At 37.4% G+C, this 1,153,433-nt stretch overlaps 2 protein-coding genes, 3 long non-coding RNA genes, 2 other non-coding genes and 3 pseudogenes across 20 annotated transcripts; 7 read left to right on the forward strand and 3 right to left on the reverse strand.

The window, feature by feature from the left end:
* Positions 1-169,753: 169,753 nt before the first annotated feature.
* LOC116281549 (uncharacterized) lies at positions 169,754-659,595 on the reverse strand. Its single transcript, XR_012074938.1, has 4 exons — positions 659,297-659,595; positions 479,078-479,219; positions 205,202-205,276; positions 169,754-170,158 (listed from the first exon to the last, which is right to left on the reverse strand). It is a non-coding gene; the product is annotated as an uncharacterized lncRNA (long non-coding RNA).
* Positions 451,270-451,342, forward strand: TRNAA-UGC (transfer RNA alanine (anticodon UGC)). The gene has a single exon. It is a non-coding gene; the product is annotated as a tRNA-Ala (tRNA).
* Positions 601,386-619,719, forward strand: LOC140697862 (uncharacterized). Its single transcript, XR_012075237.1, has 3 exons — positions 601,386-601,509; positions 618,745-618,848; positions 619,530-619,719. It is a non-coding gene; the product is annotated as an uncharacterized lncRNA (long non-coding RNA).
* A 153,692-nt stretch (positions 659,596-813,287) lies between the features above and the next one.
* On the forward strand, positions 813,288-813,817 carry LOC102540570 (ferritin light chain pseudogene; annotated as a pseudogene).
* Positions 813,818-961,096: 147,279 nt separating this feature from the next.
* Positions 961,097-1,032,921, forward strand: LOC140697700 (uncharacterized). Of its 12 annotated transcripts, none has more exons than XR_012074931.1 (12): positions 962,089-962,220; positions 965,124-965,158; positions 967,229-967,529; positions 973,513-973,619; positions 997,485-997,550; positions 1,003,655-1,003,786; positions 1,005,075-1,005,257; positions 1,013,159-1,013,355; positions 1,019,692-1,019,855; positions 1,025,858-1,026,065; positions 1,031,924-1,032,001; positions 1,032,417-1,032,921. It is a non-coding gene; the product is annotated as an uncharacterized lncRNA (long non-coding RNA). The 12 variants fall into 12 exon arrangements; XR_012074935.1 differs by lacking the exon at positions 962,089-962,220 and adding an exon at positions 963,675-963,709; XR_012074936.1 differs by lacking the exon at positions 965,124-965,158 and having other exon boundaries at positions 962,090-962,220.
* On the forward strand, positions 975,792-977,434 carry LOC102531874 (amine oxidase [flavin-containing] A pseudogene; annotated as a pseudogene).
* TRNAA-AGC (transfer RNA alanine (anticodon AGC)) lies at positions 1,019,421-1,019,492 on the forward strand. The gene has a single exon. It is a non-coding gene; the product is annotated as a tRNA-Ala (tRNA).
* Positions 1,027,742-1,029,123, reverse strand: LOC102532112 (elongation factor 1-alpha 1 pseudogene; annotated as a pseudogene).
* A 2,798-nt stretch (positions 1,032,922-1,035,719) lies between the features above and the next one.
* MARCKS (myristoylated alanine rich protein kinase C substrate) lies at positions 1,035,720-1,041,744 on the forward strand. The gene is made up of 2 exons (XM_072965767.1): positions 1,035,720-1,036,257; positions 1,038,083-1,041,744. The coding sequence occupies exons 1-2, from the start codon at positions 1,036,156-1,036,158 to the stop codon at positions 1,038,980-1,038,982; spliced, it is 1,002 nt and encodes a 333-aa protein (XP_072821868.1). The 5' UTR covers positions 1,035,720-1,036,155; the 3' UTR covers positions 1,038,983-1,041,744.
* A 53,636-nt stretch (positions 1,041,745-1,095,380) lies between these two features.
* HDAC2 (histone deacetylase 2) lies at positions 1,095,381-1,124,323 on the reverse strand. Of its 3 annotated transcripts, XM_072965764.1 has the most exons (15): positions 1,121,029-1,121,062; positions 1,119,764-1,119,820; positions 1,115,294-1,115,406; positions 1,114,080-1,114,197; positions 1,111,481-1,111,555; positions 1,110,830-1,110,968; positions 1,108,690-1,108,831; positions 1,105,101-1,105,193; positions 1,104,911-1,105,019; positions 1,101,252-1,101,392; positions 1,100,906-1,101,014; positions 1,099,891-1,100,021; positions 1,098,996-1,099,151; positions 1,096,481-1,096,538; positions 1,095,381-1,095,756 (listed from the first exon to the last, which is right to left on the reverse strand). In XM_072965764.1, exons 1-15 carry the CDS (start codon positions 1,121,045-1,121,047, stop codon positions 1,095,726-1,095,728), a joined length of 1,491 nt encoding a protein of 496 aa, XP_072821865.1. In that variant the 5' UTR covers positions 1,121,048-1,121,062; the 3' UTR covers positions 1,095,381-1,095,725. The 3 variants fall into 3 exon arrangements, with proteins under 3 accessions (XP_072821865.1, XP_006205735.1, XP_072821866.1); XM_006205673.2 differs by lacking the exons at positions 1,119,764-1,119,820; positions 1,121,029-1,121,062 and adding an exon at positions 1,123,956-1,124,323; XM_072965765.1 differs by lacking the exons at positions 1,119,764-1,119,820; positions 1,121,029-1,121,062 and adding an exon at positions 1,122,950-1,123,082.
* Positions 1,124,324-1,153,433: the final 29,110 nt, after the last annotated feature.

Below are 1,153,433 nucleotides of genomic sequence, written 5' to 3' on the forward strand. Positions count from 1 at the left end.
AGCAGGGCTAAGAACTGTCTGCAAGCTTGCTGCTTTGGACAAGGGGAATGGTGGCAAAGTAGTATTTCATCCCTTTTCTGTGGCTTGGAGATTTAAATATGCCTTTCTTTTAGTTTCTAAAGAACTTTAATAAAGACAAAGGCTTTGTTAATGACAATTAAGTAGTTATACATTGTGGGTCATTGTGAAATATTGAAACTAAATACATGTTCATTTGAAACTTAGTAGTATACAAGAAGTTGCAGTATGAAACAGTACTTGAACTGAGTGATAGTAGAGTCTTTAGGATTTGATTTTGATTAAGTGAAAATACAGTAGGAAAATGATTTAAGAAATCTTGGTAACACATTTCAGAGTGATATAATGCAATCCAAAATGTTGTCATCTCTTGGCTATTGGGGCAGTTAATCAAGTTTACAGATAATTTTACTCTTTTTTATTTTTAAAGATTTTTATGGGTCCTAACCTATCTTCCCTTCCAATCAGTTTGATATCTTCTAAATTCATGTGCTGAAAGTAGTGATGAAAGGTGTTATTTGTAGGCAAGAAAGTATTACATAAATTGCTTAAGGATTTTTTTTAACTATGTTATTGCCCATCTTTGGATGATCAAAGAATGATGCTGTGCACAGAATTGAGGATCAAAACAAAAGATTGAAACAAATCACTACTCTTGTTTTCAGCTTTCATGTTGCCTAAAATTCTATCCCCACCAACATAAAAAGTGGCTGTCAGCCTCCCCTAGGGGAAGCTTTTATTGAGTCTTATCTTCTCAGTCTGAGGAACTTGGTTTAGCTGGGTTTTTTTTTTCAACCTACTAAAAATGTATCATAATCTGTGAACTTAGCTGTGACTTAAATTTTCCTGGTGATGCCTCAAAGACCTAAGAGGAAATGTTTATTACACAGCAGTTCTCAAACTGTGATCTTGGAAGCCCTGAGGGCCCCTGAGACCATTTTAGAAGGTCTGTGAGGTCAAAACCATTTTCACAATAATACAAAGATGTTATTTGTGTGGATTTATTATTATTTTAAGTGATTTATGAGTAAATATTTTAAAATATTCTCAGTTTCAGTTTCAAGTAAATAGTGATAGAGATGATTCACTTAAAAAGGCTCCTTGGAACTCTCAATAATTGTTAAGACTATAAAGGGGTCTTAAGACCAATAAATGTGAGAACTGCTGTGACTTTACAAAGTATTAGTGTACTCTTACCCATTTATGTGGAAAAATAGAGAGTTAATCACACTGATCAATGCGTGAGAACTCTCATGATCAAGTCTGAGAAGGGACAGTGTAAACTGAATGGTCATAGTGTTGAAAACAAGTCATTTTTTGTTGAACTTTCTGAGGACCCCTCACTCCTTGGTGCCCACCCATTTTAGGTATGTCTATTTCACATTACATGAGCTATATGACATTTAATGAAGGTTCTTTCTTTGCTCCTTCCCCATGTTGTTCCATACAGTGTATAGAATGTCCGCTGAGAAAAATTCTAGTGTGGTAATTATAGTTGACAGACACAGGGGTTAGTCTAAGCAGCATGAGCTGCTGTACATTTTGCCTTGACCATCTGGGGAATAAAAGTAGGTAATAACCTGAAAATGGCAGATAGTTGTATTCAGTTTAGATGATGAAACATGGAGACATTGCCTATCATACCTATATCACAATAGAAACGTGGTATTTATAGCTTTTATCCATGCAAGGAATTCATCTGGAGCCAATTAGGTGGAAATGCTCAGGAGGAACATATGTAGGAAAACAAACTAAATTCCCTCATGTGCCTCTCCAAGTAATTGTTTCAGGGCAGAACGTGCTTGAGAGACCACATTCCTACAGATTACTCAGCAGAATGAAATATTTCTCTAATGCATTACAAACCAGTGGGGCTCCAGTGGGGGAAGGGCATGCAGGGAAGGGGCAGCAATTGATCCCAGAGGCAACCTGTAGATCCTCCATGAGAAGTCAGATCTCACATCCCATCAGATGCAGGGTTAGTTGTACATCGTGCTGGGCCTTTGAGTGACGTCAGGAGGGCTTCTCAGTGACTAATACCCAACTTTCCTAAGCCTCAGAATTGTTTTCAATACTCAAATGGACAGTCAACAAAGTAATGAATTCAAAGTGTCAAAGTCATGAAAATCAAAGAAAGGATGAAGAACTGTTTCAGACAAAGGAGACTAAGGAGACAGGCCAAGTAAATGTAATGTGTGGTCTGGGATTGGATCCCTAAGTTGGAAAAATGAAATTAGTGTGACAACTGGCAGAATTTGAATATTTGTAGATTAGTACTATATTGATTAGTACTGTATTAATGTTAATTTCCTGATTTTGATGATTGTGCTGTGGGTGTCTGGGTGAAGGTAATATGAAAAGCATTTTCATTATTTTTGTAACTTTTTTATAAGTCTGTGATTATTCAAAATTTAAATTTAAAAATTTAGGTTAAAAAGTTACAACCATGGAGGCAATTACTAAAAAACCCGTGTCTTAGTAGGGATCAAGATTGAGAATGCAGGTTGTGGCATCAGAATTCCTGGGTTTGAATCCTGACTCCTTTACCTGCTAACTGAATAACTTTCAAATTAATCTCTAAGCGCTTCAGTTTCCTCATCTGTAAAAGGAAGGAAAATAATGTTTCCTACTTCGTAGTGTGGTTGTGAATATTGAATGAACTAATGTACATAGAGTGCTTAGAAAAGAGCCTGATTCAATAAATGTTTGTTAGAATTATGAAAATTATTTGAGTAAGACAATTGTTACCTAGAGAATATTAGAATGAAATAAAACATCATTAGTTCCACCTGTAAGTGAGAAATTGTATGTAAAGCCATCTAATTGTCAGCTGTGCAGGAGCTTAGATGAATGAATGGTCAAGGAAGAAGCAAATAGATATAATGATGGAATTTCTGACATTGCAACAGGGGAGCACAGGGATGGAGAGGTTAGGAGGTCAGGGGAAGCCATTAATGTGACATTTCTGAGAGACTGGAACTTCCGGCATGGCAGTTCACCATCAGCTTAAGACAGAGTATTTCTGAGAAGTAGTGATGTACAAGAGATGAATTCTCATCCAGTATGTAGGCCTAAGGAAAGGTTGAGTTTTTCTCCTCAAAAATCTTATTCTTCTACATATGCATCTGCTTTGAACCATCCCAGTGCAGCCTACTGCAGGGGAGAATGTGGTTAAAATTAGCATTAGAAACCTCAACATTCCAACACAGCAAAGCCTGCAGGGATGGGGGAAGAGTTTCAAGTCCTGTAGGCCATTAGCTGCAGGAGGACAGGCTGTGGGAAAACTGGACCTGAGATCATAAAATCCAGTTGGTCTGGCTCAGTGTAGCTCAGTTTCCACCCTGTGGCTTTGCTAGTAAGTCCAGCTGTGGTGCATTGGACTCAACAAATTTTGTCCCCAGTTTTTGCTTATTCTGTGAACTCAGAACTTCCCTGAGAACCTTTGAAACTAAGCATCAGGCCATGAAATTAGTGTAATGAACATTTGACCAAGTGTAAGAATTAGAACACTGAAATCTAATTGGGGTTTTAATAGATTATGTCTCCTTCCTTTCCTCAGTGCTAAAATCCTCACCTCTTCTCCCAAGATAGCCGACACCAATCATAGCTGTGTCAGACAGGGCCCACCCAGGAAGCAGGAATCACTAAATATTTTAAGCAAAGGGAGAGACCTCAGGAGAGGTGGAGGTGCACAAGGGGTGCTGATAGCAGAACCCAAGCTGCAGGCTGTCTCTTGTGATCAAATACCCAGGACCATTAAGGTAGGAAGGGTCTGGCAGGGAGCTAGAACCCTGTAAAAAGCTGCCTGAGCCTTAGAAAAAGAGGGAAAAATTCTGTACTTCTCTCTTCCTTCCCCTCTTAGTCTTCTCCCAGTGCCTCCGACTGGCCAACCTGCCAGGAAGCCAGTTGGCAAGGGAGCCTGGAAATGTAGTCTGCAGCAACAGGGCAGGGATGTGTCTGTGTGCAGATGGGTGACCACCGCCGTGATGCCTCTGCGGTTGCCTGAAACAACAGATGGCACTTGAGTCCTGCTCTGGTACAGCACTGTCCTGGGAGAGGCTTGCCCACCTGGGCAGTGCCTGTCATTCTTCAGAACAATTCTGTGGTGTGGTTACTAGCATCTCAACTTTACAGATGAGGAAGCAGAGACCTGGAGAGGTTTGGGTCTGTGTCCTAGGTCACAGAGCCAGAAAGGAACAGAGGCCACCTGTTTCTCCACACACTCATTTCCTCTCTGTATCTGTTCAGCACTTCAAAACTCACTTTATATTATGCTGGAAGTGTGGACTTTAAAACACTGGAGCTAAAAGAGACAACAGAATTCATCCAGCCTGACTTTTGGTCTGGAAACATTTGCTTAAAGTCACCTATCTGGTACCAGAATGGGAACAATAACCTGAAATTCCCTTAAGAAATTGAGTAATGATGTCAGTATTTAACTTGGATGTCATCTGTCATCTTGTTTTCCACACAAAGTCATTGAGAAATCTGGGCGCAGATGCCCTGACAGCTCAGGTGGAAGGCATTTGCCTTGAAGAGGTAAGAGTTGTGTATGTCTGAGCACTTCTGTTTTCTCTGAAATAGGGAGATAGATTATCCACCAAGGCTGAGAGAGAAAGAAGTGGATGGGCCATTAGAAGAGTGATCTAAGTTTGAACTGTCTGCTGAAGGAAAGTGAATCCCACTAAGAATGAATACTAGGGTTGTGATGTGTAATAGAGCATTGAAGACCCACCTGCACCAGCTAGGGGTGAAGGGGAAAATGTGAGATAGCACCGGTCAGTGTGGCTTTCAACATGCACTTTCTTCAGCAGTGCTCATGGTTCTGGAGGAGAGATGGAAGAGTCAGTGCTTGAACTGATCCAGCATTGGAGAATGGTCTGGCAGGTTAGGTGCATTGGTTAGACAGCAAGTAAACTGAGAGCTTTCCTAACGTAGGCCAGACGGAATTGCTGGACTCTGAGAAAGGAGGATCAAAGGATAGGGTTTAATGAGAGAAAAACAGAAGAAGTGAATGGATGGAAGATTAAGATCAGAGAATGTGATTGTTAAGGCTAAGGTTTCAGGGTCCTGCAGTCCAGTCCAGTAGCCATTAGTCACATGAAGCCACTCCAAACTGATATACACTGTAAATGTACAGTATGGACCAGATTTTGAAGACTTAGTGTGAAAACAGGAATGCAAAATATCTCAGTATTTTAAAATATTTAAAATATTTATTCCATGTTGAAATAGTGATATTTAGGGGTATATTTAAATATATTATCAAAATTAATTTTACTTGTTACTTTTTACTTTTTTAATGTGGCTACTAGAAAAGTTAAAATTGTATGTGTGGCTTGTGTTATATTTCTATTGGATGGTTATGTTTTAGTGGATATGTAGTTATAGATTCGAAACAGAGCTTTTCAAAATGTGGTTTTAGATCATTTAATGGATCTATGGAATATATTAGAACAATTTTTTGAAATAAATAGAAAAATTATGACAACATAAAAATAGAATAAATAATATTTTAATACATGTTGATAATAATGATCATTGCTTAATATAAGTGAGGGAATGTTCCTTGCTTTACACCAAAGTTTTGATAATCAAGTTCAGTTGTAGATGACTTAATACAAAAATTAGGAATCACACTCAGCAGTTTTCTATTCTTAACCTTTATTTGTATTAAATTAGTACTGTATTTACAAGCATGAGTTTGCAGAATAGAAATAACTATTTGGTGCTGGATATTCAGAGTGAATATATGCCCAGAAATTCAGAGAGATTCCTCATGTGAACTAAATCCAGTGCTGTTAACAAACATTTCCCACTCAAAGTAGAAGTCGGGAGATAAATACAAATGGATTTCTAACCCATTCTTTAGTTGCATTTAACTCTGGAAATTATATTTTAATTTTATAGAATTTGAATAAAGTTTAAAAATAACACCCTATAATATATGATCAAAAAGATCTTTGACCATGGTGCCAAGACCACACAATGGAGAAAAGTCAGTCTCTTTAGCAAATGGTGCTGGGAAAACTGCATATCCACATGCAAAAGAATAAAGTTAGATTCTTACCTATGCAAAAGTGAAGTCAAAGTAGATTAAAGACCTAAACTTAACTCCTGAAACTAAAACTCCCATAAAAAACATAGAAACGATGCTTCGTGACATTGGATTTGACAATGAGTTCTTATATATGATGACAAAAGAACAGGCAATAAAAGTAAAAATAGACAAATGGAATTTGTCTTAAAAACTTTTGCACATCAAAGGAAACAATCAACAGAGTAAAAGGCTACCTAAAAAATGGGAAGATATTTGCAAATTATATATGTGATTAAGGGGTTAACATCCAGAATATATAAAGACCTCCTACAACTCAACAACAACAACAAAAATCAAGCAACCCAATTAAAAAACAAGCAAAGGACTTAATAGACTTTTCTCCAAAGAAAATATACAAATGGCCAATGAGCCAAGAGAAGATGTTCAACATCACTCATCAGTAGGAAAATACAAATCAAAATCATGATGAGTTATTACTTCATACCCATCAAGATGGCAAGCATTAAAAAAAAGAAAACAACAACATAAGATAAGAAGTCTTGGTGGGAATGTGGAGAAATAGAAATCCCTGTGCACTGTTGGTGAAAATGTAAAATGGTGAAGCCACTATGGAAAATAGTATGAAAGTTCTCCCAAAAGTTAAAAATGATCCTGCAGTTCCACTTTGGGGTAGATATCCAAAGGAATTCAAAGCAAGTATTAAGAGATATTTGCACAACCATGTTAATTGTAGTGTTAATCACAATAATCAAGAGGTAGAACAACCCAAATGTCCTTCAATGGATGAATGGATAAACAAAATGTTGTAGATACATATAATGGAATATTATTCATCCTTGAAAACGGAGATCCTGTTATATGCTACAACACAGATGAACTTGGAAGACATTACACCAAGTAAAAAGCCAGTCCAAAAGTGCAAATATTGTGTGATTCCACATGTATGAGGTACCTAAGGCAGTCAAACTGATAGAAAGCAGCAGGGAGGAGGAGGAAATGGGGAGTTGTTCAATGGGTATAGAATTTCAGTTTTGCAAGATGAAAAATTTCTGGAGATCTGTTGTACAATAATGTGGATGTAGTTAACACTAGTGAATTGTATGCTTAAAAATGGTTAAGGTGGGAAATTTTATGTTAGGAGTTTTTTTAAACCACAATTTAAAAAAATTTCATTATATAGTATAAATTTCTCCACTGAGTGAAAAATTATAAAGGGTTGGGGAAGCATGAAACTTTTAGCAAATTACCTATTAATACAACAGTTCCATCTTTGTAGTAAATCCTGGTAGCTTTTTCAAATGATTCTCAACATTAAATCATGTGTTTCTTTAGTTTAAGTGATAAATGCAGGTTATTCAAGGGAGAACATTTGAGATTTGATACAGTTCTGAGCAGTATCATTATGTAGTGTTTATATCTTACTCCTTAGTTCAAAAATGCATGTATCTTTCCCTTTAACAACCAGTGAACTTTCTTATATTTACTTTCTTGTATTCACTGTAGGGCAGTGAATATAATAAATATACATCCATATTTTCAAAAATCATGCACCCAGTAATCCCATCTAATTCTGTTGACAGAGTTTCACATTTCTTTCAATACTGAATCTCCATCAGGATGAAGTGATCATTAGCAAAAGTTCTCTGTGAATGAGTATGTATTGATTGACATGCAGGTGGAATTAGTTTTATTTGTGCAGCAACGTATCCGATTTGCCACACGCATAGTTGAAATTTGTCAGCATTGATCTAAACGAACTTTGCCAGTCTATATCTGGTTTGCAAAATAATCATCACGTACCAAAAACCACCTCTCTGTCAGTGCAGAACAAATAATCACATATCACTTTTCCCTCATATCTCCCACACATACTTGGACCTGATTCATGCTCTACACATTAGTGACATTTATAGAAATGTGACACAAAGTATCAGCACCATTAAGACAAAACTAATAGCATTTCCCCTTCTAAATGAGACATCACTGCTATTATGCAGAATACACTGGGGTTTTTGTATTCAACTTACTTTGCTTTCTTTCCAAAACACCCGCCCCGCCACATGCACGCACGTGCGCACGCACGCACGAACACAATTAATTGACTGTGAGGTTTGCCTTCTAAACTTCTCAGCAATAGTATTTCTCATACCTGTTTGTGCTCTGAGGCATATGACTTTCAGAGTTGCCTTTGTTGTTTTAGTTTCTTCTCTGCCTCTGGCAAGCAAATTAATCAGTTCTATACTGCATGCAAACCATTATTTGTTCCTCATTCTGGAAAAATTCAGTTGGTCTACCAGAGAGGTCACCGTGTGCTTTTTTGAAAACAGTATAAAAGCTTTTATGGCTTTATAACGTTTTTTGATATACTTTCAACAGAAAATGCACTGAGACTAATTGATCGCTGGTTCAATGAAATTGTTTTTTCAGATACTCATTATTATGTAGCTTATTCTCATTTTGTCCTTTACTATTTATGTGAAATAATTACACTTGCAGACTCACTTGCCTTGCACATAGAGGCTCACCACAGATATTACCCTGAAGTTTGTTTCACTACTTATGACTTGCCTGGCTGTAGTAATTTGTTGATTATTTTTGCCACTTTTATGCCTCGATGAACAACTTTTGAGCCACTTATCCATGATTTTCTGAATTTGAAATATATTATAGGATAATAACAACTGCAAGCAAAAACATGAATTCTGAAATAATATGTTATCTGAGATGACACTAAAACTTGAATGTTAGATTAAAAACTATTGACTGTTTCAGTTGTTCATGTGTACCCATTAAGCGTGTGATAATTATTAAAAACATAATAGAATTTGTGACACTTCTTATTCCTTGGTTCTCAAGTCTCCTCTTTCTGAAGGGCCTTCTGCACCACATTTATTCTTTTCTTCCCAGACTTCAAACCCTAACCTTCACCTCTCTCTTTCATACTACCATGTTTTATTCCTTCATGCCCTATACTCTAAATAAATTTCCTTATTATTTTTTACTTATAGAATATTCCCCTTGTATGCATTCTTTATGGAAACTAGCTCTGCTTCCTTAGCTCTTGAACTTTTCCTATAAAAACCCCTGCCTTCTCTCCCCAGCAGGCTCACAGTCTTAGAGGCATTAGCCCATTGTGGCCTCCTTTCCCTGGCAAAGAAATAAAGCTGCCTTTTTTACTTCATCCAAAACTCTATCCTCAAGAAGTGGGGTATGGAGGCCATGTTTTGGCAACAATACGATAGGTTTCATACCATTATCTTTCCTAGGGATGAATGTTTCTCTGGCTCTGGCATTCTGTGGTTCCAGCTGCATCCTCACTGTGTACAACAGTGAGTGACACAGAAAAGGAACTCAAGGAGTACTTGTTGAATAGATAAGTATGACATTTGGCTACTTGACAATGTATTGTTTTTTCCTTCTTTTTTATAATTGTTTTATTTTTGCCTTCCTCTACCTCTAAGATCATGAGCCCGGTGAGAACAGGATCTTGTCCATCTTGTTCACTGCTTTGTCTTAAGTACCTACCATAGTGTCTGGCAATGAGTTGATGCATAATGAATATTTATGGACTAAATGAATGAGATTTGTGAAATAAAAGACAAAATAGTTTCATTATCTTTTGCTTTAAACTGCCTCATATTTGCTGACCTCATTGGTGATCATCAAAGGTGTCTAAGCCACATTTTGAGAAACTGGTTAAGGTATACCCATGATGGTGGTTTCCTGAACATTAAAAAAAAAGTATAATCATGGCAGAGATTAGTAATGTGTTAAGATGCACAACCAAGGTGGACATGTGCATTCTCCAAGATGTTGGCAATGGAGAGAGACAATATGAGTCAGTTGTAAGAGTCTTCAGTCACTGTAGGGAGTTGTATGGAGACTGATGGACGGCAAAAATGAGAGTGGAAAGAGGTTTGCTTTACCAGATACAGAGGAACAGTGATGCTGTGAAAGAACTTGCCTGGGGGGGTTCAGTTCCCACTCTACTTCAAAAGCTAGGTCAGTTACTTAACTTGTTTGGAACTTACTTTCAAGGAATATTATATGGAAATAAATATCACTGCTTCATGGAGTTGAACTGAGATCCATGGAAAATAAACGATTGTCTTCAGACAATGTGATTATCATGTCATGTGATTATCTGCTCTTAGTATATGGGCACTTAAACAAAGGTGCATACTATCTTTTAAAGCAAGGATGAACAAATAATGGTCTGAAATGTTGGTAGGAATTCAGGAGTTCTATGAGCCTTGAAATATAGGGAGAAGAAAAATAAACAACTTCTTTTTCAGATGAAAGAGATAACTGTGAAGATGTTGGTAGTGGAGAGATTATTCTATGAAGATACTAGTAAAATATACTGATAATGGATGGAGGTTCCATTGGATTCACTGGAACTGAGTTTTTAAAATGGAATTAGTAGAGGGAGGATAAGGAAGGGAAGGGGTTGAGATGGATCTTGGTTAAGCTTTGCCAGTCCAGAGGGGCTCAATCTTAGCAGAGACTGATTCATAGAGTGTGGGAAGCAGCACATTAGAGAGTAGAAATGTGGGTTGTGCCAAGATCCCATCAGAACTTAGGAACACAAATATAAAATATTTTATATTTATATAAAATGTAAAACAAAAATTTAAAAATATACTTCTACAGAGTTTTAGCCCCAGTTGTATACAAAGAGCTGGGTTATGTACTTGGTTAATTCAACTTTGGATTTTGGGTCCTGGCTTCCACTGGCTTCCAAGGGGTAGGGTTGATGGGAGCAGTAACTGTGTTCCCTGGGGTGTCAGAGGGGTCCCAAGGAGAGTATGAGTATGATGAGTAAACCCTTTGCATTTTAGTTCTTCAGATTAGACCAAAGTAGGAGTTAGTCAGTGCTTTCTGGTCTAAAGTAAGTAAGATCGAAAAGTTGAAAGATCACAAAGGCATTATTTAGGTAGGACTGGATTTGAGTCTCAGCTTTTTCAGGGGTGTAAATGTCAGAAAGTAACTTAGCCTTCCAGGGATTCTCTTTTCTCACTTGTAAAATGGGAATAATAGTAACTAACTTTCCAGGTATTGACGAGTATTAAATAACATGCTTGAGCATGCTGCCTATTATATTGGAGATGGTGAATAAAGCTTCATTTCTTTCCTGTGCATTTACAAGTTGTGTCTCATAATTTTGAAAAATGGTTCACCTTGCTCTTTAGTCAATAGCCAACAAATATGTATTAAGTACCTGCTAAGTGTAGGATATGTGGGGTGCTGGGAATATTACGTGAAAAAGGTAGAGATAGCCACTGCCCTCACAAGTTTATTATAGACAAGTATATATTCTGAGCCAGATTTTTATTATTAAAGCCATCAGGTGGTGGTGTAAATATAATTCCTTTGCAACCAAGCCCATATTTTATCAGGGCGCTTCTGCTCAGTGCTGATTTGCAATGTAATCTGACCTCCGATGAAAGGTTTCCCTTCTGTGGTAATGTGTTTATTTCCAGAGCATTGAGGAGAGCTAGTCCTCCATCTGTCACCACTTCTTGGTGCCATTACTGTTTTATTCTTTATGTTGAGCCATTTGTAATGAGATGAAAATATTAATCATTATGATTTTAATCAGGTAAATAAGGTTAGCTTTTATACAGTCTTATTTCTTAAGAATAATATACTGCCTTGTGACACATGAAACACCGTTGTCATGAGTGAATCAGAGTTTCATAGTCAAAGGTATGAGAAACCACTTCTATGTGCGTTTGAATGCCAAGGGAAGGAAATAAAAGGTTTTATTCATCCTCATACAAACTTGACTCTCCGGTACAATGATAAAGAAAAAGACATGCAAAGTTCTATTCTAGTCACCTCAATATTATTTTATTGTGAAGGCAAGAGACAGTGCAAGCATCACAGTGACTTCAGTATCTTTATATATCCAAACTGGAAATTGTAAGACAAATATATATTCCCAGGCAAAGTGGTCTTTAATCACTGAAACAGTACATTACAAAGGGTTGTCAGATCTCTTGGAATACACATTCTAATATGGATCACATCACAGCTCTACACAAACCACTTATTAAGCATAAACTAGCTTTTCAGAAGCTGCCACAGCCCTTCCCCCTCCATATCCACTTTCCATACTCCCCTCCTCCCTTGGGAAGATGCATGCTAGTTCCATTTGCTTTCAGCACCAGCGTTTCCGTGGAAACGCGCCTCCTTGTCTTCCCCCTCCCCAGTTACCAAATACAGCTTCTGGACTCAGTGCCAAGACCTCCTCTGTACAACCTCAATATTCTTTCAATGTTTAGACAAATCTGGTGAAAAATGTTGTTTACATTTTTTTTTTCCACAGTACTTTATAGCTGCATGTTTTGTGCAATCCATTTCCCATGGATCTATCCATGTTCTGAAAGAGATCATTTCCCCCACCGCCTTTTCCACCATGGCTTAAAAATATATTGTATTGTTTGGTCTGGTTTTTAACAGGGTATAAAAGATAACTCAGGATTACAGAGAGTCCATCTTTGTAGTCAGTTTCATTAAATTCTGAATTTGACATTGCATGAACATTGTTTCTGTGCTTTTGGAGATGATTTCTGTTTTGTGAAAACTGTAGCATTAATGCCTGTTTCAAAAAATTCCAAAAAGTAATTTAAATTAGCTCTGATATCTTAGAAATCCATTAAAGTGTATCTGTGGATCTTAGGTTATTTTAGTCTTTATAATTCAGATGTCTAAATAATATATTGGCGTTCCCCATTACTTGAACTTAGAGGCCTTATTTAGTTCATTTTATGCAGGCTTGTGTTGTGTATGATTTAATTAGTCATTCTAACATTCACTTATCCTGGCACAAAAAGTTTTGTTGATGTGAGATGATTTTTTGTCCCTTCCCCCACCTTTAAAATGTCAATTTTGCTTATAAATTTCTCAAACATTAACCCATAGACTTGGCAAAGTATTTATTTATTTAACCTTTTTATTATAAATAAATCACATAAGCAATCCCATGCTGACGCTGCCATTTTTTTTCATTATAAGCATTTATATTTAAAAATTTAAATAGGTGTTCTATTTGGAAAAAAAATCCCCCTAATAAACGGAAGAGGGAGCAGTATTTCCTTCGTTTTGACACAGAATGCAGTGTTTTTTAAATTCCCGTTTCACCTTTTTTTTCTCCCAAACATAAACGTCCTCTGTAATAATCTCTGCTGTTGTTTTCTATTCCTTTCTTTTTATTTTTGTGGGGGAGGGGTGTTTAGTGGTGGCGGGAGTGGGACCACCCATTTCGATCAAGGGAACAAAGGTTAAATTCTTTCTGGTTTGCTACTTTCTCTTAGGACATAGTTAAATATTAGAAATCTTTGTATTCTACTGTATAGTTTTACTTGCAACAATACTTTAAAAAAAATCTATGCCACTATTTTACAAAGAAGCCCCGGCATTGTGTGGTCAACTGGAGTGAATGCGTGTATTCTCTGGGGTCTGCCCTGTGAGAGACTGTCTCCCCGTTGTTCTCACTGTGAGCTGGGTAGGAGCTGTGCACATCTGAATAACAGAGTCCTTTCTGCCTGGTGCAGTCCCTGATTGTTACAGTCTACAGGCCAGCCATGCTGTCACCGGCACAAATTGATTTAACCATCAATTGCTGTGGTCATTAAAGCTGCTAAAAGTCCTCGCCAAACTGATGAATTGCAACTGAATGTGAAATGAGTCTCCAAGTCCGTTTCCCACCGTCTCATATCAAAGGCTATTGTGTCTCTGCAAAGTAGCGGGTCGGAGGTCCAGGCTGGAGCTCAACAATGAGCCCTGTCAGAGGATAGAGTTCCATTCACTCTGGCACCCCCAATTACAGTTTGCTTTCCATACCTTATTGTATAAAATTTGCATCCAACTAATACATTGAATTATTGGCATACTCTGGGTGTCAAAGGAGTCACTGAATAGTTTGTCCTTAAAATACATGGAATTCTGAGCATCTGGTGGCTGCTGGGTTGTGACAATGAAAGGATTCCCTGGTTTTCACTGCTTGCAGGACTCATTTTCTCTCAGCTCAGATTTAATGTTCAAACACTATGCATGCACAACTTCTTCCACAGACACAGCCATGAACCCGTTTCTGGATTATCTGAGAGGATTTGTAGGGAAGGAATGGTACTCTTCCTGCCTAACAAGAATGTAATTAAAAATTTTAAATGATTCACTATAATTTGTTTGAGACCCAAATAAGTGGGTAGAAGCAGACCCAAAATTTGATGGGGTTTTTTACCTGAAGAAAAGTGGGGTATAAAATAATAATGAGGCAAAATTAAAATTACATTTAGGCATAGATTTCAATGCCCAGAGAACTTTTGTTAGCTATTTTAGGGAAGTATATAGATTCGATTTTAAGTTGTCATGGGTAAACCACTTAAGAGATATGAATCAACTGGACAACGAACATGTCGATGATGCTAGTAGTGATTTCTTTCTTTAGTGAATACCTAAATCTGTGGAAATGAACTATCATAGAAAATTAAATTCTTCAAGTTCTGATATTGCAATATTAGTAGAGAATTTTAGGAGAAGATGTCAAGTTTTGTAGCAGCATTAGTATGCTCCTGTTGATGGTAGAATTCTTCTTTTTCCTATCAGACAATGATCTGAATAGTAATTTTGAGTCTTGGATTATTTATGTCAGTTTTATTTTTGCATGCACTTTCTTATGCAATTTTCACGAATTCACTTGAGGTTTTTTTTTTTTCTTTACCATTTAGGTTAATATTTAAGAGCTGTGTAAATTGTGTTTGCTTTTAATTTCAGGGTTTTTGTTATCTGTCCTTTCTCTTTGTCTCTTCCCAAACTTCACAGTAGTATGACTTTAGCATCTAATGTTTACTGAGCTGCAAGGAGGAAGCACTGTAGGAGAAACATGAGGTTGGAGATCAAAGAAAAAGAGCTTTATTTTTACTCTTGAAACCCCACATGCTCTGGGTATTTTCTTTCCCTAGCTCATCTTGCCACTAAATGCCACCAATAAGGCTGAAAAGAACAGATGTAGAAAACAAAATAAATCTGCCTTAATATTGTAATGGAGATTACATGAATGCAAAGTATAGAAGCAAGCAAGCAAAGCCAGCAAGGACCACAGTGCCATAAAGAAGAGAGAGGAAGAAGGGAAGTTTTGCTTAAAGATTCAGTGCATAGGTCAGAGGTTCAGGCTATTCAGATGTATTAATAATGAGCTGGCAGACAGATCCAGGTTTGTGTTTCCCTAGACTCTATTTACCATAGACTTTGCGTCTCCAGTAACTGTGTGTGGAAATCCATCAGTAAGAACTGTTACATTTTGCCCAGGGTTTCAAATGACCCTTGAAGAAGGTCACTGGATTCTTGTCTTTAAAAGATCTGTTGTTCAGGACCAGGGAAAAGCACAAACTCCCTTGGCAAAAAAGAAACAATCTGACTCCAGATTGCTTAAGCATTGTAAACCGAATGGAATGTCTATGTTTTATGACCCAAAGAACTATCGTGCATTTTAGATGGAATGTGATATGGAAATCAATTCTTTTTACAATCTTCACTCACAGAACAGCATTAGAAATCTTATACTTATTTGTGAGATAAAAGTAAGACAGTACCTTCTCCTCAAATCTCTTAAAGATAATTTGCTTCTGGTTATTTTTCTGGACCAACAGTTTATAATAGTTTTTTAGCACTGGTATGGTAGCAGAATTTCTACATTTATCATGATTATTAATTTCTGTCTTGATTTACTTAAAAGTTCTTAAGCTAGGTTGATATGAGAAAGTCCTCCTTTGGTGTTATATAAATAACTTTAGATTGCCTAGTACTTATAAAAGTATACATTGCAATATATGTGCTTAATTGAAAATACTTACTGGGGTTGTATAGCACAAGGCATTGTAGAGCTTAAAGTAAGTTAAAAAATAACTGAAATTTAAAAATAATATTTTACTTGCATATACATTTGAAAATAATTTAAGAGGCCTTTAATGAGAATTTTTCATTTCCTTCCACTAGATTTAGGAGAGCAGCAAGCCTGCCTACTTTGTGAATATTCATATGCAATGTGTGTAATAGATACTTATAAGTATGTATTGAGTGAATGAATACAATCTCACAATACTGCTATAAAATAGGCAGGACAGAGGTTTATATCCATTTTACAGCTGGGGAATCGAGAGTCAAAATCTGGGCAATTTTCTAGCATCACATGACAGAAAACAGATTAGAACTTTGGTCTTTGGTGTCATAGATTCATTTATCATACTCTCCAGTGTTTCTATAATAATTTAGGTTGAAGGAATGATAGAGATAATCTTTAATTCTTTTGAAAAAAAGAAAGGTGAACTGTTTCCATGGCAGATATACTTTCATTCTCAAATTAGGGGACATCATGTCTCCTTTGGTACTCTGACACATTTTCTCATAGAGCCAGAACTCATAGTACTCTTTTGTGTTACTTTATTTAAAATACTACACTGTACATTCCTCAAGTTTAATGCTTTTGTTTTAAATTTTACCTAAAGTTTAATTCTTTGTTTCCTCTAGCCTAAGAATTTCCATTTTAAAAGGTCATTGACTTGTGAATACTCTACTTACCACTTCCTTTAAGAGCATACTTACACAAACAATTGTTAATGAACAAGTTGTATTTGGTGCCTAATATTCTGAAGAGGTGGGCAGGGACAGAATGCATAAGAACTGTAACACTTTTGTTTAATTGGTATTAAAAGTTTCCAACATTGCTTATGTGCCAAACAAATTTTTAAAAATTTTGATGGGCACTTTCAGTTTGAAGACTAATGTTTTTCTTCACACCTGGGAATTTTTCTTCTATATATTTTTTTGTTGTTGAGTTTCTTCACTTTTTTTCCTGTATTTTCTCTGTTTGGAAAACCTAATAGTTGAATATTGGACCCTCTGAACTGATTCTCTAAGGCTCTTATCTTTTCTCTCAAATTTTCATTTTTATATATGTATATATTATTTTTGCCCAGGAGTAAATTCTTAAGAGACTCTACTTTCAATATGGAGATTGATGAGTGGAGAGAGGCATTAACTGGTTTCAAAACCTCCAGTTAATTCCAGTTTTAAGCCCTACTTTTCACTCCATCCTCCATACTAGCTAATTCTGAGTCTAGGGAATCCCTAGGTTTCTGCTGGAAAGATTTCCTTTCTTACCTTTGGCCATGCAGGATGTTTTAGGGGCTTCAGTGTTCTCTGCCTTGTTTAGTTTATCAAATGCTTCATAATCTTCTTTCCCTTTCTCAATTTATTTGTTTATTTTTTTACTGAAGTACAGTCAGTTGCAATGTGTCAATTTCTGGTGTACAGCACAATGTCCCAGTCATGCATATACATACATATATTCATTTTCATAATTTTCTTTCTCTTTCTATCCCAACTTAAACACCGTGCACACGCACACACATGCACACGCACACGCGCGCACACACACACACACACACGTAGTTTTGATTTGGAGGTGGCCTCCCTCACACTTCCCTCATTTTTAGGATTTCTATTATTAAACATATACTGTAAAAATTACCCTCATTTTTGTAAGATTTTCTCATCTGACATCTTGAACCAGATTATTTATTTTAGTATCTAAAATACTATTTATTGATTGACTGAGTTTGGTCAGTGGGTTGGAGAACTGTTGATACACTCTGGGTAGACAGGAGGTGTGTTGCTTGCAGTTAAATTTTGGAGGGGTTGCAGTTACTGATAATGAAGGGTCCTGGAGGGAATGATAGAAGTTTGGGGCTTAGGTAGGGTGAAGAACAAGATCTTGCATTGGAGGGAAAATGGCCATGGTCAGTGGTTACAGGAAATGGCAGATATTATACGTGTGCATTTTGAAATCACCAATTATGACAAGAATTAAATGAGAGAGAAAAAGTGAGCCAGGAGCTGAAATTCTCTAGGCATGAGCTGAAGTGACTTAGAGCTCTGAGGATGACTGTAACAAGAATGAATGGGTGCTCAAGTTTGATAGTATGGGCTTCAAAACCAGGGATTTTTAGACAGCAGAGAATGAAAATGGTCTGGAAGCTGCAGTGAGGTGAAAGTTTTGTGGGACAGAAATCGGTCACCTCCTAACAATGTCATGGCTTCAGTTGGAGCAAGAAAAAATGTGAAGTTGCTGAAGATATAGGGGATCTTGTGGATAACTGACCAGGAAAGCCAAAGGGCATATGGTTGAGTTTCAGGAGTTGGGTAGGAGTTGGAGATGGAGTCATCTATGGGGGTTAGAGTCTTGGGACTAAGAGATGACCAGGGAGTACTGGGCTTCTTTGGGAGTTTGATGTAAACAGAAATGGAGGGCACAATGTAATTAGTTCTGAAAGTGCAAGGCAGACAGTGGTGTGAGACTGGGAGTGCTGGTGGGCAGGGCAGTGATGGGTCTCGTTAGGAGCATATAGAATTTGGAGGTTTTTCTTCATTTCTACCAATGGTGGTGTGAAGGCACGGGAAACAGCATTTTCATGAAAAGCACATTAGTCAGAAGCTCCCTCTTTACTCCTTCTGCTGGAAGAAGGGGGACATTGGAACAGCCTTTTCCACAGCAGGTGGAGAGCTGTGGCTCCCCTCACTCATGCTCAAGATAAAACATTAGAAAAATTATATATATATATATATATAAATTTTATATATATTATAAAATAATGAGAATATGTTTTATTATATAGATTTATAGAAATTATATATATGTCTATATATATATAAAGAGAGAGAGAGAATGTGAATAAAAAGATAATTACAAGAGAATTTGCTCTAGAAAGATGTACTGTATTTGTTTCTATGGTGTTGAGTGCCCTTGGGGTTATAAATGCTCTGTTTGAAGAGCACCTTTCAGTGGTGGAAATACGACTTAGGATCACTTTACATAATTTCATTTACTGTGTACAAAAACACCATGGTGCAGGTACTGATATTGCAGGGTCACAGTGTTCTCCTGCAGTACTGAAATCCAGAAAGCACTGAACATTGGAATTTTTTCCTAATTCATTTAGTAGCAAATTCTGATCTGACCTCAGCTGAATTAGTGGCAAGCTGTTTATAATATTGATTTATTTATTGTGAACAATCCTACATTTCTCTTTTGGAATGTCTTTGTGTTTGATTATAGGGAACTGCTCGAGACTCCAGCTAGGGTGTTATGTAATATATGGTTGTGTGTCTGCCCGATTAACTTCTTAAAATCTGAGAAAGTCTCAGTTTCACACTTTAGATCCCGAGAGTTTCCAGTAAGGGATTCCAACCTGTACCCACATTCTCTTGGAATGAAAATTGGTGTTTGAAGTCTTAAGTAACCTGCCCACGGCTATGGATAGTAAGTTGTAGAGGCAGATCTGGATCTGTGTGAGTCCAGTGGACACTGAAATCAACTGTGGAACCTGCCTTAGCCTGTTGACATCAGTAAATGTGGACTCATGCAAAAGAGCCACTTAAGACTCCTACCACTAGGGACATCAAAGTGGAGGAAAGAGTAATTCTACGAGAATGTGTACAAGCTCATCTTGGGTATACTTGAATACTTGAAGAATCCGGATGCACATGGACAGAGGAGGATCTGTCTATCTGTATTTCATAACCAGGAAGATGAGTCAGAATCAGAAGGAAAAAAACTTTTTTTTTTAATGTGAAGAAAGTAAATCAAAGCAGAATATCTCCAGTTGGAGAGGCTGACATGTTCAGCCTTCACAAAAATTACCCAACTGAATGGCTGTGTGTGCAAAATGTATGGGTTCTTGATCAAAAGGAATTTATTTTCTAAAGTCCATCCTTTCTTACATGACATCCACTGCTAACAATAGCTAACATTGACTGTATCTTCCCTGTTTTCCAAATACTGTGGTGAACGCTTTATAGGCGCTATTTCATTTAATGCTTCAAGCAACTGTATGAGGTAGGCAGTATTTATTACCTTCCTTTGATGGATGAGGAAATCAAAGATTAGAGAGGCTTAGAAAATTGGTCAAGGTCAATGGATAGAACTTTGGAAAGACAGTCTTCAGATCTGTGCTGCAGATTCAAAACCAGACTGTTTATAACCATTAAGCATACTGCTTATGTTTGTAACCATTGAGCATCTGCTCAAGAAAAACTGGAAACATGAATAAACTAATGACCAATGAATCAATTGAGTTGATATTCAAAAATCTTACCCCCGTCACTTCACTCTCCCCTCAGAATCTCCAGGCTCACACTATGTCTAGATGGGATTTCTTTTGCCAAGATAGCAAAGAAGAAAATTATATTTTTTATTACAACAAATTGTTTCACAGAATTTTTAAAAATGGGTGAAGTGCCTCATTTTACAGGGCTAGAATAACTTGAAACTAGAATCAGAGAGAGTGCAAGATAAGACATGTGTAGACCAATCTCACTTCTGAACAGATGCAAATATGCTATATAAAATATAAAATGTATACGAGTAAAGATGAATCATAAACACTTTGGTTTTAACCCAAGAATACAAGGAGGATATGACATCAGAAAATCCAATAATATAGATCACAGCATTAAGATGGTAAAAGAAAAAAAAAACCCATAGAATCATCTCAGAAGATGTTGATAAACATGCAATACTACTCAACACTTACTTATTCATGAAAAAAAGCTACGCAAACTTGAGCTAGAAACTACCCTGAGAAGAAAAATATCACCTATGAAAAACAAATCTAAAGTAAAGGCTAATGATGAAATTTTAGAAGCATTTTTTTAAAAAATGAGAAACCAAACTGCTTTTATTCAGCATTAAACTGGAAATTTTAACTGTGGTAATAAAACAAAAAGGTAAATAATAATAGCTACAGTTTTTTTCAAGCCTACTATGGGGCATGCCCTTCATATACAGTATCTCATTGTATCCTTACAATAACCCTGAAGGGTTATTATTACTGCTTTCATGTTGTAGCCAACAAAGAATCAGATAGTTATGTAATTGTCTGTCCATGTACTGTTTGCTCCTTTCTGTTACCAAGCCAAGGCATTGATGTCTGAGGAGTTTCTATATATGGGTTACTGCCCTTCCACATCCTAGGAGAGTGATTTTAGCTATTGCGGTGCAGTTTTTATGATAACATCAGGGTCAGAAGCAGTGGAAACAATGACTACTTCCCCTTTTAGGCTATACCCTGTCATTCTATAGGGTTTTCTTCCTTACTCACTGTACCCTCCCCCCATTTTTCATTTTCTCCCCCTTTTCTCCATGGAAGATTGAGAAAAAATATTGTTTCCTGTATTACACAGAAAATCCTTGTTACTTGTCTAGTTTATAATTCATGGAGGATATTTTTGGTGAAAGAGAAAGAGACACTGACTCTCTTGGCTTGATGAATCATGCTGTTATTGAAAGGCTTTGATAATGGCAAGGGACATGTGTGGGTTTTTTAATTGAAATATAGTTGATTTACAATGTTGTGTTAGTTTCTGGTATACAGCATAGTGATTCAGTCGTACATATATGCATTCCTTTTCATTTTAGGTTATTAAAAGATATTGAATATAATTCCCTGTGCTCTACAGCAGGACCTTGTTTATCTATTTTATCTATAGTAGTTTGTATTTACTAGACCCAAACTCCCAATTTCTCTCTCCCCTCTCCTTTCCTCTTTGGTAACGATAAGTTTGTTTTCTATGTCTGTGAGTCTGTTTCTGTTTTGTAAATAAGTTCATTTGAATCATTTTTTAGATTCTGCATACTAATGGTATCATATGATATTTGTCTTTCTCTGTCTGACTTACTTCACTTAGTATGACAATGTGCAGGTCCATCTATGTTGCTGCAAACGGCATTATTTCATTCTTTTTTATGGCTGAATTGTGTATATTTATATACTATTATACAGTCATCTGTCGATGGACATTTAGATTGCTTCCATGTTTTGGCTGTCGTATATAGTGCTGCTATAAACATGGGAGTGCATGTATCTTTTTGGATTAGAGTTTTTTCTGGATATGTGCCCAGGAGTGGGATTGCTGGATCATATATATGGTAACTCTATTTTTAGTTTTTTAAGGAATCTCCAGACTGTTTTCCATAGTGGCTGCACCAAATAACATTCCCACCAACAGTGTAGGAGGATTCTCTTTTCTCCATACCCTCTCCAGCATTTATTGTTTGTGGACTTTTTAATGATGACCATTCTGACCTATGTGAGGCGGTATCTCCTTGTAGTTTTGATTTACATTTCTTTGATAATTAGTGATTTTCAGTGCCTTTTCACGTGTCTATTGGCCATTTGTATGTCTTTGGACAAATGTCTATTTAGGGGTCTTTTGCCCATTTTTAGATTGGGTTGTTTGTTTTTTTGTTATTGTGTTGTGTGAGCTGTTTGTATATTCTAGAAATTAAGCCCTTGTCAGTCACATTGTTTGCAAATATTTTCTTCTATTCCATAGGTTGTCTTTTTTGTTTTGTTGATAGTTTCTTTTGCTCTACAAAAGCTTATAAATTTGATTTAAGTCCCATTTGTTTATTTTTGCTTTTATTATCTATTGCCTTGGGAGACTGACCTAGGAAAACATTGCTATGATATATGTCAGAGAATGTTTTGCCTGTATTCTCTTCTAGGAGATTTATGGTGTCCTGTCTTATGTTTAAGTCTTTAAGCCGTTTTGAGTTTATTTTTGTGTATGGTGTGAGGGAGTGTTCTAATTTCATTGATTTACATGTGGCTGTCCAGTGGGACATGTGTCTTTCTAGTAGGTGTTTATCTTTGAAGAAGCTGAAGGGTTTAAAGCTGCCTGCAGTGGAATGGAAGGAAGACTCAGTGGATTGCTGTTCTGTTTCCTCCATGGAGCTTGAAGTGGGGATAGAATTCTGAAAGGATGATGAGAAAGGAAAAGTGTGGGGAGACTAGGGAAAGAAAGAACTACTTAAAAAAATTTAATAATATATTTTATTAAACCCCAAATATCCAATATATCATTTCAACATCTAATCAATATATAAAATTATTGAGATACTTCTTGTTCATTTTTTACATATATATACACACACATACTATTTTTCATTACAGGTTACTACATACAAGCCATTGAATATAGTTCTCTGTGCCATTCAATAGACCTTGTTGTTTATCTGTTCTGTACATAGTAGTTTGTATAAGCCAATGCCCAAAAAGAAAGAATTTCTTAATGCCATCTGAAATAGCCCTTTAAACGCTGAGAACTGACTCAGCAGGCAAAAGAGAGACATGTTTGCCACAACGCCTGGACCCCAAAGATATGTGAGAAAGTCTAATGGTAAGACTTCCTTTCTGGTCAAGACCTGTTTTTACCTGTCCTTCCTGATACTATGGGCACAATTAAGGGGTTACACATTGGGATGAAACTGGAGATAACCTTTAGCCTCTCATCACAAGGAAAGATAGTTTTTTCTTTTTCTTTAATTTTGTACCTATATGAGATGATGGATGGCCACTAAATTTATTGGGGTGATTGCTTCATGATGTATGTAAGTCATATCATTATGCTGTACATATTAAACTTATTCAATGCTGTATGTCACTATATCTCAATAAAACTGAAGAAAAAACAAAAAAATTTAAAACCTGGGGAGATAATTACATTGAGAGTTTTCATTGTAATATGTTCTGTTTCCTTCTCAGTCTGTTTCATGGGATAATTGCCCAGTATCTTTTCTATACAGAAGATACAAAATGAAAATTGCAGTAGCCCTTCTAAGATAAAATGAGATCTTGAGTTTTTGTTGTTTTTGGGAGACCCTTTTAGCCCAAAGCCCTGCTGAATTCTCAGGAGCAGTGATTTAAGGATGAGACCATTAAGTTTCCCACAAGACTATCTTCAGGGTCCTGAGACAGTGGGACTCTAAAGTGGGGTTTAGGGGTACAGTCTGTGTCTGCAGAGCAAAGCTGCTCTGTCCTGTCAGGCAAATTAAGAGGAGTGCTAATACCAATGCTTTTACCTATTAGTTAAAAAGTGTAAATGAATGAAAAGAAATTAAATACTGATCAAAGGAATGCAACATCTAAGTAGAAAAAATACAGCAAAGCGTTTTTGTTGTTGTTGTTGTTCAAGAAACGGATACCATTGGCATCCCTGCCAACACCTAGTTTCGACTTCCAGCTTCCAGTACTGTGAAAGAACTTTTTGTTGTTTTAAGCCATCCAGTTTGTGATAATTTGTTGCAGAAACCACAGGGAATTAATGCACTTCCATGACCTCATAGATAAGGATAGGCCCCCTGCCTGACGCTCCCACGGCACCTGTTCTTGCTTTTAATAACCCATATCACACTGGATTGAAAGGGTTTGTTGGAAGTCAGGCCTGCCTTCTAGCAGGTTCATGAGGGCAAGCACTTGGTCTTTCTTGTCCACCGCTGCTTCCCCAGGGCCTGGTAGGTCATAGGTGCTCAATAAATGCCTATGTGATGGATGAATGAGCTGGTATTGAGAATTTCTTGGCTAGGAGAGTTGTTAAGTATTAACTTAACTGTATTAACTATACTGGGTTTTGAAAACACTCCAGGAAAATTTTCCTTATAGGAGACATTATCAGTCCTCTGAAATAATTAGGTGAGATCATGTCTGAAGCCCACAAAACATTTTATATTAATTAGCAGTTGCATTAGGAGTCTGATTTACTCTGAACATTTCAAAATTTAGAAACAGTTACTTTATGCTATAGGTTCATTGTGGTCACAAGCCTAGAATTCCTAGCAAGAAGAAATTTATTAAGGGGCAGAACTGGACCCTGTGAACCTCTAGAGAACTCGTGACTGAAGGGTCACGGGCATGGAAAACTGAGGCTCTTGCTTCTGTGTGGACTTTATGTTGAGGCAAGTGTGTTATACCTGAAAGAAAGAGACCAACTGCAGCTAAGAAAGAGCAGAGTCAGCTGATCCATCAGCTAAGTTAGCCTTCTGGAAAGTAACAGTCCACACATTAAGTAAGAAACATGTCTTTTCATTTAAAAGGCAGCTTGAAACTAACCAAGGATGATTTTAATACGAGAATAGAAACGGATTACAAACATACTGCTGGATGATGCAGAATTGCTGCCTAAGAAACTGATTATCCTTTGTTACCAAGCAAAAATACCAAATATCAGCTATTAGTCAGGAGAGTGAGAATTAGGTTAATTAGCATGTAATTAAGTTCATAATTACTTGATTTCTTTAAATCACTTGATATCTGTTTCTGTTTAAAAGTTTTTAACTGTATTTAAAGAAAATAGAGTTATAGCCTTTTTTGGAATGACAGTTAATATACTCTTTTTAAAAGTTCAGAAAACATAGAAAAGTATAAAATAGAAAGAAAAAATCACCTTTAGTCTCACCTCCAGGGATGAGTGGTATTTACAAAATATTTATATATAAATATGTGTGTTTAAATAAGAATAGAGTCATATTTTATATGCTTCTTTGTGGGTTATTATTTTTACTTGCTATATCCTGGATTTTCTGTAGATCAACTGAGATAGCAATGCATCATTATTTTAATGATTTTCTTACTTTATCATGTGTTTGTACCATAATGCTCTTTAACAAATCCTGTATTTTTAAAATTTTTTAATCACTGAAATGGTTTTATTTCTGTCACTGACAACATTGTAGAACACTGCAATTGTATCATTACTTTTTTGGTTTTCTTAAATATTACTTAGGTATGCATAAAAAATATATGTTTACATTTAAGAAATGTAACACATTAAAGAAGTCCTCTGTAAATATAACTCCTTCTTAATATTTTCCTGCTCTTTTCCACACAGAAATAATGTAACCTACAAAGTCATTAAAAACAAAACTATTAACTCTTTTGCCCTAAAAGTATACAAATTTTGGAGCTTGACTGAAGTGTTTTCTTTATGATTTTTATAAATAACAAGCAGTATTTGCAATGTTTATTATCAAATAAATGGTTTATTATCAAAAGTTTTTATTGTCTCCCAATCAGTTCTCCCAGTAATAGACCTTCTAGTGTACTTGGGGCCATGAGTTTAAAAAAATGCCATGAATTTTCAAAAGTCAAAATGGTCAAAAAAATATTTATATATAAATATGTGTGTTTAAATAAGAATAGAGTCATATTTTATATGCTTCTTTGTGGGTTATTATTTTTACTTGCTATATCCTGGTTTTTAAAAAAATAGATTTTTTTAAAACAGTCTAGAAGATTGCTATTTAAATATCACTAAGCCTTATTAAAGTCACTTCAGCTTGTCTTAAAAACAAAAACTGCTGCTAAAGAGTAAATGGTTGGACTATCACTTAAACGGATGGTAATAAAGTCTGAAATAAAATCAGATTAAATTTGTATTAGTCTTGGGGAAAATATCCTATTTAGTTTTTTTAAACATAAAGTTTGGCAGTTAATAGTGTGAGCCAGATCATTTTTGTATTGACTGAAAAATAAAACATTTTTAGAATCTTAGATTTTTAAAGTAATGTGACAATGAGTGTGTATATGTCCATGAATGACTGAAAAATTGTGCTGAACACTGGAATTTGACACAACACTGTAAAATGATTATGAATCAATAAAAAATGTAAAAAAAAAGAACTATAACAGTAAACGTTTAGCTTAAATACACAGGCTCAAAAAAAATAATAATATTTGATCTTGTTACAGAGACAGTAAATGTTCATTGTAGAAATGTTTAATATAGATAAGCAGCCATTATCCCAAAATAACTGCTATTAACACTTTCCTTTAACTGTTTGGTATCACATGAAGGTTAAAGATTTGACGACTGCTTCTCCATAAAGAAAAACTTGAACGAAAAAAAAAAATAATGACAGGGCTTAGCTTAGTATTATTTGTCTTTTGAATCAATTAAATTTAATGAGAATAGTAATTGAGAAGGTTTTTCTTTCTAAGTTTTATACTCTGTAAATGATAGCCAAAAAATAATATGTAATGAAACATTTCCAACATGCAAATATCTTTTTACTTTTATTACATAAAAATAATGCTTACCTAATACATCTTGAGTAGATATCTAGTAAATCACTAAATAGGAGGTGTCATTCAACAAATACGTTATTATTTTCTAAAGGAATAAAGATTTCTAGTCATTAAACAAGAACTAAATAATCAAATATTCTGTGTCAGGAATTATAAGTATGCCCTTCTGAGATCATTTTTGTGTATTGTTACTTTTACCCTTTAAATGTTCACTAATCAAAGTGATAGTTCAAAATAAATTTTAGAAAAGTTAGGATAGTACTGACAGTGTAGTACTGATACAGACAGGATAGTATTGATAGTATAATACAGATAGGATAATATCTTATACCAGAATTCCAGTGGAACATTTTTCCCAAGACTAATACGAATTTAACCTCATTTTACTTTAGCCTTTGTCAACAAATGCTGTTCTTAAAATGATCTGTCTCTGTAATTCTAATCATCCCTATTCTTGGCTTCCACCCTTTCCCCACAAACTCGTGTGCTTGGGATTCAAGCTTACTTATTGCCTAAGGCCAAGACATTTGTCACAGTCCTTTCTTTTCCAAGCTTCATGGCTTGAAAGACAATTTCTTCCTACTGCTAAAATATAGGGAGACTTAATGGCTGATCAGGTAGACGTTGTCATTGACAATACTCTTTAAATGAGAAAGTCCAAGATGGTACTGAGGAAAAAAACCTGAATTGTATTTCAAGAGAATAAAATATTGAAGATGTATGTGCTTCTGAAAAGATCCTTGAGTAGAAAAAAATATTCTGGGAAAGTTTATAAAAGCACTCAAGCATGGGGAAAATAAAATTTAAAGTAAGGAATGATTTATTACGGTTGAGGATTGGTCAAAAAGAAAGAAAAGACAGCAGCTATTTGTATTTCCCTAATTTGGTTCTGTTTGCATAGTTGTAATATACTGCTTGGAATTATTAGTTAATATTTTCATTTAGTTACATTAACATAGAAATATATTCTTGATTTACGTAAAGGCATCAATTTTAAAGAAAAGAAAAAGGAAAGAAGCGTGTCATTTACTTACCAAATTAATGCCTGTAACAAGCTTGACAATTCAGTCCACAAGTCAGTTCTTATTGCAATATTACCTCAAGAGCATAATGTCTAATCCTATACAAAATATCTATGAGAAAATAAACAGGCTTTTGTTGTAGGCACCCTCAAAATATAAATTGTCCATACATTTTATTTAATCTTACCTTAAAATGTTATGGTATTACAGAGTCCATGAATACAGTTGACAGAACAACTTTCTCTTAGTATTTCCCTGTAGTCACAATGGGAATATTTTAAATTGGTAATAAATGTCATATTGACAACTCACTATAAAATTTCTTGCAGAATAATGTATAGTGACGTTACCAAACATTGCTTGGATCCTTAAGATAGTACAATTCCCATGTGGTGCTACCTATCAAGTAACATTAGTGTTGCCATAACCGGGAAGAGGTTTTTATGTTATAAATAAATAACCACATGCAGGAAAACATCAGATGATCTTCCAGAACCTTTCCACGTCTGATTCATCAAGCAAAGGCAGCGAGCAAATTGACCTCATTTCATCTCAGTTTTAGAGCATTAACACAATCACGTTGAAATGAGTAGAAATATAAAATTTATGGAAATGTATACTTGTTAACAAGGTACTTTTTTTTCAGAAGGTAAACTATTTTTTTTAAGATGTACAGCTTGATTTTTTTCTTCTAGTTTTATTGAGATAAAATTGACACATAGCACCATATAAGTTAAAGGTGTACAGTATAATGATTAGACTTACATCATGAGATAATTATCACAATAAATTTCATGGATATTCATTATCTTCTGTAGATATGAAATTAAATAAATAGAAAAATATCTTTCCTTGTGATGAGAACTCAGGAGTCTTAACAATTTTCATATATAACATACAGCAGTGTTAATTATATTTGTTATGTTGTACAATTCCATCCCAAACAAGGCACTTTTTATCAAATGATACAGAACATTTATGGGGTCAGATGTATTGCCAGGATGCCAAGTAGCTCTTGTCTTTAGGTGGAAAATAATAGGAGGCATTTCTGTGGGTAGAGAGACTTCCTGTAGTGGGTTTTTGTGACCTGTTAATCATTAATTCCCTCTTCCCTCTTCATTCAGAAGTCTAATCCTTGCCATGCTGGATAGAAGTTCCAGGGGAATTCTGTCCCTTCCTTGACTTTATGAATGGGGCTAATTGGTTGAAGAGTAATCCATATTCCATTCCACAGTAATTCAGAATGTCAAGCTTCTGCGCTTCAACAAATGGCATTTCCCCTAACCAGAGGAACTGGTCCATGACTATGTCTTTGGGCATGTGACTCAATTCAGGTAAAGGGAAGGAAAGATTTCCTTGGGCTTCTTGGAAGTTTCTTCATTCTTAAGAGAGAGGTACCAGAAGAAGAGCTTTCTTTTTCTCTGAGTGCCATCCTCTGTAGATACAAGGCCTGGAACAACACACCTGTCTCCCTACTCTGAGAAAAGTCAGCCTGGGGGTGGACCAGCACATAAAGTGGGGCTCAGTTGGGAGAATACAAAGAAACTGAGCAAGAGCCACTAAGGGAAGACAACTCTGAAAGCTTCCTTCTCGCTAGATTTCCAGTTACATAAGCCAATGAATTCTCTACTTTTAAACCATCCTGAATTGGGTTTAACCTTATTTGTAGATAAAAATCTCTCATATATTTATAGAATTTCCCTTTTTGTCCTAGAATGTGGTGTATGATTTTATTCAATGTCTCCTTTGGATGCATGAAGTCATTTGTTTTATGAAGATTCTTTCTAAATATGAACAGATAATCATAAAAATGTTTCAGAATTTTTTCGCTTCAGGTGGTACAATAGGACTTTGAAGAATTATATATGGTTGTTTTCATAATTGTTATAAATTTATGAAAGGAAGCCACTCCTCAGTGTGTTTGTGTAGAGTATGATTGGCTGATTGATTTATTTCCGTATTACATTATCCTAATAAATCTAGGGCACCCATTTGTCTCATTCTTGGTAGAAAAATCACATATAAAGCCCTTAAATAATGTCTAGTATATAGTAGGAACTCAAGAATTATTTTTGAGGGTGTGAATGTCTGAGTGAATGAATATATGAATCACATATGTACAACCACAGTCCAGCAACCTGAAAGAATAATGTTGATTTTTACAGTTTATCTTTTTAAAGGGGCTGACTTGGGGGTTTTATATAAACTGTGCATGTATGGTTTTATATGAACCATACATAAATCTTCCCAGAAATCATATCCTTTCCATGAAGTTCCCTACAAAGGAAACTAACAAGAAATATCTCTGATTTTCTCATATTGAGCTGGTTCATTTCCTTTTCCTTGTCCTACCTTCCACATACCCTGTCACATTACACCACTTTCTGGCCATAAGTAACCACTGGGATTCATGCTCCTGACCCCCTGATGTGCTGACTTTCTAAGATGGCTAGAGGCCCGGGTGACTCCATGTTCAATGGCACAAAGAGTGCTTTGCTTATGCTGATTACTTTCTCACTGATTACTGTGCAGTTCTCACAGAGCGTTCCTGGTGAATACAACCCTCCATTTCGTTACAGTGTTCCACATACACATCTTTGAGATCTTTCACATCAAGAGGAATGACGTTTATTTGGATCACCTTGGGACTCCTTTTACTTAGTGTTCATTCCCTCCCCTTCCTTCTCCTTCTAGGTGAACTTAATTCTTCTTGGGGACTCTGGGGATAGTGCTATCATGATCAGACTATGGTCTTCAGATTTCCAGGTTCAAATGTTAGCGCTAAAGGATGGGGAAAACATGGAGATTTTAAGCTACTCTCGTCCAGGCTTGACATCTTTGGCTATAGTAAGAAAAGATGCCTTGGGTCAGTTAGACATTAAATTTATGTTTTTTGTCACTATCAAAGTAAAGCTATGGGAAGCTCAGGTTTTCTCCTAATCTCATTGGAGTCTGAAAAATGCCAGGAGATAAGAGAACAAGCAAGGGCAGTAATCTAGGATTGTGCCCTATATTGTATATATGAGAAGCAAATTTGTGGGTAATCTTAAGCTAAGTTTGGGGTACTTACTTATCTCCATGCACTGGGACCAGCTTGTTGGGCTTGTATCTTTAAGGCATATACTTATATTACCTCCTTTTCCCCCAAAGACATGGTGTCTCAGGCCCGGTTTCCATTTGTCAGTCTTTCTCCATGATGTCTGATCTCCTGTCTTCCTTTCCCCTAATTGATTTTTGTCATCAGTGAGAATTTTAGAATCCGTGCAATTTAACGTTGTTTACTAGTTTTTGTCTGTAGATCATCCTTACATGAATTAAACTTCTGGGCCTCCAAATCTCTTTCCACTGACCTGAAGAGTAGAGAGCCTGCTGGGATAATTCTCCTACTCTCAACATGAAGATGGAGCATATTTGTCACACTCACTACTCAGGGATATGTATCCTAGGCCTTGAAATTCTGCCCATGCCCTCCTTTTAGGACAGTGAGGCAACCCTGCACAGAAATACCTGTCTTTAGGACTTTGAATGCACATAAACTTTTTATGAAATGCACGGCCTTTTAGATAAATAGCAGCCCATCTTTGCCTTTAAATTTATCCATCTCTGTACTGTTTCTATGACACGTTACAACACAGTTCAAATTCTTTTCTCTTGCATTGCTTAAATTTATGATTATACTTAGTCTATGGCAGAAGATGCAAGGTCTCCTTAATTGTGGACCCTGGGTTTGACTAATCCTGGGTGATCTGGTTTAGTTAGTGGAGCTGGTTAGAAGGCTTTAGCAAACATGGGCAAATCACACATCAGTCTCCTCTGACCACCTTGTTTCTACAGAATCCAGGTAACCATGGAGGATGGGGAAACAATTAGACAAGATTCCAGTTTGAGAGTCCATGGGAATTTTCTATAGATTTCCTACACTTGATAAACTCACATACCACTGCCTACGTTTGGTTCTCTGGCAAGTTCTACCATTCTGACAGCATTCCTCAAAAGTTGTAACCCCAATTTCAGTGTCATTTCTATGATTTATTGCAATAGTCATTTTGGTTGGGGGCTTACCTGGCTCTGACTCTTACGTTAAGTTATCCCAGCAGTTTGATGGTTATGTTGAAAACATACTCGTGAGTAGTCTGATAAGTTTAGTTCATTAGATCTAGACCATGGCTGTCCAGGTCCCACTCCAGACCATTATTTTGGATGATTGGGAATGGGGCTTGATACACTTATAATTTATTTATTTATTTTCTTTTGAGTTTCTCAAGTGATTCCAAGATGCAGCCAAGTTAAAGACCTATTTTAATTCAAGGTATAGCAGAGTGAGGGAATTTTGGAGCCAAATCTTTGATAACTTCCACCTCCCACTCCATTATAACATATTTATACACTCAGTTCCATATTAAATAATTCTAGGACTGACTCTGGCTGAAATTGTATATAAAGAAGAAAAATGGCAAATGGAATATATCATGTTCATCACTGCAGTGGGTTTTCTTCAAAAGAGCTGCCTGTGGTTTTGCATGATGTAGCCTTCAGAAAGTTCCCCAGTTTTTTTCTAAATGTTATTTCTTTTCTCCAAAGTTTCCTATTCAAAGAAAGCACAAAGAAAACAATTTTGTACTCTCTCTCTCTCATTTATTCCTTCCCAGATTCCCCTCATCTCCCTCCCTCTTCAGTTGTCTCCCTCTGCCGTATGCTCTGGGAGACCTGGAGTGACCATGTGGCGCCATGCCTCCTGATGCCATAGTGAAGTGGAGTCTTTTCTTTTTGTATGTGTGCTACAGAATTCCTGGGCAACAGTTTTGGCGAGTGGAAGTCTCCTGCTCTCTGTTGATTTCTGTTTCTTCTATATTCCGCACAGTTTTGAGGAATCAGTATGTGCCTCTGAGCACTTTCCAGTGAGGGTATGAATACCTCTCACTCAAAAAGTGGTGAACTTTTTTGTCCAAGACCTCTCCAAGGAGTGGTAGCTAAAGCAGCCTTACACTTCTCTGGGGGTCCAAAGGCTTTGCTGTTGTATCCTATGGAAAGAGAAGAGCAAAATTAAGGTCTACACCAGGTCACTGAAGAAAAACTGCATGAGATCATACTAGTTTTGAGGTGTATGTTTTTACAGCCAAACATTAGTGTTGCTAGATTTAGGAGAGAAGAAACATAGGACATCCAGTTAAATTTGAACTCCAGATAAACAATGACCATTTCTCCGTATGAGTATTTCTCAGCATACTTATACTAAAAATTGATTTGTTGTTTATCTGAAATTCAAATTTAACTAAGCATTCTGTGTTTTATCTGGCAACCTTAAATTTTTGATAGGTTACCAAAACTCTATTCTGAAAATGTGTTTCACTGTTTCCCCCTGGGCCGTCCTCTTAAAAGTTTATGATGATATAAGCCCTCTATTCCTGGGAACTTATTAAAAACGTCAATTCTCAGGATCCACCTCAGACCTATTAGAAAACTCTGATTCAGCAATTTGTGTTTTGATAAGCCCTGTAGGCACTTTTGATACACACTCAAATTTGAGAACTACTTATCTATCTCAACACAGGTTGCCTTCTTATCAGTGTAGTTAACGTTTACATATCTGTATCCCCAAAGAAGCCACATTAAAATAAAATAGTGTGAGTATGGAATTCTAACAACTTGACTATCAAGAAAATGCTCTCAGTGTTTATTCAAGTAAATTATATAATAGGATCAACTTCTAGTGATTAAAAATTCTAGTTTTACATGCCACAAAATTGGCACTCAGTAACTGAGTAGATCTACTTTGTTATAACTATTATTATCATTCTATGTGAGTATTATTCACATTCTTTGGTGAATGGTGTGAAACACCCAGGCTGTGGACTTGTCTCCAAAAGGTGATGCTTAATAGTGAGCCATCACAAAAAACATTTGACTCTAATACGTGCTTTGCCCGAGTGAATAAGATCCTTTAGGACCACATCCCTTAATACTCAGGTTCCAAGAAGCACCCCAGCCAGCCCTAAATTATGATTTCATTTTCTCAAGGAAAACATGAATAATTGAAAATGAACATAATAGTTTAAATAAAATGCTAACTTCAATAAAGTGAGTTTTTCATGAGAGTATGTGAAATTATATAACATGGAACTGGTTGGTTTTTTTGTTCAGTTCTTTTTAAAGGCAAGTACCCTGGGCAACTTAGAGATCCATTATATTCTGGGGATTCAAGGGAGATTACAGTTTGGGTCATTGTTTAAATTTAGTGTTATAAAAACACATCTCCCTTTGTGGGGGCACATATACCAACAACCAACATGAAGAGTGGTTTCAACTACACATATAGGCCAGAAATAATGTGTTCTGAATAATGTGCTCTGAACCAAGTGACAGTTGTTTTTTGGGAGTTATTGTGAGTTTGAGAAAGGATGCTAGGACTTATGCTACTATAATTTACATGACAGGAACAGGCAAGTTTCTTTTTTCTTTTGTTTATGTCAGTTCAACTTAATTTTTTTGGTTGGGGGAAGGTAGTCAGGTTTTATTTATTTATTTGTTTGTTTGTTTGTTTGTTTGTTATTTAGTTAAGGTATTGGAGATTGAACCCAGGACCTCATGCATGCCAGGCATAAGCTCTACCACTGAGCTATACCTTCCCCTCAGGCAAGTTTCTTAATTTGTGTCTCTGAATATCTCTATCTATAAAAATGAACAAAATATTTGATGTCTATTTCATTAACAAATTATGAAGATAAATGAGATTACTGGAGAAGATGTTAGTTACTGTTTCAGTTTTCAGGGTATTTTTTGAGGCTTGAGACTTATTAGTATATGATCTTGGATAAAAATATGGATATCAACTAGTTCATCCCAGAGGTTTTGTGAAATCTGATATGGTTCCAGCAGGCTCTCATGTGTAGGGCTTCCCAGACATCCAGACTCTCTGGGCAGAAGCAGGCTCACTAAATGAGGGGCAGAATGGACCAAAAAGGGGCTGGTTTGGGAATGGCATCAGCATTTGGAATTTTGATTGTCATTGAACTGAACTTCATGAAATTGCATTCAACTAGTTCATCAGCCTTATTCCATATCCTCCCATATCCAGGCTGATGCTGTAAACCAGGAGCTAAGGTGTTCTTTGGATGGGTACTGCTCCAAATGACTAAACCATTCCTAGGTGTTGGAATGGCCAAGTGGGCCCTTCCTGCAAAAATCAGGATTGTCTCCAAATCCTTGCTATTGCTTTAAATATATATTTGGAGTCATTAGCATTTATTTTCTTCCCAGACTTGGACCCTTCTGTCCGTAATTATTTTTGTATTACAAAGTAGGCCTCTGGTGTAAGTAAGCATTATGCTGTATACGTCTGCAGCTGGAATTCCAGGAAAGGAAGGGCTTACCACTTTCAAATGGGCAATAGCTTTCATAACATAATGCCAGAGATCGAGCCCTTTGATATCGAATTAAAGAACTCCTTTCTTCATATATATAGTCAGAGCTTTTCTCAAAGTCACATTCCTGGAATAATACAACTTTGAATGGGTAATGCGATTATAGATTAAAATAATTAAATTAAAATCAAAACTGTGAGTTAACATAATTTCCTTAAGTAATACCTAAGGCTATATATTTTAGAGATTCTTCCAACTAGCATGAGAGATAATTACTGAGGACAAGGGATTAGTACTGTTAGAAGAAAACACACACAAGTGCATAGTCATATCTTGAAGGTTTGGAGTTAAGTTCAGTTTCCATAAAGATGAGAATCAGTTAAGTTTGAATATGAAAGTATAAGATTAAAACAATCTGATTATTTTAAGAAAGGGATTTAATTACAAAGCCGTGTTTATAAATTTGGCTTTTCATTTATTTATTTTTGCCAGTTCTTTCACCATTCAAGTATATTTTTCATCTTGGGAAAATTTAAACTCTAATCTCTATCCTCTAAAGAGTTTTGCTAATCTTTCATCCCAAGATTGGGGGAAAGAAAATAAAGTAATGTTTATTTGAGTCTAACATGTGCAAGTAATTTGAGAACACTTTATTTAATGTAAAGGTTTAATATAGCATTCCTGTTTTTTCTGAGAATGGAAGTGGACATTGATTTCTGCACTTAAATATCAAAATGATTAGACTTTTTGCTAGTTATATTTTCTTTGATTTTGTTGAAGTTAAGCCAATACACTGTATATTTCATTATTTTAGAATTCTTTTTTTTTGTTTTAGGACATATGCTATTATTTAAAAAAATATATCCAGGGGTTAATGGTATGTTTCCAAAACAGACTCATAGGCCTGACTTTGTCAAGAGCTGCACATATGGTGCACATCTATCCTGATTTCTTGGACAGTCAGAGGGCTGCATGACCACAGGCTGTTGTAGTCTTGCCAGGACCGTGAGGAACTTACGGTGAAATCTTGCACTGATTATAAGAATTGATGTCTCTGGCTTTCAATTTTCCTGTCAATTTAGGATTTTTATGCAGTAAATCAACATCAACCTTTCAAAATTATCAGTGGATTCTTGAGATTCCTCTTGGCCTCATCTCCATAGACACTTCAGAAACCCTGTAAGGTTGGCTATGTTAATTTTATATGTCAGTTTCTCCAACTTTGCCATTAGGTTTTGGGGGTGGGGGGCAATATTGCCTAGATCAAAATATTTTATTATTAAATATAGTGTAACTTCATGCCAACAATTCTTAGAAGACCTTGTACTCTGAATATACAAAAACATTTAATTTTGGAATGGGTGTTTATAGCCATTCAGTTAACCTAACCAAATACAATAGTCAGTTAGAAATTATCTTAGAAGAGATTCATCTGATTAAAAGTGACTGTAATCTGCTCAAGTTTCTTCAAGCAAAAATAGAGAATTTATTGTTGGGGTATTAAACTGTCTCTTAGAGCCCAAGAGCAGAAAGTTCTATCAAATCTCAGGAAAGAAGAGACAAGAAACTATAGAGTTGTCAGCATGGAAGGCACTTCTTGTCTCACTATCTTTTCCGCCAAGACTACATGGTCACTTTGCTTGTTTTTCCCTGTAAAACTAGTTCTTTCTTCAATTCTTGCAGAATGGTTCTCTGTGCTTTTTGTGTGCATATGTAGCCAGACACATCCAGTTTTACAGCTTTGTAGCTCATTAAAACTTTATTTCCACATGTTGAAAATTATTAGGTGTGGGAATAACGTATTAATAGACACAATTTTAAATTAGAGCTCTGTGATAGATTTTTATTATCCATCATAGAGAAGACATTTTTAAGTTTAGAGAAGGTGAAATTTGTGATGAAAATGTTAGACGTAGTGGTGAATGTGATGAAATCAGCCACATGCCTTCAGATAGATGTGAGGACAAAATTAATGAACTAGCCTGAATCTTATTTATTGTCATAAAATTCCAAGTGAAAAATAATAATCCTGAAAAATGTGATGAAAATTATTTGAAATGTGAATGTTTAATATACTGGTAACAACATATTCCATTTTGTTTGGGGACACTCAAATTCTAATATAAAGCCACCAAACTCGAGTATAATTTTGAAACACACAATAAACACCAGGAAAAACCAAAGAATTTTGCTCAGCAAAGTAAAGAGACAATCAAGCCTCCTGATCAATCGTGGACAATACGACCAGGATGAAAATGCAAATGCCATAGCTGCCTCTTTTATAGTGTAACATACAAGAAAAGGCAAGAGCTACTAACTCTGATAGGCCATACATTCAATAAAAACTGGAAATGGAATATCTATCCTGTCATCCTGTCATAATGGCTTTTTTTTTTGGTAGAAGAGTGGAACTGTAGATTATTAAAAACTAGCATAACCTTTAAAAGCAATTATTTAAAACTGCTGCATAAATTACATTTACAAGTATTATTGGTAAGACACTTATCAAAACTTTTAGAAAATAAATGTTGGAAGAGATGATGATCTTCGGGTTTTATAAAATAGCACAGATTGTGGTAGCTTTACAATTACTGCCAAAAATAAACTTTTATGCCAGAAAGTCATTGTAGACTGATGGATCAACTTATGTTGTGAACTCAGCCTTATATATACATATTATTTTTCTTTCAAACAGAAGTGAATACAAGGGCAACCATTAAAATATGTTGTTTTGCTAAATGTGACAATTCTTGCAAATATAGAAGAGAATTTTAACACATTAGTAAGCTTGTGATGAACCACAGTATACAATGTAGATTGTAAGTGACTTATTTGAATCCTCTGCTGAGAGGACGTTTCTCTTGATTCAAGTGAGCATACCCAGAACAAAAACAAACCCCACTCCTTATCACATGTTCAGGGGAGCTCTCCCTCCTTGAAAAACCAGGGAGATTTTTTGAGAGCTCTTATTGGGGCTGTTAAATTTATCAGTCATGTTAAAGGTTGGCCATACATCTTGGACTTTTTTTCTCAAAGTGAAATGACTATAGTTAGTATTTTCTCAGAAAGTCCTCTCTTGTCTATCCAAGTTGTCTAAGGGACTTGAAATCTTTCTGGAAATTTACGTGAGATCATAGGGTATCAGTGTCTTGCTTTGCAAATTATAACACCTGGAGATTTATTTGCTCATTTGAATAACCAAATATTTATCTTCTCAAAAGGTGAAATTTTTATCAATAATTACCATGGAAGACATGATTGCAATAATCACAAAATTGGATCAGTGGAATACCTACCCTGATCAGGATGAGTTGAATGCCGGTGGTTATTTCTGAACGCCTTGGTTATGAAGTTATCCAGAGGCACTAAACTAAAGGATAGTGATTTTAAACATTATCAAGAAGTATAAACTTTTAAATCATTTTTCCTAACAAGACTATATTCCTGATTATCTAAGAAGCAGATTTTGTTTTCACTGTTTTTTAAACCTAAACTTGACACATACAGAAGAACGAATTCAAGAGACTGTTTCAGTCTGTTGAATGGCAGTCACACCATTTTGGTTAAGAATTATTTCCCAGTGTCCAACCCTATCAGAAAAGTCAGTTCAATACCTTCTACCATTTTAGAACGCACACACGTGAGATGAAATTTTCAATAATAAGCCACAACAAAACTAAAAATGAAATTGTCATATTTGTATAAAATTGTATTTTCATCTTGAATGATATCAAGCTGTTATTTTTTCATTCCTGACTAATCTTAAATTATTTCATTCTTATTGTTGAAGAAGTTATTTTGAATTATTTGTAAATTAATTTGATTCAATATTACATGCATTTTGTTTATTTTATGCTTTCAATTTCTACTTGATAATATCATTTAGTTTCATCTTATTTATTTTTATAGTTAACATCCATTTATAACAAGTAATAGTGATTTTTCAGTTCCATAGCATTAGTTTATAAATAAACATGTTAAATGTAACTTCATTTATAGAAAAGTATAAGCAAATACCACTTAAATGCTGATATGACAAAAATCATGAAGATAGAAATATAAAAAACTGAAGTTTTGAAAACACTGCTAAAGATTTATAATTCATGAAAATTTCCTGACTGACAGATTTACCTAAAGTAACAGTTTGGAAGAAATAGCAAGACCTCTGGAATTAGGCAGATTGGGGTCCAAATCTCAGCACAATCTCAAACTGGCAGTGTTTATCTTGGCAAGTTACTTAGATACAGGGAGCCTTGGTTTCTCCATTTGTAAAATGGGTATAATGATAATTATGTTTAAGAGGGTTGCTGTGTCAGTTAGAATTACCATATGTTAAAGTACCCTGGTTCAATAAGTGCTAGCTGTTTTTCAGCAGTTAAGGAAAACTTTACTTAAAAAAATACCTTTTTAGAAAGTCAAATTTAATATGTTTAGCATCTATATATTCACTTTTTAATGCAAGAATTAGCAAAATAAAAGACTATCTAAACTTTACCTAAAAAAATACCTTTTTAGAAAGTCAAATTTAATATGCTTAGCATCTATATATTCACTTTTTAATGCAAGAATTAGCAAAATAAAAGACTATCTAGCTGCAAAAATCTCCTCTAGATTTTAGAAAGCCTTTAATGGAATAGATAAGTCAAATGTCATCAAAAGTAAGAAAGAAATGTTAGGATAGTGGGAAATGAATACAGTTTTAAGAATGTTCTCCCATAGGACTTAAAAGCGTGATGTAGTATTTAGGTTAGCTGTGATAATCAATTGCAGATAAACTTAAATCCTGAACTGAACCAAGAAATGGAAGCCAAGCTTGACATTAAGTCTTAGCTCTGAAATTGAACTTTGGTTTTCAGTGTCACAGGGATTTCAGAGATTCTTTGTTTCCGTGTCTAAAGTAGGTACTAACTCACAGGGGCGTCATACAGTTTCTTCTCCTCTGTTTCAGCACTAACCGTGTCTCTCCTTCACCTTTCAGGGTATTGTATAAACAGGGAACACTTGACAATCATTGTAGAATTTGAGTAGAGGTAACAAAAAGGCTTTTACATCAGTAGCCCAGGCCTTGGTTCCACCATGAAATTGAAAGAAACCAGTATTTTTTCTGCCTGGATATTTAACATAGAATAGTTAAATTTTATAAACCTTGAACCTGGGGAAGGGGCCCTGGTGGCAGTCATATTATACTTGTCATTTCTTAGACGAAGCTTTTATAGTCCTAAATATTATTGAAATTCCCTTCTCTGTAGTGTGGGCATGATATTACTGATGACAAGCTCCCGGCCAGGTTATAGACTTTATTCATTCAACAAACATTTATTTGGCCTGAATGCTTGGATATCAAGTGACTATGACACTGGCCCTGAATGGAAGCTGTTTATGATAAGTGAGGTGAGGCAACTTAGACCAGTGGCTGCAGGAGTTGGGGTCCCTGTGGGCGGCCTCTGCTCAGTTCTCACTGGCTTTGTCTTGGCACCAGCCTGGCCTTTTGTCAGGGAACCTATGAAAGAAGGACTGACTGCCAGATTCCAGATTCCCCTTAGGACTGATCTTTCCTCACTGGAAGCAACACTGGGGCACCACCCACCTCAGAACATGCTTTTTTCACCCCGCAGGTTATCAGAAATCCTACATAAGGAGATTGAATCCCAGATGGGGCCCTGAGATGGCCCCAACTCTTCCTCAGAGCACACGCACCCCCAGGCACATGTATCAAATGGAATGTTTAACAAACACCACCTAAAACACCGGAGAGTATCACTGGTAAAGGATTTTTGTGAGGCGATGGTGACCTCATCTTTCCCAAACAGCAAGCTTTTTGTAAATCACCTTAAAATATGTTCTGTTTCTTATTCAACTGACTATCAGCTTTGCAGGGTATCTTCTTTCTCTCTCCTCTATCCAAACAATCTCTAAAAGCTAGTTTTTTTCTTTTCCTTTCTTTTGTCCCAAGCAACCTCACTTTCCTCTCAGCTTGCCTATATCTCTTAGCAAAGGTAAGGTAGTTGGTAGCTGAACTCGGAGGCCTCTTCCTGCCACAAGTACTGTGATCAGGTTTTACCCGATACCATAGGAAGACAGACAGGGTCATGCAAATAATTCCCCTACAGGAAGTATGGTAAGCAAGAATAAACAGGTGGTGGTCAGAATATACCAGTCAAATGGCATTATTTCATTCTTTTTTATGTCTAGGTGTCTATAGTATGTATACCATGTCTTCCTTATCCAGTCATCTGTCCACGGACATTTAGGTTGTTTCCATGTCTTGACTATTGTGAATAGTGCTGCTGTGAACATTGGTGTGCATGTATCTTTTTGAATTAGAGTTTTCTCTGGGTATATGCCCAGGAGTAGGATTGCTGGATCATATGGTAACTCTATTTTTAGTTTTTTTAAAGAATCTCATAATCCGATTTTAACTGAATCACTATGCTATACACCAGAAACTAACACAACAGTGTAAAGCAACTAAACTTCAATTAAAAAAAGAGAATACACCTGTCATTCCTTATGAGTAGACTTAAATGTGAGAATGTGAGCACATGTCTGTGCTGATCCTAGAGTGATAAACCTCAGTAGGAATCTGAAGACCTTCCACGGTGGCTACACCAAACAGTGTGCACTTTATCTTCACAGATATGCAAAATCATTCAAGGATATGAAGCAACAAGATGGCATATCCCAAGGCTTGGGTTTTAGAAAGATCACGTGGCTGTGGTTTTGAGAAGGGATTGGAGAGCAAGACCAGAGACTCTTTTTTTGTTTTGTTTCCTTTTTTGTGTGTTTGTCTTTGTTTTAGCCTGTAAGAAGGCATTTTTCTCCAGAATTATTCTCAAGCTCAGAGGTTTTGGTCTGTGTATATTTTTATTTATTCATTCAGCAAATATTTGTCAAAAGCCCACTGAATGCCTGACTCTATTCTAGGTCCTGAGGGTGCAGCAGTGAACAAAACAAAGTTCTGTTCCCATGAAGTTGGCATATTCAGGGAGTAGACAATAAATATACAAGTGAAAATATAACATGCTAGACTCTGGGTGGCTCTTGGAGAAGATAAAGTGATAGCAGGGGAGAGGATTTCAAAAATGAAACCCAGGGGTTGAGTGGGGAATTCTTACTTTGAGGGAGTATTTAACTTTGGGATTACTTAGCATTTATTCTTGAACTTAGGTGCATCTGGGCATTTGGACCACCTCCAGCAAAATAATGAGCCATGAAGCCCGTGCCATAGGACGGTGCTGTGCTTCCATGTCTCCTACCTTCAGTTTTCAGTCTCTTCATGAGTCCCAAATCCTACCAGCATCACCTTCCAGGCTAGTTTCAGGCTGAAATGCCAGGTTTTCCCTAAACACACAGTGTGGATCACCCTCTGCATCCTGAAAAGTGTTCTGATTCACTGGTATGAAAGAGACTTTTTTTTAATTGGATTTCCTTGAGTTTTGGGTAAGACATGTCATCTTCTCCTCATCGTTCAACCTTGTTTTGCTCCCAGCTTCTGTAGGCTACGGTTCTCTTTGAAGAATAAGAATTAATAAGTTGGTGAAAACATCAGCAGAGAATTGAATTTAGAATAACTTGAAAGCTATAAATTCTGCAATTGAGATGTAATGGCACGTCATCAGCTTTCTTTCTTTTTTATTGAAGTATAATCAGTTACAATGTGTCAATTTCTGGTGTACAGCATAATGTCCCAGTCATACATATACATACATATATTCATTTTCATATTCTTTTTCATTAAAAGGCTATTGCAAGATATCAAATTAGTTCCCTGTGCTATGCAGAAGAAATTTGTTTTTTATCTGTTTCTATATATAGCAGTTAATATTCACAAATCTCAAACTCCCAAATTTATCCCCTCCTACCCCCTTACTCCCTGGTAACCATAAGGTTGTTTACTATGTTTGCCAGTCTGTTTCTGTTTTGTAGATGAGTTCATTAGTGTCTTGTTTTTTCTTTTTCTTAGATTCCACATATGAGTGATATCATATGGTATTTTTCTTTCTCTTTCTGGCTTACTTCACTTAGAATGACGATCTCCAGATCCATCCATGTTGCTGCAAATGGCATTTTATTCTTCACAGCATCAACTTTAATTGTGCAAGAGAGCTAAAATTAAAAATATATATACTCTTGACATCTTCTTTGCTCGGAAGATTATTTTAAGTTAAATTGATTCCTATTATTTGTTCTGAACTATCAAAGCCATTCTTGCACTCATTCCAATCTCTTGTCTTTTCTCCATTTTTCAGCCACTGCTGGAGTGCAGGACCTCATTGCTTGTTGTTGAGTCAATTGAAAAGTCCTCTAAGTGGTGCCAGGGTCTCTTCTCTAAGGCAATAAGCCAGACTGAGCTTCTTTATAACTCCTTTCACGTTACATAGGTGCCCAAAGTGTTCATTGGCATCCAACTGTAAAAATATCCCTATATTTTAGTTTGATAGGGAGGCAGTGTGTACAATAGGGATGACCAGTATCTTGTATCAGTACACGTAATGACTGGGTAATAGACACCCTCTCCTCTCTCAAGTCTCAGTAGCTTCTAAAAAACATTTACTTTTTGCTCAGACTCCAAGTGAGTGGCAGTGGGTCAGCTACCATGGATCTGGCCCATGTGTCTTTTCAAAAATCCTGGGACTCAGAATGAAGGAACCAGCTTTGTCTGGAAGTGGGGAATGAGCAAGCACTCTCGCAGAGTCAGGATTCCCCTCAAAGCTTCTGCTCAGTACTGGCAGACAGCCACTTCTGCTCACACTCCACTGGCCTGAGCAAGTCATATGTCTACATGTGGCTACAAAAGGCACTGTGGGTCACAGAACAATGAGCCTCTTACATAGAAGGGATAAATCTTTGGAGACAAGATTAAGGAGTAATACACATAGGATATTTAATGTTTGGTCTATGGCAAATTCTATATAATAATAGTAATTATTATTTTATTATTATTATTTGTTTTACCCTGTACATAACAGGCAAATTCTCAACTCTGGGTCAGTGTTACTATCTACTTTGTGTTTCGTCTACCCAATTAGTAGAAAATTGCTGAGAAAACTACATAATCCTGTAGAATACTATCACAATAAAACTGGGACCCCAGTGTCAGCTGGATTCCTGGTGATTCTCAACAACATTTCCTTTTTCCTGCTTCCATTTCCACTCCCCTCAATATCTATTTCAAGCCTTGACCATTTTCCTCCACGTGACCAAAAAGACCCTCTTCCACCAGTCCCTGTGCAAATACCTTGCGCACTTGACAAACATCAGTGGGAAAATTGAGCCCATTAGGTGGGATCCCAATGCCATTTTCTGGCTTTATCCAACCAACCTGCAAGTTTGGCAAAGTTCACCCTCACCCTCACTGCCCTTCACACAAGCGCCAATGATTGAATGTCCATTTTTCTGTTCAAGGCCGACTTCTCCGTCTGTGTTCTTCGTCCTATGTATTTATGCCTTCTCTTATACGTGATCGTTTATCCCCCATTTTCTTCTGTGTTTTCACGTTTTTTTCTTTTTCTTTTCCTAAAGGATATTTAACCCATGTCACACGGACCTTCTTACATCTTTTGCTGCACAACGTAGTACTGTGGATATGACATGTGTTTCATATAGATTTGTTGGATGAATGCACAGGAAACCCCAGAAGCTTCCACTAGTCAGCAGTGTCTTTTCAAGGGTAGGCTACTTGCTGCCAGCCCTCCCTCTAACCTTAAAGCCTGTGCTTCAGGTTGATGTCGTGAATGGCTGTGGTCTGCTGGGCCACTGGCAAAATCATTAGTATACAGCAGTTCCTATGTCCCAGACACCATTCTAAATGCTTTATGTCTATTAACACATTTGATTTTTATAACAACCCTATGAAGTAAGTTTGTTGTTATCCCTAGTTTACACCTGAGGAAACGCATTAATAACACTGAGGGGTTATCAATATATAGGTACTGTGTTCTTATCTGTATGAATACGTAAAGAAATAAGAATACAGAGACTGGGACATAAATATAGATCTAATCTGGGTCTAGCTAGTAAGTAATCAAGCCTTAGGGTTGCCTTCTGGGTTTTTTCTTAGAGTAACTGAGAAAGTCCATAAATAGATACCCTGAAGGAGCCAGAATGTTAGCAGAAATCACTTAGCTGATATGTGCATTAGAATGTAAATGAAACCCACCCCCCCTTCATTCTTGTTGGCTCCTGATGAAGCTTGAGTATTTAACTTTCCTGCTTTACTCTGTCTGTTGTTGCCACAGCAACGAAAGAATGCCATTCTCTACTCTTGTAAGTACCTTACAAACACAGTTTTTTGAAAAAGGCAATGAATCACATTTTTAAAAAACAAGTGGTCAACATGGAGAACTACCATTTACAAGTTTCTCAAGACTTAATGAATAGACCTCTATTTTTTTTCCTAGCAAAATTCTGTCCACTTTCAGCACATTATGCCTAATGTAATATTGCAAGCTGAAAAATCAGGTTTTTATGAATCTAGAATTATACCAAATATGGAGCCCTAAAATGTACTTACCTATAACTTATTTATAATGTTTCTATCATCTTGGAAGGGGTGGTGCCTCCCTGAAAATTTGCTCTTACAATTTCCTGGTCCACATTTTAGAGAAAAGTCATATATATTTCCTTTGCCACCTTTTTTCCTTCTTTATTTTGGCATTTAAAAAAATTTTGGTAGCATATTAATAAATTTTAAAGTTGAGACAAATGAGAGCTGAAATACTGTTGTTGAATCAGGGCTCTTTCACTTGCAAATGACACGAATACAGCCCAAGCTTGATTAAGCAAAGGGAAGTATATTATGAGACAGCTTGGGTACATCACAGAACCCAAGGTTAAAAACATGGCAGCATGGGGAGAAGGTAAAGTCCAATGAGCATCTCAGACAACACCTGAATGGCATCACTCATCTCCATTTATCTTTGCTCTTTGGCTCTCTGCTTTTCTCTCACTGCAGACCAGCTTTAGTGTCATGGTGGAAACACGGGCAATGACAGTATCTAAATGTTTTCTCTTATGGCCAAAGCCAGTAGAGAGACCTTGCACTAGCTCTTTTTCCTCAATTTAAACCAAATAACAAGGAAACAAAGTGAAAAAGAGGGAAAGGGACTACTCATTGGCCCAGTTTTGGTCAAATGCTACCCATAGAACCATCAGTACCGGCCAGGAGGCAGTGTCATGGAGCAACTTACTTGGTTGATTTACAGTAGGGTCGGGTACTTTCTCTTTTTTGAAACTCATCCTTCCCTTGGCTTCCTGGACACCATTTTCCCTCTGTCCTTTCTTTATCTTTCTGGTTGCCTGTGCCCAGTCTCTTTGCTTATTAAAGATCTGCATACAGAACAGACAACCACACTAAACCCTTTCCTCACAAGAATTGCCTACCATTGAATTTAGCCCAGGTCAAAATCAAAGAAGAGAAAGAGGGGAGCTAGCTTGATGTATCCCAGGGTAAGTCCCTTTTAGTCTAGCAATCTGGATCCCCACAGTGTCAAAAGTAGCCCCCTGACACTTCATCCTAAAGCAAAGTCTGCCCCATTAACAAATTCTTCCAGTACCCAAAGAACTCCTGGTCATTCTTCATATTTTGTCATTTTTAAATATATATTATGTAATTATGTATATGTGTATATTATATAATTATGTATATGCATATATATGTATATAAATATATATATTCCTAGGTTTCCTTTAACCTTCAATGGAATTGTGCTGTAGAGAAGAGAAACATGAAGCTAAACAACCTGAAAAAAAAGTGAGTCCCAGGAGTAATAAAAATTCAAGAAAAGGAGAACTTAAAGACAAAAAAAAAAAAAATCCCATATACCCTAATTAGTAGAATCAGAGAGATTTAAGATGATTTTATATCCACAAAAAAGAACAACATACTACGAAAAAGGACTTTTAGAAAACCTGATGAGCTCTTGGCAATTTAAAAATGTGCTTGCCAAAATTTAAAAAAAAAGATAGAAGATAACACTTGGGAAATCGACTAGAATGTATTACAAAAATAAAAGAAAATATAAAATACACTAAATCTCAGCCTAGGATCCAATATCTGAATAGTTGGAGTAAAATAAAAGTAGAGTGAAGAACATGGAGAGAGGAAACTATTAAAAAAATGCAAAGACAGTTTTCAGAGTGAAAGGAGATGCATCATAAATGTTAAAAGGGCCCGTGTACTACTGAGCATAGTAAGCCTAAAAGACTCATATCTAGACACATCAGTATGAAATTTTAGAACCTCAAGGATAAAAATAAGATATTTTTAAAATTTTAAGGAGGAAAAAGCAATTAAGCTACCAAGGTCAGACTCGTCTAAGGCCTTTCATTTCAATTATGGTGACAGAAAATAGAGGAATGATGCCTTCAAAGACTGAAGACAAATTCCTTCCCATCTTGAATCTTAAACTTAACTGGAATACTGTTCCACTGTGATGGCTGAGAGTAGCCATTATCTAATGAAGAAAATTAATATGCTAAATACCCTTTCTTAGGAAGTCTGAGGATGCACATTAACAAATAATGGTGTCAATTAAGAAAAAGAATGATCCAGGAAACAATTTCTACCTCAGAAGGTAATAAGAGATGAAAAGAACCAGCATGAATGGCTAATGACAGCCTAGAGGGCTAGTGCTCAAGATTGGAGAAAGATGGAGCTGGTAAGAAAGGAGTTTCTGAGGAAAAAGAACGAGATTTTATAGAATTAACAGAAGGATAGAGAGCTTGGAAAAAATGGATGATAAACATGTAGGCAAAAAACTTTATGATCTGCCCTCCCCCAATTAAATTATGGCATAATTAGGGACAGAGAGTAAGCAATGAGGAAAAGAGGTCTCAAAGGGCTGCAATCTTGATGTCAAATGCTAACTTTTATGATCAAGTTACACCATTAACAAAACTAAGATAACCTTGGACCAATCAACTGTTGAGGAACAACTATCAGTTTCCTACCAGGATTGATTCCAGAAGCACACCCCTAGTCTCTTTCCCTGAGGAAATTACAATCTGTTAGAAAATCAAGATACAAGTGAGATATTACGATTTGCTCCCAAGCTTTAGAGGAGTCCCCATGTGGAGCAGAGTTTGGCTGATGGACCACATGTACAGAGCACATTAGCAGAGCTGGGGCAACTTCCCTGTGGCAGGCCAGTGCTTATGGACTAAGCAGCTCTCTTTGGCCTATCCCCAAGTTGAAGCAATGTAGGCATGGAATAAAGAGTGATGTACATCTCCTTTTGTCCCTGGAAATAACTGCTGTTCTAGGTCTCATTTTCCTTTAAATGCCAGGTTTAACTGCTCTAACTGCAACAAATGCACTTTTGTGATGGTCTCCATGAGTCTAGTTCCTGGAGAAGTAATAGTTTAGGGCCTGAGTCCATCATCTATCTTGTAGGGCACCAATGTGGCTCCCTATAAAGAGACAAGTTCTTCTGACAGTTTAGACTCTGCTTTACCCTACCTCAGTGCCTCTCTTTCTGTCCCTGTGTTCTCCATGTTCTTCTTGTTTATGATATAGACTGACTGTCCTTCAACATATGTCTTCATACTCTTAGTTCTTCTTTCTCTCTTTTCTTGACTTGGTCTGGTTCTCCGGGCTGACATACTTTGAGCCTTCCCAATTTGTCCAATTTCTTCAGCTTTATTTGCCTTGCCCTTCTCTGTTCTGCCTTGTTTTTCTTCATTCATTCATCCAGCCATATGAGGCACTGCAGTAGGAATGGGATAAAAAGTGAACCGGTCCTTGTTCTAAAAGATTTCACAATCTTATGGGGGATGATTAAGTGGAAGAGAAGAAGATGTAAGGTCTTTAATTAAGGTACAATACAAATGTTTGGGGAGTGCAGAGGTCTTAGTACAAGGATGGCACAAACCAATTCTGCCTAAGATGCATAGGTGATGCTCTACTGAGGGAGTACAAAATGAAAATGAGCTGGAGTTTGAGGGATGAGTAATAAATGCATAAAACAAGGACTAGGATAAGAAAGGAAAGGATTTCTAGGGGAAGGGAGTAGAATATACTTAGTTGCAGAATGAGCTAGGCCATCCTGTAGTTACCTCTAGCTGTATTTGATTCTTCTTTTCTTGAGAAAGCACCACAAATGCTACCATCAGTACCTCCATGGTTCTGTGTGGAGTAGTCAAAAGAATTTTTCTGGCTAGCTCTTAGATCGGGTAGGATCACTTACATCAGCTCTCATTGAAACTCCCCCCTTCTTCATCCTCTTCTTCCACAGTTTCTCAAGGTACCATCTTATTCTTAGTAGGGGCAGTGGTGAAATTTGTGAACAAACTCATCTTTGCAAAGATTAAGCAGATTATTTGTAATGATAGACCATAGAGGGATTTTTAAGCCTATATTTTGAGATGTTCAAACAGTCGTCTTTGAGGGCAACTTACCAAATGCATTTAGAAAGTCATTTGGAAACCTTTTTACTGCTTTCAGAAACAAGAGAATTGGACTTCTCTTTTGCAGCCAATTCTCTTCAGCCACACACACACACAAATAGAGGTTTACTAACACTTTTTCTCCTGAGAACACTGTCTACTGTGAGCGGTGCCAACAGCTGAAAGCATCGAGCCTGCCCTCTCGCTGTGAGAACACCACTCTCTCCCAGGGTCTTCCCAGATGCTCATTAAAATCCAGTGAGTACCCCACAAGGATGTGTTGTTTAGTCTAACATCATAGCTTTCAGAAAGAAAAGAATTTCAGCTCGGTGTGGGAAGATGGAAAAGTCGAACACCGTGGTAACCGGGTCAAATTAACTCTTTAAACTGGAGCTACCAGCAAACAAACGGCTGCTGCCTGTGCATCAGATTTCATGCGTTGCCGCCTAACGTGCTTCTGCCCTGGAGAACTTCTGCTCTTTTCCAAACCTGACGGCACTCATTTTCCATCTGTACACCTTCCATCTTTGTGGCTTTTCCCTTTAACTCTTCTTCTTTCCCCGTCTCTGTAGCTGATTGATGTTTTACCCCTACCAGATTGGCCTCTTCGGAGTATCTCACAGACCTAGTCAGTGTGTTTACTTCTCTCACAATGACTGTGCCCACGAACTGTCACCGTTTCTCCCCGGGCTTATTCCACACATGGGAAAGAGTCACTTGCCTAACATTCTTGTCAAACAACACACGTGACCACCAGAATGCTTTCTTTTTTCATTCTGCAGAAGTCATGATGGGTAGAGAGGAGGGCACTAAAAATAGTCCCCATTTTTAAGGAGCTTAATATTCATTTGGCTGTCACAAAGAATACTTTTATTAAGCTTCACCAAGTGAGGAAAATGTTTACTTCTCTGAAAGAATTGGTATGTTTTCTTTTGTCAGATACTTGGAAATTACAGTATTTAGAATCTTTCTCTTACTTGCTTTTGCTGCCAGAATGCTTAGCACCAAGTGTAACAGTCACAGACTGTAATTACATCGGCTCTAATTGCTTCCTTTTCTTTGTACGGCCTTTACTTTATATGCTTATTACCCATGGATAGATATTATTGTAAGGTTAAACTCCTTTTTAAGGTTTTTTTGGAGTAATAGAGGGTGTAAATGACTAGACAAAGATTTTTCACTCCGATTTGGATAAAGTGATAAAAGACTCTGCTTGTCAAGTTTATGCATGAGAAGGGCTGGACAGGAACCCAGCAGTATTGAGGATGATGCTAGAGAAAAAGAAAAGGGATCGATTCCTCAGATTTCCGGGGAATTGCCACAGTGAGAAAAGCAGTTAGAGTGGGATGAAGCCCAGGTCACACAGCAGGCAGTGGGCTTTGAAGGAGTGTCAGTGAGTGGAGAACTTTGTGGTCAGATGTGGGCAGCTGCAAGGAGTGAATCAGAGAGGTCTGTGGGCCAGGAATGAATTCTTTTTGTTTGTTTGTCTGTTTTTTTATTTTTCAGTTGAAGTATAGTTGATTTAGAATGTTAGTTTCAGGTGTACAGCAAAGTGATTCAGTTATACATAAACATATATATTTATTTTTTCTTTCCAGATTCATTTCCATTATAGGTTTTTACAAGAAATAGAATATAGCTCCTTATGCTATACAGTAGGTACTTGTTGTTTATCTATTTTATATATAGTAATGTGTGCCTGTTAATCCCCAACCCCGAATTTATCCCTCCCTGCCCTTTCCCCTTTGGCAACCATAGTTTGCTTTCTATGTCTGTGAGTCTGTTTTTGGTTTGTAAATAGAACTTGTATAATTTTTTTTAGATTCCACATATAAGAGATATCATACGATTTTTGCAGGAGCTAATTCTTAAGGGACAGGTGGTGAGATTTTTTAGTACCTGCTCTAAGTGTAATGTTTTGGGGAAGGGAAGATGGTTTAAATAATGATTTTAGAAAGGTATTCCTATAATATGTTTTTTCTTCAAGGCTCTTGGGGTCATATGGATGTTTATCTGAATTTGGCAATGCATTCAGACGGCAAGAAGTCTGCTTAGCTCTGTGACGTTAACAATGCACAGACTCAGAATGTAGAGATGACTCAGGAGGCTAGAAAGACTCGTTGGAGCTGTTACAGGGAGTGCTAACAGGAAAAACAACACACTGTTTTGAGTTCAGGTTCAAACTCCAAGTAAAAAATTATGGGTTGCGGTAGATACAGGAAAGAATTGGAAGTTTTCATTAATGTGAATTAATGTGGATTTCAAAGAACAGGTGCTATGAGGCAGTGTGTTCAGAGAGTAGTGAATAAGACAGAAGGGTATTGGTCCTGGGTGAGCTGCATTCACTTCTAAACATGAAAAAGTGTAAAGAGGAGGTTTTTTTTATTGTTGTTAAGTGAATATATAGAGCATACAGTGGCCAAACAAGAAAGCAATTAAAAATGATGTTACATGGGAATGGTTAAGCAACTGTACACTTTAAACCCAAAGAAGAAAAACTGAAGGTTGAAATCAAGATTATTATTTTCAGATATTGGGAGAGAAACAGTATGGCTTTGGCAAAGGCTCATGTGATTTGAAGTCAGAGAAACAGTGATCTCCATGATCTGTGATCTGCCGCTGACCTTCAGGGTACACACAGGAGACATGACCTAACCAGTGTTGCCCCAGCAACAGATCCAGGCTGGCTGGTAAATGGAGAGCAAACAGTGGTGATTACTAGGCCATCAGCAAATGGTAATTTTCTTCCTGTCATTAAGAGGTTATGCTACTGCAATCTGCATATTTTTCACAGTTCCAAAACGTTAGGTCTACAACCAATGTATAGAAGCCAAGGTTTTGGCTCGATTCAAAAAAGATAAAATATGTACTTTTGAAGAGAAAATAAGCTTTCTCAGCAAGTGTTTTGTTTCCCAGCCCAGGCAGTGTTCAAACCTACTCTTTCTGATCCCAATGTCCTCTAAGGAATCTGTGATGTGAGAGGTCCTATGGTGAGACTTCCAGTGGGATGAAGGCAACAAGGACTTTTTTGATCTTCTCTTCGAAGTTACAGATGGAGGAAATGAAACTGTGCAGGTAGAACATAAGCTGGCTACAGCCAGAAAAAAAAAGCAATGGGTTGCTCCACCAACCTGGTACCAGTAAAGAAACAAAGGCCCATTTGAAATAGGATAATTTGAGGGAAGTTTTGACAAAGTTTCTGTCTACAGAGTCAAATGAGAAATAATCACAATCTAGCATTAGGAATAGAAAGTGACAACCTGAACTGGACAGGGAGCATAGGGAGGGCTCACCTTGACAAGAGTGGGGCTAAGGGATGCTTATGGCTCTAGGAGACGCTGCATGGAGGGAACTAAGGGAAAAAGCACCCCGACCTCTCTCCTCCCCCATCTGCTTAGGCTCCCCATTGGACAGAGACAAGTGAAAGCTGGAGGGCAAGGGAGCATGTTGATGTTTTCCAAATGGGTCATCCTCCCTGAGCAGGGAGAAACAGATCTTACTGCCAGTGAGAAATGTTTAAGTAGAAGAATATAATCCTTTTTTCATGCCTTCTGGAATTTTTTTTATAAAGGCATCCTAACTAGAAATAAGGAGTGAAATCTCTCCTGACAAAAGGAAAGTTGTCTCTATGTTTGCTCCTACCTTCTCTCCCCATGTTACTTCTCTTCAGTCATCTCGTACCATCAATTCTACCAATGTCCTCAGAGCTCAGTGGATCAGAAGTTGGGTCACAACAGCTTATCCAGGTCTACAGCTGTTCCTGAGACATTTCTGATGGAGCCAGGCCGAGCATCTCTGTCTACAGTTAGCTAGTCATAGGGTACCGTTTTGCTTTTCTGATCCATTAAAATTGTGTCCCTGTATTTCAGAGATGCCATGCAGTTTCTGAGCCTTAGTACTCTCTCCTTCTTGTTGTCACCGCCATTCAAACATTTAGTCATCGATTTATTCTTTTAAAATAGATTGAGAATCTACAATATATATACATTGGGATACAGTGAGAAAAATGCCAGTCATGGTCTTTAATTGAATGTAACTGACTTTAATAATCTCAAAACATAAAAAAAGTCCTTAAAATTGTCAAAATTTCAGTATACTCCAAGAGTCTTCTTTATAAACTTAAGAAATAAAAATGTTCATTTCAGATCAGGTATTCTAGTTTTTGACATGGAAAAATGTGTTGCTATAGCCATTTAAAAGACAAAAGGCATTAACAGAGTTGAGTATTTCTGTATCCATTGTCAAACAGCAGTTTGGAATGCATGTTCTCTGATAGACATTGATAACATAGAGTTTTCTTTAGTTTGATGGTAAGTATAGAATGTATATTTAATTGAAGTGCTATAAAAATTGAGATATTAGATTATTTTATAAATAAGAGTCAGTTTATAGGAATCAGAAGATACTATTTTCAAGATGTTAGCAAAGATGTTTACCTTTTTCAAAATATATAGGAAAATTAAAACCAATTTTATTTAAATGATTTGGAGTTTAGACCTCTTTACATTGTTCAAGTATGAAAGTAATATAAAGTAAACTACATTCCGTAAGATAAGAACTAATATTTGTTAGTAATGATAATTTTTTAAAAATCGATTTAAAATTTTTGAATAAACTACAATTTTGCTTAAGGTAACTTGTAAAACTTATAAGAAATATACTCTTCATAATCAGTCAGATAAAATACATGATAAGTATTTTAGGTTCTTGTGCATAATTTTGAGACAGTTATCACTCAAATATGAAACGTGTAGCAAAAATAATTTAGGATTGGACAACTGGCAGTTCTCGTAGAGTTTGTTTGTAAATATGCTGGGAGTTAATGTGTAAATTCTATAGATTTAGGGTGGAACTTCAGGGTTTATCAAGTCCAACCACCTTTCATAGGTCAAGAAACTTAATTTACATATATATGAATAGAAGAAAAAAAGATACTCTACAGAAGCCACCGACTTTTAATTTGTATATCTAAAAATCTTCCTTTAAGATTTTGATTTCCAGAAGCGAGCATGTGAGGCTGAGTTGACCTTGACCTTTTATGTGCAGCTATGAACTCTGGGGTTACCACCATTGTCCCTTGTCTCCACCTGAGTTGTACCATCTAGAATTTCTTGGATTAACTTGACCACAGGGGCCCTCTCCACAGTCCTAATGCAACTGCTTCTGAATGTGGAATCTATAAATTTTCTAGAGAAAAAAATGTCTCTCGAACAAAGACCAAATGATAATATGTATATACATTGTACACTAGCATTTCCCAAAGGGGCTGAATGACTGCCAGGAAATTTTTAAATATATTGTCTTCGAGAGTTTATTTATTTATATATTTTTGCTTTTATTCATTGTCTACAAAAACTTTAAGTTAATTCTCAATCATTTAAATAATCATCTTACAACAAAGCACTGCTATGCAGTTTTAGTTTTCCTATTTACGTTTGGTCTAAGATTGAATTTGCCAAGTGAGATTTGCCAAAGTTGGTACCATAATCACGATTTTGGAAAAAAAACAAACACTATGTCAACCTTGTTTGTGTACATACTACTTACATTATTTATGCATTACCTCTAATCGTGGTGGTAAATAAGCAATGCAGTTGTTCTGTAACTAATTCCGTCAGTAATTAAAATTGCACATTGATTAATTCAAGTATGTGTTTGGCCAGGACTGGGGCTAGATGAAGGGATACTGTGGTAAACATGGAGTTTATATTATAGCTGTGGGTGGGAGGAAAAGGGTGGGAAAATAAACAGCTAAATAAATAAGAAAATACAGGTACATAACCAAGAAAGCACAAGTTAGTAAGACAATGCAGATTTCAGTGGAGTCATATGACAAGCATATCTTCATATGAGAGTTTTAATTAAGAGTTATTAAAGGACATTACAATTAAACTTGCTTTTGCAAGTTGCTTACTGGCAGAATTTTAGTGAAGTGTTCAGTCTGATTATCATGAACCCACAGCAAAATCTTGAAGTTATGAATGCCATTTTGTAAAGCATGCTAATGTGAAAAGGCATTCATTCTTTACTTTAGTATAACTGAAGTGAAAACAAGCAAACAGATTAAATGTAGAAACAGACCTGAGGTTACATTTCTTTAATATTAATTCCAACTTCTGCTATCTGTTTTAGCATATCAGTATTATCTGGCACATTAAATTAATGTTTTAATTGCATTGGAGTTTTAGTTGGTTTATATTTAAATTGTAATTCTGATTTTGATTTTACAGTTGTATAAGAGCTCTATACGTGAGGCGTTTGCACACTGTCCTATAACTACTTATTAATTATATCATTTATGTGATAATAAATATTACTAATAAAAATACTGATAACATTCTGCATTGTTAAGATTATGAGAAAACACTTTCATAGACTGAGGAAAGAATGAATTGCTACAACCTTTTAGGATAACAGTCTGACAGAATCTACTGATACTCAAAAGGTTCTCATCATTCAGCTCACTTTCGGGAAACTGTTCATGAGAAATAAAAGCATCAATATTGTAGATTTATGTATAAAAGTGATCACTGCAGCATTTCTGGTAATGCCCAAAATCAAACCCCCAAAATATTAGCAAGTCAAATTCAACAATATATGAAATAAAATATATATGATGAAAAATGGGGCCTTATCTCAGGGTTTTAAAGTTCATTGTCTTGTTTCACTTTCTTCTTTGGTGAGTGTACAGTAGTTTTCCAGAGACTAAATAGTGTATGATGACACTGTAGTTCTGATGGCTAATGAAATTTGCACTTGTGTGTTCTTGGGTTTTAATTCATAATAAAGTAATTATTGGTAGATATAACTCACATACACAGAAGCTCTTTGGGGTTCTCAATAATTTTTCTTACTATAAAACTTTATTGATTTTTAAAAAATTTAAAAATAATACCCAGAATTTTCTAATAATTTTCGTTGCTTGTATTTGTGAATGTAAGAGTTCTGTTTTCTTTCAGTCGACTGACTTTTAGTAAATTATCTTCCTTTTGGGATTTTCTGATAAAAATATTACTTAAAATATATCTATTAGAAAATATTTCACATATATTTACAAGAGATATAATAACAAAGAGGCTTGTACCAACAACTCATTCTAATAAATGTCTTCCATGTGTGCCTCAGATCTTTTTTTAATCAACTTTATTTTTTAGACCACTTTACATAAAAATTGAGAATATAGTACAGAGAGTTCACATGTGCTTTGCACCAGTTTCCCTTATTATCATCTACATTAGTGTAGTATATTTGACACAATTGATAAACTAAAATTGATATATTATTGTTATGTGCAGTCCATATTTTATTCAGATTTTCTTTTTGTTGTTGTTCTTGTTGTTGTTTTTGTTTGACCTAATGTGCTGCTTTTTTTTTGTTGTTCTACGATCCCACCCAACATACCACATACTGTTTAGTTTTATTTCTCTTTAGGCTCCTCTTGACTGTGATAGTTTCTCAGGTTTTTCCTGGGTTTTGGTGACCATGAGAATTTGAAGAGTACTACTGGTGTATTTTGTAGAATCCTCTTCTGTGGGAATTTGTCTAATATTTTTCTTGTGACTAGACTGGAGTTACATGTTTTGGGGGCACATAGCAAAGAGACAAAGTGTCGTTTTTATCACATCATATCAAGATACTTACTATCAGTCTGATTTAGCACCTGTGATGCTGACCATACTCTCCTGGTTGAGTTAGTAGTGCTTGCTTGATTTCTCCAGTGTGAATTACTCCCTCCCCCACGTTTCCCTGCTGAACTCTATGAAAGAACGTCTCTCTGTGCCGCTCACATTTGTGGGCATCCCCTCCTTGAAGGCAGAGTATCTCCGTAACTTAATTGGAATTCCACACTTATCTCTTCTCCATTTGTTTGTTTGTTTGTTTATATCAGTGCAACTTATGCATACTTATTTATATGTTGAGTTATAATTATTTCATCACTCAAATTGTTCCAACCTTGGCCACTGACCAGCCTTTCAGTTGGCTCCTAGGCACCTCTGACACACTTCTATCGATGAGGGTTTATCCATTTATTTACTTTCCACTCCCTTACTTTCTGGCATTACAAGATGCTCCAGGCTCATCTTATGTATTTCTTGCCTCAGTCCTAGAATCAGGCATTTCTCCAGAGATACTTGATTCTTTATTTAATTAGAAAATAGTATTAGAAACCAAGCTCTGAACACTAGAGACTCAGTAACTTTTAAGAGTTTAAAAGAGTCCAAAGACTAAAAGTTTTCGAGCTGCTGGTCTCCACTAATACAAAACCACTTAAAATTGTGAATAATTAACCTATAGGGATATATGGGAGGAAGTGGTGTATTGAAAAGAGCACAGACAGACTTGGGCTTGAGTCAAAGCTCTGTGCCTTCAGGGCAGTGTGACCCTCATTTACTCTTCTGATTAGTTCCTCCAGCTCACTCAAACTTGACAAATGAACTTTCACTTCTTTGTAATTTTCCCAAAGCATAATAAGAAATCTTATTACAAATATTAAGCCACAAATTTTATACATATATATATATTTTTTTTAATAAAATACTTTTACTTTAATGACATCTCAGTGTGATTTATAGTAATTATTTATTCAGGCACTGTGAGTAGTTATAGTCCATTATATCATTTAATTATTGCAGCAACACTAGGAAGTTTATATGATTCTTATTCCCTTTTTAGAGTAAGTAAACTGAGGCTCAGTTGGGTTAATGTAAAGTGTAAAGTATAAAATTCCTAACGGTATGGCAGATGCATATCTAGTTCTGATTAATGTGATTTCTCTTGTCTTCTTCCTAACATGTAACAAACAATTGTTAAAGAGTAAGTTTTTGGCCAGTCTCACAGGCCAGGCGATTGCTTACCACATCTTACGCATGCCAGAGTGTCTCACAGTCAAAGCCTGCTATGGGCTTATTTAGTGAGTCCCCTGGCTAGAAGCCATTCACTTCTTGCCAAAGTCAAAGTGGCCTATATAAACACTCTTCCCGAGATGGTGCAACGAAGACGCAAGCAACAACCACCACCAAAATACCAATATAGCAGTATGTGAGATTCTGCTCTGTGTCCACCACTGTGCTGAATATTTAACGTTCATCATCTTCTTACATAGTCACCACCAATTTGTCAGGGCTTAACTATTTTTTTAGGTGAGAAAACTGAAGCTCAGAGTGATTAATTTTCTTTCCCAAAGTGATGCAAATTGTAAGTGGCAGAGCCAGTGTTTGAAGCCAGGACTGTGTGATTTCAAATCCATTTACTTAGCATTATACAAGGGAGAACAGCAGTTGCTGGCAAGGGAAGGCTGCTCAGGGCAGTTTTTAAAACCTGCTAACGGCAACAAGCTTCCCTAAAGTTCTAGTGTTGCAAAGATTTTGTGCAATGCAGATGAGGAGTAGGGTTGCAAGAGCTGTAGAAAGACAGCTGATGAAGGCTTTAGGCTCAAAGTCTGAACCCTGAGAAGTGTCATCAGCAGGCACAGAAGTTCTGATACAAAGAAGCAAAGATCAAGGGCACAGGGAAGGGGACCAATGTTATCACACAGAAGTAGGATAAGCGAGAACTTAGGTAGGACTAGGCCAGACATTCCTGGTAAAGTGCATCATCACTTACGTGCTGAGAAGAGATTGGACTAACACTTAACCTATATTCTCTTTATTTGTAGTGTGGATATATGTGTTGTGGCAGACTGTATTTTTTAAAAAGACCCTCCCTGTGGTGGTTAATTTTTAAATATTTTTAATTGAAAAATAGTTGATTTACAATGTTTTCAGATGTACAGCAAAGTGATTCAGTTATACATACAAATACATATATATATGTATATGTATATATAATTATTCTTTTTCAGATTCTTTTCCATTATATATTATTACAAGATATTGCATATAGTTCCCTGTGCTATACAGTAGGATCTTGTTGTTTATCTATTTTATATATAGTAGTTTGTATCTGCTAATCCCAAACTCCTAATTTATCCCTCCCACACTTCCCCTTTGGTAACCGTAAGCTTGTTTTCTATGTCAGTGAGACTATTTTTGTTTTGTAAATATGTTCATTTGTATCTTTTTTTTAATTTTAGATTCTACATATAAGTGATATCATATGGTATTTGTCTCTCTCTGTCTGACTTACTTCCTGTGGCGGTTAATTTTATGTGTCAACTTGACCAGGCCTCAGGGTACCCTGACATTTGATTAAACCTCATTCTGGGTGTATCTGTGGTGGAGGAGGAGGTGCTCTTGCATCCTTCTCAAGTCATGTTAAAGGGCCTCCAGTGGAGACATGCAGAGAGCTTGGTGTCTTACTGCAGTGAGAAATCTAGAGGACGAGAGATGGCTGGTTAGCTGCCTTGATGGCTGAGTGAAAAGAGTTTAACACTAGGATAAGACTGGACTTCCCTCGTGCTTTTTGTTAAGGCAAAGGATGCTTATTTCTTGTGGACTTAGAGGTTGGCTAAGTGGGGACAGCTAGACCTGCCCTATAGATATTTTTAATTCTTTCAAGAATACTGCATGAAAGAATGATGGAGCATCTGTTTAGAGTAAGTCCTTAATGCAAGAAGAGGTGAGGGATAATCACTCGCCCAGAGGAAAATGGATCACCTGTATGTGAGAATATTCCCAGGGGTCTCAGAAGAATTCACAAAGCATACATCAGTTTTGTGCATCTGCCTGTCTCTGAGTGCTTGGAGCCGTCTTAATATAGAATAGTCAACCCCAAAATACCCTGCTCCACCAACACATGTCCAGCCTGTGCCTCAGTCTCTGCTCCAGCCTGAAAGGGGTAAGGGAACTTGATTAGCTAAATGGGACAGAAGACTAGAAGGTGGTGTAATAGGGAAGAACAAATCTGACTCCATATTGGATCTGTACCTTTGGTTCTAACCCTGTGCTGTTCCCTGTGCTTAGTCATTCTGATTCTGTGCCTTTTGTAAAAGAATATTTCCTACAGCCTGAAATATACAGGATAGCCTATTCTCAAAGCTCTAACCTTTAAGGGTATAACATTTTCCCATTCATGTGAAGATAAAAGTTGCAGAATAGAAAATAACATTTGTCTTGTTGGAGGTTTATGGGGACACCATGACCTGACCTACGTGGACAGCTACAAGAACAATAGATTCTGACACCAAGAAGTTTGCAACAACCAACTACCACCCCCTCCCCTTCTTAGTATAAAAGGAGCCTGATTTCTCACTTGGAGAAGATGGTTCTCCAGGACATTAGTCTGCCATCTTCTCTGACTGCTGGCTTCCTGAATAAAGTCATTATTCCTTGTCGCAACACTTCATCTCCCAAATGATTTTCTGGCCTGTCCTGCTGTGAATAGAATGTGTTTGGAGTCGGTAATGGTGGGAGAAGAGGAGAGAGACTGTCTGCCTTCTGGCCTTCTACCTACAGAAGACCCTGGTTGAAGGAGAAAAGACAATTTAAATAATTTGAAGTTTTGATTATTAAATGAGATTAGATGTTTTACATTTCTAAATTGAAACTGTATTTCAATAGATACTCAACCAATAATTATTAAGAAACTACTAGGTGGTAGGCATTGTTATAGATTTGGGGATGCAACTGTGAACAAAAAACAGAGAAGAGCCCCTTCCCTCATGGTACTTGCATTCTAACGGGAAGATGCAGACAATAAATGATGAAGCTGCAGGTGTGGGTGAGTAGGTGATCATGAAAGGCCTCCTGCAAAGATCACACTTCTTGTTAATTTTTTTCTGTTGACTTTATTTAAAAAAACTGAAGCGGTGTCTTCTGTTAGTTTTACAAATTGTATTAGTTAGGGCAAATAATGCTAGCTGTTATTCAGGCAAACCATGCAATCATATTTTCTTAACAAAATAGATGGGGGTTTACTTTCAGCTTATGTTACGGGTCAATGTGGGTCCTAGTCATTCAGGGACACGGGCTCCTTGCCTCCAGTGGCCTCGTCCGTCCCCTCAACCCTCAGAGCCCTGCACTGAATCCTCCTCATTGGGCCCGCAGATGAGATGGAAAGGGTGTGTGATGGGGAATGCAGCCCTCTACTGAGCCAAACCCAGAAGGAACTGACACCAGAAGCTGCCTGCACACAGCTTAGCAGTAACTCAGACGAGACCTTTCCAGAAGGCAGACCTCATAGGGCATCTTCCCGTCCACCACATTATTCTGTCCCATTTGAGTATTATTCTAACTTTATGTCAAGAATTAATATTTAGTGGTATAATTAAAGACTCTGTACCTGGCAGTTCTTCAAAACTGAGTACCTGTGTTTATCCCTTTCTTTTCTATTTCAGTTTTGAGGTTTGTATACCACGTTCCAAGAAAAACTCTGTATTTTTACTGAAATTGCATTGAACAAATAATTTAGAAGGAAGCAATATCTTTATGATATCATCTTGCTATAAAATATATAAGATACATAATTAAACTTAATTGATAGGTTATTTTATGGCCTTTATAAAGTTTTACAATTTTTCCATGAATTTTCACATTTTATGTTAAATCAGTTCCTAATTACCTTAAGATTTTTGTAGCTGTTTTAAATGGGTTTTTATCTCTTTTGCTGTTTCTAAAGATTTATTACTGATATATAGGAATACTTTTCATTTTTTGTGTTCATCCTGCCTCTGATAAAAATGTTGAGCTTTATTAGTTCTCATTATTCATCTATAGATTTTTATTTTTTCCTGTGTAAACAATCATGATCTTCAGGTAAAACCTTTTTTCAGCGTAATTTTACCTTTCAATTCTTACGCTTTTAATTTCTTTCTATTGTCTCATTGCAATAGCTAAAATTTCAGTATAATGTTGAATGAAAGCATTGGTTGGTTTCTCATTTTTAAAGGAATGCTTTTAAAATTTCATCATTAAATTTTACTTTGGATTTAAGTTTTTCATAGGTAATTTTTACCTGCCCAGGGTAGTTTCTAGTCCCAGCTTGTTCAGCTTTTTCAATGAGTGAATACTGAGTAGCATTGTATGCTTATCAACCTCTTCTGAGGTGGATTTTTTTCTTTTACCATCTTAATGCTGTGTTCTATGTTAGCAGATTTTCTGATGTTGCATGATCCTTTGTTCCTGGGTTCAGACGCAGTTGTCTGTGATTCGTCTTTCTTTGTATACGCTTTACATTAGAGTTTTATGTAGCATATTTGCATATATTCAAAAGTGAGATTGGTCTATAAATTTCTTATCTTGTACTATGTCTGATTTTAGTTTTGAGTTATTCGAGTCCCATAAAATAAGGTGTTTCACCCATTTTAAACATTATTTGAAACAATTTGTTGTGATAGGAACTACTATTTTTCTTTGTGAGCTTGGCAAAAGAAATCCTATATAGAAATGGTGGGAGCCTGGAGATTTTGGAGGTGAGTGAGGTCATTGAGGGTAAGATTTTTAATTACCAGTTCGGTTGATTCACTGGTCATTCACTGAAGTTTCCAATTTTTCATAAGCAGCTGCTTAATCTTTTAAAATTAAAAAAAAACTTTAATGAAGCTGTGGTCATGTCCTCCTTTCATTCCTATGTTTTATTTAAGTCAGCTTTTCCCTCGATTAGTATCTATAAGTATTTATTTATGTTCGGCAATTTGCTTTCTTATAACTACCAACTTTATTGAATCAGTTGTCTTATTTATTTATTTTTACTCTTATCCTAATTATTTATTTTGTTTTGTTCTTTATGTTATCTCTATTGTTGTTTTGCTAACTGTTTGACTTAAATGCTGAAAACATTCAAAAAATCTTTCTTAATTAAAAAAATACTCAAAGCTATACCAGTTCTGTTAGGATTTCTTTTAATATAATTAGCGAGTTTATAGGTCATCCTTTTAATTTCCATTTTAAATGCTTTTTTCACTAAGAGTATGATTTGACCTTTATCAAACAAGTTATTTAGACTTGTGTATTTAAATTTCTAATCATATGTGCTTTTGAAAAGAACTATTATAAATTGTTGATGTTATATGCTAGGTTCAAAGGTTATTGAGAGGAAACATCAGTGGAATCGTGCTTAGTGGCATAGAATTATGAATTAGGTAAAGGCTAATGTGTCAATCAAAAGTATTCTCTCTATTATTTGATAATATGACAGCCAGTCATAAACAACATTGCGCATGTTAATGCCAATAGTTTTCCAGGGCAAAAGTTCTGTTAGAATGAGGGCATAAACTCTTAGTGTTTCCAAAAGATTAGAAATCTATTTGGTCTCAATTTTGTAAACCTGTGAATTGGACGGTCAGTCTTGCTTAATTGTTGCATAGTTCAGTGCTTTTCACGATCTCAATACTTCCATATAAAGGAGGGACTATACCTATTTTTCAGTGGTAGATAAGATGGAGGGGAAAAGTAAGGTTCTATAGACTACTATGGCAAGTTCAGTAAGTTAGTATCATTTATCACAGAAATAAATTAAACTATCTGGCTAGGCACACCTGCAAAAAGTTATCCCCAAACATCTATAGATTAGATATACTTCCTATATTTTCTAAACTTAAATTCCAGACTTTATTCAGAGTTTGTCAGTTTTTCTACCAGGGTGCTTTTTTCTTTTCCAGGATGCAGTCTGGGACACCATCCTGCATCTGGTTGTCATGTCTCCTTAGTCCCATCCAGTTGGTGACAGTTTCTCAGTCTTGCCTCGCTTTAATTATTTATTTATTATAATTTTAATAATTTTGAGAAATAGTACATAAAGCTGGTAATTTGTGGAAAGTCCCCCAATTTGAGTTCATCTAATGTTTCCTCGGGTTAGACTGGGGTTATGTGGTAGATTATTTTGATTTTCTTTTTATTTTTTATTAAAATAAATCCATGGATAGAAAAAATAAACATGGCTTCAGAGTCCATTTTTTAATCAGAAAGTTATTTAAATGAAATTATAATTTTATGGTGTAAATTGTTGGATCTGGGTGGTAATGAAGAATGGAAGATGACATTTGAAAATTCAGTATCATTTGCTTCATTCTGGATAAAAGCTAAAAATTCCTGAGATCTTTTGTGAACTTGACTTCTCTACTACTAATGTTATGAAAGCAAAACATATGAAACATTTTATAAGTAAATTGTGCCCTGTGAAGAGTATTTTTGCCATTCTATTTTAAACTTAAGTTAGTAGACAAGAAGCAAGCCCATTTATCACAACGAAACTTTAAATATTTATTGATATCATTCAAAGTGTTTAAGAAAGAGAAATCGTTTCACTAATAACTATTTGCAGAATTTTAAAAAGTTACTAATGTAATAATGATTCTGTATTTTAATTGCTTATATGCAAACTTTCAAGGTAGATATATAATTTTGGAAATTTTTTTTATATTGTGTTCATTCTGGTTATGTTTATTAAAATATAATTTTATGGCTACTGACTGTCATAAAATTTTGCTTGTTTTTGGCATGTCTTTGGATCTTTTTCCATTTAACTTACTATTAATAATTTATTTTTATTTTACTTTATAAAAGTATCAGATTGAAAAGAAATGATTCTTTACCAAAAATAGTTTGAGAAGCACTGATCTAGACTGTATCTTATCTGTTACATTTAAAAAAGTTGAATGACTTTATTTTTTACTTCTGATTTTTCATGTCTACTTGTTCTTGTGACGTTTGCTTTTTCCTAAAAATTTTAGCTCTACTTTAAAGGCAGTTATATTTTGATTTTCTCTTTAAATATCTAATATACATGAATTTTAAAGTATTTTTCCAGACTGATTCATAAAAGTAATTTCATCTGAAGTAAATTCATGAGCTGCATGTTGATTTTGTAAAATTTCTTAGCATTAGATATTTTGAAATATTGGTTTTCAAGTCTTATTTTGACTAGACAATTTTCTGTGTATTTGCTTTTTATTTTCTGTATTTGCGCATCCTTTCTCACTGTTAACAATGCTCTGGCTTTGAGTTTCGTAGTTGCCTCCCTGCTGCTGGTCCAGAGTCATTTCCTACAAGTGCATCTGGGATTCTCCACCATCATGGATAATGGGATTATGGCCATTCTGTTATCAGTTCAGTTCTTGAATTTATGCTTTTTGTGTTTCCTTGTCAGCATCCTTCTGAAACCACAGCAAATTATTTCCAGTGACACTTGTGGTCCTGGCTTCAAGCAGACTTTGGCTCTGGTTTTCTAGCTCTTTAATCTCCCACCCATGAAGAACACCTTTGATCTTTTTTATCCTAGAGGAACCAAATGCCTGGCCCCAACTGCCTACTCCTCCATGAGGAGCCAAACTGGCTTCTCTGCCTTCTGTTCTGCTCATCATTTTAGGTTTTGTTCTATTCTGGACATTGGCAATGTTGTGAGTCTGGAATTCCTATTTTATATCCATCATCACTATGACAACAACAAAGAAAATTCAACCAAAGTCTGAATATATAGATCCATTTTGACAAGAAGCCTTCAATGTTTCTCAATCCAAATGTTTTATTAGAAAAGCAAAATTTCAACTTTATTGCCAGCATTTAATATATTTTTAATGCTTCTTTAGTCATACAGACATCATCACTAGTCATACCTAATTCAGAATTTCCATTGTTTGATGATGTGATGATAAATTTAAACACCAAAAATTCTTACTGTAGACATTGAAATTTAAATGAGCTAAAGCTTGACCCCCAAATTCTATTTCACTGAATCCTCTCACACTTTCAGTAACTAAGATAATATAATATGAAAAAAATACGGCACCATAGGAATTCATTGCGTTAATTCCCCTGAGTCACATCAGAAAAGTAGCAAAATACATAACATTTTTTTAAAATGAAGTTTACTTTCAATGATTAGTACTCTTTCCTAGCTGGCCTGTATCATTATCATTTTTTTTTCCCAAAGGTTTTCTGCCTATTTTCATGCCATGATAGGAAGTTTGTGGTGCATATCAAAACTTAAAGATGCTTAAAGCAGGTCTGGACAACTAGACTTTTTCTTGTGAATGAGTTATATTGCTACTAAAATTATATTTTCCTCTTTAAATATTAACCAGTCTAAAGGTGATATGTTCATTATCTGTGGTTTATGATGCAGAAGAGAGCTTTGCATGGTAAAGCCTCCCAAATATATCTCTTACCTACCTTTCTAACACTTCAGTGATTCTCCTTTTCGCACAGAGGCCTCACAGCGTCTTCCCTTGCCGACCTCCTGCTACCTTGTTTTCTTCCCTCTCTGTTGCCCCAACTCTGCCACCATTTTCATCCTCTCTCCACAAGCATCTATTTCAGCCTGGTCCGACTCTTGCAGGGGCTCCTTCAGGTCTTTACCCATTTTTTTGCTCTTCTTTCTGGTGTCTCCCTCAGTTTGTTCCTGTTCTTAGTTAATTTAATCCTCTGATTCTATAGGCTGATTCACCTCTTTGGACTTCCATTGTCCTGTTTTCAGTCATGCCATTTCCCCCTTCTATTAGCTTTTTAATTATATTTCCTTTTATATGTTTTCTGTTCATTGTACTAGGGTTTACTGCATGAATCCTTGACTTCTTAGACTCAAATATTTTAAAAATTTAATCATTTTCCGGACAAAACAAAGAATGAAGAATACTTGAACTCCTTTTATTCTTTCCACCTTTTGTATTATTGTTTCCATGGACTTTATTTTATTTCTACATAAATTATAATCTCCACAATAAAACATCATCGTTGCTTTAAACTATAAATATTCATTTAGATTTACACATGCATTAATCCTTTTATTAATCCTGTTCTTTGTAGATTTTTATACTTTCCCCCTTGGGATTATTTTCTTCTGCCTGGAGAATTCTCTTTATTATTTATTTATTATGCTGTTGATTGCCTGGTGATGAGTTCTCTTAGCTTTAGGGTTTCTTTCTTTCTTTCTTTCTTTCTTTTTTTTTTGTATGACAATGGCACTGTTTTATCTTTCCTTTTGAAGGGTATTTTTGCTAACTCTAGAATTCTAGACCCTGAGTTAACTTTCTTGTAGCACATTAAAGACCCTGTTCATTGGGTTCTGGCTTCCACTGTTTCTGTTGAGAAGGTGACCGCCAGCATTATCATTGCACCTTTCAAAATAATGTGTCTTTCTAAGACACATTTAAGTGGCTGCTTTTAAGATGTTTCTTTGTCTGCAATTGATCAGTTTTTATGTGATGAGCCAGCAACAGGGATTCCTGAATCTGTGACATGATGTCTTTTACAGATTTTGGAAAATTCTTTGTATTTCCAGAAATAGCTTCTTCCCCATCATCTCTATCCTCAGCTTCTGGGACTCCAATTACATGTATGTTAAGCTTTTCCACTGTGTCCTCTATCGGGGTCACCCAAGTATAGTTCCAGGGCGCATTTCTACTCACCACGATTTTTGCAAATGAAGGTTGTTGGAACACAGCCACACCCATTCCTTTTTGTGTTGTTTATGCTGCTTTTGTGCTACAGTTGAAGAATTGAGTAGTTGTGATAGAGGCCATATGTCCCACAAAGCCTCAAAAGAGAAAGCTTAATAAATCCTGTCTTGTAATACTATGTAACTTATTTGTGTGTGTGTTCCACCTTTGGTTTTCCTTCTGTGCCCTTCAGTCTGGATATTTTTTATTGGCCTATCTTTTGGTACACTAATCCTTGAATCTTCTTTTTTCTACTGTGTCTAATCTGCTGCTGAATCCATCTATTGAGCTGTTAAATTCAGTTGTTACATTTTTCATCTCTGGAATTTCCACATAATTCTTTTTTATATAATTTGATTTCTGGTGAAATTCTGTGTTTTGCAGTTTATTTGTTGAACATATTAATCACAGTTATTTTAAAGTTCATGTTTTGTAAGCCAGTATCTGATTTTTTGTTTGTTTGTTTGTTTTATGTTTACTTATTTATTTTTAGAGGAGGTACTGGGGATTGAACCCAAGACCTTGTGCATACTAAACATGTGCCCTACCACTTAAGCCATACCCTCCCCCCCAGTATCTGGTATTATAATATCTAAGGAACTATTTCTATTTTCTGTTTTTTCTCTTGGCTTTTGTTTATTTTGCTTTGACTCATGGCAATTTTTCTTTGAATGCCAGTTATAGTAGTTGAAAAAGTGTAGAGATATTCTGAGACTCTGGTTGAAATTATCTTCATTAAAAGAGAAATTTCTTTCCAGTTGGCAGCTAGAATAGAAAAGATGACTTTAATCTGGACTAGCATTAAGCTGGTTGGAAACTGGTTTTCAGACTTCTGTCTGAGTTGGTCCATTCTCAGGTAATCCTGACTCCTACAGTGTAGTTCTTCCAAATGTCCTAGTGGGGTGCCTGGGGTATTTACCAGAGCCCTTCCACCTTTGTATATCCTGAAATGCATATTTTGTCTTCCCAGCTTCAAGAAATTTCCAGTAGTACTGCTCAGCCCCTCAGTCCTTTAGCTGCCATTTTCTGATCAAATTATCAGCCTAGCTACTTAAAACTACCACAGGAGAAATTGGTGCATGTTAGTTCTCTCCAGTGAGCATCCCTTCTCTCCATGACCCTAAGCCCTGTCCAACTTAGTTGCTTTTTGGTGGCTTCCAATCGATTTTTTTCATATTGCATTATTATTCTGAACAGCTTTTCTAGACATTCTTGGAAGGGTGGGGAGGCATGGTCTGCAACAAAGTACTCAACGATTACCCTGGATAAGAACTTCCTCATATTTTTAACGTTATTTTCTTCTGTTGCTTATTTCAGTGAAGTTAGAATATGAGATTTCTGTCTTTGGCCACCTGTTCTGGAAGAAAATCACACTAGGGTAGACTTTTTTCCTCTCTGACTTTGTTTTGTATTGTTTGCCTGTGGGGGACATCTGCCCGGGAAGGAAGCCACACCACACAGTTTGGTGATTTGTTTTAGCCTTAAAGGAATCCCTGTTGCACGGAATTTGTTTGTTTTGGCTACCTGCCCCACTGCTTGCCTTTACCTTGCCAAACTAGGGATTTTATATACAGTTCTTCTGAGATGCCTCCATTTATTTCTCCGACATCCTCTTTTCCATATTTGGGGAGCTATGAGTCAATTAGTTGGCCGCCTTCTGCATTGAACTGTACACCCTATATCACGAAGAAATTTCTCAAAGTTCGTGGCTTGCATATACCGTTTTTCCTGACTTCCCTTGGTCATGCAGCTTTCTCTCAGATACCTGCTTAGCTTTCTTCTTGGTATACCACATAGACCTTTGCTCACATGCTGCTTTCTAAGCAAAGCTCTGTCTGATAATTTCATTTAAAATAGAAGTGTTCTTCTCATAGACAACCAATCCCCTACTCTATTGATTATAACACCTACTATCATCTGACTTACTATACATGTATTTGCTGATTTATTATCTGTGTACCTCTCTACCCCAATTGCTATATCACTAGTACCTGGAAGCTTGTCAAGCACATAGTCAATGCCTGTTAAATATTTGCTGATGAATGAAGGGTAACAACTGAAAAATTAAATGCATATATTCAAACCACTAGAGGGAAAAAAATCAATAAGAAAAAAAATCAGTTAATTTCAGGGATCACTGTCCTTTATTGCCAGATGTTCAATGTCTTAAAAGCTGTTGTTTCGTATATTTTTCTATTTTATGATTGTTTCAGATGGGAGATTAAATTGATTTCCTATTATGTCATCTTGGCTAGAAGAAGAATTCCTTATTTATTTATTTATTTATTTATTTATTTATTTATTTATTTATTTATTTATTTATTATGTGTGTCTCTGTAAGAATATAAGCTCCATGAGGGTGGAGGGTTTTTCTGTTTGGCTTAATGCTGATTCCTTTAGACCTGGAACAGTGCCCACATGTAACAGAGACACCATAAATATTTATTGGATGAGTGAATTAAGTAAATCTTTCTTATTTCTTCTATGGCTCTGAAAATTAATCACAGTCTAATAGTCAACATATTTCCAAGTATATCACAGATGTGACTTTTTTAAATGACTTTTCTACAGTCTTATTCTTCCATCAAGTTCTGTCACAATAACTTGCTTTTGTGTCTGTTCTCTGTAACCTATTTTGTGTAATGTCCAGTTATCTGGCCACTGGGAAGATTTTTCTTTGGTACAGCCTTGAGCATATGATAGATTTATGTTCTGAGTCTAATTTACATGTGGGTATATTAATCTTATGTGACAGCAATGGCTTTAATCCTATAACCCTCTTTCTCCTGGGCTAGGTGATTAGAAAGGGAATTAAGAAGACTTTATTTCCATCATATTGCCAGGGCTTACATTTAACAGGGCTTTTCAATATCTTAGAGTCATCACTGTAAAATCTTTGCATGGAGGGATTTATGTTGAAAATATGATACATCTGGAATGGAAAGGAAAGCAATCTGTTATTTTGTTACTAAAAAAATAGTGTTAAGTCCCTTATTGCTACTGGTTACTTATTTTATATAGCTGAACCTAAAATATAAAAAAAAAAGAAACAATCACCTCATTTATAAAGTCTGTAAGAGTCAGTTGTAATCTTTTCATTTGGAAACCTCATTAACATGATTTCAACATGTCTGTGCAAGTCCATTTAGACAGCATTATTGTGTCTTTTTTTCTTCAGCTATGTTAGGTGAATAAGTGGCACTCCAGTTGTCAAGGGTTGAGTGTTATTGCTGGAATCAGTATAAGCATAAAACTAAGAATCAGAAAACCTTCAACACATACTATATTTGCAGACATTTCCCTCCTGAATGTTGATTTTGAAAAAAGAAAACAATAGTTTAAGTAATTCATTCAATCAACACTTACCTACATACAAGAATTATGTTTTCTGAAGGTCTCTTCTTAATCCCGTGGAACACAAACTAGAAAATGGATCAGATCACTTGGAAGGGGAATGCGCTGCTTTGGAGCATTAGACATATGCTTTGGGGTTTGGGACACACGAAGCTTGTCAAATTACTTCATAATTCCGGACTGGAGCTGCCTCTTTAAATCCATGACTAGTCCTTATTTTTAGACAACATATTGCTCCTTAGTCTTTCTTCAGGAAAAAAAATCCTAGTTTTCATTCTTTTTTGGATGCTGAGCTGTGATTTCATGACACTGATTATGGAATGAGTGACCTTAATCGTCTCCTGCATGTTGCCTAGATCAGAATGCCAGCTGGATCACAGGAAGGTTGTGGTTGCCCAGTGATGAGGGTGGTGGAAAACTGGCAGCTAGGATCCTCATTGATGTAGGAAAAGAGGTAAACTGCAAAAAATGGTCTGATCCTGAAATGTATACCTGCAAGGGACAGCATACACATACTCTGGAGCCTACTGGTGGGGAGCCCACCTTCCTGCTGCATTATTAGCTGTTTTGCCCTGCTTTACTGATTCATGTCTTTAGGATGCTCAACTAGATGATGAAAGACTTTTAGGCACTTGATAATAGTATACCGAGCAATTTATACTTCTTAAATTACTTCTAGGTAACAAAAAATTAAACTTTATTTAAACACAATAAGATCTTAAGACGTTATCTGGGGGTATGTCTATTTTATATGAGAATGAGAGGGAAAATAAATTACCCAAGGCTATAGAGTTGATAAAGCACATAAGAGTTTATTTATGCACATAGGTAGTCAAGGAAGTTGGCCTAATTCAATTTTATTGAAGAGAATATTTTGTTTCAGATATTTCAATGCCTGGCATGAGAAGAAAGTGAGGGGGCAAAATCAGGTCTTGAATCTGGAGATTTTAACTCTTCCTGCAGTATTTTGTGGTCTCTGGGTTATACCCAGAATGCAGGATGTTAATAAACACTGGCCTGTCTAAGCTTCCAATTGTGGTTACTAAACCATTACTTTCCTTTCCTTGAGCGAAACTTGGCACATTAACTCACAAGACGTTTTGCACTGTTACCCTATCTTGCTTGTTACTATAATCAACAAACTTACTCTTACCAACAAACCAAACCAACAAATAAGTCATGGAGTATTACTGTTTTTGCTATCCTAAATCCTGCCATCATCCTTTGTAAATTTAGTGTCCACACAATGACACTACTGTCATCTCTAATGTCCTTGACCTTTAACTCTTTGACTTTTCAACCTGTTCTGACCACATATTGGCTATTCATTAACAGCAGGAAATACTCCATCTCTAAAATCACCAGCATCTTAGGGGGAGAGTGATTTTGGACAAGGATGGAGGTGTTGGTAGGGGCAAGATAATCAAGGTCAGCAAAGGTCATGTTACCAGTTTTGGACCTTTTCCTTAATGCAATGGAAAACCAAAGAACTGTTTAAAGTAGCAAAGGGACAAAGTCAGATTTGCATTTAAAAAAATCACACCGCTGTCTGGAAAACAAATTGGGAAGGTAGAAGAGAATTCAGAAAGGCAACTAGGGAGTTATTAAAAGAGATGGTGGTACTTTGCATTCAGGTGATGGCAGTGGGATTGGAGAGATTTGAGGTAGTAGAATCAACAGGATATGGTCGTTGGTCGTTGAATATAGGACTTGAGGGAGATTGAAACTGTTAATAAAAAAGCATGAATGTTAGGGTTTAAAATACTAAGGTTGATTGTGGAACCATTTCCTGAGATGGGGGCACTGAAAAAGTGTTGAGGTGAAAAAGATAGTGTGGGCAGGTGGGAAAGATGGTGAATTTAGGATTTGGTATATTGACTTGTGGCAACTTGAAAAATGTGAGTCCTTCAGGGAGTAAGACATGTGGGACTGTTGTTCAGAAGAGATGAAGCAGAGGAAAAGGAGAACAAGGAGGATACGGCATCATAGATGCTGAGGGTGGAGGATGCTCTAAGTAAGTGGATGTGGTAGAATGAGCCCAACTGTAAAGTGAGGATCCACTGGATTTAGCGACATGAAAGACAGAGATGTTTTTGGTATGAATTATTTCAGTAGACTAGTGGAGGTAGACTCCAGAATTAAGCAGGTTGACGAATGAGGGTAATGTGAGAAAATGGAGGCAGTAATTGCAAATATTTCTTTTAAGAAGTCAGAAATGTAATTACAAAACCTGATGCCACGTAAAACTGCTCCTCTCACTTCCTGGGTAAAATCAGTCACCCCAAACTGGCAATTTTACCTCTTTTTCAAGCGCATCCCCACCATCTCCACCAGACTACCTTAGCCCAGGCGCTCTTAATTTTTACATGGGTCTCTTTATCTTGAGCCCTTCAGTATGTAGTTCAACAGCCACCAGAACGACCTCTCTAAACTTCAGACACTGCTCAAATCCTTTTCATGTCTCCACTTATCCTAACTGAAGGCTGCCCATCTCTCTCCCCAGCCTGAGTACCTGCCACCCCTGGTGCACCCCATGCTCTAGCCAAAGTGGAGTACCTGAGCTTTTTTTTTTTTTTAACATTTTTTTTATTGAGTTATAGTCATTTTACAATGTTGTGTCAAATTCCAGTGTAGAGCACAATTTTTCAGTTATACATGAACATACATACATTCATTGTCACATTCTCTTTTGCTGTGAGCCACCACGAGATCCCGTATACACTTCCCTGTGCTACACAGTACAATCTTGTTTATCTATTCTACATTTTGAAATCCCAGTCTGTCCCTACCCCCTTCCCCCCCCCCCCCCCCCGGCAACCACAAGTTTGTATTCTATGTCTATGGGTCTATTTCTGTTTTGTATTTATGTTGTTTTTTTTTTTTTAGATTCTGCATATGAGTGATCTCATATGGTATTTTTCTTTCTCTTTCTGGCTTACTTTACTTAGAATGACATTCTCCAGGAACATCCATGTTGCTGCAAATGGTGTTATGTTGTTGGTTTTTATGGCTGAATAGTATTCCATTGTATAAATATACCACATCTTCTTTATCCAGTCATCTGTTGATGGGCATTTAGACTCTTGTGATAGTGCTGCTATGAACATTGGGGTGCAGGTATCATTTTGAAGTAGGGTTCCTTCTGGACATATGCCCAGGAGCAGGATTCCTGGGTCATATGGTAAATCTATTCCTAGTCTTTTGAGGAATCTCCATACTGTTTCCACAGTGGCTGTACCAAACACCTGAGCTTTCTTATTTAGAGTGTCTTCTCTGCTTGGTATATGCTGTTTATTTCTGAGAATGCCTTTAATCCTTCCTTTGTCCTACTTCCTTGGGCCGACTCTTCCTCATTCATCAAAATTCAGGTTCAGATTTCACCTCCTCCAGGAAGTCTTGTTGGCTTACCCCCACTATCTACGTTAGATGCTGCCCTTGCACCTAATGTGTTCATCAGTTTCAACGTGAACTATTTGCTTATTTGCATTTCATTAGTTTATCCCCGGAACCTTGTCCAGAACCTGAGACTTACTGATATCAGCACATTGATTGATTGATCAGCACACTGATGTGTGCTGAAAGAATAAACATATGCTTTGGAGACAAAGGGAAAGCGATGCATATAACCTATTAGTCCCCCTGTCCTGCCCATCTTATTAATTAATGCATTTGCTTTTCTAGTTTTAAATTCAGATGAATTGAAAGGCAGGATAATTGGTCTTTCTGCCTCAGATAAATAATGTAATATTTCTAGGAATAATGACACATGTATTCCAAAGTAATTTTTATGAGGAATGAGCATACAGCTCTCATCTTAGGCAGAGTCTGTAAATCAGTTAAGGTGAGATCCAAAAATAAGTATGAAGATTTTAATTCTCTGCTGTCTTTTTATCATAAATGTTGGAGATTTTTCCAGACGTATATATTCAAAAATCCTATTAAAGTAACAAGGCTTGGCAGTTAATTCTGTGTAGAATAAATTCCATGTGGGACTATACATGTATCGCTTTAATTTTGTAAATATATACACACATATACATAGTTTAATGGCTCCTGTGTAATTAAATAGGTTATGTAGGCAATATGAGGACTTGTGACTACCTCTCCCGTTGTTACCATGGAAACAGAATTTTTAGAGTTGTCGGCAGAGTGGTGTGCTGCTGATTAAAGAGTTTAACTACTTCGTTTTAAAATTAGTCGAAAGAGTCAGCCAGGAAGAAGTTCCATCTTTGGGCTGGGCTGGGCTGTCCATGCCAGGCCACCACAGCCCACAACTCTTTTTTTCAAGCTGTTTGATATAAGCAGGCCGGGAGGTGATTGATGACATGGTGGCTCTGGTGATCCTTGCCAAAAGGTTAATAGTTATGAACTTAGCAGTTAAGAAATGCAATTATGTAGTGCTCTGCCCAAAAGGCTCGATGAGGATAATAATATCCTGGCATTTTACATTCTGACACAAACTTCATAACCATTAAAAACAAATGCTTGGGAAATTAATGGCTGTTGGATCTTTATTAACTTGCAGTGAAATATAATATTGCTTTCATTAAAGTGTATCCCTGAGAAATGATGATGAGAAAAATGTAATCTGAATGGTGGCAAAGTTGTGAGACAACTGAGGGCTACTTACTTGATTACCACGGCAACTGTGATAGCGTGCACATCTGAGCGCACACACGCCATCCATGTTTTTTGGTTAGAAAATTATAAGTGTAAATTTACTTGCTAACTAATTTCAAATCCATACTTTTTAAAGGAAGGCGTTATTTTTGACTTTACTTCTAAAACTGAACTTTTAGACTCTTATTAGAAAGTCATTTGAAATGACTGCAGGACAATTGGAATTCAAAATAGTCTAAGAAACTTTAGCTGATCCACTCCTCCCCTCTTACCTCTGCTCTCTTTAATTTATAAAGACTATATCGTGTACCATGTATGAAAATTTCAGTATTTGTCGCTATGAATCAAAGTAGTGACAAGTGACAAACCACTTGAAGAGAAGTTAATTCTTCATAGTTTTCATTCTTCATAGTTTTTCCCATAGTTTTAAAGGGCCCTGAAACTATGTTTCACAGAAGCTCCAGAGGTATGGCTGCTTAATGCCCATTTTATGGAACATGGTTAGAAACCAAGGCCAAATCAGTCAGGAATCTTTTCAGATAAACCAAGCTGTCTGTCAAAACAAATGAAAACATGAAATGATATAGATGTGAGTATTTATAAATAATACAAAGAATATATAATACAAAGAATATAAATACAAAGTATTTATAAATAATACAAAGAGTATATGAGGCATTTGCCACCACTGAAGTAGGGTAGGTTGAATTGCATTCAGCTGAAAATATACTGAGACAAACTCATGCATTTATTCATAAACTGTTTATTTAGACACTATTCTTTCTGTGGAACGTGGTCGGGATGCCAAGTGAAAGCAGCCTTGCACACAGACACCCTTTGTACTCATACACCCTCCATGACTCCACTACCCCCATTAATGATGGGAACTATGATTCTTGTGTTTCATGAAGGATAGCTTGGTTCTAAGGTCTTATAATTACATGCTGTCTATGGTTGATTGATCAACTTTAATGATGATAAAAATGAAAAAACCTATACTTCCCTTTTTATGCTTAACTCTGCTCAAGAGCATGGTATTTTCCAATTAGAGATCAATAAAGACATTGATTTTAACCTCCTTTGGATAAATGAAAAGAGACCACTCCTCATTTTTGTCCTACCTTTAATCTACATCTTTTGTCACTAAAAATTTTATTTGGTAGGTCCTTTTCCAGTGTGCAGCAGCAGTTTGTTTCAGTGCATCTGTTAATTTGTTTTATTTGTCCCTCTTTCAGGGTCGCATCACTCCCATTTCATGAACAGTAGCAGCACATCGTCTCCAATATCAAGGTAGGACCAGGCTTCCGGCAGGTGTCTCTGGTCACACCTTAGCTGGTATCTTCTCTTAGAGCTGAGGAGATTTCCATTACCTTCATGGGAAGTTCGCGTTTAAAAATATGTACTACATGACTACTAACCAGCCCTTTCCACCAAAAGGCAGAACCAGGCTGCATTCCCAGCTTATTGTGTGTGGCTTTTCCCCAGAAACTTATTTGAGCCCCAATTTCATGATCTAAAATCTAGTGGTGATAATGGTATTTATTGAATTGGGTTGTTGGGATGATTGGATGAAAAAAAAATATGTGCCTGACTAAACAAATATTTGTTTCTATCCTTATTTTCTCCTACTTTGCTTTTTTTATTTCTATAATAAAACAATATAGCCTTTATGTTTCACCCAAGCTAGGAATCCAGTAAGGGTAGGCACAATGGGCTTGGCATGGCAGCTCAAGCCAGACAGCACCAATTTCTTCACGCACTGCTGTCCTTGGTGGGTTAGTGTCTTGTCTCAAAGTCACAAAACAATTCTCTAATTCTGGACATTCCTACCCTTTGAAGGCAGAAAGAGGAAGGCAATGAAGAAAAGTAGGATGTAGCTGCATCTGTCCCCTTTTATTTACATTTTTTTTGAAAGAAATTCAAGCCCAATGAATAGTCGCAAGTACAGTACACAAATCTTTTTTATCCCCCTGAACCACTGGAGAGTAAGTTCCTAATGTGATGCCCAATCATCGCTGAATACTTTAGTGTGTATTTCCTACAAACAAGGACATTGTTCTACATGACCGATATCTGACCATCATAGTCAGGAAATTAATGTGGATACATTACAACCATCTAATTGTTAGACTCTATTAGAGTCTACCAGTTGTCTCAATAACATCCTTCTAGCCAAAGGACCCAGTCTAGTATCCCATACTGTATTTAGTTGTCATGTCCTGTTAGTCTCCTCCAGTGTGGATCAGTTCTCAGTCTGTCCTTGACTTTTATGACCTTGGCACTTTTGAAGATTGCAGGCCTTTTATTTTGTAGACCAGCTCTCAATTTGATTTTGTCTGATGTTTCCTTGTGATTAGATTGAGGTTATACATTTTTGACAGAAATACCGCAGAAGTGGTTTTTACTTCTGTAATTTTGATCTGTTCCATTATAGTGATAGTAGTGACATTAAGGTTGATGAACTTGATCAAAGTGATGTCTGCTAAGCTTCTCTGATATTAAGTTACTCTTTCTCCACTTGTAGTTAGTATTTGGGGGAAGGTAGTTTGAGATCATGTACATGTCACATTTTTGGCAAATTTTCAATGTATTTTATTTATTTACATAAATACAGATTTCTATTTTATCCAATGGGCTATTATCCATTATTGTCATTATTTAGTTGATGCTCAAATTGTAAACCTCTTCAACTTGGCTTCTGTGACCTTTTCAGATATAACCCTATCAGTCTTTGAGCACATCTCTACTTTTTCTACTTTCTGGAAAAAACAGATGTTCAAAATCATCTTGTACTTTTTCTACTCAAGCTCTAGAATCAGCTATTCCTCCAACAAGCCATGGTTCTTTTAAATGGAAATGTTATTTAGGAACTTTGATGTGGTCATTAGGTGTGCTTTTTGTTTCTTGGAAATGACTGTTCCCAGGATCTCTCAGGGACCAGGGTTAGATAATTGTTAGGAACTGAATGTTTGTGTCCCCCACCCCCAAAATTAATATGTTGAAACCCTATCACCCCAGGGTGATGATACTAAGAGATGAGGTTTTTGGAGATCATTAAGATTAGATGAGGTCATGAGGGAGGAGCCTTCAAGAATGAGATTAGTGCCCTTATAAGGTCATAACAGAGCTTGCTTCTCCTCTGTGCTCTCTGCCATGTGAAGATGCAATGAGAAGTCAGCAGTTTGCAACCCTGGAGAAAATTCTTACCAGAACTCAACTGTTCTGGCATCCTGATCCTGAACTTCTGGCCTCTAGAACTGTGAGAAGTAAATTTCTGTTGTTTATAAGCCACTTAATCTATGGTACTTTGTTAAAGCAGCCTGAATTGACTAAGACAATACTACACACATATATGCGTACCTGTGTATACAAACATTTATGCATATATGTTTACATCTGTATTTATATACCTCTCTATATATTGAAAACTATACATATACACCAGTGCCTCCAATTCTAATCCAACACCATAAGATTTATTCTAGTTTTCTCACTTGCCATGATTTCAACTCCCATCTCCAACAGTGAGGCACTTGGCTCCCATCGTCCTGAATATACTTACTCATTGATCAACCTCCCTGTATGTAACTAATCTTAGACCATACTGACCCCACCCCACACAGATGCTGTCCTTACCCTGCTCAGGCCCTGACCGCCCACAGTGGGCCACTCTCCTACTTTGGTATTTTTCTCACTGCCTTGGGCTCTGACACCCTGTACCAGTTTGCTCCTCTGTGTGAGATTTCATCAAAATCTGATACTCTGATCAGATCTTCTCTTACCAGCATGTCCCTTGCTCTGCCTTCCCTAATAAACTCAACTGTTTTGGAAGGGAAGGGAAGGCAAGCAAAGGAAAGGGAAGGAAAAGAAAGGGAAGGAGAGCAGGAAGGAAAGAAGAGGGAGGCGCTTTGCAATTTATGCTTTTTTATTACCCTGCTTCCTCTCTCAAGAGCTCGCCTTTCTTTGCATTCCTTGACTATCTCACAGGCATCTTTTATCTTCACTTAATCTCATGTTTTTACAAAATTGAAAACCTCTGTTTCTCTGCCCCTCTTTTTCTTGGTTCCTGTTTTCTCCAAATTCTATCCAAATTTTGATTGGTTTGGGAAAATTAACCCTGATAAAGGTGGATGATCTATAATATTCTTTCTCAAGTGCAGCTGAGCCTCATCTTTATATTCATTCTCATAAGTTTAACCAAATAAATTGATAGGCCAAGGCTTTACAAATAGATGAATTGGTTAAAAGTAGACCTTATAAAAAGGCGTTTTGACTGCTCAGAATGTGTTTAGGCTACTTAGACTCCTTAAATAAGGAGAGCTGAGAAACTACTGCTTTAGCTCTCTTATAAGAAACTTCTGTGAGTGGGAACTGTCACACCTGATGGGTGTTATAGAATGGGTAAAACAAGTTATTGTGACTTTTAGCCTAGTCCTGCCCTTCAGTTCTGAATAATATCTCTCAGACAGATTATGTTAATTTAGAGGAAGACACTTAATAGGTAATTTCAAATCAGGAAGATGTAGAATCTTTTAGAAGGAAGAATGTTTTGAATCTGTTGGTAACAAGACAAGATATTTTGGACAAAGAGAATAAACTTTGGCCAGAGGCAGCCTCATTTAGAGAGGCCAGCCACATGTCTCAGGGGTGATGCCAGCCTTCTGGGAACACTTATACCTGTGTCAGGCTGTCTTGACAATATTAAAGGATACCAAAAAAAGAAGGACATTTGTCTGAACCTGGACTGGAGTTTTAAAGGTGACCAGCTAACTCTTGGGTGCTGTTTGTGCTGTGGCAGTGGGGCTTAACATGGAAAATCTAAAAAATACAATGAACTAGTGAGTATAACAAAAAAGAAGCAGACTCACATACAGGGAACAAAGTAGTGGCTACCAGTGGGGAGAGGGAAGGGGAAGGGACAATATAGGGGTAGGAGAGTAAGAGATTCAAACTATGAGATATAAAATAAGCTACAAGGATATATTGTATAACATGGGGAATATAGCCAATATTTTATAACAACTATAAATGGAGTATAACCTCTAAAAATTGTGAATCACTATATTATACACCTGTGACTTATGTAATATTGTACAGCAACTATGTTTCAGTTAAAAAAAAGAAAAAATGTAAAAAAAAATCAAAAAAAAGAAAAAAATCAAAAAAAGAAAAAATCAAAAAAAGAAAACAATCAGAAAAAGAAAAAGAATCAAAAAAGAAAAGAAAAAAAGAGAAAAATCCCTGAGGGCCATACCTAGGGTAAAAATTGAGACCACTTGTCTAATCCCTCAGGCTTTTGTGAAGATTATTCCTCAGAAACTCTTTTTAAACTTTACATCATAAAATTAAAATTTTTGTTTTATAAATGAGGCCATTTGTATATTAGTTCCATGATCATATGTAAATGGAGGAGACAAGCATACTCACACCTTAAAAACATGAGAATTGAGGAAAATGAAGACATTCTCAGAATGTGCCAAAGGGGACCTCTCTTAGGGTGCCTGCAAGAGTTGCTTCCTCAGCTGGAAAGCTGCACCCCACACCCCCGAACTTCTTTCTCCTGGCTGACTCTTTGCCATTCATACCTCAAATTAAATGTCACCTCTTCAGTGAAACCTCTTTGATTGCCTAAACTGAAGTCCCTTGGTGTCTCTCTGTTTAGCACCTTTATGTATTTCCACCTTAGCACTATATGATATATATACCCTTGCCTGTTTATTTTCTTTCTGCTTCCATCCTCTTGAATATAAGTACCAAGAGAGCAAAGATCTTGGCTGTCACGTTCACTGTTGTGTTACCAGTATCTTGAATGTCTGGCACATCATATGTAATCAACAACTACACGTTTAAAGACAAATAACAGGAAAGCAAGTGACTGACTAGGTGGCACCCTATTCAGTTGACCCACATCAGACATAAGAGAAAATAGCTGGCATGTAAAATGAGCTAAAATAGCCGTTTAAATAAGTCTTAAACTGGTGCAAGAATATAATTTATTTCTCACATTGATCAGTCAGAGGTAATAAGCTGCTCGCTGTTTGAGGAGGGTTCAATCAGTAGTGCACTGTATGGTCAGGCCACCCAGGATGGCTGTTCTCTTGCTCTCAGTGCATCCCCTGCTGGGCCAGTGCTTCACCTGGACCTGCTTACCTGATTGACCTTCCTATATACTTGTCCCCGGCCAGCTAGAGATAGAGCTAATCATTAGATTAGAACATCTCCACCTGGTAGTTTACCAGAGGGGCGGCAAGGGGCGTGCCCCTCCTCTAGTTTCCCCGGTGACCAGTGAGCCAACCTGAAGTCAGTTCCCCCTATAACTGGTAACCGCCCCTTCCCCCAGCAGCAAGGTCGGCCGCGGCGTCCTGCCTTCCGCGCACACGGTGGGGAGTCGCCCCAGGACCTGCTTCAGACGTGTAAGTTCCCCCTTTTCCGTTAAACCGTTGATGTCTCTGTCTAGAGCCCTCTGTCTGGGGGCTCTTTCTGTGGTCTTGGAGCTGGGCGGGTACAGGCCTGGCGGGCCTGCGGGGTGCAGCCCAACTGTTGGTGGAGCAGCAGGAGAACCAGGAGACTCCTGTGAGCGCCGGGATGTCGGGCGGTAAGCACGGGGGAATGGAAAGGGCCTGGGCCGTCCACTAACGTGGCCAGAAAGTTGCAGGTGTAATACATGGGGCCCCCAAATGGCGGGGGTGGTCCCAGGGCGGCCGTCCACTAGTATGCGGGCCCTGTGGTGACTGCCCTTGATGACGGTGCGGAGAACTCATGGGCACCCCGAAGGCCGTTGCGGAGATACTGGTCTAGGCCGCCATTGTGGGGCGGGGGAGGGAAGAAGCGGCCACAGCTGTGGGCTGACCGTTGCTTTATGTATTAAGGCCACAGAGACTGAGCTAACAGCCAAGGAGAAGGTTAACCTGAGTGCTCATTAATGTTCCTCTGAAAGTGAGGCATGTGAGTGTGAGGGAATGATATGTATTATTGTCTATTAATGTTATTTGTTTAAACTGAATTGGCTATTTAGAAACTGAAAAAAAAATCCCGGAAAATGTCCAAGATGGGACACTTTGGACATTTTAAAACTGATTTTTGCATATGCCTTGGAGGAAGTTAGCTTTCCAGAAGGAATTGGTGTTTCTCTTTCTGTGCCTTTGAGATGCAAATGATCTACCTGAGCTGTTAGGAATTTTAATCCCTGAAAACTAAGAAAGAGTCATTTTTAAACTCTCACAGGAAAACAGAGATCTCTGTGTCTATATAGATATATGTATGCCTATGTGTACCATGTAAATATGATGTGTCTCTGCCTCCAAATAGCATTGTCATGTTTGGTTTGTGGATGGGTTCTGTTTAATTGGTTTAAAAGAAATTAAGCCCTTATATAAATTCTCAGGAATATAAAAGAAACTGGCAGAGATGAAGGTTTTTAAGGTTTAACATTATAATCAGTCATAATTCTAGTTATTGTAACCCAGTTTTTGTCGATTACATTGTGATCAGGTGTTGAACCGTGCCTTTAAGTCTTCTGTCATTTATAGACAGTTACTGTTGTGCTCTGATGCTTTTGCAAAAAGTGGTTCGTTATCAAGAAGATTCATAGGAAGGACTTTTTGACAAGAACAAAAAGTCTGATAAATTTCAGATCATGCCACTGAACTGGGTAAGAAATTAAAGAATCCTAATGGAAAACCTGATGGCTTCATAAAGTTAACAAAGGATTGGTTACTGAGTGACCTGGTAAATATGGTTATAGTTTTTATGGTTTTTGTCTGAAATATTACTGGTTTTCATCTGTTTTCCAGGTATAGGCAAGTCCTTCCCTCAAGTTAGTTATGACTTACAGCGATTTGGTAAACTATACCTGTGAGTAGAATTGAAACATTTCTTTTCTCTCTGCCTGGTCCCTCTAGAAATTGGAGACTCTTAGGTTTCAAGTAGCCTTAATAGGTGAATGGGAAAGACTGTCTGCTGGCATGTGCAAGAATCCCGATATTTTGGGGACTTCTAGAAGAGAGAATTCACTGAGGTGGAGTCTGAGGGTAGGCCTTTGGCATGGCTTTCCTGGCTTTGAGAGACCTTTTGAGAATTCAGTCCTGAGGAGTTCCACAGCCAGTTTGGAGGGACGGCCTGTGTGGTCAGTTGACCATACTTATATTGCAAACAAATTAGCCCTGATGTGGCTGTGTTTGGCGGAGATGAGGGTAATTTTAAGAAAGAAAAATATGTTTCAGTGGATATTAAATTCTAGTTCTGCTAATTGAGGTCTGTATTAAAGTTATTGTGTTAGCCAGACTTCTGCCCTGATGTTCAGAATGGAAGGAGAATTCTCTAGTGAAGTTGTCACAGAACATAACTACTCGTGATGTATAACACTGCTTTAAGTCTGCTGCTAAAAGCACAAGTTACAGTGCTGTGTAACAGTTTGGTATAACTGATAAAATGTATAGCCTCTAAAATGTTTCGCCATCAACAAACCTCTGAGCTGTTCAGTTATCTGATCAGTTTTCCCCCAACGTGGATAACTAGGCAAATATAAAGGAGGCCTGGCACCAAGGGACATGATCTGGACCTAGGGCAGGCAGGCCGCATTCACCTAGCTTCAAAGGACGTATATTTTGGTCTATTGAAAGATTTGCAATCAAAGGGGAAATGATGGAAAAGTCTTCACGCATAGGGGCAGTCATTCTGGCTTATACATGGTTTTGTTACTGGGAGGAGGGGAATAAGTGTAACCTCGGTTCTTTGTTGCCTGAAAAAAATGAATTTTTTAACGAGAGACAGAAAGCCTGACATAAACAAGATTTTATTAGTGAAGTAAAAAAAGGTAATAAAACATAGTACACCCCCGAGAGTTGGAGGTGGGCCATTCCAAGAGAGAAAAAATGGTACCGCGCCTTTGTTTTTCCTGTTTTTACATCCTGGTTTAGAGGGTGTTTTCATGTTTGATTGATTGAGTCACAGCTCAGGTTCTTTGAGTGCTCAGGCTGATTGACTGCTCATGTTTCTTGTGCTCAGGCACGCCTGTCTCTTTTCCGCCTGTTTTTACCCATGATGCACACAGTGAAACCTATGAGAGGGGGCTCAAACCGTAATGTTAATTATATTATTACAAACATTGGGTCAAGTTAAGCCAGATCCTTCTATCTACTGTGCAGCCGCAGCGTTCAATTCTAGCCAGCTTCTTTGCTGGCCTTCATTCAGAGAAAGTGAAAGTTTTTTGGAGCCCCTTATCCTGAGCGCAGGTGTACTGCTATTTTTGGGGTTGCTCTCTCCCCCTTCCTCTCCCTTGCCCGGTGCTTATTTCAATCTAACTGCCTAACAATTTAGCTTAAACTTTACTGAGCAGCATGGCATGTTTTGTGGCCTATGGAACATGCATCGTGCATCTGCTTTGGCCATTGTGGAGGGGAATGCATTTGAAAATCAAAATGGAGTAGCTGTGGTTTAGACAGTCAAGGTAAAACTAGGAGGCCATTGTGGGCCTGATTTTGGACGTGTTCCTATTTTACTGAAAACTTGAGTTTTCTGAACTGTATTGCAGACCAGGACAAAACCCACAGGCAGGTGTGGTGTTACCTCAGAATGCAGTGACTGCTTGTATTTTGCTTAATTGTCGTGATCTCTCGTGTTGTCCGTGTTATAGATGTCTTACATTTTGTCCCTAGCCTGAGGCAAATCTGTGTACTGAGCAGCAACAGTGGCCTCACTGTGAAATGAGTCTAATTGCTGGGGTTAGAGTGAAATGCTGCTATCTCCTTCCTCTGGACTTCCATGAAAAATTGACCCAGCTGATGCAGCCACGTGGGGATGACTGACAATGGTGGGGGAAAGACTGACCATCTTCCTGTCCCTCATGCCAATATGGCCTGTTAATAAATGTCACTGTATCACATGTCGTACCTTTTGCCAGGATAACTGCCCATGAGCCCCTGGGCTTGCTGTGTGGAGTGGAATAGGCTGGCTTCTGGACACACGGGTCCAACTAGTGGGATTAACTGATTTGTGTTTGGAAAGACCTACTGGGTCCACCCCTAATGTCACTCAGCATAACGGGATGACAAACTTGGACTGTGACTGCTGACTCCTGGCTAGGCCACCAGAATCTTTCTTTTAAAGCCAGGCCTTCCCCTTCCCACGGGGGTGGCTCTGGGTTTGTGAAAACCAAGGGTGGCCTTACTTTCCTTATAACTGGACTCTGCCGCCATTGACTCCCCCTCCATTGACCTGGTAAGTGCTTGGCTCCAAAATTTGCCCACATCCTGGTGAATGACTGTTCTTAACATACTAGGTATCTTCTTCTTGATACTCTTTGGCTGCTGGTGTCTACTGTATTTGTCATACCTGGTTGCAGTTCACCCCTACATACAGGGATACAGGGATATTAAGGAAGAGGGGTGGACCAGGACTTTGAAGTTCGTGCAGGGTTTATAGGGGAGGAGTGTGTGGTCAGGCCACCCAGGTTGGCTGTTCTTTTGCTCTCTGTGCATCCCCTGCTCGACCAGTGCCTGCATCACCTGCACTTACTCACATGACTCACCTTCCTACATGCTTGCTCCCACCCCAGCTAGTGACTGTTCGAACCTTTAGATAAGAGCATCTCCACCTGAGAGCTTATCGAAGAGGCCGTGAGGGGCGTGCTCCCCTGCTAGTTTTCCTGGTAACCAATGAAACAACCTGAAGTTCATTCCTCCTGTAACTGGTAACCTCCCCTGCCCCACTGGAATGAGGACTGCTGCCACAGGCCCTGCCTGCTGTCTGCCGCATGTGGTGGGTGTTGCTCCAGGGCCTCGCTTCAGACGTGTAAGTCCCCCTCCATTAAATCATTAATGCCTCTGTTGCTGACTCTGGGCTCTTTCTTTGAGCTTAAAGCTGGGCAAGTACAGGCCTTGCAGGCCTGCACGGTGCAGCCCAACAGGCTCCTTGTGGTTAATTAAGTTCCAACTTTAAGTGTCTTGTAGACATTTTGTATGTATGAGGTCCTTTCTACATGATATATTGTAGATCATTCTCTCAACACTCACGGAACATTGAATATCCTGTAAGCCCCACTCAAGACCCAGGGGATACAATGGTGAATTAGGAAGCATTTGCCGCTTTTCAAGAACATAGTCTACTGTCTAGAGTCTAGATGAGGACACGCACCATGAAGCCAGCAGGTGCACCAGGTGCTGAGTGCCAGGATTGCCAGATAGAGAGTGCCGTGGGAGTGCCGCGGAAGAGCTTACAAGGTCATGAAGTCTTCTGTGAGAATGTAAAATGTAAGACAAACTTTCAGGATGGTTACCGATTAACTAATCAAACAGGATGATTGATGAAAGGGACCAGTGATCCAAATATGTACAAAAGGAGGTGAAAGATTCCAGGACCACTCAGGGACACTTAAGAATATTTGTGTATTTGTGCAGAAGACCATGAGAGAATGCAATGAGCAAACACTACTCATCACAGTGACTGTGCTGGTGCTCTGTCATATGTGATTTTGTGCACCACTGCATTTCCCAAGGATTAGTGAATTAACCTTTCTTCTAACTGAAAATAAATTCTCAATGTGTCACATAACCCATAGAGAAAAATCAAGTAAGTTCACTGGAGAATTCTGTAGTACCTCAAAAACGTAGCTGATTTAGGAAAAGCACCTAATTTTGAGAATCTTTCTATTTATTTATTGCGTAGTGTCTGCTTTCTGCCAAGCACTGTGGTGATGCTGAATGTAGTGTGGAGAATGAAACGGGTAGAATGCACGCTGCTGTGGATCTGGGAGATGGTGTGATTGAAAGCATTTTTGGCAAGGGCTCTGGCATTGTTCTGAGGGGCACTGTCACCAATAGTGGTGATGAAGTTTCTCCCCAGGGCTTTATGGGCAGTAGACAACAAGAATTGGGCAAAACAGACATTGTAGTTGCCATACAGGGGCTGTGGCATAAAGCCTGGGAACACAGGTGATGCCCCCTAAGTGCTTTGCAGAAATACTTGGTAATTCTATCCTAGGATAGCTTTGTAATGGAGATGGCTGAGGTTCTTTATAGGTAGAAATGAGAACAGGTGCATATTGATTATTGACTATTAATGTTAAGGTGACTTCATTCACATCCACATGTTGGTAAGGCCAAGTGGTCTATGGATCATTCTTGTGACAAGTTGTGATGAATCTTGATGATTCTGTGTACCATGATGCCATGGGTATTGGTAGCATTCATGTCAGGCTTTCAATCATAGGCACATTTTCTGGGTCCTGGTGCATGATTCCTGTGCCATAATTTTACTTGATGGAGTTGAGTGTTCATTCTCTGGGTTGCAGTAGGTAGACACCTCCCCTCTAGGGTAGCAAAGAAAGTAAAGTACAGACTCAGCTGGTCCTTTCAGGTTTGTAGTTTTTCATGGGATAGAAAAGGTTCGTATGTCTGATTTTAGAACATTAAAATGAAGCAGGACTGAACAAGAGAGTTTGTAAAACATGCATATGTTCGTGATAGTATCTTCCTTTCTCTTGAAAGCCAGGAGGAAAAGACTCTTTCTGATCTAGATTTTAAATCTTGAAAGGAAGTTGAGGAGTGCTCCAGCAGCCCTGGAGAGTGTCTTCCAAATTTGACTTTACAAACTTTTAAGAAATTATGTAGCAGAATAGAAAACTTCTGAGGAAAATGGCTATCAGCTTTATTTTACTTGGTTGCTTAAATTAAAATCAGCTTACGTAGGGCTCTATTTTTAAGCCTGTCAGTTAGAGCTGACTTGTCATACATCTATCAATTTTGCTAAAAAGTTCATTGAAAATAAGTTAATTTGTTTTAACAAATGCTTTATGGTTTTAGGAGTTAAAAAAAAACCCACTTTGATTAAATGAAAACACTATTATTGCACCTGCAGTCATTATTGTCATGGGAAAATGGTGTTTCTTCACATCCCTACTGAGACCTGTGCAGGTGTTTGTGTATTTGCTGTAAATCCATGCCCACACAAAGCTCATTCTGTTGCAGAAAAATAAATCATCTCCTTCAGGTGGCAGTGAGCTTTGACTCAGGAATACTTCTCAGTTTTTTTCCCCAAAATCAAAGCAACACTTACGTTTCCATTGCCATATGCTATCTTTCTTTGCTGTTGAACTGCTTATTGTATCTGTTGGGTCCTTTTCCTTCTATTATCTCAAAGACCTGATATGAACTGGAGCCTGGCGATGTTCTCCAGCTTATGTAAAACCAGGGAACAGATTGCTTTACACGGCAAGAAGAAAGGCCTATCCTGAAGTCAGTGGAAGCCACCACACTCAGGCCTCTGGAGGACCTTGCTGTTGTACAGTGTTTGCATTTAAATAAGCTGAGCTTTTCCTTCTGTAAGGCTTATAATCACTTTAAGTCTTTAAATTGGAGTCTTCAGTGGAAAAAGTATATTTCTGTACATATATATGTAGATGTATCATGTATCTATATTAATGTATACTATATGTCTCCCTCACAAACTGAACATTCTAAGGATATGAACACTTGCTTTTCCAATACGGGGGAGGAGGAGAGGGGCAGTATGTAACTGATTATTTGCTCCAAATATTTGGATTTCAGGGTGTGAGAACTAAATTCTGGTTTTGGCTAGACCAGTTACTTATAACTTTAAAGAAGTCCTTTGACTACTTGAGAATTCGAGGTTCTTGTTTATAAAGTGGTGGAGTTGAAATGATTCTAAATAAGAATCAAATCATTTATTGAGCTATTTTCATATGTCTGAAAACTTGGAACTTTAAAGACTGGGAATCCAGATAATGAGGAGATAGACTGTTTGCTTTGTACCTGGTGGTTTGATTATGAAGACACAAAATGAAACCTTACCTGAGCAACAAAACCCATTTTCAGCCTCCCCATAGCCAACCCCCATGAGACCAGTCTCTGACTATTCTCAAAGCAATATACTATTCTATTAAAAAGTTCAAGAGAAAGCCTGTGTAGCTGGATCCAGAAACACAGTGAGAAAAGAATGTTAAAATTTAGATATTTGAGCATATTATTAATTTTTAATTTTATTGTAGAATGATAGGCATTTTTTAATGAGGTATAACTAACAAACTATATTATTTTCAGGTGCACATCATAGTGATTCTGTATTTATATATAGTTCAAAATCATCCCCACAATAAGTCTACCCTACATTTGTTACCCTACAAAGTTATAACAATATCATTGACTGCATTACCTATGTTGTACTTGACATCCCCATCACTTAGTTATTTTATAACTGGAAGGTTTTACCTCTTAATCCCCTTCTCCTATTTTGCCTTCCCCTTACCACCCTCCCCTCTGGCAAGCACCAATTTGTTTTCTGTATTTATGAGTCTTTTTCTGTTTGGTTTTATTTGTTCATTTGTTTTTATAGATTCCACGTATATGTAAAATCATACAGTAATTGTCTCTCTTCAGACTTATTTCACTTAGGGTAATAGCTCCTAATGGCAAGATTTCATTTTTTATGACTGAGTAGTATTCCAACCTGTGTGTAGAATACACATGCCATTGTGTGTATGTGTGTGTATATGTATCTGTGTGTGTGTGTGTATGTCACTGGATACTTAAGTTGTTTCTAAATCTTGGCTATCACAAATTGCTGCTATGAACATTGAGGTGCTTATGTGTTTTCAAATTAGTGTTTTTATTTCTTTCAATAAAGACTCAGAAATGGAATTGCTGGATCATGTGATAGTCCTATTTTTAATTTTTTGAGGAACCTCCATACTGTTTTTCACAGTGGCTGCACCAATTTAGTTTCCTACTAACAGTACACAAGGGTTATTTTTCTCTGCATCTTTGCCAACACTTGTTATTTCTTGTCTTTTTGATGATAGACATTCAGATAGGTGCCAGGTGACATTTCACTGTGGCTTTGATTTTCATTTTCTTGATGATTAGTGATACTGAGCATCTTTCATATGCCTGTTGGCCATCTGTATATTTTCCTTGGAAAATAGTCTATTCAAGTCTTCCATCCAGTTTTTAATAGGCTTGCTTTTTTTTGATATTAAGCTGTATAATTTTAAATATATTTTTTGTATTAACTCTATCATATATATGACTTGAAAATATCTTCTCACATTCAGTAGGTTGCCATTTAGTTTTGTTGACAGTTTCCTTTGCTGTGCAAAAGCTTTTCAGGTTGATACAGTCCCATTTATTTTTGCTTTTGGTGCCTTGCCTGAGAAACAGGTCCAAAAATATCACCAAGACTGATGTTAAAGAGCTTACTGCCCATGTTTTCTTCTAGGGGTTTTATGGTTTCAGGTCTTACATTCAAACCTTTAATCCATTTTAAATTTATTTTTTAATATGGCAGTTTTATTCTTTTGCAGATAGCTGTCCAGTTTTCCTAGTACCACTTATTGAAGAGACTGTTCTTTCCTCATTGTATATTCTTGCCTCCTTTGTTGTAAATTAATCAACTGCATATGGATAGGTTTATTTCTAGGCTCTCTAAGATGTTCTAGTGACCTCTGTGTCTATTTTCATGCCAATGCCATACTTTTGATTATTATAGCTTTGCAATATAGTTTGAAATCAGGGTGCATGATACTTCCAGCTCTGCTCTCCTTTCTCAAGATTGTTTTGGCTATTTGAGGTCTTTGGCTATTTGGGATCTTTTGTGGTTCCCACAAATTTGAGAATTCTTTCTTCTAATTCTATGATAAATGGCATTGGTATTTTGATAGGGATTGCATTGTATCTCTAGATATCTTTGGGTATTATGGTCATTTTAACAGTATTCTTCCAGGAGGAGGGTATAGCTTAGTGGTAGAGTGCATTCCTAGCATGCATGAGGTCCTGGGCTCAGTCTGCAGTACCACCACTAAACAAACTAATTACCTACCCACCCCTCCCGAAAAAAAACCCTACATTTCAACAGTATTCTTCCAATCCATGGGCGTGGTATATCTTTCCATTTATTTGTGGTATCTTCAGTTTCTTTCATCAATGTCTTACAGCTTTCACAGTATAGGTATTTTGCCTCCTTGGTTAAATTTATTCCTAGATATTTTATTCTTTCTGATGCAATTGTAAGTGGCATTGTTTTCTTAACAATTATATATATATATTCATATATAGAAATTCAACAGATTTCTGTGTTTTGATTTTGTATCCTGCAACTTTATTGAGTTCATTTATTATAATAGTTTTTTTGTGGAGTCTTTAGGGGTTTATATATAGTATCATATTGCCTGTAAATGGTGACAGTTTTACTTCTTTCTTTCCAGTTTGAATGCCTTTTCTCTTTCCTGCCTCATCACTATAGCTAGAATTTTCAATACTATGTTTAGTAAAAGTGGTGAGAGTGAGCATCCTTGTTTACTCCTGATCTTAGAGGAAAAGCTTTCAGCCTTTCATCATTAAATATGATGTTAGCTGTAGGTTTGTCATATATGGCCTTTATTATGTTGAAGAATGTTCCCTCTATACACACTTTATTAAGAGTTTTTATCATAAATGCATGTTGAATTTTGTTGAATACTTCTTCTGTATCTATTGAGACGTTCATATGATTTTTACCTTTTGCTTTGTTAACATCATTTATCAGGTGGTTTGATTTGCGAATGTTGAACCATCTCTGCATCCCTGGAGTAAATCCTACTTAATCACGTTATTTGTGAATACTCCATGTGCCCTTTGAAAAGAAATTGTCTTCTCTGTTTTCAAGATACCAAGTTTGATGTATGTCTGTCAGATCCATCTTAAGTTATCATCCTTTTTATGTCTTCTATTTCTCCCTAATTTTGTGTTCGCTTGAACTGTCATTGACTGTGAGAAGTGAATTAAATTTTCTGTTTTTAATATATGTCTATTTATCCTTAAGTTTACATTTAGTTTTTCTTTTCATGATGCTAATGCAGTGCTATTTGGTATGGATATATTCATCCTGTTAGATATTCATGTGGTTTGAAACTTGAGTCTTATCTTCTCCATCTTGTTTAATAGCTTTCCCCCTGAATTCAATCCCATCTAATATCAAAATCACAAAGTCTGATTTCTATTTACACTTGTCTGGTATGTCTTTCTAATTCCTAATTTTTCAGTCTTTCCAAATAACTTCTGCTCTGTAGCGACATAAGAAATTTTTTTCTAAGTAACATTGCTTTGGCTAGCTACTTATGTATAACATATCGTTGAGATTTTTTTTTCCTTTTACTACCTGTCTTTAGTCTATTTGTACTTTTATGTAAACAAGAGGCTTTAATTCTCTTATAGTTTCTATTGTGCTGTTTTCCTAGTTTGTGTGTATGTGTGGGGGGGAAATTAAAAAAATAATTTTGGAGTTTATACTTTTGTCTTTTGATTATAATGTTTTAATTTTTAGTCATGAATCTATTGATTTTCTACTGAAATGTTGCTGAATAATGACAAAGTTGTGTATTTTTAATTTCTTCATCTTCCCCTCTTTCTTTTCTCAGAATATTTATTCATATATTTAAAATTTATTTCCTATTTTAAATATACCTCTGTTGTGTTTTTAATAATTTAAAATAATCTCTGTTGATTTTTTTTTTTTTTTTTTTTTTTTACTAAAAAAGATTAGGGAATTGGGATACTTCCTCCTACCCTTCCCGACTTTTGTCAGCTGTTTTATTTCTACCTTGTCAGGGCTTATACTATTTACATTCTGTTCTATCATCATAATTACCATATTTGTTTTGCCTTAATCCGAGAGTTAAATTGTTTTGGTATTCAGTATCACTCCTCTTAGAATTGTTTATCAAACAGTTTTTGGTTGACTGAAGTATGTTTCCCAGTACTTTCTTTGAGAGGGCTCATGGAATCTATAATCATGAGCTCTTGCTTTTTAAATATCTTTTCCTTTTGTCTTTGTTCTTAAACAATTTTTCTGGGCATAAAATTCTTGGGTTTCATGTTCTTTTCTGATGGCTTTTTTCAAAGTTTACCATTCATGGAGAAATCGGACACCAGCCATTCTGAGAATGTTTTCCCCATACCATAATCTTTTGCCTGTTTAAACAAGATTCCTTTGTTATCTGTGACATCCAGTAAATATATTAAAGTATGTCTTGGTACTGAGCATTCTACGTTTCTGGGATATAGTATGAACTTTTTAGTCTTTAGATTCAAGTTTGTTTTTTATATTTGGAACATTTTCTTAAAGGATATATGTAATTAATTGTCTTCTGTTCCATTATTTACTTTGACTCCAATTATTGAATTTTTGCATTTCTTTTACCTCTACTCCATATTTTAACATTTTCATTGTATTCTATTTAAAACCTTGACTTCATTTCTTTTTGCTCATTTCACTCAAATCCTGACATGTGTGTCTTTTCCTGTGTCAGCAATACCTCTTTTTTTGGTTGTAGATTCCAGTGGGGGCTTCTTTTCTGTGATGAATTAATTTTTCTCCAAGTTTTTAATGAGTTCAGCCAGGTTATACTTTTACATAGTCTCTTCATATTTTCCTGATCACTAGTAGCTCTGTTTTAAATTCTTTTATTATAGAAGTGACCGTGTCAGTAAGTTTTTTAAAACTTAATTTTACAGTTAATGTTTCGGCAGTTTTCTTTTGTTCTTTACCAAAATAAAGAAAGTTTTAAAAGTTAATATGATTTGCCATTTGTATTTTCCTATTTTTTCTTTTAGTTTTTAGTATTCTGTTTTGGTTCTTTTTGATTAACCAGCTTTAAATAAGGTTCATACTTCCTGAACTAGCTATTTGCAAGGACTAGGGCCATCTTAGAGGCAAACAGAAATTTTCTTTGCAACAGTAGTTCTTACTGGACTATTTTCCAGTTTATTCCTCACTAGCAAGTGAGAGTAGCAGCTCTAGGATGACTAATATTTCTGTGTTTTCCTCCTCCATCATTTTTCCAGTGTGCACTGTCTGTGTTTTCATGTCCAACTATTCTTCTCATGACAAAACCAGATGTTTGGAGGCTCTCTACAGTAGTCTGCTCACTTGTTTTCCATGTAGCCAAAAGTTTTATTGGTTTTTGCACTATGACAGTTTAAAAATATGACTGCAATTCTTTGACCCTCCTCTCATCGAATCTGTAGAGTTTGGCCTTTCCCTTAAGTCTGGGCGGACTTATGATTGCTTCAACTACTAGAGTGCAGTAGAAGTGATGCTATGTGACTTTTGAGGGTAGATCATAAAAGGCCATGTGTCTTCTGTGTTATTTACTAGAATACTTGCTCTTAGAATTCTGAACTAAGATGTAAGAAATCCAACTACTCTGCAGTCATCCTACTGGAGGGGTCATATGAGGCAGACGAGGAGACAGTTTCAGTTGAGCCCAGCATTTCAGTCATCCCTACAGAGGCACCACACATGAGAGTGAAACTGTTTCGGACATTTCATACCAGTCCATCTACCAGGTGGTTACAATTAAATGACCTCTGTCAAGGCCAAGAGGAACAGAGGACTGACACAGCTGAGGACTGCTCAGATTGTTACCCAACAAATTCATGAGCTATAATAAAATGGTTGTGGCTTTAAGCTGCTAAGTTTAGCTGGAAGATCTTTGTGGTGTTTACTTGAAGAAGTGCAGTTGGCCTGATTTTTATGAGATTTATAGTTACATGTCTCCTTGAATTGTCATCTTAGTATATACTACTTTAGACTTCAGGCAGCCACTTTTCTATTTATATTCAGATTCTAGCAATCCCATCGTTTTAAGAAGAGTGGAGTTTCTCTTTTCATTCTCATTTTTGCCTTTGGGTAGTTGTTAAAGAAGAGAAAATCCTCACTTATGTTATGATGTTAAAACCAAAAGTCTCAACATTTTATGTAGATAATAGAACTGTGACTAATAGTTCTGGATAATGTGAGGCTTCTAAAATGTTTCTATACCAGAGATAATAAGAAGAAATCTTGAGTCTGGAATGTGAAGTGACTTTTCTAAAGACATAAAATTAGTTGGTGTTAAATTTGGTAAAATTCCTGATCCTTCTTCCTTTGCTTTGTTCATTATGCTATAAATACTATAAAATGTCAATAGTGACAAGAATTCCAGATACAGTATTTGGAATTTATAAAAATACTTTGCTTTCTCAAGTAAGGTAGAAGGATTGAAATCAGAAGGATAAAATACAGTGTAGTAATTTAGTACATAATATTCTATAAATTAACTTTTAGAAAAAAATAAGATATCTAAGTTTAATAATTCCTGGAATGGCTTAATGGACTGCCATATATTGGAATGAGATATGTATGAATAATCAGGGAATCTACCAAACATTCAGGTGGTAATCAGTGAACAAAGAACTCACTTGTATTCATTCAGTAATGTAATTTCTTTTGTGTTAATTAATTTTAAATGTCAGTTTTACTTGAATGTTTTCATTTTACATATTAAGAAATTGCCTATTTCTACCTCATGAAGGAAAATTAAAGGCACATTTTATAATTTTAGGAGTCTATATTTTATTAAAATATGTACATTTATATTTTAATTGCATTTGTCAGCAAGAAATCAACATAAAATCAAATACTGATTTCAATATAAAATTGTTTTAGTGTATAATAGTCTGCAAAAGCCCAAGAGTTCTCATTAATATTTTGTTGGTCAATAATAACTGATCTGTACACCACAATTGATTTGATTTGCAGAGTCACTTATTATGTTGTAGGTATTGTCCTGGTGGCTGGGATTACAAAACTGAGTATACCAAAAACCTTGCCTTAGACAAAGTTTCATGTTACTAGAATATAATAAATTTTCAAGCTTAATTTACGTTTTAAAAACTGACTTTGTAAGACCATGGTGCCAAATCACAATCAATTGGCAGAGGGAAGTAATGGGGAAGCTGGGCATGAATCTATGGTTTTCTGCTTGGGGAATGGTGACTTGGAGCAACAATAAGCAAAAAACTCAAGAATTCAGAAAAATGAGATTTTATGGGGAATTTACCATGGGACAGTTCTGAATTAGTGTTTGATACTTAATAGGCAATCTGTAATATGAATTTCCAGTTTGATAGAGAAGAGTTTTGAGATGGACATTTAGTTACTGTAACTACTGAAGTTAAAGATACGTCTCAGATCCTCTAAATGAAATTAAGAGGACAGTGGATGGAACCCAAGGGGGAGTGCAAAAGCTGAAGGAGAGTTAGATGGAATATTAAAGAGATCTTGGGATTTAAATATCAGACTGTTCTTGATGACCTTAGAGCAGTTTCTGCTGAGTGATGAAATCAAAAGTCAAAGTGTAATGAATTAAAATAAAAATGAGTAGAAGTTAAAGAATTAGAGAATGATGACAATGGTTACTTTTTCAAGAATTTTATCAGTGAAGATATAGGGAACTGGCTATCCAAAAGCCATTACTAACTTCCATTTCCCATATCTACCTCCTACTTAAAAAGGCTAGAAAAAGAGTAACATGATTGCCACTAAGCTTGGCGGAAGATGCTGTTCAATGGGGTATGTAATTTCCATTGTAAAGATCCGGAAATTGAGTCTCAGAGAAAGTTGGCGTATTGGAGGGAAATCAACAACTTTTGGTCTGTTTCCAAAACCTGTTTATTTCCTCTATGCCACAGTGCCTCAGAGCGTGACAGAAAGACAGGATGACAGATGAGGAGGCTAGGAGAAACTGTAAGGTTTTTTTGTTTGTTCATTTATTTATATAGGCTGAAAGCAAGGAATTGGGAGTTGGTAGCATACTGATGGGGAGAAAGTGGAGATAATGGAGTGCAATTAAGCCAAAATACAGTAGGAAAAGAAATCTCATAGCTCCTGGGAGAGAATAACTGCATAGCATAGTTATTTTATCATTTAAGGCAGAAAGCAAAAGGTGGGAACAGGTGCTATGGTGACTAAATCTATAAGTGACACATAAATCACAGCAATGTTTTCTTAGGTCAGTCTCCCAAGTCAGTAGAAATAAAATCAAAAATAAACAAATAGGAAATCAGACTTACAAGATTTTGCACAGCAAAGGAAATCATAAACAAAAAGACAACCTCTAGACTGGGAGAAAATATTTGCAAATGATGCAGCTGACAAGGGGTTAACTTCTAGAATATACAAACAGCTTATACAACTCAATAAGAAAAAATCCCAAACAAGTCAGTCAAAAAATGGGCAGAAAGCATATAAATCAATGAAGTTAGAACACTCTTACACCATACACAAAAATAAACTCAAAATGGCTTAAAGACTTAAACGGAAGACAAGACACTGTTTTCCCTAGAACAAAACATAGGCAAAACATTCTCTGAAATAATCTTAGCAGTGTTCTTCTAGGGCAGTCTACCCAGGCAATAAAAATAAAAATAAAAATAAACAAATGGGACCTAATTAAACTTGTAAGCTTTTGCATAGCAAAGGAAACCATAAGCAAAACAAAAAGACAACCTACAGAATGGGAGACAATATTTGCAAAAAATGAGACAAGGGCTTAATTTCCAGAATATATAAGCAATTCATACAACTTAATAACAAGAAAACAAACAACCCAATCCAAAAATGGGCAGAAGACCTAAACAAGGAATTCTCCAATGAATATATACAAATGGCCAATAGACACATGAAAAAATGCTCAATATAGCTAATCATCAGGGAAGTGCAAATCAAAACTATAATGAGGAATCACCTCACACCAGTCAGAATGGCCATCATTCAAAAGTCCATGAGTAATAAATGCTGGAGGGGAAGTGGAGAAAAGGGAACCCTCCTACACTGCTAGTGGGACTGTAGTTTGGTGCAGCCATTATGGAAAACAGTATAGAGACTTCTCAAAAAACTAAAAATAGGCTTACCATGTGATCCAGCAATCCCACTCCTGGGCATATATCCAGAGAAAATGTTAATTCAAAAAGATACACGTACCCCAATGTTCATAGCAGCACTATTTACAAAAGGTGAGACATGGAAAGAACCTAAATGTCCATCGACAAATGACTGAATAAAGAAAATGTGGTATATATATATACAATGGAATATTACCCAGCCATAAAAAGAATGAAATAATGCCATTTGCAGCCATTGTTGATGGGCCTAGAGATGATCACATTAAATGAAATAAGCCAAAAGAGAAAAATACCATATATCACTCATATGTGGAATTTTAAAAAATAACACAAATAAACTTATTTACAAAACAGAAACAGACTCACAGACATAGAAAACATGCTTCCCCCTTAAGGGATGGGGGAGGGATAAATTAGAAGTTGGGGAGTTTGGGAATAGCAGATACAAACTACTATCTATAAAATAAATAACAAGGTCCTATTGTATAGCACAGGGAACTATATTCAATATCTTGTAGTAAACTATAATGGAAAAGAATATGAAATATATACATAAAATTGAATCACTTTGCTGTGCTCTGGAAACCAACACAACATTGTAAATCAACTATTGTTCAATTAAAAAAAAGGTGATACAGAGAGAAGCAGAGAGAATCCAGGCTTGATGACTTCTTTTTCTTTGAAATAAGATCAGGGCTATCTATTGAGAGTGGGAGTAAGGAATGAGACATGAAATAGGGATTTGAAGAGAAAAGTAAATGGAGGAGCAGCAGTCCTGGGATCTGGAGGATTATCTGACCAGGGATCTGTGAAGGACCCCTGGATATGGCCAAGGATTTAGATGAACGTGGGAGTGGTTAACTGTATTCTACATCAACTTTCCTATGGCTTGAAATCCTGAATTTGCCTTTGAATCATTACGTCTATTTAGATATAACCAATTTGTCACTGAGTCCTGTCAATTTTCCAAATTATTTCTCAAATACTCCTTTGTCATCTTTTTCCAAGGACCTCAAAGTAGGAAACCATGTTTGTAGGAGGCATTCCAATTATTCCAATATACTTTTTGAAAAATCCTTAAGTACATTATCTTATATACCAGTCAATTTATAATTCATATATAAAAGAACAGAAAGACACTGAAATATGCTGACTCAAAGCTATATACTCAGTTTCAGTTTAGTATTTAAGAAGAAAAATTTGAAGTTAGAATTTGAGCAGATCTTTTTGAGGTTCTCTTCTTTTGATGCTGCTTGCTCGATAGACCAAAGTTTAGGGCAGGTTACTTAACTTCTCCAGTTAACTAGTTTCTTCATCTATAAAATTAACATACATCTTTTTGTCGTGAAGATGAAATGAGAAAATGCACATGAAGTATCTAACAAAGTGCCTAGACTGTTGTTAAGGTACATATATATGTATATTCTATGTATAAATTTTATGTATTTATGTATTTCTAATTATTTTAAACATGACTAGAATATATGCTTCAGTCAACTGAAATATGAAACAAAATTACCAACTAAAAGAAAGGAAAATTATGATACAAAGACTTGCAGTGAGTATTGAAATCATATAAACATAGAAGGAAGATTAAAAAAAGCTTAAGTGCAATTACAAGATAGAAAGCAAATCTTTCTCTGAAATCACTGATGGAGACATTACAGTCCTTCCTTCACTGCAGCCCTTCATCCTTTTTGCTAGAATGTGCAGTTATTCCCACCATGCCAGCCCTTTCATCTTACTGAAATGATTCCATTTTCTCCCTTCGTATTATCTATTAGATAGTCCCTGTTATGTCTTCTCTATTATTTGTTATGAATTTAATTATACTTAAAAAAAATACCACTTTCTTGGGATTATGTAAAACTCCCTTATTCCACTGGCTTTCTAGCTTGGCCCCTTGGCAAAACTACCAACCTGGATTCATGAATATAACTGTTGGTTTCCATCAACAGCTCTGAGAATCGTAGCTGCATGCTACTGGAGACAATGTGTGAACAAACCGACTGAGTGCTCTAATAATCTGACTTTATTTAGGTCTTAATGCCTGCAAGGCAATCTTGGGAATCTCCTCTAGTCAGCTTCTGCTCCCATTCACCACAAAGGCAAATTTGTAACTTACTTCTCCTCAGGTCTTTGGCTTCATTCTTATTCACTGTCAAACTTTACTTCTTTCTTATTTCACTTAGAAACTACATGGGAACATCTCATTATTACGTCATAAATACCTATCTTTCTACTTCCACAACTATCTTTCTTTTCCTTGGCCAAATTGTGAGAGAGTTGTTTCTAGAAAGTTTACTTTCCCAACTGGGTCCTCATCATCTACTTCAGGGTCTTTCCCCTTTCTAGTCTGTTGTGCTGAATTCCTTTCACTTCATTTGAGCTTAAATATGCTCAAGTCTGTCACATCTTAAAAGAAACGGATTAAACCCAATCTCTATGGACCTTTCTTTGATCATCACATTACCTAAAGAATTGTCTAAACCTCATTGATTCCATTTCTGGACTTCACCTTCCTCTCACTCTTCAAACAGTCTGGCTTCTGAATCCACTATTTTATAGGAACAGCTTTGTCCACTGTAACCTCAGAATCCATGGCACCACATCCCTGGGAGTATGTGTGCATATTTTTTCATACTAGATTTCTCAACAAGATTTAACACAGATAAGCAAGTCCTATATCCTTTAGTTATCTTTCCCCTTGGAACTTCTGTCAGCAAATGCTGCTGGTTTTCCTCTTGGTGACTAATTTTTGGTCTCTACTAGTTCCTTTAATGTCGCAGTTTCTCAGGTCTTGGTCCTCAGCCTTGTATAACTCTCCATAGGTGATATAATTTGTTCTCATAGGTTCAGTTATTGACTCTGTGCCAACCACTCTCATTTCTCTGTCTGTAGGCCAGGCCTTTCTTCTGAGCTCCAGAGGCATATCCAGTGGTGTGCTAACATCTCTATTTGAATATTCCCTGGTTCTTCCACCCATCCTTTCCAAACTTGAACTCAGCTTCTTGTCTCTAGCCTCTTCCTACTCCAGTATCCATCAGCTCATTTGTGTTACCACCTGTGGTAGGCAGAACTCTTAAGACGTCCCCCCTCTGTTGTACAGCCCTATGTAATCCCTGGGACTGTGACATGATTGAGTGATTGAGTTTTGTTAAATGGTTAACTTTAAGTAAGGGAGATTATCTAGATGAGCTTAAACTAACCACAGGAGCCTTTTAAAAGCAGAGAAGGAAGTCAAAGTTTGGAAGCATGGGAGGGATTTGGCATGGCATCACTGGCTTGAAGACAGAGAAGGCCAGGTGACAAGGAACGTGGGTGGCCTCTAGGAGCTGAGAGCAGCGTGCAGATCAACAACCAGCAAGGAGAAAAGATCTCAGTCCCACAGCCTCCAAGAACGGATTCACCAAGGAATGAGCTTGGGAGAAGGTTTTTCTTGATAGCCTTCAGACAAGAATTCAACTTAGCCGTCACCTTGATTTCAGTCTTGTGATACCCTAAGAAGAGACTGCAGCCACGCCCTGCCTGACTTATACAGAACTGTGAATGACCAGGTGAATATTGTTTTAAGCCACTAAATTTTTGATGATTTGTTGTGCAGCAGTAAAAAAGTAATAAAGCATCTGAGTCTCAACAGATTTTTCTCAGAAATCATCATTTTATTTCCTCTAAGTTATCCTTAAGTTCAGTCAATGAATCTTTCAGATTCTGTCATACATTTGAGTTCACTCACTTTTGTTTGTCCCCTTCTTACCATCCTAGTCCGAGTCATTACTGTCTCTTGAGTGGATGCCTGAAATACACTCCTAATTTGTTGCTCCTGGTTCGGTTCGTGCCTGCCTCAATTTAATTCATTCTCCACAAACTGCAAGTCACATTACGCTCTTTTCAGTGCCTTCATCTCACTGCTGGTAAGACACTGTTGCTTACACTCTAAATATGTCGCTAACCTGAGAGGCACTGCATACTGTGCCCCACATTGTTCCACCTGGTATCGCCTTTTACCACCATGCTACCTCCCTCCTTACACGACTACCTTGAGTGTGTCATTTCAGCTCCTCTACCTGAAGTGCTACTATCACTGCCAAGCTTGGAATATTATTTTTTCTGTGCACATTCTTCTCCATCTTCTACTCTTGTCTAGCCAATTCATGGTCATTCCCATGTCTTGGGCTACATGACACTTGATCAGGACAACTTTCCCAATGCCCCAGGATTAAGGAACCTCCTGAATTTATTGTGTAGTGTTTGTGCTATTAATCACACTAGTTACCTCCATCTCCTCAGTACACAGGCACTAAGTAAAAGGCATAGTTAATAAGTATCTCTAGGTGTTATTTTAAGTGGTTTTCTTGCTTTAAAGTAATTTGATCATAACTGTAACCCCATATCTCAAGGAACTGTATACTTCTAGTATCTATTATTTTAGGATGGGAATATGAATTATTTTAAGATGAGTGTTGGTGTGGACCACATAGCATTTTCTTGTCACAGCTCCTTGAATGCTCTTCAATCATGTTAAATTCATCTACATATTTCATAACAATTTTAATATTTTAAAAATGATTTATTTATGACTTTTGCTTGAGGTAAACGTCCTCCATTTTCTTCAGAGCCAATATTCTTTGTACATATCTATTACTTCACGGACTCTGCAATATTACAAAAACCTGTTGGAAATCTTCTTTAGTTCCAATTGTGTACTTCATAATCCACATGGGAAACATTCAAAATGTGAACTCAATTGTTCACCCAAAACAATAGTAAGTGGTGCCAGATTGAAATAGAAACAAACAATACATCCTATGTCAGTGACACATGTGGAAAGAGCACAGTGAAATTATATACTTATCAAAGTTAATAACAAATTTTGTATTTCTGGAAGTAACAAGACCACTAATAATCATACCATTGCACAGAGTGCAACTGAGAAACAGATGTTTTAAGTGAACATTCCTTATAGCTAAATCCACTAATAATATGTATATGAAAACATACCCTTGCTCCCCAACTGTGTATTGCTTTTCCAGATTCTGCATAGATCCTGTTTTTATAGCTGTCATTATGACTCAGAAAATAAATATGCAAATACTCTAGTGCCTATTATGATAGTTTGATGCTGACTTTTTGAGTTACTTGAAATATACCCTGGCATGCAGTTAACACACTATGCATATAGATAAATTTGTCACCAATTACAGCAATTTTTCTCTTTTAGTACCTCTTCAACCATGTTTTAATATTATCTGAATCTTACAGTTTTTGAAAAAGTTAGGACTGAAACTTTCCCATTTTACTTAAACAACTATTTTCCTGCATTTATTTATTTTTTTTAAATACACTGCTCTCACAGGTAATTGAGGGCTCTTTGGGTCTGTATACTATATCAAAATGTTAACGTGCATATGGGCAACTTAAGTTAAAATACTACACTACAATTCAATTTAGGAAACAGAACTTTATCGTGTATTTTTAAGTCATTGTCCTTTGGTCATGCCAGAGAAAATATGTAAAGATTGGTATGAATTAGGAAGTAGTGCAGTTACCCTGCCTCCCTGGAAACATCTGCTCCACTTGTTCCAATAAGTTAGGAACTCCACGTCTGTACTCCTTTAGACATTTGAGTTGTGTCGGAACATCTGTGGCATAAAAGTCACTGGCCTTATCCCTGAAAATTTTATGAAGGTCCGTTGCTTTATTTGGATGAACTCCTGCTCAAGAGAGTGATTCCATTTGAAAATGGAATGAGATTAAATAGAGGAGACACGGCTATTGGAAGAAACATATGTCAAATGTCTTTGATAAATATTCTTAGTAGAATTATGTATTTTAATAAAGGTAAGTCTGATGGTCAAAATATTTGCTTTTACGTAGGCAGTGGGAAATACTTTCCACGTTTCTTGAGAGAAGTTTTGAAAGTAGAGGGTCAGATTGTTACATCTAGCCGAAGGATTATAATGAGATTAATCATCTGCCTAGGACTGTGAGGTTTATTGAGTGTGTCTCACCAGGGGATGACTGGAATGTAAGCCCACATTTACAGATGGTCTTGTGGTTACATGAATCTCATTTGGTCAGCTAGATCAGGAAGGCGGTGGTAAATCAGATTCAAGACCTGCAAATATGCTTGTCCTGGTTCTGCATGGATTATCAAAGCCCTGGAAAGAGCAGAACAAGCCTTTTTCGTTATCATCTTGTGCAGTTTTGCTGTGCCAATTGGTCATGCCGACTTACTCTGTTACTTACTGACTTTTGCCGTCTCACAACCAATTTGAGCAGGCTGACAAGGTTTTGAGAAAATCCTGTGATCTGTTACTATCCTGTATTTTGCTAGCAATAATTTTATGTTCTCTATATTTATCTGAGCTCTAAAGTATATTAAGTTGTACTTCAACCCAAATGTTAATTTCACAATTAAAAATAGGAGTGTTTTCTGCAGTAATGAAGCATTTATATACCTACTTATACTTTAATTTCTATTTTAAAATGCTTAGAGTCATGTGTTGCTGAAGTTTCAACCTGGGTTCTTACAGATGATTATTCTACCACCTTCATAGTTTCATTTTCTAAGTTTTATGTAGTTGATTTTGACTGTATATTATAAAACAAAGAAATGTAAAGGAATGAAATGGATAACTGTCCTCAGAAATTAATGGAAATCCAGTACTAACCTTGAGTATTTCCAATTGGTTGGATTGATATATTTCAGATCCTTAAGAGTAAAGTGGAAAAATGGGTAAATAGTCCTCAAATTAGCACATATAATAGCTTTGATACTCTCTATTAATTCTTTATTTAATCAGTTTGAGAGATGGCTATGAACTAAATATTTTATTACAAGTTTATTGGTCACTAGTACAATTGATTACAAAACAGGTCAACTCATTCCTTTTGCTTCTATTCTACATCCATGAGAAAAGCAGCTGCAGGACCTAGTCAGTCAATGAAAGAAAAAGCTAATTTACATGTTGATGAATTACAAGACAAGAGCAATGTTACATTTAATTGCTTTAGATAAACAATGGATAGCATTCTTTGAAGTCTTCACATTTTAGTCAAATTGAAATAAATAGCTGTAGAGATCTTGGAGTTTCCCATTTGTGTTACAAGATGACAGCATTCACTTTCAAATGACATAAGCCATTTCATAATGCAAAACACTTAATCGATTTTTTTATAAGTCAGATTTGTGGAGGTAGAAATTCCATGGAGTAAAATTTACTCCTATTAGATTCACAGTTGTGTTCATTCTATTTGTGTAATTGTCATCTATGTATCTTGTGTGGTGAGGGGTCTGATCAAATCTTTATGCCAAAATTTTTAGGGGAAGAGTTGCTTGTCTTCTTACTATTGAAGTTTAAGAGTTCTTAATCTGGACTAGTCCTCTATCAGATATGTTTTCTGCAAGTAGTTTATCTTATAGTCTGTGGCTTGTCTTAACATTTTCCAGAAAATGTCTGAAAGAAAGGAAGTTTTAACTTTTAATGAAAATGATTTAAAAATTTCTTTCTTTTGTAAATCATGCTTAAGTGTTGTATGTAAGAAATCTTTGCTTAATCCATAGCCACAAAGATTTTCTCTGTTTTCCTCTAGACAAGTTTTAGGGTCTATATTTATGTCCATGGCCCATTAAGAGTAAATTATGAATCTTAAAATATATGTCATTTTTTTGAAAAAAAAAAAAGAAAAAGAAAAACCATTTGTTGAAATGTGTATCTTTCTCCATGGAATAACTGTGACACCTCTCAAAAACTGTCCACATGTGTGGGTCTGTTTCTGGACTATCTAGTCTCTTCAATTGATTTATGTGTCTGTCCTTTCACCAATACCATTCTCTTTTGATTACTGTAGTTTTATAGTAAATCTTGAAATCAGGTACAGTGAATCCTCTAAACTTACGTGTTTTTTGTTTGTTTTGCAAAAATTGTTTTGGCTATTCAAATTCCTTTTCTTTTCTTCTAAACTTTGGAATTGTCATTTTCTATAAAAATCGTGCAGAATTTTTATTGTAATTACATTAATGTAAAGTAATTTTATAGAAGTTGACAATATTGAGTATTCTACTCGTGAACATGGTACAGCTCTCCATTTGTTTAGTTGTGTTTGATTTCACTCATAAATGTGTAGTGTACACTTCTTAGAATTTTTTTTAAGGACTTGATGTTTTTGGTGTTACTATGATTTGTTTGTTAAATTTCTAAATACTCATAGCTAGTATGTTAAAATACAGTTGATTTTCCTACATTGACTTTAAAACCTGCAACCATACTGAACTTACTTTTTATTTTTAATGACTTTTTTGAGGATTTTCCAAGGTTTTCTATGTAGACAATCATATCTTCTGATAATAAAGATACTTTTATTTCTTCTTTTCCTTCTGTATGGTTTTTATTTCTTTTTCTTCCCTTCTTGCATTGTCTGGGACCTCTAGTATGATGCTGAATAGAAGTATCCTTCTCCTGGCCCTGTCATTCTTTCACCTTTAGACATAAGGTTAGATGTTGGTTTCTCACAGATGAAATTTAATTAGGTTGAGGGAGTACCATTTAATTTCTAATTTGCTTGTCCTTTTTCTCTTTGTAATGAATGAATATTACGTTTTGTCAAATGCTTTTCTTTCATCTATTGAGATGGTCATATGGTCTTTAAAATTTTCTTGATACAGTGAGGCATATTGTTTGGTTTTTGAATTTTAATCCAAACTTGTATTCTCAGGATAAATCTCAGTTATGAGGTATACTTTTTATACATTTCTGGATTCGGTTTGCTAATATTTTATTGAAAATTTTGCATCTATGTTCAAGAGAGACACTTTTTTTTGCTATTTTTTGAATTTCAGTATCTTCTTTCATTTTTGTTGTTTATTTATTATTTTTTCTGTCTTTATATTTAGTTTGCTCTTTTCTTTGTAGTTAATGCCACACACACTTGCTTGAATCTGGGCTGAAATACGTGGCTTACTTTGGCCAACAGGATACTAGAAAATATGAAAGTAAAACCTGGAAAAAAATGTGTGTTTTCATTTTTCTTTCCTTTGTAATCACCATGAAATCATGCCTGGGTCAGCTTTCTGGAAGATGACACACACAGAACAGAGCTCAGGTCTCCCAGCTGCAGCCATATTACCCAGTCTGCATCTAACTAAACACTCATGATCAAACCTATTTCAGTAGAACTACCCCAACAGACTGGCAAATTCATGAACAATGACAGATTGGTATTATTTTAAGTCACTGTTTTTAGGTGGTTTCCTCTTGCTTGTCTTGGTTTTCTTTCTCTTGCATCTCTGAAATCCCCATGAGAACATATCTGGAATTCCATGCTGAGAATATCCCCAGGCTAGCCTACTGGAGGACAAAATGTGCAGAGCAGAGTCAAGGCAAAAGCACAGCTCAGTGGCCACAACCAAGGTCATCCTATCCCAGCTGACCTATAGTTGATCTCAGATGCAGGAGTAAGCCCAGCCCAGACCAGAACTTCCCAGCTGATCTGAGCCTCAAGTGCTGGCCTGAGACCTGTGAGCTAAATAAACTGCTATAGTTTCAAGCCCATGAGATTTTGGGGTGTTTCGTTACACAGCATTATTGTGGCAATAGATTACTGATACACAAGCATATAGTCATTTGTCCTATGTTTAAAGACAGAGGAGAGGTATGGCGAAGAAAACGGTTAAAGGTTTGCCTAATTTTTTGCATGATCTCTATAGAGCAGTGAAGAAAAAGAAGAAACAGGAAGGCTGATTGACTTGATCTAATCATACCTTTCTTATTTTTCCTCCAAAACCAAGGGAAGCTACATTGCAGATTTTAATGACATAAGGGTTAGAAAACATAGTGTTGACATTTTATCAAATCTTGTAACATCTCTAATTCATCATTTGTGGTATTTGTACTTTCAGTGTTTTTAGTAGTTTATTAATGATAACTGTAATTCTTTTTCATGCCTTTTTAGATACGATTTTTATTCTCCTGGAGGAGCACATGGAAATACATTGCAGTTTGATAATGAGAACCACTGGAAGAACAGGCCAGGCATGCAGTAATTTACCTGTAGGCAATTATTCTGGGACATAGTTTAACAGAAATTGATAAATTCTTACAATACAAAATGAATTCCATCTCCCTAAATTTGCATAGGAAGCATAAGGTTGAGCTTTTTCTCTGATTAGATCCTTTGCACAAAAGCTCTTTCTCCAGAAAATCTTAGCAAATGTCATAATACAAAAGGTGGTTTGCAGTTGCAGAATGTAACTATTGCATCTCATTTTTATATAATGATATTATTAATAATCATAAGAACTTCTAACTTATTTGCATAAGAGAAAATCCTTTGGGAAAATGTAGATTTACTTTAAAGATTCATTAAAAAAAAAACCTCAAACTTAATTTTTGTGTCTTTTTCTATTTATTACATTCCAAAAATAAAGACTGGAAAAAAGGTCAGTTTCTTGAAAGGTTTGCCATAACAGGCATTCAGGGTCAAACAACTGTGTTTATTAGAGTGATCAAATACCTGGCCTTTCTAAACTTCGTTCCTTATGCAAAATCATTTCTATTTTACATATGCAAATTTTATGTAAAACTCTAGTTTCCTTTTCTCTGAAGAGCAGTACTATTTTATGTGGATCATTATGCTCTGAAAAATCTTTGCAAGCTTACTGGATGAGCGTAGCAGAAGCATCAGGGGTGGTGTGCTCAGTGTTGCTGATATTAAAGGCACAGAATCATATTATCAAGAAATTGGGCTTCAAAGAAAAGTGCAATTAAGATTAAGTTGCAAGATCTGGATTTGAATCACAGCTCAGACATTTACTAGCTGTGTATTCTTGGAAAAGTAAATACCTAAATACCTAAAGTAAAATGAAGTGGACATTAAATGTAGTTTCTGCTACTGATTGGGTATGTGATGCTGGCCAAGTGATAGAACTTTCAGTCATAGTCTCCTTATCTAGAAGGTGGACGGGGCAGGCTTTGGATTAACTGATGTCTAAAGTTCCTTCACTACCAAACTTCTGTTTCCCGAGTTTCTAAGATCTAGAGAGATAACAGAATTTACCTCTCAAAAACTCACTTATTTTTTTCTTTACCGAAAAAAAGAAAATTGAATGCGTACAGCTCTCAAGACAGCGTAGAGAGTGGATGTTGCCTGAAAGTAGAAATGGATACACGTGAAGTGTACACATTCTTTTAATTGTGAACTTCTCTGTACACACATATTCTGTTTTGATTTATCAAAAGTATTTAAGAGATCCTCTTATTCCAGAAAGCAAAGTGCACACAAGTTCACCTGGCCTGGGGTCCTGTGATCCATCAACTGCTTTTGCTCCTTCCTCAGTGACGTGAGGCAGGTTTACTGGCCAGCCCGCTGCATCGTTCCCCTTACCTGTCACTCAGTGCTTGGCCTGCTCTCAACAGGCCCTCGATGACGAGCCCTGCCTTTGCCCCAAGGCATTAAATTGAACAATTTGTATCACAGGGAATTAAACTTCTGAAAACCTGTCACCTTCACCAAATAGAAGATTAAACAGAGCTTTAAACTGAGTTCCCATTGATGAGTTGGAGGATTTATTTTGGGCATACTTGAAAGTCACCTTTGACAGAAGTGTCAGAATATTCTGTTGAACAGCAGATACACCCATCAGATACTAATCTGAAGCTTGGGCTTTTTAAAGAGCGCTTTGGTTCATTAGTGGTTGAAGAAAAACACAGTCATATCTGCAGTGTCACACCCTGCTCCCAGGAGGGTCTCCTTTGGAGTGGAGCATGTTTCTGAAAAGCTAAGCGTTATTTGAATTGATGTAGCTCAGAAGGAGACCTGTGGGTCTTCTGTGGAGTTGCTTAGCCCTGTGCTGTTTTGTGAGGCTGGGTCCTTTAGTGAATTTTCTAGTGGAAGTGGGTTCCAGTTTTTATACAGCTGTGGTGTATCATCCATTTACTTTCAACTTGAGCTCCAGGCATTGGAAGGCAAAACTGTTTCTGAATTTTATTTTGGCTACATTATCTGTAATATATCACAGTCTACTGTAAATCAGGTTGGCGGGTTCTTGGGGAATTCAGTCCAACCTGGAATTAGAATGTTTCATTTTTGAACAAGTTTTTAAAAACTTTTATGTATTTTTTTTACTTCTTCCCAACAATTAGCCACATTGATTTACTGCACCCCTCTCTAACCTGTGTTTTGTTCTGGATGGACACAGAATTTGGAAATTTGGATTAAAAAAAATAGCACTCTCCTAAAGGTACATTTCCTATCTGAAGCTCCCTGGGGACCCACCTCTTCCCATCCAGAGCAGTATCACTTTTGTCTGTTTTACCAATCAAGTGCTGTGAAAATAATTTTAAAAACTCCGGTACTGGAAATAACTTAGTAGACTGACAACACACACGCCTCAATTTAGGAATCACACAAACCCTGCCTTTCTTTGGCGTTACTTGTTTCCGCCTAGTTCCTCCCTTGGAGTAGTCTGAGTGAGCCCACATACTGCTTACTTTTCTGATCTCTTTGAATTTTTGTGAAATGAAATTATGGAGAGGGTTTGGTTTCTGGGTAGCTGTATTTCACTCTGCCGGTTCTCCTTAATGAAAAATCTAAGACCAGTTGACTTTCTTCCTAATGTTGGAAAACATTCCATGCTTTTGTCACCTGATTCCCATAGCCACTCAGATTTAGTTTCTGTGATATTTTATACATACTAGCTGGCACTAAACTGATCTGTTTTTGCACTATTTATACATCAGTTTCTCCCTTTTTTTTCTTTTTTTTTTTAGAAGTCAAGTCTGTTTCTCCAAAATTAAATCTACTTGGGTCTAAAATACCATCTGAGTTTGAAGGCACCAATATATTGTGTTCTCAGTTTTATTTCTCCTCATTGTAATCTCCACTGTATCCTTTATGGTCTCATCCTCCTGTGTTCTGGGTCCTCTTTCCTTCATGTCCATTTCTTTGGAGAATTCACCATTCTCATGTCTCTGCTGCCCATTGAGTCGCCAGACTGTCCATAGCAGACCCAGCTTCTGCACCACCCCAGATCTGCTTGTGCTGTACTTGTATTCCTGGAACTAGATCACTGTTGCTGCAACTGCTAATGATTGAGGAGTTCTGCATAGAATGCCAACTAGCAAAGGCAGACCTCCAGGACTGCTCTCTGGTTGGAGTGACCCACAGAGCCTTTGGCTTTTCTGCCATCTTCCTGGAGAACACAGATGTTATACTTGGAAGTGCAGAGGAGTAATAAGCTACCTTGATAAAAGGACTTTGCCCAGTGGAAATCACGGGACATAGAGAGCCAGCAGATAGTTTTCCCTGGTTGGTCTGTCCTGAGTGCAGTAGTTCATTTGGCCTCACTGGAGACATCTGCAAGCAACCAGCTATCTAGCTTTGTCATATTTCCTTAATATTTGCTCTTTTTGCTTCTCTGTTTCATCTTTCTTTCCCCTTCACTCTTCTCTGGGATTTTATTCCCTAGTAAAATGTAAGGACCATATGCTTCTGCTTCAGGCTTAATTTCTAGGGAACCTAGCCTAAGATACTCCCAAATTTCCATTCTGTCTTATTTCTCTGTGTTCCAAAGCCATATATCCAGTATTCTTGGTTTCTCCACTTGGACCTGTAGTTACAACTCAAAGTAGCATGTCCAAAACACTCCCACCCCTCACAGATCTACAAACATTTCTGTTTTCAGTGTTCCTATCTTACTACATTACATTCTCAAACATCCAATTGCTCAAGTCTGGAGGCTGGAAATCATCATTGTTTTGTCCCTTTCTTAATTCCCTTATATAATTAGTCCTTGATTACTATTAAATGCATTTCTTAAATATCTCTAATCTGTCCATATATTTTATCTCTTCTGCTGTCCCAGTAATTTAAGTACCATCAGCCTCTACCTGGACTATTGTAATAGTTTTCTTAACTAGTCTCCCTGAATCCATGTTTGTGTCTTTCAATTGACTTTCCAAATGCTAGCCCAAATGTTCTTACAAACAGGAATATCATCTAATATCCCCTATCTACAGCCTTCATTATCTTCCTCTTGCCTTGGAATAAAACCTTAAATCCTTATTGTGGTGTGCAGAGCCCAACATGTATACTATAGATGCAACATATAACCTCATTCTCATCTTGCACTTCTCCTTCTTGCTCTCTAACTCCACACCAAACTTCTTTTGGTTTCTCAATCAAATATAATCTTTCCCTGCACAACACCTTCACATGGCTCCATCTTTCACCCTGGAATATTCATCCTCATCACATTCATCTGGGTAATTCTTAACAGTTCTTTCAGGTCCCAGATTAAGTTCTAATTTATTTGGGAAGGATTTGATGAGTTTCTAATTTATATTAGAAATTGTTAACTCCCATATCATCCCAAACTTCTCCTTTTGGTTATTTGCTGAGTTTCTGTATTCCCAGCTGGGCTGTAAAGTCCATATGATCAAAGACTTTGTTGTGTCACTGTTATATCCAGGCTAACTGAAAGCTCCCTCATCCTGGTCACACTGCCACTCTTTGATAGGGGCAAGTAATAAGGAAGATTGAAGTGCCAGGCAGCTAAAACTTCCAGAAATTTAAGTCTACTCATAAAAGCTACCACAAGAATAAGATCTGACATTATCTAGGACATTGTTTGGTTTGCTTTGTTTTACTTCGTTGCATTTTTTATTTTGTTTTTGATGGGCAGAAGTGACACATGGGATAGATGAGTTCATCTGAAGGTCAGAAGAATCAGAGCAGAAGAAACCATGATAATCTCCAGCTTGCAAGCTCAATGCACTCTTTTAAAATTCTCACTCGAAGCATTCTCCCATCTGATTTTAGCGTCTCAGCCATCATCCTTCTTGCAAACTCTTCCTTACTTCCACTCCAGTTCCTCTCTCTCAGCATTTCATAAATGTTAAAGCTGTACAGTCCCTTTTACTTTATCATTCTTGCATCTTTGTGTGTCTTGCTCAGTGAGATAAGCTCTTCTGGTTTTATTATTTCAATAAAACTATTTCTGTAGGATTTTATTCTTCAGTGAAGTGCAAGGACATATACTTTTGCTTCAGGCTTATTTTCTAGGGAACCTATCCTAAGACACTCCCCAGTTTGCCTCTCTGTTTCCTCCTTTCTATCCCAAAGCTATATATCCAATATCAAACTGTCTACTTGGTTTTCTCCACTTGAACCTCTAGTTGTAACTCAAACAAGCTGGTCCAAAACACCCTCATTCTATTTTTAGCCATAGAACAAAATATATAGAATATTAAAAATATTTGACTCTAAATAGTACCTTTTAAATGGCACATTTTTCCCATTAATATTACTTACATAAATTTGAAGAAGTGATTCTTTATGACTAGTGCTAATTACCATATTGTCTGGCAGTAAATAAGTATTTGAGAACAAATCCATGTATGTAATACCCACTGATGCTGAGGTAATAGAATCCCAACTATCAGAGTGAAGTAGCCCCTCCCTCTCCCACCAATTCAGTCATCTATTACTGACTGGAGAATGTCTTGGATTTTATGAGGTTAAATCAAGTTATACAGTAATATAGAAGAAATATAGATGTTTTCCCCAATGATGACCAGGTTTGACAGAGTGAGTTTTATTGCCTCAGTATACTTCCTCTTCTTCCCTTGTAGTTTCACAGGTGCTCCTCTCAAAGCAACCTATTCAGTCAAAGAAGACAGCCTTTAAGGATATAACAGAAACATTCTTTAGTCACTAGTATACAGTCAATATAAGTCCTCATAAGAATCTCAGGGATATACAGTGGAGCAATCTGAGTGGTCAGGACACTAGTAGGAAGGGGAAATTCAAAGGGAGCCAATCTTGGTAGAATATAGGGAAGCAAGAATTCTGTTTGGTACATTTTAAGATTGAGAAGCCAGTTCTATGGAGGGATATTGCATAAGCAGTTACATAATTGAGTTGAACATTCTTGGGAAAGGTAAGTGCTAAAAGTATACATTAGGGAATTACTGGCCTATAAAATTAGCTTTTGAAGTCATAGGATTTAATGTTTCCATTTAGAGCATAAATGCAGTTAAAGTCTAAGATTTGAGCCCTCAAGCATCCCAACACCTAGAAATCAAGGAGAGGAGAAATATCCAAAAAAGGGTACTAGGAAGGAACAGCCAGGAAAGTGGAAGGAAAACTAAGGAAACAAAAAATGTCCTGGCAGTTACGTGAAAAGGAGTCTCAAGGAGGAGGAAGTGATCCATTACGTCAAGTGTAGCTGATGGATTGAGTGAAGGCAGGAATGGAGAACTGGCTCTTGGATTTTTTCACCTGAAGGTCACTGTGACTTTGAAAAGGGATGCTTCAGTGGAGAGATAGAGGTGGCAGCTTGACTGGAGAGTGTCATGGGAGAGGGAGCATGGGAGACAAGAATAGAACATTGTTTTGGTTTTCATCTAATGGGGTTCAGTGAAATAGGTGGTAGCTGGAGGGGGAAATGTCACTGAGAGAGGGTTGTATTCACACCTTCAAAAAGGAGAATACGATTTATGCATCATGAAATGTACAGATCTTAAAAGTACAGTTCACTTAATTTTGATTGATGCATGCACTCATGTGACACACGCTCCTATCAAGATATAGAAGGGTCCTGTCTCCCCAGAATGTCTGTGTGCCCCTTTCTGTCAGGTCTCATTCACCCTCATCAACCCCACAGCTGTTATTCTGATTTCTATCACCACAGAATATTTTTGGTTAGTCTAGGAGTTAATATAAATGGAATCGCATGGTATGTCCTATTTTATTTCTGCCTTATTTCTCTTGGAGTAATGTTTTTGAGATTCATCCATATGGCTGTATATGTCAGTAGATCATTCCTTTTTAATTTTTGAGCAAAATTCAATATATATTGAATATATCACATAAATTGATGACTATATCATACGTTATTTGTTTATTCATTATTTTACTTATAAATACTTACTTTGAAGTGAGATTTTCTGTGATCATAGGAAACTTACTCCATTACTCTAATAGTTCTTATTTGTAAATAGTTCCATATTGTATGGGAAAAAAAATTCATTTCCCTACAACTTCTAACCACTCATCCTAGTTACATGTCCTGAACCCAAATGTAAATTAAAAAAAATTTCCTCAGGTTTTTCTCATCCAGTATAAACTTCCTCAGTTCCTTTAATTGTTTCTGATAGGGATATGACTCCTCAAATTACTTAGGTCTTGCTCCTGATAACATGATGATTTATGTCCCTTGAGATAGTGCTTCTAAGACAAACCAACAAATAATTAAATAATCCACATGCAGTTTGGTCAATACAACAACTGGAGCTCTCACCACTTCTACTACTTAGTATATTTTTAATGTAGCCTAGGATCGCATTAGACTTCTCTCAGACACATAATTTCTTTGAAAAATTTGAGCTTATTTTCAGTTGTTGTATTTGAATGCGTATTTCTCGTTATGTCTCCCAGGTTGTAATTTTTTTTAACTGAAATATAGTTGGTTTACAATGTTTCAGGTGTAAGCAAAGTTATAATTTTTAAGTTAGTTTCTTCAAGCAAATAGTGAGCCTTTCTATTTATTTGTGGTAAGCTTTAATTAGATCTATCACATTGTTCCAGTGGGTTGAGTTCTTTTCAGAATCCTAATTATTTCACACAGAGTGTTTCTTATATCATTTAGTGTCATATCATCTTCATATGTAATCATCACACCATGAATATACTTATCAAAATCATTGATAAACATCTTGCATAGGCTGGGTCACCCTAAAAGTAAACCATCTGATGCCTTTAAATAATTTTCTCAAGATTCACTTCAATCCCCAGTAAGCACACTTTGTGTTTGGTCTTCAATTTCAAATCCACTTATTTATATCATTAGATAGCTTATACACATCCCTTTGTACACACACGCATAGAATGAAAGATGATGCCTTTTTGGTATTCAGATTCATGATTTCTAAGTGTTCCTTGACTTTAAACTCTTGAGCATCCTTGAAAAGTAAGCAAATAAGAATTGTTTAGAATCACTTCTCTTTAGAAACAACGAACTGACTTCTAGTGATCAGTGGTTCCTTATTCCAAATGCTAAGGAATGTTTTTCATTTTTCGTTTTCTAGAATCTAACCAGGCAACATGGTATATAAACAGCATCATGTTAAAAAAAAGAAAGAAAGGCTTCAGATAAAAACAGACCTGATTTCAAATTCCAGCCACATGACCTTAAGCAAATAATTTAGATTTTCCTTACCTTTAACTCTAGAGTTAGCATCATTGTTCCTACCTCACTTTCAGAATTAAATAGTAGTGGGATGCAGAGTGAGTGTTCAGCACATTTGTGTTATCTGACATCTGTCACCACATTCTCTGCTTTGTGCATACCTGGGAGACCACCAAGGGGAAATGCAATCTCTGAGGCTCCTTAGTACTTTGTGGTGAGATTTATTTAGGTCACAAGCAATTTTAAAAGTAATTTCCTGGACTCTGCATTTTATACTTTCACTTTTTATTGAAATTCAGTTTGTTCTGTGTTTTTCAAACTTATTTGTTTTTAATGATACCGTGCTGTTGTCCAGTGATTGTCTTTCTATATGTGCCATGAAGCAAATTTTAATAACTCATTTTTTAGGATCTCCTTCAGACAGTGTAGCATATGCCTAATCATTTTGGTGTGTGGTAGAAAGAAAAATGCAGTGATCCTCCACCATTAGACACTTATCTTGCCACCTTAACAAAACAATAATTATTTAAATAGTTTTAAACCATTAGGCCCATGGGAAATGATAAAAGCTTTCAGTAGAATTTCATAGGAAAATTACTTAGAATTGCATGTCTCTTTGCCCTGTGGATTCTCTACTTTGTACTAAAGTCTTTAAAGTATTGGTCAGATTTGAGACCCTATTTAAATAATATTGTTTATATTATTATATTATTTATATTATGTAATTTATATAATTTATATTAATGGCTATTTTTTATGGAGAGACAAATCCTAAAGATTTCTCATAACTCACCTGATGTAATTCCATGAAAAAATCTATGAGGTGATTGCTCATTCATTCTTGTTTTACAAAATAGAAAACTGAAGCACAGAGTGTTACAGTAGCTTACCCATGATCACACAGCTTGTGTAAGTGGTGAAGCTGGGATACGAACTCAGACTCTGGAGGTTAGCTTTACTTCCTGTTAAAAGTAGTGAAAGAAATAAGGGCATGCTGCTTATTTGTGGCAACGGCTGAGGCTCTTGCAAGCCCAGGTCCCAGACTGCAAACTTCACCCATCAGCCCATGGGTTTGATGTGATAAAGCTTCTATTTAAATCAATTCATCCAGTGGAAAACTGAAATCTTATACAAATCTTGTTAATTTGCTATTGGATGATGAAAACAGTGCTTTTGTTCAAATCATGTGTTGCCTATATACAGGGTGATGAGCTGCTGTGTGGTTTGTGATTTGTGAGTGATGTTCAGGTACGCTAAATGCATTTGCATTAGAATAGGTTTAATGTATAAAATACTTCATAAATAGGGAAATGTTACATTCTGTGAGGGAGTATTTGGAGATAGATTCTAGATTTTCAATCATAAAAAAATTTAAAACCATGAAAATAGATTGATTCATTCATTTAAAAGGAAAAAAAAGTTACAATTTACCATAATTAGATAAACTGGATGTCTCTTGCACTTAGCCAATAGTTAGCAAGATAAAGAATCAATTTGAAAAATGACCTCACAGCAAGAAAAGTCTGCCTTGCTGTATGTAGCTTATGCAAGGATTCTGTTCTCCTATTTTTTCTGTCTCTGCTGCTTTCAGTGTGCCACCTTGAAGCCTCTACAAGACTCATATTCTGTGATCTGTGCAGACTCAGTACAGAATGATTGGTCTTCTTTGAATGAGTCTTCTCTGTATGACCCTCTTACAACGTTCTAGAAAAGAGAAGCCATCAAAGTGGGCAAATGGTGAAATATGGAAGGAGTTAGATGAAGGAGACTCTGGGTCCTATTTAAATCTTTTATTTTATCAGGTGCTCACCCTTGTACACGTTTAGCACGTGGGGCTTGGCCTCCTTTTGTAGACTGCGGTTTAGCAGCTTGATTTTCTGAGCCTTGATGGGGTGACTTAGTCTGCTGCCTTCACTGGTCCTCACTGGTGTTGCCTGAGGAGGAGGAAGAAGTTCCCCAGGCCTGGCTGCCTAGAGCTTCCAGCTGGGGAGAGGGAATCTCCAGACCATGGGGACAAACTGTATGTTCCAGGTTGGACCCCTTTTTGTGGTGGGATACCTCTTGCCATTGCTACCTAGCCATCTTGAATCTCTGGGTTGGGATGGGGAGTCCTTAGGCTCAGGAGGAGGGATAGCATTGCCCCTGGTTCTTCTTGTCAGCAGGGCCCTGACAAGCCTTCCCCCTTTTTCCCCAGCTTATTGTGCCAGGCTTGATTAGTGTTTTCAGCAGGACTCCTGTTCCATCCAGGGGAGGAATGAGCCTACCCAGCCGTCTTCTGTTGCTTGGTTGGGAGTCTGGGTACCTCAGGCCTGGAAAGACTTCTTTTTGGGGTGAGGGGTTATAAGATGACCTGTTGCTACCTAGTTCCTCCAGTCTTCAGTCCTTAACCAGTTCTTTCTTCCCCCTTTCAGACTTTTCCTTTGATTGCCTCTTGCATTATTTTCAGGGTTTATACTTGTACTTAGCAGGGCAGAACAGGTAGAAACGACCCCATGCCACCCTGTGTGAACTGAACGTCACCACAATTACTTTTTGAATGAGATAATTTCATGTCAATATAAAATTACATGTTTTTAACTTAAATGAATTTTAAAAATCAACTTACAATAGACAGGAAAATTTCTTATCTAGAATTTTTTTCTTTGTGTTTAATTAGGTTCTTGATGCTTTCAGAGTTTTCTAAGGTTGAATCGATAAAAATTGATTGCCAATATTTAGACTCCAGTGATGCTTGTCATTTGTGCATGAAACACTTCTTCTTGTGACACCAGATGAAATGGACAAGATGAGTTTGAGTTTTATGGATTAATCATCTAGACAGTTGTCTGAAATTTTCATACATCTAGTTCATCTCAAATCCCTTCATTCAATCCCAACCCCATCCCAAAATGCATAGAATTGATCTCAACAGCAAAAATTACCTGGGAAGACTGAAAAGGGAAGAGATTCTGTTTTTGTTTTTAAGTAGGAAGAAGTAATACTATTTTCAGTCTTTCTCATTAAATATTTAGCTTTATGTAACTTTTCCTTTGGATCACAAGGATATGGCAGATACTATCAAAGCTTGTGTTAAATCAACTGAATGTCAGAAGTTTATGTAGGACTTTGTGAAAAAAAAAAGATGAAAATACTAAAGTTTTCATTGACCTATGTTCTCCTATGCTTTCATTCTTTTACTGTTTGGGATTAGCTGATAAGAGCAGAATGTCATCTCACCTGTCATTTTCATGGTATTGCTGCATTTATATGAGGGGGTTATGGATGTGGTGACAGGAAAGTTCCTGTATCCAAAATCTCTGGCCAGTGACAAGGCAGATCATCAGGACCTAAGGGATGGAATTTCTTCGAAGCCTGTATAGTTTCTTCTTTATAAACATTAGAATTAAAACAAATTAAAACATTATGTAAAATAACATGATGGCTGTAACAATTTTTTTGCAAATAATATCAAATGAAGTAGAGTAGATAAAATTTGTATGAACCATATACTACTGTAAAACCACGACTACACAATTGCAGTGAATGCATCAAACTTTAAGTAACTTCTCTATAAGATGTGCTTAATACTTTTGTCTTGCTGGATGAAAATTTAGGAGTAATCCCAACAATGTTTATGACTGTGAAAGACTTGCAAAAAATTGTACCACACAGTGGTTTCACACATGTAATTCTTTAATTTATGAATGAATTTTTTAAAGCTGTTTCAGATCACTAAAGTTTAAAGGTGAGAATTGAAATAACTCTTCGTATTATAAGTATGTTATTTGTAGTTCTCTGAAAAATAACTTTGAATTGCCTGCATCTTAGTTTGACAAGAAAAAGTTGGCCTATTTACATTTTTTAAAAAATGAAACAATACTGGTCATTCATATTTTCACAAGCACTTTGGTTTTTGTCATTGCCATGTTTCTGAAAGAATGCAAAATTTATTTTTAAAACTCTACTAATTATAAACATGTAGAAGAAATGATAATAATCTCATTGGTCTTAGAACATCAGTATTTCCTAGAGGTTCTCCCAGCAAATTAGGAAGATACAGCCTGGGGAATGTATGGAGAAATTTCTGGGGAAATACATATTAATATTCTTGGAAGCTTTTAAACTTTATTGAGGATCTAAGAGCCTGTCTTCCAAAGTATGTCTTCCAAAGACATCTGACCCTTATTCTCATTGTGAAACTCTAAGTTCAGGAAAGTGCAAGGTCTTAGGGTATTTTGTCCTGGAAAGGATGAGTGTGGTAGGTGACATGTGACTGATGCTGCACCACTGCACTGCATCCAGGTGTATTGTGTAACACTGGGATTTATGGGATGTATTTGGCTCAGATGAAGTGGCCGCTGGTATATATCCAGCCTGGTCTCCATGCGGAATTACTAATTATTAAAAATGTTAAGACTGGACTTGAATAGGGCAATGGAGCTTCCAAAAGTTCTGATGTGACTTTTGTTCAGATGCTGTAATCTATAACCATGTACCTCCCTGGTGAGGATTGGGGTGCTAGAGTTTAAACCTCTATTGTCTACTCTAACTTTCTTAAATAAGGTTTTGTAATCTAAAGTTAACAAAGTGGGGTCTCTCTCTGCTCCCTCCAACCATCAGTGTCTTCTGTAATACAGTAGTGCTGCAGTACGTCATTCTCCATATTCTGCAGCAAAGACCCCATTCTTTTTTACTTATTTTAAGTCATTGGACAAGGGATCCAACTTGCTTCATGTGGGATCACAGTGAGATTAAGACCCATTGATTGACAACCCTTTGAGTTAGCAATTAGCAGCATATTACTCAAAGGACTAGAAAAGCAAAGTGAGACCAGACTTTAATTAAAGATGATTAAAATTATTATATACTCCTGAGATAATTAATACAAGAGCTAGAGCTTGTTCATAATATATTTAAATGAATGAGATTCTTAAAATATACATCATGAAAAGATGACTACTTTCTTAGTTTTTCAAATACTCTTAACTTAGTTAAGAAAATTTAAATTATACTACCTAAGTACCTAATTATCAAAGCAATTGTAGGAAATAAATTAGGTAATTTAAAATGTGTTTTTTTATTTGCAAAACTATTTAAAAAACAATTATTTTGTGACCTAAAAAGGTATATTTTCTTAATCAATTACTTCTTAAAATTTTCTAGGTGGATTGTAGCTTTTTCTCTTAAATTTTAGCTTTAAAATTAGTGAAATTATCTGTGATCCATACTAATTTGATTTTTTTCAACTTTTTTTTACTGAGTTATAGTCAGTTTACAATGTTGTGTCAATTTCCAGTGTAAAGCACAATTTTTCAGTGATACATGAACATACTTCTATTCATTGTTGCATTCTTTTTCACTGTGAGGTACCACAAGATCTTGTATATATTTCCCTGTGCTATACCGTATAATCTTGTTTATCTATTCTGCATATGCCTGTCAGTATCTACAAATTTTGAACTCCCAGTCTGTCCCTTCCCACCGCCTCCCTCACTGCATACTAATTTGATTTGACTAAAATTCTGCTGCATGTTTATTTGAAATATCTAATTAGGTTTAGGAGAAAACCAAGATAACTTTCCTTGAAGATTTCATAATTCCTGGCAGGGAGTAATACTCAAAGACAGTGATTCTGAGTTCTCTGATTGAACTTACACTTAACATAATTACATGAATACGTTATATGCACTGATATTGGTTGCCGCTCTTTCTCTGGATACCACTGAGTGGCCATAAGCAACCCAGGGGTCTCTGAGAACAGACGTTCAAGTGCTGACTCTTTTGGGGTCACATAAGGAAGTTCTTCAGGAGGGTGTCCCCTGGGGTGGAGGTAGTAGTTGTGGATATGGAGTGTTTCAAGTGCATGGTGGGAGATCTCTTACAGCTGTGTCTCAGTAACCTTTTGTCCATGCGTACACCCATTGCTCTCCTGCCCAGCCTTTCTCTGCTGGGCTCCTTGCTCAGAAACCTGCCCTTTTGGATGAGATACCAACAGGATGGCTCAGATCCAGACACTGGTATAAGGCACAGAGGGCAGGCAAACATATCCACTGCTTCAGTAGAAATCCTACAGAAGAATGAGATGCTAATGCTAGCTTCTTGAGGGCCCTCTCTGTCTTGTCTGAGTGATTCTCTGGGATGTGCACATTCCATTGGCTTGAAATGTGGAAGGAAAATCTGTAATGTGTCCTGCAAGATTGGGGACTTATAGCACTGACAATTCCTTCTTCTTGTCCTTTCCCAATCTCCTGCTTAACTGGATTTAGAATTGTGTGTGTGTATAGGGTGTGCAGATGATGGCAGGATAGTTTGTCTTGAGTTTTCTTTATAAACTGAAGTGCTTGGTGTCTCTTGTCCCCAACTGTGAGCCCTAGTCGTCAATTCGATGGCAACAGGAAAAGTCCACTCACCGTCCTGATGCACTCTTATAAAAATATAAGTAGCAAGCTCATGATGAAAACTAGTGGGAGAGAAAGCTTTCAGGTTAGATGGAATTAGTTCACAATCCGGTTTTGAAACTAGTTCAAGAGACTTATGTAGTATAAATAATAAGAAGAATAATAGGGTATTTCAGATTAATTTGGATATCTTAAAGGTTAAACTCTGAAATAAGTAGTTTGTTCTTTTCTGTAAGAGTGATTAAAAGAGTCATTTCTGTTTTGCTTCTGTAGTAGGTCTGCCTTTTCAGTATAATGCCAGTTCTGAAAAGATATGTCCTCCCACACAAGTGTGTTTTCTTTCCATGTTGTAGTTGTAGTTCATGTACACAAATAACTTATTGGAGAACTATTACTGACTTGAGAATTTGTGCCCCCCAACTTTATTTAGTTCAAGTAATGAGAGGCTGTTGTACTTAAGACACGATCATACTGGTTTCAGGCAAGATGAATCATTGTGCATTCTTGTGGGCACAGTATACATTGAGATAAATTAATTTGATCTCATTAGAAAGCAGAATTAAGTTTAAGACCTCACACTTGTTTGCTTGTTTGTGTTTAATCGTATGATCCAGTAGTTCAAAAAGGTGATTTTCTAATGTTAATTAAAATAGGAATGGTTTGCCTGAACCTTTTCTTGTTTCTGAATCATTTTTTCCAGGTAGCTGTTTGGAAAGGCTCAGTGGCTTTATCCATGAGGAAATTTAGATTTCATATATGAAGAGGCTGCTCCTTTATAGCAGATAGTATCTTTCAGGATAGTGACATAATCAGGACCTTTGCACTTGCTGCCCGGATGGCATTGTTTCCGGCTGGGACATGTAGCCATGGCATTTACAGTTGGGGAAAACCTTGATTTGGCTTTTGGACTCATGTCATTCCAAAATCATTTCTTAGTACCCCTGACAGGTATTTTTCTTTTTACTTCTGGTTTGTCTATAATTTCTGTTAGTGGGGAATTATGAAATTTCTGATTCAGTTCCTTTAAATTTCTAATCTCACAAATTAAACAAACCAAATGTAAAAGAAGATGGACTGTAGAAGGAAAATAAAAATGCCAGTTAAGCGTTGTTTAATGCATTCCTTGAAGCCAAGACAGAACTAAAATGTACTTGTTTCAGAAAAATATGGTAAACATATAACTCATTACTAGTCAGTTTAAAATCTCATCACATGATTATAAAAATGCAAACACTGAACTTGACACTTGGGTAAAAGCTCTCTCAGTCTTTTCACATTCTCTTTTAGTCTTCCCCAAAGACAGGCATGTGCATCTGATTGGCACAATTTCAGGGCACTGCATCATCTTTGTGAACAGACAGGGCATATGGTCCTCTCTGGTAGGAGCACTCAAGCCCTTTTCTTGAAAGGAAGTAGTGTCTCTCTCTCCCCCCCCAACCCAATCTCCTCACCCCCCGCCATTTTCTAACACTCTCCTTCTCTTTCCATGTAGAAATGGCCAGTTCTACGTGTAAAATTTTTGAATAGATGAATAGACCTATTGTGTTTCTCGTTAGTCTCTTCAAAGATAATTTCTTTTAATGTTTTTCTTTTGTCATTGGTTCTAAATCCTTTACAAATATGATTGCCTTATCTAAACACATTCATAACTACAAATTTTTCTTTTAGAAACAATTGATGAGAATCCAACATAATGCTTTGTATTGATTGATCTTAGCCATCAAAAGAGTCAAAGAACTCTTAGTTTTAATCCAGAGTTACAGAATCTCTAATACTGATTAAGATTATATAAGCTTTTTTACTACTAAGAAAAAAGGATGATTTACATTAAAAGTGTCAACTAAAACACAGAAATCTGATCAGCCAATTTTCCTTTATTTTCTTTTTCTGCAGTTGGGCGTTAGCATCAGAATTACTTCTGTGATTGCTGGATCATATCCCACTCCTGTGCATATATCAGGAGAAAAATATAATTTGAAAAGACACATTTACCCCCATATTCACAGAAGCACTGTTTACAATAGCCAAGACATGGAAACAACCTAAGTGTCCATTGACAGATGACTGGATAAAGAAGGTGTGGCATATTTATACAATGGAATACTACTTGGCCATAAAATAGAATAAGATAATGCCATTTGCAACAACATGGATGGACCTGGAGATTGTCATTCTAAGTGAAGTAAGCCGGAAAGAGGAAAAAAATACCATGTGATATCGCTTACATGTGGAATCTAAAAATAAAGGACACAAATAAACTTATCTACAAAACAGAAGCAGAATCACAAACATAGAGAACAAACTTATGGTTGTCAGTGGAGAATAGGGGTGGGAATGGATAAATCAGGAGTTTGAAATTTGCACCTCTTGGAGACTGATGGAAGTGTTAGTTATCTTGATTGTGGTAGTGGTTTCATAGGTGTATATATCTATCAAAATTCATCAAATTTTGTCCATCTGAAATATGAGTAGTTTACAGGAATCATACCCCAATAAAGATGTTAAAAAATGAATAAATACCATGGTGCAATCTGAAGTTAAAAGCTAAATAAGGCAGATATAACAGAAGAGTCAGTTCTCTCTCTTTGTATTTATCATACATACACATATGATTATATATAATTCCCAAATTACTAACTGCGACATTAAACTTACAGCTGTAACCCCCCCAAAAAAAAAAACAGGAAGTACTCGTGTGCTATTTCTGTGATCCTTCTGCTGTCACATTACCTGGCAGTGTGTGCTCCTTTTAAATTTTCTGGGCAATTTTTTCTCCTTTATAGTTTCTCAATATTACTGACAGTTCCTTGGAGATACAGCCTGTAAGTTCCTGCTGTAAGCTGAGATAGTTTTCTCAGAGAGGGAATCTTAAACTCATTTAATATTACCATGTATTCACTGACATTCATTTCCCTGTTTTGGATTTCAAGTCTCTCTTTATAGTTTTTGTTCTACCCTTCAACTTCAAAACCACTCTTTCTGGAGAAGATATATACCAACTGTTTGAGTGGTACTATTTTTTCCCAAATTATTTCACCTTATCCCCCCCCCTTTTTTATTTTATTATTTTTTTCTCTTTTTTCTTTTTTTTAACATTTTTTATTGATTTATAATCATTTTACAATGTTGTGTCAAATTCCAGTGTTCAGCACAATTTTTCAGTCATTCATGGACATATACACGCTCATTGTCACATTTTTTTCTCTGTGAGTTATCATAACATTTTGTGTATATTTCCCTGTGTTATACAGTGTAATCTTCTTTATCTACTCTACAATTTTGAAATCCCAGTCTATCCCTTCCCACCCTCCATCCCCCTGGCAACCACAAGTCTGTATTCTCTCTCTCTGAGTCTATTTCTATCCTGTATTTACGCTTTGTTTTTGTTTGTTTGTTTGTTTTTGTTTTTTAGATTCCACATATGAGTGATCTCATAGGGTATTTTTCTTTCTCTTTCTGGCTTACTTCGCTTAGAATGACATTCTCCAGGAGCATTCATGTTGCTGCAAATGGCGTTATGTTGTTGGTTTTTATGGCTGAGTAGTATTCCATTGTATAAATATACCACAGCTTCTTTATCCAGTCACCTGTTGATGGACATTTAGGCTGTTTCCATGTTTTGGCTGTTGTAAATAGTGCTGCTATGAACACTGGGGTGCAGGTGTCATCCTGAAGTAGGGTTCTTTCTGGATACAAGCCCAGGAGTGGGATTCCTGGGTCATATGGTAAGTCTATTCCTAGTCTTTTGAGGAATCTCCACACTGTTTTCCATAGTGGCTGCACCAAACTGCATTCCCACCAGCAGTGTAGGAGGGTTCTTCCTCTTTCTCCACAGCCTCTCCAGCATTTGTCATTTTTGGATTTTTGAATGACGGCCATTCTGACTGGTGTGAAGTGATACCTCATTGTAGTTTTGATTTGCATTTCTCTGATAATTAGTGATATTGAACATTTTTTCATGTGTTTTTTGATCATTTGTATGTCTTCTTCCTTGGAGAACTGCTTGTTTAGGTCTTCTGCCCATTTTTGGATTGGGTTGTTTATTTTTTTCTTATTGAGTCGTATGAGCTGCTTATATATTCTGGAGATCAAGCCTTTGTCGGTTTCACTTGCAAAAATTTTCTCCCATTCCGTAGGTTTTCTTCTTGTTTTACTTCTGGTTTCCTTTGCTGTGCAGAAGCTTGTAAGTTTCATTAGGTCCCATTTGTTTATTCTTGCTTTTATTTCTTCTAGGAGAAAATTTTTGAAATGTATGTCAGATAATGTTTTGCCTATGTTTTCCTCTAGGAGGTTTATTGTATCTTGTGTTATGTTTAAGTCTTTAGTCCATTTTGAGTTGATTTTTGTATATGGTGTAAGGGAGTGTTCTAGCTTCATTGTTTTACATGCTGCTGTCCAGTTTTCCCAACACCATTTGCTGAAGAGACTGTCTTTATTCCATTGTATATTCTTGCCTCCTTTGTCGAAGATGAGTTGACCAAAAGTTTGTGGGTTCATTTCTGGGCTCTCTATTCTGTTCCATTGGTCTATATGTCTGTTTTGGTACCAATACCATGCTGTCTTGATGACTGTAGCTCTATAGTATTGTCTGAAGTCTGGGAGAGTTATTCCTCCAGCCTCTTTCTTTCTCTTCGGTAATGCTTTGGCAACTCTAGGTCTTTGATGGTTCCATATAAATTTTATTATGATTTGTTCTAGTTCTGTGCAATATGTCCTGGGTAATTGGATAGGGATTGCATTAAATCTGTAGATTGCCTTGGCAGTGTGACCATTGTAACAATATTGATTCTTCCAATCCAAGAGCATGGAATGTCTTTCCATTTTTTAAAGTCTTCTTTAATTTCCTTCATCAATGGTTTATAGTTTTCTGTATATAATTCTTTCACCTCCTTGGTTAGATTTATTCCCAGATATTTTATTACTTTGGGTGCTATTTTAAAGGGGATTGTTTCTTTACTTTCTTTTTCTGTTGATTTATCGTTAGTGTAAAGAAATGCAACTGATTTTTGAACGTTAATTTTGTAACCTGCTACGTTGCTGAATTCTTCAATCAGCTCTAGTAACTTTTGTGTGGACCTTTTAGGGTTTTCTATATATAGTAACATGTCATCAGCATATAGTGACACTTTTACCTCTTCTTTTCCAATTTGGATCCCTTTTATTTCTCTTGCCTGACTGCTGTGGCTAGGATTTCCAGGACTATGTTGAATAGGAGTGGTGATAGTGGGCATCCTTGTCTTGTCCCAGATTTTAGTGGGAAGCTTTTGAGTTTTTCACCGTTGAGAACTATGCTGGCTGTAGGTTTGTCATATATAGCTTTTATTATGTTGAGATATGTTCCCTCTATACCCACTTTGGCAAGAGTTTTTATCATAAATGGGTGTTGAATTTTATCAAATGCTTTTTCTGCATCGATTGAGATGATCATGTGGTTTTTGTCCTTTCTCTTGTTGATGTGATGTATTACATTGATTGATTTGCATATGTTGAACCAGCCTTGTGTCCCTGGGATGAACCCCACTTGGTCATGATGTATAATCTTTTTTATGTGTTGTTGGATTCTATTTGCTATAATTTTGGTGAGGATTTTGGTGTCTATGTTCATCAGTGATATTGGCCTATAATTCTCTTTTTTTGTAGTGTCTTTGCCTGGTTTTGGTATTAGGGTGATGGTGGCTTCATAGAATGAGTTTGGGAGTATTCCCTCCTTTTGAATCATCTGGAAGAGTTTGAGAAGGACTGGTATGAGTTCTTCTTTGTATGTTTGGTAGAATCCCCCAGTGAAGCCGTCCGGTCCTGGACTTTTATTTGTAGGGAGGTTTTTAATTGCTGTTTCTGTTTCCTTTCTAGTGATCGGATTGTTCAAGTGTTCAGTTTCTTCTTGATTCAGTTTTGGTGGACAGTATGTTGTCCATCTCCTCTAGGTTATCCAGTTTGGTTCCATATAGTTTTTCATAATATTCTCGTATGATATTCTGTATTTCTATTTTGTTTGTTGTAAATTCTCCATTTTCCTTTCTTATTTTGCTAATTTGTGCTCTCTTTTTTCTTCTTTGTGAGTTTGGCCAGAGGTTTGTCGATTTTATTTACTTTTTCAAAAAACCAGATTTTGGTTTGGTTGATTTTTTCTATGGTCTTGTTAATCTCTATTGTATTTAATTCCTCTCTGATCTTTATTATTTCCTTCCTTCTGCTGCTTTTTGGGGCTTTTTGTTGTTCTTTTTCTAATTCATTCAGGTGGTGGGTTAACTTGTTTATTTGAGATTGTTCTTCTTTTTTGAGGAAGGCCTGTATCGCTATAAACTTCCCTCTTAGCACTGCCTTTGCTGTGTCCCATAGGTTTTGAGTGGTTGTGCTTTCATTATCATTTGTCTCAAGGTATTTTTTAATTTCAGCTTTGATTTCCTCATTGATCCATTGTTTTTTTAATCACATATTGTTTAATCTCCATGCTTTCCTTTTTATCTCCTTTGTTTCTCTGTTGTTGATTTCCAGTTTCATGGCATTGTGGTCAGTAAAGATGCTTGAGATAATTTCTATCTTCTTAAAATTGTTGAGGTTTCTTTTGTGCCCAAGTACATGATCGATCCTGGAAAATGTTCCATGTGCACTTGAAAAGAATGTATATCCTATTTTTGGGGGGTTTAATGCTCTGAAAATATCCACCAAATCTAGTTTTTCTATTGTAGTATTTAATTTCTCTGTTGCCTTGTTTATTTTCTGTCTGGAAGATCTTGTCTAGTGATGTTAATGCAGTGTTAAAATCTCCAACTATGATTGTATTCCCATCAATATCCCCCTTTATCTCTGTTAGTAATTCTTGTATGTACTTAGATGCTCCTATATTGGGTGCATATATATTAACGAGTGTAATATCCTCATCTTGTATCACTCCTTTAATCATTATAAAATGTCCTTCTTTATCTTTCTTTATGGCCTTTGTTTTAAAGTCTATTTTGTCTGAAATCAGTACTGCAACACCTGCTTTTTTGGCTTTTCCATTTGCATGGAATATCCTTTTCCATCCTTTCACTCTCAATCTATATGTGTCCTTCTCCCTAAAGTGGGTCTCTTGTATGCAGCATATTGAAGGTTCTTGCTTTATTATCCAGTCTGCCACTCTGTGTCTTTTGACTGGAGCATTTAGTCCATTAACATTTACAGTAATTAATGATAGATATGTGTTTATTGCCATTTTGAACTTATCTTTGCAGTTGAATTGGTATATCCTCTTTGTTCCTTTCTTCTTCCTTTTGTGGTTTGGTAATTTTCCTTTGTATTATCATGGATTTTATTTAATTTTTGTGACTCCCTTGTAAATTTTTGGCTTGTGGTTACCCCTTTTTGTAAATCTATTAACCCATTACTATAACTGTTTTTATTAAACTGATAGTAACATGATCTCAAACCCATCCTACTGTTAAAAAAATTTAAAAAAAAAAGAAAAAAAATTCTATATTTCCCTGCCTCCCTCTCCCACTCTCAGTGATTTGTATGTCTTCTTTTATAATTTTGTGTTTTCTTTATTTGTAATTCATGAGTTATCACCTTTCCAGTTGTGAGTTTCTCATTTCTGTAGCATCCTGCTGCTTTTCTATTTAGAATAGCCCTTTCAATATTTCTTTTAACATGGGTTTAGTGTTGCTAAACTCCTGCAGCTTTTTTTTGTCTGTGAAACTCTTTATTTCTCCTTCTATCCTAAAGGATAGCCTTGCTGGATAAAGTATCCTAGGCTGCATCTTTTTTTCATTCAGGGCTTTGAATATATCTTGCCACTCCCTTCTGGCCTGTAGTGTTTGTGTAGAGAAATCAGCTGAGAGCCTTATGGGGGTCCCCTTTTAACTTACTCTTTGCTTTTCTCTTGCTGCCTTTAGAATCATTTCTTTATCCTTGACTCTGGCCATCTTGATTATGATATATCTTGGTGTGGGTCTATTTGGGTTCTTCCTGTTTGGGACCCTCTGAGCTTCCTGTACTTGGATATCTGATTCCTTCTTTAAGTTTGGGAAGTTTTCAGTCATGATTTCTTCAAAAACCTTTTCAATCCCCTTTGATCTTTCTTCCCCTTCTGTGGACCCCTATTATGCGAAGATTGGGACGCTTTATATTATCCCATAGGTCCGTTATGCTATTTTCATTATTTTTTATTTGCTTATCTTGTAGTTCTTCTGAATGGGTGCTTTCTATTGCCCTGTCTTCTAGATCACTAATTCGTTCCTCTGCATCATCTAGTCGGCTTTGCACAGCTATTAGATCATTCCTCATCTCTGTCAATGAGTTTACCCATCCTACTTGGCTCTTCTTTGTAGCTTCAATTTCATTTTTGACATATTTTATATCTCTAAACACTATCTCTTTTAATTCCTTCAGCAATTTGATCATGCCTTTTTTGAAATCTTGATCTAGTAGGCTATCGATGTCTATTTCATTGATCTTTCTTTCAGGGGATTTCTCTTGTTCTTTTAATTGGGAAAGGTTTCTCTGCTTCTTCATATTGCTCATACCTCTCTGGCACTGTGGTTTATGGAGTATCAGTTGTCTATTTTGGATCTTAAGGATTTTATCTATCTAATGCCTATTTAGGAATAGAACTTAGAAAAAAAAGAAAAGAAAAGAAAAAATAAGACAGAGAAAGAATTTTAAAAGAAGGGAGAAAGAGGGTTTGAAAACAGTGTATAATGAATAATAGAAGAGCTAGTTGAAGCAGAGTATTAATCGGGTTGAGACGTCCTTTTAAAACCTTTGAAAAAAAAAAGGGGTGGGGAGATGAATAGATGTATTTGAAACCTGTGTCTAATCAATAACAGGATATCAAAACCCAATAGAAATAGAAATGAATTAAGAAGTAAAAATTAAGAGAGTAATAGAAAATAGAACGGGTAAAAACAGATTAAAAAAAAAAGGGGGGGGGGTTTGTTGTCGGTGTTCTCCTGGAGTCTGTGTGCTTCTAATGTGAAGGCTTTCTGTCTTCGTCCTGTTTTGGAAGCTTAGCTTGCTGTTTTCAGAGGCCCTCCGTTGGCGCCCTCTTCTGTGCTGCTCCCAGCACCTGTCGGCAAGCAGATCGCGCCTCCTCCTAACACGGGGTCAGGTGCAGCTCTTCTCTGCTGTGGGCGGGGTCACTGCCCCTCCGGATGCCGCAGTCAGATGTTGCAGACTGGCCAGGCAGGAGGGCGGGTCGTGCCCCCTCCCAGCCCCTCGGTCAGGGGCTGTGTTCCTGCCCGAAAGGTGGGGGGCCGCCCTCCTTCTCCCAGTGCCGGTAGCTCCGCTGCTCTGTGCAGCTGCACGCTCCGCCCTGCTCGGCGCTCCACCCTGCTCGGCACTCCTCAGGTGGGCTCAGGGACGACCGAGGGACAGCCTTGTCCCTGCTTGGGCCAAAGCTCAGCTCCTTGTTTGTCTTTGTGGAGCAAGTTCTCTGAGGGACAAGGATGGAAGGATCCTATCTGCCCCGGGCTGTAGGTCCGTCTCAGTCTGGCCCTTGAGGCTGCTGAGCCCTTCCGTGGGGATGCAGGTTTCGCCCCCGCCCCCGCCTGGGTGCTCAGCGCCGGAGAATATGGCGGCTCTGCCTGGGCCCCGCCCCTCTTCCCCTGAAAAGTTTCTGTGGGTTTTCAGAGATGGGGGTGTGCACCCTTCCCCCAAGAGCACATCAACCTTGCTGTTTTATGGAGGGCCCAGGTGGTTCTGCCCTGTGCACCCACAGCCACGGTGCCCAGCCCCTTGCAGTCCCCCGGGGCTGCCTCCGTGCAGCCGCCCCTGTCCCGCTGGCCTCTCAGTTGGAGAGGGGAGACCCAGCGAGCGAGCGCCAGTCCTCCTTTGCCGCTCCCTCCCCGCGGGACCTGTCCCGCGCTGCTTTGCCTTTTGTTCTTTCTTTTTTCCTTTTCTCCTACCAGATTTTGGGTGTCTATCTTTTGAAGAGGGCGATGTTCTGTCGGAGTTCCGCAGGTGCTCTGGTTGGCTGAGTGGGTCTGTGGATGTGGGTCTTGGTGTATTTGTGGGAGAGGGTGAGCTGCGAGCGCCCTTCTACTCTGCCATCTTCTTCTCTCTCCTTTTTTATTTTATTAGTACAAACGTGGCTAAGATGTCTTTCCGTGGCCTTTAGAAATTCTGGATTTCTGGGAATTTTTCCTTTGTGGCCCTCTTTCATGCACTTAATGTAATGATGTTTTATTCCTTTTTGAACTTCATCAGTCTTTCTTTTGTTAATGTACAAGTATTTTAGGTTTACTCTGAAAGGGAAGAGGGCACCTTCTTGCTGAACATGGAACACTGCTCAGCAGAGGGATGGGTGAGACAAAGTGGTGCTTCAGGAAGATGAATCTTACATGTGGGGGCTGCTGGGTGTCAGTGCATCCATCTGGGAGATTAACCCACAGGGTAGACCATGGTCTGTGTCTACATGAATTTTTCCACATTTTCATCATTTCTGCAGAAGTATAGACAGGTGTTTGTAATGCAGCTTGCAGCTGGACACAGAGGTTAGTAAAGAACAGATTTGGATTAATTAAGCACTTGACTAAATGCTACTAAAAAAATGTATAAAGAAACCTAACCAATCAGATTTCCAGGGAAATGTAGTTTGAATGCCAGTAAAGCAGCCAGTTTTCAGCCCTATAACACCAGGACTCTAAATCCAGCCTTTCTTAATTGTCAAGTGATCATTAAAGAAAAGAAAATTGGGAATTCACAACCTTCAAACCAGGCTTGCTCAGAGGCACTTTTAACTATGAGAGGTTTTCTAAGGCAGCATAAATTTTTCTTCTGAAGAATTTACAGCTGTCTCTGCATATACATCATTATTTCTCTACATTTGAGTGTGAAAAGAAAGTTGTCAAATGCTGTTCTAGAATATATGTATATATTTTTTTCCTTCTCCAAAGATATTTTTTCTCTCTAGTTGATTGGGAAATTAAAAGTGATTAATACTAAACACTGACCATCCTACTAAATCAATACACTCTTGTTGAGTGACACATAAATGATAAAATGGCTTTTTGATTTATTGTGTAGGGGTGACATACTAGCAGGCGATGTTCAACACAAATTAACATTAAGTTGGAGCAAAATATTTTTACTTTCCCTTGGTGGATATTGTCCATTTTACTAGATATTAAATCACAAAAGGAGAACTTAAAACATTCATTCATTCATTCACTTAATACATTTGTTGAGTATCTACTGTATAAACTAGGAATTATACTAACTACTGGAATAAAATAGTAAAGAATATAAACAATTGATCTAATGTTTTGCAGTTCATAATATCCTGAGGAACAAGTCAACAGACAATTATAAGAAATTATGATAAGTTATTTGGAGGATTAACAAATAAGAAAAGCGCCTAACCATGCATAGACTGTTAAGAGATTTCCTGAAATAAGTAATACCAACCTGATCCCTTGAGAAGAGGAAGTAGAAAGGTAAATAACAGATTTGATAACATATACCAGGCATATACCACTGAAGGGTTCAAAGCATTCATGATCAGATTTGCATTTTATGATTCTGATCTTGGTTTAAGAGTAGGGAATGAATTGGGTGATGCTAATAGAAATTGAAAAAGAGTAAGACTGGCCAGGAGGTTCTTGCAGTAGTCTATGAAGGAGATGACAGTGACCTGGATTAGGGCAGTGCCAATGAAAGAGGTGAGTTGTTGGATAGGAAAGATATTTTGAAGTTAGAGCTAAAGGACTTGGTTTTTGGTTAAGCGAGGGCACTGAGAAGGTGAAGGAGGACTCCAGAATGGCGTTCTGATTTCTGACTTGAGAAAATGGATTTCGGGTTATGTCTTTTGAGATAGTGAATGTTGGGAGGAGCAACTGAATATAATCATTATAAAGAGCTCTCTCCTCTTCTCCTGCCTACTCCTCCCGTTCTCTCCCCCCACCTTCCCTTTCCCCTTCTCTCTCCTTTTCTCCACTCCCTTCCCCTTCCTTCTCTCCTCTTCCTTCTCCTTCTCCCTCTTTCCGTCCCTCTTCCATCTTTGAATCGAATAAGTTTAAATTTCCTAACCCTTGAAGTCACTGTCTTCTATGAAGCCCCAAATTATTTTGACAAGGAAAAGTCACTTTAGCTTCTGTACTTAGAGCTAATCCACGGGTAAAAATAACAACAACCTATCACCTTGCCAAGTCATTTCAAATAGTCTGAAGCACTTAATCAAAGGAGACAGAACATTGATGTATTTAAGGATGATTGCCAAGAGTATTTTTTGACCTTATTAAAGATTGAAGATGGAGCTAGGCAAATTATTCAGTGCAAAAAAAAAGTAACCAAGGAAAATGTATCAAAGGGAAATTATAGGCTGCCACGAAATACAATTTTTACAGATTTTTACCTTGCATACTGAAAATTAAGGAAGAAATTTTAATTTTTTTGTAATGCAGCTCTGCAAATGGGAGAGCAACTCAAAATAGTGTCAACAATGAAAATAACTGAATTTATTTTCTTTCTCACCTGAGAAGACGAGTTAAATCTATCTGAAGTAGGAGTCCATGCAGGGACTCAAATGGTGTCACTTCTCAGCTCTGATTCTTAATGTCTCTGGTTTGCATTAGCTCTTCTCTCCTGCTGCAGATGGCTCCCTCCAGGAGGGGACAAACGGGTGATGGTGATGGTTAACCTCACCTCAGCTAGTGTCCACAGAGGCATGAGAGTGCTCTTTACTTCCAGTGATCATATATAGAACTCCAGAAGATTCTAACTGGTCTGGCTGGGGTCATGGCTCCAACACTTATTGGGTGAGTGTGGTCAGGGATGTAGGGCACTATGGCCGTCCACCAGAATTACCTGGTGTGGAGTAGTTCTCCAAAAGAAATGAGGATAGGATGCCTGCTGTTTCCAATGAAGGGGATGCAGAATACCGGGCAGACTAAAACAACCATGTCTGGTATTTTCACTGTAAACATCTTGGCCACAAGCAGTTTTGCCTCACAACTCATTTTACTTTAAAGATAAATAGCTGTAATTCACAACAATCTTCAAGAACATTAGTTATTGATTTTTGAGCTAACAGAGATACACCACCTTGCTCTCTAATACCATCTTTTGCAACTTTAACATGCGGTATTTGAAGTTGGAGGCAAAGGAAGAATTAAGCTCCTCCTATCCCCTCCGCCCAAAGAATGGTGATTCTTAGTGAACATTTTTGGCTTTTTGATAGTGGAGAATTTGGGTATTTGGTACAGAGTCTGGCTTAGGTGAATTGGTGAAATATAAGGACTGGGTATGTGATGGAAGATTTAAATATAGTCTGGATACGTACTACCAGTTATATATATTACATGTATTGATAAGAAATAGCAGCACCCTTCCTCTGTTTGTTTTACTTCCAAAGAAATCTGAAGAGACTTGCAGCAGATTTTTCTTTTTAAACCATAAAGAACTTAAGTCCAACGCTGGTCCTGCCTCCCTAACAATCAACTTTTAGAAAGGATGTATTGTTGCTTCTCTAAGATATACTTGAATACAACTATAACCATGAATCTACACACATTTTAAATGTATTCAAATATTTTTTGTATTTTCATTTTTCACAATGAAATCTTAAAATTTTTGTTATGAGTTTTTCATGTTTCACGATCTCCTTTTTAATCTTTCTTGTTATGTCCTTTTTATCTTTCAGGGCAAAATTGTCTTATGGCCAATTAATTGTGTAGCAAAATTGTGGCAAAGATTCTTACAGGGAAAATACCTACAATCTAAAGCAATACACATCCATTATATTTCTGCGAAATGCTTTTGAAAATTTGCTGCAACTTTAACTGTTAATTACCAGATGATCTAATCATGTCAATGCCAAACCATTGGTTTAAGCAGACAACTAAAGAAAATTGAGCAGTAAAAAAAAATTTAAACAAAATGTTTCAGAAAAGGCTTCATGACATAAGGCTTTGTTCCCCTTGTAATCTGAAGAAGAGTTCTAGTTACTGTAGCTGTCTAAGGGGTTGTCACTGATCTTTTTTCTTTTCCAGTTTTTTTAGGAACTTATTGATACTTTAGCTTCTGCCTGTTTTCGTAGCTTACAGCTGAGTAATCTTCTTACCTGGCTGTTTCTCTGGTCACATGAACTACAAACGTCTTTCCATCACATTTGTTTTAAGATGTGACCCACCTCTTCTCTCATATTCAGCCAGGACTAAGTTGCTATATTTGTTTCTGAAAAACATAGGTATTGCTTTTTCTGACCTGCTGATTTCAATTTGTCTATGAATGAATGAAGACACTAGAGGAGCTCAAGGAAGGAGATGCGGTTTTCTTACTGTTGTAGGGTTTGCTTTTTAATGGCAGGTCCCAACCACCCTGGCAGTTGTAACAGGCATCTGTGTGCCAAGAAATACAAAGCTGAATTGTGCGTTATTTATTTTTTACTTCTTTCAAGAAAGACAATGTATTTTGTTTTTCAACATTTTTTTTCCCACCACAGATCATCCAAGGAATCATTTTTCTAAATTTATTTTCATAATTGAGGATTCTATTGATTTCAAAGCAAATTCCCTTGAACATATCAAATTTGTTGGTACAAGTTTCATTTTTGCCAACTAAGCCTCAGAGTTGTTAAGAGTCTGACTGCTTTTCTGTTATCAGAGCTTGGCTACTCTGGAAAAAAAAAAATCACCATTAATGTAAAAATAACTTGGCTACCTGGATGTGCACAGTATCTTCTACTTTCTTATTATGGCTTCACATTTATTTTACAAAAAGAAATGATGCTAGCGTGTCATTAAAACTAAAATGCTCACATTCTGAGATTCATGGCTCTATTTATAGCTAGATCATCTCTTTGAATTATTCTGACTTTTCTTAAACCTATTACTTGACAAATGGCTCTCGAGCTTGTCCAATTTGCTAGGCTACTGCACATTGCCTTGACAACTCAAGGAAAGACTCTTTCATCACTATGGAAACAAGTCAGTATAAACATCTCCACTTTATTTATAGACTAGGTAATGTAAAGGGCATCATGCACATTTGGTATGATCTGAAATGAAATATGGTAGATGCTTCTTGTTTTTAATTAATAGGATTAATGGTTGACATTGACATATAGCATCTTCTCACAACCAGGGGTGTAAAACTGCAATTGTCACTTTATTTTATGTGTTACTTTAATTTACAGATTTTTTTCCCCGTTGTTCAAGGTTAATATCTAAACCTGTGATGGAAGACCTAACAGACGGCACTAACATGAAAAGGGCATTTATGGACACTTCAGCCAGAGAGAGAAGTACTCACAAATACCTGTAAACTGTCACAGCAATTTCCCACTTAATATCTTCTAAATTGGAATAAGGAATGAGTAATTTACCCCTTTATAGATTTTACTGTGTAGTAGAAAGAACACAGGATTTGAGTCTGGCACTAAACAGTTAAAAGGTTTGGGGAAGTCACTTCATTTTATTTTAGCTTTCCCTTCTATAAAATGGCATAATAACATTTATCTGCTGGATTATTGTAAGGATCACAAGTGATCTGAAAAAACGTGTGACCCAATGACAAATGGGAGGTTTATTGCTAAAGTGTATGACTTTTAAATACTTAAATGATTACCAATCTTCCCTAACTATGCAGCTCTCATTTGCCACATTGATAGATTTTGTAGCCACCTTACTAAAATTCACTCATTTAGTGAAGGTGGAAGACAAGTCATGTTCTATTTCTCATTTCAAAATTTCACATGTAAATTCAGATGGTACCCTAGAAATAAAAGGACAAATGATACCTTTTGAACATTTCTTAGTTACTTATTTATGTGCTTGTTTTTAATTACAGAATCATATAATCTTGCCTCTCCAAAAAGGAGAACTTAACTTTATTTGTTTCTGGAAAATGATATTCATCATAATTATTAAAGAAATTTGTTCCCTGTGAATTTGGCAAAATCTAGAGGACTTAAATATCTTTCCAGGTGTGTGGGTGTGTGTGTATGTGTGTTCATTCTTACAGCATCAATATTTCTTGCAGCTAAAGTAATTCTGAATAAAAGGTCTCTTTCTCCTTTAACAAGAGACCAAAACCATCAGCTCTTCAATATCAGAAGCAACATATACTAAGGTACACGTTTACTGTGGGAAGTTTGATGATAACCATTTCACAAAGTCATTTACTGGTTTAATTTTTACCCTACATGCAGACTTTCCCTTGGTTTTAATTCAGTTTCAAAGGTTTGGAATTATATCCTGAGATCCTAAGTTTATGTATCTTTGGATAAATAAATTTATTTTCTTTTGTTCATCAACTATTTTTCTAGAATAACTATTTCTAGCTAAAGTACTCTGATGGTAAGTGTGAAAATACCTGAGTTTATACAAATATACTTCAGTCTTTGCCCTTTGCTTTCAAAAAAGATCCTTCTTCAACAACTGGGTTACATACCAACAAACAAGCCTGCTAGCCGCATAAACATGTGTCTTTGTTTAAAATAAGCATTTCCTTTTATGCTGCTCTGTTGTACTTTATTTACGAAGATAAGAATTTAATGCTGGCAGATTGGAGAATGTCTCCAATGACAAAAAGGTTGTAAACTGTCTCAGGGAAAAAGAGGTAATGATAATTGTGGGGTGGGGAACTTGATGTCATTTTGGTAAGCTCTTAAGGTTCTTTTGGGTTCTACTTCTATGAATTTGTATGAAATTGTTCATTGATTAACAATTTCTCCCTAATGCCTCCAGCATATAAAAAGAATTAAGCCAAAAAAAAAATGCAGACAGACTTCATCTTGGCGCAAATTGCTTAAAGGCTGATTTCCTAGAGTTAAACCTCCTTTTTTAACAATGGAATTTAATTAAAGATAAAGGAGTGAGAGAGAAAGTAAAATGTTATTAACCAAATATAAAACCATAAAATACCCCATTTACCTTTTTCCATTAAAGAAATGCATATTGAGCTGACAAACAGTGGTGCATGTGGTTAAATAATGCAGTAGACTGAGGCAGAACTAATAACACACACACACACACACAAATAACCAGTTACATTACTGTTTCACTAATACTGCCTACAGTTTCAGACTTGTGTTCGTAATCAACAAATTCCTGTGGGAAAATCCACTGTGGAAAATGGAATGGTATGTCTTCCATTTAAGCTTATTTGCAAACTATTTGAAAAAGTGAAGATTGCTTGACTGTGTGTATAGCAAGGTGTTGAGAATTTCATCTCATCTTAATGTGACATTAACAGATCATCCTCTTGTTTTAGAGAACTCAGCTCATGTCTGTTGTGGTAGATTGTGCTCCTTGTTCACACTTCTTCATTCTCTGCCCTTGGGAGGGTTTTCCATGCATGGAGTGTACTTCCTCATCCCACTGGCTTTGGCTTGGTGGGATGAATGGAAGGTGACGAACTGATCATGTATTTCTTGAGCCTGGAATCACAAGGCAGTGTGGGCTTCTGCTCCCCTTTCTTGCACTTTTGCCATGACATCATTACATCACAGATAGAAGCTACCGTTTCCCCTAGGTCTTAGAATGAACAGACACGTGGAACACTCCTGTACCCAACCCACAGCTGGGGCAGACCCACTGCAACCAACCCCTAGACACATGAATGACAAGTGAATGATCTTTGTCTTAAGCCTGAAAGTTTGGGTTTGTTTGTTATTCATAAGCATAACAGGAATTGCTGGCTAATACAAGTGGCCATGAATAAATTCAGAGTAAGCATTCAATAGAGATGACATTGTAGCGGGGTGGGAAGGGACAGACTGGGATTTCAAAATTTGTAGATACTGACAGGCATATGCAGAATAGATAAACAAGATTATACTGTATAGCACAGGGAAGTATATATAAGTATATACTTGTGGTAGCTCACAGCGAAAAAAGATGTGACAATGAATGTATATATGTAAATGTATAACTGAAAAATTGTGCTCTACACTGGAATTTGACACAATACTATAAAATGACTATAACTCAGTAAAAAATGTTAAAAAAAAATAGAGATGACATTGTAGAACATGCTTGCAGTTGATCCAGGAGAGGGGCTCAGACCTTAGCATCAAGGTCTTAGCACTAAGAAGCCCTGACAGCAATAGTGGAGCTGCCACCACTGGGCCAAGTACAGGGGCTGGGTGCTCATCCTTGCACCAGCCAGAGCATGGGGGCTGGAGGCTGAGGTAAAAGAATTAGTGTCTTGAACAGATGATCAGGACTAGAGTTTTTACAGAACAAAGAAGAAAAGGAAGCAGCAATTACAAATGAAAGATCAGGGGAAAAGCAGCAGCCAGACTAATGGTTTGTCAAGTCCCTGAGTGGTTGAGCTGTTTCTTCCTTTAAATTCTTCTCACAGTGAGGCCTGGTTGTACTTACAAGTCAAGTGGTCCCAGATACTGCAATAGGACCGGTCAGGGGAACAAGGTAGGGCCTGGCATTAGAGACCTGGATCACTTCAACATGAATTATCCTCATTATAAGCTGACAGAATCTGAAAGGATCTTTTCAGGATGGGGCTGGAGGGAGTGATAAACACACTCATGGGACCGTTAGAACAAACCAAATAGCTAATTTAAGGTGAAATGAGTGTGCTGCCAGCTTTGGACAGACAATAGAATAGCAGTGGTCTCTTTGTTGTGTTAAGTAATCATTGTGTTGGCACAAGCTTACCAAACACGTAGTTTTCTTACAGAATTATTGCGAAAACTCATTTTCCTTTCACAAAGGCTACATTTGGATTTCAGAATTTTCAAAGACAGGAGTGTGCTCTCTCCTGCTTCAGGTCTGTTTCTCCATCCCTCTGCTATAAGGGACATGCCACTCATGCTCCACGATGGTCAGTTGTGTCCCCGTGACTGTCGTATAAACTTTACAGTTCCATAATCTGACCCAAGCCTTATTACCTTTCCAAACCCATTTCATTTCTTCTTCTCTTTAAAACCTCTCTCACCAAAACTGCTTTCATTTAGTATAATGAACTTTGTGGTCCAGAGTGCTGGGCTTAAATCATCCTTCACTCATTAGCTGTGTGGCCTGGGCCAGCTTGTCTTCTGTCTGGCACCAGTTTCTCTGCCAATATATGTATTGCTTGAATTCTTAAATGAGATGTTTAAAAGAAAGGAATATTCAGAAGCAACACCAATATATTTTTGTTTTGCTTATTCTTTATAAATAATGTGTGTGTTTTTGCTTCTCTGCTATTTCCATTGTATGAATCTCCTACTCACTCGTTTTTGTTGTGTAAATCTTCTCATTCTTCAAAACTTAGGTCAGATTCTACCTCCGCTGAGAATTTCTTTCAGACTTTCAGCTTGTGGTGATCTCTTCCTTCTCTTGCAATATACCTGTCATTTAATGTGATTGCCCTGTATGAATCTTTGTTTTTTAAATGTGTATTATGTGTTTCAAACTGGATGCAAAGCTTTGTGGGGCACAGACAACAGATTCTAAAATTTTGTATGCTCATTATCTCATGCAGAGCCTTGTTTATTGAAGACAGTCCACAAACAGTGGCATCTTAGGGAGTTACAAGGGACTTCAAAAGTCAGAGTCCCAACTTCTTGTGTGATATGGTGATGATGACAATAATGATAATTTTGACTGAAGCAAAAACCAAATATAAAAACCATACATATTTGCTTATGAATCTTAAGTTGATCTTATTTTAAAAAATATTTTTAATTTTCTCAAGTGTGTTAATGTATGTAAATAATAGGAAAATGTACAAATACAAAAGATCATATTCATGATGACATTTATATATGAACACTCTTTAATTCATGTTATTTATATTTTTTGATAAGCAGTACTGATCAGCATAGTCTCATGAAGTATAATGAGAAGATAGTTTCCATAGCATTATCAATATGTAACATTAAAAATGCATGAAATAGCAGGAGAATTTAAAAACTGAATCTAGACCAGGATCAAGAATGTTTTCTCTCAAGGGCCAGACAGTAAATACCTTAAGCATTATAGTCACTCCAGCAACTAGTCAATTTTGCATCATTACACAAAAGCAGCCATGGACTAGGTAAATGAATGAGCATGGGTAGGTTCCAATGAAACTTTATTTACAGGAATAGGCATAGCTTGTGATCCCTAGTCTGTCAAGCTCTGATAGATATTCGTGTCATCTAAGTTAGCACATCGGTTTTCTATTTGCAGTGAGCCAGTGATTTTCCAGTTTTTCAAGGGACATAGTTTATTCTATAAATCAGCTCTCAAAATCAGATCCCTAGTGTTTATTTGAGAGATTTTCCCTAAATCCTCTAGTAAAAGTTTTGGTTCTTTTTATTTTTTTTTTAATGACTGAAGAGTGTTACAGAGAATCTTGAGATATTTTGCCAGCTTTCCATTCATATTTTGCTTAAATTTGATAAAATGTTTAAAACTTGTGGACTTTATAAGTGTATTTTTATGTATATAAAATTATGCATCTTCAGTTCAACCCACAAGCGTCTGTTTGAGCCATTATATAGTAATTTTATGCCAATATGGCAGTAAAGTGTTGGTTTCATTCCTGTTTCTTAAGACTAGATATCCTTAGAAATACTGTCAAAATATAGTCAAGTACGAAGTTCCAGTTGTCTGTGTAACATAACTTGAGGCAGTTTCCTCGAGAAGTAGTCTCTTTTCAAAAGCCATCTTTTTTTCTAATGTTTTCACAGTATTGTATTTCATCTCCCAAATGAGGATGTATTTTATAATTAATGTGATCTTAAAAATTGTTGTTATTTTAATATGAAGCTTTTTCTTTTTTTCAAACATTTTTTTAATGAGTTAGTCATTTTACAATGTTGTGTCAAATTCCAATGTAGAGTATAATTTTTCAGTTATACGTGAACATACATACATTCATTGTCACTGTGGTTGCCAGGGGAAGCTTTATTTTTCTTAATGGTACATAAATTAATGGGATGCCTTACAAAAAGAGCAGCAACTGAGTGGAATATAGTAGTAGCACGTGAACTTTTATACCTGGGAGCACAATGGTGCTACTCAGATGACAGATGACAGACTGGGAACTCGTGGTAAAGAAGGAAGTCTGCAGCTAGATCAGCCTGGCCCATGGTCCAGCTGAGATGGTTAGGCAGATTAACACTCTTGATAGGACCATCAGCCTTGCAACCCGTTATTCCCTTTCCCTCCCTTAAAGCACCCTTTTTCATACATTGGTTATTGGTATTGGCGTCCTCTTTGTCCTCTTGGAACTAAGAATGTCAGAGTCATCCTTTTGTACTTTCTCTTTCTTACCATGTTGTGTCAGCCATTAGGCTCCATGATGGTGTTTATGAAATGTTTTCATTAAGCCGCTTCATTCCTTTCCTGGTTAGATCTTCATCACTCTAGGTTAGCTCTTCATCAGTGTTCAGCTGACTGATAACTGTCAACTTTCTATCTTAATATCTTCCAATATCTCTTTCCTAAAATTCATATACTTTAAAAATACCAGGTATATTCTTTTAAAGGACAAATCCATTTATTCCCTTCTTTTTGTAAGCCTTTTGGGGGAGTCCTCACTATCTACAGGGGTAAATTTCTGAACTTACTAAGGCCTTTTGCAGTCAGTCTCAATATAACAAGCTTAGCATGGCGCTGGTCATATGTCAATAGCTAAATAAATTTTCATGATCATTACAATTAGTATTGCCCTTAAACGTTGTTTTCTAATTATGTTTATACAGGGACTCAGTCAAGATCCAGTTAGTTAGGAGACTGGAACTACATCAGTTATTTGAAGAAAACACTGTAGTTTATAACAGCCATACATTTGGAAACTGGGTAAGTAAGAGTAAGAAGAAAACTCTGAGGTATCATAGAGACAGCGCTGCAAGAAGGAAGCATCTGCTATTTAGGGCTAAGGGAGAAAATGGAACAAGCTGAAATCACTAAAAGTGAGATGCTTGGAGGAGAGCCTCTTTCGAGCTGAAACTTGGACATCTGGGAAGGGGGTGCTGCTTGGCTGGTGTAAAGCTGGATTCTGGGAGTGTTGATAAAACTGCACACTGGATTAAAATGTTCTGGGGGTGGCCTGCTGTTGCTGGGGTCAAGAAGGATTGTTGTGACGTGCATCTGAACCTGAGACTGGGAGCTCATGCTTTACAGACAGGAGAAGCCAGTTCCTCCATCCTGCTCCAGCCTTGGTGTGCCCCTGTAGCTTCCCCTGTTGGCAGAGCTTGACGCTGGTGCCAGCTGGCAAAGCAGAAATATGCAGAGCTCCAGACTCAGTATGAGAAAGCCAGTACAGAAGAGCAGGTGAAGCTAGGAGACAAACACTCCCCAGTTGGCACAGTCTACCTCTTCAGCTGCACCTTATCTATCCTCGCCCTTCTCACAAACTGAACCTTCACAGGACAACAAAAATAACTGTTTCTACCTAGCAATGTGCAACTGTCCTTTATATACATGAAGGTGTTCTCATCCTTTTCCAAAACAAGTGAGTAGAGGCATGGTCCTAACATTCTTGGCGTTCATCTCTGTGCTGTGCTAATTACTCCTCAGTGTCACAGGCCCATCTGAGTACTCTGTTACTCTCAATTCCAAAATGTCAAGCTAACTCCAACAAAATTTGCGTAAAATAATAAGAATTTGCATTAAAGAATTTTTCATTTATGCCAATTTCTATTTTAAAAATCTTTTTCAAAAGTAGGCACTAATTTAAAAAAAACAAACATGAAATCTTTCACTTCAGCAAATAAATGGTAAATATTATTAATGTATTTTGTAAAATTGGACTTTTTTTGGCCATTCCTGGTTAAGTCGTTGAATAATATTCCTTCAATATGCTGCTAAGTCATATTTGTTAATACTTTATTTAGGGCCTTTGCATTTATATTCAATGAGTAAGACTGCCCTGTAGTTTCCTTTTCAGTCTTTTTTAGTTGGGTTTTAATATAGATATTAACTGGGCCCCTCAAATATACAGGTTAGTCCCTTTTTCTCTGTGCTTTATAACAGTTTAACATCGTGGTTGCTGCTTTATAATTGGTCCATTTTAAGCATAAAACTATCTCATCCTGGTGTCTGTTTAAATTTGGGAGTTTATATTCGTAGAAACTCATCTGTTACATCTAGATTTTCCACATTGTTTTTGATTAAGAGTTGAGAAGAGCAGTTTAATGTATTCTTTTGATGTCTTTAAGTGTTTTCTCCTTCTCTTTTCTTATTTTGTGCATTTGAAATGCTTGCTTTACTTTTATGAATAGGCTGACTAACACCTTATTTGGGTTTTTCCTCTCAAAGATTCAGTTCATTGATTATTTTTTCATTTTTCCTGTTTTCTAATTGATTAACTTATATTTTAACTTAGTTTCCTCTTCTTTCAGATTATGTTATTTTCATGTTTCCACCTTCTTGAGTTAAATGATAAATGTATGGTTTTCATTTTTTATTTCATTAATAATTAATTACTAAGAAAATAATTATTATAAACTGGATTTTAATTTTTTTGACCACTACTTTGGCCATATGATATAAATTCCTTTATAGTGAGTTTTCACAATCACATTTTTCCAGATTATATTTATTATATCTATATATTGCAAATTTGGTTTTGATTTTGATTTTTTGGATGCAAGAATGGACTAATAGAACATCTTAAAATTTGAAGATGATTGAATTGTTTTATCTTCTTGTTTTTTGATTTCTAGTTTAATTAAATTTAGTTTGATTTATTTAAATTTAAATCTAGGTTTTTAAATTGCTAGTTTAATCATTTTTCTCTGTGACTATAAGTGTGTGTATGTATGTATGTATATGTAGATGTGTGTGGACAGACAGACAGTATATATCACTTGAAAGAACATACAGTCTGTATTCAGGATGTACAGATTTAATATACTATCTGCATTATTAATTATTTTATTTATCTTTATTTTAACTTTTTTCCCTTTGCAATTAATTTTGATGTGTCTTGGGCTGAAAGACTTTTTTTTTGATGGAAAATCAAATTTCAAAAGTTATATCAAATTCATAAGGTGTTAGATGATAACTTTGTGCAGATGTGCAATAAGATCACCTACTTCACTGATAATTGTTAAATTAGGTAACACATCATCATATTCTGTATAAATTGTGCTCTACCAAAGCTCTACATTTTGCATTTGGCTTTTTATCTGCCACTGAAAAACACTGGATTTCTTTCTGTATAGAGGTATCAAGATCATTAAAATATCAGGTAGGCATATAATTCAGCCTGGCTGAGCACTTCACATCTTTAAAATGTTGAGAGCAATCTGCTTGGGTTTTTTTTTTTTTAATCTTATAGAAGCCTTAAGAGTTTATTTTCTAATTTCCAAAATATCTTTTTCCCTTGATAATCATTGTATCTCAGGATATAATACCAGCCGTTTATGATAAGTAGACTGATAGTTTCATAGAGAAAGAAACCTTGAACTTAATATAATTTTTATCTGCTTCATACATTTTATTACACATACTAGGCACATTGTTGAATTCTACTGACATTATTTTTATACAAGAATATCTCAAAATGAAGGAAGCAGCGTAGTAATTTATATTCAAACCTTAATCTGGTTGCTACTCCAGAATATTTTCCTATCGTTGCAACTGTATCATCAGAACATGCTACTACTTAAAATTAAAATGTTTGTTGATGATGTAGTTTACAATAAAGTTCAGATCCAGCTGTATTTATTAACAATGAACTGAAAAAAATTTTTTCCTTCATAGCACTAATATGTTTAGTTTACCCATATACTAAAAATAACTACCATGTTAGCAATATCTGTGCATTTGTCAAAAGGCTATGAAAAATACTTCGCAAGTTTATTAATTTTATGACTTGGTTTGACATATAATTCATTAGATTCTGTAGCTGTGTTGTTATTGGAAAGTGGTGCTTAATTCCTTGCCCAGACTTACCCATTATTTGTAACCAACAGTCTCTTACTAATGCAGTCTTTAACCAGTTGTCAGCCATTTCATATGGCTATTTATTTACTCTTAGCAAATTTTAGTGCTGCTTTAAAAGAAGCTCAAAGGACTAATATTTATGTGTGAAATATTAAGCATATGATTTTGTAAAATTATTACTATCTCTCATTTTGAAGAATTCTTTGTTTTCAACTTATTTCCTTATATTTTATATGTAAGTCCCTTTAGGTTTTGAGGATTGCATTGCTTTACTCGCCAGTGCACTGCCATAGAGAACATACTATTGTTTTAGCATTTTATCATCGAATAAAGCTACAAAGCTGAACATAATGTATGAGGAATCATACATCTGAGTAAAATTATGAACATTTTAGTTTTTATTTGTTTGGAATAATTTTCATCATCATTTAATTTATGACTCCTGCCACATTGAGAAATTTTTAAAAATTTTTTAACAAAACAGGAAATGAAAATTCATCTCAGCCATGAGTTAAAACTTAATTATATAAAGAACATTTCCCTAATTAATCTAATAATTTTGAATCATAAACATAAATTTAAAAACAGGGTTTATTTAAAATAAAATGATTATAAAAGATACAAGTTTTTTAAATTGAAGTACAGTCAGTTACAATGTGTCAATCTCTGGTATACAGCATAATGTCCCAGTCATGCATATACATACATATATTTTCATGTATTTTTCCATTAAAGGTTACTACAATATATTGAACATAGTTCCCTATGCTATACAAAAGAAACTTTTTTAAAATTTATTTTTATATATAGTGACTACCATTTGTAAATCTCAAAATCCCAAATTTATTCCCTCCCACCCCCTTTCCCTGATAATCATAAGACTGTTTACTAAGTCTGCAAGTCTGTTTCTGTTTTGTAGATAAGTTCATAGTGTCTTTTTTTTTTAAGATTCCACATATGAATGATATCACATGGTATTTTTCTTTCTCTGGCTTACTTCACTTAGAATGACGATCTCTGGGTCCATCCATGTTGCTGCAAATGGCATTATTTTATTCTTTTTTATGGCAGAGTAGTATTCCATTGTATAAATATGCCACAACTTCTTTATCCAGTCATTTGTTGATGGACATTTAGGTTGGTTCCATGTCTTTACTGGTATGTAGTGCTGCTATAAACATTAGTGTGCATGTATAAAAGATACTAGTTTTACTATAGAAATGCTGACATTTTAAATATTTTGATTCATTTCTAGGTTATAGGTGAGAAGCTACTCTTAAAATATTACTGGTTGAGAAAATTAAAAATACAACTCTTCAATAGTCAAGCAATCCCAATTCTGGGTATGTAACTGAAGGAAACAAAATCACTATCTCAAAGATAGTGCACCCCCATCTTCATTGCATCCTGATGCACAACAGCAAAGACATACAAACAATCTAAGTGCCCATCAACAGATGACTGGATAAAGAATATGTATATTATATATATTATTCAGCCATAAAAAAGAAGGAAATCCTGCCTTTTGAGACAACATGAATAGAACATGAGGGCATTTTGCTAAGTGACATAAGCCAGGGAGAGACGAATACTGTATGTTCTCACATGTGGAATCTCAAAAAGTTAAATTCAGGGAAATAATAGAATAATGGTTGCCAGGGGATAGGAGATGGGGGAAATGGAGAGATATTGATCAAAGGGTGCAGATTTCAGCCATAAGATGAATTAGTTCTGGGGATCTGTTGTGCAGCCTGGTAACTATAATTAATAACACTGTCATACATACTTGAAAGTTATTAAAGAGAGCAGAACTTAAATCACCACACACACACAAATGGTAATGATGTGAGTGGTATAGGTGTTAATCATTTCATAATATATACATTATCAAATCATCATAATGTACACCTTAAACTTATATGTCAGTAATATCTCAATAAAACTGGGAAAATGTCACTTATTGAACATGATCTTATTTTTCATGATTAGTACTCAATTCAGAAGACATAAGACTTATCACATGACCTTGAGCAGCTGAACCAGTCTATATGCTTCCCAAATAGAAAGTATACCAGTCACTCAGTTGGATGTCCTAGCAAGTTTGATTTGCTGTAAAAATTTCAGAACATTTAACTTTCAATTTTTCGTATCTTTCTGGCTTCGGATCTTTGTAGTAACAAAGAGCTTGGGGATCATACTTTGAATAGCAGTGCAGAGTATGTCTTCCTCGCACTCTTATTAATGATACATTTAACAATTTTTCTCATCTTTGCTGGTCAGTTAAGTAAATAAAATGCATTGCATTTTAATTTGAGTTTCTTTTTTTAAGCTTGTACTGAAGAGTTCACTTATCATAAGAAATATTTATGTTTCGAGAATACTATCTGTCTCTCTGGTGTATTACAAACATTGTTCTCTTTGTAATTTGTTCTTTCCTTTTTTTATGTGTCTGACATTAGGAGTCCAGTAGTTCCATCTGTTGCTATAAGGACTTAATCATTCTCTGTTCATGCCTTCGGGTTCTTTGCCTAACCCAAAGAGTTACCTTGCAGTTCTGTGAATGCTATAGATAGAAGTCCACACACGACACCATTGCCAGTAAATTAATCTCTTAGAGCTGCTGGGACAGCGTATGTATGTACTGCAAACTGGGTGCCTTCAAACCACAGAAATGTATTCCCTCACGGTTCTGGAAGCTAGAAGTCTGAAGTCAAGGTGCAGGCAGGCTTCTGCTCTCTCTGAATGCTTTAGAGGGAGATCCATTCATGCCTCACTGGCTTCTGGTGGTTGCTGGCAATCCCTGGCACTCCTTGGCTTATAGATGTCTCACTCCAGTCTCTGCTTCTGTCTTTACATGGCCATCTTCCTTCTCTGTGTGTCTGTGTCTATGTCCCTTTTTTTTTTTAATTGAAGTATAGTCAGTTTACAATGTTGTGTCAATTACTGGTGTACAGCATTACATTTTGGTCATACATATATATACATATATTCATTTTTATATTCTTTTTCATTATAGTTTACTACAAGATATTGAATATATAGTTGTGCTATACAGAATAAACTTGTTATCAGTGTCTCTTTTTTAATAAGGACACCAGTCACATTGGATTTAGGGCTCACTCTGATCCGGTATGACCTCATTGTAATCTGTTACAACTGCAGAGATCTTGTCTCTGAATAAAGTCACATTCTGAGGTTCCAGGAATGACATGAAGTTTGGGGGGGTACTATTCAACCCAGTGTACCCAGTATGCACAGCACCCAATTATGTATGTCACTCTTTGTTTACAAAGACGTTTTGCTCTTTTCCTCAAGCATCCTAAGACCTACTGTACTTGTATTTGTCTGAACCCTTTTACTTCCAGTTCTGCGGCACACTTAGATTTCTGTTCTGTTAGACGAAGGATGGTGAGAAGAGTTCAAAGGAGCAGGAAGGGTTGGAGGGAAGTGGGATGTGCTCTAGAGGAATTTAAAAAAATCCTTAATGTTAGCAAATCATTCTCCTGTTGTTTCATGTCTTTCAGTCAGCATATATCCTGCCCTGAGGTCAGGTCCAGAAAGGGAGAAGTAAAGATCCATTCTAGGTCCTTGAGGTTCATCTGTCCTATGCTGTGTACTGTACCACATGTGAGATTCAAAAATGCACCTTGATATTCATCTCCATCAATGAAGGTGTTAGTAAAAATCCATTCTGATCTTCAAAATGGTCATATTCATTCTTCCCTTATCTTTGCCTGTATGCTCTTGTCATGTAACCTTGGTGTCCTCCACCCCTTCAGCCTTCAAGACTTACCCTTGCCATTAGATAATGTTTAGAAAAAACTCACCCTTGCTGACTGATGACTCTGTTCTCTAGGTTGATACTCATCAGCCCCTTCTATAAACTCCAGTTCTCAGCTGTTCTTGGTCTTTACTTCAGCTAGCTATTGTCCTGTATTCATGCAAGCTCACCCTAACCACGGCTATAACTGGGCATGATTAGATCAGAGGCAAAAACAAGAGCAGGACAGAGAAGAGCCAGGGCATTTAGGCAAAACCAAAATCTTAAAAATGTTCTTAAAGTTTTGAGTATTCCATTTTCAGTGAATTGGCCTGCATCTGTGTGTGGACAATACACTTAACCTCCCTGAGGCTTTGTTTCCTTATTGGCAGATGAAAGGACTGAATAATTTGAGTTCTAGTGTTCTGTTAAATAATAACATGCTATAATCCTATGAGAGTTAAACTGGATTAAAATCAGATCAGTTTTGTTAGGTAAAATAGTAATTTTCTGACATCCAGGATTAAAGGCTAGAATTGGTTACTTGAGGAGACTAAAGAACTCATTGAAATGAAAGTCTTTGAAAGCATCCCAGCTATCTAGTATGATTTAAGAAAAAAATCTTGAAGACACTAGATTTTAAAAATAAAATCTTTAATGTTAAATTTTGCTATTTCATTCATTGCTTTAACCTCCTGTTCCCATTGAATGTAGTTATAGTTGGTCATATCTAGCTATTTATTTACTCTTACTCATTTATTCAAAAGTATTTATTATCATTAATATCATTGGGATAACTATAGAAGAGCATCAGCATTTGTGATTGACCTCTGTTGGTCATGGTGGTAAGAAAATACCTCTTCTGGTAACTTTAAGGATTTCATCCGGTCAACTAATGCTCTAATTGGTGAATGTAACTGAATGCCAATGCTCTCAATGTTCATGGACTTGCTACATGAAGGATGGTTAGTGCAAATAATTTAAAAGACAAAGGTTTTGTTCTGTTTTCTTCTCCCCTCTTGGATTGTGTTCTGTGACAACCAACTCTCTGCTCACTTGCAAGCACATCTGGTTTCATAAAAAACCATATCTCTATCTCCACTTTCGCCTTGTTTTCTTGTTATCCTGGGGAGGTAAAATCAAGCAAATTATAATAAGCTGAAAAAAATGATCTGAAAATGAACCTTCCAAATTAAGAGCTGCTCCATGAGATTAGGTTCACTGTGTGTTTAAAGAAAGTCACGATTCATTAGCTATGGCCTGTAACAATCAAATAAACAAAACCATGCACTACAAGGCATCCATTAGCACGATGAAGTGCATAAATCACTAACCATGTGACTCAGGGCTTAACCATTTGCCAAAACAGCTGTTTTCTCAGTTCAAATAATGAAGGGAAAAAACAGCTGAAGCCAATTAGCGGCTAAGCATTCATTCCCAAATATCTTCAACTGTTGAGTGGTTTATTTTGCAGGACAGATATGTTGTTATTCAGATCCAAGGAAGAAAGCCCCTTTTACAAAAAATTGAAGGTTTTACATTAACCCTTGTTTGTACTGGGCTCTCCTCCAAAGAGCAAGCAGAGAAACAAACAAACAAACAAACAAACAGCTAATTAAAATCTGGTGTGCTTGAAAGCAGTGCAGTGAATTATTTATTTAGGATTGTTTCCTTGCTCATAGAATATTTTAAGCATTCATAAGGACTAGGAATGTGAACATGGGATTCTAGTGCAAAGCAAGAGATCTGATTTCAAACAGAAATTACACTCACCAAAGAGAAATGTCTATCAAACAGAAATAGTCTCTAGAAAAGACTGAGCATATTTTCCATACTCAGATCTAAAAGAAGATCTAGTCCGAACCAAGGAAAACCTTTAAACATGCTATGTTTTAGCTGGGAATCTACACTATTGTTAGCAAAGTCATGTATTGAGTTTTCAGCAGGAATCTTCCAATAAAGGGTTTTATAGCTTCTCCTGCTATACAATACAAGCATAATCTGGAACCTCCCTTTCTTTGATAGTCCTGATAACTGCTAATAAAAATTTACCAAACATGACATATTTCCTTCAAAAGAATCATCAGCAGGCAAGGTACCAAGAAACAATCCTCCCTGTAAAGACTGCCTTTATGCAGACAGGAAGGAGTAAGGGCTTTTCAGTCAGATGGGCTGGGTTCTGAGTAGGCCACTTGCTAATTATGTAACATTTGGTAACTTTTGAAATCTTTCTGAAACTTCAGTTTCTTTATACAGCGTGGATAATTACATCTTTCTCACAGACTCAAGAGTTAGTGTTATGAATTTTAAGCAAGCCATTTATTTTTTTGGTGACATAGACATAGGATAACCTATGAGCTTATCCAAAGCTCAATTCTTGCCAAGTGAAATGTGAAAATATATTAAAAAAAAAATTGGTTAACGCTCATTTAGAAAATGAGCATTCAAGATAAAAGGTAGCTATTTTCATTATTTATGGAATTATTATGTCATGAGATGTTTAAGAGAGACTGGACCTTTGTCATTAAAGAAGACTGGATCTATCATTTAAAAAGTTACAGAAAGTTTGATTTTCTAGGGTAAAGACATAATTTCACCTTTTTGGAGGAAACTCTCTGGAAGGATCTCATGTATTATGCTGATTTAAGACAATGACCTTCCTGTTGGCCTTGGGAGGACCTAAGGTTGATGAATTAACCAAAATGCAGTTGCTTCAGAGGCGACGTGAAGTATATTGGGGTAGCTTATCCTAGTGGAAGCTTAGGAAAAGTCCAGTGACAAATACTGGGGATGTGGGCTTTCCATCAAGGGAATGGATAGCTTCACTGTCAGTGATCCTGAGAGCAGAAAATAAGGACTTATGGGGGGAATAGGAGAGCTTATTCTTTTTGGAGGCATAGGGGGTGAGGGACTGGCCTCCAAGGAGGAGGGAGATGTTCATGGGCAGTCGCATTGCGGGAAGACAGGCTGGCTGTCAGGAGATGCTGGCATACCTGGGATAGGAAGGAGGACTACCCTTGGCACAGTGATGTAACCCGCATTATTCTGATAACTGCTTAGGCTTCTTGACAAGTCTTCGTCCCTTCTTAGGCATGGGAAAACCATACTTAATCTGGAGACTCAGAACGGATGAGCAATTTTTAATCTAGTTCAGTTATGAAACTTGATCTCCGTCTGAGATGAAGCCTTCATCTCAGAGCTCCCTTAGTTTTTCTAACAAATTTTTCCCTCTTATCCTCTGGTGGTTATTTCCATTTGACAGTGTTTATGTTGTTGGTTTCCACATATGTCCGGGGTGAAATGGTCATATGTCTGGGCTGCTTGTCTGGCCTTCGGGCACTGGTCTCTAGAGCGGTAGGGCTGAAGGTAGAGGCAGAGGGACAGAGGAAGGTGGAAGGCTCAGCTGCTGTGTCCTGTCCAGCTTGCAGGCAGGTGACAGAGGAAAGCTAACTCGGCTTTAAATGTGCATTTTTGATGATTGTCAGAAATCAAGGTATTTCCACTTGCTGGCTTGCATTCATTTCTCGTTTTGAGATTTTTTTTTCCTTTGCCCTTTCAATTTGTGTAAGAATTTGGTATACAAAGGATGTTAATGCTTTACAAGCAATTTCTAGTGAATGGTGGTCTACTTTTTGTTTGCCTTTGAATTTTACGTTCTGACATGTGGAAGAATATGATATATTCTTTGCGATTAAGTCTTAAGTTTAGAAGGCATTCTTTATGAACTCTTAACAGATTAATGTACATAAACTTTAGATTTTCTAAATAAAATAAACAGAACTAAATTTACAAGGCAACAAACCTAAAAAAACAGATTAGGAAAAATACTCTCATTTAGTATTATAGATAGTGGCTAATTACCATAATATAATAATGACACATTTGAATTATAAGTAAAATTCAATACTCATTATCAAATAAAGTGAGAATATGAACATTCATAAAAAATGCATGATCCTCTCCGTACAATACTCGTAATTCCAGTATCTTTATTTCACTCACTATTGTTTGCATAAATTAATACCTTTTAAAAGTGTGTGAAAAAAGTTTAGTCTATGTAGAACATTTAAAAAAGAATCTAAGCTAAAGAAAATAGTTTATATATTTGAGCAGTCAAATTTTTAGGAGAATTACAATTAAAAGGATTCTTATGAGGGTGTTACCCTAATTTTTGGGAATTGGGAAAAGCTTTTAGGCAACGTAGGCATTTGTAAAAGGAACCATAAATAAATATCTTACTGTGGGAATTTGACATTGAGGCATGCATACTAAGGAAATAATTCTGAAGAATCAGAAAAGCTATGAGCTATAAATATGATTGTTTTATTCATGATATCTATAAAGAAAAATGTGTGGAAATGGTCTACTTGTCTCACGTGGTATTACTTAGTACAGCATAGTCCAACAACAGAGTATGATATGCCTATTAATAATTGTAAAAGTTGACAGAAGTAGAAGCTATGCTAGCAAGTTAAATGAAACTATCAAATACAAAATAGCATTTGCATTTTGTGTTGAACTAGGAAAACATGGGCATATATAAACGAACATTGCTAACAAAAGTTATATTTGGATAGTTGAAAATTTTATTTAATGCACGTGCTTTGATTTTTTTCTTTTATGTTAGTGTATTCTCCAAATAATTTGCAAGATAGGCACACTGACTAAGTAATAATAGTAGTAGCATATTTATGTCTGTCTGTGCTGAAGGCCTTTCCTGACACTTGTCCTGGAATTTCCTTTGGTGATTAACATCTTGTACCAAATAATTTCCTCATCTCCAGCGGAAGTTCCAGTCACCAAAATATTAGGATTTAGAATTCTCTACACCATTTATCTTACTTTTCTAAGAATTTTTGATGAATTCTCTTATCCTTCATTAGGGCAGACCCATTATTCCATTATGTGCTTTGAATGTGCCTTTGAAGGACAGGGGAGAGCTGTCTGGGAGTCTTTGTTTTGGTGTTTGCATTAAAGAATAAAAGCTTCAAAACAAGGCTGTTTGAAAATTTTCTTTTGGATTCTACTTAAAAGGCAGAGAAATGATCAAAATAGCATCCCACAAGCATCCCTGGCAGGACTGTGATGTGTTGGAGTTTTCTTTATTCTCAGAATTGGCATTGGTTGAAGAGTTTTTCAAAGATAGTAGATACGTTTAAGAAGGAGGTTCTTGTAGCTTCAACTAGTATATGATGAAATTAATGAGCCTGATTTTCTGATCTCTGGATTAGTATTGGGGTGACATTAATTATCTACAAAACCTTTCACATCATCCACCTTTTACACCTGCCCAGAAAAAAAGCTTCCTCTGAATAGCACACCAGTGTTTTTGTGGCTCTTCACTGTGGAGTTGGACCTATAGCATAGATAGAATTTCATAAGGCAGTTAAAAAATTATTGTTACTTAAAACACAGTGATGTCAGTCCTGATTTCTTCATGAAAAGGAGGGACTGAAAAAAAGAAAATGAGAAGTGTCTTGGCAGGCCTGCTGTTGGCTTTCCTCAGTGGCTTTACTTACAAGGCATTTCTCCAGCCTGAGCTGCTTTGATTTATGGTCACTTGAAGTGATCCCCAGTGTCCCTCTTTTGTTCCTATTTCCTATTTAGTTGCCAGCCCTTCCCACACAGTCTACTATTCTGAAATTGGCTTAGTTGTGGTTGAAAGGAAGTTGGGTTTATTTGGTTTCAGAGTTCCCCAAGTCTGCTTTTGTATGTGCGGTAAGTACAGGAGGAGCTGGAGCTCCCCATTACACTGTAATCTTTTTCACAATCCTTTGCGTCCCCTACTCTCTCTGTGATAGTATTGCTTTTTGTTAGCTATACTGGTACAGTGACACCCTTAATGGAAAATTGGTAAGCCCTAGTAAATGTGTTTAAAACTTGAACTCATGACGTTTTAACTAGAACACTGTAACTGTTTCTCTTATGCAGGGAAATAGTGGTTTTGTAGGAAATTAGTCCAAATTTAATTATTTTCCTACCAAAACCCCATAGGTACAGCTGCTTGATTTCTTTATATTTCTTTTAATAGGTTGCAATCAATAACGTATCTAGAGAAATAGCATTTTAATAGGAGTTTTAAGAAGGAAAAACAAAAACCTCTTCTACTTCTTGTGTACCTGTGACATCCAGTCCCAGACTAATCAGGCTTTCATTCCTCAGTTGGCTCAAGGCCCCTTGTAGAACAGACAGGAGAAATTGTTCAATAGAATTGCTTCCCACTTTGGGAGTATGCATTCCTGTACATCCTCAAAATATCAATTGTCAAGAAGCAAAAAGATACTACTTAGTAAATAAAATTCAGGAATCTAAGTCTTACCATATTCTTATGGTGTTTAAAGAAATTTCACCATTCACTTCACAACACTCCCTTTCCTGCTGAAAAGCCTATTCAGGACAGAGTTGCTCCTTTAATGTCACTGCTCTGCTAATTCAGTGTTAAATTTGGGATCTTATTCAGGTCAGTGCTCTGTCTCCATCTTCTCCCTTCATGTCTGATCCCAGCCAGTCTGGTCTCTCAACCAGTGCTTGCAAACTTTGATGTATATATAAGTCATCCCTTACAATACAAATCTTGTTAAAAAAATGCAGATTGCGATTGAGGAGTTCGGGTGTGGGCCTGAGAGTCTGTATTTCTACCAGCTCCCAGGTGATGCTAATGCTGCTGGACCACATAGTTGATTATAGCAGGTCTCTAGGCTATCAGGAATTGACAGCACTCCTTGATGCTACATAGTGCTGTAAGAGACCTTAACAGATTTGAGACCTTGGGAGTTTCGCAGGAGTCTCTCATTCTTCCAGTCCAACTTGGTCGGGCATCTGCTCTGATACTCAGTTTCCATAACTCCTCTGGCTGGCTACAGCTTAATCATTCCTCAGTATCCTCCATAGCCAAAGTGTGCTGGGGACAGCACCTTTTGGTAGCAGGCTCAGTCAGGAAGCAAGGTAGAAGGCTACTTTGAGGGTTACAAGCCTAAAGCTGGGACAGCAGGCACAGAAGTGACAAGTGAGAAGGCAGACTGAGTTATATACCTTGGTGCTAAAAACTGTAAAACAAGAATGAATGGTACAGGAATTATACTACAACAAAGGTGTTTAAAAAATGAATGAAATGAGTAATAGGTTATACATACATAGCCAAGGAACGGGAGAAAAAACCACGGATCAAGCTTGGCTTGGTATTCCCAGCAGACAAATTAGGATAGACAACATGGTGTGACTGTAGCTGTCATTTGAAATGGTTGACAGAGCTGGGCCTTTGTATAGTCTCTCCAGGTAATACAGTGACCAACTCCAGGGCAAGTGAACAAGAGATGTGAATGGTGATTCCTGAAATTGTATAGTAACATCTTTGGTTTCACTCATCTGACCCTCAAAGTAGTATACTAAGTATAAAAACTGCAGACATGTTCACCAGAAGAAACTCTGCTGTCCCCATCCCTTTGGCCTTGTTGCTCCCAGTCAGAGAGATGATCCCTGTAACTTCTTGCCTTGCACGAGACGGGGTTAAACGCTAGGCTGCCTAATAAAGAGGCCCCAAAGTATTGTGGTTTAAGAACCTGGAAGTTTACTTCCCTCATGTAATAGTTCCCAAGTGAACCTTTCAGGTGGGTGGGCCCTCTGCTCCGCATGGTAGTTCAGAGATTCAGTCTGATGATGGGTCTGCTGTCTTCAACAGCTGACTTCCAAGACTGTCCCAGCCACTGCTTTCCATCCACTGGAGAGTAAGCTCAGTTTCAAGTCAGTCAGAAATCACACACTTGAATCTGCTCACATTTTGTTCATCAGAGCTGGCCACATAGCCATGAGTCAGCTGCAGAGAACCTAGGGATCACTGCTCCAGACGGGACTGGGAGGAGCTGGGCACATCACAACAACTACTGTCATAGAAATAGGGAGGACAGAATTTTTTCTGGACAGCCAGCAGTATCTTTGATATCTTTTAAACTGAGACTCCTTTAGTGCCCTCAAGTGAATAATTTTTAATTTAACTGAAAGTTGATTGTCCGCTGTATGGGTAGGCATATCTTTTTTATGCTACCACAGTCTAACTGTCCAGAAAAGGACAAGCTGTCCTGATGATTCTGATTCATTTCAGTCAGTAGGGTCTGTACCATCCCAGTGTGCCCGAGTCAGCCTGAGCTTGCACCAGTTGTAATAGCATAATTACAGTGCCACGTTTCACACTGGTTTGGACAGTAAACTAAAGAGCTACCCTCCCCATCAAGCAAATTAGAATTATGACAATGGACTCTACTTAGGAAGCTTTGAGCCCAGTCTGGAGAACTAGCATTCTAAACCCCATTCCAAATTTCCAAGATCTCTATTAGACCAAAATGATGCCTGTATGTATTTCTGTGGTATCCAATATAGACCAGGAGACGGCAGTTTTTCAGAGTTCCTCTCTAAACTCATACCCCATTTCCACATATAGTACTGATTTTTGTTAAAATACTGATTTCAGTGTTGATGGACTATTGATGTGTTTGTATGCTGGTGCATTTATCATTCAATAAGTGATGGATAAAAGTACATGTTCCAGCATCCTTTCTCATCATTGTTTTCACTCACATCATAGTTAAGTCTGGGGTTTCTCTGTGAAGCATAGACTAATAGGTAAAACTTAGTAAAAGCTGAGCCTCAGAAGACAGATATATGGAAAAGATCTCTGGATAACGATTTACACTTGCATCAGGCACTAATTAAAAATGGGGGAAGGGAGAGGGTAGAAAAGCCTGAACTTCTCCATAAAATGGATGTGTACTGGATATATCTTTCTCCATAAAAAATATATATTGATAACATCATTTATTACAATAAAAAAAAACTTTGAGCAAGATCACCATTTTGCTTTTTAAAAATACTTGGTATCGTAAACATTAAGTTACTTTTTGCCTCACTGTTCATTGAGTGACTTTTATAAAAAGTGCCAAAATATTGGTTGACGGACATGTGTCAATTTAGTATTAAAAAGAGCCACACTTTTCTAAGCATGTAATAAAAATATCCCATAATTCCAAGTGTAAAAAACTAAAGGAGATTTAACTTAAAAATACATCTCTTTCTGGTAGTAGTCTTTAATAACCTAATTTGAATTAAAATTTGTGGTGTTTCTTAATATGATGGGATTTATACAGGACAGAACTCTTTCCAGGTGAGAACTCTGGGAGAAAAAAACAATATCCTGTCACTGTTAGAGAAACTAATCGACAAGGAAGAGTTAGAATAAAGCCAAGATGGAATCATGTGTGTCTCTATTAATAAAACTAAATCCCCACCAAAATCTTTCATATTTTCTCCCCAGTTCCAATATGATTAACATTCACACTTTAGAAACGTAGGCCAAGAGAGAATTTATTTTTCATCAAAAGGTGCCTTCCTTTCACGAAGATGCTTCTGTTGCAAAGTAAATTAGTCATCTTGAAGGATGTTAGTGTATTGCGGTTGGGATGATTTAGTCAGCCTTTTGCAATTCAAACTTGGGGTAACATAAGTAAAATATCCATCACTAAGCTGTTTGTACTCAGCACTGACAGCACAGAATTGCTTTGAATATTATTTCTGGTTGCCTGCCAGAGCCAGGTGTTGGTATGCACAAAAATGGGAGCATGAGATTAAAGAACATGTGGACACAAATGAGTCCCAGGAACTTCAAAGTGTATTTGGGTATTAGGTTCCTGATAGCAAAATACAGCTGTAGTCATCTGACAGGTAGGCATTTGCTATTCAGTCCAGGCCCCAGGAAAGTTCTAAGATGCACATTTTGGAGAATTTATGGGCAGGCTCTACTTTTCACTTTAAATCTGAGTGTCTCATCCTGATTGCTCTGATTCATCAAAAGGGTAATTTCCGTAAGTGAATTCACATGTGAACATTTGGTGGCTCTTGCCTGCATTATTCTACAGCATGCTTTCATGCCCTCTGCCGCTCTAGAGGTATCGCTCTCTCATGGTCACAGGTCATGCTGGTCTGTGGTCTTGCGTAATCCCCTCACCTTAGCGAAGTAGGTAAGGACACCTGGGTTTTACTTATTAAAGGACTCCCCCACCATAATAGCACAACCAAGAGAAATAATGTCTTTATAATTTTAAATGATTGTGGGATCTTTGAAAAAGGAATGTGAAATATATGTGTGAAGTTTAATAAGTCAAAATAGAATGTTCACTACTTAAAATACCATCACATTCAAACTCTGGTACTTGTATGCAGTAGACATATTAAAATGGGGTGTGTATAGTGTATGTCTGTTGATGGAGGTGTGGATGTTAAGTGTTACTCTGTTTCCATACCACTTATGAAACTTAAAATTGGAAACAGAGTCGTCTTAAGGAAGTCATAAAAATAAAATGTATTCCTGAGGCCTTGAGTTCTCAATTCACTCAGTAAATCTTTACTATCACTATTATGAATTAAGTGCCTTTCTAGGCACAATATGGATACACTGGTGAACTAAACAAACATGGTCCCTGCTTTCTTGGAGCTTCTAGTCAAAAGGAGACAATCAAGATCATTTTAAAGTTATAAGGACAATGAAGGAAAAACAGAACAGAGCATGGCTTGGAAAGGAGAAATTTCTAGGAGTTATTAGAGTTAAGGTAGTCTGGAGAGCATTTTGAAGAGCTGATGCCTAAAAAGCAGGACACAGCCAGCTGAACAGAGCCAGGAGAATGCTCCAGCAGAGGTCCTCAAGGGGTGGTGCAGTGAAGGAGCCAACAGAAGGTATTGAGTCTAGTAGCAAGTCAAGGGCGGTGGAGTGAGGTAAACTGGAAAGGCAGGCAGCATGCAGCTGATGCAGACCCCAGCAGGCAGTGGTCAGGGTCCGGGGCTGAGTTCCCAGGAAGCAGTCTCTAAGACAGAAATTAGCAAGGGGGACATTTATTAGGAGTACTCTTAGGATCACCTTTGAAAGACTGGGATGACTGAGGATAGGGCAGAGGGAGAGAATGAGCTGCACTCTAGTTGCGACAAAGATGTCAGCCAAGCCGAGGGGAGCACTGGAGCTGGGATGGTCCTTTAGAGTCCTCCCAAGTCACATTGTGACATTGATCAGTGACTGAATATGAAAGCGTGGCCTTGGAAGCAGCAGTGTTCTTCCACCAAGGCCATCCACGGGGAAGGCTGACACCTGAGGGTTGACTTGGCCTCCTTCCCAGCAGCTAGTGGAATGAGTCTTTTGTTCTGATGGGAGATCTGGGTAAATGGATTTTATTTCAAGCACAATGGGAAGCCACTGAAGAGTTTTCAAAACAGGGCCTTGTAGTCTGACTGACATTTTCATGTGGTTCCCCTGGCTGTTTTTGAAGAATATAAAATGCAGTAGTAGAATCAGGGAAATAAAGTATAATATTTGTGTAAAAGCAGAGGGTTCAGTCAGATTTGCCCAATATTATTTCCTCTTGATGGCTGAAAGTCCTAAGATTGGGACAAATCAAAGGAAACTTCTTATTTCAATTTAGTGATACCAGGCCTGGTAAGAGAGCTGATAGGGTTTAATTGAATGCTCTTTCACACAGTCTCTCCTGAGAATTGTTGAAATGAGAAACTATAAATGTGCTTTGAGTGAATGCACAAGTGTGTGAGTGAGTTTTATTCTTTTTCTTTACAAGGTCAACCTAAATTTTTGGCTTTAAATTTCTTCCCTGTCAAGTTTTTTGATTTGTATTCTCACTTAAGAGGTCTATGATGGGTCACTCATGATAGATCCTCACAATGGACCATTAGTTTCATCTCTTAGAAAGAAATCTCAACATACTACTCCAACTTGGCCTCCTTGCAGAGTAGTCTGTGCTAGGCTTGACTCCATTCCATGGGATGCAAATGCTTGTTGGTTGATTAACCTACTGATGAAGGAGAGGATGGTGTCTCTGTCAAGTGGAAGCACAAAGCAGATCTCATGGTGATGGGATAGTTCTGTATCTTGGTTCTGGAGGTGGTCACACTAATGCACACATGGCATGAATTGACTTAGAACTATGTACATTCATTGTGCCAATGTCAATTACCTGGTTTTGATATTCTTCCCATAGTTAATATAAAACATAACCATCAGGAGAAACTGGGTGAAGGCTCCATAGGACTTCTCTTTTCTTTTCCTTTGAATCTGTAATTATTTCAAAATAAAAAGTTGAAAAAAACTGCCCTCTGCGACAAATATGCTGGGCATGTCAGTGCACACTCTGTGGACTGCTGCACCCGCTCTGATGTCAACTACTGCAGGTGCATGGAGGGAACTTATGTTTTACTCAGATGTCCCCCTAGCTCCAGACCACACATCCACCTGGCTGGCCCATGGGACCCCAAATTTAACATGTTCAGTGTTCATCCTCTTCCCCAAACCAACTGCACTTTTCAGTTTTCAGTCTGTGTCCCATCTGCACTTGAAATTCTTCAAGTTCTCCAAAAGGCCTTCATTCTTAGCTTTCACTTTTAGATATTATCCTTTCTATACGTGAAGCAAGCTCTGACTTTCCTGTGATGGACCCCTGCTCATCTTTCCAAAACTTCTTACATGCCTCCTCTTTGATGAGGGCACATCATGAATCCTGTATCCATGTTCTCATAGACATCTGGGGCTTTACATCAGACTATTATTGAACTAGAACACAATTACTGTGTGCCTGTCTGTCTTCCTCAGTAGATTGTAAGAACCTCAATTATTATTTTAAATTATTTGTTATGCTTGCAACACAACAGGGATAAATACATTAGTTGTTTAGTGAAAAAAATGAGTAAATACATTATCGATTATACAGTTGTTGGTGACCACAGAATGAATTTCATATTAAAAAAAAATATATATATATATATATATATATATAACTTTCTCAAAACACTTTTAAATACTTACCTTGTTTGATTCTCACAACATCCATCCTAATTAGCTGGCAGATGTATTATTATCCTAATTTAAGAGCTAAAGAAATGGAAGAGAGGTGTTATGTGACTTGTTAGAGGAACATGGTTAATTTAGTGGAAAAGCAAAGATTAGAACCCACATCCCCTGATTTATACTCTAGTGTTTTGTTCAGCATACTATTACTGCTATCTCAAGTTGAATACCCTTGGACCTTTCAGCATGGTAACATATGTAGCTAATTTAAAAGCAGCATGTTTATACTTTGTTTTCTAAAGCACTCAATTCAATAGTTCTCAGAAGAAACCCACATGAAGTAGGTCCATATTCTTAGGCATCTTATACAAATGAGGCTCTGAAATGTAACATTTCTGATCACTCAGCCTGTATTGTTCCCATTTTAGTGCTGCTTCTTTTTGCTTTAATGCCAGGTGATGGGGCACTTAATGTGACAAGGTATGACATGCAGCCTTTTGCTTTCTTAGGACTTTATGACCAAGAGGAGAAATTAACATTCTTACGGAGCAAAAAACAGAAATGCAAAGTCGCTGACATCTGTTTCCCTCATTTAGTTGGATCTTTTAAGATTGGCTTATCTCTCTTGGTGTCTGAAATTGAACACATTGCTTTGATTTATGTATGTTGCCATGATTTATATGCTGTTGAAATGAGTATCAGATGGTTTTACATTTTTGCAAAGGCAATAGCCCAAACAGGTAGATTTTTATCTTATCATCTGAAAATCAAGACGCTGAGACATGGCTATCAAATAGCATCGCTTAATTGCTTTAACTGCCTTGATATTTTAAAGACCTGGCCTTAATGAAAATTAATTTAAATTGAGTTGTAAGACACATCCAGCACACCGTTACTCAGTACCCAGACACAGAGGGAGCTTGGAGAGGCCTTTCACCAAAGCAGTTAGGCAGAGATACAGATAAAGTCCATTTTAAAAGGAAGCAGATGATTAGAGGAAAATGTACCAGCCAAGGGAAGGCTACACTTGGATCCTACAAACTGTGAAATGACCCATGTGACAGCAGGAATCCCTCAAGAGGCGAACAATAATCACGTGAATACTGTAAGTAAAAGGCCTAAAGCAACTCTGGTATGATACCTTCCCAGGAAATTCAAACCTGATGAATCACAATGAAGTCTACAGAAGTTGCTAATAAATCTTGATTTCCAAGCTTGTTCATGTTTCTTTTAGATGAATGATTTGATGACGTAAAGTCAGAAGACATCAGATGCACACATGTCCCTTAATCCACTGTTCCCACAGCAAATATCCTCCTCCTTCATTTAATTAGTGAATGGCAGATGAAGTAGCTGGCCGATACTACTTTTATTTAATGGATGCCATATTTGAGGTCAGGATGGCATGTGTGTATGTGTGTGTTGGGGAGTAGGTATAAAATAATGTAAGTGTATGTTTTGTTGTTGCACCCCTAGGTGGTAAATACATAAAGTCCTATTCAATCATATTAAGATGCTACATTTGCTTGTGTTCTGCTGCATGTAAACCCAGGCTAGTAAACAGGAAACCACGCAGGACGAGCTTTCCTAATGAAACATGTGGCCCCACTAACTCTTCAGCTCAAAACCTTGCACCCCGTAAACTAAGCATCAGTGTACTTTTATGCATGTTTCCAGTAGCCCACTAGAGATAGGAGGCTCGTTGACATGGACTGCATCTTTCCCACCCAAATCGTGGGGCCTTGACTACATCACAGCAAGACCTGATCGAATCTTTGTGGGACCTTAAAAAATAAGCCGTCGCCCCCTCAAAGCCAGTCCAGAAGAGTTTTTATATTGTGTTAGGCACATGGGATTGGGGCAGGCTGGGGTAGGGGTGTGGTGGTGGAGGACTGGAGGAAGGAGAGGGAAGGAGATGGGAGGGAGAAGCAGTTACATTCTCAGCCTCACACATCTACTCAAAGCTTCTAAAAGTGAAGGAAGGTGAGGGTGGTACTACACTGTGAATGGGATTGAGAGGAAAGGAGGGGTCAAGTGGCTCTAGCAAGTCGCCTGGCGGGACGCCTGCCCTTCATGCCTTCCCTCTGTTACCTCCTCTACCACACACCTAAGTCGGCCTGTGATCTGGGTATAACTTGACTCAATTGTAAATTGGGGGTGTGGTTCAGAGAGAATTTCCTGAGTCTAAAATAACATTTCTCACTTCCCAGTGATGTTGGTCCTGAATAATAGACTTGATTTGGGAACTTAGAATTCCTGATTTAGGACAAATATATGTATTTTTTTCTTATAGTACAGAAAGCAAAAGAATAGGAAGCTAAATCATGGCCAAAAAAGAAAACAAAAACCAGCAAAGCATCTTTGTGAATATGTCTTCCACAGTTACCTGCAGGTAATTATTTAGGGAAGTACTCCTTGAATATCTCTATTGATTTTGCAATAAAAATAGGAACAAAACTATGATTCAGCTTCTAATCAAAACTGGTTAATATGTACATATTGGTTAACCTGAAATAAAATACTGATTGGAACATTTCAGACTACAGAAAGATGACATTTTTGTTTCATTATCAGTATTTTATTTTTCAGGTTTAGTTAATAGTAATAAACTTCATAACAAGGTTTGCAGTAACCTTACATTTATTTACTTATTAGCTTATTTTCTAGTGATGAGTTACTGATTAATGCACGTACACAGAACAAGTGGTGAAAACTCATAGGGTAATTACCTATAATAATATTAATTGAAAGCTATGACCATATGATATTAGTAGCCAGATGAAAAACATAAGTTTTTAAAAAATCAAATTTGGACAGAACAAATAAGGATATTTTGACTTCTTTATTTCAATTTTCCTGCACATGTTTCTTAACATGTCTTCTAACCTAAAAGCAAAATTCAATAGTATTCCTTTTTTCTGCTTCCAAAACGGACTATAATTTTGATATCTACAGTTTTAAAACTAGTATGGTTCTAAACTTGAGCTCGTATTTTTGCCCCCAAAGTTTTTACAATTCTCCTGCCAAACGTCTAAATATTAACTGTAAAATCTACTCAATTTAGAATGATAATCTAAATCATTCCAAATATTTGCATTGAAAAAAATAATTAAACTGTGGGCATTTTTGATACTCAAATGTTTGCTTTGAATGTTTACTTTATGTATTTGCAATTATCTGATGCTTCACTTGCATTATATATACTTTTTAATATTTATTTCATTTAGACCTCTTGGCACACTATTCACATTGCTTTTGTGAAGTGTGTTTTTGGTAGAACTATAATGAATTATTTTTAAAATAAGACATCAAAATAATTTCTTAGAGATGGTTTCATACTATGAATTCTGCTCACTTTGTTTCTCACCATCAATATCAGGAGGTACTAATGGAAAGCATTGAAAATAAGTTGAATATTATTTCAGGCTGAAATAAATCCTACTCTTATTTTTGATACATGGCAATATAACTAAAGTATTATCATTTTTTGACTTTTAAAAGTATTCCACAAAATACTGAAATACAGTATATAATGGGGCAGTCTTCATTTTAAGGAAATAATAGACTATTTTCTGAAGTTTGATTTGGACTTGAACAATGTACAATGAGGAAGTAATGAATATTTAAAGTGCAGGAATGATTAAAAAAATTGGGGGGGACATATATTTGAGCAGAAATATTATCTTTTGAGATCTGTTTTACTGTAAGCCACTTTCCGTGGTATTAGGAAAAGTATAACAGGAAAGGAAGAATAATTGAAATGTCTGATCAAATCCTCTCTGAAATTACTCCATCAAACACGCAGAAAACCTATTACTGTATGGATCTTAAGGCAGGCCTGAATTGAATTACTGCTCTAATACTCAATCTCTTTGAATATCATTATTTTCCAAAATAGGTGGAGGTGGACATCGATGAAAATGAATTTACTCTGAGCATCCAGACCATTTAATCATCTAGACTGCAAAGCGATAAATAATGTCCTTGGGGGTTGGGAGATCAAAGAAAGTGTTCAACTTCTTTTTCACCCATGATTATTCAGAAACAGCTATTAGGAAGAGATGTTTTACACAAGAATCTCAGATTCTGGGAGGATTAAGTAGCAAGCTACAATTCAATAAACATTCTTTAGACGAATGTTAATGTAGAGTATTCAAACCAGCCTAGTAATATTCAGCCCCTATCCATCCCTTAAACTGTGACCCAGATTGACAAATTTGAATCTCATTTTCTACAGAAAGGCCACCTTTTAAAAAGTGTAATGCCCGTGGCAGAAAATGGATTAAAAGAGGCTGCACTGTTGTTGCTGTGCCCGCACCAGAAGGGAACGTCTGTGTCTTGTGTTACAGATACCTTGGAAATAATATAGTGATGAAACACACACATGGATTCATCAGTCTTGAGTCCGAAAATACTTCTATTTTTTTTTTTTTAAAGGGTATGGCTCAGAGGTAGAGTGCCTGCTAAGCATGCATGAGATCCTGGGTTTAATCTCCAGTACCTCCTCTAAAAAAACAAATAAACCTAATTACCTCCCCTCATAAAAATAATTTAAAAAAAAACTTAAAAAAAGGGTAATCTAACTACATGAATATAATACTATTAACAGCATGTGTACCATATATAGTGCTGTTTGTTATTTCATTCTTACAGTTGGAATTCATGCATACTTTGATATTAGTGATGGAAAATAGAGGTTACTGATAAAAACTAATTCTCTAAATCGTATCTCTGAATGCGGAAACAAACTTTAGAAATGACTATTCCTGGTTTACAGGTGAAGAGTGGAACTGTAAAAATGAGGCCATTTTTGTATCAAGTGCTACAGTGACAACAGGCTGGGCCTTCTCATGTCCAGGGTCATTTTCTTGCCTCCAGCCAAGCTGTAGTTTACTGAGACTTCCAGATGCTGAGGGATAACACATTTTGCTTGTACTTTGTTTTGTAGAAAGTCTTTAGGAACTATCTAAAAAAGATTCTCATTAAAACATTGTTTGGGGAAATTAGCACAGGAACACAAATTAAAATAAACAATTGAAACTGTTTATTTCATATAAAAGCAAACATTTTACTGTTAGAGCTTCTATGTTCAACGTTAGAAGTATCTACAAATTTATCTAAGTAAAGTATTCTAGTAGCATAAATTTTTCTTACATTTCTGATAATGAAGACCTGCCTGTAATTGCCTATATCAACACAACTTTTCTTTCAACAGTAAAAGCAGGTCTTACTGGAGGAGAGCATAATTCTGGAAAAACTGGTGAATATAACAAAAGCTCATTTGCCTTTTATTTGATGCAGGTGCAGCTGGAAATCTGTATCATCACTATACCTTGGTCTCTTGTACTGTCGGTAGTATCACTACTCCCAAAAGATGATACTCAGGATGCTGTAGTCACAGAGTCAATGGATCAGAGCCTTTCACACTGTGAAGGAGAGAAATGTATATTTATCATTTTAAAGCTGCATCTCTTGCTTGGCTCTGGCTTCCTTCCTGCTAGCTTCCAACGGACTCTTCCTTGGACTTCTTCCCTCCAATAGATAACTGTGTTCTTGCAGCAGCCAGTGTGCACCATAACCTGGAGCATTCCGGAGCAGCTGCACACTCTGTGGGTCCTGGTTGATGCTCATGAAGCGAGCTCTGTGGGAGATCCCTACCCAAGAGACACATTACCCCCTCCTTCAGGCCCAAGAGACCAGACTTGAGCATTTGTAACCACTGGAGCTCATGTCGCACTGGGCTGTGTTTAAGGAAGAGGAGAGAAAATTCACTCAGTCCCCAGAGTCACTATGTCTGCTTGACCCAGATCTATGCTTGTTTGATTTCAAAAAGTTGCTATCATTTCTCAAATGTAAACAGCAGACATTATATTTCCCCCTACTATCTAAAGAACTGTGGACTTAGTCATCTTTAGGTCCAATTTTATTGTCATTTTATGGTCATGAAATTTTGAATGAAGAATGAAATCAACATAACAAATCTGTGTTCACTTTAGCATATTTTATGTTGATTTCTGACCATATGCATATATCTTTTATATATGTAACATGTAATTTTCAGATCTTAACAATGGGGAGAAAAAGCATATTGCATTTACTGAGATACTACACAAAAAATGAAGTCGCCTGATTAACAAAAATCCAGTCTTTCCTTGGTTTTCCATTCTCCAGTTACTCCTTCTAGAAAGCTTTGGGATTGCAAGTGTGTCTCCGTGTGTGTGCCTATGTGTATGCATGTAGTGAAACTGGCAGTGGTGAGATTCAAATGTATACTTGCAAGTATCTGCTTGAAGCTCTGCCAACAGTGGTCATTAGTGGTGGGTCATCCTGGCTGTTAATTACAGTAGCTCTGTTGCCCCATCACTGTATCTACTCCCACCAGCCTCTAGCTTGTGATGTCCAATGCTCTTCTCACACCCCAGGCCCCCAAACACTATTTCTGCACTTCAAAACCAGATGTCTTAGTTTGGGCTTTCCAGAAGAAGACCCTGAGTAAAAGACTGAATGAAAATAATTTATTTGGAAGGTAAAGGAAAACACTGTAAATATAAGGCACACTGAGACTGGAAAAGGAACACAGCTAGTAGAGGAACCTTCTTCAAGTGACCTGCCAGCATGGCAACCTGAACATCCTCACGCAGTAATACTAACTTCAGTTTAGGTCACTTAGATCACTGGGCTGGAATGGTGTTGAAATGGACTACTTAGACCAGCAGTTCTCACCCTGGCTGGTTATTGGTATCAGCTGTAGAGCTCTGTAAAATTACTAGCTCCTTGATCCCATCACAAACCTACTGAATCAGATTTGGAGAGGCAATACTGGGGAAAAGTTAAGGTTAGGAATTAGCATCACTAAAGGCACGCCCAGGTAATGGCCATGGGCAGTCTGCTTTGGAAATCACTGGCATAGACACAACCTGGTCATTCACATACTAGACAATTTTCAATTGTATTTAAAAATAAATAGTGTTTGATTTTCCTTTTCTTTCCAGTTCTACTGTCATCATGCCAGATCAGCTCTTCATCGGAACTTGCCTGCATTAAGTCTCTTAACTGGTCTCCTTTGATCCTTGCTCCACTTGGCCATTAGCTTTTGTGGCCCCCAAGGCTCAGTTCTAGGTAGGCTTCTACTTTTCCAACTCTAACCTGCCCCCCTAGGGCATCACATTCACTTATATACAGATGATGTGCGCTTTTCTTTCTTCTGTGCAGATCTTTTGAGTTTCAGATCCATTATTACAATTGCCATTTGCTATCTCCTTATTAAATGTCTTGAAAAAGTTAAGTCTAACCAAAAGTACTATCTCCCTCTTCTCCCCAAAACCCTCCAAAATTTCTTAAAGTAAAATTCAGTCTTCTTGGCCTAGAATCCACATAACTCCAACATCTGACTGTAAGCAGCATTTCAAATTTTGTCTTTCATTACAAGCTTGCAGCTAGCCACTGGGCACACAAGCCTGAGTGTTCTTTCCTCCAGTTTACTGTCTGGCCATCTTCTACCTTCACTGATGCTCCTAGTATGAGAAGTCTTTCCTCCAAGCCTTTGCTGCCTTTGGAAAAGTCCCTTCTAACCTTTTTATTCTGTGCACAAATTGAAATATTTTACATATTTGTTCATTATGTATATAATTAGTTTTATAGTCTTTAATTCTTTGTTGTAGTCTAAATACTTTGTTAATGTCTAAAGCAGCAACTATAGCATCATATTGATTATAAACACCAATTCTATGAAGAATGTTTCAAAGATTTTTCCAGAACACCAGAAGAAAGGCCTCCTGTAAGCATACTGATTCTAATTTTAAGGCATCCACTCCATCATTCATTCACTGAGAACACTGTCCCAGGCTGTACAGATACAGCAGTGAACCAGACTCACAGGTTGGATGCTGTCAAGGAGCTCATATTCCAGTTATGGAGACACACAGTTCACAGACATAAAAGATAGTGATTTCACATCCTCTTATTGACTACCTACTATACTAGGCACTAGGAAAGCATTTGAATTCAATTAAAAAAATGGGTATATGAATCCAGGGTCCTAGTAAAGTAAGGTCATCTTGGGCTCATGACTTGACCCTACAAGTCGTAGTTTCTCCATCTGTAAAGTGGGTTTCTTAGGAGGAACACAGTATCTAATATTCTAAGAGTGGACCCAAGAAATCACAGAAATTGCAAAAATAATAACAACAATAATAGTAGTTGTTTTGATAATTGTTTAGCTTCAAGAGGATGAGAAATTTCATTGGTGAGTGGCTTTCCATTCTCACACATTCAGAACTTTTAACTAAGCTTTCTGAAGAATTCTCTGGCAAGGAAATAATGCATTGCTAATAATTCCTTACAGGTACAGTGACAGATCCTGTTTCATGTGACATTCATTGCCTCTTCTTTGTATATTTATAAAGACCTTGGTTATAGATGATACGAGCACAGTTCAGAAAGATTTAATATCTTGCTCAAGGTCACATGATAAGTGCTACAAACTTTGTTTGGTATTATTCTAAGCATGCTAGATGATTCTGACCTCAGTCTTTTTCCTAGAAGCAGGCTGAGCCTGAGTGGAAAGGAGTAAGTCATTTAAAAACTGTGACTACACATATCCTCACAAGGATGTCTTGCTGACCTTGCTACCAACAGGTCCCTGTACTGTTACACAGACCTGCTGGGCAAGCTGAGTGTGATAAGGGCAGCAGAAGCAGCTACTTCATATACCCCATGTTGAGGGTATCCCGGCTGCTCCAGGATAGAGCTTTGCTTTATAATGCAGCTTGTATAGCTCTTTTATTAATTCCTTCAGTGACTGTGGGTGTCTATTTTATGAAAAAAAATTCAATTTATGACTCTGGGAATCAGAGAGTTTATTCAGGCATTACTTAAGGAGAACTAATTTAAGAAAGCTTTCGAGGTTGTATTCCCAAAGCATCTCCCTGATTTTCTCTCTGAATCATTGGCTGTCTGTTCAATTTGACCAGGCAGGATGGAATTAGGCAGAGGTGGTGGAGAGACTCTGAAGCAGAAACTGTGTTTTCTCATTTACTATTTCTTCCACTCCCCTTCACCTGCCTCTCACATAAAAGCAGAGCATCAAATTCCCAGTGTCTCTTGTAGCTACAAATAGCCAGGTTCTGCCCACTGTCTGCCAAGGCCTTTCCCTTCTTTTTCCTTTTTCCTTAGTAAACAAGTGATTTCAGGAAGCAGCCATTGCAAAAATGGTACAGCAAGAAAATAAGAAGCAGTCAAAGCACTGGCCATCCCTTGACCTCTTGTATGAAATGAATACACTGCACAGTGTTGGTGTTCTGATAAGCAGTTTTCTGAAATCGTCAGATAAGAGACTACCTAACTACCTCTCAAAACTTTGGTCTACAGATGCTGTCTATGTTTGATACTTATGTTGAGTGGGTGAAGCACCTGATGGGTATTTTGGGGAAGTATTTAAAGACAATGTATGAAAAACATGAAGAGCTGATGGACCTTTCATAATATGTGCTCAATAAGTAATGATTTTTTTTTTTACTGCCTAAAAATAGAAATGTCTCCTCTTCTGTAGGAGAGTGATAATCAAGAACAAAGTGGTAGTTACTTCTTACTCAATAATAGGATATCCCTTCGTGCATTTAATAGAAGTCAAAAAAAAAAAAGATACGTAAAGTGAAGCCAGATTTCATTGTCTTCAATGGAAGTTTCAGCAAAGGGAGGGGTGATTTGGGGAAAAAGACTTTACAGAGGTGCCTGGGAGTCCACTAGTTGCTTTTCATGCATCTGTGGATAAGTCAAGTTTTTATGCTTAAATTTCCTTGTATTTTAAATGTTATCAATAGTGCTTTCTCTCACCTCTTCAGAGGCTAACTGTATTGTGCACTCTGAGTATCTTTGAAGGGGACTGGTGTTCAACTGTCATGAATGTATTTGTCATTAATATTATGTTCACACATATCTAAGAAAAAATAACTGCCTAGTTACTGTCAAAACAGATTAGAACACAGACCAATCATAACATTAATATTTAGTGAAAATGAAATATGTTCTTTTCCAATCTAAGCTGTGGTTGAAGATCCTTTCGCTCTGACTGGTAAAAGTAAAGATCAGGGAGTCTGCTCCAGCTATTGTCAATGCATCTGTCAAAATAGTCTTTGGTATTTTGTCATTTATCTAAATAAATTGTAGAGATGCAAGATCACTAACTGTGAGGAATAGAACTATAATCTACTTGTAGAATTTATTCAGGATTTAAGATTTCCTCCCTCTGCTTCCAAACTCGCTCTTACTCAGTATTCCCTGTCCCAGTAAAAGGCCTCATCATCCCTTAAATGCAAACCAGCAAGGGTAATAAAGCCACCACTAACATGTGTGAAGAGATTTTCAGTTATTAACTCTTAACTCTCTTTACCAATATATCTGCCCATTTGATCATCAGGGAATCAATGAAACTTAGGGCTAAGCATATAAGCCAGATGATTTCCTAATACAACAGCCTAGCAGCCTACATATTACTGAAAGGAAAGCTGCGTGGAAGGAGTCAGGTGGGATGATTCTGAAATCATGTTGTGGAAAGTCAGGTGCGTTGTTGAGGATCTATTTGATGATCATGAATGTTAATGGAATCATTTTTTCCCTGTTTCCTATGACACAGAAAAAGAGAGTTATTGGGTTGATAAAGGACTATGTTTGTCACATGGCTCTGAAAAAAAGACAGATGGTCAAGGAACTTCAGGGTAAAAGTAAGAAGGTTTGGGAAATAATGTTCGCTGAAATCTAAGCCTGACACACTACAGAAGTGGAAACAGGAGAGGACTGTTAGCTTGATAAGGAATTTAGGAGTCACTGTAGAGAAGCTCCCCATGTGGTCAGAAAACACCAAAACAATTGAACAAAAAAGTTAAATGGAGGCTTTGGTCAAAGATAGTGCTTTTGGAGAATGAATTAGTGCTTTTTGAGTGCTTGTCATGTGGGCACCGAAGTCAGCCAGTATGATGATGGACTGTGGTTCAGATGACAAGGTGTCCAGTGAATTGGGAAATTTCTTGTTTGTGAACAGCAACAAGAAATACAATGGTATAGCAAATGATAATATCAACTCATAATACATGAATAACAATACCTGAAACACTATTTTAAGTGATTTATATATTATTTCATTGATATTCTCAGTAACCCCATGAGTTAAGTAATACTGTTTTTCCATTATACAATGAAGACATCGAGGCACAGAGAGGTCCAATAACTTGACAAAGGTCTCAGGGCTAATGAGGGCAGAGTTTAGATCTGAAAGCAGAGAGGAGGACTTCAGAGCCCGAGTGCTTGTTCACTATGGTATAATGCACAAACCTCCAAGGAGTTAGGCTTTTTATCTAAAGAGCAGGAAAGAGTAATGATCTGACCATGGTTATGGGAGTCCCGTCTCTCCAGTATGTGGATAAGAGAAAAAATAACTGGCCACCTTGGAAGGGCTCCATGAAAATGGTGTCCTCGCAGGGTGAGCTACATTTTAAATTAAAAACAAAGATACAGAGGAAAAGATTGCCCACAATAGTATTTGTCAGTTCCTGGGGACATGTGGGAAGGGTATGGAATGTGGAGGAAGGGTAGATCCTAGGTCAAGGCTTGGGGAGGGCACTGGTGCTAGAGTTGAACAGTTGTGGATTGTGTACAGGTGTGTGGTCAAGGGAGTGAGGGGTGAAACCCTTGTGGGCCTGCATCCACCTACAGGGGGCACCTTCTAATTTATACAGAGGTGCTGTAGAGGACAATGGGGACGTGGGGAGATATACATTCTGTGCTTTTAATGATGAAAATACGGCATGTGATTTAGTGGGTTAAATTTCAAGTGTCCCTTTGAGAGTCGACAGGGGACTTGTCACCTTGGAGTGAGGTGCTAATGGACTCAGACATTGCACACTGCCTATACTGTGCTGTTAAGCTGATGGTAGATCAATTATTGAGAGTTCCCCTGAGCTGCACTGGTCAGAAATCTAGTGCTCATCCTTGACAGTTCCGTCTCCCTTCCTGCCCTGTATCTGTTCCATTACCAACTTCTGAAATTTCTCATCTCTGTTCCCTTATTTCTGTCTCCCCCTCCCATGATCCCAGGTTTCCATATCCATCCCTCTTCAATATCTGTTTTTCTTATTAAAGCCAAAGTTAACAACCAAATGTTAACATTCTCTCCTTTTTACACAGGCTACAGGTACTGAACAGTTTGACCCTTTTATTCCTGTGACCTTCATTTTCCGCCGAGCAGTCCTTCATTCTTCCTGTTCTAGCCACTCTAACTCTTCCCGTCCCTCACACTTAACCACGTTCCTCCTGTTCAGTATATTAGAATGTGCTTCCTTCCTCTTTTCAACAGGGTTATTCCTACTTCAGATATCAATTCAAGCTTGAATCCCTTCCGGAGGCCTCTCTTGACCTTTCTGATCCAAATAACCTATTGTAGGCTCTCATACTGTCTCTGTACATCACCCTCATACTATTTGTCACAGTGGACATTTGTTTTCATCTTCTCCACTAACACTGGTAGATCCTCTCGGGCAAAAACCTCTCTTGTTGCCCTAGTACAGTGGCTGCCAAACAGTGGCCATGCTTATAGCATATCCCTATGAGAAAATGCTCAACAGGTACTCCATTCCCCTGGAATCTATGGATGCAGAGTATTTACAAAAAGCATGTGTGTCCAAAAAGGGCCAATATACCATCAAGAAGCAAAATAGGAAAACAGGTAAAGATGCAATCAGCTTTCTATGTTCCAGGGGTCAAGCCCTGACAGCCTTGTCTCATGTTCAGCATCTTGCACAGATGACCTCTAATCATACAGACCTACGGCAAATCACTGCTGCCCTGTCCTTGGTCTGATAGGCTCTGATTGAATGTCACATGCATTTCGATTTAGCTAAATACATGAATGGAGGCTGAGTCAACCATGTGGAAAACAGTATTTGGTCTTGGATCAAGAAATTTGGGTTTGAGTCTTGATCTGGCTTTTATTATTTCTGCTACCTTGGGCAAGGAATAGGAAATTCATGTTTACTGGCCATCTATCATGGGATAGATACTTTTATAGGCCTATTAACTTACATGCTCTTTCACTTACTGTGTAAGTAAGAAATGCTCATTACCTTATTTTGCTGATGAGGAAAGAAAAAGCAAAGTGAATTACAAATGTCACACAGCTCAGAAAATGTGACTCAAAATACAAGCTCTATTTCATACCTTCCATCTTGATGGATGCTTGACATCTTGTATCTATGCTTCATTGTGTATAAAATGGGCCTGATAATAATGCATTTATGAGAGGATTGTTGTGACATTAAATGAGAAAATAAGATGAGGCAAGTATGGATAAGATAGCCAAAATTCAATTGCAAAGTACTATTTACCAAAACTTATTTAAAATTTGGTGCTATTTGTCTGTTTTATTACCAAAATACTATAAGTACTTCAATTATGTGTGTGTGTGTGTATACATATGTATTATATATACGCAAACACACATACATATGTATACATGGAACTACACAAATAAAACAACCACTACGAAAAACAGCTAACAGTTCTTTACAGTTACAAGTTTTGGAGTTTCTATTTAACAATGGTCATAAAATAAAAATCTTAAAATTGTCTCCTTAAATTTTTATTTTTAAGTTAAGATTTTGGAAGTTCTTTCACATTTCATCTGTCAAATGAAGAACTATAATGATCTTATTTGCTGAACAAATGGACAGTCTAGTAATTTCTAAAATGGTTTGGAATTAATAGGCAAAACTGATTTGGGGAGAAAGTAATGATTTCTTGACTCTGAAAATGCCAACGATCTGAGATACTAAGTATTAATATAAATTACTATAATTTCATATTCACATTGAAGATTTTTTCCTTTTACCTATACCAGAGGTGAATACTTACATCCTGGGAGCAGGTTAATTGTCATTGTCTAATATTAACAGTATGAAAAACTTAACAATATAACATTGATAATTACAAAAATCACGTATCTATGTAATATTATAAATAAGCTAGAACACTTCTGATACTTGCAAAATTAAATCCCCTAATTAAGACCATTTCCAAAGAAAGTGAAAGGTCTGAGCTAGTAAACCTTCTGAAAGAAACCTAATTACAGTATTTTCAAAGCCCTATTTTGTCAGTCTGGGGCCCTGGGAAAAAAAGAGGGCTGATGTCTTTCTTGGTTTTCCAGTGGTCCTGAAGGGATTTGAGACCAGCTTTTGTACTCAGTAGGACCCAAATATATTTTCGGAGTGGCTAATCTCAGTTCCAGTGGCCATCTACTGCCCACACCAGCTGAGATTTTGGGTTTCAGCCTTACAACAAGTCAAGACACAAAAGTAAAATAAAATAAATAAATGAAATGGCATGTCCCACTGTAAGGGAATCCAAGATATGGAACAGAAAGTGTATCTTTTAAGGCTTAAAAGTCAAGTTAGTAATTTTTAAAACATGTTGACACAAAATTACTCAATAAGTGAATTCATTTATAAACCTTCTCAAACTTCTCAAGTTTTTATGGCTTTTGCCAATAAATGTAAAGTTCATCAATTGATGGAACATTATTTACATTAGCAACTACTCCTAGGAAATAAATGATAGGTGATAGTATCTACAAATCCTAAACTCCCAATAGCCTGAAAAAAAAAACTGAAAGAGACATTTAATAGAGATACCAACTACTATATATAAAATAGATCAACATCAAAATCCTATATTCAATTCATTATGGCCTATAATGAAAAAGAATATGGGAAGGAATATATATGTATAACTGAATCACTACGCTGTACACTAGAAACTAACACATTATAAACCGACTATACTTCAATTAAGTAAAAAAAGGGTATTTTCTTTTTAAAATTTAATTTAATAAATTTTATTGAGCTATACTTTTTCAAACTATGCCTAGTAACAGATTATCTCAAGATAATAGCATCACGTTATCTAAACACTGAATTAGGTTTACTATACCAATAATTCCAAGTTTCTAGAATTTCTTGCCCTTATTTAGACTGCCTTAACTGAAGGCATATCTTCATCAATATTTTATAATGCAATTATAGCAAGTAAGTATTTTGAAAGCAAGATTAATAGGCTATTACAAGAATAACAGTTCTTAAATTCCTTTTATGTGATATTGCAAGTCCCAGTCTCTTACTAGCTGCTACTACCTTTGTATTTATTTTGTTGACCTTGCCACATCCCATATTGTGGTTTTCTGATTCATTATCAATGTTCCTGCTTTGTAATATAGTCACATCATATCACCTGAGACATAAAAATGTGTATTATGAGAAAAATATAATCATCTAGGTTATTGCAAGGTACTAGATTTTATTCAAGCATTATCTCACTTATAAGCTATATGGAGTCACATAAAACATTCAGCTTGCTGACTGGCCAGACTCCCAGGGCTCCCTGTGCACCAACCAGAACTAAAGTGAGGTATGGGTAGCAGTGAAGAACACTGGGACACAGTCCAAATTTGTCAGGTGCTTCCAGCTACACTGTCACTTCCTGAACTATAGAAAACAGCGTGAAAACTGCACCCTGTAAGCACTTGACACTGGAGAAAACTCCATGGGGGAGGCCATGGGAAAAAAGTGTACCACAAGGAAGAAAAGCCCTGTGTTCCCCACATGCCTCTCTCTCTACTGCCCTCTACTGACAAAGCTTAATACCATACCAGCCAGAAAAGCAAAAAAGGTAAAGGGCTTAGAATCATTTTTCCAGGCTTCGCAACAACAGATGATTTGTTGTGGAGAAGATGACATTGATAGCTGCCACATATCTCAATTATTTCTAATGTACAAAATGTTTCATTAAGTATTTTCTAGTCATAGAATACATTTTTCCTGAAGCTTACATCAGTTCTTCCCAATTTCCACAGAAAGATGGTAATTTATTTACAGCACAAGAGAGAGGCACTGGTCTTGAGGCTGGGCAAGAGGTTTGCCTTTCCTCAAAACACCAGGTTGTGACTATGTGGGGACAGACTGTTAATTAAAAGACACCAGCTTTGTTTTGCTCTCATGCTGTTTCAGGAGCTATGGTTCTCTGTTCCTAGTAAGGCTTTGTTTGAAGAAAGAGTTTTTCCACTAAGCAATACATGACTAAAAACTGAATTAAAGGATATCCAAGGTTCCTTCCAACTCTGAATTTTAATAGCTGCTTGCTTTTCTTGCATGTCATTGTTACCTTTTGTTTTTATTTTCATTGCACTACTTGTCATGGTTGGCTAGGCCTTAAGCCGGATGGTGGGGTCTTCCTGACTCTTCTACAATATTTGGACCTCAGCTACCTGCTCAGGTCAAGGCTCTGTTTGCTCCCTGACTCTTGGGATGTGACTCTCTGATCTGGGACTTCATGGATGTTCAGTTAGTTTTGATCAGTGACCCTTGAACCAGCCCCAGCCTCTAAAAAGTGATGGATTCCAGCATCTGCTGTGCTTCTGTACACTCCTAACTGGCTCTTCATTTATTATTCCTGAGGATTAGCAGAGCTATGAGGACAGAATAGAAAGGGTTGGGACTTTGATTAGATTAACACCAGTCAGATCAACAGGAGGAGATGACTGTGAACCCATCAGACTAGAAAAAAGGGAGATAGATTTAGAAGCAAGTACAGCAACAGACACATATGATCAGTAACACTCATTGATCACCATGGATCACCAAAGTCAGTATTGTCTAATCTTATCACTCTGACATACCCTTCAATGATCAGAAGCCACACTCAACCCTTGCTATAAAGAACTGCCCAAGGAGATCATGTAAGTCAATGGCAGTCTTGCAGGCCAAATTCTGCTGGATTTACCTACCTCCCTACTTCATGCATTGTTCGTATCTCCTCCTTGAGGACACTCCATATCTGGTACCTGTGTTTTGGATGTTGCTGTGGGACTGCAGTGATCAAGAGTTTGACTACAAAAGGTGATGGTTCCTTACCACAGCAAAGAAAGTATTTACTATAAGTTGATAGTAAGCCTACCCCTTATCTCAAATAGATGTATTTGTATAATCTAGCAAAGAATATTACATAGATGTTTTTCTCAAATATATACTAGGTTTGGAAGAAAATTTGTTTTCCAGGCTGTATTTGAGTATCTCATAAACTGTTCCTGAAAAGAGACCCCCCCAAAATCTGTAAGTAAAACAGATTGTTCTTCTCTCTTAACTAATAGTCTAGGGTGAGCAGGCAGACTTTCATCCACAAAAACATTCACGAACTCGGGTGGGTGGGGCACTTCCCTTGTACCCTCTTACAAATGCTTGTGAGTCTAAGGCAACTATTCCAGTCACCTTTGTCTGTAGGGTCAGAGGTATTCCATCAGCCCTTTAAAACAAATGACAGAAATAAAATATATGAGCACTGTTTGTGTGAAATACCATTTGACGTATTATGTGGAAATAAAATTGTGAATTAAAAGTTGAGCATTATCTATTGTTCTACACTTGACCCTTGAACAACATGAGTTTGAACTATATGGGCCCACTTACATGTAGGTATTTTTCTCAATAGCAAATACTACAGGACTACACAAAAGGGAGCTGGCTGAATCATGACCATGGAGCTGGGGCTACTGAGGAACCTCAGCTGAGGAGGGTCCACCAATGAATTTTCTGCTGCCTAGAGGGTGTGTGCCCCAACCCACGGGGTGGTTCAAGGGTCAATTGTACTTGTAGTTCAAAAGACAGGCAAAAGAATAAGTAGTATTAGTGGCACCTTTTCAAATCTGGAATGGATGGTCATGAAGTCAACACTGATCCAAGTATCTGAATGAGTCAAACTGACCTTGGCTACTCCTGTATTCTATTTCTTTCACCCACCTGTTTTCTGTGTGACTGCAGGGGCCAATAATTTGACTACAAAAGGTGATGGTTATCACAGCAAAGAAGGTATTTACTATAAGTTAGCAGTAGAGGCTACCCCTTATCTCTTAGCTAGAAGAGATATATTTGAGAAAAACATCTCCTGGTTTGTGATTTGCCTTTTCTTTTTCTTAATAGTACTAACTGAATTTGTAGTTAAAAATCTTACAAGGGCAATCCAGACCCAGACATCTTCATTACAAAATTAATAATGTCTACAGAAGTGAGCTATATGAAAACAAAGGAGCAAAGTCTGGTGGAGGGAAGTGGAAGAATTCTGTTGCAAAGGCCTTATAATATACATGAAATAGAATATTACTTGAAGGTATACTGTTATAAATGTTCTAGCTACACCAATTAAAAGCCTGATATTATCATGTTGGATTTTTCAGAAAGCTGACGGTAGGCTGTATATAAAATATCCACTTTAAATAAGATATAAATACATTAAAAGTGAAAGTTTGGAAGAAGATATTCCCTGCTTTCATTATTAATCAATAGAAAGTGAGGATGGCTATATTCTATAGATTTCAGAGCAAAGAATATTAATGGGATAAAGTCATTTCTTGACAAAGGGGTTAATGCATCAAAATATAACAAATCTAAGCACTTTTGCACATAATAACAGAACTGTAAAATATATGAAGCAAAACCTGACAGAACTGAAAAGTAAAATAGACAAATGCAAAACTTCTCAGTAATTGATGCAACAAGTAGACAGAAAGTCAATGGGGATAGAGAAGATTTGAGCAACAACATAAACAAGTTGACATAATTGACATTTATAGGACATCCCACCATAAAACAGCAAGAATTCTTTTCAAGTGAAAATGGAATATTTATGAAGACAGATAATTTTCTGAGCCACAATATAGGTCTCAATAAATTTTAAATAATTTATGTTCTCTGAACAACATGGAATTAAATTAGTAATCAACAACAGAGTGATATCTGGAACATCCATAAATATTCAAAAACTAAATACCTTACTTCTAATGCATGGGTCAATAAGAAATCACAAAAGAAATTAGAAAGTATTTTCAAATGGAATGAACATGAAAGCACAGCATATCAAAACTGGTGGAATGCAGCTCAGGCTGTGCTTAGAAGAAAATTTAAATGTTTTATATTAATTACATACTTACATTAGAAAAGGCAAAAGACCTCAAACCAATGACCTTAGCTTTCACTTAAAAAAAAATCTAAAAATAAATGAAGGTCCAGGACCCAGCCCTGCACCTCAGTGCACCAGCTCTAGCCCTGGAACCTTCTGGGCCCTCAGCCAGAGACCTAGGACACAGCTTGACCCACAAGTAGGTAGGCAATAGCTTCTGGACAATTGAGGCCCTGGCCCTGTCCACCACAGGCAAAAACACCAACTCCAGGACCCCAGAGCCCTGCAGCCAGGGACTTTGGGACTGGCTCTGCTCACCAATGAGCTGGCAATACTCCTGGGACCAGACCCCCTGTGCCCTGTAGCCAGAGACCTCAGGATCCAGCCTCACTCACCATCAACCCCAGACCTGCAGCCTGCCAAATCAGGATCCAGCCCACCTAGCAGCAGGACAACGCCAGCCCCGGGACCACTTGGGCTCTGAAGCCAGCCACCACGGGATCCAGCCCCACCCGTCAGCACGCTGATACCAACTCTGGGACCCTCAGAGCCCTGCAGACAGCTGTGTCAGGAACTGGCCCCCCACACCAGCAGGCCAACACATGGGACACTTGATCCCACAACCACCTCCTAAAACCAGATCTGCCCTCTGGTAGGCCAGCACCAGGACCACCTGGCACCCATACTGCAGCCTTGTGGCTCAGCTGCACCCACCAGTGGCTGGTAGCCCCTGTGCAAGGCAGGGCCTGGCAACCACCTGCACTGGGGTCCAACCACACCTGCCAGAGCCAGCACAGTAGTCAGCATGCCACTGCAGAAGGACCCATGCAGCCCAAACAAGGGACACCTCAAGAGCATATAGCTCTGGTGGCCAGAGGGGAGTGTGCTCCTGAGGCTCATAGGACATTTCCTACAAGCGCCACTTCTCCGAGCTCGGGAAAACATAATCAACCTACCAAACAGAGAAACAAAACCGGCAAAATGAGGCAACAGAGGAATATACTCCAAATGAATGGACACGATAAAAGCAAAACAAAACAAATGAACAAACGTAACAAAACAGAATTACAGATACAGAGAACAATCAGCTGGTTGCTAGAGGGGAGGGACTGAGGCAAGGACATAAATAGGTGAGGAAGATTAAGAGGTACAAACTTCCAGTTGCAAAATAAATGAGTCACACGTATGAAATGCATAGTATGAGGAATACAGTCAATAACTATGTAATTTCTTTGTATGGTGACAGATCATAACTAGACTTATCATGGTGATCATTTTGAAATGTACAGAAATACCAACTTACTATGTGGTGTAAACGAACTAACATAATGTTGAGGGTCAATTATACTTCAGAAAATTTAAAAACTCATAGAAAAAGAGATCAGATTTGTGGTTACCAGAGGTCGGGGGGCAGAGGGAATTGGATGAATGCAATCAAAAGGTACAGCTTCCAGTTATAACACAAATAAGTACTAGGGGTGTAATATACCACATGATAAATACAATTAATGCTGCTCTGTTGCATATGAAAATTGCCCAGAGTAAATCCTAGAAGTTCTTATCACAAGAAAAAAATTTTTCTGTTTCATTAATTTTGTATCCATGTGAGGTGATGGATGTTCACTATACATATTGTGATAATTATTTCATGATGTAAGTCAAGTCATTATGCTGTACACCTTTCGTAAACAGTGTAGTATGTCAGTCATATATCAATAAAATTGGAAGAAAAAACTAAAAACAAATTAGATGCAATAAAAGTAGAAGAAATGACAAGTGATAGAAATATAATTACAAAGATAAGAGCAGATATAAAGCAAAATAAAGTCAATAAAACCAAAACATTAACCTTAAGACAGTCAATTGAATTGATAAGCCTCTAGCCAAAGTGATCAGGAAAATAAAATGTAGAGACAACACACAATATTAGGAAAAAGAGGAGATATCAGATTCTACAGATATTGAAAGGATAGTAAGAAATATTTATGGACAGCTTTCGCTAATAAATATTAAAACTTAAATGAAGTTGTCAAATCACAATCGACATGATCAAACTTCCACAGTTCACCCAAGGAGAAAAAAAAAACCTATTTTGAACCTACAGTTTAAAATCGCACAAAGAAAATGCCAGGCCCAGAAGTCTTCACTGCAGATTTCTACCAAGCAAAAAAGTAACATAAATTATACTCTAATTCTTTTAGAAAATTGAAGAGTGAATACTTTCAACTCATTTGTTAAGGACCACACTATCCTAATACGAAAAACAGATACAGATATTACAAGAAATAAAAGCTGTACACCAATATCCCTCATGAATATAAAAGCAAAAATTCTATACCAAATTGTAGCAGAGAGTCAGACAATATATAAAAAGGACAATCCATCATGACCAAGTGGAGTTTATCCAAAAATGCAAATTCAACACTTGAAAATCAGCACATGTTAATATTATGTTAATATATTAACAAAATTAGTAAGGAAAACTTTATAATTCTCTAACTGGATGCAGAAAAAGCATTTGAAAAATATAATGTTCATTAGTGATGAAACCTCTTAAAACACTAGGGAAAGAGTGAAACTCCCTCGGTCTGATAAGAGGCATCTATGAAGAATAAATTCTTCCAGCAGCCTGCCTGCAAGCCCTTGCTGGCTTCAGAGGTAATGTCTGGCTGGTAGAGAAACTCAATGTTATTCAGCAGGTCATGAGACCATAGGAGATCCACCCAGCTTGGATGCTCACCAAGGAAATCAGAATAAGACGGCTTACAGCTAGAGGCTACTGGCCACTGGTCTTGCCTTCTCCAGGCCCTGCCTGGCTGCCCCAGTGCAGAGAGACTTGGCATCTCCAAGCCCCCGTGCAACCCTGTCAAGTCACACCAGTGGGTGCGGTCCTTCGCTGGGAAGCTTGAGCCTAGAATGCGGGCTCCTCGTAACTGAGAACACACCCTAAGCTTTATCCTTGCTCTCTCATAATGACAAGCACAGCGTCTTGACAGAGCCTTTGACCTGTAATTTACTTATTACATAATTATGGGGTTAAAAGTGAGAATGGATGTTAAAATTGTCTTCTTTCCCACCAACATATCAATCCCTCCTGCTACCTCTTCTTCTGTTTACTAGGGCTGTAGAGAACTTACTAAAAATGGAAACTGGATTTTTAAAAATTTGCAATAAATAAATACTCCTTTTTTTCCCCAAAATCTATTCTTGGGAGATCTTATATGATTTTAGGAGAAAAATATGTCCTAGAAATGTGAGTTTACATTATACACATCACACACACAAACACACACACTTTCTCTTCTTTATTTGGGATTAAAAATCCAACCTCAAGTTTCCTATTTAAAAAAAAATAACGATTCCCTAACTGACTACTATTGTTCATCCCCTCCAGGACTGACCTCCCAGGTTGAGAAAACAAAGCCTGGAAAGAAGTCCAAATAATCTACACGAAATTAAATCCTTACACACTTGAGGAAGCAGCTTGAGATCAGGGAGCAAATTTACATATAACTTCATCTCCAGATGTGCCCTCTCTTGCATTTTTAAACCGGCACAGGACCAGTTATCTAATTTTTTAAAAGGCTGTTTCTATTAAGAGATACTAAATTATATTTCTTGTAGCTCTTCTTAAATTTAAAAATCTATGTTTTTTTTTTTAAATAAGTAAGTTCAGTGGTATTTAACACAGGTCAGGCAAGATTACAACTGGAGTCCTAATTAATGTTTTAAAAGAGTTGAGACCAAATAATCAACAGCAGCAGCAGGCATCAGTCATTGTTGGAGTCCCCCAAAATGTCCCCGGCCATCCATGCTGCATCTCTCGGTCTATGGGAACAAGTGGCAAAAGTAGCTGAAAGTAAATGAGCTGTGCTTTCAATTTAATTCAAGATGTTTTCAGTAGCCTAAATAAAAGACTTTAGAAACTGTTATTTTTTTTCTTCTGATCTTTATAATGCTCCCTGAATTAAAAGCTAAGCTGGCACTTTAATTGTGGGCAGGCCAAAGCAGTGTATTCATAGACTGGAATGAATGCTAATTTGTCAGCCAGGCGAAATTATGCATGTCCTTCTATCTTCCAATTTCCCATGACTGTTCACAGTTGGAGTTTGCTTTTCTATCCCTGGTTTCACTGCCTTCTCTAGAAATCTTTCCAACTGAATCATTGAGGTGCTTCCTGTTAGCAAGAACTCAATCTCGCCCTCTTTTTTTCCACCCCCACCCTGAAGCTTCTGCCTTCTGTAGAAATATTTGTGAGCACTGTACGTGAAGAACACACTATATGGAGACTTCCAAAATTAAATGTTTAGAAAGTAAAATGTATTTCCAAAAGCAAACGAAAGAGGAAATAAACCATATAGTTATCTACAATGATTGACACTGAGGACCCTTAATTGTTCTGGGAAAGGGTGAACAGGTCTTATCTGAAATTTGTCATAACTTTGTAACAAATTTGTGTCGAATTGTATTCTGAAAGAGAAGATTTTTAAAAGCTTGCCATTTCTATCTATGACTGGAGAAAAACTACCTTAGGAAAGCAAAAGTAAACAGTAAGTAAAATAGTAAAGAGCAGTGATTGTCAAATTATATTCCAAGGAGCCCCAAGAGCCACTGAGTTAGATGAGAGAACTCCGAGCAATGGCCTCATCCATGGTCAATGTGAGCAGCCCCACTGTGGACTGATTTATGTCTTGAGATTTTCTGTTGGATTCTTAAAGTAATCTAACTGCTATGATAAAAACAAACAAAAATTTTGAAAACCACTGAATCCAACATAAAGATTATACAAAAAGAGCAAGTGATGCAAATAAACGCAGACATTTCTGAGCCTTCCAGCAAGATACCTAGTGTTTCTTGAAGATGAAGTTTCTACGTTGCTAGTTTTGCTGTTGCTTACTCTGCACGGTGACACCTCCAGAAACGCTTTTACCCGATATATGAATGACATGTAGTGACCTTAGCCAGTACCGTCTTCCTATTAAAAAGACTGTCAAGATTTCTAGCAAGCCCCCTTCACTGTTTGACCCTCTAGCAGAATCCCTTCACCCCCATCACTGGGTGGATTCGGAATGTAGAAAGCAGCATGAAGCCCCAGGACCCAGGTCCCCAGTGTAACCTGGAAACACAGATCTTCTCTAGTACTGTGCCTTCTAGTAGCAATAATTGTTTAGAGATAGAAAACCAGAAAATCCAAAGTGAATACATTTATGTGGACATCAGGAATCCACTATTGGTGAGGATGTGAAGATTCTTCCAATGTTTTAAGTAAGTGGTTAAATATCAATCAAAATGTAACTGCAGTGACCATTTCTCTCTCTCATGCACATTTTGCCAGTGCCTTGAAGATTTTATCTCTGTACCCTGGCTTTTCAGTTTGGGCTCTCACTGACTTAATCTATTAGTTAGGTACTGCTCTTCCATTTTAGATTTAGTATCATGAGGAGATGAAAGATTTTGGATGTATAAAACACAGAGACCTGACCAACGTAAGAAATGTAACTATTTTTCTACTCACACATTATTAAACTATTAATGTATCATGCACAGTATTCATTAAAAATAAAATATTCAGACTGCAATAAAATAAAATGTTCATACAGCCCTTGATCTGGTATGTTCCTGGGATAGTACAGGGGTGGACAAACTATGGGCCACATTTAGTCCACAGCATATTGTACAGCTTGTCAGCTAAGAATGGTTTTTGCATTTCTAAATGTATGGGAAAAAAATAAAAAAAAATCATATTTCTTTATACATGAAAATTATATGAAATTCAAATTGAGCATCTATAAATAAAGTTTTATTGGAACATTTTGGGCTTTGCCTGTATGTCTGCTCTCACACTATAATGAAAGTTGATTAGTTGCAGCCAAGACCATATGGCCTGCAAAGCCTAAAATATTTACTATTCTCCTTTATAGAAAACAGCTGCCACCCCCTTGAATAATGGCTGCCTTTATTTATAGCTGACTCTCCATCTTAATTTGGCATTATTCACTCCTTTTCTCTGCTGGCTTCTCCTCTAACTTCTTGACAAGACTGTCTCTTTCTCCTCAGACATATTTTCCCTGTGTTGGCTCATATGAACTCTTTTTGTTCTGTCATTTAAAGGAAAAAAAAATGTGAAGAGAGAGAAAGAATTCCAGGTGTCCTCTGCTTTGGTGGTGGTGGAGGGGCACAGAACCAGAGCTCAGATTTAAAGGTATACCCAACTTTAGCCACTCTCGATCAGATCTGAGCTATCCTAATAGCTTCTGTTTCTCCCTCCTTGAAAAAAGTGAAAAAATTTCTCCTCTCTTCCTGTTTTGTAAGCTATGTCTAACAGCTTGTAAACTGCTCAATGGTTTTGTTTACTTCAGAGATGTCCAAAGTTACACCTTGCAGGATACTTAGAGAAGACAGTATCAACCTAGCAGTCATTTAAGAGGTCCCTTAGGATGCACAGTGATCAATCCTTTTTGTTTGTGGTTTAAGACACAGTGTTGCCAACAACAAGGATTTACTATATATATATAGCACAGGGAACTATTCAATATCTTACAATAACCTATAATGAAAAGAATTGAAAAAAATACAGATATATGAATATATATGTATAACATCACTCTGATGTACATCTGAAACTGACTTAACACTGTAAATCAATTATACTTAAATTAAAACTGAAAAAAGATACAGTATTGCCAGTTGATATAGAACTACTTACTAACTATGATTTCCTAGCAGATACTTCAGTGATAGGATTTCTTGTCATCCAGACACTGCCTGCCCTAAAGTAAGCTTGATTAAAATGAATTTTGTTTCCTGGAGAAATCAGCATGGCATTGCAGCTTTGCTACTTGTAAACTGCCTTTGAATCTATCTATAGCACATGAGAACTAGGCATAAGAAGCATTATGGCCACACTCCAGAGCATCTTCCTTGGGTGTTTCATCCACGTGAACACCTTTGGAGCTGTGAAAGCACTTCTGTAAGTGTTTTGAATTTAAACTTGTGCAGCGTGTTAATTATTACTCTATTTATAGAATGTTTCTTGGCTCACAAACATTTTAAAGAAAAAGATAGATCTATTGTATAGTATTTTGTAATGTATTGCATCCTGAATAAACATTAGATGGTGCATCAATTTTCATAGCACTGCTAGCAGTTTTAAAGCACAGCTAACACCTGTTTTTCTTATGTGTTAATATCCCTAAGCTTTATAACTGTATCTTTCTTTTTTCTTTAAAGGATTGTAGTTAAAAAAACCTCAATGTAAAATGCAAATAAAATATTTGTGGTGGTGAAGGATTAATTACTGAAGTGCTTTATAGCACTCTCCCAGCACTGACTTTACATGTTTGTTTGTTGTCCGTTTCCTTCATTAGAATGTAAGTCTCAGGAGTAAGAGCTTCAGCCTTCTCACTGTGTGCCTATCACCTAGAATCATGCTTGATACATAATAGGTGCCCAATAAATAAATATTTATTGAATGAATGAATGAACTGTGAGACATTAGTCTGCAAGAACTGGAAGAGTAAAATTAATGTATAATGGATGATATATATTCTCTGCAGAAATTATTTAAATATCTTCATAATTCTAAGTAGAAAAAAGGCCAAGAAAATCAAAGCCCATTATGACAATTAGAGAAATTTGTAGCTTTATCAGTGAGAGTAACTTGAGAACAAGGAAGATATTTACATAGATATAAGGAAAAGGAAGTCTATAGCATAAAAATTTGTCAGTGTTTTACTTAACTTCAGGGAAGAAATGCCCTGAACAGAGGACCTGAGTAAGTAGAACACACCACCTCCCCAACCAGGTACCTCTTCTGCCGCTATTAAGATCAGGCACTCAATATAAACCTCAGACTATACTACAAAGGTATAGTAATCAAAACAGTATGGTACTGGCACAAAAACAGACACAAATCAATGAAACAGGATAGAAAGTCCAGAAATAAATCCACGCACTTACTGTCAATTAATCTACAACAAAGGAGGCAAGAATATACAATGGCGAAAAGGCAGTCTTTAGCCAATAAGTGGTGCTGGGAAAACTGGACAACTGCCTGTAAAAGACTGAAATTAGAACATTCGCTAACAACGTGGAGGAATCCTCAGTGTCTCCTCTCACAGCAGGAGTGCTGCAGTCCTGCATACCTCACACCGCAGCTCAGAAATGGATCCTAAGGCTTCTACTCCCAACAACTGGGTAGCACACTCTGTTCCCAACAGGGCTGTGACAACCACAGAGCAAAAAGGAGGCTCTTCTCAACATCCAGTGCAAACTCTGGTTACCACAACACTAGTCACACCCCCTATCAAGGGAATAGAGGCCAGCACACACTCAGGAAAGACATGGCAGGCATTCATACTAAAAACAGCCCTGGCAACAAAAATATTAGACTCATACAGGCTACACAGTGATGCTCTCACATAAAAACATCCCTTCAAGACCACAGTAGATAACTTTCTCCTGAACTCATCAAGTCAGTGAAATATAAGTAAAATAAAGAAGCAGAGAAACCATTCCCAGTTAAAAGGAAGAGGATTCCCCCGAAACAAACAATGAAACAGACTTCTCCAGTCTACTAGACCCCAAGTACAAAAAGGAAGTAATGAAACTACTGAATGCATTAGCAAAGGATATCAGTAGAAATGCAGATTATTATAAAAAGAAACTAGAAGCTAGAAAGAGGAGCCAATTAAAATTAGAAAACTCAATTGCTGAGCTGAAAGCTGGGCTAAAGGTAATAAATAGCAAACTGAATAATACAGAAGAAAGAATAAGTAATCTGGAAGACAGAATAATGGAAATCACCCAATCAGAACAGCAGACAGAAAAACAAGTTTAAAAAATGAAAGCAATATATGAGACCTATGGGATAATATAAAGCATGCCAATCTATGCATAATAGCAATCCCAGAAGAAGAAAGAGAAAAGGGTATCAAAAGTGTATTTGAAGAAATTACAGCTGAAAACTTACCAAACCTGAAGAAGGAAACATGTCCAGGTACAGGAAGCACAAAGAGTCCCAAACAAGATGAACTCAAACACCTACACCAAGACATATTATAATTAAAATGGCAAAAGTAAAAGAGAAGATTCTAAAGGGAGCAAGAGAAAAACAGGGTTATTTACAAGGGAACCCTCATAAGGATATCAGCTGATTTTTCTATAGAAATAATGCAGGCCAGAAGTGGCAAGATACATTCAAAGTCCTGAAAGGGTAAAACTTACAACCAAAGACACTCCACCCAGTAAGATTACCTTTAAAATAGGAGATGTAAAGAATTCCTCAGAGAAGGAAAAACTAAAAGAATACAGCAATGCTAAACCTATCCTAAAAGAAACATTGAAAGGTTTTTTTAAATAGAAAAGAAGCAAAAATCTATAGGGAAGGGAAAATCACACTGGAAAGTAAATTACTTAAATAAGCCAGTACACAGACTAAAAAAAAAATCAAAAAACATTTTTGTGAAGATGATGACTACAGTGAACAGCAAAAAAAAGGTAAACATGAAGATGTAAAAGAGGACCTCAAAATCATAAAATGTGGGGGAGGGGAATAAGAAAATGTAGAGTATTTTTTAGAATGTGTTTGAGCCTATATGACTACCAGTCTAAAGCAAGTAGTTACAGTACTGGGTTAACATACTTGAAAAACAAGGTAACCACAAATAAAAAATAGATTTGCAAAAACCAAGAAGAAGAGAACTCAAGCATAATACAAAAGAAAACCATCAAACCACAAGAGGAAAAAGAAAAAGAAAGGAACAACCAAGAAATACAAAATCAACTGGAAAACAAGTTTTTACATATCAATAAAGACATATCTATCAATAATTATCGTAAATGTCAGTGGACTAAATGCTCCAATCAAAAGGGATCGAGTGGCATACTGGATACTAAAACAAGTGCCTACAATAACTGCCTATAAGAGACATTAAAGCAAAGGACACATATAGAAAGTGAGGGGAAGGAAAGATACTTCATACAAACAGAAATGACAAGAAAATGAATATAGTAATACTCATACCAGGCAAAATAGATTTTAAAACAAAGGCCATAAAGAATGATAAAGAAGGACAGACACTATAATGGTAAAATGATCAATACAAGAAGAGGATGTTACATAGGTTAACATATATGCACCCAATACAGGAGCATCTAAATACAACAAATAGTAACAGATATAAAGGAAGAAATTGATGGAATGAAATAATAGGAGACTTTAATACCCCACTGACATCAATGGACAGATCTTCCAGGCATAAAATCAGTAAGGCAACAGAGATCCTAAATGACACAGCATAACAGTTAGGCCTAATTAGTATTTTCAGGATATATTATGCCCCAAAGAACCCCACAATATATATTTTTCTCAAGTGCACATGGAACATTCCCTAGGAGAGACCGCATATCAGGACACAAAATAAGCTTCAAATTTAAGAGGATGGAAATTATTTCAAGCATCTTTTCTGACCACAATGGCATGAAACTAGAAATCAACCACAGAAGGAAATGAGAAAAAAAAAAAAACAATTACACAGAGAAGACCAAACAACATGCTACTAAAAAAACCCAATGGGTCAATGATGAAATTAAAGAGGAAATTAAAACACGCCTTGAGACAAATGACAATGAAACACAACCATACAAAATCTACAGGATGTAGCAAAGCATTCCTTAGAGGGAAGTTTATAGTGATACAGGCCTTCCTCAAAAAACAAGAAAAATCTCAAATAACCTAACCTACTACCTACAAGAATTATAGAAAATAAAAACAAACCTAAAGTCAGCAAAAAGAAGGAAATTCTAAAGATCAGAGAAGGAATAAATATAATAGAGATTAAAAAAACAACAGAAGAAATCAATAAAATCAAGAGCTGGTTCTTTGAAAGAGTTAACAAAATCGAAAAACCTTTGGCCAGGCTTACCAAGAATAAGAGAGGACTCCAATAAAATAAGAAATTAATGAGAAGAAATAACAACTGATACTGCAGAAATACAAAAAAAAAATGAGACAATACTATGAACAATTACATGCTAACAAATTGGATGACCTAGAGGAAATGTACAAGTTTCTAAAATCACGTAGCCCACCAAAACTGAATCAAGAAGAAATAGATTATTTGAACAGATCGATTACTAGAAGTGAAATAGAATCTGCAATTTAACAAACAATCAAACAAAACTCCTTGCAAACAGAAGTCCAGGACCAGATGGCTTCACTGGGGAATTCTACCAGACATACAAGGAGAAACTTACACCAATACTTCTCAAATTCTTCCAAAAAGCTGAAGAGGAGGGAACACTTCCTAGTCATCCTGTGAAGCCACCATCAGCCTGATACCCCAACCAGACAAAGACATTATCAGAAAACAATATTACAGGCCAATATCTTTGATGATTATGGATGTGGAATCTAAAATATGATACAAATGAACTTATATATGAAACAGAAACAGACTCACAGACATAGAAACACATTTATGGTTACCAAAGGCAGAAGAGGGATAAATTAGGAGTTTGAGATTAGCAGATACAAACTACTACATATGAAATAGATAAACAACTAGGTCCTACTGCACAGCATGGGGAATTATATTCAATATTCTGTTATCAACCATAATAGAAAAGAATCTGAAAAAGAATATATGTGTGTGTGTGTGTGTGTGTATAACTGAATCATTTTGCTGTACACCAGAAACTAACATAACATTGTAAATCAACTATACTTCAAATAACTAACTAAATATTTAATATATATTTTCCTCATATTGTGTTTTTGTTTTTTGTTTTCAGTTTTTTAGTTTTTTTATGAAGGGAGAACAAGTTCCTTAGCAGGTAGGTATTTCTGGATGGAAGTGAAATTCCTATAGCCTGGCTTTGATTTGCTAATAATAAACACAGTCCATTTGTCATTTTAGGCAATGTTTCTCAAAGTGTAAGCCATAGGGCATCTAAATCAGTTTAGACTGGCTGATAATGTATACTCCTGGGATGCATACTTAACATACTGAACTGTTATATCTGGGAGAGTGTCCTAAGATATATATATTTTAACAAAAAAACCCAAATAATTGTTTTTAATAAGAAAATTAATACGCTAGTCCAAGAGCATGTAACATTATCCACTTCAGCAACTCGTAGGGTTTGCATTGAACTGTTGTCTATACGTGTATGTGTGTATGTATCTGCCAGTTTTCTAGAATTGTTTCAATCGTGTAACTTTTTTAGTTGTTAGCCACTGGGCTCCCTAAAAATAAGGTGGCATTTGTTACAGAATTATAGCTTAGATTTCTTTCAACACACTAATATTAAAAAGAGTTCCTTAAAAGTTACTGATTCCCCTAAAGGAAAAAGTTGTACTTACATATTCAATTATTCAGGATCAATCCACTAAGACTAACTCACTAGATTTTAAATTCTGGGAGATCAAGGACCCATTTCATCTTCTTAAGCCTTTTTAGATACTTGTGCATTGTGGGTGGATCATATGGGCCTTTGGTAAAATTTGTTGAATGAATGAATAAGAAGAAAAATGTTAGTTCTTTAAAAAAAATAAGTATGTGAAGATTTAGGCATACAACCTAAGAGCTAACAACTCAGAGTATAAATGATCTCAAGTTCATAAATCATTAGTACATATTTTCAGATTTTACCTGAAAATTAGGATTGGTTTCCTAAAGAACAAAGAGATGATACCAAAATCTGATCATCTCTTTTGAAAAGATATTACAAATGTCTGATCACACATGCACATTGTAACTGCACTGCACACTCTCATTCTCATATGAAAAATATTTGGCAACACAAAGCAATATTAAAATAAACATGAAATTATTCACTGTCTGAGATCACACTTTGCAACTTAACTGTGATTTTATATTTTAAACTAAAATACATTAAAACATATGAGATAGCATGGCAATAGCTCAGTTATGGAGAGGGCATTAGTGTACTTTCTGATCTAATGACCCTAAGAGGAATACACAGGGTAGAGTAAATGCAGAAAAGGGTATAGTGTGTGGTTGAATAGCAGGCTTTCCAACATCAATCTGCCACCTCCTTCAGTAACCTTCCTCCTGGCAAAGCTTTACTAGAAGGGTGAGTTGGCCTTAAATCTCAGTTCTCTGCAGGAGGTAGGGATCATTGCCAGGATCATCTCCTCTCATCATTAATACAGTCAGTTGATACACTCTGACAGGCACTTATGCCCATTTCAAAATATTGAAAGGGGTCAATCTCAGCTAAACCAGAATTTGCTTAATTGCTCTTGCTAGCTGCCTGTGGGGTTTCAGACAGCAGCAATGTGGGACAAAGCAGTATCAAGCTTTCCTAACAAGTTGTACAGCTTAGTGACCCTGCTGACAAATGACCTTTCAGCGCTCTGTCACATATCTACAGAGGACCTCTTCCCTCGGCATAAAAAGTTAGGATCATTAGAAGTGTGAAACTTGATGGAAGTCCCTAATAGGGTTTTCAGTTTTCAGCAAGATAAATCATCACTTAGTTAAATATCACCTCCCCTCATACCCCACTTTCACTGCTTCAATTGTAATTTTTCTAAAACCATAATACTCAAGGCAAGACCTGCTCACCTAAAGGTTTTGCTCTTAAGATTCACTACATATGAAACAGCTTGTCATCTCATAACTATAAGGGGAGGGTAGCAGAAATAAGCGAATGGATCCTTTTAAAAGCAAAGAGATGAGATATATTTAAAGTTACTCAAATTTTCCTTAAAAAATCAACTTCATTATTTTAACTATGAAAAGATAACTAATAAAAGTCCTTTTGTCAGACACACAAACAGGACTAGAGTCACCACTGTAGTTTGTAGATGTGAAAGGGGCTCTCAACCACACACATACAGCACATAATCAAAATTTCACTGATTCGTTCTAGTTGTAGGAAGTCAGGTTGAGTTCATGAGTTAGAATTACAGAATATTCTCATAATATAATTGGATTTATTAACTTAGTTTCATAACAAGAATGTAGATTAGCTTAACAATGTGTTATAATAGACCTTTTTGGATGTAATAGAATAGTTCTGTTCTTGTTGTTTTCAAATGGTTACTTACAAGAATATGCATCCTATTATGTAGGTTACTACTTTTCTTACACTATTATTAATACTATTAATTTAATGTATCTTCTTTTTAGTAAACCTATTCTGATAGTGTGAAAGGCTCTTGCTTCAAATGAGTTCGCTTGACTATTTCCACAGTAACACATACCCTTTTTAAAAAATGCTTTCTGCTGCTGCTTATTAAAATGTGATTTATCTTCTCTAAGAAATGGGTATGTTTGGTAAAAGAAAATAATATCCTGTAAAATAGTTACAGGATAAGAAAAGAAGGAAAGAAGAAGCACTATCAACCTCAAAATATGAAGTTTATCTTGTTTCTGTTGTGTTTATCAACAGTAAGTATAGGTCCATATATAAAATTTATGATAAAATGCTACAATTCTTCCTCTCTGAGGTGACTATTATGTGTCCGTATATATATATTCATATACATAAATATACATCCACATATCTGTCCACAAACACCCACATATGTACGTGTCCCTACACACACTTGTATATACTTAATATATAAAACACACATGGTAGCTTATTATTGGTTTAGTTAAACATTGAGCATCACGAGCAAGTGTATGTTAATTCAAGGAACTAAAGATCCTGGAGCTGAGGCTTAGGATTAATCTCTTTAGTATTATGTAACACTGAAGTGGTAAATGAACGTTCAGTCTGATTTTCCAATCACTGACCTGTATTTAAAAAGTGCCCAACAACCCATGGATCCTTTTGATTTTCTATCACCTGCCATATTTTCTAAGCATCCTTCTGTTAACTCCAAATAAACAATGACATTAGTAAAACAGAAGTTTTCTTGTGTGGAGTCATTTCCTGCTAATTTACTGCTTCATATCTTGAGAGAATGATACAATTCAAGCCACTGAGCTGCCTTTTGCATTCTAACTAACCCAATAGTTGCTGATTCACGGTAGAAAGGATAATCAAATCAATATGATGTTCAACTGCTTCGATGTATTTATAAGGATTTCTGTTAGCTGGCAATTCTCACCTTCATCTAAAACAATTTCCTCCATTTGGATATTTTTTGCCTATTTGATTAAATGAGATTTCTAATTTTAATTGTAGAAATGTAATACATATTGAAAGACATAAAAAACTACAGATCAGATAAAGGATATCCAGTTAAATTTACATTTCTGATAAATAGGAAATAATTTTTTAGTATCCCAAGTATTGCGTGGTAATACTAGTCTAAGTATTATACTAAAATGTTCCTTATTTATCAGAAATTCCCTCCCCTTTTTTAAAAAAAAATTGCTGAATCTAGCATGGCATCTCTGTAAAAGTGATCTCTGGCATCACTGACAGAAGACCATGAGTCTTCTGTGTAAATTTCACCCCACAAAACAAAATACATGAGGAATGACATTGCCCCTAAAATATTAGGATGCATTTCTCATTCAGTTATCTCAGAGGCTGGTTAATTTCATTGAAAATGACCAGAGTCTTTATTAATTGGATTATTAAATCCTAATCAGGAGAAAGATGTATAGGTAGGTGTGATTTTTAAAATATAAAAATATGAACCAAACATGAAGTTAAAGGCTTCTTTTTTCATACTTTTTTCTTGGTTTTCAGCTTTATGTAAAGAACTTGCTGGAGGCTGGAGGCTGTCAATTAGACATGAGAAGGGTCACTTTATCACAGTGACAAGTGCCTCTGGCAGCCACAGCAACTTGACGCCAGGCATAGGGCTCTGGGCTCAGAGACAGGGTCATAGACCTCAATGTAATGTTCACAGAGGCCACGGGGATAGACCACCAGGCAGTACCAGGCAGTTCTGGCCCCTTAGTCCTTAAGGAGCAAGGTGGTGCAAATAAAGTTTTTATGGTAGTATTTTCTGGGTCCAGAGAAGATGAAGTCAGATCAAGAACTGTTGCTCTCTACTGACTTTATAATGAATATTAGTACAAAGGTGAAGTATCTGCCAAGCAGCCTTCCTGGTGATCAGGAGTGTGAGAGAAGGACATTTTCTACAGCAGCTCCTAAAGTTAAGCTTGGAAATGAAAAACCTCATTACAGATAGCATTCCTTTTTCACACAGGACAGTGCATAACACTCCTGAAATAAAACTCAAGCTTCACATCCATCTATCTCAGTGTTGGCTGAGAGCTGAAAATGAAACCTCTGTCAGAGCCATTTCAACAGGTGTATGTTTTATGAGCACAACCACTGTCTCCATTTTCTAGTTTTATTCCAAAAGGAAAAGAGATAAGTCTCTCTTAAGAGGGCAGATAATGTGCCTCCTCTACTGTAAATTTTCAAATAAAATCTGAAGTATATCTGCATTGAGAAATGTAGCCCATTGATAATTACTATGATTCAGTAATTATCAGGTACCACTGTAATAATTGTTCTTATGTCAAGCAAATTAAGGTGATGTTTAAAACTCAAATGCCTTACTGGGCAATGTTTTTTTGTGTGTAATATAGCCTGCTTGTAGACAAACTTCTCATTTGCAAATGAGACTGAAACAGAATGCTCTTATTTTGTTTTAACATTTGTAAATAGAGAGATACTTTCTAGTTTCAAACTAGTTCCCATTGTAGCTTGTCAATGATTTACATATATATGTAGAGAGAGGAGATATATATGTAGAGAAGGAAATACAGATATGTAAATTTATAATTATTAGGAAAAAGAAAACTGTGACTTCTAATAGGTAAAAAAATGTTTCATGAATGTTTACAAGTGAATGCATGGTATCCCAGTCCTAAAGCAGAAATCCAGCCAAGCACTATGACTGTGTGCTTGTGCACATTTACTCTTATGACTACTGAGCATGACTGCACCTTCTGAATCATCTTTATCAAGTATTTTTGCCATTGTTGTTCCTCCTATGGGAATCATGTTTGTTCTGTCCTACTATACAGCTCAACAGTAAATCAAACTCTAGATTGTAGGCTCTAATGGTTAAAAAAAAAATCCCCCATTCCATTGAGAGAACAGATTCAGAAACATTTACTTCATTTTTCATATGTTAGACAAATTTATTATTATCATATGTAGAGGTCCTTTGATTTTTCAGAATAAATACCAGTGCTTTATAGGTGTGAAGTAAAAACTAAAGCAGTCTAGCAACTTCTCAGTGAGCTAGAATGTACCCTTCTTTTGAAAAATAGTGCCTGCCTTGCTTTTTTATCTTAATTGTAGTTTATTTATAATATTATATTAGTTTCAGGGGTACAGCATAGTGATTTGATATTTTTATAAGTTACATTCCATTTAAAGTTATTATAAAATATTGGCTACAGTCCCTGTGCTATACAATATCCTTGTTGCTTCTTTTATATACGGTAATTTGTACCTCTTAATCCCCTTCCCCCTTCCCTCTCCCCACTGGTAACCACTAGCTTCTTCTCTGTATCTGTGAGTCTATTTCTGTTTTGTTATAATCATTCATTTTTTTATATTCTACATATAAATGAAAATATTCAGTATTTGTTTTTCTGTTTGACTTACTTCACTAAGCATTAACACCCTCCAGGTCCATCCATGTTTTTGCAAAGGGCAAGATTTCATTCTTTTTAAATGGTTGAATAATATTCCATTGTATATACATATACACCACATCTTCTTTATGCATTTATTTGTTGATGGCACTTAGGTTGCTTCCATATCTTGGCCATTGAAAATAAATGCCTAACTTTTTATAAATGGTATGAGAATGAAAATAAGGCAATAAGGAACCGCAGTTTACCATAATTGAGAAGAAATTTAGAAATGGAGAATGTCAATGTATAAATTAAAACAAATTCTTTCCTACTCTCCCCATCAAAAAGTGAAATCTAATTGCCCATCTGAGCTGGCTTTAGTGATTTCTTTGACCAGTAGAACATGTCAGAAATAGTGTTCTATGGCTGTGCCAGAAGAAGCCTTGGAGCTTCCACCTTGGTCTTGTAATGTCCCCTCTGGGAGTCTGAGCCTGCATGTAAGAAATTCAAGAATCCCCAAACTGCCACCCTGAAGAGGTCATGTGCAAGTGGTCCAGCTGACAGACTCAGATGAGTATGCTTTTCTAGGCATCTCCATCAAGATGCCAGACAGGAGCAGAGCTGTCTTGGGCCCTCCAGGACAGTCCTATCGGCCGAATTCTACCGAGTGATGTTTATGAAACCACATGGACAAGAAGGAGCACCCAGCCAAGTTCTGCCCAAATGTCTGATCACAGAAGTCATAAAAAATAATTAGTTGTGGCCTTAAGCCACTAAGTTAGTTGTAGGGTCTTTTGTTATGTGGCAACAGATGACTGGAACAGACCTCTCTACCAGAAACCAGAGTTGGTTCTAGAACAGAGCAGGTATCTGTGTGAATGACACCTCAGCCCTACTGCTTTTGACCTTCTATCCTCTGGGTGTGGCTGACTTCACTCCCAACAACTGGAGATACTAGTATCTAGGTACAAGGTAGGAGCTGGAATAGACTGCTAATTCTCCCTCTGAAAAAAATAATCATCACTGTTTAATTTTATGTGCTTTAAGTTCTCAGCTATTGCCCTTACTAGTTGTCCTTAAGCTAGAGCTGTGCTTCTGGCTTTCAGATCAGTGTCTGGATCTGGTTAGCTGCTGCCAGACACACTGATAATCTGGTTGAGAGCCCACATAAGACCCCCTCATAATTACCTTTCTCCTGCTCAGCCACTCTGATGGGTGTATGCACCGAAGCCAGAATACTGCTAAAATACATTAAGACAGAGAAGAAGCTAATCAACTTTCTTAGCCTGCCTGAGCTGCTGTGACCGAATACCATCGACTGGGTGGCTTAAACCACAAACATTTATAGCTCACAGTCCTGGAGTCTGGAAGTCTGAGATAGGGTGCAGGCACAGTTGGGTTCTGATGAGGGCCCGTTTCCTGGCTGGCACACAGCCACCTTCTGGCTGTGTGCTCAGAGGGCCTTTCCTAGATGCATGTGCATAGACAGAGAGCGAACTCTTTTCCTCTTGTAAGCGTATGAATCCTCTCAAGAGGGTCAGGCCCTCATGACCTAGTCTAAATCTAATTACCTGCTGGAGCCCCTTCCTCCAAGTACCATCACAAAGGAGGGTAAGGCCTCAGTATATGAATCTGGGGGATGCAGACAGTTAGTTAGTCTGTAACAGATGGTGTGTAGAAGAGTTAACACCACAGTCCTAAGACTGCTATCTTTAGAAAGGCCGTCTTGCAATGTTGGCCCTTGGCTGATGTTGGAGAACTAAGATTCTGGGATTGCTCCCACCAATCCCTAACTCATAAGAGGGACTCACTGGCCTAAACTGTTTGTGCAAACAATGAGGTTTGTGCTCAACAACTGCTTTCCCCCTGGGAGTCTGGAATTTGGGTATGTGCTTGGTGGAGGGTGCCCATGTGACCAGCCCCTAGTAAAAACCTTGGGCAGTGAGCCTCTGTTGAGCTTCCCAGGTAGACAGTATTTCACTCTTGTTGGCACAACTGGATGCTGGAGGAGTTAAGCATTTCCTGTGGGACTCCACTGGAAGAAGACTATTGGAAACATGCACCTAGTTTCCTCTGGACTTCACCCCATGTGCCTTTTCCCTTTGCTGATATTGCTTTGCATCTTTCCACTGTAATAAATCACTGACATGACCCACTATATGCTGAGTCCTCCTAGTGAATCCCTAGGCCTGTGGTAGTCTTAAGGACATCACACACAGATGGCAAATAGAGAACTAAGGAGAATCCCCCACCCATCCCTCCAGAACCAGTATTCCAAATGAAACTCTCTTGCTAAAACATTTTTATGATGTTTAATGAAAAGGGATTTGGATTTTCATTAATCAATACCAGTAACATGCAGGTTACTTCAGTGAGACTTTCTCCCCCAGTGACTTTGCAGCATCAGCTCTTAGCCAGCTCACCCTCCACCTCCATCTTGCCAGTTGTCACTCCTCATCCTTCATCTTGCTCCCTCAGCATCCTTTCCCGCAGTGGAACTCTCCTTGAAATACTTTCCTCAGCTTTTGAAGTACTACTGTTTCCTGATTTCCCTCTGACCCCTCTATCTACTCCTTTTTAGTCTTCTTCACTAGTTTCGTCTCCTATTTCAAATCTTCAAAAGTTAGAATGACTCGGTTCTGAGCTGCCTTCTGTTCTTTATTTAAACACTCTTCCGAGTTTCATGGCTTCTGGTCTTATGTCTTTAAATACCATGCATAAACCAATAACACTGAAGTTTATATCTCTAGCATTGAACTCTCCCTTGAGCTCCAGACTCTTATATAAAACCACTTAGGCTCTTTGCTTAGAAGCATAAAGGCTTTCAAATTTGAAATGCTCAGAGTAGAACTCCTGATTCTTTGTCCCAGGACTCCTATCTCTGTCCAAACCTCCTCTCTCTGTCTTCCTGTCTTGATAAATGCCATTTATCAATGACATTTAATATCTGCTCTGTCTCAAGCTACCAGCCATTTTTATTCTCAGTAATCAAGGTTTCACTCAAGAACATCACCAGATAGTTCTTTGGCTCCAGTGGGGTTCATGTGTCTATACTGCACCCTAGTAATGCCTAATGGGGACTCTTTAAACCCGCACTCTTGAACTTTTGTGAGGACACCAGATTCTTTGAGAATTTTATAATTATACACCCTTTCAGGAAAATACATACACCTACATAAATAAAGCATTATATATAGTTTTATCCATTTATATATATATAATCTATCTATTGTATATTTTATCTATATATTATATATTTCTATAAATATATATAACATATATATTTTAATGGATATATAACATTCAATGCATTAAGACAAGATGCAGAGAAAGAATCAAAATCATGAGAGGATAGTTTAGGTATACTAGAGTAAACAAGTTAATTCCAAAAATCTTAGTGATTTTTTTTTTTATTGTTTTGTTTGTTTTTTTCTTTTCTTTTCAATATAATGCATGCCCATCACTGTGTTTGGCACTTGCCTCTCACCCCACACCTTCCACTATCTAATTACAGTCTGCTCTAAGCCTAGTCTTAGCCAGTGGTATCTTCTGCCTGATTGGCAAGAGCCTTCTAGTGGTCCCCCTGCCTCCATTATTGGCCCTAATCATAATCATTTTTTGAATTACTATGGAGTGGGGGGTAAGCAAGTGAGTGCAGGAAGTAGACTGAATGAATGAGAATCTTGGACCTGACCTGACCTCTAACTAGTTCTGTCAATTTCCTTATCTTTAAAATGATGACCATAATAGCTTCTTTTATACAATCATTATGAGGATTACATACATTGATCTATGTAAACATAAAACATCTGACTAGCACCCAGTACAAGAAACACTCAGTGTTAGTAATTATTATTACTGCATTAGGGTTCTCCAGAAAAACAGAACCACTAGGATAGAGAGACATATAGTTAGAAGGAGATTTATTATATGGAATTGACTCACGTGATTGTGGAGTCTGAGAAGTCCTAAGATCTTCAGTCAGCAGGCTGGACACCCAGGGGAGCCACTGGATAGCACCTAGTACAAGAAACACTCAGTGTTAGTCATTACTATGGTATAGCTCCAGTCCAAGTTCAAAGGCCTGAGCACTAGGCAACCTAATGGTCTAAACTGCAGTCTAGGTTCAAGGACCTGTGAGCCAGTCCTGTAAGTTCCAGTCTGAAAGCTCACAGGCTCAAGACCTAAGAGGAGCTAATTTTTAAGGCAGGAAAAGACTGATGTCCAAGCTCAAACATTCAGACAGGAGTTCCCTCTTACTTAGCCTTTTGTTTGTTTGTTTTATTCAGGTTTTCAATTGATTGGATGATTGCCATGCATATTAGGAAAGGAAATTGCTTTACTCAGTCTACCAATTCAAATGTTCATCTTATCCAAATATACTCCCACTGAACTCCCAGCACTGAACTCTCCCTCGACTAGATCATTAGGTGCCCCAGAATAATGTCTGACCAAATGTCTGGGCACCTAATGGTCTAGTCAGATTGCCGCATAAAGTTAACCATCACAATGACTATCACTAGTTCACTTGCAGCCTGAGTAAGCTTTTAAAAGTGTAATCAGGTCACATCACTTCACTTCCTAATCCAAGTCCTCCAACAGTCTCCCACCACATTCCCTACACACACACACCTCTGACCCTGTAAGGGAGAGGATCCCGTCTACACTGCTATCACAGGCTCCTTCAGCCAGGTTCTTTCTAGGGAGATACCCCAGGCTTATCAGACGCTCCTCTACAAGGCCCCCACTTCAATGCCCATTGACACCCAGCTCAGAGAAATCACACCAAGCTTTCTGAGTTGCTTCTTTAAATCATTTCTCACTATTGCTGAGGCGAGAAAAACAGCACCCCCAGGGGACCACAGCACCTCCATGTTTCTCCAAATAAATCCTCTCTTAAGCCCTCAAATTCCCTAATTAAGTTCTTGGTCTTTATTTATATAGCCAGGAGGTGGATGATGTGTTGAGTTTCTGTACACTTGGGCAATTTATTTGCAATTTCTGCAGATAGTCTAGCACTTTACGATAGAATAAGGGGTCAGTTATCATATATTCTCCTGAGACCCCAACTAAAACTAATAAAGAAAGGGCCCCACTTTTTGTAATTTATTATATAAGCATTATCACATTTTTTCCAAAATGGATATTTTTCAGTATTACCAACAGTGTTTGAAATGTCCATGCTCACCAGCTTTGGATGCTTTTATTTGTAAACACTATACTTCATTAACAGTTAAAACACTAATAATAAAAATATTCCACTTTTATTTTTTACGTATGCATATAACCTCTTTAGGTAAAGTAGGTAAAGTGTTTACATATTTGCATGTAATTTAAAAGTATAATACGGATGAGATTAGACAATTTTTCATTTCTTTTATTGCTCAATAACTTACATTATTTTGTCTTTGGTTAAGAATCAAATGTTTATGTGCTGTATCCAGGTATGCTAGTCTTGGAATTCCTTTTGTGTGCATGAAATACATACATTTCCTTTGCAAAAAAACTTCCTGAAATTTAGTTTCCATATTTTCTTTTTTAACCTATTTTTTAGTATTCAAGAATTATGGGGAGTGTGTGCAAAATTGTTTATCTTTTATTTTGATTTTATCCCATTATCTCTAATGTTAGCTATTATGCCATTCCTAACATTTGATATTTTTAATTTCTGTTTTCCTCTAATTTCTCTGTAATCTTTATATTCACCTCTTTCATTAATTTATATTTACTTGAAAAACACTGAAAAAGATCTTAAAAAATAAGCAGTTTTCCCAATATCATTTATTGAATAATCTTGTCCTTCCACAATTACCAAGTTTTTAATAATATGTGACTGTAAATGAAGCTAATCTGAGACTATTCTGCTCCATTGATTTGCCTGTTCATTTTTTTAACCATTATCAGTATTTAAACATTATTATTGCCTTATAAAATTTGGAAACCTTTGTCATTGACTTTTGGTATCACAGTTGACCCTGGAACAACACAGCTTTGAAATACATAGGTCCACTGATTCACAGCTTCTTTTCAGTAAATACATAAATGTACTATATACGTATTTTCTCTTCCTTATGATTTTTCTTGATAACATTTTTTCCCAGCTTACTTTATTGTAATAATAGAGTATATAATACATACAACATACAAAATACATGTTAATTGATTGTTTATGTTATTGGCAAGGCTTTTGGTCAACAGGAGTAAGCTAATAGTAGTTAAGTCTTTGGGGAGTCAAAGCTATAGGCAGGTTTTCAACTGTGCAGGGTGGGTGGCACCCCAGCGCCTCCACTGTTAAGAGGGTCAACTGTATAAAAATTAAAAAACCTAGGATTATGTGTGTGTATGTGTGTAGAAATGGAATCAAAGTAATGTGCAGTGTGAAGAAGTCTAATTGATAGAATCAGTGTGTGGACTTTCCATGATTCTGTGTTTCAAACACTGATAAGGTCTTTGGAGACGGTTTTTCTTTAACTTATTAGAGCTCCCAACAGAGGAATTTCTTCCCTTTGTTGTCGATTATCTGTGAGCCTCTGAATGAAGAATCAGTAGCTGAATGCACTCAGAGACAGTCTTTATTTAAACTGTTTTCCTCCCCACCTCCCACCCCAACTCCAGTTAAAGAACTTGAAGAATTAGCTACATACCAGTAAGATTCTCTATGTTATGGTTAAAAGCTAAAAATTAAAGCCATGCTCTCTGTCAACACTCCTGGAATAATTTATAGAATAATTTACTGAAGCCTTTCAGGGAGGACTTGGAAAGTAGATGTAGCATGGCAATTCTGACTTTGAAGTATAAAATGGCAGGCTTGCTTTCCCAATCCTTTTATCTCCTGAGAGCTAAGAGTTAAGAGTAAACTCAGGCTCCTAAATAAGAGTAATTAAAACGGACAGCAGGAAACAGGAGGGAAAAATGAACAAATTGTTTAATTTGGATTTGGAGTACAGTTCTTTTTGAAAAATAATCACTTCTCCCTTTAAATGAACACATCCAAATAGCCAGATTTTAATGTTGGTACAGGAAATGTTGGCTTAGTCCCAACTTCTCTATTAATAAAAAATGTGTAAAATTCAGGGTTTTTTTGCAATTTAAACACATTTTCACTGAGTCATCACTAATCATTTTGGCATCTTAGGAAGACTGAAAAACTGATGATAAAATGGAAAGTATTGGTATTAACTGCCAGATATTTGGGCCAATAGCTCTTGGTTCCTGGAAGTGATTTGATCCCAAGGCCTGAAGTCCTTGGTAATTAGCAGGAAAAGGGTGGCTGTGAGGGAGTTTTCTTACTCTTTCACTTTTTTCTCTAATTATTTTCTTTAAGAGACCTGGAAATGTTCAAGTGATCTTTTTAGGTCCTCTGCAAAATAAGGATAGCTTTTGATGTATTAATGTATCAAAGTAAAGCTTATAACACACAGGGATAGTGCATATTAGTGAAACAAAATGTCTATCTTATATTTATTCCATTCTAAAGCATAAGATGCACCAGGGAAAGAGGACTTGCTTTTGCTAATATAGTTACTAACATCTTGATGACAGTGATCCCCAGAGGAAGCCAAGAATCCGAGTAGACGTGTATTTGTGGGTAAATCAGAGAGGAGGAGTAAGGAGGGGAATGTGTCGTGAAAGAAGGAGAAAAAGATAGGAAGAAGAGGTCATTTTAGATGCTTATGGGCAGAGATCTTGGCATAACCAAAGGGAAGCCAAGTAGGAAAAATGAGAAAGGTTTATACCATATACTAATTCTAACTGTATTCTTAATCATCTCTGTAGTAAGGGGGGAGTCCTTTTTGTAAGGGACTAAGTCCTTGTGCTTTGCTTTGCTTACTCTCTTAAGACAAAGTCAAAATTACATTTGGTGCAGGCACTACTTTCTTAGGGGTTAAGCCTGAACTTGCACGTAGAGGCACCGGTGGGTTTGGCTTTCAGAAGCATGTAACACAGCTCATGGTGGTAACTGACAAGCTGAGTTTAAAACACCTGTCCCTTCAATCAAAAAGTTAAACTAAATTGAATGTTTGTTGATGAAAATAATGTTGATTGACTAAACCTTTCCCACTTTAAAATTTTCCTCTGACAAACCAGAGGCAGTGTCGCCAGTGTCAGAGAGAATTGCACACGTGAAGCAGTAGTTTCAAGCTTTTCTCAAGAGAGGTGTCTTCCCAATTAAGGATGTAATACCAGCATGAGGGCAGCCAGTTCAAAGAACTCACACAATAGCCTTGGTTAAACTGACTCTCACGAACTTTTTACACAGAATTTCAACAGAAATAGCCCATATTCTCAGGTTTTGCCTAGTAGATAAGTCACAGGGGATAATTCTTTGTCTGAATTTATATTACCACTCCATCACTGTGCCGTCACACCTTTAACCTAGTTATTAGGGCACTGTATGAGCACTTTCCTGAAATATTTGGTTTTTTTTTTATAATAATACTGCAGATTTAGTTCATTTTCTGTATCACCAAAGAATCATCAGGGACCATGTAAGCCTCAGAGTTACTTATCTTGACATTTTTCATAACAAACAAATAAATGTCTAATTTGCAACATAGCCTCCTTTCTGTTCCATAAAAATCTGTTATTTCTTAGCTTATATAATAGCTTATTTAGGTTATATAATGATGCATCATGATCTTTCTTGGACAAACTGTAGTTTTATCATGATCACCAGCTACTTGTAACATGCTTATGAAAGGTTTTAGTTCAAATAGTACCAGTAAACCTGCTGTGTCTATCTACGATGAAAGATCAAATTTGGTTTCAAAATGGGACAGCAAAACAAAATCTGATACTGCTACAGAACATGTTTTAATTCACACCCGAAAACAGGAATGTAAAAAATGTTATGAAACATAAAATACTCTAAGCAAGTAGAAAACATCATGAAAAATACTTTTCAGAATTCCTCATGTTTTAATACAGAACTAATGCAGAGTTAAAGGCAGCATCAAAACCAGTTTTTAAAATAGATTATAGCTATTAAAATAAAAGATACATTAAATAGCTTTGCTAATGACTTTATTGTACATTCAAAATGGCAGAGACGATAGAGTTTATTGACTAGGCCTTAATCTGGCCTAGATTTCCCAGCATCCCTTGTAGCTTGGCTGGGGCCTTGCCACCAGTTCTAGGTAGAGTGTGATTGTTCACGTTCAGTCTAACACACGTCAAAGCATGTGTGAGCTCTCCGCTCTCTCTCCCTCTACCTTGACTTTGAAGGTCAGGTCTTAGGTCTTCTCAGATTGCATAGTAAAAGACGGATGCTGTGTAGATCCCTGAATCAACCCTTGGAAGGGAGCTACTCTGGAAAGCCCCAGGCCCATGGTGACTAAATGACAGAGACATACATTGTTATGTAGAGGGTCACTACAATTTTGGAACTTGCCACTACAGCACTGTGTACCCTGTTCTAGCCAACACAATGGTTAGAAAAAGAAGCACTGGTTTATTTTCTGTGCATTAGAACTTTCACATGTGCTCTTGTAGATTGTTTTCTATATAATTTCTATATAATAAAGACTTTAAAGAGGTGTATCTAAGAATACATAATCTGTAGAGGACAACTGGGGTTTAAATGTACAGCTCCAGAGGGCTGAGGGACCACTTCTATTAAGTATCGATTGTGTCAGACGGTGTACTAGGCCTTTACACATTTGTCACCTAAAACTGCCCCATGAAGTAGGTATTATTATTATTATTATTATTATTATTTTTTTTTTTTTCAAATAGGAAAAGTGAGACTCAAAGCAGATAAATAATTCTCTAAGCTCACCCATTAACAAACAGCACGGCTGAGACCGAAGCTCAGTCACTAGACCCTGCTGCCTTAAGGCTTTGTGATATTTCTTATTTAGGTTGATGTAAATAAAACTTTTGTTCTAATAGAAAGTGATTTTGTTCTTCAGTAAATAAGAGCTCCTCTTGTTCTTGTTTTATTTAAAGCAATTTATAGATCAGTATGTTTACGGAAGAGATATTTGAAAATCCATTTTTAGAGGAATGAATTAAAGAGAATATGTTTTAGTAAAATAACACATGATCCTGGGTTTTTAGATCCATCTTAAAGAAGACAGCCAGAAAAGTGACTGAAACATGCTTATCTTTATTAAGATGCATGTTTTAGGCTAAGATGTTATAATGCAGTAAAGCATTCCCATTTGTAGCATCAGAAATTTAACAGCATTTTCTTTTGCCTTTCAATGGTGTTCCAGAATTTATGTCATAACTTCCAATATATTCCAAGTCATGCATCAACTTGGCATCTTGGTCTCTGTGAATTTTCTTTAAATTATGTGAAAAATGCAATTTGATCCCAAGCAAAGATTGAATACATACTTCTTTCGAGTTGATTTTCCTCTTGATTTATATTTTCTTTTTAAAACAGATTTTACTTTTTCAAATCATAGAATCTTTTGGGCTGCTCACTTATTTATAAGGAACTCCCAGGATTATATAAGAAATATTTAGAGATTTATACAACTTCAGATAAAATTAAAGAAACTAATGCTATATACCCTCTCACTTAATATGTGTTAGGTAGATGACTTTCATTCTGAAATTGATCTAAAGTAGAGAGACAGAAGTTTCTGCCTGTATATTACAAAATTATACAGCAATGGCACTAGATAAGTATGCTACATTAAATCTATATTGTAAGTCACAATTTACCAAAACATAAACTAGATTTAAGGTTACGAAAACAATTTTGCATAATAGGGGATGGTTTCAATTCAATGGTCTGGTTTTATTATTCACATTTGTGAGTAAAACTTAATTACATGAAAATACCCCCCCCCAATGTACATACAGATAGATCTCAAACTCACCAATAAAGATGAGGCCATAATTCTACTTTCAACCTGCTTGTCTAGGGAAAATTTAAAACTCCCTAAACCGGGCAACCTAATTTGTTTTATATACCTTTTTTTAGCACAACAGAACAAAGAAAGAGTAAGTTTTGCCCCACCACTTTTAAGATTGACGTCATCCTATTGAACCCATTTGGTTCTTTTAATTATTTTCGTGACACTACCCCCAACAGCTTTTTTTCTCTGTCACCGCCAGTGTACCACTTCCTGGTTATAAAGAGCTGTAAATTTCTCTGCGGCCAACATTTATGAGAGTTACTTTATCTGGATTCTTAGAAAGCTCCATATGGCTCACTTTGGATGTGTTATTTTGATACTAACAGAGAGAACTGATATGATTGGGAAAAGAGTTAAGCTCTGTAACTGTACTTCATGGTCAGTGCAGTTGGTCACTGACCCCTAATATCCCCATTCCTTATGTCCTTCTGTGGTGTGTCCTCAGGAGAAAGAGAAGGAGACAGAGAGTAAGGAGAGAGAAGAGAGGGAGTTCTGTTCTCCCACATTTCCTTCAAGTTGGATGGATGGTCATTATTTTGAGCTAATAACTGCCCCCTTGGTTTCTCAAACTCCATTAAGCTTAATGGTCTGGTTTAATTTGCTTGGCTGGTCTTTACTCTAAAAACACCTTCTGCTCCTCCTACTTCTCCTTCCCTGTTAGGAACAGACAAGGCCTGGTTTTAATCCATGCTACATAAAACTACCAAAAGGAATCAATGAACATTCTATTAGTGGACAAGATTTATGGTAATGCCCTCTTCCACTTCATCAAAGACTGTGATTGCTTGGCACATGCAGAGTGGGCAGGCCGCCTTTCATGATGTAGCTACCAAGTTTAGCTCTCTGGTTGGTGTAAAAATGGCTTTCAAGTGTTAAATGTCCTTTTCACAGGAGATTAAGAGGTAGATTTTTGAATGCCAACTTCTTTCTTACTGAAAAACTACATATATGCTGACTTGTTCTAAATCTGACCTTAACGCTTTTAAAGGTTCTCACAGGTACTATCTTATGCTGATGAGTTGCTGTAACGGTTTTCCAGCTGCGAAGTCCACATACATAAAGAAGAGCACAGGGGACAAGAACATGAACTTGATGTCTGTTGTCATCAGAAATGGGCATTTTGAATTTAAACCCAGAAAATGTGGGCTTTTGCCCAAAATAGAAAGGCCCTCAACTGAATAAACCCATGTTTTGAAGAGAATGGAAAAGGAAAACAAAAGAATCTTCCAATTTACTCTCTATTTTGAGAGTAGTTTGTGGATTTCTTTCTTTCTTTTTTTTTTTAGTTCCAGCTTCAGTTCAATCTGTAAAATTTTGTATTGATTTTTCAAAGTCCAGTATCATTAGACAGTTGTCACTCATTCTTTTCAGCACATTTAAAAATAACGGTATAGTTTTCTCATTTTAAATATGCAGGGGTTTTTTTTAATATAGATTTTTGAAAGTAATATTTCCTTATGATGTTGGGAAATATTACTTGGAAATCAAGAAATTACTTGCTTTCAGAAGACTCCAGTAAAGTTCATACTTCAAAGACACGTGATACAATATAAATGTTTTCCTTGGCTTTTGTTTGTTGTCTTCCTTTATTTTGTTTTCTAGACTTGTTCATGTCTCCTTTGTACTGCACACATATCAATCAATGCTTGCTGGGAGCAGAGCTAGTCAAAGAGTGGGATGCATAAGGACTCCTGTAGGTGGCGCTACAATTCTGTGAGAATTCTTCCAAGCGAGGCACTCACAGGCCTCCATTATGGTTTACCTAGACATTGATTTGGGAGTCCTTCAGAAAAATGGAAATGCTAATAAAAACTTAGTTAAGTCTAAGCAACACTGATTTGTCCAGTTTAAGGAAAAAATGAGAAAGTATCTTGAACAAACCTGAAAATAAAAATAAGCATGTACATCACATTTTAAATATCAAGTCTTTTTCAACTCCTAACACTTCCAGTTTATCCTTCCTAGAACTCTTGGCAACCACAATTTACATACGTTGAAAAACAACAATAGAATCAAAAAGACTGCACTGGCTTCCTCAACTGAGTTTTCAAAAGCACAGAAAGACATTATTTGACAGTATATATATGTATGTATATATGTGTGTGTGTGTGTGTGTGTGTGTGTGTGTGTGTGTGTGTGTGTATATATATATATATATATATATATATATATATAAAGACAGCACCTTTCTGGAAATACAAGGAATGAAACAGGCCCTATAATGACATTACTGCATTTGTCAAGTAACATAAATAGTTCCTCAACTTAGCACTTTAAAAATTTTCAATTCTTTATATATTGAGACTGTTAGAATATGAAAGAGAAATCAAAAGAAAGACTATAACAGTTGAATAACAGCCTGAAGTTCCTACTTTGTAAGGAGAGAATGTGGAGACAAAAATGTCTTTATTAGCTTTTCAGAGACCTGGTACAGGAGAGACTGGGAACTTGTGCTTGCAGTTTACACCAGGGTTCCTCAGGCTTGGTATCACTGACATTTGGGGACGGGTCAGTCTTTGCTGTGGGGTGCTGTCCTCTGCATTGTAGAATGTTTAACAGCATCCCTGACCTCTAACCACTAGGTGACAGGAGCACTTTCCCCACCCTACCCCCAGTTTGTGATGACCGAAAGCATTTCCAGACATCACTATGTGTTCCTCAGTGGACAAAATCATCCCTGGTTGAGAACTGCTGGTCTAAAGTCATGTGTTTTGTATACACAAAGGAGAAAATAATTTTAAGGAGCATCCTAGTGAAAAGCTATTCATGAAAATAGCGTGTTAGAGTTTGTTTTCCCTCCCAGAGGACCTAGAACTTTGTGCTTTTGTCATCACAGACATGGTTGTTCACATCTACCACTGTATGCACACAAATATGAAATGAATGATGCTTCTCTGTTTGAAACAAGAACGTATTACCCTTGGAAAGCTTATGAGGCAATAAAATGGTTAATGAAGTTCCCACTATATTAAAACATCTACAACTAAACATATTTTATGCTTTCTTAGGAGATTACTGTAACACAGTCCTCAAATAAAAGTGACATGAATTTGCTGGGACTCTTTCTTTTAGACATTTTACTCAGAATAACGTTGGAATCATTAGCCCTATTCTTCAATTTGAAGATGAAGAATACTCTTTTGGAATACAACAAAAAATACACAATTTGTGGAGTTTAGATATTTCAAAGAACTGAAAATATAACACATGAATTTATAACAGATGCCTAGGGCATCTTTTTACATAGACTGTTAGAACTGAGAGATCTCAGAAATAATTTTATGTCCTGTTGCTTTAATGGCACAGAAACTGAGTCTTAGAGTGGTTCAATTTTGTGTTCAAAATAATACAGTGAGAGGATGTGCCAAGACTAGACCTCAGGTCTCCCATATGCATATTTATTTCTATACTTATTCTTAATAAGCTGTTGCTAACCGCCAGTGTAAACACAGGAATACTACAATGGATTGCCTCAAATGTCACAACAGTGCCTACTATCATGTATGTTTTGTCATTGTTCCTGTTCAAGTTTATCATGTAAGATGTGATAACTCAATTGCACAAATACATTTATTTTTTCCTAAATCTAAGTTTTGGAAAACATTTGTTCACTCAGCTTCGGATTCCATAATAAGACATGCAAGTGTTGACATCTCCTTGAGTATTTGATTACAAGTAGGACCACCAGGTAATCCAGAATATGAGTGAATTCTTTTTAGATGATCATCAAAATAAAATATATCCTTATAGAGACCATGCAGACCTTGGAAGGTAATCTGGAAGTTCCAGATTACCCCCACCACGTAAAATGAATGATATAACTATATATAACCGTCTTTTAAAATCTTCCATCTACTAAAACCATCCATTTTTCACTCTATTCAGGAAACTTCAACTGAAAGTGTTTTGACAGTCCTCATACAAAGCTCATACAAAACTCAAACTCAGATGTTACATATTTATTCCTAATGGGCTTAATGGGACTACAGAAAAAGGGAGCACTGCAAACATGGTATACATTAGTTTGAAATGCAGGGAGAAATTGAAAAGAGTTTTAAAAGATAAAATGACTGTGTAGAAAACTCCCAAATACTACCTCTAATTCTAACACTAATTCTGCTTTCAATTCGAAAACTCTCAGGTCAAAAATTTCTTTCAAGTAAAAGCTAAGTAAGTCATGTTCTGTATGTGTCATGGTACTGGATGTAATGGTACTGAGGCTGGAAAATGGATCATACAATTTCCAAAATTAACAGAAGGTGATTTCAAGTTTCACTTCTAAAAAGATCACTTCAGTAACTGGGAGCTGGAAAAGCTGGTGCTTAATGGTGGTCTTTCTAGAAGTAGAACTTGAAGTCACCTTTTGTTAATTTTAGGAAAAGTGTTAAAATGTTTCTTTAGTTGAACAAATTAAAAGCAAATACCCACCAATATTCTTGGAGAAAACTCTAAAATGATCTGAGCAAAAGTGAGCTGTTTGTAAATTTTTACGTATGGCTGGAATCAGAGCTGTGACCCTGCAGACTTTTTCTTCATTTATTTGTTTTAGTGGGGGACTGTTTTTTGACCCTGTGATCTCATTTTATTTTCTCACTTTGGTGGGGACCCTGTTTAACCCATTCCAAAAAGCAAGCAATTTCAGAAACACTTCCCTATAACGGCTATGAAGAAGAAGGCTCTGTGTATGTGCAGAGTTATAACAACATCACAGAGGAGAATGGAGCATGTGTGCCTCTCTCGGCCTTGCTGTCAGAGGGAGAAGCTGAGTGTTAACTTTTTGGACATAATGGGGTGTGGAGACTCTTCCAAATTTGAACTAAAGAGCTGGACTGCAACCTACTGGAACCAAACAGAACCCTGCAGCCCCCTCCCCACACCACCCCTCTGCCAAGTACAAAACGGAATAGTTAGTGATTAGGACAATAGAGTCACAGACTCAGTGTCTAATGCACATTTCTTAGTTCTTTTACAGATACTGTATCTGCCACCAGAGGAAAAAAGCTAAGTGTATGATGACCAGACTGTAGACGTGACATCAGCTGCTCCATCTTGAGCAGTACTGAATCTAGGACTAGCACAATTCCAAGAACTGACCTCAAGAGAACAGGATGAACATTATTACTCATAATAATCTCTATCTTTGTGGGCATCAAAATAACTGTAGTTTGCTCTGCCTGTAAATGCAGGTAGGCAACTAAAATTGTCAGCAGAGAGATGCTACAGACCCATATCGACAGCTTCTTCTCTGAGAATTCGGCGCCTTATGTCAGCATGAAGAAGTTGTAGAAGATGGAGTTTCGCCCCAACCCCATAGAAATGGAATGATGTTTAACAGTGGGGAAGTGAAAATAGCTCCTTTGTCCTTTCCTGTTTACCCATTTCTGTCCCCCTCTAACCTTAAAAGAAACTAATTATAGGAATGAGATCACTAAACAATTGAAACTAACTCCTGACTTATGTTCTCCTGAATGCATACCATGCCTTGCCTAACCTGCTGATTCTTTTCCTAGATAAAAAGAAGTAAGAATGAAGAATGAAGTAATTAAAGAATTATTAGCTTTCTACCTTTAACAGCCCCCTTAGCAATCCTGCAGGCAGATCTTGTGGGCAAGATAACATCTGAAAAGAGAGTCAGACAGTCTGCACACAACAGAAAATGATGCCTCCTGCCTTGATGATTCACTGAGATTCTTACCGCCCACCCCCCAAACCTACCATTTTTCCCTTTAAAAACTGTCATGGCTGAGCAGAATCTTCAGAGATGGTCTCTGGATCAGAGTCCACCATTTCCCCAGATTGCTGATTTTTCTGATTAAAGTACCTTTCCTATTTACTGACACTTGCCCCTCAAATATATTGGCTTTTGAGCAGTGGGCAGCTGAACCTGAGTTTGGTAACATCATGAGCTCATTTCTAGTACGACAGGGGCAAAAGACGACTGAAACCCTCAAGGGATCTCTCTGATCATTTATTAGCTGAGACAGTGCATTTATAGCTCCTGCATTTATTTATTGGCTGAGACACTGAGTGAGTCATTTACACTCTCTGAATCTCAGTTTACATATATGTAGAAAGATTTTTTGGCAAACAAGCTAAAAAAAAAAAATAGGAAATGCTAGAGGACGTAAGTGCGTGCTAAATACAACCCACCTCATGTCCTGCACATGTGTATGAAGCTGGCCATTTCCTTTCCTCCTCCTCTCTTTCTGTCTCTCTCTTCCTTCTCTCCCTTCTTCGTCCTCCCTCTCTCCTGTTCTTTCTTTTTCTTTTCTTTTCTCCCTTTCTTCCTTCCTCTCATCAATTTAGTGATTGAATTATTTCTCTCTCACAAATAGAACTTTAGGACCACTCTTTCAGCTTTACCTCATCTTAAGTAACTTCCCAGCCACTGACAGGACACTTGATCACAATTTCCCTTCCCAATGGGGTTGGAAGGAGTGGATCCTGCTCTTGTGACAGACACCAATGGTGACTATCAGGAGAGAGCCAAACACAAGGGCTGGTGGCACAGACCAGGTATTTGAATAACTGACTCTTTTCACGCTTTACTTTTGGCCCTTGGACACAGTTGTCAACAGGCACTTCTTCTGAGATCTGACAGACACTTAACACCTGACATTTGATTGTCCTGGCCATGTGGATCGTGTTCATTCTTTACCGCAGAACAGGAAGATAAAATTTTTACCTCCCCTTTCCCAATTTTGAAGTTGTTGGTCAGCATTGCTTTCTTTATACACAGAGAAAGAAAAGACTTCTGTGGACTCTACTGAAGAACAGAAGTTCCCTCCTGTTTTTGACCGAATACTCTAAAAAAAACTAACACTTTCCAACAGTAGCTGACATTTATAAAATGTTTACCGTGTACCAGTTCTAGAACTAGTTAGTTCACATGTACTTATTTAATATACACTTTAAGTCTATGAACTAGATACTAGCATTTTTCCTTCATTTTAGAGCTAGAAAATTTTTTCACAGGGGTTAAGTTCACCTACACATTTTATAGCTGATGTTATTTTATTTTATTTGCTTTTTGGTAGCATACGGTAATAATTTTCCATTATTAAATTTTTTCAAAAATATAAGTTGAACAGGCCCCAGCTCTGTAATATTCTGTTACTTGTGTCATAATTTAGTCAACAGTTCCTCTGTGGTTGGGTATATTACCTATTGAAAGTTTTTAATGTAATTAAGGCTGGCATAAATGTTTTATAAAATATGAACTTCATCCATATCTATACTGATAGCAAAATTTCTTAAAGTAGAATTATCATTCAAAATGTGTGAACACTTTTGAGACTCTTGATTGTCTTCCAAGAAGTGTGTCACAAGCCATAGTCCCTCCAAGAGGGTTGGAGATTGTCTTATCACACTATAGTGAATATGAGTATTTATTTAATCATAAAAAAGAACAAGAAAAAGAGAAACAATTGATATGTACAGCATCTTTACAAATTTTAAAATCACAAATATGTGATTTTTAAAAAATTTTTTGTATCTTTCCTTTTAAAAAAAATATATATCTCCTTTGCCTTTTTTTCTAGTAATGTTTTAAATTAATCCTATCTATACAACATGAATAAGATATTTATATAGTAGTCAGTTTTCTGTCATGTATGTGACATTATCCAAATTTTATTTGCTTTTTAACTTTGTTGTAAATGTTCATATTCATAATTTAATTAAGAAATTAAAACATAAATTAAATGATTACATAGTATGTACTTTCTCATGCAAACATGGTCGTAATTTTCACAATCCCTCCTGGGTTCACATTCTTTAGAATGTATATTTAGTAATCTCAAATTCAGTAATACTCATATAAGCCTTTAATATTTTTATATTTAAAATATGTCTTTGGAGAAATTAACTCATACACAAAGACACACAGAGATGCATGCACACAATGAGTGTAAATGTCTAAGCTTCCAAACTTTTCTACTTAAAGTTTTTTTTTCTACATGAGCTTAAAAACTCATAAAAAATTATGTATGAGAATTCAATTGTGACAAATTATTTAACTTCTGTATAGCCTCTTTCATTTTAAGCCAATATTGTATGTTGGTTATACTGTGCTTATTACTTTGCATTAAAAGGAGTTAAATGATACAGTGATATCTGTCTATATGTATTAACATACATATTCCAATGGCATAGTTGGAAAACTTTGGAAAGAAAAGGTCTTCCATTCTGAGGGCTGTATGTGGCTAACATTTCGTGAAGATGACTAGATTTTATACTGTGAGATTATCACTTACAGCATGTAGTCAATTGTTACTTGCTTTTAAAGGAAACCATGGGTACACGATGATGAAAAACATTTGTCATTAATTCAGACAAGAGCAACAGACTTAAAGCAAGCAACTGCCTGAGACTCCATGTCAGTGAAGGAAGGAAAGAAGGAAATCATGTTTCGATGAAACTATCAGAATTTAAATATATATTCTAGGATTCCGTATCTGTTTTAGTTTAAAGAAAGACTTTTTAGCTGGACAACTCTGACAAGAGTTGAGGAGAAAAACCAAAAACTATCTGGATCTTGTCTCCTTTTTATGAAGTGTGGTTTTGTCATCTCACTCAGGAATGTTTTATTCCAACTTAATGCAGAACAGAAAATTGATTAATGCTGACATTGCATTCCTATGCCTCTGTACTGTATTTACCTGAAATACAAACCACAATTTCAATACATACATTTGTCAGATAAGAACAAAAACATTAAATCTGTCTGCAAACTCTGAATAAAATATTGGTAGTCTGGTTGTTCTCCTTTCTTACAGGAAAAAAAATGGATATAAGAGGATATCATATTTTAAAAAAGTAATTTAGAAGAAATGACCAATAGCTTATAAAATAAAGAGCAAAATTAGACAGTCTCTAAAGTGAAAAAAAAATTTTCTCTTAATACTTAACTGCACCTAATGTTTAACTTAGAGAACTTTTTCCTTCTTCCCACAGGTAGCTTTTATTTGATTTTTTCCCCAATTCAAAAGTATTGGGTATTTAGAGTAGATGCAATTCTATGACCCTACCCACCGACTTCTACTCTTCTGCTAAAGGCTGTGATCCAAACTGTCTTCTTGTCTCCAAACTATGTTCTGGTGAAGCCATTTATATCCATGTTATTAACTCTCACCCTGAACTTTGTATTTGCTACTTGCAATACTTTCCTTGGAGCCCATGTTCTAGATAAGACTTTTTTTATAACAAGGTTGTATTGGAATTAAAACCTTCTTGAATATGTTCTGGGACACTGTACACTTTTTCTTTATGCCACTAAAGTTAATTCAAAGTTTCAGTGAAAACTCTATGGTTTCTTATGAGCTTAAAAGCCAAAAAGATCTACTTATGCTTTGAGTTTCGAATCAAAGATGATCTTAATGGAATACCTGTGACAGATATTTACTTAAAATCATTTCCAAGAGTGATCAGAAATGCAGTAGGACAACTGTATAAACGTGAAGAATCAAAATGTGCATACTAAACACCAACTGTGTTGATTTTCTGTGGAAAAAAAGTTGGCTTTGTCAGTAATCCTCTAAATTGTTTTCTCTGTATGGTGATGGATTCAGACCATGGGTGATGATGGTTGGGAGGCCATATTTACAGCCTGAATTTACCCCAGAGAGACAAAGCTTTTGATTTTTGTAATTTTTACCATAAAGAAGTACAAATTTAATTTTTAGTAAGCTTTTTCACTGATGTGCACATCTCTGAATTAATTAAATTTTTCTGAGGGAAAAAAATATGTGTGTATATTTACACTGAAGCCAATAGCTTCTGACAACCTGAGTCTTATTTTTAAACCCTTTTATAAGTCAGTAATGAGATGAGTTGTGATTTTATTGGTTCTTTGCAATTAGATAAGATAATGCTATGAGATGTTGTTGTTCTGGCTGACAGTTGTGGTAACAAACACATGCTCTGTGATTATATTTGAAAAAAAAAATGACATCTTACAAGTTTCTTTGAATGATAGTAAAGCCAAGACTGTAACTTATCAACAGTGTTATTCACCCAGAAAGTTTCAATTACTGTCTTCTATATTTCCTTCTTTATTCTCTGTGTCAGTCTCTGTCTCTCTGTGTCTTTATCTCTGTTTCACTCTCTGATGCCTCTCAAGCAAACTGCCCTCCCTTTCCTTCCTATTTTATTTAGTAAATTGATTTAGCCTTTATTACTGTGTTTCCATTATGAACCAGGCACTGAACCTTATGCTGGGTATAGAGGGATGCTTGAAATAGTCTTCATTTTAAAGGAACTGTCAGTAGTTAAGAGGTACAGATAATCACCACATGTTCTTGGTGGGGGCTGAGTGAGAGGGAAAATGATTTTGAGATCTCCCATCCAAACCACAGTTTTTTTGGGAAAAAAATCAGGAGGATGTCACGCTTGATATGAATCTTGAAAGACAAACAGGAGTTAATACATTGGCCAGAAATTATTCAGAACAGGGATTTCAAAAATGTAGGCACTGTGTTATCAGTTAAAAAAAATGCAGAGGGTTGAAAGAACAAAGCACATGCAGGGAACTCTCTGTAAATCATCATATTGGGAAAAGGAGGATGAAGTTTAAATGGAGGCGAGAGGCAGACCATGGAAGGACCTTGTGTATCATGGAGTTTATCCTGAAGGAGAGCCTCTGAACAATTGAAAGTAGAAAAGTATTATGGTCAGATTGCATTTTAGGAATATCACTCTGAAAAGAATATGGAGACTGAACTGGGTGGAAGTAGATACATAGTTTGGGGAGTGGGGTAGCCAAGCCTGATGTAGAGAGGCCATCCCAAAGATATTGCCATAATCCTGCAAAGAAATCACTGATGTCTAATATTAGACAAAGGCAATGAGGAGTGAGCTGAAGGGGCAGAAGTGAGAGTCTGAGGAAGTAGAATTCATACAAATGTAGGTGGAGAAGATGGAAGAGAAATCTCAGACAATGTTTAGATTTTTAAAATTTCAGTGACAGAAGTAGAAAGGCAAGAGGGTTTGCTGATAAACCAAGGGACATGTTAATTTGGAAATTCCCACTATATAAAGGCCAACAGAGTTGACCTGTAAGGATTGGAAAATGTAGGTGTGGAACTCTATGGCAAGACTGGTGCTGAATTAGACATTTGGTAGTCAATGGTGCATAACCTAGGTGTGGATGAGCTTTCTTAAGGGTGGTATTTGGAGAATAAAACAAAGATGGCAAAGGATGAAATCCAAGGGAACTTTTAAGAGTTAGGCCCCCCAAAAAGAGAAGCCGTTAAGATGTGAACACAGTCAGCATCAACAGGCCTCCTTCAAGAAATTAAGTAGGCTTTTATTTATGAAGTTTTGTTGGTTTTCCTTCCTTTTTTCTATCAGCAAATTTTTCTATTTATCTATTAAATGAAAAAGTATTCCATCAAGTGACTGAGGATGTTATCTTCTATCTTCATAGATGGGATTTTGCATATTTCTCCAACTAACTTCAACGTGGGCCTCTATTTCAGCTCGTGGTGCAAAACCTGATATTGCTAGATCATAATCCAATCCCTTTTATTAAGAATCCAAACTAAATTAATTTGTTCTCCTTCTCTCTGTTCATTTTCTAGCCTTCTCCCTGGAAGTAATCTATGTGTAATATGGAGGAAGGGGACTCACATAATACATCTTTCTAATATCAGAGGAGGGTTGTCTGCAGTAAGTGTCATCTTGCATTTTCACCAGCTTCTGCAGAGTTACCTCCTATCTTGCCTTGCATCGGCCTCTGTTCTCACCAGCCCAACCTTAGCCTCTAGTGGACAAGTTCATACCTGCTATGAGATCTTTGCCCTGGCTCTCAGCCCCTGCAGATCTGTCAGCCCACTCAATACTTTGGAGAATACTTTGGAACTCCCAGGTGCTTTACCAACCCCGAGTCTGGATGAACGTATCTAAGCACCCGCATCAGCTTAGTTCTTCCACAGTTTCAATCTCTTGGTTCACAAGGGGCTTCTCTGTGGCTTAAAGTTCCTGGGGATTGTGGGTGTCTACTTCTCTGAGATCTAACCAACATCTCATCACAACCCCTCCATCCTCCTCCTTCCTTTAGCAGTTATGCTTTTTCTCCCTTTAGGCAAGCAAACCACTGCATATTAATATGCATTTTTCACTCGTCTGTGATACACTGTATGTAGTCTACATCCTGAACCTCACAACTTTGCTCTTGACAAAGACCAGTTTTTATTTTTTCTAATTTCAAGAGAAAGGTTTCTTTCTCCATAAAGCCTGTGCTTTCCACATAAAAAACATGTTAGCTTTCAAACTGATGTCCTAGTATATTAAGAGTTACAAAATCTACTTAGCAGCTCAGAACACAGCTGTTTGCTCAAGGCCAGCATGCACAGAAAGTGTGAGATGCTACCTGAATTATTAGGGAAAGGAAGGAGTACATAAATAGCTGGAAAACAGCAAGTTCTGAATGTATCACAATATTATCCTAGGATTATTTGATAACAATTTCTGCATTAACTAAAATGGATCATCAGCTGGAACAAAAACTCCCTCAAAATCTAATGCAATAGTTTGTTTCTTGCTCACTCCCCAGGCCAATGCAAGAAAGTGGGAGAAGGGGCAGTAGACAGTGTTGCTGTTCATACCGGGACTTAACGCCCCTTCCATCTGGTGGCCCCTCCATCTTTCAAGTCCTGAGTCCTCAACTGGATCTCTGCACTGGGCAGTGGTCGGGAAAGAGAAAGTGAGCAGAAGCTCTCCTGGGATACTCTGAGGGTTAGCCAGAGTGGCAGACAGGATTCTAAGATGGTCTGGAGGATTCCCTGCCCCCTAGTGTCCACATCCTGTGAATATGAAGGATTTCACTCCTATGATTAGGTTATCCTATACAGGACAATTGAGGAAAATGACCTGAGTGGGATGGATCTAATTACATGAAACCTGGGTCTAGAGATCAGGAACACTGGTAACCAGAGACTCAAAATGAGAGAGATTTGATACATAACAAATTTTCCACTATGGAGGGGGCCAATTACAAGGACCTGAGAGCTGTCCCCAGTGGGCAGACAACTCGTAGGAAAATGGGGTATTCGTCCTACAGCTGCAAGGAAATGAAGTCTGCCAACAACCAATGAACTTGGAAGAGCTCCTCCAGCCTGAGATGAGAACTGCTCCCACCCCAAAAACCTGATCAGACAATGAGCAGAGAATCCAGTCAGGCCATGCACCAACAGAAGCTGTAAAATCACGCGCTTCTATTCCTTAAAGCTGCTGAGTTTGCGGCAATTCCTCACGCAGCAACAGTAAGCTAACACTGGTCACAGTGCCTGGCATCGCTTTCATCCACACCGCATCAGCCAAGGTTCAAGCACAGAGCTCATCTCACTGCAGAAGCCAGGAAATGTAGACCAGCTTGTTTTCAGGGGGAAAAGGGAATGAGCTGGTGAGCACGTAGCAGTGTCTTTGCCACTGTTACCTATTACAGCCAAAGGTAACCAAGCCACATTCCCAAGGGCTTTTAGACATTCTGATATTCACTTAGCATTTGTTCTGATTTACTCAGTTCATTTTCTCACATGAACGATAAATGGAATAACTCTAATATGGGATCACAGAGAACAATGTCAATCACATTCTGCTTCTAGGCCTGGCTTTCATCTGAATATATTAGCTGAGCTTCAACAAGTTCTTTCACTGTTCTGCTTCATTTCTGTTGCCACGAACTAAGGACAAAAACAGCAGATGGATAATCCAAATCATACATACAAGGACAAAACTGAGTCCTTCGCTGAACACCTGGGAGGGAGAGCTAGGGTACAGCTTTAACAGGGGTGGAAATTAAAACTCCTCCCTCCTGTGTTGATTCAGTGATGCTATCAATGCCCTCTGATAGCCTCAACGGGAAAATTAATCTGACTCACACTTTCTCTGCCTTTCCTTCAAGAAATCTTGTAAAAATAAATTTAGTATATAAGAGTATAATTTGACAGTGCTCTTTTGCTAATTATATCGCGAACATGCTCCCTGAGATTTTAGCCACATCATTTTTTAAAAAATTCTATCATCTATGTTCTCTCTCCAGCCAAGGTTTGTCTTGAGTTCCAGGCACATATGTTCAGCTATCTAAGCAACATTTTAACCTAGTTCTATCCAAGTGTTTCAAACCCAACAACATGTCAAAATTGTACTCACCACATTTCAACTCAAACCCACAATATTTTACTACCAAACTCTGTATTCACTGTCTTACAGTACCATATCCATTCTGCTCCCCAAAACAGAAACTCGGGTCACACAGTTTATCACCAAGTACTGTCTTCTGTTTCAAATCTATCTTCTGCTCCACATTCCAGCTGGACTTCACTGGCCCAGGCTGCTTTATTTCTTACCTAGAATATTAGCATGGCTTTTTAGTTGAGTTCTCTGATTCCATTCTATCAGATTATCCACCACACAATGTCAGAGTGATCTTTACAATACATAAACCTTATTAGCTTCTGCTTAAAATCATTCAGTGGCTCTGTTTTGTATTCAGGCGAAAGTCCGAACTTTTTAGATATGTTTATAATGACCCTTACAATCTGTCCCCTTTATACACTTCTATTTTCTCTTGCTAAACTTCAAGGGATAATTCTTAATCAGTTTTACAGGAATTCTCGCAGCTTCCTGAGTGAGGTATGCTCCTGTGTACTTGTGAGTGATTTCTGATAGTGTTTCCTTTATCTGAAACAGCTTTACTTACCTGGTTAACCTTCTTAAATAATACCTGTCATTAAACAGTCAGTTCAAATATTACTTTTTCTTCCAAGACTTCTCTAACTTTCTTGGATGAAGCCAGGTAACTTCAGAAATTTCGTGACTGTGAGCCTCTACCTTGGACACTTTCTCGATTATGTTGTTATTGCCAGTTCTTAAATGTCTCCTACAGCTGCTGGAAGTTCTTTGTTTGAATTTCTGTACCCCTAGAGGATAGTCTAGTACTTGAAACATGGGGGACACTGAAAAAAAAGTATTCTATGAATGACTAAATGCAAGAAATGTAAGGAGGAAGTTAATTTGAGAGGAAATTATGGGGCAGAATTAAAAAGTCATAGTGGATGTTTGAGGAAAAGAATTGCGGGGGTTTATTCTACTTTATAGTAAATAAATGTTTCCTTCTTCATAGATTCCCCAGCGAAATTATGTAATTCTGTATTAAGTAATGATCAAAATGTAAAATTATTGTATTGCTTTAAAAACACAGAAATTGTAACTTATAAAAGTCATAGGCTAAGAGGTGAATGAATCTTTTGAAATTTCATGTAATTTCTATTTGAACTAATTCATAAGGTGGAAAGTAAGAAACAGGTAATTTCTTATCATTTAATAGAACAAAATATTTCGAGCACATATTTTAGGATAAATTATCAGCATCTTCTAAAATTCCTTTAAAAAGTGAAATAAGTAATCTAATTCTTCAAGAGGGACCTTTTTCTCTCTTGTACATTTAATTATATGCAAGAAGATACAGTAAATTATTGTCAGTTCCAGTTAAATTTTTAAATAGCCTTTTGTGGGAAAACAGAGTAAGCTTGTATTTCAATTCTGAAAACTGATACACTGAAGGCAGGTTATAATAGTAAAGCTTTGTCTGAAGTTCATATTTCTGTCAAACTACCCTCTATAACCTAGTCCCCAAAACAAACCATAGAGAAAAACAAAATATGTGAGCAATACTAAAATAGGTGTCCCAAGGTTGAGGCAATAATGCTTTGCACTTGAATCCATTTGCCTGAAAGCTACAGTTCAGATAGTCCTAGGATTCATCATATAGCTAATTAGAGAAAGAGACTATGTGTGCACTTGTATATATGTGTTTGTGCATAAATGCCTTATTTTTGCATATGAATAATCCATAAAGTTACACTTATCATTTCAGTGAGTTCTTTAAATGTGCATCCTGTCTGCCGAATTAAAATTTAGCTCTTTCCTTTTTCCCATCTATATTTAGAATTTGAGCTGCAGAGAAGTGAAATCTGACTCAAGGATTAACCAATTAAATGTTCATATTCTCCATCTGAACTCCATTTGAATCAGTTCAATATATCAGAATTGGGAGAAGCTTGAGAAACCCTCGGTGGCTTTTATTATTGTTTTAGGCCTTTGACTTTATATAAGCTCTGGATTTTCATCTTCAGTTTGAATACAACGGGCAGTTTAGCCCCATGGCGTGCCATGTGAAACGCCATGTGTGTTTTCCTTCCCTGTGCTTCATTTTCCTGCATTCCTAGTATATGATGAATCCTGTTCTCTGTTTACAGGTATGTGGACTATTTCGGGTCAAGTCCAAGCATTTAGAAAAGGCAGCTGTGTCTTAAAGGTCCTCTTGGTCATCAAAAATCTCTGAGAGTTCAGAGCCATGCAAAAATGAAAGTTATTCTCACTCAGAGTAAACTGCTTCATATTGTACTTGTTATTTATTCAAAGTTGACATTCATCTCTAATAACATTATTTGTTAACTTTTTACTTTGCTTAAAATGAGAAAAATATGCTTTATGATTTTCCCAAACAAAAGAATGTTTAAATAATATCTATATTTTATATATGAGCATGTATGAACGAGGGTTTAATATTCATTAAAAGTATTATTTCTGTTTAGCTAACCCAACATTATAGGGCTTTTAAAAATTATAAGTGATAAATTACTCTTCAATATGTATGGAGTTTTTCCAACTATAAAGTGGTAGTTTTTGTTCTTTTTAATGATGCTAAGAAGTACAATATTTTGGTACATATTTTATGTTTCTTTATTTGTGTATTATATGTCTGTAAATTGGCACTTGGAAGAAAAAATATATCTAGATCAATAATTCTGTGATCCTCATGAAGTCTGTCTGGTAAGCTAATGAATATTAAAAATATTACCATTAGTCTTGCATAACCTCCAAGCAGAAAAAGGACCTAACCACTGAAGGGCAGAGATACTTACTTTAATAAAGTAAATGTACTTCAAAGTTACTAAATTTTTCATGTTAAAAGACTGAGCAGTTGCTAACCTAGTACATGTCTCTGGTAACCCTCTTAAAAAATATGCTTATTAGACAATGGGTATTCAATTAATACCTATGTACTGCACATAGAGTTCACTACATAGCTAACAGTCTGCCCACAGTGAAAATAAAGTCTATCTGGTGAGGCAAGACACATACACATGGAAATATCATTATATATGGCAGTTTATTTGAACCCAAATGTGAAAGTGTAACACATTTATCTGGCACAGAAAAAGAGAGAATAGAGCTGCATGATAAATGATATATGTAGTGAAATTACAAAGTACAAAGGAAGGTAGAGTAAAAGGATATTTTCATCATTGTCAACAGGAGTAAATTGTTACATTTTGCATCTTCAAATAGCTCTGCTTGAGAAATGCATATCCATTTTGGTGCTAAATCATAGGGTATTTTAACACTAAGGTGAGAAGCATTTTACCTTTGTTGTGATTCATCAAGCATTGCTATTTCTCATTCCTTTATCTTACCTTTAAAAGGGAGATAATAATACCTACATCACTGAATTGTTTCAGAAATAATGAGGTAATATGTTGAAAATTTCTAGTAAAATGCCTGGTAATGGCTATGACTCAATAATGATGACTTTTATTATTACTTTGTGTATAATTTTGAAAACAGAGTAAATCCGAGTGCGATTTCTTAAATTTTTATTAGCATTTCAAGCTAAAACACATTACTGTTTGGGTACAAGCATAGATTATTCACATGATTCTGGCATTTAATTTTTTTTTCTTTTCTTACTATTTATTTTATTGAAGTAAAGTCAGTTTACAGTGTTGCACCAATTTCTGGTGTGCAGTGTTTCAGTCATCCATATACATACATATTATCCTTTTCATATTATTTTTCACTATAGGTTGCTACAAGATACTGAATGTAGTTCCCTGAGCTATACAGTATAAACTTGTTGTTTATCTATTTTACATGTAATAGTATCTGCAAATCTTGAACTCTCAATTTATCCCTTCCCACCCTCTTTGCCCCTGTTAACCATAAGTTTGTTCTATGTCTGTGAGTTTGTTTCTGTTTTTCAGTGAGTTCATTTGTGTCTTTTTTTTTTTTTAAGATTCCACATATAAGTGATATCACGTGGTATTTTTCTTTCCCTTTCTGGCTTACTTCACTTAGTATAATGATCTCCAGGTCTATCCATATTGCTGCAAATGGCATTATTTTATTCTTTTTATGGTTAAGTAGTATTCCAATGTATAAATGTATCACAACTTCTTTATCCACTCATCTGTCATTGGACATTTAGGTTGTTTCCATGTCTTGGCTGTTGTAGTATTGCTATGAACACTGGGGTTCATGTGTCTTTTCAAATTAGAGTTCCCTCTGAATATATGACCAGGAGTGGGATCGCTGGATCATATGGAAGTCTATTTTTAATTTTTTAAGGAATCTCCATACTGTTTTCCATAATGGCTGTACCAAACTACATTCCCACCAATAGTGTAGGAGGGTTCCCTTTTCTCCACATCCTTTCCAGCATTTATTGTTTGTGTTCTACTATAGAGCTCCAGTAATAAAAACAGTGTGGTACTGGCACAAAAACAGGCATATGGATCAATGGGAACAGAATAGAGAGCCCAGAAATAAACCTACACACTTACAATCAATCGTCAGCAAAGAAGGCAAGAAGACAATAATGAAGAAAAGACAGACTCTAGCATATTTTTATTTCATCTAGGACTTTGCTTGTATATATTTATATGTGTTCAAACTAATACGAAATTATGAGTGACCAATATAAATTCATATACATATGTATATATGCACATATGTATATATAAAAGATGTATATGTACTTATACATACAGATACACTTAATCAATTATTCCTCTCCTTCAATATTGAAGCAGTAAGTCTGTTTTAAAATCAGTTACCTGTATTCGAGCTTATTTACAAAAATTCATTTTCAATGAGCAAGTTCTCTACCTTAATTTTAGCATAATTTCTTATCTCATGATGTTAATAAAAACAAGGGAAACACTTTTATTTGTATTCATAATAATTTAGAGAAATAAAGGTGGATAACATGTATCATTTAAAATGTGCTAAACATTCTTATTTTATATATATAATGATTTTGTAACTCAAAATATTTCACACAGTTAAACACTCTAGGCACTAAGGGCCACTGCAGGCCTGTAGTCTATTCCTGGGGTGAGAATCTTCAGGAGCAGTTACCAGCATACTGAATGAGTAGCAGAAACAGTGCTGCCTATAGTTATAACAGGTGCTGGCTTATCCTCTAAGTATGATGAATCAGTGCTAACATATGATTTTTACTTATTTATTTTTACTGCATAAATCTTCTTGTGCAGATTTCACTCCTTAAAAATAGTATGCATTGTAAATAGTGCTGCTATGAACACTGAGGTGCATGTATCTTTTCAAATTAGAGTTTCTGTCTTTTCTGGATATATGCCCAGAAGTTAGATTGCTGGATCATGTGGTAACTCTGTTTTTAGTTTTTTAAGAGACAATTTATAATAGCCAAAACATGGAAGCAATTTAATGTCCACTGACAGATGAATGGATACAGAAGATGTGGTATATGTATATACATACAATGGAATGTTACTCAGTCATAAAAAAGAATGAAATAAAGCCATTTGCAGCAACATGGATGGACCTAGAGATTTTCGTACTAAGTAAAGTCAGACAGAGAAAGACAAATATATTATCACTTATATGTAGAATCTAAAAAAAGTGATATGAATGAACTTATTAACAAAACAGAAATAGACCACACGCAGACATAGAAAACAAACTTATGATTACCAAAGGCGAAAGGGGAGAGGGATAAATTAGGAATTTGGGATTAACAGATACACACTACTATATGTAAAATAGATAAACAACAAGGACCTCCTGTATAGCACTGGGAACTGTATTCAGTATCTTGTAATAACCTATAAGGGAAAAGAATCTGAAATATATATATAAATATACATATATAACTGAATCACTTTGCTTTTCACCTGAAATGTTATGTATCAACTATACTTCAACAAAAAGTAGTATGCATTACTTTTGTCATAAAAATTGTAGCTAATGGTTCTAAATATTACATATTTAAAAACTCATTTAAGTAATATTTTATGTGTTAAATGTTTATGATGAAACATAAAATTAAAAATTGGATCTATACTCTAATTAATGGTATGCAAATTTAAGCAAAGAAAAATCATATACTTTTTGTCTTTTCTTCCCCCCAAAATACCACTAAATTCCTTCCAGTTTTCTCCATAGTCACTGCCATACCTTTTTCCAAGGCTTCCCTGGATAATTGCAATATTCTCTTCACCAGTATGTCTGGTCATTTCTTTTCTCACTTTATTCCCAAATGATCTTTGAAAAATGCGTATTATATTACTCTCTTAAATAAATCCCTTTAGTAGTTTTCCACTGCCCCTAAATTATGTTCAAGTTTTCAGCAGAGCCTACAAAATCTTCCATCGTCCAAGTCCCACCTACCTCTCTAAAAATCCATCTACTAGCCTTCCCTTTACTCTTTATGCAACAATGATATTGGACTTTGTTCTGTTTTTCTAGCCAGAGAGTCAATATAGAATAATACTGTCTTTCTTAAATATTCTTGATCCGAAAAAGTAAAATTAGATTTTACATTACAACCAGTTCACACTTATACACATATTTTACTGAAACAAAAAGTTTGCCAAACATCCGTCTTTCCTAGCTATGATATACTCTAATATGTTTTATCATTTTTCCTATTGTATTAACCGAAACAAATATTCTGGGCAGTAGATTCATTAAATTGATTTCATGACCATATAAATGGATCAGGGCCAACAATTTGGAAAATGTTGATTTAGTAATTAAAAGTTCATTCTCTAGGGCATGAAGGGGCCCAGTAGGCAGTTTAAGTAAGTGGAGGAAGTCATTCCATATGATACAACAGAGACATAAGCCAACACACACACACACACACACACACACACACACACACACACACACACACACACACACACACACACACACACACACACACACACACACACACACACACACACACACACACACACACGGCTGTGCTGATTTGCAGTCCTTGCCTAACATTAGATTCCCATTCCATAGACTCACATAGTTGCCTATATTTGCTTTTTATGCCACTGTAGCTGTAACTGATTTATTTTCTTTGGTATCCTTAGTTCTAAGCATAATGCGGATGGTACTCCTGAATGAAATACAACAGAATGGAGGGAAACATACCCATAGTAGTTTCATAGCAGGAGCCTATGTTGTGCCTACCAGAGAGGTCCAATAGAGCTCATCTCTGCCTGGCAACAAACTACGTAAACTGGCAAAGAAGAGACTTAAGAACACTGGGTCAAGCTGGGAGTGAGGGGGATACTTCAGAGTATAATGCACATGAGGATGACTACCACGGCTACCAGTATCATCACCAGAACTCTTACCCTCTGGCCCTGTCTTTGGGGATTTATACTTCATCTTAGAAGAAGAATCTAGAATCCCAGCCATCTTACCAAAATCTCTGGGAGACTGAAAATGCAAGTCAGCATGAGTGGATTCAGCAAAGTTGGTGCCAGGAACTTTGGCAGCAATGGGAGGCGAAGCTGTCCACTGTACAGTGAGGCTGTATCACCTTCAGCAATTGACAGCCCCAGAGCAGGCTCAATGGCAATAATGAAAAGGTGGGGAGGAATGGAGTGTCTCTAAAGCAGCTGTTGCAGCGAGATCAGAGCAGGAACCATTGATCCCCCTAGGGGCTCCCTCCTGGTGACCCAAGTTCTGAGCTTGGAAATATTTGTAAGACCTCCTGAATAGTCTCAAAGGTAAGCTGGAGAGGCTTTGGGAATTGAAATTGGTCTAAAATTCTATGAGATGCATGTGAGAGAAGAGCAGAATAAATTCAGTTTAGAGGCAGATTGAGATCTGAGTTTTATATTGTAAACATGCTAATAGCAGTTAGCCAGTTAAAATTATGGGTAATTCTTTGTTATTTTTTTCTGAAAATTTTGTAAATATTTCCAAAGTGAAAAAGTATTTTAAAAAGGATGGTAGTAACAACATTAGTCAAAGTTGTTTGAGTAACTCATGTATGTTAACAAATTTGATGGTATATGTGGAACTATATACATATATATATATACACACACACACACACATACACATATAATTAGCTACATATTATATATTTCACACATCTGTTAGAGTTCAAGATATGTAACTATATAACTAAGCCAAAAGAGTGGCTCCAATCACTTCATAAAAGAGATGCTTGAAACTTGTAATTTCCCCAGATTGTGCCATAAAAGTAGAAATCAGGTGAGGATTAGAATCATCAGCTCCCATATAACTATTACTTAGCTCCCAAGGATCTTTCAAATTAAGTAGAAAAAGAAAATGACATTCTCAACAGGGAGAGGCTAGTATGGTTTTTTTCTGTTATAATGAGAGGCTGAAACTAATTGTTGAGCTGCTTGGGAACAGAAAGTAAATGCTAGAAAAATAGCAGCTAAAATAACAGAGTATATAGTAACCTTTACTTTCCCTCCCCTAAAGAAATTATTCAGGTGTGTTTTATAATTATCTTGATTTTTTACTTTCTCTAAAATTATTACTTAACAATGGGCAAAACCTCCTGGCATCATTTTATGCAGCACTAAATGTTAGAGAAATTTGTCTGTAGGGCAGACGCCTAGGGGAGATGAAGCAGATAATGTCCAGAGAGGTGTCAGACTAGCTTAGCAAATGTTTCCCCAGTTAAAACGGAATTAAAGTGCTTATTTACCTCAGTGAAGTTAAGCCATAAATCTAGTAATAGCAATTTTGTGAATTGTGAAAATGGTGTCTAATTTTGAAAAAGAAAAATAGTGCTTTAACAAATCCTCTTGCCTCCATTCTTACTACAGAAGACGTGGGTATGCTCTCATTTGTCCCAACAGAAAACATCCATTACAAGAGCAAAAAAATGCCTGGAATGTAAATTCAGTATCAGAAGTTTATTCTGGTCCTGGGATTTGAATATTAGTGATGGATAATATTGACAAGGGTGAAAATAGAATTTGAAAATGGTCATAATTCTCTTTTCTTTGTGTGTGTGTTTTTGTAGCTACAGTTATCTACAGTGGTTATCTATTTCATAAACTCTCAGAGGAAATGTGGAACAAATGATACACCAATAAATCTGGCTTCAATAATTTCAGCCTGGAATATGCAGTAATGATCATTTCTGTGGATGGATGTGATATGTCTCCCAACAAATAGCCTCCAAACCTGCGCAGCCAACTATTGGAAAATCACTGTTCTGCTCCAGAAGACATCAGCCATTCGTTCCTGCTCATGGGTCATTGTGCCATTTCTTTGGGGTAGGCAGCTCAGTAATGCTGAATATACCCACTGACTTCAGCTCTTTAAATTCTGTTTGTTGTCATCACACTTCCAGCTGACTCTGAAAAATGGCAGCTCTGCTTGGGGTTGGTAGTGGGACGGAAGGGTGCTTAAGCACTTCTAAACTGCAAAGAGTGTTCTATAGCATGCTCCAGTGTGGTACACAATCTGGGTGTAATTGGACTTTTTGGATTGCTTGGCCCAAAATACAACTGAGCGATACACAAGAGAATATATATTTTTAACACTGTAGTGGCTGGCAGCCATTGGAAAATCAAGAATTGATTTGGCATATTAAAATAATTTTAATAGCACATTAATTATGTTGTCTTCTATATCCAAGTGCATTAGCACTTACACATATATTTCTCATCAACCTTATTTTGTTGGCATTTTTTTGGCATTTTATTATTTTTATTTTGAGATAAGAAAATCAATTAACAGAGAGGCTAAATGATTTGCCCAAGATTGTGCAGCCAGTGAGCAGGAGACAAAGTTTCAGATCAGAGCTTCCCACTCAGGAGCATGACTCTAAGCTTAGTCTCTGGTCTTTGGGACCAAAGGACAGAGGGGCTCAGTTTTAGAACTTTTGGCTGTAAGGATGCTTTGAATCCATTTTATCTCAGGTAGATTGACTTATCCAATTCCAGTGTTGTCATAGCCCTCTGGCTGTTTGTACATTATGGCAAACATATCAAGCATAGTGGCTGAGGAAGGAATGGCATTTTGGAATAGCAGAATATAGTAAAATATGTGAAAAATTTAAAAAATTTAAAATCATGATTAAAACTGCTCCATTTCATATAATGGCCTCCAGACTTCAGACAAATCTTTTTCTTTTTTTTCCTGAGATTCATGGATGGATGGTTGCTCAGTGTTTCAAAGCACACACCTACCAGCATCTCTTTCACAGAGAAACAAGGCATGCCTTTTTTTCTTTAAAAGTGCTGATCTAAGGCCACTTCTGGAACATTTACCCCACCTTCCTAGACAAAGCAGACTTGCACCATCCAGCTTACCATATTCTCCATTTTTACCACAAGTAAAGAGTTACTTCTGGAAGGCAGGTGTGTTTCTCAGGTCTCTGTTGCTTCACTTTCAAGGTATAAAATAGCTGAGGCTATTTTTTGTGCATTCCCGTCCTCCCTAGACATTACGGCTATGCTGAATTACTTCGAAAGTGGTCTTTCATTTCCAAACCCCAAAGAATTTTAACAGCTAACTTTTACTCTCTCTACCTAGATATTTATCTAAGTTTTATTCTATTTCCATATATCTGCAGGCTTTTGAGATTCTGGAACTATAATGTCTCTCTCCTTCTTGCTCTTGCTCACTCAGAAATGTGAATCTTTTGAGTTCCAGCTCAAAGGCTCTCTCCCTTCTTAAAGAAATACCTAGTTTGAAATAAATATCCCCATCTCTCAGGTACCAATAGATCAGCAAAATTAAACAACTCCAGAAACTGGTCACTGAGAAGATAGAGATGGTGGTGCTCCAGCCACCTGTAGAGCTGGAGGTAGGTCCAGCTGACGTCACTGCTCAGTCTCAGCCTGGCCTCTCAGCTCCCTGGTCAGAGACTGGGGGCAGAGGAGAACTTCCTTGGCCCAGGCATCTTGGAGTCCTGTCTCATCATCACAGCTGCCATCCCTGAGAAAGATGACGCTCAGCCTATCCCTACCCCTACCCACCACAGCCCACTTGGCCCTACTCCCTAAAAGCCACATGACCTGGGAGGAAAAACTCAAAAAATGAAATAAAATAAATGCCTGGGCCTTTCTTCCTCTGGGCTGCTCCCCTACCTGACCACCAGAAAGCCAGAAGCCAGAATATAAAGTCACGAATCTGGACATGCTGGATGAATGAGAAGTTGACGAAAAGAAAGTAGGCGGAAATGCACACTGGAAACAGCATTAAGACGGAAGGAGGTGGTGTAGAATATATTATGTGAGCGCTGTAATGTTTACCATAGCACTAGTGGAAAGTACATTTTGGCCTGGTTGACCAAGCTTCAGGGAGGTTCATAATTCAGTAGAAATGTATGGGGGCAGAAGGCAGCCAAGGAGAGTCTAAATGGTAAGAAATGGTCTACAGATTAAAAATTGACTGAATAATTCATACGTTTTAGGATCATCTATGTGATTTACTATGAGATGTTAATGGCGTTAACAATTAACAAAGTAATTTACTGATGTGATGTTCAGACTTATTTTCCATTTCCGTGGATTCCTACTTCAATTATTTTTAGTTAAAGAAGATAAAATACAAACTGCTGTAATTAATATTGGGTATATATTCCCTCTAATACATTCGCATTTTACATCCTCATCTTTATAGTAACAGCAATTCAGATTCAATCAACATTTCTGTGTGCACCACTACATTCAATGCATTTAGTCTTATCCAAAGTTTAAAAAAATGATTTTTTATAATGAGCTATATAAATGGCTGACTTAGAAAATTTATTCATTTGCAATCAGACTTGTGGATATTAACTGCTGTCTTTATATGTGTACGTATATAAACAAACACAAGAAGAAATGATAGGAGAAATCACTGTCTAAGCAGACTTTATATTTAGATGTATTCTAGATGTACATTATACTCTTGCAGAATAGCTAAGACCAACTCCATGGCCCATTATCATCCGACTCCTGCCTCTGGTTTCAACTCCCCTCATAAGCTCGTCCCTTTATTGCCACCTTCAGTACCACAGCTGGCCTGTCCTTTCCAAGAGGACAGCATGCCTGTCCAATACCATGTATTTTCTGTTCTTTTGTCAGGAGAGGTTCCCCTGCTTTTCAGCTAGTTCTCTCCTTGATTATTGTTTCTAAAGCAGGTTCCTCTGGCTGTTCTTTAGACAGCATCCCTTTTATTTCCTTCTTGACACTTATTACAAGTTGTATTGATTTCCACTTCTTGTTCGACTATATATTGTGTTTTCCCAATTAGAATATAAGTTCTTCAAACACAGTCACCAGGTATGTCTTGTTCACTTTGTGTTTAATATAGGGCAAAGTGCTTAGAATTTTTTTTTTAATTAAGGAATGAAAGGGCACACATTTCACAATTATCATTCTTCTTGTCCTGTATTCTCGGAAACATGACTAGAGATTTCCCAAACACTTCAGGTTCTAGGCATGAATTATACACACATAAAATCATAAGGCTATAAACCAAGCCATCTTAGTTCCTTTTATCTTGGATCCCTGGTTTGCATTTAAAGTGTATAATATTTTTAGAGTATTTCGGATTTTACTAATAAATATCTTAAAGCCATCAGAAACATTATTGCTAATATCTACACTTATGATTAATAAGGTTGTGTTGAATTGGCTGCTTTAAAAATTGTGGAAATCTGTAAGATACACCATAAAACTAAAAAGCATACTATAAAAACATTTATGGTATGTGTAATTATACAAAAACACCTACATACAAGCATAGGGAAAGAATTTAGAAGGAAATGCGTAAAATGTTGAAGGTGTTTACCCAGGGGTAATGGGAATAATAGGCAATTTTCATTTTCTTTTTTATATTTTTCAGTATTTTCCATCTCCATAAAATATAAATGTATTGTTTTTTATGTGAGTAAACAAATATCCAGAAAACCACTGAATAGTTGGGAAAATAAATTGCCTTTAAGCACAAGACAAACTGCAGAGAGTGGAATGACTAATTTCTTTCATAACTATTTATTTAGAGTTTTATGTCTTCCTGGGACTGCTGCAGAATGTGTCAGGCTTTCAAAAAGAAATGAATCTAGTTTCTACCCTTAACGATGCAAGTCATGTTTACAATTAACTGTAATTAAAGATGGAATGTTGTAAATTATCACGAAGAATATGAGATACAGAGGTGGGAAAGTCCTTTCCTGGGATGTGATTAGAGTTTTCATGGGAATGGCCACCAAGACAAGCAAGAATGTTGACTATGAGAGGAAGACTGTTCAGATCAAGGGACTAACATGCACAAAGGTGGCCAGGCAGGAAGAGACAGAGTATTTCAGTAAGGGGAAGGAGGGAAACAGGACATACTGGGGGAAAAGAAAAAAAAAGAGAGAGAGAGAGAGTTCAACTAATGAAAAACACAGAAAGATTCATGGGCCCAACTTATGGAGTCAACAGAAGAGTGGTCAGGAGAGTGAAACGGAGGCCACTCTGAATTTTGATTTGGCAGAGGAGGACCGGCTGGGCAGGGCATTAGATGAGTTGGGAAGATAATGTATGTAGTTTTAAACAAGCTGGGATTGAAATCACTGGAGTGGCTGACATCTTCTATAGTGTCAATTTAGAGTAAGGACTGAGGCTTTACATAAATAACCTGGGTATTTTAATAGCCAAATAGAATGGGGAAAAGGAAACCAAGTAGGAGGCTCCTATGAAAGTTCATGCTACTGAGGGTCAGATGTGGCTTCATGGCAGTTGAATTGAAAGGGAACAGAAAGGTGTTAGGGACACTTGGATTGCTGTTTTGTCTTTCTGTTTTGAAACCAAATTAAGATTAGCTAGTATAAGTAGTGTTATTTTATTCAGGCCAGAGATTTTCAAACCTGGGTCTATGTCACAATCATTTATATATCTGTCTAATAATTTAATGTACATGATATATGTTAATTGAGTGAATGAATAAATTAATGCTTAATGTATGCCTTGAATCATTATGACCAACTGCCTTTTCATTTATATTAATTTGTGATATTAGAGGATAAAAAATTACATTAGGCCTTATAATGTATAATTAATACATTTTGTGTGTGATTTTAACATTCGCAAGGAAAGAATGCCTTTTAATTCATCAGTAGCTGGAAATATTGAAAATGTACTGAATTTATACAATTCAAGATTCTTAATGGCATTGATCTGGTAACTGGCCCTTTCCCTTCCTTATGCTGGCAAAGTGACTTTTTACTAGCAATTATGGAAAGAGCCATTATATATCCATAATGTCATTGTCAATGCAATTCATTGTTGAATCAAATTTACCTCTCTTCGTATTTTCCCAATTTTCACTTGGCCTTAGGTATTTTCATTGTATAAGATGCAAAAACATAATGACTCTTTGTCTTTCTAAATAAAGATACTAGCCACAAAATGAGCTTTTTTTTCCAGTTCTTTTCACCACTGTAAGTCACTGAATCCCCTTTTCATGCCTTCCTGCTGAATTTTTAAACCAATGTTTACTTAAAGGAGAAAAAAAGCAATGACCTCCCCAAAAGATGTTCCCACAACCCAACTGTTAATTACTTTTTTCAGAATGAATCAGGAAAAACATTTCTTTGAAATTAATTAGAAAGACTGCGCCAATGGTTAATAAAGATTCATCAAGTTCAACATTTGTACGTGTTTCCATAAGCATAATCATTCTTAAAACACATCAGTGTAGAGAAACTGTCAGATGGCTGATTCTAAAATCAGAAATATTAAATTTGCATGTGTTTATTTTTCACTACAACATAAACACACTTTGATATGTAATTAGTACTGGCTAGAATCAGATTTCTCCACATTTGCTACCCCAGTATCTGATTTCGGATTTTTTTCCTTTCATACTCATTAATATACTACTATGCTTTAAGGACATGCTTACTATTACTGTTTTATTCTGCTCCCAAAGTTATATATCATATGTTTTAATATCACAGAATTGCTATTGAATTCTTAGGAGAAGAGCTTTGAAATTGGCAAAGAGAGCCTTAAAAACACCAACTTCAAATTCGAGCTACCTGGAATTACCACTGGGAAATACATGTAGGGGACAAGGTTTCAGTGTCCCGAATTCCTTGCCTTTTTCCCTTCACTCTGCTACCTAGAGAAGTTTAGTTAGGTAAAGAGCTTTATGTAGTTGCCTCTGGAGTTTCACCCCACCCAGGTTCCCTGTAGCTCATGACACTTCTGACTTCTTATCTCCTCCTCTCTCATCTGTTCCTCCAATTTAACCTATGAGCTGTTTGTTAGAGATTGTTTCTCAGCCAGTTTTACATTATAAATGAGGAAACTATGTAGCTTACTTCAGTCTATATACCATGGTGGGATTAAGATTTGAATTTAGGGTTATGACGTATCAAACTGAGTATTTCAATATATTATGTTTCCATTTTCTTCACCTTCACCAATTAAAATTCAAATCAATTCATATAATACCTCTTCCAAAAAGTCTTCTTTGATCGTTCCAATTGGAAATTCTCTCTCCACTATGATACTTTGGTTATAATTACCTTATAGCCCTAAACTTTCATTATTACTTTGTATGTGGGTTTATATAACGTCTAGCTAGAAGTTCCTCATGATCAAAAACCATGTCTTCGCCACTTCTGTATTCCCCCCTCCAAGAGTCTAAGATACACAGGTGCTTAATAAGTACATGTTTGGTTAATCTAAGGTAACCTTGCAATTAGCATTTTCCTGAGAAGCTTTTTCTACTTGAACTTAGTGGGATAAGATACAAACTTGTTTCCTTTAGGAAACATTTGACAGATTCTTAAAAATTTTAATCTTTGTTTATTATTCCATTTTTCCTTCTTCTATAGTTAGCTACTGATGGTTTAAACAAAACAGCATGGTTAAGAAACTCTAATATTAAAGAAAGAGATTAAAATTTCATATCAGAGTCTTACTTTTTAAATAATTTTTGACAATGTACTTTGAATAGCATAGTTGCAATATATTCATATGGTCATTGCAGTGGTAAATTAGTATATTTCAATCCAACTCTTAAAGAAATCATCATACATGTGATATTATATTTGTCTTTAATATATATATTCTTTATAAATAAATAACATGTTATATGCAAATAACATATAAAACACCCATATAAATATATATATAAATAAATAAATATATATATAACTTAATCCTAATTTTGTAGAGGTGAACTAGGTTTCAATCTCTGCTTTTGGCATTTTACTACAGAAACTTACTTCTGTACTACAGATAAAATTTTTCAATATAAAAATTTTCTAAATGAGAATATGATAAATATAATGATGTGACATAATAAACAGCAGTTGGTTGCATCTTAATACATGCCACTGAATGAGGTTCTCATTTAAAAAATAATGCATGAGCATGTTCAAATTAAATAGCTCTACAGAAAATATGTGAATTTAGTTCAATTAAAAAAGATGATGACATAACAAGAATTTACCAACCTAAGTGTTACTTCTTTCCATGCATGACAACTATGACCTTGGTACATCTACACATGCTGCTCATGAAGATCTATCCATGATCATTAAAACAGTAGTGGAACCAACCAGGAGAAGACAATATGAGCCATTAATATGGTGTTAATGGGAAAGGTGCTTTACAGGGAAGGAAGAACAAATGTAATTGAACCACTACTCTTGGAAATGCCCTTCTGTCCAAAGAAACAAGAGTCAGTGAAGGAGGGACAGGGGTGGTGGTAGAGGAGGTGGTGGGAGGACAGGGGGTAGCTGGGTTGGTGGAGGAGGTTGGGAGGTAGGCAGGGGATAGGGAAGAAGAGTAGAGAGAAGACATGGTGGAAGTTGGGGTACAGAAGTTCCTAGGAAGGGGAGATTATGGTGAGAAGGGAGATTATGGGAGAAGAGTGGACTATTGTGAAAAAAGAACTTACAGAAATCCATATGGAGGAGGTGGTGGGATATTTAGAAGGTATTAAAAACTATAAAAATTAAATAGCAGTGCTTACTCTTTAATAGATCCATTAGGCATTGTATTCTAAACATTTTTAAATACTATCTTTGAAATAAACATCATGTTAATGAAATCATTCTTGAACTGGTTAAGATGTAACAGCACTGATTTGTACTACCATTTGATCTTTTAAAAGTGATTTTTTCCCATATTGTATGTGCCCTTAATCATGCTGTATCCTTTAAAAGATGAAAAACACAAATGATTTTTAAATGCAAATATTTTTTGCAATTGGAAAATGGAAAGTGTTTAGACATTTTAGTCCAGATTTTGGGTTTATGAGATATATTACATATTAGATGTAGAAATGAATAAATTAATACTTTTACTTATTTATTTTTAATGCAGGTACTGGGAATTGAACCCAGGACCTCATGCATGCTAAGCATGCGCTCTACCATTGAGCTATACCCTCCCTCCTAATACTTTTGCTTTTATTTAATGGTTTTGACTTTAATAACCAATTAATAACTATAACTTGTAATACATAATCCTGAAATATATAGTATAGCTATTTTTATATTCTGATTATTGCCTTACTGAAAATAGCAATTTTATAAGTCATTTTAAGTTACTCCTAACCAGGAAGCAGAATATTGGATATTCTTGTGTTTTATCTTGGTGTTGGACAGGACAGAAGCACAGTTTGGTATTTTTTTGGATTAGGTTTGCCAGATTTAGCAAATAAAAAATGGGACACTCAGTTAATTTTAAACTACAGATAAACCTATGAATTTTTTTAGTGTAAGTATATTCTAAATAGTTCATAGGGCAGGCCTTTACTAAAAAAAAAATCCATTGTTTATCTGAAATTCAAATGTATCTTGGTGCCCTGTATTTTATCTGGAAACTATTTCGGGTAAGTTATTTAATCTGCATTTCATGGTGCCTTCACCAGAGAGCAATGAAATTTTCTGCTAATTGGTTAAAAGCACAATTATATTTTTCCTGTAAATATGGAAAAAACAAGTGAAAAGGGGAATTTTTTTAGGAATTTCAACTAAAAAAAATTAATGTTCAGGAGCCCTCAACCTCGTGACTTCACATTGAGCATTCCAAGATACTTGTATCTTCTCACAAGTCACATACTCAGAGTTTAGAAACCTAGATTCTATGTTTTGAAGATGGACACTCAAACATACATTCCATTAAGTCATTTTTGGAGTATTTTAATTAAAAATAATAGTAGATAGCATTTACTGAACGTTATCTATGAAACTAAGTACTTTAGATTACATTAACTAATTTAAGCCTCTTAAAAATCTTACGTGTTAGGTACTATAATTTTACCCCTCATTTTTGGTCAAGAAAACCCAGGGCCAGGGGAATTAATGAACTTGTCAATAATCATACAGCTAGTAAGAGGGAGAGCTGGAATGTGAACTTAGACTGTCTGATTTAACTTAATTTTTTTCTCTTTAACCCTACTCTACTCCACACCTCTGAGCCTTGAGATAAAAATCTCAGACATTTCATGAGATTTGTCAATGAAAAATGGACATGAAAGCCACCCCTGGCTTTCATTTAAAATTAATTATAGGGATCTGCTTATCAGGACAGGAAGAGGAGTAGAGAGGAGGTAACCACAGAGCTGGGCCAACAGACGGGTGAAGCTCAGCACTTCTTGTTCTTCATCCTACGTGTTTCCTGACCTGTGAAAGCAAGTAAGAAACTCCAGAGATCACAAAGGGACCTCTGTTCATCTTACGCCGTGGGTCTGAAATACGGCCTGTGAAGCTGTGGTCAAAAGCACAAAGTGCTACATAAGGTCATCTCACTTGACATTCGCTGGTTAAACCAAGAGTCAGCACACTGCTCATCTCCTTTCAGTTCCTTCTAGACTAGACTGACTTCCTGCCCCAGGCAGTGGCCAGCTCAGACAGCTCCTGGGAGAGTGCCTTTCCTCTGCCTGCTTCACTGTAAAGCCAAGTTACAGATCCACCAGAGAAAATGGCAAAATACCCTTCCTACACACATGAGACAGCAGGAAGTATATGAATTATTTCATGTAGCTTGGCTACTTTATGAAAAACATAACTATTTCTCTTGATGGATCTTGGTCAAAAGTAACATGAACCCATAAAGCAAAGCCTTTGTCTAAGACAAGAATACATATTATCAGATAAATTCTTTAAAATTTCTGATTTAGCCCTATCTTAGTTAGACTTGAGATGAAACTGTCCAACAGCTTACTGAACAACACGAAACATGCAGAATTGTCTGCTTTGTGGCATTCAGAACAAGAACTAAGCTTTCTATTTGTATTCAAGTAAAATAAAACAATTTTTTACTAAATACTGCTTTATTTTCATATGCCTCAGTGATATCTGCACGACTATTTATAAATTTCAAGTAACAAAATGAAAGTAGTAACTCTTTCAATTCCTTTTCTCAAAAAAGTAATTTATTTCCGTAGTACACCCTATAATTACTCCTGCCTGTTTAAATTGCTGAGTATATAGAATGATTATTTACAATTAAAAAGTGGGAGAATAATTATGGATGTTATCACAGAACTTTTTTATTCAGTATTTCCCACAGGTTCATGAAGAATATAGAAGAAAAGGAAAAATATGAAAATTAGCTGAGCATGTCAGAAGATTAATTTTCACAGAAGCCTTCTTTTAAGAAGATGGAAGTTCAGTATCCTTAGAAGACTTTAGAAAAGTAGTTTCCACTTTGCTCATACAGCACCATCCAATATGATTATTGAGAACATATATCAACAACCATTTATAAACAGAATATTCTACTTTAAGAATCATGATATCCAAATGCTCTATGGCTTAAAATAAACTTGAAAATTATAACTAATTTAAACAAATAGCTTCAAATAATGTATTTATTTGTCTGCACACCTTTTATATATCAGATATTGCCTAGGTGCTATATATGTCATATCTGATCAGAACAAGTTCCAGGTGGACACTCTTCCAGATTATCTCCATTTTTATATGTGGGAAAACTTAGGTTCATTAAGTTGAGAACTTGCTCAAGGCCATTTGATACAAGTGCCTTAAATGGGATTTAAAACAAAAACCTGTCTCGTTTCAAGCACCTTCTAGAAGGATTATTATTATCAAAAATATGAGTTGAACATACAATTAAAAAATTAATTTGCATTCAGGAAAGTTGGGAAAAGCACAAGCTTATAAATGGTCTCTCCAAAACTCAATGGTATACTTTTAAAAAATCTTTAAAATTTTAAAGAAAATATCCTCATTATTGAAACAAGTGAAGAGTACAGTCTCATATAACATACTTGGAGGACAATCCTCCAGGTTCCGTGCAATCTGGATAACCTGGGAAGAGACCCCCCCAGAGTTGATGCATAATCTTTTTCCTTGAAGGGGTAATTAAAAGAAAAAAAAACCCTAGAACTTTTACTAATATAGCTTAATGTAAGTGTCAGAGGATGGGTACAATATGGGAAAGCTGGGCTCTATTTAGAGCTTTTTCACTATGGCTGGTCAGTAGACCAAAGCTACAGCCAGGGAGCTGGGAGAAAAGGGTGCACAGATATCTCATCAGTGGCTTTGCTTTCTTGTAGGGGCCCAGTTTATTTCTACTGCTGAAGGAATCTTCTGACCTAAAAAAGTTAGGCATGACCAGTAGAGGGAGGGAGGGAGTAAGGATAGAAGGAAGGAAGGATGGATGGATGGATGGACATAAGGAAGGGAGGGAGGAAGGGAGGAAGGGAAAGAAAGAAGGAACTGATTTTACCAGCAGCTATAGCACCCATATCAAAAAAAGCGGTCCTCTCCTCAACTTTCCTTCAGTGACTGGCTTACCCTAGACAAGGAAGGATGCCTGAGGGGCACCCTCACAATTGAGAAAGGACATGTTCCACCTTCAGCAAAATTGGCCCTTAAAAAAGAGTCTCCAACAAATACAGAGGAAAACCATGTGGAGACTGACTTCCCAAATATTTGGCAGATGCTCATGGCCTGGGCATTGATTGTTCCTTCCCTCCTCAGACACTTGAATAACTAACTAGATAATATTTGAGAGCAAGTCTTCCTGCTCAAGTATTGGGAGAAGAAATACAACATCGCCCAGGTATGTGGAAGGAGTTAACTGAAGCAGAATTAATCCACATTATTCTGAAGTCAACTGCAAGTCTAAAGGGGATTAACATCCAAATTTAGCCCCAAAGTAAAGAAAATACAGCCACAGGAAAACTGCTGACAAGCATATTTTGGAAGAATATTTTCTTAGGAAAATGGAAGAAAATCTTATTTTGTGTTCTCAAACAAACTATATATATGTATGTATGTATTGTATATGCATTTATATATGCATATATACATATTTTATATATATACACACAGTTACATGCGGAGAGAGGGAGATTTAGAGGGAGAGAATAAATATCTGGTTTGAAAAAGAGGGATAAAAAACAGCCTCAAGCTTCTTCTCAAAGTATTATTTGCAACAACACAATTTCCACAGATATTTGAGGAAAAGAGCTCTCATGTTTCATCCAAACAATTGAAATTCTATGTAGCACTCTTAGTGTGTGGGTTTGCCTGTTGCATGGATCACTTTAGTTGACTGGGGTACAAATTCCAGAGCCACTCTATTATCTCCAACAACCTCAAACCAGAGTCTTCCCTGAACACTTAAAAATGTAGGATTCACTAAAACCGATGCAGAAATACCAGTTAAGCCAACATATATTATTTTCAGTCAAGCTCAAATATTCTCCAGGAATGATGCCACAGTCCCCAAAACTATTTTTTCTTAATTCCTGGATGGAAATGTGGACTCTTTATTGATTTATGCTTATTTATGAGAGAAATGAGACTGTGGGGCTCTTCATTGAGTACCAGCCAAATCTAGGGCAAATTTAGAAAGTTTACCTTATTCTTTTCAACAACAATTATTAAAAAAAAAGAAAGAAAGACACTGGCATCCACATAATGTTGAGTACAGAACACAGAAATGCAAGGAAGGAGATTAGAACTGTCATAGAAGCTGGAACTCCCAGGGAAGCCCCAAACGTGCAGTATGTTGAGAGTTACTCTTTATGATGTCTTTGAGAGACTTGGAACTGTACCAGTGCAGAAGTGCTGGCAGAGAATGCTCCCGGAAATTAATGTGATCCACAGGATAATGTGTGCAGAATGATCCTCTAGTCTTAAAAATGGTGGACAAGGGCTAAGGCGGGCTAAGAGCAACTTCCATAGTGGAAGCTGAGGAATGCTGCTGTGGGTCAAAGTTGGGAAGTGGGGGAGTCACAAAGGCATAAAATGGGGGTTGCTGCTGCCCAGATGATCCCAGGCCTTAAGTCACTGCAATACCCCATCTCCAAAGGGGACCTGGACAAGGCCAGAGGAGGGAGGCAGAGGAACAAAGAACTAGAGGACTCCCCTCCTGGTATAGGGAATGATCTTCCAGAAGAAGAAAGTGGGAAAATTTCCCAGTACTCAGAGTCACTCAACTAATGATCATGCCTACGGAGAATTCCATGCATACAAAAGGGCTGAGTTGTATGTGTCTGAATTGTTTTAGGGGACTCATCCTTGAAGCATGTCCAGTTGCGTTACATATATGGGCATTTGTCTTTGTTAAGTGAAAGTTTGCCCACTTCCATAATGCTTGAAGAAAGATGATAGGGGGAATTAAGTATTTTTTGCAGGAAAATATTTTTATCCTGCCAATAATCAGCATTACCTTATAGGAAGGATTAGTGCCATTTATCAAATTTATGTTTATTCTCTTTTTTAGTGAAACAAATGCCAGCTACTTGAATACGCAGCTAGAATATAAAATCTGTAAAGTGCTGGCTACATCTGTGTATTTGCTAATGGAACAAGTAGGAATTTTCAAGCCAGAAACTCAGACGTGCAAATATGTAACTACCATTTTTTTAACTTAAATTTTTACTTTGAGATATTGCTATACTTGGTGGCAGAAAACTTAATTTTTTCAAGTCCAGGTAGACTTAGCCATTCCAAAATACTATCAATCATTTCAGGCTCAAATTCACTCAATTCTAGATTTCACTTTCCCTGCATCTTCTCTCTGGGGGAACATTCCAGGCACGTACATGCCATCATGACATGGGACAGGCATCAGCTTTGTGCCTGCCATCCTCTATCATAGTGGTGTATCCACTGAGCTATAACTTTTCATTTCTGGCCCTTTGGAATGGTCTTCACGCTCACTTCTGTCAAGAGTCTTGCAGTTCCCACGGCTACAGGGTGGGCATCTGCATCCACGTCTGCCCAGGCTGACCACAAACCCTTTCTCGTGGCACTTCAGGGTCATGGAGACCTATTGGTGCCTCTTCAGGCCCTCTCTGCCCAAGACATGCCTCTGTGATCCACCACTTCTTTCGAACCTTACCGTGGCAACAGACACTTCCTTGAGAATGCTATTTTCAAAATTCAGTTGAGAAGAGAAGAGTGTCTATTTTCAGAATCACCAACATTTATTGGGAGTTTCTTTCACACCCTCTCCCCTCAAATTCACTTCAGGAATGGGAGAAAGATAACAGAATCCCTGTCTCAGGAATGTGCCCCAACCGGAATCCTCTTCACTTGTCATTTACTCCTGCATTGGCCCAGAGCCAATAAGCTTCAGATGTCTCAACTGCATAGTTTTGTTTTCATGGAGAGAAAGCCATGAGATTAAAATAGGGAGCAGATTTAATTTAGAGCACAAAAATACACTAATTACTATATCAAAATACTATTCCATGTCCTGCAACTATTTCTCAACTCAGTGTCTCTGCAGTGTTACTGAGATAGGTTCCAGAGACTTCTGATTCCTTTGCTTTGCCTTTCTTTGCTGTATTTTTCTTGTTTTCTTTTCTTCCGTCTCTCGCTCAATCTTTCTTTCTTCATGAAGAGAATTATTTGCAATTTGAATTGTACATTATAACATTCCAGTTTGTGAAGGATATTATCTCTTTACAACTTTTGCTTTACATAATAAAATCTCTCTGCTAGAGATTCCTTATCTGTCTTATGCTCCTTCTCAGTGGTAAATTGTAGTATGGTACATGAATGATATATTTATTGATTGAGTGATTGATTGATTCATTCATTCTTTTATCCAGCCACTCTTTCAATAAATGTTTGTTAAATGGTGGATATTATTATTGGCACTAAGGATGTGGTATGAACTTGACAGGATCTCTGACTTTGGTGCTAATGGCCTTTGTTGGTGGTAGGTTGGAGGTGGAAGGAATGAGAAACACATGTAATAAATTAGATAATTTAATTTGTGTAAAGTAAAAATAGGTTCTATGAAATAATAAAACAGGGTACTATGAGGGCTTATATCAGGAGAAAACTTTCCTAGAAGAAGTGACTTTGTAACTCATATCCAAAGGGTAGACTTTGTTACATGTGCATTCTCAAAATTTAAGAATAACTTTTTCAAGGTTGGAAATAGAATGTGAAACAACTAAATCTGGGAAAAAATTTTTTTTGTTAAAAATAGAAGACGGAAAAAGAGAAAGGTAAAACAATAGTGGGGCACTAGGGAAGATATTTATACAAGTCAGTGACAATCCGATCTCCATTTTTTGATTATCACTCAGGTTGCAGTGCAGAGCACAGAGGGTAGGTATACAAGAATGCACATTGTGAGGAGAGCTGGGGGGACTCTGAGAAGAGAGTAGCTGTGTACCAAGCTGATGTCAGGGAAGACAAAGAGAATCAGCAGTGGTGAGATGGATAAGTAGAGCAGCATTATGAAGGGTGAGGGAGAGGAAGGTGTCAAGGTGGACTACCAAGAACTGTCTCGTAGGCAACTTACTGAATGGCAGAAAATATTTGCAAGTGATATGAACAATGAGGGATTAATATCCAACATATATAAACAGCTCATACAACTCAACATCAAAAAGATAAACATTTTTTCTGCCTATTTAAAAATGGGCAGAAAAATGAATAGACATTTTTCCAAAGAAGATGACAGATGGCCAAAGGATACATGAAAAGATGCTCAACGTCGCTAATCATCAGGGAAATGCAAATCAGAACCATAATGAGATATCAAGTCAGAATGGCTACCATCAAAAATGGCAAGGATGTGAAGAAAAGGGAACCCTTGTACACTGTTGATGGGAATGTAAACTGGTGCATCCACTATGGAAAACAGTACAGAGGTTTCACAAAAAACTAAAAAGACAGAACTACAGTATGACCCAGCAATTCCACTCCTTTGTATTTACCTGCAAAAAACTAAAACCTAATCTGAAAAGATACATGCACCCAAAATTGTTTACAATTGCCAAGATATGGAAACATAAGTGTCTATCAACAGATGAATGGATAAAGATATGCTATATATATACACAATGGGATACTGCTCAGCCATAAGAAAGAATGAAATTTTGCCATTTGCAATAACATGGGTGGACCTGGAGGGCATTAGGCAAAGTGAAATAAGTCAAACAGAGAAAGACAAATCCTAAATGATATAACTTATATGTGGAATCTAAAAAATATAACAAACTAGTGGATATGACAAAAAAGCAGCAGACACTCAGATATAGAGAATAAACTAGTGGTTATCGGTGGGGAGAGAGAAGGAGGGAGGGACAATATAGAGGTAGGGGAGTAAGAGGTACAAACAATTAGTACAAAATAAGCTACAAGGATATATTGTACAACACAGGGAATATAGCCATAATTTTATAGAAACTATAAATGGAGTATAACCTTTAAAAACAGGGAATCACTATCTTGGAAACCTGTAACATATAATATACAGCAACTATACTTCAATTAAAAATGTATACATATATAAACATATACAAATAAATTTAAAAAATAAAATATATTTTACACTATCTATGGAAAAAAAGAACTGTCTTGCAGAAAGATTTCCACAAATCCATGCTAATTCAGAGAGCAAACTAGGAAACTAACAAAATGGTGTAGCATCTTACACATAGTATCCACACTGTAAAGCTCCTTTCAGATTCTCCTTAGCACAAAACGCTAAAATACTTGTGATCAATGTTGTGTCCACTATAAAGAAAGGACTCAAATCTCTTTTGCACCATTCAAATAACTTCATGCCATCTCTATTAACAGAAAATATAACTTGAAACCATAACTGAGTCAGTTCAACTGCTTCTTGGAGGAGGGCCTGGCACAGTGTTTGCATTCTCCAGCATAAGGATACCTTCCAGAATGCCAAGTCGGGTTGACTGCCAAGGTTCTGCTATATGCCCTGATGCATATTAACCACCATTTCTCATCAGTGAAGACTCAGATCATGGTGCTGAAAATATGTTTCATCACAAGATGCCAGGTGGCCCAGCAGCAGCAGTTACTGCCTATTTATGAACCACTTTATCACAGAGTAGAACAATATACACATTGACAGAGACATCTTTGCTGTTATTATTGGAGCCATGACGTTCTACAACTTCTTCCTATCTGATGCTTTACAAGTTGTATGAGTCATAAGTTTTTTCTAAGAAACAGTTTATACCCTTAATTACAGAGTCATTTAAATGGAATGTTTGGCTAGATGCTTGCAGCTACATGATAGCTGCCAATCTTCTAAAATCTTTGATGCTGCAGATTCCAAGATGCTGTTGCTTTCTCAATGAGACCTACCCAGTCTAACCTTTTAAAAGTTACAGCCCTCCTTCCCATGCTTTGCTTTCTTGTTTTTTTCCATAGTACTTATCACTTTCTAATATACCATATACCTTGCTTACTTTGTTTATTGTTTATCTTCTTCCACTAAAAGGTGAGAGCAGAGATCTTATTTTTGTTTACTAAATATCCCAAATGTTTGGCACATAGTGCTCATTAATATCTGTTGAATGAGTGAATTTGCTGGCAGGTATCCTCCCAGATAAAGTTGCAGGATTAACTCTGTGGAGTATGATTATGTCATTCCCTCAGTGAAAAATACTTTGATGACATTTCACCACCTATGGGATTTGGTCCAACTCTTTAGTTTCTTTATTGGGCTTTAAACTGTGTCTTCCAGTTCCTATCTTTCCCTTATAGTCACCCAACGTGTAATCATAGCAAAGTAATTGCCATGTACTTTCACATGGTATTTCCGCTACCAAGCAAGACTTTCCTTCTGTATTATTTAATTATGTGGCAATAATGAGGCATAACAAACCACTTCAAAACACAGTACGGTGGCTTATAGCAACGTACAATTTTGTTTTCCTCTTATGCATTGTGTGGGCAGCTCTGTTTCAGGCAAGGGTCAGCTGGGATCTACTGGGCTTGGCTCCAGGCTATAGGTTGGAAATTAGGTCAGTTCCACGTGTTTCCTCATTTTCCTTGGACCAGCAGCTACCCAGAGTATGCTCTCCTTCTGGCAGATTACCTAATGTAAGTTGGCACCCTAGATCACACCAGCACATTTAAGGACTTTGCCTGCATCATGACCACTAACATTCTGTGGTTCAAGCAATGTGCATGGTCAAACCCAGTATCAATGTGGAGGAGAAATACACTCCACCCAAAGGGGGAGGGGTGTAGAAGTGACTATTTTATGATTAATGCTCATATCTTACACATTCTCACTTGATGACCTCTCCATCAAGACCCAGCACAAGGGTTGACTACTTCATGAACTTTCACCAATTCAGCAGTCAGATTTTCCCATTTTTTGTGATCCCATTCTGCTTATACCTATGTCATTATACTGATTACATGTCTGACTACACTGCTGGACTTCATCCTTCTCAAGAGCAGAGACAATCTATTAAGATTTATATTCTTAGTATCTTTCATGGAACCCAGCAAATTATAAACTTAATAAAGGTCAGCTGCATACAAATGGAGTGAATGGCCCCATTAAAAAAAAATCAACCTATATGGATTCCATCAACATCAATTTCCTGTTCAAATGTGATGGGTTGGTATTGCTTTTGCTGCACTGCATGAAGCATATCTAGGAAGTGTTCTCATTTAAAAGTGGGTAGACACAGGTGATCTGAAATGAAATCTCATTGTGAAAACACCGAACTGTATGCTAAGGTGTTCAATATAATTCCCCAAGGGCTTTTCTGTAGGAAGTGATGAAACTATTTGTAGCCAAAGATTTATATTGAATATGTAGGACCTCAACAGAAAGGAATTCTTGACAGTCAGAATAGGATGTTCATAGTTTTTCCTCAAACTTCTGCTATGAAAAAAATCTCAGTGTTTTTTAAAACTCATATACTGTCAATTGACAAGTGTCTTTACTTGTTCTAGATGATTCTCCATCCATTCATTCATCCACCCATCCCACCATCGATCTTTTTATTCATACAATTACACTTTTTTCAACCAATTAAACCTTGTCTCATATAACTTCACTCACAATCCAGTTTAGAATTCATGATCTATCATTCTAATTACACCCTTGCCAATATCCCCAAATGCTATTTTCCTTGACCTTTCATTGCATTTATCTGAATGGAGACTGAATGAACTCAAGGACTCATTTCTATTCTACTTCCTTGAAGCAGCAAAACATCATTTCTGTTGAACTAGAAGAGTTAACTTCCATTCCACCATAGCCAATACACTATTGGCTTTTAAGATTTGTAAGTTCAATATTCAATTAGTTTTGAAACCACCTTGTATAGTGGTTGTCAAAGTAAGTTTTATCTATGAAGAAAATGATTTGACCTGGGGGTTACAATCCGTAACATAGCATGCTACTTAACTTTACAACCGAATACCTAACAATTATAAACATGAGTACTAATGTATAGGATTTTATATGTAATTTCATCTAGATAATCAGATTTTCTGATTTTTATAAAATTTAAGTTTCCTTCCCTTCATGGTAGCCAGACATGTAAATAGCAGCAAGCAGATTATAAATTGATAAATAAAAAATTAATCACTATTTTGATATAAGGCATAACAAGGAAATTTCTAATATAAGCATTATAAATGCAAATGTCTTCAGAGCCAGGAAGAAGCCATGCAGGCAAGATGTTAAAAAAAAATAGTAATGATAGGAACTGTGAGCAACTAAATTGTTCCCCTCTCACCTATAAGCATTCCAGTTCAATAAATTATACAACCAAATAATTCTGGTCCAGAGAATCTATCAAGTAAATGAGCCCTGAACAATAGGAAATCTCTTAGAAGAAGTCAGTAAGCATACAATATGTGGTATGAGGCAAGTCGTCCTGCACCAAGGTTTACTTATCAATGCTAAGATCTCCCACAGTGGAGACTTACTTGCTTAAGGCTTTACGTTTTACACAAATATAAATGATACTGGAAGGGAGAATTAGTTATGATTCTTTATATTAGGAGAGATCCAATTAAAATTACCATAAACAACACAAAAGAAAATTTTTTGTCTTGCAGATGTTTTAGAAGTTCACAGAACAAAAGAGAAAAAAGAAAAGAAAAAGAGAGTGTTAAAACAAGAATGAAGGACTGAAACTGGGATTCAGTGATGTCAGGAGATTCTTTTACTTTCTTTCTCCTTTTCCCCTGTCTTCTCTTAATCCATTTATTTTTCTTCTTTTTGCATGTTGGCCTTACTCTCTTCTGCAGACACGTCTTACCAATGTTCAGCAACCTTACCCTACCAGTACTCATGAAAGGGAAAGAGTGACTTTTTTCTCATGTTATCCATATATTAATCCCAGAGAGATAATCTAATTTACTTGATTTGAGTCACATACACTCCGTAAGCCAGTAACTGCTGTCTGGGTTATGGTTCACTATGACTGATCAAGATGATCTGGCATAAGTCTTATGTTTAATCCATGTGACTCAAGGACAAGGTCTGTAACTAGGGAAAATGAATAAGAAATCTTGCTAGGCAAGAAAAATCAATACCCACAGTCCACTACATATTAGTCCTTACTAGTCAGGTATACCTCAGTGTAAATAAGTTAATTAAAGCCTTCCTTCAGAAAGGAGAAAACAGAGAGCCTAAAGACAGGAGACTTAGAACCATTATACTGGCCAAGACTGTTGATACTGAAGTCAGATTTGCTAAGTAGTAACCCTAGGGCTACATGTGCGAGGTTTCGTGACCTTGGACAACTTCCTTAGACTTCTAAATTTAGTTTTCACTTCTTTAAAATAGGAATAACTCTTGAAATCTGTATCTTCCTGTAAAATGGCAATGATATCAGGGTTCTCATATTTAGCACAGAATAAGTTCTCAATGAACACTGGATTAATGACTGAATCAATGCATGGATAAACAAAGAGTACTTAACATCATAAGATTATTTTAAAGATTTTTGCTTAGCACAGAGGGCATGTGTTAGACCTTTAATAGATAGTATTCATAAAATTATAATGCTTTGATCAAGTGAAGGGAGAATGAAAGAAGATCCCATAGGCGGCCAGGGCAAAAGAAATGGAAAACCAAGGCTTGGAGGTAAAAGGATGGATGTTGTAGTAATGTTCTTTCAAGGTTAATTGCAATGGTAATGAAGCATACTCTTCTATTCACCTAATTTTTAAATCATCTGCATAGCTATAGTATAACTTAGATGCTAAAACATAGAAAGTTACCAAAAAAAGAGTTGCATTTATTCTTAGCTCCATATTGCCTTTCAAGCTGTAATTCCCATATGTTAGCTGTGTCAATGTTACTCCAAACAGTGATGAGAGTTAAAAAATATTCAGAGGAACTTCTGGATATTCCCAAACATCTGATATTCCCAAATATCTGGTTATTTGTCATCGTGGGGCAGGACATCCATATGTTTTCATCAAAAAGCTTTGAGATTAAGCAGCAATATATAATGGATTTCTAAAAGGAATTTTCTTTTTAATTTCTCTCTAGTGACTGTAATAGTTTCAGTTGAGCAGAATTCAAAAAGTGTGTTTGTTTTGCATATGTTGGACATAAATATGTCATGTATTATGAGTATATGCCATAAAGTTTTCCATAAAGTTGGGATTAATTTTTGTTGTGCTATCATTTCATTCAAGATGGCACCCATGGAGGAAGAGCAAGGTGATCAACTCACTGTGGCTACTGTGAGTTGCTACGTTGGCAGGAGCTCTATAAATACCAGGTTTTTAACACCTGACTTAACATTAGTTGAGATAAATGTATTATCCTAAGGACCTACATAAAGATGAATGAGATCATAAATGCAGCAGTTTTGCTTGCCTTGGATATTCCTCCTTGGTGATAAAATTAAATGCTACCTTTTCCTTCTAAGATTTCAGTTTATAGTTCTCAATTGACCAATAAAGTTCTTAGGAAATACAATTATTCTTTAATAAGAATCTGCCCACTTCAACACAGATACATAACTAAACTTTGAGTAAATACATTAGACTGTTGGATCTATATAAGAACTTATTTGTGCCACTCCTAGACTTCCTCAGCTCCGCCTTTCTCTGCTAAGCTCTGTGTCTCAGAGACTGAATCCTACAAACTACATTTCCCAGCCTCCTGACTGAGCTGGCTTTTCTTGTGTATGCCCAACAGAAGATACTGGCAAGAGATGGGAAGATGGCAGAAAAGGAGAAGCGAGGGTATTTCTTCTGCCTTCCTGACTCAGGCAGCCTCTCTGGCAGATATATTTTTTCTGTGGCTCCAGATCCCATTAGGAAAAAAAAAAAGTTTGTCACTATTCTAGCTTCCACTGGGTAGCTCCAGCTCCTGGACTTCAGTAAAAATCTTTTCCTCTCTTACTTCTTCCAGCCTAGGACTGAAGGTAGAGGTTTCTTGTGATTGCTAATCCCTGGGTTGCCTCAGCAAACTCTGATTTATTAGTCCATCTGTCATCAATTTGCTACATTAAATTCTCTGTTTTAAATGGTTTCTATTTTCCTAGCTAGACCTAGACTGAAGCACCAACTATCACCATTGCCTAGTTGTTAAGTAGAGACTAGATCATTTCTAAGTAAGTAACTATAACATATTCGATATGGTCACTGATTCTGATAATTAAAAAATTTCTTTGGATCAACCTAGTTAGAGAAGAATGGGGAAATAAGCTTTTGTAATGCCAGCACATGGCCTGCAGCCACAATCATGGTTCCATTAAATGATTATGCTCCCCTGATTTAACTAGAGCGCACTAGGATGGACCTGCAACTGCAGAAGGTAATGTATGTGTATATGTGTAAACTAGATGAAGTGTTTGGTTTTATGAAAGGCACTTAACCCACATCCCCAGGGATGAATAAACAATACAATGTCCTAATGAAATCCAAAGAGTCCTACTCTCTTCCTGAGATTTTGCACAAATCAAATAAAGGGGCAGAAAAGTTTAACTGGCAAATTCCCAGGAAGGAGGAAGGTTGGAGTGATGAAGAAACTAAGTGCAAGAACTTTGAACAAACTTATATTCCTTCTGTCTCTTCTATAGCTCCTTGAATGGACAGTAAGTAAGGAGGAATCTAGATTGTCATGTTCTACTTAAATCTGCTTAATGGTGCCACTCTAACTTCCTTATCCTTCTCGTCCTTGGGTTGTTGATCGAACAACTGATAGTTTCCCTCTTTTATGTAGAGAAGTTGTTATTCTACTAATATTTTGAAAATGCTCTTCAGAAGATTCCCAGCTAAACTGATACAGAGAATAAACAAAGAGACAGCTCTTGGCTGTCATGATCTAGTTAGTTTACTGAACCCCTGTTTTCTCCTTGATAAGTCAAAAGTGTGATGAATATCTGCCCTCAGGAAAATGCAGTCAAGGACAATTCAAATATGGTGGCAGGCTTACTAAACATTATACACACACACACACACACACTCACTCACTCCAAAAACTCTTCTAAGCTAGGCATGTAGTTACTAGTAACTGATATTTGTTTAATATTTTAGAGAATATGTATTTATATTTATCTAATCTAACCTACACAAGAAGGACTGAAAAGGCAGGGCATGTATCTTTAGAGCAAAAGGTAACATGTCTGGCACATGGGAAATAAAGAAGAGGAGAAATATGGGATGAACTCAAGATTTAGGCAGGGACCAGTTTATGTAGGGCTCATATCTCACTATAAGTATAACTTCGGCTTTATTCTAAGGGATTGACAAGCCAACTGGAACATTTTAAGCATGGCAATGATATGATTCAATTTTTATTTCTAAAAGATTACTTTGGTTATTCTTTAGTTTCTGGATTATGGAGAAGTGTGGAAGCCTTTACCAGACATTTGCAATAATCCAGGTGAAAAATGATAGTGACTAAGACTAGGATGACAGCAGAGGGTATGGTGAGAAGTAATTAGATTGTTTTATAGCCCAAACAAATATGTAAAACTTGTACCGGCATACCTGGAGTAATAATAGTGATGGTAATAATAGTAGTCATAATAATAATAATACCTAGCATCCATTTTATTCTTTACAATTTGGCTTTTTCTTCTCCATCTCTCTATTTCCATTCCATGTACTACGAACATTTGAATTGTATCTCATTAACATCCTTTCCTAAATCATTAAAATTTTCAGCTTCTAATGTAAGAATGATACTTTTAGCCCCTATCCCTTGATACACTTTAAAATGATGCTAAATGAGTCAAAATGATATACTCCTACAACCACAAACATAACAGAAAGTGGGACATGACGACAGCAAGTTTTCTGAAACACCTCCAGGAGACAGAAAACAGATGGACTTAGGAAAGTCAGAGAGGGCTATAGCCCAGGAGCCCCCAACAACAAGGCAGGAAACCTCAGAAGGCTGGAGAGAGAAGCGGGCCTGAAAGAGGAAGAACACCTGCCTTCCTGTTCAGTCTTCCCCCTCCATACCTCACCCAGAAGCCAGGCATTAACTACAGAGCGAACACACAAAACAAAACAATCGAAGGACAATTAGTATCTAAGTAACCTGAACTGCCCGGAGAGAAATGGGATAACTAGTGTATTCTGGCCTCAGGGAAGTCCCGGCACAATGACTGACATCCAATTCTGTTTACCATTTGGCAAAACTGCCTGTTAATAAAACCCATTTTGAACAGAGTGAGTGGTATCAGCCACCATTTTATTGCATCATTTTAAACATGAAAGAAAATAGAGATAATGCAAGAAATGGAAGGGTAACATCCTTATCAAGTTTTATATGTGTGTATGTATGTATTTCATAAAATAGAAGAATAGCATGACTTGTCAAAGTAAGGATCACAGAAAATAAATAATTATTCAAAATTTAAAATATTTCTGACAAAAGAGAAGATAAAGTTAGAAGAAGATTAAGTCAAAAGAATTCCTCAAATATATATTAATAATGCATAACCATGGGAAATATGAGAGAAAAGATAAAAATTACACAGTATCCATTTAAGGTACTCAGTGTTGAACTAATTAGAGTTCTGAGAGGGGAACACAAGAGGAAGACTGGAGAGAAATTATTAAAAAAAAAAAAACCCAAGAATATTTCCAGAGCTAAGGGAGATATGTTCAAACTAAAAGAGCTTGACAAATATTGAGCAAAATTAGTAACAATTAAAATCTTTTTTAGACATTAAAATCTTAGAAAATAGGAGTGTTCCATGTATCGAGTGCTGAATGACAAAGCATCTCAAAACAACAGCAACACTTCACTCACAAATCTGCAGTCTGGGCAGAGCTCAGTTCATCTCAGTTCTCCTCAGCTACTGGGACAGCCCAAAGGCTGGGGCTGGACTCATTTGAATGCTCACTCACAGGTCTGGAAGACTGCGAAGACGGACATATGGGCTAAAAGGCTGGGTCTCCTAGGACATCCTTCTCTATCTCCATATGGTCTCTTCATATGACCCTTCCAGCATAGTGGCCTCAGGACAGCTAGACTTCTTCCTTGTTAGCTTAGGGCTCCCAAGGCATATTTCAGAAAAGAGTCCAGCAGAAACCCTATCACTTTTTTTTCCCTAACCAACATTTTATTTCAGAACTTAGATTTACAGAAAAGCTGCAGAGATAGAACAGAGAGCCACTATATACCTTGTAATCAGTTTCCCCTACTGTTAACATCCTGCACTGATCGAATACAGTTGTCCTAACTCACCAACCAATATTGATACATCATTATTAACTAATCTCCATAACTCCATACTTTATTCAGATTTCATTAACTTTTTCCCAATGTCTTCTGAGGATTACTGGTCAGGTACTTTGCAGAATGTCCTTCAATTTGATTTTAGCTGTTATGTTTTTCTCATGGTAAGACTAGGGTATGTTTATTTCAGGAGGACAATCTCAAAGATCAAGTGCCCTTCTGAATATATTACAGAAGGGGACATAGCTGGTCCCTGATAAAGCTGGCCCCTTTCACCTGGCTAAGCTAGTGTGTGCCAGGTTGCTCTGTTATAAAGTTCTATACGACATTATTTGGAAGCAAGTGAAAAAGTACAGACTATACCTGAGGAGTGAGTAGTTATGCTCTACTTCCTTGAGGGAGTAGTACCTAAATGTATTGTTTGGAATTCTTCTGTATGGAAGATTTAATCTCTTTTCTCTCATTCAATTTTCAATCCTGTCAGTTCAGATTCATGGAAATTTATGTTATACTTTGTTATAATTCAATACTCCATATATTTTATTGCTCAAGTATTTTCAGCTTCAACCATTAGGGGTTCTTTCAGCTGGCACTATGTCCTTCCAGATATCACAAGACGCTCTAGGCTCATCTTGTGTATTTCCTGCCCTGGTCCTAGATTGAGCCATTTCTTAAAAAAACAAAAATAAAACAAAACAAACAAACAAAACATTGCTTGCTTTTATTGAAGAATGGGGTTGGAAACTAAGAGCTGGACTGTGGGTGTGCTCATTGCTTTTAGGTCTGCTCAGCAGACAGATTCAGGAAATATATTTATGTACACTAATGCATGTACATACATATTATCTCTGGGTGTTTATAGATCCATCAGTATTTATATTAAGCCAAACCACAGTCCCAAATGACATCTCTAATCCTCATCAAGTACCTTATGGTTCATTCTAGCTTTCACTTCTTGCTTATCTGTAACTTCCCACTCTGATGGTGAATAAACCTGACTCCCACCATCTGCCATCTACTTGCTTACTGTCTAATTACATGTACAGCAGCTTCAGAATTGTTAACCTGCACTCCCATGAGAAACAATTTTACCAACTAGAGTACAATGCTTGCATACAGTTCCTTTGTCTTTAGTCTTACATTTTCCAGTCATTTCCAAAGTTACACAGGTCAACACCTCTTCTTCTTTACTCTTTTCAGTGAGGTTACATCATACATTTATAATGCAGTTAGAGTCTTTTGTCACAGTCTGCATTCCATCTTGAGATCCTGTGCCTTCCTGGTTGGTTTTTTAAAAATTTACATATATCAAGGTTTACTCTTTATGCTATGACGTTCTATGGGGTTTGACAAGTTTTGTCAAATGATGTCCTATAGAATAGTTTCTCAGATTTAAAAAAACCTTGTCTTTCACCTAGTCCTAGTTAACCCCCTCCCCTCTTCATGTCCTGGCATCACTGATCTCTTTTCCATCTCTATAGTCTTCTCTTTTCCAGAACATCACAAAAATGCAATCATTCAGCATGCAGCCTTGTAAGAGTGGTTTCCTTCACTTAGAAATATGAATTTAAGTTCCATCCATTGACAGCTTGTTTATTTTGATCACAGAATAATATTCTGTAGTATAAACCTAGAACAATTTGTGTATCCATTATCCTATTAAAGGATGTCTTGGTTGCTTCCAGTTTTGGGCATCTATCACTATTTTCAATCTAGCCTGGGAAGTCACACTATGCCACTTATGCTATAAATATATTTTATTCATCAAAAGCAAGGGCCTAACATCAGCTTGTATTCAAGTGGAGAGTAATGAAACTCCATGTTTTATAGAAGGAGTATCAAAGTGTTTGTGGATATATTTTAAAACCATCTCAAAAAATAATGGGAAAAAACTCTGTCTTCAAGGAATTCTTTGACTCTCAAAACACAATTGTAAATGTTATACTTTTTTCCATTATTTGGTAACAAATTCCCACAAATTTAGCTGCTTAAAACAATACCAATTTATTAGCTCACCATTTACTACCTCACAGTGTGTAGGTCAGAAGACTAGCACGGTGTAACTAGCTTTTCTGCTCAGGGTCTCACACAAGACTGAAATCAAGGAGTCAGGTATTAGCAGGACTAAATTCTTATCTGACTGTCATAGGGAAGAATCCCCTTCTAAACTCATTCAAGAATTTGGCTGGATTTGTTTCCTTGTGCCTGTAGGGATGAGTTCCCTTTTCTCTTGCTGTTTTCTGTCAGCAGGGGACTGTTCTCAGCTCCTGGAGGAGAACCCCCCTTCTGACATTTCACAATGTAGCTGTTTACATTGCTCCAAGTCAACAGCCTTACATCTCTTCAACTTCTTGCTCTGCATCCTCTGTATCTGAAATTAATACTCAAATTTAACGGACTCATGTGATGAAGACAGGCTTATGCAGATAATCTTCCTTTCTTAAAGTCAACTGTGTCACATAACATAATCTAATCATAGGGCCAAAATCCATTATAGTCACATTGTGAGGATTATGCAAAGTCTGTATGCCAGGAAGTGGGGATTTGGGGGCATCCTATAATTCTGTCTACCATAACCATGGACCAAAGTTAATGTGAATGACATATTTGACCAGCTATTAGAGGGTCCTGAAGGAGAATTCATTTGAGCATGTTTTCTTGAGTAGAGTAGCAGAGCAGAAATCTAATTGAAGTAAACTACTGAGGTATACATGGGGCATGAGGCTCATAATCATAATAATGTGAAAATTTTATTTATATTCAACTTGTAGGATTAACTCACAGATAAAGCATGGAAACATCATAATGGCAGAATAGAATCTGTATGTCATCAATACTGACAATGTAAAAGTCAAAGTATAGCTCATACAAGTTCAAGGATGAGAGATGAAGAAATGATTATTTCTTGGGTATTGATACACTTATCAAGCAATAAAGGGATTCATTACATACTACTGATGTTAGAAAAACAAACAAACCAGAAGTTTGTTACTATATACAGAAAATCCTAAAGATGTCACCAGAAAACTGGAGCTCATCAATGATTTCAGTAAAGCTGTAAGATATAAAATTATTATGCAAGACTCTGTTGCTTTTCCATACACTAACAACAAACAATCAGAAAGAAAAATTAAGGAAATTATCCCATTTACCATTGCATCAGAAAAGAATAAAATACCTAGGGATACACCTACCTAAGGAGGAAAAAGACCTAGACTCGGAAAAAACCTATACTGATGAAAGGAATTGAAGACAACACAACTGACTGAAAGATATACCATGTTCACGGATTGAAAGAATCAATGTTGTTAAAATGACCATACTACCCAAGGCAATCTACAGATTAAATGCAATCCCTATCAAATTACCAATGGCATTCTTCACAAAACTATAAATGAAGTATGATCTTTAAAAATTGTCAATCACTATATTGTATACCTGTAACTTATATAATATTGTACAGCAACTATACTTCAATAAAATTTTTTTAAATTTAAAAATAAAATACTCTACTTATTACAAAAAAATTAAAAGTAATAATATAACTTTACTAAGAAGAGGTAGAAGTGAAGCAGATTTTAAGTGAGCTAAGTCTTTTAAGTCATGGTGTAACAAGTAATAAATAATATCTATTGTTGATAAATTGAGAAATATTAACATGAACATACAATTTAGAGAAAAGGAGGTAACTAAGTTTATCTAAGCACAGAAATCACAAATGATTGCTTCTGGGGTGTGTGATGGGGTGGGGAAAGGTAGAGTAGGAACTATTGCTTTTAAAAATAAACTACTCTGCACTGTGAGATTTTAAAATACTTGTATATTACTTTGATAGAAAATTTTAAAAATAAACTACTGAATTAAATAGATTTGAAGACAGAGATCTTTCATTTTGCTAATGTGATTAGGGCTCATTAATTATCATTTTTGATTATTAGTACTATTTAAATCTCTTAAAAATTTCAAACTGCGTTATTACTAAGACTATTTCACACTGTTTAGAAGGCTGTAGCAGAGTTTTATAATTCCATGCTAAAAGTTGGAAAAATATTAAAACAAATATTGATATGATATCCTTGAATAACCAGCTTTTATCTTATTTTTAAAAAGGAAGACAAGACTAGTAAACAATGACTTGTCCTTAGTGAATCTATGCAGGTTTCTCTTTCAAGAATTCAAAAACCATCTTCTGAGTACAACTTCGTAGGAAAAAAAAAGTGTTTCAATTTCATGGTGAAAAACTGCCATTATATTTGTTCATCTTCAAGCATGATGATTTTCTTGTTCTACAGTTCCCTTAGAGATTCTTAGCAGTGGTTCAGCTATCTCATCTGTGAATCTCCCCAAGACTTCAGTAATTTACCAGGACACCATTTGTCCTGTCAGAGATTATATTTTAGTCCAATAGTCTATGCTCTTTAATATTCTTATCTCTGAGGACTTCCATTCCTTCCTATTAATGCTATTTTCCACTTTTTAATATGAAGACCATTTTTCATACGGGAAATGGAATAAAATTATGATAAGTAGTTTCATTTTTTCTTTGACGTTGATTAATATGATTGGCTGTAGGCAGTGAATCAACACTTTGCTACACATCCAAACATATGAAATGCAAATTCCACGAAACTATTTTGCTGAGTTAGCAGGTACTGCATGATTTGAAATCATTATTTTTATAAAATTACGGGCTATGAGTTACTATCCATTGGAGACTATTTTATTAAAAACCATTAATAATAAAATCAGTGCATCATCAAATTAACAATTTTTATGAGTACCATTAATTTGGTTAACACTCAAATTGTTCTTTCTATGAGCATATGATTATGGGAAATAAAAACACAATAAAAGTTCTCATGGGAATTAGAAAGCTGGTTCAAATTAACCTATTACAGTTTTGTTTTTACAAGTGTTTTTGCTATTTGGAGACGTATAATATGTCACTTATTTCGAGCAAACCCAAACTGATGTTAATCTCCAAATGGAAACGAAAAGGGTTCTCTCTGAAGGATGCCAGTTTAAACTATACCTCAACACTGTAAACTGAAGTATTTCTGATTATTTGACTTGAACTGCCTGGTAAGATTTGCAACCGTAATTGTAACAAAACTATCCTCTACATTATGCACCTCATTCATCAGGCACTATGCTAAGTGCTTGTCATATGTTGTATTTAATTTAGCATCCTTAGAGTAGGTGTTAGCCTTTTTAAATGCATCAGAAAACTTGGGTCTGAGGTGTTAAAAATTGTGTCATACAGGATAAGTCAGGCTCGGCATTGACTTAATTTACATTTAAAAATTTATATTAGTCCTTCAGTGTGAAAATTTTCCTGTGGATCAAGGAATAGAGGAACAGAGAGGAAAGACACATACCTAAAATCGGCTCAGAACAGAAAGAGCAAGGAAGAGGGAAGTATTTGGAGGGCACCTCTAAAGGTTTAGACACAGACAAGAGCCTGGCTGGTGTTATGTGCAGTGAGGATCTGTTTCTGTAGAGACATTCTATGCATTCTGTGTGATTTCTGATATAAAGTTAACTGGTTAGAGGAAGGCGATGCGAAGTCTCAGTGTAAGTTTTCACCGAGTAGGCGTGTGTTTCAGGATACGCTATCACAGACGTGTGGGCCAGTTCTTTTCAGACTGTGACAAAAATGGGGAAGCAAACTGGAGTTGCGGTGATTCTAGGCTCTGCTTTTCTTAGACGTAAAGAGAGCCAGCTATCTTCACTGAGTGGCGGCTGGAAGATGACTGTGGTGTGTGGTGCTGGGGTGGGAAGTCTGATTCCACAAAAGGCGGGGCCAGCAATCAGTTCCTACGATGCTGGCTTTGGTGCCTCTCCAGTGAAAGCTTTGATGTATTTATAACATTTGATTTTTTGAAGATATTGTTGATGATAATTTGAACAACTTTTCCCACTTAGTACTTCAACTAGTAGTATGACCTAGATGTAGTGACCAAAGGACAAATTCATTCATATTACATTTCGTTAAGGAATAGGAGGTAAGAAATCCATGAATGAAGTTGAGCTTTTCCACTTGGTTCTATCTGGTAACAATGTATCACAACTTCATTTTGTCTAGATGAAGATTCAAATAATTATTTTTATGACATCCAATACAAATATCCAGAATAATCACATTAGTGCTTAAGTTATAAATGTTTTCTATTTGAAACATCTGTAAATAATTTTAGAGGCATTTCTAAGTCAATGAAGGTTACGCACAGAAGGCCTGACAATTCATTTCTCTACAGCATCTTCCTAATAAAATGCAAATTCTGTTATTAATTAAGGTTGTAGTTTTGAGATTTAAACTCCCTCAAACAAATGTTCACCCAAAGCTTTGAAATTCTTAGATTCTGAACAACATGTAGGCTGTTTTAAATTGTTTTCCTATTTTCTTAAAGGTAGGTCTCTTGCTTTTTCTACAAATCTCTTCAGAACTTGCCTTTGGAGACCCCACTTATCATTCAGTTTTAACAGATGATGCTGGTGTCGCATAGCTCAGAAACACAAATATCCTTAGAGGCATCGCTCACATGGATGCACATTTTAAATTCTAACCTCATGTTCTTTCCAAGCACTGTGCTTTCTTTTAGAAGACAAGGAACAGAAAAATTCTATACAAACATTTCAATAACGCGATATAATTTTAAGAACAACTCACCTTCTACTTTTAGGGATTTTTTTCTCCTCTCCTCTCCCATAGACCCTTCCTACCATAACACCCATCCTTCCCTCGCTGCTCACCCAAATTAGCTCAATTACCTATACTAAAAATATTTTTTGCTAGATTTATTTTGCCAGGCAGAAAAAGAAATATATCCCTGCTTCCCTCCAAAGGGCAGATGCTAACTCTTCCCAGATTCACTTTCAGGCCACCGAGTGTTCCATTACCTTTAGTCTCAGGGACACAAACATAGTCATGATGACAGGAGAGCATCTAACACATAGAAACTAACACAACATGGAAAAAAATCCAACCATTCTGCCTCATATCCTCTTCTCATTTGCTTCATGTATTTGGTACTGTATTTCCACAATGAAGTTAACACCTATACTACAGATTATATAATAAACACCCAGAATATGGATGTTCCATGTATTTTTCTTTTAAAAAATGGATTATTTCACAAGTATGTACTCAGCAATTTACTTATTTATTTATTTTTATTTATTTTTTGAAGGTTGAGGGAATTAGGTTTATTTATTTACTTATTTTTTTTTCAATAGAGGTACTGGGGATTGAACCCAGGACCTTGTACATGCTAATAAGCACATGCTCTTCCACTGACCTATACCCTCCCCGCTGCATTCAGCAATTATTGAATTGAGCAATTATCAAATTAAGTCAATTTTTTTCATGATCCATTTCCATTCCATAAACTCTTGGGTTGTAATAATTTTTTACTGCAAAAAGTTTACTTTGCCTAGAATAAAACTACTTTAGGATATTCACATAATAAGCTTACCTAACAGCTCCATTTATACTGATTTGTTTAAAAGTATTGAAAGAGATTTTCCTGTTTAATAACTTTTAAAAATATTAGAAAAGCTGGTATATCTGGAACACGTCCTTCTGTATTAAAGCATTGTAGGCAGCACAAGAAGATGGAATTCTTTTCAGCTCCCAGTACTGCTACTTTAGAAATGTACCTGTGCTGTGAAGAAGTCATCCTTTCGGCACTGCCTCTAGCTTCCATTTCCCACAGCATCAAGTACAGATTCTGTTTGCATTTTCCTATAACATGTTATGTGATTGCCAGGAGCAAGATAAAAATTTATCTTGCAAAGCAAGTTTCATTTCAGGTGCTGGGTGAAAAGTAAGTACAATCATTTTCACTACTGATATTTTCAAATAAATTTGAAATCAAAAACGTTCTAACACTCCCCCAAATATGCACACACGCAGAAGTATCAGATACTTAGTGCCCTCGCTGGAAGCCATATTCCTTATCTGTCAAATAGATTAAAGACTACAGAATCTATTTTATGGGGTTTTATAGAAGTTAACACATGGATTCCAAAACAGCACTGGACATAGACATCTAGCTGGCAGATGTAAGAATCAACAGGGAGACTTCTGGACTGTAAATTTCTGGTGTAGAGCGAAGAACTTACAAGTTATACACAATTCATTAAGCAGACATTTTTAAGCCCCTGCTAATCCTGCATTTCTGTAGCTTCTTCACTCTGGACAGTGTCCTGAGATGAAGTTCCTCCTATGGACTCCATGAACCTGATTCCTTGATAATAACCAATTATACCTGCTTGACACTAAGCAGTATCCGTATCAGGAATGCATCTTCTTGAATTTAACTTCTCCCCTCACCCTCTGTGGCTTCCTCTTTTTACCCCTTACTTCTGCTCCTTTGATACAAAATTTTGCCTCAGTTTCAATTTTTTTTTTTAGCAACACTTAACTATTACACAGGTAGCATATGTTAGTGAGTACAAGAGAGTTGTGAACGACTCTCTGCCTCTGGGTATTACTTAGCCAAGAGAGTGATCAGTCTCTGCGTAGCTTATAAATACAAAGAAAAGGCAGAGTACAGGATATGTAATTTAGAATTCATGCATTGATATCACAGACTTCTAGGTCCTATTCTGAGTAACACAACTCTAGAGGGAACAGGATAGGATAAAACAAACCATGTGATATGAGGAACCACTGAGAGAACTGGGGATGCTCACTTTGAAAAAAATATCCATTGTATGACTGGGTGATGGATACGGCAAGTACCATTTTCTTAAAGGCTGCCATGTAGGATACTAGAAGAGAAATGAAACACAGAAGGATAATGAATGAGAGTTAGAATAAATCCATCTGGAGCCAGCATTATGGTATCAGTCCACATGGAATGTGCTCTTTGGTGAGGAAGAAAGTTCTCCATAATTGGAACTGTTCAACACAGGTCAGGTAGCAGGCTAATAGTCAGAAACGCATTTTATAAAGGTTTGGGAAATTCTTTGCCACTAATTTCAAGATGACAGGGAAAGGGGCCTTTTCTTCTAACTGGATATTTGCATGAATTTGAGGGGACCTGAATTTATAGGTGAGCATTCTATTCTGTTCTTAATACTAGGGAGACTCCACAGATGAGTGATCTAGAAGTTAACACGGGAACAAAAACGTCATCCTTCTGATAGGACACTGGATCTACATTCAGCACAGCAGGGTCCCCGTAGAACACCTAACGCCCTCAGTGGGAAGGGACCATCTTACTGCAATCTAGGTTTGCTTACAATTATCAGGTCTTTTCCATGCTGTGTCCTGGAGGGAAAAGAGAAATTAATTGATGGTCTAATAAATGAGAACAGAAAAAAAAAAGTCTTTTCTGTTGTTCTGAGTTAAGAATAAATTGAGTTCCACTTTCTTGTAGTATCTATTAACTTACGTCCATAAAGAGCAATGTTAAATTTTCTCAACCAGAATGTAAACTATTTAGAGACTATAATTGGTGGCTTCATTAAGGTAAAATCATTTATCTTATTGCTATTGAGAATACTTTACCTGGTACTCTCAATAGTATAAATTTTGGTAGTGATTAACACACTAGGGAATTCTAGAAACTAGTATAGAAGGGAAAAACTCATTCCCCAGTCTTATTTACATCTTTGTTTTTAAGAGAGAGAGAGAACAGTAAATGTTGACAAGTAGATTAAGGGGGGGGTGCTGGACATAAAATAAGTAATAAAAGATCTATGGAGTTCTTTTTAAAACATTTATTCTCAACTTTTTCATGTAAATTCTTGAGTCTGCATCATAAAAGCTAACACACAATTTGCAATAAAGTATGGGATTCATTTCTCTTCAGTTACAAAAGGATAAGTGTTGTATTTCCTTATTTAAGTAAATATTATTTAGCATCTTTAAAAATTTCCAGCAGCCAGAATTAGAGTCTCTAGAGAAAGCCAAAGATAGTACGAGAGACAAAAACAAAGATACTAGAGGAAATCTCAGCCTCTAGTAGCTGTGACAAACAGCAAACACAAGCTAACTCCTAGCCAGATAAACATAAATGCTCACATTTAAGCCTATTTAACGCTATTCCTTTACCCAACTCATCATGTCCAGGTTTCAACAAAAAATTACAAGGCATGTTAAAAGACAGAAACCACAATCTTAAGAGATAAAGCAAACATCAGAACCAGACTCAGATATGGCAGAGATTTCAGAAATACCAGGCTGGGAATATAAATTAACTGATTAATTTGCTAAGGGCCGTAATGGGAAAAGTGGACAACATGCAAGATCAGATGGGTAACGTAAATAGAGATAAAAATCCAAAGAAATGATCAAAAGCAAATGCTCGAAATAAAAACTTTGAAACAAGAACAAAGAATGCCTTTAATGAGCTCAGTAGATGGAACATGGGCTGCAAAGAATTAATGAGCTTGAAGATGTGTCAACAGTAACACTTCATTCCGGTAATTCTCACAATATTTCAAAGTCTTTCATTGTTATTATATTCATCATGGTGTTCTGTGATCTTTGATGTTACTATTGTAACTGTAATTGTCTGAGGGCACAACAGACCACACCCATATAAGATAGCAAACTTATCAGTAAATGTTATGTGTGTTCTGACAGCTCCACCAACTGGCCAGTCCCTCATCTACCTCCCTCTGCTTGGGCCTCTCTATTCCCTGAGACTCAACATGTTGAAATTAGGCCAGTTACTAATCCCACAATGGCATGTAAGTGTTCAAGGGGAATGAAGAGTCGAATGTCTCTCACTTTAAATCAAAAGCTAGAAATGAGTTAGCTTAGTGAGGAAGTCATGTCAAAGTCTGGACAGACCAAAAGCTAGACCTCTTGCGCCACATCGCCAAGTTGTGAAGGCAAAGGAAATATTCTTGAAGGAAATTAAAAGTGCTATGCTAGTGAACACATGAATGATAAGAAAATGTTCTTATCTGTTTTAGATTTAGGGATTTTATGTATTCTTCATCAGCAAACCTTTAATCTAGTTCTTATTTATTTCTTACTATATAATGCCCTTATTTTCTGATAGAATCACTAAAGAAGGAAAGAGCGACAGTAAATATTTTTAACAGATTTTCTTGCTGAGTGGGTTAACTGAATATTACAAAATAAAGAAAATGTAAACACAGTGGCCACAAGGTACCTGGAAATCTACCTATTATTTAATTACCTGTGGTCTTTAGATAATCAATAAGAAGATATTAATTCATAATTAATTAACACCTTTTACCCTAATGAAGCCTGTTTATCAAAGATTTAATTTTTTGCTTTGTTAAAGTGGTGCAGATTTGTTAAGTGGATACGATTTTGTAACTCTACCTTTATGTGAAAATTCTTTTGCACTCTAGCAAATTCATTTATCTATATTGCTAAAAATAACTTAAAATAAGTTTTTAATATAAATTAAAATAAAATTGCTCAGGCGGATTTTCATCTTTGATTAGGAAACATATATAATGTGAAAGACATTTACTCCCATGGCACAGTAAGAATAAAAAAATTAAAATCATATATTTGTTTTTACAAGGCTATCAAAGAGCAGTGATGAACTATATTCTAGAGAGGAAGTACCCCCATTAGATGAGCCAAGAGCAGCAGCAGCTTTCATAACTAAGCTCAAGCACCTGGTCTCTACGCAGGTGGTAAGAGAAACCAATTTGCCATCAATGGAAAGACTTTGAGAGACAAGGAGAAACCAAAGAAGAATGTGGTGAGCTAACAGAATGGACTGGAATTTGGAGGAGCCAAAAATATGAAAGGATGTATTCAGCTCCCAAATTCTTCTCTCTTCCAATCCCCCATGTATTTTCCTGAGAAAGCACCAGGGGAGGAAGTTCTGAAGGCTGAGAGAACCTATGGAGTCTCCCACATTTGCATGATGCTCATATCCAGGAATCCTGCGAGGACTGAACAACTAGATGAAACTTTCACCTGATACCCTCCCAGCTCCAATAGCAACAATCAAAAAGTACTTCCCTGCAGCTTCAGTGGTGTGAGAATGAGAGTGGGCTAAGCAGAGACAGACTCAATATAGCTTCTTACTATGAGCTGACTTCTGTCAGACCTAAGTCATAAGATCTAGCAATAAACAGATCTAGCAACAGCCCATTATAAGGTGGAAATGGTACATCTGGGATTAAGAAAAGCAGGACTAGATTGAGCAATCAATTGCCCAGTAGGTAGTCAGACCCTCATGCCATGCACTACTGTTGCATTTGTACCTCTCAGTTCACACATGTGTTGTGTGAGGGATATCTTACAGGAACTGGAAAGGAAAGAAAAAGCTTGAGCTTAGTTATGGATATGCTGTCTCAGTGTGTGGGTACAAGCTGAAACTAGATGGCAGCCATACTATAAACCCTCTTAAGAGTGGTGTTGAAAGACAGTGGTGAGAAAACATCCCACCAAAGATCAGAACTTGGGTTAGTCCATCTGGTTGTCAATTTTGTAGGAAAAAAAGAAGTAATCTAAAGTCAGAACATATTCAGATTCTGAGCTGGGATTAGCGTAAAGCGAGAGGTACCTGATGTACAAGATTTAAGGAGGTGCTCACTTCTCAGGGTTGTGTAAATCCTTAGTCCTTGATTTGGCACCATCTCTTCACCAATGGGCCACTAGTTGGAAACTTGATTATACTGAATCCATTAAAGATGTAGCTAACGTGCCAGTTTGAAGGTACTATTTTATGAGAATGGAACCCAACCTCCAGGTTCAGTATGCAATTTGATTTGGTACTCTACATGCAATTTCACCATGGGAATGTTCCCAATAAGAATTCTTAGGAATTGGGATCAAGGATTAGAAGCAATAGTGACCAGCTTGAGGGAATTTGTGCATAGACTTCTGAGTTCTACTAGTTTAGAACTCTTGCTTCCCAAAGATGGAAACAGAACTATTGGTGGTAAGGGTCGGGTTCACATACCTACATAAGCCACTGAGTTTAGCAGACATCCTAGCTGAAGTTGAAGGATCTAGACTGGATAGTGAAGGAGTATATATTCAATATCAGTCCTGGCCCTGAGATACTACCATAGTGAGAACTATTTTTCCACTGTCCTTCTTTTATGTTTGACCCCAGGAAGAGACATCCATCAGAATCTGATGGAACCGTTCCAGGACACATGTGAAGAAGTGGATCAGAGTGACATAATGAGTGGACTGTGATGAATGCAATAATGTGCTGTCCAGATTCTTTCACAATGAATATCCGCCAGCCTCTGGGAGTGCTGCTGGCAAATAGCCTTTAGATGTTAACCATTTCAAGAACTGACTCAGCTGGAGACAACTTCAACTGAGATTCCATTCCTTCCTAGGGCTGTATGGTCCATATCAAATGACTGATCAATGTGAGAGTACAAAATCCTGGTTATCTTGGTTCAACGTGAACTATTCTAGACCCAAAGCTCCCCAAGGAAATCTTTTGAGACTGCAGTAGCACCTAGATTCTTGCTTAACTTCTCCCTCTTTCCAATCCCTACTTTTCTTTCTTTTCCAATGGATATTAATCTCAAGGGCTGTCTTTAATAATCCTACATGCTAAATTCCGTCTCTAAGTCAGCTTCTTTTTAAAGTTATGTTTCTCAAAACATTGTAGTTAATATTTTTATACTTTGACAGTCAATTTTTATTTATGTCTACACATGTATTTACCTTTTTACTTGCTCTTTATTATTTCCTGTATCTCCATATTTCCTTCTAACATTAAAAAGAAAGCTTTTTCTTTGTCTGAAGAACACCTTTAAGTGTATCTTTTAATGAAGGTATGCTAGGGACTTTTTTTTTCCAGAATTTTTTGTTTGTTTGTTGAGAAGTCCTCTACTACAACTTCATTTCGGAAGGTTATTCTCACAAGACAGAATTCTTCAGTAGTGATATTCTTTCCACACTTTCAGAATACTAATCTTTTCTTTAGACTTACATCTTTATACTGAGAAACCAGCTGTCATACTAATTCTTGATTCTTTGAATATAATCTGTCCTTTGCCTTATATTTTAAGCAATTTTACTATAAAATTACATTTTTAATCTGTAGCTTAATTTTTGATTAGCTTTAGGAATTATCTGCCATTATTTTATTGACCATTGCGTCTCCCCAGTTCTTTCTCTCTCTTCTCCTTCTAGGTCTCTCAATACACATATTTAAGACTTTATGTATATTCCTTTTATTTCTATCCTTTCTTCACTTGCCTCTCTCTTTCCACTTCATTCTAGGTATTTTCTTTTGAATCTTGTCATTAACCAATTCCTTTTTCCACTGTGTCTAATCAGCTATCAAATTCATACACTTAATTATTATTGTTGTTATACCTTTTTCAGTTCTAGAATTTTGCTAGTTCTTTGATATAATTTCCATTTTCCTTTTAGAATTCCCTTTTTGTCTTTTCATTTTTTGAACATAACAAATGTGATTATTTTAACATTTGTATCTGATAATTTCATTATCTACATAACCTATGGATCTTTTTTATCTGGAAGTTTGAAAACAAATTGTCTTACATCCTTCAGATAATTTCTGAATAATTATCAGAAATTGCATATAAACGTTTGTAACCTTTATTTAAGACCTACCATGACGTCTTTTTTCAGAAAGGACAAATATTTACTTTGTGTAGACAAGTAGAGGCATTAGCAGTCTTTAATTCAATTTCAAGGATGAGTTTATTACCTGGATATCATTTCCTGTGAGTGCCTATTTATTTCTGTTCATATTTAATTCTAGAGTTTATTCTTTTAGAATTCCAACCCCCAAACCTATGGAAATTACTAGGGTTCTCACTTCTTGGTGATTCTGGAATCTGTTTCTGTTGCTTTAACTCCAGAAGATTGTTGAAGCTCTGACCTAATCCAGAATGGGCAGATGTCCTTAGAGAAAAAGCGTTCCCCAGAGCTAAGCTCAACTCTCTGGGTCTGACTCTTCTTATAGATCTTGGCTCCAAAATCTTTATTGCATTGTTAGCTTTTTGCTAATCTCAAGCAGATTTTAGAAAAATATTTTATCTAGTTATTTCAGTTGCTCTCAGTAAGAGATTTGGTCTGGATTATCTAGGCTGCCATTGCCAGCTGCAAAAGTCCAGTAATAACCATTTCTTAAACAAACTTTCAGTTTCCAAGATGTGCTGTACCTGAAAATTCTGTTGTTTATTCATTTACATTAATTTCCATCCATATGACTCTTTCCTCCAATCTAAGTGGCCCAGCCACACCTAATGACATAGTTAGGAGAATATAGATCATTTCCTGACACATTAGCTGCTACAATTTAATTAGAAGGCAAACATCCCTAATCTAAACCTTCTCCTCTTTTTGTAAATACAGGTAAAAACTTGAAAGGACATAAAGGACTTTTCTGACCCAATGGAAATCTTAAAGGAAAAATAATCAGTCAGATGATCACTACTAGGTAAGAGTGAGACATTGATTTAGATGCTGTTCATATATTACATGCAGCCTATTTCTATAGGCCAGTATCTTAGCTTGAGATTCCCCCAGTTAAACCCTGAGATGAGGAATAATGTGAAAATTAAGAAGTATTCTAAAGAACAAACAGTAAAGAATTGGGGACCTGGGGCAGGAAAGAAAAGTATAAAATCCAACAAAATCCTATGAAGGAGAAGAGGGTCATTTTGTCTTGATCTGCCAGTGAATTCCGGAGAAAATGGAAGTCACGTTTAAATTATACCTATCAAAGTGGAGTTTTCAAGTGTCAAAGGAGATGTAGGGCAGCTGAATGCAGATAAGAGAGCCTGATGGGAGGGGGAAAAGATGCAGGGAGGCTGGTCAGAACACAAATATGCTCCAAGTAACACTCCCTACTTTATTTTGTTACTAAAGCCCTGATAAGAGCTCTTAAGTGCTATTGAAAACAAGTTTATATCTTTGTTAAGGTATCAGAAATATGCTACAGACTGGTTCCCAAATATTAATTTGGAGGCTTTTCTACTGCCCCATCCTTTGAGGCATTTCTCCCTCATTTGTTTTTTTAAACACTCACTTATTTGTTGCTCCTCAAATTCACATTGCTTTTCTCGGTCATTTTCTTAATAAGCAATGACAACTAAAAACTGTGCTATCATCTGAGCAGGAAAGTTATGTAGTGCTGAGGTAGCGATAACAGTGTATTTGTGCAATTTTCAAGATAAGGCCAGAGTACAGTGGCAGGGACATTAACACAAAAGTCTATACAGAAATTCAAAAGCTACTGAAGTCATCTTCAATATATTTTCCCCATCCAATAAAAACAATTAAACATTGATTTTTAAATTGCAACACCGTTAAATTAATTAATTCACTAACAAGAACATATCACGTTCATTTAATTTTGCTAGAAGTTGCTGGTTAAATAAAAACTACATTTTTTGTTGATGGTTGTTCAGTTGCATGAGTGTTGAGGAACAGTAAGTATTACATAGCTCTACTCTCTAAAATTCTTACCAAAATTTAAAAAAAATTAGATGTTGTAATCAGATAGATGTATTGGCTTTATTTCAGGTAAGGCTGGCCTGGAGAATCAGGTTTAGATGAGGGGAAACAATCTGGCTTTGGTGCCTGTACTCATGCACCCACCCCATCTAGAACTTGAGATGACCCACCAGAGAGAGAATTTGTGTCTGCAGGGGGGATATGCTGATACAGTATCCCTGCCTCACATGCAAGGGATCCAGGCAGCTGGATTGGGCAAGATGGCCTACAGATCTGTCTCTGCAAGGCATGCCTGGACAGAGAAACACCTTACTGGCAGGAAAAAAAATCTGGGGTTTAGCAGAGCAGGCTTATTTCCTTCTCCGAATTGCAGGAGTCAGATCAGCTACTTCTCTTCCTTGGGGTGTGGAGGGAGTGGGTAGTTAAGAACTATCACAGATGCTCACTTTCCATTTCTAAATGATGCACTTTCTTGCTTTATGGGTCAACATAGGAGACTGGAGACTAGGACTCCCTTCACTAAGTGTTGCCACCGCACCAGCTGCCTCCCAAGAGCTTGTGTTAACCTGAGAGAAAGGAGCCTAGCACAGGCTCCGGGAAGAGCATTTCCAAGAATAGCCCAACAGGAATCTCCGTGGAGACAGAGGTCCTGTCTTACATGGCTGAGCCACCCATAGTGCTTTGAGCAAAGCAGAGGCTCAATAATAAGCAATCATGAATTTGGTTTTGTTTTGTTTTGTGCAACCTTGCTTAGGGCCATGGGATTTAAATGTAGATCCCTGAACATTTAATTACAGTAGGAAAGAAGGGAATCAGAAAACCACTGTAGTTTCCAATCTCAAACCTAAATGCCAGTACAGGAAGGGTACCATAAGAAATCCACTGGTGGCACTGTGGAGTTAGGCAACTCCCGAGCGAACCTGGCAATCAGTCAATCAATATCCACCTGAAAATTCAAGGCAGCAATGTCCTTTGGTGGGATAATACGTAGACACAGTTCTGAATGAAAGCTCTACTTGAGTTATTTGTAATCAAAACACCTGCATAATTAATTTCAAAGTACCGTCTATTATTTTGTGGGTTAAGATAAACGCTTCAGACATGTGCACGTGCATGCACACATACACACTCGCAGAGCAAATGCCAATGCACACTTTCCCACACTCTGTGACTACTCATCACCCTCACCAAGGTCACCTTAGCTAACAGAAAAAAGAGACAATTTTAAGAGTAAATGTGTAAAATCGTATGACTGGAAAGAGACGCAAGGCTATGATTTTATGTGTGTTTCACTGCAAACACTAGTGTTAAAACGAAATACTCATCCAAGTACAAATGAATGAAGTTTACTCCGCTTTTGGAAATACACAAACACAAAGCAAACTGCAATCTTTTTCTGTTAAGTGCTCAGCGGGTTAGTGGTTGCTCTTACTTTTCTTCTCTTCAAGCTAATCGTCACAGCTTCAGAGAATCCTTATTTTCAAGTTACTCTTTGATGTTAGTAATAGTATGATGGAAAGACTTATGCGTTGAGGTATAGTACTTGCATGAGTGAATCTCTGTGCATTAGTGTTTACTTTTGTCTTTTTAACTTTAGGATCATTAGCAAGCAAAATGGTCAGTCTTAAAAAGCCAAAGCAATAGTATCAGTAAAGAGCATATACACTTTTAGTCACTGACAACATTAGAATACCATTTTAAAAAAAGTTCAATGCAGGGCTAAGCCATCTTCCAAAAATATCTTCCACTCTCCCAATTGCATTCAACTACTGACAACTCTAATTAGTGAAACAGGGACTCTTGTTTGCTTGTTTGTTTTTGGCTAAGCTCTGGACAACATCCACCATCAAAGACACTTCTGTGTTTTAAATTTATGCTCAGAAAAGAGAGAAAACCACACTTAGTGCTCAGATTGGACATGTTTCTAATTTATGAATATCGGCACTATGGATGTGAGTGAGACGTTATGAGACTATAGTTTTTTCTTTTTTTTAATTAATGACCACACCAACCACACATGAAAACCACCCTAGATGAAATGAATATTTAACCTGTCACTGATTTTTAAAAATTAACCTCCCTGCCATTATGCAGAAGGGTTCACAATCATCAATCTGCTAAAAGTTGGCACAGCCAGGTGTGTCACATAAATTTGTGGGCACGCAACCCTGAAGCCTCCATTCTGCCACCTTCCAACAGCCTCAGGTAACTGGGTGTCCCAGCGGGAAGCACCTTCTTTGTCATTTCAGGCTATGTGTTATCTCTGTTCCTCTAGTTCCTACTTTGGTTGGAAATTACCTTTTATTTCTCTCCCTTTTAGGCTTTCTTATGAAATTCTAATTCATTTTATATTATAAATAACTATTTTGTATAAAAAGACCAAATAAACAGCAAAAACGTTAGAAGATAGACTACAGAACAAAAAGGCAGTTAGTTTGAGAATATTAGGTGCCTAATACAAGAAGTAACATCTTAAGACTTAAAATTTAGAATTTACTTTTATCCCATTATTAAAGAAACATGCATCAAGGACCACAATTAAATAATAATATAGACAGAAAAAGACAACATTTCTCACATTTCTTAGATTATCCAGAAACAAAACACAGGGCATATGATAATGAAAAAATATATGCTTTATTTTAAGCAGTCAGCAGCAATAGCAGTAATTTACCAAGACAGAAAAAATGAAGAAATTATAATCAAAGACAATACATAAGAAAATTGTTGGGAAGTATTACTGGTTCAATTGTGTCCCTACTTCCCAAAATTCAGATATTGAAACTCTAACCCCCAGTACTTGAGAATATAACTGTATTTAGGTATAGGGCCTTTACAGGGGTAACTAAATTCAAATGGGATCAGTTGGGTGGGCCCTATTCCAGTAAGACTGATCTCCTTATAAAGAAAACAGATTCAAACACAGGGACAGAGACAACACAAAGGGGCAACCACACAAGGACCCGGCGAGAAGGCGGCCAATTGCAAGGCAAAGAGAGAGGTCGCTGCAGAGACCACACCTGCCAACACCTTGAGCTCGGATGACCAGCCTCCAGAATTGTGAACAAATAAATTACTGCTGTTGAAGCTGCCCAGTCTGTGGCATTCTGCTGTGGCAGCCCCTGAAAACTCAGAGAGAGGGCAGCACTGTGAGCCTACCTTTCAGGGGCAGGTGAACACTGAAAAGGACGTAGAGCTGGTTTCATTTTTTTCCCTTTAGGCATTCAGGTGCTTGATAAGATAAACTCTGCTCATTAAAAAATCAAGATATTTTTCAAAGTTCCCATGGAATAGATTAACTAATATTTATTTCTGCCGGTAATTTGTACTCACTTTAGAAAACAGAATTTTTAGGAGTCTAGCATTTGCCTTTGACCATCCAAATTGGATTTAAAGAGTGTTAACAAAAAGAAAAAGAGATTACTCATTATAGAAAGAGCCAAAAAAAAAAAAAAAGTGTGAGGAGCAGGGCTGGGGACGAAGAAATGTGCAGCGAGCAGATGGAGCCTGGGTTTCCGTCACCAGGGTTCAGGCTCACAGGGAAGTGCAGCCAGAGCCTCTGGTGACTCACAGAGGTCCTGTGGCTGCTTACGGGGTGGCCAAGGTCCAGGAGGTGACTCACAGGCTCTGCCTTGCTGATTAGCACTTTTTCACTTGGATTTGTAATCCAAAAAGTACTTGCCAATTGCCATTTTTTGAGCTAGGGAAATACCAGAGGTTGTTCTCTGAACTGTTTTCTTTTTTTTAAAAGCATTCCCTAAATTTGAATTTGCTTTGCTTCCTGCTTTTCTATGTGAGGTATAAGCTCCATCTTAAAACAAAAAATAACAATAGTAATCTCTACCACCAGAATTTTACCCCAGATTCTACCATACAATGTCCCTGTAGATAGCTCAGAAATGGGATTAGAGATTCTTTCAATCAGATAATACACAGATAACGTAGTTTAAGAGTGATGTAAGGCTGCCTGATTTAAATTCTAACTGATCTGACACTAATATCTTTTTCGATCACATAAAGCAGGGAATTAAGTAATATGTAAATGCAGAATTAAGTCCTTCTACCCTACGTATCTTTTGATAAACCCAATTATAATTGTCTTTCTAAATATTATTATTGTTTATCTCTTAATATTTACAGGACTAAGCCACTCAGTAAAACGCTACTGCTTTTGTCTCAGAGTACAGCAATATGTTTTCATTTTATTTACCAAATGGAATTTGGTCTCTTAAGAGACTGAGTGCTATGCTGGAAGTTGCTTTCAAATTAAATTCTCCTGAACCTAGGCACTGAGTCAACTCCTGGCTGAGTATTACTGAACTTTACTGAGCAACAACACAACACATGGCATTACAGAAAACACAGGAGGAGGAATTTATTACCTCTAATTGGAGGTTTCCGAAATTGATGTTACCTAAATTCTCTCTAAGTTTTGAAATTACTTCATTACTCAAACCTTTTGTCATTTTATCCATGGGTGTGCCTGTATTCTTTCTGGAACAGATTTATTGTATCAGCAAAAACACTGCCCTTCTGATGATGTTAATCTAAGCACATCTGGCATCTGTCCATGTATCACAGCACACTCACAATTGCCAATTAGAGCACATTTCTACCTCCAGGGAGGTCGATACTGGCATGCTGATAGTGTCCAATCACAGATTAACACTTTCAGATCTTTAATTTCCTGCCTAAACAACCATACACTTATTGAATGTTTCTGTGATCTTTTTAAAGCTACCAAGTCATTTAAGAAATATTTTCCATGTTGTATTCTTTCTTCTTACCCACCAGACTTCTAAAAATATCTGAATTCTTGTTCTTTACATTATATTTCTTATAATAAAATTTATAGAGGCATTCAAAATAAGTCTACCACCCAGTGTACTACCCTGTGTTTATTAAAATATATACTCTCCTTTTACAACAAAACTCTTCCCAAGAACCTAACAGCTAAAAATAGTGACGCCAAACCTTTAGTCACCTCAAGAGAAGTCGGAATGCTATGACATTCTAAGTCATTGTTGTTGTTGGCCTTTCTGCTTTGCTATCTAATGGCAAGAACTGACAGGTCCCTAGTGGGTCAGTGTCCAAGAGGTATCGTGGCACTTCTGTCTCTCATGAAGCAGATATTTGATTACTCTTTGAGGAAACTCCGATGTTCTCATGGAGAAACAGCAGTGTGGCTGAAGGATGGGATAAACTTCCTCTGTAATTGCCTGTCCTGAAAAACCAACTGTTGCAAAGAGAATTTTTTTAATAAGTCCTTTTTTGTGTTTCTTAAACTAGAAATGATTTCTTTTTCCAGATTTCCTCTGCAAATCCTTTGGCTGTTCAGGATGACCCTGGCATTGTAGAACAAGCCACAGATTCCAGATGGCAGGCACCCCCCTGGCTCCTCTCTTGCTCGACACTCTTAGGTTAAATGCCCCCGAGGACAGGTCAGAAGACATGCCCCCACCCTAGTAGAGAGACATTTTTGAAAGCACAGAAGATCTGAATTTCTCGAGCCGAAAACTCTGACTTGTCTATAACTATAAAGCAGAAATACCCTCTGAACCCAAACAAATGCAGTGACTTTTGTGTTTCTGACAGGACTTAAGCCTCACTGCTCTGGTATGAAGTGGGATACTGTGGCAACCATAAACTACTAACTATAACTCTCTCTGAAAACAGCTGCCACGGAGCTGTAGAATATTTTCCTTAGACATCAAAGCATTGACATTTCAAGGAAACTCAGCATTCTTGGCACAGTAGAGCTTATTCAACTAAAATGTCTTATATAAACTATTTGCATGCATGAAAACTTCTATAAATGTGAATAAATGTATTATTATAAATGACTCATACCCTCAAAAATGATATAATTTTTTCATTGAGGTCTAGTTGATGTAAAAATGATGTAATTTTATATGACTCATATTACATACAAAGGCTATAGTAACTATAAAGGGCCAGTACCTTACATGAAATATTTAAAAATTTATGATCTAAAACTAATTGGCCATGATCATATCTGCTGGATCACTCAGCCAAAAGTAGAAAGGAAAGAACATCAGCCTTGAAATGAGAATCCCTGGAATATGGTGCTGGTTCTGACTGAACAACTGTATCATTCTAGGCAGGCAGAGTAGATAAGCTGCTCTTTAGGATGGGTGGGTTTCCATTGTGGATACTAGAGGTCTAAATTAAAAATTCTCCTCATTCAGCCTCTCAGGAAGAAGAGCAGCTTACTGATCTGTGCTGCTAGAGCTACAGACAAAGCTGAGTGACATTCAGTGGATCTCTTAAAGGGCTAAATCAGAAAAAAAAAAAAAGGAAATGTCTAATTAATACTCACAGATATGTGAGCTGATACTGTAGTCATACAGCAAAAATTGAAGTTCTGTAAAAATCCATGAGTTCAGGAGTTCTTAGAATTAAAAAGTGTGATGGCTGACATAAAACTTTCAAAGGGCTGGAAAATACAACTGAGAAGACAGCTCAGACAAATAGCTAAATCGAGGGGAAAACAGTTAAAAATTTAAGAGATATCAAGCATCAATATAGGAGATACAATATTCAAAAAATAGGAAATTCAGGGAAAAAAGAGAGAACTGATAATCAAAAAGGAATAGGTGAGTAATTAGCAGAACTGAATAAAGATACAGTCTTCAGATTCATGTTACTAAGTATTAATAGGATAAAGGAAGATAGATTCATTCTCACAAAATTCCATTAAATATAAGGAAAAGATTCTTAAAATTTCTGGATGGAAAAAACCAGATCATCTACAAAGAAGGAAGTGTCAGAAGAGCATTGGACTTCTCATTAGCAATGCCTTAATGGCAGAAGACAATGAAAAGCAATGTCTTAAACTTCAAAGGGAAAGTTATTTGAACCTTCAATTATATATCCAGCTAAACTACACAATCAAGCAAAAGGGCCAGGTAAAAACATTTTCAGACACATAAGTAATCAGAAAGTTTATGTGATATGCACTATTCCTGAAACTGTTGCCAAGGTCATATCTTAGCCAAATATAAGCTTAAGGAAGAGTAAAGGAACACGAAAAGTTCAGTGAAAGGAACTCATAGGATGACAATTGGTCAGGAGGTCTAGAACAGCTTGTCCACATTGAGACAAGATCTGTTAACATTTTTTTTCTTTTGGGGGAGGTTATCAGGTTTATTTACTTATTTTAATGGATTTTAATGGGGATTGAACCCAGGACCTCATGCATGCTAGGCACGTGCTCTACCACTGAGCTATTCTCTCCCCTACCCTGCGCCGTTAACATTTTTATGCAGATCAATTTAGCATTTAACCTGTGTTCAATTTAGGCATCAGGTCTATATTTCATATCCAAAACTATAAACAAAATAAATCTACTTTAGTTCCACATTCATAACTGTGTACAATAAGAAGAGCAATTGACATTTTAATTTAAACATATAGCCCAGATGAAATTTTGAGGAGAAACTCTTTCAGGCATGTTTATAGAGTTACCCCAGATGTTCTGAATGTTTTATTGTCTCCTCATTCAAGGTATTCATTCAACAAACACCTGAGGTACTGGGCATTTATCAATTATAGACAGTAAAAGGAAGAAATATTTAAATATAAAATATTTAAAAATAACTTACAGGCTGGAGACAATTACATTCATACATTGAGGTAATATTTAGTCACTAAGACTGATGATAGTATAGAAATGTATTTATTAAAAGTGAGAAGTCCCCTAATACATGTTTAAAGGAGAAAAGCAAGTTGCAAGATGTTATATGGTCTCTTCTGTTGAGATAGATAACAGAAAGATTGGTTGATAATAGAAAAACTGTCTCCTTCCTGCTTATCAACGAGTTCTCTAGCCTTCCGGAGCTGTCCTTCTCCCGGGACTATCTTCCCCTGCAACGGCAGGATCTAGCTCCTCATCCTCTAACTTCTCCCCAAGGGTGCCATCCTCTAGCACACTTCAGATAAAGACATTTGCCACAAGATTGTGCCCAAATAGTCTTCACCGTTCCTTCCCCCACAATGCTTCTGCTGGATCCCTCGGTCTTCTTTTCATTTGCTGTCAGTCATTTTAATACTACCATCCTTTCCTTCTCTCCTCTAAAGAGCACTAATATCAAGCTTTTATATGTAATTGGTTTTTAAATGAAAGATCTGGGAGGGATGGAGAGTAATGACAGCTCAGGAAAGAAATCATTTCAAATATAACAGCTCCACGATTTCTAGAAATTTAGTCTATTCTCTTCCATAGGGAGCGTCTTTCCTGTTCCGTACTTCTGCGGGCTCCATTTGGTAGTGCTGTTATTTCGGGTTATCCTTCCATAGAGCAGGTGTCTAAAAATGATTTTTACATGTGGTATAACAGTCTGGTGAAGTTTGAGAACTCTTTATCAGAATATTTTTAATGTGTAGTAAAAAAAATACACAGGATCGCAAAGAAAACCATTACATTGAAATACAGTTCTAACCACAGATCTCTTAATTCCAAAGTTAATTATACCCTTCTATTTCTTCTTCCTAGCCCATTCAGCTTCTCTCATTGACAGAGAAACAACTAAAGTTATGTTTCTTCTTTATGTATAGCCATTTAACTAATTATGTTTACTAAATGCTACCCATCTCGGGTGAAATCAGAAGCTCCTCATTTTTCACAGACAAATAGCAAGTTAAGGAGTTCTCCCAATCAAAGGACAATGCTTTCCTTAAACGGAATATATTCCCAGGCTAACTGTTCCAAAGTTCTATTTCTTCTTTATGTGCAAATTATAATTTTCTCTGTCTCCCTCTTGAGACAAAGTCAGATAAACATATTTTCAATAGTCAGGATAATAACAACACATAATTTTATTCTCTATGTGTACTTTATAAAATAAGATTTCTTTATATTGAATAAATATTACCTATAAAATAAAAAAGGAAATGAAAAAAAGTTCCACAATTATCTCTAGGAGTAGGCTTTTATCACTTGTGATCATGAGCCTTGTTTGGGAACCTTTTGCATGATGACACCAACCACTGTCTAAAACTATGGAAGAATACTGTTGGATTCTGAATGCCCAGAGTGCCTGCCATTGCAGACCCTGAATTATACTGTGTGCGTGTTTCAAGGCTGAATGAATGGTGAGACCAACTGCAATAGATCCTAGTCATATAATACTAAATGTGGAGGAAATATTCAGAAGACATTTATGGAAGATTTACAATTCATTCGCATGAGCTAACCCGATATACAAAAGAATACTTTTGCTATTTAATGAGATAGATATCACATTGTCTCGGCCATGATGCAGGCAGCACATCTGGAAACTCTTCACATGGAGCCATTACCTACGAGCTATGTCTGGATTGGGTTCTGATACTGACAAGAATTAAAAACAAGAGTATTTTGAGTCTTTTTACTTTGCATAACTGGCTAAAAGCATCTGACTTGGCCATTGACAGGCCTGAGAATCTTTGGTCATAAATCCATACTGAATATTTATATCCATTTGGGGAAAAAAAATTTCTTGAGTTAGTCCTCTAGAATTATTTGAATAATTTTATTGCTATTTTCAGCATTATTCACCATGCAAAAAGAGTCACATTATTATTTCCTACTCTGATTCCATTAAAATTTAAAGAAAATTGGAAGATGTGAACGTTATCTGCTCCATTAGGGCTCAGGACCAGTAAGAACACGCATTATTGAGGAAGCCATGGAATCAATTCTGAAGATTTGGCAGGGACTTTATATTAGGTAGGTGGCCTTATTGCATGGGGATGCCTTAGTGTGACTCCAAATGTGATAAAGAGTAGAGGGGGTGCTCTGCCATCACCTACTCTTTTTTGTTTTATGTTTGGAAGAACTACATTTATTTTTCTTCAAATAAACAAAGCTGTTAAAATTCCTGTCTATACATTTTCACCACCCACTTTCCTCTTAACCCACTCTGCTCAGGCCATCACGGTCACTGCACCACTGAACTCACTCATGGAGCACCATCAACAACTCCATCTTGGCAAACCCAATATTCAGTTTTCTGCCCTCATTGTAGCTGCCCCTCTTAGATCATTCGACAGGCAAATACTCTCTCCCTGAAGTCTGTGACTTGATTTGCTTTTTCACTTGTTTTCTAAGATACCACACATTGACTTCTCGGTGTAATCTGTTGGCTCCTTCACCTGTTCCAGAGCTAAACATGCTCACACCCCATGCTTACTCTTACGGCTTATTCTCTACCCATACCCTCTTCCTGGGGGATCTGGCATCAACTCCCACATTTATACTTCCAGGTTGAACTTCTGCCCTTAACTCCTATCTCTGTCCAATTTCTCAATCAACATACCCTCTTAGGTGACAAATTAGCATCTCAAATTTAATGTCCATTAAATCAGAATTACGTCTAACAACATTTTCTTTACCACTTTGCCTACATCAATCCATTCTTCCCAACCCGCTTATTTTCAAATACTCCCCCTTTTAGTTAATGCCACCCTTTTCATCCAGTTTCTCAGGACAAAATGTTAGGGTTCACAGTTGTGTTCTCCTTTTTCCTCATCTTCATATGTAACAGCCCCACCTTTAACATCTCTTCTGAATCTAACCGACAATCTCTAATCGTATCTACATCTCCACACCAGACCAAACAACCATGAACTATTGCCTCGACTCCTGAGATCAAATAAATGGTCTTCTTGTTCTTCTCTTGCTGTTAAGATAATATGCCACAGAATTAGCAGAATGCTCATCTTAAAGTGTAAATTATATCAACCTCTAATGAAGATTCCAATGATTTCCTCTTAGTCTTAGAAACTAAAATCTAAAGTTTTACTGTGTCTGACCAGACCCTGGAAACTCGGCATGATTTGACTCTGGCCTGCCTCTCAGATCTCATCTGTTACCATTTCCATTCTTTGGATTCCAGAATTCCTGAATTCTTTCTGCTTCAATTGACTAATCTCATTTTATATACACTCTACTTCCTTTGCTGGGAAGGCTCTTCCCCTGTATCTTTGAATTATTAGCTTCATTCTGCAATTAGGATCTTGCACAACTTTCCTGGCCATCCAGGATGAGGCCCTCACCCTCATCTCTCTCAAGCACACTATATTTTTCTCATAACACTTTGTAGTTATCTATTTCCTTTATTTGTCAATGTGTTTATTTTTACATTGGGCAGTTTCTCTCTCTCTCTTGCTCTTTTCTATTTGACATTTCTTTGCCTCTCTTTCACTTCTCAGGAGCAGAAAGCTAAATTTCTCCAGTGTGTTCAGACTGAGTGATTCTGTTCTCTGTAGCTTCTACCCTGACTTGGGAATCTTAAAATCTAATAATCACCTCTTAAAAGGAGCCTGTCCTTTTTCCCAGCATTGTGCTGTTTCATTTGTCTTCTCCTTTGATTCTCACAACAATTCCAATACTAATACTATCACAATCATCAAATTACAGATGGGAAACGGAGGCTTGGAAAAAGTAACCTGTCTGGCCACACAGCTTGTGGGTGACAGAGCAAGTATTTAACCCCCTCTGCCCCACTGCATACTGTGCTGCCTGCACTCCCTCCTCATTGCCCTCCCTGCTCCTCAATCTGCTTAACTTCTTTAGGCCTCTGAATTATCTGGAAGGAAGGTATCTTGTTAGCTAATTTAAAGACATCATTGTCAAAGGTGAATGTCTAGGCTTAGCCTTTCTAAGAAATATTTTAATTTTAAGTAGTAAGTCCTTTAGCAAGATTAGCCTTTGCCCACTCCATTCTGACTCTCCAGAGCCGTACACAGCATACGTTCACTCTGAACTACTCTCAATACAAAAATAGAGTGAGCAAATTGACACCTGACTCTGAAAAGCTCAGATCTTAAATTGTATGTTATCTGTTCCTCTGGCAAATCCATTATAAAGCCAGTTCCTATTCTACAGGCTTTGGAGAAAGTTAAAAAAAAAAAGTTATGAATAATAAACATTTCTCAATTTTGCATAAATGAACCACCATATTTTATCTCCTTTTCTAAGTTTTGAAGAAGAATTCCTGATTAAAATTAAAAATTCATAATGTTTCTGGGCTATTTTTACCTTTTTCAGAATCCTATCTTATGCTGTATTTAACTTTTTAAAGTTAATTACTATACCCACTTGAGATCGGAGTACTTGGTAGAGTATTTCTCACAACTATTTTGATGTTCTGTTAATTAAGTCTGATACATAAGGAAACAAAATGGTTTTCTAAAATATGTATTCCTTCTATTTAATATTTATTAAGCAGAATATGCAAAGCAGCTTAATAGCTCTTATTAGTAATATTTTAGTTGCAAAAATTCAAATAAGAAAAGTATAGCTCATGTTTCACGAAACTCAGTTTTTAAAATAACTTCACCAATAGGTCCTAAATATTTGCTGAATGAATACACAAGTGTAATAGTTGACTCTGAGCTTCTGCATTCCCTGATTTAATTCAGTGAAGACAGAAATTCTCTCCTTACTCAGCACTAGAAACTGTCATACCCTATCTTGTTTAAAACAGAGACATTACTATGATAATTTTTTTTACTATGATAATTTTTAAATATATATAGGTCAAAATTTTTAACAGTTGCTTAACTGATGCCTTCAACAAAAGTGAAAAAAAACCTTGTTTCTGATAAACAATAAGACAACTATGACAAAAACATATTCCCTGACTCCCTATCCTAGCCTTACAGAAGAGGTAGCTGTTTTCCTTCCTACCCTCTCTGCTTCACGTTACTGTCTCTCTCCTGTGTCCCAACTGCCTTTACTTGATCTTGTCTTGGAGCAGAGTAAATAGATATCCCTAAAGGCCAGCAGTTGTTGCAGTGATGCCAATGGTGGCAGTAGAAGTGGCCTGCAATGTGTCAGGGTTCTGAATTAGATCCCAAGAAATAATGTGGCCAAAAAAAAAAAAGAAAAAAGAAAAAAATACTAGACAAGATCTCCCTTTGTCAATACAATCCAGGATTATTTCCAAAAACTTACTTTGCAATAACTCCAAGTGCACGGGATCACTGTTTTCAAGTATAACAGATTATGAAGGGTGAAAAAAGGTTCTGACTGTCTACATCCAACAAGGATCTCCAACAATGGATTCTGAGTCAAAACAGCCTGGAGAAGTCCTGGCTGTGCAGATTATCCTGTATTCAAGGTACTTTCAGATACATTTAGCACCTGCCTAGAATATGGCAGGCATTCAGAAAATGTTTCTACACTGATTTAGAAACTTCTTTGTGTGACCTCTTTTGATTGTCAAAGCAGTAAACTTAGTATTATTTAAGAACGGAGGGATAAGGAATAGAAGAAGATGGGAATAGTGATCAGCTTAGAAAAGATGTTTGCTTACACCACATTTAACTGAATTCTCCAGCTATCGGATGGTCTAGTGACTCTATTAGGAATGAAAGACACAAATTTGGACAGGTCTCCAAAATCAACAGGGTGGTTTTCAGTGCCCCTGCTTGTCCAGGCAACTTGGCAGTTGGCCTGGAATCAGAGTACCTTCAAAGGCACCTGTACTGAAAAGCGTCAGTGATCTCATAACCAGGGAGTCAGCTGGTTAGCATTAGACCAAGGTTGCATTCACAACCCAGTGATAAGTTTCACAGAAATTGCCACTGAAATGCCCAGAAGCATTTTTAAAGCAAAGAAGAGCTGAGTATTCTAATTAAGGCAGCTATTAAACAGAGTAGCTGTTAAAAAAAGAAAGGGGGAATTACAGATTATAAGTGAGTCTTACTACTGGCTCTCAATCCCCTTTAATACTTTAATCAAGACCATTAACTTGAGTCAGCTCAGTTTCCTCATCACTATAGTGAGGTGGTTAAATTAAATTATCTTTCAGGGTTTTTTCTACCTCCAATTGTGGTAAGTCCTAAAAAACAGGTTGAACATTTCTAACAGAGTGACTTTGCCAAGGGAAAAAAAATACTCTCTGGTGGCTCTCAGCTGTGCAGTACAAAAATTACCCTCTGAGTCTTTTTATGTTAGATGATCTAGTCTGACCCCATCAGAAAATACCTTTGAAAATAGATCTCTCTAATGTTGAGAAAGACTTACAGACATTTCTATTTTTCTTTTTAAATTTTAATGCATTTTTGGAACACTCAATTTGTCACACTGATTATATTATAATTACTAATCTAAAAGCTAGCATGGGGTTTCTAATATTTGTCCCAATTTCTCTTTCTTTTCGCACCACTCATTGCCTTTTCTGGTCAGGTTGTTTAGTAGCAATGTAATTAAATTAAAAATGATTGTCTTGCCTTTTCAAAAATGAGTATTTAAATCAGTTAAAAGTAAGTAGCAATTACTTAAGCAGCAAGAGGGAAAAAAGATGAATACCATCCCAATCATAAGCATACCAACTTTGCTCAGAAATGCAGATGAAGAAGGCAGTATTTTTGGTCTAAATGTTGTCACTTAAATTTATTATTCATTAATTGGCATTTTCAGGCATCTTTAATTCTACTATTATAGAAAACAGTTGTAGCTATTTGATGGGTGCCCAATAGTTATCTCTGAATGACATGACAAGCAATGAAGAAATGCAATTTACTTCTAGTCACGTAAGTCCTATTGTAAAAGATGTTCCCAAGAAATAATTTTAGAATGAAAATTGCCACAGAAAGACTAGGGAATAATTAACAATTGAGTAATTAACAACTAACAATATAAAATGAGTCAGCATATGATAATAATGATCCACCTCTTTTTAATCCATTACATACAGTTAAGCATAGTTTAAAGAATTTTATTTAAAAAAAAATCCATCTGCTTATCACATACATCTAGGAAATGTTGATATTTTGAATATTTGCTTCTGCTCACTTCCTTCTTGTCTCTCACAAGTACACTTGAAGATTTCTATATTCACCACCCCAATTTCATTTTTCCCTCCCCAGAGATAAGAACTTCGAAGGAGTTGTTTCATCTCTCTATCAAAGTCTTTATTCTTTAACTACGTGGGTATGCATATATAAAACATGAAGTAGAGCTTTGTGTATTTAATACTTTTATAAATCATTCTATATATGTATCATTTTGCAAATTATTTCTTTCCTTCAAAATTATCTATGCACATAAATGCATTTAGCATTAACCCGTTCCTTATGGTTGCTACACAGTAACAACTTAAATGACTAGATGACAGTATATCATTCACTTATCCTGTGTATTAGTTTCCTAGGGCCGTTGTAACAAAATACCACAACTGAGTGGCTTAAACAACCTTCATTTATTTTCTCACAGTTCTGGAAGCTAGATGTCTGAGATCAAGGCGTCGGCAGAACTGGTTTCTTCTCAGGGCTCTCTCACTGGCTTTTAGATGACCATCTTTTCCCTGAGTCTTTGCATGGTCTTTCCTCTGTAACTGTGTCCAAATTTTTTCTTCTTATAAAGACCAGTTATACTGGATTAGGACCCACTCAAATGACTTCATTTCTATTTAATTATTTTTGTTTAAAGATTCTATCTCCAATTACAGTCACACTCTGAGGTCCTGGGAATTAGAACTTTGACACATAATTTTGGGGAGACATGCTTTAGTCCATACCACCATCTTAATAAATGTTTATATTCTTTCCAAAGCTTTGGTGCAATGAAATACTTGTAAATCTGCCCTCATGGTTCAGGATTGCTTTAGGGTATATATCTAGAAGTGGGATTACTGTTCATAGTTTAGGCTCACCTCTTTACTAATTTTTACCAAATTTCTCCAGTGTAGTCATATCAAATTTTTTTTCCTATTCTCCATTATTTCCAGTAATGCATGAAAGTTCCTGTTACTCCATATTCTCTCCAAAATCTAGTATTGTCAGGCTTTTTATGTTTTGCTCAATCGATACGTGGGAAGTGACAACCTATTTTAATTTTCATTTATTTGCTTATCAGGAAATTTAAGAATTTTTAATACATATATTTATTGTCCTTTGGATTTCCGTCTTTGATTTGCCTCTTAATATCCTTTCTTTCCTTTTGAATTATTTGTTTTTTCTTATTAATTTGGAAGTATTCATGAACTATTTTTATACTGTTATTTTTGTTTCCAACTATTTTCTTCCAGTTTGTGGCTAATCTTTTTATTTAAATTATGTATTTTTATATAGAAATTTTATTTAGAGGTAATTTAGAGATAACTCAAAGATGATTCTATATAGTACTCTTCAAAATTTTATCTTTGGGATCCCTTCAGATGTAAGAAGAAGAGAAGAAATAAGAGAGATATTGAGATTAGGATAAAATACCTAAAACATTATTTCTTGTATTTATTATACATCACAGTAAGATTTTCTTAAGAATATAATCATCACTGATACACAAAAATATTCTAACATAATTGACGTAGTTCTGCTTTTGCATGATGAAGTAAGACTCTATTGGATCCAATCATCCTGTAGATAACAACTATAAACACGGTAATAACTTAAAAAACGACTGAAGCAGTAGACAGTGAGAAAATAGATTTTGGAGAGGAGTGAATACTTGAAAGAAGTTGTGGCATAGGTAAATTATCCATTTTTATAACTTTAGGGGCAGTGAAAACTCCAAAGAGACATCTGCAGTTTCTCTGGCCTGAAAACACCAGAAAACAGAATTCAGGGCCACTACAGCTGATGCAAAGGAAGGAAGGAATTTTGAAGAGAAGCAGCAGAGAGAGGGGGAAACCCAAATTTTGTGTAAAAATCTGTCAAATATTTGTCTTATCTCTGAAACACACATGCAGGAAAGACACCATCCAGATAAGGGAATAAAAGAACTGAATTGTGAGTTGAACTGCTTCCAGGAAAGAGAAATTGAAGTTTGAGTTTAATCAAGTTAATTGGCTTTTTTAAACAAACAGAAAATCAAACAAACAAGCAAGCAAGCACTCTTCAGAGGAATAAAACAAAAACCAGAGGCTTAAAAACATAGCATCCACAATTTATCAACAAATTTAGTGCCAGGAAACTATGACAAATTCTCATGAAAAAAGATGAACAGCAAAGACCAATCTTGAGATAATACACTGAAATCAGCAAATGGAGATTTAAAGACAGCTATTACAACTATACTCAGGGACACAAATGCAGATATACTTATAATGAGTAAAAATAGAGAAAACCTCAAAATATAAATGGAAATTTTTCAATGAAAATTTTAGAACTAAAAATACAACATTTTAAGAATATTAATATTAACCGGGTGGGCTTCAAAGCATAAGGAAGATTACAGAGGAAAAAGTAATTTCTCTGAAGACAGACCTTAAAAATCATCCTGCTGAATGAGAAAAAGTGACTGGAAAAATACAAAGTGTTAGGGATGTGTGGGACAATTATAAATGGTTAGGCATATGTTTAACTGGAATCTCAGCCAGAGAGAAGGAGAAATGGGTAAAGATGATTTACAAAAAAAAAAAAAAAAAAAAAAAAAAAAAAAAGGCCCCAAATTTCCAAAACTTAAAAATCTAAAATTTCAAGAAGCTCAAAAAAAAATCCCAAACAGGACAGATAAAAATAAAAACACACCTGAGCATGCTGCCATAAAGTAATTAAAAATCAATAGTAAAGATTAGATATTAAATTAGTAAGCAGCCAGGGGAAAATGTCACGTATGTATAGTGGAAAAATTCAAATGATGTCTAAAGTCTTGTTGAAAACTATGAATTTAGGAGACTACAGAACATCTCTAAAGTGCTGAAGGGAAAAATCTGCCAACCCAGAATATTTTGCTATTTCACCAAAAATATCCCTCAAGAATGAAGGCAATATAGACACTTTCACATAAAATGAAACTAAGAAGGAACTCATGCTTCCAGGAAAACATGGTAGATAATACTTTTTCCTATTCCTCATACTAGGTACAACTGAAAACTCTGGACATGATATAATTAGTAAGTTAATTAAAGAACTAGACTCTGAAAGATGGAGAGAAGATGGCAGAATGGCTGGGAACCTGGCCTTACATATCCTACATGAAGAGTTGAAGAAGCTAGCCACACAGAAACATCAAGGGAAGTAGACCAACAAAATCCCCAATAAAAGCCTGCTTTCTTTATCTGAACAACAAGAAAGGAGGCAAGGTAACCTAACAGGATTGAGAACTTTCAGACAACCACCTCTCTATTTGGCCAAACAACACAGAAAAGGCCAAGAGGAGAAAACAGACTCTTACTTTTGGAGGCTGTAAAGAATTGCTTCCCTTCCCCAGCTCTGTGTTTGGTCTCAGAGAATGGCCCAAAGTGCTTGTCTCAGTAGCTACTTTCCATTTAGATCTTCCCTTCTCAACCTTTGGAAGCTTTGGTTTGACAAACGTCTTGAAGGGAAAAAGACATACCGATTATGAGGCTCCCATTTCTGTGGTTCCCTTGTCTCTGGGACCTGCCTTTTTGGTAGCTCTTGAATGCAATATTTGTTTCCACAGCTGCTTAAAGTTCCAGATTGTTACCTTCCTAGAGAGAAAGAAGTGGGGAGAGCTCCTGCCTTTTCCTTCTCTCAGGGATGTCAGCTCCTCAAGTCATGGCTGTCTTGATTGGTTGCTAATGTGTGAAACTACACGGGATGTTTGTGCCGTCATTCTTATTGTTGTTTTATCCAGATTTTATAGGTTTGCTTGGCCAGTGGGTTGGTTTGATGCAAGTCACTCTGTCATTGTTAAAAACAGAAGCAGTAGAGCCAATATTTGCAATATAATACAGGAAGAATTATGGAAAGCTGATTTACAAACACTTATGTGAAACAGATCAAGGGGTTTTACTTGACCACAAACAGTAGAGCCAGAATATTTATACACTATCAATATAAGTATGTGTCCAAGTTAGGAAAGACAATATACCTGCTAGGCTCAGAGGCTAAAAATCTAAGAGTTTTCAAATCTCTCACTAAGATGGGAAGAGACTAATGAAATCATATAATAGAAGAACTATCTGAGTGCATGCAGCATGTCTGGCCTAGATGGGAGTAATTATGGATAGGGGTGAGGAGTGGGATTGAAGGCTTTAAGTGTTTGAAGGTAATGGGGAAGCCGTAGAAATGATACGAGTTAATCTAGGCATCTAGAAATTTCAAGAAGGTATATTTTGCCTAAATTGAAAAATGAAACTTCTCGCCCCTAGGGCTATACAACAAAGCCTTGGGCTCTTCCAGAAAGCATCCTCGTCTAAATATTCAAGCTTATATTAGATGGCCACAGGCACAATGTTACAAAGAATATTTTTTCATTAGGAGGTGAGTCGTATTAAAATAGAAAAATTACAAAAATTATGTTTTTTTTTAATTGAGAGTGGATATGGCTGGTTGCTTTGTAAGCACTTTAGATAGAGTGTGTATTTAATCCTTATTGTCACAAAGAACAAACCTAACTCCATCTTGGACCTCTAACTTTTGTGCTCTGTTGCCTGTGCTTAGTCATGCTGGCTCTGCACCTTTGTAAAAAAAAATGCTGTCTATAGCCTGAAATATATATGACAGCCCATTCTTCATTCTCAAGGCTCTATCTCCCAGGCTTGACTGTTAAAGGTATAATAAAAAGTTGTAGTACAGAAAATAACAATTGTCTTATTGGAGTTTAATAAGAGCATTGTGACCAGACCTGCATGGATAGTTGCAAGACCAAAGGATTCCTGCACCAAGAAGTCTTCAACAACAAGCCACACATCCTCCCCTTTAAGTATAAATAAACCTGAATTCTAGCCTGGGTAAAATGGTTCTTTGAGACACTTGTCCACCACATTCTTAGCCTGCTTGCTTTCCAAATAAAGTTGCTATTCCTTGCCCCAAAACCTCATCTCTCGATTCACTGGCCTGTTGTGTGGCGAGCAGTATGAGCTTGGCCTCAGTAACATTATGAGTGTATGGATTGAATGCTTTTATTATTTTCACTTTACAAATGAGGAAACTGAAGAACAGAAAAATAAATAATTGACTTATGGCCAAACAGCTGTCAAGGGAATGAATGGGGCTTAAACCCAGGCAACGTGTCTCTAGGGACCCCACTCTTAGGCATCACCCTATACTGTCAAAGTTAAGCTTTTTTTTTCTTAATCTTACAAGGTTTTAAATTGTCCTGAAATGGTTGGGGTATATACATCTACAATCATATGAGCTTATATACATTTTATTTATTTACCCTTAGAATAATGTTGCAAATAACACAGGTAATATAGCCTTGGATTCTGGGTTACTTGTTATAAGCTTTATCTAATGAATCAGGGTAAGAATCAAGGGCTATGCTCGGACAGAGTTTATCTTCTAAGTAACACAGGGACATATACAATACTGTAGTGATATATAAAATTTACCCATGTGTGTATATGTGTGTGTGTGTGTATGTGTGTGTCTAAAATAAATGCATGTAGCCATTTTGTCTTTTAGTGTACCCCCTCCATTAACACCACAGTGGTGGACTTGATGGAACTTTGAAATGTCATTTAATATCACGTTAATACCTACTTTGACTATACTGGCAGATTTAGTAAAATCATTTTTAAAGGTATATGTTCAGAACTTGCCAGGCCAAAGATTCTAGGGTCCTTTTTTGATAACTTTTATCACGATGTGCTCTTTCATCGTGATAAAAGTTACTGGAATCCTTGAGTAGAAACCAAAACCAATTCCTCCACCGCTACCCCAAATTCAGGCAGGTTTCATCCATTACATGTTTGGACCCATTTGATGCTGGCCAGTTAACACAAATGGACCATTTCCTAATGGCATTTTATTATAACCTCTTGTGTTCAACCCTTCAGATGTTGAAGAATCAATCCTTAATTTTGTCTCTTATGATGAATGTGAGGATTCACATAAAAACTATTTTAACCAAAAGCAAGCACTAGACTTACTATTTTTGAAAGGTTATCAAAATAACATTAAGCAGTACTACCCACCTCAGTGCAATTATGACAGCTGACCCCCTAATTAACACTGTAACTACATTTCACATTTTTTCATAGTGCCTTTTGACATAAGCATTTCAGAGTTTACTTTAAAGCCTATTTTTCTTTTATTTTTAAAGTCTTCAAAGGAGTCTGGTGTTTCAGAAAACTGTCAAAATGTGTTGAAACATATTTAAAAGAATGCATTTTTTCATAGATTGGCATAGGTTGTGCACATTATTTTTTTTTCAGGCTTTCAGTATGTATATAAAGAAGGAAAAGGGTTCTGTGTGGGGGGAAATACCATGGTTGTCACAGGGCAAAGGGGACTCTCCAGTGTGTTTGACTTTTCTCCAGGAGAAATTAAGAGAAGAATTTATCAAATGTTAATGTTAAGAACTCAGAAACTGGAATGTTTGTCCAGAGCCCCAGGCCTCAGAGCAAATGCTCTTAGGCTGCTGGGCTCATGGGGAAGACTTCAGCCAAAGTCAACAAGAGCAGAAACTCCATCTGACTGATGCCGTGGAAACAGCTGTAAGCACTTAACTGGAAAACCACCTCAGATTCCTCTCCCAGAAAACACTGATGACATGGGAGAGGGCGAGCAGGAAAGCTCTGCCAGGGTCTCTCTTCAGCTGTGGTCAGAAAAAATATTTTCTTTCCCTGAAAACTGTAAATAGGTGGATTTAGCTCTGGTCATAATAAATCACCAAAAAGAAAAAAAAATCTTTTCCTTAAACTAGTCCATATCTCCTCCTTTCTTTGTCTATTTATCAGCATTTGGCATAAGTCATCTTTTATGTGAATTTTTTTAAAGATCCATTTGATCTTAGGTTCATTTTCTAAATGAAATTGGATAGTATTCAGATGAGCATTAGAGGCCAGTTTGGCTGCTGAATGTTTAATTCTAATAAGTTTTCAATTTGTGAAAACAGCTATAATTTGGTGAGGGGTTGAGACTTTACTTTGCTCTTATTGTTTTGCCTGTTGGCTTCTGTTAAGTGTTTCTTTGGAGAAAACAGAAAATGTAAAATTAAACAACAAATACATTTTGACCCGATTTGGGAAAATCAAATCTTGCCCTTACAATCATAGCTTTAAAAACTATCCTAGTCTTCTAACAGAGAGGTAAGGGTACAATGAGAAAAAACCTCAGAAATACGGAAAATTAAAGAGGAAAAAGGAAGCTGAAATAGCATTATTTCACTTCTGAACATTCTCTATGTTAAAAAATGGGACAGAGACCAGGCATAGAATGTTGGTGGTGAGATATTGGACCGGACAAAGGCAAGTGCTGTTTATAGATGTACATCATCCAAAATTAGTCTACTTTTGTTTAGATACCTATTTGATTATTTAAATTTCCTAACTTTATGATAAATTCAGTTCTGGGCTCAAGTGTGAATATATCACATGAAATACTAATATATACTAGATAAATTGTAAGTATTATTTTGAAGGTGACTTGCATTACCCAATTGCCAAAGTAATGAGCATCATCGTCAAGTGATGATACCTGCTGATACCTCCAAAGTGAGTGATCTCCATTCATGTACTCAACAGATATTTGCTGTGTGGTGGGTATTACTCTAGGCTGTCAATATAGCCATAAACACAGCAGACTTCATGCCCTCATGAAGATTATATTCTAGGAGAAATACAATATGCAATTAAAGGAATAAATGTTATAGGTCAGGTTTTGATCAACTGCTATGGCGGAAAATAAAACAAGCAAAGGCAGACTACGGCATATCGAGGTTGGGAGTTGCTATTTTATATAAGGTGATCAGGAATGGATTCTGAAAAAGTGACTTATAGGGTAAGTGTGAAATAAGATGGAGAATCAAGCCATGTGTCTATTGGCCAGAAAAATGTTCCAGACAGAGAGAAAATCAAGTGCAAGCCTGTGAAGTATAGAGATGTTTGGCTTATTTGAGAAAGTGCAGGCGGCCAGTTTGACTAGACAAATAGGGATACTGGTGGGAGAGTGAGGGGGTGGGGATCAGAGCATGGAGGGTGTCTGGCTTTTGCTCTGAGATGGGAAGTCATTCATTAAAGGGCTTTGAGCAGAAGGGTGATCCAATTTGGCAGAAGTTTCTACAGGATCCCTCTGGCCTCTGTGTAAATAATAGAATACAGAGGCAAGGATAGAAGGAGAGAGATGATAGGGGCTTAGATCAGGGTCATAACAATGAAACAAAAGTAAGAAGTGGTTTCATCCTAAAATACTATATCTTGAAAATATTTTGAAAGTAGAACCTGTAGGGTTTGCTGATGATCTGGATGTAGGATAAGAGAGAAAAAGACTACTCAAGGTTGACTTCAAAAATTTTGATCTGAATAACTGGAAAACAATATGGAAGGTTTCTGAGGAATTGAGTTGCCTTGAAAATTGCAGAGGATCCCTCAAAAGTCTCAAATGGATAAGAAACCTGCTATATGCAGGTTCATTTTGGAAGGAGGCATAAAGCTTACAGGTCTTGGGGAGAGGAAGTAGAAATAGGTAATTATCAACACTGCATTGGGAATTAATTCAACGTACTGAGCAAAGAAATGAGGGGAAATTGCTAGAAAAGGAACAGTGTGTCAGGAGCTTTCCAACGAATAGAATGGGAGATTTTCCAAGGCTAGGCTCTTCTAAAAGCCAAAGCATTTGCTCCAAGATGTGAAGACAACAGCTAGGATATAGAGGATTCCAGCAAAAGACATCTGATTACTAATCTTCCAAACCACAGTGGAATGCAGCTACTCAGAGGCATAGAGAATACTGTGCTGGTGATTAAGGCTCTTGCCACAGCAGATATAAAATCTGGGCTCTGCCACTTATTATTCGTGTGACCCTGGGCAGGATATGTGACCTTTCCAAGCTTGAGTTTTTTCATGTTTAAAATGGCGGTTAGAGAAATAAATGAAGTAATGACTATAAAATGTGTAGCATAGAGTTATCACAGAACAAATTCCAACAAATGCTATCTGTATCATCACCAACTCTCTCAAAGATGCACTGGAACAGGAGTGAGATTTCAGTCATCAGGGCCCCAACAGGCCAGACAGAGAAGAGAGCATGAAACTCTCCCTTCACCAGCATGAAGAAGAACAGCTGCTTCCCATATGGAAATAAGATATTTGGAATTTTTTATGTTACTGCTTTTTTTTTTTATAAGTCTACTGAGTTGTCACCCAAAAAGGCTAAAACACTCCTGATGCAAATGTCATGGTTTTTCACTTCTTGGATGAATTTGAGATGAGTATGTGTTTAAAAACTGCCTAAAAGCAACAGAAATGCAGTTACAGATTTCTTATCAAAGCAGTTACTGAAGTATAGACTTTATGATCACAATTAAGTAGAAATATGAATACAGACCAGAAGGTAAAATAAAAAATGTTAAGAGTCGTAGAAGTATAATTATTTTCACTTGTAAAAGCTTTACTATGCCATATTTTGTATTATATATTTAATTTTCTATTGTTTTTAAGAATTTATAATTTTTATATTATAATGCATATATACTTATATATGTAATCATATGTACACACCAAAATGCCTGAGTGGCTATATACCAAAATACTGAAAGCAGTTAGGCTTTGGTGGTTATGAATATTTTTTTCTTTAATTATATTTTCAAACTTTTCTATTTTTTTGTAATACAATTTTATCAAGTACCAGCTGTGTTCAGAACTAGTCAGATAAGATCTATTCTTATGGATGATCTTATTCATAAACATCAAAATATTGAGCTCCAAACCAAAAGCCCACAGTTGAAGTTTTATTTCTCAGAGAAAGGACATTTAGGTTTCTTCTCTGAGACAGGGAAAGAGTTTACAAGGAGCTTACTGGGAAAATATTAGTAAAGGCTGCTAATTAAATACTGACTTTGTTAAATATCCATTCATTCATTTATCCACCTTAAATAGGAGTCAAAAGTGGCCCCAAATGCATAAGTATATGAGATTAGACTATTAAATAAGATGCAACTGACTAATTAAATGTTGACGTGTTTGGTATGGTTTGAATTATTTTGTTCATTACTTCCTCTCCAATCAGGAATTCTCCAATCAGAAAATCTTCCTAGGAAAATTCATTTAATATTAACGACTAAATATTAAAGTATCTGTTCAAGTCAATGATACTCCCAATATTTTTGAATGTGAGTAACTCCCACGTGTTCCTATAAAACTTGCTCTTTCATTTATATAGGATTGAATGAGCTAGCCAGTCTCTTGAGTACCACTGGGTAATTTTGAGGTAGGGACTAGTGGGAAATATACAACTATTGTGGTTTTGAGATCCCCTATGCATCTCCTGAAGCTGTCTACAAAGATGTTCTTTCCATGTAAACCACACAGAGCTTAGGTACATAACAAATTTCAGACAGTACTGACTGACCCTATTTAGTATTTCTGCTAAATAAAACTACCTAGCCTTGAGCAACTGGCATCTGCTATAAATGTCTGTGACAATATATACAAAAATTTTCTAATGTTAGATTTTACTCAGACTGATTCCTCACATTACTTCTAGCTAGCAAAAACATTTTTCATTTAATAAGCCATATGTTTCATGGAAATTTGTCATTCACTATATCTGAGAAGACATCACATAATCTTGAAAAGCCCTAAGAATAAGATGCTATCAAGGTTCTACACATGGGTCCTGAACATAGTCAAGTGCTTTGTGGGTTCCCATGAGCAGGACACAAGATAACACAAAGGCAGAGACCATTACGTTCAAGGAAAATTTATCCTCATAAATTTTAGTGAGAGTTGTGATTGCTAATTAAGTCCAACTCTCAAGGCCAACTATAGTTGGCCTTCATCAATCCACCTGATTCAGTACAGCTGTTTCCTAAGGAAAACTGGAGGCATGTAATTTGTTCTCACAGGATTTGAATTCTGCCTTATTTATTTATGATAGATCTTTGGGTTTAGAGGTTACATAACCACATGTTTAAAATACCATTAATTGACCACATAATTTATCTATTACTGACCATGCAAATAATTTTTAGAGACTATTTCAACAACAAAATGTTGAAAGACCTTTTAATGATATAAAATGTAAGTATTCCAAATGCCTTAAATTGGATCATGTGGGAAATGACAAAAATCACATTATTTTGCATTCCTGGCTTTGGAGACAAGCCACGCTTTGAGAACACTCAGGAAGAATTAGCAATGCTGACCCTGCCATGAACAACACAATCCGAAGAGTTCTTTCCTGAGACTTTTAAAGTTACTTGGCAAGGAGAAGGGAGGGTGGAGAATACCGTCCAGGACAGGACCTAGCTGAGACAGATGAGAAATACACTTGAAAGAAAAGTGGGTACATACGCTGTTTGAACCTGGAGTGGAGTGATGGATAACGCAGGCTTATGGAAGGCCTCAGCGGTCAAACAAGATGTCGTGGTTCCAGAATGATGTACAGTTTGAATCATAACAGTAAGATTCCATTATTATTTAAAACTACTCTCTTCCCACAACTGCAGTTGGATTACAGCCCCAAATCCAAGAACAGCACGCAGAAATGGGGCATTTGGCTGCTTCAACAATCAAGAGAGACACAAGCATAAGTTTAGACAGAATTCCACATTCCAGCGAACACCTTCTCTTTGCCATCCTGCTGTCCTCTGTGGAGGTCCAAAAACTGAGGATTTTGGATTGTGTTTTTTTTTTTAAATAAGTAGACTAATAAAATTTAAAAGTATTTTTCCTCAAAGCTTTAACCAAAAATACTGTCTTTATAGCTGTCAGCTGTGGAGGTTACACATATATTTCAATGCATATAACTCAATACAGTCCAAAATATTCCTGAAGACTACTTTTCAGCTCTGCATTCTGGATCCACTATAACCACAGAGAGAAACTCTTTATTTTTCTTCCTTCCTCCCTCCCTCCCCCTCTTTCTCCTTCTCCTGTCCTCTCCCTTCCCTCTTTTCTTTTTTCTCTTTTTCTCTTTCTTTTCTTCTGCTATAACTCTACAATATTCTTTCATACTTTTGTATAAATGAATTCTGGCCCCTTTCCTTCAATGCATGACCATTCATCACCAAGAAAAATTAAAAAGAAAACAAAAAATGTACTTCAGTTATAAAAGGAAAATTCCTTAAGAGTAGTGGGGACATCACAATCCCCACCAAGCTGTGACGCCACTGAATGGAAAAGAATTCACTTAGAGGTGTGTTCAAAAGTGAGTTCAGTCACTTTCTAGTGCAATTTCATAAATCAAGGCATGAGGGACCCAGTCCTTCTTTCGACTGATCATCTGATTATGGACAGTTCACTCACTGCCCCAGTGGGCAAGAAGGAAATCAGACAAAAGGAGCCCTCCTGCTTTGTGTTTATGACAGTTGTCACAGCATATTCAGAGACAGATTAAGAGAGAAAATGGAATTCGGTGTAAAATAATCAGGAAGATTATTGTTAACGACAAGTCAAGCCACACAGATGATTAGGATTGGTGGGGACGCAGCACTCTGACCACACCCTGAGCAGAGGCAGTGAGGCCCAGTGGTGAGGAGCATATTCTGCCGTCCCAGCCACTCTGCTCACCAGCTGTGTGATCTGGAACAAGTCCCTTACATTCTCTGTGCCTTAGTTTCCCCATCTAAGGGGATAATAATAGTAAGACCTCATAGAGTCATGAAGGCCTCGTGAGAGGATACACAGGTGGCACCCACAGCAGGGTTGGGCATTCCTGTGTCTCTACACACATGACCTGTTATATGACTGCTACTACGTATGAATGGTGGGTTATTGCTTCTTTAGTTCAAGGGGAAAGAGATGTAAGAAATAACAGCAATCGAAATGAGTGGAAAAGTCATGTAGCAGAGGGACTCTCTCCAGTGATTTCAAGTAAAATACGTCATACCGACGAAGAATCAGACTCCACCCTGGGTCTCATTTTCCGTTTCTTTTGTTTCTTAATTAGCACCTTGTAGATGAGAACACTTTTTTTTTTAAACAACTGAAACAAAAGTACAGAAACTGTATATTCATGCTGAATAATATGCAGGGTAGGGTAACAGAAATTCTGTTATCTTTCATTTAAGTATCTGAGCACATTTTATGACTAAGTCTTTGTCAAATTCTAGTTGGTTCATAAACATTCTACTGAGCTTTTTGACATTCAGATGCTTTGGTATTTGTGGATTTGATGAATGCTAATATCTAAAAGGCATAAAAAGCTTCAAATGATGTTCTGAATTAGAAATGTAATCCACATATTCAACAACGATGATGAATAACCACCATTAAATGAGAGCCTACAATATACCAAACACTGTTCTTTGCTCTTCACACAAAATATTTTACTTAGTTTTCTCAACAACTCAGTGAGCTGGGTACTATTTCCATTCTATAAGCTGAGGAAGCTTTGGCACTAAGAAACTAAGGATCTGACCAAGATTACATGGATGTAAGTGACAGAGCTGGGGTTTGAAACAGAGTGAGATTCCCAAAGCATGCATTCCCCAATCCTCTCCAAATAGTGTTCTACATACTACACACACTTCCCTGAGTGCCATGCTTCTTCAAGTTGATAGAGGGAAATCAAACAATCTATTATAAGACAGTAGGCCGATGGCCTTTACTACTGATGGATTCCCTTCCTTTATTGCAGCTCTGGCCCAGAAAGCTGTAGCAGAGGCATCAGTTGTTATTATTGTAAAGACACTGATGTCTGAGGCAGAAGCAATGGCTTTTTGAAGTAACAATCCTCCTTGCATATTCATTACACATATCTACACATTAGTCTCAGCATAACTCAAATGGAGACATTCCCCTGCTTGGTGGCCTTTCTTGTAGCTTCCCAGGGTTCTTTTCTAAACTAAAGGAAGACCTCCCAGCCTCAGCTTCGGAACTGCCATGGCTAATTGTCTAGGAGACTTCTGTATTCAAGCAAACACCAGGACTGACATCCTAAAACAGAACATCATAACCTTTGTTGGCTGGTTCCCCTGGAGATAATTAATGAAGACATGACTAAATACACTCATTGACTATAAAAACAAATTAAGGGAAAAAATGCCCATTGGGCAGGGATACCAGAGAACCCTCCAGGGCAACCTACTTTATGACTTGCTAGGAAAGGGTATTGATGCCATAGCTCAAACACTCAAGGATGATTTAGAAAATCACCTCACGGTAGTTTTATCATGTTGTAAATGAAGTTTTATAAAGTACCCATAGAAGAATCTCTTTTTCGGTCTTCTCAAGGTGCTTTTAGTATATGATTTGGTGCCTCTATTAACCCTTTTTGAGATGAGGACAAATGACAGGCACATATATATATATACCTATTGCAACTACTGAGATACATAGTTAGCTTTCCGGTGACCCATTAGAAACACAAGCTTACTAAGGAATGTTGCTAGAGTCTAAGGGGCCCCCATAAGTATTGATAATAGGTCATGTTGCTACTTCTTTTAGCTAGAGCAATTTTCAAAATATAAAACAGACACAGAAACCATATGGATATGTTAATATTGAATGCAGCCACTGTGTTTTAGCGTAGAAGATTGTCATGTTTATTTTTTAAAGTACTGAGAAATTAATGAAATAAAATGAAATCCTCCCCTTACAGCCAAGAGAAACACACTTCAAAAAGGAAACACACTGCTGCACATTAGTTTTTATGACATTTTACAAATTGGGGTGTGGAAAATTTAATTTAGGACATGTTATTGTGAGTGATACAAGATTGAAGCTTAGTTCTTTTATCTGTAAAGTTGAAACAGTAATTGTGAAGAATAAATGAGGGGATGTAAGTAAAATATTTGGTAGAGTGTAAACAACTTAATAGACGCTGAACTAATGTTATCATGTTTCTGGATATGATTTTTCTAGAAAGGTGCCATGATAATCAATTTTACTGAAATACCTGCACATGGATATGAGAAGAATTAATTTAGAGTGGTTCTCCCCCATTATTAAGGACAAACATTTCAAAAAGAAAAATGATTTGGAGACAATCTAGAAACAGTTGGAATTACATAGTCATCTGATTGGGAAGGATGAAAAAATGGCCTAAATAAGAAAGGTAAAGAGAATAAAAGACAATATGGTTCCCTGTGCTATACAGTATAAACTTTTTGTTCATCTATTTTATATATAGTAGTTAGCATCTGCAAATCTTGAACTCCTAATTTATCCCTTCCCACCACCATCCCCATCCCTGGTAATCATAAGTTTATTTTCTATGTCTGTGAGTCTGTTTCTGTTTTATAAATAAATTCATTTGTCTTCTTTTTAGATTTCACATGAGTGATATCATATGGTATTTTTTGTTCTCTTTCTGGCTTATTTCACTTAGAATGACAATCTCCAGGTCCATCCATGTTGCTGCAAATGGAATTATTTTATTCTTTTTTATGGCTAAGTAGTATTTCATTGTATACATGCACCACAGTTTCTTTATCCAGTCATCTGTTCATGGACATTTAGGCTATTTCCATGTGGTGACTACTGTAAATAGTGCTGCTATGAACGTCTGGGGTGTATGTATCTCTTCAAATTAAAGTTCCCTCTGGATGTCTGCCTAGGAGTGGAATTGCTGGATCATATGGTTAAGTCTATGTTTAGTTTTTTGAGGAATCTATATACTGTTTCCATAATGGTGGCACCAAATTGCATTCTAACCAACAGTGTAGGAGGGTTCCCTTTTCTCCACACTCTCCCCTCTCCAGCATTTGTTTGTGGATTTCTTAAAGATGGCCATTATGACTGGTGTGAGGTGATTACCTCATTGTAGTTCTGATATGCATTTCTCTGATAATTAGTTTATACTTTATATACAAGTTTATACTATATAGAACAGGGAACTGTATTCAATATTTTCTTAGTAACCTATAATGAAAAGGAATATGAAAATGAATATATGTATTTATGTGTATGACTAAACTATCATGCTGTACCCAAGAAACAGACATAACATTGTAAACTAATTATACTTCAATTAAAAAAATGAAATAAAAAGACAGTATTACTGGATTTAAATACTTATACCTTTGTTTTATCATTATGTTGGATTAGCTGATACAAGGTAGGCTTACTCAGTTTGTACAGCATAAATACAACAGAATAGCACACATATTAAATGACAAAATTAGGGCAAAAATATATCTTGACAGCCACTGTGGTGTGCCCAATCTAATAAGAGAGAATTTAAGTGAATGGACTATAGACAGTGATTTTAGGCAAACTTATTTTGAGTGAACTCACTTTAGGTGAAATGGCCATTGGAATAAATACACAATGTTACATCTGATCTCAATGTTTGATGTCATTAATAGTAGGATGGATCAGTCTGGTATACCAGCTGGAATGAGCTGGGTAACAAATACCAAAATAGCTTAAAAGGGAAAAGTTGTCTTGCCTATCAATACATCCCAGAGTAGGGTGGCTTTCAATCTGGTTAATTCTGTGGTTGAAAACCATCAAGAATTAATGTTCCTGATATATATACATAAAATGAAATTCTAGTCAGCAATAAAAAACAAGCTACCATTTTCTGTGATACATTATGTGAAGTGAAAACAGATAGAGTCAAAACTATATACTGTAATATTCTATTTCAAGGACACTCTGAAAAGAAAAACTATGACACACAAAAAAAAATAGTGGTTACCAAGGGCCAGGAGTGGAGCAAAGTGACTGAAGACAAAGAGTCTTGAGCGAACTTTTTGGGGTGATGAAACTATACTATACCTTGACCGTGGTATTGTTACATGAATACACACATTTGTCAAAATTCTTAAGTTTTATACCTGTATTTTTGCTGTATTTAAATTGTATCCCAATAAATGTTAAAACTAGCAAAAAGAACTACTTTGCTATCTTCTGTGTCTGCCTGTCCTCTGGCTAATTTACCTTATGCTTGCAAGAAGGCTGCCATATTCTCAGCCATCAGAGACAGGTAAGATAATATTCACTGGAAGAGAAACTATTCTTTTATGTGATCTCTTTTTACTTGTAGGAAAAAAATTTTCAGAAGCCTCTCTTCCTACCCTCTCACAAAAGACCTTCCTCATGGATTAGACCTGGGTCACATGTCTACTCCTTAATCAATTCTGGTAAGGAAAACTAATTATCATAATTGACATGGGTCCAGGATTTAAACATGAGCTTAGAATAGAGACAACTTCCCCAAAGCTAGACACCTGAACATACTAGGAATTTGCTCAGTAAAGATAAATCATGGCTGTGAATCATGGTGAACCTGCAGTGGGAAAAAACTGTCTGATCAATCAGCTAGAAATCTTGTGATTTTATGCAATGATAAACTTTAATAGAGGTCAACAGGAATGAGATAAATCCAAAAACAAACAAACAAACAAAAACACCAAAAAAAAAAAAAGCCAAGCTAATACCTGGCTTAGTTGCATACTTAATTATATACCCTAATACTTGCATCTATTTGTAGATTTATCTTTTTGTAATTAGAAATATAATACCCCTCCATGAAACATTCTTGAGGGAAGTTTTCTGATGGAAAATAGATTTGGGAACTATGTCATATGAGGAACTACTGTAGGGAATAGGATTGGAATTTGCACTAGCATGTAGAAAACACATTAGATTCCATTTTTTATGTTGTCAAAGACTAGCAAAAAAAAAAAAAAAACCCTGTAAGCAGAAAGTACAGCACAATGGAAGGGAGAAATATCAAATATTAGAGTTAAGATTCCTAATGGTGGTGAACTATTTACCACTATAAATATTCAAGGCTGGCCTAGATGATGCCTACAGGAAGGAGGAGAGGATTCTCGAATCAGATGGATAGGTGGACTAAACATTTTAAGACTTTGCAATACCAAGATGATGCTAAAAGGATTTCTTAAATACATAAAGAAATATACATGTATGTGTGACTGTGTGTACATAAGATACTCAAATATATTGCATATGACTGAAAAAAGAACTTGCTGATTTAAAAAACTAAAAGGGAACACATATTAAAATAAAAATGTACTATATGAGGCAGTCAGATCATGAATGAATTAAGAAAATCTGCCACAGCAATCAGGCAAGAGAAAGAAATAAAAGGGATCCAAATTGGAAAAGAAGAGGTAAAAGTGTCATTATATACTGACGACATGTTACTATATCTAGAAAACCCTAAAAGGTCCACAAAAAAGCTCCTAGAGCTGATTGAAGAATTCAGCAAGGTAGCAGGTTACAAAATTAATGTTCAAAAATCAGTTGCCTTTCTTTACACTAATGATAAATCAACAGAAAAAGAAAGTAAAGAAACAATCCCCTTTAAAATAGCACCCAAAGTAATAAAATATCTGGGAATAAATCTAACCAAGGAGGCGAAAGAATTATACACAGAAAACTATAAACCATTGATGAAGGAAATTAAAGAAGACTTTAAAAAATGGAAAGATATTCCATGCTCTTGGATTGGAAGAATCAATATTGTTACAATGGTCACACTGCCCAAGGCAATCTACAGATTTAATGCAATCCCTATCCAATTACCCAGGACATATTTCACCGAACTAGAACAAATCATAATAAAATTTATATGGAACCATCAAAGACCTAGAATTGCTAAAGCATTACTGAAGAGAAAGAAAGAGGCTGGAGGAATAACTCTCCCAGACTTCAGACAATACTATAGAGCTACAGTCATCGAGACAGCATGGTATTGGTACCAAAACAGGCATATGGACCAATGGAACAGAATAGAGAGCCCAGAAATGAACCCACAAACTTTTGGTCAACTCATCTTCGACAAAGGAGGCAAGAATATACAATGGAATAAAGACAGTCTCTTCAGCAAATTGTGTTGGGAAAACTGGACAGCAGCATGTAAAACAATGAAGCTAGAACACACCCTTACACCATATACAAAAATCAACTCAAAATGGATTAAAGACTTAAACATAAGACAAGATACAATAAACCTCCTAGAGGAAAACATAGGCAAAACATTATCTGACATACATTTCAAAAATTTTCTCCTAGAAGAAATAAAAGCAAGAATAAACAAATGGGACCTAATGAAACTTACAAGCTTCTGCAGAGCAAAGGAAACCAGAAATAAAACAAGAAGAAAACCTACGGAATAGGAGAAAATTTTTGCAAGTGAAACCGACAAAGGCTTGATCTCCAAAATATATAAGCAGCTCATACGACTCAATAAGGAAAAAATAAACAACCCAATCCAAAAATGGGCAGAAGACCTAAACAAGCAACTCTCCAAGGAAGACATACAAATGATCAAAAAGCACATGAAAAAATGTTCAATATCACTAATTATCAGAGAAATGCAAATCAAAACTACAATGAGGTATCACCTCACACCAGTCAGAATGGCCGTCATTCAAAAATCCAAAAATGACAAATGCTGGAGAGGCTGTGGAGAAAGGGGAACCCTCCTACACTGCTGGTGGGAATGCAGTTTGGTGCAGCCACTATGGAAAACAGTGTGGAGATTCCTCAAAAGACTAGGAATAGACTTACCATATGACCCAGGAATCCCACTCCTGGGCTTGTACCCAGAAGGAAATCTACTTCAGGATGACACCTGCACCCCAATGTTCATAGCAGCACTATTTACAATAGCCAAAACATGGAAACAACCTAAATGTCCATCAACAGGTGACTGGATAAAGAAGAAGTGGTATATTTATACAATGGAATACTACTCAGCCATAAAAACCGACAACATAATGCCATTTGCAGCAACATGGATGATCCTAGAGAATGTCATTCTAAGTGAAGTAAGCCAGAAAGAGAAAGAAAAATACCATATGAGATCGCTCATATGTGGAATCTAAAAAACAAAAACAAACAAAAACAAATATAAATACAGGACAGAAATAGACTCATGGACAGAGAATACAGACTTGTGGTTACCGGGGAGGGGGGGGTAGAGGGTGGGAAGGGATAGACTGGAATTTCAAAATTGTAGAATAGATAAACAAGATTACACTGTATAGCACAGGGAAATATACACAAAATGTTATGATAAATCACAGAGAAAAAAAAGTGACAATGAGTGTGTATATGTCCATGAATGACTGAAAAATTGTGCTGAACACTGGAATTTGACACAACATTGTAAAATGATTATGAATCAATAAAAAATGTAAAAAAAAAAGAAAATCTGGATGAGTGAAAAATTTCAGCTTCATGTAATACTGGGGAGTCCCTGAGCTGAGTGGGGTCCATTCACAATGAAATTCTAACCAAATGTCTCTGGAATGTGCCTCCTTCAAGAGAGACTCTGTTGACGCCAGGTCTCTGGGCCTATCTTGATCCTGATTCAAACCTCAGAATTTTGAAATTCTAAGTATTTTTAGAAAATATAAAGTTGAGGGCACTCTCTGACATTGAGATTTTTGCGAATTTTTATGGACTATAGATAAATATCTGATTGCCAGCTTATCCACAAAAGGGAGAAAAATAAATGCTTGAGAAGTATTTCCTCTATGATTATGCACAGTGCTGATTCGTCACTGAAGTACTACTATTGCTATTATTATTACTATTTTTTTACCTAGAGCAGTTTCTAATTTGCTTACCAGTTAGTGGATGCTGAAGGTCAAGATTAGAAATAATGACCTACCACTGACAGAGCCAAATGAAGAGCTTTGCATTTCACAAGTTATTATTATTTTGCTAATCATGGGAAAGTGATGCTAACTTGAAATAATTCAAATGCACCAGATAAATTAAAGCCTGGCTGTCAACACTTAACTGGAAACACAGTCTAACCTAAAGTCTATAGTCTAAAGGATCACTTAATAACACAGGTGTGCCTGGGATATTTTTAGCTGCCTACAAAACTCTAAGTTAAATAGAAAAGAACTTGTGTGTAAAACTCGTTTTTCATGGTCTAGTTATATACTAACTACCTTTACCTCACGTCAAGTGAATTTTGTTCTCAAGTTACGTAAGAGCTCCCCTATCTTACACACAACTTTAGAAATGCATCCCAGATTGAGAGGCTTGTTGGGTGGATGTGTTGTGTTGGGAAAGTAGAGAAACCAGCAAAACCTTAATTAGGAGACAGACTGCTACAGGGACTCAAATGCAAGAAAGTGAACAATAATTGGAAAACATGAAGAGCGAGCATAAACTGGTCACATTTATTAACTTCAGACAGACACTCAATACCCACATTCTATGAAGCTCTCTGTTAAGCACTTTACGGTGACATGATGATGATGGATAAAATCATTTCATTTTCTGCCCCAGTGAGTTCAATACTGTTATAAAGAGAAAAAATGACCCTTATGGCATGGATTTTCTCTTAACGTTAATGCTAAGTTAAATTATTTTCCACTAGTTATGGAATTCTTATACTTTTTTTTTTTAATAAAACATTTTCAGAAAAGAGTTTACACTTCTTTCTGGGATCTAAACCAGAAAGGGCAGACAGATTCACGTCACCAGCATTTGCTACCAGATTCAGGCCTTCTCTATTTTATTGGTTAGGTTAAAAGCTTGAATTATTTTGCTTCTAAAAGTAGTAAATTGGTTATTTGTTCAGTCACTAAAACAGATGGTAGGCTTTGGTAACATTCCTATTGCAGGTGTATAGAAGCTTTCTAAGAAATTTAAATGATAAAGGTGGTCAATTTCAATAGCTCTATACACTTACTCCAATTTCTCACAGCCCCCGTCATCAAACAGCCTCTGCACCTTCTCTACTCATGACAGTACTTTTCATTTCTGTGCTTTTTGCCTTTTCTGCTTCTCCAGCCTCCGAGTCAAACAAAATCCCTGCCTCCTACACGGAGAAACACTGAAGCAAACCACACTGGTGTTTCTCTCTCTTTCCACTGCTTATGCTTATTCGAGAGGAATGGTGTTCAGTGCTACTGTTTTCTTCTCCTCCAGGACAATGGTTCGCATTTGATACATTAGAGGTGTTTTATAAAAAAAAAAGTGATACTTGGGTCCCACCCTCAGAACAACGGAATCAGAATCTCTCAAGTTAAAATCTGGGCATTGCTATTTTAAAAAATCTTTCTAAGTGATTTAAAGGTATACCAAAAATTGAGAAACCAGTTCTTTTAGGATAGCTTTAATCTAAAGCAGTTTGCTATCCACAAAGGGTAATTGAAGACCTTCTTTTAAAATTCTTTTTGTATATTTTTATGCCACGTGTGTGACACAGACCATGTACAGAACATTTTGGATTCATAAATTCAGATGTCAAATCTCAATCAGATCCTGAATGGCAAACTCGTTTCACCTCACACACCAGCTCTGATCAATTGATAGATACATCTAGCAAATCATGTTGAGAAGGATTCTGAGGACTCTCTAGGTTCAGCAAGAAAAAGGATGACCATCCAAGATTATTGGCCAAATGGATGGAGAAACAGGGATGACTCAATATGTATGCTAAATAGTTTTATCCCTGACTAGAAGATATCCCTCATTATATGGAAGAATAAACTGAGGTCCATATGGATTAAATTTACTCCAAGGAGCCCCACATGCTAGGAAAAATTGAGGTTGAACTTAAATCCAATCTCCAACCTCCCCAAAGACTTGATTATAAAACTCCTTTGTGTTCAAGCCCATCCCTAGTTGTCCTGTGTGCTCTATATTCTTAGCATCTCAATCTTCAGGTTTTTTTGCCTTACAGTGTAGTTTCCCCTACACCGTCTACAGTGCATAGAACACCCACAAACAGTTGGCCTGACTGATAAACAGTTCTTCTCTCTTGTGCTCATAATCTTTTAAGGATGCTGTTGTCCTAGAAAAAGGCCAAATGAACAAGGTTTCAGAATGAAATGAAAGCTGTACTTGGAGTAATCTAAATCCAAGAAGACTCCCCCATAAGAGTTAGTCTCGGTGTTTGGGAAGTGTTGTGAAGTATACTAAATATCCTACAAGAACACGGGCTCTGTCTACCAACTTGCAACCTTCTCCCTCTCTCTCCTCATCTTAAACCCATGTGGCAGGAACAGGCATGCAAACACATGCCACAAAACTGTAGAATTTCTATTTTCACTCTGCAGAGTCACAGTAACCAAGAGAAGTAATAGAAACTAACTAAAAAAACAACATGCAACAGAAAAAAAAGCCTATATGAATGATCCAATTTATATGAATAGTAAAGCAACTTTTTTTTAAAATCAGTGTCTGGTTAAATGTGGATTAGATTATATCAGTGGCTGCCCTCCACCCAAACCAACTCCTTCATTTTGTGTCCTTAATTTCAACTGTCTTTGATGGTGCTGAATGGAAAAGTCCCCTTGTCGCCAGTGGTTAAGAGTTATTATTAACAAGATTACTAAGGAAATGCTTATGTGCCTGGGCTTCTGCTCCTAAAAAATGCACTTTGGGGATGGTAAGATTTTCAATTTAGTTTGCCAGTTCCCTTGTCTTCAGAAAAGATTCAAAATTTTCCACGAAATAAGCAAATCAACTGTTGTTCTTACTTTCTATAAATTATGGACAACAGAAATGCCAAATCATAGATGAGGTATTTTACAAGGACATATTTGCATTTTTAAAGATTAAATAAAAATGTGAAACTCAAAGAACATTCTCGAATTTTCTGTTCTGTCAGATACTGTGTGTGATCTTCGATATGACTTTGGCAGGTAATAACTTCCTCTACGTGAAAACAACTAACCTATGAATTGTAAATGATGTCCAAGGATTCTTTTCAAAACAAAAGTGTCTGGATTAATAGCGCCTGGAATTCCTCCAAGTTGTAAATATCTCTTTCTAATAGTTTTTAGCCAGCCCGATTTAATAGGAAATAGCTCAAATTTTTTTCAAATGAAAGAAATTAAAAACAAACCCTGTAAACCTGAATAATGCCTGCATGGGTGAAAGTAAACTGCACTATGACAATTCTGCGTTTTTGGCGAAGGGGGAATTTTCTGTTCTCATAACCACAATCTCTCTAATTCCACTAGCCAATTATAGGGTGTGAGGTAGTAATGCTCTAAAGGGGAAATGCCATTCTGCTGACCTCAGAACTAGAGGGAGTAGGTAACGGGCTGTATAAACAGCATAAAACAATAAGCATGCACAGTAAGGTAAGGTGAAATGGAAACAGAATGTAATCATAACAACTTTGATCGTCATGCTTTGAATTTACTGAGCTATTTTCCTCTGTAGCTGTCTGTGTGCAGAGAATGGCTTAAACTTCCCCCTATACATCTACTCAAATAAATGTTGCTTTCATCAAGCCAACTTTTCAAAGTTATGACCTATTTTGATGGACTTCAGGAAAGTTTAAGTGGACCCTTCCATACCAACTAATCAGTTTCTCCTTTGAAGGACACACACACACACACACATACACACTTACACACACTTTTTCATAATGAAATGTTTCAAAAATTTTAGTCATTTACATGTACAAAGAATGAAAAAATATGCAAAAGAATGAAAATATACAAAGAATGAGAAAGATAATAACACCCACTATTCAGTGTGTACATCATTTTCTTCTTTTGTCTTCCTTGGGCTATGGTGAACATAAAATTTTTTAAACTCCTGTAGCATTTATATCTGAAACTTATCCCTCAATGTCTTAATCCTAAATCCTATATACATATGTGTGGGTCTACACACACACACATACGCAGACACACATACCATACATTAATTAATTAGTTAATTACTTATTTTACCAAATAGATGCTGCTCTCCCTAATGACAGGGGTGAGGTATCCCCTTTATGGGAGTCAGTCCAATATTTGTATTTAAAAGTACAAGTACTGGAGCCAGACTGGTTCTGCAATTTGCTAACTATATAACATCTCCAGGTTGTAATTTTCTCACCTATGATATGGAGAGAGTACAACCTACCTCACAGATTGAATAATATAATTCAATAATATAATATCTGTTATTACGTAACATATGCATAGTGGTTATTATTAGCAGTAATTACAAAATTTGATAAATTATTATTAACCATAATATATAAAAGAGAAAAAATAAAATAAGATGTTTTAAATTAGCTGATGTATCACTTAGGGTCCTAACAGGAAATCAATAGTACACTCAAACTGGAATAATTTAAGAAGGGTTCATTTGTCAAAAGGACTGAGAACAAAGGTGTTGGAGGGTATAGGCAAACAGCAAGGACCATGCAGAGACCTGGGGTGATAAAGAAAACAGGTTCCTGGAGCCAGGGGAGGACTACGACGGTGGTGTGCCTCCCCATTTCTCCTCGTACGTCTCCATTTCTCCATATAATGCATTGCTCCTTATTTAGCATTTTAAACTTACACAATTCCCTGTCTGTTCTTCCCATGTCCCCCAGTTTAGCCCTTCTGATAGACTATCTTCATTCTGACTATTGCTTTTTCAGTTCTTCCCATACCTCAGACTAGAAACATTCTTTCTTTGTTCAACACGGAGGAGTGACTTTGATTCCTTGACTAGGACTTTTCCTGCAGCTCTCAGCCAGCATCTCTTATCACTCCTTGTTATCACCAGAAAGTGCACCATTTTGGAAGTCATAGTGTCTAACATTCCACTCTCTGACCACAACTGTCTTCGCGTCCAGCCCTCTGCGTGAGAGGTGACTTCTCTAATTAGTAAATGAATCAGTCAGCCCTGCCCCCTGAATGTACATGAATAATCAATGAGTAGAAACACATAAATGAACATTAAATTCAGCAAAAAAAAAAAAAAACCCTCTTGGAAAAAACCTATCTTCCTCTTGGAAATTTAGGAAACATAAATGACTAAAAAGAAACAGAAATGAAGGGTGGCTTTACTGAGACATCTTACAGACCTTTCCTAGACTTTTCATGAGTTTCTGCTCTGCATTTTCCAGGGCTTTGTTACAGCTCCTATCTTTCATGTTTAAGGGAGTCCTTAAACCTAATAGGTTTATATCAACACTTCAACTCTTATTCCACAAATTTCAAATATATTGATTCTATCATTTTTCTTTTATCCATGAATCTCCTCCTTTCTTACCACCCTTCTTTTCCAACTTAGATTCCATAGTCCATTTTATAACCATTGTCAAGTAAATATCCTCACTGCCTCCCAAATTTCCTCTTTCTTTGATTACTTCCCTTATGCCTTGCTTGCACCTGGAGCTACCATCTCTTCTAAATGCTCAGACATACATTTGAGTATAGATAACCTAGCTAAGTTAGGCTGAAAATACAAAATACGTTGCTCAGTAGCAAGGAGAACAAATACCCAAAGAAATAAACACAAAGAATATTAAAAGTACAAGGAGTCCAGCTTATAAAATCCAGGTGTCCAAGCCTGCTCTCTCCAGCTCCTTGCTGAGCGCCCACCCTCCCTCTCACCCTACCTCTTGCGGAGCTGCTTCTACTCGAGCTCCAAAGGGCTGACGCACCTTGCCATCTTAGCCTGGAACTCTCATTTCCCAGTTCTGTCTTCCCAGGTACTAGTGCCCCTGCCCCAGCTCTCTGTATTTTAGAGGTCCCTGCTCTGAACCTCCTACAGTTGCCCCTTCATGTAGTATTAAAGCAACTGATGGACCAAGGAAACCTGCTCATCCAGAGGCTGTAACCTCCCATCATCATCTCTAAACTAGGCTAGATACCAGGAACTCTGGCACGAGTGCCCCATGCCCACCTCTGGAGGACTTGCAGGCCCCTTCCCTAGCTCTACCATCTGCAGGCAGAACACACCCTAGAGAGCACACACACCACTGGGCCTGAGGGGTGACTACAGGGCAGCTGTCACAGCTCCCCCCGCCCCCAAGCTAATCTGTTCAAACTCATATCTGGCTACAGGGGTGTAGACAGAGCCTGGACATGCAGGCAGGGGTGTCCACACGCCTGTGCACAAGGGTCTCTTGTGGTCGAGGCAGACTGAGATGAACAAGAAGCAGGAAAATACTCAGAGCAGTTCAATTACCTTTATCATTTATATCAGGTATAAAATGAAGATTTTAAATTAAAAATAAACAATCATTAAATGTTAGAAATCATGGGAAAATAGAAAAGTCTGCACTTGAATATACAAAATTTGGAAATAGTTTTTATTTATTGTCATATACCCACACTCTAAACTAACTGAGGTTTTGCCCCACTTTGTAGAATCTGTATACAGAGTTTCATGCACGTAAGGAAGTGACCTACATTCTAGCTGGATGGTTAGGAGAGTAGAAACCCACATACAGATGTCTGGATGTTTTCCAAGAAAAATAAGCCATTTGATTTTCTTCTTAGGACTGAAGAAGGATGAGCACAAATATTAAAAGGCAAAGATAAACAGACTTTGCTGAATCGTCCAAGACTGACTCCATTTAGGTCAAGGTCATATGATGTATCAGTGTGGTTTTAATTATGTTGTTTTCTGGTTAGCATTATGGGTGTGTCCCATTCCAATTTCAATTATTTCATATAATTTTCAACTGCCTGTTACTACAGGGAGCCAGACTCATCAGCACTAAATCGGTCAGGACTCCACCTAATTTCAGCGGGAACATTTTATGAGGATAAACTGAATATTCATACCTAGTGTCTTGGAAGGCAAAAACAGTAAGTGGATTAAAACACAGCTTTTGCATGTAGAAGAAATGTCCTTTGGTTTGTCACATAATTGCTAAGAAAACTACTGTTAGATAAATGGCATCTAGGCATTTACCTATTTAAATCACCAGAAAGTATTCTCATTACAACAAATAAAAATCCCTTTTTACAATAAACATGGCATAAAACAATCATGCAAAGTAATGTAGTTGAGTCAAAAAAAAAAAAAAACAAAACCCTTAGCTACTCTGAAGATTCGATACCACTGTATATTGTAGACAGTGTTAAGTTTGTACGAAGTGTTGTTAGGTTTTTTCATAAAAGTGAACTTAGAATAACTAGAGAGAGACAGCGGGTCTAGTTTTAGTAAATTTTCAGCTTATCTTCAAGTTCTTGATTAAATTACAGATCTTTAAAAACTTCCTTGTTTAAAAAATTGATTTAATTTGAAGTGATAATGCCATGTTGGTTTATAAGCAAGGCACGCTACGTGGGAGGGCTCTGCTGTCTCAACTCTCTAAGCTATCTGAATGGATACACAGCTCATCAAAACATCAAATAATAGGACATCACTTCTGTGACTACTTACTGCCTCTCTACGATCTTCTGTATTAGGGTATATGTGTCTGTTTCTTACTCTTTTGATATAACCAAATCTCCAGAAGAGCAGTCTAATCTGTTATAGTTACAGAACTAAAATCTTCAGAATTCTGAATTCTCATTTTCATACTAGGTATGGGTACTCATATAAGTGGTCAGTTTGATAATCAAACAACTTTTCCATCATTGTAAAAGTTACATGGATTACAAGGGAATCTCTCTTAATTTTTCACTGGAAGAAAAAGCAACAAATAATATTATTTGCCAAATTAATATTTTAAAGTCTCTAGTATAAAACAACACGGAAAAGAAATTAGATTTTCACTGAAATTCAACACACTCCCCAAACCTGTAGTTTTTGGTGAACCATCATGTTATATAAAATCTCTAAGATTTAGGCTGATGGAAGTAAATGGATCTTTACCAGAAATTTACAGTCATACTATTTAGACTCCATTCAGTGTATTTATTTATTTCAGATGGCTGAAAGAATTCTGACAGACAGCACTGAACTGTCAACATTTCTCTAGTGTTTACCTAGTCTGACTAAAATAATGAGTGATTTATTGTTCTTGGATAGGATCCGGATTTTGAAAAAAGATTAAATTGACCCAATTGTACTAACATTGTAGAGTATAAGAATTTTCAGAAATAAGCAACTACAATACTCTTTTAAAAAAGTTATGAATAAAAGAAAAACAAAATTTGTTATGTCAACGTATTATAATGATAATGTTATTATTAGTAAGAATTAACTTGTGGGGATAAAAATAAATTGGGATAAAACTACAGAGAAGCTAACATATTGGAGGATTCCTTCATAATTTAAAAAATCTAATGTATTTGTGCTCATCTGTTTTTCAAAATACTTACAGAAGTAGAAAGAATATCAAATCCTGATTCTAATTTAGACATTACTGGGATAGGACAGAATGTACTATATATTTTGTTATTATTAAAAAATGACAAACACATTTAAATCAGGTTATTTTATGTGGGTATTTGTTAGGATCAACATATGCAGACCTCCAAATATCTAGCTGTTTGGAGTCCTATAAATTATCTTATTGGCTCCATGCAGATACCCAGGTATTACCTGAATGCTTCATTGAAAATGGTTGCCATGGAAATATCCAGGTTGCTGTGTGCTTCCATTCAACATACCTGACCCAAGAAAAGAGCCAAAATCCATCTCCTTTGTCTGCTAATTTGTTTTTTCACAATTGTACTGCTTTATTGGTTATGTTTTCACTCTATTTAAACTTAGACTGTGGATCAGATCCATGCACGTAGTCGTTAGTGACTTTTGTTAACAGCAGCTAAAGCCACTGGTGCCTTAACAAGAGTATTTTATTAATTGTCCAGTCTGGGCAGCAGCCCAAGGTAAAACCAACAGGATAAATGGTCCGTTGCCATTGTTTTCAAAAGAAGATTATAGTACTATTCTTCCCTTTGTAACATTGGCTCAGTTCCCACTCTTTAATTGATCTGTAAAAGCGAGACACTATTATTTTTCTTAATTTTCTTATTTTGGGGTTACCTAATGAATTTCCTCCCTTATCCCTCTACTCACATCCCATAATTCCCACTATGTTATTGTATGTGATTTATATATACTTTTAGATTCTTTGCCTTGTTTTCAGATCCTTAATACCAAAATTTACATTGAACTCATTTCTAGCTTTTTTTGTTTTATTATTATACTCTGTATATCAAGAGTTCCACACACACAGACACAGAGGCAAAGAGAGAGAGAACGGGAAAGGGGGAGCGAGAGAAGTCAGAAATATGTTTTTAGTCAAGGACTTAATTTTTTGCCAGGAAGGGTTCAGAAATTATTAGGTAAAAAACATTTTACTGAGAACATACTGAACTTTAAAGTTTCCTTGAGAACTTTACATCAGCCACAGCAATGGAGTACAACACTGTAAGAATGGTACACCGAAGTAAGAAATTGTCCATGAATGTGTGACTTTGTGACAACTGATTCTGAACAATACTATATCAAGGCATCTCAACATGGGCATAAAAGATAGCATGCAATCAAAGCTACATCAAGTATAAACTGGAATAGAAATGACCAAAATATTTTACCTAAATGAAAAATCCTACATACAAATAACACTGTTCAAAGATTGTCTGCATAGTTTAGTAAAAGAGCTGTGCTTATGACATAGAACTCTGTTAAGTACCCAAACTAAATAGATGACATGATTTAAATGTCTACATGGCGCCCACTTATTTTGAGACGGTAACTGTAAATTGTTATTAATGTGATTATTATAATGGAGGAGAAAAAACTTGGATTCATCTTGTCAAATATAAACCACAAAGAAGCCTTTTCAGTGTCCTTGTGAGATATAATACATAGATCTATAACAAAATCTAAACAACATAATAGTGATAGTTTCTCAAAAATAGGATCACTTAATCTCACTCATGAATAATCTGTATCTGATGGTCTTATCATGGAATATTTTTAAAAGAGGAACTAACTCTGTCAATACAGGTTCTTTAATCACGTAGGAAATAAATTCATTTTTGTGTAAAAAAGAATTCATGGTGGATAAACTGCAATTTTTCTCATAACCGAGCACTGTAGGGAATGACCAGAATAGCATTCTATATTCTTTTAACGTCCAGTGAGGAGTCCACGATATAGGGGAGCAGAAATGTTAGGAATCAATTTAGGCACTTTTGATATTAATGCGTCAGCTGCCAGTGTGTATGCCAGATATATTTTAATAATAGCACAGAGAAAAGGACTTTTTAAAAATTTGCATGCATGCAATAAAAATGTGATTCTTTGGAAAATGTGATAATTTGGAATTACTGAACTAATAATATCTTTACTTGAAAATAATCAACTCTAGATTTATAAGCCTCAATGATTGAGAATATTCATAAGAGCACCACTCAACATTGGTACACTTGGCTGAATACATCTTTTTATGTTAATAAGAGTTAGTCCATTAGTTATTATTCTAAAATATTTCTTATTATTCTATAATCAAAACTCACATATATAACTGACAGTTACTTAAGATAGTCTTATATTCTGAGCATACAAGAAAATTTTAGAAATTTCCTATACCCTATCCAAGTGACTATTTTCTAAAGTAATTCATTTGGAAATAATTTATTTTATAAATAATTATTTCTACTGTGGGTCTTCATGCTCCTCTGGGATCTTAATATGGATTATTACAGTGCTGAGTGATGTAATAAATATCATTTGAAGGGTCTTTTCAAAGTGTATCTGTCAGGGTGTAGTTCTACTGAGAGCCTGACTTTCCCCAGGGATCATGCTCAGGTATTTTAGGCCCAAAACTGTGCATAGTTCAGGGCAGGAAGTACCAGAACACTAAATATCTGTGAAAGAGCCTGAGTGAATTTAAACATAATTTTTATCAAAAAAATAAATAAATAAAGGTATTCTCTGAAGGCACCCTCCTGAACTACTTCCATAGTGGATGGCAATTTAAAGAAAAAGATGGTGCTGTGACTGTGACTTCTTCATGACAGAATGTCAGCAGTGCCTCTCACACAGCTAGGGCCCCAAAGTGAACAAAATCTCACTTGAACATCTAATGTTTAAAAGAAACAGGTTTACAATGTTCTGAACTTGATGACTCTTTTAAAATGGCTCTTCAGGAAGCTATGCAGCTTTTCTTTTTCCTTGCTTTTTTTTTTTTTTTAAGTTTTAGCTGATGCATCTTTACTATGGTCATCCTTACTAAAAAAAGAAAGAAAAAAAAACTTTGAGGAAACACTGAACAAGTCCAAGTACAATTTCGCAAGAAATATAAAAAGATACTTTAAGTAAACATCTTCTTGTTTAAACCAAGAATCTTTTTATAGATGCAAAACTATATTAGAACAACCTATGGGGTATTTCTTCAAAATGGCCCCTGAAGTGAGGATCCCCTTGAAAAAATACCTCAATGTCCCCTAGCATTCAATGCCAATGGGGGAAATGTCTCCTCAGATGAAATGGAGTAAGTTCTCTATCAGAAATGAGAACCATATAATGATACTAGTTGGGGCTTTTTTGTTTGCAAGTGATCGATGTCACACGTGGGCTAACTTCAGCACTAAAGGGAATTTATTGGTTCTAGTGAGCTCAGGAGACCAACGTAGCTCACAGGATTGACAGACTAGCAGCAAGAGCCTGTCTACAAAGAGGTGAAATGTGGTATTTTTATCTACTACTTTCTTTCTCTTTGTTTCTTTCATGATCTCTCTCTTTCTCTCTCTCTCTTTCTCTCTGTTTTAAACCTTGCCCTGTCTTTATCTGCTTATATAACACCCTCCTAAAGGAAACAATTTTCCCAGCTGTCTGTGTATTATGCTTCTGGAAGCCCTAATTTAACAACTCAATGGAAAAAAAGACCCACCATTTCCCGTGTCAACGTAGTGGTTCCAGGGATGCACTCTGATTTGTTTTACTTGGGTCACATGTTCATTTCTTGACCAAACCGTTGTTATTAGAGACATGGAACACTGTGATGAGCCAAGATTAGGTCATTTGTGGCCAAAGGACACGGTCTTCTAAGAGAAGAAAAGCTGACGAAAAGTAGTCACCACATACTACTACAAACTGACAGGTGTCCTCTGCCAAGAAGCTCAAGACTAAATATAGAGGTTGTCCATGGAAATAGTATTATCCCAGGTCTCCTGTATATCTAAACTTCTGTTAGTTTTCACTTTTTTGTTAAAATTAATAATGATTTCATTTCTTAAAATTATTTTAATACTAGAAATCACTGAACTCCTTTGGAGATAGGTAGTTTATGAATTACAGAAGGGGAAAAAAAATAACATTAAATGCAACTGGGTTTCCAGCAGATCAAAGCATTATCTATTTTAGAAAAGTTAAATGAAGTATAATAGTTTTATCTTAACACATGCGGATGGCTACTCAGAGAATGTAGCCTAAAAATATTAGAGTCTTGACAGTCTTTTGCCACTACCCATGGGGTGACTTAAACAGTTAAACTTGACTCAGCTGTGACTTTAATTGTTAATGCCATATTAAAATAACTCTGTGATGTGATTTAATCCTCTTGCTTCTGGAAATGCTTGAGATAATTTAAAGTCTGTATGCAACTGAGCATAGCCAGTGACCTAATACTATGAGATGCTGCTAAGTCATAATGAGTTTCAGAGAAGGCAAGAGAAACAGTGTATAACATCTCAGTCACTACATTTTTAAAATCACGATTGAGTTTAGAATGTTCTACACTTGGCTGAGCTTGTCAGTGGATAATAAAGATGTTAATTGTAAACAGTGAATAACGGTCACATACAAGGTTATTTTAGAGCCCTCTGAGGATATGCTTGAAGGTATCAAATGAACTCTTTGGTTTCTATGAAAATGTTTCTCAACTTACCACTCTTATAGAACCTAGTGCATGGAAAGACAGAAACTGAGATTTAGGATGTTTGCCAAACCACTCACTTAGGAATTAGAGATAGGGTCTAATAAATATATCATTTGCTGCCTACAGTGAAAAAACAAACTCACTTGATATCCCAGCTCTATGAAAAACAACTTGTGTTCCACTTGTCAGAGCCACACATGAAATCCCAGGAGCATTCTCAGGAATACATCTGTCTCTCTAAGTCTGTTGCCAGGCTTCTCAGTCCTTCATTCCTTCAAACTCTCTCTTAGTTCCCCAACTTCTGCAACTACTATCAGGTGACACCAAAGTGAAAGGTCTGTTCTGACCCCTCCCAAGAGGATCTTTCCTTTTCACTGAGAGATCCTGAAATTCTACACAAAATCCTTCATCATCTCTCAAAAACCAACCAAAGGACAAATTCAAACTTGAAAGGAGGGTTGCCTCGAGCGGTGTAGTGAATTGACATAAGGATATAAAGTCCTAATCCCTGGAACTCGTAAATGTTACCTTATTTGGGAAAAGGGTCTTCACAGATATAATTACATGTAGGATCTTGAAATGAGATTACCTGCATGTTCTGGGTATGCCCTAAACCCAATGACAAATTTATTACAAGAGACAAACAGAGGAGAGACACACAAGAGGAGGAGGTAATGTCACTGCAAAGGCAGAGATGGGAGTGAAGTGACTATAAGCCAAGGAATCCTGGCACTACCAGAAACTGGACAAGACAAGCATGGATTCTGCCCCGTAGCCTTTAGAGGGAGCATGGCCCTGCTGACATCTTGATTTTGGACATCCAGCCTCCAGAACTGTGAAAGAATAAATTTCTGTTGTTTTAAGCTCCTAGTTTGTGGTAATTTATTATGGCAGTCCCAGGAAATTAATCTTGGTGGAAACATGTGCCACTAAACCAAAATAGCCAGAGGGAATTCTTCTTTGCAGGTCCCACTGCGAATGTATATTTGGAGAGATGAGTCTTTACCTGGGATTTAGGAAATTGGGATTTTGAGAAAGTGGGTAATGGGACCTTTTGCAACTGAATGGAATCAAACTATAGGTTATAAGAGCCTTTCTACGAAATAGAAATGCATGGAAAATATCCTACTCTAGAGGAAACTGTAGATTTTTGGAATTCTTTGGAAAATGGTTGTTTAATCTTTGGTAAGATAAAGAACTTTATTTTCTGCTCTTCCTAGAGCTTGGGAACCTGGAGGCCTTCCCTCTTGTAGGCTGTTGCAGCATTTTTGTTTGCCATCCTTGCACGTATCACATTGTATTGCAGTATCTGCCCACACGTGGGTCTATCTTATTGCACCACCAACTCTCTGAGGTCTACACTTACTCATTTTTGCATCCTAGCACAGTACCTGAGAACCAGCTGGTGTTCAATAAGAGTTTGATGACTTAATACAAGCATACCCCAGGGATACTGTATCAGTTCCGGACAACGACAATAGTGTCACATGAATTTTTTGGTTTCCCAGTGTACATAAAAGTTATGTTTACATTATACTGTGGTATATTAAGTATACAATAGCATTATGTCTAAAAACTACGTGTACTTAATTAAAAATACTACATTGCTAAAAAATGCTAACGAACATTATAGTTTGCCTCCAGCAAACTATAATCTTTTTGCTGGTGGAGGGTTTTCCTTTGATGTTGATGGCTGCTGATTGATCAGAGTGGTGCTCACTGAAGGCTGGGATGGCTGTGGCAGTTTCTTAAAATAAGACAATAATGAAGTTCACCACATTGATCGACTCTTCCTTTTTTAAACAATTTCTCTGTTGCATGCAGTGCTGTTTGATAGCATTTTATCTACAGGAGAATTTCTTCCAAAATTGGAGTCAATCCTCTCAAACCCTGCTGTTGCTTTATTGATGAAGTTTATGTAGTATTCTAAATCATTTGCTGTCATTTCAACAGTTTTCACAGCATCTTCACCACAAGCAGACTCCATCTCAAAAAAACATTTTCTTTGCTTGTCTATGAGAAGAAACTACTTATCTATTTAAGTTTTATCATGAGATTTCAGTAATACACTCACATCTCCAGGCTCCACTTCTAATTCTAGTTCTTATTTCCACCACATCTGCAGTTACTTCCTCAAGTCTTGAACCCCTCAAAGTCATCCATGAGGACTGGAAAAAACTTCTTCCTACTCCTATTAGTATTGATATTTTGATCTATTCCATAAATCACAAACGTTCTTAATGGCATGTAGAATAGTGAATCCTTTCCAAAAGGTTTTTGAATTTGCTCAGATCTGTCAGAAGAATCACTATCTTTGCCACTTATAGTCTTGTAAAATGTATTTCTTAAATAGTAAGGCTTGAAAGTCAAAACTACTTCTTGACTTATAGGTGTAGTCTTGGCAGGAGTGAGAACAACATGAATTTCATTGTACATCTCCACCAGTGCTCTTGGGTGACAAGCTGCATTGTCAATAAGCTGTAATATTTTGAAAGGAATCTTCGTTTTTTTTTCCTGAACAGTAGGTCTCAACAGGGGACTTATACTCATTAAACCATGTTGTAAACAGATATGCTGTCATCCAGGCTTAGTTGTTCTGTTTACAGAGCACAGGCAGAATAGATTTAGCATAATTTTAAGGGTCATAGGATTTTTGGAATAGGAAATGAGCATTGGTTTCAATTTAAAGTCACCAGTTGTATTAGCCCTAACAAGAAAGGCAGCCTATCCCCTGAAGAATGGCCATCATCAAAAACTCTACGAATAATAAATGCTGGAGAGGGTGTGGAGAAAAAGGAACCCTCCTACACTATTGGTAGGAACGTAAAATTGGTGCAAACACTATGGAGAACAGTATGGAGGTTCCTTAAAAAAACTACAAATAGAGTTACCATATGGTCTGGTAATCCCACACCTGAGCATATATTTGGAGAAAACTCTAATTTAAAAAGACAAAGGCACTCAATGCTCATAGCAAGACTATTTATAATAGTCAAGACATGGAAGCAATCTAAATGTCCATCAACAGATGAATGGATAAAAAAAGGGATGGTATATATATCCAGTGGAATATTACTCAGCCACAAAAAGAATGAAATAATGCCATCTGCAGCAACATGGATGAGCCTAGAGATTACCATATTGAGTGAAGTAAGTCACACAGAGAAAGACAAATACCATACTATATAACTTGTAAGTAGACTCTAAAAAATTGATATAAATGAACTTATTTTCAAAACAGAAACAGACTCACAGACATAGAAAACAACCTTATTGTTACCAAAAGGCAAAAGTGGGGGATGAATTTGGAATTTGGGATTAACAGGTACACAGGTAACAGGTACTATAAATAAAATAGGTAAACAAGGACCCACTGTACAGCATGGGGAACTATATTCAATATCTTATAATAACCTATAATAGAATATGAAAAGGAATACATTTATATGTATAACTAAATCACTTTGCTGTATACCTGAAACACTGCAAATCAACTATACTTCAATAAAAAAAAAATTTTAAGTCAAAAAGCCTTCAAAAAAACTCCCTCAGAACGCACACATCATTTATCAATGAAGTTCCCTGTCATATTGGTGTTTCTCATGGTGCTTCAAAACAAGTCCAACAGTAACATCAAATACCACTGATCACCATAGAAAATATAATAATAATGAAAAAGTTTGAAATACTGTGAGAATTACCAAAATGCAACACAGAGACACGAAGTGGCCGAATGCTGTTGGAAAAACGGCACTGACAGACTTGCTCAGTGCAGGGTTGCCACAGACCTCCAATCTGTCTGAAACACAACATATGCTCAGCACAGTAAAGCAAAACACTCTAAAATGAAGTATGCCCTTAAATTAATAAATAAATGACATCAAGATTGAAGCTTTTTTTTTTTACATTTGGTGGCACAATTTGACAACACTCCTGAATCCCCTAAAAAACTCAAGGGAGGTACATTTGGTTATAATTCTCTAAGTGCTTTTTCTGACTTATCTCTGAGTACTAAGAACTTGATCTAATTCACTGAAGCCTCTGATCATTCATCTACTCTATTATTCAAACAACTCTAAGTATTTCTAACCAGAGTTGGTCCTTCGGGTGTGGATATGCCAAGTCTGAGTACGCACTTCTTCGTAATCTCACCCTTCCAATTACTCTCCAACCGTGCACTCTTCCACAAGGACAGCAGACGTGGGGATCTGACTACAATGACCATAATCCCATCTTTTGACAATCCTTTCAGTCACAGAGGTTTATCTGTAGCTCCAAGATGCACTGTCAACACAGTAGTTTAAATAAAAGAAAAAGAAATAGGAGGAAAAGGGAGAGAAGCTGTTTTTGAGGGAAGACTTTGGTTCTTTCCCTAGTTTTCTAGGTCAATTCAGGCTGGTGGCCCAGCACCACTCTGCACACATAGGTAACCAAGTGCCTTCCGAATGAATGAAACATCATCTCTAGAAAACAGGACTATCAACCTGATTTTTAAAGCATATACTTGAAAAGACTGAGATGGAGAGAATTTGTCTTACACAAGGTTATAATGACAAATTGGATGCAAAGATAGCATCAGGACCTGATGCCCAAACTCTGAGTCTGCTTCCCTTTACATTTTTCTGTTATTATTTAGCTCTAGTTTTATAAAACTGATACATGAAGACACTAAAACTAAGCTCACATATTGTGCAAAGATACAAATAAAAATGTGAAGCTTAAGATGAAATTTCAACATCCCCGGTAAGCATTCTTAGTGAACATATTTTTAGGTATTTCTCTCTATATTACACACATACATGCAATTTTACAGAAATGTGACAACACTCTACTTGCTATTCTATAATTTGTTTTTTCTTCTCTCAACAATATGTCATATGGTTTCTATGGCATTAAACATGTGTACTTAATTACTCCTAATGATTATATACTATTTCATTACACATTTAAGCTATATTTATTTCATTATCCTCATTTTTGGAGGTCTGGGTTATTTCCAAATTTTGGCTCTTATAAAGAATCAAATATGATAATCTTGTTTCATAAGATGCTCTGAATTAATTCAACCGATTGTACCGCCTATCCATGATGGCCGAGAAGCTGTTTGATTACTTTTATTTTTCTTATATGTATTCTGCCTGTGGTAAGAATGCCTGCTTTGTGGCCTTGGATAAGTCACTGAACCACTCTGTGCCTCAGTTTCCTCTTCTGTAAATGAGTGTAACACTCACTTCATAGGACTACAGTGGATATTTTTCAAAAGCTAACAAACATATTGAGTGTTACTTACCATATGATACTCAGCAAATGTTATCTAGGAGAAGAAGGGAGAGGTATAATTTATGTGACTACAGGCTCAACACCAAAGGGTCAAGTGAGATCAGTGCAAAAGTATCCCAGTATGATGAAATTCAACACAGGGGCTGGGATTAGGGTAGCTAAAAACTGACCTCAAGTGTGAAAATGTGATCACATTTATACCAAATTACAGATTACTGATCTCTCCCTCCCTTCCATGAGAGCAGAAACTATGCCTTTTTGTTTACCATTATATCCCCAGTACCTAACAGACTGCTTGGTTAATCATAACAAACATAATAATAATATAAAGTGGTAAGAGTATCAAATATTTATAGACTGGAAACTTAAAAAGCTCCTGAAAGTTCAGTGCAGAGTCTTTGCAACATGAGCAGTAGCAGGTCAAGGAAGTTAAGACCCTTGACCTCTGGCTCATCATGTTACACAGGGACAGCTGGGAGCCCCTCTAGCATTCAGTACAGAAACGCAGAGACAGCCTCTCTACTTGGCCGTGATGCCCACATCCTTTCATGTCTCTAGTTTTTCTCTAAGGTCCCTGTCCGACCTGCTGGGTTGTGAAATCCTATTCAACTCTGAAGCCTTACTAGAATAATGACTGGAAACACCAGAAAAAGTCTCAATTCCTTAGTAAAAGAAAAAATAATCTCTTAGATAATAGTGACCAAACAAGGAACAACCGTTACAAGTCATAACTTTATCATTGTTAAAAACGAACAAACAAATAACTGGGGTTAACTCCAACACAAGTCCCTATCAAATACAACTACAGGAACAGCAAAGAAACACAAACAAAGTAGAAAATAGAACCATAGAACTCCTGGATATAAAGACTCTATAAACTGAATTTAGGGACCCTGAAATTATCTCAAAATATTGTCATAGCTTTATTCTTTGTGATATGTAATTGCAGGACTAAACAAATGGATATTTTCTAAATGGAAAATAACATTTCTGATTTTGAGATGAAATATTAGATTCAAAGAGAAATCTTTAAAGATTCTTTGTCAATTTTATTTTGGTTTAAATATCATTTAGAAAAAAACCATGTTCATAGTTAGTCTTTCAATTAGTATATCTTTGTGAATACAGGAAATGTGATATTATATTTTTCCTGATTCTAATTTAATCTCAGATAACCAATGTATTATTTAGGCATAAGTATGTACAATAACACCTCTGAGCCTTTTGGTAATAATACATTTTTTCTACTTGTCTCTTCTACCTTCAACTTCCTATTTGTATCCCAGTCTTCCTTCATTTACTTCTTTACTTTTTACTTAAATTCTTTTTGCTCTATTATCCAGGGCAGCAGACTGAGTGTTCTGTCTTATTTTTAAGAATGAATTTTCTTATCCCTTGAAGATTAAATGGTTCTGCCAAAACCACAAATGTGTAGCAATTTGCCACTTTAAAACCTTTATTTCATTAATTTAAGTTTATATTTATTGAATTAATGACTGACACAGGTTGAATAAAATTTTAACTAGAAATTCATGTATGTAGAAAAACAGCACATTTAAATTATGGAGAATCATATACAATCAACATGTATATTAGGTTAAATCATGTATAATTGCCAATATTGTTCCAAAATAGCAATTTGATACAGTTCACTCTAATATGTATATGCCCTATGAAAAATACTTTTTCTATAATGATTATTAAATCAAACATTTGATTGTACAAAATACAATTAGGGAAAAGTTGTAAATAAGTTACTTACTTATTGTGCCTTAAGTGAAAATTATTTTCCATAGAGTCCCAAATAATATTTTAAAACCTCACCTTTCCAAATGCTGAAATATAAATGATGCATAATGAAGATAATGAGATTGGCTATTTGGATCGAACAAAACATTTTATTTTAATAAACCAATGTTTAATATCCCATAGCGTACACCAATGACAGTTTAAAGAAATCTTTTCCTTAACACTATTTTAATGATGTTGTAAGAATTAATTTACTTGAACTAAACATTTCATTTTAATAAAACAATGTTTAATATCAGGGGCTAACTGTGCTTATACTATGAGAGTAAATTAATTTTTATAATAGCATTAATATGTTATCAAGGAAGAGAGTTCTTGAGGAGCCATTAATACCCTCAATGTCTGGTCTATACACATCAAACAAAAGTGGAGTGGGGATAGTGATTGCCCAAATGCCTAGGTAAAGAGGAAAGAGCTGAACTATCAGGTAAGTATTACTTCATTTAATGCAAGCTTTGAATGATTGAGCAAAACAAACACAAAAGCTGACAGTTAGGGAATCTGGGTTTTCAGCCCTTTTCTACGACCAAATAAGTGGCCTTGGGCAAATCCTTTTCACTTCACTGAATATCAATTTCTTCATTCACAAAGAAAAGGGATTAGGTTAAAAACAAAAAAGGTTAGATTATATATTGTCTACCAAAGGGAAAAAAAGAATGTATAAAGACTGCCCTAACATGGTTCTTTTTAGCAAAAAATTATTATATTTTAAACCCAAACAAAGTCTCAGATCTTGCGCAGTGAGTCATTCACCTTTCCTGCTGTGAGGCTTACTTCCTGTTGCTAATGATCAAAAAGGCAATTCTGCCATTATTTACATATATTTAAACAATGTTTTAATTGTTCAGGATGGATTAAGAACTTAGGTATTATCACCTAACATTTCAATTTATTTTAAGGAGCTGTTTTTCACTCAAGTGGCATTGGATCAATGCACAATATAATTGTAAAGGAAAAACACATCTCCTTTTCACCCAGTTCTACAGTGAAGTGAAATGGTATCAGTAGGAAAGACAATTGTCTATTAAGACTGTTCAGCCAATCTACTAATTACTAACAGGCAGATTAATACAAACCCTTGTTGATGTTAACCTCATGAAGGCAAACTGCTCCCCCTCTCACCCTGCACTTCAAAGTCTAAGTTGATTTTAAACCTGATCCCAACACGTTAGGTTTATGTTGTTACATTTCATGGCAGATTTTAAACCTAATCACAAACTATACACAAAAACACTCACACACACACACACACACAAAGAAAGTGTTTGAAAAGGATTTAGTTCACCTTCTATGTTCAGGGAAAGGTGATTCATCAAATTATTTGTTTTGAAATGTAATTGATTAAATGGCATGACAGATATACTTGTTACCTCATTCACATACTTTTGAGAACTTTCTCTCATCAGTAGTCCCATGATACAAAATATGATAGGTTGTTTGCAAAGGTCCATAAGAATTTTTCCTACTCTTGTACTCACTCTTTGCCATGCAATTTGGCCATTCTTTCTATCAAAAGGAAGAGTCTACTCTCCCCAGTTTAAATCTGGGTTGACCTTGTGACTTGCTTTGACCAAAAGAATGTGGTAGAAACTACCTTGTCAACTTCCAGGTTGGGGTCCTAAGACACTTTACAGCTTTCAGTCTTTGCCTTTGAGAACACTGAAGTCACCATGTGAAGACGTTCAGGCTCATTTGTTACGAGTTACCACAGCCTGGCGACAGGCATCACTAACTGCCTGACATGTGAGTGAGAGCATCTTACACCATTTAGTCCCAAATGAGCCACCAGGTGACTGTGGCTACAGGCATGAACCCAAATGAGACTCACAGAAGAACCACCACTCAGCTGAACTCAGCCCAAATTGCTGAAAAATGATAAGCAAATGAAATTATTGATGTTTTAAGCCACTACATTTTAAGGTCACTTTTATCAACGAAGAGAAAATTTACACCCTAGAATATTTAGAAAATGCTTCAAGTGAAAAGTCAAATGATTTCACAGGTGAATAAACATTATTTGTTTATTCTATTCTGAAACTGTCTACATTTTGCAGGTTCAAGGGCTTAATGGGGGAAAAAGACCAAGACATGTCTTTTTTCTCAGTTGTTCCTTGATGTGAAAAAATGAAGTTTTATTTAAAGCATAAAGATATTCAAATAAAGAGAAATACTCTGATACCTGAAATTGTCAAGTAAAGATTCCACTTTTCAAAAATTGTTTTAGGAGGCTCCTCACCTTTCTTTTTCTTGTTGACACACACACAAATTACTTTCTCCAAATTTACTAAGCAAAATTCCCCATTTGGCAGCTTTCCCAGAACAATAGCTGTAAAAAGTGCACTGCACTTTGCTCCATCCTAGATAATTTCTCATACCTTCCTACACTACAGTCATTTCTTGCCAAACATTAGTCAGATGTGTAAATAAATGACTAAACGCAACTTTTTAATAGTATGAAAGGGAAGGTGAGGTGTTACAATTTTTAATTTCTTCTCTATATAAAAAATGTATGTATCTTAAATTAAGAAAGATATATAATATACTCTCAACTTTACTTCTATTTATCATTATTTAGCCTGAGGGCCAAAATCTAGTCTTGAGAATTTTTCCTGCATTCTCTTCACAGTTTCAAGCATTCTTTACTTTGGAAAGTTGTTTGTTAAATGTGTTCATTCAGTGATAAAATGGCTTTCCTGAAATCTTAGGTGTATGTAAGGATTTGAGTAGAACTCTAAAGGAACATTGTAGGCTTTGTTGTTACTAAATACTGGATAAACATAAAACTAATAATTATAGCCTTTAAAACTAGTAACAATATACTGAAATAAGATGTTTAAGAAATAGATAGTGATATATAATGGTCTTCACTTAGAGAAGAGATAATAGATCATTTTATGCAATAGTTTCGCTCTCAAGCTTTAAATGTATGGACCACTGTCTGTCTATTATATTTAGAGTTAAAATAGTCTCTATAATATGAAACTAGACAACTTTTATGCCAGAATATCATACAATAATAACAATGTAGGGTCATTTCACTCATGGGCATCTATGTGAAAACCCAAATAGTTATTAATAAATAAACACTGATTGATTAAATATTGAATTAAGTATATATTTGTCAATTAAATCAATTAAAATTAATGGTTTATTTTAAAATTTTTTATCTCTAAGTGGGAGTATCTGAGTGCAAATATGATTTAATATCATAAACTATAAATATTATATCAGTCAATTAAGAAAACCACATGCTATATCAATAGATGACAGAGAAACTAGTGTATAAAATTTAAACCCTAATTTTAACCTTAAAATTAATCAAATTAGGAACAAAATGATAATGCTTTAATAAGACATAAAAAGATTTCTCAAGTTACATGGAAACTTCAAAAATTTCCTTAACCTCTGGGACAACATAGGAAAAGTCACAGAAGCAAAATATTTTTCTGATATTTTGGCTATTAAAATAAAGTATGAAACAAAAATTTGAAGAAAAAAGTTATAAAGTATAAAAAGGGAATTTATTAAACCACCACTGATAATTCTGATATAAAACAAAATATTTTAAAATCTTGGTGTCAAAATTAAAAATTAAAAGATACATTTGAAACAAGAACTCCACAAATTCACAGTAGCAAAAAAATATAAAACACCTAAGAATAAATTTAATAAGATACATGGACAATCTATAATAACAGCACAGATACTTTCTGAGAAAGATGAAGCTTCAAACAGAGATGCTTTGCTTCTAGATTGCAAAATTAACACCAGAAAGGCATCAACTACAGTCTCATTCTTGAGTTTATGAAAAGACCAAATCAAAATACCAATGGATTATTTTCTATTAATAAAATGATTTTATATTTTAAATTGAATGATACGCAGTTTAGAATAGTCAAAAGATTATAAAAGACTAACCAGAGAACCAAATATTAAAAAATAGTATAAGACTAAAGTAAATAATAAAGTGTGATATTGCTCAAAGCAGATGTGTCCAAGAGAACGAAGGAAAACAAAACCCTCCTTAGCAGAATCCTGTGGAGAGAGAGAATCTCATTTTTACATATATATATATATAAATAGGTATATTTATGTGTGTGATTATTTTATATATGCATGTATACATATGTGAAATTTACATATCATAGGGAAGCACATAAGTCAACATGTGAACTGATAAATGGTGTCAAGAAAATTGGCAAGTCGTTAGGAGAACAAAACATCATCATCTATCTCCTTTTTGTACTTAAAGCTAAAATAAATTCCAGATGGAACGAATAGCCCAGTGTAAAAAAGAAAACCTCAAAATGTTAGAAGTAACATAATAAATCTGGGAGGCAAATTCTTAAAGAACAAAATCACAAAGAAAATTCAAAGGATTTAACAATTTATAAGCAGAATTAAGTGGCAAATAAAGTTTGTGCAATGCCTCACTTTAAATAACTGATACTCTATATTTTAATATAATAGAATTTATCAATTATTACTTACTACTTATTTTTCATATCATTTCATCTCATTTTCCTATATAAACTTCAGAATCCTATTGTTTTTGAATTATGAACCCATTAGTATTTTATTGAGGATGCATAAAGCATTATTACTTTATCTTTAGAGAACAGATATATTTATAATGGTGATTCTGCTGCTCAAAAACTACCTATTCAAATCTTCTTTTGTGTTCTTCAGTAACAGTTACAAGTTATATTGTCTGTGTTGTTTTTAATGTACATCTTATTATTTCTTATATGGTTTATTGCTAAGTCTTTATCATGATCCTTAACCATTTCTTCTCAACGGCTATTCTTTCAGAAATTCATTGCACAAATACTCATCGAGGATTTACTAGGTTCCAGTCACTGTTCTGGGAACCAGGAATCCAGCAGTAAACAGAGCAAACAGCAACCCCTGTCTTCTTGAAGTTCTGCCAAAGTTGGGGAGACAGAAAATGACCAAGACCTATGATGAAAGTATGTTAGCACCTAAATATTATAAGTATGCTGGATAAAAGAAAGTGTTAGAGAAAAATGGTAACAAAGAGCGGGGTAAAAAGTGTCCAGGCATGATTCACAGTTCAGAAATTTTAGCCAGAATGGCCAAGAAAAGCCTCCTTGAAATGACATTTGATGAAGATCATAATGAGAAGTTGAATCAAGTCACATGGTTATCTGGGGTAGAGCATTTGAAATAAGAAAAGAATAAGACATAAATCCTGAGGCAGAACATGCCTAATGTGTTCAGGAGTAGATGGGGAGGCATTTGGGAAGAAGAGGGAGGTGGGCAGAGGAGTACGGGAGTGGGGGAAAGAGGAAGATTGCAGCTCACCCAGGGCTTTATACAAATTGTATAGTTTTTTAAACTGTATTTGCATATATGTGTATATTTTATCAAGTTTGAGTTGATTATTTTTGTGGTAATATATTGGCAATTTTGGTGAATGTTTTAGAGGCAATCTATATTTTCCATTTTTACTGTAGAGAGTTTTCTGTTTTCTCAGTAGAGTTTGTGAGATCTATCGACAGGCAGATAAATAGGTAGATAGATAAAGAGAGGTGGTAGATAATTACTTCATTAAATACATTAAATGTCCATAACATCTTTATTTATTGTGATTGACTGAAAGTAGCGACAACGTTTTCTCTGGCTAGTTTGTTTCTATTTCTGTTGAATTTCCTGTAATGTCTGTCTTATGGATTCTGCAGCGATGATATTTGGTGCATAAATATACATAACTGTGTATTATCAATGTGAATTGCTCCCTTCACCATTATGGAGTATGCTTTGTCATGTTATTAAGATCACAACTCCTACATTTGTCTGTTTGTTTCTATATTTGCATTTGGTGGTACACATTTACCTATCCTTTAAAAAGTATGTATTTTGACATTCCTGAATTTCTGCCTCCTTTTTTCAAGTGAGTCTTCAGTATAAAGAAAATCGTTCGGTTTGTCCTTGTCTGAGATCAAATCTGAGCACAGTTCTGCCATAGTGTTTCTAGTAAACAATTCAGTTGGCTGAAGTTCATCCTTCAGAATTATCTTCCACAGGGTTCATGGGAATAATATTTCTCCAGGTATTGCATGTCTAAACTATCTACAGCCTTCACACTAGAATGAGAGTTTGGATTCAAACAAAACACCTTAATGACTCCAGGGCTGAGGTGATGCTACCAAACTCATCATCAGGACTATCTATGCCTACACTTACTGAGACCTCTCTCTGCTATGTAGTGGGGTCTTCCTCCTGGCAGAGCATATCAAGCTCCAACCTTAAAAAAAAAAAAAGTCACGTGAATTCCACATACTTAGCACAGAGGAAGGTTCTCATGAGTACTACAAGAGTATCTGTCCTGCACTTAGTTCTTACATTTTGGTGAGATTTATTCTGAAATATCTGAATCTGTGTTATAATCAGTTGGGTTAACTAGAGGCCCTAGTTTTTGATGCTGTGATAGCAGTGCTAATACGGACTTAAACTAATATTTTAGGCAATAGAAATCATGACATGCTATTTCCCAAATCTGCTGCCTTCTAGATTTTTAATGTATAGATGCCCTGACTCCCAATAGGACAGAGATGGATATTTTAATAATGAAATGAGTTTGAAAGGAGGTCTATTTGAAACAATCAGTGGGGCCCCACTGGTCCACCGGGAATAACTGTAGCACAGCACACATTAAGTTATGGCCTTAACTTAATCCTGCTCTGTCTATTCTGCTTTGTCCTCTCCCTCAATTAAGAATTGAACTTCATGAGCTGAGTCTCAGGCTACACATCCTGGTTCACTATTACATATAACTCCACAGCCCACAGGTCACTCTCTTGTTTCTTGGAAAGAGAAGGCAGGCTTGTCTAACTGTGTCAAGCTGGTGAACTCCCACGGTTCCCCAGGGTGTAAGCTGGAAGAAAACCTCTTTGCAACAGGCCTTTCCTAGCCAACACTAACATAATGGAGAGTGTGTAAACAGCTGACTGCACGGACTGTTACAAGGGGTGAAGTGAAGCAAGAGGAGCTTTCATTCAGACAATGAAATGGAATCTACACTCTACATGCAAATGTCCCAACTCCCACCTCTGGGGCGTTTCACACTTCAGGGTGTGCAGTCTCACAATGTGCTCAACTCCCCACAAGGCCAGAGCGTGGGGCTCTCGGGTCTCTGCCACAGGATTTCAATTTCACTGACTTTGGGTGACCTTTGCTTCAAAGCAAAAGCTGAACTCCAGAGCTGGGTTTGGGGGGCAGTTCTTTGCCTTTCACCCTTCCTTTTCCGGGCTCTCCCAGATGGGTTTAATTCTAGCTCCACCAAGGCTTTTGGTAAACCAACTGAACATTAGGGGTCTAAAAAATACGTGGTAATTATATGTTCCTGCAAGCACTGTGCTGAGGAGTGATCCTATCATCTTACAAGTATGCACTGTGTGAACAGTCACAACAGAAAACAGAGAGGCAAGGCAGGAGGAGGATGCCAGGGTGGGCCTTTGTGTTGTCACTCTTTTTTAGAAGTAAACACGTGACACAGGAGATTGTGATCAGAACTGGTAAATTTCATGTTTTTCTTTCCTCCAGTACTAAATTGTCGATGTGGAGAAAGTGTCCAATTTGTTAAAAATACAACAAAACTAACCAGCAGAGTAAGACTGTCTACCGCCTGCTTTAAAGGCAGAGGTCTAAATTCTAAAGTAAATGTTTCTTTTCTAACTTCCGGTTGTAGTGGCAAATGATAAGAACTGAATGCTACTCTTACTACAGTGAATGTCTATATGCATATTTTCTTTAGTTCTTGGGACATGAAAATACTTGTTGCTTAATTCCACAAATTTTTCAAATGTTTAAATTAAAAAATTACTTTGTATTTAGTTATAGAAAATCTAAGGTGGTGATTATGTAATAGAAAATATGCCATTGCAAAGGAAATATTTCATTAATCAAATGTTTCCAAGGATTTGGTTGTTAGATATCATGGGAAAAAAATCCAGATGGTTGAGAACATGGTTTAATAATAATGTGTAGCATTTATTATGAGGAAGAAAAAATGTGAAGTACTAAATTTGTGCCACCTAAACATATTGAATGTAAAACTATTAATTTTATTTTGTGGTTAAATACATATTTAATGTTTCTACCATGTGCCAGATATAGCACAATAGCAAAGAACTCATGATCTGAGCCACAATATGTACTGAAAACTTATTAAAGTGGAAGAGCTCTTATAAGAGTGTGCAGTACCCTAGGGTGGGAAATAGAATGAAAACTTGGTCTCCTACCTCAAAGAATGTATGATTTAATAGGAGATACAAAACATATATACATACAAAATATAAAACCAAGTATGATAATGCGAAAAGAGAGGTCAAAGTGCTCAAAGAAATTACAGAAGTTAGTGGAAAATTCTGGCTTTTGGGACAGTATCAACTTCATCACAAAAGTGACAGTTGTACCAGATATTTGAAGGACCAGTAAAAATATTCCAATAGAGGGAGAATCAGTTGAGAGTATTCTTGTCAGATAAAAGAGTATAAGAATTCCTCTTACTTGGCCAAATCACATACAGAGTATTATAGTCAACTGTAGGCACTGATCTTTATGAAAAATAATGACGAATTGAAAGATTGTACAGAAGAGGGTAGCCAGGATAATTATTTAATATGTAATTCCATCAATCCCATCACCTTAATCTTGGCCCTGCTGACTGTGCACTACACACAAAAATATAAAGAGCACCCTCTCACTGCAGTCTGTGTGAATGGTGCTCTAGGAGCTGGCTTGTGTACAATCTCTATGGCACTTCATGGTGGCCCTGTGTGTAGGGTAAAACCTCCCTGATGCAAAAAGCAGCATTAATATCTTTTATCTTTGTATATCTTTGCATGACTTCAACTAATACAGGAGTCCAACTCATCATAATGAATCTTCTCATGTAATATGTACATTACATATATGTATATATATACACCAATACACACACATTTATTGAACTCTGTGTCAGGCTGTCTATCAGATAGTTTATATTTAATCCAGATTAAATTTAATTATTTAATCTATATACCAACATTGTAAGGTGGATGCTTTCATCTTCATAGATGAGGAGGCTGAGACTTGCTCGAACTTAAGCTTCTTGACCAAGGTCTCATAATTGATCAGTGGCAGAAGTGTGATACTAGTCAGATGTGTCTGAATCTAAATCTGCTCCAAACTCCCAAAGAGCTCTGAGGTGTTTTTCAATGTCTTTTCTAAAAGGCCAAAGAGAAATTCAACCCAAATAACAGTCTTTTATGTCAATTTGGCATCTGTAGATATAAATTAAGAAACATGTAAGTAATCAAGGGATTTTATAATTTCAAATGTAAATAACTGTCCATCATGAAAATTATGTTTCAATGAGTACTTAATAATATAACCAAAGAGAACTGAATATTCTAAAAACGTATGTGCAACCCATAGGTAAACCTTGGCACTCAATAATCATGGGCATTAAGGGAAAAAACAACTAGCATATTTAGTACATAATGAATAGTGGTAAGTTTTTATAAAATAAATGTACACAAATCAGTGGCCTTCATTTATATAAAAAATAACAAATGAAATAAATAAAAGAATATTTGCATGAAGTGACTCAAAATCTACTTAAGAATTGTGCAAGACCACCATAGGTGAGTCCATGAATTCTGCTGAGCAGCATAAAAGAATACTTGAATTGGAGAAACTCATTAAGACTTCCATGACAACATTTAGTGCCACAGGGTCAAATTCCTGATTTAAATGTAGTAATTCAATTATATCATAATCCAATAGTTGGGGAAAAAGTTTAAAAGATTTGATAATTTAATCTGAATTAAAAATTATGAGATTAGGCAGAAAAACTCTAGGACAACGTGATAAGGGTCAGGCACTAACAGATACTACACAGTGTTATCTCTAAAATTTTATAATTTCAAAGTGTTACATAAATGGAATCATACAGTATGTAATCTTTGGAAACTGGGTTTTTTCACTCAGCATATTTTCCCAAAGATTCATTCAGGTTGTATGTATCAATAATTCCTTCTTATTACTGAGTAGTTTTATGAATAAAGCTGCTATGAACATGTGTGTATAGATTTTTATATGAATAAAAGTTTTCATTCATCTGGGATAAATGCCCAAGTGTGTGATTGCTAGGTCATATGGTAATTGCATGTTTTACAGAGTGGCTGTGCATTTTACATTCCTACAAGCAATGAATAAGTGATCCAGTTTCTCTGCATCCTCACCAGAATTTTGGAAATAGAGAACACAATAGTGAGTAACATGGGTTAGGGATAGGAGTTGAGTAGGAAGGTAGGAAGGTAGGATGGTATACGGGTGTAAAAGGGAAACATGAGGACTCTTTGTGATAATGGATCTGTTCTACATCTTGACTGTGGTGATGGACATGTGATAACATTGCATAGAACTAAATCTGCACAGGGAGATACACTAAAGAATACAAGTAAAACTGAGGAACTCTCAATGAGATTCATGTATGGTAGACATTTCAATATTCTAATTGTGATAACAGACTATAGTTTTGTGAGGTGTTATCATTGGGGAAGACTAAGTAAAGAGTTCATGGCATCTTTCTCTATTATTTCTTAAAACTGCATGTGAATCTGCAATTATATCCAAAAGTCTTCAATTGGAAGTATTATAAAACTACATTTATTAAAGAAGTGTGGTATTATTGCAGGAGTAGATCTAGAACAATACTGAGTCTGAAAGTAGTATACAGGGAATATCATACCTCACATAACTGAGGAAAGGATGGAATATTCAGTAAAGCAAGCTACCCATTTGAGAATAGCCAGTACTCGACACAGTTAAAGTCATATCCTAACATTATACTTATAAATTCAATACAGAAAATAAATTCCTTATGGACTTATTATATCTGTATTAAATATATACATTATACTTGAAGTATATATTAAACAGTGAAATACACAAAGAAAATTCAGTTGATGAGTTTTATAACTGTGGGATATGGAATGACTTCCTTAGCATGATACCAAAACTAGAAATCAGAAAAATGAATCACATTTATGTTTTTAAGTATAAAAGTTTATCTTTCATATATTAAAAAATTACCAATCAATAAGTAAATAAATACTTCAAAAAAACAGCACAGGAATTGACTGAGTACTTCATAATTAGAAAAATACCCATTTTCATTTGTGATTGGAAAAACACAAATTAAAACAATTAACCGGATTCCTTTTTTACTCATATATAACAGATACAGATTTTATCATCTTCAGTATTGGTGAGACTATAGAAGTCAAACAGTTTCATATATTAGTCTGAGTTTAAAGATTAATATCACTTTTATAAAAGGCCATCTGGAGACGTAGCTCTTAAGACAGGAGTACATGTATTGACCTGAAACTTCTGTTCTATTTATTTAATATGAGCTCCTGAAGATGTAACACCCTTTAACAACTAAGCTGATTATGACGAACATTCAGGCATCCTGAGACAGTTCTAATCTCCTATTTAGATGTGAGATGTCCATATGAATGGGACCTATCTGATTTACATTAGAATCTTAAAAAAAATCACTGGTCTTCTAGTCCTAACAATCAGATCTTTGTTTGACAAATAGTTTGTATGAAGAACAATAGTACTGACGTTGGGATGGAGAAAATTTGAATAGATCCCATTTTGAACAGCTTAAAACAAAATCAACATAACAAGATACAGCTGTAGCAAATAACTGGAAAATGTCTAACATCACAATAGTGATTATGAAATAATGTAGAGGTGTCCTTAAGAAACTATATTGTTAATCTGGGGAGGTAGGGGTGACAAACAGATATTTCAAAAGTTTAAAATCACCACACTAGCAGGTCACAAAAGTTAGCCCTGCCTGGTGAAATTGCTGGTAACTTTATTTTCTTTTTCACTAATCTACAATTTCTAATTTTTAAGATGCTTTCTTAATAAATATCCAAATTTAAAAATTAAATTCCAAATCACAAAACAGGTGGTTTTTGCTCATTAATTTTTATTAATTAAAAATTTAATGTTTTTAATTAATGTTGATTATTTCAATGATCACAGACACTAAACTTTACAAAAGATACAGTCTTTCTTGTTGCTGGTGTTGTTATTTTAATGAATTACCCAAATTTCTGGGAGAGATAGCAGCAAAGGGGCTTACACATTCCTCTTTCATACTGACTGAAATGATCAAAGAGAAATGAAAAAATGTGGCAGGCACTTCACTGGTTTCAAAATTAAGGAATTGTGTAAAACATATACACAAAGGAATTTCTGCCAATAGAGTATAACTTGTATGAAAGGTGATAGGAATCATCATATAATTCTACTTCCTGAGAGAGCCCTGGCATGTTAAGAGAAGTTACGTAGAGGTAGCGTTGGTAAACTCCTTCATAATTCCCTAATTTCAACTGGCACAAGATGAAAGCATCCGGAAGTCACTTGAGGCACTGCTACACTCAATGTTTCCTTTCCTGACTTCAAAAGACCTACAGCATTTAAGAGCAATAGTGTCTTCATTTCCATCTCTCTTTTTGGTCTGTGCTGCCTTTAATTTCCTGCAAAATTCAAAGAAGTTGGTATCCGAATTTTTTTTCTCTCTATTGGCATAAGCAATCAAAATATCTTATCTCCTCATCTATCTTTTGGACGCTTTATGTGTTTTCTTTTTTGACAAAAATTTGCATGAGTCCCACATTTAATGTCATGCCATTATTTTTCTGTTTATTTATATTGGAATGAATGCAGATCTATCCAAGCATGCTAAGTGTCAAGCCGTAATAATACTAGAGGAGTCTTCTTGGGAGACACGTGGGTCTCTATCTGCAGTGTTACATTACTTTTGAAAGAACGAAGATAGGAAATACAGAGGTCTTGTCAGAAATTGTACAAGCCAGAAGTCAATGGAATGACAATTTTAAAGTACTTGAAAGACAAAAAAATAGAAAAAAAAAACTAAACCCAGAATTCTATAACCAGAGAAAATGTCAAATTAAAGGGGAAGTAGAGCCTTTTCCAGACAAACAAAAGCACAGAATTATTATCAGCAGAACTACTCTACAAGAAATTTTAGATTAAGTTCTACAGGCAGAAGCAATATGATACCAGACAGAAACCAAAGTATGTACAAAGAACTGAAGATCTCTGGAAATGGCTAAAATGCAAGTAAACATGAGACATTTTTATTATTTTAATTACTTAAAAAACTGTATATCTAAAGCAAAAATAGTAGTAACGCATTGTGAGTTTATAGTACATGCAAACTGCATGACAATGACAGTACAAAAGAAGAGAAGGAGGGATGAAGATTATACTGTCCTAAGGTTCCTACTTTCTATCTGAAGTGTTATGACATTTGAAGCTAGTTTCATTTGGAATTTTAAGAGGAATAGATGAAGCTGGGGTGTTTAGCATTATAAACGCCAGCATTTATACCCTACCAGGAGTGTTTCTGTCTCACTATTATAACTACAGTCATTCATTTTGGGGGAAAAAGTTACACATTGTTGTGATTTTAAAAATATTCAATTTCAGAAATGGTAATGCCACTTCTAGAGGAAATTCCAATTTAGTTTATAATCAAAGCTTTAACTTTCTGATGTATCATTTCATTTGTCTTATTACAGAATTTTAAAAGATCTAGAGAGGAAATAAGTCAGCAAAGTTCTAACAGGGAAGCCATCAAAAAATCTGTTACAATGTATAATAAAAAGAGTCCCCCAAAGACCAGACATCATTTGAATAAGAAATAAAACCACAAGAGAAAAAAAGTAAAAAGGAGAACTGCAAAACTTAAAAAGACTTAAAAGAGTAAATATGGTACAGTCTGCATGTCATTAAGATGATTAGTCAATTTTATTGGTTCAAGGCAAAATAAATTTGGGACCAAATTGACAAACTTTCTTGATAACCATATCACTGCAGATCTAGTCACTACATTCAGTATGTCTTTAACTGAACGGTGAACGTAATTTTGACTGAATGACCAATTCAATACTGACCATTGACATTGAAAGTTCAGAGACAATGCCAGTGCCGTGCTGAGTCACAGCTTGAGGCAAAAGGGAAACCATTAACGCTTATTTGTCTTTATTTTAATTGTGATCTTTTTCATTATGTATTTTCTAGGTTTTTACTTTTATAAATCTTGCACTATCTATTATTTGATCACTGAGTTTTTTTTAGCACCTCTCTACATTTTATGTGGAGGTAGGTTCCTCATTCATCTCATTCTAGCCCTGGCCACAAAGAATAATCCCAGTATATTTCCACTGCTAAAATCTTTGCTGTATGTGGTGTTCTAATTGTAATACAAAACAAAACAAAAAGTTACTTGATGTGATGAATGAAATTCCAAATCATATCTACTTTACATTCAGTTAATCATAGGATCCTTCACGCACCGGAAGGACAATGGTTAGAAGGCATTTAAGATATGAGCTTTTGTTTTACTATGAAAAAGCAGAACATTTCTTCCCATGAATAACATAAGGGAATAAGGCCAATTAGCAGTTCAGGGTTATGCATTTCCCTCTTTCCAGAGAATAGAGGTCATTGGCTAAAAATGAAGCAAAGTAAAATTTTTAATTCTTCTTCCCCCTCTCCTACCTCCCCCAACGCCCCTGGGGGAAAGAAGCTGGAAGAATGCCAATCCAGTCAATTTTTCATTGTCTAAGAGCCATTGTGAAGAGACTCTTTCAACAATACAGGAGACAAAGGTCTCCACCAAATGAGGATAACACAGTGTGAGAAAAATTCATGCACAGGGAGCAAAGACCCTTTCATAAGCCCTTTAACTGGGTCTCCTTTATAAAATGTATCATTGTTTATTTTGCAGTAGACTTGTGAGAATATGTATTTGTCTCTCTTGATAAGTATCTGATTCTTCTTTGCATCTATCACTCACAGTTGCTGTAACTGAGAGGTAGGATTTCAATAGATATTGGTTAATTGAGAGTGATTTAATAAAGGAATTTCTCCTACTCTATCCTAAACTCACAAAACATTTTTTTAGAAAAACATTTTCAAAGAAAAGTATGATACAATACATTCTAACTGGCCCCAAGTTAATACACAATTAACTTGGTTCATTAGGATGAGAAATTATTAGCTCAAAATGAGTCTTAAATGTATCTAAATCAGAACTGACATCTGGGACATTAGATTGCATAAAAGAAGTTATTTAATTATACTCAAATGTGTTACATGATCAACAGAGGCAAGGTAGGTCTGCTTCTCTATCTTGAATTGGAGGAACAGAGAAAGAAACAAGATGGGACACATATTCTAGCAGAGATTCACCATCCTAAACAAAGTGAGAGTGAATGCTGGAGATAGCAAAGTAAAATAGAGAAAAGAATTAGCTGACTCGACTAATTCCAAGGTAAAGTTACTTCAAAGTGTGAAAAATATTATGTCTTAATTGTATTTATTCGATGGAACTGTCTAATAAGTTGGAAGCAGGTTTCTGAAGAGGAGAACTTTAATTAAATCAGCTACTTGGGGGAGAAGTTATTAATTCAATTATGAATAGAAGGAAATATTCAGAATAAAGTTCTGCATGAGTAAAATGCTCCAATTACAATGAAAAAATAATTCTTCATTAATGTTTGCCAAAGATAGAACTGTGGACTCCCACATACTATCAAACTCATTTTCAATCATTGGTAAAACTTTAATTGACTTTCATACTGTTTATTTTCACTTGTTTCTCAATTATCCTTTTTTATTTAGGACTGCTTATTTTTATAATATGTACTCTAAATTGCTCCCTTTACCACACTGTTTGTACTTTAAAGTTCCTTTGCTGATTTCTTTTTCTACAGTTACATCCTAGTTAACCACATCAGATTCTATACTTTGTTTATGTTTTTACAACATAAATTTAATTTTAGTTTCTCCCACTGGGTCAAAAACGTTCCCTTTTTCCTAAAGTATTATTTCCAGGCATATTTAACTTCCATTCCCTTAGGGCTCCTCTTATTTTACTCAAACTTTTCCCACATTCAAAAATGAACCAACTGTATTCTGTTAGCAATGCTGAGCCACTGCACAGATAATTTTAAAATACTTGTTCCTAATTTGAGTCTTATTATTCTAAAAATATAAACACTTTTTATTAAATTTATTAGGACAGAAGTGACACTTTTCACAATGAAACTTACTAACGTGAAAAATAAAAACATGTGACTATCTTGTGTTCGTTACGTGATAACTCTTTCTAGTTTGAGATAGTTTGTCACAACCTTTTCTACTTGTTAAATGTCTAAGACTGATGTACTAGGGCATGCTATAGTATTTTGAGAACATTTTTTACCTTAACCATGTGAGCAATTTTTTTTTTTGCCTTGGGTGTTTATGTCTATGTAAGTGTGTGCACGTGTGCGTGAGAGAGAGAGAATATAATTGAGGCTACTTTACTATCTATAATTACACGATACCATCTGTGAAAATAGGTAAAAATTATGTGCTTTGTCTCTACCCAAAAAATTCCCAGAAGAAACAAGTAGAAATTTCATCATCTTGACATATAAACAAATTTAGTTCATAAAAAAAATTAAGTAAAATACTTCTAGTATTGGCACATGGCAGAGGCCTGAGAGTTGTGTAGTGGATGAATAATCTACCCAACATAGCTGGCCATAGCTGCACGGCTGACAGTGCATGTGCCATATTCTGACTGTGCATGAGGCTCTCATATGTTCTTATGCTGGCAGTAACCATTCAGTGAACCAGTAAAAACAGTAACGTGTTAAGTAGAGCTCTTTATTAGAAGGCACTACATGAGCAAATTTAAAAAAAAAAAAAAAAAAAAGAAACTGCTAAAAGTGAAACCACAGCCTACTTCTCCAAGTCTCCAGAGATTTGTTGCTTGGCCTTTCTGGTTCTCAGATTCTTTATCTGCAAAATCTGTTAGCATGGATCTCTGGATCTCTGGCATTAAATTGCATTTTGTGGACCCTTAGGAGAGAGTTCAGATGCTTTAAGGGCTGCCTGACAGGATGAGAGAAGGCCTCAGCAGGTAGGACCCTGGACTTTCCTCTTATAGCTCAGCTGGATGTTACCTCTTTGACATTATCTACTATGAATATTGGGACCTCATAAAAGATTTTGAGTGGACATATTTGAAAACTGTCTAATGTCCTTTTCCTATGGAATTAAATCTAATGTGTAATATACAATAATCATTTTTTATCATATCTTTCAGTTTTTGTGAGGTTTCCACATTTATTATCTCATTTAATCATGAGTTAGGAAGGCAGATGGGATCCCTACTTTGCAAGGTGGAATCAGAGGCTCAGAGACATGCATGGCCCGCGTAAATGACGTGGGACCTGAAATCTAGACTACTTTCCCAGTGTCTGCACCTCTCCACCATCTCTCCTCATCTCATGTCCGATCCTGTCAAACAGTTGCCTTCCGCCATTCTAACTTGGACTCTGTTCATGTGACAGAATACCTGGACTAATGTTCTTGTGGCACATCTAAATTCAGTGTTCCTACACTGTTCGTGTAGTTTTATAGGAATTATGCAAATAAATAAGTTTACCCCAGATGCTTTCATCCAGTGTAAATACAATGAATGGATTTTCAGTCTCAAATAAAGCTTTCTATTCCCTGTAACAAAACATAGCTGAGTGATGCCCACAGGACAGTGAATGCTTGTAATCAACCTGCAAACTCACCTGTGAGTTGCTATACCTATTTCCTCCCACAAGTTGTGCTCACCAAGAGTCAGTTGTGTTTGTTCCCCAAACTGATCATGCTAGTTTTCCTTGCTATTATAAGCATATAATTAAGTATGTATTATAAAACCCTATGCTGTATTTCTTTGAAAGAAGTTGTGTGTGTATAATAGTTGAATGCTTTGAGGACATTTGATGAAGATGAGTCATTAGGGAAATCATAACAAATAAAAACTGATAAACATATGAAAAGAGTATCACCTTCAAAAGTAATCTTTATTTTATTCAACTGGTCTTAAACGATGCTAAAAAAGCCTACTGTATTACCTAATATTTATCTTATAGCTATTCAACTTTTAGCTAAGTCCAATACTAGAGCCTTAAAGGATTTACAGGTGATATTTATGGGATCAATCAACTATTCAGACACTAGGAGTCCTTGAATATAACCAACCCAGAATTAAGGAATGTTTTCATTAATCTAAATACACCATCAAATGGTCAAAAGATTTTATCAATCATTATTTATTGTCAGCATAAACTCTGCCATCATCAACCCAAGACTCACAGGTCAAAAGGCCCAAACTAAGACAAAAAGGAAATCTAGTTGAACTAAAGAATCCATAAGGCTAGATATAAAGTAATTATCTTATGATTAAAGAAAAAAAGGGCATCAATCCAGAAAATACTTTTTGTTGATTCAAAGTTAGAGGAAAAGATATTCAAACTTTAAAGTATGTGTTTTAAGTTTGTTATTTGAAACTCTGATATTAATGTTGACTTATCCTTATTTTCAAAGGAAGATGTTTATATTCCTGAGAATTACAACATAAAGAGCAATCATCAGATAGACATCTCCTTAAATTGGTGGAAGAATTAAATAATATTCATAAGAGGAGTACAAAGAATTCTGGGAGGACAAATGAGAGACCTCAACTCTTTCTGAGAGTCAGTGATGATTTAACAGAGCAGATATTTGATTTGAGTCTAGAGGAGGAGTTTCAAGGTAGGGAGGATGTGAAAGCAAGAGAACAGTGGTGTGGAGAAGCCATGGTGTAAAAACCCTACTCAGCTGGATGTTGGGAAAACAATGTTTTACGCTGAGGGATTAAAAAAAAGGACAACTATCATTCCTCCATTGCATATTCAGTACCATGCATGGAGTTATGCATTGTTTATGTTCTCATATCTAACATCTATGAAGTAGGTATTATTAATTTCTTCATTTTAAAGAGAAATTAACTGAGTCTTAAAGACGTTATGTGACTTACATCAAAATTCCCTAACCAATATTGGCATAACTGGGACTTGACACCCAGACTGTCTACATATGGAGCCCACACTCAAAAGTAATTAGCCGCCTAGGCCATCTTTTGCTGCTTTCAGTATATGAAACCCAGAGGTGAAGCAGTTATAGGCCCTATGGTTATGGGCAAAATTCTATGCAGAGCTGTGTAGTAGGAATAAGATGGGTACAGGCAGGCAAAGGGACTGGTACAGACTTCTGCTGGGACCAACATCAAGAGGCCCAGATAATGGTTTGGGAGGGCCACAGAGGGGTCAAGTATAGGAAAGAAGCAGATCTAGATCCTTCTGGGGTCCATACGCCATTCAGATGTCTGACTGACATTCTGACTGGCTGGAGAAAACTGCCTTTACTCGACTCACTGGTTACCTGGATACATTAACCATTTATGCTATGCTAAAGGCCCAGGTACACTAATGTCTCAAGTTGCACACACTGGTCTTGCTTCTCTACTCCGAATACACTGAGCAGTGTAGACCCAACCCATGCACATGGACCATATCAGGTTACCATCCCAGGCTGACTGATCTTTTCATACATAACAACCCTAGGCACAGTAAATGCCACGGTAGCATGCCAGGAATTTTCAGTTTCCCCACGACCCACCTTGCCTTGACTGCAAGAGGAGAGGTCTAGGCTGCTATCACTCATAACCCAGAAAGCACCTCTCTTCCATCCACCCAGATATCCATCTTCCTACGTATAAACGCCAATGAATATTTCCCCAACAAGCCACTCAGATTTTATGTGATTGCTCTTTTATCCCAGGGAATAAATGAACAAACATGATCAGGTTAAAGCTGTGCCTCCTAATTCATAGATGCTGACACACATGTGACAGGGAGACAGTAACTGTATGTATGAATCATATCTGCTTCTCAACATTTACGTACTTAATCTTTTTAAAATTATTCCTAGGGTATCTATAAGGAGTAAAATTAACCACATGGCATTTTTAAAACATAATCCAGTGTATAAATAGATGTATGAACATTGTGCATATTTTGAATTTGTCATAGACAAACTTTTAATGAAACTTACACAGATCTGTCGACACTTTGAACAAACTATTTGCTCCTCTCTCAAGAGTTTTATCACTGTACTTGTTAATTGTGTATCTGAGAAATTGCTAATTGTATATATAATAAAATCTACAAATCAATACTAGGCATTATAATTACATTAATAATTTTACAATTATATTAATTTCAATAATAATACAATAATATAATTGTATTATCTAATTTTGTTATAATAAATGGCATTAGTTATGGAAATCTATCAAAGCTTTTCATTGAAGAAGTGACTCCAGTTCATCTTTCTGGTTTATATTTTAGAAAAATAATAAGAAACAGTTATAATGCTTTTGTTTAATTTTCCCAAAGAAATTACAGTAAACTTTAGGAAGCTAGATCACATTATTTTAAATGTTTTAAATTCTTCTTCCAAAGAAGGAAAGACAACCTGTTAAAAAGCCTTTATTAAGTATGATGTCTTAAAACATACAATACTTTGCTTGTCATGATGCACTCATGCAAACTAGAATATAAATTTAGTTCCTGGCAGAATGATTAATGTATTTACATCCACCCTCAGGGAATGTTACGGCAAAGGGGTCATAATTGTCTTTAGTCTGCCATACGTGGAATAATTACTCTCTTCCTTTCATGTTTCAGCCTTGGGCCTTAGAAAAATCAAAGGACAGCATGCGGGGTCCAGGTGTCTCAAAGAACTCTTAGAGCTAGTGTGAAAAGTAAGACTCCCTGAAACCACTTTTTCAAATATAGCAGCGCCAGTCTAATTATTATGGAAACAATGAAAGGGATTTATATAGGGGACAAATGATGGGCTTAAGATTCCTTAATGGGCACTAGGAACAAGTCACTTTGAGAAACCCGGATTAGAGGTGGAAATAATTAGGTATTGTCATGCCGTGTCCACCTCTCTGACTGTTGCATTGTACTTTTGACTTACAGTAATTAGATGCGTGTCTATAGTTTTCTTTTTAAAATCTGCAAGTCCATTCAGCGTTTGTAACAGAATCCTTAACATATAGGCTTAGGCTGTATATTTTTGAAAGGACTCTCTTCTGGGATAACATATTAGAACTTACCATGGGTAAAAAAATAAACGAATACAACTTTTCTGACTAGAAAATTTATTCTCTATCACTACAAACACATTTTTTTCCTGGATTTTTTTCTCTATATAGAAGTCTCTGAATTCATCCAAAATGTTTTTGCTCTCTCATTTATCATAGTCCTTTTTTTCTTTAGGTGATGGAAAGCGGTTTTTAATTGCAAATTATTTTTCTTAGATATAATTTCATTTCGGTCAATCATTAAAAGTCTTTTTCATTTCCAGTGAAATTTAACCTCTCAATAGTTCCTGTCAAAATATAGAAATGGCTTAGTAGAGTTTCATCAGCAAATCTTCCCGTGTAATTAAATTCATCAAGTATAACTTGGTTTTGTGTCAAATTAAAGCTTAATATAATAGAGGGTTTCTTCTCCCCAAAAAGTTTATTTATGAGAAAATATTCTAGCTAAGTAGAAAAGAAATAGGCATATACTGAAATAGATCACCAGAGAGAGAACACATGGAGAAAAAAAATACAATTACTTTATTACACTGGCACAATCTTCCCCCCTATTTTGTCTTCCCAAAGGCCTACAAGGACTAGAAGGGACCAAGGCAGTCATTAACTCCTCCACTCAAACTTCATAAGCATAGGAAATGTGTAAAGAAGACTTTCCCCATAACATGTAGCTCATAACTAGTAGAGGCAGAAGTAGAATTCATGTCTCCAGGTTGAGAAGCATCATCCATGTGAAGAAGCATATTAAGAAGTCACAGAAGAGGATTCAATCTCAGAGAAAACATGGGAAGTTAGAAGAACATATGATGGCATAATCCTAAACTGAATCAATATTCAAAACCCAGGGAGAAGTAAAGACACTAATAAAAGAGATGATTAAGAAATGGCCAAGGAGTCCACAGGAAAGAGCAGAATCATGGAAACTAAGGAAGAAAGAAGTTTTGAAAGGACACTGTAAAATGTTACCAAATGATTCAAGGTCAATAAATCCTTTCTTCCCTTCTGTGATACCACATTCTCGCATGTTTTTTATTTTTGTTTTAACCTTTCTAGTTATTCTTTAGCCTTCTTTGCAGGCTTGCCCTTCACTGGCCAGCCACTAATTTTTAGAATGGCTCAGTTCTAAATCTTGGGCTCCTCCCCTTCCCTACAGATAATCCTAACTGACCTAACTCAGTCTCAAGGCCTTAAATAGCTTTCATATGCTGATGACTCCCAAGTCTCCATCTCCAACTTTGCTTCTCCTGAGAAGCTCTGACTGTGTATATATTACAAACTCTTCCTTGACATCTTCATAGACTTCAAACTCAATATGGTCAACTCTTGATTTTTACCCCTAAACCTACTCCTCCTCAAGTCTCTTCCATCTCAATGGATGATGCCAGATACAGTTTGTTGCTTACATTAAAATCTCAAGTGTTTCTGATGATTATTCTTGGTCTTTCCAACATACTATATCCATCCTAGCACTGCTCACAATAATTAAAAATCACATCCTGAATGTGTGTTCTATTTCTCTACTCCACTATCACTGACTTAATCCTAACATCATTTTCTTTATTCTAGATACCCACAATAATCTTTTAATTGCTTTCTCTTTGCCTTCTGGATCCTCTATAATCTACTCTCCAAAGAGAAGAGGAATCTGATTTAAAATGAATTAAATCTTGTTTCCTCTTATTTAAAACTCTTCATGTATTTCCATCACTTTTAAAGCCATGATTACGCTCTTGCCAGCACAGCCCAACAGGATATAACCCCTAACTAATCCTTCACTACTTTCCCCTTGTCAATTTTCTTCCAACATCAATGATTTTTTATGTCATTGTTGTTTTTTAAATATAACAAGTTTAATTCCTTTCCAAGGCATTTGATCTTGCTTTTCTTTTACCTGGAAAACTTTCCCCCTGATCCCTGCATAGGTGATTATTTCTTGTCACTCAAATCTTACCACCTTCTGAGAGAGGATTTCACTGAGCAGCCAGACATTATCTACTGTATTACCCTATTTTAAATCTCTGCACAGCATACTACTGTCTGATATCTTCTGTTTGTTTCCTCTCTCTATTCTCCAAAAGTGCAAGCTCTATGAAAACAGTGTTCTTAACTGACCCCAGAATTGTGCCTTATATAGAACACATTAAATGTTTTAATTAAAATAACAATAGAATATTCTATTAGGTGTTCATTGGATACTTTAGATATGCTATGAAGGTGGAATACTACTTGAATAGAGTACAAAAAAGTAGACTTTTTTTCAGATAACAATGTCTCTACTCAGTTATCTGTCTATATTAGCATTAGGGCTATAAGAAGCACTATAAAAGTGAGCAAGGCAGTCACAAGTCTTGCTCATGGAGAGGGCAGTCATTAAAATATAATTACACAGACTATTATTTAATTGCCCCTATTAAAAGTTCTATGGGAGAAAAATACAGGGTGCTATGAAGCATGGAAGCAGGGGATGTAAATAACTAGATATCAAGGAAGATACCCTTAAAAAAGTGAAATTTAAGAGCTATTTAAGGTTCTGAAGAATACGTAAGAATCTGTAACAGTATTTCTCGGTGACTACTTTTTTGTTACGCAAATGATGCTTCATTAATTTTATTTTTAGTTCCTTTTTTGTGGTAAAATATATATACATATGTAACACAAAATTTATCGTTTGAACCATTTTAAGAGTACAGTTCAGTGGCATTACTTATATTCACATTGTTGTGTAACCATCACCATCATCTTCAGAACTTTTTCACCTTCCCAAATTGAAACCCTGTACTCATTAAACATCAAATCCCCATTCTCTTCTCCATCCAGCTCCTGGCAATCACCATCTTACTTTTTGCCTCTACGAATCTGACTACTCTATGTGCTTCATATAAGTGGAATCACGTAGTAGTTGTCCTTTGGTGATGGCCTTACTTCACTGTCCTCAAGGCTCATCCATGTTGTAGCATGTGTCAGAATTTTCTTCCTTTTTAAGGCCGAATAATATTACATCAGTGAATATACTACATTTTGTTTATCTGTCATTTTTGCATTCTTTGAGTGAGGTAATAATCCATGCATACATACACTGAGGAATAAGTGTTCAGTAGCAGCATTATGTATTGGCAATATAAAGACGGTCTACATGCCCAACCATGAGGGAAGCAGCTAAAAAAAAATGGGCTACAAATAGAATGGAATGTCATTTAATAGATACAAAAATAAAATATAATGAGGTTAAGTGCTCTCTGTATTTCAAAACTAGTGCCACCTCTTACAAACCGGAAAAGTTGCTTAAGTTCTTTGAGCCCCATTTCTCTCATTAAAAACAAAAAAAGGTAATAAAAAGAAGCAGGATCACAAATATAGAGAACAAACTAGTGGTTATCGGTGGAGAGAGAGGAAGGAAGGGGCAATATAGGGATAGGGGATTAAGAGGTACATACTATTATGTATAAAATAAGCTACAAGGATAAATTGTACAACACAGGGAACACAGCCAATATTTTTATAATAACTCTAAGTGGACTATAACCTTTAAAAATTGTGAATCACTGTATTATACACCTGTAACATATAATATTGTACATCAACTGCATTTCAATTAAAAATGCATGCAAAAAATACAATACAAATTAAAAATTAGATAATAGTATTTTTATGAAAAGTTATTATTTCTGACTACTAAATGAATGACATATACAAAGCAATTAGTTCAACATCTGATATGAGAGCTGAATAAATGTTAGTGATAATTAGTTATTACTTTTTACCGAGTGTCAGCATGTCAGCTCCCTGCTAGATTCTAGAGGATAAGCTAAATAACAATCCCTGAATTTGAGGGGCTCACATCCAAATGGAGAAAAATAACTAAACTCTGAAATACATGTAGAGTTTTCAAACTATTTTTTTATGTGTGCAATGCAGTTTCAACTGTAAACCTGCAAATAGGTTTATAAAGTAATGTAAAAGTAAAAAGCAGAACATACAAAATCTAAGAGGTACACATTGATTACCATTATGCAAACTATTTTGCAGGCACAAACACACCTCTAACAAAAAGAATTAATGTTCACTAAGACTTTTTACATGTAAAATTATCTAAAGTCAGTAAAAATGATATGAATACAATTACTAACAGTATGTAAAAATTATTTTAAGAATCTGAGATAGGATTAGGATCAAGAATTTGGGTTTAGTGAGATAGTAATAATTAAGCAAGGTTCTGTCCCTTTTCAGGGGAGAACTGTAGAATGTTCTTGCTAATTGGGCTTTAGAAATAATTCTGTCCAAAACTTTCAGTTCACGGGTGAGGAATATGAAGTGTAGGGGTGTTTAAAGACTTAAATACTGCAGCAAGTGAGAACAGACGTCAGTGTGCTGGCCTCTAGCTCTGAGGTCTCTCCTCTAAACCACAAATCTGCTTCTAGAAAGGCTTCTGTAAAGCTCATTTTTGGTAACCTTCGATGTATTTTTAAGGCACACAAGGCCATATCCCCTCTTATCAATCACATGGAACATACAGAACTTGATGTAGAGTTGTCTCTATACATTTTCAAAATTAACCTTCTTAAGGATTTCATTGAAAGGTAGCTTTAAAAACTTAAATTTAATACTTTATGCTATTTATTACAATGCACAATATTGAAGATTAACTGCAGTCTACAAAAATAAGCCTCTGAAGGCAATAAAACATAGTTTTAGAAAGCTCAATTTTGCAAGGCTTTTAAGACATAGTAGTAAATATTCCGAAAGCTGATAAAACATGATTAGTAGATTCTGCACTGGTTGTTACCTTGGCTTACTATGTAATGACATCAGCATCTTTTTAAATACCTCTTCAAATAGGGATTTGCCCTCTTACCGCTTTGAAGTTTCTTTTATCCATTTGGTAAATGAGCCAATAAAGTAATTTTTAAATCACTGCCATCCTTCTGGAAATACCATTTTCAAAACTATTACTGTCTATGTATATTGACTTTATCTTGAGTTATGTAGTGGGAAGGTAGCTCTCAGAGGCTGAGGGGACCCTAACAACAATTTATTTATTCTCTGAGATCTCTTCTTGAATGTCTTTTTTTTTTTTTTTTTTGGAAAGCATACGGTTTCCTAAAAAACTGATGGAGAGCATTTAAATGATAATACAAATATTTTCTGTTGGTTTTCATTAAAAAGGATATAATGGCTTGACTTAGGAAAAAGCTTCTTATTCTCCTGCACACTGAGAAAGCATCCAGCCTATTTTCCATACAGTTAACACAATCTTTGAGGCCATCTGCAGTTTGCAATAAATTTATAGTTTAGTAGCTTAAATTGATGAGAAAATGAGCTGCTGACAGACATGTTTTTCCAAACTGATATTTGAAGATGGTGCAGGCAAAATATTTGGCATGAAAAAGCAAAGAAAATGAGAATTGTGTATCTACAGAACACAACTCTCTATTCTGACACAATTTAAAATTTCTTAAAATCTGAAATTTTACTGGTACTTAGTTTCTATCTTATAATCTTTGATGAAATGTTACATTAAACCTTAGAAAGACTGTGGTATTTTTTTTCCTCTCTTATCCACATAGATACGGACATTCCAATTATTGGCAAATTCCCTTGATAAGGCAAGTGCCATTTTAAATAGGCACTCTTTCTAGTATTGTTCATGTATTGATTCATTAAATCTTTAGAGATGAAAAGAAAAAGCACAAAACCAAAAAAGTTCGTCATATGTATTAATGTGGTAGGAAAATTGTTAACTTCTAATTATTTTTCAGGATTTGGGCTCTTTAGGTTTTGCTGTCATTTTGCTAAATACACTAAGAGATTTTTGCATTATGTATACACACAAAAACACACACACTCATATGTAATGGCACAGAGGAGAAAAAGACAGTTGTACAGAAAAATGTTGGTGTTTCATGCTTGCTTGCTTGCTTGCTTGCTTGCTTGCTTTCTTTCTTTAGTCTGAGGCTAAGCAGTGATGTTGTCAGTCTAAGGCTATGGGTAAAAGACCCCTGCATAACTGACAGTACATTTTCTTTTTTAAAACAAAAGATATTTTTACAATTCTTTCAATTACAAAAATTAAATTTGCCTTTCTTTTCTTTCAGTAACTAACTGATCTTTGATTTTGGGTGTTTGATTAGCTCAATCAGCAGACAATTATTAGATCCTAATACGTTGGGAGGCCTCACTCATGAATGAGGCATAATTGCTGCCTTCAAGGTAGAGCTTTGCCACCCTTGAATGTGATCATTTTTTTCTTTAGAGACCCATGATGTGTAGCCAGCTCAACAATGAGAGTCCATGGACAGTAACTCAGGCCAAAGGGGACCTGGAAGTTACCCTGGGAGCCACATTCGAGCATTATTAGTCCTCCACTTTCAGAATCACACCTTCTTGGTGTAAAATCATCATCGTCATTTACATTGCTCCTCCCCACTGACCAGCTCTGTGAGTCCATCATGCCCTGTGGGCAAGACTATGCAGCTTACATACCTAATATGTGCTAATATAATGCATTTTCTATGTGCATGTTTTAAGCAGTAAGCAGTAAAACAGTCAATGCATGTTTTAGTTTCTAGTAAGCAATTTGGGAACTATTTGTAGTTGTTTTTCCTCTGACAGATGATATATTTAAAATCAATTCATAATGCTCTCCACATAGGAAATAACCTAGGGCTAAATTAAGTAATATGAGCAAACACTAGTATCATCCTAAATTTATTTAACCTGAAGCACATCTCTGCCCACAGTACTGATTGACAAAGAATCAGACTATGTCACTTCGGAATCCCACAGCCACTCAGCTAGAACTCTGCATCCCCAAACATCCTGCCTGGGAAGCCAAGGGTTGTCTGGATGTGCTAATAAATGATCACTTTATACAATACTTGCAATTACCATGCAAAGCAGTCTATCTAGGCCTGAAGCCATGTGGCGGTGTCAAATTTCAGGTTTCATTAAAACTTAAATGTCAAGTTAGGTTCTACAAAAGGCACAGCTATTTACAACGAGGTCATATATTCCAAGCAGTGGTTCTAGATCTGTGTTCTTGGGAAAAAAAAATGTAAGTGAGATTTTGATAGATTGTGATTGATTCAGTCAAATGTAATCCAGATAGAACACTGAAAATTTTATAAACCTAAATGAGTGATGTCCCTCAGTCTACATGAATTTGAAATTAAAAAAGATAAGTAGCTATGGGTATGCTTTATTTAAATAGTGAAAATTAAGGGGGGCATTCAATAAACATTCGTGGAGCACCTACTAAGTGTCAGGCATTATCCTAGGCCCTCGGGGTACAGGCGTGAACTGAATAGGGGATATCCCTGCCCTCAAGGAGCTTTCACTCTAATGGGAGAGACAGATGGCTAGAGTAATTTTATAATGTAATATCAGGTAGTTAAAAATGACATGGAAAGAAAACCAACAAAAGAGTACAGAGAGTGACACATTAGCAGGCCGGGTGGGGATGCTCATGTGAAGGTAAAGTGGTAAAGAAAGACTTCTCAGATAACCCTATGGAGGAACAGAGGCCTCCAGAGTGAGAGGAGGGCCACGGGAAGAGCGCCCGGGCAGACGGAACAGCGAGGACTCTGAGGTGGGTTCCAGGAGTTGCTGAGTTAATGGAACCTCTGTAGACAATATTGATGGGTTGCTACAAAGAACAGGGGGCGGGGGGCAGAAGAGTGTTAGAAAATGAGGTTAGAGAAGTAGCCAAGACCAGGTCATGGACACTAATTTGTTAGGCCATGTCAGGGACACTATGGCATCTGTTAGTATTAAGTATCCATGAAATAATTTTATGTGGGGAAAAAGAAAAGTACATGTGATTTTTCCTTTATTATCTTTTAAAATGTGTTTGACACATACACAAGCATATATGTATTATGCAGGGAAGTTGCTCGGACAACTCTGCTCTCCTGCCTCACACCCTCTAGGACGTTTTATTCATCCAGCCATTCCTGCCACAACCATCTTACTTTAGGTGAGTCGTGATCTCTCCTGGGGGCTGAGCCACTCCATGGGCAGCCTGGGGGAGCTGAGCTAGCACTCACTCCTGCTCCACCTAGAAGAGGACAGTCAATGCTCTGTGGGGCCATCCTTGACCAGGGGAGTCAGAAGCTAGTGATAAATGCATTGCTCTGTGGTTCTGAGATAGATTCTTTTGGTTCCACAGAAGGTCCCGGCAGATTTGAGCCCTGGTTGTCCTCAGTAACACTCTTGGCTTTCTCTTCTTCCCCATTTCCGTCCTCCAAAGCCCTCATCCTGTTGTCTGGAATCACTTCTAAGAAACTATCCGCATGCGAGCTCTTATCTCAGACTCTGTTTTCCTGGGGGAACCTTAGCCAAGATAGGTAAGTTAACAGGTTTGAAGCAGAGTTCCATAGACTACAACATCCTGGGCTACACTACCCACCCAGTAACCAGTGCACTCTAATAACTCGCCACTGTCGGCGCGCTTCTCCCCATCACATCACGTGGCCTCTCACAAGCCTCAGGCCCTCCCCGAGCCACAGTCACAAGCTTTGGTTTTGTCACTCTCTTTCTGTGGTTTTCTTTTTTTTAAGTTTAACACATATTTATATATTCCAAAGGAAGGAACTGATGTGCTTTTGTATGTCTTTGAGCTTTATAAAATAATATTTTAAGTACAATTTTATGCAACTAATTTTTTAAACTCAAATTAAGTTCCTAACATCCCTGTTGTCATTCGAAGTTGAGTTTCAATCCTGCATAGTAACATCATCCATCCATCACAATTTATTCTGTCAATAGGCATTTAGGATTTTTCATTGTTTTGCTGTCTTGAGCATCGTTGCTGTGAACACTTTTGTGCACACGTCTTAGTACACATATGCAAGCAGTCCCCTTGGGCTATACTGTCCAATGCAGTAGCATGTGCCACGTGTGGCTATTGAACTTTTGAAATGTGGCTAGTCCAAATGGAGACATGCTGTAAAGTGTAAAACATGTACCAGATTTCAAATATTTAGTATGAAAAATAATGAAAATATATTTTGAATAATTTTAAAATATTGACTACATGTTGAATGCTACCTGTTTGGATATATTGGGTAATATAAAATATGTTTTTAAAATTAATTCATCTGCTTTTTAAAAATATGTCTATCAAAAATTTTAAAACTATAGATTTGGCTTGTATTATATTTTTATCAGACAGCATGAGTCTAGGGTAGTGCTCTTTGAAGTGTGTTTCCCTGACTGACAGCATCGGCATTATCCAGAAATGCAGAATCTCTGGCCCCTCTCCAAACCACCTAAATGATGGCTGGCAGCAAAACAGAATTCAATAGGAAAAAAAGGAAAAAGGAAAGTGAAGGAAAGGAAAAGGCATAGAATCCAGGAAACAGTGAAGAAGTGCACAGAGTACTGACCCAGATCAGAGCCAAACACAGAGATCTGGGAGGAAGGTTTCTAAAAAATAAAACACATAATTAGATAGTGGTTAATAAAAGAAATAGAGGATGTACTTATTTTAATAGGGCATAAAAAGGAACAACCAGCACCTTCAGGGAAAAGAAAAGCAGCAGCAGAAGGGACATGGAATCAGTCACTCTTGTACCTTAAATGAGTAAAATTTAGACACAATTAGGAGAAGAGCTGTGGGGAGTAGGATGGGATAGAATGTATCCATACTTTACAAAGAGGAGCATCAGAGAGACCTTCTGTAACTGACCGAACATGAAATAAGAAGTTAACATGTTACCTACAGATATGATGGGACATATTTAAAAAGGAACTAAATCCTGAGAAAAAGTATATATCCCCAATATGAGAGGAGGGATGCTAGAGGTCTGGCAAAAAGTTCTTCACATCAAATATTGTTTTCTTGTAAAAGAAGACTCTAAAAAAGATTTAAGGTGTAGCTTGAACAATACTGTGAAATTTATGTCAAAATAGCATTTAAAGCTATATAAAGGCAAAAACACACAATAAAGGAAACTTCTAGGAAAAGAATGGAGCTGTGCTTGAATAGATGTAATAAGAAAAGCAATGTTTAACTAATAAACTGATTTCATAATGTATTTCTCAAAAGAGAAGAACTGTTTTAAAGATTAGGAAAACCTCATAGCTTCGACCATTTTTGCAATGAGCATTTCTAGCGTTTTAATTCTCCCTTGATTTTTGGCAATGACTGATGAATGCCAGCCCTACTGAGATACACAGTTCAGGGTCCTCATATATCACTGAGATTTGCAAAACTTTGCCAGCAAAATTCCTGTTGTGAGATTTATGGCACTGGATAGTTGTTTTCTTTGGGGTGAGCATGCTATTTATATATATTATTTTAGTTTGATCCTATTCAAAACCAGAAAATGTGGTAAACCAGACCAGGAATGCAAGTAGACTATTTTTGAGATCTCTATACCAGAAGGTTAGCTTAACTTTTGTTCAAATCTAGTTGAAAGTTTTGATTGTATTATAGTTTATGTGCCTAAATTATTGAAAAGAAGTGTAGTAATCACACATTATGGGCCAAATGTGAAGAGCTGGTTCACAGAGCACATGCCATTCCTGCGCTAACAGCTTTAAATCTGGGCCACTCCCACTAGGAGTCCTGAAAACACAAGGAGCAATGGTGTTCAAATAAATGGAGAAAGTAATCAATGATTACATGCGATTATTTGTCAATAATTCATGTATGATTATAATCTCAGTAAAATCAGCAGTGATTGTATAGATCAAGTTGTTTTGTTTTTTTAAGTTTTTAAGGATTTAAGTTAAAGTATATAATAAAACATACTTTTTCGTATCACTAAGCACGGCAACTACAAGTCAATACAGATACGTTTAGATTTGGGATCACTTCATCTTTTCACACAACTTTTGATTTTACTCTTGATTTTTGACTGAAAATTGACAAGAATATATACTCCATGTGAGTCCCAATTTTAGTGTGGAGTCTATTCGTGAGACATTTCATGTTGAGAGCAATATATATCCAGTCAATTTTTTATCAACGTGAAAAATCCCAGTGACTGCTTTTGTGGAATGTAGATCCCTTGGTAAGTGCCACAGAACTTTAGTGACAGAAGAAAGCTATTGCATAATTTACACCAACTCTATCTCATCATTTTTCAGAAGACTAATCTAAAACAGAAGTTAAGGAAGTTGCTACCATCAGAGAACCAATGGTCTGAAACTTCAAACATGCGTTTCGTAACTGATAAAGTATGTGCACTTATCTTTTGGGAGCTTTAGGTAAATTCTGAGTCTGGAGGCAGACACATCTATCAACAGAGGAGAGAAAAAAAATCTCTAGTTGTTCAATTCAAGGAATTGAGGGATTACTGAATCATCAATAAACTGACCCGCTGGGATTATAGATGAACTGTTCACTGCCTCTCTGGCTCTCTTCAGCCATTAGATAGCTCCAGACATATCTGGCTTATAAAACAATAGACTCCTTATTCTGGGAAAAACAGCTGCAACAGTGCTTCAAGAGATGGCTGGTATTCTGCTTTGTTTCAAATATTCAAATTTTACATGAATGAAAAGACAATGTTTTACTGTTTAATAATAAATTATGGAACAATTGCTGTTTCAGGGCACTCTCTATACTAGGAGTCTGTAGATTTTCTACAGGGTTTTTGGTTCATTAATTGGAAGCGAGATACTGACCATGGTGATTTAAATCTCTGAATTCCTTTTGGAATTGACCAGTATAGTCTTTATACTCCCTTAGCTCAGTTCACCAGCAAATTAGATACACACTGCTGTTTTAGTTCTGAATGTCTTAAAATTATGTGTAAAGCTTAAATTATCTCAACTTTAAACCCCAATGGCCATCAGAAATTTAGTGAGTAAAAAATTCACATAAAATTAACTTTTTCACTTTAAACATGTCTCCTGTGAATTTAAACATATTTAATGCTTCAGACTAATACAACATAATGACACGTATGCTATTATAGATATATTATAGATATCTGCATTTTTAAACTCTTTTTAAAGGAAAATTGAGGTTAACATCTTATACTAATGTTATCAATTAAAATACTTTTCTATTTACAGCTATTTTCTGACAGCAAATAAACTAAGTGACAAGCATAGTGGAAAAATAATATTGAGCCAACTTCCCTTGGTAAGTATGGTGGCCATAATCAAAGGAAAGTGAATACGTTTTAGAAACTGATCAAATTCCATTTAAACTGTGATATTTTTTCAAAGGGAAAAAAAAATTAAACTCTCCCCACAGGTCACTTAGCTATGGAAAGAACTTATAACTCTCCCTCAGATCAGTCTCCCTCTCCCTGCCCACGGCCCCCACTCACTTTCTTTGGTTTGTCTGTTCACTAACTTGCTACTAAACTGAATTAGGTCTTTCTTTTTCCCCTTTCTCCTGGCAGAGATGGACTCTTCTCTCAGGTTAATTCTTCCACAAGGACAACCTCCACGTCTTCGGGAATGCAACTGACTCTAGGCCTGCTCTAAAGCCTACTGCAAGACGATTTGTTTACCTTGATCTATGACCTTCCCTCTTCATCCTCCATGACTAATTGAAAGCGTAAGATCCTGTTTCCTGAGGCTCCTGGTATGCTTGTACTTGTTTTATTCCCTCTAAAGCTTGGCTTTGTTTTTCCTTTCTGTGTATCCTAAGGTGTAACAAAACACCCTCAACTATTTTTCTTTCCCTATAAGGTTCTATTTGCTGCCAGAACTTTAGGTATTATAAAAGCAGTATGTAGTAATAAGCCAGGAAACCAAAATATCTTAGAGGCCTATGTCTTTTATAACATGTGATTTCCCAGAATAAACACATCAGACTGATTTGTGTCAACAGTAATAATCATAACATGCTAAGCATAGTTGATATTTATAAGCTCATTTTAACTTCTTAGAAGCCATAACAAAATTGAAGTTACAGCCCTACATCCCATTAAATGAGTAAAAACAAACAAACAAAAACTATAAATTGTTTAAATTAAGCTGTTTTATCTCTGAACATTTTAAAAAATGTTTTTATTGAAACTTATAAAATCAAAACTGTTTAAGATGGCAGTCCTCACTATTTGAAGATACAGGAACAAAGCTAATTTTATGCACCAAGCCAAGCACCATCTGGACACAGAGTAAACACTAACTATCAGAGATAAATGCTCTGACCCTCAAGTAGATTATAGTCTAGTCAGTCTAGTCAGTCTAGAAGACAGTTACAACTGCAGATGGAGAAAGGCAGTGAGGGAAGAAAAGAACTGAGGAAAAATGTTGGTCTCAGACCAAGCATTCAACACCGGAAAGAGCATAGGAGAGGCTGACCAAACTTAAAGCCTGATTGGTCACCTAAACAAAAATCCTATGAGAGATTCTTGGAAAAGGGAGGTTAAGTCTCCGGGTTGAGAGAAAACAGAAGCCTAGACTGGGCAAAGGCCAGGGTAGGACAATATGGAATATAAGCCCAGATAGAAAGTTCTCCTTGTGTCGTACTGCCCTGGTTGAGGATAATCAAGAAATTCCTAGCAGAATGGTCTGAGCAGGGTGTCACTCTCTCCACAGTACCCACAAACGTTGTCTGGGGTTTGTTAACTACAAACTCAGGGTACTTAGAGCCCTACAAACAGTTCCTTATGTGTGGGAGGCTTCCAAATGTCTCCAGGAAGAGTACCCACTCAGGACTAGGCTTTTGTTCCTTGTGTCAGATAAACATTACAAATCATGAAAGGTGACAATTGTGGTTCTCCACCCTGGCTGCACCTTAGAATCCCCAGGGATGGTGAGACTTAAAAAATCGTCAATTCCCAGATCTCATCCAACACCAATTAAACTGGAATCCCTTAAGGTGACACTACACCATTGGTACTTATTAAATATTCTTTAGATGGTAATGTGTAGTGAAGGTAGAGAATCACTGGTCCTAAGGCATTCATGGGGAAAACTTAAGCTATTTGAGAAAGATCAGCAAGGGAACAAGTTCCCTGATAGGAAGAAAATAGCCAATTACAGTGGACCAAGTTGGAGGGCATTGTAGTTCGGTTCTGTTCACTTTCCCACGTGGCCAAGTTGAGCCAATCCAGGAATTGCCACGAGGGTAGCCTGAGAAAGGTGTCACCTTCTCCACTGTCATCACAAACATCAGATGATATTAAGTGTCTAGACATGGAACTCAGGGTGCTCAAAGTCTCACACACACATGTACACACACATGCACAGGAAATACAGAACAAGGTAGCAGATACAGAAGTAATTAGAGCTAATAAATGGGAAAGAGTCCAATACAAGTGGGTAAGCATAATCAAAAGATAGAGGTTCTCATATTTGTTTAAAAAGAAGATCCCATGGTATATAGTTTATAAGAAAAATAAAACAACAGGACGTGGAAAGTAAGAAAATCGAAGAATGAAAATATATGTCAAAAGTACAGAGATTAAAAATGCCAATGTAATAATTTTAACTTAAGTCAAAATAGAATTTAACGTGAAAAGCATTATAGTGGACATTAAGAATATGTTCAACTGTTTAAAGGCACAACACATCGAAAAAATGTAACAACCACTTAGTAAAGGCACTTATTACTGAGTTAGACACTACACTAGGCCCTTACCTAGCAATGAAACACTTCTGTGTTACAAGAGTAAGTTTTTTTGTTTGTTTTTTTTTTTCAGAGGAGACCCCCAATTTAGTCAGATCCTCAAGAAAATACCCAAGAACTCAACTCAGGGATTCCCTTAAACTGACATGTCACGCATTGATGCATTTATCTTTTCCTCTGATTTTGATATTTCTATCCCAAACCCTCCGAATATCCAGCAAAAGGAAAATATTTTATATCTTCCAAGTCACAATTTCCTTCCTTTTTCCAAGTCACTATTCTTTCCTCAAGGCCCAGTGACTTCCACTTTAGAAATACTTTCTAGCTTTTAAGGCTTTTCAGTACATAAAAATTATATACCCCTAGGGTTCCTGAAACTGCACTGTGAGAAACAGAAGACATTCCACAGTGACTAGGGGTCTCAGGAAGTCTGGCAGTATTTGCTTCAGATTCACCAGAAAACGTTTCTGTCTTGGGGCTGGCATATTGGTACCTTGACCTAAATTAAATTCATTATTTTCACCAAGGTGAGAATATTCTTGATAAAGAGAGAGATTTAAAAAATGACTAAGCAAGTTTAAATTTCATTTCCTTTGGGTATTATTATGCAAAGCTAAATTTTAGAGTAGGCAAGTATTTCAAAGTTGCTGCAGTTGGCAAGAAGGAAAGAAATAGACATGTGCAAATTCATGGGATATGCAGCTTAATGAAATCTCTAATTGGGTATAAAACTTGAAATCCAACTTGCAGCGAATAAAATTCATATTCTCAGCCAATTAGCAAATGGACCTCAGCTTCCTGATCTGGAAAGGGGGCAAATGCTGAGTAGTTACTGCTCTTTTCTTTCTTTTTAGTACATAGCTGAATGTGACACAAAATAGGGTTGGTTTTAAAATGAGATTTCACTTTAGGACATCATGTGTCTATTTCTTAAGTTCTCTTGGCAGGCCCCAGCGGCATCATAAATTTAATGTACCGAAACTTGAGTTTCTTCATGCAGGAAAGGAGGCCAGGATATGTCAGCTCACCAAAAAAAGCATATTATTCTTGGAGGTATAAAATATTTGTTCTGTAGCAACAATCATATTAAAATTACCTTCAGCTCAAATTTTAAGTGTTCCTAGTGGGACATGTGCTATGGTCTTGGCAGACTCTGAGTAACCTCCTCTGGAATCCCTTCGGCCTGGATGTCAGTACAACTCAGTCCTGTTTTCCTTCACCTCTGATAGGTGCCTAGGGATGAGGCCATGACTCCACTTTCTCCTCTTGTGACTCACATATCTGAGGCCTAGTTTCTGAAAAATAGATCTCTAATTGCATGTTTAAGTTGTTCAGGAATCTGAGGATCCGAGGAGGACTTTTTGCAAAAACTTAAGAGACAGAGTCATGTGAAATTCTATTATTGCATTTAAATACAACTCAAAACTACCTAAGTGCCATACAACTAGTGACTCTGAAAGAAAGGTCAGGAAGATGATGCTTACATGAAAAAGAAAAAGGAAGCAAGACATTCTGCAACAATCAGATGAAACCTTAGTCTCCTAGATCGGAGAGGTTTAAAGAAAAGGATACATTAAAACCTGCAAAGGAAAAAGAAAGTTTTTGCAGAGTCTTCCAACATAACACTGGACGGGCCAACCTTATATCATCCCGGTGGAAATCAACTTCATCAACTCTTCTGCTAAAACTAAACTGGTGTTAACACAGTGAATGATGGGCTGTCTATATGCCAAGTGCATCTTCCTGTATGATGTACTGTATAATGAATGAACTTGAGAAGCTGAGGCAGAAGTAACAAGTGGCTCTAAGGTGTGCACTCAGAAGAACTTACGTGGCTGACTGCTTAGTACTAAGAGTAACTCAGGACAACTGTGGCAACCGTTGACCTTGATCTTAAGTCAAAATGCCTAGAATTTCTATTGCAAACATTTCTAAGCACAGGTACAACATCAAAGGGATCTTGGTTTTGATTCATAAGAGATTTTATCTCTCTTCACTCAATTTTCTCTGATGCATCATGTGATTACAAGATTTATTATCACAGGAGTATGACTAGTTTCTTCTAAATTGTCAAGAAGGCCCTAGAAGCACAGAAGCACAGATAAAGCACACATCTTGAAGATTATCTACTCCAATTCTCTAATACGAAGGTGAGAACGCTAAACTCTAGAGCGGTTAAGTGAAAATACTAGCTGATACCCAGGTATCCTTTGTCCCAGTCTGGCACTAAGCCTACTGCTCATGAAAAGTATTCCCACCACCAGAAAGAAAAATATAGTGATACTTCTTCAGTTCCAAAACTTGGTCTACAAGGAGGAATTTTCCAGCAGCCCTAATACTTTGCACATTCTCCCTCACTTGCCTCCAACTGTCATTCACAAGTCAACGGTCTCATATTCTTAATCCATCTGTTTGGGAGTATAGTCTGATTATAGAAGTAAAATATGTTCAAACTCTGAAAGCTGGTTTTAAAAAAGTATCCATAATTGTTGGTAAATCTAAAGTAATAAATGAAGGAATTTTGACACAATCCAGCTGCTAGCACCATGGTTGTAATAAAAGTGCTCGGTTTCTTATTACATCTTTCTAGATCTAGGAAGAAAAATGCCATGTTTCTAGAGTATGTAGCTACAAAAAATTAGAAAATGTTTTATCTGAAGAATGAAATGAGGCTTATGGATAAAAAAATTTTTTTAACCCTAAATAATTACTTCCAAAGAACCACTGAGTTTAGCTGAAAACCACATTAGCTATCAGTTGGAATTCACATAATAACGTAAGTTACAACTAAACTTTCACAGTCCTAAATTTGTGTAAATAAAAATAATAGCAATAAAGTCTTCGAAAAAGTTAGGAAGGTTGCTATAAAGAACTTGGGTCTAGAATATGGGTTGCCCACCTGTATGCTGGCCACAGTGAACTGAGTTACTCTCATTATCAAGTCCATTGTACTTCTGGGGTTGACCGACTCCAACAATCAACTGCAAGTCCATGGAGACTTTGGATGCATTATGCTATTGACTAATGCCATCTGACTGTCTATGTATTTGCCACTGTGGATAGGTTGAGATACACCAGTAAAAAGATATAAGAATGAGTGAGTAGAGGTTAACTGCAGTTGCCATAAGTAAAAATAATTAAAACAGCAACATAATAACAACCAGGGTCACCGTACATCCTGTTTTTCCTGGGGCAGTTCTATTTTAGGCCAGACAACACTTCTGGGTTTCTATTATTCTAATAATAATTGACAGTATTTTAGTGTTTATCATATGCCACTAAGTAAAAAGATTTGTGTTATCTCATTTAATCCTCTGAACATTATGCACTATAGATTATTATTAGACCTATTTTATAGATTAAGAAACTGAGAATAGAATTTGCGTGACTATATACATCATGCAACTGTTAATCAATGGACCCAGGATTGCTGACTCTAGTTCCTATACTGTGACCTCTTAACCGCCTCACAACTGATTCACATTTCCTAGTCCTTGTAGAGTTATGTATTTAAAGTGTAAATGGTGGTAAGTTTCAATATTCAAACCATAAATTTAGTAAATTACCTATTTTTTAGCCTAAGTGCCAACTATGATTTGACTGCTTCTTATAAAGCCATGAAGGGTTTGAAAAATACAGACAGTTGCCTTAGCAAGTCTGAATTATAAAAACCAGGGCCTACCCCTTGAAACCTTAAGAGATAAATTGAGTAGAAATTATAAAAACGCATTTTACAGATTAGAGGCCTATGTATATAGCTTCTTGCTGTCAAGTGTTGATACAGACTGAAAACTGAACCACACTGACGTAACAATTTTAGAGATGATAGTTTGAGTGAGTCACTGGAGTAAGATAGGTGTGGGCTGTGCACATGACACTCGTTTAGGTGATATTAGAGAGGAGACTTCTCAGAGCACACTGGAGTTCCATGGCCTGAACAGGGTATGAATTTGACCCAGTTGGGTAATTTTTGCCTTTTCTTACCACAGCCTGGCAAGAATCTAAACTACGTAAATCCTTTGAAATAGTATTTGTTGCAAATTGAAGAATATTTTTTTATAAACAGTGAAATCTGGCAATCTTTTCCCTTCAGCCAGAAATCCCCATTAACTAATATTGTATTTCCTGAGGTCTACAATTGCCAGTCTTTATGAAGAACACCTTAAAATATCTTCTAATTCATTAAGAATTATACTTAAGCAATGCTACTGGTTCCTAGTTCTGTGAACCCTGCTAATCTTTGAAGACACACGTAGAGTAACTATGTGCTATTAAGAATACTAGAGCAATTTGAACCTTCCATTCTCCAATCTATCAATTAAGGAGTATTCACTGAATATGTGGTCAGATTTCAGTACCACAAGAGGTTTTTGGTTTTGTGCTGTTTTTTGTTTTTGCTGTTTTGTTTTGTAAAGCAGCATATACACATGCAGATGAGTAACTTTTGGTACCCTTAACCCTGAAGACAGAGTTTAGTAACATCTTGTTCTACAAAGCTTCAATATCAAGTGAAAATTTACATTTTATTTGCACAACAAATTGCAGCATGCATTCTGTTATTGAGCATGGTTTGTTCATATCCAGATGAAACTAGGAGAGTCAAGTCACAAAATCATAGCAAGCACAATGTGCTAAGGATCTTATTTCTGGGAGGCCAATGATTGCACACAGAGTATTCGATGTGAGCAGCTGAAATTACATTGTTTGTAATGTTCTTTTTGGCAGGAAAGATCAGAAAGTGCTAGAAAGTGCTCACTGCTATGCTGCCATGTTGGGTGTATTTGCCAGAGAGATATGAGCTCAATACTTGACTGTATAACCATTTTACAGTGCTACTGAAAAACATGTGAATGAAAAATGCTGAGAAGCTCCAATTAAGTTTTTATAAATACAATCTTTCTGATTAAAAATATTGCTTTTTTATGACTTCTTTTTAGTAATCTATAATTTGAGTATAAAATATACATGGGCTTAGTCATTTTAAACCTTATAAACCTTATATCTAAATTTTATTTGAAAAGACTTGTCTTTTTTATCTCCCAAAATACACATACCACCACCACGCATACGCACACATTCACGTGTGTGTGTGTATGCCTTGCTTTGCACACTATGGAACTGTAAAAATGACCATATAAACTGAAGCTGTGCAAAGTGATTCAAAGGAAAAATTACTATTGTTCTCTGACCTATAAAACTTCGTCAGGACATTAAAAACTCTGTTAATGTTAGTTTAAAATGCATTAAAACATCTTAAAATGTAAAACTATTTATTTACACCATAATTTTAACCATTATAAACATGGATATTTAGAGTGTTTTATTTCTATGTGAAAACCTATCAAGCGGATGTTTGAACAGTGCTTTGCTTTCTTGTCATACAAGATACAGTGCAACCATTTTTCCTACGCCTTGGAGAACTGTCATACTCTTTCCAAGTTTGAGTATGCTTCTGACATTTTATCCTTTGTGCTGTCAATATTGTGAAACAACTCTAAGAGTTCTTTCACGTGAAGTGTTTTGTCAGCATTGTTCCTCTGGAACGTTTTCATCCTTTTTTGGTCACAGTCACTTTCTTCATTTATGTCAAGTTCCTCTTTACTAAGTCCTTCCGGCTGCCCTAGACTGTCTCCAACCAGGGCTAGATCAACACAACCAAGTCAGCTGTTTCTTCTACACCTCATTTTTTGCCCATTCATATTTCACTTCCAGCCTTATCATTCATCATCTGCTGGCTGCACTTCAATCTTTGATAATCAATTTCTTCTTTCAGATACCGATTTTTATAAAATGTCATGAGGGTTTATCACTAGAAGACAAGGAGGTAACTGAACTATACCCCTTGCTGTCTGTGAGTCAACCGAGTAACAGATGTGCAGTGACCAATCACTGGACAGACTTTGAAAGAAGTGACGTGATTGGCCCCTGATCATAATGGTATCTGTTCTTTATGTAGTGAGTTGTGGACTGAGACTAGCCTCCGAGTTTGTACCTCATACAATTACAGCTAATATAGTGACCATCAAAATTTGAACTGTTACTGGTAGATGGGTGTTACTGACTAAATCGTGGCAGCTGATAGTTGTGCATATCAGAACTGTGCAAAGAAAGGAATGCCTATAAATTCCTCCATTTCCCATCATTATTCCTTGAGTTATGCTCTGATGTCCAATATCTAAATATAATAAAAGTCGAAGCAAATGAATCCTGACTGAGGTGTATATAAATTAATCTTGCTTGGGACACACATAAAGTATCCAATGTTCAACCAGTGCAGTTGCTGGAAAGGTCAATTAGAAATGTGTCCTGCCGACATGTTATCTGAAGATTCCTGAGCAAGTGAAGTCCAATCATACATAACTGAGGCACGGCCATAAAAAAGCAGGCAGACTAATATGGTGGACGTGTCTACACTATACAAAATCCATCCTTGGGCTGTTCACAGGTTCGCAAATATTGATTAGGGAAGGAAAAATCTTCGATAAGATTGTTCGATGTGAAAATTAATATGAAAGTAATGTATAAAATAACAGATTGCAGTGTTGTGGGAAGATGAGGCTACACAAGTCATTATTTCAGTAGGGCCCAGAGTTCTTCCTGGAGAAGAGTTCTTGAGGCAGTGACAGTGGTAATATAGTGAGATAGAGACTGTTACAGAGGTGTAGGAGCTTGGACTGGTCCCCAGGAGGTGAATATGGAGAAAGGAGTCATTTGGAGACAGCTACAGTTTCAGGCTCCTGTGATCTGCAGAGCCCTGAGGAACTGATCATCACGAGACACCAGTCATAGTTCTGCTAGTTCTCTCAGTAGGTGCCATGTTGTCTTTCACACTCATCCACCTATATTGCTAAATCCCTTAATTTGCAGACCATAATAAAAAATTAAAGAGCATGTGACAAGATCTACGCCTTTAAACTTTGTTCATCTAATACATTTTATACAACATAAGCTTTTCCTTTTCTCAAAAATGTGGAGATAAATCTCTCTCTCCATATGTGTGTGTGTGTATATGTGTGTATATATAAAGCACATTATATATATTTACTGCAATGACAAACGCAAAATAGATTTTATTTATCATTGGGTTACATGCATGAATATTTAAAATATTTAGGTGTACTTAGATTCTTTTGTTAGCTTCATTTTCGTGAGAAAATTCTTAGTAACAGAGGCAACAAATCAAAGATTTCTGATCTTCCCATATCAGTTTTGGAAAATTAGAGGTGTATTGTGCACATTTTTAGTTTTTCTTAGTCTACTGTCATCAGTGATCATATGTTCCTAATATTCTGAGCCTCACAAATGTCATAGCCCCACCTCTTGCATTTGTCTCACAGCATGTGTTTGGCAACTTTGGTCGGCGAGGGAAAGCTTTCATAAATGCCAAGTGGGTCTGGCATAACTGTTCAAATCCAGAGAATTTACAATATAAGCTGAGACACAGGAAAAAAAGGATTTAAGCAGGAGAGTGAATACTTGATAATGTTAGAACAATATTGCCAATAGAAGATTATTAACGCCCTTGTTACCACAATCCGGTTTACCTGATAGGCATAGTATATTCCATTACAAGTCAGGCATAAAAGCATTTTATGCATGGTTATCTTTCTTATTCAGAGGTTCTAGTTTAATGCAACCTGCAGTAGATTCCACTGTGGCTTGCAGATGTCTCTCGTGTGATCTGCTAGAGTAGGTAAGGCTTTTCTGTCAATACAAGCAATGAAATGGTGTCAGCATCCACACGTAGGAGAGACCTGAGGTCCAGTTCTGATTCTGCCTTTCACATAGCTCTCTGATCTAGAATGAGTAAGAGAACCACACTGCACCTCAGATCCTTCATTTATAATTGCAGATTAGAGAAATTCTTAAGTCAGAGATTTTTGTCATTAAAGTCAAGGAAGAAATAAAATCTTACTATATAAACTTATACAAACATAGGGCTTTATGGCTATTATTATCTATAAAACATGACTCTTTATATTGGAAAATATGTAAGAGTCTTCACATTTTTTAAGATCTTTCACGTACTTTTTGCTAACAGAGGTAAAATGAGGAGTAGGACCAACAGAGAAAAACAGAGTATTAAAAAGGATTTGGGGAGAGAAAAAAATGAGTATTAGAAAGGATTTGGCTAAGAGTTAATTATCTCACATGAAGTTCCTGGGCAGTGATGGACAACATGAAGACTGTGGATAAATATGTTGCTGGCTGAGCTACAAGACACACGCCTTAATTTCTGAATGAAATATTAAAATACTGCTGCCAGTTCCTATTTCTAACATACCAAAGATCAAGTGTTAGTGGCTTCAATCAGAGCCCAATTCTGCACTGATGCTCAATAAAGTAGACAATAATTTTTTTTATATATTGTTTTTCAGCATGGCTCAAATATAGCAAATTTTATATTTGAAGGAAAAAAATGTGGCCAGTGAACTTTTTGTCCTCCTAGAAATTTCAGGGGAAATAGAGGAAAAAGGAGGACTCATCAGTTTTTAATGCATACTATACCATAGTAATAAAAAGGATGGTACTCGTATAGGAACAGACACATTAAGCCAGGGAAAAATCAGCATGACCAGAAGTAGATTTGTATTTGGGTAGAACAGTGTTATGTGACAGCAGTGACAACAAGGATCAAGGGGAATGGATAGATTTTTTAAATTGATTGAATCTGTAATACTGGTTCTCTATACAGGAAAAAAATAAAATTCAACCCTTCTATCAAACAACATAGAAGAAAACACTCCAGATTAACTAAATATCTAAATGGAAAAGTAAAACTATAAGGTAAATAGTAAAGCATATAAAAATATATTTATGATCTTGGAGTGGAAATTTCTTAAATAAGATGCAAAAACACAAACCAAAAGGCAAAAAAAGTAAATAAGTAGTATGACTTGACTATATCAAGATTAATTGCTTCTATTTAATGACAAATACCTCAAAGTTGCTAAAGGGGAACCTATTGGAGGAAGCTATTAGTGATGTCTAAATGTGAGACATGAATAACATCTAACATTAACAAGGAATTCTCATTAATTATCAAGAAAACTATGGGAAACACAATTGGAAGATGGTCCAAGGACATGTAAAGGTAAATCACAAAAGGAGATCCTAAGTGGCTTTTGAGACAGGAGGGAAGGAGGCAGGGAATAACCATTAAAATTATGACACAGTAATTGAGGATAGGACAAAACCTGGCTAGAACCATTGTGGCCCAAGATAGTGGAAGGTGTGACTTCCAGTAGACCCTGAGCCTCATTATAGGCTCACTGTAATAGATCTGCAAGCTAAATGACACACTCACAGGTGCCATGACAGTTCCTAGGCTGACCATAAAAGGTCAAAAAATAGGTGGAGGCCAATTCCTGAAAGTCTCTGCCCCTTCATCAAAACAGTTGGAATAATCCTCCTACTACTTAGCATAGGAAATTACCCAGCCCATTAAAACCTAACCACCCCTACACCTCAGGGCTGCTCTCACTTTCCTAGACAACCCCATGCTCTGGGGCTGCTCTCCCTTGTGAGATGGACCATTTTCTGTCTATGGAACATGTAAATCTCTAAGTAAACTTGCTTTCACTTTACTATGGCTCACCCTTGAAATCATTTCTGCACAAGACAAAGAACCTATTCTCTGGCAACCTCTTTGATGTAAGAAAGACATGATCAGCTGATAGTGTAATCAGAGAAGTGCATATGGGGTCCTGCTTTTCTCCATAATGCTCAATAATATTAAATTTTAGAAAACATATGGGGAAATAAAAACCTTTATAAATTACTAGTAGGAGTGTTGACAAGTGCAACCTTTGTGAAAAATAGCACAGTAACATATTCCCTCTGACCCAGCAATACTACTTCTTAGTGTGTCCAGGGTCACCCCCACAAGCTCATGGGAGGATGTGGACATGGCTGTTAATCCGGGCAATTCCGGGGGGCTTGGTGGGGTGGGAAGCTCATATGGTAGAAACATAGAACAGTATACTACACAGCAATCAAAAACACTGAAGTCAGTGTGTACGCATTTGTTACAGCTCACTATGAGCAGGTTCTAAATACATGATGTCAGGTGGAAAAAAGTGAGAAAGAAAACAAGAATATAATACAATATCACTTCTCTAAAATAAAATAACCTACTGCAATCAAATAGAATACACCCATACTGAAGTCAGATATTCAACACATTAGATTGGGTTCCTATAGTGATGAAGAGCTAGAAGGAGAGGCTGAAGTAGAAAAATTAATAGCTTCAGATAAAACAGACTAGTGACGAGGGCATACCATGAACCGAGGCACAGTCTATAAATGAGATTCATAAAACAAAATGGAAAATAAAGCATATGTCAATGAACTGAAGATACTGAATTTAACTTTACTTTAAATTTAATTTTCTCTCTCCTTAACATTATCAGGGACATATCCAAAACAGAAAGATCATTAATATTGGTCAGTGTAAAAAGTAGCAGGAATAGCAAAATAAGAAGTAATAAGATACTAGTGTTTGATCTGATAATCCAATAGCATAGATAAATATTTGAAGATAGTATGGTGACAGGTGTGTCTGAATTGGCATGAAAGAATCCAATGCTCGGCAGTAGGAAAACCCTTACAGAAAATGTTAAAACACAAGCAGCTATCACTTAGAATTCTAACTCTGCCTTAGTCTTGTACACGTTCCCTGGGTAGGCAGATGGAGAATTCCTATCAGATTAATATTTTTAAAGTGGTTAAATCTCAACATTTTATTCTATGGGTGATATCTCATGTAGATAGGTGTATTTTCTGACCTCCCACGTTAAATTCTGGTTTTATGTAATTATTGTCTTTAGTCCAGGGGTTATTAACAATTCTTTTTTGTGGAATGGACTCCTTCATAGTATATGAGGCCCATGACTGACTCCTTTGAATAATTTTCATCAGAACCCAATGTTCCTTTGTTAAATATTATTAATAGGCTTTGTGATCATGTGTGATTCTCAGCAGGAAGACAGGGATAGGTATTAGCTATTTATAGATGAATACAGGTTTGGTAAATGCTTCTGCACAGCGGCAGCTCCTCCTGCCCAAGAGTAGCAGGGACTACCCTTGTTGCCTAGCAACCCACTTCATCACAGACAAGCTGATACTCCACTGAACTGGAAGAGTCAGTAGATGAAAATGGAAAGTATGGTAGTGACTTGTCTAGATTGAGGTTTGCCTGGTTTTCTGTAACTTGTGAAAATACTGGCCTTGGGAGTATTTTTTCTTGTTACAACCTCACCAACACAGTAGAAGCAGGATGTCAGTAAACTTGGCTATGCAAATCTTATCTAATTATAGGCGGGGATGACCTCAAGCAGCCTGAGTGGTTGAGTCTACACAGGTTCAGGCCAAGAGCCAAGAATGATCCTTTGAAAGTGATTCAAGGAGTCAGAGCTCCAAATGTTCTCTTCTATAATAGAATTTAATTATATTTTGAAGCAATCTGGTACCTATAACTGAGACACCTGAAAACATTTCCTTTTCTTTTCTTTTTTCCCTTTATAACAAATGTGGTTCACACCCCTGCTGTTTCTCCTGTCTCTCGCTTAGTTGGTCATCTTTAAGCCATCCATAAAGTTAGAGGCAAAAAAAAATGGGGGAAATGAGTAATTATACTCTCTCCGTACTCTTTTTCAATTGTTTTCTGCCTCTTTTCTAATTCTTTTCATAATTAGCAAGCTAAGAGACAGAGATCAATGAATCCTAAGAAATATATGCAGGATGCCAGTTCAGGTTAGCATATTGTCTTTGATATAAATTTACACTGGGTTCTCAAAGATCCACTTGAATATACCAGCTCTCTCTATTTTTGTGGTGGTATCTTACACCACCAACCAGTCTCCCAATGTTTTGCACTTAAAACCTGTCCATGGGAAGTCTACCTCCCATGTACATGTTCCCTCTTCATTCTCACCTTTTATTTTCTTCAATCATCATCACTTTGATTCCAAAGGGATTCTTTTTTCACTTTTCCTGTCTTCAAATTTCTTTTTACTCTATTTTAAGTGAGTGTGTAAGATTTATAAAATCATGGTGCAATATGCTTTCTTAGTCTAGTTTAAAAGGTGTCTCTGGATCTCCTTGTATTCCAAAAGTGCAGTTACATTTTATATATCATACAATATAAATGTTGGGCTTACAAACTAGAGGTGTGATTTGATCCATGACTTGATGAATCTGTCATACTGAGCTGTGCAATACTAAGTCTTCCTAGCACGACTGCTCCACAATTATGTGTGTTATACTTGAAAGTCAGTTATGCCATTTGACCCTACAGAGTATGAATTTTCATTTAGAATCCCACGTTTGTCTTACCATCAAGCTTGAAAGATCAACTTGTGGTTGTTTTAAATCTAGCCACAAAACCCTATTGGTAGTTTCCTTTGAATATTGAGTTTCTCTCTCTCTCACACACACACACACCCACCCTACTAACATCAACACATCAACACAACAACATCCACCACCAATTTTCTTTATTCTAATTTTCCATTTACTACCTTTGCTCTAACATCTTTAATACTTCTGTATGTATATTTTCCAATGAGTTCCTGAAATATTTAGGAACAAAAGTGTCCCCTTCTTTTTGTCTATTTTTACATTTCTACTTGCCACATGCTTTCTATTACTTTAGTTTTAAATTTTTGTGTCTTCATAAATGTCTGTTATTTAGTTTTGCCAGGCTGTAGCCAGGCTGGAAAATTGTTGTCAATTTTTTTTAACCTCAAAATCATGACAAACTCTTTTAAGCAACATTCTTGTCATATGAGTTCTCCATTCTATTTCAAAATGCAAGTTTTTCTTTCAGGTTATTGAAAAGATTTCAACTTTGAGCCTATTACCACCTAAGTATTTTTCTAAGATAATTTTTAGCAAAATGCACTCAGCCAGAACTAATAATTAATTACAGTATGTTCTAAATGTTGTTAGAAATTTTGTTATTTAATCCTGTCAAGATATATTTATCTGTTACTCACACTTTAAAAATATAGACTAAAAAGTCACAGTATTACAAACTCTACAGTGTTGTCTGAAGATTTGTAATTGCTATTTTATTTAGATAGTTATCAAATTAGCTATAATCATGTTAACTTTTCAATTTCATTCTCTTCGTATCTTTTTTATTTTCTAATCTATTTTGGGATATAGTTGTGTAACAATTTATAATATTCTTTGATTATTTTAAATGCATACATTTTCTTAAAGCACTGGGTCCTTCATCAAATGCATCTTCACCTGTTCTCTGCTTTTTGTTTACAACTGGCTTCTCCCTATGTACTGGTTTTCTGGGCTTCTATGAGCCTAATAAAACTGAAGTTCTTTTAGGGCCTTCATATTACTATTATCATTTTCATTTCAGTATTCAAGTTTTGCTCTTTGGAGGTTCATAGGTTCTTTTGATCTTCAGACCAAGCAAAGAATAAGAAAAAGCTTGGTCATTATATTTAAAGTGCTTTGATTCCTGTCAAGTGAGATAATCTTCCTTAAAACGTTGGATGGACAAGGTAACAAGTTTTAGATCTCGGGCAGGCCACAAAGTCTATCTCATCCCTTTCAGTGTTAGCGTGATTTATTTTGGGTTTGCTTGACCAAAATAAGCACCTTTTATTTTTCTCTCTGGAGGACTCTTAGGAATGGGAATGAGACTGAATTTCACTTTAACTTAATCCCTACCAAAACCAGCAACAAAAATCCCAATGAAGTCTAGAAAATATGCCTGACAGTTTCTCTTTCATTTTGAACGGCAACCCAGTTTCCTTTCCAACATCAGTTCAGGCCATCACTCCAGCCTGAATCTCCTTAATCTCTTTACTGACCCTGGGAGTCACAGTGGACATTCCTATGAGACCAACAACTTTTTGTTTTTACAACCTACTTCTAAAAATTAGTAATTTTGGTCAAGTCCTTGTAGGAACTACCAAAAAAGCCTCCAATACTGACTAGTAACTCTTGGCTCAGTACACCTTATAAATATCTAGCTGTTTCTTCATCTACTCAGTTGTCTTGTGCTGCCACTATTTGAAAGGCACCATGTACCTTCTTGATAATCCTCTTGTCTATTTTCACAAAACAAATTTCTCACAAACATGAAGGAAAAAAGCCACCTTTCCTTGGTGTTAGCTAAACATGGAGTCACACTTCTTACATCATTCATACACTGTTCAGCTACCTGTCCACTTACCCTGCTCACCTCAACATCCCATCTGAAGTTATCACCAAAGCCTATATTTTGTAGCAAAAATAAATTTAACAAATTGTTCACAGTTTGATGCAGCATTACAAAAAGTTCATAGCATACAGGTTGAGGTCAGACTGTCATCCTCCCCTAACATATCTTTTGTCTCACCCTCCATCAGAAATCTACCTATTCTATAGGGTTTAATAAGACACAGTCTCCCTCACTTGGGGCTCCTTAACCACCACACCCTTCATTGATCTCTGCTTGCTCTGAAATGTATCACTGAACTTATGGTCGATGATACATTTCACTTTATTATTTCATATCTTCATGTCTCTCCAGCTGAATTACAAGGCACTTAGACGTCATAGAAAATAACAAAGTTTTTTTTATCACTTCAGTGAACATCTTTTCAATAAATACTTTTGAATGATGACAAGATTCCCTAGGACTGCAAAAAGAGGACCCCTGAAATGGGGATTGGAAAAGCTAAATTCTATTCAAATTCTCCAAAAATTATTTGGATTATCTTAGACAAATATGTTTGTCTTCCTTTGTCTCTGTTTTCTCACTAACAAAAGGAGAGATCTGGGTTTCTTTCAGCTCTATGATGTCATGAAGCAATGAATAGGGCAAGTGAATGGGGGAAGAATTAAACTTAAAGGCTGCCACTAGGCAAGATAACCTAATTGCCTAAGGAACATTTGGTATTATTACATTCTGAGGGTGATTTCCAATTTTAAACTTAAAAAGTATATATTTTAGCTGCTGCTCATGAGAGAAAGCTGGAATATATTAAATTCAGCAAGTAGGAGTTCAAGTTTAGCTCTTCTACGTCTAGTTGTGTAATCTAGGGCCACCAACTTACCCCTAAAGAAAAAATAATAAAACTTTAATTTTTTAATTTATAAAATTTTGTAAATATAAAAAATAAAACTCATGTTTTCATCTGTAAATGAGTAATAATATACCTAGCTAATAAGTTTGTCATGATTATTAAAAGAAGTATTTACGAATACCAATATTTTCTATATAAATGACATACATATACAATTTTTCATTTTTGATCAAAACTTTTTGTTATTTAATCAGCCTTATTTCTTTTGTTCCTAAGCTGTTATAGATTAATTTTATTTTACATAGCTTTTATAAAAGCTTAGAATCATGCATTTCCTGGACCAAGTTTATCAACAAAAAGATAAACATACTTTGCCTATATTTGAAAATATATTTCTTGTATTTATTGCTGTACTTCAATGAGAAGAGAACATTGGTGATTATCATCCAAAATACATCAATAAATCCATGTAATCTTGTACATGGAAGATAAAGACTGAACTTTTAACATTTCTGGGTTAGAGTCAGAAAATTATCTGAGTGAAATTGTTTTATTTTAACATATTGTGTTCTGAATACAGTATGTTTTGTGTTCATATAGCATTTGGCTTTAATTGTTAATTGATTTTTATTCCTCTTCTGTGGAATGTCTCAAAATATCTGGTGCATTTAGACATTTATTTAATAACGTTTGTCCCCATATTACTGTTTTTTCTATTACAATCTCTGGTGAATTAAGGCTAATGTTTTCACTTATCAGTCCTTTCCAGGCCAGGGAATATTTATAGATAACTTCATAGAACGGAGTCTATTTAGCTAACATTGTGCTCTAAAAATTTTTTGGCAATAATATGACTTGTCATATATAAATATAAAAATAATCACTTTACATTTTTGTCCATGAATACATATAACTTATATTTAAAGGAAAATGAAAATGAAGCTAATTGTCACAAAGAGAACAGTACAGATCCCTGTGTCCCTCTGTCACCTCCAATGGGTATGTTTGATCAAATGAGGAAGACAGTTATGGGAACTGACCATCTGTATTAGAAATGTGAAAAAGACAAGCATTTTCAACATCACAGCCAGCTGGTGTGATTTCCCAGCTGATCCCGAAGTAAAAATGAAGATAGTTGGTGGGAAGAGTTAGCAAATAGTAAAAGACAAGACACAGGTCTGTTTGTAGATATAACGCAATTCTCTGGGAGGGGGATTAAAAAAAAAAAAAAAGAAAAGTCAGCTTCCTGCACAGGAAAAGAAGTTCTAAATAGAACAAGATGTTTCCTCCCCTAGAACACTGACATTTACTTACAAGCACTGAAAGTGAGGAAACAGACTTAAAGCATCAGTTGCTTTGAACATTAAAGGACAGAAAATTCAAAAGGCTCGAACTTTTTGCTTTTATCTCATTCTTTTCTCCCATCTGGATGTTGAGAACATTCTTCACTAAAGACATAAATAAAATGGAATTACTATTCAACTCCTTTACGCTCACCAAAGCATCTGGAGGAGATTTACACCAACTAAAAGGAAAATCAACACATAATCAGTTGAAATGCAGCAAAACTGAAGATATGATTTTTAACTGATCACTTTTCATTCAACATTTATAGAGATGCCACTACTATGCCTATTACAAGCATTGTGTTTGGTTCTAAGTCCAAGTTGAATCAGACAGGTCTGTGCCTTCCAGGAACTTATGAACCAGTACAGGAGATGAGCACATAAAAATAACAAAACAATGAATATAATCTGTTCCCTGGTAAAGGTTTGCACTAAGTTCTTTATACAACTGTGTGCTTATATTTATTTTGACCAGTGGTTGTATCCACATAGATAGAAAGGCTTCCCATTATCAACAACAATTTTAGTTACATTTAGCAGTTAGACCCCTGGACACAGAGCAGGGGCACGGGAAGGTGAAAAAGGTGTTTCCTTGACAGTCTGAAACAATTAAGAATTGAGTGTTAGAATAAAATAACTCAGCAGTCTGAGTGAGGATGAGGGGGAAATAAGATTTCAATTAGAAAGTAAAAGCAAAGATATAATTAAGGCAAAATTTAGCCATTTTTATTAATTAGGGATTGTTATGGCTGAATTGTGTCCCCTACCCAAACTCATATGTTGAAGCTCTAATCCCCAGTACCTCAGAATGTGACTGTATTTAGGGATAGATTCTTGAATGAGGTTGGTAAGTTAAATGGTATCATTAGGATAGGCCCTGACTCAGTATGACTGGTCTCCTTAGAAGATGCAATTAGGATACAGACATGCAGAGAAAAGACCACATGAAGACACAAGGAAAAGACAGTTATCTGCAAGCCTATGAGAAACACGTTAGAAGAAACCAAAACTGTCAATACCTTAATCTCTGAATTCCAGCCTCCAAACCTGAAAATAAACGTATGTTGTTTAAGCCACCTAGTCTGCAGCACTTAGATAGCCCTAGCAACTAACGCAGGAATGATTTATTCAGTTTTTGAATTAGAAGGTTTTCTTAATTTTTCCTGCTAATCCCAATTTCCTTTTAGTTTATATTTACCCAGCAACACAGGACTAAAAAAAAAAAATAGTTATAGGGTAAAATAAATGTCACTTCTACACCTTCCCTGCATTTTTCCCAGGCTAAAATCAGACTGTTCTACTTAATTTTCCAAGCATTATAGATGGAATAATGCCTATTTGGGCCATCAGGCTTTCTAAGTGTACACTATCTTCAATGCCGGGAAACTATGTCGTTATTAGAGGCTCTGGTAAAAGGGCTGAAGGAAGAGAACGTGAGGAGTAAACATTAAAATGAAGTTGATCATTGAGATATTATTTTACTCAACTATGCAATTAATTTATATACATATAAGCTCTTAAGAGACATTCTTCTGTGCTCTGAAAGAGCTCTTCCTATGTTTAGCTGAGGCCCCTCTTTGAAAACAGAGATAGAGCCCAGACTCTGCCCAGGTTCAGAAGCAGGAAGTGGGATGACAAGAGTGACTCTGAGAGAGGAACGCAGGCTCAGGGACCAGCTGCACGTGTTCTGGGCGCCTCCCCACAGCTGAGCTGCTCTGCTCACGATGACTCCCAATCATTACGTACTGATTCCACAATGAATACAAGTCCGGTTATCAAATCCTGCTAGTTGGAGAGCTGCAGCAGAGAGACAGCTCTCTGGGAGCATGTGGTCGATAAGGGCTGACTTTAAGTGATCACTGCTCATTCGACATTTATAGCGATACCACTATGCCTATCACAAGCATGGTGCTTGGTTCCTAAGTCCAAGTTGAATTAGAGAGGTCCTTGCCCTCCAGGAGCTTGTGAACTAGTTCAGGAGATGAGCACAGAAAAATAATGAAACAATAAATACCATCTGTTCCCTGGTAAAGGTCTACACTAAGTTCTTTATACAACTGTGTACTCACTTGTAGTTATTTTGACGAGTGGTTATACACATCTAGACAGAAAGGCTTCCCATTACCATGAGCAATTTTGGTTACATTCAGCAATTAGACCAGGGAGAAGGGCTCCCTGGCAGGTCAGATGCTCGCAGTTTTCTGTCTCTGTGGCCTTGGAACAATCCTCCACCCCAGCCTCTGATATGGTGACCTGCCCTCATGGACTCTGATCAGCCTCATGCCACTGCTCAAACTTTTGTCTCCTATCCGGAGACTCTCCTGTTGATGCTGAAATGCAAGGAACAGCACAGCCACGCAGGCCCACTGGACGTTGGCGATGTGGAAACGGAGACACATAAGGCCCCTGAGGTGAACCAACATGAGACAGGAGTTGTCAGATAAATTCTTTTCCTACCTCTCCTTGGCAAGACTGCTCTGAGCATCGGTCATGTATATGTCCTTTCAGAAGGCGTTCCCAAGAGATTCAGCAGCCCATGGCCCTGATGCCAGTTTGTGGCCAGTCTGATAACAGAGCCTTTGACGGTGTCTCCTCTTCCTGCTTCTCTCGCCTCTCCCCTCATTCCTGCTCCTACAGCTCAGGCTATAAACTTTGTCTTAGGCTTTGCTTTCTGGGTGTCCTAGGCTAAGACAGAAAGGAAGACAAAAGCAGCTCTTTCTTGAATGAGCTGGCATTATTTGCTCCAAACATAAAATAGTAAAGAGATCATTTAATTACTGATTTCAAATATATGTCAACTTATCTATGTTATCAAAGTACTAGAAGGGTGTGTTAGCCTTCTGAAATGTCAACTTGTCTAGGCTGAGCTACAGTCCCCAGAATTCCCTCTGTAGTATGATTCCAGATGGAGCAGGCTACAAAGGACAGTCTCTCAAGAGGGCTGGAGGACAGAAGGAAGATAGCCACTACTTCGTGGCCAAAACACAGTGCATCTCCAGTTACAAAGTCACATACCAATGCACATGCTGCTATGAAGAGATTTTAGAGATGTATTTGAAGTCCCAAATGGGCTAACTTTAAGTTGCCCAAAAGAGATATTATCCCAGATGGTTAGGGCTTAATCAGTTGAAATGCCAGTTACAAGAAGGCTTAGACGTTCCCTGAGCAAAGAGACTCCAGACAGCAGATGGAGGTGCCATCACTCTCCCTTCCCGCTGTATCTTCCTCCATCCTTCCTTCCTGTGGCCAACCATCTTCAGCTGATGCCCAAGGGACTCTAGCCTCCTCATCATCTTTCCATCCTGCCTGCCTGCCCTGTGGATTTTAGGCTTGCTTAGCCCAACCCCACACTTGCGTAACCAACTCTTTGTTTAAAAAAAATTCACATAGCACAGGGAACTATATTTAATTTCTTGTAGTAACATATAATGGAAAAGAATCTGAAAAGAAAAAAATAATATATATGTATGTACATACATAACTGAATCACTTTGCTGCACATGACACTAACATTGTAAATCAACTACACTTCAATACAACTTTTTAAAAATCCACATATAATAATTTGAAAAAGCTATTAGTATTTTTACATAGTTAACCACCTGATTTACTTAAGCCTCATAGAAGACTTATCTATTATCTGTCTACCTTTGGAGATAATAAGAATGACTATAAAGCAAACCACAGTATATTAATTTATCTAATTTTTATTAAGCTGAGTCTTTTGTGACAGATATTATGCAGCACTGTGGAATCAAAGATAGATACCACACTGACTCTGTCCTCTTGGCACTCACAATCAGAAGCAAAGGCAGACACATATGCATGATTGTTTTATACAGGGTTACCTGTCACAATCTAAGAAAGCCCAGGTTATTGCACTGGGGTGGCCTGTGATTCTTTGATTCAAGAGTTAGAGGACTTAAAAAGCTATCAACCAAAAGATGTCTTTTTTTTCTTAAATGACAGATCGCTACGTGATTTTTGGCATACGACAAAGGGTCAAGAGACACTGCTACATCAAAATAAAATTCCTTATCATTCACATTTATAAAAAGGAAAAGTAGGGATAGAATTGATGCCAAATCCATTCTTAGTCTTGCACTAAGTACTGTTCATCCAAATACATCTCAACTATTTGAAGAGAAAGCATCTATGTTATTCAAGTATCAGTTCCTAGTAAAATTTTTAATTTTATGTTTCATAACCTATGAAAAATGTAAACTATTTTATTATTTTGATTCATTTTGTAGAAATAATCATTATAGTAATATCTAAATCCGGAGGAAATTTTAACAGACCATAATAGAAAAAAATTTTAATTTAAATTTTTAATATAAAGATTTTAATTGCACACAAGTATGATAAGGTCATATAAAAGGGCTCAAGCATAAAATACATCAGAAAAGTATTAGATGGTGTGATGGTTAAATTTATGTGCCAACTTGTCTGGCTATGCGGTGCACAGAAATTTGGTTAAAATGTTATTCTGGGTGTTTATGGGAGGCTATTTTTAAAATTAAAGTATAGTTAATTTATAAGAGAGTTTATTTTTGAATGACATTAACATTTAAACCAGTGGACTCACTAAACCATATTGCTCTCCATAATGTGGGTGGGTCACACCCAATCAGTTGAAGTCCTGAATATCACAAAGGCTGATCCATTGCTGACTCACAAAGGTACTGGTCAATTTTCAAATAGAAACACTGGCCCTTCCTGGTACTACAGCAACCTTTCAGCCTTCAGACTCACATAGGAACATTGATTATGAAGATTTTGAACTTACCAGCTTCCATAATCACATGAGATAATCCCTTATAATAAATCTTTATGTGCATGTATGTGTATGTATAATCTACTACTGATTCTGTTTCTCTGGAGAACCTTGACTAATACAGGTGGTAAAACAAAATGGAAATAATAGTTCAAGGAAGAAAAGACCTACATATAATGTCTGGTCATTAAAGAGCTTATTTTTTAATTTTTAAAATTAACAGTGGTATTTTTTAATCATTACGATGTATAGATTACTTTGGATACTTTTTTTTAATGGAGTAAGAGTTTTACTCTAAAACAGTTTCACATTTTTTTTTCTATAAAGAACTTGATAGAAGTATTTTAGACTTTGTGGACCACACTGTTTCTGTAGTAACTACTAACTCCACTGGTGTATTTTCAAAGCAGCCAGAGACAATATGTAAGTGAGTAACCACTGCTTTCTTCCAATAAAACTATTCACAAAAACAAGTGGTAGGCGTGATTTGGGCCATTTGTGGTAAGCAGTTTGATGACCTCTTCTCTGTATCATCCATATTCACATTTCACTGAAGATTATATTTTTGTAACTACTTAAGCATATGAAGAAAAATTTTAAGATATCAACTTGAAGATGTGTGAAGGTATACACAGTTTTCAAAAGTCTTTTAGGAGGTGCATGTGCAAAGGATTTTGCAGACCTATGCCACTGTTGTGAAGAATCTCACTGGGGAGAAGAACCCGACAACCTAGCCAGGTGATGGGGGAGGAGGATCATTCCAGGGAAAGGCAACAGCACAGTAAAAGGCACAGAGGGAGAAACAGCATGGTGTGTCCCTGCTCTTCGAACAGCTTAATGTTGGGAGAGCACAACATACAAAATGGGTAAAGAGGTGAAAATGGCCTGGCAGGCAAGGGCCAGATGGAAAAGGTCTCTATTGGCCCTGCCAAGGGACTTGGAATTTATCCTGTGGGAGGTGAGAAGCCATAGAAGAATGTTCAGTCGTGGAGTGATACTACCTGAGGTTATGGATATGCCATTTAGACCTGGAAAGACAGGACTGGAGGGAGAAATGTCATTTAGGAGACTACAAGCACAGTAAAGCTGAGAGTTGAAAAGTATCTGAACTGTGGCGGTGGGACTAGGAATGGTTACAGTGACTTCAGACATATGTGCTGAGTGATAGCGACAGGCCCTCAACATTGATTGGTCACTGTGCAGATGAGAGAGCTCAAGGCATCTATTGGTGCTGTGCAAGTAGGTGTTGACAAGAATTTTACTTTGCTGTCAGGGGAGAGGGTGTCATCACCCAATGAACTAGACTTCTAGAAAAAGTGTCAACTGAATAATGGCGTTGAGAAAATAAGTTCACTGTTTAAATTTTTGATTTCGGGGTACCTTTAGGAGTCAGTTGGAGTGGTAAAATAGGTTACTGGATATAAGGTCTTAGAGTCATTTAAGTAGCCTTGACTAGAAACAAACTTTAGAGCCATTTTCATAGAGTTGGTCCCTGAAAACATGAAATTGGACAATTTCTCCAAAAGTGAGTGCAAAATGAAAAGAATAGCTGCTAAGGGTAAAGCCTCCAGCAATATCAGCATTGAAAAGGCTGGTGTGGAAAAAAAAAAAGCAAAGAGGAAAACGCTCAAAAGAGTATTTTTTTAAGATACAAGTTAAAGAAAGTTTTTGGAACCAGATACCAATGAGCAGAATCAAATGCAGTAGATGAGTATAATAAGAAAAAGCCTGGAAATGTCTTTTGTATTTAGACCTTGTAAAGTGAAATTGCAAAAACCTAGTGAGAGCAAAAGCTGACATTGTGAGTGCGTAAGACGTAAGAAACCACAACTGATGTTTGGATAAGGAGAGGAAGTAAACAGGGGATTAAGGAAGCATTTATGATAGACTTTTTTTTTTTAATCCATGCTTATGGACTGAAGAAAAGACCCTAGGATAAAAGAGGTTGTCTAAAGATGGAGAACAGGAAGGAACCGAGGAATGCTCATGGTGAGGAAGTGTGAGGGGAGATTCACTGGCATGGGAGTGAAAGAGAAATGATAAGGAATGAATGGGATTGGCAAATAGAGAGAGACCAGATATAAAACATTCGAAGTTCTCCTGAAGAAGGAAGGGGCAATCTTTAGAGAATGGGAGGAGACGGAAGATGATTTAAGTCCTTACGGAAAGTGGCAAAACTGTAAAATCTAGATTGAGGAAAACAGAGTTGAGCTAATGATGTGTGTCCGGCATTGTCAGTGATCAGCAAATATTCATCTTGTCCTCTGTGTTTCCTGAGCATTCACACACCTAGGAGGGCTCACGTGAGCAGAGTGTGTCGTGTCCAGTCCAAGGCAGTTTAGAGTGGGTATCGCTGCTCCATGCTCTCTCTTCCCTGGCTGTGAAAGTCTTAAAGGCTGTGAGCTTCAAATGGAAAAGCTATATACTGAAGATGGGCTATCAAGTGTTATCAGAGTACAATATGAGCAGAAAATAAGCCTTATTGTGTTAAGCTGCTGAGATTTGGGGATTTGCTAGGACAGCACAGGCAAACCTATCATCACTAATGAACCAAAGATAATTAAAAGGCTGCTTCCAGGATTCTAGATCAGGATTTGGAGGACTGGCACGTGTAGTTGAGTGATTTTTTTTGGCTCTCTGTCCATAGGAGTTGAAAGCAGCAGAGTTGGGATTATTGGTGTCGAATGTGAGAGGAGGAAAGGAGGGAGATGATTAAACAGTGAGAAGGGCTGATAGGCTCAGGAAAAAGAGGTAACACGAGGGAGTAGGGGCTGAATCTGTTTCCTTGCATTGTCTCTCCCTGGGGCCACCTACATTTCTTAGCTCATGGCCCCTTCCTCCTCTCAAAGCCATCAACAGGGGGTTGAGTTTTCATACTGCATCTCTCTGACCTTCTCTTCTACTTCCCTCTTCCACTTTTAAGGATCCCTATGATTACATTGGGATTGCTTAGATAATCCAGGATAATCTATTCTGGGGTCAGCAACCTTAATTTCATCTACTAACCTAAAGTACTTTTGCCATGTCACCTAACATGTTCACAGGTCCCAGGGGTTACGATCTGGGCATCTTTAGGGCACCATTTTTCTGCCAGCCAGACCACCAATTTGAAAGTCAAGGTCCCCAACACATTCTTCCTCTTTCCAGGTGAACCTCTCCAGCCCACTGTCTTCAATGCACTCAGAGGGAAATTTCTCTGAAATTCTTTTTCCAAGAAGTTTTGGTAAAGAGCAGCCCCCTCCTCCCCCCACCGCACCAGAACCTGCAGAACAGCTCACTGGAGCCTTTGCCTCAGCTTGATGGCAACTGCCGAAGTGGCAGAGGCTGCAGGAACCAAAGCCCTTTGGGCCTGGGGATGGCAGCCAGTCCTGCTCATTCAGCAGCCCCCGTACAGTTTGCCCCACCTTCCCCACATCAATGAGCTAAAAACATCAGCTATAAAGAAGGTCATTTCAGTATTGCCAGAGGTGAGCTCCAATTGGGATGGTAAAGGGTCCTTGAATCAAATTTTTGTTCCTTTAATTAGTTCTGAACAAACACCCACTACTGTGCCTAACTTTATTTCCATGTATTTGTTTGTCAGTTTTCACAAAGTACTCGAAGTCATTTAACCTCCCTGGAACCCAGTGATGTGCAAGCAGGAGGGAGGGTGGGTGGTGGTGGGGAGGGTGGAGAAGAAAACAAAATGTTTAGAAATTCAATAAATAAATAGGAAAAAATAGTTCTTCTTTGATATCAAGAGAAAGTGGACTCTCCCCATCCTTTATCTAATCATTTTCATGAAGATTTAGAAACTTAATAGGGAGCTAGGGGAAAGCATTAGAGAGCATAAAATACTCTTGATTTGCAAAAACCTCTGGTAAAGGGATCTTTTCTCAATAATGTGAGGACTCTGTGTGTGTGTGACCACAATGAGCAAAAGTTGGTCATTCTCTCCCTGATTAGAACTATTTCCTGTTATTCTCCCTCAATTGAGGGGTATAAAATATGCTTCTCAGATACACTCCCCTTCTACTTCTGAACTGGAAAAATACAAGCTAAGAGAAACTATGAATATGAAAACAAAGGAGGACTTTCCGTCTCACACCTCCACTTACAAAGAAAGAGGTTGGTTTTAAATTATATCTTTCTTCTTGGTAGTTAAGAGCAGCGGCTATGAAGTGACTTTGCTTTTGTCAGGTGGGGAAATGCTGGGTATGAGGGACTCACTCAAGGGGACGAATAAAGAAATCACACTAGAATAACTCAACCACACAGGAAAGGATGAGGGTAGGAAGGTAAGAGACAAGCTGGTTCTTAAGGCAAAAACTAGTTTGGATGTTTGGGCTGAAATGAATTTACAGTGAAGAGCATAAAATGAAAATAAAATCAGAATAGGAAAAAGAATGTGAAGAACTAAGCAAAAACCACTAATGTTTGATGAGCTGTCAACTCTCAAATGAGAAGCAGGCGTCCTCTCTCAAGCCACTTCTGCGAAGACTCAGGGTTTCCAAAGGAGAGGAAAGACCAGCTTCAATTACAACGGAGATATACCTAGATCACGCTATGTGTTCATTTTCTACTTTTGTTTTAAAGTTGTGCTGACTACATCTGTGAAGGATCTGAGCCAACTCCACTCTAGAAAAGACTTTTCTTTGATAACATCATCTCTACACAACAGAAAATGTTGTACTGTTGCACTGCAACTTAAATATGCCAAAAAAAATTTTTACAAGGGTCATCTTTTCACCCTGAGAAGTGGGCTGAAATTTACTCTTTTGTATTTTAATATAAAAATGTAAGTATCAAGAAAGGCCAAAAGGAAAATATCTAAAATTCCGTAAATTACTTAGGTGTTTCTTATCAGAAACTGTGGATCAGTGTCATAGACTGAATTTCAGTGGCCTTAACACAACATTGCAAATCAACTATACATCAATTAAAAAAATATATATTGGCCCTACTTTTGCATACAGAAGCAAACTTAATGGAGAATTATTTACTTAACTGTTTAATGATGCAATCCAAATACAATTCACTTATATTACTCTTTACTTTGTAAATAATAGAACTTCAGATATGACTCTAAAACTGTAAATACAGCTATATATTGTTCTCTAAAACATATATTTTAGCTAAAATAGGGAAAAGGAAAAGGAAGCATTACTTTTCCTCAAAGCCTTCTTAAGTCTGGAGTATGGTTATCTTCAAACATCATGATTATCTGTTTATCTGTGTACCTGGTTAATATCTGAAATTCTATAGTGTTCTACTTTGCCTCATCTCTTAATTATAAATTTTCAGACTAGGGATTCTGGTTTCCCTTATGCAATGCAGCGTTAGCATGAGAAGCTGTATTTTTCATCGGAACTTTCTATCACTTGAAAATCCACCAAGGGTAGAAATCTAATTAGCTAAGCCCTCGCTATGGCTGGAGCCGCTGGAAGCCCTAGAGCCTCTTCCCGGCAAGGTGCTGAGTGAAAGAGTGAGAGATCAGGGCACAGCTGGGAGAGGTTAGCTGTGTCTGCAGTGTCTCCTCAGAGTGTGCAGACCCCTGGTGAAGAGAGGGCGGATGGAAGCATGACATGGAGCTGTCTTAGGGCAACAGGTCATGTACGTGGGACACATCTTACAGCACCTGTGACAACATCACTTGTCCACTCACTAAAATAAGCAACTCTAATTTCTCCTCACTCCCTCCTTTTGGGAAATGAAATAATGGAACAATTGTACATTTTTCCTGGATTTTAGAGGACAGTATCATCGGAGAATATTTGTATGTATTTTATTCACAGTTACCACATTGACTCAATGCACAGAAGTGAAGAAACCAGCAGTCAGCATACTTTTTATCTAGAATAAACTATTATGGCTCAGGAGGGGAAAAAGGAGGGAAAGAATTATTGGAAAAAAAACACTTACTGATGTCTTTTTTCTAAGGAATTTCATTTGTTCTGAAATGTATATGTAAAACATATGCATATTTACATGAAACACATACATAACAGATTAATACACAATAATTTATATGTAAGCATATTTAATGTATTCTATACATATCTGTATGTGTGTATATGTGCATGTATGTATTTAATTTTTAATGGAGCGGAGCTCATTTGTAAGTTTGGTATCATCTTTTAATTGATGAGCTTCCACCTTTCTTTTCTAATTGCAGCAGTTCCCTAGGTGTCGCCTCACTGAAAGGCAATGGCTTGCCTCCACTATCAATACCAGAAGAGCAAGCACTTTAGCTCTCCACTGGCAGGCAGCACAGATGCATGTTATTTTTCAAGAGCTAGTCAGATGCCCCAGCACTCTCCTGAGTAGATGACACAAAGATCGAGGAACAAGAATTCTTTCAAGGATGCAGGTGAGACCAACCATGTCCTAGAGCCTCAGAAGACCTAGCTTTACCCTTCCTGATAAAAGACAGCTGTTGTGCTGCTGGCTTTCTGGCTCTAAGCAGCTCTCCTTGTGCCGAGACTGGTTCCCAGACTCCTATTCATGTTGTGGCCCTACATATCCTTCTAATAATGCTTGATTTTTGCTTAAGTGAGTCAGAATTGGTTTCTGCTTTTTACAGCCAATTGCACTGCAGATGATGCAAATGCTGAGAAGAGATTCAGTTTCAATACTGCCATCTAGGATCTTCTCTCTTCAAAATAAATTTTTAAAACTATCAAGTTGGTAGTTTTATATAAAAGGAACTACAGCACTGAATAGCAATAATTTATATACCCCTAAACAAGTTCTCCCAACATAATTAGAGAATCAGAAGATAAGGTCTGTGGTCTTAAAATTAGGAGGAAGTTGAAAATTGTATACCTGGGAACTTGAAATCTACAGTATTTGTCCTTTATAAAAGGACAAATGTAATGTCAATAAAAATATTAAATTATATCACAGTAATATCAGCATATTTTATAAACTATGTAAAGAGAAGTTAACTTACTATTAAGCTGATATTTTTCACCTAAAAGGTCATTCCAACTACCTTCAAAAATCATGTGGCATACACAGACTGAAACACAGAGTGTTTTATCCAAAGTACTCACTAAAATCACTAAAAATCATAAAATTTCCCAAGACAATGGATACATCTATTCTAACATTAGGAATCATTCTATATTATAAGTTGTCATGAGATACAGAAAGGTATTTTCTAGAAATTTTAAAAACAGCATTTCCATTTAGAAACAGTTTTGGAAAAATTCAACTTATTGTAAAGCAGAAATTTTTGTTACTTTTATGTATGTAATTGAGAAAGAACATAATAAAATAAGTTAAAGTCACTCTAGCCAAAGTTCTTGGCTAGGATTGGCATTCCATATGATGAAATTAAAATTACGGCATTAAAGGGATGACCCAATCAAAAGCATCATGAAGCTTTTTACCACACCTATAAATACACACACGCAGAGATAACCTCCTAACAGGCTTAGCTGCAAAAAGATGAAAACACAAGATGTTGGTTTAAAAAAAAAAAAAAGCTGATTTTCTGTAAAATTCAGAACTACTTTGAAATACCTTTATCAATAATAATTTTGTTAAAAGAATTATTAAGGCTATCTTGTTTCTTGGAAGGATATTCTTTGGCTAAGCCTCCTTAGTAAGTAGAACATGAAAAGGCAATGGCATCTCTGGAGGGAATTCTCAAGGAAACCTTCCAAATGGCAGGACTGCAAGATAGATTTAACAAATATGTGGGGAACTGGAATCAGAAATTTGTGATAATAACTCTGTCTCCTTTTATAGTTCTAAAACTTTGAAAGATAATGGATGTACTATAGAATATGTAAACTTTGAACTATGTGATGTTCCACAGAGAACGTCAAACAATGGGCATTGCGTGTAAAAAGCACAGGCGGCGTAAAAAGCACAGGCAACGTAAAGGCAAAATAAGAGATGCTAATTGGTAAACAATGATAGATTACTGCAATTTTATGCGCTATGATTCTCTAAAGTAGTTTCTAATTGACACCATACATTTGCATACTCTCTAAAAGGTGTATACAAAAAGTTTTTTAAAAATACAAAGGAGATATTGAGGTTTCAAAAAAAAACAAGAAATAGATAGTTCCCCAAAATATAGCAATCACCACTATTTGAGGCACATATCATCTCTTCTTGTTGCCACTAGTTACAAACTTTCTAGTTACAAGGTGCTAAGCATGTCAAAGGGCTCTAATCTGCTCTTCTTGCTTTTCCCAAAACACCTTGATTAAATCCAACAATCTATGCCAAACCCAAGCTGATTATTTTGACAGAGTGAATTACACAATCAGGACTACTTATTTTCCTTTAAAATTAGAATTATGAAATTTCAAATGGATATTTACTAATGTCAATAATCCTACCATACTTTCCAAGTCAAGTCAGTTTTCTACTCTCTGTCATGTTATTTCCCATCTTTTCCTGACTCCTATGTATAGCATAGAGGTTATGATTGCAGTTTCTATGTGCTAACAAAGATGTAAAACAATTGAATCTCTCATATTTTGCAGGCTGAAGTGTATTTGATTCAAAATTATTTGGCCATATGCACTAAAGCAATTCAACTTCTAGGCACTTTCCCAATGGAGAAAAAAATGTATGTACCAAAACACATGTGTAAGAACAATCATAGCTGTTTTATTCAAAATGGCCAAGGAACCAAAATATCCATCAATAGCAAAGGAAAAAAATATGTGGTGTATTTACACAATAGAATTCCACAGTGATGGAAAAGAACAATGGCTGATGCATACAACAACATGGATGGAAGCCAGACGCATAAGAATTATTACTGGATTCCATCTTTGCAAAGTTCCAAGATCAGCAAGAACTTATCAATGGTAATATAAGTCAGAGTAGTGGCAGAAGTCTGAGTGAGTGGGTACTGATTAGCAAGAGGACACATAGAAACCCTGTAGGGTGCTAGCATTGTTCTGTTTTTTAATCTGCGCGGTGGTTATAAGGACATGTGCACATGTGAAAATTCATTGAGCTGTATTGTACACTGGTAATGACACATTTTTGTATTTTGCTTAATGTATTTTTAAAAAACTTCATTTTGAAACAAATGTAGATTCACAGGAAGTTACAAAAAAATGTACAGGAAAATCATGTGCTTCCTTTCCTCAGCTTCCCTCAAATTTAACATCTCACACAACTATATCAGAATATCAAAACTAAGACATTGAGATTAGTACAATTGATAGGATTTATTCAAATGTTATGCATTACATATGCATTCTGTTATGTACATCAATGCAATTTTATGAATGTACAGCCTTACATAACTACCATCAAAATCAAGATACTCAGCTTGATTACCTTGTGCTAATGGTACATGGTACGCACACCCCTACCTCCCTCTCTCCCATCTCTAACCCCTGGCAAATACTAATCTGTTCTCCATCTAATTATGTTATCTCAAGAAGGTAACATAATGGAATCATGCAGTATGTATTCCTTTGAGACTGGCTTTTTCACTCAGCATAATTCCTAAATGTTCACCCAAGTTGCTGTGCACAGCGACAGTTTGTTTCTTTTTGTTGCTGAGTAGTATTCCATGGTATGGACATACCACAGTTTGTGTAATCACTTGCCCACTGAAAGATACTTGGGAAGTTTCTAGTTTGGGCTGTTATGAATAAAGCTGCTATAAACATGAATTAAAGTAAGTCTTCATTTCTCTGGGTGAAATGCCCAAGAATACTATTTCTGAATTTTACATTAAGTCCATCTTCAGTTTGGAAAGGCTATAATGATTTCCCAAACTATTTCCCGGGGTATCTGTACCATCTTAAATTTTCACCAGCAATGCATGAGTGATCCACTTTCTCTGAATTCTCACTAGCCTTTGGTGGTATCACTATTTTTTATCTTCCCCATTCTGATAGGGGTGATATCACTTTAATGCGCATTTCTCTATTGGCTAATGATGTTGAACGTATTTTCATGTGCTTGTTATCTGTATATCTATTTTGTTGATACCCCATGTATTTTGTTCATCAACACAAATATAAAAAGGAAACAATCCCCATTAAAAAGAGAAAAGACTTCAGGCTCTGGAGGGAGATTCCCTTAATGTCAATATTAGCTCTGCCACTTACTGGCTATGTAACCTTAGGCAACTTTCTTATTTTTATGTCTAATAGAAATGTTGTGGTTGTTTAATATATTCATACACTGAAAGCATTTAGAACAGTGCCTAACAGGTTGTCAAGACAATTGATATGTTAATGAAAAACAAAATAATCCAAAATCCCCTTCTATTTGTCTCCACATTCTTAGTTACTAACTCCTCTTGCACAAAGGATTATGACACTCATCTAAGTGTCTTAGATAGATTAACTAATTAAGTTCTCATAACACCCTTTACGTATGAAGAAATTAAACCACAGAAAGGTCAAGTGACTTGTCTAAGACGAGACAGCTGTCTGTGGCGAAGCTAAGGAATTGAATCTCGGCAGTCCACCGCAGAATGCTGTTCTTAACCACTCAGTAGTCAAATGGGAGTGGACTGACTTTACCACTCAGAATCCATCCTTTCCATCTGGACTCACTTACTCTGTGTTTTTCCTTTCACCATAAAATAAGCACCTTGCATTCACCCAAGGTCAATCTCTCCAGTTACGCATGGAACCAACTTCAGTCACTCGTTCAGGCGCCTTACTTCTGTGATTGTCCCACTTCTCTTGGACATCCTTACTTTCTCCCTCATACCTGCCCTAGTAAAGCAACATGCTTTACTTAATATGAGCTCTCTTTTACACTTCTAGCGACCTTGTATCCCTCTATGGCTAATACCCATTTCTCTAGTCAATTCATCAAAGAAGTTCTTAAATGAGTCATTTATACTTGTGGGTCCACTTCTTCCTGTCTTTACTTTTAAGGAACTCTAGGCTTATTCTCATTTCTCACAAGAAGAGCTCTGAGACGGTTCTTAACAAGCTATAGAAACCACAAACAGTCTATCTTTCCCAACCATTTATACTTTCAAACTCCATTCTCTCATTCAAAACAGCATTTTCTCTATCTTTTCTTTTTTTTTTAAACATTTTTTATTGATTTATAATCATTTTACAATGTTGCGTCAAATTCCAGTGTTCAGCACAATTTTTCAGTCATTCATGGACATATACACACTCATTGTCACATTTTTTTTCTGTGAGTTATCATAACATTTTGTGTATATTTCCCTGTGCTATACAGTGTAATCTTGTTTATCTATTCTACAATTTTGAAATCCCAGTCTATCCCTTCCCACCCTCCACCCCTCTGGTAACCACAAGTCTGTATTCTCTGTCTGTGAGTCTATTTCTGTCCTGTATTTATGCTTTGTTTTTGTTTGTTTGTTTGTTTTTGTTTTTGTTTTCTTTATCTTTTCATTACAGCAAAGGTGTTTAATTCTTTATACGCTGTTGGCTACTTATTTTCAATCTCCTTTTTGACTCCTTCTCTGTGGCATTAATTAAATCATATAAATACAATAATAAGTACAGTTGCCATAAACAGATTTAGGCACAATTCAAGTGTTCCTGGTAACCCACTGGGGAAACAGCAGTCCTTTCCTAACTCTCCTGAGCCTTTAACCTGTGGTGAAGTAAACTTCACAGAACAGTCCAGAATATTTTTGTCTTACTGAATTTAAAATTTTTGGAATTAAATTTTATATTCCAGTCACAAGCAAAGAAGTAAAAACTTCTATTTGGCCATCGTGAAAAGATCCTTAGGCTTATTTATAAGAATTTGTGAAAAATAAGTTTTTTTCCCAAAATAACAGGTTCATCTGTTTTAAAACTACTGCGAACATATATTTACTTTCTTTTATTTTCTCAGAACCTCAGAAGACATATGAGGCTTTAAATTCAATGGAAAATCAAGTCTGACAGGTGAAATATTAAAAAATGTACCTGGAAGAGTTATAGATTTTTTTTGAAAGGCCTACATAGTTGTCTTCTACAACCTGGACATTTTATAGTATATGATGAAATACTGATTACAACTAAATAGTTTTTCAAATAATTGTTTTTCAGTAAGTTACCATTTATACATAATTTAATCTTATGATATGACTAATTTTCTAATAAATCAGTAAAAATTAATTACCATCATTTGCAACATAAATAGAAATTCTGCCAATCTGCCTACTGTAAAACAACAAAGAAATTTCCCTGTACAAGTATTGGGTAAGAGATCAATGTAAGAATATTATGATGCATACTGTGTAAAATTCAATACACAGTTCTTTCAGATTCATATATTGTGCATTACTTCATGTAAAACTCTTATTAGTGACCAGAAAAGAGTTCCTTATGAACAGATTTTCCTCAGAAATCATTTTACTCATATTGGTACATAATATTAGGACTAAACCTTAAGGACATTATGGGAAGGGTTCATTTTGATACATTTTAATAGTTTAAATTTGAGAGTTCATGAGGTTTAAACATCAGCAGCATTTTCAAACTTTAAAAAAGCGTATTTTTGTTTAAATCCCAGAATTACTTTTGTGGGGCTATGGTGCTGATTGGAGTGTATAAGAGTTTCCAACCATTTGGAAGGTATTAGCTTTAATCTGTAGCAGACTGTTACGGTATTTGCAACTCTATCTTTGAAATCATCTCATTACAAGTTAATGTAATACATACCTCATTAAAGAAATGTTATAAAATGTGAACTTTCCTATTTATACCAGGCTAAAAATTAGTCAACTCTAATACCCTGAATGTTCTTGAACTATTTGTATTTTTGAGGAAACTATAAATCATATGACAAAGAAACATTTTAAAATTTCTCTAAAAGTTATTTCAAGTTAAAAAGTTAAATAATGGTTTTGCTTAATTCTTCCCAGCTAGGTAAATACAAAGAGAACATTTATTTAAACGTCAATTATGATGGTGTGTCAATGAAATAAGTTTGGAGAAGGAATACACATGCTGTGACTCAAATTTAATGCACATCCTAGAAATATTTAAATTCTCTGAACAGCTTGCAAATCAACTGGCTCATACTGAACACTTTAGAATATCAACCTTTAGCTTAAAAGAATGTATGTGTACATTTAAAACTGTATTCTGATCAAAGTTCTCTGATCATGCCTTTAGTTAATAGCCCAAATAAAACCTTGTCTTTAGAGAATTAAAGTCAGCAAATAAAATCTGAAACCTCAAGCTAGGCATCCTAAAGTTTTATCACAATGAGACTTGTCAACATAGTAGATAGAATTATAGTAATTCCCCTTGGGCTAACAATACGAATTCATGTTAAAATGGAAATCTAAAACCTTGAGAACTGGAAAGATGGTTATTGGTGAGCAGTCCAAAGTCAGCATTAGAAAAAAAAATTGAGTATGGAAAGCTTAAGAAATTTTCACAAGGTAAAAAAATTAGTTAAGGATAGTTTCCTGAGTCCTGGTTAAATCCTCTTTAACTTTACCACCCAAATTACTACACAATGAATTAGAAAAACAAGAAAGTCTTCAAACCTGTCACACATTTTCCATTGGGTCCAAGCCTGCAAAATTCATTTCGTAATCTAAGTATGCATGAATATTTCCAGTAATTGATCAGCATGTGCACAAAAAAGTCAGCCTAGAATAAAAGGCTGAGTGTGCCTGGGTGTCCTCAAACCGTAACTACCCAAGCTGCCTGCCCTGCTTATTTTCTTTTTTCATTGTCAAGCAACTAGCCATGTGAATATAGAAGCAGGTAATGGAAAAACCAAATATTTAGAAATAATATTATCATACAAACAACTTCTAACTTCTCTTGTTGTTTTAGGAACACCTTCAAGTTGTACCCAACTCTGATCAATCTAAACCTTACGCTGTGTTGTTTTGAGGTGTTTTAAGTTTATTCTTAAGAAATCAAACAACATAGACAGTTGAAAACATCTATGTATCCTTCTTAAATTCCCCAGTCACCCTTCTCTAAATGTAACCATCATAGTGAATGTAGGGTTTATCATGCGTGTGAATATGCTTACCTTATATTTTTACTGTACTCTATTAGACATAAAATATATAGTATTGGTAACATAATGTTTAGATAGTGTTTTGAATTGCTATTTTTAATAAGCTTGTATTTTTTAGTTCTAATTCCTTTATTCTGTGGCTAGATGTTCAGGATTTTTCTGATTTTACCACTACAAATAATGATAAAGGAAAATATGTGTATGTTTTACTAGGTATATTTTTAAGAATTCCTATGGTGTATAATTCAGGAAATAGAATTTCTGGATTTTAAGGTATACAAATCTTAAAAATTTATTGGATGCTGTCAAGTTGCTTTCCAAAGTGGTTGTACCAATTTATGCTCACACCATTAATACTGTACATATATAAGAACTCTATGCTAACATTCAGTATTGCCATATTTTTTAAAACTTTGATGGGTGCGATGTTTATAATTTTAATTTGCATTCCTGTGATTGCTAATGAAATTAAACAACTTTTTACATATTTATTGGCTATTTAGATTTCTTTTTTATATATTGCTCACTTTTTTTCTGGTTTTCATTCAGTTTTTTTCTTTATCATTTACAGATGTTCTTCACATTTCATAGATCTTAATTCTTTGTGGAGGGGGTGTGTGTACGTATACATATATGGGATATACACACATATATGAGATCTATATCTCCTTCCCGATGTGTTCATGGTACCCTTGTTAAACAGAAGATTTTAAATTTAATGCTTCTATTTGCCCTCTGATTTATGCTTTTAGTATTTTGTTTATGACAATTTTCCTTCCCTGAGGTCATTATTATATATCCTGATATTGTTTGTAGGAGTTGTAAAGATTTGTGTTTTGGTCTCTGATTCATCTGAATATTATTTTTGTATATACTTATTAAATAGATCTTCCTTTTCCACTAATCTGTAATTTCTCAGAGAAGGAGCTATATTTACATTAGTTTGCATGTTCTAGATTTTTATATAAATGGAATCATATAATAAGTATTATTGCTTGCATAGCTTTTTTATTCAGTATAATGGTTTTGATACTTGATATTAAAAATATCAACATTTGGTATTCATCCAGGTTTACGAGTATATCAGTAGTTTATTCCTTTTTATTTCGAGTAGTATTCCTTTGCATGGACTTACCACAGTTACTTTACACATTCACTTATTGATGGATATTTGAATTGTTTCCAGTTAAAATCACTACACATAAATCTGCTATGAACATTTATGTACAAACCTTATGTGAATACATGTTTAATTACTCTTGAATAAACACGTGGGAGTGGAGTGCCTGGGTCATATGGTAGGTGTTTGTTGACTTCTTTATGAAACTGCCAAACTATTTTCCACATCAGTTGTACTATTTTACATTCCCACTAGAAGTGTATGAGAATTAGAGCTCCTCCATATCTTTGCCAATACTCAGTGTGTCTGGGACTCCTTTTGGTGTCATTTTCTCAGCTTAGTTGTATAAATGCAAACACCAAGCCCATATAAGAAGCTGCAAAAAGTTAGGAATTCCCAGAGGGCACTTTTCTTCCCTAACCAGAGCAAAAGCCTTCCTTATTACCTTCCTATAAAGGTATGTGGACTTACTTTTGTCCACAATTTCATTGATAGTAATAATAGCACTTCAAAGGCCCCTGCTTTAGGTGAAGACTCTTTCTTTTAAATCCCTAAATTTCACAGATCAAAGGATTCACTCAACCCCTACACATGCACCGTTTACTAGGTTACTGAGGCAAGCAAATCAAGCCTGCTTCCCCTCTCCCTTCCCAACTCAGTTCCAATTTCCATTCCCACTCCCAATTCCCATAGTCTCTCCTGGAGCATTTCTCTCTTGAAGTTTGCTCTTGGAGAAACTGTACTGAACTCATTTATTAAAATTCATTTTTATATATTTACCATTTTGGTTCACTCTACAGTAAAACAAAACTCCTAGCCAATTAACTCAATGTTTTTTTTCTTATTTGCTTTGGTGTAATTCAAATGATTTGATTCAACTTTAAAAGTAAAATAAAGTAAAAGCTTTGGAACATCACCATTCACAAAAGCCAAAGGTGAAATTAGCCCAAAGGTTCAATGACAGATGAATGTGTAAACAAAATGTAGTATATACATAAAAGAACTATTACTCAGCCTTAAAAAGGGAAGGAAATCTTGCTACATGCTACAATATAGATGAAACTTGAGGATATTATGCTAAATGAAATAAGCCACAGTCACAAAAAGACAAACACTATATAATTCCACTTATTTCAGGTATCAAAAGTAATCAAACTCATAGAAAGAGAAAGTAGAATGGAGGTTGCAAAGGCCTGGGGGGAAGGGGAAGAGGGGAAATACTGTTTAATGATATAGAGTTTCAAATTTGCAAGACGAAAAAGTTCAGGAGATACACAATGTGGGGAGATTCACAATAATGTGAATATACTTAACACTACTGAACTGTACTCTTTTAAAAAAAAATGGTTAAGGTTGTAGATTTTAATGTGATGTGTTTTTACCACAACAAAAATAAATAAAAGCTTTGGGTACTTTTCTTTTCCATCAGTTTGAAAAAGTTGCCTTCCTGTTTCTACTGAAAGAGGAAGATTACTAACTTTTCCCACAAATATTGGCATGCAGATTTATTGAAGCTTTTGAGCAACACCAACAACAATAGTTTCACTGTGATGGCTTTCTGAATACTGAATGAGGCCAAGGGAATTTTAAAAGATTTGGACTCACTATAACCTCTACTCACTGAAGTTCAGGTTCCATTGCTCAAAGCGCAGATGAGTTTCCTACTTACCAGATGTCAGCTAAAGCATGAGATTTCTTTTTTTTTTTTTTAAGCTTAAAGGCAACACCCTCTACATTTTCTTTAACCACAATGAAGGTCAAAGGAAACGACTCTCTGTGAACTATGACAATTTCTTTTTATGGGACAAGTGTGTATATTCAAATGTGACTATCTGGAAACTTATGTCTAAAAAGTAGTTAGCCTTAGTTCACAATCCTCCTGAAAAATATGAAAACAAACTAAAGCAGACTCTGTTCTAGCTATTTATTTTCGGGCAGGAATAAGACAAATAGTTTTATCAGAAATATGCACAGAGTATTAAAAGATATATATTTCAGAAATTTTATGTGCAATACCAAGGTAGGTGGTCACTAATATGCAATTGATATTTGTAGGCTGTCACTATGAAAGCAGCCTTAACCTTCTCTATTAATTTCTAATTAGGAAGTGTAGATAGTTTCTGAAGAAGAAAGGGAAAAGCACATTAAAAACCTTTTAGTATATTTAGTAACTCCACTCTTTGATTCACTTCACAAAGTTTAATCTTCCAAATAAGTTTTTTTAAAAATAAATCTGAATAGTTTTTTTTTTAAATAAATCTGAATCTGTGTTTCTGAGTTCCTATTAAAGTCCACTCAGTAGGACAGAGTTTTGAGTTAAAATTTTAAGGAGAGAGAAAAGTTATTTTTGTCAGCAAAATCTTTTCCATAAACAACATTTAGGAATTGGTACAGGCTGTTAGAGTTTCAGACTATGTAGCTTTACTTCTTGAGAACTTTAAAGAATAGATTTAACTCTTTTTAGGAATAGGGAGATCAAAGCAGTGAAACAGTTTCCCCATCACCTCCCTTGGACCTTTGGTTTACTTTCCAAATTCCTGTTAATACTTATACTTTACAATAATTTTCTGTCATTATTCTAAGAGGTACTTGTTCCCTGAGTCTTTAGAAGCAAGTGGCTATAAATTTAGGAAGATTTGTATTTGTAGTTTAAAAAGGATTAAAAAATATTTCCTAAGAGTGTAAAATTTTTAAAAAAGGAAGTACAAAAATAAACCTTAAAAAAGTCATATTCCTTACAATAAATTCAAAGGTTTTAAATACAGCCTTCAGATTTTTTTTTCCTGTATCTGGTTTTAACCCACAATCTAGATGATAGAGTGGTTTCAACTTTAATTTGGAGGTAAATTTAATGGAATATCTTCTATCTAATAAGATAACAGGCCTAGAATTTAAGTTAACCTCATATGACACTAAATAAATTGAACTACTGCAGATTGCTTTAACGTAAAATTATCATCAAAATGTTTCTCAAACTTTCCCTATATGGAGTATAGAAGGGCAGTAGCATGAGATAAGGAAGAAAGAATTTGGATCTGAAGCCAGAAGGGCTGTGTTCATTTGTCAGCTTCCCTATAGAAGTTTCTCTACCTTGGAAAAATCACTTACACTCTTTCTTTCCTACAGCGTAGATAGAAAAAAAAAATTACTACCATATTATCAGACTATTTTCAGAATTAGATAAGAATGTGAATTAAAATCATAACACTTACAGAAAGTAAACTATTACTTTCCATGGCTTTATCATTTTTTACAATGTAATGACTTAGAATCATAGATTTTTTAGCTGTAGAACAGAACAGACAGTATTTTCCAGTGCCCTGTTTCCTAAATATTTTTAGGTAACAGAACTTACTGGAAATTTTCTAAAAGTTCTGGATATTCTACCAAGAAAAATATACATATTCATAGGTAAGCCAAAAATTGAATGTAATATCAAGTGTTAACATGTATCCAAGGTATGAATGTCTAATCAATTTTTTCAACACTCTATTCTGTAGAGTGGATACCAAGACAGAGAAATGAAGAGACTTAACCTAGGTCAGAAATTTTATGGCAGAGATGATTCTAGAGGGCAAGTCTGCTGACTCACACTCCAGTTTTCTATTTTCTTAGACCAGGGTTACTGATAAATGGGTCCCACAGAGTCCTGTTCATCTTAAAGAGACATCTTAAGAGAAAACACAAGACAGAGCCCCTCCAATATTGACTATTTCTTTTATCTGTTTTCTACACTGGGCTTCCACAATTCCATCTTATGAAAAACAAAAATGTTTGGAAACTACTGTTATAGAGGAATAACAAAATATTAGATATGAAGTGGGAAGAGTAAAGTGGCATTGGAGTTATGGTTCTCTTTTCATTACATGCCCTTTTTGGAAGAAAAGTATAGTTCCCAGAACTATAAAGTTATTTAAAAACCACATAGTGTTTGGTAATCTAGGTGTGAATAGCTCTAAAAATAATGGGAAAATTGATTTTAGAATTTTAAAATTCTCCAAATAAGGCCTGTATGATTTTATTGGACAATTCTACCATATGCTTAAAGAATTACTATCAATCTACATAATATCTTGCAAAGAATGGAAAAGGGGCTACTTTTTAATTTGTTTTATCAAGCTGCTATTATCCTAATACAAAAAATAAAGATAGTACCAAAAAATAGAAAACTGTAAGCCGATACCCCTCATGAGCATAGCTGCAAAACTCCTTAACCAAATAACAGCAAGTAAAATTGAGTAGTATATAAAAAGAGTTATATTATATATGATGACTAAGCGGAGTTTATCCAGGGATGCAAAGCTGGCTCAATATTTGAAAAGCAATCAATGTAATCTACCATATTAATAAGCTACAGAAAAAAATTACATTATTATTAATTGATACAAAAAGCATTTGATAACATTTCTATGATAGAAATTTTCAGCAAATTAGAGGGAAACTTCCTCAACTACAAAAAACCTACATCTAACATCATATTAATTAATGAGACTGATTTTTTTTTCCCTAAGGTCTGGAACAAGGTACGATGTTTCCTCTTATCCAACACAGTACTAGAGATTCATGCCCACTTAAGAAGGCAAAAATAAAAGGAAATAAAAAGCATAAACATCATGAAAGAATAAATTAACTGTCCTTATTTGCAGATGACATGATCGTTTTTATACAAAATCTCAAGGACTCTACAAAAATACTCCTAGAAAGAAAACCATATTTCAATAAAGCCACAGACTACAAAATCAACATAACAAAATTAATTTTATTTCCATAAATGACCAATGAACACATGGAAACCAAAATTTAAAATATACCATTTATAATCATTCAAAACATAATAAAGGCCATATATAGCAAGCTCAAAGCCAACATTATACTCAATGATGAAAAGCTGAAAGTCTTTCCTCTAACATCAAGAACAAGACAAGGATGCCCACCCTCTCCACTTCTATTCAACATAAGATTAGAAGTCTTAGCCAGATCAATTAGGCAAGAAAAATAAATAAAATCATCCAAATTGGAAAGAAATAAAAAAGTAACAATTTGTGGATAACATTAAACTATAATAAAAACATAAAGCATCCTCTAAAAACCTGTTGGAACTAATAAACAAATTCAATAAAGTTTCAGGATACAAAATCACTACATAAAAACCTGTTGCATTTCTATGCACAAATAACAAACTATCAGAGAAATAAAGAAATCAATTCCATATGCAGTTGCATCAAAAAGAATATACCTAGGAATAAATTTAATCAAAGAGATAAAATGATGCATATTAAAAATATGAGACATTAATGAAACTGAAGACACAAATAAATGGAAAAATATTCCACGCTAATAGATTAGAAAAATCAGTATTATAAAAATGTTCATACTACCCAAAGCAATCTAGGGATTCAGTGCAATGAATATCAAAATTTCAACAGCATTTTTCAAAGGAATAGAACAAATGATCCTAATTTTTTCATGGAACTCCCCCCCCACACACACACACACAAGACCTAATAGCCAAAGCAATCTTGAAAACAAAGAACAAAGGTAGAGGCCCATGCTTCCTGATTTCAAACTATACTACAAAGCTATTATAATTAAAATAATATAGAATTGGCATACAGATAAATGGAACACAAGAGCCCAAAAATAAACCATGTATACAGTTAATTAATTTATGACAAACACGAAGACTATACAATGGAGAAAGGACAGTCTTTTCAAAAACTAGTGCTGGGAAAACTGGACAGTCACATGCAAAAGAATGAAACTGGACCACTGTTTCACACCATACACAAAAATGAACTCAAAAACGGAATAAAGATTTGAATGTAATACTTGAAACCATGAGCCTCCTCGAAGAAAACAAAGGCGGTAAGCTCCTTGACAAAAGTCTTGATTTTATTTTTGAATCTGATACCAAAAGCAAAAGTAACAAAACAATAATAAATAAGTGAGACTAACTACATCATAGTAAAAAGATTCTGTACAGCAAAGGAAACCATCAACAGAATAAATAATTAACCTACTAAATTGGAGAAAACATTTTCAAATCACATATTTAATAAGGGGATAATATTCAAAATGTGTAAAGAACTCATACAACCCAATAACAAAAAAAAAACCAATCTGTTTAAAAAAATGAGCAGACAATCTGAACAGACATTTTTCCAAAGAAGACATACAGTATGCCAGAGGTGCCTGAAAAGATGTTCAACATCACTAATCATTATGGAAACGTAAATCAAATGAGATATCACCTCTCATCTATTAGAATGACTGTTATCAAATAAGAAATAAATGTCAGTAAGGATATAGAGGAAAGGGAATCCTCGTGTGCTGTTGGTGGAAAAGTAAATTCTGCATACACTATGGAAAACATTATGAATGTTCCTCAAAAAATTAAAAATAGAACTATTATATGACCGAGCAACTTCACTTCTGAGTATTTATCTGAAGAAAATGAAAACACTAAATCAAAAATATATATGCACCCCATGTTCATTGAAGCATTATTTAAAACAGCCTAGATATGGAAACAACCTAAGTGTCCATCAATGAATAAATGGATTAAAAAATTGTGATACACATACAAATGGAATATTATTCCATCATAAAATATAAGAATAAAGTATTGCCACCTGTGACAAAATAGATAAACCTTGAGTGTATTATGCTACTGAAATAAGTCAGATAAAGATAAATACTGTATGATACTACATGTGGAATCTAAAGCAAAGCAAAACAAAACCAAGTGCATAGATACAGAGAACCAACTGGTGGTTGCCAGAGGCAGAGGGTGGAGGATGAGAGAAACAGACTAAGGAGGTATATGTTTATTTTAAAAAATACTTAGGTACTTCTAAATAACTAATACTGAGTAAACTAAACAAAGGTATAAATAAACAAAACATGTATAAGACTTACATGTTGAAAAAATAAAACTTTTAATTTAAAATGCTCATTTTTCAAAAAAATCAATGAAGATCTAAATGGTATGGAGACACATACCATGTTCATAGACTGGAACAGTTAACATTGTAAAAATATTAAACTTAAAATTGATACATGTTCAAGGCAATCCCTATCAAAAGTACAGCAAGATACTTTATAGATTTAAAAAAAAATTCTAAAATGCTACAGAAAGGCAAACTAGAATAGATTTTTGAACAACAAAAAAAAAAGGACAATTAAGCAGGAGGAATCCCTCTGTACAATTTTAAGATTTTTATATAGCTAACCTAATCAAAACAAGTAGTGCTGACAGAGGGATAAACATGCAATAAATGGAACAGAATAAAGTATTCAGAATTTAAAATACACAAGTATATAGCAGTACAGCCAACAGATTTTGGGCTTTTTTACGAAAATGCAAAGGCAATTCATCGGAGGAAGAGAAAGAAAAGTCTTTGAATAGTTTTTCACCTCTTATATATACACCATAGGTTAAAAAAAAAGAGACTCTCCATCTAAACCTCACACCTTATACAAGTTTAACTCAAAATGGATCATATCTAAATATAAATCTGCATAATATAAATGAGAAAATCTTTAAGAACTAGGACTTGGGGAAGAGTTTTTAGAAATAATCCATATCGTGATCCATAAAAGAAAACCTAATAAACTGGACTTCATTACACTTAAAAACTTTTATTTTACAAAAGACCCTGTTAAGAAGATAAAAAGGCTAGAAAGTATCTGCCAATGACACATGACAAAGGATTTGTATCCAGGATTTATAAAGCATCTTCAAAATACAACTGTAAAAAGTGAACAATCTAGTTGAAAAGCAGGCAAAGTACCTAAAAAGACATTTCATCAGAGGATGTATAAATAGAAAAAAAAAAAAGAAACATGAAAAGACCTTAAACATCACAAGACACTATGGAAATGAAATAAGACCATGGTAAGATATAACAAAGCATGTATTAGACAACTAAAATAACAAAATAGTCACTAAGTAAAATGCTGGCCAAAGATGCAACAAAACTGAGTCTCTCATACATTGCTGATAGGAGCGTGAAATAGAAAAGCCACTGTGAAAACCAGTCTGGCAGTTCTTTGAAACACTGCACATACATTTATCATATGACTCAGGAATCATACTGCTGGGCACTTTTCCCAGATAAATGTAAATTTATATTCAAACAAAAACCTGTGTATGAGTGTTCACAGCAACTTTATTTGCAGTAGAAAAAACTGGAAGCAAAATGTCTCTTAATAGGTTAACAGGTAAATAAAATGCCTTCTATATCATGAAATACTAACTCAACAATAAGTATTTATTTATATAAACATCTAGAATAGATCTCAAAAGCATTATGCTGAGTTAAAAAGAAAATCTCAAAAGGTCACATACTCTATGATTAATTTATACAACATTTTCCAAATTACAGAATTATAGACATAGAAAACAGATTAGTGACTGGCAGGAATTAGGGATGACTAGGGAACAGAGGATAGCTATGAAAATAAAGGAGGAGCATGAAGTCACTATCTGTGGTTATAGTATAGTTGACTCCACCCATACTTAATGACACACTTGACTACATTATACTGCCATTCACAAGTGATAAAATCATTTAGAACCTCCTAAAAATTAAAAAGTGACTTCAGCTAGATTTAAGAATAAAAAGCCAATACACAAAATCAATTTAATTTCCATATACCAGCAACAAACAACTGGGAATGAAATTAAGAAATAATACCATTTACATTAACATTAAAAAGCATAATATACTCAGCAATATATTTAACAACTATGTCCAAGATCTCTATACTAAAAATCTCCAACATCATAGAGAGACATTAAAGAAGTCCTAAATAAACAGAGATATACATCATGTTCAAGGATTGGAAGACTCATCATTAAGATGTTAATACATTACAAATTATTTATAGATTCAATGTCATCCCATTCAAAAAAATCTCAGTTTTTTGTGGAGAAATCGACAAGCTGATTCTAAAAATGAAAAGACTAAGGACCTAAAATAGCCAAAACAACTTTCAAAAGTATAACAAATCTAGAGAAATCATATCATCTGATTTTAAAACTTAACATAAAGCCACAGTAATCGAGATAATGTAGTATCTGCATACACACAAATAGATAAATGGAGCAGAATGCTGTTTTCAGGAATGGACCAATTACATTTTGGCATATATGTCAACATTATTCAATGAAGGAAAAATAGACTGTTCAACAAATGGTACTGGAACAACTAGATAGCCTTATATTTAAAAATGAAACCAAGCAACCAACCAACCTTGATCTCTATCTCATACATAAAAGTTAATTTGAGATGTAGTTTAGACCCATATATAAAAGTGAAAAGATCTGAACATAAGCACTTGTAAAGATGCTCAACATTACTGTAACTACAGAAATGTTAATTAAGAGCATAATGAGATACTGTCTTGCACCCATTATAATAGATAAAATTTAAGTTTGGCAATGCTAACAAAGGGAGAATATGGAGCCATCAGAATTTGCATTCATTGTTTGTGTGAGTGTAAAATGCTACCACCACCTTGGGAAAAAAAGGGCCATTTTTTTTTTTACAAAGTTAAAAAACATACCTACCCTTGGACCCATCATTTTCACTCCTAAGAAAAATGGAAAACATACATCCGTAAAAATACTAACACAAAAGCATTCATAGAAACTTCAGTCATAATAGCTAATAAATGCAAAACAATCAAATATTCTGCAATGAGAAAATGAAGAAAATAATTATAACACATATATACAATAGACTCTCACTCAGCAATTAAAAGGAAGATCACCGATACATGCAACACTTTGGGGGAAAAAAAATCTCAAAAACATGATGCTGAGTGAGTAAATACAGGAATTCAAGAGTTCATACTGCACGGTGTAAATCTCATTAAGTTCAAGAATAAGCAAAGATAACACTTGAGAATAGTAGCTGACTTTGTGGTGAGGAAAGAGCTAACTGGAAAGAGACATGAGGAAATCTTTGGGGCTTAAAAAAATACATATGTGTTGTTCATGATGTTACATGGCTGTTTCTGTCTGCGAAAACTCACTGAACTGAATACTTTAATTTGAGACATTTTATTGTATGTAAATTTAACTAAAATAATCTTCTAAAAAGCAAAAACAAATTCATTATCCAGCAGTCATTCATAAACTGTTCACTGAACGTCTATTTAATAAACCTCTAATTGCTATTATAATTAATAATGGTTTGGGGAAGGCACCGAGTTTCAGTTTTCCAATTACCCTGTTTTAAACGTGAAAAAAGGAAGAAGGCTCTCTGAATTTGGATGTGTAATTTTTGTATGTTTAAATTATTGAGTGTAAGTTGCCACATTTGGTAAATGTTTTCTTTCCTTGGCCTAGCAGACTCCATAAAACTGATGAGGCCAGACTAAGCAATTGTCGAGTAGGGAAAGGATGCTGGACCTGAAGTCAGATGACCTGAATTCTCTTCAAGCTTCAGCATCTTGTGATTCTCTTTCTCAGAGGTTCCCAGCTGTCTATCAATGTTGCGGTTCCTTAAAACTACAAATATGAGAACCATCATATTGCTGCTTGTGTACTGATGGCAGAGAACCATCAGTATATAAGCAGTGGCCTAATACCATATGGTCATCTTGGTTGTCAGCTTCAGGACAGTAAAGAGACAGTGGTATCTACAATAAATGTGACTATTTCTGTCCTTCATGCACTTTCAGTCTGCTGAATCTGCTGAACTTTGTTTTCATAGGCAAGAATCACTTTTCTTTTTCATTTTTAAGACTTATGAAACCAATCACATGCTTCAGTGCCACCTTTTAAGCAGCTGACATAAAGCTAAAGTGACAGGGCAGAAGAATAAATGCCATCCCTCTTTCCTTTTGTCCCCCATTACACAGAAACATCTCCATGGCTTTTCACTGATAATTTCCTTTTAAATTCTGACATCTTGTAAATTTAATGACTGTGTAGCTTTAAAAATGTAAGACATTTACTACCTCTACATTTCAAATGTATTTGCCTTAGTGTTTTACCATAAAAAGATAAAATAACTACACGCATATGTGTACAGACATACATATATATACAATGTTGATGTGAATTCACATGTAGAAAAATATATACAAAGATATAATCATCCATTCATTTATAGAGTCTTTCATCCATTCAGTACATAAATATTTTCAGTGCCTGTTATATACAGGCATTATGCTAAGCCCTGGGAATGTGATTATAAGCGAGACAGTCTACATCTCTGTAACAATAATAATAACAAAGATTTATATCCATGCTTGACACTATTCTAAGTATTTGCCTTTTCTGGACTTGCATGATTCTTGCAACCCCACAGAAGATATTATTTGGTTGAAGTTCACATATAGAGAGGGAAAATATGTTATGTCACCTAGTTAGGAAACAGTAGAGCTAGAATTTCAACCCAGGTAGTCTAACTCCAAAGTAAGGGATGAATAACTAACATGCCATGCTTCCCTGCTCTTGTTATTTTCTCTTACGGAGCTTAAGATAAAGTAGGAAATATACTGATCAGTTGTGAGGAGGATAAAATAAGCAGATTTAAATCAAAATGTATTTCCCTCACCCTGCCTGAGTTATTTCACTTTCTTCTTCTCCCATTACTTAAATAATTCCAATTTTTTTTTTAACGAACCCCTATTTTAACAATGGAAGTAATTCTGGGCAGGCTTTAGTACAGGTAAAATCTTCTTTTTTCCTGTTATGTATCCGAAAGCCAGGAAAGAGAAGGAGTTAAATTTTAATTCACTCCTTGATGAAAGATAGTCAGGAGGGACCAAGATGGTAATATAGGAGGTTCCCAAACTCCCCTCCTTCCAAGGACACACCTAATCAACAGCTACACATGGAGCAATACGCTTTGGGAGAATTCAGAAACTAGCTGAATGACTCCTGCACATCTGGCAAATGGGAAAATATCCACATCAAAATAGGTAGGGAATACTGAGGCATACTCTTGTGTCTTCTTTGCAATAAACACCACTTGCAGCATAGTACCATAAAATTAACGGGGAAACTCCAACTCCAAGATTCTCTCTGAGGAGCAAAGTTTGGAGCACACATCTAGCACCCCAAATTTTAAGATTCCTGTTCAATGGACAGGCCTGCAAAACACTCAGCTCTGAAGGCCAATGGGGGTTGCATCCATGAGTCTCACAAGACTACAGCAAGCAAAGAAGCAGTTTTTAATGGGTGTGTAAGCACTCAGTATGCTGTCACCCCAGGGCTCAGCACAGAGGGAGCAGGCAAAAATGCTCATCTCCCAATTTTTTCCTGGAAGAGGTACAACTGCATACTTTATACAGAGTGACAATTAATAAAAATAAAAAGACTTAACTATATCCTGCCTCCAAGAGACTCATTTCAGCTTTAAGGACTCACATAGGCTGAAAGTGAAGGGATGAAAAAAATATATCCTATAGAAATGGAAACCAGATAAAAGCAGGAGTAGCTATATTTATATCAAATAAAATAGACTTTAACCCAAGAACTATAACAAGAAACAAGAAAGATTATAATAAAATGATATAGGGGACAATTCATCAACAGGATAAAATAATTGTAAATATTTATGTACCCAATATCAGAGCACCTAAGTATCTAAATGTTAACAGATCTAAAGGGAGAAATAGAGAATAATACAGTAATAGCAGGAGACTTCAATACCCTACTTTCAGCAATTGATAGCTCATCCAGATCAAAAAAAAATTAGTAAGAAAATTATGGACTTAAACTACATGTTAGACTAGATGGACCTAGATGGGTAGAGAACATTCTACCCAACAGCAACAGAATATACAGTCTCAGATAAACAACCTAAGGTTAAAATTCAAGGAATAAGAGAAGGACAAACAAACTCAGCCCAAAGTTAGAAGGAAAGAATTAACAACTATCAGGGTAGACATAAATTAAATAGAGACTAAAAAGACAATGGAAAGATTAATGAGTCTAAGAGCTTTTTTTTTGGAAAATATAAACAAATTGACATAACTAACTAGATTCAAGGGTAAAGAGAGAGGATTGAAATAAATAAACTTAGAATGAAAAAGAAACTACCACCGACACCACAGAAATGTAAAGGATCATAAGAGACTACTATAAACAGTTACACGCCAACAAACTGGACGACCTAGAAAAAAATGGATAAATTCCTAGAAATATATAATCTAGAAAAACTGAATCATGAAGAAATAGAAAATCTGAACAGAAAAGTAATTTTAAAAAAGATTGTATCACTAACTAAAAACCTCCCAACAAAGAAAAGTCCAGGACCAGATGGTTTCACTGGTGGATTCTATCAAACATTTAAAGAATTAATACTAATCTTTTCAAATTCTTCCCCCCAAAAAGAAGGAAACACTTCCAAAAACAATATATGAAGTCAGAATTGCTCTGATATCAAAGCCAGACAATAAGCTGAAATAAGCCAGAGAAAAATATTACAGGGAAAGGAAATTACAGACCGATATCCTTAATGAACATAGATGCAAAAATCCTGAACAAAATACTAGCAAACCTAGTTCAACAACATATTAAAAGGATCATACACCAAATAATCCAATTTTTCAAATGGGCAAAAGACCTGAATAGGCACTTCTCCAAAGAATATATACAAATGGCAAGCAGGGACATGAAAAGGTGCTCAACCTCACTAATCAGAGAAATGCAAATCAAAATCACAAGGAAATATCACTTCACACTTGTCAGGATAGCTATTATCAAAAAGACAAAAAGCTTACAAGTGTTCATGAGGACCAGAGAGTTCTTGGAAATGTAAATTGTTGCAGCCATATGAAAAACTGTATGAATGTTCTTCAAAAAATATGGAATTAGTTGTCATATAATCCAACAATCCTATGTCTGGGTATATATCCAAAGAAATCAGAATTAGGACCTCAAAGGGGGATCTGAACGTCCATATTCATTGCAGAATGATTCACCATAGCCAAGATAATGAAAACCATCTACGCATCTATGAACAGATGAAAGGATTAAAAAATGTGGTATGTACATACAATGGAATATTACTCAGCCTTAAAAAGAAGGATTCCATTTGTGACAACACAGATGGACCTGAAAGGTACAGTATTAGTGAAATAAGCCAGACTGAGGAAGAAAAATACTGTATGATCTCACCTGTATGTGAACATAAAATAGTCAAATTCATAGAAAGAGAGTAGAATGGTAGTTGTCAGGGGCTGGAAGAAAAAGGCAATGGGGAAATGATTATTAAATGATACAAAGTTTCAGTCGTACAAGATAAGTTCTGAAGATCTATTATACAGCATAGCACCTTCAGTAACAACACTGTATTCTGTACTAGTTTGCCAAAAGGGGATTTTACGTTAAGTGTTCTTACTGTGAAAAAACATAGTAATAAAGGAAGTAGGAGGAATCTGGGAGTTGACGGATTTGTGTATTGCTTTGGTGGTGGTGATGGTTTCATGGATGTGTATTTACCCCAAAACTCATCTAGTTATAGGCATTAAATGTATAGCTTTTAAATAAGTCAATCATCCTCAAATAAATTTTTTTAAAGATATATAAGAAAGGTAGAAAAGGAAAAACTAGGCAGGGAAAGAATTCTATGCAATGTCTCAGAGAAGGTCTAACTTGGAAAAAGCAAGAAGTCCTACTTCAGGGACACACTGGAGAGATAAAACCAATCCAAACAAGACTTATCTGCTATTCAGATTAGGTACATTAAATCTTATCCTTAAGGCAACGATGAATTCTGAAGGAGTTCTAAGCTGGATAATGCACTTTTGTTTTGTTTTACATTTTATTCTGGCAGCAAGTAGAGAAAAGATTGCCTGTGGAGGGACAGGAAGAGGGTGAGTAGAGATTCTTAAGAGGCTCCTGATGATTCTTAGTGATTAACTTGATGACTTTCAGTAAAGAATGGTAAGAACTTGAACCAAAAAATGTTGATTAGTGAGCTAAGAAGCATAAAACAGATCAAAATGTCAAGAATGAATGTGAGATTACTGGCTTGGGAAAGTGGATCCAAAATATATGGTGGTACCAAGATAAGCAATGTAAGAAGGAAGACAGATTTTTCAGAAAAAAGGTAAGGAACTATTTAATGTCTGTATGGTTGGAGTAACTAAACTTTAAATAACTAAAAAATTTACTGGTCCTAAGTCTCAGCTCTGGGAGCAGGATGGGAGCAGGTGGTGTAGGACACAGAAGACAGGCAATCTTCTTTCATCTTGTGGTCTGAACACTATTTCTGCTAACATCTTCAGAGACTTCATTCCACCAAATAACCGCTTCTTCCCTCTCTTCCTCAGTTCCCTCTCTCTTCTCTGTCTCATCCCCAATATTTTCTACCAATGGATTAACATACATTAACCTTTTATTTTTAACTTCAAAAAAAAAAAACAAAACAAAAACCAAAAAAACCTATCTCTTTAATCTTCTGGTCTCTGGCTGCTCCTTTATCTTTTTCCCTCCCTTCAGAGTCAAGCTTAATGGAAGAGAAGGTGTGCTTTCTGTCTCCATTTCCTTATTTCCCATTCCTTCATCAATTTACCTCAATGTCTTTTGCCAAAATCACCATAGACCACCCAGTTCTCAGTTCCAATTTGCTTGGCCTCTCAGAAGATTTTAACTCTGTTGCTCATATCCTATTTCTCAAAACATTCTCTCTGCCTTATTTGAACTATGGCTCCCAATTTTCCTCCTAGTTATTTTGGGCATCCTTTTTCTTCTATGATTTTATCTTCCTCCACCTAACCATGAAATAGTGGACATTCCTCCAAAGTTCCCTTTGGCAAGCTTTCTCACTCTACAGATAGTCCCTCAGTGAGCTCACTTACACGCCTGGCTTACACTACAGCACGCTCGATAATGATGTACAAATCTATGAATCCAGTCCAGGTCTCCCTTCATACCATGTGAAGAGACAAGGAAAGCACTCTGTTCCAAGGGGTGATTACAATGAATCTCTAAGTTTGTATCTAATCTTACAGAAATCCCTTACATTATTTATTTTCCTATACTCCTAACAAAAGTCCCTTCTTAAATATTATCAGCCCAAAGGGGCTTCTCTTGAGTCATAAGTCTTTCAAGATACTGAGGGGCAATCACCTTCTCCCAAACAAACTGCATGGACTAAGATTGGAGGAGGTTATTTCACAGAAAAAATGGGGCTTTGGAAAAGAACAGTGAATGACTGCTGGGCAGGCATAAATTCCCAGTACGCACCAGATACTTTAATGCCACTAGGAGAGCCATACTTTCTAACTCCTGACAGAGTCGAAATAGGAGAGAGAAAAAGGTTAAAGAGGCAGGTGACTGTTGAGGGAACATGACTTTTTGGAGAAGGAAAAGGACTGAGCCCAGGAAGTAGTAGGTCAAGAAGGCCCTATGATGGACATAGAGGTGAAAGAACAGCATGAGACAGGAAGTCCATGCAGACTTGGGAGCAGATGTCCACGGAAGTAAGAACACATAGATGGGGCTAAAAGCCAAGGGAAGCAGACAGTCAGACAGTACAAGAGATGAGCAGGAAGTCAAAGCAACACACTGAAGGAGAGGATATGACCATTAGTGTTTTCAGACATTGTGTAAGAAGTGGAAAAGGTTAAGATTGGCAGTTTCCAGAATCCAGAACTAAGGCACTGACAAAGTATGGCAAAACAAAGTATGTGTATAGCAGCATATTTCAGAGATATTGTGGGCTCAGTTCCAGACCACTGCAATAAAGCAAATTTCACAAAAAAAATGCAAGTCACACAAATTTCTCAGTTTCTCAGTTCATATAAAAGTTGTTTACACTGTACTTTAGTCTATCAAATGTGCAATAGCATTATGTCAAAAAAAACATATACCTTAATTTTTTGAAATGCTTTATTGCTAAAAAAAATGCGAACCATTATCTGAGCCTTCAGTGAGTCATAATCTTCTTGCTGGTGGAGCATCTTACCTAGATGTTGATGGCTGCTGACTAGTCAGAGTGGTGGCTGCTGAAAGTTGGGGAAGAGAGAGAATACAGGGGTTGGGAAATACATGTCAGAGGTTTTATAATGGGACTCGAGGCTGTGGGTAATTCTACCCAGAACAAATCCAACTGTTCCATCTTTTGAGTTGAGGGATGAATCCAGCTGAGGAACTGATGTCATCAGAAGAAGTGAAATTACCTGCAGGGTGGAGGTCATTACAGGGAAAGAGGGGGGTGACCCCTGCTGTGGGGTGAAGGTCACTAATACAATGCCATACCTGTGTTTCTGGAGAAGGTTGGATGGTAAAGATCTTGCCTGCAAATCTTGGCAGAGCTCAAGACGTATTCCCATGGGTAGCCAGGTAAAAATGTACTGTGTTCCTTTCAAAGGGACAATCTAAAAAGATAACTGAGCAGGTATAAGTGGGTTTGAGCTGGGCTGAATGAGACAGTGTGTTGGCTGAGCCTTTTAGTGACCAGGAGTTGGGACTAGAGAAAAGTTCCAGAACCTGGGCTGGAGGGCTGCAAGGCTTAAACTTCTTGCTGTTGCCGAAAGAGGGAGTGTATGTGAACTTTCTTATCAGCTTACTCAGATGGTGCAAAAAAAAAAAAAAAAAAAAAAGGACAATGGGTCAATGACCAAAAATCAAAAATGAAGTGTAACTCTACTACAAGTGTTCTTTCTATTACTGTTATTATTTTTAAAGGATTTTAAATATATCCATTAACCTACACAGGTTAACTACTAATTCCAAGTGGAATTTTTAATAATGCTATTTGGCATGACAGTGGAGCTATAATATAACTTAATGAAATTGATTTTTTTCCTTAATTATCCATGGTTTATAGAATAGAAAAATTATTAATACTCAGAGATTAAAATTGTTAGAAACTAAGAGTTATACATAGGAATGCACACATAGTAGTAAATTAAACCTTCCCTGAAGTTACTTTTAACTTAAGGACTGAGAGACTGAAGGAATTCAGATAGGGTAAGAAGTAACTAACAATTTAACCTTATCAGGAACTAGGCTTAAAACATTTTTTTTAACTTTAAAAATAACCCACATTTTTCCTGCATTGTTTTAAACTTAAATTCTATCCACTTCTGTTTTTTATTGAAATAGTTGAAAAATCTGCATTGGGGACCATTTCCACCCAACAGATGCAGGAAATACTGGAAATCTTTTAACGAAATCTGTACTGCAGAGATTTCCTTCTGAATTTTGCAGACTTAAGCAATTCACATAAACTAAAATTTAAAACAAAGCAAAACAAAACAAAAACATTTTAGGTATTTAACCCATGGATTACAGAGTGAAATTTTAAAAGATAGAATAAAATTGTACTATGATAATTTGGAAATGGCAAAACAACTCTTCTTGAATATATATGGTAAACTTTGTGGTTAATTTGTTTTTAAATGAAACTCATATGTCAAGGTCCATTTGGTGATAGAAAATTATTTCTGCCCATAAATATCTAACCATGTGCCACAAGCAAAATAAAAACGTTTTTACAAAGATACACTTAGTTTAAGAGAAAGTGTTCATAGATAAACTATTTGGCCATTAACCAAACAAATCATTTCAATATTTTTCTGAACATATTCATAACAATATGCCCTAGCATTATCAGTGTGAACACATTTAAATATGCCAACAATTCACTAGATACGGCCACTAGAAGCATAATAAATTCCTGGTACCAAAGTAGATCAGTTGTCATTGTGAATTAACCCAATCCTTTGATCTCATCCCATTCTATCTCATGTATATAAACATATTTTAATATTTATTTTCAAATATAAAGCATATTAAATATAAAACAGACTCTGAATTGCTCCAAAACTTGGTCGAATGAATGCTGACTTAATATGAGAAAAATTATTTGATTCTATCTTAAACCAGAGTTTGAACAAGGAGAAATTTCTTGACTAATCCTAAAATGTTACTAAGTACACTCATTTCTAATATAAAAATAATTCTCAGTTTAAATTTGTACTTAGAAAATCCCTTAAACATGGATGTACTTAAGTTGTTGATTTAGTATATTTATTTATACCTTCTCCTTATCAAAAAAATGTTTAATTGAAATGACTATGTGACTTTTAATGTGAACAGGTAACATACATTAAAAATAGCCAGTAAACATTTTATTAGTCAATGTTAAAAGTCCTATAAAATCATTTAAGGGAGTCACAAATTACATAAAACAAAAATAGACAAATCACTCAAAAACATCTGTAACAGAGTCCCTTGAACACCCTCAGTGAAAGTATAACATGGAGTTTTGTTGCTGTTTCTTATCAAATCCCTCAGCTTATGCTAAATCCATCACTCCAGAGGAAAAAGACCACTTCCTATACACCAAATAGTTTAATCAGCTATTGAGGTAGAATAGTTTTATGTCCCATTATTATACCCTTTATATACCCCAATATATGTTTCCTAGCAATAAAATTTCAGATTTCAATACAATGGAGTTATTATAATTTGATGGTCTGAAAAGGTGAAAAATATTCCAAGTGAAATAGATTTTATTTTTACTATTTCTTGGATAAACACATGTTAATTAGCCTTAATAAATAAATACCTTTCATGCATCTCTAGGTGTCTACTCACGTAAGACTGGAGTTGGTGGATAATCCATATCTTTTGAATAAAATAACAGTTTGAAAGTGATATTCAAACACTTGAAGAATGTAAAGTACCTCTGTTATATCCAAATTACTGAGAATAATCTCAGAAATTCACTTTAAGACCATGTATCATTTTAGGGGCAGGATAGACAATTCACATGTTAGAATGAAAATTATGAACATATAATGCTCAGCACTGGGTCTTTAAGAAAAAACAAGAAAGGGAGTACAAAATTGCCAGCAAGCTTCCACTCACATAAGGGCACTATTATTGTTCACTAATATTTAAATATCCACCTTTCCTGAATAGCTAACAGAGGATTTGTAGAGCTTGATCAGGTATGGATAATTTAGAGCCAGGTAACACACAGTATCAAACAATACATACAAGTTCAGTTTGAAAATTTTAAACAAGTTTCCAATTGTAACTTGCAAATATTTAGAACACAAAAAGGGCCACCAGTTTTAAAGAATATTATATAAGGTTGAATACACTGTCATAACTTGGAGGAGTAACATACAGGCACGTTGTAATTTCCCTGAAAAGAAATATTTACCCACCTTAGCAATGTGTTATATAACATTCAAGTTTAACTCACAATTAATTAAATGTCATGGTTTCTTCCTAAAACCATGCATTAGTAAGAATTACTGTGCGCTTGTTTCTGGCAATGAGTATTGAGGACTTTCACTTATTCATAAACCTTTATATATTTCCAGTGCCACATAATTAGGGAATTAAACAATCCATCTTGGGGGACAGGCAGTTGGCGGTGGGGGGGGGGCGGTGAGGAGGAGGAAGAGAAAAATCTGATCTAGAACTATTAACTCCAGAGAAATTGTAAGTTGTCAAGGGCAAGGGCTGGAAATGTTTTTGAAAATCTATGATACTTTAAATAGTGAGAAATGAGATGTGAAAGAAGTTGGAAAGTAGAAGTTTGAGATCAGGAAGTTGGGCATTTGAGCTCAAAGTTATGGAAGTTTCAGCTAATAATGCTGCAATATATACTTAAAAGAGGACGGCCAAGGCAGAATAGAGGAGCACAGGAATTAAGTGAATCCTGAGTTGGACTGACATCCTCATGGATGCTGAAATAAGTTGCTGTGATGGCAAGATCAGAAGTATAAAAGGCCACTATAAGCAGGTAGAAAGTCCTCAGTAAGTATAATATATGCCCTAAAGGCAAGTACTTTAAGGATAAGTATAGAATGATAAATAAAAATTATGGGTACATGGAGATATAAGAATATAAGTCATGGAACATCATCAGAGAGCTAGAAAAATGTTGAACTGCTTTCACCCAGGGAATAAGGTTTCAATTAAGGCAAGAAATTGTATGGACAACACTGTGAAGACTTCTCTTGTTATATGTGTCTTAAACAATACTACATACTTGGTATTGATGGATGTATGCATGCATATATGTACTTTATATTTACAGTTCTTACCATATGTTGCAACTATTCGATTTGTTTTATTTCTTTAATTGCACTTTAGGCTCACTGATGGATAAGAACCAAGGCTTATTCATCTTTATAACTCACTAAACATAACAGCAAATTTAGATGCTTCCTTCATAAATATGTCTTAGAAGTAAATGTCACTGTTAGTGAGTGACCTTTTCACTGTTAGATTTCAGTTTACGTAAATGGGTTAGAGGAACTTCCCATGTTTCTCTTTTTTTAAATTTTTTAAGCATTTTTGAGATATAATTTAAATACAGTAAAATGCACAAACCTTTGGTATGCAGGTTGATAATTTTTTTTTAAAGTTATATACCTTGCAGCCAGTGACATATCAAGGCCCACTCATACCGGTTCACAAGAGCTACTGTGTACATCTCTTCCCAGCTTTGCTTCAGTAATGTCACATTGGTAATTTGAAAGCAACCATAGTGAGAGTATTTACAACTCAAAACTCTTGAGTGCTGCGAAGTAGGACTGTTTTCCCCCAGAGAGCCTGTTGTTAAAACATGTACCAGGATACACTGCTTATTAACATCAACTAGCTCAAGATATATATTTCCATCACCAGAGTAGTCATTTCATGCTCTTTCAATTCGTTGGCAACCACTCTGAAGCTCTATCACCACTGATTAACTTTGCTGATCCTGAACTTCGTAAGTATGGAATTATATAGTGTATTCTCTTTTGTTTCAGGCTTCTTCATCTAGCATAGTATGTTTTATCTTAATATGTGTCACTGTGTATATCAGTAGCATGTTCTTTCTTTATGGGTGTGTACTATTCCATTGTATTAATATGCTACAACTTCTATGTATTGTCTATTGATAGACATTTCAGTCGTTTTCTGCTTGAAGCTATCATGAATGTAAGTTCTACAAGCATTCTTGTACACATTTGTGAGTATATGTGTGTGTGCTATGTGTTCATTTGAGTATATACTTAAGAGTGAAATTGTTGGATGACAGGGGAGGTATGTTAAACTTTATTAGAAACTTTCAGACAGATTTCCAAATTAACTGTACTACTTTATACTTGTACCAACAATATTATAGGCTCAAGATGCCTATATCCTTGCTAACAGATCTTGGATTTCATTTTTTTTTCCAACTCTAACCTCAAAATGGAGGGCAGTTTATATTTCTCAAATATTTATTGCCCAAAATTTCCTTTGAAACTATAGTAGGTAAGATTACTATTTTTCATAAAGTTTATGTCATCATCCTAATTTCACAGGATAGGAATAGAATATTTTTATAAAGTTGCTATGTGATATTGCTCTGGAGATTACATACCCATATTGTAGCTGTAATAATTTTTTATGTGACATGACAAAGGAATCATGCTTATGTCAATTCTACTAAATCTCTTCAAATAGCCCTTATTTATTTCTATCTACAGATCTAGAAAAATGTAAACAAACAATGAGTTCAAGATAGAGTTCCTGTGGGGAGGTATAGGTCAGTGGTAGAATGTATGCCTAGCATGCATGAGGTTCTGGGCTCAGTACCCAGTACCTCCATTAAAAATATAATAAATGAACCTCCCCTTCAAAAAAAATTTTAAAAAAGAACTTCATTCAAGACAGTTTTCATAAACTCTGCATTTATTCAAAAGGTTACATGTCTCTAAATCTGAGAGAAGTGTCTGTATCTATTTTTCAGGTTCCATACTACCACTGGATTCTATACACAGACTCCTCATTTGCTTAGATAATCTGGTCTTAACCTTCATTGTTGAGGACTCTCCTAGTCATCCTGACTCTTCTCCAGGGTGAGAAAAGGGAACTGCAGTAGTTTAGGAAAGAGCTATTGATATTATGCTTACTTAAGTCCTTAAAAATCACTCAGCTTTGTAAAACAAAACAAAAATCATCCAAACTTATTATCTAGACTTATGTATGCAAAATGATGCACTTATTATTTGCCTAATCATTTCCTTCCATTTTTAACCAGCTGTTAGCAACATCTGTTTAGGCATGTCTTATTTGATTGACATTTTAAGACAATATTGAACTTAAACATAATTTTTGTTAATATGCTGCCAGTTTGTATCTAGCAAGTAAGAATATATATATATATTTTGTATTTCAATAGATTATTCTGGTATCACATAGGCATAGATGTGGTCATGGCACTTCTTAAATGACTCATTGAAAGCGTCTAGGAATTATTCAAAGACTCTAACCAACTCCACACTCTAACTTAACTTTTGAGAGAAAATACTCTTTATTATACTCTGTCTTATCTTCTAGCTGTTTTAGATACGTTTTTGTCAGTAAAATAGCATGCGTCATTATTTTACACTACGTATACAATAAATAAGATAAAAGAACATACTGTACAACACAGGAAATATAGCCAATATTAAAAATACTAATACTATTACTAATAATATAGGCCCCTGGAAACAAGTATAACAACCAACAATTCTTTCTTTTTTCTCACTTAGAATTTCCAGCAAAATACAAACAATACAGCAACTTTTAAATAACCACTTGGCTGATCAGGAATTTGGTTGCAGAAGTCTTCTGTGGCCTTTCCTAAGTGGCTTGTTATAAGGTGTCTTTATAACAAATACTACAGCTCTGAAAAGTCATAGGAAAATAATGTCTGTCATGGTTCAATGGCTAGAAGGATGAAGGAAACTACTCTTAAAAAGAACAATGTATAGTAATCAAAAATTATGTAAGGTTGATATTTTCTACAGTCTATTCCATTTTGAAGCTTCATCAAATTTTTAATATTAAACTTTATTAAAAAATAAAAAAAATTATTTTTCTATAAAGTTACCCAGTATGTGACCATAGCATTTTCTATGTATTTTTGTGAAAGCAAAACAATTGTAAAATCATAATGAAAAACTGATTAAATAGGTGTTTATTTCAAATGGTCATACTATTTTATAATATGTTACCCAACAAGTAATAGATTTCTGTCAAACTTCAATTATAACCCATAAAATAGACTTCCATTATGAAATGGCTAACTTTTAATATTTGATTTTTTTAGGAAGCTTGTTCAGGTTCACCCAGCTCAAGACAAGAGTAACAAAGAAAAGCTTACTTTACAATGCAGTGATGCTCCTACCTGTGACATCTACCATCGACTCCATTTATAGACAAAATACTCTTCTTACTAAAAAAAGAAACATCACTAGGGATCAATCCTGTTGACCACAAAAAAAAGCCCACAATGGGATATTTGAACAACTTCATAGCAATCCATACAAAAATCTAGGTGAAATGGATAAATCCCTTGAAAAATAAAATTTACCATGGCCAACCAAGAAAAAATTTAAAAAAAAAAAAAAGAATGGATACATGTATATTAAAGAATTAAGTTCATCATATAAATCTGTTCTAAAAAGAAAATTCCAGATCTAATTGGCTTCCATAATGAAAGCTTTCATACATTTCATGTGGAAAATGAAGAAACACATCCCAATTCATTTTATGAAGTTGACATGACCATGATACTCAAACATTAAAAAAAAATTATCAGCAAGGATGATTATTTCATGAATGCAAAGTTGGTTTAAAATATGAAAATAAATCAATGCAATCTGCCATATTAACACACCAAAAAAAGGGAAAATGACTTTTTTTTCAGAAATGCAGTAGTGGAATTTGACAAAAGGCAATACCTACTTGTGATAAAAATTTATAGCTAACTAAGAATAGAAATATCTACAAATGAAAAACACTACAGCATACATTATACTTAATCATAAATTATTGAATACATTCTCTGTGAAATCAGGAAAGGGACAAGGACATTGTTTATCAACACATCCATTCAACATTGCACTAGAGGCTTACCAGTGCATTAAGAAAATAAAATAAACAAATAAATATATGCAGATTGAAGAAGAAATAGATAATTATGGTTTGCAGTTGGTATGTTTCTGCACATAGAAAACTAAAAGACTCTTAAAACAGGACATGCAAATTAATAAGTCAATTCAGGAAGATGCTGAGTACAAGGTGATCATGCAAAATTCAATTCTACTTGTATGTGCCAGAAAAAAGTTAACAAAAAATTACACTTTAAAAATGATAACATTTTCAATACCATAAAAATCTTGTTCCTAGGAATAAATCTAAGAGAAGATATGCAAGCTCTCTACTCTAAAAACAATATATTACTGAGATAAAATAAATACGACTTTAAAAATGTGAAGTTATATCATGTTCAAAATTCAATACTATAGGATGTGATCTCTGCAAATTGACCTGAAGATTCAATATGATTTTAATCAAAATCCCAACAGATATTTGAAGAAAATCACAAAACCCAGAAGCCATGAAATATGTATGAGGTTTTAAATTTTGACAGGGAAACAAACGGTTAACACTCTATTCAGTAAAAATACAGCGAATAAAATCAAAAGACGACATCTTCTAGTGAAAAAGAGATCTTGAGAATAAATAAGATAAAGGGTTCGCTTTAAAAATGGTCCAGTAAGTAGTTCACAGATGAAGAGCTACAAGTGGGAAAACAGTTTTAAAAAAAAAAAAAGATGCAAACTTACTTACAATTAAATGCAAGTGAAACTGATAATATATGATTTTCAGCCATTAGATATATACATAAGCATTTAAAAATAGTTACTATTTAGTGATACTGATATTTGGTGGGGTTGTGGAAGAGGCACCTTCATATACTATTAGTGGAAGTGTAAACTGGGTCAACTTTTTAGGAAATATTTATCAAAATTAAAAGTGTATATGCCCTTTAACCAACAAAATCCACTGCTACTAAATTATATTATAGATATAACAAAATTGTTATTTGAATAGTTAACATTATTTATGACCAAAAAAGCCCAAGTGGTTTTAGAGGATGAGATAAATAAAAAAAATACAGCCCTATAATGGAATCCATACAGCTACTAAAGACATCAGTGTATTTATGTCTTAATTCCTAGGATACACTGAGTACAGGAAAGATATAGGTCTCTGAGCATATCATCCTTCCTTTAAAAAAATACTAGGAAGTAATATTTATATTTGGTTTTATGTCACTTTTTGGTTTATGTCATTTTCCTTGACAGATAACATATATTAAAAGAAAAGCTCTTCATAATGGTTACTTGTATTAAAAGGGGCTAGACATCAAGCACAGTAGATTTCTAATTATGACATGTCTTTCTCTTCTGTTTTTCCTAACCATTTTATGCAGAACCTTTACAGGTTCGATTAATATTAATAGCAATGATCTGTATGATCTCATTAAAAGACATTTTTACTTTTTCATTTCTATGCTTCTATTAAAACAAACTTGAGTTCCAGTAAAGCATAGTAGACACACTTCCTATCTTTCCTGCCAAGCATAGCTAAACACAATAGATGCTACAAATGAGACAAACATGAGAACACTCTGAAGGCAGACTAGCTAGGATTCCCAAGACCCGAGAAAAGACCCAGTGGTATATTCCCAGGGCTTTCTTTTATAGAGAGACCAGGCGCTAAGGAAGCAAGGAACATGGAAATGCCAACCAATGGCTCAGACCAGAAAGCTTCAGGAAAGCCTCCTCTCTGTAGCCACAGGACCAGAAAAAGGGCATTCTAGTAAGATAGAAAACTTTTAGACAGTAGCTGCTCTACTCCAAGAGAACACACACACAAAAGTGGCTATATTTCCATGTCAGCAAAAGCCAAATGAGATTAGATTTCCACTCTTTCCCTGACTACAAGGCATACCTCCCTCCCACTGAGGCTATATCAGAAGTGTAATATCAAATAAGACAGAAATGAGAGGGTGGGATTTTCATTTCCACTAGGGAATGATGAGGACCCCCCCCCACTGGCAATATCAGTAGAGACTATGTAGGGAGCCTTCTGCTCTATCCAGAAGTAACAAGGCACCACTACCTCTCCCTCAGGATAGTATCAGAGGAGGCCAAGTAGGAAACAGGAACTTTCATTACCTCTCAGCTGTAATAAGGTCTCCCTGACCACAGAGTTAGTGGTGGCTATATGGGATATAATAACTAGGCACTCTTTCCATTTGCAACTAAGGTGGTGTCTTTGGAAACCTAGTGGGGAACTTGAACCCTCATCAAAACCCAGCAGTAATGAGGAATCCCTCCCCGACTGGGATAGCAATAGAGACTAAGGGTGGGGGACTCAGTTATCACCCCCTTGGAAGTAACAAGGCAGCATGCTCTTTCCCTCCAGTGTAGTGTCAGATATTTAATAAGATGCAAAGTCTCATGTCCACAATACAATTTTTTAAAAAATCACTCAACATAGCAAGATTATATAGCACAGGGAAATATATACAAGATCTTATGGTAGCTCACAGAGAAAAAAATGTGACAATGAATATATGTATGTTCATGTATAACTGGAAAATTGTCCTCTACACTGGAACTTGACACAACATTGTAAAATGATTATAATCAATTAAAAAGATGTTAAAAAAAAAGAAAGTAAACGATAAAGGAAAAAATACCTTGAGAAATCTGGAAAAAAGAGTAAAAATATATAGGTAAAAACTATACACTTTCCTCTTCCTTTTGAGTTTTCTAAATTGTTTGATGGTTGATGCAAAACTCATAGTATTGTCTAAAAATACCTACATTTAAACAAAACTATCCATGTATCTTCCATGTAAATACCTCAGCCTTAAAGTATATTTGGAAATAGACTGGATTGAGAGACACAAGACTTACCTTTGTGATCTACAGGACCTATTACACATTAATTTTATAATAAAACTATGACAAATACTACATTCTTTTAAGTTTTTCTTTTCTTTTAAAATGGGAACATAAAACCTTTCTTATGAGTTTCCTAAAATTGTTTTTGAGGTATTTTGCAAACTATGAAAGGCCATAAAATGTAATAGTGTTAAAACTCTTCTCATTATCTTTCAAAATACAGTTTTGTTCAAATCTATCATGAAATCTATTGTGCTGAAGTATTTAAGAGGTACTGAGATTTGCAATTTTTGTTGAATGAATCATAAAATATTGAAGATTGATGGAAAGGATAGAGACATGTAGTTATATGATAAATCAAGTACAGTAAAATGTTAACGCTATGATCTAGGTGACGGGCATATGGGCATTCACTGTAAATTATTTCAACTTTTCTGTATATTTTAAGTTTTTCAAAAGAAAATGGTGAGAAACAAATTTTAACATAAAATCTTAAGCTCTCACATATTTTAGGCAAATAAAAGGTTACCAATAATGTTACTAAACATATCAACTTCACAACACATGATAGTGATGTATCTCAGGCTACAGCAACATTATACTCACAAGTAAAATGAATTTGACACAGCATTGTAAAATGATTAACTCAAGTTTTAAAAATGTTAAAAAAACAAGTAAAATGAAATACAAGTTCCTCTTTGTACATACACACATTATATATGTTTATGAATATATATGTTCATAAAACTCAATATAAGACAAATAAAATTGAAGATAAACTTATAGTAATATCTTACTACCTGTCCAGGGACACTTTTGTTGTTTTTTTAATATACTCAGCACATGCTAAGAAATCATTTTATGCCAAATATCTCAAAGAAACCAAAGTCACATATCATTCGTTTACTGTGGAAGATTTGCTATAATGCATTTTTTTTCCTAGGGAAAAATTTTTAACACCAAATCATTATAATCACACTCATTTTCCAAATATGATAATTCTGACCAAAATCCTCCAATGGCCTCTTGCAGCATTGATGGCAAAATCTGGATTGTGTTAAGTACATACCCAACTCAATCTGAAAACCTTCTGATACTCAAAACCCACAAAAGTCAACTTTATTTTTCTGGGTCAAGTTATCTTCAGGACAAAGAGAAATATATTTGAATTAAAGTATCTTTGAAAATATTCCTTAGATCTTAACTTGTTTTTCTAAAGCAAAATTTAGAGAGGTAAATGTAAATCTGCCATACAGATTGTATTCCCCTTGAAATAACCACACATTGGCAATTTCATGGAAAATGGGCTTGGAAAAAATTTGGCATGTGTTAGGTTACCAGTATGAAGGCCTTTTATGATTATGTTTTATGGTTTCAGCTAACAAGCCACAATTTGGAGCACAGAATTACCATGTAGAACAGGGGTGGTATTTCAGTGGGATAAATGTGTTGGAAAGGACTCAGCTTGAGGGTCTTAAAATATGTCAGTATGGGTAGGAGAGTGTATCCCATTCCAGGACAGAGTTGTGCTGGTATGAGGTCTCCCTGGTGGACCCTGAAGCCTGGCTGGACCCAGCATATTTGTAACCTGGTAGAGCCATTCATCGTACCATTCACTTACCAATTTATTTGTTTATTTCATAGCATTTATTTTGGTGCTCTATGTTATCATTAACTTGATGGGATAGGGTCAGAGCAAAATAGATCTCGATTAAAATCCACAACTCCCACAATCCGTAAGTAAAATAGATGCTCTTGGGGCTACACCCAATGCCCTTGGTGCCACTATTCTCCTGCATGCCAGACTAACTTCCAACAGCTGGCAAACGAATCACTTTCTTTACCAGAGGGCTTTTCCTGGCCATCAAATTCTGCTCTGTCCATGTGCAGTAGGCTGAAGTGTTGGAAATGAACGGTTCTCAGAAACAGCTCTAAGTCAGTCTCCTGCAGATGGGATAGCACTGAAGCTCATGTTCTACAGATTCCAGAGTTCCCCATCAGGTTTAAGCTCTAGCTGCCCACAGTGTTGGTTTTCCCCTTCCTGTCTTGTTTCACCACTATCCTATTCATGTTTCCTGATACCATGCTGCAAATACGTCACTTGTTCTAGAATCTTTATCATAGAGTCTATTTCTAGGAAAATGCAAATTGAGACAATAGGTGTATTAGTCAGGATTCTTCAGAGAACCAGAACCAGCAGGGTATGCAGTTGATCCTTGAATAACACTGTTTGAACTGCGAGGGTCACTTCTATGCAAATTTTTAAAAATAAATAGGTACTAGAGCACTACATGATCTTTGGTTGGTTGAATCAGTGGATGCAGAACCATGGATACAGAGGGCAGTCTGTAAAGTTTTATGTGGATTTTCCAACTGGGCAGGTCAGTGCTCCTAACCCCTGTCTAATTCAGGGGTCAACTGCATACAAATATACACAGATTTATTGTGGGAATTGGCTCATGTGATGGTGGAGTTGGAGATGTTAGTTTCTTTGCAATGTGCCACGTGTAAGCTGAAGAACCAGGAAAGCTGGTGGTAAAATTCAGCCTACGTTCAAGGGTTTGAGAGCCAGGAGCTCCAGTGTCTGAGGACAGGAGAAGATAGGTGTCCCAACACAAAAAGAGACAGAATGTGCCTTCCATCACTGTTCTGTTCCAGTGGGGCACTCAATGGAGTGGATGTTACCCACCCACACTGGTAAGGGTGATCTCCCTTACTCAGTACACCATTTCAAATGCTAATTTCTTCCATAAACATCTTCACAGACACACCCAGAAAGAATGCTTTACCAGGTATCTGGATCTCCCTTAGCCCCCTCAAGCTGAAGCATAAAATGAACCATCCCAACAGGTAAGGCAGGCATGGAAGCAAATAATCACCCAAAAATGTGGTATGAGCTGTAGTAAATACATGTTAAAAATGTCACACAAATCGAAGAAGGGAGCTACATCCATTTGCTCATTTTTAACAATTTATATTGAGCACCATTTTCTAGGTTCCCAATTCACACAAATGTAAACAAGGCACAAAGGCACTGTCCTAGATATTCCTAGGGATGTAGATTAGTAACTAGAGACAAAGAAATCACTTTGCCTAGGATGAGATGGGGTGGGGGTGGAAAGAAGGGGAAAGAAAGTATGAGAAGAGGAAATAACAGAGGCTGAAAATATTACTGAGGTTAGATGATATTTTGTACTATTACTCATTTTTCCACACAGAAACGTGGAGACTGAGAGTCCAGGCAGAGGAATAAAAAATCCAAAGGCCCAGAGTAAAACCAAAGGGCATGGGGACTCAGGAGAGGCAGTTTAGTGTGGCAAGAACACAGCACAGATGTGGGAGACTTGAGGAGAGATACGTGGGGGAGGGACGGTGCAGACCCTTGCATCCTGAGAGTGTGGACTTCATCCTATGAGCAGCAGGAATCTGCCAAGACCCTCTGCTGTAGGGCTCCAACTGGCATGCCCATCTGTCCTACGACAGTCTGAAGAAGGTCACTCTGTACAAGCTGCACTTGGGAGTCTGTCCTGGGGTTAACAGTCATCAGGAGATTATTCAAAACTTCTGAATGCATTCAAGGATGTAAACTATTTATTCTATGTGACCTTTGCTTAGGAAACTATCAAGTGTCTAAACCACAAAGGATCATAGGGGATATCTGTCTAGTTCCCTAACTCTGCAGAATCATATACCCTAATCCCTTTCCAGTATACTCATTTGTTCCTTAACAAGACAAAATAATTGTTTAAACTATACTGTGTGTTGGTGTTCTGAATAGAGAAAATAATAGGCACTGTATTTCAAAACAGCTCTCACATAGGAAATAATCCTGGCCACATGCTGATTATTCCTGATGGTGGGTTTAAGTACATACGAGTTCATTATGCCTCTCTCTCTACCTTGGTATATGTTTCAAGTTATTCACAAGAAAATGGAAAAAAGAAAGAATTCTCAAGGAAGAATTATTATCAGTTATCTGCAGCAGGGCCTGTGGGTATTTTTAGCGGTCTGTGCCCCCCCACCACCACTGCTCTCCTGTTAGTCCTTCTTCAGCGTGTGGTCCTTAGTTTACCCTGGGAATCATCTCACCCAACTGCCACACCCTCACAGGGGAGTGAATGACTAACGAGTGGCCACTGGGGAGAAAGCAGTAACAACAGCTCTCTCACCTTCATTAGGGAATTGCAAGTACAATCCACACGCCAAAGCTGCCTGCAGGATCATGCTGAGGCTGGACTTCTCCTGAGCCCCCATCTCTCCCTGGCTTCTTTCCCTGCTCCATCCTTTCTTCACAACCCTAGAAGATTCTGCTGAGAACATTCCCTCAGTAAGTCATTTGCAAAATGATTTCTGTTTTGGTTTCTGCTCCTAAGGAACTCAGCCTTAGACAATTTTACTTTGGAATTGATGGGAATTAAACTATTGGTTAGAACACTAGACCAGGTAGAACTCAGAAGGCTTAGTTACTAGACTGATTCTGTTTTCTCATTTGTGTCAGTCAACTCTAAGAACATTAGTTTCCTTTGAAAAACGAAGAAAATAACATTTCCCCAGTCTATACAGTATGCTATTAAAAGGAGCGAATGAGATTATGCACATGAAAGCACTTTTGAAAACGGGAAGTTCTATATAATATGGTTACATTACTATGCTATTTTTATTATCTGCAAAAAAATAATGAATTGCCTGATGTTTGATTATTAACATATTACTGAATTTTACAAACAAATTATTTTGAGGCAAATGAACAGAAGCTCACTGCAACATGCTACAAAATTAGGCTGGCTTTCTTAGTTTAGGCCTTTTGTCTCTGCCTGTCTTTTCCCAACAAGACACTGAAGCTAGATATGAGTTGAATTTGAACCTCTGGTGGGCAAGGAGTCTGTCATATTTATGTGTCAGGAGAGCACATTTCCATTTTTCTTTCCAGGAGTTAAAAAAAATGTTTTTAAATCCAATGTTAATTTCTTATAACTTGTATGAAGAAACAGTCAACAATAACAAAGATTCAGCTCACTCATGTACTGTAATAATAATCTCCATCACTGATCATGTGTTCTGTTTCCCAGAATGCCCATGAAAAGGACAGATATCAATTTCTCTAATCAGGTGACAGTCCAGCAATATCAGTATCCACATAACAGAGAATTCAAGTGCCTGACTTCAGCAATCACTGCAAAGTTGGAACAGTGCATGAAATCTAATCTGAATGAAAACTGCTCGAGGGTGATGTCATGCTTACGCTGAGTCCTGATGCTCAAAGCATCACTCTTCAAAGAGAGTCATTCATTTCTCATATTCAATGACCCATTAATCTGGCATAGTGTTCCTTTCTCAAAATTACAGTCTGGGGGAAGTAAAAAAGATTCTTTACAATTAGTCCTTTATCTCCCATCCTTTTCTCCCTCTTTATACACATAGTTTTAAAAAGTAATTAATCCTTATATACAATTTCTATCTCAATAGATATGTCTTTCACATGTGAGTTTTCTGAAATATGTATGAAATTATCTTAAAATATCTAAAACAAAATCCAAATTACATGTCCTTTGTCTCTTTTGGTACTCCTGAAAGTAAACTTTACTCAAAAGTAGTATTTGGTGATCTTCCTTGGCTGGAAACTAGGACATACTAGTTAGACATCAACATTGCTTAAAGTAATGACCTGAATCAAATATATAAATATTGTGTTTTGTTCTGTTTCTATTGTAGTTTTCAATAGAGCAACACAGACAGAAGATAAAGGAACAGAAACAATTTCCCTATGTTTACCTCCATAGGAACTGATTTCTCAATGGGAAAAATTTAAATACTGATGATTCTCAAAAGCATACTGAGCATATGGAAAAGAATCATAAGAGCACACTGCTTTGAAAATCTGCTATGTATTCTAAAGTGGCTGCAATTTAAATAAACATTTAAAGCTTTGAGCAAGAAGGAAAATTAGCACAGGCAATGGTTAGTAATTTCTAGGAGGATGTCTTTAAAAAATATTTGGAAGGTTGCTTGTGGGATGTTATTAAGTATATGTGGTATGACAGACTGGTATGTATGTGTGTATGCATATATATGGAAAATAGTGTATGTGACTGTGATTATATGTGATGTGACAGACTGAAGTGTGTGTATACTCTTCCTTTTTTCCTTCCTTCCTACCTTTCTCCCTTCCTTCCTTATCTATCTATCTATCTATCTATCTATCTATCTATCTATCTATCTATGACTCTTAGTCTCAAAATTTTATATACTGATCCATCTAAGCTCACCAAGACTGAGTTTACCTTGGACCACAATATTTTTTCCTAAAGGAATTACTGGAACATCTTCTTTCATCTGGTTAAGGATGGGAGAGTTTAGTAATGAAATGAAAGTGTTTTCTTTAGTAAGTAAATGGAAATAGGTGGGAAACGGGCTGGGAATGAGGTAATAATACTGTTCCACTGCTGATGACATGCAACCAGCTGCACAGGGTTAGGTGTGGCCCTGAAAGTGGCCATCCCCACAGGCTCATGGTTGACTGTTGACCTTCAGGCAGAGAAAAAGACCCTCTAGAAACAAACATTCACAGGCAGTGTTTTCCAGTTGCCTCACCCTCCCACACCAGCATACACACCCCCACATGCCATAAGCCCACATTCATGTGCTAGAAAGGGGGAAGGTCTTCATGGGCACTGTGCTCACCCTTTCTATCTCAAACAAGCTGCTGCTTTTTGGCCAACTTACTGTTTCTTCAAATTAAGGGCTTAATCTGAGAAATACTGAGCAAGTCTTTGCTCTTACATCAGCCCAAAGACGACATGGAAAAAGAAAATTAAAAGAAAGATAATGTAAAACATGTTAACAAATTTAAAATTCTGGGGTTTTTAGCTTTGCAGTTGTACTCCTCCCAAATGAAATCATATTGGACCAGGTTAGGAATGTTAGCATAATTTTAAGAAAACAGAGAAATGGAGAAAGATAAACGATACCCCCATGAGATTTTTTAATCAGCAGACTTTGCAGCCTTTGGACACTCTATGGTGGACCTGATGTCAATTTTTCATTAGCTCATTTCCAAATTGAAACTGGACATTTCTGAATAAGATCTGTGCTTATTTCATTGGTTATTAGGTAATTCTATGAGAGATTTGTTATCTTAAGTAATATGAGATTGTTGCACTACCAAAATATGCATTTAGCTTTCTCCTAAGAATTAAAAATAGATATCTATGGATTTTAAAAGTCTTAAAGACTTCCAGACATCTGCTTCTGGGAAGATAAAACAGATATAATTTCCTGTTTCTCCTGCTAAGTACAACTAAGCATCTTGGACATTATACATAAAACAAACCTAAGAAGACTCTGAAAGGTAGAGCAGGGAATGTAGACCATCTACGACTACCAATGTGGTGAGTTCCCTGTGTTTTTCTTTTTTGCCTAATATATACCAGATTTGGAGCTGAAAAAGCCTACAACCCAAAGCCACCAATAGGTACAGGATGGATGACTAAGTTAAAAAAATGAACAACTATTCTCACAGCCAAAAGACAAGAAAAGAGGCAACATAAAAAAAATCAGACAGTAACCGCTCCACTCAAACCTAACATCATAAGGAAAAAAATGTTGCCCCATCTTTACCCATGTCAACAAAGGCTGAATGGTAAGTCTAAATTGCCATCCTTGCCAGACTGCAACGAGATGATCCAACCCACCCCCCTTTACCACCAAGGGAGCAGCAAAGAAGGCCAAGTAAGGAGCCAGAACTTTCATCCCATTTGGCATTAACAAGGTCATCTGTCCTCAAATGAATGGTGTTAGCAGGGACCATCAGGGAGTCTGGACTTTTACTCTCACTCAGTATTAAGAAGCCATCCCTCCCCTTCTCTGCTGGGGCAGTATAGGAGGAGATCCTGAAATCAGGACTTTCATGACCAATCAGCCCAGGACTTTCATCACTCCCAGTTAAGGAGTACCCTCACCACCACCAGTGGCTGGTGCCTATATGGGGAGTAGTAATGAGGCATTCCTACCCCTTTCATCCAGGGCTGTATCAAGGGAGGCCTGATGAGGAGCTAGAGATCTCACTCCCACTCCAGCCGCAAGGAAAAGCCCCTTCTTCCCTGTAATATCAGCAAAGTCTGAGTGGGGATCCTGACCTTCTACTTCTACTTGTAGAACCTGAACTTTTGGCCCCACTAGGCATTTAAAAAGCAGAGATCACTTTTTCCTGATGGAGTCATGTCAGATAAAACCAGCTACAATAGAAGGTTTATGTAAGATCCAGGATCTAGTACCATAATGCCATAAGTTTCAAGCTTCAATAGAAATAATCAAACATCACATTAAGAACTAGGAAGATCTAAAACTGAATGAAGACAATCAACAGATGCCCACACCAAGGTGGCAGTAGTGTAAGAATTATCTTAACAATGATTTTAAGTAGTCATCATAAAGATATTTTAATAGCAATTACAAATAAACTTGAAATAAATGAAAGAAATTGAAAGTTTCAGGGGAAAAACAGAAGATATAAAGAAAAATAAAATGGAAATTATAGAGCTAAAAATATAATAACCAAAATAAATTACTTAATTGATGGTCTAAACAGAAGAATGGAGGGAAGAGAGGAAAGAATCAGTAAACTGAAAGATGAAATAGAAATCACCCAAGCTGAACAACAGAGAGAAAATAGGTTGAAAAAAATAAAGTAAGTAAAACCTTAGGAAACTATGAGACTATTAAAAAATTCTAGTATTTATGTCATTGGAAACTGGACAGAGAGATAAAAGAGATCCCAAATTTGGTTAAATATATAAACCTACAAATTAAAAAAAAAACTTAAGAAACCTCAAATAGAATAAACCAAAAGAAATCTACACTATAACATGCATAGTCAAACTTCTGAAAGTAAAGACAAAGAAAAACCTTGAAAGCAGAAAGAGAAAACAATACCTTCTCAATCACAGAAAAACAATTTAGTAATACCAGACTTCTCATCAGAAACCATAGAAGCCAGAGGTAAGTGGTACACCATTTTCCAAGGGCTGGAAGAAAAGAACTTCAAGTTTAAATCTTGTATCCACTGAGCATATCCTTCAGGAACAAGAGGGAAATCAAGACATTCTCAGATAAAGGAAATTAAGAATTTGTTTCAAAAAAAATCTAAACTAAAAGAATGATTAAGGTAAATTCTCTAAACAGCAAAAGAAATAATAAAAGAAGAGCCCTTTGAACATCAGAAAGAAAGCACACAGCAAGCAAAATTACGGGTAAATAAAGAAGACTTTGCTTCTCTTTATTTTCTAAATTCTGTTTAACAATTGAAGCAAAAATTATAGCACCATCTATTGTAGTTCTCCATATATGTAGAGGAAATATTTAAGACAATTATATTATGAATAGGTAGGGTAAAGGGACATAAAGGCAGGGATAGTTTGCACACCCCACTTAAACTGGGAAAATGACACCAGTGGACTTTGTTGTTTATATGCAACATTATATACAGAGCAACCACTTAAAGGTACATGAAGCAATTCACTAAGAAAATAATACAGAAAAATCAAAATTCTAAAACATGTTCATATAACCTACAGGAAAGCAGAGAAATACTACAAGAGAAAACATAAGTAAAAAACAAAGGAAACAAACAGAAAACAAAAAATTAAAAGGCATATTTAAGCCCTAATATATCAATAATTATGTTCAATATAAATGATCCAAATACACAAATAACAAGACAGAGTATTGGTCAAGTAGATTTAAAAACATAGCTTAAATACATACTATCTAAAAGGAACTTACCTAAAATATGATATAGGCAACTTAAAGTAAAAAGAAAAGAAAAAGATCTATTATGTAAACATTAATCAAAAGAAAGCAGAAGTAGCTATATTAGTATTAGATAAAGCAGACTTCAGAGCACAGAAAATTACCAGAGGCACGGAGGAAATTACTTAGTAAAAAAGAGGTTGATCCACCAACAAGACAAACTAGACAATTGAATTTAACTAGACTAGATGTATGTACCAAAAAACCAGAACTGCAAAATATATGAAGTAAAACCAATTGAACAGGTGGAAGAAATAGACAAATGCACAAGTATATCTGGAGACTTCAACACTTCTCTCTCAACAATTGATAGAAAAATCAACAAGGGTATACAAGAACTCAACACCACCATCGACTAGCATAATGTCATCAACATTTCTACAACACTGTACCCAATAACAGCAGATCACACATTTTTTCAAGTAACCATGAAATATATACCAAGATAAGTTATGTCCTGGGCCACAAAAGAACAAATTTAAAAGAACCAAAAATTATATAGAGTATGTACACTGAGTGCAATGGAATCAAATTAGAAATCAGTAACAAGAAGATAATAAGAACAGCACACTTCTAAATATTCCTTGAGTCAAAAAGCACGTGTGTGCGCATGCGCGCGCTCGCGCGCGCACACACACACACACACACACACACACGCGTGCGCGCTGGAATATTACTCAGCCATAAAAAAGAATAAAATGTTGTGTATTTCTTGTTGTATACTCACAAGGCAGAGAGAGCAAGCTAGCTCTTTGGTCCTTTCTTATAAGGACACTAATCTTATTCATGAGGGCTCCACACTCATGACCTAATTACCTCCCAAAAGTCCCACCTCCAAATAACAAAACATTGGGGATTAGATTTCAATATATGAATGTTGAGTGTACGAAAACATTCAGTGCATAACTATTGTCTACATGGAATAAGACAAGGAATCTACATAAACCTAGAACTAAGTGAGTTCAGTAAGAAAAGAGGGTATATAATATAAGGTCACCATACAAAAATCAATCATATTTGAATATTCAAAAACAATCATGTGGAAATAAAAATTTAAAATGCAATACTGTTTTTCACAATAGCTCAAAAATGTAACACTTAGGTTGAAATCTAACAAAACAAGCATAAGATTTGCATAGTAAAAACTAAAAATGATGATGAAAGAAACCAAAAAGGACTAAGTAAATGGAAGACTCAACATAGTAAAGATATCAATTTTCCACAAACAGATATACAGATTTAATGTAATCCCAAAATATTTTTTAAGATATGGATAAAATTATTATAATGGAAAAGCAAAGGAACTAGAGCAACTAAAACAATTTTGAAAAAGAGAAATAAAGTAAGAGGAATCAGTTTATCTTATCATGATACGTAATACATAGCCACAGTAATCAAAGCCAGGTTGTGTTAGATGAGGGAAAGACATAAATCACCAGAATAGAATAGAGACCCACAATTTGATGCACACAAATATCCCTGAATGCTTGAAAAAAAGGTTGAAAAGGCAATTTATCAGAGAATTCTTTTCAGGAAATGATGCTGGAGGAAATGGACATCCACTGGCAAAAAATAAACTTAAGCCTCACACCTAGTACACAAATTAATACAAAATGGGTCACAGATTTAACTGTAAGATGTAAAACTACAAGTTTTTTAGAAAAATATAAGAGAAAATATTCAGGATTTAAGACAGGGTACACTTCTGAGACTTGACATCAAAATCAAAATTCGTAAAAGAAAAATTTGATAAATTGGACTTCATCAAAATTAAAAACTTTTGTTATGTAAAAATCCTGTAAAGAGGATGAAAAGGCAAGCTACTGGGAGAAAACATTTGCAAGCCACATATCTGGTTAGGACTAGAATCTAAAATATATAAAGAATACTCAAAATCCAACAGAAAAAAAAAAAGAAAGCAAACAATTAGAAAGTGAGAAAGACATGAAGTATCATTTCACTGAAGAGAATATGCAGACAGCAATAGGTACATGATTTTCAAATTTATTAGTCTTTAGGGAAATGCAAATTAAAAATGAGAGATATCATTATACACCTGTTAAAAAAGGCTAAAGCAAAGACTGAGAATACTAAATGCTGTCAAGGATGTGGTGAAACTAGATCACTGATACATTGCTGGTGTGAATATAAAAATGGACTGCTGCTCTGGAAAATAGTTCAGCAATTTCTTAAAAAACTAAGTATGAGACTACTGTACAACCCATCAACTGCATTCCCAGGCATTTAGCCCAGAGAAATGAAAACTTATATTTACATAGAAGCTTCTACTTGAATGTTAATAGCAGCTTTATTCATAATAGCCCCAAACTATCATCAATCCAGTTGGCCATCAATGGGTGAATGGTCAAACAGTGGTATATAGCCTTGGATAATTATAATTTTAGGAAAACAGATTCATGAATCGTACCAAAAAAAAAAAACTAATGTTAGTAACTTTGCATAACTTGTTATATAAATTTAATCAAAGAAAACTTATCCTAAAGAATCTGACTGAATGTTTAGTTAACCATCAGGACCAACATCCTGGGGGGAGGGTATAGCTCAAAGTGGTAGAGCGCATGCTTAGCATGCATGAGGTCCTAGATTCAACTCCCAGTACCTCCTCTAAAAAAAAAAAGTAAATAAATAAGTAACCTTAACTACCTCCCTTCCCATCTCAAAAAAAAAAAAAATCCTGACCACAGATCTAAAATTTTATTAAGATTCATCTACCCTTGTGATTAAATGTGGAGAGATTTTCAATTAATTCACTGTTCTTTTTACAAGGGTTTTCTAAGCTATTTTCCAAAATGCAATTGTATTTCCAAGAAAGTTATCCATTGAGTAAATTCTTGGCCCTAAACATTCAGAACTAGAAGATGGTAAACGCAAATATGCCCCCTCTTCCTTGATTTCTCCAGATACTCTATCTTTGTCTTGTGGAGTCACATTAGATGTGAAAACAAAAGAAACCTGCAAATAAGCAGAGGACTTCAGAAGTGAAAAATGAAGTAATTTTTCTATTTCACTGTATCCTATCTTGACGATAATGTAATTCTCTTACAAAAACTTCCTTTCCAATGTGCAGTTGAGGACACTCAGCATTTCCAAACCTAAGCATTAAAACTTGCTTCCATAAATAGACCTCTATGAGAACCTTTCCAGAATAACTCTAAAAGAGGCATCTAATGTTGTACATAAGATGAACTGTGAGAGTTCAGCCAGTATCACTGTTTTTACTTTGCAGCTTTTGCTGTTTCTTTCAATATTTATGTGTTCCTTACAAGTATTGCCAGCCTTGACTGAAACAAATGTGTTTCTCTTCAAAGCTAGATAATTGGTTGGGACTGATAATGGCTCTAAGTTTGTGGTTTCCTTCAAAAAGAATGTAGGTATTATTCTAATAGCTGCCTTTTTTTAGTGCCTGAGAATTCTGAATTGAGACTAGAACATATTTAAGTCTCTTAAATAAGGAAAAATGCATGAATAAACATACAAACACAAGTCATAAACAGCAGTCAAGAACCTGTAACTGGTTGACTCTGGAGAGAAATGGAAGCCAGAGAAAGGAGGGTCAAAGATATATTTTCATTGTATGCATCTTGTACCTTAAACAACATCTTTTACTGTGTGCATGTGTTATTTATTTAAATGAATGAATATGTAAATAAATAATTTGAAAAATACACAGAAATGAATAAAACTATTGTCTGAGATAAAACTTTATTCTTCATATCTACTTCTCTTCTTGAAAAAAATAAAATCTGTATTTGAGGAAAATTCCACTTGGGAATATTTGAAGAAAAAAATGTTCTTAACTCTCAGTGATTTATTTCCATGCCAGCCTTTGGGTTTGGGGTGTTTGGGAAGCTGCCAGTAGTTATGTGGTTGCCAGTTTGCTTTCTTGGTTGTTACTGACCTGTAGGGCATGTGCTACAAGTAAGTCGTAAAACATCACTGTGACTTATTTGCCTTTCTAAAAAGTGGAGCCCATTATTCTTGTTGCTTTCTTGCCTATGGAGGATATTATAAATAATTTATCAAATACCTCTGGTATGTTCATTGTTTTACCTGGAAAGAAGGCAAGAATGTTATTATCACAAGAAACCATAACGTTAAAAAATGCCTACCTAAAAAGTAAGTACTATGGCTATTAATAAGTTTAAGTTGATTATATTTCTCAGAATAAAGATGGTATCTTAAATGTTGATTTTGAATCTTATGAGACCAGAAGAAATCCAAGAGTGACAGTTAGAGCCACTTCTGAAGACAAATATCATGAGATAAAAACCAGCATAACCAGTGGAATGGCAGCAAGATACAGTTAAAACGCCAAACTAGGCCAGGCTGCTAATGTTTCACCAGCATATCATCCTTTGAAAAATCTCAGTGTTACTGAGCTCCTATTTAGTTTCTTTTTCACAATTCTGTTTATTTTTATTTAAGTGGATATGAAAGTACTCTGTGTGTCAAATGCAGAAACTGCAGTCTACCCACTGTTTGATAGCCACAGGGAGTTGCAATCAGCTCAGGGAAGCCCACACACCATCTCTCTGACCATGATGTTTCTAAAAGACAAGAGCTCCAAATGTAAATTTTGTTATCTATTTGTGTGACCAAAATGCAAGTCTTCTGAAAATGTAAGTGGAGATTTCATCTTATTTTCCAAATTCCAAAATAGGTAAGAGTGTTTTGTGAGGGCCTTGAACAATTTTATTTTGATAATTTCAACTTGGAAAGTATAGTCATGCCCTCACATGACCATCAGGTGGTGATTATCACTTACAGTTGGTTGTCACCAAAGTCAATTTTGCTGAAAAATATTGAAATAGAATCACTTTGATCCCTAGCACAGGAACTGGGGCTTGAAAGGGATACAATCTGAATAGGGTAGTGAATTCCAAGATTCATTAAACTCCTTTTTAGCTTACATTTCATAGCAATATTAACATATGGCATAATATAGTCTGTATTAGGCTAACTTCCTCAGAGATTACTATGTGTAGCTTTAAGGATTCAGAGAAAAGAGATTATCCTTGCCTCAAAGAGTTCATGGCAGATCCAGCCAGAAGGGAAATTAGATTGTAACAGAATGAAGGTTTTGGCAAGGAGAGCGCATAAAGAGTGCCCAATCAGGACTAGGGAAGAATGGGAGAAGGGAAAAGGCTACCTAGAAGAAAGCGAGGACCGAGAAACATAGAAATTAGCCAAAAGAAGAAAACATGGGGAAAAAGCAAATAAAGAAGCCTAGGTTTTTTTTTCAATGTGTGATCCAAAGACAAGGGTAAGACCTGGAGCATGGATTTGCTCAGGAAACTATAAGATGCTTAGGTGGCAAAGGAAGATGGATGATATATCATTGATTACTGCAAAAGCAGGGTGGGATTGAGCCACGAGTGGCAAAACATGTTTGAAAGGTAACAGCCAGGCTGCTACAAGCCCGATGAGGCCATCAGAAAGGGCACAGAGAAGCACTTGTGTGGGAATAGGTGTACCTTTGAGTGCTGAAAGAGCTCCTACCCCAATCTAGTGACATAAAAAGCAAGAGGTTGACAGTAAAAAGAAGTAAGACTTCCTTTTTATTGGGTAGTTTTCTCACTTTCGTAGGCTGGACCAACCACCAAACTTCAAGATGCATCCATTGACCATTACTCTTTTTCATAAATCCATCTTTTGTACTGCATACGTACTGGTTTTGTGGGTGATGAGTTAGGACAATGGTACTTCCAAGCACAGGTTGTTATTGTTTTGTTTATTTTGGCCTGACAATGATATTGTCTCTCCTTGATGGAAAGAATGAAGAGGGTAAGACAGGTCCAGGTGGTAGAATAGCGATTAGGTCATTTGGGGAGGTACCTTGGTATGAAATACTGTGTACTTCTAATAAATACAAACGTATATAAATCACAAGAGGTTAACAGAAGATGAGGGTCAGTAACAAATATAAACAATGTTTGGTACCAAGGATGTATGTAAGATCAACCCAGGAGGACCAGAGTGAAATGGAGGTTGAAGACAGAGCTCTAAAGAACAGTTATGGCTCTGATATGGGTAGAGAAAGAGATGCCTTTATATGAGAAACTGCGGACATAGAACGAGGTGAAAAACTAAGATGAGAGTAATGTTCTAGAAATCAAGAGAAAAGAGAGTTTCATGAGAGATTTCATTAAAGAGGCAATGATCGGATATAATTTTTGATATAATGAACAAATTCTGGTGAATCTATGCCAGGCAGATTAAATTTTCCATTACACACACAGGTCAAGTAAAGTAAGAAATAAGAACATTTTATGACAGTAGCAAGGGCAATTTCATTGTAGGCCTGGGTGAATGGCAAGGTAGAACAGTGCAGAAGGCTGTACAGAGAACAGAGACACAGGACTAAGATTTCTAATAAATTTCAACTGATCACTTCCAACTTTAATTTTTATAATAAATATGTAAAATGGTACTTCCAAACACAGGTAGTTTTTGTTATGTTTATTTTGGCCTGACAATGACATTGTCTCTCCTTGATGGAGAGAATGAAGAGGGTAAGACAGGGTAAAAGTATGATTTCTTATTCTAATATCATCAGATTAGTCATTTTTTCTAAGACTGTCTTTGTTACATATATGTATACATATATACATATACATATATATATACATATACATATATACACACACACACACATTTATAATACATATTTATGGATATACAAATGTATTTTCCCCAAATACCTTACTATAGGATCACTATTTATGGAGAATTTAAAGAGTAAATTATATAAAATAATATAAAATATAACAGGTATATGATGGGTCATGGACATAAAAATAAAATTTTCTTAGTAGCATGTTCTCTCTCTCTCTCTCTCTCTCTATCCCATCTCTGTCTCTCTCCCCAGTCAGCACAGAAGAATGTGGAAATGTTTGAGACTCTGTCACTGAATTTTTCCACCTGTTTCATGACATGCGAACATCAACTTATAAGGACTCACACATACCCATTTACCCACCTCATCAATACACATATAAAATAACTTAAATTATGATATCTAATGTAACTAAAGAAAGATGCAGAGGGATTTCATTATAAAAATCAAGGACCAAATCAATCTTGTAAAAAAGATCCATTTAATGTCTGCTTTTCTAGGGAACATTTATTGAATAAATGTCTGTAGTCTGTGTGCAGAATTTGGTCTGTACCTTTATAATCTAGTAGCAAGTCTAGAGAAGTAGCTAACTCTTACCACCTTGAACTCTTAGAATGACTACCATTATCTACCAAAAAAATAAAACGTAGGATCATGAATTGCCTAATTAGGTCAGTTTGCAATATCTTAAAAATACTGATAGTTTAAGGGATGGAGAAAAGAAGCCCTCATAGATGACAGAGATATAAAGAAAACATGAAGTTACATGAAAGATAAGAGTGTTTTATGTTTTACATAGAGAAGATATGTTGACCTGAATGTTTTGAGGAAGAGAAGAATATAGTTTAAAAAAACAACAACAACAAAAAAGAACGGGTCATGATTCAAGACAGAGTAGGCAACTGATAAAGCAAGGCGCCCTGAGAAGGTAAGAGGGGTACTGCGGAGCCCAGTTGGAGGGATTAGCCTTCTATGGAATAATTAATCCTCCTAGATTAAATAAAGAGGAAAAGGATGAGGTGTCTCCATTAAGCAGTATGTAGCTAAAAGGAGTGGGAAGTCTAGTGGGGGTGTGGGAGAGGAAAGTAAGTTTGGATCATCAAAAGAATGGTAAGGCTTCAGAACTTTTGTTGAGGCAATAGGATAGCTTTTGAAGGACAGGAAAGGAATTGATCACTGACAGAGGTTCCATCAGACCTGGGACACAGTAAATGTGTACTGAGGTCACGCTGCATAGTTTCATAAATTCCCTAGTTTAATTGTAACTGGTAAGGCAGATGGTAGCATAAATCAAGGATTAGGACTCTGCAGGGCACTTATGGAATAGATAAAAGAGCAAAGGAAATGAAGATTCAAAGGCTTCTCACAAAAGAACAATTTAAGTGATTAACTGATAAATCTTTGCATTGAATAAAAATCTTTGAATAAATGTGGATGTAATTTCTGATCATGAGGTACCCAGGCAAGGTAAAATAGCACCACTATCATCACCAATACCATCATCATCTAAAAAGAAAAATGATCTATACTATGAAAGACATAAGCTGAATGTGAATCCAGTGGATACTGTTAAGTTTTCTTGACTACAAATTAAAAATGTAACCTTCTTTTCATTACTTTAAGAGCAAACAAGTCTTCTTTTTTTAAAGAGTAGATAAACATGTGAGAAGATGTGACGACATGCCAATTGCCCATAGTATCATCTTCTATTAAAGGAAATGCATTTTGAGAGATTTGGGGTATTATTAATTTTATTTTCTAGTTCTTCCAAACCCAAAATAAATTAGGTAAGTCATTTGTCTCAACTGGCTCTGTGGAACATGAGAATGCTTTAGGGTCATTGGAATTAAGCAGCCATATGGAATTTGTAGTGTACTTTTAACTAAGACAGATGGCAGCAGAATGGAGCTGCCTTGAGGCTGTAGAAACACTCCAGTGACCATCAGCAGTCAATTAAGAATTGAGACAAGAGGGAAATGTCATTTCAACCCCTGTAACATTTATCTGGTGCATGTATCTTTGCTGCCTTTCATAAGTCTATTTCATGGGGTATGGCTCTAAAAAAGAGTTAGAGGAAATGTTTTTCTGACCTCCTCTTATAGAAAGCATCTAAATTCTGGTCCAGTTCTTAGGATGTCAAAGATTACAACTTCTGCTTATACCTGGGGACAGCCTAGAAGACTAGATTACTTCCAGTACTGTTCTCAGCAAGCTCAAGATGAAATATTCCTTTAGCTTCTAGAATAGATTAATAAACCCAAGAATCATTCATTTCTTAAGCAGTTTCTCTGTATGTGCTTTGTACCGATCTCTAGCTCTGATGTTATCAAAGTCAAATTTCTTGTTTTTTTGCGGGGAGGATATAGCTCAGTGGTAGAGCACATGCTTTGCATGCACGAGGTCCTGGATTCAATCCCCAGTACCTCCATTAAAAATAAATAAATAAAACATTAAAAGCCTAATTACCTCCCCCCTAAAAAAACTTCCTCTTCTTAAGGCGGTCATGAAGAAGACAAACTTGTAAACCAGATTATAACACAGTAGGACTGAGTATTCTGATAGAAATGCAGTACTCTGTAAGCATAGATAAGGGTAACTTTTCCATCCAGGCAGGGCAGGCGGGTCCTTCTGAAGGAAGATTTGTTTGTGCAGAGTCTTGAAGGGTGAGTGTGGAGAGCTTGAAAAAAGGTAATACAGGAGGAAAAGGATTTAACATAGAAGATATACAAATATATATATATATTTTATAATATGTGCAAAAAAAATAGTAAAGCAAGAAGTAGCATCACTTAATCAAGGACCGAGAAGACTATGAGTCGGGCAGAGTGTTGGAGGTGAGCATGGATAGTCTGCAGGAGCCAGGTCTGAATGCCTTGAGTGGCAGGCTCAGATATTTCACTGTCACAGTCTGAGCTGTAGAGACTCCCTGAAAAGGGTTTTTAATGAAGATAAAATCGTCAACTCCGAATCTGAAAATATGTATCGATCGATCTCTATCTCTATCTGCCTACAGAGCAGAAGGCAGATGTTTAAATACACAGGGGTAGTAAGTTGTGAGGAGCAAGGATGGTGTAAGATGGATCACAGGGAGAACAGTTAGGAGGAGACCTCTGTTACCTGTCTAAGTGATGCTAACAACATGAACTTCTGTATTTGAGAATGAATCAGAGGTTGTGTAGAGGAGAGGATGATTTAAGAAAAATCAGAATGTAGCACTGATAAATCTTGGCAACACACTGTGTTCAGATTTCAGAATGAGCAGGAGTCTAGGAAAATCTCCAGGCTTTTGGCTTGTGGGTTTGCCCTTCACAAAAGTAGGTGTGGTGAGGAAAACAATGGCCTCTGCCAAGTATGTCTTTGCCCTAATTCCTGGAATCTAAGACATACTATATAATACAGCAAAGGGGAATGCAGGTTGTTCATGGAATTAAGGTTGTTAATAACCTGACCTTAAAACAAGGAGATTACTCTGGATTATCCTGATGAGCCCAATATAATCACAGGAATAACATGAAAGAGTAAGGCAGAAAAGGAGATGAACATCAAACAGATATTTGAAGATACTACACGTTGGAATAAAGGGCCATGAACAAGAACTCAGGTGGTCTCTAGAGTTGGAAAAGGAAAGGAAACAGATTTTCCCCTAGAGCACTGAGAGGGAGCATAGCCCTTCCAACACCTTGACTCAGTGAGACCTATTTCAAACTTCCGGATTCTGGAACTGTAAGACAATAAGCATGTATTGCATTAAGCCCCGAAGTCTGTGGTAAATGTTAGAGCAATAGAAAATGAATACAGTACAGAATATAGTTAGAAGAGCAAGTTAGGGGGAAATGATAACAGTAGTTCTGGCAGGATCAAATTCTAGGGAAGAGTGATGTAGATGTCTATGAATTAGTCAAAGAGGAAGAGACTGTGAAGATGACCAAGAGGATATGCCCAGAGGTATAGGATCAAAACTAGGACAGCCTAATGTCCAAGAAACCAAGGGAAGAGAGATTTTTAAAAAGGTGGTGGTCAGTAATGATGAATACCCCGAAGTTCAAGTGATACAACGATGGGAAAGTATGCTTTGGAACCAACAGTGAGAGTGGCCTCAAAAACCTGACTCAGATGACTTGGTTCTGTGTGAGTGGAGACGGAAAGGTACCGTTAACCTGGCCTGTCACTGCCCATTCCTGTATCAAACCCAATTTGCGACCCTAGGAAGAGAAAGCTCAGAAGAAGTGCTATATCCAAAAATACTTTTGCAAATCAAATACTATACTATACGGTGCTAGAAATTGACTTGTTCTGCTACTCGTAGGGAATGAAGTGCACTGGTGTTTTAAAGATAAATGAAACCTACTGTACTACGTAACAATTTATCTGTTTGTTTAGTTTTAATGGCAGTTCTTCTGAATCACATCAAGTGTTTATCTCTTCTAAAATGGATGGATATGCAGAATGAAAATATTAGAGATGCAATTCCAGTTTTCCTGGAGGACTTAGTGATATCAATGTGAAAGCAATGAATGTGTATATTTATAATACAGTAGTACTTCTATTGCCTGATGTAAGAAGTGTTTAAACTTGTACCAGTGTTCTTGGGATTGTCATTCATGTGGCCAATGCTGCAAAACTGGCAACTATAAATTAGATTGTTTTGGTGTTCCTCCAGCCCCGATCGAAGTATTGGTTTTCTAGTCTGTGGACTTAAAGGGCATGTTACCAAAACTGTTAATATTTTTTATCAAAGAAAAGTAAATAAGCTCTGTATTTCCATTAGTAGATATATATTATAGGTCATCAAAGACATTTTTAATTTACCTTTAGTTTCTAGGCTATGTTCTAGTCAGATGGGGATGTCAAATAGATGTAACATTAATATGGATCAGCAAGTGAGAAAAAACTGCCTATAATATGCTATTGACTGCACCCATAAATTTGTTTTGCTCACTGGATTTAGCACCCTGATTTATATTAGAAGTAGTTCCTTGATAACATTTAAATACTCTAATAAAAACATTATAAGCAAAGAAAATTACAAACTAGTATCTCTCATGAACATAGATGCATAATTCCTCAATTAAATATTAGAAAATCAAGTCCAACAATGTATACAAAGAACTATACAGAATGACATAAATTTTTATGTAGAAAATCTGAAAGAACTGACAAAAAACAAAAACTTTTTGAACTAATTATCAAGTATAGCAAGACTGCAAGATACAGGGTAAACAGATAAAAGTCAACTGCTTTCCTCTATACTAGCAATGAAAAATTAGAATCTAAAATTTAGGGGGAAAATAACATTTGCAGTAGTATCAACAAATAAAATAACTATTTTATAAATAAAGTACTTACATATTAAATATGTATTAAACCTATATGCAAAAACCCATAAAACTGATGAACAAAATGAGAAAAAGATCTGAATAAATGAAGAGAGATTCTGTGTTCAAAGAATGAAAGACATGATACTGTTAAAAAATTCTTAGATAAAACACCAAAAGCACTAAATAAAAAAAATGGATAAGGCGTACTTGACCGAAGTTAAGTTCTATAACATCTCACAGATTTGCTGATTTTATAAGTAAATAACTGTTAGTTTTTGTTGGTCACTCAGATAGCTTTAAGGTGAATGGGTGTTTATTTTACCAGTCATTAACAACAGCTTACATCCATATGATATTTTTATGGACACAATCCTTTAACGTATTTCTTGTCTCTAATGTGCAAAGTAGTTCTGTTAATTGGACAGAGGAGGCACACAATGGTTAAGAGGCCAAGCAGGCTCACAATGGTGAAGTGACTTGTCAAGGACAAAGAGTTTGTCTGTGGCAGAGATGAGTCTAAAACCCAGGCCTTCTGACTCTTAGCTTCGTGCACCATCCAAAACACTGACCAAGGGTATCAATACTACAGTTGACTTACTGAAAATGACTACTCGGACAGCAAAGCTAAATCGTAATAATGACAAGAATAATGTTACTGAAAATCCAACCATACTACTATTTCATAGACATACCTAGTGTATAAGCAGCTCCTACAAGTTTTGAGAGGGAAGCCAAAAGACTGAATAAGTTTCACAATAATAAACACAGCCTTCAATTTATTGCTTTCTATTACTTTAAATTGTAACATCAAGGTTGAATTCTGTTTTTCCTACCTTCTAGCTGTGATATCTTGGGCAAGTTATTTAATTTCTCTGGGTCTACTATTTCTCTTTAATAAAGTGGGCATCATGAAAATAGCCACATCACAGTAGTAGTATTATGAAGACTAAAAGCATGAATATAAGTAAAAGATTCAGAACAGTGCACCTATTAAGAATTCAGTTATTTGTAACTATTCCTTAACTGCTCTTGATAATAATTTAGGAAACTCTGTTTAAGGAGTGTAATCAGAGGTCACTCAGGTTCAATAAACACTTTATTTAAGCATAAGGTTCACTGCAGCTAACCAGCTAAACACTCTTAACTTTTTGCAGCTCAGCTATTAGTCCTGTTGATGAGCGATTCATTAGTCATGGTTCTGGTCCTGGGAAAGCACACGTGGAGCTGAAACCTTATCTTTCCCTCCCTAAGAAAACCAACCTCACCCAAGTAACTACTGTACAGTCATGTGCAGATAAATGAGTATCTCTTCCAGAGGAAAGTCTTTGCTTGGAGGTCTCAAATTCTAGGCATGTCTCTGATTCAATGTAGCCAATTATTACTTTTCTCCTTGTGCTTTGAAAATACACACACTGATCCTACAGCCCCATAAATGAACTGAGCATGAACTCCAGATGAAGACTCTTTCGTGATGGTGATTAATGGGCTGCAAAGATTTTGAAATGAAAACCTGAAACCACAAACCAGTCATACAGTTGGCTAAATATTTTGTTTGGGTGCTACACCCAAACTACTGATAACCCAGTGTTGACCCTGTATTCCAAACCAGGAAGGAAGGGCCGGGGTTTTCAAGAGGGAGATTTGTGGTCTGGGTTTGGTCTGTCTATAAAAAGTTGTGGTGCGTGGTCTTAACGGAGTTCATCCTCCAAGTCTCCGACTGATTGAGCATGAGGTTCTCACAGAAGCAAGTTGTGACAGCTGGAATTTGGCATCCACAGCCTCTCAGAACAGGCTGCTGATCCCAGACTGATACTTTTAAAACCCTACAACAAGCCTGTTACCATTCTTGAGATTTGTTTCAGCAGGCGCCAGGGAGGAATGTTGCTGCCCCCTCATTGCTAGTCAGGAGTCTCATCCCAGCATAACTCAAGAACTTCTGGGGTCTTGGCTCCGGTCTCATTCAGAGACTGTTTTTTTTTTGCAGGACACTAGCAAAACCATGTGCTTTGTTTAAAGCTGTAGAATGGGTGGCAATATCAACAAAGGTTCTGAAGGCATATGTCAAAAGGCCATCGCCATATGAGTGAACTAAGCAAAAGGCACTAGGGACAGGCAACTTCACTGAATCTTGGGGAAGGTGCTTTTTAATCTATTAAGAAAAAAAAAGTAACAACTATTTTCCAATTTTAGATACATATTGTCCAGCTTGTGTTTATCTTGAATCTCATGCAAAAAAAGCACATGATTATTTAGAATATAAAACTCAAGTTATAGGGGATATATGGTCTTTGATTTACCTCTTTAATCTTTCAATTGACTTATGCCTTAGAACTATATTATTTCTTCTATTTTAAAAAATGGACAATTTAGTATCAATAACAGTATTTCCTTCTTTGTAGCATCTTTGAGGAAAACGATTCTCAGGTGTGGTACAAGATTTGATTAATGTGTGACTGGTAACAACTAAAGACTATAATATTTATGCAAAGATATTTATTTTTTTTTAAATTTCAAGTCTTGTCTCTCACTTACTAGCGGGATGTTTGGCAAGCTTACAAACCTTTAGAAGTATAATTTTCCTACAGTAAAATAAATAATAATAATGTTACATGATGGTTGTGAGAATTTATTGACTACATATGATAATATTCTCTGAAAGTAATAAAATTATAGAAACATATTAGTATAATCTATGCTCATGTTTATTCAATTAAATCCTTAAAATTTCCTGCTATTTATAAAATACAATTAAAAATCATAACATTCATAGACTTAACAATGAAATCAAGAGCTTTATTTTTGTTTTAAATCACACATAATTGAGTAGGGGAAAAAATGTCAAAAACATGAAGAGTTAAGTCAGGCCGGTTAGAACTAGGAGAACTATAGTAACTACCCCCCAGAAGCTGAAGGTGTCAGCCAAAATGTCCTTCTGGGCCTCTAAGACTCCAGCTTGCCCCAAATGTCCCAGGAAGGAGTTCTGGAATTGAAATTTAGATTTTTTTTTTTTTTTAAAGAAAGTCAGCATTCCTTTCAGTGGCAGTGGAAGCTGTCAGTATGGATGGATTCATACAAACAATTTGCAGGATGAGAAGAAATAAAGACTCATGATTGGATTCATGAGAATACTCACCACTCTGGGGGGAGGAAAGGGATTTTTAAGTTTTTAAGAAGTGCTTGGAAAGGTAAGTCTACCCAAATCTGAGAAGCAGTATGTAGCAAATTAGGAGAACCTAGACTGAATGGCTTTTCTGAGAGTAAGTTTCCAACAAGGAAGACATCGCTATCAGTCCATTCTGCTATGGCCACCAAGAAATCAAATAAGATGAAAACTGGAAAAGGTACAGTTCAGTGGCCAGTAATGAAATAGCTTAAATGAAACAATGAGGAAGAGTCTGGAAGTTAACTGAGGTACAAAGAGCAAAGAAGGAAGGACAGGCAGCAAAGTGTGGACCACTTCAGATGTGCTGTTTTAAGTTAGGAAACACTTGATACCAAAACTGTCTGTAGATAAAAGGTCAAAGTGCAATCACAGAGGAAGAATCAAGATCACTGGTAGAGCAAGTTCCCTTCTGGCAGAAGAGTGAAGTGCAGTGAACAAGTAGGAAGACTGGACTTGAGCTTGAAAGACAAAGGATAGAGGGAGTCCAGGAATGCATAGGTAGGAATTGATAGGTTTGGGAGCAGGAAATACATGGAGGCTCTTTACTTCACACATGAAATTTTCAGCTTCAGCATACTGCCATATTATATTTAGAATATTACAACAGAGCTCAGTGCAATGAAATTCTGGAAAATGGGAAGCTTCAGTCTGAGTTACTAATGTCTATAGTTAAATACTGGCCAATAGAGGTCCATAAGCAAAACAGCTAACCGGCTATTTGTTCATTCCTTCATTGAATAAGTACATTCAGAGCTTAGCATGTGTCAGAAACTTTGTTTCCACAGAGGGTAGAAAAAAAGTGAGATTTAGCTCCACCAAGAAGAGTTATAACTAACTATACAAAGACATGGGTTGACTATAAGGACTCTTAAACATTATCCTTGTGAGAAAATCAAATACTTTACAGTGTCTGAAAAATACTGTTGTTACTCTTTTGTCTGAGAATATTTAATATTTAAGCATGAAACTGTCACCTGGTGAGGACAGACAATATGTCTTGTTCAGGGAATGAATCTCTAAAACCTTTCAGGGGAATCTGAGACTACAAAATTGAATCTTATGTGGCATAAAATTGGCCTCACAAATTTTAAAAGCAGGAAAGAATGTAGGTCTTCTCCAATATTTTTCCAATGTGCTAAATCTCACAAAACAATAAAGGCAATACTGTTCCTGTACTTTTCATAGCTATTTAGCAATATAAAAGAAAAGGATATTAATACTTGAATTCAGTATATTTAAATGGAAACATTTTTATTGATAAATGAATCTGACTTTTGAGAGGTTATTCTGAACATGCAAGAACATGTATGTGTATTCCATTATAAAAACTTTTAAGTGTGGTGATCACTGAAGTCTCGCAAGCACATATATATTAATTTTCAAGAGCTTACATTCTGCCTTTGATATGTATTTACTGGACACATTTAATTAAAATTATCTGTTATGTTAACAGTAAAACTTGAATGCATCAATTATTTTAAGATCAGTTCCGTTTCACTCTGATTTTTATGAAAAAATAATGAATATGTAAATTACACTTTTAGGACAATTTAGTAAGCTGTCCCCTGAAATATATGTCACATTTTCATCCATGCGCGCGCGCACACACACACACACACACAAATTCAAAAAGCTTATAAAGAAACTAGATGTTTGAGTTAACTTGAAATTAATATTCAAATAGCAGGCATTTACGTTTATAAAAATGTGTCAGGTCCCCAAAGTCTTAACTGTGAGGTTTATGTGAATGTTTATTGTTTTAGACTTGTGTCTTTTGTCTCCTATTTTTCTCTGCTAAGAGCTATATTCAGCCTCTCTGGGAGGTTACAGCCCAGGATAAAAGAGAAATTTTCTCTCTATACATAATGCACACACATATACACACACATATACATATACTTGAGCAGCTACACACAAATCAATTTTTGAAGTCTTGTCTGTCCCATTTTGTTCCCTTGAGTGCTAGTGTCTGTGAGATGGATTTGGTACTGCAGAACAGATTAGGTAGCCATAAAAATGAGCTATTCCTTTCAGAACTCCTTTCAACAGAAGACATGCTGTCTCGAGTACAGTAACTGACACAACTTACAATAACTAACAACTTACATTGTGATTTAACTTTTTATGATGTTAAAACTCCTTTCATACTAGGAATTCTATCTATAATTGTTTCGAAATGACCTTTTTAAAAAGTTTTTCCTCAGGTAAGAAGATAAACTATCTGCACACAAGGTTTTCCCAAGGTCTAGTGAACAACTGAAGAAGGAAACGTTGAATTGTACAGGTTTAAGACACTTTTTTTTTTAATATTAGGAAGTCAAATTTTTTTTCCAAGCCTGACATATCTCATCACCAACAGAAAATGTGCAAAGGGACAAAAGAGCCAGATATCTGAATATTCAATTTTTTCACTGTAAAATAGGCCATCTGTCTTAAAGTTAACTTTCCTTGGTAAGGCCTGCATACTTTCTCACCCCAAATGACCCTGTGAGAAGTTGTTGATGTCTTCTTGAATATATGCCAAATACCACTAATAGAATACATTGTGGATGGACTTATACATGACTATTGATGTTATCAGGAATTATATTTTCCACTTGAGCATCTTAAACATAAGATTAATAGGTAATATATAATTCATTTGCGATGATACAAGAGTGGTAATTAACTGAAATGTTACAAATGTTTAGCTGTTACCACAGACAAAATAAACAGACTAAATGTCCATCAACAGATGACTGGATAAAGATGTGGTATATTTATACAATGGAATACTATTCAGCCATAAAAACTGACAACATAACATCATTTGAAGCAACATGGATGTTACTGCAGAATGTCATTCTAAGTGAAGTAAGCCAGAAAGAGAAAGAAAAATACCATATGAGATTGCTCATATGCGGAATCTAAAAAAAAATAAAACATTGAACATAAATACAAAACAGAAACAGACATATACTACAAACTTGTGGTTGCTAGAGGGACAGGGGGTGAGAAGGGACAGACTGGGATTTCAAAATGTAGAATAGATAAACAAGATTGTACTGTGTAGCACAGGGAAATATATACAGGATCTTGTGGTGGCTCACAGCGAAAGAGAACATGACAATCAATATATGTATGTTCATGTGTAACTGAAAAATTGGGCTCTACACTGGAATTTGACACAACATTGTAAAATGACTATAACTCAATAAAAAGGTGTTAAAAAAAAGACAACTATCTCTTAAAGCCTAGGATAGTGGCTAAACTCCAATAGGTATCAGTTAAATAAATGCAGGAACAACATATTTACTTGATATGTGTATACATGCAGGAAAGGAATACCTTTAAACTTTTAACCAATTTTAAGCAAATAAGGAAAATAAAATTATTATATTTAAGATTAAATGACTTTATTAGATTGATGTATTGACCAGTACTTGCAGTACAAACATGTAAGAGGCTGAATAACTGACTAATCTATATATAACTCAATACTTCTTAAGAGCAAAACGATGAGATTTCTGCTATTAAATATAGCACAAATACTCTGTAACTAAAATATAACAAAATGTATATAACAATTCAAAGAAGAAAAATACTCAATTGCATCATTTGCAAATATTTTCTCCCATTCCGTAGGTTGTTGTTTTGTTTTGCTTATGGTTCCCTTTGCTGTGCAAAGCTTATAAGTTTAATTAGGTCCCATTTGTCAATTTTTGCTTTTATTTCTATTGCCTAGGTAGACTGCCTTAGAAGAATACTAAGATTTATGTTCAGAACATATATAAACAGCTCATACAACTTAGTAACAAAAAAAAAAACAAACAATTCAATCCAAAAACGGTCAGAAGACCTGAACAAGCAATTCTCTAAGGAAGACATACAAATGGCCAATAGGCACATGAAAAAATTCTCAATATTGCTAATTATCAGAGAAATGCAAATCAAAACTACATGTAGCACCTCACGCCAGTCAGAATGGCCATCATTCAAAAGCCCACAAACAATAAATGCTGGAGAGGATGTAGAGAAAAGGGAACCCTCCTACACTGTTGGTGGGAATACAGTTTGGTGCAGCCATTACAGACAGCAGTATGGAGATTCCTCAAAAAACTAAAAATAGACTTACAACATGATCTAGCATTCCCACTCCTGGGCATATATTTGGAAGGAACTCTAATTTGAAAAGATATGTGTACCACAGTGTTTACTGCCACACTATTTACAATAGCCAAGACACGGAAACAACCTAAATGTCCATCAACAGATGACTAAATAAAGAAGTTGTGGTATATTTATACAATGGAATACTACTCAGCCATAAAAAGAATAAAATAATGCCATTTGCAGCAACATGGATGGAACTGGAGACCATTATTCTAAGTGAAGCAAGCCAGAAAGACAGAAAAATACCATATGATATCACTCATATGTGGAAAAAAGCTAAAAATCCAAAAAGAGGACACTAGTGAATTCAGTTACAAAACAGACACAGACTCACAGACACAGTAAACAATCTTGTGGTTACCAGGGGGAAAGGGGTGGGAAAGGATAAATTTGGGAGTTTGAGATTTGCTAATGTTAGCCACTGTATATTAAAATAGGTTTTTAAAAAAGTTGCTTCTGTATAGCACAGGGAACTATATTCAATATCTTGTAATAACCTTTAGTGAAAAAGAATATGAAAATGAATATATGTATGTACATGCATGACTGGGACATTGTGCTGCACATCAGAGATTAACACATTGCAAATGACTGTACTTCAATTAACACAATTTTTAAATAAATAAAAAAGAAAAATATTCAAGACTATTAAATAACTTCAAGAAATTTATATAGAAAACATAACAAAGGAATTTTAGGTGTTCTACCCTACAAATGTTGAAGACTATCAGCATAGAAGGCTGATATAGGTAAATTAGTTGTAGTAAAGTTGAGTGATCAAGTAGATACCAGGAGAAAAACTCAGGATGCTAGTTTACATTTTTTTCAAGTTGGTGATAAAAAAATGTTGGAATCATTTAGAGTTCAACTAGGCAAAATTGTCAGGATATCTTGAAAAAATATACTTCTGGGAAAATGGTAGTATGAATAAGTGTTTCCTTTTCCAACATCTATGATAATAAATAATGCTTAAAAATATGCTAGGGGATAGGACGTACATTTTGGCCTTTAAGAAAAATGAGGTGGATTTTCTATGCATATAAATTACATCCTACGATGTACCTCTGGAAGTTGCCTGAACTCCTTCAACTCATTGGAAGTCATTTCAAATGATGTCCCTTCCACTTAAGGCAACTCCCCAAGGTGCCCATGAGAGCATGACTAGGACAGCTTGCTTGCTTACGACATAGATCCTGGGTGATCCTACTTCATCTAAAGAAAGTAAAGCAAACAAATTAAGTAAATATAGATGTAGTATTTCCTCCAGTGAATACTGGTATTTTTCTTTTTAAGGGCAGTCTTAGCCCACTCTGAAATACTGAACTTTAGCCCCATCCTGATGTTGTTTGAAAACAACCTAAGCGTTCATTAGAGGGGAGGAAAAAAAAGCAATGGTTGATGTGGCAATTTTAAGAACTGTATAAAAATGTTTCTCAGACATCTTTCCACCAAAAGAAGAAACAGACTGTGTTGTCATAAATAATCCAAGTAAAATCACAAGGGTCTTTTTGGATCCATAATTAATAAGAGGCAAAGCAGAGAGTGAGAACACCTTTCAAGAGAAATATTTTAAACCACCCCTTTTGTCCCATATTTGCAGTTATTTCAATTTTTAAGTGCTAAGCTCCTAAAAAGGACACATCAAAATGAATACATGTGTTTGGATTTCAGTCATTCAAAAGATTTATAAAAATGATCTACTCAACAAATAAAATAAAAGTTGTTTCCTTTTCACTATACCAGACTTTTGAAAAACACCACGGACTACTTCCCTCTCCCCTTAGAGGTTTTTCTTTCCTTTTTTTTTTCTTTCAAATTGGAATGTGAGCAACTCTTACTATCCTTGAGAAAAATAGCAAAGCAGGAATTTTTGTAATAGGAGCTGCTTAACGATCTGAGTTAACTCACATTACAGAATAGGCTCATGTTTTAGTCAAAATAGCTGTCTGTGATGTCTTGAGTCACACTTGGAGTCAGTGAAAAACGAAGGCTTGAACAAAAGAAAGGCATGTGCCTTCCCATCTTGAATTCTGTAAACTGGAAGTAAGACCAGTCACTTGAAAGGGACATTTTATGAGAAAACCCAAGAATGGTTTTAAAGGTTTTCATGATTATTTAATGTGCAGATTTAGTGAACTGAAACAGTATCTAGAATCTCTATCACTCTTAGTCTCTTACTAAGTCATTAAATGTTTTCTTGAATATTAGAAACCAAAGTCTCATTATGTAATAATCCATATCTCCGTTAACAGCAGAAATTTTAAAAAGTCATTAGAATTGTTTGACACTGAATTTAAAAAGAGTAAAAGTAATCCACGGGCAGAATAACTGAAATGGAATAAAATATCCAAACATTGCTTCCAGGGCTCCCCAAAGTGAAATATTTCTAACGTATGTATATTTCAACTAGAAAATTACAAAGGGATTTTATAAATAACAAACACTTGTGAAACCATTTCTGCTGAAATATTGCTTTTATGTAACTGTGCAGTTAAGATTCTTGTTTTCATTTTTATTTTAGTGTATTTCACATACATTAATGATTAGCTTTACAATTCTTATCAGTGAAGACATTCTTTGAACTTTGGTATGGGAAGAAATCACTCCTACATTTTCGGTAATGTTGGCATCACTATGGATTTATGAATTGTTTGTTGAAACAAATTTTCTGGAACTCTGAATAAGCAGTGTTAGCAATCTTAAAGCATTCTGTCATGGGCCTGTTTGCCTTACTTTAATAATTTAATTATACATTTCCAAGTAATACATACACTTATTTATTTAATCTTAATATTAATTTTGAGCCCATATCAATTGCATGCCTTCTGTTGCAAAATACTTAGGCAAAAATGCCTATTTGTGGTTTTATTTCTGCCTATCCGATTTTTTAAACAATTTAGTTAACATAAAAATGTTTTCAAGTGAAAGGAAAAGTATTATTCGGTAATTTTAGTTTTCTACTTTCCAAAAATATGTGGCATCGTATTGCTAAGTCTCAGAATTGATAACAATTGTGTTTAATAAACTAGCCATTTATTTTGGTAAGTGGATTAACTGACTGCTTTTCTCTGAACTGACCATTTATTTCAGTGACTTGATTTAATCAAATGTTTGTCACTAAACTTACAAACTCTTTCATTTATTCAAAATTCAAAAAATATAGAGTGAATATTTGCTGTGTGTCAGGATCAAGGCTAAAAGTGCTGATGATATGTGAGGAGTTAAGTCACAAAACGAGCTCTACCCTTAAGCAGAGGAGAATTCAGTTCCATGAACGCTGTAACCAGCCTATCATTAGGTAACAAGAATTTACTAGCTTTTATTCGACTGAGATTCATCATCATTGCAGCTCTGTGACTAATCTGTTTCTGGCCTTGGATAATGGGACCGAAATACAATCATCAAAAAGACTGGCTGGAACTTCTTAGGGTGGGAACTCTCTTATCATGGGAATATATCCTTGGTACTTGAGGAACCAAGAACCCAAAGACAGATGTGACAATCAGAATATAATCTTCCCCACCTCCATAATTTATGAATGCACTGGAGGGAGATTTAGACTTCTATGCAATGTAGGAACCAGTGTTCAAACTAATACCCCTCACATTTCTAGAGACCAAGAAACTTCTGTTGACCTATGTACTTATGTACCCCAGAATCTGAGAAGTGGATTTCTTGCTTGGTTCTGAGATCTGAAACCCAGGTCTTAGTTCCTTGATCAATTTTGTTAATTTATCTAGAACTTTTGGGACATGAGTCCCACCCTTCCCTTTTCAATTTTTCTATATTACTCAATTATTTGTTCATTTGCTCAATTCCTTCACTCATTGTTATCAAACATTTCCTGGGGACAAAACATGTGACTGGCAACAAAGCAGTTGGTAAAAACACAAAGGTGAATGAGGCCCAATCCCCGAAGATGCTCACAGCCTGGTGTGGGAATCAGACACAAATATAAGGCAGTTGCAATACAGAGTGATAAGGGTTAGAGATTTAGGAAACACTGGGAACATATAAGAGGAATATCAGTTTCTATCTAGTTCTTGAGTCTGAGAATGACCAACTATCCTGGTTTGCTCATGACTATCTGGTTTTAGAACTGAAAATGCTGTGTCCTGGGAAACACCTCAGTTCCATGCAAACTGGGACAGGCGGTCACCCTAGTTTGCAGGCAAACTGGGTTTGCTGCTCCTCTCTGGCATCGTCTACTAATTCTAGTCATACTCTGGGGGCTATTCATGTCTCAAGTCATCAGTAACATTTTCCCTGCCTATGACAGAGCACACTTGATCGTCATATTCAAAACTGTATCTCAATTTCTCACAGAAACATAAAGAAGGGTATTTTAAGCAGGGAAGACAACCAGTACAAAGGCACACATTTATAAAATAACATAACATGTTCCAAGAAAAGAAAGTAGCTCAGTATGACTGAAGTACAGTGTTCCTTCTGAAGACTGTTAGGAGAGTGTTAGAAACAGATCTGACATGAGCCAGGCCATGAAGAACCTTGATATTATTCAATTGAGTCTACATTATATCCAAAAAGGCTTAGGGAAGCACTGAATGGTTTTAAGCAGGGAGCTAACAAAGTTTCTTTTAGAAAGATTACTCTAGAAAAGTATAGTGTATCGATTATAAGTTGACAAGGGCTTTCACAAGAAAAACTGGTGAGCAAGGTGCTATAATATTTGAAGTCAGAAAAGATGAAATTGTAAACTAAGAAACTGGTAGTAATGAGGAGAGCAGGAGGCACATTCTATAACTACCTAAGAAGAAAACCACCAGAAGTCTTTGACCAGTTGAATGTGGACTTGGGAACAATAAGAGTCAGGAGGAAAGTTAAACTAAGTCCCTGAAAGAGATCCAAGAGTTAATGAGGGAAGAATCAACACAGATGATGAGATTAATAGGCAGGAGTTAAACCATAAGAAAGAGAGGAAGAGCAGATTACAAGTGAGTACAACTCAAGAACACTGAAGATAGATCACGACATTCAAGGAAAGACCTGAAACAGTAGTCAGATACTGTGGTTCACCTTTGTGGGAAGGCATAAATCTGTCAGTCTGGGTCTGTCCTCCATGTTGGACATGGACAATTCTCTGGAACTGTCATTTTAGTAAATAATGTTTTCTTATTTTCTTCTAAATTCAGTGTTCATCCAGGATTTAGAGTAGGCACTGATCCTCATTTTTTATTAAAAGCAAGCTATTGCTACTAACGTTAATACTTTCTACATAAACTTACTTATAGCAAGAAAACTGTTCACATCTTCTTCTATTGCTATCCATTTCATTTAGTACTAACAGGAAAAGAGGGTTCACTCTACAATGAGCACAGGAACGTTTGTTCTTCAGAAGAGAGGTTTAATGCTCACCACGTTAGAAGGTCAGCAATTAGGGAAAAAAATCAAAACAACTACACAGTCAATGTAAACCTCAAACCCTCCAGTTTTACTTTTCCTCATGAAATACAGAAGGTCATTTTACATAAATTATTGTTTCAAAATTTATATACATAATTTCCCTGCTGAACTATTTTCTTAAATCTAATCAAGATGCTCTCTTTTAAAAAGAATTAAACTAAAACTGGAATTGCTATCTTGTGTGTATTCTATAGGTTTTTATGCTAGGACTCATTAAAGACTGGCTTTCATTTACAAGTTTTCATTTTTCAGTCCTATTTTCCCAGTGCATAAATTATTCCCTGGGAGTAAATTGAACTTTTTTTTTTCTGTTTTCAAAACATATTAACTCCTTTAGGCCACTAGGGTTTAGTTCAGTATACTGAAGTTATTATTTCTCAAGTGATTCACCAGAGCATTTATTGCACATGAATTCAGTATATATGATTTAAATCTTATATTTATATAATCACTTCATTTCAAGATAAATTATCCTGAGAAATAAATATGTTTCTTTTGTAACAGCTAGTTATTTAAGGTAATAGTGGAAAAATTTTAACTTGGATTGCTAAAGAGTAATTATTTTGTTTCTACTGTTTGATTATCTGTTTTACTATGCATTTCAAAAAAAGTTAATTTGATAAGATGACTGTCATTACAATTATATAACAATTGTTACCAACTACTAAAATAATCAGGTGAAAAGCTACATTTCAATTTAGCATTTCAATCTGAGGAAGGATAGGGCTGTACTTAAAATATTCCAGTTTTTGAGAAACCTTTGTAGGTTCATATTTTTACATTTTTAATTGTCATGTTGGCTGTTGAATAGATACTCTTTTACTGGTCAGTTGTTTTACTTGAAATAAAAGCAGACCTTATTTTCAAACCAACACATATGGAAAACACTTTATACATCTACACAAAAGCAACTTTGTAGAAAAACATTTTTAATGTTTAGAACATTAGTATTCTTTTTTTTTTTTTTGTCTTGCCACAAATACAAAGTGGACTAGTAATTGGACCCCTGGCCTCAGCAATTTCATGGAGCCATGTTCACCCTAATGGACATTTCACCTGCAGGTATCTTTTCTCTCTAGGCACAGGGTTTCTCTTTTATAAAACTGATGCTGGTGTAAATCTTTGTGAACAGACAGATAAAAATTGTTCCTCTTCAAAATGCTTTGGGTGTTGCATGACAGTCAGGCTAGAAGGAGATTTTACATTCACCATCTTTTATTGCAGTATAATGAAACCTGCCACGCAGTTGTGTTGACAATAATAAATGATTAATAATTTTGATAAAAGATTTCTTTCAAAAAATTAAACACTGTATAAATCCATAAATTCTGTGTCAGTGTTAACATTTATCTTGACATATCAGATACAATTCTATACTATAATCAAATCACTAGCTGAGCTCTGTCATTTTTCACTCAGTAGAATGTCAGGGGAATAGGACACAATGTTCAATAATGTCACAAATTTAATAAAATAAGAAATGAGACAAGGACAAATTCTTAGTAATAATTTCCATTCCAAATGAAAATTCTTGTGATGACTTTTTCTCTTTACATTTCCTTTCAATCATATAAACCTAATGTAATCTTTTGCCCTGCTTTTTTATTATTAAAAAACACTTGAGGTTGGAATTAAAGATTACTTTGTTAGGTTTTTTTTTCCTTTCACTCTGCTAACTCTTCAACCCTAAAAAAATATACATTTGTTTTTATAAAAATTTACTTTAAAAGTATTTTCTTGGATCAATATAAAATCACTTTCAGCAGGCTGACTTATCAAAATTATCAAGGTCTATTAAAATACAAAAAACAAAACAATAAAGGTATTAAAAACACCAAAGGCCAAAGAAATGGCTAATATTGAAATACCTCGGCAATGACAAGCTGTAAAAATAATATGATCAACACATGAGCAAGCTGTTGCTAAAGGGAAATGTGGAAAATAGCTCTGTAGTGATACTCTTTACCTATCTCCCCTGGTACTTCATTTATGAGCCAAATACTCAGTCTGCCTTGTTTGCAATTGTGTCTAGCTAAGACCTGGCACAGAACAGATGCACAACGAGTATCGATCAATGATTGAATGAATGAATACATTTCTTTATCCCACAATCATAAGCGATATTCTATGAAGAATACGTTGGTCATCTGCATTTAATTGACATTTGACTATGATTATTACTGTTTCTAGGAACTGAAGAAATCCTTGTTTTAAAATTTAGTAGCTTGAGGACACTGAACTCAGATTCATAGTTTCCTTGTAGAGTAGGGATGATAATGATTTTGTTTGATTGCAAAGAGAAAAATACTACAGAGAGCCTCTGGTACAATACAAATAATTGCCTTTACTACTACGGACACTGTTACTATTGCTGTCAAGATTTCTATTATGATTAAATTGTTATTAGAACACTGTCTCCCCAAGTATGTGTGAGGAGAATTAAGCAGCTGATAAATGATACTGCTAACTTTAAATATTTTTTTCTTTAAGTCTATTATCATCTTCAAATTCTTTAAATCTATTAAAATCTATCTAAAACAATGACTTCAGTTCAATTAAAATTATATCCATATTATAAATGTGGATAATATTTATAATTTTTATGCTTGTTATAAAATAGTGTATAAATGAAGTGTGTCATACATTTTCATATATACAAATATTTTAAAAATATTACACCAAAAAAGTCACCTTTCCAAAATGTTCTGTCTTACATTTCACATGTTTTTATGCCTATATACGTATTTTTACCAACCTCATCACAGAATCTGCACATTTGTAACATGCTAGAAGTTTGTGGCCCATGTAAAATATTTTATAGTCCTGAAGTTACCAAAATGATACCATACTTGTGCCTAAAAAGTGCAGATGCCTTTCATCATCAACCCTAAAATAGTCTCTGAATCTTTCTTAACCTCATAATACCAACAATTGAGGATAAGCAATAAACTATATTCTAATATAAAACTATTCAGATTTTTTTCTGTTACTATGGCCAATTTGTCAAGTTGAATTAATCTTTTGTCAGACAATAAAGATTTGCTGAATGGATGAGTGAAATGAATGAAGCCAAAGGACATTTAGTCTGGATTATTTAATGGTATGTTAGGAATTAGGTTTCCAAGACATGGTGACTTACATTATTCACGCTACATCAATGCTGAGCAAACATCCCCTCTGTTAATGTTGCTATTCCAAATCCAATTCTGTTAGAAAACTTAAATCAAATTAAGACTGTTCAATTAAAAAACTGAAATTTACCTTGGAAACTATTTCATATCATGGTTAACCATACTTGTGGATGAAATTAAACTTACACATACATACACACGTCCGTCCACACTTACCAAATTAGAAACTGAATATTAACTAACATTCAGCCTCACCATAAATAAGTCTCCAATTTGCTCTTTCTAAAAACAGAAGTTATAGCCCTACTAAAAACAGAAGAGGGAAAACCACAGCTGTGCATAAAATCAAATATGAATAATAATATTTTAAAAACTTGACCGCTTTGAAGATCCACACTCTGAGCTTTTTATATACTTACACACACTCACATACACACACACACACATGTGTGTGTGTGTATGTGAGTGTGGGTTTACATATACATCTAGGAAGTAGTTCCTCTGAATTCATATTGGGGACTTGATTAACCCCTATGCATAGTTTGAGTGACAGGATATAAAACTTCATCCTTGGCAAGAGTCTTTAAGAATTTTACATTTACATACTTAACTTTTCAAAGGATACACTTAGACAGAAACCTGAAAAATAATTTTTGATGCCAGTGTATTACAAATACAGTAAATTTTCAAGTTAAACCGTAGGTCTTAAAATAATGTAAAAGTAAAAATGCTTTAAAAATTTAGATATTTTAGTCTTTCATATTACAATTGTGAATTTAGTGGAAAGAACATAGAAGACCAATATCCTAGTCCTAGAGTTCAGTTTATGAAGTTCGATAGTAGGAAACAATCACTGTTCCACTTTGACTCTCTAAAAGCTTAAATGCTTTGTCCTACAATTTAATTTTAGTTTTCACAGTCTATGGCTCAGAACTAGCAAAGGAAACTGTCATATTTAGATAAAGATCTGGTTTCATTCACTAATGACACTCCTCAAACCAAAGAAATAGGAGAAGAAATAGCCTTTATCTTAAAGCAGACCAAAAAAAGTTAGACATTTTAGCAGGAAAGCTCAGGACTTCAAAACATGATCTGAAACCAAACAAAAACACTGTTCCTTAAGGGGCAGCTACCAACAGGGCCATCAACAGTCAATATATTAAGTGGGGGGAATTTGATCAGGATCAATCTCCTGTCATAATAGATTCACACCTTTATCCATTTCAAGTGAGTCTAGAGCAGACATTTTGATGTTGTGGGGTCTAGGGGTCTTCCCGAACCAACCAGCATGTGAATTCACTCAGCAATAGCACATCTGTGAGAAGGATCAGGACTGCCAGTGAGGAAGGGTCAAACAACTTTTCCCCTCACAACTTCAGAACATTTTTTTTCTTTTCCTTTTTTTTTTTTTTTTGGAGCACAAGAACAATTTTAAAGTAAGAATATTCCTCTAAAATCTAAGAGCATTAATTATTCAACCAAGTCTCAGAGATGTCTTTTAACTCTAACACTCAGCATTTGTTTTCCCACACTGCCTCTGATAACAATTTCTACACATTACTCCACACAGCACAGAGGGAGCTCGTACTTTTTAAATGTATCATTTAAAAAAAATTCACTAGGGTCCCACTGCTTGCATACAAAATATGTTCACTGATAATTTATATATTTTCAACAAAAACCCTCCCTTTCAAACACGTTTAAGCTCACAACTCCCACTACTATTTTTTCCTTCTCTCAAATTTCAAGCAACGAGAGTGCCAGAAGATTTGGAATTTGTCTAACCCCAAACTGTGTTTTCCTAACTAATCTTGGCAAGCTTAAAACCCTGGAAAGTCACAATTCACTTCCCAGGCGATCATCCCGGACAGCTCAGCAGCAGAAAAGCAGAACAGGATATCCAGCTATTGAAGAGGGCCGCCGGCCCAGGTGGCCAGCCTTGCAGCTGCGGAGAGCATCCTACCAGGAGGGCAGCTCAGGGCCGTAGGAAGACATGGTCCTTTCCTCTGTCTGTTTTCATCCAGAGAGGAAAGCATAGTCTGCACTACCCAGACTCTGCCTGCAGACACAGCACTTTCCAGCAACGGTGAAAAGAGGGTAGGTCTCTCTGAACAATAAATGTCAGAAGAGGAACACATCATTTATGAGATACAGGAGGCCCCAACTCAAGAAGATAGTTGACTATGAAGAAACAGGTCTCATTCAGCACAGTAACAACCCTGAAACTAACATCATGGATGGGAGATTGTTTAGGACCAACTGGTTTTCTACCTAAATGAAAGAAAGCTTGGGTTAGAAGTCTGGGGTTAATGACAGGTTCTCCAATCTTGTGTTAAGAATTCTATGATAGGAATTTTTATCATTATTAAAGACAAAGTCTTCTTCCTGACATTATTCTTCTGTTTTTGTACTTTATCTTTTTTTCTTTCCCTAAGAAAGAATGATTTTTATTCAAGCTAAGAAATCCTCAGGATATTCTTCTGCAGATGTCTATTCATACTTATGAAATAGTCTCTTTTTTTTCCCTAGTTTTATTGAAATATAATTGACATATAGCACTATGTATGTTTAAACTATACAACATAATGTCTTGAATTTCATATATTATGAAATGATCACCACCATAAGTTTAGTTAACATCCTTCATCCCATAAAGAGGAAAAGCTTTTTTTTTAATTGTGGAAATAATTCTTAAAATATAAGGCAATATAGGAAGAGTGATAAAAAAATATGCATTTCCAAAATTGATAGAGTAAACTGACACTTGCTGGTCATTATAAATTGATGGCAAAAGTTTTTTTTTCTCTAATTTTTAGAGAGAGAGAAAGTAGACTCTTTTGGGAGAAAATATATTACAGCTTATAAATCTAAGACACTTTTATTCTAGTTATTAAATAAAATTAAAAAATGAGTATTTTGTATGTAATTGTATTTTCAATTTGTAGAGTAGTGTATATATGTCCATTTATTTCTATTCCTCACATTCAATAACTGTTATGTGTACAATAAGTAGATGATAAATAAACAGATAAGACGAGCAGATAAACAGCTAAACAGTAAGTAGATGACAGAATAGAGAAATAGGTGCTAAGTCTTGACAACTGAGGAATCAGAGATCAAAAGTACGATCTTCAGTTTAGTTGTTATTTTGTGAATATGCATAATTTTTAAAAGCCTAAACATTAAATTTTTATTTTCCGTTACCCCACACGAATACTGATTAAAATCTGAATTACTGTGAAAAAAGTATCCTAAGACTACTCAAAGAATTCACCATTGTAATATATAATCAAGATCACCTGTATAAGGACATAATAAATACAATCAATGAGACTTTTTCATTAGCCTGAATAGCCACTAATTTTATTGTTTTCCTAAAGTTCAAAAAAATTGTTTGTGGAATAAATACCAAATTATTTTTATTTGCAGTGCAAGAATTATTAGTTGTTTAAATAAATTAATCTATTGTTGGTGAAAAATTATCCGTAAATAATGCTCAGACAGTGGATACATTAGGGAACAAGAATAGGATTAATCATCCAATTAAGAAAAAACTCACCCACTCTGCTGTTATCTATGGGATACATTTCTTCTGGTTGTTGGTCTCTCCTTTTGTTAAACAAATGACTGTTTAGTCAAACATCTACTCTTTTAATCAGAATAGTATTTGTATAAAGTTAATAAAGAAACATAATATTTTAGTGTCCATTAGTATTCAGGTAAATTATATCAACTCTTACTTAGATTGTATCCAGGAGCTAATTTACCAAATGTTTGGAAATCCAGAAGAATTTTTTTCCATTTGGAAAACCTGGTAATAATTTTATTTTTTTACTAAATTTGAAAGTTACTTGTGTGTGTGTTTGTGTGTGTGTGTGTGCATGTACTCAACTTTTTTTTAAGTTCAATTTTTAGTTAAATATTCTCAACCAAGAAAAGTTGGAAAGAAAAGCAGGAAAAGAAATCACCCAGAAATTCTCTACTCAAAAAAAAAAGTTAATATTTTGAGTCTATGTATTCAGGGTTTTCTAAGAGCAAACTTATTTTAGCAAAAAAGGTAACAATGGTATACACATTGTTTAAATGCTTTATTATATTGTAACTATATTTTCAATTAATCTATCTCTATATATATTTGCACTATCACTTATAAAATTTGCCCCATATTCCACTTTATAAATGTGTCCTAATTTATTTAACCAATCTGTATTACTACTCATTTACTTTGCTATTGATTTTGCACCTTTCTAAAAGATGCTATAATTTCTATTTCATGAAATCTTTATTAAATCTAAGATAAATTCCTGATAATGGAATTACTGAGCCAAAGACAACATCCACTTTTAGAGTTTCAGATTAATATTACCAAATTCTCTTCTTGAAAAGGTTTTATCAACTTACCCCCCCACAAACAGTATATTTGAATATCTGTTTTCTTGCATATTCACTGTCACTGGATATTGTTAAAACATAAAATAAGGACTTAGGCTCAATTATTTTGTTCAGACAAGATATCTTACTGGTTTTTATTTGCATTTCTTTTGATCTCCTTATATTAATTCTAAAAATTCTTTATTGACCATTAGAATCATTCTTTGCTTGCTTTCTAATGTGGCATTCTATATATTCTGTATATTTTTCCATCTTTAGTACCTTAATTTTTGCTTTATTTTTCTGTATGAAAGTTATTAACCATTTGTGTGTTACAAATGAAGCAAATATTTTTCTAGATGACTGTTTGCAAATAGTCTTTCAGTAGGAAGATAGATTTTGGAATTAGGCAAACTTGAGTTTCAAATCTGCATTCTGTTCTTACTAGCCATGAGACTTTGGACAAGCCACTCTGCTCGTCACGACTCAGTTTTACCATATATAAAATGGGGATGGTGAGACCTGTTTTGGCTATAAAGACTAAGCAATACATCTAGGAAATAGCAAATACAAACCTAAAGACAGCTATGATTGTTTTCATTATTTGTAATGTTTTAGACATTCAGGGTCTGCTCGAGTTCTATAAAACCAAATCTCCATCTTCATAGTTTCCAAAAAAGTCAACTTAAGAAAGTTGTTAAGATCTCAGACTCAGGAAACTGTCTGTCATTCATTCATTCATTTATTTATAATGGAGGTACTGGGGATTGAACCCAGGACCTTGTGCATGCTAAGCACGCACTTGACCACTGAGCTATCCCCTCCCCACCTAGGAAACTGTCTTGAGTTGGAAACATGGCTCTGGCTTCTAGTAGATGTTTGATTTTAGGCAACTTACTTAAACTTTCTGAGCCTCAGTTTTCTCATGTGAAAAAATGGATGGATATTAGTACATATCATATAAAAGTATCAAAACAATAAAATACAATATTGCTTATAAAGTATCTAACATAGTGCTTGATACATAAAAGAATTCCCAATAAACTTCAGCCTTTATAACTATGAGGATGATAACTGTCTGCCTTTAAGTGCTCTTTTATTTTTTAGGGTTTTCTTAATTGTTCAAATGGCATGAGAGGAATTCTCTAGATCACACTGTGTGATAGAATCCAGCTGATTATGATAGAGGCTTTCTTAACTGCCTTCTGATACTGGAGGGTCCAGTGGAACCCTCACCCTGGCTAAGAAAGTTTTTTCTGAGGGAGTATCAGTGACTGTGTACAAGGTCTTGAGAAATCCACTAACATACTTTAATGACACTGTACTTGATATTTGGTGTCTCAGCAAACACTTGCACATTTAACCTAACTGTAACATGTGGCCTTTTTACTCTCATTTTTGTAATACTCAAAATTAAAAGGTGTATCTTAAAGTTATTCTGGAATCTTAAAGAAAAAAGGCACACTGAACTACATGTGGACAGGACTAAGTCTAGCTCCCAGTGGGGGTAGAAGTTTAATACTGATGGAAGAGGGGGCACATTCACCCAACATGACCCTGAGGAGGCCAATAAGGGAAAGTAGTCATTTCCTAGTTAGACTGTGAGGCTCAACCATCAGTAGCCCTGATTTTGCTTTCTAAAAAGAAGATTTTCAAGACCCATTCTGATCATCTAACTGGAAGAGGTCAAAATAATTGCTCGGATATGGGAACAGGGAGTGTGTATGTATGGGATCCTAGCAACTGACAGAGGCCTCTTTTCTGGATGTAAATATCACAACACAGGATTTACTTTCCCTCCCTCTTGAAGACCAAGCAAGATGGCTTTTTGTACCATATGCATTCTTATTTCACTATTTAACTGGTCCTGTAGCAAAGGATTTGCAAATCAGGGCAATTTCAATATGCAAATCCCTTCTCGGTTTCCCCCACCCCCACCTCGTGCAGTAGGACTTTATTTCCCTTGAACCATTTTCCTTTATCTTCCATTGGCTAGATTCTTCTTGCTTAGCTGTGTGGAACACCCTGACTTTGTCCCCAAGTGTACTAGGTGGTTGGGCTCTAGAGATGGCATTTTCATCCTCTGGTTATAGAATTTTCCATTAGTCAGCCATGAATTTAGGTAGAGGAGCACTGAAGCCGCGAACATAAATCTGACAGTTGAAGGAGTGACTCCATTCTCACTCATCCCTCATACTTGAGGAAACCCAGGGTCCTCTCCTAAGCTCATTAGTGTCAGCGGTGATATGTGAGACGTACCATCCTAGCCCTTCATCCACGTACTTTAACCAGAAGGTACAATCCTTTCTACAAACCATGCATCTCACTCATCTTTAAATGTATGTAGATTTCAATGTTAGCTACTTCTGATTGAGGACTGAAAGCTACTTCTTACTGTAGGGGAAGAAAATGAGAATATTCTCATTTAGCACCAGATACAATTATCCTTGTCCAAATTCAGTATGGTTCATGTTTCCTCTCAGCAAGATACCCATTTCCTATCTGTGGATGTAAATACTAAGCAGAGGAATGGCAGATCCTATTCTAGATATAGAAGTCTTATTATGCATTATTGTTGAAGATAATTCTATGTGCTTTGTAGTATTTACCATGTACATCCATTAAATTCAAGTCATATTTCTTTGTGCTACTCATCTCTGTCTAGGGAAAAATGCAAAATCTTTGAACTAAGTGCCATTTGTGTGAGAAATAATTTGAAAAGGAAATGTTTTTCCTTCACAATATTTAATTTTATCAAATAATGAAAGGAAAAAATAGAACTTGACTTCCACTTTCTGGAAGAAAATACTATCCTTTGAGAAAAGCCTCTCTCATTTTGTGAAGTGGGCCCAAGAGACAGCTGGCATATTCAAGATATAACCACCACTCTGGAGAGCAATGAATACAAACACATACAACAAAATCTGTCACTCAATGACTAATATTCATGAACTATCAACAGAGAAATCAAGTTCATCATGCAGGCAGAAAACCTATTTCCTCCGTGTGTTACTGATAAAACAAACAGCATAAACAAATTATGAAAAGCTAACTGTTTCAGGCCCATAGAGAATTCTACTGCTATCCTCGTAATTCCATAATTCAATTAAGCAATACCACAGGTAGAGTAGAGAACACAATTATAAGCTCCAACAATATTGCCAGACACACCTCTTCTATGGGGGCACTCTTTCCCCAGATTTTTGTGGAAGATATTTGTGTGTCATAAATGAGTAAAAAGGCAAGATACAAGTAAAATACATTTGTTATTTTTTTTTGCAAGATTCATCCAAAGAAAATGTCAGATCTAAAACTCTCAGACGAGTCTGGTAAAGTTATGCTTTTATATCTTTCCTCATTATAAAGCTCTGGCTTCTCATTCTCCTCATGGCGCTGATATAAGTTTAATTTATCATCCTCATCAATTCACATCCACTTAGTATTCATTAGACACAGCACCATGAAAAGCAGGAATTATTATCAAAAGTTACCTAATTTAATATCAGATAGAACTGACTCAACAGCTAGAGAGAAAATCTACTTCATCACAAGTTATTAAAATGTAAAATTTCATTGCATAATGGATTTGCTTTAGTTACAGACAAACAACTCCACAATTAGCAAAAAAATTTTGATGGTTAAAATGAAGCCTTGTTGATTTTGCGTTATTAACATTACAAGAAGCTTTCCAAATAATGCCAAATGCACAGATTTCAAATGTCCAATACTGTTTCTCATTCTACTGGCCAAATACACTGTCAGCCTTTTCGATGAATTGAAGATTACAGAAAAAAGTTATCCATTTAACCAACAGTCATGTAGCATTCAAAAAAACAGGTAATGAAATCTCATCTCCTTTCAATGGTGTGGCAACCCTTATATAAGAGCATTCCCATTAAACATACCTTTTGGTAGTATGGTCTTTTGCAAGGATTAGATCAAGTGCCTGGTCCCTTTGACCTTTGGGAGCCTGATTCATAAAAGCCCATTTTAACAGGGCAAGCAGGAGTGCTTCTGATGAGGAGAGCTGCCTCCTTGTATATCTGTGTGCAACCTCTTCTCATGGGTCCCCTAAAAGTTCTGCTCCTTTTAGGATGTCACAAGCAGGGCAAAGTCCACTAGTGGGGCTGCAGAACACTCTGACCCGCCCCAGCCGCAAGCCTGGTGTGTCCCCACCCACGCGATGCGCAGGGGAGAAAGTGCTGCTCTAAGGTCCAGGTGTTCATCAGGAAAAGAGCGGGTACACCTGGGAGAGGCCCAGAGACGCTAGGCCTGAGAGTAGAACATAGACTTTTACATCAATTATAAATAACAGAGTTAATTTGAGGTGATTCTGGTTAAAAAAAAAAAAAGTAAAGATGGTTTTAAAAGTAAAGACCCAAACAGGTGTCAAACACAAGGGCTACGTGAAAATGTTAAGAAGTTTTAAATTCTAAAAAATCATGGTGTCCACTCTCCATCATCTATATAAATCTAAAATAAGAACAAAATTGAACCATAAAATAAGAACATTCAGTAAAGTTCTAATTTTTCTTTTGATAGTATTTTTAACATTCACACAAAAGTTTCTTACATTCTTCCCCAAAATATTTCTGAGGTCCTACCTTGTGGTGTCTTGTAAACACGCTTAATCTGTCTCTTGTACAGTCCCACCACGATAGCAGTCTTCAACTTTTTATAACATATAGAAGCAACCATGCCATCTTGGTCAAATCACTTCCTCAACCCAGGCCTCAGTTTCTTCACCTATGAAAGAATTGAGTAGAACAAGGTTGACTTTCTACCATCCTATATTGCAAGGAATCATAAGAAAATAAGAAGTGTAAGACTATCTCCTTTTCACAGATGAAAAAGTAGATTCAGAATTTAATGCATAATTTGCCATAGTCTTAAAAAGGAGTATAAATGTTGAAATGCCAGGTGAAAAGGAATTTCTGCCTAAGTTTATCTGGTATTTGCACCACTCCTGCCATATGCAAGCACCGTGACTCAGCCTCATCCTTGTCTTCATCGAGCCCTATTTCATCCATCAAGCTTTCCCAGGCTATTCCAGTGCTAGAATTTTCATTAAACTTTGCTAAAATTCTACAAGACTTCATTACATATTACCAAGTAGCATCTGTGGTCTGCTTACTTGAAATCCAAGACATAGTGTGTACTTCTTAAAAGGGACTATTTCTTGGATTTCACTATATCCCTTGTATAATCTAGAAAGCTAGATCTTACAGGGGGAGGTGATAAAAATTAGCTGTTAATTTCTTTGTCAACCCTTGACTACTGAGGAAGTAGTAAATACACAGAAAACAATACACTAGAACTCAGTAGCTTCATACCTAGCCTGGTCATGTCCTCTCCCTCAAACAACTGTTTTCACCTGCCTAGAATATCCCTTTTTCTATTAATAATGCTTTCTTTGACCTAGCTTCAAGTTATCAATATCTGTTTAGGAAATACTAAAACGTACTTTCTAATTACACATGAATTGTCTAAAATATTCTGACATACATTGTAGAAAGAATAATTCACTATTTTTTAAAATGATATGTTGATCCAATAATTTTATTATTGTTCAGTTAATATAATTGAAAATTTTCAATCTGTTTATAATAATACGTTTATTTCTACGAATTACTATAGTCCTTCTTTTTCCCTATTATCAATTTTTTTTCAGGATGAAATTCAATCATCCACTACTATTTAATAGGACAAAATACCATAAACCACTAACATATTGCTTTCCTTGGGGATGCCTTAATAAGAGCAACATTGGCTTATCATTCCCACTAAGGAATTTTATGTGATGAACACATTTTTTTTTTTTACATCTAAGAACATTTGGAAAAAATTGAAAATTCAGTTTTCCATCATGGCATCTTACCACTCTCAATTCTCGATGAACTAGTAAACAATAACATCACAATGCCTTACCACACAGATTATCCCTTGTTAAGTACCATAAACACATGGGTAACAATTTTAAAAATCTCGTGCCAGTATTTGTTTACCCCAGAAAAACATCTCACACCAGCAGTAGAAACTAGATCTGTCAAATACTGAGTCATGAAAAGTGATCCATATAATAAATGATTTTCCATACTTATTATCTGAACTGCCACCTGATATACTTCTTACCATGAGTGGAGGAAAAGATTGTTTATAGGCTTATATGTTTTTTTGGTAGAAATTATTTGAAGAGAATGGACCCAACTCTACTTTGACAGTACAGGAAGATTTCTAGGCTTCTTGGTCAAGAATCTCACAACTAAAGCTGGGAGTTGAAAGAGATATTAATAATTACGCAGACTAGGAACTGGAAACTCAAATACCTAGATAAGCCAGACAGACAATGTAAAGTAGCACACTGTATGCCCATCCCATGTGTACAGTAGCTACTGACTTCAGACAACACTTCGCATTGCAATAATGTAGGCTGGTGTTGCCATTTTTTCAAGAAGAGCCAGAAATACTGATTTACATATGAAATCTTCCCATCATATACTATCTCACTCGGGTTCAATGCAAGTCATTTTGTCTCTTCACCTACAAAACTATCAGTCTCTTGAAAGTAGGAGCCAGGACTCTCCTACTTATTCAAAAGTGTTAGCCGAGAGCCAAGCCTAAAAAAAGCATGACATGGGTATTGTTGATTGACTGACAGACGTGACTAACTGCTCGTGTCTTTCCCAGGGCAGAGGAGGCCACTCTCCATAGAGTTGATGTTCAAAATTACTTTAAAACTACAAATTAAATCTATTATTAAATACAAATTTAATCTTAAGGTTAAAAGAATATCTAAGAATCTTAGAAAATGGTGCCACAGTGGAAAAGAGCTAGGTTGGCAATAAAACAGTAATTCTAAGCAAAAACTCAATCTGATAATACAGAGTAACCATTAGTCATACTGGAGACACATACACACACTACAAGGAAGAAATACGAAATGCATGTAAAAAGATAAATTTCCATTAAATTTAATTTTTTCACTCTGAATAACTGCTGGGTACTCTATAGGAAAACAAAATCTCAGATGTCTATTGGACATCTAACCATAAATTTAAAGTTGTACTTTTTGAGAGAAGAATTTTCAAACCCTGTTTTTACAAAATATAGCTTCATAGTTGGTCACGTGATGTGGGAAAAGTGAACTGCCTACAGTAGCACTATCCTAATAGACACAGAATGTGAGTTACACATAATTTAAAATTTTTAGCAGCCATATTTTTAAAAAGTAGGATTAAACACTGAAAATTAATTTTCATAATAAATTTTCTCTAACTCAATATATCCAATATTCTAATGCAGCATGTAATCTATTTTTTAAAATGTACAGGGTATTGTACATTTTCTATCCTCAGTCTTTGAAATCCAATGTGCATTTTACATTCACAGAACACTGAATTTGAACTAGTCACATTTCAAATACTTAACAGCTGTATGTGCAGCGCAGATATACAAAAAACTAGGCTTTCTCTACACAAGTTAGATAAGATCTGATATTGTCAATGTTACCTCCATGAATGAGAAAAAAATGGCTCAAGTTTCTAGGAAAATGGTGACAAGAGTGACTTAAAATAGCTTTGTCTGGAATTTTTCTTCTCTGAATTCTGTTAGAGTCAATAACAGAATTGCCTCTTCCATTATTTGTCACAATTAAAAGTCAAATATAAACACACAAAACAGTTTGTTACAAAAGTTCTGTTAGGAAGCCAGTCTCTTTTTCTAATCATACTATGCTGGTGTTGAGTTACTGTCTATTCCTTCCCAGGACGCTTAATGTTTACCTCCTAAATTGTCTTTTAGGAAGGTTAGTGTAATAAGCAAATTCCAAATGATTTGTCCCAGAAATAATTAAACCTCATTTTCAAATCTACATCTCAAAAGAGCTATCTTTCTTCTGAGAATTAGCAAATCTGTACTAGTTTATTTGTTTATACATATTACTATTACAAGGCTGAAACTCCACTCTTCTAATGCAAAGCAGACAAATCTGCTATACTTAATAAACATTTGTTGCAACAAAGAAGGAAACATTTGCATTATTTCCATAGGATTGAGATTACTTTTCCTAAATGTATTCTTACATTAACGACATCGGGGAGAGAAAGGAATGCACAGATTTCATTTATATTTCTCTGCTTTATTTTAGATAATCCAATTACAAGCTAAAATATGAATCCCTGAAAATACTGGTATCAATGTGAGGTGTGAGAGGTGTGTGTGTATGTGTGCGTGCTCATTATGTTTTTATGTCCTTACCCTCCTTAGGTTTACTGGAGCTGGAAGGAAAAGGAAGAGGCTTGTGAAAAAGAAGGGGTGGTACTGAGGAAATGGGCTATGAACCTGTATTAACAATGAAAGCCGTGGGCTGTTTTTGTGACTTAAGATAGAAAGATTAATTTCATTAAGAGCCCCACACACACACCTCCAGGATCGCTTATCACAGCTCTTCAGAGAGGAAGTGGCCATTTTTTGTTGTTGCAAAACAGACAGTGCTTGTTTTTGTAGCCCTGACCTAAGAGCTCTCCCACTGTATCTGTGTTTGCAAACCTCCTCCCTGAGTCCAGTAGCAGGTGTGAGGGGATTAAAAACAAAACATTTAAGCTGTGCAGTCCCTTTCCCATTTAAGAGCTCTGTTACCATTTGAGTTCTTGGAAAGGCAGAGCTGAGGTTGACAGCATGATTATATGAAGCGGCTGCTGCCAACTGGCAGACATTTTCCAAGGTCACGGAGTGAAATATATTTCTAGCCTTTTATTTTGAAGTTTAATATTTGCATTTGTTTATATAAGTTGGAGTCTGTCAAAGAAAAGTTTCCATCTGGAGAAAGGGAGACCAAAAAATAGAAGTGCAAGTTTTCGTGCGATGGAATATTTGAAGTTGAGGGGAAAATAAGCCTCCATCAGAAATCTAGAGGAGTCAGACTACCAGCACATGCCTTGTTTCTGCAATTGTAGCGCATCCATTTCCAAAACCCCGAGACTTGCTGGAAACAACGTCTTCCGTAAGCTGTGGTCTTGTCTCCTCTCTTTGGATAAATCAACCCCAGCAAGCCAACTGAATCCATACACAACATAACCCACAAGCACCAGCCTGGCCTCTAGGTACACAATTAGGTGCATCCTACAGGTTCGCAAAGGCTTCCTGAGTCTGCTTCATTTTAATGTGGTCATTCCTGCTCGTTTACCAGGAAGTTCCTCACCAGGTCTTCGGAGAACTGAGTTACTTGGTTCGTGGCCTTGGGTAGAGTGGTGGATGACATCTGTTTACCTCGGGGGAATGGTGAGTATGAAAAAAGGGAAAAGACTCATGCAATATACATTTTGGTTACAAATAAGCTTACTTTTCAAATCACAATTCATTTGCAATAGCCTAGTAAATACTGACATATTTTCCCAAATACAAAGTAAATCCTATTACCCCCCTAATTTATAGGAATGGATCACACCAACATAGGAGTCTTAAAGGTGAGAGAATCCTCCTCTGTCCCCCCTCAGCCTGACCCCAACAAGCAACACACACTCCACATACTCACATATCACAAATGTACACAAACACATGCTCATAGACATGTACACAAACATATACATGCACATACACACCACCCACAAATACACCTCATTAACACATCCAAACACACATTTCCTATGAGCATTTGACACTGGTTTACCTAATGGTTGTTTCTTCTCATGAAAAACCAGCTTCAATGTTTCCTAAACTTATTAAGTAATTTATTAAATCTTCCTAAGACTATTTCCCCCTATGAAATAAGGATAATAATCATAATCCCATACTGTGTTATGAGAATTAAATAAAGTAAAACATGCAAACTATGTAGTCAAGTGCCCATTATAGGGTAAGGATTCAGTAAATGCTGGAAATTATAAATACATTATCAGAACCCTGCAACCATGGTGGTTCTTCTAACAGCTCTATTTCACTTCTGAAAGGGCTGTGAGGAACAATATCCCAAAGACAAGGGACAATTTACCATGGGTTTTACATTTGTATTATATCCTTTCTCATAGTAAACACTTCAGAAAGCATCCTCATGTTCACAGTTTACATGATAATCTGGCTTTATTTCTGTTGACAGTTGGAGAAGTCATTGGTGGCATAGCTAGGGAGTCATCTTCTGGGAAATATGTAAGAAATGATTAAATAAATATAGTAATAAATCTATATAAATAAATAAGAAATGACTATAGGACAAGAAAATCTATCAGCATGCATGTGTATGGCTCTGCACAGATGTTCAGTGACCCCACAGAAGAAAATGTCAAAATACTCTCGAATGTGCTAAGCCTATGCCAAAAAAAAAGAACGAAGCACAAGAGGTATTTAAGCAGCCATGCTAAAAGTAATAATCTGCCAAACACATAGAAATGTATTTTCAGAGTTGTTTTTATTGGCAGTCATGCTCCTTTATAATATTGTCAAACACTAAGTTGGTACTGAATAAACCAACTGGCTCAAAGTACTCAGCTTTCTAGGACATTGGCTTTTCAACCTACGATTTTCTCCAGGCTGATTCTACTAGGTTGCATGTCAGATTCAGCGAGAATGATTACCTCCACTGCAGCCTACTTAATAAAGAGCCAGTGAAAGACAGGGGTTAGCCCTTTGTGGGCTTGTCCATTAGTAAGAGAGCCTACAATTAGCAAAATGCACCTTATTATATGGCATCTATTTCTCACAAGTCAAAAAAAATCCCCATATAGTAAGTATTTTCCATGGAGTATAATGACTAATTTGGAGGAAAGAAATACTGATCTTTTCTAAGACTCAGGCAACACTTTCCTTGTTCTCTGATTTTAGTACATGTGGGGAACACATATGGGAATGAACTTGGTTTGATGCATGGGTCTCTGCAGGATGGACTCTTTGGTACCATCTGCAATTTGCCCTGCAGACACCTTTAAATCACCCAAGCATCACTAGACTGTTAACTGTGGCCAAGAAGAACCCTACTTACAGTATCTCTTCGTACTTTTCCAAAATAGCATTCACACTGCTGCCAGATCTGTCCTCTTTAAACAAAAATATGGCAACATCACTCCATCAGTTAAGATTCCTGCCTGACTTCCCCATTATCTACTTGACAAAGTCTAACTCCTGGCCTGAGCCCTCTGGAAACCACTGCTGTCTACTGACAGAGCCTCACCTCTAGGTACCCTGCCAACACAGGCTTCTATGAGCCCAGCATTCAGAACTTCTGGTAGTTCCCCAAACAATTCATGTTTTATTCCCTACCTCCAAGCCTTTGCCAATCTTATATTAGTTTGCTAGGGCTGCCATAACAAAGTACCAGAGACTGGACGGCTTCAGCAATGGAAATGTATTCTCCCACAGTTTTGGAGATGAGACAGTCTGAGAACAAGGTGTCTTCCGAGGCCTGTGATGGAAAATCTGGATGTAGGGCCTAGTCTCTCCTTGATGTGCACATGTGTTCCCTCTGTTTGCCCATCTGTCTCCAGATTTCCCCCTTTATTTTTTTTAATCAAGGCACCAGTTTATTGTATTAGGGCCTATCCTAATGACCTCATTTTAACTTGGTAAAGCCCTCAACTTGGTAAAGATACAAGTAAGGTCATATTCTAAGGTCATGTGAACACTATTCAACCCACGACACTGCCTCTCCCTGGGTTACCCCACCCCATCAGCTTACTGCCATTGAGTAAATGATTATTTAACTCTTAAATACCTGTTCAGACATGTCCTCCTCAAAAAGCCTTTCCTGACTCTATCACCCTTCGTCTCTTTCCCCTCTGGGCTGCCTCTTTGCTTTGAAAGTACTTGCACTTTTTCATAGATTGATAATTTATTACCTTATACATATGCATATTAGTGTAGTAAATGTTTTTCTATTGTTTTAGAAAGCTCTGAGGCCACGGTTTTCTTCTATCATATTCTTAGCCCCCAGAATAGTGCCTGGCACATACTAAGAATTCAATAAAGGCTTATTAAGTTATTTGAAAGATAAAAATGAAACACTGCTTGGAGTCTTTCAGATAAATCTTATAAGGGAAATGTTTTACCTGCACCAGGGCTCAAGTGTTTTGAAAACGGTGAATATGCTAAGATCTCATCGGAAAATACCTTTTGATTTATTCTTAGATACTTTAAGAATGCTAAATGTATCAAGTACAAAACAGTTTTTGAGAAACAGGAGAGACTGAGCCAATTGTTGCTTCCTACCAAGAATTTTACATGACCAGCTTATTTTCTTATCAAAAATAATCTATAGTCTTTAAAGGACAAGCTGAGATTTTGGAAAAATAATTGGTTGCAGGTTTTTAAACAACTGGGTAGAATGTTGCAAGAATCTAAACTGCATTTATTCATGTGAGGAGGAAAGAGCACAGTTCAGCAGTTGGAGGAAGTGTCCCCATTGAGCTAAGCAGGCTTGAAGATACCGCTCTCCTCCACCCATTCATCATCTCAACCTTCTGTACAATCAGGGAGTGAAAGAGAGTGTCCCCTCCCTTCCTCTGAGGCACACACAAGGCGACAGGGCAGTCCAGACCTTCAGAATATTTGTGTCCAAAGGAAACAATAACTACTTGGGATCCCGAGGAAGCAGGAATTGGGCAAGGATCTTCCCACCACCCCTCTAAATACTAGCAGCACAAACAATGCCTAATCTGCAAAACCATCCTTCTCTGTAGATAGGAATCATGTAATAGCTTTGAGCACCTTAAATTAAAAAAAAAAAAAGCAAACCCTTGGAAGGCAACAATTTCGGTCATTTTCAAGTTTAACATGCCCAAGGCATATTTGGTGATTGCAAGGATCCTAACTGGCAAGTTTGTTGATTATCATATTGTGTGCTTGGTTTACTCGTTTGTAGACACATTTAAAATACTTTTCATACTACGTAGAGAAAAGTGATCAATTCAGAGCTCAAGACATCCTTGTTAGCACTGTCTATACAGCACCATTCCTAGAGCTTTTCCTGTTTAACGTTCACAGATGAAAAGTGCTTTGGAAAGAAGCTGTTGCTATGATAATCGATATGGGGAGAAACATACAAAATATAGCTTAAATGTATATTTAATACATGCACATAAATTATAAAAAAAAGCAGTATTATGGTATTTCAGACAGGACATAGCACCAGGTAAGAATAAAAAGGAGTCCTAGGTTGAATGAATTATTCAAGCAGAGGTCTCTTGAAAAAAGAAAAAGAATACAATATAAGCATCTTTATATCTTCTAAACAGTCATTCTTATAAATCACATAAATAATTGATTATTATTTTACATTCATTTTTCAACAGCATATTATGAATTATTTTGATTACTATTTTACAGAACAAAAAACACACAATTCAAGTATTTTCATCAAAGATGACACGGGGCCAACTTTTTCATTTAAATGCTGTATTTTGTCCATTCTTGGCTCAAGCTTTTCAATTTATTAGATTTCCCTGGGATATATTTTCCTTGCCTTGCAGCTTGTTCAAGTTTTTTGTTGACAGAACATGGGTTCATAATGGCCTTGGCTTAAAATACCTTCACTTGTCCTGTATGTCCTTGCTTTATCTTCAAAACACTGGTTAATTCCATGCCTTCCCATTCTCTGATTTAACTGCTAGCTTTGATCTTGCATCAATATATATACATTTATAGACACAGAGAAACACAAGGTACATACACATATACACTATATATATATGTATTATACACACACACACACTAGGACATGAACACAGTAATATATGCTCGATTCTAGTGAGGCAGAATGGTGTTACCAAGAGTACGAGGCTGGGAGTTAGTAACACTAGGTTGATTCTTGATCTGACACATGGTTGAGAGCCCCTGAGTGAGTCAAAGTCCATAAGCCTCTATCCCCCACTGCCCTAACTTTGAAATACACAATTTGAACTAAATGAGCTTTAAGAGGTCTTCTAGCTCTTTCAATCTAAAATACAGACTTTGTGAGCCCTGTCCATGTTAGGTCATAATGTAATTGAAAATGTTTTAGAACTCTTAGGACTGGTTTCAAGATACTAGTGAATATTAGAAACAAAGGCTTGTAGACTCTGAACCTACTTACTTCTCAACAGAGTAAAGCAAAGAATAGCTGTGATTACAGCATCTTGATCACTTAGCTTATTGTCACTCTTTCGATTGGAAATCCTTAAAATTGATTACAACAACAAAAAACACTTGCAAGCAATGTTCTTCAGCTGTTTGCTTTGTTTTGGTTTCATTTTTATGAGGAGATTGAAAAGGATATAAAATTGGAGATAGACTGGGAATAAGATGAGGTGAAGATATTTAAGAATAATAGCCATAGCATCGTGACTCCAGAGCAAGGCAAACTGAATACATTTGGAAGAAATTATATGAAGTCCTCATGTGAACTACATTCCACACTGAGTGAACACATGCGGCTACAATAGCAATAAAATGCACGAGATGATTACATTGCCTCTCTCCAATTTACTCAGAAGAAGATACATAAGCTTTAAAATAAATTCACTTCATGGATAGTCTGAGATACTGGCACAGTAAAAACACCATGCATACACAGCATTGGATTTTGCTATAAACAACAAGACGATGCCAAGAACATCAATTTTTATCCCTCACTGCCACAAAATACAGAGATTGCAAAAAGCAATTCAATGAGGTGCTCGTTAATAGACATTTTGTTTTATGCTTCAAAAGGGAATTCCTTTTCGTTTTCGAAGAAACAGTTTGAATTTACATAACTCAAGCATTAAAAAAAAATCCTCTACCGAATCCACATTCCTTCTTGACCATATTCTGAAAAAGGTTAAACTTGTCAACACCATCTTAGCAATTTACATTTAATTGTAAAATGAATTTCTGAAAGCACTGAGAGAACACCCTTCTGGGAGGAATATTCTTCCATCAGGGTTGCCTAACCAGGGACCGATTCTTTCCCTGAACAAGACAAAAACAGCTTACAACTGAGAGAAACAGCCAGGTCTACGGGAGTGAAACTATTTGTCTGGAAAGCCCAAGAAATAGTAAGCATTTGAACATAAATGACCATGAGAAAAGAGGGCTAAATTCTTAAGGTTTGTACGGTATTTAAAAATAAAGCTTTGTTTCTATTAAGAATGCCCTTGGACTTAAAAAGAAGCAGTTTTAATTATGTTTATCATCCGCACACTGGTCCCACAAATTCATTTAATATCTGTCTCAACATGAAAATCCAGACGTTGAGGGAAACTGTATACTTTAAAGAGTAGAAATCATTATTCTTGATGCCTCTAAGATCATCACTTCTTTGGGGGTCAAGAAAAATAACCAGAACAGTGTTCAAAGCTGGCGCATTCAGAGACTAAAAAGTACTTCTTGCTATTTGTCCTCAGTGGTATCTCTGACTAACAAAAGTCCAGAAAATTTTCCTATTCCAAATTCAAGATCATCTCAAACAACAGAAAGCTCTAAATGGTAATCAAAGAGCTATAAAAATCTTTCCCCTAAAGGATAACATTGAGTTTCATGATGACATTTGTTTAAACAATAGAGAACTGAAATGTTTATTTTCATTATTCTGTAATTTTTTTAATGCATTAAGAGTTACCACTCATCAGATTTCTTGGATTCAAATCTCAGTGCTACTCAGCTGACCTTGGGCAAATACTTAACTTAACCCCTGTAGTCCTGAGCTATCTCATCTGTTAAATGAGTCAGATAATACCTCCTTAATGCAGTTTTTGTGAATGTTAAATTAGATGCTGCATGCAATTCAGTTGATATACTGCGCACAAACTAAATACCTGATCTCTGATAAATTATAAATGTCTAGATTACAAGCCCAGATGACCACTGTTTTTCCTGAAGGACTCTTTAACAACACAGTGTGAAAGCTATATCCGAATCAATACAAACTATGATAAGCAAATCATTACGACTGCTTTACAACAATTATTAATGAGAAAGCTAATTCCCATAGCATATTTCCTATGGATGCTCCAAAAGAATGGTACTTTAATTGAGGCTAATTTAGGTTCTTCTGCATGTTTAACAAAAGAGATTATCAAAGCAAAAGTATAAGGAAAAAGAATGGAAGATGAAAACGGGAGTTGTTTTCATAAATTTATGGAAAATTTTTTAATTCCATGAAATCTTAATTTTGCAACCCAATCAATAGTCTGTTTGACAATAGTATAGTACATTTTTAAAACAGTGTAGGTCATTCATTTTAAAAATTTATTTCATAACTTTCAACATTTTTATAAGGCTGATCCAAAATACAACATTTTTAAAATTGTAAGTGGAAGATTAAAATAGTCTCTTAATTTTTGCCTTTTCTTAAATACTAATGATATAAGTTCTTTTCCACTTTATTTTAAAGTACACCAATCATTGTATGTGAAATTTGTATATATAGCTCTTAAAATTTAAATTTTAGTGATAATGTCTTCTCCACTCTGCACATCACCTTATCATGAATTCAAAGAATCCCTATACTTAGTTATTCCTTATTATTTTAGAAATATTGGTACTTTGGGCAACTTTTTTCTCTAGCATGTCTGTTAGTTAAATAAAAAAATCTTTTAAAACTATGTAAGTTTTCCCCAGTTATGTGGTATTATCAGAATGTTTTAAATTTCTACCTCAAAAAAACTAATTTTCTCACAGAAGTATTAAGTATGATTTTTTAAATCATTTTTTAATAGATTATTAAATTATCCATTCCATACACCTGATTAATCATCTTAAGATGGTATACATTTTAAAAATGCCCAGTGTTGATGGTTTTCATTAACCCAAGGCAAAATTAAAGAGGAAGTAAATCCAAGGAAACTATATGGAATAAAATAATGAGAGCAAAAGTTAATAAAACAGAATTAAACATAGATCTTAAAAAAAAGCCAAAAATTAATAAACTTTAGATGCGACTAAAATAAAGAAAAAGGGAAAAAACACAGCTAATATCAGGAATAGAAAGATGGGAATCACTACAGTTCCTAGAATCACTGAGCAGCAAATGAGAGTATATTATAATTTTAGCCCAATAAATTTTAAAAAATGGACACATTTTGAGGAAAACACAAATGGTCAATGTCTGTACGAGAAGGCACAGAACATCTGAGTAGTGTGTATCAATTTTAAAAAGTTGAATCTGTAATTAATAACCTTCTGGTAAAAAAATCTCCAGATCCATATTATTTATTTCTACCAAACATTTAAGGAAGACATAAAACCATTTTCACACAAATTTTTCTAGTGCTCAGAAACAGAAAATATTTAAGGAATTTCTTTTTGATACCAAAAAACTTGATTCCAAAATCTGACACCGCCCATTTATTCAGTTTCTTATATGATCTCAATAATAAATGGGAGGTGGATGGGTGCTGTGTTTAAGGACTGCAAAATTTCATTAAAACCATGAGCCAATAGCTACAAATAATTATCAGACAATTCACATCAGCATTCAACGTAATAGTTCAAAACAGAAAAAGAACAAAGTGGAGGAAACAGAGACTAGGCAAGGAGGTTGAAGTAATATATATATTTTCAAAGTATGTGTCTTTTAGAGGTAAGAATACAAACTGCAACCATGAAACAAAGTACTATAGAAAAGGAGTATATTATAGCTTACCTGGGCAGAGATGCCAGAGCAGAAACAGCCACCGAAACCAGGAACGAGTGTTGACGCAGGTAGGACAAACTGAACTGGAACTGACTAACTACTGGAGTGTGGACAACTCTTCCAGGGCCCCTAGTCACGGGGGGACTTTCACAGTTTTTTTTAGTTTTACCTCCAGGAGTTCAACCAGGGGATAACAGTAAAAAACGGAGAAAAATCACCCAGAGCTTCCAGCAAGGAGAGAGGAAAAGAAGCCATTTTGAAACTTCTTGCCCCAACACTCCGTGCTTTAAAAAGGGCTGCCCTCAGGAGAAACCAATTAAGCAGATTCCAGCCTGCTGGGAAACAATCAAAGCCTGATTGGCCTAGGGAAAGGGGAATACCCAACTCTAGTCAGCTACTGCTATCGTGTCCCACCAGGGAGAAAAAAACTGAGAAACTCTTGTGAAGTTTATAGTCAGAAGCATAGGCTCACTAAAAAGGAAAATGTTTAAAAAAAAAAAAAAAACGGGAGGGAGGTGATCTTGAATACTAAAAGGATGGTAGAAGAAATAAAATACTCAATTGAAGATTTGGATGCTAAAGATGTAGAAACCTTCCAGAAGGTAGAGCAAAACACAGTATCAATAGAAAATAAATGTATTTATACTGTCAATTCAGTAAACTCTTACAAATTTACCATCTTTTAACCCAAAAACACCAACAAGGAAATATCTATGAATGTTAAAAACTTTTGTCTCCTGCCAAGAAAAAAAAATGTGTGCTTCTGTCAGCCGCAGGAGGCTGGAGAGGGGTCCGAGGAGGTGAGCTGCCCAACTGGAAGGCGTGAGGAGCTGACATAGAGCAAAACAGCACTTTACTGCAGTACAAGCGGGTGGCGCACCCTCAGGTGTACGCACTTGTCCTTTTATTAGGCCCGCGCATGCGTATTGTTCATAATGCTGACTCATGCTACTAGCGCATGTGTACATTTACTTCTTACCTCACACACATGCAAGTTACTGTGAACTCTGACCTGGGTCCCACCGTCTAGTCACTTAAGGCTGCTGACAGCTTCTATTTGCTTAAAAGTAGCAGCAAATCAATTGTTCGTTTAGAACAGTCTTTGTCAAGGTAACCCACAACAGAAAAACATACAATATAACCAATATACAAATAAATATATACTAATCTAAATGAAATAAAATTTCACAATATAATATGTACCTTTACTACATGCTATGCACTCTAGCCTATCCCATCCTATCTTGCTTAAAGAGCTAAACACTGCTCCTGAGTCCCCCTAAATTGATTTCACAACATTCTAGGTAGGACCATTCATTTAAGAAATACTGCCTATTTTAGACTTAATATATAATGAAGCTTGCTTCACATTTCCCTTTTTACTGTTTTTTCACTAGTGAAATTGTAGCAATACTATAGATTATTACTGTTTAAAGGGTTTTCAGAGTGTTGAAAAGATTTGGGAAGGAGTATTCTTAGAAGGAAGGAGCATAAATTAAATTTATTCTGTTTTCATCTATATGATTTGCTTAGCTGAGATCATGCACAAAATTTCCAAATTACTACTTTCTCAACTTTAGCAGTGGTCCTTGAGAGCATTATCACTTTTTACAGTAACATGGATTCGATTTACTGTTAAAGTGGCCATGAGGTCTACCGCCAGCCTTAGCAGATGCAGCTGAAGCAACTCTACTCAGCCTAGAGGGGAATACAGAGAAAACAGCTTTTCTTTATGAAATCTAATGACCTAACGACCTACTTTACTAAACCTGTTTGCCAATTATTAACAACTTAAATCTACAGATCCATACATCATTTAATAAAGAAATGAGGGGATCAAGGATGAAGTAGCAGATTCTCTAATATCTACCCAAATTTCTCACAAAACTTAAAACAGTATTTTCATCTTTCTCCTTCTCAGTTATTAAGAATGCTACTTTTCTGATCCTTCCTTTCTTTATGCTTCTGAGTAAGTACATACCCACAGCAGCCCTTGCCTTACTTTTATGCCTCCCTCAGCATAGTATTTTTTTCCGGACATAACTGTGGCAACACAGTGAATTCATATCATCTGAGTGAAATTCTAGAATTATCTAAGGGAACACCAGTCCTCTTTAAGTTGATGAAAAAAAATTAGAGAACAATAAGCAAGGAATGATAAGAATATAAAAAGATAAGATCAGAAGTGGTAATAATCTGAAGACAATCCAAATGCAACACAGGGTAGGATGGAAGTTTCATTAACTCCTCAGAATCCCCAGCGTCCTGCCTACCTTTTCCTTTCCTTCAGTTTTTAAGTGTGTGTTGGTCATTTTGTATATTTATTTTTCTGTTTCTATTTTCTCTGTTGTCTCTCACCATAAATTCTTCTGTCCTGCTCCTTCAGTTTAAAAATAAAAGGTATTTCCTATTCTATGTTCCTTAAAGAAAAAGGGTATTTTAGTTACTTTTAGATGATTTCCCTAAATTTACCATTTCATGGGCCAATTGTCCCAGACAGGCAAAAGTTTTCAACTCACTGTATACACCTATGCTGTCAAATACAGTGGCAAGAGTCACTGTTAAACGTAATTTAAATTTAAACTTAATTAAACTGAAAATAAATTAAAATTGAGCTCCTCATTAGTTGCACTAGCCACATTTCGTGTGTTCAAAAGTCACTTGTCGCCAGTGGCTCTGTGCTGGACAGCACAGATAGAGAATATTTCCATTACCATAAAAAGTCTTATTGGTCACACTATTTCACACTCATCTTGCAGTATACCGAGAGGAACAGGGAATTCATATGGCTATCTGTGAACGTGAATTAAAGGCTAGGGACTCCTCAAGACCTGAAAAAATAATTCAATAATCTTTACAGAAATAAACAAGATTCCTGAAGAGTAAAAACCAGAAAACAAAAAGTTTCTGAAATGGACTGCAAACAGGTTGAATGATTTTTTTTAGCTCAGTTTACTGAATCAACTCACTGAATCGGTCCATGGAAACTTCTAAGTGTAGGTGTGCTACAAAGCTGTGCATGACATTCGAATCACCAGCGACAGAATTTATGAGAGAGATCTGAGAGGGAAGCACTATTTACCTGCTCTGGTTGGAAAATTACAAGTAACCTCTTGACCGTCCCTCTACGGTATGTGCTAAGAGAACTGTTTTCAGACCTCAAAAGAATTTGAGCCTCATATGCCATCTTGTCCCTTATAAACCAATTATTCTCACCATATAAAATAGGCTTTGGCATATTTATTAGTTCAATTCTACTCAATGAGAATTTATTAAATACCTCCTCTAAGCAATACTCCCTCTGGAGAATAAAAGAGGTGAGCTTAACAAAATCCTTTTGATGAGAATCATGGCCCAAGAGAAGTGGCCTGACGTTAAATAACTGCAAAGACACGTGAACCAGGTGAAGCACATGTAGAGACATTAAATTAAAATGCAGAGTCAAAAAAAGGGAAAACTATTTCCAAATTCAGGAGACCAGGAGAATGGCAGGAATGGCTTCACAAGGATCATGAAACGGCCTTGAAGATGGAGGAGTACCACGTACCACCCGGGCAGGTAGAAGAGCATGGGCAGAAAGCACAATGCAGGACCTGTGAGTATAGCTCCTTTGGCCAGAGCTTCTCTGAGTCCTGGTCACTATAGCTCTTGTGGAAGGTAACTGGGGACAGGTCAATGGGAGCTGTATTAAAGAGAGCCTTGAATAAATGGGTGACATTTATCATCTTTGATTCGTTGTTGTTGATGAGCAGAATTAAGACAGACAAGTCAGAATAAAGAGGTAATATAAAATTCTGTGAGCTTTCAGTATCCTGACAGTCCCATAAGTCTATGCCAGAGACAAACATCAACACACAACTGACAATGTTGGGTAGTTTACAGTTTATAAAGTGCTTTCATGTTCATGATCTCATTAAGTAAATCTTTAAAAACTATGTGAAGTAGGCCTTATTATCTCTATTTTATAAATAATGTTACTATAACTCAGATTATGTAATTTAATGCAACTCACAAAATAACTACCAGAAGATACCTTATTAAAAAAAAAAAAGATTTCCAGTTGACAAATGTTCTTATCTTTCCACACCAGTGATTCTCACACTGTTTTGGTCTGAAGACAATTTATACCGTTAAAAATACCATACTCCAAAGAGGTTTTATTTATATGAGCTATTTCTCTCAAGATTTATCACAAAGCTGAACATTTTATAAAATACTATTTATTAATTTGCTTAAATCAATAACAATAATCATATTACAAGCTAAAATTGTGGCATTTTTACCAAAAAATAACTTTCTTTTCAAAACAAACAAACAAAATTACTAGGAGGAGTAAAATTGTTCTATATACTTGCCAAGTCTCTCTAATATCTGGCTTAATGGAAGACAGCTGGATTCTCAGATGAGCTTCTGCTCAAACTGTCAAGATATACAGTTTTGGTTAAAGTATACAAAGAAAATCCAGTCATACTGATGGGCAGATGGATAAGGAAGGAGTGTGTCAGTAGCCTTTTTAGATATTCTGTATATTCATCTTTGATATCATGCCAAGAGCTCAATCAGAGGTAGTTCCTCAAGGTTAGCTCCAGTAGAATTTGAAACTATATCAAGCAATATTTTGTAATCTGTTAGTTTGACATACATTGGTTTATACTGCATGCTGAATGACTCCTTTACCATGAATGACAGTATAATACCAAGCATTGATCATATAGAAAATAGTGGTTCACTAAATCATGTTGGTTCACATTGATTCCAAATGTGAACATGTTTCTTTGCTTAAAAGAAAGAAGGCAGGAAGGAAAGGAAGGGAAAGGGAAGAGAAAGGGAAGGGGAGGACAAGGGAAGGGAAGGGGGGGAGAGGAGGGGAGGAGAGGGGGAGGGGAGGGGGAGGGAAGGAAAGGAAGAAGGGAGGAAAGAAAGATCAATCAATCACCAGGCTGGACTGCCACAACCTGTGCTCCATAGCCAAGAGCCAACACAGGCCCCACCTGCCCTGCAGAGTGGCCCCACAATAAATGGGGATAGAAGAGGCTTGGGTGAGTGATCTGCTGTGACGGATAAAGGAGACCTAAACTAACAGAGATGGCCATTTCTGGCAGTTGCACAGGTGACACATTGGAGGGCAATTTCTCTGTGGTTAAACCACCACAGCCTACAACCCATCATTAGCTGAGAGCCCACATGGGCCCCTCTTGCTCCAGCACTCCTCCTCTCTGGGGCCAGGGTACCAGTACTAGGAGAGGGGAGAGCACACACTTAAAGGGAACAGAGCCAGCCTAGAGCCAACCATGAGAGCTTCTGCTGCAACAACTTGAGATCCAGTCGCACCTCCAGTAGGGCATACTGAGCAGAGGGGGAAGTCCTGCTTACACCTGGCTCTGGCCCAAGCCCCTCCGTCTCCAGCTCCACTTCCTACCCAGGTGATAGCTGCCAGCACACCCTGAGGAAAGACAAGACTTCTGTTTAATTTAAATCTAGCTCTCCCAAAGGCAATGGGCACACACAAACTGTATGGGGACACTCCCACACAAGGGCACCCCTTCAAGACTGCAGTAGGTAGCCGTGTCACCTACATTTATAGAGACAGAGAAAGTTAAGCCAAATGAAAATAGAAGAGAACTGGCCTCAATTGAAAGAGCAAGAGAAAATCCCTGAAAAAATAAATAATGAAACAGAAATAAACAATTATCCAGAAAAATAATTCAAAGCGTTAGTAATAATGCTAACCAAATGAGGAAAAAGAATAGATGAACACAGTGAGAATTTTATTAAGGAACTAGAAAATATAAAAAGAACCAGTCAGAACTGAAGAATATAATGACTGAAATGAAAAACACACTAGAAAGAATGAATAGCAGACTAACTGATACAGAAAAATGCATAAGTGATGTAGAAGATAAAATAATGGAAATTACTCAATGAGGAAAGCAAAGTGAAAAATAAATTTTAAAAATGAGACAAGTTTAAGAGATCTTTGGGATAACATAAAGTGTACCAAAATTTGCATTGCAAGGATCCCAGAAGGTGGAGAGAGAGAGAAGGGGGTTGAAAATGTATTTGATGAAATTATGGCTGAAAACTTCCCAAACCTGAAGAAAGAAACAGATATCTAGGTACAGAAGGCACAGAGGTCCCAAACAAGATGAATCTAAACAGACCCACACCAAGTCATATCATAATTAAAATGAAAAAAGTGAAAGGTAAGGAGAGAATTCTAAAGGCAGCAAGAGAAAAACAAAGAGTCTTCAACAGAATCCCCATAAGGCTATCAGCTGATTTTTCTGCAGAAACTTTCCAGGCCAGAAGGGTGTAGCATGTTATATTTGAAGTACTGAAGTGAGAAAACTGCAGTCTAGGATAATCTACCCAGCAAGATTATCATTTAGAATTGAAGGAGAGAGAAATAATTTCTCAGACAAGCAAAAATTAAAAGTGTTCCTCAATATTAAACCAATCATAAAAGAAATGTTAAAAGGTCTTCTCTAAATGGAAAAGAAAAGGCTCTAAGAAGAAGTAATGTGAGGAAGGGGAATAAAAAAGGTAAATCTTTCAGAATGCATTTGAACTTAAATGACTGCCAGTTTAAAAAAAATAGATATAGGTGTCTAAGTCAACATAAATGAACCTCATGGTAACCACAAATCAAAAACCTACAACAGATACACAAAAACTAGAAAGAAAAGAACACAAACATACCACTAAAGAAAATCGTCAAATTACAGGAGAAGACACAAAAGGAGGAAAAACAGAAGAACTACAAAAACAACTGGAAAACAAGTAATAGAATGGCAGTAAGGATATACCTTTCAATAAGTATAAATGAACTAAATGTTCCAACTAAAAGATACAAGGTGGCTGATTGGACAAAAAAGAAAAGATCCATCTGTATGTTGCTTATAAATGGCTCATTTCAAGGACTAACACACACAGAAAACTATAAAACACTGATATTTGCAAATGATATGATGACTAAAGGGTTAATATCCAAAGTACATAAATAGCTTATACAACTCAATAGCAAAACAAAAATAGAAACAAAAAGAAGACCTGAATAGCCATTTTTAAAAAGAAGACATACAGATGGCTATCAGGCACATGAAAAAATGCTCAACATTGCTAATTATTAGAGAAATGCAAATCAAAACCACAGTGAGATATCACCTGACACCTGTCAGAATGGCTAACATCAAAATGTCTACAAGCAACAAACGTTGATGAGAATGTGAAGAAAAGAGAATCCTTATAAACTGTTGATCGGAATTTAAATTGGTTCAGCCACTATGAAAAACAGTATGGGGGTTACTCAAAAACTAAAAATAGAGGTACCATATGATCCATCAATTCCACCACTGGGTATTTATGACATGGTAGTTTTTATCCTTTAATTCTATACCTCTATCTTGCCCCCCTCAACCCTCTTGCCACTGGCATCTACTTGTTTTTTTCTATATCTGTGAATCTGTTTCTGTTTTGTATATATGTTCATTTGGTTATTTTTTTAGATTCCACAGGTAAGTGATAACATACAGTATTTGTCTTTCTCTGTCTAACTAATTTAACTAAGTATATTACTCTCTAGATCCATCTACATTGTTGCAAATGGCAGAATTTCATTATTTTTATGGCTGAGTAATATTCCATCATATATATACACACATATACATATGCATATATATTATATTTGGAGATGCATTGTATTTGGAGATGGGGCCTTTGAGGAAGTAATTAAGGTTAAATGGGGCCTTAAGGGTGGGATCATGATCCAATGGGATTGGTGTCCTTACAAGAAGAGACACAAGGGAGATTTTTCTTGTTTTCTCCACCATGTGAAAAAACAGCCGGGAAGAGAGTCCTCACCAGAAAATAACCATGCTGGATCTTGATCTGGGACTTCCAGCAACCACACTGTGAGAAAACAGAACAAACAAACAAACAAAAAACTTCTGTTGTCTAAGCTTTTGGTATTTTACAGTATTTTGTTCTATAGTATTTGGTATCTGGTTTATGGTATTTTGTATATCAACCTAAGCAGACTAACACACATACTTACTTTATAATTCATAAAAACCCAGTTAAAGCCCTAGAATTTTACTTCAAATATATATATATGTGTGTATGTGTGTGTGTGTGTGTATATATATATATATATATATATATGTAATTGAAGACTTAAACGCAAAAATAGGCTTTTTAAAAAAGTTAAATTTCAACTGTCTAAACTAATGAGACATTATACTAAACTTACATATTGGTTCAACTTTAACATTAGGAAACTAGATTAAGTGGTTACTTTCCTCAATGCCCCCTACACACCAAGAGCAAGACCATATTAGCTTGAAGAGTCTGGATATATTTTCCAAAATCAATACTTGTTCTTTAGCAGAGACACAGTAGCAGACAATTGCATAATGAAGCTGTCTGTCTTTATTTACACAATGTATTTTTGTATTCACTAGGCCAGGAAGAATAGTTCTGTGTAGCAGCTGTCATTGTATTTTTTGCTTATCTCAGTCCTGTCTGCCAGTGTTATAATTCACCAGCTGACACCCGCCTTGGCAGAAACCGAGGGCAGTGATTTCATGCCAAAGTAACAACGGGGCTCTGAACTCTGACACAATTCATCTTAGTTCTAGTTAGTAAAGGGGGATTCTTTGAGTTTTCTCTCCCTTCTGTTGAAGCATTTCCCCGTTGGAAGGGGAGAGGGAGAGGGAGGGGTGGAGGCAGGGGTGGTGGTACTATGGAAATGAACGCTGAGGAACACTTATGGCTCTGTCTGGTGCAGTGGAATAGGGTCACAGGAAGACAGGGCCAGTTGTGAGGGATAAAGGCTGAACGCCCAGATAATGAAATTCCTGCTTGTTTGATTTTGCAGAGTTGGAAGGATATGAGAGCACATTTGGTATCCAAAAATACACTTCTGTTCAACTCACACTATTTGGAGGTTCAAAGTGTAATTTCTGGCACTTTCTGATCTAGGAAGCTTAGACTTGGGTATGAAGGCAATTGATTGTAGTCATCAAAAATAGCCCTGTTTTGGTTGTGAATGTTAAATCAAATAGAAAATATACTTGCTCAAGTTGATTTCTACATATTAATGTTCATAGTTTATATAGGTCTTATTCTGCAGGCAGAATAATGAAGGCAGTGTCAAACCTGAGGAAAAAAGTATTGTACAGATAATCATAATTTTTTAAAAGTCTTTCTTTTTATAGTTAAAAAAGTGCACCTAAGAATCCCCTAGATTTCCTACCATATGCCTAGAATAAGAACAGTACTTTCTGTCCTATTTCCTGATACAGAGTGTATCATAATGGTCAAATAAAATGCAGAAATGAGAAAATAAACTAGAAAACGGAGGCCTTTGAATATCACCGTGGCATCAAGTATCTTAATATTACCAGCCAAAAACAAGTTTAAAGCTAAAAATATTAAGTTAGGTGCCTCAGTTTTCCCCTTTCCTTTCTGTATACAGATATGTTCTGATTAAGGAAGTTTGTAGCAAGAGGATTGCCTTAAAAGTAACCTGGTTTCCTGTTGTATAAAAGGCTGATGCTTCTTAGCAAGCTAGAGGCCAGTTCTGATAAGCCCCTGTATTAGCAGACAATATGTTTGAGTTGTTTCTAATTGTGATCTTGGTATTGTGTTATTGGCACAACTCCAAATGCGGAGAGAAACCTTATGTGCCAATATTGCAACTTACTAGCAATAACAAAAACAAACAGAATAATTCATCAAAATCTTTTAAATAAAATTACAACATTGGGTCATGTAGCAACAGACCAATAATGGGTCAACAATCACTGAACACAAAAAAGAGTATCAGTTCCACAAGTTCTGCCAACTACGCCGTAAGCTTCTCAGCCTCAGACATTTCTGATGAGGAACAATTTACAGGAAATGTCTTGGCTATGTGTTCTCTTGGAAAGATAATCCTTGTTTGAGGGAAGATATTTGCAGACATTAGTTTTTACTTGAAAGCTCATAAAATGACTTCACAGTATCACTGACAGACCACACCTAGTCCAAAGGAAAAGAACCACCTCACTCCCATCAGATCGCTAAGGAAAACAAGGCAGAGAAGAGACAGTCTAATAAGATCTTGGCAAGACTATTTAGGATTTGACCTAAAAACTGACAGATATGTTTGAGCAGAGATGGCAAAATGTGAAGAAAAGTGATTGGGATACCCAAGGTAACAAAACAGCAGCACAGGGAGTAGGCCAAGCACCAGTGCTGACCCAACAGCAGCATCTCATGGTCCCTACACTCTCTGATCCCCACCCAACCTGCTTTATTTTATCCACCTGCTAGCTTGCAAACATTTGAATTGTTCACTATGGGTTACTAAGTAGTTCTGCATGTATCTTTAATAAGGAGACTGAACTGGCTTTTTTAAAATGCTGTCCTAGACTAGAGTGCATGTTAAGGCTACATAAAATTAATTTGACAGCATTTTCTCTTTTTCCTGGAAACAAATTTTATAACATAGGAATTGTCTGCTTCTTTTAAGTCTGATAAAATATCTTTAAAATGATTTACCACTAGTTTATTTTGGAATAAATAATTTTTGACTAATGAAATAATTTTTCTTTATTCAATATTAGTTCTTTATATTTTCTAAAATTGTTTAATATTAATTTACTAATTTATTGGTGCAATTATCTTGATTTTTAAAATGTATCTTATGTTTTAAAATGTCCACTCTACAGTTGTCCCTCTTTAATTCGTTTTCATGTTAATCTTCCTATAGCTTTGTCTGTTTTGTTCATCTTTTCAAAGACGGGTTTTTTTCTTTAAATATTTTTACTGGTTCTGTTACTGTTGAGATTTGTTTCTAGTTCAGTAATTTATATTTTTGTTTGTATTATTTTCTGTGTTCTAATTCTTGAGTTGATTCTAGTTCTTGAATGTTTAAATAAGTTATTTTCTAATTTTCTTAATTTTTAAAAATAATAAAGTTATAATCTTTTTCTAAGATCTGGAGTTAGGGTACAAGTGAAATCTCTGTTCCACAAGTGTATCGCACAGTATTTTATACAATATTTTAAGTTCCTTTTAGTTCTCAGTACTTCCTAACTTCCAGTCAAATATTTTAATCCATAAATTATTTATTTTTCTTCTTTTTTATTAGCATTGGGTAAAGAAACTGGCCATCTGGTATGCTAATTTCTGATTCAATTAAATCATGGTCAGAGAAAATAATCGGTATGTCATGTGTTCTTTGAAATTTTTTTTGAGTTTGTGGCCTTATAGAGGGTCAATTTTTAAGTCCATTTCAGCTTGAAAAATATTATATATAACACATATATATCCCATTTACTAATTTTATTGTTCAAATCTTCTATAGATCTACTAAATTTTTGTCAGTTAAATCTATTGGTTTCTAAATCATGTGTTAAAATCCATACTATAATTATTGTTTGTCAGTTTACCCTTGAAATACCCATTTTACAGTTGATAATTTGAAGTCATGTTGTTGCATGCAAGAAGTAAATGATTTCTCCATTTTACAAGAAGTTTAAGTGTTTATTACCCCTAGCTATATCTATTAGTCTTTTTTCTCTAAATTTTATTGTGTCAGACATTAATATTGCTCTATCCACTTAACTTGGGTTAGAATTTTACGCTATTCTTTTTACATCTCCTGTTTTCAGCAATTCTGAGTCATGTGGCTTAGGTGTATCTCCTGCCAGTAATATGTGATAGTCTTTTCATTTATTTGCTTTGCTATTTCAATAGATTTTTCTTTAGTAGCAAGTGTAGTTGATTTATATTTATTGAAATTATTTATACATTTAGATTTATTTCTACAGCTTTTTTTCTATTTTATCCCTTTCACCTAAAGTCTGGCTACTGTTTCTACTACATATTAAAACAAAGAGCTACCCAAGGCTACCAATGACCACCCTGATGCTAAATCTTGATAATTCTTCTTAATTTTTCTATTGCCTAATTCCTCTGTAAATCTGAAGCCAGTGACTAATTTCTCTCCCTCATATCTGAAATCAGCTGACCTCTTGGTTTTTAGAGCTCTAATCTTCTGGATTTGTATCTTTTATCTCCACTGCCTGTGCCTACTCTTTAAATGTTAATGTTTCCGAGATACATAATTTTTACCTCATCTTCTATATATTTTTCTGGTTTATGTCATCCACTTTATAGTTTCAACTAAGACCTGGTCAATCTCAGATCTTCCTCTTTTACGCACTTCTGAACCAAGCCCTCACTCAAATACCCAGGGTACGTCTGATCATAGATAAACCACAGATATTTGCAATAGATATGTCCAAAATTAAACTCACCATCTTCCATGTAAAATCTCATCCTCTTCGTGAATTTTCTGTGTGGTTTTGGCACCATTATCCATCCAGCTATCAAAGCCAGAAACCTGGACTCTCCTCCCCTACTATTCACATCCAAAATTCACTGAGTTATGTCCACCTTTTATATCTTTAAATAGTCCTCGAATCTGCCCCTTCTTCTCCATCTCTGTTGCCATTGCCTTGTTCAGGCCTCTTCTTGTATTACAACAAACCCTCATAGTTGGCCTCCCCATTTGCACTCTTGCCTGTTTCCAGTGCAATCTCTAAACTGTAGCTAGAGTGTTTTCCACTATGATAATCCAAACAAATATTCCACTGGTTAAACATCTCCTAAGCTTCCACACTGCAGTAACATCTAAAAGCCTTACCATAAACTATGAGGTCTTTCACACCTGGCCTCCCTGTCAACCTTCTCCTGCATTATTCTCCATATTGCACCTTAAGTCTTGGTCATATTGATGTTCTTCTAAGTGCATAGCTCTTCTAATTCAGCATGTGTTGCTCTTCACCTCCACTTGCTCTGGCTGATGATCACCTATTCATGGGGGCTGAACAAAAGGCTCATCTCTCCTCAGGAGCCTTGTCTCGCTTTTTCTTATGATCTGTCAGGCAATCTGCTTACATCTATTACATATAACAGCGTATTATAACCATAGTTATACATCCTGCTTCCCTAGTCTACTGTGACCTCTCTTATTTATCTCTTTATTATGTCAAAAAAACTTAGTATATAGTGTCTGCCATAAGAGATGTTCATTAATTTGAGTAATTTAATAAGTATACATATTTTATTGCAATGTAGCCTGTGAAAGTTCTTGATATCTATCAGATACATGCATAATTTATTATCATGTGAAACAAAGAATATTGTAAGATGAGTAGTGTGGAAGCTAAAGGGGTCATAATGTTGAATGTTAGCAGGGAATCTTAAAGTGGTGAGAATAACCAAAGGCATGATCACTTAAAACAGAGTTATTTTATCTTCTTAGCCAACATGCAGATTTTCCTGAAGGTGTCAGCACTTTCCTCAAGTCTCATTTATTCATTTTTTAAAAACTCCTTGTGCACTAAGGTAATAACACCTAAGAGGGTTTTTCTTACAGGTAAAAGAAATATGTGTGATGACTATAATATAGTAACTGAGGTGAGAATTTTATTGAATTCTTTTCTGAAACTGACAAGAATTTATAAATAATAGAATCAAATAAACCTATGTTTTTCTTCTCTATAATGTAGGGAGATTTCTAGTGACCTGTCTGAAAAATAATAGGTTTGAAAGTTCCCACTTTTGGAAAAAAAAATGTGGCTTCTTCTCTATGAGATCTCGGCCCTAATATGGTAGTAAAATTACCCAGACTTCATTAATCATTGGTGTAAAGCACTTGATATCTTGTAATACTCTTAATAGTAGATGATGCTTAAAGTTAGGTAATATGCTTCCTATACATTTTCAAATGTATCTGTCCTGTCTTCTACCTTAGGAGCAGAAGGAAGGGCACACAACTGAAGACTGTCTGCAGTCCCCACATCCTTGAAGGAGCTCAAAGGGAGAAGTATAGAGAAAACGCATCTGTTTAAGTAAATTTCTATTTCTATTTTGAATATGTGATTTTCTTTTATAGGCCAAATAGATTGCTATGCCAGATTTGTAAATTAGTACAAATAAAAATAAATATACAAATAAAAAGCTATTCTGCTTTTAACACACATATGTGGAAGGGTAACATTTTTTGAAACGTTAAATTATTTTTTATCTTGATGTTTAGAGTTCTTCTTCCTCTCCATTTAAGCAGCCTATTCAGTGTGTTCACTGCCTCAGAAATGAATGTGACAGAGTGAAAAGCTGAGAAAAGGAGAATCTTCTGGAATTTATTTCCAAAATCCTAAGGCTTTAGGGATATGGAGAAGACTTGGGTCGTGGACAAATTGGGGATAGAAACATCTGGTGTGAAAGAACGATGTCTCTTCTCACCACAAAGGACTATGGTGAGAGCAGAGATGTTGAGAGGTGGTGTGGAGGGAGAGGTCTAAAGGAAGACAGGGATAGGGACGCAGAGGTGAGGACTATTTCCATGAAGGGCCTTACTTTCAGCTTTTTGGTAATGTGGGAGCTGAATCTGCATCAGCAGAATAGGCAGTGTTTATGGTCACAGGTGCTCTGGGGCTGCCTAGGAGCTGAGTAGTCCTCTGTAAATTGTCCAACCCTCGCTTGTCCCCTCTGCATTGTCCCCTCAGCCAGGCTGAGAACCATCCTTTCCAATTTCCTGCTATTGTCTATTGGAGAGTTCTCCTCTCTGCCATCACTTCCCTCAGTATGTGCCCAGCATGAATGATGACGTCCATAATCTGAAAATGTCCTTGAGTCACCTCTTTGATTCTCCTAACACTCCAGAACATCCACAAACCAAAAAGGATATTTCCCTGGACAGCAAGCAAAGAGGTGGGCATTGAGGAAATGGAAAGCCACTGCACCCACATTGGTTGGAATCAGGGTGAGGAAGTGGGTGGGACTGAATGGAACTGGTCCCTGGAACCAGCAGACCCTTCCATGGCAGGGGTAGGGAGAAGGTCTTCTTTTACACAAGGTATTTGTCCCAAACATGTTATGTAGGTGTGCATTTTGCATTTACATTTCTTTTATAGACATTTTCTGTTGCTGTTAATGAAGTCAGTAAGTCTTACAGTATAGTATTTTCTTTCTAGATATGATACAACCCCTGTTTTACAGAAGAATTTACATATTAGGCACTCCCAGATTTATCTGCATAGTTCACATAGTGTATGAATTAGAATTAGTTACTAGAATTTACATACTTGGAGATTTCAAATGAAAATCCAGGTTTCTTACTACTCTTGGAAACCTGGTTGATTCCACAACACTGGGACTGTTCTTGCACAGCAGCCATCAACTACAGCTGAGTAGACGCTGGTGCCTTAAGGAAAGGCAAGGGCTCTTCAGCCACTGTGCCCACAACCATTTCATTCATTTCCTTTTCTCTCTGGGACCTCGAAGCATTTGAGTCTAAGAATGCTTGCATGAGAAAGTTTAATATCCCTTCTAAAAATTATCTAGCCTTTCAACCTCAAGATGAAATATGGTACACTAATAAATGCTTGCTACACACACATACATGCTTAAATAAAAATGCAAATGACACATAAAGGCATGAGTCAAGTCATCCTCAAGTCTGAATTATTAAAGGAGAGACATGTTTCCTGTAATGAAAGAAACCCCTCTAGGATTTAAAACACAAGGAATGCAGGGGGATTGTGGACGGCATATGCGCAGCTGGACTATAACGGGTCAATTAAAGAAGAAATTTTGCACAGAGATTCTAGAAGAACAGCCAGCTTTCCCTTTAGAAACACTAGGGTTTCTTATGTAGAACATAAAGAAAGTTCTGAGATACAGAATAAGGACAAGAGTTCGTCTTTAGATTAGCAGAATTGGGATAACCTGTTAACACTCCACTTAAAATTCAGCTCTCAGCTTATGAAATTTTCCAAGAGAAGAGTAAAAACAAGATTCTTTCCTCAGAAGAACCTCTCCCTTGCTAATTAATAAGATTTCTTATTTGAGCAATAATGATTTATAGGCACCACTTCCCATCATTCCTTAAATAAACGTAAAAGAATTCAGGACATTTCTTTGGCCCTGGTAAATCAGAATTTAGGGATTACATAAATACACTCAGAAATCAATGGTACGCCTTTATCTTATCTCCTGTCTTCATCATGCATTTGCAATATACTGTAAAAACTTACAGCTGGCACATAGCAAGGAAAATGTGCTGGAATAGGGAATTTTAATTGATATAACTTTAAAATACTGCAAATACTTGAAGAATGGCAAATTGTCAGATTTCTCTCTTTGCTGTTTTGCTAAAACCGTTTAAAGAGAACATGAAATGTCAAGGCATCAAACAGTTTTTCTGTATCTTATTTCTGTTCAAGGCTTTTACAATTTATTTATTTTTGCTCTGAGTCAATATACTCAATAAAAAGCTCTCATCACTCCAACTTTAAAAAAAATTTTTAAGAAGATGAGCTATTGAGGTATTGTGTTAAGATTCTTCCTATTTTATTTCTTACTGACAGCTATTTATATTGAATGTTACTAAGATTTTCAAAGTGCTTCGTAAGTATTGACTAAATCTGAAGATTAAGACGGTTTATACATTTGAACATATGTGACGTGACCTTAATCTGCTCAAATCTAAAAAAAAAATGTTTTATAAATACCCATTAGCTACTTGGACATGATTCCTTATTTTCTGGAATGCCTATTTGGCTTATGGATCAGAAATTTAAAATGCAGCAGCAGCAAAAAAAAAAAAAAAAGCCTTGAAAAAAAAGCATTTGTAGCATGATGGAAATGTTCTATAGTGCTTTGAGGGAAGTCCATTCAATTTCACTGACATTCATAAATGATGACTAATGCATTCAAATAGAATGAGTAATTTACCAAATTACAGACATTTGGATGGGCTCAGAATGAAGATCTTGTTTGTTTGGATATGTCCTGAAGTGAATCTCAATGAGGTTTACTTCATTATGCCTGACTCTACAAATAGGCTTCAGTCACAGTCTGAACAAAAGCCCTGATATGTAAATAAATGTGCAAATGATGGCCAGCTACATTACTCTTTTCGTCCCTAGCTCACTCAGGAATAGTCAATGCCATCAAAAATATCAGTCACAAATAGATGGCACCATTGTACTTATCACACAGGTGCCATGAAGGCTTCTCTTGGCATGGTGTTGCTGTCAAATCCACCCTCCTCTTGACCACAAGAGCTAGGCACAAGAACCATAGGTTCCCTCTTTTAGCATCTGTGCTTCCTCCACATTTGCAGGCTAGTGAGTCCCACCTGATTAGCAGCTCCCACAGTACACTACAAGAAAAAGCTCTGAACCTCAAAGTGCTCCGTTTAAAGGGTTTCCACCCTCTGGTACAAACCAGAAATGAACAGCAGCAGCAAACCCAATTTCCAGTGACAGTCACATGTGCGTCACTGTGTGCCCTATGATGGTGGCCACATTTTGAATACATTTTCACTGTTCCTGTAAAAATAAATTCCAGGTGAAAAAAGAATCTGGTCCTTCACAGAATTGTTTCCATTATATCCCAAAATAAATGAGACCTGTGTAATATGTCCAGTTCAACAAATTCTGGACATTTGATAAATTTGAGAAAATAAAAAATCACCTCGGCCTCTGATATGCTGAATTGAATTAGTAACCTACATTTTTCTACAGGCAATTACATCACTATTTCAACGTTGGTAACAAATACCTACCTAACTGAATTTTGATAATAACTGGAAATTTTAATAACACCATGTCCAAAGAAATACTCTATTGCCTATTTTTCTGCCAGAAGTTCTGATCCTGTTTTTAGCCTGTTTGTTCTGCTATTTCATTCAAATACAGATAGAGTACAGACACATGGCAAATATAGGCACACAGGTTGTGGACAGAGCAGTGAGCAAGGCAGAAATGGTTCCTGTCCCTGGAGGTGACGGTCTTTTGGAGAAGACATATTCTGACCAAATGATTGGGAGTGACAGGAGCTATAGAGTAGAAGTACCTAGTTCTATGGAAGATCACCACAGAGGGACCTAACCTAGTCTTAGGGAACCAGGATGGTTTCTCTAAGGAGTGATAGTTAAGTTGGGGCTTGAAAGATGAGGGTGCTGACTAGGTGAATGAGTAGCATGAGCAAGTAGGAATGTTCCAAGTACTTGAAATGGTACACCTACAAGTTTCAGGGAAAAAGGAAGATAACAGCAGATTCAACGAACTGCTCAAAAGCTGGTGTGGCTGGAGTGCAGAGAGGGGCAGAGAGTGGGCAAGAAGGAGGTGGGAGAGGTAAGCATGAGCCGGACCGTCCTGGGCCTTAGAAACCCCTTGAGAGCGTGTGGACTTTATCCTAGAGATGACTTAGAGTTGCTGGGAGGCGATGGGTTTGCTAAGGCTGCCATCATGAAGGGCCACAAGAGACTGGGGGGCTTAACCAAGGGGATTTATTTTCTTCCACTTCTGGAAGTCCAAGTCCAAGTCTGGAAGTCCAAGATCAGAGTGTTAGCAGGCTTGGTTCCCACTGAGACCTCCCTCTTTGGCTTGTAGTTGGCTGTCTTCTTCTTGTGTAATCATGAGGTCTTTATGTGAGTCTGTGTCCTACTCTGCTCTTCATTTGAGGACATCAATCCTACCGAATTGAGGGCCACCCTAATGAACTCATTTTAACTTGAGTATCTCTTCAAAAGCTCCATCTCCAAATACAGTCACATTCTGAGGTACTAGGCTTCAGAGCTTCAACATACGAATTCTGCAGGGGTGGGACACAATTCAGATCATAGCAGAAGGTTTAGCACAAAGCAAGGACATGACCCTGGCTGTGAGTTACATTGTCACTCTGGTTGCAGTCTGGATGGAGGGGATGGGCTAGAGGAGACAGGAGCGCTGTGGAGGAAGCCCGGCTCTAACCCAGCAAAGAGGCTGGCTGGGTGTGGCCCAGCTTTCTTTTCTGAGAAGGACTGTGGCCTTGAGGAGTCCATCAAGAGGAGAGGTAACTTGGAGAAGGCATACTTTTGACTTTGTGACAGGAGGGGAGGGGAAAAGGAAAGGGGGCAAACTGAGGTGGATTGGTAGATATGATGGCAGGAAGTTGAAGGTTCGCCTTCATGTTTCCTATTTTAATTTTCTGTGAAGTAAGACATCTGCTAGGAACAAGAAGAAAGCAAATTGCAGATGTGAGTTGAGTGGAAAATGTTTCAAATTGCCATTCCAGAGAGTGGGGAAGCAAGCAAACAAAAAAATCTCATTAGAATCTCTATGAAGTGCTAAGGGCCCCGTGAGGATGGGTAACCACGGATGTCAAACGGCACAGATCTTGCCAGTTTTGTGTGTTTTCTATCCGTGCTCCCAAAGTGGAGGGGCAGAGCTGGATTATTCCAGGACTGGGCTTTCTCAGGCCAGAGAGTAAGCTCCCTGGGATTATTCTGGAGGAATTCTGGGTCCTAACTGTTCCAACTGAACTCCTGGGAATTTCCAGGTGCTTGGAACTTGAAGTTAGAATTTAGCAAAGGCTGGGGTAGTAGGTGTTTGCTTACAGTATTGCTGAAATGAAAACCTCCTGGAAGTGTTTTTACTTTGTGGTGCAGCCCTGGGAACCATCTCCTTGTTCATCTTGAAGCACACACACTATATATAAAGCCATAGCTCCACATATATCTGGCCTAGATAGATACACTAAATATTCTTATATTTTTATATACTTCAGCAATTTAAAATGTCTGCTTGGCTGCACATTTCTCTGAATGGGAAACATGCTTAGATTTTAATAAAACAAGTATTATGTTCAGGCCACGTAGCATATAATAAAACACAAAATATGATGAAGGGCTTCTGACTAGACGCCCTCTTCCTGCTCTACTGGCTCAAGTTCCACTGGGCTTTTGCATTATTCTGGCTATGGTGGATTGAAAAAAAAAATTTTTCCTCTGAAAAATTCTGGTAATCTGCAGGAGTTTGCAGGCAGAGAGGAGGTGTCTCAGAGTGCCTGGAAATTTAATGCTTCACCTCCATTAGCCTGTGTGTCATGAGAATCCTTCCATTCCAAACTATTCCACTGCCTTCCTGTCCCCCTCCTCCCTAGCGCACACACACACACACACACGCAGGCACAAACACTCTGTCACAGTACTGAGCTCCTCGGAACCACAGGAGCTCAGATTTCATATATCTCAAAGGGAAGGAATTTTAGGATCTAAATTCCACAACACAAATTGTTTTTACATACGCTACTACTTACTGTGTTTTGTAGCAGGATATGGGCTTTTGGTGTGAAATAATAATAATGACAAGGGATTTGCCAATAAAAAGAAGCTGGATACCATAAAATATTGTCCAAAGTCTCACTCTAAGATAACGCCTAGACATTTTAGAGCATAGTAGGATTTACTGAAACTTATAGTTGAAACAGGCATTGCATTTTCTGAGTAACTGCATGATTTCTGTGTTAAAATTCATGATTCAAGCTACAACATCAGAAATGGGAACTTTAGAGAGTATCTACTGTGTTTTCGTCAAAGAATATAGAAACATAACACCATCTTTCTTTCAAAATATAAGCTATAAAAATATCTTAAAAATCATGTTGAAAGGATGCACTGGCTATTTGCTATAATATTATGTCAATTCCATGGACTTGTCCAGTCTTTTGCTGTGATACCGTGAAATTATTTCTAGATTTTCCGAATATAGTCTTCATCATTTAATTTGTGATTGCAAACAGGAAAAAGTAGATGCTACCAGCTTCAAGTATACTCTTGAACTTAGTTTCTGTTAATAATTAGAGACCTGAATTGGTAAGGAAGGAAGAGGCAGAAATAACAGAACTTGTCTGGATGGTATTTTTATTAGATGGTATCTTGGGACAATCACGTATTATGTGGCATTCCAAAGAAAATGAACAGGACCCCCCAAGTTAAAGACCGGACTGAGCTAGAATTATGACAGCTGGCCCCCCTGTAGTGATGGTAACTAGACTTCTATTTCCAAGGCCTTTCATTAATTTAGACATTTGTTTCCACAATCTATTGCATTTCTAGTTTCATGTGTATAGAGAAAGTGATGTTCTATAATTCTTTTCACTCTGTGTAGAATTCTTGAAAGAGAAAAAGGAGAGAAACGTAACCCATGTAACAGCTAGGAGCATCCATCCCAGCCTCACATGGTCTTCTGAGTGAGAGCCAATCCTCTTTCACATGCCTCGCCATCAGATGTTTCACAGCCTCCTAAAGACTAGAGAGAAACTCTTCGTATTTTGTAGAAAAGAAGCAAATTTACTTGTAGAAATAAAATAGTAATAATCCTTTTAAATTTAGGAAGAAGCCTTCCCTGGCTCTTTCGTTGCTTGCTTTCTTTTTCACTATAGAAACAATTTAGATGTTGGAAAGATGTCCTACTGACATACCAAGATCTTATTTTATTTGTGAAAATAAGTGGTTTAAAAGAAGCAAGCGAAGAAACAAAAGAAAGACAGCTCCACAAAACTATTTCACTAAAATTAAATGACTATTAAAAAAAAAACATATGGAAAACAGACCTAAGAGTTTGTTCTAAATTGGAAACGTTACACCTTCCAACCGTCAGCTGAAAACCAGAATCACTTCCTTCTGCCTGAGGCCTAAAGAAACTCATGTTGGAAGCGTGCACTGCCTGTTTGTTATAATATTATTTCAGTTCCAAGCACTTACGCCATCTTCAGCTGTGACAGTGTGAAATTAGGTTTAGATTTTCCAATACATTTTCCTTTCTTTCCTATTCCCTTCCTCCTACATAGAAGCTTGGAACTATGCATATCTAAAAGCCAGTGAACATCTTAGCCATCCCATGGGACCACGTCTTTGCCTCTCAGGCCAATTTTGATGAATACGGTTTTGGCTATTGCTCAAAATATCAGGAACTGAGTATCCTTGGGATATGTGTCACTCAATTCCTACTAGCCCAGACAGTGTGCTCTTCCCATGCAATTTCTTCCACATCCATAGCCACTTGTACCCTGGAGCCAGCATTCAGCTTGTAGGAGCAGGGGTAACACTTCCTCCAAGACGTAAGGTTCTCTGTATTGCTCTAGACTGCTCTGACTGAAATTATCAGTATGATGGGCTATAGTGAACTCTCAGAATGGACAATTTCTTTCCACAATTTTTCATGTTTTTCTGGTGCCATCTTCTCCTCAGTGTTCACATCCCTACTTCTCTCCTAATACCCTCCTCTCAAAACCTACTCTCTGAAGAGAGTATGCAGAACCTTCACACAGATATGCAAACACTTTAATAGGATGGAGTGATTCCAATCCTAGGGGAATTAAACTTTAACAGCAAACACAGATGCTTCAAGCAAGGAATTGTATCTCCATTTGCAGAATTTCAGGCTTGAGCAAGTATGTAGAAACACTCATTTAAAGTGGTACCACAGAGATTATCTCAGGCAGTCAATCACCTCTCTGCCTTCATGTTTTCATTCTATAAGCACTGAATGACTACAAGTTATCAGAAAGCATTTGTAATCTGGTGGAGAAAGAGACACCCCCAAATAAAGAAGGTCATTTAAGTGTTAAAGGGGGAGACAGAGAAAAAAGAGTAAATTACCCTTAGGGTTCAGAGAAGAGATGATGCTCTGGGTCTGAAAGGGGCGCAGATATTTTCTAGGTAAAGAAAGCAATGAAAGGTTTTCTGGCACCTAAGAAGTGGTGCGAGCCAGGCCTCTAAAATAGGGTGAATTGGGGAAATATGAATTATTCAAGAAAGCTAAGCAATGGGATGTGAAGTATGATTTAGAAAGAGATGAAGCCAGAGGGAAATCAGGGCCAGATCACTGAGCCTTTGTGTGCTTTGTTCACGTGGACTTTCTTCTGTGTGTCCACACTTTCTGAAATGTGGGATGTGGACCTTCAGTGGAACATGAACTAACCCCAACATTTTGAGACTGTACCTAAACAGAGATTCTTCAGTGTAGGCCATGAGATACTGGTTTTACATCTGCAGAAATAAATTTACACAAAATGTAATATTACTGTTGCTAATAAAGGTATTAAATATTTGATGACATAAATAAAAGGACAGATTAAATGACAAGTGATACAAGTGGTACACAGACATGGCACAAATCATAACAGTGGTAACACAAATAACTTGAGATGGAGAAACATTGAAGCAGCTGATAGGAGGCGGCTGGGAAGGGCCACCCGGGAAGAAGACCACCAGCATACGCGCCCATGCAGGTCCCTGCATGCTCGCCGCTGGTGTGCAGTCAGCCCCTTTCTGAGTTCCTACCCAAGTGACACTTTCCTTAGGCTTCATTTTGCCTCAGGGAAACCCCAAGTGTTAGTTCATCAGGTGTGTGAAGTGAAGGAAAAGATTTGAGGGTTTTTGGTGAATGACACTGGAATTCATTTAAATTCAATGAACAGTTAAGCACTGGAGTTGAGCACAAATCAGTGATCTTCCTTCCCCTTTGTGCATTGTATACACATGTATATGTGTGCGTACATGTGTGCATGTACACACATGCACAGAACAAGGTAGGGACATCCATTTCCGGAATTCAGTCAAAAATGATTCCTTTCCACTCCAGTGGAGATCACATTCCAAAAATCATCAGGGAGACAAAAGTTAGAGAAACTGATGTGTCTATGCATTTAAAAATAATTTGCAGGATCAGTGACCTGAGCTACCGTGTATTTATTAATTACATGGGCATTTTAGTTTCTACTCATTTTCTGTCCCTTCCAATAAAAGCAAATAATGAAATGCTCTTGATTAATCTATTGAGCAGACTCTATTTCTAAACTCCTTAAAGTAAAAGGGACATTGTGCGCGATTTCACATGAGGTCATTATTTAACCACTCAGGGCTTAATTAACATATTGACTTACATAGCTCATTAATTATTTTATTAGTAATAGTCTTGTCAATCCAACAGCACTGTAGCTTCTGGAAGGAGAAAGTCATTTATTTCATCTATGTATCAGAGCCCCTTGCTCAGGATTAGAAATATAGTATGTGCTAGATAAATATGCGTCCATTCATGATACAACATCTACATCTATTTCTTACTAGGGTCTGGAGAGATACAGGATAGGAATGGGGGAAATTGTGAGGATGTCTAAGGGACTTCGAAAATTTGAATTAAACAGAACTAAATTATCCTTGCACATAGGCTGCACCTAGCAGCAGAGACATACAGAGACAGACTGAAAGAGAGAGAGAAAGTAACAATCCCTTAACAGTTACTATGTGCCAGAAACTATTTTACCTGTGAACACACTGAAGCTTCACAATAAAGCAGGGGGACAAGTGTTAAACTTTTCCCCATTTTACAAATAGGAAACTGAGATTGACAAAGCATTTTAAAAAAATATTTTATCTTTCATCCAGGTTTTCCTTCATTTCTACTTACTTTGTTAAAAATTATTTTAAGAGGCTTACCACAAACACATATAGTAACTATTTTCAAACTGAGTAAGAACACACAATAAAGACCCCTAAATACAAAACATATGTAAGGAAACAAATCAAAAGAAGCTGCAAATAGATCAGCCTCAAAGTCAAACTTCACATGGTTATCAGAGCAAACTTTACATGGTTATCAGAGTAGGGTTTTATGGCAAAAGCAAAGTAGGAGACCACTAATTCATCATCAGAAAGAAGCTGCACTCTCATGTCCTCTGTTTTCCTACTATACTATAAAGGACCCAAGTCACCTATCTAGTAATTGTGGGACCTCAGAAAGAGTCCCAAGTCTGTCTGACTACCATCGTTTCTCACGGTGTGCACTCATATGGAAGTTCTTTGGCACAAAATGACTGATTTCATCTCAGTGACAATTTGTCCAAAGATTTCTTTTAGTGGGGTAAGTTTTTCTGAGGTAGAAATTAAAATTAAAAATAAAAATTATGGGGAGAGGGTATAGCTCAGTGGTAGAAGTGCATGCCTAGTATACATGAGGGCCTGGGTTCAATCCCCAGTACCTCCATTAAAATACATACATACATAAACAAACCTAATTACCCTCTGAAAAATGTTTTAAATAAAAATAAAACTTACAATACAGCAACAAAAATTTCTTATAGAGTACTTTCAGACTCTGAGAATACCCAAGAGTTTGCACTCTCACATTTGAGATAACCTAGATTAATCAGTGATGACATTTTCTCATGACACCTACTGCAATCTGCTTGACTAACAAGCTGGAATCTGGACAACTATGGACAACTAGAAGGACACAGCATGGTGATGTCCGTAGTGAGACCAAAGAATCAGGAGTATATCCTGAATTGTAATTTTAATGTTTTTAAAAATCTAACTTTAAAAATATTCTTACATTCAATGAAAATGAAAATACAACTTATCAAAGTTTGTTAATGCAGTGAAAGCAGTGTTTTGAAGATTTATAGCATTAAATGCACACATTAAAAAGAAAGATATAAAATCCATAACCTACATTCTACCTTAGACAACTAAAGAAAGAAGAGTAATTTCAGCCTAAAACAGGTAGAAGGAAAGAAATAATTAAAAGTACAGCAGAAACTAATGAAAGTGAACACTGAGAAATAGTAGATAAAAACAAAAATAAAAGCTAGTTCTTTCAAATGGCCAAGAAGAGGGATAAATGCTAGCAAGACGAACACAGTAAAAAGGGAGAAGTCATGGATTATTAGAACAGGAAAGAAAACAGGAAGACATTCACTTAGACCCTGTAAACATCAAAAGAATAATAAACAAAAACTGCAAACAGCTCTATGAACATAAATATGATAATTTAGAGGAAAGGGAGCAATGCCTATAATGTCTACAAAGAAAAACAGCCTGAAAAGCTCTAGTCTGACTAACCAAGTCAAAAAGAGAGAAAACACAGATTACCAACATTAGAAATGAAAGCTGTGTCATCACACACAGGCAGTAAAAGGATCAGAAAGGAAAGTGTACTCTAGGCCCACAAATTTCATAACTTAGGTGAAATGGACCAATTCCTTGAATAACACAAACTACCAAAACTCACGCAAGGAGAAACAGATAATATAGCCTAAACAAACTGAATCAATGACTAATAAGCTTCCACATAGTTTTAACCACATACAATCAAATGTAACTGAAAATATACTGAGTGATTACATTCAGCAATGAGTAACACAGAACACCTAGTCTTTCTCATATGAGGAAGGTGCTTACTCTCACTGCTGTGGGTCAGAGCAGTTCTCCACTGCTCTACTGTGGAGAATTTGAATTCTCCACAATCTCTTCCAAAAAGTAAAAATAGAGAGACTATTTCTTAAGTTGCAACTCATTTTATGAGAACCAGCATTACCAATACCAAAGTCAGATAAAGACATTACAAGAAAGGAAACCTACAGACCAATATCTCTCATGAATATAAACACAAATCTCCTTCAGAGAATGTTACAAGTTTAATACAACAATGTATAAAGATTTATACACCATAACCAAGTAGGATTTATTCTAGGTATGCAAGGCTGGTTCAACATTTGAAATTCAATCAATATAATCTACATATTAACCAACTAAAGAAGAAAAATGATATGCTTATATCAATTGATGCATAAAAACAACTGACAAAATCTAAAACCAAGTCATGATTAAAATCTCTCAGCAAATTAGGAGTAAGGGGGATCTTACTCATCTTGATCAATTCTATCTACAGAAAACAATCATACAAGTAACAATGTAATTAATGGTGATAGACTGGATACTTTGCCCCTAGGATATGGAATGTGGGACCACTCCTACTCAAAATAGTATTGAAAGTCCTAGTTAGTGTCGTAAGAAGATAAAAAGAAATAAAAACTATGAAAATTTGAAAAAAATGTATATATATGTATATGTATACACACACACACACACGCACGCGCGCATTTTTTTTTGAGAATGGTACTAAAACCTACAATCTGGGTAAAGTCAAAGTCTGGTCAAGAAGGAGGCTCAGAGGATCCTGACTAAAATTTGGTAAAGTATTGGCCAATATGCAGGAAAATGAACCTAGGCACAAACCTTCCAAAATAATTAACTCAAAATGGATCATATGCCAAATGTAAAAATCAGAATTATAGGACTTCTAGAAGAACACAAGAGACAATTTATATGATTTTAAATTTGTTTATGAGTTACAGCTACAACACCAAAAGCACAATCCATGAAAGAAAAAGTTTATTAAAATTAAAATTATTTTACAAAAGATATTGTGGAATGATTATACAAGCCATAGCCTGGGGGAAAATATGTGCAAAAAAGGTATCTCATAAAGGACTTGCATTTAAAAATACAAACTCTTAAAACTCAATAATAAGAAGACAAACAACCCAATTTAATAAATGGGAAAATGATCGGAACAGATCTCTCACCAAAGAGATAAAGGCAAATAAACATATGAAAAAATGTTCAACATCATTTGTCTTTAGTTGTGTTTGTTTCCTATTATTGCTGTAATAAATTATCACAAACTTAGAGACCTAACCCAACACAAATGTATTCTTTTACACTTTCGGGTGTCAGAAGTCCAAAACGGATCTTATGGGGTAAAAATTAAGGTGTCATTAGAACTGCGTTCCTTCTGGGCTTTAGGGAAAAATTGATTCCACGCTTTTAAATGTATATATGCACAAATTAACATAGACACATACATTTCCTTGCTTTTTCAGCTAAGAAGGCCCAGAAGCAATGGCACCCGAGTAACCACGAGCACACGTAAGGCCCAGAGAGTGGTTTCTAATACAATTCTCTAATAAAAGGAACTCCAGGGTCCTTGGAGAAAATGACTGCTTCTAAGACTGGAGAAGCAAATATACAAGACTAGCCTGGAGCATCTATAGTGCCAGAAAGTAAGAAAATGCTAAAACAAGCCAACACAATGGTGGGAGAATGTCAAAGGGATACCAGAAACAACTGAAAAAGCTCACACTGGCCAAAGCTGCAACAATTCAAACAACAAACTAAATAGCATACATATGGGAATAAACCCAAAGTGCAAAATAAATATCCATGAGTCCATACTAAGATAAATAAATGACTGAATAAATAAATAAATGGAGGAGAAGAAATAAATCTCTTGTACAGAAGGATTCCCAGTAATTTATGTTCAAGAAGGTAGAGCATAACTCCCCATGCCTTAAGTGTGGGCTGCACATAGTGACCCCCTTCCAAAGAGTGACATACAAAAAGGAAGATAAAAGTTACTCTACAGTGGAAAAGTTTGACAAACATCACCTCAGCCAGATGACCAAGATCAACATCAACAGTAATAAGTCGTCTTGATAGTATGTACCTTTCATATAATGTGATGGGAATGGCACTTCACCTTTGTGATCTTCCTCACAAAATCTCATAATCCCAGTCTAATCGTGAGAAAAACATCAAATTCCAGTGGAGCGACATTCTACATAATACGTGATCAGTACTCCTTAAAACTCTCAAGGTCATCAAAACAAGGAAAGTGTTTGAAGCTGCTACAGCCAAGAGGAGCCTACTGAGACATGACGACAAAATTTCATGCAGGATCCTGGACTGGGTGCTGGAGCAAAAAGAACATGCCAGGTAAAACTAAGAAAAATCTGAAAAAACTAAGGACTTCAATCAATAACAATCAGTATTGGTTCATTAATTGCACAAGTGTACCACACCAATACAGACTATTAATAACAGGGGAAACTGGGTGTGGTGTGTGTGGGAACTCTCTGACCTATGGTCTCAATTCTTCCATAAATCTAAAACTATCCTCAAATTAAAAGTTTATTTTAAAAATTGTTTATCGTAACTTATCAGAATCACCATCTCATTATCAAGTTTACTACAGGATTTTGGTGTACACATTTCTGTACTAATTTAAAAGCATGTTTGTGACAAGTGATCATGGGCACAATTATTTTTTGGTGAACATATCTGGGAGCCCATAGCAGGCCTGATCTCAGTTACTGTTCTTATACGAAATCATTTCACTAGAAATAAATATAAAATGTCTCTTCCACATAAATAATTCATATTTGACAGTTCCACAATAAAATAATTTAATTTCTTAATTTTTTCAATCAACCAAGACTTTGGTTCTGTATGGCAAAAATGACATTTTGTGTAAGTCCAATACACTGCCTTTATTCTTTTAGACTAAAAAGAAAAGAACAGTGGTTTAATCCTAAAATCAAATGTTCAAGCCAAGTGAAGGCTAAATGCCAAATCACAGCTTCATGAGGGTTTGAACGTTCCTAGTCCAATGGAGAATCCATTTCTAATTTAGTGATACCTTCAGCAGCCCAATGATGTGCTTCATTGAAAGTACAATTTTTTCTTATCATCTCGAGAGCTGAAACCAACTTTAGATACTATTTTCCAGTTTCTGATTCCAGAAATAATTGGATTACATACCCATTTAATACAAATTTTAATAGGATCATGTGTTAATTTTTTCTTCAAATGAAGACAGCTTTATAGACTTAACAAGCACTCCTTCATTAAAACAACATTACAGTATTGCTTTCTGATGAATACCAGATTATCCTGAACTTGAATTTATTACTACCTCTTTGTAAACTATTATAATGCTACCATACATATTCTGAATTTGTTTAATTGAATGGATAGCAATAAAGACAAAAATGGATCCAAAGAAATAAATTTCTACATTAAAATTTGAAGTTCATGTATTTATTTATTATTTTGTGTTTAATTTGCAGATTATTTTTGGTTGTATAGGAATCATAAGCAGGTAAATTTATGTCAAATTTATGTGCTATATGTGTAGATCACAATATAATAAAACTAACTAAATACAACAATCTATAGTGTTGGAAGATTGTTTCTTTCTGAGAGAAATCAATATATTACTCATATTTCAGAAGACTGCACACAGGGCTCATAAAATTCCCCAAATAGCAAGCCAACACTGAAAAGGTCAAATGATTATTTTAAAGCAAATCAATACCAGATTTCACCTGTTTCTCCCGTGCTTTGATCACTAACGCTAAGAGGCAATAATCTTCTACACTGTGCATTATTCCCGGAGTCAGCGTCTCTAGGAGAAAACTCATCAGCTACAATCAAATCTATTATCAACAATGAGATTTAATGAACTGCCAAGTTCAAAGGATATGGAGGATATGGACACAGACTGAAGAGAAAAAAGAAATAGACCAGGAGAAAGAAAATAGGTGAAAGTAATGAGGTTAAATTGTAAAAGAAATAGCAGAAGGAAAAAGAAAGGAAGGGAGAGGGGGAAGGAGGGAGAGAGAGGGAAAGAGAGAGAGAAAGAGAAAGAAAGAGAAAATGGAGACAGAAGTAGTGCCCCAATATAGCTTCATTAATCTGCTTTTCTGTCTCTTCATCTTGGGATATCTCCTCTTACCAAGTCAGAGAAAAAACAGTGTCTTTTCACAGGGACTGGAAAATAAAGGGAAACTGAGTCTGCATATCAAAGAAGAAAACAGGTTGAAAAGCAATCAAATGGTTCGCTGATCTTTACTTCACAAAGTAACATATTTAACTACTTTGTTCAGTGTATAATTCATATTTCTCTCACTAAACTGAACTGTTGTGACAGAAGCCAGTCTATCCAGAAAAATAAACTGTCACTTTCCATTTCTATGATTTCCTTTCCAGGTTTTGGCAGGAATGTGAATGTAAAGTGAACATACTGGAGAACACATGACCCAGTCATTGTGACCACTGTGATCATTCTTTGGGACTGGCATTGACTGAGTAGCAGCTCTAAATACAGATCATGAAAACACACGATGTGACTGGATCAGACAGAGTGCCACCTAGCTCAGCAGTCACAAAGGCAACAGGGATTTGAAGGACTTATCTCAATAATCAAACAGAAAACACTGTAGTTTCTGTTCATTAAACATCATTTGATATTGGTACAAGTTCTTAAAAGATGCTTGAAGTAGTTATACTAGAAATAGTTAAATTTCTAGAATCTTTAAATTCTTGTTAGTCCAATATGAGATCATATCAATTTATGTTTCTAGGAATTCATGACAGATATCCTAAATTCATCAGATAAATAACTATATGCATATAAAATGTCAAATGAAAATATACATTAGAAGTATATTTATATTTATGTTGAGATAAAATATTCTTATCCCACAATATTAGATTTATGTGTGTGTATTTTAAGTAATTAAACTTTGAGTCCATTTTTAAAACTGGAAAACTTCTATTAAACAAAAATTTTTATATTTTTATATTACATAAAATATTAAATATTATGTTAAAATTTTTCTGATAGAACAGAATCTAGACATGGAAAGCATATTTCCTTCATATTTAAAAATTCTGGTCTATTTTAGCAGTCTTATGTTGGTCACATCCAGAACACCTAGATATTTTTCCACAAAACCCACAGCACCTAGATATTTTTCCAAATCTGACAACAATATATCTCTCAAATCTACAATGTTATATGAAAGAAATGGTATAGATTTTTATTTACTCTAATATTATGGGTAAAAAATTATTTAACTTAATATATAAGACTAGGGGATATGCATCTTATCCATCTATGTGTGTCTCTCTACAATCCAGTTAACACTGCCATTTTGATGAAATGCAGCTACTACTGTTTAGCAAGCATCAACCAGTCACCAGTTTCTTCCAGTTTTTAGGTTCTCTGCAGTAACTCATCTTTTGTATTGCATCCAGATTTATTTTTTTCTAAAACACCAAAATAATTCTTAAAAGGTTACAACAGCTGCCCTGTTCAATAAACATAACAGATACCAATCTGCCTTTATAATTCTTGACATTTTGGAAGATTTAAAGCTGTTACTACTCTCCTTTTTGAAACACATGCCTCTCCTGGCTTCCAAGGAGTAACACTCTACTTTTTCCCTGCTGCTCTGGCTGTTTCATCTTTGCCCTTCTTTTCAGAACAGTAACTGGATGAACATCCTCAAGGCACTGTGTGCAACCCAGATCCCCTTCTGAGGGGTTCTCATCTCTACTTTAATTATCATATCAATCCAAATGATTCATACACTTATATTCTCATCCTAGACTTCTCTGAACTCCAGACCAGGATATCCAACCACCTCTCCTAGATGACTCAAAGGCAACTTAAAATGAGAAAGTTCCAAATTGCACTTAGGTGGTTTTATAACATGGCTGTGAATTCTTTGAAATTCTTTCCACTGAGTGGTGGGGTTTCTGTCCCTTATCTCTGAATCTGTGTAAGCCTGTGACTGTTTCAACTAACAGAGTATAGTGGAAGGGAGGGAATATGATTTCTGAGACTAAAATATAAAAGTCATGCAACCTCTACCTTAGTTGATGGAATGCTAATAGAAAGCTACCATTTAAGAATTTCAGCAACCTCAAGGCTGCCACGATATGAGGAAGCCCAAGCTATACAGAGAGGACATGTTAGTCATTCTGGTAGACAGCCCTAGCTGAGACTAAATCATTGATTCATCCCAGTTCAGGCTGCAGAGGGAGAAAGAAGAACTTCCAAATGGTTCCATTCATCACTTCTGGTCATTTGCGGTTCCCCAGCTGAGACTCCAGACATCATGGAACAATGACAAGCCATTCCCACTGAGCCCTATCTAAATTCTTGACCCAACAATAATGCAGCAGTAGATAGCAACCCTGGTCCTCTTTCAATGTCTTCCTCTGTTTCAACTCCATCATCAACTCCTGTGGATTTTGTCCTTTACATCTCTCTTGAATTCATGAACTCCTATCTTCTATCAACAAAACCCTTGTCCAAATTACCATTATCCTCAGCCTAAATTACATCAGTTGCATTTCCATGGGTCAACCCTCTTCTCCTTGCCTTGAGCTCAGCCCCAAGTCATTCTCCACTGCTAGCTGAGTGGTCTCTTCAACTCAAATCTATTAATGTTACCCCATGTTTAGCACTCCTTAGTGTTCCACCAACCTTGACAAAAGTCTTCATGAAGTTTAGAAGGTCTGTATGATCTGGACGTGGTCTTATACTATCCCATTTCATACTGTCCAACAGAGTAGCCCCAGTTTCACTTGTGATTATTGAACATTTGAAATGTAACCAAGGTGACCAAGGAACTAAGTTCTTAATTTTATTAAATTTTTATTAATTTAAATTTAAAACTAGATACTTGATCCAACTATTGGAAAACATTTATATGTTTGGAACAACTTGATATGTGCAGTAATTTTTTTCAACTATAAATTTTATGAAATTTAAATACAGAACAAGTCTTCCCAATGAAAATTTAGCATCTAAATTGAGACGTGCTATACACTTAAAACGCACACTGGTTCTCAAAGACGTAGTACAAGAAAAAGAAGGTAAAATATTAGATTAATAATTTTTATGTGGACTATATTTTGTAATGATAATATTTGGAATATAGTGGGTTAAAATACTTTAATAAAATTAATTTTAACTGCTTCCTTTTACTTTTTTTAATGTGACTACTAGAAAATTTCCATTACATGTCTAGGTCTGATTATATTTTTATCAGACAGTGCTGCTTCAGATATGTTTCCCCCAGACACTCCAGTCCCCTCTCGGCCCCTTGTGCTCACAGTGCTTCCTCTCCTCATAGGGCCTTTGCATGTGCTGTTCCTGTCCCTTTCCACCCTTCACCCCACTAACCCCTACTCATCTTTTAGCTCTCTGTTCAAGCCTCAATTCCTCAAGAAAAACCTTTCTGATCTCCATGTCTGGTTCATTTCTCCTAATAATCTGCTTTCACACCACCATGGACCTCACCACTGTAACATTTGTCACAGCGGCAATTTTACCATTGTGTCCTTATTAGATACACGCACCCACACCCGACCCTAAGCTGTCAGTTTCATGACAGCAGAGACCACATTCGCTTTTGCTGTTTTCTACTCAATGTTTAGCACAGGGTTTGGCTTATAGTAGCCTGGAGTGCAAAGGTTAATAAAACACAAGTGACACAAAAATATCAGACCATAGCAAGTAAGAGAACTTTGTCTTCTAAAAGGAAAATAGTGCCATATGCATTTTACTAACTGAGTTAAATTAGCTGTTCAGTGAATGAATGAATAAGTGATACTATCAATTCTTCAAGAAAAATATTTCACAATTTTCTACTGTTGAGGGCAGAAAACCCAAACTCTTTATCTGATCACTGAAGTGTTTTACCATGTGAGCCCCAGACTCGTTCTAGTTACCTCCTATCACTGTTCTCTGGAGGAGACACAATGGCCAGCCTCCAGAGTCAGGCAAATTTGAGTGTGGTCCTGCTTTTTCTCTGTGACCTTCTTAAGGTGTTTCCTCAACTATAGGAAGACATAATAACAGTAACCATGTCAAAGGGCTGCTGTGAAGATTAAGTGGAACAATGTATGTTTAGCACAGTGTCTATCACAGAGTAAGCTCAGTAACATTTAGCTATTAATACTATCTCTAGGCCAAGTACAAAGTAATAATAAGTACTGTTTATTAAATATTTACTATATACCAGTCACTGTGAAGTAAATTATGTCACTGCAGTTACTATCAGAAAAAGAAAGTGAGGTTCAGAAAGATTAAGTCATTTGCAGATAACCACACAGCTAGTAAATGGTAGAACTGAGATTCACAGCCAGGCAACCTGATGCCTAAGTACACCTTTTTACCACTGTATCTCCGTATCTGGCAACAGACATACAGGTATCTTTACTTCCATGTACCCTATTCTCCTATCATTTAAATAACCATTCCTACAACACAGCATGTACTTTCACAGCTCCATTTTCCTGTTCAGTTTGCTAACTCCCTTACCTAAACCACCTTCCCCCTCTTTCTCCAAAGGACAAAATTCTAGTCAGGGTTCCAGGCTCTCTCACACGTAATCATCACCTGCCTCCATTGTCTACCCTTCCTCTGAATGTATAATTCCATCCTTTCAGCTAACTAAGCACTCTGTTCATTAAATTAGTGAAAGATGCCTTCCATTGCTTGACTGGTCTTTGTATGCAAAGTCATCTCTCCTGTTCCATTCTGAAATTCTCAAGGTCCAGAACAGAATCACACTCATTTTTATATCTCATGCATTTAACAAAATGCTAGAGACATAAGCATGTGTACAGTGAATTTATATTGACATGAAAGTTCACTTAATATGTGGTCTGTACAAGCTGCTTCTATTTATATACACACATATTCAAACACATGCAGGTATGCAAACCCACATGCACACACACATGCTCACATGAACACAAACATACTTGCCTACACCAGCACACAAATACAAACAATCCTGCACACACAAAAACACAATAGCTTCTGCACATGCAAAAACAAGACATGCACACATGCACACAGGCATGCTCACACACATATTCATGCACACAGGTAACTGTGCACACACAGAGTGTATCTCAGTTTTTTGTTTTGTTTATGGATAAACAAATAAAATATTTAGAAAAGAATTACGTTTAAAAGGACTTTGTAAGAACTAAGCTAGACTCTTCGACTTCATTTAAAACAATGAAAGCCATTCGTATATTTAATTTTAATAAGAAATTAAATAGCAGAAGGAGTTTGTTGTTGCTTTATTTTTCCACTTTTCATTATAAAAATGCATTTCAAGATAAAGATGATCTTACTACTTGGTACTGAGATCTCACTGCTCTCTCTCTCACATACACATTCCTTAGGATAATGTTCACTCATATATCTTTAGTAAAAGAACAGCAGTACAAAGAAAATTCAGACCAAGATTACCTTTAAAAGATCACACTAAAGATTTTATATCAATGTTTTTTATCCAAACTCTTTGGCTTTTGGATTTTATATTCTATTAAGAAATCATAAGCTTTGAGGATATTTTATTTTATGATCTGAACTTTTAAGGCAGTAAAGCTACCAGTAAAAGATGTTCTAAAGAATTAAACAGATACTTTCGCCTTTTAAAGCAAATTAAAAAATGCCACTGAAGCAGGAAAGTGATGCTGCGTTACCATTAAAATTTTAACAAAGCAGACAATAAACAATCAAGTGTACAACTGCATATATAGAGATAATCCCGCCGCAGCTTGTTAATGGCATTACTAAATCACGGGACATTCGCTCGCAGGTTAGGATGTTCTGCGAGCCCATGAAGGAATTATAGCCCTATTTCATACAGCCAAGTGCACATTACTATCTGCTGGGAGAAGGCACGGGGGTTATAAACATCTCATATGGTCTGCACTCCATTAGATAAGGATATTAAAACCTCAGATCAATAAGACACCATGAAGCTATTATGGTCACCAGCAGTTAAAATAGCCCAAAACACTCACTTGTGTCCACAAAGAAAGAAAGCATATTTTAATCTCTTTGGGCATCAGATGTGGCTGCATTCTAAATCTTTCTGTCTGAGGAGTCACCCCCTCCGTCACTAGGAAGCAACACTCTCATTTGCATATTCTGCCTGGTGCTTGCAACCTGAGTGCTGGAAGTGGTGATGTCAAATGGGCCTGACTGATGTCAGGTTAAGACAGCCTCCTCATTTCAGATCTCGTAATGGAGTTTTCATTCTTCCAGCTCCGTAACACATGCTAACATCATCCTGATGTCTTTTCAAAAGTTGTCACAATGCATGGGAAGAACCAAATGTATTACAGGTTTGCCTCCTGTAGACTATACAGCAGGCAGAAGAGTGCCTCAGAGAGATTTCCACTGTATATAATTATAAGGAGCTCTCCAGCAGAACAGTTATTGTAATGCCCACAGTGTGTGGTGTCTGGAAAAGAATACAGGGCAATGGGCAGCACAGCACTGTTGCCTAATGTATTAAACATATATTCATACACTCCGCATGGTAGCATCATTACCCTCCCCCTGCCATCATCCTACATACGAGGAAAGAGCTGTAGCAGTTTATCCAAGTTCCCACATCCCTGGGGCTCCCTCCACAGCTTGCCGGTCCTCTACAAGAGGGGAAAAGGAAGCTGAAGGCCCATATTTCTCTTTGCTGGTCTGGTTCACAGCTTTCCATCTGCTCTTAACAGTGACATTTGATTAAGCGGAACTATAAATCTGTCAGAAAACAATTATCCCTCACAGGCCTCTTCTGTGTTTTCACAGTGGGCCACACTGAGCCGCACAGCTCTGGGGAAACCAGCCCACTCCTCTGTGAGGCCACTCAGAATTACTTCAGTGTGATGCAGGTCAGGGCACTGCCACGGGGACTCGCACACACTGGCATTTCCTGACTTCCCCAAAGCCTGTTGAGATGTGAAGGAGGAAGCCCAGCCCCTCTGTCCCTTCCTCCCTTAGCCGCATTCCCCTGCCACTAGATACTTGGTGGAATACCAGCCTGGAGGAAATAAAAGCCATTTGGGGGATATACACGTTCATACATTAAATAATTAGACACACAGTAAGTGAAACAAATAAACTGCTAAATGAAACACTATCAGGGACTAGCCTATAATAGAGACAAACACCATGAGATAGGAGGGAAAATGATCAAACTGCCTGGTTTTGTCAAAAATGTATAAAGAAAATGAAATTTGAGATACGCTACCAAAGGAGGGCAGATGAAATAAGGCAGGCCAAGGCCCAAAGGCCAGCTGCTGGTGGCAACCCCTTCCTCACGGAGTAGCGAAGAGGGACGAGAGGGGTGTTGTGAAAGGATGGAATCACACATTGTCAAGGGCTCTGTTATCTGGCTGTAAAAAGAACTGGGGAGCCGTTCTCAGCTCCCGAGCAGAGACTGTCTTACCAGAACCTCCTGCACCCGGGCCAGCTTCATGGTCATGCATGCAAAGTTACACGGGGCCCTGTGTTCAGAGAGCTGCACTTGGTTTAAAACTCTGCTATCACTGTCTCGAAATTCTTAATACCTTTTGAACATGAAGCCCAGCAAATTAGGAAGCCAAGCCTAACGGCAGTCACTGTTCCTCACACACGTTCATTAGCTGGATGGAAGTTCTGTTCTCACCGGCCTCACAGCTGACGTGCGCACTGACGGCCTGGGGGCCTGGGAGGAGGCAGTTTATGCCAGATGCTGGAGCCGAGGTCACTCGTCTTCCCTTTGCGCCCTGACAGCAGTGCTAGAGCCTCCTCCACACACCTTCCCTCTGTGCCTGTGACTACTGAGGGGAAGGGGCCGGAGGGCGAGGCTTGAGTTCATTCAGCTTCCTCTAATATCTTCTCATAAGTCTTCCAAGAATTACATAACCTTTGAAAATTGTTGGCAAAGACCAGTTTTGGACGGCGTACTCTGACAAACAGCTACTTCCTGACCCTATTCCTCCCCCTCTTCCCTTTGGTCCTATTGTCTGTGATCTTAAGAAAATTTCATAATTTCTCTAAGTCTTTCTTTCCTCATCTGTTAAGCAGAGATAATCATAACCACCTTAGGAATCTGCAAAGACTCAAAGAAGATAATGTACTTAAAGATTGCTGGCTCAGCGGTCAGGACAATGGACCTGTTCTTACATGATTGTTCTGTCTCCCTCTCTCCCTCCTTCTTTTCTTTCTTCCTCTCATCCTTCGTTTTATTTTTCCTCAGTGGAAATATGCTAGGACTAGGGCATTTTTGATGGTTAGTCTTCCTCAAATACTTTTTTCAGTGGGGTGGGTGTAAAGACAGGTAATACTGAGGAAACTAAGAGACCTCAGACTCAGAATGGGAACTAAGACTCTGATTTGAATTACTTCACTGAAGGACGGCAGGGAGTGAGAGCTCTCCTGACAGAGGCTGGTGGTCACCACACCCAAGTTCTTGAAGACATCAAGATTATAGGATCTCTCTTTTGTTTTCTTCTTAAACAGAGTTAAATCCTAAGACCTTCAACACACATAGCCTCATGGTTAGCAGAGAATAGGAGATGCGTCTCAAGATGCTCAGGAAGTAAGAGGAGACCAGGGCCCTGATGAGGGCAGAGGAGCTCACCAGTAGATGTCAGAAGTGCTAGCTCTAAGTGGGTGGGGATGATGTACTACATTTGAAAGATGTCATGCCGTTTCTCTTGGGAAACATTAATAATTATTTTCTTGCATGTCTTTATCATTGCATGTCATATCATTGAGAGACAGATTTCTTCATCCATAGATAGGATGATACAGAGACAGATCTGTCCTTGGCTCTAGTTCTTCCCCTCTAACCTCCTGGATTTGGAAAACCTGCTTGCCTTCTCTGTCTAGTCATACTTTCCCAACTCAGATTTGCTCTTCTTGGGAAATCCTGTCTATGCCTTGATCTTTGCCAGTTCAGATTCTCAACCTGCTCCCAAACCTAGAAGCAAAGGTTCCAGGGTCTCTTTTATTTTCTAGTCCCTACGTCACTTGTTTGCTTCTGATCCTAAAGCAAGGGTGGAGGTGATATGATTCTGAATCTGGAACACTGCAGGTGCTCAAGACTGAATAGAGGGAGGTCTAAAGGATCCCTGATTTGGGTTTTAAGTGAGAGCAGGGTAGGAGACTGACAGGAGGAGCTTAGGAGAGCAAAGATGTTGCATTCCTGTAGAGGAGTCAGGAACAATTCTTACCTTTTACATGGATCTTTACCTTCCCCAGAAATTAATGAAGGGTCAAAAGGAAGTCAAGGAGAAACAGGGAGCTCCATGTGTAACTTGGGTGGCGGTGAGTGGAAAGGCGAGCCGGGCACAGAGGGAAACTGATAAAGAAGCCTAAGAATTGGTACTCCTGATGGACTTAAAGACTTCCCTGCATAGACGGAATTTACTTCATTGTCACTTACAGAGACTGTAGCAGGACTGACAAATCGACCATCCACCCCCATTCCTTACGTCTTCATTTAAAATGATACACAAGCAGTTTTATTGGGCCTGTATCGTCCATCACTCACTGCATCATAGCAAACATAGCAGCTCTGTTACAGCTCATCACATCAAAATGCCCCACATGCTGCATTCAAAATTAATTGCTAAGGAACATGACAGCAAATTGTGGACATGAGACTTGGGTGGTACTGCGTATTACAACCCGGCCTGAGATTCTGCCTACACAATGAGCTCAATAAAATGTCTATCCAGAGAGGCTTCTTTCTGGAGGAAGGAGTTCAAGGCTACTCATGAACAGACAACAATGTAATATGTGACTGGGAGATGCAAACCATAACTTACACTGCGTTTGAGATCACAGAAGCTCTACTTTCGGAAGTTTCATTAAAAAATCAACACCGATAAAGTTCATCGAAATTTTCTCCCCATCTTCCAGAAGTACTATCGTTTCATTCACAAGGGACAAAATAGAGAGATACTACAAACAAACTCTGAATTTCCTCAAGCTCTTAATGTGTGTTTACTAAGATTTAAAAAGGAGCATTAAGGGCCTGCTTACTATGGGGGAGTAACGAGAAAAAAGTCAATCTTCCCATAATTTCAAAATAAATAAAAATACCAGCTGGACTATTTTCCTGCTTGAATTAAATTGACTTTGACAGGAAATGCCATTTTTGGCTTAGAGAAATCTGTGGTGAATTCCTACCTGTTCCTTTCAATGCTACCCTTGGGACTAGATTCTGACTGACTTAGATATTTAGTCCACCCATTAGTGCCAGTGGTGTTGAGTTACAGCCTCAGCCTTGCTTTCAGAAGGCCCCTTACCTTTTAAATTTTCCTTGCCTGCAAGTTCTTACTTTACTAGATTTTGTCAGTGTGCCCACTATCCAAGGTATTATACCCCAACCTATTAGGGAAAATCTCCATTACTCAGTTTCACGTTCACTACTGCATGGAAAATGATCTGTATTAAATGTCATTCCCAACAAATGAAACAACCAATCCTGTTTAGTATAGGAGTTTTACTGTCAGAAGGTATATTACTTCCCAAGCAAATGTGGTAAGATTCTTTCCTCTTTGCAGAAGTGCTCTGTTAAGTTTCAAAAAAAATTATATTAACCAGAGATCGAGGATAATTCAACAACAGACAGGAAAGAGAGAGAGTCTTCTGGTGACAAGAAGTATCAAAAAGGATGGAATTCAAAGCGACCCATGTGTCAAGACCTCACCATCTCACAAGCAAGGCAGTGTGACTTATGAAACCTAAATAAAGTGGCTGTCTAAATTAGTGCCATCAACCCACCTGAATGGAACATTTATTCAGTTAGCCCATAGCACATACCAGACTGAAAGTAAATAATGAACCTCATGAATCTAGTTTGGTGACCAGATTTGTCAACCTGATATGTGTCTCCCTCCATGTGGTGTACGTGTTCCTTAGTTTTTATTTCATATGTGGAATACTTAGAATGCTTGGGCAGAAGTTTCAAAGGAAAAAGTTATATTTGTAAGACATCACAATTCTAAAGAAGGATAAAAATAACTTCTAAATAGAAACTTGAGATTGTGACTCAGTAAGTCAATCATTAAATTTGTACCATGCAGTCCAGTGTTAGGGAGACAAAAACACCTATTGAGGGCTTTAATCCTCCATACCAATTCCCCTTCATTGATAATAAATATTAAATATTTAAAATTAATTCGCTAAAATTTTAATGTTATTTTTTAAAAAATCAAATGTATGATCAATGTAATCATGGTATTTTTGTCTTGAAATGAGAAATAAAATATGTATGTATACATATAATTATTTATTTTTTATGAATGCAGTACCTTATTGTCTCCAAGAAAAGTATATTACAATATCACCAAGCAAATTGACCGTCTTGCCTATTACACTTAAGGCCAGTATCCAAACCAAAGATGTTAGTGTCATTCCTTGATTTGTCCCTGAGCAGACCTTCATAAATTTATGTACTTACTTACCCTCCTTTTTCATAAATCCCTTGGGTTCCTCCTATAGAGGAATTCTAGGCTCTGCTCCCCAAAGCAGACTGTATCTGGATTGTCTCCTCTGCGGCTCTGGCGCCTAAGGAGGAGGCCAAAGCCTTGACCTCAGGGGGCTGCAGCCTTTGAAGGATGACTGAGCATCTGGGCTATTTCAGGGGCCCAGCAGGACTAAGGACTGTGACAACATCACTTTTCCACTAGCAAACATAAGTCCAACCTTCACGTCGTTTCCATTGTGTTAATTATCCGATATTAATGAATATTTGTAATAACGCAAATTGAGAAATGATCTTGCATAAGCCTCAGGAATTTTGAAAGTAAAAGGAGGTGCCATTAGTTCTTCAATACTTTTGCCTGACCTACTTTTATAGAGGACATCAAAGCAAACAAGAATGTGTGTGCACATATATGATGTTTAAGGGTGTCATGTACACAAACATATATTCTACCTTAAACTCTTCTTAAAGAGATACTAAGTTCCCTGTCTATCTTTCTACATAGCTAAATATACAGACAGATAGGAAAATACTTACTCCTCAACAGTCATGCCCAATACTGTCTGTTTTATTCACTGCTATAGCTCCAGAATCTAGAAGCTTAGACACTGTCTGGAACACAGTAGATGCTTCATAACTATTTCTTTACTAAATTCTTATTTTATGTAATTTTTTAAAATGCAAATTCTTTGGTTTATATTTACATTTATATATATGCACATGTGTATATATGTATAAATGTGTGTGTATATATACGGACCTTCAAATCATGTAAATATGCAAATATTTGGTTAAACAAGCAAGGCTCCATTTTGCAGTTTCAAGCAGTTGTATCATATGCAACAGCATTCGTGTTTTTGTTTGTTTTTAGTTACATTAGCATAATTTGCTTGGGTTTTTGTTTTCTTATTCAGCCTTTAAACCATGGGGATTTCTTTTCATCTGTGAGAAAGACTGAAGGTGTGAGCCCTTGTCTTGTGGAACAGCAGAAGGACTGCAGTTAGATGATTTCATTCACTAAGCAGAGCTGATGGGTTCCAGAGTGGTCTCCTGACCAAAGCTGGGCTTAGCTGGCTTCTTTCATAGAGAAGGGGAAGGAAAGAGAGGGAGGGCAGGAGAGAGGGAGAGAGAGGCTGAGGTCAGCTCCCTCAGGTGACTTGACCTACACACCACAGGCCTGAGGAACTGCGATGACCCTCTTCCATCCAGCGTGGGAACTGAGGAAGCAGAGGAAGCCAGTCACAGTACAAAAGAAAAAGGAAATAGATCTGCTGAGAGGAACATGGGTAACAGATAGTCTGATCCCTCACCAGGTTCCTATTCCCAAGGTCTGTGCTAGCTTTGCCTCCTGCAACCTTAAAAGAAGTATCTATGTATTTTGCTGAAGATGGATTTCTACTAATTACAAGGAGTTACAAATCAATAAACTTATACACATACACAAACACACAGTGCTTCCAAAAAGGATTTGAAGTAGCTATATCACAAGCAAAATAAAACAAAATTATTTGAAACACTAAAACAAATGCATCAAATAACATGATGGCCTGAAAGTGAAGATTTTCATATCATGCCAGAAAAAACAAATTAAGAAAATCCTCCGCAGTCACCCCTAAGCTTCCTAGAAGTCGAAGCAAAGAGGAAAACAAGCTACAGAGTACATGCTGTTCTTTGAAGTCAGAACTGCAATTCAGCATCGAAAGACCAAAGTGTGTACTTTGAAGGGAACCATGCATTTTTACAGATATCACTATACAATTTAATATACATTATTCATGCCACATATCTGTGTCTATATATGGCTCTCTAAATAGCTTCTTATTTTATATTAACCCTCAACTAAATCCTATAGCATATAGTTAAGATACATTTCTAAAAGAAAAATATCAAAGTCAAATAACCGAAAAACGTAGTTTATTTTTTATCTATGGGACAAGGCTAAAGAATTTTGAAGGTTGATAGTTTAACCTCCTTAAAAACCAGAAAAAGATAACTCATCTGTAGTAAATAAACAGTCTTCTTGCCTATCTCTCTGTTATCTTTCCTGATTCCATTTCCCCTTTTGTCTGCTTTCCTCAACTACTCACTTCAAATTATATTTTACCTTGTCATGCCTTGTATGTTTAGAAAATTGTCTTAAATTCTTCCTGGAACTATGTAGAATCTCAATACATGTATACACACATAAAACATATATACATAGTGCACATACATAGGCCAGCAGAGAATGGGGAACTGTCTAAATGGATCCCCAATTAGCTTACTCGTTAGGTTAAGCAATGTTCTCCTTCTCTTCTGTAAAACATCTGGCTGTTGCCCAGGGCACACATACTCCCACTGGAAGGTAACTTTGCATTATGCAGATACATATATTTGTCTTGAGTCATACACAAACTTACATCGGTTGGGTTTGTTCCAAAGCTGGTTTCATACTGTGCTGCTTGTTATTTTAATAATCTAGTTAATTAAACTGTATTTATGCTTGTGGAATGAGAAAGTGAAACGAGATACCTAAAAATAAATCAGCTTAAGGCTTCAGAAAGACTTGGTACAAGCATCTTGTTTTAAAAAAAAAAAAAACTGTCAAATTTTCAAAATATATCCCAAATCTAGTTATTTCTCATCATCTCCACTGGTACTGACCTGGTCAAAGCCAGCATCTTTCATGTGGATTACTGAAATCGCCTCCTCACTGGTAGCCCTGCCCCTTCTCTTTTGCCTTTGAACCTATTCCCAGCATAGTTGCCAAAATGCAACTGTGATGGCAAAAGCCAGCAGGCCTTTGCACTGTCTGATCCTCCTGCTGGAAGGCTCTTCCCCACATCACAGATTCACTTCCCTCCTTTAAATCTTTGTTCAGTGTCATCTATTCAGCCCAGTCTATCCTGAACTTCCTAATATGACTGCAAACACTTTCCCACATCCCTAGTCCCCTTTGCCCTGATTTTCTTTTCACTGGCATGTTCCACTTCTATTATAATACATCATTTACTTATTATTGTTTATTGCTGGTCTATCTGTCCTCATGATGTTACAATTCCAAGGGATACAGACAGAATACAATTTCCAAGGGAACATTCTGTTACCTGATCTACTGCAAGTGGCTAGAATGGTGCCTGGCACAAAGCAGACTCTCAATAAATGTTAGCTGCACTAATTAATGCAGCTTGGAAAAGATAGCTGTAAAACATACAGAGTAAATGAGTTAATGAAAACTAAGTCAACTTATGAAAACCAATAGTATTTTTCTCTGTCAGCAATAACAAATGAGAAAAGTAACTTTTTAAAATGTTTATTTTACAATAGGCACAGAATTATGAGGAATTTTCTTAGCCAAGAGCCTAAATGGCTTCTGTGAATAAAACTTTAAATTGGAAAATAAAGACAAAAAGGATTATCTATATCAGGTTTCCCCCTAGAGTAATTTGTAAAGTCAATGAAACCCCAATATAGGTTGCATCTGAATATTTGAGAAAATCAGTAAACATACTCTATATGTAGTGTTTGTGTGTGTGTGTATGCACGTGCACATCTGTATGTGTGTGTGTGAGTGTGTGTGTGTGTGTGTGAGAGAGAGTATGTATGTGTGTATGGCATAATAAGGGATGGTGGATAGCTGTCAGCTTTTAAAAGAGGATTAAATGTTGGGACTTGCCCTCCCAAATATTTAGCCATACATACCACAAGGACATAGCTCAGAGTGAAAAAAATATATACTACTGTGATGTTGCCAGAGAAACACAACAATGGATCAATGGTACAAAATAGAGAACTCAGAGAAGACTCCTAATTTACAATAAAATTGGCACCACAAATTAATTGAAAAAAGAAAAGTTTTTAGAAAATAAAGTTTGGAAACTAATTCACTGTGTGAGAAAAATAAAACTGCATTTCTACCTAACACAACAAGTAATGCATACTACAGATGGACTAAATACTGAAAGCAAAAGATAAAACTATATTTGTAACAGAAAAAATTAGAGAATATCTCTACTATCTAAGGGCAGTAAGGGACTTTTTAAAACTTCAAAAACCTGCATCATAAGAAAACATTTTAAATGTGATTACATAGAAAGTAAGGATGTCTGGTCAATGAAGAGTTCCACGAATAGATAGGCAAATCAGAGACACCAGCAATGTCTAAAACTGCCAAAGGACAAGTGTCCGTAGTACAGCAAGGTCTGCGAGTCAACCACAATCATACAGGATCAACACACCTCCACTGGCTTAGCTGAGTTTGAATGTGTGGTTCCAGGGGTTACAAAAATATGGTCATTAAGTAGGTAATGACTTTGGTGTTCTTTTTTGTTGACTAAAAGGCAGTTCACGTGGTCTAGAGCAGCCCTATACAAACTTTAACAAGCACACGAATCACCTGGGGACCGTGTTAAAATTCAGATTCTGATCCAGCAGTTCTAAGGTGAGCCTGCACTTACGCATTTCTAACAAGCTTTACGTGGCACCAACGGCGCCACGTAATGGACGGCGGAATATAATTTGAGTAGTAAGGGTCTAAGTACATGGTGTATTTTGCATAATCACATTCGTAGCTATTCAAGTGTTTGAAAAAGCTGACAGTTGAGTCCCTGAAATTCTATAGTACATAACTGGAAGTGATACCTAAACTAGTATCAATTTTTACATATGTAATTATCAAGCAAATATTCACTTGTGTTATAAAATAGTTAAATTATCTTTTATACCTATCTTCAACTTTGTTTCCACTGTAATATATTAGAAACAAAATGTAGTCCCCCAAAACTACATAAGTTACATTGTAAAACGAATTTAGTGCTACCCATTTGACTGCGTGAAGTCTGCTCCAAATTAGAAATGCATGTTTGTCTTAATTAGTATTTAGTTCCCCCACCCCACCCTTAGCAATTGACTAACATTTTAAGAAAAATTTAAAGAACAGTCCTAGAATATAAATAATAAGGTCGTGTTCTTAGAATAGAGGAGGATACCATCTTCTTTGCTGATTCCAATAAAAGACCTAGTATCCATTTTAGGCACAAACAGAACCTGTACAGATAATGGCTTCATGAAATTCATGTATTACTATGTAAATGCTAACATCTTTTCACTTACCAAAGGCAAAGACATTTTTAATTAAGCAAATGATGCTAGGTTTATTTATGCAAAAGAAACACAATTTGTGAATGTTAGTTTTTCTTCACTGTGTTTTCCAGGAAACAGTCACTATTTAGCTATAACATATATGATAGTTAATTCATCCTCAAGCACTTATTGCTGTTCCATGGATAGATATAAATTATAAATTTATCTAAACATAATTCTATCAGCATCTTGAAATCAATATTAAAGAAATGCTAATTGAATTTGTTCAAATATTGAAAAGTTAACTGCTATTTTCTTTGACTTAATGAATTTTATGCAGGATCTTAATCAGTGCAATGTTAGACTTTTCTTTGTTTCTATCACAGGCATATCTCATTTTGTTGCACTCAGCTCGATTTTGCTTCATAGATACTGCTTTTTTTACAAGTTGAAGGTTATGATAACCCTGTAGCAAGCAAATCTATTGGCACCATTTTTCCAGCATTTGCTTGCTGCCTGTCTGTGTCATATTTTGGTAATTAAATATTTCAAATGTTTTCCTTATTATTAAATCTGTTATGGTAATCTGTAATCAGTGATATTCGATGCTACTATTATAATTGTAACCATGCCCATATAAGATAGTGAACTTAATCCACAAATGCTGTTTGTGTTCTAATTGCTCCACCAACCCTTCCTTCACCTCTCCCACTCGTAAAGCCTCCCTATTCCCTAAGATACAATACTGAAATTAGGCCCATTAATAACCCTCCCCTGGCCTCTAAGTGTTCAAGTGAATGGAAGACTCACATATCTCTCACTTTAAATCAAACCTAGAATTAAGCTCAGTGAGGAAGGCGTGTAAAAGCTGAGCTAGGACAGAAGCTAGGCCTCTTGCACTAAGCAGCGAAGTTGTGAATATAAAGAAAAAATTCTGAAAAGAAAGAAAAGTGCTATTCTAATGAACATATTAATGATAAGAAAATTGCTGATATGGAGAAAGTTTGACTGGTCTGGATAGAAGATCAAACAAGCCACAATATTCCCTTTAAGATGAATCCTAATGCAGAGCCAGGCCCTCACTCTCTTCAATTTTGTGAAGGCTGAGAGAGGTGAGGAAGCTGCAGAAGAAAAGTCTGAAGCTAGCAGAGGTTGGTTCATGAGGTTTAAGTAAACAAGCCATCTCCGTAACATCAAAGTGCAAGGTGAAGCAGCTAAAATTGATGTAGAAGTTGCAATAAACTAACCAGAAGATCTGGCCAAGATAATTAAAGAGAGTAGCTACACCAAATGACAAATTTTCAGTGTAGACATAACAGCCTTCTATTGGAAGCAAATGCCATCTAGGACTTTCATAGGTCGAGAAGAGAAGTTAATGCTGGGCTTCAAAGCTTCGAAGGACAGGCTGACTCTCTTGTTAGGGGCTAATGCAGCTGATGATTTAAGTTGAAGCTAATGCTCATTGACCTTCCTCAAAATCCTAGGATCCTTAAGAACTATGCCAAATATATTCTGCCCATTCACTATAAATGGAACAATAAAGCCTGGATGACAGCATGTCTGTTTACAACATGGTTAACTGACTATTTTAAGGCCAGTGTTGAGATCTACTTCTCAGAAGAAAAGAAAGATGCCTTTCAAAATATTACTGCTCAGGGACAATGCACCTGGTCACCCAAGAGCTCTGATGGAGATGTACAGTGAGAGGCATGTCATTTTCATGCCTGCTAACACATCATTCATTCTACAGTCTGTGGATCAAAGAGTAACATTTCAAGTCTTAATATTTACAAAATACGTTTCATAAGGCTATAGCTGCCATAGATGAGGATTCCTCTGATGAATCTGGGCAGTGAATTGAAAAATCTTCTGGAAAAAAATCACCACTTTAGACACCATTAAGAACATTCGTGGAAAAAAGTAAAAATATCAACATTAACAGGGGTTTGGAAGAAGCTGGTTTCAACTCTCATGGATGACCCTGAGGGGTTCAAGACTTTCGTGGAGGAAGTAACTACAGATGTGGTGGAAACAGCAAGAGGACTAGAATTCTCTTGGAGCCAGAAGATGTGATTGAATTGCTGCAACCTCCTGATAAAACTGTAATGCATGAGGAGTTATTCTAAAAGATGAGCCAAGAAAGTGATTTCCTGAGATGGAATCTCTTCTGGTGAAGATGCTGTGAAGATTGCTGACATGACTATAAAGGATTTAGAATATTACATAAATTTAGTCATTAAAGCAGTGGCAGGGCTTTGAGAGGACTGATTCCAGTTTTGAAAAGATTCTACTGTAGGTAAAATGCTATCAAACAGCACTGCATGCAACAGAGAAATCGTTTATGAAAGGAAGCATCAATAGATGTGGCGAGCCTCAGTGTTGTCTTATTTTAAGAAATTACCACAGCCACCCCAATGTTCAGCAACCACCACCCTGATCAGCTATCAACATCGTGGCAAAGACCGTCCACCAACAAAAAGATTATCACTCACTGAAGGCTCAGGTGATGGTTATCATTTTTATTTAGCAAGAAAGTATTTTTTAATTAAGACATGCACATTTTTCTACATAATGATATTGCAACTTAAACTGACAACAGTATAGTGTAAACATAAATGTTATATGCACTGGGCAACCAAAAGATTAGTGTGATTTATTTTATTGTGATATTTGCTTTACTGCAGTAGTCCAGAGTCAAACCTGCAGTATCTCTGAAGTATGACTGTATATGGTACAATTTTTAAAACTTGATTTGCTTCTCTACAAGCAATTCATTTGCACAGGTTACCATTTCAGTAGTTCAAAGTAATTAATGGTTAACATAATTAACCTAAATACATATGATTATAGGATTTTCAACCTATAATTACATTGCCTAATTAGGAAATTATGATGCAGAATGAAATAATTATGAAAGGTGATGACTTTAAATAAAATCTATCCTAAAATATTCTTTGTTCACTTAGAAGAGCATGTGATTAGCAAAATTACATGGTATTCTCTTCTTCCCAGTTATGTATTTTTGAAGGAAAACAAATAACATGCATTCCACACTGATTTTTCCTTCCAAGGTTAGGAAGAACCTACTCTCCCCAGGAAGAGAGAAGAGAATCAATCTGAAGAGGGAAGAGAATCAATCTCCTTTCCAATTCTCTTTCACAAGAATGCAGCAGAGTACACATTGGACAGAACACGACTTGTCAGAAATTAACATCATAGTTTCAACAATTGCACCCACTTTTCTCTTCTGAGTCTGTGAGTCAACAAATAACTCCTAGAATTAAATACTAAACAAATCATGGTCAGTGTGATGAAGAGAGAAAATAATAATTTACCTTAGTTCCTAGTTAAAGGAGTTATTCATTCCTGACTGTTTCCTACACTGGGCTCATCAACACAAAGTAGCCCCAGTGACAGTCATAACCACATCACCCTTGTAACCTGAACTTCCACACAGAGGGTCTATTTCTCTTGCATAAAAGCTTATCAGCTTGCATTCATTTGACCATCACATCCATCTCACTCATTTGCCTGAGGATCAAATAAGGAGGTGTTTATGAAGTACTTTAGAGCAGTAAAACATTATAAAATAGAAGGGGCTTTAGTTATTTTCATTAGAGTCCACTCTATGATGAGATGAAACACATTTCAAGTCACCCTCTGTTCTGACACTGACATCTTCCCAAAGACATGTTTACTATGTTGAAATGCCCCATCCACATATACCCAACCTCCAGAAAATACTCATTCCTTTCTCTTTTCATTCTGTGTTCTAATAACATATGGCATATTTCTCATCTTGCATTCTCATCCGCTGTGAAAGATGTAGGTCTTCTTAAGAGCTCCTCAAGTGCAGAGGTCCTATTTTTCACTTCCGTTCACTAGTACCTATTAAAGTACCTTTTATATAGTAACTGTTCAATACATATTTGTTGAATAAGTGAATAAATGAATAAATAAGGAATTAAAATATCTTTAGAAAGCCAAATAACATTCTATACCCAACCCCTTACAGATTTACAAGGATTTAAATTCTATGTCTAAATTAAATTTATACCTGTTAGTCACTATAGAAAACAGTGCGACATTTCATCAAAAAATTAAAAATAGAACCTCCATATGATCCAGGAATTTCACCCTGGGTATTTTACTCAAAAAGAAGAAAAACAATAATTTGACAATGTATATGCACTCCAATGTTCATTGCAGCCTTATTTACAGTAGCCAAGATACAGAAGCAACCTAAGTATCCACTGATAGATGAATGGATAAAGAAAATGTGGTAGATGCAATGGAATATTGCTCAGCCATAAAAAAGAAATCTGGCCATCTGCAATAGCACTGATGGATCTAGAGGGTACTATGCTAAGCAAAATAAGTCAGACAAAGATAAATACTGCATGATCTCACTTATATGAAGATCTAAAAAACAAAACAAAATGAAAATAGACTCACAGATATAGAGAACAAACAGGTCGTTTCCAGAAGGGAGGGGTGCTGGCAAAATAGGTGAAGAGGATTAAGAGGTACAAACCTGTAGTTACATAACAAAGAAGTCATGAGGATGTAATATACAGCATAAGAAATATGGTCAGTGATACTGCAAAAACTTTGTATGGGGACACATGGTTACTAGACTTATTATGGTGACCGTTTTGATGTCAAATTATTATGTAGTACACCTGAAACTAACGTAATATTTTATGTCAACTGTATTTTGATTACAAAAATTATCCCTGCTACACAAAACAAACTTTCTGATTCAGGAAGAATACTCTCTTGAAATTTGGAGTAAACTGAACTTCTACGACCAGAGTACAAAACCTGACCACAACTTTACTCTTCTAAATAAAATTGTAAATAAAAGCCTCCAGAGGAAATAAGTACACATACACCAGTTCTACTTTACCTTCTAGGAAAACTAATAAAAGATGACATTACTGTATTTATTCTTTCCAGCATCTCTGTTCTTGAGTAATCTACAGTGGCACAGAAAGTATTCTGGGACAGACATGAATCTAATCACGGGCCAAGATGGTAATGTATCACAATTGTTATTGTGCGTAAGATGCAAAGCAGATTCAAACCATCTTAAGTTTTAGTAGAAATTGTTAAGCAAGGATCAGGTAATTATCCAGCAGGAGGCAAGTCCAGCTTGGAGAGTCATTGAAACCATCTCTAGTCACTTTTCAAAATGTGTTTTTAAAGTGCAGTCCTTGAGGCTTAATTCTCTTAAATGCCAACATAATTTAGTCCAATCTACTGAAAGATGAATTATTTTTCCAGTTGTTTAATTTCTGGTATAATTCTTTCAAAAATTCTGTACCAGAAATAGCTGATTCTGTATTCACTGAAGGAAACCTTTCTCCAAACAAAACCATCCTATATAAGTGCATTTTCTAGTTTTTCTAAAAATTGGATGCCATTTGTAGCTTAAAAAAACCTCTGCAACATGCTCCTTTCTGATCACGTTCAGAAAAATAACCTCTACAGACAGACGTCATGACTCAGTGAGCTTGTCTAAATACTACATTCTCAGAGGCATTTCACATTGCAACCACTGGTGCTCTCCAATAACACAGCACCAAAACACTGACTTAAGGAAAACAGACTGTAAAACCTATGACTTATACATTTGACTTCCTGTGAAATCAGCAAGTTAAAAGACTAACAAATAAACAGAAACAATAGCCTAAACAGTCCTCTGTTTCAATAGTTACACATGTAATGTTGTTAATCTTTGGTGAAATTGCCAAGCCAAACTTTGCTTTATCAACTTATTTAGGAGTTTGTGTCCAGTATGGCTCCTCTGGGAAGTACAGGGATAATCTTCGCTCAGCAGACTGCTTGTTATCTGGGACAAGTTGGGAGGAGAGAGTATGTAATCTGATAAACTGTCCTTCCAGATGGTTTGCAGAAATTACTGTTAGCTGCTAGTTTGAAATAAATATTATATTGGCCTAAATATTCAAGATAAGCCTGCTGACTTACACGGGCTTTTGCAAGATAAATCAGTTCTAAGAACTGTACAGAAGGTTAGAATTAAGAAAAAAAATATTTCTAACAAAAAAAAGGATTCTATGAGGGGCCAAGGTCTACTAGGACAGTGACACTGTGACTTTCTAGAAGTTGCAAATAAAATTTTCTTTCATAATTATCTTTGATTTGACTTCATAACTAGATAGACATACATGTGGTAAAAATGAACTAAACAAACTCTTCTCTCTTTAAACACACTGGAGTACAATTTTATCAGGTTTTCTGATAAGAGGATAACATCTTTGGGAAAACAATTTATTCCCAATATCATGTTCCTTGAGGAAAAGGTCTGTGCCTTATCTTTGTATTCTTTACAATAACCAGTATAGAACCAAGTGTGCAATGCAGTAGGTAATTACTGACTATCTGGTCATTTCAATCAAATCACACTTGAGCACATACTTTATAAGAATTTTAGGTAACACTGAACTACAAAGGGAATATAAGACAGAAGTGCTACATTTATAAAGCTTATTGTGTTATTTGGGCAACTAGGCTCACAAATATGAAATTGTTAAATGAAACAAATCCAAGTGTAACACCCCCCAAAAATACTCTACATAAGCTATCTTCTAACTTCAGTCATTACAGAAGTTAGAAAAATATCAGACTGTATGCAATTAGACATATAGTTATACTAGAAGGAGAAGAAAAGCGTGAGTCTTAAAGCTAGCAGAGAGCATCAAAAGATTGGAATTGGATAAAGCTGGCCAGTGGGGAAAGTTTTCTACAGAAGATTAGAAAGGAAAAGAGCAATAGAAACTAAGGAGCTTTTTCATGGAGAAACGACATCTGAGGGACCCTCACACCTTTAGGACACAGAGAGGAAGAGAAAGGCTAGGCCAACTGAAGGAGAAGCAGAAGTGGAGAAGTGTGTGAATAAATGAAGTGCAACAGAAGAATGGAAAGAAGACTGAGCTGACTAACCCAGGGTTTACACTACAAATATTAAAATAGGAGACACAGCAAAACAGATAAGTTGAGGTTGAATCACAAAGGTCTCTCAGTGGTAGGTAGGGAAAGTTGAAACTTACTCTTTGGGCAAATGGAAATTGCTAGAAAATTTTGATCAGATGTGATTTTTAAAAAGTAGCTTTAATTAAGTATGATCCAAACATAAAAACGTGTGGTTAGAGGATAGATTCTAGGATGAATGAGCAGAGGTCATAGGGAGAGGAATTTACTCAAAGGGAGAAATATATAACAATTTGATTTAACTGAAAGCGGTATGGAGTGACTTAAAGGTACAAATACCCCATTATTAGCTCACAGAATCTTCTACTTACTGGTCTGGTTATGGGGAGAAAATCATGCATCAAACTGATACTCTTAAACACATTCTAATTTAGACATTCAAGGAATGAGAAGTAGAACATGATTGCAGATTCTGGGTATAGGAAGATCAGCTAGGAGGCCACTGATAGAATGCAAGGTTAGGTGACGTACCCACTGTATCACTATTATTTATTCTACCAATGTCTATGTGTTCGTGGTACTAAATGCTTTACGTACATTGTCTCTTTTAACCTTTTCAAGACTGTATAGAGTACACACTATCTCTCTCCTTATATTGCAGATAAGATGTAGAGTGATGGGAATGAGAGAGACATTTGAAAGGACAAAAGTGAGGTGATTAGGATGTTACAGGTGATAAAGTAATGGGCTGAGGTTACTTGATATGACTTGATATGCTCCCTACTCTGCATTGCAGCGCATCCCTATATGGTCCACAAGTTGGTATTTATTGGCTGTCAATGAGTACTGAATTTCAAACAACACTTTTATCTAATAATTTGTTTTTTCCTCAGGATGCTTGATAGCGGATTATCATCATCATCAAAAATACTCATAAAATATCTCTGGGCCACAGGCATCATAAAGTATCTTTTGGTCACAGGTATCAGAGGTGCTGGGTGAGGTTCTCAGCAAAAAAACCCCAAAAAACCAAAATGCTGATGTACAAGACTGAAGCCTTTGGTATGAGCATTTAGTGCAAATGACTGAAAAAGAAAAGTGTCTGTGAACCTGCTCTTTTATTGTACACCGTTAAGGGACTGATTTACTTAATTCTTTTTAATGAATTAATACATAATCATCATGTTGTTTGAACTGTTAAGGATAATGCCAGTTTTTGTTTTTTTTTTTCAGCATCATTATCTTGCTGTTGACTATCATTTTCGGAATCAGGAAGTAGGCACATCACTTATAAGTACACTCTGCTTTCTCCATCTTCAGCCCTTTTTACCTGCAATTACCTATATCTAGAAGTTCTCTTTACTTCTCTCTGTGGAAAGAGCTTATTCAACCTACAACCAGAACTACTTCCTCCATAAAGGCTCATTTCCTCCCCTTGGTTTCAGGGGTCCTCTCAGAGGCCTTGTCACATTGTATTTTTCATATACCCAGAATTTCCCCATAAGGAAGAAAGTGTGTTTTTTTCCTTCTTGCTGCTGCTTCTCATTACTTCTCTCCCCACAACTCTCAAAGCTAGACTTGCACTCACAATTTGTTAAAATGAAAATCATACAGGTAACCAGGTTAAACCATTCAGGTGAGTAAGAAGAGGAAAGAATGGATTAACTCTCTCCACTTCCGGCCAACCTGAAGCTTATTCCTGTAGCTAATGTAACACATTACACTGAATTGTCATAATTTGTTTCTCTGTATGTCATGCTCAGCAGATTGTATATAGCATATAGTTTATATTCAACTTATGTTCCTTAAATTAATTCAAATTATCATTGTCTTCTAAACACCTAATATAATTTAATGAGATAAATTTTTATTCTAGTTCTGGAATAGAAATAGGCAAACAGATGTAGATCAGTGAAGCTAAGAAAGGGTATTAAAGACTAGCATAAATCAAATCTCCTAAAATAAGTGGCAGCAAATTACAAGACAGTGAATAAAAATATAGCCAAACTACAGGTGATTTGCTTGGCTCAAAATGTTTCTACAATACCTTCAGGTGTGGCATGCAAGCTGTGCTCCCCACAGATCAGAGAGGCCACTTTTTCTTCAAGAATCTATGGTACTTACAGGATTAGGGAGCCACTTAAGTAAGAAAATCTGGCCTTTAAACACATTTATATTAACTTCATGACCACTGGGGACTTTGAATTTGTGGACCCTCTGCTAAAATTGTCTTGAAACTATGAACAGGATAATCTACTTTTCCTCAAATACTTCATCAAATTTCTTTAAGTTTCAGTTAATCTACTAAACTTTCAAAAACATAAGTTTTATTCCTAAAACAATGCAATGCCCACATAGATGGAACAGAACATGAAAACTTGTATTAATAACAAATATTTGCCTCTATACAGATATTAAAGTATGACTAATTAGGTTACATTTACAGGAAACACTTCATGTTCTGATTATACTGAACATCATGGACACAATATTTTTTTCCTTATTTAGGTGGCTCCCTAATTCTGTAAGTACCATAGATTCTTGAAGAAAAAGTGGCCTCTCTGATCTGTTCTCCCTGCATGAAGTAATATAATCCTAAGATCGTGGCATTAAAGGCGTTCTCAAATAACTAAAGGAATAGGAATGCAAATAGATAATGGAAAAAAAGTTCTTGAATTTTAGGAAACAAATGTTATTTCTATGCAAAATGTAAGAATATAGATTTTAAAATCTCACCAATAGAATAGTATTTGGATGATTAAAGCTTTCTCCACACTGTTTCAGGAATTTGAGACACAGGCTAGTTGCTGACAAAAATAATAAGGGGTTTGCTCTAAGTGTCAAAACTTCTCTAGATTTTTCTGCAAGAGTTAGAATATGATAGATTTTGAGCAGAACTCAATTTATTCAGAATTTTTTTAAAAAAAATATTCACAACTCTTAGAACAGAACTGAATCTATGATTCACAAGTTCTCATGTCATGTTGTGTCACTAAAACACCAAGAAAGCGTTTTATCACTTCAACTACGAATATACACTGTACCTCTCAGGGAAATATCTACTCTGCTATAACTTCTAGTTAAATTCATCTTTAAATAACAACTTTGATACTACTGCAGTATTGAAAAGATTAAACAGCTTAAAACCAAAGAGAGATAAGGAACCAAAAAAAAACCATATGCAACTGACATGGCCATCTACTTCTGATCATTTATGATTGTTTGAATACAGTAAATTCCTGGTATAAAATAATACTGCTGTAAGAGTTATTGACAGTAATGGTAATATCTAACATTTCTTACTTTCTTATTGGAATAGTTCTTCACAGATAACAAATGCTTATTTTTATCCTGTCATTATTATATATCAGATATTGTTCCAAGAAACGTACATGTATTAAAGTCAACTATTATCTTCCAAATTTCTAAAAGGTAGGTACTATTACTATTATTACCTCCATTTTCTAGATGAGGACACTAATAACCTCAAAACAGGATTTGAATCTAGGCCTGGGCTCTTAACCACTCTGTCATCATGGCTCCAGGTTTATATTGATGATATATAACAAGACACATCCTCCTTCTTGGTCACCATTCTAGTTAAGTTTATTAATACATCACTGACTTAAAGGTCACTGAGAGATAAAAAGGAAACACTCACTCATCTAAGTATTACATGATCTCCTAATAACAAATGAGTCTAATTAGGTTTCTTAAATAAGTACACCAAAAAAGTGATTTTTGCTAAATTTTAATAATTACATCTATCCTCCTCAATTTAATTCCCTTTCATTGAAAGTAAAATTTAAAATATTGAATGGTCAAAATTACCTCAAAAGTAAGCATTTTGTCTTGTGAGACACATGAAAGCATTTGCAATCTTGTCATCTCCTGTCTAATTATTTCTACTTTAAAAACAAAGTGTACATTCAAGAAGTTTCTTATTAAATGTGTGGCTAATTCTCATATCAGGATTTTCAGCCTGGACTTTTTTTTTTCTGGAATTCAAGATCATTGCTTTTTATTTACTAATGATTGGTGTGATCGATTGACAAATAAACTGAAGAAATCTTATTTCCTTCTGATTTCCCACTGGTGTTAATGTTGTACCATCATTTTCTTGTTTAACCAGGATTAAAACTTCAAAGTCATGGTCTTTTTAGTCTCAGAGCCTTGGTTCAGGCTATTAGATCTCCCTAGACTCTCATCCTAACTTATTCCAAACATCTTTATATATATAAATTAATCTCACCATCTTTCAAGGCTCAATCCCTTCAGTCAAATATAACCTCTTTTCCCTCGGAATCTCCATCATGTTTGTTTCTGTCTCTCTTACAGCAGCATATGTTCAGAGTTCAGAGAATGGAACCTCAGAGAATCCAGACTGCTTGGGTTCATATCGTGACTCTGTCACCTACTAAGCCGTGTGAACTTGAGCAAATTAATTTATCTTTCTGAGTCTTAGTTTCTCATACATAAAATGGGAAAACTATAGTATCTACTTCAGAGGAATATTAGGAGAACTAGAGAAAATAATTTTTATTAAGTACTTAGGATATTCTATGTGCTCATTGAATGTCAGATTTATTCTCCTTACTAGATTTACTATTAACATCATCACCATCATCATCATTTTTGAAAATAAGATATGGCCTACTTTATGCCATTAAATGGTCCTACCCTACGTAAGAACCTTTCCTTATCTTCTTGAGCAAGCCCCCAGTTTCAAGATACAATTGTATGAGACAGAAGGCAAGTAGATATGACTGAGCAGCTATAAAGTTGGATCAACTTATCTTTAGGTATCAGTTCCCAAATAATGTTAGTTTTCATGAACTGTGGCACAAAATAATTTTTTTTGCAGACATGACTGTTTAATTCATCTGTCATCCTTGTGTTACCTAGCACAGTCTCTCATATGAAGTTGGTCTCAATACATGAGTACTGACTATAGCTAAATAGGTCAGAATTGTTGACATAGCATCTTTTAAAAAGTCATTAACACTGAATACATTTTCAACAATGACCTGTGTCTCTATTCATTTTCTGTGTCTTTTAATGCAACAAACCATTAACCTCTCCAAATTGTCCACATTTGATTTTTTTTTCCTTTCACTCCTTCCTTCAATTAGTATATATTAAGCATAGACTGTGTGTTAGATGTTGTTTATTTAGGATTCTAAAAATATAGATGAAGTCATTGTCTAGAGCCTTGCTTACCAAAAGTTAGCAGCAGCATTAGCAACACTTGGAAACTTGTTAAAAATATAGACTTGGGCTCTAATGAGGCTCTAACTGAGACCTCTTGAACCAGACCCTACATTTTTTAACAAGGTCCCCAGGTGGTTCATGAACACATTCAAGAGAAGCACTGGCTGCACATAAGAATCACTTCTGTTTATAAAAATACAGATGCCTGCAATATGAGTGGGGAGCCAATTGAGCATCATTTATATATATGTGTGCATACATATATTATATATAACTTTTACTGAGAAATAATTGACATTTATTACAGTATAAGTTCATTTGATTTACATATTGTGAAATAATTACCACAATAGGTTCCGCTAACTTTCATCTTCTCATGTGTATACAATAAAAAGCAAAAAGGAAAAAAAAGTTCTCCTTGTGATGACAGGTCTTAGAATTTACTGTCTTAACCATTTTCCTATATATCTTAGAGCAGTGTTAGCTGTAGTCATCATGTTGTACATTACATCCCTACTGCTATTTATCTCGGAACTGAAAGTTTGTTCCCTTGACCACCTTCCTCCCATTCTCCCTTGGCCCACTCACCAACTTTGGTAACCACAAGTCTAATCTCTTTTTCTATGAGTTTGATTTTTTTTCTTTGTTCATTTTGTTTGTTTTCTTAGATTCTACGCATAAGTGAGATCATAGAGTATTTGTTTTTGTCTAATTTACTTCACTTGGCATAATGCCTTCAAGGTCCAACCATGTTTTTGCAAACAGTAGGATTTTATGGCTAAATAACATTCCAATACATATATATATACATATACACACACGTACACATACACACATATACCTATATATCACAACTTCTTTATCCATTCATCCATTGATGGATGCTTCAGTTGTTTCCATGTCTCAGCTATCGTAAATAACACTGCTACGAACATGCAGGTGGGGTGCAGGTATCTTTTCAAGTTAGTGTTTTTATTACCTTTGAATACATTCCTAGAAGTGGAACTGCTGGATCATATGATAATTTCTATTTTTAATTTTTTGAGGATCCTCCATACTGTTTTCCATAGGATTTGTACCAATCTACAATCTTACCAACAGTGCACACAAGTTCCCTTTTCTCCTCATTCATGCCCACATTTGTTATCTCTTGTCTTTTTGTTAATGACCATTTTAAACAGGCTTGAGGTGATACTGCAGTTTGAATTCGCATTTCCCTCATGACTAATGATATTGAGCAACTTTTCATGTACCTGTTTGCCTTTCTTACATCTTCTTTGAGGAAATGTCTACTCAGGTTATTTGCCCATTTTCTAACTGGGTTATGTAATTTTTTGTTATTGAGTTGCATGAGTTCTTTACATTTTGGATATTAACTCCTTATCAGACATATGGTTTGTGAATATTTTTTTCCCATTCCATAGATTGTCTCTTCACTTCTTCAATTTCTTTCAACAATGTTTTTTAGTTTTCAGCAGAGACATATTTCACTTAGTTAAATGTGTTCCTAAATATTTTATTAGTTTGATGCTATTTTAAATGAGGTTGATTTATTTATTCTTCAGATCTTTTTTGTAGGGTATAGAGTACTATTGATTTTTGTATATTAATTTTGTATCCTGCAACTTTAATGACTTCATTGATTAGATCTAACAGTTTTTTGGGTGAGTCTTTAGGATTTTCTATACATAAAATCATGTCATCTACAAACAGAGACAACTTTACTTTCTTCCTTTACAATTTTGATACTTTTTACTTTTTTTTACCCGATTGCTATAGATAAGACCTCCATCACTATGTTGAACTGGAGTGGTGAAAGTGGGAACCCTTGTTGTCTTTCTGAGGAAGAGCTTTCATCCTTTCACCATTAAGTATGATGGTAACTGTGTGCTTGTTATACTGAGTTATGTTCTTTATTATATTGAGTTATGTTCCTTCTATGCCTAATTTGTTAAGAGTTTTGATCGTGAATGGATGTTGCATTTTGTCAAATGCTTTTTCTGCATCTATTGAAATGATTGTTTAATTCTTTTCTTTCATTCTATTAATATGATGTACACATGGATTGATTTGTATATGTGGAACCATCTTTGCATCCCGAGGGTAAATCCAAATTGATCATGGTAAAGGATCTCTTTAACGTGCTGTGAAATTTGGTTTGCTAGTATTTTGTTGAGAATTTTTCAATCTATATTTATTAGTGATACTGGCTTATAATTTTTTTCCTAGTAACATCCTTTTCTGGTTTTGGTATTAGGGTAACACTGGCTTTGTAAAATGAGTTTAGAGTGTTTTCGCCTGTTTTATTTTTTGGAAGAATGAGAAGAATTAGTGTTGATTCTTCTTTAAATGTTTGATAAAATTCACCAGTGACGCCATCTGGTCCTAGGCTTTTCTTTGTTGGGAGATTTTTGATTACTGATAGAACTAGTAGTTTTTCTGTTTAAATTTTTTATTTCTTTCTGATCAGCCTTGGTAAAGTATATGTTTCCAAAAAAATTTTCTACTTCTTCTAGGCTGTCCAGTTTGTTGGCAGATGGTTTTTCATAGTACCCTCCTACAATCCTTTGAATTTCTAGGGTATTGGTTATAATTTATCCTATTTCATATATAATTTTGTTGATTTAGATTCTTTCTCTTTTTTCCTTGGTTAATCTAGCGAAGTGTCAACCTTGTTTATCTTTTCAAAGAATCAACTCTTAGTTTGGTTAATATTTTCTATTGTTTTCTTGTCTTTTGTTTCATTTATTTCTGCTGTAATCTCTATTAATTCCTTTCTTCTGCCAACTTTGGGCCTCAGTTCTTCCTTTTTTTCTCTAAGGCATGGAGTTAGGTTGTTCATTTGGGATCTTTCTTGCTTCTTAATATAGGCATTTATTGCTGTTTCTCTCTTAGAACTGCTTTTGCTGCATCACATAAGTTCTGGTATGTTGTGTTTCCGTTTTTGTTTATCTCAAGATAAAAAGTTCTTTCCTATGCCTTTTAAGATTTCATGATTTTCTGAAACAAGTTTTTCAAGACACCTGGAGTGCCCAGAGATGAACATTTTTTTTGTATATTTGAAATTTATGATAGGAAAGTTTCCTCAGTGTGTTTCTTATGTGGCATTTCCTGGATTAAAGGTCATGAAATAAAATCACCAATAAATTAGGCAAAACATAAAAACACCACTGGGTACTATGAAAATGGCCTGAGTCCAAGAACAGCATGCAAAAAAGCAAACACTTTGCTCTCCTTAAACCCTCCTAAGTTTTCAGCACTTATTTAATTTTTTTTTCACTTCTTTTAAGGAAAACCCTTAGATACATAGTGTGGCGAGGACTTTTTGTCCCTAGGGTCTCCTGGTTTCCTTATTTAAATGTTGATTTAAGAGCTGGCCAAAGCAGGCTAACTATACATGACAGGTAGAACCCCTTTTCAACAAACTTAATAGGGCACCAACATTGCTACATTCCAACCACACTACTTTCAGATATAAGCCTGTTGCCCACATGAACAGCAGAGGTGTCAACAGCATATAAAAATCTTTCTACAGACCTCATTTTCATGAAAGAACAACTGAAGAATTGTGTATCAGCATTCTATGCTGGGAAGATAAACATGGCTATTCCTAAATTTACACCTTCACCTCAAACAGTGTAGCCAGTCTATGGACTGTCCCCAAAACATGTTTTTCCCCACCCCTTTGTCTTTTTTTTTTTTTTTTATGACTTTCCTTCCCCATCCAATTCTGTTTTCTAAGGTCAATGCAAGTTCTTCTTCCTTTTTAAAGTCTTCTCAGACCCCTCCCCCAATTGGAAGTGACTGCTTCCTCTTTCTATTTACAAAGCCTCATTTACCACCTAAAGATACAAAAAGAAGTTCACTCATTACCTTTACACCCATTATTTTTTGTGTGTAAATGCGGTTTAAAACCAGCCCACAACCATATGCTGACAGAATTCCTCCAGTACCACATGGTAAGTTATGCAGTTCTACCTATCAGAACCAGCAGGGAACACACCCCTTCTCCTGCCTCAGGCCACTACCCATGGCCACACCTGGCACTAAACAGCCAATCCACACTGGATAAATAATGAAATATGTGAACAGATGGCTTGTAAATATTGTGCAAGTATAGTGTATCAAAAAGATAAATTAATTCTAAATAAACCAAGACTTATGAATAAATGTGATTTATAGAACTGCATGCTCAGAAGAAATCTTCCATTCTGTAGTTAACACTACATGAATGCCCTTGGTTCTGTCCCTTAGTAATCAAATCTGGGTGCAAATGAGAATCATCTGAGAGCCTTTCCAAAATGCCTTGGGGTCCCAGATCACAGACTTATTGTGTCAGGATCTCTAGGGAGATAAGAGAGAATGGCAGAGAGTATCTTACCATGAAGCTAATTATGTCAGTGGGATCTGCTTCTGCCTGGATGGTTGCAAAGCAGCTCCTGGCTTTGTTTTTGTGGTTGTGGCTGCACCAAGCCTCTCATCCTGATAGTCTAAGCCTAGCAGAGAAGAGTCTATGTTCCAGCATACCAAGCAAAATGTCTGAGGTTCACTTTAATTAGATGAATCTCGATTTGGTTACCAAATCCCTTCCCCTCCAAACCAATCTTTAGGCCACTGATGGACCTAAGCCAATTATAATAACTAATGGAGGCATTAATCTTACTCAAACTCATCCAGCTGGGAAATTCAGAACCAGGGTAGGAAGGGAGATGGAGAAATGGACACTGAGGAGGCATTCAGATATCATTACACATGATTATTTTCCCTACTAGAAGGTAAGCTACTAGAGGGGAGGGATATATGCTTAATCATCCATTCAGCCTCTTTTAATAAATGAGGAAACTAAGGTCTAAAAAGGTTAAATGTTTGCCTAAGTTTATACCTCTGTTTAGCTGGGGTTAGAATCCCAGTCTTCTAACTCCTACTCTAATGATGATCTCATCTTATCACTCTGACTTTTAACATTTAAATATAATAGTTATAACAAAACTATTCAACCATATGATGGGATTTTTATACGAACAACTGTCCATACTGGCTAAGGCAAAAGCAGAATTTTATCTGAGTCTATCTTCCCCTGAGCTTCACGTAACAAAAATTATCCACCTACCATAAACAAAGTGAACAGCTAGTTTAAAGAATAAAATTTAAAAATGATAATGCTCTGAATCCACACTCCATGTTTTAAACTCTGTGCCTTGTGGTGACATGTGAAAGCAGTGTTGGAGAATTACACAGTGCCTTTAGGATGTCACCCAGAACAGGAGCCTTATCGTTCACAACCGGCCAAAGGAAATCTAGGAGAGGTAGCAAGAAAATCAATGAGTAAAAATCTATCTTATCTTCCCCCCCTGACTCTTTACTCTTATCTTTGATATCCAGCTACATTCTCTGGCATCTGACGCAGCAGGGCAGTCTGAACTTTGTATTTCCATAGCCTTTTGAAATTACTTGTGCTATCTCTGTGGAATGCTATTACCGACCCTGGTAATACTCTATGCTTCCCTCCCCTGAAACCTGCAAGGTCTTGGAAACAATTCACCTCCTGGCCTCATGTTCCTATTACTAACCTGGCATGCCCACCCCCTGAATGTGATATCTGACTAGCCCTGTTGTACCAGTATCAGGCAAAAGCAATGACTGACTTCAGTTTTAATTTGGAAAATGCAAATATGCCCTCTCATTCATTTGTTTCAGACAACAGGCAACCCATGCAGAACTCCTGAGACAAAGAACAAAACCTAATCTGCATGTCTGGGCCCTGGCAAAAATATCTAGGGATAATTTTCTTGATGCTGTCTTCATACCTGGTAAATCTCTAGTGGTGTTATTTGCTTAGAAACAAAAATGCATGTACTCAAAAGCCCAATCCTATGCTCATTTCCAGAGAAGCTTTGCTATTTCATCTGTAATCCAGGATATTAATGAAGCAGCTGGATTGGAGCTGTACTTCTGATAGAATTCAGTGAAGGAAACACTAAAGTGGAACCCATTTACAACAACTCCTTTTGCAGAGAGCTAAACAAATGTCAGCTCTCAGATCCACAATGACTTGCCTGCCTGTGGCTTATAAGTCTTCAGAAGCATCCTGAAGCTACCCTGCCAATGCTGTCAGAAGACAGTGGAGGCACTACTGGGTGGGTTTCAGTTGTTTCCTTCATCCAAATCCTGTGTGTTTTCAGATATGAGAGATTGGAGTTATCTATTTTCATTATTAATCAACCACTAGAAAGTAACTTAGAGACAGAGTAATTTTGTTCCTCGTGTCTGACAGAATAGTATATCTAAAGCTTCCTTCAAACCACAGTGTGATAGTAGCTCATCTGACTGAAATCACAAAAATGACTATTTATAAGAATGAGAAATCTGCAGGGCTAAATGAGCAAATCTGTTCCTTTCATGTTGTAGAACATCTATTACCACCTGTTCCACCATAGAATTTGTTCAAAGAAATTTTCTAGAAATAGAAAAAGTTCTAACTATATTTTGGAAGGCAGTAAATCTTGCTGACAGAGTGCAACTTTAAATTCTATGAAATTTGTTATAGCCAAGATGGCAGAGTAAGAAGATCCTGAACTCACCTCCTCCCACAGACACACCCCAATCCCAACTATTTACAGAGCAATCACCTATGAGAATGGTCTGAAGACTACCAGTAAAGATTTTCCACATCCAAAGACATAAAAGAGGGACCAAAGTGAGATAGATAGTGGGGTCAGGCACACAGTATAGTCAGGCTCCACAACTCAGGCTCAGGAAGGAATACCATAATCGCAGAGGTCCTTCCCAAGGAGTAAGGGGTCAAAGCCCCATATTGGGCCCAGGGGTCCTGCACTGGGAAGATGTGTCCCAAGAGCATCTGGCTTTGAAAACCAACAGGGCTTATGTTCAGGTGATCTGGAGAGCTGTAGGAAACAGAAATTCTGATCTTAAAGGGCATGTGCAAAATCTCATGTGTTCTGAGTCCCAGCTCAGAGACAGTAGTTTGAACAAAGTCTAGGTCAGACCACTTGCTAATCTTGCAGAACCTGAGAGAGAGGAACGAGGCAATTCAGATGCTCCCTGGGGACAGAGATGTGGGCAACAGCTATTTTGGGGAGCTCATTCTGTTCTGTGGACACTGACACTAGAAAACACTATCTGGAAACCTCCTAGCATATTAGCACCAGAGGCTTAACCACCCGCCAACAGGCCAGCACCCTGGCCCACACATCCAGCTGTGCGGGGTCCCAGTTCTACCTACCATGAGGCCAGTATCAGCCCTGTGGCCCCATGGCCTCCAGGCCCATACAGCTAGCCATGTGGGTACCTGCCCTCTCCCACCCAGCAGGCCCACAGTCACCACATAAGGTGAGGCCTCACAGCCAACAGGGGTGGGAGCCAGCCCCGTCTACAGTGCACCCACAGAAGTCAGCACCTTCACAACTAAAGGGGGCATGCAGCCCACATGGGGGGCAACCCTGGATCATTTAGCTCTGGTGACCAGAGGGGAGGGTACTGCTGGGTCTTATAGTGAGACTCAATGAAGATAAGCAATCTTCCTGATAAAGAGCTCAAGGTAATGATCATAAAGAGCTCGATGAATTTGCAAGAAGAATGAATGAATACTATGAGAAATTAAGCAAAGAGTTGGAAAGTATAAAGAAGAACCAATCAGAGCCTAAGAATAAAATAACTAAAATAAAAAATACACTGGAAAAAAATCAACAGATTAGAAGATACAGAGGAATGGCTGAGAGATCTGGAGGACAGAGTAGTGGAAATCATCCAAGCTGAACAGAAAAAAGAATTTTAAAAATGAGGATATTTTAAGAGACCCTTGGGATGACATCAAGCATACTAACATTTACAGTAATGATGGGTCCCAGAAGGAGAAGAGATAGAGAAACAAGTAGAGAACTTACTTGAAAAAATAATAGCTGGAAATCTCCTTAATCTGCAAAAGGAAACAGACATCCAAGACCAGGAAAAATAGAGAATCCCAAACAAGATGATCTGAAAGAAGTCCACACCAACACACATTATAATTAAGATGGCAAAAATTACAGATAAAGAGATAAACTTAAAAGCAGCAAGAGAAATTCATACAAAAGAACTCCCAAAAGGCTATCAGCTGACGTCTCAGCAGAAACACTGAAAATCAGAGCAGGTGGCATGACACAGTCAAAGTGATAAGAGGAAAAAAACTACAACCAAGAATACTCAGCCAGTAAAGTCATCATTCAGATCTGAAGGAGAGAGAAACAGTTTTACAGACAAGCAAAAGCTAAGAGGTCCCTTGATCATTATATAATATCCTCCTTTGTCTCTTATAACATTCTTAACTTTAAAGTCTATTTTGTCTGATATAAGTATCGCTGACCTGACTTTGATTTCCCTTTACATGGAAAATCTTTTTCCATCCCCTCAATTCCAGCTGTGTGTCTTTATATGTGAAGTGAGTCCCTTGCAGGCAACATACATAGGGGTCTGGTTTTTGTCACCATTCAGTCACTCTGTGTCTTTTGATTGGAGCATTTAGTCTGTTTACATTTATGGTAACTACTGATATGTTTGTTCTTATTGCCATCTTAATTGTTTTGGGGTTGTTTTTGTAGGTATTTTTTGTTCCTGTCTTCCTTTGTCTTTTGTGATTTGATGGCTCCTTTTAGTGTTATGTTTGAATTCCTTTTTCTTTTCTGTGTGTATATCCATTATAGATTTTTGGTTTGTGGTTACCATGAGGTTATTATATAGCAATTTATATATATATGTCATTATATTAATTTGCTGATCTCTTACTTTCAAATGCATTTTCACAATCCTGCATTTGTACTCTCCTCCTCTCACAATTACTGATATATTTTACATCTAATTGTTTTGTGTACCCCTTCACTGCTTATTGTGGATACAGATGATTTCAGTACTTTTGTCTTTTAACCTTCCTAATAGCTTTGCGTGTGGATATTTCCCGCCCTTACTGTATTTTTTGCCCTTACCAATGAGCTTTTTCATTTTATAATTTTCATGTTTCTAGTTGTGGTCTTTTCATTCTTATCCAGAGAAGTTCCTTTAACATTTGTTGTAAAGCTTATTTGGTGGTGCTGAATTCTTTTAGATTTTGCTGGTTTGTAAAGCTTTTGATCTCTCCATCAAATCTGAATGAGAGCCTCACTGGGTAGAGTATTCTTGGTTGTAGATTTTTCCCTTTCATGACTTTAAATATATCATGCCACTCCCTTCTGGCCTGAAGAGCTTCTGCTGAGAAGTCAGCTGATAGACTTACAGGAGTTCCTTTGTATGTTATTTGATACTTTTCCCTTGCTGCTTTAATATTCCTTTCTTAGCTTTCACTTTTGTCATTTTAATTACAATGTGTTTGGTGTGTTCCTCTTTGAGTTAATCCTGTATGGGACTCTCTGTGCCTCCTAGACTTGAATGTCTGTTTCCTTTCCCAGATTAGGAAAATTTTCAGCTACTGTATCTTCAAATATGTTCTCAGGATATGGAGAAAAGGGAATCCTCTTACACTTTTGGTGGGAATGTAAATTGGTGCAGCCACTGTGTGAAAGAGTATAGAGGTTTCTCAAAGCACTAAAAATAGACCTACAATATGAACAGCAATTCCCCCCAAACCACAAAAACATTAATTAGAAGAGATATCTGCATCCCAATGACTACAGCAGCATTAGTTCCAATTGCCAAGATATGGAAGCAACATAAGCATCCATCAACAGATGAATGGATAAAGGGGATGTGATACACACACACACACACACACACACACACACACACAATGGAATACTACTCAGTCATGAAAATAAATAAAATCTTGCCATTTGCTACAACATGGATGGACATGGAGGGTATTATGCTAAGTGAAATAGGATCTGAGATAGAAATATAAATACTGTATGATCTGACTTATACATGGAATCTAAAAAATAAAACTAGTGAATATAATGAAAAAGGAAATGGACTCACAGATAGAACCAACTAGTGGTTACCTGTGGTTAGAGGGAAGGGTGAGGGGCAAGACAGGGGTAGATGATTAAGAGGTACAAACTATTATGTATAAAATAAATAAGTTACAATGATATATTGTACAATACGGAGAATATAGCCAATATTTTATAATAACTACATATGGAGTACAACTTTTGAAAATTTTGAATCACTATGTTATACACCTATAACATATAATACTGCACATCAACTATATCTCAAAAAATAAAGAGCTGAGTTCAACACCACTAAGCTGACGTTACCAGAGTGTTAAAGGAACTTCTCTAAATGAAACAAAAAAGAACTACAAATAGAAATATAAAAATTATGAAAGGAAAATCTTATTGATAAAGGTGAACATATAGTAAAGGTAGCAGATAGGCCACTTATAAAACTGGTAAGTTTAGAAGACAAAATGTTCCAAAAAACTGAAGAGGAAGGAATGCTGCCAAATTCATTCTTTCAGGTCAGCATCACCCTGATACCAATATTAGACAAAAACACCACCAAAAAAATTATAGCCAATATCACTGATGAACATAGCTTCAAAAATCCTCAACAGATTGAATTAGCAAGCCAAATCCAACAATATGTGGAAAGGATCATACACCATGATTGAGTGGGCTTTATCCCAGTGATACATGGATAGCTAAGTATCCTCAAACGAATGAACATTATATACCACTTTAACAAAATTAAGAATAAAAATCATGTGATCATCTCAATAGATACGGAAAAAGATTTTCACAAAATTTGATATCCATTTATGACAAAAAGCCTCAATAAGTGAGTGTAGAGGGAATATACCTCAACATAATACAGGCCATAAATGACAAACACACAGCCAACATCACACTCAATGGTGAAAAGCTGAAAGCATTTCCTCTAAGATCAGGAAAAAGACAAGGATGCCTGCTCTTGCCACTTTTATCCAAAGTAGTATCAGAAGTCCTAGCCACAGTAATCAGTCAGGAAAAATAAAAGAAATCCAAATTAGAGAGAAAGAAGTAAAACTGCCACTGTTGCAGATGACATGATACTATATATAGAAAATCCTCAAGATACAACCAAAAAACTATTAAAACTAATAAATGAATTCAGTAAAGATGCAGAACACAAAATTAATATACAGAACTCTGCTGGAGTTTCTATGCACTAATAACAAACTCTCAGGAAGAGAAATTAAGAAAACAATCACATTTACAATTTCATCAAAAAGAATAAAACACCCAACCCAGGAAGTAAAATCTTGTACTCTGAAAACTATGACATTGATGAAAGAAATTGATGATGACATAAACAAATGGAAATATAAACTGTGCTCATGACTATATTACTCAAGGCAATCTACAGATTCAATGCAATCCCTATCAAAATACCAATGGCATTTTCCACAGAATTAGAACAAAAATTCTAAAATTTGTATGGAAACACAAAAGATTCTGAATAGCCAAAATAATCTTGAACAAAAAGAACAAAGCCAGAGGTATTATGCTCCCGGATTTCAAATTATATTATAAAACTATAGTAATTAAAACAATTTGGACTGGCACAAAACCAAACATACAGATTAACAGAACAGAACAGAGATCCAAGAAATAAGCCCAAACTTAAATGGTAAATTAATCTATGACAAAAGAAGCAAGACTACATAATGAAATAAATATAGCTTCTTCAATAAATGATGGTGGGGAAACTAGACAGCTACATGCAAAAGACTCAAGCTGGACTACTTTCTCACAGTATACACAAAAATAAATTCAAAACAAATTAAAGACTTATATGTAAGACCTGGAACCATTCCTAGTCAGAAACACAGGCTAGACACTTTTTTTTTCCATTTTTAAAAATTGAGTTACAGTCATTTTATAATGTGGACACTCTTTGATACTGATCTTAGCAATATTTGGGGGGGGATGGTGAAAGAAAAGCAAAATAAACAAGTGAGACTATATTAAACACAAAAGCTTTTGCACAGTAAAGGAAACTAGTAACAAAACGAAAAGGCAGCCTACAAAATGGGTGAAGATACTTGCAAATCATATATCTGATAAGAGGTTAATATCCAAAATATGCAAAGAACTCATACAATTCAACATCGAAATATAACCCAATTAATAAATGGTCAGAAGACTTCAATAACCATGTTTACACACAACACATACAGATGGCCAACAGGCAAATGAAAAGATTCTCAACGACACTAATCATCAGAGAAATGCAACTTAGAACCATAGAGAGATACCAGCTCACACCTGTCAGAATGTCTGCTACCAAAGAAGCAACAAGTAACAAGTGTTGGCAAGGATGTGGAGAAGAGGGAACCCTCACGCATTGTTGGTAGTAATGTAAATTGGTGTAGCCACTATGGAAAACATTATAGACATTCTTCAAAAACTTAACAATAGAGCTGCCATATGATCCAGCACTTTCATTTTTGTGTATTTATCCAAAGAAAAATACTAATTTGGAAAAATACATGCACCCAATACTCATTACAGCACTATTTACAATAGCCAAGATATGAAAGCAACCTAAGTGTCCACTGATAAATGAATAAAGCAGATGTGGCATATATATATATATATATATACACACACATAATAAAATACTACTGAACAGCACCCCTCCCCCCCAAAATAACCTCACTATTTGGGATGACATGGAAGGATCTAAAGGGTATTATGTTACGTAAAAGAAGTCAGAGAGAGAAAAGACAAATACCATACAATCTCACTTACTTATGGAACCTAAAAAACAAAACAAACAAACAAAATATAACAAAATGAAAACAGACTCACAGATACAGAGAACAAATGGCGGTTGCCAGAGGAGAGCGGTGAGTGAAATAGGTAAAGGGAATTAAAATGTACAAACCTCCAATTATAAAACAAATAAGCTATGTGGATATAATATATAGTATAAGGAATATGGTCAATAATATTGTAATAATTTTATACGGGGACAGATGGTTACTAGATTTATCATGGTAATCATTTTACAATGCATGCAAATGTCACATCACTATGTTAGGCACACCTGAAACTAATATAATATTGTATGTCAAGTATATTTCAACAAAAAATTAAAGACAAAATATTTATGAAATTTGATGACTGTCATTAACAATTTTCTTCCCTCTTTGAAAGATGCAAAGGAGATATCTCGTTCATCTGAAAGCTGATGCTAAAAGTAAACCAAGTGATAATTCCTTTTTAAAAGTCATGCTCTTTGGGGCTTGATCCTCACTCCCTTTTGGAAGAGGAAGAGCTTGGTTCTGGAACGAATAAGGAAGACTATTTAGACCTCCATTATATACCTGGGACCCAGAGAGCAGAGAAATCTTTTCTCAGTAAATGAATGTGGGAAGTGAGGAACGGACTGATAGCTCTGATCCCTGTTTGCCCTTCTTTCCACACTGACTACTCATACTCAGACAGTAGTACATTTCAGAATTATATGGTGGTTCATTAAAATATATATACCATGTGTGTGTGTGTGTGTGTGTGTGTGTATGCCAGGACACACCCCAGTGTGTGTGTGTGTGTATGCCAGGACACACCCCAGAGCAAGCCTGACTGAATAAGCCTGAGTCTGTATTTCAACAAGCTCACAGATAATTCTGATGCAGACTTAGGTTAAACATAATCTAGGCCCCAATTCCCCAGACCCCCTTAAAGTAATACACTGTATAGTATCCCTTCATCAAATTGGTTTCCCCTATATATAGATGTTTTATTGGAATAATAATGAGAAGCTGACTGGACATGAACAAGCCTCCAGAGAAAAGCTGTTTGTCAGATACAAACTCTATGTGAGGTACATTCCACCTTTACTCACTGCAGCAGCAAACAGGAGGACACAGAACTAAACAGAACTCAGAAATTCCAACACAAATACTGGGTTACACTGACCACACCGCTCCATCCTTTAGCCAAAACCAGCAGAAATTTCATTTACTGAGGTTATCCTGGTATTATACTGTTGACTACAGAAATATCAGGTAAGCCTATTTCAGCATTTGCACTGGGAAGAGGCAAAAGTCTATGCCTTGCATTTTTGTCACTCTGAGGGGTCTCATATGTGACCAAAATGGTTGCTATCTTGGATCTAGAAGATTTGTTGCTTTTAACTATGCTGTTGTCAAGATTCCGTGAGAGGAAATCTATTTTAGTTGATTTCTATATTATGCTGGTCTATCTACTCTAGCCTGTGACCTCGTCAGTCTCTCTACGGAGAGGGGCAAGGGACTTTTGTTACTGTATCCTTTGGTTTCAAATATTAAATTGTCCTGTATTGGCTGGTATAAATTTTTAGTTTTCATTTAACTGGTTGTTTGCCCTGTCCTGATGAAATGTATTTGTCAAGTTTTTGGTGTGTAAATAAGGTATGTATGTTTCTAGAATACATTCAGTGGAATAGAATAATTCCTATATGACACATGGCCTTTTGAGCAGGAAGAGATTTCTGAGGATTAAAAATATGTTGTAAAAGCTGCTTTCAAGTACTTTATGATGTATGCCAGCATTGCTGAGTCAACTTAATAAAACTGGACTTGCTTTACAGTCTGCCTAAGAGTAGCACATGGCTTTATCAGCTCTGACCACACTAAATCACCACATATTAATCTCCATTATATAGAGCATACATTTTGGCAATCAAATGGTTTATCAATTGATAAATATCTTCTATGTAACATATATGTTGCTTATTTTGCTGGAGAAGAGTAACATGTCTATTGATATTGCATTGTTCACTGTGGCTCATGAATGCTGTCTGAGTCACTGTAAGGGAATTAAAATCAAAAGTCATTGGTGACTCTTGCAAGGGTAAAGACGATTTTAATTGATGGTAAGTACTCCTCCAGCTCCTTAAAAACCTTTTGCTTTCCATGGGCAAAGTAATAGTAATTTATTCTTTCTTTTTGAAAACCAATGGAACACTCTTATTTCTCTTAAACACACTTTCTTCTCTGCTTGGCAGCCTTAATCTGTGACTGCTTCTTTTGACTCATGGTATAGCCTTGACATCACCACCATTGTCTTTAATATTCCAAGATCATAAATCACTGTCTCCTGTTGGATTTTTTCCAAAGAGTAACCTTGCTATTATTTCCCAAATTATTTTTCTTCAAGTCAACACTGTTCTATCATGCTTTTGACATTAATTCACTACAGATCTCTTTAAGATGAGAGTTATCTCTTGCTGCATAAAAAATTATTCTAAAACATAGCAGCTTAAAACAATATACATACTATCTCATATTATTTCTATGTGTCAGGAAGCCCCTTACCTAAAGTGGTTCTGGCTCAGAGTCTCTCGTGAAGTTGTTTTCAGGATGTCACCTGGAGCTGCAACACCTGAAGACTTGACGGGAACTGAAAGATCTTCTTCCAAGATGGTTCGCTCACATGGTTAGCAGGTTGGTACTGGCTATTGGTAGGAGGTCTCACTTCCTCACCATATGAACCCATCTACAGGGCTCTTGAGTGCCCTTAAGACACAATGGCTGGTTCACTGAGAACAAGGGATACAAGACTGGGCAAGGGGGAAGTCACATGCCTTTTGTGACCTAGCTTGGAAGTCAGACATCTTCATTTCTGCAGTATCTTATTAGTTGCACAGGTCAGCCTTTCTCAATATGGGAGGGAAGTAAACAAAAGCACAAATCTCAGGAACAAGGACAAAAATATAATTCCCAGAGAGATTATTTTCATAGCCACTTGCTGCCCAGAAGTTATTCATGCCCAAAATTATGGTGAGAAGATTATAGTCCTTTCTGGAGGGCTGAGACCAAAGGGAAATGGTAGGAACAATGGAAATACTAACAGACCACAAAGTTGTGACCATCATAGGGGACCTACAGGTAAGTACAGCAAATGGTGATTGTGGTTAATGTCAGCAAGAACAGAAAGAAGATGAGACCTTGAGATTAGTACCTGTGGTCATACTATCCACAGGGGCTTTCTTTAGAAGACTTCCAAGAGAAGTAGGATGCAAAGAGCAGCACAAAATGAAGGCCCAGACCCTCAAGAAAACCAAAGATTAATGCAGAGCTCTGGGTAAATGCCTAAAAATTTTCGTAACTAGAGAGAGAGAAGTATCTCCCATTGAGAAGCCAAATGCAGGGCACAAGAGTGCAAATGTACAGAGACAAAGACACATAAAACAAAAAAGTATCAGAAAGAGTAAAAGCAGATGCTATAGTTAAAATGCTCAGTTTAACACACTGGGAACTAGACTTTAGGAAGTAGAAGGGCATCTCCAGAGGCCTGAAATCATCTTGTTTTAAACGCACTACTGTAATAGAAGATGCCTTGTTTGTTCATTCAGCATACATTGATTACTGCTGCATACCAAGCGTTGTAAAGAAAAGCAGAGTCCTCATGGAAAGGACCATATTTTAAATAGGAACTGGAGCCAGGACTGTCCCTACCTTTAGTCCCTGATGGTGAAAAAATGTACTCATCTCTGGGGAAAAGAGAAAGCAAATAAATAAGAACTACACTGTGTGCCCACATTTTAATTGTGTTACTTAAGTACCCAGGCTAAATGTGTAGGGGAGGCACCATAGAATGTACTTATTTGCAATTCCAAGGGCAAGGGAAATGTTTATTCTATGTGAAACTGCTGTGACTTTCCTCAGGCATCTTCACTATCTAAGTGGCAGGGAAAAAAAGAACAAATGCCTAATCTGGTTTATAAATCAGTGTGATAACATAAACAGTCCCTTTAGGTAATGATCAGTTGTGGGGACCACTGCTCAGGCTCTCCTGGTTCTTCTTTCCGGGACAGAGAATGGGGCTGTAGGTTAGGTGGGGAGGGTGTTAGTGTGATCTTGCAGGTGGAGCGAGGAGTCATTCAGGTTCTCGACAGTTCTGGCTGCCGTGTCTGGTGGGCATCCCCAAAGTGTGGCTGACCCAGCCACATCCCTGAGCTTACAGCGCAGCTCTGCCATCTGCCTCTTTTCACCTAAGACCTGCTTTTCCTCGGTGGACTTGCTCCATGGATTCAGTCTCCCCTTAGCTCCTGCTGAGTCTGCCACACGCCCCAGCAGGCCTGGTTGGTCTCACCCCAGCTTCTGAAAAGGTGTCATGTTTGTCTTGCCTCAGCAGGGCCCACGGAAGATTTGCTTGTTCTCATCACAGTGCCTGAGAGCGACTGGCTGGTTGAACGCACGGGCCCCACAGATGGCAGTCAGAAGCGACCTTGTGCCTTCCTCACACAGCCCGCGCAGAACTAGCCTCTCTATAGAGCGAATTTTCTTGCCTCACCTAAAATCTCGGGCCAGCTTCATAGTTTACTACTTATCCTCGGATAATAAAAATCCCTCCAGTCAATTTTAGAACAAAAAGTGTCATTCTGTAACCAATATATTCCAAGATGGGGAGGGAGTGTTTCATCTCTAGAATTTATTTAACCCCACTTGGAGCCTACAGCAGGCTGATACCTGCAGAGGGAAAGACGTGTGGTTGGCCACTTTCTCATTCCCCGAACTAAGCCTTCTCTCTTCCTGCACCCACTGGGCTGCGGAAGGAAGGAGCAGGGAGGGGAAGGGTGGGAGGGACAGGTTTATTTGTCTGGCACTCATAGTCTCTGGCCCGAGTTTCCTGTGGCCATAGCAGCTGCTGAAAGCCTCTCACGAGCACTTCTGTCTTCCTGATTCTTCTGCTGGCCTCTCTGAACACAGCCTCCCAGCCTGGGCAGGGCCCCTCCTGCCATCAGCCACCTCTCCTCAGCTTCAGCATCCATCAGTTCACCTTTAGTTCTCTCTACTACAGATGTCACGCCCTCTGGCAGAGGCCCTCCTGGGCATCATCCCTTTTAAAATAGCCCCAGGCCATCGTTTCTACTGTAAGTTCCACATCTGGTTTTAAAGAATAAAGAGCCTTTGATCATCTCGCAGTGGGAGTACAGTCAGTTCCTCCAAGCAACCCTCTCTGCTTGCTGGCCTCTTCAGGCAGCCACTTAGCATTTTTCAGGCATTAAACACAAGTCTACTGAGTCCCTCAAGCTTCGTCGGGGGGAACTCTTAAACTGAATTTCATTGTTTTATTGTTAATAATAATATTGGCATTTTAATTTTGAAACTATTCAAAACCAAACTGGCTCTAACTGAACTCTCAAACTGAAGTTCAGTCCCTCATAGCTTCCTGCTGGACACTAAGTTGAAAGTCTCCATTCTAGAAAATATTTGTAAATGATGCAACCAACAAGGGATTCATTTCCAAAATATACAAACAACTCTTATAGCTCAAAATCAAAAAATCAAACAACCTAATCAAAAAATGAGCAGAAGACCTAAACAGATATTTCTCCAAAGATACACAGACAGCCAAGAGGCACAGGAAAACGTGCTCAACATCACTAATTACAAAAGAAATGTAAATTAAAACTACAACGAGGTATCACCTCACACCAGTCAGAATGGCCATCATAAAAAGTCTACAGATAATGAATGCTAGAGAGGATTTGGAGAAAAAGGAACCCTCCTACTCTACTGGTGAGAATGTAAATTGGTGCAGTCACTGTGGAGAACACTACGGAGGTTTCTTAGAAAACGAAACACAGAGTTACCATAGGATCCAGCAGTCCCATTCCTGGGCTTATATCCGTACGGAACTCTAATTTGAAAACCTATATGCACCCAAACGTTCACAGCAGCACTATTTATAATAGCCAAGACATGGAAACAACCTAAATGTCCAGCAATATATGAGTGGATAAAGAAGCGGTAGTATATACATACACTATGGAATATTACCCATAAAGAAGAATGAAATAATGCCATTTGCAGCAACATGGATGGACCTAGAGATTATCATATTCAGTGAAGTAAGTCAGACAAAGACAAATATCAAGTGATATCACTTATATGTGGAATCTTAAAAAATGATACAAATGAACTTATTTACAAAACAGAAATAGACTCACAGATACAGAAAATAAATTTATGGTTACCAAAGGGGAAAGAGGGAGGGAGAGATAAATTAGGAGTTTGAGATTATGTATATACACACTAGTATATATAAAACATAAAAATAAGGACCTACTTATAGCACAGGGAACTATATTCAGTATCATATAATAACCTATAATGAAAAATAATCTGAAAAAGAACATATGTATATGAATCACTTTGCTGTACACTTGAAATTAACACAACATTGTAAATCAACTATACTCCAATTAAAAACAAAATAAAATAAAATAAAGAAAAAAAAAACAAACAAAAAGGCCCCCGTCCTGAGTGCTGGGGCTGGGAGATGGTTTCACCATTTGAGTAAGTTCACTGGTTCTTTGCTGCCCCTATTGTAGCACTTATCATGATGTATAATTGTCTATTTGTGTGTCCGTCTACCCTACTAAACTACCAGCACTGAGGATAGAAACTTCATCTGCCTTGTTCACCACCGTTTCTGGCAAATAGTGCATGCATTCTCAGTGGGGGTGATACCACTCCTAAGGGGGTGCAAAAAAATCTCAGACAATGAATGGCTTAACCACCCCTACCCACAAGGGTCGAAATTCATAAACAAATACACAGTATATCCAAGGTACTAAAATTTCCATGGGAGACTACAATTGGTGGGGAGTGTTGATAATGAGAAAAGGTTGACAAACATTGATCTAGCACAACATAGACAACAATAAGTATGGGTAACTACACACATGAATGAATGAATGACCCTCGCCTCTGTAATTTTCCCTTGTGGTATCCCCTGGCAGTGTTTCATGAGGCCAGTGCTCATTCATTCACTAGCACCATCTCCTACTTCTATGCACAACCATGAGTTTGGTGTGTATTTCAATAGCATTAAGCAAACGTGCAACAGCCTTTTTATCTGTTAATCTAGGTAGAGTTAATTCATAACATCTTTTTATAAATATCTTCCATTTAGTGTCTTTTTTTCTCAAGAATGTAAAGTCTTTCAACCATGTTGGCTTATGGTTATAATAAAGTTTATTATAGCCTATCTCTCCCTTTGAAAACAACCAATTCACTAAAAGACTTGAAAATTCAGATACGGAGTTGACTCTTTGTTAGCGCTGCCATATAAATTAATTTTTTGAAAACAAAAAGTGCTTAAGCAGCGAATATATGTAAATGTATGTGAATATATATATCATAGGTTCTTATAAATATTTATTTATGTAATCTATAGGTAAAGTTTGGGCTGATATACTCATGGAAATATATAATTGTTAAAAATAAGCAGCAGTCATAAAGTGGTGCATCAGCAATCTTATATTTCAAATAGCATTTGGAGAATAAAATCATCAATGATTTGACAAAATATTACATAATTACATAATTCTTAGAAGTTAAATTTCAACAAACAGAGTCCAGTGCAAACCAATTTTTAAATATATGTTGTTCTAAAAACAGAGAAAGAATGGCAAATGATATCTAAACTACATATAGTACTTTTTTGACATGTGACAGTGCTTTGTATGAATGATCTTATTCATTCTGAAATATCACAATCATCTTGGAAAAATATTATTAGCCTCTATTTTATAAGTTGATAAATTATGAGTCTAAAAAATTAAGTGATTTTCCTAAGGTCACACTGTGAATGAGTAGGAAAAGTAGATTAAAATTTAAGCACCTAGGAAGTTCCTTCTATGGTTTCTTACCTCAGAAGTGAATCTTCCATTGTAGAAAATTGGTATAATTTCTTCCATAAATGTTTGATAGAATTTATCAGTGTACCTATCTGGACCTGCTACTTTCCGTTTTGGAATAAAACCAGTTCTTGACTTAAATTTTTCAGAAAAAGGTTTTAAAGAATAGAAAATGTGTTTCAGATTTCCCTTTCTTCCTATTAATCATCACCCAACCTAGATCATATAAAGATTATAGAGCTGCACTATGCAAAATGGTAGCCACTAGTCACTGTGGTTATTTAAATTTAAATAAATTAAAATTAATAAAATTAAATCCTGTTATTTAGTCACACTAGTAACCTTTCAAATGTTCAATAGACAAATGTGCCTAGTGATTACCATATTGAAGAGCACAGATATTAAACATTTCCATCATCACAGAAAATTCTACTGGACAGCACTTCTCTAGAGACTGAGATGAGGGTGAAAAAGAGATTGGAGATTTAATAACAGAGTGAGGACTTAGGATGAGTCCCTGAGAAAATGTTGAATCCACCTCCCACGGGAGTGGACAAGTGAACTGAGAACTGAAGGGTCCTATACTTCAATCACAGGTAGTCTTTAGAGATCAGCAAAATTCTAGAACTTTCCATACCTTAGCATAGCACAGAAGCAACAGAATGATAATGACGCAGGGTGTTATCTTGGCAGATAGGCCTGGGACAGTGTCATGAATATGCCATGTGTGTTGGTATGGCCCAGACAGTACTCAAATGTTATTTCTTCTAGGCCTTAAGGTAGAACAGGTATAATTAAGAGTTTCCTACCATTCCAAGAAAATATCAAATTACTTGAGAGATGGTAGACCTTGAGAGGTTTGGTGGTTGGGGAAAAAAGATGCAACTGTAGAGATTAATGGCTGACAATTGCTCAGCATCAAATAATTCAACAAATGCCTGCAAAGACAGATGATAGTGACAAAAACCAGGTGCCATCTTCGAATCTAGTGTTAGGACAACTGTAATTTTCATTAGAACAGAGAAGCATGAACATTTTGATATTTCATGTGCAGTCAGCATTTTAATTAAGAATCCTTACCCCAAAAGTGGTCAGTAGGCATCATATCAGAAAAATCACTATCCAGAGGTGATTATTATGAGCACTTCAGCTATCGTTACCTCTGATCACACCAGATATTTAGCTAATTAGCAGACTGTCAAAAATGGGTTTTCATTAGTGAAATTAGTAGTTTATTAATAGCATGAAGACTGTTAGAAATATACTTTCCTTGGTGACAGTAAATCTATTACAGAATATGGATTGAATGAAATGTTTCAGATACATTCTTAGCCTTGCCTGCTTAGATTCATTTTGGCAACAGCTTGAAGTAAATGCTCTGCAAGACATCTGAACAAATTTTGTCCCAGCTTCCGTAGGTTAGATTAATCAGAGTTGCTTATAAAGTGGCAAACTCATGGGAAAATTCACCAGAAACCAAGACAGTGTAAAAAATCCAAGACAGGTGGATATTATTTGGACATAATTTTCCAGGCATCTTTCAGGTTTCTGCCTGACTCTGAGCAGAGGCATGGACTGTCCTTGTTTTGGACTACCTTTTCAAGGCTTATTGTATTGTGAACAGCCCAGGAAATAGAGATGGGTTTCCTCCTTGGGCAGTTATCAAATCTTTTGTCTTCTATTTTTTAATAGCAGGAGCTGGAAAACAGTGGCCAATGGGCTTAATTCAGCCTGCAGGATTTTTGAATGTCTTATGAATCAAACTGCTTTTTAAATTGTTATAAAACAAAAAGTTAAGAAGCATATGCAATAGAGACTATATTTGGCCAAGAAAACCTAAAATACTTACTCTTTGGCCCTTTACTTACTATAGTGTCTCTACAAAAAGCTTGCCAATCCTTGACTTAACAACTTTGAAAGATAAAGACAGGATCTCTTTCCAGAGCATAAAGTACTCAGGCTTACCATTTAGTATAAAAGATTCAGAGTTATCTAAGCTCAGGTTTAGCCTCCTGCAATGTACCTCAGTAAGTAATATGTATTATCTGATCCTGTCCACATTGCCTGTGAGAACCAGGACTCAGAACCAGTGTAAATGCTGATGCTCTGGCTATTGTGAGTATTGACTGTTGCCTGTGATCCAAGAGTCTCATGTCTTCTGCAATTTCACAAAACTATGGTAGATAAACATGTGAGCTCCAACGTAGGGTAAATCTCAGATCTTTCGCAGTTCTTGATACCTGTTGTCAATGGAAAAGACCATGGAATCCTGCCCCTGGAAGATTATCACATATGCCTTTAAGGAACATTTTATGTAAGGTGGTGGTTGGGACACATTGAGTAATAAAGAAGAGAACTGGAACTCCATAGAGACTGCAAAACAGGTTTATGAACTGTTTGTACTGACTAACTAATAAAGATTTGTTTAACAGATCTCTCCCTTTCTCTCTCTGTGCTTGTGTGTGTGCGTATGTGTGTGGTGTACATACATATATACAGTAGAAGCTGGTCTGAGATTTGCTCTCTTTTGAAACTTGGAGTTAAATTTCTTGGAAGACTATCAGCATCCACAGAGAATAATCTGACTCAGATCAACTTGGAATACCGTGGCACCTTACAGGCCTCCTATGATGGAGGTGCAACTCTGAGAAAAATGTTTATCACTTGGCAGAACGGAGTGCAGACGAGGATTAAGTTCAATTATAGAAAAAACTAAGAGTCTGTAGTTCATGATAAGTACTCACTATAGCAGTTATTAGTGGCTGATGAAATACAGAGGTGTATAGCTTTCAAGATAAAAATTAAAATATATACTATTTGTACTTGCTATCTGCATTAGTTTAACCACCCAGGCATTTGGAGTAGTATAATTGGCCAAAAGCTATTCCATAGAACGTTGTGAATGATCACATTTTAGGAACTTCAGAATGAGATTCTGTAGTTTCTCACAAAAATTGGTATGGTTAAAAGAATTCAAGGATCCTCTAAAACTTATATTTTATTAGGAAATGTATAGAATTCAAATTACTGATCAGTTATGAAATTGAAATAAGAATGGAATTTTGACACATCTGTATGTCTAGCCTATTGCTAAAGAAAGGAATTCTAGAAAAATATCATATTAAAAGATATAATGATTACATATGAGGAAACATGTTATTGACCTTTTAGAGAGTATTTGCCATCTCCCTTTTATTTCTAAATGTTTAGTTAATCGTGCTTAACAGCATTACATTAGAGTTTCTCGACTGGCTGGTACCATTTCCTACTTCCTCATTTTTATTCAAGGTACACATTCTCAGTAATGAAAGACCATTAGTCCTGGCATTAGTTCGCAGCTGTAGGAATGCTGCATCTAATAAGAAAATTAGCGTCATTCTCTATTCACTTGCTAAGTTGTAAACATAGTTTATTCTTTCTGAGTGGGCAGAACCTACAAGAGCAGCTGTCTTGAGCCAGGGCCACTGCCACAGATCTGTATGAGGCCCTGTCAACACCAGGCACAGGCCGCTGATGGCATGGACCCCACAGAGCCATCTGGGGCATGTGATGATGGCTCTTAATTTTCTCCTCTCCTTTCTCTCATTTCCCTTATTCTTTTCTGCTTTGTTTTCTCTCTCTCCTCTTAGTCATGCAATAATGCAAAGGATGTGCTCATGTATGCTTCTTTATTGTTCACCCCACTGGTGACATTCAGGATATTTTTTATACCATCTATAAACTATCATAAACAACTCCTAAAGGGTGAAGGGCATAGCCCAGTGGTAGTATGCAAGCTTAGCATGCATGAGGTCCTGGGTTCAATCCTCAGTGCTGACACTTTAAAAAATAAGTAAATAAACCTAATTACCTACCCACACCCTAGGTTAAAAAAAAACCACCTAGCATCATATACATCTTATATTTGAATGACTGATGAAAGTTTCACTTTCCATTAATTTTTTTTTTTACTTTTTTCTTTTAATGGAGGTACTAGGGATTGAACCCAAGACCTTGTGCTTGCTAAGCATACACTCTACCACTGAGCTATACCTACCCCCAAAAAATGCTTTCAAGTACTGTAGACACAACTAATGTTCAGAAAAGAGCCTTCAGAATGGGCTGTAATATTGCTCATACAGCAGCAAACAAAGCTCACTCATTTTAGCGGAGACCACCAAAGGAGGGAGGTCCTTTCTGCTGGAAATTTACTTTGCACCCAATACAGGTAAAATTTCTGCCTAGGGGGCTCATGAATTAAATTTATTCTCCTGTTTCACAATGTCAAATCTGGAGAAAATGAATTCAGTCTCACTCTTCTGTGAATGCTCTGTAATTAGCATCCTCTCGGCATGTGTCTCCCATAAATGCTCCAGCAGAGCAGAGTTCCTGCTGGTCACTCCCGTAACAGAGACACACGTTAGGTATTTTTCTAAACATCCCAAATACTGGCTCTGGATGCCTTTTCCAGAGGAATCTGTATTGTTGGAGAAAAGGAATTTTTTAAGTATAGCATGTTGTAAACTATTCCCAGGCATACCAGACCCTGAACTCTAGGGAGATGTGGTCTGGAAGATTGAGAAGGCACGATATTACTTCCTCAACTTTTCTTTACTTTTTGTTCCAGATGGAAATACTTAAATGAAGTCATAGCCTGATGTGCATGGAACAGAGGCCAGGGGAAAGATAAATAAATAACACTGTTCCCATATATGTGTGTCCTGAAATATCTTATATACATATGCATGTAAATATGTGTGTGTGTATATATATATATATATATATATATACACACATTTTTCTCTCCAAGCAAGTATTCATTAGTATTATTTTTAAAATCTTACATCTATATAACTCTTACTATTTTCAAAGTGCTTACACACACACACACAGACATATATGCTCTTTCCAGCAAATGTATAATTAAGATATTCATTATTATCTCTATTTTGTAAATGTGAAAGAAGAAAATAATTTGCCTAGGACCACAGTTAATTAGTAACAGAGTCAAAATTAAAATCTAGAATTTCAGATTCTTATCCTAGTGCTCTGAGCCCTATACTTCAGAAGAGTTTTCTTCTCAAAGAGGCTATGCTGTTTCTCTTAATCTAATGGCATGCTAATTGCCAAAGGATATAGCATATAAAACGAGATGGTTTCCTCATAGATGACTTCCACCTGTCATTCGGAAGTAAAGACCTATTCTCAGTGACCAGGTCAGTCTGGTGAATTGCTCTGTATGGGAATTTCATTCCCACATACAGCTTCTAAAAGGAAGGTATTAGCAGGATAACTAAATCAATTCACCAGATCTTGGTCTGACATACAGGCAAACCAGAAAAAGGAATCTCTTACTTTATCATAAGAAATGTGAAATGTGTGAAAATAAATGGTAACAAGAGAAGATACTGTGTGAATAAATTACTTATGTGCCCACCAAGTCCTTAAATCTTACTGTCTCCCCTCACGAAAGTACTCTGTGAGATGTTGGTTCTTAAGAGGTAACACTGATAACTGTGCTCTTACCAAGGTGTGTTATTTCCCCTACGTTGTTTGGAGGGAAAACAGTGGTATGAGCAGCCGTTAAGCTTGAGTATTCCAGCTTGATGTGATTCACGCTCTTGGCAAAAAAACAGCCAGATATTAAGTCTGGCCTATAACAAGGACAAGTGAACTAAAAAAAAAATACAAATTAATTTATCTCCCTTCATGCAATCATTCTGCTTTGCCCTTATCACAGGTGTTCAGTGCATTTCATTTTCCCTCCTTCCACTTTATCTCTAACATGTGCCCTTTGTCCTCAATCTATAGTGAAGAGACTGGTTCATCCTGGGCTATTTCCGGCCTGAATTGTCACATCTTTTTTATTGACCTCTTTGCTTCTTCCTTTTTTATTTTGGTCTGGTCAATCAAAGATGTCACAAAACTGATAATCCTTGTTTAAAAACTACATTTTCATCATCATCTTTGAATAGGAATAGAAGCATTTTGAGAGAAAGGCTAGAGGAAAATTAATAAACACTTGAGTTGAAAGATGTACAACTGAATATATTATGCACCTGAAGCATCTTCTCTGCCATGTCCCAGAGACTTCGCAATCAAAGCACTCACCAATATAGAATTATGCATCATCTGAGTCTACACTTAAAACCAATAGGAAAAAACAAAAGCAAACTTAAAAATAGCCCACTTTAAAACAATTAAAATTGAATTGGATTTGCATTTTTAAATATTTTGTTAAAATTCATGGGTACTTCAGGATATTCACCAGGTTTACCATCTATCACCCCAGCAATTGGCTCCTATTTGGAGATAGTCTGTATAAGGACTTTTTGAGTGCCCATCAATGACACTATGTTGGTTATAAATACTAGCCTCTCCCAGCAAAGCAAAATGTTCTCAAGTTTAACAGGGAGAGGTTTACCCTTTTAGCAAGAAAGAGGCTGAGTATCCTCCCCAGGGCTGGTGATGCCTATTATCTTCCTTGGCAATACAACTTTCACCACTTTCTGTTACTGACAACACCCTAAGCTTTGCTAAGGACTTGCAAGAGAAGGTGAAAGGCAGTCAGGCTGAGGACAGCCAATGCTCCTTCAGATCAGTTACTTGGGAGTCTTTTTTCTGCTTCTGGAATTAGCTATCAGATGGTCAAAATATAAGGTGCCTCCTCACAAAAAAAAAATTATTTATTCTATGAAAGACACATTTTACTCAAAATTTTCACAAATGACAATGTCTACCATATGTACACCTGTTACTTCCAGTGTAAAGAGTTGAATTCTGTTACTACTGAGTATTTTAACATCACAAAACATGAAGAGTAAAACAGCATTTATAAATTGTTGTAGTAGACTGAATAATGGCCACCCAAAGACATCATGTCCTCATTCTTGGAAGTTTAAATGTTACTTTACTTTGAAAAAGGATCTTTGCAAATGTCATTAAGAACCTTGAGATGAGATGACTCTGGATAATCCAGGTGTGTCCTGATTGCCATCACAAATGTCCTCAGAGAGAGAGCAATTAAACACACAGAGAAGAGAAGTTAATGTGAAAATGGAGGAGGCAGAGACTACTGTGATGTAGCCACAAGTCAAGGGTTGTCAGCTGCCGCTAAAACCAGGAAAGAGGCCTGGAACTTCCTTCAGGATCTCCAGAAGGAGCTAGCCCTGCCAACACTTTGATTTCAAACTTCTGGTCCCCAGAACTATAAGAGAAGAAATTTCTGTTGTTCTAAGCCAATAAGCTTGCGGTGATTTGTTATGGTAGCCCTACGGAACGCAGACAGCTATTAGTTTATATTATAAATTCTTAAGCACATATTGCAAATTCTTAAGACAGTCATTCTTCTTATGAATATATGAGCTTTTGTCATTAGACTACCATGTCTGTGTATTTACTACCATGTATTACAAATGACAATAATAATAAACCATGTTGGGGAAATTTAATACTGAGATCAGGAAATTACAAAGTTTCAGGGAACAAAATATGAGGATCTGGGAAGAAAAAAATGTAAAAATTAATTAAAATTTTTTTAAAAGCACAGTTCTTAATGAAAGTAGAAATCAGTTGTGATGTCATTTCCTCCAGGCTTCCCTGAGGCTGCCTGTCAAATCTATTTCACTGATTCATCAATGAAAGAAAGAAGGTTTCATTTCATCTTTTATTCTTACCAATGGACAACATACTTTCATTCAAAAATTTCAAATTTTGTGTAGCCTCTAAAATGGAAAGGTAAATTACATTCGATCTTCATGTAAGCGTTAGTATCTTTAAAAATTAATTTTTGTCCTATTTGAAAGAAAGAAAGAAGAAAAGAAAAAAGAAAAGAAGGAAAAACTAGTGTGTTAACTTTCAGGCTGTCAAGAAAATCACTTTCTAATCAGATATCTCCTCTAGGCTAGCCCTAGGCAAAACCTGGAATTGGGTAAAATGTTTCAGTGGTACCCCCCCCTCCTTATTTTTGCTTCCATCTAACCTACTAAAATGAAAGAATGGATTTGAAAAACATGTTTACACCAAAACATTGAAGAATTAAAATATTAAACATCTATAACATGAAGTTTTAGTTTACTATCCATTCTCCCCCAATATCCATTCTCTTCTTAGAATAGAATTCTTAATTTTTAACTGGGCACAAGGTTGCTCAGAATACAGCCCACATTCTCCAGCCTCTTTCACAGCTAAGTATTGCCACATGAGGAAGATGAATGTGCTATTAAAAGGAGAAAAACACATCCCCCTTTTTAGTTGCTATTATGAGCAGAAATGCTGTAATTTAATTCCAAACAGCCATTTTGGGCTGCAAACTCTCACCATGCCATTCAAGCCAACCTCTTAGCACAATGCCTGACATGAAATAAATGCTTGTTAGGTATTCTGTATTCCTACTAGTTTTATAACAGCTATTATTTCTTAATTACAATGTACTGGACAGTTTACACATATCGTCTTCACAAGAACCTAATGAGTTAGATATTATTATCATCCTCATGTTATATATAAGGAAACAAAAATTCTGAAGGACATCCAATGTCACAGGGCTCATAACTGATATATGAGATAATCCTATCAGGATGATCTGATTACCAACTGAGTCTTCTTTCCACTACGTTATTCTGTCTTATTATAAAGTCATTGATTTGCTGTCTCTGATTATACCAAAGTTGTTCTAAGGGTTTTGTCTCTTTTGTAAATGCAGTAACTGAACTGGGTATAAAGGGAGTAAATGTACTGAAGCAGATAATACGTTGCTTTTTTAAAAATAAAAATAATAAATGGAACAAAAAATCTGTAGGGAAAAGAATATTTTGGATGAGATTTCTGGTATTTCCTGCTACTAATCATGCAGGAAATGTCTTTTTCATTCTTTTCCCCAACCCTCACATTCAAGATTTCAGCACTTCTATTTCAGACTAAAGGCAACAGTTAAGGGCCTCAGGAGGAAAACAAAAATACAGAGTCAAAATGAAAAAAAAATTAAGAAAGAAAGAAAAAGAAACCCTTCTCACTGCTTTTAGAAAGCCTATGATATTTATCAATATGAGAGGGTTTTAAGGAACCTCAAATGTCCAATAGTTTCTTCCTTTTGGTTTCCATAATAAGAAATAATTTGACTACTTCTCAGAAAAACTTTTAACTTTTTTGTGTGAAGATAATTTATTTTCAGATACTTCAAACATTCTGACCACAACTAATACTGTGACATTAGAAAACAGGACATAGTCTTCCAGACTAATCAGAAGGCAGAAATATGACAAAATTATAGTCTAATTACACCTTTTATTCCAATGCAGGTTTTCCTTTGCAAAATGGGCTGCATGTGGAGTAGAATATTTAACAGCTGGCTGAACAAAGAGACGTGGCCAATGTCAACATTAGAGCTATATCTCAGAGCCCTCTATTTGGTCAGAGTCTACTCAGTAATTTGGGTATAGGAACCTACCACATTTGTGAGTGATGTGCAAGTAGAGAGAATAAGTGCTATGCTATATTAGATGTTGCACAAATTAGCTTTCGCTATATAAAGAAAAACAATCAGCCAAAACTTTGTGTCTTAAAACAATAGGTACTTGTTCATAGTTCTATAGTTCAAAAGTTTAGGCTGGGCAACTCTGCTGACCTGGGCTGAACTTAATATGTCTTGACTGAGGCTCATTCTTGGGTCCACAATCAACTGCAGGTTGCCTTGGACTGGCTAACTGTGGGGTGGAGTGCCCCAGTGCTTCCCATGACCTTTCACCCTCCAGTAGGCTAGCCTGAGCTTGTTCGCTTTGTAGCCTCATGGTTCCAAGAGCAGCAAAAGAGAATACAAGCCCCTACTGCAATCACTTCTCAGATCTTTGTGTCACATTTACTATTGTTTCATCGCCTAAAACAAGTTACATGGCTAAGCCTTGAGTCAGTATAGGTGGGACTAGAAAAATGCAGGGATAAAGGGAAGTATAAACAAATTTAGACCCGTTACTGCAACAGTGTATCACAGATGATAAATAAGTAAGAATTTTTAAAAATGCCAAGAGTGTAGACCAAAAACATAAGGAGAAATCTCACAGGGATAAATCTTAGAATACAGCACTTGCATTCAGAACACCCCCAATATAGGTAGAGAACGAAGGAGGCCTGATTCAAATTCACTCCCACTGAAAAAGTCTTAGGAATTTTGGGTGGTAACAAACCCAATACAAGTCAGCAATGTGAACTGACCATCAAAAGAAAGAGAAGAGTGAATGTAACCTTAAATGGCATTATTAGAAGTAGAGATGTCAATGGAGCCAATAGTTGGCTGGGATTCTGCCCACCTCTGTGTACAATAAATGGCAGAGGAAAGTAGAACAGAAAGAGTTTCAGAGGATCTGACTGATAGGAAGCTGAAAATACAAATCCTTTCAAGGCTATGATGTTCAGTCTGCAAAAGAGAAGATTTAAGTTTCGAAGGAAGTGGGATGATAGCTTTCTTCAAATATTTTAGCAGCATTGTTACATAGGGGTAGGATTAGATATGCTCCTTATGGCTTTGGAAAGAAGAGGGAGCTCATAAGTAGAAGCCACAAGGAGACAAATTTAGGTACAGTGATAGGAAAAAACTCTTGTGATTATCAGAAGTGTCCATAAATAAGATGGTCTACTTGCCAGGTAGGGAGCTTCCTTTCACTAGAAGTGCGCAGGCAGAGAGCAGTTGGCTACTGTGGGGGAATCTGCAGCGGTGGTTCTCCACCCCGGCTGTGCATCGGAATCATCCAGAGAGCTCTGTAAAGTACACCCGCCTCGGCACACCTCTGGCATGAAATCGTGACAACTGTACCTGAAACTTCCTTACCGAAAATACTGATACGTGACCAGGTTTGGGAGCAATTGCTCTAATGCAGTCAATCAACTATGTATGTTTTGTATGGCCCTAGAGTTAAGAACAGATTTTACCTTAATATTCTGTGACATGTGAAAATTATATTAAATTCAAATGTCAGTGTTGATAAATAAATTTTAATTGAAATACTGCCATGCTTCTTTTTATACTTCACCTACAACTCCACAACAGTGGAGTTGAGTAGTTGTCACAAAGACTGTATGGCCCACAAATCCTAAAATATTTATTATCTGCCCTTTTGCAGAAAAAAAAATGCCATCCCCTGCTCTAAGATTTTGCTGTCAAAAGTGTGGTATCACCAGGAAATTTGCAAGAATGCAGAATCTCAGGTCCCACCCCAGACCCACTGGATAAGACACCATATTTTAAATGAGGTACAAGTGGCTGGCATTCACATTAAAATTTGAGAAGCACTGATCAAAAGTATTGATTGATTCTAAATTTCTATAGTGTATACACACTTAAACTCCATGTTGCATTGCTTGCATCAATTATTCAGTGGAAACAACAGAATATTACTTAGTCTGACACTCTCCTTTAAGGGACATGTTCAAAACACTTTTAAATGATCCCAAAATCTGTTGGTAAAATAGAGGAGTATAGGATCCTTTCAGCCACGTGGAGAAAATCAGAATTACAAAAACTGGACAGTCTTCCTAGCACCCAGATCTTGGTTTCTAATAATATCCTCCAATAAAAGGAACCAGACGTCCTCAGAGAAATGAGTGACTCTAGGCCTGGGGAAGGCAAAACATACACTTAAACCATCTTACAGTGCCAGAAAATAAGGAAATGATCAAATATAAAACAGTGGGGATATGTCAAAGGGACAGAGAAGCCAACTGAGAGAACTCCCAAAGGCCAAAGCTGAAGTAATTTAAATAGCAAATAAGTAATCAGTATTAGATTATAACCCAAGGTATAAATAAATACACATGAGTCCATACTGAGATAAAGAAATGACTGAACAAATAAATTAGAAAGAAGAGACAAGTTTCCTATATAGAAGAATTCTGAATAAAATGTATACATTCTGCCCTCAAGGAAATGAAGGATAACTCCCCACCCCTTAAGTATGGACTGTGCATAGTCATTTCCTTACAAAGAGTACAGTTTGGAAAGGTGCACGCCTCCCAAAAGTTACCAGGTGGAGCAACTTTATGTAATGTAATGTAATGTAAATGTAATGATTGCTGCCTGGACCAGATGATCGGGGTTCCCATCAAGTGATGTCATGCTGATATCATGAACTCGTGATACGCGATGAACATGGCAGTTTACCTCAGTAAGTCCATTACCCCAGTCTAATCATGGAAAAAAGTCAGAAAAATCCCAAATGAAAGATATTTTATAAAACACCTAAGCAGGACTCCTCAAAGCTGTCCAGAGAGGTCACCAGCAAGTCAGAAACTGTCACAACCTAGGGGACCTTAAGGAGACATGACAACTGAAGGTCATATAGTATTCTGGATGCGCTCCTGGAACAGAATACAGGCATTAGGTGAAAACTAAGGAAATATGAATAAAGTATAGACTTCAGTTAATAATAAGGAGGATTTACATACATAATTAAATAAAATTGATGAATTATAACGTACCACACTAGATGCTAATAATAACGTTAAAAGCTAATCATAAGGGAAACTGTTACAGGGTGCATGGGAACTCTACTATCATCATAAAGTCTCTGTAAATCTAGAACTATTCAGGGGACAGATCAAGATGCAGAGTGGGAGGATGCAGAGCTCACCTCTCCCCAGGAACACATCAAAAATACATCTCCATGTGAAGCAATGCTCACAGAAAATTAATTGCAAACTGGCAGAAGATCTCCTATACAACTAAAGCTGAAAACAAAAAAAAAGATCCACAAGGAATTGTGTAGGAAGAAAAAGAAAAGTGAAGTAATCAGGTTGGGGCTTGTGCCCCCCTGGGAGGGGTAACAGGAGAGGAAGGGAATCACACTGGTTCAGGATCCTCCCTGTGGAGCGAGGGGTTAGAGCCACATATTGGGCACCCCAGCATTTCAGCCACCTGGCTGGTCTACACAAAGTGAGTCCTTACGGGTTTCAGTTTCAGAAGCAAAAATGGAGATTGATGTGGTCTGAATGTGAGTTGAAGTCATGGAATGATTCTGACATATGGAGAGGCAGAATTTTGACCTTCAAACTTTCTGGAAATGTGATGACTGCTGAGAGCTGCAGGAGAGGCTCAGCAGGACTGAGGAATGTTAATGAAGTCTGCCTTTTTGTAAGCAATTGCTGTAGAAAGAAACCACAGTTATTAATGATGAAATACTATTTTTTAAAAATTTGTAATGTAAGCAGTTCTTCCTCTTACAAATATCCCTCTTACAGTTCTCAGAAACAGCCAGTGGTGCCAAAGGAGGCATTGTGAAAAAGTTTTGTGAGCTTTTGGGGCATCTGTGGTCTCAGGAAAAAGCAAACTTGCTGTGAAATGTAGGAAGAGAGGTGGCCCTTGTGGCAATTCTCAACTTGCAATGTCCTGAATAGATGGTGACATATCCCTGGACAAACATATCATATGCACACAATCAGATTTTTAACTTAATCTGTCACAGTCTCAAAATTCCACCAATTCATCTCATTATGAAATGTAAATATATCTGGCATGCTTGTGAATCTCTGTGTGACACTATCCATGTGGATTAACTTCATCAGAGGACTGCTACCTGGTTAACGTCTATTGAGAGTGACTGCGCTGAGGGCAGAGAGATTTCCTTTGACTAGAGTAGCTCTTTGACATGGTGCAAGCTTGAGGAAGGATCAGAGAGACTATATAGCAAAGTGGTTTACAATGCAATTTCAAATACATTTTAGAATCAGTTTGTCTGACATGGCACAAGTAGAAGTCCCCCTTCAGTGATGATTTAAAATGTTACACCCTGTGAACAAATAACAAACTGTAATGTACACTGCAATGGAATAATATTCAGCAATTAGAGGGAATGAAGTACTGACAGATGCTACATCATAGATAAACCTTGAAAATATTATGCTATGTAAAAGACATGAAACACAAAAGAACATATATTATACAATTCCATTTATATAAAATGTCTAGAAAAGGAAAATACATAGAGACCTAAAGCAGATTGGCAGTTAAGGCTGGGGTGAAAATGGGAAGTATCTTTAAATAGGCAGTAGGTTTCTTTTTAGGATGATGAAAATGTTCTAAAATTAAACTGCAGTGATGGTTGTACAACTCTATAAACATATTAAAATTCATTGAATTGTACAATTCAAATGGATGAACTTCATGGTATACAAATTATATCTCAATAAAGTTATTTAAAAATATATCCCCTGTAGTTAACTATGCTTTAGAAAATTAAACGAGGATTTGTACCTGCACTTGGGGCAAAGCAATACAGGATGGATAGGAAGCTGCCTTGGAAGACAGCAAAATATGACCTCCAAGTTCTGGAGCAGAAGTAGTGTGGCCAACCTAGCTGGTAGAATGATAATGGCACTAGTATTGGTTTGAAAGACGTGTGAGCATTCCTGGGGATTACAATATGTTACATTGTAGTTGACTTGTTTGTAGTTTGATGGGAGAGAACATGGATTTGTGTTATTTGGGCATTAAATGGGATTCCTACTGCTCATGACTGGAGTTCTCAGGGACATGTGCATTACAAAGATTTTAAAAATAAGAAGAATCAAGAGATAGCTATAGCAAAAGCTAGAGCTCTTACAGCTATAATAAGAGACAGTTGTCCCTTTTTTTAAAAAAGCACAGAGAAACTAATTCAGCTTGTTCTGGAGTCCTCTTTAAGACTAATTTTATTACATGAACATCAAGTCTCTACTGACAAAAATCTTTTCTTGGTATAAATTTCTAAGATTGCTACAATCCCCTATTTCATATAACATGAAGAAATTACTAAACCACTTCTCAGCACTCATAAAGAGTTAGCTTGTGGCTTTTTAAAGGCAGTTGAATATTCCTATTGTTCAGTATTGCAACACAGCACTGCTGGTGGCACAACATTGTACCAGGAAATTCCCTACCATCAAAATTCACATCCTTGTACAACCAATGCACTAACATTCAAAGATTAGACAGATTTTACTTAAGTGGTAGGAGTACTGTCTTGAACAGTTCTTGGGATAAGGCTAAAAAAACATGTAAGTTGAATCTATTTGGTCAAGAAAGTTGAACAGTTTGAATGAGGTTTTACATATTTAACCATATTGGTGTTTTGAAATTTAATTAAAATTTAGTTTAAATAAGGATAATTCTTTCATGGTTCATAACCAAAACACACTAGAATCAAAAACAAATAGCTGATTCTATTGATAGACTCAGGGTAGTTAGATCATCCTTTAGGAAACACAATTGCAGCTGACTATGTTAAGAATATGTTTTGCTCCCTATTTCAGTGTTTCACCCTGTGTAACATATTGCCTCTCCTGCTGTTGTTTGCAACCTTTTTTCCATTTGGCATAAATATGTACATTGAATCTATTCTGCTTATTATGGGTATCCTACCGTGCAGCCCCCATTACAATGGTGTCCATTAAGCAGTGTTTTTATTGCGTAAGTTACCCTGCTTTTGTAATGTTTGTTATTAAATGCCACCTCTTTTCAGCACTTTGAGGCTCTATAATTACCAAAGGAGGCAACTGTAGGATGTTTGCAAATTTACACAGAAGCTTGAACAGGGACACCGGCTGCTAGATGGCAATAACAGAATTTGTGCCTGGGGATCCTGTCGAAAATGGTAATTTCAGTTCAATATTTTTTAATTTCCAGGGAACTGTCTGAATATAGACCTCTGGGCAATCACAACCACACTCACTGGAAACAGACACGATTGCAACACAGACAAATGCTGCAAAATCCTCCCAGAGCACTCTTCCCTATCATATTGCTCTACAGGCAGCATTTTGCTGCTTAATGGACACAGGACTCTGTTTTTTTAAATCTATTTTTGCTTTGACAATCGATATTGGTTTTTGTAACTGAAGACCATTCCCCCATTTTGAACCAATTTTACTGCATAATTTGAAGAAAAAGTCACAGGGGCAGACATTTCTGTCTTTGTCTCCATATAAACTACTCCTTACTCATGAGTATCTTTCCTGTTATTCCAGTATGTTTTGCTTACACATCCTAAGAGTTATTCCTATTCAAGTCCACTTTAGTTGACTAAGTGAATAGTGTCAAGGTCCTAGAGGCAGAAACAAGGTGACTAAGGATATGGTTAGTCAACAAGGAAAGATATTTGGGCCACACTGAACCAAAAGTAGCATGTAAAGCACAGCATGGGGGGGGGCGGTCAACATGTAGAATTTTAGATTACAGTCGCCAGACTTGGGGCAAACCATCTTGATAAAGAAGCCACATTTGTCCAGTACTATTTTTAAATCCGTATGCATATCAGAATAGAAATGAAGTAGTTTATAGAATATGAAAAATTACTGAAGAAACTACATTTATGACCAGAGGACGTTTTTGAATAACACAGGCAATATTTAGTCAAATGCCAAATAATAAAGTACAAAAGGGCTGAAATGATTTTTTAAAGTTACATGATTTTTACAGGGTAAAGCATCTGAGAAAAAAAAAAATCTCCTAAATGGATAAAGTTGAAATGGAAAAAGAATTAGTAGATGTATATCAGGAAGTAGAGCATAAAAGGACAAATGAAGTTTAAGGGCCCACTGCTGAATCATGATACATGTTTGCTGGTCTACTGCTCAGACACAACAATGATAAAATGCCTTCTTGTGGTACTTTACAATTCACAAGACCCCTACCTCATAGCGACTCAGCTAACAACTTCTTGACATAAGCCTGGCAGGTAGCTCCAATTTCAGAAAACACTAAAGCTCAGATGGTCAGAAAGCTTGGTGGTGAGTATGCAGCAAAGGCTATATTGAACCTCAGTCTCCGAAATCCTAGTCCAATGTTTTTACTCATCAATATATTAAATTAAAAACAAATTAAGCGATGGGCCTGGAATTACATGTTAGACATCTTTTAGAAGAGAAGTATTCAGATTTAACAGCGGCAGCTCTGGCCCTTGGACATATTTTCACCACTTCACCGAGCTGGAGGTTTGCTGTTATAAAGCAAAGAGGTAAGAAGGTGGGCTTGGAGCAGGAAAAAACAGAGGGAGAAGCAGCACCACTGCTTGTCTTCAGAGCTCTGTGCTATAATCTGGCCTGTTTGCCTTGAATTTTCCAAAAGTCTCATCTGTGAAAAATAATGACCTTTTTATCTGACTAGAAAGGCCTCTGTAGGGGGTGCTCCACTCCACTGCAGTTGTGTATGTTTTATTGAAAAGATCACTAAGGACTTTAATTATATTTTAACAGTGTCTCCTATATTCAAAGCCTAGGAGTTAATAATAGGAAGTTATTTCCGGTTTTCACTCTGTCCAGACACCAACTTGATAACCATATCTGATGGTTATCAGTGATGTGCCTCAGCCCGTAAGTAACCCTTTGGCGTGTGAACATGGGGAATTTGAAAATACTAGGCTCTTCAATATGGATTTGTGTTACAGTCGTTATCATTATCTCCCCCTTCCACAGTTTCAAAGGATCAGATGGCTGTAATTGCAGGGAAGTAAATGAGTAATTTCTAGTCTATTTTAGAAGTAGGAGGCCAGATGATTCCCTTTCCATAAAGGACTAAGATTTCATCTGGTGCTAAAGTTGAGTCTGATAAGAATGTAGTGGGTTTCTGCGGATGAAATCTGAACCTAGGCAAGCAGTGTTATTTTCATTTCTGAAAATGACCTATATCCAGTGCAGCAATCACCTAGTAGGGCCATACTCCAATAAAAGCATTTCAAATGGAAGAGTGTCTTCTTTCCTTTAGTTCCCCTCTTAATTCTATCTTAAAGTGCATCTTGAATCTGAATGAGCTCCAGACAAACCTCACATACAACAGACAGGAGAATTCAAACCAATGCATTTATTATGCTCAGGAATCACAGCTGACTCGCAGTGTTGCCAAATCCAGCAGGATCTGCACAAACTGCACGTGGTTTTCATAAGCATTGATTGCAGCCAAAATGCTGTTTTGTGAGTTGAATTTTTATCCAATTGCTAAGTGAACAATGTTAACTTCACATCAATATGAAGGTTTATAAAGCCTATTTTATGACTTTTTGCTTACTAGCTTATTTGGTTCTGCAAAAATGTTAACATAAATGCAAGATTTTCCTTTCAAATTACTATCCATGAAGACAATGTTTTGCTTTGTTTTCATGAATCCTGAGCAGTCTGACTACAATCAAATACCAAAAAGCAAATAATACAAATCAATCCCTCCAGTGATTTCAGAATATTAAAAGTTAATTTTTATCTGTGAAGAGAATTGTGTTGCTGCATCTTTATCTATAAAACTACTAAAATAATTACTAGCAGTGGAAGCCTATTTAAAAAAAATTTTTCCATGTAACATACTGTAGAATAGATAAAAAATAAAGTCCAAGGCCCAGAGGAATTCAGGAACATAAAGTTCTGCATGTAGATGCGCGGAAACAATGCAGGACTTAAGCACAGTAACAGAACTTACCTCTAACTGAGGATACTCCCCAAGGAGCTTGTTACCGCAAGATCTATCTGAAGGGTTTCTAAAAACCATTTGAGTCACGGTCATCAGGCTGGCAGTCTACAGTAACAGCTTTTCACTGAAATTCAGTCTCATTGGTATCTATTCTTTTTTTTTTTTTAAGATGGGAAAGAGAAAGCTTAAGGAAAAAAAAACAGAAAAAAAAAAGAATTCATGTTTTAAATGAGGCTCTCTCCTTTTAGATTTGAATCTGTTTAGAGTAGAAATGTAATCCTTGTGATTGGTCCCTCCTTATTGTCAGTCTCTGCTAAGAGAGGAAGAAGAGACGAGGATGGGAATTTGCAGCAGGACTCCTTTTTGGGTCCTTGTTCTAGAAGAAAGAGCCCCCCAGGGGAATGATGGTTACAGATGTCTATGCTGTCAGGCTTCATGAAATATGGGAGGCTCATAAAGCAGACTTCAGTATGTATTTGCCAAAGTCAACTTAGAAAACAGGAGGAGAACAATTAAGTTGACTTAAAACCAAAACCGCAGACTAGTATGTGTTGCCGGGTATTTGACGAGGTGGCCAGTATTAGCATCACAAAGGCAAAAGCAGAAGGAAACCAACATTTCAGTCGGTCACCAATCAATAAATTTTAATCTCACGGAGATCTGCCCATTTCTGATAGAATCTTCATTTTTGGTGTTTAGTGATGTAACAGCAATGTTGTTGTGGATGCTCTGGGAAGTATTAATATTTGCTTTTCCATGTGGAAACTATCAGCACACAAAGTAGTCAAGCCAAACCTAACCACTTTCAAAATCCCAAACAGTACACTGTAAAACAGTGAGCTTTCACATCCTCCAAATTTATTTTATCATCATTCTAGAGAGTTCCAGCAGTTCCAAATACACTAATGATGTCAAAATGGAGAACTGAAATTTTAAAATGCACACTTTCAGAATATTCATATTTAATGTTATCATTCATTTTAGTGATACTTAATATCAAAATTACTTTAAAATTTAATTTTAGACTGCCACAATAAAAATTTGATCAAATACAAAGGTTCACTTCCAAGGGGTTATTTTATTCAAGCGAATCCTAGCATATAAACTCTAGAAAATTCTCATTAGAAAACCTAATATGGTACTTAATACCTCTAGATGAAGTGAATTTAATGCCTTAAGCTTATCTAATAAATGAAAATATATAACAAAATCATTGTCGGAATATTGTCTTAGTAAGCAAGGACAGATTCATCATCACTCACACACGTTGAACAAAAATAACTACACAAATGTTGAAAAGGGTAGTCTATCTCAGTCAACACACTGAGTATTGGGTAAAAGATTACTCATTTCACCTTTATACAGCCAACAAAACTTCCTGTCCACAGCTTCTAGAAAGAGTCTGTGCACTCATTCATTTGTCAAATAGACGTTGGATGCCAAACACATTCCAAACTCTGTGCTAGCCACTTAGAATTAAAAATCAACAAGTAGTATGTCCTAACATCCTACTTAGGTGGACAGTATGTAAGTAATTATAATACAGTAAATACCATGATATTGTTATAGAGCAAACTCAAGTTTATTCCTGCCTCATGTTATACCCAGGCTGTGCCTTCTGCCTGGAATGCCAATCCCCAGCTTTCTACATGATCTGATTCCACACAACCTGCAGTCCGCTCAGATTTCTCCCCCACAGAGGTGTGTTTTATTTCTGTCACAGCACTGTCTGGTCTGGAGCTCTCTGATTTGTATTGTATTTCCCATTTTCCCCATTAGACACATGCTCCCAGAGGACAGGAAGTTTGTCTTGTTCACCTCGATATAGACGGTTGTTCCATGAATCAAGAAATGTAGAAATCATAATAGTGGCCAAGAAAAGGAGTTTTGCTTTTTTTTTGAACTATCATTTCTCTGTCAAATCCACATCATTAAAAATGGAAGAAATTAAAAGATTGAGGGCCTATTAAAAAGAGAAAGAAAAGAAAAACATTGAGAGTCTATTGACTAGATTAATTAGGAAGGGAGGGCAGAGTCCTTTTTAAAATTTTGGTTCCTTTCCTTCTTAGTTAATTAAGCCCAGGGGTACCCCCACCCCATCCCAAGAGCTGCCTGTTTTTCTAGTAGGAACTGTTTCACTGGACTTTCTTGTGGACAGTCCTTTGCCTGCCTCCCCAGTTTCTGAAATAACAGTGGTTCTCATCAATTTAGATGAAGAAATGAATTCAATATAATACCAATGAATTCATTTGGCTTTTTTTCTTTTTAATAAGGACTTTTTCAAGGATGACATTTACATCTTTATATTAGGAGTCTTCTCCAGCTCCCATCTTCACCCCTAAAAGGCACATTCCATTCATATTAGGAGACTGTTTCTTAGTTTGATCCTTCTGATTAAGCAAAGATTGTGCTGCCCATGGGTAGGGACCCGCCTTCTTGAGTCAAACTGCTGGGACATGACCTTGGATGTGGCCCTTTTCCTCTCTGCACCTCAGTGTAACCAGTGGTGACATTAAAACAAGAATACCACCCTGTAATGTGACAGTGAGAATTAAATACAAGAAGTCACGGCTAACACTTAGCAGAAAACTAGGCCCTATAAATGACAAATTAATGATAACTCTTACAGGTCAGTATCATCAATCTTCTTTCTCTTCCTAATGTAATTTTCCTTTTTCCTCCTAATGCACAATTCTGGAAAATGTTATACCTTTAGTCGTTTATTTTATGTACTTTGAAAGGGAATGCTGCAAGAAATGGTTACTGTTCCAGCATTCATGAGCTCAGCTCTGCATTCAACAGGGCATGGGGGCGAAGGCTCAACAGGAAAATGAAAGAGAATAGTCAGAGTTCTCCTGTTTCTTTTTTTGCACTTCTTGGAAAACTGAGAATATGTCTCAATCTAATTCATTCTCATAGGATTTTTATGAAGTAGGTAGGCCAATGTGAATGGTCTTGTTTCCTAAGAGGCACATTTAGCAAACTGAATTGCCCTCGTTGTATGGTAAGGGCAATAATAATTAAGATGAGAAAAATGTCACCATGGCCTCATGACCAAGAGCAGACTGAGTTTTACAGTCAGACAGAGATGGGTTCAAAGCTCCACAACCTATGCTACCTTGGTTATGCTGTTCAACTTCTCTGGATTTCCTCATAAGGCTATTGTGAGTTGCAAACCACAAAACACAAGTAAAGTGGTTATCAGGGTACCTGGCACCTGGACAGTGTTCAATATCTTAGCTTTTATCATTATTACCAGGCAGCATCTTAAATTCTCCTCAGTCATGATGCTAAGACAACCTGAATTTAGACAACTTTTTCTGCAGTCTTGGTCACAGGAAAGTTAAAACTGAGATCACTTATCACTGTCCCCCCATGCCCACCACACATACATGCACGCACGCATATGCTACTGCAGCTTAAGGAATGGAATTTAGATACCCCAGATGTCACTATGTATATGATTTTATAATCTATCATTTTTCACTAGTGCCAAATTAGTTAAAACTGTAGCATGTCATCCCTTGACAAGGGAAAGGTGCCACTCTTGATCAGCAGAAAAGTCCATGATTTATTTATACCACAGCCTGCGTGATGGGCAAGAACAGGTTCTCTCTGGCTTCAGCTTCCAGGGTAACATTTGATTTCTCCCATGGCTGATGGGTGCTACCTAACTCAGCTTTTCTGGCAGCCCCCACATCACACCTGATTGTCCCCTACTCAGGTATTACTAGAAATGAAGTGATCTCTTTTCTGGGACTTCAGACTAGAAAGACATTCCCCAAGGCTCCATTGCAAACTGGAGGTTTCCCTTTCCATGTGCATCTGCCAATTAGGCTCTCAGCCAATTATAACAGCCAATTATAATTCACTGGGGGTTTCAGTCCAGAGGGTTCTAAGTGGCTTTTAAATTTAATCCTAGGACAATTATCACCATATAATACTCCTTTAGTTTCCGTGATTTGGCAGCACCAATGAAAATGTGTCTTATTTATTAGCACCTTCATTTTCAGCATAAGCCAGGACTACCACCATAATACTTGTGAAGTTGATGAGATTTGTCTGAGAGCCTCTCTCTTTACCTCCATTCTAGCACATCTGCCAGTAGTCAGGAGCAGGCCCTGCTCCAGATCCTTCCTGTCTCCTCTACCTGCAACACTGCGACTCAGAGAATATACCTCCCAAATCAACCCATCACTAATTTCTGTCATAACGGCATTTCCCCTAGGACCCTACTTTGAATAGTTATCCTCAAGAAAATTCACCTATAAATATTTCATTAATGCATCTATACATTGAGTATCCACCCATCAGGTACTTAGAAGGTGCCAGGAGAAAAGACATAAGGCATAAGTTGTCCTTGAGACGTTCAGACAAAGAAGATATAGGAAAGGAGGTGACTAGATTAACTCGGCAATTTCTGCATTGCTTTATTTCTGCCTATCTTGAGGCTGGATTCAGTGTTATGATTAATCCTCAAAACAGATCCAACTCCTTAGAACATCATAACAAATCAATATTATAGCAAAAATTTTTATGGCAAATGACTATAGTAGGCATATACTTAGTAAACAAACTCAATTATAAAATAAAGTATTCTCTTTTTTAAAGATTTGAAATAGCCTAAGCAAATCCAGTCATTGGATAACAATTAAACAAACACCCATATACCCACCACCCAGCACTAAAAATAAAGCATTTCAGATTTCATTGATTTCCCTAATATATACTTCCTGGAAGATCATTCCAGCTTCTATCCCCAGGGTTAAAAACTAGCCTGTACTTGGTGCTTAATATTCCCATTAACATTTTAATACTCTTTCTATATTTCATGCATCCATGTGCAATATCAAGCAACATTTTACATAATTTTTAAGTTCATGGGTTTTCACTGTACCTAATCTGCTCCAGCTTGCTTTTTCTTTCAACATTAGGTTTGTAAAATGTATCCACACAGATACTTATAGATGTACTTCATCTCTTGTATGAATTTATTTCTATACTGTGCAGTTAAGGGTAACTCAGCGAGTGTGGGTTGGCCACACTATGCACATTCCAAAGAAAGACGTGGTCCTTGCCCAGATCTGGGAGGTATCCTCTAAGCCACTGGAGTGTCCTACATAAACTCTCCAACTGACTGACACTGCTTCCAATTTGCATGCTATTCCATTCAATGCTTGTGAAGAACATACTGCACATTTTGCTCATGTGCAAGTGAAATTCCTGAGTCATAGCAATTGTGTTCCAGCTTGACCTCTGGAGATGCTAGAGAGTAAGGTCAGTCCTCTCCTCTGAGATCTCATTCCCCTCTCAAACTGCTGCCACAGCTGCACCTGGAGAAGCAGGGTGGGCATTCTTATTACTCCACTATTGATTAGCCCTTTAAAAACAAAGATACTATCTATCTGAATGGAACTAAATACACAAATTAAAATCTTAAGTTTTCTACTCATGTGCTAAAGTCACCTTTAAATGGGTTTGTCTTTTCTGCCAAGTTTCTATTTAGTTGCCAGGGACTGGGTATTTATCTCTTGGTGCCCAACTTTCCTGCTGCCTTCTAACCCTATATGTATACACACCCTAGTAATTTGGCTTATTTGGCTCCAGTCTCATTCATATACACATTTGATTTTTGCCTTCCTAAAACCTTTTCCAAAACAAAGAATGTAACACCAACTTCTCTGATTTGCCTTCTTTTTCTCATCTCCTCAGTCAGCAAAGAATCCTTTGCAAAAATTGTCAATAAGAAATAATTTGTCTCACAAACATTTTGCCCCAGCCAGAACACTGACCACATAATCAGTAGGTACTAACCCGGAAGACCATACAGAATTCTGCAGGGCGCTGGCCCATTTACATGAGCCAAAGGGAGGATAGAAGAGAAAGAGAAGGATCCAAGAAAGAGGGAAGCCAAATACAGAAGAATGGTAGACAGTTCCCCAGGCTAAGGAAACTGAGGGCCAGGGGACGTTTCTGTCAGAAGGACTTATCTGTGCTAAGGGACAGAGTTCTGATAGACTATAGCTCACATTTTCAAAACTCGAAAAAGTAGCACCTGCCTTTTAGCAAAAACCAAAGGAAAAGAGTAGAAACTTGGGCTAAAAAATTAGGATTAGAAAACTAAGGGTATTTTAATTCATATTAGATAACATGTATTATTTATATATATGTTATAGGTGGTCAGACCCATTGAAAATATTTAAGTGGAGAAGAGAGGAAGTGACATATTTGTCTCTCAACTGAAAATGTGATATTAATGATTGATGTCCATTTAATACAATATACCTTCTAAACTTTTGCATTTTAAAAGAATATGTTATATCACTAGGGAAAGTTGAAAAAAAGAGATACCACTACACAACTATTAGAATGGCTAATACCTAAAAAACTGACAACACAAAATGCTGGCCAGGATGTGAAGCAACGGGAGCTCTCATTCATTGCTGGTAGGAGTGAAAAATGGTACAGCCACTTTGGAAGACAATTTGGCAGTTTCTTACAAATTTAAACACAGTCATTATGTGGTAGAGCAGTCACATTCCTAGGTGTTTTCCCAAATGAAATAAAAATGAATATACACACAAAAATCTGCACATGAATGTTTATAATGATCTAAAACTGGAAGCAACAAAGATGTCCTACAACAGGTGGACGGATAACAAACTGGTATACCCATAAGATGCAACATTATTCAGTGATAAAAAAATAAACATGCTATCAAGCCAGAAAACACAGAAGAACCTTAAATGCATACTGCTAAATGAAAGAAATCAATCTGAAAAACCTAAATATTGTCTCATCCCAACTATATGGCATTCGGGAGAAGGCAAAACCATAGAGTAAAAAGATCAGGGTTGCCAGGGGTTAAGGGTTTGGGGATGGGAGGAAAAGAAGGGATGAATAGGTGAAGCAAAAGGGGGTTTTAGAGTAAATATTATTCTATGTGATGTTACAGATATTGCAATCATTGATATATCACCATGTGCACTTGTTAAGTCCTGTGGAACTGCACAACACAGAGTGAATCCTAATACAAACTGTGAGATTTAGTTAATGATAATATATCAATATGGGTTAACCAGTTATAAAAAAAATACCACACTAATGTGAGGTGTTAATAATAGGGGAAATTGAGGAGGGAGGATCAGAAGAGGTATACAGGAACTCTGGACCACCTGCTCAATTTATCTGCAAACCTAAAACTGTTCTAAAAAGTTAAGCCTATCAATTAATTGAAAAGCATACACAGAGAGAGAGAAGAAAATAGTTGCATACAAATCAATTAACTCATCCAACTGATTATTTACATGCATATTTCATTATTCTACACACATAAATGTATACACTGTGTTCCAGACACCATAATAATTCTGAGATAAAAGCTTGATGAGGACAGGCATCTCTGCCATTGGGATTTCTGTCACTGAGGTATCTCAAGTGGCTGCCACAGGTTGGCCTTTTATAATTAATTAGGAAGGTAATTTTTTAATTAGCGAATAAATTAGTAGAAATACACACTAGAGAAAAGGATTTGGATAGTGATCAGAAAGAATCTGCAGTGAGTCTAGAAATGAATTTCCGGTAAAGCAATAGTATTAGCATCAATGAAACAAAAATGGAGGGATGAGGCAGAACCAAGCAGGGAGGCCCTGTTGGTGAATGGGCTGCCTCTGGTTTGTGGAAATGGTTAGCACGATTTGGACTCTTGGAAAAGAACCTGAGAAAGCACTTTATCTATTTGGCCCAGTGGGTGAGTGCCAGGACATACACAGACTTGACCATCGTCACCATGGAAAATTTAATGTCCAAACAAATTTACTGTGTCAATGGTCAAGATGGGTATATTCCTGAAATAAGAACTTTCTGTTGAGATATTCCAGTGGTAAGAGTTTCTGTCCTATATTTCACAAATGGGAAAGTGCTGAAAAAGGGTGGAGGTGAGACCAGGAACAAGTAAATAAGAAAAATTTCAAGGAATTTTTATGAGTACTGACATTGGCTTGTCTGAATAATAAAAAGCTATCTTTCTTAAGATGCTCAAAACCCAGCTTAGAAGGATTGAACTGTAAATGAAGGAATGTTACTATAAAACTACTAGAAGAAAACATGAGAATTTTTAAACAAATAAAGCCTAAGAGCCATAAAGGAAAAGTATAACCAGTTGACCACATAAAATTTAAACTATCTGACCAAAAATGGCATAAAAATGTCAAGACACAGTCACAAAAATTTTTTCAAGTTTAAATACTGGACTAATATTCACTAGTCAAATAATAAATAACAAAAAGAAAAAAATAGATAATTCACAGCAGAAGAGAATCAAAGCCTCAATGCATTCTAAAAAATTTCACTCATGTACTGAAAAACAAGGCTATTAGAGATCATTTTTAAAAATCTATTACATGGGAGAAGATTTAAAATATTATTCAATTTCAATGAAATTTTATTTCAACAAAGTGGTATTATTCAACGATCCAGTGTGGTTAGGAATGTAACAGGCTTTCACAACTGTTCTTAATGAAAATTAAATTGTCTCAGCTTTTTTGAGGTCAACTAAGCAAGTTCATCAATAATGACAGCAAGTAGTTATCACATTCTGTGTATTGGTGTAAGTACCTTATTTTTATTTACACTTAATCTTTATAACGACTGTGAGATAGATGCTGTTACTATCTCCTATTTTACAGATGAGAAAACTGAGTCATGGAGACATCAAATAACTTATCTGGTAAACAATTCACGTACTTCGGAAGCAGAGATACTGGAATTTAAACCCGGGTATGCTGGCACCAGAGTTCATGGCCTTAATCTCTCTGTAATACCAACTCATGGGGTTTCATATTTTGTTTGAAAACGTACCTGGGATTTTGTTTTTATTCAGAGATGGTGAGGGAGGCTAACATATCAGGAGGCAATTGGCATTGAAAAGATAGCATGTTACTCACAGTTCCCAAGAAGAGCGGGGACGCCACGCCACGCCGAGACTCAGGAAGAAGCACCAGGATCCGTCAAGAGGCAGAAGATACGAGGAGGAAGCACCGGCAAGAGCCGGGATTGTGGGTTTTCCAGGAAGGAACGAGCAAGGCAAGGTAAGCAAGCTAAGCAGACTTGGGATAGAGAGTTTGCATAATTCTGGCAGGCTCCAGGGCTATCGGATAACCAGGGCAGGGGAATATTGCCTCCTGGAGGGTAAGAACCAGAGGGAGGTCAGAGTACAGGCTTTGGATTGGTTGATTTATATACCAAAGGTGTGCTTGCAGGCAAGCTGTTTGCTATCTCTTGAAATTAGATAACCCTGGGAGAGGTAGTCATCAGCACAGCACCAGATGCCAGAGCATCAAGAATACAGGAAATAAGAAAATATATTAACACCTATGTGTCTACTCTTTGACTCAGCAGTTTACCGCCTAGAAATACTGTAAAAATACACACATAAGCAGAGATGTGTAAAAACACTCTACGCAGCATTACTTGCAACTGCTTAAATTTACTATTAACAAACATATATGATTCTGGTGTTTGTAGAGGCTAAGCTACCAAGAGAAAGAAGCTGGGGCTCCAGCAAAGCATTGTTACAGGTGTGAGTATTTCTGAAGCGTTCTAATCAGCAGACAGAACAGGAGGACAGTGGTTTTCAAATGTTAGTGGGAATCAGAATCACCTGAAATAGCTTGTTAAAACAAGACCCAGATTACTGTTCTTCACCTCTAGAATTTCTGCTTCAGAGGGTATGGAGTGGGGTCCCCAAAACGTGCATCTTTTACAAGTTCCAACTGATGCTGATGCTGCTGATCTGGAGACGACGCATTGAAATGCACTGTTCAAGAGGAAGAGCTGTCAACTGAGGACACCAATTTGAAGACATTCCAATAGCTTAGCTTAAATGACCTTGACAAAGGAGCAAACAATCACACCCGTGAGACTGGGTGAGCAAAGCTTGCCATCAGAGGGCTGTGCTAGAGATTCTGGGCATCTCAGTCAGAACAGAGCTACTGTCCTAATTAGACCTGACTTAACTGGATGACAAGTGTCCAAAATTATTCACTTTTTCAAGTAAGGTTAAGTAGTGATTCTTTAACACAGATGTTTTGAGCAATTAGCCCCGAGACAAATATTTGAAGGTCAACTTTAGATTTGGAATGCTTAGATGGCCAAGTCACATTTGAGTTACTGAGGACCTCAAAAGAGGCATTAAAAAACCTTATAGCTTAAAAGCCTGGATGCCAGGGATATTATTCTGTAAAAACATGTATTAGCTTCTCTATCTGGTCTCTTCACTATCCATCTGGATTCATTCTTGTGGCACTTGACCCTGGGAAAGGTAGCACTAATTATCACCCTGCTTTTCTAGGGTAATACTATGAGAGTTGTGTTTGGAAATATATCACTTTCTCATGAAAAATAGTAGAAAATCTTTGCCCCAAACTTTAACCAAAGTCACTCATGAAGTTGGATCTGAGTTATTTTACTTCTAGAATTATGGACCAAATGTTGAAAAAAGTTCCAGATAGTAGTTACCTTACAATATTTTTTATTCTCTCAATAGTTTCTATGAGAAATTTTGTAAAGAACTAATCTGAAAAAGTGTGATCATATAGACTGAATTATAAAACAGTAAGGAACCATGAGTTTTCTTCAACTATTGCTTTTTAAATGCAGTTTTTGTCATTCTAATTTTTTAAAAGATTAATAGAGACAAAAAGAATATTATAAATACTATTCTTTAATAAATAAAATTCTAAGAGTTGACTCAAACTAATTCAGACAAAATACTAACATTTTACTTAGAGTCAAATATTATTCCCAATGTGAAATATATTATAAAGAAGAAAAATATATTGCCTGGTGTTATCAAAAGCTAATATTTATTTATTACTTAATGTTTAAATCAGAAAGGTGATCCTCCCAAATCTGAGATATTAGAAACTTCCTTTTTAAAGAAAGGAAAACCATTTTATTCCTCTGCTCATTTGGTACAAAGATCCCAGGTGTCCCCTACAATGAGTTTCAAGAGAATAAACATGAAGATGTAAAAGAGGACATCAAAATCATTAAAGTTGGGAGAGAGGAGCAAGAAAATACAGATTTTTTTTTATTCTTTTTAGGATATATTTGAGAAATTATAAACTTTTTGATTCCTATATCAGTTCTTTCTGAATACGACATGCTATGCTATTTGATTTTAGGAATAATCTAATTGCAGTGACCATATCTTACATCACAGATTCTCATATTCTCTGTGAGATGGTGGGTAGAAGGTGGCGATGACTGGATAATAGGGGAAAAGAACGCAGATCAGTGAATATGCAAAGAGGACAAGTGGCACTTACAGATGAGCAACACGTTTCCCAGCTATTAATACTAAGGACTAATCACAGTTCATACAACCTCCCTCACTCTGAGCCTTGCAGAGCTTTGGCAGCAGAAGGCTGAGTCATTTTTGTGAGCCCGTTGCCATGGGATTCTATTGCCCTGGAGACCCTTCTACCAGAGTCAGCAGCACAGCAATAGCATCACTCACACTGGGAACTCCCCCAGGGCAGAAGCTGAGATGGCCCACTCATGACCTCTGTGCAAAATCAGGAAGTGTCACTTCTGCCGTGGTTAAATGGGTTTTCTCTTTTCCATGAGTAAGCTACTGGGTTTGATCATTTTTGCTTTTAACCTAATGCCATTAAGTGCTGTGTATATGTGCATGTGTGTATTTTAAGTATAACTGACTTCTAATGCAGCGATATTACAAATGAATTACTGTATTGACCCACCTCTTTTCTGAGCATAGAATGTTAGGATTTACATGATTAAGTCAAAGACTCTGCCATTCTGTCCTACTCTGAAAAACCTAAACAACAACAACAAAAAGCAAAAAATATTCAACAGATGAATCACCAATTAATACTAAAACTGCATATTATATTTAAAATGCATGAAATATACGTATTTTATATTTTAGAATTGGGGGTAAATATATTTAGGTAAAACTTCCATGAGATAGTGTTCATATGTTTATATTTCATGATTACTCAGAGTTCAAGCTGAAATTTAGCTTTTACTTTCAGTAAGGAAAATTTTTCTTAGAAATTAATATCATAAGATCAATAAGGTAATGTTTAAACTTCTTAAAAATATACATTTTTTCAAACATGCTAGAACAATTTAGAAGCATTGGTTTACACTTACATTATTTATATGTATATATCATTTTTATCAGCCTGATAAAAATTTTACCTGTTGTTTGCTAAAGATTCCTTTACAATAATTCATTAACTTAAATGAAAAACTCATGGTACACAAGTCATTCAACAGCATTTTTTTAAAAATTTATGTTTTATCCTAATTCATGTAAGAATTAGTCAAAACTAGAACATAGTAACAAGCCTCAGAGATCAATAGTTTGTTTTTCAACAATTCTACGATAAAAGGATAATTTGTGAAAATTTAAAATTTTGATTCAAGTAATATTTATGGAATGCCTACTATGTGCCAAAGGCATTGGTTGCTGAGAGACAGAGACCAGTATGTACCTATTCAGTATTCAAGCTCACTTCTTCCTCAAGAGCAGAAGCCTGCTTCCTCTTGGGTGTGGGCATGGCACTGTGCCAGGCTGAGAAACTACATTTTCCAGGCTCCTTTTCAGATAAAGATGGCCATGTGACTGGCCAGTAGCAAGGACCAGAAGTTGTAGGGTGCGATGACTTGGCTGGAGGTCAACCCTTCCACCTTTCCTTGGCTTGTTGCCCTGGAACACAAATGTGAGGGCTGGAGCTCCAGGACAGAAGCCAGGATTCCTAAGGTCAGAGCTAAACAAGAGAAGGACCCTGGGACAGTGGTGACTGTGTTAGTTAGGACTCTCCAGAGAAACAGAACCAATAGGATGTAAAAATATATATATATATGTATGTGTGTATATACATATATATATATATATGTATATACACACACACACACACACATGCACATAGAAAAAGATCTATTACAAGGAATCAGCTCATGTGATTATGAAGTCCCAAGCTCTGCAGTCAGCAAGTCGGAAACCCAGGAAAGCGGTGTTTCAGTTTGAGTCTGAAGACTGGGAAAAAGTCTCTGAAGGCAGTCAGGCAAAAGGCGTTCTAATACTCAGCTTTTTGGTTCAATTCTGGCCTTCAACTGATTGGATCTGGTCCACCCGTAATAGAGAGGACAATTTGCTCTACTCAATCTAATGATTCAAATGTTAGCCTCATCCAGAAACACCTCACATACACACTGAAAGAAATGTTTAATTAAGTATCTAGGTATCCGATGGTCCAGTCAAGTGGACACATAAAATTAACCACTGCAGTGACATCTGGCCATCACTACCTGCTTTGTACAGTGAGCCTCCAAACTTCTTCTGAGTGAAAGAATAAATCTCTACCTTATTTAACCTGCCATTTTTCACATCTCTTACAGCCAAATGTAATTTCTAATTGATATAATGACTAGAGCCACATTTGAATATCTGGATTTCTCATAAATATAAGTTCAAACATGATTTTCACATGATAAACTCAATAAATATGTTCTATAATGTTGGTATCTAAAATCAGGGCATAAAATCTTTTCTAAACTAATTAATAAGACAAAAAACTGTACATGTAACCATATTGAAATATATAAATATTCCTTCTAACTGAAACTATTTTCCCATTTTTCTTTCTTTTACTTTTCATCCACTTCACCTGGCTAATTCAGATTGATCTTTCAGAATTCTGTTTACATGTGAACCCTTCCAGAAAGTCTTCTAAGGGTTAGGTATGTTTCCTAACTTCTTTAGCATGGTGCACTTCCCTCTGTAACGAGTCTTGCTAGATTCTATTGTTGTGGTTGCTTCAACAATCCATGAGTCCTCAGAGGACTGGATTCATGTTTTATGGGGGTTCCCTTTCTTTTAAATAATTTGGATTTCAAGTGAGGAGGGCTGAGTTAATCCTGCTTCTGAATTCATTACCTATTGTCACACTTGGTCCTCTGAAGACGACCCACCACCTAGTTTTACCTATTTATTTACTCATTTACTTAATCCTTTAATCTCTATATAACACTCCAATTCCTCTCTGCCATCCATAGGCAACCTGTGTAATGTGATAATGCACATTCTTGTATTTGTGCTCTTGTTAACTGCTTCCTGTTTTAGGTGCATTTTTAAACACTTTTATAAGTGGTACTGTGTTATATTCTAGGTTTTGCTTTGTTAGTCAAACTCACTCTGTGTTTTGTTTCTCAACAGTCTATTTTTAAGACCCATCCATGGTTCCACATGTGCATTCAAAATCAATTGCTTCTAACTGGTGCATAATGTTCTCTGGTCTACAGCTGCCACAATGTATCTGTTTGTTCTCCTAAGACATTTACTGGTTGTTTCCAAATCTTGATCACCACAATAATGCAGCAACAAGCATCAACTTAATGAGTTCCTTTTAGACCTTGTGAGAACTTCTTTAGCATATGTGTATAACGTGTGTACACTGCACATTTATATTATGTCCATATACATGTGTATATAATGTAAGAGTGTATATATACACATATGTTAAATATATTACATCTTCTAAGGGCTGAATCACTGGGTCACAGGAAACTCACATACTTATTTTGACAAAATAAGTCAAAAATTTAGTCAAAAAATAGTGCAAAAATTTACCCATTTCCAAAATGGCTTAATCTGTCATCCCTCCTATGAGCAGCACATGAGAACATCAATACATATCCTCCCCAATACTTGCCATTACTTACTTCCCAAACTTTGCCCTTCTAGCAATGTAAAATTATATTTTGGTTTTTTAATTTGCATTTCCCTGATTAATGATGTGTTTGAGAATCATTTTATATATTTAGTCTTTAGTCTTTAGGTGATCCCTTGTGTCTGCATCACTGTCCATATTTCTTTGGGATTGCTGCTGCTTTGTTGTTATTTTTAGGAGTTTCTGGTGTATTCTACGTATGAATCTATTCCCAGATTTAGGCATCTGTAATGTATTTGAAATGTGTTCTTCTATTCTGCCATCTATTTATTACATAGTCCATTAAATCCCTTACTGAACAGCAATGCTTACTTTTGATGTAAAAATAATCAATATTTTACCTCATGGTTTATACTTTAAGGTTTATTTAAGGAATCCTTTCTCATCTCACCTCATCTCTTAATCAAAAAGATATTCTTCCATATTTTCTTTAATTAACTTTCCAATTTTGTCTTTGACACTTAAGTATTTTAATCCTTCTGGAGTCTACCCCTGTATGTGGCAATAGTTAGGGATTTAGTTTCATTTTCTTCATATAGTGAATAACTTTCCCGACATCATCTACTAAACAGCTTTTCCTCTCCCCATTATTTAGGATGCCCTCTCTCTCATATACACTAGCCTGTATCTGAGTCTTTTTAGTATGTCTTTCCTTTTTTTACCTGTTGTTTTTATCATTTTGATCTCTATATTCCCAGAGCCTAGCAGAATGCCTAAAAATTTCATAGAATAAATGATGATAACCTATTTATAACAAAGCCTTTTTAACCAGTGTCCATTTAACATTAATTGTCAGATCAACCAGCGCTTCTTCCCATTTTAAACATAGCCTGAGGCTCACAGCCTCTGAACACTCATAATTGAGATTGTTTTTATTATTAAAAAAGCATTTTCATACCCACCAGTTAAATTATATGTTCCTAAGAATTAGGTGTCTTGGTTCCAAAACCGTTCATGCGTACTGTACTTACTGTTGCAACTATTTAATTTAAATATTACATAAAGGAATGAAATGGGAGTAAAAAGAGAGTTATGTCAATAAAAACTATTTTGAAGGATTGCAACAAGGTGAATTGTTAAAATAATTATTGCAAAATAGGTGTGGGATAGGCAACTGTGACTGAATAAGAGAAGGGGGTAAAATTATAAAGATACAGAGGAATCCTTTACTCAGATGACTTTAAATTCTTGTCCACTGTAGAGAAATTGAAACTGGAAAACAGATGATGCCTTATGGGCATGGTCTATGAAAGACAGATGATTTAGAATTATAAACAGGGTATCTATACTCAAAAAGAAAATGGACTTTAAGCAAAAGATTGACACTAGAATATACATGTATATATTTACAGTGAAATGAAGTATCTTCATGTATCATTTTTCTGATTCCCTGTTTCAACCAACTTTTTAATTTATCAACCAATTAAGAGATCAGATAAGAGGTCTTCTGTAAGGCAACCATTTAAAGATGGTTACAAAGAAGCTGCATATTCAAAATTTGGGGACACATATAGAAAAACTCTTCTCCAGAAATTACTGACCTTATTTCCCTTACATTATTAAAACTAGAGATACTACGGTAAAGATTATTTCAAGATGGGAGCTGAGTGCATATATCTTTAAATGTTTTTAAAGGAACAAATCCATAATAACAGCTACAAACAGAAAGAATGCCACCAGCTCCTGGGAAATTTTGAGGAATTCCTGAAAGATAGGAAGCAGATGGAGTCAGAATGTCAGAGAAACAAAGCTGGAGAAAACAACAGTTCAAAACATACAGATGAGAAAATTACTCTTAAAAGCAATTTTACATGTAAACAAAGCACAGAGTCAACAAACAAGAGGACGTCAGAAAATAATCAGAGAAATTGAAGCACCAGATTTTGAATAACTAGGCCGATTTGACCCCTCTTATGCCCACTTATGCTAAGCCACAGGCAATAGCTGTGGTTCCTCCAGATAGCCTTTCTTTAACTCCCTCCAAAGTCTGGGTCCCTAAAAGGTGAGTGATCTTCCAGGCTACAGCTCTCAACACTGTGATGGGAGTGCAGAGAAAAACAGAGTAAAGACTAAAGGAATGTCACCTTCTGTAAGGAAACCAGAGAAAGAAGTAAACAAGGAGAGCAGTAGACGTCAGCCTCTGTGCTAAAGCCTAAGTACAAGACTTTCTGAAGTGTGAATTTTTGGTATAAAAGACTCCCAGGATAAACACTGTACCTAGAGAAGTAGAGCAGTAAGCCAACTAATTTAAGACTATGGAACGCACAGGGTGCTCCCACACTGTGGCAGACCATATACCTATCCTCCCATACAGTTGTCAGAGGAAGCTGCAGTTTAATCGGAACCTATCTTCACAAACAATTAAACATTGATTATCATGTGCAAATATGAACAATCAAGATTCACTGAAGCTTTGAGGAAAACCAGCACCACAAAAAAGAGGTGCCATAATCACCAAGTAAAAGAACACACAAGGCAACTGAGTTAAAAGAACAAACAGGAGACAGTTTATATACAATATATAGGTATAATTCATATCCTTTGAGAGGTTTTAGTTAATATCGCATGCATAAGACAATAACAGGATTCTATGAAAAAGAAATGATTGGAGATCTTAGAAAAACATGATCACAACATTTAAAAAATAACTCAATAAATGTGTGTAGTGGTATACCAGATATAGAAGACAGACATATAAGCTGGAATGTCTCCCTAAGGGACACTCTTGGAATGTAGAGAGAAAGGACAAAGAGATGGAATACATGTTTAAAAAAATAGTGGAGAGATATTTACACTATGTATAGCATTATTTCCATCTTAATTTGATGATTATAGCCACCTGGTAAGGTAGATTTAATTATTATTGTTCATTTTGCAGATGGGGAATCAGAAATCCAGAACACTGTAACAGAGCAAGTCAGTGGCACTGCCCAGTCCAGAACTTAGGTCTCTTCAGTTACAGGCCAATATTTTCCCCTCTCTGGCCCTAAAATGGGTGACTGTTGAGCTAGGATCACTGGAAAATACCTACTTTAATACAATATAATGCTGAGGACATTTAAGAGGAGGGCATGAGCACAGCTGTATCCCAAACAAAGTCAAAGAGACTAAAGACCCAGAGAAGGCTGCTAGAGTTGGCAACTGATAAACCTTGAGAAAGATTTCATCAGGGCTGTGGTTTTCAGAAGTCAATAGTATTGTATAATATTGTATAATTGGGAGCTTATGAATCTACATAATTTTGGGCCTCATCTCCAGAAATTATAACTCAGTTGGTATGAGTGGTTTCAGAATCTCCATTTTAACAGGTACCCCAGGTGATACAGAAGCAGGTTCAAAACTGAGAGGACAGAGTTAAAAACATAGACAGGCTAAGTCAGGTAGAATTCCCAGGGCAGAGCACCAGAATAGATAAGCAGCTCTGGAGATCTTTAGATTCTCTTCAAGACTAGATAAGAACTGATCAGCACATGCCTATGAGGAAATTGATCTTGGTTGTGGAAAATAATCACCAAAGCAGGTGGAACAATTTTTGGAGATTACACAAGACCAAGAAGAGTTCATGTTCTCACTAACTAGAATGGAGGATTTTCAGAATACACAGAGCATTAAGTAGAGCACTCAGAAGGGTATTGCTTGATAGTGGAACTAAATTAGTCCTAGATCAAATAGCATTCTTGTCCCATCTAACAAAGCAAATAAAGAAACGTTGAAAGGATCAAAATGTCTCCAAGTAACTTAGCTGCATCCCAAAAGAAAGCTCAAGAATATTGAAAGATAAATTCCTATTCAAAAAGATAAACTCATTAAATAAGAGATTACCAGACATGCAAAGAAACAGGACTTAAGTGAGGATAAAAATTAATTAATGGAAACAGACTCAGAAATTACAGATGACAAAATTAGTACATAAGGACATAAAAATTCTATTATTATAAGTATATTCTATACATTCAAGAAGGTTGAAGGAAGTATTATGAGCAAGTTAAAAGAGACATGGAAGATACAAAAAAAGAAATAGAACTTCTGGAGATGAAAAATACAATGTCTGCAGGATAAGATTAACCATGGATTAAATATTATAGTAAAAGTGAATTTAAAGATTCAGCAACATGAACTATCAAAAAAAATGAAAAACAGAGAGAAAGAAGACAGAAAGAAATGAATAGAGTATCAACAAAGTCTGGAACAACTTTGCACATTTATGTATAATTGGGTGAGGGTGGGTGGTAAAAACATATTTGAAGAATGGACAAAAATTTTCCAAATTAGATAACAACAAACCGCAGATCCAATAAGTTTAATGAACCCAAGCACAAGAAATCTGAAAAAATTACACTAAGGCCTAACATAATTAAGTTGCTTATAATCTTAATAAAGAGGAAACCTTTAAAAAAATTTTTATTATTGAAGTATAGTCAGTTTACAATGTTGTGTCAATTTCTGGTGTACAGTATAATGTTTCAGTCATACATATACATATATATATATATTCCTCTTCATAGAGGAAATCTTAAAAGCAGCCAAGGGAAAAGAAAAAAAGAAAAGACACATTGCCTACCTACAAAGGAGCAAGGATAAGAATGACAGTAGATGCTTCATTGCAGACCAAATGCAAGCCAAAAGAAGACAATGTTGAGAAACATCTTTAAAAGTACTGAAAGAAAAATAATGAGAAGAATAAGGACTTCCTCACCTTTGCGTCAGAACCCAAAATAAATGCCCAGAGCGTAGTCTGGGTGCAATAATTCTCTGATGAATGAGTGACTACATGACTCTTTTTCCTCCAATCAATGATTGGCTTAAGGGGTATAGTTGTGTTTTTACAAGTAAAATAATCAGAATTGGGAATAAAATTGTAAATTTGAGCACAATCAATCACTTTGTGTAGTTTTGCAACGCTATTTTTATATGTAAGAAAAATCTTCAAAAGCCATTAAGTTATAATCCAAGGAGGAAAAATGTAAATGGTGCATTGAAGCAAGAAAATGTAACATTCTTTTAAACTCTTCTCCAAAATGGGGAGTGGTTAACGCCAAGGGAAAGTCTCCACTTTCATTCTGACTTTCAGCTAAATTCAGTCCTGCTTTACCTCCGGCTGGGTGAATTTTCTGTCCTTTCCTCTCTCTTCTTCATCCTCTTCACTGCGCCCTTTCTCCCATTAAAGTCACCAGAAAGCAGATGGATGTCCACGGAAGCAAATCCCCGGTGGGTTCCAGGGTTTCCAAAGTTGTTGTTAACCTGTCTCAGAGTCCAGATGGCAGGGTGCAAAATCTCACAAGCAGCCCAGAGGCCCGGCAGTGGAGTTTCAGCCCTGATGAATAAATCATGCTCCTCCACTTAGTATTCTGGCCCTGGGTACTGGGTAGCATTTGTCACTCACCTCAGTCCTGAACATTTTGTCCTAGAGCTGCAGATATTTGTAATGATAACGTTCTTTATGAACAGCCTGTACGCAATACTTGGGTCTTCTTGGGTACGTGTACATCTGTGCCAAGAGCCAGAAATGCATTCGAAACTTGCCCTTGGTAAAATCACCCTGACAGTGACAGAGCCTCCCACATGCCCTTCTCTGAAAGGGTGCATTTGGCTCAATAATAATTAGCATCAATTATGGGAGAGTTCTTTGCGAGGACTGAGCCTGGCTTCCCAGGCTGCAGGTGCAGAATTATCCCCATGACCTTTTGCTCCACGATCGGTCATGAGGAGAGGGGTGGGAGCCGTCAGGAGGGAATCACAGGCCTGTTCATCTTCACTAAGAATCATTGTCTGGCCTCTGCTATTCATGTCAGCAGCAGCATTTTCCTCTTGGGAAAACTACAGGACAGGCTGAGAAGCCTCGTCTACGTACTTGCCGGCTGGAGCCTTGCGAATGGACACCTGGTTTTATTTTCTGTGTATCTTTATCCTCATTCTTAAAGAAAGAAAATCCACTTTATTACAAGGAACAAAAACACAATGGAAAGAAACCCAGGTGGCTGGAGGCTGACGGACAGGCTAGGACATCAGGAAGATGCCGACAAGGGTCCTGTGTTTCCAAACGGCAGCACCTGACTGCCAGTGCCCGTGTGAAGCCTGCAGCACATTGAGGGGACACCCCCTAAAGGTAGTGAAAAGCTACTCCCCACTTCACTCACATGCTCCAGGAAACGCCAGGTATTCCCACATGCTGCAGGAAGCCTGTCTTTCGTCTCAATTGTTTTAAGTTATTGCTTCATATTCATAAGCAAAGAATGAAAGAATATTTAAAAAGCGACTGTGACCAGCTATTATTCCTCTGATGAACTCTTTTTAGAATTCTATAGGGCTGAATGCTTTCCTAGCTCTTTGCCATTTTGGGTGATCAACAGAACTCCTACTTAAGCACTTCTCAGTTTCTGCATTCTTCATGGCACTTTAGTCATCATTTCATACCTTAGATACAATGATGTGAGCCCTGTCTTCCCTCCCTGGAAGTTCCTGGAGGGCAGAGTCAGCATCTGATCCATGCTCACCTCCCTCTCCACTCTTCCCGAAGGTGGCTGGCAGCTATGGTCTAAGAGGAAGCACTCAGCAGCCAGAAGGACAGCACCAGTCAACCCCAGCCTGCTCAGCCCTGGATTCCAACTATTAAAATTGGGGCTAATTAGATCTACCTCACTTCCTATAGGTCACTATTTGTAAGTCATCTTCTCAGTGACTTTCATTAGCAGAAATGTCAGACCCCTAACATTGCATATGGCCCTTCCCACTTTCTCTGTTCCTTAATACTTACCCCTGACTAAAATGCTCCTTAGTCCACTTAGCTATCTTGATTATTGTCCATCACCCCTCAGAATAAAACACCATGATGGCAGAGGTTTCTGCCATTCTGTTACTACCTTCTTCCCAGCAGCTAAGCAGGACCTGGCAGATAGTAGACCCTTAATAAATATTTGTTTAATTAATTAATTAAAGAACAGAGATGTAAATTATCAGTCTAGCTTAGGCACTTACTCAAAGTGACTCTGCTGAGTGAATGAACCAAATTAAATTCAACAAAAATATCTATGCATTTGTGAAAAGTTCTTTGATAAGTCAAATGTTTAGTAATGTTATGTCTACTAGGGTTTTAGTAACTATATCTAATAAAACAAAACAGAAACATATTTTTTCCTAGCTGAAAGATACTCAGAGTGGTGTTTGTATTACTAATGGCATTAGCTAGAGGGGGAAAAAAAAGACCCAGATTAAGTACAAATTTTAAATATTACTTACTGATTTGCTTGCAAAAAGTCATAGCAGATACACAGGTGGATGCAAGGACTGTCTGACAATAATTTGTCTTTATGGTCACAGCTTCCAATAGATTTAGGTTTGATTGTCTCGCACTCTCCACTCTGCCTGCCCTGTTTCACTACATCTGCTGTCACCACAGTAACACTTCATAAATCAAGCCTGAAATATCTTGCTAGAGCATGTATGACAAAGTCCCTTCATGATCTAGTTAAACCATCTCTAGGGAGAATAATGGCCTCCCCCCAACATGTCCACATTCTAATCCTTGAAATCCATGATCTTTGCCTTTCATATAGCAAAAGGAACTTTGCCAATGTGACCTGGAGATGAGATGATCAGCCTGGATTATCCAGGTGGGCCCAATCTAATTGCAAGGCTTTGATTAGAGGGAAATGCAACTATTGAAGAGTGGTGAGATAGATGTGAAGGCAGAGGGGAGCCTTGAAAAGCTAGAAAAGTCTAAGAAATAGGTTTTCCCACAGCCTGGCTGGCACCTTGATTTTAGCACAGTAAGACACATATCAGACTTCCAATCCACTGAACATTTATTAAGATAATAAACGTGTATTGTTTTAAGCTACTAAGTTTGTGACGATTTGTTACGGCAGCCATAGAAAACTGATACACTATCTGTTCTGGCCTCACTCCCCACTATGTCCCTCTATGCTCTGTACACTAATAGCTAGACTGACTAGTCACTGTACCAAAAATGGAGCACTGGAATGAGAACAGAGCCTTCCACAATTTATTCTTACTGTTCCCTCCATTGGGTGTCATGCTTTCACCTTTAAAAGTCTCACCCACCCAGACTGGATCATCTCCAAGTCCAAGTCAAATGTATTCACTCCTCTCTCACTTCTTCACTGAGTTCTTCCACACTTGTGTAGCAATTTGGTTCCCTTTGCCTTGTATTATATTTACTTTGTCCTCAAAGGGCAGGGCCTGTGTTTTTCATCTTTGTATCCCTAGCTCAGAATCAGACACATAATGCCCACGTGACATATTTTCAATGAATAATTAATTGCAGAATGAGAGGCTGTCTGTTTATTTCCCTCATCTTTAGAAAGATTCATAGGGTATAGTTTTACTCAGTTGTCATCTGGGCTTGGTAGAGAAACAGCCTTAGATGCACATTAAAGGATAGATGGTAAATAAATATTCCCAGGTGTCAGGAAGTAAATTCAGTATGAGATCCTGTATGTGGGTGGAAATGCTTACAGAAAACAGCCTGAATGACTCTGAATTACTATCAAAAAAGAAAACAAAATACATAATGTAATCAAAGACAGAAAAACTGAATAAGTAATAACACAGGTGGCTGGTGACACAAATCAAAGAGAAGAGGACTAGCTTCTAAAGGTAAAAATAAAAAGGTACAGAATCAGGAAGTCTCTTACCAATGAGAATGATAATAGACGCTGAAAAGCACACACACACACCCAAAAAAGGATGAGAACACTGACAAGACATGAAAATGGTAGATGTCTTAGTTACTCACCAGACTCAAAAAAAACTCACTGCGCAAACAGAACATTTAACTTATTTTTCCTTTCATTCAACAAACATTATTTGTGTGCCTGATATTTACAAAATATATTGGTAATCATTTCTGGGGACATGAAATTTAAAAATATACTTCTTGCTGTAAAGGTGCTCACAAAATAGTAAGGCTAGAGGGTGGTACATATGGAATAGGTATGAACATGGAAGAGGGAAGCACAGTTATAATCAATGGAAGTGCTTGAGTATCGGTTAAGTGTATTAGGATTGTTTGGGTTATAAGTCATAGAAAACCTAACTCAAAATAGATCGAGGAAAGTGAAAATTTATTGACTTCTATACCCGAAAAGCTCACGGGTGGAGCTAGCTTCATGCATACCTGGATGTAGGGCTCACATAATATAAAAAGACCCTAGTCTTTCTGTATCTGCTCTCTTTCAGTGGCTGGCTTTGTTTTCAGGCTCCATAGGAAGCAAGAAGGCTTCCATTTTCTCTCAATTTTATTTCCAATGTAAGCACAAGTACATTCTTCAAGAATTCCAGTTGAATGTTACTAGATAGCTTTGGCTCTGATTAGGTCTTCTGTTCATCTTTGAACAAATTGCTATGGCTAGGGGAAAGTCATGCTCTGTTTGACCAGATATGAGTGATGTTCCCACCCTGATTCAGGGGAGCAATCAAGTCTACCTGAAGTACGGGGCTGAGAAAGGGAGTAGAGGTGGTACCCAGATGAAATTCAGGGTGCAATTACCAGCAGAAGGGAGAACAATTGTAGCATAATAATAATAAAAAATAGATGTCCACAAAGTGATGGAAGCAGAGAGAAAGAATAATAGGGGGAAATGGGGAATACATTGCCAAGAAAAAAATCAGCAAATACAATAATTCTTGAGCTGAATCTTGGATGACAAGTAAGAGTAAGCTAGCTGAACGTGCTCCCCACTCACCCTAGATGTGAAAGGTAGGTAAAAAAGACTAAGGAAGGTCACTAAGATTGAGGTGATATAGTTTTGCTTCCATATGGGTTTTGCTTTAAATGTGGATCAAGGGTCAGACATCTGTTTTGCTCTGAGGTGAAGAAAAAGATTCCCTTAACCCCTCTATTATTTATCACTGACTAATACAAACAGAAAAAGAACTGAGAAGTATGCAATTGTTGAAAATAATTTGTTTTGCAACATGCAAAGAATCAAACTCTCTATTTGTAGATATATGGTTATATGCTTGGAAAACCCGAGGAGACATTACTCTAATTTACAAAAGCAACACAGAAGGGGGAAAAAAACCTAGGAATAAATTTAAGAAATGCTTAACGCCTGTATGAAGCAAAATTCTGAAACACTGAAATACCTCAAAGTAGACTTAAGAAAATAGAAAGACATTCTCTATGCTTGGATAGAACACCTTTGTATAATAAAGATACTGATTCTCTCAAGGTTAATTTCTAAATTTAATGTAATGCCAAAAAAAATCAACTTTTGAGGGGAGGATGAAAACAGACAAGATGATTTTAAAGTCTGCATAGAATATTAGACAAAGAAGAGTGGCCAGCAAAGCTCTGAAAGAAACAACCAGCAGAGACTAAACCAACTAAATATTTAAATAGATTATAAATATTTAATATTTAAAATAGTCTCATACTGACATGTAGACAAAGACTAATGAGACAAAATGGAAAGTCCTGAAATAAACTCAAATATAAATGATATTTAATTTTCTAATAAATGTAGCCAACCAGTAAACAATACTGGGATGGGTCTCTCCTTCCCACCACACATTAGATTCAATTCCTAATGCATCAGGATTGGAATGTGAAAAACACTGAAGCACAAGAATACTAGAAGAAAATGTGGGGAAATGCCTTCATGAAAAAGATAAAGGATCTTCTAACTGACTTGAAACTATCCATAAGCCACAAAAAGAAAATTTATAAATTTGATATAAAATGTTAAAAACTACTACTATGTCAAACAAAAAAGCAGCAAACTAAAAGTTAAACAAACAGAACTCTACATTTGCTATTCTATCATAGACTAAGTGCTAATCTCCTAAATTTATAAGGAAAAGACCAAAAACCAAGTAGAAAAATGGTTAGAGTACAGTTCATACTGAACTCTGAAATACAATGGCTCTTAAACATCAAAAGCTGCTCAACTTCACTTGCAAAAAGAAAACTGAAGATTAAATCTACAATATATTACCACTTTTTCATCTATCAAAATGGAAAATATTTGAAATTTTGATTAGCACTTTTGGAGATGCTACTGGCAAACAACCAGCCTCATACACTGCTGGCGGGATGCCCTTCAGAGAACAAGTGGGCAATTGTTTTCCATATTACAAATGTGTGTGCTCTTGGACAAAGCATTATCACCTTCAAGAGCTCAGTTTATGTAAGTGAAGATGCCATGCCTCAAAAATGACATATTTCAGAATCTGTAATAGCCTAAGTTCAGCTACAATCCAAATGGCCAAACAAAGCACACGGGTTACACTCATTAAGTGACTTATCAATTAAATGTAATGCAGCTGTAAAATACAAATCAAGGCACATTTCTGTCATGCTCTGGATATTCAGCGAAAAAAGAAAGCTATAAAACAAAGGGTAGATGTGCTACATAAAGTAAGATGGAAAATAAGAGTATATGATTATTTTTAAACAGAAAACATTATGGGTTGTTTTTCCTTTTTTACTTACACAACTCATATATGAATTCATTTTGGCAAATTTTATTTTCTTAAAAGTATCTTAAGTATTTACCAAAATACCCTCAATATTACTATGACTCAAGTATGTGTGTTCATTTTACAACCGACACTTGCAGCTCCTTGTCGTAAACTTACCTACCTCTTACCTTTTCCTACTTACATCATGGAGACACTAGCAGAATACTTTGTACACATCAAAAAATTACAGTATCAATACTATTAATACCAAGTACAGTGGTAGCTCCAAGTTATAAAGTGCCCTCTAGTTTCAATATTTTACATTTTACAAATGTAACTCTTTTTAATTCTTAAAACAATCTTCTCATGAGTCAGTTGGCTGAGGGGCAGGTCAGTCACCAAGTTGCAGAAGTGGAGAAACTGCAGACTTGGGAGGTTACTCCACCCCAGAGCCTGTGTCCTTCTGTCCCCATCACCCTTTATCCTTGTCTCTTCCGAGGGCTCAAAAAACATGGGTATCTGTTGTTTGAGTAAAGGGATAAATAAGATTTTGCATTGTAAGGGAACAGAATTGAGAAGTTGTCACTCAATCATGTTCCCAATCCTTGGGAGCCATACAAATGTAAACAATTAAAATGCAACCTTTCCTGAAAGAGCTTGTCAGTCAGAAATCTTTTGTTTGAAAACAAACTGGCATAAGAACAAAAGGGAAATATGAGTTCACATTATCTAAAAAGTTCCAGGGGTAGATTAGACATGGCGAGCTCCGGGTCACAACTTGCTCTTCCCCTTGTGCTGTTCCACATGCACTCTGTCTCCATCCGTCCCAACTCTGCCTTTTCCTAGGCTGACTTTATTCTCAGTCTGACTTCACTGTACCTGAGGGACAACAAACCAGTCTATAAAATCTAACTTTTCTTTCCTCTGTTCACCATTCAGAGGTGAGTTTGACTTTCTTATGACTTTATATGACATTTTATTTTATCTTTATAACTTGGAGCCACATGTTTGCAGAGGAAACGTAATACGTCAGTGAATTTCTGCAGAGCAGGGCCAGAGAGGGCACATAAAATAAAAACAAAACCTTAGGTTCCATATAAGGAACAGAATATATAAGGGTAATGCAAATTCTTACTAAACCAGGGGGAAAAGAAGTCATTTTTCTTAAGCAAACTTGCTGAAATCATTAACTTTTAAATGCCACCCCAGCAGTTTCATGCATTCAGCTCATTTGTTGAGGCCACTGGAAAAGAAAATTGAAATATGCCAGCTACCTTCAAAAGGGGAAGACAAGTGTGGATGGCATGAACTTTGGCTGCCAGATCAGAAGTTCCCCTCTCTGTGTTGTTATTTGTTTTCCTTCTTTGCTACGAAAAAAAAAATTACTAGTTTGAAAGCCAATTTGGAACAACTAGTGGAGGGTAATCCCATCCATTATCTGAATTTAAAATCAAGAGGGAAACTATTGAGGTATAAAGACCTGACTGCGAAAACTAGATACTTCCCCCACTGAGACATGTATGGTGAATCTTCTCCCTCTGGATGAGACCTCCATTGCCCCAAACACAGATATCATGAATCCACTTAAGAGGAAATTTCTTTATTTCCCTCCCCTGTATATACCTAGGACACTACCTCCTAGAGTCTCCTGCCCATTTGTAGGACAGGGGTTGGTGCCTGAGATACGAACACAAAGTCAGTTAGAAGGAACCAAATCTGTATTTCTAGGAGGAAAATTCATAAGGTGACTGACTGGTTGCAGTTTACCTGGAACTTTCCCAGTTTTAGCTTTAAGGGTCCTGTGTCCCAGGAACCCCCTTAGTTCTCAGCAAACCATTCTCTATCCTTTAACTGCAATTTGTGTGCGATTCGAGGCAGAGATTTGAGCTCATAAAAGCAGAAAGTGCAAAAGAATTGAAGTGTGCATAGTGATTATAAGAGCTGTGCACAGCAGTATGCTGGTATATATTAACAAATGGCTTCCCTGGGATGGAGGGTGCAGATGTGTGGTGTTGACCGACTTCCATGGTCCAAAACACTCCTACCATGGCCAATGTCAAGCTGCCAACGTGCGGTCACTGAATGTGAGTTGAGGATACAGGGCAGCAGTGCATCCTCACAGAGCATTTCTACTTTATGGATACAACAGACACAAGTAACCTCAGGCACACAGGTAATGGTAAACTAAAAAATATTCAAAAGAGATGGTTTGAGTTTTTACAGATTTTAAGTTTATGGAATTTAATTTTTTTTATGTCTGCCCATAACAACCAGCACTTGAAAATTCAACAATCAGTTGATTATGTAAGATTATGAACCCACGGCAGCACGCACTATACATGTCTACTTATGTTTGCAGAAGTTAGCCCCTAGTAAATGACACATGGTGTGTTCCATCAAGTGAGACGCAGTCTTGCCATGGTGGGAGGTCATATACTACAGGAGGAAAATGAGCTGAACCCCAGCTCTGACATGTGTTAGCCCTGGGACCTTAGACAAATGACTGAACCTTTTCATTTTCTTCATCTTAAAATTAAGGATTAGGGAGTAAAAATGATACCTAACTCACAAAATGTTTATAAATCAAAATAATTCATGTAAAGAACTTGATACAATGCCTAACACAACATAAGAATCCAGTAATGATGCTGGTACCATCTTCCTCCTTCTCTCCCTAAGGCTTTGCTTTGCGGTCTTCACAACGTCTAGAGGAAAAATAAATTAACCAAGGGAACAAACAACAAAACCCCTTTGGGCCTGATAAAGAAAAGTCCTTGACCCAGGTAACCTCACCCAGATTATGTCTTTTGTGTGTTGTTGTGTGTCTTTGTCCTCCATATAAGAGCAGTAACTAGAATTACCTAGAATTGGTTGCTTCACAGGAGCAATTACTATTTAAGTGAAGCAGCCCTTACATCAACGTGCAGATAGGAAACAACGTTCCCTGAATCTTTTGAAAGGACTGGGTCTTGAATTTGGGTCACCTGGAGTGTTGTGTATGGCTTGTAGGTGTGCACGAGAAAAAAGAATCTTGAAAATACTAACACGTCAAAAGAGAATCCATGATTCACACTGAGAACATCTTCTATAGATCCATTTTTATCCACTTTTTATTAATTTCCTGCATGAGACGACAGGTTGATAATTAACCTATAAACTATCCCTAAATAAAGAAAAATGTAAATTTATGTACCAAGTGTATAAAAATCACTATTAATTCAATAGTAGACTGTTTTCTTTTTCATTAAAAAATGCCTTACTTTAGATTTAGCTATTCAAAATACTATGAAGTCATGACATACATCAATATCTATTGTACCAGCTGCTTCAATATGACTAAGAATTTCTATATAAAGAAAACCTCAAATGGGTCCATCTCAGCCTTAGCCACAGGAACACGTTTAAAGAATGGAAATATCTTTTAGAGCTGACAATTTTACCTTTGTGTTTTGTTTTCACTCTAGTTGACATAACCAACCAGATGTCATCAGCACCTCCCATCGCCAAACTACCTGGGAGCAGCTTGCAACCTACTTAACCCTATTTCTCCTTAAAGATATGCTACCTGACACTGCCAGCACCCAAACCCAATACCCACAAACAGAATTAGCTTTAATAAAATAATAAAAATACTGGTATTACTACTGGAATACAGAAATAGTTTCTAAAATTTACTACCTAAATAGAGAATGATGATTCTATGTAATATTTCTCGGTGACCACACCTCCACTCTCTCTTTTACTAGTGACTTCTTGTTCTTTCACTGTCCATTGGCTAGCAGCAAAATTTGGGCCTCAGAAATTAGAAAAGGTAAGACCCTAAAGAGTCAGTATTTCCAAATATCAGTAACTTTGTATAAAAAATATGATTTTTTAAAATGTGGTTCACAACGTTAGCTAAATCCAAATGTTGCTGAGTAGTTCCTCTCTGGAAAGAGTTACATAGGATTGGTTAAGGTTGGTTTCGTTTTTAACAAGCTGCCTCCATCTGTGTCTGTGCACCTCAGAAGCACCTGAGTCCTGCCCTTGTGCATGTCTCCCTGTAGGTGCGAGAGTGTGTGGGTGTGTGAGGGTGACATGACTTGTTTCGAACCTCACAAGGCAGAAATAGTAATTTCAACTAAAACAATTCATTTGTGATGTTCTGATTATGGGCCAATCCCACTTCTGGGTTCTGGGTCTTATGTTATAAAAATGAATGAAACATAAAATCAGCACTAATTGTATTTATAACCTATTGGCAAAACAGACACACATACACACATAATTATAATTCAATCTGCTAGTCTACCTATATTAAGACAAAGAAAGGGACATGCTTTTTTCTGTGGTGGCATGTACTGAGGCAATTTGGAAGCCTTTTTATATTTAAAGGACGTCTGAGTTGAGTCCTACAAGTTAAGATCTCAACAAGCGAAGTCAGGATAAAAAGAGTAAAGGGTGACCAGGACTGAGCAAGAAAGCCACAGGCAGAAGTGAGTAAAGTGCACAGTGTCGTCAGGGAACAGAGAGGGACCTGGAGCTCTGGGAACAAGGTCCAAGTGGGCAGCCAGAGAGCAGAAGGCTGACTGCTGGGCGCTTGGCTGCTTCACAAATCCTGGGATTGAATCTTGACATGGTGGGAGATTTGGGAAACGACACAGTCAGCTCTATGTTCATGCACCACATGGACAGCAGTATAGAGGAGGGGCAGCCAGGGCGAGAAGCTGCAGATAGGCAAATCAGTTGGAAGCCATTTGCAAGCTCCCAAACCCAATACTGACAAATAGCATCAACTTTAATTAAGTAATCAAAACATCATCCTTAAACTAGAAAAGCTCTGAAGTGGGGTGGTAACCAGGAGATTGTAGGAGAGAGAGAAAGCTGAAAAACTTTTGTGTCAATGTTGACAGCAGCTGGAGATCTATCAGATGTGCGTGTGTTAAAAACAAGTACACAAACAAACAAACAAAACCCTGAGATGGTGCAGAGGTGTGTCTGTCTCAGATGGAGGCTGCTGGCACTAGTCCAGACAGGGAGCTTTAAGGAGCAAGTGTCTGGGGAAAAGACGGCATTCGGTTTGATCAAGTAGTTCATACACAGTAGTCTCCACAAGGTGCGGCAGCACATGTAAGTCTAATACGCACTGTGCAATGCTCGCAGCCACTAGCACACTGAACAGCTCGGCGCAGCTCCTCTGTGCTGAGGTGTGGGTGACTATAAAATACTGGCCAGCTTTCAAAGACTTGACGCAGAAGAAAGAGGGTAAAATACTTCATTAACAATTTTAAAGGTGATTATATGTTGAAATAATAATATTTTGGACATAATAAGCTAAGAAATATTTTACTAAAACTAAATTCACTTGTTTCTTTTTACTTTTTTAAAATGTGGCTGCAAGAACCTATTACCTTTGCGTATCTGTCTCATATTTCTATTGGACAGTGCTGATGTCAGGAACTTTTAATAATACGTTGAGTTAAAAAAAACTCTCCTCCAAAAATACGATTCCTGTGCCTGAATTGTGATCATTCTATGAAGCTGACTCTTTCTGTCTTGTTTTTGTACGTAACTTTGTATCTCATATATGTATTAAATGACAACATGTTTATGTTACTGTGTGAAAGGATTCTGATTACCAAAATAAATCATAAGAACAAAATCTCTTAAGACTTTCAGAGAAGGGTGAAAATAAAGTAGGACCAGAAGTTTCCAGGAAGCAGGTGGGGTGGAAAGCACAGGGGATTTAGAGGCAGGGCTGTGGTTCTACTACCTGCTTTTCATGTTGCCCCCATGACCTTGGTAAACAATGACCCCTCTGATCTTACCGTCAAACTGCAAAATAATAAGGCAGCCCCATCCAACTCCTATGACTTGATGCTACCATTTCATGAAGCACAAAGAACTTCATCAGATTTATAAACACTGAGAGCATCTGACTACAAGAAAAGGATGGAATTCCATAGAGGGTAAGCAGGTGAGTGTTTACAGAGGCACCAACTCCAGAAGGAGCAAAACTTTTAGGAGGAACGTAAGATGACTTAAGACCAGGCATCATAAGGTAGATTTATGGAGGAAGAGTTTGAAAACATTTGGAGGTAAACCATAGAGCATTTCCAATGCCAGCCTAAGGAAATGGAACTTACCCTCAACACCTTGTGCCCTTTAAAAGCATTTGGCAATCTCTGGAGACATTTGGTTGTCTCTAGACAACTAGAAAAGGAAGGACTGCCATTGGCAGCAAGAGGGTAGAGGCCAGCCATGCTGCTGAACATCCTACAGAGCACAGTTCCTCAAAGGGAAGAAGCACCTGGCCCAAAGCATTGAAAGTACCATGGTTGAGAAACCCGGCTCTTAGGGAACAGGGAGGGATTCCAGATAGACGACTCAGTCAGTGGACAGATCTCTCCCCTGAAATCCAGGCTCACCCAGTCTCCTGCCTCTTTGGCGTGTCCACTTTAAGGGCTACATGATAGCACAGATTTACTATATACAAACCAACCTCCTCATTTCTGCCCCCAAACCTCCTCCTCTGGTGGCCTCTGCATTTCTACTGATGGCAATTCTATCCTTCCAGTTGTTTAGGCCAAAATCCTCCACTGTGTGACCTTAAAAATATATCCAGAAACCAACTTTATTCTTGAGCTTTCTTCTTTGGAGTGGTCCTCTCTCTTCATATCACTGCAGTCACTATCTAACGGGTCTCTGCACGCCCACTCTTGCCCCCAGAATCTATTACCATCCAAGTCATAGGGATCATCCTTCTAAAACGCCAGCCAGACCACATTACTCCACACATCCTCCACAGGCATCCCATTTCACTCAGGGCAAAAGTCAAAGTCCTTAAACTGGCCTATGATGGTACGTCAGGAGATTCAAACTCTTTCTGCACAAGGCCAAAGGGTAGTAAACATTTTATGCTTTATGGGAAAAAATGGTCTCCACCTCAACTACTTAACTCAAGGCAGCACTAGACAAAATGTAAGTGAATGGTTGTGGCTGGTATTCACAAAACCAGGCCATGGCCAAGATTTGGCAAGTCGGCCAGTTTCCCAACCCCTGTCTAACAGTCTCTTTTCCTGCTTTATTTTTCTCCATAGCACTTGACACCATCTGCCATACTGTGTATCTACTTGTTTATTTTATGTCTCCTCTAATTAGGATATAAGTCACAAGAGGGCAGGCACATTGTCTCTTTTCTTTGTGCAGTCTCTCTAGTACCCATAACAATTCCTCATGTAAAACAGGCATTCAGTAAATAACTGTTAAATGAATGGAATGAGCGAAGATGAGGATGAAGATGCAGTCATGTAAGAGATCACTGGCCTGCTGATAAGTCACTGTACATGCACAAAGAGAACTAAAACATACAGTCCACCGTCCATACTGTGATGCCCCCATCTCATTACACTGGGCAAATATTTCCTAACACCATCATTTCAGTTTCTTAGTCACGAGGGTAACTGTAATTAGGATAACAGAAGGATTTTTCTGTTTCTGTCACACTGTATTTTTTTCAAAGCCACTCTCAGTACCTATTATTTTGTTTCATCTTGGCAAAAGTTCCATAAGGAGTCAGAAAAAATTTCTAGTACCCACATCACTAATTAAAAAGACAAGACTGTGGACTGAAATAAAATCTACAACCTAAAAGCTGAGAGCTATGTTTTATTCGGTGGACTTTCTGAGGACTCAGCCTGGGATAACAGCCTCTCTGGCTCTAAGACACAACTGGTTCTCAGAGACTGCTCTGAAGAGGCAGGGGAGGAGCCAGGATATTAGGAGTTTTTACAACAAAGACCAGGTAGTGGGAACATCAAAAGATTATTGTTAATTAAAGAAAACCAGACATCTCAAGTTAAAGAATTTAGCACTTTCCTATGTATGGGAAGGTGCAAAGATTTGGGCTCACTGAAATCATTCCTCTGATATGCACCCTAGCTATCTAGGGCCAGCATCCTGTCCTTCCACATCCTGAGTTCCCTCAGGGTACATCGTTAGGGTGGCTGCAGAGGCCAGGCTGCCCGTTTGTCTGCATCCTGGGTTTCCTCCACTCATTGTTAGGGGTGGCACAGTGGCTGATAACTTGATGGCCACATCATTCTTTGTTTACTGATATGGCTTGTGATGTTTTTCGTTCACAAGACAAAGAGGTTAAATAACTTTCCGAGGGTCGGAGCATTAGTGAGTCCTTCACAGAACCAAGCCTAGAACTGAGTGATCACTTTGTCCTGATGCCTTTTTCTCCTCTCATACATCTGATTCTCAGTAGTCAAGGTTTTATGCTTCACAATAAAAGGGAATATATTCAGGGGAAAAAATGAGACGAACTCTGTCCCCTGAGATACTTTTGCAAAGTTGTGGGAGAGAGCAAGGCAGTTAAATTCACCCATCCTTGAAAATAATAATCCTCTAGGCTTTAATAAGAGAATTATTGGGTGCTAAATGACAATTTGCTAGTGAGAATGAAGAATTAAGGTACTATTTACTGGGAAGGTAGTAAAACCTTTTTTTAAAATAATCAAACTTTTAAACTTCTATGACCTTCATCTCTCTAGAGGCTCTCCCACTGGGTTTTGGCAGGGGTACTCAGTCTGAAAACACTTCTGCATGGTCTTCCAGCTTCTTTCTTAATCAGGGGTTTGGGGAACCAGTGTCTGTTTTCTTAGTGGCAAAGAGGCAGGCAGGGAGATTTCTGAATTCCTATTCTGAGGTCAACCATATCCTAAGGAAGAAATGGAAATGTGAAACAGGGCTTTTTCAGCACGACATTCTGATTTATGACATTTGGTGTGCTACAGCTTTGTTTCTTTTGGAGATAGCATCAATGTAAATTTCATACAAACTCTCCTTGTATCTTTCCAACTAACAGCTGAAGGTAGCTTTAAACACCTGAAATGTCATTTACATACAAAAGAACATCTCAACAGCTTCTGGTTTCCATCCTTGGGATTCTCCCTTTCATTCTTTATCTCTAACAACATAGAAAAACCTTTATAATCAACAAATCCACCAGTGAGAAACTTATAATGGTGTCCTAAAGAATAAATTCCCAATTAGAAGTGCCTCACTGAGCACAGGAAAGAATCTGGAGCTGCCTCTGTGCTCAGCAGGAACACAATGGGGGGCATGGTGTGAAAGGGGTAAGTAGAAACACGATGCCACAAGTTTGTCATTCCAGACGCACTGACCTATATTTTCAACCTTCTCTCTCATCACTCCCCTTCAGCTTGGCTTCCCTCCTGCTGCCAAAAACATTCTGTGGTCATGCTTCCCCTTCTCTACAAGATTGCTCTTTTCCTAAAATGCAGTCCCTCTACATACATACAGACAAGCACCTCTACAGATAAACAAGGTAACTTTTATTATTAGAGTGTGATAGGTACCTCCCTAAAGAATGAACATGATACAGTTGGCAGCACATCACCTTGGGTGGGGCTGGGATGAGGATGGAATAGACTTCACATGGCAGTTGTTACTGAGCTGAGTTTTCAAAGATGAGAGGGATGGTCCCCACAGATCAGGGAGGAAAGGACAGTGTAGACAGAGGAAGAAAGTTAAGTGCCTGAGGGCTCTAGCAATGTTCTACCTACTTCTCCAGGCTCTCCTGCCTCAAACTTCAGTGCACACATTGGTCTTTAACTTTCAATTTAGTGTTTCTTGTTACTTCCAAATACTTAAATCTCCATCTTTTAACTCCATAGCAAGTCTAAGGATTTGAATTTCTTTGAATCCTTCAAAAGTGCATTCCATATCATGAAGGATTAAATATACTTGATGCATGGAGGGTGGGAAGGGATAGACTGCGATTTCAAAATTGTAGAATAGATAAACAAGATTACACTGTATAGCACAGGGAAATATACACAAAATGTTATGATAACTCATAGAGAAAAAATGTGACAATGAGTGTGTATATGTCCATGAATGACTGAAAAATTGTGCTGAACACTGGAATTTGACACAACATTGTAAAATGATAAAAAAAAAAATGGACAGGAGACCTAAACAAGCAATTCCCCAGTGAAGACATACAAACGGATAATAGGCACATGAAAAAAAAAAAACTTGATGCATAAAACTAACGATTAATTTTTTCTTTATCTGCTTATATTCTTTGAGTTCTTGGCGTTTGTAGCTGCCCATGATAAAATCCAAACTTTTTAGCATGACACACAAAGTCCTTTCTAGTCTGGAGCAAACCTACTCCTTCAGCCTCATTTCCCCTCGTTCTCGAAGCTGCATCCTTCCCTACTTACATTATCATCCCACAAACACACACTCATACACATCCCTTAGCCTGTGATAATGCTGAACTACTTAACATTCCTCAAGTTTGCCTTGGCTTTTCTTCATATATTCTTGACACTTCATAACTTCTTCCGTCTGTATTACCATTTCCTCCCTAATCTTTGGGGATCATCCCTCTTTTCATCCTTGAAAACTTCAGGTCAATGACAACTACTCTGTGAAATCCATTCCCTCCCCACCTACAGCCCCACCCAACACGGGAAGCCACCACCATACCATGTATGGTCTTCTATAAGCAGCCTCTACCATGCTCTAATAATAAAGGTAACTTGTTTGTGTGTTTTTCTGCCTTACTAGACAATCAGATTCTTGATGTCTATGTCTTATTCATCATTGTTGATCAGAGTGTCTAATAAATGTGGAGCATTGTACAAAGTTCTAAAGAGAATTTTTAAAAAGTACAAATGCAGAAGCAAACATTCCCCTTTGGGGTATTTAAAAATTATTTAGCTGAGTTACGTAAGTATACATTAAGAATACTTATAAACAACTTGTATCAGTCAGGGTCCCATCAGGAGTCAGAAATCAGATCAGTACTCTGAGTAGAAAAAAGTAATATAAATAATTATTAATTCATAAAAGGAGGTTACTACTAAAGGGACTAAAAAGAGAACCCTAAGCAGTTTAGAATTCCCAGGTACAAAAAAGCAGCTACTACCTCTCAGTAGTAATGGATAATCAGGGGACCCAAGAAACAGATTCAGATCTCTTCCAAGAGGGTGTGGTCTGAGAGCTCAACCAAAGCTACCACAGGTGTGGCCCATGAGAGGTGCCCAGACGCAGCCCCAGGTTGATGAAAGCGTGGCCTGGGAACGTGGCTGGAACTGCTGGACTCCCACACTGCACTGGCCAGTGGAGGACTGGAGCACGAGGGAAGTACCTGCCTGCCCTATCACCCTGCAGTGTCCCTCTGGTGCCCTCTATTGGCAAAGGCTTGCATCATGCCAGCGGCAAAGGAAAACTGTTACAGGGTCCAGTTGCATTTTCACAAAGCGGGGCAAGGAAGGATTTGGAGCTGAAAGACAATAAATGGATCACTGACACAAGCTTCAAAGCAAAATTAAATTGGGCAAATTAACATATGATATAAAATGAATATTATATGGAAGTGCTATGGGCAGTTAACCCATCATATTTCATTTCTAAAAGAAAACTGTAAATGCCCTTTTGATTTTTTTATAAACCAACAAAATTTTAACGTAGAACCTTGCAAAAGTAATATTGCCTGGGTTCAGTTGATAACAGGTTTTTAAATCTCAGGGGTTAAACACATTGCTTTTTCATTTTTCTTTTTTATTTTTTTTAAAGTTCTAATAAAAAGGCAAGTTTCTGTAACCTGAAATGAGGATTTTGAAGTATTTGAAATATTATCAGAATTGTCGTAGAACATCTTAACCAGAACCTGCAATAGAAAATATTTTTCACACGACAGAGTTACTTCTTTCCTGTACTGCTCTTCACAGTAGTAAGAGACAATGGAAGGCTAAAAAAACAATAGGAAGCAGAAACACATCAAGCCAGTTAATTTTTGGCAGCGAAGCAATAATTTTATGGAATAAAATGAAAGAGCAAAACACGTTTACATCATAAGATGAGACTAATCAAACTTATTAGACACTGGGTACACTGGAGAGCCACAGCCTCTGCTCGCTCCCCTGAAACCTAGGCTGCACAAACTATGCCTGCCCAATATCTGTGCTACTTCCCTTAAAGTGTTCCACTACCAACATGATTCAGATGTTGTGAGTGTAATTCTGCACACAGACTGTTTCATTTTTAGGATGTGTAATCTAGAAACATGAAAGCAATTCTGAGGACAACCATTGCATTCTAGACTTTGGAAGATGTGAAGAATGCTAAGAAATCTGTTGAAATGACTGATTGAGAAATGCAGCTCAAACTGAGTACCATATTTGCTTAAATTGAAATGTAAAAATATTGTCAGGCATTTGTTTCCAAGTGATATGACAGTACTAAAGACCTGACAGGCTATGGGGTGTGGCCATCAGAGGACTGGCGTAACAGGCGTGACCTTCTGGCTGTACTTTTCCACGCAGACTTTAGCGGCAGGGACCATAACTATCCATGACATGGCTTCTCCTGGTTAGGTTTGTCTCCAGTCTAAAATCAACACCACACATCCTTAGTGTGTTCTTTCTCCTTATCTCCTCAACATCTGAAGATTTCTTTCTTTGATTTGCCTTGGATGACCTCCAGACACAGACCACTGGACTTTACTAAGAAATCGGGCAGAACCCACTAGAAATGCTTATTTTTTCTGGCAGAACGGCACCCATGATGCATTGCTTCCCCTCACAGATCTAACTAACTGCAGTGCCAACGCCGTGGGATGCATCTTGAAAGGACAGGTCACTGAAAGAAAGTTGTTCTTTCCCTTTGGGGAGCATCTGGGAATAATATTCCCACACGTCAAATCTGTTAGCTCCTGTCTCACCCACACCAAGACACCTGGCCGCCAGATTCACACACCAGCTTGCCAAATCCCGTCAGTTCATCAACAGCATCGAGGGACTTTGGATTGGGGTGGCCCAAGAATGGAATGCTTACCAGAGAAAATATCACATTCCATCCTTCCTCACTGAACGATGATTATTAGAGAAAGTTGAGCAGCCAACCCATGTTATTTTTCTTCGTGTCTAGTAAACACTCATCTGATCCCAAACCAATTTGTTGAGCATCTATTGCAAAAGTGAAATCAGATCACATTTCTTAAGTACTCATTAAAATTTCATGGGCATCCAGATATGTTTTCCTCAAGGTAAATACAGGCAACGTCTTGTCATCCCCAAGCATTTTTGATAAAATTCATTACATGATCTAGGAAGGAGTGTTTATATGCTTAGATCATATGCTGAAGATTTTTTAATGAGGTCCAGGTACTTCAGCTGTTTCCCAGGAATGCATTGTGTCTGAAATTTAGACCAGAAGGCACTCATCAACACATGTTTCTTTGATGAATTATTATTTATGTGAACTGACAAAGCAGTGTGATTTTTCCTTCAGTCATCAAATCTGCCCTTTCACAGCTGGCAATAAATGTTTATTTTCTTCAGTAAAAGAATGATCTAAATAATGCTTGCAACCTTCTGTTTATTATGATTTTTTATAACAATGGTAACTTCTTTAAAAAAAAACATGACTCAAACATTATACAGCTCTTCACTGGGTTCAAAACTAGGGAAGTCACATTTTTTGCAATTTTACTCCTATGATGCTCACCAAGTACTTAATGATGTTAGATTGCTTTATCTCAACAGCTACTCGAGGCTTAAATACACTAAAGGAAATTAAAGAAGATAAGAAAGAAGAATATCCTGGCCATTGATGGAAACAAGATGCAAGAGATCACCTCTCAGTGAACATGTCTGCCTGGGAGACCTGCGGAATATCAGGCAACTGTGTCCACAAAGGCTCCTCAGAAGGGCAACAATGAGGAAAACCTTGATGAACACTGCCATATACCTCCCTCAAATTATAATTACTCCAACAATGCTGGGTGTTATCGCATCTTCTTGTAGTTCAAGAACACTCAGTGTTTCCCTATTACAAATAATTCCTTATTAAGTTAAACAACAAATTCATTGGTCTAACAGCCGAGCCTCCCTATGCACTCAAAACAATCTACCTTTTTAGCTTTCTTTTTCAGTCCCATCTTATGAACTCTCCTGTTCAGGAAAACTAACCTCATCATTTCCTAATCACATCCCAAATTCCCTTGCCTCCATGCCGGTCCCTCCAACTGAGAACATACTTACTTTTTGATTCCCTCTTCCACTCCTCCCTCCAATTTTACCTTTCAAAGCCTGGTTCAAATGCCACTTCCTTCTTCAAGTTTCCCCATGGCTCACAAGAGTAATCTAAGAAACTGCCCTCCCTTTTGAACTTCTACACAATCACTAACACTCACCTTCACTTTACCTGGGATTAAAGTTATTTGGGGCTCTCTCATATTCACAAGTAGAACTTGCTTGAGAAAAAGAATCGAGTTTTATAGAACTCTGTACTACCCTGGTGATCTAGCACAGTACTCTGAACATATTAAATGCTCAATTTGGTCCACTGAAAGAAAACCAAAATTATCTTTCTACATCTTTTTCAGAAGAAAATGTACTTTTTGTCACAGCTTGATCCCTGGAGCAACATGGGGGTTAGTTTGAGTCCTAGTGAACCCTTGCTTCCTCACAAGCGGTGATGACCACTAACTACCAGTTTGGGGAAACTCCACAGGCATTGCCCCAGAAAGCGTCTCTTACCTTCTGCATTAATATTAATTATTAGTTATGTTTTTATGGGTATTTGAAGTCACACACAAGTGGCTCTGATCAGGCTGTTGGGCACTCGTACTTGTCCATGCCCTCTTGGTCATCCAGGTATTTTCTATTTTTCCAGTGCCAGAGTGGCTTGTGTTAAATCTCGGAAGACAGATGCCTTGCAAATGCTAACAGGCTCCTTAACGCATGGATGATGACAGTATGGTAGTGATTTCTCGAGTTCCTTTGATTAGTGATATCTTCCTGCATAGTTTCAGTAAAGAGGCTAGCACACCCCGGAAGCTCTTCTGCAGCAGATGAAGTAAACATTGAGCATACCCTGCGTTCTGAATCAGTTGGGAGTAGTCAGTCAATGACTCAGAAGAAAGAAATAGTTCTTCTTTCTGATGTTTAAAAAGTTTAAAGCTTAGTCAGGGAAAAAAATGTCACTGAAAAAAAGTCTTGTCAAAATCACATAGTTTATAAGTGGCAGAGCTGGAATATGAGCTTGTGTCCATCTGGTTTTAGACACGGTCAACTTTGGTCATGCTGTCCCCACAAAACCCCCTTCTACTGACGGCCTCACCATCCTGCCACTCTTTTCCTCCAAAAGGCTTCCCTTGTTGGTCAAATGTAAATACTTTGTCAGCAGGGAAAGCACAAAGGACATGAATGAGCCTCCAACTTCTAAAGACAGTCATCAGCCCTGAAAATCCTCTGCATCGCTATAACCACCAGTCCTAGCAATGAGGAAACAAATAAATGCAATGCTTTTCACTGATAATACTGTCTATTAACCCAAGTTGTCAAATTATGGAATGCATTTTTCAGGAAAGTGGGTCAGGCATCATCCCTGGACACAGGATCAATGTTCATTGGTCCTCAGTGGTCCAAATGGCTTTAGAATAGGACATCCAGATGAGACCTTCTGTCATCATGTTTTAATAGGATTCATTTCCTTTTCATATAGCTGATCATACCTATATTTTCAAAGTTCTTTTCATCTTCCATATAATTTTTTCAGTTATAATTTATTTACAGCATTTATAACACTACTCTAAAATGAAACTGTATTGAACTGTATAATTAATGACATAAAGTTGCTCACCCACTACACCCATTGTGCATTTTTGTGTCTTGATTATAGTCTTCTAGAAAAAAAAAAAAAACCAAAAATCTTTGTGGAGGGTGATGTATGAAATTCCCCACCCCCTTTAAACTGCCTTTGTTCTACACTGTTGGAACAAGATAAGATTCCCTTCCTAGCTTCCTGTGATAGGGGAAAAAATGAGATAAAATTCATGATGGTGTTTTTGTCGAGTGTGTTAGATCATCAGCCCTGTCCCTGTTTCACAGATTCATACCTGGGAAAGGATGTGATGAATTATCTACTCCTAATGCCTTCTTCAAGGAGCTCCTAGAAATAGTCAGAAACATGAGACTGAGGGAAATGGAAGCAGCAAGAGGAACTTGAAATGTATATGCATGGGTTGTAAGAAAGCCATCCTATTTCACATCTAATTAGCAGCAAAAGGAAGATGTAAGAATTCATATCTCTGTAGACACACACAGTAACTCTTTTATTTGCTTACTTTGTGCAAAACATAACATATAGTGTGTATCTGTGCTTAATATTTTAAACCTCTCATTATCTAGAATTGAAACAAGAATGTAAAAGTTCAGAGGAGTATTTCCCTCTCAGCGCTCGCTGATACTTGATTACCTGGAGCAACTGCAAAAATCTGAATGATCTTAGTATAAAATCTACTTCTGTGATATACATTCCCATACATATATACATTATATATATCTTCTGTCTGTGTATATGTATATGATTTATGCCTGAAATCAAAGATAACTCTCAGGTAAACAAAATATTTTGTTAACAGAATAGTCTATTTACTGACCATTCTAAGGAGCAGAATTTGACTTTTAAGAATATCCTTAATATTTAAATTACGTTTTACTATGAAGTTTGTGATATTCCTCATTTCACCAATGGAAAATTTGTGTAAGTAAGGATTTCATCCAAAAAAAAATTCCTGGTACTAATTCTGAACATTTTTTCAGGTAAGATTTTGCCTTGTGCACTCTAGCCTACGTAGCATGTGACACTTAGAAACACAACCAGATGGCAGACAGTTTCACAGTGCCCTTTGATAAACACTGAGGACATGCCGTGAAAGCCTGGGGAAGAATTATTCTGAATGGGTCAGGGTAATGTGGTCTGAGAGGTACCACTTTTCAGTGATCCAGCCTGATGCAAGGATGGAACTTTATGTTCCAGTGACCCTCCAAAGGGTCATGTCCTCAGGAGGGCTTTGGAGAAAGGCTCTGGAGGCAATCCAATTGCATTCTGTACGGAGAGTGCGGAAAGAGAATATGGAGTCTAGAGGGAGAATGTGGAGTCCACATCCTGAGTAGACTGGTTGAGGGAGCATCCTGCCCATTAGGACATGGGGAAGGGGCAATTATTTAGTTTCAGATTCTTGTGTGGAAATAAAGAAGCCTAACCAGGACCCCTGCCTCAAAGGAGAACTGTTCAACGGCTTCTGCTGAAAAGATAACTGATAGAAAGATACATATTTCCCTCAAGCAACTGTCTTTGGTCTGTTCTAGCAAATAAGTAATGAATGACCCAGCTCCTGAAGACCTCCACCAAGATGGATTTTACCTGGAAATTTTTCAAAGCAGAAATTACCATGTAAGTGGCTCAGGCCCCCGTTTCTTTGAGCCCACAGAGACACAACCAGGACATGTGGTCATGGGGCATCAGTGTATACATTACAGGAGTAAAAGGTACTTATTTAATTAACTATTGTAAATTTACATTAAAATTACTCTTTGTTAAGGCTGTGTTTCATTCACTGGTTTCATCAAGCATCTCCCCAGTTACTAGGAACAAGTCACATTTCACTATAATGACAGTGGTCATTATTAATTAATACCAAACTCTTCCAAGTTCCTTGCTTATAGCCTTTTTTTAAAGCTTTCTCTTTCCAATCTTTCCATGTCTTTTTGCTTTATTTATTTATTTATGTATTAATAGGGATTGAACCAAAAACCTGTGCACACCAAGCACACAATCTACCACCAAGCTATATAAAGTGCAGTTGTTCATGAAGGATTTAACAATCTTTAATTTCTTGGAACTAATAAAATAATTTTAAATTATTGTTTTTATTATATAAGTAAGACATTTATTTTAAATATATATAAAATGCAGGTAAGAATAAAATTTTAAATCACCCGTAATCAAGTGACATCCAGAAAATAAGTTTCATGTGTAACTTTATCCTTCAGATTATATTAAAAAATTTTATAAAATATATCAAGAAAGAAAAAGCCTGTTGGTTTAAACTAGTGACTGAGTAGCCCCCAAAGCTGACTGTTGATCCTTCAGTCACTAAGTGACTGGCCTTGCACACACATTGCTTACCTCTCCATGCCTTTATTTTCTCATTTCTAAAACAGTTGTACATTCACTGTATAAACGGTACCGTCACACACCATTTCACAAGGCCAAGTCTAAGTGGTTGACAAGAGGGGTGAAGGGCTCTTCTCTCTGTTGTCCCTATTTTCTTGTATCCTACTTTTATTATTTCTTACTGCCCTTCAATAATCTCTCTCTTTTGATTTGTAAAATTTAATGTTAACTAAACCTACTTTCTGGACAATAATCCCTTTTAAAATGTTTTGTTGCCTAAACACTTTGAGCATATAATGTAAGTTTTAGACTCTCTTTTCAGAAAAAAAAAATTGTCCATGAGATCATTTGGCAAATATTTACATAACATTTCAGGTCATTCAAAGTCCTTACCCAGTTCCCTGAAGAAGCCAGAACCCCTATCCTAGCTGTCCTTTCTTCCTCTGCTCTCTGCAATTTGATTTGCTTGTCTGATATTACTCCCAAGGACACTCTGGAACCTTTACTCCAGCCACTAGCTGGATAGATTTCCATTTGCTCCTGCAGCTCACAGCCGCTGTGGGGCTCAACAGCACTGATAGGGGAGGGGGTGAGAGTGTGCTGGGGAAACGAGGAGGTTACACAACAGCAGCTTCTTATCACCTGCTAGACCTGAAGACGATCAGTGTAGTCACCTACATATAGCCAGTTTTAGATGTGACAAAAAAAATTTGTGAATCCCAGACATGTGGGGAGAGAAACTGAAGGAATAGTATAAAACCATGTGAACAGCCTCAAAACAAGCAGACGGTTCTGAATAATATGGGAAAGTCTTTGTGGGATTCTGGCTACCAGATGCTCGCTGTTCAAAGATCTAGTTACTGTGCAATCCGCAGAAGACTGAAATACCAGGAAATATACTAATAGCATTTGCAGTCCGTCCCAATCCAGGAAGCTTGCAAGAGAGCTCCTGGCCGAGCTGTGAGCTCAGCCTCTTGCTTTGTTCATGCAGCAACCTGATCACTTGCTTAAGGGGGGAAATAGACTGTTTTTCAACCTTGCTTTGAAATTGTGAAATTCCTGTCATAAAAATAAGAAATAGTATATGAAGCCTCAGGGTCAGATCACCCACTGATTTCAGGCATTCTCAATAGAGTTATTATGCTTTGGAGCAACAAGGTGAGGGGAGATTATGGTTTCATACCAGTGTTTGAATTTCCTGGTATTTGTTTACTTGAGAAAGACCCTTATCATTATTGAAATGTTTAAAGAATTGAAAGAGCTGTTTTTTTCTTTTTTTCTTCATAAATCCAATTTTGAAATAGGAAACTCTAGGATAGAATGTATAGCCACAGAATTTAAGTGAGTTTTATATGTTATTTTTTTATCAGATAAAAAAACACCCATTCAATGTGTATCATTCTTCTTTTCATACTCCAGTAACAGACTTAAATCCTGGAAAATACTCACTTTGGCAGAGGTGGGAAGAAAAAAAAAAAAGATAAAAGATCCAATACCACATGATATCCCATGATATTTCCCTCAGTTGTTAGTCACATTGGATTCTTGGCTGTGCCCCAGAAACCACAACCCTCAATTACAGTGGCTTTCAGACATGTGGAAGAAACACATGCTAAAACAATTAACAAAATTATTACATTTACATTTTTCCCCTGACTGTCAGTCCTTGAGATTCTTCAGCATGTGATTTTATATGAATCAAAACAATTACCAAGCATCAAGCTGACCACATTTGTCCTTACCTAGTGCTTTGAAAATGTTAAAAAGTAAAGCAGAAGAAAACAGTTTTTCCATAGACTAAGCACACTCCCCTCCTGACTGGCAGCCAGAACCACATGTGACAGTGGCAGAAAGACAGAGCATCCAACCCTCTCATCCCAAGACCATTAACAGACAGAGAGCCAACTGCAAGTTGACTACCATGAAACTCTGAGCTGTCTCATTTACCCTGCAGTTGCTCCTCCTTCTGTGTTGATAGATTTTAGTGCTTATTGAATGGAGTTTTTAAGATAACCTGAAACCGATGACTTTAAATAGAAAATGAAAGTGGAACATCAACTTATCAGAGTGTAAGGTGTTGTAGCAATGCCGAGTAAATCTTCTATCAGCCCACAAGTCAGAACATCTTAGAGAGCAATTAGAACAGTGTCCATTTGTTTAGGCTCTTAATACCAAATCGTTTCCTAGAACTTCGATAATAGTTTACCGTCAACTTCATATAATTCCACAAGCATTTGTTAATCACCTATTATGGGCCAAGCACATAGTACCATGGGTATAAAGATGAAGAAGACATGGCCCTTGCTCTCAAGAGGCTCAAAATAGCAGAAAAGATAGCCATACATATTCATGATTGAGCTTCACGGGATGGCGAGTTAAAATCAAGCTAGCCAAAGCATTCTACGAAGCACAGATGAGGAAGAAGCACTTGTCTGCAAGTCACAACAGAACCTCTGACACTGACCACAGCCAAGGAATCTGTCTTTGCTTACTGTGTTGTATAGCTCTTGTTTGTCCATCCTGCACTTTACCTTTCTCCACCCTGTTCCTGCCCCAGGCTGGGGACTGGAAACAATAAGCTCTTTTGCCCGCTTGATTAGAGATAAGTGGATGGGAGGAGAATGTGGTCAAGCAATTTATTCCCCACTACTTTTTCTGCTCAGTTTCCATGGATTGGTCACATCTGTCTACCAAAGGCCACAGTTTGTCAGGTGTCCCTCTCCTCCCACCTCCCCATTCCAGGTCCCTGGCCCCACCATCTCCTCCCTCTGGCCCAGGAGAGGTATGGTACTATCCCTTGGTGGGGAAGGAAGGAAGGGAGGGAAGAAGGCAGGCCTTTTTATTAAACTCTCTCTAATTACTCACTTTGAGAATCATTGTCTCCTGCCAGAACTCTGACCGCTTCAATAACCCTCTCAGCATTTAAGTGGTTATGTTCAGAGCAACTCTTAGTGAAACCAGCTCAGAAGCATAGAACTAGGGTTTTACTAGTCACTGAGTGCCCTCAATTAGATCCTCCTCTAAATAAGTCCACTTCTCTCTCAGGAGACCCATATGAACTAGGACAGGCCTCTTCTCAGTAGACCTGCCATGTGCAAGTCATACTAAACCCCTGCTATTCTGCAGTGGGGCCAAGTATCAGGCAGAATTCTAAGAAGCCTCCTAGGTTCCCAGATTCCAGTATTCACATATTTTATCCTGGTAATTCGATCAAATGCTAATCTAGCAAGGGGTTAATCCTGTGAAGGGTTTCTGCAGATGTAGTGAAGACCCCAAATCAGCTCTCTTTAAAATAGAGATTGCCTGGGTGGGCCTAACCTAATAAGACGAGCACTTTAAAAGCAGAGCCTTCTCTCCAGCTGGTCAAACCAGAGGTGGTCAGAGATGCGTGCTTCAGCTGGCCTGGCAGAAAGTAAACAGCTGTGAACAGCCTGTGGGAGCTATGAAGCAGGGAGCTGAAGGTGGCCCCTAGGAGCTGAAAGCGGCTCCAGACCGACAAGAAGCAGGATAACAAGGACCTCAGTCCTACACCCACAAGGAAATGGCTCTGCCAACAACCAGTGAGAGCCTGAGCTGACACCTCGCGTCAGCCTAGTGAGACTGACCAGAGAACCCCCTCACACCATGTCAAGACACTGCCCTCCAGAAACTGTGACATGACAAATTGGAGTTTTTATAAGCCACGAAGCTTATCGTAATTTGTAATGCATCAATACACAAGGAAAACAGGCCATTTTGTACCTTTGCTTTGTCTTGGGGAAATGAGCTAACCTACACAAATGTTTTCCTCAGATAGATAACATGTATCCTTTAAGTGCAAACACTTGATGAATATACATTAGCCATTCATTTGCCTTATAAAATAGGACTCAGTACACTGTCTAACATAAAGAATCGAATAAATATTTGTTGAACAAAGTATACAGGGACTCATGTAACTTTTTCTTCATTACTCAGACTACTTAACCCTGTAGGCATCAATCATTTACTGGACTCTGTGACACATTATACTACCAGTTACCGATGCCTGCCTTCCCTTCCTGGGAAAGGGTTATGCTTCTTTGCTTCTTTGAAACGAGGCTTGACATGTGACTTACAAAAGCCAACAGTGAGCAGAAGCAACGTGGTCAATTCCACACAGAAGCTTTGAGTCATCTTGTGCTTTACCATCTCCTTTTTTGTTCCCTCTGCTGTAGTCACTAGCATGTTTCCAGGTAGAGGCTCCTCTGCCTGGGGTGAGGACCATGGTGCTGCAGAGCAAAGCCCAGCCAGTCCACAACAGGCACGCAACATGACCAATCAGTAAAGCCTTCCTGCCCCAAGGCACTGAGGTACTCGGGCACGTTGGCACTGCAGTGTAAGCTAACCCACGTTAACTGATACAGACTCCAACAATATTCATGTGCTCGAGGGTCATTAAGAAGAGGATATCCATTTTCCCTTAGTACTAACTACCTGTCTGACTGGTACGTTTTCTTGATCCCTTCTGGTACTGTTATCTCTAAATGTCTCCTTTAAAAGTATAGGCTTCTTTCAACTGCTGCCTTGTTTAGTACACAGTCCAGGCTTGGGATCCTCTAAAGGTCTCTGTCCAAAACAAAAACATGCATAGGTTTTGTTGAGCATTCTTTTCCATTTGCAGAGTATTTTCATTTGCTTTCAGAACTATGGTTACATGTCATGGTTTAAATAAAAGGGTGCCTTCTGTATGTGTGACACATTAATTACAATGACACACAGACTGGTATTTAAAAAAAAATCCGTGTTCAACAAACCTTTGGTTCCAAAGTGATTTAATCTCAGGAAGTCATCACAAAGTAGTTGTTCCTTCTCACGGAGCTCTAAAGGCCTGTGATTACCACATTCAGACTGATTTCAGACGCTTAGACCCTTAACTTTACACCAAGCCATAATTGCTTCTAACTGCTCGTGTCAACTAGTCATAGAGTATCCATAACACTTTCCCTGCACTGTGCATGGGGAGATCATCTCATACCGGGTTAACTGTTTTTATGCTAAATGCTGTAGGGATTCAAAATGTAATCTTTGCCCTTCAGCAATCTGCAAAGTTTCGCAAGCTATTTTTCAGTTTGAATTAAAAATAAAAATCTCTTCTAAAATAAACAAAACATTTAGACTTTGAGGAAAGGTACAAGAAACGTTGCTGAATGAGATGAACAGCCATTGAAAGCTCATTTTCTAGCCCTGCTCTCTGCTCCAGGGACTACTGCTACTGTCCAAGCTCGGTCACAGGGTTGAAGGAGACAGAAGTGATAATAGTTCTGCACGAATAGTTTGAACACACTCTTTCTTATACTCAAATATCTTTCCTTGCCTCCTCCGAGAGGGTGAGGTTTTTATGTTTATGAGAAGACATTTTCCCCATCACCTCCTGTTCTGGTTTGGATAATGAATGACTTGACCACACTGGTTACAGAGCCTGCTTTCCAGTTTCCCCTCCAAGAGTAGGGTTAAGGGGAAAAGCATGGACTGGGTTTAAACCTGGCTTTGCAGCTCATTAGCCAAGTTCAGCTGATGGGTAAGCTTTGCTCACTGGTAAAGGGGGGTTAACAACACCCACCTACCTCCTGGGCCTACTGCAAACATTACAGGAGTGCACAGGACCTGGCACAGGCAGCTGTCCCAAGAGGTCAATCCCCTTTCCCTTCTTTCCACCCTATGTGTACAAACAGAAAACCACCCCAGCAGTGCTTTTTTTTCCTTTCTTTCTTTTTTTTTTTTTTTTTTTTTTTGAGGTTATACTGCATTTGCAGGGCACCAGCCTCTGCCTTGTGCAGGTTTCCTCCAGCAAGGGGGGGAGGGTAAAGGCCCTTCTGGGCAAGTCCCAGAGCTCTCAGGAGAAGGAGAAAGACCTTGTGGCTCCCGGTTACAGCCCTTAGCTGTGATCATTCAATTACACCCTCTTATGCTCTATTTTACTGCACCTGAAAGGGGCAGGGATATCTGGATATCTAATAGCTGCCTTTACCCAGAGGTGAGCTGCTAAAAATAGTCCCACAATCTGTGGGCAGGTTTCCAGGAAATGGTTGACTCGTTAGAGCCCAACTGGAGAGAGAGTGTGTTGGTCAGACCCTTCATCTGAATCACTTGCCCAGCCTGCTTTTAGAAAGTTCAGGGCTTAAGTCTTGCTTTTACCAAGTGAAGTAGAATTTTAAAGGCGCATCAGCAATTATAAAAGGAGCTAAAGATTAATACAGAAACGTTACTGGAGACTCTACAGGAGTGACTCTGAGCCAGTTGTAAATACAACCACCACCACCACACATAATTTACATCCTATTTCCGTCAGAATGGAATTATCTCTAGAATTTCAAGCCCTTAGCGATGACACACATTTTTGTCTGTCGATCCCCTCAGACCTCAAGTTGGTGAGACAGAGAACCCATGCTTGTTTTTTAAAAATACAAAGTACATACGGTGAAAAGACTTTTAACTTCACAGATGGGTGCTACTTGCTATATTTCAGATTTTTTAACATAGAAGATGTCTCAGTTTCTTGCAGTTCTTACAAAGGGCAGAGACAAAGGCTGATAAAGATGGATTTTCATTGTCAGAATTCTGGAGTCTGGCATTTTCCTTGAGTTTAAGTGCTATATTAATAAATGTTGAACACAGCTTAATGGCATTACTTTTTCTACTTGATTTAAAGGCAGTTATTAAAAGGTCAAACATTACATACAATTCTTAGGGAAGAATACTAGGGAAATGAAATGTGATGCACACACAGGTAAGCACTTTTTTAAAAAATGTTAGTACTTATCTTTAGTTGGCACTAAAGAATAAATGATAAAAATCCTAAGTTAATTTACCAATTTCTTTTGAACTTCAATATAATAAATGAAACTATAACACTGAAATTAAGAGTATAATTATTCATCTGCTAGAAACACAAAATTAAGTTTTTTTAAGACTATTTAACTAATTGAACTATTATTTTAGGATTCACTAAAGATATTTTGTAAAGAATTTTTTGTACTGTACTTTTGACAAAACAAATGGTATATTTAATTAATGGGATCCTCATGGGAGAGCTAACAAACTTTTTGTCATAAGGAAATAAACACCTTTACATATAGTAGACAGCACTATTTTGAAGAGGGAATTGATACCATCTTATACTTCAGTTGTGTTTCAAATTGTTTATTTCTATAAAAAGGAGGGAAGGGGCGTTCCTGACCAAAAAAAAAAATCTCAGTCTCCTATTAATGAATCACTTGTGGCTACGTTCACAGACAAAAGCCTTTTTATTGACTACATTGGGTCGGGTTTCCAGACTTTTTACCTACTTTCTGATCCCATGAAGGCAAAACAAGGCAGGGTAGGAGCCTTTGGGAGCCACACAGTGTTGCAAGTTTGTGAAACTGAGAAGGCAACCAAGAAATCTGTTTCAAAGACGCAATCTAGTTCCAGGTTTACTGTAAACAGTGCGACATTCCTGTTCAGTCTCTGTACACTGAGGGCACAGCACTCTGCCTGATAGAGACATCATGTTTGGGGGCACAGCTGTAAGGGAGCAGTGCTGGGGCCCAGGATTATCTGGTCCCAGTTCAACACTAAGTAGCCACAACCTCCAAAATTTTCAGCTTTCATCCCTGTCAAATGATGGGTGGACAGGCCTTTTCTGAGGTCCCTCCCTACAAATTCCATCTCTAGTTCTTTCATTTTCTGCCATGAATATATTTTTAAATTCAGGTCAGATTGTTCATGTATTAGTAAAAATTAAGAGCTATATATTACGGGTGATAATCAAGGTTCAAAATTCAAAACAAACTCCTTAGTTCCCTCTTGGTCTTGTGACAGTTTAATATATTAGTCACTTTTATCTTGAGGCACCAAATCTTAATTTTAACCCCACAGGAAGTGGCTATTTGCAGTGCCAAACATCAGAAAATAATATAAATGATAAAAACTAAAAAAGAGGGAGGTGGAGAAGGCAACCAGGGTTAAGAATGTCAGTGATTTCTTTTTTTAAGCAACACCATGATGTTCAGTAAATTAAGAAGCAGTGGATACACCCACTGTGAGTAGGGAGAAGAGAAGGTGGTATGTTACTAAGGGAGAGTCTAAGAGAGATTAAAGGTCAGACGGCAACCATTTGGCTGTGGTTTTTATGTGCCTTTTACATTCATTGCTTTCCCATAAAACTAAAATATGATGAGTTAAATAAGTGTTGCTAACACAGGATACCGAGGTTATGGTAATACAACAGCATTGTGAGGAACCCTTGGGAGAGATTCAGAAATTTTCACACCTTCCTTTCTTAAGTAAGGTTGAGCTGTTTGTTTTATAGTTCTAAGAAATAATTCTCTTAGAAATGATTAGGACTTTTTTCGGGGCGGGGGGAGATAGAGATAGTCGATAGATAATCACTGAGCTAAGTTTTCATGAACTTGCTAAAAAAAATGTCTGAAACAGAAAGTTGTCCTCAAATCCTCTGGGTATGCAAAAGCATTGCACTGGAATGGAAATACGTAGCTGAACATGCTGTGATTTCAATTTTATGTTTTAAGTTATTACAATAAAATACCAGATCCTGATATTCACATATTTAAAATATCAACCTAAGACCTTGGCTCACATCTGTAGTAACTCCTCTGCTGGGGAAAGTCCGTGCAGCGGGGCCATGCTTCAGAGCCCAGACAAGTACCTCTCCTATGTTGCTGCAAACATGACTCCTCAGTCTCCCTGATTTCTAATTACCATATCTATAAAACAACAATACACAAACCTCACTTACAGCAGAAGACCCGACAAAAGTTAGCTGATCTTACTTCTAGCCCTAAGAACAAGTGAAGGTAAAAACTCACGGCTAAAATGCACTGAAACTTTAATAGCTCAGGTACTAGGAAAAAAAAAAAAAAAGCCAGTTCTTGGCATCCTCGCTTGTAAAGAGTTATCACTGATTCCTCTCTTCCCTTTCCAGCAACAATCATCTGGTCCCTGCTTCTCACCCAACGTTCCACTACCCACCTAACTCAGTAGGCTAGAGACTTGTTAGCTAACACCAGCAGACAAACAGCTCTACCACTTGCCCCCCGTGCTTCCCTCCCCAGGCAAAGCACACAGAGCACCCACTCTTCCTAAAAACAACTGATGTCATCATACCCCCATGCTCTTAAATCATGTTATAAAGCTTCAGTTTGCTCTGGCACTCAAGGCTCTCCGTAAACTAGCCTCTTTTATTCTTTTCAGAAATATGGCTCTCCATTGCTTGACCTATAAAAAGTCATGGCTTCAAACAAACTATATTATTCTCTAGCCCCTGAATTAGAGCTATAATGTCCTGTTGCCATCTTTTCCATAATACTCTCACTCTCCCTCACATGCCATGAGCTGGAGCAGTCCTCTTCAGCTAATGCAGTCTTCCCCATCCTTTAGCGTCAGGCTCAAATCCTACCATTACTATGAAGTCCTCTTTATCTGTCCTCTGAGTTTCATTAATAAATCATGTCTTTATTATCTGTCTGGCCTTTTACTTTTGCTCTTTTTGTTAACAGTTTAGCTTTCCGTGAACTTATGTTTTTTCCTCCAACTGGGTCATAAGCTCCTTAAAAAATAGATGCCTTTCCTTCTCTCTTACACACTTACCCAAAGCTTCATTCAGGACTTCTTGAGTGGTATAAAAACAATTATAAAATGTGTCCATACTCCTTGATATTATGCGTACATTTAAAATCAAATTGTCCATCAATTTGTGTATTCCTTATTCCATGACCAGAGTTTTCATCATATGAAATATATTCATTTGGCAAAGTGTGAATGTGCAGAAATTCAAAAATACTTGCATTATTTATCCTTAGATATCAATAGTCTTTCAAGTCCTTACATTTAGAAAGATCAATGAAAAATGATAAGCAAAAGTATTAAAGTGCCTCGCTTAATTTCTGTTAAAGATATTAAACAGAATTCTAATCTTTAGCTGTAACATTTACCACAATTGCTTTCAGTACCAAAATTTTGAACATCTTTTTCTCCTCTTGTTCTCCTTTTAGCCAATGTTCAAAAAGAAAGAAAGAAGAAAGAAATTAAGAAAGAAAGCAAAAAAAGAAAAGAAAAGAAAAGAAAAAACTGATGATCTTATCATACCCAAAATACTTTTTCTCATGATTCAAAATTAAAATTCGATGTGACTTGTTTTTTTTTTATAGCACTAACCTCTGGAAAAGCGTAAGACAAAACCTAAGCAATTTTAAGCATGATGTTATTCAGATATGAGTGTTGGAAATGGTCACCATTTCAGCTAATTATGAGCTGTCTATAAAGTCTAGTTTATTATATGAAAAATTAAGGTAATAGAAAAAGTGGAAATTTTATTTCTAGAAAGTTTTAAGGCCTTAAATTGCAAGAATTAGTTATATGTCTGGATCAGGCTTTGCTACAACCCATCTTGGTTTTACATTATATTTTATGACCTGGGAAAGGAAAAAATAGGAAACTATAATGAGAAATTAGAGAGGGTGAAGATGTACGCAAGTTTCCTGGCTTTTCCTCCAGTGCATTTCTGATGGTGAACCCAGGGTCTCTAAAACAATAAGGAACATTGTTTTTCTCCGTGGCTTCCTGCTGATGGGGCCAGGAGATGGCTCCGCAGCCTCCGCTGGTGCTCCCAGCCTGGACTGTCATGCTTCCTCCAAACTGGGCAATATTCATGCTCTCCAAGGTCCATCCCCAGAACCAGGGGAAGCAGGTGCCTCTAGCATTCTCCCTCCTGTATTGTTGTATCAAGCACATTTGCCTGATTTTCTGAATGCTTCTTAATTATTGCTTTTGAGTTAGAATTTCTTAAACAAAGGATTTTAAAAATAAACTTCCACTTCAGCTATCTTTGGACACCATCAAGTTTCGTTCCTCTGGTACGAAAGGCTATGTTCACAAATTCCCCAGCAGGACAGTCTTAAGCCTTGCCTGGCATATAGCACCTCTGGGAAAGTCTGTCTAGCCAAGCACCAAGCATACCTGGAAATTCCACATCTCAGCCCTGAAGGATATGCCCCAGCACGGAGGGTACTGAAAATGTTAGGAGCTTTCAAAGGAACTGACTCCTGCAGAAAGAGAGAATTCTCAAATCATGTTACTTATCATTATTAGCCTCAGCCTATTGATCGTAGAAATGTCTGGGGTACCCACCTGGTGGGGGGAGCCCCCAAAGACATTTCCCCAACCAGAGCCAATGCTGTGGCTGGACCAATTCCTGTGGTTAGTATGACTGCAAGACACACCTAAACAAAAAGTCATCAGGAAACTGAAGAACCAGATTCATTACTCACAAGTCTAGGACCTGACTCTCTGCCTTTACTGGGGTTGGAGAATGGGGTGCCTAGAGCTTCAAAGGTTCACTTTTTATTGGCAAATGTAAAACATAAGAGCAGGATTTAGGGTGCAAGAAGGGATAAGGAGGGTCACTCACATGGACAGTTATCTAGGTTACCCAGGGCTTTCTAAAAGGGGAACTTAATGGATGGGACAACCTGGTTTCTTATCTAGTTGTTTTATTGGTATCTGTGTCATGCGGCTGGCAATGTTTATTTAAGATGGATGTCTTTGAAAAGGATGCTTCGGCAGTCAAGAGCTTAACAACTTAATTTCAGCTCTTATTATATACCTGCTAATTCCTCTCTTATGACTGGAAACATACTCCGCCATCTTCTATATTCCCTAAATCTCCTAACTTCTTCCGGCCAATTGTATGGTTTAGTTTAAAAGCTTGATTTTCTAAAGAGTTGTTATGAACACAAAACTAGTAACTCATATTTAAGAGGCATTTGTTCTGGGTAATTTTTTGGAAATGATTTAATTTAGACATAAATATTTGGCCATGAAGAATCCCATCAGTATTTAATTTGCCAATAATTTCAATGGGAAATGTGGTTCTTCTGTTAGTGTCTTGATCCTATAATCTGCCCAGATGAGTCACTCCTAATAAGTGGCTCTCAAATTTCTATATGAGTTAGTGAGCTAACCCACATTTCTCAAAGTGGTTTCATGCCCCTAAAAATGACCTTGTAGAAAAAGGAGTGTGTATATGAGCTATCTTCCTCACACTGGGGGAGTCACAGAACCTAACAGCTCATTATAGTCTCGAAAATTCTAGTGGTGGAGAAATGTGATTGGCCTTGTGTAATAGTACTTTCCAAACTCATATAGCCATGAAACTCTGAAAAAAAATGGTTTCTAGTTAGCATCTGGCAGAACTGACACTTCTCAGAATATACTATGGGAAGTGTTTGTTGGGTTAAATATCTTGCCTTACAAAGAAAGAAAATTTGTTTTTTTAGCACAAAGTATAACTGAAATAAACAGTCATCTAAGTTTTATCCTATAGTCATTTGCCGTTGACTAAACCATGAGTTTCTCACTCATGTTTCTAAAGGTCTGGTTTTGGGCACTCTATATATACATCATTCCTTTAAATCCATTTTGGAGGGATGTGTGTCAAAAATGTGACTGGGGATTCCAGGCACCATCAGGAACTGAGGAGAAGATGTACAACTTGGGTTTCCACACACACATATTCTGTCCCGTTCCAACCTTTTCTCTTCCTCCTTATTAAATTCCCTATTGAATTTGTAATTATACTGAATCCTTTGCGGAGGTAGTAGGTATATTGGTCAACAGGACATAGTCTGGATAAACTTCTCAGTCAACAGAATGTCTGATGATAAAACTGAAGCTCTACTCTATTCAACATGTAAGGTCCAAAATAGATGATTAAAAAAAATAACTCTTCTACACAGAAACTGCATAGGAGGAATTCTGAGCCATTGAGGCCCTAAAAAAAAAAAGCAATCAAAAGCACAAACTGCAGACTTAGAGGTGCTTTCTTCATTCATGTATTCTGACACAGTAATAACTTCTAGTTACATAAAGCACAGGACGGAAAGCAGGAACGACTTCGGTTTGAGTGTCTTAAAAAAAAAAAAACGTAAGAAACAGCGGAAACTCATTCCCCTCTGATGGGAGAGTAGAAGACAGAAGACTGGAGCTGAGTAATGCCTTCAGAGCAGAGTCCTAGATGTCCCACGACCTGTAATTTTGCTGTATCACCAGTGTCAACCTGTGGCCAGAAAATGGTGGGTCCTTCCTCTGCAATGTGGAGACCCATAACCCTCTGGTTTATTTGAATTCTTAACAATCTCCATAAATTATGACCCAGATGTCCCCCGGATCACCAAACCATGGATGCAGATGTGGTCAGGTTAAGAGTAAAAAGTAATCACTCAACTTTGACTCCCCTCAACACGATGATGAAGTCCCTGCAAAGTCTCCCCTGGATATTTCTGGGAGTCTGAGAAGCCATCTTGGATACACCCCTCTAATGGACTGTGGGCCCCAGGGCGTTCCTTCTTTATGCTCTTCTGTCCTCACCATCATGCCACTCCATCACCAGTGCTGGGAGTGCCTTCCGTGCCCCTGGAAACGGGTCCTGATGCAGCCAGCACTGCCAGCTGCATGTGCCAGAGCCCGCTCTACTCCCCACACAGTGGGGAAGACAATTCCACCCTGCACCATGTCACACTTAGTCACTGTCAAACCCTTCACCCACCCCTCTCATGATCTCCAAAGACCTTCCAGCTTCTTCAGTTTTACCCCAACCCTCCAGTCCACACACTCTGGACAATGGGTAGGTTCAGGGAAATATCCACCACACAAAGGCTCTCCTCCTAATACTTACACCTACTCCTTAAGCCAAATAAACCCACATGAATATTGACTTGGGCCCACCAACTCCTCAACCTCATCAGATAAATCCACGCTAATCTCCTTTAGACCCAGCCTGGACCCCCCAGGCTCCATATGCAGTTACAAATGCAGCGCCTAAAACGGACGTGCCCACTTCCCTTGGATCACAGATGCCAGCTGGGGCACCTGTTCCCTTGCAGCTCCACTTTGATCTTGACATGTATCTTAGTCCTCTGTCACTGAAAACATCTGGAGAACTATTATCTGATGTTCTCTGTCCCAGGGAGGAGCTTCCTCCGGAGATGGACCTGACCTTTAGGAGACTGCTCCAAACAGATCTGGGGCCCATTCTCAACCAGGATTTAGAAGACGTGGAGCACGTTTGGAGAGATATTAAAGGACAATTAAATATTTAAAGCACTGAGAATAATGGACAAGACCAGAGGCTCGGGGGTCACTGGTGGCATCCCATAAGCAAAGAAGATGGGCTGCTGAGTTAGAGACGTCGTTAAAAGCCCCGCTTGGTCTGGACAACTGCACCCATGAGCACCTGCTGAGGTCCCCTGAATCCCAGGTTCCTCGCCTCAGAAGTAGAAAAGTACATAGATCTCACAGAGTGTCCATACTGTCTACTATATAACAAAAATACTAGAAACATAATGGGGACAAATAAAAGTGTGAAGCAAAAGTTCTTTTTCTTCTCACACACAATTAAAAGATTGGGAAATTTGGGAACTAAAACTCTTGCATTATAGAAATAATAGAAAAAGTGTCACCCCCTCCTCAAACATAAACCTGCCTCTATGCAGGAACCCTTCTTTGAAATACAGAGATATTAAGACTGGTCACCTCAGTGGTCCTGTATCAAACAGCTCCTTCCCTCTACTCTCCAGCTGTTTCCTGATGAGAATGTATGTTTTTCATGGATTGGAGATAAATAATGATCCTGCATTTGAAGGTTAATACATACCAACTGAAGACTAGTAAGCAAATTCAACATAAGATTATCAAGTAAAGGTTTAAATTAACAAGTATTCCTTTACATATTCTAAATTGAAGTCTATATTATTTTTTTATCACTACAGGACAAAGAAAGAAATATATGTATGTGTGTCCATACACATATACGTAAGTAGTCACAGCAAAATAGTCACATTAGTAATATTACCAGGCATATCAAAACCGGAAGAAAGTTCCATTATAGTAAATCAATATTTTTCTTAAGCTTCCGTTTAAAGTAAATGACTTTAAAAAATAATAAAAATAATAAAGTAAATGGCTTTGTTATGCTAAGAGCATTTTTGATTTGCAAAGTATACTTTACAAACGAAGGACCACACAAAGGAAAAGAAACTCCCATTAAGATGAAGCAGTGTTTTGTTAAACAAATTTTGCTTAAAACATCACCAGGAAGTAGTAATAAATAAGAATATCATTATATGTAAATAAATAAAATTAATTATATCGAATGATTTTGGAAACTAGCAAATTGGCCTGAGCTATAGTAAGAGTTAACAGAATGCATCTTAATGGCTGCTTTCAGAGGCTGCCTGCTGACAGAATAGCTCAGCTGTACATCCAGCACAGGCCTCAGGTACTTCTCCTCCCCTTACCCTGGAAGAATCAACTGAAACAAAGTGCCAGGACAAACATAAACACTGGATGCTCTCCTAGGCACGCTCTGAGCACTTACCACTTATAAACTGGGGATCATACAAGAGATGTCTAAGGGTGTATATGCCAGGTAAACATAAATATGATTTGAGATATCAATGGTCCTGATTCAACTGTAAGCCCTAGATTTTACAAAGTTTTCCCCTACATAAAGGGGTGTTTCATGAGGCTAGTCAGCTTCAGACGTAAGTTTTGAGGGAGCAGTGAGGGTTTTTTCCTAAAGATCTTCAAAACTTTTATGGTTATGATGTAAATTTTAAATCTGAAAATTGAAAGAGTTCACAGTCCATAAAATGATCATGATATTTCCAGAAACGCTTTTTAAATGGCTACAGTCTAAGTTGAATATGTATTTCTGCATTTCTCAGTGGATTATTCTCCCTTGTTAACTAGACTGAGAAAAGGCAATAAAATATTCAGCTGCCTATGAAGTCTTTCTGATAAAGAATTCAGCTATAAAAGCTACTCAACCAGCAAATGTCTTACCCAAGGACGACCCTAGAAACTCTCAACCTAGTCATCTGTGACAAAAATTCCCCCACTGAAGAGCTGCAAATGAATGTAGGCTGAAACATATCAAATTTGTCTAAATAATAAACAGTAGGTTTTCACTGCCTTTTTTCGGAGGAGAGCTTATATTAACCAAGTTACTTTGTTCTGCATTTACTCAAGTCACGGAGGTTTTCCTTTTAGAAACTATGTTAGTTTAGAGCAACAGAATCCTGAGGAGCTAAAGGTGCTAGAGAAGTCTAGTGATATTCTCTCATGACTTGAAAGAGCCCAGGCAACTCTGAAAGGGAGCTCGTGGAAGAGGGCCAGCCAGCTTACAGCAGAGCCGTGGAGAATGTGGAGAACAGCATGTTCCACAGGCCTGCCTGACAGCCTGGAGCAAGTCAGGACCCCATCCATGACTGTGTGCCCAGCACTGTATACATTTTATGCGCACTGCCCTCTGGGTGATGCCAAGGGCACAGAAGACCCCCAAAATCACCAGACAACCCCATAAGCTCGGTGAAACAACTGGTTTCAAATTTCTCTCTTTTCAAGATTTTCATTAGAGCTGCTGATAAAAGATAATAAAAAAAAGTTAATAAAATAAAACAAAACAAAACAAAAATGAAACATGATGGGGATGATTTATCTTTCTTCCTGAGTTACTGAAAGAAAAAAGAAGGGCAACGTATGTAAACAAAAAAAGAGTAAAGGAACTATATAATCTCTATCTGGAATATATGTTCTGAATAATAAAGAGATAAATATAAACCTGCAAATAGGCAAATAGGACTAGGAGTCATTTTTTCTCATAAAAATCTTAATATTTAGAATAGAAGAACACGTTATCCTTTAGTCCATTAGTTTAAAAATTTAACTGATATGTCGGTTATGTTAATTGGCCCTAATGGAATGTGATTCAACTTTAGATCTGGCAGTAAGTTGCAAAAAAAAATTTGGTATATATTTATTTCCAATGTACTGAGAAAACTGTGTTCTCCCAGCCTCACTGCATCCCCTATGATTTTATAGTTTTGTAAAATGTGGAGACCCCTCTAATAATTTTTATACTCAATCGCTCTTTGGTTCTGATGTCATCATTTTTGCATACATTGTTACTTTGTAGTGTTTCTTAAGTCTTCTCCTTAGGTAGTTATTTCATTTCCCTTGAGTTTATGTCATGCCTTCCCAAATATATTTCAGGCTTTTTGATATCAGAGATAGAGTTCTGGTATGTCCCAAAGTCCATAGATCTAATTGCCCTTGAAGGCCAACGGTGTGTGTGTGCATGTGCATGTGCGTGTGTGAAAAATTCATCTAAAGGCCATTTCCCATTATCTAGAGGCCCTGGAACAAGGTGGGCCTACCAAGACACTCTCAGTTTGGTTAGACCAACAAGAATGGTGAGCTCAGTAAAACTGCATTTACTCAAGTCACGAAGGTTTGTAGCTCTGGACATGACCTTCAACTTACTGATTTATTTCCTACTTCTACTGTGTCATTTCTGACTTCATTTATCAGGCTGTGATACTAAGGAAAGTGGGATGGGGAAGGTGTGCCCAGACCCCCCAATATCCTTATCTGGGCCACTTCCCACATGTGCTGGTGTCTGGTGGTGGGTGGGTGAGACAGGTAAGGGAACAGAGACCACGTGTTATGCCTTTCTTATCTCCTCTCACCACCCTCATCTATTTCTATATCAACAGGGTCTCACTAAAGGCAGAGTTGAGGAATGGAACAGAAAGTGTGTACATGGATTCATGTATTCAGCCATCAGTTATTTACAGAGTCCTACTAAGTCCCAGACTGCAATGAAGAACAAAAAACAAAACAAGCAAGGCTCCTGCTCACAGGGGCCTTCCATCTAAGCAGGGAGCCGGGGACGTAATGGAAAGCAAACACTAAAGAAGCACATAATCAATGACCAAATGATAATGTTTACTAGTGCTACATGCTCCAACTAAAACAAAATAGAGCGATGTCACAGAGATAAGGGGCACTGGGGTGCGTGCTAATTTAGGCAGGGTGGTCGGGTAAGAGCTCGCTGAGAAACAGACACTTGAGCAGACAGCAGACTGACACGAAGGAGCAGCCCCTGAGGTGTGTGGAGCAGAGTATTCTCCACTAAGTAAAGCAAGGGCATGACTGAGTCTTGTGTTCAAAAACAGAGGAGGCCTGTGTGGTTGAGGCACGGTGAGCGATGGGCAGACTGGTACGAGAGGAGGTCAGAGAAGCAAGACGTGCCAAGGCAGGCCGGGCTGTGTGGCCTCGGGAGTAGTTTGGGATTTTATTCTAAGTGCCCTGGGGACCCAGTGGAGGGTATAGCACACATGTGATGTACTCAGACCTAACTTTTCAAAAGATCACTCTGGCTGCTGGTAGAGAATGGCTTGGGCTGGAGCAGGGACAAGTGTGGAAGCTGGGCCACGCTATCACAGTAGTCAAGCTGACTGGCATTAGAGTGACCGTTAGAAAGGAAGAAGAGTGGTTTCGGGGTAAGTTTTGCAGGTGGTGATGAGGAACTGGAAGACAGGGTGTAAATGGCAGAAAGAATCAAGGATGGCTTTAGAGGTTTAAGCTGAGCAACTGGGTGGAGAGTTATGCCAACTACTGAAATGGAGAAGCAGCAGATGGGGGAGAGGTTGGGGGGCAGGGGAGCAAGAGTCCTGTGTGCTTTGTCAGGTAGATGACTGTGACGCTCCTGAGTGAAAATTTCAGGTAGTCACTTGGGAGAGGCAGTTCAGAGACTAAAAGGCATGAATGGCTTCAGTGGTCAGCATTTTCATCTTTGGGACTGTCATCGTGGAGGGGACAGAAACAAATGACAAAGTTCCCTTCCTTGAGCATCCATCAGAGCCCGGGAGAGACAATCATGTCCATAGCTGGATGCGTTATAGGTGAGATCTCTGGCAACGGCTCTAACAGGCCCCAAGAAGCCACTTTGGGAACATTAAAAGAGAGTGACTAATTCTGACAACATGTTGCTTTTGATATCTTACTGCTAAGTGATTCTGCTCTTCCGGAAAGCTTTATCTTCCCACTTCATTCCCTGTGGCTCAGAGTCTGTAACTCTCCAGGCCCATCATTTTTTAAAGCTTCTAAGGGAAATCACCATGATTTTTCTATGGCTAATTCCTTAATGTTCTCAACATTTTATGGAGCTAAAGGTTGTCTGTGAAAGTGTTAGGTTGGACTTTCAGGTTTCATATTTTAGGGGCTTTCGAATGCTTTTCCTGGTCAAATGCTAGAGCACGGCCTTAACTCAATTTCAGCACTTTTTTTTTTTTTTTGCACATTTATACTATTCTGTATAAACCATAAGTGTCAAGGACCCAATGATCCTTGGAGGTTAAATTCTCAAAGCACCCTGCAGTTTCTAAAGTAACATTTTTATGTGTAATTTCTTTACTGAATGGGCGGTTTATAAGAATTCAGAAAAGTGAGCTGGTGGTGAAACCCATCAGCAAATAAAAGTTTATTCTAGTGCAAAAAAATTTTCAAATCCTTGTGCTTTTCTTAATGTTAAGGCTTTAATGTGCCTTAATGTATATTTAACTACAGCCATTACAGCCTCTCAAGTCAAAAATCTGTGAATGAACTAGTAAAAATTTACATTTTGAGTGGGTTGGGCTTTAGAAGAGCCCCAACAAGATAATGACCAACTAACATGCACATGCTCACACACACACACACACACACACACACACACGCACAGACATCCAAACTGTGAATGGTATTTCTTTGCATATAGTAGGTCCACAGGAACATGTCTCATAAATAAATATAGATTCCAATCAAAAATATCTTTTTAAGGAAACATGGTCTTTATCAGCAGAAAACCATTTATTTTAGACACTCAGCACCACTTCAAATCTCCCTGCCAGCTTCGATGTCCTGGGCTCTGCCTCCTTCTCAAGAATCACTTCCCCACAGAATGTCAGGCCTAGAAAGAACCTTAGAGATCTTGCAAGCTGACCACCATGTCCACTCATATGACACACTTGTTTTATACATACAACAAATCTGAGCCCCAAGAACCCTGGTGACTTGTGCATGGTCTCATCACTGGGACAAGAATTCTTCAATTCCTAGCCACAGACCACTGAAATAAATCCTCGATCCTTCCATCAGTCAATATTTTACTTTCCTGTGTGGAGCTGATCTACTGGTAGACAAAACAATTTTCTTAAAACAAATCTACCCTAAGATATAAATTCCCTCCCTCCAACCCTCACCAGAATGATTTTCTGAATTATTATTAATTATTACTAAAGCATTATTTACTATTGCAAATCCATCTCTCAGGGGTGACACCTAGTACTGGGACAGCTGGGGGCCAGGGGATCTTTGCCAGAGCCCTTTCGACCACAGACATCCCTTCACTGCCTATGCTGAAGACCACCGCTGTTGAAAGGAAAGCAAGGAGTACGCCCCAGCTCCCTCTGCTCTACCCTGCAGAAGGAAGGACTGGAATACAGGCTGCCTAGGATCCTATTCTTCAGCCCCCACCTCTTAGTAGTTGGTTGCTCAGGTCCTAGTTTCCTTGTCTAACTCCTGCTCCTCAGTGATGGTGACAACCCCTGCCTTAAAGGGAAGGCGCTGTACTTACCAGGGGCCGGCACTGTCTCCCATCCTCACCTGGCCCATCCCACAAAAATCTCAAGGATGTAGAGAATGCTGGCTGCCCCTGCCTAGGACCAGACCCAGGCATAACCAGGGGGTCCCCAGGACAGTTGACCACTTCACTCAGTTCACTTGTCCTCATATCTCTAGCTCATCTTTATCCCTGGGAAAAAGAGAATGATGGTGGTAATTCTGACAACCTTGTACCTCGCTAGAGGGGGTTCCCCTGATCCTCTTTCTCTCTTCTCTTGGGGAGAGTGGTGATGTGGCTCACCAGGTGAGCTTGGCCCTGAAGGCTGTGCTTCCTCCAAGTGAGTCCAAGCGAAATCCCATCCAGTGGAAGCCACCCTCTGCCCTAGCCTCAGCCGGTGGAAGATAGCGGGCTCTGCTTCTGGGGAGCTTGGGGGCAACATGTAATTATAAAAGGCAAACATGGCAGACGGTCACTTTAGCCTCCACTACAACAGGCCTGCTCTCTCCATTTATTCTCAGACTCTGGTAGCCAGCTTATAGAACAGAGGCATCTGCTCCCATTTAAAACAAAAAAAAAGTTAGAGCATATTAAATTCAGCTTTGAAAAAAAAAAAGAACTTTAAATTTGGAGAAAAGCCTTTGTTTAATCACATCAAGTCTCTGTCACAAGCTGAAAAATGCCAGGAAATTCCAAGCTAAAGGCAGATACTCCGTCTATAACTCATGCCATGGGGCTTATTTTTATTCCTTCACGTGCCTATAAACAGAAGACGAAGCATCAGAAAAACCTTGAGTTGTGTGTGTTTTATTTTTTGAGGCTTTTTTTTTTTTTTGGTCTCATCACTTCATGTCATAACCTTGGCATTACTCTGCTTTTTTTTTTTAATTTAATAAGAATAAGAGATTATACTGATCCTGTTCTCCTATTTCTTGTTAGTGCTGAACAAGCACTTTTGGCACACACAACTCAAATTACTGCCATGCTGCTCTGCGCCTCGGTATGTTTGGCTATGAACTCGAGTGTCTTGACCTGCCATCTATCTTTAAGGCCTGAGAAAGAAATTATTTTAGCATTCCTGCTCTTAACTCATATATATAAATCTGTGATCTATGACATGTCTGCAGCTCTGAAGTTAGCACCAAAGTTTGAAGAACAAAAAGAACAGAGTGGATGCCATGGGGGTGGGGGAGTGGGAAGAAAAAACAACAAAGACCCAAAGCAGAATGTGTTAAATCTCCTACTCTGTGCCCGGCCGTGGATTCTGGATCTTATAAATGGGAGGAAGAACATATGTAATGCCAAAAATATGTAACTCATTCTCTTTTCAACGTGGAAAGTGTTCGTTTTTCAATCTGAGTGCCCTGAATTTCTGTATGGCTTTCAGAGTTGTGTGGTACACCATATAAATGTGGCATCTGCCACAGACAGTGCAACTCACCTCTTCAAGGATTTGAAAGATCACTCCAAATGTCGGGGAATAAAGGAGAAACAATGAAACATTAACATCAAGCAGAACCTAGTGCCATAATCATCATTAGGATGGTTAGTCATCATAACGGAAGAATAGGGCAAGCCAAGGGACAGTGACAGAGTATGACTTCAGTGAAATAGAGAAGGCTCTAATAATAGGTTACACTTTACGATCAGCTCTTAATCAATGAGTGTTTATTGAGGACCAACTAACGATGCGCTTCACTTACTATACATGTAAACAATGGGACCTGCTCTCAATGAGCTTCCAATCTAGTTTCAATATGAACTAGGTTTAGGAAATAGGATACAGGGCATACCAGGAGTTAACAATCCCCATGTGAGGGCTGATCATGGGAACCATGCAACAATTCCTCAATGGATAAATCGATAACTCTGGAGTCGTACACACCTTGAATCTCACCTTAACCTAGTCTTTCAACACCATTTACTGAGTGCCCACTCTGCATCAGTGTCTGTGGTGGACACTGGTGGTGCAGCAGTGAGAGTGAGAGACACAATCCCCTCCCTCACAGAGTTTGTAGCAGAGTCTGTGACACATGTATTAGGAATCACACAAACGTAAAGCCCCACTTGTTATAAATGCTGAGGGAAAAGTACAAGGTGAAGAAGAGAGGGTGAGGGGACCCCAATTTAGACTGGGGAGTCAAACAAGACATCACTAACACAGAAGCCACAGAGAGTATCATCAGACCTGCTAGATGACCCTGGAGCAAAAGAGTAATCAGAAGCAACGAACAAGGCTTACAGCCCCTGCTCCCTCAAAAAAAGTGCATCACTTAGGATTGAAACGATCCATGAACCAACCTGCCTAAAGCTCAATTTTCTCATTAGTAGTGTTGAATATATTAATATCTATCACATATTTCTATGAAAAAATCAATAACAACTAACATCTTGACACAAACAGCAGAATATCCTAGGAAACTTACTGAAACCACACCAAAGGTCAGCCACATGCCTACTGAGAAGCAGCACTGACCTAACAGCAAAACATACATAAAATATTTACAGTACCCTAAGGAGGAAACAAATCTTAAAGGATAAAGGGAGGTCACAATGTCTGCAGGGAGAGAGAATTAATGGCAGGGCCCTTAGGTGTCTACACTTTATTTAAGTTCAGTAAAGTATTAGATTTATTGAGTCAGTACATTCAAAAGTTCATATAACTAAATATACAAACTGGCTTGTTTGTTTTGGATCATTCAATGTCTGAGAGTAAATTATTCATTCAAGCATTAAAAAATTAGAAATTTTTTTTTTGGCAGTTGACAAAATTGACTTTAGGAAATAAAAGAGATATTGACCAAGTTTGGACCGGCTTCCGTATTTTTTTTTTTTTTGAGCTGGCTCACATTTCAAATCTCCAGGAGCAGAAGAAAATTCAGTTATTCATTAATGTGTGCCTTTCACTCCATGGATTTATAGTGCATGTGAAAACAAATCCTGAGATTGGTTGCAACTCAAGTGTGAAAACAGCAAGAATTTACCTGCATATTATCTAACCCAATGATAACACTGACTCTAGGAGGAAAGAGAATCTTCTATAAGAATCAAAGCCAATGGAATTTTCCTCTATCATGAAATAACTTTTAATGACACTCCATTCCCTTTCAACATGTCACTTCTGTGCCTTTTTCTCCATAGCTTAAAATACTTTTTCTTTAACATTCTCTATTGAAATATGTATCTAGTGACTTCAGACATGAAAACAATTATAATTTTGGCCCATTCTTATCTCGATTCAATAGGAAAATAGCATTTTATCAACCACTCCATACCAAAAATAATAGCTCCCAAAAGGTGACATGCAGTCTAAGATCCATTAGAATTCAAATTTTTCTTAGAAGAGAAACAGAAGACTATTTGACTCCCCCTCCTAAAAAAAAAAAACATGGTTATTAACTTCCCTTTCATTCTGTTTTCTCATATATTGTTCAAACATCTCTCCTCAAAAGTACGTCTTTGCAATTCATTTTGTTCTACTTTTTTTGATGAGCTTGATAGAAAGTCAAAGAACCCAGTGTGAACTGCAGAAATCATGCATATGCCTTGCAAATCTTACAATAAGTTCCTAGAAAATATTTCCTGGTATCCGTCACTACCTATTCTTTCCAGCACTCTCAGGCTTTCCTTTAATGAGTATCGACTGGCAGTTAGTCCTCCACTGTAACTCCTAACATTGAGGGAGGAGAAAAGCCACAAAATCCCAGAATTGCCCCATCTTTCTTAATCCAAGTATAATCATTAGAGTTGTTTTCACCCTTGCACTATTGATAGCTTAACGGAAAATCACATCCTTTTTTTTAAATTGGAGTTTATATAAAGCATTTTTGCAGACTCCGGCACATAATAGGCACGTGAAATAACAGTTCCCTTTCCTTCACTCTTTTCCCATGTCTTGCTGCATCTTTGATACATTATGCTGGAAAACTGATTTAAATTGGGGTTTAATAAAATTATACATTATTTCTTGGTTAAAAATCTCCTATTACATTTCTTTGAATTTGACCTGTGGACTTGAATTAATCCTTCATTTCAGTTCTCTCTTATTCATCACATCTAAACCTAGTTTTCTCAATTTACCTTTTGCTCATTTGCCCCAGCATTCCCTTGCTTCCCTAGCTGCTATCGGAAGTTGTGTGCTGGGTGAGATTTCAAATCCAGTAACACATCCTCATCAATCAATAAATGCCTGCTCACTACGGTCTATTCTGTGCCAAGCACTCTGCTAGATTCTGCTGGGTGTAAAATCATACATCAGATATGCACTTTACCCTCAGGATCTGAAGTCAGCATGGACACAAAGCAATGGATAAACAATTTAGTCCTCAAACTGCACAAAGTAATGTGACGAGAATTCAGAGAAAAATGAGATAACTGCAGTTGGAATACACAGGTGTCATGGGCTCGGCCACATTTTGCTACATGAAGAGGAAGATGGTAATCAGCTTTGGGGACCAAATCACGTCCTGCTCAGTGAAATGCAAGGCAAGAGGGTCCCAATATGCACTGTATTTGTGTCACGCTTGAGAGGCTTGGGGAAGTCAGTTTCCAAATTTTAGGTAACCATGACTCTGCCTAGTTAGGTTTCCTTGAAACAGTAGCTGGTATAGCAGGAGCTGAGCAAGGGCACAGATACACTCTCGCCAACCTCCCTTTTCACCACGCTTTACAGCTTTTTCCAGAGCATTCCACACCTATCACCTTACTTGACTCTACAAAGTAGTTAGGAACCACAGGTTTCACTTTAAACATAAGAAAACAGAGTCAGTGTAAGAAACTTACCTGGCGTCTTCTCGTATTGAAACCGTCACACCTGTAACTTGCCGTCACTCACGCACTCTTCGTTTTTATAAAAAAAACTTGCGTGCCCTCCAAGCATCGCGTAGCCTGAACAATAAGGTGTTTGCCCAACTTGTTTTTTAGGAACTTGGAGTTGGCTGTGCCTAATTCGAGCTCCAACTGGTTAAGACTGGTCACCCCACTGACCCTCTATCTGGGCGTGCGTCCGCTTCCACACCTTGTTACCTCAGAGGGCCGCAAACTTCACCCTGAAAGTGCGCCAACGCCGTCGTTTTCTGAGCATGCGTACCACGAAGACGCCAGCAGCTTAGTTGCGTCTGCGCAGAATGACGGTTACGCACCTTTTTCTTGTTGCCAATTACCGTTGCCCATGCTCCAGCTTCATCTCATAACTATCCCAAGCCCCTAGCCTTCAGAGGTGGGTTTGAGACTTGTTCTGTCTCCTAGCTTGCTGCGTTGTGAGCAAACCCTTTCTTTGCTTTAAACCTCGGCACCTCAGCTTTTGGCTTGCTGTGAATTTTATCAAATGCTTTTTCTGCATCTATCAAAATAAGCACATGATTAGGCCATTTGAATTAATTATCTAGCCTTCACCTTTCTCCATATGGCTATTAATTAGAAAGCACTTTCTTAAGATATACAACACCTGTTTCTTGTATTTTTTTGTTTGCTTCAAATGCAAACATTTCAATTACCCGCATATCTGAAAATTCTAATTTTGTCCAAATAAAGAATCTTAAGCATGTTTCCTTCATTGTCCAAAAACTCAATAAAGCATCATAGGAATGTGGACAATCACTATTGCTTTTGCAATTGTTTATTCTTAACAATGCATATATATTACAACCATAATGACTATTAATTAAGCCCTAACCTTCAGTCAGGAACTGTGCTAATATTACAGATACTGCCTCACTCAATTCCCTCAAGAACCCTACAGGGGTGTATCATTGCCCACACATCATACATGAAGAATTGATTTTTGCTGGTGACCAAGTATAGGAAAATCATGTACTGAGGTCTTGTCATTTCCATCACTGATACTTTTACAAACGGAAAATGTAAACGTAATTGTTCTTGTTGTTGCCTCTCTCTGTTACACCTCAAAAAATACTGTTAGCCCTTTTCCCCCTGCTAATGTAGGGATGTAGTATTATAAATAAATTACATCAGCAAATACTTAAATCAGTGAAAAGTTGTTTTCATTGATGCTAACATTTTCCATTAGTTACATTCATTTAAAGCTCCTACTAAAAGCCCTGGAAGCACCGTGCAGATGCCTGTCATGTGGGTGACATTTTGCTACAGATAATGTACATAAAATGATCCCAAATTAACTTCATCCATTGATCTATATCTTTAACTGGGTAAATGCCCTTAATTCTTTGCCAGCAGAAAAAAGCACTGAAAGCAGCACACCCACTCCTCTGTGCTACCTTGCTGAGCCCCTCCTCCAAGCCCCTATCTTGAGACATTTATTCCCTAAAGCTATTGGCATGGAATCAGAAGAATTTATCAGCCTGTTGGATTTAACCCTCTGTCTTCTATAAATTGGGTAAATTCACTTGCCTTCAGCAAACATTTGTTTACTCATTCCTTTATTTGGCATATATATTGACTACCTACTATTAATGAACTAACAGGCAACTTGTTGTCACCAGTGACACTAATATGACTTAATATGTTCCCTTTCCCATGACTATTTGGATTTTAATAAGGGAACTGCCTTAACTCAAAGTAATGAACATTAGGCATTAACAAATACGCTAGAGGCTACACATTTGGAGAGAAGCCCTCACTAGTTGCCCTCAAGTCCTACCTGGAAGTGTTTACTCCACCTACAAGTAATTCCAGCCTTGCTCATCTACCTCAGCACTCAGTGATGTCCCAAGTATGAATCCTTGCTTTTAGAGCTATCTTCCCAGACCATCAGAATATGGGTATATTTAGTTCTGCTAAATTCCAACATAAAAGGTATCTGATACTTGGATATGATAAGATTGTCTTGATAACAAGACATTCTCAGAGACAAGTTCTGGGACCATGTTTTCTCCATAATACACACAACACCCTTGTGTGAACAATTCTAGGAGCAAGGGGAGAGAGGTGGAGAGCAGGTAAAGTAAGATAATTCCTTCCTTCAGAGGAGTTCATGGTGTTGAGAAAGAGACAGTAACACACAAACAAACATACAAAGTGGCAAATAAAGGAGTGAATGGGGAATGATACTGGGTGCAAACTGGAAATGGAAGTGTCCCACCTCAAGGGTCAAAATGGAAACACTGGTGTTGTATTTGGAGTTACTGCTCTTAATTCCTGTTTCCCAGGAATGTGACAGTAAAGAAACCTTAGTGATGCTTATTTTCTTTCATTTCTATCATTTTTACTAGTCAGCCATCCTCCTAGCCTTCCTAACCTTCAGTATTATTGTCTATGTAGAGCAGCTACTTGGGCTCCTAAAGGGTTTCTAACAGTGAAGTCCACGGACCACTTGCCTGAGAATCACCTAGGACATCAGCTGAAAGTGTGGCTTTCTGCTGCTCCACTCCAAACACATGAATCACTGGAACTCCACACCAGCATTTTAATATGCTCTCTAGATGCTTCTAACAAACATCAACATTTACCAACTGCACTAAGAGGAGCACTAGACTACCATCACTAAGCCCTCATTCACTTCATACCTAAAATTTTTTAAGTTTTTTTTAAGTTTAGTTTTTTGGGTTTTTTGGTTTTTGTTTTTTGGTGGCAGGAGATAATTATTTATTTAATTACTTTTTAAAGGGAGGTACTGGGGATTGAACCCAGGACCTCGTGTGTGCTAAGCATGTGCTCTACCACTTGAGCTATACTCTCCCCCTCATACCTAAAATTAAGAGTTGGATTAGAGCCTCTCAAAGGTAACACCCATCACAAATATGCCATGATTCTAGGTTAAACACTTCTATTGCCCTATGTATTTCCTTTGGATACTTTGTATGGTTCCTCTTGTTTCTTTTCTCAAAATGCCCAATTCTGTAAAGCTTTTATTCCCTTCACTTAGGATTTTTCTTAACTTATGAATATAAAACAAAATGGAGTGATATGTTTTACTTTGGACATTTAGACACCTTATATGTGAGCAATTTAAGGAATAATGGAAGTACAAGACACTGATGGAAGATTCCTCCTGAGAAATTCATTTGGTTTAAACCCCAAATCATAAAATTTTAAATGTGGAACAGAGGAGGAGTTTATGCTTATGCTCTACTTATTGTTAACTCAGCCCTCTAGGACTTGTACTTTATTTGCCCTTTATCTAAAATATGGATCCTAAGCACGTAATTCATCAATAAGAGCTGTTCCTAAAACCAGTATTTTAAAATCTAAACAGAATTAGCTCTGGTAAGCTACAAACCTGCACGCTCTACCTGACAGGATATCCAATTTAAACAATTAAATGTTTTTTGAAAAAGTGTTTATTAATTGAGCCATAGCATTACAGTGGAGTCCCTTTCGACTTCCTCTTGTCAAACCTATTGAGGATGCAATGCAGAGCTATTTGGCAGATGGCCACGCTGTAAAGCAGCGGGACATATCTGGCAGATTTATATTATGAGTTGCCAGTTGCCAGAATTTTGCCATTTGGATTACTAGCATGTTTTTTTCTTTTCTTTTTTTTTTTGTCTTTTATATAAAAATGTTTTATTCATTGTCAGAATTATAACTCACAAATATAATTGACTTCATATTAATATCAATAATTAAATTGAAACATGACTTCACAAAATGGTTTACAAAGCACATGGAATTCTTTCAGGAGAATTTTCTCAAGGTCACATCAGGTGATCTCTACTGGGAAGGTGACTGGTATTGACCAACAAATATTAATTGTAAATATCCATGTTCTATGCATAAACCCCATTTAACTCCAAAACATGTAAATTATACTTTACATAAATGCAGATCATATAATATATACGTACAAAGTTTCTTAGTTTTCCTTTAAAGAAATTCAAGTGTAAGTGGGTTTGACCATTTCCATCATTAAACTGTGTCTTGACTGAGTATGACCGTATGTTGAGTGTCCAGACTGATTTCTTAGGCCCCTTGCATCATACTTTAAAAAAATAATAATAATAAAACAAAAACAAAACTGTGCCCTGAAACCCTGGCAGAAAGGCCTCAGCCATGGGCCCCATGTTTTAAAAAACTCTGCATATCACAGACAGAAAAACAAATGCACTAAAGGAAACACGGGTGTCTCTGCTACTTAGGAGGCAGAGCTCAACTCTAACACCTGAGCTACACCTGAAACTCTATACAACTGTTTTTCTGACTGGCATCATTCAAGCCCCAGCAAAACACTTCATCATATCTTTTGCTCTATACCCGCAAAACAAAAGGCCACAGTGCTCAAAAGTCTGTGAGTTGTGTCACTGCCAACACTGGAGACAGACACTGCAAAGTGCAGAGATTTGGGAGGAACACACATTAAGTAAGAAAAACGACAAAACAATTAACTTACCAAATCCTTCCTCTCAAATAGTATGAATGCAATACATTTTTGCATAATGAAATGTGATTTCCCAGTAATGCTGAGAGCATTGATTTTTATGCTTCTCTTTGTGTCCCAACTTGTGATTCCAAAGATAAGCACAGATTACCTTCGTATACACAAAAGTTGCATGTGGCAACTAATGAACACTTTGCAGTATTAAACAATTTCTATTACTCTTAAATTTGTATATAGACATGTAGTCAAGTAAGACGCCTAAGGCATGACACTGACTATTTACACTGACAACTAGATGGATACTGAATGCTAGAATAATATTTTAACCAAAAAAAAAAATTAACAAGTTTCGATTAATTTTTTAAAATAAATTCTAAAAAATAAAAATTTAAAATATTTCAATAATTTTATTAAAACATTTAGTACATGTAAATTAAAATTTGCATTTGCCTTTAATCTTAGTAAATAGATTTAATATTTTAGAAAAAAATATGCTTTCTTGAAAATCTATCTTAATTACATGTGGTGGCCTTTTTCTCTAGTCTTTTTCATGGCAATATAACACAGAAGGCATTAGGTCCATAAGAATGGAGACCTTAAGGTCAGATTGGAAAAAAAGTCAAAGGAAAACATCAACAAGCTTTGTCACCATAGAAGGGCATTCTTACAAAGACATCCAACCACTTCCTTAAAAATGATTGCATTTACACAGGCTTAATCCAACAGCAATTCCCAACAGACAGAAATTGATACAGGCACAAAAACTTGAATTGGATAACTGTAAATAAAAGCAATTCCTTTCAGAAGTTAAGAATAAATTCTGATTAAGAACAGAGATCTCTTAAAGCCACGTTTTAATATTAAATCACAAAAATATCTATAGGCTATTTAAAAACAAGGGATGGGATTATTTAACTATATGAAAGAACACATACATACAAAGGATGTGTATAGTCGATTACTTGAAAGTAGCCTGCTATGATTATTCACTCAATGCAACAAATTATTCTTTTCTTCAGAGATTTTAAAATCCTACATCAAAGTTAATGTAGTGTTTCTGGAATTTACTTTGTATATCACTTCAGGTCATTATGAAAAGTAAAAGTTTTAAAAGATATTCTCTTCATCTGTTACAATCCAATTTTGCTCTGGCCTCCACTATTTCAAAACATCTTATGAATATATCTGATGAGAGCCAAAGGTTGGTTGTTGTTGTTGTTTTTTTCCTTTTTGCTAACTCTTCCTTTTCTCTAATTCTCAGCATGAATCTGTGACAGCTGGTTGCCAGAAAGCACTCTATCATTTTGCTAATAATCAGATTTTACTGTTGTTGAGGAAAAAAAATAGGAAATGACGTGGACTAAAAAAGGATTTCATCTTCAACATTTTGGGAAAAAAAGAAAACTTCAAATGACATTTTGAGAGAGCTGGAAACATAATGCCACGTGTCCATCTTAGAAATTTTACTAAGTGTTACATTGTTGAATGGAGATTCTTGATGTGCTTTGTAGTCAACAGTTAAAGAAAGGTCTAGGAGTTCTTTAGCATTATTATTATTATCATTATTATTTTAGAAGTCCTCTTCAAATGAGAGCAGATGATTTCTATAAATCAGGTACAGTTTTCAAAACTTATTCATACTTATGTGAATTTTCATGCCATAATTTATTCTTAAATTTTCTTTGAAAGTTGGTAATTACTGTAATGTAGCACAGTTCATTCATGTGACTACTGAAGTTGAACTTTATGATGCATTCAAATGTGAAGAAAGATCTTTAAGAAAGGTAAGCAAAAACTATTTTTTTTACTTCACAGTATCAAATTCTCTTCAAATACTCTAAATGAGATTTTCTTAAATTTTAATGATTTTTTTTCTGTATGTATACTTGTCTGGGGTTTACCATCTCAGTGTTCCTTCTATAATAAACACTATTGAAAATCAGTATGAAGGTAGAATGATAAAGATATGTTTTATAGAACAAGATAACTTATAGACATTTGCATAATGCTGAGAAGCTATACTCCCCTGGAAGAATCAGAATGATACTATGTTAGGATAAGTTCTCTATTTGCATTGATTTATTTGTTTATCTTCAAAGACATGAGCTATCCTCATAGCTTTCTGCTTAAGTTCATTGTGCTGCGTTTGCAATCAACAAACACTATTTTTTAAGCTATCGATTTGCAGACTTTGTAGACTTCTACTTTTATTTCATTTCTTTTCATTTCAGAGGCTCTTGGTTGTATTTTTTCATTGAACTGAACATACTTAATACGGACATCACTTAGCCTGTGAACTACCTAGAACTAAAGGGACACATTTATGTTAGTTCAAAGTTACAGGCTCACCCATATACATTAGAAGATACTACTGTTCATGAAGGAATCATTTTGTCTCTGGCTTTTATTATATATTAGCCTCCAAAAATGAGTAACACATTAGAAAACAGGGCCTTACCATCATTGAAAATTCCACAAACAATAAATATTGGAGAGGGTGTTTGTGGGAATGCAGTGTGGTGCAGCCATTATGGAAAACAGTCTGGAGATTTCTCAGAAAACTAAAAATTGACTTACAGTATGATCCAGCAACCCCACTCCTGGGCATCTATCAGGAGGGAACTCTAATTCAAAAAGATACATGCACCCCAATGTTCATAGTAGCACCATTTACAATAGCCAAGACATGGAAACAACTTAAATGTCTATCAACAGATGACTAGATAAAGAAGCTGTGGTATATTTATACAATGGAATGCTACTCAGCCATAAAAAATAAAATAATGCCATTTGCAAAAATGTGGATGGACCTAAAGATTGTCATACTAAGTGAAGTTAAGCCAGAAAGACAATGAAAAATACCATATAATATCACTTATATGTGGAATCTAAAAAAGAAAGAAGACACTAATAAATTAATCTATAAAACAGAAACAGACTCACAGATATAGTAAACAATCTTATGGTTACTGGGAGGAAAGTGGGTGGAAAGGGATAAATTGAGAGTTTGAAATTTGCAAATATTAACTACTATATATAAAAATAGATTAAGAAATTTCTTCTGTATAGAATGGGGAACTATATTCAATATCTTGTAGTAACCTATAGAGAAAAAGAGTATGAAAGTGAATATATGCATGTATATGTATGACTGAAACATTATGCTGTACATCAGAAATTGACACATTGTAACTGAGTATACTTTAATAACAAGAAAAACAGGGCCTTAAATTCCTGCATTTTGCACCAATATGTATAACTTTTATAAACCGATGGTTCTATAGAAAGACCCTCATCTGGTTTGCCTTCAGTGGAAATGTAGCGTGGAGGGACTTCTATCCCATAGACCTGAACCACATCAAAATATTAGGGAAAATGTACTGTTAAAGAGCTTGACACATCTCCACTTAAAAACAGTATGGCTAAGGCCCCAGGGAACTGCTGTTGACAAACTGCAAAGTTCCTCTGGCCTCCTTTCCCTCTGAGCAAGCTTTGAAGTTACCCACCACTCAGACCAGGGTCCACTCCCACCAGGCTCAGAACTTACTGGAAGGCACTTCTGCACCGGTTCGGAGCAAACCCTGACCACCAGGCACAGTGGTCACTGCCGGGAAATTGCCTGTCCCTATGAAGTTCCTGTGTACTTCTACTGCTCTTTAAATGCTTTATCAAAAACTAAAGACCGTTTCCCCATAAAACAAGAGTGTGTAGTGACTTTACAGCTAAAAATGTTAATCTGCAGAACAACAGGAGCTGTTACGTGGAAACCTGCTGTTTGAAATGTAGTCCCCAGACTGACAACATCAGCATCACGGAGAAGTAGTTAGAAACACGAAATCTCTGGCCCCACCCTAAATCTGATGAATCAGTCTGAATTTTAACAACAGCCTGAGGTGATGCATATGCACATTAAAGTTAGAGAATCACGGGTCCAGAGTAGTTCTCAAATGATGGGTGGTAACATGAACAGTTTTTCATTAGTGATTTATTTGTACGTAACTACTGTAAAATACAAATAAAAATAAATTATTAGAATAATAAAATGAAAGAAATAAAGGCATATGAACTACAATTTTGAATTTTCTGTTGTCAGAGTCACACAAAAAAAAATTCCATCAAATTTTAACGTGTTTGTTGGTAACTTTGCAGACGCGCAATTTCAAGATCATCACCCACTTTATTGAAAATTGTTGTTTCATGAAATCTATGATAATCTATAGAAGCTCTATTTTTTTTCAAGCTTCTATATTATTTTTGTTTTTCAATATTATCAGCCCATGAAAAACAGGTTGCATGGCTTTCTCCCATGCATGCAAGTATTAAGAGCATTCGAAAAACAAAAACAGAGAAAAGAAATTCCAGTAGGTCAATTCCCATCTTTAAACATTCGGGACCAAACTGTTTTATATCTTGCAGATGCACAAAGAACGTATTTCATAGTTTAAACCCTCTTGACAGAATTTCCTCCCTTTCATCTGCTCACTTCAGGGTGCAATAACAGTAGTTTATAATCAGTTTCCATATTATCTCATAATAAAGAGAATAATCTCTAATTTAATGCATTAGATTTTACATAATTCACAATTTTTACTACATTGTTAGGCTACTGCTTAGTGCATATGTCTTTTTATTTAATAGCAAGATTTCCTTGATGAAGGGAGCAGTGCATCCTAACTCAAGCTCCTAATCTAGACAGCTACTCCAGAATGTTTTTCCATCACAACTGACTCATCATTATAGGAACGGTCCTCCGTAAAACTTCAGCCCCAAACCAGATTTGTTGGAATGTAATCTGTCATAGTTTCCTTACTTTTATACAGTTCAGAGCTAGCATTCATTGTCATTAATGAAGATCAGAAAGAAAAAAATTCTTCCTTCACATCACTATCCTGTTCAGATTGCACAGATACTAAAGGAATTGCTATGTTAATAATATGTCCATTTGCCAAGTGCAATAAAAAAAAATACCCTGCTAGATTTGTTTATTCTATGCATAGGACTTCCATAGAATTAACCAGTTCCTGAAAACATCAAACTCTGATGTTACTGGAGACTGATGCATCATCTCATTTCTCTGCAGATTTTCCCAGTATTTCTAAAAGAGCTTCTTTGATTCAGCCTTTCACTAGTGCTTCCACAGGTGTATATGATTTCTTATTCTAATCAATCCAAAATGCTACATTTCAAAAAGACCAAAAATTATTAATAAGTAGGTATGAAATATTAAACATCTGCTTCTGTCAGCTTTTTAATTATTAGACTTTCTTCTAGTATCCTTTTGGCTTTAAACATATGGTTTACAATTATATGTAAATGACCCTTAACTTTGGACAGATTCTTTACTTCATTAGCCAATAAGTATTAGCTAATAACCAACTGCGATTTCAGCATTCCACCATCAGTTATGGTTACGGAGTGGAACTCAACTTGAGGAATAACAATCATAATTCCAAAAAACAGCAGTAGAAACTCTTTTGGTTTTATTTCTTTGAAATCATTGTCATCATTAGCATCATCATTTCATTTATCTCTATAGCCCTATTCAGAGAAATGCTTCTTTTTTTACCAAAAGTAATCCAGTGAAGCTTATTTTACCGTATATTAACTAGAAATGCAAATAATAATTTATTTTGCCTATTATTAAATGATAAATTTAATTTGATTATAATGAATGAAAATGACAAGTTTTAAGAATAAACACATGCTTATGTTTTCTCAAATTTCTACATATTTGGGGGTTATAATTGACTAACCTGAAAATGCTGACATGTATCCTTACTAATGCATGATTATTACGTACCTCATGCCACATATGACTCACCGTATCAGTCTGACAGCAGTCAAACTGGTCTATACCCTGTTCAATGAGACAAGTCATGACTTCAAATATTGCAGCAATATCAAGTTGCAATAAAAGCTCCTAAATGCTCACTCGTAATTTCTGTACATATTTCAATGCAGAGCATCAGACACTATTTATGGTCCAGTACCAGCTGGTGGACCACATTTTAACAAGCTCTGATAGAGTCTAGCTTTCAGTTCTATTGGGTTTATTTCACCATGTATATATTGAGCCCTGTGCCATGCTATGTGGTAGAGCTGATTGAAGCACACACCTATATGGGAGATGCTAAAAGTCTACTTAAGGAGACAGACAAGGAAATGGATGGTATTTTTATATATATAATAGCACAGAATTACTTAGAGTACTCAGAGATGCAAGTAAGTTCAAATATGGGGTCAGGGGAATTTTCTTATAGAAAACAATGCCTGAACCATACACAAAGATGAATGAGTAGCAACAAAATATGGGAAATTTGTAGGAGAATTTCTAAAGGAACAGCATCATATAAGTGTGTGCTGGAGGAAGCAGCTGAAGGGAGTAAGGACAGATTGAATACTTCGGTGCTTCTGAAGGGTGAAGTGCAAGGCAGGACAGGAGAGAAGGTGGGACTGGAGAGAAAGAACGTCTACTTTATGGAACACAGGCATTGGACCTATGATATCCACTAGGAGGGAAAGCAATGTGATCCTTTTGTGTGCTTCGCTTCTTTTATGAACATTTGGGAATCAGATGCAAAACCACGTCGTTTTGTTGATAAGCAGTCTATTATGGAACTCTCAGCTGTTGTGCATCAGCCTTTTCTTAATGGTCTTTAAAAATTACTGTTATTCCTGTCATTCCATATACATTTATAACTATGTATAATTAGTCTTTAACTTCTCCAGAACTGAGCATCCAGTTAGATGTTATTCCAGAATGTTGCTGCCCTTCCTCAAACTAGGTCTTTGTCTTTGATATATGTTACATGCATCAGACCAAGCAGATGAAAAGAACAGGTTACACTGACTTTAGACAATTTTATTGCCTGTAGGCAGATAGGATTTTCTGAAAAATATGGTGGGAAGATGCAAGTTACTAGAAAAAGAAATGTTGGTTCTTTTCTACAGTTTTCTTTTATATATGGTCTTCTTAACTTCATCCCTCATTATGATAAATAATTAAAATCACAGTGTTGTTAGGTTGAATTCCCATTCTAACTTCCTTTCATGTGCACCTTAAATAGCTGCCTGTTTCTTGTGTTCTAACTCTTTCAAAATTCACTTTGTCCATGAACCCACCCACTCACTGTAAAAATAATTTGATCACTCTGAAGTGCTATTGATTTGTTTTTAACTTTATGTCCTTTTTCATTCTATCAGGATAGGAAGTGAGATATTACCCTTTCCAATTAATTAATGTGTTTATCTGTGAAGTTAGATTACTTCAAGGCACAAACTTACATTTTGCCACAATATATTCTTGGATACTGTGTCACAAAACAGATGATTTCAAAATGGAACTTACTTCTTCATAGAAATAAATTAAAATCAGAAAATATTATTTTTTGATTTCTTCCATTTGTTTAGATACCTATTTTGTTGTTGTTGTTGTTGTTTTTAACCAGCCCAGCTACTCAGAATAAAAGAAAGCAAAAATAAATGTATCTTCCATTTTGTGGATTGACTTTGGACACATAAAATTTTAGAAGCAACTTTTATGATCATTTAAGCTCCTAGGACAATGTTCTTCACTGAATAAAACTGGTGTGAATGCCCACTATAAAAAAGAAATTAGCACATAAAAATACAATTGTCATGACTACCATAATTTATGGGACTCACTGTAATTTATGTTACCTAAACATTTAAGAATAATTATCATGTTTTCTGATTTAGAATGTGGGACAGTTTTTTGACTTGATTTGGGTGTTCCTGCCATTGAGTTCATTGTCCAGGAAAGTTTGAACTACAGTCTTCTTTTTCCTGACATGAATATCCTTATCAAAAAAAGAGAGTTTCAAAATTATTCCATGGACTGTAGAGCATTTTCAAGGTCCTGAAAGAAGTAGTTAGTGTGTTTATTGTTGGTCCACTTGATATTTCTTAAAATGAAAAGCAGATCTTTAAAGAAAGGACAAACTCAATACTTCCCCTCATTTTCTTTCACTAACTCAGGTAAAGTTTCTCACCTCAAGTTTTTTGATGTCTGCTTCATGACCATCTGAAGTAAGCACTAGTATCCTCTTCATTCATCATGGCTGTAGGGCCATTTTGAGACTTAGTTGATAGTTGTCACCAGCCTCAACACTTCATTATAAAAATGAAAGCTATACAAGCAAGCATCCAGTAACTACTGTGTCTTTTCAAAAGACACCTCTGAATTGCACCCAACGACTTGAGAAGGCTGGACTAAGAGGTACTCATTTGTGAGTATGTACTTGGGGGAGCAAGGCAATGCCAAATAGCAAATAAAAGGCATTGTGACTTGTGGTGTGAATGTTAATTGGTCAGAAAGCAATGAGAGATGTGGTGAAGTTCAAAGTCATAGGAAATGACTAATTGTAAGTAGCCATCCAGCAAAGTCCCGAAAATCACAGGCTTCAAGTTCACTATCCTTTGTCTCCCCTGCTTCTACAGAACTGCTTCAGACTCTCCAGCGCAAGAGTAGAGCAAATTGTTTAAGAGCCAACAATTACTCAGGTTGTTTCCAAATTGTTTCAATTCTTATGCAACAGCTAACCATGGCTGTTGATCATTATTTAATTATGAAAACAATTCAAAATTCTTCAAAAGGATATCAATGTTTTGTATCAACATATATAATTATTTGACTCTGTATCCTCTGGGATTCTCCCATTTCTCCTACATTACAGTTATTTTGTAATTGTGATTTCTCCACGGGACCCTGGATATTTCAAGGTGGAGATCATGGCATGTCGTAAAGCCTCTACTCTCAGCATCTCCACCAGTGCCTGCATAAATAAGGTGTTCAAAAAAAGGCTTTCTTTTAAATCCCATTCTTTTCTGCAGATATGATCTTTTTCTATTCCATAGCTGCCTACTCCCTTCTTTATTTTATTTTTTGGTGTTATTTCCTCCTCCACCCAGAAGGTTGCATTGATGAAAGTTAAAAATAAAAAAAACTCTACCTGCTTTGTGTTTGCAAATAATCTCATGGATGGAGTTCACATCTTTGATCTGTTTCTTTTCTTTGTTCACATCTGTTGTCCATTTTAATAGAAATTCTCTTTTAGGGCTTGAACTGCAACTTTGATTCACCACCATGCTTTTGTCTTCTGGTCCTCAGCATGCGGCAGCAGGCACTAGGGATTTTCACAGGAGGAAAAGAGAGAGAATAAACTGCAAGTGACCCTCGAAAGAATGGATTTAATATTTTGACTATACTTCCTTTTGCTAGAAGGATATTCCGAGGGTCAGACACTCAGAACTGTGTTGAAGGGCTGCATGGCACTTCATTCCTACTCAAGAAGAGGCCGTGTGTAAGCCAGAGATTAAATGCCTTTTAAAAACAGAGAGAAGAAAAAAAAAAAAAAAAGGAAGAAACCCTCTAGATTAAGATGTTACTAATGATGGACTACAAAGTGATTGCCAAAATTAGCTATTCACACTCAAGTGTGACATCAGTATTATACCCAATTGTATGTGTGGGGTGTACTTGTGTTTGCATGTGTGTAAAAACATGAATTAGGAAAGGAGAGAAATCAGTCAGTCAGACATTAAGCAAAACAATCTATTTGTGATTTCACTAATAAATCAGCCGCCTAACCAGCTTAAACTTGTACTCTCCAAATAATTGCTAAAGCATTATATAAATCTATCTTTTGAAGAGAATCTCAATGTGTACTTGCAAAAGTTATTTGGGTGTAGTCCTCCCAGCCCCCAGTGATGTTGTTTACTCAGAAGATTCTCTGTTGGTTGGATTTCTCCCAGGACCCCGGTATTTTAATAGAACATATACTTATATCATTCTCTTTGATAATGTGCACTTATTAATTTATTTTCCAAAACAAGAAATGGCCCCAGAAGCCTTCATGAATCTCTGAGATTTTCTTTCTCATTCATCAGAGAAATAACTCATTCGAATTACATTCCGGTCCCTTCAGTACCAAGAGACTGTTCTAGCAATATAGTGTTTGTGAGAAATGGGACGGGGAGGGAAGAAAAGGAGATTTGTAGGTAAGTTGAAGAGGCCGGTTCAGGATTATTTTCCTTCGGAAGTTTCATGTTTGAGGTTTTTGTCTAGAGAAATCTAGGGGAAGAAGGACCATCAGCTGTTTTGTTCTCTCTGAACTGCCCATTGTGTTTTAAAGACTCCCTAGTGAGCTAAACAGCCTTATGTGCCTAAAACCAAGTGGAATGGGAAGGGACCTCATTAACACTCAGTGGAGCAAACAGAGAAATCAAATCTCCCTCAGTTTTTCCACTACTTCCCTTGACCCTTTGTCCTCCTGGACAAGAACAAGCTGACCCTTTATTAGAACACTTTGTTGGCTCTATTAGTTACTAGTTCAAAACAGAAAGTTCTGTGTGTAAAGGTAAATTGTTCCAGATTTTCATCTCAGAAGAGGATTGTGAAAAATGTGAGTAAATGTAAATATTCCAGCTTCAGATTTATGCATAGGGTTGGGTAAAACATGGCACGAGTGTGATCTTTTTTGAGGTTCACTGTCCTACAAACATGTTAATATGACATAAATGAAAGGCGTAAATAAAAATTCCTCTTGCCTTGGCCAGCTGTCTCACAAATGAGTGCCATCGTTCATCGAAACATGAGACACGTGAGTTGAGAAAAACTCATCTCCACTGTTAGAAAAGCTACTCAAAACACAACTCTATTTTAAAAGTATACATAATAAGTCATATTATTGTAGGAAATCCACTACAAAAAAGTTAAAGCATCAGTTTAGATATAACGTCCCTTTTTTTTAACTTTCTATCAGCCTAGAAATCGCCCAAACGCACATAGTTGCACTCAGTAAGTTGTGAACCTTACTATATCCAATTTAGTAATAATAACATGCAGTGCATGTGTTTAGGTTTAAGTGGAGCAATGGTATGTTTCTTCCAGCTGGTGTGTATGAATACTTCAAAGTACTTGGCTCTTGACTGATGAAGATTCCACATCTTATTGATTTGGTTTCTAGAAAACTAGGGGATTTATTCTTTTCTATGAGCCAGTGGCATTTGAGAAACACATGTGTAGAAGACTTGCAAAATTTATATACACATGCACATGGGGGCATTTTTATTGACCTCAGATGAAGAAGTAGAATCTCCAGGTTGTTTTTCTTTGCCCACTGTGGAATAAGTCATATTATAATTCTTTCATTTGCTGCCTATAACATGATAGACAACCAAAATATGTTCTGTTAGTTTTTAAAACCAGATGGAAAATTGTGCTAGCTAGATAATACAGTGTCTTCTAGGGACACAAAAGAAGGCTAGCAAAATACTTCCCTCTATTTTCTTTTTGAAATATTTTAGAAAAGAGAGGAAATTATCTTTGAAGGATTAGGATTATTACGTTTTTCTTTCTTCCTTTCTTTCTTTCCTTTTTGCAAAGGAAAAAAAAAAAGCTTGTCTAAGACAGGACTGTATGCTTCTAAATGCTGGCTGCTGAAGGCCCGTAGTGAGGTCTAAGCAGAGTTCAAGACTGAAATAAATGTCTAAATGTAAGACAAGCAGAGTTTCTTTCACCACTGCAACGTGCCATGTATTAACCTGAGTGTTGGATTTCTTTTCTGCATTTTGGGTTTCTGTTTTTATAAAAATAAAAACCCTCACTGTAATGACAGGAGTAAATTCTGAAGCCGTGTGTGTTTCAGGGTCAGCACAGATTAGACTCATCAGCCTTGTTTCCTTCATTGTGTGTGCGTGTCCACACTCGCTACCCTAAACCTACCGACATTTTTTTTTTAAATCTTTCAACATACAGAGTAGAAGTCTCATCATCAAACAATTTACTACTTGTTTTTAGAAGGTACTATTTTACAAGGCTAGATAGATTCTCGGCTAAGAAGGCAAGGGTTACCCTGTCAGAGGTCAGGCCAGTCGAGTCAGCAATATCGTTTGGCATCTTGAACTTTTGAGTCTGCATTTTGACTCATAGGATCTTAGTAGACATACCTATTCTTCTTTCCAGTGGATCAGTATCCACTTTTGCTGTAAATCATTTTGGTATCTGTAGCATCAATGACAACAGTAGCCAACGTTCACTGAGAGCTAACAGTGTACCAGATGCTCTTCTGTATTTTCTATGAATTTATTTATCTACTGTTTGAGTTAGGTACCCTCATCATACCCATGAGGAAAATGAGGCACAAATGCCTTACGTAAGTAGCCTACTTAAAATCACCAAGCAGGGAAGTGGCTAAGTCAGTATTCTAATCTAGACAGCCTGGCTTCAGAGCCATAACACTTAACTATGACCCTACGGACATGGATGGATCCACTGATCTTATCATTATCCCATCATTCAGGGGTTCCTGGCCTTGTCAAATGACAGAAGAGCCTTTTGAAGCCATCCTAGCGCAATGGTTAATGGACAATTCCTATTAGGAGGATGCTATTTATATTGACCTAGTGGCCTATAGGGTGTTGTTTCTCACATGGGCCAAATATAGGGATCTAGAAATCAAGGATTAGAGGTGTGGGTGGCACTTTCCACACTTGGAAAAGTGGCTTCAGAAAAAAAAATTGACTGACAATGCCAAGATAATAGGCCCTGATAGATTAGAGCTGAGCTGTCTAATATGGTAAACTAGTAGCCACATATGGCTATTTAAACTCATTTTCATTAAAATTAAATCAAATTAAAAATTTAGATCTCCAGACACATGATTCACATTTCAAGTGCTCAGTGACCACATGTGGCTTAGTGGCTACTTCTGGGACAGTGAAGACACTTTCATCATCATGGAAACCTCTGTTAGACAGCACTAGTTTATGATCTAAAAGTTAAAAAAAAACAAAAACATAAATTCTGACCACAATGGCTGACACAAGTGGACCAGAGGTGGCTGTGTTAGGGGCAACTTCCTAATCAGACCCCAGCTGTAGCTGGGCCTGACCTGCTCCCTACGGACTAACCTCACAGGTCACTGTCTGTTATCTAAGCCTGACTTTGAGAGCCACCTAATTTCCTCCTAACAAATCTCTTTCCTGTTTATGTTAGCCACAGTTGTTCTCTGTCAGTTGCAACAGAAACCTTTCCTGATAGAAGGTCCTTTACTTAGCATTTCCTAAAACTAAAAAAGCCATACTTGGGGGAAATTACTGATGTTGGATTGTTCCATATTAACATAATTGTCCTTGAATCACACAGGATAATTACCTCGCAAAAAGCAAGTTTGAGGATAGAATGATGTAGACCTGAGAGTGACGTGAAGGGGAAATTTTTTGTTTTCTCCTGGCCTAGTGCTTTGGGAACCCAAAGACACTTTGTTTAGTGGAGATGAACTGATCTTGCCTGGAGGAAGAAAGGCAGAGCTGTATAGGGTGTGCTCTGGAAGAGACCCATGGCTGGCAGGCTTCAAGGGCAACCATATCTAATGGCAAATCATCTCAAATCTTTGATATATCTTGATGAAAATTACAGCCTGTGCTATAGAGAACTACAGACAGATTTTGTTCCACACTTAGGACAGATGACCAAAGCAGGAATGGTAGCGCCAAAGTGGTGACCATTAGTAACAGCCAGCCAGGCCTGGCAGAGTGGCTACCTTATATGGACCATCTGAATTCCAGACAGTAACATGGCAAATTGGTCAGAGGGCCAGAGCAAAGAACTGGGCTGGAACCATATGACAGCATATGTGAAAACACACCATTGTGTGTGGGGGGGGTGGGGGGAAGGTAATGAAAAATACCTAAGTGCTCTAAAAAGACTCAAATTCTTTTCTATGTCCATGAATCTATTTCTGGTTTGTAAATAAAATGTGTATTTTTTTAAATTCCACATATGATATCATATGAGATTTACATTTCTCTGTCTCACTTCACTTAATATGATAATCTCTAGGTCCATCCATGTTGCTGCAAATGGCATTATTTTATTCTTTTTTATGCCTGAGTAATATTCCATTATATATATATGTACACACACACACACACACACACACACACACACACACACACCACAATTTCTTTATCGTCATCTGTTGATGGACATTTAGGTTGTTTCCATGTCTTGGCTACTGTAAATAGTGCTGCTACGAATTAAAGTTTTGTCTGGATATACACCCAGGAGTGGGATAGCTGGTCATATGTTAGTTCTATTTTTAGTTTTTTAAGGAACCTCCATGCTGTCCTCCATGGTAGCTGCACCAACAGTATAAAAGGGTCTTTTTTCTTCACACCCTCCCCAGCATCTGCGATTTGTAGACTTTTTAATGATGGCCATTCTGATTGGTGTGAGGTGATACCTCATTGTAGTTTTGATTTGCATTTCTCCAATAATTAGCGATATTGAGCATCTTTTCAAACTATGGTTACCAAAGGGGAAGTGGGGGAGGGATAAATTAGGAGTTTAGGATTAACAGATACACATTATTATATATAAAATAAACAAGGATCTACTGTATAGCACAGGAAACTATATTCAATTTCTTGTTAAGCTATAATGGAAGAGAATCTGAAAATATATGTGTGTGTGTATGTGTGTGTGTGTGTGTGTGTGTGTGTATACACACACACATATGTACATGTATAATTGAATCACTTTGCTGTACACCTGAAACTAACATTGTAAATTAACTATACTTCAATTAAAAAATAAAATTAAAAATAAAGGCTCAAATTCTTACAAGGACCCATAGGGACTCAAAGTCATCATAATTTGGGTTTTAATGTAAACATAATCTTACAAATATTCAGAGGCTGAAAAGGCACATGACATTGGAATTATATCAGGAAGAACTTTTTTGCCATCTGATATTCAACAATAGACTGTGCAGTAATAAGGCTCTTCCTACTAGAAGGACGCAGCTAGAGATTAGATGAGCAACTGTCAGCTGTAGAAAAGACTTCTGTGCAGGTGGGATTTCAAAAGCTTCTTCCTACCTATGGCTTTGTGAACCTCTGATTCTAAATAGAATAGCCTTTACAAACTAATGTGACTTCAGATTTCGAGATAGCAAAGTTTTCCTGAAAAACCAGGGAAAAACAAGAACAGGCATTACAATACTTGCAATTTGGTGGCTGGACTTTCTAGTTTAACTCACTTCATGCCTGGCTCTTTCCAGTTTTCTTTCTGTTTCCTTTGCATGTAAAATCAGCTGTGGTTTTGAGTGAAGTGGAAGCTATTAAAATGCTCTAGAGGCAAGGGAAATGATTCTTAATACTATTAGAATTTTAATCAGAATTTGGTGAACAAATCTTGGGGAATACTAACCTTATTTGCTACAAAGATTAAAACATTTCTCTGTAGAAAAACAATCATATATATCATTCTGATTTCTCCAGTGCTCTGCATATTTATGTTTCCAAGAACATTTCATCCAGAGACTGAGCAACTTGGGGAAATAGAATTACAGCTGGGCTCTCCAAGACACTCACATGTGTGATCAACCCTGTGGACATGCTTGGAATCTGTCCCTGGCCCAGGATCAGATATATACATAAACTCCTCACAAACTCATACCACATTTTCAGCCTATCTGTTTCCAAGAGTCATTCTTCACAAATGCTGGAAGGTTGCTTTATGTTTTACTCATTTAATAATGACCCACATAATCTGTAATTTTTTATACCTTGGGAGTCTTTAAGTCTCACTTAATCTCTGTCTGCTCTGCCTTTCACATTTGGTTTTTCTTTTAAGCCATCCCCTCTCCCAGCATAAACTATAATGAAGTATCAAATAAACACTCTGAAATTTTACCAATTTTTTTCACAAATTCATTTAGCAAACATTTGTTGAAAAAGCCCATACACCAATAATTTGCCAAACAATAAGTTAGCACTACATGACATTGCTCCTCTTGCTGTGCGTGTTCCTCTTTCTAATTGTATGTGTTCCTATTTCTTGTGAGTTTTGTACTTTGTTTTCTTAAATAGATGATAAACTCTTTGTGGGCAAGGTTAATATTCCCCATATGGTCTAAGATTGTCTGTAATGTACTAGAGATGCAACAATATTGTCCAAGTTTATTTTAAACTATCAATACTTATATGTTAAACATGGCAAAAGTCAACAAAAGGAATGCATCAGTAATCAATGATAATATTCGCTAATATCTGTTGAGTGTCAGCTATGTGCCAGTCACTTTAAGTGCTTTTCATGAATTAACTTAATTAATCCTCACAACAACCCTCTGATATGGGTATTGTTATTATTATTATTTCTCTTTATGAGAAAATTGATGCACAAATGTTATATAATTGGCCCAGGGTCCCACCTTAAGTAAGTGCTGAAGTCAGAATTTGAACTCAGATCATCTACCTGCAGAGCCTAGATTTTCAACCACAAATGTGTACTGTGCCCAAAGACGAACAACAAATTGAAGGACTTGGAAAATGCTTTTTTTCTCCCTTTGTTTTATAAAATTTTTCACCTGGAATATCAGATATTCAAAGGTGGCAAGGAAATTGAATAAGTGTCTTCCTCTCTAGCATCACCACCAAACAAGCGTCCTCCACCCTTGTACACAGGCGGACAGCATTCAATAGAGGCAGCACTGCAGTTTCTCTCTCAACAGTGATAAAGGCAGTGAGAGAACCCAGGCCTTGAGCCCTTTTATTGCACCTGGTAGGACATGGCTCTATATCCCCCAAATAAGCACAGACCCCCTCCAAACATCTCTCTAATATCTGTTACTCAGGGATGAACATCCTACCTCAAAACTTCAGGCTAACTCATGTTTCTGCCTTACTTTGAGATAAAAGTACATCAAGATTATATTTCAGTTCAATTCCTTTTCTATACACAGTTCTTTGAATATCTGAGACATGCTCACTCTGTCATTCTTTCTTTCAACAAACTATTATTCACCCTCCTTTCTGTGCCTGATATTCTGTGTGACTGCGACCATGAGACACTCCAAATCCCTGCCCTCATGGAACTTACAGTTTATTCAAAAGATAGGTTATCAACATACAACTGCATGGGGAGGGAAACAAAAGGCCTCTCTTGTACAAGTAAAGTATGTCCATTTCCTAAAACCATTGATTCAAATATTTATTCATTCAGCAAACATCTATTAAGAATATAATATGTACAGGATGTTATGTGTTGGGTAATTGTCCTTAGTAAAATACAGTCCCCAGAACTGAACACAGCGTCCCAGACATGCTTGACCATCACAGAGTGGCACAAGAGCCTTCATCTCCCTGGCTCCCAACCCGGACAACAGCTTATACTGAACAGTACTTGGTATTGTGCCATAATCCTCTCCTGAGGATTATTATTATCCTGAGGGCTATTATGAGAACTACTTCTATAAAACCTGTCTCCAGATTTACTGTGAGTATACTCACATGGAAGCCTTTCTGGATGCCTAGGAGAAACTTCTCTCTGGATGTACGTCAATAATACCTGTGTTACTTAGAAGTACCCGGTTTTCTTTTATGGCATGGACATTATGACCATTATAAGTGATTCTACTCCTAGTTGGCTGCTAGCATATATAAATCAGTTTTGAGGATCCCCTTCTCTCCATAATTTATTCAGCGATCCCTACCAGTCCACCCAAGCATGTGTACAGGACTTCATGTCAGGCATTTTTCTCTGTGTGCACAGTTCCTCTTACTGTTCTGTGTCAACTTTCTCTTTGCTTAATTTTTATTTATTTTTGTACTTATTTGATCTTGTCATAATATACACCACTCCTTGAGTTACTTATATCTTGTTAAAAGCAAGATCTGGAGGAGAAAGGATTAACTTGACATCTAGCACGCTAGATGATGGATAGATGGTGATGATGACAGACGGGCAGACAGCAGGCAGGCAGGCAGCTGGGTCCTTTAAAATTCCTTGAAATTGATATTATGCTTCTAACACTGCTGACTAAAATTTTACGTGTTGATAGGTTTTAGCCAATACTGTCCTCTATTTAAGTATGATCCTTTGCACTGAGCCACTATAAACCTGAACTGAACTTACCCTCTTTGATTTTTCCCTCTTGTGTGCCTCTTACAAACTCTCTCTTTTCTCTTCAGCCCCATTTCCACTGTCCATGTCCTGATCTCAAGGCTCTTCCAAATATCCCTGTAGCAAGTTCAAGTGAGAGTTTCTGCCACATTCACAATGATTTCCAAAGAGACTATCTCTATGCTATACAAACTCTCTTCTTTGGGGGAAACTAGTCCCCCTCCCTCATCCTGTTAGGCATGTGGTCTGAATAGTAGCTGCCAATTTCTTGCTTGACCTGACCTCCATGGCCACAATATTTGACTTAAAGTACTATAACATTTAAAAGGTATTTGGCTGCAGGTAATCAAAACTGTTCAACAGTAGCTTAAGCAAGTAAGGATTTGTTTTTCTCACATAATAAGAATCCTGGAGGTAGGTAGTTGTTCACATTAGTTATAGTGGCGCAAAAAACTTGGGCTTATATCTGTGCAATTCCCTTGGTATTTCCCACACACACATTAACTCACAGTCACCCGTTGGCCGCTGCAACCCAAAGCATTATATGTATTCTAAGGGTAAGAAGAAAAGCAGGAGGAGGAAAGAGAACCCCAATAAACTCCAATCCTTTTTATCAAGAGAGTAGATACGTTTTTAGAAACTCCTACAGCACACTTTCTTTGAAATCTCAAGGAGTGAAGTGGGTTTCAAGGATATCTCCAGTTGCAAAGTATATACATACATACAAGTTGAAAAAATACAGAATACAGTTGTAATACAGGCTTAAGCTAATCATGATCAGTTGCATGGCGTTGGACTCACTACATCCCAAAAGAAACTCAGGGTTCTATTTTCAGTTAAGAAGTTGGAAGTCAGCATTGGATAGGCAAGTGAGCCTCCAGCCTGTTAAAACATCCCATCCCATGACCTCAGTGATTTGTCCATAGATGAGCACATGACCCAGACCCAGGCAAAAGGGCACTTAAACAAGGTTGTTGAAACTCCCTGGAGAGACAGCTGCCTGTAGTCACAGATTATACCTAATAAAAATCTTTTTATAAGAAGCAAGCCAACATAGAAAGAAGTAAAGAAAACAGTTTAAGAAAAAAGAAAATGTAAATGGCACTCAGGTCACTGATTCTTACAGAATCTGCTAAAGCAAGTTTTACATCTACACTTGTTATAAGATCCAATTAATTTTCTATTATGATCAAACGAGATCAATTTAGATCGCTATCCCTTGCAACCAAAGACATCTGATTAACCTACTTCTTAACATGTTTCCCTGTTTCCAGCCTCTTCCGACTTGTCTGTGCAGCAGTGAGTCCTTAAAGCTGCTTTTCTCAAAAACAAATCCAGTGATGCCACCAACTGACGGTCACCAATTTGTGATGTCTTCCCCCATCACCTGCAAGATGAAGTTCAAACAATTTATTATATTAACAGCAATTCATAACTTGGCTCACTACACGCAATACAAGGTTTGGCCACATAAAACTTTTTTAGGGGGTGGGGGGAAGTAATTAGATTTATCCTCCTCCAACCAGATAAAACTCTTAATACTCCTAAACTATGCCATGTACTCCCAAGCTATGATCTTCTTTATATGGGATGCTCTTCCCTGTGTTGTCCAACTAGATAAAGCCAGTTCCTCAGGATCCAACTCAGCATCAGCTGCCTCTATAGCTTCCACTGACCCACACAGGTACACTCACACCTAAACATACTTACACAAACCTGCAAATTGTCTCACGCATGTCTTTTTCTCAGTTTCTGCAGTCCCTTTTACATAACTTTATCACAACATGGATCAAATCATAGTATAATTACTCCTAGCTAAGTATGACTGCCGCAAGGGGAGGAACTGAGAAAAGTTGATGAGTGTTTAATTGAAATAAGGTGAAATATTTGCATAAGTGGAAGAAGAAAGAAATTCCTAAAATCATTTGAATTTTTCTTCTGTTTGGCTTATTTTCAATTAAATTCCTCAGTGCTTTCTTCTTGATTTGCTGTTATAGTTGGCTCCCATCATGTAATAATGTTACTGATATTTCATAATTTAAAGAATATGTTTATGCATAGTTTGTGTCTGTGAATAATAAACCTGGCATTGTGTTTTAGCCCAGTTTTATGGGTGTAAAATATTTTGATAATTTAATTTTATAATTGGAAGTTATCCTCCCACATTTTTGTGTAGCATTTTTGTAATCAATTCTATGTTTCTACAAAATGTATCAATAAAATACATTGAGTAGGACAAAAGTTAAAGTTGTGTGGGACATCCACTAAGACCCTTATATAAAGCTGACACTGATCCATTGATCAATAGTCTTTGAGCCTAATTCGTTTTTCATACGATTTTTTAACATTTTTTAAAAATTGAGGTAAAATTGACATGAGTCTAGTTTTCATCTCACTGTGAATTCATCCTCTAACTAGAGTTTCATTCAAGCCACAGTTCTTAACTTTGCTCTCAAGCAGTCAGTAATTTTGGAATGAGATTGAAAATACATAAATAAATATGCCAGTTTTAGAGATGAAGAAACCTAGTTTCAGAACAACTACATGACTTGCAAAAGCTCATGGAACTGATAAGTGGGCGAGTCGGGTTAGTTTTCTAATTCCAAATCCAATTTCATTACACAACAACCTCTTCAGTTGAGACTCTATTATATGTCCTACTAAAATGAAACACTACCTATAACATTTTTTTATGTACCACTCAACAAAGCTCATTTAAATAGGAAATAGTGTATCATTTGTTTTCAGTGAATCAGTGGAATTTCTGAGCAATCACTATTGGCTTCTTTATCTACATGCTTACCAACCATTTATTAATAAGCTAGTTTAATCCTAAATGCCTCTTCTGGTTATCCAAGAGGTCTCTAGCCAATGTTTGCTCAACTTATAATACCAGAAACTTTCGCAAACTCTTTTGCTCAGGAGCTATAGAATCCAAGGAGGCTCAATGTGACTACGGACATATTAGCAAACAAGCTTAACACCAACCATAACTCATTTTTTTAAATCTAGGACTTCTCCCTCCTAAACTATTGGTATGGACAGTTTTAGCATTCCTACAGAAAAAGGGGCTTACAGGCAAAAATCGATTTAGAAGAGAAAGGCTATTGTACTTGTCTTGAATTTGCATACATAGCAAGCCCGCTGTTTGTTTTAATTTAGATTTCTATGTATTTGGTATGTTTGGAGGGCTTATGGAGATTGGGTAGGGGACTAAAATACTGTCCCCGGCCACCTTTGGTCTTGCCACTGGATTCTGGCCAGTTACTTCACATGCCTGAATTCCCATCGCATCCAAGTGACATGCTTGCTCTGCAGTCAGTAAAACCAAGGACTGAACAGAAGCCTGCTAATTGCCCAGACCACTCATGTCTGGCTGCCAGTTGGCACTTTCCCCTGGAACAGCAGTACACTGCTCAGTGAGAGCAGTCACTGTAGACCAACCTGAAACACTTCCATCCCCCAAGGGGAGCACAGCAGAGGGACTCAAAGGCCTTGCCAACCAGAAGTCTGAAGACTTAATTTCTTTGAGGAGGAGCAGCCTGCTAGGCAAGCCAGTAAAATCATAAAGCAGGAAATTTGGACTATTACATAGCTCTTTGTATAATTCACACTGTGATGGATGTAAAGGATTATATCTATCCTTAAATCTTATTGTGATTGCAGATCACAAAGAAAAAGAGGAGGAAGAGGAGGAGACGACGAAAGAGGAGGGGAAGAAGAGGAGGAAGTATTACAAGGTAATCCCAGAAAGTCAGTTACCAGTTTCCAACTGAGAAACTCCTTGCAGAATAAATAATATATCCAGCCCTTCTTGTCTGGGTTTGCCTATAGGACACACAATTGATTATGCATTTTATAGACACACCCATATACACATACACAACCTTGATTTAGTAAGGAAAACAACATAAATGTAGGAACTCTATTTCTCAGCTGTCAGGGCAATGGGGCCCAAAACAATTACCATCCAGTCTTTACTAGTCTCCTAAGTTTATCAGCTTGAAGGCATTTCCTTCATTTGACATTGTCATGGCCAACTCCTGGGGCAAAGCCCTGGGTAGGGACTGCTCTGTGTGCCCGTTCGTAATGAGATCAATTCCAACATTTTTTGAATTTTGGAATTCCTTTCTCTTAAATTTTGGAATTCCTTTCTCTTGAAAAGGAATATGGACACAAAACATGCCTCTAAGATGGGGGCAGTGAAGCACTGGGGAGGAGAAAGACTTAATTCATTGTTTTGTCCGGTTTTGATGAGGTTAAGGTGAAGTGGGGAGACTAGGGCTGCACCTTCTCTATGCAGGTCTTCAGCATTTTCTTTGTCTCTTGTAAGCCAATTTCCTTCTGCTTTACAAGGACTCTCTCAAACACCAGTGTAGGGGTGCCTCTAAGACGGTCATTTCACCGTCTAAGAGTGGTCCTAGATAGGACTTTTAAAACTCAATTTAAATAATCATCCATTTTCAAACTGTTCCAGGACTTAGAAATGATGTTATTTGATTCAACTGATTGGTCCTATAAAAAGAAGAGTGTATCAGTCAATGTTTCTAAAATAATTTATAAATTATTTTAACTTTCTCTTTTTTTCCCTTCAATTTCTGGAATTGTTGATAGTAAAAGATGATTGAACTCAAGTGTTTGGAGAAACAGGTTTAAATATTCTATTTCCTGGATAATTGCCAACAAGAATGTTTTTTGCCTGTATTGAAGTGAAACCATATCCCTAATGTTCAGTCACAATCATTTTCAGAGGCAGGGGGTGGGGGGCCATTCCTTAATGTGGAAACTAAAGAATTCAGATTAGGAGCTAAGAGGAGACTTTCAGCTCTCAAAACATCCTTTTTTTTGTCTACCCTGTAGGTTTGCCCACAGAGTTAAACACTTGGAAAAACATTTCGCAAAGAAAAATGTGAAATGCTTGTTCATGGGAAATCTCTACTCCACCCAGGAAAAGATAAATGGTACTTAAGAACTAGTCTTTAAGAGTGAGATGTTTATTGAAAGAAGGGAGGCTAATTGTCAAAAATGATGAGAAACAAATGTGAAAAGCCCTGTGTTTGGAACTCTGGCCACATGGAGCGTTTAAACAAGCATATGCTGTGTTTCAAAAGAAAAGGAATAGTTTCAGACGTTGCCATTTTTTGAGGAAAAAAAAAATGTTCAGTGTAGGAATTTAAAAAAAAATGGCTGTCAAGGAACATGGAACAAGAAACAAGGAACACAGATGCCAAAGTTATCTTCTCAGAAACACTGGAGCTCCACTTTGATAACAGTTTGGCTTTTCTATAATATTCAGTGACATCACAGACCAGTCTTGCTGGAGACATGTGCTAAAGGGGCTGATATGTGAGAATTACTAGAGATAGGACAGAATTCTCTATGGAGATGAGCTGGATAGCTCTGCTTATCCAAGTTCTCAATCTTTCCAAGGTTTTCGATTAATTTTCAGAGCGCCCTAAAATAAGGTTTTTTAAACTTGGCACTAGTGACATTTTGGGAGGCTAATTCTTTGTTAAGAGAAGGCTGTCCTGTACGTTGTGGGATTTTAGCAGCAACTGTGGCCTCTATACTTATGCCAGGGGCAGCTCTCACCTAGTTGTGACAATCAAAAATGTCTCCAGACATTTCCAAATGTCCCTGGAGTGAAGCGGTGGGTAGTAAAGGTAATTGCCCCTGGCTGAGATCCACAATTCTAGAGGATAAAACATTAATTTAGGGTTCTCAGATAAATTGTGTATTATATATTGGCAAATGTACTTAGCAAAGATGCAAACTTCATTGAGTCAGGACAAAATAACCTTGGTTCCCAGTAAAAAGGCCAGTAAATTCACAGTCCTTCTATTCCCTTCAAGTAATAAGCACTACGTGCTTCCACAGATTTTCGTCCCAACTCTGTCATTTGTCCTCAGTATGACCAAGGGCTTGTTACCTGACCTCTCTAACCCTCAGTTTTCCACATCATAAATTGGGGACAATACCTACCTCAGAGTTTGTCCTGAGGATCAAAGAAAACAGCATATCTTAGCACTCATAGTTGGAAATCCCTTAATAAATTATCATTGGTTATTATATGGCACAGTTCATACTCAGGTTCAATGAAACAGCTATGTCATCTCTTTTATTTTTATAATTACTAATCCTATCAGGATTGGCAGATCTTATTAAATGGAACAAGTTTAAATAATCATACAGTAGGACCTACAAATAATGAGAGCTCTTTCCAGCTTTGATTTTGACGTGCCTTTAGCTACCTTCCTGTTGGAAGCAATCCATCACTTGTTTCTGTGCCGTCAGCTCACAGCTTTTGTTTTCAGTGGGACTGCCCAGTAAAAGAGTCAACATCAACTTAACTACAGCATGACAAACCGCAGAGTTGTTTCAGCAAACACACAGCATGCTGAGCCGTGTGCCTTTAGGAAAGGATGAGTGTTGACCAAGAATATCCTATTTGGGGGCCCACCCAGTCACTGTAACCCAGTCCAAGTGATCCCCTGAAATCATAGAGGGATTCAGATTGTTCCAAGCTTCACTTTAAACAGAAATACATTGGCCATGGGAGAGAGGATACAGAGGGCTCTCAAGCAGGCAAGAGCAGACAAGGATTCCAGAGACAAGAAGAAACTGGCCCATCTGGGTGTCTCCTGCTCATTTCTGCTGAAATTTTCCCAAAGACCATGCTGCTCAGGATTGTGAAAGGGGACCAGCCACTACTCTGAGAAACAAAATATTCTTTACAAAAGCTTCCCAGAGGGATTAGGATGTTTACAACACTTGGACAATGGCCAAGTCAGCATAAATTCCAGCACAGCCCAGAGAAGTGATCCAGTTTACAGCCTATGGTCGGTACAGAGGGTGAGCACACCAAGTAGCTCCCCTAGAGTGGCACTACCTGGAGAGCTCATGGGGGGACTTTACGAGGAGAAGGTGATTGCTCACGTGCAGTCACTTCCATTTGGGAGCATCTCTGCTTCCACCAGCTATGCAAGCTCAGGAAGGCCTCCCCTGAAAACATCTGGGGTCTTCAGCTTGGGGTAACCAACTAAGCCAAAGAGGTAACCACTTTCCCTCCTCCCTTCTAGCCTCATCTCCAGCTGGGTGGTGTTTACTCATTTGTATGGACAAGACCCTCCCAGGAGTGAGACACAGAGATCCAACTCACACCGGCGTAGGCCAAAAAGACAAATTTGTCGACTCAATGAAAGGAAGAGTTGACTCGGGAAAAGAAGACTCTCAACCAAAGGAGAGGGGGCAAGTTCAAACTCCTGCGTCACAGTGTGAGGGTGAGATGAGCCTTTCTCAGAAGAAGGGGTCTGCTGTTCCGGGCGTGCAAAACCAGAGATGTCTACTCCTGCATTCAGTCACTTTCTGCAGATTACCCTGACGTACACCACCACCAACGCTGTAAATCAGGCAGTGGGCCTGCTTTGCTCAATCAAGTTTTATTGGATACAGCCAGGCCCATTCGTTTACGTGTGATCTGTGGCTGAATCCCCCCTGGCAGCGGCAGAGTTAAACCATCGCTGTCAAGACTGTGGAGTCTGCAAAACCTCCTCTCTACTATCTGGCTCTTTATAGAAAAAAAAAGGGGGGGGGGCTGACCCTTTCTCCAAATAATGCTCTTAGGGAATATCTAGAGTTAAAATATGGCTTAAGCAAATCCAAAAATGGTTACAGTTTTGACAAATCTTTCAAGTTCCTAAATGTTTTCTTTAACAGAAAATTGGTTATGTATTCATCCCTACACTTACTGTGAGATATTTAGTTGTTTACGCCTCCTCTTTTTAAAGGCTAAAACAATATGAGGCAATATGTTTATGTTTTTAAACTTGTCCTGAATCATGTAGGTTTGATCATTTATAAACAGCTAACTAGGCTCCCCATTATACTAAATGTTCCAAGAATCACATGTATTACAGTTATGATTCCCTACTTCAACTATTTTTTTTAAATAACCAACAAAGTTCAAATTATAAACATAAGAAAAATGCTTTCCTATCTTTAAATCTTTTGGACAAGATTTGACAAAAGTAAATGCCTAAATTCTTGCTGATTTAATTCCTGATTAAAATAATTTTATTTTCCCCAGGCTTGTCTTAGCCACCCCTGGGACTTGTCTACAACTCAAGATTTCGAAAACAACTGGTGCTAAATGCTCTGTAAGGGACTTCCTCCTAGTCTTCAATTTCTCTCTGTGATCGCTAAAATTGCTTTGTAATCAAACTGGATTGTTAGTTCACGAGAAGGCTCTTGTGGGTTTCCTAATGAGCTACGTAGTCCATGCCCTATTTTCTCTGACTTTCCCTCAGATTCTATGACTTAATGACAAAAAAATGGGAGGTAAAAAAATATAAAATGAAACAAAATAATACAACATTCTACCCTTTTTTCCCTCTAAGCATTTCCTTGATACTACAGGTCACATTAGTAATGTTTTTTAAACAATGGTAAAATTTAACTTTAAAAAAAGGTTTATTTTATTTCAAAAACAACCAAGCAACCAAACAAAAACATTTACTGTGGGTCTGCTATATGCAAGCAAAGCACTGTTTTGGGTAGTGGTGACTGTAAGAATGTCTAAGAGAATATCATCCCTCAGGAAACTTCCAGTCTAGGAGGAAGACAAACAGGTACCCCTAAATCACACTTTGAAAATAGGGTTCGGATGGAGGAAAAGGGAAGGGTTATGGGACCACAGTATAGGGAACAATTCATTCCAAATGAGGAAGGAGGCAGGATGCCTAGAAAATATTTCACAGAGAATACGCACTGGAATTCAGTCTTAAAACTTCTGATGGATGTGAAAGGGTAGGGTTGAGGATTCAGGTTCACTGTGCTTCATGGAGAGAAAAACATCATGAACAAGCACAAAAAGACGTGTGAGCCGATTTTAATTACCTACTGTGTTGCACTGAAATTACTCATTCATGGGTCTGCCTTTCCCACCCCGCTTTCAGCTCCTAGGAAAGGACCACATCTTCTTCATTGCTGTACTACCAGAGCTTCACACAGTGGTGTCTCTTGAATTCATAGTAATGAATCAATGATGTGATGCAATTCATCCCTTATTTAACTTATTTTGGTTGCAATGTAAGTTTTCCAAAATTCAAGCTTTTAAAAAACTATAAATTTAAATCCCAGTCTAAATCTTACTAGTTTACCAGGACACAGTATTGAACCTCTCCAATTCTCAGTTTCCTAATCTATAAATTAGGAGTTGGGGGGTGGTGAGGGGATGGCAGGGGGGTCACAGTAGGGGAACAAGATATCCCAGAGATCAGGATAAAATGACACAGCGCACATCAAGAAGCTACCTAACTGCAGGTTGGACCCAGGAGATAATCAAATTGGCTTCATTTCTTTTCTCTTAAAATGAAGAGTAATACTTGTGTTTTCTACGTGCTCGGCACTAACAGAAACTTCTAAAACTGTTTCCCAAGGACCTGTCTTCCCGTTGAGCTCTTCTAAACATATTCCACAGTTGAATGCATCTGGGGAATGTTCTACAACAGGGTCCCCTTCTGGAGAGTCACAGGGCACATCAGCAAGGCTCAAAAAAGCCTGACAGTAAACAAGCCTGTTTAGCTTTATTTACCCCCACGTTCTTCAAACTTATGTGACCACAGAGTTTCTCCACGATACTACCACCCACCGTGACACACTGTATAAACTCAGATCTAAAGAGGACATTCTAGGCTCATCACTTTCATCCTGCCACCCACCCTGGAAATATTCTTGCCCATATTCACATGGAATTGCATAAGATGAGATGGCAGGAAGGTAGTTGTTAGTTGTTGCTGCTTCGTTTTGTTGTCTGGCTCTGAATAGCTGTCTTACTAAGTCATGTGTCCTGCTCTAAGTGTGAGTTAAATACTCCTCCTGCCATCAATATGAAGCATCTTTTTCAAATAAAGCAAAACAATTATGAGCCATGCTATTTTTAAGGTTCAGTTTTTAGTTTTGTCTTTTAAAAAAGAAATCTATACTATTTGGGTTTATTTACTTATTTTTAATGCAGAGATTTTTTTTTTAAAAAGTTTCAGAAACATCTCCTTAATGACTCACACCACCCATAGCTTCCTGGGCTCCTCATTTGTAGGTAGCCTGGCCACCAGGACCAAAAAGGACCGAGCACTGTTATCATTTGTCACTCCACACTAGCTGATGTGTCTGTGTGGGACACAGCCTCCCTCAACACAGTTTAGTTTTTACTTATTTTACTTGCACTATTATTCATGAGACCCAGCCGGAGGATATTTTCACCTTCAAAAAATATCATACGTAATAATGACAATTTTCTCTCACCTTGTGAAATGAATAAAATAGAAATAACTCTTAAGCTCAGAACCCTAGTGTAAAAAAAACGCTAGAAAGCTTTTATCAAAAGTAGGCTCATTCAGGAACAATCCTAAACATTTGACTTGGTCATTAGTCAATGTTATGCAAACAACCACCACAAACCTCATTACCCTGTAAGATTCCTGAAAGGACTGGAAGAGTTAGGGGTGAGGATGTTCCTACCATCATGCCCAGCCCTTCGTGACTGCTTATGACCCAGGGAAATAATCCCATTGGAAATTCAACTGAAACAAAACAAAACAGAAAACAGAGTGGTGTGTAAACAGAGAAAGTTCAATTTACTTCCTTATGGCCAGGTCTCTTAACCTGAGGTCCCTGGATCACCACATCTCTAGACAGGTTTCAGGTGATTTATAAGCAAATTGGAAGATGTACATGGGAATACTTCTAGGGTCCATCCGTCTCATCAGAGAGAGAGTTAGAAGCCACTGCCTTTCAGCGATAGTATTGTTGTCAATAACAATAACAGGACAGATTCTCTCCTTTCCTCCCTACCCACCACATGCTCACAAACTTGCCCCCGAGAAAGTTTTACAAATTACAATTTTTGATCAGTTAGTATCTGGTGCTAATAATTTTTGATGACTTTAACTGTAAACAGCCCACAAGCCCTGTACTACTGGTCTACTATTCCCTGGATACACTAGCCTAGTTGATGTGTTCTATTTCTCCTTCTCTTCCTCCTCCATCTTTCATATCTGTGAATCCCCTTCCACTAATTTCTGGATAAATATAAGTTAAAATGTTGAGATGTAACTATGTGGGGGAAGGTGGAGATGCAGAGTGTCTGTGAATCATGGTCACTAGGGTTTGTAGAGTAGCTTCTAGTTTAAAAGTGTTTACTGTAAGTTAGGGTCCAACTTATTTCCATTTTACAGATCAAAGAATAGAATTCTAAGCAGTTAAATGACTTGTCCAATTTTATCCAGCTAGTGCAGGATAGAGCCTAGGAGATGCAACTCAAAATCCTAAGACTCAAAGTCTTGGAGACTCAGAAAATCCTACATTCCACCAAGACCACTTTTACCAAAGGAACACAACTCAGCCTTCCTTTTGCCCAATACTCATGAAAATAGGTTCCAAGATCAAATACATTTCAGTTAATGTGGGTCTTTAAGAAACAACAGCAAAACAACTGTTTAAGTTTCTTAACCTAGGCATGACCAGAAGACCTTCTATGGAACAGAAGTGCTGAAAGGATGTAGAACTACATCAAATCACATCTATGCAAGTAACTCCTCAGGATGGAGAGTTAGGACATGGAGTTGTTTTCCTGTTCCATTTTCCCTAACAACCTTGCCAAAACTTGTTTTTTGAATAAAATAGCCATCAAGAGAAGGAGTTTTTTCTGTCTACCTGCTTTAGTATATCAAAGTTTTTAATCAACACTGTTGCTTATCTAAAACACTTTTCTTAGTTTCAGTCTTCTCTACCTAGTATCATTAAGTGGTCTCCCTAAGGCTATTTTTCTACTATAATTAAGCCAGCTATATTTTTGCCAGATCAATCTTTCTAAAATACAGGCCAGGTGACATTAGTTCCCTGCTCAAAAACACTTTGCTGACCCTGACCTACTACAGAATACAACTGAGGGCTATTATAATCTGGACTCAACTCACCTCTTTAATTTCTGTCTCTTTCTAGTTCTTTACACAGAGGACAACAAGTATGTGATACATTTATCATCACGTCCCACCCAAGCTAGTATATTCATTCAACAAATAGTTGTTGAATACCTACCATGTGCTGTATACTCTGCTAAACTCTAGGAATATCCCAGGCATGTGGCCCCTGACCTCATAAAGCTCATGGCTAAGCAGAGAAGACAGACAATAAACAAGAAGATAAATGAACTATGGTAAGTATTCCTGAGGAAACAAAGTAGTTGTTGAAATACAGAAAATGGGGATGGGGCTACTGGGAGAGAGGAAGGAATCTAGTTAAATAGGATGGTTGGGGAAGGCATAGCTGAAGATGCAACTTTTAAGTGAAAGGAAGTCATCCTTGCAAAAGAGCATCCCAGATTGAGGGACCAGCATGTGTGAAGACCATGAGGTGAGAAAGAGCTTGCAAAAATGGAAAGAGACCTCTCTGAATGGGAAGCACAGGACCAGCACAGTGGCGGAGGCTACATCATGCAGGTCCTTAGACCCAGGGAGAGAATTTAGGTTTTTACGTAATAAAGAGATTTAAGCAAGGAAGGGCCACAGTCTGATTAATATTTTTTAAAAATCAAGTAGCTATCCATAACCAAAATAAGCCTCTGCCTTCAAAGGGAACTTATAATAGTAATTATATTGAAAAGCAAAAGTACTAAGGTATGGAAAAAAAGACATAACATGTTATACAAATATGTGTTTATATGAGACTTTCTGCTAACAAAAAATTAGACTGGAAAATTTTAGGGTTGGAAAATCTCAAGTTTATCCAGCCTTAGTCTATGGTCTGACATATAGCACATGGAGGTGAGAGGCAGAGCATTCAGTCACAACTTCAACTCTTTTGGCCCCAATCCATTGTAAGAGTCTGAGAGGTAGGGGCAGAAATAGAATACGTATTCCAGGATATGATATAAAGCAAGCTTAGCCTGAATTTCAGAGTATGAAAACACATGGTATTCCTAAGTAAATTCCATATAGTATCAAACCAGCTAAAATCTAAGAAAAGATAGCAGAACCACTGAAGTATCAAAAAGAGCAAGCCCACAGCATTCCCAACAATTTCGAGTAAGATCTCCAAGAGATCAAATCTTTTGTATGTTTACAGCCTATCTAAATTAGAAGTTTTTTTAAAGTCTGATGTAATATTCCATTTTTTGACAAAAACGTAGAGTAGACCCTAAGAAAAAAATATAGAAATAGATTTTAAACAAACATTTCTTTAAAAATTGAAGCATAGTTGATTTACAATGCTGTGTTGGTTTCTGATGTAGAGCAAAGTGATTCAGTTATACATATGTATATATATTCTTTTTCATATTCTTTTCAATTATGGTTTATGGTTTATTACAGGATATTGAATATGATTCCATGTATAAGCGATATCATATGATATTTGTCTTTCTCTGTCTAACTTACTTCACTTAGTATGATAATCTCTAGGTCCATCCATGTTGCTGCAAATGGCATTATTTCATTCTTTTTTATGGATATGTAGTATTCCATTATATATATATATATATATATACACACACATACACCACACACACACACACACACACACACACACACACCACAACTTCTTTATCCATTCATCAGTGGATAGACATTTAGATTGCTTCCACCTAGATCTTGGCTAGTGTAAATAATGCTGCTATGAACATTGGGGCACATGTATCTTTTCAAATTAGAGTTTTCTCTGGATATATGCCCAGCAGTGGGATTGTTGGATCATATGGAAACTCTATTTTTAGTTTTTTAAGGAACCTCCATACTGTCCTCCATAGTGGCTGCACCAATTTACATTCTTATCAACAGTGTAAGAGGGTTGCCTTTTCTCCACACCCTCTCCAGCATTTATTGTTTGTGGACTTCTTAGATGGCCATTCTGACTGGTGTGAGGTGATACCTCACTGTGGTTTTGATTTGCATTTCTCTAATAATTAGTGATGTTGAGCATCTTTTCCTGTGCCTGTTGACCATCTGGATGTCTTCTTTGGAGGAAAGTCTATTTAGATCCTCTGCCCATTTTTTGATTGGGTTGTTTGTTTTTTGTTATTGAGCTGTTGTAAACAAATGTATTTGAGGAGCAAGCTCAAACGTAAGTAGGAGGCAGCATTGCCATGGGAAGAGCCAGGCTGCATTTTCTGCTCACTGAGGACTTTCTGAGGTTGCAATCGACTTTCCTTCGGTTGGGCCTGAATTATCATATCACTGAAGAACTGAAGACACAGCCATGGTGCCTAATCCTCTCTGTGACTGCTGTGTGGGCTACTGTCCACATCGCTGGCCTTGCTGCCTGGATTCCACATAGTTTTGACTGTTTATCCTCTAGTTCCTGTGGCTCTGAATCAATAACTTCTTTTCTGTACTGAAGCTTCTCTTAAAAATATATGAACGAGGTTAGAGAAAGTGTGCTTTTTCTGAGTTTCAGAACACTATTGTTCATCGTGGAGAACACTGATCTAGGATTGTAGCTGTATATGATAGGATGTGTGGAAACGGAAAAGAAAATCTTCTGACAACACAGTACATGAGTTACAAAACCCAGGAACTCAGAGCACCAGCTTATCATCTGTCGACTTGAGCGTGACTAGTTCCAAACCTGCCTTGTGTCACTGTCGCAGAGTCCCTGGCGCTGTCCCTGAGGGAGGTGGCTACAATGCGGTGATTAAGCTGTGTTTCTGCTGCTGTCTTCGTGATGCTAACAGAGGATGTCACCCTGACTTAACTTCTTTAACCTTTCTTTTGATCAAATTCCCAGGTATCTACAGCAATTCCAAACTGCAGCCAACTGAGTTTGAAGATAATACAAATAAGCTTCTCCAGCTGTTGCAGTACTGAAAGCTGCGACATCCTATTTGGAACAGCCTTACAAGTCTTTGATTAACAGTCTGGAATCCTGTGTTGGTGCTGTACAGCTCTTGGTGTGAAATATCACCCACCCAACCCAATTTGCTTGGAATTTAGCTCAAACAGTATTTGAGGAGTAGTCATTAAAGTGACACTCTGAGGAAACCTATTCAAAATGTGATTCCACATTTTTATGAAATAGTCAAGAATTTTCTCTCACCTTTAAATAGCTCTACAGATGGTCCCCAACTTTCTGTGTTTCGACTTACAATTCTTCGACTTTACAATGGTACAGAAACAATACACATTCAGTAGAAACTGAACTTTGCATTTTGATCTTTTCTCTGGGGCCAGCGATGCACAGAAGATACCCTCTCCTGGTGCTGGACAGTGGCAGCAACAGCTTCCAGACAACCGCCCACCCAATCATCAGGGTGAACAACCCACGCACTTACAACCTCTCTGTACCCAGGCAACGATTCTGGTTTTCACTTTCAGAACCGTCTTTAATAAACTACATGAGCTATTCAATACCTTCTATAAAGTAGGCTTTTTCTGATAGATGACTTTGCCCAACTGTAGGCTAATGGAAGTGTTCTGAGAGTGCGTAGGGTGGGCTAGGCTAAGCTATGGTTTTTGGTTGGTTAGGTGTATTAAATGCTTTTCAACTTGCAATGGGTTTATTGGGGCATCATCCTATGGTAAGTCGAGGAAGATCTGGATTCCTTTCCATTCTATCATCTTTGCCTGATACACCAGTTGAGTCAGGGTCAGCCAAGAAGCTTGAGGCAGCAGCTGCCATCCCCGCTTTTTAGGAACAATCCAACAGTGGAGAAACATCCTTCCCAAAGCATCTATGCCGCTGCTCACAGAAGTAAATGCCATCAAACAACCTCAGACCTTTATCTTCCTTAGGAAACTACAGGAAGATGGAAGTGCTGTTTTCTAAGGGGAAAAACAAACAAAACTATGGGAACACAATGTCATTAAGAGCCAATGGCAGTAGAAAAACAGATACTTTAATCATCAAATAAATAAATTAAAAAAAATCCTCTGCTGAAATTTGTTTAGACCATGTTTTAAGAATATAAGGCTATATTTCTCTTGTAACAATACACGGCAAATATAAGGCTTTATATTTTCAAATTCTTTATCTGGAGTCAGGCTACCTAGGGTGAACTCTAGCTCTGTCACTTACTAGTTGTTAAACTTAAGGCTACTTAGCTCACTATACCTGAGTTTCTTCTGTAAACTAGGGGGAAAGTATAGAAACTTCATAGAATTGATAGGAGGGTTAAATTAGTTAATATACATAGAAACCTACGACTGTATCTGACCCACCGCAGAAAGAGCCAAGTAACTTTGAGATGCTGTTGCTACTACTATTAGTGTTATTTACCATCATGATCTTCTGTGTCATCTTAATTGAATTTCCACAACAAACTGTGGGGCCAATGTGTCCCATGATGTAGATAAAAGAAACCAAGTCCTTATGGTTAAAAAAAATTAAGACTTTCCAACTAATTAGAGCAGAGCCACGGTTAGCATCCTGAGCTCTGTTCACTGACAGTGCCTTTCAAAACTTGTTGCAAGAAGATGGATTCCAGCGTCACCTCAGTGCTTCTTTCACTTTTCCTTCTTCGTACCATTTTCCTAAGTCACAGGTTGCAAATTCCAACCTTTTCTCTTTATCTTCTCCTGAAGGTATTAGGTGTTGCAGGAAGAAGGCACAGCCTACGATTCCCTTTGTTCCCCAGATACCACTCATTCATCTCTTTGCTCATCTCTTTTGGATTACAAAGCACCCCTGCCTCCTCTTCCTGCTCCTCCCCCTCTTCCTTTTCTTTCTCTCTCCCTAACTCTAACTTTCTCTAGAATCCTTCAGTTATTCTTCTTTTCTAAGCTATCTTCAAGTCTGTGCTCTCTTTCTACTTTAAACAAGCGAATATCCTTCCTTTCTTGTGAAATCTTGACTCACCATGGTAGCTTTCCATTAATGGTCCACAATTCTCCCTCAACTCACTCTTATATCCTATAATCCAGCACATATGTTTGCCAAGCTTATTGGGATTTCTTCCTTGAAAGTCACCAAAAAGCCACTTATTGTTGAATTTGGTGCCCTTTTCTCAGCTGCTAACTCCCTTCATCTCTCCAGCAGTGACATTATGGGCCCCACCTCTTGCTACACCCTTTGTCCCTTGGAATTCACTACATTGGTACCTTACTAATTTTCCTCCGAGCCATTTTTCATACTTCTCTGTCTTCACTAATATCTGCTTTGTTTTCTCTCCCCCATATTTTTTTTTCAATTAAAAAACCCATCATTCTACAAAGAGCTGTCTTTAAGCCCTATCCACTGTCACTCCGTTACTTCCTATCTGCATTACAGATCTACAGTGTGAAATTCGTCTTCACACTCAAGCCTTCCCACTTCCTCATGATTTCTGTTTCTTGTCCTGGTCAGTGATGGCTCTCAAGATATTTGAAGTAAAAATGGCCTGGGATTATATTTTGGCTTTGTCAGTTAAGTATCACTCAGGCGAAGCTCCTTAACTTCCCAGAATTTTAGCACACCATCCATCAAACGGGGTTTGGGCTGAGGAAATTCTAAGTCCAGTGCTATGTCATGAAGGGGATCTTGGGAAGTCATTTCCCCTTCCGACTCCCTATTCTTACCCTGCCACACACCTCCTCCCTTGCCCATTCCAGACTTTCAGCCCTGAAATCATACAGCTAGATCTGATTTCTTCCTCAGCCACATTTCCTATCTCCAGTCTATCATCAAGTCCACTTTCTTAGTATCTCCTGCATCCTTCCCTTCCTGTGGGGTTCCTTTACCATCTGCAGAGCATAAGCCCTCATTATTCATTACCAGATCATCACAACAGTCTTCTGACCAGTTTCCCTGCCTTCAAGTTACTTTCAACTCTCAGTCTACCCTGGATAATGACACCAATTAATACCCTAACATCAGTGCTTAAAATAATCAATTGCCCAAGGTAACACAGCTAACAAGTGGAAAACAAAGATTTAAGTGCAGATAGTCCACTCCTGAGTCTGTGCTTGCAACTCTTAGCCTGTACTGTCTCATCACCAGTGCTTTAGCCTGGAATTCAACATCCATCATGATCTGACCCAGAGTACCTTTCCAAGCTTTCCTTCCGCCAGACCAATATACCAGTGTTTGATTTATTTACACTTCCTAAAATAAGCTCTCTTTAACCTTTAGGGTTGTTTAAGCTGTAACAAAAAACTAACTCAAGTGGCTTAAACAGTAAGGGGGTATATTATCTCATATAACAAGCCAAGAGGTAGGACAGTTCCAGAGGTATTTAATATCACAGCTTACTACCGAAACTAGGACCCAGATTCTGTCCGTCTTCTTACTCTGCTGTGTTCAACATGATCTCCCTGAGCTCCTTTTGTGTTTGCCAGTTGGTGCCATAGGAATTATGTACAGATATGACAACATCCAATGAAAAAAAAGGAGAGTAGCTCCACTGTGCATCATGCTTTTGAATGAGGAGTTTTTTTCCCATCTCACCCGATTCTCGCCACCAGACTTCCCTTGGCATCTCACTGGCCAGAGCTGTATCACCATCATAGGGCACTTTGGAAACAAAGCATTAGACCAAGCAGATTCGGCAGTTTCCAAAGTTTCTGAGGTATAACCATAGTGAAAAACACATTCTACACCCCAACTCAGCACATGAGTAAATAAATCTCATACGGCATATATAAAACAAATGAAAGTCTCACAAAATAAAATTCATTCTGTATGATCTGTTTGTATATTTTGGAAATTAATCCTTTGTCAGTCACATTGTTTGCAAATTTTTTCTCTCATTCCATAGGTTGTCTTTTCAGTTTGCTTGTGGTTTCCTTTGCTGAGAAAAAGCTTTTCAGTTTCATTAGATACTATTTGTTTATTTTTGTTTTTATTTCCACTACTCTAGTAGATGGATCCAAAAAAATATTGCTGCAATTTATGTCAAAGAGTGTCCTGCTTATATTTTCCTCTAGGAGTTTTACAGTATCTAGTCTTACATTGAGATCTTTAATTCATTTAGAGTTTATTCCTGTATATGGTATTACAGAATGTTCTAATTTCATTCTTTTACAGGTAGCTGTCCAGTTTTCCCAGCACCACTTATTGAAGAGATTCTTTTCTCCATTGCATATCCTGCCTCCTTTGTCGTAGATTAATTGACTGTAAGTGTGTGAGTTTATTTCTGGGTTTTCTATCCTGGTCCATTGATCTATGTGTCTGTTTCTGTGCCAGTACTATATTGTTTTGATTACTGTAGCTTTGTAGTATAGTCTGAAGTCAGGCAGCATGATTCTTCCAGGTCCATTCCTATTTTTCAAAATCATTTTGGCTATTCAAGAGATTAATTTCCAAAATATACAAACAGCTCATACAGCTTGATATCAAAAACAAACAGTCCAAGCAAAAAATGTGCAGAAGATCTAAATAGACATTTATCTAAAGAAGACATACAGATGGTCAACAGGCACATGAAAAGATGCTGAGCATTGCTAAACATCAGAGAAATGCAAATCAAAACTACAATGAGGTATCACCTCACATCAGTCAGAATAGCCATCATCAAAATTCTATAAGTAATAAATGCTGGAGAGGGTGTGGTGAAAAGGGAATCCTCCTACATTGTTGGTGGGAATGTAAATTGGTGCAGCCACTATGAAGAATAATATGTAGTTTCCTTAAAAACTAAAAATAGAGTTTCCATATGATCCAGCAATCCCACTCTTGGGCATATATCCAAAGGAAACTCTAAGTCAAAAAGATACCTGTGCCCCAGTGTTCACAGCAGCAATGCTTGTAATAGCCAAGACATAACAGCAACCTAAATGTCCATCAACAGATAATTGGATAAAGAAGTTGTGGTATAGTTATACAATGGAATACTACTCAGCCATAAAAAAGAATAAAATAATGCCATTTGCAGCAGCATGGGTGGGCCTACAGATTATCATATTAAGTGAAGTAAGTCAGAGAAAGACAAATATCATATTATATCACTTACATGTGGAATCTTAAATAGTGAGACAAACTAACTTATTTCAAACAGAAATAGACTCAGAGACATAGAAAACAAACTTACGGTTATCAATGGGGAAAGGGGTGTGTGGAGGGATAAATTGAGAGCTCAAGATTTGCAGATACTAACTACTATATATAAAACAGATAAGAAAAAAAAATCCTATATAGCACAAGGAACTATATTCAATATCTTGTAATAGTCTATAATGAAATAGAATATGAAAAGAAACATTATAAATGTATAAATTGATTATTATGTTGTACACCAGAAATTAACACAAGATTGTTATAACACAACTATAAAAAATGCTAAATTCAAAACAAATAGACAAACAACAAGGACCTACTACTGTCTAGCACAGGGAATTATACTTAATATCTTATAATAACCAGTAATAATCTATAATGGAAAAGGATCTGAAAAAAGAATATATATATAAAAAAACTGAATTGGTTTGCTGTACACCTGAAATTAACATGATATTGTATATCAACTATACTTCAATTTTAAAAAATCATCCTAACTGTGCATTATATTCAGATATTTTCCATTTTATTCTCTATACTACTCTATTCCACTAATTAAAAAAAAAATCCTGATTCCAACTACTAAACTGATTTTAGAACTCATAAATAGACCATTACCTGCACTTTGAACAACACCAGCTTATGCTAATGAGAATTTACCCAAGTCATTTAGAAGAGGGGTGAACTCAGGAATATTGTCTGGCCAGCATGGAAGAAGGAGAAATGGTTTTGAAGGCAACCAATACTTTTCCATTTTTATGTGTCTTAGATTATATATTTATCATTTATCCATGCCTTTGACACCCCTCACTCAACATCTATTGACAAAAATTGGGATTTTCAGACTTGGGTTGTTTCAACAGACTGCTGAAAAGGCTGGAAGTCTATTTATAATCTCAAAACAAAAAAATCCAACTGAGTTTCCTCAGCAGTTTGCACATCACAGAAAATAAGTTAAAGATTTTTAAATTCAAGATCTAGTTTCTTTTGAGATATAAGTAGGGTGAAAGGTCATGGGAGTTCAATTAATTTACTTTAAAGTGCTCCTTTTAAATGATGTCCAAAGAATAAATCATCAAAGATTCGTCAGAAAGACTGTCTCTCTCCCCCTGTTTGGAATGTCTAAGGATCTGGGAGCAGCTGGCTCTGTCTCTGTTCTCTCTTTTCCTGATTCATCTTGTGTGTGACCTCAGGGAGAGGTCACCCTGTGGCTCTAAATTTCCTAAGTCTGTGCCCGCCCGGAGACTGCTACTTTCTCCCTGCAACTACCCTACCCTCCAGAACCTTAATGAGCTCAGCAAAGACTTTAAAGAACCTGCGCCTTGTGCCCAGTCTTGCTCTACACAGACCTACGATCATTGGTGTTTTCACAGTAACACACTGATGTGCTTGAGTATCTGCTGGGTACATCATCGTGCAAAGCTGCAGGGGACCCCACATGAATAAACTGGAGTGCCTATTATTAAGCAACTTGGAGTCTAAAACCGGAGACAATCCTGCAAACGGCTACATAAGACAGAATTGAATAGCGAAGGTTTCCAAGAAAAGATGCTGACTAGCATTTGGGGAGGACCCACTGAATGCCAGATACCATGCTAGGCCATTTATATAAACTACCTTATCGGAAAGCCATAATATTATTGTGCAGATGATGAAGCTGAGGCTCAGAGAGCATCCCCTCTAAATTTTCCAATGGGACATGGTTAGTAAGCAGTAGACCCCAAGAGCAGAATGAAATGAGCCCCCAGGCAAGAGGGAATTTTATCCAGACAAAAGGAATACATACTTAAAATAGATCTTTGAAATAGATGGGATGTATCCCCAGCAATGGGAGGCAGACTAGGGTGCTGAGGGTAGAAGGTGGCCCTTCCATGAGTTTTACAGGCAGTTTGGGTTCAAGGGATGCTAAACAGTAAAATTTGGCTGCCACATAAGGTGAGCTTAGGAGAATGAAAGACAGCAAACGTAGAAAAGATGCTAAATTCCAATTACCCCAACTTTTGTAATTCTGTAGAGGGTTCTAGAAAGAGAAAGCCCCTTCTGCAGCTTGCCTATTAGATTATGAGTTCAGAGAGCAGGAAGTGTGTGCACAGAAGTGACCCTCTCGGAAGAGGAACCAGATGTCATATTTCCATGACCCTCATAGCAAAGCTCAGTGAGTTGCAGCCAGTAGGTCTGCAGTTCACCTGTAATGAATGAATGAAAGACAAACAAAGGAGCATTTTCTGCTCCCTCTTGCCAAGTTCCTCAAGGAATGGATCAGGGTAAGCTGCTAAATAGCAGGCAGTGGGGACAGGGGCTGTCAAGCTTGACTCTGTTCCAACCTCCAGATAAGTGAACTAAACAGCATGGCCAGCCTTTCAGTGGGTCCCAGACCATCCCTTCTGTTATGTAGAAATAGTGTGCTAGAGGGAAGACAGTATTCAGGAGGGAACAGACCAAATGTATAAGAGGCAAATATTTTAAAGGATTTGCAGTGGGATCTCAAGAGTCACTAATGCCATGGCTCATATTCCTATACCTCTAAACCACCTTTCTTGCACACAAATCTGGTACTTTACTCTGGCAGGCAAGAATTCTACCACTGAACCATCTATGTACCATCTGGTATTTTGCTTAGGATGTAGAAAGAAAGAAGCCTAAATTTCTAAGTTCAAGTTACTCATTGCCTTGTGGGTTAAGTGACAAGGCAAATCACACTGGTGACTTAGTGGCACAGTGCACCAAAGTACAGATGCAGCTCTGTGCAAAAGTTTGGCTTCAAAGACTTTGTTAAGTGTTAATATATAGATTAATTTCAAACAGGAAGAGGCTAAAATGAGTGGAAGAACAGTTCTGCAACATTAATTTGCCTGGTTTTACAAGCAGGTAAAAATGAGCCCCCTTGCAGGAGGAGTCACAGCCTGAGTAAAGAGAAGCCACATCCAGGGAGAGGAGGGACGACAAGGGCCAGAAACGGGGAAACAAGATGTGGAGAGGAAGTCAAGCCTTAGAGATGCATACACCTGTTTCTGGTACGGTGACGGCTTGGAGTCACTTATAAATGGTAGTGGTAATAGCAGTAGCAGGAGCTGCAGTCACACTAAACAGGAAGCTGCTGGTGATGACTGTTGTTAAGGTTTGAAAATATCTTTCATTGGCTTGTATGTACCAATCACAAGGCAGCATGAAGATATGCTGGCCACATTTTAAGTGACAAAAATCAGTTGGAAGATATCAAAGACTTTCATGCTAGTGTGTTTCAATTAGTGAAAACAGATACTGGATACATTGACTTTGGATAAGTGTGCACCATGTCTACGACTCTGATATCGTGAATTAGATGACTTTTCAGGTGCATCATATCGAATATTTAGGGCTTAATCCTGCAGTGCTGTCCTTTCAAGAAACGGCTGAAATCTGGAAGAACATCATGATACAGCCAGGGTATGGACCCCTCTGCTGAGTCACCATGTGGCCAAGACTGTCACATGCTTAGCTGCAGAGAAGTAAAATATCAATTTCAACATGCAGTAAGGAAAAACACCCATTTGGGGAAAGCCAAATAGTCTTCTAAGGCTAATGTATATTACTTTGTATATTAATACACAATGTATATTAACTGCCACATTTGTTTATAAAACATAAGACAATATTTTCATTTAATTTCACTTAAATCAAAACACAAAAGTAACACTAAAAAGTTTTTGAAACCAAAAAAAAAAAAAATCAGTGTGAGAGCTTAAGTGCATCAATATGGTCATGGTTAATAAATAGTTTAGCCTTTCCATTCTCTTATTTTTTTCACAAATCTTAAAAACGATTTCTGTCTTCAAGGTGGGGACCCACTGTAAACTTGGGAACACAACACAACAGCTTCTCTCTCTCCCACCGCCCCTTCATTTCATAGCTACATACATAAATGCACCCCAGGTGCAAAAAGTTAAACACAAGAGGAAAGCTAATTTCTTGGAAAATCCAGATTCTAAGATTAAGATTTTGGACTGCCTCCAAAGTATATTCATATGAAGATGTGAGATTTTCATTTGTTTGTTTTTGCTTCTGTATAGGGAACTCTCAGGATATTAATAAATACTGAATGAAACTCACTGTTCTTCAGCTGTGAATCTGATAGTGCTAAATTGAGGCGTCCGAGGGAATTCTGTATCTCTGCCACCATTAACCCGATGTGCTGAATCTTACTACCCTATCCTAGGCTGCAGTTGAGTGAAGAAAGCCTGCAGCCCTGTATCTTCTGTCTTTGGTAATAATCAAACGAGATGAAACGTTTGCCTTGTCAGCTGAGTTCCCTTTACACTCAGCTGCAACTCCTTGCTTCTGAACTGTGGTTTCCAGATAATGGTTCTAACTAGAAGGACAGTAAAGGTGGAAATGGGAGGCACTGTTTGAAGGCTCTGTAGTGTCTTTGAGTTTGGAAGGGATGCTATCATGGACACATTGACTGAGCTGCCTTACTTCACAGGTGAAGTCACTCAAGTCTCAAATGCTTGAGACTTTGCCCAAGAACCTCACAAGTAGTCAATTCAGAGAATCTAGCAAAGAACCCAACTCTTTTGCTTCATAATTTAGAATTCTGCCACTTGTGTCACTACGATGCAAGAAAACAAACTAAAATTTGTCATTGTAAAATAATCGAACTCCCTCTTGAAAAAGGTTAAGAAAAATGCAATAGAAAAGAAAAGCTTTAATGTGTCAGGTACCAGGCATCACGCTTCCAGGGAGCTTCTCTGACCACCTCTCCGCCCCATACTCGCCCTTACTTCTGGTCTTAAGTGATCCTCCCCTACCTCTCCTCTCCAGGGGTATTTAGTTTTTTATACCCTCACACATAGGGTAATAGCCATTTGTTCACACGTCTATTCTCTCCACTAGATGTTAAATTCATTGAGAATACAATATTTTTTTTAAAGTTTTGTTAGATGAATAGTGAATAAAAAATTATATGTTTATATAATTTTATTTTTCTATTTCAAACAACAAGGATAATAACGCCAGCCTTGTAAGATGGCTGTGAAGTCTAAGTATTATGCAATGACATACATGAGGTGTTTCCCACAGGGCACTTAACTTGTCAAGTTACATATCAGTAGTTCAATAACATATATTGAGTGCTTACTCACTCTTCTCTTGGAACTGTCAGAAAGTATTATAATCCTTCCACATGCTAATGATCGCACTTTAAGTATCCATTGATTAAGAAGAGACAAATGGATGGATGGATTTTCAGCTGCCTGACTTTGCAAGCCTACAACCTCCCAAGGGTCCCTAAGGCCACAGGTTGGAGAAATGGTGAACTTTAGATTGTTTCAATACCTGCAGTGAGTCTTATAATCTATCATGAGAGTCATTACAATGGAGCAAAATAACCACAACACAAGTAAAACACAAAGGCCTAAGAGCATGAGAAGAAAAGACACAAGAAGAAAAACAGCAGGTCTTCGTTGCTTCCTACTTTTAAAAACGCCCACTGCTTCATAGGTTGCTGCCGGCAGGTCGCTATTTGACCGCCATCAGCCCCTTTCACCACAAAGGTGTCCACCATTCTAAGCAGCATAAGAGAAGACACACACACACACACACACACACACACACACACACAGTAGCTCAAGGAGGCTATATAAAAGAAAAATAGACAACATAACAACCTTATGTTTCTTAAGAGCTTGAAGAATTCTGGCGAGAATTCTCTCTCTCTCACTCTCTCTCTCTTAACCTATTTTATTAGTAAGGACTGTCTTGGTTTCAAGTGATGGAAATCAAATCTGAATGGATTAAACAAACAAGAAAAAAAAAGGAGGTAGGTGTAAAGAATTAATTGGCTTACTGAAAAGTCCAAAGGTAGGATAGGTTCAGGCAACTCTGGACCCAGGAACTTGGAAGGAAGGAAGGAAGGAAGGAAGGAAGGAAGGAAGGAAGGAAGGAAGGAAGGAAGGAAAGAAGGCAGGCAGGCAGGCACCAAGATTCAGTTTCTCTCACTGGGTTTCTCCACAGTAGGAATTACTGTCAACTAGGCTTTCCCCTCATGGTGTAAAGAAGGTTAGCTAGAACTCTAGAGAATAAGCACAACAGAAAATGAGGCTCTTTTTCCTAGTGGTTCTCACAAAATTCTGTGATTGGCAATCGGGTTTGTGTATGCTACGTCTGAGACATTCACAGTGGTATGGGTTCCGTACGCGATGACCAGCCTTTTTGGTTTGCTCAGGACTGTCCTAGTTTTAGCTTTGCAAGCCCTTGCCCCAGGGAACCTCGATCAATTTGGGATGGTTGGTCACACAGACCATTGAGGAAGGGGTTGTTTCCAAACTACAGGGGCTGAGGGTGGGCCACTAACAGGGGTTAAGTGCTGAGCGGCGGGAAATGTCCCCTGCATCTACATATGACCTACAGAGCTGTTCTGACCAGTGCAGTGGCCTGTGTGCCTGTTGATGGCTCGGAGTGTGGTCATCTGCATTGTCGTCCAAAGGCAGGTCTGAACTGAGATGCCCATTAAGAGTGAAATATACACCTGGTTTCAAAAAACTAGCACGAAAAAAGAATGTTAAGTGTCTTAATAATTTCATATTTCTATGTTGAAATAGTAATGTTTTAGATATGTTGTTAAAATATATTGTTCTTTTTACTTTTTTAATGTGGCTTTTAGAAAATTTTACATTATACGAGGCTCACATTGTATTTCTATTGGATAGAAATAAGAAATGGACTGCTCTAAGATTTTTAACAATGTAATGATGTGTTTATGTCATGCATGGGGGGGACATAGTAAAAAGATGTTTTGAATGTACAGGCATCTTAAATAACAAATGATAGATAAAATAGAGATCAGGCCCACAAACAATGGGAGATAAAGAAGTCAAATCAAGACCAAATTCATTCACTCAGTCATCCCTGCCTTCACTTGTGCCAGGCTCACATCAAGTCCTGAGGCTTCAGGCCCAAATAAGAAAAGAGGCTTGTCCTTCAGAAGCCTACAGACCAGAGAGGGAAAGAGGAAACTATTTGAAAAATTAAAATTAAAAAAAAAATTTTAAATACAAAATCATGTTGTATGTAACATGATAGACCCCAGCATTCATGGTCTGTATTGATTTAATTAATTTTATCATCCAAGTAATTTTTAGTTTCTTCAACCCATACTCTATATTTTCTCCATTGCATGCCAAGCTCCTTGTGACTAGGAATTTGCACTAATAAACTGCATGCGACCAAATGCATTTGTTGCAGTGGTCTCTTCTCACTTACTGATCAAATGTCCCTTCACTAACTGACTCTCACAGGAAGCAGGTTAGCCCAGTGAAACCTAGTGGGTGTAGGTTCAAATGTTGCCCATGCTGCTTGTCAACTCCCTTACATAGGGAAAACTTTCATCTCTCTGTGCCTCATTTTCCAGCAACAACATTGAGGAAAAAAGACCCTGAATGACTCTTTGAAAACACAAACACACATATCTTTGCTTGCAATGTAACTTATTATTGTTAATCATCTGAAAATACCAAATGCTTACAAACACTCCTACTTAACTGTAATTGTACTCCCACAGTACAACTATTTTCAACCACTGGGAGGGTTCTGGAGACTAGCAATTGGGTTCCCTCTAAACATCCTTGAGAATGTTTATTTGAAAAGATTACCTTATTTTCCTTCGGGATGAAGTCATGGTCACTGCAGAGAGAGATGATTTGGAAAGATGGCAAGCAGTTCCTGAAGGTTCCTCAGAGACTGCCCTCGTTAAATGAATAGACTCACAAGAAAACAAAATGTATTCTAGCCCACACACGTTAGAGACATTTTTCAAACACCTAGATTAGAGAAGGTAGATAGTACAAATAACATATTTGTTGGAGAGGGTGAAGAAATCACAAACTTGCTCGGCTAAACAGTATTAAATGCATACTTAACCGGCGGATTGCGACAGTTCCCCTCGGGCCCTCACGGACAACCTTGACTCCAGCTGTAAATTAGGTTGCAAAACTTCCTTGTCAGAGAGCTCACCCTGTTAGGAGAGCTCAACCCTGGCTCTGAATCCGCAAGGACAGAAAAATCAATGTGACAGAAAAGCAGTTGCTTGTGTCAGGACTAACCGAGGAGAGAAAGAGCTTTCAATTAATCATGATTTAGGTTTGCTGGCAAAACAGTGCGAAGGCACATTCCTCTTGCGTCTCTGAAAAAGGACAAAAGGAGCCTGGAGCGCTCTGTGCATGCTACCCACAGACCCTGCCCTGCCTCTATAAACACGATTCAGTGTTTACCATGGGAGAAGCCAAGCCTTGCTGATCTTGTGTAAACAGATAAAATGCATCAAAATCTACAAGATTTCAGCCAAGGCAATTATGCACAGTATCTCTCTATGTGTAGTGTGAAGATAAACGAAAGTTTCATCTTCTCTCCTAGAACCTGTGAACTGAGTTCAATAAGCTGGGAGGAGGATTTCAGGCTATAGATGAATAAATCTTGATTCCCCACAAAAGCAAAAAGCCAGCATGAGCTTCTTAACTGGAAAGAGGTCCAACACCACCTTCTGGAGATACCTGTTCTCATTCCTCACCTACCTTCGATAATGAGAGCATCTATATGAAGGCAAGCAGTTCATGCCTGGCTTTCCTCTGTGGCTTTAAAGTTGTCATGAAAGACCTACTAAGGCTACTGTTAAGCTACCACCATTAGACGGCACCTGTGAGGCAGCACGCCCCCCACCGGTAGAGGTGAGCCCTGCCTCTGCTGTCAATCTCTGCTGGCCAAACAAGGCCACTTCCATTAGGAGCCTGTCTGCCTCCATTACCAACTTAGGTAGTTGGATCTTCGCATTAGAGACGATGACAACCTGGTCAGCTGACTTCAGACTGCCTTTGCTCTGGTGCCAGGTCCCATACCTTTCTAGTTCAACAGGTATCACCCAACCCTGAACGAGGGAGGAAAAATGCACTCCCTTCTTTAAAGTACTGCTAACTATAGTGGTGGGCAAACCTGGGATTCACTGAGGACCAGTGTCCAGGGTAGAAGCATGTCCAGAGATAGAAGAGAACTTGATCTTTAGCCCTTTTTGTGAACCTTAGTCTGGCATTAGAAGCCAAGTCAATGAGCGCAGTTCATTCATTTCCACTGTCATCTCCAACTGACAGGACCAGGATTTTGCAGGGCTTTAGAAAATCATTGGCTTCAACTATGTCAGTTGTTTGTCATGACAACACAACAGTTATTCCTCAGTTCTCTACTCTGTAAATGGAGAGACATCCAGTGAAGATCTAATAACATCAGATCTTATTTTAAAAATGTTCCTTTGGCTTCATTTTATAGTGTCATCACTATCACCAGAAAACAGTCACAAGGCACAAGCACTATACAGGAGAATGATGTAGATTTTGTTCTTGTCCACTAGGGCTCACATGGAAATCAGAGAGCACTTCATCTATGTAAATGTGATCAGTACATAGAATGAAAGAAAACAAATAATAAACCAGTAGAAATTTGAAATACAAGCATTTATGGAAAACTGAGTTGTAGGGATCAATACTATAAGTAAATATGATGACTATAAGATTTTTTAAGTGAATTTTTGAAATTTATTTCAGAATAAGGAGAAGAGGTTTATATAGCTCTACTGCTCCACAGCTTCAGTGGTCGTGAAGCTGCACTAGAAACATGGCCAGGTAACCAACACATGGCTGCTTTTGGAGTAGACTTTTTAGGCATCATTGTATATCAAGCAGCTTTCAGAAACACAAATTTATTCTTGTACAGTTTTGGAGGTCAGAAAGGTAAAATCAGTCTCAGTGGGCTAAAATGAAAAGGTTAGCAAGGCTGTTCCTTCTGGAAGTTCTAGGGGAAACTCTGTCTTTATCTACTTCCAACTTGATGCTGTCCTCATTCCTTGGCTTGTGGCCCTGAATCATATTATCTTTTCTCTCCCTGTTTCACAGCACATCACCTCCTCCTCTTTATTAAATTTCCTTCAGATTCCCACTTATGAGAACGTCTGTGATTACGTTTAGATCTTACCTGGATAATCCAGGAAAATCCCCCCATCTCAAAATTGCTAACTTAATTCCATCTGCAAAATCTCTTTTGCTATATAAAACAGCACTCATAAATTCCAAAGATTAGGACCCAGATCTCTTTGGGAGCCATATTCAGCCACCATAATTAGCTTTCAGACTATCTCCCACTTTCTTAAGCAGCCTTCTTCCTAGATGAGTAGTTGCAATCAGGAAATTGAATGCTTATCATTAATTAGACACGTAAGCTTGGACCAAGCTGCATCTCTTGGAATCAGCGATAGTAAGGAGATCTCAATGTGTGTGCCAACTCTGACCAACAGAAGAGGAGAAGGACTCCACAAATCTCTTCAAGCTTTACGGGAAATGTTGAACCCAATTACCAGTGCCTGCCCTACTTAGTCTCTAGCCTTCATTTTAATTCTGACTTTAGATGATCATTAACTGTCTTATGAATTGATTCATAAAAGTTATTGTAAAATTTAACGGCTTAAAACAACAAGTATTTATTATCTCAACATGTCTGTGGGTCTGGAATTTGGTGGCTCTGACTCAGTCTCTCATCAGGTTGCTGTCAAGATGCCAGCTGGGGCTGTAGCCATCTGAAGGCTTGACTGGGGCTAGAGAGTCTGCCTTCAGGATGGCTCACTCATATGGCTATTGGCAACTAATATTCCTTGCCACATGGGGCAATCCACAGGCTTTTTGAATGTCCTTACAACATGGTGACTGGCTTCTCCCAGAGCAAATCATCCAAGAGAGAGAATCAATGCCACAAAGTATTTTATGACCTAGCCTCAGAATTAACAAACCATCACTGCCTCTGTGTTCCATTGGTCACACAGACCTATCCTAATATGGTATAGGAGAGCACTACACCACGGCATGGGTACCAGGAGGTGGGCATGAGGCCACCTTAAAAGGTCAATGACCTGGTAGACTAGTGCTTCTGCAATAGGATTCTCTCACTTTCATTTTGGTGCCTTTCTAGAGGTCTCACCAGCATGTGGAAATCCGTATTTCATAATACTATGTGATGGTTGAGTGGCTTTGTGGCTTAAAAAGGATATTAACATTATAAAACTTACATTTCTAAGAAGATAGCTCCTATGGTAAAGCCGAGGGTGAACTAATGTGGGCTGCTTTGCCTCCCAGGGGCCCCAGGCTAAAATACAAACCTCTAGATTGGCCGGTGAGCCCTCCATGTGTGCCCAGTCTCTGCTGTCTGTGTGCTGTATCTCTGGCTACTGTGACATTCTCATCTTTTCCCAAACAACTCTCTCCACACCATGCCATCAATGGTCTTCCCAGATCAAATGCCATCCTCTCCATGAAGCCTTCCTCAAGTCCTGAGACAGAGCAAGTAGCTCCTTCTACTGTTTCATAACACTTTGTTTCTCTATCTGTTACAGTATTTATCATGCTTTCCTTTTAGTAATTTGATTATATTTTGCTCCCCAAATATTCTGTGTATTTCTTAATGGTAGAAGCCCTGACCTCACAGTATGGCTAGGATATCAGATCAATCAACAGACATTTTTTCAATTAATTGATTTCTTTCAGTAAGTCATATTTCTAACACACTTAGTGAACACCAACTAAGTGATAAGCATTCGTGGGAGGCATACAACAGTGATCAGAATGGGCAAGCCCCTACCCTGAGGGCGCAGAGGGAGGATTCTCAGATGGTGCTTTTGTTATGACTGTCCTTGTTCTCTCTCTTCCCCACCCCACTGTCTATTTCCCTATCTCTTTCTTGCCTCTTCCCAGTTTTCCTGCCCCTCCCAACTCTTCCCTAAGTATGCCATTGCACACATAGGCATTGCTTAGTCTCTCTGACAAATATTATTGTCCACTCCAGGTCCAAATCCAGGTTATGATCTCTATGTTGCCTGCAAAGTCACGTGTACATGAAAATTTGTTCCCATTTCTCAACTACCACTTAGAAAAAAAATGAAAGAAAAAGAAGCGTCCCCATGTCTGTATGGCTCAGAAATTTTCTCTTTTCCTGTCTTCACTGTCTCAAATGAGATGAATGTTCAAATATTTTTTTCTTTTAGAATGTGGTTACAGTGGCACCTGTTATGTTAGCAAGGTGATATAAGTACATAGAGTATAAACTCCACAGCAGAATATTTTGTTTCTTCTTTCCCTCCTATATCCAGAGCTCCTGGAATACTGTCTGGTACATAGTATGTGATCATTGAACACTTGTTAAATGCGTTCCTTGAAGCTATAATTTCTTTTCATGCTAAGTTTAGAAATGACATATTCTCTTTCTCATTGCAAATAGCTATGTGGCCTCAGTCAAGTCACTTAGGCTGAGTTTTCTTTCCTATAAAACAGGAACATTACTAGCTACCTCTCTTGCACATGGATGTTTGAGTATTAGAGAAAATGCATGTAAAGCATATAGTTCAGTGTCTTTCCAGAATATGCTGAATAAATGATTTGATACTGAATTCAGAATCTACCTGATAAGCTTATTTCTCTGAACATGTAGATTTGAAAAATGCTTACCTCTGATTGTCCATAATACACCAAGTAGACTAACTTTCTTAAAAGTCAGGCTCTTGATAACTTTTGAAACACAGTATATACTGAATCAATATTAAGTGCTTAGAGCAAACCTGTTATTATACTAGGCACTAGAAGTACAAAGAAAAACTAAAATACATTCCTTTACCTAACAAATTTTATTCTCAAATAATGAAAATAGACCATATAGTGAAAAATTACAGAACAATGTGAGGTGTGCTAAGACTGAGATTGGAAGAGGGGACATTTAGGAAGAGCACCCAACCCAGCCCAGGAGGGAAAGAGAGTGGGGGAGGCTTTCCAGAAGACATTAGTTACAAAGGAGTTAGAGGGAAAACTTAGCCAGAGATGGGAAGGGAGGCAGGAGGCTCTACAGGAATAGAAGGAACAGCCTGAACAGAAGAACAAGGAGTGGAAATGACATAGCCAATTAAGAGAGGGCAGGTGATATGTTTTGATTAGGATATAGAATGAGACCCAAAATCCAGTCAAGAGCTGAACTGTGTGGTGATGAGCAGAAGTCAAATCTGAGAGGACTTTATCTATCATGCTATGGATTTTGGTCAATGTCCTTGTGGTTTATGGAGAGCCCATGAATAATTTTAAGCTGATAAACTGATAAATTGGGCTTCATTAAGATTTAAAACGTTTTCACCTCATCAAATTTAAAACCTTTGTACTTCATTTTTGAAAAAAAAAGGCAGGCCACAGGCCAGAAGAAAACATCTGCGTATCATATGTTTGATGAGAATTCGTCTGATAAAGGACTTGTACCCAGCATATATAAAGAACACTTACAACTCAGTAATAAGACAAATATTCCAATTTAAAAATGGGCAAATGATTTTCAGTCATGTCACTAAAGAAGATATATAAATGGTTGATTAAGTACATGAAAAGATGGTAAACATTATTTGTGTTCTGGAAAATTCAAATTAAGACCACAATGCCTCTCTACATCTACTAGAATCTATAATCAAAAAGACAGACAATATCGAATGTTGGAGAAAAGGGAACCCTCAAATATTGTTGGTGGGAATGTAATATGTCACACTACTTTGGAAAATGATAGTTTCTTAAACATTTAAACATAAACTTATTATACAATACAGTCTGTCAGTTCTTAGGGATTTATGTAAGAGAAATAAAAACATACGTCCATTCAAAGACATGTAGGTGAATGCTCATAGCAGCATTATTCATAATGTCCAAAAACTGGAAAAAAATTAAATGTCCATCAACTAGTAAATGGATTTTTCAAATATGGCATAGTCATCAAATGGAATATTGTTCAACAATCAAAGGATAGCACAGCCAATACATGATACAGCATCAATGAATCCCCCAAAAAGAAGTCAGACACAAGAGGCATAATTACAGTATAATCCACTTCTGTGAAATGTCCAGAAAAAGCAAATTTATAGAGAAAAAATGCAAATCAGTGGTTACCCAGAGCTGGAGGTGGTACCGGGTGAGCTATCAATAGACAGAAGGAAACTTTCAGGGATAATGAAAATGTCCTAAAACTGAACTACAGCAATGGTTGCACTGCTGTATAAATTTACTAAAAATATTGTAATTGTATACTTACAATGAGTGAGTATTACAGTACGTAAATTATACTCCCATAAAGCTGGGTTTTTTTTTTTTAAATTGTGTTACATTAGAAGGTATCTGGTCATACACTACTTAGTAAGCAAGAGGTCGGTTTATTATAAAAATGTTCTGAGGATTTAAAAACTCTGACCTACTTTTTAGTCTCTTTTCGTCTGGTCCCAATCAAGGTAATAGAAAGTTAATTTAGTTAGGTTCCCCTAAACATGCACACATCTTAGACGTGGAGGCAAAAAAACAAAAAAGTGAGTCAGCTCTCACATGACCCAAACTTGTTAGCCTATCTCTAAAAATGAGTCATGAAGGCAATTTTTTCTTTGCTTATGAAAATGTTTGAGGAAAAACTATGTGCTTGGTTTAGCATAATTGACCACAATAATTATAGTGCATGTGGATTTATGTTGTATTTATAAGACTGCTGGATTTTGTAGTGGGGGCTAGGGGGAGTCAATGCCTGAAATCTAAGTCTTTAATCCACAAAAAGCCATGCTTTTTTTTTTTTTATGGTCTAAACTGGCAATTATGGGCTGTAGAAGTATTCATGCTTGTTCAGATATTCCATAACCAAGAATTTGAAGATGTCCATTTTCTATGTAAATCCAGTACTGAAGAAAAGTGTTGTCAAATCTGAGAGCTGTATCTATTTCTATGATTTGTCACATTTCAAGTAATGGAGTAAAGACAAGCTCATCTTTTAAGAAAGACCAAGTCTGCACGGAAGTTATTTAGGAAGAAGGTATAATTCAGATTTTTGGAGGCAACAAAAAGTTGCACTTCCGATTTGAACTCCATCACTAAATCATTAATGATGGTCCCAGAGCAGCTGTTAGACTACATACGGACTGCCAGTTTGATTTCAAGCATATAGTAATAGCGTAAAGACCCCATGTGTTCCCCCAGAGCAACAGAGTGATCACATCCCTTAAGCAATTGCTGCTTAAACTGTTAATTTTGCCATTTGGTCAAAATCAGTAAGGCACCAAAGCCATTATTTCAATCCAGATTAGGATCACAAGATCAAGTCCAGAAAGGCATTTACTCTGCTGAGCATTATTTATATATTCGAATATCAAAGTTAAATAGAGTAGCTTTCAAGTTTGATATCCTACAGTTATTTGGAGGCAAGATAATTTCAATCAATCTTATTTGATAGATTGTTACAGTTAAAAACACATAGTCCTTACATGTGATAACTTCCTATAAGCCAGAAATGTTATTTTCTTTCTGTTCCTCCAAGTAGCCAAGAGTGTAAAGACAAGAGGAGTGTTGAACCACACCCTGGATCCCCAAGTAGCTTGTGCCTCGTATCAGTGGTAATGTTGAAGAAGGAGAATTTTGCTCTGTTAATCAGTGAGGAGAAGAGCAATGAGAATATTAAGTCCCCTAATTTCTGATCCTTTTCCTCTGATCCAGAACCACAACTGAGCAACTGAAAAAACTTGGCTCCCATTTTAGATGGCAAAACTCCAAACCCACAGAAAGTCTGTCGGAGCCTCAGTTCTGCTACTTTCTCATCCCATCTGCAATCAAGTGAGGTCAGCTCCTATTGGCACTGGAACAGTCAAACCTACCACATGACCTGGAAGCAGCTATTGCTCAGGCAAGGAGGGGATTAGAGGCCCCTGGCTGAGCAAGCTTGGCTTCCCAGGGTTTAACTCACGTCACCATTACCTACTCGTCTGTCTGGGTTCTAGACATTGTGCCTACGCTGACCTCTGCAGTGGCTCTTCCACTGACCTGGAGCTCATCTGCTCAACTCCTCATTTCCCAGCACTTCTGAATTCTTCTCACAGCATGCATTTTGAATGCCTTCCTGATGTATTTGGACCTCTCACCTCTCACCTCCCTAGCCTCTCAGAACTCCACATCCCTGTACTATTTCCTAGACTCCTCCTGTCTGACGTTTGCCCATGGCCCCAGCCCAGCCATGCCATATGGAGCGGGAACCACTGTCACTGCAGAGTTGCTGAGCTGTTACAGTGCACCTCAGTACAGCGAGTTGTAGTTTGGCAACACGAAACTTTTAATCTAAATTCCTAAGTCCTCTTTTTGTGATTTAACAAACATTTGTTAAGGACCAACTCTCTGCTAGGTATTCTATAAAAATGACTACCTCCACATGACTCCCCAAATCCACAGCACTCTTTACCCCTGGATCCCAAGATTTTGGGGTTTCAAACTGGACCCAAGGAAGAGTTAGTGATACGGGAATCAGCTGACCCTGAATGCTTTACTCTCTGAAGCGTGAACCCCAAATTTTCTCTAATTTATGAATCATAGACATGACAGCAACATTCCTTAAAGTTATTTTCCTTGAAATGTTAGTAGCAAGCATTTCCTCTCCTCCTCTAAAGGGTTTTGTGTACATTAATGCTGCTTCTGGAGTACTTCAAAGGAAGTATAAATGCACAAGGTATACAGTGTCTCTCTCCATCACATTTACTTCCAAAACATCAAGACTGGCACTGTCCAATAGGAACAGAATGTGGGCCACATGTGTAATTTTTAATTTTCTAGTATCACCATTTAACAGAGTAAAAAGAAACGGGTGATATAAATGTTGCTGATATATTTTTATTTAACTTTTTATGTCCAAAATATTGTCCTTTCGACTAGGTCTTTAAATCTTGTGTGTATTTCACACTTAACATCTTGGTTCAGAGGAACCATTATTTCAAGTGCTCCACAGCCACAGGTGCTAGTGGCTGTCACACTGGCCAGGACAGGTCTGGATGGTCAATTAGTGAAAGCTGTCCAGAGCTAAGCTATAGACTCAGAATCATTCTTTCGAATTGTTTATGCTTTTGTGATTGAATGAACCTGGTTAATCACGGTGATATTAGATCTTGCTCAAAGGGAAGCTATAGATGTCAAAGTTCACACAATTACAAAATTGATGAAGTGGGTCCAATGCCTTGCTTAGCTCTTATCTAAATGTGAAAGTCTTTCCTTTACAGGTCTGTCTGGGAGAATGTAAGATGTCACAGTGAATTAGATAAGATTTTTGATACTGGACCATTTCACCGTTTGAACTGAGCTCTCTCAAATGCACCAAAATGATGAGCCTCTTTGTATCAGCATCCGAAAACAAGTTAACAAGGCTATTCGTTAAGCTCTGGCCTTTGCATATCTTGTGGTATGTCTGGTGGCACTGTGCCCTTGGTAAAGGTCAGGGATGGAGACATGGAGCCTGGAGGACTGGTTTACAGTCTCGTGATAATTAACTTTGCAGACATAAAGTTCCTGACCCTGAAAGGAGAAGCCTCCCTCCATTGAGAAAGAGCATCTACTCTCTTCCTGTGTGAGAACATTTTGCTTCAATGTAAACAAACTAAAGAGCTGAAAAATGAGGTGCAAAAATGCCCCTCTTCGGCATAAACAACCAAACTAGTGAGGCTCTGATTTTCCTGGAATGTGCTGTGAATTCCAAAGGCAGGCACGCACTTGTCAAAGAACAGGCCGTTCCTCTGATGGTCATAGCCTGAAGACTTAGTTGGAGACATTCATGCACGACATTCCACAAATCCAAATCTGTGTTTACATTTTTCATAATGTTTGTATAAATACCCAGATATTTTCTGAATCTCAATTAAGGAAAAAGCAAGGCATAGCAAGTGTTTGTTTCAAAGAACAATTTGGTTCTGAAGACCATTAAAACCAACCTTATTTGGTAGCTTCAGTGAGTACTGTAATCACCTTCTAGTATCTCTGACACCTGCCTGGCTTTCTGTTTTCCTTTTATAACAGTGACCCAACATATTAACTAAAGAAAGAACAGCTTCCCAGACTACATGAGTATCTTAGCACAGCTACAGTAGGATATGGTTCGTTAGGCTCCTAAACATCCAGCCAGGTAGGAACATATCCCCTGTTCCTGATATAGATATATTTTTTATTTTAGTGGGGTAGTTAGGTTTATTTATTTATTTCTTGGTGGAGGTACTGGGGATTGAACCCAGGACCTTATGCATGGTAAGCAGACACTCTACCATGAGCTATGCCCTCCCTGCTCCCGATTCCTGATATTTTTATCTGGAAGGGTCTCCACACATTGACCCTTTGATCTTCAAGGATCCTCTTCAGGGAGGGATGGTAGAATAATAAATAAATAAACCTAATTACTACCCCCAACCCCTCAAGAATCTTTATCAGACTTCTACTTGGAACTCATTGGTTAGAAACGTGTCACCCTGTCCCCTTTTCAGCAAAGAGATTCAGGAAAACAAAGTATTTTTCTGGGCAACCTGACATTCCGAATGAAATTTAAGTTTTATTAGTAATGAAAAAAGAGGGGGGATGGATTTTGGTAGGCAACTGTACTAGTTTTCTATTGTTACTCTAACAGATTACTGAATTTAGCAGCTCGAAACGATGTACATTTATTCTATCTCAGTTTCCATGAGTCAGGAGTTTGGGTATGGCTTAACTGGATTCTCTGCTTAGGGTCTTGCAGTTAAGGTGGCTGTGTTCCTTTCTGGAGCTCAGGAGCCTCTTCCAAGCTCCCGTGCTTGTTGGCAGAATTCACTTCCTTGCTACTGTATCCTTGAGGCCGTCGGGTCCTGTGAGATGCCCACAGGCCCTGCCACGTGACCCTCTCAATACCCTTCACATCACAGCAGCTTGCTTCCCCAAGGTCAGCGGGAGAGTCACCTTATCTGTCTCTAATCTGCTAAGATGGAGTCTCATGTAACGAAACTTAATCACTCTCCATCAGCCACATTCTATGGGTTAGAAGCAAGTCACACTCATGGGGAGGGGGTCATACAAGGGCATGGATCCTCAAGGGTTTCACCCTAGAGTGTGTCCACCACAGGGGCTGACAGTGTCATGGAGAAACCAAAAGGGGATTTACTGACGCTTAGAAGCCCACTCAAATCATACAGCAAGTAGAGAGGCGGTTTCAGAATTAAATCCGATTCTGCCTGAGAACTCCATACTTGGTTCACTAGGTTGGCATTTTCTAAAATGTCATCTGTAGAACCCCACTTCTACAAGATGATATTGGATGTTATTTGCGGGAAGAGGGGGAAGTTTGGGGTTCAAGTAGGTTTAGAGAATGCTGGAATAACTGAAGTGGAACAAGCCTTTTAAATGAAGAACTCCATAGGACTTTCATTGTGAATCTCATAGGAAAGAGATGGAGGTTACAGCCTTTCCAAATGAATCTAACGTGGGAACATTTTTGTGCATAAAAGAATAATAATAATTGCTAACAATCACTGAGCATGTTCTATACTGCAGGTATTATTCTAAACCCCACCCTGAGACAGTAGTGCTGGAGGGGCTGCCAGAAGTTCTGTGTGTGTGTCTGTGTGTGCACACACGTGTGCCCATATGTGTGGTAAGGGAGCAAAATCTGGATGATTCAGTTTCTCCCTTTCCCCTACTCTTCCAAACTTCCATTTTCCCAACAATGCCTCCAGAAAAGGAGCTTAGAAGATACAGTGTGAGTGTAAGAGAGGGTAAAAAAGGGTGAGTGAAGTTTAGAGAGAACAGACTATCCTACATGCTTCAGACATACATACTATTATTTAAACAACTGCTAAATGGCTCGGATCCAGACCTCTTGATTCCGGGTCTAGTGCTTTGCCAGGTGTGATCGGGCATCGTGCGTTAAAGAAAATAAGTGGTTGATCTTGCTAATCATGCCTTCTGTACCAATATCCATATCTGAACATGTATCTGGTAGTAAACAGCACAGATCAGAATCTGCAGCTTTCTGGTATTTTTCCTAAAGTTACCAAAGTTGATTTTTTTTTTTTTCATTTTGTTACAATCCCTGCCTTTCTTCTTGACTTCCTTTGGCTGATTATCCACTCCCTGAGATTTGCTTTCTTAAAAGAAGGATCAAGGATGTTGTTAGCTGGCAGCCAGGAAGTGGGTGTCACCTTCCCTCAAAGGTCAGTGGAGAATGCGGTCAGCACCATGGGAAGGGGCCCCTTCGCAAGGAAACAAGACCAAGCGTTTCTCCAAGGCCAAGCTACAACCAAGAATCCTCCAGAGCTGGACAAGAGTAAATATTCCAGGAATGGCTTTGTGGTTGGTTGGACTATTCCCACACACTCCGAAGGGAATTTTTAAGGAAACTGCCCGAACTCTGCCTGTCTATGTGAAAACTGCCAGTCTAATCCTTTGTTTCCTCATTTTCACACTAGGACCAATGACCAAACGAGAACACCCCTGGGTGGTTAGGAGAACTGCAGATAGAACGAACGGAGATTTAACTAAATCCTGAATAAAACTTATCACCTGATAGTATACATATGTAAAGTTATTTTTAGTTTTTGTAAACAAACAAGGAAATTCTCAGAAGACCTCCAGAGAAAACCTTTTATAGACCTGAGGGGGTCTGCTAACAGTTTCAATATATCCTGACCTTTTTTTTACGTATTGTTATCTGTTTCAAAATTGCCTTGCTTTATATCGTATTTTCTTTAATTACTGCTTTTCCTTTGCATTGGACTGTTCGCCTTTCTTCAAGTAATGGAAGGAATTCTTCATGAAGGAGTACAAATGAAGGTCAGCTATCTGGGGCCAGATTATCCACAGGAGCCCAAGTGCTGGACTATGAGGGGTAACTCCCCACAGGTCACAGGAAAAAAAGACAGAGAGAGAAGGAGAGAGAAATTGAGAATGGGTTTTCTGTTTTTCTGCAGGAAGAGGGTTGTGTTTTTCACATGTCCGTTTCCACTTAAGAAAAAAGCAGCAGGAGAAAGGAGCAGTTTACATTTTCCTGACACACCGGACTGCCCCTGTTCCCCTCCATTCTCAAAGCAAAAGCCTTTTTCTTTTTTCCAACTGGTTAATTCCTGAGCTTCTGTCGTATCTTCTTTCTTACTACAAAAAAGAATTTGTTTTGCAAAATCTGCTGCTTTATTCTGAGGACTAATCAGTATTCCACACTTCAGTATTTCTGGTTTTCTTTACCACTCACAAATGAGAATGATTCTTGAGTAACAGTATGGATTAAGTATGGCTAAAGAGCAAGAGTCTACTCAAGATCAGGGTAGATTAATTCCACTTAGCATTAAGGTTAGAGATTGGATTTGAAATATTACTGTAAGGAGCCATGAAACGATCAGGAGAAGCCATGGGTTTTTGTCTGAGTCACAACATATCGTGTTTGGTAACTCAAACCATATTCCACAAACAGGCTGGACAACCAACAGCAGCGAGTCCTGGAAAGGATGAGGACATTAATAGGAAGAGAGAACATTAGAAAGGATTTAAAGAAAATGTATTGTGTAATCCTTTAGATCAGCGGTCAGCAAACTTTTCCTGCAAAAAGCCAAATAATAAATACTTTAGGTTTTGTGGACTGCATCTAGTCTCTAGAATGTTGTCCTTTGCTTGTTGGCTCTTCTTACAACACTTTAAAATGTAAAAGCCATTTTTAATTTTTGGACTGTACACAAACAAGCCACATACCAGCTTTGGCCCATAGGCTACAGCTTGCCAACCCCTGCTTTAGACAATGTATACCAAGCAATTAAAATCAACCCTTTCTTTTTCAACACAGGTTCAGAAACCAAGACTCCTAGTTATTTAAAAATAACTCAGTGAAGTTTGGTTCAAATGTGATAAAATCTTTCTGTGGTTAAAATATAATCCAATGTGTCAAGTCAAAGGGGCTTACTTGTCGGTTTTTATTTTCTTCCTCCACCTCAAAAAGATTTAAATTTAAGAAAATGATTGGCGGGTTGAATTAAAATTGCATAGCTTCAAATGTAGGAAATTTTTCTTCTTTAGCTTATCTATTTGTTTACAATACTTGAATGTATAATTAAAAAAAATAGTTGCCTAATATAACATTAGATGGCTAATTACATATTTTCCACAAGTGCCAGAAGAATGTTAATTCTGAGTTTGGTTATAAAAAGGGGTGAGGAGGAGGAGAAAGAGAAAAAAATATACAATATTATAACCACTAAATTAACAAGCAAAAAGATTAGTAATAACAATTCAGCTAAACAGCACAACTGAAGGCAAAAACCTCTTCTCTTTTTCCTTAGAAAAAGTAATCAAACAAAGACTATTTACTTCCTTAAGATGAGTCTCATGCAAGTCCAATAAGCTAAGTGTAGTCCTGCATAGGGGAGTGGGATGGCAGCAGAATCGAGGAATACAGAGCTCACAGACTTTCTCTACAATTTCCTCACATTACTCTAATGTCAGGGAAGAGGAAAGTCTACATTTCACATTATGACTTTTACATTACTCCAGCCTCAAACACCAAATTCCTTTAAAGTCTTTATGTGAATTTTGAATTCTGCCCTATAACACGTCTGCATCATTTCCACACCAGAGGATGGGCAATCGGTTAAATCTCTATGGTGCTACTAAAATGGGCACCATCCACCTTATAGTTTCATGTTCTCCTCCTGATGCCACACATATCCCTGGAGTCATACTTTTCCTGTGTTGCCTGGCAGGAATCCAATAGAAAGGGGCTGAAGAATCCCCAGCCACAAGCTCCCCTCTCTGCCAGTGATCCAGGCTCCCTGTGGGGATGGAGGGACTCCCAGCTCTGAGCGGAGGCTTCTAGGTAGACCAAAAGGGATGAGAACAACCCAGACCACGGGAACAGGGCAAATACTTTATACGATTACACGTAGGTGTCTAGGATGTGCCAACGTAAGATCTGTATAAGTCAGAGAATATCTCAAATGTACCAAAAAACAGCTGCTTAAAAGACAAACTAGAATTTGGGGAGCAAAAATTATTTTTTAACCTAGATTTTCATCTAATTACTTTTACTAAATTACCTACATAAGATTCTACTGTAACAATGAGGGGGAAACTATACTGCCCCCATTTTACAGCAGGGAAAACAGCCTCAGAGAGAGCAAGTGAGTAACTTGCCTACAGTCCCAGGGCTGGGAGACACCAACTTGAACCCAGGCCACTTGACTCCATGGCTGGCTTCATCCCTCTCCTCTTGATGATGTTATTTTGACATAGAACTGCATTCAAATCAAACTATTTCTTAGTAAATAACTTCTTATTCTTAGACTGCTTGATGCTGAAATTGACAGTACTTCTATTTAATCACCCATCACTGATTACCAGAATGCTGGCTGAAATATTACACTATAAAGAGGAAAGGAAACGAGTATTTCTATCTCTTTGCATCCTCTGCCTGGCTTATGCGGTAGAATATAAAGCGTCAATCACGCCATTGCTTGTACTTAATAGCAAATCGTTTGGGCTGCACAGCTCCTAAGCGATCACACCAGCCACCCTCTGTGAATGTTCACCTGCTCCCTCTCATTCACATGCAAACATGCAGTGATTTCAGCTTATTCCCAAAGCCTTGTCTTGGCATGAAGCCATCTTTTCTCTCCAGGGGCTTCTTTGAGTGCTCATTATCTGAACTTGGAAATGTCCTGTAGCAACATAGGTCTCTCTGAGAAACTGAAATACTTCATAGCCCTGACAACAGAAACCAAAGCAGTAACTCCCAAGTAAAATGACAGGACCAGCCCTCCTCTCACACGGGGCCCTGCTGTGGCACAGTCCATCGCACCTCAAACACGGAAGAGTGCGACTCTGTGGGACTCCGCTGGTGGAAAATGTCTGGCTCACATGTTTCATGCTATCCTAATTGTTTTCCTTGTATTTAACTCAGGTTGCCCTTGTTAGAGGTGCCCTCAACCAGTCCAGCCACCATTTTTCCTTGCTGCGTAAGCAGGACGAAGTTAATGTGTTGGCCCATTGTGATCTTGCAGCTTTCCTACAGCAGATTCACTCTGCAACCACCAGGATGCGGCAAAAAGGCAGCATGAGCTTCCTGCTCCTTCATGGTATGGATATTGACCTTTCCTGTCAAAAGTTCAGGGCCAATCCGGGATAAAGTTCTGACTCCAGTCTGCATCGTTTCTGGTGTGCAGATACCAGGCACAGAGGCAAGCTTTGAACAAGAGGGTGTGTGATTTTTAAGCTTTTAGAAAAATATTCCTATTGACCCTTTTAAGGAGTGTGAAAAGCTCTCTGGCATTGGGTGAGCTCAGTCTATCTTTGATTGAATGTCTATTCTCCTTGTATCGTTATGAAAAAATATTAAAGTGTCTAATTCTTCAGTTTCAAAGCATGGTACCCACAAGAACATAGCATAGTTTCCAATCTGTTTATTACTGAAAAGTGATAGTGTAGAATTGGGGCAATTATCCACATAATAGAAGCAGACGACCCTTAATCACCATTTTATCCATTTATCAAAAGCTAAGGTGATGTTGGCCTGATTTTATGGGTGAGCCACGTCCGGTTCTATGTTCACTTTGTATCAGACCTGGAGAAATTTCCATTCCAATCTTATAACCACCACCCTAATGCCATCCTTTAATACATCTCTTTAACTTCATACTGTGCACATTTTTTACCTTGAGTCTTAAAAAGTGTTTGCATAGTTTTACTTTAGAAAGCCATACTAGATAAACCACAAAGTTGAAAATACAGACAGGCAGCCCAGACACGTGCATGGTAGTCGGAGGATCCAAAAAGAACAGTTTTTAAAATCAAGATTCGAGTCAAGTTATTTACTTCCTACTGGTAAATTGCACTCATTATGAAACTGAGACATCAAGTCCGTGTTGTGAGGATTAATGAGATCACGTTGGTTAAGTGCTCTGAACCCTCTGGAGAATAAGTCTGTCATTTTACCACCTAGGTATATGATTTAAAAAAAAGAAATCCAGTTTTCTTTGATGCACAAAGTATAGAATCAGCCAGAAGCCTTTATTAATCTTTCTTACATCTCTTTAGTAACTGATGTTATTAGAGGAGACAGTGTTTTAAACCAAGGCTAAGAGTGAAATAAAGGCAAATAACAAAGAGGTAAATAAGAATTGATTCCTGTCATTTTTACCCAATACATTAACCTTACAGCCAAATTTCACCAAATTCATCTGTTAGTCTATATGATAGAACAGAATGAGCAAGAAATTTAAGATAAGACCAAATTGGATTCAAGTTCTGGTTCTACTGGATAGATGTCTCTCTTTAAACTTCAATTTCTGCATCTAAAAAATGCAATGGCAAGCTTTCTTCTAGTAATTACAATGTAAGTAATTCAGATCCGCACTCCTATTAAGAACAAGCAGAACAGCTGAACAAAATATTTATAATAATAATCAAAGAGATTACAAGATACTGAAGAATGACTGGACCAAAATCTAAAAGACAAGATTCCAGAGAGGTAAGGCCAAAACTCAAAGCTACTTTTTGCTCTGAAGTCATCTGCTGATCTAGAAAAAATATAAAATAGCAGCAAAACTGAGAAAAGCTTTCAGCAACCTTAGAGACTAAAGAGCAAAAAAGGTAAAGCACAGACTCTAAGGAAGCTGGGGACTCTGATAAACCACTCCCTGTCCAACCTGGAACCTCGTACCCTTGGGGTGCAGGGACCTGGAAGTCACCCAGTCCTCCGACAGACCTGCAGTGCTCTGGTTATCCCAGAGAACCTCAGAACTTAGACTGGGATTGATAGATTCCCTTAGCCCTCTGGAAGCACTTCCTGTCTTTGTTAATGACAGCTCAATAAGCAGTCATTCATAATGCAAACTTTTATGTTGAATGTACCTTTCATACATGTGTTAATAGTTCACATATAAAAGGTTTCTTAACACAATAACACCTGTCTTTCAGGCTTATGATTGGAATTTCATGAGACTGTTGATATCAAGGATTCAGCATAATGCTGAGATAGTCTTATGTATTAGCTGTAAGAACATCAAAGTTATTTTAGGACATGTGTTCCAAAGTTTTCCTGAAATAGTAAGTTGGAAGAGTTCACTATTTTATATTTGTGAATCTATTTTAATACCTCCATTCCTGGATGTTGAGCGGATGATGTGTGACCAATAGTAGCCAGATGCTGGAGAGAGTAGAAAAGACGTATAAGAATGATGCCTGCCCCTTGAGGGGTGCACTTGAGCTGTAGCTGAAGGAAAGGAATGAAAACACATCAAGGAATTAGAGAAACAGTAAGGACGCAGAGATGATGGTGTGAGGAAAGTAGGACTTCAACTGGGAGTGAAGGGGGAAGGGCACTGGAAACGCCAAGGAAGGAACAGAGATGATGTTGCCCAAGGGGTGAGGATCTAACGCAGAGGACAGGAGGAGAGGGAGCACCAGCTGGAAGATAACAGCTAGTGTGTGCGTTGAATTTCTACTGTGTGTTGTGCACTATTCCACATGCCTTACAGATTGATAAGGCCACCAAAAGCCTTATCAAAGCCTTATCATTGGTCAGATGATAAATTGAGGCTTAAATGGCCACACCACAGAGCCTGTAATTAAGTGGTGATGCTAGAATTTGAAGCAAGGTCAGGAGGACACCAAAACCTGTGCTCTTACCAATGAACCCAGAATGCATTTCATTTGGCTCATTTTCTGGAAAGCCTGGTGAGAAGGCAAATGTGGATTATAGGCAAAGGGGAGCCAACCTCTATGGGTTCTTGAGGAAGGAAGTCAAATGCTAAGAGCAGTTTTTTAGAGCAATGCCTCCAATCTTGACATGAAAGAACAAACAGAATTTGGTTATGACCAAATAGGAGATTGTGGGCTGTCTCCAGGGTTTGATGTATTCTGGTCTTCGACCAAAGTGGGTGGTTGTGAGAACAGACAGCAACGGGTGAATCCAGAAATCAGTTTAAAAGAAGAAAAGGAGGATATGTTGACATTGGCTTGACAGATGAAGGAGAAAGAAAAGCCAAAAAAAAAAAAAATCTCAGAGAGAAATAGAAAAAAAAATGTAACATTGACAAACAGACAATAGACAGGGAAGCAACCTCTATGAGAAGACAGGGAATTTGGGTTTGAATGTGTTCAGTGTGGGGTGATGGCAGGACACCCGAGGGCGGGCTTATCATACGTGTTGAGAAACCCTCGGATAAGAGAACACAGCAAGAGGCCTGTGCAGCAGCAGAGTGTACGAAGCACAAGGGGGTCAGTAAAATAACTTATTATTTTGTAAAGACTCAGAACTTCTTATAGGAAACATACACCCTAAGTACAAGATGATAAACAATGACGAAGTTTTCTCCTGTGGCCACTTTGCCTAAATTTCTTGTCATCTCATGGTTTCTTCTCAGTCTGCACTAACTACTAGGCATGCGTGTCATCGCACCGCCTCCACTTCTTAATTCCTGCCCATGTTTGTTTGCCTAGATGTGTCTGTGTCTTTAATCCTGTCCTCCTTTTGTGCTGTGTCAATAATAAGGACACTAATGACTAGACTCTATTTTGCCCTGTACAGCACTGATGGGTATGATAGTCCTGGACACCATGTTATTTCACAAGAAACATGAGATTAAACTCGATTACATTGAAGATTAAACCCTTAAAAGTCAGCCTTTCTAATGAAACTGACCTCACAACTCTCTTTGCATCACCTTTGTTACCTTACTTTGGGTAAAGGCTGAGCTACTATTTTTCAAAAAAAAAAAGCAACTTCAAAATATAGGGGTTCAAGAGCATGGAATTTTATTTTTCACTTGTGTCATAGTTCAAAAGGAGCAGTTACGATCTGGTGGGGTGGCTCTGACATCCTCAACTCATGGCTTCCATCTTGGAGACTCAGGTGGCTGTGACATACCAGAAAGGGGAAAAGACAGGAAGGAGGGTGGTGGCCTTCCTTTTTTTTTTTTTCCCCCAAGGAATTGACACAGAATGTATGCACATCACTTCTGCTCACACCTCATTGCTCTGGACTTAGTCATATGACTCAGGGCTGGTTCAAGGGAGGCGGGAAAATAAGGCTTCTAGTTGGGTGGTCTTGCATCAGCTTTTTAAAATGGGAGGGTGACTGCGGAGATCAGGGTCCCATTACTAAAAGAGAAAAGGAGAATGGATTTGTGGGAACAATTAGCAGACTCCACCATGTCTGGGTTCAGATCCCCACTCCTCACCCAGCTGTTCTTTTCATTTAATAAGACCTTCTTCTCCAGGTGTTAAACTAATTTTTAAAGCAGCAAATTCATTTTGTGGCATTGTTTGCAAATGTAACATATTGCTTTTTAAAAGAGCTGAAGGGAGAGCTGCTTTGGTCGTAATTAGGAAGTGAGGGGCTGGAAGGAGCATCTGCGTCAGCTCAGGTCCCCACCCGACTCACTTCGTGGGAGACCCTTCATTCTAAGCATGCAATTTGGAAACTGCTCTCACACTGTTTATTAGCGCAAAAGAATACGTTGTGCTTCCTAAGCAGTTAGACACAACCAGCGAAAATCACTCTCTCCCATTTAAATAATGAAAAGTCCTCTTCAAGTCTTGATTATATCCATCTTGTCAGCTGGGTGAACACCCATGGATGTGAACACAGAAGCTGTTTCCCTAGCTGTCCTGAGAGCACTTCTGACCTCGCAGGACACACTGCCAAGCATGAATTAACAATCGTGTTGATGCAAAAATTAAAAGGGAAAGTATATTTCTGTGACTCTTCCCCACAAATATAATCTTGACAAATAGAATAATCTTGTTTCATTAGCTAATAAACTGTCTAGATTGGAATAGCATGTAAGGGCAGAAATGAGCTCAAATTATGCCTAATACTCCTGGAAATAATGTTTTATTTTCATTTTAGGAGTGTAAGAGAGAAAAAAATAAAACAAGTCCCAATAGAAAAGTCTACAGAACTAAACAAACAAACAAACAAACAAACCACCAAAGAAGTTTTCATTACAGCCACTAATTCCATGAGTTTCATTACTAAAATTTAAGAAAACATGGCAAACACCTTGACCATGTAATGTAGGGCCATGTCTGATTATTTCAAGTCCTCGGAGCTGAAACTCAGCCATGAAGTTCATCAGGCTTTCTAATTTTATCAACTATTTTTTGTACTATTATCATTTGGAGCTTATAGTCTATGTTAGATACATTAGGAAATAGAATAAGTTTTATTATAGACAGTTTTCAAAATGCCCTGCTTTTTATTTTTTACATTCATGCCATAGTTTCTCATCTATTTGTCCATTTCCTGATAAAAGTTCCCAGTGAGAGACTCTCTTTCTTGAAATGTCCATGTTTAAGGTATAAGTTGTTTACGTTTCAGATTTCTGGATGTGGGAATACGTTATTTTCAGCTATTTGTTAATAATACTCCCAGGATGAGTTCAAACTGGGTCATACCAATGCTTGTTAAGGGAAGTTCTTTGCAGAACAATCTCACTCCCTAAATTAACAAAATATACACACTTTATCACAGTGTGACTTTGTCATGATCCAACAGCTTTTGTTTATAGGTTATTAGTAGTGTTCATACAATTCAAATAGAAAAGTCAAACTATTGATTCATTTTATATTTACAAGAGAAAAGTTTCTCTTTAATTTACAAGAAGCCTCTTATTTATGAAGAAATAACTTTCAAGCTATACTAACATTTTTATTATCTCCTATTTGTTATTGAGAATTACAGGAGACTAATGTTTAAGAGCCACATTACAACAAAACACATAATAGAGTATCTACCATTTAAGTTTTGTTTCAGTTTCAATTATTTTAATTTGCACAGGACCTCATGCCAAAGCTTACCCAAGAAAATATTAGGGTTTCAAACACTGCTTTATGTGATTTCTGTCAAACAATACTTAGATGAACAAAATACTGTTTTGCAAGTTCTAGTCTCTGGAGAGTCATGAATACATACTCATATTCAAGAGAGAATCCATGGAAACAATCCTGCCTACAAGAAATCAACATGTTATTTTTCCAACAATTCACATTCTAGGTGCCTGATCAAACCAGCAATTAAACTATCTAAGCACTGCAGAGATAAAATCAGATTTAAATCAAATTATGGCACCTGGTCAAATATTTCCCCAAATGAAAACAAAAAGAGAATCAGTAATCTCTTTTTAAAGATGCCAGATGCTTCAACTCTTAAGCTAAATAGTGTATAGCAAGTTCTAGCCTACAGAGGCAGGGCCTGTTCCAGTGTGTCCTATGGGCTCCAGTCAGCCTCCCGTGGCCTGGGCCTTTCTTGCTTTCTTCAGTCTTCATGTTTGTGGATGCATGTGCACACGCACACGTACTGTAAGGGTGTGTTCTAAAGCTAATCCATGCATGAAATCATAGCCCGTCATTACAGTAGAACACCCTACACTTGGAGAGGTCGGGCAAAGTCTTTCTTACTCACCTCAAATCCCCCAATGATTGGTTCAAAGCAGATGCTCCATAAATACTTTTGAATGAATGAGTAAATGAATAAATTGCTGCCAAGATTTTCACCCTCACACTCTATAAAAACTACTTTTGTCAGTCTCCAATTACCCCATATTGCTAAACTCAGCTGTCCATTCTCAGTCATCTTTTTGATTCATCTGCTGATTTGACATGATTAGTCACTGCCTCTTTTCTGAAGTCTTCATCTTTCATCATTAGTCAGTCTTTTTCCATCTCTTTTGCTGGTTTCTCTTCTTCTCCCTGAGCTCTGAATGTCAGAGAGCCCCAGGATCCTAGCAGTGGTATTCTTTTTCTCTGTTCTTCAATGAATTTACCCAATCTCATGACTTTAATTAGCATCATTAACTTCTAAACTTGTATCTATAGCTTAGACCTCATTCTTGAATTCCAGACTCTCCAGTCACTTATTGACAACTCCATGGGGATAGCATCTCAATCTTCACATATCCCCACTTGAAATCCTCTTCACCCACCACATTTTTCCCACACACGCTCCATTTGCATTCATGTCCATATCAGTTGATGGCCTTTCCATCCTCTAGACACTCAGTTACCCACTGCTCCTACTGCCACCATGACTGGAGGCACCACCAGAAGCAGAAAAATGGCTTCTCCCTTCCTCTTGTGTTCACTCTCCCACCATACTTTCCATTGGCAGACACTATGTGGAAGCCAGCTGGCAAGGGAGAAGAGTTTGCAAGCGCCCAGACTCATGATCCAGAGAAGCGTTGGGAAGACTGAATGTGGAGCTGAGCATCTGTGGACGTTCCCAGCCATGGCCTCCTCACTGGTCTCCCTGCTTCCATACTTCCCTGATTCTCAACACACCACTTGTAGACATTTTTTAAAAATGCCAATCAGATTACATCACCCCTCTGCTATAATCTCATCAAATAGACTAGAAAAATAAAATAAATAAAATAAACTTGACATGCTCTCTATGTCATGGAGTAAAAGACAATGTGCTCACAGATGCGAATGCTCACAAATGGAAAGTGATCTAAGTCCCGTGATCCTTCTGACTTTCTCTTTCCGCTGCTGGCTCTGCCATAGCTACGCTGGTCTCCATGCTGTTCCTGGGACACAGAGACGCTCCATTTTTGCCTCTGGCACTGGTTATTCTGAAAGAGTAAAACACTCTTTCCCTAGGTGGTCACCAGCCCAACTCTCTCACCACTCATCTTTGCTCCGTTGCTACTCCTAATGAGTTTTATTTTAAATTGCGATCCTCCCACCCCTGGCATTGCTAGTACTCCCACTCTCCAACGTTGTTGCTGTTGTTGTTGCTATTTGGTGTTTTTAACATAACACTTATCACCTTCTAGTCCACAGAATAATTTATGTTGTTTTTCATATTTTTAAAAATTATTCCTTCCTGCACAAAAAGTTAAACACCACAAAAGCAAGAATCTTTGTTCGATGACATTTCCAGGGCCTAGACTAGTGTTTTAACAGTTATGAAAAATACTTTCCAACATGCTGAACGTAATGATCATCAGGGCAGGGCTGATGATAACCAGGCGATTGATCTGTGTGAAGGATAAACATAACCACAGGTGACAATTTGTGCCTTTTGTGTAATAAATAGCTTTTCAGAAGGAAAAACAGAGAATGGGTATTATGGTGGAAGGGTAAAGTAGGGGCAAGGTAACAGAATCACGGATTTCAACAGTATCTCTCTTATCTGCAGGTAAACAAAAGCCCAATCATTTCACCTTAAGCCCAAAGTCAGTTTATTGACTGTAAGTGAAAAATCCAGGAGTAGATGTGGAAATGGTATGACTGGATCCAGACACTCTAGCTGAGCCACCAGGGATCAGTTTCAGTTCCCTACGTGACTTTTTCTTCTGTGTTGGCTTCATTCTGAGGCATGGTGTCCCCACTAGCTCCCATATCTGGCCACCAGCGGCAGTAGCTTACCTCCTGCCCATGAGGACCACGATGGAGAGAGTGGCTCTTTCCCAGTGGTTCCAACAAAGTGCCCTACTGACCTTCACTGGCCTGGATGAGTCCCTGTCTTCCTTGGACCAAACACTGTCTTTAATTGCCCTGATTTTGTAATAAAGAAGAACAAATATGACTTCGTATTAGATCTGTTCCTTTGGCTTTAACCCTGTGCCCTGTTTTCTAGGCTTAGTCTTGCTAGCTGTGCACCTTTTGTAAAAGAATGTTGCCTATAGCCTGAAATCTACAGGAGAGCCTGTTCTCAAGGCTCTGATCTTTAAGGATATTAACATTTTTGCACTTATATAAAGATAACAAGTGGAAGAATAGAAAATATCTTTTGTCTTGTTGGACATTTTACAGGGGCACCATGATCTAACCAATGTGGACAGCTGCAAGAACAAAGGATTCTGAGAACAAAGAATTCCTAGACCAAGAAGTTTGCAACAACCAACCATACCCTCTCCCCATTTTTCAATATAAAAGGAGCCTGAATTCTGACTTGGGGAAGATGGTTCTCCAGGACATTAGTCTGCCATCTTCTCAGTCTGCTGGCTTTCCAAATAAAGTCACTGTTCCTTGCCCCATCACCTCATCTCCCGATTTATCAGCCTGTTGTGCAGCAAGCAGAATGAATTTGGAATCGGTAATGGTTTGGATGATATCCCGTTTCTCCAGCCAGGGACTGAGGTGAAAGCATTCAAACCAGCAGACAGTGAAGTAAGCGTTTTCACAATGACTAGTCAAGGGTGTTTACCAAAAGAAGAAAGAAGGAAGGGTCACTGGACTGGCATTACACTGGTATCTACTGTATTATGAAATACCCCAGGTTCTGAGGAAGGTAAAAGCATGTCTAGAGTAAAGTGATAGGAAATGAGGCTGGAAAATTAGGTTGAATTCTGAGTATAAAGGGCCTTTTTTTCCCCCCTTCTAATGAGAAAAGCACTGAGTGAGGTCTCAGGAGACCTGAGTGCTATTCTCAAATCTTTCCAGAACTATCTGTATGATCTTGCTAAGTAACTGAATATCTATATAAATGTGCCCTCAACTGTGAAATGATAAATGACACTAAAATAATCTCCGTTTTTCCCACCAACTCTGTCAGATGACAATTCCAGTAGGGCAAACTAGATATTGCAGCCAGCTCATGTCCAAATACCATAGACCAACCTATCATCACACGAAGGAAGGCAGAGAGAAATGCCTGCTCCCTTCTCCCTTCCCACCAGCTAGGGACCCTGTTCAGCATGCATACCTAGTACAGAGGCATTCTGACAGATGTTACAATTAATCCCAGGCGGAGAGAACTGGGTTCTTGCCAGTGCTTCTGAAACCTGACCATGCTTTAGCACTACCTGTAGAGTGCAGAAAAAAAGAGTTTTGAATTTGTATTTTAATATTTGCCTTGTTTTGACTCCCTCTTACTCTCCAGTCCTGGGTGGGGCAGTTTTCTTTCAGCCAGTATTATTTAATACTAAAAATAATCTTACATTATCTACACATCAAGAGAGATCTTGGTTTGGGAATATGTTTCTAAAAAACATAGTCTAGATTGCTTGATGCTAAAATGCGGGAGGAAAAAGAAACACCACATTCACTAACATATCTGAGCGTTTTATGCAGAAATGTCTTCCATTTGACGAGAATTGTGGTTTTCATAATATATACAAGACATATCCTCTTTGTTCTGCCAGTTTCGGAGAACTAGTCATAACTTTGCAATTTTCACATAACATCCAAATCACAATAAGAATGAAAGTATCCTTCACATGTCTGCAGTCATTGATTTTTTTTCAATTCATCTTCAGAATTTTTAACAGTGTGATGATGGTAAGTAACTCAAGATCAATCATATCTAGTACATCTGCTCCTCTTGGTGATGAATTTTTAAATAGATCACTACATTATGTTTGATCAAGTTCTTAAGTTTATGAATCAATCAGCTTTCATCTTAATTTGTCTCAAAATGTTTTTCTTTAATTCATTTAGTCAATATTTTAATTTTTAAAAGTCTCTCCATTCAGATGTGATCAAATCAACCACACAAAAATCCTGAAGTCCTGAAGAAATGACAGCTCAAGGCACACATGTTTAGCCTAAGTCGTTTGTTCACAAGGACAAGCAGGAAGTCAGAATGACAAAATGTGCTCTAGGTTTGTGAGGAAATAGTTAACTTGCATGTTGCCTGTTCCTGGGACAGTAGGGAGTTCTGAGAAAGCTGAAGTGAGATGTAAATACAGTATTTCCTTTCTACAAACATAAGAAAATAAACAGGCACACATACACACACACGCACACACAAAATACATTTAGGATCCGTATGTGAAGTGCTCTGAGAAGAATTTAAGCAAAGGACTCAGGTACAATGTGAATAATCCAAATATCAAATAAATTCTGACTTTGCTATAAAAAAAAAACTTGAAGTCGGGGAGGGTATAGCTCAGTGGCAGAGTGTATGCTTAGCATGCACAAGGTCCTGGGTTCAATCCCCAGTACCTTCATTAAGAAAAAACTAAAAAATAGTAATTACCCCCCCACCAAAACAAACAAACAAACAAACAAAAAGATATAAAAAAAGAAAAAGAAAAAGAAAAAACTTGAAGAAATATATTCCCCATTTTCACTGGAGAACAAAAGTGGTATTTCATTCTTCAACAGGGTTTTCTCCTTGCCAGGGCTGTTTTGAAATGGAAATTGTTCATTCATTAATTGAATAAATATTTATTTAGCCTCTACTATGTCTAGACAAAGCACTAAGGAGATTTTTAGTAACTTCCGTAAATACCGATACCGATACAACGATGTTTTTTCAATAGATTTTCTGAGACCATGAAGTTGCCCCAGCAACACCAGAGAAGGACCCAGAAAGTACCTCAAGGCCCCTCCTGCCCAAATGCATCACCACTTAGGACCCAAACAGGATGTGCACCACGCTCCCACGTTCACAGAGCGCCTCCTCTGTGCCTAGCACTGCCCTCATCCTAATTCCAGGAACAGAGATGCAAATCAGACCCTATCGCCAGGGAACTCCTGTGCTAGTGAGAGAGACAGACACGCACAGACACATGTGCAGTAGAAGGTACAGTGATTTCAAGTGCAGAGTGCTAAGGCACCAGGGAGGACGGCTAGCTCCATCCCTTGTGGCAGCAGGGGCACTGGAAGGGAGGAGAAAAGGAGGAAAGACAGATCACGAGGGCTTGGCACAGGGAGACGCTGGTACAAGGGCGAAAACGAGCACGGCTAGTTTGCGGGGGTAACTGCGGATGGCTCGAGAACCAGCGGACCCGAGAACAGGGGATAAAATGGAAGGGACATGAAGAGAGGTGAGGGGCGTGGTAAGAAAGGAGGCGGGGCCAGATATGAAGGGGTTTATTTGCTTGGAGAGGGCTTTTCCACCTGTTACTTGAAAGCTAGAGTGGTCGAGTCAGACAGCATTTAGAAAGATCCCTCCTACGTTTGTGTAGGAGTGAATGAAGGTAAGAAAAATCCGAAGTTAAGGCAAAGGGTGAGAAGACCACCTGTATCTTAGAGAGACAAGATGAAGGCCTAAAAAGGGGAGTTCCAGTCAGAAAACTGAGGGGATGGGTCTGGGACATGCGGTGACTAATCAGAGGTGAGGATGCAGAGGCGCTCGGAACCGTGAGTGACAGGCAGGTTTCCAGACCCCACAGGACCCGGCCCGTCTGTGTTTCTAAGATCACCTTTTCTCTTTCTCGCCCTCACTCACTACCTTATAGCCACACATGCCTTCTTGCTTCTTGAACGTGTCAAGCTTATCCCCTATTTGGAACCTTTGCATTGGCGTCCCTTCTGTACAGAATACTCTCCCTAAGGGTTTTCCCCCTTGCCATCTAGTCTTAACTGAAAAACATCGCCTCAAAGAGCCCTTCCTGTCCGTGAACCTAAAGAAAGCCCACGCCTCACCACCATCATATTAACCTGTTTCACTTTCCTTAAAATATATGTTACTCTTGGAAGTTACTGTGTCCATGGACTGTCTCAGTTTTTGCCTGTCTCCCTTCGCTGAAGTGTGAAGCAGCGGTGCCTTCCTCGTGCATAGCTTGACCTCCAGGAGCTAGAACAGTGCTGGTGCCAAGTAAGGCTCAATCAGTCTTTAAAATTAATAAATGCCAAGCCTTCCACTAAACGTGAGGAGCCCATCCAAAACACTTGTTGAAGGACAGGGGAAAAACATCAAGAGAAGTATCAGTTGTGACAGTGTAACAGTCTGCTAGAATCCCCAGATGGAAGATTTGAATCACAGGTAAGGTTAGCGGAAAACCATGAGTCAGTACACGGGAGGTCATGGGGACAAAGACAGAGCACATTTTCAGTAACTGTTTTGAAATGTACCTGACCCAACTCAGAGTCCCTGGGTAGAGAACCACTAACTCAGGAAGCGTGCGTCTCTGTTATGCATTTCATCACTTAATTACACCATGCCTGATGTGGTAATCTGACGCTTTATCGTGCGTGTGTATACCTTGTCTTGAGAGGCGGTGTGTTGTGATGCAAAGTGAACTGACCGTGGGATCAGAAGACCAGGTTCATTCGGTCACTAACTAGCTCTGTGACCTTGGAGAAGACCCACCCATGCCCAATCCCCAGACCTCAATTCCCTGCCCTCCAAGCCAGTTAGGACACAAAACCTTGCATCACTCCTTTGAGTTAGGATTTTAAAATGCTACGGTTCCCATTTAGTAACTTGACCGTGGCTGCTCTTAGATTTAACCCCCAGTCAGTTCTTTCCACAATGCTCCTTGTGATTTGTTTACAGTCTTACTTTCTTTTAGGTCTTTTTAACATCTACATCTCATCTTCCAACCCAACTTGTCATCCCTACCTACTCCCAACCTAAACCCACAAGTATTATGCATATGGTAAAAAATTAAAAATGGTTGTTAAAATGTTTATCAAAAATTTCTGGAAAACAAAATAGTAATATGCATCAAGTACTTTAAGAAAAAACATTCTTTGACCTAATTATTCTTGTAGAATCCTGGACTTAATATGTGTAATTCCAAACTCAAACAAGAATATATATGTAAAGATGTTCAATCCAGGGTTGCACTGACTGCAAAACAAAACAGAACAAGAAACAACAGAACAACACTAATAATCATCAAGAGAGGAAGGCTGAGTAATTTATGAAATACCCAATGATAGAAGCTTCATATGTATGATACAATATATGATAGAAGGATATTAAACATTCTTGAAAAATGATGTTTTAATGGTCAGGAAACTAAAACATGCTATTAAGAAATCAAGTATAAAAAAAAACTATGCATTATGATTCCAGTTGTGCAATGTTAGAAACACACACAACACACACATTCACACACACACACACACACACAAACACATACACACATACAAAGAAAAAAAGACTTTGGAAGTATAACAAAATGTTAACTATGGATATTCTTGGAATGAGATTATGAATGATTATTTTCTGTCTAAATCCTTTTCTATCTTTTCAGTTTTCTATAATTTCTGTATACTACTGCTTACTTAATAATCAGAAAAAGCCTTAAAATGTTGCTAATGAATTAAATGAAGCTTAAAAAATGATTGTACTAATTTATTTAACTATAAAATGGGATTGATGATACTATTTTCCCTCCCATATTCCCATATATGAAGCATAATAGAAACATTATTATACTTTGCATTCAAACTGTTAATATTGGTTTCCTCCATAGGTTAGTAAAATTTTAAAGAAAAATGATAGTGTCTATATTCCTTTCAGATTAATGACCCTCAGGACACGTAGTGAGATGTGGCCAACAAATAGTTGTTAAGAAATTATGACTTATGAAGATTAATTTAATCCTATAATTTCTAAACTCTCTGAAATTCACAGTAATGCAAATTGGTGCACATCCATAGACATCACAAAGGAAGGGAAAAAAAGAGCTAGATTTGTTCAGAGCATTTAATTTATATCTGTTTTCTGAGAACTACTGTTTTAGTAGCAGGGATCATTGGGCTTGTTTCACAGTTTGAGGAGGTTGAAATTTAGAGAAGTAACCTCACTAAGATCACCGAAGTAGATTATATTCAGACTACTTTCTGCTCCTCCCAAGGAGCCTATTATACAGTCTTACCCCATTGACTTGGGCTTGGCCAATGAGCAGAAAGTGGAATGGATTAGTCATAGGGTACCTGTCTCTTTATTAGAAACTTTCAGTTTTACAAAGTGGTACACCATTTTATTTTCCCACTGGTAATGCTGAGAATCCCAGTTGCTCCGTATACAGAAGGATGTGTAGTGGTATTTCATTGTCTTTCCTATAAGTTCCTGAAAGTCTTTGAGCACATCTAATCCAGTCCTATGGCAAACGTAACAGAGTTCTTGTGTTCAGGTTAAACAATGATGACTCCTATATGCTTATAGACTTCTAAACACTAGAAGCTCAATACAGATTTTCCTCTTCTGAAGTCAAGAAAAAAGAATGACAATAAAAGCCTGAAATCTTTCATTTCAATGAAATTTCTCTATATTGGCTGCTAGTGTTGTGATGCTTTAAGGCAAAGTTATTAATTTTGTCCTGATGTATTTATTCCCTGGTTGCTTGTTTTCAGAATCCCTCACCCTTGCAGGGTACTTTGTGATTTCACAAATTCATTGGCACTCTCATTGCAGCTTTGATAAGGTAGGGAGATAAAAGCATCAGCATCATGCCTGGAACTCCATGGTTGGCTATGGGTCCTGAACAAAAATAGCAGCCGCGAGAATGGTGTTTCCCAAAGGAGGTGCTGAGACATGAAACTTGCCGTTTTGCCTGAACTGAAACTATGTTCCAGATCAGCACTAGAATTATAGTGGAAGAGATGTCACACCTGGAGATGTAGTCACTTGAGCTCCCATGCCCCCTCAGCACATCTCAAATATGCAATAGTGTTGACTATTGCGCACTCAGCTGCCATGTGCTATTTACTCCTGGGTGAGGTATTTCATAACCAACTTGACTGAGGCCCAAATCAACAGTTACAAGGTGAAGGAATTTAAGGAGATAATAATTTCTTGAGAATTTGTTTCATTATTAATTGAACAGACACCTCCCACCCTTCTCCACTGGAATTCTCCACAGGCAGGGAAATACATCTTAGCTTTCCTTTTACTCTGCTCTTATCCTGGTTGCATTCAACATTAATTCTTGCATGATATGCATGATTTGACCAATATTTTCCCTGGATTATTTCCCTAGATATATTCCACTGTAACAGTGATATATTTTTAAGTAAGTTGTTTGGAAGAAGAGGATTAGGTACATGTAAGATAATCATTAGTCAATTTTAAAATAGACCCAAATTAACCAACATCATCTTTAATTTTTATTCTCACTAACTTGAGTTACATATAATGGACATGTGCTGGGATATGTGCAGGTTCATGCACATGTGCATGTCCCATAATTAAGTCAGTCAAGAGCCCTAAATCTGCCAAAAGCTGCCAGCCAAGCCCAACCATATTTGTCCTGTACAATCTTAGACTCTTTAAAAAGAGCTTTGGAAAGCCAGGGAGCCGTTGTGGGCTGGGTTCTGCAGTGTCTTGCAGTTACCAGGTACTTGCCCGGGGAGCTGGTTGATGTGGCCACAACTGCTGTTGCTGCTTTTTGTTCTTCTTCCTTAAGTCACTTGCTTTCCAACCCTCCTCCTGGTTACCACAAACTAACTATGGAAATTCATTAAATCTACTTGAGGGAATAGCCTATATGGCTCCCTAAGGGAATATTCATTTAACATACTGGTTCTTGGTCCCCCCACACAGACTCGTATGGCCTTCTAGAGCATTGGTTTTCTACTCTGTAAAACAAAACGCACAGTACGTCCTCTTGGGATAGTTGCGAAAAGTAAACAGATGAGTAAATGTGAAAGTCCTCATTCATGTTAAGGCATGGCAAAATAGTGTTATTCTTTAAAAACAGGAAAAGCAAGATGAGTGCCTAGAACAGGTTATCACTAAATGTCTGCATCTGAACATATGAGTAAGATGTGTGGTATTGCTCTCAAAGTGTTTTATATTTCATGTCAAGAGGGAAAGATAAGATAAATCATGTCCAAAGGAGAGGGTGCTGACAGAAGATATGTCAAGATGATGCCTGACAGAAGGTGGTATTAACACTAACGCTAAGGATTAGTAAAGGAAGGGCAGCTAAAAAGCTGAAAAGAAAGAAAGAAAGAAAAAGAGCTGGTACAGAGGCAATAACACAGACAAATGAAATATAATTGTGCTCATAAAATTTAGCAATAAAGCTGTTAAAGTATGATAACCCACTTCACTAATGTACACATCAAAGGGATATTTAGAGGTAGTAAAATCAAAGGACTATGTCAGTTCTCCTTTCAGGTATACCTGATGTTTGCAGAACCTATCCCTCCTTAGTGTTACAGGATCACCTTGAACCTTGACCCAAGAGTTGCTCTGAGATTGTGCTTCAGACTGTTCTGTGTGCTACCGCTATGCTATTAATCGTCTGCCCAGGCTGAGACTCATCTGTGCTCCGGGCTACATTTGCCCCAGTTTAGTTCACCTTACAGACATCACAGGGGGCATCGTGCATTCTTCATCCTCCAGTAGCTCAGTGGAATTACACTTGAATGAGGAAGGTCCCCGCCCTGAACTTCAGGACCTATTGCTGCTAATCAGAGCTTGACCCATCGAAGTAAACTCAGAGGTGACTTCTGATTAAAGTTCTCTGATTTTTGTATATGGTAGGACTTTGTCTACTGTAGATGTCTTTCCACCCCCATAGACAAAGCCTGATTCACGAAAATGCCTGCCTCCTCAATAGATCCATTTAAAAACACCCTTTGGGTTTAAGAAAAGATTTGCCATAGGATCTCTTTAAATAGCTCTTTTCCTTCCTTTGAATAAGATTTTATTTACCAAGTTTCAGGAATACATTGATCACCAGTAAAGTGTGATATTTCTGCATAAGAATAGCACAGGAAAAATATCCTTAAAAGCCTACAGGCCTGCCTAGACAGCATAATACAAAATGATGAATATTATTAGTCTTGTTCACAAAGAAGAAAATGGCCTCATTTTTTTCTCCGAGTCTTGTTAAGGCTCTGTCTAAACATGGGTCATGCATTACCCCATGTCCTTTGCATTTAGAGGCTTGGGCTTGAAATCTAGATGTGTCTAGAATCACTTTTTTTTTTAAGGATAAACTCCCTTTCTTATGTGTGAAGGAAATGAAAGAAAGTAAACTCCTAGAGGGAGTCATATGGTTGAACTTTTATTTTAAAAAGAGGGAGAACAGAGTAGAAGCAAGTCGCCCTCAATTATCCATGTTAATAAGGGGCAAAATTAATTTACCGAATCCCAAAACTTTTATTTAGACGACACATTCAGTCTTTCTAATCCATTTATTCATGATAAACATTGCTTGTGGTTTTTAAATTAATACCTTTCCCCATCCTCCTTCCTAAATCTCCATCAAATTTTTTGTTTCCTAAGACCCTGGAAGCATTCTATAGACATGAAGGAGTTAGATCACACCTCTTCAACTAATTCATTTAATTACCCAACTCACCCCCAAGCAACGTGCGAACCAGAAAGACAGCATATTTTGTTAGTGACTGTCTGTGGTTGGCAAAACTGGATCAACTAGATTCTGCTTGATCAAGGCCCTGGTTTCTGCATATCTGCTCTGAGTGAAGCACTGGAGGGTCGGGCAGTATCGCAGAGGCACTGGAGGCTTGGGTTAGTTTCTGGCTTCTTCCTCTTCCAATATTCTTTAAACACATACAAGACTCTTCCATAATCCTTTTTTAAAAAATCTCCTTTGATCCCATTCTATCTCCTGGCAAATCGTTCAAATTTTTTACCCCTTCTCCAAATTTCCCAGCAGCACAGCCCACACTCCCATTTGCTAACATCTGTTCCATTACTGGACTGAAACTGTTCTCATTGTTCCTCCTAAGATCACAGTTTCTAAGTTCCCACATCCGAGGGCTATTTTCCAGTCTTTACCTGTGGCACACAACTTGGTCTTGATACCTGCTTTTCAAAGCTCTGCTCCCTTGGACTGTATGCCATCACAGCTTCCTGATTTTTCTTACATTTCTATGAGTCTTCCATTTGCCTGGTTTGTCTGCACAAACATTCAATGTTGCCTGGGCCCAGATCTTTTACTGCAGTGTTCTCCATCTGTGGTTTCATCTCTTCATCTCTCCCCCTCTCCCTCTGTGGTTTCATGTAGTTTAACAACCACATGTCTTACTAATGGCTTTCAAGTTCAAATCCTTGGTTCCCATCTCTCGTTCAATCTCACGCTTCATAGTTCAGAAAGCTTGAAATTCCTGTAGTTTCTCAATCTAGCAAGACTGAGATTCATGTGCTAAAGTAGAGGCTGGATAACACCACCAGAATAAACAACAAATCTTCAACATACCCAAAGCTGAAATCACCCATTTTTCCCTTAAATTTGTTCCTATCCTATATTATCCATTTAACTTATGATACTGCTGTTCAAACAAATGTTTAGAAACCCGGGTGTCATTTTTCACTTTGCCATCTCCCTGAATCTTCGTAGGTAATCAGTGAAATGACAAAATTCTAACGACTTTGTCTCAAAGTACTTCTAAAATCTATCCTATTTATTACTCCAACTACCATTATAACTAAGGCTCTTGTCTCCATTTAAACTCCGTGGCAACCTCCTCTTTCACCTCATTTACATTCTTTTTATTTTCCACTAGCCCTAGAGTTATGTCTAAAATGTCTATCTTTTTAATGGAGCCCTCACTCCTCAGAACGAAGTCCAAGTTCCTTGACATGGAACACAGCCCCCTGCCCACCTCTAAGCCCTCATTTCTTGCCCCTCAATCTCACACCTTTAACTTGTCACCATTCATTCTCACGCTTCATAGTTCAGAAAGCTTGAAATACCTGTAGTTTCTCATACTGCATTCAATTTTGTGCCATCACACTTTGCTCAGTCTGTCTCCATTCCTATCTCTTTTTACCTTCCCCTCACCTCCACCAACACCACCTACCTGCCTAGCTTCTATTCACCCTTCGAGAATGAGCTAAATGTAATTCCCTAAGGCTTTTCAGACAGCAACACTCCCCTCCATGCCCCAGGCTGAGTTGAACATCTCTCCTCCAATACCTCGTAATGTCTTGCATACCTCTCCTGGACACTCATCCTCAGCCTTTAACGTAGTACTTGACAAGAGCTGCCTCTCATGAATAGTTAGTGAATGAGTAAGTGTGAAAGAGCAGGTTAGCTTCCTGCTGACTGTGCTTTTACGTGTATCAGTCTAAGATGTGATGTCATTTCTCCCCGGTGTAGAGGAGACTGAGCAGGGGAGTATGACAAACGATTTTATCACCATTTCCTTTTAACAGTTCAGCCTCATGATTTTGTTTGAAGTGTTAAAGACTTGTAGAATATCAAACACAGCCAGATCTAAATGTGGCCATCAAACTACATTTCAAAATAGTCATTTTAAAATAGCACCCATTGTGGAAAATGGGTAACATTTCCTCCAAGAGAGGACACAGTCAAAGGTTGCCTAGAATTTTCATGTCCCTCCATTCCAAATTTTTCATTGGAGACACCAACAAGTAGGACCAAGTTCACCTGTGTATCTAGTCTCTATCCAGACCCTGGTACAGGGGTGACAATTGATGTAAATGGTTAGAAAGTCACCAAAGAGGAGGAAAATCTAAAAGCATGGGAACCACCCTCTCAATAATCAAGAGATAACATAGTGTGTCTTTACACTATTTTAGCATTTTCAACTAGGGGGAAAAAAAAAGAACAGTGCTTCCTGTAACTCATAAGTCAGTGCCTGTGCTTTGTCTCACAGGAAGCATCTGGGTGCTGCAGGTCAGAGGCGACAGAGGTTACAATGGGCAGGTTTCACAAGGAGTGATTAACTGCGCGGAAACTGGAAGTTTCAGGGAATAGGATGTGAATACTTTTTAAGACAAGAGCAAAGAAACATAGACAACAGAAGAACTATCTGGAGAGATCTGAAAAAAAACAAAACAAAAACAAGAGGCTCCGAGAGATAAAAACAAAATAAATCAGATAATTACTAATCACTGTGTAAAAATGATAGAAAGGGAAAAATTAAGAAAATGAGATTTTAACTAAAATAAGTGATAGAAGAAATGCAGTAGCATCTGTAGATGACCAGATCTAACGTCCTTTGCTTGAGAAAGGGTGGGGAACAAAGAATACCAGAAGGAGAAAGAATGTTTTTTGATCAGAAAGTTTTCCAGCTTTACAGACAAGAAAGTATTTAATTCTTTATCTGCATAATGCTTGTCTTATTACATCTTATGTTAACTATCACTCATTTTCATTTAACAGCTTTAAAATAATTTAATCACCTTAAATATTTGATTCTAGATAAGATAAAACTCATTAGATTGTTCTACCTATCTTGGTTTATTTTCTAATTTGTAATATTAGCATTTGGAGGCCTATATTCTACTCTTATCCACTTGGTATCTTCCATTCAAAGTACCCTCATGATCCTTCTCTCTTTTGCCCAAGATCAAGTGCAAAGTACCTTCATGAAACCCAACCCCCAAACTCTCCAAGCACCTGTGTTCCTTCAACTACCAGAAGGACTGAAGCTTGCTCTTTACTCCCCAGGCTCTTTCTCCAAAAGCTCAGCCACTAAGAGCACCATAACCATTTTTGAGGACTCAAGGTGTCACAGTGGAATAAAGTTCATACAAGAGAGTTTACTTTTGTCCTGCTGGTAAAATGAAGTATTAGAAAAGTAGAGGCCCATATTGCTTTATATTAAATAAAAATATGTTTGATCTGAGTTTGAAAAATTAGTTATATGGTATTTATTAGTATTTTACAGTAACACAATACATAGGTACCACTAATACTAAAGCTATGGCTTCAGAATATTTAGACAAAATTTTAAAGTTTAGGATCACCAAATCATTTTATAGACCAGAAGCCCAAGACCCACATAAAACAATGTATAATCCACAATGTTTTAGACCTAGCAGGAAAAAAACAAAACAAACAAAAAACCCCACAAAAAACAAACAAACAAACAAAAAAACCCCACCAGCATGTATTGAGAAGTAAAATTTATTACTACTTTGTGGAATCCTAAATTTACTTATTAAGCAAAAACTGAGTAATTTTTTTTTGTTTCTCAGCTATAAACATACTTGTAAATGTCATAAGTATAACATCTTATTGACACCTAAAGCTAACTCAAACTTGAAACCTTTACTCCAGACTGTTCTCTCTTGGCGTCAGTGAAGCAGGAGTCAAAGATAGAAGAAGAAGCATCAGCATTTTATATTTTACCTGATTTAAGCATTTCTTTGTTGTTTGGGGTTGTTCACAGGCAGTAATTCCATTTTCATATAGGGCATTCCTACTACTCCAGCGAGAAGGCATTCTGTTAACATTTCTCCGTAGCAGTAGAAATAAAAATCAAGGTGCCAGGAAAAACAAAATATTCTCCCTCATATAGGGGAGTAGGATCTAGAGAAATCTCCTAAGCAGAGGTTAGAAAATTACAGCCTATTCCTTCGCATGTTCCAGCAGCCTTCTTGTCAGGACAGAATGTGGTTTCTTGGTGCAGTATGATATGGTATGGGTATTACTTATCCATTACTGGTTACAAATGACCCCAAAATCACTATAAGAAACATTTAATATCTCACACAGTTTCTGGAAAGTCAGAAATCTTAGAGCAGCTTAGTTGAATGGCTTTGGCTTGGAGGGGTCTCAGGAGGTCACAGTGAAGCTAGGGTGGCCAACCATTCCAGTTTGCCCATAACAGAGGATACAGAATTCCAGTGTTAAACCTAGGAATGTCTCTGGAAAACCTAGACCATTGGCCCCCTATATCAAATGCCATTTGGGGCTGCAATCTCTAAAGACTTGACTGTGGCTGGAGGATCCACATCCAAGTTCATCATGTGGCTGTTAGCAGGAGGCTTCAGTTCCTTGCTGTGTATACCTCTCTACAGGACAAGCTCATAACATGGCTTCCCTCAGAGAAAAATAAATGATGCTACCCTACCTTTCATGGCCTAATCTCCGAGTCATACAACCTCACTTCTACCTTAGTCTATTCATTAAAAGCAAGACACTAAGTCCAGCTCACACTTAGGGCAAGGGATTATAGAAGAACATGAATACCAGGAGACAAGGATCATTAGACCATCTTGGAGACTGGCCACCACAGTATGGTCTAGGATGGTATGGTTTGATATGGTATGGATACCAAAGAAATGTGTTGAACATAACACAGGTTGGTGTCCAGGCGAGGCCCCTTCATGTTTTCAGTCAACAAGCATTTGTTAAGAACCAAATACCATGTGAAACACTTTTCTTTGAGTTTATACCAGGAGCATAATGAGAGCAGAGCAATCCCCAAGGCAATGAGCACTTTAGCAAATCATTCCCCCAGGAGTTTACACAGGAGAAATTGGGTTTAAAAGAATTTCAAGGTTAACCTGGAAAAGGAAAAATAAGTATAAAAAGCCAAAAGTAAGATAAGGAAACCATCACATTTTGTAGCTTCTCTGGAAACTGAACAGGCCAAACCCTTGGTATAAGGCAATATAATGTATGGGCTGTGGAGACATACTGCCAGCTTCCCTGTCTTCTAATGCATGACCCAGCCAAGTTAGAGCCATCAAATGGGAATAATAATGGCACTGACCTCATGGAGTCGTGAGGGTCAAAGAAGCTAATTGTTTGGTGACTAGAACAGCGCTGGGCATACAACAGGCAACTATGAGCCTTTATTTACCAACCATCACCATTCTTGAAACTAGTGTTCCTGACTTCTCAACCACTTTACTGTTAGTTCTCAGTCTCCTTTGGGGATCATTTCTTCTCCAACTCATTTTTGTCTGCCATTCCTCTTCCTGTGTTTCTCAGGTTCCTTGCCTCAAACTACTTTTTGTTTCCCTACACATTCTCCCTGGGAAATGCCATCTTCACACATTTTTAACCACCAACCGTATGCCAAAGACTTCCAAAACCCATTTGCCACTTCACAGCTCCTCTCCTGTTAAGTGTTAAATACCATCTAGACTCATAAGCAGTAGGAACACAGTAGATCTAAAATTGAGACCACTACCATCCCTGCTCTTTCTCTTATCTACTGTTTCCCTTTCTTGGGAACTACTGTCACTATCTTCCTCCTTGCCCAAACCAGACTTCCACCCAAGATTCATCCAGACTTATTCTTAAGTCACTCAGCATTCAATTGGTTCCCCCATCTTATCTCTTAAAAATCTTCCAAGCTATCTCTGTCCCACTGCTTCCATCTAATGCCTCAGCAAGCCCTTCCCACCCTCAGAGGAGTTAACACCGCATAGGCAAAGGACAAGGGTTCCAAATCCCAGCTTTGCCACTTCTTGATTATATGAGTGCTTAAAGCCTCAGTATCCTCTCTATTAAAAAGCAAAAACAAAAGCAAAACCTCTCGCCACCACCCGAAGGACATAAGAACCTCCTACTCAAGGCTCCCACAGTAGCCTCTCTCAGAGTGCTGATTTCTGACTATACCCACTGGGCTGTGAGCCCCTTGGGAGTTGAGGTTGACCTCAATGGTGTTATATGCCCAGTAAAGTGGGAAGACTGGCCCAGAGAGTGTCAAAAAATGTTTGTGGAGTAAATTGCATGGCAACTGGTGGGCCATGAGCTTTTCCAGCACCCAGTGTTAGAACCATCATGCTCCCTTGTCAACCACATCCCTGAGTCCAATAGATGTCCCCTGTATCACCCACATTTGACCACCATAAATAACTTAACTAACCACCTGTTGGCCATGTACATGGAACTGTGTTTTACCAATGATAAGCATAAATGCACTAAATGGAATATCGTTTCCTCTTTTTTTTAATTGACTAATCAAATCCATGATAAAACCACTTTGAATGAGAATCATACATTTTCCATAGAATTTTTCTTCAAAGACATGAAATTAGGGAGTAAATAGTATTCATTACATTTTATTTTCCTTTTTTTTTTTAAAGTAATAATACCTTGTATGATTTTTTTTTCCACTTCAGGCCTGACAGCTGTGGTAATGATTTGAATCAACTTTGAAAAAGAAATAATTATATTTGCTGGTATAAAGCCCTTGAAGTATAATTGGGTTTCATGCTGGGAAAAAAAGCAGGAGCTGTTTTCAGGTCTTCTCAAGTCTCAAACCACAAATATAAATTCCAAGGCCTTTGTGGCACTGACAAAGCAAGTGATTCAGGTCTCCAATATCATGAATAGGTAGGAATATCCCAGCTATGGCTAAATACCACAGCTATAACATTTTGTCTCCAGAATCCACAACTCTGCCAAGACTCCCTGAGCCCTGGATATACCCCAACATTCTGATATATCCTGTGAGTCAGGCTGCTGAATTGGTTTATCCCTAAGAAAATGTTTTTGTTAAATTCAGGTTGATTTTATGTTTGTGATCTCAGAACAATTGATATATGACATCTCATAGGCAACAGCAAAGATATTTTGTACAAAGGACAACCTCCCATTTGTCACAGATTTGGTTAAGAGTGGAGATCTCGAACACCATTTCATCTTCTGTCTATTCTGGATTTCTCCCCCTCTCCACTCAGACCTTATCAGTGACATGGTAAATATTCTTAGAAGGGACATGCCCATCAGTGCTCACATTGACCTGGATACTTAGAGCCAGTGTGAGGTAAAGTGAGGCCAGAATCAAAAAGAATTAAAATAAAACTAAATTTGTAAAACTCTTTATCCAAAGAGAGCAAACATGTAATATTTAACTTTGGATCCTGAGGAAGGTTTCTACAATCTTTTTTTTTTTAAAGAGAATTTCTTTTTTATCTGGGCAAGATATGTGTTATTCTTTCTCATTATTTTCCTAGTTCCTTATTTCTAAACTTTCTGTTTTATCCTTTGTCTTTTTGAAAATTGAAAAGATAGCAGAATATCATTGATCAAATTAGATGTGGCAAGCAACAAAAATAATAATACAACTGATTCATGACATAATATTCAGGTTCTGTAATCATATTAAAAATATGTAAGAAAATATATGAGTTTTAGATTCAAACCCAAACCTGACTTAATCAAAAACCTATATAGCTCTTTCCACCATAACACAGGGCCCTTTAAATACTGCTAATATATTGAAGGGAAGATTTGTTGAAAGGACAGCCCTACAACCTACAATAAAGGGACTCACATAAAGATAAGCATTTCGGAACCACACACTGATGTGCAATCTCTGTCTTCCCTGTGTTACAGTACAGCTGTTACCATCCATTTGTGTGGTGGCTGTGTCATACTGGCCCTGTCGGGGTCATTGAAATCACAGACACATTCACTCAGAAGAAAACGAGTGGATTTTCTTTTTCTTTTTGAGAAAGCTTTTTACATTAATCCACTTAATCCCATGGCTGGTTTGCCATTGAAATCTGAAGCAGAGTTTCTTTTACTGGGAATTTCCTAACTTTGAAAAAAATTTAAAGTAGCCAATAGGATCTTTTTATCATGCCTTCCTTAACTTTCAAAAATAAAAAAAGTATGTGAGTGTGTGTGTGGTTAGGAGGGCAGGGGTAGAGGTGGGAGGCAAGGAACAGATGGATCCTTTCAGTAAAACGAATATTATTTTACTTCTGAACAAAATTACAACATATTCTATAAAAGCAAAGGGAAATGTGAAAATTTGTTTACTTAGTAATAGTTAAAAATTTATCTTTTATAAGAGCAGGATTTTAGATACATGTCATTACACATTTGTCAAAACCTATAGAATGCACAATACCAGGAGTGAACCCCAATGTAAACTATGGGCAGTGTGGGTGATAATGACGCGTCAAGGCCGACAGTTACAAACACACCATTCTGGTGGGGGACGTTGGTGGTGGGGGAGAGTGTGCACGTTGGAGCAGCAGCTTTATGGGAACTCTGTACTTCCCACTCAATTTTGCTGTGAACCTAAAATTGCTCTAAAAAATAGTCTATTTTTAAAAAAAGCAGATTGGCATGACACAAATCAATGTACTCCCCCAGATTTTAAAAGAAGTAAAAGATGTTTTTCTTATTCCAGTGGGATAAAGAGAAATATATATATGTACGAATATATATGTATATATAACTGGCATTGCAGCTTACTTATTTATATGGGAGGCGATCCTATGGGAGGTGACCCCATAGCCCTAGAATTCTGCCATCATTCCCCCCAGTCCTGAATGACATCATGACCTCACGTTATTGGGCACAGCCCAATGCACCATCAGCATCACCTGGGAACTTGAAAGAAATACAAATTCTCAGACACGACTCAGACTCACTGAAATAGAAACTCTGGCGGTAGGGCCAGGCAATCTGGTTTTTAACAAGCCATCCAGGCAATTGTGATACTAACCAAAGTTTGAGGACCACTGGTTTAGAGTACAACATTACTGCGTTCCCTGGACAGATCGTTCTTACCCTCAGAGTTGAAAGGGACCACAGAGATCAGCGCTTTTATTTCACAAACATGGAACCCAATTTCAAGGATCAGGAGTTCAGTCATCTGTAAAAACAGAGGAAAAAAAAAAACCTATTTCATAAGATTTCTGTAATAATTAATGAGTGAGTACATACAAAATACTTAGAACAAAGCCTGGCATATATGTGCCCAATAAATAGCTTATTGTCATTAGCATTGGTACCATTATAGTTATTTAGCCTTTTGAAATAGTTCCTGAGCAGAATTCAAAAACTATGTTGGGACAATTGAACATCAATTCCGTTAACTGCTCTTAAATTCTTTATTGACGGGAAGCGTGTGTCCTTGTTGCATCGATAGTAACCTCTGGACCCTGAGGCAGGCTCCACACGGGTTTCTTACTGTCTAGCACAATAGGCCACTGATAATGTCCTCTCCCCAGCAGGGGTGAGCGTGAGTGTGGTGATGAGCCAGCCTCCCTGGACAAGACGTCGAGAGCAGGTGAATACCGTCAGAGCTCTTAAACAAGCATGCAGTTACTGGGAAAGGGGGAGGTGGATGCCAAACAGCTAAGGAAAATGTTGTAAAGATACATTAAAGAAAGAAACTGTGTAGGAAAGTAAAGTTAAGCAATGGACCCTCACCGTGGAGACCCAAACAGGGGATTTTTCTACAGCTGAAGGAGTCATGATGAAATGAAGGAGGGAGAGTGAGGGATGACTGGATGAACGGCAGGGATCAAAGATGGACACATTACCTCAGGAGTTTTTTTAAAAAGGGGGTAGCTCAATGAGTGCTCATTAAATTAATGCAGCTTATGCTTTGATAATAATAGCTAACACACTGACCGAACCAGGCACTGTTCTCTGAGCTTTACAGGCGACAACCTCTGTTATATTCACAATAACCTTAGTGGGGACCATTACTATTATCAGAGGAAACTGAAGCCCAGAGAAGGTAATAATTTCCTGAGATTAACAGAGCTGGTAACTGTTGGTGCTGAGATCCAAGCCTAGGCACTTTGGTCCCAAAGCCTAAGTTCTTATCCCCTGAATTTTGCTGATATTATCCTGTCCTGCAGGTGCTGTTTCTATTTTGCACCTCACAGACCCTAAATGGAATAACCTCTTTATTTGATTTACCAAAAAAAAAAAAAGAGAGAGAGAGAGAGAGTGAGAGAAAAGAAAAAATGATCACACAAAGCGCTTATATGTGTTGCAGACTTTATTAAAGGTTTAAGAAGACAGAAAGAGGACGTCTGCCTTACAGTTATTAAAACAACTTAATACTGAATTGTAAACATCAGTCTATCTAAAGGGCCTTCCTCTTCTTCCTGTCCTCACCTTCCAGACTAAACCTTCCAAAAGAACCAAGGGCATCTTTTGATCACACTCTATTGGTCCACATAACCCTGTTTATAAAGAAAGGGAAAAAACACAGTTTGTTCCCTAAGAATAAGTCTGGCACTTGCCAACGTGATTATTTTTATTTCCCCTTGTTGCCCTGGCATTCAGAAATCAGAGAAAGCTTGAAGTAAATGTCCTCTAAAGGGCTAAGAAGCTGGAATTACATTGACAATAGTCTCTAACACACACCTGGCTTCACAGAATGCAATGTAAAAAGGACTGTTGTTCATGGTTGGTTTTTTTTTTTTTTTAGGTCAAGCACACATGTCAAGGGACACCTCTGTCAGCAGCAACAGCATCTTTGAGCAGAGACCACATGGGCCTGAGTGGACACCAGAATGAGTTTCACAGGGATGTCTCCTAGAGCATCTGTCAGTGCAGGCACATGGAGTCTTGCTAAGGTATTAAGTTTAGTAGGAGCATTTGAGGATCCCAGTCAGAGACAGCATCACAGGTGTGGGACCTTTGCAACTGAACAGAGCCCTACCATCGGAAGGGCCCTGCAAACTTGACTTAATTCTCTGCCATCGCTGTCTTGAAACTCTTAATAATTTCTGCATAACAAGCCCCATATTTTCATTTTGCACTGAGCTCTGTTCATTCTACAGCCAGCCCTGGCCCTGGTGGCTGCCCTGCAGCTTCTTATCTGCTAGGTCAGCATAATACCTTCTAAATGGACAGGAAAGTGAGTTAAAACTGCTGGAAGATATTAAACCAAACAGCATTTCTGCTTGATCACACACCAACTAGAATTCGACTTTGAAGGGCATCAGGTACCTTGGAGCTGGGCTCCCTGCAAGAAGAGCCCAGATACTAAGTCCATCTACAATCTGTCACCAGTCCTCAAAGGGACAAACACAAGAACTGAGAGTAAGTATTCAGAAATGTTTTTAACAATTTGACATTGCCACAATCTCCAAACACATGATCATTTTTCTGGTCATACATTGGTTTTTATAAAAATATGAATCCATGATAGATAGGAGGAGGGAGGAAATACCCTGGTCCTTGCCACATGTTTTGCAAAGCTCTGCCCAAAAGTCAAAATCTTCATTCCAAACAAAACTAAGAAACAGGTCAAGAACACCAAGAAGAGAGACCACCAATGAAATGTCAGATTAAGATGCTGCTCTTAGAAATTTGGGGCTCTGGGACACCCTAAAGAGATTTACCAAACAAACAAAACACCTAAAACATTTTGTTGCCTAACAGTTACCATAGAAAACATATTTTTTTTCTTGGTCTTCTCGATGTTATTAAATTTAAATTCTTTGGACTCAAATGTCGGGCATCAGTAGTTTTGTATTCCTACCATTTCCAGGTCCAGAATTAGCAGTTAGCAAGCGGTATGGTCTAGGCTGGACCTGGCCTTTCCATGCCGCAGGAAGGCCAACTAGACTCAGGGAATTGTTTACTGCCCTGGTGTGCTGATGCTGATTAAAGATTGCACAGGAAAACATGCAAATGCAATTTATCTTCTCTGAAACTCAATTTTCTAGACAGTATTCACTTCCTCTCTGGGTGGAGTCTGACGCTCAGCTGACATTCCATGAAGATGGGAATCTAGGTGTTGGCCTCTGGTCAGACACGGCTGCCTACGCTGTTTGCTTCACTTCCTCTCCTGAGCTTTGTAAGTCGCTCTCATCTCTGTAGCAGATAAAAAGGCAGAGCAGTGACCGGGACTCATCAAATTGTTACCAAACAGAGCTTTGGCAAGATGCCATCTGTGAACAGAGGGTTGCTCGATGAAGGAGCCCCACAAAACTCACCCTTGTGCCTACTAAGAGGTAGTTTGTTGAGTTTATTGTTTATAAATTTATACCCTCAGGAGAAATTCCTGTCTGTCCTTATTACAAGCAATAGTTAAGCTTTTTTCTGTCCAATTAGCCTCTTTTTATGTCGTGGACTCTGTAAGTTGTATAAGTGATCAAGCAGTGTTCTTTTCCTTCTTGGCTGCTGGGACGCCAATTAGTCTCAGATTCATGGTCCTTTTGTATGTACTCTGTGGGCTTTTATGGAATGTGTTTTTATATCCAGTTTGTTCTTAGCTCCATATTATCTCGTTTGCTTTTTCTTTTTACAACTACTTATAATTTATGTTTCATAGAAAAAATACCTCAGCTGCTATTGGAAGAAAATATCAGAAAAAGAGAGAATGGAGGAAAAAAGAGTTGGGACACATCAGGGTAGAAGGGAGAAGAGGGAAGAAGAAAAGGGAAAAGGGAGGAGGAAGGAAAGAATTTAAGAAAAAAAGAAAGTATCAGTCAATGAAGGGGAGGGGCCGTCTACTATACTTGTGGTGATAAACTGAAATGAGAGTCTCACAGAATTAAACAGGGAAAGGATCATACGGAAGGAGGTAGAGTATGGGTTATTACAGTATGCATTCTGTAAAAATAATTCCAAAATAAAAATGTAAGAACTGCCCTCCAACTGTGCTATTCATTACCTACTGCTATTTAATTATGTCCAAGTTCAAATGTAGCAAGATATGAAATGAAGCTTTTCCTACTGTTTCAGAAGCTTGCCTTCAAATCTAAGGACCAAAGTTAACTATTATCCCCATTTTAAAAAGATCTAGACATATCCCCAGAGGACTCACGAAGAGGTGGTCAAATTGGTTTCTTCAAATACCAAGTCCATCAGCCAACACCAGCCCAGTGGAGCTGAAGAAGCAATAGAGGAGATTTTTCTCAAAAGGCATTGGTAGGAATGGAGAGCGCTTAGTGTTCTCTCTCACCTCCTCCTGGGATGTTCCCTCTCCTATACACATACACACACACAGACAAACACATATACACACTTCAAGCCAGGAGAAAAGGGCCCTGAAGGAAACTCTTTTAGAGATTGTAATTGTCTTCTCTCAGATGCGCCTTGTACCTCACCCTCAGCTCGATATTTGCTGAGCTGCAGAATCTTGGCTTCTTGCCCTTTCAAGAAGACTGGGGAACCCTGACATGTAGACAAGTGTCTCCAGGCATTTGGGGCTATACAAGAAGAGAGACACTCGTGGCTGCCTCTCCTTAAAGAAGTCTGAGGATGGGAGGCTGGCTGAAGGAAACTAGAACAGAGAGAGAGGAGAGAAGGTAGCAGTAGGGGTAACCTGCACTTCCAGAGTTTTCCTTCAGGTTACAAGAAAGTTGCAGAAGGTAGCCAGGCTCTAGATGCCTTGAAAGAATCCCAGTGGAGAGGGCAGCCCCCAGGCTGGAGGAGACCACAGGGGTGCACCCCTAAAGCAGGAGAGAAGGAAGTTTCCAGGAACTGAACCAGGGGAAGCCTCACTTGTGAGGGAACTGCAGGGTGGGCATCCCCAGAGTGGGCCCCCACCCCCAAGAACCCACCACTGCATCTGGCCAAAAAGCAAGTGTTGGGCATCTGCCCTAAAGAGGGTTGACAGCTGGATGAGTGCACAACAGTTGGGGCAGGGTGGGGCTCCATCCAGGTTTTTGCTCTCTTTCCTCTGACGCCTGGGAAAGCAGTAGCCATGCCTGGGTGAGGCCTCAGTTAGGGAAAAAGAATACCCCTCTGAATTGGGTACCAGCTTAATTTTTTTAATTACATTTTTTCATAGCTGGGGGAAAAAAAAAACTGTTCTAACACCTAAAAGCAACTACAAAAGCTCTCTAGTTCTTGGGAAGGGAACTCTATAAGATAGTAGGAAAAAAAAAGTTTTCTTGATTTATACCCTCTCAGGTTCAGTTCTTTCAATAAATTTACATACATTTACATAACTTTAATAATTCTGATTCAAAAGACAAAACAATTGAAACATTGTCCCCCCAAAAGATTATTATACCTAGTAATATAAAGAAGCTACATTGCTTGCAAATATTTTCTCCCATTCCATAGGTTGTCTTTTTGTTTTGTTTATGGTTTTCTTTGCTGGGAAAAACCTTTTAAGTTTAATTAGGTCCCATTTGTTTATTTTTGTTTTTATTTCTATTACTCTAGGAGGTGGATCCAGAAAAATATTGCTGTGATTTATGTCAAAGAATGTTCTGCCTGGATTGTTCTCTAGGAGTTTTATAGTACCCAGTCTTACACTTAGGCCTTTAATCTGTTTTGAGTTTTTGTATACAGTGTCAGAGAATGTTCTAATTTCATTTTTTTTTTGCATTTTTTGTAGCTGTCCAATTTTCCCAGCACCACTTATTGAAGATTGTCTTTTCTGCATTGTATATTCTTGCCTCCTTTATCATAGATTAATTGACCATAAGTTTGTGGGTTTATTTCTGGACTATCTATCTTATTCCATTGATCTATGTGTCTGTTTTCATGCCAGTACCATACTGTTTTGATTACTGTAGCTTTATATTATAGTCTGAAACCAGGGAGCATGATTCCGTCATCTCCATTCTTCTTTCTCAAGATTGCTTTGGCTATTCAAGAGATTAATTTCCAAAATACACAAACAGTTCATGCAGCTTGATATAAAAAAAAAAACCTAATCCAAAAATGGGTAGAAGATCTAAATAGACATTTCTCCAAAGAAGACATACAGATGGCTAACAAGCACATAGAAAATGCTCAACATCATTAATTATTAGAGAAATGCAAATCAAAACTACAATGAAATATCACCTCACATCTATCCAAATGGCCTTCAAAAAGTCTACAGATAATAATGCTAGAGAGGGTGTGGGAGAAAAGGGAACTCTCCTGCACTGTTGGTGTGAATGTACATTGGTGCAGCCACTATGGAGGACAGTATGGAGGTTCCTTGAAAAACTTAAAATAGAGTTACCATATGATCCAGCAATTCCACTCCTGGGCATATACCTGGAGAAAGCTCCAATTCCAAAAGATACATGCACTCCAATGTTCACAGCAGCACTATTTATAATAGCTAAAACATGGAAACAACCTAAATGCCCATCACAAATAACTGGATAAAGAAGATGTGGTATGTGTGTGTGTGGATAGATAGATATAGATATAGATATAGATATAGATATAGATATAGATATAGATATAGATATAGATATAGATATAGATAATGGAATATTACTCAGCCATAAAAAGGAATGAAATAATGCCATTTGCAGCAACACGGTTGGACCTAGAGATTATCATACTAAGTGAAGTAAGTCAGACAGAGAAAGACAAATATCATGATATCACTTATATGTAAAATCTAAAAGCAAAATGGGCAGCCTCCCTTGACCTCTGACCTGCCGGCAGCCCTCCAGCCAGAGCTGTGAGGCCAGGAAGCCAGAGCCCGGCCCCCGAGGCAGAGTGGCCGCCATGGTCAAGTACCTGGCCCAGATCATTGTGATGGGCATGCAAGTGGTGGGTAGAGCCTTCCCCTGGACCCTGCAGCAGGAGTTTGCAGCTAGCTGGGCAGCAGCTGACACCCGGGGTCACACAGTCTGCCACTGCCTCCAACCTATCTAAGAGGCACAGCAGATTCTCAGCATCTCCAAGCTGAGCCCTGAGGAAATCCAGAAGAACTAGGAACACCTGGTCAAGGTGAACGATAAATCCGTGGGTGGCTCCTTCTACCTGCAGTCAAAAGTGGTCTGAGTGAAGGAGCACCTTGATCCAGGCCTAGGAGGACGGAGAGAAAGAGCAGACGCCCAAAACATGACCACTTGGCTCCTCCCACCCCACCCTACCTACTGCCTCTAATTTATAGCTCTGTAATAAATGTCTTTTCCACAATAAATAAATAATTTTAAAAAAATTTTAAATGGTGCAAATGAATTTATTTACAAAACAGAAATAGACTCAGACAGAGAAAACAAACTTATGATTACCAAAGGGGAAAGGTAGGGAGGGATAAATTAGAAGTTTGGGATTAACATATATAAAATAGATGACCAACAAGGGCCTACTGCATAGCACAGGGAACTATATTCAGTATCTTTTAATAACCTATAATGGAAAAGAATCTGAAAGAGAATAAATTAATATATATATTACATATATATAAGACTGAATCACTTTGCAGCACACCTGAAACACTGTAAATCAACTATACTTCAAGAAAATTAAAAAATTAAATTATACAAACTTATTTAGAGTTATATAAATAATATAAACTTAATTCATATTAAAATAAAAGTACCCAATACTCAAAAAAAGAAACTACATTCTCCTCAAAACATTTAAGATATATACACTAAAAGTTTAATTGATAGTAATATCTCACACATTATTTTTCTCTTTCTTAGGTAAACAGTTGAGCTTCCCTCTTCCCTTTTCCCAGATTCTCCCATTTTTAACATACTTCTAATTAGTTTAATTAGGGTAAAGAAAAAAAAGGACAAATAATAAAGATAGGAGTTTGTAAGTTTAGAAAATTAGTACAATTTCTAAATTCACAGGGGATAGGAGTTATAATAACTTGGTTATAGAGACATTCTCATACAACAGTGAATTCATCTGATTTTCTATGCAGCACTATATCCCATGCCTTGCTGGGAGGACATACGCCCTGAGAAAGAAGGTTTATATGCCATATACACATAGGGACTTAGACTATATCATTTTCAACAATGCAGCTTCATGAAATCAGCCCTCACCAAGCTCCTTTCTCAACACGGCTTCATATTCTTGCTGCAATCAGCAAATGTTTTACCATTTGGATATAAAATTCTCCGCTAAGAAATCCTAAATCATTTGCAAATTGCTTTCATAACTAGACCCTAAATTGGGCCTTCAGTTTTTTTTTCCTCTCCATAAAATTGAGTTTTCAAAAATGAGTATAGTTTATTTTCTTTCCTAATGACTACTTCCAAAATCCCTGCATGCAGGCTATTTTAGTTCAGCTGAAACAGGTGGCTGGAGCCAGAAAAACTGGGGCCTAGGTCTCCTGCCCCTTGAAACCTGTCTCCTCCCTGGAAGCAGCTGCCCTGCTAAGAGTAAACCAGGAACTCTCTCCACTAAGAATACAATTCATCAGTGACTGCCTTTTGATAAATGCATGCAAAATCTAGAGTACACAATTAAAATTAGACAAAAATTGGACAACACAGTAAATCAATTTTTGTGAACTGTGTGTGATCCTAACTACAAATTATTCCAGAAATATATAAATGAATGAAGAAATCAGAGATGACTTCATATAAATTTTCTGATACTCTTAGTTACACTTTCCACATCACAAATTATTACAAAACTTAGTGCCTAAAATAACTGTTTTATTTGGGGCAGTATTTTGTGGATCAGGGGTGTAGAAACGGCTTGGCTGGGCAGTTCTCAATTGAGGTCTCTTAGGAGATGGCAGTGAGATGTGGGCTGGGGCCCGGGTCAACTGAAGGCTCTATTGGACTGGCCAGCTGAGACATCTTCCTTACCAGGCCAGCAGTTGAAGCTGACTGCTGCTGGGCACTGAGCCAGGGCTGGCCAGAGTGCCAGCACACAGCCCCTCCCAAAAGGCAGTCTCAGGGCTAGACTTCCTCACAGCTACCTCCCTGGAGTGAGCATCCCAAGAAAAACTGGAGGAACTTCATGGCTCTTTTTTAAACAAGCTTCAGAAGTAACCCAGCATTGCTTCCATTGCAATCTGTTGCTTCCAAGCTAGTTACTACAGATAGCCCAGATTCCACAGGAGAGGACATAGATCCCACCTCCCCATGGGAAAAATGTCAAAGAATTTGAGGACATGTCTAAAACTGCCACGTTTCGATCCATCTATTATAATGAAATAATCCCTCTCTCTCCCTGTACAGTAACTGCCCACCATGCAAAAGAAAACTCCTGGAATTACATTACCCTTGAAAAATCCTGGCTGAAATGTAAGGCATTTGAAAATACAAGATTGAATTATTCAGTGTAAGGCAAACAGTTTTGGTTCTGGTTTGATTTGGGGGAGGCAGGGAGTGAGGGGAGTCCACAGATATATTGGCTATTTTCACCTGGATGATCTAAATGGAATTTAAACATTTTTTAATGGTTTTGACACTTTCACTGAGACTGAGCCATTTCTATGAATAACTCAACAAATGAATTTGGTTCTAAGACATGGCTTAATTAGCATTTTGACACCACCCATTCAAACAAATTTTCCAAAAAGAGCTCCATTCTATTAACTATAAAATAATGAACTGCTGGGCTCCTGACAATATAAAGGTCAATTAAAAGCTTCTCTACGCCCTTACGCAATGCACAAGGTACTTGGCTGTCATTGTTTTTCCACTGCTCTGAAGTTATCTTGCTTTGCATTATCTTTTTCCCAGGCAGACCAGAAGCTCTTAGTAAGAGGAATTCACCATCTTTCCAACGGAACTTCTAATTTAAGGGTTGAGGCATTTCTAAAACTCACTTTCCACCCACAAGGAATCGCATACTCCATCCTTCCTGTCCCACTTGCCTGTATATGGTTCACATCTAATAGGTTGTAAATGTCTTTGTTCACTTATCTCTCTCTCCTATTAAACCATAAACTTTCTCAGTAACAGGAATGGAGCTTTAGTCATCCTTCCATCCCCCACAGTTAGAACACAGAAGATGCTTAACAAACATTTGATGATTTTATTCTTTCTTTTTCTCATAAAGGAACTGTTTCTGAAGTCTTAAAAAAATGTATAAGTACATACTGCTTAGTTAAAGGAATGTTGATTACCGGGAGTTTTCAAACCTTCCAGTACTGTTTTGGTAACCCAAATCAGTGGTTCTCAATCTAAAGATTGAGGCACATTGAAGATCTCTAAAAAGTCTAAGTCCTAACCCCAGAAACCACAATAGAATTGGTCTGTAATGGGACTCAGGCATCCATAGCTTTTAAAACACCTTTTATTTTAAAATAAATTTAAACTTACATAGAAGTTGCAAATTGGAACTGCCTCCCCTAATGTTAGCACCTTACAAAACTGTAGTATACTTATCAAAACTAAGAAATGAACGTTGGTATGAAACTCTTAACCAAACTACAAGGTGATTCAGATTTTACCAGTTTTGCAGGAATGTCCTTTTTTTTTGTTCCAGTATCACAATCCAGGATCCCACATTGCATTTAGCTGTCCTATCTCCTCAGTCTCCCCATTTTGTGATGGTTCCCATCCTTCCCTTGTCTTTCATGACCTTAACATTTTTTAAGAGTACCGGTCAGTTGAATTGTAGAATGTTCCTCAATTGGGAGCATTTTTAAAATGATTATTAGATTAAGGTTTTTCATTTTTGCCAGAATACTACAGAAGTGGTCTGCCCTTCTCAGTGCCTAATATTAGTGGGTATGTTATGTTAAATATATCTCATTTCTGCTGATGTTGATGTTGTGAAATGATACAGCCACTTTGGAAAACAATTTGTCAGATTCTTAATTTAAACATCTACTTAAATGATCCAATCATAGATATTTATACAAGAAAAATGAAAGCCTATATCTATACAAAAACTTGTACATGAATGTTCACAGTAGCTTTATTTGTAATAGCTCCTATTCAGATGTCCATCAAGAAATGAGCTGATAAGCAAGTTTTGGCTTTTCTGTACAGTGGAATACTACTTAGCAATAAAAAAGGAACCACTGATACATGCAACCTCTCTCTGGTGAAAGAAGCCAGACCAAACAGTATATATTGTATGATTCCATTTCCACAGAATTATAGAAAATGCAGACTAATCTGTAGTAACAAAAGGCAGATTGGTGGTTGTCTGGGAACGTCAGAGAAGGGCAGAAGGAACAGTTTCCAAAGGGGCACGAGGAAAACATATGGATGTGTCCTTTATCTTAATTGTGGTGATGGTTTCACTAGTATATACATATGTCAAAACTTATTGTATATTAATCATATCTAATAAAGAGGTTTTTAAAAAGAAAGACTTTACAGGAAAACAAAACTACAGTCCCATACCCCTCATGAACATAGCTGAAACAAGAACCATAAACCTGATCCCAAGTTCCCTCACCCAGAAATTTGAATTTAATTGGGAAGTGATATGACCAGGATATCAAGATTTTTTAAAAGTTCCTTATATGATTTTAAATGCAGCAAAATTTAAGAACAACCATTCTATTCCATGACCCTAGGCTGTACCCCCAGCCCTGGAAAATCACTTAAACTAATGCCCAGGGAACCACATTGGAAAAATATGAGTGGGCAATGTAAATCCATCATCACTTCCAGAAAACAGCCAGAAGTACCTAACATTGATGGCTAATCAGTAGTATCACCTTAGTGAAGTGAAGTATAACTTTATTAGAAAACGATCAAACAAACCCAGAGGTGGGATGCTAAGAGTTCAGTGCCAGTGCTAACAACTGAAAAGCATGTAGCCATAGCTGCAGCATGTAAGGAGTGAGTAACTCAGAAAATGAAGCTTTCTGAAATGCCCTGATGAACAGGGAAAGGTGAAAGGTCCAAGATAAGCTTTAAAGAAAATCAGGGGAAAATGCAGAAGTTTTAGACAAGGGATCTGGAAGTAAAGGAAGTCAACAACTTGAATTATCGCTCTTAAAGTCACTCTCTGTCAGTAGGAGCTTATGTTTACTTTCATTTGGTGCCTTCTATATCTTTTCTATTGTATAGTATTTAATATGGTTTTAGTTTTTAATCTACTGTTTTATTGTTTCTTTCTTCAAAAAGATATCTGAAATTCTTTTCCTTCTTATCAGCCATGCAAATAGTTGTGTAGTTTTATGTTTTGGTTTACTGGTTTACGAATTTAAAGGATTTAGGGCTTCTTTTTGAACTCTTTTTTTTTTTTACATTTTTTATTGATTCATAATCATTTTACAGTGTTGTGTCAAATTCCAGTGTTCAGCACAATTTTTCAGTCATTCATGGACATATACACACTCATTGTCACATTTTTTTCTCTGTGATTTATCATAACATTTTGTGTATATTTCCCTGTGCTATACAGTGTAATCTTGTTTATCTATTCTACAATTTTGAAATCCCAGTCTATCCCTTCCCACCCTCTACCCCCACCCCACGAACTCTTTTTACCATAAGAATGTTTACATTCCTTTTCCCCAACTACTGCTTATTGAAGGATGTGGGGGAAAGAGTTCACTGTGCTCAACCCCCAGCTGTTTTCTTCCAGCCACTCTGATAAGGCCCAACAGAATTCCTTTAGGAACAAGAGACAGAAATTGTAGATTTCAGTCATCTGTCCCTCCCTAATGCTGACTAATATTTGTCCCAAATTCCATTGGAACACTTCATAGATAATGGTAAATCTGCATGATTCTAACTGAATACTTGGCAACCTCACTATTTTTTAAAGTTAAGAACCAAGAGGGAAGCAAAAACAATTCCAGATCATGTTTGACTTTCAACCGAAGTGCAAAAACTAAAGGTGCTAGAATCTCTAAGGTTTGTATGGATCTTTCTTGGCTTATGAAGGGGTTACATCCTGATAAAATCATCTAAACTGAAAATAGCATTAAGTCAAAAATGCATCTAGTACATCTAATTAACTGAACATCATAGCTTAGCCTAGCCTACCTTAAATGTGCTCAGAACATTTATAATAATTAGCCTCCAGTTGGGCAAAATCATCGAATACAAAGTCTATTTCATAATAAAGTGTTAGATATCTCATGTGGCTTATTGAATGCTGAACTGAAAGTAAAAAACAGAATGGTTCTATGGGTACAGAACGGTTGTAAGTGTATACATTGTTTACTGTTGTGATCACGCAGCTGACTGGGAGCTACGGCTCACTGCCCCACCCAGCGTCACAAGAGAGTATCTACTGCATCTCACTAGTCCAGGAAAAAGTCAAAATTCAAAGTATGGCTTCTACTGAATGCAAATCATATTCACAGCACTGTAAAGTCAAATTACAGTAAGTCAGGGACCATCTGTATAAGGAAAAACTTTAACATTCTTTATTTATTCCAAATGGCAAAAACGCAATTTTATTTTTTTAATTCTTTATAGCTGGGATACTCTTTAACTGGAGATGGTGCAGGACTCTTTTTCTGAGGAAATGAAATAAAAGAGCTCAGATCTACATTATTTTATACAGAAATATACCAGGTAACATTACAAATTAAGACATGGATCAAAGATGGCTCCTGAATGTTTGTACCATTAGGTGGAGCCAAAAAAAAAAAGGACTCTGGTTCTACATGGCCACATTATTAAGAAGAGAAAGTAAACTTCCAGGCTCTCACTGATGTGTGGGGTGCAGCCTTGATGAATGAGATGAAATATATTAGAGTTTCTGGAGAGAATTTGGTGACCAGGAGAGAGAATGGAAGGTTTTACCACATGGATCTTGAACACAGTTTGCTAGACATGAGGGTCACGATAATAAGAACATGAGAAAAAAATTCACAAGGAATGGTGTGTGTCATTACTTACAAGCATGAGGACAACTCAAATACAGAGAATTGCAAAGGAGATTTGTGCAGCAGGCACAGTCATGGCCAAGGTCCCATATAGAGAGGATAACCCTATAATTTAATATTCAAACAGGACACTTTTGAGAGTAAGAAGGCACAATTAATAACTGCTCAGGAACAATAGGCATAATCAGGACTAGGCTGGGAGAATCAGGATATATAATTCCTTACAGAGAGCAGAGGGCAATGAGATTAGAAGGAAGAGGGCAATGGAAAGACCAGAATCCCTTGAGAAGATACTTAAATTTGATGTGACGTGTTACTGGAAATTACTACAAAAGAGGTCATGTAAAATGAAGAAAATGATATTTCTTGTGTGTGAATGCTGATTTCAGATGAAGATAGACTAAAGACAAGGAAACTGGCAAGGAGGTTGCTAAAGGCAGCAAGCTGGAAGCTCTGCAACTGTAGAATGAAAAGATATCAACAGTGGATTTGGAAATATCTGAAAAAAATACAGGATGGACAGTAAATTGATTGTTGGCCAGTCAAGCAAACCAATACAGTGACATGACCAGCAATGTGGGGATGGGGAAAAAAGTTCAAAAAAGAAACTTGGAGAAATGTCAACACAGATAAAGATGCTTGGGAAGTACATGCAAAAAATACATGCGTGTAGATAGAATATAAGGCAGAGAATTAGAAGAGTCCAGGAAAGCGTGAACAAAAGGAGAAATAAAAGAAGTATGAGGGTGGTGAAACAAGCACAGAAACTTTGAAATCAAGAGCATCCAAGATGAAAAGGTGGTCAGAACAATGTCAAGACTGAAAAGGAAAAGAGAGTAGATTTGGCTTGAAGGACATTATGGAGAGGTTTCATTGAACAACTGAAGCCAGAGATTAATTTTTGGTTAATGTGATTTTAAAAAATGAGAGCTATTGCAGTTCTTTGAGAAATACCTGCAATTTCTTCCATGTGATACAAGGAATCGATTGGAAATATAACTGAAAAATAGGGATTTTATAGAATTTTGGAGAAAATGCACGATGGCTGCTTTTCTGTTGCAGTTATTTATTGCTGTGTTCAACATGAAAATTACCTTATTTTATCTGTGCTGATACTCTCATTCTTGGTAATGTGGGGCCCTCCTTGCTGTACTGATTCATAATTTTGCACTCAATTTTGACTTCAGATTTCTATTAGTCAAGCTTCAGTTCAGTCAAACCCCACCCAAGCTAAAATATTTTAAACCATTACTCCTTTATGACTAGATTCATTTTTCACTGTTGATATAATTTGAGGAAGTATTGAGTAGAGAGTAGTCACTCTTACTGAGATTATAGAGCTGGGAAAAAAATGGAAATATCCTTGGGCAATTTCTTCTAATGATCTAGAATCTTTTGAACTAGGTCTCTTGGTCACCTGTGAAATCCAGGTGGGGGGGAAATTCCTCTTTTCCTAAATTGCTTGATACCTGAAGCTGTGTAGACTTGTTTTCTAATTAATTCTAAATTTTCTTGAAAATTAGGCATAGCACCTGAAATTTCTGTGTTCATAATGTTATCTGATGGGACACCTATTATATGCAGAATTTACTGATTGTCTTTTTGTCCTTAAATATAAATTGAATTGTATTCTGATTAATTGCCTTCTAAATGAACTGATTTTGAAGTAAAGAATTCTAACAACCCTTCTTGTTGGCTTAATTCTCATCTTTTTCTATAAATGTGTTCTGATTCAGGGCCCTACTTGCCTCGAACTTTTGTATAAATCAGAAAAACACCTTTCCTACAACCTAAATGTCCACCGACAGATGACTAAAGAAAATGTAGCCTATTTATACAATAGAATACTACTCAGCCATAAAAAATAATAAAATAATGCCATTTGCAGCAACATGGATGGACCTGGAGATTGTCATTCTAAGTGAAGTAAGTCAGAAAGAGAAAGAAAAATACCATATGATATCATTTATATGTGGCATCTAAAAATAAAAAAAGACAGAAATGAACTTATTTACAAAACATAAACAGATCACAGACATAGAAAACAAACTTATGGTTACCAGAGAGGAAAGGGGGTGGAAAGAGATAAATTGGGAGTTTGAGATTTGCAGATACTAACTACTACATATAAAATGAACAACAAGTTTATACTGTATAGCACAGGGAACTATATTCAATATCTTGAAGTAACCTATAATGAAGAAGAATATGAAAACAAATATATGTATGACCAAACATTATGCTGTACAACCACAAGTTGATACAACATTGTAAATTGACTATATGTCAGTTAAAACTTAAAAAAAAAAACAAAAAACCTCTTCCTGAACACTTTCCTTCAATCTATTGGAACAATATCATAATAAATGTGAACATTTATAATGTCTTTGAGTTGAATGGTATCCCTAAAATTGTGTAGTACATGGCTTGTACAACCATACACAGCAGCCCTGGGAAGCTGTCCCTGGTGCCTGTCTCCCTCTGCTCCAGGGCACAGAGTCACCTAGATGAGGTAAGACGTGGACCTGAGGCCCAGAAGAATGAGACAATTCTTCCATAAAACCTCATAACATATGGTGATAAAAATCAAAGGGAGAGACCTAACTTCCTGGCACTTAGAACCGGGATAACCTGAATCCCTCTCAGTAATCCTCCCAGAGCTGCCAACCTCCCGCTCAGCAGTGATGCCCCAGCACGCCCCAGGAGGGATGACATCAACGTCACCTCTGCTTAAGGCTGAGGCTGTTAGGGAAGCAGCCTTGTTCTGGTAAGGAATTTCATTTTACGACAGTGTTTCTAAGAATGGTCTATACTTATACACACACAGAGGCTGGTGATACCTACCTACCTACCTACCCAGATTTTAAGACTCTCAAAAGGGATAACCTGTAAGGACATTTTGTTAACTATAAAGTGCTGTGGCCAGGTAAGTTGTTATAACCTTAAAACACAATGACATTTAACAAAAGGCAAAAAAAGGCAAAACTGACTTACAATTAGTGGGAGGAGAGGTTTGGGTGGGGCTCACCCTAGGGCTTGCTCTAAGAAGACGGTGCCAGTGCCACCCCCTCTCTGCTCCTGTTACTGCAACAGGAAGACATAATCTCCCCAAATAACCTGACTGCTGGCTCCCCAAGTGATTTGCATCCCATCCAAACACGTACCCGGCTCCACGCAGCTACTCTGATATAAGAATACTTTAAATTTATTCAGCACCTTTCATCTAAGGACTTCGAAATATATTTCAGTCAATAATTAAGTCTTATAGCATCCAGTCAGCCTCCTAAATTTTAAAGAAGTTGCAGAATTTTCAGGCTAAAGATCAGTGCCTGGGTGGAAATAAAATATTAATAAAGTTCATTCCTCTTCTCAGGTGCATTTGATCATCTCATTTTATCTTTTTTTTTCCCCCTTTGTGAAGTCATTATATATGAACCAGATTGGGAACTAAGAGCCTTGACACCGTGGACAAGTATTACAGACTGGAGCCCGTGCTCTGGCTTTGCAGCCACCTGGACATGTGGCCAAGGCGAACCATTTTACCTTCCTAGGTCTTAGTTTGTGCACACATAAAGGACTTGAGGCCACTGAGGTTAATGGTTACAGCCTCCATAGGGAGCTAGATAGGAACTGATTCTGACTGAAAGGAAGATTAAATAGCAAACAGCTGCACTAAAATTCAAATGCATGTTCTCTGCAGAAGCCTTTCATCTTCTGTTCTGTATCTGGTCTTTGCCCCCAAACCTCTCAACCTGTCAATCTAACAGAAATGAACAGTAATGAGACAGTGATGGATTGGTTCAAATGAATGAAGACGTAATCAGATCGCTGTTTTGAATATCAAACCCTTCACACAGAGTTACCAGATAATCTATCAACCTGATTTGATGACTAATAACATACCTGAGAGTCTGGTAGTACCGAGTTTTCCCTCAAGGCTTCTTCTGGCTTTGTTAGATGCTCCTGACACTTAGAATTGCTACCCATTCAAGTAAACTGTCATGAGATATCTGAAAGCCTGCTGAAACTTCACAAATGTCCCTCATCTTTGGCTTCCCTTTGAAGTTAGGAGACAATAATGCTTGATTAGATTTATTTAAACTTCTCCCTGGGTCTTATCCTGTGTTGCTTTTGAAAGCCTCACATTGGATTTGTCCTGAAGAGGTAAAGGAATGAAGAAGGAAAAAAGGCTGAGAAAAGAAGTGGTTTATATGTATCCCTTCCTTCCAGAGACATGCTGCTGTTGCTATTAAAATACTGCTTTCACAGAATTATTTTCTATCCTAAGACTCCAAGCAGAAGCAGCCTGAAGGACTTCTTCAAATATTCAGTTCCTTTCAACTATTAGGATGCCTTTTCTTTAGAAACCATAAGAGAGAATCAATGCTATTCTGAGGGCCTTCCTCCTATAAAATTTGAATTATAATCCCAGGAAATTTTAAAGCAGTACTTGGATTTTTGTTTTAACTTTTAGCGCTGGCTATACCAGAAGATCAGTTCATGGCTGGGAGCTGACACTTAACCCCTGTGGGCCCCTCCACTTCCTTATCTGAAAGTTGATGGTGTAGAACCGAATGACCTCTAAGATCTCCCTTTCTCCAAGAACACAGGCACTTCAGAGGTCCGGGCAGGGAGGTGGTGGTTAAGAGTGCAGGCTCTGGGGTCAAACTGCTTAGTCTGGACTCTGGGCTCTGTCACTTCCTTGCTCTAATTTCTGTAATTTGTTCTTTATTCTCTCCCCAAACATGGCCCTCGTGTCCATCAAACAACTCAGATGCAAGTGTAGTGAATCCATCCCCAAATGGGTCTTCTCCCCTCCGGTCACCAGATTCTCTCCAAAAATCTCACCAAACCCCCTCCTCATTTAGTTCAACATCCCAGGGTTGCACCACATACAATCGAACAGGCAGGGTCTGAAATACTGAAAAGACTTCTTATCAAATTGCCTACATGGAGTTGGATAGTATCTATTAATAAATTCAGGGTGCTATCAATAACCTGTGGATCACAGTGAAAGTTCAAGCTGGAAGTTCAATCAGCAAGAGATAAGAAATGGGACACTTTCTAAAATCAAAATGAAGATGATCATTTATTTCACCCATTCCTTCATTGAAAAAAATAATCCTTATTTATTTTCTGACAATTTTCTGCTTGATCCTTGTGGTGAACAGACCTGAAGTGGCTCTCTTGATTGCTGCCCTGTAGTGTCTACACCCTTGTGTGGTCCCCTTGCCCTTGAGTGGAGGTGGGACCTGTGATTTACATCTTATCAATAGAATATAGCAAAGGTGACAAGGTTTATGTGGTTACATATATGTGATTACATTACATAAAGTTGTAATGGCCTTCCTACTAAGAGTCTCTCTCTTCATTCCTGGAAGCAAGCAGCCATGTTTGGAAAGTCCACATGACAAAGGGCTGAGCCCTAACAGCCAGCAAAGAACTGAAAGCCTTCAATCCAACAGCCCACAAGGACTAAAATGCTGCTGATTATTACCTGAGCTTAGAATCGGATCCTCGCTTAGATAAGTCCTCCAGCCCCAGCCAACAGTGATTACAGCCCTGTGAGATACTCAAGTGGAGGCTATCAGCTACGCTGTACCTCAAATCTGGATCCACAGAAACTGTGAGATAATAAATACGTGTTGTCTTCACCCACCATGTTTGTGCAGGGATAAGTAATACAATTCTCAGCTTAAACTTGAGTCCTATCTCGAGGATATAACAAAATGCCATAGACTGGGTGGCTTAAACAATAGACACTTACTTCCCACAGCTCTGGAGGCTGGGAAGTCCCAGATCAAGGGGTAGGGAGATTCAGTTCTTGATGAGGGCCCTCTTCCTGGTGTGCGGACATGCATTTTTGCTGTATCCTCCATGGCGGAGAGAAAAAGCCCTGGCGCCTATTCCTCTTCCTAGAAGGTCACTACCCCCATCATAGTGCGCCACCATCATGACGTCATCTAAATCTAATTACCTCCACAAGGCTCTCCTCCTAATACCATCTCATGGCGGGTGGGGGGGAGGGGGCAGTTAGGGTTTCAACATATGAATTTGGGGAGAATATAATCATTCAGTCCACAACACCTTTCTTCCTGTTTCTTCCTTTCATGCTTTAGCTCATTTTATTACCACTTTCTGAAATACCTTCCCTCTTTTCACTTAGATTCTTTCCATTTTTCCAGGCCAAATACAATTGGCTTTGACTTCTCTGGACTCTCATGGCACCAAACTAGAACATCAGCACTTCAAAAGCTGAAATCTTATTTATTTTAAAATGTCACTACAGGTAGAGTGGTATTTGCTTTTTGAAACCTAAGTGATTAATAGAGTGCCTTTCATATAACAGAAACTCAAAATGGTTACTTCTAGGTTACTAGGGGGAAATATTAGCATTCCAATTTCTATTCATGAAAAATACAGTGATGCATATTTTTAATGAAAACATTTAATTACTGTTAGAAATAAGTGTTAATAGCCTTTTAAATCAAACATATGTTTTAGGGACGATCTACAACTTGAAATCAGGTTTTATACTCCATTCATCAAAGATGTAAATATTCTTGTGGAAAGAACTCTTAACAAATGGGTGAATTAAAAATCGCTCTATAAATAACATTTTTGTTTTGCTTATTATTTTTCCCTTTTGGAAATAAGTATTTGTTTCCAGAAGAGTACTCATTATAGATTTAAAAAGTTAAAACGTACACTTAAATTTCTGTCTTTAGACATTATCTTTAGGAAAAAAGATAATTGCTTGCTTTAAAAATGGAGGATATTTTAAATAATTCATTCATAAATACAAAAGATTCTTTAATATCTTAGTCTGTTAAAACTAACCCTCATTAAATTACTCATAGTAGTGAAAAAGAATAGTCAGACACTAAAATGTGGAAGTTTAAAATAACCCCAGGCACTGATGTTGTTTTCAGGGTTCACAGTGAGCTCAGACAGGGCCATTTGGCCTCTCTCCTTCGACCAGAGCTCTGAAACTACATGTGCTCCCACAGGGGTCTGTGGGAGGTGGGGTGACTCACCCAAGGATGCTCTTTTTCATATAAATACATTACAGCACTGCTCTGAGACTTAGACCAAATTGCCCTTGGGCAAGTCAGAAGAGTGGGAGCTTTGTCTGTATTTGTGGACTAAGAAACTACACAACGTTCATTCTAAAGAGTAGTTGAAACCAGATAAGGCCAAGGAAGGAGGAACTTTGAGTCCGATATGAAAAGAACTGTAGATAATCATTTTTACTTTAAGGAAAACCAAAATGAATTTGCCTTAGAAGAAAAAAAGGTTCACAATTTTCTGATGAGAAAAGAAGGGATAGTTTGCAATTCTAGTGTTTGACTCTATAGTTTCCCGACATTGTTTCTCTCTTTGCATTTTACCAGGCATACACAGTGTCAGACACAATAGAGGGAACAGACACGTGTGTGTCTGTGTGTGTATAAACACACATATGTACACACATATATGTGCACAGGCATACATGCATATTTAGAGAGAGGGAGGAAGAAAGCGAGAGAATAAGAAGGGAAAAGTAAAATAACTTTCGCATGTCACCAATTTCATATATCTTTCCACCAGTTCTTTCAGGGCTGAAACCTACTCCCTTCCCCACCTACCCTCACCTCCCACATACATGCATTTATTTTATAGAAAGCTTAGAAGTATGTTACCAAGCTTGGATATATTATTAATAAAATATTAAAAGTAATTGGGGAAAAAGAGTTATTTGTAACCTTAAGGCTTATATACTGTTATAAGAACATACAATGTCATTTTTGAACTTGAAACAGACATGGAAACTCTAAAGGTTAAGGAAAAATGACTTTAAAACAAAAGACATACTTTTACAGTAAATATGACAAATACCCTTCACCTCCTGGTTATTAACTGAGATCTAGTGTCACAGATCATTAGGTAGCAAATGCCATTCGTACTCGGAGGAGGAATCCGAGTGCTAATGCAGAGTAGCCTGTGGCTATTAAGAAAATGAATGGAGCCTGGAACATATTATTGGTTCCTCTTAGACGATGTAACCTTAGAAGACTCAGAAGTGTTATGTCATCAGCCCAAGAAAAATAACAAAACACATAATTACATGAATATTTTAATTTTCCCAAACTAAGTGTATCCACAATAATATAGCTTGTCAGGAGTATAAAAATAAGAATTTGAAGAAAATCGATGGAGGAATGTTTAACTCTTTAAAATCAAATTGTCGAGTGATTGAATGCAACCCAGATTATAAAGAAAACTTTCAAGATGGTCACAGAATAAATAATGTCACAAGATTATTTGGTTTCCTTAATTCTTAATGGCTGTGAGAAGTCCTGAGATCACTCATTCCCATCTGAAGCTGATGAGAGCAAATCCAGACTATTCAACTGTTAAAATATCTTGCCATTTTTTTCTTTGCTGATGAAGTTGGGAGAACTTGGCTGCAGCTAGTACTTCCCGAGTCATTTGCCTCCATTAACTGCACTTTAACTTCCAGTAATTCATGTGGCATAAAATAGAGCAGAGCTCCAGCCTGTTCTGAATTCTACCATGAAAGATGAAGGACTGAGGAGAAAGAGAAGAGAGAGGTGAGAGGTTTGTAAAATGCACCAAAGCAGGCTTTCCTAGAACATTTGCCCTGGGGTCTGAAGCTAAACCTCTGCTTCTCTCCCAAGCTGGGCGAATGGCCCGGGGTTAAAAATCCCAGAGTATTCCGTTTCAGCTCCGGAAGCCACTAATGGGAAACCCTTCAATTGAGAACAAATGATTTGCAAATGAGCTATCACATTCTCCACTGTGGATAAGAATCTAAGTCAAAAACAGTGATACGCTTTTCTTTTTACTTTCCCGTTATCACAGGTATAAAGAAATTCCAAAGAAGCCTGCTCCGAGGTTAGGGCTGCGAGCAAAACATTGGAGGCTACACAGCTTATATATTTGTGCCCCAAATTGTCTCTCCATTTTCTCTTCTCAAATTCTTCTCCTCCCACTCCATCCTCCAAACCAATCCCACACAGAAACATATCTCAAATCTGCCCTTTGAATTTTTTATTAATATTTTCTATGTCAATGACTGATCCTTTTGCCACCATCAAAGCCTCACACTAAAGGGTTATCAATCCACTGGTTCAGTATCAACAACCTGCCAGAGCAGAGACTAGGACTTGAAACGAGAGAAACAGAAAGACAATTTATGTTTAATTTTGTTGATTGGGTGTACTGTTTAGTGCCAAGCCAGTTCTGGGAAAGCCCAGAGTCAAGTCTTCATTGCCAAGAGAAGTAGAAAATCCTTTCAAGGAAATAACTGAAGTCAAGTTGCTTTTACATCAGTCGATATACCAAATGATTTTGAGATGACATGGTAGAGTGGCAAGTTTATAGAATTTGAAGACCACATCCAAGTCCAAGGCAGAGACCACAGAAGTTCTGATGTTAAAAGAACTTAGGACAGACTAAATTCTCTCACTTCTAGTGATAAGCCTAGAAACACAAGTGGATGATCTTAGTTTTCTTTTGCCCTGCTAGCTTTGCCCCTCACTAGCAAATGATTTCTTAAAAGTCATCGATTTTTAATTTTATCAAAGTAATTCAATAATGTCCTTTTGAAAAGTCAAATATTTCCAGAAAATGTAGTGAAAACCAGTGTCCACTGCCACACATGGCCACACTAAGCCCTACTTCCCAAGGCAAATATTTGCAAAAAAAATTAGCTCTTTTTTTCTGACTTCCACCCCTGTATTTCCAACTAATATAGTTATACATCATCTACTGACTTCCAATTATGAAAGATATTTGGACTAAGCCACCCCCCATGCACTAATATTCACTTCTCATCCCCACCATCCTCCCAGTATATGTGTACAACAGTTTTTGGTTAAATTCCTGAATAGGGGTACTTTATTATAACTGTGTAATTATTGATTGCTGCTGAACCGAGTAGTAGAATATGATTATTACGTTTCCATTTCTGTAGTATTTTTATTATTTCTTGAAGTTAGTAATTGTCTCGATTTTTCTTTAACTTAGGCGTCTATAAATCTATACCTAATTTGTCTCAAAAGTGTAAACATAACACATAAAATATTTCATACTTCTACTTTCCACATGGTCGGAGGCATCAGACAGTCTCACAGTTCCATGTTTTTTCCTGGAAAACTCTCCCTCTCAGGCCTCTTTCGCCTACTCTCCAGTCTGGACTGCCCGGGCTTCCAGACCCACTGCAGAGCTGTATAGCTGTCATCCTAGGAATTTCCTTCACCCTGCTCCTGTGATGGCTCCCTCATTCTACAATCCTGTATCTTTATTTTTCTTGGTTTCTTCCTTGCTGTGATGGTACACATCTCTCAGTAGCTTCCCCAAGGAAAGTGAATGGGAGGCAAAGTTGTCTCAGTGGCTAATTGTCCACCAAAATTTGTATTCCCCTTTCGATATTTTGAGACTTTCGCTGCATATGGCTACTCAGCCACAGACTTCAAGTCTCAGACCCCCTTATATCCAGCTATGGCCGTGTGACTAGTTCTCCACAAGAGAAATGTTAGGACATTCCTGTTGATGCTTGACACCTCCAGGGCGGGGTCTATAAGAAGCAGGAGGGGACTCTTTATCTTTTCTTCCTTCTGCTGACTGGAAGTCAACACCCAAGCTTACCTTGGAAGGCATGTATTACAGTGTGATTCTTCATCAGCCTGGACACCTGAGTGACTAAGTCACTCAGAGGCCTCACCAGCCCTCCCTGTATTGGACTGTTATGTGAGTGAGAAATAAACTTCTATTGTCTTTAGCCATTGAAATTAGAGGATTATTTATTACAGCAGTTACCATTACCTTAACTTAATTAATAATATGACTCGGTAAGAAATCTTAGGTTAAAAATCCTTTTCCTCAGAATTTTAAAAGCATACTTCCAATCATTGTCATCTGCATATGTCTTGTGAATAGAAAATTTAGTTTATTTACATTTAAAGTAATTATTTAGAGGTATATACTTGTTGCCATTTTGTTAATTGTTTTCTGGCTGTTTTTAGTTCCTCCCTGTTCCCTTCTTCTCTATTGCTCTCTTCCCTTGTGATTTAATGATTTTCTTTAGTGCTATGTTTAGATTCCTTCCTCAACATCTTCTGTGCATCTACTGCTTTGTGGTTATATACTTTTAATATTAGCAAATGAATCTCCTTCACATATAATCTAGGCACCTCTCAAACTGTTGCCTTTGCACCGGGTCCCAGGATGAGTAAGTCCACATTCAAGTCCCTCAAAAGAAGTATCTCAGATCCCTACAGCCCCTCAAATCCCCTGGATGCAAGCCCCTTCGGTTTCTAAATCAAATATTTTGGGGACCCCTTCTCTTCATTCAGGCCCCAAGGGCTGAGGTGCCCAATGTGAGGCACAAACACCTCATGCTCAGGAAGATGCTCCAGATCCATGAGATCCCTCCCTATTCTGGGTTGCTGTGCCAAGGGTAGGGTTGTGGGCGAGACTACACCTCTGCCACTTCTACCAGTCACATTGTGGCTTTTCTGTCTCTTGTTGTGGAGGGAGCTGTTCAGCTACTCTACAGTTTTCTTTCAGCAGAAGTTATTCTATACTTAGCTTTAGATTGGGGATGTTCATGGAAAGAAGTGAGTTCAGGGTCCTATGCTGCCATCTCGGACCCTCTTCTGAACAAATATTAGATATTAAGAAAAAAAATAGTCTGTAAGCAGTGCTTAATTTAAGAGGAAAAAGGAAATAATATGCTTTTGCCAGATGTAATCTTGGAAACTATTAAAAAGTTTCCAGCTCTCCTAAATAGACATCATCTCCACTTTTTGCCTTACCTACTTCAAATACAATTTTAAAAATAATATTTCTCTGATTATAAAAGCAGAGCATATTGATGTTTATTGTGGAGATTTTGGAAATGTGGAATTACAGAAGGGTTCAAAGTTAAAAATAAAAATCAACTGCAACTATACTACTTACAGAAATAATCCTTGTTATGATTTTGTTTTATATCCTTTCTGTCTTTTCATGTATAATATACATTTTTATTTACAAAGTTGTGACTTTTTAATTAATATATAGCTACATAGCTAATATATTTTCATGCCATTAAAATATTATTTTAATGCATAGTATCCAATCATGGCTACATTATAATTTAGTTAATCTCCTATTGTTGACATTTAGGTGGTTTCCAATTTTTCACTATCATAATAATGCTACAATGTAAAGGATATCCTAGTACATAAATCATGTTACACACCATAGTTATTTCCTTGATATAAATACCTAGAACATAGGTAATTAATATTTTTGAAATTTCTAATACATCCAGCCATGTCGCCCTCCAAGAAAACTTTACAAATTTTATGCCATCAACAACAATATGTTAAAAGGTTTGTTTGTCCAAAATATTATTTAAATAAATTATTTCATATCAACCCATCTGATGAGTTGAAATATATCCTCTGCATTACTTTCATACATGATGCCTTTCTGCCAAACAACATGAAATTCAAATGTGCAAAAATTAAATAATTAAGTAACATCATTATGGGTTCCAAAGAAGGCAAAAAAAATTATAAAATTCCTAATTATCCTCTGCTTCTTCAGACACTTCTTTCAATGGTATATATGTATTTTTTATAATGTCCTTCACAAGCACACACTAAATTGGACAACCTGGCTTAAGTCTAATAAAAAACTACTTGAAACTAAATGCTAAATGCTTTCAAAATGCCTAATAATTTCCATCTTTGTATTCATTGTCTCAATTTTCAGCTATATATTATTTATCAATAACATACATAATTCTTATTTTTCCATTTCCACTCATTTTTGCAGAATAAAGCAAAATTTGATAAAATATTAAAATAATTTCATGAACACCATTATTTCAACAAAGATAAACACTGCTGAAACCAAAATGCTAGCAGACAAACGACATCAACCCACTGTATTTTAAAATACCCCTTTATCAGGTAAATATTCACATTAAATACAATAAAGGTGGTTTAGTGCTGTCAATGTATTAGGCACAACAATATGAGTCAAACCTAATCTAATATATGGAAGCCGTATAATCCCATTGATACTTTATTTCCTATTACTTTGATTGCTAGCAATGTTGAACATGTTTCCTTAAGTGTATTGGTCCTTTGTGATTTTTTGTGAATTTCCAATTGTGTCTTTCGTCTAGAGTTTATTGGGATGTTCACAGTTACTTCCAGAATCATAAATGCAGTAAAAATTATCATAATTGATTTGAATAGTGATACCTAACTTGTCATACATCTTTAGGTTTGGTTTATTGTGTGTGTTATGAGTCAGCAGATATTCTCAATTTTTATGTTTGTAATCAAATATCTCAATGTTATCTTTAAGATTTTTCTCTGCTTTATTACTTTAAAATATGATTTTATTCTATTTACATCTATTTTCTTCAATTCCAATATCTCTTTTAGGGGAGAGGAGGACCAGGTGTTTCTTTGTTACATTTGAGTAATCTGACTGCAACTGAATTTGTGGCCTTGCTTAAAGTAGAAATTTAACTTTATTATATTGCACATTGTAACCAATTAGTCCAGCATCATTATTGACCAATCCAATTTTCCTCTTGAACTGAAATAAAATGAACTTATTTTTATACTAAGCATTTATGTATACTTGAACCTATTTCTTAGCTTTCTATAAGATAAAATTTATACTTCTTTGAATTTCCTGTCTAATTGTTTATACATATACCACAATTGGAATTATTTTTATTTCTTATATATTTTCATATCTCACAATCTAAATCTTCCTGTCTTCATTACTATGTTTAATAATAGTCTTATCTAAGTTATTTGTTTCTTTCATATAAACTTTTGAATTATTTTTCTAAATTTAAAAAATCCATTTGGGTTTTATTGGAATTGCACCTAAATTATGAATTAATTCAGGAAAATTTACATATTTGTTATGCTGACTTTCCCATCTAAGGTCATGCTATTAATAAAATTCACAGACTTCTTCATTAACTTAAACTGTTAGTCATAATACTTGGTGAAGTTACATAGTTTTCCCCCAAAGTACCTATAAAACTTTAATCAATGTACTTTCTGTGGTTGTTCTGACTGTGAATTTTTCCCATTTGAGAGTGACAAATCATTCCACTTTACCCAGGAATGTAAGGCTTCCCAAGAGGCAGTACAAAATTGGTAACACCTCAGGCAAATTAGGACAGTTGATCACCCTACATTATATTGTTCAACTGATTATGATACGTATATAGAAAAAATAATTGCTTATACATGTGTTTATTTTGTTTCTAGTCACTCCTATTTTAATTTTCAACAGAATATCAGTTGACTTTATTGTTATTTTTAATTAGGTAGTTATTTTATCTACAAATAGTGATAATTCCCAACATTTATAGCTACTTTTTTCTTTGTCTTACTGGATAGGTCAGTATGTCCGAAATAATGTTGAATAGAAAATAATAATAGTGACTGTGTGTTTGTTGGCCATTAACTTGATAGATATTATTCATCAAGTTATAGAACTATCCTTCTGTTCTTGGTTTGGTAAGACTTTGTGGTGACTGCTGTTTTTGTTTGTTTTTAAATTGAACATGAACATTTAACTTTATTTTTTAAAAATGTGGGAACCTTCTATTTCAGTGATCTCAATGGAGAAATATTGAGAAAGAAAAAAAAATACTCCATAGGAGGTTGTAACAGAATCAACCTAGACTCTCACATACCTGAGATTCTGATCCATCCCAACCTTTCTTTCTTTCCTAAGATAGGAGGGGTGGTATGGATTTCTCCTATTTTAGAATCAAAGATGATGTGAGCCAGCTTTCTGATATAAGGTATTATCTCCCAAAGTAATAAAGTTCAATTGGGGAAAAAAATAGCACCACTAAATAGACAATACTATATGTTTTTCCTTCCTTTTATCTATAAATGTGATTAAAAAATATATTAGTAGAATTCCTAATATTAAACCTTTCTTGTATTGCAGGAATATACCTGCCTTTTTTGCTTAATAAATTACCAGATATGAGTTGCAAAACTTTTGGTATCTGTATTTCTAAATGAGATTCTTTTGTAGTTTCCATGCCATATAGGGGAAGATTTTCGTATGGTTATCATCATAAACACTGAAAGCAAATTGGAAAATTTTACATCTTTTTTTTCCTGCTCTTAAACAATTTTATATATTGTGTGAATCACCTGTTTCTTGAAAGTTTATAGGATTTTATCCATGAAAGCACTCAAGCCATGTTTTTCTGGAAATGACTTAGCAATAATTTCTTGTTTTTTAAATAATTATTGAACTATTAAGGTTTCTATTTCTTCTTAAGTCAGTGTCATTAATTTAATTTTTAAAGAAATTGTCTATTAAATAAAATTCTAAACCTATAAGTATAGATTTATTCTTATAATTTTAATCTCCTTTATACCTATAGTTTATATTCATTTTCAGATTTATATTTTGGTTTTTTCCTTGATTATATTAGGTAATGCTTTGCCACTCTGTTGTTGACGTTGTTATTTGTTTTGTTTTAAAACCAAATTATTTTGAATTATCTTCCTTGTAATTATTTCTCTACTGCCATCTGTTTTCTGGAAAATTCTAAGTCATTATCTTTTCATTGTTTCTACCACATTCTCTTTCTTTTTTTTAAGACTCCAAGTGCACATACATGAGGCCTTTCACCATGTTCATCCTATATAATGAAACCTATATATTCAATATACCTATATACTTGCAATTAATACATCCTTTTCAGTTCTCAAATTTCCGTTTAAGTTATTTATATTTTTCTAGTTCTCTGATAAAATTCTTCATCTTTTCTTTTAATAAATGAATCACTGCACCTGATAATTCCCATATCTGGATCTCTTGGGAGTCTGATTTTATTGTCTGTTTTACTTTTTCTCTCAGTTTTTGGTCAACATGACTAGCAATTTTTAATTTGATGCTGGACATCATATACAAAAAATAATTTGAAACTCTGGACAATGTTGTCTTTCTCCAAAGAGGATTTGCCTTTGCTTCTGATAGTGAATGAAGCTAAAGGATTATCATTTTAATTTAACTGATTGAAGTTGACTGGGATGACTCAAAACTGGGTTGCTGTTTTTCTCCCTTGTGAAAGCTGGCCAGTCAGCTCATACTCCTAGGGTGTAACTGTTGGGGAAAGCCTTAGGTATCTGCAAGCAATCCTCTTTAATGGGCTCTCAACTCTACTTTGGGTCACTCCAGACCCATAAGACCACTCCAAACTCTGTTCAGCTAAGCTTTTCAAAAACCACTTATTGCAAAACTCCTACCCTCTCTGCCTTCACCCATGCTTCTAATTGTCAGATGCCTTCAGATGAAAAGTGGTACCAAAAATAGGGTTCATCTCTCTGTGCTCTTCTTTTGTCCAGAATCTTGGCCCTCAAGTCTTTGTTACCTTGGTAGCTCTTCAATGTCTTCAAACAGATTTTGTTCTTGTTAGTTTTTTTTTAGGTTTTCTCAGTGTGTAGAATTGGTTTAAAAGTAATAGTCTGCCATGGCCACAAAAGGAAAAATTTCATTCTTTTTTCTCAGTAATTAATTTCTGCTTTTATTTTTATCAATTTATTTAGTATCCTTTTTGTTGTTGTTTATTTTATTGAAGTTTTTCTTACTGACTTGAATTTTAATCTGTTCACTTTCTTTTCTTTATTGCTTTAAACAATGTAAAATGCAAACTCATTTTGAACTTGTTAAATAAATGTCCATGAGTGGTGACCAGCAAAATCATAGAACCTGATGTAGCATCCCAAAATTTATCTAGTAAATATATAATGATATTCCATCTGGGATCTGCTACCCACTTCCCACTTTTTAATAGCACTTGGATTTTGTTTAAGTATCTGCTATTCTCCCTCCAGCTAAATTACTTTGAGGGAAATAGATCCTACCCCCATTTCTAATTTTAGGTCCTGGATTGGTTTAAATCAAATGACATTTTATTCTCTTGGCCACTATTATTGGTTCAGGTGTACACATATGCTGTAATCAAATTCAGTAAGAAACATCTCAAAATCTTGCTTGGAATCCTAAGATAAGAATACTCTTTTCTCTCTTGTTTATAAGTGAGAAAACATCAAACCCTGTTTTTTCTTGCTATTCATCTTGCAACCACAAGAGAAGCCTGTTAGGGAGTAACATGAAAGATGCATGGAGTTGGATAGAGCTGGAACAGTCACAGAGCAAACTGACCTGGAGCCCTGATTAAACCATGCAGGATGCCTACCTTCCAGCTGGACTTCTAAGTTACTGAGCCAATAAATTCCCTTTATTATTTAGGCCAGTTTGAATTTAATTGACTTTTCTTTCAGTCACAGCCAAATGCATTCTAACTAATACACTTGGGTACCCAACAAACACTTTGTAATGAAGGTGACATTAAAGAAAAGGAAAACACAAAAACAAAAGCCCAAACAAAAAAATAGGTTTATGTTTTTAAGACCATATTCACTAGTCCATTAAATAAAAATAGAAGCCACTCATTTTCAGCATCTAGAATCTTGTTTGTTTTGTTCCTCACTGTATCGTTAGCACCTAGTCTAGTGCCTTCCTTTTTTCAATAAATATTCAGTAAGTACCTATTGAATAAGTGCATAGTTGTGGATTTGAATAGTGTTTTCTAAAGACATTCTCATAAACTTTCAAATAGTGGAAGAAAAACATTTTCTCAGTGTGTAAAATGTCTCAACCCCATGCCCAGGAAAGACTCTTAGCACTCAAATGGTCTCAGTCAAGCAAAATGCCTTGTTCCTAAGATTTCTCAAGCTCAAAGGTTATGTGCATTAACAATAAATATAAATCCCCAATACTTATAACAATAAAGTTCATGATATATGTTTTTATAGAATATCAATTAATGGGAATAACAGCAATGTGTAACCAATATATAGAGAAGCTATAGGACTTTTGGTTCTCTTATTTGTGAAATAAGTTAACCAAATGATTCTAAGGTTACCTCCTGCTCTAAAAGTAGTTTATATTTGTGATGCTAGAGCTCTTTCATCATTAAAGGGATCAAATCCATTCACATCCCTTGCCTGGTCTGCTGGCCTCAGTGGCACTTCCACTAGCTGAGTAATGGTAATCATATTCAGACTGGAAAAACTTAATGGTCTGGGATTTGCATGTCCAAGAACCAGGAGCATTTCAGGAAGGAACCTAAGCTCAGCTGATTAAAAACAGCATGAATCCATCCTCCTCCTCACCTAAGGGAGGACTCACATATGATCTCTTCAGTGAGGACTGGGGATGGCAAGCACAGTGGGCAAAGTCAGTCCAATCAGGCCCACTCCCAGTTAGAGCAACAAGTCAAGTGAAGGTGGGTTCACTAGCATAGAGTGAATTGGGGTTGGGGGAAAGGAGGGAAGTGACTGTAAACTTAGAGGCAAGCATATTCAATGTTCTTGTATTTTGCCAGGAGAGGAGGATTTGAGTCTATGCCAGGCTGGTAATAGGAAATGCTTGGCCCTCAAAGTGTTTCCCACCCTGACATCTGCCATGGGAGAAGAGAGAGCAGCCAGCAATGGGCGGTGGGGACTTAAAGAGTCTAATGCACTGGGTGGGGGAGGAGTGGCAAGGGTCCGGGGTGGTAACACAGGTGGCCGCCAAGTAGCAACTTGCATGCCAGATGGGCGAGTGTCACATGCTGCCCTCTGGCATACACAAAGCCCATTGTAGGGAATTAAGGAAGCCCTGTACTTCTCAAATGGACATATGGTGCCAAAGAGGAAGGTATAAAATTCTGTGCTGTGGAAACTGATGGATAAAACCAAATATTTCTTTTTCACTTAGACAGGAATTGTAAATAAATGAAAAGATCAATTATGATTTTCAAATAAAGACAGAAACTTCCACTGTAACCTGAAGAAAGGGAAAACTGCCGAAATAAGCCCATTTGACAAGAAGGCTACACCCTGCTTCCCTCTACGATTCACCTCCCTTCTCAAGTTAATTTTCTCCCATGTTTAATCTGTCTGCTCATCTCAGTTCTAAGTTCTCTCCACCAGTTCCTCATTACTGTGGAGGAGCATTTCCAACCCCCCCCCCCACATTTTTGTAGACATGGTAATGGATCCCTTCAAAGAGGAAATTGCTACTTTAAAGCTACAGGACACTTTTAAAGCCAAAATAGTTGAAAAGATGTCATTGTAAGTTAATAGAGCAGACAAACAGAATCTGGAAAGAATTCTCTCCAAATGTATTTGGACATGAAGAAGGAAGTGGGTCAGAAAATTATGACCCCTGCATATTTAGGCTAATATACATCCTCATTCCAAGCAATTAATTGAGAGCTATGGAAAATGAAAGTCTAAAGAGAATATCAAAAAGACTTTCTCATAGCTGCTTCTCTGAAGATTCCATAAATAGATTTGAAATAATCTCCAGGGGAATTTTTCGACAGCTTGTGGACTGGTAGCAGTAATTAACAGAATCCAAACATGATGTAACCTTCCACTTAAACACTGTTACCATTTCTTATTTTTCCTTAAAATTGTGATTATTGCTTGCTAGTTTTCTTGGCTCAGAAGATATATTTAAATTGTCCTACTTCTCCTCCCTGTATATCATAGAGGGAAAAAAAAAAAAATACACAGCCTAGTGAGCCAGAAAGGAAAACAACATTCCTATAAGCATATAATCTTAATTTGAAACTGACAAAGCAAATAGAAGTGACTAAAAATATCATTTGATTTCTATATTCATTACATCCACGTGACAATAGGTGGTAGTTGCAGGAATTGGCGTTTTATTTCTTACTGTATGTAAAAAAATTTCAAGCATACATCCTAAAAACAGGAATTTTACTTAGAAAGAATTGTCTTCCTTTAGGGGACTCTGAAATGCTAGAAGAGAAAACAGGAAGGTTATAGCATTTTCTTTTTCATGAGATTTTAAAGAAGAAAGTAACAATATTTAAGGATAGTTTATCAATATTTCCTAGAGAAAGAAAGATATGAATGATCTTATATCACATAAACTCACTAACAGCCTAACACTGTTATTTTTTTCTTGGGGTGGTGGGAACACTCTTTGTTACAGAAAATTTTTGCCTAGTGATGATTCATAAATGTTCTAGATTAAATTTCTAATTATCTGTAGCAAGATGATTCTGAAAATTATTCCAGTAGCAACCAATAAATGAGGTTACTATATAAATAAGGTTCAGAATAAAACAAGGTTCTTAAAGCAATGAGCCGCTGGTGAGCGTGTGTATTAAGTACAAATTCTAAGGGGTCCCCTTTAAGGCACACTTTTTGTTTCCCTATGATATCTAAAAATATATATGTGTAATTTTAGAATGTGTGTGCATGTGAATGTGTGTGTCCAAAACCAGCACTGAAATTACTAGGGGATTTTTATCTAGACTGTGTTCTAACAGGTACCTGTATTAGCTTGCTAGGGCTGCTGAAATAAGGTACCGCAAGGTGGGTGGCTTAAACAACAGAAATTTATCGTCTCACAGTTCCGGAAGCTGGAAGCTCAAGATCAAGGTGTTGGCAGGGTTGGATCATTCTGAGGGGCAGACAGGAGGAATCTGTTCCACGCCTCTTGCCTAACTTCTGGTAGTTTGCTGGCAACCTTTGGAATTCCTTGGCTCAGAGGAGCACCACTGCTATCTAGATCTGTGCCTTCATCTTCACATGGCATTTTCCCTGTGTGCGTAACTGTGTTCAAATTTCCCCCTTTTACAAAGACATCAGTCATATTGGCTTAGGGCCCACCCTAAAGACTTCATTTTAATTTTATTATTTTTGGAAAGACTTTGTCTCCAAACAGCATCACATTCTGAGGTACTAGCGGTTAGGAGACCAACATATCTTTTCGCAGGGGACACAAATGAACCAGTAACATATCCCCTAAAAGAATAATTACATTCATAAAGTTGAAAATGTAAAAGCAGGCAAGAATATTAAACCAAACTAGATCCCTGGGCTTTTTTAATTTTTTATTATACAAAGACTAGTTCTCTGTAATACCAGAACAAATGGACATTACAATTTTGTCCTCAGATTGAGGAAGTTCACTGTCTTGTGTTTTGGAGGCAAACCACCCATTAGTTAATTTTTTAAAATTCAATTTGCATGAAGTTGTGCAGACAGTATACAGATAGAGAAAAACCAAAACTGTCATACCACTGGAATGACTTGGAGCCATAATCACAGGTCACAGAGGCACTGCATTTGGTTCTTATGCTAAATATGAAGTGAGTGCCACAAAGAAAACCCTTAGGATGAATGGTTTCACTGCTTATATAGATCACCTGAAATGCTAGAAATGTTTTTTCAAGTTTTATATTTCAAGTAGCCAACTTGCTTTGATATAATGAAAACAGAAAATATTACAGCTGAAGGGGACTTCAAAATTGTCCACTCTAATAATAGGCCTGAAAACTGTGCATCGGGGAGAGTAAGTGACTTATCCACGGCAATCTAGCAAGTTAGAAGACAGCAAGGAAGATAACCTGAGGTTGGCTTCCCCTCCTGGCTAATGATGTTCTATTACTATACAATCAGTATGTCACCTTTGTTTGGGAATCACCCCTTACACTCAGAATTAGACTCTCAACAGCCACACGAAGCCTAGAAATGTTTAGAATCTGTCAAAAAGTCATGAGCTATTTCTCCACCGGCCAGAACTATAATTATCCCCAAGGACTCACACAAAAATTGCGATTGTCTTAAGAGCCTTATCTAAAGGGTAGTACATAACTTTTTATTGTAGTTGCCTGCCTTCTCCTTCAAATCTTTAGTTCTCCCTAGAGTATTGTGATAACTGTGTATTTTCAAATCTAAAAATCAGGACAAATACTCTAATTGGAAATGTATTTATCCCAATACAGTAGCACACAATGATTACTCATTTAGTATTATTCCAAATATGACCCTGTTTTAAAAGTCTTAAATTGGTCTGAATACTTATGAACATACGAGTGTTACACTGACATTTATGGTGGTGAATGGCAAAGGAACCACAGGATAAAATTTTTAAAATTAGGATTTCCCTAGATTGGTGCTGGGGTGGGAGTTAAGGGCTATTAGGACGCCAGAGTTAGAGGAAACAAAAGATTTTAAAAGTTTGAATGGGTAGGGAAGTGAGAATGATTGTAATGAGGGCCCTACAAAAACAGCTGACAAAACTACCAGGTGAATAAGATGAAGCTATTTTTGTATAAGAAAAGATATACCCTCTTACAGGGCCCAGAGCAGGGCACAGCAAGTGAGGTGCCTAGGATGTAACATTTAAGGAAGTAGGCATAACTCACTCTCATGCTGGACTGAGTGCCTCCTTAAATGTTCCCTCCCAGTTGCCTCCCTTTCCTCACCCGAGTCCCCAGCCTGCCTGCCGTATCCCTCAGTGGTTCTTGAGACAACCATTATGTTATAATACTGTATAATAATTCACTTCCATAATTCTGAATTCCTAAAACATTAAATTACTTCAACAAGTCTATCTAATAAGGAAAGGAAATACACTTAAAAATTTCAAAGAATGTAAATTTTAAGTTTGGGCTTAAAATCTCTGCCATATGCTGTCAACCAGAATGCCTCATTCTGGACACGGTTTCGGGACTCCCACAATGACTGCACAGTGTTGTCGGTGCATTATATGGAGACATGTCCTTCCCCTGGTATGGGTGCTGCCTGTGATACCCAGACTTAGGCTCCAACCATCGTTACTGTACTACTAGCACCTGCCACTTCCCTCCCCTCTCTCATTGGTCAAGAGCGATCGCCTGACACAGACCCAAGCTGGGCCCATCAAAATCTACCTTCAGAGAATTTGAAATTTAGATACAGAAAACAGAGGTTACCAAAATGTGGACATACTTGTCACTAAGTTGTAAAGACGAAGTCCACAGATTCCTGCAGTCCAGGCATGGCCCTTCCTGTCTAGTCTTGGCTGTTCACCACTGAGAGTCTATATGACCGATCAGCACCCTTTCTGTAAATCCTCCTTTGGGCTGAAGTTTGCCATCAATTTGTAACTTGTTTCTTTAATTCCCAAAGCAGCAACAGACACAGACCCTCCTCCATGGTGGGAACTGCGCTAGGTGCTAGGTTAATGAGGACAGACATAATACATTTTCCACCTTTGCAAATCTTACAGAGAGTCACTGGTAAATGTGGCATTACTGTCACACATTTATTATTCCATAATTAATATATGTAAGTCGATGTTTTTTTCCTCTGAGGAATTCCCTTGGTGTTGTTTGAGACTGGAAATTCTGGGAAGACACATAAAACTATGTGGTTTTGTATATTAAATATAAGTCGTACAGGATATAATTGCCCAATACAATGTTGTTTCATTTAAGATGGCATTTGAAAATGTTATCTTAAAATTTAAGTATCAATTAGAGACATTTTGGATTAAAAAAATACTTTTTAGAAAAAAAATTTATTTTAGGGAAAAAAATACCATAACTATAATGTTTCCAGATAATTAACAAGAAAGGAACGATGGAAAGCAAATATTTTAAAAGTAAAACTAATATTAAAACTAGTATTAAGTGGAATCTTTTTCACACTTTGAAAAATATATTTTGCTTTTAACACGCAGAGTCTTAGCAGCTGGAAACCTGTTATGTGTCCGTGAAATGGCCCACACATGTGTTTACCATCCAGCGCACTGTGGCCTGTGAACGGATCCCCGGGGTGTCCGGTCATTCTTCTGCCTCACTGAACTCCACGCTGGAGGTCGTGGGAAAGGGGGTACTTATTTGAGTTTTCTCCTTTCCAGTTCCACATTTCCTCCACCAACCACTGCCGTATAAACAAACCCATGTTCAAAAGGTGACGGACTCCACTGACCTAATCCGCTCTGAGGTGCCAGACCTGTCCCCACGTCCTCTGGATTAAACCAGCAAGCCCAGCTCACCAGGACGTCCCCTAAGAAACCGCACAGCTTGCCTCCCCCAGGCCAAGTTCATCTCATTGATTGGCCTTTTGCTCTCTTCCTCCCCTGGGAAGGGAGATCCTCAGCACAGACTGGGGGTAAAGAGAACTGTGAGGCTGAGGCTGATTCTTCCTCAATGAGCTGAAGTTCTCCAGATGGCAGCAAGCGCTCGTCATGCAAATTCTTGGCAGCAGGGAGCCTGTCAAGTGGCTACTGCTGCTTATTGTTACCACCACTCCCCCACCCCCTCCACACAGACGCAGAAGAAACACCATCTGTCTGCTGTGGGGCGGAGGGGTACTTTCCAGTGCTGGAGTCGGGCCGCTTAGCAGCCCTGCGCTGCACACGCAGCCCCAACAGGAGGTGCCTCGACAAGGCATCCAGTCTGGAGCATCCCTGAGCCAGGGAGGTCCGCCCCAGCTGGCTCTCCCCCTCGCCTCCGGCCTGGCCCCCTCACTGGCTCCATGCAGGGCGGTTTGCTAGCATATTTCTCACAAGATATTAATGTAACAAAAATAGCAAAACTGGTTCTGTTTATTCCCTCCGATTCTGGGAACAAGAGGAACTGAATTAGCAACATGTCCCCATCACTAGTGAGAGATGGAACAGCAGAAAGGGCACACTCCACAAGTGAGGAACACAGAAAGTGAAACAGATACCTAGAACACTGAACTGATTTCTTGTTTGCCTTCCTTTCTCTCTCACAAACATGACTTCTAATTAATAATGATCTCTCTTGGGGCAGAGTAGTTTTATGTACAAATGAAAGCTGTCACTCCAAAGATTCTAAGCTCTAAAGAAAGCTCAATACTTTGTCCATCACTGCGTCCTGAGACCACTGCAGTCATTCAGTAACTCTTTTCTGTTGTTACTGGATTTTTTGGTCATATATTCGAATGCAAATGAATGCCTAATAATAAAATGCTATATTATTTCTGCATCCCTAATGTCTTTTTAATCCCAGAAGTACAAGAGTGAGTTGTTCATATGCCTAAATTCAGGTGACACGGTCTTTCTATATTTGTGCAAAACTCCTCTTTCACAAATGTTTAAACTTTTAGTATTAATCCCCCATGGACATAAACATCCAGAAAGCCTATGTAATTTCCCCCTTTCTAATCAACCTTCCATGTTTTTCCTTAGAAGAGCACCCCTGAAAAATAATACTGTTTCACACTTGTGTACTTCTAGAAAATTATATGTATAATGAACTGACTTTTTCACCAATATCATGCTTTTACATCTGTCCCTGCTGCTAATCTTCATAGGGGATGTCAATTTCCCATACCCTCATCCTACCTTGTTTTTCACTCTGCCTTTGAGAGACAGAGTGACTTCTTGACTGGTAAATTTGAGAATGGCAGGCACTCTCTGCTGTGTTCTGCCTGTTTGCTCGTGGGTCCTGGCTGCCTGCAGGGCGTCCACTTTATCTTCTGCTAAGAGGCAAAGACTCTACCTACTTTGGTTTTCAGGTAGCCTATTTTCTCCCACACTAAACTACGTCTTCCAGTGCCACACTATCAGCAATAAAAGCAATATTTTATTTATTTATTTTTAGTGGAGATACCAAGGATTGAACCCAGCACCTCATGCATGCTAAGCACACACTCTACTACTGAGCTATACCCTCCCCCCAAAAGCAATATTTAGACTTCCATCTATTCTTACTTTTATTCCTCCATTTGTTCAGAATCCAAGAAAGGAAGAGGATCATTCTCTATTAGGGGCTTCCTGGGAGACCCCAATAGCCTTGGTAAATCTAGGACTCATGGTTTGCATTTTCATATGATACATATTCCTCTGGTGATAAACATGTGTAGTTGTCTCTCTCTCTCGCTAACATAACTAACACTGTAATAAATAGGTTTTCCTATGAAAGTGGGGAGAGTTTCTCTGGGGTGTACACCAGGTGTGGGATTGTTGGACCATAGTTATGAATATTTAATTTCACTAAATACTGGCTAATTACTGCCCAGAGTGACAGCCTCATCTTACCTCCACCATCAGTTGATATTACGAGCACTTGATATTATGAAGTTTTCTAATTTTTGTCAGTCTGATAAGTCTTGATTGCTTAAATTAGTAAATACTTGCTATTATTAACTATTTGATCCAATTCTCATGATTTTGTGAACTCCTATGCATATATTGTATTCATGTGTTACTGGGTTTACAGGCTTTCTTGCTTATTTGCAGGAAATGAATACACACAGTGTGTGTATGTGTTTGGGTGTGTGTGTATAAAATAATTATCACTTGTTGATTTTCACATTACAAATGTCTTCTTCCAATCTATACCTGCCCATTAAGTTTGCTTATGAAATCTTTTGTTAAAAAGAATGTTAATGTTTGGATATTGTCAAATATATCAACTCTTCCTCTTCTCATTTGTGCTCTAGAATCTTGTTGGGGTTTCCCATAAATGAGATCACAAAGTTAAATTCCTATATTTTCTTCCATAAAAGCTTTAGATTTTTGCCTTTCAAATCTAGGCCTTTAATCCAGTTGGAGTGGATTCTCTTCTCTTCTTCTCTTTTCTTTTTATGAAATGAAGCATGAATTCCAAATTTATTTTTCTTCATGTGGTGACCTAATTTTTCTACTACTGATAATAAAGAATCCATCTTTTCCTTGATAATTTGTGATTTCACCTCAATCACATTTTTTTCTCCTCTTTCTGGACTGTATTCCATTCCACTATCTACCTACATTTTTCTAGGGTAGTACCACATTTTAAAGAAGTTTTTTTAGTACAACATTTTTTAATAATAGTTTTGTCATATGCCTTAAATTCTGCTTAGATTAGTCAGTCCTTCTTTGGCATCTTTTTAAAAATTACTTTAAATATGCATGGGGCTTTTATCTTTCTACACGCACTTTTGAGTCCATTTTTGAAGTTACTCAAAAATCCATAGCCCACTTCTCAGGTTCAAGTTACATCTTGCTTACTTCCATAGAAAAGGATAATAGAAGGAAAATGTTCTTTGCTTAAAAGAATAGTATATGGTTAGAAAAATTTTAAAAACCAAAATAGTGGCTCTTTGCAGGAATAGACCATAGTCTTTATGGTCAATTTTCTGTGTTTTGGGAAATAGGCTGCTTCTCATGTCAAAGTACTTTTAAAAATATATCTTTTAATATCTCAGATAATTTGTATCAAACAATAGTTCCATGAGTTAAATGTGAAGAAAACAAATAGACTAATCTTCTTTAAGATACTTTAGAGATTTAAAAATCATAGCTAACAATGCATATCCATTGTCATTGCACTTAAAATGCTACAGCAAAATTTAACTAAAAAATACAATTATGCAGCTTTGAATATTTCTCTAAAAGTTTTCCTAGTTTTTACATTCTTTTTTTAATCAAATTAATGGTTTGTACTGTGCTCAGGAGCACAGCAGGATGTTCAGTGATCTTCCAGTCTGTTAGCAGTTCTTATGTTATTTTCAGAACTCTAGGAATGCAGTTCTTGTTTATGGGAGGACTTGGTTTCACATGTAGAAAATCAGTTTGAGTCTCAGATGAAATCAACCTACAAAGACTGGCTCAGGCATTTAATTATGACAGTCACACATCATAAATTGCTCTGATCATCTTAATAACTTCTGGCCAATCAGACTAAACAAGTCTTTGTCACACTTGGTTCTATTACCACTGTGGGTAGAGCCAATGATTCTACATCTTCACGTTTAAGTTGATAGTACTTAGGAAATTGGACTCCCAATGAAGAAATTTTGTAATTGTCCAAAACATTTTCTGCCTGGTTGAATTTCTTCACAAAAGTAATAACAACAACAACAAAAAAGCATCTTGGCAATCAAATTACCATTTTTGCCCTTGTCATAACATTAGGGAAAAAAAAGACAGGATATTTTGTCATTTATAAACATGACTCTTTTATTCTCTGTTCATTATGTAGGAAATTTTATCCCATTCCGTCTTCTTTTTCTTTTCTTTTCTTTTTTCCTTCTTTTCCTGAGTAATGCCAGCTTAGTATAAACGGTTTGTCTTTCTTTTTAATTTTCACAGTTGAACTTTGCACAATTTGGTTGTAATATTTAGCTTCTTCTCTTAGCAACTTACTCTATGATTCTAGTACTTTGTTAGGTATGATTTGGAGAATGGCAGGCTTATTTTAATATACATATAGTATAAAGAATATGGACTTTTAAAACTGATAAATGTGAATTCCAATCCTAATTATGCTATTAGCTCTGTGTCACTTATCTCTTGACACGTCAGATTCTTCCATTTTAAAATAAGCATATAAAAACCTGCTTCTATGTGTGAAAAGGCAGCACAGTTCCTGAAACTTAGTTCACATACAAAAGTTCTGGGAGGCAAAAGTATAAATATATTATATACAAAAAAAAATTTTAAGAAAAGTTAAAATATGAGACTAAGCCATATGATATATGAAACTGATTTGAGTTTTCAGAAATTCATTCATCCCACAAATCTGTATTTTGTGTACCTGTAAAGTTTGGGATCTGGCCTCTGGATTCAGACCAGAGTTCAGAACAATTCGCAGGATGAGTCTCTAAGGCAATGTAACTGCCAGGCACTCTGCTAGGCACATTGCACATAACCCACAAACGTTCCTTTGGGAGAGTTTTTGGTCTCCAAGGCCTATGTTTTATTACAACACCATGCTGTGAAAAAGAAGCCTGATTTTTACACCTGGCTGAGCAGAACTTTATGGTATTTCATTAAATCTAGGGTAACGTATCCTGTAAAACATCCCATTAATTTACATACCACTAAGAATGACTAAAAAGCTGTAGATTAAATTATGATCCATAGTTTTTTGCTTGTTTGTTTGTTTGTTTTAAGAAATTGTCTCATAGGTTTTTTTTTTAAAGTCAGACAATGAAAGACAAATATCATATGATATCACTTAAATGTGGAATCTAAAAAAAAAAATACAGATTTTATTTACAAACCAGAAATAGACTCATGGACATAGAAAACAAACTATGGTTACCAAAGAGTAAAGAAGGAGGATAAATTAGGTGTTTGGGATTAACAAATACACATTACTATATATAATAGATAAACAACAAGGATGTACTGTGTAACACAGGGAACTACATTCAATTTCTTGTAATAAACTATAATGGAAAAGAATCTGCAAATATATGTAAATATATATGTGTGTATATGTATATGTATAATTGAGTTACTTTGCTCTACACCTGAAACTAACATTGTAGATCAACAATAAAAAATAACATTTAAAAAAAAGAATGACTAAAAAGCTGCAGATTAAATTATGATCCATACTTTTTTCTTCTCTTAGAATTTTAATTTTATACACCCTAAAAGAGCCCATTTAAACTTATTGCAGATTGTATACTACTCATATGCATCTATTAAACAGGAAAACATAAGCAAAAGAGGTAAGTTAAGAGAACCTTTTGCATAGTTCAAGTTCAACTCTCTTAAATCATGTTTTGTGTGAGAGTTGATAACGTCTATGTTTTTCCACAGAATAGCGTCATCTGTGCCATGGGGAGCCTTGGGGGTACAGCATTTCTTACAAGAGAGCTCTGTCAGTGCGTCCAGAATTTTCCAAGCCACCAACACTAATTCTGCTAGTTCTTAATGCACGTGTGCAAATAACAACATCCACAATGTGAGTGCCACCTAGCCAACAGCAATTGTAACATGCCCAATTTCAGAGATAACTATATGAAAAAAGGTACATCTTAGAATCTATGACATGCAGTACTTACTGAGTGAGCTATAAATCATTAGGTAGGATTTTTTACTACTTCAAAGAAGTTGGTATCATTTTTAGAATATGAGAAGATAATTTTCTATTGTATTTTGTCCCACCTTTTCTTTTGTTTTCCTTTCTTCCTCTAGAATTATTGTTTTGTCCCAACTCTCTTAAATTCCATGAAACAGAAACCTGATCACTGTAGCCCAGCCAAATAGGGTTTTATTTTTCTCACATAACACAGAAGTCTCAAGGTGAGAGGGCTAGGGCAAATGGTACCACAATGCCATCAGAGACCCACACTTCTGTCTTTCTCTTTGCCCTAGTTCAAATGCTGTCACATCCTCGTGGTTGTAATATGGCTGATGCATTATGGCCACATCCCCAAGAGGAATCAGGGAAGAAGAAAGGGTAAAAGGCATCACGGAAGTGTCATTCCTTTTCCAACAGTAGATTTCTTCTTACATGTCACTGGTAAACACTGGTTATATGACCAACTCTAATTTCAAAAGAGTCTATGGAGAGAAATATCTTTTAACTGGGGACATACCTTCTGATGATACTGGGGTTCTCGCAGTAAGAAAGAAGAGAAAGATGGATATTGACTGGAAACTAGCTCTATCTGCTACCATTCTCTGGCCCCAAAAGTTTAAAAGTATGAAGTACTATGCTTGCCACATGCCCATGGAAGGCTGTGCTTTTATTTAATCTAATGTAGTTGGGTAGAATTTTACTGGGAATTAAACAGATGTCTCAGATAATGTGACTAGTATATTATATATTCTTGTCTTCATAAAAAGCACTAGCTGTATAGTAAAAACAAACGAAAGACATCAAAATGCTTAAGAAGAATTAAACTGACATAGTATTACAGTAGTTTCCTAATCCAGAACAATGCTTTTCACATAACAAGCATTTAATAAATGTGTATAGAATGAATTAGTATTTTCATGACTTTTCAAAAGATTGATTTGGAGTTTATTTTTTTCTATCTGATTAAAGGAAAAAAAACCCTATGAAAGTAATTTAATAATAATAATTCCTTACATATACATTTAACCCAAGTACTTTCTGTCACATCCCAATTTCTGCTTTTCAAAAGTAAGATTATAAAAGGTATTTATTTATATATTAATCATAAGTTGTTACAATCATTTCTTTAGCAAAGCAAACAATGTATCCACTGATGTTGCAGATCAAACAATTCAAACTTGTACAGAAGTTTTACTCTGAAATGTTTATGGTTTGCTCTTCATCTGTCCCTCCCTCTCTTTTTCTCAGCATCTGCTCCTCTTACCAGTTCTTCTTTTGACTCTTTCACCCATACTTATACTTGGACTTTACTATTTTCCAGGAAAATCGTTACCCCAGTATCACAATTCCCTGTTATCCTTATACCAAGAAGGATAAGATATTGTAAACTTTCCCTCTGTAACTGTAGTCTGCCAATTCTTCCTTCTCTATCTCCAGTTGTCTTAGTTTTCTTGATCCTCCTTCCGTAAAGTACTTGCAGAAAATGCATTTTGCTCTGATCTGGTACCTTCTCTGGGAAGATACTGTCTCCACAACCATAGGATTCTACACAGTTTTAATTGGGGATTATTACGTAGGTTATTCCACTGACACCCATTTTGCACCAATTCTTAGATCTCTTTCAGACTATTGCCAATCATTATACTATTCTAAACTTCAAGTCCATCAATTTCTATTTCACAATTACCATTCAGATTGGATAGATCTTACCGTAGCACAGTTCCATAGTTTCTGTTTGTTTTTGCTATTCTGTAACCCTTTTGAGGTCCTTTATGTTTCCATTAACCTACATAATCTATCTATACTTTTTATCTACATTAGATGCTAGGCTATTAGGAATAGGGGAATGTATCTAAATGGTCTTTGTATTCCTACAGCCCTGCAGACTATTTCACGTAGAAATGCACAATAAATGTTTGTTGGGTGAATGAATGATTCTCCTACTCAGATTTTCTATAATTCCCTCTTCCTATTTAAAAAACACTTTTAAGTGAATGCCCATTTCACTAGCCACTTGATATGAGCAGGCCGAATCTGAGAAGTGCCTTCTTACTTGTTCATGTGCTCAGACTTCTAAAGTAAACATGCACACATCAAACCTGAAAGACATCCAAGTTGGCGTGCCTAGAATCACTCTCTCCCTTGGCAAACACTGTGAGCTGCCTTCCTGTTTGCAGCGTTGTTTCGTCAGGCCATGAAAAAGGCCCCATCAGAAAGCTGGCACAGCTCATTAGTGGAATTACACTCAACTAAGGTTAAAAAAAAAGTTGGCAACAACAACAGAAAATTGATCAATATTACTGTTTTCTAAAAATTGGTTTGCACCTTCTGATCATTGCAGTATATTCCAGGAATTTTCACTGGCCCTTCAAAATTTATTTATCAACATACGTTTATTAATGGAAATTGCACCCCCCTACACACCAAACTTACTACTCATTTTCCATCCAGCCCCTACTGTCCATTGGTCTAGCTCTTGTACTGATGCTAAACATTTTTGTCCCTAGTGATTGTGCTGTTGAAGCTGGTATCCATTAAATGGTAAGGGTTGTCCCTTTGTTAACTGCACAGAAATTATGTAGATCATAAAACTGAAAATTGTGACTTCAAAGGTAGAATTTGGAGAGTGAATAAACTGGATTCCTTTCTTTTCTACAACCATATTCTCTTCAGCCTAGAATCTAGACATTCTTGAGAGTATTACGGGGTGGTAGGAGAAAGATGGCCACCACCATATTGAAGTCAGAATGAGAATTTTGCAAAGCAGCAAGTATAAATTTGGACCGATGCCTGGAGAGCAACAATACAAGTTGGTAGCTTGCTTTCTGAGTAATAATTGTATTCTGTTGCTACCCACTACACTTGAGAGAGTTTTGTTAAAGGTTGCTAGTCACTTTGTGTGGTATTAAGAGACAGGCTCATGTCCACGCAATTCAGAAAGAGCTAAGGAGAGCATAGCACTCTCTGAGGCCAACAAGGAAATAGCAGTTGTGCTTAGTCAGGTCCCAAAGGACCAGCTCATGATCCTCCCTCTACCAGGATTTGTCCTACTGCCAAACTTGCAGTCTAATAACTTGCCATTATTAGGAGAGCTGAGGGAGTTCCTACAGAACATTCTCTGTGCTGCTCATTTTGCTGGGGTGCAAGGATAGAAAAATGAACAGTTTTGACCAGAAAGAGCTTACATTCTGGGAGGGCATATAGCCCATGAAACAAGCGATTAGAGTGTAGTACATGACATGATAATACTCTGTACAAAATAAGGGTCTGTCTTTTACTGATACCTTCAAGATTATAGTAATTTTTTTGTCTCTCCTTTTTAAGGTTCTCCACTTTGCTTTCTTTGCTATTCTACAATAGTCACAGAATTTAAAACTTTAAATATTGCCTCCTTTTATGATATAATAAAGCTTTGTTTACTGTGTGAAACATTCTATGATTAGCTAGGGAGTCCTCAAAGCCATAGGATTAAATGATTCATTTCCTTAGAACTTAAGTTCTTCTAGATGTTTAAGGTGATGGTTTTATTTTAATGTTAAAATAATCACTGAAATATGGAGTAGAATGCAAAATTAATGGTCAAATTTTTTAAATCATTAAAAAATTCAAAGACATTCTGTGCTTACTTACATAGAAAACAAACTTATGATTACCAGGGAGGAAGAGGGGAGGGAGGGATAAATCGGGAGTTTGGAATTGACAGATACAAACTACTAGGAACAGAATAGATAAACAACAAGATCCTAATGTATAACAGAGGGAACTATATTCAATAGTTCCTTATAGTAACCTATAATGAAAAAAATATGTGTGTGTGTATCTATCTATCTATCTAATCTATATCTATATCTGAATCACTATGCTGTACACCAAAAACTACTACAGCTTTGTAAATCAAGTATACCTCAATTTTTAAAAATGAGAAAAAATAAAAATAAACTATAGTTAAGCATCAACAATAAATAAATAAACAAATAATAAATAAATAAATAGTTTTTAAACAAAAAACAAAAAACCAAAGATGTACTTAAAGCAGGGGGCTTTGATGCTATCCCCAGACCCTCAAGAGTAACATGCTTATGGAGTATTTTCAGAAGCCCTGATTATAAACTCTAAGCAATATCAGTCCACATGCCACCATCTTTTTCTTAAAACTACAAATTATACATACATCCCAAAGAATACATGTAATGTATATATAAGGTATAAATAACAACAATACAATGAAACACTGCAGTATCACTGACACTCTCACATATCCCATCCAGCCCCCTAACCACTATCCTGAAATTTTTCTTCATCATTCTGCTTTTTGTTGAACATTTTTATGACACATGCATGTATCCCTAAGCGACATATTGTTTTTGCATGTGTTGTGTATTTCAAATTGTTTTATAAAAGTACTCAAACACTGTATTTATCCCACTCACACTGATACTTGTAGCTATTGCTTATTGACTGTCACACTGTGTAACTGGCATGGCATGAAAAGGATAAAAAAAAATTACATATTCTCATGTCAATGAACATTTAGGCTGTTTCCAAACATTTACTTTTACATACATTGCTCTGCTGGGAACGTCACTGTACACGTTTCCTGTTGCACATGGGTAGAAATCACTCTATTTATCCAGGAGTAATTTTCTGGGTCATAGGATAGGCACAATTTTAACTCTGCAAAATAGTGCCAAATCACTTTCCAAACTATTTATATCATTTCCTGTCCAAAATACATGAGTCCTTATTGCTTCATATCCTTTACAACATTCATTGTCTGGCTTTTTAATTTTTGCCAGTCATAAGAGTTGAAAATGGTATTTGATTCAGAGTTCAACTTGCACTTCCTCAATGTCTTATAAGGTTGAGCTTTTTTTTCATGTGTCTATTGGCCTCTGAGTTTCCTCTTCTGTGAAATGACTCTTTGGGTAGTTTTGTTTGGGTTTTTTTTTTTTTTTTTCCATCCGTATTTCTATTGAGCTGTCTACCTTTTTCTTACTGATTTTCAAAAGCCTTGGGGGTATATAACCCATTTTGGTTAAACATTACACATAGATGATCAGTCTGTACTTGGCTTTTCATGTTATTTATGCTTCTAATGACAGTAGTTCTTAAAGTATTCTATTTATCAACCTTTTTATTGTGGTTTGCACTTGTGGCTTCTTATCTAAAAAAAATCCTTCCCTATTTCTAAGTAGGAGTAAAGGTATGCAATTGTTTCTCCTTTGTGAAGAAAATAGGACAATAAATGGAAGTTCTATTGTCTGATTTTCATTTACTGACTAGCCTGGATAACCAACACTCTCAATGCTCTCTAGTAAAAAAAAAATATTGAACCCTCAAAGTTAATAGATTGCTTCTTAGCTGCGGTAAATTGGAAAAATAACCACAAAATCCTCTCTTCTCTACATGTACTCTTCTTTGCAACGTGATATTGCTGCCTTTGCCATCATGAGATGGTGTCTGTCTTTCTAATCCTCGCATCTGGGGATAGCCGGGCGACTCGACTTGGTCAGTGGGACTTTAGCAAATTTATGCAATCAGAGGCTGGAAAATTGCGTATCCTTTGGAGCTTGCACTCTTGCTGCTTTAGGCCCCTCTGAGACACCTATAAAGAGAAGCCTGGGCCAGCCTGTCAGGGGACGAGAGATCATGTGAATCAGAAATAGGTCATCTTAGTGAAACCACCCTAGGTCATGCAGCCTGAGTAAAGCCAGCCAGACCAGAAGAAGTACTCAACTAACCTATAGAATTATGAGGAGTAATAAATGTTTGTCATTTCAAACAACTATGTTTGGAAAGGTCTGCTATGCAGCAAAAGCTAACCAATACAATAGTACCTAAGACAGCCTTCTATTTCCACTATTTTCTTTGTTTATGGGGTCAGAGACTGCTAGTGCCAAGATTCAGTGTCTCCTCACAGTAGAAAAATTCTCCCTTTATCTGGATACATGGCCATCTATGGACTACATTTTCCAGCCATCTTGAAGCTATCTAAGACTATGTGACTAGGCTTGGGCTAACAGAATGTGAGTAGTAATGACAAGTACAACCTCAGGGTTGTCTCCTTAAATACAATACTGTTTGCACTGGACTCCTTTCCTCCCCCCAACTCTTTGGGCCGAATGTAGGCATGGCATAGCTCACCTTTCACTAAATAAGAAAAGGAAACATTTCAAGAGTTATTGTTTAACCACCCTTCTGTGAAAATATACTTCTATCATGGTAAAGCTACTCTGTGTTGGACTTTTTTATTATAGCAATTCGGCCTTACCTGAACTAATACACTTACCAAGAGTCAGTTGTGTTTGTCTTCAAACTTACACATGACAAATGTGTTTTTTATTGTAATTACATGGTTTTTAAATATTATTTCACTCAACAAAATAGGAGTATAAAATAAAAAGAAGTTACTGTTCCTATGAAAGTTAACTTGAATCCCTTGAAACAATTTAGCAAGGGCAAGTCACTAAAAATTAGATGTGAGTGAGAGAGCTGGGAATGGTGGGTAGAAAATCATCAGAATCTAAGGGATTGTTCCCTCAGCATGCCTCACAAATGACTTTCAATTCTCTCTTTACTTAAAAAAAGTTTTTAACATTACAGGAGTGATATCGTGTGAGATTTACAGAAAAAATGATAACTCTGTGTTCCAGTCAATAGACATATATTTAAAGAAAAGACTTTGACTCAAGATTATAATCTAACAAAAAAAAAAAACCAAATTAATATGCTAAGAAAGACCTTTTTAAAAAATTCCCTGCTTTAGCTGTTTTTATTTTTTTAATGAACCGAAAAGATATTGGTCCTAATTACATTGGCTAAGAAGGCCTCTAATTATAATTCCTTCAAGTGTGAGTTGATTATGCCTGGTGAAGTGAAGGAGGACAGGGTTGGGACAAGAATACAGGTGGTATGGATGACAGCAACCTGGAGGTAGGATGCTTCTTCCAAAGGGGAGCTACTACTTGGCTCCATCAAATTGTAGCCACGTGGAATCTGACCAAAATTCTCAGATTTGGAGGGAAGCTAGAAATTGGGTAGAGGTGTGTGTAGGGGTGGGGAGAGAGAAATCTGTGGCTTTTAAATGTCAGCAACTGTGGCAGAGACTGTGAGTCATCTATCAGAGTACATTCTCTTCAACTAGACCACACTTCCCAAGATCCTCTGCATTTTTCTGAGGCCGCATGATTGGGTTCCAGTCCATGGCAAGTGTACAGAAATGATGGATGTCTTTTCTTTCCAGGCCTGGAGTATAAAACGTCATGAAATACTTTTCCCCTTCCACTGCCTGGGCTGTGATAATCAGAGCATCCATGTACGGAACTTACTAAAAATGAGAGTCACCTTCATCCTGGTTCCCTGAAAGATGGCATGAACAGAGTCCTCCCTCCACCTCCCAACCTGGAACACAGGAGCATCCATTCTGGACTGAGTGAAAAATAAGTATCAACTGTGGTTAAGCTGTAGCATTTGAGCCTATGGGTTATACCAGTTAAGTCAATACTAGCCAGTATAGCTACCAACTTCAGTTTAAAATGTTACGCATAGATAAACAACAAGTTTCTACTGTATAGCCCAGGGAACTATACTCAATATCCTGTAGTAACCTATAATGAAAAAGAATATGAAAATGAATACATGTATGTATATGTATGACTGAAACATTATACTGTACACCAGAAATTGACACAACATTGTAAACAAACTATACTTCAATTAAAAAATAAAGTGTTAAATAAATAAGTAAAATGTTATGCAGTTCAGTATTCAGTCCTCTGAGCCCCCACTTTGGAACCTGACTTTAAGGATCTTCTTACTTGCATCTCCCCTTTCAGAAAATACAGAGGGATTCTTAACTGTTTCTTGTCTTTCTGAGTCTCTCTCTCCTCGCCTAGTTCTTTTTGAAGGAGACGATAAAGGAATAGTTACTTCTTCCTTTCCTTTTCTGTCATCTTGCCATCCTCCATTCTATCCCTTTTCTCCTTTTTTCTGCCCTAATCTTCAGCTACTCCTTTCAGCTGTTCCTTTGACTTTCCTCTTTTGGAAGCCCTCTTGTGCAAGTGTAAAAATCGTGTGTGTCCAAACTCATTATGTCGATATTCCCACAGCTTTTATTTTCTTGACTCCTCCATGTTTTTTCCATCGAGTTTTTCATGGCTTCACAGTCCTTAGCGCCAAAATATTTTTAAATAAATGGAAGTGGAAGAGAAAGTATTCTTATCTGATGGGATAGGGAGCACAGCAATGTCGGGAGGGATATGAAGTAACAAAAATCATATGCTGACAGTTACACAAGGCCCCAATTGTCTTCCCACTGGCTCCATTCTGACTCCAGAGCCCTCTATCATAACCACAGCACCACGGGTAACACTCCTAAGGCACTTTTCCAAAGTCCCAACACTTACTAGCAGAGAACCCCAGGTTTTGTGAGTCATAGTATAAGATTTGTTCCAATAAACCAAACATTTTCTCTGAATTTCCAATTGCCTCCCTAGGTTAGGCACCCACATCTTATAAAAACTTTACAGTGTATCTGATCTTCTACAGAACCTTCCAAAGAATCTGCTCTCTTGAAATACTCTCATCTTGGATAGATGTCTTCTACAAAAAGCATATATTAATGTTCTAAGTGAACATCTGGGTGCTCTAGCTACAATCATCCCAAATTCCTAAATATTTAAAAATAATTCATGTTTTGGGGCGAGTATTAGCACAGTGGTTAGAGTACATGCTTTGCATGCATGAGGTCCTGGGTTCAATCCCCAGTAACTCCATTAAAATAACTAAATAAATAAACTTAATTACCTCCCACCAAAAAACAAACAAAAAAACCCCACAAACAAAATAAATAAAATATTTTTAAAAAATAACTCATGTTTTATATTTTATAGACACAATATCCAAATATTTGATAGTATTTTCATTTTTATCCAGAAGTTTTAGATAATCTCAAATGTTTTCATTTGGAAAAAAATCATACAGGCTTCTATTTATCTGATTATTTAATATATATATTATAGCTGACTCTTTTTTTTTAAGTACTATGTTGAGATTCATGAAACAGAAATTAAAGTCTCAAACTCCTCCCATGACCTAGTCTTAGCTCCTGAGGGCTTGGTCCCCCAAGAAATATTTTTAAAATCCTTAGTCATTTTTTGTTTTGAAACTCAGCATAAAACAATATACATCACCTCCCTCTCCAACAGGGTATAACAAATCATAGAAAAGAATAAGGTTATTCCATTAGACCAATGAAGCAAGGAAGCTCATGAAAGAATAATCCAGAATTAAAATTTGGCTAGAATACTATCCCTCACATTTCTCCAATACCAAGGTGATGTATTTGTACACAAAGTAGAACAGAATTACAGCAATTACCTAGATCATTTAGGCTAAGGACCACTTTCACAGGTAATAATCCACGCAATCAGTCTTTTATTGGCTCAGCTGGAATTATTCGGGTAGCTGCCTCAATTTTTTCCTTCACTTTCCACGTATAGAGACAGTTCAAAGTAATTTGAAAACCCAGAAGTGGAATTTTTAATGCATTGTTCCACATTTTATTCAAAACATGAAACTTACTAGACTGGAGAAGTCATCTCAAGAAGGGGATCATTCCACAATGACCAAAACCAAATCTACTCATAGTATCCTGCTACAAGAATGACTTAGTCAAATCTTAGGATTCACAACGTTCTGCTTTTATCCAATTTTCCAAACTTAGGCAACAAAAAATAATTCTTAAACACCTACTAGATGGATGGCAGTATAGTATATAGTTTATTTCATTTAATTCTTACTTTAGAAAATCCTCTATATGGCAGATACAGTCCATCTATTTTGTAGACACAGTCAAGATTTTTTTAAAAGACAAGAAATTTGCCTAACAACAAACTTTCAGTGCATGAAGAACCAAATCATTCTCTTGATATGAAGCCCAATAGTCTAACTAACACATAGATAGATGAGAATATTTTCTAATCAGGGAATTGAAAAGTAGCACCTTTTGGTGGTTTCTTTTTCAGTGTAACAGCCTCTAAGAAATACAAAATCTTCTCTAAATTAATAATATCAAAAACATTTGAGTAAAAGATTGAAATTAGAACTTTCTCTAACACTGTGTACAAAAATAAACTCAAAATGGATTAAAGACCTAAGTGTATGACTAGCTACTACAAAACTCCCAGAGGAAAACATAGGCAGAACACTCATAAACATACATTACAGCAATACATTTTTTGAACCAGATCCTGGAGTATTGGAAATAAAAGCAAAAATAGACAAATGGGATCTAATTAATATTAAAAGCTTTTGCACAGCTAAGGATACCATCAACAAAATGAAAAGAGAACCGACAGAATGGGAAAAAATATTTGCAAATGATCTGATTGACAAGTGACTAATTTCCAAAATATAAAAACAGCTCATACACCTTAATATCAAAGAAACAAACAACCCAATCTAAAAATGGGCAGAAGACCTAAACAAGCAATTCTCCAATGAAGACATGCAAATGGCCAACAGGCCCATGAGAAAATGTTCAGCATCACTAATTGTCAGAGAAATGCAGATCAAAACGACAATGAGATATCACCTGTCAGAATGGCCATCATTGAAAAGTCTACAAATGATAGATGCTGGAGAGGATGTAGAGAAAAGGAAACCCTCCTACACTGTTGGTGGGAGTGTAGATTGGTGCAGCCACTATGGAGGATAGTATAGAGGTTCCTTAAAAAACTGTAAATAGACTTACCATGTGATCTAGCAATCCCATTCCTGGGCATGTATCTGGAGAAAAATAAAATTCAAAAATACACATGCACCCCAATGTTCACAGTAGCACTATTTACAATAGCCAAGACATGGAAACAACCCAAATGTCCATCAAGAGATGACTGGATAAAGAAGATGTGGTACACATATACAATGGAACACTACTCAGCCAAAAAAAAGAATAAAATAATGCCATTCACAGCAATATGGATGGACCTAAAGATTGTCATTCTATGTGAAGTGGACCAGAAAGAGAAAGAAAAATGCCATATGACATCATTTATAAGCTCTGTCCCTCAATATCTTGCTAATAAATTAGAAGTCTCAAGTACTTTGGAAAGTCAATTGACTTGGCTTAGCAAACCAAAGGGAAATTAAGGGAATAAATAAGAAAAAAATAATAAAATCATTTTTAAGAATCCTTTTACTTCACAAAATCAATTAAATCAAACAGGTTGTTTTTGTTTAACCCATTTTGTGGCTAGGCACAGATAAAAAACATCATCACATAACAGAATGAGCCTAGTGTTTTGGTTCTTTGAATTAGGAATTTAGTAAAGGCCTAATCCTTACTTTGAAATGTACTGTATACAGCTGTCTAAATAGTTAAATGAAGAGAGGTACATACAACTTACATGGAGATAAGATCCCAAAGAGGTTCTGACATTTACATGCAGGAGTTGGTTTCTCACCAAGGGTTGGTCTTACAATTCTGTTAGTCAGGAAGCAGATCAGAATGACTTGGAAAGCATTACCTGACTACACTGGTCAGATCCTATCCTAGTCTTGGAATCCAATTCCTCTAGGATATAGTTTGGACATACGCACTTTGAAAATTTTCCATGTATGATTTGATGTCCATCTTACTTTAGAACTACTGGGTGTTGTATCAACCTGAATTTGCTAGAACAGTCGGTATCTTTTGTGTTTCTGGTCCAGATACCTCTCGTTTTTCATCATACATGTGTTACTTTTTTCTACTCTGGTTCTACATCAGCCCATCATGTGTCTTGGCCACTCCTGCGTATGGTTACATCAGCACTCCAATTACTCCTGTGTGCATCATGGAAGGGAGGAGTAGAAAGCCCGCTATGGGCTAGCCTTTAAGCCTCTAGTTCTGATGAGTTGTTTGCTCCCTTCTCGTCTACGCAGTCCTCCATCCATGCCTCTCCTATACCTATCACTGTGACAACCAGGAGGGACTCCAATACGTAATGGACATTTATGTTATTACTAAAGTTTTTGGGCAGTTGAACTTTAAAACTCAATGAGTTCTTTCTAATAGCGCCATGTCAGGCAAGACATTCTATGAGAATATAATGGAAATTTTGTTATGGCCGTGGGGAACCATCATTACCCATCATACTTTAAAATGCCTACAGATAAACATCACTGTAGTTCTGTTTTATGGAAAGGAGCTGTGGGTTTCTGGATTTGCATTTATTTGTGTGTTTGAGATTTAGAACTAGGAATTTGGTTTGGTTTGGTTAGGAAATGTTGCCCTAGCCCACCAACTGTGTATCAGTCCACCTATAAACAGACAGAAAGAATCCACATTTTAAAAATTTCTACGAAAGACGCCAACCCCATCCTTCAGCTTGTTGATAAGCGGAACGTTCAGATTGACCCTTAATCAAGTTACAGGAGACATCTGCGCTCCATATTCTTTCCAGAGTGCAACCCCAGATATTCCACCATTTAATCCTTATGAAGAACTTACTTACAAATCATAGTGATAACACTTATGGAAGATTTTCTGAAGGACGAGCAATCCCACCATTATTTTATACATATATATATGTATATATACACACACACACACACACATATAAATTTCTTCTTGGATCAGGCCAGACCTTGAGAGGCTACCTATTTGCACCACACTATTTACTTCCTTGTATTGTTTCTAGTGCCGAGTTGCACTTCAAACTGTGCCATCAGCCACTTACTCGGCTTCTTCTAGCAATGACAAAAGTCAGCAGTACTCTCAGATTAGCTGCAGTAATCAACACACACCCAGTCTTTGCAGGAAGAGCAGAACCACGAGAGAGTCAGGCCCTGGGGAAACCTGCTGTCATTCAGAAACCACCATCACAGTCCACAGTCCCAGTGATGGGCTTTCCAACCCCGGCTTGGCAGCAGGAGTTGCTGTATTGATTACACCATTTCTGTCCATATGAAATCCCCACCTCATCCTTTTCTCTGTGTGTCCCTTTCACTTTGTGACTATTTATTGTCTCAGCTGCCTTTTGGCCTTTGCAACCTAACTTTTCTCTCAGTGCCCTTTGGTGCCTGCTCCCGCTTCCAAATAATTGCCTCCCTCTGGGTACCTCTTAACTTCAAAGACTCCAAAAGAAAACATCCAATTGTTTCCTCTCAACTTCGATCACCCTTTCTGAGCAAACCTTTTTTGTCAGATGGCCTTGTAAGGCCACCAGTCAGTCTGTAAACATTAGTTACTCTTGAGTCAAGTGCCCCTCCCATTCCCCAGGCCAATTAGCTGTGGCCATAATGTTTGTAATTGGGAGGTTTGGGTTACTCTGTGTGTGTGTGTTGGAAGGGAGGCTACATGGTACAGAGCATACTTATTTGTGGTCAAGACATCCATGGCTACTTTCCTCTCTTTAAAGGAGAATCTGTGGCCACTGTAAGCACTTTGAACCTTAGTCTGTCTTGTTTTGCACTGAGGAATAGTACACCAAATCTTTACAAGGGACATTATATAGCATTTATTTTAGGAATGCTGTTGAGAATGTGCCATGACATGACACCATATATCCTTTTTCACAGATCCAGTAGAGAAATTTCTCTTACATCTCACAAGTAAAAGTTCTGCTTGTCATTAGTTTTTTGCTGCCTCTGCTCTTATGCACATCATGGACTTTGTAGACAATATTCTTTGGACTGGCTACTAAAAAGTTCAAGGTTAAATTTGTGGCAACGATGCAGGATTTTCTGGTCTGTGTCTAGAGCCCATCGGATCCATACTTTCATCTTACTTTCTTTTCCTATCTTGATTTTATTTCACCTATTCATCCTGTTTTACTTTACTTTTATCTTTTCTTATATATAACTATTTAAGCTGTATCAAATCTTAATTTCAGAAGAGATGAGATACAAAAAAATGACAAAAGCTGTAATTATATTGACATAATTATCCGTTTCACTAACCTATGACTTTTTCAAGAAAAGCAATCATATCGTCATCTTTGCACCTATAGAATTTAGTCCAGTTCTGGTCCACAATAAGCACTTATTTAAAGGTTGCTGAATGAATGAATAGTCTAATGGTTTTTACCAAAATATTGGACAATGATAAATTTCATACTGCAAATATTGAGGAAAATATGCATTTGGAATTAAGATTATTTTAAGGAAACTGGCATATTTTTGATACAATCTTGGTAACAATATTGTCATATCTCAAATTCTGATTCATCTGAGCTACAATATCTCTTTTCTTTTCATCAAACAACAGGACTATAGTCACTAACAGTATAAAAGTGAGATTCACATAAGTTCACGAGGCTTATGAGAAAGAAACATGAATTACAGATGAAGACCAAAGCCAATACTTTAAAAGCAAATCGCACATTCTTTTAGCAACCATTTTGGCATTACTGTTCATCATTGTGACCTGACTCTGAATGAAGTTGTATTTTCGTGTTAGCGTCCTTTGAAACATGTAATTCCATAAGCATTCCATTGTGCTGAAAGCTCTTGTGTCCATCCAAACAGAGAAAACACTGTATCACAAGTTACTCATGGCAAGTTTTTGGCAACTACTTAAAGGGAACAAATAAGAGGAATTTCATATAATTCAATCAAAGACAGGGTAATACACATGAGAGAAAAACAAGGCTGGACAGAAAATTAGTAAAGTCAGCATTATCCCTGAATGCAACACTTGACAGCGTTTTAGAACTGGTTAGAAGGAATGCATTGTGCTGGCATGATACAACAGCTAACTGATATGTGTGACTACTTAAGTTAAAATAAAACTGTAGCTGTGCTAGGCATTAGAAATTCACCATGAGGGCGTCACTTCATGTCTCTGGAAGGATAAACAGCCAGCTGGGATTTCTTTTCATTGGCCATGGAAGCCCAGGAATGCCATCAGTGTCCTAGGCTGCGCCTGTGTGCGTCCTAAACAGTTTCAACATGTCACTGGGGATAACATGCTGCACCATGTTCAAAGGCTGCCCAGAGAGGAGAGCAAGCCTTTCCCTTCGCACTTCCCCATGGCCCAGTTCTAAATGCCTTCTTAGACTCAGAGATAAAAGCCCTTGACCTTTTTACCTAAAACTGAAGTGCACGACCACAGGAACTGATGGTCTGCGTACAACACTGTCCCTCCTGCAAGCAGGGACCCACGCACTTGTTTTCAGATTCTTATTCGCAACCTTTTAAAAGGGACGCATCATTGAGGATGCAATTTGGACTCATAAAACTCTGCATTAATTATATACAGACTCTGTGCTATTAAAACAAAGCCCTTTGACGAGCGGCCATCAGATACCTTTCAGAGGGGGGAGTCTCCGCTGTTATTCTTTCCAGCGCCCGTGAAAGAGCACTGATCCTCTCTTGGGCCACAGCTTTTGTTTCCAGGCCTTCTTTTTCAATGGTTGTCATGGAATCAACTTATTACCATATGAAAAGCCATACACAACACTTTTCCCTTTACCCCCATCTTCCCCTTTTAGCAAAGCCTGTTGCTAAAGCCTTAGTCCTTAATATTCATGTAAAGGAGGGTGGGGTGTGAGAACAGAGATAAAATTCTGGGTGAAAAAACAAAGATGTTTTCAACTGGCATCCTCTGGGGCAAAATGGTTGATTTTCTTAGTCTGAATTTTCTCAACATCTGTCTTTCTACTGATTTTTTTCCCCAGATTATGGTTAACTGCAGTCTCCTACCCTGTTACAACCAATTTATTCACCAGAATTGACTTCAATTGCCTCGTGAGTCAGAGGATAGACACGCAGGCATCACAATGTACTATGTCAACAGCTTTTGCTTAATTTAGGGTTAATTTCTACCACCAATTCTTGTGTTTTCTTCAAAATAATTTTTGAATTTCTTCAAAATTTTCAAATTTCTTCAAAATTTTCACCTTAGTCCAGAGCGAGAGAAATTTTTATTTTCTTTTGTAAAGCGATCTTATTGATTATCTGGACCACAGCTCATGAAACAGGACAGGATCGTGTTTGCTTTGTGGAGTTGTCTTAGCCCATGTCAGTAAGCTACCTCTTTGTCTCCCCCTGGGTATGTAGTCAAAGTGAGATATTGTTTTTCAAGGAAAAAGTAAATCTTGCCAACTCCCCCCAAATACACTTATGTAACTGACTTGGAATGGCTCTGAGAGAACGAACAGAAAGACAGGAGACTTCTTAAAACAGAAACAGCAAAAATCTCTGAAGTACATTCTACTCTATATAGTATAGTCATAGAGACTAAACCACAAATACTACCTGCAGAATATTCTTGTTTAGCTTACAGACTTACACCACTTTCTGGCTTCCAGGAAATTTCTCAACCTAGTCTCCGTCTCAGTAACTTTTAGTAAACACTGAGGATGAAAATGAAGATGATGACGATAGTTAAACAATTAGAACCATGTATGAACTGCTAAGAGCTTTATATGACTGATTTATTTAATGCTCATAACAATCACAGGAGCAAGAGTCAATCACTTCCTCAGTCTGGGGACTAACTACACTCAGGAAAGTTTCAAAGGGAAAACAACCCATTCAAATGAACAAGCAAGAAAATAAGGGAGAGGATAATTATTGATTTCTGTAACTAGAAAATCCAAGTGAGGCACTGACTTTAAGCAGGACTAAATCCAGGGGTGGATAAATGTCCAATATCTGTCTGAATTTTCTTCCTTCTTCTCTCCCTCCCTTCATCTCTTGGCCCTACTTTCCTTGAAAGAGCTGCCTGATGCTCTATTACCATAAATACTCCCTCTGGGTAGCTGAAATGGCTGAAAAACGGCTGAAGGAAGTTCCAGATTCACCATCCACTCTTTGCTCAGTTACCCCAACAGAAAGAGGTCACTCCTTTCGCCTTTGGTTTATGTAGCAAAACCAGAGAAATAGTCTGACTAGTCCTGCTTGGTTCATATGCCCAAATTTTAACCATCACTTCCTAGCGATGGTGACAATTTGACCAGTCTTGTTACTGCCTACTCCTATGGCTGGAGGTACATTATAGGTTATACAATAAGAGAGATGAGGAAGCTTCCTGGGAATGGATAAAGTCAATAGCTATCTATACTCTAAACAGGTCTTTACTCATCTGTGTTCGAAATAAAATATAACTCAAGTTAGGGAAGGATTTCTAATAATCAACTTCCTTAATCATCTAAACCAATGAAGGTAGTTGAGGTGTGTTTATTATCAGGAAAATGAATAAATTAAAGTCTCTTTCACTAAAAATTTATCTAGCACCTATGCAAAGCAAAGTCCTGGAAAAGTTGGAATGGATTGGTGATGGGGAAACACAGTGGAGGCCCAATTTTATTGAGAGAAGCACTTAAAAATCAACCAGGCTGTGTGATTGGAGGTCCTGCAGATCTGTCTCTTGCTTCATCAGTGTTTGGACAGAACAGACCCAGGGATGCCCCTTCCTCCAACCTCAGACCACACGCCAACCTTTTTTCCAGTCGCCACATTCCAAACCAGCCGCTCAGCTATCCTCGGCCACTGGGACCAGCCAACACCATTCACTGAGCTTTGCTCCTTATTACGCATCAACCATGAGCTCCCAGATTCGTCAGAATTATTCCACCGAGGTGGAGGCCCCTGTCAACCGCGGTTTCAATGTGCACCTGCGTGCCTCCTACACCTACCTCTCCCTGGGCTTCTTTTTCGATCATGACGATGTGGCTCTGGAGAGTGTGGTTCACTTTTTCCCCTGAATTGGTCAAAGACAAGTGCCAATTCATGGACTGGTCTCTTGAAAAAGCTAAACCAGGGCGGCAGCTGCGCCCTCTCCCAAGAAGTGCAGAAGCTGTCCCAAGACGAATCGGGTACAACTCAGGATGCTGTGGAAGCCGCCGTGCTCATGGACAAGAACCTGAACCAGGCCCTTTTCAATCTGCATGCCCTGGGTTCTGCCCACGCAGACCCCCACCTCTGTGACTTCTGGGAGAGCCGCTTCTTGGATGAGCAGGTGAAACTCATCAAGAAGATGGACAACCATGTGACTAACCCCCGCAGGCTCACTAGTGCCCAGACTGGGCTGGGTGAGTGTCTCTTCGAAAGGCTCACCCGCAAGCACAACTAGGAGCCTCTGGAACCCGGCGTCCTTTGAGGAGCCCCTCAGGTGTCAGGGCTTCTGCCTAAAGCCTCTTTCTGCAGCCACGGGGCGGCTTTTTAACCACCCTAGAGCCCTCTCCCAAGCTTTGGACCAAATGGAAACAATAAAGCTTATTGCAGCAATAAGTAAATAAACAAATATCAAAATATACTTATTTCGTTCCTGCCATGTGACCCATACTGCTTTGTGCACTGGGAGAGGAGAAACGAGAGACATCCAGGCTATCAGACAATAGAAGTAACATGTAATAATTACTCAACACACAGCCTGGAAGGTAAAGTGAGAATAAAATTGGCTCTTGTCCACCAGGACAATCTATAAGAAAGTGATAAGGTAGAGGAGTTAGCCTGTATCTAAATTAAGGAAGTCTTGAGTTTAGGATGCTCCTCCCCCACTGCCCTCTGACATCCTTAGATTCCAGGATATTCTATAAACCCCTAGTAGCAGAGGCGAGATGCAGCATTTGGCTTAACTGGGCTCAGCATAAGGAATCTGTAAAAGGCTGTGATCATCTCTGCCGGCTTGTTACCATCCCACCAGACTTGGGACAGATGTTCCAGTGCTTGTGTAATTTTTAAAACCATCAGGACTTCTTGCAGCCTCCATGTCTTGTGGCTTTTCACCTGTTAAGCATCTGGGAGAAAGATGCTGTGTAAGAGGAGCTCATTTCCCACTTTATGACATCTCACCACCTTCCCAGTCACCAAACAGAAATGAATGGAATTCATGGACATGAAAATCTAGAGCCTGTAAACCATTCTGTCACACACTAAAAGGCCTGTACAGACAGGAAGAGCCACCATTCTCTGGAGCATCATTATTTGGAGAGTTACCAAGACCCTAAGGAGTTTTTGCCATTTTGATTCACTGCAATCACTTGTCCATTCATTTTTCTTTTTTCTTTCTTTTTTTTTTTGTTTTGCTCTCTACATGGAAACATTTGGGATACCTACACATTCACTGATAATCATATATCACTATAATTACTTTTAAAATCACAACACTGCTTTTGAAAGTCTTAACAAAAAGTGGCTCATTTAATGAATCTAAAGATGTTCCTATACTCAGTGAATTATATTTCAGTAAAGATATTTATTATAAAATCATATTTCTCTTAATAAATTAAGAAGCATCATTAAACACCTACTTCTAATTTCCTATTCTGCTATACAAAGTCTCTCCTTTCCAATCAATATTCCTTCTTTGCTTCTTCAAAAATCAGTTTTGAGCACACCTCCATGAAGAACCTGCCCCTATTAAATCCATTCTATCTTGATCAATCTATGACTCTAACCTCTACAGAGGTCTGCAAGATCTGGCAGATAGCCAATCGACCACAAATAATTATTGGGCATCTATTATGTGCTTAGCTTTGAAAAAGTATGTGGAGAAATAGAGAAAAAGTGTAAGATATTTTCTTTCAAGAAGCTTACAGTCTTGCTGAAGAGATAAAATTTACATATGGGAAGTATTTTAAAACAATATGTGATAAACTTGCTAAACTGTATGATTCAGGTAAAAGTAGAAGTGTTTATCCTTTCCAGGACCATTGTGATCATCTACTGTTGCCAAGCAATGTTAGACTGGGGGATAGGAAGGTGACCGAAACACAAAAGTGGCCTTGGCAGGACTCACCATCCAATCAGGGAAATAGGCATGTGTGCAGGTGCTTGTGACCAACATGTTGAGCACAAATGAAGAATCTGTGTGTAGGGCTCTGGAAGCACAGAGAGGAAATGTACTCAACTAGGATGGAGCAGGGTTTCTCAGTTTCAGCACTATTGACATTTAGGTCAGGATAACTCTTCGCTATTTGTGAGAAACTGTCCTGTCGCAGCATCCTTGCCTCTGCCCACTAAATGCTAATAGCACCACCCTCTGCCTCCCCACCCCACAACCCACCCCACCCTAGTTGTGATGATCAAAAGTGTCTCCAGATATTGCCAGATAAAATCACCCCCAGATGAGAATCATTGGTCTACAGGGATCCTGAGAAGTATTAAAGAGTAAGTAGGATTTTACCAGGTCACAAGTGCAGTTGAGCCAGGATAGGTGAGAAACAGCAGAGGTGAGGAAAATGAACCTGTGTGCAAAAGCAGCTCGTGCTACGTCGCTGGAATGTAAACAGAGAGCAAGATTCTCTCCTTCAAATACTTTGGGACCGAGGAGGCACATAAAAAGAGAAATCAGCAAATAAATAATATCCATACATATCTGCAGAAGAGCAGAAGCAGATTTACCCAGTCGGTGCTGGGATCTGATAGACTTTATGGAGTTTCCAACGTGGGGTGGGAAAGCCAGGTTGCAACCAGGAAGCAGTCTATGCAAGCGTGTCTGCAAAGTTGCCTAAAGGGACCTAAATCTCCAAGTTCACTGTGATTTATTTTCTCATCCTAAATGAATATTCACTTTGGTACCTAATTCTGTGTTCTTTATTGTAAAGGGAACTCCTTATATTATATAAAATTCCATTCCCCAGAACCTGAATTTGCCCTGCTGAGGAGAGAGATTTTCAATGAATTACTTTGCCACAAAGACAGGCCTTGACCTGGGTTTTGAATAGAAGGCTCCCCTGCTGAGCAGAGAAAGAAATTGTATTCCAAGCCGGGAAGTTTTGTCTGTGGGATGGCTTAAATGCAGACTTTCCCAGAAACAGAGGTAGACTAGATGGCAGTGAAAGGTCCTATTCTGGCTTGTGATTTTGTCATTCTAAATATACACTGTGCAAGTATCAGATACTTAAAGGTACATGGGTCGCATTGTAGCTACAACCTTAAAATCCATGAGTCTCAGATTTGCCAGACTCGAGTGTGACTCAAGAGTACGCACAGCTGAGTATATGTCAGAATTTACGCATGAACTTCCGAATTAAAATGCTGACTACTCAGCTAAGAAATAAATGTCATTCAGATGGAGGCTCTAAACTGTTGTTTCCCTCCGTGCATTTGCGTAGACTTAAACTAGGTGATCCATTTGGTAGGGTGTTCTGGCTTAGGCCAACATTAGAGACTAAAGAACTCAGTTTATGCTAACCAGAAATGCTATGAAAAGCTGCCTGCTGTGCTGTAGTTGACAATCAGCTCTGTGCTTGGAGCAGTGAGTAAGCCAGTGAGTAACCGTCATCAATCCAGACAGACCCAGCACACGGTCCCTATTCTTCTGGAGACAAACATCTCCTAAGCCATGGCAGTTTTGACTTCGTAGGAGTAGGCATAAGGGCTAACGTCCTGGGGTATGAGAGGCAAATCATTAGTCTGAATCCAGTGGTTCTCAATCCTGGCTGCACATAGACTCACCCGGGAGCTTTTCAAAAATACTTGTGCCTGGACCCCAACCTAAACAAATTAAATCAGAAGCTCTATATGTGAAGCCATGAGGAAGCTTCCTCAAGTGATGTCACTGTGCATCCATGATTGAGAACCATCAGAAGTAGACATCTATTCTCTGTATCCATATGAAGCAAAGAGCACATTATCCTCAGTACCTCCATCTGCCATACTGTAGTGGACACTGTAGCAAGTATCCACTTCCTCAGGGAAATGTCCTCTCATAAAGGACCTACTTTATATATACTATCCATAAATCCAAGCAAGAGAGCTGAATGCTCTGTGCCCTGCATCTTATAAAGCCCTGTCTGGCCTTCCTTAAAGGGAAGAAGAGTCCATGGGGCCAGAGGTATCCTCCCTCCTACACACTCTCAGCCATGCTTTGGTTTCTCAGGACCCTGAAATTCCCTTTCCAACCAGCCAGAGTCAGTTTTCATGATCTGTGTGAGGCCTCTTTCTTGGGTCTGTCCACCAGAGTGCAGGCACACCTCTAGGCCAAGGAGTGGCCGTGGAGGGCTGATGGTGGGAGTGTCATGGGAAATTGGACACAGGAGGTGGAGTGTCCCACATGAGTTTGAGAGCCCACACACATTGCAGTCTGGAGCCAGAATGTGGAGAGAAGGGGGTGGATCTGGGACCAAGTGGAGGGGGTTGGGCAGTGTGTTCCAGAATGAAAATCCAAGGTGCCAGAGAAATCTATATTTGAACCCAGCCCATAGATTATCAATAAAAGTACGTTTATCATGGAGGGATGATAGAACATATTCTGTTTTACCTATGTATTTTCAAGCTTTTATCCTAACTTTTAAGTATTTCAGCATATGGCATGTGGGCCTCCATTTTTACACCTACACTGGGCCCACGTGTGTTAAAGGCCAGCCCAAAGGATGCATCTTTGCCCCACTTCCCAACAGGATATTTTCTTATTGGAAATCAGCAGCCATGGAAGCTTTCCAAGTCTGTTTAAATGCAATGAAAATGTGGTCCATCAAAAATGCTGTCTGGTTTTATTGCCCACGAGAGGTTTTTAACTCTGGCAGTCTCACCAGATTCATCTGTTCTCATTGTCCCTTCAGCTCCCCAGCCAGACCCTAATGGAGTAATAAGTCTGTGCCTGTGAGATGCGATGGAGGGGCCGAGGGGAGTGAAAACCAGCACATCACCCAGTATGGAGCTGAATGACAGGAGTGCTCTGCCCCTCGGACTTCACTTTCAATTCACTTCATTTGGGGTTTGTTTTTTTGTTTTGTTTTGGTTTGGTTTGGTTTTTGGCAGTGGAAAGAAAAGGAATGGTCTCTGCTTTTCCTCTTATAAAACCTGGAGCATGATGACTCCTCTGGCTCCACAGGAACACTGTCAGGAAGATCTCACAGAACAGGCACTGTTTATAGCCTACACATGAAGTGCGTAAGTAATCACCCCCACCCCCATTTGTTAATCTGGCAGGATTTACTAGAGCTTTAGAAGGGAAACGTGGCCATGCTTTAAGAGAAGCTACAATAGGAAAGTTGTGGGAGTTGGGCAGAGGAGGCCGAGGGCAGAATTCAATTTGCACTTTATAAATCTGGCACCAGTGTGTGTGAACTGCTTCATGAACTGGCCTAGATTCGGCAAGGAAGAAACTTAGAGCAAACCAAGAGTTATTCTAAAATCAGTGCTGCCAGCGAATGAACCATGAACCAGCAGGGGTAGGAAACTCTGGAATCTAGGAAAATTCTATGGAGACCACTGAAAGAGACTGCAGCTGCCAAGGCAGCCTGTGGATACCGCGCACCAAGGGGGCGGTTTGGCCCCACAAGGAATACAAGTCCCTGAGCCCAAGCTTCTGTGGAACGTGGCATCGGCGCTGGGACAGCGTTGGGGGCGGAGGGCGGGGAGAGGAGAGAGAGTAGGGAGGGCCCTCCAGGGCTAAGGTGGCCCCCGAGATGCTGCTGGGATTTCAGTGAGAACAGGCAGGCAGGAAGGAGGCGGTGTGGGAAGTCGACCTCACACAGATGTTAGCATAAAAGAGCCTGTTTACTGGGTGATTAGTATCCTGAAATAAAAGGTTCAAGTTTCATCTGCTTCAGGAAGAATGGTTATTTTCTCCACAGTGTGGCCTTTGCTGGGCGCTGAGAATGTGTTGTGCTAATTGCCTTCCCAGGTGCTTCTCTCGGGAAGGTGGGAGTCCAGATTCAGGTCGGGTTATCCCCCTGGTGCCATAATACGTGGGAACTGGGGGGCTTGTCTGTGCTTCTGCCTTTATGTAATGAGGAAGGGGCTGAGTCACAGAGGAGTTATCTGTCAGCCAGTCTCCCCTCAGGGTCTGTGTTTAACAGGCACGTGTCACTACAGGAAGGTCACCAACAACGCCAACTTCCTCCCATGCCACTGGGGGGAGATGGACTAGCTTAGAGCTTCTTGGTGGCAGGGAGGAATTTCTTTTCATCAAAAATGGACCTACCCATGGCCATAGAATCCCAAGTGTGCATACTGTGGAAAGATGACTCTCTTTATGCCTCAAAATTTGGAATCACTAGGTTATTGAATTATTCTACCATATCCCTCAGAGAAGTATGAAGCAAGAGGTCATTCACATAGTGGAAAGGACGTGAATTGTAAACACACAGAGCCCTCACTTTGAATGCTTGTTCTTTGACTTCTAGCGGTGTGACCTTGGATAAATTATTTAAGCCTCTTGCATCCCAATTTCCCAATGTATAAAATAGAGTTAATAATATCTACATCATAGAACTATTAGGCTGATTAAATTAAATAACTCCTGCTAGACACTCAGTATAAGGCAGATTTTATTAACAGGAAATGTGTTTTTCAACGGAGCCAGTCCCTCCCTCCCTATTGCAAACTTTGGAGCTCAGCAGGTGCTTCAGGACGATTCCACTCAGAGCTACCACGCTGCCTTCTGCTCTCCAAAGGAGGAACTCTAGATGCTCCCACTGCAAATATTATTGTCTGGATAACAGTTCCAGAGGAAATGATTTTAGAAAACAATCTGAGGGGCTCCTTCCCTTCCTCTCCTTCCTGCCATCCCACCCCACCTCCATGTTGCCACGCAGTGGGGGTAAGAAACTGAGTCTGGAGAAAGGAGAAAGGACCTGGGATGTGGTTCTTCTGGGAAGTAGTGATGGGAAAAGGCAGTTGAAGGCCATGACCTTGAAAAGACATAGAGGCCATCCTAGGGAGCCCCCTCATTTTGTTACCGAAATGGTCAACTGGACCCTCGCTGGGGTCCTAGCCCAGGTGGAGACCCCTTGTCTCAGCCAGGGAGGTTCTTTTTCCAAATGAATTTGCACAGGCAATAATGGAATTAACGCTAAGACTGGGACAGCACAAGCTTTATTCAATGGCCAAAGAATGGAGAAGCAGGAGCTTAGTTCTCGAATCAACTTCTCAACCCAATTAGGCCGATTTGGGCAGAGACACCAAGTATAGAGAAGGGTTGAGGTAAAAGGGAGGGAACTGGAAAGAGTGGGAGGAGTATTCACAACTTATCGGAGAACAGGGGTATGGTTTGGACCAGGAACTAATGCAACTCTCCTTTTCAGTTTTTGTGTGGGTTTTTGGGGTTGTTGTCATGGCAATTTCCAGCTGTCATGGCACTGGCGAGTGTGTCATTTAGCATGCTAATGTATTCCAATGAGCGTAAAATGTAGCTAAAGGTCAACTAGAAGTCAAATCCTCCACCACTTTGGGCCAAGTTGGTTCCAACCAGTTCTTGTTTTTTGTAGCTTCATCCTAAAACTTCGATAAGAGTAATTGGTTTCCATTTGAGGGAGGGGCAGGGATATGATTCTGGGGCAACAGCCATGGTAATAGTTTCACTCTGAGGTTGAATAGCTATATAGTTGCTGAGGGCTGCTCTGAGACTAGTGCTCTGACCAGCTTCAAGGCTGCCCTGAAGGCAAGCCAGCAAAGGGGCTCTTTCCACATCTAAGTCCTAAGTATGGACCAGCACCCCAACTTTTATTTGCATTTGTGCACTACCCTCTGTGCAGTGTGTCTCAACTGGTGATGCATCCTGTCCTCTCTCCACCCCTTCACAACTGTTTTCTGCATGTTGGATGCTGTATCTCTGCCACCGTATAAAGCCTGTCATTATCATTAGGCCCAGATATCACTGACATAAGCACTGGTGTTTCTAAAACATCTTAATGCTACAATAACTGATATTACATCTTGGCATGACTCTTCTACCTGATCTCATCCAGAACTTCTCAGACTTGCATGAATATACCTGCACTCAGTGCTGAACATGTGTTCTGAGTGTGTAACGACAGGTCCATGGAAAGGGAAAGGAGGGAGTGTATTTGTGGATGGGCTTAGACAGATAGAATAGACTGCTTAGAACTAGAAATGAAAATGGATAGCTTAGAATTGCACAAGCATTCCAGATCTCATCACGGCAACAAGGAATTTTTACCAGTTCTTTATCTCATCCAGCTTAGGGATCTGCCAGAAATTCCTATACATGGACTAGAGACATCCTTCATTCTCCCTTTCCAGGACTGACTTCACACTTTGCAAACATGAGACCTTGGTTTGTAATGGCAGAAATGAATGCTAATGGCCCTACTCTGAACAGATTTTAAGTTTACAAAGCATGTTGTTGGAGGAGCCTGGGACCGGGGAAGAAGAGCAGGGTGAGCAGGACTGTGTGGCTCTTCTGCCTGGGCCCAGGGGGAAGGGTGACCATTCTCAACACAGGACACATGTTGTTTTTTGAAAGCCTTGGTTGACAAGCACATAAGCACCATCTAACTCCTTAATCCAGTCTCTAAAAGCAACTAGAGCATCCATCATCATTGTTCAGAACAAACAGAAAGCAGAACCAACAAACACATATTAATCCTTTACTTCTATGGGCATCGTGCTCTGCAAAGGATAAAAGAGCCTCTTAAGCAATGAGTCACAGGAATGAGGAAGAGAACAACCCGGTGGTCTCGGTGATGGCTGGGACGAGAGCGAGAGCTAGAATAGGAGCCTGAGGCAGGACTCCCACACATCTTCAGCCTGGTGGCCCTGCCCTAAGTCTCAGCTGGCCTAAGAGGTCCCTCACACAGCCTTTGGGCTAGTTATATGTAGCATGATGGTTTACAACATGTTCATAAGGCCACAGAGCCACATGAAGTGTGGGGTCCATTAGTTTGGCAACTAATTGTCACTAATGTATAAAGGCCACCAAAATATCACAGGATCAGTGTGAATTGATCCCATTTCCAGTGCCTTTGAGAGAAAAAAAAACATTCCTTACTAAGATAAAACTATTATAGTTGAGTATCTTGGGAAAATGGCATGATGGTCTTCAGCTGAAGATCACAGGGATCTGAATTCTCACAATGAAAATGTTCAGCCCAGTGCTCTTTATGGGAATGCTTTATTTTATTATCTAAATTTTAAACACTTTACCATGCCATCTACAAATTGAGGCTTGGAAAAAGTGAAGAAGAAAGTAGTCAAACAAAACAAAACAAAAAACACAGAATAACAGGGAAAACTTTACCAAATTTTTTTAGCAGAATTTTCTTATTGAGCACTAAAAGGTAACTGGTTAAGAACCTGGTTTGTATGCAATATTTAAGAAAAGAGAATTCATTTCTCTGCATTCCCACTAAGATGAGTATTGGGATAATATTTTTAAAATATCCATTTGATATTAAATCATGCATTATCCCAATTTGCCTATAAGTCTAGCCCCTGGTGGTATTTTCTCAAAAAAAATTTTTTTCTAGAATAAATAACTAAAGATCTACTGAAGTTGTTCATGGGCCAAATAGAGCAGAACCACTGTCCTAGAGACAGTCAAGGGAGACTTCCTCTGGGGAGTACCTACTGATGAAAAATAATAGACTGAAGAGCTGAACATATTCCAGTTTTCCTGGTGGTCTTAATTACTAAATCCATTTGATTATGTGGTTAATCAAATTGACTGTGGATTAGTTTAAATGGCTGGAGGGGAAAGCACATTGATCCTTTTTTCTAGATGTAGGTTATGTCAAATAAACATGGTTTTTCCTAAATATCTCTAGCGAATGAGATTTATTATTGTTCTTTGATAAACTTGTCCAATGATTAAATGTCTTAAAATCCAAATATTTTGCACATCTAACCAAAACTTTCTTGGTATAAACCTTTCTCTTTGTTCAAGATCATTTTCAAAATATAGATGTCCTCCTCTCAGCTTCATTTTCCACCCTGAAGAAAATTACCCATTTCATTCAGCATAAAATTCAAACTCCTTAATGTTGCCGAAAACACTCATTGATAATCTCACTACTCCCCTCTTCTTTTCACCTCTGTGATCTCTTCTCCTCCCACTCCCAATCTGCCCTTGCCTGCTCTGTTTTAGGCACACTGGCCTCATAGCTTTAAAAACACTAGACACATACCTACCCCAGGGCCTTTGCACTTGCTCTTTATTCTGTCTAAAGCCATTGTTCCCGGATTCCAGCCTAGCATGTTTCCTCACACCATTCAGGTTTCTCTGAAATGTCCCCTGACCAAAGAGGCCTTTCCTGATGTCTCTATATAAAAAAGCCACTCTACAATTTTACAATTCCACAAATTTCTCCATTTACTGTGCTTTTTTCTTTTGAATATTCTTTCAGTCAAATATTTATATATCTATTGTATGTCTCCACTGTAGGTGATAGGTTTGTAAGATCAGGGTACTTGTTTTTATTCACTGGTATATCCTCTACACCAATAATAGGTCCTTTATAAGTAGTATTGAACATCTCTATGTGACAGACACTGAGATGTACCACAATCAAAGATGTACAAGAAGGATGTGGGATCAGCCTTTCCCAGTGTGAGGAGGGTAGGGTGTCAAGAAGCTATGAACTCTGTGACCCTTTCTTTCTCTTTTGTTCTCCAGGAAAGCAAAAATAACAGCATAAACCAGTTTCTTCCAGAGCCCTTTAAATCTTTTTTTTTCAATATGCAATTGTCCTATTTGATTGCTTTCACAATTCTGAATGGTCTTCCCTTTATCTTTAGAGACTAATTTCTCTCATTTATAAAAAAATTCAACAGATTGAATTTTCTCTTAAACAAAAGATTGATTTTATGGTTGCAAAAAGGCATGACATGTTTTGGGAATTAATTGTTTTTGACTCTTGCATATAACTTGAAGTCATAGGTTTCAGCAAGATTAATGATGGACAAACTCAAGCAATTTTAGAGGCTCAGATTTGGTTAGGCTCAGGAAAAATACCAGGAGATATTTATCATTTGTGCATTTGGGCAGAATGCCCACTATGAATCAAAGCACTATGCAGACGGCAGCTCGCCCATCTTAGTCATCACTGCCCCAGTCCCCCGGTACCTCTCACAGTGCAAAATAGTGGTGAACCATTAGTGAACAATGCTCTGTGTTGGCTTCAGTGTGCTCAGTCAGTGCTCCTGCCTTCCTCCTGACGTTCTTGGATATTTTGATTTGCTTAAGTCTTGGGTGGTGTTTTCACCTCCCACTCCTACAGAAAGATGCTATCTTTCTCAACAGAAGTTGAAATGATATCTTTCCAAGTAGCACTTTGATTGTGAACACAAAGTGAGCACCCCACATCTAACTTCTCAGTATTTCTACTTCTCTTCCCACCAAAGTAAACACCTACAGACTTTGAAACAGATGATGGAGTGAACTCATTCTGTGTACCCATACAAATAGTTCGGGCTTAGTTTGAGACTTTGACCAATATTTAGGACAGTTCCTATGTTGTCAAACATGTTTAGCCATCCCCAAGGGGAGCCCTATTACACTGCTTCCTACAGAGCACGGAGAGAGGAAGAAGGTTGGCGACTTATGCATGGGAAACAGGAGAAAGGCCTTTCTCTTACCTCTGGGGATTGTCGATGGTTGCTATGGAAGATTACACTGGAACAAAGATTGCATTGCTGGCCCGTGTAGTTTATGCTCTACTTGTACTACATGATTATAGACTAGTTCTATTGTCTTGGTGGACAATAGAGGGTTTTATTTCAGCATTATGTACAGAATGCCTGCATGGTCTCTTTCTTCCCTCCTCCAGATGCAGGAAGATATTTGGGATCAGATTTCTGAAGGAGCCATGTCAAAATGAGGAGGTATAAAATTTCCTTTTTTTCCTTCTTCCTCCATGTCAGCTTTCAAAATCCAATAATTCTGTTGTTTGTGAAGGAAGAGTAAACCATAGCACATCACAGTACAGCGTTCTTGGGCAACTCTGTACAAATAAAAATGAATGATAAAATAGGATCTTAAAAGGATGATTTCCATTTCAAACACTAAAGGGTAGGTCTCTAAGTAGTTTAATGAAAAAAATGGTTTAAGGTATAAATACTCAGAAAACTCCCCCTTTTAGGTAAAATCTCTTAGTTTTCTTCCCTCTCCCTATTCCTGCTTCTTCAGATACATATGCCAAATCAGAAGTTTTATATTCCCAAAAGGATACACATCCACAATAATTGCTTCAATTAAATCACTGTTTGCTGGTGTAATCTGCTGGGATGTATATTCAGTAATGTTGTCAAAACGTGTATTTAACTGAAGTTTATGCTCTATCTGAATCCATGATTTTCTCCTCCCATTGATGAGCCAAAAATACTCCTTAAATAGATAGTCCCATGCAGGCAGCTTGTAGATTAGGACATATTCAACACACAGCCAAGTATTAACAAGTCATTTTTTCTTCTTTTTTTATAAATTTGACCAAGAAGACAAAAGTTATTCCAGATAATTCAGGACAACAATCCAATGTCATTGTCCTAAATTTCCTAAATTATCCATGCCAGCTTCAGCAATTAAGGACGGTTCCTTGTTAGAGGACAAGCCCTGGTCCTTCACACAGGCTCAACTGTAATTATCCCCCAGTAGTCTGTTTCATCAAAAGTCTGGCCTGGTCAAATCATTTCACTGTGAAGTAACTGCCACCTAAAGCCATCCTGACCTGTCTCTTGCTAAAGAAAATCGGTGTAATGGGAACATTGCTCTTGTGCCACCTTGTATACTAGTTTCTGTGCTACAGTTTCCCCATCTTCAGAACAGATATGTTTCACCAGTCTCAGAGGGAGGGGCGAGGGTTGAACAGGTATGTCCGTAAGTCCCCCTGCACTTGCAGAGTGTGGGGAGTGGAGGGTCGGGAAAGGAGGCATATTAGACTTAAGATGATAATCATTACCCATAATTTGATGCATGTCTTTTAAATCACTGACTGAATCCACTTCATAAGTAAATCATGGGCAAAGTAAGTTGCACATTTGCTGAAGGTTTAGCAGAAGCATAACTGATTTTATCGCTTCACTGGTCAACACAAAGTCAGTTCTCTGGAGAAATAAAATGGCACTCCCACATTACATATCTTCTCTCCCTTTTATTCATATTGCTGCCACCTCGTATCCAACTCTTACCATGCCACACCTTGAGTGTTGCAACAATTTCCCAAGTGACCTTCTTCCCTCCTGTGGTTCATCCTGCAGATTGCCCTCAGTCATTTTCCTAAAGCACAGCGAAGTGACCCAGCTCAGACTTAAAATCTGACTGTCCCTTCACTGCCTAGAATTAAGACCAAACCACTTAGCCTTAAAATCTGGCTCCCAACTTTTCTTCCAGTCTCCAGCCCTACTGTGCCTCAAGGGTGAACTCTAAACACAATCTATTTTGGACTCTTTTCTGATCACAGGTATCAGGGACCTGCTGGTGTCCACGTTGCTGCTTATGCTGCAGATTCTTAGTCCAGCACTGCCCTCCAGTCTCTATCAAAAGGAAGTCTACACATTAGCTCCAAATATCATTTCCACTACAGCTGGAACCCCTTCTATTTCAGATTCTGGAGCACACAGTCTTCAACATACATATGGCCTATCATCACTGCCAGGAATATTACATATGAAAGTGTTAGCCCTCCCACCAGATGCAACCCAGTGGGAAGTAGAAGTCAGACCTTGCGTGGCACAGTATCTGACACAGTGTCTTGTGGAAGAAGAAAGATGATATTGATTGGATATTCACTGAGTGAATGAACTGATAAAATCAACAAAAATAAGAATAGAGCTATAAGAAAAAACAGAGGAAGGACCATAATTTTGAAAAAGAATGGAAAGTAATTCTATCTGTCAACAAGATAACTAACATAGACTGTGAACAAATCATGCTACAAGCCATTTCTTATGAAAGTTCCAAGGGGAAGATGATGCTAGGACCAGATGGTCACAAGGCTCCTCCCTGACTTAGGACTAAATACTCTCAACCTAACACCATGCTTTTTCAGGTCAAGGCAAATGAATCTTTGCCATTGATGGATGCTCCAGTATTTCAGAAATGGACTGGTCATTTGCATCATCAAATACCTCATAGTTAAAGCATGGTCAATTTGCAATGATGATTCAGTCCACAAGATAGTGCATGTTTGGATAATTAATTCCTTTAACACTGTGTCTGAAAGCATTTGCAAAGATAATGTTTTCACTAGCCCTTAAATACCTTGGCAAGGAAAACCATAAAGGTTAATAAATCAATGACTGAAAAGAGTGGAAGTGAGACAATATCACAAATATTAGAGGGATTTTGAATAACCTTGGATTACCCTACCCTATATTTTGAATTTTTTTCTATGGGAAATAATCCACCAGAATGCATTGACATTATAAAGCCTTTTCTCTCACACAATAAAAAGTAACCACCATACAATCAGATTGCTAGTTATATGCCCCTTTGATGAAGTGAAGTGACTTAAATATGGTATGCATACATTGTTCTTTTATATCAAAAGTCCTGGCATTACACTAATCTCAGATATGTCCTGTCTTCCAAGTATGAAATGATAGACATGTTTCTGGATCTACATGTGCTTTCCCATAAATGCCATTTTCAGAAACATATAACATAGCTTCATAGCCCAAGGAATGAAAAGCATTTGAAACTAGCAGACTGTTTTCCACCTTGTGTTTCAGCTCATTTACACTGGGGAGTCCTGCTGATCACCTGTCTGTTGGCTTCACTGACTTTGATGACTTATGTATAAATGTAAGTGAGAGGCTGGCTGAGTGGTATGATTTTAAGGGTGAATGCCAAAATTCCACAAAGGAAGCTTCCTCCTTATCTTTCAAGTCTTTGCTTCTTTTAAGATTGCAAATAAGTCCAAAGAACAAACTTTTCAAATTCTTCTCAATTATTTGTAGATAGGTGCTGGTGGAAGATCTGAGAACTTAAGGTGGTTTCTTTTGTATAGCACAGGGAACTATATTCAACATCTTGTAGTAACTTATAATGAAAAAGAATATGAAAACAAATAGATGCATGTATATGTATGACTGAAACATTATGCTGTACACCAGAAACTGACACAACATTGTAAACTGACTATACTTCAGTTTAAAAAGAAGATAACCCTATTCCTGATAAAACCATAGTTACAGGCAGCAAACTAAATTATGGAAAGACACTGAGGAAAGATTTTTCAAGCACTGAAATTATTATTATTGGGAAGACCATGTAATTTATCATTCAAATGAGGATACAAAAGGGGGCCCCATTTATAATTATATCAGGATGACAGGAAGACAGACAAGCTAGAATGTATGGTTATCCCATTTATAACTCTATTTTTGGCCATGAATGACTATTATTATCTTTCTGGTGTGTTGGATAATTAATTTTCATCTTTAATTGTCCTTGAAAATTGAATGATTGATTCCATAGCTACTAAGGTCTACAAATGGCATTTGTTTTCTAATTCCTGATCTAGTTGGCAGCCATGTAGTGAATGCTTAGTTAACCTAATAAAACCTTGGCTGACAGCCGACCTTGGGATGAGGAGTGGCAGGAGCCCAGGGGTGCAAATATAGTTAGATGGCTCTCCGACAGGAAGTCAATTCTTTCACACAGGATAGAGATCGCTCATGGAGGACTTTGAGACAGGAAGGATTTGGAAAGAAGACTGAGCCCTTGCAGGAGAAAAGGAAACCTTTTGAGGCTGTGAAGGAAAATGTTGAGCAAGAAAGAATGAAGAAAAGAAAAGTTCTTAACATCTCTGTTACAAAGGGAGTGAATGGCTCTTTTATTTTACGAAGATATGCTATAGTTTTAATTCCAGGTTTCCTTAAATTGCATTAGATTGACTCTATCACATCAAGCTATGGTCACTCTTCTTCTTTTGCTACTTGGAAAGTAAAGGCGGGGAGGGTATAGCTCAGTGATAGAGCACATGCTTAGCATGCACCAGGTCCTAGGTTCAACCCCCAGTACCTTCATTTAAAAAAAAGAGAGACAGAGATAATAAAGATTCTATGTGACTCCATCCTCCTTAAGTAAAGACCCTCAGAGCACAAGGATGGGACCTGTCACTGGTAACAGACTCTGCATCACCTGAAACAGTTCTTTGGCCTGTTTTGATGCTGTTCCCTCCACACAGAAAATAGAGAGGATCACTCAGAAAGTTCTAAAGTTTAATCTCCTGAGCTAACTTAACAACCACCACAAAAGTGGTGCTGAGAACGCTGCATGGATTTCAATATAAAGACCTGCACATGCTTTCAATTCTGTGCTATGGTTTTGTCAAAAAAGCAGAGGTTGCATTTTAATGGGATCACATGAGCATACCAGGCCCAGATTTTCCTAAATTGCACTTACTAAATGGAATTCCTTTACCAAAGCACAGACTCATTTTCTCTCTCCAAGGGGCATACTATTTTAGTTATCCAGTGAAACTCAATTCTGGACAGCTCAAGGTTGAGCAAAAGCTGTAATAAATCCACATTTAAACACTTCCATTTATTTATCAGGAGATTTAACATTATTTGATCATATATAGTCTGTTTTAATAGACCAGAATACATATAGCTATGGAAGGTAATCCCTAAGCCTTGTCACCTACTTATTCTCTGTTTATCAGTTCACTGGTTGGGAACATAATTGTTACGGTACTACTTGCTGAGTAAAACAGATGAATAGTTTGCTGCTAGATTTGAACGTGGAAAAGACTGACAGTGACTTTCTCACATTTCTCTTCTCCATCTCTTCTACCCCTGTCAAAAAATGTCAGCTTTCTTTGGGGTTTCTAAATGTGTTTTTCAGAAACTCCGAATCAACTTCATTTTGAAATCTTTAAAATGCCAGCAGTGAGCGTTTCCCTGTGCGCAGGTTGAGCCGAGCAGCCCAGGTTGTCATGGTGAAATGGGTCAGCACTGTTTGCCAGGCAACTCGTGAAACTGCAAGCAGGCTGCTGGCCCAGTGGTAGCCACGCAGGCCAGAGCAGTCCTGGTCTATAGCTGAATCTAGGTCACCAGGATTCTTTGATGCTGCAGCTGTCGGCGTGGGACTTCCATCTCCAGCGGGCTTCACAGAGCTCTCCGGCACACCGGGCATCCCCTGGAGCTGTAAACATTGTCGTGCTGCTGGATCCTCTCCTTCTGCTGGCCATGTGTTAAGCTTCACATTTAATTGAGGGTTCCTAGCCATGGGAACTGGAAAACATTCTTCATGACTCTGTGTGTGTGTGCGTGTGTGCGCGCACGCGCACGTGCTTAAGACCCAGAGAGACGGATCTTGCTCTGGAGCCTGCGTGCTGAAACTGCCTCCATTTAAATGCATTTTTCTGCAGAGTGAGCCAAATATTAATATCACATTCCTCTGTTAATGTAAACACCAGCAGCGAGATTTGGCAGCTCATAAAAAGAGGAAGAACTTGAGGTTTTCTCCACTCACAGCATGTGCATTTTTCCCCCCTTGGTACCGTTTAAGTTAACATCACGTGTACAGTGTGTCTGAAAGGGTAGGAATTCAGTGAGATCAGAGGCGAGCAGAGAGAGCAGAGGCCTCAGCACCGATGCACCCTTCACTGTTTAACAGAGCTCCTGTTACTAGGAAAACTCCAAATTGTCCTTCCATGCTGGAGTTGTAAATTATACATTTGTGCCCATTTATTTGACATTACCTTTTAAATAATCATTATCCTTTCCTGTTCTATTTAAAAGCAATGATCTGCATTTTAGTATAGACAAGCAATCTTCTGTAGCATTTATATTTTCATGATTCCTTTCCTCTTTAGACGGTTTTCCCAGTTTTGATACATATTGTAATTGGAGAGCAAGCATTTTTAAAATGGCTTGTCCAAACATGAGTTAGGATTTCCAGATTTTCAGGCTAATTGCCAAATGCACCCATCTACACACACACACACACACACACACACACACACACACACACACCCCTTTAGTATGTCACTTGCTGCTACCTCATCTGCACTGTATAAAAATCTGAAAACAAAGGATCTTTTCTCAATATGACTAAGGAGAAAAAATAAACAGTAAGTATGTGAGGTAGGAGGATTTATATTTATCTATCTCTTTTCCATAAACAGAAAGATAAACAAAAGGAGATACAGTTTAAAGACCCAGATATCAAGACACTGGGAAAGATGAAGCAGGCAATACTTGATGGAATGGCGGCCACATAGAAGGATTAAACTTGAAAAGAAAGAATTAACCCTCCGAAAGCAGAGAAGAAGAAAGTAAGAATGGTTACTGTTAGGTATTGAATTGTGTGTTCCCCCCCCAAATTCATATGGAAGCCCTAACCCCTAGTAGGTCAGAATGAGACTATATTTGGAGATAAGGCCTTTAATGAGGCAATTAAGGTTAAATTAGGTCATATGGGTGGGCCCTAATCAAACAGGACTAGTGACCTTAGAGGAAGAGGGAGAGATCCCAGGATTAGATGCACAGAGAAAAGGCCGTGAGTGGACACAGTGAGAAGGTAGCCATCTGCAAGCTGAGGGAAGGGCCTTAGGAGAAACTAAACCTGCCAACACCTTGATCCCGAGTTCTAGTCTCTAAAGCCACGAGAAAATAAATTCCTGTTGTTTAAGCTGCCTAGTTTATGGCATGTTGCGATGGCAGCCCTAGCTTACTAATAGCTACAATCGCAAGTAAGTTTGGAAGGTGGTGGACAGCAGTCATGCACGTGTTTGCTCGAGTTAGGTATCTAAGTAATGAAAACAACCATGATTGTAATCAGCATTTCTTACGTGTATGGCAGCATGTGAAGTGCTTTCATGCACTGTTACACTGCATCCTCACTGTAACACTAAGCGATGAACACTGTTAGTGCCCTTATTGCACGGATGAGAAGTGTGTGTGTGTGTGTGTGTGTGTGTGTGTGTGTAGAAGCAGACTAGGTAAAGAAGGCTGCAGGCAGATTCCCACTGTTCTTACAGAAAGCACTGGTATATTTTGTAAACAAATGTGTCTCAATTTGTTGTTCATCACAGGTCAATTTTTTATGGTATTGAAGTGTTTGTTTTCCCACCGGGAATGAATAAACTAAGCAAAGCCTCAAAGACAGTAATTGATGATCCGTCAGAGGTAGGTAGTCTCCATCTAGACTTCATACTTCACCACCACCACACAATAGGCACATCTCCAACCACATGACCTTCCTGAAGTTCTTCAAGCAGAGAACGTATATTTCCACTCCCATCTCTCCTGTCAGGACGTACATCTTTCCTGCTTCCTCCTTGTATCTTATGTACCAATTCAAAGCCCAAGCGAGAGTCCAACTACCCACCAAAGCCCACTCATGCTCTCTGCTTCCTCTGTATCCTGGAGCATAATGCTCAGTATATTCCTATAGCACCACCTGTATGTTGCTGAAATTATCATGAATTATCTGCCAGGGGTTATGTTCTGTGTCCATATCTAGAGAAAAGGCTTCTTGAGGTTAGGGGCTAAATCACGGACTTCCTCCCCAGTATCTATTACCAGTCTAGTACATAAAGATACTTAACGTTATTTGACTGCAACTTCCAAAAATAAATTGCAGTCCAGACACTGTGAATAAACTTAAAATCTATGCAAACACCTCAATAAATAATCTGGGACATGTGATTTCAGCTGTGTCAAGAGTTTGGGCTGCCTTGCCCCCTTTGAGATTTTATATAGATGTGGTGCCCAGGGATGATGATACAAGGAAAAGTGGGGCACAAACCCAGTGGCCCTAGGCTGAGTTCTGAACTCTCCTGCATCCCCTACTCAAGTATCCCTACACTACCCTTGCAGGCTTACTTCCAATACTCATCAGTTTCTCAGACAATTTGCTCTGCAGAAGAGGCAAAGTTTTAAAATCAGACACTTAATAACTGAGGAAACTTGAGCAAGTTAATGTCTCTGAACCTCAGTTTCCTATTTGCAAAGGGTTGATAATAATGCTTACTTATTCAATGTATGTTTAAGGCCACTTTCTGTCACTTCTTCCTATGCCAAATTTAAAAACAACAAGTACATCAATGATCAGTTGTCACTAGTAATTCAATTTCTCTGCATAGACCTTCAAAAAGGGCTCCATTTTTTATTAAAGATTTGATATTTAACATTTGATTAAAGACTTGCTGTTTACAAAGGGCTTTTATGTGCCTTAACATTTGATCCTTATTAAAACTTCCATAAAGGATCAAAGCAAGTATATTTACCATCTCAATTTTAGAGGAGAAAATAAAAATCACTTTAAGTCCCCTATAGAACAAGTTACTCAACTCAAACAAAGTGACTCAACTAAAAAGTCACAAAACTCAGACTTCAGCCCAAAGTATCAGGATCTTTCTGGAAAAGAGCAATAACCATCCAGACTGGGCTCTGAATCAGGGGACTGTTGTAAAAACACAACACAGGGCTTTTAGCACGTGTTCTCTGGACAATCATGACAAAGGTCTCTACCTCTTTTTCCTTAATTATCCTCAGGTTCTGTTCTGTTCTAGGGGCACTGCCAGTGTAAGGGAGAAAACTGTCTCTTTCCTATTTCTCGTAGTTTAAGAACATGTGGCATCTATCCAACTCTCTTCTATCTAAGACCTGGTGAAAAGGCTGGGAAGGACTGTGTGCATTGCATAGTTGATTCAAATTATTTCACCTCGTTGTATCTCAGTTTTTGGCTGTAAATAGAGTAAATTTTTGTTTTGTGAGAAATAATTCATGAAAAAGCTAGCAGTATGTTCATTTTTAAGTTTGCAAACATAGTAATCTCAAAGTAATAATGCTAGAAATGATTTTCTAAATAAATTGAGGAACAAAAAAATGGAAAATAAGCCTTGAAAAGAATATCATATACAACGGGCTCAAATGACATAAAATACTTAGGAATAAATTTAACAAAAGCTGTGCATGATCTTTATACAGAAAAAATTAAGACATTGCTAGGGAAATTTTTGAAGAATTAAATGATGGAAATACATATCATGTTCATGGAATGGAAAACTCAGTATGGTTCTCTATTCTTACCAAATTAATCAACAGATATGATGTAGCCCCAATCAAAATCTCAGCAGTTTTTTTTTTAAAGAAATCAACAAGCTGATTCTAAAAACGTGAATGGAAATGCAAAGGATCTAAGGGAAAAAATAACTTTGAAAGAGACAAACAGAATTGGAGAACTTACACTACTTGATATTAAGACTTACTATGAAGCTACAACAATCAAAATAGTGGAATAGAATAGAGAGTTTAGAAATAGACCCAAACATGAATGATCACCTTGTGGTAGAACAGAAGTAGCATTAAAAATAAAATAAAATTGATCGAATTGGACTTTTATCAAAATTAAATCTTTCTGTTCTCTTCAAAAGAAAACATCAAGAAAATGGAGATACAGATCAAGAAAAAATATTTGCAACGCATACAACTGATGAAGGAGTATAGCCAGAATATAAAAAGCACTTTTTCAACTTGATAAGACAAATAATGCAATTTATTATGAAGGGCAAAAAACTTCAGTAGACTCTTTGCAAAGATATACTAATATCCAATAAGCATATGAAAAGATATTCAATGTTAGTCATTTGAGAAATGTACATTAAAACCACAATGTGACATCACTTCATACCCACTAGAATGGCTAAAATTAAAAAGACTGGAAATATGAAATATTGCCAAAGATGGGGAGCAACTGGAATTCTCATATATTGCTGATAAGAGTGTAAAATGACGCATCTACTTCAAAGAACAATTTGGAAGGTTATTACAGAGTTAAAAATATACTTACCAAGCAGCACTATTTACAACAGCCAAGATATGGAAGCAACCTAAAAGTCCATCAAAGAATGGATAAAGAAGATGTAGTGTGTGTTACTTATCCATTAAAAAATTTAATACCATTTGTAGCAGCATGGATGGACCTAGAGATTATCATACTAAGTGAAGTAAGCAAGATAAAGACAAATATCATATGATATCACTTATATGTAGAATCCAAAACAAAAAAAATGATACAAATGAACTTATTTACAAACTCAAAATAGACTCACAGACATAGAAAACAAACTTACAGTTACCAAAGGTGAAAGGGGGTGGTAGGGATAAATTGGGAATTTGGAATTAAGAGATACACACTACTACATATAAAATAAAAAAAAAAAAACAAGGTCCTACTGTATAGCACAGGGAGCTACAGTCAATATCTATAGTAATAACCTACAATGGAAAAGAATGTATATATGTATAACTGAATCACTTTGCTATACATCTGAAACATTGTAAATTAACTAAACTTCAATAAAAAATTGTTTAAAAGAAATTATTTTATATATATACTTAACATATAACCTAGCAACTCCACTCTTAGGTATCTATACTCAAGAGAAATGAAAATATATGTGCACACAAAAGACTTGTACACAAACGTTCATAGCAGTTTTATTCACAATAGGCCAAACCAGGAGTCAATTCAATGTTTATCAGCAAGTGAATAAATAAATTGTGGTATAGCCATACAAAGGAGCACCCTACTCAAAAATAAGAAAGAATGAATCACTAATACATATCACTGCAAGAATGAATCACACAGACATTATGCTGAGTGAAAAGAGATGACTCGAAGAAGTATATGGTATATGATTCTATTATATGAAATTACAGAACAGGCAAAATCAATTGATAATAACAGAAATCAGATCAGTGGTTTTCTAAAGTGGGGAGGGGGTAATGGAGCACAAATGGCAAAAGGGAACTTTCTAGAGAAGTGGAGATGTTCTAGACTTTGATCAGGGTGTCATTAACTTGTGTACTTAAAATATGTAAACTTTATTCCATGTAAATTATGCTTCCAAAAAGTTGAATTTTTTAAAAGCTGAATTTGGTCAAACTTCCTTAAATATTCTTTTTCTCTCACTTCATAAAAGTGTATGAAAATCTCTCTCTTCTACAACAGAGGTGAGTCTATACTGAGGGCTATAGACTTTACTGAGCTCCTCTCTCAGATGTTCCAAACATTCATCTCCTTAGACGAACAGTTTCAATATTCTTAAAAGTGGTGAGTGATGAAAGAGGGTCATCGTTCTTAAACTACTAACAAAATTAGACATAACTCAACCTACAGATAAAGGAAGTTCCAAAGTCTTTTAAAAAAAAACCAAACATTTTACTACGGAAAATTACAAACATACACTAGAAGAGAGCACAGCATAAGAAATCTCTGTGTACCATCACCCAGCTTCACCAGTCATCCTTATACAGCCAGTATTATCTACAGCCATACGCTCCCTGTCCCCAGCCTCCCACTCAATTATTTTGAAGCAAATCCTGGGTGTCATATCACTTCATCTGTAAACACAAGAAGCTCTACCATTGTGATTCATTTGCTCATGCTGTGTTCTCTGCCGGAAAGGCTTGCCCCTTCGTCCTGACTATGGCTGACTCCTTCTCATCCATCAGATGAGACCTTTTCAGGAAGATTGTTTCTGACTCCTGGTCAAAATAGCTCACCTTCTACCATGACCCCATGACTTTTTGTACTGGCAATTTTTCACAATTTGTAATTATTAGTTACTGTTTTTTGTCTGTCTTCTCATTTACCCTCAAAATGCCAACAGGACAGCCCTAGCACAATTCCTGCAAGATGTTTAATAAGTAGTAGGTTCTCATTGTTAATGAATTGTCTGAGCAGATAATCAGCTACAACTCTTCAGAGGTCAATAATTAACATTTCTTCTATATGTGGTGATGCCCTGGACAACCACTAAAGATGAGTTGGCACTGCTTTTTCAGAATCTTGCAAAGCCTTCTCCTAAGGTGTAAAGTGAGTGCCAAGTAGAACCAATGGGTTTGTTTTTATAAGAATTGTAGAACGTTGTTAAATGGAAGCAGCTTGAGATAAATTACATTCATAGATTTGTTGGCTTTTAGAATGAAAAGATGCTTAGATAACATTTTGTTGAACATGGTTAAACCTTTCAATTAACAGATAAGAAAGCATCACCTGAGATGCTCAACATCACTAATTGTTAGAGAAATGCAAATCAAAACTACAATGAGATATCATCTCACACTAGTCAGAATGGTCTTCATTAAAAAGTCTACAAACGATAAATGCTGGAGAAGGTGTGGAGAAAAAGAAACCCTCCTACACTGTTGGTGGCAATGTAAATCGGTGCAGCCACTATGAAGGGTAACATGGAGGTTCCTTACAAAACTAAAAACAGACTTACCATATGATCCAGCAATCCCACTCCTGGACATATATCTGGAGACATATCTGGGCATATATCAAAAAGACACATGTACCTCAGTGTTCACAGTAGCACTATTTACAATAGCCAAGACATGGAAACAACCCAAATGTCCATCAAAAGATGACTGGATAAAGATGTGGTACATATATACACAATGGAATACTACTCAGCCATAGAAAAGAATAAAATAATGCCATCTGTGCAACATGGATGGACCTGGAGGTAATCATCATAAGTGAAGTAAGCCAGAAAGAGAAAGAAAAATGCCATATGATATTGCTTATATATGGAATCTAAAAAATGACACAAATGAACTTATCTACACAACAGAAACAGACTCATAGACATAGAGAACAAACTTATGGTTACCAGGGGGTAAAGGGGATGGGAAGGGATAAGTTGGGAATTCAAAAATTGCACCTCTTGGGGAAGTGATGGAAATGTTAGCTATCTTGATTGTGGTAGTGGTTCAATGGTGTATACATCTATCAAAATACATCAAATTGTACATTTGAAATATGTGTAGCTTATAGTACAGGAACCATATCACAATAATGGTGTCAAAAAAAAAAGAGAGAGAGAACATTACCTAATGTTGCAGAATTTGTGATTTACAAATGGCCACAATGTGAGACCTTTGTCTAGAAATATAATCCATTAATTTAAGTGAGAATTTAATCCCATGAAATATTAGAAAAAATGTTCACCTTTATATTATCTATGTATAGTATACTCAGTTAATTCATTTACTCAACAAATATTTCACATCTATTATGTGCCAGAAACTCTTCTGGATGGGGATATATCAGTGAAAATAATAATAAAGCTTATATTTTAGCCCATGTGTAAATATTATAATAGGGTAGTCTCCTGAGTATACCATAGGAGTGTCATAAAGTAATACAGAAGGAAATTTCTTGTAAAGAATATAATACCAAAACGCCAATGTCATTAGCTTCTCCATCTTTTAAACTCAGAATAATCACTCCTGCCAGAGCACCAGGATGTTATTAGCTGGAACGCTAGGGATTTCCAGAATCACAACACCAGAGAACATTTTATCCCAGGAGCTCCTTTCCTACTGTCTGACTGATGCACAATCTGACTGCAGGATCCCCTCTTCAATAATCCCAAGACTTTATTACAACACTGGAATGGAAGCAGATATGGAGCATGCTGTACCCTTGATTCCAGAAGTGCCCAACATACCTAATACACCTTTGAGTTTCAGGTGACCCAAAGCTGGTCATTCAAAATTCAACCAAGTCTGATTCATATAAAAGGCATCCTCCGTGCCATTTTCTCCAAGAAGTTCTATCAAATATTCTGTCCATTTCCTCATCATTCATTCACTCTTGTCAGAACGCTAGTCCTAAGACGTGGTTTGGGAAACGAGTGCCACACTGGTACATTCCCCTGCACTGGACACGGAATCAAGGACAACTTCAAAGTGCAGGGGGCAGCAGGAAGGGAGGTGGGGCTGGGCAGGGAGGGAAGGCATATCCCCCAGAAGTGGAGCAGATGCTACTGTCTCCTCTGTAATCTCAGGATGATATCACAGCTCTGACCTCTGCCTCTTTAATGTTCTCTCCCACCAACACAGCATGGAAGGGAGCTTTCCTAGTTCTCTGATAAAATTCTTCTCATTCTCTGAATATTTACTTGGTTTTCCCATGGCATTCCTGGGAATTCCAGCTAGACTTGCTCCTTTACCTGGAAACCACCAGCCCGTGAGGTATCCAGTTTGTATGACAAAGATATCATCGCAGGAAAGCCAACTCAACAAAAGTGGATTTTTGAAATAATAGGATACTGAATCAACATTATTCTTCCCCTCCTCGATAGGAAAATACCAAGCAATGCATTTTTAGAATGATAAAATAATGCAAATTTCTTATTTTAATAGCTCAGATCTCAGTTGCCAAGTAACAAAACCCACAAGTTCTCTGTATTTTCCATGAGTTTTCAAAGTTTATGTTTTTGGCATACTTCAGGGCAAGGAGGAACTTGTTGCTAAATATATTGCATGTTCTTCCTACAAGAAATTTGGGGATTTCTCAGAACAACGTAGGGGGTTGAAGGGGTGATTGAAAAGTCACTGCTGGCTTTTTCTTTCTGAGCTGCAGATTCTATTACTAATGAGAAACAAAGACTAATTGTTCCTTGTCTTGATGAATGTTGCTTTGAGAAGCCAGAGGCACTTCTGGAAAGATGGAGCTTTAACCCTGGCAAGTTCAGAAAGAAGCATTGTTGGAAAACAAGTCTGGGGTCCTCTCTTCCTTGCAGGCAGTTTTCTAACAATTCAAAACCTGCAAAATTTTAGTCAGTACACAGGACGAGATGCCAAGCCCTGTGTCTTGTCTTTCTGTTCCACGCTCATGTTGAAAATTAATACCTCCTGCCTCTAAATTCTTATAGACTTCATTCCTATATAAGCTCTTGGTACCTGTCACATGCCGTCTCTACCACTGATGCTGCTATACAGTGTTACATCCCTACCTAGATCACAAGTTTTCAAGGAGCAGATATGACTTACACTCTGTATGTATCCTCCACTGCCCTAGGAAAAGGCTCTATACATAGGCTGTAAATAAATATATGCTAAGTCACTAAACATTCCATATATGACTGAGCTAAGGGAACATAAATTATATCTGTTGACAGTATTCCCCATGTGCCCTGTTTCCTTCCCTAAATCCCAACCACACACACACACACACACACACATACACACACACATATACACACTCCTGCAAATATTAAAAGGAAAGCCTATTTTTAAAATTTTTTATTAGCCCCAATTCCTAACTTTTCGTGGCCTTTTCTGATTTCTTAATAGTAAAGTATATTAATAATTGGGCCTGTGTTTAGGTTCATCTTGGTTTTCCTTAGAGTCATGATTCTGTAGAATCAGCGCTCCCTGGCTATCCCCCTCTTCCTTGTCTAGTCTCCGTCTCCTCTGAGGGTTCCTGCCTGTGGCTCATCCCTTGGTGGGTGGTACTCCTTGGCTTTGTGCCTCGTGCTGCTCTCTTAGCAATCACTCCAGGTAGTATCTTCTGTTACCATCTCCGTCTTGGTAACTGCCAATTTACCTGCAGACCAGCCCTCTCCTCTGACTGTTGTCGGGCCCATATAACAAGTTGCCTACTGGACATCTCCATGTGGATGACCACAGGCACCTCAAACCCTATACGGCCCAAACCACGATCATCATCTTCCCTCTTCAAAGCTGCTCTTACTCCTAGGTTTCTGATCTCTGAAAATGGCATCAGCATCAACCCAGTTACCCAAACCAGACCTCCTGACCTAGCTAACCACCAATCATTGACGGTTATCAGGTTTACTTCCTCTATATACCTCTTTACCTTCTGGTCACTAGACTAGTTAAGGTACCAGCATCTCTCACATTACTGAAGTCCTGTTCTAACTGGTCTCTCTACAGATGTATGGTTTTAAGTCCTCCAGGTCATGTAATGTTGAAGCCATAGTGATCTTTGTAAATTATAAATTTGATCATGTCATCCTGTGCCTAAAAATAAGTCTCACTGTTCTTAGAGAAAAGCAAAATTTCTTAGCTTGGTTTACAAACTCCTGCACGACCTCATCCCTGCCATGCCAGCCCCAATATTAGCCTTTCTAGCCCACCTAAATGTCTTTACTGCCTCAAAAGCTTCCTCTCATTTTTGAGACTTGATCCATGCTGCCCCCTCAGCCAATCACTCTGCCTTCCTGGCTGAATCCCCCAAGCTTTACCCCGACTCTGGCTTCTCCTTCACCTTAGCTCCACTTCTTTCAAGAAGCCTTTTTCACCACCCCTCACCCCTCTGGACAAGTTAGGTGTCCCTCCTTGGTATTCCCAGAGCATATGTACCCTCTCTTATTCACATTTATCAAACTGTGTTATCCTTGGCTGGTTTTTGTTCTGAATTTCCCATTAGCCGCCCCCATGAGGATAGTGATTCTGTTTGAAGCTTAATCCTCAGCACCTGGCCCCATGCCTGGTACATAGTTAGCACTCAGAAATATTTGCTGATGTGTCCTGAATAATAAATCACAGGAAATCACTTTCCCAACATGAGTGAGGTACTCTGACAAGAAAAATATTTTTGCCTGGTAGTTAAAGCTAGAAGTGGGTTTTCCCCTTTCCCAACTTTATGGGCTGTTTCAATTATCAAGAAGCAGCAACTTCCTGATTCAGTGAAATAGAGGCAAAAACTGTACAGAGGAGCTTGGTATGAATGGTTCTAGGGTCCAAGGAGAGCAGATTATCCTTCACCATGAAGTCCACACAGAGCAGGAGTCTAGAAACCGCTAAGTTAATTCCCCTGGGATTGCTATTTTCTTTGACTTATTGACCAGTCTGAGATGGAGCCAATAATAAGAACATTCCAAACTTCTGGTGCACTCTGGAAGGTTGCAGATCAGTCTTTCCGTGCTCATTAGATACATAATAACAATGGTCATTTAGACCTCATACTGGCAGATTTTACATTAAAGGAAGCATGTTTCTTATTTGTCTCCTCAAACCACCTGGCCCTCCCATTAAATTCACAGGACCCTGGGTTTGACTCCTCTCCAAGTAGACACTGAGCAAGACAAGGATTTAGTGATTAGTAACCACATATCCAGGTTAAAGACCAGGGTGCAAAGAAATCACTTCTTGCCCTGAGTGGTTTAGGGAGAATGTTTTTAAGAATGTGATTAAAATTAAAGGTCAAAACCAAAAACAAACAAATAAACAAAAAACCAAAGGTCCTAAAACATGATGCTGTACACTAGAAACTGACACAACATTGTAAACTGACTATACTTCAATTAAAAAGAAAAACTGAATGTCTTAGCTGGCAAGGCCTATAGAACCTGTTGGATCCTTTCTGAGAAAATAAATGGCCTAAATAAATAGTAACTCCACTAAGAGGCATTTAAAGGCCACTTTAAACAGAATGTTCTTGTCAGGGACTTGAGACCTCATTACTGCATGCTGAGGACACTAGTTAACTCGTAAGAAGGAAAAACAAAAGCAGTGAATAAACAAACACAATTCTTTTGTCATATTCCAGGATGCCATATATCTCAAAGTGCAGCAAGTTGACCTGGAAGAATTCGGGGAAAGTTAGTCTTTTAAGCACTGAGTTTACAAACCTTGAAACATTAGCTTCGAGCTCAAATGGGGCCCTATTTAGAGCCCTATGGAGGGCTTGTAAGTTGTGATTCCACCAACATCTAGGTGCAAATGTGGAATAATCAACAAATACAGATCTCAGGTCAGCAGACCCAAATTTAAATCCCAACTTTTACACCTACCAGCTGTGTAAACTTGAACATGTCATTGAATGTCTCAGAACTGAGGACTCTTCAGCTTCAACTGGAATATAGCACTATCTGTAACACTACATTATCACACTTAAACAAGGTAATGTATTTAAAAGAGCCTATTAAAGAGCCTTACACACAGTGTGTGTGCAGGAAATATTAGGATGAGAGAGAAACTGTACTCTTGGCCAAGTCACTCAATTTTTCTAGATTTTGGTTTCCTAATCTATAACACGAAAAATAAGAATACCAAACCTGTAGACTCATTGTGAGGATTAAATAAAATAATGTAGGGAAAGAACCTAGAATGTTCCCAACACATTGGAAGCATTGTATAAAATGATAGCATCTCTTTTGAACATATACTATTCCATACATTTTATTGTAAAACACATACACACTTCATAAGTAATTTTTTAGCCCCAGAATTCATATAAAAGCAGTTTTCTTATTAAAAAATGAATTATGATCACTTTAAAAAAATCCAGCAATGTCACTGGGGCTCCCTGAGACCTGCTTAATTAGCATTAAAGCCAACATCCTCTGGGATGTTGGCCCTGCTGTTTTTCTGAGCCCTATTGAGAAGCAAGATGGACAGAGACCACTTTCAGAAGAAATATTTCTTAGTCTTTTTTTTTAAATGGAGGTACTGGGGATTGAACCCAGGACCTCATGCATGCTAAGTAGGTACTCTTACCACTGAGCTATTACTTGCCCCCACAGAAGATCTTGTAAAGAGAGTCCACACTAGATGCACACTCAAGCTCCCTGCCTCATCCATAGAAAGCTGCAAGTAAGAAGTTTCCCAGAGTTTTGGAAACCTCAGGAAAAACTGGACTAGAGAACTGAGTTGGTCAGTCTCCTGGCTTCTCTACTAGAAAGAACCTCCTGTGGAGGTAGCAAGATTCAGCTGGCTTCTTTGGCAAAGAGTTAACATCCGCCTCCCATCCTTCTGAGGTGCTATTAGCAGCAACCTGGAAAGCGCCTTCATTTATGCCCAGTTACACTGCAAAAAGTCAGTGTGAATTTATAAATTTACTGTCAACATTTTGCTGCAAGTAGACAATAATTGATATTAAATCACCATGGAATGCCTATAGAAATGCACTGCATGCCAATGGCTTTCTGGCTGGGGAACGGTAAGCACAATGAAATAATTAGATATAATTTTCCATTTCTTTACAAATGTTGCTAAATACTTAATTCAGCAGGACCTGGGATCTCACTTTCTTTATGACTAGCTTACTTGTATTCATTTTGTCTAGCTGTCTATAAGTGGTTTATTAAGACCTTTGAAATAAAAGAATTGAGTATTAAAATCAATTTACTTTGTTAATCACAATACTTTCCCAGCAGTGACTATTAACCTGAACTCTGGGTCTGTGACAATACTGAGGGAATTCAGGACTTATAAACATTTCTAAGGAAGAAGATGGGTACATTGGATTTGAGCATGGAGTTATCACTATACACTTGAGAGATGTATGTAAATTCCAAAGTTATTTATAATACATCTCTACAAAGTTGGGGCCATGGAACAGACATATATGCTGCTTACCTGTATTCTTAGCTTTCCTCCCTTGGCACAAGGGAATATTATTACACTTTCCCTTGAACTTAAATGTAGCCATGTGACCTCCTTTGGCCAATGAGATATGAGTGTCACTTCTGGGCAGAAGCATTTAATTGCTAGTATGAGACCCTCCAGCATTCTTCTGCCCTGCCTTGGCTGCCATGGAAGCACATCTTAACATGGAAATATGACACTAAGCCATCACAGCTCCCCTGGGGAGTTACCCAGTCATGCAGCAGACTTGAAACAAACAAGAAAGAAACTTCTAAGATTCGGGGCTGTTTGTTACCACTGTCTGGCTTAGCCTTTCTAACCAATATAGTGACCACCAAGCCCTACCATAGCAAGCTCCCTTGATTCCCTGAGCATGTTTTCAAGGACTATCCATTCTCTCCTTAAATTCAACACTAAACCTAGAATCATACATATTTTTAGGAGAACTAATAAGAAAATTTGAGGAGCCAGCACTGAGAAAAGCAATTAATCAGACTGACCATAGGTATATGACATAGACCAAAAAACCACATATTAACATACTGGATTAGATGTCTACTGGAATTTTCTATCCTTGAGCCTAAGAGATGTGTATGCTAGTTTTGTATTGCTGCAGTTACAAACATAGTGACAATGCAAATTTATTCTTTTACAGTTCTGGAGAGCACAAGTCTCAATTAAGTGTTATCAGGGCCATGTTCCTTCTAGAAGCTTCTGAAGGAATCTGTCCCCTTGTCTTTTTTAGCTTCTAGTGGCTGCCTACATTCCTTGCCTTGAGGCCGTATCTTCCAAGAGCATACTTCCAACCTTCATTTCCATCACCACATTTCCAACTATTCACTCTGAACTCCTGCCTCGGTCATATAAGGACACCAGTGATTACATTAGATCTCCCAGGATAATCGAGGATAATTGTCCCATTGCAAGATCTTTAACTTAAGCATATCTACAGACTCTTTTGATATATCAGGTAGCATTCACAGCAGTTGTTTTTAAATCACCTGGCCCCATCTTGCTTCCCCTTCACTCCACACCCCTTCTCACCTTACGTAGCACAGCATCTTAAACAGAAGTGCTTGATGAATCAATGAATATTGAGTTCAAATGTACATTGTATCATATTTCCTTTTTCAAGAGCCCAAACAATGTGGTTAGTAAAGCTACACAAACAAACACATAGAGAAAAATACCTTTCACAAAAGCAAGAATAGGAGAAAAGAAAGTAGCTTGATACAGGCTGATCAAAATTAATGGGAAGAGGAAGTAAAACACCTTCTCATACTGGCACTCAGTACTAGATCCTTAAGAAAAACGGGGCAAAAAGCTTCAAATCTACTTATGTAAACACATGTGTTGTCCATACATATGTTAGCAGTTGACACACAGGCACAGATTCAAGTCACTAATAACTAATCAGAACATAGCCCTATGTCTTCTACTAAAATTTGCAAACCAGTCCCTCATTCCACCTAATTTGCTGAAAAGTAGAGCTGGTTATTTCATTCCTCTCAGTTTGTGGTCAGAGCAGGATAACTTCTATTTCTGATCTCTTGGTACCTTCATATTCATCAATTCATATGGGTCTGAGGTAAGAAAACAGTTTTTCAAAAAAGTCCCCTTTAAATGTGTGACCTCCCAAGTCTACCAAATTCTCCAACTCCATGGTAATTAATTTAACCACTTTCCTCTGCTGACCCAGCACTTACAATACCACAGATCGCGAGCGTTCTCTTTTACGAGCTGTTCAATTTGCTGGCACTCTAGCAACTGACCTGTTGTCTTCATCATTTCACCAGAAGAACACATCTGTGGGAACTTCCAGTAGTGAGTATGGACTCATTGGAACAATTATCTCTGGGGCTCCTACGTATCCAATGAGTGGCAATGACTGGATTGTGCAATAAGTCTCAGCCACAACCAAAACAGGTTTTAGTTTGAATGCAGGTTCTGCAGCAGAAGCTAAAAACATAAGACTTGGGTGTTATTTTAAGGGGCTATTATACAGAGAAAATAGTAAGTACTTTTTTGCCACTGACACAAATGCTAGACGAGGGTCAGCTGCCCTGACATAGCGGCCTGAGAAGGCCTTGGAGGTGATGGTTCCATGGCTGTGGCTGGGAACTAGGACTGGCTGAGCCATGACAATGAGTCCTGCAACATTCCTTGACACCCAGACTAACATCCTGCTCGTGGAGGATTTCTCCCCTTGAATTTCAGGTCTGCCCTCATCTCCCTTCCATGCTTGTCAATTCTAGGTTTTCAGCTCCTTTTACATTTAGCTTAGCTTCAGTTTCCTCATCCAAAAAATAATGTTAGAAGAATGAAATGAAATAACATAAGACACTTAGCATAGCACAAGTGCAGCAGATCAAAAAATGCTGTTTGATTGATTCACTGATTCATTCCTTCAGTGTATTCAGGAGTCAATATGCACAAGGCTATCTACTAAGTGTGGGAGGTATCACATCCAAAAAGTTATGGTGCTTGCCCTCAATTATTTCACACTATAGAGTTTTTTGAAGCTGGAACTCAAGGGTATGGATATGGAATTTCAGAAGTTCTGTGAATGCCAGTAATTATAAGCAGAATTGTTTCACGTTGAGATGTATTTATGAGCAATTCTCTAGAACTGGAAGGTTCATCCTTTCATCAGATACTCAGATACTTAAAGGGATCTGAGTAGTCATCATTCTTGGTGTGTGCCTGCTCAGCATCACTCTCCTGGTAACAAAATGCATTCCTTCCATTTGAAGAGGTACCACTTTGCCATTCTCAGTCCCTGTGACTTAGATGGTGCTAATCAGTCCACCTGGCTCCAGGGTGAGCCTGTGACCCAAGTCAGACCCATCAAAATTAAAAAGGCATAACCTTTCCACCAGGGCTACAACACTGGTAGAACATAAGCTACAAGCTTCAGGCAATCATCTTTGCCAACAGGTCGGGAAGCCTGCCTAAGATGGAACCCAACAAGGATGAAAGCTAAGTGGCCATCTAGAGGTAGACAAAGCTATAGCAACTTTTGTTGGAAGACATAATTTCATCCAAAGCTGGAGCCAAACCTAGCTTAGGGCTTTTCAGTTACAATAAGGAATAAACTTTAGTACACCTGAAACCAATACAACCTTGTAAATCAACTATATGTCAATAAAAATAAATAAATAAATAACATAAATAAATAAAATAACATAAAAAACATTCATCCATTGTGAAAAAAAAAAGGAAAGAAACTTTAGTTTTTGTGTAAACCTATTAGAATTGTCTTTCTCTCCTTTTCAGTGAGAATCAATCCAGCTAATTCAATTTAAACACTCTCCACAAACAAACAAATCTACTAGTTTATTGCTCCCAGATGCTAAGCTCTCCAATCCACGGTTATTGATTCAGCTTTGTTCTATTATTCTTGGAGCCCACTACTTTTACTATCCTTCCTCAAATCCAAACTCAACACCACCAGCAGCCCATGGCTTACAATGCTCTCTCATTTTATTTCAGCACCTCCATATCCACCTCTTCCCACGCTGTCAGACATAATAGCAGAGATTATCTTTCCACTCAGATTGGCCCTGAGCCACCTGAGGAATCACCAAAACCAACATATAAGTCTCCTCCATGCTTTTCACTCCCATCTTCAACAGGTCAAAGTGATTTCACATCTTTTGTACTAGTCAACATAGTAATACTCAATACTTACTGAGTATTCAATAGAGATTTGTGAAATAAATGATCTTTAAAATGCTGGAACTTTTCTTTATCATTCTTAAAAGGAAGAGAAACTACCCAAAATGGAACCTGATCGAGGGACTTCATTGGAGACCAACCCCAGAGTAAGAGAATGTTGGCTTTATCATTACTTGGTGCATTATAGATAAGAGAAGACAGTGCATACAAAAATAGGAAAGGCAGCAGGCCCATTTGCAATAAACTTTAGGCAATATCTAGTTCCACTTTTAGGGTACAAATGTTTAAAGCCTACCCTAATGAAACTGTAACACATGAATTGTATGTGAATAAAAAATGAAAGTTAATATATGAAAGTGAAATCAGTTATTAAGCAAAAGTGGTGGGCTTAGAGCCACATTTTCTCTTCTTGAAAAATTCCTTTATGATGTTTGCAGTTATGTGAAGTATTTTCAAAGCATTAACACAAATCTGTACTTTTTTAAAAAAAAGTATTGCAGATGGTTCACTCATGTAGCAACATATCCTCAAGTGGGAAAATCCCCTGGTGAGGAAGTAGGGCACTGAAAACACACATACAAACACACACATTTGGGATAAAAGGATGACTCCATTTGATGAAATGGACTGTATTTTATCATAATATGTACATAGTATTTGGATTAGAAAAAAATGTCACAAAAATGAATGGAGGAATTTTTTTTTAAATTACAAGACCTGAATATAAGTATGTTTGTGAAGCTGTGTTAAAAAAAAAAAAGTAGAAGACACGTACACTGAAGCAGCAACTCCCCCATCCCAGGAGGGGAGGAGCCAGCCTAGGCTACTGGGACAGAAGAGGCTTCTTAGGAAATCCCTGAGCACCGTAAAGGAAATGAGGAAACAGAAAATCCAAAGCCCTAGCAACCCCCTAAGAACCACAGAAGCCTCTAAATTTCCATTGGGGGTTTCAAGAGTGAGACCTAGAGAGAGGGGAAAGCTGGCAGCGCTGGGAGGCACAGTAGCAGAAATGGGTGGCAGTGAAGACATCAGGGGCCAGCGTGGCCAGACCCTCATCTCCCACTGCACTCACGCCGCACAGGACGCTGTGGGCAGGTCCTCCTCTACGTCCAGTCAGCCACCAGGCTGAGGGGTGGCCTGCACAATTTGAAAGAGAATTGCAAAACTCAAGAGGAGGAAAAATGCCTCTTTGGGAGGGGACTTTCCCTTGCCAGTGAGGTTTCAGATCATGTTCTGCAACAATCTCCTGGCTTGTGACAAGGTTTTAAGGAAATGAGACAACATGGATGCAAATTACAAAGAAAAAAAGAATTCATCAGTGCCATGAGAAAAGGAGCTGAACCGTGCAGAGCCTGACAAGGCAGATCTCTAAGGACGTGAAGAAGAGCAGATGCTGCTCAGAAGGGGAACAGCAGAGAGGAAGGGCAAATGCCTCTTACTCCTCAAGAATAACCAGAGCTTCCACTGACTAAGCGCCTACTGTGTGCTGGGAGCTCCACACACATGATCTTTTCTCTTTATAGCAGATAATATGAAATATCCCTTCTCATCTGTGAAGATGAGGAAACACGTGAAGAGAAGTTAAGGAAGACATTAGCCAACACCACCCAGTTCCAGAGTCAAAATTCACACCGAGACCCATGTGATACCAATGACCAGGCTTCTGCCCTTGAGCCTCTGTCACTAATTTGTGTGACTCACTGTGCAACTCACAGACTTCTTTATACCTAGATTTTCTCTCACGACATGGTGCAAGTAAGCCCAACGTTGGGTAAGACAGTAGCCTGAACTAAGCTGCTTAGTGCCCTGATCTGTCTCTGTCACTAACCAGTTCCGTGGAAATGGACAACTCATGTAACGTCTCTAGGTCTGTTTTCTCATCTATAAAATGGGGCTGTGATGGGGGGAGGTCTTTCCAACTCTCAGCTTCTAAAAGTCAGACTTAGTCCTCATGTGCCAAAATAAGGAAGGGAATTTCAAAATTGCTCTTTTTTTTTAAACAAAGTATGTGATGGGATTATCATATTTTGGTTCTCAATGGATAATATACAATTAAGGGTCCCACGCTAAGCAAACTAAAGTGATTTTCAACATTTTTTAAAAGGTCTTGCAAATGGAGACAAAGTATTCCTAGCCAACCCCTTGTTAACAGAAAGGCTGAATAAAAAAATAAGTAAATAAAAACAAATCAACATTCTTTACCCCTCCTCTCCCAGCATAAATCATCACGGTGGGAAAATGATTACTTGCCAGGAGGCAGGGTCTATGAATCATTAGACTGTTGTCCTCCTCAGCCTCTGAGCAAGCAAGAACTATGGGGGCAAGACTGAGAAGATGGGGTGTGAACTCTGAATTGCCAAGAGTTTCGCCCATGGCACCATAAAGACTAGGAAATCTGACAGCTAAGTAAGTGGCAGGGCTGTCGAGTCATAAGGCTGCTACGCTGCATGGCCGAGTCCAAAGCAGAATGACATGGGGCCCTGGTTTTCTGAGTCACTCCTTGGGTCTGAGTCTTTAGAGCTCCCAAGAGTCACTGATCAACAAGTGCAAATCATGCCACCCAGGGCTCGTCCTGACAGGCAACTGGCTTGTTCACTGATGATTGCATAAGAGACATCCTACTTGTCTGGAAACACCAGCAAACCTCAGAAAGAAGGGGTTAAATGGCTCAACATCAGAGTTCATGTTCTAGGATAGAAATACACGAGCAATAGACACCACAAACACACCTTCCCCTGTGGTTCCAGCAAAAATTAGGCTTACAATTTCTCCTTTGTTACTAGTAAGCTATATCACATCTACTGCAAATACTTTTGCTATTATATTTTTCTACAGGGCCTTCGATGTGTTTAGAAAATGTTTGGTTTGAACAAGAAGCTATTTTGTGATCAAAGGCATAGAAAATTAAAATTACACTCTACGTATATAAAATCCTAGGAACTTATGGAAAGTGATAGGAAAATTGATTTCTCAACTACTCCAAGTTATTGTTCTCTGCTTTGTTTAATGTCTTAAAACTAGTGAAAACACCAGAACATTGTTGTGATAATGTGGAAGGGAAGATGTTTAAAATTCTCCCAGTCCTAGAAGGGGATGTTAAATATGATGAGACATCAGTGGTTTTTGATTAAGGAACTGGAGAGAGGTTACTTGGAATAATGAAACGAAGCCAGAGTTAACTCTGGTTAACTGAACATCATTTGTCGCCGTCACATCGGTCTTTAACTGATGTTAGAAACAGCAGGTCTTTGGACCTAAGAACTAAGAAAATGGAAGCCACTTTCTAATGCTTTTAGGATAAGTACAGAATATTATTTCTTCAAGTAAGTTCCCCAGAACTCCAGGGTCCATAAGCCACTATTCAGAAAGGTTTTATGACCCCAAAGTAAACAGTAAGCAGTAAAAAATAAAACCCTGAAGAGTGAAGTCCCCTGCATTGCACCTACCTTACTGGAGAAACCTGGCCGCCTCTATCAGATCTACTGTATCCCAAATGCACTAAGACCTGAGAATCATGTCCCCACCCTTTTCATTTTTCACGTGACCACTATTAACCTGCACCCAGTGGTTCATGACTGAGTCTTAGTGAAATGCTTGTGAGGAAGAAATAGAAAATAAAGCGGGAAGCTACATGGAAGGGGCCCCACAGAGGACTGCTGATCAGTGGTGCCCAAAAAGTAAGATCAAAGTGTAAAGAAAGACAGTCAAGGGACACTATGCAGGTGACACGTCAACCTGCCCAGGCGGGAAGAAAGACTTAAGCTGTACGTCATACAGTACACTCCACTTCGGGAGGTAGGAATTAATACCCAGTTACCAGTAGGAAGAAAAAGCAACTCATCCAAGACTACACGCCAAGTAATTAAAAGCACTGCGCCTCAGGCCCCTACAGCCAGACAGCCACTCAGAGCAGCCCCAGGGCTGCCGGTAACCCAGGCTCTGCCGGCTGCGGAGTGCTTGGGCTGCAGACTGCTACAGCCCTGCAGGGATCTGAAGACAAGGATTTGAAAACGGACTGTGCTCTTTCCTCTGCAGCTGAAGCAGGCTGGTCCAGCAGCAGACGAAAAGCTTCTATTTCTTCCCTTCCCTCCACCTTGTGTCCCTTGGTTACCAAACTTCTGAAGAGCCAGACAGGCAAGAATTGTGCCCAGAACACCCTCTGTGACAATTCAAAGCAGGCAACCTCCTCTCTCACAGGGAGTCCTCTTCTGTGATGTCCGAAGGAAGACAGGCTCTAATTTTCCTCCCCCAGAGAGGACAGACCTCCTCACTAGGATTTCCATCCTCTGGCTTCTTCATATCCCTACCTTGGGAACACTCGTTAAGTGTATCCAGTGGGGATGTCTGACTGTCGTGATGCTAAAGTACTACGCAAAAGGGCAAGTGCTCTGGCCAAAAAAAAAAATATGTTTTCCTTCAAGAGCTGCCTTCGACTCTATCTAAACTAATCCTGGACTCTTAAGGTAGCTGTACCCAGCTTCCACTTCTAGTGGTGGCTAGAAATCAGAGAAAAACATTGGATTCTGAGTGAGGCAGGACTACCTCTTCGTTGTCTCGGGCACGCTGCTCCCATAATGTCTCAGGTCTTGGAGAGCCCACCTTTGTTACAATGCATGGACCGGAGCAGGGTGGGTACTACAGGTAAGGAGCTACCTAATCACTGGACTCTCATTTAATCCCACCTTCTCACTGGTTAAAAAAAAAAGTAAGCACGTATCCCAATAAACCTTTGTTTTTATTGATGAATGACATAACTGTTACCAATATATTATGAACAATATAAAGCACTCATAAAAACAGAATTTTTTAAATAGATAGTATTTAAAGGTTCTTTTATTTATTTTTATTTTTTCCCCCTGCACCTCAATAAATCAAGGGAAATGTGCACCTTGCTTTGAGACCACTTACAGTTTGTCCATTCTGATAGAATTCATCTATTAAATGAGCTCAGAAAGGTGTTGAATATCTAAGTAATCTTGTAAAAATCCTAACTAGCCTGTTAATACCAAGATTGATCTTAAGGCAAATGAACTAAGCCCTCAAAAGAAATCACCAAATGACAGAGTTTCGACCACTGGTTGGCTGGCTTGTAACAAGTTACTTCTGTTTCCCTAAATGTTTTTGGATCCCTGCCCATTGGATTCTGAGGAAACAACTAACTGTCGTCTCCTCAGTCATGTCACTCTCCCTCAAGTGTATTTAATCTTACAGCGCTGTTTCTCTGGAAGAGAACAAGGTTATGTGAAGGGGAGAGAAAGTCTATCCCTCCAGGGTAGTTATGCAACGCAGGGTCAAGGGCTCCGCCTGCAAAACTCAAAACGGATCTTTAGGGAGCTGAACAGACCTGATTCTCCTCCATGGGAATTGGGACTGGTTGAGTTTTCAGACTAAACAAGCTGTTGGAAGTGAAACATTATTCTGAACATCAGAAATTGATACAACATTGTAAACTGACTATACTTCAATTACAAAAAAGAGTTGTACCATTTAAAAAAAATAGAATACTATTGGAAGCACAGATAAAATATCTGGCACAACCAAACAAATAAAAAATAAAAAGACAATACTGGACGGCGTGTTGGGTATTTAATGAGTATAGAAAAGCACTAAACCCCACTCTTCATCTAGATGCCCCAGTGCACAAAACTCCCCTGCTTAGGAGGAGAGTGTTGGTTGTCGGTTGTTCACTTTACTTCTCATTTAAAAGTGTGTGTTTGCTTTTTAAAAGACTCCTTGGCAGAGAAACCCACTGAACCACTATTAACATCTTAATGTGACCTTCAGGAAGGGGCCCGGTGGACTAGTAAAAGGACTAAGAGGATCTGAAATGTTCTTGGTGGGAGGGTGAAAAAGGGAAACTTGTTGGGGAGGCCTATTGATCTGAAAGGTGGAAAAATGGGGGGAAAGTGGTGAATAAGATCTCTGAAGGACAGATAGCCCCAGTCACACTTTTGTGTGGCTCATTCTGATGGCCACCCTAAATGTTGGCTCTTTGTCAATTTAGCTCCACAATCACTGAAATGAGGAACTGAGCCCAATACTGTGTAAGCCTCAGAGTGGACAAGAAGTTATGGAAATTCCTGGCGGGCTTATGCTAGACTCTAACACTCAGGCGAGGAAAACCAGGGAGATTCCATGGATGAGTCACACTGAAGGGACAGGGGAGACTACAAGAGGTTTTTTCAGACAAAATGAGTCTTTAAGAAATTTGGGAGAATCCAATGAAGGTAAAAAATTTGAGATGTGGGTGTATTTCCCACAGATCCTGAGAAATAACACTGAATGATAAACTCTGGGAAATGAAGACTTAGGTGAGAATGCTTGGTTTGAAAAAAGAGCAAAGCAAGAGTGGGGCAGTGAAGCTGCGGGAGGCCCCAGGAGAGACCCAGCTACAGCTGGAGGTGCGTGGAGAGAGGCAAAGGCAAGCCCAACGTCTGTGAGAGGAGGTGACAAGTGAGCCCAGCAACAGGGCTAGATCCCATAATGCCTGACTCCTAACCGAGTCAACGTGGCCATGACCTTGCCCCAGGTGCTCTGACTGTGGAGGCTGGAAGAAGCAGATATAAACTGTATTAGGAAGAAGCCCACTGATGGGAGATAACTAACATATGGATGAGAATTTCTCGGAAAGCTTTTTCTTAGTGGACACATCTGCGAGGTTGGCTCTGGCCTCAATCTTTCTATGATACAAAAATCTTAAAAGCCCTGAAGCGCCTATTAGATATGTGATGTCAGATCTAGTGTGGCCATAAATAACGTTAAACAGCATAGACAGTAATTTAGAAGGTTCTAATCACATCTTGACAACAAAAACATTAGAGTCTATGTGATGCCAAAGCATGTGAATGAAAAGAGAAACATAGGCAATGATCTTTTCTGAAAAAGCCAAACATCTGGATATTTTGGAAGGCTAAACATACATTTCATAAAATCACAGTGGATAAAGCTGAAGCATTCTATGATCTTCTACTTGGATCTAATTATTTTCCATAGTTTTATGTAAACATGGCAACATAGTATTAGTTCAATAACTAATAACTGCATATAATAGTGATGATTAATATGTAACGGCAGTTGAGCTTCACAATTACTAGATGACATATTTATTTTTAAATACAGTGCCTGTATTTTATACATAATGAGTCTTTTACAAATAATTTGCTCAGTCACAGAAGGGCAGAGTCCTTCAGGATTCACAACTATGCTTAGCTGTTTCCAGAATCTTAGTTCACCCTACATCTGACTATTTACATCCTTTAAATTGAAGTTAAACAAGAATTTTTTTTTTCAATTGGCAATCATGTCTGTTACACCTTTTTATCTTACAGCATCTTGCTTTATTACAGCGAAAGTTTCTGCTTACTTGACATCTCCCCAACTACGCTGGAATTCTTCCATTGCTTACGTGAGGTCGCCAGTTTCTGGCTCTGTCCTTAACACAGCAAATGCTCAATTAATATTCACTAAACTGAACTAGAGCTAAAACTGAAAATAAAATTAAGAATTCTGCCAGAGTTCAGAGAGCATGTCAGATCATTTGCATTTTAATTACATTGGCTTCCATATGTGAGCAAACAAGTTACCCCTGCACCTTTGATTTCATTGGGTTTTTCAATTTTCACATTAACTTAGATGCAGTTTTATTACTTTAAATGTGAGTAGTTCAGCTGGCTAATTATGAATTTCCTTTTTGTTTTCCCTTTTGCTGATTCCTTGCCAGCTTTTCTATGATTCCTTTTCATCCCTCACTTTGGAATTGCCTCTGGACAAACCTATTTAGTCATTTGTTAGATTTAAGATAAAAGTTAAGAGGCAGGAAGGAAAAACAAACATGAACCTTGGGCACAGACTTCTTATTATCATTTTATTTCCCAAATTACTATAAAGACAGCTTAGAGCTATTTTTTACTTTCCCCATTTAGTGCATTGTATATCCTGGACAGGCAGCTACTGAATCTTAAGATCTGTCCTTTAAATATTCAAAACAGATCATTAAGTCTATAATTAAATATTCACTTGTTATTTGGAGTCAGTGGCTTTGCAAAGCCAATGAGAAACAACGAAAGACAAATGTTGGCACTCATTTTCATAACAGAACCAAAATCCATTTCCGGGGGGGGGGATGTTTTTATGCTTTGACACTTCTATGTGCAGGGAGGAAACACTGACCCCCATCTCCCTGCAGAAACAGGCTGGGGTAGGCACTTCAGGCTAATCCAGGTAGGCTCGAGTGCTGTCTCTAAATGCTACCAATTCTTGAGCGGAGAGCAGGCTCAGGGTCAAAGCCCACAGCTAGCCTTCAATGTAAACCTCTAGGTGTACCCTTTACACTTGCTTTCCTGCAGTTTAAATAATTTTTTGAACTTGTAAATTTTGAATAAATTTTTGGATCAATTTCAGCTGCACAGGGATAGAGATTGGAGGATAATAAGCCCCCCCAATCTAATATTAATTCTGATATGTTCTCCTGTAAAGGGGAACATCTCAGTCTGATTTCCAGGACACACCAGATTATAATGTTATGCACACCAAATTCAAATCATATACCAAATATTTGTCTGTCTTATTCTATAGCACAGTCTAAGCTGGCTCCCAAGTAGGGTGTACACCCAGTAATAAAGCTTTTACATGGCGTTTCCTTCTCCTCACACCCAGCTGGTGTCTAAGTAGCTTCAAATGACTTTTAAAAACTACCTTTCCAATGACGAGTAGGGATATAGGTGTCAAATCTTACTTCTAACATAAGTGTCTTGTGTAGACTTTAGATTTTACACATTTAACGTAAGAATTTAGGACCCCACAGGCAATGATCTCATTTTATCTCACATGAAAATATTTTATCTTTGAGAAATCAAAAGCCATGAGAGTGAGTCTTGGAAAAATATCATACCCCCCAAAGAAAGCAAATGGCACTAAGAAAACTCAATATATTTGTTCTGTTGAATAAACCAAGGGTGCCCATTGCTATTAATAGCTTAGGTGAACTGGGAGATCTCTTAAATCTTACAGCAGCCAAAATTGACTACTCAGAAAGGGTTGGTTTGTTTGTTGTTTAATTCATCCATTCAGCTCCCTCCATATGCCAGATATCACGCTGTGGGAAGCCAACATTATACAGGTAATCACTGTGATGTGGTCAGTATTATAATGGATAAATGGACAAATTTCCTGGGAAGCATATAGCCACCAAAGAAGAAGTGTCAAATTGCAGGAATAGTTAGAAAAGTCTCCACCAAGGGCAATATTCACTCTGGGTGTTTGACAAGCAGTATCCCAGGTAGAGGTCACTGAGACGTCTACCTGGGCTCCTGCCTTGGCCAGAGAAATGTAAGCCACACCACCCCTGCAACTTCTCTGGAGACGCAGCTCAGTCACCATTCCTGGGGCAACAAGGCCACGGCAGCCAGCACTGGGCTGTTACCATGTTTCATGAGCTCATGGCTTTTTTTTTTTTTTTAATTTTTTAAGAGACGACCTTAATATTCCTTCCATCCATATCAGAGTCTAGAGGGATTTCCTATATCCTCAACACTTTAAAATTCACTGGGCTAAAATTAACTAAGACTCAATGTTTGGGGAGGTGGGAAATGTATCCATAGTCTTCGAGAATCCTCAGTGAGCAGTTTGATTATATTTCTTTTTTTTAGACTCTTATTTTTCACTGAAGTGCAGTCGATTTACAATGATAGTTTCAGGTGTACAACAAAGCGATTCAGTCATACATATACATATATACATAAACATACATACATGTATATAGATTCAGGTTCTTCTCTGTTACAGCTTATTATAAGAAATTGAATATAGGTCCCTGTGCTATATAGCAAGTCCTTGTTTATCTAATTTATATATAATAATGTGTATCCATTAGTCCCAAACTCCTCATCTCTCCCCCTACCCCTCTGCCATTCCCCACTGGTAACCACAGTTTGTTTTCTACGTCCATGAGTCTATTTCTGGTTTGTAAATAAAGTTTATATCTTTTTTTTTTTTTAGATTCCACATATAAGCAACATCATATACTTATCTTTCTCTGTCAGACTTACTTCACTTAATATGATAATCTCAGATCTGGTTGTAGTTCTAATGTTCTCAAATTTTTAGGAAACTTAACTTTGAGATTTTTCTTAAAGTATGTTTATGATGTTTTAATGGGTAGTAACGTCCTTGAGAGGAACGAGAACTGAGTGACATACAGAGCTGATGAAAAGACAGTCCCAATTTATAATGTTAGTTTCAGAATCACAAGTTAGGCTTCTTGCGTATAAAAACAAAATACAAGATGGGGTTCAAAAAAATGCAACAAGGAAGGTGGTGGAGGACCATCATGTGTGGTCATGGACCAAAAGTAGAGAGGAAAACAACACTGTGTGGAGGTTCACTTTGATGTACATCCTGCTGAGCTCATTGTTTATTGCCTTTCCTGAGCGGCAATGAAATTTGGATTCGTTGGAAGTCTGCTCCAGGCTCTAACTTTGGGTCTGAATGTAAAGGCTGTGTTTTGAGATTCATTTGTACTATTGCCATTTTTACCCCCTAACTTCCTCTTCACCTACCTTTACCAAACTTCTTCAACATACCAGCCAGGCTAGCAACCCTTAAGAAATGAGAAAGTAGAATTTACAATTATTTTGATAATGTCTGAGCAAATAGCCATAAATTCTATACCTCGCATCATACTAAGGGCTGCAGTGTTTACAGTAAGAAAGGGTCAAGTCAAATATTTGCATCTGGGGCCCCACCTGTTAGAACAGCAGTGAAGAGTCCAAAGTACAGGACCCGGGCACCCATCACAGGCTGTCAGCGAGCTTTATGAGTATTTCCCTGAAAGTTCCTGGGAGCCACCTCACTCTGGCTGGCTGCCAGCTGCTTTGAAATAGGTCTATCAGCTTCCCCATTCACTTATCAAAAGTATGTCCATTACTGAGTCCGATAAAATTGTTTGAGTGCTCGTTTGAAATCCTGAGCAGTCAGTCCTGCTTTGGACCAGAAAGACATTCACTTATAGTTACAGTCTGATAAAAGAAGAAAAATAATTGGGGAACTTTATCCACACCCTCAACACCATTTTTGTCACCTTCCTGGGGTTGGAACTGAAGTCCCTGATGTGCAGCAGTGATGGGGAAAACACCCGTCCATTCTATTGGGAACCCCCAACACATCTTCCTTTTGTTCCTTGGGTCATTACAAATCAAACATTTTAGAGGAAACAATTTCATTTTGGTTTTGGTAGAGTGAAATGAATTCAGGCCATCAGACAGAGAGCAAGTACGGAAATACGGTCTCCTATACCATCTCAAGCCTGGAAACCTCATTGTTTCAAAATATTGGTTTTTACTATAAATTAGCATAAATAATTCCCAGGGAGAAGTGAACCCATCTTTCTTACAATAAAGAATATTCTAACTAAAAATGAGCTCCACATATGGTGAAGGGTCATGTCATCTTGGAATGGGGAGTAGGTATCAGACACATCCTGGAGAACTTTTGTGTAATACTGAAAGGCAAAAGAATTATACAGACAGCAAACAACTTGTACTTTCAGAGTTCTCGGGACACCCCTGCCTGCTGTAAATATTTTGCCCACTTGCTGGAATAGAAATATGTCTGTACCTCCATCTGCATCTAGTGAGTATGTTTTCTCTTCCAGGATAACTCTGTTCTGATTGATTGTACATGATCTAACAAAGCAAGGGGGTTGATCATATTTTAGGTCTTCCTGCTTGAAATGTTCATCATATCTTTTTTGTTGTTGTTTTCATTATACCTTATCAATTATAGACTAAACATAGCTGGAGCCCAGTTTTGAGGACTAACAACAGAAGAAAATATTATTTACTTCTTGATTAACAAATATATCAACATTTGGGGCTTGAAAACTATTTTGCCAATTATTTTGCCCTTCCATAAGCCTGTCCCAGAATACAAGTTAAAAGCTGAAACACATCCCGTTTTTTGGATGCTTGCTTGGCTGCTTTTTAAAAGAAAGCAGATCTCTTTTGTAGTCCTCAAGGCCACTTCCACTGGCCTAATAGCTTTAGTTTGAAAGCATCTGGGTGGAGGCTCAATGGCTGAACCAAAAAGGTTGGAGAATGTGTACTAAACACAAGGCACGTAAGAAAGACGGCAACTGTCTTGTGCCATTACCAAAACCCTGAGGTTACCTTTTTCTGACTCCTCAAGCACAATAAATGCAACCCCACAAGGCCTGGAGCCTTTCACAGGGCACCTCGGCGGTCCCGCTTCAGTCCCAGCTCTGGGGAACACCACAGACCCCAGAGAATTCACACATATGTGGAAATTTTTCCGCAGAATTGTGGTGGGTGGATGTTGTGGTGGGAGTCCCTTTAAGACTACGTGTAACGGCTGGGTTTATTTACCATTTCCTTTCTTTTAAGGGTCTGAGCAGCTACAAAACCTTGCTGTGAGGATAGTTTGCTGGATTTGGGGTTTTGTCCTGAACCAGTGACCCAGTCCTTTTAGAAATGCTACTACCCAAAGGAAGGAGAAACTAGGGTGGGGCAGGGGGAGCATCAGGAGAGAACGCAAGAAGCCTAACCTGTGATTCTGCCCCTCTGCCCTGCAGGGGATGTCTTCCTAGTAATCAAAATGTGGTGGGGATGACATTTTTTATTTAATCTTAGCTCCTTCCAAGAACAGCAAAGGGGGGTAGGGGAAGCCGGGGACTGAAGCTGCTTCAGCACGTCCATGTCCACGCCTGGCCTGCCTCCGTGGGCTGCAACCACGTGGCCTCAGGGAACAATAAATGCTGAGGTGTGTCAGGCCAGCCAGCTGACTCTAAGCCATGCTTGTAATGCTGATGGCTCCTTGTTTTCACGCTGAAAATATGCACCTCCTGGAACCTCTTCCCTCTTGGTCAGATGTGTATGATGTGATTTACATTTTGGAATGCGAGTGAGGCATGTGCTTACAAGCATTCTGATCCAGGAATCAGGTTTCTATTAGGGACCCAATACATACTGCCTTTGGTGGTGACCTTAATACCTTTTTTTCATGTTAATTTTGGACTTATTTTTAAAAAATTCATTTTCTATCAAGCCCTAAGCCCGAAACATCAACATAGAGGATAACTGTGCCAAAATGTCCTGGAGCTTAATTTCACAAGCTCCCATCTGGGAGCCCTTGGCCTTGGCACCCAGGAAAGGCTAGTGTGTGAATAACACAGACAGGGAAACATCGTTCTTGGCCCTCTCTCCAGGCAGTCACCTCCTGCGGTGTACATTTGTGGGATTCCAAGCCACTCTAAGTCCTGCGACAGGTTTCATGGAGACATCGCTAATACATTTGGTGGGACTATTTATATAAATATCATTTACTTCCTCTTGAGGCTGTATTTGTATTCACTGAAGCTTACTTCTCAGGTGGACGCAGGGAGTAGGGAATAAGTTTCCTGTTTCTGGGGGTCAGGAAGCCTAGTCAGCTTCATTTTAAGCCTTCCCTCTATCACTAACCCACCAGTTGACTTAGTTAACTTTCTTGGACCTGGGATTGGAAACCCTTGGTTGGATTAAGAAATGTCTGACAGTTCTAGATTTTTTTTCCTGTAGGATCTCTCAGAATATTTGATATGCAAATAAGTATTATAAGCTCCAAGAGTGGATAGTGTATTCCAAGCTGGCAGAACTATTGAACATTTCCCTCCCTGCCCAAACCCATTCTCATATCCTGGACTTGATTACAAGTGCTCCATAGAATGTATTTTTACAAGTTTCAGAGGTAAAAGTGTCCTTCCTGCTCTAAAGTTCTGTGAATCTATACAGGCAATACAGAATGACACACACATTCAATGAGATATAAAAAGAAGTCATTATTGATCCTGTTGTATCAATCAAGGCTTTATGTTGCAGATAAAAGTGTTCACCATAGCTGGTTTAAGCAGACAGAGATATTATTACGAAGTACTCATCAGCTTATACCATCTATGAGAGGACCAAAGAACTAGTGTTAAACGTTACCAAGGAAAACACAGGAAAAAGTTGCCCAGAAAAAATATTCAACTACATCAGTGGTCCTAGCAAAAACACTGTATCTGCTGCCGCCCACTACTTGGCACACGTGGCCCTAGGAAACAGAAGTGAAAACTCCCTGGAAGCACCATCAGTGCCACTGTGCTTGCTGAACAGTACAGTCTCCCTGCATGTGAACTCCACCTCACCTTGGTTACTTCTACCTATCAATGGCACGTTGTGGTAGGCAGAATTCTGTGATGGTCCCCAAGATTCTTGCTCCCTGAGGGACATGACCTGTACAAGACCCGCCCCTTGAGTGTCAGTAGGGACTTGTGAATATAATGGGCTATCACTTCCATGATTGTGTTCTATTATATGGTGAAAAGAGATTTTTCAAAAGAAATTAAGGCCTCCAGTCAGTTGCTTACTATCAAAAGGGGTATTATCCTGGGTGGGCCTGACCTAATTATGTGAGTCCTTGAAAGAAGTCAGAAATTCAAAGCCAGAGACACCCTCCTGTTGGCCTTACAGGAGTAAACTGCCATGTTGTGGAGAGGGCTACACGTCAGAGAATACAAGAAGCCTTTAGGAGCTGTGAATGACCCCTGATTGATAACTAACAAGAAAGCAAGGACCTCAGTCCCACAATCATAGGCAACTGAGTTTGGCCAACAACCAAGGCTTGGGAGAGAACCCTGAAAGTGTAGCCCTGGCCAATATCTTGATTTCAGCCTTGTGAACCCCTGAGCAGAGAATCCAGCTATTCCATGCCCATACTTCTGATCTGCAGAAACTGGAAGCCAATATATGATGTTATTTTGAGTCACTAAATCTTTATGATTTGTTACACAGCAACAGAATATTTTTTAAAGAGTACATTTGCATGACTGAGCCCAGGGGGCTCCCTGAAGTTAAACTCCAAGGATTTTTGAGGAATATCACTTTTAGCTTTCCACCCTCTAAAATTCAGTAAAAGAAGCCAGAAATGGCTGATGCTGGTATTAAAATGAATCAATCTCTAGTATCAGCCACCCTGTTCTTAGGGAATTCTTTTCCAAAATGTCTCTCATAAGTCATATGAAAGATTTAAAAAGTCTCTTAGTTTTGTTTGTTTGTTTTATTTTGTTTTAAGTTGGCAAAGATCAACTTATCATACGAGTATTCAAGAAAAAGTAATTAACATTTTTGCCAGCAAGTTCCCTAAAAAAATCAACCAGTTGTCTCAACTCACATGCCAATGTTCCTGTGGATTCCTCTACCAAGAGAAAAAAATATTTTCTCCATGGAAGAGAGCTCTTTTAGGAGATTAGTGGTATTCTAGGAAGAGTCTCTATAATAGGATTGTTTAAATAGAGATTTTTCATACTCATACACATATTAATAATAAATTTATAAGGACATATATTGATAATATATGTAAAAAGTGTGGCCTCTGAGTCTTACCTACATCTAGTATATTGATGATAGTTGTTTTTTTTTCAGAGAAAAAAACCATCAACAAAACAAAGCTATTAACAGAAAGACTTTAAAAAAATTTTTTCCAGGAAAGAAGCGTTAGGGCAAATTTTATTTATCTGATATTGCACTGCTAGTTCTCCCTGGGCGTGTGAGAGGACAGGACTGGGCTCTTGGAAAGTCAGAGAGTTTTCTGATAAAGCTGAATTTGTTTTCCATCCCTACACATACGCCCATTCACACATCCAATGTCCAGCTTACTATCTTCCCTACATTACAGTGGTTCTATCTGTTATATCAAGTAAATTTTAACCATCTTCTTTGCCTTATTAATACTACCTACCCCAACTTCCTCTCACTTCAGTACCGCCTGTGGCGAGAAAGGGTAAACAATGAGAATGACAAGAAATCATGCTCTCCGAAAACAAAACAGAAAGCCCCATTCACTTTACCTCATGTCGTAATTTCCCAGACATGTTCCTCTTGGCCAACGTTAAGCCAGGCATTTTCTCCCTTGAAGGCTGAGCAACTTCTTACAAAACCACACTCTGTGGGTTTTCCCAGGTGCCTGTTATTTCCTGAGCTGTACGTAATAACAGCCCCTTAATTTTTACAGTGCTGAAAGTTTGCAAAGTGCCTTCAGAAAGTCCTGTCTCTACTCACTAGATCCTCACAACGGCTCAGTAGGGGTCAGGGCAAGTGTATTTCCAGCTTACAAGTAACAGAAACTGCTATTTCTAGAGTTACATGACTGGTCTAAGCTCTGGTAAACATGGTGCTGAGATCAGAACCCAAGTCTTCCGAATGTAAAGAAAGTAGTCCTTCCCCAGGATTCCTGTCCTCTTACAGACACGTCAGGGAATGGATGGAAATAAACGGTTGACAGGCAGTGGCTTCCTACTGCTCACTAGTCTTGCCCACCCAAATCCCCTTCCACACTTGTAAAAAGCACAAGTGACCATGACTGACACAGTCAAGGACTAGTTCCCAAGCATAAATCTGGATCCTGTCTACCTCAAAGCCTTCCCCTTTATCCTCCAGGAACACCCTGTTTCTTATAGTCTGTTTCTCATACTTTCTTGCCTCTGCCTGGACTTGTCTTTGACTGCCTCTTCTGTCTAAGTTGTATTTGTCCTTGGAGACTGTGCTCAGACTTTGCCCAGGCTAATCAAGATAGTCTTCTTCTGTGCCCAGTCTAGTCCTCTATCACGGGATGAAAATTTGTGCTCATTTGTGCATAACCCTCTCTAGGTTCCGAGCCCTTTGAGGTGTCTGATTTGTCTCGTGTCCTCTGTATTGAACACAGTACCGGGAATTTCACCACTGAAATGTTCCTGGAATGAGGACTTTTTTTTTTTTAAAGGAATAGTTTCATGGGCTAGGAATTAAAAACAAACAAAAGCGAGCCTCCGGAGGTGTAGCTTCCAGATCTAAACTTGCTCTGTGGGGCCTGAGGGTCTAGGAATGGAAGGAACCTCTGGGAGCTGAGCTAGAGGAGGGAGTGGAGAGCAGAAGGAATACTGCCAATAATCTTCAGGAAGTTCTGCGGGGGCTCCTGGGATTTAAAGTCCCCACCTTGGGTACTTTGGGCCATGGAGGTACCCCTTTCAAGTCTCCCAGGGAACTCAGGGGTCCCCACTGGCCTGGCTGAGACTTTCTCAGAACTGCAATGTGGTTTGAAACTCCTTCCAACCCAACCCTCCCTTCTCTCTCCTCCCACAGCCCGGCATCAAGGTCTGAAGACTCTCCTTGCCTATTCATACTCCCTTTTTCTTCTCCTTCACAAGTGTTTCCCCTAAAATCTCTTGCCCATCTAATCCCACCTTGACATCTGTTTTTAAAAGACCCAAACTGACAGAGGAACTTAAAGATTTAGGTGTACAAGTCAAATTTTTTAAAATGCAACTCTCAAAATGTGGAGTATGCCCCAAAGTTAACAGTGCCCTAATAGTCTACAGCTGTGCAGTAGTCTAGAATCAGAGCTTAAAATACCACAAGATAGGACAGATGGGTTCCGCTTCTGCTCACCCGAGGTACACACTGGCAAAAAGGAGGGTGAGAGTAGCCCAGGTCGGCCTGTAACTGAGGAATGCCAGGATCCTGTCGACTCCTGTGACAATATCGAGCTACCAGAGGGGTTGAAGAGCATGGACCAGGCCTCCAAAAGTTACAAAGTATGAATAGCACAGTTGTCTCCATCACTAGCCACCTAAGGAGAGCCACAGAGAGGAGACGGCAAGAACTGACTTGTGTATCAACTCCTACCACTGGGTGACATTTTCATCTCTGTGTTTAGTTTGTACTGGGCATTTTAAATCATTTCATACTTTTGTTGTGGTTGTGGATACTCATGACCAGAAAGGTACATGAAATCATGTCAGTTTTGATCTGGAAGAACTTTCTTATATGGGGAAGTCATTCAGATGTCAAACAGCACGTACTTAACCCTCAAAAAAACTCCTTCAACTAAAGGCCCCAAGCACTATGAGAACACAGCCTCTACTCCCTTAAAAATACAGCACTCGGTTACCCAAACATGCTCTGCCGGGTTTCAGTTCTCTCACGGGACCTTCCGAGCTACAATTAAACGACATTATCAGCCTGCCCTTGACCACGTGGGGTGAGTCCATGAAGTAAGAGCAGCTGTACGGGTCGACACTCCAGTAACTCAGCCTGGCTGTCTTTCCTACCTTCCTTCTCTTTCTGAGCCTAATGTTAATGTGATCGATAGCTTTTGCTTCTCTTCAAAGTAAGTTTTTTAAAAAAGGTGACTAAACTTTTCCAACAGGGTGGGAAGGGATAGACTGGGATTTCAAAATTGTAGAACAGATAAACAAGATTACACTGTATAGCACAGGGAAATATACACAAAATGTTATGATAAATCACAGAGAAAAAAATGTGACAATGAGTGTGTATATGTCCATGTATGACTGAAAAATTGTACTGAACACTGGAATTTGACACAACACTGTAAAATGATTATGAATCAATAAAAATGTAAAAAAAAAAAAAAAAAACTTTTCCAACACATGCATAGAAAAACAAGAGTCACGTAAGGCATGATGAAATCCTAGGTGACTGGGAACTTCCTGAGATTAGTGCAGCGTCTACTACCTTTATCGAACTCATTGGAAACCATAAAAGAACGTAAATTGAAACCCTTCCCACACCTACCTTAGAGATTCTTACACAACCTCCCTTGGCCCACAACCTCTGAGAAACTTGGAGGCCAACATTTTCCAGAACATTTTTTTCTATTGTTTAATATTACAGAGATAGAAACTTTCTTATTTTACAGATTTAAAATTATATAATGATACTGAGTATTTTTTTTCAAACCACAAATATCCTAATGACGATTCTGATGTATTCTACCCTATCCCTGAATATTGGGATGGGTTTTCCCAACATCAGGTGAAAATTATTGGTCCAGTCTAACACCCTTTGCAGATGAGAAAAAATAAGGACATAAATTAAGTGATTTGCCCAAGTTTGCAAAATCAATAAAAATTCACATTTAATCATGTAATATGCTCTTACCTCAATAAATTTGAAAAGCATAATCCAATATTTTTGAGAGTCAGTGAATATAATAATCAAAAAATAATTCCTTCCCCCAAATGGTAAAATGGGCTGGTATAATTTCATTATATTAAGTTTCTAATGCCCTTCTTCTACCCAGCCTCTCATGATGAACACAGTAAGCAGCAGAGCACTATTCCTGCCTTCAGGGACTCACAGTCTAATGGATGTAACAAACAAGTAGATGACTTCAATTTATGAAGTAGGTTTAGTGGTGAGAGAACAGATTAATGGTCAGGAAAGCTTCCTGAAGGAATCTTCCTGCCACTACCAGATGGCTCCTGGGAAACAGCCTGCCACTATTTCTTCTTACTAACCCTTCAACACCTACTAGTATATCTGCCTTCTAATCCTTAACAAATACTGCTTTCACTTTTGCACAACAGTTTTCTTACCCAATTCTATAGTCAAATACTTTTTAGAACTCTGCGAACACCTACATGATTGAACTCATTGCTATTCTTTTTTTCCCCAATTTTCTTTAACTGGAGTTAAATTTACTAAATCACGTAATACAAAAAATAAAAAATTTTGAAATCCCACTTTTATGTCTTTCTATCAAAAAGAGAATCTTTCCTTCACCACCTCTTTGTTTCACTTATGAGAATTTGGATCCTTGAATGTTTTGTATAAATTAAAATAAAAACAGAATTCTTAAAAAAAATTGTGTGAATCTTACAATAAAAAGTTATAAAAATACACCCCACCAATTAAAAATCTTCAGATCGGATGGATGGCCTGGATTATTTCACTCATAACATGGGGCAAGACTCAAAAAGTTTTAGGGACATGTTGTTACAAGGTCTATAATTTGGTCACCCTCAACTGCCTCTTTGACTCAACTTTCTTTCCTCCTCCCTTTCCCATTGGCTTCAGTGCTGGCCTGGACAAGCAGGGTGACAACATCGCCTTTTTCTCAGAATACAAAAATTGTGCCACCCACAGTCCAATGGCTGGAGGCCAGGGCACTGCCAGCAACACAGACATGAGTCAGGCTGTGGCGTGCAAGAATTCCTGCTCGAGGTTCTTTCCTGACAGTTCACTTGGAATTATCAATAGCACAATGGCAAGAAATATGTGATATAAAAGAAATACGTGGAATGGCAGGTCAGAAAACCTGACTTCCATTCTTGTTTTTCCTAGGTGTGTTTAGAGATTAGCCTTTCTCCTAATCTGTCTGTCTACCTTCCAGTTATTATTAGAATCAGAATGAGACAATGCAAATTAATCATTTAATTTCTCTTAGGAAAAGAGATACTCTCATATGTATTTGGTCAGCGTGAAAATGATAAGACTTTCTGGAGAGCAATTTGGCATGACTAGAAATAAGCTTACTTGAGGTTAATGAAGAAAATGACAAATCTCCATGTAGAAGGTGATGGTAATATTGCAAAAAAGGAAGAAAAACTGATCCATTAGTCTTTGTATTTGACAGTCTTTACCCATGAAATTTATAGCATAGGATGTTCTAAAATAGTTACCTCATTTGCAAATAGGAAACTCCAGTTCTATTGCTGGTTCTGGCAAAAACTTTCTACAGACATGTATAACTTGCCTGTGCTTGAATTAACTTGTCCATGAAATGAACATCATGTTCACAAAGCCTTTAAATGAAGCTGAGCTTTTGAATATAAAAATATTATAAGCCTCCTAAAAATGAAGTAGAAGAATTTGGGAAAGGAAGAAAAGAAAGTTTTGATGGTTCGTTAAAGAAAATTTCATAGCCATTTCCCAATGAGATGCTACAAAATTTCTTTAATGAGCCAATTCCAGTACTTTAACTCCAAAACACTACTCTGCCACTGCTGCAATTTGAACTACTGGTTTTCATCCCTGACATAAAACATCACTATTTTTTATAATGGTCAAGTCCTTTAAAATTTTAGCTACATTTAAGTTAAATACTATTTTTACTAAACAATACCTAAACATTTTATTGAATTAAAATTGACATACAATATATTAGTTTCAGGTGTATAACAGGGAGATTTGATATTTTTACACATTATTAAATGGTTACCACAATAAGTCTAGTTACCATCTGTCACCATACAAAATTATTATAATATTATTGACTGTGTTTCTTATGCTGTATATTCCATCCCCGTGACTTATTTATTTTATAACCCCTTTCACCTGTCTCACCTGTCCCCCCACCCCCTCCCCCTGACAACCATCAGTTTGCTCTCTGTATCTATGAGTCTGTTTGTTTTTTTTAAGTTTTTTTGTTTGTTTTTTTTTAAACTCATCTTTTGTTTGTTCTGTTTTTTTTTAACATGTCCAATTTTTACTTATTTATTTGGGGGGAGGTAATTTATATATATATATATATATATATTTAGTGGAGGTACTAGGGATTGAACCCAGGACCATGTGCATGCTAAGCATGCACTCTACTACTTGAGCTATACCCTCCCCCATGAGTCTGTTTCTGTTTTATTTGTTCATGTCTTTTGTTTTTTAGATTCCACATATAAGTGAAATTCATATGGTATTTGTCTTTCTCTGTCTGATTTATTTCACTTCATTTATTACCCTCAAGGTCCATCCATGTTGTCACAAATGGCGAGATTTCATTCTTTTTATGGCTGAGTAATATTCCATGGTGTACATATATGTGTGTGTGTGTGTGTGTGTGTGTGTGTGTATACATATAAAATCTCCTTCATCTATCATTGAACACTTAGGTTGCTTCCATGTCTTGAGTTATTGTAAATAATGCTGCAGTGAATATGGGGTACGTATATCTTTCAAATTAGTATTTTCATTTTCATTTTTGTTTTTCTTTGGATAAACAACCAGAAGTGGAAATGCTGGATCATATGGAAGTTTTTAATTCTTAATTTGGGGAGGAAACTTCTATACATTTTTCATAGTGACTGTACCAATTTACATTCCCACCTACAATGCACATGGGTTCCCTTATCTCCACATCCTCACCAATACTGTTATTTTTGTCTTTGATAAGAGCCATTCTAACAGGTGCTGTGAATTAATATCTCATTGTGGCTTTGATTTATATTTCCCTGATCATTAGAAATGTTGAGCATCTTTTCATGTAACTATTAGTCATCTGTATGTTTTCTTTGGAAAATGTCTATTTAGGTCCTCTGCCCATTTTTTAATTGTATTTTTTTTTTTTTGCTATTGAGTTGTATGAGTTCTTTATATGTATTGGATATCAACCCCTTATCAGATATTTTAATGTGTAACTACCCAAATTATAGTGTCCGTTTTTCAAAATAAGTCAAATACTGAAGTATATTTTATTGAATTATCAACTCATATAAATATATGGAAACACAATTGATAAAGAAATCTATGTCTGTACCTATTATATCATTTTGGGCTGCTTTTCAAATGAAATAGTCATGTAGAATGGGCTATAAGACATTCCATAACAAATGTATCAGGTCTAAGTCTGCTGAAAGAGTAGTAAAGTACCCACTTTTAGAAGGTATATTAATATTTTGGACACTACGGCAATATTTCTCAAGTCTTCCCAATTCCCAGCACAAATCATGAGTTTACAAGGGGTAATGGTTAGCACTCACATTTCTTTACCTTTTTCCACATTATTTAGCCTATTATCTGTATTTTCCTAGACTTTCTTAATCAAGTAAGAATTTAGGCCTTCTGTGTCCAATCCGTTCTCAGGTGCTATGGAAAGCTCAACATAACTAAGTCATCAAAAATATTACTATCAAGTATAGGGTTAAGACAGACACAAAATCTCTCAAAACAAGTTAACAGAAAGGAATGCCATATAATATTAAAAACAATAAAGATAAATCACATTCAAAAGGAAGTTGAGAGCTCCAGTGCCCAAGCTGAATTAGAACTGCATGTGAAAGATACATTTCTTGGAAGATAACAGGTACTCAATAAATGTCAGGGGATTTTTTTCCCCCCTTGCTTTCCCACAGCTGAAAGCTTTGTGAATAAACTAAGAGCCAAGCTTAAAAGATGGGTAAGATTTGAACAGGCAGAAAGGAGTAGAATAGGCATTAATACAGGATGTTGTTAGGACAAAAAGTACAGAGGCAGGGTGACATTTTATGATTTAATAAACTGACCCCTTCAGTTGGAACAGAGGTGTTATGATGGAGGAATGGGATATATGGGTGGGAGTCCGGCAACCTTTGGTGTCTGGACTTGGCAGTAGGCATCTATATATTCATACTATCGGCTGAGTATCTATCAAGTGCACATTGAATCTAGAATGAGTGCTGGGAGTTCATCAGGACCTTCAGTCCTCTTTCTGTGCCCAACAGCCCTCTCCTATCTTCACTTTCATAACTATCCTGCTTAGATTTCATTGTTTGAACATTCTGACTTCTCTCTTACCAGTACTCTTAGAGTCCCCCACCCCCTTCTCTTTCCCCAGCATCTGCCTGGCCAAACCCATCCCTAGGTAAACTCAACTGTTTACTTTTTCCATGCAACTTTTGAGGTTTGGTTCAGGGTTGCATGGTGCAGGTAGAAGTAACCACTGGGCGCTTTGCTATCATCAATCTGAGATCGCCACTCTGAGCTGGGCTCTCCAACCTGACTGTCAGGGAATCTACCAGGATCCCTTAGCCATGCTTCATTTCCCACCCTGCTTTAAACTCCCTCTCCTCCCCTCAGATCTCTGACAGCTACACTTTACCTTGAACTTTCCATCCAATAACCTTTCCCCCTACTCCCCTGAGAATTAGAAGTCCTCATAGGGAAACTTCCCAACTTCTGACTATCAAATCTATCAAATCTACTCTTGTTTTCATGTCTCTTTTTCTCTTCTCCTACTGGAAAAATAGCACTATCCATCATTTTATATAAAGACAATCCCTCAACAAGTACTATGAATTCCATACACCCTAGTGCTTCCTGGGACATTGATTGTTATTAATCTCTCTCATACGTTAAATCTTTTCTCTTTCTTAGTTCTTCTCATCAGTATTTAAACAAGCTTAAATTTTATAGTGGGGAAGTGGGAGGGTCTTCCTCCTTCCAATGTCTCTAATATAATGCCCTACTGCACTTTTACTCTTCAGACTCAAACTTTCTGAAAAACTTGACTATACTCACTTTGTTCCCTCACTTCCCATTTCCCCCTTAAGTCCACTGCCATCCACTTTTCTCTGCCATGAATTATTCAATTAGAATTGCTTTCACCAAGATCACTGAAGTCTTTTTGAATAACTCAGTGGACATTTTCAGTTGTTTTCTGACTTGCCTTCTCTTCAGCATTTAACACTGTAGATCACTTCTAAAAATATTCTTCATGTGGCTTCCACGGCTCCTCACCCTGGTGGTTTACTGCTTACCTTTCTGACTCCTCCTTTGCTGTCTCCTTTACCAGTTTCTCTTCTTATCCCTAGGCCTTAGAGAGTAAATATTAGCCTTTTTTCACTTTGCACATTTTCTCTGGGCTACCTTATTTACTCCCAAGATTCCAAAGTCCCCCTAAGTCTTTCATCTCAGTCTCTTCTATGAACTTCAGACCTACATCTCCAAGTATTTCTTGGAATGTCTCCAAATGGATATCCATGAGCAATCCAAACACAACAGAGGTCCCAAACTGAAGTTATCCCCCTCATCTCTCAAGTGTCTTCTCTCTGCAGGTTTCCTGTCCGAAGAAAGGCTGTCATCACATAGCCAAACACTTAAGTCTGAACTCAAGTTGAAGTCCCTCTCTTTCTCTGTATTTCTCACACACACACACACACACATTCACTCTACCACAAGTTGTACAGAGTCTGATGCTGACTACTACAACCTTCCCATCATCCAGTTCTTTTTATCTTTTCAACCATCTCAGTGACTGAAACTGTTCAAAGTCATGCAATCTTTGTAAGTCATTAGCATAGCTAAAATGATCATTAGGGAGGTTTAAAGTTCTGGTGTCTTTTTGTTTGTTTGTTTTTTTATAGAAGTTCAAAAAAAAAACTATGAAAGGTTTTTCTGTTTCTTCCTCTCATCTTTTTAATGATAGTGTTGGTAAGACGATACCCCCAATTTTCTCACAATTTTTTTGCAGATACACATTGTTTATGTTTGATCATGCTGACAAAACTGGGAGAAACATGTTTTCTTTCTGCAAACATAACATTTCTACAGCCTGGGAAAATACAGGTTATTGCTGTTTGGCTGGCTAGCTAGATATCTACCCACTAGAAGTTCATAACAGGCTGAACTGAAACAACCGAATCAATGTGACAAGTTATCTGTTGGAATTAAGAGCGACAGAGGGAATGCTACAAGGAAATCTGGTTATTTCCCTACTATCTACAAATCAACAACAGATCAACTGTGTAAGGAGAAGGTCACAAGTGATGTTGAGCTGGTCTTTCATGGCCACACCCACTTCTTCCTCAGTCTCTGCAGAAAGAGGTCCACACGTGGACTTGCAGTTTAAAGCTGTCTATCCTCTTAGTTAATATGCCTTTGTAAATGATGTCAATTATATTTTACATTCAGGAAAAACAGTAAAGGAAGAAATTAGTAAAACACCAAGGAGTAGATATACAACTACATTTCTAGTAGAAAATAAATAAGAAATATCCATTAGATAGAAAATCCTGTTTGAAACATAAGTTCATATATTTTAATAGTTTGGAGTACAATTTGCATTAGGAAATGGCACCAGTTAAACCAAAAACCCAAGTGTAATCCTCAAATTTTCTCTTTCCTTCACTTTCCACAGCAGCAAGCCTTGACAGCTGACCTCCCAGCTAAACTCTACATCTATGCAATTCCTCCCCCTCCCAAGTGACACCCTTAATTCAAGCCACCACCTTCACTCACTAGGTCCATTGCAACAGCCCCTGACTGTTTGCATCTACTTTGACTTCCATTAGAACCCCTTTTCCATACAATTGTCAAGCTGATCTTTCTAAAATGTAATACATGATGGCATCATAAAACCTCTCAAAGAATTCTCTTTGCTCCATAGAGAAAAATGCCAGCTTGCCTCATCCTAGGAGGCCTTCTGTGAGCCGACCCCTGCCTAACCCCAACTAGCACCCTGCACACACCTCCCACACTCTCCCCACCTGGCTGTGATCCAACCATGCTCCAGCTCCCTTGTTCCTCAGACCCACCCCTTGCTGTTCCCTCTGACTGGAACCCTCTGTTTCCAGATGCTTTGTGGCTAACTCCCTGTTATTCAGCCCTCAGCCTGTCACAGGGGCCTCCTCTGACCATCCAGTTCAAACTACCAGCCTTCACTCTCCATCACATCAAATGTTTCATTGTCTTTATCGTACGTTCAGAGGTCTGCAACTACTTTGTTTTTTGTTGTCCTGTTAGAATGTGATTCAATAAGCACAAAAACTTTTCCAATCTTTCTCATGTTGAATTCCCAGCATCTAGAACAGGGATCAGCAAACCTTTTCCTTAAAGGGCAAATGTTCTAGACTGCAGGACATACAGTTTTTGTTGCAACTGCCCCAGCTCTGGTGCAGCTGGAGTAGCATCAAAGCAGCTGGAGACAACAGCTAATGGGAGTGTGCCTGTGTTCCATTAAACCTTTATTTCTAAACACTGAAATTCAAATTCCATATAATTTTAACGTTTCATAAAATATTATCATTCTTTTGATTTTTTAAAACCACTTAAAAATGTAAAAACCATTCTTAGCTCCTGAGCTGTACACAAACAGGCAGCTGGCCAGGCTTGTCTGAAGGTCATTGTTTGACAATCCCTGATCTGGAACTACTATTGCTCCACATAGGAGGCTTGCAAAAGAAGATCCTTTAACTGATGAATGAATGGATGAGTGAACGAATGAACAAGGAAATGCATTCTCCTTGTAAACATTCACAGATTTGCCATGGGCCAAGAGTTAACATGGTAACTCATTCTACTGCTTCTGCTTTCAAGATGAATTTGCTCTACCTGCTTGGTTGTTTTTTGTTTAAGGGAATGCCCAAATGTTAGCCTAAGTCACCAGAATCAGCTTAAGATGTGGAGTGCTTATAAGAAAAAGAACAGTTAGGATCTTTTGGTTACTTCGGGTGTAAAAAGCCAGCTAAATCAGGTTGGGTTCTGTATTCAAGATCAAAATTTATACATTTCACTTCTAAAACACTATGATGAAAAAAATTAATAATGTACTGCTCTTAAACTATACACCTAGAAGTCATGAGTGAAATAAGAAACCCTCAAAGATAATTTTAGAAAGATTATTTTCCTTTAACTCCCTACTTTTCCTTTAACTCCCTACTTCATATAATTGGGGAAGGTCTCCTAAAGAAAGTAAAATTTGAGGCATTTTAAATTACGGCTTTGACAGAGAAAGAAAAATGCCATATGATGTTGCTTATATGTGGAATCTAAAAAAAAAAAGGACACAGAGGAACTTGTCTACAAAACAGAAACAGACTCACAGACATAGAGAACAAACTCATGGTTACCAGGGGGGAAAGGGAGTGGGAAGGGACACACTGGGAGTTCAAAAATTGCAGCTCTTGGGGAGTGATGGAAACGTTAGCTATCTTGATTGTGGTGGTGGTTTCATGGGTGTATGCAGCTATCAAAATTCATCAAAGTGTACATCTGAAATATGTATAGTTTACTGTATAGGAGGAGCCATACCACAATAAAGGTGTTAAAAAGATTAAAAAATAAAAATGAATTGATTAATTAAATAAATTACAGCTTTGAAATGGGCAGAGCCATCTTTATTCTCATGAGGACTGCTTTCCTGTCTATGACCATCTTTCTCCAAACTCTTCCCCTTTAACTACACCCCTCCACCCACCCCGAAATGTTTAAATAAATAAGAGATTAGACTTCTGTTTCTAAGTTGAGATTTAACAAATATTCAGCTGAAACAATAGAAGGGAAATAACAATAAAGCTAAAAATCCTTTAAGAAGACAATTAAAATGACAAATAAAAGACTACTGTTAAGATACTAAATCACTCTAAAAAAAAAACAATGTCCCCTAATAAATCAGATTAAATCACTCATCAGAGAGAAAACACGTACTGTCTTAAGGAAAGGTTTAGTTAAACCTTCAACAGCTCCCAGCAGCAGGAACTTGGCAGAAAAGTTTGGAGTGACAGCATGAGTTTGCACAAGTGCTCAGCCAATAGCTATAAAGAGAGCAGTGAGGTCTTGTTGGAAGTAACTGCTGAGTTGGGGGACTATAAGTTACATTACAGTAGCCCAGATCTGTCTGCTTCTAAATTGTCACTTGTAAAAGTGAATCACAAAGTGGAGACATTTTGAGTGATTTTTTGGGGGCTGTCTCTAAGATGTATTCATAAGTTGCAGTCTCATTCTGATTAATAAAGTGCATAATGTGAAGTCAGAAGAGTGTTTATTCTTCTGGCAATTCCAACAGATTGTCCTAATTTTTACAGACTTTATAAGGAAAGAAGGAAGGAAGAGAGGAAAGAAGGGAAAGAGGGAGGGAGGGTGGAAGGGAGGGAGGGAGGGAGGGAGGGAAGGTGGGTGGAAATACTCTTTTCTGTGCAATCACTTTCAATTTGGAGAGTGATATGAAGCTTTCTCTGTCAACAGTCCTTGTCTGGGTGTCCTTTTAACTACTTTTCTAAGCTGATGCTTGAACTGCTAAGAGCATCCTCAAGGTTTGCTCACCTTTCATTGAGACTGGAGCTTGAGGTATCTGTATGAAAGCCAAGTTCTGAGTAAACCTGAGGCTATTTACAGTTTCAGGTGGGAATCAGGTGCTATTCAATACTAAACTTGGCAAGTTTTGCCTGGGTTATACATTTAATGGTACATAAATCATGAGGCATATCAGGAGTTGGGGGAGCTCCATCACTAGAAACCGAATTCAAGAAGCACACAATCTAGCTTTGTACACCTCCCACCTGGAATCCAGCCCTGTGGCTAATATATAATGGATACTCAATAAACATCTGTGGGTCATGTGGAAATACAACCAATTATAAAGTGAGACATACTTTCAGACTTCTAGAGCTAAAAGTTGACAGTCTCACCTGAAGAGCCAAAGCAATCTTGAGAAAGAAAACAAAGTTGGAAGCATCACACTCCCTGATTACAAACTATATTACAGAGCTATAGTAATTAAAACAGAATGGAATTGGTATAAAAAAAGACACATAGATTGATGGAACAGAGAGCCTAGAAATAAACATGTGTGGTCAATTAATTTATGACAAAGGAGCCAAGAATATACAACGGAGAAGGGACAGTCTCTTCAATAAATGATGCTGAGAAAACTAGACAGCCACGTGTAAAAGAATGAAACTGGACCACTATCTTAACTCAAAATGGTTTAAAGGTTTGTATGTAAGACCTGAAAACATAAAATTTCGTAGAAGAAAACATAGGTGGTGAGCTCCTTGACATCAGTCTTGGCAATGTTTTTTTGGATTTGACACCAAAAGCAAAGGGAACTAAAATACAAACAAGTGGGACTACATCAAACCAAAAAGCTTCTGCACACTAGAAGAAACCATCAACAAAATGAAACAGCAACTTCCTGAATTGGAGAAAATATATCCAAATCATGTTTCTGGTAAGAGGGCTAATATCCCAAATATATAAAGAACTCTTTTGTTTTAAAATGATTTACACTGGATTTTATTTTACTACAAAGAGATACAGAGAAGAAAACAAACCACTGGAATTTTACTTAGAGATTTCTCTGAAGGTGAGGTTTTTAACTGATCCTGACCTACTAGTGGTGAATTCCACATTTCTGACCTGCTCCACTGCCCAGCAGTGTCTGAATCACTGGAGAGCATGAGAATCTTCCTGGCAAGAGTCAGACAGGTGGGCAGAGGAAAGAGGAGGGAGCAAAACAACTCAACAGCAAAATACAAACAATCCAATTAAAAAATACAGAGGATCTGAATAGATATTTTTCCAAAGAAGATATACAGATGGGCAATAGTTACATGAAAATATGCTCAATATTACTAATCAGCAGGGAAATGCAAATCAAAACCATGAGATATTACCTCACACCTGCTAGAATGGCCATTATCAAAAAGACAAGAAATAACCAAGAGTTGGTGAGGATTTGGAGAAAAGGGCACCAATGTGCACTGTTGGTGGGAGTATAAATTGGTGTAACCACTATGGAAAATAGTATAGAGGTCCCTCAAAATTATTAAAATAGAAATATCATAAGATCCAGCAATTCCACTTCTGGGCACTTATCCGATGAAAGTGAAAACATCAATTCAAAAAGATATACACCTACCCACCATGTTGTCTGCAGCATTATTTACAAGAGCCAAGATATGGAAACAACCTAAGTATCCACTGACACATGAATGGATATAGAAGATGTGGAATATACATAAAATGGACTATTATTTGGCCATAAAAAGTAATGAAATCTTGCAATTTGCAGCAACATGGATGGACCTCAAGGGTATTATGCTAAGTTAATAAGTCAAACAGAGAAAGACAAATACCACATGATCTCTTATATGTGAAATAAAAAAATAAAATAAAATAAAAACCAAGGTCAAAGATACAGATTTGTGGTTGCAAGAGGTAGAGGGGTATTTGATGGGAGAAACGGTGAATTGGTCTGTTTTAGTTTAAATAAAGTAAAAAATTTTTAAATATAAAATAAATTAAAAATAAATAAGAAGACCCATCTACAAAAATTTAATTAATTAAAAAGTATAATGTACATCATGGTGACTATAGTAATAATACTATATTGCATATTTAAAGTTGCTAAGAGAATAAATCTTAAAAGTTCCCACCACAGAAAAAAATTCTATAAATATGTATGGTGATGGATATTAACTAAACTTATTGTGATGATCATTCTACAATATATACAAATATCAAATCATTATGCTGTATACCTGGAACTAATATAACGTTGTGTATCAATTATATATCAATTTAAAAAAAATGCTGACAGTCTCTTCTTTGACCTGCCCTCTTCCAAATGCATCCATTAGGTGGTACTTTACTAATACTAGGAGAAACTACATGTATGAAACTCTGTACATGTGTATATGTTCTGTGTGTTTCCTTCACTGCACAACTATTGTTGCTGGACACAAACTGAGGGATACAGAGTCAGCTGAGAATTTCTGAGATTAAGAGCAAAAGGCCTAGGGTGTCAGGGCTGGCCTTGCTAAAATTAAGTATCTCTCTCATACAATATAGATGTGTGCCCCTCAGTTCAAGATGTTATGAGAAAGGAGAGAAAATTACTGTATTTATATTGTCTAATCTTTAAAAAATAAAAGTAAGACCTGATAAAACTGACACTATCTCTATATCAACTATTGGTAGCCTTTAGCCCACTAATGGAAGCATAGAAGGTAATGAAGATGATGTAAAGGCCTGAAAGAAGGAAGAAAGTTCAAGTGGAGGTTAAGAACTTCTTTGAGTCCTTGTAGAGAAAGGTTATCAGGAATTTGCATAGGGAACAATTCCTTGATAAGAAACTGCTTCAGGGCAATCCTAGTCAATTAGAATCTGTTTTCTTAAGATTAGAAGTCGACATTTTAATTGTTATATAATTAAAATTATCTACACCACTTTGCAAGTTGAACACAGAAAAACACTAAACACAAAGCTAAGTAGGAGAGAGAAGGAAGGGAACAGGGAAAAACAGACCAGAGAAAGTAGAGCTCATCAGTCCCTTAATTTACAAATGAGGAAACTGAGACTAATACAGTTTAAATGATGCAGAAGTTTACTCAGCAAATTAGTGTCTGGGGATCAGACTGGCTGCTAATGAAAAGAATTTCCAACCAAGGTGATGTGAGGTCTGGCAGAGGTATTTTGGGCAGGCAGAAAGTCCAATGTCCTTCGGAAGAAATTCTGTTTATTTTGTTTTTATAGATCCACACTATGCAAATATGTCTTAAAATGTTAAAGCCAACCTTAAATGCCATTATGAACATAACATAGGGAGGGATAATCCCATTCAAGGCATTCTTTAGGTTTGCTCAGATTATCTATGCTCTGTAGACAAACTGCCTTGGCAAAAACTGGGCAATTATCTGAAGTATATATATATATAACTTGTACAATTCAAGAGAAAGTTGACCCAACTATTCAAATATAGTAATGGCCTCCATTTTCCACTTCACAGCCATATATTATTTTAAAATCCCTGGAATAGTATATGCTGTTACTTTGATGACTTCCACACAAAGACACAGTGAAGGGAAATCTCTCTGTCTGAGAAAGGAAAAAGAAATGTCTGGTTCTATGGTTAACCCATGAAGGAAGAGTCTCCATTTCCATTAAGACCTTCTCGCTTGCTGTTTCCCAGAATGACTGGCTTTCAAAGTATCATTCACTGACAGAAGTCAAGATGCCCCTCCCACTAAAATGAAGGTAAATCTAAGGTTTGAAGAGGGCACAAGGGGAGGGAGTAGGGAAGGAGAGGCCTGACACTGAGTTCCTGTAATTAGTACTGCGAGCTGAAGCACCATGCTGGGTGTGGCTATGAGCTCAGGGGTGGCTTGCTTTGAGAAGTAGTTAAGATAATATTTACCTAGGCTACTGAGTGAAGTGTGTTTGGCTGGCTCTCTTGGTCCTTTGAGTAAATAGATCTCTCTCTCTCTGTCTTTTCTAAATGAAGAAACACTGCAGTTAAATAATTTATCTTGTCTCCCAACAAAGTTTCTGAAACTAATTCCTTCCATGGCATTTAATTCCCATCACTTAAGTGACTCAGCTGATTCAGGGAAGGGGAAGGGTCAAGGGGGGAGGAGTGAATTCCGAAGTAGCATAAAGAGAGGAAGCAGTTACCCTTGATTTATGAATGACATATCAAACGTGCTCATGGGATCATTTTTTAAAGGGTTTCTCATTAGTCTGTCTTGGGCAAGAAGGCACCCGGCTTGGTGTTGCCTCTTTTTCTGCACTGTACTTTTCAGCATATCCTGTAGATGGGTCCTCTCTGAGAACGAGTGCAAGTCACAGCAGCGGGGGCCTCGCTGGAAGCTAGCAGGTGAATGTGTATCCTTCAGTGGGTCCCAGGCACAGCCAGACTCTGGAGAGTGAAAAGTTTCCTCCAAAGGAAGACTCTGAAAACACCCCAAACCAATGGGTACTTCATGTGGCACCCAGAAACATTTCCCCAACTTTTCTCATTCGAGTCATGTCTACATGAAGCCGTATGTCTCTACGAAAAATTGAGCTGTATTTCAATCATCTAGTGTTCACAGATATCCGGATGACTAAAGTGTTCAGTTTTCACCCAAATATGAGCTTGAAGTTTATCATATTTACCCAGCTAGTCACTAAATTTGATACTCTTAGGGTCTGGTTTTAATTTAACAGTAAGAATTATTCATTAGAAATAGTACACAGGTCTTCATCTATCAAAAGTCATCAAACTGTACATCTGAAATATGTGTAGTTTACTGTACAGGAATTATACCACAATAAAGGCATTAAAAATAATAATAAAATAAAATACATGAAACATAAAAAAAAGAAAAAAGAAATAGTACACAAGTGCCACATAATCATACTGTAGATTAAGACATCATGTTTCCAAAAAGTGGAATACAATTCACACAGCACTCTGACAACGTGGTCGTATGATTAGATGGGAAGACCTGTTAGTTGAGATTAAAAAGTAATGTGGAGGTTAAAAAAACATTCTGCCTCCTGTCAAGGACTGCTTGGTAGATCAATATAAATGGTTTCAAAGTGTAAATTCTAAATAAATTTAAGTTCTAAACATAAGGATTATTGAGTGCCAACCCCATACCCCATCAGCTGTGTCATTCAACCTCCTGCCTTTTCTCCCATTTGCAGAATGTAAAAAATAGTACCATACTAGCTCTGATTACCTTAGAAGATTATTCTGGGAATCGAATTATTAAAAGAGCATAAAAGTACTTCACAAAACTTTAAAAACACTTTGCAAATGCTCGAGTTGAAATTACAAAATAAATAATATACCATAATTAGCCATCTAGCTTTAAAATAAAAAAGGATTATAGTATCACTGAAAAAGTATGGCTTAATTATAACAATATCTTTATTTATATCCAAGAATTAAACAATAAGAATGTTGAATTTTCCACTTTGTACTTAGAAAATATTCTTCATCTACTCAGAGAAGCTAAGAAGGTAAATGCTTCCCACATTCATTATTGCTACTTGTTTTATAATATAGTCACACTCATGCTATTTCTTTCTAATTTTCTCATTTCTTTGGACTCTAGGGAATAAAACGACTATGGTGTATGAAACTATCTTTTATAAAAGTAACACTAATATAGGCATTTTCTTTTAAGGTACTCATCAAAATCAAGAGTGAATTCCAAGGATGATGTTGATAGTTATCGCAGTTTTACCTCCTAAAAGAATAAATGTACATATTTTTTCTACCCTATTCTTAAGGTATTCTTAAGAATTCTTTCTACCTATTCTTTCTACCCTATTCTTGCTTTTTCATGTTAGTTCTTATTCTTGAAACATCAGTAAAATGATAAAGGATACTACCAACAATTATTGAGGGTTTTTTTTAATGCCGCAAGTACTGAGCTGAGCCCCTTTACACGTTTATCATTTTACTTTATAGTAACCTCATGTATATATCCTTACTGTACAGTGAGGAAAATGAGGCCAGAGAGGTTAAGCAACTTGCCCAGTGTCACACAGCTAGAACTAGAATGGGGCAGATTCCAAGTTACAGCACAGAATAGCTTCTCAGTCTCTTTCTCAATCATTTCATCTCAAGGCAGGTAAATTTTTCTTCATTCAACAAAGGTCATCAATCTTGGTTACAGGTAGGTTGTACTTCTTCCTTAATCAGCGTGGTTCAGTGATTCAGAGTTCAAGCACTTTCTAAATATGCCCAGAAATCACTTTTACCATCACAGCTGGCCTGACTCTGTCAAACAGTGGGTCTAGCTACAAAAGTGAGATTCCACTGGAGTGTGCCCCATGCTTCCACTTCTCTTTCTACTGAGATCCTTGCTCCTAAGCTCTAAGAATACTTGCAGTCATAGCAGTATCAAGGTTTTGCTGAAGATTTAGTCTTTTGAAATGTTTGACACTGAAATAGCATACAGAAAATATTATCTCAGTAGTTACTCTTTTTTTCCACCTACACTCCCTGTTTGCATCAGTCCCATATTAAATCTGAAGGATCACTATATCAATGATCAATTTGTAAAGATCTAATAATAGAAGGAGAATTTACCTGAAATCCACCTGCATGTTTTTTGTGGCCACTTCCTCACTCACCAACATTCAAAAGATACAGGCAGTATTCAGTCCTTGAGTTGCTGATACTAACAGCTTCTCTATGCTGACAGAAACCAGTTTCATGTCCTATTTTTAACTGTAGAACCAGTTAAACCTAATCTCAGTACCTAAAGATGATACCAAAGTAAGACAATAGTTCTTCAAGCTGTCCAGTATTCCCCATAGCAAATGCTAATATAGAGATACTTCCATAAGCTCTCCCCCTGATGGTTACTTTTTAAGGAACTTTGAGAGCAGAGGACAAAACAAATACGTTTCTTGCTGGTAAATCTTGATCCAAGTTTTAAGCTGAAAAGTTTAAATTAACAAAATAAAACTCTGCAAATCCTACCAAAATTGAAAACTGAATCTATACACTTTTGGTGAAATGGCTATATCCCTGGTGTTTGTTTTGTTTCATTTCCCATAAAGTCCAGGTCCTTCTGGGTAACATGGAAACCAGTTGAGTGGAAACACACAGAAGCTGTTGAATGGATGGAAATTATTCTACCACAAGATAAGACAAGGAACGGCCATTTAGGGGGACCCCAACTAAAATTAACAGAGGTCCTCTGAAAGCAAAGGGGCTAATCTGAAAAGTAGCCTCCAAATGGTAAAATGAGTATCAGTTGTGAAGGACAGTCCCCTACTCAGTTCTGCAAGGGACAGTTCCTACTTACCCTTGTCACCATTCGTCTTAAATTTGACAGACCTGTTTACTTTGGTGTAACTCAGGTGTTAATAAGCTTCATTTTACCAAGATTTTTCAACAGCATGAAAGCTGTTCTTTCACCTTTCAATCCAGTTGGGACTAATTTGAGCTACACAAGGCCTAGTAGAAGGAAGCATGTAAAAACTTCATCCCAAATCTTTGACAGCTTCAGAAGCCAGTGTGTTTGCTTTAGAATGTCCGAAACAATCCTGGAACTTCATAATTGAAGATGCTAACTGTAAGACTTTGACACATTTTGAAAGTAAAGAAGTCAAAACTTTTCCTCTTGCCTGCTTCCTCCAGATCAGGCCAGAATGCCTTCACATCAAACTCTCAAACCCTGCCTTCATGGGATTGAGAGAGGCAGTGAGAGACCCACGTGTCCACAAAGCTGGGAGCCTCTAACAGGAGGTGTGCAAGCCGGCAGTCCTCACATCTACGGACCACGGCTATTCTTCTGCTGCCAAGCAAATATGCCTGGGGTAGGGTCGCAATTTCCAAGAGGCAAGGCCGCTGGTTAGTTTCCAGAGGCTGCTTCCCTGCTCTGCCATCCTACAGCCCCAGGGGAAAAGTGAAAAGGGCTCCGCTTACCAGTCGAAACACACAGACACATACCAACTGCTCACAGGGCAGTCCAACCCCAACTGCAGGAGACAGCTGTGCCTTAAAGATCAGAAGGCCAAGAAACTCGAATACATACAGGCCCCAGCTCCCAACATGTTCTGTTCTAGAAAGCTGTTTGTTTCCACTGAGGAGGGACACCATCTGTGTTATACTGCCATACTATAATACTAAGAACACCTAGCTAATATTTATTAAGTATTTTCTGTAAGTCAGGTACTCTTCAGAGCAGTTTTATATATTATAATTCATTTAATCTTCATAACAATCCTATAAGGTTAAGAACTCTTTTTGTCCCCATTTAACACAAGAGGAGACAGAGACCCAGTGTGTCCAGAAAGTTCTTGGCGGATGATGGTCTTGAGATAAACACTTGCTAATTGAATCTAAAAAAGTAAGATATCACCACAACCATACAAATAATGTCACAAATTGGAGGGTAACTTCCAAGGCCAGCTCATAAAATCTATTTAACCCATCTGTATCTTTTTTATTGTTGATTTAACCCTATTTCATTTAAGCCTAATAATCATTATAACATTGTTTTTATAGGGAAATGTGTTCCAGATTCCAGCTTGTGGCACCATTCAACAGTTTTATTAGGCAGCTACTTTCCGAAGGAAAATTAGTGCCACGGAAAGGCATAAAGCTGAGCAAGGGGTATCTGTACCATTTAGGAATTTCTATCCCTGCCCTGCTCCCAGAAGCAGAGGGGGTCCTTTCTGGAGAGATTTCCTGGCTGGGGCCGAAAAGGCAGTAAATCCTCCTAGACGTAATACCCATTCCCTCTGCACCTCACCCTCCCAGACCCTTCCAGCAGAGCCCTGAGGTTCTCTGAGCTGCCACAGAAATAGAGGGATCATTATTTCCCAAATCACAGCTTTAAACTAAATTAATGGATAGAATTTTCTCAAGTCTTCATTTCCTTCAACTTTCGGCATCTGTTACTGCTTGTCTGGCGGCGAGTGCTGGCAAATGACAAAATGAATTAACGAGGAGCATGTTAACATTAACAAAAATACGGGGGAGCAATCCATCCTGCTTAGCTCAACAGCTTGGGGTTATTTTCATGGGCCTCGGAGTTCACAGCTGTGATTTTAGGAGTCATGCTTTCTGCTTGTAAGATCAATTCTAGTTTTCGTCGTGAAATAAAATGGATCCATATTCCATTGTGTTTCTTGTAGGTATCCACCACCTAAACAGGTTTAAAGACTCCCAAACTATCCGTCTCTTGGTTGGACTATCTCATAATCCCACCCCACCCTTGTACACCCTTCCTCGACTGGGAGATCCCTCTGAGAGCGGGGCCATTCTTGTTTATCTTTGTATCTCCAGGAGTACCAAAAGTTGGGAATTAATAGTCACAGTAAATGTATAGTAAGTTTCACTGAATTTAAATTCATCCCATTGTACGTTAGCAATCAAGGTTCTAAACCTGGCTTCCCCTCCCATCCTGTTCACCTAAATAATACCAACTGAAAGCAAGTAAAACTAGGAGTTATATTCCAATATTCCAGTAACTAATATTCAGTGTCTCATTTTACAGCCAGCACAAATTTGACCTAATCTTCTCTTTATTACCGTCCAGCTGATAGAAATGTGCTGCAAAATCTTTAATCACCAAGAAAGGGTTCATTATATCTGCTACCCACTAATTTTAAAAACAAATTTTAAGCATTTTAGAAAGATTTACAACAAAACTTGGAAATAGGATCTTTTTTCTTTCAGTTAAGCCTCTGTCAATCAAAAAAAGGAAAGAAGTAAATAACAAGAATCCCCCAATTCCTTGAAAATCTGCTTCACTGAGGTTTTATTGCATATGGAAATTTTTTGTAGTAAGAAATAAATGATGACATAATTATATTATTGGAAAAAGATCTTCTGGGAAATTCCTTTTAAATGGCAATTTCTCTGCTGAATTTAAAATGTAATTTGATTTACAAAAGTATGATTTTCAAATTCGGTCAAAATCTGTTGTATGAAGTACACCCAGCTGGTTTACTTCCTGTGTGGGGAGACCCTGCTGTACCCCTTCCAAAGGTACATTTGCAGCCAAAGAATAACTTAGATCCTCGAAAAATCTGCCTCAATTACATTTTATTTGGAGAAAGAGAGATTTTTTCTCCCTCCATTTGGAATTGGCTACTATCTTGTTTTAAATAGCTTGTTCTCAAAGGAACTATGACACAGGAAGGGGGGAGGGGGCGTGGCACCAGCAAACTGAAACAAACAGGAGTCCTGAGTCTTCCTGCCGCGCCTCCCTGTACAGGGGACACTCTTCTTGGTTTCCGAGGCCAGGCTGGGCTGCTCAGCTACAGCTGACTGCCTGGAGCTTTGGGAGCCACAGATTGTGTTTGCTGATAAGTAAACGCATTATCGCTTATCAGACTCGCGCATCCTTTTCCAACATGCAGAATATTCCCGTATGGCGTGCAAAATTCTGCGCTGGAAATATCCCCAAACAGATTTGAGCAGGAATTCCAAGGGAGCTGATTCTTTCATTTATTATAGCCAATTATCTATCCACAGACATTGCTTGTAACCGATTCCTTGATGAAACTGTATTGTTTTATTTCTTGCCACAACAGACGCAGAGGTCCATTGATCTGGTTTAAGACTAAACCCCCAGGTCAAACATGTAACTCAGAATGAGGTTTTTCCTCTCAAACTTTAGCATGCATGAAAATCACCAGGAGGGCTTGTTAAAACCAGATTGCTGGGCCCCACCCCCGGTTGGTCTGGTTTGGAGTCCAGAAATTTGCAATTCTAGAAAGTTCCCAGGTGATGTTGATGCTGCTTGTCTGGAGACCACGTTTTGAGGACCATGTTCTCAACAAATTGGCTATTTTTCTGAGAATATAAACTCACCACATGTGCATAGATAAAGCTGGCTTTAATCAACCCAGCTACCCTTAGACTCAGAAGAGGAGAAAGAGGATGGACTGTTCCCTTCCCAGGAGAGTAGAGAATAACAGTTCTTACCCATCCAAGTAAGAGGAACTGTGTCAACCTTATCTGAGCAATTCTGCCAGCAGGCTCTAGTGTAACGAGTACTACGTAGGCTGGAGTGTATGTCTGATCACTCCCAGCCCCTTGGACCAGAGAGGCTTGGAGAACTTCTTTTAATGGTTCCTATGAAGAGTAAGGTTTTGGTTTCCCAAACATAAGTAATGGAACAAGTTTTCTACATTATATTGCCACAAGTCAATCATAAGCTTACATTCCAAACATCTGAACATAAACCCAAATTTCTGGATCATAGCCAAATTACGTCACCTTGCTTGTACCTTAAAGCCTATAATTTCTAACTAATTTAGGAGACAGTCTGTTAATCAAAGGGATAAAGTTTAATTATCAAATGGCGCTTTCATGATAGGTCTAAGCCCAAGAAAAGAATTGTCCAGGAGCCCCTTTCCAATACTAAAGAAAAGATTATCAGCCACAAATACTGCTATGTGTGCAGTATATGTATATAGGTGTGCATTATTACTCACATGCAATCCCATTGAGACCAGATACTCAGCTATCTCCCAGGTCTGAAGAAGTGTTCATTCGTCATCATTCAAAGCATCTAATCGTTTATGAAACCAATCCTGAGCTAAGCAACATGAACAGAGCCCCAGCTGCCAGCCCAGTCCAGGCCCTCATCATTTTATTATGCCTGGATTAATGCAAAGTTCTCTCCATTGATCTTAATGGGACAAGTTAAACCCTACTAAATTTCCATGACTCTTTAGCTCTATAATATGTCTTCCCTCTTTTATGTCCAGTGTCATCTCTCACTACTCACCCACCCACTGCCCAAGAACACTACACTCCAAGAGCATAGCATTTCCCCCTTTCCATTGCCCCAGATTCATATTCCTAAAGCAACACTTCTGTTCATCAACTCAGAAACAACCTTACTCAAAAACCGAGTGATCCTTCACTGCCTTCAGGACTAAGCTCAAATGTCTCTCTACTCAGAGAAACCTCACCGTTTTACCTGACTCACCGTGTCTCAGTCACTCCCAAATCTCACATGTGTGCATGCTTATGCACCATTCCTGGACCTCAACCGACAGTGACATGGTGCCCTTCTAGGAGTGCCCGCACACTCTCCTACAGGCCCTACAGGGTACAGCTCAGTCTGAGCTTTTCTGGCAGAACACCATGCAGGGAGTGCTCTACCTGTCTGGCCTCCTAGTGCAGGTCTACCTGGAGAGCAGTCTGCAGACGAGTACCAGGCCATCACCTGTACTGATCCACAACGAAACAAGTACAGAAGTTAAAAGTGGGCGTTTAAAAGCTTTTATCACAATTTCACTGAGAAAATGCATGCCTTTACATCTAATAATAAAAAACACGGACTTGAATTTTGTATGCCTGTAAGAGTCAGGGTTCTCCAGAGAAACAGAACCAATACAACATGTATCTACACATAGAAAGAGATTTACTCTAGGGAACTGGCTTACACAATTACGGAGGCTGGCGAGTGCAAACACGCAGCGTGGGCCAGCAGACTAGAGACTCGGCAGAGCCTATGGTGTGGCTCTAGTCTGAGGGCAGTCTGCTGGTGAGCTCCTTCTTGCTTGGAGAGGCCAGTCTTCTTTTCTATTCAGGCCTTCAACTGATTGGATGAGGCCCACCCACTTAATGGAGTGCCATCTGTGTGAAAGCTCACCTAATTAAATGTTACTCTTGTCCAAAAATATCCTGCAAGTTGCATAAATTAACCATCATAATACCTTTTTCCCCCTAGTAATTGATTGATTTTTATTGGCTTTTACAAAAGTATCTACTGGCAGTGGACAGGAAGGTAGAAATACTTCTTCACAAATGGTTAGAGAAGGGGTCAAGAGCAGAGCTTGGCACACTACAGCCCATAAGCCAAAGCTGGGCTGTGGCCTGCTTTTGTTTGGCCAGCAAGTTAAGAATGTTTTTTACATTTTTTTAAAAACTGTACAAAAGAAGAAAAAGGAAAAGATATAACAGAGACATTGGGTGGCCCATACAGTGTAAGTATATTCTGTGTGGTTGTACTTTTACAGAGAAAGCAAGCTGAGCCCTGTGCCAGAGCAGTCTCTCCTTACCATCCCACATGCTTCACATTAGTGTGAACTCTCATACTCTTCCTCCATTATCTGCCTTGCCTTCCTAAGTAGGTAATGCACTTCCTATGTGAGGGGAATTTCGAAGTCGACGTCACACAGAGCAGAGCCTACGCTACACAGCCATCTTCACAAATGCTGATTTAATTGAACTGGCTCAGCCGTCTTCTGAGGTGTTCTCAGAAGCAAATTTTTTAAAATTTGGGTCGCTCACATATACCTCCTATTGTTTACTTTTTTCTGCTTCGTACAAATACAGGTTAGCTCTGCTTTAGAATCAGTAACCGCCTTCTTTGATCTCACCGAGTTATTTAATTGAATAAACCTCAATTAAATGTTTGTTTGTATTTGGTGACCAGGAATCTCCACAGACAGGAAGGTTTCTGTAACAGGCCTGTGGTGGGTGGCCCCCAAGATGGGCCCTAAGGATCCCCTGGTATTCAGCCCTTAGGTAGCTGCCCCCCTTGAGTGCAGACTGGACCTAGGACCTGCTTCTAACAAACAGAATATGACAGAAGTCATAGGATGACACTTCCAAGTTACAAAATGTCTGTCACTTCTGTCTTGGGGCTCTCCCTTCCTCTCTGTTGGATCACTTGCTCTCAAAAGCCAGCAGCCCCGTTGAGAGGCCCACCCGAGTGAGTCTGGAAGCAGATCTTCTGAGACCCCTCAATATTTACAAGAGTGAGCATAGAAGGAGTTCTTTCCCCAGATGAGCCTTGAAAGGACTGCAACCCTGGCCAGTCCTACAACCTCAGCCTTTCACCCAGCTGAGCTGCTCCTGAATTCCTGACTCACATAAATTTTGAGATAGTAAGTGTTTACTGTTTTAAGCCTCTGCATTTTGGGTGGGGGTGCAGTTTGATTTGTTATATGTACCAGATAACTAATACAGACTATAATTTGTACTTCAGATTTGTACTAAAGATTGTGTATTTTCCTGCTGGAATACATAAAAACCCAATTTCTAAGGGAACACACTTGAAAATAATAGCTGTGGGCACTAATCTCCTTTCTAATAGAATGAATAGTTAAGGGAGGTCACATTTAGTCTCAGATTTGCATGCAATAACCATAAAGGAGGGCTGGATTCTTAAGGATGACCTACATGTGCCTGGCATTTTCTCTTGGTAACTCCCAAATAGTAACTGTGAAAGAACTTCTCCACAGCTAACCTGGGGTCAGGAGAAAACAACAGCTGCTTAAAGGTTGTCTGACCCCTCGTGCTGCTGTCCAAAAGCAGACTGGCCACAGAGCTCTCAACTCAGGAGGGAACTAACACCTAGGGAACCACCTCCCTGAAACTGCACACTGGTCACACACACACACACACACACAGGAACTTCTGTCACGTACACTCATGCCCACACAAATACACTCATTCCCATCAGTAAGCCAGCAATGAATAAACTGTGCTGTCAGCTTCCAGGGCTGAGCCACGTCCAGGAAGCCTGGTCTATAGATGTCCTCCTCTGTTTCCCACCAGTCTCTGGTTAGGAGCTATCTTCCCAGGCAGTAGACCAAATTTTTTGTTATAATCATTGAGAAGAGACTGAATTGTCTTGGGGCTCACCACAACTTTACACCCAGAAACATCACCACCAAGTAATATTAAAGTTTCAGCAGGAAATACCTTTTTTGTTTGGTGCTCTTCCCAGAGACAGTCAGCTAGTCTGTGCTACTCTCTGGATTCCATGCCCCTGAATCTTCATATCCTCACTTTGGGGCCTGTTGGGTTGGTTCACTCCAGAAATTAGTCCTGACAACATTGCACTGGAGCTGGAAGTGAGCTGCAAGATCATGATCTCTGGAGCCAGACGGAGCTGTGATGGGGGTTACATGATATACTGTGCTGAGTACCAACGGCGAAGGCACCAGACCTCAAAAATGCGCTAAGCCACTAAGGGACTGTCACCATTCCCTTCAGTGCCCTGGCCTCCTCCTCTTCCTCCTCCTCATCCTTTTCCTCTAGTCACCACCACCCTAGGTCCAGCCCTCTTGCTCTTTACTCTCTGTGTTCTAGAAAAATCTGCTTTCACATTTTTTGGCCAAACTCAAATGATTGAGTCACAACTTTAAGTACACTTTTCCCTAAGACATTAAGGCATTAACAGCTATTAATCAGACGTTCTCTCCCAGGCCCCGGGAGCCACTTGTGTGTCCCAAAGTCATCTGCAGACTCTGAAGTCAGACTGACTCTACTCACATTCCACCTCTGTCACTTACTACTGTGTGACCTGGGGCAAAGGAATTAGCACTTCTACGTTCATAGCCTCCTTCTCTGTAAAATAAAACCATCGTCCCAGGACTGTGGTAAAAATAAAATCCGAAAATCCAGGTGACATTCCTAGAAAAGCTTTGAGCACTGAAATGGAAGCTTCGTGAAGCTTCTCAGAGACTGACATGGCCATGCTTATGACCTGGGACAGAGCTTGGTATGAAGTAGATGCTAAAATATTTGTGGAACAAATGAGCACATGGTACGTATGTAGATACTATGACATTCATTATGCTTTTTAATGCAAAGATAAACAAGTCAGAAAACAGACTATCCACTTGTCTTTTTTTAAATAAAACAACTTGAATACAAAGTCAGAAAATTCAACCCATTATACTTCAATTTTAAGCATACTTTAAAAGTCTAACCACACAAAAATGACAAAATAAAAAACAAGAGCCAACTCTCCCATTTTCTCCAGATCTTTCCCCCAAAGGAAGCCACTAAAATAAATTTCTCCTAAATGCTTTATGTATATATTAAAATAACTGTTGAGATATAAAGAAAAAGATGAAGCCCTGATGGAAAATGTCAGAGAGTGCTAAGTAGAAGCAGAAGAAAATTTTGCAGAAGAAGAATGTAGGATCTTCCACGGCCCCTGAGATCAGATAGTGTTGACCATTCAGGGCAAGCAAGTGGCACCTTCGTGGCACTTGTAAGCACCTATTGATGCTCAACTTGTACCTCTTCATTTCTGACCAAGAAGATACTAGAACCATAATGGGGTCATTCCATATGCTGTTCTACCTTCTTGGAGCACAATAATGCTGCCCCCTGCAGCACTCAGAGCTCACCTGATTGATTGATTAGCAATGTCTGTTGTGGGCACAAGAAAAACATGCTATTGCAGACACCACACCAGAGTCTGCTCCTGAAATGAATAAGGAAGTCACTGAATTGTGATTCTCTACAAGATCTTTGGGACAAAGCTAAAATGTGATTCATTACCTTCTAATCATCAAATAGGACTTGACTCAGTTGCAAGTGAGGGAGATGAAACTCGAAAAGATGTAAGAATAAAAACACAATTTTGGGTTCATGTAATTCAGGAAGTCCAGGGAAAAGTCATGGCTGAATCCACCTTCTCTGACAGTTTCATTAAGAATGTGTCTCCACCCTCAGCGCTGATTGGCTTGGGGCTTTATTTTCCAGCAGTCTCCCCTTTTCAGTGGTAAGACTGTCCTCAGCAGTTTTAGGCTTATGTTCTACTAGCTTAGCAACCAGGAGAAAGGATGTCTCTTCCCCAATTACACCAGTAAATGATCTTGAACAGACATACCAGATATCCTGGATCACATGCACATCCCTGGAGTGAACACTACAGCTGGGCAGATGAACCACCCAGGATGGCCAGATCTGAGACACAGACCCAGCCCTGACAATGGGGAGTCAGATCTCCTCTATCTGTACAACATGTTTTAGGACAATGTTGACTCCCCTAGAAATAACCTGGATGTGGCTAAGAGAAGAAGGAAGAATGGATACACGGCAGCAAAAACAACAGATCTACACATCTTCTGATTTAATAGGTAAGAAGAGAGCAGTAGTAGGGACATGTTGGCCAGTCTGCATAGATGCTTCACTGGATTGGCTCAACCAACCTAGGGAGCAAAAAGTCAGGGCAATGGGAGCTCAGTAGCACTGGCATGATGGGTTGTTTGGGAAAAAAGTCGATTCCTTTGTTTTAAAAGAGGAAGTCGCTGCCATTCAAATGCCTAGAAATAGAATTCACTTATCTCCTAGTATACACTCTACTCTATCTATTGAAGCTTACTATAGATTGAAAGAAAGCGAAGACACACAAATGTCAATCTTACATAGGAAAGAAGATATGGAGAAACTGATTTAAAAATAATTATCCTCAAGTTAAAATCTATAGTGGCAGCAGGTATTTATTTATGATAAATACATTTATTCAGAGTTATCCGAGAGAAAAGGCACCTTTGGACTAGACCAGGTATTTATTACCATGTTGCTTTATTTTCTCTTTGCTCCAGCTATAAGATGTTAAATTCCAAACAGCTCAAGACTCCCCATCTTAAAGTGTCCCCAGATCAATCTCAAGTAGAAACTTCTACCACAGAGGGTACAGAAGTTGTCTAAACTGAGAGGAGATGGTCACCATCGCTACTGTAACCCCATTCTCACTTGGAACACCATGGCAAATCCCCTGCTTGGCCTCACAGTTCATGCATCAATTTTGTAAATTAGAAAAAGTGAGCAGCTAGCACCAGAAGGGCCTAGATGCCAGGCCTTCTCTGATGAACTATCAGGACCAGAAAATTTTTTTTTTTTAAGATCCTTGTCTCTTTAATACTTTGCTAACTTTAAAATTTTATGCTGATAGGAGGATGCCTTTGAATCTAAAGAAACCACCTTCTCGGTTCTCAAGTTCAGGGCCAAGGAAGATGGCAGAACCTACCACAAGTGGTCAAGGAAGAATTCAACAAAAATTAAATCCTGAGGATTCAGTAAGCCACTCTCCCAAATTCAGAATTGGCCTTATTTTAATAATCACTGATGGATAAAGAACATATACTGTTTCATAAGAACTCTTAAGTAAATAGGTAATTCATGATTTTCTATAGTATTCCAGCCCAGTATCTAGCGATCTTTATTCTTAGAGAGGAAAAGCTGTTTGATATTTATGAATTTGTTAATTCTTTACCTTAAAGCTTATTATTCAGCCTTCAGACATAATTTTCAGGAATTCCTACAGTGAAAAGGAAGAGACTTTATACCATAAATATTTGTTCAAAATAAGATGTTCGGTACTATTTTAAAATAATTTTAGTTATCAAATGACTTTCTTCATTCCACCACTCTCCTGCTATTTTCTGTCCTAAATTTTAACTTGTAGCAGTTAAAGCTACAAGTTAAAATTTGTAGCACTCTCAAGGTGTACACGCTGGAATGTTTTCAGCTACAATTTTCGCCTCTTCAGAAGGTAACTGCAGTGCAGTGGTAATAAAAGTACAGGGAGTTCTTGAACTCCTTTCTAAAGTGTTCTTTGTTTAGTCAATATTTACAAATCACCTTCTTTGTTTTTCCTCTGTCTATAGAACAATAAAGAGACAGTGAAATAAGGAGAGTGGTGAAATGGTGTGTGGGTATGAAATTTAGCTACAGCCTGTGACATAAACTGGATACTAAATTAACTTGCAATTCTAACCTCAAGTGTGTCATATAATAGAATGGAATGTACCTTTTCTTGTAACAATGTTGAACCAAAGGCCTTCTTATTGTTAGCAAATACCATAAAAGAGATAAAGATTCTCCTAAAGCTTTTCAATTTTCATTTCTTGCTTTTTAAACTCGTTGTTAGTAGAGTACTACAGGATAGTCACACAGGGTATATGGATTTTTCTACTATCATTCATAACCTGGGTCCTATTAAGAAGTGTACGCTGCGCCAGATAGCAAAGAGCAAAGATGAATTAACAGCCCAGAGGCTGGAAAGAATGATGAAGGAAGAAGATTTGCTTAGACTCAATGTGCGGAGAGAAATAGCTGTTCTCTGTCCTGGCTACCAAGACAGCAGCATGGCATCGGGAAGGCCAGATACATCAACAAGCAATGACAATTTGGCTCCAACTCAAAAAATCATATGATCATAAACAAGTGACTCAACCCATCTGAATTAGTCTTCTCTTGCTTCCATAACAAGTTACTATAAATTTAGTGGCTTGAACAATACGAATGTATCATCTTCTAGTTCTGGAGGGCAAAAGTCTGACATGGGTCTCACTGGGCTAAAACTGAGGTGTTAGAAAGGATATATTCCTTCTGGAAGCTCTAAGAAAAACCTGTTTCCATGCCTTTCCCAGCTTCTGCTGCATTTTTTTTCTCCCTTGGGGCCCATTCCTTCACCTTTAAAGCCAGAAACCTTCCTTCTCCATCACAATTCTCTCTAATCCAGCCAGGAAAGGTTCTCTGTATTGAAGGATTCATGTAATTAGATTGGACTCACCCAGATAATCCCAGATAATCTTCTCATCTCAAGATCTGAATCTTAACCACACCTGCAAGATCTGAATCTTAACCACATTCTGGAGGTTAGATTGTGGACATCTTTGGGGGCCGTTATCCCACCTACCACAAAATCTTTGCTTGTTTCCTCACCTGTAAAACCTTACAGGTTGTTAAGCACAGCCCATGCCACATAGGGAGGGCCTAAAACTCTGCCTAGTATGTAGGTCTTGTTAAGAAGTGATTCAGAAGATGAGGAAGAGAAGGAGGAAGAAGACAATATGGACAGACTTGTCATATTTGGGTGGGGTGGGGCACTGAGTGAGAAAAACCCAAAATTAGTAGGGAAATGTAGGGAAAGAAGAGCAATCACAGGCTACTTAGAGAAAAGAGAATGTATTCTGAAAACTGAAATCAGAATTTAGAATGCTTTCATTTGATAAGGGACAATGAGAGATTTTAGCCCCCTTAAATTTATTTTCTCTGAAACTAGGGTAAAAGAATTTAAGACAAATATAAAGAATCATTCTATGGGAAATGCTTTTGATTAAAAAACAAAACCAAAAACATTCTTCATGTTCTAGTTTAAGGAAAAGACTAACTTTCTAGCAATCTGAAATAGGAAGCAAGAGAGAAGAGAAGAAAATAAATAATTTTGGTACTATAAGAATGTGCATATTTCAATCTTTAGCTAAATAATCATACAACAGACTGTCCTAAGAAATAAATAACTTTTCCAATGAAAGTGACCTGGAAAAGGCCAAAAAGTGTAAAAGAGGGCAAGGGAAATAAGAAATGGACAATTTTCAAATAATCCTCAAAAAAAAATTAATTTTCTTCTGTTATTTTACCTTCTATTGAAGTACCGATGTTCAGTAAATCTTGATTATTTTAAACCTTACTTATTTCCATTCTCTCTCTACCCAATGTGTCTTATTTGAATCTAAATTCAATACCAAAGCATTTCAAGGAATTTTTAAAAGCTAAGCTGCTCACATAGTATAAACTGCTCGCCACAATTTACGTATTTAAGTTTTACAGAAACAGCTCTCAGCATGAAAGCTAAAGTCCCCAAAGAGGTATGTAAATGGAGCTTTGTCACACCCTGACATTAGCATCAAACTAAAAATGAAGTCACACAGGACAGACATTTGGGAGGAAACAAGTCTGACATTTACCTGACTTAACAACTGTGTCCATTCTAAAACACAGTCCTATAAGTTATCAAATAGTGAAACAAACTGAGATGGCATCTAAATAAAGTTTAAAATAGATAAATATAAATAATAGTAAATGATAAGAAAATGTCATATTATAATAGATTGAGCCACTTTACCTTTCTGAATTTATTACAATGAAGGTCTGTAGTAATGTGTCCTCAAAACTGGTTGAACCATGAACATTTCAGTCAAACTGATTATTGTGACTGTCACAGAGGACATAACTAATTTGACTACCTTTAAACCTAGTATTTCTTTTGCTTTGCTTTTAAATTCAGTGGAATGTGAATTTAAGTGGGTGCGTGGAAAAAGCTCAAATGTAATTTATATGTTTAAACATCGACTGCATGGGTGCAGAACAGAGAAGACTTCCTCAATTCAGAACAGAAGAGTAGAGGGAGGCCCCAGATCGGTCACCTGGTGACTCAAACATCTGCCTGCCACAGCCCTGGGATGTAGAGAGCAAGGCAAGCACTCCCTGAAAACTGCTAAGAGGAGCATGCTCAATTCCTGGGGGCTGATTTATTTGTGGACTCTGGAAATACATCCATCAAAAAGGCATCAGAACTTAGAGAATAACAACAAACTCTCGTCAAGAGCACACTTAAAGACATACTAAAAGAGAACCCCCTGCTCTTACTTAAACCAAAATTACACAGCCAAAATTGAGTCATTTTAACACTAAACCAATTGTACTGTTCAGAGAGACTGAAACTTTACTTGGCATTTTAGGAAAAACATAAGTAGTCTAAAATGATCTCAGTTTCCATAAAAGGTAAACAAACAAGACTTATTAAAAGTTTTAAGGAATGGTTAACTGAAATCTACAATTTTAGGAAACTTATGTCTGTTAACAGATCCAATACAGCACAATTTAGTCAATTAAAATAGCAATTCATACTTTAAACAGTACGGATTCCAGAAAGAAGGTAGTTGGAGGAGCACACAACTGCTTTTCCTATGAGTCAAACAATAATATAGTTGAAATAACAAAGTAAATCAAGTGACAATGTAGTTATTTCAATTTTTTAAACATCTGAATCATTCTTGCCACACTGCAGTCTGAATGATGTCCTGGTACCTGGCATCCAGCTGGCTTTGAAACCTCTGCCTAAATGAAGAGGCCTCTACTGATCTTGACTCAAATGATGGGTCTGTACCCTCTGACAAAGACAAGCCAATAATACAAAGCAACTGTATGTGTAATTGATGGTAAGTGTGTCAGTCTCAAAACTGATTTGTTTTGTTGACAAAGGCTGGAGGCTATTGAATAAAAGGTGCTGAGTCAGCTCAATGTCATGGTTACTCAAAGACATGCAGCTATAACCAAAACCACCAATTAATATATATTTCTCAAGCACCTATTATGTTCTCAAAGACCTCGCCTCTATGAAGCCTAAATCCTGTTTCATAAAAATCAAAGAAAGCAATCTGAGAACAGCAATGTAAGGCAATGCTCAGTAAACTGATGTATAGAAAGGATAACAGCAACAATTCAGAGAAGACTGACATTGGTGTGAGCTGATGTCTTCAGGGAAGTCCACGGACAAGGGGAAATCAGGGTGTGGCAGAGTTCCCACGGGTGGAATAAGAAAGGCTTTAGAATCAGGAATGGAAGAGGTGGGTACTAGTGAGTGGGATAAATAAACACTGAGGAAGGACAAAATTAGTCAGAATAAAGCATAGGCTTCATGTAAGAGGGTTAGAGAGACAAACTTAAACATGTTAGGAATTGGATCACGTCTCTGCTAGTTCATACTGTTAACCAGTGACCGTGAGGCCTGGCTTCCAAGAGCCAAGCTGCCCTCTCAGACAGCCTGTCTCTGAATTGAAACTAACACTGGGGCTAATAAGAATTCTTAGTGACTTGCCTCTGCTGGAGGGACAGGAATAAATGAAAATCGTAGAAGGCTTTTTACTGTCAAATTTCTTAGGTGTGCTACAGCGTGGTCATGGAGGAAAATGTCCTTACGCTTAAGAGATACACTGACGTATTTAAGGGTGAAGGGTTATGATGTCTTCAACTTAGCTTGTGATGTCTTCAGTTGGCTCAACAAAAAAGTACATGCAGACAATAGATATTATTAGCAATTACTAAAAAATAATATTAAAAATTGATGGGACGGGCATAGCTCAATGGTAGAGCACATGATTAGCATGCACAAGATCTTTGGTTCAATCCCTAGTACTGCCATTTAAATAAATTTTTTTTTAAAAAAAAGAACTACATTAAAAAAATTGATGAACCTACAAAACAGTGTATCAGTGTTTATTGTACCAGCATTTCAACTTTTATGTATATTTGAAAATTCTCAAATTAAAAAGTTGAAGTATAGCCCCCTGTCTTAAGAAAAAAACACTGCAGATAAGCCTGAGAAATTAAATTTATATATATATATATATATATATATATATATATATATATATATATAACATAGATTGATGGATAGGTAGATAAAAATATAAAATTCTCTTGCTTACCTTTTACACAATGAAAATATTTCATGTCTTCCTGGAGTTATAGAAAATTTAAGAAGAAAATGCAGAATGTATTTTGCATAGTAGCTGCCATTGTTGAGTTCCTAGTGTGCACTGGACATTTTTAATATATTAACCTAATTACTCTTCTGGTTCATCCTCCAAAATAGGCATTATTACCCCTCTTCTGCAGATAAAGAGACTGAGGGTCCAAGAAATTAAATAATCTTCCCAAATTAACACAGCTTATTCTGGCAGAACTAGAATTCAAACCAAGATTTCAGTGACCATCCCCCACCCGCCAAGTCTCCCATTTTGGATCCCTCCCTGCCTCCCAGGTTCTAGAAGTGAGGGAAAGGCATTACTTAGGTTGCCAAGTTGACTAAATGTTTTTGTCCACCCCAAATTCATATCTGTTGAAATCCTAACCCCTCTCCCCACAATGTGTGATCATAGTAGGAGGTGGGGCCTTTTGGAGGTGATGTGATCATGAAAGCAGAGCCCTCATGAATGAGATCAGTGCTCTTATAAAAGGGCCTTCGGGGAGCTTGTTTGTTTCCTTCTGTCATGTGAAGACACAGTGACAGCTGTAACCAGGAAGCAGGAACCAGACACCAAATCCGGTGGGCACCTTGATTTTGGATTTCCCAGCCTCCAGAACTGTGAGAAATAAATTTCTGTTGTTTATAAGCCACCTTGCTATAGTATTTCTGTTACAGCAGCTCAAACAGAGTGAGACACCATGTTTAACCAGTGACTGGCCTTCAGCAACATTTGAAGTTGAAAAGGCCTAGAAGGAAGAAGATTCTTCAGTAGGACATGTGTCAAGGAAGGCTAGGACCGAGGTGGTTGCAAGAAATTCAAGAGTTAACATGAAAATTAAAGATTAAAATAATTCTGTAATACCTAAATCTGACAACAGACTTGCAGGATATGCAATATATAATTTGCTCTCAGTAACTGAAGCAGTAAGTATACTTAATGTAAAAATAATTATACAGCATAACAATTGAATGCAGCAAAATAATGCTTCACATGAAAAAGAAGACAAAAGAAATTCAAAGATTCCGAGATGATCTGAGTAACCTATAAACACAACTAGACATCAACAGGGTAGGAAAAAGCAATTGCAGCTGGATGATCTAAATAAGTATTCAACAAGGACTGGTTTCCAGAAGTAATTGAAAAGACAACCTAAGAAGCTGAATCAGCTGGCTGGATAGGCAGATCCAATTTACAGACCCCCGAGGTGTGACTGCTGGGCCGTGGCTGCCAGCACACACCTTCCAGTACCCCTACCCTCGCGCAGCAGAACACAGGAGACCTTGCCCGTGTTGAGCTGCTTGCCTTGCAGACCCTGCTGTTTCCTGCTTGCTTCGTGACTCCTAAGCTGACTGCTGGTGTTTACTACAAATAGAATTCCTTCATTCAACTGATTTACGTGAATACCTACTATATTCTAACCACAGTGGTGGTGTCCAGTCCAGCTATATAAGTTGTGGGCCCCAGTTCAAAAATTATGAGTAATTTCAAAACGGTGACAATAGAGTATTAAACCAAGCGCGTTGCCTTTCTAAGTCAGGGCTCCGCATGACTTCACAGGGTGTACGCTCAAACAGGTGGCGTTGCAGAGGGTCTGTACTCAAAGATCACACAGTTTGCTTTTTGTGAGTTTTTACGGCCTTATAAACCCTAGTCCCATAGTACCTTTTGCACTATACTCAGACCCACAGCCATGATCCCTGGCAAGGATGTGTGGTAACTCTTAAATTCAGCCCCTTGAGATCTGATTCCTCTTCTTTTCTCCAACAACCCTGCTGGTACCCCAGTTCCAGCCATATCCTCTTGTCCTGGATGACTACAACAGCCTTCTCTTTAGTCTCATCCTCCAATCCACAATCTACACTGCCTGCCAGAAGAATATTTCACACTGATCATTCTCCTGCTTTAAACTCCTACAAAAGCTTTACCCTGTCTTATGATGAAATCCAAACTCTTTAACACTAATTTCAAGGCACTGTGTGACCTATCCCAGATGACTTGTACAGGAATATTTCTTGCCCAGTTCACCTCGCCTCTGACTCTATGGACCACTCCTACTGTTTGTTTTCCTTTCATGCCTCCTGACAATCCTTTTTCTCCATTTTCTGCATAGACAGCATCTCTTCTATGACACCTATTTTGACCCTCTCTCCTAGATGACCCTATTATGTGTTCCCATGGTCCTTATCACAAAGGTCATACTTCTTGCTTGCCTGCATCATCAGTTTATAATAAGACCCAAAAGGGCAGGAAGCAGATCTTTCTTAGTCACCTTTAACCTTGAACGTATAGCTCAACTCCTGATAAATAAGAGGCACTTGAATATTTGTCAAATAATGAAGACATACATCAAAAATCCATTTAATGTACAACTACATTTCTTAAATCTTTGTGAAAATGTCATTCTACTAATAAGGAAAAAAAATAGAAAAAAATCTAACTTTTGTGAACTCATGTGCCCCCACACAAACCCACCTCTAAGCCACTGTGCCATCTGATGTCATTGGGTTTCAGCCCCAGGTCTTCTTGGCCTGCCCAGTAGGGAGCCTGAGCTCGGACAATATCCATCAGATTACCAGTTCATGCACATGGTTCTTAACCTAATTTGAGTACTTATCTGATAACTGGTAACTTATACTCAAAACATTTTTTTCTTCCTAAGTTAATTGTTAAATTTTCAAAGAAACCAGCAGTATGTTTAAAAACACTTCTTTGGAAAAATCACTCCAAAACATAGACTTTATTTAATAAATACTGATTAGACAGACTGTATGCCCGGCCCTTGCTAGGAGATGAAGATATGGTAATGAACAAGACAGACACTTTCTTTGCCAGGAGATTGAAAACATTAAAGAAGGGTTACTAAAAAACTAAACAAACATTATTACTGCGGTTTTCAACAGCCAAAACTCCAACTTTCACAAGGGTGAACTATCAGCTGAGGTGATTTTCACGACAGATTTATAAAGATTCTAACACTGGAGCAACATATTTATCAGGAGAGAAAACATAGCAGCTGAATTTGAAGGCATGATAGCTGGAATATCTTCATTGAAGATTATGAAAGAAACAATACAGGCTTGTAACTGGCAATTGCTATATCCAGAGTCGCTGCAAAATGTCTGGGTAAAGATTTGTTTACTTTCCAGCACTTACTTTTATTCTCATTTAAGCCTCACAGCCACCCTGAGAGGTAGGTAAAGAAAATGTATTATAATACCTATATTAGAGTTTAGAAAATTAAGGCATGCAGGCATTAATTGACTTGCTTTTCTTCACTTTATAAATTAATGGCAGAATAAGAATTGGAACCCATCTCTCTATTCCATTGCTAGGGACTTCAAGCCAACACAGAAACAAAAATGATTAGGTGAGCTGTGCAGGGTCTGGTTTAAGAATACAGTACAGTGTTCTCATGGCATGACCCTGACTCATGTGCCTCACAGAGCTGTAGAAAATGCAGCTGGGCAAATGTAGCTAGTGCTGTTTACCCACAATAAATGATCTCCTCCAGTTCTTTGTTTGGTTTTATTATAGATTCTAATTACTGCTGTTAGAGGATATGCTTTTATTCTGGAAACAGTTTTATGAAGTTTACTGAATACTTATGATAGAACGTCTGTGATCTCTTTGGGATTATTTATTATTCCCAGTGTTATGCATGATTCTTTCATTATGAATGCTTGTCTAGAGTTACATATCATTAGAAAAGTTTAAAGGCCTCTCTGCTCAATAATATAGTTACAAAGAATGGCCAAAAAATAAGATACACTAGACTGTTTCACTTCCCTCAGAAGCGGAGCATGCTGCCAGCGTGGCCCCCACTCTTTTATTCTGGAATTCTCAGTAGACAGTTGCCATTATGCCAGGAATAGTGTCAGGATCTGTGAGAAACATCTGGGAAGTTCAATGTTGCTCCCAGAGGAGTTCACAGATGGGTAAGGGAGCCTTGACAAAAAGCAGGCACCTGTGAAAATATCAGTAACTCCTTCAACTCACATTTCTGTGGGCCTACTGTGTATCTGCTCATTGCTAAGTACTAAGGTTAAAAAAAATTTTTTTAAAGGATTGAAACGTTGTCCCTGTACTTGACTAGAAAAAGATCTAAAAGCTTTACAATCGGAATTTACAAGTGTTTCTGCTTTTGTGACAGTATTTCACTTAGTTCTTATAATCACTGTAAAGTATTATCACCCCATGTCATGGATGAGAAACATGAGGTTCATAAAAGATAAGTCACTTTCCAAAGACCACAAAACGGATCCCAAAAGAATAATCAGTTCAAGACCCAAACACAGACCTTTAGACCCAGAGTCTCTCCACAATTCTCTCCATAATTGTGTTAAGGAGGCTTATTCCAATGATTATGCCTCAGTGATAGTCTCTTTATGTAAGTAAATTATTTCAGATGAAAACAGATGACTGATTTAGGAAGGTTATGCTAGAAAGAGGAGAGTGATCTTATTTTAGAAAAACAAAAGGCACAGAGAGATTCAGCACTCAAGGATGTGAAATTAAGGGAGAATGGGAAGTGAATCAGGGTACAAATGTAGCCAAACAACCTGTTTAGGGAAAAGATGTGGGGAATACATTTTTTAAATGGTTTTCCCTTAATTCACTATCAAGTCTCCTGCAGAACTCAAAGGGAGAGAATAAATTAAAAGAACTGTGAACTTTGACCATAAAATGTTCTCAGTTTATTGTTTCTCTCACATGAGACCCTTCCTATAAAGATCCCAATAATTGTAGCCTGGCAGGGGACTCTGAATATACAAGTGAGAAATAAGCAAACATTTGTTTCTCAAGAATCAAGAGAATTTCTTATTTATCAATATCCGTTTCCTCTTTCTATATTTAGTTGCTGATATTTATAACAGTTTAAAAAGACGAATGATTAATGTAAAAGCAGTTCCGAGGGAAAAAAAATGTTGCTTGAAACATACACATGTCCAGGGAACTTACTGATTACTATTAATTTTCTTTTGCCCTTTTCCATATGCATATAGCTGAGCACTAAGTCAGTCAAGGCAAGCACCTCATTCCAGTGTCCTCAGGTTGAAGCAAACTAAATTTATTCTCAAGAAAGAAGTTAAATACCATTAAGTAAAATCAGTCCTGATTAACACATCATGAACTATATAATGCTGTTCTATATAATTATTGCCATTTGTCCAACGTACTCAATTAACGTTTTCAATGTATGCTCAATACACTTTACGATTAAATACTTGTAACTTATCTTGATCATTCCTACACACAGAGGAAATAAGAGTATATACCATACTGAAGGTTTCTCAAAAGTAGTTTAGGCAAACTAGGGTTGCTCACTTCATCAGAGGACTGTTACCAAACTCAAGTTCATGTGCCCTATGCACTGTGAGGCCAAACAAACTGAAATGTCAGAGTTTGGAACAGAGAAAGTTTTACTACAGGCCAACCAAGGATAATGAGTGGCTCATATCCCCCAAAAAACCTGAATTTCTTAAAGGGTTTCAGCTGAGCATTTTTAAAGACCAGCTGAGGAAGGGGGGGGTCCGGGTATGTGATCAGCTGTGCACAATTCTGATTGGTTGGTGGTGGTTGATGGAGACCAATCCCTAGGTGCCAGAAGGCTTGGGGGCTATGTGCTTATGATCATCAAGTAGTTAATTTCTTCCATTTGGTGGTGGTTTTTAGCATCTGAAAAACTTAAGAAATATGCATGAGATTACTTCAGAGAGGAGCTACAGCAGAGAATATGAGGGAGAGGTCTGTCCCAGGAAGATCCCACAGGATCCTGCTCAGTTACAATCCTCCCCTTTTCTTTGATACTCCTGGAATCTTGAGGAGACCAGGTGTTGGACAAGAAAGGGAATAATGTTTTGGATAGAGAGGTTAACCATAATTCTTTTTGTTCTAAACACAGGAGACAACAGTGTGGGAAATAATGTGGTTAAAAGTAAAACAATATCTTTCAATATTGATAGTAAGAAACATTTAGCAAACAGTTCAAATTTAAAAATGTAATTAAAAGCCAGCAATACTTCTGACAAAACCAATAAACTACAACCATATTCATCAGTTCACCCAATCACATGCAATCAATCCTTTTTACTAACAGTTATGAAATCAGAGTTTTCATTAGACTTTGTAAACACCTTACTCAGCTCAGCAGTATGATTTAAAAGAAACATGTAATTGTCATAAAGTCCCTTTTATAGATCTTCCTGAAGATGAAGCAGTCCTGCAAGGCATCAGCTTAACTGTCTATGAATGACAAAGACTCAAAAAGGCAAGGTCAAAGATCTGATTACAATGTCTTTAACAAAGAAGCTTAATCAAGTTGCTGTGACATACAACATTCTAAGATAATAACCAGAACTAGATTTGATAACATTATACCAGGACATACCTAAGTTTCAGAAACTTCACATAATTTCTAGAATGTCCATACCAATAACATTTATCCATACTGTATAAGTCTGAGGAGGCTTCTCATTCATTTGACAGTGCTTCCCATATAATTCAACATACCAACCAATCCTAGCCAGTTTAGTATTTTTCTCTGAAATGTCTCTGGGGCCTTCTGAAGCATCCCAAAGCCAGCTGAAGTCAAATTAGAATTTGATAGGAAGTCTGTCAAAAATACCAAAAGTCTTACACAATCTGTCAACAGAAGCATTTCAAGTAAATCTGTTCTCTTAATAGAGAGAAACCAAATCCAGTTCTGCACCAGCCCACTTCCAACAACTAGAAAGTCCATTTATCTATTTAAGTTTAATCTAGCCTGACCATGCACAGAAATCTTTTAGGACCCTTTTTCTACAAACTTTTCACACCTTTCTGTATCCATATTAGTTTATCTCTAATTTTTCCCCCTCCAGAAACAACCAGCTTTATGACCAAATCACTTTCTTTTCCCTTAACAAACTGCAATTCCATTCGTCATATCCTTTTTTTTTAAACTTAAAAACATATATCGAACTTTTCCTACTTGATGCTGAAATGTTTCCATTATTATTTTTAGTACCTTTAATTTCTCTGTAAATGGAAGCTAGTGTTCAATAATTAATGTTTCAGTACCTTATTTTGTTTGGGAATGACCTAACTATTCACTAAACTTCTATCATTTAATTTAGAACAACTCTAAAATTCCAAGTTACCAAAATATCTAGAAAGAGCATTTTAAAGCAGACATTCCTAAAACATAATTATTTCTAAAAGAGTTCACCCAAAACCTCTTATCTCATTTGCAATTAATTTACTTATAAAAATCTCATCATGAAGTTATTTTTGCTGACAAACTCTGCAACAGAAACATAAACTTATTTATAAACTTACTGACCTTCAGTAAACCTAGGTACAATAAAAGACATGTCTGTATTGATCATACCAACAAGCTTAAGCTAGCTTCAATATCAGATATCAATTCAATATTGAATATTTCCCAGATCACATGAACCCAAAATTTTTGTCTAGTTTCTTCTATATACTTAGAATATTTAATTTGTAAGCACTCTTAAGTCAGTTAAATGGAGCTCATGTACAAATTAATTTTTACATAAAGACAGAACCAGAGATTTCAGTTTTTCCATTTCAGTTAAAAAAAACTCTTTTCCTTGAGAGCCCAGGTCATCTATATTTCAAGGAGATCATCTACATTTCAAAGGTATAGGGAAGGAAAAGGAGGAAGAGAAATGCAACTTCTTCCTCTAATGGCTTTTACAAAATCCAACCATCTTGGCTATTTTCAGGGATTTTTTCTTTTCAGTTCCCAAATATCCACTTCAGTTTAAAGAAGTAACAGTAACAGATAATAATATATGTCTCATTCACTCATGCTCACCTGCCTTACTTTCAGCAAAACCAGAAAGGGAGAACAAGATTTGGGCTCAAGTACAAACATACACACACACACACAAGATAAAAGCTGAAGCAATTGCAAAAGGCCCATTTTGATATAATAGCAGAGCCATTAGGGACCACTGTTCTCCAGATCTCAGGGAGTACTGAGGCCACAGTGTTGTAATAAAAATATCATTTTCTTTCATTTATGGGGGCATAGCTAAAGATCTCTCAGGTTTGCAAAAATACCCCAGGGAACTGTAAGATAGAACAGAGCTCTGAATATCCATAATAATTATCCACGGCTGGTGTTGTCAAATATCAAGCAAACAAATGCAATGCAAAACAGTCTCGTGGGGTCACAGTTCCCTAGACCAAAAAGGGAGACTTCCAACCGCTGCCCCATCAGTCCAAAAGGGAAGAACCCCTACCAGTGCCCCATCAGAGATGAAGCTGAATGAAAGGCCGAGGCTAGAAAAGAAAATCGCAACCCTGTACAGGTGAAGTCAACACAACAGGGAAGGATACCCTGGTGGTGTCACACTTGAGCCTCCCATTACTCACCAAAGAACCAAAGATGACTCAATGGGCCAGTGCAAGTACTGACACACACACACACACACAATCACACACACACACACACACAAATAACAAACATGGCCTCTCAAACAGAAGATCAGAAGAGATACAGCCCAAAAGCCCACTTCCACTCCCAGAGGGAGGCTTTCACAATGGCCTGGCTCCCGAAAGAGAACAGACCCAGAATGGCTCACTTCCCAGAAGGGAATGAGCCCAGGTGGAGTGGGCAGAATTTTCCCAACCCATGCAAGCTGGAGAGGCTCAACTTAAAGTGATACACATGAAAACACAAACAACAAATGAGCTACAGTCACACAAACAATCAGAGGAGGTGTAGCCTAAAAATTCCATGTAAGTCTCCAAATAGATTGGCCCAGAGTGGATCGCAATGAGCCCAGAGCTGCTCAGTTCCCAATGGGAATGAGCCCAGATGGAGTGGAGAGAATCCTCAGCCTGTGAAAGCTGGAGCCGCTCCCCTCCAAGCAACACCGAGTGTGGACGGCAGCTCCGAACATTTCTCAGCTCCAAACAGCCTTGTGCCAGGGCGGCCGGCACTTGTCAGGAAGAGTTTCCCTCAGTTCCCCCGAGGGAATTGAGCTCTGGCAGCTGCTGGGATCCAGGGAAGGAGCTTCTCCCGGCTGGGGTCAACCTTATACAAACACAGACTCCTAGGCTGGCTTTGCCAAAATTGTTTCCGAATGCAAGTTTATGTGCCTGACACACAGTGAGGCCCAACAATACTGAAACATCAGCTTGGAACAGAGAAAGGTTCATTGCTGGGCTGAGCAAGGAGACTGAGAACCTGCAGACTACACCCAAAAAAACTCCAAGCTCCCTGAAGGGTTTCAGCTGAGACTTTTTAAAGGCCAGCTAAGGGAGGGGCAGCCTAGGGTATGTGGTAAGCTGTGCACAATTCTCTGACTGGTTGATGGTGCTCAACCCTTAGGCACCAGAAGGCCTGGGGCTACGTGCTCATGATCACCAAGTAGTTAATTTCTCCCATTTGCTCGTGGTTTTTAGCATCTGAAAATCTTAGGAAATACATATGAGATTACTTCTGAGAGGAGCTACAGCAGAGAATATGAGGGGAGGTCTGTCCTGGGAAGGCCCTGTAGGATCCTGCTCGGTTACAAGAGTGGGCAGTGGATCTCTAAGGAGAGCAGCTATATCCTGGGACAATGTTTTTTCTAGGATTCCATGTTTGCCATTCTTCCACCCCAAATTAGAGTCAGGAATTGAGTCAGAGACTGATATCAGCAGCACCCAATCAGAACCTGTCTTCCAGTTAGCACTCCATAATAAATACAGATTCTAAACTCATTGGCACCCTCTTCTTATACATCAGTAACACTTCATCTGATTTTCCATTCTCTATCTTTACAAGCCTGGATCAGAAGAGATGACTAGAGACTACAGAAACGGAAAGCATTGCTTTTCTCCTGAGATCTCTGTTAGGTGTAGCAGCTTGATGGTTTCCTCCTCTCCCAAAGCCAAGGCTGAGGGCTCAGTACCTGGAAAGTAGGTACTTTAGGTATACTTTTTCCCTTAATCTTCCCTGAAAACCAGTATGATGATCAGTAGCATCATTCTACAGAAGTAACAAATGAGGCTCAAGGGTTTATATCATTGCTTTTGGGTCATACAGCCTGTCTGGTCTCAAGGCCTTTGATCTTTCCACTATTCCATGCCACTTTTCTGTGATTTTGCTCCAGGGATCAGGGAATCTCTCCAGATGCACTATTCTGTCCTTTATCCTGATTTCTCGTTCTCTTTTCCCCCCAGTTTTCATCATGTTGTCTCACAATAAATTTCTGCTTGTAGGCCCAGCACCTTTGCATTGACACCCTACTTCATCTGTCTATGTAGTATTCTATACCAATTTCTGCTCCACACGCTACACCTTAGAACCCCCTAGGTTTTAGTCCTACACTCAGTTCAAGCCCCTAGTACATGAGACTAACCCAATGTCTGGAGCAGAGTTTGGATATGAGTATATGGTCATCCATACACTTTCCCATTCTTATCTTCAAACATTGTGATAAAAGTCTTGCAACACGAAAGAGGGAGGATACTGAGAGAAAAGGGAAACAGGACAGTGAAAAGGCCTGTCTTTAAGATGTCAGTTATATCCTCTCTAAATGGGTCCTCTGTTATCTGTCATCCTGTGGGGCTCAGAGTCAGTAGGAGGCTAAAGCCACATCCCAGGACCGGCAAGCAAGCTACGCATCAGGAGAAATTAGAAAACAAACCAAAGTGGTGGACCAAAATCACACAATTCTACAGCAAAGCTGTGCCTCAGGAGCACATGGCCCACTAATAACAGAAACCATCTAGCCACTGCTTACTATGTGCTGAGAACCATGTAGAGACTTTTGCTGACGTTTTCTAGTTAACTCTGTGAGTTGGGCATTATATTACTCATTTTACAGATAATAGAACCGAGGCAAGAGAGAGGTTCAATGTCACAATTCTAGTAAGCAGCCAAACTAGTCTTTTAACCCAGGTGTATTGATTTCAAAGGTCACATTCTTAGCCTTTATGCCATTCTATATTTTTCCAACCTGTTCTACAGAGCTAACGCATTTCAACCGAAATGTTTATCTGGCCTTTAAAATAATTGCATTCAATATACTTTGGGTAAATACAGAGAATCTTAGTCATTATTCTTAGCATTGCCTAACTGACCGGCTCAGCATTTTATCATCTGAGTCAATGGTTACAAATATTACATCATCTCAGACTAAGGACAGGACTTCCCATTTATTCAGCAAACATTTAAGTGACTACAATGTGTCTGGCTTACCTTGAGCTTGGCTCTGAAGATCTGTTTGTGAAATAATCACAATCTATTTCTGCCAATGAGCTCACAACCTAGTGGAGAAGACAAATGCACAAAGAGTTGGTTATTATTCAAGGTGATGGGTACCTTCTAGCTATACCCAAAGTATGCATCTTAAAAGAGGTAGCACCTATCTCTGCAGAGGCAGATCTGAAAGGTTTCCCTAGAGAGCTAAGGATTTGAAGATGAAGTCCTCTTCACTCAAGAGGCAGAGAAAAGGGGGGTCCATGTAGCAATCCCAGCAGGACCAGAGGTGTGGCTGTGAGAGGGCAGTGTTTTTAGAGTCCCCTATCCTCTACTCTGTAGGGTTGTAGAATCTAATATCTAGAACCACAATAAACAAGGCTATCTATGGCTACATGAGGCAAGTATTTCCAACTGCACTGTGTTCTTTGGCTCAAAATATTGTTCCCCATCTGTTTTATTTGTCTGGTGTACACAAAAGACATGAAAGATAAGGCGGGAACTTGTCCAGGTGAGGCCATTAACTACCCAAACAAGGCTTTGTCCAGCACCTTCCTTCTACATGGAAGAAATAGGGATCTAAAACAAAGGCTTAATGAAAGAAAGAAAAAAAAGAGCAGGGTAGGAAGAGGGAAAAGAAGTGATTTCTCAGCTAAAAGACATCAACTCAGATAAAACAATTTTAACTCATTATGTTTGAGTTTTTCTTCTGTTGTCAATCACACTTGAACAAAACTGTCTCAGAAATCATCATACATATTACACTTATTATTGTGGATAATAATATGAAATAGTGTACACCAACAAAATATTCATATTAGTTTGCCATTGTTAAAAGAAATAATAGTCAAAATGTCTAGTGAGAACTGCATATATCAGTTAAGGACCAGAAATTAGACCACAATGGATTTAGACCCAGCAGTTACATGAATAAAAATTGAAATGAATAAAATGTGATTTTTTTCTACTTTATTTTTGACTCTTAAAATAGGGGTGCAGAATAGCATGGCATTTGGAAATTAAATCTAAGTTCTGCCACTGGATAAGTCTATGAGTTTGAGCAAGTCACTTCATCTAAGTAGTTTTCTTCATCTATAAACAGGGTTAATAACAATATTCAAACGCACAGTTGATAAATCAGACAAGGCCATGGCCCCAGAGCTCACTGATGAGTCTAGACTCTGGACTCTAGTGAAAAACAACCCTGACATTAATTTATTTCAATCTTTTATCAGTAACACGCTGGCAATGTTAACACAGAGACATATACGGGGTGTTAAAGGAACTCAGAGTCAGGGCACTTAACCCCAAAAGAAAGGCAAAATTATGCAGATAGAATAGAGTGAATACAGACATTGAAAGCAACCTGTGAAAAGAACCGAATGCCTGCCCATCTGGCCCATTCTGAAAACCTCAGGTCATTCATTAATCCATCCATCCAACCATTCACTCATTCACTTATTCAACTTTCATTCCACTACTCCATTTCAATGGAATTAGTCAACATTCCATTCATTCAACATACACAGATTGAGACATAGTATGTATAAGGTATATACTATATCCAGGAGATTTAACATGTTCCTAAGGGGCATCTACTCTACCAGGGAAGCTGGAAAATTAAATTAATGAGGAAAAAAGTATGTAATTAAGTAAGCACTATGGCCATGATATGCACACGGTGATGCAAACCACAGAGGAAGGAAGGGCACTTAGGCTGGCTCACCAGGATGCCTTCCCAGAGGACATAAAGCCTGAGCTGACGTTGAGGGAAGTCAAGGGGGCGACTAGATGAATCAGAGGAGAATGGGAAGAAGAATCTAAGGAGTCAGGACCACACATTGAAAGGTAAAGACAGTAAGAGACTTTCAAGAAAATTTAGGTGTGATTTGTGGTGGGGAGGAGCAGGAGATAACTCTGAAGGGAAAGTGGAAAGCATGGCCGGGAAGCTCTCCACCCACCATGCTGTGGAGGCAGCCTTGACTGTGAACTCTACGAGGAGCCACTGGAGAATTTAAACTGGGCCCAGTCAAGATTACATTTGCATGTTTAAGACTTTTTTTTTTTTTTAGCTATAAGTGGATCAGGGGAACTGGAAATGACCCAGTCAATAAATAGTGAAGCCATGAGAATACATGGAGGTAATTTGAGAAGAAAATTTGAGAAGGCTGAATCAATAGTGCTTTGTGAATAGTAGCATCATGGAGTATAATTACAGAGAGAAAAGAGTCCAGGATGACTCCAAGCTTCTGGCTAAGGCAATCAGAAAAAAAAAAAATTAACAAAAGCCTAACATTTATTAAAAGCTTTCTATGTACTAGGCACTGTGCTAGTTATATATATCCATGACCTTATCTAATCTTCATACTAATCCTATGATGTAATTGTTATCACCTACCCTTAGATGAGGAAGTATAGAATCAGAGATGTAATTTTTACAAGAGCACACAAAATGGCAAGCACAAGTTTAAATCCAGATATGCTGAATTGCCTTATCATTCAGACAACAATATCATACCCTCCAAACTATCATGGGTGGATGGGTCTTCTCAGTAAGCAAAACAGCAGATTTTGTAATGAAAAGCAGGTTTGAGAGGCAACTCAACATGGAAAGGTTGAAGAAAGTACGTCCATGGGGTTAAGATGTAAACAAACACTGAATGTTATCACAGAAGCCCAGGGGATTGAGTGAGTGATCAACAAGGCTGGTGACTTGTGAACAGACAGGATACTGACTGACAAGTGCTTATGGGATTTGGTGACAAGAATTTCAATGGTCGGTAACCTGGAAAAGAACAATTTGGGGAAAGGAATGGGAACAAAACCGTACTGCGATGGTAGAAAAATAGCAATTGAGAAAAAAAAAACAAAAACCTAAATCCAACTCTAAGTGCTGAGGGGATGAAAAAGAATGAGTTATTTTTAAGGGGTGAGCCTCATTAGGGAAGGCTTCCTGCCAGACTAGGCTGGGAAGCTTAAATTGATGGTATCTTGACCCCTGAATAAGGTGTTGATATTAATCTTAAAGGTAATGTGGGAAGGTTGCTTGTTCTCTATAAGTGAGGAATGCTAAATATATGGGGTGTAATGGACTTATCCCAAGGATCCATCACCAAAATGTAGCCCCAGATCTGCCTCTTCAACTCTTACATGCTTGACACCACATGGAATCCCAGGGGAAGAAAACGTGCAATCAGGTTCAGAACACACAGAGAGAGAATCAAAAGGACATGCTAATTACATAAAGATGCAAACATATGAAATTGCATGTATACGTATATGTATGTCTATATTTACATTCATAAACACTACATATACCTTTAGTATGTGTCACTTATGAAGGTGGCAATCTTGCATAAAAGCATCACTTCAACACTTAAACCTCCTATGTAATTTGGGTCCCCAAGTTTTGAGTTTCCTACACTCTGCCCAATCTAACACCAGGTGCACACAAACAAAATAAGAAAGTTGTGTGATAAACAGTATTGCTTTGGGTTCTTTTAGAAAAATCTTTGGAGAGACTGCTTTAAGTAACAAAACACAAAAAAACTTACCTTTCAACTACATAAATTTCAAGTAGGTTTACAAATGGGGATAACAACTCTACTAAGGGCTCCTTAAATTATACAGGATGTCATAATCATCAGAGATGTCAATTATCTTGTTCAGAAATTGAGCTACAGAAATTGTGACAGCTTTGTCTTTAAACTGTTCTTGGTAATATATCTTAACATAGTTCTAATTTTAATAATTTCTATTTGGTCACCATAGGTCAGTGCCTTTAATCTCAATTTTAACAGTTATAACTGAGAATTTTAAACTACACTTCTTTGTATTTCACTTCAAAGACATAAACTAACTGAGATTTGTGGCTTCTTTTATAAGAAGTTATGTAACAAACAACCTTGACGCTAGCAAGAAAAACATTTTTAATTAGCAATATTTGCTATGAGAGAGCAAAGCCTGATTATAGTGAGGGAAAACTGTTCCATTATTTGACATTCTTAATGCTATAGTTTATATATAAACTGAATATAAACTGAATCAGAAACAATAACAAAACTACTAATCCCACATAGTGTTTTCAGAGTGTAAATTTTCTGACTGATTAATTAAGAACCTTTTTAGATGATAGGATTCACTCAAAGACAACAAACAGGGACAAAATTAAATCAGGGTTTCCTTGGTTTCATTCTTTATACCAGTTTTCATACTAAGTCATGTTCATTTTGTCTCCAAAGATATTAAGTCAGTTTCTCATCCTTTCCTAAAATACTCTAAAGCATACATTTCCCACAGGGTTCTGGGCATATCCTATGTCTCAGTTCAGACTCGGGGGCTTAAACAGCAAACATTTATTTCTCATGGTTCTGGAGGCCAGAAAGTCCCAGATCAAGGTGCCAGCAGATCTGGTGAGAGCACTCCTGCTGGCTTGTAGATGACTGTCTTCTCATACATATCCACACATGCAGAGAACAGAGAGAGGAAGCCAGCTCTCTTTTTATAAGTGCACTAATGCCATTCGTGAGGGCTCCACCCTCATGATCCAATCACCTCCCAAAGGCCTTGCCTCCTAATATCACTACATTGGGTTTAGGATTTCAACATATTAATTTGGGATGCACATAAACATTCATCCCATAACACCTTACATTTAAAAATTTTTATTTTAAGCTACCTTAAAAACTTGCCTAAAGCCCCTAAGGGCCTAGCACCAGGGAAGTTTGCCAGATCTGCTTAGTGAATCTCATTCAACCCTGTCACCTCAGAAAGCTTGCCAGGAAAGCTGGCAAGTTCACATCCTTCATCTTGCAACCTTTATGTCTTCTTGTGCCTATATGTTCCTCAGAGAGCGATCTTCCCAGATCTCTGCAGAGGCTGCCGATATCCCTCTACAGGAGGTCAGGTTGTAATGTGAGGGGTCACTAACTCTTCTGCTGCCTGAGTCATCCTGGGTGATCGCCCCTCTGGACACTTGGCTGTCACCCCTTTAATTCCTCCTGAGCCTGGGAGCCTCAGGAGAGACTGGGATTCAGGAGAACTTACATAGCCAAATAGCATGCTGCAAAGCTTTGCCTTGGCATCCTAGCCTCAGTGTCTGAATAGCTCTTTTACTTGCAACCCTTGGGTTATGCAGGTTTGATGGAGATCCACACTCCATGCCACCTCCCAGGGGATGGCCACAGCAGTAGCCCAGAGGCAGTAACCAGAAAGTGGCTTCCCAGAAGCCATGGTCCTCATGGGCAATCTCCATGGGGAGGGCTTTTACTTTCTCATAAATACTAGTTTTCTTTTTTTATTAACTCTGTAATTTTTCCAAATTTTCTATTCATTTATTTTGTTTTGTTTTTCAAAAGAGAATGAAGAAGGTATCTTTCAATATTTACAAATATTGGTCCCCAGATGCCTAACAGGGATTTTGAGGATAGCTGTTCCGTTGATTTAATAAAGCCCCTAAAGAAGTGACCAGAAGTGACCTGACACTAGAGCAAGTATCTCCAAATTTCTAACTTGTCTCTTCCCAAGCACCTAGGAGACATGGCAATTCTAACCATAATAATATAGAGACAGGAAAGAAGTTCATTTAGATCACAGACTAGTCAGATCAGTTTCCAAACAGGGCAGTGTATTACCACCATGTTTTTAAAACATTCATTGACTTTCTGTACCCAAGCAATAGTTTTTCTTTTCTGGTTTCTAATAAACCCAAAGTGAGCAGCCAGGGGCTTTCTCATTTTCTCATTTAGCCTATTCAGCACGTCCCTTAAAGTACAAATCTTCTCCAGGGCTTGAGAGTTTACCGGCAACTTCTCTTTGGTGCTAACGGCCACATTGCAAGAGGTTTGGGTTCCCTTATGCTTTTAATAAACTTCTGTCCAATTTTCCCCTAGCCTAATCCTTTTCCCCACCTCTGGCTATCTGTGCTACTTGACCACACCCTAACCTAGCTGTAGAATGTTATCTGCCAGATATACTCTCATTCACAGATTCATAATTTAATTACACCATTTTGCATATCATGATTACTCTAAGGCAGGTACGAAGTTTCTGGAACACATTAGAAAACACCAAGTGACAAGACTCCATACCCTGAGGAGTTTACAATCTAGGTATCTAGGTCAGACAGAAAACTAGAGTAGCTAAGAAGCAAAGCAGAGCCGCAGAAAATTGTTGAGAAGATTAATGTCAGAAAGAAGTAAAAAAAAAAGAGACAACGGGGTATGTAAATGCCAGCTACCTTTTCTCTGAGTAATATAAAAACAAATCATGAAAATAAATATATATAAAAGAAAAATATTCCCAAAAGCTGACACAGGGTAAAAATTAGGAAATGAAGTAGAAGATCAAACTGGATTCTAGACTGCAGAGTCTGAATGAGAACAAAATTGCTGAACTCAATTTAGAAAAAGAATTAAATTAAAAAAGCATGTCACGGAGCAGAGTGACATCTTATTTGTAGGAGATAAAAATAGCATTCTCGACACAGAGTTTTAGATAAAATTTTAATGTAAAAATTTACAAGTTGAATATTCACAGTTCAAATAGATTTTAAACTCATTGTAGTATAATATAGATTTAGATAACTTTAAATTGTTCACATTTCATAGATTGTGGTGTATATCTAAGGTAACATGAAAAAAACAAGGAAATGTTAATGGAATCAAACTCACTGTAAGATTTTATACAGTTTTATTCTCTCAGTTGTTCAAAATTCCTTAGTAATTAGAAGACATTCCTCCGCCTTGGACTGTGTTTTAAAAATCATTTTAGAATTGTTCTACATCAGCTTAGAAAGTCAGTTGGGTTTTTTTCTTTTTGTTTTACAGATGACAATTTTAGACTTTGGCACTTGGTTTCTTCCTTTCTTATTCTTTTTTTTTTTTTTCATTTCAATTATCCCACACTGAAGTTGGCAGGAAAACCAGGTAGATGGTTTATAAACACAGATAAAGTGCCATAGAATAAATAACACACTATGAGAACACCCAGCGATTTACTGTGAAAACCCAGGGTCAGCGTGTGAAAGCTGGCATTGGCTCCAGGACTACGCTCTCCTGAATTGAAGACCGGCTTGGTTCTGTGAGTGTAAGGTGGAGCTGAAAGGGCATGGGTCAGGTGGGACTAGGACCCTCCTCTGGGCTGGGAAACTTGCTCATTAGTGGTCTGCCACTCCCCTGCAGAGTCTGAGCCAAGCTGGTACTGGCTTGATCGGGGGGAAGATTTTCTCACTTTGCTTTGGTGGTGATGGCTGCTACACTCCTGGCTGCTCTGTGATTTCCCACAAGAGAGAGTCACATTTTTGTAGCCTCTTCTCTGTAGGGTGAGGAATGAGTTTCCCCACCAGTCCCCTCTGGCCACTGCAGGGAACTGCCAAAAATGGGTCATATCTTCTCAGCCTCAGGAACCAGTGCTCTGGCTCTTGTCAGAAAGTCTCAGAATCTCTTTTACACCTGGGGGAGATCTGAACAATTATCTAATACCTAAGATCATCTAACATAAAGGAGACCCAAAAGATCACAGTATGGGCTAACCCCCAGTACTTAGAATGTTTTATAGACACAGGGTTTTTAACAGAGGTAACCAAGATAAGGCAAGCCTTAATCTAACAGGACTGGCGTCCTTATAAAAAAGGGAAGTATGAACACAGAGGCACAGGTGGAGGGAAGATGACCGAAGAGACACAGGGAGAAGATGGCTGTCCAGGAGCCAAGGACAAGAGCCTTCCCTCACAGCCCTGAGAGGTAACCAACACCTTGAATTTGGACTCTCAGCCTCCAGAACTGGGAGACAATAAAGTTCCACTGGTTAAGCTGCCCAGACTGGGGTTCGTTGCTATGGCAGCCCCAGCAAACAACTACCATCGCCAAGTACGAAGACCACTTAGCGCCACTTTCTTGATGCTGGCGGAGGCTGAGATTGGAACCCTGTTTCCTGACGCTCAATTCAGTGGTCCTCATTTCCCCAGGTGAGCATTCCACCATCAGGAGGTCACTGAGGGGTCACTTCTAAGGGAAGAATAAAGGTCACACTGAAGGACCCACATTCACTCAGCAACTCGGCACCACAGTGGGGGTCGAGTGTGGACAGACTCAAGTCTCCACCAAGAAGATGGACCCTCTGGGCTCTCAGCACCTCATTTGCCTTCATGAGGTGAGGCATCCACAGCTGAGGCCCTTTTGGGTGCATCCTGAAATGATGGATTATGGGGGAAGGCTTTAAAACAAATGTACCTATGGTATATTTTCACACTCCTATTTCAGACCCTCAACCCTAGGGCCCAGAACTAATCTTCCACCCTCACAATGTAAGCAATCTTTTTTTTACCCTCTCCAACTCAGTGTGGGAAGCCATGGAGGGAGTTTGTTCCAGCAATCTGGAGAACAAATGATCCAAGAGGAAAAGCTGCCCTAAGGGGTGAGCAAATCTCACATCCCTCACTTGTCTAGAACTTGACACAATTAGCCTCTAAGGTGGGCAGGTAAGAGGTCTCTAGGAAGTCAGGCACCCAACACAATTCCACAGCAAATAAGAGTAGCATCTTTGTGTGTCTGCTGCCCTGCCATGTGCTCTGTTTAGCATAGCTGTTTTCTCTAGTTTATTAAGAAGAAATTTCTTAGGAGTGACATATTTGACCTGGGAAGCAACAGAAGTTTTCAGATGACTACTATCTACCTCTTTCTACAAAGGGAATCTTAAACTGGGGTTTGAATTCAGGCATGATATAAGCTCAAGGTTAGAATTCAGGGATTTCATAAACTCAGATGAGGAAAAAAAAATCACATCTTTATTTTTACTAAACGCCAACTAACATATAGCATTTCCTTTTATTTTGAATATAGGCAAAAAAGCAGTGGTATAAGCAATACTAATAATAGAAATAGAAATTATTAATATAATCTTTAGGTTATGGAGATAATTTATCATTAGGTTTTATTCTATGTTAACAAAAAATTTTTTTTGAGGGGGAGGTAATTAGGTTTATTTATTTATTATTTTAATGGAGGTACTGGGGATAGAACCTAGGACCTTGTGCATGCTAAGCATATGCTCTACCACTGAGCTACACCCTCCCCACCCCCATAAAATTTAAATTATTATAATCTCATATCCATCTCCAGTACATGATGTAATTATTGATCTTAGGTAGTGATTCGTTTAGTTTACAGATTTAAATTTGATTTTATACATGCAACTGAATAGTTCTGTCATGTTCACTTTCCCAAGAATTGGATTAAAATGCTTTAAAAATTTATCCTGTGAAAAATATAATACACAGTTTCATAGAACAATAAAATAGTCAATATAGCATTATTCATACTTTCCTATTGGTTTCTTTGTATTTTAATTCAATCAAATAATTAAGTTGTCAAGAAAAACATTATAAAAATAGAAATCATAATCACTTGTTAAGGTCAGAATTTCATTTTTGTTCATCATGGCTTTGAAATTTGGGTAATTATTACACCTGCCATTCAGTATTATTATTTTATATATTCATAAGAAGGTAGATACTACATTTTTTTCTTTGATCACTGCATTTCGGTATAATTCATTTTTAGTAGTCCTATGTGTTTTAGTTATGCACTTTTAAACATTATCTTAAGGAAGGACTCACAGACTTACCAGACTCCCAGTGGGGTGCATGGCACATAAAAGGTTAGGAACGCCCACGGTGGCAGCAGCACAGTCACTGGGAAACGTGTGACTAGCCAGAACTGTGAATGTTCCAGTATGTCATTTATAATCAGAAAAGAACAGAAAGATCTGCAATACACAACTGAATCGTGGGAAGCGGGTTAAAAATGCAGATAACTGCACTCTATTCCCAGAGAGCTGAGTTCAAGTGGTCTTGGGTGGAGTTTGTTTGTTTGTTTTTTAAAAGAGACTTTGAAGCTGGTGGTTTGAATCTCACATTTTGAAAAACACAGATGTTGATGTTCTGCTAACCTAACCATTTTAGGTTGACACTTAATACCCATCCTGGATTATTTCTTTCCTAGCCCTGGCTTCTCAATCCATGATTAAGTAACACAAGCAAAAAATTTTTTCACTTTTTAACCTTAATTTTTGGCAGCAAAAATAATTTTTAAAGTATTTTCACAAATAACACAGTTTAGAATAGCATTTATGTTTCAGCACTTTTTAAAGCTACAGCAAACAATGTCAAAAAGAGGACAAGCTAGAAAGGCACACGACACAGGTCATGGATCTAAAAAGGATTAATATCTTTTTTGAGCATAATGTACTTTGCTGATGTGAAAGATGAAGGAATCAAAGGCTGTGAGGCTTGCAGGCTTGTCCAGCTCTTTGAAAGTATGCTTTTGCAAATACCTCTACCTTCCTTAGGTTATGTGATTCATCTTGCGTTCACATTGACAGCCGACTGCCATTTTGCCAAGAAGTTGACACAATTTTAAAAGCAGTAATTGACATTTCTCCCGGAGAGGTACAGCCCTTAAGGGATAGAGGCTTTGCTTAGCAGCCCTGTAAACTCAGCCTAAGTGTTCCAAGTAAACAGACAAATCACAATAGCCCTGGGATGACCAGGGTGTTTGCTCTGGGCATGGAGCAAGCATTGTTTTCTCAAAGCTACTACGGAACCTCAGAGGCCTCTTAGCTCAGCAGCTTCTACAGTTTGAAGTATCAGAAATTACAAAATAAGCTTAAAAGCAAAAGAGATGTTCACAGTGTGTATCCTTTTACCCTGGTCCATTTTAATTGCATGTCATTATATCTGGGACAAAAATGCATCCAGTTATTAAGAAATTTAAATTGTGTAAGTTTTCCCCAGCTTAATTGGTACCTCTATATGGACCTCGTTAGCGCCTACCTCATACTCTGCCCTGGACCAAAAGCCACTGGAGGGCAGGAATATAATTTCAGGGCCAGCCTGGCTCAGAGACTGGGACCTTTTGACAGCAGGGGCTTGGGTGGAGCGACCCAAGGACCTTACCTGGGACCTGTCCTGGCCTAGCGTCTTGACTTACCTGCAGGGCCAGGCCCTGGGCTGGAGTCCTGGCTCTGCCACTCACCAGCTGTACAACCTGACTTTGGGCCACCAAGTTACTAGATATTTCCAAACCTCAATTTTCCTTAGCTGTATAAAGGTGACAATCAGAGCCTCTTCCCCTCAGGTTTGTTGTGGGAATTACAAGAAGTGATGTATGTGAAGCACTTAAGACAGCACCTGGTACACTTGCTTAGGAATTGTTAGCTACTATTTTCAACCAAAAACTTGGACAAAACACAAAAATTACGCTACGTGAAATCTTGAGCTGGGGAAACCTCAGATAATGACAATCAACAATCTGAGTAAGAGAACCACATGACAGACAGAGCAGCCCTTAGCCAGAGCCACTCATCAGAATCACCCGCAGAGCTTTCTCAACATGCTAATAAGCCAGAGTTCCTGGGAAGCTGTGAGGAACCCGCACTGCCATTTGGACACCTATCTTTGTGGTAATGACCCTGGAGCAATATTTCTGGACAGATGGTGCTGAGGGAGTCTGGGATCTATAAGGCCATTGGGAGCCAAAGGGCACCTGGCTGCTGATGGAGTCTCTTAAGAACAGTTAATAACTTGCTGCTCATTTACAGAAGAGTCAATGTCAGCAGGTCTTTCCAATTGATCTTTTATATTCCAAAATATTTATTTTCTTTTCAGATTCATGTTTATAAGGAAGAGGTAAGTCACAGAGTTCCCTTGTTAAAAAAAAAAGATTTAAAAACTCTGCATTCAATGTTCACTTAAAAAAGGATTAAAATGGTAAATTTTATGTTTATATATATATAGCTACAATTTTTAAAAATTAATAATATAATACAACAAATATACTTTAAATGGGTGCATTGTATGATATGTGCATTTTTTAATCTCTATTCAAAATAGGAAAAGATTTTCAATCTTTTTTCATGAAACAGGCCCCAACAAATGTCCTTGTGCTCAGACAGAACTCATAACTAACTTCCTCCATTCATGTTTTCAGCCAAAGCAAAGCAATTGGTCACTTGGGACTCAGGGATTTTCCTTAGAAAATACTGACCTTGGTCTCCTAAGAAGAAGGAGGGTGAAGAGAAGAGGAAGGAAAACTAAAAATAAACATGTAATTATAGGGTATTTCTTCCCATCTAGCTCAGTAATCTTACCTTTATCATTAAGAAATATCGAAATAACTCAATTTTGCCATTGCTGGTTCTCCAATCTCCTTTTTCCCCTTAATCTTGCTTTCTCTTCCCAGAAATAATAAGGTCCTTCCTTGGGATGCTTTTGGAGAGGACAGAGCCTTTGCATCAGCTCCCTACTCCAGCTTGCCCTTTCCTTAGTCAGACTGTTCTTATCGGCACCCAAAGTCATGCTAAGGTGTGAAGGGTTATCAAAGAGAAGCATCTCTGGGAAAGTTAACTACAGTGAGCTAACATTCCTAGAGATGCTTCTCTTTGAAAAGTTTAGCTCATTAACTAAAAGGGATGACTATCTGGGGGCTGTATATATCCAAGGTAATTTTGTTTAGATGGGCTTTTTATCCATCTCAAATGTAACCACAGTACACTGTGTCTGTGCCTGAGGTTGTCACCATTTATCTTTCCCTTGAAGTTAGAATCCAGCATACCGGGTGGATGCCACCAAGATGAATGATACAGTTGACCTTGCCTTCAGACTCAGCCTGCTCAGCCTGAAGACGGTCATTTAGAACATTCCTCTCACTGGAGAAATAGAAAAGCCATTTGTAAAGCATGTATCCATGTCCTTCACTGTTTACAAAGCAGGGATTGGAGAGTAAAAGTTTTTTAAGTGCATTATACTCAGAAAGTACCACTTTAGCTTTTTAAAAGTTAAGAGATTCATCTGTGGTCAACTGGTCAACTAATGGCCAACAGAGCTTGAAACGGAAACACCAAGTTATTCAAGTCTTCAAATCACTACCTAGGCTTTAATCTTCTTATCTGTCTGCTAGAGTTCAGAAGCCAAGAAAGAGATTATGTGACTTTCAAGGTCCTTCCTAGGTCTATGACTGCAATTTTATTGCAGGGAAAGTCTCAACAGGATAGTGACAGATTAGCCAATGCTGCCCCACCTAAGGATGACTCAGGGTCATTCTGCTTTTTTATCTGGGCTAGTGGGTTAACCATCCCTCTTCTGAATACAATATTAGATACACAAGTGCACAGATTAGAATTTGTGATCATTGTAGAAAAATATCCAATAAGTGGCTGAGACTTGTGTTATCTTAATAATGATGTCATTGCACCAGTGGCAGATTGAGAATGTCTTATGCAGCTGGGTAACAATCTGGCTGTCGGCTGAGGATGAACACTTTGGCCGGATTTTCCTTCCCCCAGCAGCTCCCTTGGTGGTTCCACTTGTATCAGGAGAACAGGAGCCACATTCTCCCATTTGCTGCTTGAGAAAGAACACAGGCTTTGGAAAGAGACCAAGGGAGACCAAGACCACCCTCCCTTGGTCTCTTTTAAGTCAGAACTCTTACTTGAAATAGCCCAAATCTCCCCTACTAGTCCCCCATCCATCACCTGTTTCACTCATATTTAGTTTTTGATACATAGCATCTCCATCCTATCTTGTTTTCTTTGGCACCCCTCCACCCCTTACACAGATCCCATTGTACCTTGTGCCTCCCTGTTTCTCCCTTGGAAGGTAGTTACTATTGTTACCCTCATTTTACAGAGGAGGAAACTGAAGCACAGAGCTAGTCTAGTGATATTGACTTGAAACAGTAGTGGAAATTTTGAAGTTAGAACAAAGTGTGATGAGGCTGTGAAAGGCAAGAACTACTTAACGAGGCTGACCCAAAGGGCAAGAAAGGGGAAGGAAACCTTCTTCTTGCCTTTCCTCCACAGCAAGGCCCGCTTTGCCTGGGGACCTGGAACTCAGAATCCTTGAAATGACTCAGTCAGTTAAGAAATCACTAAAGGCCCATCTTTTGTGTCACACAGCCCAAGTTAAAATGAGGATTAGGGAATTTGCTTCTGATTCCACACTTTTTTTTGCATTATCCCAGGGATTCAGATGCTACTTTGAGCACACATACCAATCAGAAGAGACAGACCCATGTGCTGCTCAGTTCTGTGCCTCCTGTCATCAGTATTTCCGAGATAGGAGAAGCAGAGCAGCCCTTGGGTGATATTTGCCCAAATAACTCCCATAAAATATAGATTTCTAAATTAAAGGAAAAAGCCACCACACATGGTTTGTATGTGAAACCAAAATTATACCTGATTCACAGTCCTCAGGTATTCAATTTATAGGCACAGCTTTCATTTATGAAATCCTGGCAATGATCCAATTAAGAAATGAATTAGCTTCTTCCTGGTATATCACCTTTGTTTGAATACTGACTCTGCTACTTTCTAAATGTGTAATCTGTACCAGTTATTTAAACTTCCTGAGCCTCTGTTTTCTTATATGTACAACAAAGATAAAAATACTTTCTGCTTCTAGGTTAGAAAAACTAAATGAGGTAATACATATGAACTGCCCAGTCCATAGAAACACTCAGATGTTGCTATCATGATGTCATTTATTAAACAGACATTTATTATCTTACTTAGTACCTTCCAGGTATCAGCTGTGTTAAGCCCTGGGGATATATAGATGAATATTTTCCTTATTAAACCCTCCAAGTTTAGAATTTTTTTTCAGATGATTTACAAAGATATAAACAATGCTGCCAGATAACAGGAATTAGAACTAGGTAAGACAGATGAGGCCAAGGGGGGGGGGGGGGCGTGGAGAAGAAGAGGCCAACATGGAGGCAGGAAAACTTCCCTGAAGGGTCACATACTTGCTAAGGGTGGGCCACCTTTCTGGCTCAGGACTTCCCTGCAGCCAACAGGAAGCTGCAAAGTTGAACAAGACAAGATTTCCGACCTCAGGGAGCTCTGAGTTCAGTGCAGGAAACAGATGTGTAAACAAACAATTACACTGCAATGTGATGAATGCAAAAGTGGAAGTTCTCTGGCAAACTTTGCAGAGGAAGTGATATTTGAGATCAGTTTTAAAGGATGGAGAGGGTTATAGAAAATAACCAGGAAAAGGCACAGCACAGACAAAGGCTGGGAGCCTTGAAGAGCACTGCTGTCAGCTGGGAAAATGAGGTAAAATTAGAGTCTCATCAGAGAAGTTGTAGAAGGCATCCAGGTGCTTGATAAATTTTTTTTTTTCAGTGAAATAACGAGAGGGCTCATGGTAAGTTTTTCATGGCTGCAAGAACAGTAAACACAGCTTCAAAGAAATCAGAGTGAAGTTAAGAGATCAGGCAAAATGCCAAAAAAATAAAAGAGAAGCCCTAAAACTCAACCTCTCTTACTCTTTGTCCATTACAGTTTGGATTTCCTCAGGAACCTGTTGGGAAAGAGAGGGTTCTATGCTTAGATATAAATATCGAGCAATTCACAGTCATCTAAAAACAGCATCTGAAACGGTGCACTAACAGGACAGAATTTTGGAGCAGTGTCAGATCACTAGAAATTACCTAATCCCACACTCTCACTTTAAGTAAAAAGAAAAGAAGCATAAGGTTTTTTTGTTTTGTTTTGTTTTGTTTTTGCTTTTTTGCTTGTTTGTTTTAAACAGTTGGATAGTGGTAAAGCTGGGATGAGAACAAAGTTTTTCCTACTTTCATTTGAATCTCTTTTGAATTAACCACATGGATTCTCCCAATCCAGTGGCAGGGTTTTGAGATTTGATATATTTCTTCAAAAAGGAAGGAGTGACACAAGGCCAGAAATAGGAGAGTAGCAGAGGGACTAATTCAAATTCCAAGGGTCCAAAATATCTGTTGCAATATGCAAGAAGTTACTGACTACGTGAAGAATTCTGTAGAAGGAACTATAATTAAGTACAGTGTTTTCAAAATTCTTCCAGCTTGACATAAATGCATCCTCACATTTACTGATACCCAATTCAAAAATAACAGTTTCAATGAAGGAACAGTGGCTAACACAGAAGTTTTATTTTTGCACATTGCCTTGCCATTGACCCCACTGGCTTAAAGTGTCTTCCCAGAAGTCCTTTATCTTCTTGGCTGACTAATGGTCTTTTAGCCCTGAGTCCTAACACCGCACTGTGGGCTGGTTCCATCAGCTCTCAATCAAATAGTCCATCTATGAACACACGCGTGTAAGAGCACTGAGACAGCTTCATATTCAGAGAAACTCTTCGTTGAAATCTTTTAAGTGAAGCAAAGACAAATAATTCCTCCCCCACTGTACTCTTTGGGAAATTCTGTTTACATATTCTGCATTGTATTGTTATATTTTAAAAGGGATCACTTATTTCTTTTTCAAAGCTGACCAGATTTTCCTGGTGTGAATGATTTGCACGTAGTCACTCCTATAGTGTGGTCTGTGATTTTAGATTTTACAGGACCTGCTTCACCAGGCCCAGACCTTGCTTCCCAGATGAGCTTCTTAGAGGCACAAAAGCCCTATCCCGGCCAGGACTGGGATCCCTGGGCTCATCTTGGGACTGCCCAGGCCAACCTAATATCTGACTGGGGGAGCACTCAATGGAAATCCAGAAATAAACTGAAAGATAAACATTCAGGACCGGGCAACACAGGTAGGTATGGAATGTGTGTCTTTGGTAACTCCCAACTTCCTTCTCAATTTTTTCTTTTCTTTTTCTTTTTTTCTTTTTTCATTTAATGGAGGTCCTGGGCATTGAACTCAGGACCTTGCACATGTTAAGCACATGCTCTACCACTGAGCTCTATCCCCACCCCGCCTTCTCAATTTTGAAGGGTGTTTTTTCTCTCCCTCTGCGATAGCAATTGCTCATTGACCAACAGCTGTCCAAAGCCTACAGCTTCACTTTTCGCCCTTATAAACATCAAACACTCTATATTATTTGCAGTATTAACATATACTACTACTCAGTGTAAAAGGTCATTTCTGTTATCTCCTTGGGTCCACAAAACCAGCAAGGGTTGTTACCGGGACACACAAGGAAGCCAGGAGCATTTCTGCTTAAGGACCTGGCCATTAGTACATGCATTCCATAGCATTAGTGTTCCCACTCCATCACAGCCTTTTGCCCTACTGAATATAGTCCTCATTCTACAAAAGCAGCTTTCATTCTGCATTCTCTTTCGCTCCACATGAAAACATCTACAGCTTAGCTAAGTCATTCAGGAGACTCTTCTAATAAAGAGGTAAAACTGAGCTTCCAATCCAATTTCTACCCCATACTCAATGGCTCAACCTGCCTGAATCTCGGTGGCTTCACATGTCAGTTGGGTTCATATATAACTTCTTGTTACAATGAGCATGTATTCATTTATCATCTCTGCAATTTAAAACATGTTAAGAGAAATTTAAATAAAGTGATGGTTAATTGAGACACCTGTGTAAAAAGTACCTGGTAAAGAGTAGGTCCCAAATGTTTGTTCTCCTTCCCTGAGCAGTCTGATTACCTAATTAACAATACTGATAAGCTTCACTATAATAGATTTGTTGGAAAAGACGTCCACACTGAGTGACTTTCTAGTTGGCAGACTGTGTAAGAAACAAGCTCACCCACATTCCCTCTCCCCATGCCTTCTCTACTGCGGGGGGGGGGGGTTGGCTTAGGGGCTGGGAGCTTCCTTGCACATGGGGAGGAGGGCACTGGGGTTGGGTTGATCTCGGGCAAAATAGCAAAATAAGGTTAAGTTTGCCTTTGCTGTCCTTTCGCTTCTTTCTCTGAGCACCTTCTCACATTTGGGTCTTCCTCTTCATCCACTCCACGTACATTCTTAGATCCTGTATTTTAGCATTACCCTCTCAAACTAATAATTATGAGTTTGTTTGGCTTTAAGGCTAACCATTCCACCACATTCAGTATCTCATGTGCCAAATACAGTTAATGATTATCAGTACAGAGCGTCAAGACTCATTCTCTTTCAGAAGGAGTAAATCCCGTATACTTCAGGAATGCACCATACCTTTTATTTATCACATAATTATCCTGGTCTCACCACACCAGATGGCAGTCAGGAAGCTTTACTCTGCTGTGTCCTGGGGCCAGGACTTTTACAGATACTTCCACTGCATTATGACTTTTCTTAAACAATGAGGCTACTTATCTTTCAGAGAACACAGAGAAGCACAAATATGCAAGTGAGTGTGTGTACATAAGAATGAACACACACACACACACACACACACACCCCTGAAATAAGATTTTCTCCTTTCTCTAATTTGAAAGATATATTCCCTGAAGTGGAAAAGTCCAAGAAGGGGAAGTATTCTTTTTCCATTTGTTTTTAGTCATTGTCAGTTGAACCTTAACTTTGATGAACGATGCAATGCTATGCCCAGCTCTACCTAAACATCATATATCTAAACTTTGTAAATGTGTGTTTTTTTATTCACATGACCATAGGGGAATCTATCCAAATCTAAAAGGAGTTGGAACATTCTTTGTGGTTCCTAAATGTGGAGAATTGACTCCAAATCTCTGAACTGTTGAAATCTATATGTCCAAAATGGCAGCTACTGGCCACATGGGGCTACTGACCACTTGTCTGAGTAAGTGTAAAATACACACTCTAAGTATTAAATACACAGTGGATTTTATGAGTTAGTATGAAAGGGAATATGCAAAATTATACTCTTTATATCAATTGCATGTTGAAATGATACCATTTTGGATACATTGTATAAAATAAAATAGAGTATTAAAATTAATTTCACCTGTTTCTTTTTCTTTCTTTATGCCTGTGTAACCTGCATTATATATCCATAGGACAGCTCTAGTCTAGATGTTAATTCAGTTGTGAAAAAGGAACGTTTTCTCATTCCAGAGTCTATGGGGCTAGCTGAGCAATAATCTCCGGTGGCCATGTTCCATCCAACGTATCATACGTTTACTTGCTTATTTGTTCATTATCTCTCCCTCTTCCCCCACTAGAAAATAAAGTTCATTTAAATAAAACTTTATGGGCTGTTAAATCACAGTGTGTGAAATAACTGAAAATTCAACACGCACCTGCCCTCCTCCATTGTAAGCAAAGTTTTGTAGGAAGGCCTTTTCAGCTTTTGTTCTTTAAGAACCATGGGTTTCACGCATGTGGATGAACTCAGCACAGCAGCTGCATGAATGGTGTAGCCTGACTACTGTCAGCCTCTTGGAAAAACTGCCACCTCTCAAAGAGTGTCTGGGAAATGTGAGGGCCAACGCTGGGGACTGCGATTCAGTTTTGGTTGATGGCTCTCCCACTGTTCCCTTCCTTTCTTTCTTCCTTCCTGGGGCCTAAGCCCAGAATCTTCAAGGTATCCTTGACTCTTTTTCTCCCACTCTCCACTTCTAATTCAGTAGCAAATCCTGTTGGCTCTTCCTTCAAAATATTTCAAACTCTGCCGCTGTCACCGTGGCCCACGTCACCCACATCTAAATAAACAGAAATCAGATCATGGTGCTCCTGTACTTAAGAGCATCCGATGTCTCCACTGCAGTCAAAGTAAAAGCCAAAGTTCACACAGCGACATTGAAGGCCTCTCTTACTCCCGGACTCTCAGATCTTAACACCTGAATGCACTTGGCCCACTCTGCTCAAGCCTTGCTGGTCTCCAAGTTGTTCCTCACACCCTCAGGCACACTCCTGTCTCAGGGCCTTTGTACTTCTGTTCCTGGTGCTTGGGATGGCCTTCCTCCAAGTCTTTGCTTGGCTGTTTCTTCCTTTCCTTCAAGTCTCTGTTCAAATTCCATGTCTCCTTTGATCACCTCTATAAAATGCTATCTTCTCCCTGTTACTGAATTCATTGTTCTCCATGGGTCTTATCAGCATCTGACATAGTGTATATTTCCTTATTTGTTTGTCTGGCATCTCCCACCATTACAACTTTAGGTCCAGAATAGTGAGAATTTTGCATTGTTGTATCTCTGGTGCCTAAACACGGCTTATATCATAGGTGCTTAATGATATTTGTTGAATGAATGCATGAAACAAATATTTTGTAACTAACTCCCAAATTTCAAACTTTTAAACATTTATACCTACAATTGGTAAAGTACACCAGAGGTATTCCCAGAACCTGAAAAACAAGCCATTCATTTTAATATCCCCCCCTCCATTGATAATCTCATAAATTATTTCATATGCAAATAATACATATATAATGGTGGTTCAGGTTACAATTATATATATATGAATGCATTCACATATATACAAATTATATATATATTCATATATATATATATATATGTGTGTGTAATCATACTGTTAAAGTTACATTTACATGTTAGACTTTGTGGGTTGTTGGAAAAAATATGATCAGAGCTTTCCAGCCATAACTCATCTTGTTAACTGGACCTGGAGTACCTTCCATGGATTAGAATTCTATCCATTTTTTAAACAGTACATTTTCTATATTTTGACACTCTAAATACTTTTTAAAACACAGGTTAATTGTGGGATGTACCTTATTTTGCCCTTTAATATTGGTTTAAGATGTGATTTTATTCTTTCCTACCTCTACTTTTGCAAGTAGCCTAGAAACATCTCCAGAAGGCTGTCTTATTCATTTATTCCTTGCAGCCACTAGCACAATCCTTTGTAAATAATAGATGCTCAGTTATATTTGTTGTATAGAATTTAAGTATAAGAATATCTCTATTTTTTAAAAAATTTCATCAGTGTTTTAAACCAAATTTCTTTTAGACAGAAATAATTTTATCAGTTAAGAGTCTGAACTCTATACACTAGCTGTGTTTCAGCATACGTAAGTTTAACCTGTCAATTTAAATTTCCCACTGCGGATAAGAACTTTCTTCATCTCCATTATCAGCATCTCTTTTGGGGGCTTAGCACCTCTAGCCATAGTATCCTTTTAACCAGTTTATTTAGTCTCTTTTTCTCAGAAAAAGTTCTATTTGATAAAACTTTACTGTACACCACACAGCCACACACCAAGGCAGTGTCTGAGGCTGGACCAAGACTGTGCTTCAACATAGAAAAGTATTTTCAAATTGTCTTCTTTCCTTACCCATCCCTGCCCTATCCAAATAAAGTATATATTTAATTTTTTTAATTGTCTCTAGTGAAGAACCTATTTCTTTGTTTTTATTATTGGGAAGAAGTGAGGGAGGAGGAAGCAAATGTCACCCCATCAAGGTCTTCATTTTTTTTAATTGTTCTACAGGCAGAAAATTTAGGATTTTTTTTTAGGTACCTTCCCCAAATTGCTTTTGCCTAAGAGAAAGTAAAAATGCTTCCTAACCACCTCTCATTGTCTCACCCATCATTTAGGCTTCCTAATTTCATCTCATCACCACCTTGAAATGATACAAGTTTGTGTGAATGATATGCCACTGCTCTAACTCAAAAAGGCCTTTTTAGAAAGGATTTAAAAATTTTTTCTATCATTGGATAAAAGCTCAAAGAACGCACTGAGGTCTTTTAAGCTTAGTTGGACTCAATCTATTGGGCAAGTAATGAATCTAATTGTTATGCTAGCTTCCATGTCAGCAAAATAACAGATGTACAGTATAATGGAGGGGAAAAAAAAAGTTGCTTTGGGATTGCTAGAGCAGGTGCTACATAAAAAAAAAAAATCACATGGAACTTTATCAAGTGCATTGGAAAGAGCTGGAAACTAGTCAGAAGAAACGTTCTCCTTCAATCCCTCAGACATCCAGTTGTGGGCAGGGATTAGGCCCCTGAACAGCTGAGTCAGGAGGACACTGACACCTTGTCACTTCTTCAAGCTCTTTATTCCCTCCTCACCCTCCAACAAAAGCACCAGAGACTGCCCTCCCCCAACTAGACACACACACACACACACACACACACACACACACACACACACACAAGTCCAGCTGCCTGACACGGCTTTCAGAGAACACTAGATAGCGTTGAGTTCAGGCAAGTTACCATGGTTCTCTGGCTATTATTGTCCAGCACATCAGGGAATGGAAATAAGTGTGCACATGTTCTAAAAGGCCCTTTGGGAAGGATCAGTGGGGCTGCATGGGGAACACAATGGCAGGCTTTGTCGCAGAGAAAGGGTTTGGTCTGGCAGGCAGCAGCAGTCCTGCTGGATGCAGGGTTTGTCTGCAAGAGCAGTGGGGGAAACCATGTGCAGGTTTACAGAGCACCGTCATTGGGAAAAGTAGGGCAGTCAGTGTAATTAAAAGTCATCCTGAAGACATCAGGTAAGAGCCTGCTGTTTTTAATTAATTGCTTCCGTGATCCTGCGACTTTAAAAGGGATGCCGCTCAGAGAGCTTTATGATTATTCCAGAAGCACGCCATTCAGATGAGGGCAAAACAGAGTGCATCCAAAAGTGTGATACAGGCGAAAGAGGGAAGAGAGAAGGAAAAGCATGCAAGCATGAGAAAGAATTAAAAGTTAGTCACCCAACTATAATTTGCTAAAATAATTGCGTTCTCTTTTCGTGCTCTTTGCCTCAACATCCTCACATCCGAAGTACAACTCCCCACTGACCTGCATCCTGCCTCGATGCATAAAATACTTGGGGAAAAAAATTCCAAGAGTCAAGGTTAACAGAAAACAGCTGGAAAACAAACAGAGCCATATGTCATATATTTCTCCAAGTAGAGAGATTAAAAAAAAAAAACAACAACTCTATTTTGAAGAATCAGCACGTCCAGAACAAGCAGGGTGAACCAAGGACTTTTACGTGGTCTCCACACTCCTGACAATAAATATGGTGAGGACTATGTAACTGTGTCAGGCAAAGAGGGGGAAGACTGGACAACACAAGAAATCCAATCTAAAATGTTTTTTCTTTTCTCGTTTATAAAATCCCCAACTAAATTATCTAAGTAATTACTTCCACTCTTTGCTTCTCTTGTGTATTGTTTGCTTCTTAGATGGAGAAATGGTTACATTTTAAAGAATACTTCACAGTTCATGCCTTTAAATTTTCTGAGATATATAAGCCTCTACTCTTCATGGGTCTTTTGGAAGAAAGAATAATGGTGACAGTGGAACGGCCTCTGGAAAACATCATCACTCAGCTCCCACCACCCATCAAAAAGAAGAAATTCGGGACCTAAAACAGGGCACTGTCTGGGCCCTGTCTTGAACTGTCTACCCTGTTTGTTTCCATAAATCATAATAATAAAAGAAAGTTATTCTTGAAAAAAGAATACTTTAATTTAGATTTCATTAACTACAAAGTACATTATATAATGTCTGGACATGAGATAGAATTTGGTTATACCAAAGGTTATAAAGGAAAAATAGCATTGACTCACTGACTAAATCATTTTTTTAAGTTGCATATTTTCTTCTTATTTTCTCCCATTGTTTTAATTGTGTTGTATAAATTTGCAGTCTTCTTTTTTCACTTAATATAGCAAATATCTTCCCATGTCATGGCAGTGTAGTGGACATTCCACTCAAGATGTCTGAGAAGTGTACCTCCCCCTTTTCAGAAGCCCCAGAGTTTTCATCAAGCTCTTAGCTCTTTGCGTGTGTGTGTGTGTGTGTGTGTGTGTGTGTGTGTGTGTAGCTAGCTCTATGCCCTGTGGCCCCACTACCATAGGCTTATTCAGAACTAGAGTTGACACTGTAGTCAACATAGACACTCTCTGTTCTATTAGGATTCATCAAATTTGTCGGATTTTCTGTCACAGGTTAGAGAAGGTAAGAGTTGGTGGTTGGTGGAGTCATGAGGAAGCCCAGAGAAAACCACAGAAAAGGCAATAAAGCGGGAACCATGAGGCAATACAACTCATGATGTAGAGCGTGGAGTAGAGAGAAATTGTGGCTCATTGAGATAAAGCTGAGTCACCCTGTCATGTAAACCACTAACAGAGCCAACAGTTACTTTCAAGAAATGATGAAATAATTGAATCAGGAAAGACATGAAATTCTCAGTAATAATAGTTAACATCTAAATAACACTGCTGGTCAGGTGTTGTTCTCTGTTATCTACATGTGTCGTTTGGTTTAACCTTCCCGTCAATCTTATGGTGTGGGTTCTATTATCATCCTTAGTTTAAAAATGGGAAAACACAGGAGCAAAGCTGTTAAGTGACTTGACAAAGATTTAAACTCAGGAAGGCTGGTTCCATGATTGAAATATATCTGGTCTTCATCCCCCTTTCTGGCACAGAGCTCCTAAAACCCTTGAAAATTCCTAAGTGATAAAATAGATTAAAGGGTCTTAGCAATCTTGACAAACTCCTTTCAACTACAGCTGGGTTTACGTTAGTGAGGTGATTTAGGGACCACACCTAAGGATGGGGGCTGGTTGCCAGAGGAATCAACCACATGATTGGAGGATTGGAACTTATCAGTCCCACCTCCTTGACCTCTGGTGAAGGGAGAGAGGAGGAAGGAGAGGGGTTGGAGACTGAGTTCAATTACCAATGGCCTATGATTTAATCGACTGAGCCTCTGTAATGAAGCTGCTGTAAAACTCCAAAAGCATGGGGTTCAGCTTCTGAGTTGGTGAACACCAGGAGCTTTGACAAGAGTGGTGCACCCAGGGAGAGCATGGGAGCTCTGTATCCCTTCCCACATACCCTATGCATCTCTTCATTCTGCCTATTCTTGAGTTATATCCTTTTATAATAATCGTGTAATCTAGTAAGTAAAATGTTTCCGAGTTTTGTAAGCCACTCCAGCAAATTAATGGAAATCACGGAGGGAGTTGTGGGAACCTCTCTTATCTATAGCCAGTGGGTCAAAATAATGGATGACAACCTGGATTTGCTATAGGAGTCTGAAATGTGTGTGTGGGGAGAGGGAGGCAGGGAGGTGGAGTCTTGTAGAACTAAGCCTTTAACCTGTGGGATTTGATGCTGTCTCTAACACCTGAATGCACATGAATGCTGAATGTCTGAGTCTTTATAGCTCACACATAACTTTACACATACATATAAATGTTCATATATGTATATGTATGCATACACACATGTATGTGTGTATTTGTGTGTATGTCTATACATATAGACAGAAACAGAGTGTGTGTATGTGTGTGTGTGTGTGTGTGTGTGTACATAATTAACCTAGTGCCTATGCCAGTATTTACATAGGCCATAGCCATTACAGAGAGATAGAAAGGTAAGTGGTTGCCAGGGATGCAGATGGGAGAGCAGGAGGACTAAAAGTTATAGGGTAAAATGTTTTAAATTAGATAGTGATGGGGAGGAGGGTATAGCTCAGTGGTAGAGTGTATGCTTAGCATGCAGGAGATCCTGGGTTCAGTCTCCAGTACCTCCATTAAAAATAAACAAAACAAAACAAAAAAAGATAGTGATGATGATTGTGCCACACTATATACAAATACCATAAATTATATACTTCAAAGATGTGAATTTCATGTATTTAAGTTATAACCGAATAAAGCTGTTATTTTTGAAAAGTCATACTATGCAACCATTTCTTCCGTAAATAACATTTCCCACCTCTGCGCATCTCTAAAGGCACGTCAGAGAAATGGAGAACATCTTGAGAGGTCATCTACTTGCCTTCAGGCAACCAACTGCTCAATTCCTGGCAGAAGCCTAAAATCCTATCAACCTTTGGAATAATGTCAACCAAGATATCTTTCTTCCTAACCACTCTTTAGTGAAATGTTTACAAGTATGAAGCCCATGATTTAAATAAAAGGAAAGAAATAATTCTAGTTAAAGGTTGATCCAAAATTCTCTCTAGATTTACAGCATATATATCCTGGTGGAAAATATGGTTTTTAATTAATATATTTTATTATTATATATATTTTTAATTATATAATTTTTTTTAGCTAAGCAATGCTAATAAAGGAGCATGGATAAATGTGTTGAGACTTTGATTCTACCAACATATGGTAGTTCTACTAGCCGTGAACTCTAAAGTGAACTTATAATTTATCTCCAAAAAGAGAAGGCAAATGTTAACTAATGATTCATTTCATCACCCCGCAAAAGACCTGTTTTCATCAGATGGGGGTACAGAGCCAGGATTCACTGAGACTCGCTTCTATTCATGCTCATCCACAATGGCCAGTAAGACGTGCCCCTGTCTATAGAGCACTCCTCACCACTTCCCATGTGGAGCTGCCCACTTTTAGTGGATGTTTGCTCAAATAAACTCTTAAAATTTTGAACATGTCCTAGTTTATCTTTTAACAAAGTAACACCTCACTAGTGTTCATATTAATGGGTGTTCCACAGAAGAAAGTAAAGCAAAACTTTCTCAGCATTACCAATATTTCCTCTCAAATTACTCTAGAATATGTATAAAAGAAATATCAAACACAGAGGTATCACTTTTTAATTTTTTGTGGTAATTTCCCTTTAAAAAGAGTGTGGCAAGAATACCAAGCAGTCACTTGTGGGATGATACATTGCAGACCATGTGATGTGAGGTCCACCATTGCTAAACAGGTTACACCTACCCAGCAACTGGTGCCAAACTCTGTCTTTTTTTTATCATTACCAGCCTATGTTAGGTATTTCATCTTATAATTTCAGCATGTATTTTTAATGTTATCCAATGTCAACTGTATATTTGCATATAAATCAAATGTCAATAGCTTCTAATTGAAATTAATTTGTTTCATGAGACCCTTTTATGATTTCTGTTGATCCAAGTCTATTTCTCATGAGCTCCAGTTGCTGTCCCATCACTATGCTATACTTCTAAAAGTGCTGTATTGGCAGATGAATTTGAGAAATTCAGACTTAAATATACAAGAACATTTGAATTTAGAGAATCCAACAACTTTGGGTTTTAATTCAAACTCTTATCAGTTATCACCTAGTGAAGTGAAATAATCCAATTAACTACAACCAGATATACTTGTCATTCATAATATCCTAGGTACTAAAAGGAGTAGAGATAGAATGTAGAGTTCTGCCTTTTGGTCCTCATAGTCCAGAAGCAACATTCTTTTCTTCTAGTCACATTCTGACCACAGATAGGTATAACTATTTCCCAGAATCATAAAACTTCAGAACAGAAAGGATGATGGAGATTATTAAAGTCCCCCAATTGATAGCTGAAGATCAGAGAGAGTATTGTGTTGCATATTTAGGAAGCAGTGATAAAATTGTGATTAGAACTTGGGACAGATTGTATCTCTGTTCCCAAATATTCACTTCCCTTTCCTATGAAAGGATTAATTAATTCCACCTGTTAGGATGTAACATGCAGTGCCTCCTTAAGTATAAACCTCCACTCCACTGACATTGGGCTGGCCATGTGCTTTGACCAATGGCATACAAAGGGAAACTGCATGCTGTGGCCAAGTAGAAACTTTACTAGTCACCATGTGGTTTTGCCAGCTCCCTATTATTTTCCCTGTGACATGGACTTACATGCCTGGAGGGAACAGCTTCTTCAACCTGGAATGAAGAGGACACTTGGAGCAGAAATGCCAAGATCCATCTTCTTACATGTCAAGAACGTGAAAAACAAACTTTGTTTATTCTCTGTTGTTGTAAGCCACTTAGATTGTATAGTTATTCATTACAAGAGCAAAGCTGAATAACTTAGAACATGGAACTAAAAAGGATAAGTGATTTGCTCAAGTTTACACAATTAGGCAGGTGAATGGCAGAACCAGAATTAAATCTCAGTTCTTTTATCCAGTCCAGGATTCTCTCCATATTTCAGAACTCCTTAATGAACAAAGTAAGATATTTAGAACATCTGCAAAAACAGTTTACTGCATGACTACAGCTTTGTCCAGTTAATTGTTCCTTATCTTCTGAGGACAACTAAGAGGCCACTAACAATCCATGAAACTCTCACTCATTGTGGTCATTACTAACCGTACTGACAAGGAACTGTTTCTCCTGATGTGAACAGAGTGCTGTGGAGTTGGGGACTGAGTGAGGCTTGCCCTTTTCCAACTGTTCTCGTTGGCCTGGTCGTCTTCAAGTGCCTGTTATCTGGGGTGAGATAGAGGATTCTAGCAACCGCCCCATTGCACAGTCTTATCTTAGGAACATATGGGCTCTTCCACACTTGGTTACCCTAAGTAGGCATTTAAGAGTGATGGCAAATTCTGTCAGCAAGTCACACCTGTTTTGTGTGCGCTGCAGAAAAAAAATCCATCCGGGAGCCTCAAGAAGCTCATTCTACTCAAGACCATTTTGTGCTTCTGTTCCACTTTCTTCCTCCCAAAGTAATATCAAAATATATGTTATCAGTAAGCACCCCAGTTAGAACTAGAACCTTTTATCTACTGATTATGCTCTTTTTTGGACCTTTATATGCCATTTGAACTACATGATACAGATTTTCTATATCTAATTCAATGTTTTTTCTGTGTTCAACTTTTGAGTGATTCTTGGTCCTGTTATCATACTGGACTATGAAAATCTGAACACGGAACTCAAGCTAATAAAGTAATTTATTGTGTTTAGTGCTGTAGAATTTAAAGGCATTCAGTATATGCTGAATAATTTTATATTACAATTAATTAAGCTTGTCTTATGAGCAGTTACACCTCTTTTCTAATTCAAAGTTCTTGAGTTTGGGAAAGTTGGAAGTTATATAGATAATATACAGTGTGAACAGATAATATGCATGGATTTTTGGCTGAGTAATCATTTAGGCAACAAATCTGAGTGACTCATTTAGTAGATAGATTCTGTTTTTTTAATCCAAACTATAGGAAGGTTTTATTTTGGTTTTCCTGAGTATGTCAAAAGACACTTTGTTGATATATATCTGATACTGTACATCAGGATAAATTCCAAAGAGATCAGAGATTTAAATATGAAAAATAACACCATAGAATATTTAGAAAAATATTTTAAATTTTGGAGTGTGGAAGGCTTTTTAAAATTTGACTCAAAATTTAGACACCATAAAAGAGGAAGTTGATAAATTCAACATTTTGTCAAACATTTTTTTATTGAGTTATAGTCATTTTACAATGTTGTGTCAAATTCCAGTGTAGAGCACAATTTTTCAGTTATACATGAACATACATACATTCATTGTCACCTTATTCTTTTTTGCTGTGAGCTATCACAAGATCTTGTATATGTTTCCCTGTGCTATACAGTATAATCTTATTTCTCTATTCTACATTTCAAAATCCCAGTCTGTCCCTTCCCACCCCCTTGGCAACCATAAGTTTGCATTCTATGTCTATGAGTCTGTTTCTGTTTTGTATTTATGTTGTTTTTGTTTTTGTTTTTATTTTAGATTCCTCATATGAGCGATCTCATATGGTATTTTTATTTCTCTTTCTGGCTTACTTCATTTAGAATGACATTCTCAAGGAACATCCATGTTGCTGCAAATGGCATTATGTTGTTGGTTTTTATGGCTGAATAGTATTCCATTGTATAAATATACCACAGCTTCTTTATCCAGTCATCTGGTGATGGACATTAAGGTTGTTTCCATGTCTTGGCTATTGTAAATAGTGCTGCTAGGGACAGTGGGGTGCAGATGTCATTTTGAAGTAGGGTTCCTTCTGGATATATGCCCAGGAGTGGGATTCCTGGGTCATATGGTAAGTCTATTCCTAGTCTTTTGAGGAATCTCCATATTGTTTTCCACAGTGGCTGCACCAAACTGCATTCCCACCAGCAGTGTAGGAGGGTTCCCTTTTCTCCACCGCCTCTCCAGCATTCATCATTTGTGGACTTTTAAATGATGGCCATTCTGACTGGTGTGAGGTGATAAATCACTGTAGTTCTGATTTGCATTTCTCTGATAATTAGTGACGCTGAGCATTTTTTCATGTGCCTATTGATCATCTGTATTTCTTCCTTGGAGAATTGCTTGTTTAGGTCTTCAGCCCATTTTTGGATTGGGTTGTTTGTTTTTTTCTTACTATGTTGTATGAGCTGTTTATATATTCTGGAAATTAAAACTTTGTGAGTCTTATCATTTGCAAAAATTTTCTCCCATTCCATAGGTTGTTGTTTTGTTTTACTTATGGTTTCCTTTGCTGTGCAGAAGCTTGTAAGTTTCATTAGGTCCCATCAACAACATTTAAGAGAAATTCTGAGACACACATATACACACAAGTCATATATTTAACAAACTGACAAAAAATTTTTTCAATTTAAATTGAAAAATGCTAATTTTTCAAATATATAGAGAGCTATTAAAAATTAATAATAAAAAGAACAACCACCCCAAAGTGGGCAAATTATATGAACAGAGTATTCAAAAAATGTAACTATAAATGACTCAAACATATGAATAGATCCTCCCTCACTACAAGAGGGGTACAAATTAAATTACACTCAGATATTATTTTTCATGTAGATTGGCAAAACTTCAGTGGCTTGAAAAAAATCTCTGTGGGAGTGTAAATTTGGACAAAATCTCTATGATGACTGTTTGTCAATATTAACAAGTCAAAAAATACACACAGACATTTTTCCAGTAATGTTATTTTTGATAATTTATTTGACTAATGTACTTGCCAGCTTGCAAAATGACATTTGTACAAATTTATTTATTGGATCGTTGTTTATAATAGTAAATGTAAATATATACCAATAGAAGACTTTATATTCATTACAGTACATCCTTACAAACAAATACCCTGTAACAATAAAAAAGAATGAGAAAACTCTTTACGTGCAACATGAAAAGACTGCCAAGGAAAAGTGCTTGGTGAAAAGAGATAAGAATAAGAGGACTGCCAGACAAGGATAAGGTCAGTAGATTTATCTCAATAGCTTTTATACCTTTTGGTTTTTGAACCATGGAACTGTACTACCTATTCAAAAAATTTTAGTACAAAAAGAGATATTTTAAAGGGTCAGTGAATTAAACAGAATTAAGAAAGCAGGTTAGATGAGTTAGTTTTCAAATTTTACTGGACATTAATAACCAGAGCCTCAGATATTTTTCTTCTTTTGTTTTGAAAACTCACTCTAGAGAAGTGGTGTGGGCTAAATCAATACCGCATCTCACAATGCTGCTAGGCAAAATCCCAATGAGCATGTTTTAACACATTTTAAATATACGGGGCTTAAACACTATTTCCTGGCTCCCTCTTAAGAGTAAGTATGTGAGAAGAATTTTGGTGTTCTGATATATTTCTTACAGTGTCTGAAGACATAATGGCATTTTGCAGCTTTCTTTTTGGCAAAAGCCTTATTGGTTAGATAATCTATTTCCAACCACATGGTTTCACAATTGATGGCTATATAGGAGGAGAATCGTGTTGTGTTTCTTTGGAAATTATTTTGAATCCATTATATAAAATATTTTAAACACTAGGGGTAGGGATTATCTTCTAGTCAGATCATTATCCAGGCACCTTGTAGAAGGAACTATTTGGTGAAAAAGAAAGAAAGAAAAAAAAAGAGGGCCTGACAATAAATAGAATACCTACCTATCTACCTACACACATATGTAGAATAAACAGATAAGTCCTATGTACTGAATTTCGGAGTGTAAGGCAGAATTACAGGCACACAGAGAGATAGAAAGATTACTAGAAAATGATTCCTACCAAAAAGAGCTTAACTTTAATAGATCAAATAAGATATGTAGACAGTTCAAAATACAAAGTAGAATGCAGTAAGCTGTTAAGGGGCAGATTTGTGGAGCACAGAAATCACTTCCACCTGGATAGCTGCACGTTCAAGAAAAACAAGAATTGCAAAGTAACAATTTATGAGCATTCCTTCAGCATTGTGTAAGGAAGATCAGCCTTCTTACTCCCAGTGACTTCTAGTCATTTATAAAGACGACAATTTCCCTGGCTCTGAAGCTGCCTGGACAAAATATCCTCCAACATTCACCAGCTTCCTATGTATGTGGTGATTCTTTCCACCCTCAGAAATCTTCTGGTTACTGACCTAGGATGTCTTGAGACCCTGAGATTCTTTGGGGTGGTTCAATTTCCAAAATGAACTCTATTTCATCCTACAGATTACTAAGTCTGACTGTTTGAACAAATCTCTCAGGAGTAGACTAGCATGAGAAAGTTAGTCACCTCAAAGCCCTATCAATCCTATATCAACAGAAAACCTCACATTTCAGAGCCTGGGAAGACAAGCACCAGCCACAAGACCTGCTGGGACCTTGGGGAAGTACCGGCACCCGGGGCAGCTCAGCCAGAAACAAACAGGGGGCCACACACTCAGCTGCCTTCTTTACAACGTCTTCTCATCTGATAGCAAATTTTAGTTCTTTTGGAAAGTAAAATTTGGTGAGCCAATAAATGTGAAAACAGGAAAGTATTTTCTGAGGCAAATTCACGTTTTTACAACAGTTTGAGCAAGGCAGTTAGTACAAGTCCCAGGGCAGACAATCAAAATTATTTGCCAGGATAAGACTGTCCAACTAAAAATACGGTTCAGCAAAACTCCATTTTTGCATCCCATCATTAAATATTGATGAACTAGCTTTGGGTTGTTTTCCTTTTTTTTTTTAATCGGAACATATAACCTTATGTATAAATATAGCTTAAGCTGCCATTTCACAAATTCCTATAACGGTAAAACACCTCTAAAATTGTCATAGAGTGGATTAGAAATTTATAAAGAAATGAATTCTTGGATTAAAGTGAATAGCAAAAAAAAAAGTCTAATCTGAACTAATTTTTGAAGTAAAATACATAGCATTACGCTAAACTTGATCTAACTTCTGACAGGAGACTCATTCATACAGGGCTTCTGACGTTCATCTCTCAGGACCGATTTTCCTGTCTTTGAACATGTCTGAAGGACACTGGGGCAACAGTGAACTTCAGCAGAATCCCCTCCAGAGAACTCATCTTCCTCTTCCTCCCCTTCGCCCTTGTCTCCCTGCCATCCCTCTGCACACCCTCTCTCTCCATTCACATACTGTTCTTTCCGTGTCAGCATTATGAATCCTCAAACCAAACTTTAAATTTTTAAGCAATAGCTTCATCATTTGGTCTTTGATTATACACCCTGCTCAGAGTTACATTTTCATTAGAAAGTAAAGGTTACCAAAGTTCAACATGTGTTTGGCGTTATTTTAAAAGGCGTTGCTCTCTGGTAAGCTACAGGGAAAATTTAAGACTGCAAACCTGCAAGCTAGCAACCCAAGGTATTACTCCATGGATTTTCTACTTTCTTGCAATAGAAACCTTCACTTTCTTTCCTTCTGCTTTTGGTTACATCAGTTTAAAATAGGAAAGGACCCATAACACCATCACCAACAGCAAACTTCAGTTATGAAGTGAGCACTGTATTTGAGCAAGATGCGGTCTCTACCCTCCAAGGAAGCAGATGACATCAAAATGCCTCCAGCCTACAAAATGAGAAGAAATCCTGGAGAAGAGCTGGGGGGATTCTAAACCCTTAAGAATGTTTAGAGGAAGAAAGTTTTGATACTAAGTCTAATACAAAACAGGGAAGCAGTTTTAATTCTGGCTTTGGTATATTCTCTCTTTCTCTCCACCCTTTTTAAAACATCTTTAAAAAAGTTGTAAATGTGTTGCCTTGGTATATTCTCCTTCTTTAGCCAGAGGTAAATCACTAAATGACTTAAAAATCTTTCTCTCTCTCTCAATTTCTCTCCTCCTTTCTCTCTCTTTCTCCCTCTCCCTCTTTCTGTTTTAATAATACTTAGCTACCTCAAAGTGTGGCTGGAAGGATTCTTAAGTATGTTAAGTGCTTTGAAGATGAAAAGCAATATATAAATCCTTAAGTATTACTATAAAAGTTCAAGTAAATGAGCTCGGAGCATGTGATTTAAATGGAATGCATGTGAATACACAATCCACAGATAGCCAAACAACTAAAGAAGCTTCAGCTAAGACTCATAACCCACATGACAATAAGCCTTTAATATCATAGAATGTTTTCAGAGCTGAAAGGCTCTCCGAGATCATTCAGTGAAAGTCCTTCATTTTACAGGCTGAGAAAAGGGAAGCCACAAATAACCCGTCCAAGGCACACAGAAGAAGAGGGATAGACATGAAGAACCCAAGTCTTCTTACTGTCACCAGTGCTTCTTACACTGCTCTCCCCAACTACAAGATGTCAAATGTAGGGAAGAAAACAGCATGTGCAGTTGAAATGTTGGTAATTGTTGCCACACACCTGGATATTAAATATACTGATTTAAGATTAAATTATTTTTCATTAAGAAGAGGTGTCCTTCTCCTACTGTATATAGTACTGGGAACTATATTCAATATCTTGTAATAACTTTTAATGGAAAAGAATCTGAAAAAGAATAGATACAGATGTATAACTGAATCATTTTCCTGTACACTTGAAATTAACACAACATTGTATGTCAATAATACTTCAATTTTTTTAATGCTGAAAAAAAAAGAGTGTCCTTCTGTAGATATATTTTGACTCAGCTGTATATCTGAAGCTGTTTTCCATTAGGAGAGTAGGTGCAAGGATCTATATCTACAGAAGGACACTCTTTTTTTTTTTAGCATTAAAAAAAATGCTAAAGATCACAGTCTCGTGATCTTCAGAAAATTGGTAAATGTGAGTAAGAGAGGAAGTGAGTATTTTCAGCTGACACCAACCACAACAACTGGAGCAGTTGGTAAGAAAGAGTAAATAACCATTGACGTAATCCCTAAACTGACAGCTATTCTTTAGCAAACTTCACAGATGAGACTCTCCATGCTCCTTTGGAATTACATTTTTTTCAAAGAAACATACCAAATATCTATTAACAGGGTAATGATACCTAGCACCATTTGGAATGTCCAGATGACATAACCAGAGAGCTCTGACTCTGGGATGCTGGTAGGGAGTTCTTATTACCAACCCAATAGATCTGTCCCAGTTTAATGAGGCTGCCTTAAATTCTCTTCAAGTAGACTGGGGTCCTAAGACTTTGGGAATCAGAATCACACGGAGAAGCTTGTTAAACCAGATTTCTGGCTCCATTCCCAGAGTTTCTAAGTGGGGGTTGAAGCAGGATATCTGAAACTAGCCCATTTGGGGTGGCCAAATCTAATTTGTATTTCTAACAAGTTCCCAGATGATGCTGATGTGAGGTAAGAGTACACTTTGAGAACCAGCGGGTTAAAGGAAAACCACGCAAATAGGAGTCAACAAGTTGTTTGGCTCTGCTCCGATTAGCTGCCCGGGTAGAAACCTACCCAGAGTACAAAGAGGAGTTGGGAATTAACCAGGAAAAATTAATCCCTAAAGATTGGAGTACACAAATTAGCACAGCCAAAATGGCCCAAATCTATTTTGTCTGACTCACATAGTACTGTTTTTCTAAATTGAATTTGTTGTCAATATTTAAAATTAATGACATTTTATATAAAAATCCAAGTTCTACTTTTCTTCATAAATCAACTACCTGACAGCATGGGGCTATGGATGCCCATTAAACAGTGGACCACATTAGGGGACCACAGTTTCCACCTGATTTGCTTCATCTGGTCAGACTGTCTTCTGCTTTTGACTCTGTGTTCTGATGTAGATAATGAATCTAAAAATTTCAATCCTCCAAATCAGTTTTTCAGTTTAGGTATCTACTATAACACATCTTTATTAAGTAAACCAGGCATGTTACCCCTCATTTTTTACTGTATTCTGTGGCTACATACACAAGGAAGAACAAAATGGAATCTCACATCGTTGGCTGGAATCCCTAGGATTGGCCAATTTTCTATTTTTCTAGGTGATTCTCACATGAAGTTGGGGGTGAGAAGCCCTATTTGCATTCCAAATTTCTGGCAGTTTTCCATTTTTTACTTCACTTTAGAATAGCTATATAGTATATTATGTATGTTTCAAAGCAATTCAGAAATAAGAAAAAGCTCAGGAATGATATAAGATTTGCTATATAGAATTGACACTCTCAAAAGCATATTTTGATAAAAAATAAGATGTTTTATTTTCTGTATCTTACTTCTTAAAATAGTTTCTATTTGTATGTGCTGTTTGATTTTATTTTATTACTCAAGCTTTCCTTTCACCCAAATTTCCTTATCTTTTTTAATTTAAAATTTTAACCTATTATGTATACTTTTAGGGAATTGTTCAAATCCATTTTGGAATGAAAACAATACTAAATTAAATCTACACATTATTCTTAACACACTTATAATGAGCTTTTTGGGAGAGGTGTTCTATTCCACCTTAGTCTGCTATAGTCCTAGGTCCAGCCTCATCTGGGAATGTGTTAGAAATGCAAATTATTAGATTCCATCCCAGACTCACCAAACCAGAAAACCCAGGAGTGGGGCCCAGCAATCTGGATTTTACCAGGTTCCCTGGGTAATTTAGATGCACAGTCAAGTTTGAGAACCACCACTTCTTTAAGCCATCAAATAAGTATGGAAAATAATTGTGCCGTGCAAACAGTAAATCATGAAGCCAAAGGACTCTGTGAAAGTGATTCCTGAGTCATTTTAAAAGTAGTTTTTTGGTCAATGTTGTTCTTCTATTCCGCAGTTTCAGAACAGAGAGATTTTTTTTCTTTCTCATCTTTCTAAAAGAGCTTTTGTGTTTTAGAATTTGCTTTCACCACTAGCTTTGAGAACTAGAAGGCATATTTTATTTTAGACAGATATAGGGGACCACAGTGCTAGTGAAAAGGACAAGAAGATTAACTTGCACTGTCATTTTGCCTCATCTCTTTCTGATATTCTTAAAAGTCAAATGTATGTGGACCATTTGGGCAATGGAGCTGAAGTGTTGGAAAAACTGATGTCCTTCAAAGTCCAATGTCCCCCATTCATGGGCTCAGATGTCTGACATTCTTTACTGGGTGTGTTTCCCCTAACAAATTAATAGCCCCAGGTAATGCCTACCTTATCAGAGTCAAGCCCCACTGCCTTTCACAGACCCTAAACCTCTTACCTCACCTACAACCAATCAGAGACTTGTGCACAAGCCAATCAGGCACCTTGTGACCTGACCTTATGAAACATCCCAACAACCAGCCCTGGGTGCTCCCACCGGCTCTCGGCTGTGTGGGCCACTGTTGCCTTCAGGAGCGTAACTACTAAACTTTCCCTTGTCCTTCGCCGCACCTCTCATCCGTGTGGCCCGCTGTTCTCTGTGACAGCGTACCCTAATAAACTTTCTATTCCCATACTTCATCTCTGGTAAAGTTTTTACCAACCCATGCATCACCATGCCACCAATGGGCCCCTAGTTGTGTCCCACAACATGAAGTATTCTCCATCTTTTTTATACTTCACACCATCAGAGCGATGGTTTCCACGATGAATCCAATGATTCTTAATCACAGATGCTTTCAAGTCACTAAGGAGCTTTTAGAAAATTCCCTGGCCTCAGCGCCATCCCCAGAGCTCTGGTTTGGTTGGATTTAGATGGGACTAGGTTCCCTGATATACTTGCAAGGGCTCCCTAGGTGATTCTCATGTGAAGCTGGGGGTGAGAAGCCGTTTGCATCCTCCCCCAGTGCTGGCAGTGACCTAAAACCCAAGTCTCTCATCTCAGCCCTTCTCTCCCTGTAGAACAAGAAGCTACCCCTCTTTACCTGGGCAGAGGTAAGTCTAGTATAACTAGGAAGTGCTGAATAACTATTAATTGAAATGGCTTAAACGTGAAGTCACCCTGTTGATAGCAAGCAAAGATAAAAATCTGTGTAAATAATTCAGGTTTCCAAACACTTTACTAGATAATTAAAGCCAAATTACTTTTTCTTTGGCTTGAAATTTTGGATAATTGGCTTATCTCTCCACCTTACTCTGGGGTATAAATAGCCCACAGCAAAGGGAGTGCATTCTGCTGTTTGCTTGACCTCAGGAGAGAAGGAGAAGGGGTGGTAACCAATTCTTAATTTTACTTGTGGGAAGAATGTTGATACAACCAAATCCATAAGCCTTCAGTCTCTTGCTGGATGAATTGTTACTCCTGAAAACATTAGATTTGGATCAGAATTCCAAAACAAATGTTAATTCCTTCTCTCCATCCCCTCAAAACTCCTATTTGTTTGTATTTATTTATGTATTTATTTATTTTTGCAGCTCCTGGTATTTTGTGACAATCCTTTTTTCCCACTATTTCTTCACATCATGCTAAAGGATCTTTGGTTTTTGACCTTTTGATATGAAAACAAGCAATACTGCCATGTTTCTGTGGCTCTTTTTTTTCTTTGATTTAGGGAAGTGGCAAAAATGTGTGGAACAATCACAGAAGTTCACATTTCCTCTTATAAACAAACGAAAAGGGCAACTCACTCGAGTTTCTCACTGACTTCAGGGAACTTTACTTTAGAAAGAGAGAGAAAAAAATTAGAAAATATTTAATTTTATGATATCCACAAAGACCATGACACTGGGGAAGATCCAACATTTATTTTCAGTTTCAGCAAAATTGTCCTACTGTATATTGCAGCACAAAGATCTAAGCTGGAATCTTAATTGCGTGATTTAGGGACAATCACCTAACTTCCCTAAACCTTATTTTGTCATCAGTAAAATGATCTTAAAGGATTCTTATGTAGATTAAATTAGATAATATGTGTAAAGTATTTACACAGTACCTGACAAGGAGTATAGAGTCACTAAGGGGTAACTCATTATTTCTCTAGGGCAGATTCCCTGAAGGCTAGTTTTGGCTACATTCCTCAAACTCTTCTCTGTCCACACAAAACTGAGGTATTAAACAATTAAGAAACAGTTAAGTGGGGGGGGGGAGAAATAAGCAGTTACTTGAGATGTTTCCACAGTAGATGAAGTTATTTAAAAAAGAGAGAGAGAGAAAACTAGCAAACTCAAAAAACACAGGGTGTATGAAAACTGGATAAACAGGCTTTATAATGTAACATTCACTCTGGAGAAATAACCCATAAATACGAGGGCAATCAATCCAAGTGGACCAGTAATTATGGAACACGAGGGCTGTGTCATCAAGAAACTGAGGGAGTGTCTTTCATCCTAATTCCACTGGGTTCCAGAATGATGGGACTGACTGAAACCCCGGCATGATGCACAAACCTCAGCAGACCTCCAGGGCCAGCCTCCGTGTGATGGTGGAGCGGAAGCCTTCCAGAGCTCTGCCATGTTTTGGAGAAGTCAGCCCCCCTGACTGACCTATTGGCTCAGAGCCTCTGTGGGACCTTCCAAGCAAGCAGCAGCCCCACTTCCAGCTACATTCTGGATTCTCCCCTGGGTTTGCATTCCAAGGCTGCCCTGACTCTCCTCCCGGAACTCCTTCTAGGTCACAGTCTAGAATCTATGGTTGGAAGAAGATGACACTCAGAAGACTGAGGATGGGAACTATTTTAACTCAAAAACAAATCTGAAAGGGGGATGTGGCTCTGCACTCCCAGATGAAAGAGATGTAGGCTTGTGAATCACTGAAAATAGCAGGAAATCAGACAAGAAGGGCCTTGTCCCAGAGTAATAGCCTCACTCAGAGATTAAAATAGGTCTGACCTTTGTCTATGGAACTGCACTGTCTCAGTCACATTTAGCCACTGCAGCTGAGGACTTCTGGAAACCTCCATTCGCGTGTTGCGAAACCGCATCTCTGGGCCAGGGGGTGGTCTCCCCCTCAACACAGAGAAGCCACTTATTCAGGGTGGCACTTACTGGAGCCTGTGACTTCTAAGCCAAGAAAATGGAGCTCACTGAAATTCCAATTGTCTTTTTCCGCCGATCAAATGAAGTTAGAAACAGTGAGATGTGACGGTCAAGGAAGCTGAGGTTCTTCAACAGACACAAGTTATGTGACCGTCCTCCTCCTATTCATTCACCTCTGGAGGGAATTGAAGATCCCAACCTCCTGCGTGGCTTCTCTGCTTAGGAAACTTGTGCAGGGAGCCAACTGTTGGCACATTTGGGGACATTGAGGGTGCAGCATTTTTGAGCAGGATCAACTGAATAGAAGGCAAGCTTCTAGATAGGAGGCCCCGATATCAGGAAACTAAAAGCCTATTTTCTGCTTCTTCCCCTGCCTCAAACTTGAATTATTTCTGTGTGCCTCAGTTTTGCCTTCTGTAACTATAAAGTGGAGATAATAATACCCATTCCTCCCTGGTTTCTCAGTATATTGTGGAAAGAAATTATTGCATATGTGAGCCCTGGGGAGAGACAGCTTCAATCAAATTATCATTATTACTGTTTCTTACTGCCAAATAGTCTCCATGAGTAATCATAGCTTTCTTTTACTAATAACTGATGCTGCCTCTGGCCTGGTAACCTAAATGTCAAAAGACAGATGTCACATTGCTGCTTTTGAAGTCTTTTGTTCTTTAAAACTTTACTTGTAATTCACATGACATCTAATTTGCTTGCTCCATGTTGCCAAAAAATCATTCTGCACAAGCAGCCTCCACTGAGATGCAATAGGAGCTGAAGTGGACGTTCAGATCTTTGGATGTGATACAGACAAGTTGGGTATGTAACCTCTAGATCACAGAGCCTACCATTTCATTAGACAGTGGTGGCCACCTCTTTTCCTGATTTACTCTTCTATTGGTCTCTTTGACCTGGAAAAGATAAGGTGACACCACTAAACCACATGTTCTCTTTGAACCACGCCCACCACCAAGCATTATTTCATAACTTGCCTAGGATGATCAAGTGCCATCAGACTCTAACTCCCCTGAAAGCGCTCCTTGCTATTTTATATGAAGAGTGACATGTAACAATCAAACATGAAACTCTACTTTTTAAAAATTATCTTGTATTGTGGTAAAATACATATAATTATTTGTCATATGCAGTTTCCTGGGATTAAAGTGCATAATTTTGTTAGATTTTCTGTTTTTTATGGTGGGAAAAAAACACATGACACTAGATGATTTATCATCTTAACTATTTCTAAGCATACATACAGTCCAGTAGGATGAAGTATTTCACATTCTTATGCAATAGATAAAACTTGGGGTTTTTTAAAATTTTTTTGTTGAAATGTAGTTGATTTACAATGTCAGTTTCAGGTGTACAGCAAAGTGATTCAGTTATACATAAACATACTTTTTTTCCTTTTCAGATTCAATTATATGCTATTATAAGAAATTGAATATAGTTTCCTGTACTATATAGTAGGTCCTTGTTGTTTATCTATGTTATGTATAGTAATGTATGTCTGTTAATCCCCAACCTCTAATTTATTTCTCCCTGCCCTTTCCACTTTGGTAACCATAGTTTGTTTTCTATGCCCATGAGTCTGTTTTTGGTTTGTAAATAGCATTTGTATCATTTTTTTTTTAGGTTCCACATATAAGGGATATCATTAGATCTTTGTCTTTCTCTGTCTGACTTACTTCACTCAATACAACAACTCTAGGTCCATCCATAAGATAAAACTCTGTGTTAACCATTTTAAGTGTACAGTTCAGTGGCATTAAGTACATTCATACTGTTGTGCAATCATAACCACCATTCACCTCCAGAACTTTTTCATCTCCCCCAAGCTGACACTCTCTACCTATTAAACAACAACTCTCCATTCCCCTCTCACCCTAACCCCTGGTAAGCACCATTCTACCTCCTATTTCTATGAATTTGGCCACTCTGAGTATCTTATATAAATTAAACTATACAATATTTGTCTTCTTGTGATTGGTTATTTCACTTAACATAGTGTCCTCAAAGTTCATCCAAGTCATAGCACGTGTTAGAATGTCCTTCCTTTTTAAGGCTGAGTAATATTTCATTGTGTGTATGTATCACATTTTGTTTATCCATTCATCCATCTGTGGACACATGGAAGCTTCCACCTCTTGGCTACTATGAATAATTCTGCTATGAACATGAGTGTGCAAATATCTCCTCATAACTATGCTTTCAATTCTTTTGGATGTATGCCCAGAAGTGGAATTGCTGGATCACATAATAATTCTTTATTTAAATTTTTGAGGAATTGCCATACTATTTTCCATGTGGCTGTAACATTTTACATCCTTACCAATGGTGCACAAAGATTCCGATTTCTCCATATCCTTGCCAACGCTTGTTATATTTTTATAGAAGCCATTCTAATGGGTATCTTGAAACTCCATTTTTGATAAGAGAGTAGGAGATAGAAGCACCAAGATGAAACAGGTTACAGGGCATTCTCATATACCTGTATGAGATTTTTCTTGGACTGGAAGATAAAGACTAAAACAGAGTGGCCAAGAGCCATCTCAGAGAACTGTACTTCTTGGTTACCCTTGCTCTGACTAGAGAGGAAGTGTATAAAAATGCCTACAAAGGATGTTGGGGATTTCCCTGCCAACCCTAAGTCAGCAAGAGAAAACTGAACCCGAGAAGAGAATAATGTCAGAAGGAATTCAACGCAAAGTACTCCTTACTCACACTGCGCATCTGGCATGCAAATGTTCCGGATGACCCTGGGATGCATTTTAGTGTTTCACTGTTTTGCACAGTTTCACTGTAAAATTCCCTGACAGAAGCAGATAAGCCACTGAAGGAAGAGTGGGAGGGATCTTCTCAGGAACTGAGAAACAAAATGGGGAAAACATGTATGGCTAACTCTGGTCAAAGGTAGAAATTTAAATGAGATGGGAAATTACACCTAGAAAAACTGTCTTGCTTCTGCTCTTCCCATCCCCAGCCCAAGACAATCACCAACAGAACGAAATATCTGTTCTTTGGTCTACTGCTCACTTCCCTTTCTAAATTGCTGACGTGCCAGTTCCTCTGCCCCTGGGGCCTGCTACTGGCCTGCTACTCTCCAATGGCCCACAGCCCCCTTCAGAGGGATCTCACCCATCCACCACTCTCTCCTAGTTAAGCATCCAAAAAACTGTATTAGATACCTGTGAACTGTAGAAGTCAAACTCTAGTAGACACCTTGAGATTTTGCACTTTTTTTTCCCTCAAACTGTGTTCAAAGCAAAATTAGTATCTTCCACAGTGATGTACCAAAGACAGGGATGGGAGGGGTCCGCTCACTGTCTGTAGAGAATTTTTAAATAATAATAAGAATTTTAAAATAATAAACTAAAAGAAATAATAAGCTCAAAGGCACACTGCTTTCTACTTTCTCTGTGCTCTCTCAACTTTAAATAATGTCAGTGATAAAACACTTCTCTCATTTAAAATATATTTTGTTGGCCCAAATTCTAAATAATTGCTGTGGTTATATTGAATTTTAATAATAAATATGTAATCTTCAAATATATAAAGACTGTACTATTTTTTTAATTCTTCTTGTTTTAATTGAAGTATATTCAGTTTTCAATGTGTCAATTTCTGGTGTACAGCATAATGTTTCATTCATACATATACATTATATATTCATATTCATATTCTTTTTCATTACAGGTTACTATAAGATATTGAATATAGTTCCCTGTGCTATATATACAGAAGAAGCTTGTTTATCTATTTTATATATAGTAGTTAGTACCTGTATTATTCTTAAATAAACATCATTCTCTATGCACATGGGAATTAAGTCAAAGAACTCCCATTTGTACACCCAGAAACTCAGCTGCCCATATGCATTTAGGGAATAAGTTCAAAATGGCTAGGAATCCTTTGAGCTGGCCTGGAGGGCAGTGAGCATCTCCAGCTCCTAGGGTGCTACAGCTTCATGTATTCAAAACAAACAATAATTGTGAAGACAAAGAAGGAAAACTTGAGTTACTTCAATCCTGCCTCAGGAAATAATGGAACAAGGTACATGGCAATATAAAATATTTTCTCTTTTCCCAGGAAATCATTAATGTATTATATTTTACTTTACAGATGTAGAACTAAAATATTTTTGTTCCATAACATTTGTTTTGTTTTTATTTTTAATTTATTCATTTGCATGATTATCTATTAAGGTTAATAAAATTTCATTGTCCATGTTTCTGGCTGTTACTAGGATTCATTTCATAGCATAATTATTACTGAAATACATTTTTCATGTAACAGTGTTAAAAATGATCAGCAGTGGGTGTCAAAAACTCTAGATACATGGCTGCTCTACTTTTTTTTTTTCCTAATTTGGGCATAATTCATTATTTAATTACCCAACTGATGTCTGCCAGGCACCAGCTCAGATGTGGACATACAGGGACCAATAAAACACAGATCAAGCCTTGAGGTCAGTGTCTCTGGGACCTCGCAAATTGGAAAGGCCCAAGTTATGGCTAGAATATGAAGCCAAACTCTAACTTACCAGACACCCAAGACCAAACCGATCAGGTTGTTTATTTCATTCATTTTCCCATAAATTAGAGGCCTTGCATATGCCCCAAAGAAGGGGCCAAACATTTTTTACATCTACTTGAAAGGATATTAATGAACCTTTTCTAACTCAGTTCTGTGATTATGTTTAATAATTGCCGACTATCATTATGCCTCCCTAGGCTGTGTCTATAAGCACACAATAAACAAGGATGGAAAAAACACTTGAGAATATTCTGTAAAGAAAAGAGCCTATACCGGAAAAGGAGAAAGAAAATGACCCAACTTTCCATCTGTAATTTTCATGATTCTACCCTGAATGACCTCTTCACACATAATATCTGACAACTTAAGGATGCGAGTCCAAAACACAAAAATGATTTTTGGCCAACTCTTTGAGGCAAGAATTAAAGAACTCTAAATGGAAATATTCTTGTCAATAAAAATCAGACAGAGTTATGATAAGGCACTCAGACTTATTTCATATACATTTATATACTTTCAGGGTGTGTGGCTTATTTTAAGATCAAAATTCAAATGTGTTCCCATGTGCTAGTCATCGTTTCAACATCTCTGTCATTGCAGCTGATGCTGATACTGCCGATTCCCCGTTAAGAGTCAAATCCCATTTTTCAGGCTGAGACAGGAAATACCAGTCAGCACTGGAATACATATGAAAATCAGGACACTTTCAAAGACGCAATGCAGGAAATCAAGCCGAGAATATTCAAATAGTCACAATGTGCCTAACATTTTAAACAATTTCTTCCTCTTTTAAACAAATGCTGAAGCAAAGCTTCCTGTGTTTCAAAGCAACATCAATGGACTTTCAAAATGGCAAGTCCCACGTATATATTATTCCTTCTCTTCACACTTAATTTCCCTGGCTTCATATGAGGTTTCTGAGGCTTTCAAGATGGCCTGCATTTAGGTTTAAAATTACATCTTCATGGAGTATTCAGAAAGAAATATCAGCCATTAACATCAACAACTTGCTCCTTTGGGTTCCTACCATATGTGGGGAAACTAAGACACCAAGAAGTAAGAAACCTGTTTGCAGTTCTTGAGAGGATTACAAGTTAGGTGGGAAGAGGTGATGTAATGCTAATAACATAAATAATAATACAGCGTTACCTGTGTTTCCTTACCTATAAAATGTAGGTAACAGTATTTACCTGGTGGTAAGGATTAGAAGGAATTATTGTTGCAAGGAACTCAGCACAGCGGTTGGCACGCTTAAGTGCTGCATCAAAGGCTATTGTTGTTACAGGAGAACTGCCAGATAAACAAAATTTTAAAATAAAGGCAAGCTCCAAAGTGGGGAAGCAGAGGTCAAGGAGAGGTGAGGCTGTCTGTAGCAACCCAGAAAAATTTCTTTGACAAAGTAGGACTTAAACTGGACCTTGAAAAATGAGGAAGACCAACCAAAAGGCAAAAAAGTCCCATTCACTTCCAAAAATGGCCATTGGCAGGCCTCTCCAAGGTGATGACACATTCTTTCAAACTCCTTTCTTGAGTGATCCCATGGCTTGATTTCTGGTATCTTTTAAACCTGTTTTTCCAGGTAAGTGCAAACATCAGAGCATTAGCTCATTTACAATTTAGTCCTAACTCAATTTTGCTCCATTTAAAACTCCTCCTTAGCACAACCAAAGAGCACTCATCAGCCAGTGTTTCCTGAAGAACATCTTTGGGGCAATACCTGAAGACCCTTGGAGAACAACATAAATGGGCTTCAAAGGGGACTTAAGCTACCTTTCAACATAAATCAAAGCTAACCAGGTGATTCCTTTCTAGTCATTATAGACCAGTGACAGCCCCACACCCTTTGAGTCAACTGAAAACAGTTTCCTAATTCATTTTTGGGAAATGCTGCCAGTGATTCAGCACTACCAGCTGGTTCACTGGGACATCATAAGGGATATTTCCCTCAACAGCTTTCCTACCCCGTTGGTGAGAGGTGAATTTCCCAGGCTCCAGTGTTATCCGTAAGTACCCAGTGCTACAGTGGGAGAGTGTGTCAGAGGGCCCAGGGCAGTCTTTCCATTAACAACATGACTGAGACTCAAGAAGGGTCTTTGAGTATATGCTGCATAATTTATCATCCAACCTGGGAACCTTCTGAGAATAAAATGTGGAACTATTAACAACTGTGCTACGGGTGGGAAGGGATAAATTGGGAGTTCGAGATTAGCAGATACTAACTACTGTATAAAAAATAGGTAAACAACAAGTTTATACTGTATAGCACAGGGAACTATACACAATATCTGTAGTGACCTATAATGAAAAAGAATATGAAAACGAATATATTTATATATATGACTGAAACATTGTGCTGTACACCAGAAATTGACACAATGTTGTAAACTGACTACCCACTTCAATTAAAAAAAAAAAAAAAAAGGACAGTGCCCTGGATTTAGGTCAGAAGATCTGAGTCCTAGCTCAGCTCTACCAGTATCATCTGTATGACCTGAGGCAAGTGACTTATATTCTTTGATTCAGTTCCTGCAGAAATAATACAATCCTCTTAGGACAGTTATTAGAGTTAATATTTTTAAAAAATAAAATAAAAGTACCCGAGTTCTAAAAGAAAAAAAACCAACAACAATAACAAAAACTGTGCTACAACAGCAGATGTAAATGCAGAGTGTCCCAGGCAAAGTGGATCATCCAATCTCAAGGTCTGGGTCCCTGTATGCTAGTGATACTATATTAACTGTCTTTGCCCTAGAGGCCTCAGATTAGTAGGCAAAACAAACACATAAACAAGCATTTATAAAGCATTGTAGTGGTCAGAGAGCCTTGAAACTTCCCGTGGCAATTTTAAGAGTGAGAGAAGTCTTCCTGAGAGAGGTGCTGATCCATCTCCAACTTCATCAGACAATGAGGAACAGCACCCAAATTCCAGGCAGAAATGTCATTGAAAAACAAAAATATCTAATATTTATCAACCCCTTACTAAGTATTAGCCACCTTATAAAATATCTCATTCAATCCATACTTCTAGTATCTCCAATTTACCTCCAAGGTATGACAGTTTTAAAACATTTAAAAGATCTATGTCCCCTTCCCTTGAATCTTGCTACGATCAATAGAGTATAGTGGAAGAGACACTATATGATTTCTGAGGCCAGATCATAAAAGGTCAAGCAACTTCTACCAGGTTTGCTGAACCACACATGTAGGATCCCTGAGCTGCCGGTAAAATGTCCAACTACCTGGAGATGGCCATGCTGGAGTGGCCACATGGAGGCTCTCTGGTGGACATCCCAGTGGAGACGATCCTTCAGCCATCAGCTCAGGCACCAGACATGTGAGAAGTCATCTCAGAAATGGATCCTCTAGACCCAGCACAGAAGAACTGTCCCCACTGGCCCTTTTCTGAATCCAAATCCACAAAATCTGGCCTTAAAATGGTTATTGTTTTATACCACTAAGTTTTGAGTGGTTTGTTTTATACCAATAGTAACTGGGTCACACAAACACATGCCTAATCAGGCAATAAAAGAGAATTCAAATCCAGAAACTTTGGTATCAAAAATTACTCTTTTAATGACTTTTTTTTATATGTATAAGCACCTGTGGTAGCTGACATAGAAAGTTCAGAGAACAAAGTGATTAGCAATGGATTGGAGAGAAAACAAGAATTCATCAAGCTACATAAGTCCTTATAAACCACATTAATGAGTTTGGAGCAATAGGAAAGCCAATGAGAAATGTTAAAGCAGTAGAATGTTGTACTCAGCTTTGTGTTTTAAAGGGATCACTCTAGTGTTTATGTAAAGGAAGATCTTAAGGGGAACAAGAGTGGTGGCATTTAGGAGCCCATTAAAGCAACTAAAGCAAGAAATAAGTCAACAGCAGTGGCAGAACAGATGAGGAAGAAGAGGGGTAAAATTAAGAAATAGTAGCTAGACCAAGGACAATTGTTGAACGTTATTCTCTGACTAATTCCACAAAATATTCTATAACCAAACCTGGAGCAAGAGAAACTGAAAAATGGGTAAAATGATTAGCAAATACCTCTAGAGATGCACTTTAGTGAATACCCAAGGCCACACTTGCCACGTAAATTGAAAACTATAGCTGCACCTTTCAGTTTCCTTCCCTTGCCTTGAAGATGGTAGAAAAGGAACAAAGCATGATAGGTAGGTTAGTTACAGACAATCACTTTGAGAAAATATACCTATATTGTCAATAGTGAGAGCCAAGTTCCTCACTGTCAAAGAAAGTGAAAGAAATGAGAAAGTCAGAAATAACCCTGAGATTATGAACTGGAACTGGGACTACTGGAGTGAACTTGTAATTTCAGATAAATTGATGATGGATAAGTAGATACAGATTTATGTGTAGAAATACATATATATGCATCTGTATGTATATACATACAGAATTTCAATTCTGTTTCCCAAGAGAGTCTAAAAGTAGTGATGCTCCAGTAGCAATGAGCATTCTGAGAGATTTTGGTTTCCAGATAATATTCTCCACTAAAAGGAACCAGGACTCCTACGATAAACACAAAGATTCCAGCACCTGGGTGGGGAAGAAACAATACGGGCTTGGATTATCTTATTGTCGCAGAAAGTAAGGGAATGTTCAGAGAATGATGTAAACATTGTCAAAAAGACTTGGGGGTCAGTTTACAAAGTTTCCAACTGACCAGTTCTGGAAAACTGAGCATCAGAATAATGACAGTAATAGATCACAATCCTTTGAATAAAATAGGAATCTTTAAATGTATACTGATAGAAAGAAATATTTGAATGAAAAATGAAGGGGAAGAGAAAAAAATCTATCCTACATTAGAACGCCAACAAATAAATGATGGAAATAGGAAATCACCATTTGACAGCCATATATAATAGTCTTTAATTCAGGCAGGAATCAGGAAAGGATGCTAAGGCTGGTGAGTGGAGGCTAAATGAGTTTGAGGCTATTGGCATAGCTTTGAAGTATCTCAACATAAAATTTTTATCAATTACAAAATGGGGAAATGGTGACATTTAAGGTGTTAAAAGCTAGCAACTTGACCAAGCGTTCAAGATTGGCATCACCAGGGGTGGGATGGATTGTGGTCCTGAGCCTCCATTGTGAGATTAACTTGGGAAGAGCACAGCATCGTTTCTGAGGTCTTCCTGCCAGGAATGAATGATCTGAGTCTGGTCATAAGAAAATCTCATAAAGTCCCAGATTGAGGGACATCCTATCAAGTGAAATGTCTGTATTCTTTAATCTGTCAAGGTCATGAATTAAAAGGAAAGACTAAGGAAATGGTCCAGATTAAAGAAGATGAAAGAGTGGTAAAAATAATCATAATGCATAATTTTGGACCATAAGGAAAAAAACAGTATTGGGAAAATTCAAACAGCATCTGTGGATTGAAATGTAGCATTATATTATAAGAAAATATAGTAAAATGACCTTACAACTGGGCATATTACTCGGATACTATTTTTATCTATTTTAAATAGTGATTTTTTCCCCAATAGATATCTAAGGAAGAGAGTTCTGTTAAAAAACGAACAAAGTTGAAAACAACTGCGTAGGATATTATTTTTAAATAAGTTGTGGGACAAGTTACATTTCCTATTTCATTTTGTTAGGTGACAAATTAGAACAAAATACAAAGGCAGGTATCCTGGAAAAGTGGACTCCTATCTTTTAAATGGCATATTTTGCCAGATAATCTGGAAGAGGGTGGAGTTACTGACTGATAATAAAACACAACTGTATGTCATTTGACGTCTTTAACTTGTGATACAAGAACCTGCATTGTTTGCATCAAAGCCAACTGATTAGCTGTAAAGATTCTTTCAACACCTTAGAATCAATTAATTGGTTTCCCCAACACTTGAAGATATAATACAGCAAAAGAAAAGCACCAAGAAAAGCTACTTTGTTAAGGAATTGTGCCCAGCAAGCCTGCCAGAGCATCAGAGCATTGATTTTCTACCACGGCAATCTTGTACCCAACCCTCTCCCAACATTTGGCAATGTTGAGAACACTTTATTGCCACCACTAGGAGGATGCTATTGGCATCCACTAGGTAGAGTCCAGGAATGCTGATAAACACCCTAGAATGCACAGGGCATTCCTCCAACAAAGAACTGTCCAGCTCAAAATATCAACAGTGCTGAGATGGAAAAAATCCTGCCCTATAGCACATATTATTCTTTTACAGAAGTGTCAAGGGTAAACTTTTAGACTGTTCTAGATTCATACCTGACCTTCTAAATGCTTTCTCTTCACTCTTCTGTTTCTGCATAGCTCTCCAGTGATGGACTGATCTTTCAACTTCACTTCCTCGTTAACTCAGAAATGGAGTTTATTACACTATGATGATTTATTATGATGTCTTTTTGCCTACCTACCTCAAAATTCAAAATTACTCATTCTTCCTGTATTTAAAGAGTCATGACAGTAAATGGGAAACTCTTCACAAAAAAGTAAGTACACAGTGCAAACTTCAGCTTTGTAGATCAAGAAACTTGGTTTATTAATTAAACCAGAGTGTATCTGTTCAGACAACAGTGATTCCTATCTCTTTTCCAACAATTCCTATCATTGTTTTCTTTTTAGCCACCCCCAACACACACACATAAGACTCTAATAACCAATGTTGCTGCCCTATGACGTGACATAATTCTTGCCAAGAATCTTTAGCTAGAATAATTGACTATTATAACCCCATCAATGAAAAACATGTAATTTCTATTAGGTTTGTTGAAATATTAGCAATAGTTTGAAGTTTCTCTTTCCTACCTTCATTGACTCACCTTTACCAAACCCATAAGAAGTTAAAGATTTATATGATCAGTTTATTTAAGAGCACTAGAGCTGATGCAAAAGAATAGAGCTTGTAATGTGTCCTCAGATTTTTCTTCTTGTTTGGGGTTTGGATGGAATATTGGTGAGGTACAAATTAGGGCAAAGAAAGTTGGAAAGCTTCCCAAGGAAAATTCCACTAAATTGGTGGTCACATAGAATTATCTCCAGAATAAATTTAATCCAAGGGTATTGACACTTCATTTAGGAATGGATGTTCCTGGTCACTGGCAAGAGAAACTAGGAGATAGATCTGAACTCCAAGCAATTCTTTCCCTAATTCATCCTTATCTCAGTCAGATTATGACATCATTGAGTTGACTTCAGTTTCTCTACATCATCACATTCCAGTCATGAATTCTTTAAGCACACACTCACCCTCAAAATGAAGATTTGAGAAACATTCTATATTTATCAGCAAGGTATGTTTCTCTTCACACGAATATACTTATTGATTCTATGTTGATTTTGACTATATTCAACCATGGAGAATGTGAACCTTTTGTGACCAGGTTCCAACATTTGGGGACTATCTTACTGCAGTCCTCTGTTTAACTTAAATACACTGGGAACATAAAACACTGAACTAAAAGTGCCATTTTACATGAATGCTACAGATAAGTACAACTGCATTATTTCCAAAACAAATATCTGTGCCCTCATCTGTGTGTGCCTTTTCTAGATCCTCAACTTTTAATAATAGCAGGATGGACAGGCTTTCCTTTCCACAAGTTATCAGTGTTGGCCAGATAGAACAGAACCCATTTTAACTAAATATCTCTGAAATCCTCACTAAAATGAACTTGTGGTTTTCCATCAATTTCCTTCTGAACTGTGTATAACCTGATGACACTTCTCAGTAACACACAACATTGGCATGCTTTGTTGGATGTTTCTTTTAGATCAGAGCAGAGATTTAAGAGTTGAGATTTATTGACCAAAAATCTTGCAGAAACTGTATGCCAGATTTTTATTATCTCTCTCTTCCCTTCTTCACCTTTGCCCCAAGCAGCTTGAGATCACTTTGAATTTCTGAATCTAGATTCTTCAGTTATTAAAACAAGACTTCCAGCAGTCAAAGCCTTCAGTTACTTTCCACTTAACTGACTTTTCAAGGGATTTTGAAATGACAAATAATAATCTTTCCTTATTAAACAATTTAAAAACAGAAATTACTTTTAAAATGCTTTGTAACAGATGAGCTTGGTTTGAATTCTCTAAGATATCAGAACACTTGTTTTCTTGGGTTTCTACAACTGGTCAACTGGTAAGCTTTCGTCTATGAACAATTTTACAAAAGCATAGTCATCCAATACCAATTTTAAAAAATCAGTAATACATTTTAAGTTCAAGAATTCTTCACCAATAGAGTTCTCAATAATCAGATTTCATAGTAGAGATTCACGATGTGGCTCTAGTTAATAGAACATCTGTTCTATAGAAGATATTCACCTACAAAAGATCAATTCTGAAGAAGAAATTATCTCTTGATTTGGTAACTTCCAATAATACACTCTGTCTCACTGGATGTTAGAGACCATTTTTCCAAAAGGGACAAAATCAAAATGATTTCTACTTTGTATACAGAAAACATATTAAATATATACAAACTTTAGTCCAAAGGATTAGTGCTTTATTTAGAACTGGTCATTCCTGGTTAATATCCTATTATAAAATAGGATTTTCACCCAGAAGTGGACTGTGAAAGTGGCTATAACACAAGTTAGCCATCAGTGCCCAGACTACGCAAATAACGTGTAAGCTCACAATCCATCCCCAGAGGCCTGCATCACAGAAGGAGGTACCACCAGTGGGCTAGGAGAGGAGCCCTGCAGTGATACAAGAATAGGCAAGAGGTGCAGATGGGAAGAAAAGCCTCAGAAATAAGCAGATGCCACGAAAGCAGCAGAGGTGACTTCAAATCTCTCTAGCACCAGATCAGAATTGGTTCCAGTGGCTCAGCCAGGGATCAGCATGCTCATAATAGTTCAAGGCCCCTCACTGTGGAGAGGGAAGAGCTAGCAAGACTGAGAACTGAGCATGGCCAGGGGAGTAATTATAGCATGGAGCTTAAGAGCCTCTGGCCTGACCTAGGCTGATTTCAGTTTACCTGCTGAGTGATCTTGAAAGATTCTTAACCACCTCTGAGTTTTATCATTTGCCTATAAAATGTGAATCACAACTGAACTAGCCTCACAATGTTGTTGAGAGTTCAATGAGGTAATAAATGTACAGAACCATAGAATATAGCCAAGCTCTATTAGTTAGTTAGTGGCTGTAATACCAATATTATTGTTGCTATTATTATTACTGTGGCCTGATCCAAAATACAAATGATTGTAGAAACCACTCACAGCTCAGCACTGTCAGCAAAATCAGGAGATGTTTCATCTAGAACCTGTGTGATGGTGACAAACCTCACTTTTCTGTGTGTCATTTCCTTTGTGCAACGGAACTGCTTGGTTTCTAAAATCACTTCCTTAGATATTTAAAATCTTTTTGAGTCTAAATGACATAGAAAATTACCATATGGCACAAGTTGTTAAGAATCCCAAATAGAAAATTTAAGGTCATCAACCTGTATTCAATTTTGCGGGGAAAAAAATTGTGTAAGTAGTGTAAATTTATAAAATTATAAAAAGCCTATCAATGCTGTGCAAAATCAGTGCTTTATTAAAGGACTCCACTTGCACTACTGAAAATAATTTAGTATAACTAAGTTTCCTTTCATGTCATATAGGCCTGGGTTTGAATTCCAGCTCTGCTATTTATCAATCACCTTGGATAAATTATTTAGCTACCATTTTCTCACCTGTAAAATGAAGGTAATAGTGACTTTTTTCTAAGGTTATGGTAAAGCTAAAATACAAATACATACAAAAAAGTATTTAGCAAAACAATTAGTATACAGTAAATGCACAAAAGTGATATATCATTAAATATGTTATTAAAGAGAAGTGCAAATATTCTTGTGCATTTTTTTTGAAAAAATTTTAATTTTGGTAGAAACCAAGACAACATATTTATCTTCTGAAGAAATTACTGTTGACCTTGTGCAAGTTATGTAATCTCTCTGACCCATGCTTATCTTATGTTTAAAACGGGAAAGTGGTACTAGGATATTTTGAGAATTAAGTAAGATATGAAAGAAATTCTAGCACAATGCCTGTGCAAAAGAGAGGATGCTTTAAAATCATTGTGAATGTAATTTATCACACTTAACAAAACTTTGTTTACATTTAACTATTTGAGGTATAGAAATATACCATTTTTAAAAAATAATGAGATGAATGTTATTTAGAGTTGTCTTTGTTTTTTCTTAAAGAAAGAAAAGAGCGGAAGAACAGGCCTGTGATGGCGGTAAGCGCCAGGGGTAGCTCTGCGTAGGGTGATCCAGAGCTTAATCTACTTTCCTTGATGAGGTCATTTGTACAATAGAGAAAGCATCCACTTGTTTGTAAAGTGATCAGAATGAAAGTACCAGGCATTGTTTGTTGAAATATTCCTTTTCACTTGTAGATCTCTAATCTTTGCCTTTATAGGCGGCCTGACAAGTGAAGTGGAATGCCAACAACCTTTTCTCAACAAACTAAAAGGGGATAGAGCTGGCAAGAAAAAAAATGTACTTAAAGAAAGGGTCCAGGACTTCAAAAAGATGACACTCACTTAGAGAAAAACAAACAAACTTTAGCCTTAGCAGAGGCAGGACAAGCTCAAGGGTTTTTCACAGTGTGAAACTGGGGTCTACCCCAGACTGGGTCCAATTAATACTAACAAATTAATTCTGATTGGTTCACTCATCTCACCTAGAAACATGAAAAAGTCATCTGCTAGAGGCTCCACCTAATTGCTCACAGGTCTTTAAATATCTAAGAGCACCAAGTACATCAAAACTACCCCTATTACATGTCAATGTGCAATTTAAAAAGAAAAAGAGAGTAACCAGCAAGACTGTTGGATATATTGTCTGTATTTCCTTAGTTAATCGCCACTGCTTCCCACAAACTTCTATTCCCCCAACTCTGCTACAGGCATTAGAAAACAGCTAGCTATCACTTGCGGCTATTAAATTCTCATAACCATTATCTGCCTTTTCCCAGGTCCTTATCCTTTTGGCCTTTGCTCTCCCTTCCCCTATATTAAGCAAGCAGAGAGATGCAGCAGAGTACAGGGCACTGAAAAGAATCCACAAATGCTGTGTGACCATAAACACATCACAAAATGCTCATCTGAAAAATGAGTATAATTCCTACCTCATCAGGTTTGAGAATTAATTCATATGAAGCATTTAGAATAGGACCTCACACAAGATGGGTGCTGTTGGGGGATCACACGTCCCAGTTTATCTGGGCTGGTGCAGTTTATGCTTGTTGTCTCAGCTTTCCAACTTGACACTTGCCATTCTCAAGGAGTCTTGGTTTGGATGACAATTCATGTGCTCAACCTGTGTGAAAGTGGTAAAGCTGCTATTATTATTGTTATTAGTAATTTGTTAACATGCAAATATACTTTAGTGAAGTTTTGATTATGAATTTATATATGTTGAGATATTAATACATGTTGAGATATTAATACATATTCCAGAATCAGAAGTCATAAAAAGAGCTAATTATTGCACATTTACTTGCTGTATTTTTTATAACATTTTTTACTGATTTATAATCATTTTACAATGTTGTGTCAAATTCCAGTGTTCAGCACAATTTTCCAGTCATACATGGACATATACACACTGATTGTCACATTTTCTTCTCTATTTGATGGAAGTTTCCTGACCTTTCTCAAGCTCAAATCCTCTGCAGTAAAGCCAGATACTATAGTTTCTGAACTCAATGGTTGTAAGAATCTAATGAGATAATATATAAAATATTTTGTCAATTATAGCATTTGATTTAATGAAATATAACTCTTGGATTAAAAATTGACATACAGAATCATATTACCACAGATGCCATATTTAGAAGCTGGCTTAATATTTCCACAAAACTTTTATGTACCTAGTATTACAGATGTATTACTTGATTAATAATATTGAGTTTTAAAAAAGCCATCAAGGAATCAAAATAATCTGCTTGCTCAACCAAGCAGTAGGAACTCAAACTTAGCCCTTCCTACTTTTGGACTTGATTTGAGCACTTGAATAGGCACAATAGACTCAGTAGTTAAGTGCTGTTCAGGTCTTTGCTTTGCCATTAGTGAGCTGAGTAGCATTAAGCAAACTACTTATGAATCTAGGTCTCAATGGGGGAACATTGTTACCTATTCTAACAAAATTATGAGACATAACTAAAATGATGATTATGAAAGTCTTAGCACAGTGAACTTGCTGTGCCTAATACTTAGTAAAATCTAAGTAAATGTTAGCTATTATACGTAATTTTTAAAAGTTATTAGCAAAGCACTGAGGTGAGCTCACTCTCTCTATTTTAGGATACATTTTATCATCATGGAGTAGGCGGAGATCAACAAGGAGAAGACTTAGCTCCTGACCTAAGAAAACCCTAAATTGTATCTTATGGTTGACCTACAACAAATGTTTATTAAATAACTGCTATGTACGAAACACTCCATTAGGCACAGCGCAATAGGAGAAAAAAAGTAAAAGCTCAATGAAGATTATAATACTGAGGATGAATTTTAAAGGTCTCATGGAGACAAGCCCATGGATGGTGACCTTTTGGATTGGCTCTGAAGGTTTAGACAGGCAGTGGGGATGGCAAGAACAGTCTAGGTGAGGGTGAAGGAAAGACAGATTTATTTCCAAACATTTAGCTGACTATTGGAGTTAAAATGCATATGTGAGCTATTGGTGTGAAACTTAAAAACAAGATAATAGATTTTTAAAGTCTCTGTATCAACCCTGCTCACAATAATCCACAAAGTAGTTACTCTTCACTCACTTAACTTACTATATCATTTTTAGCTATATTGGATGTCTTAGAGGTCAAAGACATTTGGCCCACACTGAACCTCTGAAAACCATATAAGATAGGATAAGTCAGCATTATTTTAAATTGTTTATTTTTATTAATTTTTAGGGGGAGAGATAATTAGGTTTACTTATTTATTTATGTTTAGAGGGAGTACTGGGGATTGAACCCAGGACCTTGTGCATGCTAAGCATGTGCTCTACCCCTTGAGCTATACCCTCCCCCCAAGTCAGCTTTTTATACTGTGTTTTATGTAAATAAGCTCATATTATAATCATGATAGCTTACTGCTGATAAATTTCATAATAACATTAGTGGTGTAGAGAAAATCAAATATGATTCTAAATACCCATAAAACCAGTTTGAATTTTTCTCCAATTCAGTGTCATTCATTCCTTCAAAAAAATTCAACAAATATTTTGGTATATATGCCAAGAACTATGAATAAGGAATTAAATTTAACTGAGATTATGGAACTTTCTATGCCATTAGTCCACTGTAAACAACAGGAAATAAAATTGGCTCATAATTTCCACAGCCATAGTCTGTGAATGCCAAAATCTATCACGTATGCCATTTTCACTCCATCTGAACTGATGTGGTCTTTTCTAAATTGGTTTATCTCCTTAGATAGATTCTGTTTTTGGTTTTGTTTTAATTTCAGAAAATGAGATGCTCTGCTTACATGTTTCAGTGTCCTGGGTCAAGGCAGTATAAATCATCGCTATTGAAAAAGCTGCATAAATGTGTATTGAGTGAAATACAGTTGCTACATTTGTCTAATGGCTAAATTTAGCTTTCCAATGCCAATTAAAGCTGCCAATCCTTTACTGAAAGGAATGTTTTCAATCCTGACTGCAAAAATATATATTTACTCTCCATTGAAGAGTATATTTTTTCCCTTTGGCAGAACAGATCCCATTTCTGCATGTTGTTATCAGACAGAAACATAACTGGGATTATAACATCTCCTAAAACTCTCATTTTCAACCTCAGAATCTTCAGCCCTCTTCTGACTCTATGTTTTATAGATGTTTCACTAAATCAGCAATCACTCTTGAAAAATGTACATAAGCAAGGAAATTTTATATAATTTTAAATTGTCCATCTGCAACATTACTTCAAGCCACTTATACATGTAATCAAATCAATTATTCCGGTGTTCAACCCAATAAAAAATAGCACTCATAATTTTTTTAAGTGGAATCATTTGGCTAAATTAGACGCCTTCAAAACTAACCCAATCTACATGCATGTCATCATAGAATTAATTTGGGTGCACTTTTGCATGATATTTAAAGAGAAGATATAAACGGGGAATATTAGTTAGGAAACAGATTAATTTTTTTATGGTACCCAGAGCAATAGTCAAAAAGGAACACTGTAATGGTCATTAGCTCTAGGATTCTAGCCGAAGCTGACTGATTCTGAGGAAGGCTTTTACTTCCCTCTAAAACAGCAAACATAAATACTTCTTCATAAATATCTTATAGATATACTGCTTTATAAATGCAAGAAATATTATTGGTTATATCAGTAACAAAAACAACTTAATATTTTAAATAAATAACTAAAGCACCATTTTTAAAAAGCAAGGTTGGTGGGGGCAGTTGGGGGGCAGAGAATTTAAGTGTTGGCCTTGAGCACTTCTCAGCAGATTAAGGCAGAAACAGCCATGCTCTGTTTACAATGTTTCTAAGATCAAGGAAAATGCCAAAATAGCTAGGTTATCCATGTGTTTAAGTGACCCTACTTCTGACGTTTAGATCATCAGAATGATAAATAACATTGAAACCAAAAAGTTCTGTTTGGGGCAAAGGAAATAACCCCAAAATGTGACTGAGTGAAAAGCACTAATATTTAGGGAAATATGAAGGGCTGCTTGGGCAGGGCTGGTGGTTCGCCACCTCCTCAGGCTCCATTTCATTCTCAGCACTCCTGACGGTACTTACTTTGAACTTTAAGCACTTACGTGAACATTAAGCATTCAGAACTAATGAAGTATTCAAGTTATATTTTACCCACCCTGGAAGAGCTGTTTTCCTTATGTCTCGGTAGGTGCTTTAAGAAGGAATAAGTAAATTAATAACCCAAGATTTTTTATTTTCACCATTGAGAATTTATTTTTCTCCTTATTTTATTATGAGGAAGAAAATTTAACACCCAATTGCCTTTTGCTCTTACAGCAACAGAACAGAGGACGTCTTGAAGTGTCTTCTAGCTTTAAGATTTGGGCTCTCCACTTTTCAAGATGTCAGAGATCTTTGGGGAGTGGGGAATAAAAGGTTGCCTGTGTAGAAAATGCACGTGTAGGAAGGAGGGAAACTGGTGTTCATTATCCTCCCGTTTACAGGGGTGCTGCCATCATTTGCAGTGGTATTGAACCCTGCTGAGCAAATATTAACTCCAAAAGCCACTTTAGAACGGAGAGAATTTAGAACAACAGCAGTCCTACTACTGCTCCTTCCAGCCATGGTATGATGCACAGGAACACAGTCGGCCCTCCAAATCCGCGGGTTCCGAGTGCCCGGATTCTGCGCGCGCTGCTGAATCCGCGGATGCAGCGCTCATGGAGGCGGAGCCCGCGGCTCACAGGCCCAGCAGCACTACACCATTTTACGTAACAGACTTGAGCTTCTATGGATTTTGCTATCCACGTGAAATCCCCTTGTGTATACGGAGCGACAAATATATACACACTGCACAGTCTGTGACACTCTTTACTTAGTGGCCTGCACATTCAAATGTGGTGGGCAGTGACTGCCACTGTCTTTTCCTCCACTCTGTTATCTTTCCCTTTATTCAGAGGGAAAGCTAGAGACATCCCTCCCCGACTAAAAGGCCTCTATATCCAGAAAAACATATAACTACTGTAAGGAGAGAATAAAGACCCTAGTGTATCTCTATTTCTGTATTTCCTTTTTTTCTAAAATCTGAACTGTACAATCTATGAGCATAGGCATCCCAACATCAGTTAGATTCTTTAATTCTGTATCACTCTGTTACCCACCAAGGAATTCAAATTTAACATAGTTTGCAGCTTAAAAGTGGCGCAAAATAAAATTTCAGAAAATGTCATGGCAACACATCAAACATTTAATGTCAGGTTCCCTTATGTTCATTGCATTGCAAAAGGCAACCACCAATTATGCAATTCTGGAATGGTATTTTACTTTGTAATTAAAAACCAGGTTCCTTGTACTTGGTATTTATAGAGCATATGTGCAACGCAACAGCTCCTTGGGAAGGAAAGATGGTATGTTTGCACTTTGAAAGACCTCTGCCTACAATGCTGTTACAAATATAAGTTGTTCTTTGTTAACATTGCGCACATAACTTCACACTTAGATGTCTTATCAAGGAATCGCCAAATAGCAGGCAAGCATAAACCCCTCTGTTCAAAACTTGGGGTAGATTTCATTAGACAATTTCTTTGTTCAACGTGACAAATACCACCTAGATTTAATCATAATACTGAAAAATTCATCTGATATGTTCTTGGCCTTTGTTTTACAATCCTAAACTGACATTGGGCTATTTGAATACAATTTGAATAACAATGTACCAATTGATCTGATGCTGAAGAAAAGAAGATATCTAAAATTGCCAAAAATATCCCATCTTGTTTATGATCTCTTGCTTCCCCTTTAGTAGCAGAGCTCCAAAAATTAGAGGCGTACATTTTAATGAAGTTCCTTCACTTAAGTCCATTCATTGGTGAAATTCTGTATGCTGATATTGGGGGGCATCCCTTATTCTGATACAATATAGCTTTCAATGTGCCTACGTAGAGTACTACAAACATTTTCTTTCATATCACCTTATAATTTATTTTCAGCCAGTGGAATGAAGTCTTTATCTTACTAAGTAAAATAAATTAAGGTACAATCATAAATGGAGGCATCTTAGCAAAGGACATACTTTAATTAGGATACTAATAAAACCTCAACTATGTAGAGAGCAAATTTTTTGATATTGCTAAATCTTTCCCTTGGTAAGTACCAACTTCTTTTGATATCTGAACAGTTTTAAAATGGAAATAATTCTCAAATATATTACACAATTTTCTACCACCTTAAACAGGGCATATTGATCACAATAAAATTTTTTTCAAAATGACTCAGGGCAACTTTGAGCACCATATTCTAATATAAAAATGACCTCAACTTACTGTAGCATTTTACAGTTTTTTTGTTCCCTCCTAGCCACTAAGTGTTTAGATTTTCCTTCTGAGTCTTGTCATTGTGCATAGGAGGAGTAAAACGTTTTATTTTTATGACTTTCAATCTGCTTTGGATTTAGGAACATCAAGAAAAGTAATTGGAACTATGCAGGAACCATGAGTACACAAACAACAGCTAAGGACTCGGGGGCATGTCTGTCAGCAAATCTTTGAGCTTTCTTGTGTGGACTCTGTAATGTTCAGGTTGTCTACTCAGAGGTCTTTAAATAGCTCAAGTCCCAGGCTATCCCACATCAGGTAGGAGAGCTACTGATTCACTCAGTTCTCATAAAAAGGGCATCACTCCACTATAACCAATTCAAAATTCATAGAAAGCAAGTAATTTATTATTGATTCCTGGGAAAGAACTTGAACAAGAGGTAGTCAGTTGTTCTTTAATTAACTATGACAATATTTTTAGTAGTAAACAAAACAAACTCAGGAAAAACCCCAACTGAGAGTTGATTTGTCAAAAATACATCCTTGATTGGTAATATACCAAACACTGAACATATTAATTATTATAGGATGGAATTTAAAATAAAAGGCCTACCTATTTTATAGCCTATCTATGGTGTTGAGGTAAGAGAAGCGTAAGATCCCACTTATAACATACTCCTACAGCACAGACTCTAAATGTGATGTTTTAGCAAAACTCCAGTATCAGGCTGAAATCTCATTCAAGTCTGTATGGTATAACATGAAGAATCTAGCACTGTAAAAATACAATGCTAGATTTCAAACAGCTAACCACTAGGGAGCTAACTAAAACTGGGGGAAGAGTGAAGAATGACTTTCATTTTATAGTCCATATTTACATATAGTTTAACTTTTTTTTAACAACATATGTGTGTGAATAAATATGTATATGTAACTGTTTTTAGTTAAAATTCCTTTGATGACAAATAAAATCACAAGAAACCCGACTCAATTCCATTTCAAACAAATACACAAAAATTTCATTTTGCAATGACTCAAATACAATCAGAATTTTTGCTGCTTACTTATTCCTTAAATTTATACAGGTTGGTTGTACTGTTTGCTAGGGCTGCTGAACAAAGTACAACAAACCAGGTAGCTTAATTAACAGGAACTCGTCTCCCAGTTCTGGAGGCTAGAAATCCAAAATCGAGATGTTGGCAGGGTTGGCTCCTTCTGAGGACTGTGAGGGAAAGATCGGTTCCAGGACTTACCCCTTGGCTTGGTGATGGCACTTTTCATGTGCCGATGGTATTCTCCCTGTATATGTGTCTGTCTCCAAATTTCCCCCTTTTGTAGGAACACCAGTTATATTGGAGAAATGCCCACCTTAATGACCTCATGTAAACTTGATTTCCCTGGTAAAGCCTCTGTCTCCACATAAAGTCATATCCTGAGGTACTAGGGGTTAGGACTTCAACAGACGAATTTTGGTGGGACTCAGCTCAACCCATACCAGGTACCAGGTGTCAACAACCGAGAGCTCTCAAGGCGATCTTGTCAATCAGACCACGTTCTAAAGCAGCTTTGGGCCCACTGCCTCCCCAACCTTACTGTGACACCTCCTCTCTCTTTCCTCCTAGATTCTGCTCTCAACTACAGCAAAGGTGGAAGCAGCCACAGATCACCTCTGCCATCAAGCAAGTCACCATGACAATTCCATTTTCATAGTCTTTTTCACTGTTTTCAGGCAAGTAATTCAAAGGGAAGCTGGAAAATATCTTTTCATAAAAACAGAAATTTTCCTGAAAGTTGAGAGTCCCGCCTACACACTTCCTACACAGACCAAACCAGCATTTAATTTTCTCCTTAGGGAAAACACCATTGCTTGAAAACTCATTTTGTTAGTGCTGGCACAACAGTGTACTAAAGCATATTAAAACCAAAAAAATATTCAACACATGCAGATACTGAAGCTGGGATTCTAATTTTACCTAGTTCTGAGTAAAAATTTTCATGATAAAAGGGTATATCTTGGATTAACATCCATTTATATTTTCCTAACTCCTGTTTTCTTAAGTTCCTATTTTAAAAGATCCCAAATTTCCCGTATTTTTTTGTTTGAAAATGAAATTTCAGAGATAATTGTTTTATAGAATCATAAAGAGGTCCTTTAGCAATTAGCCACTGCAAACCACGTATCAGGAAATTGGACCCAAAGGGTATTGCTTGGTGATTCTGAGTTAATCACCAGAAGAAAATGGTCTTCCTTTGATAGACAATACCTCCCCACTGCCACCACAGGCTCTAAGCATACTTTCATAATATTTACAACAAGGAGACCTCATAGAATCTTTATAAAATAATTAATTTGTGGGGAAAAAACCCCCACTGCATATATGCCTAAAATCCAAAATGTATTTGTTAAGGCCTGGCATAAGAGAAAGACGGAATTTACTGCCAATAGGTGCACATTTATATACTGAGCTTGTCCATGAAAACAGAAGATTACCAAAGAACATATAGCACACACAATATTGATATATTAAATGTTAATACTGACCACATAAATCAACTTAAAGAGATAGCTCCCATCTTTCATATAATACTTTTATCAGCTTTTTATACAGAGGTCTATTTTAAATGTTTTTAAAAAATATCTACTCACTTTGATATTCTGTTCTTCAATTTGTAAATCATATTCTTCTTCCTGTCAAACTTGTCGTCCACAGTAAATCTAGAATGGGATGCCTGGCTAAATTTCCTTTGTTATGGATATTACAAAATCAGACAGATAATATTTTCCAGGGATTTGAGACCTTCCCTGTTGACTGAATGAGCATTGATAACAGTTTAAAACACAGTGTATACATTGTGAAAAGCATATGGTCATGACTACATGTATAATTAACTTGGGAGCATAAAGGTGGTTTAAAGTCCATGACACTCTTATTTTGAAACTTTAAATTTTATTTAGATTTCTAGTAATTCCTAAATAACTTATGCTTTTATCTATTGAAATGCATTTTACAATTACAATACTTGGCCTTAAACAAAATGTAAAATTAAGTCAATGACTGCCTGAAATTAGAGGAACAAGATCTTCTAAAGAATGAAAACTTCAGACGGACTCAAACGAAATCCTTTTTTATTTCAAACTTAATGGTTGATCATTTTTCTAATATTTTAGTAGTTTTCCTACTTTAGTAAATATAGTATATAAAAATTGCTTTAACCTCTTTTATGACAGAAAATGTTACAGTGCCTTAGAGTCACTGATAACAATTACAATTAAATGGTTGTGTAGATTTATCTGGAAAAGTATGACATATTGATGTGAACCTACGTTGACCCTAAGAAACACCCTGCAATTATTATGTTGTCTTTTAAAGTCTTTGAAATGAGTTGTTGTTTCTTGTTTGTATTTTAGAGCTACTCATAGACCCTTAGCAGAAATATGGTGCAGTCACAATCTTTTCTCAATTGGACCACCATGCATCCTGCCAATTTCTGTGATTTGTCTTTCTTCTTCTTACAGAGAAATCCTAAGAAAGCAAACGATGGTTCCTTACAATTTCACTTTACTGAATTCCAGTTAATTAAGGCTTTCTAAATCCAAATCAAGATAATATACACATGAAGTAAAAGGTTTCTTTCTTGATTCATCTAGTTGAATTTTATTGTGCAATTACCTATACTTATTTAAGTCCTTTATACAAAAATTAGGATAGAGCATTCCCTTAAGTCCTGAATATGTCCCTATTTTTTCCCTCTGACTGTTAATAAAAATAGTTGTATTTTTTTCAGATGTTAGAAATAATTTTATTCATTTTGACACATAAGAAGTCTAAGTTTATAGGAGGTCAAAAGAGTATTAAAGGCCACTCCTATACCCATGCCCTGGGAGAGTCTCAACCAGAGCATGGAGAATCAGGAGAAGGCAAACAACGGGCCAGATGTTCAACGTAGTTGTGATAGGAGGTGGCATCTCAGGATTGTCTGCTGCCAAACTCTTAAATGAACATGGAGTTAATGTTTTGGTTTTAGAAGCTCGGGACAGAGTTGGAGGAAGAACATATACAGTGAGGAACGAAAATGTTGATTACGTAGATGCTGGCCGGACTTATGCAGGACCGACCCAGAACAAAATCTTTCGGTTATCTAAGGAACTGGGTTTAGAAACCTACAAGGTTAATGTAAATGAGTATCTTGTTCATTATGTCAAGGGGAGAACTTATCTATTTCGGGGCACCTTCCCTCCAGTATGGAATCCCACTGCATATCTGGATTACAACAATCTGTGGCGGACAATGGATAATATGGGAAAGGAGATCCCAGCTGATGCCCTGTGGGAGGTTCCACATGTGTGGAATGGGGTAAGATGACCATGAAAGATCTCATCGATAAAATCTGCTGGCCAAAGACCGCTAGGCAGTTTGCATCTCTGTGAATATCAGTGTGACCTTGGAGCCCCACGAGGTGTCTGCCCTCTGGTTCTTGTGGTACGTGAAGCAGTGTGGAGGCACCACTCAGATATTCTCGGTTACCAATGGAGGCCAGGAATGGAGTTTGTAGGTGGATCTGGTCAAGTAAGCGAACAGATAATGCAACTGCTCGGGGACAGAGTGAAGCTGAGGTGTCCTGTCACCTCTGTTGACCAGTCAGGTGACAACATCACCACTTGGATGCTGAATCATGAACTTTATGAGTGCCAATACATAATTAGTGCCACTCCTCCAAAAAGAAAATAAGTTTGACTGCCAAGATATACTTCAGACCAGAGTTTCCATCAGAGAGAAACCAGTTAATTCAGTGCCTTCCAATGGGAGCTATTATTAAGTGCATGATGTATTACAAGGAAGCCTTTTGGAAGAATGATTATTGTGGCTGTATGATCACTGAAGATAAGGAGGCTCCAATTTCAATAACCCTAGATGACACCAAGCCAGATGGATCACTGCCCGCCATCATGGGCTTCATACTTGCTCAAAAGCTGACCGCCTTGCTAAAATCCATAAAAAAATACGGAAAAGGAAAATCTGCGAACTCTATGCCAAAGTGCTAGGATCCCAAGAAGCTTTACAACCGGTGCACTATGAAGAGAAGAACTGGTGTGAGAAGTAGTACTCCGGAGGCTGTTACACCGCCTACCTCCCCCGAAGGATCATGAATCAGTACGGAAGGGTGATTCGCCAGCCAGTAGGCAGAATTTACTTCGCTGGCACGGAGACTGCCACACAACGGAGCAGTTACATGGAAGGAGCAGTAGAGGCCGGGGAACGGGCAGATACAAAGATCTTGAATGCTTTGGGGAAGGTGTCAAAGCAAGACATATGGGTCAAAGAACCAGAATCATTGGATGTTCCAGCTGTAGAAATCACCCACACCTTCCAGGAAAGAAACCTGCCATCCATGTCAGGCCTGCTGAAGATCATCGGGTTTTCCACGTCGATAACTGCCCTGTGCTTTATGGTGTACAGATTCAGGCCGCTAAACCGATCCTCAAGTTTCGGCTTTGTGCTTTCTGCTTACTCTTTCCCAGCAACATCAAAAGCAAAATCTTGAGAATGTAAAACGGTGTCATCGGATCATCTTTAAGTGTTCTGATTTAACCCTTCAGTTTAATCTCCATCAGTGGATCACTTCATTAATTTCAGTAAGATCAAATTCCATCAAGAGATTTGTCTGTAGACCACCTCGTGTTGATTGGTAGAAAATAATCCTGTGATCAATTTCTTGATTTCAAAAGTTAAAGTTGACGTGCTCATAAGGAAAAAAAAAAGAGTATTAATGGAGTGCTTGAAATAAACAAGCTGTCCGAACAGTTTCATTGTGCAGAGATCTGCAATCTAACCAGTTTTGCTGCAATGGAATTTCTTATACAGGCATACAGACATACATGCACATACATATCTACATGCACTGATTTAATGGGATTAGTCCTAGGCACATTCTAAGGAAACAATGATATTACTCAAACTGTGCCCATAAAACACCTTAGAATAGCAGCAGAAGAACCACTATGCTAGGGAAGAGAGAAGTTTCTAGCACACTGTGACAGGAATACCCTGACTTACTGACAAGATTCATTACAATTGGAGGAAAATGCATGTTAAAAGATAAATGTTTAATGAGGAAGGTATAGCTCAGTGGTAGAGTGCATGTCTAGCATGCACAAGGTCTTGGGTTCAGTCCCCAGAACCTCCAATAAGAAAATAAGTAAATAAATAAGTCTAATTATCTCCCCCTCAAAAAAATTTAAAAGATAAATGTTTAAAGTAAATGACCACTGGTTTCATTCCCGACACAGAGAGGACACAGCTTGCCGTTTATTTCTCCCGTTGATGGTAGGCTCCTTGACTGCAATCAGGCGATGCAGGGACCCTGCCAGAAGAAATGCACACACTAGTCTAGCAGAGCCCAAAGGACCCAAGATGACTCCTAGAAGGGCAGGCACTGTGGTTCCACCAGTCCCACGTTGCTAGTGCCATGCCACTCCAGGGCCAGGACCGTGTTCTCAGGCCTGTTCCTGAGCTTGGTCACTGAGCAGAGAGGTTTCTACACTCCTATCATTCGTAGTTATCTCTCTGGTCCTGCTCCACTTATGTTCAGCCTCATAGGTTTTCAGTGTCAATAACAAATATGTTTTCAGTGTTAAAAGATTTCAGTCCTCTCGCAAATCAGATATTGTTCAATATCACTTAAAATCCTGATGAAAATTATCAGCCACAGAAAATCCATAGTTCAATGGAGGCCTTGGAAGGGTTAACATTTTCCAAAAAAAGCTTTTTTTTTTTTGTTCCACTGGGTAAAAAAATATCTTCCCTGCTTAGCTTCAAGGAAACATTATTTGAGACAGACTCAAACATAACTTTTGTTAGTTACATTCATGACTTTCCACTGGCCTAACTTTTCATTGCAAACACGTGCCAAGAACACCATAATATGCTCTCTGGTGAGGCATTTTAGGCATATTCTGTGACTCTGCTCAGTCTGATTCTTCTGCCTCCATGTTCCCCAAACCCATCCCTGTCTGTTATTCATAACGTTACTTATCATATCAGATCTTCTCTTATAGCTGTCTGTTTGCAGACTGTTCTCCCCTACAAGACTAACAACTCCTTAAGATAGAAAGTCTTCCTTAACTTTGTACTTTCTCTTACACTTAGTATACTCACAATGAACCACAAGACCCCCTTCCACCTTGTACATTTTGTTATGTGACATCTTGCCCTGCTCACATTCTGATCATGTGAGATGCAGATGTGAAAGTATTTTGAAAATGAGAAGAAAACCCCAATCCAAATGCAAGACACAATTTTAATCTATAAGATAATAAACAATAAAAACTGCTTTCTCTGAACAATGTTTATCAAGGATGATTTCTTAAGTCAGTTATTATAGCTCTGTATTGATGTCTTAAATACATTAATATAGAAAACAGCATGAACATTTCTGAAAATCTTTCTAAAAATTTGTACGTGTCATGGAAGAAAGATGCAGAATTGATGTACAATATTGCATACACAGCTCATGCTAAGTGAATATGAATAAGCAGAATTAGTTTTTTAAAAAGCAGCATGTTAATTAGTAATAGGTAGGTGATAATATGGAGAAACCAGCCATGATGATTAATTTTATGTGTCAACCTGACTAGCCACAGGGCAGCTGGATTAAACATTATTTCTTAGTATGTCTCTGAGGTAGTTTCTGGATGAGACTAACGTTTCAAGTAGCAGACCCAGTAAAGTAGATAACCCTCCCCAAAGTGGGTGAGCATCATCCAGTCCACTGAGGACCAAAGGCAGAGGAAGGAGGAATTTGCCCTTTTTCCTGCCTCACTGATTGAGCTGGGACATCTCATCTTCTCTGGCCCTTGGACTGGGGTTTACATCATCTGCTCCCATGTTTCTCTGGCCTTCAGAATCAGACTGAATTACACCACTGGCTTTCCTGGGTCTCCTGCTTACAGTTAGCAGATTGTGCTCAGCCTCCATATTTACGTGAGCCAATTCCTCATAATAAAAAACTCTCTCTCTCCCGACCAGTTTTTCAATCACACTAAGCTAGGTGCTGCTATGAAGGGATTTGGCAAATGTAATTAAAGTCCAAGTCAGCTGACTTCAAACAAATCCAAAGAGAGATTACCCTTAGGGGACCTGGCTTAATCAGCTGGAAGGCCTTTAAAAGAAAGCTTAAGACTTCCCTGAGCTAAAAGACTTCAAAGCAGCAGTTGAAGGTACAATTACTCTCTCTTCCCCCTGGATCGATCTTCCTGAGTGGCTGCTTCCTGAGGACAAACTTCAGCCTGTGCTCACAGGGTTCCAACCTGCTCATGACTTTTTCTTCCTGACCGCCTGCACTGTGGACTTCAGGCTTGCTCAGAGACCCCCATGATGGCAATATGTAGGTTAGTCCCATGTCATAAATACACACATGCACACACACCCCACACACAGATTCCCTTCTTATTCTATTTCTCTGGTTCAACCCTGACTGATGTAGCAAGAGTTCAATGAGTATTTGTTGAATGAAAAAAATAAATATAATAGAAAAACTGGAAGAATATGCTATTATTTATCTATTGCTGTGTAATGAATCATGCCAAAACTTAAGGGCTAAACACAGTAGCAATCATTTATCATCTCTCATGTTCTTGATAGGTCAGGAATTTGGGAGGAGCAGAGTCTGCAGCTATTGCCTGGGTTCTCTCATGAGGTTGCAAAGCCAGGGTGTAGTCATCTGAAGGTCTGACCAGGGCTAGAGGATCCACTTCCACAGAGGCTCAGTCACATGGCTTGTGGGTGGATGCTGGCTGTTGGTAGGAGGTCTCAGTTCCTCTTCTTATGGGCCTCTCCAGGGACGCCTGAGTATCTCCAAACATGGTGGCTAGATTTCCTCAGAGGGATCTATCCAAGAGACCGGAACAGAAGCTGTGGTTTCTTTAATGATTTAGTCTCAGGAGTCACACACAGTTACTTTCAGAAGATTTTAATTCTCACATGGATCAGCCTGATTCCATAGGGGAAGAGGCTACACAAGGGTGTGACTATCAGGAGGTGAGGACCATTGGACGCCAAGTTGGAGGCCAGACACAAATACAGAGCAAAATACTAACATCGGATATCTCTGGATATTGGGATAAAGTGTATGCTTTTGTTCTTTGTGCTTTTCTGTCTTTTTAAAAAATTTCTACAATGAAAATGTGTTATTTTTAAATCAGAGACAAATACGTGTTTTCATCTATCTGTATGTATATATACATATACGCACTTTAAGGCACACTGATCTTGGAGAAACTGTCACCATCTCTAAAGTTCTCTAAATTCTTCTTATATCCAGGATTGAATTTCCATAGGCCTAAATATAAAATTTCTCCCACTACAATGTAACTAAATCAAGTCATTTGGAAGAGCATTCACCTGGATATGTTTTAGAAAAGAAAAAAGGCATTGAAATTAAAAAAAAAGTTTCAAAGATAAACTCATGTTTTAAAGTACAGAATACTTTTAACAATAATATCTTCTATACCCATATAATTAAATGACAATATAACTAAGAAAATATTTGGGTAGTGGATGTGGAAAATGGAGGTGGCAACATTTATTTAGAAAACTAGACACTGATTTTCAAATTTACAAAGATGTTACAAATAATCACCAGTTAAAATAAGCTACATGGAAAATTCTTTCACTTTTAGAACTTTAATTGCTTTATTTTGCATCATTTTTTTAGGTTTAAACTCATTTTATAAGTTGTATGTTATGGACTGATTCATGTCCACCCTCCCCAAAATTGACAGGTTGAAGATATAACTCTGATGTTACTGAATTTGGAGAGAGGATCTTTGAGGAGATAATTAAGGTTAAATGAGATCATATGGGTGGGGTCTTAACCCAACCAACTAGGATCCCTGTAAGGCAGGGAAGAGACACCAGGAACTTGAGCACAAAGAGGAGAAGCCACATGAGGACACAGTGACAACCAGTCTCTGCAAGTGAAGGAAAGAAACCTCAGGAGAAACAAAACATGCTGACACCTTGATCTTGGACTTCCGTGAGAAATGAATTTCTGGGTTTAAGCCGCCTAGTCTCAGGTATTTTGTATTAATCCTAGAAGATTAATACACTGCATAAATTAAGACCTATGATAACTGAGCAATATCTTAAACAATAAAATATTTTGAGTACTGATGTCAGCCATATTAGTCTCTGAAAATTTTGAAAATTATGAAAACAGAAAAAATAATGAAATAAAGTCATTTACAATCTACCACTTACTCTTCACTTTACAGTATTTCCTTCTATCCTTTTTCTATGTATATATACTTTTAAAAAGTAAAATTAGAGTCACCCCATTATGCATGTTCTTTAATCTTAGTTTTGCATACATATATGCTTTATATATGTGTGTGTATACATATGTGTATGTACATATGTATATATATGCAGAGTGTATATATATATACATGAGTGTATGTGCATATGGGTGTGTATATAATGATCATATGATGACTCTTTCCTCTGTTTAGAAATACTCTTCAGAGATGTGATTTTAGTAGCTATGTAGTATTTCACAGATGTACATACAGATAATGGCTGTTGAGTGTTCATTGTATAGATATGCTGTAAGACTGCTATGTATTTGTATGTCTTGATTACACACACTTCTTTCCTACTAGACTAGATCTTTTAAGATATAGATGTGACTCTCATCCTTTTCCTCCAGCATATAACACTGTTTCTTGGCACAAGGATGACACTTAATAAAGTTGAACTGAGCTGAACTAGATTATGATTACCTTCTCATTTCAAGAATCAGTGTTTAGCACCTTGCAACTGGTGGCTCCACCCTAATTTCTCCATCCCACTTTAAGGAGGCGCATCCTCAGACCACGAGAGACACAGAATACACAGAGCAGTGCCTACAGGGGCGTTAAGAGCACTAGTCTAGAGGGGAAATCTGATCACACAACTTCCCTTGCCAGTTTCTCCCACATTTACATCACACTTTCCCCTCCAGAGAAGGACTGAATCTCTCTTCTAGATCCAGTTGAAAAAGTCCCAAGGAAAAAACTGTGGGAAGGGAGCAAGGTACACAGCTGGTGTGGGTGAAGGACATTTACCAGGAAAAGTGGAACTGATTCTAGAAGGGATGGAAGCTGGGGAGAGGAAACAGTATGTTTCCCAGCAGAAGATCTGGACAGGATTATACACGGGGGCCTCTTGTCCCTAAATGGTCCGTCATTTCTCCTTCACGTATTACCTGAAGTCCTTACTAACTTTACAGTTCAGGAAATTGAAGACAGTAACAGTTTTTGACACTACTAATCTAAGAGCATCAAGTGGAGAAGAGGGAGGGAAACTGATTTCTCTGACAAAGTGATTTCTCTGGGGAAAAAAGTATTCTAGGATTTTCCAATCTGATTTTGAGTAAAATTTTATTGACATTTAATTAATATTGAAGTCAAAAGTTAGGCTCAGACTTTGGTTGGTGATAGACACTGGGATTGTGTCCTAAAGCTGGTTTGTACCTGCTCATAAAAGCCAACTGTTCAACTCTGGCAAAAAAACTTTGGTGAGCCAGTTGTTAAACACAGATATTATTTAAAATTGAACTATACAAACTAAATATTAAATAAGTGATATTAAACACAAAGGTAATAATATTCAAAATCCATCACCTCCTAATAAGTTGATTATGTTTGACTCCTACAAACTCTTGAATTTATTCATATTTATTGTACCTGCATGGTAGAAATACAAAACAATAGCAAGTTATCATGCATCTCTCCCCATTGTCAACCTGAAATCAACCAGGGTGAGAGTATGTGCACCATGGAAATTAGCAAACACTACAAATGGGATCTTTTTTTTTTATGAGAAAACTGATTGTTAAATATTTACCGTCACACTACTGGACATCATCTTCAAACATTAAAGAAATCAATTTAATTTGAACAGTTATGACTTTTGGGACAAATGGCTTGAAACAATCTAAAATGATTTTAAAATATTACCTCTGATCTCTACTGGCCAAATTTAGGGCAATTTGAACACTACAATGTCCAAAAGACATTACAATATATTAAATAAAAAAATTTTTTTAAGAATCGATGATGCTAAAATAGAGAAGGAGGAAAGAGGAAAGCACTGTTACACAGAAGAATGTAGCTAATAAATGTAAAAAACAAATAGAATTAGAAAATCTCCATTTACAGCTTCATTGTTAAAACTGAGTCAGATAAGGATCATTGGTAAACATTATAATTATTAGAAGAAAGCTTATTGGAGGGCACAATATTCACATGATCATCCTACAGATAATTTCTTAGTTTCAAAGAGGAAGCAATCTGGTGAAAACATCTTAACCAAGAGATCAAGCTTAGCTTCACCAGCGAAGGAACACAGTGACACTACATAATGCAACACATTATACACATCACTCATGTGGTATTCTTGCCAAAAATGTTCAACCTGAACCAAATCGTGAGGAAATAATCAGACAAATCCATTTTGAGGAGCATTCTACAATGTTTTAGAGCCCTAAAAATATCAATGTCAAACAGAAAAAAAGGTAGAGAGGTTGTTCTAAAATAGATTAAAGGAGACTGAGGAAACAACCAAATGCAATGTATTATCTTTGCTTGGATCCTGAAACAACAACAAAAAAAGTAGGAAGGGAAGTTTGAGGTCCATTTAGAAACTTTGAACGTGCACTCTACATTTGATAATATTATTGCATCAGCGTTAAATTTCTTGAGAGTGATCATTTTATTGTGACTTTGCGGGATATTACCCATGTTTTCACAGGCTTAAGTAACATCTGCAACTTAAGAAAACTTATATGCTTGCAAACACACAATGCAAATGCAGCAAAATGTTAAGAATTGGTGAATCTATGTGAAGGATATACAGGCATTCATTATACTCCTCTTTATCTTACTTTTCTAAAGAATTGAACTTTTTAAAATAAAAAGTTAGGTAAAATACACAAAGTGGGAGAGAATGAAAAGAAGGGTAAGGAGGAAGAGGAGGAGGAAAGGAAGAGAGGGAGGAAAGATCCACCAGGAAACATCTAATGAAAAAAGACCTTTAAGACTCATCATCTAATCAGGAACACCAGCTACTCTTGAAATAAAAGCTTAAATATAATGTTCCTATAATCATAAATGCACACAAGACAAGACACTTAGAGATAAGAGGAAATTTACCATTGCTTGTTATAAAATTTGAGATTAATCTTGATATTTATAAATTCAATAGTGATATATTCATATTATGATAAACAATTTTATTCATATCATGATATTTATATTTAGATGGTATCAACATCCTGAAATAATATGCAGCCATCAAAACACTCACAAAACAAAGGGAATAGAAAAACACAATATAATTTTAGCCAAAGAAGCAGTAAATATTCTCCAGATGAGCTTCATTTTTATTTTTTATTATAGCATTATTAACATGAAAAAATGCACATATCTTAGGTATTCAGTTTTATGAATTTTGGAAATTGTGTATGCTGGTGTAACTACTAACCAAAACAAAAAATAGAGCATTTTCATCACCCTCCTAAGATTCCCTCTTGCCCATTTCCAATCAATTCCCTGCCTTTATTCTCACTAGGCAATCATTTTCTTATTTCTGTCTCTAAAGACTAGTTTTGCCTGTTCTTAGACTTCATATAAATGGCATCATACAATATTTACTCTTTCATGTCTGGTTTCTTTTGCTTAATAATTATATGAGATCATTACATTTTGAGATACATTCATGTTGTTGAATGTATCAGGAGTTCATTCTTTTGTATTGCTAAGTAATAACTGATTGTATAAATACACATTTTGTAAGAATTCCATTGTATAAATTCATTTTTCCTTCTCCCTGTTAATAGACATTGGACTGTTTACAGTTTTAAGTGTTTATGGATAATCTCAATATTGCCACGTCTTAGGTTATTTTGTGGACATGTGTTTAACTTCCCTCCAGAAAATATCAGAAATGGAGTAAGTTAGGTGTAAACTTTGTAAGATCTGCTAGGAAATTCACCAAAGTGTATATGCTATTTTACGCTCTCACCAACAATAATGAGAGTTCCAGTTGCTCCATATACCCTCCAACATTTGGTGTTGTCAATCTTTTTCACTTTAGCCACCCTAATGAGTTGAAATAGTATTTCATAGTGGATATAATTTGCATTATCTAATGACTAATGATGACTAATGAAGTTGAATAGTTTTGTTCCTATACTTACTGCCCACTTATGTATATATATAATATATGTATCTTCTTCATTGAAGCATCTATAGTGATTTAAAAATATATCCACAAATTATTTGATATTCCTTCATTTAAAAGGTGGAGCCTAATTTCCTTAAATCTGGGCTGTACTCAGTGACTTGATTTTAATAAAGAGACTATGGTTGAAGTGAAGGTGTGCATGTCTAAAACAGAATGTGAAAGGCATTGTGACTTCCTCTTGGCTGTCTCTCTTGGATTGCTCACTCTGGGGGAGGACAGCTGCCATATCATGAGGACATATTCTCAAGTAACCTATAAAGAAGCCCACGTGGCAAGGAACTGATGCCTACTGCAAACAGCCATGTGAGTGAGTCATCCTGCAAGGGAGTCTTCCAGCTCCAGTCAGACCTTCAACTGACTGCAGCCCCAAGTGATATACTCACTGTAGCCTCATAAGCAACACTCAACTAGAAACATGCAGCTAACTTTCCCCCAAATTCCTGACTCTCAAAAAGTACAAGATAATAAATATTTGTTGCTTTACCTAATTATTATACAAAAATTAATAATTACTATGTATTATTAATTTATTACTGTTTTTAGAGTTTCTTTATATATCTGGATACAAGCCTTTTGTCATATATATGTACTGAGAATATTTTTTTCCCCAGTTTATGACTTGTCTGGTCATTTCTGAATGATGTCTTCTAATGAGTAAAGAAATTTTGCATTGTTGAATTAAACATTATTTATCTTATTTCTCTTATGTATTTGGTTTTTTCCCTATGAAATCTCTGTCCCAAGATCAAGATGGCCTCTTTTTATTCTTCTTGAAGCTTTATGTTTCTGATTTTAAGTTAAGGTCTATGACCTATCTCAAATTAATTTTTTGTGTATGGAGATATGGGTCAAAGTTCATTTGTTTTCTTCCATATGGATATTCAGTTGTTCCAGCAGCTTTGACACATTAATTGATCTTGATTTAATTGTTTAAAAAGATAATATACACACAAAAATGCTAAAAGTATTTCTAAAAATGTTCACCATGATTATTATTAAGCGGTAGGATTAGAAGTGGTTTCTTGTCTTCTTTAGATTTTTCTGTATTTCCTTAATTTTTGACAATGAACCTATAATACTTTATATCCAAAATGTATGAAACATTTAATTTTTCACATTTACTTTTCCTTATTTGCTTTAAATATAGCATAAAATCTGTAAAATTATAGCTTAAAATGCATGTAAATACACGTATCTTTAGAAAATTTATGTGTATGACTCTATACAAATAAACACAGTAATATCTTACTAATTTAGACAAAAGTCCATCTGAATAAATGGACACACTGTAAAAAGTATTATAAAAATTATTTTATATTTAAGTTCAATTTTTATTACTTTCATTTATATTGAATAATTCTGAAAGTCCATAAAGTCTGCCAAGTAGAAAACTCTGGACTCCATTTTCAAATATGAATACTTTGTCATTTCAATTTTGTAATTATTTATATTCAAATTATTTCTGTGCTGGTAAAGTGTTATACAAAGGCCCAGGCATCCTTTTCCTCCTACAAGGGTTAAACATTTATCTCCCAAGTTTGTACAGCATTCTTTGGAAACTCTCTCTTGTCAGAGCAAAAGTAAACATCAACCTCTATGTATCTGAGTATCACAGATGCAGTCAAAATGAAAGCAGTTTTACTGTAACATGGTATTATTCCCAAAGAGATAAATATACACTGGCAAAAGAGGAAGACAAGCTTAGAATCAACAGTAAAAATGCATAACTCATCAGTTTCCATCACAGAAATGTCCCATAAAACTTTCTTCTTTCTGTTTTGAATCAGTTTTGGATTCCTTGAGTTTTGCTTGAGGTTTAAATTTCAGCCTTAAGTGATCAAACACCAGGTCTTTCAGCCTGGCTTTCTCACTTCACAGCAATTCAAGCCAGCCTAGGAAATTCAACTTAACCAAAATACAGTCAAACTCTTGGAAAACTCTCAACACACCTGGCCTACATTTGAGCTGTATGACAACTGGGGTTTCAAGCTTCACTGCATTAGTTTGTGGCACAACAGTTAGCCACATGCTTCTGGCGGGGGGGCAGCGTGTGTGTGTGTGTGCTGCATCACCATCACCGGAATGCTGAGAATGGAAGTACGGCGGGGAGTGTAACAGCAGTCCTTCTAACAGACCAGGTAACCAAAACATTTCACTGTTAAAGCTACTGGGCCAACTGAACGACACATGCGTACTGGTGAAACTGAGTAGAAAATTAGAAAACTACTGTATGGAGAGCAGCACTGTCAGAAGCATATCTACCAGAAGGGCCTTGCAACATGGAACAAATAGTTAACATGAATAAACATGGAGGGAGGAAAGAATCCTGGAAAAGCGATCACAAAACTGCAAAATGACTATTGAGGACTGAAAGATTTCATGTGGAAACTTTTCTGCAGCTGTGACCGTTTGTCTGTATTAACAACAGACCTGTTTCGTTTTGTTTGGGGGTCTGACAAATTACAGTATCCTGTGCTCTTCTGTCTTGTGGAAAAACAAAGGGAAACGTAGCTCTACAGATTCTTCATTCTGTATTTTTACGTTTTCCCCACTTGTCCTGAGCTCTCTCACGGCTGTTGACTAGATGAGAAAGCCTTCAATCTTCAGTTGCAAAGTCAGAGGAAAAGGTTTGATCTTGGCAATTGTCAGTCAGTCTCTAATGGAAATGCAAGCTGTATGCTCTGGAAACCCTGGCTTCGGTGCCGGGGGATCATGTGCAAACTGCAGAGTGAGTGGTTGGGCTGGAATCTGGAACAGCGTTCCCAGGCCTTTGCCCAGTCTCCCATCCCCACAATTTCCATAACTGCTTATTCCAAACCTACTTCTCTGCTTGCTTGCAACCAATACAAATTAACATTTTCATCAAAAGCATTTACGTGCCTAACTGGTGAAGAAAGCAAGATACTATAACAAGAAGTGAAACAGGACAAATGTAAAATTGTAAGAAAACAAAATCAGTTCAGAAAGTATTGCTTTTCAAGGACCAATAAAGGAGATCCTTGTGTTTTGTTGTTGTTTTTTCCTTGTCTTTTTAAGCTTAAGGAAAAGGACTTGGTCTCATTTAGGCAGAAAGGAGAATATTCTTAGTGCTTAACCCATGCCCCTCAACACACACACACACACACACACACACACACACACACACACACACTTTTTTTTTTTTAAAGAAGAGTTTGTCTGTGGGTGATGACTGGTTTGAAGAGAACTGGAATAACAGAGTACATGTCTATCACCTTCTATTCATTGTTATGACATGGGATCCAGAAGGTAGAAGAGGATTTCCTGCCTTTCTCCTATTTCTACTTATGAATACCATCCTTATTTTTTTCACAGTGCCTGTGGTGGGTTGAATGGTGGCCCCCAACAAGCTATGTCCATGTCTTAGCCACTAGAACTTGAGAATGTGATCTTATTTGGAGGAGGAAAAAAAAAGTCTTAGAAGATTAAATTAAGAGTCTTGAGATGAGATTATCTTGGATTACCCAGTTTGGCCCCCAGAGCAACAACAAGCACCCTTATGAGAGAAAGAAAAGAAAAAGGGAAAATGGAGACAGAGTTTGGAGTGACGCAGCCACAACCCAAGGAACAGCTGGAGCCCCCAGCATTTGGAAACAGAGAGGAAGGAATCTCTCCTAATGCCTCCATAGAGTATGCAGCCCTGCTAACACCTTGATTTGAGACTTCTGGCCTCCAGGACTATGAGAGAAAGGGTTCTGTTGTTTTAAGCCACCAAATTTGCAGTAGTTTGTTACAGCAGACTTAGGAAACTAATACAGTTACCCACGGTCTTGATCAGTTGCTGCTTCCTCAGTTTCTGTTGCTCATTCATTTGTTCAGAAAACAGACAGGCAATGTATCAGGCACAGAGCAATACACAGGGACACTGAATTGAAAAAAACATTGTTCTCAAGAGCTTTATAATCTAATAGAGAGAATCAGACATATAAACTAAGAAGTACAATACAGTACTGCTGATGTCATTATAATGTGTGGGCACAAGAAAGTGGTCACTGCTCCCTGGAATTGTCACCCAGCAATCAAAGAGGAGGGACATATGAAAGCTGAGAAGATGTCTGCTGGTTAAATGGATATGGGAAGAAGGGAAACCCTGGAAGAGAAAGGAGCACGAACAGAGTTATGGAGGTGTGAAATCACGTAGCCTCTATGGAAATTGGTTGTTTTTAAGTATGTCCACTAAGATTCCAAAGTAGGCATGATACAAGGAAAGAGTACATAAGAGCTAGATTATAGAGAGCCACATTAGCCAAGCTAAAGAGTTTGGATTGCATCCTACAATAAATGGGAAGCTACTTAAGGGTTTTAAGCACAGTGAGACTATCATCACTCTTGTATTTTAGAAAGATCACTTTGGTAGAGGTGGGAAGGGTGGCTTGGAGACTCAAAACCAAGGCAAAGAGATTAATTAGAAGAGTATTGATTTGGTCCTAGGTAAAAGATTTATTGATTAAAGGCGGATGTGAGGCACAATTATGAGATTAAAACACAGGGCTGGATAAAAGAGAAACTTACAAAGGAATCTGATACAGAAAAAAGTCTGAGTTAGAGAAGTAAGAAGGAAACAAAGAAAATTCTATTACAGTAACCGAGAGAGATGAAGGTATCAAGAGGGGAGCAACAACAGTCAGAAGCCACCGAGAAGCCAAGTAACGTGAACACTGAGAGATGTCCATTGGGTTTGTCAACAAAGAGACCATTGGTGACTTTGTCAGAGACATTTGAGGGCAGATGTTAACAACCAGCAGTGTAAATTTCCAGCAAATCAGTAAGCAACAGCAAAATGAGGAGGCTCGTCAATAGAATAGTAGCTGTCAAAATGTGTTCCCCGCACATTCCCCAACATCATCTGAGAACTCTGAAATGCAAATTCTCAGGCCCCACTTCCATTGAATCAGACACTCAGAGGCAGAGACAAAAAAAAAATTTGTGTTCTAATAAACCCTCCATTGATTCGATACTCGCTAAACTACTGAGAACCACTTACACACAACATACAGGGCCTTACTACCAAAATTGTGAGGCATAAACTGTCAGCATCAGTAACACCCGGGAGCTTGTTACACATGTAGAATTTAGAACCCCACACCTGACCTGCTGAATCAGAATCTGCATTTTTAACAAGATCCCTAGGGATTCAGATGCACATGAAGTTTGAGAAGCATGGCTGAAGGATTTCAATCTCAACAGCTTCCATGCCCAACACCTCAGAATATTTATTATACAAATCCAGTAAACGATGTTAATCAATGAGATGAGATGAGATGAGATGAGAGAGAACGCCATATAACACACCAAAATATCCTCCATTCAAACGGGATATTAAATAAGAGACAGAAAACAAGCAATAGTTTAGATGAGACCAGGAAAACTCCAGGTGTAATCAAAGCAGTACAGGTGTTTTCTGGTTCACTGGCATTCAATTCCATGTTACAGAGATATATGCTTTTCTTCAAAACACTAACAAACTAACTGAACTTTATTATATCATTCTGATGGAAAGTAATAGCAGGCCACTAGGACTTTATTCAAAAAAGGCTCTTGGTATCCTTGACAGAGACAGCATATGGGAACAGGCAGATCTTTATCAGGTCTAGTAGGGAGCTGCTTATGTTAGGAAACCAAGAACATTAATATCTGTGCAAATTACTGTATGTAACATATAGCTCAATAAAAACAATGCCGAAAACAATTATACTTATTTTGTGTGAATATGGCTTAACCCAAAGGTTCTCAAGGTGTCCTCAGACCAGCAGCATCGGTATCACCTTTGAGCTTGTCAGAACCTGCACTACGGGCTCCACACTGACCCACTAGATCAGAATCTCTGCTGATGGGACCCAGGAAACTGTTTTAACAAGTCCTCTGGGTGATTCTGACGCACGTTAACATTTGAGAAGCACTTCAAATAAAACAGTGTCTCCTCTTTGCCTAAACTGCCTCTTACCAGTCTCTTCTTCATTTAAGTGTTTTCATTTATCTTTCATGCTCTTTCATGGCTCCTTGCCTCCTTCCTCTTTTTTCTTCCTCTATCTACCTATGTCTTTCCATTCTACTTTTTCACTTCCTGTTTCTTTCCTAACTCACTTTAGCTTTGAACTGCCTCATTCTTGAAGCTGCATACAAATCTAGCACTTCTGCTCACAAGTTTGCCAACCTAAGCAAGTCTACCAGATACCCATGCTCAGCATTATGAAAGAAACGAAACAGAACATCAGCCACTTTGCTCTTGAAACAAAGCAGCTTGCAGAAGTGACTTTATAGAACTAGTCATTGTACAGTTCTTCGGTATTAATGTGACTTTAATTAGCAAGGGTACTCATGACAGTCATGTGCTAATTGTCCACAAAATGTCTGATGGCATGGATGAGGACAAGACTTTCAGTCTACAGACAATTTACCAGAACATTTGGCCCCTGTTTTAGGATTAACGGTTCCTGCCTTCACCACAGGAGGTGGCTAATAACCACAGCAGGAACAAATATTAATAATTCTACTAAATAATTTTTAAAATATTAATAAAAATATTATTTTGTTTAACTGTAATAGTCTGTCTTTATCATATAGCCTACTGCTCATAATAGTAATTGCTCACAATTATTTAGTACTGAATTTGTTCCAGGCTCTTTTCTAGGAGCTTAATAGTTATTAATGTATTTAAATCTCCCCACAACCCTATGAGGTCAGTAGTATTGCCATCTCCGTTTTACAGATAAGGAAATGAAAGCATAGAAAGGTTAAGTAACTTGTCGAGGGTCACACTGCTAAGAGGTACTGGAGATGGGATCTGCACAAAGGGAATCTCGCTCTGGGGTCCTAGATCAGATTCACTCTGTTACACTGCTTCTCATGTGAGAATGAGCTGAATTACACAAGGCCCATTTGAATTTCATACTCCTCCATATTTCATAATAAAAGATTTAGTAAAAATTTTCACATCTTAATACTTTCAACTGGAAAAAGTATGGCGTAATGGAACTAGTGATAGACTGGGAGCCAGAAGTCCTCAATTTCCATGTTTGTGTTATAGGCAACTAGCCTGATGATTATGGAGAAACTCACGGCTTTAATCTCAATAGGTCACAATTTCTTCTCTTGTAAAAAGAGAGACCTAGACTTCATTAAGTCATATTTATTGTTCTCTCCAGATCTAACATTCTATAAATTCTAAGAATAAAACATAGTCCCAGGAAGTAATTAAACTTAGGAATAGAATGGTACACAGGAGCATAATTAATTAATTTTCTAATTATTCCTTTAGCTATAATATAAACAAATAACTCAATATGGCACAATTCTTGTTTACTTGGGTAGAACAGCGTTTGCTACTATGTGAACAACATGCATAGAAATAATAGTCTCCTATTGCTGTTTTAACAAATTACCACAAATTTATTGGTTTAAAGCAAAACAAATTATTATCTTACAGTTCTAGAGGTCAGAAATGTAAAATGTGTCTTACAGGGCTAAAGACCAAGGTTTCAGCAGGGCTGCATCCCTTTGGGGGCTCTAGAGGAGAATCCCGTTAGCTGGCTTTCTAGCCCGGGGGGGCTGCCTGCGTTCCTTGGCTGATGGTACCCTTCCTCCATTTTCAAAGCCAGCAACTCAGGTTCAGTCCTCACATTACATCTTTCTGACTTCTGTCTCCTTCTTTAACATATGAGGACACTTGTGATTAGATTCGCCTGCCTGCATAATCCAGGATAACCTCTCCATCTCAAAACCCTTGACTTAATGGCATCTGTAAAGTCCTTTTGTCATGTAAGGTAACACATTAACAGATTTCAGGGATTAGGACTGGTACATGTTGGGTGGAGGGGTATTATTCTGCCTGCTATGGGCATATTTTTGGGTTCTCGGGAAGCCTTCTGTTTCATATATTTAAAACAAAAGTGTTCCTTAACAAAAAGGAAAAATACTCAATTCTGAAATATGAATGAAGTTTACATTTAACTAAACGATGAAGTGCATATGTCCATTTATTGAATATTTTCTAGAGTTGTTATTGTTTCAAGTACACAAGAATGTTAGAGCCCAAAAAGACCACAGAGACGATCTAGTGAAGGCAAGCCTCCTTATTTTACAAATGAAGAAACGAGGGTTTAGGGAGGCTAGTGACTTGTTAGTGAGTGAAAAGGGAGCAGAACACCTCCTGGCTTAGTTCCCAGGTCTCAGCCTCCTCCATGATACCTTTAGGCTGCCTTTCATTTTTTCAATCTACCAATAATTTCTGGGACTTCTGCATAAAATTTGTTACCTTAATGCTTAAGGAAAAATCTGAGCTAAATATCCCTTGGCATATTGGGCAACTCAGACACTCCTTCACAGCTGATGCTAATGATTAGAACAGGACTCTTACTCTTCCTTCTTCTTTGGGGAAGTAGGTGAAAGACTAAGATACAGCAGAAGGAAAAAAAGTCTTGGTCTTTTGATTGCCATGTGATGATAAAGAGTAAGAGGAAAGCTATGCTGTGGTAAGGAAAGTAGCTAAACCACAGATGAGGAGCTCATTGAAAAAACATCTTGTAAATACGCTTTCTTATGCTTAAAATGTGTCAAATGCAATGCCTTAGATGTCATGCTAGTAAGGGGATTTAATGCCATATGGGCTGTTCATAAAGCAAAAACTGTATTAAACACAAAATGTCTAAGAATAACAACAAACTTAGTTGACTCCTTAAAATATGTCATTGTCTTTCTAGGTCAAATCCTTGTTTTGAAAAGGAACATGTTAACTTCTGCATTGCACAGAGCACAGAGGGTACAACACCAGCCCTAAACAGGGGCAGCATGAACAGCACTGTCAGCCTTCCCACCCCAGCTTCCCCTTCCTTAAAAAGCAGAAATTTTTAGCTTCTCCTTGGAGAAGGGCAACAAAACCCTTCTGAAATACCACTGTTAGAAACCCTACCATTAGGAAACTACATTAACAGATTAAAGGTTAAAGAGTATATGATGATTTCAGCAGATGCCAAGAAAGCATTTTTGAAATACAATCCATTCTTTTTTTTTTTAAATTTCATCTTAGCCAGCTAATAATGAGAATAAATGTTCTTAAATAAATGTGCTGTATAGGACCTACCAGAATTCTACAACAAAAAATCTTAATGGTAAAACCCATGTTCCTGGAAATTCCAATTAGCGTTTTAGCGACTCACTCACAATATGAATGACTAGCCAAGGATCCTTAGACATTTGGTTAAAATCTCTAACAAGATCGAGATAAACAAGCACAGAGGGAAAAAAATCTTTTATTGTTCTTCTGAACAATAAAAGATTTTTTAAAAAACTAGAGAGAGGGAAGAAAGTAAAGGAGGGACAGAAGGAAGGAAAGAAGGGGGAAAAGGAAAAAATGAAGACAACAGAGAACACAAAAGAGCTCTGGAAATTTTAAAGTATATATGGAAAACAAAACAAAGAAAAACCAAGAAGATAGTTGGAAGATAAGGCTGAGAAAATATCCAAGAAACTAAAACAAAAAGATAAAGGACTTAAAAATGGTAGAGAAAAGATAAAATAATTAGAGGATCAATCTAGGAGATCCAGCATCTGAATAACAGGAATTCTAAAGAGAAAGCTCCAAGAAAATGGTGGGGAGGACATTACTGAAGAAACAATATGAGAAAATTTCTAGAACTGATGTACATGGTTTCCAGATTCAACTACAAAGCACAAAGGCACACCAAGGCACACTGCTGTGAAATTTCAGAGCACTCAGGACAAAGAGAAGATTCTTCAAACTCACAGAAAGGAAAATAGGTTACATTAAAATGGCACTGGATTTCATATAATAACACTTTTACCAAGTAATTAAAGAATTAACATCTTAATTTTGAAGGGTAAATATTGCTAACATAAATACCTGAATTCAGCCAAGTTACGAATCATATCTAGTGTGACATATTTCAGACATTTAGAGTCTCAAAAACTTTACTTTCCACAAGTCTTTCTAAGGAAGCTACTGAAGAATGTGTGCCACCAAAACAATAGAGTAAAATAAGAAAGAGGAAGACTTGCTATTCCAAAAACAGGGATGCAAGAAAAGGAAGAGGTCAAAGGACATCCTAGATTGATGGCAGAGGCAAAACATGGGATGACTGAAGTTCAGCACTTATATTTAGCTAAAGGAATACTGTAACAGTCAGGACAGGCTAAGTTATGCTGCAGCAATAAACAACTCCAAAAAGCCCTCAGTGAATTAGAATATCAAAGATTAACTTCTGTCTCACACTACATGTCCATTGTAGATTAGCTTAGTTAGCAGACAATCTCTGCTTACTACGGTCACTTACAAATCAGGCCAAGAGGGCAGTCCCCTTCTGTAAAGTTGTTAAATGACTACCACCATAACAGCAAGAACAAGAAGCAGTCCCTAAGATTTTTAAAAGAAAAAATAAAATATACATATTACTTTACTTGACCATATTGAAATAGATTTTGTAGTTTTCTTGGGAGGTCTTAGGCTCAATTAGTGATAGGTACACAAAAAACTCAGCAAAAAAGAAAAAAATAAAGTTGTACAAGAAAGGAAATGTAATTATAGTATATTGTATAGCTTATCTGGGAATAAAGTTTTTACAGTCATATTAATATTGACACTGAACATTTTACTTAGCAAAAAAAAATATGGTGTAACAAATAGGAGTATGTGGGGATGGAGAAGTATGTGTGGGGGTAATGTAAGAGAGCTAAATTCTCTTCTAAAGCATGAAATAAGTAGGAAATAAAATAAATTTAAAACTTAAAAATAGAAGTACAAGAATGATACTAGAAATATAAAGATAAATATCAGAAATAAGGATTGGAAAACATCTGTGGTAGTGGAATAAAAAATGGAGCTGGAGAAAGCTGGAAGAATACTATTTTTGTAATAGCATACGACAAATTATGTACATGTATTTGATAAAAATTAAAGTTGAATTAAAAATTAAATCTAATATAAAATTTGCAAGGCATATGTAAAAAAATCATCCTACGTATGAAGGACATAAAAGAAAACATGAAAATATATAAAAATAAGCAGTGATCCTGGAGAAAAAGTCTTCATATTGTCTACCACTTCACAAATAGTATAAGAATCTCCCAGCTGTGTATGTCTAATCACCCTCTCCCAGGCTTTGTGCTGTTGTTTTATATATTGTATAAGCTACATGTGTTGTTGTTATAAAACTCACAATATATTGTTATTATTTTAGCTTTAAGCATTCAATTATCACTTCAAGAGATTTGTTTAAACAATATTTATGTTTATGTACCTATTAACTCTTTCTGGTGTTCTTCATTCCTTTGTGTAGATCCAGACTTACACCTGGGATCATTTTCTTTCTGTCTGAAGGGCTTCAATGAACATTTCTTATACTGTAAGTCTGCTGGTAGTAAACTTGTTTAGCTTGTTTGAAGACGTCCTTATTTTGCCTTTATTTTTGAAAGATAATTTCGCAGGCATGGAATTCTATGTTGATGAATTATTTTTTCAGTACTTTAGAGACATTGCCCAACTATATTCTGCTTACATTGTTTATATGTTGGTTTTTTTTTTACCACTTTTAAGATTTTTTTAATCATCAGTTTTAAACAATTTGATTGTGATAGGCATTGGTGAAGTTTTCTTCGTGTTTCTTGTTCTTTGTGTTAATTGAACTTGGATCTCTAGATTTATAACGTTTATCAAATTCGGAATTTTTCAGACATAATTTTTTTATGTTTTAAATATGAGTAGTTTATTATAAACAAATTAGTCTTTTTTTTTTTTACTTTAATTGTAAGAAAATGAGAGCAAAACCCATCCTGTTTGGGAGTGTAAATGCAGCAGTGTATGTAACAAACCATGTGATTTACATATAAGTAGAATTAGCAACTGAAAGTGGTCAGCCCAACACAGAGGACCAACCATCAATGCCCCATAGCTCAGCCAGGTAGGGAGCAGCAGCGAAGCAAGGGTGCCCAGAAGCAGGTGGAGAGAAAACAAATACAGGCAGTAACAGCCAAAAAATCTCTATGAGAGGGACCACCTTCCAGTGTGCAGTCCCAAGGAGGAACTTGAGGGAACAAGGGATGCCAATGATGACTCCAGCTGAAGACTAAGCCTCACAAATGATTTTCATTATCATTGTTATTGTTGCCCATGCTGCCTTCTTTTTTCGGTCCTCCAAAATAGGCAGAGCCCATGCAGGAGACAGCCAAGTGCACAACACTTGTACCCAAGTTGTGCTACTCAATCCAAAACTATTGCTCTCACTAGGCAGGACACTCCGTTGAAGGAGGCTTCAGAACCAACCTCTCACCCTGACCCAAGTCTCACAAGCCGCATTCCTTCCTCCATGCCCTACCCTCAACTCCCTCCCAGTTCACCACCAGCGGCATGCTCTCGCCTTCGCCCTGTCCTCCCCCTCGTCCCCCCACCCCCACCCCGACCACGCACAGGCCCCAGCCCCTCACCCTGGTGCCAGGGCTGTCCCTCACTCCTGTCCACAGGAGCCCCAGCCCCTCAGAAAAGCGTGTTCACAGTCCCTTCCATTTGGCCTCTCATACTCATAAAGCATCCCCGCCTCTCATACAACTCAGCTCTTTACTCAGCCAGCTCACTCCCGGCTCCCCTGCTCCGCTTACCTGAGACCCTCACAGCCGCCCCTCACCTCATGCCAGCCCCTGCCCCTCACAACCAGGTCACCAAGCCCGGTGGTGCCGGCATCCCCCAGCCCCTCATTCCCTCTCTCGCGCCTCTTTGGGCTCTCTGGCCCGTACTTACTGTTCACTCACAGAACCCCGAGCCTGACCAGGCCGGAAACCACCGCGCTGCTAGGTGAGTTCAGGCCGCCGCCATTGCTCCTCCGCGCACCTGCCGCGCCCCGCCCCGCGCTCCCCGCGCTCCCGGCGCGACGCACGCACGTAACCCCCCAGCCTCTCATCGCTGGGCAGGGGCGTCCAGACATTGTTTCTCCGGGCACCTTTTTTGGACCCCACTTGGTCCACTTCTCCTTCTGGGACTCTAATTAGACATACATTTCGCCTCTATAAATTGTTCCACCTCTGCCCCCATTAATGCTTTATCTTCACTTTGTTTCAGTTTGGATAGTTTTTATGGCAGTATCTTCAAGTTCCCTAGTCTTTTGCTCTGCAATTTCTAACATGCTGTTAACCCTAGCCACTATTTTCATCTCTAAAGCTTGATTTGTGATTTTTAGAATATCTTTTCTCTTTTTATAAAGTTCATGCTTTCCTACCTTATTGAATATATGGAGTATATTTTCAATAGCATTTCAATGTGCTTTCTACTAATTTTTCATCTATGTCATTTCTGGATTAATTTCAATTGATTGTTTTTTTCCAATTATGAGTTGCATTTTCTTGCTTTTTTGTTACGCCTGTTAATTTTTAAATCGGTGCCTGATTTGTGAATTTTGCTTTGCTGAGTCCTGGATGCTTTTGTATTCTTATAAATATTCTCAGTATTGCTCTGGGACATGGTTAAGTTACTTGGAAAGAGTCTTTTGATGCTTGCTTTTCAGGTAGGACCAGAACAGCTTGGTGGTATAGGACTAATTTGTCCTACCACCGAGTACTCCTTGTGAGTATTCCCCTTGATACCCTGTGTGTTAGGCCTTTCCTCACAGGACGGCGAGAACACAAACTGTCCTCAGCCCTGTATGAGGTTTAGGCATTGTTTGCTTGATATTTTCATGAAGTTCCTTCCCTGTCCTTAGGCAGCTTTCCTCACACGTGCATGCCGATCATTACTCAGCAGCAGATTTGAGGAGAACCCTCTGTGGAACTCCAGAGCTCTCTTCAGTTCTTTCCTCTGGTACTCTGCCTTGTGAATTCTAGCGGCCTTGGAATCCCTGAATTCTGAGATATTTAGCTAGTCCACCCATCAGGCTCTGTCTGGGTTCTCCCCCCACTGCCTTGTCACCTGAAATTCTCTACAGGTAGCAAACTGGGGCATTTGCAGGCCCTTCCTCATTTATTTCCCTCTCTTAAGGGTCACAGTTCTGCACTGTCTGTTGTCTAATGTCTGAAAATCATTGTTTTATATATTTTGTCCTGCTTTTAGTTGTCTAAGGCAAGGGGTAAATCCGGTCCCTTTTAGTCCACCATGGCCAGATTGTATAGATGTCAGTTCTTCCCAGATTCAACCATAAATTTAATATAAACTCAATCAAAAGCCCAGAGGATCTTAAAAAAAAAAAAGTTGAATCAGTTGACTTAAAACTATATCTAAAAGTGAAAATGTAATCAAACCTCCAAGAAAATTTTTGGGGAAAAAAAAAGATAAATCTTGCCCTAAATGACATTTAAACAATCTTACAATCCTAGAATAAAATTAAAATGGAATCATTTGGGAGCAGAAATACACATATATACTTGGACAAGGGTGGGGTCCTGAAGATTCAATTTTCTTAGCTTCACTATAAATCTACTTTTGACAATGAATATAAAAGGTACTATATAAAGTTCAAGTTAGGTTTACCACAGGAAAAAAATAGTTTAATGTTTGAAAACGTAATTTTATTTACCACATTAACAGATTAAAGGGAAAAACTATATGACTATCTCAATAAATGCAGAAAAAGCACTTGAGTAAGTTCATTCCATTCATGATTTGTTTAAATGGTCATATCAAAATGGAAAAAGGGAAACCTTATCCTACTAAAATATATCTACAAAAAATATAATAAACATCATAAGCAATGGAGATTCTTTTAAAACTAGAAACAAATACGCATATTTACTACTCTTAGACCTATTTAACATTGTTCTGGAAGTCCTAGCCAGCACAATAAAGCAGAAATGAATGAAAATGTTGACTGCATATACAAGGTATAAGGATTGTAATGGAAAAACTAGACTTTCATAATTTGCTGATGATACAATCATCTATAGAAAAAAAAATCCAAAAGAATTTACAGATAAACTATAGTTAGAAAGTTCAGTAAAGTTGCTACACAAAATAAACAGGCAAATCAATTAAACGTCTAAGCTTCTGGGGAAAAAAAAAATTAGAAAAATCTAATTTTTTTTTAAAAAGATAAAACAACATGGATGAATCACAAAAACATAACATCAACTAAAAGAAACATGACAGAACAATGCATAAAGATTCCATTCATATAAAGTTCAAAAGCAGGCAAAACTACATCATTTAGGATGGCATATCTTAGTATGGAAACTGAAAGAAAAATAAATATCTGATTATTTAAAAAATCAGGATAGTGGTTACTTCTAGGGAGAGGCTGGGAGATTACAACTTGGAATATTTTCTAAAGGGTTTCATTAAAAAACATTTACCATCAAAAATTTTTCTTTAATTGGACTTCATTAAAACTTAAGAACTTCTGTTTATCAAAAGACAACATGTAGAGAGGAAAGGGTAAGTCATACCAAAAGTAGCTATTACATATGTCTGACAATGGACTTGAATCCATAATACATAAAGAAATACAAATCAAAATCAGATAGACTGACAATCTCCCTCCAAAAATGAGCAAAAGACACTAGCACTTCTTTTTTTTTCTTTTTGAATTCTTTGGTTTTTTTGGCTGGGGGAGGTAATTAGATTTATTTATTTATTTTTAATGGAGGTTAACTGTAGTCTTGGAGTACTACACTTTATATACTGATTTAGGTGATGGCTATATGGGTCTGTATGTATATAATTCTATACACTTAAGTTTATTCACTTGCAGATTGTAGATAAGACCTCCAAAATATATATGACAAAGGATGTGAAAATGTTAAGCTTGACCGAGAAAAGCTATTTGCAAAGCATAACTGACAAAGAATTATAATCCAAAATACATGAAAAATTTCTGTATATTTTAAGAAGAATACAAATAACCCAAAAGAAAAATAGGCATCACTGAAAAGGAAACAAGAATGTATCATAAAAGAATACAGAAAGATATTCAATCTTGTTAGTTATCAAGGAAATGCTAATTAAAATCACAAAATACCATTTCCAAACACCAGAAAAGCAAAATTTTAAAGTCCATCAGTATCGAATGTTGACAAGTATGTGGAACAATCAGAACGTAAACACTGCTGGTGGAATTATTATCACGACTCCCATTTATATCAACTTGAAAAAACATACAAAACTAAACTATATATAGACCAGGATAATGTTTTATATTTTAAGCTAGATAAGAATGCACAGAAGTAGTTGTTATTTTCCACAAATTTTTGCATTGACCTTCTATATTATATTTATATCAAGAAAAAATCATTTGATAATATTTTGTCTGGGTTCAGAGCAGAACTATGTTAAATCTCCTCTAATTCTAGTAAATCAGGGTTTTGAAGGTATCATTAAAAGTCTTTCCACCTAGCTGTAATATTCTGGTTATCTGTGCATTGCCAAATAGGAAGCCTGAGAAGTATTATTACCCAAAACATGGTCTCAGGCACTCTTTCTTTTGTAATACAGTAATTTGAAAAACATTTCATACCCGTCTTCCTTCAAAGGATGTGAACACAATGTTCAAGGTCAATGAAACAATTTACAAGTTTTACCAAACAAGAGAGGGCAGGGAGAAGGAAAAAAGAGAGACAGATAAGGTTTGATTCCCAAGGACCTGATATATGAAAAGTCTGTTGGAAAATTAGTACCTTTACAAAGTAAATAAATACTTTAGAAATCACTCTATTCTGTTGGTATTGCATAAGCCAAAGACAGATTTAAGAGAGAGAGAAATGAAACTGACCAGCTGAAGCAGCACTGTCCTTTCAGATTGTCATTCTCTTTAGACATTACACATTTAGAAGACAAACTCTAAGTAAATAAGATTTAATGTCACAAAAATGAACCTTTCTACCAGTAGCTATAGAGGCATTACTAAACAAACACTCATTTTACAAAACCTTTGGAAGAATGAAATATCTCTGACTTGAGCATAATATTAACTGTTGGACTAACAAAACATGACACAACTATTCAAACTCTTAGGAGAACACTCTGATCAGTATATACATTGTAATTTTTGTTTGTTTGTTTAAAGGTATAGTTTAAAGGTACACTAAGTAGGGACCTTATAGAAATTGTCCATTTCTGCAGGGTTACTTATCTTTGCCATTTCATTAAATATTATTATTCATCTCTATCATAACTAAATTACTTCAATAAGCCTTAATATGATATATATTATTACTTTTCCCTCACCTTCCATGCTCTTAGCCTGCAGACTTAAAATTCAACTAAACTTGTGAAGTAAACTGGATATTTATATACATTTCACTTATAGATTCTACTGAAGTCATTCCTTTTACCTTGAGCTTTTGTTAAATATTTACTTGCTATGCTGTTTGAGAGGATCAGGAGAGTAAAAGAAATCCTACTGTTTTTAAATAAAACAAAAAAGTTCCCTTAATTATAATTATAATTCCTTATCTATCACATTTCATAAACCTGGAACTGAAATTCATGTTCCTTTTTTAATTGTTTTCTCCTTTGTTTTTTTCATTTCTATAGCAATGAAGAGGAGAGGTGGTGATTCGTAAATATTTGTGAAAGCAAAGATAGCTTACTGACAACCTGACACTTCCTGGTTCACAGCCCAGATCTGAGGCTCTCCCAGACCTGACTGAGCAAGGCCAGGCCAAGGTGTGTGCTCACTGAAAGGCTTACCACTTGAGGATTTCATCAGTATGGCCCAAACTATTATTTTGACTCAGCACATTTTTTACTACTTTATCTTATTTACAATGAAATGGTGGCTTCTTGGTTACATCATGGTCATTTTTCTATCAATTGTTGTGCCCCTTTGCTCAGCCATTTTGACATTACCCTGACCTTTAAAACTGAGAGTCCCTTGTAAACAAAAACGGAATTTGGAAGAAGCAACAGCGTCCTTGGTCTCTCTTGACACTTACTAAGAGGAAGAGAGAGCTAGTGGTGAAATTACCCAATACAGCTGAACTGTATAGTTGCAGCATAGAAAAAAAATGCTTTTGATCTCCTTGAATACATCTATCTAGGTATGTATCACATTTATGCTCTGTTATTAAGCCCTTAATTTCAGTGTTTGTTCTAAAATCAATAGGGAATTTCAGTTATAAATCCATGTAAAATATTAAGGAATCAATTTAAAAGGAAAATCAAAGTAGTAGATAAAACAAAGTTACTAAGCATATTTTCTGGAAGGCTAACATGTTCTAGTATAAGTCAGACAGTCCCCTCCAACCTTGGAAACTGCATTTTAGATTGTAATATTTCAAAGTAGGCATCATAGAGCTAAGAAAGTGGAACTGAAAGGGAAGATGTACAGGAAAAAAAAAAAAAGGCCCTGATGACCTTTTTAACCCACTTTTGGTGTTCATTATAGAGTAGACATCTAATTCACACTCTAGTTTTAAATGAACAAAATCATAGAGCTTATAAAATATTGGGTACAGTATGATCTGATTTTATTTTTTAAAAATCTACACACTTTAAAAAAATCTACACATAGATGTGCAGGAAAATATCTGAAAAAAATATATACACTAAATAGATATTTTAGATTATGGGATTGTGTGTTTTATCTTTATTAAAAATTTCAAAAGTATATACATATATATAAATTATATGTATATAGGTTTACTATATATATACTTACCAGATATATATAGTACATATGCCTATTTAGTATGTGTATATATTTTAATACATTTTTATATTATATATTATATATACTATTACTACTAATAATAAAAATTATTTTTAGTTTAAAAATAAATTATATTATTTCTTTGTGACTTAAGAGTTTTCTAAGTTAAACTTGGAGAAATTTGACAATTCATTCATTCATTTAGTTAATCATTTATAACAAATATTTTTTGAGCACTGGGGCCAGGGACACAGTAGAAAACATATGACATACGACAGTGACATATAACTGTTCTTTTCTCAGGCAACTGACAAGGAAATTCAGCTGTCTCCCAACACTGTCTAGGTTATTTCAATGAATACTTGTTGAGCAACTCTTATGTGCAGAATTGTGTGTTAGGTCCTCAGAGAATGAAAACAAAAGGGACTGGGGAGACAGATGCACCCTTAGACTGAAGACCAGCGAAACACTGAACATGAGTGAATGGTAAGAACTAACACTCTGTAGTGCTCACTCTGTTAAGACCCATTCTTGGCACTTCATGTGTATAACCTCATTCAGTCCTCACAACAGCCTTATTAAATAAAGTCCGTTGTTATCATTCCCCTGTTATAGATGAATAAACTGGGGCTCAAAGAGATTGTGTCCTGCACAACATGAAACAGCTAAATGGTGGAGACAGAATTGGAAGCCAGGCAATCTGGCCCCAGCACCCAAGCTCTAAACCACCACCCTGTATAGGTGTGGGTTTGGCAAAGAAAAGGAAGGGAGTACATTTGGGAATAGAGCAAAAGAAGTTAAACACATTTGGAAGTAAATCTGTGGAAGGAATGTCACTGACAGTGGGCGAGGCTATACAGAAAAGGTGCAAGTAGCACAATGAAGAAATTTAAGTAGCGGGAATCTGGGAGCTTTGCCCTAAAAATTACATATGGATAAATTAAAGGTAAAGCTAAAGATGAGAAACATCTGATGAAAGAATCTGAAGCAAAGTAGGTTGCAAACACACCAGAGAGAAAAGAAATTTTTGTTCTGAAACATTTTATACCAATCAAAGTTGAGAAAGCTCAGACAGGGAGTCCAAGTGAAAATACTCCAGGCATGAGAGGACAAGGAATGGCAGGGTGAGGCGTCAAGGACACAGAAACACCAGGGTTCGGGAACCGCCCAGTGAGAACAGCTCAGCGTTTTGAGGGTGGCCGACTGTATACAGGAACCGAGTGAAGTGAAGAACTTTCTATAGAAAACAACCCGGGCTGCGTAGTCTGACCCACCAGGCAGCTGTTGTGCAGCAGAGACTCTGGAAGTCTGATCGAGGAGGAACTGGATCAATGGACAGATAATTGGATGATGAGGCCACCAAACCAGGATGATGACACCGTACAGCGGAGAAACTGTACCAGGAAAAGAGTGTGCACTCAACAGAGAAACCTCGTACCCTGGACAGGGGGGAAGGTCTCCAAAAGAGGAGTCAGGAGTCAAGAGAAAAATAAATAGAAACAGAAGGAGAAAAAAAATCAGTGCTAAGACAGCCCCAATCAAAAGAAAGATTTTAAGGAGTTAAAAAAAAGTCAATATATAATTGTCTTCACACAACTTCCATGAAATTTGAAATACGTCATTTCAGTTTATTGTGATCTTAAATTACATCTATTGTTCATGTTAAAAGTGAGAAAAAAATTGAATTTTGACGTAAATTGATTTTTTTGAGGAAACTGTAATTGCCGTTATGTTAATCACAAAATAAAAGCATGAAAGTAACTTAACGCTTTTTGGAGACTGCTGAAGTCAAAACACACAAATCACATGTTAACATTTCTGCTTTTTAGAATCATGTGCTGATCTATTTATGTGGCTGAGCCCCGCAGTTCAAAGGTATGCAACATTAAGATCCAAGATCATTTCGGTTCTGCGGAAACACAGTGCAGTAGAACTGTTCCAATGCTTAACATGCTTTGGGTCTCACGTGTTGTACAAATGGCTTCTGCAGGTCTGAATGTGACTGGGGAGGAAACAGCTATTGGAAAGCATCCCCTGTACTATTTGGGAACACAAAGAGCCATCACGTTCAGGACAAAATAAAAGAGAATCCTTTTGTGATAGAGATCTTAGGGTCTAGCATCAGAAAATTAGTTATGTCTTAAGAATCGTTTGATTTTTTTTTTAAAGCCTTATCCAATAAGAAGAGGCAGCAGGGAAGAAATCCTTTCAAATGTACGAACTTCTGTTACATATAATACACAAAGGGTCTGTAGTCGTCTATCTTCAAGGTTACCTCAGATACACAAAAAAAGGTGTCGTATTTTTAGGTTCCAAAGAATGATCTTTTCTCCCCCTAGCTGTTTACTTACTGACCATATATAAGCCAGCTTGTTTATAAAAGGAGAGTAGGGTGTGGTGACCCTTCCCTGGCACAGAGTTTCATTTCATAAGATGCTGGTGAACCCTTTAACATCCCCCAGACAGACACCATGACCCTTTCACTCCTGACAGACCATTTTCTTTGTAGCCTCTGTTCTGCAGCACTTTGGACGTCTGCTAAATTGTTGTTTGTTACAAAGCGTGCTTTTGCTATGACAGATGCCCCCAACTCCTTCTCTCCGCTGAGCTCATGGAATCACAGCTGTGTTGTACCACAAGTACAGTGTTGTCAAATCTTCACTTTGTTCAATTATTCAAGCTGGTTCTACCACAGAATTAAACTGCCTGGGGATATTATGGGATTTCAGCACAAACAACGCACGTGACCCTATAGATGCCAACCCTTGCCAAAGCATCTACACGGACGCCACGGCTCACTCACAGTGGTGACTGACTCCACATCCCCCCAGCAACCAGGAGCAAAGCTAGATGGAACAGTTTCATCAAAAGCCATCCTGTATCACAGCCCTTCAGCCTGGGAGCCTAGCTTGTTCAAGGCCAGCATAAGTCAGAAGCCCAGCCTGGAAGTGGTTACCTCCTCAAAACTCCAGTTCTGGCCACTTTATGAACACTACTCCAAGGCTGTAGTTTCCTGAATTTAATAGAGTTGTCAGGATCGATTTCATCCTCTGAACTTCACTTTTTCTTTACGCTTTCCTTCTCAAAGTACTTCAAAAAGCATCAAGAAGTGTTTATCAGTACTCCAGTGGGATTATGACAAGACTAACTTGGAATGTTTATTCTCTTTCATCCCATAAAATATTTTAAAAATAGAATATTAAGAGAGGAAATAGGCTTTAGAGATCATCTAGTGAGAATCCCTCTTTTTGCAAAGAGGAAATGGAGATAGGGTGGTAGAGTAACTTGCAAAGTGTCACACAGCTCCAAGTGGCAGGCCTCCTGCTGGGTCCTAATCCAGGGCTCTGCCGCTAGAGGGACACCAAAAAAAAAGCCCTTTTCTACCATCCCACCCTCCCTTTTTCCCTGCACTGTGGCAGGAGTGAGTGTCTCTCAGGAAAGGCAGCCACAGTCTCTTTGCTGTGTGACCATGTAAACTGTAGGGTGGGCTAGCGCAAGGAGGAGGCCGTATTTATAGGGCAGTGGGCCTCCCAAATCCCCACGACATCCTGGTGCCTCAGTGTCTACAGGCTCAGAAACCAGTGCATAGAAAGGGACTTTTCTTGGTCACCGTGTAACTAGGAACGCAGCTGCACTGGCAGCCGCACAGTTCTCCAGGGGCGACCGGCATCAGTCCAGCCCCTCTGAGAACTGACGGAGCTGGGGGCAGCTGACTTCTTCCCTCCACGCTTGGAAAGACGCACTGCCCAGCTCTCCCAGGCTGGGAGGGGAGACACAGATTAAGAAGTTACAGGAGCTGAACCCAAAAAGTACCCTTTCACAAGGCTCAGCCATCATTTCTCAGGGCTGGGTAAAGTTATGGGGAAACATGGGGGAGAAATAGAATTGCTTGGTGTAATGTACACTCTAAGTTTTTCAAGGGTTAGTAGATTTATCTAGTTTTATCTGTTTATTTCCCCCACCTAACTTAGAGAAACAAATTTCTTAGAATTTTAATGGACCTCAGAAGCCAGCAAGTACAAAATACCAATTAACTGAGGGAGCCTATCTGTAAGAGACTTAAAGCCTTTCAAGTTATTTTACATTTAAAAGAAAATATAAATTTTAATTTAGTAACTTGTACTAATAACATATTTCCCAGGGGAGAGAAAAGACTGAGACTGTTTCCTGAATGTTTCACAGTTCTGTGAATTTCACATTAAAGTGCTTTCTTTGTACCCCAATCACAGGCACAGATAGCACAGAATTGCTTATGATCCCAGGTAGCTTTCAAGAAAAATGATTCACAAAATGCATACTACATGTTGGGCAGATGGAAAAAATAAATAGGACTTGGTCCTGCCATCAGGGAGTTATAACAAAGGCAAGTAGCTGGACAACTCTTATCTGTAGTTACTTCCCACCTCCTTACCTCCCTCCTAAGCTCCAGTCCTGAACTTCGAACAAGCTGCTTAACACCTGCCTCCTCTGTGTCCGTATATTCCAAAGCATTTCTCAAGCTGAAATGTTTAAAGCCAAAGGCATTATTTTCCCTCTAAAACTGATTTTCTGATTTTTTTGTAAGTGGCATCACTATTTTCAAAATCATCCAAACACAGGACTTGACAGTCAGTTTTTATTCCACCCTTTTCCTTATCCTCAAACTCAATCACATGGTCCTGTTGATCTTTGCTTCATACTCTTTGGAGTCCACTCTTCTGCTCTAGTCTCTCTGCCTCATGCCTTTATGTCTATCTGCACCCAAGTGTTGACATAACCTCATGTACCCTTGCGCTAGTAACTAATTCTTTTAGTTCTGCATGCCTCCAGGATGTTTCACTACCTTGCATACATTACCTGAGAAATCGTTTTAAAATATCCCTTCTATCTCATCATTCACTTGCTCAAAATGTTTTGAAGAGTAGCCTTTGCTTTCAGAAGAATCTAACTGCCTTAGCTTGTCATTTGCAATGTCCCATCCTCTAGTCACTATTTATGTCTATAATGTCCCCTGGCTCCCCAAAGATGTATTATTTTTGATATGTGCCAAGTGCTAATAAAAGCCTTTGTTCTACCCAGAATGCCTTCACTCCATCTCTACCCATTACCATCCTGACTACCTCAGCTGTCTCTCCAAGCTCATTAATTCATTTTCTCTTTCTTCCCTGAGCATTCATTACATGTAGCACCATATGCCCATATAACATCATATATTGTCTTACTGTTGTTATTTTTCTGTTTTCTTTTACATATTTATTGGGTATCTGTGAAGTATAAGGGCATGTGCTAGGCAGTTTAGGTATTTCATGAGAAATAATAATAACTGTAGAGGAAACAAACATGTACACAAATAACATTAATATGTATCATCATATGGTAAGTACCATAAGAAAGTTAGAACGTAGGAAACCAGAGCAAAGAAAGATTACCTACAACTAAAGTATCTGGAAAAGAAATTCATAGAAAAGGCAGCATTAGATCTGAATCCTAAAATTTGGATATCATTCTCTGGTGTCTTAGACATACCAGGTTCTTCAAGAATATGTGCTGATCGAAAAACAATGAATTAATGAATAATGAAACTGATCACAAAGTATAAGATGATTTATCAAAAATCACCCACTAACGTGATGACAAAGCTTAGAAAAGCTTAATAGGAATGGCTCGTGAATGGCTATCTATCCAACAGACATTTCAGCCTTTTGTTTTTCCTTAATCTTCCAGTCTACCCAGATCCTGTATCAGGATCTACCAGGGATGTGTGACATAGTTGTGTCGTTCCAGAGCTGGGCAGTATCTGAGAGCCAGTGGAGTGATGGACACAGACTTGCCTTTCCAGGGCCTGTAACTCTGTGCTGCTCCTGGAAATCCCTTCTTTCCAGAGGGAGGAAAATATTCTAGCTTTAACCTTTCTGTGAGCAGCAGAATGCCTTGAAGGCAGCTTTGCAGACATGCCATTTGTCCTATTTATAATAAGCCCCATGCAGACACTCAGTCCATGTTATAGTTGGGGAAATAAAGGTATCAAACATCAGGGGACTACCCAAAGTCACAGAGCAAACCAAAAGCAAGTAGTCACAGCAGCAAAGGGCTGGGGTCTCCTGCCCGAGGCCAGTGTGCCAGGCCACCTCCAGTTAAGATTACTTGGAGCAGCCAGAACTAGTCCAAGGGCTTCTTTTGACAGGGACCTTCTGATGACCCCAGTCTCTTTATGTATTAACAGACTGTATTAACCCTCCTGTCTGCCATGTCCTAAGATTCTCACCCCCACAGGCACTGACATTACAGGTGCCTAAAGAGGTTTATAAATATTAATCAAGAGAGTGAAGTTCATGCCTGAGAATGTTATGACAGTCAAAGTAACACAGAAGACAGAAATTGCTCCCACTGAATAAAGAGACATCTTTTCTCTGCGTGAAGCCTCTGCCTGCAGTGTAATTTCCTGTAGAGGTGGTGGCATGAGGGAAAGAGCAGAAAAGCAAACCAAGATGGTTCTTTATAATGAACACTGATGAGGTCTTATGAAAGTAAATAAAGTCCCTGTAAAACACTAGGGAATTTCTTTGAAAATAGCTCATAAATTGGCCATAAAGGTTACCTCAGCCTGAAAGCCAAGGCCATGAATATAATTAGGATACCTAAAAGAATCCAGACCAAGGGTGAGGACAGGTCTAAGTCCTGCACAGTGTGAAGGGAGCAACCCGAGACCGGTCAGGTAGGAATGTTAATTGCCTCTTGAACGGACCCCTGAGGAGATCCTGCAGGCCCTCTCCATTCTGTTGGGGGGTGAGGCCCAGTGATGGAGATGAGAAGTTAACCATAAACATTTCACTGCTGGACTCAGTTCCTGGCTCTGTACAGTCACTAGGGTTGTGATGATTCCCAGACTTGGGGTGTTTCTCAAGTATTGTTGAACTTAAAGAAATAGGAAAGGTACAGAGAGTGGTTCCAAAAAATTCTTGAATTCTTACAAATCTAGTTAATTAAGAATTCAAAATAATTGTGCTGGTCCCTCTTAATAGTACTTTGTTAGGGCAGGTTTATATTAATAGCTCATGTTTCTATCACTTTTAAAGGTTTACAAATGATTTCTACCTACATTACTTCATTTGAACCTCCCATCAAGTATGTAAGGTATTGTGTTGTGTGAAAGTATAGGCTTAAGGAATGTTGATCTCTCACTAAAGAAATCTTTGGGAACCTCCTTCTCCCTGATGCGTGGAACATCTACAAGTTCTGTTGGAGAACTATGCCTGTGCAGAGTGAAATAAAAGACAAGACAAATGTATATACACACACACATATGCTATATAGTATATACACAATATAGGATATGTGTATATATGTATGTGCTATATATATAGTCACACACACATACATACATGTACAATTTCAGTATACGTATGTGTATGTGTGTATATAGGACAAACCAGTTTCTTACCATAAAATGGATGTAGGAATTGCTAATATTTAGGATCTAAAAAATGTTGTGGAATTCAGCAATTCTGGTCAGATTCAGTAAACATATAAGTATAATGCAGAAACAACTGAATATATATATTAACAATATCCAGAAGTGAAACATAGACAGACAAAGAGAATTCACTAAGTTCTTAATGAGAGTATCATTTATACAGTCATTTTTGCTTAAAAAAATTATAGCTGGTCAGACTGTTTATTGAATGTGGTATGGCTTTAAAAACTGCAGAGCTCTCTAGTAATTACTTTTCTTTGTCACTTGCAATGTTAAATGACCAATGGGGCACTTCCACAGACCTCTGGGTGCAGTACGGTGGCACGGTTACCAAAAGAACTAAGTTTAAAATCCACTTGTCAATAGGCCAGCAAATTTGAGTAAGATTCTTAACATGTACGGGCATCGGTTTACATGCCTATGAAATGAGGATAATGATCTAACAGGCACCTCACAAAGAAGCTTGGAAGATTTTTTTAAAAGCAATATACGTGAACATGCTTTGTAAAATGTGAAGCAATACAGAAATATAAGTGGATTTTCTTGTTCCCCTCCTTAAGTTCAGCCTCCTTAATTGGTAGGGTTTTTTTTTTAATTTTATGGACTTAGCTTGTAGCAAATATTGTATGTAAGTGTGGTAGTTTTTGAAGCCATACACAGCTGTGCTCACTGCTATACCCTCTTACTGAACATACAGAATAACATTTACAGTGACCGGCTGGGATCAACTTCAAAATGACGACCAATTTCTCAAGACCCTGTATGCAAGCAAGCCCCTTTTGCTGTTCCTCCTGTCAAGAGGCAAAGTCTATATTTTCACCTTTGAATCTGGGCTTTGCTGTACGATCTGCTTTGGCTAATGTGATATAAGAATATATGACACTAGCGGAGACTTGAAAACGGCACATTGATATTTGTGTTCTTTTGCTGCTAGGACATTATGAACAAGTCCAGATTAGCTAACCTGCTGGATGATACCACAGGGAGAAAGACTCCAAGCATTTCAATCATCCAGGCCACCCAGATGAGGCCTCAGACATGTGAGTGAGTGAGACCATCCTCGACCATCCAACCTCTACCAGGCCAACCCAGCCAAACAGAAGAAAGAATAAATGTTGTCTCCTTAAGCAAGTAAATTTTGCAGTGGTTTGTCATGTAGCAAAAGCTGACTGATGCTTTGACCTATGGTTGTCGTAGCTACAGAAATTTCCAGAAACTTCTTTTCAGTGACTTGTTTAGGGAATAACTACTCCTATGCTCTAAAGAGCTCTAAGACTTTGAAACACTATATTTGTGCACAGTTAACATTTTTTTAAAAAGTTACTTAACTAATGGAACCAAGAGACCAAGCAAATCCTGAAAGACTCAGAATCCCTAAAGATGCCCCAGGAAGTAAACAGAAGTTTGGTTAAGTTTTTAAAAGCCATCTGCAAAATCTTTTATCAGAGACCACCTTCGCTGACATTCCTCTTCAATTAAACCCTCACGTTGACACTATGTGTCACCCTTTTGCCTGACTCCTCACCTATTACCTACCCCTAGCATAGAAAAGTTCTGAGCAGCTCCCTCCAGCCTATCAAGACTTTTTTATTTCTAAATTGTAGGTGGTCCTGACTGACACACATTACAGAATGTAAATAAGAGACCATTTTCAATGAAACAAAGCCTAAAGTTTCTATAATCAGATCATATTCAGAATTATATCACAAAGTTGTAAGATTTTCTGAGTAAATTCAATGCAATAAACATGCCCGAAGGCTAACTCAATGAAAAACCAAGAAGAAAAATAACAAATCATGGAACCAACAAAATAAGAAGGAATACAGAAATATGGTTATGTTAGGATATCAGGCCTAGAGCAATAGATGGAAGACAGATATTTTCCAAAGATGATATAATTTAGATTACACTAAAAAGAGACAAATGGTGGATTTTTTAATCACACACATACAAAAAAAATTATGTAAGTCACCTCAATAAAACTAAAACCAGGAAATACATAGAGGTAGTAAAATACTGAGTACATGAGACATAAATTCAACTGGACATGGAAAGATAATGTAATTAAATAAGGACACATAGTTATGACAGTACAGACTATTCCCCTTGCCCAATTAGCAATCATCAAAATCAAATTTATCTGGATTAAGTCCCAGGAAAATGAGCCAAATAACATTAATCAGATTGTAATGCTGAACTAATAACCAGAGACCTGTAATTATAATACAGGTCAATAAAGTTTTATTGTACTCTATGGAATTGTATAAATTATTATATTGTCTTAAAGTTTCATATCAAAAGTAACCCTACAATAACTGGACCACTGTGTAAAAATATTTAACTACTACTTACTCAGTGCCTATTATATGTAAATCAGCCTTTTTTTAAAAAATGGAGGTACTGGGGATTGAATCCAGGACCTCATGCATCCTAAGCAGGTGCTCTACTGTTAAGCTATATCCACCCCCTGTAAATTAGCCATTATAAGGAGTTTCTTCATATAATTTGGGTTCCAAATGTTTATTTTGATTCTGTTATTTTGAAGTTGGACCCTTTTTTATTCCAAAACAGTGCCATAAATGGAAGGCAGTTTCCCAAGCCAATTCACAGAAGCTCATTTATCCCCTTATGTACATTTAACTCTCATTAGTATGGCATTTAGGTAGAAAGAGGTGCTATGTTACAGACCCTTTTGTGTGGCATCCTCTGGTCTCTCCTCTTCCCACAACCCAAACCACATCAAACTATCCAAGCAGCCATGAATATGTCATACCCTAATACCTCCATAACTTTTGCACAGGCTGTTTCTTTTATATAAAACACCACCTCCAACCACCCACCGATCCCCTCCCAAACACACACATGCATACATACACACACTTAACTGCCTTGCAATCTTCAATACAGACTTCAAGGCTAGACTCAAATATCATGCTACTTCCATGAAGCCTTAATGGTTCCCCAAAGCTGAGTTAGACCACTATCTCAACCATTTTTTAATAAATATATATAGAATAATTCCATTATAGGATCTAAGAAACTGACCAATAATGTACCTCTTTATGCATCTGCTTTCCATTAGACTGGAAGCTTCTCAAGATATTCTGTATTTTATTCTTCATTATAATCTAAAGGTTCAGTACTGGAACTTAACAGGTACATAATAAATGATGAATAAAGAATAAATGGGTGAAAAAATAAATGATAGAAAGAAGACTGGAGTAAGGATCAGAAGCTTTCTGAATCCAATTTCGGCTTCCATTAAATCGGAGGGTTGGATTGATCATCCAAAGATCTCTCAAATAGTAGCAATAAAAAAGAAATAACATTATTTGAGCTCCTCCTAAACATAAGACAGTGGCTCAGTGCTTTACATACACATTAACACTAATCTTCACAACATGCCTACAAAGTAGGTACTAGTTATACCCACTCTACAGATAAGAAAACCAAAACTCAGTTTAAGTGACTTAAGACCCTGTAGATAATGGAAATGAAGTTAGGATTCGTGCCTAGCTCTGGCTGGCTCCAAAGCCCACATGACACTAGAAATACAGTATGTTGGCATCTTGTAGGCATATCATAAGTGTTAAGATTATCTACCCACCTTTGTGTACAAGTGGAGGATTATCTATCCACTTTTGTATACAAGATTTCCATGTCATCTAGGAATGATGATAATTCAGCCATTCTGTTTTGGGCTGCTAAGTGCATAAACCACAACGGTCATTACTGAAATCCACTTAAGATCCTGGCAATCAACTCTTCCCTACATCAAACTGAAGCTCACAGGATTTTCTTAATTTCCAGCCAGATAAAACCTCTACTAACACGTTTTATGGATGGCAAAACCTCATTAAAATGTTGTTGTCATCAAAGAAGTTGGATATCTGTTTAAAGTCTCTCTGTAGTAGAGAGAAAAGATCCATTGCTAAACCCAAGGCATGGTAAGTTTCTGAATAACAGAATTTCACTAGATACATACACAAGTTATTATTTACACTGGGTTATTCTGGAATTATTGGAACCAAAACAAAAACAAAACAAAAGATACATTCCTTAAGATCAGGAAGTGTAACTTTTTCATATCCTATTACCAGCATACTATGAGTTTAATGCATAGATATTTTATAGCTAATCATGCTTTGCTCTTTATGTTCATGAACTTTGTCCCAAAATCTCTTTAAAACACTCAAAATATCTGTTTCAGTGTACATCTCACAGTTACATGGGATGGAAATATTTGGAAAAATAGCTACCAACAACTCAGAAATTATTCCTGGGAACTGGGATTATGGGAAACTTTCACTCTTTGTATTATTCATTTTGGCATTATTTTAATTTTCTACAAAAATCATATATTGGTTTTGTAATTAGAAAGAGCAAATATATAATCACAACCTTTAATAACAGCTTCTACACATTTTTATTACATAAATCTTATTAGAAACAATATGCATAATAAACTAGAAATTTAGATTTATTTTGCCCTGGACGACTTAACAACTCAGCATTAGAAGATGAAGTTTGTTCAGATGTGCAGAGTATTATCTAATATCTGGCCTTGAATGAGTATCTAGGGATTGACAACATCTCATCAGAATGCCATGTAGTACTGAGTCACAAAATGCCTTTAATTTAAAATCACCTCAATAGTATACTCAAACATTTGGCACAGGGAATACTATAAGCCCATGAGGGAAATGTTCTAATCCTTCAATACAAGGACTCCAGGTCATGTTCCTTATTTAAGCCTGCATTACCTCTTAATCTTGACAGCAAAATCCTCACCAAACTTTTGGCAAGCACACCAGGAATGATGCTGCCAAACAGGCATAATTACTGATCAGTTTGGTTTCCTCTCTGCTGAAACATGAAGCTATCTAACAAAAATTGCTTAATGCAAATCACAAACAGGTTTTCTCAGAATTTGGTCCTTTTGTTTATGAGCAGAAGGAAGGAAAATTACCCTACAGTTACCTCTGTCTGCTCAACAACACTGTATATCAGATGTTGGCAAACTACGGCCTGTGGGTCAAATCTGGCTGTCCCCCACCCCTACTTGTTTTTGTATGGCCCACAGACTAAGAAAAGTCTTTTAAATTGCAGCATAAAAATCAAAAGAAGAACAATGTTTCAGGACATGTGAAAATTATATATAATTCAAATTTCAGTGTCCATAAATTGAATGTTATTGGAACACAGCCTACTCATTCATTTACGTACTGTCTACGGCTGCTTTTTTGCTACAACAGAGTTGAGTAACTGCAGCAGTGACCATATGGCCCTCTGTAGTGAGTTCAATAAAATCTCCCAAAACCTCATGGCAGCCCAGAGCCTCAGAATGTGATCTTACGTGGAAACAAGATCTCAGTAGATGAAATTAAGTTAAGATGAGGTCTTATTGGATTAGGATCCAATGACCGGTGTTTTCATTATAAGAAGAGGAGAAGACACAGAGATACATAGAAGGAAGGAGTCGTGTGGAGATAGAGGCTGAGATTCGACTGAGGCATTTACTAGCCCAGGAACACAAAGGATTGCCAACAACCACTAGAAGCTCAAAAAGAAGTATGGAACACTTTCTTCCTCAGAGCCGCCAAAACTGTAAGAGAATAAATTTCTGTTGTTTTGTGTGATATATTACTACAGCAGCCTAGGAAACTAACACAGCCACCAAATCTAAAATATCTAACACTTTCCAGAAAAATGTTGTTGACTCCCTGTGTAGAAGATGCTACCCTGGTAGAAAAGTTGCACAGGGTTAAGTTACCATGGGGCCATACTAGACTTAGAAAGGGCAAGAAAGCACTTAAAGATGACAAGGCAATAAGAAGAGGGCAGCTCTTACCACACGTGCTTATATTTAACTTACAGTTTTTCTTAATCTCACAGAAGTAAAGAATTTGAATCATTTATTTCAACTGTTGATCACACACTGTGACATCACATCACATGAATTTCAATAATGGCACCTCAACTTAAAAGTTTACAAGCACCTCACAGTTCTATTATCTGAGAAAGTAACAAGAAGGCAATGTTTTAGTATGAGGCCCATGGTTAAGGGGGTAGTTGGAAGAGAGGGGTTGATTAGCTGACTCTCAGTAAAGAATAATGCACTGTAACTACACTCTACACTCCAATCTGGCCCAGTGAGAATGCCATCCCTCCTGGGTTCCAGGAAGCTCTGTTGCTATCACAATAGTCTAACAGCAGTATTTTAAAAATCTTTAAACTCAGAAAGACTAAATAAATATATGTTGATTGACTGAATATCCATTTCTACTCATTGGTTATCTCTAAAGAAGATTCAGGTCTTTAGTGAACTTCTGTTATATTTGATTACAAGAACCTCCACTGCTGGTAGGGGTGGGGGACAGCCAGATTTGACCCATGGCTCTCAGACTGTGTTCTTATACTCTATTGAATATAAGAACACAGTCTGAGAGCCATGAAATGCTTCTTTCTCAATAATCACTTAATTTTTGTGTGCCTTGAATTTATTCAACTCAAGACTAAATTTGTATTCTCTTGGCCTAATTATTCAAGTAAAGGATGAAACATACCTAGTAAGAGAAAGATGAAACATAATGTGTAACTGTAAGACAAAAAAACCCATGATGATGGTTATGGATGTCTGGGAACTCTGCGCCCAGGATACCAAACAACTCAAAAGGAAACTCACATTTCAGTTAAGAACCAAATTATAATTTGCCTTGCACGTCAGAGAACTTCAAAGACTTTGCTGATTCTTACACCAACCACCATGATTTTTCAAGTGGAGCTGAAGGTTCAAATTTGGTTTGATGAACCCCTTGCTTCTTCTTGGCTAGGAAGGAAACAAAATTGCCAACCAGGCAAGTTACACGAAGCAAAGCTCCCTTCCAAATATTCTTTACTAGAGAAAACATGGGTCAGCCAACAAAGCATCAATTCCTCAGTGAAAAGCTGGGACACTGGAATTCTGAGAGCTGCTTTCAACTCCTTTCTGGGTACCAGATCCCAACAGTTCTCATTCCAGGTTTGGCTGCCTCATAAAAGAGTAGGGGCTTGCCCGTCAGAGCTTGAGGGTTTTATGTGAGGAGCAATGAGAACAAGAAAAAATAGCAGAACTATGAAGCTTACATGTCATTACTATAAACATTTGCATTTTTTAAATGAAACATTTCATTTTTAAAAATACTAAATTTCTGATTGGGGGTATAGCTCAGTGGTAGAGTGCATGCCTAGCATGCATGAGGTCCTGGGTTCAATCCCCAGTACCTCCATTTAAAAAATAAATAAATAAACCTAATTACCTCCCCCATCACCACCCCCCAAAAAAGTTAAAAATAATTGTTTTAAATAAACGATATACAAAAAAACTCCCTAAATGTCCCATGAATAGGACCTGGATGAAAGACGGCAAAACAAAAACAGAAATGGTATTTAATGTACTGGATCACCTTCTGCACCATGTCTTCCCAGAATCGATTTCACCAGAGAAGAGCTGCAGACACCAAGAGCAGGAGCCAAAAACCTCCATAAGACCCCCATGAAGAGTGATCTAAAGATTTCACTGAAACGTAAGACTTATCCAAGTCCCATCAGTCACTTGTGGAACATTCCATTTGGCTTCTGCACAACAACAGGTATCATAACTGCCTCCTTATTAAGATAAGACCTGCCCCTGAAAAGAAGGATGGTGGAATCATCATCCTCACGTACGTCTTCAGGAAGATACCTAGACCTTCTTGAGTACTTCATGACTATCTCTGCATGCACTGAAAACTCAGGCACCTCCTGGGTCAGGACAAGCCATGTCTTTATTTTACTGTGTGATCTTTACTGCTTCAACTGGCCTTCCTTCTATGCAACCTGGCTCCCCTAATCTGTGATCCTTTCAGTCAGTGCCTTTCCCAGCTTAAGAACAAATCATGTTTTTATCATCTGCTAAATCTGTTTTTGCTGGATCAACGTTTAAAATGGGCTGACAATACTAAACATTTCAAAATTTTATTATTACATTTGTTCTAACTGGCATAACTGCATCTGACTGGAGGGGCTGTGCTTAAAAACAGGGACGAATGGGAGGAGGGTATAGCTCAGTGGTAGAGCATATGCTTAGCATGTACGAGGTCCTGGGTTCACTCTCCAGTACCTCCATTTAAAAGTGAATAAAATAAACAAACAAACAAACCTAATTACCTCCCCTCCTAAAACAAATAAATAAATAACAAAAACAAAATTTTTAAAAGGGAGAGGTTATAGCTCAAGTGGTAGACTGCATGCTTAGCATGCACTAGGTCCTGGGTTCAATCCCCAGTACCTCTTCTAAAAATAAAGAAATAAACCTAATTAACACTCCCCCCAAAAAATAGGGAAAAATGATTCAGAGGTAGCTAAATCTTTCTAAGTTCTTCTCTTTGTGATATGGAATTAGCATACATGTGCACTTAAAGAAAGTGCCTGGAGACCTTTGTATGATCCCAGGACACTGCATCAGGCTTCCTCCCACTAGCTACCTGGAGAAAGCTTCAGCATGTATCAGTGAGCCAGACTCTACCCATTTCCTTCCACTTAAGGTTTTTTTTCTTTCTTTCCAAAACACTGGATTTACTTTAAAACAAAAACAAAAATTTTTGTGCACAGAGTTTCTACATTCTTCAATTAACATTTTTACAAAGCATATCTTATTAATACTAATTTATAGAATTGATAAGCTTAAATTTATATATGTACTGTACTTGTCCTTTTCTATAATTTCTTGATAAATATTGAATTGGTCCTGCATATCATCTTCATGTTTATGAAAAACATCTCTTGTTGGATTCCTGTTACCACGGTTGTCTTTGATCTTACTGTGCTTATAGTAGTTTCATGTATCTTACAAATAGCCACTCTGTTTTCTTTAATATCTTCAAAACATTTATGAATTCTTTGAATCACATCTTCTTTAGTACTTAGATGTTGCTCATACTAGAAAGCAAATTGTAGCAAAAGTCTGTCCAAACTGACAAACAGGCTGTCATTCATCTTGGATACTGTGCTCAGCCACTTCTCCTGGACCTGAACGCCAATGCCCTTCCTTCCCCAGGTCCCAGACTCCACTCAGGGTCTCGAAGGCACGGGACGCAGCCCATGCAGACACTGAAATGCCGGAGCCCAGCTTTAGCCCTGCCCGGCTCTGCCGCATTTAGGTTTTGATAAGAGAACTCTAGCATTGTATTTATTTATTGAAATTTGAAGATTTATCCTAGTGTCAAAGCACTTGACGACAGAGTCACGGTGTACTGATAATCTAAAACTACTCTCACTTTGTCAAGTGTTGACAGTGATCAAACAACTTGCTATGCAACCATACTAAATAAAAGACAAATGCTAAGCTTCATTTTAATGCTTTTTAATTTTATGACTGATACAACATTTTATAGCTTTATTTTGTAGATGAAGTGTGAAATTATTGTTTTGCTGAGATTTCACTTATGTGAGGCCTTTAAAGAAACAGTAGGTTAAAAGTAAATCCCAAAATTCTATCAACATATTACTCACTTTGAACATGAATTGGATTTGAGAAATTTTAAACTTATAAGAGCTATTGTTCTAATTCTTATGATTTGGAGACTTAGGAGATTATGCTAATTTTCTTCAATTAGATTCATTATTCAACATGAAGCTACATTTAAAAAGAGAGAGAGACAGAAATAAGAATGGGCCCATAGAAGAAGCTGCCTTGTTGTAGGGGTAGCACCCAGTCAGAAGACTTATTCTAATCTTTATTCGGTTATTAACTTAGTTGAATTTAAGAAAATTACCTACTATTTTGGCACTTACTCCTATTTGTTACAAATTATCTCTTTTAAATATTTTTTTCAAAATTGGAGGAAAAAGCAAAAACTGCAAAAAAAATCTGCATATAGATTAAAAAAATATTGCCTCAAGAAATTCAGGGCATAAATACATTATTAATAGATTGCTGCTAACAAGATTTTTAATTAGCACTCAGAGAAAAAAAAACCAAACCTGAAGAAAGCTCATTACTCTATCAGGACTTTCCATGAGAAGGGTGGGATTAAAAAAATTGAATGCAAATTTTTCAAATTGCTGTTTATTCTGACATCTCTCTGCTGGCTCTCTCAGTTAAGCCTCAGATGAAGAGATGTCCAAGGGAGCAGGGCAAAACTCCTACTTATGTTAAATGGCTCTGGCTTGTAGGATACTTGGGGAAAAGCACAGATTAGGAAAAGATAGTTACATGAAGAGCAAAGTGTGGGGATACAGCATTTGCTTAATCATTTAAAGTCTAAATGTTAATTAAAAGTAGCATTAACTAGGAAATACAATCCCACCTCCTTCATGAGAGTGGCTGGCTTCCTGGAAGAAAAAGATAACCACCAATTCTACAACAGGCCTTCTAGCACCTTCACTCATCTCTAGTCAGCTTCTCTAGGAATTCCTTTAGGAATTGTGCCCAAGAAAGAAGTCAGTAGTTGGTTCACTGCAAGTCCTAAACTTAACAAATGAGTACTTAATAACAGCTCTGCGGACATATGTTTGCTTATTTCCCTTTTACTTCCAAATCTACTTCAAAATTTTCACTCATTTACCCTCATTCCAAGAGGAAGAGGAATCCCGGCATTTACTGAGGACTTACTAAGTGGGACTTGTAAGTGCTGGGTCCCAGTTATTCCATGTGTTATCTCAGAACATTCATCTTAATCTCCTGACTATTTTCATTCAAATCCCAACAGAAAACCTCTTACAAAGCACACTTTAAAACAACAGCAGCAATAATAATACACTATCTTAACACCTCTTTAAGATACGGATTTTTATCTATTTCTTACAAAGGAGGAAACTTGGGCTTAGGGAACCTGAGTCAACTGTGTAAGATCACAACGTAGCTACCAAGTGTTTGAATCTGAACTTGAACCCATGTTCTCAAATACTGTAGGCCCTTACACCACAGCTGCTTCCCCTCAAGAGTGGTACGGTCTCTGAAGACAAGGATTAATTTTACAGATAGCCAAAAGCACGGTGAATAAAATTATATTTTGAAAAGTAATTGAATACTTCTCAACGTACCTAGAAAGTATTAGTATTATTAAAGTGAGTGATCGAAGTGGGTAATACAATTTATAGTAATAAAAATTATCATCAGAAAGTACAGTTATAAAGTACTGAGATGGAGTTTCTTATATGGCTTGTGAGGCCCATAGAGTGTTCCCCCAGACTGATTTTAAGACTGGCATTGGTCTGATGGGTGTTCTCATAAAGTGATCATTTCAAAAGATAGTTGCTTATTCCTGTAAGTGCTGATACAATACCAGTGGAAATCAATATTTTCAACATCATACTTTATACCTCATTCATATTACCCCTGTAATAATTAGATGTGGTATGTGATATATAGTTAATGTAAATATAAATAAAAATGTAATCAATATATCATGTAATAGATATATTCATAAAGTGACAAACTACATCTTAGTATGTTTCATGAAATAGTCCTGAAGACTCATTAAGGACTTAAAAAAGAATTAAATTAAAAGATATGGGTGAAACAACATAAGTAGATGTTTCCCTATCTGGTGTCAAATAATTCTGTACCGTTTCCCTCACTAAATTGAATGAATCTTTTGCTTGTAGCCAGTTTCCTTAACATGAAACCCAAATTCTTTTCAAAAAAGTAGTGATAATGTCTAAAATACAACAGTTCTTTATTTGCTCATTATGGGATACTCTCAAGACACCCCAATTATAATAACATGGATTATGTAAATTCAGAAGTTGCAGATATTTTCTGCTATCTGGTGAAAAGAATATGTAACACTTGAAGGGAAAATTACTACCTGTTTTAATCAATTAATGAACATTGTATAGTTTAAAGTCACATTAAAAGTACTTAGCACATTTAAAGTATAGTGGGGGAAAAAAACAGGAGATCAGGCCAAGGAAATTTAAGTGTTAGTGTGAGAAAATGAAATGTTAAGGATATGAAAAAATATTTTCATCAAGAAGGAAAAACTAGTTTAGTCTATATAATCAGGAGGAAATGTCTATGATTTACCAATTGCTGTTTTCTCTTCTCTTCCTCTTAGGGGGACATTTTGCCCCTTCTGGTGCAATTGTTCCTGTGGTTGAGTCAAATGTAGGAGCCTGGAAAAGGACATGGAGAAGTTCAAAGTCAGGGCTCTCTCCTCAGCAAAAAGGGAGATCAGACCACCATCCCCTTGAAACCTGCTCCTTTCTCATCCTTAAGAGAAGCTGGTGGAGGGCTGGCTTCCTAAATTGCTTTAAATTATGAAATATCTTGAAGAAGTTCTTCAATCTTCTCTCTATAAAGAATATTTAATGGGGTGATGCTAAAAACTTGTAATTACTAGCTCTTTGCCAGGAGATGGATGAAACAATTATAGGGAAGAGTTCAGTAAATTGTCACTCAGTGACCCAAACTACCTCTGCCTAGAGATTATAGGGACAGATCATAAAGAATGTTGGAAGTTAGGCGGGGAGGGTTCGATCCCAGGCAACTGAAAGTCAGTTTCTTCAGGGACTTACAGGGGGGATGTCTGTGGCACAGAACGCCTGGAAGGGAGAAACTACCTAGGCGGTGACTCAGGCAGTGCTTTGATTTCAGTCTGAGCACTGGTTGGGGAAAACACCAGCGATGTTAGGAGGGAAAAATCTTAACAAGGATGATCCATGGGGTGTTCTGAACTGTAAGAAAACATACAATGAGAATCCCAGTACTTTCCTTGCTACTGAGTTATTTTTATATTTTGTAAAGTCTAACGAATGGGAATTTTAAAGGGAGAAAAGGCAACATAAGGGAAAATGTGTCCAAGATGTGAAAGAAAGATGGTGGAGATCGAAGTTTGTGGACTGATCAAACAGGCAAAGCTTTGTTTTAGTTTTTAATGTGTATTAAGAGTAGAGTGGTAAGCCATACTTAAGTCTAAGGAGCTCTTATATGTGGCTGTAAGCCTGGAAAATGAGGGAGAGTAATGAGTCAAAAATGTCTCCAAGAAAGCTAAAGAAATCCTTTCAAAAGTTGATGCCGATTTGGGTGGGAAAATGATAACCTGAGTTTGAGGGAGTGGTGAGAAATATACACACAGCAATGCCCAGACCAGTAAGGAGACAGCAGAAATTACAGATCTGGAATTTGGGTTTGCAGTTAGGACTGGAAATTCTGATTACAGCATCATCAGCATAGAAGCAGTATTTGAAGCGATGAGAATAAAACTCAAATTAATTAGAAACATGCCATGACTGTCTTTTTCTTAAGTATCCAAGTGGAATGGGAGTGGAAGAAAAATGCTGCATAAGGGCAGAGACAGCAGGATGGGGCATTGAGAAAGTCCCTGCCTGTCCCAGTCGACCACAAGCTACTGGCTGGTCTGGGAAGCTATAGTTAGGACTTGGAGCAAATTCTTTTAACTCTTTTATCATTAGGAATTACCTTAAGGTGTCTAAATTTACTGTCAGTGTTAAATGAAAAAATACATGTAAAACAGCTTTAAATTTTAAACCTAACAAGTATTTACACTTCCAACCAAAATGTAAATCAAATTCCAACTGTAGACTTAGTGGAAGAATGTCCCATTGTCATCACCTCTACATTCTCTATTGTGATTCTCTTTCTTCCCAGGAAAGCTTAGAGTCTTCTCACAGTACTGCTGTAAGGGTCTGCACCTTCTCATCGCTGATCTCACCTCCCAGCCACATCTCATACCTCGGTGTCCTTCCCAAATTGTAACTTCCTCTCCCTGGTTCTACACCCTATTTTACCTACCTTCCAATGGCTTCATTCTGCTCTCAGGGCAACACTTACACTTTTGCCCCTAAAAAAGGTACAGGTAAGTTCTGAGTGTGACTTAACCATATTTTCATTAATTGATACCAATATCTAAGTTGTGACAACTATATTCTAGACAAAATTGCTAAGGAAGTTTCCAGGTTCAAGAATCTGATCTGTCAGATTGTGTGTGTGTGTGTGTGTGTGTGTGTGTGTGTGTGTGTGTGTGTGTGTGTGTGTGTGTGTGTGTGTGTGTGTGATTCTTTGAATGCTAATTATCATTTTATAGATGTGGTCCTTCTCTCACAGTGCATAAATCAAGTAGAATATCTTTTGGTTAATTTTTAGTGTCTGTTGGCATTTTTGTTCTTTCCAGGAGAACTGGAAACATCCCATAAAATTCTTACTCTAAGACTGCATGGTAGTATCCAGGGAAACAGTGCCACAAGCTTTGGAATCACCAAGAGCTGGATTCAGAACCCAAACCCAGCCCAGACCACTTAGAAGTAGCAAAAACTTGAGCAGGTTATATAACCTCTTCAGGACTTGATTTGTGAAGACAAAGGAAGTAGTGGTTTGTACCTTATAAGATTACTATGGAGGTTCAACGAGCTATCACAGGCAAAGCACTATCACCCAGCACCTGGTATAAAGTAGCTGCTTAAGACATATCTGTTGAGCAGATGAGTGTCCGTGACCTTCCCAGTCATCCCACCAGAAAGCCTCACAGTGTGCTGAAGGCACTGAAATGTCCTTTGGACCAGAGGGGGCCTTACTGAGGTCTGGTTTACCAGTAGTTTAATAAAAACCTAGTCAGTTTATCAATTGCAACAGTGATTTCTAAAGGTTAACACAACCTTTTTTAAAACTACATCATTTGGAATAAAAACAAATGTTTAATATAATTTTATGCTTTAGCCAGGGATTTACTATGCTTATTAATATTTTTTAAGTAAGTATTTATGACTTCAAAACAACAATGAAAAATTAACCTTTGCATGGTTCCTACGCAATCACACTGTAAAGTCACCTTTTTCTCCATGTGAATTTTCCACTCTTTCTTCTGGCTGGCCAGTTAATTACGTAACTCTTAAGGCTAAGATCATGATTCTTTTAATGTAAATTTTGATTGCTTTTCTTTATTTACTTGCCTGTTACTTCTGGAAACAAAGATGGGAAGGAATTATCTCCTTCTCACAACTCAACTCTTTCAAAAGCCGATATGGAATGTTTTCAGACTGTCCCTTGAGGGTAAACATTGCAAAGTCTAGGAAATGCTACTGTGGATAAACTTTGATTTAAAATGTCTAGAGGAAACTTCTTTAAATTTTTATTTTTCCCTGCTTATATTTATTTTTTATTTTAAATTTATTTATTTATTTATTTTTAATGGAGGTACTGGGGATTGAATGGAGGACCTCGTGCATGCTAAGTATGCACTCTACCACTGAGCTATACCCCCCTGCTGCTTTTTATTTTTAATTAAAAGCTTTGTTTTAATGGGTCTCAAAATTCTGTGACAGATTTTTGGTCAAGTTGTTTCCATTAAAAAATACTGATTTTAAAAACTAATAACTTAAAACTGCCACACACAAAAAAACAAATGGTCCACAAAATATTCTCCTTTCCTTCTTAAAGTTTTCTGGTGCATTGTTATCATTAACCAGTCTTTCACTATTAAACTTAAATGGCCAATTGAGACAAACAGTTCTGAGGTCTCATCTCTTCCACCACTGATTAAGACTGGGGTGGCAGGTATTTAGCCTTCTGAGCTTTCTGGACAGACTTGGTGACCTTGCCAGCTCCAGCTGCCTTCTTTTCCACTGTCTTGACACACACAGCAACCTCATGTCATGGACAGCAAAATGGCCCAGAGGAGGATAGTCAGAGAAGCTCTCAACACACAAGGGCTTGCCAGGAGCCATGTCAACAATGGCAGCATCACCAGATTTCAAGAACTTGGGGCCATCTTCCAGCTTTTCCTGAGAACGATGATCAATCTTCTCTTTCAGCTCAGCAAACTTGCAAGCTATGTGAGCTGTATGGCAATGCAGCACAGGTGCATTTCCACTATTGATCTGGCCTGGAGGGTTCAAGATAATCACCTGAGCTGTGAAGCCAGCTGCTTCCATTGGTGGATCATTTTTGCTGTCACCAGCCACAATGCCACGACAAACATTCTTGATAGACAGGTTCTTGACATTTAAGCCCACGTTGTCTCTAGGGAGGGCTTCACTCAAAGCTTCCTGGTGCATTTCAACAGACTTTACTTCAGCTGTAATGCTGACCAGAGCAAAAGTGACCACCATGCCAGGTTTGAGAACATCAGTCTCCACACGAGACCCACAGGGATAGTACCATTACCACCAATCTTGTAGATGTCTTGGAGGGGCAGACACAAGGGTTTGTCAGTTGGATGAGCTGATGGCAGGATACAATCCAGAGCCTCAAACAGCGTGGTTCCACTGGCATTGCCATCTTTATAGGTGACTTTCCATCCCTTGAACCAAGGCATGTTAGCACTTGGCTCCAGCATGTTGTCACCCTTCCAGCCGGAAATTGGCACAAATGCTACTGCGTCAGGGTTGTAGCCAATTTCCTTAATGTAGGTGCTGACTTCCTTAACAATTTCCTCATATCTCTTCTGGCTGTAGGGTACCTCAGTGGAACCCATTTCGTTAGTTGTTTCACACCCACAGTATAAGCCAGAAGGGCATGCTCATGGGTCTGCCCATTCTTGGAGATACCTGCTTCAAATTCACCAACACCAGCAGCAACAATCAGGACAGCACAGTGAACCTGAGATGTGCCTGTAATTATGTTTTTGATAAAGTGTCTGTGTCCTGGGGCATCAATAATGGTCATGTAGTATTTGCTGGTCTCAAATTTCCACAGGGAGATATCAATGGTGATACTGCGCTCACATTCTGCCTTCAGTTTGTCCAAGACCCAGGCATACTTGAAGGAGCCCTTTCCATCTTGGCAGCCTCCTTCTCAAACTTTCCGATGATTCTTTTGTTGATGCCACCACATTTGTAGATCAGATGGCCAGTGGTGGTAGATTTGCCCAAATCTACATGTCTGATGACCATGATGTTGATGTGAGTCTCCTTTCCCATTTGGGCGTAAATTTCGTGGTGGTTTTCATGACACCCGTGTCCTGGTGGCAAATCTGTTTCAAAAAAGCTGCTTTTTTTTTTTTTTTAAATCTTTCTCTAGAGTGTATCTTACCCTTTGGTAATCTTTTCAAATATAAAAACTCTTGCTAATTCAATCAATATGCTTGACGAGCAGAGACTAAAACTATATTCATGCTTCTAGTGGTTTTGCAATAATCACCTGTGTATCTGGAGGGGATTTAACATTCCAGAAACTTCATTCCTATTGTAGGTGTGTTAGTTCTTGAGTCTTCAGATCAGTTAAACAATGATTCTGATGTTTTCTAACTATGAAAGAATCTTTCTATTTGAGTGTTACAGTACTGAATAGTTAATAAAGAAGACTAAAGCAAAGTCTAAAGTAACAGAAGTTTAGGTACATGGTACCAATTAAAAAATAATAAAGCTCCTACTATAAACAAAATACAAGATCCCTCTTTGCTATTACCACCATTTGAGATCTTATTGGATTCCTAAAATCAGATAGCCCTCAATGGACAATGGCTCACACACTAGTTGAATTTCACTTTCCAAATCTTGCTGAACTTGAATTTCCAAATCTGCAAAACAGGGATAATGATACAAGCCCAAGGGTTTGTTGTAAGGGTGACATAGAAGCCTAGAACAGACTCACCCGGTGCAGTGCCTGGCACCCAGTAGGTTCTCTTCCTTTCCCCATTTAGCTTATATGTATCTATACAAAATCATATAGGATTAACTAAAATGGAGCTTTATAAGAGCAAAGCCATTTTAATCTATATTTTATTTTTGTACAGATATTGACTGTATAGGTTTAAACAAATTGGGTATAGGTTGGGAAAGTAAATGACTGGTAATCTTAAGGAGGATTGTAGTAGATACTATTTTTCAGTCAAAAGTTTATATGAGACGGGGAGGGTATAGCTCAAGTGGTAGAGTGCACGCTTAGCCTCCGTGAGGTCCTGGGTTCAATCCCCAGTACCTCCAATTAAAAAAAAAAACTAATTATAAATAAAGAAATAGACTTAATGACAGCCCTCCCTGCCCACCCCCCCCAAAAAAATACACACACACACACACACACACACACACACACACACAGACACACACAAATAGTTTATGTAAGAGAGAAACTTTGATATACTGGTTAAGCATCATTGGGATTTATCAGCCTCAAGTGGGCACTCATTATTGCTCTAAAATCTTACTATACCCGAAAGGTTCAATCCAATGCTTCCCACTAATTATTCCACACCCTCTATAATATAATCAAATTCCAACTCTCCTTTCTCTCCTTACCCTTAGCTGATAAATTTCAAAGGCAAATAGAAACCATCAGAAGGGAGCTCTCTTATCTTCCCAACAGTAAATCTTGGCCATCCTCTTCTTCCTCTGTTCAGGAAAGGAGCAGGGTCTCTTTCAAAAGGTAGTATCTCCGCATGTGCCCTGTATCTTTATCCCCTCCTGTATTCTTAGGGACTTCATTCCATTCACTATTCATTTTCTTTCTTATTTTTACAACATTTCCCTCTCTACTGGATTAATTTCCCAAGCAGTCAACTTTGCTCTAATACCTTCCATCCAGGACAACACTTTTTTTACCTAGTCAAGCTTCATGAAGAAGGAATTATTGATGCCATTATCCTCTTTACCTCTCATTTACTCCTCAGCACACTAAATCTGCATTCCACTTTCCACATAGGACAAAAGCTGCTTTGGAGTCTGTAACTAGTAACTTCTGTATTCTGTATACAGAATGCAGTTCTGTAACCAGCAACAGCCAGTGTAAACTTTTCAGTCTCTATTTGATGTATCAACATCATTTGACGTCTCAACATCATTTGACAAAACTAACCAACCCTCCCTGAGACACGGTCTTCATCGATTTTCCAGACACCACACTCCTGGTTTTCTGTCTCCTCCTTGGGGATTCCTTCTCAGTCTTCTTTGCCAGCTAGACTCCTTTTCTACCCAACTACTTTTTTTCTGTTCAGTTATTTTTATTTTATTGCTTTATGTTATTTTACATTTTCAGCTTTATTAACCTATAATTGACAAATATCTACCTAGCCTTTTAAGGCAAAAGGCACTTAAGGTGTGATTCTGTACTCTCTTTGTATACTCTTATGATTTGGCTTCAGAAAATATTTAACATGGAATGATCACATATCTGTATTTACATTCCAAACCACTTTTTAAGCTCCAGACTCTTTCATCTGCACATTTAACTTTTCCACTAGGATGTTTTATAGGCACCCCAAAATATGTCTAAACTAATCTCTTGACCTTCCTCCCAAACCCACTTGACCTTGTCCCTCCTCAGGGAAGCTTTGCTATTTCCTCTGTCTGAACACAACTCTCCACCTACTTACCTGGCTAATGCCTACTCAACCTTTAGATTTCCTCTTAAATGTCACTCCTTTAAGAAGGCCTTCTTAAACCCTCCTAACTAAATTAGACTATTTTATTGCACCCTGTATTTCCCTTCAGAGCACATATGATCATTTACAATTACATATCTATTTGTGATCTTTTTGTTCCATTCTGGCTTTTCTTTGTCCTCCTAGTTAGAAGCAACATTAAACAACTCTGTCACTCTTCAAATCTGCTCAAAAGATACCTTCTCAATGAGGCCTTCTCTGACCTCCTATATAGAATTTCAACCCTGCACTCCCAACTCCCTTACTTGGTCTAGTCCCCTTCCCAACAATTAAGTACTTCTAATATTCCATATAATTTGCTTACTTATATATATTATATTTTTCTTTTTTCCCCACTCTAGAATGGAAGCTTTATAAAGATTTCTTGTCTCTTTTGTTTACTGATGAGTTCCAACTGCCCAGCACATGTTAGGAAGTTGGTAAGTATCTTTTGAATGAATGAGTGGCTGTGTCTGTTTTGTTCCACACTATATTCTAATCAATCACCTGAATTAAGTAAATAATATAAAGGTAATACAAAATCTAAGATAAAAAACAGAGCAGAACACCATAAACACAGGGTGGGATCTTGTATTTTGTGAATGAATGAATGTTGAATGACTGCTTTCTGATTAAAAAGGCATATTTAACTTGGAATCTAGAAAGTGGTCCTCATCTTTTTTATTGTTTTGGGTGTTTTTTTTTAAGCACACAGTTAATCATGCCCTTTGTTCCCTTTCTTCGTATTCTAAGAAGTTTTAAGAGATAATGTTAAGTGGAAGCTACAGGAGAGGGAAGACATGTTCATGCCCTTCCCTGCTGTCAGCTGACATCTAGCCCTTTGCTGTTACTTAGCAGAAGCCGAATAAACACTTCAGGAATGAATAATTAGCCTGTCCAGTGAATCTGTGACATCAAGGAAAGGTCAGACAGCCCCAGACAGTAGTGGAAGAAGTTGGAGACCTGGAATCCTGGCTCTACCATCTGACAAAATCTGACAACTTCCCTGGGCCTGTTTCTTCATCTGGTAAGGGAGGAAATGAAACTAGATGATCCAGTTCACCTAAAGTAGACCATCTATTAAAACGTAAGCTCCTTGAGGCCAGGGATTGCATCTCTCTTTTCACTGATGTGAAAACAAGGCCTAGATCAGTATGTTCGGCATACAGTAGGCCCTTAAGAATTTGTAGAAATATCTCTAAAAATTCCTTCTAGTGCTACGATTTTAAAGGAAAAAATAACTTTGAAGTATCCTAAATAAATTGCTCTTTTTCTAGAGAAAACCATACACAGACTGTCATCATCCTAGAAATACCCTAAGTGGATGGTGAAAAGAGTACAAATAAAGAATAAATGCTTATTTCCTTCTTGGTGAGTTGGTCACAGGTATTTACCAGTTTTACATTTTCACTACGACCCCATGGGTTCTTTCATCATATTTATATAAATAACTATATTTATATACTTAGAGCCTTATTTGGAACCTTTAGCTCTGGGTGTGAGAACACCAAACTCCTGACGAACTCTGTACTTACGTCGTACAACTTCCTATTGGTTGCAGTCTTGTTTGGCGGTCCTTCCCGGCCATTATGTAGTTCCTGAGGCAGAATAATCTCTTCGCATTTCCCAGCCCCTTCCTTCCTCACCCGTCCTCCGCCTTCACCCCCCAACCACCCACATTCGTGGCTGACCCGAGGCTGGGGGAGGTTGGGGAGGGGCTGACCCAGCGCTCAGCCCCACCCCCACCCCCGGCAGCGCCCCGCAAACCTCCTCCCCTTGCCAGGGACTGCGGACTGTCGGCTCTCCAGCCGACGCTAGAAATGCACTTTCTTATCGAAAGGAAATCATCTTTTCTACCCTATACTAGCGACCGCTCGTGGGGCGTGAATCTCTGTGTTTACACTTGTTTTCTAACCCCCAGAGCTGCTGCGGGAAGTGATTGGCTCCCTCGCGCCCGCGACGCTTGGGGTCCTCCACGCCCCGCCCGGGCCCCGCCCCCTCGCGCGGCCATCTGCTTCGCTGTCTGTCTCTTGTCTCTCGCTCTGCGTCTCTTTCCCCTCCACCACCTACCTGCCCCTCCCCCGCCAGCTCCGCCCCTTCCCCCTTCCCTCGCGCGGGGCTCCGAATCGTCCCTGCCCGTTGCCAAGGAGACAAGCCGGTACCGGGCAAATAGGCATTCGCGAAAGAAAAGGGGGGAAAGCTACACGGCAGCCTGGTAACAAAGGAGCAATAAAAGCAGCCCCCAAATGGAAGGCTAAGAACATGTCTGGAGAAAATCTGAAAACGAGATAGCAATCACCCCAAATTTAAGGGGGAGGGGGATGCAGAGGAAGAGTCATGATTCACGTTGGGGTGGGGGGAATAAACAGTTTAAACGAGTTTTGAGAATCTCCTGGATGGTGGTTTTGGATCTGCCCAGTTGGCTTTTTAAGTTGGAACTCCGATAATGCAAGGGATTCGCATCCATCGTGGCGTTTGGAGTCTTGGGCCAGGCCAGCGGGCTCCCTTAAGGGTTATAACACATTTGGCAAGATACACTTCTACGGAAACATTTTCCATCGGCTCTGGGGAATATGACTTAGTGATTGAATGATGCATCTGAAGAAGTGGACTGTGAGAAGACGATGCTTCATGTAGCGATCGCAGCTTGGTGATTTTCAAAGCAATACTTGAACAAAGAGATATTGGCTTGAACCAACCGTCTTTTTCATTCAGAGTGTGACCCATTTCCCTACAATGAGCAAAAAAATAAAACTGTTTTGAGAATCCAGAGCCAGCACCAGGATAAACGAACCACTTCTGCGACTGCTTCTCACCTTCATAAGAGAAAGATTATTCATTTCAGGATCACTAAACGTAAACGAGAAAAGGTAGTCTGATCTGGACACAAGTGGGAACAAAAATGTAGGTAGTAGGAGAACGCTTATTACGGGCTGTATCCTTGATTTTTGCCCCTACCCCCGCCCCTCCATTCTTTAAATCTGCGCGTTGTCTTTCACGCACAAATAGCGTCTGGTACTTCGGTGGCAAGTGTTGCAGATGTAGGTTCCCCGGGATGCCCTTACAGAAGCTTTTTCTCTAACCCAAATTAGTTAGATTTGGAGCGTTCTGGGACCTTCTTGCTATCTTTCAATACGTAATTTTTCCTTAGAACTGTAATAGTCCGGTTGTTTCTTCGCTGCTGCCTCCCTCCCTTCAAAGAGCCCACTCACTTGCATGCACACTCACACACGTTTAGAAAAAAAAGAGTTCATCCGATTCTGGCAGTAGGCTGGAAAAGATTCATATCAACGCGAATTGCATACCAACTGTAAATATGGATTCATACACTCGAGGCTGTGTCCCATTTCACTATAGAGGAAAATTGTCATTTCATACAGTGATAAAATGCAAACTTTTCCCATCTTTTGTAAATGGCCCTCAATATTGTGGGGGGTTGAAATCAGTAATTGGGAAGGGGGGGTTGTTGATGAGCGCCGTAGGCCAATCTCGAAATATTTTATTTCCTGCCAATGTGAGATAGGGAAGGGAGTGTGGCTTCGACTGCTTGCTGCTTTTGCATTTTCCACATCTGGCCTACAGACCTAATTCTAACTCGCGATCTCGTTTGATGAAATTCGATCTTCTTGGTTTAAATACCTTTCAATTTGGGGCGATTTCACATTTGCAACCGTTAAAAAAACCGAACACTGCAGTATCTCTGAAACCAATATGGAACACAGAGAAAGAAAACATGCTGCACACAAATCTCATCCATTGTCTTTAAAACTCGTATACACACACACACACATAAACACACGGGAAAGATGGGGGAGGGGAGCAAGTGGCGAGAGACAGACGGATATAGACCGACAAGAGTCAAAGGGAGTCAAGTTAACGCTTTCTCCGCCCCCATCCACAAGTACCCTCCCCGCGTTAATTAATTACAAACAAAACAAGCCATTCAAGTAATGCATTATTATTTTCAGGCAGAGGGAGGCGAGAGACATGTATTTTTAATTGATTTATTTATTTGGAGGACATTAATTCTCAGTCTGAGGCTGATTTTCAAACCGTTTGCAAAGCGCGGCTCCATTGTTCGCGGAGCGCGCAGGCCCCGCCCCCTGCTTTGTGTGCGACGCGCGGATTGGCCGGTGCGCGCGGGGGCCGCGTCAGCGCCCGCGAGCCCATTCATCTGTGCACTTGGGCGTTGGACCTCGCATCTTATTAGCAACCAGGGAGATTTCTCCATTTTCCTCTTGTCTACAGTGCGGCTACAAATCTGGGATTTTTTTTATTACTTCTTTTTTTTTAAAAAAAAAACTACACTTGGGCTCCTTTTTTTGTGCTCGACTTTTCCACCCTTCTTCCCTCCCTCCTGCGCTCCTGCTTCTTGATCTCTTCGACTAAAATTTTTTTATCTGGAGTGTATTTAATCGGTTCTCTTCTGTCCTCTTCACCACCCCCACTCCCCCCTCCCTCCGGTGAGTGTGCTGCTGCTGCCGCCGCCGCCGCTGCTGCTGCCGTTGCTGCTGCTCGCCCCGTCGTTACACCAACCCGAAGCTCTTTGTTCCCCCCCTTGGATCTGTTGAGTTTCTTTGTTGAAGAAGCCAGCATGGGTGCCCAGTTCTCCAAGACCGCTGCGAAGGGAGAAGCCGCCGCGGAGAGGCCCGGGGAGGCGGCTGTGGCCTCGTCGCCTTCCAAAGCGAATGGGCAGGTAAATTCTACCTGTGGTTCTGGTCATTTCTTTGGTGTCTTTCTCTAGTCTATACGCTTCCTCTTCCTTCCTGGTCGTGCCTTGAGGTGCATTTGGCGGAGAGGAGCGTGGCCAGATTCCAGTCTGAAAGTTGAATGGAAAGCGATAACCTAAATTGTCAGTTTCTCATAGATGGGGTCTTCCTCCACCGCAGAGTGGTGGTTCCCGGAGAATCCTGGCGAATTCTTGTGCAGACCAGAGGAATGAAGTGATTAATTGTCTAAAATGGCGTGTTTGGAGCTTGGCAGAACGTGACTTGCTAGGTGTTACCCCCCATCCGCGCCCTCAGCCAGGTTGCATTTGTGTTTGGTGGGCACAAAGGTGGTTGGGTGTCTCTCGTGTTTGTTGTCGAGACGGGGTCGCCTTCAAGATTTCTGAACTGGTGTGATTCTGTGTGTGGGTAGGAAAGCGGGGTGTGGGGGGGGGGGCGCGATAGGGATGGTGATGGAAGAGAGGAGGGAAGGGCTGTCTTATTGTATGCCGAGGCGGCGTGCCCTGGGTTCTTGGAAAGGTTGCTGGCTGGCTGAATAGAGCTGGGCAGAAAGGTTTCAGGGCCTTTTGAGGGGCTTTCCCACTATTCTAAATCTTTATTAGTAGCTGTCTGTGGAATTACACACCCATTTGACTTTTAAATGGTCTCCCTAGGGTGGGAAGACTCTGTGGGTCCTTGAAGAACCTGTCCAGATGGCCAACAAGAGGCAGTCCTTGTGTGTCTGTCAGGATTGTTCGTGTGCGTGGCGCCCCGACCACTGCGGAGGCTGTCCCGGCGCTGCCCGAACCCAGGCGGATGGCCACGGTTGGGTGGGCGCGAGAGGTCGGCCAAGGGTGGCTGCTTCACAAACACAGGGCACCTACCACGCCTCTTTTCCTAGAGCAGCAGAGGCCGTGTTGCTTCGCGTGCCCTAACCTAATGGGGAAGGCGAGCTCTGCCTAGAGGCTTTGAACCCGTTAAAAATGCAAAATGAACCGCCGGGGCGCGCCCGGGCTTCACAGAATCACGGACGAAGGTGGGCGTGGAAACAGACGCGAGACCTCAGAAATAATGGGTCTCCCCACAGCCTTGTTGGTTTTATCCCGACCAGGGTGCCACCTGAGCTTTGTTTGCGGACTGTGGGCTGCGCGATCAGGGCTCGGGGGCGCCTCGGCCGGCGGGCAGGGCCCGACCGGGCAGGGCGGGGTGGCCCGGAGGCCCCGCCCCTCCGCGTCCGCCTGCGCCCGGCTCCGCGCCGTGGAGGCGCAGCGCCCCCTGTTGACCCCGTGCCCTAGGCGAGCTTAGGGCCTTTGCTTACGGCCCGGGCGCTTCTGGCTGGAACGCTGGGATCCCCCTGGGAGTTCTTGGTGTTTTGAAGATGCCTGTAGAGTTTAGGGAGAAACGGGGATGTGTAACATAGGTGCAGATCATCGGCTCTGGCTCTGTGCCTTCTTCCAAAGGGCGTTTGGTATATCATATATTACGTGGCTCCTTTATTCCAAAGCTCGTGAGGGGAAGGCTGGAATGGGTTACCCTTTGCTTTCCACGTTTCGGACTGGGCCCTTTTAAGTCCTTAAGACATTTGCTGAGTGGTCAAGGCTACTCCTGTGCCTTTAGGCACCCCAAACTGGACTGCCCCCACGTCTTCTAGGAACTCTCATCTGAACATCCAACTCCGCCTCCCCCTTAGGGAGGGGATCTCCAAAGCCAGAGGGGATTAGGGGGGATGCTGGTCCCCCTCGGTCCAGGGGTTGGGGGCAGGAATGCTAGCACCCAGGCCCCTTCAGTGACGCTCCCGCTTTCTCTGCCCCGCAGGAAAATGGCCACGTGAAGGTAAACGGCGACGCTTCTCCCGCGGCCGCCGAGCCGGGCGCCAAGGAGGAGCTGCAGGCCAACGGCAGCGCCCCGGCCGCCGACAAGGAGGAGCCCGCGGCCGCCGGGAGTGGGGCTGCGTCTCCCACTGCGGCTGAGAAAGATGAACCGGCCGCCGCCGCCCCCGAGGCCGGGGCCAGCCCCGCGGAGAAAGAGGCCCCCGCGGAGGGCGAGGCGGCCGAGCCCGGCTCACCCACAGCCGCCGAGGGGGAGGCCGCGTCGGCTGCCTCCTCGACGTCTTCGCCCAAGGCCGAGGACGGGGCCACGCCCTCGCCCAGCAACGAGACCCCGAAAAAAAAAAAGAAGCGCTTTTCCTTCAAGAAGTCTTTCAAGTTGAGCGGCTTCTCGTTCAAGAAGAACAAGAAGGAGGCAGGAGAGGGCGGTGAGGCAGAGGGCGCAGCCGGCGCCTCGGCCGAAGGCGGCAAGGACGAGGCCCCTGGGGGCGCTGCTGCGGCCGCCGGCGAGGCAGGCGCGGCCTCCGGGGAGCCGGTGGCGGCGCCGGGCGAGGAGGCGGCCGTGGGCGAGGAGGGGGCGGCGGGGGGCGACGCGCAGGAGGCCAAGCCCGAGGAGGCCACCGTCGCGCCCGAGAAGCCGCCCGCCAGCGAGGAGGCCAAGGCCGCAGAGGAGCCCACCAAGGCGGAGGAGAAGACCGAGGAGGCTGGGGCCAGCGCCGCCGCCAGCGAGGCGCCCTCGGCCTCCGGGCCCGGCGCGCCCCCGGAGCAGGAGGCGGCCCCGGCGGAGGAGGAGGCGGCGGCCGCAGCGTCGTCAGCCTGCGCAGCCCCCTCACAGGAGGCCCAGCCCGAGTGCAGTCCAGAAGCCCCCCAAGCGGAGGCGGCAGAGTAAAAGGGCAAGATTTTTTAAGATAATCGAAGAACTTTTCTCCCCCCGTTTGTTTGTTGGAGTGGTGCCAGGTACTGGTTTTGGAGAACTTGTCTACAACCAGGGATTGATTTTAAAGATGTCTTTTTTTATTTTACTTTTTTTTAAGCAGCAAATTTTTTTTCCCCCTCCCCACAGATCCCATCTCAGATCATTCTGTTACCACCATTCCAACAGGTCGAGGAGAGCTTAAATACCTTCCTCTGCCTTGTTTCTCTTTTATTTTTATTTTTTTGCATCAGTATTAATGTTTTTGCATACTTTGCATCTTTATTCAAAAATGTAAACTTTCTTTGTCAATCTATGGACATGCCCATATATGAAGGAGATGGGTGGGTCAAAAAGGGATATCAGATGAAGTGATAGGGGCCAGGATGGGGAAATTTAAGTGGTGCATAACATTGCCAAGATAATGTACCACTAGAAATGATGGTGTAAAGGCTTAGTCTTTTTTTTTTTAAGAAAAGTTATTACGATGTATTTTGTGAGGCAGGTTTACAACACTACAAGTCTTGACTAAGAAGGAAAGAGAAAAAAACACCAATACCCAGATTTTTAAAAAGATCATAGTCTTAGGAGTTCATTTAAACCATAGGAACTTTTCACTTATCTCATGTTAGCTGTACCAGTCAGTGATTAAGTAGAACTACAAGTTGTATAGGCTTTATTGTTTATTGCTGGTTTATGACCTTAATAAAGTGTAATTATGTATTACCAGCAGGGTGTTTTTAACTGTGACTATTGTATAAAAACAAATCTTGATATCCAGAAGCACATGAAGTTTGCAACTTTCCACCCTGCCCATTTTTGTAAAACTGCAGTCATCTTGGACCTTTTAAACACAAATTTTAAACTCAACCAAGCTGTGATAAGTGGAATGGTTACTGTTTATACTGTGGTATGTTTTTGATTACAGCAGACAATGCTTTCTTTTCCAGTCGTCTTTGAGAATAAGGAAAAAATCTTCAGATGCAATGGTTTTGTGTAGCATCTTGTCTATCATGTTTTGTAAATACTGGAGAAGCTTTGACCAATTTGACTTAGAGATGGAATGTAACTTTGCTTACAAAAATTGCTATTAAACTCCTGCTTAAGGTGTTCTAATTTTCTGTGAGCACACTAAAAGCGAAAAATAAATGTGAATAAAATGTACAAATTTGTTGTGTTTCTTTATGTTCTGATAAAATTCTGAAACTTTGAGGTCTTAGGTTCATTTTGAGGAAGATCTCGCATGCCATCAAGAGTAAATTTTCTTGTGGTTTTTAATCTGAAGTTTTCGAACTCAAATTTATAATCAGTATCAGATGACGTACAAAAATATCTTGCAACATTCCATGTCAAATCTGTTGCCATTTATCTGCATTTAGTTTTCATTTAAAAATTGAAGTTATTTTTATTATAGTTGTATAGCATATCAGAATAAATCACTTAATACAAAAGTGGTATGACCCGAAGACTATTTGAACGTCTTAAGTGAAAATTTCATAAAACTTTTTGTGTGTGTGTGTGTGTGTCATGCAGGTCCAGAAACAAGTTTATACTGAGTGAGAGTCTACTTAATCCAAACTGCAGATGGGTCATGAAAAGTGACCATATGTGGGTTTTTTTTTTTTTTTTTGGAGTATTACCTGCCATTGTAATTGTTTAGTGCTTGGCTAATTTCCAAATTATAGCTTAGATAATGCATTATACTTTAGGGAAACAAGCTTATGTAAAGAAGTAATGGTGATGAATGGACAACATTGTCAGTTTATGGGCCTTTAGTACTTGCCTCATTTCAATAGTTGCAAGCAGTTTTGTTTTGATGAAAGTAGTGTGTTAGCATCTTATTACTCAGAGGAAAAGATAGAGTATAAAACTTCCTTGTATAGTAATAATCCTTACTAGTTTACCTTCTTTGCTCTCTACCACCCCATAACTGGATTTATTTTCTTTACTGGACCCTAAACTGAATTGAATTTTAAGATAGAGATGTGTATTAAATACCATTACTTCACTAAATACAAAAGAAAGTGTTTACGCACACCTGCTTTGCTGTTTTTGAGCAGTGTGCCTGGTAGGGTTCACAATAAGTCAGTGAACCATGTTTGTAATAACTGGATGCCAAATCTTAAACTCATTAGAAAAATAACACATTAGCTTTTGAAATGTGCTTTTAATTGGAATAGTGGGTCATAAATAATAGTTGATGACCTCTCTTTACCAAACACCCTCCCTGCTAATAAAATCAAGTAACATTTGGAAGAGTGTGTACTTTTAGTTGGGGTTTCTTCATCTTGGAGGATGTTTGAAAGTTAAAAGTCAAATCTGGTAACCAAAGGACTGCTTTATGGGGTCTCCACCTTAACAACTTTTTCTCAAATACCTATTTGGACAAGTACAGCACCTGGTATGTGGTAGGACTCAGAAAAAATGGATTTAAAAAAGTAACTCCTGAGTAGTTGAAAATACTGTGTAGCCAACTATATTTCTAGGTTTGTTCTTTTAACAGCTGGAATTTATTAAGATGCATTACTTTGATTTTAATCATTGCCTAAAACACTTTGGGTGGTATTGATGGAGTGGTGGATTTTCCACCAAATGATTAAATGAAATTTGACATATATCTTTTCATCCAAAGTTTTGTACATCACATTGTTTTCTAATGGAAAAATGTTAATATGGCTTTTTGTATTACTAAAATAGCTTTGAGATTAAGGAAAAATAAATAACTCTTGTACAGTTCAGTATTGTCTTTTAAATCTGTATTGGCAGTATGTATAATGGCATTTGCTATGGTTATAAAATACTTCCTCTGGATTATAATCATCATTTGATCCAATTCCTATTGCTTGTAAAATAAAGTTTTATCAATTGATATAATCAAGCTTGCTAAAATAGGATTTTTTACAAATTTAATTTTAAAACAAGTTTTAGAAAAAATTTTTAAATCTTAAGTGTTGATGGTAAGTACAACTATTATTCAGTTTGACTGAAAAGTATGCTTGACATTATACTTAGGATATAAAATTATATCCACTGAAGGTGAGTTTTAATGGTCACAAGTCAATTAAAAATTTTTATGCTAGAATTTGATAATATATTTGAGAAAAATGTAATTTATTTACATTTTCCCCTCATATGAATATAAACTTAATAAAGGTTGCAATTAAAGTTAAGTATGTGAGGGAAGGGTACTTTTTGTTTTTGTATATTTTAAGTAGATCCAGCTGGGAGGGGTATATAGTTTAACATAGCCCAAGTTAGCTTTGAAAATTGAGAAAATTGATTAAGTAACAAGACTATTAGCTTTTATCTTTCCTTTAGTCATTAACTGCAAATTGAGAATTTTTCCACCTCTTCGCTTCCCAGCTATATGAAAGTGCTTAAAGCAGTATGTAGCCAACAGGAATTTTAAAATGTTTTCAGTCTGTAAATGCACCAGTCCCTCCTGGGGATTTGAGTTCCAGCACTCCTTTAAATTACACCCAACAATGCTATTTTAAAAATAGAAAATAAGTACTTTTTAAAGGTGTGAAAGTTAACCATATTTTATGTTCCTGAAAAAGTGAAAAATTACTGATCCTGAACTACTCCTGTCTATAGTTCTTCCCCTCAGCTGTTCAACATCAGCTATAAAACAAACCTAAATATCTACCCCATCATAAGACCCATAAAATAATTATTTCAAAATTTTTAGAAACCCTGATAATCTCAGTTCTAGTGTTTTGGTCAAATTAGAGCATAGACTTCTTAGTACTACTAGTAAATAAGAAACGAGAATAACTTTATCAATTGCTGTTACTACAACATCTCTCATTTCTGGAGAAAGGTGAAAGGCAACAGGATTACTCATCACTTAGAATTTCAATAAATAGAACATTTCAGTTGAGTTTGTTAAGTTAGCATTACAGATTGTCTTCCTAACAAGTGGGCAAGTGTTCCTTAGGTTTAAAATGTGGCTTAAGGGCTGGATATGGTGCTAGCACTCTGTACCTGGGTAATTAGTAGGGGTGAGAAAAGGAGAGGGATTCTTGGGGAGAGTTATAAATTGGAAGTCTAAGAAAGTTCTCATAGCAAGTCTTAATTCAAATGACACATACCTGCATTTTGGGAAAGCACCATCCAATAGAAATATAATTCCAGCCACATACGTAATTTTAAACTTTTTAATAACCATAATTTTTTTAAATAAGAAGGAACAGATGAAATTAACTTTAATAATCCATATATCCAAAATATTTCAACATGTAATCAATATAAACATTACTGAGATAGTTTACTTTTTTTTTTTTTCATACTAAGTCTTTGAAATCCACATTCCAAGTGCTCACTGGCCACATGTGGCTACCACATTGGAGAAAACATGTCTGGAGAATTAGGGTCTGAGAGTCGAGGAGTGATTAGCAATGTTGGGCTACAGACTGTTGGCAAAGTGTAGCTTGTGTAATTAATTTCATGAGCTTTAAGGGCTTAGCTTTTAAGTCAACATTGAAGTTTTTTCTAAATTTCAAACCATTTTAAGCAGTAAATATGACATTGATATTACAAGTAAACACTGTGAGACTCTGAAAGGACTTGCTATGGGTTGAACTGTCCCCTCCAAAATTCATGTTGAAGCCCTAACCTTTAGTACCTTAGAATGTGACTGTATTTGGAGATAGGGCCTTTAAAGAGGTGATTAAGTTCAAATAAGGGAACTAGGGTGGGCCCTAATCTAATGTGACTGATGTCCTTAGAAGAAGAAAGAAATCAGACATATGAAACACCAGGGGAGCACTTGCATAGAGAGAAAAGACCACGTGAGGACACAATGAAAAGGTGACCATCTGCCAAGTCAAGGAAAAAGGCTTCAGGAGACACCAGACCTATCAGTACCTTGATTTTGGACTTGTAGTCTCCAGAACTGTTAGAAAATAAATTTCTGTTGTTAAAGCTGCCCAGTCCGATATTTGTTATGGCAGCCCTAGCAAACTAATACAGGACTCCAGGGTATGAATGGAAAGAGTGTCTGTCTTTAGCCAAAGATGTGAAGAATTTTGCCGACTTACCTTTTCTCTTTCTTCAGTGGATGAGAGACTGCCCTCTAACTTGAGAATTTTTTTTTATTATTGTCATTGTTACCCTAGAAAAGAGAAATGATAGTTTAAAAACTAGACAGGTAGATGACATTTCTATCTTAATTCTTCATTAATGAGTTGATAGGAAAGATCCCTGAAACACAAATAGTAAAAATATATTGTCTAAAAATACTATGTAATGTTATGTCTGAATTTATCTCTCTCTTTATATTTTCCTTGCAGTTTATTTGTGCAAGAAACTGAATTGTTTTATAATTTCCACAGTGTCAGTTTTGCCAATTGCACCTCATCCTGTCATTTAATATGTTCCTTTGTCTTTTCTGTATTTCTTATATTCTCTGCAAATTAATCAGTGGATCTACAGATTATATCACAGGTGATAGCATATACTTCTATCAGGAGGCACACATGTCTAGCTGTGTCTCTTTTTGTGATGTTTGAAATCATGATCTTTGCCTTAATCCATTAATTAATTTAGAGTTGCAAAATGACATTATTCTAATTGTCATTCCCTTTTCTATTATTTGTGCAGTTACTTCTATAAAGAGGAACCTTCCTTCATCAACCATTTGGTTATCCTGAGGTACATTTCTTTATGGAAAGGCAGAATAAATGTTTGATTCTTTCCCTTTACTTACTGGTTTTCAGAATATTGAGTTGGTTCCTTAACATACCCCAAAGGTGACCAATGATGGTATTTGTTGTTTAATGTCATTAAACATTGATAGATTTAAACTTACTTGATGTAAGCAACATAAGTGATGCTCAGATTGGCTCATGGTAGATTATCTTTTAAAATTACAGAATTCAACCTGCCTCCTTAGCGCAGTAGGCAGCATGTCAGTCTCATAAAATTACAGAATTCAATAAATTAAATAAGTTTAAATTTTATTAAGATGCTACTTAGAAATATACTAAAAGATAAATGGAACTCAATACTTACTCAAATGAAATGGATTTGCATATTTCAGTGTTGACATGTCCCTCAATTTTAGTTGGGGTGTCATGTCGAGAAGCCTTTTGCCTATACAATCTCAAAGAAATGGGAGACATTGCAGTTTTTTTCTTACTCTCTAATTGCTGCTGGGTAATCATATTTAAATGTCATCAAAATTTATCAACATAGCACCTTACTCCATGTGGTAAGAAAAATGTCTAGAAACTTACAAGTATGAGGAGCCTCAGCAATCAGTAGTCATAGAGACATATATGTTAGCCCTTGATGATGCAGTGCACTAAAGAGAACATGCTGGTCAGCAGGCATTACTAATTTCCTCGGCAAAATACCAAAATTTCTATGATGGAGTATGGGTCAGTGAAACTGATAATTTCTAAAATAAAAATTATTCTTACTGTAGAGTCCAGAGGCTCCTATGGAAGGATTAATTGACTGCTTTTATAAAAAAGTTTTGAGGAAATTGAATTCAAATGACCATAGGTAATTAACTTTTTAAAACAAATGACCAACTAGAGCTACTTATTTTAGTCTTTTTGAAAAATTAGTAAGCACTGGATGAAGCAACAGATACTTTAAAATAGATAACATGAATAGATCTGAGGACATGGTAAAATTATAAAGAAAAAGAAGCCTATGGACTTTGTCAAGTCATATTACAAAACATTAATTTTTAGAGGGGAAGGATATAGCTCAAGTGGTAGAGCACATACTTAGAATGCATGAGGTCCTTGATTCAATCCCCAGTACCACCTCTAAAAATAAGTAAATAAATAAACCTAATTACCTCCCCCCATCAAAAAAAAGGTAAAATATTAATCTTTAACTGGAAAAATGAATTACCTTCACAATATCCTTCTCTTTTCATCTCTGGGGTGCTATCTAGTTCATGTGTTGGATTATGCTAGTACAAAGAACGTCTTAGTTTCCTTTTGTCATATGCTTCTTGGTACTTTAAAAGCATAAGTTATTGGTAAAAAATTCTGGAATGAGAATTAGAAAATTTTTAATGAAAATTCTTATTTAAAACAAAAACTTATTGGTATACACCATCTAAAATTAAAATTTCATTTGATCCAGAAGTGAAATTTATCGGAACTCCAATGATTAATCTTATTTAAAACAAGCAAAAAATGTATAAATACTAGGGTTTCTTTTTCAAACTATAAGTGAATTTTTATTTGTATCACCTAAGAAAATCTACATTTTTTCAGCATTCTTACACAGAGCACAAAGATTTTTCATGCTTGTTAAGTGGATAAAGAAGTGCTTAATAGTACAATTAGTAAAAAATATAGTCGTGGTATCAAATGAAGAATAGTTCTTGTGAAGCATTTCTGCCATAACTTCTTGAGACTTAAAACACAAAATAAACATATTTATTGAGAAAATGAAGTTTTGATTTTTTTGTTTAGATCAAGAAGACTCATTAAAACTAGTTGTGCATTAAAGCATGCTTCCTCCCTACCTTCTTACTGTCCTGTATACCAATTTTGTAATCAAAAGTGTATCTACAAGTAATATATACATATTTCACATATAAATTTAAGTACATAATAAATAACAGTGAACACACATCTATTTTATAAATCTAATATGTAAAATCAGGCATAAATCTGAAAGTATGCTCTATTATTAATATTAAATTTTTTAAACAGAATTTCTCCTCTGTTTTTAATTTTTCACCTCCCTCATTTGCTTACTGAAGTCTTCAGAATATATTATCATATCTTCTGAATACTTCCTAAGACTACAGAGAAAAACAAGTGAATGAGTTTTAAGATTTGGTTAAAGGAGGATTTTTTGGATCAGAAATTGATTTGTCTAAAAATTCTTTCTGTGAGAATGTTTTCTTTTTTTTACCAGTGATTAATCTTTTGTAACATCTAGCTATAATAATCATCATGTACATCTGACCTACAATAAAGAAGAAAATAGGCAGAATGAAGATTGTTACTTTTCTTTCTTTTTTGTGTTCTATAAATCTTATTCTTGTCGGTTAGACTTGTGGTCATAATGTTATTTCAACTCAATGAAGCACAAGGATGAAGTATGATTAGGCACTTAGATGCAGGAGTCAAAGGGATCTGCCTCTGCCACAGGCAACTTTTTTACAATATTAAGTACGTATATTTATCTGAGCCTCAGTGTCCTTGAGTGTAAAACTGAGAATAAGAAGAATGCCAGTTAGTAAGGATGAATGTACCTAGTCTAGTGTCTGGCGTTTGGAAGTGTTCAATCAATGTTTGCTATTATTATGTACTGCATGGTGTCTGCATTTCTGGTTCAATATGAATACCTCAGATACTCAGCAGGTGGCCTGCAAACATTTGCCAATATGTTTTAATTAAGATGCCCAACAATAAAGATATTAAAACAAAAGGACAGTTTTCTACTTAAGTGTTTATTTCACTGTTCATTTATTATTTTAATAAACATTTGTTGAACACCTACTATGGTCTAGGGAAAGGACTGGGATCTCGGAACACAGGAGTGAATATACTGCATGCCTGGAATCTGTTCTGGCAGGAAAATCACTAAACTTACAAACAATATCAATACTACTACTATTAATCCATAATATGATTTTTTTAAGTCAAATACATTTAATTCTCTTAGAGTCTTGATTACGTAGACATTAGATAAAAACAAATTGAACATTATTTTTAAAAGTACTCAATATATCTTTTAAATTTATATGTCAAGTTTACATTTTAATACTTTCATTTTACTCTAAATATCAGGAAAAAACCCATAAAATATAGAAGGTGCATATTCAGGTTACCTATTGTCAGATTACAAACATCTGAAAACTCAGTGGTATAGGGCAACAATAATTTAAAATTTTTACTTTTTAATAGCTTCATTGTTATATAATTGATGTACAACAAACTGCTCATATTTAAAGGGCACAATTTGATACACACAAATACGTATACATCTGTGAAACTATCACTGAAATCACGTTAATGGCCATATTCATGGTGCTTATGACTCTGTGGGTCAGAGATTAGAGCCGGCACAGCAGGGACAGCTCATGTCTGGTACTTGATGTTTGTGGCCACAGCTGGGGTTGCTTGAATAACTGGGAGCTGTTGGGATAGCTACTGGGGCTATACGTCTGGGATCTTCTTTTTTCTTGATGGGGTGTGTGCTGGGATTAGGAGGCCTAAAATGGTTCCTTGACGACTGGTCTTGCTGCTTGGGCTGGGCTGGCCGGACCCACAGAGACTTAGCACGTATTCTTTGCGATCAGAGCAGTCTCAGGATAGATTTCTTGCATGGCAGCTGGCTTCTCCCAGAGGTGGAGATCCAAGGTAGTGCTCCAAGGGACAGGAAGTGGAAGCGGCCACTCTCTTACAGCCTGCTCTCAGAAACTGACATAGGGCACTTCTACTATTCTGTTTTGGTTAAAATAGTCACAGAGCCTATCCAGACTCTAGGAAAGAAAGACATGGACACAATCTCCTGGTGGGAGAAGTGTCAAAGAAATTTTGACCATCACTAAAGCACTATAATACCTTTTGTATATGATATATTTGTGAGTAAAAGACTTCAAATTGAGGTCATGAGCAAACCATTTCTTGTGGATTATAACTGCAGTGGTAGGGAAAGAAGGTGGAAGTAATAATATTTCCATCGACTCCTCAGTCTCCACTGCTCTTTATCAAGCAATGCTCTTCAAATAACCTGGAGCTACGCCTTGATATATTATAAATGGATGTATTTTGGATATGAGTACACATGATCAAAGCTATATGGTAAGCACCACTATTTGTATATTAAAGAATATTGTATCATTTAATGGTATATTTTACCTATATAAATTATTATCAAGACTTCAAAATCACAGAGATATGATTCAGTAAAACCATTTGAGATGGATATATCAGGTTCTATTTATGTTATCTTCCTTGGGCATTATCCTGTTGGGAACCTACTGAACTTTATAAGAATTCCATTTTTTAAAAAGTTGGCTGGGACAGGGGTGGAGGGTAGGGAGTGGAGAGGATTGGAGCGTTACAAATGGATCATTTGTATTTTAACAAACTTTACTAGAGACAGTTCAAGTAGACAGCTCCATAGTTTATGAATAAATATAATCTGCTATAAGGGTAGCATAGTGTCATCAAGCCACGGTAAAGATATATTTCTTACATGTTCAACCACTAGGTGAACTGTGTACATCTACCATACAAACAGTTAACAAAATTAGTTAGTGAAATACACCAAGTAAACCTCTCAGGAGATTGTTTTTATCGTAGTGTTTTGGGAAACACAAGGGAAAGGCAGTATATAAATACAGTTTACACATGGAAGAGGGGTACCTTACTCATTTAAGGGGAGTTAAATAAGTGTATTCATCATTATTTGTATCATTTAAATATTTTGTCAAGGGAAGTGGCTTTTCTTGGAAAGAAAGAACTATTTCATGTAATCCCCTTAACTACAGCTCATCTCAAGTAATATCAGTGGTTTCTCAAATTTCTCACTGTGCCTTCATTCTAAAACATTTCCTCTTCTGACACAGGAATGAAAAGAAGGGAAAAAGAATCTTTCTGAGTGCACACGTACTTCCATACATTTCCGTATCAGAGAGATTACAGAGAACCATTAAAAATGTTGGTCACTTGGAATTCTAGAGTTAGAGAGGTGACTAGGTGGTAAAGAATTTTGATCATTAAGTAAATCTGAAGATTTATTTGAGCAGGAAGTGTCCGCTGAGGAATAGAATTTAAGGCCATGACATTCCTTGGGAGAATAGAGGCGGCACTCAAAATAAGCAATAAAAGCAACACATTTCCTTTGTTTGAACATCTTATGTACTTGCTTACAGAATGTTTAACACTTTTGTTTTTTAAGAGGTTTATCTCAGGGTGTTTTTTTGTTTCTTTTCTTTTCTTAATTAGTTTCTTTACAAAGTTATATCACTACCAACGAGTTGGGAGATCATGGAACCAGGGTGAAAAGCAATTAAAGTTAATTATTGTGATAGAGGTTAGATTAGATTAAAGTACCTACCTACCCACCAACATTCCAGACATCTAATACAGGCCTGTGTGTTCAAGGTAATAAATAAGGGTCTGGCATTTGAGGTATTAAGTTAATAATTAGTGTCAGAAGGAAGAAGCAGTCACACCTGGTAGATAGTAAATACAGTCAGCCCTCTCGTATCTGTGTTTCACATCTTCAGATTCAACCAACCACAAATAGAAAATATTCCCCCCACAAAAAAAAATTCCAGAAAGTTACAAAAAGTGAAACTTGAATTTGCCTCTTGTACAAGGCAACTATTTACATATCATTTACATTATATTTACAACTATTTACATAGCATTTACGTTTTATTAGGTATTATAAGGAATCTAGAGATGATTTAAAAAGTGTATGGAGGATGTGCACAGGTTGTACACAAATACTACACCATTTTACATAAGGCACTTGAGCATCTGAGGGATTTTGGTATCTTTAGTGGTCCTAGAACCTATCACCTGGGAATACAGAAGGACACTGTACACCTGGATAAAATGAGACTCTAAAGTATTCCTATCTCATTGAAACTTGAGTCCCAGTGTTTCCAATATGCTTGTTCAAAATGTAGCTTCCTTGTTCTTTCTCAACAAATTTCTCCTAGATAATGTCACAAAGAATGGTTTTGTCTGTGGAATTTGGTGCAGGGCTAACATTTCTTTCAGAGGGTTATCAATATGTATTGAGAGTCTTTTTTATATAAGCTGTGGTGCTAGGCTTTCAGAATATGTCCAGTTAAGAGACAGGTTTCCTGCCCTTGAGGAGTACAAGTGCCACAAGCAAGACTTGTAAGTAGATTATGAAATACAACAGAAAACCATCTGGGAAAAAAAAAAGCAGATAGAGAAGATTTAAATGCTAAAAACAATTAAAATCAAAATATGAAAAAGAAGTACTAGAAGAGTCCAAGGCAGAATTTCTAACTATCAGAGGGGGAAAGACTCCACTCAGATAAATTTGACTACATAAAAACAGAAAGTTTTACATAGCAAGAATTACTGTAAGCAAAGTTGTAACTATAAATGTATATTTTGTTCTCTTCAGCAATTCTACTTTTAGGAATTCATCCCATGATTATACCCATACATCCAAAATGACATATATATGTTGTTATTAATTGCAGCATTGTTTATAATAGCAAAAAAAAGTAGCAAGAGTGAATATCCATTAATAGAGGTTGAGTTAAATAAAGTAGGGTACATCTATATGATGGAATACTATGTGTTTTGGGTTATTTACTGCTATTCACAAACCATGCTAAAACACAATGGCTTTATAAAAGAATAACACTTACTGATTTTTTCCCTCGATGTTCTATGGGTGACCAGGCTTAGCGAGGATGTTCTGTTCTGTGATATCATCTAGGGTTGCAGTCATCTGGGGATTCCACAATCAGGCTGTACTGTCCAAGATGGCTCACTCAGATGGCTGGCAGTGGTGCTGGCTATTGGACTGAAAATCAGCTGGGATCGCTGGCCAGAGTGTATTAGCATTTGCTCTTCTCCATGTGGCCTCTCCTCATGGCTTGGGCTTCTTCCAGAAAGATGGCTAGCTTCCAAGAGGGAGTGTTACCAGGGCATAAAGCTGTAGATCATTTAAGGGGCAGCTTTGGAAGTTATCACTTCTACCTCATTCTGTTGACAAAATAAGTGATAAGACCAGCCCAGATCCAAGGGGAGGGAAACAGACTCCATCTCTTAAGTAAAAGCATGGCAAAAAACTTGCAGCCATCTTTAATCTACCAAACTATGCATCTGTAAAATAGAAAGAAGTAATACTTTAGATACTGATTTGAAATAATTTCTGGCATAATTGATGGGTATATATCAGTGTGTATAATATGATAGTATCTGTGTGTACAAAAAGTGTGGATGAAGCAGAATACCGAATTGCTTACATGTACCCAAGAATATCTCTAGAGAATACACAAGAAACTGGGTAGTTAGATTCAGTGGAAGAATATTCACTGATTTTTCTTTTTACCTTCTGAATTTTGTATGATATGAATAATTACTATTTTTAAAAGTTAAACTGTAAAGATTATAACATGATAAGTATTACAGGCTATATTTCCTGGAGATGTGTTGATGAAAAAATTAATCAATAGTCAATCTAAGGAAGAAATGGAAAATTTTATTCAAGCCAACCTGAGGATTATAACCCAGGAAACAAGTCTTTCAGACAGCTCTCAGTATTGTTCCAGAGAGATAAGGGGGGAGGCCGCTATGTATGTCATTTTAGAGAAGGGGTACATGCAATCAGACATGCCTCTTGGTGGAAGGTTACTGCTCTTTGTGAGGAACAGATTTTTTTGTTAACAGTTTTAGAGCTTTTCTAAGTATGGAAAGATGCAAGAACTTGGGTTCATAAATTTTCTCCTGAAAATCTCTGACTGTTTGAGGGCCAGTTCTGCCAGTTTTCTCAGAGCACAGAGTGCCTTATCCTGATTTTTGCTCTGAATTCCTTTCAGGCTGTATCGTAAGTGAGCAACTGCACTGGCTAATGACTTGATTCTTGTAGAACTGGATGGTGGGCAACATTCTTTATTTTACAATCCCCTTCCTTTTGGTCTTAATTTTGACCAAAGTTTGGGAGGCATTTAGTGACCAATTTATCTCATGGTGCCAGGAATTCTCATTCCCAGGTCAGGCAAGGATTTCATTTATAGGCCACTCAATGTGCTATTACTAGACTAGGTCCTGTTAACAGTAGTCAAAATCCTCTGGACTGCCAGTTATGGACTAGTCTGTTATGGTCCAGGAAATGGTTCCCTCTTGTTGCCTCTTCCCATATCTAGAGTTATACTATTACAATCATTGACTTTATAGAATTATATATGTGGTCAATCATTTCAAGACATGCAGCCATTGTTATTTTATTGGAGGCTCAGTCACACATTTGGTAGTGCAAGAAACAATCTTGTGAAATAGGCAGAATATATAAGTAGTACAGCTAGTAATATCACTAAGGACACAAGTAAGTATTTAAGCTAATAATTCCATTAGGGGACGTCCAGTATCTCCCTAGGTTGTCTGACCCAGTCTATCCTGCACCAATAACTACCTTTAAGGAAAATGATTTATTGGCATTGTATATAACATTCACTGAAGATACCTGCACATACAAGGCACGTGGTGGTCACCGTGACCCCTTACAGGATTGAGAAAGGAACATTACCTTTTAAGGAATGACATTGCTGGCCCCAGAAGAGGTAAAATTGATCTTTACAATTGAGCAGGTATCTCTGTCACTGGGGAGGCATGGTTTTTGTATAATGCAGATGCACAGTGCACACTAGAGGGGAAGGAGGAAGTCCAAACAAGCAGGAAAAAAATTTATGTTTAAATTTTTCTTGTCTTGACTTAAAAATACGAATTTTTATTTCATCAGATATATTTAGGAGAGAGCAGGAAGTTTAAGATCTATTCCTCAAAATCTATTATTTTGATAGTGATTATATTCATAATGTGATTGGAGCTCAGAAAACAGACTGATGACCTACACTGAGAAAGAATGGTCCAGGGTGGCTTTCATGCTAGGGTTCTAAGAGTGAAAGGATGGCCTGAAAATACTGGTAAGTTGCAGTAAGAAGAAATTGAGAGGGGTCAACCCTGATGGTTTCTATTTTTTATGTGTAAGAGGAGGCAAGGTCACCCCCTGAATATGAGTTTTTCAGGGTAAGAAGGAAGGGTTAGAGAGAATGAAAATGTTTGGCAGCATTTTTATAGGAAATGAGTAAGAGAAGCAAGAATAGGTCAAAAAAGTACACTAGCCAGGTCAAAAAAGATATGAGCTTGCAATCCTGCCATCAGCACAGCGATGAGATTTTTCTCTGCTGACTCAGATACAGAGAAACAGACAATGAACTGATCCAGGACAGGCCAGGTGTGGGAAAAGGGTGAAAGAATGTGGAAGGACTCTGGTGTGAGAGATGAGAAAGTGATGGACCCTGCAATCCTGGACAAGAATTCAGAAGAAATGGGAGACAACAGGATGTGGGGAGTGTGGAGAGGACTCACAGGGTGGTAATGAGAGTGAGGGCAGTAAACTTAGATTCAGAGAAGACAATTTAATTCTTGGTTTGAAGACAAAGATTTCAAATACCAGACGATTCTGGATGAAGATAGCAATTCAAGGAGTGACTGACCATGGGGTTCTACTTCTAGTATTGTTTGTTAGAAATGTATTGCCATTGTTTTAGTTGGGGGCATTAATTTTTGATTGATATGTATAAATTGGATAAGTCTACTTACAACACTAGTGACCATATTTTATAAACTCAACTAAAAACATATGGTTTAATGATGGTCTCTACTTTTTTGGTTGTTAATATATTTCTATGAAAAGACAAAATAATATGTAACATACACAGTATTTTGGTACCATATTAGAAAATCAAGGAATCACAGTTTATGTAGACACTACAGACATAACTTTTAGAATGACAAATGATAATGCAAGAAAGTTAAGTATTGAAAGTTTTAAATGTTTGAAAATGTTTAAAATGCAATGATTTTGAGTTAGAGTATAAAAACTTAAGAGAAGAGATCCTTTATGACCTCAGTGTATTCCAATACTCCTTTTGAATCTGTATTCCCCTCAAGCTCTGCCAATGTTTAGAACTGTGTAGGTCAATAGTAAGAGATAAATAATACTTCTTGTTTAAATTACTGGTTGGTGATTTTATTTGTATCTTTTGGGGAAATGGATTCCAGCTATAATAACACCCCTTCCCCCATACCCAAGAAGGATGGGTGTACTCTTTCTTGTTCTATGTCTAATGAACAAGGCTACTTCCCTGCTCAAATTCCAAATTCCTTAGGAAAACAGAAGCTGTGATGAAACCACATCAGTAACTTCCACTCACATGTCAGTTTTAAAACAACTTGGGAAAGGTCAGCCTATTTGACTTCCTTTTATTGTTGAATTTACCCAGTTCCTGATTATATTAGTGTGCTGCAGTGATTTTTAAAGGTGATTCCTTTATCTGTTTCAGTTTTCTAAGCAACATAAATTAGCCAGGAGTGTTCTTTTTTCCTGAATACTGTATGTCTTGGGAAAAGAATAGCTGTGATAAAAGCCATTATTTCAGTGGCATTTGTAAGAACATCTGTGGCACTTGAGTGGATATTCTCGTTCAAGAGATGAGGTGGAAGGGAGCCCAGGAAAGTTCATCAGTGACACAAAGAGGTCACTTGTGTGCACTGTATCTTAGTCCAAAGGCCAATGACACTCCTGGGCAGTTTAAGCACTAAGAGTCAGACTTAGTGAAAATACGGTTTTAGCTCCCAACCAAGGTTTCAATTTGTTTTGACATCTATCACTTTGACGTTATTAGCTTGGCCCCAGTTTTCCGAAAATACACATTTATACCGTGGTATGGTTGACTGAGAATGACATGTAGAAAAATGTGTCTAAGGAAGTCTTTCAGCTTGTCTTATGAAAAATTCAGAATACTATACTATTTTTATGGCTGTCATTTTATTGCTCTTTTTTACTTTTCAACTACCAATTAATTCTAGTCTAACGTTTTCTACATAATCTCTGTATTTTTAGTTCATTTCAAAATACTGCACAAATAGTATCTCATAGTTAAAGTGAAATGCAATGTATTCAACACAAAAAAGGAATGTCAAAGGCATCATTTGCAAAACAGACGAACAATCAAACAAAACCAGGGTGGGGGTGGTCTGGGAGGAGCCGGTACCAGGCTAGGCATGTTTAGAGCAAGAGTTCTTTCTCTGATGATGAGTGTGTTCCATCAGCAAGCCTGCTTTTAGACTTGCAGTAACACTGGTTACCAGTAGAGTGTTTCAACAGCAATTAAATATACATGCATCAACAGTGCTTAGACATTTGGTTACTAAACAAGTGAGCTCAAAGTGGAGAGAAGGAGTGCGGACCAGTGGTTAAGAACACAGGTTCTGCTCTGCTGAATTCTAATAGTATGACCTTGGGTAACCTACTTAACCTCTCTGGGCCTTAGGCTCCTCACGTGTAAAATGAGAATAACGGAATTATCTCTTAGGGTTGTTGTGGGGATTAAATGATGTAACAACACATGTAGAAGTACAGCGTTGGAAACAGTGCCTGGTATGTAGCAAGTACTCGGACATCATGGGGAACACACTGCCTAGTTTTTAGGTTAAGTTTGGTTTCTAGGCAATCCCTTAAAATGGTGGAAGTTTTTTAAAATGTCCTTTTCTAGAGGTGAAAAAAATAGGAAGACCAAAGAATCCTGAATGCTATGAGAGGATAGTGAAAGAAGAGAGTGACAATTAAGCATTTTGTTTATACCAATAAGGAAACAGGTTTAATTTATAGCAGGAAAGGCAAGGCTTCGAGTCTGTAGACTTCCTGGCACACTGCACTGTGAGATACTGCTGAGCTGGAAATTACAAAGAAAAGAAAAGCTACTTGACATCAGTCAACATGCTATGAATAAACTTTGAAGCTTTCCTGTGTCCTTTTGATTGGATATGGAGTATAGTGATTTGATATAAACATACGTCTACCTACGGGAAAAGAGCTGGATTCTCACTCTATTAGGACCACTTAACAGGGAGAATCATTTCATCAAGGGTCTTTTGTTAGCAATTCAGTAACTAAACTCCCTTGGTTGGGTCAAAAGCCAATAGGATAGGGAGGTTTGCTTTAGAGCACACAATGATGTTTATGGTGAAATTTAAGGCCTAGTAATATTCCATTTAAATTATAATGGAAAGCAACAACTAATAACCTAATAACACCTAATAATCCATTTAAATTTGTTAGCACTCAGTTTAAATCACTGTGTAAATGTTCTCTATGGCATACTACTTGAATTATAGGATTTTGGTTTTTGCGGTGTTTGTGAGGTTTTAAAACATTACATTTTTCTAATATTTACTATTTCATTTTCTTAACAGAAATAGCACACAAACTTAAACCCAAATCTATTTTCTAAACCAAATTTCATCCAGAACAAATGTTTAAAAAAATTGGTAAAAAGTGATATATATTTTTTTGGTAGGGGGAGGTAATTAGGTTTCTTTAAATTAATTAATTAATATTAATGGAGGTACTGGGGATTAAACCCAGGACATTGTACATGCTAAGTACAAACCCTACCGCTGAGCTATATCCTCCCCACAAAAAAACCAAAAAAACCCACAATATTTTAAAAAGCAAATGTGAAGAAAATCTAGAGAAAAACTGTAGTACCACATTGTCATACTGATTAAATTTTAGTTCAAAAAGATTTTAAAGATCATTTAATTTGCTTACCCCTTATCCTGTTCTAGACAAGCTGCCTTGTGGCTCAACCATGATGTGAAACGGTCCTCCTTGAATTGTATGATGCAGAACCTGTATGGACATACTGGTGTTCTGGTGACAAATGAGAAAACAGAGGTGAAAGTACCTGCCCAGAGTTCCTGAGAGACTTGATTTCTTATTGGCTTCTAAGGCTCTTCCCAAACTCCACAGTGTTAAAATAAAAGTTGACCTGTCAAATCTAAACTCACATAACAGACCAGGACACATTGTTCAGTTAAAATCAATAAAGATAACAAAAATGATCTAAATTTTCGGAAATTCATGCTTCACAGGGGACTGAATTTTGGGGAAATAACTGAAAAATGCATCCAAAGGAAGAAGACAGAACAGAAAAAATAGTGTAAAGCTGTTTGGATAGCAATAGTGTTAAATCTGTTAAGAAAAATGAGCAGTCCCCCCGGGATAGAAGGTGAGCAGGAATGAAATGGCAGAAGCCCAGGCCTGGACCCCTTTGGCTGCACTGATCTGCCAGGTGCCAGGGTACTCAGAAGTGCTCTCCGTGGTTTTCCATTTTATCATTTTACTTTACTGGGATCATGGTTTTGGTGGCTTCACAGAAGAAAGGATTCCTTGGAAAGCCTATAAAATACAGATAAAGAGAAGTTGTGGAGGAAGAGCTTCAGGAGGCATTGGAGGAAATTGGGAGAGTGTGTTGCAGAAAGCAGGAGGAAGATGAAGGTGTTCACTTCTGCACTGGGGGACGTGCACCTCACTGAGATGTTAGGTCACTCGTATCCTTTAGATTTCAAAAGAGAGAGAAGCGCACGTGAACAGAAACTTTCAGCTTATTTTTTTCTCTCCTGATAAATGACTCAAACCATGGTCACTGTGATTCAATCTTCTTATGTTTGCCCTTGAGGGACAGGCAGCGTCACTTCTCTGGTATTCCTCACAACATACAGCGTATGGCAGGGGTAAGACAGAGTTTCATTAAATTTGTCCCATGTTATGAAAGGAAGGAAAGGGAGAAAAAGATCCCTGGTTTTCTGGGTTGTTGTTTGTTCTTGCGAATATACAATGTATGTGCCCTCTGATTTGTCAAAGCTTGTTAACTGGGCATGAGTCTGTATGTTCATTCACAGTCCATAAAGACTCTCTCTAGATTGCAACCTATTCCAGTAGGAGAAAAACCAAAAACCAAAACCAAAACAGAACGAAACAAGCCCCCAGGCTGGCTGGCGTTGAAAGTGCTGGCAGACAGAAGCAGTAATCTGTTGGTAATTTTATAAGGTTTCTGTGCTGATTACCATTTGGGCAGTGTCCACATCACTGATGAGTTTACACACTCACAGCTGCCCTGGGAGCAAGACAACATCTGCACAAAAACAGACAAGGCTTATTCTGACAATTAAAAGAGCTGGTAACTGCTAACACTATTCTCATGATCTTCTACAAGAATTTCAATTAAATGAAAATCAAACGTGGCCCTCAGAGGCCATATGGTGCAGTGAGGAAGGGGCCCCACTCCCACAGTCAAGGAGCCCACATTCCTGGCCTGGCACTGCCAACACCTTGCTGTGAAAGACAATGCCCAGCTGACATGTGCCCAGGCCTCAGCGAGGCTCTTTACACAGAAAGAAAGGAACTGGTGCTTCAGGAACGCAAAGAAACAGAAAACTCAAGCCTATGTTAGACGTAGAAGGAGAAAAACAGATGTACCAGGAATAAAAGAAAGGAAGGATCAGGCTCAAAGAGAAAAACTGCTGAGAATGGTGCCAAGTGAGGCGACAACAACTCTTATTATGTAGTGCCTACAGTATGCCAAGCACTTTTCAAATAAGGTTCTTAATATACTTATTGGGACATGAAATGAGTTGACCACAATCCTTCCAAACTTCACTCATGTACAACACTCACCAGTTGCACTGCAATGCCAAGGGACCAAGCACTTTTCAAATATTGTTTCCAACTTATAAAACAAGCTTGAACCAGAAAGTATAGCTGTATTTGTTGAGAAAACTGAGACTCAGAGAGGTCGAGTTACCTGGGGCCACACAGCCAGTGCACGACACATTTTCTCCTCCTCTCTTTTTAGAGTTTTAGGCAAAGCTTTCAGATGATGCACGCTGCCCAGGGTAAAGTGGGCCGAGGAACTGTACTGTAGTCTGAGATGTTCTCACCTGATGGCAAACTGCCTCCTAGTCTTTAAATAGCTCACAATGAGAAGAGGGGTAAAAAAAGACAGAGGATGAAAAGCAGGGATCAGAGAAGAAGATAATGAAGAAAGGAAAAGGTAGAAAGAAAAAACAAGTAAGAGATAAAGGGAGAAGCTAAGTGGAATCATTATAACAAAAGGGATCTGGATAAGGACTTTATTTCTGCTAAGTAACAAAATGTCTATTCCCATGTTTTGACCCCAGGTACGGGGGCCTGCTTTCTCCAGATGTGACAATTGCTTCAAAGAGAGCTTCAGGCTTGGAGCAAGTGAACTGTCAAGTCAAGGAAAGTCAAAACAGTCACTCCATACTGCAGAAAGCATTTTTTTTAAAGAGGTAGATCTACTGTATACATTTATTTTGACAAGTTCTGGCTAGTTTTGATCATAACATTATTATAACCTTGACACCAGATGTATTACAAAATTTTATGTAAACCAAGTGTTTAATCATAGGGAGGCCACAGAACAATTCTAGGATATTAAATTATTTGCAGAGAAGCAGGATGAGCATGGCCATTGTGAGTGTGCGTGTATGATTATCCTCTCCGTTTGCCATAAATAGGGTCAGATTCATTTGTCTACTCACAAAGACCTGCAAATGTGATATGTGAATGTAAAATAATACAACTATAATAATTATAACTAATATTTATTAACCCATTCTTTCTTCACATAGCCTTCCCTAATCAATTTACTTAAAATTGCACCCCTAACATTCTCTCCTCTATTTCCATTATTTTCTTTCAATAGCACTTATAGCCACTCTAAAATTTTACCTTAACCATTAATGAAAAAGAATATAAAAAAGAATATATGTATGTATATGCATGACTGGGGCGTTGTGCTATATATACACCAGAAAAAAAATAAAATTTTACCTCATTTGTTATTGTCTGTCTCCCCTCAGAAAATACAAACTCCCTGGGGCTGGGGTTGCTGTTTTGTTCACTGCTGTATCTACAGTGCTGGATTCAGGGCCTGCACGTAGTAGGGCCTGAGAGGTGTTAGTGGAATGGATGCATGAAGAAATGAATGCTATGTCTCAAAAAGTACAGTTTTGCTTTAAGTTCATCATCTTGCTTGACTGTCATATAACTCTAAGGTAGGAAGTGAGTGTTCAGAGTTTGAGTCAGCTGTGCGAAGTCTCACAGGTGGGCAGTATCAGGCCAAGACCTGAGCAAGGCCTCCTGATTCCAAAATCCTTAAACAACTACACTATCAAATGATAGCTTGTGTGCGTGTGTTTAATCCCTGCAGTTAGACTGTACTAAACAAGACTTTCTCATTAAAAAACTTCCTTGCATTCAACCGAAAGATGATGACAAGACAAAATGAAACAGTTAAAAGACATAAATAAATGTTTAGCTTTCTCTAGTCACTGCTAAAAAGAGAATTGCTTGTGGGAGTGAAAAAAAAAACCCATGAATTTCAGCATCAGTGAAACTCTCCTCTCTTCACTTTTTTTCATAATATGTAACACACATAAAAGTCCAAACTTATGATTTTCCCTAAATTAAACTAAATGTGTAGGCCTCCTCTTTTCTCAGGGAGCTATATAGCACACCTTGCATCTTACACTAGTAATCCTCCTTCATTGCACCTTCTTCAGAGTAAGAGAACATTTGATTTTCATTTCCCATCCAGATCAACTATTTTCAGTTCTCTGCTCTTCACGCCTTTCAAAGTAGGGAGACACTGTAAATACGCCCACTTTGGATTCTGAGCTGGTGTCAGGCATTCCTGGCAACACACTGGAGATCTAAAGTAGAGAAATGAAACCAGGGAAGTGTAAAATGCAGCATGTTTGAATTCTGATGGTGTTGTCAATAGGATAGTTATTTAAGTTTTACTTTTCTTTTTCTAATCTCTCAAGCTAAATTTAAACATTCCATGTATGAACTCTGCCCTGAAATTAGAGGAAACATCATGGTACCTTTCAGGGCCTGGAGAACTGGATTCAAATCCCTTTTCTGCCACTGGCTTGCTCTGTGACCTTGAGCAAGTCAGAACTCATTTCCTCAGCTGGGAAGTGAAGAATTGTGCCTGGCTGCCTCTGTGAAGATCACAATTAGAGAGAGCATACAAAGGGCTTTGTAAACTTTAAAGTGCTTTACAAATGTTAACGTTTTACTCCAGAGATTTTTAGTATACATTGGGTGGAATAAGAAAGGAAAATTGAAATGATACTAGTTTTTTATTTATTGCTTTATATGATAATGCAGATACAATACAATTCATATCTACGGCCACTTCAGGAAAAAACTTATTTGTCAAAACTAATCTACATTAAACAAAATAAATCTATTGTATTTTCTCTAGGGGAACGTCAGATCAGATTAGCATGAAGTAATTATTTTCTACAGATATATTTCTTATTTATTTTTGTATTATACTTTTGTTGCAGAGGTAATATATATGGTTCAAAAACTAGAAGTTCAAAAACACATGTAACAAAGTATCCTTCCCATTTTTGTCCCCAAATTGCCCCTTTCCTACACCCCTCCAATAGGTAGCCTCTGTGTGAGAGACATTATATGTCATTTTGGACTGTCTTTATGAATATGCAAGTTTTAGGTCTTTTTTTTTGCAGTAACAGGGGCTTCTTCTGGTTTAGGGTCGGAAGAGAGGCGATAGGAACTAACTCTTCTAGGTAATGACATAACATGCTCAGGGTTGCACCCTGTTTCGGTGGCAGAGTCAAATTAGGACTTAATCTGTTTGACTACAAAGTTGGTATTTGGTACAGTGTATCAGACTGGAGAGGGCTGGAGTTAGAGGTCACAGAAAAACAAAGTGAAGGTAGACGGGAAATAAAAGGGGAACAGCAGGAAGAATGCTGGAATCTATTTTGTCTCCAGCCGGGGAAAGGGTCCCAGTCCAAGAGTGACAGGAAGTGACTGACCAGTGTGTGCTCACCTGCAAAGATGCTCCCAGCCGCAGCCCAAGCTGAGGAACTGTGTGGCTTATGTTGAAGGTCCAAAGTAAGTGGGTGGTGTGAGCCCAAGGGACCCCGTTCATACACCCTGCAGGGCAGGAGAGCAAGTGCTGCTTCAGGGAGACATTTTCCTTCCAGGTGAGACCCAGCAGTCCATCTGATCCCTTTACTTTCAAGGTCTTAGACTGGAGAAGGGTCAGTAAGTGACCCCCAAATGAGGGGCTTCTTCTGCTAAGGCTGCACTTTGAGGAGCCTCCTGAGGGCTGAACACCTGTAGGAGTGCAGAGCAGAATTGCGTTTAGACGGCCATTTGCATCACTTTGCAATGCGCATCTGGAGAACCTAATGAGCGACCTCCGAGGTCAACCTTCAGCTAATCAGCTTGTTCTTAGGGACTCTGAGATTCTGAGATGATATAGGATATTTTGTCAGAAAATTGCTGGAAATTGGGAAGATTTGTTTATAAATAGCCTAATATTTTTTCTTGAACACTGTATTTATAAACACACACACACACACAAACTGTCCCTTACAAAACAGTAACAGAACCAGAGATGTGTGGTTCTTCCCATCTGCCCTCAGCCACACCAAAATAACTCAAGAAATCTAGTTTGAATTTCAAAGATGTTTCTAAGCTTGTGTTTTTCTGCTGCATTTTGTTATCCTAAAAATTCTTTTAAATTTTCTTGATTTTTTTTTTCCCTGTGTAATTATTTTCGTGTGTTTCTATTTTCTTAAATCTGCAAAGTAACACTCAGAAAGCACCATGTGGTTGATCTGTCCCGGAAAAGCCACTCAACAGTAAACACTCTGGAGTCATGGAGTCATGGCTTTGTGTTTTCTCTTTCTTTTTTTTCTTTCGTTGATTTTATGCTGAGCTTCACTGTGTGTCCTCACCAAAAAACTGGATAAAGAGAAAGATACTGTGGACATTCAACTTGCTTGTATCTATCAAAGCTATTTTAGGTTTTAAATAATTAGTTCCATGAGTCAGACACACGCAAAAGAAGAAAGAAAAAAGGCTGAAGAGAGTGCTATGCATAGTGAGGATTTAAAAGCACGTGATGTCTCAGCAAAACATAAAGCTTGAACAGAATCTCAAATGTGATTCTTCCTTGTCTCTGAATTGTTGATCAAATACTCAACTCATGTGCAAAGTGATGTCACTAAAATGATAGTGTCTGTTGCATTACTTGTCTTGCAGAAGATTAGAAAAACTTAAACACCTCTGGTGACTATTTAACAAACTTTGGTACATCAGTAAAATGGAATAGTTTAGATAGTTTAAAAGAGGACATAACAATGACCAAAGTATATTGTTGAGAGAAAATTCAAGGTATCTGCTATGTGCCACATAGTCTGCAGAGTCCTGAAGAAATGCAATAAAGGTGTTTGTGGTTTAGAGGACTTTGCGGTTCACTGGGGACATGCAAAATGGTTGTGAAGAGGGCATCTGAGCCATGAGGGTGGTGCAGTGGAAGGGTTCAAAACCCTTTGGGCAATGGATAGGGGCAGGTAGTTGTCTGAGTTTGGGCTGCAATAACAAAAAAACCACAGGCCAGAGGCTTAAACAACAGAAACTGATAGTCTCATGGTTCTGGAGGCTGGGAAGCCAAGGTGCCAGTGGACTCGGTTCTGGTGAGAGCCTTCTTCCTGGTTTCCTCACATGGCAGAGAGAAGACAGCTCCCTTCCGTCTCTTTTAGAAGCACTAGTCTCACTCACAAGGACTCTGCTCTCATGACCCAATCAACTTCCAGGCCTCTGACTCCTAAGACCATCACCCTGGGAGTTAGGATTTCAACATGCGGATTTTGGAGGGACACAGCATTCAGTCTATAGGAGTAGTCAAAGGAGGCTTCAGGGAGCAGGGAACCTTCGAGTTGGATCCTGAACAGTGAGAAGCTTACCAGGTTGGTAAGGTGACGAAGGACTTGATCACAGGGGTGCTGAACGGCAGTGGATGTGTGGAGCTGGCCAGAGCACACATGGTTAGAGAACAGTGTTACATGCAGCTCTCTGTAGCCTCAACAGCTCCAAAGCTGCAGAGCAATGCAGTGGGTGCCAGTACCCCCATGTCCTAGGCCACTGTGAAGGAGGGGCTATCTTGTTCATTGTAGGTTTTTGCATTAATTTCTGCTTTTAAAAATACTCCATTAAGAAATTGTTTAACTTGATTATTGCATGCTTGGGCACCACTTTACATTTTGTGCCTGAGGTGAGCACCTCACTCTCCTCACCCTAGTGGCCTTGCCTCTGAGACAATCAGTGCTGAACATTCATTAGTCCCACAAAGACCCACCACAATGGATGGGGACTTCCTCCTTCTAACCCCTTCTCCCTCTAGGCTAGACTCATTAACTGGGGGAGAGGTGAGCAAGGGAGAGAAAAGCCAGCTGGACTTGCCCATCTCCTCCCCTGAAGGCTTCCAAGCCTAAAGCAGTCCTTAGGCAAGGGAGGGGTAAGGCTTTCAGTGTGAATTGAGTTTGGAGATGTTTCCATTAGCCTGGACATTTTATTTACTGAAATGAGGCTCTGCTTGTGTCTGCAAATATGTGAGCTGCTCAGATCGCTCTTCCAGAAAGATGTCCTGCTTATCTGTGGGGAGGAGGCTGCACTGACAGCCTCCCTGCTGCATCCATCTGGGTCCACCGCAGCTCTCCAGAGAGCTCACAGTGTCTTCCCAGTGGCCCCACCAATGACCAGGTGGTAATACAGGGGCTTCACCCTTCTCGACCAACCCATGACTACACTAATGGGCAGTCTTTGCTGCCGTGATCTCTGTGGGTGTGGAGAGACCTTGTCAGACCCGTTTCATGGCCTGACCCTTCCCCCACCTCCACCACTTCCATCGCTTTCCTGTGCTCACCCTGATCCAGGCACAAGGCCCTCCTGGCTGTTCTCTACAGGTGTGCTGTCACCTCAGCGCCTTTGCACTTGCTGTTTTCCACCTGGAATCCTTTCCCCTGATGACTGTGTGGCTGATTCGCTCATATGTCTCTGAGCCCTTTTCTGAGTTCCCTTTATAAAGACGACAGCGTCCTTCCCCCAACTCCTGTATTCTCCATTGCTCGTTCCTGTTTTATTTTGTTTCTCAACACATATATCTCTAACTTTTATTATGTTTATTGTCTGACTTCCTGTTAGAATAAAAGCTTCATGAAGGCAAGAACTTGCTTATTTTCTTTCTGGTTTTCCCAGCTCCCAGAGCAGGGCCTGGAGCGTAGTAAACAAGTACCAGTAAATACACACCAGCACCAGAAGCACTGCAAAGCACCCGAAGTCCAGGTGCTCTAAACACCAAAACTGATTATAACTGAACTTTCCAATCAGGTATTTGCTACTGTGCAGGCACCGTCTCGTGAAGCCCAGTTCTTCAGTACTCTGTGTTCATGGACTCACTTGACATAAACCCTTCTACTGTCCATATGGCCTGTGAGTGGACCGAGTGAGGGCGCTTGCAGCACCGTTCCCCAATTGGTAAGTAATAGTGTTTGTCTTGTATCTACAATCTCAGCTCACAGAGTGTTTTCATTTCTCCATGGACATCAAACGTTCAAGTTGGCTCTAAGAACGCTTTTTTTTATTTTCCTCCCAAATTAGTTGAACAACTGAGATGTTACAGGTTTTTCTTCTCTCTTTTCCTCTCTTTGTTTCATTATCTAATTTTTTCCAAGAACATCACCCTCAAGGCTATTATCCCTGAAATACTGTTATAAAGACCATTGATTTGACTCATAAAGTTGCATTGGTATCTTTGTTCACAGGGTTGCAAACACTGCTGAGGGACTATTGTGACAGTGTTTCTTATTCTATGGATTGAATTCATCTGTCATTCACATTCTTATTCTAAGCACTCAAGAAAGTCATGTAATATTTTATATATTTTATATTAGATATATTACATATTATACACCATATATATATTATTCCATATATCATAATATAAGGTAGTCTAAAAAGTGTTTTATTATGGACATTTTCAAGCATATATAAAGTAGACAAAACAGTATAAGGAATGCCATCACCGAGCTTTCATAATTATCAACTCCTGGCTAATCCTTTTATATCTATACCCTCACACACTTTTCCTCGTCTAGATAATTTTGAAGAAAATTCCAGACATCACATTATTTCATCTGTAAATATTTATGTCTATATATTTAAAAGACAAGGCCTCTTACAAGGTAATGATAAACCTTTAAACAAATTTAATTCCTAAAAGCCGAAGGGAAATTACTGATGGTCAAATTTTAACGTTGGGAAAATCAGTTTCACTGGATTTTTGTTTGTTTGTTATCTATATTAAAATCCTTTTTTTCTTGGTAATTTTGGAAAAAATTACTATATGTACAATGTCTGATTGGAAATGTCTAGAAAGGAGTAATAATCATAACTTTCCTTCTATGAAAATGAAAACATAGAAGCATCAGAAAAATAAGAATTTTGATCTTTCTTTTAGTTAATCTTCTGATTTTACCCTAGTATGCCAAAACATGTCCCATTTCAAACATCTATTCCTACTTAGATTGTGCATAGGCCTGGGAGAAGGCAGAGAGAGAGAATCAACCACAACAGGCCTTCCCTGGCTTGCTGCTGCTCCCCTTGCTCTGACCCATGCCATCTGCCTGGCATATAGTGCACGTTCAATGAATATTTGCTGAAGGAATAAATTGCTTTAGCAATGTAAGTTAAGGACTGCTTATCTTATCTTCAACTCTTTAATAGAAAGTCCAAAGCACTTGAGGGGAGCACTCCAGCTAGCCTCATCTGGGGGTCCATGCCCTCCTCTCCTCTTCCCTCCTTTCTTTCTTCTCTCCTCTCTTTTCTTTCAGCAATTTCATACTTTCTATCTCCTCATTTACATCGACTTGGTCTTCTGAGATCTTTAATATGGTGCCTGACTTGGTATTTTAGGTTCATTTTATTTAAAAAAAAAACAGAAAAAAGAATGAGGAATTGCCACTAGTTTACTCTCATGCATGTTTCTTCTGATTGAAAGTGGAGGCACCAAAAACAGTTTGATACAATTTTCTCTCTGAATATCCAGACTTTGCATGGTTCTTACCAGAATCTGTCCCAGGGCTGTTCCTAGGGCCTTGGTAATGATCACACCTTCTGATGGACAGATAGCCTCCTAGAAAAAAAAAATTCATGTGAATTCATGTGATATCAAAATATCAGCTCTGAAGTTTTTTCCAGACATCTTCATTCTCTTCAGGGAGATAATGCTGACTAATGTGTATTGCTCAGAACCTGAAGCAGATCAGCAAAGGGCCAGACTAGAACTTGACTACAATAACAGAATATTTTTCAAGTCCAGCTGGGAAGCAATGATCTGATCTGTGATGTGCAGTAGTTTAGGACTTGGGGACAGCCATAATGTGTTTCTTATTATTAGGTGTTACATGATGCATAATGACTGTCAGCTCAGTCTTGATATTGAGACCCCACTGCAGTTCAGATATTCCCTCCTGCGATGTCTGAGGCATTCTGAAACTGCCTAAGATGATTAACTTGTAGGATGTTGGTGGGTCCATGGTACACACTAGAAAGTTATGGACATAAAAATCAAAAGGAAGTGTTGCTAATTTAGTAGGAGATATTGGATCATTTGAATGGATTTCTATATAAGTAGTTTAGTCAACAATATCAAATAGACAGTTTTTAGAAATAATTTACAATTTGTTTTATGAATGTTGCCAACAGACTTTTAGAACTTGAAAGGACCTGGGGCACATCTAATTAGCCACCTCACTTATTACTTCTGAGAAAACTGAGATACAGGTTTTGGGGTAAGGATTTGGCCAAGGTGACTAAACTAGAAGCTAAGGCATGGAAGAAAATAGAGGTATTTTGACTTTTCCTTGGAAAATTAGGTGCCCTGATTTTAAGTTTGGTCCTATAACATGAATATTCCTTATTTGCATTATTAATATTTTTTCAACTTTATTGAGTTGAATGTATGCATTATTTAATACAAAAGAAAATATACCCAAAGTGTTAATATTTTCTAAAATAAAGACATTCTCATTTAACGACAGGAAGGCCCTACAATACTGAATGGAGAAAGACAAGCCTCATGACTATTAAAACTAGAGGGAATATAATTTGCATTTTCAACTCTCAGAGTCTTCAGAATAGTGCTGTCTACCTGAAAAATTGTCTTAGAATGGCAGTGTGATCTATCAGCACAGTTAGTCTTAACTATATTCCTAGAAGTCCCTTTCTAGGATGTTTCCAGACAGAGTGGACTACAAGGATATTCTCTCATGAGAGTTGCAGGATGGAAGGAGTCATGGCCATTTTGCAGAATATACACATCATCTCCCAGTTATTCAATCAAACACTAACGTAGGTGGTGCCATGAAGGGATTATGCAGATATCATTAAAGTCCCAAACCAGTTAATTTTGAGTTAATCAAAAAAGGCACATCATCCTGACCGGGTCTGACTGAGTCAAGTGGAAGCTCATCAAAGAGTGAGAAGACCCTTCCTAAAGCTCAGAGACTCCAAGCTTCAGCTCAGGCTCAAGTTCATGGATTTCCAGCTGGCTAGTTACCTGCCCTTCCTGACTGCCTGTCCTGTGGACTGGGGCTTGCTTAGAAAGCCCTTCTGCTTTTGTCAAAAGTGAGATCTGCTGTTGAAGAGTATACTCTCATTAGGGAGTCAGGAAGATATATATACCTGGAGAGAGGAAAAGAGGGATTGATGGTGGGGTTCAGACTTACCAGTAAATGAGACCAGGTAGCAAAGAGGAAATTTTACCAAATTGCTTCTCCCAATTCCTGGGTCTCCATGCTTAAAAGCCCACGAACCACGGCTCTCTCTCAAACACAAAACATCACCGATACTGCAAGGGTTAGGATGAAGCTGATCAGAATGTTTGCTCCAAAGATTTTCATTTTCTCGTATTTCAGGCCTTTGTTGTTATTCAGAGTTGGCTGGAAGTTATGGAGTCATGGTTACCTCTCTGCACAGCTGTTTTTTCTTTCTTTTTTTATTGCCACCATAGATTCAATCACAAGAGAAAAAGGAAGTTTATTATTTCAAATAGTTTCTTTAAATTTGAAAAACCAGGAAATAAGCCTGCAGTCATAGACATTTAAATTCAATCATAGCACCTCAGGAAAAACATCAGGCCTCTGAGCCAAGCAAGGTTAGCCCCAGTCGCTGCTCAAACACAGCCCCTCCAAACACCGATAGTAACTGCAATTTAAAGCCAAGCCGAGCTGAGCCACTTACTTTGCTCTGGGAGAGCCAGAATGAAGAGGAATTGGTGGTGGGCTGTGGAGGGTTTCAAGTGAGAGCGGAAACCCCTTCTCAGATATGAGTGAATCCCAGCAAGATGGCCGCAGATTTCAGTGTTCAGACAAATTTTCCACTTGAAATAAAAATGCAGAGAAACATTTTGACTTCTACTAACATTGATTGATTTTAATAATAAAGCTCTATGTTTAGATTTTTCTACAATAATATGAGATTCTTAGTGTAACTAACTTCAATTTCCCTGATGTTACTGTTCATAAGTCTGATGACCCGGGCCACAGCATCAGGAGCGAGACCACATGGCGGGGAACAGCCTGCGGTTGCCCGTCTCCATCAGTCGCCGCTGGACCTCAGTCCCACGGCGCCCTGCTGAGCCTCCTGGGTGCTGACCCTGTCCCAGCGTGGTGCGTCCACACATCCGAGCAGTCAGACAACGGCTACCGCCGCTGGTGCCAACCCCCATCCCTGCTCTGTTGCCTTGTGACTGTCACTGATGTGGCCACAATGTTGCCCTTAACCAGTTGGGCCATGCTTTACCCGTCCTTGGGATTTGTTACTGCCACCCTGACATCCATTCCCTGGGAACTTCTTTTCTGATAAACTCACAGATTTAAATTATGGTTGATGTGCCTGGGTTTATTCCAGCTACTATCTGTATTGGTATTCAAATGAGAGCCCCTGCAGGTTGGTTTCTGACTCCTTTTGACACAACCATAGTAGTAGTCAGTGGTGTTCTTATTTTCAGATATGGCCAGGTGTTAAAGGTTCATCTTGAGCATTTCTTTCTCTTTTAATTGAGGTATAGTTTGTGTTAGTTTCTGGTGTACAGCATAATGATTCAGTAATACATAGATACATTCTTTTTCATATTTTTTTCGGTACAGGTTACTACAAACTATTGAATATAGTTCCCTGTGATACACAGTAGGACTTTGTTGTTTATCTGTTTCATATTCAGTAGTTTGTATCTGTTAATCCCAAACTCTTGATGCAGACCTGGGAGCCAGGTATTTCTTAAAGAGCCCTCCTCCTTCAGGGGTCCTCTGTGTTAGGGATGTACATTCCTAATGGGCTGCTTATGGTTTCTAGGCCTCTTCAGGGAACAAAGTGAGGAGATTAGGGACAGACAGATGACAGATGGTAGATAAACAGATAGATGTAGATACAACATTACAAGTTTATAATATTTCCAATGCAAATTCTAACTCAGGACCATAGGGGCTTTCGTCTTACATTACATATTACACATCACATTACATATTTCCTTTCATACTCAAAATCATGATCCCCAACACCTACATAATTACTTATTTGTTTTACCCCACAGAACATATCCAACCATCTCAGAATAATGATAGCAACAATATAATTATTAAAAATATTTGAAGTTTTCTTGTTTTTGTTTTTTTTACAGTTCTTTTTGTTCTAAGGATATATTTCCCACTTGAGATGTACTGTCAATTCCCATGTTTTAAAGTCATTTGAAATATTTCCTCCCTGAAGGGATGTGCCATCAACCCAATACACAGGTTCAAACTTTCATTTTGTTTTTAGTGATCAGGTCTTAAAATTTAATTCACTAGCAATATATACTGCAGGTCTTCTCATAGGCTTGTATAGATACATTATTCTTCACTTCTTTTTACAGCTGTATAACCATAGTTGACCGTCCCCTTTCGATCAACATTTAAGTTGTTTCTAAAAAATGAATAGTGCTCCAGTGTGTAGTCTTGTGCATACATCTTTCCATATTTGCCAGTGCATCTTTGGGATAGATCAGAAACTGTAATACTAAGTGAAAAAAAATGGTCAATAGAACATCCTTTGACCTGAATACTCACAGCAGTACTCCTATGATTTAAGGATAGAATGATGCTACCTATTCTCCAGAGCCTTTAGCTCCTGATATAAGTCAACGGTCGTCTCTCCCAGAAGACTCATTGAGCCCTCATCCCAGTAGAATTTCTGGACGTACATCCAAACATACCTTGCTGGAAATAAATTTCTCTCACTAGCACTCCGAACGGGCCTGGAACATCATCATACCAGGTGGAAACACATCTTCTAGGTGTATAATAGGAATCCCTGAGAGTCAGAATTGATCTCACAATTTCCTTCCACCATGCAATCTCTAAGTGAGTCGCATGAAGCTATGCTTTCCTCCAACATTAGAACATATCGCTGTTGGCTGAGCACAAGTTGAAGAGTCTGTCCCCTGTTCGAAGCTCAGTCCAAATAATTTGCCATTGAGAGAACTAGAAGGCCAACGATCATCTCTCACTTCTAACAGCTACATCTGGGTAACGTAAACGCACATTTTGTGATTCCAACGAAGTCAAATTCAGACGTTTTTGTTGCTGTTGCACCTGTTCTCCTTAAATCATTACAACAGTGAGCTCTTCTCAGCTTCTTGTGAGCCCATCAGTAGACAATAGTTACAACTTCTTTAGACTACCTTTTGCCTGAAGCACACAATCAAAAATAGAAGACTGCAGTAGGAAGAAGAATATTTTATTATTACACTAGAGAGAAAAATGCAGTCACATTTAACACATTAAAACTGCATCTCTCTTATGCAGCTGTCTTAAAGAGACATGAATACATAGATGTATATGTATGTATCCATTTTATAAATGATAGATCTTCAATTGTCTTAAATTTCAATTGTAACTTCTACCACTTGCACTGCTTGGACCCATAGCTATGCAGCAAAGGCTTCTTTCTACCACAAACAGTTCACTGGATTTTCCATCAATCATTTCAGGGCACTCCACTTAAAAGTCACATTTCTACCAGTGAAAGAATCCAGTTGTGTCTAGTTACCCCTGAGTCATATCTAGGACTAATCTTTGCCAGGTGATTATTTCCTGAAAAAAAAAAAAAAATCAAGTTAGAGTATCAGGTGGAAAAAAAAAAGTGTAAAGGAAAATGTTCAGACCGGCTGGCCCAAGTCTGGGCTCTCCCTGTAGAATGTGCGAGGAGCCTGCAGAGAAATCATTATGTTGCATCTTATTTAGACCCAGAAGCAGCCTGTAAATTCCTGGGGATACAAAATTCCCTGTTTAACTTGGCCAACTGCCTTTACTCTCCCATCCGGGGGCCATTGTTGTAAAAAGGCATTCTCACCTTCCCTTCTAGGGCCGCATAGGTGACACCTGGGCTCACATGGCTGGTGTGACTTGTCATGGCCCACAGGGTAGAAACTGGGAGAGAAGATAGTAGTTATCAGGTAGAGCAGCTGAAACCACTTAAGAAGTCCTTAGGAGAGGATTTTTTTAAATCAGTGCATTTGACATCCCTTCTGCCTCCACTTTTTGGTTAATGGATTCTACTTATTTGTAGTTCTGGAAAATATGAACAGAATGAGTTAAGTCAAATAAAAGTACCACTTAGGGGAGGGGATAGCTCAGTGGCAGAGTGCATGCTTAGCATGCACAACATCCTGGGTTCAATCCCCAGTACCTCCGGTAAAAAAATTAAAATATAAATAAAAATAAATAAACCTTAAAGAAGAAAGAAAGAAAGGTACTACCTTTTCTGAAACAGTGGGAAATACTACCCAAGAGTAAAGAAATCTATTTCTTGAAAGCCTGTGAGCTATCGACCTTTTTGTTCTCTTGATCTATGCTATCTCTTCTTCTTTCTAATACCTAAACACATTAATCTTTCGGTACTGAATACCATGTGATAAGGCCATGCTGATATTCTTCACACCCTAACACTCCTAAAATTGTTTATAGAAAAACCAAATGTTGAGCGAAACAGTCCATGAGAAAGTTCTTCTTAGCCATTGTTCAGCCAAAGTAACATCACGCAGAAAGTTGACGACTACAGTAAGCTAGTCTGAAAAATCAGGACAGTCTGTTCAGGGAATGGCATTTTCATAAAAAGGAAACTCACTTAGCATACCTAACAATTTGCAAAAATATTCTGGGCAGACCACAAAAGTTCTCTTAGGAACTCTCACTCATTGCACCCTCTCTCCTGAGCGGCTCCCCAGGAAGGTAACTCTTGGTGTTGATCTTGTAATTAGAGGGATATTCATTTTTTAACGACCCTGACAGGTTGGAGGGCCACACTGCTGAGTACTCAGCGGGCGGGGTTGCTCTGCAAGGTGCCGCGGGCAGGACAGCCCGGGGCCCTGACATAATTCTGCACAGTCACACTACTGCCCCTCCCCCTCCTCCCTCTCTCTTCTCCAAAACAAATGACCTTGCTCAGATCCTGTTTGTGCCTTACTTACTTCCTGCACTGAAGCAGTTTGCCCCTGAGCTTAGCCACTGATCCCTTTGGAGTTGCCTAGCTGGCGTTTCCTCCTTCTTGTCCTTTTCTCTTAGGCGTTTGTTTTCTCAGAGTGAGCCCTCACAGGGGCCCTGGCTCCACTAACTGAATTACAGGAAACTGGCCAAGGCATTCTCTCCCCTCTGTTCCTAGAGAGTTAGAAAGCCTGGGAATGGGTTTGGCAAGAAGGTCCCTTGTACCCTCAAACTTGATTGCTTTCAGGGTTGCTCATTTTCTCCCAGTTATAAATGCAAAGTCTGCATTTACTGCCCTCTGGGGCTTCAGATTCACCCACCATGTCCCCCAGGCCAGAGGGCATCCCCAGGAGGCTTCTTTCAGAAAGAAGAACCCAAAGGTTGTTGAAGACGAGACCAGGGGATCCCTGAGCCCAGGCTTCTCTTCCAACCATCCCAGCTTCAGCTGGCCTGCCAGCCCCTCCACTGGCTTTCAGCTTCCTTCCTGCCAGTGCCTTTGTTTATCAGCAACACCAAGTTCTCACTGGGAAGAGTGACCAGGGGTCCCCTCTCTTTTTCTCTGACTGTCATGTCTCTCCATGTTGTCCTCTTTCTCTCAGAGACAACTGGATGTTGCTACTCATTTTCTTGGAATAAGGTCAGTTGACCGTTGTTTTCCCTCAGAACGTTGGCCTGTGCTGCAGAGACACAGGTAGCAGGGCAGAAGGACAAAAGGAATGGGTGCAGGTCCCCTAGCACCAGCGTCCCTCCCCTCATAGCTTCACCCAGAATGCCAAAACCACTTCCTCCACAACTTTTCACACTTATAGGGTCCATGGCAAGTCTGTAACTTTTGAGTGAAATGACCTTAAAAGAAACAGAGTTTCAAAGCCTAAACTAAAGGAAAGAACAGTGAGCCAAGCACTTAGCTTAAAACAGGAATGAAAAAGCAGAGGTCCAAAGTTATTTGATGGATATTCTGTATTCTATCTGCCTAAAACTTAATACACCCCAAGTTTTAAGCCAGCCTCCAATCCCAATTTAAAAGGGTCATTAGGGTCACAAAACTGTGCACTCCAGGGCCCCCATCCAACTTCTGTGGCCCTCTGTTAAGCATCTGAGAATATAAACGTCTCTCCAGGGCGAGTAGATCAGGAATTCTCAGCTCCTACTTTATATAACATCTAGATGATGACAGTAAATGAATGACAGATGTTCAATACCCCACATGGACCAGCTCGGGCTTCCTCACAACATGGCAGCCTCAGGAAGTCTGGCTGCTTATATATAGAAGCTCAAGATTTCAAAAGCAAGTATCCAAGTAATATCTTAAATGACTTTTTTGAATTTACCTTGGAAGTTACATAGTATCAGTCAGAAAAGGCTGCCAAGTTTTAGGGGGAGGGAACACAGACCCCCATCTCTTGATGAGAAGAGTGTAAAAGGATTTGTGGATATTAAACAATATTGATTGACCATCTCTTTTGTCTTGCAATTAAGTTTTTGTCATCCTGATCTTCTCCAATTCTTCTGATTGGTCTATCTTTAGCTTCTATCTCCCACACCTCATATAAAGGTATTTTCCACGTTGAACATGCTAGCAAGCGAGGTGCTAGTCTCCAAAGATGGCCCCTGAGCAACCACACCTCCCAGTACTGTGTTCCTGCGCAGCCCCTCCCACAAGGGAGCTGGGCGGACAGTGTGAAGTAAGTGATCCCACGTGCTTTCCAAGAAGCCCTGCTGCCTCTACCAGGTCTTCTGAAATGCTCGTTCTGGGGAAAGTCAGCTACCAGGTAAGAAGTCTAACCTGAGACCACCATGCTTTAAGGAAGTCTCATGTGGTCACATGGAGGAACTTCATGCAGAGAGAAAAATGCTTGGCGAGCCCCTAGAGATTCCAGCCATCCCAGCCTGGATGGCCAGACATGGAAGTGAGGACCCACTCTTGGATGTCCAGCCTGGCTGAACATGCATATGACTCCAGCCCAGCCACCATCTGAACTGCAAATGCACTTGAGACTCCAAGCAAGAACCACCCTATTGGGTCTAGTCAATCCTCTGAATCTTGAGAGATAATAATAAATTGTTACTCTAAGCCACTAAGCTTGAGGTGGCTTGTTACATAGCAATAGAGCACCCAGGTTCTATCAATTGCACCTCAGAGTGTCTCCCAAATCTGCTTCTCTTAGGAAGGCCTTCAGCATCATATATTTGCTGAGGCAGAGCTTGTTGTCTGGTCAGAGCAAGAACTCATGCCTTTAAAGTTGTTCTTGGATGTGATATGACATGCTCACAAGCAACCATAAAATAAAGGCCAATACAGAGAAGAAGTGCCATGATAACTTAGAAAAGAAGGAGAGAATTATTCCAGCATGGAGATGGCGGGCAGGAAGAGTAGGTAGCATTGAATTGGATCTTGAATGCCGAGTGGGAATTTGTGGCTTTGTTTTGTAGAACTAGGAAGCTGTTAAAGGTTTCAGAGCAGAAAGGTGATGTGACAAAAAATTTGTTTTATGAAAATTAGTCTGAGAATGATTTATAAAGTCAATTTCATTTGGGAGACACTAGACAGCAGGGGTCAGCAAAGATGGGGAGGCCAATAAAAAACTATCAAGACCATCCGGGGGAGAACAATGAACACTTGTACTTGCCTGTGGCAGTGAGAACGGGGCAAAGGAGTAGTTTAAAGGGACATTTCAGAAGTTGATATGACCCAGTAACGTTACATATTTTGTATATGAATCATCCATGTAATGATAAAATGATGAAACAAATTCTCCCATCCTTGAATAAATAAAAACAAATCATTCCAAAACTTTCACTTTTGAAGAAATGTGGTTTTTAAAAGAAAGTACCTTAAAAAATAGTTTATGTTCTGGAAAAAAAGAAGTAAACTGAATTCATAACTTTATGTGTCATCAGAGATTATCCTTTTGAATATTTCTAGCTAACATTTCTAATACATTCACCTTGACTTACAATTTTTGTCACTTATCCATTTCTTTGGAACATGTAAGAAGACTCAAAAAAAAAAAAAGAAAAAAAAATTCAGGGTAACATCATTACTAAACTTAAAACCCACAGTGGCACACTGGGATTGCTCCATTTTTTTAAAGTATGAGCTCCCTCTAGTGGCCAAAATAGTCTTTACTGCTTGATCAAACCTGCACCATGCATTTATATTTAAATAATTTTAATATTTAACTTTTAGAACTGAATTTGCTCTTTAAAATTTTTCTCTGCTTTGTGCTGCATAGGCTCCACAATATTAACGGTGAATCTCAGCATCTACTATTATTGTTACAGTTTGTAATTATCAGTTTTCAATGTGTTTATTGAGTTTCAGACCACACCAAAATGCAATTATCACCTAATTAATGTACAAGCTAATTTACTCTAAATGTTCCAAGGAAGTGAGGTCATCATTTATCACTCTATAAAGTTTTCTCATTGATGAATCTATATCCTCTGTTTAAGTTGAAACTATTCCAAAAATATACATTTCCCAACAAAATCTCATCATTCCTTACAGGGAAGGCTCACCCTGCAAGACTTGCCTTCTTGGAGGAGGAGATACTAAGCTGTATTCCACTGAAGTCACCTTCCCACTAGGGGACAAGACTAGACAGAAGCCCCTGAGAGGAAGGATTCGGAGGGGTTGAGGGGAGTGGAAAGAATAACACTGACTGCTCACTGCGTGGCAGGTGTTAGGTTAGATGCCTTACATCTGCCACCTCATTTGAAGTTCTAGAGGGATGCCATTCCACTCCTCTTCCATTTGACATAGGTCTTCCAAATTCTTATGAGTCAGGATAAGGTGCAGAAGTGAAGTAGACCTCATCTCTATCTTCAAGGTGCGTGGAGCAGAGTGCGGGGACCAGTTAGGAAGCAGCTGAGGGTACTCACTTGGCAGGTGGGAGCCGAAGCACTGGGAGAGTGGCTCTTCACTCCAGCTGCAGACGAGGAGGGTGGTGAGCAGCAGAGGAGACTTGCCTTCTCGGAGGAGGCGATACTAAGTTGAATATTGAAGGACACTGAGGAGCCGACTAGGCAGAGGGACAGTATGTGCAAAGGCCTGGAATCAGAAGAGAGCAGCTCAGGTTGGCTGGCACTTAGGGAGAGGGTGAATGATTAACATCCCATTTCTAGATGATTTAATTGACAGAGGGGTTAAGTAAGAATCCTGCCAAGACAAAAGTGGTGGCCTCGGTGGTTGCATCACTGCCTGCTGTTCACCTCTACCTTACATAGTAGGGAAACGCGACACCCTTGATCAAGTTGATGCCAGGAGAAGCTGACACCAACTTAAGTAACTATGAGGCCACCTCAGAAATGCCTCCCTTTTTGAAGCTAAAAACGGCTGGAGTCGTTTGTTTGAAGTGAAAGTGTGAACACCAGAACCGGTCTGGTAGCCAGTTATGAACACGATGTAGCTCGCTTTGAGAGTGGGTCCTGGGAGAGGGCAGAGTGGGCAGCTTCCCCACTTGAAGGCTGCCCAGCCTTAGATCCTGACCCTAAGATCCAATCCACCCCAGCACTATTAGTCAGTGGAATTGTTTCTTATAACAAGCTAGGACCGAAAGTGAACAGGAAAGACAAAAATTGCGTGTAGTAAAAATTACTCTTAAAAAAAAAAGTTGAAGGCAATCTGGGAAAAGTCAGCTTTCACTAGATTAATCTGAATATCCAGTTATGGAGAAAAATTATTTTTGGAAAGAAAACAGATAATCAAATCTTGACTTCTGTTTATGATACAATGCACCTTTGCAGTTTAATTAAACCATTTCCATAAAGCTAATGACAGTCCCAAACACATATACCTTGAATAAAGTAATACTATGTGTTCCAAAGTAATAAAGGAGAGATTTTGCTGAAAAAAATTACTCTTAAAAATACTTTAAATTATCCATAAAATAATCCATATAAACGTGGTTTTGTATATACAACCAAGCACAGTGAACCTTATAAATCCTGCAGTGTGAGAACCACTGAGCTAAACTATGAGGAGCACAAAATGAGAGCCTATGTGCTCTGTCTGGGTGTTCAGCCCATTCTGCCTTTAAAGTTATCTGAGTCAACCTTCTCCTCTTGATTTTCATAACACTTATTCCTCTCATACCTTCTTTAAAGCTATTTTGTTTTCCCCCAGTTTACTGAGGTATAATTTCTACATTATAAAATTCACCCATTTTAAGATTAATTTTGCCAATTGTACACAGTCATAAATCACCACCAGAATCACCACCAGATATAAAATATTTCTGTCATTTAGGAAAGTTCCTGCGCTCTTCGAAGTCAATTTCCTCCTCCAACCCTAGCCAAAGTAATCTCTGGTCTGCTGCTGCTATAGTTTTGCTCTTTCTGGAATTTCAGGTAAGGGGAATCATAGAATAGGTAGTCTTTCTATATGGCTTTCTTCAATTAGGATGAAGTTCTTGAGGTCCATCCATGTTGTTCGTGTGTATTAGCAGTTTGTTCCTTTTTTTGTGCTTCGTGTTGACAGCTGCCCAGATTCACAGAAGGACAAATCACAACGCATTTTCAAAGACTGTTCTGCAGCCAATGAAAACACAAGGTACAACAGACCTCACTGGCCTTAATGAGAAGGCCTGAGGTGAATTTAATTACTGGGCCATGGAATGCCTGCCTCAAATGCTCTGTTAGCCTCACAGCTTGTAAGAACCAATGTGGATAAAGATGAGCATGGACATCGATAAGACATGTCGAAGCTATTCATCACTCTGAAGTTTCATTAAAGCTATAAAGAAACCACATACTCCCTTATGACTGGTCGGGTATCTTGCTGTGCTCCCAGAAGGCAGCTTCTGCTGAGCTGAAAAAGCAGGTAAGAGGGGGGAGGGTGCAGCTCAAGTGGTAGAGTGCATGCTTAGCATGCACGAGGTCCTGGGTTCAATTCCCAGTGCCTGCATTAAAAAACAAATAAATACATAAACATAATTACCTACCACATCTAAAAAAAAAAAAAGCAAGTAAGAGAGTGGCAAGGCATCTTTTTCCAGCTCTCTGGCTGCCTGGATCACTGCATGGGTCATCTGTGGACTGAAGGTGACACTGTTCTCCGGGGCCTGGAGGCAAAGGTGATGCCACAGCCAGTACCAGTGACACCCTTAGAATGAGGCAGGTGGAAGGGAGCTAAGGAGGAAAGGGAGCTCTAGGAGCAGGCCCTGGAAGAAGGGTGTGGGGCATTTATGTAGAAAGTACGGACAGTAAGGTCATTATTAATGACCCTGAAAGAGAGACAGCCAGAGAGAAACGACTGCAAGCCCGCCGCCCAGGACAAGCCAGGACTTGCACCGCAGAGGGTGCAGTGCACGTGTGCAGTGCATTCACCAACAGGAAGCTTTGTGCAAGCTCCCAAAGCAGCTCCTTCAAAGCCCTATCTCATCTTGAGTTTAGAAAGATCTAGACATGGAAGTGTGATCATGGTTGCAATGGGTATAATGAACCCCACTGGCAGGCCTGAGTCTTAGCTCCCTGCAGTAGTGGCTCTCTTCAAATAAGAAGCCTTGAGCAATCTTCTCCTCCCTAAATGTTAACAGTTACTGTCTTATAAAAGTAATAATAGCTTTGCACAGTACGGAAAAGAAGAGTGGAAGGTGAATGTCTGTAAGTAGCAGAATGCAGTACTTAGGAGCCCAAGACCTAGGGAAAACCCCAGATCTGTCACTTTCTACCTTCAAGGTGATGGGCAAGTCACTTGATGATCACTTTGTGCCTCGATCTTCTCATCTGAAAAAAAATGGAAATACCAATAGACAGCTCTGTGATTTGCCTCTATACTGTTGTGGAGGAGAAAGAATGTAAGTGTGTAACACACTTAGCCTGACGCTGAGCAACAGCAAGTGCTCAGTGAAGTGGAGTTGTTGTGGTTATCACTGCTGTTGCCATTATTATTGTTGCTGTTCTTGTTACGACTCTAGCCTTGTCTTCCACTTCCTGTATTTAGTCTGTTGACAAATCTTTCAGTATAAAATCGACCTCCTCCTTGGCCCAGACTTCTGTCGTCTTGACTGAACATACATTGACCTGTTGGTCCTAGCTTCATCATTTTGCAGCCCAGATCTCTGCCCAACTGTGTACCCAAAGGCAAGTAAGTAGGTGGTAAACACACCTGCCATTTACATTATCAGATCGCATATTTGTGTCCTAGATGCCTGATATTGAAAGCACACAGCTCAAAGTTGCTCAAAGCACTAAATGAAAAGAAACCCAATATAGCTACACTAATCTGTGCTTTCTAAATTTACTGATGGGGGTAAAGAAAGTAAGCTGGCATGGCTTTTGTACAATTTCTGTATCACAGTAACCTAAATTCAAACAGGGTGTTCAGATAAAAATACTGTTCCCTCCAAGGAGGTTCCAGATTTTGCAGAGAAAAATACCTCTGTGTGGTGTATTACTTACACAAGGAGTGGCTTTGTGTTCTGGGGGAGAAATGACACAAGCACATCACCACCACCTTCTCCAGAAGTATAGATTCTCTGGCACCAAGTCACAAGCAAGGTGGGGTCCCCAAACCGTGGAGGAAATGGCAGCAGCAGTCTAGCGCCACCAGCCACCTTGGTGGGGTCAGAAGGTAGAGGTGTCCTTGTGTGACTGCTGCTAGCTTCCTGTTGTGCCCAGGCTGCCTGAGATGGAGAGGCAGACGGCAGGAAAGAAACCAGAACCACAAGTAACAGATGGCCAGAGCTCACGGGGCAAAGTAACTACCTCAGAAGTTCTAGAGAAAATATTTGCCTGGGAGGCTCTTCCTTAGAAAGATATTGAGGGCTGTTAAATGTATCCTGCTGTGAGGGAAATGAGAATTTTATTTTTCTCTTATTCAGAAAGAACAACCAAGAAGAAAAGCAGTGCTCTTAAGAAGTAGTTTATCAATTATAAAGTTAGAAAACACACGTCTTACAACACTTACATTGAATTTCCTTCCTTATCCCAAGTGCAACCTTGTGGACTGAAGGTGGCGAGTCCTCCGGGTTGCCTGTACAGGTCCTTGCCTGCTCCCTTTCCTGGGCAGGAACATACTTGAAGCCACATCTGTGTCTGCTTCACTTATGCAGCGCATAGGCCAGTGTCACACACCTTGTAAGTAACGCAGTAGATATTGATTAAATTAATGTTTAATAAAATGAAACCATTAGCTCTGCTATTATCATCCTTATTTCAACTCACTGACCTTTACACCAAGGCCAAATACGTCATCATCTTTACCCTTTGTTGAAGCCATCTATGCAAAGTTGGCAGAATTTGACATCTTACAATAGAGTTAGCAATAATGGTTTCTAAATGTATTCTGTGTTTTCAACCCCATATCTCAAAGTATTTTAGGAAAAAACACTATTACTTTTTTTAGTGGAAAAAATAAAATAATCTTGGAAATTTAGCAAATAAATATGTAATTGACACAAAGGGATACTATGCAGCCATTAAAATGATGTAGCTTTATATTAATAATGCTATCCTTGGAAAACTTTTTATTAAAAAATAAGTTTAAAATATATATGATAGAGCACATTTTTTGGGTAAAAATATATATGACTATATGTGTAAAAATATGTATGGGGGTGTGTGTGTTTGTAAATAGGAAAACAATTTCCTCTAGGGTGGGGGGACACATTGTAAAGTGATATTTGTTTTTATATTTTATATATTACTATATTTTCTATTTTTATAATAATAGAAAAGTATTATTTTACACTTAAAAATACGAGTTCACAAGAATATGTAGTAACAATCTTACATAAAATATTTTAAAATTATACATCTCATCACCAATAATTAAATACTTTTTAATTTCATTTATATTAATTAGCTATTGTTTTGTTACAGAGCTCAGTGCCTTAAAATGCTAATCTATTATTACAGTGCATAAGTCTGGACTTCTAAGGACCGTTTGATCTAGGATGAGTTTGGCTGATGTTATGGGCTGAATTGTGTCCTCCAGAAACTCATGTTGAAGTCCGAACCCCTCGTACTGCTGAATGTGACTATATTTGGAGACAGGGCCTTTAGAGAAGTAATTAAGTTAAAATTAGGTCATTATGGTGGGCCCTAAGCCAATCTGGATGGTGTTCTAACAAGGAGAGGAGATCTGGACACAGACACATGCAGAGAGAGCGTGCGCCACATGAACATGAAGACGGCCATCTACCAGCCCAGGAGAGAGGCCTCAGAAGAAACCAAGCCTGCCGATGCCCCGTCTCGCACCTCTGGTCTCCAGAACTGCGGGAAAACCCAGTCCTGTTGTTTAAGCCACCCAGGCTGTGCTGCTTGGTTACAGCAGCCCTGGGAACTAATGCAGCGCGTGGAGCTGGGCTCCAGGTGCAGGTTAGCTGGGAACCTTGCCCTGGGCTTTTGCTGGGGCAACTCACCTCCACGTGTCTGAATTTCTACTTTTGGCATCTGTGTCTGGCTCTGGAGATACCTTTCTCGTGGATGGCAGGAACACAAGAGAGAAAGTAGAAATATGCAGACTCTGTTGAGGCCTAAACTTAGAGCTAGCAAACTATCAATTCTGCTTCTGCCTATTGATCAATTCATACGACTAAGCCCAAGGTAGAGAATAAATGCAATCTAAGTAACAGTCAGTAAGAAGTGTGCCTACTGTGGGGGACACTGCAAAGCGGCACAGCAGAGTGTGGATCTGGGGGAGGGAAAGGAGGGAAGGGAAACTGAGGCCAGTGGTGTAGTCTATTGCAGTATCTTAGACGTTCACATATGTTTATATTGCAGCAGTCTTAGACCACATACTACACCTATATATTTCTAATTTTACTTATATTTAATCTTACTCCACATTTTTAATAGGCTTGATAATTTTAAATTTTATTGGATGCAAAATATACCATATTAAATCCATTCTTTTTATTAATTGGGACTATAGAGGTACATAGTCAATTACACAGCAGATTAGTGAGGAAGTAGAATTAAAAAATCAGGTTGAAAATTTGTTTCTAAAAAAATCAATCAATAAAATTAACACAAAAATTAACCAATATAAAAGTTCAATCCAAACGGGAAGTTCACAGCAGCACAGTATAATGTTTCATACATACGGAGCACTCAATATCTATTTGTTGAATAGATTCTATGTAAACTTACTCTGAATGTGATAACTGTTGCTAATAAAATACATTCAAAATGTGAGAACTCTCATTTGTTGAAACAAAGAAAAACAACAAAAGAATGCTGATGACAGTATTGACTGTAAAATGTTACAATTTGGTATCCACCACAATCTTTTTAGTTAGAAACATGTGGAAGTATTTTATGGACATGCTAAAACTTTTTGATCCACTTGGATGGAAGACTGGCTACAATTCAGCCATCTTGATAGCCATTTCTAAAACACTATGATCCTATTTTTGCACCCCAAAAACACTTTTAGGTTTATGCAAAAGGGATACAAGAAATTGTCCAAGAATTTTGTTTTCTGCAAAGTAATAAACCTCATTTTCCTAAGAGGATCAAAAGATGAGAAAATTTCACCAAAGTTTTTTTCTAAGAGAAAGTAAATCTTGGCTCCAAGTTCATTTTCCAAATCAGGAAGCAAAAAAAATTTTTTTTATAAAAGCATTGAACTGGAGAAGTAGGAAAAAAAATTTCCAATAGTTAATTATTTTTATAATTTGGTTCTAAAAACATTACCACTATACATATTTCTAAAAGGGATTTTAGAGTCTTATGCAATCAGTAATGCAATCACTTAAAAAATATGTGGAAATTGCAGAGCTAAATAGCAGACAAGTATTTATTGCATTTGGTACATGCCCATACTCTAGGGAAAGCTAAATGTGTGTATAGAGCTCCTTTGTCTCCTCTTACAAACCCCTCCAGAGCTCTGTTATGAATTATATTGTTTAAATATGTCCACATTCAGTTTCGGGAGAGTTATTCCCAAGTGAGTTTCAAACTGAACACATGTTGCATCTGTTTTCTGTTTGTGAATACTGAATGCTTGGCACTTTAATTGGGATATTTCTTTGGAATGAAATAATTTCAAATATTCACTTAATCAAAACATCAGTTTCCTTTTCCAGTTTCCACCGTGGATTGTTGGTAGGTTTCCCAGACTTGGTCTCCTGTGCGTGGTGAGGGACCTGCCTCCCCTTGGTGTGTAGGAGGGAAAAGAGGGGACAGCTGGCAATATCCGGACCGCTAGCTCATCCTTTCTGCACATCCCATGACTCTCTAGATTCCACCTGACCTGAGAGCTCATATTCAAGTAATTTGGAAGGTTCAACTGTTTCACCTTCTGATAATTTATAATCTTTTCTTCTTTGAAAACTTTAAGGGGTGCAGAGAACATTTCCCCACAGATAAAGTTCTGTGAAGCCACTGGACCCTCATAGTTCCTTCCTCTGCCAGATTCAATCGAAAGCTTTTGAGGACTTCAATTCTGGGGATGTATGTGTCTACGAGAAATTAACCTGGTAGGAGGGTTAGCTGTATGCAGTATGGATTGAAGTAGAGACTGGGGAAAAGGAAGACAGACTAGAAGGCTGTTGCTGTGGTCCATGAGGAAAACAAAGGACACTGCAGTAGAATTAAAAGAAAACAGCATGTGCTCCTAAGAAAAGTACAGACATCAGAGTTAAAAAGGACTGGATTTGAATCAAAGCTCAATCACTTACAAGCTCCATGACCTTGAACAAGGTCCCCAACCTCTCTAAACCTCAGCTTTTCTACTTAGGAAATGGATGTGAAAATAGCATGTAATTACAAATTCTTGTAAGGACTCAATTATAGTTTTTATGCCTAGTATATAATATTAATATATGATTTTAAATAGACACATTTGCAAGATATTATGAAGGAAGAAACAATTAAAGGCCAGTGGACTGAACTTCGGAAATGAAGGAGAGATACTCAAAGATGAGAAGGTATCTAGCCCCAAAACACACAGTTCCTTATTGACCACAGGATACCTCTTACCCACAAAAATTAATGATGAATACCCACCCCGTGCTGGGGAGGCAACTAAGGAATAATGAGGTTAAATAACTTGCCTTAAATCAGGCATTAATAGTGGGCAGAGACAAGACTCCACTTTTGCTCACCATCTTCCCTTCCTTTTCTTTCTCCTGAAAAAAAATTCATCCGAAAAATTATCAGGCAAGGCAGAGCCACGGAAGGTGCCCATACCTGGAAGAACCTCAAAGTGGATTGTCAGAGGCTGAGCAAGGTGAGGGGCATCCATCTGCTACGGGGGCAACATGACTTTTGGAGACAGAGTCCGAGTAGGGTGAGGAATGCTCACAGAGCTGAGGAACCCTTCTGGTCCTCAGGAGACTGAGTGAAGTCACTCAAGGGCACTCAGTGGGGCATGGGCTGGGCTGGAGGGTCCATGATGGCTTCACTCATGTGTCTGGTGACTTAGGGGTGGGGAATGGGGCTGGAAAAGTGGGCTTAGCTGGGACTACCAACTGGAGTGTCTGTAGGAGCCTCTCCAGCAGGGCAGTTACAGGGTGGCTAGACTTCTTACCCAGCAGCTGGGTTGGTTCCCCACACAGTGTGTGTCCCAAGAGCACACAGCTGAAGGTTTTTTATGACCCAGCCTCAAAAGTCAGTGTCAGTTCTGTACTCCTTTGTCTGAAGCTGTCACAGGCCTACCCAAATCCAAAGGAAGGGACCGAGACACCACCTCTCAATGGGAGGGGTGTCAAGAGTATGTAGGTACACCACCCTAACTGATAATACTGCTTTCATTCCTGCTTCTTGACAGGTTATTCATCACACTGCAGCCAGAATAATCATTTTAAAACGTGAATCGTGTGATGTTACTATCCTGCTTCAACTTCCTCGATGGCTTTAACTCTACCTGTGGTATCATTTGAGGGGCCCCTGCTTCCAGCTCCATCCTGTGCTCACCTCCGGTGCGTCACTCCGTGGGCTCTTTGCATTTCCCACAGGCACTAGCTCTCTCTGCCGCAGGACACTCAGCAAGCACCCCCACCCCCAGTCTGGGATGGGCTTGATGGGCTCTTCTCTGGACATCCTCTCCCAGCCTGAGGGGTAGTGGCTGCTCTTTCTATCTGTTGTTACTACTTTTCTTTATTTTTTCACTAGGCAACCCCTCATTACTCCAATCTTGCTATAATTAATGATTATATTAAATTTCTCATGTTCAAATTACACTGTGGTTTGTCTCTCCTGATTGGACCCTGGCACAGGGAAACTTGGTCTCTTTGTTATATTTTTCCAATAGCAATTCTTGGTATAATGAACTGATTTAAATTTTAAAAATTAATCTCTATGGGTAAATGTTTAGAAATGAGGGAACGACTTAGAAACAATAATTAGTACATATATGTAAATTTTTTAAAAATGTGTGGCATGTTGTAGATGTGTATTTACATGCAATATATGTATATGTGCAGTCGAACTGTACTAATTCTACCTAATAAAACTGAAAAAGGAGAAAAAAATAAATAAAATAAAATAAATGAGGGAAAGACTGATGTTAAAAAGGAATTTCTAGTAAGTATATCATGTTCAACAACCTAGAACTATATTGCATACCTATTAAGCAAAAAGATGTAAAGGCATACTGTTGAGTTGGACTTGAGAGATCTTCCAGCACAGGGACGTACAAGCATTTCATCTTTAATGCCAACTCTGATAACGCGTAGTGGCTACTTGGATTGAGGAGGGTTTTTAAGGCCAGAAAGCGACGATCACTTTGATATCTACCACAGGTAAAAGAGAAGTGGGGGAAAAGCATGGTTATTTGTCAGCTGTTTCCTCACCAGTTTTACACGTTAGTAAACTGAGGCATAGAGACTTCAATGACTTGGCTGAAGCAAAGCTGTATAACGTCAAGGCTGAGGCAGCACCATATATATTCATGATTTCCAGTGCACTGCTTGTTACCTGCTGCTGCCCTCAGTGATGACGGTGCTTTGAGGAGGACCAGTAAGAAGCACAAACAAGTTAAAAGATGAGGCTGTTTACCTTTAATAACTTTCAGAGTCCATGGTGCATATCTGGGAAACCAGGTTCATTGCCCATCATAGTCTTAAATAGATCTGAAATAAAAAGAACTCACAGAGTTTTCTGTCTAATTCTAGAAACAGGATGGCGTTAAGAGTCATTAAGTTAAGAAATCTCACTACTTTACCATTTAATGAAAGGTATAACTTAAATTAACTTGGTTCTCAAACAGATTTCAAAGATGCATTCACCATCAAAAGGGAATACCACAAAAATTGCACCTAAGCCTGGTACATGTAAACATTAACTATATAAATACATAAATATGTATAAAAATAATGTATTTTTCAAAGTTCACCAAAAATAAGTTTTATTTACATTTCATTGACAGGTAGGATGATAGCTAATAGCTTGGATGTAGGATTGCAGAGAAAATCTTTTCCTGGAAAATATTCTATACCCACTCCAGATAGATCCTATAGAAATCAGAAATCCAGCCCATTTAAAAGAATATAACTTCTGAAATACTTGTGAGATCTAGGTCTCCTGTTCTTGCACCTGGAGGGCTACTACCCCACACAGGAGCACACAGGGTGCCCTCAAGCACTTCAGTCTTAACCTAGAATCTAATCAAAAGCTACCCAAGTCTGAACTTTCCTGCTAGACTATAGAATAAGGAGATTTCTGAAGTGCTTTTCTCATCTAGGGACATAGCTTAAGCACAATTTAAAAAGACGAAAGGAGAAACTCTTGTCTCTTAAATCAAACCTTCAGTTTATTAGTTGACAGAAGACAATGACCTTTTATTGGTATTTGTTAAACAGAAGCAATTTTGGTAATGTTTTCTCCTTTAACTTAGGAACCGCTTCTGTATAATATTTGACTGTTTATTGAAAAGTTTTATTTTCATATCAGCCAACTAAGTATATGCCACGTGACTGGTGGTTACCCTTGAAATGTTGATTTCTGAAGAAGCAAAAAAACATAACTAGTTAAATGATAAATGAGAGAAGCCGGAAACTTCTGATTTATCAACAGAACCAAAATTCATAACCCAAAAGAGATTAGAGTCTTAGATTTCAATCATTACTTTGTTCAACTCACTTCTAAACACACACACCACTGGTCAAAAGGTGGGCCAGGCAAAAAATTTTATCTATTCAGCATTTTACTATTAATTTTGTTTTAGAAATAATTTGTATATATTTTCTCAACACTTAGAGAAAACATGCTTAAATTATTAAATAAAAAGAGCAAATAGCATAATCTAATCAAGAAATCAACCTTCCCCCAGAATTTCTTAGTAATCCTAATCACAACTCTGCAAAGTTTTATAATTTCAAAGATCTAAGAAGTTAGGTACTTAGTTTAGTAATAGAAATTACAGAATAAGAATCCAACGTTCCTGCATATGAACTTCACTATCCTGAACTACATTTCTTAGAAATAAATTTCAATTCTCCTTTTCTATTGTATATATTAAATGATTCCACTCCCAGCCAAAACAGAAAATTACTCTGGCTCTAATATTCATTTCCACTCTACTTTTGACTAGAAAAGTCACAAGTAACATTTACTACCAGACACACTCTACTGTATTTTATGGATGTAAAGCTCAGGAATTAGAGTTATAATTGTTCTACTTAAAGAAAAACCTGAAACACAAACAGACTCACAGACAGAATACAGACGTGTGGTTGCCAGAGGGGAGGGAGGTGGGAAGGAATAAACTGGGAGTTCAAGATTTGCAGATACCGACTGGTATATATAAAATAAATAAACAAGTTTATACTGTTTAGCACAGGGAAATATATTCAGTATCTTACAGTAGCTCACAGTGAAAAAGAATATGGAAGTGAATATATGTATATTCACATATGACTGAAGAAATGTGGTGTACACCAGAAACTGACACACTGTAAACTGACTATACCTCAATAAAAAAATAATAAAGTATAGACTTTATTTAGGTTTTTTCAAAAAGAATTTAATTCCCACCCCCCAAAAACCTAAATCAGTAAATCACATTGTAGTTTAACTCAAATAGTACTGAATCCAATATTGCATTAGGAAGAATCTGTTAATATGTGTTACTGTGCTTGTTAAATGGACCAAGTGACTAGAGGAGAAAATACACAAATAGCAAAAACTTTAAACAATGGAATATCTGCCACCTTGTGGTGAGGTGGAGGAAATGCAGCAATTGTTGAGTAGCTTCCAAATACTGTAACCCTCCTGAGCATTAGTTCTTCACATTAACGTTGCTACTCATGTAAATAGCCAATAACAACAGAACAGTCTTATTTTTTTTTTCCATAATCCATTGCAACCATTTTAGTTGCCAGATTATCCTTGAGTAAACTGCAGGAGCATTAAGATCCCCCTAAATTTGCCAAATCTTAATAGCTTCCTTGCTAAAACTGGTTCTCAAAAAGATTGCTTCTCTATCCACCAAGACCTGGTAGTCTGATACTAGGAGGCATCAAATTGCAACAAACGTTCAAAAGTAAATCATTTGATGTCTAAAGAACATGTGAAGACTTAGGACTTCCCTCCCCATTTGGCCCCATCCTATCTCCCTTTACCTGACATACGAACAGTAGTAAACACTTACTGAGCATTAACTATGTATCAACTCAGTCTGCACAACCTTACTGAGTGAGGGCAATTATCATCTTCCTCATTTTAAATTAATAAGCAACTGAGACACAGAGAAGTTAGTACAGAATTGTGAAGAAAAAGGGATCTTAAGCTATTGAAACTTAATTATGTGTGATAGCATACAAATAGAAGTTTTCAGTTAAAACCTTGAAAATCCATGTCATTTGTACCACAACATAAATAAGAAATGTTAAGAATCCCAGGTATTAGAGAAACTTCAGTAAGTTCTACTGAAGCACAGAAACCAGAAAATGCAGGTAAATTATTTCAATGTAAGAACTTCAAAGAATCTCCTATTGACAGAATGCTAGTAGCTTTGGTTGTTACGTAACTACCTTATAGTACCAAGGGGGATTTGGAAGCTTTCAACCATGCCACAAGGAAATGAGAAAAATTACGGATAACACAGTAACATCTTTATTAATTAAAAGGACTCCCTCCCTCTCCCCAACCCCCCGTCAAGTTGCATCTTAGTTTTAAAGTGTCACTTTAAAAAAATGAAATGATTACAATAGTTGATAGCTACGTTACCCTCATCAGGACCACATGAGTCTTCCAGATGACTTACATATCTTATCTTTGGTGTTAGGGCTTTTAGCCACCTGGCAAATATTCCTTCTCCTGGGAAGGAATGAAACTAAGATAGTCACTAATGTCCCAGAAACACTGAACTGCATGAATCTGCAAGTCATCTCAAAAGATAATTTGAGACAAGGAAAAGAAAGCTGTTAAGACTATATAACATTTCTATCCCTTTGATCAGAAATGGTCTGTATTTTTTATTAATCAAGAATTTTGTAGAATATTCACATGGTCCAGCATTCAAATCCCCATGAAAGCAGCCAATGCTTCAATGCTACCATTTTCATGATCATCTTTCATAGATATTATTTGTATAGTCAATATACAATTTTGTGTATTTTTGTTTTACACAAAAGGTAGTATGTCATGTGTCCCAAGTCCTCCTTGCCTTTTTCATTTAATGATGTATCTTGAAGGTCTTCCCATGTATATAGTACATAGTTCTCATACTTGTTAGTTACTGCACATAAAGTATGTTAAATTTTCTAAAGTAGAATTTTAAATTAGATTTGTGATTTTGATAGACTGTCAATTAAACTCTAGATGTTATACCGACTCACACTCCCTACTGCAATACATAACAATTTCCTCAAACTCTTGCCAACAGTTGTTTTCTAAACTTATAACATAAGTTTAAAAAAATTAGTTAAAAAAAGTAAAAAGCATCTTTGTAGCTTTTAACTTGAATTTCCTAAATTAAAATTAAAAATCTTTTCATATTTAATAACTATTCGCATTTCTTTCTTAGGTAACTGTTTATATCCTTTCTGGCTTAAAAAAAAGAAAAACAAACTTTCTCATAAACAAGGACCTAATGCATAGCACAGGGAATTATATTATCTTGTAATAATCTGCAATAGAAAATAATCTGAAAAAGAAAAAAAATTTATGTATATGTGTGTATATAAATGTATATATATCTGAATCATCTTGCAGTATACCTGAAACATTGTAAATCAACTATACTTCAGTTAAAAAAACAAAAAAAACAAAATATAGGGTCAAAGCGGTGTGAGGAAAGAACTCCATCAACCACAAGGTCTCTCCCCTAGAATCTCCAGAAAGGAATGTGGCCTCTCAGCGCCTTGTGTTTAGCTCAGCAAAATGGCCACCCTACAGGATGGGTTGACCAGCGGGGAGCAGTAGATGGCTACAGGAGGAGTAAGAATGGTAGAAGAGCTACCGTCAACATTTCTTACTAGGCTTGGCTGCTTGCTATTCAAAAGCCAGTACTTGAGAAATGAGTGCTAATTGGAAAAGGAAAGGTTGCTTTACTCAGGAGGCCAGCAACCTGGGGAGAAGGCAGACTTGTGTCCAAAAAACAACTCTAAAGATTCTGCTGGACCAAGAAAGTTTTTAAGGGGAAAATCATTGGGGGAAGGGGTCAGTCTCTGTTATCTTCCACTGTGTGGGGACTTTCTTCGGATTGGCTGGTAGTGAGTTAACAGGGTGGTGGCTCCAGGAATCCTGTGCTAAGCCTGAAGTTACCATCCTCCACCTGGGTAGGGGCCTTAGTTCCTACGGAAGAACTAAGATACTGATATGTGTATTTCTTGAGGAGGAACCAGGACTACTTTTTCTTGAAGGCTCCTCCCTTGTTTCTGAGTTCCCTCCTTTCCCTGATTAACAACTGTTTGAATCTGCCCTCTGGAACTCAAAGGTCAAGGAGGCTGAAGCCTTTTTCCTACAGACAGGAAAAGGGGACACAGAAAGGATCTGTACCTGGGAGGGCCCCACAAGGCCCTGATCCGTTTCATTTCTTCAACAATTTCAGAACTTTTCTTTCCTTTCTCTCTCTTTTAGAGTATGCAGGGATTGGATAGGACTAAACTTTAGGAAGCCACACACCTAGTGACTTCTCTTGTTTGCAGCATGTGTATTCCCAGCCCTGGTGAGGAAGAGAGTAAGAGGAAAGTCAGCGATTTGTCAAACTGACTTGGTTCACCTGATTGCCTTCTCCTACTTTTCCTAGAGGTTGACCATTTTTAACGTTAGATAGGCAGTACAGGAAACCAGCAAGAAAAAGCTTTCCAGAAGCAAAACTTTCAATGTCAGTTTTCAAGTTCCTCTGCTGGAAGACTGAGGTGGTGATTGCATATCCCACACCTGCTGTTGTTTCTTTGCTTTCCTTTTATTTCCCACTTTGTACATTTCTCTACTGATGAATCAAGTAAACAAGATGAAAACAAAAACAAAAAACCCAAAAAACCAAAGAAAAAATCGACAAAACTTTTAAGTATTAGCCTATTGAAGTGTGACAAGTTACAATTCTGCACACTCCCCATTTCATTTGTCATTTTTCTCAATTTATAAGTTGCTTGCCTACAGAAAAAATTTTCGTCAAACATTGTTGCTTTTATAGTTTGGGTTTGGTGTCATACTTAGAAAGGCCTCTCCAATAGTTTCTCAGAAGTCTCTTATGGGTTCATTTTCCAACTAATCTGATTCTTTTGCTGGAAGGCATGAAACTTTTTTTTTCTCCCATTTGGCTTACCTATTATCTTAACACCAATTAAGGAATACTCTCTTCCCTCATCAATCTGAAATATTTTCATCCAGTATTATCTCCAAATGTATTAGGATATTTATCTTGACATCCTATATATTTTTCACTGTACACAAGAACCAGTTTCTTTATACTTTTATTTCTAGAAAATTTTGTTATTGCTATTATAAATGGGGTCTTCCTTCTTCCAATAGACCTTCTGGTTGCGATTTAGATATAACAGTTGCTGGTTTCTATGTAGTAATGTTGTACCAAGTCACCTGGCTGAACTTGCTTGTTTCATATCATTCTCTTGAGGCTTCAGTTTTATATAAATGCTTCTATCTGTAAACAGGAAAACAAACAAAATCTAAATGTGACCAAGGAGGTTCATTACAGTATTGAAACAAATTTTTGGTATATCCTTATAATGAAACATTAATACAGAGCAGTTAAGATGAGCTGTACTTGTACAACAGGGGTAGGTAACAAAATGTAAAAAAACAACAGTAGTGTACATATGCAATGGCATCTATGCGTTTCACAAACTACTCCACTAATGAAGGAGATGCGTAATTCCTAGTGCTGTAAGGGTTTATATGCCAACAGATAAATAGCAAGAGTAAAAACACGGATAAGATATGGTTTCTTCTCAAGAGTGGGAGGGAATTAAACAGCAAAATGGATAAAGGGGGCTTCAAATTCTTCTGTGTAATTTATTTAAAGGGAAAAAAGGAAAAACACGAAGGAAATACCACAAAAGTGAAACATCTGTCAAACAGGTGGGAGAATAGCTGTTCATTACAAAAGTCCAGGTATTTCTGAGAAGGTCTGCAGGATTTAACACAGGAACTTTTAGAGAAACATTTTTGATGTGTCATCTAGCATTCTCTAACTTCTATCTCAGAATAATCAATTTGGGCTTGGCACAAAAGAGATCTCACTGATTTTGGCAAGTTTCTAAAATGTTTTACCCTTTGCACATCTTAGCAGTAGAAATCACACCATTTGTTTGCTTTCTACTGCTAGAATGTAAGCTGTGGGAGCAGGAACTTTCCCATTATGTTTAGTTGCATACTCAAAGCCTTAAAATGGGTAGACATTCAATAAATAGAAAGATAAATAATTTTAAGTGTATTTCCTTGGTTTGGAAACCTGGGTGTAATAGTGGAAACTGGATACCATATAATTGCAGTACAAGAACCAGGTTTTGTCTAAACAGCTTTATTTTAGACTTACTATAAGTACAGGAACATTCTGGTTAAACAAAACCATACAGTTCCTTGTCTACTTGGTATGCAGTAGGGGCTGGCAAGAGTCACAGAGCTCAGTATGGAAGCTATAGTGTCCTTCTCTGATTATGGATTTCTTCTTTCAATTCAGAATTCCATTTTCAGCTTTTGAGAATCTTTGGTTCAGCTCAAAGATAATTCCTATATCTCAACTGCATAGCTTGTGTTATTAATTTCAGAGATAAATTACTATAATGAGAAGTCAATCTTCACCAATATTGATTGGTTAACCTATAGAAGACAAGATGGTAGAACTCTTATTGCATTAAGAAATAGTAATTACTGTAAATACTCTTTCCTGAAGAAACAGTTTATGCATGTCTTCCAAGTTGTAATCAGTACCTTTTACCTCCAGTGCATTCTAATTTTACAGAAATGATCATATCATTAGCCTATGAAAAAAGATTCTGTTGTAATAAACAGACAAAAGACAATCCAAGTACAATTTTTTAATAAAGATAATTACAAAAGATGGAAAAAATCAGCTCAGAAAGGCCAATTACTTATTTAATAGATCAGTTTTTTGACATAATAACTCACATCAATTTTAAATACTATCACATAAAGCATGGTGGAGAAAAGAAATTTTGCTTCATAATTAGAAAACTCACAGTAAAACTTGCCAAGAAAAACAAAAACAAAAAAAAGCCATTTTGAAAATAAATACAGTCCATGCCAAAGTAGTATAAAATGAAGCCAGAAGTCTTCAAAAAGAAAATGTTTTTCTTCCCAATATTTTCTCACTTTTTTATGGTTTCTGAAGTTGATGACTCTCAAATTCAAGGGTTGCTGAGCTGTTCTGATTTGGCTCTGTTAAAAGAGGCAATGTGAAATATTATAAATGGCACAATCTCAGTTTAAATGCATGACTCGATCAGTCCTATAGGCTCATGCAAAGAAACATGTAACCTGATAATGCTTTGAGTGTTTTCAGAGAACTGACTGCCTCGATCTTTTCTAGTGGTTTTACAACCGATTCTAAGTCATTCTATAAAGGGCAGCACAAAATTCCGTGTGGCCAAGAATTTACATGCTTTCTGACAGTAAAAACCTCAATTATGGTTTTTTTTAAAATTATAAAAAAATTATAAAAAGCTAAGCCAGTACTTTTTAAATTTACCCACCTCACAACACTAAAAAAATCACGTATACAGAAATAAGAGCTCCATGAAAGGTAACAGTGTCTACATAAAAGTTAACAGCAAAAAAAAGTCTTGGGTAAATTATGTGCAAGAATACAAATTGATCTATACTCAGTTACAATACTGATTACTACTAGTCTTTGTAATTTTCCTAAGACAAGCTACATGAATGAAAAATGAGCAAATAGATGACATAAACTAACGGTGAAGATGATGTATGTTGTCTTACGCACCATTACAGACTTAAATTCAGAGCATCTCACAACTTACTGATGTTCTCAAGTTCAGTCCAGTACTTCCCAAAATATGTGTACACCCCCAACCCCAGTAAATGTGTTGGTTATTTTTATAGTATATAAATATTACTAGATAAGGAATATAATATAATTTACCCTTTGGTATCTGTTTTCTCACCACTATTGTCCTTGGATTTATCTTCTTCCTTAACATCTAAAAACAAAAATTGGGACGAGATCAACACCCATCTTGAAATATAAAATGTATACATTTTATTTTAAAATATATCTTACTTAAAATATAAATACTGTCACATATAATCTTACTATTCATGAATTCAGTAACTAAATAAGCTCTGTGTTAGATGCTGTGCTAAATGACAGAGGTTTGAGGTGTCAGTGTAACAACATAGTTCAGCCTTTTGGAAGTTTTCTTCTACGGAATCACAGTATAATTGCCAGGATATGTGCTGTGAAGTTTAGCCCACAGACATGAGCATGGCACTGTGGGAGATCAGGAAAGGCTACTACGAAGAAGTGACATGTGAGAGACATTTTGAAGAATGAATAGCTTTTGATTGGGAAAAGGGGAGAAGTACCTTGAACAAACAGACAATTTTAAAAAAAGGAATGAGGCTGGAAAGAAGAACTGAAAGACCACAGTGGCTGGAGTGTTCTAAGGGGGAAGAAATTAGATGAGCCCAGAGACACAGCAGAGGCTAAATTCTATTGCTTATGTACCATTAGTTTTTAACCCTGACTATGTAAGTACTGAAAACTACCACTTTTAATAAAAATTAATGAAATAGTAGGAGTAATACTTTACATTCAAGATCACTAAAACAAATTAGCCCAAATGTGCTGAATGAACTTTTTCTTTAAAGAGCAAATGAACCAAAGTCGTGAAGCAATGATTATAATACAAACATATGGCAATATGGCTATTATGACATTTGTTTCAGCTCTGGCTTAATTTTGGATATGCAAACTTAAATAACTCAAAGTGCCAAACGGGATGGGGGAGAAGGGAAGAGAAAAGAAATGCACCTAACTTCAGGTTCCGAATTATAGATTTTAAAAAATGTTTTCTATGGTAATACTTCTTTTATCTGCAGGCTGCAAGATTCTAACAAATGCAAGACCTATAAGAAGAATTTCATTACCAAATTAAAAAAAAAATTAAGTATCAATTATTATCAGCAACAAAAGTATTTAGAAGCTAAATACTGTGAGATTAATCTATCACTAGGCCATTAAGCCAGATCAAAAGGTACTCTCGTTTTTAGAAAAATAGCAAAGAAAGATAAGCACCCTAGTGCACCCACTTCCCCATTTGGAAGAAAAAGCACAGAAAAGATAAACACTTAAAAATAAGAAGAAACACCAAAAAGGAAAACAAACAAACAAACAAAAAAACAGACAAGAAGATATACTGACAGCAAGAGAAAAGAAAAATACTAGAAAAATACTAGAAAAATCCTACAGCTAAAACTAAGTCCTTCTTACCTCAATCATAGCTGGGATTTCTGGATGTCAATCAATACACAAGAGCAGACTGGAGCCATCATTGTAATACATTAGGAATTTAAAATTATAAAATGGTAGACAGAGAACAGTAGCCTAACAGAGGAGTCAATCCATGAACAAGAACAAAACTAGATGTGTCAGATATGCTACGGATTTCCTAACTCTCTAGTAAAAAGGAACATGAGACCCAGCTTGCTCACATAACTTCAAAGTGATAGGAACAGGATGCTGGAGCAGCATCTCTGAATCGTTTTCCACTTGCTATAAGGTCAAAATCAACAGGTCAACTAAAACCCGTGACTATTACCATCACTTGCATACAGGTATCAAGTATCCATCAGGAAATGTACCAAGTGCTGAGAATACAGATATTTAAGACATTGCATTCTCTAGCCATGAGCAGCTCTATCTAGCAGGGAGATATATAAAAATCCTTTAATGAGGTGTTATAATATGATATGTTAAATAAACAAAGAGACAGAAGTATGTCTAAGTGCTCTGGAACTCAGATAAAAGAGTAGCAAACTCAATACCCTTCAGGCATCTACTTTCTCAACAAACTGACATACCATTTTTAAACACATCAGAAGTAATAGCTCCTTCCTAACCCAGGTCCCAAATCACTTCCTATCTTCCCACAGTTTTCATGTTTCCTTTAAACAATTTCTGAACAGTCTGTTCTCTGAGTCTTTTCAAAATGGTGAAACTGTTCTAAAGCTAGATAATGTAAGTCTTCTTTTGTGTTTTATTCCCATCAAATAAACCTACAGTAGTTAAAAATTACCTTAGAATTCCATCTCTGCTCACAGGCCACAAATGGATCTAGAACCACTTTGTCCTCTTTCTTATCCCAATCTATATCACAGAGCAATGTTCACTATTTTAAGCCTATGTCACCAAAAGATAATAGTAAGGTTGCCAATATTTAAAAAGTAAATGTGACTAGTAACATTTAGAGAGCTCTAAATAAAAGATATTTAAGCATCACTTACACGGGGGAAAAAAGTCACTTATTTAGCACACCCACCCTGCGCAAGTATTGACTTGTGTAACTGAGTTCAGGATCTCAAAAAAAAAATATTGCACTGAAGCTCACTTTTAAAATCTTACAATTAAAACATATTTATCAAAAAATAAACCTGACCTGCTTTTTTGTCCTCTGTTTCCTTCTTGTCTTCTTCGATTCTAGCCTTCTTTGCTCCTTTCTTATGATCAGCCACATTTCTACGACCTCCTTCTCCTTCATCCTCAGAATCTGAGAATTCTTCATCACAAGCTATTCGTTTGTCTGACGCTCGAACTGATACAGTAAAGATTTTTTTAAACTTTTGAAAAAAGCAGTCACAGGTTTTATAACTGATATAGTGCACTCATGTACAAATGAACTAGCCAGTTACCACACTAAAAGTATAGGATTGCAGAAGCTAAATGATTTTAGGGTTAGAAACTGAATGCATGGTTTGCTAAATACCAAAAATTTAGCTTTTAATCCTGGAAGAAATAATTCAAAGAAACATAAAAAACATTTGGGGATCTTATTTAAAAAAAAAAACAAATTTGGAGGAAAAAAATTGTGTTTTCCTAACAGGAAGTATACATATACAAATTAACTTTTTATTTCAGAGCTGAGAGGGGAAGTAGAGAAAATAAAAACTACCATTAATACCAAGTATGTTACTATACCATGATAGCATACCCTTATGCTATAAATCTACAAAGCATATGAAGTGGAATTAAGAGACTGCAGAATCAACCAAATTCTTAATATGTTACTCAACTCACTCTATATAACTGGTTAGTTTGTGGAAACTCTTGATCAACTCATAAAAACTAAAATCACTGATACTCAAATCAGGCTTTAAGACATAGAAAATTAAATCTAAGTAAGATCAAAAAATGGGAAAAAAGGCGGTAATAACCATGTGCTCATGAAACATGACCCATAGTGAAATTCCTGGGCCACCAAAACCTTCAACCTGTAGTGTTCTTTTAACAAACCAGAAAAATGTAACGGAATACACATCAAGGCACTATCTTACTAGAAATTCTCTTGTCTGGATCTTCTCCATCTTCATCACCACTGTCTTCATGAACTGCATCCTCTGGAATAGCTTGCATTTGGACGCCAGGTGCATGAGGTAACATGCGTAAATTTTCAAATAAACGCTGTCTAAATTACAACATGCACAGTTATTAGAAAAAATTATTTTGAAGTTCCTTTTAAATGTAAAAGGGGGGGAGGGTATAGCCCAGTGGTAGGCTGTGTGCTTAGCTCATGCACAAGGTCCTGGGTTCAATCCCCAGTACTTCCATTAAAAAACAAACAGACAAACAAACAAACCTAATTACCTTCGCCCTCAAACGTTAAAGGAAACATTAAGCAAAAAATTGCACCATTATCTAGCTTAACCTATGAATTCAAAAAAAAAAAAAGTACCGAGCACTGATACTTTACATGTTATTAACCCATTTAATCTTCAAAATTTAGATACTATTCCATCCCATGGATGAGAAGATTTAAGACACACGCAAATTAACCTGCCAAACGTCATGGAGCTGGTGCATATAGTAAAGAGAGAACACAAAACCAGGTCTGTGCACTACAATGTCTCTCTAAACACTTTGTTCTTGGAGATAAAGTTTATCAAACTGTTTCAATGAAAATAAATTTTACTTTCATGTAAAACAAGAAAGCATAAAATTTATAGTGCCCCTTTCAATTTAAAACTACTTTGCGGGGAGGGAAATAGCTCAGTGGCAGAGTGCGTGCTTAGCATGCACAAGGTCTTGCATTCAACCCAGGCATCTCCATTAAACATCAATCAATCCACTTTAACTAACAGAAAATGGAAATATTTGAAATCCCATACATTTTCCATTATCTTAACAGAATTAAAGAAATCAATAATCTTAAGGTTTCAAATGCTTTTGACAATGACAAAGGAAACACCTTAATGTATAAAGCTAAAATGACCTACTGAACGTGGCTGTCTAAAGGCTCCTAAAGCTGTATTAAGATGAAATGTTTATCAAATCAATTTAATGATGTCTTACTTTATCTTTTCCATATATTCTGGAGTGTTCTGGTTTGTCATATTTGAAGGACTAATATGCAGTTTGAAGTCTGGTCCAAAATACTCAAAGTAATCATTATATGGCAATTCTATTAAAAACAAATAAAGTTACATATTAAAAGCTCAGTTTTCACACAAATCCAAGCCTAAAATCCAGATTCAAGTCATGAAATACTTCCAGAGAAAATGTTTAAAACTGAATGCAAAGTGAATTCACTGAGTTCGCTCCTATTTACATGGTTTTGGAATCCACTCTAATCATCCAACCATCTATTTCTATATATTGACAGTTCATCCAAAAAAGACATCAAAGTAAGAACACATACCATTAGGAATCTCACAATCAAGGGCAACTGCAGTCTCATATGTCCAACATCGAGCAACATTACGGATTGTGTATCCGCCTCCCCCAAGCATCAGTAATGGTAAATTGAAAGTTTTTACAACTTCTACACATTTAGCATGACCTAAGGCAAAACAAGATTTGGGTAACAACAAATTTACACATTTCAACAGTTTGAAAAATAAATTAAAAAAAATAACAAATAGAAACAAAACTTTATTCAACCAAAATGGCTTTTCTAAATATTTAAAAAACCAACTTTTTATCAAACACACACCTTTCACACAATGATGTATGGAACACAGTTAAGACATAACTGGCTATATTAGCCAAGTGTCTCTGATAGAAAAGTCAAATATATAACTATAGCAAGATTAAAATAGAAATATAACACATTTTTATTAATGTGGTGTGAAGATATTAGGTTCACATGAGGTTACCTGGGGGAAAACATAAGTCAGGTTACAGTGAAACATTAAGCACAATCTAATCTAAATTGATTTTGTTACCACTTTCCTCCATAGACATGAACAGAAAAATTATGTAATGCTATACAAGTTTAACTGTAGGTTGTATTTAGGTAGTGGCATTATGGATAATTTTCTGAACTTATCTAAAGTATAAAATTAGTAACTATTACTATTAAAAACAACTTTAACAAATTTCTTTGTGTAGAAATGTCAATATAAAGTGAACCTAACATAAAAAAAAATTTCCTTTGGATGTCATAGTTCAATAATTAATTACAAGTTACCAGTAACTTCTTAGATTATCACCATTCAGGAATATAAGTCAATGTTTAAAGCAAGAAAAAAATCCTTCAATTATAGAAGAAATCTACGTGTGTTGAATAATATTTGGAAAAAATCAAAAAAGCACAAAGAAAAAACTACCTAAAACTCTACTGTCCAAAGATAGTTTTTGTATATTCCCTTCCAATTCTTTTGAGTTAATCTTTAACAGCTTAATGATACATTTTCTTCATGTAATTATACTGTGAATATTTTCATTAAGTATTCTTCACTAGTTGCACTACAGGATTTACAACCCAATTTTTTTATTACTGCAATTAGAAAAATGCAAGCTTCTTATAATACATAAAAACCACTGGAGTATTTTTAAAGATGAAATAAACAAAAAGTTACCTTAAAGACTTCCAAGTAAAGATAGCTAACTAAGCAAAGACATTTACTTTCCTTTCACCTCAAAACCTTATAAAAATGATTACAAAGGAACTTTTTAAAGGCTAAAACCAATAAAAATGAAGACTGGGAGAACATATGACAGTAACAACATAAATGAAGATAGAATGGAGATGGACAAGAGCTAAACCGACTTTAGCCGACCTGAGAAATATGAATTGAAGCTGGCAGTAGAGAAAGCTTAGAATCAAGTTTAAGACTTGGGATTGCAAACTCCTTACACACTTTATACAGCTGAAATGCTAACAGTCAGTTGAAATATAATGTAGGTTTATAGCAAGAGTAAACTGCAACAGTTCATGATTATAAAAGCTACTACTTTTAAGTACAAAGGCATTAAGAACTTTCAAAGAGTTAAGACAAGAAAACTGGCAAGTTAATACACATTTTAATAGTATATTACATAGATCTTTAAATGACATATCCATTGTGAGGAAACAGATGGTTATCAGCACATTTAAGTTCAACAATATTAAACTGCTGCTGTTTGGCCACTTTTGACCTAGCAAGAAAATGGGCAAATAATTTCAAATTGTTCAACTTAATAAAGGCAGAATAATTGATTATACCATAATTCTAATGCTGCCTCATATAGGAGTTATCACAACATTAAATTAAATAGCCTTTAATATCTGTATTTAGTTATTAAATTTCATTTAGGCAATTGTTCTGGAAAAAGTTCTGTTTAAGAACTCTTCACATTTTATGAGAGAACTCAAACTAGAACGTCAACCTGTTACCTAAAAGTTCACAAGGAAAACAACTCCAAAATCATGGACAATATCCATGATAAGTCACTATTGATCCACACATAATAAATTTTAAGAACTTGCTAAATAAAATTTCAAATTTATTGTTATGCCCTAGAAGCTCATTCCATAATGGTGATCTTTTACTTTGGCCTGGACCTCTATTATATGTTGATTTCAACACTTAAAAGCCAAGAACAGCCCTACATTCTACCAAGTCTATAGAGGAAATTCACTGAACAGGAACAACTCAGAAGGCTATTCTTCAAGAAGGTGAAACTGATGGAATACCTGATACATTTGAACATATGAACCTATTTATACACACTAGTATCTTATTGAGCACGGAGAAAACTAAGGAAATGAAAAAACTGTACAGGAGAAACAAGTTATGCAAAAGAAAACTGGAAAAGCTGAAACATGCTTTAATGCTGTTGATGATGCTATAAACATTGAATACCACAACAAAATTCTGGTATAAATACCAGACTTAAATAGTAAAAATGGAGATATGGGAAGGGTATGTGCGTGTGTTGGGGACAAAGTGGTGTAAGTTAAATCTTTCTTCTTTCACAATAGAAAGTGAATATACAAGGTTAAAATTAAAAGTTAAAAATAACAGACTGCATGTTATTTAAAGAAAGGTAAGCACCAAAAAAAATTAACCAAAATGTTAATTAATGCTAAGTGTAATATGGGGAATATAAAAAACCAAAACAAATGAACAAATATAACTAAACAGAAAGTCATAGATACAAACAGGTGGTTGCCAAAGGGGAGGAAAGAAGCAGATGAGGCAGATTAAGAGGTACAAACACTAAGTTACAAAATACACGAGTCACAGTTATGAAATGTACAGTGTGGAGAATACAGTCAATGGTAATATCTTTGTGTGGTGACAGATGACAACTAGACTTATCATGGTGATCATTTTGAAATGTATACCGTATCAAATCACTATGTTGTGGACCAGGAACTAACAGTGTTATAAGTTAACTATACTCCAAAATCAAACACCAAACAAACTCACAGGAAAAAGGTCAGATTTATGGTTACCAGGCAAGAGAGGGAAGATTAGATGAAGGTATAGTTAAAAGGTATAAACTTCCAGTTACAAGATAAATAAGTATTAGAGATGAAATGTACAACACGATAAAGATAACTAACAGTGCTGTATGTTATAAATGAAAGTTGTTAACAGAGTAAATCCTCAGAGTTCTCACCACAAATAAAAATACATTTTTTAAACATCTGTTTCTTTAATGTATCCATCAGAGATGATGAATGTTCACCAAACCTACTGTGGGGATCATTTCACGATGTATGTAGTCAAATCATTATGTTGTATACCTTAAGCTTATACAGCGCTGTATGCCAATTACATCTCAATAAAACTGGAATAAACAAACAAATAAAAGCTGCCTTGGTTGGGATCGCAACAATCTTATAAAACTATTCACATATGAATGTATACATAAGTTTGACAAAATAAAGACCTAATTTACTGAAATAAGATTAATTATAGTCATAAAAATCTACTCCAAATACATACATATATATGACCAAAAAAATCACAAAACACAGGGTTCTGTGCTAAAGTAGCAGTTAAAAAATTACAATGACAATTTTATGGGAAATTCTTGGGAAGAAAAAAATTTCTGGGAATATCAATCACTCTTTAAATTGCTTACCTTTGACTGTCAGATTAAAGCAACCAAGTCTATCGCCAGACAGTGAGTCTGCACCACACTGTAACACCACAGCACTAGGTTGATACATCTCCATCACTTTCGAGATAATCTATGTACAAGGTAACAAATGTCAGTATCTCTAAAAAACAGTTCAAAATTTCTTTTCAGTTTTGAAAATAGTAATACTTACAGGCTTAAATATCTGCCCATATGATTCATCATCTATTCCATCTCTCATTGGAAAATTGACAGCATAGTATTTGCCCTTTCCAGCACCAATATCCTAAAATACAGTTAGATAGATCTTAGGGAATATTTCATAATAAAAAGTTTGACATATTTACTTATTAAAATATCTTTAAAAGGTTAAGACTAGGCAACAAAATCCAACCCTGAATTCATCTTATAGGTTGGGAACGGGAACACAGAATAAAAAAATTTCAACATTTATGGATTGCTTATAAAGCTGGAAAGAACCAATTCTAGTTAATCTATAATAATTATTTTAGGGATAAAAGAAATTTAACATAGTCAAAGGCAAGCTAAAGTTACATATTATATTAACCCAAGAAATTTTTCATAAATAAAATATACACTTAAAATACACATATACTTATTTTACTTGTATGTTATACATGTGTATATCTATGTACGTGTATGTTTATATACATATATATGTGATTCAACCAAGTACTGTAGTAATCATTCATCAAAAAAAATCCATGTATAGGTGGATCCACGCAGTTCAAACCCTTGTCAACTATATATTCCTAGAAGGCACAGTAGAGACATTTATACAAAACAGTGCTTTAACTACAGCACCAAGGGATGAGGGGTGACTGATTCTTATGTGTTTTAATTTACAGATGACAACAAGGGTTTGAACTGTGGGTCCACGTGCATGCAGATTTCTTTCAATAAATGTAATGGAAAATTTTTTTGGAGATTTGCAACAACTTGAAAAAACTTGCGGATGAACTGTATAGCCTAGAAATATTTTAAAAATTAAGAAAAAGTGAGGCACATCATTACAATGGAATACTATTCAGCCATAAAAACCGACAACATAATGCCACTTGCAGCAACATGGATGTTCCTGGAAAATGTCATTCTAAGTGAAGTAAGCCAGAAAGAAAAATAAAAATACCATGTAAGATCACTCATACACAGAATCTTAAAACAAAAAAAAGAGCATAAATACAAAACAGAAACAGATTCTTAGACATAGAATACAAAGGTTGCCAAGAGGGAGAGGGGTGGAAAGGGATAGACTGGGAGTTCAAAATATGTAGATACGGACAGGCATATGTAGAATAGATAAACAAGATTATACTGTATAGCACAGGGAAATATATATAAGATCTTGCGGTAGCTCACAGTGAAAAAAATGCGACAATGAATATATGCATGTTCATGTGTAACTGAAAAATTGTGCTCTACACTGGAATTTGACACAACATTACAAAATGACTGTAACTCAAGAAAAAAAGTTAAAAAAAACAGGTGAGGTACATCATGAATGTATAAAATATATGTAGATACACACATACAAAATACATGTTAATTGACTATGTATGTTATCATGAAGGCTTCCAAACAAATACCATTAGTATTTACGTTTGGGGGATTCAAAGTTACATGCTGATTTTCCACTGCACAGGAGTATGCACCCCTAACCACCGTATTCTTTGAGGATCAGTTGTATAATGTCTCAATATATATGAATCTTTAGGATTACTAACACTCATAGAAGTTCTTCCCTTATCTTTCATGGAATCATATAGTTATTATAACTTTCAATGAAGAAAAAAAGAGTAGAATTACACACTTATCCCCATAATTTTTCTTAAAAAAACTAAAAGTTTATATAACTAAATACAAACTATACAAATGTGGAGAAAATGAAGCATTGTGAATCCCTATACTTCTGCACTAAAAACAGTTGAAATATATGTTGACACGAACATTTCTGAATACAGAAAGTTGGCCAGCACTTCTCACTCTAGTGAAAGGCTAGTAACTCAGAACTGGACCTTCTTGGACCACGTTTTATCTCTCCCATTTTTTTTTCCACAACTGCTACTTTATCACATGTTTATTTTTTTCTCCCATCGATACTACTGATCTAATAAATGCAAGCATAGTTTTAACAGTGATCTAAGCTCACTGCAGCCTTCTTTTCTGATTTAGAATGATCAGGTAGAAAAGGTAATGTTTATTAAATTACACCTGAGTTTCATGAAAGTTCAAATACAACTACACATATAACTGATTTTAGTTTCCTAAATTTTGAAGACACCTTTATAATATCCAAAGGGGAAAAGTTTTGACATTTCATATAGGGAGTATAAAATCTTACATGAGGAAAAGATGTTGAAGGTCATTCTCGATCTTTTAAAAACATACATTCTCCAATATTTTCCAACAACTTCGAACAACCATTAAGAAAACTGTCAGAAGTTAAAGCAGAGGACTCCATTTGCCATTTTTGAGATAAATCAGAATTATACTGCAAAGACACACATTTTCTTTAAGCTTAAAGCTGGGAAAGCTTTTAATTCCCACCAAGGTACAACGGTTATAAACAAACAAATTCTACCAGTTTACAGAGCTGTGGTTCTCAAACTCTAGTGTGCAGAACAGAATCACCCAGAGTTCTGGGGGTCTGAGAATATGTTCTTCTAAGTTCCCAGGTGATAATGATTCTGCTAGATCATTCTTTGAGAACCACTGGTCTGCAAGATAAGACCAAGTGGGGAAAGGCACTGAATGAGCTAACTGGCAAGAAAGAACTGAAAATATAAATTATTTTAAAAGCCATATAATTTAAACTGATATAAATGAAAACAAATGACCTTCTACCCACTTATAGGTAAATAAAGTTTTCACCATATCAACTTTTACTGAAAGAGCACCACCTTGCGGTCAAATAGTGAAAAGTCATACATCTGTAGAGTACTTTCGAGGCCACTAAACTTTTGGTTGTTAAGCTAATTCCAAACCACAGATTTGAAAATTAACTTTAACAAAACAACTGAGAACTAATGTTGAATGCCATGCTAAAAGGAATCTCCCATGTAATACAGGCTAAACTAAAAATCGTTGTTTAAATTTCCGAATAAACTTCAGCATGCTTAGAATTTTGTTAAAAAAAAAAAACAAAACCACTCCCCAACAAAACCTCTAGTAAAGCAAAAAAATTTTTCTAGAGCACCAAATGAAAGATAATAGAAATATAACATAAATAAATGCACTTAATGTAACAGGCAGGATAAGCTGATACTCTTTCTCTCCCCAAAGAGGGGCATGTGTGTGTGTGTACATACACATTAAAATTTCAGAAGCCTGAAGAAAAGAGATTAAAATTAGACTTATTAAATAAAGACCACTCATGAAGGGAGGGCAGCACAAGAAACTTAAATCGACTCAGTCAATTATTTTATTCCACCAATCTTTATATTCAACAGCAATACAGGCTACCATCAAGTAGGTTCTGAAGATTCAAACTGAACACCAAGAAAACTCTTTCATGCTTTGTGGATGTTCAAAAAAAAATTTATTCAACCATAGAAAATAGCTCAGCAAAAGAAAATTATTTAAGTTCTCATTAAATTTTTGTTTATGTCAGCAAAAGTGAATTCTAACAGCTGTCATAGTATATAAAATGACTTAATTATTCATGTAAGCTTCAAATTACTCATGAAAAATATTAGTTCAGGTGTAAGATTACTAACCTCCTAGGTTAATCTCATATTTATTTAGATAGAATTCAGTCTTACCCTCAAGTCTCCTGTTCCAGGAAAGTATTCCCCGTATTTATGGAATGATACAGTCATTACACGATCTGTTGTATAAAAAGCTTCTTCAACGCCATCACCATGATGGATATCAATGTCAATATATAAGACTCTCTGATGATATCTGAAAACAAAGCCATAAGTAAGTTTTCAAAAACATTTTAAAATGGGAAGAACCACCATGGATTCAGGAAACCTATTTCTGAGCTCTTGCATTCCAGAATGTTTAATTTCCTTTCTTCACTTCCAGCCTAAGAGACCGTTTAAAGAGACCATCTTTAAGTTACAGTTTGAGCCTTAGACCTTTATATCTTCCCTTTACACCCAATGCAGATGAGAAAACGTATTTTTTCTGTTAAATCTGTCCTATGCTGCTTTAAAAACATAGTCCATGTTTCTATATATTGACAACAGAAGATTATACCTTACTTATGATTGTCACTTTAAAACATCCCTCTAGTAAGTAAATCTTTAGTATTATAAAATAGGGTTTGGCAATCTATGGTCCATATTCCAAATTTGGACAATGGCCTCTTTTTGTACAGCCTTTGAGATAAGAATAGTTCTTAACATTTTTAAATGGCTGAAGAGTAAAATCAAAACAAGAATATTTCATGACATGTGACAATTAAATGAAATTCAAACTTCAACGTCCATAAGTAAAATGTTACTGAAACATGGCTTGTTTGTTCACATACTGTCTATGGCTTCTTTTTCACTTCAACTGAAGAGCTGAGTAGTAGGGACAGAAACCACAAGTGGTGCTCTCATCACTTCACAGTGCTGCTTGGAGCACTTCAAATCACAGCAACACAGTTGTAATTCAAATGCACTTTTAAAGCCACATGTATCATCATACTAGACACACTAAAACCAGCATATACCCACGTCAAAATAAGAAAAAAAGGAAAGTGAAATTCATATATCATCCTTTAAAGGCATAATGAGGTGAGGATTATTATGGAATTAGACGGCAGAGCACTGTGTTTATTTTACAATGATATCACAGCCGTGTTAGAAGAATACAATGTAAACTGACATTACCAGACTAAGCACCCATAAGAATATCAACTCACAGGAAAACATAAAAAAAAACTCAGAAAATAAATAACAATGTTTCCTCACAGAATTTCTTCACAAAAATAAAAATAAAGCATGAGCAAATAAGTTTCTGAGTGGCCCATAAGCTGTTTAAACCAATTAAGTCAACTAAATCATATTTGCACCAGTTGAAGAAATCTGTCCAAAGAAACTAAATGAAACTTAAGTCTATTACCATGTGGGTGAGAACTGCTGCTCAGAGATCAAGACGCAGGAACCAATTATCAATAGTGAATTAAAAAACAAAGCAAATAATTTCAAGTGGTTTTCCTTGGCTCTCAATTAGTCAACTGACACCGCTCAGTTATTTATTTAAGGAATCAATACCAAATTTTAAGTGGCTGAAAAATGAGCCTTCCTAAATAGCATGCGTGGAGTAACTACAGGGAAGAACACTTTCTAAACTGATAAAACACTAATTTGTTACAATCTGAAGTAGAGTCTGGTAAGCTGTTACAACTAATGACGGTCAAAAAAAAAAAAATCTAACTGTAAATCTCCAAAATTACAAATACCTCTATACATAGTTCTCTCAAACTGCAGTCAAGAAAACATTAAAACTAACTCCTTTAGCAACTTAGAGATAATTATATTCATTAGTAGAGAACAAAGCCCCATTCTATGCAGAAGCTAGGCAGTTAGCTAGTCTCGATGAATAAATAAATTTCTTTTAACATGTTCTCTTCAAACTTTTGCCTTCAAAAGTTAAAACTTAGAAAAAGTTAGATCATAAACTTCTACGGTCATGCCATTTTTCATTAATTAAAACCATAACTCAAATTTAACTACTTCTAATATATTTTTTTAAAGGTACTTAATGGAGTTTCAGACACTGATATACACTTCTCATTCTTGAGATTTCCCATTCTTCTACAATGGTTTGGAATGAATCCATAGAAGATTCACCATTAACTATTTTCAACATACTGTTTACTTGTCATTTGTTTTTAAAGCCACAGATTTTCATTGTTTTAATTAAAACACTTTTTCACAGGAAAAATACCAACACAAATTAACTTACTTTAGTAATTCAAGGATGGCAAGCACTATATCATTAACATAACAGAATCCTGATGCTTCTGATTTCTTAGCATGATGTAATCCTCCAGCCCAGTTAACAGCCATATCAGTTTGTTGTCGGTTTAACTTCACAGCCCCAGCTAACAAATAAGACAGAGGAGACTTTTTAAATGTTTAAAAATAAAAAAAATCAGTATAACTAGACCAAAAGTCCCACAGGAAAGAGTATGCCATGCATAAGCAAAAGAGTACATATAAAATTATTAAAGGTAAGAATGATTCCGTGGGGCACTACTAACAGTTTCTCCTTGGATAACTATTATCCTATAACAGTGACCTGATTAAATAAAAGCATATGGATAGAAAGTGGTGGTGACAACGGTTGCTAGAAGAAAGGGAGGAAAAAGAAGTCTCTAAGTGAAAATGCAACAGAAGTAAACAAATAAAAATTGAAAAAAAAAGTTTGAGTTACTGTGGTCACAAAACATGGAGCAGGGGGGATGTGGTTAAAGACAATGTACTCTACTATAAACATACCGCTTTTTCTTATCAAAATTCACCACTATTAAAACTTCTGTTTTAAACAAATAACCCAAAAGATACACACCAAGTTCAAATCAACTTTTGAATTTGATCAAATCAGGGCACTTACCAACTGAGCCACCAGTTGAAAGTTGACAAAATTCAAAGAGTCCATCAAACACTGGACAATCCTCTCCAACATTAACTGTGGAAGATGGATTTCATTAATTTCAGTCCCTCTGTGAAACAATGAAAGCTTTTTCCAACAAAAACTATTTCCTACCAATAATATTTTTGTTTGATGCAATCATAAAACATGCATCACAGCAGTAATCTAAAGTTTGCAGTTTTACCCAAGGCAATTAAAGTGCTATATACCACCACCGCCACCAATTCTTAGCAGGATTGTCTGTAGTATGTCTGCTCTATTAACAAGAAATTAATAGCTATCAAAATATAAAAGGGACCTGATGTTATCTTAATTAAAACATAGGCTTAAATTTTTTAGGCATTTCTCCTTAAATACACAATAAATTAATCAAGATTCTAAAAAGTAAGTGACATTAATTGGTTTATGATTTACATTCTTTAAAACTTAAGTACACAGAACATCCATAACTTGTAAATGCATTTTAGTGAGTATCAAAAAGATGTAACAGTTGGTTGCCTATGTCAATGGTTAGCGCTGACCTTGAAAGATAGTTAAGAATTAAGTTCTTGACAGATGTAGAAGATGTAGAAGAAAGGAGTAATTAAGGCACAAGGTGACAACACACACAGATATGCATTATATCCTAACATATTTAGTTCCTTAGTACTGGGAGACCCAAACACAGATGCATATAACCCACTTTCAGTCTTTCCTCACCCTTCAATTTATACCTTCATCAAGAAAAAAAGGTTCATTATTTGATATATCTTTGTATGCCATTAATTTATTAATACTATAATGAATAAATTTTAGCTTCTTGTTTAAGGTTTTGATATGATCATAACCTTAATACAATTATGTAAATTTTAAACCAATCCCATTAATTCATTTGCCTTAGGGCTACCCATGAGTTCTTAATCTAAGCCTGAACTTTCACTGAGAAAACAAAGACAGTAATATCTACTTATATTAACAGCATTTTACTGAATTAAATGAGATCATCTACTGTAGAAAAATATATGAAGTTTTGTTAGAGCAGGTAGATAGCTAGATATGAGCAGAGAAAGGGGGACACAGACCAAATGGCCAGAATTGGGCAGAAAGAAGGGGCACAAGCCAAATGCAGGAAACCACACATCATGTAAGCACCAAGGGGTCCCTGGGCGGAGAAAGAAAAGCAGGAACCTTTGGGCTGATAAGGCATCACACCTTTTGGGGTGATGAGTGGCCTGTACACAAAGAAAGGTGAGAAAAGGCAGGAATTTCCAGTGTCCGAATGTAACCTTTTGCTCATTATGCCCTCATCTCAATAAAATTAGCCTTGCAGATCAGAAGTACCCATCAAGCACTGACACCATGACACTTCCGATCCAGACTAAATAAGGGCAAAAATCCCTCCTCCCTTTGGGAAGGTGGAGTTGGGATGATAATCAGGAAGTATGACCCCAAAACCGTCCCTCCCCAATGAATATTCCGCTGATTCATTTTTACACCCTATGTAACTAACTTGCCAAAGAAACACAGGGCAGCTGCTCACCTGAGCCTGCCAGCTCTCCCCTAGAGAAGTGTACTATCCATCCTTTAAAAAATCCTCACTTCACTTTTTCTAATCTCTAATACTTGCCTCTGAATTCTTTCTGGGACAGGACAAGAAACTGGAACACTGGTTGCATCTACTGGCAACAGCTGGATGAATTTATGAGATGCCTACAAACTACATCTAATTTGGTATTATTGAAACTGTTCTTCAAAAAAAAATTACTGAAGTCCATCAACAAAAACACTGATGAGAATAAACTCCAGTATCAACCTTTAAGAATGACATTTTGCATTCCACCTTCAAGTCAACCAATCTGTAATAATAGAATACTTCTCACCTACAAAAGAGAACATTGTGTAGAAGAGAATCAAAAGCTTCACTAACATAACAAAAGGAAGTACAGAGTATATGTATAGTTGTCCCTCGATATCCTCAGGGGATTGGTTCTAGGACCCTGAGGATACCAGATCTGGGGACACTCAAATCCCTTATACAGTATTTGCATATAACCTATGGCACATCCTCCCTTATATTTAAATCATCTCTAGATTACTTACAATACCTAATACAGTGTAAGTATATAAACACTTGTAAACACAATATAAACAGTTGCCAGCAGGAGGCAAATTCAAGTTTTGTTTTTGAACTTTCTGGAATAGTTCAAAAAGCACACAAACAGAAGACAAGGGGTATACACAAGAGATAAGGCCAATCAAAGCACAGTCTCTCTCTCTCTCTTTTTTTTTTTTTAAAGCAAGGGAATGAGGTTAACAAGGAACCAAAACAAAGAACAGGGAACATCTTAATAGGGCTCTGGCAGCTTGACAAACCAGTAAGCTTCAGGTAGGTTGTTTTTTGTTTGTTTTGTTTTTAAAGTGGCTTTAGCATTGTTACACTGACGTTTCAAACTAATAAATATTTAAAATATTATTTTAGATCAGGAGAAATACCTATTTTTGGATAATGCTAATAAATTTCTAAAAATACTCATTTATAGTTATATCACTACTAATATATACTTTTAACATAGAAACGTACATCTCTGCATCTGCTTACTATACTCAGACATGTTATCTGGTCTTATTGAACGTAGAAATTTGATGTACTCATCACTGTGGTATTTTGTCATTTCTTCAGCAGTAGCTTTATGGGGCCTCTGTGAAGAAAAACAAATGTCAGAATTGTGGAATTACAGCTGGTTATATCAGGGTTACCAAACACAAAGTATACAAAATTTTCCCTAACAATACCCTCAAAAGGACTAGGTCTGCCAGAACAAAAACTGATAAATTTTAAAGATAATCCAAATTCATACTTGTGCGTCTCAGGAAACAGTAATCAATTTCAAAGATAATTCATATTCCTTTAAAAGGGTTAGGCAGGTCTAACACCAGCTATGAATTAATCACTCATTTTATTTTAGTGTAAACAGGTCAAACCTTCTAAAGACAAATCCATGTTCATAAACTCTACTTTCTCATTTTTTTTATCATAAACCTTTTTATTCTATATCCAGTAATTTCAACAATGACCAATAAGCTTCAGGAAGGTTTAGACTCATTCAGGTAGAACGAGATTGATTCCTGTTAGTTGTCCATGGTTCCTCTTCCTTTTTCATTTGACTCTCCTAATCATCCTTACTCCTGCACTTACAACACACTTCTTTCACAAGGCTTTCTGACTGTAAGTCTTATCTATCACCTCCTCTTCCCTAAGGGTCTATCTGAAAGAAACTCATATATATTGCCCAACATTGTTATCTGCTTCAAGTCTTTCTTTTCTCCCCAAATAGATAAGAGTTATTGTGTCATATCTGTTGCTATACAGTCCCATTTTTTTTTTACAAAACAGATACTTTGCTTGTTCGCTAACATGGTGTTCCATATGCCAACAAATATTTGTAGGATTAATATTCTGTATAATTCTTCTATAATAGCTCCAGGTCAACTCTTTAGCAGCACAGATAGGTCAATAATTATCATAACAAAAATATTTATTATGCCAAATTGTTCTCCAGATATGTGAAAACCTGGGATGAGGGAAACTTTTTTAAAATGGTTGAAGGAAAAGGGGAAAAAAAGAGGCCACAGCTCCCATGCTCTCAAGTTTTCTCTTAAGAATAAAACAAAAAGAGAGGAGTTTGTTTTTTTCAGACCATTTCATCTACTAAATGCCCTCTAACTTTGAAAACAGTTTCAAAGTAGTAATTAAAAAAAAAAAATCAGTGAATATTTACCAAAAAGTATACTCACATATATTTCCATCTTTCTATATAAGCCATAATTTAGCAGCAAGTTATGGGTCATGCGGATTCTATGAGGTTTCATGGGATGACCCTGTCCATAATAATAATTTCCAATATCACCTAAAATAGAAGAGACAAAATAAATAATACAAATAAGAGTATCTTCACAAACTATCTAAATTTATGTGTTGATCATTAGAAAACATGTATCACCTATTTAACAAGCTTTATTTAAGACCTTAAATATTGATTCTAGATTTTGCAACTTTCAAGCTATATTAGCCAAAACCAAGATATTATGCACACTTTTACGTGTCAATGACTCCATTAATATGTTATATTTGTTCATACACAAAGGCAAGCAAGGTTTTCTGATTTTCAGTTTACTGAACTTTCTTACTTAGGGTTAGCCCAAACAAAATATTCTTTACTCACTTACAAAGGTAGTTTTCACTCCTTAACATGATATCTGCTTTTAGTAGTCACTGGCAAATTCAGACGCTTAAGGTGAATTCTCTGAGTTTCACTGATATGACTTAAAAAATTTTATAGCAAGTATTGCTTCTTGGATGATTCACTGAGATCCCATAAATCCTTTATAGTTGGTATAGTTGGTATTATCATTGGTAAAATGTTCTATATATCCGTATCACAGGCAATAAAGGAAATTTTGGTAAGTGAAATTGGGATCCTAAATAAAATTTTGCTATGATGACATACTAATGATATTTTTCAAGTTAATAAGGATATTGCTTCATTCTTCATGATTAAAAATTTATAATTCCTAACCTATCTTTTTATGACATCTTATATCCCAAGGTCTTAAAACTTACACATAAGACTTATTTTAAATCAAGTTAAACCCAAATCTCAGATTTTCATCTATGAAATTTCAGTAAAATTAATACTTTAAGGTAAAGATCCAGTGTTTCTGTAATAAAAAGTGTTAAGCATGCCACTTAAATATATACTATTTTTCTAATGTAATGGGCAACATTTACAACAGCCTTTATTAGAAATTATTTTCAGTACTAATTCTAGTTTTTTAAATAAGCAATTCTAAAATTTTATTAGGACAGCAGAGCTGATTTTAATGGTCTGTAGTTACTTAAACATGAGTTCATATAATAAAAACCAAGGATAAAGAATGCCATTTACTCACCTTCTAAATAAAAAAAATCTTTCAAAATCCTGCCTAAATACACACTTTTTTTTTGATGTTTAGTGGAAGCTAAGAACTCAAAAACTTCTGCTTCTTTCATATTTTTGATAATAGTCCAGGATGAACATTCACTTTTATAACATACCTGTTTCTAATACTACTACTTGATTTTGTTGGTATCATACCTCTAATTTACTTAACTGTTCATTTTCAACACAAGCTCTCTTCTGAAAACTTCATATAAACACAAGGTCATTTAAAGAGAAAGCCACCTTTCTTAATGCAGGTGCCAACAATAAAGCTAAGGCGATACAGACAAGTAGCAAAGCAGAGCTATGGGAACCCTTGTCTGCATTTATCACAATTCAGAGGCTATGAATGCAGGAAACAAACTACTACCAAGCTGTAAAGCTCTGCTCCACATCTGGCAGTATGTAATATAGTTCCCTGAAAGCAGCCTGGTCCCAATGAATTCTTAGATGTAGAAAGTCCACTAGAGTTACAAAGCATCATGGACCCAAGTTAATGCAAGGAAGGTATTTCTAAGTTATCATCCCTACCAAAGGAGATCACAAGAATAAGAACAAAGAAACTTTAGTCTTCATATAACTTCCATCTGCCTCTGTGTAAGAATTACCAAGGTGAAATGTCCCTAATGTCTACCACATCATAGGAGCAAATACTTCAGTTACGTACATACTGGGAATCCAATAAAAAGCCACCATTAATCCAATAATGGGAAAGACCACAACAATCTACAGAAGGGAGAGTACAGTTGTAATTTCTCAGCAAGAGTGTTTGGGGAAAAAAAAAGATGTTAGCAGTAATTAACATTTATTGAGAGCTTACTGGGAGGCACTATTATAAGCACCTCACACATATTATCTGTTAATCTTCTCGAAAACTCTATGATGTAGGCATTATTGCCATTGTTCCTATTTTATAATAATGTGGGTGAGGTGCAGTCAAGTCAGGTAATGTTGTCAAAGTCACACAGCTAGCACGTAAAAGAGCCAGATTCAAACTCAGGCAAACTCTGCCTGTCTTCTTAAGCAGCAATGGGAAAGCAATGGCACTTACAGTCACTAGAAAGAAATGGTAGGGGGAAGCCCAGCAAGAAAAGGACATAATATGGAATACAAACATTTTAATAAAGGCTTAGGGTCTTAGTTAATTTAAAGAAAATGAACAAAAGACACTACCTAAGTCATCAAAGTAAATTATTTTTTACAAACAGGGTCCTAAAATTTTACATGAATATACATAGCTTTCAACAAGTTTCTCTGCTACACTTTAGGAGCCTTAGTGCCACCAAGAATATGCACACTACCTATATGATACATGTCCACAAAGGTGGCCAAGTTACAGATAATTGGCTTATAAAGAATTCTTCCAAAATGTAAGGGGAGGGTCTAAAAGAACCATCTCCAACTTTTTCCTGCTTAATCCCGTATCTCAAAATTCTCTATGGTTGCTTTGTAGCCATCACTTTTTAATAAAGATTAAACAGCTTCTCTTAGTTTTAAAAACCTATGAATTTCATTCATCTTGTTTAAATGGTCAGCAAAGTAATTTGGGCATTTATGTTATCCCGATTTTAATCAAAATACTTAAAAATGCTTTACCAATGAAGTAAGTATCCAGAAAAGTTAGCTCAAGGTGGTTCCTTGAATACAAAAAACTTTGTCAATGTGAAGAAATTACCAAAAAGACTTAGTTATCTGCAAAATTTTCAAAACTGCTCATTCGTCAAGAAGCTATCAGAATGGAAGTGGCTACTAAGGTCTGTAATCTCTTCTACCCAAACGCCTTGGGACTAGATGTATTTCAATTTTTTTTCAGACTTTTTTATATACTATGATATACCTGCCATATATTACATGATATCCTGCAGTCTGGGCAGCATTCTATAATCAAACATTAACATTTCTGCAGCAAAACTGTGTTAATATTCACAATAAGTGGAATAAAGATCACAAATATTAATTCAGATTATGCTTACATTCCAAATGAGTTACAAAAATTTTGTTTTCACTTTTCAGATCATTTCAATTTCAGGACTCTGAGAACCTTTACCCCTGAAGATAAGCTGACTGAAAAATGATTCAGGAAAAAACACAAAGCTACTGTATCATTTTTATTTTCCACAGGCTACTTAGTCCAGTAGCAGGAGTTAGTAGCAACTAACACACTGCACTTCTCCTTCTTGAAACATCTGGAGTCTTGGCTTCCATAATACCAGTTTCCTGGATTTTACTACCACTCCACAGCCACTCCTTCACCAACCTTTAAATATCAGGGGCTTCTCAAGTTCACTCATTCATTTAACAAATCAAGAGCCTTCCATGTACCAGGCAGGTACTTGCGTAGGTCAATGAAGCAAAAGTGCTGCCCTGAATCCTCTTCTCTCAGGGATCAGTCACTTAACTGCTCAATTCAGAAACTTAGGAGTTATCCTTTATTCAGTCATCAATCACCATGCCCAACTTCATTTCTAATCCATCAACAAGTTCTATTTTCAAAGCGTCTCTTGAATATGTCCGAGTCTATCAGTCACAGCCATTACACTGTATGTGGACCAATATATATATACTCCATTCTTGCTTTCAGTCTTATTTTCTATCACTCTTTACCATCCTTTCTCCACTTCCCAGAGTTCTCTCTATTTAAGAAACTTTCAATGCCTCTCTGCTTCCTGAATAAAGTTCAAATCTATATAATCTCTTTTATCCAAAGGTCTTAGGACTAGATGTATTTCAATTTTTTTTCAGATTTTATGTAATATGATAATCTGCCATATATTACATGATATCCTGGAGTCTGGGCTGCATTCTATAATCAAACTAAATATTCTGCAGCAAAACTGTGAATATTCACAAAGTCTTGTATGTTCAGGCCCTTTACTACCCAGGCTGGCAGCTTATGCTATGGTTCCCTCCTCTCGGCCTCCTCTCTGTTAAGTGTCTTAACAGTTTTCAATGTCTTAAGATGTAGGAAAACTCCTAAGGAGGCTGGCCCATTCTCTTCTTCTGGCCTTTCCCTGTCTAATTACCCCACAAAGGTCCCCTCTCCTACTATCTAACGTTGTCTTTTATTTCCTTCTTAGGATTTTTAATTTTTTGTCTACTTGGCACATAATAGGGACTTTAAGACCATATGATATTCCTGAATCCAAAGTTGACTTCATTCTTTTAAATTTGATCTCATCCATGTTTGAATGCTATTATTATTCCCTAAGAGATTACTAACCCTTCTCCCCAATTCCAACTGTTTCCTTTAAGGGTTTTTCAAAGGAAAGAAATAATTACTACTAACCTTTTTTTATTTGGTAGCAGAGAAACTTCTTTTTTGGAAGCAGTTGAAATAGTTTTACTTTTATGTCAACAAAGGAAAACAGAAAAATCTTTTAGGTACCGGTTGTTGACTTCTTCTTGGACATTAAAACTAGACACTGTAGAAAAGGGTTAAGTAGTGGACTGAGTCAAACATACAAATCTATTTTCATGGGGAACAAGATGCCATTCATCCTGCCTGTCTGTAACTCAGAGTGGCTGTAAGAATTAGACAGATTATTACGTGAAAGTGTTTTATTTATAAAAATATAACATGTTAATCATTTATTCATCAATAATGCAAGAATATTTATTTATTTACTTTTATATAGGATGGCAGAGGTATAGACATCAGCAAAACATACTCTATCCTTATGAAGTTTATATTCTTGTGGGGAGAGAGACAAAAGTTAGGTGCTACAATTGATAAGGAGAAAAAATATAATGGGGTAACAGGGCAAAGGTTCTCTGATAAGGTGAAACTTGACGTAAATGGTAAAAATATCTGGGGTAAGAGGATCCAACTATATGAAAATCTCATTCTTATGTTCTACTATTTTTAAATTAATGATGTGCAATTAAAACTAATGATACTTATAAACCACTGGTGTAATTCATTTGGCACCCTGATTTGTTCCCAAAGAAACGATTACCTATTTTATGGATAATAATGATTTATACTATAGCTAAGAACCCATACAGTTATATTAAAGGCTACCTAGCAAAAGACTTTGGCACCACTGTTATAAAGTCTAAGAAAATCTGTCAATAGTTGGCTGTCAAGTAGAATTCTTATAATGTGCTACAGTAAACTAGAAGTATACTGGATGACACGATCTTGGTAACTGTTATAGTCTCTTTGTACAGTTGAGTGCTTTTCTCTCTCCAAACATTCTGATGTATCCTATCAGAGGAGGAAAAAGTAGAGCACAGAGCAATGTATATAATTATATAAATTATGTACATATACAACTTTATTATATTGTATACACAGTAAAACAGACACTAAATGTGATTGGCCTCAATCTTAATTTAAAAATTAACAAAGTATAGTTAACATTTCTAGATAAAGTATTAAAAATATGAATATTGTAATTAGAGCCTAACATAGCCTGGTTTGCTATTTACATTTAAATACAGAAATCACATCATTTTAAAGCCAGAAAGGATCTCAGTGACTAACTATATCATTTTACAGATTATTAATAACCTTGCAGTATATACTAGATGATTAAAATTTAGATATACCTTTATGGAAATGAGTCATGAGTCAATAGCTGCAACAAGAGAAGAGCTTCTTTTACTTTTCCTCCCAAGTTTAAGGATACCTCATCTATCAATGCCTGAAGATTCACTTGGAACCATCATTCCAGTCATCTAAACAAATGGTATGATACTGAGGACTGTACCACGTACAGAGAAAAGTACATGTCTTTAGAAGTCCCTTTCATTTGCTGGACTCTCTATATCACCAAGAGTACGCCTAATGGTCACAGTAAGCATAGAGGTAGGATTCCTATGGTTATAGAATGTGCTACTTCACTCCTTTCCTCTATATCTTTATTCCTTCTACTTCCTTTACTAACAAGTTAAAACCAGCTAGTTTAGGCTAACAGATTATTATGCCCCTGTTACTACTGACATTACTCACTCCCAATCCAATCCATGTTGTGTATCTTAGACAATTCATTGATGCACAAGCTGCTTTATCAGCATCCTCTTTCTTCACAATTAAAAAAACTACTACTGCTATCTTTTTAAGCTTAAAAAAAAGGGGGTTTTGTGGTGATAAAAATGTAAGCTTTGGAATTAACTGCACAGCTTAACATACTAATCATATACAAAGAATTAGCATAATATACCTATTTAATTTAATAACCTTTGCAAAATATTTTACTTGCCACTCCCAAAGAACTCAATGCATATTCCAAAAGTAAGCAATAAACTCCATTTCAAAAATAAGTTAAGGAAGATTCACAACAAAAGACAGATAACCTAACCAGAGATATCCAAACATTCAGTTATACACCTGTTGAAGACCATCAGACAAAGCAGTTGAATGGCCCACACTATAAAGTATTGACAGTCACAATTCCAAGACTACCTTTCCTATCAAGTCAGCATCCTGCCTTTAAGACCACTGCTTGCTCTCATTCCCTCAACAAAGGATCATGATAAATGGGCCCAGGAACAAACAGCTGTTCATAAAACTGCTACTTAACTGTACGTCCAGGTTCTACAGTTCAAGCCTGGTGACAAGAAGTTTCAAGAAGCTTACTTCATCAGCGACTATCACTGCCAACAGTAACTAACAGCTGCGGGAGTCTTAGCGTAAGTTACCCCAACCTTTTGAATCTTTCTCCTTTACCCCAAGCCCTGACAAGAGCAAATCTCTAAACCTTAGAAAGAATATTATTTAAAAAATTTAACCGACACGGTTATTTACTTTCCAACTTGATTAGGAAATGCAAGGCAAGGCCAGTGACCCAAAATAAACATGGATTCTTAAAGAATAAACCTTAAGAAACTTCAATGATTCATGTCAAAATTAAAATGTATACCCATCTCCATCTCTCCATGATGGCATAATTTCAAAACAATTTGCATTACACATATACGTGGTCCTCTCAAAAAATATTTTTAAAACATGGCTGTTACTGTTTAGCACTTAGCTACCAAATACCAAACAATTTAACTTCTTTTGTAAGCACAGGTAGTTATTTTATATAAAAGGCATTAAAATGACTTATCCTTGCTAACGGAAGAGAGATGGTATGGCCATTTTAAAATTAAAGTCAGATTTATTCTGACCTAGTCCTGTAAGATCTTTCCACTGCTCTAAGATTTTGTGATTTATAATACACCTAATGTAGGAAACAGCTTCCAAATTACACAAATCAGAATGGACTTTCAGATCATGGAACCTAGCTTCTTTGTTAAATTTCAGAATTTCTTCTCTGGAGAGTAACCTACTAGAGACTATTCATCAAGTTAATATTTTTGTGAAATCTGTAAAACAGGTTACTACTTCGTTTAGCGCAATTTAGGCTGGCGCAGGAAACAGAATTCAAAAAGACTTAATGTTACTGCTCAAACTGCAAATGGCAAGAACCCCTAAAATAAAAATTTCCAACTTTTATAATTTACTGTACCATGAGCTCAAGCTTACCTGATTATTTAGTATTTTCTGCACTACTCCTCAATGTTTTCCTACACCAGGACTCCCACCACCTAGAAACAGCTTTCGCAAGCAAGATGCCAATGCTGTCCGTCCTACACCTCCAAAGCAGGGTGTATTTCCTGATCGAACAAAGAGCAACAAAGAAGTGGGTGGTAACCACCCCTCACAGAGGCAAGCCAGGACCCATCGAGCCTGATCTACAACACAAGCAGCAACGCTGCCCGACCACCGTCTTATTTCCCGCGAAGAGAGACTACCTCAAACTCGAAAACCCTCAATTTTATTGAGGAAGTGAAGCCTTTTCATTTGAATGCTGAGAAAGTGGCGCTCAAAGAACCCGGCGAACAAAGGAGAAGGATGGAGTCCACGCAAAACAGCGGTGTGAGCGTGTCCTACGACGGACATGGGCCCCCACCCTCAGGGGCTACTCTCCAGCACCCACCCGGATCAAGGGGTCCGGGGTGAGGTCGGCGGCGTAGAAAAGAGAAGACGCTCGGGCCTGGTAGGGACGGAGTGGAGGGGAGGAGAGGGGAGGGATGCAGGCTGGAGGGGCGGAGCTCCCGTGGCCGCGGGGCTTTGTGTGCATTCTGGGCCAGGGTAGCGTCTGGGCCTGGGGGGAGGGATTGGGTGCAGGAGACCAGAGCAGGGCACCCCCAAACCTTGGCTCCCACAAGGGGCGGGCGGGAGAGGGGCGGGAGAAGCACGAGGGAGGGTCGTTTCCTTCGCACCAGCTCGAAGCCGGGGTAGGCCGGCAGCGGACCGCACTGCCGGAGGGAGAGGGGCAGGAGGGAAAACAAGGCATCCACTTGGCTCCCGCCTCAGAGGCTCCCCGACGGCGTCGGGTCGGGAATGAGTTAAGATGCGGCCAAACGTCGGTCCCTCCTCCTGATCCCTCAAGCACCAGAGACCACTCGCGACGGCGGCCGCGGAGCCCGGTGAAGCTCCGGGCCCGGCGCCGCTGCCCGCCCACTCTCACGCCGGCCCAGCCTCTTACCATCGTAGTAGTAGCAGACTTTCTTCTTGCCGCCTCCCTGACTGTACGCCATGGGCTTCCCGGCCACGGCCGCCTCCGGGCTCCGGCTCCTCCTCCTGCTGCTGCTGCTGCTGCTGCTGCTGCTGCTGTTGCTGCCGCCGCGGTTCGGCGGGGAGAGAAAAGTGCTGAGGGGAAGGTGGGGGGTGGCAGTCCCACGGGGAAGGGCAGGCCCGAGGTAGGAGAGGAGGGGGCGCCGGGAGGGCTCGGTACCGCCCGGCCGAGGGGCCGAGAACGCGGACCGGGAGCTGGCTGCGGCGCCAACTCGCGACACTGGGGAGGGGGGGCGAGCAGCCAAACCACCTCCCGAGGCTGAGGGGAGGTGGGACGCGTCCACTGTGACTCCACGGGGGAGGAGGGGGCAGGACTAGAGAAAGAGGCCTCTTCAGTCCTGAGATAGGAGGCCTTCTAATGATGAACAACTTGCAGAGTGCGGCTCCAAATACAGTCGTAAAACGGTTATTTGAGAAAACAGGCTTTCACTGCGCAAATAGATAAAGAAAGCGTGAAGCCGGGTGAACGCTGTCCCCTTCGGATCTTGGCACAGTGGTTGCGCCTATCCCGAGCTTGCGCAGTCAGCGCCTCCCCAACCGTAGCCCCGGCCGCCTAGACCCCCTCCGCGACATCCCACGCCGCTCCCCTCCCCCACTGTCGCGAAGCTCCCGCCCGGGCGGACCACGTGCTGCGAGCCGGGCGGGGAGAGACCACTCTCGCACCACTTTGGCCTTCTCGAACCCGCTGGGCTGCACTCCACAGCCCCTGTACCGGGTCGTCTCGGATTTCATTTAGTTTTTCATTTTTTTGCTGATAATTGCTCTGAGGTTCTAACCTATTAAAGGGACCTATTACAGACGTGAAGGAATAGAGTGCGCTGCCTGGGTTTGAAAGAGCATTTATGGAACGCATTTATGTGTTAGAGAGGGCTCTAAGCATTTGCATTTATGATGTATTTCATTGATACCTAATTATAATAGATAACTTGTTATCTCATTTGAGACTCCCAACAACACTAGGAGGTAAGTATTATTTCTAGTCCTTTATAAATGGGGGCAGTTTAGGGAACTTGGTCCTCTCAAATGTTGATGGTCTGGGGCTTGAATTCAGTCTTTCTCCAAAACCAATACACCTTAGCTACTCCATTATTACTGCTTCTGCTGGCAAGGCACTGGAAGATTGGAGCAGAAAGCTAAGAAAGGATTTTTAAAACTCTTGAAAGTTATGAATACCTATGTCCCTGTGTTCAACAAGTTGGCATACACTTATCAAAGCACCTACTCGAGCCAGCCACCTTGCAGGTGAGAGAGAGGTGGGGGACTGACAGTCTGCAACGTGGAACTCTAATCCCGCTATACCCTTTACAATTTTCCCCAAATACCCACTCTCCCACACCCCCATCCAAAGAGAGAGAGAGAGAAAAAAGGAACCATTTGGAGCCACTACCAAAAATATCCTCTTTATTTTGCTATTTGACTCCAAAATCTCCAAGTAATTCATACTTAAAGCAGCAATTTTCCTAGGCCTCACCCCCAAGAATTTAGAAACAGTAAGCCCATGGTAGGCCCCCTCCCCCTATACCCAAGTCTATACTTGTAATAAGCACCCCAGGTAACTGATGCAGTTGGTACAGAAACCATAGTGTGAGAAACATTGGCTTAAAGTTAAAGTTAATTACATGGTGTTGAGTCCAAAACCAGCTTGGTAGATTCTGAGAACAGAATAAGTTAATTCAAAAGAAAGTAATATTCTTCTCAGAGCTCACATAGTGAAGCCTGAAATGAGACTTTACTTCAGGAAGACTTCCCTGACTTTACTCCCTCCCCACCCCGAAGTCTGTTTTTCTGCCCCTCACTTGGTGATTGTGACTTGTTCTCCTCTAGCTCAACACTCGCCATGGTAGAGTTGCCCACTTCTCTGAACTTCTTACTAGAACAGTGTTATGAGAAGAAGGACCATGTCTGTCTTGCACATAATTGTATCTATACCTGTGACTTGGAGCAAGTCACTTGATACTCTGAATTGCCTTGTCTGTAAAATGGGGCAGTATTACTTGGAGAGTAATTCCTCACATGACTATTGAGACAAATAAGAGAATTAATATGGAATAGTTTTAAAATAAGAAACTATATGAACATAAAGGATTATTATGATTATTGTTACAATGTTAGTGATTATTATTGTTAGCATCAACAGCACCTAGCCTTGAACATGTGAGAAGAGCCTGGACATATATTTTGATTGGTTGAGGAACTTGTTACTTATTAGTTAATAATTTTAAACCAACAGAAGCAGAGTATTTTACCCTTAGAAACTGGTATTGGAAAAGGAGTTCTGTCCAATAATAAGAGCTGGCCATGAGAATTATGTGCCTAAACATCTGTAGTGAACTTTAGGTCATCGAAGCTAAACCTAAAATCAGTTATTGAAACCCAATGATAAGTTCATTTCTGTATTCAAACTTGTCTCTATCAAACCTTCTTACCATTAAAAAAAAAGGAAATTTTGGACAATAATCTGTAGAAGGAAACAAATTGAGTACATGGACAACTCATAGAATGCATAATTGAGGATGGTCTTTATTCTTAAAACTATTTTTCTTTAGTTCCCGCTCTGTCTACATGGAATTGTTTTTTCAAACCTGAAGATGTTTAGTGCTTTGAGATTATTCAGTGAAATGATCTATTAAACATAAGTGGATTATTTAGACATGTGACTATTTAGAAACCAATTGCCTCAGCTTATACTGAAAATTAAACTCAGCTACCAACTGTAGCAGATAGTTTAATTTTTGGTTGCTGTAAAATAATTTTTTATATAAATTTTTTTCTACTCTAAGGATATTTGGATTTCTTGGTGTTAAATTCTCTGTAGTAGTTCAATAAAGTAATACAGAAGGTAGAGACATACAGTGACTAACACTAGGGTGTTGTCACAAACTGAAACGGCCTCAAGCTGAATTCTGATCTCCTTGGAAGCATGGTGCCTATTTTTACACAGTACTATAAGCAGTAATGCATAAATCTGGACAGTAGTACCAAAACAATGAAAGATTATAGTGCTACTTGAACTGTGCATTTGTGTAATAAAATTTGAAATCACTCATTTTCATTAAAAATGTATTTTGAGTTATATATTATCTACTAAACTAGTTAGTCACATTAAATCTTTGAAGTTATTGTTGTTATCTTGTTGATTCATTAACACTTTGCCCATGACCCACAAAACAAAGTATTACTTTGATCCGATCCATCTACTTGCACAAATTTTCTAGTAAAATTCTACACTCACAGTATATCTGGGAAAACCTACTTGCTAATGTTTCCTAATCACTCTACATATTTATCTTAATTTTTCTTCTTTTATATCTCAATTTTTGAAACTTTCCTTCATATCTGATAATCCAAGCACCAGAACCATACAAATGGAGGTAGAGTATACGTGTTGGGATCATCAGATGGAAAGCCAGTTGATGAGGATGGTAGAGCAGAATAGGGACCTGGGGCCTTGAAGACCTCATTTATTTTTGTACCAGACATGACTGTCCACCTCTGGACTTCTGGTTACATGCAGGGGAAAAAAACAAACAAAAACAAACAACATTTGGTTAAATCACTGTAGTCAGGTTTTGTTATATGCAGCTGATTATAGTAACTCATGCAAAATATGAATTAGAAGTTGGTGGCTTCTAGTAATTTCTACTAAGTAACTATGGATTTCTGTTGGGAAACAGCTCTCTCTGGGTCTCTGAATATCTTGAAAGCAGAGGTACTGAATGCCCTTTGTTTCAAACAATTTATTTAAAGATGTTTGTATAGTGAACAGCTTTGGAAGACAGAGAAAATTTCTCCCTCTGGAGCAAAGGATGGGCATGCTTACTACCCCCTGTAAAAGGTTCAGATTCCCTAAATTCAGGGTTCTTCTCCTTTAATGTAATCGCTGCAAGTGTAGATATCATCTGGGTCTCTGTCTCATGGCTTGTAAGAATTAGGGTTCGGGGCAGTAGCACAAAAAATAATACTGATACTCTGGTCGCTGCTATTGTCATGAATAATAAATTATCCTTTGTCTTTAACATAGTAGTTTTGTGTCTTATACAAGCATCTGTGAAACTGTGGTTGGCTTGTTCATTTGCACATAGGTTAAAATCTCAGATCCTTTACATTTCTTGACAGTGGTTGGTGAGGAAGCTAGGATGCTGAGAGAGACAGAGCTTTCTGAAAAAGGGAAGATGAAAGCCTTGTCAACCAACAGAATTTGAGGAAAGTCCATGGGAGCTGGTAGCAAACATATTGACCAGATTGTATGGTCAACTGGGAATTAAATGGCTCTGCACTGTACTGCCTGTTAATGAGAAGAAACTGAGTAGCAGGGTGTCAGGATGAATACCAGAGAGTAGGTTTAAAGACAGATGCCTAAACAATGTTCTGGTTGTTATAAATTCCCCCAGGTGTCAGGAAAAGGTACTTCTTCACCATGCCGTATAGCTGTGTTCTAAGACTTATGCTGGTCCCACAGGTAGCCTGAACAATTGTAATCAACACTTTTCTTTCAGGGGACATCCTGCTTACCCCAGGACTGTACTTCTTGTGTGGAAGCCATGCATTAATATTTTTCTACTTTCAAGATTACAGTAATTTGTACCCCAGGTGTGGTCATAAGAGACTCATATGATGATGGAACTCCCTCTGAGACAGGACCATCCTTAGTTACTTGAAAGAACTCCTCAGAGGGACAACTAATTCATTTATGTGTGCTCTGTGAGTGATAATCTTGATGGTGTGTCAATCAATTAGAAAAGGTGGTAGGAAGTTTATCCCTAAGTTTAGCTAAAATGATCGGTGATGCCACATGAGCCTTAGAAATCAGTCAGGTCTGCCTCAATTCACTGGCCAGAGTTGTTATAGATGATAGACTTATCCTAGATGGCAGCTTCTGAACTATTCCAAAGATCCACACATTGCGAAACATTACCAACACTTGATATCTAAACATCTTCTGCAGGTCCATGCAATCCATTGAGATTTTTGGCCAAAGTTTTCCTACTGACCAATTCATTTAGTATAAGTTAATTAGGTAAGCTGGTGGGGCTGACACATGGCTGTTGCCACCACTGTGAAACCGACTGGGTTTCTTGCCAGTAATGTTTAATGCATAAAACTTTAAATTATATCACATTTAAGTTTTGTTTTATATATAGATAGGAAAATTTAAAAATATAAATAGGCTAAACTTTTAAAAATCTTTATCCATCTCTTTCCAGCCTGAAATAACCCCTGGTAACATTTTGTTGCATTTATTTCCTTACCTTTTAAATGCATATGTATCTATGTAAGCAGGTAAGAAAATACATTATAAAACAAAGATAGAGACTTAGTGTTTATATACTGCTTTATAAATACATACTGTTTTAAATCTGTCTTCTCTCTAATAAATTTCTATATAAAAAATGCAAAACCATTGCAAGAATAGTTGTTTAGCCAAACCTCTATTAGATTAAAAAAAAATTCTTTGACTCATAAAACACTACTTTCTTTAAACCTATTATAATTGATTTTTATGTTTTTTTCCAATATATACCTTAAAAAGTTTTTGATACATAGTTATCTATGTTTAGGTTCATTAGAAATATACTATAAATCTATGGCATAGGGTGGAAATTGTAGCTATGGTTTTTGTCTGTCTACCGCCTTTTCCCTTCTCTCTTCTGGCTCTTTAGATGAACTACATCTCCTACTGTCTTACTCTGCCCCCCACTCCCCACCTTAGACCACCATCCTGGAAGGGTTGTTAATCACCTGGCTTCCCTCCTCCCCTCCCAGGCATGTGCTTGTGATCCAAATTGGACCAGAGTATTCCCCCAGACATTGCTGATAAAGCAAATTGAGAGACTTATTTTATCTGCTCTTGGCTGTCTTCCCTGGCCTTAAGGAAAAGGCTGTTTGTACAAATGAGAGAAATATAGAGGGAAGTAGAAAATGATAGATGATAGGTAGATAGATGGCTAGATAGATAGATAGAAAGAAGACATTTGCACCTCTGTATCTAGCCATGTCTGAAAGTTACAACTATCTCTGGACTCCTTAGTTATATGTGTCAATAGTCCCATTGTTTTGCTAAACTAGTTGATTTGGGTCTCTGTCACTTATAACCATAGCAGCCTTGACAACAAGCAGTATAAAGATGAAATTAATAAAAATTCGCTAGTCTTATCAACCAGTTATTTTATTATCTATATACACATTTATTTCCTATCATGTAGTCTATTATTTTAAAAACAGAATTTCTGCTCTCGTGCTTACAGGATTTATCACTAGCCTCTACCTATCTGAACATCTAACTCTGCAGAAATACTACACTTGAAGGAAAGATGATTGTTTTAGAGGCTGAATTTTAATTAAAGAACTAAAAAGTTTGTATGTTCTTACATTTCAAAATGTTATTCTATAAAATTATTTTAAATACTTCTCATGTGCAATGAAAATATGGTTTCAATGATAAAAAACAAATTATGCGTAGCTTTTTAAAAACATTCTGCAAAAGGCTATTTTGCATAACTTTGTTTGGCAGGTGCACTTTTTCCTTCTGTGAAAACTTACTCAGTTGCATTTTCATCATCTTCTCTTAGCACTTGGATAGTCTTTCACAGTTACATGAAAACTCACATGCCATATTTAACAGGAAGCATAGTGTCTCCTCTTAACATCTTTTCTCCCAACTGTCCAAGATGACTGACTGAGTTCAAAGGTTAATCCTGGCAAAAAGAGATGGCCATGAAGTCTGCAATAGCTCTTTATTGCCACAAGGTGTCACAGAAGGAAGAGTCTGTATGGACTGGCCACCCTCTGCTGCACAGCAACACTTTCTGGTCAAAACTCCTGTCCAGAATCCACAACATCCCTCTGTACATTATTCCCATTTCCTGAGGATCACCCATGCTTCCCAAAGCACAACCAGCCCGTGAACATTGCTGGATTCAGGGAAACTTCTAGGAGCAAATACTGCCTATGCCCAAATCAGCCCTATTCCCAAAACACTTAGGTTCTTCCCTTCTTTTATGGGGTTAGGGTGAGCTATGTATTTCGATACAACTTTGAACTTTCAGAATAGTTGCAAGGATAGTACTAGAAACTTCTGTATACTGTTTTCCAGATTTGCCAATTATTCACACATATTTTCCCCCCTGAACCATTTAAAAGTAGGTTGAAAACATTTCAGTGTATATTCCCTAAGAACTAAGACATTCCCTTGTATAACTAGAGTAGAATTATAAGAAGTAGGAGATATACTATTTGTATAATACTATTATCTAATATAGAGCCTATGTTAAAATTTCTACAACTCTCCCAATAACATTTTTATTGCCACTTCCCGCCTAGTTTAAGATCTAATCCAGGATCATGTGTTACATTTAGCTGTGATGTCTTTTTAGTCCCTTTTAATCTGTTAAGAGTTCCTCAGTCTGTCTTTTTCTTGCCGTTGTTGAAGAGTACAGGATAGTTCTTTGTTGTTGTTAATTGTATTTTGTTGAGTTATAGTCAGTTTACAATGTTGTGTCAACTTCCAGTCTAGAGCACAGTTTTTCAAATACATGAACATACATATATTCATTGTTGCATTGTTTTTCACCGTGAGCTATACAAAATCTTGTATATATTTCCCTGTGCTTTACAGTATAATCTTGTTTATCTATTTTGTATATACCTGTAAATACAAATTTTGCTCTCCCAGTCTGTCCCCTCCCACACCCCTCCTCTCTGGCAACCACAAGTTTGTATTCTATGTCTGTGAGTCTGTTTCTATTTTGTATTTATTTACTTATTTATTTTTTAGATTCCACTATGAGCGATCTCATATGGTATTTTTCTTTCTCTTTCTGGCTTACTTCACTTAGAATGACATTCTCCAGGGACATCCATATTGCTGCAAATGGCTTATGTTGTTTTTTATGGCTGAATAGTATTCCATTGTATAAATATACCACAGCTTCTTTATCCAGTCATCTGGTGATGGACATTTAGGCTATTTCCATGTCTTGGCTATTGTAAATAGTGCTGCTATGAATATTGGGGTGCAGGTGTCTTTTTGAAGTAGGTTTCCTTCTGGATATATGCCAAGGAGTGGGATTTCTGGGTCATATGGTAAGTCTATTCCTAGTCTTTTGAGGAATCTCCATACTGTTTTCCACAGTGGCTGCACCAAACTGCATTCCCACCAGCAGTGTAGGAGAGTTCCCTTTCTCCACAGCCTCTCCAGCATTTGTCATTTGTGGACTTTTGAATGATGGCCATTCTGATTGGTGTGAGGTGTTACCTCTTGTAGTTTTGATTTGCATTTCTCTGATAATTAGTGATATTGAGCATTTTTTTCGTGTGCCTGTTGATCATTTGTATGTCCTCCTTGGAGAGTTGCTTGTTTAGGTCTTCTGCCCATTTTTGGATTGGGTTGTTTGTTTTTTTCTCATTAAGTCATATGAGCTGCTTATATGTTCTGGAGATCAAGCTTTTGTCGGTTTCATTTGCAAAAATTTTCTCCCATTCTGTAGGTTGTCATTTTGTTTTGTTTATGGTTTCCTTTGCTGTGCAGAAGCTTGTAAGTTTAATTAGGTCCCATTTGTTTATTCTTGCTTTTATTTCTATTGCTTGGATAGACTGCCCTAGGAGAACATTTTTGAGATGTGTGTCAGATAATGTTTTGCATATATTTTCTTCTAGGAGATTTATTGTATCTTGTCTTATGTTTCAGTCTTTGATCTATTTTGAGTTTATTTTTGTATATGGTGTAAGGGAGTGTTCTAGCTGCATTGATTTACATGCTGCTGTCCAGTTTTCCCAGCACCATTTGCTGAAGAGACTGTCTTTATTCCATTGTATATTCTTGCCTCCTTTGTCAAAGATTAGTTGACTAAAATTTTGTGGGTTCATTTTTGGGTGCTTTATTCTGTTGCATTGGTCCATATGTCTGTTTTTGTACCAATACCATGCTGTCTTGATGACTGTAGCTCTATAGTATTGTCTGAAGTCTGGGAGAGTTATTCCTCCTGACTCTTTCTTTTTCTTCAGTAATGTTTTGGCAATTCTAGGTCTTTTGTGGTTCCATATAAATTTTATTATGATTTGTTCTAGTTCTGTGAAATATGTCCTGGGTAATTTTATAGGGATTAAATTAAATCTGTAGATTGCCTTGGGCAGTATGACCATTTTAACAATATTGATTCTTACAATCCAGGAGCATGGGATATCCTCCCATTTTTTTAAGTCTTCTTTAATTTCTTTAATCAGTGTTTTATAGTTTTCTGTGTATAAGTCTTTCACCTCCTTAGATTTATTCCTAGGTATTTTATTACTTTGGGTGCTATTTTAAAGAGGATTGTTTCTTTACTTTCTTTTCCTGTTGATTAATCGTTAATGTAACGAAATGCAACTGATTTTTGAACGTTAATCTTGTAACCTGCTACACTGCTGAATTCTTCAATTATTTCTAGTAGTTTTTGTGTGGACCTTTTAGGGTTTTCTATATATAGTACCATATCATCTGCATACAGTGACACTTTTACATCTTCTTTTCCAAGTTTGGATCCCTTTTATTTCTCTCTCTTGCTTGACTGCTGTGGCTAGGACTTCCAAGACTGTGTTGAATAGGAGTGGTCATAGTGGGCAACTTTGTCTTGTCCCAGATTTTAGTGGAAAGCTTTTGAGTTTTTCACCATTGAGTACTATGCTGGCTGTAGGTTTGTCATATATAGCTTTTGTTATGTTGAGATATGTTCCCTCTACACCCATTTTGGTGAAAGTTTTTATCATAAATGGGTGTTGAATTTTATCAGATACTTTTCTGCATCTACTGAGATGATCATGTAGTTTTTGTCCTTTCTTTTGTTGATGTGATGTATTACATTGATTGATTTGCGTATGTTGAACTACCCTTGTGTCCCTGGGATGAACCCAACTTGATCATGATATATAATCTATTTTATGTGCTGTTGGATTCTATTTGGTAATATTTTGGTAAGGATTTTTGCATCTATGTTCATCAGTGATATTGGTCTGTAATTCTCTTTTTTGGTGGTGTCTTTGCCTGGTTTTGTATCAGGGTGCTGGTGGCTTCATAGAATGAATTTTGGAGTATTCCCTCTTTTTCAGTCTTCTAGATGAGTTTGAGAAGGACTGGTATGGAGTTCTTTGTATGTTTGGTAGAATTCCCCAGTGAAGCCGTCAGGTCCTGGCTTTTATTTGCAGGGAGGTTTTTTTTATTGCTAATTCGATTTCATTTCTAGTGATCAGTTTGTTCAAGTGGTCTTCTTGATTCAGTCTTGGTGAACAGTATGTTTCCAGAAACTTATCCATCTCCTCTAGGTTATCTATTTTGGTTCCATATAGTTGTTCATAATATTCTCGTATGATATTCTGTATTTCAGTATTATTGATTGTAATTTCTCCATTTTCCTTTCTTATTTTGCTTATTTGTGCTCTCTTTTTTCTTCTTTGTGAGCTTGGCCAGAGGTCTGTCAATTTTATTTACTCTTTCAAAAAACCAACTTTTGGTTTGATTTTTTCTATTTTTTTTTAAATCTCTATTTTATTTATTTCCTCCCTGATCTTTATTATTTCATTCCTTCTGCTGACTTTTGGGGGTTTTTTGCTCTTCTTTTTCTAATTCTTTTAGCTGGTAGATTAGATTATTTAAATGAGATTGTTCTTCTTTTTTGAGGAAGGCCTGTATCCCTATGGACTTCCCTCTTAGCACTGCCTTTGCTGCGTCCCATAAATTTTGTGTGCTTGTGTTTTCATTGTTGTTTCTCTCAATGCATTTTTTAATTTCAACTTTGATTTCATCATTGTCCCATTGGTTTTTTAGTAGCATATTGTTTAATCTCCATGCTGTCATCTTTTTCTCATTTCTCTGTAGTTGATTTCTAGTTTAATGGCAATGTGGTCAGAAAAGATGCTTGAGATAATTTCTATCTTCTTAAAATTATTGAGGCTTCTTTTGTGCCCAAGTACATGATCAACCCTAGAAAATGTTCTGTGTGTACTTGAAAATAATGTATATTCTATCTTTGGGGGGTGTAATGTTCGGAGAATATCAACCAAGTCCAGTTTTTCTATTGTATCATTTAATTTCTCTATTGCCTTATTTACTTTGTCTGGAAGATCTGTCCAGTGATGTTAATGCAGTGTTAAAGTCTCCGACAATGATTGTATTCCCATCAATTTCCCCCTTTATCTCTGTTAGTATTTGCTTTATATACTTAGGTGCTCCTATATTGGGTCAAGCTAGTTATTTTGTAGAATGCCTTCCTCTTTGTGTTTATCTGATGTTTCTCATTATTAGGTTGCCTTTTTTTACAGAAATACCACGGAACTGATGTGTCCTCCTTGTACATCATATCAGGAGACACATGATGTCTATTTTCCTCATTACTGGTGACTTTAACTTTGATCACTTGGTTACGATGGTGTCCACCAAGTTTTTCCACTATATCGTTTCCCCCCCACCCCCTTGTAAATAGTAAGTTACTTGAGGGGAGATACTTTGAAACTCTCCATGGGATTGCTCAGTGTTTCTTACAGCATAGTGGCTGAGTTCTAAGAATGAACACGCCAAGATAATAAAGTCAAAGGACATGACATTTTTTATGATCTCGCCTCAGAAGTCATGTAACTTCATTTCGACAGCACTTTCTTGGATGAACAATTGGAAAAGTGTACCCTAATTTGAGGCAAGGGGATATGGAGCTCACTACTTGATGGGTAGGATGTCAAGGTTATATTTGAGAAGAACATGATGGATTGAAAGTGTGGGCACTGTCTGCTGCACTGGGCAACACCATACCTACTAAATCATGATTCTCTTCTCCCAGCCATGTCACCCTCTCACTCTGCATGCCCAGTCTGTTTAATTGTAGGCCTCCATGAACCCTCTTAAGATTGGAATCCTCAGGGGAACTCTGACCTTAACATCCAGTGGATTTGTTGGGGGCCCCATCCTTTCATATGACTCTTGCTGCAGTCTAGCATGGAGATCGAGGTGAAAGGTGCACATACCTGTAAGCCATGTTGGCAAAGAAGAGAATGCTACCAACAAAAGCTTCATCTTGCTGTCTACCCCAGAACCATTTATAAAGAGTGGTCGACTTTATAACCTCCTTGCTCTTCTGTTCCCTTTGGATGCTATGTTTATACTCTGGTCCTAGGATCTGGGCATTCTGACATTCTGATTGACTTCTTCCACTCCCCTGCTCCAAGACCATCTAAGTTCCATACTGTAAAATTTCTAAGGCAGTGGAGACTTTTGGAGTCAGACTCTAGTCCCTATATTCTACTTCTTGAATGGGCTGAGACTTTTCAAATATTCTATTTGTAAGGTATTTAGTAGTTGTGGGGATGAGGAGCTGGAGGAAGTAGTAATCTGCCTCAATATATTGATCTAGTATGAATTAACCAAAAAAAATCTATTTTTAATTAGAGAATATTATATATTTGTATAAGACATATGGGCAAAAGATATCAAGCACTTAAAAAGATGTTCAACCTCAGTGGCCATTAGGGACATATACATCAAAATCACAATGAGATACTACTACAAGCCCATTAGAATGGCTAAAATGAAAAAGACTGTACCAAGTGTTGGCAAAGATGTTGGGCAGTTTGAATTCTCATGCACCACTGGTGAGAATGTAAAATGATACAACTATTTTGGAAAACAATTTGGCAGTTTCTTTACAAAGTTAAACATGTATCTATCATATGATCCAGCTGCCTAAGTATTTATCCAAGAGAAATGAAAGAGTATGTTCATAAGGTCTTAATTTTAATAGCCATAAACTTGAAACAACCCAACTATCCATTAAAAAGTAAATAGATAAACAGAGTGTAGTGTATCCATGCAATAGAATACTATTCAGCATTAAAAAAAGTAATGAACTATTGATACATGAGGCACCATGAATGAATCTTAAAATAATTATGATGAGTGAGAGAAGCCAGACAAAAATAAATACATACTATATAATTCCATGTAATACTAGAAAATGCAAACTTATCTACAGTGACAGAAAACAGATCAATGGTTGCCTGAAGATGGAAGAAGCAGTGGGGCAGAGCAGAGGAGAGGGAAGGATTACCAAGAGGCAACAGAAAACTTTCAGAAGTGATGGATATGGTCATCATCTTAATTGTGATAATGATTTCACAGGTTAAAACTCATCTACTTGTGTTCTTTAAACATGAGCAGTTTGTTATACATCAATTACATCACAGTTAAGTGGTAAATAAATAGTTCTATGTACTCTAACGTCCATTACACATGCTTGCAATATGAGTATGTTTCAATTTATGCACTAAGTGATAAAAATGATGTTTTTAAGAGACTCCTATTCTCCTTATCCTTTCATCTTTCCAGGATCCGTATTGTGATACATTTAAGACTACTGAGGGTATTTCGTTCAGAAAGGCCATAGCTACCATTGTGAGGAATTCTAATGGCCAATGAAGCAGACCTTTTGCTGCTGTTGCTGCTGTTCCTGCCACTGGGTCCTCGAGGTGCCTGGTAAGAAGAGGCTCTGGCATCAGCCATGCGCTATATCTAGAACCAGCTTCTCCTCTCAGTTTACTCCCAAGTGTGTACACAGTTGATTTCTTTTAAGTCTACACGGATTATTTGCTCCATATAAATAACCGAGAACACTCTGGCCTAGAAAAGCATTGCTGGTAATTGATTCTTCAATATTAAATCATCCCATAACAGAGCCATTAGATTTCCTTCTAATGAAAACTCTTTTTTCTCCTTTTTGCTTTTGTTTTGAGAGAAGAGTCTGACTAAGTGTACAATCAATGTTTATTGTCTCTGCAATCCTTAAAATCCTAGGTTGTAGCATCTGTCACAGATTTAAGGTGACCTTGAACTAGACTCTAAAAACAATAGATGGTTACTAGCTTTATCTTTGTGTAAGTAATCCCATTAAATTTTCCAAAATGAAAGGTGACAACCCCAAATGTAATGATGACATCACCTCTAGGCACTGAAACTGCTATTAACTGTGCAAATGGCCATTGCTTTGCTGTAAAATAAATACTTGAGCAAGTTTTCTTCAGAGAAGGGTCACACACCCCAGGGACGGGAATTTGGAACTAGCCTTGGGGCTGGTAGAGGATCAGGCTCTCTGGATCTCCAAGTGATGGGAATTCAGAGGTACACATGAGGACCCATCCTGTCCCAGTCACCCTTCCCCAAGGAAAGTTACTCTGTGGATGACAAATTCAAATCACTGAGTTAGGAGTGGGGCACAATTGAGTCTATGGGTAAGGGGAGTCCCATGGTCAGCAGCCAAAACCCTTCAGCTCCTTAATGTTTCTAATATTAAGAACAAAAACAAATAAACAGATGCAATAGGAGGAGTTTATAAGAATGAGTGAGCCACTCCAGTGAGCCCTGCTCAAGCTTTGGTGGACTGCTTCAAGTGGCAGGGAGAGAAGGAGTTCCTCTTAAGTGATTTCAGAGCTGAAGATGTGTGTTTGCCACTATTTGTCATCCAAAATTGCCTAAAAATGTAGAGATGATGAGAGCTCTGCTTCAAAAACTGCTTCATTACTGTTCCAACCACTCTTTGGTTCTGTGTAGAGTCCACTCCTGTCCTCTGTCACACACTCACCTAATGAGGCACGTGCGGGAGCTGGAACCCATCTCCCATCCTCTGTTACATATGAGAGGCTTTGAAATTGTGGCAATAAAGGGGGTTCGCTGGAGTTCCCAGGCTGCATCCCATGGATGCATCTTCCATTTCTGCCAATGCATTTGGAGGATGATGGCAGGCAGCAGCCTGAAGAAGAGTTGGGAGAGCAGTGAGCAGCTTATGAAGATGCTTTCTGTGCCTGTCCTGGCTTTTTCCTATCTGCAGTAGCTATGAGCTTTTGACATCTACGAGATCATCACGTTATCAGAGGAAGCACAGTGGGTCATGGGCCATCTAGAGGGAATGGGGTTGTTAAATCCTCACAGATACTGAGTTCAGTGAACTTAAGTCTTTCTACAACAGATATGAAATTGTCATGACAGATTTCCCCATAATAGACCACACAAAGAAGCAATCACACTGAAGGGTGGTACTGTGGCTCCCAGCAGTTTACACCCTAAAATTATCTAGATTTATTAAGGTACGTCAAATCATTTAGAAAAATCTAAATGAGGTGCAGATAGAGCAAACAGTCTCTAGTTGGTAGCAGCCTTTGCCATGGAAGGGTTAATGAAGATCTCAAAAGAACTTAAAACTCCAAATGTACACACTTGTGATATTTGGTATTCTGTGACCCACAATACTGATTGCTAAAGTTGTGTGTAATACTTTGCATTTCAGGCTACAGTATTCCATAAATTACAGTGTTGAAAAATCTATAAAACAGAACAAGACACTGAATCAGTTAGAGACTTTGGGTTGAATGTAATTGAAATCATCACTTAAAATGGCTAAAACCATCCAAGCATTTATTATCCTCTTAACAGAGAGCCTGGAGTAGGATGCGCTGCAGGGTTGGTTGATGCAGCAACTCAGCTAGTGAGTTAGTGACTAGGCTCCTCGGATCACCTTTTCTGCCATCACAGAGTTGGCCCCATCCCAACGCTGGCATCAGCTTGGGCAGCAGGCTTCCTTCTTCTCATCTAGTAGGAGACAGAAAGGTATCATGGGGTGTAAGTCCTCCTCACCAGTCTCCTTGGCCAGCCTTGGTCACAGGCCTGCCCTGAATTGGTAACTGACCTTGGGAAAGACATACATCTTTTGGTTTAGAGTCTGGAGTTTCTCATCTTGTGCTGAGAACGGGTCAAGTGTAGGCATATTGATCCCTTTAGGCCTTAGGACTGTCATTGGTTCCTGTCCAGAAGCCACTGTCACCTCTGGCTAGTCATCTGCAGCCAGAATGACCTGTTCCCTTTACCCCAGGGAGCCCCCAAAAAACTATAATTTTCCATATTTGTCACATCATGAAAAAGGTGAAACAATCTGGTGACGTTGTCTACTCCAGAATTATATACAGTATGCCTGTAAGTGAATGTCCCCCACGTACTTCCATAATTTTGATATTTTTAATAGAGTAGTTAGATGTTTCATTGTTTACAGGTAGTTAATACTTAGAAAGTACTTACCCATGTCAAGCAATAACTATGTTAATTCATTTAATCTTCACAATAGGTGAAGGTACTGGGGGTTGAACCCAGGCCCTTGTGCATGCTAAGCATGCACTCTACCGCTGGAGCTAAACCTTCCTCCCAGGGAGATACTGCTTTTATACTCATTTTTACTGGATAAGAAAATTGGGAAGTAGAGAAATTAAGTAATTTGTCCAAGAAAACATGGGTAGTAAGCACTGGAACTTGGGATTGAACCCAGATAATTTAATTCCTGAATCCTTCCTCTTATAATTTAACTAGGAATGCTCTGGAAGAGATAGTAGACTAATTCAGTAGGTATTATACTTTTGTCAATGACCCATGGTAAAAAACAAAACAAAACAATTTTTATTATAACACAATGCACACACAATGAAAACAAAAAAATTTTAAAGCAATACTTACTAGGGAGGCAAGCATTCTGCTTTTTGTATTCCATTCTATTCCATGTTCTTGAAAAAGCTAGTTGTAACTCCCTGAATTAATTCTAGCCCATTATGGGTCATGATCCCCAGCTTTGAAAACCCTGGTAATATAATGGGGTTGATTACACTGACGACTTTAGATGCTCAGTTATCATTTTTGAGCCAGAGCTCCAGTTCTTCAGAAAAGGCAGAGGGATGCAGGCAGAGGTCAAAGGGATAACTGTAGTTGCAATGCAAAGTAATCTCAAGGTGCTGAAGCTGAAAGTGTTTTGAGTTGGAGATGAAGATACAGGAGTCAGCAGCGAATAGCTGAAAACCAGTCAAAGCCACGAGGATGAGATCACTGGGAAAGAATGTGCAAAGTGAGAAGAGAAGAGGCCAGGGACAGAACTTTAAGGAGCACGAGTGTTTGTAAGAGGAGGCGAAGAAGCTCCTGCAGCTGCCGGAGAAGCTGGAGGCCAGGGGAGCTGAGGAAGCCAAGAGGGGTTGGAGAGGTTGACGTGATCTGATGTGCATCAGAGCCATCTCATATCAAAAGCTGGGAAAATTGCCCAGTAGATCGATACTTAGGATTCCACACAGCTTCTTACCTAAGTTTTCTATCTGGCTTTCCAAACCCTCTGGTTTGACTACATACGTGGCTGGCAGCCTTGATTCTTTTACTGGTCTCCAGTTCTCCCACTGGGCAGTTTCTGCCCGGAATCCGACCTGGACTCAGACACATGCAAGCCACCAAGCCCTTGCCTGTGATGGAAATGAATATATATTTAGTGTCAACTATGGGCCAGGTGTACACCTTCAAGTAATCTCACAACAATCTTGCAAGAAGCAGAAACATTTTCCCTCATTTTACAGCTGAGGAAGCTGAAGCTTAGAGAAGCAAGATCACGTGTGCCAAGTCTCACAGCTGGTGAATGGTAGAGCCAAGGCAAGAACCCAGGACCGTCTGGCTCCAAAGCCAGTACTTCTCCCACGTTACTTGTCGGCTTGCTCAGCCCCAAAGACCCATCGTGCCTTTGACCACCATTCTCCGGAAATCAGGCCTAGCGCTTATTCTCCAAACCCCATTGACTACTAGCTAGGTTTTTGTCCAACTTCAACGGGCCTTTGAACTACAGAGTGGTTAGCTAGGTGACTCCATATATCGTACCTATCCAGAATGCCCTGCCGCCTTTTTCCTCTCACTAGATCAATGCAGTGTAAATACTGCCACACTGATACCAAGCTTCCTGCTCTGTGCTTATCTGCCTGCTGCCATTCTGTTCCTCCCCTTCACTTCCTCACTAACCTGCTGACAAGGTCTGAGCATATTATAGGCTGAATTTTTAAGGATTCTAACATTAAGAGTCTAAATTGACCACAGAACTTGATATGAGATGAAATACGAAGTGGCTACCAGAAGAGTGAATGCAATTAGAGACTGCATTAATAAGAGATTGTGTCTGGTGAAGGTTTTTGGGTATTGCAGATATGAGACATTCATAAATAATTCCAAAACAATGCAGATTATGTGCTTAAGGAGTCACAAAGTACAATGGGAGGAGAAAGCAGAGAGGAACTGCTTACTCCCAAAGGATGGAAGGGGGTGACCTTTGAAATGGGCCCTGAAATACTGGTGGAATTTTGACAAGTGGAGATGGAAGTCAGACCTTCTAGGCTGAGTTAATGGTAGAAGCAAAGAAACAAGAGGAAAGTACATGTCATGCATGCAACAGAAGTTGGCATATATATGGGAGAAGGTAGAGGAAATCATGGTTTTATAAAAAGTTGGGGTCAAATCATTACAGTTTGAATACCACTGTTCTTTTCCAGTTAGGCAATTGAAAAGTGGAGTTCTTGCTTATCAATCAGTCATTTGTGAGTTTCGAAGATTTGCCTCAATCCTCAGAGCCTGATTTGTGCTGGATGAGCTGTAAGGAGCAGCTTTCCCATCTGCGAGGCTGAGTCGGGTCTGGGATTTGTGGTGACCTCAGGGACATGCTGTTAGTCTGCCTCAGGTCTCCTCTCACCAGCATCAGCTGTGCGTCCATCAGACTGAGTGTTCTGCAGGCCAGCTGACCCCATCCTCATCCACCTGGTGGTCGTCTCTGCTCAAGGAGTGCTTTCCTCAAGCCCTTTTTAGGATTCAGGGTTCCTTTACTCCAAGTACCAGGAGCTTATGGAGAAGAGGAATTTATTAAAAGAATTAAGTGGTTTGTTACAGAACCTAAGGGCCAGCTTCAGTCCAGTTTTAGGAATACACTGGAATCAGGGCCTGAAATGGGAGTCAGGATTCTGGCTTGCTCTCTTATCTCATTGTTTTCTCATCTCTCTGCAGACCGACCTGCTCTGTTTCTCCCATCCCTACGCAGAAAACATGGCCACCAACAGCTCCTGAGTCCACCTGGAGAGAGACTGATTCTCTGTCATAAGCATCTGGCTGGGAAGGGACTGTGACTGGCTGATCTGGTGTCATGTGCACCCTGCTGTTAATCAACCATGACTGGTAAGGAAGAAAAAGTGTATGACCCTGGCTGTGCAGAGCCACCTGAGGAAGCTTGTGATGGGGAGAAAGGGCCACACAGAGCTATCCATTACCTCCCTCCAGACCTGCACCGTCCAATACAGGGAACACTGGCCTCATGTGGTTATGTAATTGTAAATGCACATTTCCTAGAGGTAAATAAAATTAAAAATTCAGGTCCACAGTCACATTAGCTTCATTTCAGAGGCTCAATAGCCACACATGGCTAGTGGCTACTGTATCAGGCAGCACAGATATAGAACATTTCCATCATCATATACATATCTCTGGGACAGCTCTCTTCTAGGGTTTAGACATTACTGATTCTATCAGCAAAAACTTTAAGCATTATTGCTGCTGCAAACAGCAGATTTCTTTGGGACAAGAACAACTCAAAAGCAGCTGATCTTCTCCACTAATAACCCCAGAACTAGTTTTTGTTTTTTTGGTTTGTATTTGTTTTTTGTAAATATATATATTTTTTTTTTAATTGAAGTATGGTCAGTTTACAATGTTGTGTCAATTTCTGGTGTACAGCATAATGCTTCAATCATGCATGCACATACATATATTCATTTTCATATTCTTTTTAACCATAAGTTACTAAAAGATATTGAATATAGTTCCCTGTGCTATACAGTATGAATTTGTTGTTTATCTATGTTATATATATGAGTGTCTGCAAATCTCGAACTCCCAATTTATCTCTCCCACCCCCTTCCCCTCCTGGTAACCATAAGTTTGTTTTCTATGTCTGTGAGTCTGTTTCTGTTTTGTAAATAAGTTTGTCTTTTTTTTTAAGATTCCACATGTAAGTGATATCATATGGTATTTTTCTTTCTCATTCTGGCTTACTTCACTTAGAATGATAATCTCCAGGTCCATCCATGTTGCTGCAAATGGTATTATTTTATTATTTTTAAGCATTTCAGCTGCTGCATATAGCAGAGTTCTTTGGGACAAGAACAACTGAAAAGCAGTTGATCCTCTCCACTAATAACCTGAAAGATGTTTCTTTGGAGACCCCAGAGCTAGTTTTTGATTACCTTCCATTCAAACACCCAGCAAAGCCTTCTAAGCTCATCATGGCCAAAGCCCTAATCTGCCCTACTCAAATCCTTGCTGATGATTCCTTGAATTATGCCTTTCATCTCTATTATGCAAGCTTCCAGGAAACTGCAATTCCTTTTAGTTCACTGTCTTACCCAGTTCCCATAATATTCTCTGCTTTTTCTGCTGCTCATCTCCTTCTCAGTCCTGTCCCTCATGCCCTCTCAAATCTCTGTGGGTAGAGATGTCCAGCTACTCCCCAACATTCAGTTTCCCTTTCATAGGGTAGACTTGTCACTGGGAGGCAGCTGCTAGCCAGGGACTTCATCCTCTAGTCCTTCCAGCTGCCAGATGTGGCCATGTGACTAGTTCTCACCAATGGAATGAGGAAAAGATTTATGTCACCTCCCTGCTGGGCTTTTAAAAAGAGTCTGTACCTTCCCTGCTTTCTTACTCCTTTTCAAATGGGAAGGATTCTGCCTCTTTAGGGGTCTGCAGTTTAGATCTCTGAGCTACTCCATAGAGAAAAGTTGTAGCCAATGCAGACTATCTGCTTTGGACTGTTAACCTGGATATGAGAAGCATAGCCACTGAAAACTTGGGGTTTACTGGTTTAAGCTGTTGTCTACTATTACCATAACCGATACCTAATTAGCTTTCTTACATTCTCAATTTTCTTTCCTTAAATTCCATCTCCTGCTCTCCCCTCCAGTTCTAAACCTCCTGTAGTCTCTGGAAAAAGCTGCTCTTTCTCGTGCAGTCCAGAAGCCATGGCTGAGAGGTGGCGTTGACATTTTCTTAACTCCTCATTGCATCTTTCAGACCACTCCAACTTTTCCTAGCCAGTGCTCAGCACATAGGGTGAGGGTTATCACTGGTATGTAGTCTGCATATGCTCAGGGAGAGAATTTGAAAATAAAAGATATCAACACTGAGTCAGTGTCTATGGCAACCGTATGAAACATATGAATTTGTGTGCACATCAGATGCTCTGATTACCAAGAGGAAAACACTAATTTCCTCCCAGTTTGATCCCTTTTATTAGTCTCACTACTCTCCCAACCCACCAATCGCCTCATCCCTACTATTGTTGTGGAGACTGTGGGCAGCAGAGGGAGATGCAGCCTAAGACATCGGTGTTGAGAAGCCTACCCTGGAAAGACCAAAAACCCCAAAAGATCCTGCAGCAGACTTTTGAATGCTTATATAACCAAGGAATAATGCTCCAGTTTGCTTAAACCTATCAATCACATGATAATTTACTGATGATTCACTTTAGAGCTTTGAAAAAAAAACTTTTATATTTATATTTCTGAAAATAGACCTAAAATTCAACAGTCTTCTTGCATATCTGGACTATTACCCAGTAACTGGTGATTTAAGGTCAGCACATTTTTGCCGTCTATAAGAACTTACTTTTTAATAAAACTGTTTCTTTGCCACTTATTAGATTTATAGCTGATTCTTTCAAAGCTGACTTTCACCTTGACCTGCAGACAATGGCAGAATATGAATTTTTGCAAGGTGGTAGCACTGTCTTTCTTAGACAAAGTCTGCAAATTCTATGAAGATGAATTCTAAGAAATGTTGCCCATCTAATGCCATGGTTAAAGGAACTCCCCCACAGCCTTTTTTTTTTTCCCTTTTGATTTATTTCTCTAGGTTTACTGCATTTGCCTCTACCAGTTACTGAATCTTGTGCCACTCAAATCCTCCATCTCATTGCAAAAATGTTCATTTTAAGATGGTGTTTTTGTGCTGTGGTGAAACCCATTTTCACAGAGACACTCCAGAGCACATGATGAAGCAACAGGAGGCTAAATGCCAATAAAGAACCCTCAGGGAGCAGCATTCCTGAGTGGCAGGAACCTGTGTGGGAAATGGCAATGTATACAGCTGGCCTTTTGGAGAACAGTTATTCCTTCAAGGCCCTGTGTGGACATTCCAAACGGTGGCTACCAGGCAGGCTAGGCATAGCTTAGGCCTAATTATAGCTAGGATTATTTTATTTCATTTTACTTTTTATTTTTTGATTGAAGTATTGTTGATTTACAATATTGTGTTAGTTTCTGATGTACAGCATAGTGATTCAGTTATACATATACATACATATTCTTTTTCATATTCTTTTTCATTATAGGTGGTTACAGGCTGTTGAATATAGTTCCCTGTGCTATACTGTAGGACCTTGTTGTGTATCTATTTTATATATAATAATTTGTATCTGCTAACCCCTAAATCCTAATTTATCCCTCTCCCACCCCCTTTCCCCTTTGGGAAAAGTTTGTTTTCTATGTGAGTCTGTTTCTGTTTCATAAATAAGTTCATTTGTGTCATATTTTAGATTCTACACATAAGTGATATCATATGGTTTTTGTCTTTCTCTTTCTGACTTCTGTTAGTACAATAATCTCTAGGTCCATCCATGTTGCTGCAAATGGCATTATTTTCTTTTTTATGGCTGAGTTGTATTTCATTGTGTAAATATACCATCACTTCTTTATCCACTCATTTTTTGATGGACATTTAGGTTGCTTCCATGTCTTGACTGTTATAAATGGTATTGTTACGAACATTGGGGTGCATGTGTCTTTTCAAATTGTAGTTTCCTCTGGATATATATCCAGGAGTGGGATTGCTGGATCATATGGTAAGTCTGTTTTTAGTTTTTTAAGGAACTTCTGTACTTTTTTCCAGAGTGGCTGAACCAATTTACATTCTCACCAAAATTGTAGAAACATTCTCTTTTCTCCACACTCTCTCTAGCATTTGTTATTTGTAGACTTTTTAATGATGGCCATTCTGACCAGTGTGAGGTGATACCTCATTGTAGTTTTGATTTGCATTTCTCTGATAATTAGCAATATTGAACATCTTTTCGTGTGCCTGTTGGCCCTCTGTATGTCTTCTTTGGAGATACATCTATTTAGGTCTTCTGCTCAGTTTTGGATTGGGTTGATTTTTGTTGTTGTTGTTAAGTTGTATGAGCTGTTTGTATATTTTGGAAATTAAGCCCTTGTCAGTTGCATCATTTGCATATATTTTCTTCCAGTCCGTAGGTTGTCTCTTCATTTTGTTTATAGTTTCATTTGCTGTGCAAAAGCTTATGAGTTTGATTATGTCCCATTTGCTTATTTTTATTTTATTTCTATTGCCTTGGGAGACTGACCTAAGAAAACATTGATACAACTTACGTCAAAGAATGTTTTGCCTATCTTCTCTTCTAGGCATTTTATGGCATCATGTCTTATATTTAAGTCATTAAGCCATTTTGAGTTTATTTTTGTGTATGGTGTGAGGGAGTATTCTAACTTCACTGATTTACATGCAGCTGTCCAGCTTTCCCAGCACCACTTGCTGAAGAGACTGCTTTTCTCCGTTGTATATTCTTGCCTCCTTGTCAAAGATTAATTAACTGTAGATGTGTGGTTTATTTCTGGGCTTTCTGTTCTGTTCCATTGATCCAGATGTCTGTTTTTGTGCCAATGCCACTCTGTTTTGTTTTGCTTTGTAGTATTGTCTGAAGTCTAGGAGGGTTATGCCTCCAGCTTTGTTTTTCCCCCTCAGGACTGCTTTGGCAGTTCTGAGTTTTTATGGTTCCATATAAATTTTAGGATTATTTGTTATAGTTCTGTGAAAAGCATCATGGATAATTTGATAGGGATCCCATTAAATCTGTAGACTGCTTTGGGTAGTATGGCCATTTTAACAATATTAATTTTTAGGATTATTTTATTTTGAATAACTGAGAAAAGCAGGAATTGGGTGTCTCTTTTCATGTGAGTTTTATTTTTTAAAAAATGAAATAGCAACAAATAAATAACTGTTGTAACAGTGGAGATCATAGTTTTTTCTAAAATGAGGATTATATATTTTTTCTTTTTTTAAAGATTTCTTTTTACTATTAAAGTACAGTTGATGTACAATATTATATAAGTTGGAGGTGCACAATATAGTGATTCACAATTTTTATTTTTTAATGGAGGTACTTGGGATTGAACCCAGGACCTCGTGCATGCTAAGCATGCACTCTACTACTGAGCTATATAGCCACCTCCTCTTTCACAATTTTAAAGTTATACTCCATTTAGTTGTTATAAAATATTGACTGTAGCCCCTGTATTGTACAGTACATGAGGATATTTAGAACACCTCAAATCAGGACACATTGTCTGACAAGATGTCAGAATATCAGAAGACGGGTAAGTCTTAATTAAACGTTCTTTTGTAATCTAATTTCATGGGTAAGATTTTTAAAAGTGTTAAAAGAAAGGCAAATCCCTAAGAGAGGTAGTCCTGTCACGTGTATAATTGTCATAATCTTTGTGTTTTAGAGTCACAGACGCTGGCCCCAGCCAGGGATTTTTATGCACAGCTGCATAAGAATCATCTGTGTTGCTGACCTAAAATAAAGATGCCCAGCCCTGACACTCTGGAGGTGGGACCGGGGGTTTGAATTTGTATGCAGTTAACCTGATTTTTCTGCTCACTAGTGTCTGAGAGACCCTGCCCTCTGCTTTTTCCGTAAAACATGCAGTGGTTTTAAGAGCCCTGCCCCTCAGCTCTCCACAGGAGGGACTCTTCTCCTCTCTCCCGGGCCAGGTGAAGTCACCCCAGCCTGCTACTTCTAACTGCTGGCTTCCCGCCTGCCTGCTGTTGGCCCGCGCTGTCTGCCAGGCAGCTCTGCTCTCTGTGGGCTCCTGTGGGCTCCACCTGCTTTCCCTCCAAGTCTAGGCTTTGGTTCTTCAATTACAATCTTCCAGCACACCCTTTTTTTCTTAAAGGGGGCAACCATTTCAAATCTCACATGAAACAAAATAAAAAAATCACCACCACTAAACTATACCAAAGCAGGTCTTAAGCAGTCTTTTGAGCCATTGATTCAGATTAAAAAAAAAAAAAAAGGAAGTCAGCAGCAGCTGGGTCCAGGCCAATGGGGCTTTCTTGTCCTTTCGTGCTTAAAGAGAACGACCATTGAGCTAAGATGTCGATTTTACTTCTTTTTAAAATTAAAATGGTAAGAGTGATATCTTATCAAGTGAATGAAAGTTCCTTTCTCCTTGGAGTTTTCTTTTTGTACCATTTACAGAAATTGATTAAAAACGTCTTACTCAACGGTAAGGTTTCACAACTGGTTATCATCATGGATGAAATAACTTTGTAATAAATTTACAACCCAGAAACCTGATTTAATTTCAGTTCCAAAACATAATTAAGGGCACTTGGGTTTTGAATCTTTACCCATTTTTTATGTGGTTCTACAAATAGACCACAGCCTAGGAATGAGGATTCCTGGGCCAGCTTCCACTTATTACTCACCTCTTGATATTCATGCAGCTAGTAGTCATCTTCCATATATTTCAACTCCATTCTTCCAGTCTTTTTTCTTTCCCCACAATGTATTTTGTATTTTTTCCACACTTCTCTTTGTTTTGGTGTTTGTTTTAATAAAACCACTAATTATGTAGTTTTAATCAAGCGTTTCACATATTGTGAGTCCTGTTGACAGTAACATTAAATTAGATAACCTTTCTTGAGAAATTGAAGTTTTTAGGTTTTTTCCTTAATTAGTTTCACTTTTAGGAAACTGCCCTGCTGAGGCAGAAACAACTGGAATTGTCAATAACTTTTTCAAGCAATACTTAGACTGGAAACAAACCATGAAATTTAGATACCATGTTCAAACATTATACTGGGACCTTTACTGCAGAAAACTATTACAAAATATTTAAATTTTAGCCGATAAATCAATAGCATTCAATTGCCCTTTTCATCTTCTCTCAAAGTGATATCTGTATCTATATGGAATTTCTTAAAATCTTCTCATTTCTGAATTTTCAATGCTGAGATATTGAAAACTAGAATATATATATAGGACACCTAAATAAATAGAATATATATACATATAAAGAAAACTAGAAATAGCTCACCTCCTTCTGTGCTTGTACTTTGAAGGACTCAAAAGTTCAGAACTTGCCCAGGTCTTCCTGAAGTATGACTACCATTGGTTTCTTTTCTTTTCTTTCCTTTCTTTCTTTCTTTTTTTTTTTTTAATTGAAGTATAGTTGATTTACAATGTTGTGTTAGTTTCAGGTGTACCAGAAAGTGATTCAGTTATACATCTACATATGTATATTCTTTTCCATATTCTGTTCCACTATGCACTCTCCCAGTCTTTAGAAGAAAAAAGGAAATAGCAGTAATGGTGATAGAATCTCATCCCCTCCAGAGAATTAACAAAATAAGAGAGGGAAGAAAGCAAATGGAAATGCTACAATAGGGGGATATGTAATAAAAAGCCAAATATGTGATGAGGTAGTGGTTGGCAAGAGAGGGAAAGCTGGTGGCGAGGACCAGAGAAACTGTACACTGAAGAGCATGTGACCTTTTAAGAAATAAATGTTTTACGTGAGTGGTTTTGATTGTGGAAAAGATAAGAATATTGGCAGATTACAAAAAGGGACATGCCGAGTCTATGAATACATTTTAATGAAAATAGAAATGGATCTCCGTCTATTATATTAGAGGCTGCAAAGCTATATGAAGGAGATACTTCACTAGAAGAATGTACTTCACAGCCTCTTTCAAAGATGACATATACCTACTTCACTCTACAGGACATATTATACACATAAATAAATTAGGATGGACTCGTTTCTTCACGCACAACCCACCACCCTTAGAAATCTGAATCTTACGCCAACTTAGAGTAGAAAGCAAAATTGGAAAATTAGAGCACAAGAGAAGAGCATGAGGAAAGAAGACCAAATAGAGTCTGCAGAAGGACACAAAGGCTTCTGGCCTATATTTGTCAACAGTTTAGTCCACAGTCTGTGTTAACCACCATCCGTAAGGGAGAGCCCAGCCTGCTTGACCTGGTGGTAAAAATTCTTTTCACTGGCAGCAGCTTTCATGCTTTTTTTTTGCTAAATGTTTCATCTCTTTTCCTTCCTGTTAGAGAGTGATGTTGAAGCCGGTTAGCAGAACACATCTGTCTGCAAGACTCGGACATAGTAGCCTGCATGTCCCAGTTTTTATGCCACCTTCCTTAACGAGAAATATGAGAGAGCATTCCGAAGACGAAAGACCCTTGGTGATAATCGGTAAAGGTCCTAACAGGCGGCAGGCAGGCAGTCTTCCATAGAACTCACAGCTCCAGTTCTGTCAGCCACAAGGGAGTTCAGGCAAACCCTTGGCCACCATTTGGGAGGGACCCTGTGGGTAAATCTTTCTCTTTTCCTTGGTGTTTCATTGCCAAGGCACACCCTGTGTCATGTGTCTATGAGATGGGGTGCCCCTCCACCCCCAGGCCTGGTGATGGAGGCACAGTACACCCTTATCATGTCTTTTAAACAGGTGCACATCCATACACAGGCCTGGGAATGGAAGTGCACTCGTATCATGTGTCTATTATACGGGGATACATAACTATACAGGTCTGTGTGTGAATATGTATATAAATAATATGTATATTATATAATATATTTATATACATATGTAATAAAGCATATATACATATAAATATGTATATTATATATGTGTATATCCGTATACATGTCAGGGTATGAATATATATAACATATATACTCATGTCTGTGTATGATTATGTGTATGTATATATAACATGTGTATTGTATAACAAATAATATAATATATAGTAATATATAATATAATATATACATATATTATGTATATTATATATGTTTATCCATATGCATGTCAGTGTATGGATATATATATAACACATATATATATAAACATGTCTGTATATGGATAAGTATACAATATGTATATTATATATGTACATACACATAGTATAATACATATACATATATAATATGTACCCTATATGTGTGTATATACATACACACATTAGTATATGTGTATATATAATATATATAATATATATAGTACAACGATACAGGTCTGTGTATGGATATGTGGATATGTATACATATATTTTATAATATAGACATATATTATTATATATTCATATATTACATTATATATATATATATATATATATATATACACACACACACACATATAAAATATGTATATTGTATTGGTGTTCATCCACACCCCCAGGCCTTTCTAACTGGGACCTCAGCTCATAGACAGGATGGAAGGGGGCAGGGCACATCCACTCAAGGAGTGACAGCAATTTAACACCAAAATAGTGGAAGATTCACCAAAATGGTGGAAGATTCACCTCCTAGTTGGCCTTGAGGATTAAGAGGTTTGACTTCTAGTAGACCTAGAGCTTCATTATGTGCTTATTGTAACAGCGTGATCAAATAACATGCCCACAGGCACCATGACAGCCCCATGGCTAACCGCAAAAGGCAGAAGAATGGATAGTGGCCTGATTCCTGAGAATCTCAGCCCCTTCCCCAGGGCAGTTGGAGTGGTCCCACCTGTAGGCCTGTGAAGCTACTGAGACCTTAAAAACTGACAACACCATGCCTAGTGGCCTTTTTCGCTCCCTCCCCTTTGGAGATGGCCCACACTCTGTCTATGGAGTGTGTACCTACTTTTACTTTAACCTGAGCCCCCAATTCCCACACCTCTTTCCTTGCCTTTCTCTTGCTTTACACTCTATGCAGTATGTACCTCTCTAAATGTATCTACTTTCACTCAGTATGGCTGGCTCTTGAATTCTTTCCTGCATGAAGCCAAGGACCCACACCTGGCAGGGCACGTACCAGGGGTCAACCAAGACGTGGGACACAGCCCTTCTCACACCCCACATCTGTTTTCCTGCATCATCTCTGGTGCCCAACGTGGGAAGTTTACATAAAAAAACAGGGCTCAAGGGGCATAATCTCTATCCACCTATTGGGCTATGGCTCCCCTCTCTTCGGAGGGTGGCAGGGGGTTTCTCCCATGCTGTGCAGGTTCAAGTTGCCCTTAGGTGGTGGCTGATGCTGCCTGCAGGATCTAGCAGAGACCAGCTCTTTAGCTGTGAAGGAGCCCACCAAACCCAAGGCTTTTCTCCCCTCAATCTTTTCTCATTCTCTCCTCTATTGCTCTATCTCTTTGGACTTGAGAAGATCCACCAAGGTAACCACTTGGACATCCAAATTAAGACCACGTGGCAAGTAATTGGCAACCTGACTGGGTGAGCTTCCCCTCCATGGCTCTTTGAGCTCAATTCCACTTCTCTATTCGGTGTTGCTCTGGTTCCGGGACACTGGGACTGTGAAAAGGGGCCCAAATTAGGGGACTCTGAGAATTCCCCTTTGGAAATTTGCAGCCCGGCCCTCCTCGAGTGCCTTCGGGGCATAAGGCCTCATTGCATCCATA

This window comes from Vicugna pacos, chromosome 8, assembly GCF_048564905.1.
Source record: "Vicugna pacos chromosome 8, VicPac4, whole genome shotgun sequence".
Lineage (NCBI taxonomy): Eukaryota > Metazoa > Chordata > Mammalia > Artiodactyla > Camelidae > Vicugna > Vicugna pacos.

What these genes read in the sequence shown, in the direction of transcription:
- MARCKS (XM_072965767.1), top strand. Translation starts at nt 1,036,156, where the DNA reads ATGGGTGCCCAGTTCTCCAAGACCGCTGCGAAGGGAGAAGCCGCCGCG. An exon ending in CTTCCAAAGCGAATGGGCAG is followed by an intron (nt 1,036,258 to 1,038,082) that starts GTAAATTCTACC and finishes TCTGCCCCGCAG; the next exon opens with GAAAATGGCCACGTGAAGGT.
- HDAC2 (XM_072965764.1), bottom strand. An exon ending in CTTTAATCTGACAGTCAAAG is followed by an intron (nt 1,101,393 to 1,104,910) that starts GTAAGCAATTTA and finishes GTTTTGCCTTAG; the next exon opens with GTCATGCTAAATGTGTAGAA. An exon ending in TGATTGTGAGATTCCTAATG is followed by an intron (nt 1,101,015 to 1,101,251) that starts GTATGTGTTCTT and finishes TGTTTTTAATAG; the next exon opens with AATTGCCATATAATGATTAC.